Source organism: Sorex araneus, chromosome 3 (genome assembly GCF_027595985.1).
Source record: "Sorex araneus isolate mSorAra2 chromosome 3, mSorAra2.pri, whole genome shotgun sequence".
Lineage (NCBI taxonomy): Eukaryota > Metazoa > Chordata > Mammalia > Eulipotyphla > Soricidae > Sorex > Sorex araneus.
In genome coordinates this window covers 179,804,802-180,958,234 of record NC_073304.1, presented here as the reverse complement: position 1 = coordinate 180,958,234, position 1,153,433 = coordinate 179,804,802, and the positions used below count along the sequence as shown (strand labels likewise).

General features: G+C 39.4%; 2 protein-coding genes, 1 long non-coding RNA gene and 2 pseudogenes across 8 annotated transcripts; all 5 read left to right on the top strand.

The window, feature by feature from the left end:
* Positions 1-225,306: 225,306 nt before the first annotated feature.
* CNTN5 (contactin 5) lies at positions 225,307-1,057,805 on the top strand. Of its 6 annotated transcripts, none has more exons than XM_055129781.1 (25): positions 225,308-225,471; positions 417,026-417,156; positions 534,949-535,071; positions 686,082-686,303; positions 696,340-696,463; positions 696,590-696,765; positions 754,447-754,542; positions 788,859-789,062; positions 817,962-818,064; positions 832,998-833,179; positions 841,245-841,381; positions 843,078-843,207; positions 845,100-845,250; positions 931,640-931,767; positions 933,923-934,098; positions 964,775-964,895; positions 992,886-993,044; positions 1,003,431-1,003,580; positions 1,018,344-1,018,414; positions 1,020,359-1,020,593; positions 1,031,036-1,031,145; positions 1,045,214-1,045,400; positions 1,045,852-1,045,964; positions 1,049,892-1,050,060; positions 1,055,048-1,057,805. In XM_055129781.1, the coding sequence occupies exons 2-25, from the start codon at positions 417,084-417,086 to the stop codon at positions 1,055,149-1,055,151; spliced, it is 3,444 nt and encodes a 1,147-aa protein (XP_054985756.1). In that variant the 5' UTR covers positions 225,308-225,471; positions 417,026-417,083; the 3' UTR covers positions 1,055,152-1,057,805. The 6 variants fall into 6 exon arrangements, with proteins under 6 accessions (XP_054985760.1, XP_054985759.1, XP_054985756.1 ...); XM_055129783.1 differs by lacking the exon at positions 225,308-225,471 and adding an exon at positions 226,091-226,207; XM_055129782.1 differs by lacking the exon at positions 225,308-225,471 and adding an exon at positions 270,570-270,655.
* On the top strand, positions 332,611-333,518 carry LOC101554555 (aspartate--tRNA ligase, cytoplasmic-like; annotated as a pseudogene).
* LOC101550375 (nuclear pore glycoprotein p62) lies at positions 519,110-521,587 on the top strand. Its single transcript, XM_004619857.2, has one exon. The coding sequence runs from the start codon at positions 519,242-519,244 to the stop codon at positions 520,790-520,792; it is 1,551 nt and encodes a 516-aa protein (XP_004619914.2). The 5' UTR covers positions 519,110-519,241; the 3' UTR covers positions 520,793-521,587.
* Positions 704,196-704,271, top strand: LOC129403735 (U2 spliceosomal RNA; annotated as a pseudogene).
* A 5,010-nt stretch (positions 1,057,806-1,062,815) lies between the features above and the next one.
* Positions 1,062,816-1,083,116, top strand: LOC129403564 (uncharacterized). The gene is made up of 5 exons (XR_008629294.1): positions 1,062,816-1,062,847; positions 1,064,540-1,064,630; positions 1,070,618-1,070,764; positions 1,075,451-1,075,534; positions 1,080,001-1,083,116. It is a non-coding gene; the product is annotated as an uncharacterized LOC129403564 (long non-coding RNA).
* The last annotated feature ends 70,317 nt before the right edge of the window (positions 1,083,117-1,153,433 follow it).

Genomic DNA, 1,153,433 nt, shown 5'->3' with positions numbered 1-1,153,433 from the left:
TGACAGCCCACAGAATGGCGAAGGTTATTCACCAAATACCCTCCTGATAAGGGGTTAATATCCAAGATATATAGGACACTGGTTGAACTCTACAAGAAAAAAAAAATCCAACCCCACTAAAAAATGGGACAAAGAAATGAACAGAAACTTTCTTAAAGAAGAAATTCTAATGGACAAAAGGTACATGAAAAAATGCCCTTCATCACTAATCATCAGGGAGATGTAGATCAAAACAACAATGAGATATCATCTCACACCACAGAGACTGGCATAGATTTAGCACTGTAGCACTGTCACACTGTCGTCCCGTTGGTCATCGATTTTGATTTGCTTGAGCGGGCACCGGTAATGTCTCCATTGTGAAACTTGTTGTTACTATTTTTGGCATGTTGAATACACCACAGATAGCTTTCCAGGATCTGCCATGCGGGTGAGATACTATCGGTAGCTTGCCAGGCTCTCCAAGAGGGATGGAGGAATTGAACCCGGTTCGGCTGCATGCAAGGCAAACACCCTACTCGCTGTGCTATCGCTCCAGTAGTGTTCTGAATTGCAAATTAAAGAAAATTTTGTCATCATATTAAAACTCAAATAACACTTTATCTTTACAGGCATTATTTTTGATGCCACACATGGTAGTGCTAGGACTTACTCTTGGCTCAGTTCTCTGGGATCACGCAGTCCTTAGGGCTCTGTATGTGGTGCTGGCAATCAAAATCAGGTTACCTGCATACAAGGCAAGCACCTTATAAATTGTACTGTCTCTCCAACCCATTGAATCTTTTAAAAATTATTAAAATGTACTTTTAACATATGAAATATTTTTATGCATAAATGACCAGAACTCTAAGTCCTTCTATTTTTCTTTAAGTTGCTTTTTATTTTTTAACCACAATCAGTTGTGTCCTGGCCCTGTACTCTGGTATCGGTCTCAGTGTGCAAGGGGGTCCATAGGGGAGCAGGGAATCCCAACTTGCCCACCAAGTGCAGGGCAACCTGCTGTTCTATCACTGCAACCCCTAAGTTCTTTTTTCTAATGCCCCTTTTTTCTAATGATCCATATGTGCTTGATATCTTTGTGGTGCTGTTTTTACTATCATTTTTATTTTTATCAGGACATATTCACCTTATAAATCCAGTGCTAATGCTTTCCCACCACAACTCACTTTTCAAAACATATCTTCCCACTTGGTAGTTGTAATCAAGTTTGGTACCCCCATGGTTGTATTTTGTAGATAAACATAATTGTGAGCAGAATAGGATGCCTTGTCAGCAGAAGATGCATCAGATGAGAAGTTGCACTAGATTTCCATCAAGAGTACAAAAACTCCTTTAGATCAGACTTTTTAAACTTCTACTTGTGATTCTTTTTTTGCCTGAAAAAATTTTATGTGTCCCTGAGTATAAAATATATAAAAAACAGGTATACTTATCATTTGCTGATAATCAACCATAAATAAGTTATTTTACATAAGCCCTGTTCAGTTCTGTGACCACTCATGAGATCACAACCCGCAGTGTAAGAAATCAAGCTCTGTATAGTAATAAGAATTGTTCCATCTGGGGAAATGACTGAGGACGCCAGGCCTGGGACATAGCTGCTATGTTTAGGTGATTTCCGTGAGCTATTCCAATCTCGAGGAGAGTGAGCACCAGCAATTTCTGCTGCCTGTATAGTAGGGTCATATCTAGAGGTATGGCCTTCTACTCAGAGATCTACCTACTCTCTCTCTCTCTCTCTCTCTCTCTCTCTCTCTCTCTCTCTCTCTCTCTCTCCCTCTCTCTCTCTCTCTCTCTCTCTCTCTCTCTCTTTCCAAATCCTGCACAAATATTTCTCTTAGACATTTTCCCTGAAATGATATGGGGGAAATACAAAATTTCAAATAAAAAAATAAATTCAAAAAGTCAAAATTTCAAATAAAAAAACTAAATTCAAAAAGTCATGATTGCAGCTACTAGGAGTGGCATAGATTAAAAAAAAAAAAAAGCAACCAGTGCTGGTGCGATGTGGGAAGAGAAAGGGATTCTCCTTCATTATTGGTGGGAATGTTGACTGGTACAGCCTTTTTGGAAAACAATATAGACATTGCTCAAAAAATTAGAAATTGAGATCCCATTTGACCCAGCAATTTTACTTCTTGGAATATACCCTGAAGGCCCAAAAACACACATGGCAGAAACAGCATCTGCCCTCCTATGTTTATCCTAGCACTATTCACCATAGCCAGAATCTGGAAACAAACTGAGGACCTGAGAACAGAGAAATGGATAAAGAAACTATAGCATATCGACACAATGGAATACTATGCAGCTGTTAGGAAAAATGAAATCATGAAATTTGCCTATAAATGAATAGACATGGAGAGTATCATGCTAAGTGAAATGAATCAGAAGGAGAGGGACAGATATAGAATGACTGCATTCATTTCTGCTACATAAACAAATATATAGCAGAATATAAATATCCATGGCCATAGGAAAACAGAGGCTAGGAAGACTGTCAATAGTTGTAATGAACCACAAGTGTATGTGGGGCAGAGGGTAGGGAAGATAGAGAAGGGGCCAGTATGATAATAGATGGAAATTATTTATGCTGGACAAGAACTGAGTGTTTAAAGTAGATAAAGGGATATACTTGATAACCTTTCAATATCTGTATTGCAAACCACAATGCCCAAAAGGAGGGGGGAGGGAAGAGAGTGAGAGAGAGAGAGAGAGAGAGAGAGAGAGAGAGAGCATCTGCAGTAGAGGCAGTGGGAAACAGGGGACAGTGATGGCAGGAAGTGTAGTGTTGAAACACTGTATGACTGAAACCTAATCATGAATAACTTTGTAAGGATCTATCTCACAGTGATTCAATAATTTAAAAAAAATACTGTGAAAGAGATTTCATCTATCATATAGAAATAAATACAAATGGGGGGACTCGGGGTGCATGCTTAACAAATGAACACGTAAAATCTCCAGAAATAGATCTTAATGCAGTTACATGATTTGCCCTATAAAGTGCTCAAAGCAATGGTCATAAAGAAGCTTATGCTGAAGTCTGAAGAGCAATACAGGAATGAGTGGGAAACGACAGCAAAGAGAGATGAAGAAATAGAACACACTCATCAACAGTGTATAATACAGTAAATAAAAAATGGAAGCACCAAACTAAAACCACAGAGCTGAAGACTATAGTAACTGAATAATAGAACGATTTAACGGTTCAATAGATCAAGTGGAAGAAAGGAACTCAAAGACCAAGAGATGTAATTTATACAATCTTCCAATCAGAGGAGCAATAGAATAAACAAGGATGAAAAGAGCGAAGATAGTTTCAGGACTTATGGGAACCATCAAATAAGCCAACACTCACTTTAAAACTGGGTCCTAGAAAAAGAGAAAAGTAAAGGAGCCAATAGTTCATTTGAAGAAGTAGTGTTTGAGAACATATTTACTCTGGGGTAAGAGACAATGGAATCCAAAAGGATAGATAATTCCAGATAAAAGAGTATCAACAGACCGAGACACATCATAATTAAGTTGTCAAGATGGGGGTCTGGGAGATAGACAGAGTAGGGCGCAAGGATGAACCAGATTTGGGCCCCAGCCCCTTATATGGCCCCTCAATGTTTCCCAGGAGCCATCCATGAGTGTGGGGCCCAGAGGAACCACCAAGCACAAGCAAATGTTTCCCAAAGACCAAGAAACAAAAAGAGAGACTCTTGAAAGCAGCATGAGAAAAGTAACTTTGCAGCTCCTATTGCTGATTACAAGATTATCCTATATTTTATTTGTTTATTTTGCCTTTGGGGGTCACACCTGGCAATGCTCAGGGCTTACTCCTGGCTCTGCACTCAGGAATCACTCCTGGCAGTGCTGGGGAGGACCATATGGGATGCCGGGGATTTAACCCAGGTCAGCCTCGAGCAAGGAAAACGCCCTACCTGCTGTACCATAGCTCTGGCCCCATATCCTATATGTTAGAAGCTTTTTAGGTGCAGAAGCATCTCACAGAGCAGGAAGAAAAGGTCTGCCAGAGAGGAAGCTTAAGGAGGCAAAGCTGCCCAACACAACTAAAGGAAGTTAAAATTCCAGATGGCAAGAGCTAAACCTCATCACTATGTTACAGTCAAGTGCTAAACAAATGTAGATGCATGAAACTAGTCTAGAGAGTGATATACAAAAGAGGCTCTGAGTTTGCAGTGGGACTACACTGGAGTGACGATTACAGAATTTGTTGCTTGATATTCATGCCAACATAAGTTGAGGAAAGTAAAGTAACAAACTTATTTGTGAACAATTCCTAATGGAAGTGACTAGTGGATGTTTTATTTTATAAATAGAGGCATGGATTTTATAAATATAGACATGCATTTGTATATATATGCAATTTACAAATATATGAATATTTTAATGTTTATTTAGTAAGGTTCCTCAGCTTAAAAATCAGGGAAATGTAATAAATATATCTTTGTAGCCTCCATTAACAGGCATGACCATCAGAGAAAATCACAATACCTTTTTACATAATAGAAACAAGATTATTTGATTCATAACTCAATGCCACATTTTCAACAAACCAAATAAATTCAAATGTGCCTATGGTAATAGATTTCTGAAGTAACAATATTTTTACTTTTAAGAAGTAAATGTATTGATAGGTAAAAATGTAGATAATATGACATACATAGCATTATAATGGATTCATAAATGTTGATGTGTTTTATAAAAATTTATCGCTGTTGAATTAAATCAAAGTATTCCCAATGTTTTATTAAACTATTTTAATGCACTATAGCACTGGCGTCCCATTGTTCATCGATTTCTCGAGTGGGCATCAGTAATGTCTCCATTGTGAGACTTGTTATTACTGTTTTTGATTATTGACTATGCCATGGGTAGCTTGTCAGGCTTTGTCCTGTGGGCAGGATACTCTCAGTAGCTTGCCAGGCTCTCTGAGAGGGATGAAGGAATCAAACCCGGGTTGGCCGCATGCAAGGCAAATGCCCTACCCACTGTGCTATCGCTCTTATTTAGCTAGAAGGGGTATTATTCATAGGGATATGGGATGGGGCATGCAAGTTGTTACTAGGTATTTTAAGAAACAACATAAATCAGGGTTTAGCTATTTGATTGTTGTTTTATTCATAGAATGATGACACTATCTTCCAGGAGCTAGTCGTGGTAGAGACAGCAGAAATGAAATACTATAGATAGGAGTTGATTTAAAAGGTATCACTGTATCACTGAATCACTGTCATCCCATCATTTATTGATTCGCTCGAGTGGGTGCCAGTAACGTCTCCATTAGTCCCTGTTGCCTGCTAGTGTAGCCCAATGGTGTGTTGGGGGCTCTTTCAGGGTCAGGGGGATAAAGACTGTTGTTGTCACTGTTTTTGGCATATCGAGTATGCCATGAGCAGCTTGCCAGGCTCTACCATGCAGGCAGGATACTCTCAGTAGCTTGCCAGGCTCTCCAAGAGGGGTGGAGGCTTTTGGGGCAGCCTGTAGTCCTCTTTACAGGTGTTCCCAGTGAGGCATATATTTCCCTCTCTGTCTACTCTCTGAACCCCATCAAATATGGTGTGGTAATTATGGAAAATAGTAGGAAGTGTCTTATTATGTTATATTTTAAAGGAAACAAATAAAAAAAAGATAGTGTTTTCTGAGTTTTCTAATGAACAGAAAACTGTTTTCTAATGAACAGCAAGATATATAGTTATAAAAATTGACATTACAAATGCTGATGTATTTTTAACTTACTGTATGACAAGTATTAGAAAGTTAGATTAAAATGGAAAATCATGCAGTCTAGCTTTATTCTATTTGAAACTGATAAAAATCATTTTGAATTTTTAAATATGTTCTTTGTGAAAGAAGGTGATCACAAAACCTGCAGTATAAGTAGAATAAAAAAGCTTCACACATTTATTATTACAATCAACCCTCTACTGCTTGCTCATCTGTGTCAAGTACTACAGAGTAGCTTTGAAATGATTAAATAAGTCAATTAGGGACTAGAATTATCTATGATAGCCAATGGATAAAAAGGTTTCAATAAGTGTAACTATTGTCATTGGTATTTTCAGAAACTGATAATTACTAATAGTATCTGACATCCACAAGTAGAAACCCAGTAATATTCTATTTTATGATATACTTAAGCTATCAAAATTTGTAAATATTGATCTAATTTAGCAAATTATATTCTGACAACTTGAAATTCAAGGATGTTTTCTAGATTGCAAATTTATATCATAAATAGCCAACAGGTCATATAAAGCCAAGATTTTTATAATTAGAAGTATCTAAGAAAAACTCGATTCAAGAGACAAACTCGCATTCTAAACTGAGCCCAAATTATGAGTCCCCTGATAACCTAAGCTTATCATTTACTCAAATAGCTGTTATCTATTAATCAAGCTAATTTTGAATAGTGCCTTATGATTGTATTTACAGCTTCTCATCTGGTGTTATAGCAGATTTCTCGAGGCTGAAGGGAGGTCCCACATGAGAAGGCGTTTAAAACCACAGGTATTTATTTAACCAGATAATGAGCCTCTCTCACTTTTCCACTATCATCATTCTTTTGGGGTCAAATTCTTGTCTTTCCAATATTTTAAAACTTAATCAGGAATTTTTTTAAATTAGAAAACTCTAAGTGTGTGGACCTTCTGAAAAAGCCTGGTTTTACATTCCGTTTCCAAACAGTGACCCTAAACTTATTAAATTGGCCAGCAAGTACCAAAGGAGGTGCCCACAAGTCATTTCACAAAGAATGTGGCTGACATCTGGAGGCCGCCCCCCACATTTACAGACAGGTATATACAGACATCACTCCAGGCAGCTGCCAGCCAAGGTCAGTGCTTGACATAGTGACAAAAGAGGGTGCAAATGTATGGACCAGTCCTCAAGGCCTTCATGGCCTGGTCGGGAGAAGAAAACAGTTAACCAATAAATAAATACAAGGTGAATTCATAATCATCAAGTGAACTGTGCACCTCTGTTGGGGCTGGACTGAGCTATCAGGGCGAGCCCGTGTATACTGTACCGTACTACAGACAGGAACATAGGGACCCATGAAAATGGGCGAGATTTCTCGTGTGTTCTGACTGGTTTGGATGAAGCTGAACATTTTCCCCCTTTCAAGCTGCCTTCAGAAAAATTATTTCAGAATACTGAAAAGAGCAGTTTTTCCTTCTCTCACAGAAGCCTGGCTGGTCTTTGACATGCAGATGGCGTTAGCCAGGCCTGACCTTTGATATTGTAAATTGTAGATTTCCGGTGTAGGCCCAGCTTTGTCTTTGGGATGTAAATCCAGGTGCCTGTAGAAGGTTTCAGTTTCGGTTTTGTATCTTTCCCTTCTGAGTTCTGTATTCTTTTCCTGAGGCTATAGGCGTACCCATACAGGGAAACGATATGTTTCCATTGTCTCAATGTTCTCCCTGTAAGTTTTTGATGCCTTTGGTGACGTCACTATATTGCGTCCTTTAGAGCTACCATGATCAATAAAAGGAGGTCCACGAGGCCCTCTGCCTTTGCTAAGAGCCAGAGCGAGCCTTAGTCCTCCAATCAGTGAATTTCTTCCGAGTTCCTATCTCAGCGCCTCCGATTGCAGAACGTACACGCAACACACCTCAAATCAATACAAAGGTTTAAGATGGAAGCATGGTAGAGAGCAATTGAGCCAACTTGGGGCAAAGAGGGGTTGGATTAGAAGTTCTGCTGGACCACTGGACTGACCACACCAACCCGACTCTTCCACTAAATTCCTTGACATATTGCTTTTGTGCCTGAAAAACGTATCTTGGTCACGCACTAATTTCCATAACTTATGGGCTTCCATCAACCCCAAATTAGAACTGCCTTTCTCTTGCTTATTTCTCTCTGTCAATATACTATTGGGCTTGCCAAAAGAACCAAAGCTGGCGAAGGGGATATAGCCCGATTTTTTTCAAGAGATCCAATCTTTAGGAACTAGTCTAGGTTGGTTTAAGGATACTGGTCCTGATCTCACAAATGACGGGAAGTTACCAAAGCATTTTGAAGTGGAAGTTGATGGAAAGAAAGCCACTTCATTTTCCCCACCCACTTCTTGCATATGTAAGGGATGTTAGTCTAGAATCTAGGGTCTAGGGTCTAGGGTCTCTCTTGGAGGTGCTTGGTTAAACCTGGGATGCATGCAGAGCGTGTACTTTGGGTCCTTTATTGGTCGATATACACCATCTTGGTCCTTTTTTCTTCCCTCCCTTTCTCCCTCCTCTTTCTCTCTCTGAAGCAAGACAGTATTTTAAAAAACTTATTTAGAAAGATAAATAAGGTAAAGATAAAGGCGCCTCAGAGCTCACTGGCATTCCTGAAATAGAGGGGTAGGAGGTCGCTTGGTGGGCTGCTGCAGACTCATTCTGGGCACAGCTGGTGAAAAGTAGAAAGAAAGAATATTACAGTCTCTGTGATTTGAGAGGTTGGGTGGTCTTCTTTTTTCCCCAGAAGGGAAGAGTTTAGGTGGTGTTATCTATCATCAGAAAAAATGAGTAGTGTTCATTCACTTGTTAGCTAAATTAGGTTTGTTCCAGTACTATAAATTTATTCTGAGTCAAGTTAGATCCAGCTGTTGAGAATGAAAGCAACCTGTTTGGTGTTTTCTTTCATGGAGAAATTTGAATCAGAGTGGAAAAGCAAACAATGCTAAGTGCTGAAAAGAAAATGAGATCAAAATCTTTTTTTTCACAAATAAAATGAGTGATCTTCTAAAATCTAGAGAGATGATGATTGCAGTGATTCAAAACCTAAATGCCCATTTTTTTTAACTAAAGGTGATTAAAGCAAAACAAATTTTTTTAATTTCTTAAATTTTATTGAATCACCGTGAGATAGTTACAAGCTTTCATGTTTGGGTTACAATCTCACAATGATCAAATACCCATCCCTCTACCAGTGCACATTCACCACCACCAATATCCCGGGTATACCCCCCCTTTCCCAGAGCTGGAGCGATAACACAGCGGGTAGGGCATTTGCCTTTCACGCAGCCCGCCTAAGTTCCATTCTTCCATCCCTCTTGGAGAGCCCGGCAAGCTACCAAGAGTATCCTGCCACATGACAGAGCCTGGCAAGCTCCCCATGGCGTATTCAATTTACCAAAAACAGAACAAATCTCACAACGAAGACGCTACTGGTACCCACTCGAGCAAATTGATGAACAACAGGACAACAGTGCTACAGTGCTACAGTTAGTGACTCAGAAGTCTTGAATGGAAGAAGTTACAATAAATATAATGTTCTATAAATATGCATAAGCTTTATTTCTTTAAGAAATTAATAATAATCAAAGAATGTAATACTGGTTCTCAAAAACAAACTCTTCCTTCAAAAGTCGGAAGACCCTTGAGCTAGGAAAATAATGAAAATTTGCATAATTCTAAGTGTGTTGATTTACTGCATTTCTTGAACAATCCTGGAGCCTTCCCAAGAGCTTGGATAATGACACCAATTGCTTCTCCTCTCCATCATGGCACACTCCATAAACTTTGTGGGTAATATGTCTGCCCAAGGTCTAAATATCTGAAGAGTTAAGTTTAAATTTTGCTATTATTCATATAGTTCTAAGGCTGCTTGAAGTTAACTGTGATAAACTGGCCATCTTTGTGACTGATCTGAACAGTAGTCTCAGAAGCACTGGGTGCAAATTTATTCAAATTGACACTAAGGAAGTCATAGATCTCTCATTTGAAACACATAATAGTATTTTCCTGTGCACCAAGAAAGTTAAAGAAGATAAAGGTTTGTCTAGCACTCCAGCATGAATACAAAAATCAACAGCAGAGCAGAAATTTATGAGCTGTGCTTGCCTGGTGTAGGAAGGATAGAGCTACAATTTCATAAGATGGTTTCCGGTAATGGGTTTTAAATACTCTGAGAATCTATGGCTTAGAAATGCAAAGGAAACAAAGAGAAAACTTTGAGAAGATAAAACAGGCAGCAAGTCGTAACAATTCTAAATGGAATTAGAATAACTGACAAAGGTATCCTACAGAGTTCAATTATCTTTGTATTGAAAATTTTAATAATCACTGAGGTAGCTACAACAATCTCTACATTATAAATAAAAAGACGCAAGAAGTAAATTTTCCAAAGGACAGAATTTGCATTTACAGAATTTTAATCCAAACCAATTATCTCTCAGAATTATGTGAAAGGATCCTGACACTTCAGCATTGGGTACACTACGGTAGCAAATATTTGAAGAGATGTAAAATAATGCCCCTCAAACACAATGGTAATACATATGACTAAATAAAGAGAAAAACTGTCTCAAAGCATCATGCCACATCCACAAGGGCTAACTGGAAAGCTGCTATCAGAAACTGTCCTGGTAAAGAGAGATTTTCACTCTGAGATACAGAAAATGAGCTAATGCTTGGTACAACTTCTTTGGTTTAAATATATGTAGACTGTAACTTGTTAAATATGGACTATTTGCATTTAAGCAGCCTCCTGCTATTCTTGTTATGTTACGCCTTAAAGTAGCAGTAAGAACTGCTGGGTCAGCAAGACCACAAAGAAACCAGTGTTTCCTGGAAAGGCATAACTTAGGGGGCTAAGGATGCACTCAGAGCCTGGGATCCTACAGCAAAACCTAGGGACGCAGGTGTTTTACCAAAACATAGAGACAGCACAGTTTCATGCCTTGGAATAAGACACAGTGTTGAGAGCATTTGTTTGACATCAAACACCACAACAGAAATGAAAACAAAGCAACGAGAAACCACATCTGGCAGAGGGAATGCACTCAAATATTTGTTTGAGGCTCCAGAAATTAGAATTCCCTGACAAAGGGAAGATAGCTTTAAAAAATCAATAGTTTCCCTTTCTTACCACCGAATAAAAATATCTTATCCGGTAGTGAGACATGTCCATTGTCTGGCTGCTGTCTTCCACTGCAAACATGGTTTCTTGGCCCTGCACGCTGATCAGAACGGGGATAAGCTTATCGATTTGTCCTTTTTCTGTTCCACAGACTTTGTTTCTTCTTTATTTTCTTCTTCTTTATCTACATGCCCACTGAATACAGGCTCAGACATCCTTTGTTTAATCCATTACCTGCATTTGGCATCTGTCCTTTCATCAAATGTGAGACGTTACCTCTCTGACACGTCTCAGTATACCTATCCAATCCAGCTTACCTTTCTAAGCCTTCCCTGGATCAAGCCAAAGAATACAATTAGCTTTTATAACCATTCTGTGAAAGGATTCCATTTAGAAGGGGGAAAATAAGGTGACATAGATGAAACCTTTCTCTCTACCTTCAATTTAAAAAGTTACTCAACTTGAACAAATTTACATAGCTGGCTACCACTTCTGTCACACATCTAGACACACACTCATAAAGAAAGATACAAACACACACAAACTACAGAGGTTTTGCATGAGTTCATACCATTTTAAACCAAAACTTTGAAACAAAACAAAAAGAAATTAAAAGTATTGTTAATAATTTGATTCCACTAGGTAGTTAGTGCGATCCTGGGAAACAGCAGACATGGAAGATATGCCTCTTAGAATTATTACTACAAGGTGAGCTTACTATGCACTGTAACACTGTAGCACTCTTGTCTCGTTGTTCATCGATTTGCTCAAGCAGGCACCAGTAATGTCTCCATTGTGAGACTTGTTACTGTTTCTGGCATATTCATGTATGCCACGGTAGCTTGCCAGGCTCTGTCATGTGGAAAGGATACTCTCAGTACTCTCAGTAACTTGCTGGGCACTCTGAGAGGGACAGAGGAATCGAACCCAGGTCTGCCATGTGCAAGGCAAATGCCCTACCCGCTGTGCTATCACTCCAGTCCATGCTACAGAGCTTACTAAACAAATACAATTAATTTTAATAAAACTGAAATAATTATTACTTTGAGGGTATAAGGGTAAATGTAAAATGAACTGTCTGCATTAACATTTTCCATCTTGGATAGTTATGTAGATGTATCAAACTTTATATTTTACTATAGACATGTCATTCATCAATAAATGCCTTAAAGGAAGTTTTTGTGTGTATATTTTGTTTTTTTTAAAGCACCAGAGGTAGAGCACACATACTATCTATAATCAAGTACTGATATCCTACAATATCCAGGGAGCTTAAATATGTCTTATCTTTTGACCTTCTTGAAAATTTTATCTTGCCCTCCCTCTTTTTAATTAATAATTTATATTTTGGTTTTAGCCCACACTCAGCAGTGCCCCACTTACTCCTAGTGGGCTCTGGGCACCAGCTATGGTGCCTCCTGGGGTGTGCAGGCCCTTGGCCACTGATCTATCTCTCTGCCCTTGTCTTCCCTTTGATAGAAAGTTAATGTTGCAGTCATTTCATACAGCTGACCTATAAGTATCTATATATTAACATCAATAGAGTAAAGTTAGAGTAAAAAGTTCACTCTACCATTGTCATAACAAAGGCAATTGTGTTCATTCATTTATATTCTATACTATTCTGCTAAAGTGTACACACAACCAGAGAGAATATATTCTAGAATATATTCTAAATATATTCTAAGTTGGGAAAGGGCTATTTAAATAAAGTAAATATATGTCACAATAAATATGAAGATTTATCATAAGCAAAGGCAAATAAATTAAGATGTTGGACCATATATTTCATATAAAAAGAATAGTGCGGCAATTAAAAATGTGTATATTTATCAATATTTTATGGATAATTGTTGATACTACATTACATCAATGACAACACATTAAAATAATACCAAATCACAAATCTAAAATATTAGAATCAATTATCTGATTATTCTCTAAGCTCAGAGACGTTTATCTACATATCTGACAAACACTACAATATTTTAGGCAGGAAAGGAAGACAACTCTTGCCTCTGGCACAGTTTGCCAAGCTATGCTTTTATTACATGTAGTTAGGAAGTTTTCCTTTCACCCAGAGAGAAAACCCAGGGTTAAGGCATCTGCCTGGCACACAGCTGCTCCTGCTTGAACCTGGCACCACGTTTGTTCTCCCTCAGCACTGAGCCAGGAGCGCCCCCAAGAACCACTATGTATAGTTTGAAAATAAAAGCAGCCAAGCAAATTTTCCTTTCATTTTTATAATTATTGACCATCTCATTCTTTTAGGTTAATCAAAATGGGTAAATGTTCTAAAAGTATTCTTGTATACAATTTGAACACATTCGATTTTTTCTTGTGTATTTTCTTTAAGTACTTTTGAATTAATACTTATTAACCACTTTACTCTCAGTAGCTGTATTACACTGAGTTTTATCTTACATTCAGCAATGCTTGCATTTTGTTTCACATTGGCAAGAAATTCAGAATGTTCCCAAAGTATCCATATTATTCACTCCTTTTAATTAATTTGATCACAAAACAATACAGTCATTTAAATTTTATCTCTTCCTCTTAATGAGCTTTTGAATTGCTATTATGTGATATTTTGTTTAAAATTCATATCTACCTGTCAAATATTTTTATTTTTACTTTTCTTGATTGTTTTACACAATCTGTGATTTTTATCCGAATTTTCTCTAATTACATAAAACAGTATATAATAAAAATTCTTCTTTCCTTCAAATATCAAATCAGGAAATCAATTCTTTCTCACTATTCTTATTCAAGAGCCCCAAGTGTTTTACCAAATTCTCACTTAAATCATTTAACAAGCTTAGATAGTTTCACATCCACTTAGAAAGGGATCAAATGTACTTCTTACATATATAAACATGGTATGTGATCATGTATATTTATAAGGGATAGTTATTTCCATTTTTAATGCCATCAAAAAAAACATATGATAACAGGAAGAATCTTTATATACAAACTTCTAGCTCCATGCATTTAAAAATCTCCTCTCCACCCATATACTCAGAGCAAGTTAGAATAACACATCTGGCTTTGCATCTCCCTCCCATTTTGATGCTGGCTGAATCAGCAGAGTGGGAGTTACTTATATTCCTGGAAACCATTTTAATACCAGGATGACTCGGAATAACTTGATTATACAGGGAACTGGCTATGAAGCAAATGAATATATTCTATAAAATTTAAACTAAGTATGTTAACAACTAAAATTTTGCATAGTTAGATCATAAAAATTCTTCTAGTCACTCCAGGCCACCCAACCAAAAGGCCAGTAAGATATTAGAATGGAAATCAGAGGGAAACAAGGTGGTACTCTTAAAAGAAAATGACTAAAATACATTACTTTTATGAACTTTTCAAAACTCGGACTTTGGGTACAATGACTAGTCCCTGCCTAATCCTTTCAAAGGATCATTTTCAGGGTCCAGAAGTTTATCCTTCTCTACTTTCATGATTCATCAGCTTATGACTCGAGGAAGGAGAATAAATACACCTGGATACTTCAGTATGTTTTTGAATATTCCACTGATTTACAATTTTATTCTTTTTCCAACTTGCTCTACTCAATAAATTGAGAATCTTGACTATTTTGACTATCTTTGACAACTGTACTTGTCTTCTGTTACCTAATTATTAATAGTATATCAGAGACTTTTATGATGTATTTGATTGTGCTATTTTTCAACACACAGATGCAGCTCTACTTGCTATTCATTTTCATTTCATGGGGGTTACTATACCAAGTTTATAAATTATATTAAGATATTTTTTTCCATTTTTGGCCATAGTATGCCTTGATTGTATCCTTTGATATTCTCCACTGTCTAGTAAATTAGGTGCAAACCCCAGGGGCAGGGGAGGGTTTAAATCCCCAACCAAAATTTGGCATTATCCTAATTTTGAAGGGAAAAGAAAAAAGAGGCATTTCTGTAACTACAAGTAATTTATACTTTCCCTGAGAACCAATATTGTGCTTACTTAGTGGATATCTCATCCTTATTTCTAATGCAATGCACATATACATTTTGTACGCTGAATTACTGCAATCCATAAGTGGTTGACATATTTCTATTTCTGTCATCATAGATTCAACAGGAATGATCTCTCTTTACTAGAACCTTAATGTGGCTTTATTTAGTCCATTGAGTTGATCTCACAGTGAATCCTGTGACTCCAGAGACCTGCACCTCTCAGGAACCAGAAATGCTGTGCTTACCTCTTCATTTCTTTCATAATCAGTGTGTGAGTGCTGTATGTGTTTGTCTACTCCTTCTTAATTCACTGACTTCTCAAGGATGAGAGTACAGCAATTGGGGCACCCAGAATCTGGGGATGGGGTGGCCTGAGGACCACAGAGCAGGGTTCAATCCTCAACACAACTCGTCTTCCTGAACATCACCACTAGCCTTCAGAACAGACTGGGCAAGACTACCTGCAACACTGCCTCTTTGGGTCCAGCTGAAAACATCAGGTCCAGGAGTGAGTATCCCCAGGAGTGGTTCTTGGGCCCCTGAGCACTGCTTAGGAGCCCCCAAGAGGTATTACTTCTGTATTTTATAAATCTGATTTCCAGGGAAATTGTTCCCCGTGAAACCTCATCAATTCTATTTCCAAGGAAATTGTCTTTTAGGGTAAGTATATTTTTGAATTTAGTTTTCTGACAGTCTTATACTTCTTTCTCTAAATAACACATCTTTAAAGTTATTTTGTGTTTCCCTTAAGTTATACATATATATTAGAGAACAGAAACATGTTCAATTGCCACAAAACAATTTAGTAACTAGTATGAATGTCCATACATTTACCTAATATAGATGATAGCAACTGTCTGGTTAGTTATAATTTTCAAAAGCTTCTGCCTTTTGAAATATGTTTAGGATGATATTTAATGAGAAGTCAATGAGTGTCTTCAAAACTATGCTTTTGAAAATGACTTTTTCAGAATGTTATTTTTATTTTGAATGTGGACTTTCCTTAAAAATATAGTTCTTTTGATACTGTATCGTGGTTTTTCTAGATTCCACATTTGCATTTCAATGTCATCCTTGACTTATAAAATAGCATGAAGATGCACGTTAATTTTTAATTCATTCCATTTATATTTATTGCCTGTCATTATTTTTTCAAATGCTGCAGTTAGACTGGAGGCAACAGAAAGAGATGATTCGTACTCCTTAGAAGTCCTTTGCAATGAAAATGGCAATTACCACCCATTTGAATCCTACATGATCAATGCCTATAGCCAGGAGAAATACCCAGACTGAGGGGCAGAGATGCAATTTGATGTTGAGGACCCATAAAACAGAGGTCACAAACTCTGTTTCCAGAAATAAACTTTTTAAGCGGTATGGCATGCACTGTCACCTGTGTTTCAGCAGCATGGCCTTTACATAAAACTATTCTCTTTCTTTTACCTCACCTCTTAATATTGTACTGCCAATTTTGTCTGAATTGCAAAAAGGTATTTTAGATTGTTGGTATGAAAACCAGTGGAGTCTTGTCATCTGCAAAGCCACATTTTGGGTAATAAATTATCTCTTTGATAATGCCTCATAGAGCTCTTTTCTGCATTTTCTCTACAAGTTTTGTTACTGAAATGTAGGAAACCTGGACCTGCCAATTGCGAAAGATGAGGAGGCAGGTTAGGGTTTCTATAAATACTCAGCAGAAAGCTGAAGGTGTTTGCAGGGGTAGCTGGAAAAGCCTTTCTTGGCTAACAGGCCACTGTGTTTTACAGTTCATCACAAGCATAGAAGGTCCCAAATCAAGAATGATGTAGGCCTGGTTGTTCTGACTGTGGTTCATTAGTTAGAAGGACCAGTCACTGAGTGCTCTGGATGAGAGCTCTGAGTTGGTACAAGTTGAATTCCGTAAAACATTTCAGTCTTTGGTTTTATTTTGTTTGGTATTTTGTTATTCTTTTGTGATGTGTGTGTTTGTGTGTGTGTGTGTGTGTGTGTGTGGTATGGGGGAGGTGTAGCTGCACACTTGCTCTGACCTTTATAGGTAGTGTGGTAGTGTGTGTGTGTGTGTGTGTGTGTATGTGTGGTATGGGGGAGGTGTAGCTGCACACTTGCTCTGACCTTTATAGGTAGTGTGGTAGTGTGTGTGTGTGTGTGTGTGTGTGTGTGTCTGTGTGTGTGTGGTGTGTGTGTGTGTGACTCCTGGAGAGATCAGGGGTCCACTTGGGTGCTGAGGATCAAGCCAGGACTGACAACATGCAAAGCCAGTGTCTTAACCCCTGTATAACTCTACAGCTCTCTAAAATAAAGTCTCACATTTTGGAAACTTATTTCAAACTGTTTAGCACAAAAATATGGTAAAATAATCAAGATTTCTTAAAATAATATTTAGTGGAAATTGTAATTTATTCAGCATTTTACATTGACTAAAGAATGTTTTTTTACTTTAGTTATGTTTTATCACTTTTTTGAAGTTTATTGCTTATGAAATATTGCTTAAATATCAAAACTCACTAGAGAATGTGATCTAATTTTATGAAATATTGGGTCAAATGCATTACAAAAATTCATCTGCATATGAAAGACAGTCAGCTACATTGAAGACATTCTTATAAATGTAGCCTCCATGATCTTTTTTGGAGGGAAAGTGTTCTCTAAAATAAATGAGGGAGGGCCAGAGTAATAGTACAACGGGTAGGGCTTTTACCTTGTGCATGGCTGACCCGGTCCGTTTCCCCAGCATACCATATGGTTCCCCTAGCACTGTCAGGATTGATTCCTGAGTGCAGAGCCAAGAGTCAGTCCTGACTGACTGGGTGTTGTAGGATGACATTACTTTGTCCTCTCCCCCCTTGCCACGAGTAGCTTGTCCTGGTTTTTCCCGGAGTTTAGGCTTACCCCAGTCTCACCCATCAAGGTGTTGCCAAATCTCTCCCATCCCTTTGTTTAGCTGTAATCACTTCTCTATGCTCTCTTCCCCAAAAACAGTTAATCAGCTTCTCCCCCTAATCTGACTCTGCTAATTTGTAAGGTCAGACCTTCTTAGGATACTGAACTTATATTATAAGTTAATATTAACTTTCTCCTCTCCTTATGCCTTTTGATTAATTTACTTTAAAGCAATATTCTTTTTTGTATAGACACAAGAAGACAATATTATGCTTTTGTAACTTGGGACTTAATTGGCTTCGAATATTATTCATTCCCGGGCATTTGCTTTCTCCACTTAAGCCTCAGTTGCCCTCAGTTCCTAGCACCCCAAAAGCAGGGTCCTGACGAGGGACAGGATGGATCTAGAGCAAACGGTGAGTTATGTGCTACCGTGGCATCGAGATGGGCCTGGCCAGAGTGCTTAATTCTTAACTATAGTTAAGAGCTTGATCATAGACAAATGCTGTCATGATCCAAAAGTAATGATGAGACTAGGACCCTGCTAGGGATAAGAAAGACTGATCTGGCCTGAGCACTGTAGTCTGAGACCGAGATGGCCCCAGGAGAGCAATTCTATAAGCTTTAGTGCATTTCTTTTGTGTCCATACAAAATGATTAATATTATGAATTCTTATATGTTTGCTGGATGAGGAGAGGAGAAACACACTCATGGGACTCCGCCTTTGTGTGGATCCTCCTGCTGAAAGAGAATCAGTCCTAGGAGAAGCATCCACTGAGGGAAAGGAACGTTACCCTATTGATTGTGACCACACCTATGTGTACGCCCCAACCCCCTCATGCTTGGGGGATTTAACTAGGCTGTAAGAGTGGGTTGGGGACCAGATCCAGGAATCCAGAGAGAGATCCAGAGCCGGTAGAGAAACAGAGAGAGAGAATGAAATAAACTGATCGAGCAACCAGTTTGGCCTTCTTCCTTCCATCACCTGCCCTGGACCGACAGCCACACACAGCGGTTCCAGGGCACCAAACGCGGGCGGTGAGACAGAGTCGCCCAGAGAGCCCAGGAGTGCTGGCGTGCTTTAGATTTTTAAAGGGTGTGACCAAAAAGCAAAAATAATTTTTTTTAAAATTAAAAAAAATAGATCTTCTTCTCCAGGTGCACCGACTTTCCTGACCCAGTGCCCCTGTCTCTGGGTGCACAGTCTCTGGGGCCCAGAGACTGCACCCCAACTCGCCCCAGAGCACCACAAGTAGGGCACCCTGACCTCTACCACCAGCTTACAGCATCTCCATCTTCTCTCCAGGTGTGCCGACTTTCCTGACCCAGTGACCCTGTCCCCATGCACGTGTGCCCCCCCCCCACTCAACGACTGCACCCCAACTCTCCCTAACATCCCCGGCTGACAGGGGATGTGACCACCACAGTAATGGGCGTGGCCACTGCAGCCATGGGCATGGCTTCCGCTGCAGGGGGTGGGGCCTCTGGGGGCTCAGCTGCTCACTAGGTCGCTGTCATTTTCTCTTCTCCCAGCACTCTGGATTCATATCTCAATCCCTATTACCTAATACTGTGGAGAACTCCCTGGCTATCTCAAACACAATAGGCCAATAGTCCACTAACCTATTCCAATTCTACCAAAATTACAGTGAACACTAGGCTATTCCAATTTTACCAGAATATTGATGAACACAAGAAACTGGATAATCCCAATATAAAAGAACATATCCTCTGAACCTTCACTAGAGGCCACACATAAGTCACAGAGAAATACCTGAGATGAAGAACATACTCTAGAAGGAGAAAAAAGGTGACCACCATTGCACAAGCTCATCCAGAAGCCTTTTTCGCAGTAAGAGGGATCAGTGCTAGTGAACTGGAACGTCCCACCTCCATACAACCACAACATGAAGAAACAGCTCAAATCCCCAGCATGAGGAGAGGATGATGAAAAGAGTCCACAAATCTCAACAGGGGTTACCCACAAATACAATCTTTCCAGTAAAGAATTCAGAGACAAAATGCTGAAGATGTTCAATGAACTCAAAGAAACAATATAGCAGACATCCAGTAAATTAAAGGAGGACATGAAATAAACAGTGGAATGAACAGTCAAGAAAATACAGGAAGAAATGAGAGCAGAAATAAAAAAACTACAATCAGATGTGTCACTAATACAGAACTCAGTAGATGAAATAAAAAACTCAGTGGGTGCCCTCAACAGTAGAATGGCTACAGCTGATGACAGAATCAGTGAGCTTGAAGACAAGCTGCAAAAAGCTTATAGGCAACAACAAACAATGGGGAAAAACCTCAAAATAGCTCTAGGGTGAGACCTAAGGGATGATGCCAAGAGGAACAACATTAGAATCATCAGAGTACCAGAAGGACAGGGAGGCAACCCCAAAGGAAAAAGTCACAGTTAAAGAAATCATTGTTAAAAAGTTCCCAGAGCTGGAGAATGCATACATCCAGATCCAAGGAGCCTGAAAGGTGCCAGCTAAAAGAGACCCTAATAAAAAAAACTCCAAGACATACTATAGCCAGAATGATGAATGCCACAGATAGAGACACATTACTGCAAGCAGCAAGGTCAAAGAAGGAAATCACATGCAAAGGAGCACGCACCCCTTAGACTTACAGCAGACCTATCAGAGGAAACCCTTCAAGCCCAAAGACAATGGTGGGATATAGCAAAAAATCTCAATGAAATGAACACCTCGCCAAGAATACTTTATCTGGCTAAAAACTAACTCAAACTTGAAGGACAGACACACTATTTTATGGATAAACAACAGCTCAGGAACTTCATAGACAACCAAACTTAAAAGAAGGACTAAAGGGGCTACTGTAAGATAAGAAAAATCCCTACAAGTACAGCAAACCCCTACAGAAAGATGGCACAAACCTCCATAACAATTATCTCTCTAATATCAATGGTCTAAATGAACCAATTAAGAAACACAGAGTGGCAAAACAGATCCAGAAACTGGGCACAACATTCTTCTGCCTAAAAGAAACACATCTGAACAGTTAGAGCAAAGACTCAAAGTCAAAGGATGGAAAACAATCCTACAAGCAAACAACTCCCTCATAAAAGCCAGGGTGGCCATACTAGTATCCGACAACATAGACTTCAGGTTCAAAATGATTAGAAGAGACAGGAAAGGACATTTTTTATTAATCAAGGGATATGTAAAGCAGGAAGGAATCGCTTTCCTAAACATATATGCACCCAATGAGGGACCAGCTAAATACTTAAAAAAACTGCTAACAAATTTTAAGGAAGACATTGCTAGCAACACAATAGTAGTTGGAGACTTAAAAACCACCTTATCATATCTGGATAGATCAACAAGATTAAAACTCAGCAAGGAAACACTGGCTTTGAAGGAATAGAAAAGAGAGGGCTAATAGATCTACACAGGGCTTTACATCCCCATAAAAACAAATACATATTCTTTTCCAGTACACACAGAACATTTTCCAAAATAGACCACGTGCTGGGCCACAAAACATACTTCAATAGAATCAGGAAGATAGAAATTGTATCAACTATCTTTTCAGACCATGATGAACTGAAGATAGACGCTAATAATACACAGACATAGAGAACCAAATCAAACACCTAGAAATTAAACAACTCAATGTTGAATAATGAGTGGGTCAGGGAGAAAATCAAGGAAGAAATAAAAAAATATCTGGAAACAAATGAGAATGAAGACACAAGCCACCAGAATCTGTGGGACGCGGCTAAAACTATATTAAGGGGAAAATGTATAACCCTGCAAGCATATCTCAGGAAGGAAGAAATGGTCCACATAAATAACTTGACCTCACAGCTCAAGAAAAGGACCAACAAAAGGAGCCCAAACTAGGCAGAAGGAAAGAAATAATAAAACTTAGAGCAGAAATCAACAACATGGAAACCCAAAAAAATAATCCGAGAGATCAATGAAACTAAAAGCTGGTTCTTTGAGAAAATAAACAGATTGATAAACTACTGCTTGTGAAAAAAAAAGAGAGAGAAAGAACCCTAATAAACTGAATCAGAAATGAAAAGAGGGACATCACAACAGAAACCAAAGAAATTCAAAATATCATCAGAGACTACTTTGAAAGTCTGTATGGCACGAAACAAGAAAACCTAGAAGAAATGGTTAAATTCCTGGATTACTATAACTTCTCAGGACTGAACCAAGATGATTTGGAATACCTGAATAGACCTATTACTATCAAGGAAATTGAAATTGTAATCAAAAGTCTTCCCAAAAACAAAAGCCCAGGTCTAGATGGATTATCAGCGAATTCTTCCAAACATTTAAAGAATACCTATTGGTATTCCAGTTTTTTTCAAGCTTTTCCAGGAAATTGAAGAAACAGAAACTCCCAAACAGTTTCTATGAGGCATATATCTCCCTAATACCAAAAGCAAAGAAAGACACCACTAAAAAAGAAAACTACAGACCTATATCCCTGATGAATACGGATGCAAAGATCCCCAACAAAATATTAGCAAATAGAATCCCACAACTCATCAAAAAGATCATATACCATGACCAAGTGGGATTCATTCCGGGTATGCAAGGATGGTTTAACATTCAGAAATCAATTAACATAATCCATCATATCAACAAAAAAGAGATAAAAACATATGATCATATCAATAGATGCAGAGAAAGCATTTGAAAAGACCCAGCACTCATTTATAGTTAAAATTCTCACCAAAATGGGTATAGAAGGGACCTTTCTCAATATAGTCAAAGTCATCTACAAGCCTATGGCAGGCATTATCCTCAATGGGGAAAAACTAAAAGCCTTCCCTCTATATTAGGGACAAGACATGGAATGCCCACTATCACTACTTCTGTTCAATATAGTACTGGAAGTGCTTTCAATGGCGGTTAGGCAAGAAAAAGATATGAAGGGCATCCAGATAGAAAAGGAATAAATCAAACTTTCACTAGTTGCAGAAGATTAATACCATACTTAGAAAACCCCAAAGCCTCTACCAAGAAGCTTCTATAAACAATAGACCAGTATGGTAAAGTCACAGACTATAAAATCAATACCCAAAAGTCCATGGCTTTCCTATATGCAAATAATGAGAGAGAAGAAAGTGACATGAAAAAAGCAATCCTGTTCACAATCATGCCTCAAAAAATCATGTACCTCAGAATCAGCTTAACTAAAAAGGTAAAGGACCTATAGAAAGAAAACTATAAAATGGTACTTCACAAAATAAAAGAGGACACGAGGAAATGGAAACATATTCCCTGCTCATGGATTGGCAGAAATAACATTGTCAAAATGGCAATACTCCCCAAAGCATTACACAGATTCAATGCGATCCCTATAAGGATACCCATGACATTCTTCAAAGATGTGGATCAAACACTTCTGAAATTCATATAGAACAACAAACCTCCATGAATGACTAAAGAAATTCTGAGGAATAAGAAGATGGGAGGCACCACCTTCCCCAACTTCAAACTCTACTACAAAGTGGTAATAATTAAAACAGCATGGTACTGGAACAAAGGCAGAGCAGTAGACCAACGGAACAGGGTTGAATGTCCTCACACACACCCATCCTCAAATATAAGATTATCTAATCTTTAATAAGGGAGCAAGAAATGTGAAGTGGAGCAAAGAAAGCCTCTCTAACAAATAGTGCTGGCAAAACTGGACAGCAAAAAAAAATAAAGGGCTCAGACCTCTACCTAACATCATGCACAAAAGTCATATCAAAATGGATTAAAGACCTCAACATCAGACCACAATCCATAAGGTACATTGAAGACAAGGTCGACAAAACCCTCTACAACATTTTTTTTAAATTTGCTTTTTTGAGTCACACCCGGCAATGCACAGGGGCTACTCCTGGCTCATGCACTCAGGAATTACTCCCGGCAGTGCACAGGGGACCATATAGGATGCTGGGAATCGAACCTGGGTCGGCCGCATGCAAGGCAAATGCCCTCCCCGCTCCAGCCCCAGCCCTCTACAACATTGAAGCTAAAGATATCTTCAAAGATGACTTGCAATTGGAAACAGAGATAAACAAATGGGACTATCTTAAATTAAAATACTTCTGTACCTCAAAAAAAAAAAAAAAACAGTGACCAAAATACAAAGACAGTCTACAGAATGAGAAAGGATATTCTCCCAATACTCATCTGATAAGAAGTTGATATCAAGGATTTACAAGGCACTGGTTGAACTCTACAAAAAGAAAACACCAAACCCATCAGAAAACGGGGCCATGAGATGAACAGATACTTTCTCAAAGAAGAAATCCGAATGGCCTAAAGGCACATGAAAAAATGCTCTTCATCACTAATCATCAGGGAAATGCAGATCAAAACAACAATGAGATATCATCTCACACCTCAGAGACTGACCCACATCCAAAAAGAATAAAAGCAACTGGTGTTGGCGTGGATGTGGGGAGAAAGAGACTCTCCTTCACTTCTGGTGGGGATGCTGATTGGTTTAGCCCTTTTGGAAAACAGTATGGACATTTCTCAAAAAATTAGAAATTGAGCTCCCATTTGACTCAGCAATACCACTTCTGGGGATATACCCCAGAGATGCAAAAAATTATAATAGAAATGACATCCACAATCATATGTTCATTGCAGCACTGTTTACACTAGCCAGAATCTGGAGAAAAACCAAATGCCCGAGAACAGAAGACTGGCTAAAGAAACTTTGGTACATCTACACAGTGGAATACTATGCAGCTGTTAGAAAAGATGAAGTCATAAAATTTGCATATGAGTGGATACCCATGGAAAGTATCATGCTAAGTTAAATGAGTCAGAAAGAGAAGGACAGACATAGAAAGACTGCACTCATTTGTGGAATATAAAGTAACAAAATGGGAGACTAACACCCAAAGACAGTAGAGACAAGGAACAGGAGGATTGCTCCATGGCCTGGAAACTGACCTCACATGCTGAGGACTGGGCAGTTTAGAGAAGGGACCACCAAGTAAAGGATGCTTGGAGGACCCTCTAGGGATGGGAAATGTGTACTGAGAGTAGACTATAGACCTAACATGATGGCCATTTAATTGCATTTCAGACCATAACACCTAAAGTAGAGAATGATTAAAAAGGGAATCTGCTTGCCGTACAGGTGGAGGGGGGCATGTGGGGATGTGGGAAGGATACTGGGAACATTGGCAATGGAGAATGGGCACTGGCTGAGGTATGAGTACTCAATCATTGAATAATGAAATGTAAGCACAAAAGTTTGTAACTCTGTAACTCATGGTGATCCACTAAAAATAAATAAATAATAGTAATTTTAAAAGAACGTATTGACTTATATAGCCTACTGCTTATCACAATGGATACGTTACTGGTGCCCACAAATCGATGAACAATGAGACAACAGTGCTACAGTGCAGTTTTCAGTTTGGGGCCACAGTGGCGATGCTCAGGGGTTCCTCCAAGCTCTGTACTCATGAATCACTCCTGACAGTGCTCAGGGAACCATAGGGGATGCCGGTGATCAAACCCAGGTCAGCCACGTGCAAGGGTCTTACATGCTGTACTCTTGCCCCGGCTCACTTCCTATTCTCTCCTTCTAAGTCAATAAGATAACAGCTTCTCCTGCAACTCCACAGCCTAAACTCACTTCAGCATGTGAACAATCCGCATGGCCCAGTAGCACATTCCTAGGAGCACATTCCAGGAGTATCACACCCTCACGGCAGAGCCTGGCAAGCTACCTGTGGCGTATTTGATATGCCAAAAACAGTAACAACAAATCTCACAATGGAGATGTTATTGTTGCCCACTTGAGCAAATTGATGAACAACGGGAAGACAGTGCTACAGTGACAGTGCTATAATGAAAATAATGATGTACTTTAATATTCACAACATACATAGAAGCAAAAAATTTAATTTCATAATGTATCTCTGTACATAGATATACTCTTCAGTAATAACTATTATTCATTAATTTCAAAAAGAAAGAGCGATAGAAATAATTTTGAAATGCGCAATGTAAGAGCAATTTGTACACTGAGAGTCATTCTCCTGCCAACCTGTGGTCTTCACTAGAAATTCATTAGAAAGTTTATTTTATAATATGTTAGATCTTGAAAGGCATAAAAATGTGAGTTGATTTTAGTGACCTAATTGCTCTTGTTGTTGCTATTTTATTGTTGCAAAATCAACACATATGTTAAGCATGTAATAAAAATTTTGAATAATACATTTAATGATCTGACAGCCTTTTACATAAACTTTTGAGGCTGAGGACCTTAAGCCATTATGCAATTTTATGAAGAATGGCTATTCTCTTCTGAAATTTTGGGTTTTTATACCATTTAACATCTGAAGGGTCTTGCAACTATAACTGTGACTTTAACAAATCTTTTGATACTTCAAAAGACATTTCAGAACGAAGATGCTATGTATTTTGTATATTTTCAGCTAAGAGACTAATAAATTAATTTGAAACTTGATATACTAGCTCAAGCTTATAAAATATAATTGTATATTCTTGCTCAAATCTATCAAAAATATTTTATGGTTCTAATTATTACAATTCTAAAACATCTGGTAAATTATCATTTTCTTCATTAGCGAACACAGGGAAAAGTTCTTGTTACATTTGCTTTTGGCATGGTTTAAAACAGTTAATTTCCATACTCACATTTCATACTCATTGGTACCATATGCTGTAATTATCCAAGTGAGGTCACAAAAAGGCAAGAAAAGTAAAATTCTACACCAAAATATTTCATGAAAACATCCTGTTCTATGGTTGAAGCACTGTTGAAAGAATTAGAAAAGCCATCATGGGTAAGCAATCCTAATTATAAATTTTACAAATGGATGCTCTTTCCAGATGTGAAAAAGAGAGAAAAATAAGAGAAGCAGAAGGATCTGCTCTGGCAAATCAATAAGGTAAAAGTACATGAGACATAGGTACCTGCTACAACACAAATTCTGTTTTCTATGTTCCTTAGATATATTTCTTTTTCTTAATATAGAAAACTCAAAACAATCCATCCAGATAATATAATATGTACACTGTACCTTTCTACCATGTCTACCCACCTACCTCCCTGTTGGCTCTTTCTTCACAGGTGGAGTAGCTTTGGAAGCTACTCTCAAAAGCCTGAAAATATCCCAAAAGGAAGAGGCAGTGGATGCTATGGTAACTCATGAAATTGACTCAAGCTAAATAATCTGTCACTACAGCCTGACAGAGAAGGAGGGGTGAGAAAAGTAGGTTCAAAGGACAATGCAAACTGATAAGTTCTAAATATCTTGGATAATATGGAAGAGGGAAAAAACCCTGAAATCTTGTAATTTGGGCTAATATTGATGACATTCAGTTATAATTTTCAAGAAGGTAACATTACATTCAATGAGGTTCTCTGATAACTCGTTCCAAGAGTTAATCTTTATATAGATGAGACTAAAGTCTGAAACTTGAAATTGAGCTTAAGTTCTTAGGAGAAGCAAACTGCAAAGACTGAGAAGCAATCTTTTGAAACTAGAGCCAAGATTATCTCCAACTAGACTTTTTTTCCCCACTTCACATTTGATTTGTGTTATGCTCTTTGGTAACAATAACAGATGCTCTAGGCATGTAAGGACCACAGACACCACTTTAAAAGTATGGGCTGGCTTGTCCTCCACAAGTGTCAGCTGGCAGACCAGCACTGGGACAATTCCTTTGACCAATAAATTCCTAGGACTCACAAATATTTTTAGCACATGAAAGTACCTAAAGTAAACTATATCAATCTTTAAAGAAGATTGCACTTTACTATATAGGAATTGAAGTCTTGTCAACATGAAAACAACTGGCAGAGAGCAATAAGCAAAGTTATCCATTATGAAGAATAACTCAGAGATACTGATCTTTGATATTCCATGAATATTTTAACTTTTTAAAAAAATGTTGGTCACAGATGACTGTGCCCAGGGCTTACTCCTGGCTCTGTCCTCGGGGATCACGCCTAAAGTGCTGGAGGTGGGGGCAGAGTGCCCATATTCAGTTGATGGGGATCAACTCAAGTTGGCCACTTGCAAGCAAATACCCATCATGCTATACTCTCTGTCCCAGGTTCTTTAATATACCAAAAAAGATATCTGACTTAAATTTGAAGAGTTGAATTTGTTTTTTTTAATATTACAGGAAATCAAAAATTTGGTCTAAAACTATTTTTTGAAAAATTGATAAAAGGGATGGGCTGGAGTGATAGCACAGCAGGTAGGACGTTTGCCTTGCATGAGGCCAACCTGAGTTTGATTCCCAGCAACCCATATGGTCCCCCAAGCACTGTCAGGAGTAACTCTTGAGTGCATGAGGTAGGAGTAACCTCTGTGCGTTGCCCAGGTGTGACCCAAAAAACAAAATAAATAAATAAATAAATAAATGGAAGGGATATCTTAAACTTAGAGGCTTTATTTTCTGAAGTTTGACTACAGGTTACTTTATTTTTTTTTTTAATTGAGAGAACTTCTCTGCAGAAAATTCAATTATCTGTATGGAAATGTACCTGGACATAATTAGGGATGGGAAATAGAATGAGCATTGAATTTTCAGCTTTGCAAAAAGTATGGTCTTAGAATTAATTAATGCTGTATTCAAACTAATTTCCGGAGCTTCTGAGAGCAAAAATCGCAACTGCCCAGCAGTGATTCACAAAGAAATTGAACAAAGCCATAGATGACAATAGAAGTAGCACAGCTTACAGGCTGCGGTCTGGGTGCTTGAGAGGGAGAAAAATGTCTCCTGCTGAATATCAGGTCAACAGGGAATTGTCCATGTGCAAATGCTTCCTTAACTCTCCACAGATTTACTTTCCGCTTTTGAGTCTTAAAGAGAACAAATCTTCTCCTATTTTGTCTCAGGGGTTAGAAGTCCACAAAAAACATGCTTTGCTAGTTATTTTATGCAAGTGGATTTCTAGCAAGAGAGTGACTAGATAGACCAAAACTGTCTCTATAATATCATTTTTTATGACTGCATTTAACATTAATCCATTTGCTCATATTAATAAAATACTATCTCTAATTTAAATTTTTTAATTAATAAAAAAGTAAAGCAGTATTTTTCTTCGCATCTTTTGTATTTTATTTTTAAATTATTTTATAAACTGGGTAAATAAAAGAATTTTTATACTGGCTTTCTCAAATCCTCAGTAAACACAATTCTGAGTTTTTTTAATCATAGTTTTCAAAGGCAATTACTTAATAATTGAATTTCTTCTCTTTTTTCTCATCCCAATAATTTAAAACAACATACATTTAACATTTTAAGATTATCATAAAGTACACTTATTTTTACTTGTATTTTTATTTGAGAGAATCCTGTAATATGGGGACAAAGAAAGAAAAGGAAGTGAGGAAGGAAGGATGGGAGGGAGGGAGGAAGGATGGAAGGAAGGAAGGAAGGAAGGAAGGAAGGAAGGAAGGAAGGAAGGAAGGAAGGAAGGAAGGAAGGAAGGAAGGGAGGAAGGAAGGAAGGAAGGAAGGGAGGAAGGAAGGGAGGGAGGGAGGAGGAAGGGAGGGAGGATGGTGAGGGAGGGAGGATGGTGAGGGAGGGAAGAAAGAAAAGAAGGGAGAAAAGTAGCATTTAGGGGGGTGGGATGTAGGTTTCTGGATCATGCCTGGGTGCTCTGGGGACCATGTATGGTGCTAGCAATCACACCAGGATTGGCTGCATGCAAGTCAGGAATCTTAACCCCCAAACTTTCACTTCAGACGTCAAAAGTTGTTTTTATTTTTTAATATTTGCCAACATTCATTGTAATAAAGTTCTATTCTAATTTATTGAATAAAATACCTACTATATTTTTTATGAAAATTAGTCTTACACCCCTTTCATTCTTGACACATGAGCAGATGATACAATAAAGCTGCCTCCTTGCTCATGAGTAGGGGCCTGAGACCACCTATCGTCGATGAGCTGGGAATGAAAGTGATACATCATGTCCCTCCTAAGCTAAAACAAGAGCTTCTGGCACTCCCCTAATGATTAAAAAATGGAAATACTGTAATGACAAGTTTTTCGACAAATCAATTAAAAAAATTCTCTTAGTCCTCCATGAAACATTTAAAATGAATAAGAAATAAAACCTGTTGTCTTAAGATGCAGAAACTAGTACAGAAATCAGCACTTAGGCTGCCACAATTACAAACCTTCATGATAACATTTAATTTAGGATCCAGGAAGCAAGAAAAAGGATGGGAGAGTGAAAAGATGTGATTATTTTCCTTCCCTTCTCATTTAAGCTACGCCAGTGGTTCTCAAAGATTACTTCCAGCACTGTGCTCTGGGCACATACTTCCCTGGAACCTAAATTTCCTTACCCTCCTGGGAGGATTGGGGGCTTGGAACTGAACCGAGTTGGATTCATACAATGTAAATGCCTTAACGACTATGCTCTTTCTCCTGACCCAAAAATGACGGTACTTAATATGTCCTGGAGACATTTGATAAAACGACTAAAAGGCATAGTTGCCTTAGTAGAATGGTTTGCAAAATCATAGTGTAAGAAGAAATGCCAGGGCTCTGAAGAATATTAGATGTGGGAATCAAGCAAGTGATGAGCACTGGGAAAAAAAAAAAAAAAAAACCTCATGATTCCCAAAGGGAAAAGAAACTCACTTTTAATTAAACATGAAGGATGATTTCAAAAGAGGGTAGGAGTTTAACATTATCTGCATATTGGAAGTAAGACTAATGTATTGCTGACATATGGACAGCATCTACTGTAGAACCAGTCATCTGGAAACAGAAGAGAAGGAGATTTTTTTTTGTACTGACTATATCATCCAATAGGTGCCTTGAAATTCCTGGAATAGAAAACATTAGCAATCTGGGTTCAACAAACCAACATTCTTTTCGAATAGGAAACAAGCATATGAGAAAATAGGCTGAAAACTCAGGTGTCCCAAAAGAAGAAAACAAATAAGAAATATACTGGCACTGAGGGAAGACACTGGTACTCAGGAGGCATGACCAGCCCCAGTCACACAGCGAGCGTAAGACACTCACAAACCTGGGGGAAGAGACTGAAGCTCTCACCAGAGCCACGTTTATCAGCAGAATTTATAATATAAAAGAAAGAAAATTCAAGAGGAAGAGATATTTTATCATTCAATGATGCACCATCTATTTCCCAGTCTGAACTAACAGCACTGCACTTCCCATGAACACACTTGTCTGGAACCTAGCTTTCCCTTACCTGAAACTCTGTTATAGATCTGCAAGTATGGAGCACTGAATATTTGAGTAGTATGCAGAAAAACAGCATGGAAGAAGTATGAGATGATAAAATATGCAATAGTAAAAACATGCGATATGTGTAAACCACTATATCAATAGAAGACAAAATATATACAGAGAAAATCTGTATTAAAAAGTCCCAAGGAAATATACATTTTCTTTACAGAATTAGAAAATTCCCAGCTTTCATTACCTTTCTAGTGTTTGGAGGCTTATAAAAGCACAAACTCTACACCACTATGAATCTTTACACTTTATGTGTTTGATTTCTTAAATTATTGATGCAATAAGTCTGCTTCTAGGAATATGAATAAAATAGTAGCAGCAGCATGCAGAAAAACATTTATAATGTAAAATGTTACCATATCCCATGTAATCCCCTAATTTAAAACAAATATTCATAAGATTTCTCATAAGACGCATAACTGGAAGTACTAAGAGTTCAATGTCCAGAGATATTTAATGATGCTGCAAAATATGTGGATACAATACAAAGCCCAGAGATCATCAGAATGTGTGTGTTCAAGTAGAAATCAACAACAAACAGTAAAATTTGCATTTTAATTTTTTTCTCCATTTACAGCTGTCAAAAAACATTTTGTCATCGTCTTAGATGCAAAACTATGTTTTCCATTTTTATCAATAAACATGAATCACTTTTCATTTAAAGATTACATAAGTATTCGAGAGAAAGTAGAGTGGGTGAGCCATTTGTCTTGTCTGTGGCTACCCCATCCAACCCCCAGAATCACCTGTTCGCCCAAGTATCACCAGGAGTGACCGCAGAGCACCAAGGCATGAGGGAGACCTGAGCGTGGATGGATGTGGCCCAAACGCCAAACAAGAAACTTCATTACCAATAATGACTTGAACGTTTTTTGTAAAGCAAGGGGTGTTATTGAATGAAACTTGCATTGAAAAATGTGAGAGGAGAGGAAGGAGGGAAATGTGTTCAGGGTGGTAAGAGACAAGCAAGTGAGAACACAGGTTTGAAGAGCAGCCAAAATATTGGTCTTTTAATGCGATTCTCTTACATTTCAAATAAAACATAAACCAGACCACATACAAATAACTAAAATCCTAGGGTGCTTCCAAACCGTGACTTTTCTTTTCTTATATCTATGCACTGGCAGGTCCATTGTTGCCCTCTATTATCCTCAAATGACACAAAGCCAGTACTAAGAGGCATGAAGACAGACGCTGGTGGCCACCTAAAACGGCGGATATTTTAACACCCCACTCAGCAGTGGACAGACAAACAAGACAGAAATATCAGTAAGGAAGCAACAGTTTTACATGAAAGGGCAAAAGAGCTGGGCTTCACAGACAGTTCTAAAATTCTAAAACACTTCAACTTAAGAAAACTGAAGCAAGAAAGATAGTATGCCTTCAGTTTCACAAGGTACTAAAGTGAGGAGAGGGATATTTTCTTCTTTATATTGTAACTTTAACCACTTGACAAGACGCCTCATCCTCTATCCTGTTCATCTCAGGTGTAGTTACTGATTCTCTAATGCCTTTATTGGTGTTTTTTTTTTTTTAAATCACCTGCTAGAACTAATCCTTAGAGTTAATTTTGTTTTCTCTCTCCACTGTCAACCATGTAAACAAGAGCTTTTGTCTCAAACTTCTGCCTCATACAGTTCTCTGATTCTTTAACCCCCAATGATTCGGTCTGTTAACTGTGTCCTGTGGTACAGTAGGCACTGCCCGGTTCCTCCTGCTGGTTCTCCACAGACCACCACACTGTATGGACTGGGGCTATTAAAGAAGAGGACTGTTGGGCTAAAGAACGATGTTCAGCATTTACCAACCACATCCGGCCAGAACGGGGCCAGCGCACTAGGAACTCCAATGTTGCATTAAAGAAATATGACGTCTCCTCTTGAACAATCAGTTTTTGGCTTCCCCACCAGAGGAGAGTGGGGGAATAGTGTGCTTCATTTTAAGACCCCTCAGTGGCATGAACTAGATAATAAACAAGTCATTGATTTTCTGGAGAACACCCTGAGGATTCCATATTCCCTCTTACTTGGTGATGTCATCCAGTGCTCACGTTTTAGAATTGTATCAAAATACCGTACCCTGAAAGCAAGCTCCAGCTTGCCTTTTATCTCCAGAGCCACACGCAACACCAGTTTCTTGACATCGCCACCAGATATGTAATAGGGTTTTAAATGTAGCAAGACACTCTGTCTGCTTCATTAAAAAAAAAAAAGCCACGTTCTAATTATAAAACCGACAAAAGAAATTAAGAGCTGAACTCAAAATCTGAAGGAGAAACTGAAGAAAACCCTCAGGCTTTTCCACATGGGGCTATGGTGCTCATCTTGTCCTTTCTGCAGCAGCAGCAGAGGAGAAATCTTAGTTCAGATGTGCAGAGTAGATGGAATGTGTCAAGGGACCAGTCCAGGTGGAAACTTATCACTCACCTGGCATCCCAGGCTGCAATCTACGATTCCTAGAAATGTGCTGCGCTGCCCTTTTTCTCTTTTTCCTGATGCAAACAAACTGCTTCTTCTGACAGCACAGAGAGGATGGCTGGGTTTTTTGTTTGTTTGTGTGTGTGTTTGTTTTTTTACTTCTTGGGTCACTCCCGGCAATGATGCATAGGGGTTACTCCTAGCTCATAAACTCAGAAATTACTCCTGGCAGTGCTCGGGGGATCATATGGAATGCTGAAAATTGAACCCGAGTCAGCCGCACACAAGGCAAAAACCCTACCTGCTGTGCTATCGCTCCAGCCCCTAGGATGGCTGCTTTGAGGACAGGAGCCCACCGTCTTCCAGCCTGCCACAAGTTCTCTCTCTGCCCTTTCCCATGTCCTTGTCACCTTGGGCAGTAGTGCAGCTGGAACTCACGGTTATATATGTTCTGGCTTAGTTATTTTGTATAACTAGATGCCTGTCCAATAAATGTCTCTCTTAGAACTCAGCCAACCAGTAGACAAAACATCTAAGGTGTATGCAAATTGAACTCACTTATGATCACTTCCTCCTGAAAGAGGATGCCTCAGTTTTCCCCACCCCATTGCCCACTGTTACTGTGGCTCCATTGTAGCTCACTTAATTCTACATTTGACACTTTTCTGAAGATTCCTGGACACTGAAACTGGGTAGTTTACACTTTACCAAGACCTAAGTGGGAATGAAAAGTGTTCATCTTAGCAACACATGCAGGCCCTAAATTAGGAAGACATCTCTGGAAACTAGTGGGATTCCTCAATATTTTAATAAGTGACATGAAGACCCATGCTTTGAATCAAGGCCCATGTTGGGACTTAATGTGACCTAGTTTTCCTAGAAAACCTCTACAGAGGGAGCCATACATAACTTAGTCCTATACCAAGTTCTTTCCCTGCTGAGGAGTTCCTTTCTCTTCTTCTCTCCAAGAGGCTGTTCTATTTCCTCTGAGTCTGAGCATCTTTTTTGCTCACTAATTTAATTTCTGAGAATATTGAAGTAGCTGGAACCATGGATGAACAGAGACGAATGTCGCCACAATGGCATCTCTCTGATTTGGGTTTCATAAGATGGTCTATTCTCTGATGTTTATCTGGATAAATAAAATGGGCCAAAGTGACAGCCCCATTGCCTCTCTAAAACCATTTATTGTATGGCAGGAGAGTCATATTTTAAAGCTATAACTTACATCACATCACGTCCCAACTCTTTTCTGAAAGTAGCCAAAGAGCATGAAGACTTCAGTGTGGACACAGGACAGTAGAAGCTCCACCAGGGACTACAGACTGACCAATGTGTGTGGCTGAATGTAGGATAACATAGCCTCAGGTAGTTTAGGTTTATTGGGTTACTCCCATTACAGTGCTCCCATTCCTCTTTCTTTATTTGTAGTTTCTTTCTTAGTGTTCTGTTGACTTGTAAACATTGTTTTTCTCTTCTCCTTGAGTCCTTTGCATAGTTTATTCAGAGCAATGTCCTTTTTGTATGGACACAGGAAGACTTAGCAAATGCTATGCTTTTGTAACCTTATGTCATTTGACTCTACATGATACTTTCCTCCTGAGCATCTGTTCTCTGGACCTAAGCCTCAGCTGCCCTTACTTCCTAGCACCCCCAAAAGCAGGGTCCCAACAAGGAACAAGACGGACCCAGGGCAAGTGTTGAGTTGTGTGTTACCCTGGCATCGAGATGGGCCTGGCCAAAGTGCCTGATGCTTAACTATAAGTTAAGAGCTTGATCATGGACAAATGTTGTCATGATCCAAACAGTGATAACTAGATTTGGACCCTGCTAGGGGAGGAATGATTAATCTGGCCTGAGTGCTGTGGTCTGAGTCTGTGGCAAGATGTTGCCAGGAGAGCTGCCTTGCAAGCCTCAATGTATCTCTTGCTATGTCCATACAAAAATAACTAGTATTAAGATGTTAATGAGTGTTTGGACTAAGGAAAGGAAAAAAACCTTAAGAGTCAGGAAGAGCTTTGGAATGCCCTGCCCTCAGGAAGGGCTTTCTTAAGTTGATTTTGCTACCTGGCTGGGTGTAGCCTAGAGGGCAAGGTGGGAGAGACAAGTAGGAGGAGAGACTAGAGAAGCCAGAGATGCTAAAGCAGATCCAGAGAGAGGACAGAGCTGGGAGTGCGGGAGATGAGAAAGATGGAAGATTGAGTAAATGGTAACTAATCAGCAACCAGCTTGGTCCTCGTTCTCCCTTCGCCTGTCCTTGGCCAAAGGCCGTCCGGATCCAGCCCATACACAGCGGTTCCAGAGCACCGAATGAGGGTGGTAAGACAGCCACCTGGAGAGCCAGCGAGTGCACACGCCCCTCGGCGTGCCTTAGTTTTTTACAGGTGAACACCAAGAGTTCAAAGCCTTTCTCCCTTGACAACAACTGAACTACAAACTCCTAGCTACACAGAAAACCCCAGATGGAAGCTGGCAAATAAGTATTGATGCTTCTGCCTATGGTCATCTATGCATTTGCAAGAGATGTTAGCACATTAAGTCAAAACTTAACCACCATCTATTACACCCAACTATTCACTCAAGAAAGAATTGGAGGGCGGGGCTTGAGCAATACCACATCGGGTATGGTGTTTGCCTTGCACGCAGCCAACCCAGGTTCGATTCCCAGCATCCCATATGGTCCCATGAGCACCGCCAGGAGTAATTCCTGAGTGCAGAGCCAGAAGTAACCCCTGTGCATTGCTGGGTGTGACCCAAAAAGCAAAAAAAAAAAAAAAAAGAAAGAAAAGGAAAAAGAAATGGGGTGGGGGGGAGGAGGAGTGCTACCAAACAGTGCTGAGGTGGATGTGGGCAATTCCTGTTAGTATTCAGCTCTTCCTGCTCAGACCCAGTGGTGATGGTGTCACCAAGGTCACTTCAGTGATGGGGTACCTGCAGTCTGGGCAACACACCTTGCCCACCTGTGCCAGCCTTGCACCTGCCCGGCCCTAGAAAGTAATTTATTTTCTTTATTTTGGGACCACACCCAGCAGTGTCCAGAGCTTACCCCTGGCACTATGCTCAGGGATGACTCCCTGCTGGGCTGAGGGACCATATGGGGTACCTGGCATCAAACCCAGGTCAGCCATGTGCAAAGCAAGCACCCTACCCACTATAGTGTCTCTCAATCCCCAAATGTAATTCCTTAAATCTAAAAGATTTTTAGTTTCTCTTTTATATGCAGAAAACCTGAGTGAAAATTTTAGCAAGGCTGTAATGCTCCAAAACCAAAGTACAAGCTCTTGAATGTTTTGCTCACAAAATGTTCATTAGCATCAGTAGTTACTGGGGTGATGAAGAGATGAGATCAGAATATTGAGGATCTATGCCAACTACATCTTTCCTCTGTGTGCCATTCAGCACACTGCTTACACCTGGGAATTATCTGTCTAGTTTATTTTCTCTTCATCCATGTATCAATAAATGTTTGCTTTCCAAATAACACGTACGTTTGAGCAGGTTTTATCCTGTGAATAAGTTAATAGGAAAAGAATTTCAGAGCTAAATCAAATTTATTTATCAATGCTATCAATTAGAAAAACACTTTGATTAGGAAAATCAATAAAAGTTCAGGGGTTGGAGCAAAGGTAAAGTGGGTTGCACGCTTTCTTTGCACGCGGTCGACTCAGGTTTGATCCTCAGCGTCCTATAGGACCCCCAACCACCACCAGGAGTGACCCGTGAGTGCAGAACCAGATGTAAACCCTGAGCACTGCTGGGCATGGCCCCAAACAAACAAATAAATAAAAGTACCATTTGGTGGCATAGATTCAGCAGTCTAGATGCCCTCTCAGCCGTTTCTTCCTCCCAACAGGAAATAAAAATATGCACTGAGAAAATAAGAAATAAATCTGTTTTAATAGAATAATCCCAAGAGCATTGAGTAAATGTACATTATGCTTCTTTGATATTCTTTCAAACTCAGGTTATATGTTCACCCTCCAATATTTTATTTAATATCCCTCTGACCCTCACTTGCACCATACTATCTATTTCACTTCAAATTCAGTTAAATAAATAAATCAGATTCTCTCAGGCCATGCGTTCCATAGCTATTCTTTGCTGCCTGTAAATCTTACCTTTTATTTTTCACTTGTCAGGTAGGCTATCAGCTGGATCCAGGAAACATGGTTTTGTTTCCTCTCTAGATGATCAGCAATCTTTCAGTCTCTCACCACACTTGCATTTGAATTATTAAGATAGCTGTTGGGGAAAAAAGAGAAAATTATCTCAAATGTAATAGAGCAGAGGGTTGGAAGAACTGAATTTCCCATATAGTAAACAGAAATTGTTTGTCTACCTTTCAAGTGAACTCCAATGTCAATGAGAATAATAACTTGATGAAAATGGGAATTTGTCAACATAATTTAAGATAAAAATAGAAGGAAAGTGGTGCATACACCTGAAACCATAGTAAGGATGAAGGCCAACCCAGATCAACTGCCTTCGACTGATGTGCTGAAAAGGCATCGTGAGGATTTATGGCAGCTGCATCTGTAAAGTTCCTGTAGATTCACAGGGTCAGAGAGAAGCACAAATCTATGATAAATCAGCCGGTTATACAATATCACACTGCAAGGAGTGTGGGGAATTTCAATATGAGAGTAAGGAAAAGATTTCAGAATTAGCTTCTATTCCCTTTTAAGTCTTACATTTGATTGCAGCTTGGGGTGGGTGGGAGGCTATCGACCAGGAATCAATGTGCTCCCTCTAAGTTACTCATCTTTTTCCATTTCAGAGTATAAGATCAAGTCACCCTTTCTTGTCATGTGGAGTCCCCCTTTCTTTGTAAAGGGCCCAGGGTCTTTTAAAGAAAACTATATAGTCTTCATTACCCCACCCCCTTTACTTTAGAACTTACAACTATGATCTTCAATATGTTGGTCATTTTATTGATTTTTTTCCCCTCAGATCCCATATCTGATGCTGGTTTGGTTACTCCTCCGGTTTGAGAAGAACTCAGAGGATGGGGTCTCTTATCTTGTACCCCAAAGTATTCTTCTGTTCATGTATCTCTGCTTAGCAAAACTTAAATTTGGTCAACAAAATTTCTTACTTAAATTTCTTATTTATAAAATTTCCCGTTACTTACATTACATATTGAAATATGTAACTCTGGATTAATTTATTGTAAATGCTGGAAGTAATATTCAGCTTGTAGAAAACACACTGAAATATTGTTCACATAAATAAGAGCAATGTGCTCTCATTCTAGAAGACTACAAAGTTTTGTGTATATTCTTTTGAAATGTATAACCACTTAGCGGCCTCTCGGTTTTGGGTTTCTGTATTTTAGTAACTAAGTCCAGAGAGATATCTGTCAGAAGTTGCATCATTGCTAGGGGCGTGGGGGGGTTAGGGGTGTGGGGGTGCGGGGTGGAGCTATACTGGGATTCTTGGTGGTGGAATATGTGCACTGGTGAAGGGATGGGTATTAGAGCATTGTATAACTGAGATTTAAACCTGAAAACTTTGTAACTTTCCACGTGGTGACTCAATAAAAAATTTAAAATTAAAAATAAAATAAAATAAAATAACTGAGTATAGTGGTAAAAAAAAAGAAAGAAATGTATAACCAGCCCTCAGTGCATTTAAATAAATGTGTACCTTGTCAATAAATAATGGCTGAAATTTGTTGGAATCCAAATCAGTCAATTGACTCCTGGGGGTTGGGAGCGTTCAAGAGAAAATGAGCAAAAAGAAAACTAAGAACTGGAGGTCTGCAACATGTAGGAGTTAGTTGAGTTTCCAAAAAGTATCATGAGTGATGGATATGGCTGCCCAGGATTTTTTTTTCATTCATTTAACAGATGGTCTCATTTTGAGGTAATTGTAAACTAGCATGCATTTGACCAATGATCAATATATTTCAAATTAAAATCTCCTGACTGTTGGCTCAAAATTTACCTTCAGACATTCTTTTACAATTTTAACTGGACTGCAGTTGGTTTATTTACTGAATCCCATAAGGACTGGACAGCAGGACAAAGAGTGATGAAGTCAATCAAATCTGGCCTTCCATTCCAGCTCCAGATTTACCTTGCTAAGTGAGGGTGAGATCCAGAACAGATTGTTAAAGATCAGTCAGGCTAAATCTCAACAATCTTACATATGGAGGAACTGAGATGTACAGATGAGAACTACAATGCGCCAAGATCACAGTCACAAGAATATTACCATCTTGCTCCCAAACCTAGCACAATCCCATGCAAACCCCCTTTCCTTCTGGCTAAAGTCAGAAAGAACGAGAAGGAAAAGACAGACGAGCCTTGCTGATGTTCAGGGACACCAGCTCCATGTTCCTCATCTGGGAAAGGGTAACCCCTTGGCCTGGGACCTGATCCCTACACCCCCTAGAAGCCATTGGGAAAGAAGGAACCCCCACCTGGCTCCTCTTTCTTGCACCCCTGCTTATCCTATCGCTATCAGTTAATTACCATCAATATTAAATGTACCATAATCTTTCCCACCTTAAAAAAAATGATAAAGAAACCAAAGCTAAACATCCTCAACAAAGCTATGCTCTCCAAGCAACAAGACTGATTGAACACTTGAGATCAGATTAAATCTCTCCAGAAATAAAACTTCAGGAAAAGAGAGACAAGATATTGGAGGCTGGAAATAACAAGAAAAGGGGAGAAAAAAACCCAAAGAATGACTTAGTGTTGGTGCCAGCACTTGTGTATTTAAGTCTGGACTTTCTGCCAATCATTGCTGGCCCAGAGCCTTGGCTTAAAATCGAAGCACTTGGACGAACTACAAAGGCGAAGCCTGAGAGTTGCTGGTTGCTCCTAGTCAGTCCTGGAGCTGGGATTTCAGAAATTCAATATCACTGACTTAGGTTAAAAGGACATAACAAGAAATAAGGAGACTTCCATTACTATAGATTATGTATGTGCGTGTAGAAAAACATCAAATGATTTTTTAAACAAGCAACTATAATCAAAGAGAAAATTCAGCTTTTTTATAGTATAGAAGATCATTTATAGATTTAACTTGAAATTCTGTACCCTAGCAACAATTAAATTCAATATCTATATACACATAGTTAGATGTAAATGGATATGGTAGATACATATGTTGCTATTTTATACAGATTTTTACATAGCTATATACATCTTTGTGTAGAAGCATCAGAGATATATCTTAATATATTAAATATCTACTTATCTAAATGAGTGCTACATCAGTACATCTCTAAGTGACAAGAAATTGAAATATTAGAGGATGATTTCAAAATATAAAAATTTAAGACATGGTATTCAGAGCAGAAAGCACAAACTCATAATAGTAATTATGCCATGTCAAAATGATACATAAGCATAATATAATTTCAAACAAGTCAACAGTGTTGCTATGGAATTAGCTAATTTGACTTTGAACTGACACAGACTATCAAAGCACTTTGGAGGTGAAATAAGTCCTGAGAGAAGGTCTGGAATTCTAGATCCAGATAAAGAGCAGCACGTTTCACCCACCCACTATTGCACCAGAAGGTAAGATTGTCCACAACAGCTTATGTAGCCACAGTTTGTGAAACGAAAGAAAATAGTGACAAATGCATGATTGCGTTCTTTCTAAGAGTTGCATAGTATTCCATTGTGTATAGAACCACAACTTCTTGGCCCAGTCATCTGAAGTTGAATTATTGGAGGGAGCAGCCTCAAGGTCTGGATGAGGGTAGGGTATAAGGGTGATGGATGTGGTGCTAGAACCATGCATGTGAGAAATCATTATTTATAGTATTGTAAACCACAGAATCTTAATTTAAGATTAAAAATAAAACTTTTAAAGGGCCAGAGCAATAGTACAGTGGGTAGGGTGCTTGTCTTGCACATAGTCAACCCAGGTATGGTCCCCAGCATACCATAAGGTCTCTTGAGCACTGCCAGGGTATTAAAAATTTCTGGGTACACTGAGGTGTAACCCCTGAGTATCGTTGGGTGTGGCACCCAAATAAGCAAGTGTGAAAACAAACAAACAAACAAAAACTTAAAAATAAAACTGTGACAAAACACCTGGAACAATGGCTTGGGCAGCATTTCAAACTGCTATGAGGAGAGAGTCTTCGAGATTTTTTTTGTTATTATTTTTTATTGTTCCTGCCCCTCACATTACTATGGGAAGCCAGAGATTGGAGCCATTCTGGGAATTTCGTCTCAGAGAGCGTGCTTGATGATAATCAGACACTTCAGAAAATCACTGGAGACTGACCGGACACAGGCCATCATTAGCCACTTCCAGCATGGAGGCTGCCAGAGAATTATAGTCCAAGTCATGTCTTGCCCTAACTCCCAGTTCCCTTGGGAGACCCCAGAATCTGAATGGCTTGGCATTCAGGTAATAGATTAGTTATTCTTATTTTCTCGTGCTGCCAGAGGTTTCTCCTTCTTACTAAATCCATCAACCCACTTCTGCACTGTAGCACTGTCATCCCATTGTTCATTGATTTGCTCGAGCAGGCATCAGTAACGTCTCCATTGTGAGAGTTGTTACTGTTTTTGGCATATAAAATATGCCACAAGTAGCTTGCCAGCCTCTGCCGTGCAGGCGGGATACTCTCGGTAGCTTGCTGGGCTCTCCGAGAAACCGAGGAATTGAACCTGGGTCAACCGCGTGCAAGGCAAATACCTGCTGTGCTGTTGTTCCAGTCCAACCCACTTCACAGGGTGACAAATAAAGGACCAATGTCTTTAATACTTCTTTAAAGAAGCTGGGAGTCCACACAGAGAAAATGAGTTCATCTTGGAACTGGGGTATCAGGAAAACGTAAGCATTCACAGTGTGTCTGAGTCACCATTGATCCCACAGTGACCAAGGTCCCATGGTGTGTTTCGGGCCAATGACCATCCCCCCTGCTTATGGACAAAAGAATGCATCCACAGGCTGGTAACCAGTGGTACCTTTATTCAAATCAGCCAGGATTATTATAGAGAAAATTGTGAAGGGTTGGGGGCAGCAATTACACAAGGTGTGGCTGAACATAAACAGGAACAGATGTAAAGCCCTTCTTTCAAAGGAAATTCTTCTAGGAGATCCACCCACGGATGAAATTTCATGGAATTTCAGCACTCTAGATTCCTGCCAGAAGACCCTCCCAGTGATGGAATTTCATCTAAGAGCATAGTGTTTTCTCCTTTATGGTTATCCATTTAAACACTCATATTAAATTTCCTTCTTAATAATATTTCTAATCATTCTGTATAAACACAGTAATAGATGCAGACTTTTATCTATACTCTAGATTAAGCTTAAAAATGGTCTCTCTGGACTTATGGTAAAGGGTACCTTTTTCTGGGAACATCTCACTATATTTTCCAGAATATACTCCTCAGGCCAGGCTAGTTTTTCCTAACCCAAACAGGGTCCTTACTCAGTTACTTCTTTTTTGGGTCATGACAAAATTTGTTCCATGACTATGCTCTTAACTTATTATACTTCTTATGGCCTTTGGTTGTCCTGTGTCAAAGCCAGAGTTTCTTGTGGCTTGTCCCAGATACATCTAAGTTCCTCAGTGGGACCCACCTTTTGGGATATAAGGAACTAAGATTAATCTAAGGGCTACTGAGGCTTATCATTGTATCACTGTGTCACTGTCATCCTGTTGTTCATCAATTTACTTGAGCGGGTACCAGTAACGTCTCTATTTCTCCCAACCCTGATATTTTAGCAGCCTCTCCTTACTTGTCTTTACCAACAATTGGAGGCTCCTTCAGGGTCAGGTGAATGAGACCTATTGTTACTGTTTTTGGCACATGGAATACGCCATGGATAGCTTGCTAGGCTCTGCCCGTGCAGGCAGGATACTCTCGGTAGCTTGCCAGGCTCTCTGAGAGGTTTTATATATATATATATATATATATATATATATATATATGTATATATGTATGTGTGTATATTACTCTCTATATGTGTTGCCTACTGTCTGAAATCCATCAAACATGGTGTGGTAATTAAGAAAAATGGGTAGGAAGTAGGAAGTGTCTTATAAAGTGGCCTGGAGCATTATGGCGGTTGGGTAGTGGAGGTCAGGGCTGGGTTCCTTGGGGTGGGAAGGGTTCTCACCCTCCTCCCTCTGGGGCGCCCTGAGTGAAAACAGCCTAGTGCATAGTGGGGTGGCATGGCTATGGTGGCCTCATTTTATACTCCTGTCTGGGAGGAGCAGCCCTTGAGATCTGGAGAGTGGCTGATGAGATTTTCTGGTGCTGGCAGGGTTTGGCAGGGTGTGGCTTATGGGTGTGATCCCTGGGCCACCAGAGATTGGGGGATAGCAGGCAGAGGATCTCTGCTTCTGGTCCCTTTGTGTCCAGAGTCCAAATTCACAAAGTTCCGCATTATCTGGGTTCTGTGGGACTTCATTCATGTGTGAGGCTTGGAAGGAGCATCCAGAAAGTGGCCTGAAGTGTGGTGGTGGTTGTGTAGTGGAGGTAGGTTGCCGGGGCTGGGTCCCTTGGGGCGGGAAGGGTTCTCCGCTGACCCCCTCTGGGGCAACAGTGAAAACAGCCTGGCATGGAGTCCCACTGAGGCTTAAGTCAAGTAAATACGGATGTTCAGAAGTTAATATATTTCAGAGACAGTTAACTCTCACATTTAAAAAGCACAGAATTAACTGTCTTCTTGTGTCTATACAAAAATGCCCTGGCTCTAAAATAAAAGTATGCAGGGGCTGGAGTGTTAGCACAGTGGGTAAGGCATTTGCCTTGCACTCGGCCAACCCGGGTTCAATTCCCAGCATCTCATATGGTCCCCTGACCATCGCCAGGGGTAATTCCTGAGTGCAGAGCCAGGAGTAACCCCTGTGCATCGCTGGGTGTGACCCAAAAAGCAAAAATAAAATAAAATAAAAGTATGCAAAGGGCACAAAGGAAAGAGAAAAGCAAATATTTCATTTACATAAATACAAGATCCAACACTATCAGAAGGTTTGACTTTATAAAGTTACCATGTCTGATTTAGAAATATATTTGTGACTAACAGATAGGGGAAGTAGGTCACAAGGGAAGGTTAAAGATAAACACAGGGGGTTGGGTACCCCGACGATAACTGTAGTTAGTGGGTGTAACTCAAACAACATAAGCTTCCTGCAGGAGGAGAAAGGGGAACCCACTGTTAAGCCCAAGATGCTTGGAACTATAATCCAATAACAGATGTCCAAGCTCCCAGACAAAACAAGAAAACTTTCTGTGGCAGTCCTAAAGAACTACAAAAGCTACAGGAACCACCACGGCCTACATCAAAGGTACTAGATAATGTCTGCACCCTTTCTGCAGGGTTTTCTTGGGGTCATATAGGGCAGTGGTTCTTTCTGCTTTCCCAAGGTAGAGATGGAGGAAATGGATGCTGCTTAGAAGAAAAAAGAAAATGCTTTGGGTTATTTTTTTTGCGGGGGTGGGGGGTGTGATCATTATGAAGAAACCTAGAGAAGAAAACTTGGGTGCATATAAAGACAGGATTTCCATTCATTTTCTGAAATTGCTGTCATCCCCCCATAAAATTCTGGAGCTGCACACTGCATGGAGTAAATAGGACTGGGACAGAGGTAGCCCAGATCTCAGCCAAAGTTCCATCCAGTCTCAAACAATAGAGAGAGAATACTATCACATTTTATAAAATATGTACAGAGTCTGATGGTGGATGAATGCATTTTAAATTGAAATGTATTACTTCGAAAAGAAAAAGAAATAATCCATAAAGATAAATTTAAGAAATAAAGATAAAATAATACAGGTGGGGGCTGGAGCAATAGCACATTGGGTAGAGAATTTGCCTTGCACGCAGCCTACCCAGGTTCAATTCCACTGTCCTCAGAGAGCCAGTGAGAGTATCCCACCCTCACAGAAGAGCTTGGCAAGCTACCTGTGGCATATTCCCGAATCACGAATAATGAAAATCCCATTAATCACCGATTTCTCGGGCGGGCTCAGTAACCTCTCATTTAGTCCTTTCCCTGAGATCTTAGAAGTCTATCTCAACTCGGCCCTCCCAATGATGTCGCACTGGAGGCTCTTTCAGGATCAGGGAAATTGAGATCCAGCTTGTTGCTGGATTTAGTATATGAATACACATGGGAAGCTTGCAAGGCTGTCCCATGTGGGCAGGAAAGTCTCAGAAGATTGCCAGTTTCTTCCAGAGGGAGAAGCAGGCTGCATGATATCACGTGGCCATAAAGAGGCCACGAGATTCTGAGAGCTTGCTTTTAAGTCTCTCTCTGGATGTTGGCCGTTGATGGTATTACACACACCTGGGTTCCTCTGCCGGTACCTTCATGCATGAGGCCTGTCCGAACATGTGGAGAGGGGCCTCGAGCATGGCTGTAGCTAGGTTCTGGTAGTCTTCAGCTGCTGGGAGCTCTGCTTGGGGTGGGGAGGGAAGCTGGAGGCCATCCCCTCCGAGGGGCCCCGGGGAAGACAGCCAGGCATGCGGGCAAGAGACTCTCTGAGTGGCATATTCAATCTGCCAAAAACAGTAACAAGTCTCACAATGGAGATGTTACTGGTGCTCGTTCAAGCAAACTGGATGAGCAACAGGATGACAGTGCTACAGAATATAAGTAGATAAAATAAAAAATATAATTATAAAATTGCCATATAGAATAAAGGGAAGAGGAATCAATGAGAACATTAAATCTCATAAAGTAAACAGCTTAAAAATACATAATTAACTAAACCCAGACAAAATTTATGCCTATAATGAATTACACCTTATGATATTCCTGAAATAATTTTGGGGGTTGGGCTGGGGATGTCAAGTCACACCCAAAAGTGCTCAGGGATCACTCCCTGGTACTTTATGATGGGACATAGAGGATGCAAAGCAAACACCCTGCCCACTGGAATATCTCTCCAGACCCGTGAAATAATTTTAAATGCACATTTATTCCCTGGGTAACTGCTCATAAAACTGTGAGGATGTGGCTAAGGAAAATAATAAGGAAAACCCAAGTACTGTTGTTTAACAAATACTCCTATCACGAGTTTCATTTATACTACTGAGAATAAATGTTTGCTCACTGTCATTTACCTATAAACAATAATGTGAAAGCAAATCCAAAAGCAGGGAAGAGATCAAGTAGACTGATATTGTCAATTATGCTCCATTAAATAATCATTACTCATAATCACACAAACCAATATTTACTGAATATTATTTTCCAAACATTTAAAATAAGAACCCGCACTGGAGCAAGAAAACGTACAAGTTAAATATTCCCATTTTCAGTTTCCACAAGGGAAACTGTATTTGGACAGTGATAGAGGCAAGATGGGCAATATCCCCAGGGTGGGCTAGTGTTTATTGAAGGGTAGATTGGTAATGTATTTTGAAACACCATGATATGTGACACTCAAAGCTTGAGGGTCAGAACGCAATAACGCAATGTTTAGGACAAACATCTAGGATGTGTCCAACACAGGTTCAATCCCTGTCATGTCATGGTCCTGGGAACAGGAACAGCCCTTGATGTCTCCCAGCACAGCCCACATGACCCTGGTCAGCCCACACTAGAGGGCCCGAGCACCCCACAGCCTCAAACCTGACATCAAGCCCCCAGAACTCTTGGCCAACTCTCTCCAGTAGGACTCCTGAGCACTGCTTGGAAGGCCCACCAAACAAACACCTTGCCCCCCCAAATAAGGATTCAGATCATTGTGTTTGAGAGATATTTTGACAGGGCAGGGGGAAGCCTCTGTAAAAAAATTATGTTTAGTGTCGGCAAGAAAGTTTCTGAATCTTTTCGATTGCTATACAGTTTATTTTCTTTAATTTGATGTTGATTTTAAGCAAACTAACACACACTAAAATGAAAATCACTCTGATAAGTTTAACAAAAAAAAAATAATAATACCCTTTAGAATAATGGGTTGAAAGGGAAACAGACCAAACCCAAAGAAAACAAACCCTTTTATTCTGAACTGAGGCCAGAGTGTGGGTACCTGTATCTAAGGGTGTCCAGGGAACAATGGCAGTGAAATATGAGTATTTTGGTGATGAGTATAGTGCAGAATTCTACGTTAAAAGGTCAAGGTGCTGTAACCCTGAAATAGTTTTGTAGGTCAATATTATCTTGGTACAAATGAAGAAGATAACATTGTTTGGAAATTAGAAAAGAATAATACCTTGCTAGAAAACATGAATAAGAAGAAATGAGGGAGGAATGGGATGATGTAAAGAGAGCAGAGAGACAGACAGACAGACAGACAGACAGACAATCAGAGCAAGCGACACACGGTCCAGACTGCAGGGTGGGAGGGGCACATGGTAGCAGCTGGGAATCCCATGCTCTCTGCATTAGCATGTCTGCAGCTGGGAAATCTGTTGTACCCTGCTTTAGGATTACTGCAAACATAATGATTCATATCAGCTGGTACATAATCACATTCCTTTAAATTTTTCTCTATTTTAAGAAAGCATATATGTCATGACCAGGAGATTTTTTTCTCTAATACTGCAACAATCTTTTATTGCATATTATAATAGTAAAGACACAGATGCTAGGTATATTCCAATAAGTTAAAGCACAGAAAAAGTTCAGTAGTCTAATGATACTTGAAGACAAAGAGATAAAAAGGCAAATCTTTGAAAATGAAGTTATTCAAATCAAAAAGAAAAGTAAACTTTATTCCATAAGACATTATTAAACTATTATGAGTCAAATATGGGCACTTGAAACATCCCCCCTTTTTTTTTTTTTGGTTTTTGGGTCACACCTGGCGATGCACAGGGGTTACTCCTGGCTCTGCACTCAGGAATTACCCCTGGCCGTGCTCAGGGGACCATATGGGAGGCTGGGATTTGAACCCCGGTCGGCCGCGTGCAAGGCAAACGCCCTACCCGCTGTGCTATCTCTCCAGCCCCGAAACATCCCCTTTTATCTTTTTAATTCAGTATTCTACAAATTTTTTAAAAAGAAAATCATAAAGAGGGTGATTCAAATTCTATATTTTGTACTTCATATTAAAGTAATAAATTTTTATTATTTAAAACTGATAATCAACAAACATAAATATCTGAAATATGACAAAATAAGTGTGCTTGTAACTTATGAAATTACAAAGGAAAACTATGTTTCATTATACAGAATAATTGAATCTAAACTAAATATCATTGAAAGCACCATGCCAGAAAATGAACACTATTTTCCTAATTTTTGATTTTCCTAATCATTATCTCTCTGGTATTCCTTGTTACTTATTCACCTACAAGTTATTTATCTCATTTTCAAATGATACACTCTCAGAACCTGAGCAATTAATAATACTTAGAGTCTATTTCACCTTGAAATATTGTCCATTTATATGAGCCTTTAATTAATAACCATCAAAAAGATGCAACTGAAAGAACTCCTCTTGATTTACTTAGAATTATTCTTGCTTTTGTTACTTTGTGTTCATGCTGAAGAAAGATTTGGACTGACAGCAGCAAGATAGATAATAAAAGCTTCTGACTTGTATGATTAATGACCTCAGATTAAAGAACTACATCAGGGACCACGAAAGGATATGGATTCCCTGGTTGCATCTGTCAGGTGAGTTTTCTAAATTCCATGCTGGTTGGTGGTCTCGGTAAGACCACTACCATCGAATTCCTGAGCAATATTATAGTCCTGATAGTGATGGAAAATAGGAGGTGATGATTGGGCCTGATATTTATATACTTTTATATTTGATATATTTATAAACATGTTATATGGTGAAACTGATTACACATAATTGTGGAATGATGAAAGGAAAATAAAAAAAACTTCTGCATTACAATTTAAACAATTAAATTTCGAGGTATGTAAACAGCACCCGTAGTGAGTTAAGGAATCAGCAATGATAGTCTGAACATCCAGAGGAGAACACTAAATAAAAAGGTGATTCCTCGGGAGAAGGACAAGTAAGAAGAAGCAGATGGGAAGTAACAGGGGGCAAGAGTGGAGGGGTGCAGGAGGGTAGGATTGCTGTATAACTGACCCACCATAAACAGCACTGAAAACACAAGATCTACCAAACTAAAAATGTTCTGGTTAGGGAAGCAGGCTGGGGGCTGGGAGGGAGCCTAGCAACCCTGATGGAGGGACAAGGATAGAAGTGGGGGATTGGTCAAACTGATGAAACACAGTCTGCCTAAAACTCAACCATGAAAGTGTGGTGCACTAATAGAAGACATTTTTTAATTTCTCAGTCCCTAAGTTAGACATCTGTTTTGGTGTCACAGAAATATTTTCCTCTGTGTGGAAATGTATGTTAGAAAGAGGCACATTTGTCTATATGAGATTCATCAACTCATTGTCTATGAGATTTATCTACATATTATATAAAGCTTTATCTACAACTTCTCTACATATATGACAAATGGAGACTTAAATTTATATCAAGACCAGTTCAACTTGGAGAATGAAAAATATGTCTAAACTAGTTGAACAAACATATGCCTAAACCATGAAAAAATATATTATTGACCACTTGTGGTAGTCTAGGATCCATGGTAGAAGGAAAATTAAGATTAAAAAGACTCAAAGATCAGAAATGTCATATTAAATAGAAAACAAATATGCCTAAACTAAATAATAAATTAATGAATCTTACAAAACAGAACAGACATTTTTAAAGGGGCACTGATTTATTAGCAGGTCAGTAACAAAAGGGGTCTATATCATACTTCTCAAACAAAGCAGAAATAGCATAATTATCTCATGTCTTTTATAGTCTTCTTAATCACTATCATCAGTTCTTTACTCACATATTAATTTCTCAAAGACTACTACTTCCAGTTTGTCTATGATATTTCTATTCCCAAATTATTTAAAATTTGTGAGCTTAAAAGGAGGAGGAAAGCTCACATGGTATTTTGCTCACCATGAATCACCAGGGGTCTAGACAGAGTCTACCAGACACAAAACAGATATCCAGGCAGAATCTCCTGACCCCACCCCGGGCTGTCTTCACTAGGGCACCTTGGAGTGGGGCAGGTTGAGTTTCCCTCCCTGCACCAAGTAGAACCCTGGCAGCCGAAAACCTCCAGAACCCATCCACAGCCATGCTCAAGGCTACTCTCCATATGCTTGGAAGAGCCTCACCCATGAAGGAACTGGCAAAGGAACCTAGGCATGCGGGACCCGTGACTGAGATCTCCAAGCCTTACGCCAAGCCTCCACCCAGCCCCCCAGTTTTCCTGTAGCTTGGCAATCACACCCACAAACTGCCCCCAGCACCATGTAATCTCATCAATGGCCAAGATCCAAAGACTATAAAATAAAGCTCCCGAAAGAGAGCAATGCAGTATTTCCTGGAGCGCACAGCTGCATTTGCAAATGCAGCTGCATGACCTCTTACACTCTAGTCCACTGATGTACCTAAAGTAGCACATATTTGTTTGTTTTTAACATACTTGCTTGGATTTTCTTGTATATGGGCTCAAATGGACCCAGAATGAAATACAACAACCTTCACACACTTCCCTCTTATTGTGGTGAGAAGATGCTTGCTGGTGGAGTGGGTGTTTGAATATTATCTGTAATGAGCTATTGTGAACTACTTTATGAAAATAAAATGTATAACAATCGCAAAAAAAATCCAGAAAGTTTTCATCAATGATTAGTCCTATGACTTCAATTCCTCTATTTTTGATAGCCCTGAATGTTATCTTTGAAATCATTTGTGTGTGTGTGTGCCCAATGATGACAGATTAATTGCTCAAGCACTTTAAATTCATGTCATGGTAGATCTTCCAACAAATTCTCTTACTTCCCCTATGCTCCACAGGATTGGAGTCTTACTACTTTTTTTCAGTTTTCCACTCAAAAGAGTGAACAGTAAGAACAGATTTCCAAACAAAAGGAAATACTAAGAACCTAGATGAAAATACATCTGCTTTACTCTCTGCTGTTCTCTGCCATTTAATAACTTTAAATGTTTTTACAAAGGAAACATTTTATTTATTCTATCCTGAATAAAGAAAACATTTGTAAAGTGGTAAAGATAATAAAAGATGATGAATATCGAGAAAGAATAATAATATGAAAAAGCAATTCAGGGATAATTAGGATATAGTTCTATTTGTAGTCAATAGCATTCTAGAACAGGTCAGCAGTCCAGGCCTAGAGCTGGTTTGATGGCTTGAGTACATGCCTTACATGTGAGAGGCTCAAGTTCATTCCTTAACATCTGTGGTCCCTGAGCACTCCCGGTTGTAGCTCTCCAGCAAAAACAAAATAATCGGACAGGAATCCTTTGGGATTGGGCCTGGGGGGTGCCCAGCAGTGCCAGGGGAGTGCCTAGTAACTATGGCATGCAAGTGTGCATGCAAACCTTTGAGCTATCTCTGCATTTTTCTGTTGGGACTTCAATGTTTTTTAAGCAAATACAATCCTCATGTATTAGTACTGACTTGATTATAGCTTTTTGTACTGAAATTAAGTGATGGTAGTAATTCATGTATGGCCATAGTTTCCTAAGCAGAAAGCTTTTCATCTATTCTCATAGCGTAATGCGGTCTAGGCAAGGGCAAGCCTGGTCATTTAAACCACATAAATCAATGTTTATTCGTGATGCTCTTTAAGTTCCCTTAAGCCTGGAGATTTTATACATCCACATGCCACCTCAGTTCATGGAGGCTTTTTCATAACTCCCTGACTGTCATTTCATGATTTCAACCTGCCCTGACATTAGAACACCATCTACTTTCCTGACTTGAGTCAGCAGCCACTTGGAAATCCTTAGGTTCCTGCCAAGCCCAATTATTTTGAATGATGAATCAGCATCAAATCAAGCAATGTTAAATATTTAGGAGTAAGCATTTTCCTCTTGTTGCAGTTAATCTGGAGGTTTTGTAGAGGAATGTCTAATTTAATATATAGGTGTATTTTGTTTACTACCTAACACCACCACACCATTGAAGCATTATTCTGGTGCCCTCTCTATTTAAGGTTCGTGGCTATTTCTGCATGTGGATATTTATAGTATTTCAGAGAAGGAATTTTCACATGAATATGGAAACATGAAGGGGTCATCCTGCTTGGATTTGGATTTATTAAATGTTTAAAGCTCCAACAGCACTTGAGGGCACAGGAGCCTATGACAGGTGAAGCTATTATTTTCCCTCGAAAACCTCAAGAAAGGCTCAAAAGAGCATTTTACAAGTATTTATTTTTACTTTCTGAGTCTCGCTTTGTTGAAAAAGTTTAGGATAAGCCAAGGCAGTATATTGCCTCTAACTCATCCCCACTGTTTCTATTGCTGCTTTTCAGGAAACGCTGACCTCGGACAGATGCGGACAACGTGAAGAGACTCAACTGTCACTCAGAGCACTGACTCCCAGCAATGACTCCATCTCAGACAATCGAAGTCTTGCTTTGTCATTTAGAAAATAGCTCTCTCACAATGGCCTGGAAAGTACAATTCAATTTGAATAAAATAATCCCAATTTCCTTAAGTATTTCCTATGTTACATGATTTCAGTGTCTCTTAACTTTTTAGCCTAGTCCCTGGAGACATGGATATGAATACAGCTATTCCTTCATGCACATTTAGGGAACTCTTTATTTCACAGTGTTATCTATTGGGTGAATGACAGGCAGTATCTTTTTGTTTGGTAATGTTGCAAACACCTCTGCAATGTTTCTGCAGAGATGATACAAACAAGAAGTTTCATTTGAATTAACACTCTTTCACAACACTGAGGAGCTTGTTACTCTTATATTCAACAGGTATTTCAATCTCTTCAGAGAATCAGTTTATGACTAACTTAAAAAATAATTCACCTCCCCCCCATGATATCTCATTTCTAGAAAAAAATTAATAAATAACCCAATAAATAACCCTATCTTCCTTGTGAGTCTTTCATCAAACTCTCAACATATGGATATGTGTTGTTTGCCATCTACTCAAAGTTCCATATTTGTTTTTCATGTTTTACTTCGATAGATATTTATGTTACATTGTCATTATTTGGTAATGTCTTCTTTGCTACGATATGTGGTCTGGAGCATTTCAATCTATAACGTTTCACCTTGCATATCTTTCTCCATGCATGACATGTAGTGAAGAAGCAGACAAAGTACGCATGCTAGGGAGACACGCAAAGCTCTACAAGTCAGGATTTACAGGACAGGAAAACGTAATCGTGACTGAGCAAATCCCTGCAGTTTCAAAGGCATTTTTGTTTTACTGGGCTTGATAAGAGACATAACCAGGCAAGAAGACAGAGCAATCTAGAATTGTTTTGACCAGTTCTAACAGACCAAAGTCTGTGTAGATGAAGACAAAGGACAACTGAAAGCAGACAAGATGTCATCCTGGGAGAAACCCGGGAACAACTGAAGGGAGAAGAGGGTCTTGGGGCAGTGAAGCCACCAGCTCGTCTGGACAAGAGCTTGGAGGACAGGGTGCCAGGTCTGCCTTTACAGCCAGCAGAGACGGGATGGACCCAGGCAGCAGTGTGGACCCATGCTGCACTCTGTCAGGAAATGTGTTCATTGCAAGGAAGAGCTGTGAGCACGTGCCATCCGGAACACACATGAACATATATGAGCATGCATGCATTGGCTAACAGAGGGCAGAAGTGCATCCTGGTGCGTGCTGTGAGCTCAGCGATGAAGGGGGCAGTGCAGGTGGAGGAGGAGTGGAGGGAGTGTGGGGAGGGAGGAGATGGGGGAGAGCAAGGAGGGAGGTTCCAAGGTGGCACTGATTGCCCAGGGCCTGGGGTGCCCTAAAGGTGCCTTAGGTTGGGCCCAATCAAAATTAAGAGAATGCACCTGGCAGCTGCCTGTGCAAGGCTGTTACACCCAAGCCACGGGCCTCACACTAGTTTCCTGGAGAGTTTCCAAACCCCAGAGAAACCGTCTACACTGGTAATGGGTTGCCTAAAGTTCTGAGGAATGGCAGGACCCAGAGTTTCATACAAAGACACCCACACACCCAGGGCTGTATCCGGTGGATACCACTCACTGCACAGCCCTGCCCTGCCTGGCCCCACACAGTCCTCTCAGCTACCAGCAGCGCCGTGTCTAGCCCTGAGCACGCGTGGCTCCGGGTCTCTGCACAACGCTGTGGGGGCTCAAGGCAGGGAGGGTGTAGGGGGAAGCTCTGCCCACAAAACCTGGCTGAGGGATCTCCAGCTATGCCCCCAGAACCTGGCTGGGGGTCCCTATCTCTGTTCCCCAGAACCTAGCTGTGGGTCCCCAGCTCTGTGCCCCAGAACCCAGCTGGGGGGATCCCTCTCTCTGCCCCGAGAATCCGGCTGGGGGTCCCTGTCTCTGCCCTCCAGAACCCGGCTGGAGGGCCTCTGTCTCTGCCCCCAGAGTCCGACTGTGGGGCCCTGTCTCTGTCCCCAGAACCTGGCTGAGGGGTCCCTTTTTCTGCCACCCCATCCCAGCTGGGCTCTGCACAGCGCCTTGGCTCTGTGCCCAAATACCCGATAGGGGCACAAGTGCCCGTGGGGGTCTGGGCGCCCAGGAGGGCACGTACTTGGGTGCCTGCACGTCCCTCAGTGGCCACACTGGTCCCTCCCTCACCAGTGACACGGATCTCTGGGCCTGTGCGGTGGTCCCAGGGGCAAGCAGAAAATGGTCTGGGGGTAGCAGCTGCCCAAGCCCCGTCCCCACTGGGCAAATTCCAGTCCTGTCTGCACCATTCGGTGTTTGTCGTCCACTCCCGGCGCAGTTGAGGCGTAGGTGAGGGGCACGTGTCCATCCGGGTATGTAGGGGCGGGCGGGCACGTGGGGGTCCGGGCACGCTCTAGGTCTGCACCTGGAGCCGTGTCCAGGTCCGCCTGGCCATGCAGGTCTCTGTGTGCACTGGCCTGCACCGGGGCTGGACTCAGTGGTTGGATTTGGATGGGGAGGACCCACCGTGCTTCACTGGAAGTTTGGTAGATTTGGTAGGTTAATTTTTAGGTTGCAAGTACTAAGATAAAAATCTAAAAACAACAACATGTTGATTACTGTGCGTGGTGTTAGTTTCTGGGCACGTTTACTGGGTGGAGGAAACGTGTTCCCTGTAAACAAATGCCAGCTGATTAGTAACTGTACCCTGTAATGCTGGCTGACTGGTGCTTGGGCTCTGTAATGCCAGCTGAGAGGTGCCTGTACCCTGTAATGCCAGCTGACTGATACCTGAACTCTAATGCCAGCTGACTGGTGCCGCTCCCATGGCGGCTGTCGCCAGCCAAAGCCGCCCACTGTGAAATACCCCATTAAACGTGGATGTCAGAGAGAAGGACCAGGGTGCCAAGCCCCCTACCCTAAACACGGATCTCCCAGCCCAGAGGGGTCCCAGAGGACAGGGCCTGGAGTAAGCCCTGAGCACCGCTGGGCATGTCCCGCCTCCAAAACAGAAATGGTTTCTTACCGAAGGATTCTGGCTTCGTAAACACTAATGTCCAAATTTCCAATACTAGGTCACAAAATATTCTTAATTAATGATGCTGAAATGAAAGTTTTTGTTAGAGGCTGGTTTTCTTTTCTTTTCTTTTCTCTCTTTCTTTCTTTCTTTCTTTCTTTCTTTCTTTCTTTCTTTCTTTCTTTCTTTCTTTCTTTCTTTCTTTCTTTCTTTCTTTCTTTCTTTCTTTCTTTCTTTCTTTCTTTTTCATGTCAGAGATAATCAGCGAAGAATTCCACCCTACATAGTATACAGGGCTGGGTGAGAAAATCTGTAGTGTGGACTCTGAGCACTGTGGACGCATTTAGGATTTTAAGGGTGATAGCAGACTTGCGGGGAGGGGAGAGAGCACTAACCCAGTCTATTATCACCCTTAAATCCTAAACTGAATAACATGATTTTATGAACATGTAACAACTGACTTATTAATAAAATTTTCATTAAAGATGTGGCAAATGTATTACTAAGGAAAGTATTTAACAACCACATTATTAAAGATGAAGCCTAATTTAAGGATTGTGAAAACCCCATTTATTAATCATACTAAGCATTTCTGAAATAAAGTTCATTGGTGTATTCTGAAATTAAATTTATTGGATTTTCTAATTTCTATTTTAAAGTTTGCCCTCTAACTTTAAAACCTAAATTAAGTTATTATCTATTGAATTTTTGCATAAAATTGTACGTTATTAATAGAAAAGGTACAAATCTGATTAACAAATAGTTAACCATTTTTTTAAATTTCAACAAAATGTCTTTATAATAATTTAAATAATATGTGGTAATTGCTTAATTTTAATTCCATACCACCAGGTTAAAATTAAATAATCTTATTTTCACTTAGAAACAAATTATTCTGGTTAAAGGTCACTCATGTTTAGAATTCTTTTTTTTATGTGGCCATAAATCTCTCCCTTTAAGAAAATAAGAAAAATACTAAGAGACTACTTGGTTAGGACTCGATTTTCTTTTTATTCTTTTTATTCTTTTATTTTTTCTATTTTAAAACTAAACTCTGGTTCAGAAACTAAACTGTTTTAAAACTAACCTCTGATTCAGAAAACAACCTTTAATTTCTAAAATCACATTCCTACTCTTCTAAAAGGGCTGGAGTGATAGCACAGCAGGTCGGGCATTTGTCTTGCATGAGGCTGACCCGGGTTCGATTCCTCCACTCCTTTCAGATAGCCTGGCCAGCTACCAAGAGTATCTTGCCTGCACAGAGTATCTCATCTCACAATGGAGACGAGATAACGTCTCACAACATCTCACGTTACTGGTGCCTGCTTGAGCAAATCAACGAGCAACAGGATGACAATAACAGTGACAGTGACTCATGAAAAGTAATTCACCTGACTTCTCTGTTTGCTTGCTTATGCATAAAACACATGTAACATCACCCCAGGATTCACAGAGTGATGGTAGCCAAGTACCTGTGTGGTATTACATAATGGACGGAAGTGCCACAGCCAACATCTTCCCTTCAGACTCAGAAGAACAGGGGGCCATGCTTACCCCCTTCCTTCTTTGCAGAGGCCAGCCACAGTCAGAGGCCAAAGGGGCTGGAAAAACAGTCCTGGATGCACCTCCCCAAAGCACATGGAGAGGAGCAGCGTTGGCTACAGAGCTCTACTAGCTTGGCTGAGGCTCGTTGTGCCTGCGTTATAGTTCTTTATAGTCCTCATTATCCCTGCCCAGGCTGGCCTGGGCCACCTCCCTTCACAGGTGTTGATAGTGAGTGAATATATGGCACTCTAAACCCCATCGCAATGTCTGATTCTGGAGAACCAGATTTGTGACAATTTCAACAGAAGTGGGTTGACAAATGCGGGTGATAAGGTTTTATAGCTAAATTGCTTGCCACCTGTCTGGCATCGCATACCTCATCATTCCAGGTAGTTGGAGCTCAGACAGTCACTGGCAAAAGCCGGCAGTTCAGTCGCTGACAGTAGAGATGAAACTTGATGGTGTGTGGGAGGTGCGGTGGGAGTGGGGAATGCCTCAGCCAAAATGTTAGGCATGTGGGACACACAAAAGGAATAGCAGCTATTAGTGATATTAATGGATTCATCGCTGAACATAGTTAGTGCACCCTGGGGAGAGAGTGAACGTCTGATATCTGAAACTATCACCTGAAAGCCAGATGTGGAGTTCTGAGGGTCACTTTGCTTGCATGGAAAGACTTTATAACCTGCGAGGGATGGAGAAAGTGAAAACTAAGATAAGAACTGTATTTAATTTTCACATTCAGGTAAGTACCCAACCCCAGTAGATGACAGCAAGGCCAGATGCCTGATGAGTTGTATAAGTAAATCCCATGAACTTTCTGCATGTGCAAATATGGGTGACCCATTCAGTCATGGTAAGAAAGGCTCATACCTTCTCCAAACCCAAACACAATAGAGTGATTCAATGATATGGAAGTGATTCTCTTAAAGGCAGCGAGCTAGTACAGTGGGAAAGGTGCTTGTTTGCATGCGGCTTATCCAGGTTTGATCCCTACCATCCCATATGGTTCCCCCAGCAGCACCAGCAATGATTCCTGGTGCAGAGCCAGAAATAACCCCTGAGTATTGTTGGGTGTGGCCACCAAAATCAATGACCTTAGGATTATTTTACACTTCTTGACAAAAATCTCTTGAACAGAAATACGTCTAGGTTAAAGCTATAAGCAATATGTTTTTATTACTGAAAACTAAACTGTAGAGTATCATATTTGATAGAAATACATAGTCATGGCAGATTTAACCTATTTACATTGTAAAGAATATTTCCACTGTTTTTTATGGTCAATATACATTAATTTATTTTTAATTATCAATAAAAGAATCAAGTTTTCATTTATATAAGACCTAAGGCACAAAGAAGAACTGGGACTGAAGCACGCGTTTTGCATGAAGCTGATTTAATCCCACACAACACCCCCAGCACTGTAGCCAGGGCCCTGGGCAGTCCCTGTGAGAACCACCGAGAGCTCAGACAGCACCGACTCATTACACCATGGCATCACACCACTTGCCCAACTGGCAGAGTATCTCAGTGAGGGGCCCCAGGCCTCCCCAAGCACATGGAAACCCCCAAAGTAATTAAAAATTCCAAAGCCTTTGCAGAACCCCCTTGGGACTTTCTCTCCCCATCATTTTGGCCATTGACCTACAGGTAGTGTCAAGTCAAGAAATCAAGCAAATGAGAGCAAGTTGCACTGAGAAGAAAGGAAGGGAACAGACCACATGGGTATTCTAACCCAGGTGACTCTTACAGAACAGGAGCCAGGAGATGTCACAAGGGGGCTCGTTCCAGGGAGTTGGAGCATAAATCTGGGTATGGAAAGGTGCCAGGGGCACATTCCATGAAATCTGGGGGCTGATTCCTACTCAGGACAGCAGAAAATGTCTGGCTCTTTTGGGGATGGCTCACAGAGGGCTGTGGAAAGTGATGCCTTCATGAATGAAACTGGTGTCTCTGAGAGAGGTATAGGATGGACTACAGGGGGCAGTGAGGAGCTGGAATTCACATGCTCCTTGGGGGCCTGGAAAATAAACTAGGGCAGTACATCCCAACAGATTCTGGGGGAGTATAAGCGACAGGCCAGCTAGATCTTTGCAGGAAAGACAATGGCAGAGCTCAAATAACGAACATCAAAGAGATGACAGGACCCCCAAACTACAATGGTGGGAGAGACCCATTCATTGTCAAAGAAGTTTATTAACAGCTGCTGTCTCACTCAAGCTTGAACTACCCCTCTCCATGCCCACTGCCCCTTTGTGTGTGGCCAGACATTTTTGGCCAACAGGTGAAGTCCTCCTCCCAGGACCCAGGGATTGAAAACACCCAACTCTAGCTCCACAGATCACCTCCCTCCCCCAAAGGCCTCAAAAATGCCCCTTTCTTCACCTTCCTTTTAGTACATTTTGTTCTTTGAATTTAATCTTCTATAAAGCATAAATATGATAAGGAAAATCCAAAGTCAACCAAACAGTTTGAAGAGAAAGAGCAAGTTAGTTCGGGTTGGGGTCAGCATCCAGGGCAGACACAGCTATGGCAGGAGCTTGAAAACCTCATGGCAAAAAACTGAAAGGAACTGTTTCAAATACATGGAGGACTCTGGTGTCTAAAGCAGACAGCATGCAAACAAATGCTGACTCTAAGTAGAGAAACTTAAGAAGGAATCACAGCAATGTGAGAGATCCAAAGCACTACAAGAGAGTTTACAAAGACTTTAAAAGCTTCCTTTTTTGTACTGGGAACTGGGAACTACAGGGAAAACAGCAAGTACAATTTCTTAGAAGTGAGAAGCTTGGAAGGGAGGGAGGATCAGAAAAATCAACAAGAGGATGACCTTACCTGGCAGAGAAGCAAGAGTGTGTGTGCACAAGTATCCTTTGGTGAAGCACTCAGGTGTGGATGTGGAAGGTTTTCTAAAATTCATGTTAACTACTCAGGGTTACAATCATGTTGGTGATGCACTGACAGAGGAGAAGCAGAACGATTGTGAAGTCACTCAGGTAAGCCCCCATGACTAGGGATACATAGGAAAGACCCCAAACCACTCCTCAGAAGTGAACAAATGCCACAGTCTCTCCACATTTTTTGTTAAAAAATTAACTTTTATTGAATCACTGTGAGATAGTTATAAGCTTTCATGTTTGGGTTATAATCACACAATGATCAAGCACTCATCCCTCTACCAGTGCACATTCCCCACCACCAATATCCCCGGTATACCCCTCCTTTCTCACCCTCCCCTTGCCTCCATGACAGACAATATTCCCCACACTCTCTCTCTCTACTTTTGGGCGTCATGGCTTGCAACACAGAGGCCATCATGTTTGGTTAATTATCTACTTTCAGCATACATCTCCCATCCCGACTGATTCCTCTAGTCACCATTTTCTTAGTGATCCCTTCTCTATTCCATCTGCCTTCTCCCTTCTGCTCATGAAGCAGGCTTCAAGCTATGGGGTAATCCTCCTGGCCCTTGTGTCTACTGTCCTTGGGTGTCAGCCTCATGTGATGTCATCTATACTCCACAAATGGGTGCAGTCCTTCTCTGTTGTTTCTTTTCTCTTTCTGACTCATTTCACTTAGCATGATACTCTCTGTGTCTCTCCATTTATAAGCAAATTTCATGACTTCATCTCTCCTAACAGCTGCATAGTATTCCATTGTGTAGATGTAGCAAAGTTTATTTAGTCTCTCCAAATATTGATGAACTCTTGGTCAGTACTCCAGAATCCTCCAGTCAGCATAAAGTGGAAGAGAATCCTCCTTGAAGTACAACAACTTCTGAGAGAGAACAAAGCCCCCTAACATTCTCTGACATTGTTATTCTACATCTTCAGCTTAAGTTGATATGGAATGGGAAGGGGCTCTAGGTCTGAGTTGGCAAATTCTCAGGCAAGTTTGGGAAACATCTGGGGTAGTTTGTGTCTGCAACACTCAGAATATAATTTTAAAAAGTGCTAATAACAGACCAATAGTTTCAGAAGAAAATCTTATGGTCTTGTAGTTGGGTGGGATCCCGGCGTTCCCTCCAAGTCCTTGCTTCCTAAGTATGATTTCCGAGCTGCTGTGCGTGGTGTATCTGCCAAGGTGTCTACACTGGGGTTTTGGGGGGCTGCTGAGCCCCAGAATGGCAGGTTGCCTGCTGGCTGTAGTGTTGTCGCTGAAATACTGCACAGTACGTCATCTGTGTGCCATGGTACCCTGATGCTAGCTCCCTCCTCTCTGAATTATCAATGATCTGGGTGAGTGACAGAGAACTCTCCTGATGGGGTGAGAGATCTGAAGTTCCTCAGGAGCAGAAGTAACTATAGGCAGAGGAAATAACAGTTGCCAATGTGTAATTATAGGCTCTGAACAAGAACTTGTCCAAGACATAGGCTTATCACTCTTCTGTCCCAAAGAGGCTCCTACAGTCCTGAAGGTTGTCATAGGGCAGCACTGGCAGAGGCTGAATCACTAGGGTAACCAGGGAGAACCCACACTTTCAATGAGCCTTTAATTTCTCTGATTTCTTATTTCTGCTTCCATTTTTTTCTTACATCCTCCCAACTTATATTTTTATCTCCACCTCTGGTATTATAATCTTTTCTTTAATAACAAAAAATAATGTGTATTTATGCATTGTTTTATGCAAATAAATCAATTTTATGGCGGAAAAGACAGATGTTAAAATAAAATGTTAAGTTTGGGGTGTTTATTAAAAAAGGAGTGTTCAGAATATCTAATAGCTTTATGCTATTTCTTAAACAAGACCTTACAAAGAATATTGATAGTTCATATTCCTTCAGTGTAACCTCACACAGGATTATGTTGAAAGACATCTGCATAATATGCATAATTAATAATACATTTGTGTATAGGACTTGTAAAACATTCTGCAGATAAGTCAGTAAAGTTCTAAACTAAAAGCATATGAAACCGTAGATAATATTTCACATGAGAAGAAATATGTAACTATCTGAGTGCAGTTTCCCTTATAGATAGATAGGCCATGAGTTTCTAGTCTAACAGATAAAAGAAAGCAACTTACATAATATGTTGAGACTCGGTCAATTACAAAAATTATTAAAGTCTAATGATTTACAATGTTATTCATAGTTAAGGTTTGGTCATACAATGGTCCAGCATAAGCCCACCACCTGTGTCACCTTCCCTCCACCATTGTTCCCAGGTTAACCTCCCACAGCCCAGCCTGCCACCTTCACAGGCACCTTTACAAGCGTGGTTGCTGACATTTGGATCTCCTGATTTCAGTGTTGTTGATTCTGTGGTTTAGATAAATAGCTATACCATTTCTCTATTCCAGCATTGTACCTGAGTCCCTTTGAAGAAGGCAGACGGTACCAGATATTAGAAAAATTGGAGCAACAATAATGCTTTTTACTAAAAGTGGAAAGGCATCTAATACAAAAGTGGTAGAACATTGACTTGTAAGTATGGAACTAAACTTCATATTTATGTAAATGAACATGAGCGTTTGTTGCATATTCTTTGCCATGTCAAAAAATTAGAGGAAAACCTAAAATGAAGATAATGAAAACTGAATATATAATGTCCTAATCACACCATGTACCACCATATGATAGTGAAAATTAATGAAAAATTGCTACACATAGCAACAAACTGTATAAGGTAGGCTTGATACTATTAATGACAACCTAACTATGGGCCAGACATGTGGTTCAGAGGTAGAGCACTTGCTTCAAGTGTGTGAAGCCCTAGAAGGGTTCAAACCCCATAACTGGAAAGAAATATTTTTGCTATGCTGAGAGGTAAATCCATGGATAAGTTATTATTATTATTATTATTATTATTATTATTATTATTATTATTATCTTTCTTTATCGATTCACTGTGATAAACAGAGTTATAATGCTGTTCATGGTCAGATTTCAGTCATACAGTATTCCAACAATACATTTCCCACCACTAATGGCTCCAGTTTTCCTCCTGCCCTACTCTCAGCCTGTCTCTACGGCAGGCACTTTATTTCTCATCCTTTCTCTCTCTCTTTTTCTCTTTCTCTTTCTTTGTATCTGTCTCTCTGTCTGTGTCTGTCTCTTTCTCTCTCTGTCTCTGTCTCTCTCTCTCCCCCCCCACACACCTTTTAGGCACTGTGGTTTTCTATGCAGGTACTGAGAGGTTATCATGTTTGTTCCTTTACCTATTTTTATTATTATTATTATTATTATTATTATTATTATTATTATTATTTGCTTTTTGGGTCACACCCAGCGATGCTCAGGGGTTACTCCTGGCTTTGCACTCAGGAATTACTCCTGGCGGTGCTTGGGGGACCATATGGGATGCCGGGGATCGAACCCGGGTCGGCCGCGTGCAAGGCAAACGCCCTACCCGCTGCGCTATCGATCTGGCCCCATTATTATTTTTTTTATCAAATCACCATGTGGAAAGTTAGAAAGCTTTCAGGCTTAAGTCTCAGTTATACAATGCTCAAACACCCATCCCTTCAGCAGTGCACATATTCCACCATCAAGAATCAGAGTATATGTCCTCCCACCCCCACACCTGTGCAGCTGATAAATTTCACGTTACTTTCTCTTTACTTTGGTTACATTCAGTATTTCAACAAAAACTCACTATTATTTTTTAAATTTATTTTATTCTTCAATTAGTGAATCACCATGAGGGTAAAGATACAGATTCACACATTTTCAAGCTTGTTTTTCCCTCATAAAATGTTCGCAAACACATCCCTCCACCAGTGCCCATTCTCCACCACCAAAAAACCCAGTATCCCTTCCACCCCCCAATCCCATCTCCCCCTCACCCACCCTGCCTCTGTGGCAGGGTATTCCCTTTTGATCTCTCTGTCTCCAATTGGGTGTTGTGGCTTGCAATAGGGGTACTGAGTGGCCATTGTGTTAAGTCTCTAGTCTACTTTCAGCACACATCTCCCTTCCCGCACAGGATCTCCAATCACATTTTACTTGGTCTTCCCTTCTCTATCTGAGCTGCCTTTTTCCCCAGCATGTGAGACCAGTTTCCAAGTCATGGAGCCAACCTACTGGTACTTATTTCTACTATTCTTGGATATTAGTCTCCTACTCTGTTATTTTACATTCCACAAATGAGTGCAATCTTTCTATGTCTGTCTCTCTCTTTATGACTCATTTCACTTAGCATGATACTTTCCATGTTGATCCATTTATATGCAAAATTCATGACTTCATTTTTTCTAACAGCTGCATAGTATTCCATTGTATAGATGGACCAGAGTTTCTTTAACCAGTCATCTGTTCTCGGGCACTCGATTTTTTTCATTTCTTCGCCTCATTTTCTGATGGGGTTGGATGTTTTCTTCTTGTAGAGTTCAACCAGTGCCTTATATACCCTTGATATCAACCCCTTATCTGATGGGTATTGGGTGAATATCCTTTCCCATTATGTAGACTGTCTTTGTATTCTGGGCACTGTATCTTTTTTTTTTTTTTGCTTTTTGGGTCACACCCAGCGATGCTCAGGGGTCACTCCTGGCTCTGCACTCAGGAATTATCCCTGGCCGTGCTCAGGGGACCATACAGGATGCTGGGAATCGAACCTGGGTCGGCCGCGTGCAAGGCAAATGCCCTACCCAGGTACTATCACTCCAGCCCCTGGTCACTGTATCTTTTGCGGTGCAGAAGCTTCTTAGTTTAATGTAGTCCCATTTGTTTATCTGTTTCCTCTTGGTTGGTCAGTTGCGTGTCATCTTTGAAGAAACCTTTAGCTTCAATATCGTGGAGAGTTTTGCCAACCTTGTCTTCAATGTACCTTATGGTTTGTGGTCTGATGTTGAGGTCTTTAATCCATTTTGATCTGACTTTTGTACATGGTGTCAGGTCAAGGTCTAAGCCCATTCTTTTGCATGTGGTTGTCCAGTTTTGCCAGCACCATTTATTAAAGAGGTTTTCTTTGCTCCACTTCACATTTCTTGCTCCCTTATCAAAGATTAGATGGTCATACATCTGGGGTTGTGTGTAGGAATATTCCACCCTGTTCTACTGGTCTGAGGCTCTGCCTTTGTTCCAGTACCATGCTGTTTTATTACCGCTTTGTAGTAAAGTTTGAGAAAAACTCACTATTATTGTTTGGAGTTCCCCCCTGCCAAAGTCAGATCTGCTGAAAGGAAAGCATTTGATAATTTGTTTTCCATTGCTGAGAATGAAGAGACATGTGTTCTTGGATTTCTGTATTTTAGTATTTCAATAACTAAGTCCAGAGAAATTTCATTGGATACTTGTTTTATCTAACAATTCACAAGTTAAAACACTTTTATTTGGTACATATAGGTACATACATAACAGTTACTGATTTTCTTACAAAGACAAAAAATCAGACAGTATGAACACCTAGAGAAGATTTGATAAAAAGCAGGTTAGAGTAGTGAACATTACAGACCGAAAAATGCCATCAGCACAAACTAAATATAACTGATGTGTAGTGGAAGAAAAGAAGACATAAATGTTAAAATAGCTTTCATTTGTGTATTTTCTCAGGGAGCTTTATTGAAGTAGCTTAGTAAGGTTAATAGTGAAGATAATAAGAATTAAGAATTTTTCTTAAAGATAATAGACATTATGCTACACATTGTGTTGTGATAGCAAAAATCGAATAGAAAAAGTAAATTGATGATGCAAGAAGGAGAAAGGTTAATTACTGACATGATTTCTCAAAGTAAGTAAAGTGGAGGGATGGAAGGCATTCATAGGAAAAGGAATGCTTTATCCATTGAAACTGAAAGGAAAATGGTACACAATAATGGTCAGCAAAGTAGAAATATGGTGAAAATCTGGTCATTCTCTTCTGATTGTTTTTTTGTATTTCTTAATTGAAAGGAAATTCTCCTGTTGATAGAGAGACAAAGCAAAAATATATGGGAAGCTCCAGAGATAAAACTGGGAGGAATAATTGTTCCAATTAACATAATAGTGAGAGGCTAGGACAATTAAGACATTTCACCCACAGTAAATATTCCTTTTTTAAAAAAAATTATTAGTGAAAAACCATGTGATAAGTTGTAGACTTACAAACTTTCCGTGCTTGCGTTTCAGTTATACAATGATAGAGTAACCATCCCTCCACCAGTACCCATTCTCCACCACCAATTATCCCAGTATCCCTCCAAAAATCCTCACCCCATTCACCCACCCCCCCATCCCACCACTGTTGAAGGGCATCCCTTTTGCTCTCTCTCTTCCTTTTGGTTGTTGTGATTTTCGATAGAGGTATTGAGTGTCCATCGTGTTTGGTGTATAGTTTACTTTGACCATGCTTCTCCCATTCGGAGCAGATCCTCCAGAACACCTTTACTTGGTGTTTCCTTTTCTATTTGGGCTGCCTTTTCTCCCAACATGTACCGTGGAGCAAACCTCCTGGTACTTATCTCGACTATTCTTGGGTGTTAGTCTCCCATTCTGTTACTTTATAGTCCACAGATGAGTGCAATCTTTCTATGTCTGTCCCTCTCTTTCTGACTCATTTCACTTAGCATGATACTTTCCATGTTGATCCACTTTTATGCAAATTTCATGACTTCATCTTTTCTAGTAGCTGTATAGTATTCCACTGTTTAGATGTACCAAAGTTTCTTTAACCGGTCATCTGTTGTCAGACACTCAGGTTTATTTACAGATTCTGACTACTGTAAATAGTGCTGCAATGAACCTACAAGTGCAGATGTCATTTAGACTATACCTTGTTGCCTCTCTGGGATATATTCCCAGAAGTGGTATTGCTGAGTCAAATGGGAGCTAAATTTCTAATTTTTTGAGAAGCATCCATGCTGTTTTCCAACAGGGTATTCCCACCAGCAGTGAAGTAGGGTCCCTTTCTGCCCACATCCACGCCAACACTAGTTGCTTTTGTTCCTTTGGATGTGTGCCAGTCTCTGTGGTGTGAGATGATATCTCATAGTTGTTTTGATCATGATGAAAATCATTTTTTCATGTGCCTTTTGACCATTCGTATTTCTTCCTTAAGAAACTTTCTGTTCATTCCATCGCTCCATTTTCTGATGGGATTGGATGTTTTCTTCTTGTAGAGTTCAACCAGTGCCTTATATATCCTTGATATCAATCCCTTATCATATGGGTATTGGGTGAATATCCTTTTCCTATTCTGTATACTGTCTTTGTATTTTGGTCACTGTATCTTTTGCAGTGCAGAAGCTTCTTAGTTTAATATAGTCCCATTTGTTTATCTCTGTTTCCACCTGGTTGTCAGTGGCGTGTCATCTTGTTTTTAATATTGAGAGATGTATACTTTATTCATTTTATTTATTTATTTATTTTGCTTTTTGGGTCACACCCAGTGATGCACAGGGGTTACTCCTGGTTCCTCACTCAGGAATTACTCCTGGTGGTACTCAGGGGACTATATGGGATACTGTGAAATGAACCCAGGTCGGCCGCACACAAAGCAAATGCCCTACTTGCTGCTCTATCACTCCAGCCCCCATGTGTCATCCTTGAAGATACCTTTAGCTTCAATATCATGGACAGTTTTGCTGACCTTGTCTTCAGTGTACCTGATGGATTCTGGTCTGATGTTGAGGTCTTTAATTCATTTTAATTTGATTTTTTTGCGTGACGTTAGGTCAAGGTCGAAGCCTATTTTTTGCATGTGGTTGTCCAGTTACACCAGCACCATTTGCTAAAGAGGCTTTCCTTGCTCCATTTCACAGTTTTTCTCCCTTATCAAAGATTAGATATTCATACATTTGGGGTTGTATGTAAGGATATCCCACCCTGTTCCATTGGTCTGCGGCTCTGCCTTTGTTCCAGTACCAGTAAATATTCCTTTAATTAAAAATATATGTTTGCATGATTATGGAAGTTTTATTTTCCATCTTTGCTCATGTTTGCCCAATTCTAGTTCAAAGTAGCAATTCATTGTTTTCTATCAGTGGGAAAATTTTAAGTGTTTTATAAATACTTCAATGCATGGTCTATTGGGAAACTTATTCTAACCTAGCACCAATGGGTTAAACATCCCAAGTTCACATAGAGCTGGAGATGGAGAGATTTAAAGATTATTATCGGTGCTTTTAAAAATATTTTTAGGGGGAGCTTTTCTGGTGCCGCGCGAGCTCGACCCCGGAGGCAACTGAACTCCTTTGGACACGAGCAGCGCCCCAAACATGCCTCCAAACTGTGTCATCGGAGCTACTGGCCCCTGGGCCTCCAGCGGGGCATGGTCTTTTCTCTCTCAACTCTCTCTTATTGACTGCAGCGAGGTGATTGCCGGTTTTTAGAGTATGCAGATACCCGAGGAAGTCCGGGAAAGCCGAGGGGGTGGGATTTCCGGATCCGCCCTGCGGTGATATTTAAGCACAGTGCCATGTGGGAACGTTCTTTTCTGCTGCCGCGCAAACTTGACCCCGGAGGCAACTGAACTCCTTTGGACACGAGTAGCACCCCAAAAATGCCTCCAAACTGTGTCATCGGAGCTACTGGCCCATGGGCCTCCAGCGGGGCATGGTTATTCTCTCCAGACTTCTCCATCATATGAGCACCACGAAAGGGAAGTAAAAGATTGCAGTGATGCAATTACCAAAAGAATTTTCCCTGGACTTCATATGGTAATCCCAAACCGCGCGGCTGCTATGGCAGCCGCACGACCTAATATCTCCTGATTGTCAACAACGTGAAAAGGTTCCTTTTTAGCAGATCTTACTGTGGGGGGAAACTCCAAATAATAGTACCGAGTTTTTTGTTGAAATATTGAAGGTAATCAAAGTAGCAGCTATTTCTTTAGACTGTGAACTAAGCCAAAGCCCCACACCGGCCGAGGTGAGGAAATATCCTTCTTTCTTGGTTCTTTTCCCTTTTCTGGGAGAAACACGGTGTGGTATCCACTATATTATGAAGTCTATTAAGCAGGCATGAACTTAGAGGCGCGGGAATGGGAGGGGAAAAAGAAACAAAAAAAAACTATATACTTGGAACAGCGGGACACTTGTGAAGTCTCGGGCCGATACCAGCGCATGCTCCGCCAAGACTCGACCCGGGTGGCCACACTTTTGAGTGGCCGCGATGTTGCTGATCAACCAGAACCCGGAGCCTAACTAGACTACTTCCAGTTCCAGAAACTACTTGTAACCATGTCTCTAGACTGAACTAAGCCATAGCCCCACGCCGGCAGAGAACTGGAAATATCCTTTTTTCTCGTAGGGCGGCGTGGTGTCAACCATAATATGAGGACTATTCATTAAGCAGGCACGAACTTGGTGGCGCGGGAAGGAGGGGGGGAAAACTCTATGTACTTGAAACAATGGGACTTCATATCTCTCCAGTTTCAGCAACGGAAAACTAATTATCAAATGCTGCATGGGCAGTAGGGCTGTCTTTGTTGGGGGAAAACTCCAACAATAGTGAATGTTGCATTGAAATATGGAATGTAATCAAGGTAAAGTGAAAATGAAGTGAAATTTATCGACTAAGCAGTCAGGGATGGGGGGTGGGGGGCAGGAGGTATACTGGGGTCTTTGGTGGTGGAATATGGGCACAGGTGAAGGGAGGTATACTGGGGTCTTTGGTGGTGGAATATGGGCACAGGTGAAGGGATGGGTGTTTGAGCATTGTATAACTGAGACATAAACCTGAGAACTTTGTAACTTTTCACATGGTGATTCAATAAAAAATAAATAAAATTTAAAAAATATTTTTAGGGGGATGGGATTACAATGGGAAAGAAAGATGTGCAGAAAATGAAGACACTTAAAATGACATCTAACCTATTGTAGCTCCATTTTAAGGACAGGAACTCCTGCAGAGTCCCCCATGACTAATTTTCAGGGTCATTAGGAGGTGCATATAGTATGTGAGTATGAACAATATGAACAGCTCAGGTGTGGTGTAGTGTGGTGTGGTGTGGTGTGGTGTGGTGCGGAAGTACCATCTAGCCCTGATTTTCATACCTCATTTCACTTTGAATGGGTCCCAAATGCAGGTATAGAAGCTTGAGAAGGCTCTTTGTGTTCTTATGTTTGTGTTTGATGTTATGTTCTATGTGATCCACATGACAACTTATTTATTTCCTAGATGCTTTGACATATTAGAATCCACAAGCTGTACAAACTCAAATCTGTTGAGTTGCCATGTGGAACAGGATATTTCCCTCCACGGCAGACTGTAAATAAAAGTAAATGTGTGTCACAATCAATACTTCTAGTAATTTTAGGGAAGTATTATTCGCTAAATAGTAATTTTCATTTACATTGCAATTTCTAGCCCATCTTCTCCTTGCACTGAGATCTAACATAATTCTAATTAGGGTAGAGCTGGAAGTGAGAGAAGTCTGAGGAGTATGTCTGTCCAAAAGGACCCATCTCGCAATAATGCAGTATGCTATGTCATATCTGAAAAGCTCAGTGTCCCTTTGAGCCACTGTTCTCAGAGAGGTCTTCTAGATTTCTATTAATCACCCAGTGGAGGGGACAGAACACCTGGAGACCAGTCTGGTCTCTAATCCCATCCATATGAATGTGGGTGCAGTAAACCTTCCAGCTAAACCATCTATCAAACAAGACTTACGCTTGGTTGGGTTTTATTGTGTTCATTGTGTTCTGACTGATTTGGGGTATTTCATTCTGCGATATTGATCTGAATATTACAACACTCACCAGAGAAGCCACAGAAGACACCATCTGTCTCCTACTTCCTTGTTACCTCTTTCTAGCACCCATCAGTCTTGTTCACAGAAGTTGTGAGATGAAAGGAGATATTGGGGAGAAATCAAATGTGTGCTACATGATCAGCCTCACCTCAGTTCTTTTATCTGTCTTCTCAAATATTTCAAACCTGGGGTCTGAGGGCTCCTAAGTCAAGCAAAGAAAAGATTAAGAAAAAAGAAAAAAAAGAACAAAGAAAAAACTAAGAAGCACTACTGTGTTGGGTGAAGTAGAGGATACCACGATGAATAAGCTAGTCTTGGACCTCAGGACTGCACAAATGAACAGTGCAGAAAAAAATTAACAAATAGCTGGAAGGAGAATAGACTGAAAAACACCATCAGCACAAACTAAACATAGCTGATGTATGGTGGAGGAAAAAACTGGTTTCATTTGTGCAGACTCAGGGAGCTTTATTGAAGTAGCTTAAGAAAATTAATGTCTACTTAGCATATTTAGAACCTACTATATCCCAGAAAGTATAAAATAGCAACATTCATTGGAAATGATGCAGTTATAACATGTCTTAAAACTTGAGCTGTTTCTTTTTCAAAATCATCAACATACATGTTGTTTTACTCACATATACTTAGTCAAGTGGCTTTACACATTAAATCTCCATAACATATATTATATATAATTTTCTTATAAAGTTAATATTTTGGCATTAGTTGTTTGCAAATCATTGTAACTACTAAATAACCACTTTATACCTTCTTCACCCCATGCCCTTATAAGCATCATTCTCTTTGTTTCTATGAGTTGGACTATTTTGGATAGCTTATGTATATAATGTATATATATATATACATGCATATATACATATATATAAATCACATATGGAATCATGTGCCATTTGTCCATCTGTGACTTACTTTAGTTTTTCTTGTCCCCTTTAAGTTCATCTATGTTGGCACAGAGGCAGAAATTATTTCTTCTATAGGAAGTCTTAAGGGCACTGCAGGATTAGTGACATCATTATATTTATGTATATATATATAATTTATCTTGACATAACAGGTATAACTTTAGAATAATACAGATGGTTGCTGTTAACTATTTTACTTCCTTTCCCTCTTATTTGGCTCCTTTTATTCAGTACTCTACCAATGTCTACACTCAAGAGACACACATATATGGATAATTTAATTTTTTAAAGGAGGATTGGGAGTGCTTTAGGGCCACACCTGACAGTGCTCAGGGACTACTCCTGGCTCTGGAATCACTTCTGGCAGTGTTTGAAGATCATGTGGTGCTAGAATTAAACATTAGCGCTTCCTGAGTGCACTCAGACTCTTGACCTAGCTCTTCAGCCTTGCACTCTTAATTAAGTCTATGTTTACTACATTTTGTTTTGTTCTATTTTGGTGTCAAATCCAACAGAATTAATGGATTACTCATGATTCAGTGCTCTCTGATCACTCTGGCAGTGCTTGGGGGACGATATGTAGTACAGAGATTGAACGAGAGTTGGCTGTGTACAAGGCAACTGCCTTAACTCTGTAGTATTTCTCATGTTCAAATATTTTGAACTCATTAACAAAAACTAGGTCTGATCATACATATTAAATCATACTTATTAAAGCTCCAGAAAAGGGAAAGAAAATATATTCATCATGAAATTAACCTAGGTTTGAATTCTAGTCATGTGACTTAATAGATTTGTGTCTTTAAACAATTTATTATATTGTTTGTTCTTTTTATTCACCACTAAAATAGATAGTATAGGAATAAAATGAGACTACACACAAAAGGACTCATAAGCACACAATACCTGGCATATAAAAAATGCCTGATAAATAGCAGTTTCTATTATTTCTGTTGTTTCCAATAAGGCATATGATTAATGATATTGCATTATTTCTAATCCTTCTACTCCACATTTCACAGGATCAATTATAGATGAATGTAGTCTTCACTAAACCGGTCAATTTTAACATATGAGCCACGACAGGTGATTCATTCCAAAGATAATAGAACTAGAAAATTAATGCAGATAGAATTTTATTATTCAATTGTTTGGAAAATTGGAATAATATTGCATTTTATCACTGTCCATTCTTCTTCTGAGTTATCATTTCAATAACTGACGTTCACCATGAGTCATCGTGGCCCCAGCCATAAGTTAATGCCACAAGATTGGTAGAACTAATTAGCAAGCCTGTGACAGTATAAAAGAATACTAAGATATGGGAACTTGTTTCTTTAGAAATATTCTTCACGTATAAAAATGATTTAACTGTTGCAAAAATTTAAGGAAAACTAAATTTTTATCTTTGCTCTACACATGAATCAAGATTATGAAAATGAGACCAGTACAGATTTATAAAGAGTGGGCTTCCATTCTATTTAGTCTTATTTCAGTGCTATTAAAATTAAAAGAAGATTGCACAAAGTAAAAAAAAGTTTGAAAGTCATAGTGAAAGGGCTATTAGAGTTATAAGCTATTAGTAAGAGATAAGCCTTATGTTCCAGGTCTGTTACTTGACATAAGTCCGGATAGTTCCTTAACTGCCCTGAACTAAGATTTCCTCAACTATACATGAATTATAAAATAATTACATCATGGTAATTCAAAACCTTGAAAGATAAAGTACATTACATCCTCATATGGAATGAATGTTTACTAGTCATTTCTTTCTGTCATTTTAATGTGAATGATTGGACTTCCTTTCTTAATCTATAATCTAGCATCTCTCTGGTCATACAGACTTCTGGAGTTGATCATGCAGTATAATTTTTTCATAATTTCATAAGGACTAATTAATGAGTTTGGCCATATCAGAAAACATATCTTAAATAAGAATTTCTACAAAATATGGTCATTTCAATAAGACAGGAGTGGTTGATTTCTTCTCCATAGACATGTAGAGATTCAGAACAAGTTGAGCTGTTATTAATATTTTTTAAAATGTAATATTTGGTAAAAATAATAGTGTCTTGATTTTCTAACAAATGATTAACATAGTGAATAAATTGAATAAGTTTGTGATAACATCCTTTACATTGTTAAACATTGTTCCTCAAAGCAACAAGATAATGCCACAAAATTCTTTGTGACAGTGTTTCCCCTCGGGAAGTGCTCCAACCCTCCCGTTTCTGTGTCTCATGGTTTTCATTCCCATGTCTGTGCCATACTATGTGGACTAACATGACTATTGCGTCTGCTCTCCTGCAGAAGAGCAACTTCCCCTGAAGTAGAGCAGCCTTATTTGGTTGGTTGTTAGGGTTAGGACATCCCAATTCATAAGTGCTTCGTGATATATGAATGACTATTTTGAGTAAATAGGTGGCAAAAACTATGTGAAACAAGAGTTACACTCACATCTCTTTTAGCTCAAGCTGCTGTGACAAAACAGAAATAAACTGGATGCTTGATGAACAACATGATTTCTCTTTCTCCTGGTTAAGAGTGTTGGAATTTTGAGGGAGGTGACCAGCATGATTATCTTCTTGGGAAAGTTCACCTGGAGGGGTCGACATGGTTGTTTTCTCCTTCTATATTCCCATAACTCTAAAGGATGCACACTCAGGAATCTGTCTTATAAGTCCCATTTCTGAGGGCTTCACTCTCAGGATTTAATGATTTCCTCAAGCACTATCTGCCGATTCTATTGTGTTGGAAGCTAAGATCCCCATGTGTAAACGTGGGGGAACACACGTCATAAGTCCATAGCCATGCTGACTGCATTTTAACTCAACACAAGTGTTCATTCAGTATTCTCAGAAAAATATTATTAGATATATTATTCCAATGATAACAATAAAGTATATTTTTACAAAGATAATAATGAGAACTATAAATGTATCATATATTAGCATCTTTGGAGCTAATCGAATCCATACTCTAGGCTTGGCTCTATGCTTAGTAAACAATGAATCTTCTGTTATAGAACTACATAAAGATTTCAGAGCAAATCTGTAACTTAACTTCTTGCATAGCTTTCTTTCTTTCTATATATTTAGAATAACAGAAATACAGTTTTACTCCCACTTCTCAGTGGACATCTTGGCTATGGTGTGTGCCACACTTTGGAGAGTTCTGTCTGTAGCATTAAACATCCCATAGTTTACTTGAAAAAAAAGCATTGTAATTTGAAGTGAATTTTATATAAGCAGAACATTTATTCTTTAATAGTCTTTAAGGAAAGGATATTAAGGCCAAATTAGCCTGGATTTATACCACTATAGGTATCATCCAAATTATAATTGGAACTCAATTCAATGTTGTCTGCTAGATTTTATCTTTCTCCACCCTTAGAGTGGAATTATATGCCTTGAGGCAAGTGTCTGCACTAGTGCAAATCTCATTTACTTGCAATGTGCTGAAAAGGTGTTGGCCTCATTTCATTCACACATTCATTCTCCAAATACTTATTGAACATTTATTTAATTAATGGGCTGTCTGGAACCTAAAGAGGAAATGTCAATATCCTTGGCCTGTAGAAAGCAGAATTCAACTGGGTCAACAACCACAAAACAATAACATTGGCATAATAAAATTGCTATCATAGAAAGTTATACACAAGTATAAAGACTTCAACTCCATTGAGGGTGTAAATAATCTTACCGGAGAGGTCTGTTCAGAGCTAAGATCGAATCGGCAAATCACAGGTTCCCAGCAACAGTGGTGAAAAAAGAGCATTTGAAATAGAAGACGAGGCATGCAGTGAGGTATACAAAAATAAACACATGACATTTGCTCTCAAAACTCATAAGCCTTTCTGTTTTGTTTTCTGGAAGGTGAACATGGACAGTGAAGTAAAGGAAAGAATATGAAGGACACTGTATATCACATAAGAGAAATCAGACTGTAAGTGCTTCAACAAACTTACTTTTGGATAATCCCCATGTGCAAAAAAACCTGACATGACTATATAATTAGTCACTCATTTGTAATAATAATTTGTTAAAAACTGTTCTGTGAGAGTCTAGTCATTTTAAGCCAAGTTTAGATTGAATTAATTTATTTTGGGAAATGAAGCTCTGCTAATTAGGTTTAGCCCTCAGGCCTATGGCAAGTTGTCAATATGGATTTTGGTACAGAAAGCAAGGGACTCCTTATTGTACTACCTATGGGAATTTTTACCTTCACTGCTGACTTGCAAAAAAGTTATCAAAAGCTTCCAGTCTTTGGTGGACAATTAGCAAAAAGGGAACTGTGATAAAACAGAGCAATTTTATAACAGGCTAACAATTTACAACTCCAGGTGTTTTTCTTTGGAGAAGAACTCTCCAAATACTCTTAAACCACATAGAGTTTTAGCAAAGTTGTCAGTGTGCTGAAGAGTTTTAAAATATTGTATTAACAATTTGAAGATGTTACATTAAAATGCATTTAATCTAAAAATTATTTTTATTACTATTATTATCTTGGGGTTGGGGGTCTTCCAGTGCTCACATGGCAGTGCTTAGGACTTACTGCTGGCTCTGTGCTCAGGGGTCATTCCTGGTGGTACTTGAGGGATGATAAGCTGTGCTCAGGATCCAATCAGAATCAGCTCCATGCAGAGCAAACACTCCACCCCTATAGTATCTCTCCAGCTCTTGGAAATTATACTATTAAAGATGAAAATCAGGCTATGAGCTAAAATAAGGTTAAAAGTTGTATGTGTTTTATATCCTTGAAAATAGTTTAGCAAACCCCCAAATGGATCTTTATGCACAAAATTAAAATGCAGGTGCTGAGAAGTGTCTTTCATGTTCTTACCCTGGATTTCAGTCAGAAGTTCTTACTGACCTCAGCCATAAACTTTAACCACCATATTCTCCTGTCATGTGGGATGCCATTCTCCATTTTATAGGTCTAGGAGATTTCAAACTTAAACACAGGTTGTGCATGCAAGTAGATTGGAAGTAGCTCTTCTGTCTTACTAAGAAATAAAAAGCAGAATACATTGAAAAATCCACCACTCTTTATGGTTTGAGAAGAGAAAGTGGTGCCCAGGGCCAACCCCTGGTTTCAGGATTGAGGAACAGAGATGATGAAGGAGGTAGGCTGGCCTGCCCTGTATGCGGACTCATGAACCTTCCCCAGAACTGTCTGAGTAGAACACCCAGATGAGGCCGAAGGATGCTGTGAGTTGAGTAACGTTGCTGAGAGACCAGGTTAGGAAGGATCTGGGTCAGAGCTGGAGGGGAAAGGACTGCAGAGATGGATTCGTTGTAGGCTTCAGTGGAGTTTCATGGTCCCATGTACAAGAGAACATTCCTCAATGCCAGCAAAAAGCATCAACAAAACTGAGCAGAAACCACCAAAAGACCCAAAGGAAAGTGGAGCCAGGGACAGAGTTCAAGTGGCAGAATGCTCTACCCTGTGTCTGGAGCTTCATCCCAGACACTATGTGTCACGTGCAGTCCCTAAGAAGGAAATAAAGGGCCCAGGGAGACAAAGCTCAGGCATGTCTGAAATGTGGTCAGGGCAGAGGCTCTCAGCACGCACACAGGAAAGCCTACAGTTCACAAACCCACTGCACGGTGCTGCTCTGCTTTCGGACAGATCCACAAACAGTCTCTACAACCATTACAGTGTAGCTTCCTGTAAGATCAAGAAGAACTGAATCAGAGTTTCTTCTCTGTAAGGAATACATGGTACATTTCTAGGTACCTACCCAAAGACAAAGGAACCTGGAAACTGTAATATTTAGCATTTTAAAGACCTCTTCTGTATGGCCACTAAAAAATTGCTATTTTCACACTGACTTTGCCATTAGATAACAGAAATCAGATACCAGAAATACTACATATTTTGTTGTCTGTGTACACATAGTAGTGTTTTAGCCTATCTATGAAAAAATTAAAGGGGGTTAGTGAAAGTCACCTAAGGAGGGTGTCTAGAATTTGCAGGAAGTATTGGTGACATCTCTACCAGAATGTTTATCTGTTATTATCAAACCCATATATTTTTATGCTACAGAGATTTCAAGTTAATTTATAAAATGTTAAATAGGGAATCTGTCATTATTACACAGCATAGGAGAAGTTAAATCTTTATATGGAATTACAGAATGAAGGATCCCTAATTGTGTATAATAAGATCAGGAGATAAATCAGTGAGGAGAAAAGACTGACTCTACATACAAAAAAACTTTAGGTTTGGCTATTGTAGGAGGTTACCAGTTCTCCAGAGTCTAGGACAGCTCTGCTATTTTATTTAAAGAGAGGTCAGACTCTCTCTCTCTCTACCTGCTATATTTAAAGAGATGTCCATAAAAGAATGAAAAGAGTCTGTTGTTTGCAGCACCAAAGTTCTGCATGGAGGCATCTCTGAGAGCTTCATTCATTTGCAGACACATTGTATAAGAACCAACTGAGAGTAGGGCCAACAGAAACGGATGTTGGTGTTTCTTCTCCCTAACGATGCTTTGTGGTGAAGAAAACCGTTATGAGAAGTTGTCTTGAATTATCAGGTTGTGCCGTGCACATTCGTGCCTCCCAGTGCCAGCTGAGTCCCTGAAGGCCGAGCAAGTATCCACAGGCTCACTGACTCCATTTCTTCCCACACTAAGAGAGCCTCTAATCACAGGAATTACCTAACTATTCCACACCAGTTACCTCACATGCAAAGCTTGAAAATGCCAGTACTTATCTTTTAGGGTAAGTTTTTAAGAAAACGAAGAAGTGGGGCTGGAGTGATAGCACAGTGGGTAGGGCGTTTGCCTTGCACGTGGCCGACCCGGGGTTCGATTCCCAGCATCCTACATGGTCGCCCAAGCACCACCAGGAGTAATTCCTGAGTGCATAAGCCAGGAGTAATCCCTGTGCATCGCTGTGTGTGACCCAAAAAACAAAACAAAAAAGAAAGAAAGAAGACGAAAAAGTGATTTTTGTGCTTATAGTAAATCTAAGTAGCAAGCCAGTATGTGTCCACTACAGATGCATTTCTAAAATCACCGTCAACCCTGCCCACCATGATCAGAAGCCTGTTTTTCACATAGTGTCCGTGAGCCAATGTTTGTTTAGCACCTTGAATGTGTCATTTTTTTTAATTGAGTCAGGTTTTAGGCTTTCAGTCACCATGCAACAGAGGAATGTGCATACTCATTTTAAAGACATAAAAAAACAAGGATCCTCTAAGTTACACAACTAGTAAATGATACTGTCTCGGATGAAGTGATAGTTAACAAGTTTGAATCCATATCATGCAATCACAGCTAGGTAAAGTAGGGGACTTACTCTTTAAATATGTAAATCTCAGCTTTACCATAAAAATTAGATATTATGAGGAAAAAAAGACTAATAACATCTTCACTGTCTAGATGGAACAAATTGTATTATAGCATGTTAATCACAATATATAATGTGTTGTAATTAAATACTTTATATTGCTTTGTACTTGTATAAAAAAATAAGTATGTCTGGCTAACTCAAATATTTCAATTTAAATATTGTATCAAATAAAAAAACATTGCCAATATATCCACTCTCCTCTACTGGCTTTCCTTTTTGTAATGTTTCTAACTTAAGAAAATATTTATTATTTAATTAAGAACTATTTATATAGTATCTAACATGCCGTAAGTTTGTTATACTTATTTTACAGATATTTATTCAGCTAGTCCTTATCAAAACTCTTTAGTATATGGACTGCTAACTTCATTATTTATAAAGTGTGAAATTAGGTAGAGAAAGGTTAGATAATTTGATCAGGTTCCTGCAGTGAGAAACGGAAAAACCAGGATTCTGACCCAGAAAATATCATTCTTTAGCCTCTCTGCTGACATCTGACTCAGAGGTAACTCTTCCAGTATAAGCGATGACATTTTATCAAACTTATAGCACAATTTACTTACATATGCTCTTCTGTGTCCTGTACAAGGTTTATTTATGGCATGAGAGCCAGAAACCACATAAATGTTTGCTATCAGTCATTATTGCCTCTAGATTTCCTTACTCAGGGCCACTATAGCTCTGTGACTAGATAGAAGATGAAGCCTGGCTACAAGTCAAGTTACTTTGCACTGATTCTGTAAGTTAAACAGATGTTACCAGGAGGGGTGGGGGAGTGGGGAAAATATTTTCTAAAATTATTTATTTGGGGAAAGCTCACTTAGTTAAAAACCACCACAAATGTACTAAATGAGTTATTATATCTTTTCTGGCATTCACTAAGAATGATTGTGAGTAAACATTAAACATACGAGGAAGACACACCATTTCTATCAGTGTTGCCAAAGATGTATCAATTCAGACAAAATACTAAAAGAAGTAAATATGTGATGAAATTGTATATATAGCACATTAAGATTTCCATAGCTCTTTTCCCTTCAAATTTTTATATCAAATTTTATTTTAAGAAAAAATTACACCTACAGGTTATTGTGAGAAAATGCACTATAATCTTTCATTAAGCACTATGCAATTCTCAGATTGACTCAGTGAAAAAGAGCATTAACTGCCAAATGCAAAATTTTATAACTGTCTATAGAAAAAATATATTGAGATACTTTGTCATCCTGACTATATCTTTCTGTTCAGATTTTGATTAAAAAAATTCCTGTCAACAAGTCCCCATAAACCTGAAAGATACCAGAATAGTAATATTATATATCTAAACTATTTTAGAAAATTCGTAGGAAGCAGAAGGTGACATGGGGCTCAGACAGCAAGCAGTAAGTATGGGTTTACCTTTGACTATGTCCTCTTTGAAGGGAAAGTCAGTGATGGAAACATTTACTATTTTCTTCTTATTTACTCTGAAAGAATTGTTATACCATCATAACTATCAAGAATTGGAAGAAATCAGTCATCTGATTAACATTTTTATTGGAGGCTACTTCAATCACTGTTACCACATTTCCTTCTTATTTTTTCTCAAATATTAGGCAGAATAACTTTTTCATATTTCCAGAGTTCTCCATAAGCCATCTGCTTTTTCCTCACCAACCTATGGATATATAAATACATCTCTTTTTAGAATTTGCATTAAATTTGCCTCTTTTATCTTAGCTCTCAGAGGCCCAATATGAATCTCATGCCAGCTGCCAAGCATTCAGAGTCACTGAAATTGGGTGACAGTTAGCCACGAAGTTACCTTTATGAGTACCTATTCTGCTTTAGTTAAAAAAAAAAAAAAGAAAACGAAGGAATGAGACCAAGTCATTACAATCTGTCAAAATTCTTTTAAACTCTAACACATGAAGAAAATAAAATGAAAATACTGTAAGGAAACTCTTGAAAATCACTGTAAAGAGATTAAAAAATAAGTCAAAATAGTTCCTGAATCAAAGGGTGATGAAATAATTGGATTTCACAAGTTATATTAAAAAAAGGAAAAGTTTAGTACATCATGGATACTGTATTCACAAGCAAATAACTTATAGTTTTGCTCACTTCGTGTGACTTTGGGGTGGGGCACACCCAGAGGCTCACAGCCCTAACTCTTGGGCCTGTGTACATGATGAAACATGGAGTGTTGGGATCAAAACAGAGCTGAGTGCATGCAAGGCAAGGGCCTGACCCACTGTGTATCTCTCTTGGACATTGCATATGCTTTTATGCTTGTCAAGAGAGAAAAACATTTTTATGTAGCCATGCAATAGACATAAACCATTGACTGACCAAAAACAATGCAATGAATTTCAGTTATATAAATTGCAGAATTCTATGCTTGAAGTACAGAAAGCCGTAACTTTCATCGTATAGGTGAGTTGTATGTTACACTATGTCTGCTTTATTTGTATGGGATCCAAAATAAATTTCATAAGGAGTATTTTGCCCAAATATTTAGAGTCAGGTATTTTCGAGTTACTGGGCAATTTTACTAGACCTAAAATTCCCCTCCACTTTAGGGGGCTGGAGCAATAGCACAGCAGATAGGGTATTTGCCTTGCACGCAGTCGATCCAGGTTCGATTCCCAGCATCCCATATGGTCCCCTGAGCACTGCCAGGGGTGATTCCTGAGTGCAGAGCCAGGAGTAACCCCTGCACATCTCCTGGAGTGACCCAAAAAGCAAAAAACAAACAAAAAAATTAAAATTCCCCTCCACTTTAAACTGAATTTTATAAACCTTGTTTTATCTCTCTAATCACTGAGTCATTCCTGCCCCCAAACATGAATTTAATGAAGGATTCTGAGTTCCTCAAAGAGGTTTATCTACTTTCAAACTGCTCTGTGTTCAGAGTGCAATTTGTAGTTATAAAATTCCTACTTTCACCAGTGTGCTCCATCGAAAGATAAACTAATTTCTAACTTAATGTAAAGATTTGTGGAAGGCTTAACAGTTTCATGAGGCTAAACTTTTAGACCAAACTGATTTTAAATCTGATTTCCAGAGATAGTTATAACCTGAGAATTGTTTTCAAAGCTCTACCCAATTTCAGAGTTTTCTTGCGAATGCTTGGTGGAGTAATCATCCCCTCATCTGAATTGTCTTCCATGGTTTCTGCACTCAGAAATTGATGCTCCAGGGAAAATTCATATCTCATTGAACTCAGATAAAGAATATGCACTCTTACATTTTATTCTGAATTTATTCCATGATAATTTTTAACTGATGGTGCAATTTAAAACTAATTGTGACTTTTATACTCTTGGTTTCAATAGCGCAACTTTAAATTGTCACAGGCAAAAGTACACAGTTCTGCTATTATTTTACAATAAGATTTCACTGGTGATGTTTTACAAGAAGTTATAATTTATTATTAAGAAAATATCTATATTTGTTAGTATATCTTTTCTTTTGAATTATATTTTGAAACGCTTTTAAAACAGTTATATATTGATAATAATTACTCCTTGGGGAGTTATCTAAAACCAACCTCACTTCTGATTTTCAAAGGATAAATAAATATGATATATTAAGATTTTATAATTGGCAAAGTGGAATAGTGGCCATGTATGAACTAATTAAGTACTGTCAATGATATATGCAAATGACATTCATCCCCCCAAGAAACAGGGAAACAAATTTAGATTTTTTTATTCTTGGGACTATTTTGAAATGTCAGAATCTATTTCTTTATCTGTGTGGTATGAAAGTATATTACTAGCATCAGGTCAAAACGTGAGCTTGCCACCACCCCACCCCCCATAACATCCAAACTCTAGAGTAAAGTTTTTTTAAAAAAGTCTCAGCCTTCATTCAGATGGAGATGATACCAGTAACAGTGCTGCAGAGCAAGGGTTGAAGCACCAGGAATTCATCACAGATCTGCTTTCAAGGCAACTGTAATTTTAAAACTACTTGCACCATGTTTATATCACAACCAAATAGTTTGGTAGTTTCTTTCCATTATGTACTTCAGTCGGAGTGTATAAATACACAGACAGGGCAAGGATCAAATCTTATTTTTGTTTGTTTGTTATTTTTTGGCTTTTTGGGTCACATTTGGTGAAGCTCAGGGGTTCCTCCTGGCTCTGCACTCAGGAGTTAATCCTGTTGGTGCTCGGGGGACCATATGGGATGCTGGGGATTGAACCTGGGTCAGCCGCATGCAAGGCAAATGCCCTACTCGCTGTACTATGGCTCTGGCCCCCAAGGATCAAGTCTTACGTCAGCAAAATTTTCAAGCCTCATGGAAGTGATCATCTTTACAATATGAATATATTCAATAGAACTCAATTAATTCCAGGGAGAGAAAAAAGTATGAACAAAATTATATGTCTCAAAAACATTGACAAGTATATTCTAGAGTAATTCAGTGAATTGCTACTATTTTATAATCAATTCAATCACTCAGCTCTGATCATCTTCATACTTTCTCATTAAATGTGTTCAGAGGCTTCCTATCCATCATTACTAATCTGGAAGCTACAAATGCACACTAATATAAGAGAAGAGACAATGTTCTTAGAAAATGAAGTTTATGATATCTGATATTATTCCAGTATGATTCCTTATGCTTCTGTATTTGACTAAATGTTCTGCAAACTTAAAATGTTTATATTAAAGAATATATTGAAAATAATTTCTTTTTTATGGTCAATAATTATTGTGACATTTAAAAACTATTGGATGGTATCTGGTTTTGTAATTAGAAATGAACCTAAGTTCTGAGTCCAGCAGGATGTAAAAATAAAACAATCCTGTTTAGGACTACTCTTGGGATTTACCTTAAATCAGTGAAAGGTCAAATATCTATATACTGACCTTTCACAATGGAAATGATATTTCTAAAAAATTCTGGAAAGAGGTAACATTGGAAAATAAAGCAAATCAGTTTTAAGGAAATTTGTAGACTTATTGGCAATGGCATTATATTTTCCAGTGGTCTTGCAAAGAAAATGTGTGTTCATTTAAGGGACACATTTATGGACAGGTTTGCATACAGGCAAATCCTTGGGAGGCATCTTAGATGTCTATGATTCTCGGTTTCATCTCACTCATTATTAGTCTAAACTGTCACCTTCACCTTCTCCCTGCTCTGACAGATACAGTTCACCTTGAATCTCTTGTCCTTGTCTAAATAGTAGCTCTAGATAATACATTCCTGCCAGAGCAGCAGATCTGCCAAGACAAAATATGGCAGAACAGAAGATCGAAGTAAAACGCTCACTATATAATGATGATTCTAATAGTTTTTTTTAACCTTGATTTTTTATGCTTTTCTTAGAGCTCACTAAGACATGAAAATATTTCTTCAGATGAGTATAAAATATTTCATGCTAATTATATGCATACAAATAAGATTTTAAAATTTAAAAAAATTCAAAACTTTTAAATCATTAGATCTGATTCCTTGTGCTATCTTTATGTTGCTGCCATGATTATAATGAATTTATTTCTAGCTTTCTCTTCAGTATATTGTAGCTATTATATCTTATTCTATTTTTCTTGTGTAGATAAGTATCAGTGATATATCTATATAAAACAATGTATCTGAGCTTTTATACTATTTAAATATGCATATAAATATGTAAATAATTAAAGTTAGAAAAAATATAAAATGTAGTATTTTAGTAATGTCATAATTTTGCCTTTCTCAGACCCAATTTTTTAGTAGCAACTGATCTAAGAATAAAAGCTAATTTTTTTTATTTCCCATTTTTCCTGTTTGGTTTTCACAAAAATAAGCAGAGAAACAAAAACAAACATACAAATCACAACCTTAAAAGACAATGTACCCAAACCATCACTGATGAGAATGTACTATACTTAAGTAAATGTAAAAAAATTTTGTTAAAGGCTGTAAGAAGATAAAAGTTGTCCTACAGATCTTGAAAACACAGGATATGTTTTGTTTATTTAAAATGACTACTGCTACTCTTCAAACAAAATAACAAGTTTTATTGCTATGTCAAGAAAAATTCAATTATAAGGTTAATGTGACATATTTCCAGAGGAAGAAGGAAATAGTATTAACCCCAAATAAGCATCTAGCATTATTTATATTTTTGTGGCTATCAACTATTTAACATCAATTTTTAAATAACATAATAGCATAATGACAATAATATCAATGTACCAGAGATGATACCAGAGATCAATTTATTAAACTTACAAAGTGTTTTAGAATCTTTTAAATCAGAGTTTAGATTGCTAAATTGTTTGACCATTGTATTACATTTGCAGAACTGGGAATGGCCAGAGTTGATAGGGTCTTTTGAAAACATCAACATTTCGAGTATTTTGCTCACTCTCAGGAAATGTATTCTGCTGTGAAACAGGATCAGAGGAAAAAGTGTTCCTTGTCATCCTCTAGCTATTTTTCCAACGATAATACAGACAATTATTTCCCACTTTGATTTTTTTTGCTAATGTCCTGCTTTGTGTCTCTCTGTTCAGAACCTATGCTTTAGCTCATTCCAGATTTCAGTCCTAAAAGTACTTTCAGATTTTCTGGATAGTTTTCTTCTGAACAATTTCCCCAAGGGCAAGTTAATAATGTAGAAGTCATGATCCTTATTGAATTAAGCACTTGCTTTCTCAAAAGTGTAGGTTATAATGCTGTGGTGGCTGGGGAAAATATGCCAAAGGAAATCTAAACGTGTGGGAAACATCTCTCACTAATTCAGACCATTCTTCTTCTGAAAGTGCACTAGTTTTGGTAAATAAACTTCCAAAAATTTCTGTTTCTCTTCCTTATTTTTGATACTCTTCAAATTTCTCTTCATATCCCAAACCCTCTGGCTTTTCTTTCTCCTTGTAGAAATTTTTGTTTAACAAGGATATGAAGAAATGAAATCAACAGAATGGGAGAAATAATCCACACAATTGAGTTGGTGGGTTGGAGGAGATTGGCGGTGGACCGGGAGTGGGGGGGGGGGTCATGAGGAGGGGTGTTGGAGCCCTTGGAAAAGGGAGGATTGGGTGCACTGGTGATGGGTGTAGCATTAGAATTATGTCCATGACAATCTATTACTAACAGTATTTTAAACAAAAATAAATAAAGAAAGAAAAAGAAGAGATGATGTAGAAAATAAATAAACTAGCTTTCTGGATGTCAGAGAGCTAGTACAGCAGGTAAAGATCTTGCCTTGCATAAGTCTGACCTGGGTTCAATCCCCCAGCACCACCAATGGTTCCTCAATCCCACCAGAAATAATCCTTGAGCCATGCTGCATGTGACCCAAAAAACAAAATTAAACTAAATTAAATTTTAAAATTGCTTTCTGATATGTGTGTCTCACTAAGTTTTATGATTATTGAGGGCACTGGGCTGGAGCGATAGCACAGCAGGTAGGGCATTTGCCTTGCACACGGCTGACCCGGGTTTGATTCCTCTGTCCTTCTCAGAGAGCCAAGCTACCAAGTGTATCCCACCTGCACAGCAGAGCATGGCAAGCTACCTGTGGCATATTTGATATACCAAAAACAGTAACAACAAGTCTCACAATGGAAATGTTATTGGTGCCTGCTCAAACAAATTAATGAACAAAGGGACGACATTGCTACAGTGTTATTGAGACCACTACAAAATTTGTCACGTTTAGTTATTACCAGGCTTTTGGGATATTCTATCAATAGAGGTTAAATGTTCCTTGGCGATATTTGGAAAGCATTTTTACTTTCACATTTGACATTACCATCAAAGTTATTGATTCCTGTGTTAATATAAAAATTTCCCCTTTGTGGGTCGTTATATTTTAACATCTCCAGTTATTAAAATTTCTCAATTTGCTCAACAATCACAGGAAATCTGTAATGTAAAAGCCAGACATATATAAGGAAATTATGTAAGGAATATGGGAGAAGTGATCCACATATTTGAATTGGTGGGTTGGAGAAGGTGATGAGAGAGAGGAATGTTGGTATATATATATACATATATATACATATATATACAAAGATATACATATGTATATAATTTTCTAAAGAATATGAATTCTCAAAAAGTTACCACATTTAATAAAAAATTTGTGGGGAAATATTTTAATCATTTCACCTCTTATTTTTATTGCTTTGCTTATATATGTTAAGTAAAAGTCAAATGTGCCTTATAAATTGAATGTGCTAAGAAATATATTTAAATATAAAGCTGGAAATAAATTTAACTAAATCCTTTTATTTCTACCATTTCTCAATCACTTGACCTTATTAATTTTGTTGAAATGGCATAGTATGCTCATGGAAAAAAGCCTAGATTTTATATTTGTATTCTACAAATACAAGTGTAAACAAGAATATTAGTATGTAGGTTAGTAGTAGTTTAGATTCCAGAATAAAGAAAAAATTACAAATAAACATTCAACTGAAATGTATTTATTTATAAAATGTTGCATGAAATTGTGAAAGGAAGAACTTATAGTAAAAGAACAATATTACTATTATAATGGTATGATTTAAACATTTTACATACCATAAATTATATAAAATTGTATGTATATTATTTTCTTTCCCTGATAATCATCTGTTGGTGTAAAAACCATTAATATTCTAATTTTATGGATGAATGTTTTAGTTATATCAAAGTAAAATTACTATCAAATTTGTACAGAGAGAAGAAAAATTAGTACAGCCTCAAAATCACGAAATCACAAAATCCCCATTAATCGTCGATTTCTTGAGCAGGTTCAATAACCTCTCCATTCGTCCTTTCCCTGAGATCTTAAAAGTCTCTCTCGACTTGGCCCTCCCAGTGATGTCGCACTGGAGGCTCTTTTAGGGTCAGGGGAATGAGATTCAGCTTGTTACTGGATTTAGCATATGAATACACCATGGGAAGCTTGCAAGGCTGTCCCATGTGGGCAGCAAACTCTCAGAAGCTTGCCAGTTTCTCCCAGAGGGAGAAGGAGGCTACAAGATATCTTCTTGTAGTCTTCTTCTGGGAGCTTGCTTTTAAGTCTCTGGATGTTGACTATTGATGGGATTACACACACCTGGGTTCCTCTGCCTGTACCTTCATGCGTGAGGCCTGTCCAAATGTGTGGAGAGGGGCCTCAAGCATGGCAGTAGCTAGGTTTCGCTGGTCTTCGGTCGCTGGGAGCTCTGCTCAGGGTGGGGGGGGAAGCTGGAGCCCACCCTCTCCGAGGGGCTTCTCGGAAGACAGCCAGGCGTGCGGGCAAGAGACTCTCTGCATTGATAGGCTGATAGTACACCTATCAATTTAAATTTTAAAATTGATTGTGACCAAATCTACTCTAGAATTCTAAGTGTTCTCTATTGCTTTTTTTTTTTTATAAAAAAGAAGACGAATAAAAAAACAACATATTAACAATGTAGCCGTGATATTATGTAAATATGTGATTATGGACCTATATCAACTATATGATAAAGAGATATAAATTTTAGTGATGTAGAAATTAAATTATGAACAAGGGCGCAGATGCTATATACCAAACACCAAAATGTGTCCTCTTTACTCAGTAATGTTTTTTAATTATATATAAAAAAAATTTTGTGTCCACAATCCTATCTAATCAGTAGTCATGGAATATAACAGAATGATTATGTTAAATTTGGGGTTTGGGATATAAAGGAATGTTAAGTAAACAGATTAAGATTTCTTGCATAAAACACTACTATGGAGTTAATGAGAAAATCATTTGAATCAGAGGGTCTTATGGTTTCTCACAGTCTGAATCCAAGGATTGTAGAACATGAGCTATGGAAATTGGCAATAGATACAGTTCTTTTTTTTAAGGGTAGATGAGCATTTGTTTATTATATATACATGTATTTATTTTATTGAATTACCACGTGGAAAGTTACAAAGCTTTCAGGCTTAAATCTCAGTTATACAATGCTCGAACACCCATCCCTTCACCAGTGCACATATTCCACCACCAAGAACCACAGTAAACCTCCCCCCACGCCCCCCCAGCCCCTCACCCCGCCTGTGTAGCTGATAAATTTCACTTTACTTTCTCTTTACTTTGATTACATTCAATATTTCAACAAAAAACTCACTATTATTGTTTGGAGTTTCCCCACCCCCCCAACAAAGTCAGACCTGCTGGAAAAGAAGCATTTGCGTACCTCTCTGAATAGACACAGTTCTATGTAAGAAGATAATATGTCCTTATTACATCAAAATTGTTCTTTCAACTATATATGTCTTTGCAAAATACTGCTCTCTGGGACACTGAGAGATGCTATATTGCATGCTGTAATTTCTTTTACATTTAGTAATCATATATTTTTACAACACAATTCTATTTAAAACACCTTGAAATCGTGAAGTATTTGAAAATGTATATAAGTGCCTGTTAATTATAACTACAAATTTAATAATACTTTTTGCCAATCACATGAAGTTAAAAAGAGAATGGCACTGTAGCACTATTGTCCCGTTGTTCATCGATTTGCTCAAGCGGGCACCAGTAATGTCTCCATTGTGAGACTTGTTGTTACTGTTTTTGGCATATTAAATACGCCATGGGTAGCTTGCCAGGCTCTGCCATGCGGTCAGGATACTCTTGGTAGCTTGCTGGGCTCTCCAAGAGGGATGGAGGAATTGAACCTGGGTCGGCCACATGCAAGGCAAATGCCCTACCTGCTTTGCTATCACTCCAGCCCTAAAAAGAGAATACTCAGAAAAATTAAATTTCATACATTCTTAGGTTTTTGAGGGTATTCTAGTATTCTTAATTTTTTGGACAGTAGTTTAGCATTACAACTTTAAAATGACATGTATTTTTCTTATATTAACTGAGTTTTTGGGTAATTTGTGCTTCCTTATTGACTTGTATTTTTGTGTGTTTTCTTCCTTTATGTGGCATCATTACTGTTTATTGTTAAACATTGCTTCAAAATACAGGTCTATCATTGCTTTATCAAGTTTATGTAAATTCATAAACAAGCGGTGAGAACAACTGTACAGGGAGCGGGGAATTTTCTTTGCATGTGACTAATCCATGTACTATCCCAGCATCCAATATGGTTCCTGAAGAACTGCCAGCAGAGTAATTTTAGAGCCAGGAATAACCACTGAACACCACATTGTGTGACTCCAAACTAAAGAAACAAAAATATAAACAAAAAATTAAAGTGCTTTTCTTCTATTGAACATTTGCTTTTGGTCCCTTTCATAAGAGTGCCATTCTTATACGTCTGTCTTTTCATCACCTGGCTATAATTAAAATTAAAACTACCTTTGCCTTTGATACTTGAAAAAACAAAACTGGTTTGTATAGCTGACTCATGACAGAAAGGAACTTCTTGGTACTCCACTTAGCATGTAAAGTGCCCCTCTTTGACAACAACAGCAAAGTTGTTCTGGTTTTGCATGCACCTGGGAACAAGCTTTGGGGTAAAAGTAGGTTGAAATTCATAAGCTTCACTTGTAATAATGTAAGCATTCTGTTTTGGAAGCCAATCTAGCCAGTAAATGAGTTCTGGGGAATGAACCCTGAAATAAAAAGGAAATAAAAGTGACACATGCCAGAGTGAAACCAAGACACATTTAGAAATTAGGGTGTTAATGATTTGAGGACCCACAGAGGATGGGAGATGCGCTCTGAAAGACCAAATATGATGGTCACTCAGTGCCTCTATTTCAAACCACAACACCCAAAAGGAGAGAGAGAACAGAAGGGAATGAATGCCCTGCCACAGAGGTGGGGTGAGGTGGGGTATAGGGCAGGAGGGTGGGAGGGATATTGGGATCATCGGTGGTGGTTGAGAACAGGCACTGGTGGAGGTATGGGTATTCAATCATTGTATGACTGAAACACAAGCACGGAAAGTTGTAAGTTTGTAAAAAATAAAAAATAAAAAAATAAATTAAAAAAAACAACATATTAACAATGTAGCCGTGATTTATGACCCAGTTAACTCAAATTTGCCCTGTTAATTCTAATTCGCCCTGTATCAAATCATTGAGATTTTTACCTCTTTATTTCCCAAAAGAAAGAAGTAATCAACAATAATTTTCATTGAAATATTCTTATTCAAAACTTGGTACATAATCTCTTTTCCTTACCTTCAAGAATAAATGGCCAGAAAGAGAACTATAAAAAAAATAGGGTATTAAGCAGAAATTTGTGGCAGAAACTTTTTTTTTTTTTTTTGGCTTTTTGGGTCACACCTGGCGATGCACAGGGGTTACTCCTGGCTCTGCACTCAGGAATTACCCCTGGCCGTGCTCAGGGGACCATATGGGATGCTGGGATTTGAACCCGGGTCGGCCGCGTGCAAGGCAAACGCCCTACCCACTGTGCTATCTCTCCAGCCCCCCTGGCAGAAACTTTTTATAGAAGGAGCAACATAGCAGAAATTAGTTTTCATTACAAGTACAGAGACCTGAAGTGGTAACCAATACATGTCTGACACACGTCATTCCCCGCAAAACATGCCTCTTTATAGTTTTGTTGTCAGAACTTGGCTAAGTATGAATGACAAGAAAATGGCTGAAATGGAAGAGCTGGAGCAATACATTCAATTCAATCCCTGTTTTCCTGTGCAGTAAGTAGTATGATATTCAAATATAAATAAATAAACTGCACTGTAGCACTGTTGTACTGTTGCTCATCGATTTGCTCGAGTGGGCACCAGTAACATCTCCATTGTGAGACTTGTTGTTACTGTTTTTGGCATATTGAATACGCCATGGGTAGCTTGCCAGGCTCTGCCATGTGGGCCGGATACTCTCGGTAGCTTGCCGGGCTCTCCAAGAAGGATAGAGGAATCGAACCTGGGTCAACCGCGTGCAAGGCAAATGCTCTACCTGCTGTGCTATCGCTCCAGTCCTATAAAACTAAAATTTATCCCTTAATTACAATGGTTAAAAGACTCAATTCTTTAATTTTAATAGTAGGATGACAAAAGGCATTTTTTCTTGAACAGTACAGGGTATGGAGGGGCATAATTCTAGGACCAGAGAATATATTGTTTACAGATGTTTTATTACTGGCACTTATGCATAATCGTTTAAATGTCTATGTTGGTAGCTGTTCCTCTAAAGTTGCTATTGATGTCAAACTGCACAGGAAACTGTCTCAGAAGGAAGCTCCATTCTCTTCAGTCACTAGGCTATTATAAAAACGGGCCAATATTCACAAACATAAAATAAATTACTTGCATTTGAGAAAGGCAACAAATATAGCTGCTGTTTTTAGCGTTTATTTTTCAATAACTCAGAAAGAAAGAACAGACTAAATGAATGAAGAAAATAGTTTAGAGTGAAGCCAGCTAAGTAGTGAGGAAGAGACATTTGAACATATATAAACTGAAAATAAAACTTGATAAAATCTCTGTACACAGAAAAATCTCAAAGAAAAATATCAAAACTTATGAGAAAGAAACACGAATTAGTATCATATTACTGATTAGAATTGATGCCAATAATTTGATCACATAGAGTGAAATTAGAAATCAATAGCAGAAGGAAGCTGGAAATTACATAAATGTGCTTTAATTAAACAATGAGTCAAATAGAAATTATAAGTAGATTTAGAAAGTATAATGAAATAAATGAAATTAAAGGAGTACATAATTGTAGCATAACATGATTGTAGCAAAACTGGTGCTAAGAATAAGATTTGTAACTATAGATGTTTACATTAAAAAGGAAAATATCAAATCAAATGGTCAATTTTCCACTTTAAGGAAATTTAAAGTAAGATTAAACTCAATACTAATAGGACAAAAACAATAAAGATGAGAACACAGATAAAAAAATGGAGCATAAACAAAAATTAGGAAAAACGACAGATTAGTTCTTTAAAAGGATCAAGAAATTTGACAACTTTTAACCAGATTGAGAAAAAGAGCAAAGGCATATTGCTAGAATTAAAAAATGGCAAAGTGAACATTTCTAGAAATTCTACAGAAAGAAACTTTTTTTAAAGAACACTATGAACAATTTATGTGACAAAAAAATTCTGGGATGAAGCTGACAAACAAGTAAATTGGGTGGGTAAATAACAAACTAGCGTGGAAACTGCTGTGAAACAGAATGTTTTACTCTTCCAGGAAGAAGAGGGCTGGCCAGGCATCAGAGGCTGTCTTGGTCCCTAGTAAGGGGTTTGAAGTCATATATTTGTAAAAAGAGATTGAGGAATCAGGGAAGTTACACAAAGGGATCATTATAGAGCTCAGTGATCCATGACAGAGCACTTCCTCCAGATGGTCAGTCACCAATAAGACATGTTTGGTAAAGGGATGCTAGATTTGCACAAGTAGCTATTTCTGCAGGGAGTAATTTTCATCTATTTGTCACATACTAGAGGTATAGTCAGTCTGTGGGCCACTGGGGTTACACCCACAGTGAGAAAGTCTTTCCACCCTTCCAAGGGAATTTCTGAACTAAGAGCAGAGCATAGATCACACCCTCTCAGAAGCCCTAAAAACAAAACGCTGAACAATAAGGAAACAGAAAATTTGATTAGATCTATAATGAGATTCAATTAGTAAGCAAAATTAGATTAGTAATAACAATTTTTATTAGTGATCAGAAATACCTCTAAAAGAAAAGCTCTGGAAAAGAAATCTTTGCAAGGTAAATTCCATAAGATTTAATACTGTTCCTATCTAAACCTCAATGTCATTTCTTTTTACAGAGTGAGAGAACACAAATTTTTTAATTTAGATGGAAACACAAAAGCCCCAAATAGCCAAAGCAATCCCCAGAAAGAACAACTGGGATAGAACAAAGACTAGGATTAGGTCAAGGAGATAAAACAACCTGCAAGGAACTTGTTTGCTGACCTGGGCTTAATCCCAAACACTGCATGTAGTGTTTGGGATTAAGCCTTGGGATTAAGCCCTTAGCCTCAGCATCATTAGAAGCAGTACAGAGCCAGGAGGTAAACCTTGAGGACCACAGAGTGTAGACTGAAAATGAAGGGGGACAGAAAAGAATTAAGACTAGGCTTGGTCCCTATGCTAGTCAAGAAGCCCAACCTAAACACTCTCAGAACCAGATAAACAACTTTCTTGATATATGGTACCACAAGGTCAAACATTACTTGTTCTAGACATCCCTCAGGTCAAGATAACCAGAGCTCAACTGTAACTGCCCCTCTAGTAAAGCACAGAAGTCCTACTCCTGGTGCTTAGGTAGTATTAAGCTATTTTTCTACTATGAAACCTTCATGGATACTGAGCACATTCACCATTTAGTGAGGCCGTGTGCCACTGATCTCTGCCAAGGTGTGTGCCACCTATGGAGCTATGGACCGTCTTTGGAACCATGTGAAGTAAACATCAATCAGGTACACAAAGATCGACAAGCTTTGCATAGTTCCTGGGGCCTGAGGGCATTGGTTCTCAGTGTTACCCTAGAAAAAGCACACGAATCACGAAATCACAAAATCACGAAATCCCGTTGAACATCGAATTTCTCGAGTGGTCTCAGTAACCTCTCCATTTGTCCTATCTCTGAGATTTTAAAAGCCTCTCTCTACTCGGCTTTCCGAATGATGCTGCATTGGAAGCTCTTTCAGGGTCAGGGGAATAAGATCCAGCTTGTTACTGGCTTTGGCATATGGATACACCATGGGAAGCTTGTGAGGTTCTCCCATGTGGGCAGGAAACTCTCAGTAGCTTGCTAGTTTCTCCCAGAGGGAGAAGTAGGTTACAAGATATCCGGAGCTTCTGGGAGCTTGCTTTTTAAGTCTCTGGATGTTGGCCGTTGATGGGATTACACACACCTGGGTTCCTCTGCTGGTACCTTCATGCGTGGGCTTGTTGAACGTGTGGAGAGGGGCCTTGAGCATGCCTGTGGCTAGGTTCCGGTGGTCTTTGGCCCCCAGGAGCTCTGCTCGGGGTAGGGAGGGAAGCTGGAGCCAGGCCCCTCCGAGGGGCCCTGGGTAAGACAGACAGGCGTGCCAGTCAAGAGACTCTCTGCCAGAAAAAGCACAAGAACAAGAAAATAGAAAAAGAGGCCCATTACCAGCAATAAAATAACTTAAATTGGAGGAGGATATCTACCACCCTGGGCTGGAAAACAGCTTCAGAGAGGGTGAGCAGAGAGTCTGGTCTGATGCCCAGCACAGATAGAGTGATGTAATAGCTTATGCATATTCTAGTGGTTTTTCAGGAAACTCATACATATTTATGTCAGAGAGTAAGTTTGCACAATTGAGGAACATACGAAGAAGAACACATACAACATGTATAGAAAATGTCAGTCTTGGGAAGGCTTTACTTTCAGTATAGTAGGGAAGATCAAGGATGCTAGAGGTAAAATGGGTTCTACTGAGCCTCTTCACTGGCTGGTGCTGGCAGGTCAGTGGATTCAGTGGATTGGAGTCCTTATTAATACAAAGGTCTTCTTAAAGTTCTGTTTTGGTCCAGTCAGAACCAATCAGAGCCAAAGGAATGATATGGGGCAGCTTCTCTCAGGGAGAAGTTTCCACACCTAACAAACTACAGGCCTTATGTTAATTTGTTTTGGCCTTTCCTAGCCCCAGTGATACCCTCTAAATTTTCAAGAAGAAAGAGAATGGGGCAAAGTTGTAAAAGAGTTTTTATAAAGTGTTTGCAACACCGAGCAAATGTTTACAAATGTGGCAACAGACAAGAAGGTTACCAGACTGAATAAATGAACAATTTTTTAGAAATTGCATTTAAGTTCAAAACCTTTGATAATGCTTCCTTCAGGGAACCAACCACTAGGTGTGTGTTTTAAATGCTGTCTTGTGCTTGAACATAAACCGCCAATGCAAACCTATCTAGGAACAAATCCTTAGTTACTTGTCAATTTTGATGGCATGCAGAGCCAAAGAACTTAAAGAGAACAAAGTATCTATACAGAAAATGCTGGAAGCATCACATTCCCTGCTTCTAAAGAATATTACAAAACCATAGTGATTAAAACAGTATGTGAATAGCATAAAGGTGGACATATTAAACAATAGAAATAGAGAATAACCCCTACTTCAAGATATGAACTCACACATGCCCATATATGATCTTTGATGAAGGTGCCAAAAAAGAAAAAAATGGGGAAATCACCATATTCAACCAGTGGTGCTGGAAAAACTGAGTATCAACGTACTAAAGAATGATAATGAATTCTTGTTCAATACCGTAACTAAAGTCAGCTCCAGGTAGATTACTGGTAAATGTAAGACCTGAACTTGCAAAAACTCTGGAAGAGAACATAGGACAAAAATTCAAAATATTAATAATTGCAATGATTTCTTGGTTTGACATTTTAAGGGTTATTTATTTATTTATTTAGTTAGTTAGTTATTTGTTATGCAATGAGAGGAGTGGTGACTTGTGGACCCAGAGAGCTCCAGAATGAGAGCTGGTCATTAGAAAGATCAAGATTTGACAAAGAAGGATGAAACCCTTGTTCTAACTTCTGATCTCCAAGGAGGGAGGGCGTTCTGATCCCCAGGGATTACTGATTTGATCATGTGCATATAATCAAATCTCTAGAATCACACCTGAACTATGGATTCCTGGGTTATGCCTGAGGTAGTGAAGATATAAGAACTCTGGGAAGCTGGTATACACATCCAGGAAGGTATGGAGGGTATGGAAGCTCTGTGCCAGTTTTTGCTATGTGCATCTTTTTCACTTGGTTCACGTCACATTGGATTTATTTTAGTAAACTGTTACAGTAATAAACTATCATTTAAATAAACAAAAATAAACCATTTTTCCTGAGTCCTTTAAGTCATTTTGGCATACAGTTTTGCTAGATGTGAACAGCAGGTCTTGGAAACCATTTGATAACAGTCAGAAGAACAGGGAGACCCACAAACTGAGATTGGCATCTGAGGTAGTGTGCTCTTCTTGGACTGAGTCCTTAATCTTTGAAATATGTCACAATTACAGACAGTGCTTTGAAAATTCGATTGGATTATAGGACACTAATTAGTCTCTGCACTGTTATGTTTCAAATTTAAAGTTCAAAAATTGATATTGATGTGAGGAAAACAATTACTGATGCTGTGATGCCATCATCTTATTACCAAAGCCTATACTATAAAAAAAAACCTCAGATTAATGTTCTTTTTTTTTTCCTTTTTTTGGGTCACACCCGGTGATGCACAGGAGTTACTCCTGGATCTGCACTCAGGAATCACTCCTGGCAGTACTCAGGAGACCATTATGGAATGCTGGAAATCGAATCCGGGTCGGCCACGTGCAAAGCAAATGCCCTACCTCTGTGCTATTGCTCCAGCCCCTGGATTAATATTCTTGATAAACACCTATGCAAAAATTCTTAGCATAATACTTGCCAGCAATTTGATCTGTATATTTAAGGGATTATACACCATGACCAAGTAGAATTTGTTTCTGGAATGTAAGAATGATTCAACATATGAAAATCAAAGTAATATATCTCATTAACATAATGAAGTAAGAAAATAACATAAATATTTCAACTGATGTAGTAAAATATTATCTGAAATAATTCAACAGCCTTTCATGTTTAAAACAAAATAGCAGAAATGTATTTTCTCTACTTAATAAAGGGCATTTGTGAAAACAACTCACAGCTACCTTCAGATTCAAGCATGCAAGATTGGAAGCTTGTCCTCCAACACCTGGACCTAACAAGGAATGCTTATTTCTATCAACTCTATCAAAAAAACTTTGGGAGTTCTAATCAAAGTTATCAGACAAGAAAAGAATATGAAAAAGAAGGACTAAGATAGAGGCTATGTTAGAATGAGCCAAAGACAGATGACATTGATGGGTGTAGGATAACATTAGTTTGTCCTTTCTCCCTTGCCACAGGGAGCTTACGTTTATTGGGTTATACCCATCATAGTGCTCCCAAGTCACTCCCATTGCTCTGTGTTTATCTGTAAACTCTTCTCTGTGCTGTCTTCCCCAGCCCGTCTATCACCTTTCCCCCTAATCATATTCTGTTAACTTGTAAGGTCAGATCCTTCTAAGGACACTGAACTTGTATTGTAAATTATATATTGCTTTTCTCCACTCCTTATGTCTTTTACATAGTTTACTTTAAAGCAATGTCCTTTTTGTGTAGACACAGCAAGACAGTAAATATTATGCTTTTATAACTTGGGAGTTAATTGACTCAGAGTAATATTCACTCCTGGGCATCTGCTTTCTCCATTTAAGCCTCAGTTGCCCTTAGTTCCTAGCACTCCAAAAGCAGGGTCTCAATGAAGAACTGAAGGTACCCAGGGCAAGCTGTGAACTACCCTGGCATCAAAATGGGCCAGGCCAAAGTGCCACAATACTTAACTATAAGTTGAGGGCATAATCATGATTCAAAGAATAACAACTGGACAAGGACTCTTCTAGGATTAAGAAAGACTAATCTGGCCTGAACACTGTAGTCTGAGACCTACAGTGAGATGGCCCTAGGAAAGCAACCCTTTAAGCTTAATGTATCTCTTACTGTGTACATACTAAATGATTAATATTGTAAATATTTATATGTTTGTTGGACAAGGAGAGGAGAAACACACCCATGAGATTCCACTATTGGGTGGGTCTTCCTGCTGAATGAGAATCTGTCCTACAAGAAGTTTCCCCTGAGGGAAGGACTTTACCTCTATTGATTGTATGACCACACCTATGTGTAAGCCTCACCCTCTGATACTTTGGGATTTAGCTAAGGCTGTAAGAGTGGGCTGGGGGATCCATAAGGAGAATGAAGTAGAATGTGGAGCAGAAGCAGGAAGGAGAAGTATGAAGGAGCAGAATCCAAGAGGAGGATGAGGGGGATTGGGGAGGCAGAGGCAGAAGGAGAATGAAGTAGAATGGAGAATAAGGCAGAAGCAGAGGGAGAATCAGAGGAGAATGGAGATGAGATTGGAATAAACTGCAATTGATACCAACCAGCTTGACCTTCATTCCCTCCTACATCTGCCCATCACCATCAGCCTCCCCAGGGTGGGGGAAGTGCCGCTAGACCACCGAATGAAGGCAGTGAGAGAGGTAAAGTGCCATGGCCTTTCTTATTTTAATTTTGAATATACAGATGGGCATTAGATTTAAATAGCACTGTAGCACTGTCATACCATTGTTTAATCCATTTGCACGAGGGGCACCAGTAACGTCTCCATTATGAGACTTGTTGTTACTGTTTTTGGCATATTGCATATGCCATGGATAGCTTGTCAAGCTCTGCCATATGGGCGGGATACTCTTGGTAGCTTGCTGGGCTCTCTGAGAGGGGCGGAGTAATCGAACCTGGGTCAGCCGTGTGCAAAACAAACACCTATTTGTTATTGCATAGTGAAAATAATTTTAAAATAAAATCACTATTAATAGTGATCAAATGATGATATTGTAGTTTCACTTTTAAATGATAAAATTTGGTGTTGTTACATAAAAAAAAAAGAAATCACTATTAGATGTTGGATTATACTAGTTTATCCTTGATACTCCCACAGGGAGCTTAGGTTTATTGAGATGCTCCAGTCACAGTACTCCCAGGGCACACGCATCTCCATCAGGCACTCCTAATCCTCTGTGTTAATCTTTTATCTCTTCTTCCCCTGTAATTTATAAATTGAATTCTTATGGCTCTGGATTTTAAATATGTAAATGAAATATTGCTTTTTTCTTTCCCTTATGTCTTTTGCATGGTTTAGCAATTTCCCTTTTGTAGAGACAGTTAATATAGACAGGAAGAAAGTTAGCTTGCCAAGCTCTGCCATGAGGGCGGGATACTCTCAGTAGCTTGCTGGGCTCTGAGAGGGGCAGAGGAATTGAACCTGGGTTGGCCACGTGCAAGGCAAACACCCTACCACTGTGCTATCCCTCCAGCCTGACTAGAAAGATTAAGAAATAATTTTAAGATGATTGTTTAAATTGATTACTAGCTAAGGAAAGGAGAAAACAATATACCCTTAGATGGAATCCAGCCCTTGAGCGATCTCCTAGTAATCTAGATTGCTAAACCCCAGGATGAGAGTTTGTCCTTGAGTTAATCTCCTAGAAAAACTTCCTCTGAAGGAAGAGCTTTACATCTGCTTATTGCTATGATAATCTTAAACCCCACCTATGTATACCTATACCCTTCAATGGTTCCTATCTAATTAACCTTGTGAGATTTGAATAAACGGTCAGTAGTTATCAAGCAGTCTGTGGCCCTGTTCTTTCATTTGTTCATCACCATTGGTCAGCCACAAACACACCCACACTTTGAACTCACAATTAGATAGAACTAAATTCCCAGAATACTATACGTCTGGGAAGGCATAGTTGTAAAATAAATTAGTGAAAATATTGCATAGCTCTGTTGGGTGTAAAAGAAACCATACTGTAAACTCTAGGTTTTCTAGAAACTGGACAAATAATTAAACAATCATCAAAGATATTGATGAGAGAAAGTATGCTGAAATTATTAAAACATGCACATATAAGAGAGATCAGAAAAACTGAATAACATGTCAATAGATGTGAAAAGACAAAGCTTAAAAATCATTAGTGGATAGAAGTTGATTCTGATGTTGGAATTGATACTGGAACACTGTATGCCTGAAACCATACTAACAATAAGTTTGCAAATCACAGCGCCTCAATAATAGAAATAAATAAATGAATATAAAGGTGTAAAAAATCTGGTTAAAGAATTATAACACAAACAAACAAAACCATGAGTAAGGCATAGGTAGTGGATAAGAGAAATCCAATTGAGACTATTACCAAGAAAGTAAGGTCAAACAAAGGTTACAGACTTACACTCAACCATCTCCAGTGGAAATATAGTAATGAAATTAATAAATTATATCTCCCCCTGCAGTCAGGGAAATGTCCTTCCAGAGAGAGCTCTTCCCTTAAACATGACAAAGAATTAAAAAAAAAAAAAAACAATTTACAGAGAGACTTCAGAACTACTCGCATTAAATAAACTTTTTGCAAAAGACTTTTCAGGGGGTATGGCAAGTTTTTGGCAAAAGGTTTATTGCAAAGATTATGGCAAAGGTTAGACTTACCCATAAACATTTATAAAACTGTAGATATAAAGGTTTTTTTCTACAGTATTTAATCTTCCCTTTTTTCTCCCTGATAATTCTGTTCTTAGGGAGATATATAATTGTGTCTATCTACATTTGTGTACTTGTGTCTAGCAATGTTTTTCACATTGGTTAGGGGAATGCATTATAGAATTGTCAGACAAAATAAATAAGGCCACAAATCATAAACTACATCAGGGCTGGAGCAATAGCACAGTGGGTAGGGCGTTTGCCTTGCACACAGCTGACCCAGGTTTGATTCCTCCGCCCCTCTTGGATAGCCCAGAAAGCTACTGAGAGTATCTGCCCTACATGGCAGAGCATGGCAAGCTACCCGTGGCGTATTCGATATGCCAAAAACAGTAACAACAAGTCTCACAATGGAGACATTTCTGGTGCCCGCTAGAGCAAATCGATGAGCAACAGGATGACAGTGAGAGTGACAATGAAGCTACATGAATCTTAACAATGGTCTAAAATCTAAAATGAGGTGAACTTGAGTTAGTTTGGTTTACATGTTATGTTGTTGTTATACCAATTGTGTTGTTATTTAATATGGAATGTAATAGAACTTGGAAAAGAAAATGTTATTAAAATACTACTTTTTCTGATTTATTTTTAAGTCAAAATGAAGACAACACCCTGAAAAGGAGAGAGAAAAGTTGTATGACTTGAAGAGGAGATTGTTCAACTTCACACTAGACTAGAATTAAGGGATTAAGCAAGTTTTATCTTTCCTTGGTGTCTTGAAGACAGTGTATTTGGTACACTGATATGTATGAAACTTGCTTTGCTTGAGGGTGAATTAGCCATACTAGTGCTGCATGTCAGGAGGTATATAGGAATTGAATACTCAAGGCAAGCCTGAAAAAAATAGGGAATGATTTCAACTCTAATGTTGCAGGCAGATGGGCTAGTGGGGACCTTGGGCTGCTTTTCAGAAGCTGCTTAGGTGTCAGCCTAGAAGTAATCCAAAGGTACAAAGATCACATCCCTTTGAGATGCATACACAAAGCTCAGAGGAGATGGGGAAAATATGTTGCACCAAGAGAAGGGTGGATGCCCTTTGAGAAGAAGCTTTAAGAGAATCTAAAGTCAAGATAAACCTGTGCAAATAAATGTCAAGAATCACATTCCTTGATCATAACCTAGCAACAGATTTCTTACCTGGATGTGAGCAGAAAAACCCCATATAAAATCAACTTTGTAAAAGTATGTGGGAAGCATTCTGCACCCAGGAGATCCACCCTCGTCTGGAATTGAGATGTGTACTCCAGGCTTCTTACCCTCCAGAGAAACCTGTGTTCTCTCCCGAGCATGTATAGTTCTCTGTCTCCCTCTCTCCCCTCATATTTCTCTAAGAAAACTCCTCCATTGTACTTCACTATTTCATCTCCTGACATCCTTTTCTGCAAGGAGAGGGGACACTCCTAGACAAACTGGGCAGAAGCTAGGACTGACTTTGCTTTTCTGCAAAGAGAAATTCCTCACTGCCATCTGAGCCCACCTGTCTACCAGAGCAGGTGAGGAGTTTCCAGGCACTGCAGGAGCATCTTTTGATAGCCACCTCCTGGGGCTGCTGGGACACTAGTGTCCATGCGTTCACAGACTCTACCGCCCTCACCCAACCCATGACCTAGGTGGAGGGAGCAGAGAGATTGAAGCATTCTTCTCCAAAGGCGACCTCCTTCACTGTCCACTTACGTGACTTATAACACTAACTTCCTGGCATGCCCTCCTCTCTTCTCTCCCATGTAGCTTGGCTTTTCAACTAAGTCTTAAAAAAATGAAAGTCCAGTTTCTGTTTTTATTATGTTCTATTAACTGGAATAAATGATGCAATACTTTCATAAAATTTCACTTCATTATGAAAAATAACATGTACTTTCATACTTGACCAAACATTTATTATTCTTAATTGCATAAAATTTGAGTCTCCCTCCATTATTTTTCCTTTAATTTTTAATTCATTATATTTCATTCATTCTGGTGTAACTTCCTACTCGAGAATGATCACACTGAGCATAAGAATAGTCTTTAATTTTTGTTTTCTGTTGTTTAGAGAAGGGTTTTTAGCTTCACTTAGAGTGCTCGGCATTCACTCCTGGCTCTGTGCATAGGAGGTCACTCCTAGTTGACTGTGTGACTGTATCTACCCAGGAATTAAACCTGGGTGGACTGTGTGCAAAATAAGTACCTTAACTCCTGAACTATCTCTCTGGCCCTAGTTTTTAATTCTTTACCAATAAAGCTGCTTTAATTTTACCCAAATGTCCATAAACTTCCTAGCATATCAATAGCACTGCACTGCACTGTTGTCCCATTGTTCATTGATTTGCTCAAGCGGGCACCAGGAACATCTCCATTGTGAGTCTTGTTACTGTTTTTGACACATCGAATATGCCACGGGTAGCTTGTCAGGCTCTGCCATGTGAGTAGGATACTCTTGGTAGCTTGCCGGTTTCTCTGAGAGGGATGGAGGAATTGAACCCCAGTCAGCCACATGCAAGGTGCAAGGCAAATGCCCTACCCATGTGCTAGCATATCAATAGAAGCTCAAAAATATCCAAATGAACAAATAAATTGACACCATTCAGAATATCACATTGAATAAATATTTTCTGTCTGAAGAATTTTATATAGTTGTACCATGGATAGAAAGGAATTAGTAAGTATATTGCTTTAGCTCTCAGTACATTGCTAGAAGATGGAGGAATCTAGCAATGTTGTCAACATTTGTTAAAGAGCTTTTCCTTTTAAGTTTTTGTGCTTGATTACCAGATACCAGCTACGCCTATGGCAGAGCAGTGCCCAGCATCCCAGCTCATGCAAGCAACTTACACTAGATGGGGGGGGGGGGTCATCAAATGTTTCCCTCATGTGGTTGAGAAAGACTCATGGTCAGTAGTTACAAAAATACAATGTGGTGGAAATACAACTTTCTGGAATGTTTTACAACACTAGCACAGATAGTTTATGGAGTATCAGCTACCCCTTTGGTTCATCAAGACACTAATGTACCAGCCCTGAGATTTCAGTTATAACATTATGGACTGGTAACTCCTTTTCCGAAACTCACTATGGAGAATATGAATGTTTGACAGTTAACTTTTATCTTTTAGATATTTACAAGTATTTTGATGCAATATTAGGAAATAACATGATCTTTTTCTTTGCTTCAAATGTGTTTGAGAATCCTATGATTCTTTTGTAGCAAAGAAAATGATTATGATAAAGTGTCAGGAAAATTGAATTAGGCTACACTTATTATAGGAGTTTTTATGCTCTGAGATCCAGTTAAGATAATAAAGCTCTTGAATAGTATGGAAAAGAAGAGTACCATTAAAATGATAAAACTAAAAATTACCCAAAGGAATTATAAAACACTTCCCAGACATGGCAAGACTTTGTAGTACCAAAGAATTCATGAAAGCAGTCTATATACTGACTATGAGATTGCTCATAAAGCTGCCATTTAAAACAGATTAAAACACCAATTTTAAATCATTAAGTTGCATAAAATTATAAGACAATATTGTTAAACCAATTATACTGAACTCCCAAGTAATGCCAATGCTATTAGTACTTGAACTACATAGCAGTTATAAAGGAGAGAAAAATGGTGTCTGTATTGCTAAAATAGTCATCTATTATATTTATTGCAATATTTATAAATAAGTTCTAGGATAACAATATGCTTTGAAGTTCAAACAGTATCAGTAGTATGTAAGGCAACAGAAGAACAAGACATGGGTCAAGGAAATGAATTGTTAAAGTATCTTTTTAAATGATGAAGTGGTATGATATCTGGAGGATATCATAATAATTAAGCAATGCACAATGCAAACCATATAGCAATCATTAAAACAGAGTCAATTAAAATAGTAATAGCAGATAACACATGCCTTGGATGTGTGAGGCCCTAGATATAATCTCAATCACTGTAATAATAATAATAATAATAATAGAACTAATATTTTTTATTTTAAAATTTAAACAAAAAAGCATTGATGTAATCAACAGATAGTTTAAGTTTAACATTAAATATCTTTCAATTCAAAGAACACATGTAGAAAGGAAAATAAGCTAAGGAAAATAAAAGAACGTAAAAGCAAATGGTAGCTTAAAACCCAATATAAATAAAATTATGGTGCTACTTTCAATAATGCAATAAAAAGTATTTCTATTTCTTTTACTTAAAGAAGATACATATTGAAGGTACTGAGTAAGCTTTCCTGAAAAGATGGTAGTAGGCCAAGTAAGTTTGCAATCCTCTGCTTAGATCCTATTTCTCTGTTTATCCTTCTAAATATTCCGTGACAGAATATTTATAGTATTTTTTATTTTCTAGTAGGTTGAGTCTAGAAAAATAATATGTTTGATGCTTTAATATTTATGGTTTCTAATTTAAAAATAATTCCTCAATTAACTTTTCATTTTGTGGCCTTCTAGTTTCCATCTATATGTAGCAGATCTTAATAGCAATGGATATGTAGCGATTTTAAGCAGTATTTTACTAATTACTATTTGATTAGATTCTTAAGAGTTTACTGAGTGATTTTAAAATGCATAAATTCCTGGCAGCACCCCCAGCACCCCGTTTCTGGCCCCAGGCTTCCCTGCTCATGCCCTAGCTCTTTGCCTGAACAGGTGTGTGAGACCCTCTCAGTGCCACCCCCTGCCCCACTCCCCCAACCTGCCCTGCCACAGAGGAATCCCGCCTGACCAATACAGCACCTCTGCAGCCCCACCTCCCACTCCAGCTCCTTGGTCTCTAGCCCCAGGCCCCACTTCCCCAATAGGTTGCTGGGGGCGTGTCCTCACTTCAGGGAGGGTGTCCTCAAAGGGGGTGTGGTCACCCGTGGCGACATAGTTATTTTCCCCTTTCCCAGCTCTTCGGACTTTGGTCACAATCTATATAACCTATTTCTTTGAAGAAAACCCTGGCCATCTAAATCACTACATGCCAATAGCCCATTAGCCTAATCTAACTTCACAAAAACTATCAGTGAACACAAGAAGCTGCACAAAGCCCTTTATAAAAAGACCATAGCCTCAAGTCTTCACTAGAGGCCCCACATAAACCAGGAGGAGCGCCTAAGGGTAAGGAAGTATTATAGAGGGGGAAAAAAGGCTACCATCATTGACTTAACTCATCCAGAATCCCTTATTGCAGCAAGAGGGAATAGGGATAGAGAACTGGAAGGTTCCACCTCTATAGTTCCATAACAATATGAATAAATAGCGAAAATCCCCACCATTAGGAGAGGATGAAGAAAAGATTCCAGAAGCCTCAACAAGGGTTACCCACAAATACGACCTCTCAGATAAAGAATTCAGAGAGGAAATGTTGAAGATGTTAAACAAACTCGAAGTAACCATGGAACAGACATCCAAGTGAGGATATGAAAGAAGCAACGGAATGATCCACCAAGACAATACAGGAAGAAATGAGAGCAGAAATTTCAAAGCTACAAACAGAAGTGACACAAATAAAGGAATCAGTAGGTGAAATAAAAAACACAGTAGGTGCCCTCAACAGTATAATCACTAGAGCCGAAGACAGAATCAGTGAGCTTGAAGATGAGATGCAGAAAACATACAGGCAACAAAAAATAATAGAAGAAGACCTCAAAATGGCTCTAGGGCAAATCAGAGTCCCAGGGGATGAACTCAATAGGAACAACATAAGAATCATTGGAGTACTCAGAAGCACAGGGAAGTAATCACAATGAAAAAAACCATAGTTAAAGACATCATTGCTAAGAAATTCCTAGAGCTGGAGGATGCAGGCATCCAGATCCAAAGACCCTGAAGGGTGCCAGCTAAAAGAGTCTCTAATAAAAAGACTCCAAGGCATATCATAGTCAGAATTATGGGTGCCATAGATAGAGAAAACTGCAACCAGTAAGGTCAAAGAAGGAAATCACATACAAAGTAGCACCCCTTAGATGTACAGAAGATCTATCAGAGGAAACCCTCCAAGCCCGAAGACAATGGTGGGATATAGAGAAAAAACTAAATGAAATGAATGCCTCACCAAGAATATTATATCAGGCTAAACTCTTACTCAAACTCCAAGGAACCTTACACTATTTCACAGATAAACAACAGTTTAGGAACTTCATAGACTCAAAACCAAACTTAAAAGAAGGACTAACTGTAACTTTATGTCATGGTGATTCACTAATAAAAAAAAATTAAAAATTAAACCAAAACAAAAAAAAATAAAAGAAGGACTAAAGGGGCTACTGTAAGAGAAGGAAAAGTCCTACAAGAACACCAAACCCTACAGAAATATGGCACAAAACCCCATGATAATAATCTCTCTCAATGTCAATGGTCTAAATGCACCAATCAAGAGACACAGTATGGCAAAATGGATTTGGAAACTAAACCCAACCTTCTGCTCCCTAAAAGAAACACACCTGAACAGTCAGAGCAAACACAGACTCAAAGTCAAAGGATGGAAAACAATCCTGCAAGCAAACAACTCCCTCCAAAAGCTGGGATGACCATACTACTATCTGACAACATAGATTTCAGATCGAAAAAGGTTAGAAGGGACAGTGAAGGTCATTTTCTATTAATCAAGGGATATGTACAACAGGAAGATATCACACTCTTATATGTATATGCATGAAATGAGCGACCAGCTAAATACTTAAAACAACTGCTAACAGACTTTAAGGAGGACATTGCTAACACACAATAGTAGTCTTCAACACCACCTTATATCCTCTGGATAGATCAACAAGAATAAAACTCAGCAAGGAAACAATGGCTCTGAAGAAAGTAATGGAAGAGAGAGGGCTAATAGACCTTTACAGGGCTTTACACCCCCAAAAGAAAGAATACACATTCTTTTCCAGTGCACATGGAACATTCTCCAAAATAGACCATTTTCTGGGTCACAAAACATACCTGAATAGAATCTGGAAGATAGAAATTGTATCAACTATCTTTTCAGACCACAATGTGCTGAAGATAGAAGATAATCACACAGACGCGGAGAACCAAATCAAATACCTGGAAATTAAACAACTCAATGTTGAACAATGAGTGGGTCAGGAAGAAAATCAAGAAAGAAATCAAAAGATACCTCGAAACAAATGAGAATGAAGACACGAGCTACTAGGACCTATGGGATGCAGCTAAAGCCATGTTAAGGGGAAAATTTATAACTCTGCTAGCATTTCTTAGGAAGGAAGTACATAGATAGCTTGACTTCACAGCTCAAGATCTTAGAAGAGGACCAGCAAAAAGAACCCAACCCAGAGAGAAGGAAAGAAATAATAAAACTTAGAGCAGAAATTAACGACATGGAAAACCAAAAAAAAAAAATCTAAAAGGTCAATGAAACCAACAGTTGATTCTTTGAGAAAATAAACAAGATTGATAAACCATTAGCAAGACTCACAAAGAAAGAGAGAGAGAACCCTAATAAACTGAATAGAAATGAAAAGGGGGACATCACAACAGAAACCAATAAAATTTAAAAGATCATCAGAGACTACTTTGAAAGTCTGTATGCCACGAAACAAGAGAATCTAAAATAAATGGATAAATTCCTTGATTCCTACAATCTCCCAAGACTGAACCAAGAGGACTCAGAATATCTGAATAGACCCACTAATATCAAGGAAATTGAAACTGTAATCAAAAGTCTTCACAAAAACAAAAGCCCAGGTCCAGATGGATTCAATAGTGAATGCTTCAAAACATTTAAAGAAGACCTGTTGCCAGTTCTTCTCAAGCTTTTCTAGGAAATTTGAAGAAACAGGAACTCTCCAAAACAGTTTCTATGAGGCACATATCTCCCTAATACCAAAAGCAAACAAAGAAACCACTAACAAAGAAAACTATAGACCAATATTCCAGATGAACATGGATGCGAAGATCCTCAACAAAATATTAGCAAATAGAATTTAACAACTCATCAAAAAGATCATACACCATGACCAAGTGGGATTCATTCCGGGGATGCAAGGATGGTTTAACATTCAGAAATCAATCAACATAATCCATCATATCAACAAAATTAAAGATAAAAAATATATGATCATATCAATAAATGCATAGAAAGCATTTGACAAGATCCAGCACCGTTTATGATGAAAACTCTCACCAAAATGGGTTTTTTTTTTTAAATTTTTAAAATTTTTATTATATCACCATGTGGAAAGTTACAAAGTTTTCAGGTTTATGTCTCAGTTATACAATATTCAAACACCATCCCTTCACCAGTGCCCCTATTCCACCACCAAAATCCCCAGTATACCCCCCGCCACAACCCCCCCAACTGTATAACTGATGAATTTCACTTCATTTTCTCTCTACCTTGATTACATTCCATATTGCAAAACAAAACTCACTATTGTTGTTGGAGTTTCCCCCCAAGGAAGACAGCCCTACTAAGGAAGCATTTGATAATTGGTTTGTCATTAAAAGATTGTATGTTTTCAGTTTTTAGAAAAGGTCGCGTGGCCACATTAGCGGCCACGCGGCTCGGATGTGTTCCAGTCCCGCAACCCGGAGCCGTGTTAGTTGCTTCTCAGTGTTGCCAGGGCTCCATCCGGAGAAGGTGTGCCAGCTGTACCTCCTCCGTCTGGATCCCTGGTGTTGTTGACCCGGATTCAGGTCCAGAGCATTTCTCCGGCCGCGTTGCTCACCAGACTGCCTGGCCTCTTCTCTGTTGAAGGTGGGAAGATGGTGCCGAGGGTGGGTCAAGGGCGGGACTTCCGGCGGCCGGGACCATTTGGAGTTCGGGCAGGCGCTGCCCCACTCCAGTGCCCCCCCGCGGCTCGGATGTGTTCCAGTCCCGCAACCCGGAGCCGTGTTAGTTGCTTCTCAGTGTTGCCAGGGCTCCATCCGGAGAAGGTGTGCCAGCTGTACCTCCTCCGTCTGGATCCCTGGTGTTGTTGGCCCGGATTCGGGTCCGGAGCATTTCTCCGGCCGCGTTGCTCACCAGACTGCCTGCACCAAAATGGGTTTTGAAGGAACTTTCCTCAAGATAGTCAAAGCCATCTACCATAAACCCATGACAAGCATTATTCTCATGGGGAAAACTAAGGGCCTTCCTTCTAAGATTAGGGACAAGACTAGGAATGCTCACTCTCACCACTTCTGTTCAATATAGTACTAGAAGTACTTGCAATAGCGGTTAGGCAAGGAAAAATATTAAGGGCATACAGATAGAAAAGGAAGAAATCAGATTCTCACTCTTTGCAGATGATATCATACTATAGCTAGAGAATCCTAAAGCCTCTACCAAGAAATTCTTAGAAACAATAGACTTGTACTGTAAAGTCGCAGACTATAAAATCAATACCCAAAAGTCCATGGCTTTCCTATAAGCAAATAAAGAGACAGAGAAAGTGACATGAAAAAAGCATTCCCGTTCACAATCATGCCTCAGAAAATCAAGGACCTTGGAATCAGATTATCTAAGGAAGTAAAGGACCTCTACAAAGAAAACTATAAAACACTACTCCACAAAATAAAAGAAGACATGATGAAATAGAAACATATCCCCTGCTCATGAATAGGGAGAATCAGCATTGTCAAGATGGCAATGCTCCCAAAGAAGTATACAGATTCAATGTGATCCCTATAAGGATACCATGAAATTCTTCAAAGAAATGATCAAGGAATCCTGAAATTCATATGGAACAACAAATGTCCACAAATAGCTGAAGAAATTCTTGGGGAAAAGAAAATGGGAGGCATCACCCCCTCCCCAGCCTTAAACTCTACTACAAAGCGGTAACAATTAAAACAACATAGAACTGCACTGCAACAAAGAAAGGGCCACACCCGGCGCCCATGCCCCTGCAGAGCCGGTGGATGTGGAACAAGCGGGAACCAGAGACAGCTTTAGGAATTGGGTTTCCAGCAAGTGCTTGCACCCATGTATGGAGACTATGAACTAACTTTGGCTACTGCTGTTCCAGGAAAAATGATTCATTTTGAAACTTAAATCTTCGAGGACTTAATTACTATAATACAGAAATTGTAAACCGCGCAGCCGCTACCTTGGCCGCGAGACATTTTATCTCTTCATTCTCATCAATGGAAAACTTATTATCAAATATTTCCCTATTAATAGAGCTGTATTCTTAGGGGATAAATTCCAACAAAAATAGTGAGTCTGTTTTGAAACTCTAACAGCAATAGTGAGTTATGTGGTGAAATCTGAAATGTAATCAAGGTAAAGAGAAAAGGAAGTGAAATTATCACTCATCTACCTCATCTACGGGGTGGGTTGGGGGTTGAGGGGTGGGATGTATACTGTTTTTTTTTTCTTTTGTCTGTTTGTCTGTTTTGTTTTTGCTTTTGTTTTTGTTTTTATTGGTGGTGGAATATGGGCACTGGTTAAGGGATGGGTGCTTGAGGATTGTGTAACTGAGATATAAGCCTGAGAACTTTGTAACTTTCCACTTGGTGATTCAATAAAATAAATTAAAAAAAAAAAAAAGAAAGGGCCACAGACCAATGGAATGGAGTGGAATATCTCTACACACAACCACAAATGTATGATTATCCAATCTTTGATAAGGGAGCAAGAAATGTGAAGTGGAGCAAGGAAAGCCTCTTCAACAAATTGTGCTAGCATAACTGGACAAACCACATGCAAAAGAATGGGCTTAGACCTCGACCTAACACCATGCACAAAAGTCAGATCAAAATGGATTAAAGACCTCAACATCAGACCTCAATCTGTAAGGTACGTTGAAGACAAGTTTGGCAATATTGAAGCTAAAGGTATCTTCAAAAATGGCATGCAACAGACCAACCAAGTGGAAACAGAGATAAACAAATGGGACTATATTAAACTAAGAAGCTTCTGCACTGCAAAAAATACAGTGACCAGAATACAAAGATAATCTACAGAATGGGAAATGATATCCACCCAATACCCATCTGATAAGGGGTTGATAACAAGGATTTACAAGCTACTGGTTGAACTGTACAAGAAGAAAACATCCAACCCCATCAGAAAATGGGGCAAAGAAATGACCAGAAACTTTCTCAAGGAAGAAATACAAATGGCCAAAAGGTACATTAAAAATTGCTCTTCATCAGTAATCATCAGGGAGATGCAGATCAAATCAACTATGAGATACCACCTCACACCACAGAGACTGGCACACATCCAAAAGAACAAAAGCAAACGCTGTTGGAGAGGATGTGGGGAGAAAGGGACCCTCCTACACTGCTGGTGGGAATGCCAACTGGTTCAGCCCTTCTGGAAAACAATATGGACGCTTCTCAAGAAATTAGAAATTGAAAGGCCCTTAGTTTTTCTCCATTGATGATAATGCTTGCCATAGGTTTGTGGTAAATGGCTTCAACAATCTTGAGGAAAGTTCCTCCAAAACCCATTTTGGTGAGAGTTTTTATCATGAATGGGTGTTGGATCTTGTCAAATGCATTCTCTGTATCTATTGATATGATCATATGGTTTTTATCTTTACTTTTGTTGATATGATGGATTATGTTGATTGATTTCCGAATGTTAGACCATCCTTGCATCCCCGGGATGAATCCCACTTGGTCGTGGTGTATGATCTTTTTGATGAGTTGTTGGATTCTATTTGCTAGTATTTTGTTGAGTATCTTTGCATCGGTGTTCATTAAGGATATTGGTCTATAGTTTTCTTTGTTAGTGGTGTCTTTGTTTCCTTTTGGTATTAGGGAGATATGTGCCTCTTAGAAACTGTTCGGAAGGGTTCCTGTCTTTTCAATTTCCTGAAAAAGCTTGAGAAGAACTGGCAACAAGTCTTCTTTAAATGTTTGGAAGAATTCGCCAGTGAATCCGTCTGGACCTGGGCTTTTGTTTTTTGGTAGACTTTTGATTACAGTTTCAATTTCCTTGATATTTATGGGCCTATTCAGAAATTTCAAGTCTTCTTGGTTCAGTCTTGGGAGATTGTAGGAGTTAAGGGACCCTTCTACACTGCTGGCGGGAATGCCGACTAGTTCAGCCCTTTTGGAAAACAATATGGACGATTCTCAAAAAATTAGAGGTTGAGCTCCCATTTGACCCAGCAATACCACTGCTGGGAATATATCCCAGAGGAGAAAAAATATAGTCGAAATGACATCTGCACTAATATGTTCATCGCAGCACTGTTTACAATAGCCAGAATCTGGAAAAAAACCCGAGTGCCCTAGAACAGATGACTGGTTGAAGAAACTTTGGTACATCTATACAATGGAATACTATGCAGCTGTTAAAAAAATGAGGTCATGAAGTTTGCATATAAGTGGATCAGCCTGGAAAGTATCATGCTAAGTGAAATGAGTCAGAAAGAGAGAGACAGACATAAATAGATTGCACTCATCTGTGGAATATAGAATAATAGACTAGGAGACTAACACCCAAGAATAGAATAAATATATACCAGGGGGTTGACTCCGTGGCTTGGAGGCTGATCTCTCATTCTGGGCAACTCAGAGAAGGGAACACCAAGTAAAATGTGGTTGGAGGTCATGCGGGGGAAGGGTGATGTGTGCTGAATGTAGACTAGATACTGAACACAATGGCCACGCAACACCTTTATTGCAAACCACAACACCTAATCACAGAGAGAGAACAAAAGGGAATACCCTGCCATAGTGGCAGTGTGGTTGGGGGGGAGACGGGACTGGGGAGGGTGGGAGGGATGCTGGGTTTACTGGTGGTAGAGAATGGGCACTGGTGAAGGGATGGGTTCTTGAACTTTGTATGGGAAAAACATGAGCACAAAAATGTATAAATCTGTAACTGTACCCTTAAAAAAATAAATTAATTAATTAAAAAAAAAAAGAAATTAGAAATTGAGCTCCCATTTGACCCAGCAATACACTGCTGGGAATATATCCCAGAGATGCAAAAAAAGTATAGTCAAAATGACATCTGCACTTTTATGTTCATCACAGCATTGTTTGAAATAGCCAGAATCTGAAAAAAACCCGAGTGCCTGAGAACAGATGACTGGTTAAAGAAACTTTGGTACATCTGTACAATGGAATACTATGCAGCTGTTAAAAAAAAGTCATGAACTTTTCATATAAGTGGATCAACATGGAAAGTATCATGCCAAGTGAAATGAGTCAGAAAGAGAGACAGACATAGAAAGATTGCACTCATCTGTGGAATATAAAATGACAGAATGGGAGACTGAAACCCAAGAGTAGTAGAAATAAGTACCAGGAGGCTTCCTCCAGTGCTTGGAAGCTGGCCTCACTTGCTGGGGGAAAAGGCAGCTCAGATAGAGAAGGGAACCCCAAGTAAAGTGTGGGTGGAGGACCCGTTCGGGATGGGAGATGCGTGCTGAAAGTGACTATAGATTGAACACGATGGCCACTCAATACCTCTATTGCAAACCATAACACCCAAAAGGAGAGACAGAACAAAAGGGAATGCCTGCCACAGAGGCGGGGTGGTGGGGGGATAGGATGGCAGGGTGGGAGGTATACGGGGATCATCGGTGGTGGAGAATGGGCACTGGTGGAGAGATGGGTACTCAAGCATTGTATGACTGAAATACAAGCACGAAAATATGAAATTTGTAACTGTACCCTCACGGTGATTTACTAATAAAAAATAATAAATTTTAAAAAATGGCAATATCCCCCCAAAAAAATGGGGGGAGGATTCTAAAAGGATATAGTCCAGAGATATAAGAGGAACTAGAATGTAACCCAAACATGAAAGCTTATAACTATCTCATGGTGATTCAATAAAATTTTTAAATATGCATATACTCCTTCATTTTCTATTTTTAAGACAGTAACATAAACCCCTTTGATAGACTAAGTCAAAGTTGCAACTTCTACTTTTAAAATAAGAAATTATTTCCTAATGAAAAGTTTAAAAAAATTAAATTTAATGCACAGCTTAATAAAAGTAATTCACTTAGCTTCAGAAGCCTACACCAAGTCAGGATTAAACAATATTTTCTACCTTTCAATCAGTACATAAAATGTAAAGTGCTCATCATTCTTCTACAAAAGAATGTCATGAAAGTCAATGTTTTTGCTTGTGGCAAAGAGGAAAAAATTCAGCACATGTCAAAATTTTATTGGTTTTATTTAAACAAATTTACACAAGGAAAATTAGTTCTTAAAAGGAAAAATCATCCCGGTTAGTCTCTTACACAGTCAATGATTTTCAGAGAACAAATTAATAGAAGGAATATGTTGCTTCTGCATATTTCCCTAAGTGTCATTGCTTTGGCATTTAAATTCAGAGAACATGCAAGTGGTATACTTCTTACACTACAGCCAGTTGTTAAAAAACAAGTTTCATTATGTGCTGTTGGAAAAATCATTTAATGCATATATCTCTTTATTGCCAACATATCTTTTCTAATATTTCAAATGTTAAGAACATTTGGGTATCTCCTGAAGGTTTTTAGGATGCCCATATTTATTTTCTTATGGCTGATCATAATAAATATGTAAACAGTGTGCTGTAGTCTAAAAGAAAGCACAGACACACAGGAAGTAGGACTTGAGAAATTTAAGAGAGGTGGAGGTGCTAAAGAGACAGCATAGCTACATAAGTGGGAGTTGCATCTTGGAATTGTATTATCAAGTCTGATTTCAGGCAGCATGCACTAGTGAATAAATCATGGTTAAATACGGTCAACCTATCTCGGGATTTACAAAATGCGCTTCTAATCACCACAGTTTCAGTAATACAGCAAACCCGTTTCTACATAATTTCTGTACTCTCTATTCTATCATTTGCATTTTTTTGTTTTTAGAACAATTTGGGTATTTTTAAAGTCAGATTTATGGGAACTGAAAATTATCTTAAAAAGTGATTTTATCCCACAGTTCCTTTTAGACTGCTCACTCTTTCAGATATAAAGCTACTTTGGGTAAGCCAATAATCTTAAATTATAGTATAGGCCACTGGAACAATAAGTTTTTCAGGGATTTAGTTTAAGATAATTTGATTGCATCATAAAAGTAAGATCAAATTTCAGGTCATATTACATCCTGCCAATATTAAATAATATTTTTTACAAATATGTATGTTTGAATTTTAGGCTGAGCCTATATCTTTGCTATAGTACCAGGAACTTAATCTTTACCTTGATAAGTTGAATATGAGGAATAGCTTACTTTTCCAGTTACGCCATACCCCTTTAAATTTATTTTAAATACTAGTTACAAACTGGATAGTTCTGTCTTTCCTCTTCTTTGGTTATTCCTTTAAACAGGGCCATAAAGCATTTAAATTACACTGAACTCACAAGTTCTCCTGTCACTTGTCACTTGTTATCCCCTTAATCTTTTATTTGTTCGAGTGGGCACTAGTAACGTCTCCATTTGTCCCTGTCATGTGCAAGTGTAGCTCAATGATATCTGCTTGGTCCTGGAACAGGAAGCACCTCAAATCGTTCATTCAGGGTTTTGACTTCGTGAAAGTTCTCCTGAGAAATGCACAATAGGATGTTGTCCCTTTATCTGCAGGAGATGTGGAGACAATTTACACAAGTATGAATGGATGCTATTTCATGGAACTAACTGTAAATCCAAGATCAAAACAAAGGTAGGGACAAAATCCCCAAAAAAAGTATTTTACAATTGTACGTTCTGACAACATAGACGTCACTGTTATCCCATTGCTCATCGATTTGTTCGAGCGGGCACCAGTAACTTCTCTCATTGTGAGACTTATTGTTACTGTTTTTGACATATCCAATACACCACGGGTAGCTTGCCGCTTGCCAGACTCTGCCATGCGGGCACGATACTCTCAGTAGCTTGCCAGGCTCTCCGAGAGGGGCGGAGGAATCGAACATGGGTCGGCCGTGTGAAAGGTGAAAGCCCAACCGCTGTGCTATCACATATAACATAGAGGTAACAAACATTTTTAAAGTTCTGTATGAATGGACAGGTGTTGGAGCATTATTGATTGAAACCCAATCATGAACAACCTTGTAAAAAACTAAAATGTAGTTTCCATGTTGTTTGAGATTATCTATTGCATCATAAAAATTCTTTATGTAATTTAAATATGTGCTTTGTCAGATTTATACATCTTAAGAAACTGGAAAAAAAACTATATGTAAAGGAATCTGGAAGGAGAGAAGTAAAATTTGCTCACTGGTGGTTGTATAGATTGTAGTGTTATCAGATGACAAAATAAAGATGAAAAATCTAGGTAGCAAACCCGAGAGCCCATTAATTATAATAAACGTTATGTAATATGGAAAATTAAATCATATATGTATATTCTGTAATGTCACATACTTATTATCACAAAGTAACTTTTATCAGGTAAAGGAGAATATTCAAGTCCATCAAAGCCTATCTGTTGAAAAGGGTCTGAGCTAAATACTATAAATGGTAAACAAGTATTACCATATTTTAGAATGAGTAAATGTGAAATTCAGATAGTAGGTCCTCTTTAGAGTAGATAATTGTGAAATTCAGGCAATAATTGGAATTCTGCTCAAAAGATATGCCACTTTCAGGTCACCTTGTGAGTACTTTGTTGGGAAATACTTAGGAATCTACAGAAACAAAATAGTTGTTCCCTTGTTCAAGACATTGTAAAAGGCTCCACCTGAAGATTCTGGACACTGCTCTCACCATTCCAGCCATATTGTATATCATAACAGCACTGCACCTGGGGGAGTCCCAAGGTCTCCACTACCCTCCATCAACAAAGCAGCAAAGCAGGGGTCCTATAAAGCCTCCATTCAATTTGCCATTTTATCTCTTTAAAGTCTTTGTGGATCATGGAGTGTGAGCGCAGTGCTTAATGTGGTATCTTTACAGAAAGATATAAGCACAGCTTCTGGTCCTTAATGTGTGCCTGATTTTCATTTCTCAGTAATAGAAAAGATGAAAGAAGTTTCCTATTTCAGGGGAAGATTAGTAATTAGCATTGTCTTGCCTCAGGAGCAAGAGTGATCTGGATCATTTTTTAGTTTCATTTAGTATACTTACTCGCTGCAATAATGAGATGAAAGTAAAACCGGTAAATATCAATTGGTCAGTACACTGGGTGTCCTTTTAATACACGAGTACTAGAGAGTGAATTATATAGAAATTTAAAACAAAGACCCCTATGATTCTGCCGGGAGCTGTCTTTTTTTTTCTATTTCTGATATAAGTTCTGTTCAGAAAAAAAGACACACACAGATATCAGAAACCTTAGCATAATATTAAGTCAATCTCTGAGCACCTGACCAGAGATTATCAAAGGAAGATGAGCCCAGGACTTCTTAAAAACTTTTTAATTGAGGGGCTGGAGCTATAGCACAGCGGGTAGGGTGTTTTCCTTGCACGCAGCCGACCCAGGTTCGATTCCCAGCATCCCATATGACCCCCTGACCACCGCAAGGAGTAATTCCTGAGTGCAGAGCCAGGAGTAACTCCTGTGCATCGCCAGGTGTGACTCAAAAAGAAAAAAAAACTTTTTAATTGAATCACTGTGAGATAGACCCTTACAAAGCTGTTCATGATTGGATTTCAGTCATACAGTGTTCCAACACCCATCCCTCCACCAGTGTCCATCTGCCAGCACCAGTGTCCCCAAGTTCCCTCCCATCATCCCCCACGCCCCACCCCTGCCTGTCTCCATGACAAAGGCTTTTATTCTCTCCCTGTCTCTCTCTGTCTCTCTGTCTCTGTCTCTCTCTGCCTCTGTCTCTGTCTGTGTCTCTGTATCTGTCTCTCTCTGTCTCTCTCTCCCCTTTTGGAGCCCAGGAATTTCCAAAAATTTGTCCTTGAGATGATTCCACTGACATTTCAGAGTATACAATAATTTTCACAATCATAATACCCACCTTCCCCTGTCACCTTTCTCTGTTGTAGAAACATCTCTTCTTAAGTGCATATCTATAGCCTTGCAAGAGGTTTTCTATGATCCTTTTCTGGAGGATAACAAACACACAAGCCTGATTCATGATGAATTGCCATAAAACATCGGTGTGGCTTAACCTCTTTTTAGGAGAGGAATTTACCACTCAAGATAACTCTAAATGAAAGGACTGAGCAAAATCCACCACTTCATCAGAGCGCAGTCCATCACATTTACTCATTTTTTTAAATATTTGAGGAGAGAATAATTTAGGCACAAAATACAGAACATGGAAATTTGCTTGTATTGCAGGTCAGTAGTTTCAAGGAAAGAGTATTACAAAATTAGAGGCAGAATACATAATATGGGAAAGAAGAAAGTAAATAGATGGATGCTAATGATGTGAAATGAAGATATAGTTCATGTTTGTTCCTGCCAAAAAGTATTCTCCTCAAAGGAAACACTTTAATAATCTTTCCCAAAGTGGGTATATCATCCAGAGGGCAGTTGGTGCCTTAGGTTCTATTGTAGGAAGGGGTGCTTTCTCTTAGTTCACCTTAAGAATGCATATTTCTGGGTTGGGGTGAAGCAGAGTTTATATATATAAACATTCTGAAATGTGTAGTAGGTCAAATAATTTTGGGAACATTTCCCAAAATAATGAAGAATGGAATATAGCCATAAATTAATAATTCAACTCTGAGTGGCAACCTGGATGTCCATTGGCGCTCCCAAAGGAAGTGAGTACAGCTAGCTACACACCCGTTTGAATAATGCCTTTGATATCTGAGATTAAAATCTCTAATACCAGTCTCGTAGTGAAAATGTCAGTGAGTTTCTTAACCCCAATAATAATCTCAAAGTTGGGTTTTTCTGGGGCTGGAGCAATAGCACAGCAGGTAGGGTGTTTGCCTTGCATGCGGCCAACCCAGGTTCGATTTCCAGCATCACATATGGTCTCCTGAGCACTGCCAGGAGTAATTTCTGAGTGCAGAGAAAAAATGTTGGGTTTTTCTGAGGTCAAAAAGGAAATCTAGCCATATTACCCTGACATGCTGGAAAATCCTAAGATTAATGCTGCCTAGAAGCAAACTTTTTTTTCCCCCAATTAGTGAAAATTTCATTTGCTCAATCACTTCCTTGGTGATTACTTGGTCTCTCCTTTACTATTCTGCCCTCTGTATTGAAGGAGACACCACTTTGAAGACTGACTTCTTTGAAGGCACAAGACTTCTAGACTTCACTCCATGCACTGAACTCTCAACACTTCTGTACTTCCCTACAGCACTGCATAGCAGAGAACACTCATTGTGTTCAAAGAAAGCTTTGTCACATAGATGAAGAAAAGCAGAATGCCTTGGGGAAAAGGAATCAAGCAGTAATACATGCTCTTCTTGTTTTCCTATTCTTTCTCTTATTGTATTATCTGTGAAGGATTAGTCCATCCTAAAATTGACACACATTGAAAATAGACCAAAAAACTTATAAAAATTCTCTGGAAAATTTATGTCTGTTTAAATAATTCAGTGGTTCTATCATTTATGATCAGTTCATTTAATTAGCAATAAAGACCACCGATTTGTTTGATACCTTATAAATCTTTAGACATCATTAGTAAAACATTATTTAATTTAAAATGAAGCAATTTTTACAAATAAACTAAAATAAGTACTTTGAATATTTCTATAATAACCTTTCAGTTATAACAGGGTGATACCATTTCATCGAAACTCTTCAGTGCCACCCTTGAGAATGTCATGCGATGACTGGAATGGGAAGGAATGGGAGTGAAGATAGATGGTCGCCAACTATGCCACCTCCACTTCTCTGATGACATCATTCTCATAACATCAAACATTAGCCAAGTGGCACGAATGCTGGTTGACTTCCACCATGAGTGTGGAAAGACTGGACTGCAGCTGAATCTCATGCAGACAATGTTCATTAGGAACAAACTAGTTCCTGACGTTCCATTTTCTGTCAATGGAACAAACACCTCTGAATGCAGCAGTTATGTGTACCTGGGTTGAGAATTCAGCATGACGAACAACTTGGTGCCAAAACTGTGCAGGAGGAAGAGAACAGTGTGGAACGCCTTCAAGATCGTCGAAGAAGTTGTTAAGAGGATGAAGAAACTTCAGCTTTGGGCACATCTTTTTGACTCCACCATTCTTCCTGCACTAACGTACGCCTCAGAGACCTGAGTCCTACGAAAATTGGATGAGAACGCTATTTGGTCTCCCAAAGAGGAATCAAAAGAGCTATGCTTAGAATATCATGTTTCACTCAAGTGAGAGAAGGAATTCGGAATTTTGACCTCCATCAATGATCAAGGATCAGGGATGCTGTCTCATTTGACAAGGCATCGAAAATCAGATGGGCTGGACACATAATTAGATTCAGAGACGACCACTGGACTAAAACTGTTACCGACTGGATTCCACAGGGCGTCAAAAGAGTGCCTGGCTGCCCACCTATAAGATGGTCAGACTTCTTCATCAAGACCCTGAATGAGTGGTTTTAGGCTCTTAGTGTTCCTGGAGCGAGCAGATGCCATTGGGCTACACTAGCATTTGACAGGGTCGAATGGAGATGTTATGGCACCCGCAAATCAATGAACAACCAGATGACAGGTGATATAAGTGATACAATAACTTTTCCAACTATAGTTACTTTAACCAATAAAAGTATAATTTCATGCATATTATTCTATAAGTGTAGGCACTTCAATAATTTAAAAGATCATCTAATTTGAAAGTCTCTTTCTAGGATAATTGTTGAAAACTTACAAATTATTTTTCATCCTTTCTTAGTAAATAGAGACACATCAGAGAATCTGGGTATCTGTAAGACAAGGAAAAGGGCTTAGAAGATCCAAAATTGTTAACATCTCGATCTTACATGTATTGCCTCCAAGATTGTGGTAAATAAATTTATTATTTAAGCCACTCACATAGATGATATTTTGTTCTGTATCCCTAGCAAACTAATACATCTGGTTTTAGGTATACATTGATACACACAGGTAAATGCAAATTAAACAAATTAACACCCTAATCAAAGTGCAGAAAAAAATTAAAGACAAAGTACACTAATTAGCACTCATACATTACTGATGTGAGTATAAATGAGCACTATCTGGAAAGTTCTGAAATACTATATTAAAATATAATCATTTTTTCCTACCCCAAATTCTTCTCCTAGCTATCTACTCTAGAGCAGTGATAGTAGAAGTGAAATGAAAACATACTCAAGGATATTTTGTCACACAGCATTGTTAATAGTTATCAAGGAATAAAAAACCTGAAGCCTTCTAATTTAGAATTAATGTCATTTGGATATAGCAGTGTTGGGGTCTCAGCAGCCAGCCTGAGACCCTGGCCAAATCTCCTGCCCCTAGAAACAGGAGCAAGCTCTATTCATTCGCAGGGGCCTAAGGCCCTGTGCCAGCACTCCACCCAGAAAGGCACTCTGGTTGAGGAGATAATGGGATGAGAGACCTGACAGTCATCACTTGTCTGAGCTAACACACCCGGCTTTGAGAGCGGGAAAATATAAATCATTAGCTAACATCTGTAATGGGCTCTGCGAAGTGTATGTATGTAATGGGCTATGCGAACATGATAACCAGGTGTGCACAATATCTAGGCTGCCTTGAAGTTTGTGTATAAATATCCTGTGTGAGAGCTAATAAAATGAGAGCTTCTTGACCTCCAGCTTTCCCCGCTCTGCGTGGTTCTTTCTTGGTGGCGGCAGGGAGTCCGTGGTGCACAGAGGGGCTGGGCAGAGGCTTCTCCTTTTCCCACTCCCTCTCCTATAGGGACAAAACTTAAAAATTTGCCTTCAGGATAGCAGGTGGGAGGGAAAAAGATTTTGGTGAAAATAATTTGACACTTGGCTACAGGATAGGTTGGCAGATTGTGTACCTGAAGCTCAGGTATGGAATTCATGGAGTCTAAATAATAAATTAGTTATGAAAAATAAAATGTGTTAAATCTACTTTTACTACTTATGTATATACATTCATCACTGTATCATCATCATCCCATTGCTCATCAATTGCTCAAATGGGCGCCAGTAATGTTTCCATTTGTCCTTGTCGAGTGATAGTGTAGCCCAATGGCGTCTGCTCACTCCAGGAACATGAAGAGTACTTTGTTGTTACTGTTTTTGGCATATCAAATACTTCACAGGTAGCTTTCCAGGCTCTGCCATACAGGCAGGATACCCTCTGTTGCTTTCTGGGCTCTCTGAGAGAGGTGGAGTCTTTGAGCTTATACAGCTGAGCCGGAGGTGGTTTGTGGGTTTGTCTCCCACATACCTAACTATTGGCTGTTTAATTTCTTAGAAAACTTGGCCCAAGTTGTTGGGGTATGGCCAAAGGCACAGCAGCAATTTTGGGGTATCTGGAAGTCTGAAGGCACCATCAGGCTGCTGATGCACTTGCCCCACAGGTACAGGTTGACCTGCTCGAAGCACTGCAGGTAGGGCGTTTGCCTTGCATGCAGCCGACCCAGGTTCAATTTCTCCATCTCTCTAGGAGAGCCTGGCAACCTACCAAGAGTATTCCATCCCACATGACAGAGCCCGGAAAGCTATCCATGGCGTATTTGACATGCCAAAAACAGTAACAAGTCTCACAATGGAGATGTTACTGGTGCCCATTTGAGCAAATATATGAATAATGGGATGATAGTGCTACATACATTCATATATACATACAAAATACACACACAATGGGATACTCTTGTCTTTAGAGAAAGCAAATTCTGCCATTTAGGACAACATGAATGAACCTGGAGGTCATCGTGAAAAATAGGTCAGTTAAAGAAGGACAAAGAACATGATTCTACTTGTGGGAAGCATTTAAAATAGTAAAACTGCAAGAAAAATGGAGTACAATAGTGGTTGTCAGGGGCTAAGTGATAGGAGAAATAGAGCTTTTGTTCAAAGTTTAAAAGTTTCTATTGCACTAGGTAAGTTCTAGAGAACTGCCATTGCATTTAGGAAGTTGTGTTTTATTAGGAGCACATACCTGACTCTGTCCAAAAAAGCTGTACGGATATCAGATATGTATGTTCCAGGTCACAAGGAGGAATATATAGAAGCCATATATTAGGATGTGTTTGAAGTCTTGGCCGGGGTTTTGGTTTTAGTTTAGAACCAAATAAATTAACTTGCCTCTTGGTACTCTCTTATAGAAGCTAAAATTTAAACAAAGATGAACAAAATCTAAAAAAAAAAAGAAAAGAAAAGAAAGGGCTGTTTTTGCTGATGCTTTCTAGAATTGCTGAGTCAATAATTTTCTTGTTTTTCACCTTTATTGGGAGTTGATGAAGACACATATTTTTTTCTCTGTTTCTCAGTTTCTATACAATCTTCACTTAAAACAGTACCTGGCACATAGGAAACCTTTGACAAATGTGTGTCAGAGGCAGGGTGGGGTGGAGGGGACGAGGTGGGGGTGGTGGAAGGGATGCTGGGACCACTGGTGGTGGAAAATGGGCACTGGTGGAGGGATGGGTACTCAACCACTGTATGACTAAAACTCAAGCATGAAAGTTTGTAATTTTGTAACTGTACCTCACGGTGATTCACTAATAAAAAAATTTTAAAAAGGGATCTCTTAGAGAGCACAAGAATAATAGTGTTGATCGAGCAGTGTGGTCCTGAAGAAGAGCTGCAAATTCAGGAGAGTGGCACTAGATATTGGGAAATTCAGTTCTCATTCCACTTTTAACAAGAAGTCACATGAAAATTATAGGCAGAAGAGAAAATCATTGAGAAAAGCTTAAAAAATCAGTCTTCTGCTCTGCTATGTGGAGGATGGTTATTTTTCATTTGCTGAGCCAGTCTTAGTTTTATAAACACTCTTTCCTTTATGCATTAGGTAGGAATTATTTGATGCTTTCAGATAATAGCACTGCAACTAGATAGCCTGCAATTACTTTTTCCTTAGTAAACTTATTAACTTTAGTGGATGCCACTTATTTTGTATAATTATGTAAGTTACACAAAAATTTAATACAATTAAAGTTAATACTCATATTCTTTCCCCTCCCCCAATACCTAGATTCTTAAAAGTAGATTTTCTTTGTTTAATTTAAGAATCTTTTAGCATGAATACACACCAAGTAAATTCATACGCATACATATAAAATGGTTATATGAATTTTATATGTAGCACAGTCATAGCACTATATATTTATAAATCAAAGTACACATATTATACATACGACATACCATATAAATACAATAGGATATGGATGTATCTTATGTGCTTTATAGATCTACATTTATACTGTGTTTATTCTCTATTTTATTGCTGAACCAAGATGCTTTTCTCTGACCAATCCCATTGAACCAAGATGCTTTCACTGGCCAATTCTGTTGACTTTGCTCTCAGAGCCATTGGTTGGCATGACCCTAACCTTCCATTCTCTGCCCGTCACCCAGACTTGAGTCATGCTGTTACTTAGAGGGTAAGCTTAGCTAAGAGAGCTTTCTTCCTTTTCTTGTCTTGTTACACTTTTCCGATTGGTGTTTTTCTTTTCCCTATTCCTAAGATAGCAGCTATCAGTAAAGGCACTTTCTAGGATGCTACAATTTTTATAGTCTCCTCTCTAATGTTTTTATCATGTATATCAAATTGTTTCCAACTTACTAAGGCACCAAAGAATGTTCTAGATAAAAATTAAAAGACTAAACCTTTGTAGAGAAATATAAAATTCCTCCCATAAGTACAATTTTGGTAGTGGCATCTTTTCTCAGATTTGACCAAATGTATGGTCTTATGAATTTAAAAATTCATCAAAATATGAGATGTTAGTATCTTAAGGCACAAAAACAAAAAAAACTATCATTGGAAAATTGTAGTTGCATAGACAATCACCTTCACAAGAGTAACACATTTACTTAAAATTGCCTCATATAAAATATATTGTGTTTAAAGCAAGGGAGAATTTATTAGATGGTTAAATCAATATTAAAATGTATTTGTAAAGCCATATATTAGATAAACATAATATAGCTAATGAAATTCTATAGCAGGAACTCTCTCTGCTTTGGACTGGAGGCAATATATTATTTAAGGTCTGTGGAAACTAAGTGCTTTAAAGCACAGAGTGCTGTTGATCATTATAGGTTTTTGACATCTTAAAAACAGGTTGTGTTTACATCATGGGGATATGGAGATAAACAAACACATTGAAACCTAAAGTCTCCTCTGAAATACAAGCTTTCATTTTATAGGTGTTTATTAGGAACAGCAAGCTTTTTTACAAATGATTAGATGCAGGATGAAATGGTCTTGAATGACTTTTGCTTGGATTTACAGGGCTGTTAAATTGTTGACAGCTTTTTTCACTAAAAGTACAATAGCATTCAAAGAGATGACAGGATGTATTGTCACTCTTACATCAATAAATTCTTCTTCTAAATGTGTATGTGTAAGATCCGGAAATTTTGAAATATGTCACATCATCTTCAAATGCCATACTCCTTAAAGCTGATGCAGAATTGCCCACTTTGATTCCATTAGCCTATGCTGTGTTGCCCTATATTCTCTTCCTCAATATAAGAACAACTTATTTTGTTTCCCTTCCTCTTAGCTCTGCTTATTGCAATAGTAATTGATCAAGGACTTATGTCCAAGGCAAAATGTAAGGCATTCATCGTTTTTAAATGAATGCCTTACATTTTGCCTGGTGCTCATTAAATATTTCAGGCAAATATATAGCATGTACTTTGCCTATATTTACATTGAATGTAGAACTTCAAATAAAAAGAACTTTACATTTAAATGAAGACAGAATTCAACACAAGAAGGCAAACCAGTTCTTTCAAATCTAGTATACAACAATATTTAAGAAGTTTGCCAGTGTGCTAAGTTAATGTCCCAAATTACTTTGAAGTTCATAAATAAATAAATTAATATGAGTTCTTCAGGATAAATATGTTATTGAATATGTGGAAATCAATTATATTAAAATACTATCACCGTATCACTGTATGACTGTCATCCCGTTGTTTGTCGATTTATTCAAGCGGTCACCAGTAATGTCTCTATTCCTCCCAGCCCTGAGATTTTGGCAGCCTCTCCTTACTTGTCTTTCCAAATGATTGGAGGCTCTTTCAGAAGCAGGGGGATGAGACCTATCATTACTGTTTTGGGCATATCCAGTAAGCCATGGGTAGCTTGCCAGGCTCTGCCTGTGCGGTGGTATACTCTCAGTAGCTTGCTAGGCTCTTCAAGATATATATATATTATATATGTATATGTACACATATACATATACATATACTCTATGATTTGTTGCCTACTGTCTGAACCCCATCAAAATATTTAGTCTCATTATTTTAATATTAATTGTAATAGGTTTATATAATATTAAAATGCTAAGGGACATAGAAATAATATAGAGGTTAGGTGCTGGCTTTTCCCACTGCCAAGCCCCAGTTTGATTTCCAACACTGGCTATGTTCTTCTGAGCACTACCAAGAGTGACCCAAAACACAAAAAACAGACGTAAGACATCAACATTGCCAGGTATGATCAACACATACACACACACACACACACACACACACACACACAACACTATCTGGCTAAATGGGCATTTTAAAACTATAAAGTTTGCCATATGATTGGGCCTTTTCATTTAAAGAATTACAAAATATGGATGATTTACAAAAAGAAGACTCAGTCATTATACTCTCTGTATTGCACCCTATCTTTCCAGTGTTTAAGTTTTTAGGTACTTGGCAATTTTCCTGGTGGTCCCGCAGCCCTCCTGGCCCGCCTCACTGCCCCCTCTCCTCATGCCTTACTTGGTCTATGGCCTGTGACTTCTATTTTTTTGGTGCTGTCCCTTTTCAATCACATCTTCAAGATTCTCCTGCCTGGGGAAAGTGTTCTTCTACTGCCAGGTGCGTTGTCTCTGATCCGACAATTTCTTTCCAATTCACTCCAATAAGAACACCCGTGGGAATTAAGTCATGTATCCCCAGAAGCAATTCCATGGAACAACGACAACAAAAATGCTGTAGATATTTGTCATTTCATAAGGACTTTATTGTCAAATCAAAATGCATATATTTTAGAAAACTTCAATAATATATTGGAACAAAGAACTTTAATAACTATTTACCAAATAGCTGACTCTCATGAATTCTAATATTTGCCACACCCTTCTTCATAGTGAGTCCCCATTAATTTTAATTTTAGGGTAGAGGAATTGAACAGTCAGTGGTAGATTGCTTTAATCACTGTTATTTGTTTCTCTTATAGTTGCAATTCTTACTGTGATTAAACATTTATTAAGAATCTGCCATATGGTGGGCTACCTACTCCAAATAATCAGATGTTTTGATGTATGTTAGTGACAGATTTTAATTTCCTTCTGTGTTTGATGTCATTTCTTTCTTTCTTTCTTTTTTCTATTTAAACAAAACCCTGCATTTGGCACTCTTCGTTTTCTGGTTGTTGTCTAAAATTATAATCCATAATGTCTGGTGAAAAGATCTGTAGCAAAGGATTCTGAAAACAGATTATCTAGGGAGCACAGCCAGACTTTTATAAATTTGTTAGTCATAAAAATAGTTTAAATTATGTCTTAATGTGTTTCTATCTATAAATAGAGGAAACTAGTCTTGTGTTTGGCCATCCCAAGTGATGCTCAGGAGTTACTACTGGCTCTGGATTGAGGAATCAATCCTTAATATGCTAAGGGGACCTTATTGGGTGCCAGGGATTGAACTCAGGTCTGCTGTGTGCAAGGTAAGCACCCTACCCACTGTACTATCTCTCTGACCCTTGTTAATTTTAGTCTATCATTTTTTCTGTTTTATATCAACTAAAATTTTTCATTTTGTGGAGTAAGTATGAAACATCTAGAGAAAAGTAACAAAAACCAAATTCCATATACACAATTTTCCTGTTTCTTAATTTTGATAATTGGTCTTTTTGCACTCTATTTTGCGCTTTGGGTAGGGCGTTCGCCTTGCACGCAGCTGATCCAGGTTCAATTCCTCTGCCCCTCTCGGAGAGTGTGGCAAGACACTGAGAGTATCTCGCCCTCCAGGCAGAGCCTGGCAAACTACCCATGGTGTATTCAATATGCCAAAAACAGTAACAACAAGTCTCACAATAGAAACGTTACTGGTGCCTGAGCAAATCGATGAGCAACGGGATGACAGTGACAGTGACAGTGGTACTTATTGCTACTTATTTAGTTACTCCTTAGTTACTTAGTTACTTACTTAGTTACTCCTATAATACTGCTCTTAGAATATAATACTGCTCTATTTCATTCTAATATGTGATTTATTTCTATAAATATAAATTTAATTATAGATTTTACTTGCCAGTGTTAAAGAGTTGAGCATACAACCGAAGGGAACATGTAAGCAGTTTCTCAGTCTGACACTAAATGAAATAATAAAAGGTTTTTCTCATACTGCAAAGGAAAGTAAACCACAACATAATGCAATAAAGTACCCTTAATCTTCAAATATGATTAGGATATTGAGTGAGTGGCCCTTTAAGAAAAATACTTCTCAGGACCCTCTCGTGGCAATAACAGTGACTTCTCAAGGTTGGATTAAGGATTAGAAGTTATGTGCCTGTACATCTGAAAGTGTTGTTCCATAAAATAAAATACTAAAATCATCTCAGCATATAGAAAATGGTTTCAAATATTGGGAAAAGTGATCAGAGGGTACAGAATATTAATCAAAAGAAACTTTCATTTGAGATGAAACCTGCTTTCAAAGGTGATATAAAAAGCCTATAGTCAGGGCTGGAGTGATAGCACAGCGGGTAGGGCGTTTGCCTTGCACGCGGCCGACCCGGATTCGAATCCCAGCACCCCATATGGTCCCCTGAGCACCGCCAGGACTAATTCCTGAGTGCATGAGCCAGGAATGACCCCTGTGCATTGCCGGGTGTGACCCAAAAAGCAAAAAAAAAAAAAAGCCTATAGTCAAGTTGGAGCAATAAGCTGGAAAATCATCTGGAATAATTTTTCCTTGAAGAAAATAATATAAACACTAAACAGGTGTGGTTATATAATAGGTCTTACAAGATATACTGAATTAAGCTGAGAGTGGGCTTTATTTCACCTGCTCATTCTCTAACACCTTATATATACTATGCTTGGAGTTTCTTAAATTTCCCCCAAGTATATAATATTTCCACATATTTAATAAAGGAATATCAATCAGCCACCACATTCCAGAGCATAAGACACTTGCTGTCCCACCACTTTCCTATAGGCCTTTTCTCTTATCTAGTACCAAGCATGCTCCTTCATAGAGTAGCAATCTCATCTCTAGGTCTCTAGGTCTCCGCTGCCCCTCTTATCCCAGCTACCTTGAATTTCCTTGAATTTCTTAACATGAGGCTATAGAACACTTCTTTTCATGCATTTGTGGTAAATGTTATTATTCTCCTTTACATCATTTTTTTTAATTTATTTATTTTTAATTAGAGAATCACCGTGAGGGTACAGTTACAGATTTATACACTTTTGTGCTTATACTTCCCTCATACAAAGTTTGGAACCCATCCCTTCACCAGTGCCCATTCTCCACCACCCGTAAACCCAGTGTCCCTCCCACCCTCCCCAATCCCATCTCCCCCCACCCCACCCTGCCACTGTGGCAAGGCATTCCCTTCTGTTTTCTCTCTCTAATTAGCTGTTGTGGTTTGCAATAAAGGTGTTGAGTGGCCGCTGTGCTCAGTCTCTAGCCCTCATTCAGCCCGCAACTCCCTTCCCCCACATGGCCTTCGACTACAATGTAGTTGGTGATCGCTTCTCTGAGTTGACCTTTCCCCGGAACATGAGGCCAGCCTCGAAGCCATGGAGTCAACCTCCTGGTACTTATTTCTACAGTTCTTGGGTGTTAGTCTCCCACTCTGTTATTCTATATACCATAGATGAGTGCAATCTTTCTATGTCTGTCTCTCTCTTTCTGACTCATTTCACTCAGCATGAAACTTTTCATGCCCATCCACTTGACTACAAAATTCTTGACCTCCTTTTTTCTAACAGCTGCATAGTATTCCATTGTATAGATGTACCAAAGTTTCCTCAACCAGTCATCCGTTCTGGGGCATTCGGGTTTTTTCCAGATTCTGGCTATTGTAAACAGTGCTGCGATGAACATACATGTGCAGATGTTGTTTCGATTGTACTTTTTTGCCTCTCTGGGATATATTCCCAGCAGTGGTATTGCTGGGTCAAATGGGAATTCAATATCTAATTTTTTGAGAGTCGTCCAAATTGTTTTCCAGAAGGGCTGAACCAGTCGGCATTCCCACCAGCAGTGAAGAAGGGTCCCTTTCTCCCCACATCCTCTCCAACAGCGGTTGCTTTTGTTCTTTTGGATGTGTGCTAGTCTCTGTGATGTGAGGTGGTATCTCAAAGTTGTTTTGATCTGCATCTCTCTGATGATTAGTGATGCAGAGCACTTTTTCATGTGCCTTTTGGCCATTCGTATTTCTTCCTTGGTAAAGTTTCTGTTCATTTCTTCGCCCCATTTTTTGATGGGGTTGGATGTTTTCTTCTTGTAGAGTTCAACCAGTGCTTTATATACCATTGATATCAACCCCTTATCTGATGGGTATTGTGTAAATATCCTTTCCCATTCTGTGGATAGTCTTTGTATTCTGGTCACTGTATTTCTTGCGGTGCAGAAGCTTTTTAGTTTAATGTAGTCCCATTTGTTGATCTCTGTTTTTACTAGATTGCTTAGTTCTGTGTCACCTTTGAAGATACCTTTATCTTCAATATCGTGGAGGGTTTTGCCGACCTTGTCTTCAATGTACCTTATGGTTTGTGGTCTAATGTTGAGGTCTTTAATCCATTTTGATCTGACTTTTGTGCATGGTGTCAGGTCAAGGTCTAAACCCATTTTTTTGCATGTGGTTGTCCAGTTGTGCCAGCACCATTTGTTAAAGAGGCTTTCCTTGCTCCACTTCACATCTCTTGCTCCCTTATCAAAGATTAGATGGTCATACATTTGGGGTTGTGTGTAGGGATATTCCACCCTGTTCCATTGGTCTACAGCTCTGCCTTTGTTCCAGTACCATGCTGTTTTAATTGTTACTGCTTTGTAGTAAAGTTTGAGGTTGGGGATGGTGATGCCTCCCATCATCTTTTTCCCAAGAATTGTTTTAGCTATCCTTGGACGTTTGTTATTCCATATGAATTTTAGGATTGCTTGATCCATTTCTTTGAAGAATGTCATGGGTATACTTATAGGGATCGCATTGAATCTGTATAATGCTTTAGGGAGTATTGCCATTTTGACAACATTGATTCTCCCTATCCACGAGCAGGGTATATGTTTCCATTTCCTCATGTCCTCTTTGATTTCATGGAGTAGCGTTATGTAGTTTTCTTTGTAAAGGTCTTTTACTTCCTTGGTTAAGCTGATTCCGAGGTACCTGATTTTCTGGGGCACGATTGTGAATGGGATTGCTTTTTTCATGTCCCTTTCCTCTGCCTCATTGTTTGCATATATGAAGGCCATGGATTTTTGGGTATTGATTTTGTAGCCTGCAACTTTACTGTATAAGTCTATTGTTTCTAAGAGTTTCTTAGTAGAGGTTTTAGGCTTCTCTAGATATAGTATCATGTCGTCTGCAAATAGTGAGAGTTTGATTTCTTCCCTTCCTATCTGGATGCCCTTAATCTCTTTTTCTTGTCTAATAGCTATCGCAAGTACTTCCAGTACTATATTGAAGAGGAGTGGTGAGAGTGGGCATCCTTGTCTTGTGCCTGATCTCAGAGGAAAGGCCCTTAGTTTTTCCCCGTTGAGGATAATGCTACCTTTACATCATTTTAAAATTTGAATCTTTATTTCAGATGATTTGAGCCACAGATTAAAGCACTTTCTCAAAGACAAAAAAGGAGTATTGAGGCCAGAAAGTCAATATTTCACAACCACAAGGTTTTAGCTCTTCCTATGCAATATGTTCATACATGTTATGAACATGTATATATAAATCATATGTTCAAATAATTATTATATACACACAATATGCATGTGCTAAAAAGTACATATACACACATTTTAATATATATGTGAAATATTATACAGAATTATATTTTATAATTCTTTGCATTATCACATAATATTTCTAATCAACACATTGGGTTCTCACTACATAAGCTTTTATATATACTAGTTTTATATATTGTTTTTTACTAATACACAGTACAATTCTTTCTTTTTTCTTTTATTAATGAATCACCGTGGGGGTAGAGATACAGGTTTACATATTCTCGTCCTTGTGTTTCAGTCATATACAGCTTGAGTATCTATCTCTCCACCAGTGCCCATCCTCTGCTGATGACCCCATCATTCCTTCCACCTACTCGCACCCCATCCCCCTCACCACCCCACCTCTTTGGCAAGGCATTCCCCTCTGTTCCCTCTCTCCCTTTGGGTATTGTGGTTAGCAATGGAGGTCTTGGGTGGCCAATGTGTTTGGTCTATAGTCTGCTCTGAGCAAGCCTCTCCCATCCCAAGCGGGTCCTCCCATCATATTTTTGCTTGGTATTCCCTTCTCTATCTGAGCTGCCCTTTCCCCCAGCATGTGAGGCCAGCCTCCAAGCCATAGAGCAAATCTGGTACTTATTTCTGCTATTCTTAGGTGTTAGTCCTCCACTCTGTTGTTTTATATTCCGCAGATAGTGCAATTCCTCTATGTCTGTCTCTCTCTTTCTGACTCATTTCACTTAGCATGATACTTTCCATGTTGATCCACTTGTATGCAAAGTTCATGACTTCGTCTTTTCTGACAGCTGCATAGTATTCCATTGTGTAGATGTACCAAAGTTTCTTTAGCCAGTTATCTCGGGCATTTGGGTTTTTTCAAGATTTTGGCTATCGTAAACAGTGCTTCAATAAACATACATGTGCAGATGTCATTTCAACTATATCTTTTTGCCTCTGCGGGATATATTCCCAGAAGTGGTATTGCTGGGTCAAATGAGAGCTCAATTTCTAATTTTTTGAGGAGCGACCATATTGTTTTCCAGAAGGGTTGAACCAGTCGGCATTCCCACCAGCAGTGTCCCTTTCTCCCCATATCCACACCAACAGTGGTTGCTTCTGTTCTTTTGGATGTGTGCCAGTCTCTGTGGTGTGAGGTGGTATCTCATAGTTGTTTTGATCTGCATCTCCCTGATGATCACTAATGAAGAGCAATTTTTAATATGCCTTTTGGCCATTTGTATTTCTTCCTTGAGAAAGTTTCTGTTCATTTCTTCACCCCATTTACACACAGTACAATCTTAGATACAATTTTTACTTGCATATTTAAACTGAGCCATTTTTGGTTGAATTTTGATTTTTATCCTCTTATAACAAATGCTTTAATAAGCTAATTAGACTATGCCATTTTTTTATTCTTCACCAAGTTCCTCTGGAAAATATTGATAGCAGTAAAATTTCTGGCTCAAGGATATGTGCATAAAATATTTGAATAGGTACTTCTACATCTCCCTTAAAAAATACGAAGCTGTCTAAATCTCTTCACAGCATATGAAAGTGTCTTTTCCCAAGGTAAAGATGTCTTAATATTAAATAAGTTTATTTTCCCACATAGTACATATTCAAGTGGTTTATTGTAATTGCATCAAAAAAATTTTTTTAAAAAATACACTAAATTACACAGAACATTAGGGGTCTTGTTGATTTCTTATCATACAATTGAAAATTGGGCTGTAATTACTGAAATACTAATTGTTTCTCTCCCTTTCTTGATAATATTAAGAAAACTGTCAACCTCATATGGTTTAAGAAAACCATCAACTTTATCCTTTCTTTATGTACAAATCCAGTTCCAACATAACTTATAATTAAATCAGATTCATAATGGGGCTGGAGCAATAGCACAGCAGGTAGGGAGTTTGCCTTGCACATGGCCGACCCGGGTTTGACTCCTCTGTCCCTCTTGGAGTTCCCAACAAGCTATCGAGAGTATCCCGCCCGCACGGCAGAGCCTGGCAAGTTACCCATGGCGTATTTGATAATGCCAAAAACAGTAACAACAAGTCTCACAAGGGAGACGTTACTGGTCCCCACTGGAGCAAATCGATGAGCAATGGGATGACAGTGATAAAGTGATAGAGATTCATAATCATGTTTTTAAAAATATTATTATATCTGTTGGTACGAATAAATTTAATATGGATAAAGATCTTCACTTTCTACAGGAAATATATTTTGGAAGCATATCTTAATATTTTGACCCATCATGCAATTCATCACTGTCATCCCGTTGCTCATCAATTTGTTTGAGCGGGCACGAGTAACATCTCTCATTGAGGGACTTATTGTTACTGTTACTGTTTTTGGCATATCCAATACGCACGGGTAGCTTGCCAGGCTCTGCCGCACAGGCTGGATACTCTCTGTAGTTTGCTGGGATCTCCGAGAGGGGCAGAGAAATCGAACCACGTGAAAGGTGAATGCCCAACCAGTGTGCTATTGATCCAGCCTTAATCATGCAATTACATTCTTTTATTCTCTGCTATTGTCATAATCTTGGTCCTAGTTCATCTGTCTAAGATTCTTTATTATTTTTAAAGTACATGTTAAATGTAGAGGTCCTCATTTACATAATATTCCTCTCCTATATAATTCCAGTCTTAATTTTGTTTGGATATGAATATTTGTGTATGTGTACATGATGGTGTACATTTAAGGACTATGAGATTTTCATGAAAATGAAGCAACACAATAATAAACAGTTTCTCAGACTTGGACATTGACATCTGAATTGTTTTTAAGTTATTATTGAAAAAATATAATACAACAGACTATATTGGATATTGAAATATTGAAATAAACAAGTGTTTAATAACCAATCATTTAATAATCAATGTGAAATGGAAATAACCTATTGTTTAATAACCAACGTGATACAAAGTAAGAATAGTCTGTTTCTACATGATCTCACAATATTTTTCCCAACAGATTGAAGATAATAGACGGCAGAACTAAAAATCATAGGATAGGTTTGGTGCAATTTATTTCAGTGGCGTTTTATTGAATACCAATATTGTCGAAGGGGCTATATAAGCTTTGTGAGTAAATCTCCACAAGAACTCATTGCTTTCATGTTTGCCTTTCAGCAAGATCCCTTCTAAAAGATTCTATGAATTGTGTATCAGCCTACTCACAGAGGTTAAACTTCAACTTTTTGCTAAATCATAGCAAAATTCACATACAACAATGCAAAATATTTTTAAAAATAAGAAGTATTTTCCTACATTATAGCTTTTTGTTGGAAACATTGCCATCTCTCTCAGTAATGATCTTATTTTGATACAATTCAGTTTCTATTCAGAAAGCAGAAGAAGGCCACAGTGATAAATTCCATACAATTTTCTGACATAGCAGGACCTATTCTTAGTACTACAAATGAGACAGTAGTTAAAAAATTTATGATCTCATAATGAAGACAAATCACAAACATACATGAAAATAATTGTGTGGGACCACACCTGACAGTGTTCCAGGGGCCATGCAGTACCTTGGATCGAACCATTGCACATTCAAGACACATGCTCTATCATGGAAAAACATCCCTGGCCTCAACAAGCACATATTATTTGAAAAGAAAAATGCCAAGTGGTAACATAGTCTATGGAGAAGTACATTCGGGGGTATGTGTGAGTGAGATATTGTTGCACTTTGTGGACATCAGGACAATCATTTCCGAAGGCCAGGCAGGCTCCTGCCATTTGGATTTCTTTCCTCAGAAAGAGAAAAGTGAACAGGAAGGCTTGGAAGCAGCAGTCTTCCTTGAGACTTAAGCATTTGCATGAAGTCCTCTTTACCAGGAGTTCTGTAGGCAAAAAGGAGGGCTAGATGAGTTCAGAGAAGCAGTGAGGCGGATTGTGTGGAAATCCTCGATAGAGCTTCCATGTTCATGTCTGTATCGTCCTCTCTAAATGTGTGTGCAGCACAATCACTTGCTTTGGACTATTAGCTGATACAGATACTGGGAGAATTTCACTACCATGATTGCGGTTTTCTGTGAGATCACCTACACTAAAAATTCTCTAAGTATCCTAATCAAAACACTTCATTTATTTATTTTGGCTTTTTGGGTCACCACTGGTGATTTATTCCTGGCTCTGCACTCAGAGCTGGGAGGCAGGGTAGGGAGGGCATATGGTATGCCAGGGAGTGAACCCAGGTTGGCTGCATACAAGGAAAACCCCTACCTGCTGTACTATGGTTCTGGTCCCTAATCAGAGCCACTTTAAAAGTAATAAGTTTTCCAGAAGTTCTGGAGGTAAATGGATAAAATCAGCACTCAGCATAGGCAACACAGTATACCACCAGTCTAGAGACACAATTTTTATTGTGGGAAGGGTGTACAACGTAGAAAGTTGAATAGATAGTACTTAGAATGGAAACTAGACAATCTGGACATTCAATATCTAGAAGATCAAAAAGATACTCACAATTTAGAGTCAAGAGTCATATGATCACAGAAATGACTAAAGAGGAATATGTGTGGAAATTCAATCAAGCTGAGAGTAAGTCGAGATAATGTTGTACTGGAGGCAGCTAAAAGGACTGATCTGTAAAAGAATCAGTGACAGTATTGAAAGATTCTGTTTCTGAGTGAAGCAAAAGTTCACAGATAGTTAACTTGTTATTAAACAGAAGAGTTTATAGCAATATCATGTTGAATAGTGGGTACTTTATTGATTTGTACAACTCCACATTGGTAAAAAACAAACTTATGGGCCCGGAGCGATAGTACAGCAGGTAGGTTGTTTGCCTTGCACGCAGCCAACCCGGGTTCAATCCCCAGCATCCCATATGGTCCCCCAGGCACCGCCAGGAGTAATTCCTGAGTGCAGAGCCAGGAGTAACCCATGTGCATCACCAGGTGTGACCCGAAAAGCAGAAAAAAAAAGGGGGGAATAGTTAGCAAAATTGACATAATGATCCTAGTCAAAGGAAAAGGGAAAAAAAAAGTTATTGGAATGGTATATTATGACAGAATAAGTCACAAAATAGGTTTTATTGGAAATTGGAAACACAGGAATATGTTAATGAATTTTATCACAATATTTTATATTTTACAGCTCCTAAATGTTTAAATAATTAATGCTTATTATCAAAATATATCAATATTAGGAAATTTCAATAATTCAATAAAGAGGAATGACTTTTCAGAACAGCATATAACATAAGGATTTGATTTTTTTGTATGAAAGTTTATTTAAACACTGATTTATAAAGTTGTTCACAATATAGTTGTTTGCAGTATTCAATGTTCCATCACCAGTCCCACCACCAGTGTGACCTTCCATCCACCAATGTCTCCAGTTTCCCACTCATACTGCAAGTCTGTTCCCTAGGCAGGCACAAAATAATTTACTTCACACTGATTGTTATAACCTATATCTCTTAATGGCATTAATAAAGTAATTTCCTGAGGGTTTACTGAGCTGTTAGGTGCTAGCTAAGCCTTCTTTGTTACTGTTTGCATTCATAGTGAGTAGTGGCTAGTAGGCAACATTCCTGCTTGGTTCTCTGTGAAGTGTGGAGGTGTGGCAGGGCTGTATGTAGGGTCTTGTGCTTCAGGAGCTTCCAGATAATCAGCTGCTAACTTCTCTCCTAGATCAGTCATGAAGCCATTGCTCTGGCGGCACGTGGAGCAGAATTCGTGTGGGAGGAGCACTGCATCTTTGGCAGGGCAGGGGCTTGGTCTACCCTCTCCCTGGGCCTGGCAGCAGTCGGTATACCAGTGGGAGAAAATAATTTTTATATGAGTCTCTTCTCTCGCACCTGGCTGTCTTCACCGGGGCCCCTCAGAGAGGGGTGGGTTGAGTTTCCCTCCCCACCCTAAGCAGAGCTCTGCAACCCAATACCTCTGGAACCCAGCCACAGCCATGCTCAAGGCCATTCTCCACACGTTCGGTCGAGCCTCACACACGAAGGAACCGGCAGAGGAATCCAGGTGTGAAGAACCCAGGGCTGAGATCTCCAAGCCTGCTTGGATAGGGATTGGGCCTCCTCCATCCATTTTACAGTATCCTGGCAACTGCACCCACAAATTGCCCTGGGGCTGTGTAATCCCATCAACAACCAAGATCCAGAGACTATAAAACAAAGCTTCCGAAGCATGCGGCCACATTTGCAGCTGTGCAACCTCTTATAGCCTAGTTTTCCCTCTTAGAGAACCTGGCAAGGTACCGAGAACATCTTGCCCGCACGGCAGAGCCTGGCAAGCTCTCCGTGGCATATTTGATGTGCCAAATACAGTAACAATGATGAATTTCGTTCCCCTTACCCTGAAATAGCCTCCAATGCAGTACTACCTGGAAGAACGAGTAAAGAGAGGCTGCTGAAATCTCAGGGCTAGAATGAATGGAGACGTTCCTGGCGCCTGCTCGAGCAAATCAATGATCAATGGGATAACAGTGATACAGTGATACAGTGATTTAGGTAATCTTCCTTATTCATCTATTCCCTGATTATATGTTTTCAAAAGCAAACAGGATGCATAAAGTATTATTGAAGAATGGTTTCCAGAGGCTGGAGTGATAGCACAGCAGAGAGGGTGTTTGCCTTGCATGTGGCCGAACCAGGTTTGATTCCCAGCATCCCGTCTAGTCCCCTGAGCACTGCCAGGAGTAATTCCTAAATTCATGGTCCAGGAGTAATCCCTGTGCATCGCTGGGTGTGACCCAAAACGCAAAAAAAAAAAAAGTTTTCAGTCTGATTGTGTAGGATGTGTGTTGTTTATGAGAGTGAATTTGCAGTTGTATATGCACTGATATGCCTATAATTGCATGATTTCATTATGTGCATTACTGCACAACACTCCATAGTTTTATAATTTCTCTGTATTTTATTAAAATATTTCTTTTTTATTTTTGCCAGGCATACTTAGGTAAAATGACCGATCTATAATATCTTATTAAGAAATGCAAGCTTTTAAATTTGTAGAATTATATAAAGTTTAATTGGCACTTCAAAACTTTAGTGGTGGAATGAGAACTTATATTGCTTTAATGGCATATGTAAGAAAAATATATCCAGGTAATATTCTTTTGTCATTTACATCATCTATGTAAATGACACTTTATGATTCATTTATTCTGAGATCCACTTGATATCTTATCATGTAACTATTCTTTGGTGTATAAACAATTTTGGGGGAAAATGTCATAGAGTAACAATTTAAAATAATAATTAATATTACTTAGCTATATTAAATCACATTTCATGGTCATAATAGTGATAACAATAGTAACAAAAATAACAACTTGCAAGTGCTTTAACATCTAATATATGTCTAAAGTTAGACTCAGCAGCTTATGTATTTTAGTATCAACTATTTCAACTCAGTCTGAAATAAGATTCATTTCTTTTCTCAATGAAGAAACAAGTTACCTAGATTAAGCTGCTTAAGGTCCTAGGAACAGTAGTAATAGCATTCAGATGCTTTTTCAGCTCCCATATTTTACATCAAAGTCAGAGCTGTTATGCATTGTCCTAGAATACCTGTCTTTTACTCTAAAAAGGATTGTGTGTTGTTTAATGTTTTGTGTTTTTCTTTGCATTCATAGCCTTGATAAAAATCACTTTCTGCTCTAGCACTATCTGACTGTAAGTGTGAGTCTGTAAAGTGCCTTCTGTGCCACCAGGTAATCACTGGCATAACCACGTGGGAAGTAGGTATTTAACTCCAGTGATTTTCCCCCACAAGCACACAATGGTAGCCAAAAGAAAAGACAAAATATTGGAAAGAAGAAATAGAAAAAGAGACTTTATAGGCAACAAGTCAAAGAGACAAAATTTGGAGGATAGGCAGCTCTTTTTCTTTCCTTTCCTTTTTTATTTTTATTTTTTGGCTGTGGGGGACTTGCTCCACAAACCATACACTTCGCTGTGATGTAAAGGGAAAAATGTATAATGAACTCTTTCTTTTCAAAACCCTTTCAAATTAGAAACAGCCATTTGGAATGCCAAGCACATTCTGGCCACACTACATTGACATGAGGTTGGTACTTGTCCAGCAAAAAAGAAATAGTCTACATTTTCTATCCAGCTATAGAAACTGCACTGTTTCCCAAGAAAGTCTATTTTTGCAGCCAAATGGTTAACCCTGAAATCCCTAGCTCAGCTAAAACTTCCATATTTGTGAAAATTCATGTTAATAAAGTTCAGCAAATGTTTAAATTGTGTCTATTTAAAGGATAGAAACACATGTTTATTACCAGGTAGTATGAAGATAATTATAATGGAAATAATTGTAACAGGATATTGGCACTTCAGTAGGGTGTATACTATGATAACACTGTGTCATTATAATATTGAGCATATAAACATTGAAGTTCTTATAAGAGCTGTATTAAAAATGTGTTTAAAAAATCATTGTAGCAAACATCATAACCACTCTATACATAATAAAAAGAAGTGGGCTTTTCCCTTTATTAGCTTAGTATAGACAGATGGAAGATTTGAGGATGTGTCTGCCTAACTTTGAATTTTAAAATAGGGGAAATTTCAAGTGTATTTTATGTTGTTTGTCTTTCTGAATCCTCACAAAAAAGATTAACAGGAAGAAAAACTATTGGTAAAGCCCTCCTTAACATTGATGCAAAAAATTTAAGCTGTTAACAGAAAATGGATATATTTCCAAAATACAATGTATTATCCACAATCAAACTTATTACAACTATGCAATATGAGTTGAATATCTGCAAATAATCAGCAGACAGCTCTATTAGACTGCAAGAAAATAAAAGGAGCTCTCAAACCGAAAGCAATTTTAGAAATCATGAGACCCAGTCTTTAATAACCAAACGTAAAAATTGCCTGTTAAGTTGTCAGGCATGGAAGTTTGGGGTAGAAGGGGTAGGAGAGGGTACCTGGGACACAGGTGGGGGAAGGTTGACATGGGGGTGGGATCAGCGATGGAACATTGTATGTCAAAATCCTACATGTAAACGAATAACTTTGTAACTCATAGTGCTTTAATAAAAAAAATTGTGAAAAAAACAAAAAAAATTACTTTTCAACTAAAGAGAGTATTTTGGTATCATTTTTTAATTTTTATTTTGGACCATACCTGGCAGTGCTCAGGACTTACTCCTGACTCTGTGCTCAGGGATCATTCTTGGCAGACCCTGGAGGACCATATGTAGTTCTTAAAAATCAAACCTGGGTTACCCATCCAAGAACTAACCAGGCCCGACCCTGCTTAGCTTCCGAGATCAGAAGAGATCGGGCGCGTTCAGGGTGGTATGGCCATAGACTTTTCCGCCGCTGCTGCCACTCGAGCAAGATCTCGGAGTCCAAATGAACTACTTTGGACACCAGCAGCCCACTGAAATACCTCCAGACTGTGAACTGAGAGTTTACCCCAGGCTGTGACAGTGGGGAAGGGTTTCTCTCTCTAGGCCTTTCCATCTTATGAGCACCACAAAAGGGGATAAAAGCTTGCAATGATATAATTTCTGGCAGAATTTTCCCTGGACTTTATACAGAAATCCAAAACCGCGCAGCCACAGCAGTGACCGCGTGACCTAATATCTCCTAATTGTCAGCAACATGAAATGGTTCCTTTTTAGAGGGTCAGACTTTGGGGCGAAAATCCAAACAAGAATAGTGAGTCTTTTGTTGAAATAATGAAGGTAATCAAAGTAGCAGCCATTTCTCTAGACTGTAAACTAAGTCATAACCCCACGCTGGCCTAGGAGAAGAAATATCCTTTCTCGGATCTCTTCCTTTCTCGGGAAGAAATGTGACGTGGCGTCAGCCATATTATGATGTCTATTAAGCAGGCATGAACTTGGTGGCTCGGGAACGGGATAAAAGAAAAAAAAAATATTATGTATTTAGAACAACAGTCTCGAGCCGGGGCTGATACCAGCATACGCTACACCGAAATTCCACCCAGGTAGCCACACTTTTGTGAGGCCACTTAGCTGCTGATATACCAGAATCCAGAAACCAACTAGACTACTTTTGGTCCCAGAAACTGCTTGCAGACATGCTGCTAGACTGTCAACTAAGCCATAGCCCCATTCTGGCTGAGGACAGGAAATAACCCTCTTTCTCGTTTTTTTTCCCTTTGTCAGGCGGTGTGGCGTCAGTCATAGTGTGAGGATTACTAAGCAGGCATGAACTTGGTGGCGCGGGAAGGAGAAGGAAAAAAAGAAGTTATGTACTTGGAACAGTGGGACTTAATATCTCTTCATTCTCAGCAATGGAAAACTAATTATCAAATGCTTCCTTGGCACTAGGACTGTCTTTTTTTGGGGGGGAAACTCCAACAACAATAGTGAGTTTTGTGTTGAAACATGGAATGTAATCAAGGTAAAGAGAAAAGGAAGTGAAATTTATCACTTACATGGGCGGGGTTGGGGTGCGGGAGGGGGCAGGAGGTATACTGAGGTTGTTGTTGGTGGAATATGGGCACTGGTGAAGGGGAGGGTGTTTGAGTATTGTATAACTGAGACATAACCCTGAAAACTTTGTAACCTTCCACATGGTGATTCAATAAAATAAATTAAAAAAAAATCAAACCCGGGTCAACTTCTTGCAAGTAAGTGCCTGATCTACTGTACTATCACTCTGAAAAGAGTGATGTTTTAATTACATGTTATTTTTAACAATTATTCTCAAATTTCTCTCATTACTGTATTTGCTGTTTTTGTTGTGCATGGGTTTATTAATTAATTGTACCTTGGATATATTAGATAAATTAGCAATTATTCCCTATGGTACCAGTGAGATAATATTATATAAACATTGAGTTCAAAGATATTTCACATTTTAAAAAATACTACATTTGAAGAATCATGTTATTAGTATTTATTTTAATTATATTGCTGGTCAAAAGGTTGGCATGGGGGCCATTAAGCTCCTTTGTTTTATGAAGTCTGTGAGGAAAACTTGTTCTTTTGTTAATGGTTTAAGTAAAGTCATATGATGATTTTACATTTTCTCTTTTTTATTGTGAATGGATGCAGCTCATCTTATTCAGGTATTTCTAAAGTGGGACTTTACTAGCAAGTACTTTTTCATTGTCAAAGCTTTTGCAAGATCATAAATAACATGATTTAAAGAGTTTAAATTTATATATAAAAATAAGTTTAAATCAGACCACAGTGAGATGGCAAATGGAACCATCAAAGATCTTTATTGGTCCTGTATCAATGTACAATTGTATAGGGAGGTTAAAAAGGCATGTCTGCCATGTGGTGGCAGTTAGGCTGTGTGATGCTGATGAGAATATGACAGTTCTGGTTACTGAAGTAGATGCTGTATGCCTCCAGAATAAAGCGATTCTGCCTGGAATTTTTGAACATCCAGCCTAGTCCTCACAGTAATATAGTCAGGAATGAAGGTTATTTGCTTTTAAAAGACCTTGAGTAGTTTTGTATTATAACATATTCATAAAGTGCAAGTTGGCAGCTGAACTCCTATCTACCTGAACATGGTTCCAAAGCAGTCCCATTTCAAAGACACATTTAAACAATTAGAGTTTGTTCAACTGACATCTGGTGATCGAGTGATACCTGTAACCAGTTTACTGAAACAAGAAATTTTAGGGCCTAAGTTTTCTTCAAGGATTTATTTCCTATTTAACTGAAAAGGACAGTCACACGCTAGAAAAAAAAGTCAAAAGGAAAATGTAAAAAAGTAAAACAAATATTCAACTTATTTGGAATAAATTTTTCACTAAAAATTACTTTAGGGCTGGAGTGATAGTTCATTGAGTAGGACATTTGCTTTGTATGTGGCCAACCTGGGTTTGATCCCTGACATCTAAAATGGTACCCAAACATCGCCAGGAGTAATTTCTCAATGCAGATAAAGGAGCAACTCCTGAGCATCAACAATGTGAACCAAAAAGAGAAGGAAAAAAAAACAATTATTTGGGGGGCTGGAGCAATAGCACAGGGGGTAGGGCATTTGCCTTGCACGCGGCCAACCCAGGTTCGATTCCCAGCATCCCATATGGTTCCCCCAAGCACCGCCAGGAGTAATTCCTGAGTTCAGAGCCAGGAGTAACCCCTGAGCATCGCCAGGTGTGACCCAAAAAGTTAAAAAAAAAAACAATTATTTTGACTAACTCACCACAAAAATTTAAAAACTGTAAGTTACTTCAATAATATAAAATAAATTGTATTCAAAGTAAATTTTTCAAGACCATAGTTTAAGGAAAAGGCATCAGGAGATGCAAAGATTTATAACGAATACTGTGAAAAACCTGAATTCATAATTTTGTGAAAATGATGGAATGGTCTCTACAGAATTAAAAAAAGGATAGAGCCAAATGTTACTTCACTTGTCTTATGGTTTTAAAGAAACAGCCAAAAGTAGAAATGTGGACATGTGGCTTCAAAGATGTGAGGAAGTTGGTTTATTCATTCAGTTGGCAAATGATTATTGAATCTTATAATACAAAATGGAATGTTTTACAGTAATTATAATTTAAGTAATTAAAGTCTTCCATATAATTATTGTTATAAATTGATTACTTATTTAATAAAAATGGAGCTTTACTATTAGAGAAAGAGAAAGGAGGAGAATAAGGACATATTGGAATTAGCCTCAGCAATCTGTTTTAAGCATATCTCCAGATGATTCTAACATGTACTAAAATTTCAGAATGATTGAAATTAAAAGTGAAACCAAACTATTGTCAAATTTAGAGTATTTCTCCATTTTGACATAAAATATCAATATTGATTCTATTATTACTATCTTTGTCTGAAGGAAGGGAAGGAAAGAGAAAAGATTATAAATTATGTACTTCAGGGTTTTATTTTTTCAAAATATCAAATTTTTGAAAGATAATAAAATATGAAAGACTTCTAAAACATATTTATTAATGGGAAAGATAACTTGAATGAGTGATCAGATAAAGAACAATGGAAGAGGAATAAATAAACATCTGCTATACATCAGATACCTCTGTACATTAACTTCTTTTTGTACTTTTTTTTTACTTCTTTTGCATCACACCTGGCAATGCTCAGGGGTTTCTCCTGGCTCTGTACTCAGGAATTATTCCTGGCAGTGCTTGAGGGATCATATGAAATGCCACGGATCAAACCCAGGTCAGTCACATGCAAAGTGAACACCCAAGAAACTATATTATTGCTTGGCCCCTATACATTATATTTTAATTTTCACAACCTTTTATATAATGAAAAAAATCTAGTACCTTGTCAACCAGTATCACGATGACTCCTTACACATTAACTATTATCCAATGAAGAATAGTTTATACAAATTTAAATTTTGAATATATTTTTGATTATATAATAGATTATATCCAGAAATGCCAGTATGTCTTCCTAAATATTGTATGTACTCTGGAAAGGATGCTAATTATTATCATCACAGTGAAAAATCATGATGCCACTATTTAAAATAGCTCAAATTATTCAGTAGTAGTGTCTAGTCATTAGCTCTGATGTACTGCATCATGTTTATGTGTATTATTTCATTAATTACACAATAATGCAATCTCCACATTCATCATGCTTACCAGTTTTTTGTTTTGGTGTTCTGGATTTTTTGTTTGTTTCTTTGTGTTTGGGGCCTATCTGGTGGTCCTTAGGATTTATCTCTGGTGGGACAGAGGATCATATATAGTGCCAGAGATCGAGCCCGGGTCTGCATCATGAAAAGTGATCATTCTACCCACCGTGTTATTACTCTATCCCCATGTCTATTGTTCCTAAACCCACTTAAACATTTTGATGAAGTCTATTGTATTTACCTTATTTAGAATTATTTTACAAACAATTGATAGAAATTCAGTGTAAATCAGGTAAAGGGTGAGTCTAGTAAAAGACTATAAGCAAACCAGTCACTTCTCCTAGAAGTAGACCATGAGAAGGGTCATTGATCTAGAAAAGAAATTCTTCCAGGACTAGCCAGTTAGGAAACAAAGAGAAAGGAGAATAACAAAGATGTTCATCGAAAGTGTAGTTTTGTAGTATGCCCAGATGACAATCTCCAAGGAAACCTGAAGTTAAAATTTTACCTGAAAATTTATTTTCATCTATACAAGCAGTGAGCTTTTGTACTCCCACATTTTTCAGGTATCAACTACAGCAGTTATCACTAGCTGTGTGTTTTCTTCAAGATATTCATTGGTAACAAGACTACAGAGACAAAAAAAAAAGATTCTCTGGAAGAGACAGCAGGTATGAGAAATTTTCAGCAAGGCATGAAGACCCAGGATTTGAAGGCGTTGTGGTGGAATCAATAGTGTTCCCTAGAGGGAATGGAGGGTTTTAACTTTAAGACCTAGTTCGACATACTGGTGAATGTTTAAGATGTGTCTACCATCCCTAATTATAGAAGATAGCATTGATACTATGGGGATGATTTCATGGTTCTAAATTGTACCACTAAATATAAATTATATAGACCTAACATGAGAAATGGGAGAATTCCCACAAAACTCTGATGATACAGGTTCAGAGAGTTTCCCCACTATCTGAAAATTGAATCATACTACTTGACATGTGTGTTACTTTCAGATTGGAGAATCCTCAGTTTTTTCACATAAATTAATTGTAACTGCATTCCTGGAAAGTAATCTGCCAATCAAAAGTACCAAATAAAAACATTGTCTTTCTTTCTCTTTCTGTCTTTCTCTCTTCTTTGGGTCACACCCAGTGATGCTCCAGAGTACTCCTGACTCTACACTGAGGAACTATTCCTATTAGTGCTTGGGAAACCATATAGGATGCCGAGGATCAAACCTGGGTCAGCAGCATGCAAAGCAAACACCCTATCCGCCTAAACTATCTCTCCAGCCCCACATTCTACTTTTGAATAGCAGGAGAAACCTATAACTACCTTGAGAAAGAAAACACAATTAAATGTAATCATGAAGATAATTTTTTAAAATAATAGTGTGGTAAATATTAATAAGAAAAAAGCAAGGCAAAATTTGAATTCTTACAATGTTCCCAGATAAGGGGAGGGGTGTAATTAAAATTACTACTTTATAATAGCACACATGTACATACATGCCCTTTAGATATTAATATTTTCCAATAATTCCTCTTATTTAGTTTTAAAATATTCTACTTTTTGGCACATGAAAGAGCTTGTTAAATAATTATGCATGCCTGTTTGCATGCTTAATTATCAAGACAGATATTTAAAAGGCTCATTTTTGGTTCATTCTCTCAGTGGAAAGCAATGGTTCAAATTGCTTTTTGCTATAAGAAAGAAATGAAATGTTATTTCCACGCCAGTGAAAATAACCAGTGCCTTTCAAAGGTCTTTCAGTTGCATGCTTGTAACTGAAAGAATTCTGTCACATTTTTCTGTGATGACTGAAATTCCTCTTATAAAGTTTTAATATTTGTAAAAAGTGAGAGAACTATTTTTTGAACTAAGCATGTCTTGTCCACACTATTTAAGCAAAACACATCACTAAACCATGTCCGGACAGTGACTGACAATTCAGATTGCCTTTCATAACTTAGATCAATTGCAAAATAAGAGGAAAATAAGAAATAGATTTTGCAATATAAAAATGTTTTCATTATAATGTTCTACCCTATGGCACTTCTGAAAAGAAACCTAGGATCTCAGTACCTTCATATGAGGCATTTCAAATAATAAATGACATACAATAGCTAGTAGACACTATATTATATAAATATTATATGCACTAAGTTAATAATTTATCACTTATATTCTATCTTGCATTTAAATAAAAGGAGGTAAATCTCTATGGCTAAAAGGGTAGAAAAGAGTATGGTTTATGTATTTCCTAAGATTGGTAAAGTGATCAAATATATTTATTATTATGTTTTTTCTTTTTCTTTTCTTTTCTTTTCATTCTTACTTAGTTTTTGGACCACAGTTGGTTTTGTTCAGAGCTTACTCCTGACTTTCTCCTCAGGGGTCACTCCTGGAAATGCTTAGGCAACTCGGTAGAGGCTCTACAGACAATCTGAAATTCTCATGTGAGGATCTCCATTTATTTATGCAACAATTTACTTATAATATATTATCATGTATATTTATTTTATACACTGGGTTATAATTCAACAACATATAATTTATTTTGCTACTGAAATTCTTCCTATTAGACATTGGGTGATCTTCCATCTGGCTTTTGTGTTCCTTCAATTCACCATCATTTTATTTCCCTAGCACATTTATACTTTCTGTCACTATAAAATGCCACAGGATCATAGTCTCTAGTTATACTATTATACTAATTATTATATATATTTCACGTTAAAAAGTTTTTCCCTCTTTTATGTCAACTTAATGGCTCAAGGATGAATGAGATTAGTGATTAAATAAAGTTCAACAAGAAACTGAGAACTGGTCCTCAGTATGAAACACCATGGTTAGAAAACAAGGGTGGGGGGCTGGAGTGATAGCACAGCGAGTAGGGCGTTTGCCTTGCACGCGGCCAACCCGGGTTCGAATCCCAGCATCCCATATGGTCCCCTGAGCACCGCCAGGGGTAATTCCTGAGTGCAGAGCCAGGAGTAACCCCTGTGCATCGCCAGGTGTGACCCAAAAAGCAAAAAAAAAAAAAAAAGGTGGGGGAAAAGGGGGGTGGGTGATAGGGGGAAACACTGAGAAAATGGTGGTGAGAAGTGGGCACTTGGGTTAAGGGTGTGGTGCAAAAACATTTTATGCATGAAAACCCTCCCCATCCTTAGTAGTATTGTAAATCGAAATACAAAATAAATAAATAAATATTTTTAAAGTTGAACAGTGAATATAAATTGATATTTTTATGGAATTTATATGAGATCATGAAACTAACTACTGTCCTGCTAATAGAAAATACACAAATTAACAATCTTTTAATAGAAATCCCTTTTTGGAATAGGTAAGGTATTCCTTTCATATATGCAACTTAAGAATGTTCCATAAAAGATACCCTTCACAGTGTGGCATCACTCTGTAAATATCTGAGCATTATTTGAACTTCTGTTTGCCACTGTGATCTTCATCAGTCAACTAGAGCCTAGAGTCTCTGACCTTTGGAACTGGAGACATAGACTTGACCTTTTCTCATCACTCTCTACTGTTCCCTTTCCTAAAATTACTTTTAAGTTACCAAAATTGCTTCCTGCTCCTCAGAAGTAATCAAGAATAATGTTAACAATATTATAATATTATAATAGTGACTTAAATTTTCTTAAAACTTCCAGCTGGAAAATTTTATGCTAGGTTGTTTATGTAGATCTCTAAATATACCCTCCCAACAACATTCACTGTATCACTCTCATCCCATTGCTCATCCATTTGCTCGAGCAGGCACCAGTGATGTCTTCATTATGAGACTTCTTGTTACTGTTTTTGGCATATCGAATATGTCACGTGTAGCTTGACAGGCTCTGCTGTGGGTGCAAAATACTCTCAGTAGCTTGCCTGGCTCTCTGAGAGGAGAGGAGGAATCAAACCTGGGTCATCTGCATGCAAGGCAAACGCCCTACCCGCTGTGCTATAGCTCCAGACCTCCCATCTGAAAGGTAAAAGATTATTTATCATCTGTGTGGGGAGGGGGTACCTCCCAAGGCTCAAGAGGGTGTGGAATTTATTGGAAAGCTCTCTGAGAACCATTAGGCTAAGATAGATTAGGACAGTGTTCCATCTGAGAAGATCAGAGAATCCAAAGGACAGATTTGGAGAATGGATGCTTAGGGAGAAAGATGTGGAAACACCCACCTAGAATGTACAAAGAAAAGAGAGAAGGCATCTGCAGCAAAAGGGGGGAAATGGCACAGGTGTGACCGTGTGGAAACTCAGAGAAGTTAGTGACATCCTGGGTGTTGGGCGGCACTGGAAGTTGAAGATTGAGATTAAAACTAAAGTTACTATTTGAAGAAAAGTCAGACTCAGAGCACAGCATGGAGCAGACACTGACCGTGACAGCACTGACTTCCCAAGAACCCAAGTTGAATATATGGAATTGGAGCTGAGGTGTAAAGTCCTGCCTACAGTTAAGTTTGTGGAGGTGTGGACAGAGCGAGATGGTAGTAACAATAGAACTTTGTGAATGGCCAGAGCTCCTGCAGAGAGAGACTTGGGAAATAGGAGAGAAGAAGGAGAAAGAGGGCAGGGTCATTGCCAGAACCCTAGGAGCCAGAAGCAGGAGACAGCAGGAGAACAGACGAGCTCCAAAGTTTAGGCAGTTTGCTTTGTCTCTGATGTTTACATGTCTTGCAGCCAACCCTGAATCAATTCTCGGCACCATGTCATTCTCCAAGCATCTTCACACACAGCCTTGGGGAACCCCTTACTTAGCACTGCCATATATGAACGTGGTTGCACCCTATTCAGCACCAGGGGTGCCTGGTTCATTCTTGGCCTTCTGCCTGTTTAGCCCAAGAATCACCTGGAGGGGTCACCAGCCCCAACAACATTATGGGAAAAATTTATTTTAGAATCCCAGTTTAGTTAATATTCTTATAGGCAGAAGTTGAAGAAGAGTTGAAGCATCCTACCTATTTTAATGCTTATATTAGATTGTATTTCATAGAGATTCAAGCCATAGATTTGTATGAATTTCAAGGTGAATGGTAGGACAGATCAAGAAATGAAAGTTTGATAATATTATTACATTAGAAGACTGGCTGCTATATTTGGGGTAGAAGAGTCTTTGTTTATTATCATTTTTCCCGTCGGCTTTGTAACAAATATGCAGACACAATATAAAAATGCATTTCAAATAATCAAATGTTAGTTTTCTGAGACAGAGACTCGTCAGTCATAGTAAAGCAGATGGTCCACCGGTTTTAAGTCACAAATAACTGGATTCAAAATCTGATCCCGTTGCTGGCGAGTTCTGGTATTTTGGACACATTACTTAAATTTCCTCAGCCTTAGTTCCTCATTTTAGAAACAAGAAGTTTTCTATCAAGGCAAAGAATTATGATTAAAATGAAGAGAGATAATTATATTTGAGTTTAGATACTCTTTTTACCTTAACTGTAGTCAACATGTCTACTGAGGAACCTAAGTACATACTAATAAATAATCAAATCAACCTGAGTTGAGCAGTTTCATCTAGTTAATGTTAATTTCTCTGCTATCTCTGACAGAAGGTTTCTAAATGCAATTTTAAACAGTGCCTTCTGACAGACTGTTAGTATAAATTACTCCACGAACACAGAAACTCTTAGAGTTTCTCAGGCATACAAACATCTTTTTGATTTGTACAGGTTCCCTGTGTGTTTTTCTCTTATATGTACCCTCAGATCTTCTTCAAATACACAAAATGCGATAATCAAAGAGACTGAGCACCTCAACTAAAACCATGGCAACACCATGACTTTATGTATGCAATGCCAAATAATCACGACATTGTCAAAAATAACAACAATGAAGCTAAGGGAGAAGGCAGAAGGGAGAGAATGCAAATAAACTGGTAGATAAACTTTTAAAGAGTCTCTTGCCTACACACCTGGCTGTCTTCCTTGGGGCCCCTCGAAGGGGATGGACTCCAGCTTCCCTCCCCACCCCAAGCAGGGCTCCCAGCGGCTGAAGACCACCAGAACCTAGCTACAGCTATGCTCGAGGCCCTTCTCCACACGTTCGTTCGAACAGTCCTCATGCATGAAGGTACAGGCAGAGGAACCCAGGTGTGTGTAATCCCATCAACAGCCAACATGCAGAGATTTAAAAGCAAGCTCCCAGAAGAAGGCTACAAGAAGATATCTTGTAGCCTACTTCTCCCTGTGGAAGAAACTGGCAAGCTTTTGAGAGTTTCCTGCCCACATGGGACAGCCTTGCAAGCTTCCCATGGTGTATTCATATGCTAAATCCAGTAACAAGCTGGATCTCATTCTCCTGACCCTGAAAGAGCCTCCAGTGGGACATCCTTGGGAGGGCCAAGTTGAGAGAGACTTCTAAGATCTCAGGGAAAGGAGGAATTGAGAGGTTACTGAGCCTGCTCGAGAAATCGACGATTAACGGGATTTCCTGATCGTGATCAAAACTTTTAAAAGTATTTACAGAAATGTATTACAGACTAGATATTAACCACAAAGTTCATAGTCATAGGTCAAAGTTCATCTATCCCAAAGTTTGCCTAAGAGATGAAGTTGGGTTAAATACATTGTAACTTCTACTTAGTTGCCTAGTGCATTTTTTTTTATCTCTGAAAGGAAAATGAACAATGTACATGATTTTAAACACATCAGTCTGCATATTAGCACAGAGTGGGTAATAAGGTTAAAATGCAGTTCACGGATTAAAAGTAAGTTCTTTCCCTGGAGACACAAATGCCCAAGTTTATGTTCTAGGTTCTCCAATTACAAATGATGCAATTATTTCTAAGTAATTTCCCCCTTTCTACCTAACAGTGTTATGGGGGCCAGAGGCTGGAGCTTCAGGATGATTCCTGACTGTGTTCAAGGATCATTCTGGCAGAGTTTGGGGACCATATGTGGTGCCAGGGATTGAATGCTTAACCCCTCCGTCCTCTACAACAGCTTGTACATTTTTTAATGCTCTTTCCATTAAGAGGTGTGATGCGTCTCATTATAGACTCGGAACTGCCTGTTTGATTTGCTTAAAACTAATGGAAAACTTTGTGTTGGTTACAGCTGAGTCAGAAAAGATCATAGAATCCTCATCTGTCTTCTCTGTGCTATCAGAAATTATCCCACATGTCCCAATCCCAGCAACCCTGGATCTACTCCTAATCACAGTCTCCCAGCCAGCAGCAGCATCGGTTGCCAACCACATAAAAGATGCATGTTAGCCATCCTGTCAGCTCAGGCAGCAGATGACTGCAGTCCCAACTACAATCTGACATACACAGCATGAAAGACAAGAAGCAAGAACAGCCCAGGAAATCCCTTACCAGTTTCCTAATCCACTAACCTGTGAAATGAGTGGAATGATAGCTGGTCACATGATCAAGCCTTGGAGAAAGTTTTTATGCAGTAGCAGTGAGAAAGAGATATGATATTATCAATACCTCCTCTTATGCTTGTTATACCAATTAAATAACATATTTAAGAAGACAAAACTTGTAGACCATTATATGTGTGTTCAACTCGCCATTCACTTAAAGTATTCCTCTCTCATTTTATATATTGCCTTGCATCCTAGGAATACCTTCAGATTTTATATTGTATCTCTTGCTCCTTTAGCATAGTAAAGGATTGCCAATCATTTGTCTATTCTTCTGAACTGATCTTAAATTAGTTATAAAAATGGCAATTAAGGACCCCAAAAGCACTCAGCACATCCATGCATTAAGCATGGGTAATGATGAAAGAATAGGCAGAATATTTTACTTCTAAATCAAACTATTCTAGCTATTTGATGTAAATTGGCCAAAGTAACAGCTATCTGACAATCAGGAAGAAATTTTGATTTAGGCAGCTCCAAAAATAAACTACAGACTGATTCAGCTAACCTTCCTTGAATATTATTTGTATTTAAATCTTTATATGTAGGACACTTATATAACTACAGTTATGAGAAAATACCTGAACTAGAACTTGAGATTATGGGACTTCTAAACTAGCTGTGAAGAACTTGTAAAAGTTATGGTGCCACCAGACTGGCAATTGGGTTCTATTTCCAATTATATAACTTAATAATTGAAGAATTGTTATGAAATATTTTATCTCCCTGAGCTTCACTTTCTTCCTCTGCTAAACTGAAATAATTAAGCCTACTCCATCTGCTGCAACATGTGTTTATGAGGGGAGCAGAGGAGGGAAATGTTACCCATGAAACATTTGAGTGGTAATGTAAGGGAGCTGTGTTAGTAATTGTACCAATAATAGCAGTAGTATTGGTAGCAAGAAATGAGGTATAAACATCAGGACTGACAGGATGTTAAAGAAATTTTGGATATAGAAAGAAACCTTCACAGGTATAACTTGACATTCAAAAGTAACATTAATTAAGCATGCACTGCAAATAAAAAGCATACGGGCCACAAAAATGTGAAAATTAATGGAAAATGACTCATTTAAAGTGTTTTTACTCTATGAGAGACTCTATCTTCAAATAACAATTCATATGGTCTATAAAAACTTTAGTTCTAACTATGAATTTCTAATTATTAGGTTCAATACCTTAATATTGTCAATAAGGGGGTCAAATATTTTGTTAAGTATACTTAAAATGTCATTTTTTTCACAAAGAAGGATTTGAATACCTCAAAAGAAAGAACACAATTACTTCTGACAAAGAATGATCTTTAGATAGAATATTCCCTTTTTCTTTTTTTTTTTTTTTTTGGTCACACCCAGCTATGCTCAGGGGTTATTCCTGGCTCTGCATTCAGAAATTACTCCTGGAGGTGCTCAGGAAACCATATGTTATGTGGGGGATAGAACCTGGATTGACCACATGCAAGGAGAATGCCTACCTTCTGTACTATTGTTCCAGTCCCAGATAGATATAATATTCTCAATTTAGCAACATGTACGCTCAGTCATCAATTATATTAATTAATCATAGAATTTTGAAACTTCATATGTCAGAAAACAGCACAAAAATTTCCAAAGAAGCTTGGAAAATTCAAAAAATATTTTAAATACACTTATTTAAAAAAGAGGTGAAAATAGTTTATTTAATGAAATTGCTGAAGATTTATTTTAGGATAGTGTTCACCCTCAAATATGAGAAAACATAGAGGATGGAGTAAGAGTAGCAAAAATTTCACAGGCAAATTGATCAAATTTAATTTTAAATCAGGTATTCCATTAAACAGTGATGCTACTTTATACTTTTAAATAATTCCCGTAAACTTTTTCTTGAGAGGGGAGCATACCCAGCAACACTCAGGGGTTCTCCTGGTTCTGTGCAGGGGTGTTACTCCTGATAGTGCACAGGGTACTAGAGATCGAATTCGAGTTATTTGTGAGCAAGTCAAATACCCTACTTGCTATATTATCTCTCAGCCCTAGTCCCTAATCTCTTGCACATAAAGAGGTTATTTTATTTACAAAATAAAATTTAATCACAAAAATTCTTAGATTACTTTGTGACTCTTCATAAGAAAATTCATGCAGGGGCCTGAGAAATAATATAGAGAGAGGTTAAGGGTCTTGACTTGCAAGTGACTGACCCCAGTTTGATCCCTAAATCACATATGGTCCCTGAGTACTTCTAGGAGTGATCCCTGAGCGTTATCCCTAGGAGTAAATCTTGATTACCACTAGATATGTCCCCAAAACAAACAGAAAAGAAAATTCAGGCAAACAGCTTAGCATACCTAGGACATACTAAGTGCTCAATAAATCTGGTTAATAGCAGTCATCAATACCATTCTATTATTAATGTGTTTTATGTAAAGAAAAAGTAATAAGGCATATGAAAGTCAGCATTAGTAAAATGTTTTCTGAAACAAACTATGTATTTATTTCAAACTAAAGTCTTACCCCAATAGGAGTTATTTTATGTTTTGTTTTAGAAAGCTCCTTTTTTAAGACATTATCATAGACAACAGATTTGATAAGGCAAGTATTAAGAATGAGTATTATTTTGCAGTCTGTCCTAAAAGTTCAGATAACACAGCACATTGGCGTATGTACTATGCATACAGTAACAAGGAGGAGGAATTTAACAACATAAATATAGAATAATTAGGATATTTGTGAGACAGAATAATTAAAATTTAATCTATATAACTTGATATAACCATTTCTTAATATTCAGAATCTGGGGAACATTTAGAACTTTGGGGGCCACAAACTGGGCTGTTACTCTCTGTTCTGTGACAGGCAGTGCATGAGGTACCTTTGAACATATGTGATGCTAGGAATGGAAACTGAGTCGGCTTCACTAAAGGCAAGAGCCTTAATGTCTGTCCCAACCTGGCACCTAGAATGTATTTTGATGTTTAAATTGTTTTTAAAACATTATTAAACCCCAGGATCTCTAATTTTTAAAACCACGGTTTGCAATTACTTAAAGAGTACAGAAAGCAATAGAAATCAGGTTTAACATGTCTTTGATCTCTTCTTGTGGAAGAAATGTAAATTTGGGGGTATTAAACCCATTCAGTACATGCATTGCATTCCGAATTTTTGAAAGAGAGTGTATTGACTTAGTTGACATGTTTATGTAAAGTTTATTATTCTAAATAGATGATTTTGTAATAAGGCCAACCTCTTAAAAAAATATAAGACAAGGAACAAAACAAAACAACAACAAATGCAAACACTGTTCAAAGTAAAATGCTAGTAGCACTCACTGACAGGGAAATATGTTTAAAGGCAGACTTAGTTAAGAAAATGATGAATGGAAACTTCAAGTTCTGGGCAGGAAAATAAATTTTTAGCTTTGGAAATAGCAATGATAAGTGTGAAAAAGAAAAGGTCTTTGTACTTAAATTTGACTCTCATATAATATTTCATGAATGTCAACCCAAGCAATGAATTATATTTTAGTAACAGAATAAAAAGGCTGAGATAAAGATATACTAGTTATTTATTGAATTTTCCATATACTATTACTGTCTGGGAGGTCAGTGATCATTTTGACATTTTTATAGACAACATATAAGGTGCAAGAAGCTTAACATCCCTTTTCTTAAAATTGAGTTTGGAACTAGCATAATCAATGTGGGCCATAATTGATCAACCACCTTTAAATAAAGCATGGATGGTCTTGGGGACACATAGAAAGCTGTGACTGTCCTAGGGGAAAAGGACTTTACCTAATCTGAGTGGAAATTCTTTGGTTTGGGAATATTGAAAGTCCTACTATGATTTTAGGAAACAGCTATTTGGAGAAGAGCTTGACTTGGCAGAGATCTGCATTATCATATGGCTGCAGCCATGATGACCTGCCTTTCAGAAATCATGGAGCTATGACCACAGGTGTGTCAGGATAATCAGTGTTCACAGATTACATTAATCTTTCTGAAGACTTCTATTATAGATTTGCTTCCCAGATACCATGCTATGTGGCATTCAAGACCATCAGTTATACTATCCTTTTCCCTGTAGCCTTAGCGTGCCTCCTTCTATTACTTCAGCAGCCGTAGTCACTGAAATATTCACTTACAACAGAAGTTCTCATATTATAGGACATATTGTCCAAGAACCAGTCAAAATCACAAATTTCTTGTGTACAAAGATTCTGACTCTATCAATTGAGGCATAAATACTCATTGAAAAAAATCTTCTAAATAATTTGCTGCAAAGGTCTTAGGCTAATACTTAGAAAAATCTTACATAACCCCTTGCCAACACCCCGGCTCCAAAGACTACATGTATTCACTAGCAAAAGTTCAAGCGAGATCACTATTCCTGCTGCTTCTGAACGCACTCCTTTGCTAGTCTTGATTTTTTTTAGCCAAGCCTAGTTGTACATCTGCACTGAGAACAGACAAATTAACATGAATGCTTTGCCACTATCTTCAGCTTCCCAAACTTCAGTGAAAGGCAAGGGAATTTTCTACTAATACAATTTACTCTTGCTCTTTTCTAATTAATTTTAGATTTGTTTAAAATTTATTGAAAAGAGAGCCCAGAGCAATAAGCATAGCGGGTGGGTGTTTGTCTTACATGTGACTGACTTCCATGCCCGTGAGCTCCGCCAAGAGTGATCTCTGAGCACAGCGCCAGGAGTAAGCCTTGAGCACCACCGGGAATGCCCCCCAAACAATACTGAAATGAGATATGAACTAGGGAGAATCAACCGTTCCCTGATATACTTCTAAGATCCCCTTATTACATCGTTCATGGTATTGGGTGAGGCACTCCTGAGGCCCTACTTTTTTCAGCAGTGGATATCAATTTACCCACAAAGAAAACTGGTTCTTCTGTTTCTGCAAATCTTTTATTTATTTCCTTTTAATTGTGGTTGGGGTCACACCCATATTGTTCAGGGCTTACTCTTAGGTTTTTGTTCAGGGATCTCTCCTGGTTGTGCTAAAGGAACCATCTGTGGCGCTGGAGATCACACTGGAGATGACTGGGAGAAGCACTTTAACCCCTGTCCTGACTCTCTGGCTCCTCTGGCTTCTAGAAGTTCTTTTCCTGCTGAAATGACAGCAACTAATTTCTTAAAAGAAAAGAAAGGAAAAGAAAAGAAAAGAAAAGAAAAGAAAAGAAAAGAAAAGAAAAGAGAAGAGAAGAGAAGAGAAGAGAAGAGAAGAGAAGAGAAGAGAAGAGAAGAGAAGAGAGGAGAACAGAACAGAAAAGAAAAGAAAAGAAAAGAAAAGAAAAGAAAAGAAAAGAAAAGAAAAGAAAAGAAAAGAAAAGGAAACTGATCTTGGACAATTTCCAATATTTTCATGTAAGTTTTAAGCACTTTTTTTCCTGAGCACTTTCTTTGCACATAATTAAAATTGCACTCATGTATTTTACATTCACCCAGTATCTCAATATGCATGATATTATTTTAAATATATTGGTACCATGGCAAATCAAATTTAAGACTTAAAACAGGAAGAAACAAACAATGGAGAGGCACTGATATTTAAGTATGAATACCTTACTTGATCCATGTCTTTCAATTAAGCTAGTTCCATTATTTTGGAACCTAATCCTTTAGGCTGAAATGGTGTGTAGCTGATAGTCCAAAACCACGATGAAAAAAGTAATGTATTTTGTTCCTTTTGGGGGGTGGGGTGTAGGGACATACTTGGGTGTGCTCAGAGCTGCCTCCTGGCTCTGTGTTTAAGGACCACTCCTGGTGGGTTTGGGGACCACATGGAATGGTGGGGATCAAACCCAGACGGGCTGCATGCAAGGCAAGTGCCTTGCCTGCTCTACTATCACTCTGGTTCCATATTTTTCTCCATTAAAAAAAACTTTTACATATTTTCCTGCTTAGTAATAAGGAGGGTAAATTATGATCAGTGAGGATGCCATCTCTATATTGCTCGATTTCACTTCCTACTGGGGCTTGGGGGGTTGAAGTAAAAATGCAAATAGCAAAGCCTTTGCCAGATCTTCTGTGTGCTGAGGAGTTAGATACAGTGAAAATGGGCATCTTTCTGCTAGAATATAGCAATTTGTAATTACATATGCAAAGAGAGGCTGTGAGCCAAGAAAAATAGACCTTAAATTTTCATTATAATAACAAGAGAAGAAAAGCAAAAGAAAAAAAAGGGAAAATAGAAAGGAAAGAAGGAAAGTCAAAGAGCAGGAAAGTAAAAGAATGATACCAGAATAATATGGAAAAATAAATTCATAGTAAAGGAAACAGAGAAGTCCAAAGGATTTTTTAAATAGGGAAATATAATATTATACTTCAAGATTTTTGCTTTATAATATTTTGTAACTATTTTATTCAAAGTTTTATTAAGTAAGACAAACATACAAGCTTATATTTCTTTTCCAGAATTATTGCAAAGCAAAGAGAAGTAATCAACCCTAAGATGGGAGCTATAATAAACACAAGCATGTGTGTGGCAGGTGTTAGTAATATGAGAGAGCAGTAACCAAGAGACATACAAGCTTTCTGAAAATTCTGGAAGATACTGAAGTTGAGAGGACTGGAGTTTTCCCATATGCGATATCTGAATTTAAATCATTTTCACTTCAATAAAACTAAATGCATAAACTCTGAGGAACTGGGAAGTTGAAGACAACTTTTGATTTTGCAGATTTTATGATGCTTATTTCCTTCTCTACAGCTCAAATACACAAACACTCTTATGAAACTTTGTTGCACTCTATTAGGTCATACAAACATACTTATAAAACCGTTCAATGAGCGTGAAGACATGGGACTTTTAGTGAGTGTCCTGGACACTGGAAGATATTTTTTTATCTCAAAATATGTTTCAAGCATTTAAATTTAAATTTAAATTGTCATATGTAATGATAATGAAAGAGCACCAGGAATTTACAAAGAGTTAGCATAATTTTAAGGGGTCCCCTAGTTGTTTAATATTTAAAGACAGGATTGTCACATGTCACTTGTCACTTGTCATCCTGTTGCTCATAAATTTGCTCAAGCGGCAACCAGTAATGTCTCCATTCGTCCCTGTCATGTACTAGTGTAGCCCAATAGCATCTGCTGGCTCCAGGAACATGTAGAGCCTCAGACCGTTCATTCAGGTTCTTGACGAAGAAGTTTGACCGTCTTGTAGGTGGGTGGCCAGGCATTCTTTTGACGTCCTGTGGATTCTAGTTGGCAACAGCTCTAGTCCAGCGGTCATCTCCAAATCGCATTACGTGCCCGGCCCATCTGGTTTTCAACACCTTGGCAAACAAGACAGCGTCCCTGATTCTCAATCGTCGACAGAGGTCAGAACTCCGGATTCCTCTTCTCACTTAAGTGAAAGATGGTATTCCAAACATAGCTCTTTTGATTCCTCTTTGGGAGGCCCGGACAGCATTCTCATCCTGTTTTTGTAGAGACCAGGTCTGTTAGTGCAGGAAGAATGGTGGAGTCGAAAAGATGTGGCCAGAGCTAGAGGTTCTTCGTCTCTTAACCACTTCTTCAATGCTCTTGAAGGCATTCCACACCGCTCTCCTCCTCCTGCGTAGCTCAGGTGCCAGGTCTTTCATCATGTTTAGTTCTCGACCTAGATACACATAACTGCTGCATTTGGAGATGTTCATTTCATTGAGAGCAAATGAAATGTCAGGAACTAGTCTGTTTCTCATGAACATTGGCTTTGTGAGAATCAGCTGCAATCTGATCTTTCCACACTCACGGTCAAAACTGGCCAGCATTTGTGCTGCTTGGCTAATGTTTGTTGTTATTAGAACGATGTCATCAGTGAAGCAGAGGTGGTGTAGTTGCCGACCACTATCTTCACTTCCATTCCTTCTCATTCCAGTTGTTGCATGACATTCTCGAGGATGGCACTGAAGAGTTTTGGTGAAATGGTATCATACTGCTGAACCCCTCTATTTATGTCGATGATAACTTCCTTGTAGAATGGTGAGATCCTGGTGGTGAATCCATAATACAGCTCACGGAGGATCCTGGTGTACTGAGTTGGAATGCCTGTTTGGCTAGGGCTTTGATGACTGCTTCAGTCTCAACAGATTCAAAGGCCTTCTTTCAATCAATGAACATTAGAAAAAGCAGCATCTTGAACTCTAGGGAAACCTCAATAAGCTTGGTCACTGTGTGGATATGGTTGATCATACTGAATCCTTTTTGGAACCCAGCTTGTTTGCATAGTTGTCCTTCATTTAGTGTTCTGCCAATCTTATTCAAGATGACTCAAGTGAATAACTTGTAGATGAAAGACAACAGGCAAATCAGGTGATAGTTGCCAATGTCATGGATGTCTCCCTTCTTGTACAACATAACTGTCCTGCTGGTTTTCCACTGGGATGGAACCTTGCATTCAGACAGGTAGTGTGTGAAGAGCTGAACCAGTGTATTGATGAGTACTGGTGGCAGATTCTTCAGGTGTTCAGGTCTGACCTTGTCTGGAACGGGTGCTGTACACTTCTTTACTGATGAAACAGTGTGTCGAAGGTTCACTGCTTCATCGTGGCGAGGAGGTGGCAATGGTGCCAACCGGTGAAGATCAAACCAACAGGTGCTGCCCAGAGATGCAGGCAGGTGCGGGGCTGGACTCCTTGCATCGAATGTGTCAATCTGGCCAGTACTTTCTCTACATGAGCAGCAAGTCCATGCACAAGATGTGTGGTATATTTGTCAGCATGCGGATCATTACAACATGCCACCTGCACAGCAAAGCCTGGCAAGCTACTTGTGGCATATCGATATGCCAAAAACAGTAACAAAAATGGGCCTTATTCCCCTGACCCTGCAAGAGCCCCCAATACGGCAGCATTGACAAGGATGAGCAAGGTTAGTCTGCTAAAATCTCAAGGTCAAACTAGGCTGCCAAAATGAAGGATTAAAATGATCTGCACTTTTAATGCACGTACACTGGCATAAGAAGCATCCATCGAGGACCTGATGATGCAAGCGCAGAAGATCAAGTATGATGTCATTGGATTAACAAAGACAAGATGGCATTGATCGCATCACATTGTTTTAGACACTGAAGAAGAACTATTCCTCGGAACATGTGACAGTAGAGGTGTCAGTGGTGTTGGTGTCCTCATCAACATGAACTTGGCCAAGAGCATCAATTCGTTTGAATGCCTAACAACCCAAATCAGACGCTTACATTTGAAAGGATGTGGGTCATTGCCATCAGTTTCTATCCTCATCATCTACGCACCCACATCCAACTATGACAAAGAAGAAATTGAGAAGTTCTACATGGAGCTAGAGAAGTTCTATAAAGAAGATTACACCTTCTACAATGTCAGTGATTTTAACGCCAAAAGAAGACCAAGAAGGTCGCCCAAAGAACTCCACATCAGGACCCAAAGCCTAGAATGGAATGAACAGGGTAAGAGATTGTCTAAGTTCATCATGTTGTCAAAGACCATCTATGCTAACTCAGAGTTCCAGAAGGCCAAATCTAAATGTCGGACATGGGAATCTCCCAATGGACATTTCCACAATGAAATTTACCACATCATACTCAATCGATGGTTTTGCCTGACCAATGTCGAAGTTGTCCCAAAATTCCAAATGGGATCAGACCACCATCTCCGTGTGAAATTCTACTTGACGGAGCAGGGAGAAAGGGCTGCAAAATTTAAGAAAAGAACTCCCAGAATGACCACCAACTGGAAGCTCTTTGGCACTACTGCAGCAATATGGGAAAATGTCGTTGTTGACAACATCGATGAGAAATACGATTGACTAGTTCAGCACGTCCATGATTGTGCGAGGAACACTGAGAGAGAGAGAGCCACAAAAAGACATCTTTCTTTGGAAACTCTCGAGATCATTCGCCAATGTGGTTTGACATGAGCCTCAGGCATTCACAAGCTAAAGTCAAAGCTCACAAAGCTGTGCAGAGAAGCAATAAAGGAAGATCTCAAAAAGAGAAGAGCAGCAGTGTTGGCTGATGCGGCCGAAGCCAGGAAAAAAGTATTCGCAATGCCTGCCTGTCCTTCACCAACTATAAGACCAAGAAGACTGCCCACTGACATCTTGATTGGATCTATCACATCTTCCATAAGGGCAATGAAAAATATTATCCAAGACTTCTACTCAAATCTCTTTGATAGCCACATCCACCTGCCCACATACCAAATTCCGCAAGATGGATATGTCATTCCCAGCATTCTCCCTCCCAAATCTGACACACCATTTCATCAAGACAGGATTAATCAATAAAAATCTGTACTCACAGGACTAGAAAAATGAAACATTAATTTTTAGTGATTTCACACCAAGCTGTTGCTGCTGCCATATTGATTGACTATTAGGTTGGACAAACAGGCCCCACTGGAAACACAGTTACCATGACAGTCAGTCATTGTTTAGAATAAACACCTATACTTCTCAAGTGGATCGGGGACCATTCCTAGCATCTTACTTTATTGACACAAATATTTAGACTGATATATTCATTAATGGTGCCATAGTAAAAAGTCTTCAAAATTGCAATAAATTTTCAGATAAGCATTTTTAAGATTGCAAAAGATTTAAAATTAAAGGAGAAAAATGTCTGAATACTTTGAGTTTTCTGCATTTTAATTTGAGAATAAAAATAGAAGTGGGATTTACATGCAATAAAAGATGTAACTATGAACACCAATACCATAAATGTTAACACCACTGTAATATATCAATATAATTATATTAAGTTTAAAAAATTGACAAGCATGATTAAGACAAAGTTAACTTAATAAAGCTTAATTATTTATTAGAGGCACAAAAGTAACTTTAAAAATTAGAGATTCAAATTACTCTAAAACAAATATGAATATTTCACAATATACATGAGGTAAAAATTAAAAGCATGCAACTGCACAAGAGATGTAATGATGTGAAACAAAACTTCTTGGCATTCTATGTATTTCACAATAGTTTAAATGTTTATTATTTGCAACTGAAATAAATTTTCCCTCTTATTGGTATTCAGACAATACCTATTGTCTGACTACCATTACATTCAGACAATGGGCAGATTCCTCTATAGATGAATAAAATTTATAAATATATAATTTTTAAAACAATGTTTGCATTGGGACTCATATATACAAACATGAACTCTACTAACTACACCTTAACCAAAATTTGTGTTAAAATTAATATAATATTTTTATTTTTATTTAGCAATACTTTTGGATATTTGGTGTTCATACCAGTTTTGTCAAGGACTTGATCCCAGCGGTGCTTGGGGCCCAGGTGTTGCTGGCGATCAGAGCAGGAACAGCCATAAGCAAGACATGTGCCTCATCCCCTGTGCTCTCTCTCCACCCTTATGGAAACAGGGAAGATAAAATGGAAATTTTTACCTCCCTGTTTTCCCATCCCAGAGCAGGCTGGAATCAGCTAGGTTAAGAAACCATTCATTTGATTGTGGTAATAGTAGTAAAACAATAATGATATTAATAATTTGGTAAAGCTACAATTAATAAGATATTAATAACTATGCCAGATAATGGTGACTAACTCTCTCTCTACATATATACATATATAATCATTTTAATACACATGAAAATAAATTCTTTTGACTTGGAGTATGATGAGGATGGGAAATAACTGGGGAGGAGAGACTAGGGGCCATGGGTACAATGGAAATGTGGTTGAGTGATATAGCTATATATTTAAACTGCAGAGTCAACAATGCTAAAAACATGAGATCCAAACTATCACCATCAAACTTTAAAATGTGCCTTTCAAAGTAGCAGGCTGGGGGTTGAAAGCGAACTTGGGAACACTGGTGCAAGGAAGTTGACACTAGTGTGGGTTTGGGGTTAGAATATTAAATGTCTAAAATCAATAGAGCTATTAAAATCAATACAGCTATTAATAACTGTCAATCAAGGTTCTTTAATAAAATAAAAAATATTTTAAAACTGTCGAAAAGGACATCATAGCTTATCATGCTAACATTAAAACTGAATAAATCTGAAAACAGAGACTCAAAACACTCATATTACTGAGAAGTATATCCTATATCTTAAAAACTAATTAAAATTCTGCCTGAATTTATATTTGAAATTACTTTGTTTAAACTAAATTTCTTTAAATTAAAGAAGTGTAATTCTTTCTTTAACTAAACCCCACAGTTGCGTTTTCTCAAAGGAAAATCCATATATGATGCCCTTTTTAAAAAATCCCCCTGAGTTTTATTAAAGTAGTAAAATCACCAATACACTTGACAGTAGATTTTCTAAGAGAAGGAATTTTTTTTCTCATACACTAATAAAATGTGAGGCATACATATTTCTTGAAGGAGTTTATGTGAGGAAAGAAGCACAACTCCTAGAATATATCTTATTTATAAGGCTGCCAAATTTTTCATCATCTTTCTGTCTAAGAAAATTATAACTATGACAGGATAAGGTTTTCTTTTAATTAAATATTCTGTGTCTTTCAGCCAGTAAGAAATAAAATAAAAGCTATATATTTATGTGATAACATACAAGTTTGTTTGTTTGGTTGGTTGATTTGGGGACCATACCTGGCAGTGCTCAGTCATTACTCCCAGCTCTGCATTCAGGGATCACATCTGAGGGGACTCAGGAGACCTATGTGGGGTGCTGGGAATTGAACCCAGGTCAGCTGCATGCAAGGCAAACACTCAACTCACTGTACTATCATTCCAGCCCCAGTTCTATTTCTAAAATATGCTGTTGATGATGGTTTATTTGCATTAATCATGTCCACAGAAGTTAAGAAACAGATGTTAAAATATACTTAAGCACAGGCATCCTATGTTGATAATGGTTTTGAAAAGCTCAGAGGTCATCTTTAAAAGGCTTATAAAAGCTAGCAGTTAAAATATAGACATACAAGTTTTTTCCTGTCAGTTTTACTTCTATTTAACTCTATTAAAATACTTAACTATCAAATTATTGAATGCATTCATCTTTTAGGAGATATGCAGTATATATAGTGACTTATTCTTGTAGTGATCCTAGCGTTAATACTACTAAGGAGAAGAGAATAGAGAAGCAAGAGAGGAGCTAGTGAAGACTAGTGAAGAATAAAGGGTGAGAGGGACTGAGGAATGAAGAGTGTGTGAGATGGGAAAGACAAGAGATTGAATAAATGGCAACTAATCAGCAACCAGCTTGGTCCTCGTTATTCCTTCATCTGTCCATGGCAACAGCCATTCTGGGTGGAGAAGCGGCTCGAGAGCACTGAATGCGGGAGATGAGAGAGAGAGAGAGAGAGAGAGAGAGAGAGAGGAGGAGAGAAGAGAGAGAGAGAGCCAGAGCCACCTAGAGAGCCCTCGAACACATCCTTGCACATATATATATATATAATTTTTACAGTATATGATTCCTCCGTCCCTCTCAGAGAACCCGGCAAGCTACCAAGAGTATCCTGCCGACATGGCAGAGCCTGGCAAGCTATCTGTAATGTATTCCATATGCCAAAAACAGTAACAATAAGTCTCACAATGGAGACGGTACTGGTGCCCGCTGGAGCAAATTGATGAACAACAGGATGACAGTGCTACAGTGTTATTTTTAGTAAGTCTCTTGAGAATGAGTTTGTTTTCAAGAGTGGTGCTTGTATATTAATTGGTTGTCTAATGTTCATGAAAAAAATCTATAGAATGGAATGCATTTGCCTTGAACAATCCTAAATGACAATTATATTCCTTTGCTAAGTAGTAAATGGAGTTTTAAAAATTCAATTCACTACTACAAAATTAACATAACAAAATATTTCTGTTTTACTAAAAATTATAATGCTTAGCATTACCTTTAATAAATATATTTGCATGTTTAATGTTTTAATAATAAGATCCATTGTTCATTTGCATTGTTCAATATATTACAGGATTAGACCTTAAAGGCCTGTACCCTACTCATTTTTACAGTAGATTTGAGAAGTGAGTACATCTAAGACAAAAAATTTCCTTTTGGGGGTTCATAGTTTTTCTGAGGCAAAGCTAGTTAATCACCGTTTTTTTGCAATACACTGTGTATCACAGGTATTACATTACCTCATATAGCCAGTAAAACAAGCTCAGGGTCTCCTTCCCTCCCCTGTACCCCATCCCTCCACCCCTCCTTCCCATCCATTCTAATAGAATTTAGGGATGTCTTGAAGAGGATGTCAAATGTAAACTATATGTGAGAGGACAAACTCCCCAACAGATAGTCTACTCAACATTTTTCATAAACCAGAAACATACCCATTGTTAAAGGCTGACTAATTTATCCATCAGTGAGTAAATCAGTTACTTCAAAAGCAGTCTTTGAGAGATTACAACTAGACAGTTTTGTTCTTTGGGGGGTTGGCAAAAGGAGTATATCCACTCCTTTGTTCAGTACTTACTCCTAAGTTACTCAGAAATTACCTCCGGCAGTACTCAGGGGCCCATGAGGGGTGCCAAGGATCAAAATCAGGTCAGCCACAGTCAAAGTATTCACCTCATTCTGACCCTGGTCCTCGAATCTTGAGAAATGGTCCTTAATTCTCTTTGGCTATATTATCATGACAGACAATACAAATCTACAATCAAGATGCTTCCGAACATGGGAACATGGCTATTTTCCATTACTCTCTGGGGTTATGGGACATTCTTCTCAATTCTGAGCCCCTTTCTGGGCCATAAAGTCAACTTCCCATCTTCCTACAGCTGCTGACCTTGACACTGATGTTTCAGGGAGTTTGTGTTTAGAACTCAAGGGTGAGTTAACCTTCTGAGGGAGATATAATTCCAGTGGAGTCCTACCAAGGGGATAGATTGAGTGATTCTGAAATTATTCTCCCTCTTGAAAATAGAGTTAAAAACCCAACCAGGCACCTAATTCCATACATATTCTCATGCTACTCTCCATTCTTTAACATTCTTTAACTCTTTGGGGGTGAGGTGGTCAGGAAGCACACCTGACTCAGTGCTCAGAGACTTTTCTGGCTCACTGCTTAAGGGCCACATCTGGCCCCTCGGTGCCAGAATTGAAACCACTGTTGCAGCCATCCCAATTGCAAGGTAAGTGCCCTAATATTTATACTCATTCTCCAGCTCCAGCTAATTACTTTTTTAATAATAAAAACATTGAGTATTAATTTTTAGATTTGGCATACATCTAGTAATAGATGTGTTGTTTGAACAAACATTTGTGAAATAGAATTTGTGCTATTTACTAGTCAAAGATCTTGGGACCCTTCAATAATCTGGCACGGATAATAAAGTAATCTCCTTCTGCATTTTATTGACATAAATGAGATGGTTAACACACATGCTTGTATATGTGTGATTTATATATGTATGTATTAAAAATAACAAAGCAAAGAGAAAAAAATGAATATGTTTGCACAGTGACATTTCAAGTGGGAAAATGAGATAAGGCATCCAATTTGGAGTAATGTAATATAGAACAGCAGGCTTGATATTTTAATACAATTTCTACTTTAAAAACAAAAATATATATTGTTTTCATAATACAGCATGTTGAAAGTAAAACAACATGAAATCATCTAGACTAATGAATAAAAATAAAATATAATACCTTAATTTGAGGGAATGTTTTAAGTCTGAAACATGGAAATACATTCTTATTAGTGTGATGTTTTACTACTATTTTCTACCCATTCTCATTTGTAGATGCATTTATGTATATAAGTACATATATACACATTAATTTATACATATATGTAAATATTTCTAGAGAAATTATGCATAGATTCCAAGTGCATGAGAGGATAAATGAGGGCTTATCATTTTATATCAATCTCAGATCAGCTGGCACTAAATATTTCTGCATTACTTAGAAATTCTCATGTAAGGTTGCAATCAAATAAAAAATTCATCAAATTTTAGTGAAATGACAGTATTTGAGAGATTGTCATTGACCCTGTCCCAACTTTTTGGTGAGTAACAGAATGTGGGCCTCACTAGCCAGTGCATGTTTCCCTTTGTATTCTCCTAATCCTGAGTCACAAATCTGAATAGGAAAGAACTCTAGCTTCTTCTCCATTTCATCTCTGTCAAGAAGGTAGGCAGCAGCTGGGGTTGGAGCAATAGTACAGCGGGTTGGGCGTTTGCCTTGCATGTGGTCAACCCAGGTTCGATTCCCAGCATCTGTTATGGTCCTCTGAGCACCACCAGAAGTAATTCCTGAGTGCAAAGCCAAAGCCAGGAGTAACCCCTGTAAATCGCTGGGTGTGACCTCCCCAAAAAAGAAGAAGAAGGTAGGCAACAGTGGGATAGCTGTTTAATTAACCCTCACTTTCTTTTGCTCCCAACCAAGCTGTACTATAAATTATTGGTTCTGCTGACCTATGGCAATGATATGTTATCAATTGAAATATCTCAGCATGTTTTTTCAGGCTTCTCTGTCAGTTCCTATGATTGTCTGATCTTTTATTCTTCCAATAATTGTCTTTATCCGTATTACTACTGGAAGTTCTACTCTCCAAACAAAGCCCAACATGATAGTGTGGTAAGTACTGAAATCTAATTACTTAAAAGTACACCAAGATAAACCCAGGACAGAGAAATATTATGCAGTCATTATTAATGAAGACAACACTCTGGATCATCAGATAGTGGGTTAAAGATTTGGATTATTTTTTCTACACTATTAAGAGGTAGCTGTGAGTCACCTGAACGTTATTGTTTCCTGTTTTAAGAGCAAAATTTGTAGTAGGGAGATTAACATCATTAAAACATATTATTTCTTCTCATTAAAGAAAACACAAACACAATTTTCTCAATTATCCCTTGCATGCGGCCAACCTAGGTTCAATTCCTCCATCTCTCTTGGGAGCCCGGCTACCTACCGAGAGTATCCCGCCCACATGGCAGAACCTGGCAAGCTCCCCGTGGTGTATTTGATATGCCAAAAACAGCAACAACAGGTCTCACAATGGAGACGTTACTGGTGCCCGCTCGAGCAAATAGATGAACAACAGGATGACAGTGCTACAGTACTATCCTCAAAGTGAAATCTAAGTGATAAACAAAAGAATTCTAATCATTCATGAGTATCCTTTACACATGTACATTCAAATTTATCTAAACTTCCCACATTCCCCTTTACAGAGTTATTATCTTAACTTGTTAAGGCATTTTGCTCATACACTCTTCTAAGCAGGAAATGGCCTTATGTGACTTTTTTTCTTAGTGTCCTGTAATACTTCAAGGCTTTGTCATGAGGCATTCTATGCCAGCTACATTCTCTTCTTTCTATTCTCTAACATAATTTCTCACGTGGTATTTATTGCTTGCATCTAATTTCTCCTAATTGCTACATGGAATGATTTGGAATAGTTTATGTGGTATTAACTATAAGGGTGGAATGAATACTAGTCAGCAAATGGATGTGGTTATTTAGATACTATCATTTACTCTCTTGAGAGCATAGTGTTATTCCTTCCTTCTCTAAGAAAGGTACCACTGTAACAATAGCAATTGTGCCAGTATGGATTCTTTCTAACACTTAGAAGATTGCAGGCATTCAGAAAATAAAAGGGGGAAAAAAGGTAACAATTTTGACATCAACCTCAGTGAGAATGGAGAACTCAACACTTAAGTCCTATAGACTGAAAGTGAAAATATGCTTAGGAAGTGAAATGTAACAATTTTTGTTATTATCTGAAATGTGGCAAGAAGGCTGTTGATATCTTGGCTTTGGCAAAATAGAAAGGTAGAGAAAGACATTAAGGACAAGGAGAAACCAAGAAATGTGCTTTGCTGCAAACACTTAATAATGATTATGTGTGATTCTCTTTCTAAAGCCAGACATTTTGTGATTTAGAGTTTGCTGCTGAGAGAGAATCTGTGAGAAAACACATACTATGAAGACTTCCTTCAAAGAGTTACTTACAGTTTGAGGAGAAATGGCTATATAACTCAACAAGTACATCAGTTGCCTTAGAAGATTTTATTGTCTCAAACATATACCATCAAAATCACCAAACAGAAAAAAAAGCCAGCTAATTAAGTAGTTGCTCTTGGAGAAATCACAGAAGTGGTGGCTTAATTTTCCATATCCATTATCTGTTGCAGAAGTTACAAGCGTAATGACTAAAAAGTAATTACTTAAGAATTGCATTTAGTGTAAAGGGTATAATACCTAAGAGTTTTGTTTAATTTACTTTAAACAAATGCCTGTTCTGATAAATTTTTTACTAAGACCACATTCATAAATATATAATAATTTTAGTGTTTGAGGATAACGAAAGACCCCCAAAGCCCTAAAATACTGATGGATGATAATATTTATATGAAAAATTAACGTTTTATTTTATTTGGTGGGAAGGGGTTTTGTCTACACTCAGCTATATTTGAGAACTATCCCTGGATCTTTGCTTAGAATTAACCCCTACATTGCTTGGTGGACTATATATTGCACCAGCGGTTCATACTGGGGTCAACTGAAAACAATGCAAGTGTCTTTCATCTACTATTTCTCTGGCCCCAAATTAATATTCTATAAAATATAAATGTGATATTTTAAGTATTCAACACCAGAAAATAAGTTTGAGCTGTAGTAGAAGGAAATAAAAATTGAGAAACTTTCAAATAACATAAAAGGAGACTAGATGCTAGGCTTGGAGTAGATAAAGGAAAGTAAAGGACTCTGGCAACAGAGTCAAAATTTGAAAACACTAGAATTTTGATTTGGGACATCCAAGATTTGACATTATTTTATCTTAGCTTGTCTCAGAGTGCAACATTTTAACAAATTTATTAAGCAGGTAGAAGCTCAATTTTATCATGTAAAACAGAATAATAATATTTCATTAACTGACCATGAAATGTCCCAACCCCCTTATCATAACTCACATTTCAGTCACTAGATTTAATAACAAAGGTAAAATTCTTATCACAGAACTAAAGAAAAAATAACAAGCAAATTCTAATGAATTTAAGCTTTTTTTCAATCATTTATTTACTTTTGGTTTGGGGGCCACCCCTGGCAGTGCTCAGGACTGGCTTATGGATCACTCCTGGCTGGCTTGGGGGGCCATGTGGAATAAAGGGGATCAAACCCAAGTTAGCCATGTGCAAGGCAAGTTTATCAGCTGTACTATCACTTGGACCCCCAACATCCCTTGAAGATGAAGAAACTTGCTCAGAGAGTTGATATGGCAGCAGTGTATTGTCAATTTCAAGCAAAAAGAATTACATATCTCTATTTTCTAATACAAGAGGCACGTGCTTGGGTTTCAGTAGTATTAAATAATTTGATGAAAAATGATTTATAAATGATCATATGGATACAGAGCAGCTAAGAAACTATTCAAAATCATCAATCTATGGCATAAATTAAGTCCCACTAGGTTGTTAATTTTCCCTCGTTGGCTCCTACCTCCATTTTCTTCCATTCTCCTTTCCCTTTCCTCCCTCTTTCTCTCTTCTCACCTCTATTTTCTCTCTGCCTTCTCACTTTCCCATGCTCTTTCTTACACATACAGACACACACAAACATATCAGAGGAGTAGAACACAGCATATTTGTGAGACACAATATATAATTAGCTGGAAATTCTAAAAAGAGAAATTTGAATGTAAATCTACTGACATTAAATTGGTAGAACAGAGCTTGGGTATATAGGGATAGCAATAGGGTGCAGAGTTTATGATATTTGCCTTGTATGTATTGTCATTTCCAGTTTTATCACTGGTATCACATTCCTGACATGAGTTCTGTCAGGAATGATCCTTGAGCAATACCTGATCATCACTGGTGTGGCCCACCTCCTGCTAGTAAATAGATTGTGGATATCTGTGAAAAAGCAAAAAAAGGCAAGTGGCCAATATGCATAACCACATTTATATCTATCCTAGAACAGGTGATATTCTTTCACAAAAGAATATAATTTTTTTTTATCAAAGATTAAGTTTAGGGCCAGAGAGATAGTACAGTGGGTAGGGCACTGGACTTGCACGTGGTTGAAGCAAATTTGATCCCTGGCACTCCCTAGGCCCTCTGATTGTGTCAGGATTAATCCTTGAACGCTGTTGAGTGTGGTTTAATCCGCTCCCCTAAGTCCCACCTCCACCCCAATTAAGCACAATACCTGTAAGGTATAAATAAAACTTAATAATATGAAACTTTTCAGCAAAAAATTTAATAAAATAACAAAACACCATATTTGGTATTTCTATTTAGGAAAACATCCCATTACAACAGTAGTCCATGTCTGGTTTTGAGCATTTATCCTTAGAAAAAATCTTTATTTTCTTTCATCATATATACTGCTTCCTAGAATTAAAAGAAAAATCAACCTTTAAAAAAAATCAAACATTTTCAAGGAAGCACTCTAGATGTTTTTAGGAGTTAACATATTTGTCATTAAGGTCTGAGTAAAGTGACTGCAAATGTACTGAGAACTTTTATGAATTCATGTCTCCAATGTTAAAAGAATCTTAAGAAGGTGGTTATTTTTCTACCTAGAAAGTGAAACTCTGAAAAATAATGTTCGATTACACTGACAGAATTCTTAAGTAAATCTGGGAATAAATATCTAGGCATTTTACTGTGCTTTCTTTTACAGGAAATGGCTATATTACTTCAGCAGAAGATTTGAAGTGGTCTTTATAGTACATACTTTTGGAGCAATGGCCTTTGGCTACAGAGGATTTAATCAATCCATTGTCAGGCAAATGCATATTTGGATGGAGCTTTCTGAAAGAATATTTTATATATTATTTCATTCCTAGACTTTATGTCTTCATTACATAGACAATAGAAATAATGTAATACAATATTTCAATTGAGTAATAGTCTGCTCTTCAAAATGTTTACCTGCCAGGAAGATTTTTCGAATTTTATTTTGCTACCCAATTCAATTTAGTAACTAACATATATTCAGAGGTTGTCTAATTTTGTTTAAGATGGAAACTTATATTACTTTCTTTCTGATTAGTTTTCTTTTTATGTGTATTTTTAAAATGTTTTCTAACAGTCTAAATTCTTCTATTCTAAGAATATTTTCCCTTTAATTTTATAAAATTGAGTGATTGAATCAAAATACTCAGTATCAAATGACTCTTATCACAATGTCAAATGTCTCTTATTTTCTCAAATCTCTCCTTTAATCTTTGAATTTGGATAGTTCTCCTGAACCAGCAGGAGTAATTTGCTCACCAAAATATTGAATTGCCTATAATAACACAAAATTGATTAAAGTGTCTTCAAAGGATTAATTTCACTAATAAAGTAATTATTAAAACATTGATAATTGATGATGCAATCACATAATTTTATATGATTACATCATCAATTATTTAAATATAATGTTGGTATTTTGTCCAATTATGCCAGTTTTTGTCACAAACCTATCCTTTACATGTAGAACTTTAAAAATTTTTATTCTTTAAAAGAATTTTATAAGACTGGAAATGCCAAAATATATGGTATTGGTACTCAAAAATATGTATATGTGTGGAAAATAAATCATTCCAGTAACAAAAGTCCCAAACTTGGGATAATCCCCTAGGCATAACAGATTAGGTCTTTTTAGAGTTTTGAGGGTATGAAAATGTTTGCCCAGGAAAGAGAAGTCTACAGTCTTTGAGATGTAGAAGGAAACATAGACAAAAATAGAATAAGAAATTGTCCTGACTTTATACTTTAATAATGTCTGTTGATTGGCTATGTGAAATATCACAGCTTCTTTGTTTCCTGTCATATTGAATTTTTATGCATGTACTAACTGTCCTTAATGTTTCTGTCAACTTAAACATAATTCCTGTGGTGGGAACTATGGTTATGGAGAGATACTGTATTAAATAAATGACCAGACTGTGAGTTCACTTGGAACTGCCCAGGTGACCCTAAAGCTTGCCGAGTCCACTTGTATTTATTTTTCTCATTAGCTGTGACTGACACCCATTGGGCAGAGATTGAAGGTGCCCATTTGATTGGATTGGCTTTACTATGCTAAATTGCCACATAATATGAAGACAAAGAAAACACTATTTTGAAAAGTTATCCTCACCCCTATGCCCAGACAGCTTTGTTCACAATAGTTAAAACACAGAATCATGCCAGACAAGCTGGGTCTGGTGCTTGGGGAAGTAGGGGGAGGTGACAACTATGAGAAGAGGACTGGAAGCTTGTCACAAGTATGGGGAAGAGAGAGAGGAAAGTTAGGATAGAGAAGGGACTATTATGACAATGACAGTTGGAAATGATCACCCTGGACAAGAACTGAGTGCTAAGAGTAAGTAAAAGGATATACATGATAACCTTGCAGTACATGTGCCATAAACCATAATAACCAAAAGGAGAGAGAGGAGAGAGGGAGCGAGGGAGAGAGAGGGAGAGAGAGGGAGAGAGAAAGAGAGAGAGAGAGAGAAGTAAAGTGTCTGCCACAGAAGCAAAGTGGGGTTGAGGGGGTAGTGGAAGAAGGGAAACTGCAGGTATGTACACTGGTGAAGGGACAGGTGTTGGAACATTGTATGACTGAAATCCAATAATCATAGACAGCTTTGTAACTTTTTCAATCTCATGGTGATTTAATAAGAAATTTTTAAAAACCCAATCTAGAATGGCTTTGTAATTCAAGATGCTTTAATAAAATAAAATTTATTAAAAAAACATAATCAACCTAATAAACCTAACTGCCCTCTGATAGATGAGTTACAGTATATAGCCATAGGAATCCACCAAGCTATGCACAATGATGGAACTGCCCTTCATAACAAGATGGATGGGATTTTAGGTGATTATGTGAAGTGTAATGCATCAGGGAATAAAAGATAATTACTAGATGATTTTGTAAATTTTGGTTTGTTTTTAGTTTTGTTGTTGAGCCATATCTAAGCAGTCCTCATGGTTTACTGTGCTGACTCTGTGCTCAGGAATCACTTCTGGTGGTATTTAGGGAAACATATGTGGTACTGAGGATTGAACCCATGTCAGCCACGTTATTCACTCTCTCTCCAACTCCATAAAATTGGGTAAAATAATAAACAAAGCAAACAAACTGGTTTTAAAAAATAATCCACGATAGCCAACTATGATCCTCTGTGAAAACAATGGTGATTGTGGCATGGAATAATAGTACAGTGGGTAGGGTGTTTGCCTAATCACAACCGACCCAGATTTGATCCCAGGCTCCACATATGTTCCTCCAAGTCCTGCTAGGAGTGTCCCTGTTCACAGAGCCACAAGTAAGCCCTAAGCAACAGTGAGTATTCCCCTTTATCCACCCAAAACGAAACTTATGGTGATTGCTTGTAAGGAAGGGGAAGATTAGTGCAATGAGAAGAAGGTCATTTTGATGATAGGAAGAAACTTGGTTGGTGAGTATGGGGTTGGTGAAAGCAGTGCTAAAAAATCCATAGTAAGAAAAATGATGAAACAATAAAACTTGAACCTTAAGAATAATTATTTTTTAAATCTTAACCAAAATCATATGTGAATAACTTCAAAAGCATCTAATAGTAGAGAATCTAATAAATGTTTTTTAAAAAACTATTATTAGTGACAAGTGCCATTTTCGTTTCCAGTTCTTTATATTATTAATTCTGATTTGACATATATTTGGGTGTGCTTTTATTAACACAACATTATATGTTCAATCTCTTATCCAAAATATATAGCAATAGTCCATGTATCACGATAGCCCGTTAAACACCGATTTCTCGGGCGGGCCCAGTAACATCTCATTTGGTACTTTCCCTGAGATCTTAGAAGTCCATCTGGACTTGGCCCTCCCAACGATGTTGCACTGGGGGCTCTTCAGGGTCACAGGAATGAGATCCAGCTTGTTACTGGATTTTGCATATAAATACACCATGGGAAGCTTGCAAGGTTGTCCCATGTGGGCAGGAAACTCTCAGAAGACTGCCAGTTTCCCCCAAAGGGAGAAGCAGGCTAAAGATATCACAAGGCTGCAAAGAGGCCACATGCTTCTGAGAGCTTGCTTTTAAGTCTCCGGATGTTGACCATTGATGGGATTACACACACCTGGGTTCCTCTGCCGGTACCTTCATGCATGAGGCCTGTCCGAATGTGTAGAGAGGAGTCTCCAGCATGATTGCAGCTAGGTTCCGGTGGTCTTTGGCTGGCTGCTGGGAGCTCTGCTTGGGGTGTGGAGGGAAGCTGGAGCCCATCCCCTCCGAGGGGCCCCGGGGAAGACAGCCAGGCATGCGGGCAAGAGACTCTCTGCCAGTCCATGTATGATAATGCTAATTCCATTCTTTTGTCCCTCAATTCAGTTATAGAATTATCTCAGTCTTTTCATTGGTAAAATGTGAATTTTTTGAGCTAGCTGCCTGAACTTCCATGGTTAAATTCAAAATCATAGATTCTATCCTACTCACTATTTTGTGTGATTCACATGTGAAGGGAGAGAAAGCCAAGGAAGCCAAACTTGAGGTTTGTGTTTTAAGTAAGAGTTAACTTATGGCAACTGATCCCATGGACTTTGCAGTTTAGCTAGAATTTGTGTGCACTATGAAAATGCATCCTTCACATGTTCCAGAGACTTATAATTGTGTCAATCTAAATTGATTCAGTTATTACTTTTACTTTTCATAAATTTTTCAAAGGCAAAACACATTATGACTTATTTTTCCATTATTTGGGGCCATCCTTTCAAACATATACATATCTATGTTATGTGTGCGTGCATATGTCAAGTAGGTTAAAATATTTGGAGGGAGATAAACTACCAGCACTTGATATGTATGTGTGTGTGTGTGTGTGTGAGTGTGCATGTGTGTGAGTATCTATTTGTATGGAATTACTAGTTTTTGTCTAGATCTAGATTTTATCAGGATTCTCCCTTGACTGACCAACATCATACCTCAGTCAACCAACTGTGACAATCTGTTCATTGAAATAAACTGCTCTTCTTTTATAGGGTTCATTCCCAGTAGAACTTGGGGAGCCCTGCAGTCAACCCAGAACTGCTTGGCTTGGCCAGTTGACTGTGTGGGCCTGGCAGTTAGGTGTCTGGCTGGCTGGAGCTTCAGGAACACCAGGGACACAGTCCACAGAGCTGTGAGCTTATGGTGCCAAGTATCCAACTCAGGCCTGGCACATGACAGGTGTCACTTTAGTTACAATCCTGGCACCTTAAAAATATTATTAAAGGAGATCCCCAAAATACTTTGGTGGATATAAACTAGATAAACTATCAGCACTTGCAAACATAAATAGTTTATGCTGCCATCATCTTTTAAAAAATCGACTGCATATATGTTATAAATAAGAAACCAAATACCTTAAAAACCTGTTTTATTAACTTACGAGTTGTCTCACTTTTTTTCTCTTACATTTGACATCTATTTAATGTTTGCTTGTACTGTGTGCTATTTGATCCCCAGCAGTAGAACAGTGTCTGCTTTAAATAGGCACTCAATAAATAGTTATTGATTCTGTACTAACTAAATTTTGTGTTCTTTTAATATTTCACCATTATTACAAGCTTCTTAGGAAAACTAAATGCTTTCCTATTTTTAATCTAGAAAAAGTTAGGCTTCTTTGGAGAATAATAATTGAGAAATCTGTACTTTCTTCCATTTAATTTCCTTCCTTCCTTCCTCCCTTCCTTCCTTCCTCCCTTCCTTCCTTCCTTCCTTTTTTCTCTTTCTTTCTGTTTTAGGGTCACAGCTAGCTCCTTGCTCAGGGATTATACTTGCTACTGGAGTTGAACCCACACATCCTGCATGTGAAGCATAAACTCCAGTCTTTGGAACTGTCTCTATGGTTCCATTTCATCTATTTAATTCATTATGTCATCTCTTTCAAGCTCAACTCCTTGAGCTGTAGCTTTCTATATGGCATAGCACTTAAAGAAGATCTTTTTTTTTTAATTTTAGGCAAGTGAACTCCTCAATTTTAGCTATTGTGGTAACTTTGAACAATATCTAGCAACATTGTCCTGCAGTTGGTCTTTACTACATAGAAAAGAGTAAGTGGCTACTTGATTATTTGTATAAAATCTTTAAGCAAAATGTGTTTAAAATAGAATTAAAAAATATCTTAATTCTACATGTACACAACTTAATATACACAACTAATATTTTTATTAATTCTTTGGGGAAAATTTTAAAATTCAAAATCCAGATATATCATAGAAATTGGGCATATAAAGATGAAGACAACCATTAGTTATCTTGTTAACTATAAGAATATTAAGTTTTAGTATATATGCTTGTTGAAATATAAATCAGAATATATGTTACAAATTATAAGAATAAACAGTGTGGTTGTATTTAATTTTAACAGGCTTATTATCTTATTCTCAAAGGAGAAAAGTTCAATGGATTCCAGAAGCTACATTAAATCAAAGAGTTTGATGATTAGAGTATCAGTGTTATACAAGTTTAAATATATTACATTATATTACTGGTCCATTTAAAGTGTTATATTCATTAGAATCCATCACCCAAGGTGGCCAAATTATTCAGAAAGCAAACGGTTTAAATTTTATTACTTCAGATATGACTTGGAATGAAGGTTCAGCCTTGTATCATTTTTATGATTAAAATTTATAACCAAACAAAATTTGAACAAAAGAAAAATCTCCTTGTGTAGGATAATATTGGGTTTGTCCAAGAGCCTTGCCACAACTAGCTTAGTTTACCTTAAAGCAATGTCCTTTCTGTATGGACACAGGAAGACAGTTAAAATTATGCCTTGTAACTTGGGAGCTGCTTGACTCCAATAACATTTACTCCTGGGCATTTGCTTTCTCTACTCAGTTGCCCTTAGTTCCTAGCATCCCCCAAAGCAGGGTCTCGACGAGGGACTGAATGGACACAGGGCAAGCTGTGAGCTATCTTGGCATCGAAATGGGCCAGGCCAAAGCACCACAATACTCTAAGTTCAGAGCCTGGTCATAGACAAATGCTATGATCCAAAAGTAACGACAAGACTAGGACCCTGCTGGGTCTAGGAAGACTAAACCGACCTGAGAACTGTAGTATGGAATATATAATGAGATGTTCTCAGGAAGAACCAAATGTTAAGTTTGATATATCTCTTACTGTGCTCATACAGAATGACATTGCTAGAAATATTAGAAGTAAAGTTATTATAACTATTTAAGTGGATTACTAGCTGAGGAAAGAAGAAAGCAACACACCCTGGATGGGATCCCACCCTTAAGTGGATCTCATTGTAATCTGGAGTAATCTCTTTAGATGAGATTTTGTCCTCAAATTAATCTCCTGGAGGAGTGGTCTTACCCCTATTTGTGATTTGTTAATGTTCAATCCACCTTTCAATCATCACCCTATATGGTTAATGTTCAATCACAACCCTATATGATTGCCATATAAACTAAGACCATAAGATTAGAGGAGGCTCCAGAGAGAGAAGCAGAAGGGCTCCAGAGAGAGAAGCAGAAGGCTCCAGGGAGAGAGATCGGTAGAGAGATCGGAAAAGACCAGAGGAGAGACGACAGAGAGAGATGGAAGAGATCAGAGGAGAAACTACAGAGACAGAGTCAGAGATAGAGAGACAGACAGAAGAAAGCACAGCAGCAGACACAAAAGCCAGAAGCAGAGCAAAAAAAGGAGGAGCCATCCCAATCCAGTCTATACACAGCGGCTGGAGAGCACCGAACGCGAGTGTGTGTGAGAGAGAGCCGCCCAGAGAGCCCAGGAACACACATCACCCTTCTGCGTGTGCGCTTGTATTTTTTACACTCTTCTTTATGTTTTACAATTTTAAAAAATTATGTTGCATAAAAAATACCTTAAAAATTAAAATAATCATTGTACATGAGAAAAACAGTGTTTGTGTTGCTAATTCAAATTTCAACATATCTTCATCATCATCATCCCATTGATCATCAAATTTCTCGAGTGGTCTCAGTAACATCTCCATTTGTCCAAACCCTGAGATTTTATTTATTTATTTTTTTTTAAGCAGCTTTAACATTAATTTATTTCAACACTTTATATACCTTCCAGTAAAAAATATGGCATAATATAAGAACAATAAAGAACAAGTTGAACTAACACTGCATACTACAAAGTGAAATGTGTATAACATCCACCCTAAACCAGAAATTGGGTACAGAGATAAAATTTCACTGTCAAGAAAAAAGAGTTTGAGAGGTCATTCTATTTCTTTTTTTTTTTATATTTAATAAACATTTTATTCAGCTTTTATATTTTATATATTGAATATATTCAACTTACATAAGAATTTTAATACTCTAAAAATTTACAAGATTAATTATAACTAAGAAATTTGCTAGAAATTCCAACTGGCTTGGTGAACAGTTAATTATCTGAACAGAAATTCATTAATTTACTAGAGAAAAGTCTTTGGATGAAAAGTACAGATGTTTGGGCTACTTAGGCAGATTCTGGGTGAGTCCCAGCCCTGGTTCCCTAGCCTACAATCATGTCATCTGTGTATTTATTTGGTAACTCCTTTCTTCTACCACCATGTATATCTTAGGCAAATCTAAAATTCCAGAGAGATATCTAAATCTGTCCTCAAGAAATAGAAATTTTAAAGAGATGTGAGTTAATAGATTAACATTACAGCTTTTCTAGGATAATCCTGAGAAAGATTCTGATTAATATCCTACGCATCCACGGAGGTATATACTTATTAATAGCTCTGGTTGCTTCCTCTTTTCCTGGATTTTCATTCTTTTTTTTTTTTAATTTTATTTATTTTTAATTAGAGAATCACCGTGAGGGTACAGTTACAGATTTATACACTTTTGTGCTTATACTTCCCTCATACAAAGTTCGGGAACCCATCCCTTCACCAGTGCCCATTCTCCACCACCCGTAAACCCAGCGTCCCTCCCACCCTCCCCAATCCCATCTCCCCCTCACCCCACCCTGCCACTGTGGCAAGGCATTCCCTTCTGTTCTCTCTCTCTAATTAGCTGTTGTGGTTTGCAATAAAGGTGTTGAGTGGCCGCTGTGCTCAGTCTCTAGCCCTCATTCAGCCCGCAACTCCCTTCCCCCACATGGCCTTCGACTACAATGTAGTTGGTGATCGCTTCTCTGAGTTGACCTTTCCCCGGAACGTGAGGCCAGCCTCGAAGCCATGGAGTCAACCTCCTGGTACTTATTTCTACAGTTCTTGGGTGATAGTCTCCCACTCTGTTATTCTATATACCATAGATGAGTGCAATCTTTCTATGTCTGTCTCTCTCTTCCTGACTCATTTCACTCAGCATGAAACTTTTCATGCCCATCCACTTAACTACAAAATTCTTGACCTCCTTTTTTCTAACAGCTGCATAGTATTCCATTGTATAGATGTACCAAAGTTTCCTCAACCAGTCATCCGTTCTGGGGCATTCGGGTTTTTTCCAGATTCTGGCTATTGTAAACAGTGCTGCGATAAACATACATGTGCAGATGTTTCGATTGTACTTTTTTGCCTCTCTGGGATATATTCCCAGCAGTGGTATTGCTGGGTCAAATGGGAATTCAATATCTAATTTTTTGAGAATCGTCCAAATTGTTTTCCAGAAGGGCTGAACCAGTCGGCATTCCCACCAGCAGTGAAGAAGGGTCCCTTTCTCCCCACATCCTCTCCAACAGCGGTTGCTTTTGTTCTTTTGGATGTGTGCTAGTCTCTGTGGTGTGAGGTGGTATCTCAAAGTTGTTTTGATCTGCATCTCTCTGATGATTAGTGATGCAGAGCACTTTTTCATGTGCCTTTTGGCCATTCGTATTTCTTCCTTGGTAAAGTTTCTGTTCATTTCTTCGCCCCATTTTTTGATGGGGTTGGATGTTTTCTTCTTGTAGAGTTCAACCAGTGCTTTATATACCATTGATATCAACCCCTTATCTGATGGGTATTGTGTAAATATCCTTTCCCATTCTGTGGATAGTCTTTGGATTCTGGTCAATGTATCTCTTGCGGTGCAGAAGCTTTTTAGTTTAATGTAGTCCCATTTGTTGATCTCTGTTTTTACTAGATTGCTTAGTTCCGTGCCACCTTTGAAGATACCTTTATCTTCAATATCGTGGAGGGTTTCGCCGACCTTGTCTTCAATGTACCTTATGAAAACCCTGAGATTTTAGAAGCTTCTCTCTACTCGTCTTTCCAACGGTGCTGTATTAGAGGCTCTTTCAGGGTCAGAGGAATGAGACCCAGCTTGTTACTGGTATTGGCATTTTAATACACCATGGGGACCTTGCCAGGCTCTCCCATGTGGGCAGGAAACACCCAGTAGTGTGCCAGATTCTCCTAGAGGGAAAAGTAGGCTATAAGATATCATGTAGCCGCTTTGCCTCGGAACCATGTAATCCTGTCAATGGCCAGCATCCAGAGACTTAAAAGCCAGCTTTTGGAAGAGAGCTACGCAGAGAGTCTCTTGCCCACATGCCTGGCTGTCTTACCCGGGGCCTCCTCGGAGGGGATGGGATCCAGTTTCTCTCTCCACCCCGAGCAGAGCTCCCGGTGGCCGAAGACCTCCGGAGTCTAGCTGGAGCCATGCTCAAGGGCCCTCTCCACACGTTCAGACGAGCCTCACCCATGAAGGAACTGGCAGAGGAACCCAGGTGTGTGGGACCCTGGGCTGAGACCTCCAAGGCTGCTCAGATTGGGACTGGGCCTCCTCCGCCTAGATTTCCCATCTCCTAGTAGCTAGGCGGTCACATCCAGGGACTGCCCCCAGCACTGTGTAATCCTGTCAATGGCCAGTGTCCAGCATCCAACATCTCTTATCACTTAAAAAGTTGTCATACTCTGAGTATTGGCCTGGAGCGATAGCACAGCGGGTAGAGCGTTTGCCTTGCATGCAGCCAACCCCGGTTCGATTCCTCTGCCCCTCTCGGAGAGCCTGGAAAACTACCAAGAGTATCTTGCCTGCATGGCAGAGCCTGGCAAGCTACCTATGGCATATTCAATATGCCAAAAACAGTAACAACAACTCTCACAATGGAGACATTACTGGTGCCCGCTCGAGCAAATTGATGAGCAATGGGATGACAGTGACAGTGACTGAGTATTTGTGTGTATATGCATAATGACCAGAAAGGCTTTTAGAGAAATACTTGTGGTTAAAAACATAGTATACTAGTAATTTGGATAATTTCATCATATAATAAATTCTTTAACTAAGATAAGAAGAATCTACTCATGTTAGATGTAGTGTATTTAAAAGAAAGACATTACATTTTCAAAACTTTCTAAAGTATTAATTATTGCAAAGATCTCTCAAAATGAATTGATGAATTTAGATTTATTCTTTTTTTTTTTTTTTTTTTCTTTTTGGGTCACACCTGGCAATGCGCAGGAGTCATTCCTGGCTCATGCACTCAGGAATTATCCCTGGCGGTGCTCAAGGGACCATATGGGATGCTGGGATTCGAACCCTGGTCGGCCAGGTGCAAGGCAAACACCCTACCCGCTGTGCTATCACTCCAGCCCCGAGATTTATTCATTTTTAATCTATTTTACTTCTTCAGCTTTGGAGACACATCTTGCTGATCTATGGGCTTAATCCAGGCTCTGTGCTCGGGGAACACTCCTGGCAGTGTTTGGAGGGTCATATACAGTGTCAGGGATTGAACCTGAATAAGATTTACGCAAGGCAGGCACCCTATCCAAGGTATTATTTCTTGACCTCAAGTTTCATTTTTAATAGAGGTGTGATGTTTTCCCTATGTCCATGGCAGACTTTACAGATTATGGAATGTTTTGTGCTATATTAAAATTTTCTGTGATTGCAGGCCAGGAATGGGTTTCTTGCCATGCATTCAAGAAACCCTGAGTTTATTCTGTGGCAAAATCCCACATCATGGACTATAATTCTGATGCTTATATCCCTTTAGGATTAGGGGTACCACAACATAGTGTGCAGCCCATGGAACGACAACAAATATCTGACAAAACTGTGTAAAAACACAAAAGAGAAAAGGGCCCAGCGGGGCTTATCTCTCCCGCTGCCCGCGTTCAGTAGTCTCAAACCGCTTCCCCATTCCGGGGGAGGTTGACGGCGATGATGAGGCAGGTGAAGGAAGGAAGAAGCCTGAACTGGTTGCTCGATCAGTTTATTTAATTCTCTCTCTCTGCTTCTCTCCCAGTTCTGGATCTCTCTCTCTGAATCTTCCTCTAATTCCCTTTCTGCCCCGCTCACTCTCACTTCTTTGACCTTGTGCTCTGCTTCTGTGTGTGCCACTGTGCTCTCTGCGTCTGCCTCTCTGTCTCTGCCTCTCTGTGTCTTCTCTCTTCTTCCTCTGTCTTCTTCTTCTGTCTCCTTCTTCCTCTGCCTCCCTTGTCTTCTTTCTCCTATCCCCGTCTCTTCTACCCCCCCAGTGCCCCACAGTCTTAGTTTATATAGCAAATTACATAGGGTGGTGACACAAAGGTGGGTTTAACATTTACAAATCAACAAAGAAGGGTAAGACCATTTCTTGAGGAGATTAACAAAATTTCATCTAAGAAAATCTCATCTAAGGAGATCCACTCAAGGGTGTGATTCCAAACAAGAGTTTGTCAGGGTGTGAGCTAGTAATCTACTTAAATAGTTATAGTAAATCTACTTCTAATATTTCTAGCAATGTCATTCTGTATGAGCACAGTAAGAGATATAAAGTTTGGTTTTTCCTGAGGACATCTCCAGACCACAGTCCTCAGGTCAGGTTAATCTTCCTAACCCCAGCAGGGTCCTAATCTCATCGTTAACTTTGGATCATGACAACATTTGTCCATGATCATGCCCTCAACTTATAGTTGACTATTGTGGCACTTTGGCCTGGCCCATTTCGATGACAGGGTAGCACATAACTCACCGCTTGCTTGCCCTGGATCCATCCTGTCCCTCGTCGGGATCCTGCTTTTGGGGTGCTAGGAACTGAGGGCAACTTGAGTTAAGAAAGCAGATGCCCAGGAGTAAATATTATTTGAGCCAATCAACTCCCAAGTTACAAGCATAACATTGTCTTCCTGTGCCCATACAGAAAGGACATTGCTTTAAGGTAAACTATGTTCCCTAAGGCAAGGCTAAAAGGACAAACCCCATGTTCTCCGACACAAAACTATGAACAACAAAAACATTTTTTAAAGAAACAATCATGGAGTCAAAGATACAGTATAATTAAGAGTATTGCCTTGCATGTACCTGACCCAGTTTCATTCCACATCACTGCATTATAGGCCACTAAGCACCCCAGAAATGAAACATGAACACAAAGTTAGGAGTAAGCCCTCACCAGAAGTAAGTCTTGAGCACTGCAGGTTATGGCAGATGCCCAAACACTCCTGCATGCCAAAACTCAACTAAAACTATGAGGAAGAAAGCCTGGGTATAGATCCTTATGGATTGTTAATCTAATGAAGTGTTTCTAAATTTTCAAATATAATAGACATAGATATATTTGAAATTCAGAGAAAAGTTTGAGTTGATGTTCTCTGTTGAGATTAAATAATTTACATTTTATAGCATAAAATTGTGTATGTACAAATGTTTCTAAAATTGGAAGGCACTGAAAACAAAAATAACTTAGGGCATTTGCTTTGTATGCAGCCGACCCGGGTTTGATTCCTCTTTTCCTCTCAAAGGTCCCGGCAAGCTACCGTGAGTATCTCTCCCACAGGGAAAAGCCAAGCAAGCTACCCTTGATGTATTTGATATGCCAAAATCAGTAACAACATTTTTTTGTGAGACATTACTGGTGCTCAATCGAGCAAATTGATGAACAACGGGAGGACAGTGCTACAGATGTGTGATAGGAATATAGTTAAATTATAAATTTTTTATAAGTTTAAAAATATAAAAAAATTTACATCACTACAAATTTTGATTCTGCAAACCAAAAATCATATATAAACCACATTAGACCATTTAAGATGGGCTAATTACACGTTGTACAAGTTGTGATAAATGTAGAATAACAGACTCCCACCAAAAGCAAGTTAAAAAACACAGGAAGTTTTATTAAAAATTTTGTTTCAAGCATTAGAACCTGAGGCACCAGCACTTAGCAAAGACAGAATTTCAAGATAAAGGAGAAACAACTCCAAAAGATGAGCTGACTATTTTTTCTCTCCCAGTTTTGCCTCAGGAAATTTGTCCAAGGGACAGTACCCAAGCCAAGCACTACTACAAAGAGGCAGGAAGCCTCAAAAAGAAATGCTTTCAGGGCCAGAGGGACACAGCTGGAGGCAGGTGAAAGGCAGGAATTTCAGTGTAAAGAAGGGCAGGGAATGTGAGTAAACACTGTCAGTCTCATATCAGTTCTGAAATTTCCCAGAGCTAGAGGCCTTACATGTATAGCCTCCAAAGTTAAGGAAGTGGCAACAAGCAATTTTATAATCCCAGTAGGAAAAGATGAATTATCAGGAAATGCTGAAAGGAGAAACCTACTGGAGATCATCTCAGAGGCCCTGTCAAAGCACCAGGGGAGATAGGATGACCGCTGAGGGCGAGAGGAAGCAGCTCCCGAGATGGGCAGCTCTGTCTTCCCAGATGAGCTTGGAGCAATTGCAGCCCCTGACTGAATAAAGGGATCAGATCTGTTTCTCTCTGCCTGAATAAAGGAAACAAGTTGAACATCTCTAGAGAAAGATATAATCAGACAGCCCTACAAATTTTCCAATATAATGTTTAGAATTTATCATAAAAATGTTACTCGAATAGACAGACAAGGGACTGAAATTCAAAAGAAAAATAAGATATAAGCAAACTTACTGGTAAACCTGACGATATAATTCTAAGCACAAATTTAAAGTGAATCTCATCAATGTATTTTTAAACAGGGTAAACTATTATTTACCTTAAATTATTCAATCATATGTATGTAAAATCTAGCTCAACAACAAGTGATTCTGGCTTCAGAATGAACATAGCAAGGGAAAAATTCTGCAACAAAAGGAACGGAAAGACATAGTCATGAAACTAAATATATTTATACACATAGAGAAATAAAAACAGAACAGAAAAACACCATAGATGTTATAGAAAACTAAGTTAAAGCATCCAACTTACTTTTTATTTTTGTCCAACTTACTTTTAGCTGGAGCTCCACGAAAAGAAAAAGAATAGATGAAAAGGCATAGAAAGTTAAATAAAAGGCAAGATTCAATGTATAGAAGAGAAGTTGAGACAATCATTGTTGGTGCGGTGATGAATAATAGGAAAGAAACATATTGAAGATTTTGATACCTTAATGATATTCTACTATTTAGCCAATAATGATTATATGGGTATGTTCAATTTAGAGAATTTATCATACTGTACACTTATTCTTCGTAATATCCTCTGATAATACTTTGCAAGTAAGTTATAATTATAGGTATATGCATATATATTTAGGGTGGGTTTTTAAGGATCAAATTCAGGGTCTCACAAACACAAGCCACTTGTGGTAGCACTGAGCTGCATGTCCAGTGTTATACTAACATCACTCCAAGTGTCTCTACCCAAGATAATCATAATACAAGCCTGCCATACACAACATATTTAGGTGAGGCTAAGTGAAAAGGAGTCAAGTTTTTAAATTAAGGGGAACTGGTTTTGCTTATGTAATGATATATACATGTAAAAGCAATAAGTTATATATAATAAGTTATATATATAATGAGAGAATATATATAAGTAATAAGTTATATAATGTATAATGAGAGAATGCTCCCTTTCCTGTACATAAACATGCACCCAAACAAAGAACTGTGATTGAAAGTTAAATTGTATAGTTGACTTTTTTTTCAGACTTACTAGATCTAGGAAGTTGGTAGAATTAGATCATAATAAACATTCAAATTCAATAACAATTTCTGAATGTCGAGTCTCCGAGTTTACTGCAATTTCAGTAAACTCAGCTCTCAGAGATATTGTTCCCATTAATCCCTTCAAGTTATGCCCTGTAGTTCCTAGGTGTATTAGTTATCACACAAAATCCCTGCCGGCTCACTCATCTATTGATTCTTCCGTGTCTCTTTCTTTCTTTAGCAAGACTGCTGCAGCGGTCTGTGCTGCTATATATTTCACGAGATTGTCCTTACAGCTACTGCCTCTCCTGACACTCATTCTGAAGTGCTCTAGAGCTTCACCTTTGTGTAAAAGTGGCCATACTGTGACAAACCAACCATGCTTGACTGTCCTCTGTTATATTAAGGATTAGGTGGGTATCAGTGCTCCTGCCACTTTTGTAAGTGTCCCGTCTAGATTCAGAAAGTTAGCACTCAGATTTGTGGACTGTAATAAAAATATAAATGGATAGAACCACAATATTAAATTTGGAGAAAGCCATAAACAAACAGGGATTCATCATTACCATAATTATTGTTTCTAAGTCATGTACAAAATAAGATAAAAGTAATTATAATAATGTGATTTAAAGAATAAAGGCAAATTATAATAATTGTTAATCTAATGTTAAATCAAATTATTTTTATAAGAAGCATTGAAAAAAGATAAAAATTGCCTAGGACATTAAACTTGTGTGACTGGAGAATTGATGTAGAACATTTATGCCACAATTAAAGTTCACAAAACTGGCTAAACCAAAAATACTCTTCCAGAATACTCGACTTCTCAAATTTCCTAAAAATTATTGACTAACAAGGCTCTTTTGACAAAGTAGTACAAATTCATAGATTTTTCTAAGTTTTTTCTATCACTTGTATCACTTGTAGTACCTTTGATCTTCGATTTGCTCGAGCGGGTACCAGTAACATCTCCATTTGTCCCTGTCTCGAGCTAGTGTAGCCCAAAGATACCTGCTTGCCCCAGGAACAGAAAGAGCCTCAAATCGATCATTCAGAGATTTGATGAAGAAATCTGACCATCTAGTTGGTGGGTGGCCATGAGGTCTTCTGACATTCCGTGGAATCCAGTCTGTAACAGCTCTAGTCCAACGGTGGTCTCTGAATCGCATTACATGACTGACCCATCTGATTTTTGATGCCTTGGAAAACGAGACAGCATCCCTGATTTTTGACCTTCGATGGAGGTCAGAACTCCGGATTCCTTCTCTCACTTGAGTGAGACATGATAGCTAGCATAGCTCTTTCGATTCCTCTTTGGAATACCCTAATAGCATTCTCATCCTGCTTGCATAGGGCCCAGGTCTCTGAGGCCTATGTTAGTGCAGGAAGAACAGTGAAATCGAAAAGATGTGCCCGGAGTCAGAGGTTCTTCATTCTCTTAACCACCTCTTCAATGCTCTTGAATGCATTCCATGCTGCTCTCTTCCTCCTGCACAGTTCTGGCACCAAGTCATTCTTCATGTTGATTTCTTGACCCAGGTACACATAGCTGCTGCATTCAGAGATGTTCGTTCCATTGAGAGCAAATGGAGCTTCAGGGACCAGTTCGTTTTTCATGAACATCGTCTTGTTGAGATTCAGCTGCAATCCGACCTTTCCACACTCGAGGTCGAAGTTGGCCAGCATTTGTGCCACTTGGCTAATATTTGGCATTATGAGAATGATGTCATCAGCAAAGTGGAGGTGGTGTAATTGCTGACCGTCTATCTTCACTCCCATTCCTTCCCATTCCAGTTGTCGCATGATGTTCTCAAGGGTGGCACTGAAGAGTTTTGGTGAAATGATATCACCTTGCTGCACCCCTCTCTTTACATCAATGATCACTTCCTTGTAGAATGGTGAGATCCTGGTGGTGAATCCACAATACAGCTTGCGGAGGATTTTGATATACTGAGTTTGAACGCCCTGTTTGGCCAGGGCTTCGATGACCGCCTTAGTCTCAACAGAATCGAAGGCCTTCTTTAAGTCAATGAACTTTAGACAGAGCAGCATCTTGAACTCTCTTGAAACTTCAATGAGTTTGGTCACTGTGTGGATATGGTCTATCGTTCTGAATCCTCTTCGGAACCCGGTTTGCTCGCATGGTTGTCCTTTGTCTAGTGTTCTGACTATTCTATTCAGGATGACACAAGTGAACAACTTGTAGACGACAGACAACAGGCAGATTGGGCGATAGCTGCCGATGTCGTGGATGTCTCCCTTCTTGTACAACAAAACGGTCCTACTGGTTTTCCACTGGGACTGAACTTTGCATTCAGACAGGTAGCATGTGAAGAGTCGGGCCAGTGTATTAATGAGTACTGGTGGCAGATTCTTCAGGTGTTCGGGTCTGAACTTGTCTGGACCAGGTGCTGTTTGCATCTTTACCAGAGAAATGGCGCGTCGGATTTCAGAAGGGAGAACGTTGGGAACGACATATCCATCCTGCAGAATTTGGTATGTGGGCAATTTTTTAGAAAGTTTTTTCTAAGAGGCTGAAATAGTCAAACGTTCATTTAACCACAAGCATTTAAGATAGTCAAAGTGTGCCAGGGTTGAAGCAATTCAAATCTATTAAGAAAGGAAAGATGGTGAGATGCTATAAAATTAGATCAAAGAAAGAGTCATTATTGTGGGGCAGTAACAGTAGAGCTTGGGATGTGGCACTGCTCTCTATGGTGTGCAGGCCAGTGGCAACCGGGGCCTTCCCGAGCCACACCTGGAGGTTCTCAGTGCTGTGTTGAGGGTCACACCAAAGGCCTTAAACATGCAATGCGTGCATTCTAACCACATTCCTAGCCCTGAAAATGAAAGTTTTAAATGACTTTTTATTGGTCCTACAAATTCATTCTTTATCTTTTCAATAAATCCAGTCATTTCAATAAACTCAGAAACTAACATAGCAAGAGCACTGTATCACACTATATAGTGCTCACAGTTAGAACACTATGTAATAACAGGTTGTGTTAGATGTGCCTTCTATAAGGGTGACTCTTGAGGAGAGCTGCGGGGAATTCAATCTTCACATCTCTTACAGAGCAAAAAGACATTAAGGCTAGGTAGACTTCCACAGAAAGGTGAACATCCTTAGAGCTAATTTAAAGGTACAGACAAGGGCTGACCCTGGGAGAGAGTATGAGTACTTGTGATTGTACTCACACTGTATGATTGTATACATATGCATTTTTGATGACCATAGAATTCAATAGGTTATAACAAACATTTACCAAATAAAAGAGGATAAAGGAAAACCATTTTAGCAACTAATAAACTGGAAAAATGCATGTCATTTTCATTTCTGAGAGATAGAAAATGTGTTTTTCTGAACTGGCAATCAACATAATAGTATATTTCACTCAATTTCCCCAGCCTTCATAATACAGTCTGTGACATCTACAATGACAAAAGGCATTCATTTATTTAAACTATACCCTAAAGTCTTAAACATTTTTAACTTAACCTCTATTCTGTTTTCTGGATGAACACATATAAATTATTTCAGTTATTTATATAAAAATATCCACCCTGGAATGGGAGAGTTTGTACAAAAGAAAGGCACTTGCCTTCAATGTGGCTGATTCTGGTACAATATTTAACCCCCATATACACTTCCCCATGCACTGGCAGGGAGCTACAAACATGGAAGAAAGCAGAAAACAGTCAGTGGCACAGTAAGAATATATCTTATTTTCTCATCAAAGTTATAATGAAAGAATGCTGAACAAAATAAGTTTATTTAGGGACTTTTTGTACTATCTCATAACATTGTGGTGTTTGAAAGGTGCAATAGTCTAAACTATAGCACACGGTCAGCATGGTTAATAAATAACAAGATAAAAGCAATATAAAACAAGAATATTTAATTTAAAGGTTAAAAATAGACTAGGAAGTTCAATGAAGGAAGAACTACAATGATTATAATAAAATAGTTGGATAGGCAGTAGTATTATGAAAATCCTGTAATACTAAAAGAATAGTCATGGGTATGAGGTAACTAATAACAACATATTTGCAATATTTTTAAATGTTGCAGGATGAATTAAGACTAAAAAGGAAAATTTCAAGACTGATTCTTTCCTATTAAAATATGCTAAGGTTAAAAGAATAGTATAGTTTGCTAATAAATATAAAACTTAAAATTTTGATTTTTGGTCAAATGAATCATATTTCTTGTATATTCAACTTCAGCAATAATTAATGCCATATTTGAAGTAACAAAGAAAGTTATTTTTAGAAGAACCATTATTGATTTTTCCCAGAAAACTCAGAATGTTGTTTCCTAGGGCTCTATTTTCTGTGTTTCAGAAATTATATATATATAATATAATATAGTAATATATATATATATCACTGTATCACTGTCATCCCGTTGATCATCGATTTTCTCCAGCGGGCACCAGTAACATCTCCATTCATCTTAGCCCTGAGGCTTTAGCAGCCTCTCTTTACTCGTTCTTCCCACATTGGAGGCTCTTTCACGGTAAGGGGAATGAGACTCATCATTGTTACTGTAATTAGCATATCAAATACACAACGGAGAGCTTGCCAGGCTCTGCTGCTTGGGCAAGATGCTCTGGGTACCTTGCCAGGTTCTCTGAGAGGGAAAAGTAGGTTATAAGAGGTCGCCCTGCCTGCTGCCTCATTCACATTCTGGGAGCGGTACTGTTTTATTGTCTCTTAGGAAAATATAAATCAAAATAACAATGAGTAGTGAGGTAGTACCACAGTTAATAGTATGCTGGGCATGTTCCACCACCCAAAGTTTGATTTCATAAAGCATTGCCAGTTGCAGTCCTGAAGGTTGAATATTGCAACGTGTGGCTCTGAAGGCCCTCAGCACGAGTGTGGCCCAGAATCCCCAGCACAACAGTGACTGAACAGGAGTACATCCACAGGTCCCTTCAATCAACTGCCATGATTGGCTTAGAATTGGTGGTAGAGCTCTGGGACTTCCCTCACTTGAGAGAAACACCTTCCCCCCACCAAAATAACAAAAAACAAAATCAACAATGAGATATCATTTCACAACAGTGAGAATGGCATTTGTCAGAAAGACTGATAACTACCAGTGCTGTGGGGATGCAGTGAAAAAAGAATACTCATTCCTCATCCCACTGCTGGTGGAAATATCATCTGGGTCAGCCTCCAGGGAAAATAATATGGAAGACATCTCAAAAAATCAAGAGCAGAACCCTCATCCAACCCAGGGATTCTACTTTTCTTTTTTTTTTTTTCCCCTCACCCGGGATTCTACTTTTCATCATCTATCCCCCAAATACAAAAACAATTATTTGAAAAAATACAGCACAATGATAGTTCATATAATATATATATATATATATATATATATATATATATATATACCTATTTTAAATTTATGCTCCATGGGCCCTCTGTTTCTTTGTTTAATGCTTGTTTGGTAAGTAAGACTGAGTTTTGTGTCAGTGGGAAAACCAAATTTCAGATTTGCATTTCAGCTACTTCTAACAATGTGTGACTACAGAGTGCATCAAAAGAGAATAACAGCGTTTGCTCTTGAAGAGTTTTTTTTTATATACTATCCAAAAAAGTTCTATATAGAAATAATACCACATATATTTAAAAGAATGTCCTTTAGAATTATGTGTAGTGTGTTATACCTAATTGACTGATTTTTTTTTCTTTTTGGATCATGCCCGGCGATGCACAGGGGTTACTCCTGGCTCGTGCACTCAGGAATTACTCCTGGCAGTGCTCGGGGGATCATATGGGATGCTAGGAATCGAACCCGGGCAAGGCAAACTACCCTACCTGATGTGCTATTGCTCTAGCCCCCAATTGACTGATTTTCAAATACTCATTTTAAACACCACCCACCAAACTCCATCATGGAAATGGAAAAGCACAATAAATACCCATTTAAAATAATAAAAATGAGGGGATGGAGCAATAGCACAACAGGTAGGGTTTTTTTTTTTTTTTGCCTTGCATGGGGCTGACCCGGGATCGATTCCCAGCATTCCCTATGGTCCCCTGAGCACCACCAGGGGTAATTCCTGAGATCAGAGCCAGGAATAACCCCTTTGCATTGTCAGGTTGATGCAAAATAATAGTAATAATAATAGTGATGATGATGAAGAGAAATATCTTAATTGAAGCAAATAAAATTATTGATACACAATAAATCATATAAGACAGCATATTATAAACAAACTAGGTTGAGAAACACATAGCTTTTCTATAATGTACTTAGAACAGAATCCCTTAAGATCTAGAAGGCAGCAGAGGCTGTTCCACTGTAAAAAAGATATTAAAGATACATTGCACATTGTCTCAAAGATATTAAAAAGACACAGATCCTTGACCTAGGGTTACTCTTAAATGAAATAAGAGGTACCTGGAGAAAAACAGTATCCCAACTGATTCCCATGAGATTCAAAAAATGTAAAAAAATATTAACACAATACTAATCTGTAATACAATAAAAATATGAAAACTACATATTCACCACTGTATCTACATCCCCACAAGATGAGCATTTTTTATTCAATGATGCACCATTTCTTCATATAAGAACAGTAACTTGATATAACTAACCTTAGAGGCCTATACACTTTACAGCAGGATACATGTATGTAAAAGCATATAGCAATATTTTCATGAAAAAAGTATAAATAATGTAAAATTAATCAAAAGTAGAATATATAAATTATGATGCATTGAGGAAAAAGATTATAGCACCTTATTCCTACATTTAAGCAGCAACTTCAAGTGAACACATGAATTAATATAAAAACAGGATATTGAGGAAAGAAATCCATAAAGACTGAACCTAGTTTGGTTTTCTTCCTTTGGATTTTGGGCCACATCCAGGAGTGCTCAGGGATCATTCTTGGTGATGCCTTGAGAACCATCTGTATGCTAGGGATTGAACCCAGGCTGGCCACATGCAAGGTGAGCTCCAAAGAAAAATCCCAACACAATTTAAGTGATCAAAAAGAAAGAAAGGTAACTCTGACCCCATTCCTACTTCTTCCCGCAAAGGCCAAATCTGGAACTAAGGCTTTTTCCTTAGAAGTCCGTGAAGAATAACTTTCAGGAAGAACAATGAGTCTGGCAATTTCACCACTCTTGATGGTAACAAGGCTCTCATCCTAGAGTGTCAGTGGAGACAAGGCACAGTGCTGAGCAATAATGAGGACTCTTTCATCTTAGGTGCCAAGAGAAGATGAATGGAGAACCAAGCAAAACGCTCAGGCAAATTCTCTACCTGGTCTACAGAACTTAGCTTACCATGGTGGGGGTGGGATGGCTAGAAGGGAGGAACACTAGGGTAGAGGATGTGGAATAGAGCACTGCATGCACAAAACCTTATCTTTAACAGTATTTTAAATCATAGTGACTAAATTGTATCACTGTATCACTGTCAAACCATTATTCATCGATATACTCGAGCGGGCACCAGTAATATCTCTATTACACTCAGCCCTGAGTTTTTAGCAGCCTCTCCTTACTCGTCTTTGCCAATGAATGGAGGCTCTTTAAGGGTCAGGGGAATGAAACCTATTGTTACTGTTTTGGGCATATTGGAAACACCACGGGTGGCTTGCCAGGCTCTGCCGGGTGGGCGGGATACTCTCGGTAGCTTGCCAGGCTCTCCAAGAGGTATGTATATATCTGTTACTGTATTTTCAATATGAATACGCCATGGGGAGCTTGCCAGGCTCTCCCAAGTGGGCAATAGACTCTCGGTAGCTTATCAGGTTCTCTAAGAGGGAGAACTAGGCTCTTAGATGTCACTACCTATTAGTGGCTAAACGATAATCAAAATATAAATTAAAAAAAACATTTTCTAAACATGGAATAGTGAGAAGAAACAATAACTGGGGGTAAAATGACATGTTAAACATATAGATGAATGAAAGGTTTTACTTCTCTTGTGTCCCAGATTTATAGTTGATAATTTAAGCAAAAATGACAATATTTTTATTACTTTAAATATATAGTTAATATTTGATTATTGTATTATGATAGTACTTATTTATGAAATTTACATATTTAATGGACTAGAGCGATAGCACAGGGGGTAAGGCGTTTGCCTTGCACATGGCCGAACTGGGTTTGATTCCTCCGTCCCCCTTGGAGAGCCTGGCAAGCTACCAAGAGTATCCCGCTCGCACAGCAGAGCCTGGCAAGCTACCCATGGAATATTCGATATCCAAAAATAGTAACAAGTCTCACAATGGAGACATTACTGGTACCTGCTTGAGTAAATTGAGGAACAATGGGAAAACAGTGCTACAGTGTAAGATATATTCATTCATATGTAACTATAAAATGTGTAAAATAATTATACATGTATGTTCTATTTAAAGAAAAATATATACTGTAAAAATCATAAATTGAACTTGAAATGTTTAAGTATGAAAGCAGAAAAAAATGCAATAAGAGTAACAAAAAATGTAAATTTGGAAGATTGAATCCTTAACATACGAACAAGTTAATTATATTAAATATAACCAGTATATTTATGCTAATTGACAAGAATTGGCAGAATATACTTTAAATAGCTCAACAACAATCTTCTCATGGAAAATGAGTATCAATTGTAAAATATGCTCAGCTTCTATTGTATAAGGAGAAATGATATAAAATATACCAAGTATTACTAAACAATGTAGGAGTATCTACTAAATTACAAAAAAATAGATGTTAAAGAAAAGAAAATTATGACAGAGATAGTATAAGGTGTTAAGTGGTCAATTTACCAAGTTAAAATGGTACTTCTAAAATTATATTAACCAAGCAACACAGCTGAAAGTGTACAAAGTGAAAGACCCAAAGGTAAGACTAACAAAATAAGGTTGAAAGATGGTATAGGGATTCCAGCGCTAGCTGTTCATGCTGCTGACCCTGATTCCAACCCCCAGAACTGCATGTGGTCCCCCAACTACTGCCTGGGTCAGTACTGAGCACAGATGCAGGAATATTTCCTGAACACTTTTGTGTTGGGGGAAAAATAGATATCTATTTATCCTACAAGGATATACTAGAATTTATCTTAAAAATAGATAAATTTACAATAGCAGACATAAAAATCCTTCTAAAAACTATAGTCTATTTGGTTATGGTTGTGTTGGCCACAGCAGCAGTGCTCAGAAACAATCCCTGGCTTTGTGCTCAGGGAGTGTATTTTCTGTTTTGTTTTGTTTTGTTTGTTTCTTTGGTTTCTGATCATACCTGGCGGTGCTCACTGATGGAGATGCTCAGGGAACCATGTGGGATGCTGGGAATTGAACCGAGGTCTGCCACACTCAAGGCAAATGCCCTACCTGCTGTACTATCGCTCTGACCCCACAATCCCTGGCTCTGAACTTTCATGATTCCTGGGGGTGCTCAGGGAATCATATGCACAACTCATGACTCAAACCAGTGCAAGGCAAATGCCTTGCCTCCTGTGGCATCTCGCTTAACTTATTATCCTCTTATAAAAAGGATTACATAAAAAGAGAACACAGGCAAGGATTTTAGCTAACTCAACATTACAATCCACCAATAATATAAATTTACAGACCACCCCACTGACCTATGCAGAACACAGACTTTTTTCAAGTGCTCTAGGAATATATAAATGGAGTAATATATACCATGTACCAGAAGATACAACGATTATCAACAAATTTAAAAGAATAGAAATAAATTTTACTTTATTAAAAATATAAATAAAATGTTGTTTTAGCTGCAAGGGATTCAGATTAGAAATACATAATGGGGAAAGTCTCCTGCATTTGGGAACCAAATAAACTTCTAAAACACCGAAGGGTCAAAGGAGGAAGTTCCGAAAAAGAGTGACAAAAGACAACGTACTAAACAATAAAGGAAAATACAGCATCTAAAAATATATGGATCACAACAGCAGTGTTGACAATGCTATTTACTTACAGCTATAAATGTACATATTTAAAAGCAGGGAAAGTTTCAGATCAATAATATAAGCTCACACTCAAGAAACCAAGCATAATAAATCTAAAGTAAGTAGAAGGAGGTAAGCAATAAAGAACAGAAATCACACAGTCCCCATCCCATATTGTATAGCCCACCAGTGCCCCCCTCATACACACGGGCGCTTGTGCACATGTGCGCGGGCACACACACACACACACACACACACACACAGACCTTTCCACATAGAAAGGGACCAGCTCCACAACTAATCTGGAAAAGAACACTAAGCTGCTGAATTGTCCCAGATTGATAGATCTGGGAGAACTCTGGGGACCTTCTGGAAATGGAGGCAGGCAGATTACCCCCCACCCTCATCCACATTCTGATGCTGGAAGCTCAGCAGTCCTCACCCACACCCAAGACCCTCTGGCATAGAAACAACTCGTTGCACAACTGAACCTCACCACGCTGCCACGCCACCAAATTGGTCCAGTTCCACAGCTCCTAGATTTCACAGTACTGACAGCCCATTAGGAGCACAGCACAGTGATGGGATTGCTTTGTAGAAGACCACCAAGCTCAATGAATGAAAACAATTAACACAGAAGGCCCAACGAACATAAACCAGCTCAGTAGCTCCTGAGACAAGGACTTTAGTAACACCATTGTAAGATAGCACAATGATCACAAATTGACTTTTTTTTTTATCTTTCCACTTACCATTTTGTTGTAACAAGCACTAGGAAGTGAATTTGTGACTGTCCAAGGGATCATACTTTGGGGATAGGTGGAAAACTGGGGACATTGGTAGAGGGAATGTCACATTGGTGGTAGGATAGTTGTTGGATCACTGAATGCCTGAAACAACTGCATTCTGAACAACTTTGTAAATTAGGGTGTTATTTTTTAAAAAAGAAATAAATAGAACAAACAAAAGCAACAGAGAAAAATCAACGAACCAAGAAGACTGTTCCTTTGAAAAAGATAAAGTTGAAAAACCTCTAGCAATTTTTTTTTTTGCGAGATACATATGATCAAATTGGAAAGAGTAGATGTACATATAGAGGGTTCTAGTAAGTACAACTAAAAAGACATACAAGAATTGTGACTAGGAAGTGGACTCTTGGAAAACATGTATGTGAGCAGTGCAGTGACTCTTGCTGAATCCCAGGATGACACAGGTGCATCAACTTGGTTTTGAACTCTGAGCATGTGTAAGCTGCCCAGTTAGAGGAGTGCACACCAAAGGGAGCACTGCAGCCTGCCGGACCCGGGAGCCTAGGCAGGTGCCACAGCCAGGGGTTTCCACAACCCTCAGTCATCACAGCTGCACTTTATAACAATGATGGAGGAAGGGAATTCAATGAGAGAAGTGTAAACTCTTGACACAGTTACAAGTATTTTATTACTAATTACAAAATTTCCTTATATGAAACAAGAGTAATGAAAAATCCCTGAAGCAGTTTTTAATCATGTTCTTGTTTTCCCAAAATAAATTATTTGATTAGTCTTGTCACTAATTTAAGAATTTTTTAATTGATGACTTATGGCCTGAGGATTTTTATCCAAATACATAATAAACCCATTATATAATTAGTAATAATTTAATGATTCAAGTGACAATTTTCTAATTTATTGTCTTTAATATCTTCCTATATTAAACCTATTATGTCTTACATTATTCAAAAATTTTATTTTGAAACTCTGAGCCACATTCCTTGAACTATAAGACTTTAAAAATGAATACCCCTGTTAGAGAGACTGAACATAGGGAAAAATATAATAATCAAATCCTTTTGTTTTCATGAATCTTAAATGCAATAACGATATTTTCTCTGTTCAATATCTACATTTTATATTTAATAGGATTCCTATTTCATTGTAATATTTTGATAATATGAAAACTGTATGAAGATAAAATTTTAAAACAGAGAAAGCAAAGTATTAAGAATTTTGATATCAATATCTCCATTTTTTTCACTTTATCGTGTTCAACTTTTCATCTTCTTAAGCAATTTTAGTTAATTATTTAGTTTGTCATTTGATAGGCTCAAAATTACTGCGGGTGTAAAAGATCCCATTTTAATTTACTGTGTGCAGAGCTTAGCCAAGGGTGAGCAGGGACTGATGAATAGCCTCCAAGTCCCTCTTGCCTGCACCTTGAACTGGGGAGGAAGATACTTTAAAAATCTCAGATGCTGACTTTATTTACACATCACTGCCCTTCCTGCTTTTGATCAATCCCTAGCAAGAGGCATTTGGTCACCATGATCAACTCAGGAAAATTATAAACAGGTCCCTTAGAGCGGGATACATTACTTCTCAAATAAGACTGATTGCAGAAAAGAGTAAAGAATAGTCTGCAATCCAAATGATGCAGGTGTGGGGGAGGGAACTGATATTTCTTGAAGGTTCATCTGTGGCATTTACTTTATGTAGGCTAAGTGAAACGAAGACGGCAATTGGTACATGGAAAATAATATTACCATGATCCTAATTTCTTTTATTCTTTTTGAATGTTAATAATATATTTATGTATTTAAATGTGAATGCATTAAAAATTAAATTCAATAAATATATTTAAAGTAATGCTGAAAGAGTGAAAGTTATGTGGAAGTGGAAGAGTTCAAAAACTTCTGCATTTAGAGCCGGTGGATGTGGAACGAGCGGGAACCAGAGACAGCTTTAGGAATTGGGGTTCCAGCAAATGCTTGCACCCGTGTATGGAGACTGTGAACTAAGCTTTTGCCCCACGCCGGCTAATGGAGGAAATAACCTTCCTTCTTGGTCTCTCTCCCCTCCGGGAGACGGCGTGGTGTCCGACATTTTGTGGGTCCGTTGAGAAGGTATGAACTTTTGGCGAGAGGAAAGAAAAAAAAATGTGTGCTTTGAACTTGAAACAGCCGCGGGATACAGGGCCAGCCCCCACCAGGGCCGGGGCTCCGCTCCGGCCGGCCGGGCTTTCGGCCCGGGTGCCCATGTCTCTGCAGAGCCAGTGGATGTGGAACGAGCGGGAACCAGAGACAGCTTTAGGAATTGGGGTTCCAGCATCTGGCAGAATTTTCCCTGGACTTTATACAGAAATCCAAAACCGCGCGGACGCGACTTAACATTTATAATTGTCAGCAACGTGAAACGGTTCCTTTTGAACAGGTCTGACTTGTGGGGGAAACTCCAAATAATAACAGTAAGTTTTTGTTGAAATATTGAAGGTTTTTAATGTAGCAGCCAGCTCTCTGGACTGTGAACTAAGCAAAAGCCCCATGCTGGCCGACGCCGCGTGGCGTACACCATACTATGAGGCGCTGGAAGGAGAATTAGGGGGAAAAAGGAAAAAAAAAAAAGGGAAAAGGAAAAAGGGAAAAAAAGAGAGAGAGAGAGAGTTATGTACTTGTAGCAGTGGGGCTACATATCTCTTCATTTCCAGCAATGAAAAACTAATTATCAAATGTAGTAGGTCTGTCTCTCTTGCTTGGAAACTCTAACAACTATAGTGAGTTTTGTGTTGATATATGGAATGTAATCAAGGTAAAGAAAAAATGAAGTGAAATTCATTAGTTATACAGTAGGGGGTAGGGGGTGGGGGCGGGGGGTATACTGGGGTTTCTGGTGGTGGAATATGGGCACTGGTGAAGGGATGGGTGTTTGAATATTGTATAACTGACATATAAACCTGCGAACTTTGTAACTTTCCACATTGTGATTTAATAAAAAGTTTTAAAAAAAACTTCTGCATTTGTAATTAACTGTAGACTCTCTCACAACTGCTGTATGAAAGGTCAAAATATTTACTAGGGACTGATTCTGTACGTAGTTGAATCAAACTTTAGACTGACGATGCTGTAGTTGCTTTCAACTTGAAAGAATTTTCCTGTGGTGATGTGGCATATTATATTGTCTTGTAGGAGTTAAGATTTCTTTTAGAAAGGTATTTTTAAAAAATTACTATTTATTATGTCAAATTGACATAATATGTATGTATGTATGCATGGGAATTAGGGATTTGGTCACACCTGGCTGTTTTCCAAAGTTACTGCTGACTCTGGACCGGAGCGGTAGCACAGCGGGAAGGGCATTTGCCCTCCACACAGCCAACCCAGGCTCAATTCCTCTGTCCTCTTGGAGATCCGGCAAGCTACCAAGAATATCCCACCCGCATGGCAGAGCCTGGCAAGCTATCTGTGGCATATTCGATATGCCAAAAACAGTAACAAGTGTCACAATGGAGACGTTACTGGTGCCCACTTGAGCAAATTGATGAACAACGGGATGACAGTGTGACAGTGCTGACTCTGTTCAGGGATTTCTCTTGGCAGGGCTTGGGGGACCATATGTGGTGCTGTGAATAGGAACGGGATCAGCCACATTCTAGGCAAACACCTTAACTCCTGTACTTTCTCTCTGGCCCCACAACATGAGATTTTCCCCTCATTGCTGTGATAATGCCAGAGAACTCAGGATTTTCTGTTTGGTACCAAAAAATCTGTATTCTTGAGAAATTTCCTCAGTCCATTGCAATCCAGGATAATTGATCATCCTTCTTTTAGAGCTTGAAGACTCCTCAGAGGCTATCTATGTCAGTCCCTTTCTTGGCTTGTCAATGGGAAAGTTAGAATAGGCAAAAGGCTCTAGTAGCTAATAAGTAGCAAGACTAAAAATTAAGGCTGCTGACCTAACCCAGTCTTAGTGAAATCTCAAAATCTACTTTGTTTTGCTATTTCTTTGTTATTGCACAGTGGGTAGGGGGTTTGCCTTGCACATAGCCAACCTGGGTTTGATTCCTCCATCCCTCTTGGAGAGCCCGGCAAGCTACCAAGAGTATCCCGCCCCCACATGGCAGAGCTTGGCAAGCAACCTGTAGTGTATTCGATATGCCAAAAAAAGTAACAAGTCTCACAATGGAGACATTACTGGTGCCCGGTCAAGCAAATCTATGAACAATGGGACAACTGTGCTATAGTGCAGTGCTTGTAATTAACTGTATCATGATACTAGATTGCAAAGGTATTTGCAGAGTACGAGTGAAGGTACAAGTGAAATGGTTTTAGGAAATATCTATAAAAATTAACAACTATTGAGAGGACTAGTCATATGATGAAGGCAGAGTTACTATATGAAACTCTAAAACTATAAGAATAATGGGGGTGCTGGGCAATAGCACATTGGGTAGGGCATTTGCCTTGCACGAGGCCAAACCGGGTTTGATTCCCAGCATCCCACATGGTCCCCTGAGCACTGCCAGGAGTGATTCCTGAGTGCAAAGCCAGGAGTAACCCCTGAGCATTGCTGGGTGTGACCCAAATGCATAAAAAACCAAGAAGAATGGGAATATTTTTTTTAAAAAAAATGTTAAGCAAAGTAACAAGTAGGAACATCTGTGATCTGAAAGTAGGAATATTTGGAAAATGAGAGCTATTAAAGGTGTTGCTTCATTTGTGATTGATGAAATAGATCTTGCAGATAAAAGATGCAAAAGAAGCTGGAAAAACAATATTAAAATTGCCCATGTCATAGAAATAGATGTGCTCCATTAATGCTTTATAGAGGTTTAAATACTTAAGCTGTCTTTCAAAATTTCTAAGCAAGTCTGGTAATTATTTAATTATAACTGAGCTCAGACTTGGCTGAGGGGAGCTCAAATTTATTTGGGTTCTTTTCATTCATTTAGCCCATATAATAATGTTTTTAAGAAGGTAAGTGTGCCACTAGATTAACTCCCTTAGCTTATTTAGAAGTGTGTATAAATGTGCATGTGTGTGTAATTTTAGAAGATTTTAATTTTAATGATAATTCCCTTACTGATAATATGGAATTTTGTGTTAAATTGTTGAAACAGTTGCTTAATAAGTCATGGAAAAAGACATTTAAAAATGCAAGCTCAGAAAATTTAGAACTAAAGTCTTGTACTAATATAATGTAATAACTAGATGGCTTCTCTACAGAACTTAGTTACTAAATGGATGTAAGTGAAAAAATCTAATCTAGAGGTATGAGTATATGGGTAGTATATGATTTTTAATTTTATTGGCCCAATTAGAATAATCATTCTGTTTTATAAAACTGATATGACCCAAACTGGTTGCTTTGAAGAGTTGGTCCAGTGATTCTAGATTTCCTGGGACCATTTTAGGATGCACAAGAAATGAAAATGCATTCATAATCTACTTTCAGCTCACATCTCCCATCCTGACTGATGACCTCTCAGTGTCTGTGTTGAAAGCTATAATGCCCAAAAGTAGAGAGAAAGTATGGGGAATTTTGTCTGCCATGGAGGCAGTGGGAGGATGGGAAAGGGGGGGGTTATACCGGGGATATTGGTGGTGGGGAATGTGCACTGGTGGAGGGATGGGTGTTTGATTATTGTGTGATTGTAACTCAAATATGAAAGCTTGTAACTATCTCACGGTCATTCAATAAAATTTTAAAAAATAAATAAATAAAGACAAAAAAGAAAAGAAAAAGCATTCATAAACATACTAAGATGGTATTTGCTCTTTGGGTTTTCATTCTTTCATAAACTTATATTGGAGATTTCCAGCAGCTACACCCATCTTATTTTGCATCAGATAAAATGTAAAATTTGACATGATAATACGTTTTTCTTTTACTGAAACAGATATTTTCAGTTTGTTCAGGGTTGGAGAGAACCACAGAGACTGAGGTGTTGCCTTGCACTTGGTGAACTTCAGTAAGATTCCCTGACCTTCAGGTGGTCGCCTGTACACTGCCAGGATGATGCCTGAGTACAGAAAAAGGAGTAAGCTCTGAGCACAGTTGTTGAGTATCAATACATATAATTTAAAAACTACAACAAAACTATTTGGAGCCTTAAGAAATTTGAGGCATGCAAAGGAGTCCTGGGATTCTCAAGTTTTATTATCTCTGCCCTAAAAATTTTTAGAATAAATATATTTTAAAATATAGAGGCTAATACTTTACTTTGAAGTTTTACATTAGTTTTGCTATCGAATTAAAAATAGTGGAATAGATATAATGAAGAAATAAGGCAGAATGATGCATAAAAGGGAGTAAATAAAGAACAGATTTCAAATAACTGAAAGAAGTATGTTGGCTTTCTACACTTCATTTGAGATGTCAAATAGACAATGGTTCTTCCATAGGAATAAGTGAACCAAAAAGAAGATCAAAAATACAGTCTCTCCCTTGAAAACTGCATTTATCCAACCCGTTGGATAATATTAATTGATCATGTTAAAATACATGAGTCTTCAGTTCAAAAAAGAATAAGAAGACCCCCCCCTTCTCATACTATGGGAGACTTCTTATCCATCTACACTTTTATTCATTTAAATCAAATATCTTTTGAATAAAAAAACTAATAATGTTTTATATTTCATTTCTGGAGTCATTAGAGCACATACTTTTGCTTTTTTATATGTACTAATTGCTTTCATTTACTAGTAGTTTAAAAATTTGGTAACATGATTTACAGCACTTTTTATATTAAGGGTTTACGCTTTGAGTATTTTAATTTTATGATAGCTTTAAGGGTTTTATAAATAAAAGCAAATGCAAAAGCATTTTTTAAAAGCCATTGAATGTGACATTGTGTAATATAAAGATAGTATACCTATGGCACAGTGAATGTTTATCTTAATTTAAAAATATATATAAAACTAAGTGTTGTGAGACAAAGTTTTTAAAGTGTATACTAAATCATAGAAAATATTATTAATCTCATCACTGTGCCAATGATACCAAATTGGTAAATCTATTTAATGTGTACAATGTAATGTTACATTGATTTGATGATGCTATTAGTGATATTTGCTGTGATTGGACTGGCATAAACAATTAATGTTTAGGAAACTGTTTCTCAGTAAAAAAAAACCTAATTCCACTAATTGCCTCTTGTTCTGCATCTATTAACTGCACACTTTATACATGCTAATAATCTTTTATCAGCTGCTGCCAAGTTAATTAAAATTCATGTCGATAAATATAAACCAAAATAAAAATATGTATTCTGCTCAGCTTTTTATGTATTAAATAAAAAAAGTTTGGAAAACCAAATTTAAGCATTCATCTTCAGAAACAGTAAGAGAAGTAAGATGCGTATGTCAAGTTATCATTTGTAAAACACAAAAAAATCACAAAAATATTCTTGTATTTTTATCATTAAAATTACAAATTAAGCCAGTACACTCATTGGTATGGAAAAATACCTCCTTTGCATAGAAGAATGTTGCAAAAGGAATGTTTTGATATGTCTTTCTTCCCGAAAATAGCTAAGATATATTTTAACTTGTTCTGAAGTTTCCAACAGCCTGTAGTATATTTTCTTTTTAATTGGTATCTTACTATCTCAAAGGTTAATAATCACTAAGAAATGATGCATATAGCGTACTCTTTTGGTTCTTCTGTTTGTCAAATGGAAATTACCTAGCTATCCTGTTTGTATTGAGTGACAATGCTTCAAGATTTAAAACTGTATTATCTATAACACTAATCATTAGTGACAATGAACATACACTGGACATAATTTCACAATTAAGAACGTCACAGTATGTTTTTGCAATAATCACTTGCTATTAATAAAGAAATAAAGGGCTCGGAAGTAGCTGAATGGTCTGGAGCACATGTTTTGCATGTAGAAGACTCAGGTTCCATCCCAGGCACAAGCTCCTACAAACATGGCTCAGAGTGACCTCAGGACAGCACAGGGTAGAGTTCTTGAGCACTGCAGGGTGTGGTCCAAAATAAAACATATGCCTTTTGGCCATTTGGATTTCTTCTTTGAGAAAGTTTCTGTCCATTTCATCACCCCATTTTTGATGGGGGTGAATGTTTTCTTCTTATAGAATTCAACCAGTGCCTTGTGTATCCTTGATATCAACCCCTTATCAAATGGGTATCACTGTATCACTGTCATCCCATTGTTCGTTGATTTACTCAAGCAAGTACCAGTAATGTCTCTATTACACTCAACCCTGAGATTTTAGCAGCCTCTCCTTACTCCTCTTTCCCAACGACTGGAGGCTCTTTCAGGGTCAGGGAAATGAGACATATTGTTACTGTTTTGGCATATTGAATACGCCACAAGTAGCTAGCCAGGCATTGTCATGTGGGCGGGATACTCTCAGTAGCTTGCCAGGCTCTCCGAGAGGTAAGTATATATCAGTTACTGTATTTTAAATTTTTTTTTATTTTTTAAATTTATTTATTTTTTGATTAGTGAGTCACAGTGAGGGTACAGTTACAGATTCACACATTTTCGTGCTTGTTTTTCCCTCATACAATGTTTAAGAGCCCATCCCTCCACCAGTGTCCATTCTCCGCCACCAATGAACCCAGTATCCTTCCCACCCCCCAGTACCTTCCCCCTGACCCCACCCTTCCTCTGCGTCAGGGCATTCCAATTTGATATCTCTCTTTCCTTTTGGGTGTCGTGGTTTAAAATAGGGGTATTGAGTGGTCATCCTGTTCAGTCTCTAGTCTACTTTCAGCACACATCTCCCTTCCCGTGCAAGATCTCCAATCACATATTACTTGGTGTTCCCCTCTCTATCTGGGATGACTTTCCCCCAGCATGTGTGGCCAGCTTCCAAGCTATGGAGCCAACCTCCTGGTATTATATACTACTATTCTTGGGTATTAGTCTCCTACTCTGTTGTTCTATATTCCACAGATGAGTGCAATCTTTCTGTCTGTCCCTCTCTTTCTGGCTCATTTCACTTAGCATGATACTTTCCATGTTGATCCACTTATATGCAAAGTTCATGACTTCATCCTTTTGGAAATGAATATGCCATGGGGAGTCTGCCAGGCTCTCCCAAGTGGGCAATAGACTGTCAGTAGCTTGTCAGGTTCTCTAAGAGGGAGAACTAGACTATTATATGTCCGGGAGTTTTGTTTTATAGTCTCTGGATGTTATCCGTTGATGGGATTACACAGAGGGGGGGAGCCGGGGAAGGGGAGGGCAGTTTCTGGGTAAGACTAGCTACTGAAAAATGGGTCATCTGTGTGGAAATGGTCCAGTCCCGATCTGAGCAGCCTTGGAGATCTCGGGCCCGGGTTCCACACACCTGGGTTCCTCTGCCAGTTCCCCCATGCGTGAGGCTCATTTGAATGTGCGAAGAGTAGCCCTGAGCATGGCCATGGCTGGGTTCCAGAGGTCCTTAACTGTTGAGGCTCTGCTGGGGGGGGGGGAGGAAAATGCAACCCCTTCCCTCTGAGGGGCCCCGGTGAAGACAGCCAGCGCAGCGTAGGGACAAGAGACTGTGTTCCTCTCTTCTGGGTGCTTGGTTTTATAGATGGGTATTGGGTGAATATCCTTTCTCATTCTGTAGATTGTCTTTGTATTCTGGTCACTGTTTATTTTGAGGTACAGAAGCTTCTTAGTTTTATATAGTTCCATTTGTTTATCTCTGTTTCTACTTGCTTGGTCATTAGCATGTCACCTATGAAGATACTTTTAGCTTCAATATCGTGGAAGGTTTTGCCAACCTTGACTACCATGTACCTGATGGATTCTGGTCTAATGTTGAGGTCTTTAATGCATTTTGATTTGACTTTTGTACAAATAGGTAGAGGTCTGAGCCCATTTTTTTTTGCATGTAGCTGTCTAGCGTTGCTAGCACCATTTGTTAAAGAGACTTTCCTTGCTCCATTTCACATTTCTTGCTTCCTTATCAAAGATTAGATGATCATATATTTGAGGGTGTGTGTAAGGATATTCCTTACCTTTGCTCTACTTTTGTTCCAGTACCATGCTGTTTTAATTATTACCACTTTGTAGTAGAGTTTGAGGTTGGGGAATGTGATGCCTCCCATTTTCTTTTTCCCAAGAATTGCTTTAGCTATTTGTGGGCGTTTGTTCTTCCATATGAATTTCAGGAGTGTTTGATCTATTTCTTTGAAGAATTTCATGGGTATCATTATAGGGATCCCATTGAATCTGCATAATGCTTTGGGGAGAATTGCCGTTTTGACAATGTTAGTTCTCCCAACGCATGAGCAGGGGATATGTTTTCATTTCCTTGTGTCTTCTTTTATTTCATGAAGTACCGTTTTGTAATTTTCTTTGTACAGGTCCTTTACCTCCTTAGTTAAGCTGATTCCGAGGTACTTGATTTTCTGAGGTATGATCGTGAATGGGATTGCTTTTTCCATGTCACTTTCTTCTCTCTTATTATTTGCATATAGGAAAGCCATGGACTTTGGGGTATTGATTTTATAGCCTGTGACTTCCCTATACAAGTCTATTGTTTCTAGGAGCTTCTTAGTAGAGGCCTTAGGGTTCTCTAAAAATAGTATCATATCATCTGCAAATAGTGAGAGCTTGATTTCTTCCTTTCCTATCTGGATGCCCTTAATATCTTTTTCTTGCCTAACCGCTATCGCAAGTACTTCCAGTACTATATTGAGCAGACGTGGTGAGAGTGGGCAAGCTTGTCTGGTCCGTGATCTTAGAGGAAAGGTTCTTAGTTTTTTCCCCATTGAGGATAATGCTAATCCCTATAGCCAAAAAGGCACATGAAAAAATGTTCTTCACCACTAATCTTCGGGAGATGCAGATGAAAACAACAATGGGATATCATCTCACACCACTGAGACCAGCCCACATCCAAAAGAACAAAAGCAACCAGTTTGGGTGTGGATGTGGGGAGAAAGGGACTCTCCTTTACTGCTGGTGGGAATGCTAACTTGTTTAGCCCTTTTGGAAAACAGTATGCACATTTCTCACAAAATGAGAAATTGAGCTTCCATTTGACCCAGCAACACCTCTTCTGGGAATATATCCCGGAGATGCAAAAAAGGATAGTAGAAATGACATCTGCATTTGTGTGCTCATTGCTGCACTGTTTACAATAGCCAAAATCTGGAAAAAACTGTAGTGCCCCCAAAAAGATGACTGGTTAAAGAAACTTTGGTACACAATGGAATACTATGCAGCTGTTAGAAAAGATGGGTCATGACATTTACATATAGTGGATCAACATGGAAAGTATCATGTTAAGTGAAATGAGAAAGAAAGGGATAGACATAGAAAGATTGCACTCATTTGTGGAATATAAAGTAACAGAATGGGAGATTAACACCCAAGAATAGTAGATATAAGGACCAGGAGGTTTTCTTCAAAGCTTGGAAGCTGGCCTCACATGCTGGGGAAAAAGGTAGCTCAAATAAAGAAGGGACAACCAAGTAAAGGGTGTTTAGAGGGCCTGCTCGGGATGGGAGATGCGTGCTGAAAGTAAATTATAGACCAAACATGTTGGCCATTCAATACTTGCATTGCAGACCACAACACCCTAAAAGAGAGAGAGAGAGTAAAAGGAAATGTGCCTGACACAGAGGTGGGGGTGGCGGGATGAGAGGACGGGAGGGATACTGGGAACATTGGTGGTGGAGAATGGGCACTGGTGGAGGGATGGGTACTCAATCATTGTGTGACTGAAACGTAAGCATGAAAGTTTGTAGGTCTGTAACTGTACCTCATGGTGATTCATTAAAAAACAAAAAATTCAATACAAATATTTTTTAAAAAAGGTGTTTGGTGTAGCCAAATTCTTTCTTCTTTTGAGTGGGGGTTGTGGGGGTGGGAAATGCCACATCCAGCTGTGCTCAGGTCTTATTCCAGGCTCTAACCTCAGGGATCACAGGTAGACTGCATGCAAATCCAGGATCTTAATCTTATGTATTAGCCCTCCAACCCAAGTATACGTAACCTTAGCTGGAACTTATTCAAGGAAAATCACTTTAATTAGGAGTAATCTTAAATAAGAAAAAAAATGCCTATGTCTTTCATTTATTCTATAAGCACTAAAATTGCCTAGATTATCTTCAGTGAGGATAGATAATATTGTGTTGTTATAAACTGATTCACGTGCTAAGCAAGAACTCTAATGTATTTTTATAAGAACAAATCATTACTAAAATGTATTAACTGTATGTAAAAACATTTATACATATATTATATGTGGATTAGGCATCAGCTATTGAATTTCTAAGATCTAATCTTCTTTGTTAAAACAACAGCAATACTAATAGAAACACTGACTAAAATTTAAAAATCTTTAAAAAGTAAATATTTTTTCTTTTTATTATTTTTTACTAAAGAAATGTGATTTACAAAGTTATTAATTGTAGGGTTTTAGGCATATAACATTTCAGCAGCAATCTACCACCAGTGTCAACTTCCCTCCACCAGTGTTTCCAAATTCCCTGCCCAAATACAACCTTCACCCTATTTCCACCTGTCAACTTGACAGGCACATTACAGAGTTTCAGTGGTTGCAGCTTAGATGTATGTTATCAGTCTTGTTGAGTCTGTGTTTTATATATGTGGCTCTACCACTCACCCATATAACCCGTATAACTGAAACCCTGATTCCTGTTCATCCAGTACTTCCCATTCTCTTCTTTCCTCCTCAAGCCCTGTTTTCTTTCCTTCTCTCTCCTTCTTGTCTCTAAACCCTGGGATCAAAGGTGATCTAGGCAATTACCTTTTACTACAAGATAAGTAGTTTCTTTCTTCATAAGACAGGAAAATACTGATAGTGATATAAGTGTGTACAGTCAAGTATCTATACAGATATACAGGTTGTGGATTAATATAGAAAAATAGTTATATAGTGACTCCTTTTTTATTTAATAGTTCTTATCCACATATGGCCAGTTACTCTATTCATTTCTCTAGCCAGTGAAAATACATTCTTTGGTGACTGCTGCTTTTAATTCAGAAAGGTGTTCTCCAAGTCTTTCATCCTGGGATTATCTTCTTCAAAAAACACTCTGGAAATAGCACTTATGAGTCTGAACTAAGGTCCTTGAGAGCTGAGAAGGTATACTTCCCTAGATTCTCCTGTCACATAAGCAATAATAAAATCTTTAGCTAAAATGGATGAATGATAATATTATTAAAATACTAAATAAAGATAACTAAATTTAGTGCTACATACACCTTATCAAATAGAAGTGTACAAAAATCTCCAAATCTGAGATCCTATAAGTAAAAGGATAATGCATGTTCTAACAGTTTATTTAAAAATAAGGCTATTAGTATCTTGTATATCCTGGATATTAGTCCCTTATCAGATGGGTATTGGGTAAATATTCTATCCCATTCTGTGGGCTCTTTCTGTATTTTGGTCACTGTTTCTCTTGAAGTGCAGAAGCTTCTTAGTTTGATGTAGTCCCATTTATTTAAGTTTGCTTCCACTTGCATGGTCAATGCTGTTTCGTCCTTAAAGATGCTTTTAGCTTCAATGTCATGGAGAGTTCTGCTTACATTTTCTTCTATGAACCTTATAGATTCATGTCTGATATTGAGGTCTTTAATGCACTTTGATCTGACTTTTGTGCCTGACATTAGACAGAGATCAGAGTTCATTTTTTTGCAGGTAGCTATCAGTTTTCCCAGTACCACTTGTTGAAGAGGCTTTCCTTGTTCCACTTTGCATTTCTTGCTCCTTTGCCAAAGGTTAAGTGGCCATATATAAGAAAAAAACTCCAACCCCATCAAAAAATGGGGAGAAGAAATGAACAGAAGTTTCCTCAACAAAGGAATACAAGTGGCCAAAAGGCACATGAAAAAATGCTCCACATCACTAGTCATCAGGGAGATGCAAGTCAAAACAACAATGAGATATCATCTCACACCACAGAGACTGGCACACATTCAAAAGAACAAAAGCAACCAATGCTGGCCTGGATGTGGGGAAAAAGGGACGCTCCTTCACTGTTAGTGGGAATGCCGACTGGTCCAGCCTTTCTGGAAAACAATAGGGACAGTCCTTCAAAAACTAGAAATTGAGCTTCCATATGACCCTGCAATACCACTTCTGGGAATATATCCAGAGGATTCAAAAGAGCACAGTAGAAATGACATCTGTACTTACATATTCATTGCAGCACTGCTCACAATAGCCAAAATATGGAAACAACCCGAGTGCCCTAAAACAGATGACTGGTTGAAGAAACTTTGGTACATCTACACAATGGAATACTATGCAACTGTTAGGAGAGATGAAGTCATGAAATTTGCTTATAAATGGATAAACATGGAGAGTATCATGCTAAGTGAAATGAGTCAGAAAGAGAGGGACAGACATAGAGGGACTGCACTCATTTGTGGAGTGTGCGGTAGCATCACATGAGGCTGACACCAAAGGACGGTAGATACAAGGGCCAGGGGGATTGCCCCATAGCTGGAAGACTGCTTCATGAGTGGAGGGGAGAAGGCAGATGGAATAGAGAAGGGATCCCTAAGAAAATCATGGCTGGAGGAATCAGTTGGGATGGGAGATGCATGCAGAAAGTAGATAATGGACCAAACATGACGACCTCTCAGTGTCTGTGTTGCAAGCTATAATGCCGAAAAGTAGAGAGAGAGTATGGGGAATATTGTCTGCCTTAGAGGCAGGGGGAGGGTGGGAAAAGGGGGGTATACCTGGGATATTGGTGGTGGGGAATGTGCACTGGTGGAGGGATGGGTGTTTGATCATTGTGAGATTGTAACCCAAACATGAAAGCTTGTAACTATCTCACGGTGATTCAATAAAATTTAAAAAATTAAAAAAAAACAAAAAGTAAGGCTATTAGAGCCAAGGAAATATACAGAGATTAATTACTTGCCTTGCATTGAACCAACCCCAGTTTGGTTTCCAGCACCACAAATAGTTCCTTAAACAGAGGCAGGAGTTAAATATGTGATCCAACTCCTTGTCTATAGATCTCTCCAGTGAATATAGTTTACTATAAGGAAAATAAATCCTCATTTAGGAAACAGAAGGAATAAATATGTACTTGTGTATAATTTTTGCAACATTTAAAATCACCTATCTCGCTATTTTTAAGCTGTCAACTATTAAGAAACATAAATATTAGAAATATTTCATAGCTAAATAATTCGCTTTTCTTAAAATCAAAACTTCAGTTTTATTCCCCATTTTTGTATGAGATACAGATATTTTAGGCAGGAATGTGGTCTGTGTTAGTCTCTATGGAGAATAGTACAAGGGCACTCAAAGAGTTAAGCATGGATATACATGATCCAGAAATTTCATTCCTTTACTTCTACCTCAAGAACACAAATATGAATTCAAAAAGATTTATACCCTGATGTTTATTACAATGTTATTCAAAAGAGCCAAGAACTGGAAACAACATAATTGTTCAAGGACAGATGAACAGACAAAAAAAATATATGATATATATTTACAGCATAACAGTACTCAGCTAAAAAAATAAACAACCCAACAAAGCTTTGCTTTTTCCAATTAGCTGAATAAAACTAGACGGTGTCATATTGAACAAAATAAAGAAAGACAAGGACAAGTGCTGAAGATTCTACTTGTGTAATATCTAAAGAAACAAAGCAATGGAATAAATAGTACTCAATGAATATAAAGCCCTGAACTTAAATTTATTTTTTTTATTAGTGAATCACCATGGGGTACAGTTACAAACTTACGAACTTTCGTGTTTGCATTTCAGTCATACAATGATCGTTTACCCATCCCTCCACCAGTGCCCATTATCCTCCATCAATGATCCCAGTATCCCTCCCACCATCCCCACCCCATCCCCCACCTCTCCACCTGATTCTGAGGCAGGACATTCCCTTTTGTTCTCTCTCCTTTTGGGTGTTGTAGTTTGCAATAGAGGTATTGAGTGGCCTTCATATTCGGTCTATAGTCTATTTTCGGCACGCATCTTTCAACCTGAATGGGTCCTCCCAACATCCTTTACTTGGTGTTCCCTTCTCTATCTGAGCTGCCTTTTCCCCCAGCATGTGAGACCGGCTTCCAAGCCATGGAAATAGACCTCCTGCTCCTTATATCTACTGTTCTTGGGTGTTAGTCTCCCATTCTGTTACTTTATATTTCACAGATGAGAACAATCTTTTATGTCTGTCTCTCTCTCTTTCTGACTCATTTTACTTAACATGATTCTTTCCATGTTGATCCACTTATATGCAAATTTCATGACTTCAACTTTTCTAACAGCTTCATAGTAATCCATTGTGTAGATGTTACAAAGTTTCTTTAACCAGTAGTCTGTTTTGGGGCACTCAAGTTTTTTCCAGATTTTGGCTATTGTAAACAGTGCTGCAAAGAACGTACAAAGCAGATGCCATTTCTCCTATACCTTTTTGCCTGAGACATATTCCCGGGAGTGGTATTTGTTGGGTTATATGGGAGCTCAATTTCTTATTTTTTGAGAATCGTCCATATTGTTTTCCAAAAGGGTTGAACCAGTTTGCATTCCTACCAGCAGTGAAGGAGAGTCCCTTTCTCCCCACATCTGTGCCAATACCAGTTGCTTTTGTTCTTTTGGATGTGGGCCAGTCTTTGTGGTCTGAAATGCTATCTCGTTGTTTTGATTTACATCTCCCTGATGATTAGTGATGTAGAGCATTTTCTCATGTGTCTTTTAGCCATTCTGATTTCTTCTTTGAGAAAAGATCTGTTCATTTCCTCCCCCCATTTTCTGATGGGGTTGGATATTTTCTTCTTGTAGAGTTCAACCAGTGCTCACCTCCAAATATATGATGATCTAATCTTTGATAAGGGAGCAAGAAATGTGAAGTGGAGCAAGGAAAGCCTCTTTAACAAATGATGCTGGCAAACTGAAACACCTACATGCAAAAAATAATCGGCTCAGATCTCTACCTAACACCATGTACAAAAGTCAGGTCAAAGTGGATTAAATATCTCAACATCAGACCAGATCCATCAGGTACATGGAAGACAAGGTTGGCAAAACCCTCCACAACATTGAAGCTAAAGGTATCTTCAAAGATGACACATCACTGGCCAAGCAAGTGAAAACTATCTTAAACTAAGAAGCTTCTGCACCTAAAAAGAAACAGTGACCAAAATACAAAGACAATCTACAGAATGGGAAAGGATATGTACCCAATACCTATCTGATAAGGGGTTGATATCAAGGATATACAAGGCCCTGGACTGTTATAAAAGAACTGAGGTCACCAAGTGGTAAGAGTTGGACCTAGTGGAGAGATGGAGTGGAAGTGACATAAGGACAGTGGTAAAGAGGCCCTGGAATTTTGGTGTTGGTAGAGGTGTAGTAACTGTACGTTGAAAGAATAAATATGAACACTATCGTAAACGTGTCACCTAAACAATAAAAAATCATGAATGCGTGATTAGGAACCTCAACACAGATTTTTATCCAGATTTCATTGATCTACCAACATATTTTAATTTAAAATTTATAGATTATCTTGAAACATATTATTATTATCTAGAAAGTTTAACAGAGACATCAAAAAGAATGCTTCTTAATTTGTTTGGCATATTAACATTTTTCAACATTTCAAATGGTTCCTGTGATTTTATTTAAAAAGTACTGTGGACACAATTTGCTGTCAAGAGTTAATGAAATGTGAAGCTCAAACATGTTTTACTCAGTACTGAAATAATTTAAAATAAAAAATATATTTCCTAGCCACTCATATGGAACATATTTTCATTTAGAAGTAACACAGTTGAAAACAAATCAGAATAATACTTGTAATAACACACCCGACAGTCTATAAGAATCATCAAACTTAGAATTCTAACTGAGTAGATAGGAAATAGAGGTCAAGAAGAAGAAATGGAGGACACAGGTATCTCTCCAAACCTCTTTTAGGTGTGGAGAGATGGGCTGGCTATAGTTTACTCACAGCTGAAGAGTGTTGTGTCTGCCCTCTGCTATACCAAGAGAGTGTGGAGCAGGCAAATAGACCTAGTAAGAAGAAAGGATGTTCTGGTAGTGGAAATAAGCCAAAAATTCTCAATGCTTCAGATTAGGACTCCATGACTCTGCTGAATCACTTGAATATGCCCCTCATTATTCACTTAATGCTAAAAAGCTTTGGTTTAGTAATATTTCTATTAAAATGTTAAAATTTCTAGTCAAAGATGCAGTGTTCATTAATAGTATTAGCTCATTACACCCTAATTGTGATTTTTTTTTCCACTGTAAAACAGACACACTTTCCCCCTTTGGGGCTTGTCACAATTGGCATCATTGTCCCGAGGCTCACCGGGATCTGAGAACACACAGTGCTGTCATTTTTTAAAGCCTTGCTGTCAACTTTTTCTGTCTCATATTGTTTTTGGTGCAGTTTAATCTGATTTCTGCTGCTGGGTTCTTATCAGTATCTGCTACCTCATTAGCAAATATCATCTAGCACAAACCCCTAAGCTGACATGATACTATCCAGTCCAGCCTCTTGGTTTTCTATGGGATTGTCCAACACGAACTCCTTTATTTTCACTTCAATAATACTGCCAGTACCTGATGAGCTAAAGATTACCTATCAACTAATGTTTGACATTAAAATTGCATACTGGTGTACATCAGCATCCATGGTCTTCTATTTTCATGTAATTAGGAATATAGCCTTCACTACTTACATGGATAGCAGTTCATAATGTATGTTTTTCTATGCATATAATGCTTATATACACATGGAAATGACGTGGCACAGGAATAATGAAAATGTATTTAAGTGATACCATGTAGCTCAACTAATTTGTGCTACCATATTCAATGGACTGGAGAGTTCTTATAGGAAAAGTGCTGTTTGAGTATAAAATACCAGCATTGCATTTGTAGCTGCAAAATGGATAAAAGATATCTTAGTATCCAATAGACTCACAGTAAGTTTTTACCATTGTCAGCAAGCAAAGCCAGTGGGGCTGCTCCAAAAGAGCTCTCTGAGTGGGGTCTTAGTCTTCCGGAGAATTGTCATTTGAGTCCTGACTCTTCATTGCTCCCAATTAGCAGTGATGGGTGGTGATGAATCAGATAGAAAGATCAATGCCCCATTGCCATAATCCTGCATGTCAACAAGAAAAGATCATTTTTAATTTATAAAAAGAAATAAACATATATAAGTAATGACACCAAATAAACTAGAAACATCAAAATATAATTTCTTCTGAAAAAAATTATAAAACAAAAGCTCCTGAGCACGTGTTAAACTGTATTTTCTTTCAAGATTGTGGACTACTATGTGATAATAAGTATGTTGAACAAAATACTATTTAGTCAAAAATTAGCACAAGAATATATAATAAATAATTTTTAAGATGCATAAAAATTGTTTTGTTAAAGCCTTATATTTAAATCCATCTATAGGTCTGGGGATAAAGCTCAACAATTGAAGAGCTTGCTTATATGTGTGAGGTCCTATGATCAATCTTCAGCACCACAAAACTATAAAAATAAATAATTTCATTTATCTCTGTACAGTGTAGAGACTAAGAATATTTGCTTGAAATACTGAGTGGAAAATATGCCCAAGAGAACATAGTAATGCCGAAAATTGCCACTAGGTGTAATGCAGCATTTGATCTTATTCTGCACTTATGCTAAAATCATTTCTTTTAATTGGATTAACACAAATAAGATATTTTCATTGTATCTAGTATCACAAATTCATATTTTTTGGTTTAGTATCAACAGGGATCTAAGAGTCCACAACTTTTGTGGTGATATGATAGATATTCATTAAAATATAGGAATTGCTTTAGGGAACTGGTTAAGGATATCCAGTGAAAGCAGAGACTTTAGTTGGAGTTCCTGCTAGGCAACTATTCTGAAATGGATCAGTTAATCAAGTATATATGTTTTAATGCTTAGTGGATAGTTGACTCTCAGCAAAAGTTAGTGGGCCTCTCTTTGCTTATAAATGAAATATCATATATTAAACATTTTGACACTTTGAAACTTGCCAATATGTTTACTATATATTGTACCTTAAACTGCATACAATCCTTATAATCTCAAATACACTTTAGGGGTTCTCTAAAATTAGGGGGAAATCCCCAGGACAGGGCCTAAATGGCATCCTTATTAGAACATCAGTGCCATCTGCTGTTCAAGATAGCTACCTACAGGCTTAAAAGAAAGTGAACAAGAAAAGGTAGTGGAAATCCTCTGCTTCAGTTGAATGGAGTCAATCTTGGCCACCCAGGGGAGAGTTCCTACAGGTACCCTACTAAAGCAACAGAGCTTTTAAAAGCAAAATTTCACTTGGTTTTAGAGGAAACTCAGTCCTGGTCCACAGGAAGCATACAGTTGATTTCTATACAGGCTCAAAAAATTCTTATCTTGTATCATAAACAATTTTTTAAAGATACAAATGAGACCGGAAAGGACAAGAAAAAAAAAGATGAATACAGTAATTCATAGAAAAATTTTTTGAAGGAAGATTATTCTTATTTAGCAGAAAAAGTCAAAGAAAGGTCAAATTAATCTACTTGAGAGACAGAGAAGAGATGAGAATTGATCAAGATTCAATAGACATGAAAATCCTTTAAAATGAAACAATGCTTTGACAGATTTTAAGAAGCCATTAGAGGTTCCTATCCCAATCCGAGAAGATTTGTGTGCAAACAGACTATTTGGAAACATAACTGGTCATGAATACATGAATCCTAATTTTTTCCCTTTTTTATTTTTCCCACAGAAACATCTTTATCTGAGAGTTTGGGGAATTAAAAAATGGTAGTTAAACTTCAATAAAAGTGTACTAAAATCTGTAGGTATCCTTAATAAATATTAAAGGTAGCACTTAATTATCCATTTATCCAAAGGAAGAAAGTGAATGAAAACTGAGATAAAATTTCGAATTGATAAAATGTCAACTTCTATTCTTATTTTTCTAAAATAACTAATAACTAAAATAATTAACCATCAGGGTTTGTTGTTGTTGTTGTTTCCAAAAGAAGAGAATTTTTGTCAGATAAGGATTATGTGGAATGAGACTGAGAACCACTTGACTATCATCAGGTCTGCAGTACATGGAGGCAAAAGTGGCACTTATGAGCACCCAAACAGCTGAACTAGAGCTCCACTCTTATACCTCTTAACAATTTTGGCTGCAGATGTTGTCAAGGCATCCACAAAGCAGGCTATGTTCTTTAGTGTTGGCTACTGAAGCAGCTGTTAAATTAATTAAGTCAGTTTATTTTCCAAGTCTGATCAAGATATGTTTATTTCTGCTTTCACCAAACAGCTGTGATATCAGTATTAAGACCGATGTTCTAAAAAAACCCAAAATAAAATTAAAATCATCATATGCTGTCTAGTTAAAGTAAAAGTTTACTTTGGGATCTTCATCTTCTATTTTTATGTATAGGGTACACCAGTGTATATAAACACAACTTTTATTTATTTATTGCGTTTGGGCCACATTGGTGCTCAGGGCTTATTCCTATCTTTGCACTTAAGAATTACTCCTGGCAGTGCTCAGGGGATTATAAGGGACATAGAGTATTGAACCAGGGTTAGCTGGTTTAGCATGCAAGGCAAGCACTGTACCCATTGTACTATCTCTCCCAGTCCACAAAATTTTGTTTCTTAAAAAATTCTATCTTAAGCACTTACTATTCTCTTAAACAAACATCATAAATCAAATGCTGGAAGTATTTCCAATAAGCAAAGGAAGGGATCCAAGAAGGACTGAACTTAATTTCAATGGAGTAGATCCTGTTTCTGTTCAATTTATTGTTGAGTTGTGGGGGATATAACAGTTATAACTTTAATTAAAACCCAGAACCTCCTGTGTGTTAAATGGTGGTGGTGGTGGTGGGTGGGGTGGAGAAGTGCATGATTTAGTGGAGAAATATAAAATACAAGACAAGAACTTAGAGGGAACTCAACTGCTACAGATGAACTGCATCTGCTCCATTGCCCACTGGGGCCTGGCATGTAAAGAGATGGAGGCATTTACACAAAGGTGGTTAGGCAATAGGACCAGATAAGCCATAGGACAGATAATTTGAGGTGATATAACTACAGCATGAGAAAATGACCTACTAAACCACCTGATCTGCTTATAGTGAACAACTGGGGTGCCAAACTAGCATTGTTCAGGGCATAAACCTGGCTCTCTGCTCAGGGATCACTCCTGGCAGGACTCTGGAACCATATGGGATCCTGGAGATTGAACAAAGGCTGGTGGTGTTTAAAATAAGCACCTTACCCTTTGTACTCTCTCCAGCCCAACAAAGAATATTTTTATTTAATTTAATATTCAAATTATATTTTACCAGAGAAGATAATGAGTTAATTAACTCAAGTATATCACTGAGATTGTGAAAGTGAGAGGAACAAGTCATCTTTTAGGAATGACCTTTTGAAAGTAATTTTCATTGGGATTTTATAATGGGGCATGAATACTTGTATGCCTCAGATAATTCTAAGTCATGACAATATTTTAAAATTTCATTTTAAAATAAGAATTAAAAATAGTTATGATGCATATAAAAGGACTTGATGAGTGCTCTGAAAACATGAGTAAGCTTGTTTCTTCTTGGCAGAGCTCCTATAAGAAAATATTTCTACTTCTTTATGCATTCCCCGCCCCCTTTCCAACTTCTGATGTTGAATTGTTTATACTTGAGCCCAGAGGGCATAATAAGGCCATACATCATGCACCAGATAGAACCCCCTTGCTTACAAAGAAAATAATTTTTAAAAGATAGCACAAAAATGTACTTTGTAATGGAAAAATCCTAGGCTTTTTTTCAGAAAAATGTTAAGACACATGCTGTGTATACATATATCTATATACACATATATTAATTAGGCAGATTCAACATTTTTCTCTCCAAATTACCTACAACTTCTATGGGAAATGCGCCAATACATCAACTACTCTTTGGGAAAGATGTTAGTGCCCAACTTTTTTGATAGTCTTACTCTCTTAGTGTTCTGAAGCGATAGCACAGTGGTTAGGGTATTTGTCTTGCACACTGCTGAACCGGGTTTGATTCCTTTGTCCCTCTCAGAGAGCCGGGCAAGTTACCGAGAGTATCCTGCCTGCACGGCAGAGCCTGGCAAGCTATCCCGTGGCATATTTAATATGCCAAAAACAGTAACAAGTCTCACAATGGAGATGTTACTGGTGCCCGCTCAAGCAAATAGATGAGCAAGCGATGACAGTGCTACTCTTAATGAGGGTTTTCTTAATCAAACAAGGAGTAGGATGTAATTCATCTATATCATCACACACACATACACACACACACACACACACACAGAGTCATCCCGTTGCTATCATTAAATGCCAATTTCCAGTTCACCTTCATCATGTCAGAGTACCAGGAATCATGTGGCTGTTTCCTCCTTTGCACTGGCTTAGAAGAAAACTGAGGACCATTTTTAACATAATGCAAATGAATCTTCTCTCTGAACCTCCTCCCTGGTTTACTCTTAACTCTCCAACTGTCACCTTATTCTGAGCCTTGATTTGACTGACGTACTTTTATTAATTTTTAATGAAATAAATTTCTATCCGCCAAGTTAATCCTTTCTGAAACAAGGCGATTTGAGAGAAAATACGTCAAATGTAGGAGCTAATGACACAAATGCCAAAAAGGAGCGATTCACGGGCGGCAGAGAAGTGAGGACAAAGAGAACGGAACTCATCCTCCAGACCCCCCCCACAAGGCTGAACGTGCCCAATTAGGGCAGATGTTCAGAGGTGAATACTTGTTGCACACTCACAGCGCGCAGACACACAAGACACACACACACGGCACGCATCCACACCCACTAAGCACACCAACGCACACCCACCCACACGCACGCACACTCACACATGCACATATATGCACAACAATGCAACACGTATTCTGCACGCGCGTGTACGCACATGTATATTCAACATGCTCTCTCTCACACACCCGCTCGCGGGCACACGTTACTCAACATGTGCACACACGCACATGTGCGCACGAGCACACACATCACGCACACACATGCACGCACGTACACAAGCTCTCTCTGAACTCTTGGTCATTGACTATTGGGGTCCATTTTAGGAGGTGATTCAAGTCCTTCTGAGTCTGTCAGGGAGCAAAGGGGCGGGTGCTAGGGTCGAACCCGGGGAGCGGCGAAGTGGCCCATGACACCCACCTCCCAGGGAGTCAGACCCGCGGTCGGAGCGCCGGTGCGGGTACCTGGGGGGCGCCGGGCTGTGGCTCCGGGCAAGGCGCTCCCGGGGGTCTCCTCAGAGGCCTGAGACTCGTCTCCGGGCCGGGGCGTCCTTGTGGGAGACGCGCCAGGGATCGGGGACAGTCTGAGGGGGGCGGCCGCCTTCGAGGAGCGCCCCCGTTCCCGGGGGAGGGACGCGAGGGACCGCGGGGCAGAGGAACGCGGCGCCCGAGCCGCCACAGCCCTGACGCGAACCGAGAGGCACCGGGCGCCCTAAAGCGCGGGTGGGCACTCGCCGCAGGTGCGCTGCCGGGCGGCCCGGGCGGACGCGGATGGTCGGTCAGTTAGGCGGGCGGCGGCGCGGGCGCGCGGGCTCCGCCGGTCAGTCAGTCAGGCAGACAGCCGCGCGCGGACACGGTCCGTCCTGGAGGCAGCGGCTCGGGCGCGCGGACACGGAGCGTCAGTCAGGCAGCGGCGCGGGCACGGGCGCGCGGACACGGCCCGTCAATCAGTCAGTCTGTCAGACAGAGGCGCGGGCGCGCAGACACGGCCCGTCAGTCAGTCAGTCTGTCATACAGAGGCGCGGGCGCGCGGTCCGGTCCGTCTGTCAGTCAGTCAGTGAGCGGCGGCGCGGGCGCGCGGTCTGGCCCGACAGGCCGGCAGCAGCAGCGCGCGGGCGCGCGGAGGCGCGCGCGAGGAGGGAGCCGCGCGCCCCGACTCCGGCCTGAGGAGGCGCCGCGCCTCCCTCTCTCTCTCTCTATCTCTCTCTCTCTCTCCCTCCCTCTCACTCGCTCCCTCCCGCGCCGCCAACTCGGACCGGGAGCGTCGCTGGCGGGCGGCAGCCGCCAAAGTGCCATTAAAGCTCGGGGCGGAGACGATGCCTCACCTGCGCCGCCTCGGGAGGGAGCGGCTGGGCCGGCGCGACGGGCGCTGAGGCGCGGGCGCCGCCGGGGACGCGACCAGCTCGTGGCGGGTGAGTGGGGACCGTTCCGGGCCGGGCGGCCGCGTCTAGCGCCGCCGCGGGCTGAGGCGCGGGTGGCCCGGGCGCGGCGCCGCGGTGATGTTCCGGGGAAACACCAGAAACGCCCGGAGCCCGGGAGCGACCGCGGATCGGAGCCGAAGCCCCGCGCCCGCCCGCGCCCGCCGCCCTCGCGGCCCCGCGCGGCTTCGGTGGGAAAAGTTGAGGCGGCGCCGCGCGCGTCGCTTGCCCGGGAGGACCCGACGCGGGGCCGGGGGTCCACGGGGGCCCCGCGACTAGGGGAAGTGGCGTCGCGGCGCGGGGGAGCTCGGAGTCCGCCTGCAGCCGCGTCCTAACCTAGCGTCGGGGGTCCCTGAGGCGAGCGCGGGGCCGCATCAGCAGCCGCCTCAGGGGCCGCCTCAGGAGCCGCCTCGGTGGCCGACTCAGCCGCCGCATCCCTGTCTGTCCCGCCCGGCTTCAAGCGTCGCCGCTTCCCGCTCCCACGTGGAGCCCCGGGAGCGCCCAGTGGCCGCCGCAGAATCCGGCGGCTGGAGCCTGAGGGAAAGTGGCGGCCGCCGAGCGGGACGTCAGTGAGGAGCGAGCTGGGGAGACGCGCCTGACAGGCTCCGGCGGGCTCAGGGGCGCGTGCGGGCGGCAGAGCGGGCTCGCGAGCGGCGGCCGTGTCCGAGCTCTCCTGCAGGGCCCCACCGAGTCTCTGCCAGGCTGCTTTGTCAAACTTCGGAGCACTTAGGTAGGAGGACCAAGTGTCCTAGGATCATTGCTCCTGGACCTTGCACCACGGACGATGAAGTTAGGATGATCGGAAAATTTAGTCGGGGCAGGCGTTATTCCAGTAAAGCAACAGCTCAGTCAGTTTTGTCAGTTGTGAGTGTGTTTGTCTGTGTGTGTGTATGTGTGTGTGTGTGTGTGTGTGTGTGTGTGTGTGTGTGTGTGTAGGCTTTTGCTGGATCGCCAGGGCAGATGATATTCCAGTAAAGCTACAACTCAGTTTGGTCAGTTGTGAGTTGTGTGTGTGTGTGTGTGTGTGTGTGTGTGTGTGTGTGTGTATCTAGAGGCTTTCGCTGGATCGTCTGGGCAGGCGTTATTCCAGTAAAGCTACAACTCAGTCAGTTTTTGGTCAGTTGTGAGGGGTGTGTGTGTGTGTGTCTGTGTATGTGTGTCTGTGTGTGTATGTGTGTGTGTATGTGTGTGTGTGTGTGGATGTATGTCTGTGTCTGGAGGCTTTTGCAGGATCGCCAGGGCGTTTGCAGAGGTGAGCAGCACTAGGACTGTTGGGTTGTCGCATCTGTCTTTATTTGACTGGGAAGCGAATTAAAAGCGAGCGAGGATGTAGACTTGGGTTTTGTGGACCCTAAACAAAGCTGTCCATCCAAAAATGGACCAGTTTCGAGTGATAGTGCGTTTTCCTTGTCTTCTCTTGAGAACTTTGGAAGACCATCACCACCACTTTGAATAGAGCTCAGAGTGAGATGAGTTTAACCTCAAAACTGATTTATTGATAAGGAACAGAGGGTGTCAGTCAAAGGTAAAGGACTCCAGGTGAAGACAGGAACTAGGAGATGCAGAGCTGGCCATCTTCTTTCGCAGTGTCTCACTACTTCTTGATGAAAAGAAGGGTGCATTTTTGCAAACATTTTTTTTTAAAGATGGACATTTGGCCATAATTATTTAAATATTTGACTATAAGTTCCAATGACTAAAGCAGTTTACTAACAGATCTTAATGTACTCCTCCCAACAAAAACTAATTTTGAATTTTGGAGAGCTAGAATAGTTAACATGTTGTGATTTGCTGAAACTGTCCTATTATCTAGATACTTATTACCCATAGTTTTGGCAAATAGTATCATCTACTGGAAGTTTATTTCTTTCGTTTAAAATAATAGATCCATACTTTGTAGTTTTGTTTGTTTGTTTGCTTGCATGTCAAAATTCTGACTTCAGAAACTTAGATTTAGCCCTCCCTTTATAATCACCTAAGATACAAACATAAGATAGCCATGCATTTGTGACAGGAGGTTCTTGAGATTAATGTTTCAAGACTGTGCTAATATGTTACATGAACTTCTTAGCACTTTATAGCAGGAAAGAGGCTGGTAGGAAGCTCAAAGCAGTAGAATCTTTGCAGAGGTCTATTTTCTGAGCATTTATAATCAATAACACTACATTAGAGACTGGTGCATTATAAAAAGTAATGTCGTATATAAAATTCTTAACAGTTAAGAATTAAATACTACTGTGAAGTGTGTATCATCTTCCTACCATACTATTTAAGTTCACATTTTTTATTTCAGATATTCGAATTATAGTATTGGATTGTGAAAATGGAATATTATAAGGTCATATTTTCAAGACATTTGAACAGACTTTAGTTCATTATTAAAAATTACTGAAATAAATTTGGTAGTATTTTATTAACATAAGATATGAAAGTAATCTTAGCTGAGTTTATTATATGAGAAGATATTGCCTTACATTTGAATTATCTTTAGTGGCATTTTGTTGTGTTAAATTATATTTTAAATTTTGTTACTGTTTTATGTAATATAAATATGTACATAAGTTAAATATAGAAATTTTCATGTATGCCTACCCTAAAGTAAAAAAATACTGGTCTTTAAGATTCCTAGTAGTACCTCCTGTATCTTTAACTTCATAACCTATGTAAACATAAACTCATAGAGATTAAAAGCCAGTGAAAATATGGGTTTTGGGAGCTCTTCTTTTCTCTATTACAGAAAAATGTCACTCTATTAAAAAAAAACATAAAGCAGTTCTGAAGACTAAATCAAAGTTCTGTCTCTCTTATGGAAATTAAAAATGTCAAACAGTGAACCTCTCATTTCTAAATTTATTGTAAAATAGTTTGATTAACTATTTGGAAGAAATTTAGTAAATAGATTCTTTTCCCATATATTCCTTATATTAGCATTCTTAGTGATCACTATCATTTTTAAATAGTTCAAAAGTGTCTCATTGAGTGCATTTGATAATAGGTGTAAAATTGATTACCCCCTTATCTTCTCTAGTGTCCCTAAAAACTTTGTAATGACTGTATCATGCTGCTCTTTGATTACCACTTTCTTTATTTTAAACAAGTGGAATTCTCTACATGTTTTAATAGCTTTCGTATTTATACATGTTCTTTAATGCCAGTTATAGCTTCCAATATTTCCTTTTCCTGTGGAAGTAAAAAATGTTGATATTTTGATATAAATTTAGGTATGAATTTTAGGTGAGTTTATTATATATACATGTGCTTTCTTGCCCATATATCCTTATGGTTTGTTTCTTTCCTTTGGATCTGGTGTTGTGGGATTAAAGTGAATATCTGAACGTGATCCAAAGTTTGAGTTATTGTAGATCGGGCAAAGAAGAAAACAGTTCTCCCATTTTTTTCCCTCGAATGAGCATAACCTTTGTTTTATGGCAAGCCAACTGCAAAAGTATAATAATATACATAAAAACTTTATGGAAGGTATAAGAATATCCTCCATATCATTCTTACAGCTACTGCATACTCAAAAAGTACATCTAATCTTTCATTAGAATCCAGTAGTAACTCCAGTATGTGGAGTTAAGAAGAAAAAATTTGATTAATAATTTTCTGGTAAAATGTGGATCGCAATTCCTTTCCTTGTGTTGGGCATCACTGCTAAAATGTTCATCAGGAGTCTGAAAAATATCAAAGATTTCTTATATGTAATACAGTGGGGCAAGTTTAATGCTTTTAGAACCACAAATATCTTTTATTTTCATAAATATTTCACTAGTTTTAAAGTACGTATTTATGAAATTAGAGAAATGGCACATTTGTTGAAAAATATGCTTTTAGGTATAAAAGTTTCTTTATTTCCCTTTATTTTTAAATAAAAAATATTTTTTTTTTCTAAAACAAAACTACATATAAAGGTAACAAAGAGTTAGGAAAACTAATCTTAGGTTCTCCCATTCCAATTATATAAGAATTCAGTTTTAATTACATAATGTGTACCGAGATACTGTTGTGCATTATAGTCTCTAAAATAATAGAATAGAATGGAATCATCAGTATATAAGATGAAAACTAATTGCAGATACAGCAAAGTAGTAACAGGAATTTTGAAAGGTGTGTGCTTTTAGTGGCTAAGCCCCTCCAGGAGTGGTCCATGAGCATGGAGTCAAGAGTAAGCCCTGAGCATTACTGGGTGTGTCCCAAAAATGAAAACAAAATAAACCAACAAAGATTTAAACTTTTGGAAATTATGTTTAATAGGAATTTCATAATCATTAAATATGAGATAGTTTCCTGAGCACGTACACATACCTCCGAATAATTTTGAAAACATGATATGTTTTATTTATAAACTTAGTTGTATTTGCATTTCTCCTTATATTTTGAAAATTTCATTTTTCTATTATTTTAATGTTATATACTAGCTTTATTTCTCTCATACATGATAAAAGTTAATAAAAACAAGATTTTAACTTTTTTACTTTTGAATGTTTTATTACATGAATCTTAAAAGCTTTTTATAATAGAATTTAAATTTCAGAGTTCTTAATTCAACTAATTTAACACATTAAATTTATTTAAAAACAGTATATGCTACTAATGATAACTTATGATACAAAATAACTTTCTTTTTAAAAATAAGTAAAAATTGGGCCAGAGAGATAGCCTGGAGTCATGGCACTTGGCTTGCATGCAGCCAGTCCTGGTTTGATCCCTAAAACAGCAAATCAAGCATTGCCAAGTGTGACTCTCCCCTCTCCTACCTCTGAAAAGTGTCCTTGTTCAGAAATCCTTATTTGGGGATCAGAGAAATGGCTAAGCTAGCCAGAGTGTACCTTCTGCCTTGATCCGAGACACTGCACGATCTCCCGTACATTCCTCAGAGTCACCTCTGAGCATCGCAACTAAAGATAGACTCTGGGTTTGGCCCCCAATCCCAAACAAGCAAACAAAAATCTGTTAAAAATAAATATAAATATCATGAATTTTTGATGAAATGCATGTTATGAGGATAATTTGGGATAAGTGACAAAATAATACCACTTTTATTGTAAGTAAAATAAAATATCGAGGCATTTTTTTTACATATTTAAGTACAATAAGAACAAGAGAGGTTATGTGTTCATAGACCAGCATATAAGAATAAGCAATTTTCTTGTTGCCATTGATTATCTGTAAAACATAGCTTTTAAAGTTTAGACAAATTTGTATTTAGATAAATACAAATTCAGTTATAGTAACACATTGGAAATACATTGCCTTAACCAAGAACTGAAATTCCTAGGTTATTTAATTGCTTTGTAAAAATGAAGTTATTGTGCACTAAATAGTTACATCAAATAGAAGAAGTTTTAGAACAGTTTCAGTTAAAAATCCTGGAAACTCAGGCTGGAGAAGATGACACAGGGGTTTAGGCTGACAGTAGTTCTATCCATGCCACCCCATATTGTCCCTTGAGCACTTGCAGGGGTAAACACTGATTACCACTGGGTATGGACTCAGAACAAAACAAACAAACAAACAAAACCAATAACAAACATAACAAAACATCCTGGAAACTCAAGTAGAAAATGAATATGTGTTTGTTTCACTGTATCTTAATAAAATAACATTCACATAGTTTCAGATATATATACAGGAAAGCTCTCATCACTCAATCTTTAACATGTTAGTGATATTCTAAAGAATGTCTTAATGGCTCCTGCCAAAATAGAACAGTCTTCACACTGTTTCCTCTATCCTCTATGAATACTTTTTTGTAGCATTTTCAGCGGTTTTCCATAACAGACAATACAAAACATATTATTTTGGTTGTGCTTTGGGACAGGGCTTGGGGCTTGGGATAGAAACATCCCAAATGTCGTGATGGAAAGGTGTAATGGTGGTGGGATTAGTGTTTGAATATTAACTGTAATAAAATATTGTGAGCCACCTTATAAAATAAAAAAATAAATTAAAAAGAACATTGTTTCTCTTATTAGTACATTTTTTTCTGATACCCCCCTACCACCTTTACCCACCTTTAATATGTATTTAACTGGACATTAAAGTGAAACAGGAACTCAGTGAAAAAATGAGGGTCAGAAAATATTTCTGTGTATTTCAAGTTTGGATAAACTTAATCCAGCTACTTGCTTAAGGTAAATATTTTAGTGCATTTAGTAAACTTCAAAGCAGAAAATGCGTGATAGAATTTAATGGCCACTTATATATAAATTCTGGTTACTTTGTTTCAATATTAAAGGTAGTGAGCTAGTGAGCAGAGAGTAACCTCACATCTGTAACAATGCTTATGAACCTACCTTTGTCTATGATTAAGTTTAATAATATCATGTAAAGTATTTTAGAATGAATCTTATGCTAACCTTTTTTCATCAGTATAATTTTTGTTGCTGTTTTTAGTGTTAAGCCTATATTAAACATACAAAGCAAATGCTCTACTCCTAAGCTACATCCTAGCCTCTATAACATGGTTTTTATAGATGTCTTCTTTCAAAGTTTTCATTGTGAGGTTATAATGAGTATTTTTGAGTCTTTATATGGATTTGTTTGAGCAGGCACCAGTAACTTCTCCATTGTGAGACTCGTTACCGTTTTTGGCATATCAAATACGCCACGGGTAGATTTCCAGGCTCTCCGAGAGGGACAGAGGAATCGAACTGGGTTGGCCACGTGCAAGGCGAACACCCTACCCGATGTGCTATCACTCCAGTAATGTTTTAATATTTTAAGACTTTTTTCCTTTAAATACTGAGAAAAAAAGGTGAGAAGACAAGTGTGATAAAGATTAAACCAAATAATTGGGTGAAATAATGTCTGCTTTGAGACTTTTTTTTGCATATATATATATATATATATATATATATATATGGATGCAGAATCTCCTGCCCCCACACCAGGCTGTCTCCACGGGTCTCCTGGAGGGGGGTGGGTTGAGTTTCCCTCCCCCTTCCAAGCAGAGTCCTGGCAGCCGAAAACCTCCAGAACCCAGCCACAGCCATGCTCAAGGCCACTCTCCATGTCCTCAGACGAGCCTCACACATGAAGGAATGGGCAGAGGAACGCAGGTGTGCAGGACCCGGGGCTGAGATCTCCAAGCCTGCTCGAATTGGGACTGGGCCTCCTCCATCTAGATCCTTCGTTTTCCAGTAGCTTGGCAGTCACATCTACAAACTGCCCTCGGTGCCATGTAATCTCATCAACGTCCAAGATCCAGAAACTATAAAATAGAGCTCCCGGAAGTGTGCTGCCGCATTTGCAGCCTCACGACCTCTTATAGTCTAGCTCACTGATGTACCTAAAGCAGCACACATGTATTTGGTTTTAACATACTTGCTTGTATTATCTTATATACATTCTTCATCCCACTTGGAGAGCCTGGCAAGCTACCAAGAGTATTCTGCCTGCACAGCAGAGCCTGGCAAACTCCCTGTGGCGTATTCAATATGCCAAAAACAGTTACAATAACGGGTCTCATTCCCCTGATGCTGAAAGAGCCTCCTATAAGGCAACGTTGGGAAGGACGAATAAGGAGAGGCTGCTAAAATCTCAAGGTTGGGACAAATGGAGATGTTACTGGCACCTGTTCGAGCAAATCTATGAACAATTGGATGACAGTGATAGTGATAGTGATATATATATGTATATATATATATAATTCACATATGTATATATAATTCATATATAACTTTAGTAAATATAGAATCTCTAGGTTCAAAGTTTTAGTAGTCTTTTGGGTATTTATTTTCCTTGTATGTTTATTTACCTGTGTTTTCAAAATCTTCAGTGTTTTCAAGAGTGATAGGCTTAGGAAAAAAGAGTTGTTAATGAAGATTTAAGTTAAGTGATCCAGAATTGATTTGATGAAAATTCATCCTATTAAGTTTGTGCAAAACTTATTAGTAGCAAGGAGGTATAGTATAGCAGTTGGGGCTCTTGTGTAACATGCATTGGAGCCTGATTGCATGCCTAGCATCACATGGTCCTCTGAGAATTCCTGGGTACAGTTTGGGAGACTCTCCAAGCATTGCTACTTGTGTCCCTGGAGGTCTCAGCAGTGCTAGGATGTTGACGTGTCCCCAGCATCACATGGCCCTAGCATCAATGTAGCATCCTTGATCCCTTGAACTTAATTGAAAACCTGAATGTCCAAGAATCTCTGCTGTATCCCCTGGGTCTCCTGACCATCTCTTCAGGTGGTGCCCCTCCTATCAGTTATGGGTTAAAAGCAAACACAAAATGACTTACCATCCTATTTTTCCCCTCATTCTTTAAAGAACTCCTGTTTGTATATACCTTAGTGAGTAAAATTAATAAATGCAATGCCTTTCACACTCAAAAAAAAAAACTACATTATTTCACTCAAGTGGTCTACCATGGGCAGTTGTACTAAGTAAGAATATAAAGGGGAATATGTAGTTCATGGCCTGGTTGAGGAGACAGTTACATAGGGTGAAAATAATTCAATAGGAAATGTGCAGCAAGTGAGCCATTCATAGTTAAGATGTAAATTTTCAGTGTTTCTCCTATTCAAAACTGCTGTTGTTTGTCTCCTGTGCAGTATGTGTAGCTTTGACTATTTCATGCTATCACTGCCGCATTTAATTCCCAGTGCCTAAACTATATCCACGTAATTTTGATTCCAAGATTCACCTCATTAAATGAATATAATATAAAACGAATATTACAGTTTTCTGCATCTCATGAAAATGTTAACTTTACTGTCTGAGACAAAGATTATATAGATCTCAACACTATTTTACACAATTAAGACAGCACGGTGGCTCATGTAAAATTTTTCTTTTATTGGTGGGGGGAGCCACACCTGGCAGCACTCAGGTATTATTCCTGGTATTATTCTCTTAGGTGTTATTCTCTGCTTTCAGGGGTCAATTCTGGCAGGATTTGGGGGACAGTTTGGGGTGCCAGGGATTCAACTTATGTTGTCCGTGTTAAAGGCACATGCCTACCCACTGTGCTTTCGTTTCGCCCCCAAATTTTTTATTTTTGTGTGAAGCATGGTGCTGCTCTAATAGTAGAAAGGTGTATTGTCTTCCATGGAATATGTGTTGGGTTATTTTTATGTATATCTTCTCTTTATGTATATTTTTATGTAACACAAATAGAAGAAGATATCCATAGTTAATTCAAAAGTTAGTAACCATAACTTTTGACATGTTGAGCACATATTCTGAGGATCTTGTAAGAAGAGAAACAGTCATTTGGATATTGTATTAATACTCCCACCCCCACCCCTGCTGACACAAATAAGAAGCACAAGGGCTTGAAATTTCTATTAGGATTGGAATGGATTTGGTGGAAAAAGAGGCAGAAATAAATATATAGAAGGAATTGATAAAAGTATTGTAAAGAAATAACTAATGCAAATGGAGTATCAAAAATATATCAAGTGGAAATATCTGAGGCACAAGACTTACATTGAAAATGAGAGTTCTCCTGTAGCACCAAGCAAGTTTCAGTTAACAGCAGAGATAGGTACTACCTTTATATCACACTTAGTGACAATCCTGCTTCTTTGACTCACTTCCTTAGACCCTAGTGCCAGTGCTGGGTTTATCCCCCGCAATGTATTTTGTCAATGGTTCTTGTTATTGCTGTTGTTGCCATACCTAACTGCTCAGTGCTCTGAGTTCAGGAATTACTGTTGGTGGATCTCCAGTGATTATTTGTGGAGTTGCAGATCGAATCATGGTCAGCTGTGTGCAAGGATTTACCTGATGTACTATCTCTTTCTCCTCAAGTGTCTTTTTTTTTTTTTTTTGCTTTTTGGGTCACATCTGGCAATGCACAGGGCTTACTCCTGGTTCATACACTCAGGAATTCCTCCTGGCGGTGCTCAGGGGACCATATGGGAAGCTGAGAATCGAACCTGGATCGGCCACATGCAAGGCAAACGCCCTACCTGCTGTGCTATCGCTCCAGCCCCCACTCTCCCCAAGTGTCTTGATTCAAATTTGTGTATGTGTATGTGTGTGTGTGTTTCCTGATCAAATAACCATTATACAAGCAGAAAGAGTTATAGATGTTCAGAACTAAACCATGTCTCTCCCTGAGTAAAAGTCCTCTAAGGATGTGTAAATTAAATGATCAAATTTTAAATGTTGATAGATAATAAATAAGTAGAATAAAATCAGTTGAATGACACATTGGGAAGAATTCTGGGAGAAAAGATGAACTAGCTTCTGTTTAAAGAACGAGATAAAAGAGCTGGAGTGACAGTACATGGGTTATGATTCTTGCCTTGCATGAGGCCAACCCTCATTTGATCAATGTTGCAGCCTGGCCCCCATAAACTTTTTGGACTTCTCACTGAGAACAGAACCAGGACTGACCCCTGAGCACTGCTGAGTATAGTCCCAAAACTCCTCCACCTTAAAAAAAAATCAGGGGATTATAGTTTATCTCACGACTATATCATTTTAAAAATAACAATCAAGCCCAGTTTTGCCCCTTGTTGTGACTTGGAAAAAATAACTTCCTCCTCTCCAATAGTTTATTAATCTCTCAAACCCAAGTGTTAAAAATCAATTATTATAAAGGACATTTGGGGAGGTTTTGATCCATTGTAATTCAATAACTGTGTGCGCAGTATGAGGTTTTGATGAAGAGGAGAATTGAATTTTAGGTGTTGACAGCTGAGTGTATGTTGTATTCCACCAGGGATAACAAGACAAGACTCCACCCTCAGAGCATATGGGGAAGCCATGGAAAGAGCATAGACTTGTTACACTTGAGTTGACTCCTGACTCAACAGCTTCCTGTCCTTTCTCAGAGCAGAGCAGCAATAACCTTACTATGCTTCCTCTTCTGTCCCCATTTCCCTGTGAAAGAGACAGTATTAACTACAGCTTCACAGGTTTGGTTTTGCTTATATAAGAAGGAATCTAGACTGTGAAGATTTCAGGAATCAAAACTCTTTCCTTTACATTCTGAGTTCCTTACACAGATTTATATTCTTTAAAAACTATTTGAAAGCAAAAAAAGAATTTAATTTTTCTGTAATAAGCATGGAAATATTCACTCTTTTTTCTAAAGATGAGGATCATTACAGATTTTCTTTGCAGAGCCTTATGGTCCTTTTGCTGATGGTGATATTATCTTTCCTTTTATTATTATTATTATTTTTTAAACCCATGGTCTTACCTGCTTTAAGCCTATCTTTAATTGTATTGTGTTTTACTTTGCCTGAAAAGGAATTCTTTAATTTTTCTTTATAGAATTATTGAGGGTAGTGATTTCCAGCCAGAGACCATGTGGGTTACCAGAATATTCAGAAGGGGCCAAAGTGAAAATCATATAACTGGGGCTATGGCACAAGAGTTGGGGGCCATATAGTAGGACTTGGAAGGTCACAAGACGAGGACAAAGATTGAAGAGGACCATGGTCAGAAAAAATTGAGAAATACTGATTTAGAGCATAGAAGAGAAAGATGTTTATGATATTGTTTTGCAAAATGATTTTCATCACAGTGTTGTTTTATTGAATATTCATTTTGAATCACTTGTAGTTATTAATTGGCATAGAATATATTCATTTGAAAATAACTTTGCCCATTTTTAATGTATTCATTTTTATTAGATGGTTTGTTACTGATAATTGTATGAATGTAACTCCTACTGAAATATTATGTGTAATGCTTATTCATTAAAACAAATAGAAACAAAACTTGTATTTATTTTATGTTTTTTGGGCCATACCCGGTGGTGCTCAAGACTTAACCCTGGCTTTGCATTCAGGAAACACTCTTGGTGGGCTCAGGAGACCTTACGGGATGCCCGGGATTGAACCCAGGTAGGCCATGTGTGAGGCAAGCACCCTACCCCCTGTACTATCACAACAGTCCATAGAAACAAAGCTTTTAAACTCTGAATTATTATATTTTAGAGTAAATAAAATGATTTTATTTTAGTTTTCAGATATTTCACAGATATGTTTCCCACAAATATTATTTAGCTACATGAACCATTTTTTTGTTTCACCATGTTGACACTAATCTTTTATAAAATAGATACATTATGATTAATACATGTGTGTTTCTCTTAATAATTATACACTTTGTACAACCAACCTGTTCCTTAATATTTACTGTTTTTTTTACTCTTGTGGAAGATTTAATAAAGTGTAAATAAATGGAAGAAACAAATCTTGCAAAAAAATTATCTCTTTCAAGAAAGCACAGTGTGACTATATACTGGGTCTGGAGATATTAGATACAGAAGTGAAAAGAAAGGTAGAAAAAGCTGGAAAGCAGACAGGAGAGGGAGCTGATGGAAAGCGATCTTACGCATATAGTGAAGAAATGAAATGAATATTCATGTCATGAGATACTGTTTAAATTCCTAGTAGTTGATATTTCCTCTGAAACAAAGTTTTCTTTTTGTCTCTGTGTGCTTTGTCTTCTCCAGTAATAAAATACATCATGATTGACTTTCCCAGGATGAATGTATAAATGGTATCCATTAAATATCATGATACTTTAAGCTATGTAATTCAGGAATTAAATGATAATTATTTTATTCTGTTTTAGATATTTGCATGATCAGTTATCTCTACATATTAATTCATTTTAATAGATGTTTAAAATTTAAGATATACATTAATTTATTTTTAAATTAGATGACTTTTCTAAATGTTTTTTAGATATTCTGCATAATTTCACTGTAGCCAAGAAGTTACCATAGTTCTTTGTTCAGCAGAATGCATATATCTTATTTGAATTTTTGAATAATATATTTAATACTTTAATGTATTTTTGCACTTTTACCAACTTTCTTCCAATCGGCACCGTAACTCTACTAATAGAATTGATCCTGTTCTATTTTTTATGTCTCACCAAGACCAAGAAACAAATATTAGTAAGAAGTCAATTAAAAATTCTCTGAGGCACCTCCCAAGTTTCTAGGAGATAAAATGCAGATTTGTAAATGGCCAAATGTAATTGTAAAATTATCATTGCCTTACTTTCCCGCACTACTGTATGCAATACTAACGAAATAAGATCCAGTACCAAGAAGAGTTGATTCTACTTGGTAGAGAAGTAAAATCCTGTAAGATAAACAATTCTGAATAAATGATCCTTCTCATTTTCCAATCAAACTTTGAAATATCACTTACCTTATACAATAGTAAGGGGTATTTTCCTCTGAAATAATATCATTAAACTGTTTACCCCCCCATTCTCTGATTTACTTCAAACCTTCTGATAGAATATTCTTAAAAGTCTCAAGATTTGTCATATTTTCATTTGCTTTGAAAGCTACCATGGTTCCTGAACATGGAGGAACACAGTTTCAATTCTTCAAGAACTCTTAAGAATTCTGGAGCTGTTCAATGGAAACCTGGCTGGACTTCTCCAGGCTACACTATGGAACACATTGTAGGTTGAATTACACTTCCACTCAAACTTGCCACTAAAATGTCCAGCTCTGTATATCTGCTAACATCATTACTTCTACTCTAACTTATGTAATCATATACTGCCCTGGAAAACAATTACATTTCTACTAGGAGATCACAAGCTATTATAAAGAATGTGATATGTTTGGACCATTTTTATAAGTGGCTTTACATAATACAATTAAACATTTAATTGGCCCTGTGTCTTCACTTTTGTGCTTTGCATAACATAATGCTTTGAAGATGTCAACACTGAGAAATACCACATTTGAACAGTTACATTAAGTATAGAACATAAGTAAATGATGGGCTCATCAAGTTTCTTTTTTGAGGGGTAGGGGGCACCCTTTGTGCTTGGGGACCACTCCTGACTCTGCTCTGAGATCACTAGTAGGGGGATACAGGGATCCATGCAGAGTGACGGGATACAGCCCAGGTCAGTAGTTTGCAAGTGCCTTACCTGCTGTCCTATCTTTCTGGTCCCTTTCAACAAATTTTCTTACTATACAACTGTGTAGTGTTGGGTCTAACCATGAGAAGGCAATGTAAAAAAAAAAAAACAAAAAAGACTAGGCTCCAAGGCTTGGAAGCTGGCCCCACATGCTGGAGGAAGAGGCAGCTCGCATAGAGAAGGGAACACCAGGTAAAGTGTGGTTTGAGGACCCGCACGGGATGGGAGATTGCACTCTGAAAATAGAATATAGACCAAACACGATGGCCACGTAGTGCCTCTATTGCAAACCACAACACCCAAAAGGAGAGAGAGAGAACAAGAGGGAATGCCCTGCCACAGAGGTGGGGTGGGGTCGGGGGATGTGGTGGGAGGGTGGGAGGGATACTGGGAACATTGGTGAAGAGGACTGGGGACTGGTGGGATATAAACAAAATGCAAGCATGAAAGCTCACAAGTTTCCTCTGCCAGCTCCCCCATGCATGAGGCTCGTCCAAACGTGTGGAGAGTGGCCCTGAACATGGCCGTGGCTGGGTTCTGGTGGTCCTCAACTGTTGAGGCTCTGCTGGGCGGTGGGGGGGGGGGGGGGGAGGAAACGCAACCCTTCCCCTCCAAGGGGCCCCGGTGAAGACAGCCAGGTGTGGGGTCAAGAGACTGTGTCGCTATCTTCCGGGAGCCCGGTTTTATAGTCTCTTGATGTTGGCCGTTGATGATTACTTAGTGGTGGGCAAAAATAAGAGGGTGAGTGAAGAGTTGGACTAGAGGTTACCTAGGGACAGTCATGTAAGGTCTTGAGATCTTTAGTGGTGATGGGATACAGTCAATATACCATACCAATATGCTGTATAGTGACCATACCAATATACTATATAGTGAGTATATGTACCAATACCCTGTATGTTGTTATCACTAACATTATCACATTATCTCATATGTAATAAAAGATAAAGTTTTTTTAAAAATAATTATTACTTTTTCTTAAAATAATGCTTCAATTTTGGTGTGTGTCTTAATAATTGAATAAAAACAAGTCTACTAAACGCTAATAGAGTTAGAAGGAACAAAATGTAATTAAAGTAAAGACATTTAGAAGTAAAGAAAAAAATGGAAAACCCTAAAGAGGAGTTTGATTCTAAGAGACCTAAGTATGTCTCTGGGCTTTGCAGATCACTGACTATATTGAAGTTGGTATGGTGTGCTGTTACCTCCTTTATTCACTGTCTTCTTTTGTCTTTATGATTCCATTCTTTGAAACAATTCCTTTCAAACAAAAGCTCTATATCCTCATTAGGAAATACTATTGAGCTACAAAAAGTACCCATAATCTTGGGGCCTGAGCGATAGCACAGCGGGTAGGGCGTTTGCCTTGCACGCGGCCGACCCGGGTTCGATCCCCGGCAACCCATATGGTCCCCCAAGCACTGCCAGGAGCAATTCCTGGGTGCAAAGCCAGGAGTAACCCCTGAGCATCGCTGGGTGTGACCCAAAAAAAGCAAAAAAAAAAATTTTTTTTAAAAAAAGTACCCATAATCTTATTCTTTCCATCACTAGACAAACTCAGAAAGTCCCAGATACTATATATTATATTCTTTCTGTCTCAATAGAAAACACTAAAAGTGAAAATTAAATAGAAGACCAAGGATATCTTTTTGCAAGCAGAGAAATAATAATTTTTAGGTGTTAAACACAAAGGCTAACTGGAATCAAATAATTCTGAAATGCAAAATTAAAATGGCCTCTAGTGGTAATCAGACTGGTTGTCTGTTGCTTAACAAGGGAAAGCTGAATTGCGTGTGTATAAATGCTGCTGAATTTTAAGTACCAAAGCAGGAAAGAAACCAGTTGTATTATCTTCTATGATTCTTGTATTGACAAGTAAATGAACTGTTCAAATGTTTTGGCATTTAAAGAAGTGTCTGAAAAATAAATCTAAGATTCTTTTTGTTTTTTTGTTTTTGTATTTGGGGCTTGGTCAGTGACAGCTGAATATGCCCAGGGCTTAATCCTTGTTGGATGCTCAGGGATCACTCTTGGCAGTGCTTGGGAGATCTTAGGTAGAGCTGTGTATGCTAGGTTATGTCTACTATCTGTACTATCCCTACTACCAGGAAATTTTTTTGTAAATTATAAAAATGTATGTATTTTCATAGCATCAAGAAAAAAATTCATGTAAATATCATAATCCCATTAACATTTTTGTAGTAATTATAGGCCGTTAATTTTATAGGGTGGAGGGAATTTCTTCTTCATTTGGTCTCACAATTTCAAAATTTAGAAAATTTGATAAGAATTTTCAGGCAACTGCTCACTTTTATATGTATTGGAATTTAGACACTTTGGGCTTCCACTAAGGGTCATTTACAGGGAAAATTAATAGGCAGATAAGGCAAAATATGTAGAAATGTGACTCATAATTATTTATTTGTTTTTAAATATTTTGAGCCACACCCCATGGTGGTCAGGGCTTTCTCCAGACTCTGTGCTAAGGGATCATTCTTGCCTGGATTCCAATGACCATATGGGATGCCAGGCAATTGGTCACTGCAAAGCAAGCACCCTACCCACTGTACTATAACTCTGGCCCCTACTAAGTGTTTTAATTTCCACAAGTTTAAGTTTGCAAAGCTAAAAATTACAAATTCAAAGAAAATTGAGAAAAATTATATTAAGAACTCATGGAAAAATTAAAGTAAAAATAAGGACATTTTAATTTAGCTTAGATTTCTTTACTATTTACAAATAAGACGTTGACATTTGGAAAGTAGAAATGCATTTCTAAATATTTGCATTACATCACGTTTACTAAATGTTTTGCACATTGCTCAGTGTCTTAGAACAGCCATTATTAAAATGACCTTACCAATACATATATAGAACTATTGTCTTTTAACTAGCTTTTATGGGAAAATAATAAAAAGCTTTCTGATGTATTGAACATTAACTGTAGTCACAATTTCCTATCATGACAATTTAAGAGAAATTTAATTTGAATTAAAATAACTTATTATTCCGAATCAAAATATGTTTTATAGATTCACATTTATCACTTGTCCCATTGCTCATCGATTTGCTTGGGCGGGCTCCAGTAACATCTCCATCCGTCCCTGTTATGCGCTAGTGTAGCTCAATAGGTTACACTAGCACGTTTTATAGATTAAAATCTATAGTCTGACAGTTATTATTAAATCATAATATTTTATAAGGAATACAAAAAAAGACAAATAAATAAATGGTTACTCTGAAGTTTACGTTCTGTTACATCTCTCATTCTTGTTTTTTTAGTCAAATTATTTGTTCCCTACTATAGTTCATACTATCTCTTTGTAGTTACATTTTTGAGTGCACAACTCTTTTTTATTATTCACAAACAACTATCATTTATTCTAAAATTATTCTTTTAAAAATTTTTTATTAGTGAATCACTGTGAGGTACAGTTACAAACTTATGAACTTTCGTGTTTGCATTTCAGTCATAAAGTGATCATTTACCCATTCCTCCACCAGCGCCCATTCTCCTTCACCAATGATCCCAGTATCCCTCTCACCACCCCACCCCTCCCCCACCATCCCACCCTACCTCTGAGACAGGGAATTCCTTTTTGTTCTCTCTTCTTTTGGATGTTGTAGTTTGCAAAGAGGTATTGAGTGACCTTCATGTTCTCTTCCATATTGAAATTCTGTAAAGATCAAAAATCAATTATCTATATTTAGCAAGTAAACAATTCCTAGAAATTGAAATAGTAGTTTGCAGCTAGATAAAATATGTGGATTAATAGTGAACAAATGAATAAACACAGATGTGTTGGAATAGCTGTTTAATGCACAGCTCCAGTGACAAACGAATTGGGGTTTTTATTGACCTCTTTAGTGTGTTTTCCACATTTCTTAGGAACTAGGAGTTCTAAGTTCTAAATCTATTTCTACATTTAAACTTTAATTTGTTTCTTAGAAATATTGTCCTCTTTGTTGTCAAGATCAACATCATTAATTTAACTAGAGCATTTAGAGTCTTTCATTAGAAAATGGAGAACTTATTTTAGAATAGGAGTTGGGGGGAATAATGTATCATTTAGAGCAATGTTTGCAAAGATCATTGCCTGAGATGTTGCTAAGAACTAGTGACTATAATAAAATAGAATAGGAATTAACTTCAAAATTAATTATTTTATAAGATTTGAATAGGAATTGTACTATCAAAATTCAGGTGTGTTAGACCAGACTACTACTACATTGAGTAAGGCACTTACCTTGAATGCCAACCCAGTTTTGATTGCTGTCGTCCAATGATACCCCGAGAACCACCAAGAGTGATCCCTGAGCATTGCTGGGTGTGCCAATATCCCCTGCCCCCCAAAATAAAAAACAAATCAGGTGTGATATGCTTAGCTATGTAAAGTGGGAAATATAATACCTTTAATGACTAGTCATTTATGATAAATGAAAATAGGGGAGCTATTTTAGAGAGTAATTAATTTATTGCTAGCATTAACTTTTAGTGCTTTCAATCAAGAAAAGTTGAATTTACTTTATTGCCACTAATCTAATCCCAATAATTTTCTAATATAAAATATTCACATTAATGTTTTTCTATTCATAACACTGGTTATAATGAAAATATAAGTTTAAAGACAGAAAAATACTTGAATTTAGGTTTACATGTTTGCTTAAGATCTTAGTATTTAGGTGTCTAACATTGATTCATAATGCTAATCAAAGTGGTTTATTCTCTCTATATGTTCTTAATGTATCATTATTGATACTAGTATTCCATTTTGAAATGAATTTCTCTTTTCCTTGGATCTTGCCCAAACTTCACAGTTCATGGAGTAAGTTTCACAATGATAGTAAATCCATCTACCGAGATCAGTTTACAGAGATTGTAACATAAAGCAGTAAATCAAGGTGGTGAGTTTCAGATCTGCTCAAAATAAGCTCCCCTATGCAACCTGAGACAAAGGAAATCTTTGACAAAGCAAAGACAAGCATACTTCCTGCTATGCTAACCTCCATCCCAAAGAAAAGCTATCTTAACCCAGTATTGAGTGTTGCTGTTACATCAGAATATTAATCATTGCAAACAAAAGAAAGCAATTTTAAACAATTTCAGTGAGCAAAATTATTATTTTATTTTTTCATATTTTTTTCTATTTTTGCCAATTGCTTTATATAATTACATACTGAAAAATATTACTCAGCCAGTGTCTTAAGTATAATGTTTAAGTGTGTTTACACGAATAATAAAATAATAGATAGGGAACATGTACAAATTGATAAGTTTTGAATTGTTTGTGTTTTATTGGTCCATATCAAGTTCTATTACTTTAACTGTAGTTATTGTCCTGTAGCTTCTATCTGGCAAAATCATTTCCTTATTAATGAATTGTAGAACATTAATTCCTGTGTCACTAGATAAGACATGTGAGAGGAATGCAATCTGATAAAATGAATGTTGCCCTTTTGCACTAGCTGTGACCTACCTCCAAGCTTAGACAGGATGACGTTTATTGTATACTGAAACTTCACCCAAACTGACTCAACCTTTCATTTTTCTCTAGTACACTTTCATGTACAAAGTTCATTTTATAACTTAATTTATATCGTGGTTCAGGGTCAAAGCAGTATCATTTAATATGTCAAAAGAAGTTATAGGAAAATGAGATAAAGTAATTTATGTGGCAAAAATAATAATTCCCTGATCTTGACCATATTGGTGAAAGCTACTTTAGAACTTTAGAATGATATTATTCTTATTAAAAGTAAACTGTATTTCTTTCTATAAAGTATTTGTAAAAAGGCTTTTCTAACAGTGTAGTGGGTTTATTTATTTTTTTAAATTCAGTACAAAGGCCTTGATTCCTTTCTTTGTCCCAAAGGGAAAGAGACAAATACATGAATCATTAATACTACACCCAAATTTCTCCCCTTTGAGACTTACTTAATTTTCAATATCTTTAACAATTGCAGTGAGTATTGCTATATTTGAAAGTACTGTATTAATTTATAATATTCAGCATATCATTCACAAACTTTCCTGTGGTGATTTCATTTAGCATACCAAAAATCACCAAGGGGAATTCCATTACTAGGAACAAGCCTGGTTTATTTTTGTAAATTTATTTTACTTCAGCAGTCAACAGCGGGTATTGATTACCCACTGTGTTGAGAGCATTGTACTGTGTATTGTAAGGAAGTCATTACATAGGAAGTAAAATATTTGCCCAGAGAACAACTTATTACTGAAGGAAGGAAAAGGAGAAAACTTTATACTTATAACTGAGTATCATTTAATCTCTTCACTTCTCTTCATTCATTTATTGAAGTTCATTGTGAACTTGCTTGGTTTGGTTTAGGTATTCCAGTTTTTAGATTGACCAAAAAAAAAATGCGTGTTCATGCCCTTCAGAGCTCACAAAGAATAGGCGAGATCCAGTATGGTTTATTTTCATTAGGAATGTTAGGGAAAGAATATGGAAAAAGTGACTTTCGAGTGTAGTCTTAAACAATGAATTGGATTTTGACTGCTGGATGTTTGAGTTCAACTGAGAAAATATCATAACCAAACACAGAGTTTAGTGGAGCAGTCCTGGTAAGGCAGTTGTGAATCTGTAAGCAGTAGTGTAATGGGGACCAAACTAAATAGGTTATACTGAGAAGGCAGAAAATCTGAAAGATATATACATGATATGTAGTATTGTCTATATATCTATGTTTATAAATGTACACATCCATGCATATGTAAAATCTAGTATTGTGAGTTTATTGAGTAAAAGGGATGGAAAATCTCACAAATTTACTTTTAGAAGTAATTGAATTAAAAAACTAAGATATTTCCAGATGGTTTTTTGGGGGCTAAAAAGACTTAATATGCTCAAGTGAGTCATATCTAGTGAATACAGGCTATGTATGAAGGGAGCCATTGTGCCAGGCGAGATAGACATGTGACTCTAGAGATAATGTTTCAAAGTCATGTGGATTCTACTTGCTTTGTGATTCTGGTCTTATATTCTTTCAGTATCCTTAATGCTATCAGGTTGTTAAACCTGATTGTCTAATTATGTATTAAATTAACAGTAAATTATAATTGAGATTCTTTTGAATTTACCCTGTTTAGTGAAAATCCCAGTTTCATTGTGTGGCCTAGCAAGATTATTCTTCTTACAGATGTAAATCCCTCCATGCCCCTATCCCTATCACCTTATGTTTTAATATAACCATTTAACAAAGTGATATTTTCATTTGTTCAAGGAAAGCTAAGTCAAATTTGCTATTTATTATACTCCCTCTTTATACTTAGAATTTTTCACAAAATGTGAGAAGAGAGTTGCAGTCATATTTGCTTCAAATTATTTCCATGCATCAATTAGTGACACACGGGCCCCTTCTAGTGATTTGTAGGTGTTCAGTGCAGGCCTTGAGTATGCTGTGATACTTGAGCCTTGAGGTACTGGCGATTTCCAGACATGGTGAAGTGCTGGTGAGGTGGGGGTGGGCTTCTGGTGATCACCTAGTAATGCTTGGGAAACCATGATGTGGTGCCAAGGATCACATCTGGGCCATATGCAAAGCATCTGCTCTTATTAGTGCTACCATCTCTCTGACACAGAATCCATTTTTAAACTTTACTTTTTAATTGAGGCTTCATTTATTTACAAAGCCCTGTTTTGTAGGAGTTTCACAATTCCTCAAACGTTTGTTATGTCACCTCACTAATCACCAAGTACCAATATCCTTCCACCATAGACAATGGATATATACCGGTCCCTTTCAGCCCATTCCCTCCTGTCTTGGTAACCTTAGTTTTATGATAAAAAAAATCACATGTTGGTTTTAGCATGATTTTGCTTTCCCTCTCGATTAAGGTATATGTGTATGGTGTATTCCTTATGAGTAAGACCTTCCACCATTTGTCTTTCTCCTGACTGATTTTGCTTAGCGTGACCCTCCGTAGCTCTATTCATGATGTTAAAAGGAAATGGCTCATCTCTCTCTCTAGTCTTTGACATTGGGTTGTTTCCGGATTCTGTCTACTGTAAGTTGCCTATAAAGAATATTGTAGCACGTGGATCTTTTCAGATTAGTGTTTTTCTGACCCTCAGATAAATACTGAGGTATGGAGTTGCTCTATCATATGGCAGATCTATTTGTCATAGTTTGAGAAACCTTTCCTGTTATCTAAAGAGGGTATGCCAGTTTCCATTCAGCCCAATAATACTGTAATGCTCTTTGTCTTCAAGGCAACCTCCCAGCAGTGCTCAGGAGGCCTCCTCGGTCATATTCAGCCATCTGACCTAGGGTCTGATTACACTGTGCTTTTCTGGGCCTTGTGATACCAGGGACCACCAGGGCCACCCTGAAAGTGCTCAGGGGCCTCTAGTGCTACATCCGGTGAAGCTCGGGATGCCATGTAGTGTAGAGGCTCAAACTATAGTTGAATGCTAACTTCTGCACTATCTCACAAGGTTCCTTTTTCTCCAGTCTTGCCAGGACTGTTTATGGTCTTTTGGGTATATTTTATTCTCACAGGTGTAAGATCATTGCTCAGATCTGTCAGGAAGATTCAGATTTTCGCAAACTTAGGTCGGCTAAAATTTTCTGGTATAATACTCAGGCCAGTACTTAGGAAATTTTCTCTTAATGATTGTGAAGGTTTGATAAGGCAACAATTGCTGGGTCCCATTCCCAGAATTCAACCTTCCCCCAACCACCTCAGCTAGGGCCTGAGAATCTATATTTTTAATGACTTCTCAGGAAATACACTGTGAGGATACATTCAAAACCACTGATGTAGACATTCCTCAAATGAGTGTTATATCACCTCATAATGTGTGTTATGTCATTAATTTTATTAAACTGTGTGACTATTGATGGTTTCAGGCAAACTAAATGGAGCTATGAATACCAATAAAATTACTTTAATACTGCTCACAGTTATTCATTTGTAATATTTAAGGTACTTATTAAGACATAGATATAAAAATCTTAATATTATTCATAAGTAATTTTAAGATGTGTCAATTTTATATTAATCTTCTAAATAGGAAAATTTTTCTAATGTTTGTTACTGGATTGGAGCAATAGCACAGAGGGTAAGGCATTTGCCTTGCACTTGGCCAACCCAGGTTTGATTCCTCCGCCTCTCTCAGAGAGCCCGGCAAGGTACCAAGAGTATACTGCCCGCACAGCAGAGCCCGGCAAACTACCCATGGCGTATTTGATATGTCTCACAACAACAAGTCTCACAATGGAGACATTACTGGTGCCTGCTCGAGCAAATCAATGAACAACTGGATAACAGTGCAGTGCAGTGCGATGCCTGTTACTAATTTATATCAACTGTCAAAGTCCAATTTAATCTGGTTTGCCAGTGATCTTTCTATGTTATGGAACTATATCTAATAGTGTTAATATATATTGATTAAGGGGATGGCCAACCTGACTTAGACTCACAGTGTTACACTCTATATGCTGCTTCATGCCAATCTTATGTTTTCTTCTTTGTTCTAATTTTCCAATAAAGCCTATAAGCACACTTAAGTGCATTCCATATGCTAACTCTTACCAGTCAGACTTATTATTATTTTTAGTGTAGTCTGCCTATAGTTATGTGCAGCTATGTGCTTTTTCTACTTCAGGACAGTAAGCAAGCTTCCCTGTACACGTGGCCCATTCACCCTTATTGTTAGGGCCAGAATGAATCTTGCTGAAAGGACCCTTTCCAACTCACTGCTGAGTCTGAACACATTGCTGCCCTGGGCAGCTGAGTCCTCCCGACTGATCATTCAGGCACCAGTGATTGTTGCCTTTGGGTTGATTCCGTTTCAATTTCAGGGCTTGCCTGATTTTTACTTTCATGGTTTCCCCTTTAAGTCTGTGTATTAGGTTTTAAAGGCCTACTGGCTCTAAGCACTTTCTCTTTGCACTAGTTTTTCTGTTCAGTAACATGGATGTGGACTGCTATTTTATTGATCTGATGTTACCTTTTAAGATTTTCAAAATTCCTTCTTGGTATTAATTTTTACATTATTTAATGATAAGCAATGTAGCTATCAATATTTTCACCAAATGCACATTTTTTAGAGGAGATTCTTTTCTCACCTACAATAGCGTAACCAATCTAAATATTTGCAATTAAAGCTTCATTATAGAGGTTCTATGGTGTAGCATACACAATAATTATTAATTATATCACTCCTTATTATGTATATCACTCAGGAATCACTCCTGGTCATGCTCCAAGGAACCATAGGATGCCAGGGATTGAACCTGAATTGACATTTTACCAGGCAAGTGTCCTACCACTGTACTGCCTGTCCAGCGCCCCTCGCCCTCATCCCCCACAGTCATTCTTAATTCGAGTACAAACAGGAGTTTTGAAAGATATTCAGACAGCACCGAAATAACATAAAGTTGAGAATAATACTCTTCAATATAAATAAATAATACAATTTAGGGAAAGTTAGGAAGGGGCAGGAAAGATGGACTGAGAGAAACAGCCAATTTTGTGAGGGTAGAGTGCCTCACTGAGGGAACAGGTAGAACAAATGCTGGGCACAGATATAATATCAGAACTTGTTCAGCGGTGGCTGTTTTGCTGGGGATGTGGCTCAGCACGTAGATTACATACCAGGTTGATATGAGACCCCAGGGTAATAGCCCCAATATCAGGAAAAACTCAAAAGAAAGCTCTTCACCTTTGGATCACTAGCTTCATGTTCAGGGTTCTAGCTGGGAAGATGGGATTTGCTGAAATAATTATGTTCCTTCCATTAGCTTACAATGTGGGAGAAGTAGCACAGCTACATTCAGTGATTGATGGCAGCATATCCCCCTTTCAATTTCTAAAGTGATTCAGCTATTGTGTCGAAAGGACACGGCTCAAAAATCATGAGGAATATTTACAAGTATGGTGTCATATACATATAAATAACACATGAGCTTCAGTGGGTTTTTGTTATTGAATTTGACTTTTGATTCAGTGAAATATCTTTATTTTCTCTCCTTACCTTCTCAGCATCATTTTTCTCAACTCTTTTGGAATATAAGGTAAATTATGGACACCACCTGTAAGCCAAATTTCAGCTTATCACTAAACTGACAAGTGTGTGCAGCCTCAAGCAGCACAATTTAATCTGGTCAGAGAAAACTTAAATTATGCTGTCTCTTGGGATTGATGATTTTGTCACTTTTGAAATGCTTGGAGAATTTTGTATACTACCGTATGTTCTTATGTTGCCTTCAGTGAGCCTGATCAGTTTATCCTGGAGATTTTCTGTAACAGTCGTTTATCTCTTCCTCCAGTTTCCTGGCTCTCATATTGTTCTGAACTATGTCTATCCCAAAGTCCATGTATAACCAGTTCAACACAGGTTAATTTTTTCCCACAAGTATGCTAGTTCTCCCTCTCGGAGAACCTGGCAGGCTACTGAGAGTTTTCCTGCCCGAATGGGAGAGCCTGGCAAGCTTCCCATGGCTTATTCATATGCCCAAACCAGTAACAATGATGGGTCTCATTCCCCTGACACTGAAAGAGCCTCCAATATGGCACCGTTGGGAAGGAAGAGTAAAGAGAGGCTTCTAAAATCTCAGGGCTTGGACGAACAGAGACATTACTGAGACCACTCGAAAAATAGACAATCAATGGGATGATGATGATGATGATGATGATGATGATGATGATGATAATGATGATGATGAAGAAGAAGAAGAATATGTTAAAAGTTTGGCCTTGTAATAAATAAAATTGTTTCTCTGTGCCTGGGAGAGGTTCTGTTCTTTTGATCCTTTCCAAGTGTGCCTTTAAAGAACGATAATAATGTTTTTAGATGTAAAGAAGACTCACTTTAACCTCCACTTACTAGATTTTTCAGGTGACCAAAATCTAGTAAGAAGACTAATTATTTGATTCAGTTATACATCATACACCTGTCTGACCAATTTCAATTCTCAGCAACTCATATGAAACCATTCAGATGAGTACCAACATGAGTCATTCCTGAGTGTAGAGCCCGGAGCTACTCCTGAGCATCACTGGGTGTTGCATAGTCAAGTAAAAAATTATTTTATTTCAAAAGAAAAAGAAAAGTAGATCTCTTTATTGGCGGGGTGTGCTCCCAAGTGAAGTTCAGGGGTCTAAGACTACTACTGGCCAGTCTTGCTCAATGGCAGAAGGTGATTGAAAGTTAAAGCCCAGGAACAGTGTTGCTTTGGCTCTGAGGTCTCAGAACCAGCAAGGCCACTCTGTGCAAAGGTTGGCGCTATCCAGGCCACACCTGGTGTTTCTTGGAGACTCTGGGGTTGCATTGGCCAATTTTGAGGGCTCTGTATAGTACTTTGGATTTAACCATATTTACATATATGCAAGATACTCACCCTAAGCCATTGTACCATTTTCCCAGCTCTCAGTTACATATTTTATTGAACATAGTAAAGTAAAAACATGATATTGAATTTATCATAATTTAAGAAACAAATATGTATTAATTTCTCCATGTACAGTTTTCATGACACAAATAAAATATTGAATAATATAAGGGACCAGGAAGACAGTTTTTAATGGTTTCAGTGCATACTTTGCATGTTGGAGCCCTGGGTTTGAAATTACCTGACACTGCATAGTTCTCTGAGTTGTGCTGGAGGTTCCCTGAGCACCGCTGAGCTGGGAGTAGTTGCAAAGTATGGTCTTCTGTGGCCACAAAACAAAAAATTAAATGGTAAAGAAAAAAAATGTATGTTTTTACTACTTATATTCTAAGCAAGGCTATCAAATGTATGCACCATATAAATGAAACATAGTGTAGATAGAGAGATAGGTAGATATTTATATAGTGACAAATTCTGAGGAGGAAAGGAATTTGGCACTTTTGGGTAAGGTAAAGTAGACATGATTAATAATTTTATTTAGATGGTTCAAGAAAGGTGCTATTTCAATGTGAATGATGAAGGAAGGAGGAAGCCATATGAAAATAAGAATGTTCCAAATAGAGGATACAGATTATTTTGAGGAGGAGTATTTGTAATTTTTTCCTTGGAACATAAGGGGGGCAGAGTAATTTGAAGAAGTGTATCAGGAATTTGTTGAAGAAGTAAATCAGGAAGAAAACATATTGGAGATCATTTATGATTTTGTTGAGAGTAAAATGGCAAGCTTTGGAGACTTGAATATAGAGATTTTATTCTGACAATAGCACAACTGCTAGGTGAACATAAATCACAGGGAAGTGGGTCAAAGAGATAATACCGCAAGTAAGGTGCTTCCTTGCCTTGCCCTGGGGCTGACATGGATTTGATTCCAGTTACCACATATGTCCCCCAAGTGCCACCAGAGTGATCCCTGAGTACTTCTGGGAAACAAAATCAAAATTAAAATTAAAACCTGGATACCCAAAATTAAAATTACAGTGAAAAGGTAAGGAGAGTCATAATATTAAAACTACTACTGCAATATCAAATTGATAGATAATAAGGACCCTGATTAGGTGGTGGTAGTGCTGGCTGTGGGATTCTGTCAGATTCAGAAATGTCTACAGACTACATATATTTTTTTATGTTGGATGTGAGAGAATGGAATGGTATGACTCCAAGATTTTTTACCTCAGCACCTGGAATGATGATGTTTACATTAGTTGAGACAATGTATAAGAAGAGAAGGGAGCTTAGATTTTCATAGATTATTTCCATTGGATATTAAGCAATGAAAAGATATCTGGGGGCTGGAGCAATAGCACAGCGGGTAGGGCGTTTGCCTTGCACGTGGCTGACCCAGGTTTAATTCCCAGCGTCTCATATGGTCCTCCAAGCACTGTCAGGAGTAATTCCTGAGTGCAGAACCAGGAGTAACTCCTGAGCATCGCTGGGTGTGACCCCAAAAGCAAAAAATAAAAATAAAAATAAAAGATGTCTGGTAAATGTATACAAATCTTTAATTTAGAGAAGAGTTTATAAATCATATATTCAGATTTGAGTACCACAGACAACAATCAAAGCTATTATCTATTACGCAGCAAAGTATCTTCAACTTTTAAAACACTGCTAAAAGTTAATACTGCTAAAATTAAAATATTTGCTTCTAAGGGCACAACTCCTTCCATTAGAGGGCTTAGCCTTAGTATTTTCCTTAATCTAGTTTGCTCCTCCTATGACTCATCACTGGTAGGTTGAGCATTCCTCTCTGCTTGTTTAGCCTCCTTAGCTAGGTTCATTGATCTGTTCAAATGCTTTCTTCATTGTCATTAATCAAAGATTGGCATTCTTCCAGTTATCTGAGTGGATCAGAAGACAAATCCAAGAAATGAGCTAGATACAGCAGAGCTCAGACAGGTAATGAGCTCAGAACACTTTAGAAAGTTCTAAGTGGTAAATATTGAAGACAATTCAAGTTGGGTAGGGATGTTAGTCTATTAAGATATGATATGTACATGTTGATGGATATCAGTCAGTCTGTCAGGAATTGATATATGCTTCTATGTGTTTAGTTGCGTATATTTATTCACATGTATGTACACGGTAAATTCTGGTTTAGGAATGCATACAATTGTATTTTGTTCTTTCCAGTCAAGTTGAATTAATAAATCTTAGCAAACTGCCCCTCAAATTCCAAAGTAAAGTAATAAAATACCAGTGTAAGTACTATTCATATATCATTGTGAAGTTCAACATTTTTGTTTATTTTTGGTTGGTATCCTCTTAATTCACTTTCTTAGTGTAATTATTGTTAAATGCTTTAGTTTTTCAGAGTAGTCCATTTTGTATTCATGTGATAGCTATGGAAAAGTTCAGATGAAGAAGATGATACATAGAAAAATAAAGTTAATACATTGAAATAATGGGGCTCAACCTGAATTTCTCAAATCATACAATGTTTTCATAAATTGTTTAAGGACTTCTGATTACACCAAAGATTATCTCGTAGTTTCCTTTCACCTCTGCCCTTCCTGTTCCCATCGTCTAGCTCCAAGCCTCTGGACTGCTTTCCAGGCTTTCTTCCATCCTATCAGATTCTTAATCTGTCAGGGTCACAACATGAATTTCCTTAACTTAAATGTTAAAGCTCAAATTTATGATTCTACAGCCCAGAGAGGTGGGGTCAGTGGTGAACTTGAACAGGCTAGTCTGCCTAAATTTTTCTATCTCTTTTTTATGACTCACTATTATTTTATTTAAGATAAAGATGGAAATATACCCTTGGGCCCAATGTATCACTGTATCACTGTCATCTTGTTGCTCATCAATTTGTTTGAGCGGGCACCAGTAACATCTCCATTTTGAGACTTGTTGTTACTGTTTTTGGCATATCAAATATGCCACAGGGAGCTTGCAGGCTCGGCCGTTCCGTGATTAATAATCATGTTTAGTCATTTGTATGTAAAAATTACAGGTATGTTTTTTACTATATGAAAAACTATACTCTTGGTAGCTTGCCCAATGTAGTCTACAGTAAATCTCTATTAGTTGATGTTGTGATCTTTCACACCTTCTTTGGAGTGTCCAGTGCGAGAGGTTCCACAGTAATCTCCGGAGGCCCTGGGGATGCTTCAGGCAGTTCTCAGAGGAGGCGTTCAGTGCTCTGTGCTCACCGCAGGATACCGTGTTGCCCAGGAACTTCAAGGCCAGCATTACTCTGACTGTCCCCTGGTGCCTGCTGGCCTCCAAGCCCAGAAGGGGGCCTCGAGGACTGCACCGAGGAGCTATCATGGGACCACTCTGTGGCCACGTGTGGCCTGTGCCCTAATTCTTGTGTTATCTTTCCAGCCCCTTGCATAACTTTTCCTAGATCAAGTATTTTTTATCCCCATCTCCTCTATTTTATCAGAAGCTAATAAGATGTGTTTCTCAATCAGTACATGTATGTATCAAATATGTTGGGGCCACATGCTGTTATCTACTATTTATAAAACCACATTCATGGAACAAATACAGATTGTGAGTTTTTTATACAAGGTAAGTCAGGAGTGGGAAATCATTTTTTGTCAGTTATTTGGATATTTCTAACACCATTCTTGGGCTTTACAATACTGACAGAGAGACCATGGGCAGACAGCAGATGAAAAAAAAGTCTAAACTATATGTCTGTATCATCCATGTACGAAGGCCTGACCATATAATTTCACAAGTGCTTTTCAGCCCACTGGCTGCATATTCCCCATCCCTGGTTTAAATGAAGGGCTTTTTGCTTAAACATTCTTCATGTGAAATCTCTCTTTTTCTGTTGTTACCAATTCTCTGTTCTTCCCTTCCTCTCTCCTTCCTTCCCCCTCACCCCTCTCCTTTCTTCTACCTTCCTTCCTTCCTTCCTTCCTTCCTTCCTTCCTTCCTTCCTTCCTTCCTTCCTTCCTTCCTTCCTTCCTTCCTTCCTTCCTTCCTTCCTTCCTCCCTCCCTCCCTCCCTCCCTCCTTCTCTCTCTCTCTTTCTTTCTTTCTTTCTTTCTTTCTTTCTTTCTTTCTTTCTTTCTTTCTTTCTTTCTTTCTTTCTTTCTTTCTTTCTTTCTTTCTTTCTTTCTTTCTTTCTTTCTTTCTTCCTTTCTTCCTTTCTTTTGTGTTTTAATTTTTTTGAGATATACCATTTTATACAAGTCCTTTTTGATATACCTGGGTCAGAATATCAAATTTGAGGACACATTACTAAGAGAACTAGTAGGACTTTGTTAAACAAATAAGTATTCCTTATTAAATCTTTGAAAACTTTCTTGTCTTTTCTGCCTCATAGAAGCTTTCTATAGAGTATGATTTTACAAAATGTCTGAATCTTTATTGAGTAGAATGGGAAATTTGCTTCTAACTTATCTTCGATTGTCTATAATGTTTGAGTGGACATTGCTTCCTTACCATCCATTATAAGCATGGAAGCAAATATAAAATTGATGCAATTTATTTCAGGCTGTTTCTTTGAGCTAAATTATCACAGTAAGTGATTAATAATCATCTTTAGTCATTTGTATGTACAAATTACAAGTATGTTTTTTACTATATGAAAAACTATTCACCATTTTTTCAACCCATGCAGAACTATTCTGCAGAATTAACATAGTTTTTACATTCTCATTTAAGAACATTACATGAGCTCTTACAGCCAAGTATTATTGAATTTTCTATAACATCCTATTTGTAATATGCATTTTGGATTTTCAGACTGTATTAATATTTCCTTTAAATATCTCTGTACTGTTTTAATTACTTTAAGTATGTCATATGTGCTAGTTCCAACATGCTTATTTTTTAAATTAAAAGAGTATCATTAAGAAGTATACCCCTGAGCCGGGGCCGGTGCTCGGCTCAGGCCGGCCGGGTTTTCGGCCCTGGTGCCCATGCCTCTGCAGAGCCGGTGGATGTGGAACGAGCGGGAACCAGAGACAGCTTTGGGAATTGGGTTTCCAGCAAGTGCTTGCACCCATGTATGGAGACTGTGAACTAACTTTGGCTACATGCTGTTCCAGGAAGGGAAATAGTTCATTTTCAAACTTAAATCTTCGCGGACTTAATTACTATAATACAGAAAGTGTAAACCGCAGTAGCGGCCGCGCGACATTTTATCTCTTCATTCTCATCAGTGGAAAACTTATTATCAAATATTTCCCTGTTAATAGAGTTGTATTCTTAGGGGATAAATTCCAACAAAAATAGTGAGTCTGTTTTGAAACTCTAACAACAATAGTGAGTTATGTGTTGAAATCTGGAATGTAATCAAGGTAAAGAGAAAAGGAAGTGAAATTATCACTCACGTACGGGGTGGGTTGGGGGGTGAGAAGTGGGATGTATACTGTTTTCTTTTTGTTTGTTTGTTTGTTTTGTTTTTGTTTTTATCGGTGGTGGAATATGGGCACTGGTGAAGGGATGGGTGTTTGAACATTGTGTAACTGAAATATAAGCCTGAGAACTTTGTAACTTTCCACTTGGTGATTCAATAAAATAAATTAAAAAAAAAAAGAAGTATACCCCTAAGTTTTCTTTTGCACATACAAGTTTTCATATAACTTCAGTAATATCATTACTGGTTTTATAAATACAATTTGTGATTATAATAAATTCTCATAAATTAATCCTTAGAAGTTAGTGCTTTATAAAATAAGATGCTAAACTCACATATATATTATTGAAATGCAATTTTACATCTAGGTAGATGTTTTATCATTTTACATGTTTTATAGTTTATATATTGCCTTTACAGATTTGATTTTCCATTAAAATTTAAGTAATAGAGAGGGTAGAATTATTAATTATTTTCAATTATTATTAATCACTGGGAGCTTGCTTTTAAGTCTCTGGATATTGGCCATTGATGGGATTACACACACCTGGGTTCCTTTGCCAATACTTTCATGCGTGAGGCTTGTCGAACCTGTGGAGAGGGGCCTTGAGCATGGCTGTAGCTAGGTTCCGGTGGCTGCAAAGTAGCCGCGTAATATCTTATAACCTACCTTTCCATCTGGTAGAAACTAGCAAGCCACTGAGAGCTTCCTGTTCATATGGGACAGCCTCGAAAACTTCCCATGGTGTATCCATATGCCAAAGCCAGTAACCAGCCGAATATCATTCCCCTGACTCTGAAAGAGCCTCCAATACAGCATCATTGGGAAGGCCGAGAAGAGAGAGGCTTCTAAGATCTCAGGGATAGGACGAATGTAGAGGTTACTGAGACCGCTTGAGCAATACTCGATGATCAACCGGATTTTGTGATTCGTGATTTTGTGATTAATCACTAATGTCAAACCTACCAGGATGGTAAAAGTTAGTCAAATTAAGGAATGTGAGAAAGATTAACTTAAACTTTGAGCAGTAAATATGGATAACTGTGTCTTTGTAGTATGTCTTGGTTGGAAATCCAGATTTTATTTTATTAGATAGAACAGAAAAACCAATATAAACAAGGCTAGAACTATAACATCTAAAAAGTATGATACAAGAACTTTTTTTTTCTTTTTTGGTCACATCTGTTGATGAACAGGGGTTATTCCTGGCTCTGCACTTAGGAATTACCCCTGGCGGTGCTCCGGGGACCATATGGGATGCTGCGAATCGAACCCGGGTAGGCCGTGTGCAAGGCAAACACCCTACCTGCTGTACTACCGCTCCAGCTCCGATACAAGAACTTTTAAGGAAAATATAAAATGAATGGAAATCAAACATATATTCAATCTGAAGTATTTGTATATATACTCACAATGGTATATTATTGAGAAAGTTCTTTATATTAAAATCTAGATTTATAAATAAAATATACAGAGTACTTATCACAAAACTGAAAAACAGTCACCCTGAAGCTATCATCGTTGGAATGACTATGTTCTGCTTAATAATTAAATAGCTTATAGCCAGCTTGATTATTGATATTAAGATGATGTGGTAATATAAGATTCAATTAATTGCAGACAGGAAGGGAAAGATGAGCTTAGTATTTGAGTTTTTTTTATTATAGAGAATAAATGCAGCAAATTTGCTCATGAATCTGTGGGGAAGAGAAACACAGATAATACATCATTTTACAATGGATATATTGTGCTACTGTGTTGTGGCTACTATATATATATATATATATATATATATATATGAATAAAGCTGCTCTGTTCCCCACTTCCCAGCCTTTTGTTGCTGCTGTTACTGTAATGATTACTGATGATCGTACATGCTTGATTGATTGTGAGGTTGCTCGCTTTTCTGCAGTGTTCGTTTGGAGACAGACCCATTCATTTGTGGTGCTCATGTCCGTTCTACAATTGGCTCACAGGTGCCACCCCCACGGTGCTCTTGGTAGCCTTCTTTCCCATGGGGCTCTGTGTCTTTAGATGTGTTGTTGATGGGTGATGCAGTGTTTGCTAAAACTGCTGTGCACTGAGGGTCACAAACTCTGTTGTGACACTGGGTTCCAGAGAGCAGAGCTTCAAGGAGGTCACGTAGTTAGTATATGGAGGAGATGGTACCAGGTATCAACTCTTTGCCTATACTTGCAAAGCTGTTTTAGGCACCCAAGTCAGTATCCCTAAGTCCTGCTCTACCTTGGAATTCTTTGTCTCTATATCCCTCCACCCTGGATTCTTTGTTTGTCCCCATAACACTATGTGATGATGGAACTTCATGTGGTGTTGCATTCCAAAGAGACAAAAGGATTCAAGAACTTTTCAAAACAGTCTTCAGTAAAAGGTAGTATAGGGATACATACATATTCTCTGCTTCTGATTTCCAAGTCCCAATACAATATGGCTTCTGTTCTAATCTCCAACTCCAAAACCCGTGGGCTTTTCTTCTCACCATTGTCATAACCCATTCCAAGACTTGATTTGATGTGTGTCTTTTATTCTTTGGGGTAATTAATTCTCAGAAAATAAAAATTGATATCTGTGATAATGTAAATATTGCAGAGATAAAAATAGCATAAATCAGCAAACATGGAGATCATTTGGAGTTCTGAAGAAGTGATGTTCTGGAGAGAGGGGGGAAGGGAGGCGGAGAAGGTGGGAGAGAGGCAGGGAGAGAGAGGGGAAAAGAGGGAGAGAGAGAACAGAGAGAGAGGAGGAGAGAGGAGGAGAGAGGGGGAGAGAGAGAGGGAGAGAGATGGAGAGCGAACATTAGACAGGAAAGTATGAGCATGTACATTTCAAGATGGGAGATGCAGATGACACATATGTTTAGCCAACAGGTGGGCTCAGGTATCTCATGGGCTCTGGCATTGTATAAGTGAGCTTCCTTCACTCAAATTGGTTTCTATAGGGTTTCTCCCAAGTTGCCCCACGTGGGGTGTTCTACCTAGGTAGAATCTGTTGCTAAGGTGGTTGCCAAGAGGTAGAGTTGGGTGGAGTTGATGATCTTTGATATTCTTTCCTTGGTCTTTGTTCCTTCTGGAATTTGTCTCAGCAGGGTCCAGCCTTCTCTTCTTGGTCAGTGCTAAGGCTAGGTAAAAAGCTTATCAGGCCTCAGTTTCTATGCTCACTAGGTAGGTTTTTGCAGCCTTGGGGTATTGGTTTTATTACTTCACAAGAATTCATTGCCTTATGGGGGCCCTTCCTTATCTACCTGCCTGCTTCCTATTCTTCCCCTAAAGATAAGGCAGCTTTAAATCCTTAAGGGGAAAATGGTTGAAGGTAAGTCTTCTATAAATTCTTAGTGCTGACAAAAAGACTGTAGCCTTTGCCTACATAAGGGGTGAAATTTCATGCTACCTTGGTTTTACTGAGAATCTGACAGTGAATTGGTTGGGTTTTTGAAGTTATCAACATTTGAAAGAAAAAAATCAGATCACTTATGCAGAGGAAGGCCACTTTGAAATGATTAGACCCTGCAGGAGTAACAATACTCTAAAGAAGGCAAACTATTTTCATTAAAATGCACCTTAAAATTTTTGAGAGGTTTTTGTAAGAGTTTATTAAGTTTTCCTTTCCCCAGTAGGGTCCCTGTACAGGGTGGATAACTTAACTAACAAACACATTGGCAGGAGAAATTGCCATATAGATCAATGTAAATTATATAGAAAATAAAAATATCGATAAGGAAATTGGAAGACCCCCCCAAAAAAGAGATTTGTGTAATTTTGTGTTGGGTTTGCTGAGGAATGAACAGTGTGCAGGAATATGATAGATGAAAGAATGAAATTGGTGTAGTAAGAAAGGCAGGGGCTGGACATTCAGTGAAGTCTCATGTTCGCTCGCGTCCCTTTGTCTTAGGAGACAACAATGCTCTTTGCTTGTTTTCTCCAGTAACACAAAGAGCAGGCAGACTTCGAAGCCTGGTTCATACTACTTTCTCAGAGTTTTCCAGCTTAAAATAGACAGCTACAGAGTGTCACTTTTTTTTTTTTACAATTTGTCTTGAGCATATTCATTTTCTTAAATTTCTAAAGTAATGATAATATTAAAATGTATTTTTCATGCAGAATAAAATATTCTTATTTGTAAAATAAAATTGTTTGACCTGAGACTTTGAACTTAATGGTAATTTTCTGGTAAAGAGAATATTTTCTTTTTAAATTGATTCCCATAACGAAAACATTAACACTAATTTTCATAATAAAATAAAAAAACAGATACCAATGTAAAAAGCATTTCAGTTTTTCAATTATATGTCTGTTGAAGTCTGTTTCTCATTAAAAATGAAAATATCATTGCAAAGTAAGCATGCACATAAAAGAGCAAGAAACATACAAGTTAATGGGAAATCTTCAGATTCACAGTGATCATTTGCGAATATGCCCATATTAGAGGCATTACAATTATCTTTAGGGATGTGCAGAGAAAAAGGCAAGAAGTAGATTTTCAATTGTAAATCACTTTGGGATTTATCTTTAAACTGTCAGAGAAGACAATATTCTCAAATTTACAAAGATCCATAAAAGCATAGAATTGAAGGCTGGGTACAGATAATCTGCAAACACCAGTGATTTTTGAAACCATAGATAAATTGTAGAGCACAAACACATTATTTGTGTCACCTTTACAGGGGCAATCCGTGTTCTGAAACAGAGCCTAGGACCCGATGAGGTACTTCAAGGGTCCTGAGGTGCAGACAATTACCTAGGCCCTTTCAGAGGTGATGGGTGTTGTATCTGTACCTGCAAAATCTGTACCAGTGCTGTACCTGTAATGTTTGGGGCATGGGTGTGTATGTGGAGTCAATCACCAATTAAGCAAATAACTCAAATCTTGTTCTCTCTCTTCAGCCTTTTGCCAGCCACCTTTAGTTTTATTTGCAGATCAAAGAAATGAATCATTTCATGGTATACCCTTATTTCTGCTGTGTTGAATCAATAATAATAATTACATCTAAATAATTTTTGAAACCTAGTGGTTATTATGAAGTCACAATCTTAACAGAAAAGTCCATAAGTTATATATACTTGTGAAACCATACCATACATACAACATTGTTAGGATTAATATATATATATGTATATATTCTATTTGACAAAATATGAGTGTAGACAAAATGTTTGATTATTGTTAATATTGAGATTGATTTGAAATATAAATATAAGTAATATGAATCACATTTTAAACCATGTGTTTGCCATATAATTTTGAATTCACAGTTTTGAACTCAAAAGTTTTTAAATGGATTGTTTTGATAACTAATCAAGCACTTCATTGTAGTTTTATTCTCATCTTTTGATTGTTTCAGTTTTCCCAATTAGCACATAGTAAATAATAAAGTAAGATAAATATTGTTATAAAATATGATTGTGCATACATATAATATGTAGAAATATCTTGCTTACTATTCAGGGACAATTTTTTTGTTAGGAAAAGAATTTTATTCATTTATTTTTTATTAATGAATCACTGTGAGGGTACAGTTACCGATTTACATATTTTCATGCTTGTTTCAGTCATACAGTGCTCAAGAGTACCTATCCCTCCAACAGTGCCCATTCTCCTCCATCAATGACCCCAGTATCTCTCCCCTCCATCCCATCCCCCCTAGCCCCACCTCTGTGGCAGGGCATTCCCTTTTGTTCTCTCTCTCCTTTTGGGTGTTGTGGTTTGCAGTAGAGGTATTGGGTGGCCATCATGTTTAATCTATAGTCTACTTTCAGCACGCCTCTTCCATTCCAAGCGGGTCCTCCAACCACACTTTAGTTGGTGTTTCAGGGACAATTCTTGCTGATATTAAGTGTGTTTAGTAGTAGTGACTATGTCTACAAGTGAGGATGGTGTCTTCTTTACAGCTGCAATTGTTTTTAAAAAACTATATTCACTTGATTAGAGTAAGTCAAAACATGGATAGTAGATGCTAACTGATGTTTTATAAAAATGTTTCTCATACACTAAGCCAGGCAATGTAAACCATATGGTCACGGCCAGAACCTCGCTCTCAGGTCTGACTGTGGAAGCTTGGGTGACCTTATGTTGTACAGCTTTTCTTTCTGAAATCCATTGCTGCGTTTAAGCTCATGTTTCACTTTCTCTTGGCTGTTCCACAGCAATCGATGCGCAGAAGGAATACTTAGATTCTTCCTGTGGCGACTGATTCAGCACTTTCTGTTGGCCTTGCCAAATTTCCAATTGAACCTTAGTCTCAGATCTTGCATTGGTATCACTTCTTTTTCCTCTCCTTTTGCAAAGACCAAATCCTTATTTTTGTATTATTCCAACCATTTTTTTTATTTGTTTCCATCATAGATATTTTCCCAGTAAATAAGTCACTGGTACACGTGATTCGATCTTAGCATTTGCATTACCAAAGGCCAAAACACACACATTAAAACAATCCTTCCAGTGTCTTTGGAATTTTCCAGAAAGAAACTCTTTAAGGATATTTAGATTTTTATTTTGACACTAAAACACTAATGTTTCCTTTTAGTCTTGAAAAGTTAGAGGCATGCATGTTCGGAAAATTTGTCAGCATCATCAAGGTGACCAGATTTTAATGCAGCTCTAGACAACACCATATTTTTATTTTTCTTCTCTTCAAAAAGCTATTGTTCTCCTAAAACAAATATTGATAGTTATGTCAATGGAGAGATGTGAAAGGGAAGCAAGCAATCTGTGTTGACTAAATAGGAGTGGAAATCTTAGAAGACTGAGAATAGGAAGCAGGAAGACAGGCTAAAGTGCCATCTTCATTAGTAAAAAGTGCATATGTGAAGAATAGAGAGGCAAGTTAGTGTCATATATAGGAAGAAGGAGTGGCCAAGGAATGAGATATTGTATTGAAAAGAGTGTAAGAAAGTAAACTAAAAATTAAAAGTGTTGTAATTCAGGAAAAAAATGGATCCATTTTGGAAAACTACTTAAAACTTTATTTTCTGCCTTTGTGAAATACGAGACTATTAGTTGATCTTTAGTATTCTTAGAGATTTTGTATTCCTAATAGTATATTGGGCTGGATCGATAGTACAGCGGGTAGGGTATTTGCCTTGCATACCGCCAACTCTGGTTTGATTCCTCCCCCCTCTCGGAGAGCCTGGTAAGCTACTGAGAGTATCTCCCCCGCACGGCAGAGTCTGGAAAGCTACCCATGGCATATTTGATATGCCAAAAACAGTAACAACAAGTCTCACATTGGATACATTACTGGTGTGGACTCGAGCAATTCGATGAGCAATGGGATGACAGTGACAGTGACAACAGTATATGAATTTAATTATATGCTAAAAATGCGTTGTATTCTTTGTATACCTGCTTGCTGTAGGCACTATGTTATAGCTTTCTTACAAGAAAAACAAGTAACAAACAACTACAATATTGTATGATGAATATATTGAAAGATGTGTCTGAAACATAGGATATACAATAGAGAAATTTTATTCATTCAGATGAGAAGAATCAGTAAGGACATCTCGGATAAAAACACACGGGCACAGCTAAGACGTATGTGAATTTAGCTTTTAGGTGGTTTGGAGCAGTAACTGCATCTAGACAAGTGCTTGTTGAAGATACTTGAGCATCAAGTGGCAGAACCTAGAGCCATTAGAGAAAATCTCGGGTGTTAGAAAATGCATAAACGGGGCAGGTGTATATGGGGCAGGTGAGGGAACAGAGTTGGTGAAGAGAAAGTGACAGATAGCCCAATTCTCAAAGCATTTGTGTAACCAAGATTTCATCCTGGAAACAATGATAAACTATAGAATAATTTTTTTTTAAGTTACATAGTTTTGACTTTTAAAATTTCACTTTGAAGGTAGGAAATAAGTTTGAAGGAAGTAAATGAATATGCTATTGAATATAAATGTAAATATGATAGTATAAAATTTGTTAAGTATATTTTAGATAAATAGAAAATTAATAACAAAGAAAGGCATAGGCTTTTGGGTTCCAGGTGTTGAATATTTTTGGTTAAAAGGATTCTCCATAAGAAAGAGTGAACTTTAATGAATGAAAGAGGAAATCTCTTTTAATTCTTTTTCCGTTTTCACTTTGGAGTAGACTCAGTTTCAGCAGACAGTTCTCTTTTGCTAGCAGCAATCAGGGAATTGGCAGGGATTCATTCCTGCTCTAATTTGAAAGCAGGAATAGGAGCTGGCATACTTAAGCCAGTTACTACTAGAGTTGGTGGGAAACAATCAACGAAGAATCATGTTATAGAAAACTGAGTTTTTAAATTCATTTTATGTGAAATTTCCCTAGAATTTTTTTTATCAATTAGGTAAAAAGAAAACAGGTTTAGGATAATAGTAAGATATAGGCCAGGTGACCTTGAGTTAGGGTTAGGAAAAATTGGAGGGTAAAGGAAACATTAAACATGATGAATCGAACTCAAACATGCTCCCTTTCATTTTTGTCCTCAAAATTTGCAAGAGAATGATTAGATTGATGAATGCCTTGATAACATTTGCTTGCATATATTACTCCACAGCTCTATAGTGACTATCTATATGATAGTGACTCCTTTATGCTATGATTGTTTGTTTTGAAATAAGTCTTTTATTGAAGCTTGAGAAGAGGTATTGGGTATTTTTTTGTTATTCATCCTAGTGTCTATATCAGTCTTTGTCATATCTCAGATAATTAGTGAATATTTGTTTTAAGAATATGAAACTTAGTTATTATTTTAAAATCTAGTTTAGGTGTCTTGAACAGTCTGTTTATAAGCACCAGTTCCTTGTGTTTCAGGAATTACTTTGTGAAACATGTAAACCTCATCAGTGTCCTTTGCCTCAGGCAGAGATTTTAAGATTCCTCTTCCTAAATGTGTTACTGTTCTCAGTGAAAGGTGCAGTGGAGGGGAGGAATGGGGAAGCCAGGCCCTTAGGCTTGCTTCTTGCCATCAGCAGGGTAGGATTTAATTAGCCACTTAACTTCCTCAGGTGTAGGGGACAGATCTCCCTCTTCTGCTAATGAGGTCTGAGCTGCCAGCCTCCACCCTGGGTTCTCTCTTCTGGCAGGATCTCTCTCACAAGACTGGTGAGCCGCGTTTTGAGGACTCCTTGGTCCCCACTGGCCTGAAAATGGCTCTACCAGGAGCTGCCATGGCTGTGCTCTGGGCACTCTTCCCCCTAGTAACTTATAACAGGTTGTAGACTCCTGTCACTGAGCAGTCTAAGAGCAGAACCCTCCTCCTCTTTTTTGTTCAGGTTTTATTTTTGTTCTTCCTCAGAGGAAATTTGCAGGAAAAGAAAGTTTAGATTTTTGGCATCTTTAAAAAAGTGTATTTGTGTTCACAAATAGTAATTTTTTTCCTGAAAGTATTTGAGATGCTTTATTACAAAAGATATAAGACACTGAAAAGTGAAGAAAGGAATAAACTAATAAAATACAACCCAAGATCCTCTTTTTAGATAATCCGTTTTCGGCTTTTGACAAACCTATCTCCAATTATTTATATATATATAAATGTAGAGAGAGTAAAGATGAATTGAGGGATAAGCAAAGATACTTTTGCAAGAATGAGGTATTTAAAATCTCTATAGCCATTTTTAAATTTCAGTGTTATAACAAATAATCCCTTTTCAGATCACCTTAGTGAACTACATTTAGATATTATGTACAGTTTTTGCTGTCAACTCTCAATATAATTAGCCTAGAGAATGACAAAAAAGGTCTGAAAACTTAGAATAATATGAATACAAACCAAGAGTCATATGCAAGAGCACCAACTTTTTGTTGTAAATACCTCTTGTCGTATCTCTTTTGCAAAAGTTACTGTCACTGTCACTGTCATCCCAGTTGTTCATCAATTTGCAACCAGGCAAACTGAGCAGGCACTAGTATTGTCTCCACTGTGAGACTCGTTGTTACTGTTTTTGGCATATTGACTATGCCACGAGTAGCTTGCCAGGCTCTGCTGTGCTGGCGGGATGCTCTCAGTAGCTTTCTGGGCTCTCTGAGAGATGCAGAGGAATTGAACCCGGGTCAGCTGCATGCAAGGCAAATGCCCTACCTGCTGTGTTATCACTTCAGCCCTTTCTTGCAAAAGTATATATAGAAATACCAGGAAAAGTGATTGACTCAAAATAAATTTTCTACAATTTATTACTCTACAAATTATACAGACAGGGCCTGGAGAAATAGTATAGTGAGAAGGACACTTATCTTTTTAAAAAAAAAAAAGTTTTTAAATTTTATTGAGTCACTGTGAGATAGCTACAAGCTTTCATGTTTGGGTTACAATCATCACAATTATCAAACACCCATCCCTCCACCAATGCACATTCCCCACCACCAGTATCCTGGGTATACCCCCTCTTTCCCACCCTCCTCCTGCCTCTAAGGCAGACAGTATTCCCCATACTCTCTCTCTACTTTTGGGAATTATAGCTTGCAACACAGACACTGAGAGGTCATCATGTTTGGTCCATTATCTACTTTCCGCATGCATCTCCCATCCCAACTGGTTCCTCCAGCCATGATTTTCTTAGTGATCCCTTCTCTATTCCATCTGCCTTCTCCCCTCCACTCATGAAGCAGTCTTCCAGCTATGGGGCAATCCCCCTGGCCCTTGTATCTACTGAAGGACACTTATCTTATGTGCAGCTGACCCACCCAGGTTCAGTTTCAGGCATGTCAGGTGTTCCCACAAATTTGTCACAGGCGACCTTTGTTCTCAGAGCCAGTAGGTAGCTCTGAGAATTGCTGAGTGTGGTCCCAAACGAAAATGAAACAAATTACACTAAAATTCCTTTTCTTTTAGATCTTTTTGTTAAAGCAAAAGTGGATTTATGTTTGGTTGACCCCTTTAAAATTTGAAATGAATCTTAATAAGAAATGAAGGAAAAGGAATATTGGAAGCAACATTTCAACCTGAGGCTATCTAAAATCTTTGGAAAATATAAGGAAAAATGGCCAAAAGTTTCCTACCTCTATTATGAAAATTAATGTTTCTTGTTTTATCTCTCCTATAAATGTATTTATTTAATAGTTATATTATGTTATTTTTACTTAATGTATACTCACAGTGGTCAGGGGAATTGACATGAAGTACTATATATTTGAAAAACTTTGATTTAGGAATAAAAGTGGATTATAATTGTATTACTGTTATTTTTCTGCAATGTTAATACTATTGTTTTATACATGAAATTGTTTATTTTTAAATGTATGTATTGTATTCCTCTAGTAAAATAGTCATCAAGATGAAATTTCTCTCAATAAAATATAAACACTTTCTGTGGATGTATGACATCATTTAAAATGATGTAAAATATCATTTTGTAAAATACTACGATAGTACACTTGAGTTAACCTTTTTACTTTGAGAAAATTATTTATTCCTAATAAGAAATACTTTACTCTTTAGTGGATAGTAATTACTGGCTAAAATAAGCCCCCCAAAACAATAAACATTGGGGTTCAGAGAGATTGTAGAGTGGATTAGGCACTTGATTTACGAGAGTGACCTGGATTTAATCCCAGGCACTGCACACAGTTCCTCAGCTGGTCATCTCCAGGCATGTCCCCCAAAACAAAAATAAAATAAGGGAAAATACAAAATTCTTATCATTGTCAGTCCCAACGCATAGACAGAAACTTGAGAAAAGCACACAGATACATGCATACACATACACACCTTTTGCTAAGCAACATTAAATGTGTGACAATGCCTAACTTTCTAGACAATATTACCTGATATGAAGCATTTTTAAATAGGAGCAAAGGTACTTCCAAGTTGTCATCCTAGAGATATGTGGTACAAACAAAATGAACTTTTATGTCTTCATATTCATGATCATGCAAGAGATTATCCAATACTTCCCTGGGAAAGTGCAGAATCTAGTTTTATTTCATATTTGGAAAATAAAGCTTATTTAAATGAGTTCTTTTATAGATTAGTAAGTTAACCGAAGGGGAAGTACAGAGAAAAAAAAGTGTCAGGGGAAAGTCTCTGTATTTTCCAGTGAATGCCAATTGTAATTTGTTGTGTTTTTTTTTATTTCTTTGAATAGTTCTTTCAAAGGGTTGCTTGTGTTACTATTATTCTGCTTCCCATGGTATCAAACAGTTTTTACATGTCATATATAAGAATTGAGTAGCACTATAGTCCTTAGTGTCCCAAGATGCAATTTCTTTCCTTTATTGCCCAGGAGACAGAATAAAGAGGGTTAAAGTATTGCATTTCATAAAACTAAATCTTGCTATTGAGTTTGCTTGGTCTTCTGTGGCATACCTTTGCATCAGAGTGAGATATTTAGAAGAAGGCATTTGGATATGTTGGTACTCTTAACACTGTTATAAAATATAAGGTTTAACGTAACAAAAATTAAGCATTATGTGATGTATATTGTTACAGGGAAATAAAAGAATGCAAACATAACTATGCTGATATTTATATAATCATATGGATGATTAGCTTTTTGCTAACAATTTCAATACATTTAATAGTATCAATCAAAGAAAATTTCACATTATTTCTCTCAGTTGTTTTTTTGTGATATGTTTATAATGTTTATGGATGTATTTTGAAATCAGAAAATTGCTCAATTATTAAGATTTTCTATATATAAATCATAATAGTATGATGGTACTAAAGCATTATCAGAATTGAGTTAAACTTTTCATTCCCCTTTAATAACTTCAAATGAAAAGTGTTTTCTAACACTTTCTCCTGTCTTTGCAAATATCAGTATAATTTTCAATTCAGTTAACAATTTCTGATTATTTAAAATTATTATTATTTTCAAATTAACATAAGATGAAGATTGATATTTTATTTCCTCTGCTCTCTTCATTAATCTATCTAGTTAAAGTGACTATTTCTTTGGTCCCATACACTTTTTTCTTGAGTGTGAAGGTAACATTTTTAAGTAAATTTATAATTAAGTTTTGTTTGGCACTGAATGTATCACTTTGGAGTTAAATGATAAATATGTATTTGTTGGGATTTATAATAAGCTTTTTCTTCAAAACTTAAGAGCCCTAAGGAGACCTTTTGCAGGATATCTGGGGAATTTTACGATACATACTCAACTAGCACTAAATAGAATTTTTATGCAGCAGATTCAAAAGATAAAATTCTAAGATCCATTGTGTCAGTGGAAAATGGAATCATTAATAAAGATGGAAACTCTATATTAAGATTTCCATGAAAAGTTTTCTGATTTCAGTATCTACTCTACACTTTTGGGTGCTGATTTTTAAAATATTATTTATTGGTTTTTGAGGCTGGAGCAATAGTACAGTGGGTAGGGCATTTGACTTGCACGCGGCCGACCCGGGTTCGATTCCCAGCATCCCATATGGTCCTCTGAGCACCTCCAGGGGTGATTCCTAATTGCAGAGCCAGGAGTAACCCCTGTGCATTGCCAGGTGTGATCCATAAAGCAAAAAATATATATTTATTGGTTTTGAGGCCACAGCTATGTTTATGATTTACTCCAGGCTCTGTGCTCAGGCATCACTGCTGGTGGAGGTTGGGGGACCATATGGGATGCCGAAGATAAAACCCAGATTGGCCCTATTGAAGGTAAGCACCCTACCCACTGAACTATTGCCCTGACTCTGGTTGCTGATTTAAAAAAATGAATTGACTATGTATTGTAAAGATCATTATGTACTGTCGGACTAGTTCACAGAAAGCTATGGACCAATTGTTGAGGAAGTTTGAGATCAGTATGATCTTGCAAATTCTAGAGTATGATCACAAAAAACATAAATGACTTTAACATTTAATTGGAAAGTAAGTATGTAATACAAACATTTTGTGATATTTGTTGTCTACCTTTCTAGCTAAATATATGAGGTTTTACTTCCTGTAGTTTCATCTCGAAACAAGGAAAATTGTCTTTAGGTCCTTGAAGGTGTCTTCTTTTTACATACTTGTCTTTGCACATTCTACCTTTTTCTGAGTGTAAATCCTTAAGCACCCTTGTCAACCTGGGGAACTCCAGCTCATCCTTTAAGACATAAAGAGCACAGATCTGACTGTCCCCATATAATAGATCAGATTATTGTCGCTGTCTCTGTTTCCCCTGCATATAGTTACACTTCAGCCTTGGTGGGAATAAGAAGTTTGCTTTTATTTACATATGTTTATATTCTGGTCTTGAACCATTTCTAGATAGGAACAGTGTGTGTGTGTGTATATATATATATATATATATGCATATATATTATATTTCCTCTATCACTGAGTCTGATATATATGTTCAACACATATAGAGTGCATGATTTTATTATAAAACATTTATGTTATGCCAAATTCTTACTACTAGCAATAAGCACTGTAGCATTGTCCCATTGTTCATAGATTTGCTTGAGTGGGCACCAGTATCGTCTCCATTGTGAGACTTGTTGTTACTCTTTTGGCATATTGAATACGCAATGGGTGCTTGCCAGGCTCTGTCGTGCAGGCAGGATACTCTTAATAGCTTGGTGGGCTCTCTGAGAGGGACAGAGGAATCGAACCTGGGTCAGCCATATGCAAGACAAATGCCCAAAGGAGAAAAGTGAAGGAAATATCTTTCATCATATGGTTATAGAGGGATGTATGTTTCATCTTTTTTATTATATTTAAAATGTGAATAGACCTAAAGAAGAACCTAGAACAGTCAAAGGTAAATGGAACGAAGTGGTAGTGACAGGGCTATGATTTCTATATTGTACACTGTATCTGTTATGATGTTCTTGGCAGAAAATATCAGAAATCCCAAATCTGAGTAGCATAAATATGAAAGGAACATACTACCTCATTTTCTAGCCATGAGATGGGAATAAGTAGAGACAGACTTTGAAAGTAGTTTATCTTTGGCATCAGTTCCAAGACATTTCTGTCTTTTTTTTCTCTATCCTGCTCTCATATTTGTCTTTTCCACTTTTAATCCATAAGATGTGAGTCTGGTCCTCTGTTTGATGCTTATGAATATGGCACAATTCCTATATCAACAAAAACTTCGTATACAGATATGACTTCTGTGCAGCAGAAGAAGATCGACTTTCCCATTTGTTTTATTTTAATTGTGAGACCTCATTTTGTCAAATTTTCCTCTCACTGGTATTCCCTTAATTGTCAAAACTAAGTTATACCCTTTATTAGAATTTGGAAGTTAATTTACATAACCTACTGATATGTATGATTTGTTCCCATGTCACACTGGGATGGGGGAGAAAACTGTTGGAAGGAAAAAAGAAAAATGTTTATTGAGTAGGCTGCCAGCAGTTTCCACATCATTATATTTTGAGGAAAATAGAAAATATCTAAATGTTTTGAGAACAATTTAGGAAGGAATGCAGGCTTCAGCCAGTAGGAAATGAGAATTCATTTGAACATTTGAAAAATGTAGATGATGTACACTTCTATTGAGAAGTTTTATTGAGATATATTTTAAGAGGTGGCAACTGCATTAGTTTCTTTTTAAAACCTGGGAAATATAAATTTATATATGCACATTCGTATATTTTATATATATATATGATGAAGTTTAGGCCACATCCTATTGTGCTAAGGACTTTCTTCTGGCTCAGGGATCTCTTCTGGCTATGCTCAGGTGACCATATGCAGTGCTGTGGATAAAACTGGCATCAACTACATGCAAGGCAATATATGTCTGACCTCAGACTTGCTATACATTTTTCTCATCTGTTGAAAAATTATTTTCTGAAGTACTTATATGCTGTTGTCATGATAAGGAGGGTCTGGAGTTTATGGTAAAAATAGAAAATTTACTTTTTAAGTACAAGCTGCTGAAATATAATATTGATTAATACAACAATTTTTAAATATTTACAAATAAGACATCATATTTCATTTTCTTTTTAATGATTATTCTATGATACGTTCTTTATTTTTCAGTAAAATAGAAAGGCAGATTTGTTAAAGGAACAAATTGCTGCAGTCTCCAATATATAGAGAGCTTTTTGAATTGAGTGAAACTTCTCAGAATTAACTGTGAAGAGCTTTATTAATGTAACAAAGAAATAGCATCACTTAAAACACAGGCGGGTGTGTGGAGGGACTTCTCAGTTATCACCCCCAATACAAGTTGTAAATAATGCCATCTGCATTTGCTCAGGAGACTTTCTTTGGTTAATTTTCTTTGTTTCCCTCAATCTGGAACTTAAGAGAAAAAAATTAATCACAGATGCATTTCTCAGAAGTTTTAGTCATCATACCTAGCTCATGATCTCAAGATGATATCATATCTATTTATTGATCCTTCTAACACCAAAAGATTGAAATGAACCACTATTAGGCACTGCACTAATGTTCTTTGTCTTTTCCCACTTGCTTCTAAAATACTACATTTTAATAAATCACATTTTCATGATTGTTTAGTTTTACCCTCCTGTATTAACAAAATCAGTGACGCAAAATAGTTGAAATACAGTCCGTAAAGAAAATTTTTAATGATAAAATGAATTTCAAACAAAGTATATTGTTTTAATTCTCTATAGTTTCATAGAAGGTACATTTTATGTAACTTCATATAAATAAAGGGAGTTAATATGTTTGCTTAACTGATTTATTCAAGATTTTAGTGTGACATAATCAAAAAATTATAATTCTACAGTTTTCTTCTATTTCTTGATAAATTTGGAAATACAACAATGAGTTAACAATATAAAATTAACCATAGCTGAAGAAAATTGGCCTGGGATTTAGTTACTTTTACATTTTCTTTCTTCCTTTGTTCTTTCCCTTTCTTTCTCTTTTATTCTTGTTTTTTGATTTTGAGGCCACACACAGTGATGCTCAGAGGTTACTCCTCTCCCTGCACTCGGGAGAATTACTCCTGGCAGTGCTTGCAGGATCATATGGGATGCTGGGATCGAACCCAGGTCGACCATGTGCTAGGCAAGCTTCCTGCCACTGTAATATCACTCCAGCTCTTATTTGTGCAGTTTCAGTTGAACCTTCTCGCCAGATTTTTCTTTCTCCTAAGTGAATAGTTTATGTTATTATTCTGAGTCTTCTTTCTCTTGTTTGATAGATTTGGATACTCCCAGTGTTCTTACTTTGATGCATGCTTTCCTTTTCTCCTCAATACTGTTCCTCATCACTGTAACATGTAGTTCCCCAAAGCAAAAACAGATAATATATGCTGGAAATGTACAACTGTTGGTTTTTCTCATTTCCATTTCTTGAGTCTTCATTATGTGACTATATAGTTAATATATAACAAGCTGTTTCGGCCTATTTAAATGCCAATTAAATTTACAGTGCAGGGGGTCAGGAAAGTAACCTGAAACAATGAAGTTGACATGTGTGAGAATAGAAATGTCAAATGAATGCTTGGGAATGAATAATGACTAAAGTAGGGACAGCTTATAATAATATCCCTTGGTTTTGTAGTACTTTCTGTTCAGTATAATTTTTCATATTTTTATTTTATAACATTAAGTGAAGAAATTGAAGAGGTCCTGGCCAAGAATACTTTTTTATGACAATTTGAGATTTAGATAATATAATAACATCTGAATTTGATTTTCAAATTGGTGGCATTCCTACTGTGTCACATGGTTTTAATGCCAAAGAGCCATATTTGTATTTGTTACACTGTAGGTCACTTATAAATGTTATATTGATATAGAGAATACAGTATAATTGATAAAATTTTGTGGATAGATATATTAATGTGTTCAGTTAATTACCCTAAGTGCAGATATTTATCTTTAATGAAAGCAGCTTTGAATCCACCCAGTAAGAGTCTGCCTCTTTCATCATACTCTCTATAAAAGCCTATATGATACATAATTTCTATTCATTAGTATATAAAACATTCAAAGAGTAGCAATAATAATCAATAGTAATGCTGTCAATAGATAATGTATTATTAATTAATCTTATGATGTGCCATTGCTAGTAGTACTAAACATGTAGAGTTTAGATTTAACATGTATCTAAATATTTGATCCAGTCTGAGATAATTTCAAATTCTAATTGTAAGCAGTTATCTTAATATTCAAAGCTTAGACTTTTTACAGTATGAGAAAGAATTTTAGTAAGCAAAGCAAACAAACAAAATGAAGCCACTCTTGGCATCAGAGAAGACATTTCTGGCTAAATAGATAATCATTTTTACTTTAGAACAATGCCCTTGATAAAAAATATTGCAATGTTGTGGAAGATACACCTGTAATATCTACAAAAGATAAAGCTGCTCAAACCCATAGCAAATATTACAAGAAAACAATTATGATGAAGAAAAAAATGACACAAAGAACTCTAGGGGCCTGGGAAATTTCTCAGAAGATGTAGTTTATCCTTATATGAAGTGGACCCAGAATCAGATTCATGCACTGCTGGGTGTAGGCGACAGGGCCTCTTAGCAGTACCAAAAAGAGTACTTTCAGAACCTCAGTGTAGGCCTAGCTATGGGGCCCCTGGGCATCATTGAGTATGCACTGATTTTAAAAAAATCTAATGTGATAATGTTATTAATGGCTGAAGAATGAATTGCTCCTTGTGCAGAGTAGACATACTCTTTGTAGCAAAGAGTAAATAGAAAATTTGTTTTTAATCTACCTTCCTTTCAAGCAATACTTAAGAAAACTTTAATCTAATACCTTTTAATGGTGTATCACAGCAATCTTCAGGGACAAAACGAGATTTATGATAAGTGAAATAATTTTGTTTTTCATTCTGTATCTTATATAGTTACTACACTCAGGCAAAATATTAACCTAATGTATTCTAGGAAATGGTTTTGCTTGATAGGTAATGACTTTTTCGTATCTCCCACGTTTACATATTTTGATCCCCAAGCCATCTCTTTCAATCTTTCATTCTTGCATCTCTAGAAAATAAGCTCTCTCTGTTTTTGGTAAGATGTATTTCACTATGAATGTTGTAATAAAATGAAACATTATTTTAGTTAGATGCTTATATAGATGATATTAATTTTATTTGGTATATTTAGGTAATACTAATATTTCTTGTGTACCTTGAATATCAAATATAGTGTCATCAAGAAAAAGTGAAAGCAGAAAACTGCTATGAAGATAATGTGGGACTTGAGGCAGGAGTCATTAGCATTAAAGTATTTCAAGTGCAGAAACTCAGGAGTGTTTTTGTATTGTGATGGACTCTGAGAAATCTCTTCAGGTCCTGTCAGAGTTAAGGAGCTATCAGTTGGCAAATGAAGTTGGAACTGCAAGTCGGGAAAAGATTTGGATGAGAATCTAAGGATATTGTTCTTTATAAACATTCAGGAGATGTGCACCCTAAAAATAATAAAGGAAACTTTTACTGAAAAATGTGGTAAAGTTTTTATAAAAATATTAGTGTTCATAGTCTTAACATATGGTCATGGGGCCAGAGTGATAGTAGAGCAGGTAGGGGTTACCTTACATGCAGCTGATTCAAGTTTGTTTACAATTGATTCAAGTTTGATTACATACAGGTCCCTTGAGTCTGGTCACATGTAACCAGGAGCACAAAACCAGGAGTACACCCTGAAGACTGTGAATGTTACCCCCAAATAAGCAATAAATAAATCAAAATAAAATTAATTTAAAAATCCATAAAATAATCTTATTTCTCTTTCATCTCTTTTAAGTACAAGGATGATGTTCTAGTACTCATTCAATTTTATTTAATAGCTTTCATATTTAAATTGTCTTCACATGAATGGTTAAACAGGATGTTTTAGTTAACAATTTGCAGTGACTTCAGTGGGAATGTTTAGATTCTTTGAAAAATACCTACTGGTTAAATAAATGTATCTAACTGTGAAAATAATGGGATAAAAATATCTAAATGTATATTAAAATTTATTGGTTTTAAAAATAATTGGTTTTTAGAAAAACTATTAGAATTAGTAAAAAGGCCTAATTTAGGTTATAATTTGTTCATTTCTATGCAATTACTTTGGTTATAGTAGGATGTGATAGAACAATGATATTGTGTTAAAACAATTTTTTGTGATGATAAGTAATTATTTGAGGAGAATGGAAATAGTAAAGATTCATGACTTTAATGGATCTGTAGCATAAAATTAGTGTTCAAGATGAGAAAATATTCAAAGAAGTGTTTCATTTTAATAAGAATCATGCAGAGTAAAGCAATACTGTCAATTTGTTTGGCATTTTATAATTTTCTAAGTGTTTTCATAGGTTTTACTTCATTTATTCCCAGATTAGTTCCTTAAGACTGGAAGTAGATGGGAAATGTACTGCTGTACTAGGTTTATGGTCTGGAATTAAGATGTATTTGTATTTGTTTTCATGTCTTCTTTGATGGGAATAGAATATTATTAGATTTTTTTGGCCTCAAATAGTTTCAATATTTTTAGATGAGTCATTCAATGAGCCAACTGAGGAAGTATAAGTGTTTGCTCACTATTTCTCCCTATCATAATGCTTGAATTGGCTATGTATTTAAACCTAAATTATTGTATGGTACACTTTATTTGCTGACATACTTAGCAGGTAATAATCTTAAGATGATTTCAAAAGCATTTCTGTTCTCAATTTAGAATTTTAAGTAGTAGAAATGTCCCGTGAATATTATAAGACTTTTTTTTTTATTTTATTGAATCACCTTGTGGAATGTTACAAAGTTCTCAGGCTTATGTCTCAGTTATACCATGCTCAAACACCCATCCTTTCACCACATATTCCACCACTAAAAAACCCCAGTATACCTCCCACCCCCCTACCCCCCACCCCTGCCTGCATGACTGAAAAAATTTAACTTCATTTTCTCTTTACCTTGATTACATTCCATATTTCAACACAAAACTCACTATTGTTGTTGGAGTTTCAACACATGACTCACTATTGTTGCTGGCGTTTACCCCCCAAAAATACAGCCCTGCTGACAAGGAAGCATTTGATAATTAGTTTTCCATTGATGAGAATGAAGAGATATGAAGAGATATCCTAAAGAGGTTTAGGATTTCTGTATTTTAGTAATTAAGTTCAGGGAGATTTATGTTGGAAATTGCATCATTTCCCTTCCTGGGGCAGCATGGAGCAGAAGCTTAGTTCACAGTCTGGAGACATGGCTGCAAGCACTTACTGGGACCAGAAGTAGTGTAGCTGGCTCTGGATCTTGGTCATTCAGCAGCAAAGCGGCCTTGCAAAAGCATAGCCACCCGGGTCGAATCTCGGCGGAGCGCAAGCCGGTATCGGCCCCTGCCTGAGACTGCCCAAGCGACCCACTGTTTCAAGTTCAAAACACTTTTTTTTTTCTCCTTCCCATGCCACCAAGTTCATACCTGCTTAAAAGTCGCATAATTTGGTGGATGCCATGCCGCTTCTTCTATTATTATAAGACTTTTAAAACAACAGTTATACTTATGTATATACAATGCTACCCTTTATTAGAAAGCACTGTATCTTTTTGCTTTGTTTCATATAGAGTGTATTTAAACCTATGCCCTTCAAACAACAAACATTAACTTTAGTTTTGATGTACCAGAAAAAAGTGAAATTTAGTATTGCCTTTCTTGCTATATGCATTTTAGCATATTTTTTTAGTCTGAAAGAGGAATAATAATGAGTCATAATGAGATACTATGAGACACTATGAAATGAAGTAAGACTGAATTAGAGGTGATATGTGTCTTATGAGAAAAGGGGAAAAAAAGGAAATCAAAATGACTAACACACGAAAATAATCTCTAAGAATATACTTTATTGTAAACCTGTACATAGTTTTAATGGTGGTCATATTATTTCCTTCAGTTATTTGTGTAGTTTTGAAATCAAATTAATAATAGATTAACATAAATAGTATCATCTTATATCTTGTGTCTAGATACATTGAATTTTTTAGTATTTTAGTTGCTAAAAATTCCTTTGCTCTTTGTGAACTTATAATAGAAACCTAACTAAAATCCTTCTTACATCTATTTTAGAAATTTAAAATAGTATCAGCACAATAAATATGAAAATGACTAAAGTGATATTATTTTTAATAACAGTGTTTATGTCTAGTAATAATTATTTTCTTGCATTTAAACTAACTCATTTCCTATGTAAGAAAATCAGTTCATAATTTTATATCTTCCTCTTCGGCTTGAAACCTTTGTAAGCGGAAGGTAAAATGTCAGTTTTCATATCAAAAAAGTCAGACAGTAAAGGAATAAGATATCTGTCACTGTATCACTGTCATCCCATTGTTCATTGATTTACTTGAGTGGGCACCAGTAACGTCTCCATTTGTCCCAGTCCTGAGATTTTAGCAGCCTCTCCTTACTCGTCCAATGACTGGAGGCTCTTTTAGGATCAGGGGAATTAGACTGTTATTGTTACTGTTTATGGCATATTGAATAAGATACGATGCTTAAAAATAAAGGTAGCATTAAAAAGTAAAGAACAATAATATCGTGTTTAAGACAAGTGTAGGATAACATTGGGTTTGTCCTTTTAGCCTTGACGCAGGGAACTTAGTTTACCTTAAAGCAATGTCCTTTCTGTATGGACACAGGAAGACAGTTAATATTATGCTTTGTAACTTGGGAGCTGATTGACTCCAATAATACTTACTCCTGGGCATTTGCTTTCTCGACTCAGTTGTCCTTAGTTCCTAGCACCCCAAAATCAAGGTCCTGATGAGGGATGGAATAGACCCAGAGCAAGCTATGAGCTACCCCGGCATTGAAATGGGCCAGGCCACAGCACCACAATACTCAACTATAAGTTGAGGGCATGATCATAGACAAATACTGTCAAGATCCAAAAGATCCAAATGAGACTAGGACCCTGATGGGGTTAGGAAGACTAACCTGGCCTGAGGACTGTGGTCTGGAATATATAGTGAATGTCCTCAGGAAGAACCAAACTGTAAGTTTGATATATCTCTTATTGTGTTCATGCAGAATGATATTGCTAGAAATATTAGAAGCAGATTAACTACAACTAATTAAGTGGATTGCTAGCTGAGGAAGGAAGAAAGCTATACACCCTTTTTTGGATCCCACCCTTGAGCGGATCTCCTAGTAATCTAGAGTAATCTCCTTAGATGAGATTTTGTTAATCTCCTGGAGGAGTGTTCTCACCCCTCTTGGTTGATATGTTAATGTTCAATCCACCTTTGTGTCACCAACCTATGTGATTGCTACATAAACTAAGACTGTAAGAGAAGCAACAGAGAAGAACACAGAAGCCGGGAGAAGACACAGAAGTGGGGAGAGAAGATACAGAAGCAGAGAAGACACAGAAGTGGAGCACAGAGTGGAAGAGAATTATTGGAGCTAGAAGCAGGGGAAAGAAAGAGTACAAAGTGAGTGAGAAGTGAGAGTGAGTGGGGATCCAGAGACTGAAGCAGAAGAGAGAGATCTGAAGAAGAGAGATCGGAAGAGACCAGAGGAGAGACTACAGAGACAGAAACAGAGATACAGAGACAGACAGAAGATAGCACAGTGGCACACAGAGAAGCAGAGCACAAGGAGGAGCTCTCCTAATCTGGTCCATACACAGAGGTTCAAGAGCATGCGTGCACGTGAGAAAGAGAGAGAGAAACAGAGACACAGAGAGACAGAGAGCGAGCACCACCCCTAGAACCCACGAACAACACACTCACATCACCCCCTTCCATGCAAATGCCTCTGTATTTTCAACCAAATATTTTATTTTTATTATGATATTGATATTTACTTAGCTGTTTTTAATAGAGTTGTTTCAGGCATACAGTGTTTCAACACCAATCCCACCAATAATGTTCCCTTCCCTCCACCAATGTCCCTGAATTCCCTCCCAACCCCAGGTCTGCTCCCATGGCAGATGTATAGCATGTTCATTTCAAACTTAAAGGAATGACAAATGGAATTATCAGAAAGTAAATCAATAAAACTCAATTTGTGGCGATTGTATATAATTTTGACATATGATATATTAAAACTATTTAATATAATATGGTGTGTCCAGAAACACACCATATGTGCTCATTGCCGGCAGTTTCTATCTTTGTCGTCTACGCACCAACATCCAACTACAATGAAGAAGAACTTGAGAAGTTCTACATGGAGCTGGAGAAGCTCTATAAAGAAGACCACACCACTGCAAGATCATTGTCCGTGATTATAATGCCAAGATAGGACTGAGAAGGTCACCCAAAGAACTCTACACTGGGACCCATGGCCTAGAATGGAATGAACTGGGTGAGAGACTGTCTGAGTTCATCATGTCTACCAAGAACATCCATGGTAACTCATAGTTCCAGAAGGTCGAGTCTAAACATTGGATATGGGAGTCTCCAGGGACAGCTCCACACTGAAATTGACCACATCATATTCAATCGAAGATTTTGCCTGACTGATGTTGCTGTTGTCCCAAAATTCCAAACAGGATCAGACCACAGTCTCCTTCATGCAAAATTCTACTTCATAGAGCAAGGAGAATGGTCTGCAAAGTTTAAGTTAAAGAAGAGAACTCCCAGAATGACTACCAACTGGGAGCTCTTTGGCACTATTGTGACAATATGGGTAGATGTCGTGTTGACAACATCGACAAGGAATATGATCTACTAGTTCAGTACCTCCATGACTGTGTGAAGAGTGCTGGGAGTGGGAAAGCCACAAACAGACACCTGTCTTTAGAAACTCTCAAGCTCATTCACCAACGTGCTTTGGCACAAGCCTCAGGCAATCACAAGCTAATGTCCAAGCTCGAAAGCTGTGTAGAGAAGTCATAAAGGAAGACCTCAAAGAGAGAGGAGTGGCAGTGTCGAGAAAACTATTTGCAACACTCGCCTGTCCTTCTCCAACTAAAGACCAAGATGACTGCCCTATGACATCCTGATGGATCTATCACATCTTCCAGAAGGGCAATGGAGAGGATTATTCACGACTTCTACTCGGATCTCCTCGACAGTCACATCCACCTGCCCACATACCAAATTCTGCAGGATGGATATGTCATTCCCAGCATCCTCCCTTCTGAAATCCTACATGTTATTTTGTCAGTAAAGGTGCGTATAGCACCCAGTCCAGACAAGGTCAGACCCGAACACCTGAAGAATCTGCTGCCAGTACTCATCAATAGACTGGCTCGGCTCTTCACATGCTACCTGTATGTATGCAAGGTTCCATCCCAATGGAAAACCAGCAGGACCATTCTCTTGTACAAGAAGGGAGACATCCATGACATCAGCAGCTATTGCCCAATCTGCCTGTTGTCTATTGTCTACAAGTTGTTCACTCCTGTCATCCTGAATAGAATAGACAGAACACTAGACGAAGGACAACCATGCAAGCAAGCTGGGTTCTGAAGAGGATTCAGCACGATTGATCATATCCACGCAGTGACCAAGCTCATTGAAGTTTTGCGAGAGTTCAAGATGCGCTCTGTCTACTGTTCATCAACTTAAAGAAGGCCTTTGATTCTGTTGAGACTGAATGGTCATTGAAGCCCTAGCCAAACAGGGCGTTCAAACTCAGTACATCAAGATCTTCCGCAAGCTGTATTATGGATTCACCACCAGGATCTCACCATTCTATAAGGAAGTAATCATTGACGTAAAGATAGGGGTTCGGCAGGGTGATGCCATTTCACCGAAACTTTTCAGTGCCACCCTCGAGTACGTCATGCGATGACTGGAATGGGAAGGAATGGGAGTGAAGACAGACAGTCAGCAACTACACCATCTCTGCTTCGCTGATGACATCATTTTTATAACACTAAACATTAGCCAAGTGGCACAAATGCTGGCCAACTTCAACCACGAGTGTGGACAGGTTGGACTGCAGCTGAATCTCAGCAAGATAATATTCATGAAAAATGAACTAGTCCCTGACGTTCCATTTGCTCTCAATGGAACGGACATCTCCGAATGCAGCAGCTATGTGTACCTGGGTCGAGAACTCAACATGAAGAACCACTTGACGCCAGAACTGTACAGGAGGAAGAGAGCAGAGTGGACCGCGTTCAAGAGCGTCGAAGAAGTGGTTAAGAGGACGAAGAACCCCTGATTCCGGGCACATCTTTTTGACTGCACCCTTCTTCCTGCACTAACATATGCCTCAGAGACCTGGGCCCTACACAAACAGGATGAGAATGCTATTTAGGTAACCCAAAGGGGAATCGAAAGAGCTATACTTGAAGTATCACATTTCACTCAAGTGAGAAAAGGAATGGAATCCAGACTTCTGTCAACGATCAAGAATCAGGGATGCTATTTCATTTGCCAAGGCATCAAAAATCATATGGGCCGGACACATCATGTGATTTAGAGATGACCACTGGACTAGAGCTGTTACCATGTGGATTCCACAGGACATCAAAGGATCAAGTGGCCACCACCTACGAGATGGTGGTAGGAAACACCCACCATTCTTCATCAGGATCCTGAATGAATGATTTGATGCTCTTCGTGTTCCTGGAGTGAGCAGATACCATTGGGCTACACTAGCACGTGACAGGGACAAATGGAGAAATTACTGGGGCCCGCTCTCGCAAATCAAAGATCAATGGGATGACAAGTGATACAATAAATATAATATAGCTTTCTGCCTATTCTCATTTACAATACATAGTTTTCAATTCTGACATCTAAAAGGTATTTTATTAAATTTTATTTTGTACTTAGATCTTATCATGTCATCCCTGTCATAAGTAAAGCTTAAAACATTTCCTTGCTTGGGGCTGGAGTGATATCACAGTGGATAGGGCGTTCGCCTTGCACGTGGTCAACCCGTGTTCGATTCCCAGAATCCCACATGGTCCTCTGAGCACCGCCAGGAATAATGCATGAACCAGGAATAGCCCCTGTGCATAGCTGGGTGTGATCAAAAAAAAAGAAAGAAAAAACAAACAAACAAAAAAAACCCAAATTTCCTTGCTAGGAACTGAAGGTGGGTGGGGCAAAAAAATTCCTTGCTAATATATTTTAGAGTTTCAATGACTAGGGAAAACATACAAATGCCAAATTTATTGAGTGAAGAGAATTAATAAAATTTAAATGGAAAATTTGAATAGGCTTATAAAAGCACAGTGTTTTCTACTAAGAAAACAAATACTCGTTTTCACTGTATCACTGTTATCCTGTTGCTCATCGATTGGTTGAACGGACACCAGTAATGTGTCTGTTCGTCCTTGTCGAGTGATAGTGTAGCCCAATGGTGTCTGCTTGCTCCAGGAACATGAAGAGCATGTTGTTGTTACTGTTTTTGGCATATCAAATATGTCATGGGTATTTTGCCAGGCTCTGTCATTTGGGCCGGATATCCTTGGTAGCTTGCCAGGCTCTCCGAGAAGGGTGGAGACTTTGAGCTTATAGAACATTATAGATACTGCTTAAATATTATAATTAATAAGTAAACATTGCAGTAAAATTATGGATGTAAAAATAATTTATCAGACATGGAACAATTAATGTAAATCTGACATTAATTCTTAATTGAATATGTATAAAATTGCTTAGCAACCTAAGAGTAAGCATTCTCTTTTAATACAGTTGTCGATAGTCATGTTCACTGTGATTGAGTGTCATATCCAGTGTCATTTTTGGGAAATTTGTCCTGTCCTTTATTTATTTATTTATTTATTTATTTATTTTAATTTATTTTATTATTTAATTAGTGAATCACTATGAGGGTACAGATACAGATTCACACATTTTAGAACTTGTTTTTCCATCATGCAATGTTCACAAACACATCTCTCCACCAGTGCCATCACCAATAAACCCAATAAACCCAGTATCCCTCCCCACCCCAATCCCATCTCCCCCCAACCCCACCCTGCCTCTGTGGCAGGGTACTCCCTTTTGGTCTCTCTCCAATTGGGTGTTGTGGTTTGCAATAGGGGTATTGAGTGGCCATTGTGTTCAGTCTATAGTCTACTTTCAGCACACATCTCCCTTCCCGGGTGGGATCTCCAACCACATTTTACTTTGTGTTCCCTTCTCTGTTTGAGCTGCCTTTTTTCCCCCAGCATGTGAGACCAGCTTCCAAGCCGTAGAGCCACTACTGGTACTTATTTCTACTATTCTTGGATATTAGTCTCCTATTCTGTTATTTTTATATTCCACAGATGAGTGCAATCTTTCTATGTCTGTCTCTCTCTTTCTGACTCATTTCACTTAGCATGACACTTTCCATGTTGATCCACTTATATGCAAAGTTCATGACTTCATTATTTCTAACAGCTGCATAGTATTCCATTGTGTAGATGTTACAAACTTTCTTTAACCATTCATCTGTTTTGGGGCACTCCAGTTTTTTCCATGTAAATAACTGGGCAGCTTCTACAAGAACAGATAGAAAACATTAACCATTCATGAATACAATAATTTTAAAAGAGTAAGATTTTTAAATTCACGATAAATTTTGCTATATTTTAATGGATGTTTAGAACTGTTAGCTGAATTTTACCAGTTGAATTTCCATCACAAATCTAGTTTTATTGGTGAAGAAGCCAGTAGTCGCCATGGAGAGTGACAGCTTTGACAAAGTTCAGCTGTGTGAGACAGTGTAATCAGTGTGTAGTAACAGGGCAGCGTGCTTTACTTCCTTCGGGTAGAGCTTCATGGACAGGCAGACAGATTAGGATAACTCATTTCCAGCGTCCATAGAACAGAACGCTAGAGGCCTATAGAGCTGAAGCATCTATTCTAGGTTTTCCCACACACAGAGTAGTCTGAGGAAAAGGGGTAAATCTCAGCTCCCTGTTATGGCATTTTCTTTACTGTCACTGTCACCATTGCTTATTGATTTGCTTGAGCGGGCACCAGTAACATCTCCATTGTGAGACTTGTCATTATTGGTTTTGGCATATTGAATATGCCATGGATTGCTTGCCAGGCTTTGCCGTACAGGGAGATACTCTCAGTAGCTTGCAGGGCTCTCTGAGAGGGATGGAGGAATCGAACCCAGGTCGGCCGCATTGTAGCTAATTAGTTGCTAGGAACTGCTATTCTTTGAGAGAATACTGTTTAAGGAAATCCTGGATATAATGGCTCTGGGTTATTTAATAAAAATATTACTTGTTTGATCCATGAAATCTATCTCAATACAACAAAGGGTCACTTTCTTAAAATCTTTCATGCATATTATTTCTTTGGATTCCTGTATTGTGTATCTCTTATTCATGCTTAAATTTCCCAATAGAATGTATTTTTTCAGAGACTAAGAGGTTTCTACAAGATATACTAATGGTTTCACAGTCGTCACCAACTTGATTTTTCCTGCTCCTCAGCTGTCTTTAGTTTCACAGTCCAGAGACCATCTGTCTGGACAGGTGTTATCTCACTGGTATCTAAAAGTAGAAACTGAACATCATTATTTTTGAAATCTATTTAAAAATTGCAACTGTAGTTATAACACAGTGCTGGTCTGGGCTTTGCACTGTTGCAATTCTTTTCCTTTGAGCAGATGGACTGCGAAATGGCTCTTTCGCATGGGACAGCTGTGAACTTAAGTAGTATACAGGAACGGTGCCTACCAACACTTACTGCGCAGAAAAGTTATGCGCTATATGACAACTGCCCTCCCCTTGTACTCTATCTCCAGAGCCTTAACACAATTATTCTTTCAAAAATGTCTATTATCTACAATATAGGCAATGCATGTAGAAACTGTCTTCTTTAAAGAAAACAGTGTAAAGTCTTTGTGAAATAAATGTCTCAAGGCCCAAAATTTTGCTTTATATATTCTATAACTTTTATCCTGAAAGTCACCATTTTTTCAGTTTCAAACCCAAAATCCCTGGATACTAGTTGGCTTGTAATTTCTATTGTATACTGTTAAAAAACTACCTTTTATTAGCTTAATTTAAGGTAGTCTTTAAAAAGTTATTTAATTCCATCAAAAAGTCACATTTGGGTCCAAGAGATAGGACATTGGGTAAGGTGCTTGCCTAGATCATAACTGATCTGGGTGTGATCCCTGAACTTGCACCTGGTCCCCTGAGTCCTGCCAGGAGTGACCTTGGAGTGCAGAGTTGGAAGTGAGCCCTCAGCACAGGCAGAACAACTGAAAAAAAGAGTCACATCTTCCTCCCCCAGGCTTCATACTGCACACAGCACACAGGTGTACACATGCTCACCCCAGCATGTACACCTCAGAGATGCAGTGTGTATTGCTGTTCCATGCAGTCAGAAATGTGTTCACCTGCCAATCCATGGCATCCTCGCTTGGCTACCTGGGAAAAGTTATTTAGCATATTTGTGCCTCTGTGTTTATTATTTTCCTGTGTAAAATAGGGATAAAAACAGGATCTGTAGCATAAGGTCGGTGTGAAATACATGACATTGTGCATATGAATCACTTAGAAACAACCTGACTTTAACAAACTGACAAGGAGAGTTAGCTGTTATCATTGTTTTTATTTCTCAACTCTCAGTAAGTTGATGTGTTTTGTATCATCTGAGCTGGAAATGTGTTTCCCTCTATGAAAAATTGATAGCAAGTTTTCAGGCTTGATTAAATTTGGATTCTTTCCTTTCATTGTTATTATATTTTGATATCTTAGGAAATTAAATTATGATTAAAATATCTTAGCAATAAGAATGTATATTTTGAGATAAAACAATCAAATTGAATGTGACATAATTTACAGACTACCAGAAAAAAATATTTTTTTTCCAATATATGTTCAATCTGCAAACAATAACTTTCAAAAGAGGAAACATATTCTGTGATAGTGTGGTTGTCTGTGACTAGAGTGCACAAGGCAGCCCATTGTAGTCCTTTCCTAGCAGGAGAGCCTGAGTGGAATCGAATCAGGTGCAGTTCACAGTAGCCCTGAGCACTGCTGCCATGGCACAACATAAATAAACCAAAAGAGAGGTAATGCCATCTCTCCTCCTATTTTCTGAATATTTTTGGAAAGTTTTACTTTTACTTTTTTCTCCTCTACTTTTCAGGCCTCTGCCATTGTGTCCTCTCCCTAGCCCTTTTGCTTCCCCATTCCTCTTTCTTCATCCTGTTTTTTCTAAGACATTGTGTAGACCCCTTGCTCCAACTCAACCATGTGAATCAGTTCAGTTATGCTCCCTTTGTACATGTTTGGGAGTTCCCCTGGGAGTGCTTAAAGCTTGATTGGCTGTGTACAAGACAAACGTTTTACTGCGCCATCTCTCTTTTATTTTATTATTTTGTTTTATAAATTAGTTCAGAACATTTGATGACATTTAATATTCAAGCACCAATCCCACCACCATAACACTTTCCCACCACCACATATCGGGTGTTTCCATCCCAAACCCCAATCCCTGCTCCAAAGCAGAACCGGAATACTATTTCCTTCTAAGGTAGGTTGTCTCCTACTTTGAACTCCATCAAATGTGGTGCGGTACTCTTGGAGTACGGGTAGGGTGTGTCCTGTGAAGTGTTGAGTGGCCACAAATGTGGCCATGTGGTCAAAGAAAAGGTTCACTTGTGGGTGAGGCTCAGCTAGAGCATGTGGAGAGCAGCCGTGAGCATGGCAGCAGTTTAGTTCTGGAGGTTTTTGTCTGACGGGGCTGGGTCCCTTGGGGTGGGGAGGGCTCTAACCCACCCCCCTCCATGGCTCCCTGAGTGAAAAAACAGCCTGGCATGGGTCTGGTGGCATGGTTATGCATATGCCATCTCTCTTAAAGCTGGGTTGGCTGTGCACAGGACAGGTCTCTTACTGTACTATCTCTCTTGAGCCCTCTGGGATGTTCATTGGTGCAGTTTTTTTGGAACTCAATATCAAGATCCTTAATAATATAAAAATTAAAAATTGTATATGATCTATTTGTTTTGCTTTAAGTATTTAATCCCCCAAATTAAAAAATATCTATTAATTTGAGAAGTTATATTCAAGAGCTGAAAATACCCTAAGATCTTGTTAATAGTCAAGTGGATAAAGTAGAATATGTATGTATATTACATATATATATTTATATATGTATGTGTCTTGTACATATACATATATAATTATATTAAGTTATGGAGGGGTAGATCAATTACAACCATTTGCAAAAGTAAAGAATAAGTTAGACTGAAATAGGCAAACATTGTGTAATAGATTCATGTGTGCTATACAGATAACAAATAGATGAACTAAATTAAGCCAAGTGAACATTTAAACAATAAGAAATTCCAAGCTAATGTTTATCAGGAGACACTAAGGAAGGGGTGAGAATGGTAAATTGGTTAGGGGTAAATTATGTAATGAAATATATTGGGCTTTCAGTGTTACTTTACTGTAGCTTATGCACATGTTGTTTTTATTGCTTTAGCACCAAAAGTAAATAGTATAAAAGTCTCAAAAATCCATTTAAAATAAAATGAACTTAGAGATCCTAAAATGGTTTTCTTGTTCTAAAGTAAACTGAATTATTCCAGAATTATAGAATGTATCGAAAAGTCATTGCCATGTGTTAATTTTGTCCTTTATTTTAATAAGTTAAATCTTTTTAGAATTTGAAGTTATAATTATTCATTTATTGTTATTTTTTTAACATTATTAAATAAATTTTATTTGAGAAGATATTTGTGCATTTTACATGTTTTGCTACTTGGATGATGTTAGGTCTTCTGTACAGATAGTCTTGGTTGATATTAAAAATTATAGCCATGGGGTGTTCCCGGCGCGCCTTCCGCCCAGAGATGAACCGAGAGCCGCGGCACGAGAAGCAGAGCCTCCGCGCCCACCGACCGTGATCCCGAGGTCTCCCAACCCACCCTGGCACCAGAGCGGATTCTTTTTTTTTTTTTTTACAAAGTTTTCAGGTCTATGTCTCAGTTATACAATATTCAAACACCATCCCTTCACCAGTGCCCATATTCCACCACCAAAATCCCCAGTATTCCCCCCGCCCCCACCCCAACTGTATAACTGATGATTTTCACTTCATTTTTCTCTCTACCTTGATTACATTCCATATTGCAAAACAAAACTCACTATCGTTGTTGGAATTTCCCCCCAAGGAAGACAGCCCTACTAAGGAAGCATTTGATAATTGGTCTGTCGTTAAAAGATTGTATGTTTTCAGTTTTTAGAAAAACTCGGATGTGTTCCAGTCCTGCAACCCGGAGCCGTGTTAGTTGCTTGTTAGTTGCTTCTCAGTGTCGCCAGGGCCCCATCTGGAGAAGGTGTGCCAGCTGTACCTCCTCCGTCTGGATCCCTGGTGTTGTTGGCCCGGATTCGGGTCCGGAGCATTTCTCTGGCCGAGTTGCTCACCAGACTCCATTTATTGTTATTTGTAGTAACTTGTCTAGAAGAAAAGAATAGTTTCAAAGGTGATTAAAATGGATTATATTTCTGTATGAGAAAGGTTATCTTAAAAGTTTTTCCTTTACTGACAAAAAAATTATTCTAAAGAAAACATTGTAAAAATGCCAACCAAAAAAAAATATAAAAAGCACTATATATTCTGGAGTTCGGCTCAGTGGTAAAGCACTTGCTTTGTGTGTGCTAAACCCTTGATTCAATCCCCAGCACTGGGGGTAAAAAAGAAACTGAAAAAGACCATCACTGGAACCGGAGCGATAGCACAGCAGGTAGGTTGTTTGCCCTGCACAAGGCCGACCCAAGTTCTATTCCCAGCATCCCGTATGGTCCCCTGAACACTGCCAGGGCTAATTCCTGAGTGCAGAGCCAGGAGTAACCCCTGTGCATTGCTGGGTGTGACCCCAAAAAATCCAAAAACAAAACAAAACAAAACAAAAAGACCATCACTGCTATAGGCACACTTTGAAATCCTCATTTGGTTTATATCTGATTCAGATAACAGGAATGCTGGCTGTAGGATAAACTATGATATTGGGCTAACTGTAATGTTCCAGTCCTCCCTCAGCTGGTTTACTTGACACAGCTGCAGGACTGTGGATTATCTGTATAGATTTGGGCAATTTGAGCAAAGACTGAAACTTAAGATTGAAACTCTGTGTGTCTGTATATAAATTTCCAACATGAATACTGTTGGAAATGGTGTAAATACTATATTCCTTTATTTTAAAGCCTGAATTTATTTAACCTGGACATGTTCCCTTACAGACATCTCATCATTGATTAAACAAGGTAAAATATCCCCAAATATATTAATAATACCTTTATGGCAATTTTGAAATTTTGTTTTTCACAGAATTAAAATTTGGCTTGATTTAGTTGGAACATTTCTTTTTGGTTGGATTTTTGTGCTATATCTGACTATTCTAAGGGCTTACTCCTGTTTCCGTGCTCAGCGATCACACCTGATAGTGCTCTGGACACTTTATGTGATGCTGAGGATTAAACTGGAATTGACCACATGCAAGGCAAGCCCATTACTTCCAAATCAATCATGTTTTTAATGGCAGTAAGCTTATATCCCTGATTTACAATTAATAGTGAATAATTTTGTTCCCAGTTATTGTCTAAATCATTCATTTTACCACAAATAATTGCTTTGGATATGTACATAAACACATAATTCAAATTCTTATTTAATTTATTTTATAAGAGCACCTTATTTATGTATTTATGACATACACACTTGTATGTTTGTCCTCATATGTAAACTTGGTATTGGAAACCTAGAGATATATCATTTCTCAGTGAATAGTAGGTTTGATAGTTAAGTATATTTTGGGCACAGAACATTTAATCTTTTATTTCTCACTTGAATATAACACTTGTTTGCACACCATGCACATTTAAAATTTGTTACAGAGTATACATGTAGCGTAGAAACTACTATACTTACAAAAAAGAAAAATGAAGGTATATAAGGACTTTCCAAGGTCACAGGCAAAGACAAATGCAGAACTTGCAGTTGCCTCTTCACACCAGATATGCCTTTATTCTATGTCTTCCATACCAGTGTTCTTATTTTTAAAATAAGCAAAACGTGTCCGAAGAATACCAAGTGATTACAGGTAGTTGTATATCATGTTCGAAGCAGAGGTAATAGAACCATCAACATTTGAATTATCAGTTTACTTCCATGCCGCTGCTGGATATTGCTTCCCTAGGCATAATGGCTTTCAGTAAAACATAGTCTGCATTGCTTATGTGTAGCAGAAATAAAAGTAGCCATAAACAATTCCTTTTTTTATGATTATAGCAAGTCTCATATATAAATGTGACTGTATGGAATTGTATCAAATAATTAATATTTTCAGATATTGATTCCATTTTCTTCTAATCATTCTTGGAATCTTATAAAAGCCGATTTATTTCAGTCCAAATGCCACCATTGTGAGAAATGCTAGAAATTTGATATAGAAAATGTAATCTTTCCTGTCTTCCCAGAGTTCACATCTTAATGAACACAAACCAAGTAAACAGACACTTGACTAGTTTTGCAAATGATAGTAAAAAAATGGATCGTCGTCCAGATGACAAGCATTTCCAGAGCAAACAATCTTTTGTGGATTTTTGAGGGATGTGATATTTATGCACAATAAATTGGGTTATCAAAAAGAAAGGAAAGAGATATTCAAGTACTGAGATAGAAGGAATAGTATGGAGATAAAACAGTGTGAAAGCAATAAAATGTAATTTGGAAAAGAGTGCTAATGACTGGATTATGGATCAGAAGATAATAAGGAACAGTAATGAGAATCAGCTCACATTAATTGTTTAGGGCAGATATTTTAGTTTTTAAAGTATATATCTGAAATCAAGTTATATTTCTTATTAGAAATTTTGATAGTTATTATAGTCATAAATGCAAGAATTCTAAGAACCTTATAATGCTGTAGTACTTTTGCTGTTATTTGATCTTGGATTAAAAATGGTTGATTAATGAGCCTCTTGGGTGATTTTCAACACTACAGATTTTGTAAAAGGAAAAAAAATCCTCTCTTACCCTTCATTCACTCATTAGAATTGAAGTACTATAAAGCTGTAATAAGCAAAAATTAATGTTTCTTGTTATCAAAAACTTGCCTTCTAGTGGAAAGGGATTTTCTGATCATTATAACCTTTTATTTCTATGCCTTACATAGCCCATTAAAATTTTATTTAGTTTAAAAAAAATTTGAAATACAAATGGAAGTGATAGAATGTTATGAAACTTAGTGTCTAAGTGATCTATGATGAATATTGAACCATGTGCAATATTTTTGTTTTCATTTTTTCTTGTTTCCATATTTTTTAATCACTGAGATTTTGCTTTGCAATATAATTTATTGACTAACAAATATGTTTTCAGGAGGCAATGCAATTTTTCTACGGTTTTATAGTGTACTGATAAATGAATTAAAACATGTTCATCTCCAGGATTAGATGCAAAATTTGCTAGGACCAGTAAATGTGAATAATGAATCCTCATTACAGTTTTATTAAGAAATTTAAGATGGTGGCAGTAGAATATTAAAACAAGCCTGAGGTCCTAAACATGTGGTCCTTGACATGTTTGGTTTTTGACATATCTGGTTTTTGACAGTTTATATGTTTATAGAGAAAGTTGACTGTCTCTTAACATAAGAAAATGTGTTTTGCATGTGTATTTATGTGAATGGCTTGCATGTATGTGTTGCTTATCCCAAGGGATTTATAAAGGCAAAAATACCATACTTACTTTCATTTTTTAAAGATATGAATCTTTGGTCCTCTTCCACCCAGATCCCCTAGTTTTCAATAGCTAGGTAGTCACACCCACAAACTGCCCCGGCTCCATGTAATCCCATCAACGGTCAACATCAAGAGACTATAAAACCAAGCTCCCGGAAGAGAGCGACACAGTCTCTTGACCCCGCACCTGGCTGTCTTACCAGGGCCCCTTGGAGGGAGGACGGATTGAGTTTCCCTCCCCGCCCCAAGCAGAGTCCCTGCTGCCGAAGACCTCTGGAACCCAGCCACAGCCATGCTCAAGGCTACTCTCCACATGCTTGGATGAGCCTCACGCATGAAGGAACTGGCAGAGGAACCCAGGTGTGCAGACCCGGGGCTAAGATCTCCAAGCCTGCTTGGATCAGGATTGGGCCTCTTCCACCCAGATCCCCCATTTTCCAGTAGCTAGCCAGTCACACACACAAACTGCCGAGGCAATGTAATCCCATCAATGACCAACATCCAGAGACTATAAAACAATGCTCCTAGAAGCCTGCGGCCATATTTGCTGCCACGCGACCCCTTATAGCCTAGTTCTCCTTCTAGGAGTAACTGGAAGGCTACCAAGAGTTTCCTGCCCGCACAGGAGAGCCTGGCAAGCTCCCAGTGGCGTATTCATATGCCAAATACAGTAACAATTCTGGGTCTCATTCCCCTGACCCTGAAAGAGCCTCTAATGTGACACTGTTGGGAAGGACGAGTAAAGAGAGGCTGCTAAAATCTTAGAGCTCGGATGAATGGAGACATTACTGGGCTTGCTTGAGCAATTTGATCATCAACGGGATGAGAGTGATACAGTGATACAGTGATGAATCTTTGAAAATGCTTCTGCATTTCTCCCAAGAATTTCAGTGGTAATTTCTAAGTTTTTTGTCTCTTGAGGCAATATTTGCGTTTGGGTCTAAGGAATATAGAAAGTAAGAGTCATTGGAATACCAAGAAGAAAGTTGAAACTCATTAATGCAGGAATATCTTCTTATTGGTTGTAATGATTCTGCATACTGAATGCTGTCATATTAAAATTGGATCAATATCGGATTATTTTTCTTTTACATAATTAACAAATATTTGTATTAGTACTTGTTATGGAAACAAAAATCTCTGTAGCTATGTACCTCTCTATATACCTAATTTAGATAAAATAGGTTATGTGCTAAAGTACTGTAGTTATTGAATGCTATAAATTCTTTCATCATATTATTTTATGAAACTTTTTGTGGCTACCTTCTTTGGACCAATTAATATTTATTTTTAGTGCGTCTAGCACTTGACTTGCTGTCTGCACAAAAGCAGATAGCAGATTGGCCTCTCCTAGCCAATCATTTGCAAAACACTTTATCAGCAAAAAAGCAGAACTTGATCTATTTAGTTCACTGAACATATTACTTGCATGCTACTTATACCTACTTTAAGGAAATTCTTTAACTGAATGCTTTCCCCTTAAGTAAATTTTCAAAATTATTATATAATATATAGCTATACCTGAAAATTACATTAGTGAGATGTACAATATTCATATCATAAGCTGAAGTTCCTTATGTAGGAAATTAATTGATTTGCCATATAAATAGAATTAGAGAACTATTCATCTCACAGGTTATGATTACAATTTAAAATATCAAGATATGAGTTTATAAAGATAAAATAACATGATTCAAATAAGAATTTTCTATTATAAAAAGAAGTAACAAGGGAGGCTGGATTTTGATTGCATAGGCTTCTTTTGTTAGTACAATTATTGGTTAAGATATTTACAGTGATAATGCATTTCCCACTTGCCTGAAAACTTTAAAATACATGAATGATTGTAAGGCTTTAGGGAAATAGCCAAATTTATTTAAGTGTCCTTCAGGGATTTAAACACAGAATGAATTTCAACATGGTAAAGTGATACTGAAACTAAAACAGTGTATTGGACTAACTAACTTTACTTTCATATGCTGAATAAAATGCCTTAGTAATGCTCAGCAGATGATCACATTATAAAATTTGTCTGAAGTTCACTTTTAAGTCAAGTGTAAGAAAGTTCTGCCTACAGTGCAACGTTCATTCTCTTTGCTATTCATTTCTAATTCTCTCCCTTGTAATTTGAAGTTAAAATTATCAGACTTTGGGTGATATAAGTTCCCAAGAAACATTTCCAGATATTTTGTAGATGTCATTGTTAAAGCCAAATTTTATATTTATATCAAAATGATAAAGCAGTCAGAATATTAATAGTATTTACTGTCAGGTGAAAAAATATCTGTTAATGTAGATGTAATGCTACTTTTAAAAATTAATACCCACAGTCCATAGAAATACTCTATCATCAAAGTACAGAGACTGTTTTCTTTATAGCTAACAAGCATTCTTTGCGGTTGCTAAGCACTGCCATATCATTGCTATATCACCGTTGCTATGTCACATCTGATTATTCAGTCCCACATTGGTTATTGTACACCAATGCTTCCCAAACCCATTTGCTTCCCCATCGACCAGTCTTGGTATTTATATGATGCACACTTTAATATTTTTTAAATTATTTATTTATTTTTAGAGCATTACAAAGCTGTTCGTAATTAGATTTCAGCCATACAGTGTTCCAAAACCCATCCCTCCACCAGTGTAAATTTCCCACACCAGTGACCAGGTTTTATCCCATCACCATTGTCCCCAGGTTCCATCCCACCATCCCATCACCCCCACCCGCCACCCCCTGCCTGCTTCTAGAGCAGATGCTTTTCTTCTCTCTATCTGTCTCTCTGTCTCTGTCTCTGTCTCTGTCTCTGTCTCTCTGTCTCTGTCTCTGTCTCTGTCTCTGTCTCTCTCTCTCTCTCTCTCTCTCTCTCCCTCCCTCTCTCTCTCACCCTCTTGTTTTGGGCATTGAATGCTGCACATTTTTTTAAATAAAAATAAGTTTTTGCTTTTAGTTTTACTGTGTGCTGGAGTGATAGAACAGTGGGTTGGGCGTTCGCCTTGCATGAGGCCGACCTGGGTTCAATTCTTCTGCCCCTCTCGGAGAGCCCAGCAAGCTACCAAGAGTATCTTGCCCGCATGGCAGAGCCTGGAAAGCTACCCGTGGTATATTCCATATGCCAAAAACAGTAACAACAAGTCTCACAATGGAGACGTTACTGGTGTGAGCTCGAGGAAATCGATGAGCAATGGGATGACAGTGACAGTGACAGTGACAGTTTTACTGTACTGTTATTATAGGGTTTCACATATAACACATATTTCACGTATAACCTTTTGTGTTTTCCTGGAGAAACTAACATACCTATATATTTAACACTTCTAAATTTATTGAATTTCATCTTGAATTTATACTCTATTTTAAAATAATAAAACTATTGTTTTCTGCTGATTTACATAATTAACATTATAAAGAGTATGTTAACAGTAGGGGGAGGGACACCTTAAATTCTCTTGAATTACACTTTGTTCCTAGTATTGTCTACTCACTTTCAGTATAATTAAATTGAAATTGCCACAGTTTACATTCCAATCAGGAATAGAGAACTACTTTTTTATTCAGTGTCTTAAAATATAAAATTCTATTTCTTCTCAGAGTGGTGCAGTATGTTATTGTGAATATAGTCTCATGTTCTTCACCCTCTCACATGGCTTGAGACACTTGCATTGTTTGGGGTCTAAGGCTGCTTTTAAGTAGCACTGTTATTCAGATAGGCCTGTACAGATATTTTCAAATTAGAGTTTTGTGTTCTTTTCACAGAGAGTAGTGCAAATACTGAATATTAGATATATTTTTAATGTTTTGTGCAATATCCTTATTGTTTTCCACAGGCATTGAACTAGGTTATATACCCAATAGTGAATGAGGACTCTTTTTTTCTTTACACCAGCACTTGTTTTTGTGCCCTTTTTGATATGTTGGTAAGAGAGTAGCTACTACACATTTTTCTATCAGAAACTTCAATCAGATATACAGTTGTACAAAATGTGATATAATTTTCTCAAGATTTTGTCACTTGTCATCCCGTTGATCTTCAATTTGCTCGAGCGGGCGCCAGTAATGTCTCCAATTGTCCCTGTCGCGTGCTAGTGTAGCCCAATGATAACTGCTTGCTCCAGGCACAGGAAGAGTCTCAAATCGTTCACTCAGGGATTTGATGAATAAATCTGACCATCTAGTTGGTAGGCAGCCACGAGGTCTTCTGACATCAGATGGAATCCAGTCAATAACAACTCTAGTCCAACGGTCGTCTCTGAATCGCATTACATGACCAGCCCACCTGATTTTCGATGCCTTGGCAAACGAGACAGTGTCCCTGATTCTTGACCGTTGACGGAGGTCAGAACTCCAGATTCCTTCTCTCACTTGAGTGAGACCTGATACTCCTAGCATAGCTCTTTCGATTCCTCTTTGGGATACCCTAATAGTGTTCTCATCCTATTTGTATAGAGCCCAGGTCTCTGAGGCATATGTTAGTGCAGGAAGAACGGTGGAATTGAAAAGATGTGCTCAGAGTCAGAGGTTCTTCGTTCTCTTAACCACTTCTTCGATGCTCTTGAAGGCATTCCACGCTGCTCTCTTCCTCCTGAGCAGTTCTGGCATCAAGTCGTTCCTCATGTTGATTTCTCAACCCAGGTATACATAGCTGCTGCATTCGGAGATGTTCATTCCATTGAGAGCAAATGGAGCTTCAGGGACCAGTTAGTTTTTCATGAACATCATCTTGTTGAGATTCAGCTGCAATCTGACCTTTCCACACTCATGATCTAAGTTGTCCAGCATTTGTGCCGCTTGGCAATGTATTTGCAACGTTCCCCTGTCCTTCGCCAACTACAAGACCAAGATGACTGCCCTCTGACGTCCCGATGGATCTATCACTTCTTCCAGAAAGGCAATGGAGAGGATTATTCATGCCTTCTACTCGGATCTCTTTGACAGCCATGTCCACCTGCCCACATACCAAATTCCGCAGGATGAATATGTCGTTCCCAATGTTCTCCCTTCTGAAATCCAACACGCCATTTCGTTGGTAAAGGTGCGTACAGCACCTGGTCCAGACAAGGTCAGACCCAAACACCTGAAGAATCTGCCGCCAGTACTCATCAATACACTGGCTCAAATCTTCACATGCTATCTGTCTGTATGCAAGGTTCCATCTCAGTGGAAAACCAGTAGGACCGTTCTGTTGTAAAAGAAGGGAGACATCCACGACATCGGCAACTATCGCCCAATCTGCCTGCTGTCTGTTGTCTACAAGTTGTTCACTCGTGTCATCCTGAATAGAATAGACAGAACACTAGACGAAGGACAACCATGCAATCAAGCCGGGTTTTGAAGGGGATTCAGCATGGTAGACCATATCCACACAGTGACCAAACTCACTGAAGTTTGTTGAGAGTTCCAGATGCTGCTCTGTCTAATGTTCATCGACTTAAAGAAGGCCTTCGATTCTGTTGAGACTGAGGCGGTCACTGAAGCCCTGGCCAAACAGGGCGTTCAAATTCAATATATAAAAATCCTCCGAGAGCTGTATTTTGGATTCTCAAGACTTTAAAGTTTAGAATTTTGAATTTATCAATAACATATAAGATCCTTAAATTGTATTTAATCTCAAAACTGTGTATATAGTCTCAAACAAAATTAAAATGCTTAGTTGAGACAGCTTTCTTAATTAGCATAATCTAGAAATTTGAATCAGATCTACAGTTGTACAAATATAAGATAATTTTCTCAAGATTTTGAAGTCAAGAATTTTGAGTTTATTATTACTGTATCAGATCTTTAAATTTTATTCAATATTAGAACTGTGTATATAGTCTCAAACAAAATGCTTCAGTGGAGACAGTTTTTCTAATTAACACAATCTACATGATTGAATATTATTTTATTTTAAGAACTTGGACTCAGCTTTGAATAGGCCTATTATTTATTTGACTTTTATCTTTTATGGACAGTAGCTATAAATTGAAATTTTCAGTGATTGGTTTGTCTTTGGGCCACACCTGGCAGTGATCAAGCTCACTCCTGGCTTTGCTCAGGAATCACTGCTGGCAGTGCTGAGGGACTTTATTGCGTGCTGGGAATTGAACTTGGGACGGGTGCATCCAAGTCAAGTGTCCTACCCACTTAACTCTTGCTCCAGCCTTCAATTCCTAGTTATTTTTAGCTGCAATTTCATCCCATATAGAAGACAAAAGTTTTAAGCCAGAAGAGGTAGCTGAACTGGCTGGGATGTAGGCTTCACACCTAGGAGACTGGGGTTCAATATCTGGAACCATACAGCCTTCTGAGTACCACCAGGAGATACTTCTGAACATGGGGTCAATTCAAAAGCAACCCAAACCAAACCAAGCAAACCAAACCGAACAATTCTGTAAGAAAAGAAGCAAAGAAATGATCTTTTCCTTCTATAGGTTCGGTTTCTTTCATCTGTTGGATTACTGTGTTCTTTAGGATGTTAAAGTTCACTTAAATAAAAAGTTTATGAAATAAATCTTCCCACAAATCACTGCAAAATCTCTAAGGCAACTGAAATTTTGTCAAAGGTAAATGTGTTATGTTATATTTTATCACTTGTTCTGGGACACTAGTGCAATGCTGGAGGTGGATCTAGTCATAAATTTATACCAATTTAATGGAACCTTCGAATTACCATCCAGTTATGAATTTCCTATTTCATTTGAAACACTGGTGATGAGAGTCTTCTACATATTCATAGACACACTAAGCACTTAAAATATGCAAACAAGGTTTATATTTAAATAAAGTGATTTTTTGACAGAAATTTTGTGTTTAGAATTTTGTTGTTCTTTTTGTTGTTCTTATAGACAGTTTATTTTCTGGGAGGAGAAATACTGAGTTTAGCTGTATTTTGCCTTAAAAACAGTTATCACAGTTTATTAATGCCATTTATTTTCAACAAGAAGTAAGAATGTCTTTAGAGATATTGAAGATGCCCACCGAGGCCAGTATTTCCAGTTTTTGTAAGTGTTCTATAATTTAAGCTAAATACAAATATAATTCCACATTAAAATTATTTCTCAGAGAACTTTTACATATTGGATAGAGGGTTATTTATAATATAAAACATTTTAAAGCAAATATTTTGAATGATATCTTAAACACAGTTTCAGAATATTTTTAGTTACATTTGTTCTATTACAGCATTGTAGAGTATAAAATTCTTTCCGTTTAAATTTGGAAATTCTTAGTGTCAAAATATCACAACCTATTAATTAAAATAAAAACTTTTATCACTAGCATTCAAAATATACCATTCATCACTTGTAATGTTATGTCAAATATGACATGTATAAACCCTAAGATATTTTATTTTTTATTATTTTTTTTAATAATTTATTTATTTTTAATTAGAGAATCACCGTGAGGGTACAGTTACAGATTTATACACTTTTGTGCTTATACTTCCCTCATACAAAGTTCGGGAACCCATCCCTTCACCAGTGCCCATTCTCCACCACCCGTAAACCCGGAGTCCCTCCCACCCTCCCCAATCCCATCTCCCCCCCACCCCACCCTGCCACTGTGGCAGGGCATTCCCTTCTGTTCTCTCTCTCTAATTAGCTCTTGTGGTTTGCAATAAAGGTGTTGAGTGGCCGCTGTGCTCAGTCTCTAGCCCTCATTCAGCCCGCAACTCCCTTCCCCCACATGGCCTTCAACTACAATGTAGTTGGTGATCGCTTCTCTGAGTTGCCCTTTCCCTGGAACGTGAGGCCAGCCTCGAAGCCATGGGGTCAACCTCCTGGTACTTATTTCTACAGTTCTTGGGTATTAGTCTCCCACTCTGATATTCTATATACCATAGATGAGTGCAGTCTTTCTATGTCTGTCTCTCTCTTTCTGACTCATTTCACTCAGCATGAAACTTTTCATGCCCATCCACTTAACTACAAAATTCTTGACTTCCTTTTTTCTAACAGCTGCATAGTATTCCATTGTATAGATGTACCAAAGTTTCCTCAACCAGTCATCCGTTTTGGGGCATTCGGGTTTTTTCCAGATTCTGGCTATTGTAAACAGTGCTGCGATGAACATACATGTGCAGATGTTGTTTCGATTGTACTTTTTTGCCTCTCTGGGATATATTCCCAGCAGTGGTATTGCTGGGTCAAATGGGAGCTCAACCTCTAGTTTTCTGAGAATCGTCCATACTGTTTTCCAAAAGGGCTGAACTAGCCGGCATTCCCACCAGCAGTGTAGAAGGGTCCCTTTCTCCCCACATCCTCTCCAACAGCGGTTGCTTTTGTTCTTTTGGATGTGTGCCAGTCTCTGTGGTGTGAGGTGGTATCTCATGGTTGTTTTGATCTGCATCTCTCTGATGATTAGTGATGCAGAGCACTTTTTCATGTGCCTTTTGGCCATTCGTATTTCTTCCTTGGTAAAGTTTCTGTTCATTTCTTCGCCCCATTTTTTGATGGGGTTGGATGTTTTCTTTTTGTAGAGTTCAACCAGTGCTTTATATACCATTGATATCAACCCCTTATCTGATGGGTATTGTGTAAATATCCTTTCCCATTCTGTGGATAGTCTTTGTATTCTGGTCACTGTATATCTTGCGGTGCAGAAGCTTTTTAGTTTAATGTAGTCCCATTTGTTGATCTCTGTTTTTACTAGATTGCTTAGTTCCGTGTCACGTTTGAAGATACCTTTATCTTCAATATCGTGGAGGGTTTCGCCGACCTTGTCTTCAATGTACCTTATGGTTTGTGGTCTAATGTTGAGGTCTTTAATCCATTTTGATCTGACTTTTGTGCATGGTGTCAGGTCAAGGTCTAAACCCATTTTTTTGCATGTGGTTGTCCAGTTGTGCCAGCACCATTTGTTAAAGAGGCTTTCCTTGCTCCACTTCACATCTCTTGCTCCCTTATCAAAGATTAGATGATCATACATTTGGGGTTGTGTGTAGGGATATTCCACCCTGTTCCATTGGTCTATGGCTCTGCCTTTGTTCCAGTACCATGCTGTTTTAATTGTTACTGCTTTGTAGTAAAGATTGAGGTTGGGGAGGGTGATGCCTCCCATCATCTTTTTCCCAAGAATTGTTTTAGCTATCCTTGGACGTTTGTTATTCCATATGAATTTTAGGATTGCTTGATCCATTTCTTTGAAGAATGTCATGGGTATACTTATAGGGATCGCATTGAATCTGTATAATGCTTTAGGGAGTATTGCCATTTTGACAACATTGATTCTCCCTATCCACGAGCAGGGTATATGTTTCCATTTCCTCATGTCCTCTTTGATTTCATGGAGTAGCGTTTTGTAGTTTTCTTTGTAAAGGTCTTTTACTTCCTTGGTTAAGCTGATTCCGAGGTACTTGATTTTCTGGGGCACGATTGTGAATGGGATTGCTTTTTTCATGTCCCTTTCCTCTGCCTCATTGTTTGCATATATGAAGGCCATGGATTTTTGGGTATTGATTTTGTAGCCTGCAACTTTACTGTATAAGTCTATTGTTTCTAAGAGTTTCTTAGTAGAGGTTTTAGGCTTCTCTAGATATAGTATCATGTCGTCTGCAAATAGTGAGAGTTTGATTTCTTCCTTTCCTATCTGGATGCCCTTAATCTCTTTTTCTTGTCTAATAGCTATCGCAAGTACTTCCAGTACTATATTGAAGAGGAGTGGTGAGAGTGGGCATCCTTGTCTTGTGCCCGATCTCAGAGGAAAGGCCCTTAGTTTTTCCCCGTTGAGGATAATGCTTGCCGTAGGCTTGTGATAGATGGCTTCGACTATCTTGAGGAAAGTTCCTCCAAACCCCATTTTGGCGAGGGTTTTCATCATGAAAGGATGTTGGATCTTGTCAAATGCTTTCTCTGCATCTATTGATATGATCATATGGTTTTTATCTTTACTTTTGTTGATATGCTGGATTATGTTGATTGATTTCCGAATGTTAAACCATCCTTGCATCCCTGGGATGAATCCCACTTGGTCGTGATGTATGATCTTTTTGATGAATTGTTGGATCCTATTTGCTAGTATTTTGTTGAGGATCTTCGCATCGGTGTTCATCAGGGAAATTGGTCTGTAATTTTCTTTCTTAGTGGTGTCTTTGTTTGCTTTTGGTATTCGGGAGATGTGTGCTTCATAGAAACTGTTTGGGAGAGTTCCTGTTTTTTCAATTTCCTGGAAAAGTTTGAGGAAAACAGGCAATAGGTCTTCTTTAAATGTTTGGAAGAATTCGCCAGTGAAACCATCTGGGCCTGGGCTTTTGTTTTTGGGGAGGTTTTTGATTACAGTTTCAATTTCCTTAGCATTGATGGGTCTATTCAGGTATTCCAGGTCTTCTTTCTTCAGTGTTGGGAGATTGTAGGAATCAAGGAATCCATCCATTTCTTTTAGGTTCTCCTTTTTTGTGGCGTAAAGACCTTCAAAGTAGTCTCTAATGATCTTTTGAATCTCACTGTTTTCTGTTATTATGTCCCCCTTTTCATTTCTGATTCGATTTATTAGAGTTTTCTCTCTTTCTTTCTTTGTGAGTCTTGCTAGCGGTTTATCAATCTTATTTATTTTCTCAAAGAACCAACTCTTTGTTTCCTTGATCTTTCGGATTGTTTTTTTGGTTTCGATGTCATTAATTTCTGCTCTAATTTTTATTATTTCTTTCCTTCGGTCTGGTTTGGAGTCCTTTTTCTGGTCCTTTTCTAAGGTCTTGAGTCGTGAAGTCAGGCTGTCTATGTGGGCCCTTTCTTCCTTCCTGAGGAATGCTTGGAGAGCTATAAATTTTCCCCTTAGCACGGCTTTAGCTGCGTCCCATAGGTTTTGGCAGCTCGTGTCTTCATTCTCATTTGTTTCTAAGTATTTTTTGATTTCTTCCTTGATTTCCTTCCTGACCCACTCACTGTTCAACATTGAATTGTTTAATTTCCAAGTGTTTGACTTGATTCTCCGTGTCAGTGAGTGGTTAGCTTCTATCTTCAGCGCATCGTGGTCTGAAAAGATGGTTGATACAATTTCTATTTTTCCGATTCTATTGAGGTATGTTCTGGGGCCCAGTACATGGTCTATTTTAGAAAATGTTCCGTGTGCACTGGAAAAGAATGTGTATTCTTTCTTTTTGGGGTGTAAGGCCCTGTATAGGTCTATTAGGCCTCTCTCTTCTATTTCTTCTTTCAGAGTCAGTGTTTCCTTGTTGAGTTTTGTTCTTGTGGATCTATCTAGAGGCGATAAGGCCGTATTGAAGTCTCCGACTACAATTGTGCTGTTAGTGATGTCCTCTTTGAAGTCTGTTAGGAGTCGTTTTAAATATTTAGCCGGTCGTTCGTTAGGAGCATATACGTTTAAGAGTGTGATTTCTTCCTGTTGTACATATCCCTTGATAAACAGAAAATGACCTTCGCTGTCCCTTTTAATCTTTTTCATCCTAAAATCTATGTTGTCGGATACCAGGATGGCCACTCCAGCTTTTTTTAAGGGGGTTGTTTGCTTGGAGGATTGTTTTCCATCCTTTGACTTTGAGTCTATGTTTACTCTGTTTGTTCAGGTGTGTTTCTTGCAGGCAACAGAATGTTGGGTTTAATTTCCAGATCCATTTAGCCACTCTGTGTCTCTTGATAGGTGCATTTAGGCCATTGACATTGAGAGAGATTATTGTGATGTGGTTTTGTGTCATCTTTCTGTGGGATTTGTTGTTCTTATGGGGCTCCTCCTTGTCTTACAGTAGCCCCTTTAGACCTTCTTTCAAGATTGGTTTTGAATCTATGAAGGACCTGAGCTGTTGTTTATCCGAGAAGTAGTGTATGGTTCCTTCGAGTTTGAGTGAGAGTTTAGCTGGATAAAGTATTCTTGGTGAGGCATTCATTTTGTTGAGTTTTTTCACTATGTCCCACCATTGTCTTCGGGCTCGGAGGGTTTCTTCTGACAGATCGGCCGTAAATCTGAGGGGTGCTCCTTTGTATGTGATTTCCTTCCTTGCTATTGCTGCTTGCAGAATTGTGTCTCTATCGATGGTATCCGTCATTCTGACTATGATATGTCTTGGGGTCTTTTTATTCGGGTCTCTTTTTGCTGGTACTCTTCGGACTCCTTGTATCTGGATGCCTGCCTTGTCCAGCTCTGGGAATTTCTTAGCAATGATATCTTTGACTGTGTTTTTTTCATTGGGGTTGCTTCCCTGCGGTTCTGGTACTCCAATGATTCTTATGTTGTTCCTCTTGAAGTCATCCCCCAGGGCTCTGATTCGCTCTATAGCCATTTTGAGGTCTTTGGCCATGATTTGTTGTTGTCTATAAGATTTCTGCAGCTCATCTTCCAGATCACTGATTCTGTCTTCGGCTGTAGTCATTCTACTGTTGAGGGCATCTAGTGAGATTTTTATTTCATCTACCGATTCCTTTATTTGTGAGACTTCCGTTCGAAGGTTTGAAATTTCTGCTCTCATTTCTGCTCTCATTTCTTCCTGTATTTTCTTGGTAGACCGTTCCAGCGCTTCATTCATCTCCTCCCTTAATTTATTGGATGTCTGTTCCATATTTGCTTGGAGTAGGTCGACTCTCCTCCAGATTTCCTCTCTGAATTGTTTATCTGAGAGGTCGTAGATGTTGGGAGCCTCTTTTGAGGTTTCTAGTATCTTTTCTTCTCCCTCTCTTCGTGGAGGGGATTTTCGCTGCTTCTTCATATTGTTATGGAAGTATAGGATTGGAACTTTGTAGGTGTTTATTCCTCCTACCACTTGCTGAGAGAAGGAGGGGCTCTGTTTGTGCTATTTCTGATGGCAGCTTTATTCCTATTCTAGAAGTCTTCCTTACACTCAGCCTTTTCTTTGTGATTGATGTTGGGGCTTTAATGAAGACTTAAGGCTAAGTTGTCTTTACAAAAGCTTTGCTAAGCTTCTCTTATTCCTGATAATTTTTCTAAACTTAGAGCTAATAGGCTAGTTTGCATAAGTGTATGAGATGTGTTAAACCGATTTTCAAAGCAAGAAGACCATATCTAATGTGCTAAGGTAGGAAATAATATCTGCGGCCGCGTTAGGGGCGGCCGCTCTGGCAGGAGGCCACGCCCCTTTTTAGACCACGCCCCTTTCAGGCCACGCCCCCGTTTCTTCCTAGCAGGGGCTCCTGGGACAACCAGGGGCACACTCGGGAGGCGTGGCTGGGAGTCTCCTGATTACCTGGGAAAAGGCCGGGTTGGAGGGAGCCGGGCGGACGGGAAAGCCTGAACCCTAAGATATTTTAGAGGATTTGCATTACAAACTAAAACAGATTAAGAAATAATGAAACAGTAAATGTAGATTTGATAAGTTAAGTTGCAGAATGGGAAACAACGGTGAAACTTTCCAGAATCTGTATCAATTCAACTGCTTGTTCAAAAATTCAATTTCACTCCTGAATTTTTCATTTCATTTCAAAATGAAAGAAAGATTAATTCTAAATACCTCATAGTCTTCAGTTTTTTTGACATATAGTTTACAAATAGTAGTATCAGGTATTTAAAATGCACAACTTTTTCTTTAAATATTCTGTTGAATTCAATTTGCTAATATTGTGTTGATTTTTATTCATCTATCTTTATCAGGAATATTGATCACCTATTGTTTTTTCCTTTCCTTGTCTGACTTGGTTATAAGGGAGTGTTTGTTTTGCAAATTTTTCTGGAAATTTGCCTCTTTATTTTTAGAATTTGAGAAGATTTAATATTAGTTTTTTACCTTTTAGTAGAACTTATCATGAAGCCCTCATACTCTGGAATTTTATCTGTAGGAAGATGTTTTATTAGTGCTTTGGCAATGTTAGCCATTATTTATCCAAATTTCTGTTTGTAAATTATATTTCTAGGATCTTATCTATTTCCTTTTCTATTAGAAGATACCATAGGGATAAAGATCCTTGCTGTTTTTTGGGGGGGCAATGATTTCTTTTTTTTGAAACCCTTGAGCATAGGCATCAGAAGCCAAGATACAGTTATGTAATTGCAGCAAAATAAATATATGTTTACAACCAGGGAAAATAATTGACAGAGTAAATAAACAAATGATGGAATGGGAAAATATTTGCAAGCTGTGAGTGAGGTAAGGAATTAATTTATAAAGTATGTAAAGTTATTAGAATACTCCACAGAAAGAAATCAAATGCCAATATGACACAGTAGAAGCCTGTAAACTGGGAGGCAGGAATTAGAGCTCCCATAGCATGTTGCATTTCTGAGTACGATCCTTTACATTGTTACTGGTTACTGGATCCCCTGTGTCACAACTGGGATATTTTGGTGCACTGAATTGTGTGTGAGTAACCAAACCAAATTTGTGAGCCCAAAAACCAGATGTGTAACCACCACAACCTAGTGTTTGACCCTTGAACGCTGCAGTAAGGGCAACAGAAGAAAGGGAAGGAGGATATAAAAATAAAACAAGTGGGCAGAAGACCTCTGAACTAGAGTTTCTCAAAGATGACATACAATTGGCCTGCAGATACATAAAAAAGGCCTTAATATCACTAATTATCAGGGAAATGCAAATCAAGACTATAGTGAAATATGACCACACACCTGCTAGATTGGTCATCATCTAGGTAAGAATTAACAAGTGTTGGAAAGGACTTGGAGAAAAAACATCCTTTAGATAGATTTGAGGTAGTATAATTTTATAGCACCACTGTGGAAACAGTATGTAAATCCCTCAAATTATTAAGCAGAACTACCACATGATCTAGCAGTTATACCTTGGACAGATATTTGAAGATATGGGGGAGGGGGATAGGGTGTGCATATATGTATATGATAAAATCGTGTTTACCAGGAGAAAGAAAGCTAGCTTGCTTCTTGGAACAGTCTATACAAACCTGGGTGACATTATCCTAAGGAAATAAACTGATAAGAGAAAGAAGGATCTTTTTTGGTATGATCTGTATCATGTCACTTACATTCCCAATGTTTAAATAGATGTTGCAATATTAAAAAGCTGCAAGTGAAACCGTTATCACTGAAGCAGGAACAGGATGGCAAGTGACAGGAGTGATGGGGGTCACATCACATATTCGAAGTGATAAAGGATGAGTAAGTAGATAACTAGAAGTTTAGTACATTTGCCTAATGCCTATATTTAATATAATTTGCTAATAATTATTACATTTTAGAAGGAGACTGAGAGTAGATTTTAGTCTCATCACACAGTGGTAACTTTTAGGAAAGATCTTGAGCAGTTTGACACCAGTCATCATGTCACTATCTGCATATTTAATCATCACATTGTATATAAATAGACACAATTTTAGATTAAAATAGGATAGCAGTGCAGCCTGGGGATAGAAGAGCTCACCGTTATTAGTGTGGAAAGTTGCTCCCAGGCACCCAGATAGAGCTTTGCCCAGGGTCATTCACCATGAGATTGCAGATATTCTTCTCTGGCAAATGGATTCAAATTCTGCATTCCTGCCAATTATTATCACTTAACCTTTCAAAATTTAACATTTCACTTTAATTGATACATAGATTAATGGGCTCTTCTCTAGTCACTACTAGTTTTTTTCATTTTCCATTAAATCTTTGGAAAAATGCACTTTGACTTCTGCCTTCACTACTCCAGTGAAGATGTGCTTGCTATTGTAATTAAATGTCACTGAAGACACATCAGTCTTTACTTACAAGAACGTGGCGACTTCTTGCTATTCCCCCCTTTATGAAGGGCACTTTTTCTATGGTTCAGGTGATATGTTGATTTTCCTTCTACTTGGCGCATAGGTGCATAGGTTTTTTTCGAAGTCCATATTGCTGAATTATCTTCCCGTGGATAGCACTTAAACTTTCACATTATCAGTACTGTTTCATCTGCTCTCACTTGTATGCACTGCCCAACAAATTGTGCGAACGCAGGAAGCTCTTGAGTCTGGTATTTCTGCATTGAGTTCACCATGTAGTTTCCTTTATTGTTGCTGTTACTATCTGTAACTTGATAACTCATTTTCTTTCCTTTTTAACTTTTATTTCCAATTTACCTCTCTTGCCTGAGAACTCAATATCCTAAACTTTATATTTTTTATATTACCAATATTCTTTCTTTTCTAGAGGGCCCCATAAAATTCTAACATACATGTTCCAAATAAGATGTATCCATCATAGGCCTGTCTTTCTGGTTTTTTCCCCCCTCACTCTTGCCTATTCTCCTTCAACAAGTAACCATTGAAATGGATACCTTGTTCTATGTTTGTATTCCCATATTCTCCGCCACAAAAAATATTAGAGCAGAAATGTGGATGTCATTTATTTCTGTCTCTATATTTCAACTGCAGCTTTGTTCTAATATTAACTTTTCTGGAGCTATTTAAGACATTCTTTAAGCCTCGTCCTTTTTTTAAAAAAATGTATTTTATAAGCTACTTCAATATTTGATTACAATTAATATTCAAACACCAATACCACCACCATTACACCTTTGCACCACCAAATTCAGGATGTTTCCATCCCAAGCCCCAAGCCCTGTCCCAAAACACAAATGAAAAAATATATTTTGTATTGTTATGAAGAGCTGCTGAACATGCTTGCAAAGGGGTGCTCATGTAGAAAACAATGTGAAGATTGTTCCATTTTGGCAGGAGCCATTAAGACATTCTAGAGGATATCACTGACATGTTAAAATTTGGGTGATGTGAGCTTTGTGACGTTGGACTCTGGACTCAAAGGGACTCGGCTGCAGAGATCCTCTGCCTGCTTCCCCCAGTCTCCGGTGATCCAGTGGTCACACCCATAAGCCATCTCCTGGGGGCACCAGATAATCTCCATATGGGCCATCATCCAGAACTCACGGCTGCTTCTCCCGGAAGGGAGCATAAAATGAGGGCCCCCGTAACCATGCCCCCAGACTCTGCACCAGGGCGCCCCAGAGTGGGGGCGAGTGAGAGCCCTACCCACCCCAAGGGACCCAGCCCCAGCAGCCAACCTCCACAATCCAACCGCTGTCATGCTCCAGGCTGCTCCACATACTCGGTCCAAGCTTCACATATGAGTGAACATATTCCTGGCTGCGAAAGCCATGAAAGTGGCCAAGTGACATATCATAAGACACTCCCTACTCATTTTCCATAATTACCACACCATATTTGAAGGAGTTCAGACAGTAGGCAACAAATCATGGTGGGAAATATATATATATGAATATATATATGAATATATATATGTACACACACACATATATATATGCCTGTATTACTGTCATCTCGTTGTTTATCCATTTGCTCAAGTAGGCACCAGTAACGTCTCCGTTCATCCCTGTCATGTGCTAATGTAGCCTGATGATGTACTGGGGGTTCTTTTAGGATCAGGGGAATGAGGACCGTCATTGTTACTGTTTTTGGCATATTGAGTATGCCACGGGTAGCTTGCCAGGCTCTGCCATGAGCGTGGGATACTCTCAATAGCTTGCTGGGCTCTCCAAGAAAGACGGAGGCTTTTGGGGCGGCCTCTAATCGCCTTTACAGGTGTTCCCAGTCTACTGAATGTAAGCTTTTGGTTGACTGGCATGTTGTAAAGATCTGCACACTGACAGACATGCACCTACCTGCATCTCTGGGCAGCACCTGGGACATATGTGGCCTCAAGTTGATCTCCTTGAGGTTGATGGAGTGTACCCAGAGGTTGTTGAGCAGCTGGCAGAGCAGAATCCTATAGAATAGGGTCTGTGCCAGATCGAACACCTGCTTTGAGTCCCAGGTACCCAGTGGATGACAGCACACCACAGTGAATGAGACACTGTGTGCACTGCTGCCATGGCTCTATGTCCGATGGTGTTGCAACTTGGCCTGGCTGGGGCAGGCGGCAACACTGAGGCTGCTGCTGCGGTTTCTGCATGCACTGCCAATGCCATTCTGTTCGAATCTTGCAAAACAGCTGGTGATGTCCAACAGGAATTACGCATAGAGTGCCAGCAGGGATCACATGTAGAGTTTCATTGCTGGTGTGCTGACCTGCATGTTGTCTAAGGTGAGATGGTGAGCTGGGCTCAGGAGAGCGTGAAAGATTCTGGCGCATCGGCGCCATCTTGCCTCCAATCAAATATGTTGTGGTAATTATGGAAAATGAGTACAGAGTGTCTTATGATGTACGCATATGCCTATAAGTATATTTTCAGACATGTATACCAAAGCTCATTCTTTTGTTTTGAGTGTTAATCTCCTGCTCTTGTGACCATGGACTGAAGCGATATCATGACAGGTAGGGCGTTTGCCTTGCACGTGGCCAACCCGGGTTTGATTCCTCCATCCCTCTTGGAGAGCCCAGCAAGCTACCAAGAGTATCCCGCCCACATGGCAGAGCATGCAAGCTACCCATGCTACCCAAGCACCAAGCTACCATGATGTATTCCATATGCCAAAAACAGTAACAAGTCTCACAATAGAGATGTTACTGGTGCTAGCTTGGGCAAATCAATGAACAAAGGGACAGCAGTGCTACGGTGCTACTACGGTGCTATGGAACCCTTTAAGGTCTTAATTCTTTCTACCCTGTGTGTTTGTACTTCTGCTACTCCAACCTCAATGCATTCAGTCCCCATTACATTCCTGATGATGTGCTTTAAGCATTTTTCACTAGTACCATCATCTACATGATAAAGTTGCTTATCTTTGCATACCCACACCTCTTTGCTCTGCTAATCATCTTTTAACATCCCTGGATGTAAAAAACTAAAGCTCGCCAAGGGGTGAGTGCACTCGAGGGCTCTCCAGGCGGCTCTGTCTCACTGCCCACATTCGGTGCCCCAGAACCACTGTGTGTGGACTGGATCGGGACGGCCGGTAGTCAAAAACAGGTGAAGGAAGAAGGAGGACCAAGCTGGTTGCTGATTAGTTACCGTTTATTCAATCTTCCATCTTCCTCATCTCCTGCACTCCCAGCTCCGGCCTCTCTCTGCATCAACTGCAGCCTCTCTCCTTCTCTAGTTTCTCCTGCTACTTGTCTCTCCCACCTTGCCCTCTAGGCTACACCCAGCCAGGTAGCAAAATCAACATAAGAAAGCCCTTCCTGAGGGCAGGGCATTCCAAAGCCCTTCCTCACTCTTAAGGTTTTTTTCTTTTCCTTAGTCCAGGAACTTATTAACATCTTAATACTAGTTATTTTTGTATGGACATAGCAAGGGATACATTGAGGCTTGCAAGGCAGCTCTCCTGGCAACATCTTGCCACAGGCTCAGATCACAGCACTCAGGTCAGATTAATCATTCCTCACCCTAGCAGGGTCCGAATCTAGTTATCACTGTTTGGATCATGACAACATTTGTCCATGATCAAGCTCTTGACTTATAGTTAAGCATTAGGCACTTTGGCCAGGCCCATCTCGATGCCAGGGTAGCACACAACTCATCCCTTGCCCTGGGTCCTTCTCGTCCCACGTCCTCAGGACCCTGCTTTGGGGATGCTAGGAAGTAAGGGCAGCTGAGGCTTAGGTCAAGAGAACAGATGCCCTGGAGGAAAATATCATGTAGAGTCAAATGACTCCCAGGTTACAAAAGCATAACATTTGTTAAGTCTTCCTGTGTCCATACAAAAAGGGCTTGCTGGGCCGGAGGGATAGCACAGTGGGTAGGGCGTTTGCCTTGCATGCGGCCGACCCGGGTTCGATCCCCGGCATCCCATATGGTCCCCCAAGCACCGCCAGGAGTAATTCCTGAGTGCAGAGGCAGGAGTAACCCCTGAGCATCGCTGGGTGTGACCCAAAAAGCAAAAAAAAAAAACCAAAAAAACCAAAAAAAAACAAAAAGGGCTTGCTATGAATAAACTATGCAAAGGACTCAAGGAGAAGAGAAAAACATTATTTACAAGTCAACAGAACACTAAGAAAGAAACTACAAATAAACACAGAGGAATGGGAGCACTGTGACGGGAGTAACCCAATAAACCTAAACTACCTGAAGCTATGTTATCCTACACCTGGATGAATTTTTTTCTTCCCAAAGTGATTTTATGATTTTATGACTTTTATGATTTTATGATTTATGAATTTTATGATCTATGATTTTAGAGATGGCTGAGATATTTTGTCCACTAGTACTCTGCATTGTTCTCTTGTTCATTCGTTTGTTTGTTTAGGGGGCGCATATCTGGCAGTGCTCAGGATATTCCTGACTGTGTTTAGAGATCACTACTGGCAGTGCTAGGGGGATAAAGGTGCTACTTTGGGAGATTGAATTGGGGATTTAAGAGACCCGTATAAAGAACGAACAAAAATACTATAAACTATATTATTTTTAAGTTTATTTCACTTATTCTAATGTGCTTTTTAAATTTTCTGAAGACCTGTAAATTTTTCATTGTGAGGAAATGAATTGCACCTCTCATCATTCCCAGAAATAGTTTCTTTCACCTTAAAATACCTTCACCTGACATTTAAAAGCTTGAAGCACTTTTGGGCCTAGCAGATCTAGAACACTAATTTTGTCTGTTTTATTTTTTTTTGTATTTTTTTTATCTCTTAAAACTACGTGATTATCTATACATCTGTCAGACATAGAAACTATAAAAGGGAAAAAGGAAATCCTTCCCTCATCTCTTCCTTCCCACTCTTAGGTTATGGGTGACCTTTTGTCCTTGAAAGAGAAGTAAGAATGCTCAATTTGGAAGCTTGTAATGTAAGACCAGAATTGAAGCATTGTCTTATAAAAAACCATTTAAGATATGTAGTTTATTAGATTTAAAATTAAGTTCATACTGTGCTAACTAAATTTGTTAGCAGTAGTTGTTTGAACTGCAACTTATATGACAGTTTAATTTTATAACATATAAACACGTCATTTGTCTTGATATATATACACATACCACAGTTTAATTTGATAGGTATTATATGTTTCTGCTTGTTATTAACATGGTTTCTTTAGCAATTTTACCTTTTTTTTTATTTTCTTGGTGTGTACTCTATTCCAGTTATAATTTTTTCCAAGTTCATTTAGGAGGATGACTGAAATTTAAAGCAGAGGCAAAACTGTAAAAAACTCCTACTTGGCAGGCTGGATGTACAAGCACTTGGCATTTACGTTAAATAAGAAGCAGTGATTTTTAAAATTTATTGAATACCATTACCAGAGAGGGGACCAATAGGATTTTAGTGACTTCCCAAAGAGAAGGTATAACTTTTCACAGAAATAAGGAACATCCTGATTTGACTAGATAGATAGATCTATAGAGGAGAAGTGGAAAGTGTTGCAGTAAATGCATTTAATAAATAAACCTCATTTAGTTTTTGTTTTGTTTGAGTTTGAGTTGTTTTTTTTTTGTCTACTGCTGATGTATGCTTGCACAGGGATTATTGTATGCTCTGGGGAGCATATGCAGTGCTCACTGCTTGTGGGAAAGTGCTTGGAAAAGTAATTTGGATTGTACAATGCAATGACAAAGTATATGGGTTAGAAGAAAGTATAATCCTTTACATGCACATTTCACTTAAAAATTAGATATATCAGATACATAACTAATTTGACATCAATTAAAGAGCTATTAAACAACTCTTAGAATTAAGTGAAATTATGTTGAGATTTCACTACTTATATAGTACTTTATTATTCATATTATAATATGTTTTGTGTTATATAACTTTCAGTTTTATGTATTTTATTACATGTTCCTCTTTTAGTTTTTTTTCATTTGGGTGTCATACCCAGTGGTGCTGAGGGTGTCCACTCCTGGCAATGCTTGGAGGACCATATGCAGTGTCAGGATAGAGCCGTGGATGCATGACGAGCAGCTTAACTACTGCACACTTTCTCCACAATCCAACCCTAGTTCCTTTTTTTATTATTATTTTATTGACTCACCATGTGGAAAGTTACAAAGTTCTCAGGCTTACGTCTCAGTTATACAATATTCAAACACCCATCCCTTCACCAGTGCCCATATTCCACCACCAAAAACCCCAGTCTACCTTCTGACCCCGCCTCCCACCCCCAACTGCATAACTGATGAATTTCACTTCATTTTCTCTTTACCTTGATTGCATTCCATATTTCAACACAAAACTCACTATAGTTGTTGGAGTTTTCCCCCAAGAAAGACAGCCCTACTACCAAGGAAGCATTTGATAATTAGTTTTCCATTGCTTAGAGTGAAGAGATATGTAGTCCCACTGCTCCAAGTACATAACTCTTCTTTTTTCCTTTTCCTTTTTTTTTTTCTCATCCCTCTTCCCGTGCCTCATAATATGGTGGATACCATGCTGCGTTTCTCCCTGAAAATGGGAAACAACTGGGAAAGCGAGATATTTCCTCTTCTCGGCCAGGCGTTGGGCTATGGCTTAATTCACAGTCTAGAGAAATGGCTGCTATTTTGATTACCTTCAATATTTCAACAAAAAACTCACTGTTATTGTTTGGAGTTTCCCCCCAAAGTCAGACCTACTAAAAAGGAACCGTTTCACATTGCTGACAATTAAGAGATGTTAAGTCTCTCAGCCAGTGGCTTTGGAATTCTGTATAAAGTCCAGGGAAAATTCTGCCAGAAATTTCATAGCCCAGCTCATAGCCCAGTGCATTGCTGTAAGAAGCCACTTTGGGTGCCAAAATGGGTTAGAAGACTGAGGGATGTGAGTGATTGTTAAACTGATTAACCTAGTTCCCTTTTTTGACATGAATAGCTCAAAAAAGTTGATGTTAAAGTAAAACAATAAAGCATTCAGTTAATAGTTGATGCTAGCTTATACTTCTATTTGATTATTCAATTATAGATGCATTACAATAATAACAAAAATAGTCATGATAATAATAGCAGTTTTGGTCTTTAACATATATAATATTTTCCATAATTCATTTAAATTGACTCAATGTGATGGGGCAAAGAGAAAATTTCTTCTTTGTTTTATCTATCTGGAAAAGGAGTCAAATTAAAATCAGACAAGTTGTTGGAGAACAGTTGAACATTACACATATATGAAGCAACACATTGGACTGTGATTCTGGAGTAATAAATGGGACAACCAAAGGCCTTACCCTGAGTAAAGAATGAGATAGCAGCTGAGGAGCCAGGGAGAGGGGAGGGTGATGAGTGAGTGAACATAGCCACCCACTCTGGAATTCAATGCCTTCATTCCATGTACAGGATTTCTTTGATATAAAGCTTACTTTTGGAGATAGCCCAAATCTGTATAACTCCCCCCAAATTCTTTCCTGTAAGAAATTAAGGAAGTGGTAATAGTTTCTCTCTCTCTCTCTCTCTCTCTCTCTCTCTCTCTCTCTCTCTTGACTCCTGGTGGTATACCAGGGATGATATAGGATGTGGAATTAGTCCTGGGTTGGCTGCATGCAAGACAGGTGCCCTACCCACTGTACCCTCTCTGGCCCCTCAATATTGTCTTTTCATTATAAGATATATTATATATATATGATAGTGTATAAATTCTCCAATAAAAACATAATATTATAACAAACACACTTGTGAAAGCACACTCAAATTAGTGTAGTACTCAAAGTTTTTATGTGAAATCTCTGCAGTGATTTGTTAAGAACTGCCAGTTTATGTATCACTGTATCACTGTATCACTGTCATCCCATTGCTCATCAATTTGCTTGAGCGTGCATCAGTAATGTCTCCATTGTGAGACTTATTGCTGTTTTTGGCATATCGAATACGCCACAGGTAGCTTGCCAGGCTCTAACATGAACCAGCAATAATAATATAAATTATTTTGTGACTGCTAAGAGAGCAGGCTTGGGGGGGTGAGTGAGAAACTGGGAACATTGGTGAAGAAAATGTCACATCTGTGGTGTGACCAGTGTTAGAAGACTAAATACCTGAAACAACTATATTCTGAACAAATTTGTAAATCACGGTGTTTAAATAAAGTTTCATACAAAATATTTTTTAAAGAAAGTAATGGAGTTATGTAGGTATAAATACCCTAAGGGTCCAGAGAGTTACTACGGCAGGTAACGCCTGTGCCTGGCACGTGCCATGCCTGCTTAGTCCCAGACCATACAGGTCCTGCTGAGCAGAGATCTAAAAATGAACTCTGAGCATTACCAGATATGGCCACAAAACAAAACCAACAGAACGCATTTGATATCTTTGTAGGACTTGAAATAACCAGTCATATTCTGCATAAGTAACAAGTACAATTGATAATCAGGGACAGATTTAGTCTATATTTAGTAAGCAACCTGACTCCCTTTATGTGAGATGCTAGACCTTTTAAATTTTACTCTGTGTGAATGAAGTAAAATTAACTTCATCAATTAAGTTTCAATATCATACTATGGGACTGGATCGATAGTACAGCGGGTAGGGTGTTTGCCTTTCACGCAGCCGACCCGGGTTCATTTCCTCCGTCCCTCTCGGAGAGCCCCGCAAGCTATAGAATAACCCGCCCACATGGCAGAGCCTGGCAAGCTACCGTGGCGTATTCGATATGCCAAAAACAGTAACAAGAAGTCTCACAATGGAGACATTACTGGTGCCCCTTCAAGCAAATCGATGAGCAACAGGATGACAGTGGTACAGTTATTTGGAGACAAAAATGCAGAATTTACATAGACAGTGAGAGTAAAATGGTCTAAGAAGGTCAACTCAAATGGAGATAAAAATAATCAACCGAACTCAAGAAGTCTTCGGAAGCAGGCACTAGCTGATATTACCTTGTCAGTTAGGTTCAGTCACATCTTTGCCACTGCTGAAACTTCATTCTGTCATATCAGTACATATGTCAAAGGTTCCCTGCACCTAACCTTTACCTAACCTCCTGTCAGTACTAATTTTTTTTCTTGTGCTTGTTTTGTTCATTGTGATATTTCCTAAAATTCTTTCTTATTGATCAGAGCCTCATTCCTTATTTTTTCTTCTGGAAAACAAATGCATGGTTTCCTGGAGGTATGCCATAATTATTCTAAATTAATCATAGCTTCTTGTTCTGTTTTGAGACCCTTTTACCTCTGGTTCCTGTATATAGGAGAATGCTTGCTATACTACCACATTTTGATCAACAACACTTCAGGGGGAGGAGAGTCCATTTGAGGCGATCTAGAAATATTTTCTTTTATTCATTACAGAAAAGAAGCCTTTGTAGGGAATAAACATTTTTTCTTCACCTTCTTGCTTCTACTTATAAATGAACTCTTGGTGCTTGAAGCTACAGTCACCTTGGAACCATGAGGCAATAAACTGAAATAGCTGCTGCTGAGAGGAAAATTCTGGGTCATTTTTAGTGAATCAAGACTGAAAACATCTCTAGATTTTGTGTTTTATTTTAAGATGCCTTCTATTTTCTAAAATTACAACGTGCAATGCAGAAAGAAAATATTTATTCATGTTTTGTAGCGATGCTATAATGCATTTTCTAATATTCACAAACAGTATATTACATCAAAGAGAGACTAAAACCTTTAAAGTAACGTGCCTTAAGGTTCTCCGCTAAGAGACAGATTTTTCCATGACTTGCACTAATTTCTTCCATTTAAATGAAGATGACAGTGAATAGTATCTAACTCCACTCTTAATACTCTCTGTATTTTTCTTTTACCTTGAGACTTTTTATATAAATGATCAATTATTCTCATCAGTAAACATGGTTAGTTCATCTGAATTATGAAGGAATAAGCAAAGACCATGTTAGTTTAAATAGTTCAGTTGTACGCTTTATCTTAGAGTGAAGTTGTTGAGGAGGCTGACTTTTTTTTAAATGTCTTAATTTGATATGTGACACTCTACATTTAGCTTCTTTTCACAGCACAAGTTGTCTTTTATGAATAATTCTGTAAATAGAAGCATGAAAATGGGTTTTATTGCTTCTAACATCATTTTATGGACCTGAAAGATTATTCAAAAATTGTTATTACAGGGGCTGGAGCAATAGCACAGTGGGTAGGGTGTTTGCCTTGTATGCGGCCGACTCAGGTTTGATTCCCAGCATCCATATGGTCCCCTGAGCTCCGCCAAGAGTTAATTCCTGAGTGCATGAGCCAGTAGTAACCCCTGTGCATTGCCGGATGTGGCCCAAAAAGCCACAAAAAAAAATTGTTATTACAATGGCTCCTAGGTTATTCACCTGTGATTTAAACTCAAGAGAAATACTGTTGAAGAGGTTTTTCATGGTATTCATTATTTCCCATTGTTTTACTTGAATATGGCTTTACAGAAATAAAATAGATTTATAAAAATAGATTTATAATATAAAATAGATTTATATTACTCCTAGAGTATATTTACTTCACTTAATTTACTTGTCAAAAATTAAAATGTTTTGGGGTTTTAAACAACCCTGTTGTTTTTTATTAAGTTGAGTCTTAATAAGAAAGTAGGTTTGTTGCTCAGTGGAATTGTATTCTTTATATTGTATGGAAATTTTCTCTAATTTTTTAATAATTAATTTTAAGGAAAACTGGGCACACTGGGAATAGTACAGTGGTGAAGGGATGGGTGGTGAAACACTGTATGACTGAAACCCAATCCTAAACAATTTTGTAACTGAAAAAAAAAGATTATTTTAACTTAAAATAAATTAAAATAAAAATCATAATAAAATTTTTAGTTTATCTTCTCATTAATATGATGAATTGAATTATGTATATATTTAAAATATCTGTCTTAGTGCCTATTTAAGAAATATTGTGATTATAAATGAAATATTTGGATTTATTTCTATACTCCCTAAAAATTTTCTTTGTTTAGTGTTTCTTTATATATCTACCATTTGGTTTTCAGCTAAAATTACTTTTTCAGATATTTTATGAAGGTGTAATAATGTATTAAGAATAATGAAAATTTCATATTTAATAATTTCCATAGGTTAGAACACATTAATCCTGGTAGAATGTATTTATTTCTTGAATTGTATACTAGCATTTAATTTAATCTGCTTTTGTATATTTTCCCTTCAATTTTTCTTACATTTTATGCAACATTGAACTTAATCTGCTTTTGCTTCTTTCCTTTGAATTTTGTTCTTGTTGTCCTTGTTATTTATTTGTTTGTGGACCACAGCCAGCTATGCTTAGGGCTTCCTCCTGGCTCTTTGTTCAGTGTTCATTTCTGGCAGAGCTTAGGGACTGGATGGGGTTCTGGGAATTGAATCAGGCCAGCTGTGCGCAAATAAAAGTGTTTTAACCACTGTACTGTCTTCCTGGCCCCGAATTCTGCCCATTATATTGTGGTAGGATGATACATTAAACAATAGCTCTATTTGAAAATATATTCCAGAGCCAGAGAGAGAGAGGGTCACAGGCAGAGTTGTGGTGGGGGTAGGTTTCTTGCTTTAATCCCTGGCATTGCATTCATTCCTCCAACACTGCCAGGAGTCACAATTGAGCAATAGCCCCAGAGTATCACTGGGTGTGCCCCATCAGCCCTACCAGTTCCATTTAAGAATGTTTTTCATTTAGTTAACTAGTGGTTTCATTGCATACATTTTCTCTGAAAAATTCTACAAGAAACAACATTAGATAACCTATTTTAAACACAGTCTAGATGTTACTAAAACACTATCTGACATATTTTTTTGCAAAATCCAAGGAAAAACTTTTCTTTAGAGTTAGTTGCTGGTATAGTACTTGTGAAGGAGTGAAGTGCTTTTGTATTAACAAAGACATGCAATGGTTGTATTGATAAATTATTTAGTAGTCAGGAGATTTACTGTTACATTTGACCTGGAATGTTGCTGAATTTTATTGAAAATAAAAGAGTTTGGAATATCTTAATAAAGAATATCTCTCTAAAGAAGACCACACCTTGTATAAGTCATTGTCCGTGATTTTAATGCCAAGATAGGACCGAGAAGGTCGCCTAAAGAACTCCACATCAGGAACCATGGCCTAGACTGGAACAAACAGGGTGAAAAACTGAGTTCATCATGTCGACCAAGACTATCCATGGTAACTCGCAGTTCCAAAAGGCCTAATCTAAATGTTGGACATGGGAGTCTCCTGGTGGACAGTTCCACAACAAAACTGACCACATCATATTTCAATCGACGGTTTTGCCTGACTGATGTCCCTGCTGTCCCAAAATTCCAAACGGTATCAGACCACCTCCTTCATACCAAATTCTACTTTACGGAGTGGGGAGAAAGGTCTGCAAAGTGTAAGAAAAGAACTCCCAGAATGACCACCAACTGGGAGCTCTTTGGTACTATTGCGGCACTGTGGGAAGTGTCATTGACATCCAACCTCCGTCGACGATCAAGAATCAGGGACGCTGTCTCATTTGCCAAGGCATCAAAAATCAGATGGACCGGGACACGTAATGCGATTTGGAGACGACTGCTGGACTAGAGCCATTACGAATGGATTCCACAGGATGCCAAAAGAATACCTGGCCACCCACCTACGAGGTGGTCAGCCTTCTTCATCAAGACCCTGAACGAATGGTTTGATGCTCTTCGTGTTCCTGGAGTGAGCAGATACCATTGGGCTACACTAGCATGTGACAGGGGCGAATGGAGACGTTACTGGCACCCACTCAAACAAAGCAGTGAGCAATGGGATGACAAGTTTTACAAGTGATAAAAGTGACGATTTTGTCTTAATTTTTAATATTTTACTGAGTTCTGATCTGTTTCTTATTTTAAAATATCTTATTATATCTGATAAAAGTTCTACAAACATTTATGATTTAGTAATAGAAGACAAGATAAACAGATGAGAATATATACATTAGTATTATGGATTTATGTAGATAATTTGATTATTTCTAGGATGTTATATGAAAGGAAGAGACATAAACATCTTTGCTTTTGGTATCAGTGGCTAATTCAGCCAGCACTTACAGCGATCTAGCCTGTGGCTGTGTCCGTTTGAACAGTAAATACGACAGAAAGAATCATTTTCTTAAAATTTAATTTTCGTTGTTATAATACTTGAAAGTTAATTACTTTGAAAATGAGGAATATAAAATTTTATATTAATCAAAACCCAAGTGAGAGTTTCAGTTACTCAATAGTGATTCATTGTAAGGCACAATGACAGTTGGTTTCCTTTGAGTGACACTGTGGTATGAAAGAAACTGTGGATTTATCATTTTATAGTTATACAAAATAAATGAGTACCTCCATATAATGTGTAAATCCAATATGACGGTATCACTGTATCACTGTCATCTCGTTGCTCATCAATTTGCTCGAGCGGGCATCAGTAACATCTCCATTGTGAGACTTGTTATTTGGCAAATTGAATATGCCACAGGTAGCTTGCCAGGCTCTACCATACAGGCAAGATACTCTTGGTAGTTTACCGGTCTCTCTGAAATGGGCGGAGGACTCAAAACTGGATTGGCCGTGTGCAAGGCAAATGTCTTACCCAGTGTGCTATCACTCCAGCGCATTCAAAAGTTAATTTTAATAAATTAATTTATCAATAATTTATTTTTGTAAAAACATATCTCTATGTGATGAATAGAAACCTTAAATCATAACCACTTTATATAAGAAAATGAATTTAAAAATTATATTTGGTGTTGATGTAATATTGCAAATAGTGAGGATAGAATGAAGATAGTGTGGTATGTAATTACCATGAAAACAAGTTTGAATTTAAAATGCACAAATATTTCCACTCTAGCTGTTTAAGAAAAGGCAGTTAATGTGTGGTAGTAAGAGTTTTGGTAGAGCATCAAAAAAATTCCTGGCCACTATGTGGAATCATAGTGGTATGCATCCTGAATAAGTTACAGTATCAGTTTTTGGCTCTTTAGGAATTTTGATCCCGCATCCAAAATCTAGGATCCCGTAGCCTGTCATTGTGTAGTTGATCATGATGTTAGCATCCTGGCCTCTTTGCAGAGCTCACGTAAGTATCAAACATTGAAGAGCTTTGAGAAGTATAAATTTATGCAACAGTTTTCTTCTTTAAAGGGTGATAAAGAATAGAGCAAAACCTGGGCGTGGTAACTTAATTTCATTAACAGTGCATTCAAAACAGGACTATTGATGCCACATTTTACCATATTTGTACTTTTCCACTGCTTTATAAATCTTTTTGTGTTTTTTAAAAATTATATGTTAGTACAAATTGGACCTCCAGAGTGGTGCATATTATGCATATGATAGTTATTATAAACATGCATATGATAGAAGTTATAAAATAGCTGGACCTCTTGGAATTTTTGCTAAATTTGCTATTTATGGCTTGGAGAGGCAAAATGAAGCTACAAGTGAGCAGATAAATTTAAAATAAAATGGGCATATATGTGTTCTCAGGATATATATATATATTTTTTATACACATATAATTTTCTGGAGAAATTAATAAATTTCTTTTTATTTTTTAATTAAATTTTTTGAAAAAACTAAAAAAATGGAGAACACAGTATATGTTGGTGAAATGTAAGAGCTGTTAAGAGAAAAATAAGATCATTACAAGAATTTTTCCAATGAGGGAAGGAAGAGTTTTATAGCACTGCATTTGGCATTGTCTCCTTAAAGTATTGATGGGCAAGAGAAGACACTAATAGTGAAAGAAAATATGAAATGAGAGGAGAGGGAAAATGGTAAAATTATCTTTCAGTTTAATAAACAAACATATATATTCCTTCTTATATTTTAATAAAGATAAACCTTATAAGATAAGTTTTATAAGATATAATAAAGCTTGTATTCTGGAGGAATTGTTAATGTTGTCAGAAGTATTTTAGAATATTAAATCTGTCAGCAATCAGATTGGTAGGTTGTGATATCATTTCCATTTTGCCTATGAAGAAAACAAACCTTATGGGGTTTAAGTTTTGCAAGATTACAATAATAATATACAGATCCCCAAGTTAGATGTGATCTTAACAAGTAAGTTCTGGAGTTCTTCTTTAAATACCATCAAGACATATTTCTTTCCTAGTGTAGAGGAGAATGTTAATCAAACATCAGAAGTCTTGATAGAATGAATACAATTATGGAGACACTTAATAAAACATGATATACAGGGCTGGAGAGAGTACAGCAGTCAGGGCACTTGCCTTGCATGAAACCAACCCAGGTTCGATCCCTGGCATTCCATATAGTCCCCTAGACACTTGCAGGAGTGATTCTGAAGTGCAGAACAAGAAGTGACCCCCGGACATCTCTAGGAGTGGCCCTGAAACCAATAAAATAAAGATTATTTGGAATCAACTAGAAATATAATAAGCAACATAAAAGTTTAATGTTGAAGCTATCATGCAAATAAACTTTTATAATGACCTGTAATAATAACAATAATAATAATAATAATAACATCATTTTAGAAATAATGAAGAAAACTTTCAAATAATTAAAAAGCAAAGAACAAGAGTAAAAGTGGAGGGATGATCAATATACTATAATATTAATTGCCTAGGATAGAATGGTTTAAAGAAAAAATATTGAGTAAGAAGATGATAAATCCAAAACTGAAACATAAGCCATAGAGTAAAACAAATCATGCTCAATAATGGAAGGCAATAATTCAAAACTAATTAAGTATAGTAAATTTTAGTCATTTTAGGGTTTCCCATTCATGTTATTTTTCTATTAACATTGACACTTCTCTTTGCATCATTTTTAAAATTGAGAGAATTAATAAAATTTGGTTAATATCTTGAATTAGATTGCTTCATATTTTATAATCTGAAAGGATTGGAATCAGCATATCACTTCATTTCCCTGGGTCTTGGTTTCTAGGTGTCTGAATATGTAAGTTGCATTAGATGATCTGTAAAATTACTCCTAATCCTAAATTGCTCTTTCTTGAAAGTAACATATTCCCAGTGGGATTGGTATGATCTAGAGTTTTAAGGCATCTTCTAAAAATAAAGAGAAGGTGGAATTGAAGGGGAAGTAATATTTTAAAAGTTAATAATTCTAAGTTGCAGATTTAAACAGTTTTGTTTCCTAGTGCAAGTGATTTGTAAGCCATTATCATTAGCGAAGGCTGAAAAGGTGCACATTTAATTGTATGTTGCTCCTTAATCCAAAGGAGGCTGCAGGTTCCTGGCTGATGCCGTATTAGCATTTTGCAGCACACATCTATGCTTGAACCTCTTCTCAAGTCTTATTTTCTCAGGGCTAGTCAGTGATCATGAAATCACGGTGCTACTACCAAGCACAGAAATAATGTCACATCAATTTACAACCTTTGGAAAAGCATTTTTAAAGTAAATGGAAAAATATGCTAATATAATATTATACTTGCGACTTTAAAAATAGGAAAGGTGAGACCTACGGAAGTTATGGTTTTCACGATCTTCATTAACAAGACTGCACCACATACACTGTGGATATTACTTCCCCCATCCAACTTGCAATCCAAAATACTGCATCTACCTATCTAACTTAATTTAGCTTCATTAGGGGGATTTTAGTTTGTATTTATGAGTGTTGTACTTTATATATGCATCCTTAACCTTATTAAAAAATTTATTTTATGTTTCGCATAATATACTAATGGTAAACAAGCAGCATAATATAGTTTATCATTTTTATGTGTACAAGAGCAGGTTCTTAGCATTGAAAAAATTTTAGTTGTCTGATTTAAGTATTAAGATGATTTACATTGTTTTCAAACCTTGTATTCTTACCAAGCTCAATTTTCTCTTGCCATGGGGCATTTTGACCTCATAGTGCCACTGTCTGGAGCACCTTAAATGGATGCTGCTTTTCATGGTGGCTCACTTTCCACCTGTTAATTTCTGAACTCTTCCCAGTTCTACCTTCGCAGTGAGAGTTGTAGACCTCATTTAAATCAGCATTTCCACCACCTAATGTGCCATGTCCCTTCACTGCCTAATTATCCATGACATCTACAAATTACCATCTGCCTCCCTAAATTTGGCTACTTATTTATCTATCTCCCTGTCTATTAGGTCTAGATAGCCTGATACATGATAGATACCCAATAATATGTGTTGAATGAGGGAAGGATGAATGTATCAGCCAATTGGTTGAAAAATAGTGGTTGTATTACTGAATGCAACCACTCTCAGAGAGCCATCTCCGAGTCCCTCTCGGTGAGCCCGGCAAGATACTGAGAGTATCCCGCTCACACAGCAGAACCTGACAAGCTCCCCGTGGCATATTCAATATTCCAAAAACAGTAACAACAAGTCTCACAATGGAGACATTACTGGTGCTCGCTCGAGGAAATTGAACAACGGGACTACAGTGCTCCAGTGCTACTATTACTGAATGCAGAGTTGATGAACTCTGGATGAAAAGTGAAAAAAAACACAAGAATAATGCAAAATGCTATAGAAGAAGCTGACCTAAACTAATGACCTAAACTAATGGAATATGTTTAATGAATACAGAGCAAACATACGGAGAAGTTTTAAATACAGATTTTATGAATGATTAGGAGATATGTTTTAGTTAAAGCACAATCAGTTGTCTGGAGAGATAGAACAGTGAGCAGAGCACTTGCCTTCACCTGAAAGACCCTCTGCACCCCATGTGACACGTCCCTTAAGCCCAACTTGAGTGATCCCTGGGTGTAGAGCCAGAGTAAGCCCTGAGCACTTTTGGGTGCGATCCCAAACAAAAATATAATAAAACACAATCAGCAGGATCAGTCAACCCTTTTTAGAGTTTTGTGCAAGCAGAATCATTTACTTCATAGGAATGACTTAGTATCTTGTAAGTCTCTGATGCTGTGATATATTAAACACTATTTTCCATTTACCATGTATATAGTGAGCAGGAGTGAAGCTAAGCAGCTGACAAGATAAAGGCCTTAAATAAGACATCAAATAGATTTTGGCTGGTAGTGTTAAAAAATCAGTAATTTTAGAGACAAAATAAATGATTGACATTAACCCAAGATGCATTTATACCAAATTGACTGGAATAATATATATTCTTAAAAATTACATATATTAGAAGATATTTTAATCACTAAATATATCTGTAATCCTGAGATAAGTTTAAATCTGATAACATTAAGTATTATATGCCAATAATAAAGCTTTATCTTGTTCAGTTATTTTATCTAGAATTTACTTCCTTTCTTAATGAAGTACCAGCACAACATTTTCCGCATTTGCAACAGGTTTGAAACAATTCATTTTGGATTTTGTCCTTATGCTCTTACACTCCTTTGAAAGAAAAATGTGGTAGCTATACTGTTAGTAATGTGGCCGAATAAGATTTGGTAGTAGTATAAATTACATGAATTTCTTTATATTTGTGTGTGTACTTTGTGTGAAATTTAAATAACCTTACTTGTCACTGGGATTTTTAATAAATAATAAAATGTGTGTATGCCTGAGGATGTCTTTCAGTGGTACAGTATCTGCCTTGCAATCTTAAAATGACATAGCTGACATCATCCCCTTTGGCAGTTGAATCCTGAGGCTCCCATACCCTGCTCCCCGGTGTCACTAGAAGTTTGTGATCTCCAGAGTACCACAACCAAGGCAGTGAGCACAGTCAGGGTTATGACCATCAATTGTTACAATGATAATAGCAAAAGTTTATGAGAAAAAAATGGAGAAGCTAATCACAAAGTTATTTGCTAATGAGGAAGGATATAGCACTATTAAATTCCCCTACATCCCAGAAACCATTGTTCACTTAAATAATAGATTCCCAGTAAAGAGTCCTTTGGGTTGTGTCTGAACTGGCAAAGAAACTTCACACAAAAGCTTTTTTAATAGCAATTCACTAATGAACTACAGATAAAAAAAGAGCTTCTCAACCTGTGAAGCACCTTAGCGGAACGTGACTTGGGAGTGGCATATCTTGGGGTTCTCTGCTATATTTCCCCATAGTACCTGCTTTATGTCCTTTCTGTACCCAAGATGCTTTAAAAAGTTTGGGTCCTGGAGCAGAGGGAATTAGAAATAAAAAATATGTTTGTCTTCTCATTGGTCTAAGTTTACAAGTACAGGCTTCTGTATTTAATGATTGTACACATATTTGCCAATCAGCATGCCCTAGTTTGCTTTTGCAAGATAACCTATTGTAGCAATGGATTGCCTGCTCTAGATTGTGATTTATTTTAGTTTTGCCAAGTACTTAAAAGTTAATATTGTAGCTTAGTGTGTACTATTTAGGTAGTCAGAAAAAAAGATGAGTTGGTTGAAAAGTGCTAAATTCAACCACTCTATAGCAATTTACCATTAGATAATATGATTGATTCTTTATACATATTCTTTATATATACACAGATACATATATGTACATATTACATGTAAAAGTGTCTGTAACAGAGTGTATTGCAAAAAAAGCACTCAATCATGTTGTCTTAATCACTCACTAAGTATATCCTTTGAAACTTAGAACATCATGAAAATTTACCTTCAACATAAGGTCCTGATTGTGTGACTGTGATGACGTTGTATTCTATTATTTTTCTATTACAGATAAATTGAAATAAATGCAGAATATATAATTCAGAAGTAGCAAGAACTCAAAGTCATTGTGTGAAAACAATTTTAGAAATCAGATACATGATTTTCCTGTAAATGAAATTTTCAGAAGTGTTTCTCACCAAGATATTTTAATATTTATTTGATATAGTTTAGTAGTTACAGCAATGTTCAGTTATTGTATGATACACAAATTTACTGAGCACCCTCACCACAGAAGTGCATTTAACCTCTGCTCAGCCCCCTCCATCACTGTTAACTTTGATTGGACATTTCTGCTCTCCCATTAACTGGTCAGTGACAGTTATGTTGTATACCGTTAGCTCTCTTAGCACCATCGATGGGCTTTATGCCCTATTCCTATGTCTCATCCTACTTCTAGTCAACTTTTCCTTTCTCAAGGTCCTTTATTGATTGAAATCCTTTATTCCCTTTATCCATTTCCCTGTGCACCAGTGATGAATGATATCATCTTGGATTTGTCCTTCTGCTTCTAGTTTGTTTTAGTTAGAATGACACTTTCTAACTCCATCCAAGTCGCTGTAAGCCATAACCCCCCCCCCCTTGGAGCTTCATAGTATCCCCTGTGTGTGGTCCTGGAACGTGTTGAATACTTTGGTTGCTTCTGTATCATTTCTATTGTATTCAGAGCTGCAATGAGCATGGGTGATTCATGAAGATCTTCATAATTATCTTTGTTGCTCAGTCAGGTGATTATTTTTAAGAAAATATTAAACTCCTGATATACCCCATTGCTCTGTTTCCTTAAGAAATAAATGGTTAGTTTTTGTCCCCCTGGTTTCTCTCTAATATCTTAGGACTTTGTTTCCTACTTATTAAATTTTATCATCTTAATTACTCTAAGATGGTGTCCTATGAAGTTAGAATAGATTTTCAGTTTTCTTTTCCTATGGTATGCCACGGGCCTGGGTAATTCCATTTACACTTTCAGTTTCAGATACCACCAACCTGTCAATTGCTTAGAAAATCTTAAGTCCACTGGAATCTTAGTGAATATTTGATTTTTGCATGAAATCCCTAGTGTAGGGTTGAATGTAATACTTTAACCTTTACAAGATTACTTTCTCTGCCCCTCACCTCCCTTTTTTGTTGTTTGTTTTCTACCATCCCAGATTGTATTTAGAGAACACTCTTAATTCTGTGGTCAGGAGTTGTTCCTGGTGGTACTTCACTGTATGGAGTACTGGGAAAATCTTGTGTTGAGCAAACACATTTCCTTTGTAACCTCTCTCTCTGGCCCTCCCTTTCTCTACCTGTGTATAACTCAATTAAACATTTTGTTGTCCAAATCACAATCCCCCCATGTGATACTTTCCCTTACTCATTTAGCAAAGATGACTTATTATTTTTCTTCTTTAATAATTCTTGAATCAGTCATTTGTCAATTCTACATACCTTTTTATTACCTTCCCTGTGATTTGCTTTGTTTATTAACTTATCCCTGAGCTCTTTTTCTATATATTATTTAAATAGCAACCTTTATTACTGGGTTGAAAATTTTAAAAATGTACAACTGTTGTCACCCCCTGACTGAAATTCAAGGTAACATTAAAATAAATTATCTTGAAACGGCATGAAACCTTAACCAGTTTGTCCATTTTCTACTTGAAATTTTTTTAAACTTACCTTAGAATATGATCTATTACTCTCTGTAACTACTGACAGTACTTACATTACTTACTGACAGCTTGAGTGTGCATCTTTTCTTACAACTGAATTAATTCATCTCTGCTACTCCTTCTGCATGGAAAACCAGCTCATGCAGTTTGAGCAGGTAAACTTTTCACTATTCTTGAAAATTACATGGATATAACCTATTAAAAACTTTTCCATCCTATTACTCTCTTCACTCATGGAGTCATTATTTGCAACCATATAAATATTTATTTAATTTTTTAAAAATACAGTTGTCTTCTAATTTATTATATGGCACTTTAAATTATTTAATAGATAGTATGCAATCCTTTAAAAACAAAAAGATCTAATGTGTTCGTATTTTGTTTATCAATAAATATATTAATTTTAATGCAGATGTAATGTCCATTAATGCAATGTAAATGTAAAATAATTTTTAGTGTGGAATAAAGTGAATAAGGTAATTGTTTCAAAAAAAAAACCTCTGCCACTATTAGAATTGCGAAAAGTAGCTAAAAAATATAAGTGCCCAAATAAAAAATATTAGTGCCCATGTGATCTAGGGAGTTATTACAATGATTTAGGTGATTTCCTTGCACTTGGCTGGTTCTGGTACAATCCAAGGACTCCATATGGCTCCTGAGCATTTCCAGGAGGGATCATGGAGCTCAGAGTCAGGAGTAAGCCTTGAGCACCTCTGGGTGTGTCCACAATACCAAAACCAAAGGAGATGACATTTAGTATTTAAAGCAAAAGTGTTGACAAAAAGTTATTAGTTTTTGATGTTATTTGGTTAACATTGTGAAGTGTTCAGTAATTAGAGTCAGACCTATTAATCAGCAGATAATGAATAGGATAGTTGGGGAAGGGTTGTTGGACTGGATGGTACATTGGAATCAGGAGAGGGCTGTGGGCAATTTGGTGATGAGTTTGTATGGTATTGGGTGCCGATGCCAGAAGTTTAAACACTATAAAAACCTTAGGAGCTAAACTGTAGTAATATGAAACTCCAAAGTAGAGAAGTCAAAGTAAGTTTAAATAAATTTCAACCCAAATTAAGTACACAAATCAGTACCATGAGTACCGATCAGTATCAAGAGTCTGTTCAGTCCTTCTTCCATATCTCATGGAGTGGAATAGATTTGTTGTGATAAATTTACAGAAATAGCAACGTATCTTGGATATTTTCCCCTTGATGATGGAGTTGAATCACAGAAGACATTACATGTCTGTCAGGAAAACAAAGCTACTGCATGGGGAAAGACCTAAAGCTACTGCTAGGGGAAAGGAACTATTTTTATTTCTCTCTTAGAAGAAAGTAGACATTTCTGAAATCAGTATTATTCAGGTCTAAAGTTTAGGTACTCTCTCACTAGGTGTCAAAGTTAACTTGAAATTGATTAAAGGCTCAACTTCATTCTTTTTATAAGGGAATGACTATAACTATATAGACTATAACTAGTTATTTAAAAATTGTCTTGATCCACTTGCTCTATAATATTGATTACACTAATAATAGCTTTAAATAAATTTTGCAGCATTCACAAGAATACTACTAGTTATGGGGCTGGAGTGATAGCACAGCAAGTAGGGCATTTGCCTTGCACACGGCCAACCCGGGTTCAAATCCCAGCATCCCATATGATCTCCTGAGCACTGCCAGGGGTGGTTCCTGAGTGCACAGCCAAGAGTAATCCCTGTGCATCGCCAGGTGTGACCCAAAAAGCAAAAAAAAAAAAAGAATACTACTAGTCATTAAAAACTTTAATAATTCTTTGTTCTTAAACTACTGTCATTTTAAAGTCTTTTAAAACACTTATTTGCGTGTGATAGTTTTGTCAGTATGATAATTAATTATAGGTTTACAGTTTCAAAGGAGTTGTTTTTCATTTAGTGTAACTTTATTTTATTTTTATGAAAACTCCATTGAATGAAAGCATAAAGAGTAAGAGAATGGAGGAGAAGAGCTGTCTCAAGGGGCTGGGTCACATGTTTGCATGCTGGAACCCTGGGTTAAAACCTGAGTCAGCTGGTCCTGTTGTCCTGTTACTGACTGGGTTGTCTCATCCCTGGAGAAGCCATATATATATATATATATATATATATATATATTTATATGTGTGTGTACATATATGTACACACATATATGTATATATAATATATGTATATATATAGAGAGAGAGAGAATGAGAGAGTGTCATTGATCTTAGGACATCAACTAATCAAGGAGTCTTTCGTCTCCAATCTGGAATCTGCCATCTTTTCTGGGAAACTTTAGTTAACAAGGGTTTTGTGGAAATTCAGACTCCTAAAATTATTTCAACTGCCAGTGAAGGAGGCGCCAATGTATTTACTGTGTCATATTTTAAAAACAATGCTTACCTAGCTCAATCCCCACAACTGCACAAGCAAATGTGCATTTGTGCTGATTTTGAGAAAATTTTCTGCATTGGACCAGTATTTAGAGCTGAAGACTCTAATAACCATAGACATTTGACTGAATTTGTTGGTATGGACATTGAGATGGCTTTTATTTACCATTACCACAAATTTATAGAAGAAATTACTCATACCTTAGTACAGATATTCAAAGGACTTCAAGAAAGGTTTTAAACTGAAATTCAAACAGTGAATAAAAGTTCCCTTGTGAGCTATTCAAATTTTTGGAGCCAACTTTAAGACTGGAGTATTGTGAAGCACTGGTTATGCTTAGAGAAGCTGGAATTGAAATGGGAGATAAAGAAGATATCAGTACACTGAATGAAAAGCTGTTGGGTCATTTGGTAAAGGAAAAGTATGATACAAATTTCTTTGTCCTTGATAAATATTCATTAGCTGTAAGACCTTTCTATACTCTGCCTGACCCAAGAAATCCTAAACAATCCAACTTCTTTGATATGTTCATCAGAGGAGAAGAAATACTCTCAGGAACTCAAAGAATACATGATCCTCAGCTACTAACAGAGAGAGCCTTACATCATGGAATTGATTTGGAGAAAATTAAGGCATACATTGATTCCTTCCGTTTTGGAGCCCCTCCTCATGCTGATGGAGGCATTGTTTCTTTAGCCAACACGCTAGGCATGGAACTCTACACGTGATCCTTGCTGGGACCCTACGCTTGATTCCTGATGGACATCTAGGCTGTCTTGCAAGATTTGGCCAGAATGGCGTCAGCGGGGCATGGAGAAACTGCATTGGTGACTGCAGTGTCGCTGCCTGACCCAGCCAGGCCAAGTCACAGCACCATCAATCATAGAGCCATGGAGGCAGTGTGCACAGTGGCTCATCCACTGTGGGGGAGCTGTCAGCAAATCACCGGGTGATCTGGGACAGACCCTCCTTGATAGGACCCTGCTCTGTCAGCTGCTCAACAACTCTGGGTGCACTCCATTAACCTCAAGGAGATCAACCTGAGGCCACAGATGTACCAGATGCTGCCCAGAGACACAGGCAGGTGCATGTTTGAAAGTGTGCAGATCGTTACAACATGTCAGTCAACCAAAAGCTTAAACTCAGTAGACTGGGAACACCTGTAAAGACAATTAGAGGCCACCCAAAAGCCTCCATCTCTCTCGGAGAGACTGGCAAGCTACTGAGAGTATCCCGCCTGCAAGGCAGAGCCTGGCAAGCTATCTGTGGCATACTTGATATGCCAAAAACAGTAACAACGATGGACCACATTCCCCTGAACCTGAAAGAGCCCCCAATATATACCATCATGCTACACTAGCCAGCGACAGGGATGAATGGAGACCTCACTGGCTCACGCTCAAGCAAATCTATGAACAATGGGATGACAGTGATACAGTGATATATGTATAATATATGTGTGTGTCTCATCTTAATTTGATGTGTATATACATATATACATGTATATATACATACATATACATATATACATATACATATACATATTTATGTGACAACTGGAATGGGAAGGAATGGGAGTGAAGATAGATGGTCGGCAATTACACCACCTCTGCTTCGCTGATGACATCGTTCTTATAAGGACAAACATTAGCCAAGCGGCACAAATGCTGTCCGAGTTCGACCTCGAGTGTGGAAAAGTTAGATTGCAGCTGAATCTCAACAAGACAATGTTCATGAAAAACTAACTGATCCCTGAAGCTCCATTTGCTCTCAATGGAATGAACATCATCGAATGCAGCAGCTATGTGTACCTGGGTTGAGAAATCAACATGAGGAACGACTTGGTGCCAGAACTGTGCAGGAGGAAGAGAGCAGCGTGGAATGCCTTCAAGAGCGTTGAAGAGGGGCTGGAGCAATAGCACAGCGGGTAGGGCATTTGCCTTGCACGCGGCCGACCCGGGTTTGATCCCCAGCATCCCATATGGTCCCCTGAGCACCGCCAGGAGTAACTCCTGAGTGCAAAGCCAGGAGTTACCCCTGTGCATTGCCGGGTGAGACCCAAAAAGCCAAAAAAAAAAAAAAAGAGCGTTGAAGAGGTGATTAAGAGAACTAAGAACCTCTGACTCCGGGCACATCTTTTCGATTCCACTGTTCTTCCTGCACTAACATATGGCTCAGAGACCTGGGCCCTATGCAAGCAGGATGAGAATGCTATTAGGGTATCCCAAAGAGGAATTGAAAGAGCTATGCTGGGAATGTCACATCTCACTCAAGTGAGAGAAGGAACCCGGAGTTCTGACCTCCGTCGACAGTCAAAAATCAGGGATGCTGTCTCGTTTGCCAAGGCGTCGAAAATCAGATGGGCCCGCCGCCGAGATGTGATCCCGGGGGCCACATGCAAGCGTGTGCGGCCTCTCCGCAGCTGCACGAGCGTGAATCCAGACCCAGCAAAACCTCTTTCGGCATGGGCAACTCCTCGCAGAACGTCTCCAGCCTGAGAACTAAGCCACGACCCCATGCCCGCCCAGGAGGGGAAAGGTATTTCTCGGTCTTTCGCCTTTTTCTCTCCGGGCATGAAGGGCGTGGTGTCCGCCATATTATGACAACCACAGATGGGGTTTTCAAGCTTTCAGTGATACAATATCTGGAAGAAATCTCCCTGGACTTAGTTGTTAAAGTACAGAAATCCAAAACCGCGCGGCCACTACTACGGCCGCACAATCTCAGTTTTCTTCACAATAGGTCTGACTCTAGTGGGGTACTCATAACAATAATAGTGAGGTTTGTGTTGAAATATTGAATGTAACCAAAGTAAAGAGAAAGTAAAGTGAAACTTATCAGTTACAAGGTGGGGGTGGGGGCGGGATGGGAGGTGTACTGTGTGGGGTTTTGTTTTTTTTTTTTGGTGGTGGTGGTATATGGGCACTGGTGAAGGGTTGGTTGTTTCAGCATTGTGTAACTGAGACTTAAGCCTGAAAGCATTGTAATCTTCCACATGGTGATTTAATAAAATAAAATTTTTATTAAAAAAAATCAGATGGACCGGTCATGTAATGCGATTCAGAGACAACTGTTGGACTAGAGCTGTTACCGACTGGATTCCACAGGACATCAGAAGACCTCGTGGCCTCCCACCAACTAGATGGTCAGATTTCTTCGTCAAATCTCTTAGTGAACGATTTGAGGCTCTTTCTGTTCCTGGAGCGAGCAGGTATCATTGGGCTATACTGGCTCGCGACAGGGACAAATGGAGATGTTACTGGCGCCCACTCGAGCAAATCAAAGATCAACGGGACTACAAGTGATACAAGTGATACATATACATATATTTTATATCTATTATAAAATATGCTCAAGAAATTTGTGTTTCATCCCAGAATACTTCTTTTCTTATTCCCCATCATTTCCCTTGCCCTGTGATCAATCTTTGCAATTCTTATTATTGCACATTTAAGCTAAGGTGAATATATGTATAAGGACTTATTTTAACAACTTAATTAGATTTAAGGCATATAGGCAACACTAGAAATAGGGGTGTCCTAAACACTGTTTAGAGTTTCCAGAACTACTCATGACAGTTCTTGGCCACCCAGACTGGACTGTGAGTCCCAGGGATTTGTTAGGATGCTTCCGGTTGTTGTTCAGGGGACCATGTGATACCAGAATCAAATTAGGATAAGACACAAACTCTATTCTCTGTACTACCTCTCTTCTCCCATTCTGTAATAATATAAGAACTATAATGTGTATCTACATTACATATAGATATATTGTAAATTATATAGACATACAGTATCACTGTCACTGTATCACTGTCATCCCATTGCTCATCCATTTGCTTGAGCGGGCACCAGTAACGTCTCCATTGTGAGACTTGTTGTTACTATTTTTGGCATATTGTATATGCTATGGGTGGCTTCTCAGGCTCTGCCTTGTGGGCAAGATACTCTCAATAGCTTGCCGGGCTCTCTGAGAACGGCGGAGAAATCAAACCCAGGTCGGCCACGTGCAAGGCAAAAGCCCTATCCACTGCACTATTGCTCCAGCCCCAAACCAAAATTACTACAACTAAAAAAAGAATTAAATATACATATAACCTAACCCACTTCACTAAAGTTAATTCAAAGTGAACCATAGATCTAAATGTAAACTAAAATTTTGCTGAACTCCTAAAAGATAAAAGAAAACATAGATTATATTGGATTTAGTCATCTAAGGTGAATTTTATAGAGATAACACCAAAGGCGTAATCCATAAAACAGTTGATAAGATGGACTTCAGAATAGTCATATTTAAAAGTGCTATACTGCATCCACTTTTTTGCATGTAACTACCCAGCTTTCCCAGAACCACTTCTTGTTGAGACTTTCCTTGCTCCATTTCATATTTCTTGCTCCTGTATCAAAGATTAAGTGATCATATGTTTAAGGATTTAAGGGTTGGTGTTAGGATATCTAACCCAATTCCACTGATCTGCAAGTCTGTCTTTATTCCAACACCATGCTATTTTAATAACTACCACTTTGTAGAACAGTTTGAAAGTTGGGAAAGGTGATACCTCCCATCTTCTTTTCCCCAAGATTGCTTTAGCTATTCATGGGGGGATTTATTGTCCTCAGACCTCTCTCTAATGCCAGGCACAAAAAGATCAAAATGAATTAAAGACCTCAATATTAGACCTGAGTCCATAAAATACATGGATGAAAATATAGGTAGGATCCTCCATGACATTGCTAAAGACATCTTCAAAGATAAAATACCACTGAACAAGCAAATAGAAGCAAAAATAAAAATAAACAAAATGACTACTTTAAATTAAGAAGAAAAATCTTAAAAGAAAAGGTGATCAAGATATAAAGACAGCCCATGGAATGGGAAAAATTATTTACCTAACACTCTTCTGATAAGGGATTAATATCAAAGGTATATAAGGCACTGGTAGAATTGTACAAGAAAAAGAATCCCTCAAAAATTGTAAAAAAGAAATGAACAGAAACTTCCTTGAAAGAAAAATAAAAATGGCCAAAATTCACATGAAAAAATTCTCTGCACAGCTAATAATCAAGGAGATGCAAATTAAAACAACAATGAGATATCATCTCACACCAGAGTCTGGCACACATCAAAAGATAAAACAAAACAAAACACAAGAATAACCAGTGCTAGTGTAGATGTGGGGACAAAGGGAATCTCATTCACTGTTGATGGGAAAGTCAACTGGTCAAGTCTTATTGAAAAATATGGGCATTCCTCAAAAAACTTAAAATTGGACTCTCATAGGACCCAGCAACACACTTTTGGGATATAACCCAGGGACCCAAAAACACACAGCAGAAATGCCATCTGCACTTTTATGGTCATAGCAGCATAATTCACAATAGCCAGAATTTGGAAACAATCCAAGAGCCCAAGAACAGACAACTGAATGAGCTACAGTACATCTCACAAAGGAATACTACACAGCCACCAGAATAAATGAAGCCATGAAATTCATTTATATATGGATGGACGTCGAGAGTACCATACTCAGTGAAATGAGTCAGAGGGAGAGGAACAGACATAGAATTATTGCACTCATTTGTGGGATAATTATTGCACTCAAAAAACACACGGTATGAAACTACAATAACCAAGAACAGTAGAAACAAGGGTCAGGAGGAGTGCTTCAGAGTTGGAAGCTTGCTACAAGTGGTGGGGGTGGGTTCAGTTAGGATAGAGAAAGGACCACTATGGTAACGATAGTTGGAAATGATAACTCAGACAAGAATTGAGTGCTGAAATTAGGTTAAGGGACAAAATTTCAGTCCCTGTAATGAAAACTATAATGCCAAAAGAATGGATTAGGGAGTATAGGGATCAGGAAAGTGAGGGTGGAGGGAGAGAGATAGAGATAGATAGATAGATAGATAGATAGATAGATAGATAGAGAGAGAGAGAGAGAGAGAGAGATCGGGAAGAAAAGAGCAGCCATGAAAGCAGGTTGGGAAGGGGGCGGGCGTGGGAGGGGACATTGGTGGTGGGAAATGTACAAATGGTGAAGGGACAGATGTTGAAATATTGTATAGACATACAGAAAATCTGTATAATTTTGGAGAAAATATGCGCATAGATTATTTAATTTCAGCATATCTCATTCTTTTTACTGCCGTGTAGTATTTTGTGGTGCAAAGATACCACTTTTTATTAATATTGCGTCTTATGCAATCAGTCCTTTAATAATGAATTGCAGAGTTTTTCATCATTTCAATTGAAGCTGAAATGAATAATCATGTATATGTAATAAGTTGTATATATATTTATATCATTTAAGTCATTTATATTTTGGCAGTGCAACTTTTGTATGGATCCTGAGTTCTGATTCATAGTCGACTGCATATATAATCTTGTTAGATGGCCAATTTCCCTCCATTTTTCAATCTCACCATCTGTGTATGAGTGCTTCTGTCATCACCTTCTTGCCAACATTATGTTGTATCTTTTATGTTTGGTCTTTACAAGTGACAAATGAAATCTCAGTATATATTGAGAACTTCTCTTAGACTGAGGTTAAGCAACTTTAGCATTTGCAGATAATTTACAATTTATAATCAGGTTGTTTGACAAATATTTAAGCTGTGCTTCCTATTACATTTTAATTAAGATTTCAATTTTAATCCAAAGGAAGAAGCAGAAAATTAGATAAATAATTATAAATCACTAGATGTTCTAGCATATGCAAATTTAATGTTTATACATAAAATCAGATAACTACATGCAAATTTCATTAAATTCATTTATAAAAATTAAAAAGAAATTAGAATATTTGTCATTTATATCTTAGTATTATTCTATGCCCCATGAATTTTCTATGCCAAACAAGCTACAAGTAAAACCAATCATATAAAACTTAGTGATAACATGCTTTTTAAAATCTGTAATTATAAAGACTTTTAATTTGAAATAATATTACTTGATTTGTATAAATATTAAATACAGAATGATAGATCTTTTCTGTTATATTTATTTTCTGGGGACTTTAGTGAAAAGTAATATTAAGTTGCATCTGCTATAAACAGATGCACATATAGCAGTACCAAAATGCTAACTCTAACATAAATGACCATCTCCATATGCTCCTGGCATTTATTTCTTCTGGCATTGTATATTGTCTATAATTATAAACAATGTGTAACACATGAGAAAATCATTTTGATATTCTTGTACTGACTCAAAGACCTGACAAAAGAAGGAATTCTTGTTTTTTTGCATTTAAAAATGTATCTATTATATAAATATGAAAATGTTGCATGATGAAATAATTGCTTTATAAAGTACTTGCTATAGATAGAGATCATGTACATGGAGATTTTCCTGTAGAAGTAAATGACTTTCTTTGACTCTACTACCACTTAAACATGCAATTAATTTAATCTTCCATCTCCCCATTGTCCTTGATATTTATTTGCTTTATACTTATCTAACATTTTTTGCAACCATTGGTTAAAATTTTTATGCTCTCATAAAGATGAAATTAGAAAGCATAAGCTTTATACTTTAAACAAGGTTGGCTGTAGAATTGTAAGAACAATTGTGTCAGATAAGAGGCTTTTACAGAAAGAGATAAGTAAACTTGTATGCTTAAGTACTTAGAAAATCTGGCTATAAACAATGAAGTTGGCCTTCTCAGCATGGTTACAAAGGAAGAGGTTATGCAGTGTTTGAAATACTGTGACCTTAAGGTTAAAAATTCCAAGGACACTGTTATAGGCAAGGTGAGATGGAGCAAAACTTCCATTCAGAAATATATGTTATATATTTTATATCACTGTATCACTGTCATCCTATTGATCATCAATTTTCTCAAGTGGGCACCAGTAACATCTCCATTTGTTCTAGCCCTGAGATTTTAGCAGCCTCTCTTTATTTGTTCTTCCCAGTGGTGTTGCACTGGAGGCTCTCTCAAGGTAAGGGGAATGAGACCCATCATTGTTACTGTATATGGCATATCGAATTCGACACAGAGAGCTTGCCAGGCTCTGCCATTCAGGCAGGATGCTCTCGGTACCTTGCCAGGTTCTCTGAGAGGGTCAACGCTCCCAGGAGTGTTGTTTTATAGTCTCTGGATCATTAAATATAGGTTAAAAAAAACTGCGTCAATGGAGCTTACTTTTTAATAAGGGTAAACTGGAGGATGGGGAAGGCAGAGTGATGGCGGAGTGGGTCACTAGAAGGCCTGATGGTTCGGCCAACTCATGTGACATGGCCCTTCCTCTTCCTCCTGTGACTGACACTGATTGCATTACACACTCCTCTCTAACTGAATTCTATGGGCGTTGCCGCTTTCCCTTTTTCCGGAGTCACTTTACTCCTCTTCCTCTTTATTCTCCCTTCTGTTCCCAGTGCAAGTCTTCTCTTTGGGCACCCAACCATATCGCACCCTACATCACCCCTCGCTCCTGAAACACTGGCCACAGTTTGGCTTTATTTGCTCAACGTCTATTACTTCCCAGGTGCTCCATGCAGACACCACCATGATTGCCTTCTGCCAGGCCTGCAGCTGAGCCGGGAGTGCAAGAACTCCTTTTAAATTAATGTGTTTGTATTTGGGGGATAGATGCCAAGAAGTGGTATCGCTGGTCATATGGGAGTCTATTTTTCCCAGTTAATTTTTTTAAAATCACAATGAGATACAAAGTTACAAAAGAGTTCATGATTGAGTTTCAGTTGTTCAATGCTCGACTACCTATCTCTTCATCAGGGTCAACTTCCCTCCACCAATGTTCCCAGATTCCCTCCCTCCCTCCCCAGGCTGTCTCTATGGTACACATTTTTCTTTTTCCTTTTTTGGCACTGTGGTTTGCAATACTATTATTGAAAGTGTATCAGGCATAGCACTCTATTCCTATTTAAGAAGATAAAACATAACTTTTTCCTAAACATAAATATATATATATAAACAAAATTGGCCATGCCCAAAGATGCTCAGGGCACCATATAAAATGCTGGAAATCCAGCCAGGGTCGGCTGTGTGAAAGCCAAGTACCCTTCTGTATTATCTCTCTAATGGAAGCTTGGTTCAAATGTAAACCAACCCTAGTTAAACATAATTACTCCTCCCAGTGCTTGAGGGATAACATGGGATGCAGGGAATTGAACCCAGGTTGGCCCATGCAAGGAAAATGATCTACCTGCTGTACCTGAGGCTTAGGCCTCAGGAACTTCATATTATATTATATTATATTATATTATATTATATTATATTATATTATATTATATTATAATCACTGTATCACTCTCATCCAGTTGCTCATTGATTTGCTCCAGCAGGCATCAGTAACATCTCTATTGTGAGACTTGTTGTTAATCTTTTTGGCTTATTGAATATGACACGGGTAGCTTGCCAAGCTCTGCTGTGCAGGCGAGATACTCTTGGTAGCTTGCCAGGCTCTCCGAGAGGGGTGGAGGAATCAAACCCAGGTCAGCCGCATGCAAGGCAAAAGCCCTAGCCACTAGGCTATCACTCCAGCCCATTATATATATAATATAAAATATTATTTAAAATATATTTACTATAAGATAATACTTTATATAATATTTTATATATGTAATATGAAAATTTTATATAAAATAATTATATTATTTAAATATATAAATAAATAATATTACATAGGGCATTTGCCTTGCATGCAGCCGACCCAGGTTAGATTTCAGAGAGCTCGGTAAACTATCGAGAGTATCTTGCCTGCACGGCAGACCCTGGCAAGCTACCCGTGGTGTATTCGATATGCCAAAAACAGTTAACAGCAAGTCTCAAAATGGAGATGTTACTGGTGCCTGCTTGAGCATATCGATGAGCAATGGGATGACAATGATGTATCTATATATATCTATATATAAAGGCATACTCTGTTCCTAGTTTTGTTATAATTTGGGATTGATTTTATAAGGCAAAAAAAATCAATCATTGAAAAGGCATAAATGATGATAATTAAGGTTCTGTACACATACATATTTTATTGTTTAACTGAAAATGATGGAATCTTTATTGTTGAGAATTTTATGTATTTAAAAATTTGTTTGTCTCATTGAGGAGGCAGAAGAGTGCTATTTTTTACAAATAGCTTAAAACAAAACAATAATTAAACTTTCTTGTTAAATTATTAAAAATTTTAAATGATTTGAAAATTTTTCTTAGTAGAACTATACTTGACAGATTTGATCTCAACATGATGCAGTGTTTTAAAAAAATAAAATTAACACTAAGGATAGTCTGTTATATTTTAACTTTCATTCCCAAAGTCCTTTGTGACCTTATTGCATAGTAGCTGTTTGATAAATGCCTATTAAAAGAGTGAATTAATGAGTGAAAGAGTGATGGAATGAAAGTAATCACTGTTGAGGTTATTGATGCCGTGGATAATTGTAAGGTGAGCATGCTGCGGGTAGCAGGGAGAAAGAGCCAAGGGCGCTGATGCCATTCTCTTGTAATGAGAATGTAGACCAAGGATATTGGTTTGGGCATTGGATAGAAATGAAACATTTTGCCCCTAAGAAATCTCAATGCATCTAATTGGGAAATAAGTGGGAAATAAGACAATCTCATTTCTAGACTATCGGTGTGAGGGGCAGACTTCTGTTTCCACCGCTGATGCAAAATAGCAAGAGAGAGCATGATGTCATACTTAGCATTTAGTTTTATTAGTTTTCCTTTTTGTTGAAATGATCCTAGACTATTTGTGAGAAATGACATATCGGTTAGATCTGTAATAAAACTGAGTGACAAACCTTACGAAATCGAAGTGCCTTAGAAAACCAACTGACCCTTCTGTGTTCGCTGCTCCTTGGCAGCTGCAGTGCAACAGAAGTAGGTTGACCTCACCTGGAACTGGCTTCAATCCAGACCTAGGAGGCAGGACTCTGCCACAGCTCTAATTGCTCTGGGGCCAGGAAAACACCTGGGGAAAGTTTTATTTTTATTTTAATGAAAATGACAGTGAAAGCAGTGTGTTTTATGGCCAAGACTCATAGTTCAGCCAGTATCTCCCCTTCCTGTTCCCACCTGCTACTATAGCTTAAAAGAGCACAATTATACATATGGTTGGGAGGGTACTTTCTAGCAAGTGGGACAGACAGCAGAGTCTTCAGAAAAATACTTTAATGTAGAAAAACATGAATTTTTAATTAGTTATATACACCATATATACTATATATTTCATCTTAATATATTATACTGATATAATATATTGATTTATTTAATATATTATCATTGTATCACTGTATCACTGTCATCTGTTGTTTATCAATTTACTCGAGCGGGTACCAGTAATGTCTCTATTCCTCCCAGCCCTGAGATTTTAGCAGCCTTTCCTTACTCGTCTTTCCCAACGATTGGAGGCTTTTTCAGTGTCAGGGGAATGAGATCTCTCATTACTGTTTTTGGCATATCAAATACACCACAGGTAGCTTGCCAGGCTCTGCTGTGCAGGCGAGATACTTGGTAGCTTGCTGGGCTCTCCTATTATATATATAGATATATATCTACATATGTCTATATATATAATACACACTATGATTTGTTGTCTGCTGTCTGAACACCATCAGATATAGTATGTTAATTACGGAAAATGGGTAGGAAGTGTCTTATAATGGAGTGTCTTATAGTGGTGTCTTATAGTGGAGTCAGCTGCTGGGGCTGGGTCCCTTGTGGCAGAGTGGGTTTTCATCCGGCTCCCTCTGGGGCGTCCGAGTGAGAACAGCCTGGCTGGAGTCCCAAGTCCTCCTGATGGGCTGGCGCGCGCTAGCACGCGGGGAGTTGGGCTCCTACCGGGGAGGGCTGTGGGGGGCATGCATGGTGAGGACAGGGGGCCAGTTCCAGGGGGCCCCATCACTGCTGGCCTCAGTAGGGATAGCTGCTCCCTGCTTGCAGGCTGACCAGGAGGGGCTGTGTCCACCTTGGTGGCAGCTTGTAAAAAGATGCTCTTATACTAAGGAAACAAACAAAACTAAAAATAAATTCATGTGTAAAGACAAATTTATAGTAAAACATTTAAAGGTTTGAACAGGGTCTCCTTAAATCCTGTTTTTATTTGGACTTTTTCTATGCTGCAGAATCCCATGTTTTATCCTGAATACTTATTCTTTTTGATCTGCTCTCACATCCTTTGTGTTTGTGTGTGTGTGCGTCAGTGTATGTGTGTTTGTGTGTGTGTGTGCATGTGTTTGGGTTTCGGGCATAAACCGACAGAGCTCAGAGATTATTCCTAACTCTGGGATCAGGGATCAGTCCGGGTGGGGTTCGCAGACCATATAAGGTGCCAGACATACATAGAGCCTGGGTTAGCCACTTGTAAGGCTACTTGCTGTACTCTTGATCTGGCTTTCCTAAATAAATTATTTTAAGTACACTAGTACTGAACCCTAGGCAAAGCTCCTATCCACCCCCCAAATAAAAAACAATCAAACATCTTCCTTTAAATATACTACTTTACCAGCAGTACTCAGGACAACATAGGTAGCCTGTTAAAGGAGAGATGAAACAAGGAGGGTGCTTTGCTCCTTGACTTTAAGAAGCAATATTCTTCTTTCCTTTATTTTTGGGTCACACCTGGTGATGCTCAGGGTTTCCTCCTGGCTCAGCACTCAGAAATCACTCCTGCTGTAGCTCAGGGTACCAAATGGGATGCCAGGGATCGAATCTGCTTGGCCAAAGGAAAATGCCCAACCTTCTGTACTATCACTACAGCCCCTGAAGCAGATAGTCTTTACTGGGAAAGAAAAAGAAAAGAAAGTTGGAACAAGAGGCAGAAAAGTGGGTAGGAAGCTGCTTGCATACTGTCAACTCAGATCAATCCCTGGTATCACTTATGGTCGCTAAGTCCACCAGCAGAAATTCCTGAGTGCAGAGCGAGGAGGAAGTCCTGAGCATTTTCAATGTGGTACAAAAATCAAAACAAAAAATATAATAATAAAAAAATGAGTTTCTTTTGAAATCCCACCCACTTACTGGGTGGCTGCACCCATCATGGCAACCAATGAAAGGGCAGAGAACAACTAGGTCTCTTCAGGGGTTTGGGGCCCTGTCCATCAGAGTTTGAAGGTCCTACCATTGTGATGTCCAAGCCTAAGGTCCAGGTCAGGGACCAGCGCATCCTGTGGTGGGAGGGTCAGGACCGTCAAACTCCACCCCCCACCACCTGCAAACCCAAGGCTTTACTTACTTCAAAAAAAAAAAAAACTTTACCCTTATCTGCAGTATCACTTAATTTAATAAATTAATCATTCATTTAGTAAATATAAATAATGTATATTTTATTTACTCTTTTTGAATATCCAATATGGATCTTCATGGAGGCTCATTATTATGATAAAGATAGTCAATATATGACTGTTATTGTAATAAAAATAAAATCATGTAAGTCTTCCCCATGTTATCAAACTTGTTGAAGAACCTATTATGTCTTAGTAACATATAGAACCTGCATTTGATTATTCGGCTTATTCTTTTTGACTATCTTTATGGCTGAATAGCCCTGTAAATCCAGTTTTCTTTATTCCTTTGGACTCTATTTATGTCTAAGTAGCCCTGTAAATCCAAATTTCCTTTGGTCCTGATCAGTGAGTAAACTCAAGATTCTGCCTTGAATTGACTCACTGTCAGAATCTTATTACCATTAATTGTTGGCTTGAGCTTTACAGCTGCTAAGTTATACCCTAGAATGGATTGATTTTTAAGAGAACACTTTTGAATTAGATATTATGTCATAGGGCATTCTTGAATATTTCTATTATATTTCCAAATCCTTATTTTATAAACAGTTCAAGAGACAGACTTTAGTTTATAAAATACAATTCAGACAGTGACAGTTTTTATTTAACCTTTTCCAACATATCTTTTTTATGAACAATTTCATATATGGTTCATTCCCCAGCTATAAAGGCAGATTAATGTAGTCAGACTGTCCCTTAATTATAGTTGTGGCTGCATTCTGCTGTACCCTGAAAGTGATTTGTCAAACTACCCTGTACACCTGCACCAGTGCTTTTGATTTTTTCTAAGATGATATAAGGTATTTTAAGAAAACTCGCTGGTTAGTCATTTTGATGCATGTACAAATTTGGTGAAAAATATTTGGTATTATGAGGAATAGGAACCAGTATGGGCTTGGAGTGATAGCACAGCGGGTAGGGCATTTGCCTTGCATGTGGCCAACCCGGGTTTGATTCTTCTGTCCCTCTCAGAGAGCCTAGCAAGCTACCAAGAGTATCTAGCCCGCACAGCAGAGCTTGGCAATCTACCCATGGCTTATTTGATATGCCCAAAACAGTAACAAGTCTCACAATGGAGACATTACTTGTGCCTGCTCGAGCAAATCGATGAGCAACGGGATGACAGTGACAGTGATGATAGTGACAGTGACAGGGACTATTATATATAATGTTAATTGTATTTTTCCACTTATCAGACAGACTAAAAGTGTAAGCATCTCACAGTGTCCCATAGTTTCCCAAATATAACTAATCTAATGTGGCCAAGAATGATGCTTTACAGAACTTTGAATTTGTTTTCCTTTTTTATATTTTCAGTATTCAAACCATTTTTCTTTAGATTGATTACCAAAAATATTACTCATTATTATAAACCTTGTATGGTCATTTTTAATATAATATAGCTAGTGTGGTTAGACAGAATACTGGCCCTACATCCTTAAGACCCAGAACCTGTGACTATGTTAGGTCACAAAGGGAAAAATATTTAAAGAATAAATGGAATTAAGTTTGCTGATCAGTTAGGATCTCAGCAGGATTATACTGTATTCACATGGACAAGTGAAATCAGGTTGAAATGTGGTTAGGGTGACAGAGATGTACCTGAGCATTGTGGCTTTGATGATGTTTGGATATGTTCATGAAAGAAGAAATCTGGGCAGCTAGAAAGGGCCAGGAAATAGGATTCTGTCCTAGCCTCCAGAGAAGAACATAGCCTTGGCTTCGTTTAGGTGGGATTTATGTTGTACTTCCAGCTTATATAAATATGTTGTGATGTCTTTGCCTTAAGTTGTTAAATTTGTGCTAGTTCTTTATAGCATTAACAGAAAATCGATATATCTAGTTGACCATTTTGCTCATCACAATTTAAAATGGTTTATTTCATACGTATCCTAAGTGGTGACTTTATTTGTTTTTATATATATCTTCTTACTATGAACTTTTGGATCAGAAAGTACTCATGCTACCAGACATATGGGGCAGTTTGAAGGCATAGTCTTGCATTTTAATATTTAGTATGATTCAGTGGCATTTACTCCATTAACAAAGTTTGCAAATACTGATGTACATTTTGAAAAAAAAAATGGAGAACAAAGGGGAAAAAGAATGAGAGAGGTGAGGAGAGTGAAAGAAAGAGTTGAATACAGTGAGAGAAGAAGGAAGAAATATGCAAGGACACAAGAAGAGAAGAAAGAAGGAGGGAAAAGTGGAGGGAAGAGAAAGATGGAGCTAAACTTGCACCTGTTTTTTTTTCTTTTTTTTTTTTACCAGAAAACCTTGGTAGCATGGTAGCACTGTCTCACTGTCGTCCCGTTGTTCATTGATTTGCTTGAGTGGGTGCCAGTAAAGTCTCCATTGTGAGACTACTTGTTACTGTTTTTGGCATATCTAATATGCCATGGGTAGTTTACCAGGCTCTGCTTTGTGGGCGGGATACTCTCGATAGCCTGTGGGGCTCTCCGAGAGGGACAGAGGAATCAAACCAGGGTTAGCCACATGCAAGGCAAACACCCTACCTGCTGTGCTATCGCTCCAGTCCCAGAAAACCAGAAAACCTTGGTAGGTGGTATTTTCCTCTCCTGATTACTCATGAGGAGAATGATCCCACTTTAGATATTCTTCTTACAATTATTCTCATGAACATCCTGAGGTTCAGAGACACGCAGGTGAGACTTTATATCCCAGTGCAATATTCTTGCCCTTTCCTAGTAGGTCCTAACTGCTGTTCTACAGATATCCTTTAGGCTTCATGAAAGTTCAGATTTCTTTGCATACTCTAACAAAAAATGTTGACTAATGTGAATTTAGTTCTTACATTTGAAACTTATAGAATTCCCTGTTAAGCACAGGGAATTTTATCATCCAAAAATCACTTAAATTTTTGTAAATGTAAAGATTTCATTAGAACTATTCCAGATTAGGGCTGGGAAGATAGCTCAGCAGGTAAGGCATTAGTCTTGCATACTTGCATACACCTGGGTTCCACGTGCTGCACTGCATATTATGCCTGGGGCATTGATGTGTGCCCTCCTGAACACAGAGACAGGAATAACCCCTGAACTCAGCTGCGTGTTACCCCCCAAGCCCACCAACCTACTAAAGAAGAAATAGTGAGAATGATTATATTGCTTTTTATTCTTCCTTTGTGCATGCATGTGGCTAGGGAAAGGGCTAGTGATTAGGTTCTCCTTACCTATAAGAGTTTCTGTGCTATTGTACCTAAACTCATGTCCCTTCTCCAAACAGCAGAAAAATGAAATTCTCAAAGGAAATATTACATTAAAGGGAAAAGAGTAAATTTCTTTTTCTTTTAGAATTTTGTCAGAAAATCATGACTTGCTTCTGGCCATGACAAAAGGGGTGTCAGCATCACTGTGATACCTGTGAGTGGTACAGAATGAGGAAGTTTAAGAGATGGAACTGAGTATATAACTGAGAAGTTTCTTTGTAATGCTCAAATCCCTAAAGGAAAGTAAACGGCCTGCAGCGAGGTCGGAAGAAAATACATGGCAGGCAGACAGCTGCATGAAAGTGAGCACGAAGACATCCAGTAATGGACACGCTCTGCTTCCAAATATTAAGCTTACAGTTGCTTGCAGCTTTTAGTTTTGAAGATTTTTTAGTTCATTGTGCTGAACACATGTACTTTCTCAGCTCAATTGATATTCTGAGAAGTATTGATCTGACAGTTCAGTGAACTCACATTCTATTAAATAAGTGTTCATCACATAACATTAGACTCACTCCATTGAAATGTTAAGGAACTGAATTTTTGTTTGTGCTGTTGGATCACACCATTGATGGACAGGGTTTGCTCCTAGCTCAGTTATCAAGGATCAATTCCTGACAGGGCTCAGAGGACCATATGGGGTGCTGCAGATCAAACCCAAATCCGCCACATGCAAGACAAGCTCCCTACCCACTTTGCTGTCTCTCAGGCCACCAATAACTGCATTTTTAATTAAAGTTTCTCTTTTATCCTAAAAGAAACCTTATACAATAATTCATAAATTTAGAATACCCAATATAATCTGAAAATTTTGCTTAGGAATGAGATTGGGTTCATGAAAAATTAAAACAAATAAGTGATCAAAAACCTCTAATAAACCATTCTGGATAGATGTCTTCCTGAATACTAAGTGATTCACATTTTCTTCTGTGGTGAGACATGCTTGCTTGTCTGCTGGTGGAGAGATGCCTTCTCTGAAAGTTCACCAGTCCAGGAACACTAACTAAGCACTACAGCTGCATGCCCCCTCCCTGCCCTGCAGAACAGCAGACCTCCTTCCTTTCTTTCTTCCTTGAGATTTTTGTTTATTTATTTAGTTTAGAATGTATTTACTTACTTGTTTTATGGTAGTTCCAGCATTCATGTTTGAGGCTGTTGCACTCTGCCCTCCATGAGTTTCTTGTAGGATCTTAGCTTCCCAGCAAGTCATCTGCTGGTCCTCAACCACTATCTTACTTCCTATTTGTTTTTCCGTCTGTTTATCTGTACTGCAACCTAACTTACTTTCATGAAAAGGTCTGCTGAGAATTTAAAGTATTTCTCATTCTTTTCCTTATTTAAAAAGTTGTTTTGCAATTTTATTGATTGTTTTGTGTACAGTTATAGAAAACCCACTTGTTCTGACTTACTTATCTCTCTTACACCTATATGATTTGTCTCATGTCTCTGTCCTGATTTGGAAGTTCTTGAACCTGGCACATTTTTTATGTTCCAGAATAGAGTTTTTAGACCCAGTTTTAGTTTACAGAGTTTATCTAGTTTGTTTTCTTCCACTGCCCATTCTGACTTTACCCATTATTTACTCCCTTCTTTTCATCTATAGTCTTTGTAGAGAGGGACAAGAGATCATTTCATACTTTAATTATCACCTTTAATCATAATTATATAGTGTAGCTTTCCAAAAGTGGCACTAATTCTTACATAAATACAGCTTTATAAATAAATTGTATGTGCCAAATAAATGACATTATTGGTGTTTTGACAATATGTTTGTGTATTAATACCAAAACTGAATTGCAGCACTTAAACTCAAAGATGTTCTAATTACATATCCTATATTATTATTATCTTTTTTGCTTTTATGGTCACACCCGGCAAATCACAGGGGTTACTCTTTGCTCATGTACTCAGGAATTACTCCTGGCGGTACTTGGGGGAATATGGGATGCTGGGAATCGAACCCGTGTCAGCTGCATGCAAGGCAAACGCCCTACCTGATGTGCTATTGCTCCAGCCCCTACATATCCTATATTTAAAATTAATTAGGCATCCCTTAAGATAAAAAGTAAATTGAATTTTACAATACTGCTACAATATATGGTGTACATGGTTCTCCATATGTGTAATGATTTCAGCAATCTAGATCCAAACAGGAAATATTTTAAACCAAAAAGAAACCATGAATGAATATTTATCTTATTGAGTGACGTTCTCAAATAGCTTTGCCTCAATACTGCAATTTCTCTATTTCATCTGGAGATTATTTGAAAATAAACAACATATTCCATCAAATTCAGATCCTTAAATTTCCCCATTTCCCCCTAAAAACAAATCTCCATCATTCATCTTCAGCAAACAAATTTCTTAAGCCCTGGAGTAGAATTTTGATAGACTCTCCCCTGATTGGTTCCCACATATTGCTGTGTGGAAGATATCTCCCTATTGAGATTAATAAAACTCTTTTCCTTACTCACCACCACCCCAATACAGATTCAAGAGATGAGACAGATTCAAGAGATTGGGCATTAGAGTTTCCAGTCCACATCAGGAACTCGTGGAAATTCAGATTTGTAAAATAGTTTTCCAAAGGGCACTTATTATTAATATACAACATTGTGGTCCTGTACTTTAAGAAAAGCTTATTGGAGGGAAAGATTAGTGCCAGATTACAATTCTACATCTTCCCTATCTGTGGATCCTGTCACTTTTTGTGTGTGTGTGAAGAAATTATCCCAAAACTCTTGATGCACAATTCACAGATACTTATTACATCTTTTTTGGGGGCACCTGGTTATGCTCAGGACTTAATCCTGTGCTTGGGAGTCACATTTGGAGGTGTTTAGGATAAAGGAAAAGGGATTTATCCATGATCATTTGTGTATGAAGTAAATGCTTAACTCTTGTACTATCTTTTGGGCCCCAACTCAAATTTATTACTATTTAAAAATAAGTACTTCCCTGTGCTTGTCCTAGCAGTTGTTTTATTATGGACGGTCATGTAGTTGTGGTCAGGTAGGTTGATGTCAGAAGCTCTTGAGGCTCCCCTGACTGGATGCCCAGGTGGCTCATTAACACGACTGCCATTGACTATTGGTCTGAGGTGAGGGGATCTGTCCACTGCTCTAGCTTCATGAACTCTGGGTTGCGACCTACAGTAGGGACACAAAAAGGGCAGCAGAGAAGGAGTTCTGAATGCTCAATGACCGAGCAGTTAGTTAAGAATCAAAAAAGTTATAAATCAGGGATGTTTCTGGCTGTACTACTTTCTATTGCATCTCGGGAAAAAAGGGATTTTGAGTGGGACAAGATCCATTCAAATGTCGGAAACTCTGGATGGAGCCTGCCATAGGCCATAGCAGCTTCACACGTGACAGTGGCTGTTCACACCTGTGGCTCCTCCTCATGCTTCCAAATGGAATTTCAGCATCAGCACAAACTCATAGTAAGGGGAAAGGAATTCACAAGGCACAGAGAAAGAAGTCGAGGACCTGAGAGAAGCAGAACATTCTGAGACTAGGACCCAGAGGTTTAAAATGAATTTTTTGTTTAGATAATCCAATGTGGGATTACACACAGCTATGAAATGAGAAAGCCCCTTTGATTGATATATATATATATATACATATATATATATCACTTGTCACTTGTCATCACTTGTCATCACATGGCTCATCAAGTTGCTTGAGCGGGCGCCAGTAATGTCTCCATTCGTCGCCTGCTAGTGTAGCCCAATGAGTGGTGTCTGCTTGCTCCAGGAACACAAAGAGCCTCGTGTGTGTGTGTGTGTGTGTGTGTGTGTGTGTGTGTGTGTGTGTATTCTAATTCCCACAGTGGTGACTCTAAAAGTGGATCTTTGGGAGGAAATTCAGTTCCAGTTGGTTGCAATTATTTTTGGGATTAATACCCTTAAAGAAAAAGATAAGGGGCAGGAGAGCTTCCTTTCTGCACCATCTGATAATACAGCACAACAGGTGGGTTTTTCAAAGCTAAAAAAGAAAGCTCTAAAGCTCTTATCAGCAATCAAATCAATTTACACCTTCATTTTCAATTCTCAGGATAGAGTATTATGAGAAATTTGTTTTCAAGCCTCCTAGCGTAGGCATTTTGTTATAGCCGCCTAAGCAGACCAGCTCGATCCAACTAGAGAAAATGAGCTCTTTTAAAATATCTTTTTAGCAAGTACTATAAAGTAACAATTGTGTTTATTTCAAACTTTTAAAATCTATGTGCATAAATAGTCACAATTTACTGTAGCACATCAATTAGCTTGAGCAGGCACCATTGTGAAACTTGTTACTGTTTTTGGCATATCAAATACGTAACAGGCAGCTTGCCAGGTTCTGCCGTGAAGCTCGGTAGCTTGCCGGGCTCTCTCCAAAAGGGACGGGGGAATCGAACCCAGGTCGGGCACGTGTAAGGCAAACGCCCTACACAGTCACAATTTAAATAGTAAAAAAGAGGGTAGTTACTATAAAATCACTTACAATGTTCAGTACCTATACTTAGACACATCTTTAATTGGTTTACATTGTTTTTCAGCTTCTATTTCCTCAGATTTTGATTGTTATAGTTAGTTTTCAATGATAATATAAAATTGAAATTAAATATGTATATTTTATCATTCTGTTCTAATAATAAAAACATTATTTTTTTTCTATTTCTTGGACACATTTTAGCTGTGTCTATGACATTTTAGTAAAAAATTTCATAAGAGATTAATTTAGGGACCTTCATGTTATTTTTAAATAAATTTTAAATTTAAATTTAAAAAATATTTAAAAATAAAATTTACTCACTATAAGGATGAGTTTGTTTCTCAGAAAAGCATGTTAAGAAATTATTTATGTTGGGCCTGAGAAACAGCAGGGAAAGCACTTGCCTGTTCTTGGCTATCCGGGTTTGATGCCTAGCACCACATAAATCCCCTGAGCACTTCCGGGAGTGATCCCTGAGTACAGCACCAGGAATAGGTCCCAAGCACAGCTGGATGTGGCCCAAATAAACAGAAAAGTTAGTTATGTAATCATTTATTTCTGTTTTGCTATTTGGAATGTTCCGTTGGAGAATTTTCCTTGCTATTTTTTCAGTGTTACCTATACAATTATATTACTTAGGGAAATTGTCAAATGAATGGCTTTATTTTATTATGTATTTTTATAATTTCCATAAATTCTTTGTCATTTATTTATTTTGCCATTTCCATTGACACAATATCTTCTTTATTACCCATATGATGGCTGGGATTGTTCAGTTTATCATAATCACCACATATGATGTCCTCAAATGTAAGTTAATCTGTCTGAGTTTATTAATATTTCTCCTATAAAATGCTTTTGTGCTGAATTGCTGTTTTCTTTTAAAATAAATATTTAGTATGGGTTTCCCCTTTCACTCTGTATCTTTGCCCCGAAGTTTCCATTTTTAGTGGAAATTCTCCATATACATACATATATATATATGCATATATATATTAGGTTAGATATGTGCTTACTGAGTTCATGTTGTACCATGTATAAACATTTGTTTCAAACAGCTGTGAGAGTCTTCGGCCACATTCAAATTAGTACTTTTTTAAATTTTTGGATAATATTTAACTTTTCTCAGATTCACTTCCTTAGTTTTTTGTTTGTTTGATGTTTAGACAAGGGTAAAGTAGAGGTCGGCATGTGCTCTGTAAAACAAGGTGGGTGATCAACTTTAACATTGGATTTCCCTTTCTTTTGTTTTGTTATTTCTCCTATTCCCAGTTGTGATTGCATGTGTGGTAGATTCTTTTGAAGGCTTTAAAATTAAGTATATTTTCAGCCAGTAGCCTGTGGTGATTTTTAGTGCTTTATCCTTAATTATCTGGTATGTGTACATGAAAACTTAATCACTTGCACTAAAAGTCTCTGGATGAGAAGTGAAAAGTAGTCCACTCATTTGGGAGGCACCAACTTTCTTTCATGTGTGATGAAATGTGAAATGGAAACATAAACCTGACACAATATTCTAAATGGTTTAATATTTCCTAGGATGTATGAAATTATTGACCTATGTAGTCTAAAGTCAAGTTATAATTATCAAGTTTGAACTCTCAATTATATTCACAAGCAAGAAAGTATCCAGTGATTTTCTTTAAACATTGTGATTTGCAATGCTGCTTTTAACAGGACTTTATATGATCACACTGTTCCAGCACTGAGTCCTGACCTGATTGTTCACTTCCCTTCCCCACCATGGCCCCGGGTTCCTCTCCATATCCTCCACCTCTCTCCCCGAGGCTTAAGTCTGTAGAGCACTTCTCACATTCGTCTGCTACCTTTGGGAGGTTGTTATTCCCTTTCTATGTCTCTTTAAACCCTCTTATGAAGGTTTGTGTATCCATATCTCTCCTTTTGGCAACTCTGTTCAGCACCGATACTTTTCAGTTCTGTCCAAGTGGCAGTAAACTGCGTAATTTGTATTTTCTTAGAGTTGTATGGTATTCCATTGTGTATATATGCCATGATTTCTGTATCCAGTCATCTGTTTTGGGGCACTTGAGTTGTTTCCAGACTTTTGTTATTATGCTGCAAGACGCATGTGGATGCAAATTTCTTATTGAATAGAGTTTTTTTTGTTGTTGTTGTTATGTTTTGTTTTTGCCATAGGTTTAGACACCAAGAAGTGGAATTACTGGGTTTTATGAAACTCGTTTCTTAATCTTTTTGAGAAGTGTCCATATTGTTTTCCAGAAGAGTTGAATCACTAGATATTCCTACCAGTAGTGAATGAGCGTTCCTTTATTCCCACTTCTATGCCAACACTGCTGGTTGTTTTTCTTCTTCTTCTTTTTTTTTCTTTTTGGGTCACAATCCCAAAAGTGCACAGGGGATACTCCTGACTTTGCACTCAGGAATTACTCCTGGCGGTACTCAGGGGACCACATGGGACGCTGGGAATCGAACCCGGGTTGGCCGCATGCAAAGCGGACTCTCTATCCACTGTACTATTGCTCCAGCTCCTGTTTTTCTTTTTGATATGTGCCTGACTCACTGTGTAAGGTCATATATCATTCTGTTTTAATTTGCATTTCCCCGCTGATAGGAGATACTGAGCATCCTTCTTTATACTTTTTGTTTATTTGCATCTCTTCCTTGAGGGAAGCTCCTCCACTCCTTTTCTCCCTATTTTTGATGGGGTTATTTTTGCTATTGATCAGTTTTAGAAGCACTTGATATACCTTAGATATTAATCCTTTCCCACATGAGTAGTGGGAAAATGTTTTCTTCCATTTTGTGGTGTTTCTGTTTTATCCTGTTCATTGTTTCTCTTGGAGTGTAAAAGCTTCTCAATTTTATGCAGTCCTATTTGTTTCTCTTTTCTTCTATGTGCTGGGTGAGTGGGTTTGAATCATGGAAGATACCTCTATATTCCATGCCATTATGTGTTCTATGTTTTCCTCAGTATAATTTATAAATTTATGTCTAATATTGATGTCTTTAATTTGTTTCAAGTTGACATTTGAACATGGTTTAACAAAGGAATCTCAGGTCATTTTTATAGGCATATTTTCCCAATAAAATGACGTTTAAAATCCAGCTAATCTTCTTTAAAGTTGTGTTCTATTATCCCTTACTAATCTTCTTTCCTTTAAAATTTTTAAGTGGAGTTGAAATATTCCAGCTCTCTAGAATCTGAGATGGGGAATGCAAGGAATCTTTTTGACTTGTAATGTTTATATGAACTGGATAAATCTTACATAAAGAAAATAAAATTGTGCAATATCATGCAGGAAGAATATTCAGCACTCAAACACACGTAATTATAGTAGATGCTCTCACGGGACAAAAGTACTGAAAATTGAACTGCACCAATCTGCAGTAGGTAAATTAATCCTCTGAGGAGTCATGCACACGGAGTAGATAATCAGTAATAATTGTATCATGCTACTGAAACACACTCCAAGAAATAAGTTTTTACTGTCTGCTGAAATTCCAGCAAAAACTAAAATTTAGAACATTTGGGGACTCAAGCTAATGACTGATGACTATCCAAGAGAACCCCCACCTAGGTAACATTGAAATACAAGTTTCTCTTTTCTTCCTTCTTTTTATTGTTTTGGAATTATCTTTAATTAAATTATATATTTTATTTAGCATAATGAAAATTATTTTAAGTTCTAAAGGAATAAATCAGAAAGTAATTTTGTTTATTGGATGATACTTTTCATAAAGGGCTTTAGTTATCATTTTATATAACTCATTTAAACTTAAAAACATAAATGTTTTCAAACAGTCTACCATATGGATGGCTCTATAACTCTTAACAATTTGCAGAATGTATATAGTAACTACATATTAAAATATAATTTGTTCTGCATTAAGTAATACTAAAAGTCTGGGTTAATGAATTTAACTCTGGTTTGAGTTATTTCAAATATGTCTTTGTTAATAATGTCCTTTCCAAAGCCATCAAATAATGTTAATTAAATCTCTGCTTAGTTTCACAGTTGAGTTTAATTAGCTCAATCACTTTCTGAAATGTAACAGGCTATAAAAAGAATGATCTATTGACAGAATGTTAAATAGCAAATTGTTAGCTGCCAGATTTGATCCCTGAATGATCATTTGGTGTGTGGAAATGTGAAATGCATCAAATCAGAGCATTTATAAACAGGCTTTGTGCTTAAAAGGTAAGTACTTGCAATTCAAATAATTTTCTTTCTATGATGAGAGTATTAGATGAGTTTAATTGCTTATGTATTATACATTAATGATGCTTTTCAACAAAGATTGAATTATATTTTCAATGTTCTTTCTCTCATTACCTGATATAAACTTTTCACCTAGATGGACCATTATACTTGTCAATATGAAAAGTATATGTGGTAAATCTGGACTTTGTCCTACTTATTGGAGAGTCTGATTAATATCCCAAAGATACATCTTTAGAGAATAATATTTTTCACTAGACCACTAAAATAATATGCATTTTATCAAGTACATTTACAATAGCTTTACAAACTAGAATTCAGTAAAGTTTATTTCCTATCACACAGAAAATTAAGGTAGATTTTTGTAAATTTATAATTTCAAATTTATCTTTTTTAGTGGATACATTTTGTCTTTTAAAAACCTCTTTGTGTTAAAACTGTTTGCTAATAAATTTTGAGATAGAATGAAATTCAAATATAATATAATGGTGTCTGTAAAAAATATTTGGGCAATCTAGCTGACTTAAACTTTTATTTAACTTTCAAAATTATAAGAAATAAATTCCTCTTTTCAATGAGGTAAGTGGGGTAAATAAAACATATTTGTTATGAAATTTTTTCATAGATTAATATTTATACATTAAAAATTAAAAATTTATTAAAAATAAAAAACACTTATTAAAATAAATCAAATTATTTTCTTTAAGACCTTAAATGTGTATCTCAGCATATAAGTCACAATGTAGCATAGAAGGCAATGATGTATTGATATTGAAAGATTATTGTAATAACATTAAACCCAGAAATTAAATTTGACATCTTGAAAGAGATTCATTAATATATACTGTAGCAAAAATGCTTGCTTCTCTAGTAATTTAATACCTCTTTGTGTACCTTCTGCTTTTATATGCCTATAACAGATAGCATAGTAGTTCAAGTGGCAGGGATGACAGGGAACCACTTTAAGCTTAAGAAAATAGTCACTGTCACTGTCATCCCGTTGCTCATCGATTTGCTCGAGTGGGCACCACTAACTTCTCCATTATGAAAATAGTAAAGTTCTACAAAGTTTTGGATTTGCTCTTTTGAACTGTACTTATTATTATGCTGTGAGCAGTCACCTATTTTATAGGTTATAAATAATAATTTTCAACATTACAAATAAACATTCATAAAATACTTTTATTTAAAAATGTCAGATTCTAACATAAAGCATTCCCATCTCTATTTTTGATTATTCTCATTTGCTTGATAATCCACAGATTTTACAATAGTTTCTACTGATGTACATCCTAGTATAATGCATAAAATTTTATCATAGTGTGTTATCTAGAAACAGATTTTAGAGATAATTTCTTGGAGCATGGAAAATAATAGTCTCACATGTTTACAGTTTTTCCTAGTTTTGAATAGAAAACTATTCAGAGGGAGAACCAGTTCACACTCGTGGAACATGTGCCAATATGATGGGTAATGTAAATCAGAGATTAGGGATGGAGATATGTGTTAGTATAATCATTACTTTATCAAAGCATTCTTGTTATTTATTGATGTCTCTGCATCATCCCTTAAAATCAAAATGTAAGTGGATTGTTGTTTTGTTTTTTTGGCTTTTGGTCCACATCCAGCAGTGCTCAGGGTTTACTCCTGGATCTGTGCTATGTGGTCTCTTCTTGTGCTTAAGGGGCCATATGGGATGCCAGGGATTGAAGCCAGTGTTACTTACTATGTGAAAGGCAAACACCCTACTTGCATACTATCACTCTTGCCCCTCAAGATAAAAGTTTTTTTTTAAGTCAGTGTAATTTCTGCTCAAACCAAATCCAATAAATTTATATCATATTCCTTTAAATCCATATTCAGGGCATTCATATCTCTGTTAATAGCTATATAATATCACTCTGCAGTGTAAGATGATTTCACTTCCTGTTCAATTCTTTTTTTCTTTCAAGTTGATAGACATTTGACAGTTTACCATGTTGCAGGCTTTCCTATGGCAGGGATTATTGTTTGTTCTCTAATGCTTCCCAAAGCTCTTCGTGAAACACCAGAATCACAAACACCATGGATATTTTATTCAAATCAATAATACCTATTTTGTAAGTTCTAAGGCAATTCCAAAATTTTATGTAATCGGCAAATTTTTGGGAGCTGAAGGCTCACTGCGGGTATCAAGAGTAATTAACTAGTCATTTTAATGCTAGAAAGTAATGGTGGTTAAAAAAGTACCACTGATACAGACATTTAGTAATATGTTTGTTATTATTCACTCGGCCGACCTGTGTTTGATTCCCCCTCCCCTCTCGGAGAGCCCGGCAAGCTACCAAGAGTATTGAGCCCGCATGGCAGAGCCTGGCAAGCTACCCATGGCGTATTGGATATGCCAAAAACAGTAATAAGTCTCACAGTGAGAGATGTTACTGGTGCCCGTTTGAACAAATTGATAAGCAATGGGATGATAGTGACAGTGACAGTTTGTTATTATATTGCATAGTACATATTTTAAAAATCCAGAGTAGATAGGTGTGAGGTTGATTCTTCTATAACTTGTATCACTTGTCACTTATTATCCTGTTGCTCATTGATTTGCTCGAGAGGGCACCAGTAATGTCTGCATTCATCCCTGTCACATGCTAGTGTAGCCCAGTGGCGTCTGCTCACTCCACGAACACAAAGAGCCTCAAACTATTCATTCAGGGTCTTGACGAAGAAGTCTGACCATCTCTCCAGTCGGTAACAGCTCTAGTCCAGTGGTCATCTCCAAATCGCATTACATGTCCGGCCCATCTGATTTTCGACACCTTGGCAAATGAGACAGCAAGCCTGATTCTCGATGGTCCACGGAGGTCCTTCTCTCACTTGAGTGAAATGTGATACTCCAAGCATAGCTCTTTCGATTCCTATTTGGGAGGAATCTATAACTAAATATGCTAAATCATCATTTGTTAAGAGAGATATACTTACTTCTTAGAATAATAATGAAATGTCAGAAAGTTTACTTGTTTAGATTAATGATCATTTTACTAAAGTACATAAAACCATTTAAAATGATATGTACATAATTATACTTTAGAGTTCCTTCAAAAATATTTGAGAGTTAATGATATTTTAAAAACTGTGGGTAGAATTCTCTAAATGCTTTTAGAATATGAACACAATATATTAAACATTATTATGGCTATAAAATAACTGAAATGAATTCTAGCAAAATCTATCAAATAATTCAAATTATAAATGTAGAATGAAAATAATTGCTATCAAGCTGATGAAGCTCTAATGTGTGGGTCCTTTGAAATATTCTTTAACATCCTCTGGCATATAATATGAATTTTGTCCAGATATTAATCAGCATAGTTTTTAAGTACAAAGGTTGTATTTCTCTGAACATATGATTTTGAAAGGTATCGACTTCCTGCACAAAAATAACTATTAGCTCACCTTCTACTTCCTAACTGCAACCCATGCTTGACCTTTTCAATGCATTTCTTCCCATGCATCTCTCAGCAAAAAGTCAGCCTGCCCTTTGGTTTGGGCCAAAAGGCCATTTTCATCAATGAGATCCTCTTCTGACATCAAAGTAAAAATCATTTGTTTTCTTACACATTTGTGGGACTTACAATAGAAAATCTACTTTCAACTTGTCTGAATATCATCTTCTTCCTACAAACACCAAGTTTCTATAGCCAAGTTGTAAGTAGGTGATGTATTTACATCAATTCACCTTTCGGGTTCCTTTTTTTTTTATGCCGTATTAAGCAGTCCTCAGGTATTACTCCGAGTTCTGTACTCAGGGATTATTTCTGGTGTTGCTTATGGGACAACTGGGGAAGCTGGGGATCAAGCTCAGTTGGTTTTGTGCATGGTAGTACCTTATCCACTGTACTATCTGTCCAATATTCCTGAAATTTAATGAATGTAAATGAAGTTCAATTCATTTTGCTAATTGATGAAATTAAGTTTCTGTAATTAAACTGGTATAAAACTAAGCTCAGTTTCAGTACACCTTTACCAGGTGTGTCATATTAGGAAATGTTTTCTTTCTCAACATTATTTTTCTCGTCTGTCAGATAATATTAATAGTGTATGCTTATATATCTTATAGGAATTCTGTAGTATAGTAAATGCATAAATTACTATCAAAGTGCTCTACATATAGTAGGAAAATCAATCCAGAAATGCAGAAATGTTACGCTCATCACTTTACCTCCTTTCAGCATTCAGTTTGTATATTTCACAATAATTCAATTGAAAAAAAGTTAGGCTCTATTTACCTTTGGGCAAGGTAAATATTTTAATATACTGGTAGTAATAAAAATTATTTCTAAAAAATCATATGCTCCCATTTCTCCGCGCCCGCACCCCCAGAATGACTGACGAAGAGGAGGAAGCTGCTTGGGACACCAGCAGCCCACCAGCAACCTGCAGTATGTGACTTGAGAGTTTCCGCCAGGTCCCCCGTGCAGAAATTTCTCTCTCTCTCTCCTTCAACTTTTTCCCTGGACTTTAGACAGAAACCCAAAACCGCGCGGCCGCTGCCGCGGCCGCGCGACCTAATGTCATCTTAGTATCAGCAATATGTAATGGTTCTTTCTTAATGGGTCGGAATTTGTGGGTGATCCTAACAAGAATAGTAAGTATTTTGTTGAAATATTGAAGGCAATCAAAATGGTAGTCATCTCTCTAGACTGAACTAAGCTATATCCCCACGCCGGCTGAGAAGAAATATCCTTCTTTCTCGGGAAGAAACGTGGTGTGGTGTCAAACATAGTGTGATGTCCATTAAGCAAACAGACCTGGTGGCGTGGGAATGGGAAATAAGGGGAAAAATTAGGTACATGGACCAGCGGGACGCTGGTGGTATCTCGAGCCGGAGCCGATATCAGCGCAAGACCTTTGGTTCCAGAAACTGCTTACAGACACTCTACTAGACTATCAACTAAGCCAGAGCCCCACGCCGGCTGATGACGGGAAATAACCATCCTCTTCGTTTTTTTTCCCTTTGTCAGACAGCGTGGCGATTACTAAACAGGCGTGAACTCGGTGGCGCGGGGCAAGGGGGAAAAAGAAAAGAAAAGTTATGTAACAAACAGCAGGACTTAATATCTCTATATTATTAGTAATGGAGAACTATCAAATGCCTCATTGGCAATAGGACTGTCTTTTTTTTGTGGGGGCTAAACCCCAGCAACGGTAGTGAATTGTGTGTTGAAACATGGAATGTAATCGAGATAAGCGCGAATGAAGTGAAACTTATCACGTACAAGGGTGGGGACTAGGGAGGTGGGAGGGGGCGGCAGATATACTGGGGGGGTTGGTGATGGAAGATGGGCACTGGTGAAGGGAAGGGTGTTTGAATATTGTATAACTGACATAATCCTGAGAACTTTGTAACCCTCCACTTGGTGATTCAATAAAAAAAAAAAAAAAAGAAAAAGAAAAAATCATATGCTGTTTATTTTTAACATTTTTTAACATGAGGAAAATCTTTCAAATTCTATACTTAGATAAGTTAATATTAGTAAAAGGAGCATGATTATAAAACATTTTAACATATAATATGTTTAAAGAATTTGCATTTAATCAGAATATAAAATATATCAAATATTTAGGAAGTACAGTGCATGTGGAGATGAGGAAAAACATGGTACTTTTCCATATAAGTAAATGTAATGCTAATAATTGCTATTTTGAATTTTCAGCTGTATTATATATTCGCGTTGTAGTGACATTTAAATATACAGGACCATCTATCTCTATTTAAGTGCAGTATTCAATTTTTGTCCAGAAATGAAGTGTGGATATTTTCACATATCATTAAACATTTTGGTAATAAAACATTGTTTCTAATTTAACCCCTTATCAAGTACTTTATAATTTATCAAACTATTTCTCAGTTCCAGTTTTTCTCCTTTACTTCCTTTTGCAACTATAGACATAATTTTATATGTCTGCCTATCTTCTTCTAACTATTTCTAAATAGATTTTCAATGTATGGATTAACCTATATGTATATATGTGTGTGAGAGAGTATGTGTGTGTGTACTTTAGATAATTTAATGCTGAATATTTTATCCAAAACCTATTTTTGAATTTTCTTTTTCTTTTCATTTTGTTTTGACCATGGCAGTGCTTGCTCTTGCTCTGTGCTGAGGGATCAGGGAAATAAATACAGTATTGGGGATCGAAGCAGGGGTGTCTCCTTGCAGAGCAAGTGCTTTTAACTCGGTACTATCTCTTCTGTCACTTATTTTTATATATTAGATGATACATATCTGTATTTCTAATGCATATTAGATATAACAATCATCACTTCAGAATGTATACTAGATAAATTTATTTTAGTCCAGAGCTTAAGAAAGGAATTGTTATCTAAATTATTTTATATTTTATTTATATTTTATATTAAATAATATTATTTATGTTATTTTTATCTCCTTAAACGTGGTAACACTGAATACTGCTTTAGATAAAAAGCAGATCAGAGCATGAATTCAATAGAAAGGCACATAAATCAAACATATTTTAGATTTCAGGAAAAAAGACAATATTTGTTACTTAGGACACATAAACAGAGAATACTTTTAAACATTTAGAGGAAGTCATGAAAGCTTGAAGGGCTCCACTCTAGGAGTACCTTGGAAGAATTCATCTTTCTAAAACAGAAAACATTTATAAAGGGTGTGAGTGAAGAAACAGTTTCATGCCGTAGCGTAAGTGTAACTGGACCAAATGAGCTTTCTGGCCTCAATGGTCACTGCTATTTCTGTCAACTTTCTTGTTAAAAATACATGTATATGTATGGATAATTTAGATATTAATTACTTTGTTACACTTTAATGAAAATAAGAGAAGTTTCCTCTTGCCACGAAACCACTTATTTTTCCAGATTGTGTAAATTTACAGCCATAAATAGCATGCTTGGGTTAAAAATTCCCTAGATAATTCATATGTACTTTTCTAATAATAAAATTGACATTCTGTGATTTATACTATTGTTAATATTTTATATTTAAAGGAGATTAAAAAAACATTTCCCTCAAGTGGGGATGGTCATTTGGAAGTAATGCATTTACTTTATTCTTCTTGGAAAGATTTTATATTATATTTATATATGGATTTTATGGAAAAATCGCAGTCCTGTGGCTGTGATGATAGTAGAATGTAATGGTAATAATGATGACAGACATTCTAAAAATAAAGTAAAAATAAAAACAGTTAATCATGAAATCTTACTTTATATTGGAGTGCAAATTCACATAATTTTATGAAAATGTTAAATTATGAAAGTTGAATTTCCATATATAGTAGTCCATGTTGTAAAGCGTTTACTTGTTTGCAATTTTACTTAACTGAAGTATATTTGTTTTAACATTTAATGAAGAGACTTTAAGAATAAGCTGACCTAAACTAACATTTTTAGCCAGCTGACCAAAAACCAAAAGGACACAATGAATGTCATGATTAGTTGTTATTAGTGACTTCAACACCATGAATATTCTGTAAGTTTGTAACCATATCTTTTCTTAATCCTTTACTCTTAAAAATATTATTTGGCTTTTATTTACTTTATTGACTGATGTTTTGTGATCTACAATACTGTTAATGATGGTTTGCCAAGATCATAATCCCAACACTACACCCAGCTCCCTCCCATAGGCCCCCCAAAGCCTCTTGTTAAGCCTCCTCTCCCCACCACCTCAGGTCTGTGAATCAGTTCTACCATTATGTTTTTTTGCTCCCTTGTTTTCTATCAGAGACATGATTCTTTACTTTATAAGATAATTAAAATATGCAACTATTTGCCTTCTCAGTTTGGTAATTATACAGAGTCAAGTGTGACAATCCTCATCTGTGCTTAAGATATTAAATAGATATTTATACCTATGATCTAAGAAGTGCAGTTTGCCTCTTAAATTTCTGCATTCCACATTAAAAATATTGTAACTATAATATATTTTCCTATTTTCAGTGTCAATTCATTATCCATCGTTCCATAACAAACATCCCTATATGTAGTGGCTTATATAAAGAGCTTTTTCATATGTTAACAGTTCTGAGTCTTGGGCATGTAGGTTGTGTGGATCAGTGTGGTTCTTCCCTTGGCGCCGCCTTGCCTTGCTCCTAGGGCCATGGATAACTGACAGTTCCATTGGATGGTTGTTCAGTCTCAGACAAATGGCTGACGGCCATCCTACTAGCAGCAGAAAATCTCTATTTTTCTCCAGTTGTCTCTTCAACAGCCTAACTCAGGCATATTTAAATTGCAGCAGTCTTTGGGTTGTAAGAACTATCAAAGATTGGAAGTCCCAGTGCAAAAATACTTTAAATTTTCTGCTTGTCCTGTATTTGCTGCTATTTTATTGACTAAATTTGATTTAGGAGGTAAAATTTCCATGTAGTGAGTGGAGTAGTGACAGCCACAAGACTGAGTCTTACATAGGTAAGAAGGGAACCTTCTTTCCAACAGACAAAACAAAGTGACCGCTCACTATTTTTCATAAATATGGCAGTTTATTTGCCTTTTTCCAGGTGCTTTTGTTTTTTTATTTTTTGGGTCACACCCAGCCCAGCGATGCTCAGGGGTTACTCCTGGCTCTGCACTCAGAAATTACTCCTGGCTATGCTTGGGGGACCATATGGGAATGCCGAGGATTGAACCCAGGTCAGCTGCATGTAAGGCAAATGTATTATAGCTCTGGCCACTCCAGATTCAATTTAGAGAAATATTTTTCCCTCCCCATATTTCAAACTTGTCTGTCATACTCCCTATTTTTGGTTCTTATTTTGTTTGGCCACACACAGCTGTGATCAGGACTCAGTTGCTGTTGTCTCTGTGCTCAGGGAACACTCCTGGTCCTTTTGGAGGAGGATAAGCAGTGCTGGGGATTGAATTTTGGTTGGTTTCCTGCAAGGCAAGCACCTTATCTCTGTACAAGCTCTCTGGCCCTTTGCCTATTCTTTCACCTCTAATTTATATTCTTCCTTTGGTCTTTTTTCACAGCATTTCAAACTGGGTAGTTCGTGACTGATTAAGTATTATTTCTAATGATTCAGTCATTAACTTATTAATAAAACATTCATTTATCATCTACAAATGTTTGTGGTTTATGTCTAGAGTGTTGGAACACCACATCCACACCAAAGCGTCAACAGCTGAGATTATCTAATTAGTTAATATCACAACCCCTTCTCTTTATTATTTTTACTTCTACCCCTTCTATTTATATGGATAAATAGATGTGTTTTGATTTAGAATAGTCTTCAGAATCTTAACATTGTGTAAGAGTGACACTTTTTTTGCAAGGTACAGGTTGCTAAATATAGAAGTATCTATTTCTAACTTATGGAAAATTTTTATTCATTTACTTATTCAACCATTTCATAGATAAAGTATTGTTTGCCAGAAATTCTATCATGATTGATTAAAAAACTTTTGAATATAGGTGTGATTTAATTTTTTACATAAAAATTATAATAAAAATAATTAGCTGTTGAGTTCATTTTGCCTTCTTTAAATTTTGCATTGGCTATATATAGTTCTACATATATGACTTGATATATTTTATTATGTATGTAGAGTAATTTATTTCTGTTTTTTCTTTTCATTTGGCTCATTTTTAATTTCTTTTGTTTTTTGCAAATGACAGTAAAATTATTATACAAAACCTTTATCCTATAATTGATTAATAAAAGTGATATGTTAAAATACTTTTCTCCATTGAGGTATTAGAATTTATGAACACAAACTAATAGAACAGTATAAGTATTATATTTGATAACAGACTTTGTCAGATTTATTTACTAACTAAAAAAATGATTTTATAGTTTAATTGTCTGAATTTAGTGATAATATATTCATGCAGTATGATTTTCTTATGGATCAGTGCTTTAGAAAGGTTTAAATCCTAATCCAAGTTAATGGAACATTTTCTGGTTTAGTTGTAATGTCTCCCACATATTAGGTGACCTCCATTTTTTTTCCAGATGAGTGATTTTGGAATTGTCGAGTGTTGAAAAATTACTATGGGGATGATTCAGAACACCAACTTTCATATGTAGTTAGATACTTCTCTATGTCTAATAACTACTCATCTCTTTTCACAGACCTTACATACAGATTCATTAAAGTTATTACAAACGGAGTGACTTGGAGCCTTAAAGAGTGACACTAGAGACTTTTATAAAATGTAAAAGATTGAATAGTGTTATTTTAATATTTTATTCATGTACTGTCAAGACATTTTACTCCTAGTTGGTATGTTTAAGTCACCCATAACCAGATGCACAAAATAAGTTGGTGTGGGTATTACAATTCCTAGACCACAAACTGAAGTTGACATTTAAAGTAATTTTATAATTTTCTATCACTCTTTCTATATATTAATTTGTTAGTATGAATACTTCACGTCAAAATATTGGGGAGAGTTTTCTCTCAGTTTTTACCAGAGATGTAGATAGATGGACACATACATACATATACACACACACATATAAGATATATGTGTGTGTATATATGTGTGTATATAGATACATAAGATTTAAATTTTGACTTTTATTTTTTTGTTTGTTTGTTTTTGGGTCACACCCGGCGATGCACAGGGGTTACTCCTGGCTCTTCACTCAGGAATTACCCCTGGCGTTGCTCAGGGGACCATATGAGATGCTGGGATTAGAACCCGGGTCGGCCGCGTGCAAGGCAAACGCCCTACCCGCTGTGCTATCGCTCCAGCCCTATTTTTTTATTTTTTAACATCTCTTTTGATGCTGTTATTTATAACATTAATAAGAAGATTTTATCTAATGTTCCAGATACTTGCCACCATTGTTATTCCACTGAGACTTCAAGGCCCCCTCTAATAACTCCACATAGGTCCTTGGCAAACCTCTTTTAAAGAAGTTAATTATTAACCTGTATAAGTTAATTAATAACCTGTTCATAATAATGTTAATGTTATGGTTTTGATGTACACAGTTACCTCACCTTATCCCCATCAAAGTGCCCGAGACACTTCACCAATATCGTTATGTTCCATTCAGTTCATTGACCCATATATACAGCCCCTAGCCCTGCCTCACCCACTCCCCTCTGACTTGGAATTCTCAGTTCTGTAGTCATACACACATATAATATATATATGCATATATATAATTAAAAATAAATATTGGGACTATACCTGTGAGTGCTCTGGATTTACTCCTAACTGGCACTATGAATTGTAACAGAAGAATATGATAAACATCCATTACTTTTTACATGATTAAATGAATGAAAATTTATAAAGTCAACTTCTTTGAAGTTATAGAACCCATCAAATGAGAATTACATGAAGATTATTATATTCAACCTAAACAAAGAGCATATACAAAAAAAGCATATACAAAAAGCATTTTCTGTTGTTGATCATCAATACATTAAGGCATTATCCGCACTAGGTAAATAGAGGCAAACAAAATATTGACAAGAGTGAGCAAGGTGATTACTTCTGGTTGGCTCCAAATTTCTCTCATGATTGCATCTTGCTTTTAAAACCACACATGTAGGGCCTGGAGAGATAGTACAGCAGTTTGGATGCCTCCCTGTATCCCCAATGTCTTCCGAGACCTGCCAGGAGTGATCTCTGATTGCAGAGCCAGGACTAAGCCCTGAGGAGCACAGCCAGATGTGACACAAAACCAAACCAATGAGATTTAGACTTATTTAAAATCAAACTATAGGATAAAATCATGAATATAAAATTTACAAATTAATATTACCTTAAATCTGTAATAGTGTGACTCTTTAGAAAAACACTTTATTCTTACACGCAATTTTATTATTTATAACTTTATATATATATATATATACATATACGTATGAGCCATGGACTGCAGAGAAATTAAAGGATTGAGGGAATGCTTCGTGTGCAAGATCTTGGGAATATGATCCCTGGAATCACATGGTTGTCAGAGCAGTGAGTCAGGAATGACCCCTGGGTACCACTGGGTGTTGCCAAAACAAAAACAAAGCATTAAACATAATCTGATAACAGTGAAGTATATTATTTCAGCCCTTTTATTTTTTTTTTATTTTTTTTTAATTTATTTATTTTTAATTAGAGAATCACCGTGAGGGTACAGTTACAGATTTATACACTTTTGTGCTTATACTTCCCTCATACAAAGTTTGGAACCCATCCCTTCACCAGTGCCCGTTCTCCACCACCCGTAAACCCAGTGTCCCTCCCACCCTCCCCAATCCCATCTCCCCCCCACCCCACCCTGCCACTGTGGCAAGGCATTCCCTTCTGTTTTCTCTCTCTAATTAGCTGTTGTGGTTTGCAATAAAGGTGTTGAGTGGCCGCTGTGCTCAGTCTCTAGCCCTCATTCAGCCCGCAACTCCCTTCCCCCACATGGCCTTGGACTACAATGTAGTTGGTGATCGCTTCTCTGAGTTGACCTTTCCCCGGAACGTGAGGCCAGCCTCGAAGCCATGGAGTCAACCTCCTGGTACTTATTTCTACAGTTCTTGGGTGTTAGTCTCCCACTCTGTTATTCTATATACCATAGATGAGTGCAATCTTTCTATGTCTGTCTCTCTCCTTCTGACTCATTTCACTCAGCATGAAACTTTTCATGCCCATCCACTTGACTACAAAATTCTTGACCTCCTTTTTTCTAACAGCTGCATAGTATTCCATTGTATAGATGTACCAAAGTTTCCTCAACCAGTCATCCGTTCTGGGGCATTCGGGTTTTTTCCAGATTCTGGCTATTGTAAACAGTGCTGCGATGAACATACATGTGCAGATGCCATTTCGATTGTACTTTTTTGCCTCTCTGGGATATATTCCCAGCAGTGGTATTGCTGGGTCAAATGGGAATTCAATATCTAATTTTTTGAGAGTCGTCCATATTGTTTTCCAGAAGGGCTATTTCAGCCCTTTTATTTAAAGGGCAATTTCTGTATTTGCTAAAGTGTATACTCAGTATTATTTAGCATATACCTTTAGCAATACACTTATTTGGATATGTATTACCTCAGATTTGTTCTATATAAATACCATTTGGTATTTTATGTATTTGTGCACACATACACATGTTGGATTTTCTAAGCATCACTCAGTTCAATGCAGAGGCCAGGATGCAGTAGTGCTAGGACTTGGGAGGAGAGAGAGGGGTGAGGGGAAGGAGGTAATATTCAGTGTATAGACCTTTCTGGAAGAAGATAATTAACTTCTAAACATACTTAAGGAATTGATTCATTATTATATTATTATATAATGAGACTAATTTTAGTTTAGTCTTTAATTTTTTTGACCTGCCTAACCTCTCCTTTTCTCCCCGCCCATCGAGATTGAAATCCTTCTTGTCTTATTGTTGTATTTAGTCAAATACTGATGTCTGATCTTCTAAGATGATTTTTGAACCATCTGCTTAAAAGCAACAGAAAAACTTTTATAAAAATACCTACTTTTGGGTTCTATACCAGTCATCCTAAATCATCATTTTTGGTACTTAGAATTAAGACATATAAAATGCAAAAGTGTCCCAAATTATTTTCAGTGACATAGAATTGTGAAAACTGCTGTCCCTGGCAATTCTGGTGTCTTAGAGGATTTAATTTAAGTACCTCCCTTCTATTCCTTTAGTGAACTGGGTTCCCATGTACTTAAAGGGCTTTTAGAGTAATTACAGAATGATGTTGGGCTCTTAGATCATATCCAGATGCTGTTTTTTGAATTATTAATCATGAAGCTGAAGTCACACCCCTACTCCTTGAAAACTTTATTTAAATCTTTTTTTTTTCTGCTTGTTTTTGGGTCACAACTGGCGATGCACAGGAGTTACTCCTGGCTCTGCACTCAGGAACTACTCCTGGCTGTGCTTGGGGGACCATATGGGATACTGGGAATCAAACCTGGGTCAGCCGCGTGCAAGGCAAACGCCCTACCCGCTGTGCTGTCGCTCCATTCCGATTTAAATCTTTTTTATACAATAATACATTCATAAAATATATTGGAAAACTATTTTTTAAATTCTAATTCAGAGATGTATATTCAAAATTTATTAATAGAGCCCACAGAGATTGTACAGAGGCAAAACATTTCCTTTGCACATAGCAGACCCCAGTTTAAATCCAGCACTGCAAATAGATTCCTGAAGAATACCAGAGCAATTCCTCAAGCCAGGGCCTCAAAACAAAACAAAATTTATTAATTTAAAGCCAAATTGAATATAGTTGAGTTATACTGCTTTACATGTGTATTAAACATTTGTTAATGTGTTTCTACTTTTCTATGTTGATCTAACTTTGGATCTATAATTTACCATAGTAGAAAATAAGTTGAAATTTGTTTCCTGAATATACTCTACACTTAAATCCTTTTCAGTACTTTTACAGTTTTTTGTTAAGTGGCAGAAACATTTATAAATAATATGTCAAACAGTAAACAGCTTCCCGTATACTCATCGTATCCCCCTTAAGGATATTATTTAAAGTTACGTTTCTGTCATCAAAAACAGGAATTGTCAAATTCAGCTACTTTTCACGTTTTAGGTCAGATATCATCTTAGAGAGGATGGGGGCGCTGCCTTTGCTTTGCAGGGTCTTTAGCAGTGCCACCAGTCTCTCCTCATTAGATCCCAGTAGCGGCCTCCAAGTTACAGCATTCAAAAGTGTCAGAAAAGTTCACTTGATAGTTAGTGGAGGGAAAACTCATTCCAGTTGTCAGCCACTGATCTAAAAGGATCTAAGTAGAATAGCTTATTCCTGGGATGAACTTTGAGCAACTTTAGAAGTGATGGGAGTTTTTTGTCACTTTATATTCATGAAATCTTGATTAGTTAAGTCCATATTGTTCACAAAGGCTGAGTACTAATTAACTTGATTCTACCTACTAGGAAAAAATTAGTTAGACAATCATGTCTTCGTACCACAAATTTAAGTGGAGATGGCTATTATTCAACACACGTGTCTTGTTTTAAAGGTGATAATGCCTGAGAACTAGAGTTGTTCATCATCGTAAATGTTAAAGTGATCTGAATTACCCTACCCACACATTATTTCATCTAATTACATAATAACTGTCATTGGCAGTGAGACAGTGGCTGTAAGCCAGCAGGTCCATCGTGAATTAGAAAACTGACTATATGATCAAGTTGGCCTCAGTGGCGGAGGTTTTCAGATTAATACTCGAAGGACACTTTGGATATTGTTGTGGGGCAGGAGCCATCGTTAACCAGAATTGCAGTGCAAGTAATACCAATCACAAGTTCCTGGGATGCAGCCATGATATCAAAATTGAAACTATGATTGCCCTTATAAATGCTTCCAGAGGCTATGCACATGATGATTATGGCAGTATATTCTGACAGCTGCCAAGTAGTAAATTCAAGTGTGAAATCACTGTACTTAAAAAATATCTTTATGTGGCAGGGTTTCATAGAGTTGCAAGGAGAGAAGAACCACCTCAATCTGATATTTTGTAAACTGACAAGCTCTTTCTGATTATAAACAATGTCCAGACTATAAAGTATTGCAACAACAAATGCAAAAATTGACAGAAGACAAGAATAGTCGCTAATCATAGCCTAGCATCTGGTTACAGGTTTTACAGCAATTGAACAGGTACCGGCTTAGAATAGAACCAAAGTTTGAACACAGTCTGAATACATGTTCTTTGATTTTCAGCCTAATTTTATTCAAATTTTATTTTAGGCACTATAATTTACAATGTCATTAATGGTAGGGTTTTATGCATAAAACGTTCCAACATCACACCCTCCACCAAAGGGTCTGCTTCCTTCCATCATTGTCGCAGGGTTGCAACCTAATATTTAACTGAAGCTTTTATAATTATTGGTTTCATTGAGGAGTAATATTGATATTTTGAAAAATCAGAATTTGAAAAAGCTTTATAAAATAATGGAATATTTCTACAACATTTTGTAAGAGCCTTACTCTTTCCTGAAATACAGAAAACATTGCAATAAACCTTGGATCACTTTTGAAATAATTAGCATTTATTATCACAATGGATATTATGGGTAGGGTAAGTAATCAATGTAACATTACAGGCAAGATATTTAGACTTAAACTCTTGAGCTACACATTTTATTTCATTTTTATAATTAGAGACATAATTTATTTCATTTTTCTGATTGTCTCATTTGTAAAATCTGCTTTTGCAGCAGAGTAAATACTGTGATGCATGATTAGAATGTACTCTAAACTGTAATGTGTTGAGGACCTAGGGGCAATACAGGGATAAGGCACTTGCCTTGCATGCGGCCGAGCCTAGTTAGGTCTGTGGCACTGCATGCCGACCTTTGAGCACCTCCAGGGGTGATTTCTGACCAAAGTCAGGAGTGAGCACAGCTGTGTGCCCCCTCCCCCAAATAAATAGTAGAAAACATCAGTCAATATGTTACAAAAAGTGATAAATTTTGATAAAAAATATTCATAGATCTAATATAAAATTGCAGTAATTCATTAAACACAAAGTATATGGGAGCAATATTCTAAATCTTTTAAAACATTTTGTTAAATAAAAATATTCTCTGATTAGGGATTTTAGTTCATTTGTTTGTTTTGAGGTCACACTGGGTAGGGCCTAGGGACTGTTCCCAGTCTATGCCTGGATCCTCCTTGAAGGGCTGCAGGGTCAATTCCATGACGGGGATGAAAACTGGGCTCTTGTGAAGCATGGATCCTGCCCTCTAACTATTTCCCTGATCCCCGAAGTAGTAACTTATCCTTTACTGATGAGAAAAATGAGGCCACCGCCTGTCTAACATCTTACATTGAACACACATAAACCTGCAGTCTCAACACAGGTAGAATTTATGCTTTTACATCCTGCAGACACTTCTTTATTCAAAGTTTTATAAAGGTGTATTTCATTCTGATGTTCTTCATAGAATATTTCTGGCCTGTGCAGTACTAACTTATTTCTCTAAATAGAAGACCATATGTTGGAACTTATTTTTCTTATATCCACATTAAACTTAGGCCATTTAATCTATAACCTTTGAAGGATTATTTTGTGGTTTTCCACAAGGAGACACAACATTCACTGCCATCCACTGCAGTGCTGTATTGAGGAGTGGAGCCCGCCATGATTGCTAGTTGGTTCTTAGCACATCACAAGCACTGTTTTGCTTTTTTTGCTAAGCTGATAGAATATACATATTGACATCATGTCCGCATAAATAAGCTGATCTGTTGATGAAGTGCTAGGTAGTGTGTCTTATCTGTTCCAGTGGTCAGTAAACCTTCTTCATCCTGCCTGCACTGCAGATTTATTGCACTTAATAAAGACCACTTTGGAACAATGTTCTCCTTTAATGTTGGAATCATAATCATTACTTGACATTTACTTGACAGTATATATTCAATTGTTGCTGATAAGTGTACAATAACCACTGCAATAGCAAGAAATATATAAAGAATATTAAATCTTAAGAAACTGCTTTGAAGTAATAAATCCTTAATGTGATGATAAGTTTAAAATAGAACTCAGAAAGCTCACTTGAGAAAGATCTTAAAACAATGTCCATTGCAAAAGAAAACAGATGAAACTTTATTAAAAAACTAAGAAGTTGTAATTTTTTTTCAAGCTCACATTGACAAAATGTAAATTCTTAAATAGTTGTGAGACTTGTGGTATTACACAATGATTTAGCACAAGAATTCACATTTTTTGAAGCATTTATCTTTGGAAGATAGGGTTTAAAGTATAAGTACATTCAGTTATCTTGAATTTTAATAATAGTTTGCATACTAAGTAATTAATAGCATCATCAAGGAATAGCATCATCATTCTCGGTCCATATTTCTTATTCTCATGAACAACACTAATTTCATTCCCTTCATTGTTACTTCGTTCCTACCTCATTTTATTGCTTCATAATTCATTACTTCATTTCTGCTATTGTTTTCTGTTTCCAGTTCTTCCACTCATAATTTAATGATTCATGTTTTTAGAGACTCACTATGAATCTTTTCTGGTTTTATGTTCTTCTTGATAATTTAATTTTACATGCTTCAAATATCATTCATTTATCCACATCAAAAACATATCCCTTTTTGGTTACTATATGTCTATGAGATACTTTCCCAAAGTGTTTCCCTTTTCCTGCAATTAAACTTCATATTCCTATTAAATACATCACGTGTCTCTTTTGAATATGTCCAAATTCTCAGCATAAGCAGGCTTGGGGATAACAGAATAAATTTTGTTACCTCTTTCAGTTTAAATTGTACTCCCAAGGGAGCATATAAACCTATCCCTGCCAGCAGTGATTCCTGCCTTGAGCACCACTGGGCATGGCCCTCCAAACAAAATAATAATAATAATATTTTGGTTATTCATTTCTTTTATTTTGTGTAATACCAACTCAGTACAGTTTATACTTGATTGCTATCTTAATATAGTGAATGAACTTAGCATTTGGAAGTATTTGTTGAAAATAATTTTTTCAAATTATAATAGCAAGCTACCGAGAGTACCGCGCCCGCACGGCAGAGCCTGGCAAGCTACCCGTGTCGTATTGAATATGCCAAAAACAGTAACAATAAGTCTCTCAATGAGAGACGTTACTGGTGCCCACTCGAACAAATCGATGAGCAAGGAGATGACAGTGACAGTGACAGTGATAATAGCTGTAGTAATCATTATTTCCATACTGTGTATGTTAACTAATTTTCTATTCTGGTGAGATCAAAAAACTCTCTTTAATGTTCCTATTTTGACTTTCACATTTTATTAAGGTTCTCCTTAATACATTCCATTGGATTATTTCTTCATATTGATATCAGTGCCAATTAATCACATTTATTAAAATATATATTTGGTTCTTTGTACTTCCAGCTACATATCAAAATTAGCTTCACAGATTTATCTGTTTAGATTGTATTTATTTAATTGGGTAAAATCTGTATGTGAGCTTGAAATTTTTATTGCAAAGTTTGTTAATTTTATCTACTAAGATAAGCAAAAAAAGCAAAACAACATAAATAAATTTATTTAATAAAATCTATTTTATATTAGGAACTTAAAAATAAAACATAGTGTGATTGGGCTGGGGATTTAACCTAAAAGACAAGAGCACATTAAATCTTGCCTGAACCTATGGCATGGTCCAGGGAACACTACGAGGACTGACCCCAAGGCATTGTGCTGGCACATACCTCTGAGAACTGCTGGGTGTGCATTTTTTTCTATTTCATAGAATAGAAAACATTTTCCCCCAAATAAAAACAAGCAAAAACATCATCCCATGTGCTCTTAATGAAGTAATTTTTCAAATTTTGTTGTTGTTGAATTAAGTTTTAACATTCCCTTTTTACAAAGTAATACAAGCTTGGAAGAGTAAGGTTATAGAGAAAACTGTAATTTTGAAGCAAAAGTAATATTGGGAAAAATGTTTTCTAGCCTATGAAATAGAAGAGAATACAAATTGAATAAATGAACCCAAATATTATTTTATTGACTTATTTATTTTTGTAGCAATTTATCAAGGGAGATTATAGATTATTATTATTGTTATTGTTTTTCCTCTGGAAACAGGATGATGATACTGGAAGTTAATTTAGTACTGCAGCTCTATTATTTGACATGATAATTACATGGCTTACTTAATAATGTTGTCTGAGGACAACACATCAAAAAATTGGATAGATAAATCACTGGGAAAAATGGGCATGTTTAATTTGATAAAATCTGTAGTTGAGTTTGAAATTTTTATTGCAAAGTTTGTTAATTTCACAAAAATTAGATGTTCTAATATTTTTAATTAGGTGCTCTGATTTTTAGAAAAGGAGATCGAAAAAAGTTGTTATCTTGCTAGAAAGTTTCTTCTCCCAATTAATATTGGAAGTAAATGGAAGTAAATTAATGCTTGACTTTGTGGGGTTTTTTTGTTTGTTTTTTGTTGTTTTAAATTTAGGGATAACTTGCTATATTTTTCGTTGATGGGAGGTTTAGCACAGTGGTGCTCAGGCCCTGTACTGTTTCTGTGCTCAGAGGGATCTGTGTGTGCCAGGGATGCAAACTGGGTTGGCTACATGCCAGGCAAGTGCCTTCACTCCTATAATACCTCTTCAATCCAGAACTGTGCTATCATAGCCTGCATGCACTCCACTATAATTTGAATATAGATGTTGACATCTTTGAAAGAAAATAATGTATTGGTACTCAATGTTAGTTTCTTCTTCCCCCTTCTAAAATCACTGTATAATGTTGTCCCATTGATCATCAATTTGCTGGAGCGGGCCCAGTAACTTCTCCATTCATCCTAGCCCTGAGATTTTAGCAGCCTCTCTTTACTTGTCCTTCCCAATGGTGCCACATAGAGGTCTTCAGGGTCAGGGGAATGAGGCCCATCATTGTTACTATATTTGGCACATGAATATGCCATGGGGAGCTTGCCAGGCTCTCCCCCTTGTGGGCAGTAAACTCTCCGTAGCTTGCCAAATTCTCCAAGAGGGAGAACTAGGCTCTCAGATGTCTTCCAGGAGCTTAGTTTTATAGTCTCTGGGTGTTGGCCATTGGTGGAATTACACAGCAGCAGAGGCATTTTCTGGGTGTGACTGCCTAGCTACTGGAAAATGGGAATTGAATAAGTTACCTTATGGAATCAATTTGTCTTTATGGTAATGTTCAAAGCATATCCAGCACTCAATTTATATTTGATATATCAAAGTATGTTTGATATATACTTTGTTCTAAGCTCAAAATTTGGCATTTTGTAGAAATATGAATACAAGACTATTGTTTGCATTGCATGTTGTTTAATCAGAATTTAATTGATGAAATAATACATGAGCACATCTTAGCTATATGACATAATATTTTATTTAATTATGCAATACATTAGGAGAGCGGGGAATTACTATTAAGTTTGGCCAGAGAATGGTAGTAATAGAGAACTGCCAATAAATTAGGAAGGAGATTCTTTTTAAAATAATACTTTTTTTTTAAGATAATGTGGTGGATGCACACAGAGATCATTCCTGGCAGGGTACAGGAGAGCACATGTCCTGACAAAGATCAAAGCTGGGTAAACTGTGTGTCAGGCAAGAACCTTACCCATTCTACATATGTGTGTGTGTATATATATATAAATACATATATATATATATTTTTTACTTTGGTGTGTGTGTCTTGTGTGTGTATATAGGAGGGGATGGCACACCTAATGATGCTCAGGAGGTACTCCTGGATCTGCACTCAGGGATCACTCCTGAAAGACTTGGGGGACCATATGGGATGTTGGGGATCAAGTCTGAGTTGATCGCATGCAAGGCAAGCAGCCTACCCATTGTACTATATTTCCAGCCCCCGTCAGTATAATTCTTATCACTGTATCACTGTCATCCCATTGCTCATCAATTTTCTCAAGCGGGCACCAGTAATGTCTCCATTGTGAGACTTGTTGTTACTGTTTTTGGCATATTGAATATGCCACGGGCAGCTTGCCAGGCTCTGCTGTGCAAGCAGGTACTCGAGGTAGCTTGCCAGGCTCTCCGAGAGAGACAGAGGAATCGAACCCGGGCTGGCTGCATGCAAGGCAAAATGCCCTACTGGCTGTGCTATCGCCCCAACTAAATTTTAGTCACTTAAAGCATATGAAGTCTAACACAAGTATTTTGAAGAGGCAGGCAATTATTTTCTAAGTGAAGATTCAGAAAAACAGAGTCCTTCCATATTGTGCTTTGCTATCTTCAACACAGTGTTTCCAGTGCTGATGTGTTCATTTGTCTCACATTGATGGAAAACACAGAGATCTTGGAGAATTTACATACCTTTGTGGACTCAACCTCCAGCCTTAAGATATCATCTCTCACATTTCACCTGGGTAGAAACTTTCTGGTATATCTCAGAAATCTGAGAAGGAAGGCTAGGAAATATGTGTCCAGAAGAATCTAGAGTCTGTAAGAGTTCACTTTTCTAGAAATTAGATATATCCCCCTCCTACATGAGATTAACTCTTCATCTGTACACTAGATCCATTTGCCTCTGTCCTTTCCCCTTATAATTCTTAATAAATGAAAAAAGCTTACTTTTCCTGACAAACATGATTGGAATAGCTCTTTCAGCACATTGGCAGAGAAACATGAATAAATAATTTCAAAATCAGGAGTAGTATTATTTTTACAGAAATTGATTTAATTCAGTTAGGAATATCTAAGAGTTGGGACAAGGAAACTTATTAAAAGGGGGCCTGTATTTAACACTAATTTTAAAAAAGCTACATTCTGTAGGTCATAGAAAATAGATGCAAGGGAGTGAAAAATAATGGCTAAGATTTGAATCCTAATATTTCTCCTTTGATAGCATTAAGGGGAATGGCAAGGATTTACCCTGCTAACAAAAGAACTAGACACGAGGATTAAAATCATTTTTGGATAATAGAGAATTAAAGTCAGAATTTTGCTATTGACAATAGAATTTACCATGATAAGATTATTCATAATAAAGTTAATTTCCAACTACTTCTGAGGATACAACAAATAGCTATTTGAATTTATTAAGATTTTATTTAAGATAAAGCAGAATTAAATTATGAAAATGTTCTTAGAAATATGAAATGGGAAATATAAATAAAAAACATCTTTTTCACTTTGTGCCTTTAATATAAATTAAGTATATATTTTTAGGTTCTAATTGATAATGCATATGCAATTAAAAATACAACAAATGCTGAAACTTTTCCTCATTATGAAAGCTAGAAAAAGGAATTTAATTAATCCCCTACTTCATTTAATACTGGAAGCCTTGTCAGTTTAATTGATATTTGGTCAAAGCAGTATTGATCTGATAAAAGCAAATCTATTTCTAACTCCAACAATTAAAACATTTAAATAGGTTCCATCTTCTTTCTTTATGAAGGAACTTAAAAACATTATCAGCTGCCCATTAAATCAATGGAAAGCATTAATAAATGAATTAGCGTCCATTTCATTGGATCCCATTTGTTTAACATTGTGGTGCTCTAATATATTAAAGTAACGGACTTCACTGGAGCTCCATCTCACTCATTCATCTATACACACAATTCTATTATGACTATAGCTCATAAAATCCAGGTCTAGTGACCTGAATTTTGTATTTTCTGTGGAAATTCATAGGAAATATTTTTTTTTGTATAACTTCAAAAGGAAGTGTGCTGGTGGTTCCACTCAGGACTCAAAAGAAGGTTTTAATTTATGAGAATTCTACCCTTCTTTGTCAATAAAGCATGTCTTCTGCAGAGGAGGTACACATAGCTGCCCCCACGGAAGCCTCTAGTGTGGAACCTGGAATCAGATTCCAAGGGATATAAGAGTGTAGGTTGTAAGAATGAGGTTGGATCAAAACTATGGGTGTGCACAGCAAAACAGTTCTCATTTAGCTATAGTATCTGACAACCCAAAGGCTAAAGCCTCAGATTGCTGTTTTCTCAAATTCAATTAGGACTTTTAATTTCTGTAACTATCTGTTATATTATTAAAAGACTCAACACACGATGTGTTTAAAACAATTTAGTAAATATATTGTAAGATACCATTGGAGTTTACTTAGGTCCTAGGGCTTGGGTAAGACTCAGTGCTAGAGTCTTGCCTTGCCTTGCATGTGAGAGGCCCTGGAATTCAATTCCCAGCACCCCCTCCCCCACACACACACACCACATGCCCGTGCACGCGGATGCCCAGAAGCCAACATCTGAATTGGAGTATAGAATAGAGGAGAGGAAGTAACTAGAAAGGAATATCAGAAATAAGAAAAAGACTTAAAATATTTTCACTCCTTTTCAAGAAATACAATTTAAAGAGAATATTTCAGGGAACTAGGCTGAAAAATTAGACCACAAGTCTAAGAAAAGAAGATCATCACTGTCCCCTGCACTGTTTGCTTATAAACAAGGCTTATTTAGGTGTTCATTAATTATATTTTATGTGAGGAAAAGAGAAAGTGGCAGTATCTTTAAGGTGTAGAGCAAAGTCTTGGGATAATTGGGTGAGAACACATAGGTTATAGTGTCCTTGCCCCCCCACTCCCAACCCTATCCCCTGACTAGAGTGATAGCACAATGGGTAGTGTGTTTGCCTTGTACGTGACCGACCCGGGTTCCATTCCTCTGTCCCTCTGGGAGAGCCCGGCAAGATACCAAGAGTATCGCCCACAACACAGAGCCTAGCAAGCTACCCATGGCATATTCGATAGGCCAAAAACAGTAACAACAAGTCTCACAATGGAGATGTTACTGGTGCCCGCTTGAGCAAATCGATGAACAACTGGACGACAGTGCTAAGTGCCACTCTCCCACCAAACTATATATGTACGAAAAAAGAAAAGCTTTTAGTGTAGTTTATTAACTCCTGTCCAAAGCCAGTGTGCTTTTTGTCTAATTCCTTTCAAAGCAGACAGACACATTGTGTCATTACTTGAACCTACATTTAATCTGGATAGAATTTAAGAATAAAACCCGTGGAAAATATGCTCGGCTCTACTGACCCTAAAATCAGAGGAGTGTATTGTTCTACAAAATCAATCTCTTGATGTAAGCATTTGGGCAGTTTGATGCTGAAGAGCTGGATCACAGCAATTACAGGCTGTGTTTCCTGGCAGAGACAAGCAAGGGTATATTTCCTTTGTCTCATGTTTGTGTTAATTTAACCTGTCCAAGTTAATCATCCTGTCCAAATGCCAAAGCACTGCAGAGGTGAGCACCATGCACTGCCTAGTCCTACCCCTTTCCCATTCTGTTCAATACTTGCTAAGTGGTCTTTTTTAAAGCCCAGTTGTCCTCAGTTTTTTTTAATTGAAATATCATTATTATCATATTCTCTATTGTTTGTGTTATTTTATGCTTTTAATATTTTATTGATATGAATATGAAATATCTTCACTAACTCTTAATTATGGAGAAGTAAAGCAAACTATTAATATAGTGGTTTCTTGAAAGAATATACTTAAAAGGTGTGATCTGTTTGCACAACTTAAATGCAAATGAGAGGATCTTTGACTGTGTGTGAGAGGGAAGACACTCCCTTAACCCCACAGCATCATTCTCATCTTGTGGCTCTCCCTTGCATGCAGCCAGCCTGTGTTTAATCCCCTGCTCCACATATGGATTCCCTCAAAGTGCTGGGTGTGGTTCCCTGAAATAAATGCATTTTTCTTTTCAAGTACTTATTTCCCTATCATTTAAAACCATGACTGTACTTGAAAATTCACTTCATTAAAAAGCACCTGAGGGGCTAGAAAAGTTAGTACAGGGGTTAAGTTGCTAGCTGGTTTCATGCTAGCAGAACATTATCCCCTGGACATGATAGGAGAAGCCTCGAGACAGCCCCTTGCCACCAGGAAACCCGTTGTTTTCTTTGTCTGAGTGTGGCAGGGAAGAGACTCTGTGGAAGACACTGTGAGATTGTGGTTCCCCGGCATCTCAGGACCTGAAAGCACCTCAATCTTGTTGCCTCTCCTGAACATCCCTGGAAGACACGCGCGCACACACACACACACACACACACACACACACACACACACACACACAAAACACATACACGCGCACGCGCATGTGCACACAGGCACACACAGCATCCCATTATATAAGTATCCCAGATATATAGGGCATGCAATACAAATCACCATTTTTCTTCCTGGCTAATATAAGAAATACTTGGGAGAGGCCTGAGTGATAGTCCCGTGGGCAAGACTCTTGCCTGGCACTTTCCCAAGTACTTATTAATCACTTGTATGTAGTTCCTCTGTTCAGACGCAAGCACTTGCACTGTTTTCCTTTACTGTACTGCACCATAGCATTTGAATAATACTAATTTAACTTCCTCTTACCTTTCATTTTGGTGTCTATGTTACTGTAGTATTTCCCTTGCCTTTGCTGCATTGATCCTCTGTGGTGTAGGGGCCACACCCATTGGTGCTCAGAATTTATTCTTGGCTCTGCACTCAGGGATAACTCCTGGCAGAGCTCAGGGGACCCAGGCCTGCAGTCCTTGTATTTAGATCAGAGAGGCTCCTGTGCCTGGAATGTTCCCCTTCCTCACAATAATAGTACCACACTGCTATGTAAAGACTAGTGACAGTCTGTAGTTTAATTTCTTGAATTGTGCTGACACTGTTGTTTTCTTTCTCAGAGATTATTTTTGTAGTTTGACATGAGAGGCATGTCTTGTGTTTTATGCACATTTCACATGTGTATAGCATTTTGCTATTTGTAGTATGAAACTATGTGTTTATAACTGCAGTCAATGAGGATGAGCGATGTATAGCTATAAAGAAGTTTGACTCCATTGATTCCTATTTTAAATATAGACTCCTATGAGCTAATATGTCACAGTGACTTAACAGGACAAAAAAAATAGATATTTTAGGAACTTAGATATAAAACTAAAAGTTAACTGCGTTTTGCTAGAACAGTTTCTTAAAGTAAGAAACAATTTACTACGAGTAACTGAATCACTGTGGCAGAATGGAGATGTTGCTATATCGGGGAAAGAAATAAGGAACAATGGTAAGGTCAGCTGTCAGCTTTTCTCGAGACAGGTCAAGAGTGAAACATGACTTCAAAGATGTGGTGTCCTAAGCAATTTTTTTATACAAAAGGACAGAAAGCGAAGGACACACAGTCATGTGCATGGGAAGTGCCTTAGCCCTGTGCTGTCATACTCCTTGGTTCTTGAGCTGTGCACCGTCTTGAGCTGGATGCATGTGCTGTTTGTTTGGTCCTGCTTCTGTTTCCCTTGCTGTTGCAATTATATCTGGAAATACATCTCTGAGCACAAGGGTCTGCAGTATAGAATCTATACATTTTATGATTTGGGGGTATAATTCAGACTTTTAATTCATTTTGGGTTGATTTTTGTGTTTGATGTTAGTAATCTACTAAATATCTGTATTTGTTTTTCATGCTGTTGTCCAGTTTTTCAGCACCATTTATTGAAGTGAGTTTTTAAATTTTACACGATCTTTAATGAATGCTTTCTTTCATCATATGGTCTGGATACTTTGTCAACATGCATGTATTCATGTCTGTGTGTTGGAATAATGTTTATTATTTTCTCACTATGGAGTAGCTCTGTGTACAAATTTTTTTACTTAATGTAACTTAAAATTTTGCAAAACTTGAATTATATTTGGGGCATTCCTGGAAGTGCTCAGGGGCCATTCCTGGTGGTTCTCAGGGTTCACTTCTGTCAGTGCTTAGAGGACCTTACACAGCACTGTATATTGAACTTAGGCAGACCATGTTGAGGTGTCCTCTGTAAGGTACTCTGTCTCAGGAACTTTAATGTATTCTTTTCAACAATAATTGAGTTACTCGTGCTAAAAAAATACATATTTTATCACAAAATCTTTTCTAGTTGCATACATTAAATGAAAAGTAATATGCTTTATATTACCTGATACCGAAAGAGTCCCCAACAAAAATTTAGGAAATATTTACAATAAATGATTTCTAACTCGTTCTGAAAGCAAACATGATATGATATAAGAGAGCTGATACCAGTTATAAGGACAAAGAGAATATATAGAACATCCAATACTGAACACAAGTATTTTATTTTTTTAATGCTTTATATTTTAGGAGAGTCATATTATTAAAGCTTTGTTATTCCCACCTTACGGGTAAAGAGACAAGTGATTACAGACATTTTCTAAAATCATCCTAGCAATTAGATATCTCAGCCAAGGTTATTTAGTATGAATTATTCACTCATGACTATTAATTAGTATAGTTCTACACGGTAAGCTGTATTAATTTTTTTCAACTCAGATGTATCTCAAAGGCATACGACATGCCAAAATTTATATCACATGTCACTTTCACTGCTTCCACCATATTCTTGGGGTTAGTGAATTCCTGTCAATGTAATAGACATCTCCCTTATTACTTGAATTCTATCCCAAATTTGTCTCATCTTTCAAAGGAAAATCAGTACTTTAAGTATAATGGAAAGTGAAACAAATTATGGAGAAAAACCTAGCAGATAAGCAATTCCCTATAGTGCATTGATCACTTTAAAAACAACTAATATATTGTCTTCTCATCACTCCCTCATCAGCAATTTGGTGTTTTGCTACTTCAGTATTCCCTTTAGATGTTTTTCTATTTCAGTTACTTAATCTTAATCTTTTTGTTGAACCTATTTAAATAATGGGCACCTGCATTGTACTCTTTAGCCTGGTCTTTCTATTGTCACTAAAATCGGTATTGGAAATTCACGTGTATCTCAGCCAATGAACCCCAGGCTGCCGATTGGCTGAGACATTCTGACTCTCATTAGAAACCTAGGTTGCTGGAAATGTTTCACTCTTATCCACTAGAGGAAAAACAGTTGGAGCTTGCTATGCTGCACTGAATTCGAAGGCAGACTAATCAATCTAATTCTGTCTAAACCTATTTACCCTGTCCAGGAGATCTGCTAATGAGAAATGCCAGTAACTTCTAGTTCTTGACATTGCTCTCCAAAAGTGAGTTAATGAACCAACTTAAAGGGACATGCCTGACATCTGAAAATTAGTTTAACTTTTTTGAGGGGACAGCTTTGTATTGAATTGAACTGATATGTTTGTCATTTAACTATTCATTCCTGTGAGGTATTTATATTTTAGTAAACCTTAAAAATATCTTAATTGAATAGGTTTGTGTTGTTATATATCAAGCCTTAAAGTTTATTAAATATTATAATTTTATCTCTGTAATAATTTTTGTTTAAAAATTAAAATTTTTTGATGTGCCTATTTCCTATTGAGAGAAACACTAATTTTACAGACAAAAGTGCACATCTAGTTAGATTTTTCATTCTTCCACCATAACATACAGAAGGTGGATAGTTTTGATGAGTTTAATAGGTTATAAGATTCTTATGTGGGCTCAGATATAACAGATAACTTAGTCTATTTTATGCAATTTGTGTATACTTGTTCTTGCCTGTATACCCTATTAAAAGAGATTTGTAAAAATTTAATTAAACTATTTGATTTCCCTCAGGTTTTAAAAATTACATTTTTAAAACAATAATAGTCATTGAGTAAATTATGATTCCCTTATTTTTTTTCTTCTTTTCATCCCATACTTTCCATCAGCCAACATATGTTTCTGCAGTGCAGGAGGTTTTTGGGATTTGCAAAAAACAGAAATTGAGCCTCATTTTTGACACAGGTCCTTGTTTTTATGTCAAAGAATTAGTAAAATTTTTGTTTTTAGGAAGATTGAGTAAGAATAGGTCCAAATACTGTATCTGGAAGAAAAACACAATGATAATGGAGTTGAGATGTGTATTCAGAGAACAGGAGGACAAACACCAACAAAGAAATGATATTAATACTAATAGAGGTAAGTCATGATGAAATTTGTCATGTTCTGAACCACCACAAAGCCATATGAAAATTCCAGAAAACTTCTGGAAGAAATGTTGACATATTTTGGTGTTGTGGTTTCACTGAGGAAGATATTCTAGAAAATGGCAGAGGTTGTCCCCAGTCATTAGCAAGAAACTGTGGAAAGGCAGTGAAACCTGATAGAAATCTAAGATGCATATAAGAAAAGCATTACATGTTTCTGTTTACCTTTAATACACTTTATGTCCCTTCTCTTTTTCTACTATGACAGGGCCATATGTCTGACTTTGTCGAAAAAAATGATGGTGATACTTTTTGTTTTGTTTTAATTATGCTCTCATACCACATACAACTAATCATCTACATCCTTCACATATTTTATCTATCTTTGTAGTATATTATATATTTTTTGTCAGCATTGTACTGTCTATGTCTAGATATCTATGTTTATATGGTAAAATGAATTGGAAAATGTTTCTTTGTATTTTTCATTGCTGGTCTCTAAGCATAAGCAAAAATGTACATAAGCAAATGAGGCAAATGATTATGGGCAATTAGCTGGTGGCATATATGAAAGCAAATTGCTTGCTATACATAAGTAGGTTTTTTAAAACAAGATTATTTGATCATTAAAGAATAACTAGAGCTAGCCAATTAAGGCACAACACTTAGCCAATTAAAAGCCAGCTACATCAACATTTCTTCCAGAAGTTTTCTGGAAATTTCATATGGCTTTGTGGTGGTTCAGAACATGACATAATTTCATCATGACTTACCTCTATTAATATTAAAAATATTGTGATTTAATGTTTTAAGGTGATAACCCTTAGTTTTGACTCCTGGTAATTAGTATTTTGGGGGAAGGGACTTGGGACCAAGTCAGTAATGCTCAGGAGTAGTTTTTCCTAACTATTTGCTCAGGAGTGACCTCTGGTGGTGAATTAGGGACAATGCAGGGTACTGGGCACCTAATTGGGTTGGTCTCATACTTGACAAGACCTTATCATAGTGAACTCTACACTGAGATCATTGATCTCATTGTTATTGTGTGTCAAATTCAAGATGCATAATTTGCTTGACTGTCGTTTGACACACTTTATAATCACCATGGAAAATGACAGCACTTTTAACATAGTTCTGTTTTTGATTCATACAATGTCATTTCCAAATTTTATTTTCTTCAGAAGATTAAATTGTCTACATGCCTGTCAAGTCTTACATCTTACATAAAAAGCAAATTCATTTCAAAGAGTCTATTATAACAAGCTTCATTGAATCACCCTTGCTTAAATAAAATGAACTGTTTTTGAAAAAAATCATATATAATAATGGTCCTTTACATGGTAGCTGTACAAACTATGTATCTGCATCAGACTTTCAGTTATTTGTCAATACAAAGTCAGAGATAACAAATAAATGTGCATTGTATATTCATATTTTAAATTTCCAGAGGACATAAAAATCTTAGTTAGATTTATGTATTTGTCTCCCAGACTCATACAAGGTTTTAAGGATAAGTGTCACACACATAATCAGATCTAGGTTGTTTTCACAGTTATTTTACTTACCACTATGTTTTCTCATAAAACATCTTTTTTTCTGAGTCTTTATTCCTAAACTATCTAGTGGAGAAAATGACAAGAGTTCTTAAGTGTTATTGCATGATATTATATGTATTTATATCTTTATCATGTAGATTAAGTATATTAAGTGAATATATAAGTGTATGGGAATAAATTGAGGATCTCACATAGGATCTGACCCATATGTCAGGCCAGACCTCTTTCCTCCTAAACAAATGCATTGAGCTATTAACTTGCCATTACTTGTATTACATTGTGGTTTATATCACCATTTTATATTGAAATATGATCAAGTATTTTAAAATTTTTCTATTAATTAGAACGAGATGGAATTTGTTTATTCTAAGAAATAAAATATGTCTCTTTTACTTTTTGCTTTGTGGATTTACCTTGGAGGCATATACATGTTTCATATTGCCAGAATTCTGGAAGCCCGAACAGCCAAGATCCAGGTCTCAGAGGTTCAGTTCCTACTCACAGCTCTCATCCTGCTGCATCATATTCTCACTGTCTTCCAATATGTGTCATGGCACGGTGACTTGCATCATCCTGAAGCCCCTATTCCATAGTCAACCCCAGCTCCAATCACCTCCAAAGACACCTTCTCTAAAGAGCATCACATTTGTGATTAGGAATCCAACATATGTATGTTCTACCTAAGTTTTTGGGTAACCCTTGCTGTTACTCAGAGTTTACTCCTTTCTCTGTGGTTGGGCGATGACTCTTGGTTGGGCCCGAGGTCCTGTACAGCGTGCTGGGATGAAACCAGGATCAGCCCTGTGCAAAGCAAGCACCTTACATGCTGTATTTTGATCTCCACAGAATCCACATTTTGGGATAACACAAACTCTCAGTTTATTACATATACCCCTTAAAGTTAGTGGTTTTTAAAATTTAAAACTTTTAAAATTTTTATTGTGCCATATATTATAAAAATTCCATCTCTTTTAACTACATTTGATTCACTTTTTGTTACAAATTTATTGCTAATCTTCTCTTCAAAAATTTGTTTTATAAAACATATCCTGAAATAAATTTGAGAAATATGTGATTCATTAAAATAAGAGCACTAAATTAAAGTTTGCAGTTGCATATATCAAAGCTCCAACTTTATATGACATAGCTACATGCTGCATTATAAAAATAGCTCTTAGAAAAGTAACATATCTGTTTTTTAATCCATAAGAAAAAAAAGAATTTTTGTGTTGTACCAAAAAGTTCCTGGGAGCAGGCAAGAGTTGTTTTGAATGTAATAAATGAGCAGGTGGCTAAGCAATGCATTTTGACTGAACATAGTGGATTCACACTGAGGCTAACAACGCCTTTTATTGATAATCTTCCACCATCTGTTCTGAAGATTTATTCCTACAAAGAAAAAGGCAGGTGAGAAGAAAGAATGCAAATAAGTGGCATCACTTAAATTCTGAATCATGCTGTGATTTTGCTAAGTGGATCAATGCTACTGTTGCTTTTAAAACCATTACAATGTTTTAATCAGGAAAGCTGATGGTTAACTTCCAGTCTTGGATCATTTACTGATATGCTCATAAAAGAGTTTTCAAAAATGTCACAGTCATAAAATTAAAATGTTGGTGGAACTAATCTTAAAATAATTTAGCTTTTCTATAGGGGAGATGCTCCACCTACCCCCAAATGTAAATTAAATCCCCAAATCTAAATTAAAGAAATAAGCCAACAAAGTAAGAGTATAAATAGAAGAGAAGGGGAGAAAAGAGAAAAAGGAAGCTCACAAGGGTAAACACTGAAGTGTCTGACTGGAAGGTAACACGAGTAGCAGAGCACATGACTTTCATGTGTGAGGGTCCAAGTTCAGTCCCCGCACTGCTTGTCCAAGCCCCTCAGCACCAGAAGTGGAATGGCCCGTTGGAAGGTCTTGCATTTGCGAAGCCGAGTTCCCCACTGAGATTTACATGTTGGCCAAGCCTTGAAAGGAACAGTTTGTGAAAATGAGAATATAGGCAGTCAAAATAATGCTAACGATGGTAGCCAATAGGCAGAAGAACTTCACAGTCAAAAAATAATGAAAAAAAGAACACTGGAGTCAAAAATAACTAAAGATAGAGCAATTTAAATGAAATAAATAGTAAAGAGATAAATGAAGAACAAGGGTCAGGAATAGTGTGATCTATCAAGAGATGCTAAATAGATCAAATCAAAATAAAAAGAGAGACAAAAAAGGTACCTATGATGATCACAATTGGCAGAAAGAGGTACTAATGTTAGACCGTTCAAACAGAGGTTTTGTGGTTTTGATCCCTCTGGATTGTGGGCTTAGGGCCTCCATGTGTCAGTGAAGTAGTGAAAATTTGGCGGGGCGGCGGGGAAGCAGTGACTTCAGAATTTCAACATCAGCAAGGCCACGGAACTAACTAAAACACGGAGAAACCACGAGGCTTCTGTAAAAGGGTTCCCATTGTGTGGACAGGAGCCTTTCTAATTTCACATCCTCCTCAGATCATTATGGAAACCAAAATCCCAGCATCACTGTCGGGAGAGATCTTACCATACCTAGAGGCCCATGGTTAGTGTTTTTTCTAAATGACTTCCTTGGAGACCGTTTAGTCATTTGGTCTCCTATGACTAAATAGGTGTTAGTCATAGGAGTCATCTATGACTCCTATGTCATCTTAAAATAATTTAGCTTTTCTATAGGGTCATCTACTCTGTTGCTTTGCTCTCACTGTGCCTCAGCAGTAGGAAAAGCCCTTTCCAACAGTATTCCTGTAAATGAGTCAATTGCTGGCATCATGCGTGTCCACTTTCCACCCAACAGAGACACAGCTTTCACTTCTCCAGCAAACTGGAGGCTGCTTATTCCATAGTCTAAGAATCCAGATTATCGAGAGTCAGTGAGAGCCCCTTTCCTTAAAAACTCTACAGGCACTATGGTAGAGCCCCAGGGAACTGTCTCTTGCTGTACAAGACCCTGGCGAACACCCGTACCAGCAGGCTATGTTCTCCTTTGGGAAGACCCAAACATACTGGCAATTCTACAGAGAGGAAGTATAATATGCCTACTTTTCTCAAGTACACCTGGTTGCACTTGTATGAACTAAAGGCTTAGCCACAAAATAGTCCTTAAGAACTGCAAGGGATATATACCTTCAAACACAGTATTTTAAATGATACTACAATATTTTTAAAAGTTTATAAGAAATACACAGGAAAGTAGCATATGAGAAAATAGAAAATAAGTAACAAAATACATTGCTTAAAAGTCTATCTAGAGGAAAATAAAAAATAATTCTAGTTATAAATTATTTGAAGTAAATAAAGGGAGAAAATATGCTATATCAAGTTACATCTCTTCTGAGAAAATTTTAGGCAAATGTAAAAGCAATAGTAAATTAAATCAAAAGTTCATTCTTTGAAAAGATCATCAAATATGCAAGTTTTTACATAAAATGACAAAACTGAGAATAAGCAATACTCAATAAAATAATGAGAAAACTCTCATCATTTCTACCTGGTAGAACTTAAGTGACAGGACCAGAGCAATAGTACAGAGGTAGGGTTTTTTCCTTGTACACAGCCAACCCAGGTTCGATCCCCAGCATCCCATATGGTCCCCTAAGCACCGCCAGGATTAATTTCTGAATGCAGAGCCAAGAGTAACCCCTGAGCATCACACAGCTTTTTGGGTGTGACCCAAAAGTAAAAATGAAAAAGAACAAATGACAATCAGAAGATTTTATCAACAATTATATATCAATGGATTTAACAACTTGGAGGAATGAGTAAGACCATGTAAGAGTGCAGTTTCTTTCAAGGAATAAAACTTTTCCAAAATCAGTTTTTGACTTCCACTTCTGTGAATAGGCTAAAAATTTGCTAAACTACACATTTTAATGGTGGATATTATGTGTACATTCACCTGAACTCAACCGAAATTACATTAAAGTTGATCTGCTCTCTGATCATTTTAAAGAGCTAATTTTAAGGGCTTTTAAAAATGTTTAGAAAAGAAAACATTGCATTCTATGGCAGCATTTCTCAGGTGTGAGCCAAATGTCCCCTGTCAGTCTGCAGAATGTTCCAGGAGGGCCTCTGGTGAAAACTGTGCAGTTGGCAGTAGGGGGAAAACCTGTAGCACGATTGGGACTAGGGCGCCTGAAGGACAGATGAGACTGAGGGGCACCTGTAGGATAGCTGAGATTGGGGCACCTGTATGACAGGTGAGACTAGGGGCCACCTGTAGGAAAGTGGGGCCAGGTTGGACAAGCCTTGGTGGTAAAAGGTCAAGAAACAGTGCATGTTGAAACAGCTGGTAGGCTCATAATTTTTTGAGCACTGGACTCTACGGTGTTTATTCAGAAAAACTCATGAGCAGAGAGTAATGTAATTTAAAATGCTAAACCCAAAACCAGAACAAATGGTTTTAAATAATGGATCACTGTACAAATATTAATTAGTATTACAAATTTGAAACACACTAATCTCCAATGCAATTTAATGCAAATTAGAGAAGTGATTAAATAGCAGCATAATTGTATCTACTTTGTGACCTACCAAAGATAGAAAATGATATGTGGAAGTTACATCTGAAGGAAAGAAATGGAAAATCATGACACAAAGTACTATCTCCGCACTTCTGTTACATCCATTCAAACCCAGCTTTGGCCTCCACTTGATTTCATTACACCTATAGTCACTGAGTGATCCAGGTTCCAAATGGACTCATGAGTGCCAGTGATCACCACCCAGGCTGCGGGCAGGGGCAAGCTCTGATACACAGGATTTCTAGAGGTTATATTCAAGTTTGAAAGACTGCACTGTCACTCATCTGGAAGACATCACTGATTTCTATATTAACAATTTCTTCTTTGAAGAAACATCATTTTTTCTAACAAGTGACACACTGAAATGACTTTAAATAGATCTTCTTAGAGCACAGCATTTATTTGTTGTCCTTCAAAAATTTCCTTCCAGGTTAGTATCTGTATCAACATAGAGTCTGCTTTCCCCATATACCTTCTGCTTTGGCGATTGCAGCATTTAAAATGGTTCAAAACTGAATGGCCGTTTTTCTTCATCCAAGGGGTAGGATAAAGAGAGCAAAGTCGACCCTAGAAAATTTGTGACTCAAAGTAAATTTGTCTTCATCATGCTTAAACTTTGTTCAAATAAGATCTCTCACTGTCACCATCCCTTTAACTGTAATGTTTCTATCTGTGCTGAATGTTAATAGACTTTCTCAGACCAAACCTACCTTAAAAAGTCCCATATTCTTAAGTTGTCTCTGATAACTGATTTATTGATCATTAAAAATGATTCTTGTAGTACAGGTTGTGTTAGGAAAGTGTATCAAATTAATGTCAAACATCAATTAACATCAAACCTATAAATGAGTTTGTTTTTAACAATTGTGTGAACAAAGTGTTCATATTTCTTTAGACAATTTAGTACTTATTTAAAACATTTGAGAAGCTTTTTTTTCTATTCTGTGGAAGGAACCCTATGACAATAATAATTGGAAATGATCACTCTGGATAACAACTATGTACTGAAAGTAGGTAAAGGGCTATCTATGATAACGTTTCGGTATCTGTGTTGCAAACCATATTATTGTATTGCAAAGAATTCTTCTGTGAAGAGTTTATATTTTCAAGGTACTCACAGTTGTGAAGGCAATTGACTCACAAAACATTAAAAGCAGACTTGGTTGGGGGTAAGGAGATGGCTCCAAGTACTGGAGACTTTGCAGAGCATGTGTGAGCCCTGGGCCCAGTCCGTGGAAGTGAGTCCAGAGCATCACTGTGTGTCAATACCTGTCCAGGAATCAAACTAACCCACACTTGACTCAGAAAAACACCGAAGCTACTGCCTGAACCAAATGCTTTGAAATAGGATATCATGTTACGAGTTTGGATTGAAGATTCCTAGCTTATTGAGAATAGTTTATTGAGAATTTTTACTAAAAATTAAACTATGTTTTGCACAATTCCAGTTGTCAGTAAGCTGGTTAAGATTGCTATAATGTGTGGTCATGTTCTTTGTACCATTCACTGTCCTTGCTCAGAAAAAATTAAGAAATCAGTTACTATTCCAGAGATCAAGAATCTACATAACCCTGGTAGGCGAGTCTGTGTAGAAAAGGAAGAAGATGCAGTGCTCAGCAGTGGTTGCTCAGGTCTCTATCAGTCCGCAGATAGGTCGATGTTCTTACAGATAGTGTTTGACCTTCCTTTGCCCACCCAGTGACCTTACAGAACAGGCACTATGAGTTATTGCTAGAAAAGGCCGACTGAGATGGTTGCTATGTAAACATTTGCCCATGTAGGCTACATCTGGCTGTACTCAGGGCCATATTTTGGGCCTTGCATTCAGGGATCACTCCTGGCATTGTTTAGGAGAACATTTGTGGTGCTGGGAAGGCAATCTATGTGTGCCATGTGCCTTACCCCCAGTACTGTCTCACTGGCCACTCTCAACCATTTTAATGAAAGACAAACACAACTCTACGAAAAATCTATTTCCTGTAGCAAAGATAATATGAAATTTAGCAATCAAAACAATGCCTTCGTGGGCCTTGGACTCTGCTTGAATAGTGAGAAAAATAGATGGATATAAAAATAAATCATTTAGTAAAGTTGGAGTTTTCAGAGAAAGTGGGTATTCTCAATCCCTCCTATGTTTTTCTAATGCGGGAGATGCTCAGTAACATCTGTTTCACAAATAGCAAAAGTTGGCAGTCTGTGAAGTTTTAATTAAATGAAAGGAAAAGAACTTGATACTTGGGAAAGTTTCTAGGTTATTGATGCCTAAAATTTATGGAAATAAGAAATGGAATTCTAGGTCAATTTTTCGTAGATGTTATGTATTTAAGATGTCTGATGTTTAAGTTTTTAAATTTTTTTTAGTGGAGAAAATTATTTTTTCTTATAAAATAAAATTGTAAATGAAAATATTGGTAATGTTTTTTATAATTAGCATTGTGATTTTGGTCTCCAGCATAGAAAATAAAACTTCATTCACTTAGCATACTAGAGAGATTGTACAGTTGCACATGGCTAACCAGGGTTTAACCCCCTGAGCTCCTTGTGATCTCTGCGGGAGAGAGACATCTCTTAGCTCAGAGTTTCGAGTAAGCCTTGAGCACCATGGAGTGTGGCCTTCCCCCAATTTTTATGCATTTTTGTTTGGGTTTGAAGGAAGTCAGTTTTATTCCTAGAAGAGCAGTGAGAAGCTTTTTACTCTCAAAGAAATACTTAAAAATTATAAGCTATGGCATTTGTGTATCTCTGGTAGAGATATAAGCTTATAAGATACATAAGAGCACATGGCATATGTAAAGGAGATAAAAAGAAACACAGAGCACAATGTCAGGTAATCATGAATACGAAATGAGCCATGATATGCAGGAACTAAAGAACAAACAACATACTATGAAAGAGTGTTTTTTTTTCCATTATTCCCAGACCATCATTTTTCTAGGCACCAGAAAGATAATGCAGGGCTTTGTCTCTTCCCTGCAAATAGCAGGCCCCAGCTTGTTCTTAGGCACAGCTGTTGTCCCCTGAGCACTTTCAGGAGTGGTCTTTGAGCACAGAGCCAGGACACGTCCTGAGCACACCTTGGGGTGGCTCACCTAAGTCCCCAAAGTTACTTTTTTAGGTTTTGAATTGCTATTGCCTCTATCTCTATTAGATATAAACTAAATGAAGTTTCTAAGCTATTTTAATAGTTTTTAGATTTTATTTTTTTATTATAAATCACACATAGCATAGATTGTATCATGTTAATTTTATAGTTTAGCGGGGTTTTTGTACTTTTTTGTTTTGGAGATGCTACATCTGGCTGTGCTCAGGGTGTATTCTGAGCTTAGGGGTCACTTTTGGTGATGCTTGGGAAACTATATGTGGTTCCAGGGTCCAACCCAGCTTGGCTGTGTGTAGGCAAACATCTTACCCACTATTTTCTGGCCTTAGAGTATAGTAGTTACTAAGTAGAAAATCCTTAAACTTTTGTAATAATCAGGGAATAACAAATTCCTGCTCCTTATATTTTTATTTGTTTTCAGTAGGAGGAAAAGTCCTCATAGGTACAATTTCAGTTTTGCATTCCACATTGGTGTGATATGCATTTACATAATTGATTAGCATTCGGATTCAAAGTAAAAATAAATGAACTAACTATACAGAATTATTCTAATCACTAAGGAAATATAGTAGTATCTAACATTGACTGTGTGTTTTCCTTGAATTGTATTTAGGTATTTATCTAGTCTCTTCCATAATAGAGTAAGAAAGTAAGGCCTGAATCATTTAAGCAACTTGTGTAGCAATACAATTTCCTAAAACTAGAATTTTGGAATGCTAATATTTCAGCTTTATTCTAAAACTTTAAAACATTTAAAAATAATAGATTGTAGAACTGAAGATATAATAGGGGATTTAGGGTATTGCCTTGCTTAGTGTTGACCCCAGTTCCATTCTTGGGGTCACATAAGTTCCAGGAGCACTGGCCGGGGTCATTTCAACACAAGACCAGGAGGAGCCTCTCTGCCCTGCTGGATGAGGCCCAATACCCACTCCTTAAGTGATGAATAAATAACAAATATATAAGTTGGTTTTGTTCATTGTTTTCCTTCCTGTGCTAATATTTCTTTTCATAGCAATTTCCTTTCCATTATTTCAGAATGATGAGTGATTTTTTTCTTGCTTTCTTTTGTTCTGTTAAGGCTAAAGTAATGCTTTTGTTGTTTTAAGCACTTATTGAAAAATCTAAACAAAAGTTTACTTGGTATAGAAATGCAAACATATATATGGAGAGGAAGAGAGTGTTCTCCAATTCAAAGAAACCTACACCAACATTCTGCTTTACCTACCTACAGTTCTTCAATAATTATATTATGCTTGTATCATTTATCTCATATTCATCTGCCTATACCAAAATTAATGTAAGATTCTTCCATTTGTTGGATCTGATCTCTACTATCATTATTCAATCTGTGAGTTGCTCCCTATCTGAATCAATAAAAGGCTGAGAGGTCTTGACAAGCTGTATTTTTTCTAATATTGATCTTGATGACCAAGCTGGTGCCCTAGAGTCTAACCATCGATTTTAAAGGGGAGGCCTGTCAAGTTGGAGGCCAATTTTGTGCTATTAAACAGATCAGGTCTTGTAATTAAAGAAAATGTCAGGCTGTCATATTTTACAAGAGGGCCATGGGAATGTTTTCACGCAAATTAGAGAGTATGCAGACCCACTGGAGCCAAACACATACACCAAACCCAGCACAGGCTTATACAGAATGAGATCAATGTTAAAACATTATACGATTCGTTGGCTTTCTATTTTCCCAAGACTCAATGATTTAAGGAATAATTTATGATTCCTGGCTTTCATAGTATGCACTGCTACATCAGTTTCAAATGCATCAAAGTCTTTTGAAAGAAAGTAACATACAAATGAAAAGCTGATTTACTGTCAGGGTAATGGGAATATCTGAACTGTATTCTTCAACCTTTCTTACATCTCTGGTTTCCTTTTGGTACCAATTATAAATAAACTTTCCTCCATTTTTATTGCCTATTTCCTTCATCTCTTCATTCAAGGGAGATTTATGGAGAACACAGTTGAGATTTATGTTGAACACTATAAAAAGCAGTTAGAGACCTTACATTTGAGTGGAAAAATACAAGCCAAAGATCAAAATTAACATCATTTTCCTGTGTCATGGGTATAAGTGCTCCCAAAAGATAAGTGAATTATAAACTAACTTTATTAAGGATAAGGAAAGGTGGGTAACTGAATAACTACTAAGTAGTGGAGTTTAGTTTGGTTTTGCTATGCAAGTATAAACATGTATAAAAATATGTGGTATGATCTTACATTTTAGAATTGATTTCTAAGTCTAGGTATACTATATTGGGGCTGGAGTGATAGCACAGTGGGTAGGGCATTTGCCTTGCACTCGGCTGACCAACCGGGGTTTGATTTCTCTGCTACTCTCGGGGAACCTGGCAAGATACCCGTGGCATATTAGATATGCCCCAAACAGTAACACGTCTCGCAATGGAGATGTTACTGGTGCTTGCTTGAGCAAATCGATGAGCAACGGGATTACAGTGATACAGTGATATAGATATACTATAAAGTTCATAATTACAGAAAAGAGCTTTTGCAATGGAAAGAAAATAAGAACCAAGTGGAGAAGGAATCATGACACAAATCATTTATCAAAGGGGAAATACAAAGAAGCACTCAAAAATATTCTTCAGTATTTACTCAAATGGGAATTTTTTTAATGTAGGAGCACTGCATTCTTCTATTTATTCAGCCATTAAATAAGCTGATTGAAGTTGGAATGAACTCCACATTTCTTTAATTTTTTTAATTGAATATCAGTGAGATAGACCATTAGAAAGCTGTTCATTATTGGGTTTCAGTCATAAAATGATCCAACACCCATCCCTCCACCAGTGTACATTTCTCACCACCAACGTCCCCTGTTTCCCTTCCACCATCCCCCAAGATCCCACCCCCCACCCATAGAAGGAGGCACTTTCATTCTTGCTCTCCCTCTCTCTCTCTTTCTCTCTCTCTCTCTCTCTCTCTCTCTCTCTCTTTCCCCTTTTTCTTTTGTGCATTATGGTTTGGAATTCAGGTACTAAGAGGTCATGGTGTTTGTAAAGGACATATGGTATTTTTATCAGTATGGTAAAGTTGAAGTAGCTTTTAAACTGTGGCAGCCTTGGGTTATGAATGTGACTGCCAAGGCACAAGGAAGTACAGGGGGTGGGGGGTGTTAGCCAACCCCTATCCTGAGAAAGCCTGGAGATTTCAGTCACAAAACCCACATACCAGAATTTTCAATGGATTATGTCTTGGTGAAGTCTGTCCTGAGACAGTGGAGTCAGGCCCAGTGTATGGTGACAATTTTGGATTGTAGAAGCAAGCAACTACTAGGGCCTCTGCTTGGGCAGGCACCAGGCTGCCCCACCCTCTTCTGATTTATCCCAGTCTATTTAGCCTTACGCAGGTCTGAGATTAACTGCAGCTGTTGATCTCTTTCGAGATTTGTTTATGGGTCCCTGGAGCGAGGCTGGTAGTAGAGTTTACATGGTGGCGCTGGAGTTGGTTCATGGGGGTGACTGCCAGTGCTTCCAGGAGTATTGGAAAGGTGGAGGTGGTAGCCCATCCCAACTCTGAGAAAGCCTGGAGATTTCAGTCACAAAAGGTATCCCCAAATTTTCAGCAGAAATCAGGCCGGGGGTATGGTGGTGGTTTTGGATTGAGGAAACAAGTGGCTCTGGGGGCTCTGCTTGGGTAGGCACAGGCCAACCCATCCCCCTCCGATTTACCCTCATCTGTTCAGTCATGCACGGGTTTGAGATTAATTGTGATCTCTTTTGATATTTATTTATGGTTCTCTGAAATAAGGCTGATAAATGAGCTTGTATAGCTGAGCCAGAGGTGGTTTGTGGGCATGGCTCCCACATACTTTACTTTTGGCCATTTAATTTTTTGGTAAACTTGGTCCCAAATTGTTGGGGTCTGGCCAAAGGTACAGCAGGAATTTGTGGGTATTAATTAGAAAGCCTGAAGACACCATCAGGCTGCTGAGGCACTCACCTTGCAGGTATATACGGTGCCACCAGCACCATACCCACTCAAATAGTAATTTTATCTTAATTTGGTTCCTTTCGTAATTCTTTTTTACACTTATTTTTAGGACTTTCTTAATGGTGCTTATGCTGTTTTCCTCCTATTGTTTCCTCCAAGTTTAAGCTTGCATACATTCCAATGACATCTTCAAATTTACTATTATCTTATTGGATTTTTATATTAGTAACTCATGTTGTTACTAATTCTTCATTTGAAAATGTTAGCATTATTAAATATAGATTGAAGTTTTTGTATCATTTATGTATATGAATATCAAGATGATATTCTTTTATCTTTTCCCCGTATTTTTTTTAAATTTAAATTTTATTGAATCACCATGTGGAGGGTTACATAGTTCTCAGGATTATGTCAGTTATACAATGCTCAAACACCCTTCCCTTCACCCGTGCCCATATTCCATCACCAACCACCCCATTATACCTCCCGCTTCCTCCCGCCCCCCCAGTCCCCGCCCTTGTAAGTGATAAGTTTCACTTCGTTTACGCTTTATCTTGGTTACAGTCCATGTTTCAACACATAACTCACTATTGTTGCTAGGGTTTCCCCCTAAAAAAGAAAAGACAGTCCCACTCTCAAGGAAGCATTTGATGGCTCTCCATTGCTGAGAATGTAGAGATATTAAGTCCCGCTGTTTGTTACATAACTTTTCTATTTTTTCCCCCCTCGTCCCGCGCCACCGAGATCACACCTGTTTAGTAATCACCACGCTGCCTGACAAAGGGAAAACAAACCAAAAAAGATGGTTATTTCCCGTTATCAGCCGGCATAGGGCTCTGGCTTAGTTGATAGTCTGGTAGAAATGTCTGCAAGCAGTTTCTGGAACCAAAAGTAATACGCTGGTATCGGCCCTGGCTCGAGATTCCATCAGCGTCCCGCTGTTCCAAGTACATAATAATTTATTCCCTTGTATCCCATTCCCATGCCACCAGGTCCGTGTGAGCTTAATGGACATCATACTATGGTTAAAGCCACGCCGCGTTTCTTCCCGAGAAAGGATATTTCTTCTCAGCTGGTGTGGGGATATGGCTTAGTTCAGTCTATAGAGATGGCTACCACTTTGGTAGCCTTCAATATTTCAGCAAAAGACTTACTATTCTTGTTAGGATTTCCCACCAAAGTCCGATCCGCTAAATAGGAACCATTTCATATTGGTGATGATTAAATGACAATAGGCTGCGCGGCCATGGCAGCGGCCTCGCGGCTTTGAATTTCTGTATAAAGTCCAGGGAAAGTACAGCCAGAAATTACACGTCGGTACAAACTTTAATCCTATTATGGTCCCCCCAAAGTCCAACCCATTACAAAGGAACCATATTGCTGATGATTAGATGACATTAGGCTGCCGCGGCCGCTCAGTTTTGGGTTTCTATATAAAGTCCAGGGAAAATTCTGCCTAAAATTCTATCGCTACAATCTTTTACCCTTCAATAAAAAACTCAGTACTATTGTTTGGAGTTCCCCCCCACGGTAAGCCCTGCCAAAAAGGAACATTTACACGTTGCTGACAATCAAGAGATATTAGGTCGCGCGGCTGTTATTGCAGCCACGCAGTTTTGGATTTCTATATGAAGTCCAGGGAAAATTCTTTTGGTAATTGCATCACTCGCTGGCAGCGCCTGGGCCAGAAACTCCGAGCACACAGTTTGGAGGCATTTTGGGGGCGCCGCTTGTGTCCAAAGTGGTTCAGTTGCCTCCGGGGTCGATCTTGCGCAGGGCCGGAAAGGGGATCTTTTCCCCATATTGTAACATATATTAATCATCATTATCTTGAAATTATTTTAGGCTAATTACAGTATGTAGAACTCTTATAGGGATGAAATTGATAAACATTTAGATTAGTTTTGGTGATTTTTTGTTTTTCTGTTTTCTATGCAGTATTTTAAACATAATGCAGAATTATTATAGAGATTCAAAACTATTGCTATTAAATGTTATACTTTATTATGTTCTACTTTGTTCTGTTGAATTTTAGACCTTGGTGTGGATAAGGCCTAGTTGTTATTCTGTTAAAATGGATCTGTATTAGTTTTACCTCACCTTTAGAAAGTTTTTGTGCACACCTGGCAAGTCCTCAGGGCTTTTTCCTAGTTCTGGGCCTCCAGATCACTTATTACAGGGCTTAGGGAATGATATGTTATGCCAGGGGTTGAATGTAGGATGTCCACGTGCAACTCACATGTTTACCTCTATGCTATTTCTCTAGTCTATGCAGTGCTCAAGTGGACCAGGAATAGGAAGGTTCTCTGCCCAACAACACTCACTTAAGGACTGGAGATTAAAGGGATGGTCCACAGAAGGGAGTTCCGAAAGTAGCTCACAGGGATCCAGGGCCAGGACCGGTGATGCTAAGGCCTCTCCAGGTGACATGTGGAAGAAAAGGCTGTGTCTATAATTGATTCCTTGGTACCACTGGACTCTCTTTGCCCTTGTTTTCTAATTCTAGTCAAATGATGTGCTTTATTTTTATATAGGAAGGCTGTTCTTTTTTTCTTTTTTCTCACACTTTTGTTAGGATTTGGTTTTAGGATTTTTTATCACTTGTATGTATCACTTGAAGTCCCGTTGATCTTCGATTTGCTCGAGTGGGCACCAGTAACATCTCCATTTGTCCCTGTCACGAGCTAGTGTAGCCCAATGATACCTGCTTGCTCCAGGAACAGAAAGAACCTCAAATTGTTCATTCAGAGATTGGACGAAGAAATATGACCATCTAGTTGGTGGGCGGCCACGAGGTCATCTGACATCCCGTGGAATCCAGTCGGTAACAGCTCTAGTCCAACGGTCATCTCTGAATCGCATTACATGACCGGCCCATCTGATTTTTGTCGCCTTGGCAAACGAGACAGCATCCCTGATTTTTGACCGTCGACAGAGGTCAGAACTCTGGATTCCTTATCTCACTTGAGTGAGACATGATATTCCCAGCATAGCTCTTTCGATTCCTCTTTGGGATACCCTAATAGCATTTTCATCCTGCTTGCGTAGGGCCCAGGTCTCTGAGGCATATGTTAGTGCAGGAAGAACGGTGGAATCAAAAAGATGTGCCTGGAGTCAGAGGTTCTTCGTTCTCTTAAGCACCTCTTCGACGCTCTTGAAGGCATTCCACTGCTCTCTTCCTCCTGCGTAGTTCTGGCACCAAGTCATTCCTCATGTTGATTTCTCAACCGAGGTACACATAGCTGCTGCATTCAGAGATGTTCGTTCCATTGAGAGCAAATGGAGTTTCAGGCACCAGTTAGTTTTTCATGAATATCATCTTGTTGAGATTCAGCTGCAATCCGACCTTTCCACACTTGTGGTCGAAGTCGGCCAGCATTTGTGGCACTTGGCTAATGTTTGTCATTATGAGAACGATGTCATCAGTGAAGCGGAGGTGGTGTAATTGCCGACTGTCTATCTTCACTCCCATTCCTTCCCATTCCAGTCGTCGCATGATGTTCTCAAGGGTGGCACTGAAGAGTTTCGGTGAAATGGTAACACCTTGCCGCACCCCTCTCTTTACATCAATGATCACCTCCTTGTAGAATGGTGAGATCCTGGTGGTGAATCCACAATACAGCTCGAGGAGGATTTTGATATACTGAGTTTGAATGCCCTGTTTGGCTAGGGCTCCGATGACCACCTCAGTCTCAACAGAATTGAAGGCCTTCTTTAAGTCGATGAACGTTAGAGCGGCATCTTGAACTCTCGAGAAACTTCAATGAGTTTGGTCACTGTGTGGATATGGTCTATCATGCTGAATCCTCTTCGAAACCTGGCTTGCTCGCATGGTTGTCCTTCATCTAGTGTTCTGCCTATTCTATTCAGGATGACACGAGTGAACAACCTGTAGACGACAGACAACAGGCAGATTGGGCGATTGTGTAGACCATACAAAGAAAAGTTCAGGTGTGAAAATTCTTAGCTCTCAACAAGAACTTGAGGAGGGGCAACGTTTCATCTTAAAGATCTACCAGAGAACAGTTTCCCCATATCGGTAATGGGAGGGAGGATGGAATGAAGGAGCAAGTCCTGGCACAGGAGAAAGAGACTTCTCATACATATCTACCAGGTTTTCTTGAGATATGTTTGTCCATTTCCCCTGTACTATTAGGGCAAAGTCTAGAGACCCCAAATTTTTGAATAATAGGTTTCTATAATCATGATTGTTTTGTCATAAGTTGCTCCTATAAGTTCCTTACAAGGCAATTCTTGAAATTTATATATCCCTGAAATGCATTTTTATTAAATGAAAAATATTATTTTTTTTCTTTTTGTGACACATCTAATGCTGATGCTCAGATGTTTCTCCTGGTTCTGCACTCAGGAATTACATCTGGTGGTGCTCCGGGGGATTGTGTGGGATGCCAGAGATCAAATCCAGGTCGTCTGTTGGCAAGGCAAATGCCATCCCTGCTGTACTATGAGTGCTGACCCCAAAGGAAAAAAATTGTTTTGATATTTTTCAATAGTATACATAGAAATAAATGAAAAGTCAAAAACAGAAACAAATATTCAGACTCAGATAACAAAATGATTAGCAGAGCTGGCTGGGAAGAGCAGGTTGAGGGGATTGTAAGAAAATAGTTTGGGGACAGATCCTTTGTGGTGAGGGGGACATGATACATGGATGGAGATGTGAATCTGTCTGTGCTCCTGAGGGATTGTCAACCAGCTTGCATCAAAAAAGTAGATAAAGTAAAGAAATCTTATGTAATAGTTGTGACTTTTGGTATAGAGTTCTTTTCAAAATGTCTAGCCTTTTGGGTCAGCAGGATTTTCTAGTAGGTAAGGCAATATGATAAATGGTTTCCCCGAACACTGAAAGGATTGACTCCTGAGCACAGAACCTGAGTAAGGCATGAGCACCTTCAGATGAGATTTTTAATTTTTATAAAATCAAAAATAAAGATAGGACAAAATTGTAAGTATTTAGTCAATCTAGTTAAAGGGAAGAAAAAAGAAAAGGAGGGAGAGAGAGACAGACAAAGACAGAGACAGAGACAGAGAGAGTAGAGAGAGCTATGTATTTTAATAGAGAGGGTAAAGAGAGATAAAATAGAATGTGCAGAGCTATTCAAAATACACAACACCCAGTTTTCTATAGACAGCCCAGTCTTTCCTAACACATTGTCCAGGGTTGCAGGACTTTTATTTTTTGTGTTGTTGTTCCTACTGTTGATGTTTTTCCAAGGATAGTAGGGTCAACAAACATAAAAATGTAAACCAAACAAGCTTAAAAAGCTACATATGGTATCACTTTAGAAGAATAATTTCATAAATGTAGGTCATGATTCAGGAGCAAAAGTAAATTATTTTGTAATAAGTAAATCGTTATGACCCAATTTTAGCTTGAATTACTTGTAGTTTGACATATCTTCACTTTCATTATTACAAAGGTAGAATTATTAATCCATTTCTATTTGAACCTCTATAAGTTCCACTAATTTATTCTAGATTCAAGACTTCTGTACACAGCTAAAATATGCTAAAAAGGTGTTAACATTTAAACAGAAGGAAAACTTGCACCAATGTTATGAAAGTGGAAATTATTTAATTAGGATTTTATTAGAATTCTCCCTGTTTAGAAGCTGAAGTGATAGTAGAGTGGATAAGGAGATTGCCGTGAATGTGACCGACTCTGGTTTAGTCCCTGGCACTCCACATGGTTCTCCGAGCACTGTCAGGAGTGATCCCTAGATGCAGAGCAGCTAGTAAGCCCTGAGCACCACCGGGTATGGCCCTAAAGCAAACAAACAACATTCTTCCTATTTAGATGCATTTAATTTACTACATAAACTGCACCATGTATATAAAACAACATGCCTTATTTCATCTTGAAGTAAACCTTTTAGGAGAAAACATGTACTTTCTAAAAGAAAGACTGATTCACATAAAATTAAGATTCACATTTTATTCTTTTTTTATTATAAAGATCATTTACCAAAGCCCATTTAGATTGTATCTGTAATAAAAGACAACTACAAAGCACATCACTGTCATCCCGTTGCTCATCGATTTGCTGAAGTAACGCCTTCATTGTTAGACTTTTTGTTACTGTGTCTGGCATATAGAATACACCACAGGTAGCTTGCAATGCTCTGCTGTGTGGGCAAGATACTCTTGGTACCTTGCCAGGCTTTCCAAGAGGGGCGGAGGAATCGAACCCGGATCAGCTGAGTGCAAGGCAAGTGCCGTACCGCTGTGCTATCGCTCAAGCCCACAAAGCACATACTGAATTTAATAATTTTCTTCTAAAATAGTAAATATTTTGTTTGCAGGATTATATTACAATTTAATACCACTCTGTTTTAGTCTAGTCTGGACTTTATTGCATGAATAAGGAATTTGTCTCTAAGGAGATAGTACGTACAATCTAAAATTAGTCAAAACTTGACTCTAAATAAGGAAGGTGAAGATTCTCTCTATTTTAGGAATCTAGACACCTGATTCACAAAGTAGGTATGAATTTATATGAATCCAATTAGTGTTAGAAATATGTGAGTTGTGAAAAGCCTTTGACCATGTTATGATATAATAAGCTAATTTAAAGATCCAGTTGGGGGGATGGAGTGATAACACAGCGGGTAGGGGATTTGCCTTGCACGCAGCCGACCCAGGTTCGATTCCACCATCCCATATGGTCCCCTGAGCACCGCCAGAAGTAATTCCTGAGTGCAGAGCCAAAAGTAACCCCTGTGCATTGCCAGGTGTGACACCAAAAGCAAAAAAAAAAAATCCAGTTGGTATCCAGTTTGTGAACAAATACTTAATAATTTGAATAATTCAGGTTTTGAAGGCATGTATATATCTCATGGAATAACATGAGAAATGTCATGGTGCAAAAAATTTCTGAAAAATCATTCAGCTTTGTCAATAATGAGACTATTGAACTCCAAAAATAATACTTTGTATGCAGTTTGAAAGAAAGATTAAATCCTGTTATTCTACTACATGAAGAATTTTGAGTTGCTTTTTTTAAAATTCATTTCATGAATATGGATTTTTCATGCCACGTGTAGTTGGATATATATCATCTCATTCCAAATGGCTTATTTCACAAAATAACCAGTTTTAACTGTTTCATTGGTGACTGATTTTACTTTCATCATCAAATAGTAATAAAGAGTATTTAATTTCTGGGCAGAGGAAAGAGAAGACTCATCATTCATTGGAGCAATATTGGAAGGAAATTGAAGTTGGAATGAAAAATCTAAGTAATTAATAGGCACATAGCCAAAGGAATAGATTATACACACTGTTACTATTAGTTAACAGTGGGAAGGAGAAGAGGAGACAGAGATAAGAGTGAGAAGAAAGAAAGACAGGGAGGGGAAGAAAAGAAAAGTGGAAAGGGAGGAAGAATCTCTAATATTTCAGATTTCTCTGCTTTCAAAGAGTGTGCACCATAATTTGCTATGAAAAGTATAAGTTAAAAAAGATATGAAAATGGCCTCATCAAAGATTTGTTTTATTCCCTGAAAGATATTTGTGTGTTCTGTATTATTTGGGTTTGAGTTTGGGGGCCACACTCTTTGCATCTAGGGCTTACTCCTCCTTCTGCAGTCAGGGATCACTTCACCTCTGTCTGCTTGGGATATGGGTTGCTGGAAGGTTGAACCCGGGTCAGCCTCATGCAAGGCAAAACACTGTCCCCGCTACACTGTCTCTGCCAGCACCCAACAATGAGTTTTGAGCTCTTTCCATTTGTTGGATTATAGTTCTAAAGATTTTAGGTTTAACATTGGTTCATCCTTTCTCCTCTGTCTCTTCTTCTCCATCCTCCCTGCACAGAATTTGGGTTTACAGAGTAACACCGATCACAATTCTCGTAAGGCACTTCAATTTATCTTTACCTTCTCCTTTATTCTCTGCTTCACCTATATGTTAATCTCTCATTTCTCTTAATCAGAACCTGTGACTTGTAAAGTCAGATTCATCAGAGTTTGTATTTGTAAGTGAAATACTGCTTTTCTCTTTCCTTTATGTTCATTGCAGTTTACTTTAGAGCAATGTTCTCTTATAGACACAGGAAGACAGTTGATGCTATGCTCTTGTTGCTTAAGAGTTAATTGACTCCAAATAATATTTACTACTCGACATCTGTCCTATTTACTCGACTTAAGCCTCAGTTGCCCTTATTTCCTAGCACCCCAGAAGAAGGGTCTCAATGACAGACTTGGATGGGCCCAGGACCAGCTGTAAACTACCCAGACATCGAAAAGGACAGGTCAAGTGCCATAACATTTATAGTGAGTAATGAGCACAATCATGGACAAACTCTGTCATGACCCAAAAAGAAGTAACCGATACGGACCCTGCTAAGGTTACCAATGACAAACCTGACCTGAGGACTGTGATTTTTGTATATATAGTGAGATGTCCCCAGGAGAGTCACCCTTTAAGCTTAATATATCTCTTACTCTATTCGTACAAAATGATTAGGAAGATTATTAAGAAGTAAATGTAAGATGGCTGTTTAAATGGATTTGGACTAAAGAAAGGAGAAATAAGGCCTTAGATGAAATTTCCTCTTCCTCTGGATCTCCTAGCAGGATGAGATTTTGTCTTAGACCCTTCCCTCAGAAGGAAGGGCTTTATATATGTTGATTGTGCTACCTCACCTAGGTGTAATTGCTTCCCCCCCCCAACCTTTGATGTTTTTCTCTTAACTAACACTGGGAAACAGGAATGGGACAGTGTGTGAGACTGGAAGAGGGACACAGTGAGACTGGAATGGGGCAGTGGGAGACTGGAATAGGGCACACAGTGAGAATGGAAAAAATAAATGGACAGAGACTCAAGAAAGACCCCAATAGCCATTAGAGATACAGCACTGTGAAATGTTGCCTCACAAAGGTCTGAGCTGGAAGACGCCCAGAGTATTGAATTGAGGGCTGGCACTAGGTTAGCAGGATTCTTAAAGACAGAAAGATGTCCTTGATACTGGTTTAAAATGTGGGAATGTGCTTTTCTAAGAGACATCCTGGAAATGCTTATTTTGTTCTGAATTCCATTTTGAGTATTGACACAATAAAAATGGGGAAATGATGTTGTCTATACCAGTGAAAGTGGAATAGACTTTAAGTCATAGAAGAATGAGTATAAAGGAATATCAGATGATGTTTGGGGCTGAAGTCATTCATAAATGACTTCAAGTTAAAGTTTCAGAGCATTTTTTTACAAGATTAACCAATGCCTTAGTTCATAACAATTATTTTTTTATATAAAGGAAAAATATATGTCATATATTTTTGTTTGTTCATGAATGTTTTATTTTTTAATTGATTTTTATTGAAAACAACAGGTTATAGCTTAAAGGACAGGATGAAATAAGAGAGAGACAGAGAGAGAGATTAGGAAGCTGCTTTCTTAGTTCAGGAGATAAAAGTGCCAGAATAACAATTAGCATTGAATATGGGAAAGAGGATCCACATTTGTCAGCTATTTCTGAGTTATATCCAGATTTTAGAAAATAATTACGATAAAATAGCTGGAATTCAAAAATAGGTGTCAAGAAAAATCATGTAGTGTTTATGATATGTAATTTAAAAATCAAAGCCATAAGATAAATTGATATTGCAAAGAAGTAGAAGATTTATGGTTGTGTGAAATAAATGATATTGAGAAGTCTAGTAGATGTTCTGATGGTTATATTGATCAGACACTTAGAAACTTTAAAGATGAATATTAGGAATTGGCCATTGATGTTGGTAATTAGAGGGTTAAGGGGAATACAGTGATTGTATGTATATGGAAAGTATAGCTTCTTTTCATAATTTCTCATAAATTAGAAAATTATGTAACCTTAGGAAGAGAAATTTTGATAGAATGGTACAAATTGTAGGAAAGTAAATTGATGCATTTACTTTTTTAATATATAAACTCTGTGCATATATGGATGACACAGACATGGCATCTCAACTTAGGAAAGTAATGTATATGATCTCTGTCCTCTAATAGAATGATCAAGGGAAGATAGGCTATATTTTTTTCTAGGAGATACCATTCCTATTTTCTGGTTATATGCTCTCATGAACAATATTTTTTTCCCACAAGAAAGTGTCACAAACTTTGCTCCAAGGCCAATGGCATCCTTCTGTGGGTGCTGGCAGGTTGCACAGTGAATTGCCATTTCCAGATTGTAATAGATGATTACTGTGAATGACAGAAATTGTGATGCCAAGTTCATTTGTGGTCTGAAAGTCCCTGGAATGCCAGACCTGCACACGGGCATATTTTCCGGTCCCTCGATTCCCAGGCACTGAATCAGACAGTCAGATCTGAAAGGAAAAGGTCTGTTCAAATTCTATAGACATTTGTGTAGTACATTCTTGAGTTTCTTGAGAATTAGACACTTCATTGGCAAATCACTCCTTATATTTGGGACTTTTTCTTTAGTTGAATCTTGGAATTGTAAGCATAAAATTACAAAATTGTACATCTCTCCATCAAAGAATAAAATTTCTCCAAACTTTGATAAACTAGAAATAAGTGTTCTAGAGGATTAAATTGAAATTCAAAACTGTCTCTAAAATATATTGGGGAAACTGGAGCAATAGCACAGCGGGTGGCCAACCCAGGTTCGATTCCTCCATCCCACTCAGAGAGCCTGGCAAGCTACCAAGAGTATCCTGCCCACACGGCAGAGCCTGGCAAGCTCCCTGTGGCATATTCAACATGCCCAAACCAGTAACAAGTCTCACAATGGAGACGTTACTGGTGCCCGCTCGAGCAAATTGATGAACGATGGGACAACAGTGCTATAGTTGTACAACTCATATATTTGAGGACATTTTCAAATGGACTCTTCTCAAAGTCAGACTCTGGGGTGGAAAATTGGGGAACAAAAGGCAATTCAGGCTCTTTTCCCTGTGACATGTGTTTATGCATTTTAGACATCTGAACCAGAATATTCTAAACCCCTAGCTTGATCTATAAGGTTGAAATTACACTTTTAAAAAACAGATTATAAAAACAAGCATAAACAAGCCCATACAAACTCAGCCTTTCACTCAATGTGGAGCAAATCCCTTGTTTCAATAAAGAGCAGCTGGAGGGAAAGTGAGAGTAGGACTCAGCTCCTAGACATGTCTAAAGAGATGATCAGGAGCTCTGGCGGCCAGCCAGACTGCTGGGCTGTTTTTCATGGGTGTTACTCCACTGACAGTACCTCCCTGACTCTTGGACCTTGACCCCAGAACTGCTAACAGCTGTCATGCCACTGGTGGAAAGGCAGGAGAGACCTTTTTTTTTTTTTTCAGATTTAGTTGCTCTCAAAGATTCTCAGAAGCTTAAGAGAATTAAGACAGTGAAAGCACAGTTGAGCTTGCTATCTCTTTTGTGAAGAATTTTGCCGCGATACCTGAAAATCAGTTTTGTTCTGTGACATTGCACTTAGCGGAGATGCATTCTTTCTTTCAAGGTAAAGGACACATATGATCAATGTGTGACAAATGGCTGTAACAAGGTCGGTCTGAGAATTCATGAGTTTGTTAAAGGAAGTATTTTAGCAACTGAGGCTATGCTCAGTTATTTGCTACTGGCATCCTGTATCACCCATCATTGAAGATGGCACACACATACACACACACACACACACACACACACACACACATACACACACAATGAAAGTAGAAAATTCTAGTTATCCTGAAACTGGATGGCATTCTTAACTAATGGTGACAGATGTAACAGTAGGACTTCGAGTGCTGTCTGCTAATGGCCAAACTGCAGGGTGTCTGAAACTGAGAAAGGTCAGGAGAAAGTAAGAAAGGAGAAAGGAATGTGAGAAAGGAATCCACATGATCAAAGATGAGATGTAGTTTTAGAGAGGTTTCATTTTGGAACACTCCCAGGTTTTCTTGGTGTCTTGTATTATTCCTGGCATATGATGTGTCATAGCATTTGGACATACTCAAGGGAGTCAAAAGTTGAAAGGTTACAAATTATTATTACTATCAGGTTTCCTCTATGTACTGGTAACTCTTTAGTACATTGCATTTTTATATTAAGGCTTAATATAAAAGTGTGTGTGTGTGTGTGTGTGTGTGTATGCCATCTTCAAAAATTTCTTGCCATTTTTCTGTTGCAAGTCTTTTGGACTTGCAAAAGGGAAAGATTCTTTAGCTAAACATAAATTAATTTTCCTGAATTGGAAGATATTATAGGAACTATTGGGTAATAGTTTATTAATATAAAAAAGACCCTATAAATATTTTTTCACAAATACTTTATAGCACATGATTTTTAAAAAATCTGTACTTATAATTTTGCAGTTGAGTTGTCTCAGCTTTCACCTGAATATTTTGGTTTTGTAATTTGAGTATAATTTTTTTAATTTTAGATATTTCAAATATTCCACATAAACAATGAGCAAAACTATTAAGTAGTATGAAATTCAAAAACGTAAGTGGGACATTTGATAGAGAAGAGAAGAGAAATCTATTAAGAATTTAATAAAATCAATGGAAACAGGAAAGGGAGAGAAAAATCTATAAATACAATCCAGCCAGAGTGACAGATCTGTTTTCTTTATTTATAATCTAATGTCCAAAGAAATTATGAAAACTATTTTATTTTGTATAGTTATCAAGTGACTAGATTAACTATGCCAGCTCATAATTCCAGAAATATTTAGGATTAACAATGCCAGCTCATAATTTCAGAAAAAAATTAATGCAGTCGCCCTGCACATGCTCAAAAGCAAAAGCATCAGAATAGCTCCTTAAAATCACATTTGATGTTGAGGAAATAAAATTAATTAATTAAATATGATAGCATTGATTTAGCGTAGACATTTCAAGAACTTTTGTGAATCAAATGTATGTATTTATTATTTATTTATTTATTTTGCAGTAAACTCAATTGGGAGATAGAAACTTTGGGGGCAAAAAAAAGAGAAAGAAACGTGAATCATGCAAAGAGTCCACAGGAAAGTCTGCACATTTTTTCTGTTTCATTGCTAATGAGTCATTTTCACCTGACTCCTGCTCCCACAGGCTCCCTGGAAGAAGCAGCTGTCAGCCTCCACAGCTGAATGGGTTTGGTACCAGACAGGTGGCAACAGAGTGGGGAAGAAACCATGTCAGTGGGATGTAGTTAATCTGGAATTAGGATGATACACCTGGTCTCATTAAGATTTGACTGCATGTTATAAATGACTGACTACAATATAATCAATTCTTAAAAGTAGAGGTTTTAAATCTTCCTGAAGTAAGAAATAAGAATAGTTGGAATTAATATAATATGTAACAAGTCTTCTACACAGTATTGGAAAATAAAGTCCATTTAGAAATTATAGTTTTATATTTGTCCATAGAAAAATTTCCTGAACGATGCTACTCTGAAGAATTCTAGCCTTTGCTTACTCTGGAACCTTCTCTGTGTGTTGTGAGGTCTCTAAAATCATCCATTTTGACATCAGTAAAACAAGGCTGAATCTCTTATGACCTAATATATTTGGATGGGTTTATTAGCCATTATATTTAATGTATGTGGAAATTTGAAGGCTAATATCATATTTAATATTTATCTCATGGATTATTTTTAATTTTCACAGTAGTCTGAAGATCAAGTGTAAGTTCCTTAGTGCAACAAACAAGATTCCTATCCACTACTCAGTTTATTTCCTTGACCATGAATAGGCATGAATCAGATCCTTCATGCCTGATTCGGTTGTTTCCTTCATCTGACAAGTGGCATCCTCTGAAATCCTGCCCGGAGTGCTCAGTAATGCACTGGGTACCTTCTGTTTGATGCGCAATGCAGCACTGACCTCATTACTGTGCTCTTCACAAGGCTCTGGCACTTCTGCACTCTTCCTCTCTCACTCATCATGCTTAAGGCAGGCCTTTATCTTGTTCACCCTTGAACTTCAATAGCTAGCACAGTGTGGAACACTAAGTGAGATAGAAAGTTTGTTTAGTATTAAAATCAATCTGTTGCATGCATGATGTAAAGTTCAGAAGCATAAATAGGAAAAAAAACACTCATCTTCTATCATTTGTCTGCTTTTCAATTTGAACTATTATTCTGGTATGGTATGAATAATATTTTTAAGTGAGCCCAATGTGTTGAAGAATGACCAATTCAGTGAAAACTATTTGTTTAAGCAAAGCTGGTCAAGTAAGTGGATAACATGCAGTTTTAGAACATATGCAGATATTAAATAATCATGATGTGATAAATCAGCTCAGGAGTGAAGCACAGTGAGCTATCAGAAGAGACCACATTTGTGTGACTTATTTTGCTACAGAGATGATGGTATCATTTAATGAGAATGAGGACTTGGAAAGATGACATCGTTTTCTACTTCCTGGGAGGTGGGAGAGAAGGTGAACACAAGAGTATGTAATTCCTCGTTTGTGTTACTTTTGTGATGACTTTGAGAGCACCATGGGGAAGAGGGTTTTTAATTTGAAAGTTATTTATGTGTACATGAAATATTGAAGTAATGTATTATCAGTAGGAGTTATCATGTAGCAGTTTAAGCTGGTCGGATAGCACTCAAGAATCATACACTTAATGGACTTATAGAAAACTCTCATCCCAGAAATGCAATGTCGAGAATGAAGGTAGATATTGCTGGGAAAAAGAGTTATTTTAGGTATGAAAATGGAGAAAGAAAATAGTCATATCTGTTTTGAAGAGTGTAGTTGTCTGTGCCAGATTAAGATCTGGCATGATTAAAGGAAAGTGCGGTACATAGTTTTTGTGTGCATCAACTTCATTGGGCTAATGAACTGCCAGTCAGTTTTTTTCAAACATTATGCTGGGTGTGCCTAATAGGTTTCTGAAGATTACAAGAATCTATAGGCTAAATAAAACATAGTTGCGTCCCTAAGCCCGTGGGTCCTTTTGCATGTGTGCTGTTACTTTCCCCCTGCCTGAAACATTTCAGACTTGAACTGAAGCTTTGATTCTTCTTGTTCTAGAGCCAGTCAACCCATAGAATAGAACTATATGGAACTAGACCATTGTGTTCTCCTCATACACACAGTCTAGTCTTCATAACCAGTCATAAACTAGGCAGACTCTCCAGAGTCTCTTAGAGCTTTCAAGTATTAGAAATTTGAAATTTCTCTATTTCTTGTTTGCTTCTGTAATCATGGAGCCATTCATTGTGACACATAATACATAATAAAATTATACACATGCATTAATATTAATGTTTACATAAATTATTTAGAGAGCATGGATATAGAAAGAAACTATTTAACATGGAAGTGATAAATATATTTTTACACAGTTAAGGATAAATCACTAAAGAAAGCTGTCATTTCTGATGTGAGAATAATACAATAATGCTCACTCCTGTCACATCTGTTCGACATGTATATTATATTTAATTCCACATATCAAGGCATCTCTTAGTTTTATTTTATTGTTTTATCTTGGTTCGGGAGTCACACAGCACTGTGCTCAGGGTTTACTTCTGGATCTTCTCTCAGGAATAACTCTTGCTGGGACTTAGGGATTCATACAAACATCTAATCTGTTGACTCTCATCCTGCTCCCCTTCTTTTTAGGAATTGTTTAAGTTTGTTATGTTTCTATTTCTTCTTTGACACACTGATTTTTCAGAAATGTGTGGTTTATTCTCCATGTTTGAGTTTTTAATTTTTCTTTAATTGATTCTAGTGTATGCCATATCAGTTACAATATATATTTCATATGATTTCAATCTTAAGTTTATTAATACTTATTTTGTAGCCTGTCACATTATCTATCCTCAATAATGTTCCAAGTCCTCTTGAAAAGAATGCATATACTACTTCCATTGGATAGAATGTTAAGTCCATTTCTTTTAATATGTAGCTTAAGCTCATGGTTTCATAATGATTTTACGTATAAATGATGTGCTAAATGTTTAAGCTATTGAACTTTTAGTTAACACATAATTTATCAACAACAATTAAATCCATTTATTTAATTAGAAATGCTGGGGCCTGGAGAGATGGCTCAAATAAATGGAGCACACGCCTTGCATGCTTGAAGTCCTGAGTTCAGTCTTGAGCACCATTTGACCCGCTGAGCACAGCAAGGTTAGTGGCCCTGTATGGCCACTAACGATACTGGGCTCCATGTGGAACCACATCCCTAGTCACTGAAGCAGTAAGCCTTCAATGATGAGCTCAGTATCTCCAGAATGGCTCCCAAATTCCTGCTCAGAAACCCCTCACTTTCAAAACAGTGTTGTTTTTAGTATATGTTGATATGAACTAGCAGCATAAAGTTCTATGTGTAACTAAGTAGAACATGAATAGAAAACATCTGTTGGACTGTGGAGATTGTTCAAGGGCTCGGTGATATGCATGGGCCACCCAGAGTCCCAGTTACCACATGAAATAGCCAGAATAGCCCCAACACCATGGGACACCATGGGGGAGGCCCAGGAGACAAACAACAGGACAACAAAATTTTCTTTCCACTGTTAAGAAAATTTTCTTTCTTTTGTTAACAAAATTAGGCTTTTCAAATTATGCACAATGGGAAGAGAGATCACTTGCTGCTAATAGCACTCACCTTTTCTTTCTAGGTATCCTTCAAAGATTGTCATTTACTGGCCTTGAGGATCCATTCTGAGTCATTTTTGTATGTCTACTGCAAAAGGATATCTTTACAGAAACTTCTTCCTCTTTGGCATTCTGGATTTGGACCTAGTTTCCAGTAAGTAAGTACATGTCTTCTTTTATTAATCTATGCAAAGTCAAGAGGAAGATCAGTGGAAAATAAACAGAAAATCTTGTTTGATTTCTGGAGCTCCTTAACAATACTTCAGTGTGTTAAAGTTTAATATTTTCTCAAAATAGGTGTTTTAAGTTGAAGATATCTTAGGTTGAAGATTGTATCATTACCCACAGTTTACAGTATTCTGAAGATAATAGTGAAACGAAGAGTACTAAAATTAAACATTATTTTGCCTGCTTGCATTTTTATTTTGATGTAAATTTGGCAAATTCATGAAGATTATATAAAATTGCTGTAAGAAAAATACTTAGATGTAATCTGATTTCCTCCAATAGCATATAATGTGCTAGTAGAAAAATCGTATGCCTTTTGAAGGCCTGATTTTGAGGACAGAATTTCTGTTACATAAGCAGGATGTTGTAGGCAGGAAAAGGTTGAAAGGCCGCCAGGGCAGGGAATCTCACAGAGGAAACAGCCTTTTGTTCAGCTGCTCAGCATTCTTGTATATATATATATACCTTAACTGAAAGTCTTCCTGGGGGCCAGAGAGATAGCGCAGCAGGTGTGGAACTTGCTTTGCGCTTCCAATGCAGGTTTAGCCCTGGCATCTCCAGGATCCCCTGAGCATAGCCAGGAGTGATCCCTGAACATGGAGCTAAAAGTAAGCCTTGAATAGAGCCAGGTGTGCTCCCCCCAAACAAACTAAATTATTTTTCAGTAAAATCTATCATCATATAATTTAATATGTTCTTGAAAATTCATGAAATATTAATGAATATGTCAGTACATATTACTAAGTGGGAGCTAACAGATCATCTCACATCTATTGCATTATTTTTCTATGTTGTGATGTATTTTTAGATATTCAACAAAGGAGGTCAGTCTGTCACTGTCACTGTCATCCCATTGCTCATCGATTTGTTTGAGCGGGCACCAGTAACGTCTCTCATTGAGAGACTTATTGTTACTGTTTTTGGCATATCCAGTACACCTGGGTAGCTTGCCAGGCTCTGCCTCGAGGGCTGAAAGGTGAACGCCCAACCGCTGTGCTATCGCTCCAGCCCGGAGGTCAGTCTATTTGGGATTTTTAGTGATTTTCCTATTCAATCAATACTTATAAAATATTGGCAATATCATACCACAAGCTACTACATACCTATCCTCTAACTGAATCAATTTATTTTCGTTGATTAAAATATTGTAAGGGGATTTAAGGAAATATCTCAAATAGAACACACAGCTGTGGTGTTCAAAACAGCCCAAATCTAGGTTTTATACCCTGAGCACCACTGACCATGTGGCCCAAGCTCTGCTTTGTGTCTACACACACACACACACACATACACACACACACACATACACACACACCCCAATATTGAAAATGTTATATGATATTTTACTTGGTCTAGATCTTGTTTTCAGTGTCTTAACCATTATAGTCATAACTAAAGTGAAATGATTACAACTAAAGTTGGGAATATATTTTCAGAAAGTGTAAGTTCCACTGGTTATAGTAACGTTCAAGAAGGTCAGTGCAGAAAATCTCACTTTTCTAGCATCTTTCATTTTATTAAATTAAATTATTTTGTCATTTTTATTGAGGATATAAAATGTACCAAATATTCTTGAATTAGTCCTATAGGGGAAAAGCCGTAAAATGAGTATTTCCCATATTCCCATGTACTCTCATTTTGTGGAGAAAAAAAATAAGTGGTAAAAAATATCTGACCATGAAATCTCAAACCATAGAAAAGAATAAGTCCCATAACAAGTCCATTTCTAGATTTTTAACAAATGTTGGTTAATAGTCTGTTACAACACAAATTGTTTCAGAATTTTTGTATAAATTATAATAGCAATCTGCACCTTAATAAATTAAACTTTATATTAACTTGCTACTTCTATGTCTGTGCATATAAGTTATATGTAGGTACCTTAATTGAAACTTGTTGTGTTAGAAGCGGTGTATTTATGGGTTTTCTGACATTTTCAAAAAAAGACAGCTGAATGCAACAGAGCATCTGTAGGTGAGTGGATTTGTATCTAATGCTTCCTTCCAGATGGATGATGGATAGGCAATTTAAATTTATGGTAGGCATATCAACAGATGGAAATAGAATGGGGTAAATATCTTTGCCACCTGTGAACTATTGCATTCTTTCATTTATCAGCAGAAATGTATTAAATTCACATAGTTCAAAGAACTCTAATTAAAGTTTGAGAAGGAGACTGTTTTTGTCAGCCTTTAATAAATCTATGCTTTAAGCCCAAGATGTAGAGTATTTAAGTGTGCAGGGAACCTCGAGAAGCAGGTTGCCAGAACACAGTTCAGTCTTGTTATGTCACTCTTGTTATTGCTCTGCTCAACTAATTGAAAAGCATATTGGTAGAATAGGAAGCAATTGAAATAAATGAGACAGACAGAGCACTCCAAAAAGACATAAGTGGATTAGAATTGATGAATCTGATGAGAATGTCACTTTAAATAAAGCCCCATTTCATTCATGTACTTGCACCTAATCTGTCACTACAACTACCAAAAAAAATCTAGAGAGACACTGACAGTTTCATATTAACACAGTTGAAGAGATTTCTTCCATAATAAGAGGCAACATATATTAAAAGGGGTCATGAGTTCAGCCATTGAGAATGAAATGTTTCACTCAATAACTTATACAACCCTATCCAGTTGTCATTGGCTCTGTTCCAAGAGAAAGAGCTTCATTCCATTAGAGATGAGCCCTAGTGACTATAAGTTTATAGATTTCAAAATTTCTCAGAGTTCTCATAACCAAATAAAAGGGATAATAAATGGAGGTATTGATACTAACCATTAGTATCAATGAATGCAGTCATAGAAAACTAACACTACCAAAATAGAGATGTTCTTCGAGTTGCAGAACTTTAATTTTTAACTTAGTTACTTGAAAATGGAGTAGAAATTCTAAAGAAAAAATTATTTTACATGCATTAGTTGCAACAAATGTATACATTAAAGCATTGCTATTTGCAATAACATTTTAATATGCAAGTGTTTATCAGAAATAATATTTAAAGAAACCATGTGTTTAATATGTGTTTAATATGCAGATACTTGAATAAAGTGACCACAATAGTCTTATGTGGTAGTACAGTCAAATCAAGGGGAACACTTACTTTCTAATTTTCAAAGATACTAAACAGTTTTATCCAAAATTCTCTTTCAAAAATAAAATCTTAACTCATTTTGAGATATTTGTTACATGTATTTACCCTGTCTTTTTTCATTTATAAAATTAATTTTAGTAATAGTTGTATTTGTCTTTTTCCAGATACTGTATTTTTAATATTTTATAGGAAATTTTTCATAAAAACACCCATATTTTTAAATGAAAGTAAAAAAGTAAGTTATCAATAACTATAAAATATTATATAATTTGAAGGTGTATAGTTTTTCAAACAACATCTCTCTCTGTGTGCTATAAAGGTGGGAGAAGGTGAGAATTTTTAGCTACAAAGAACTTATCATCTTATTCATTAGAGAGGTGTTGATGAATTAATATTTTTCAGATTAGAATTTCTAGGATTGTGAAATGAAACTGAATTTGTCCATAGTAAAAAGGGAAATTAGTACTGAGTTTTCTTTCTTATTAGACTTGAGAGTGCATTGTCTCTGCAGGCCTGTTGTAAGCAAAGTTTCTCAAACTTAGTGGCCTTTGCTGTGAACAATTTCCACTTGTTTTAAAAGTGAATAATTCCTCATCTTCTGAAGGCTGTGTGAAGTTAAATTAAACCATGAATACATATTGATCTATCTGTACACACAAAGAAACATGTGTATTTGGCATTTTGTGTCTCGACCACACTGGGGGTGCCTGGGGAGCCATAGAGTGGCAGGAATAGGTGAGGATTAATGCACCAACATACGCTGCTTCTGCACTGGCTCGATGCTCTAATTATACACTCATGTAAATACTCTATAGTACTTTTTGCATTTTTAACCTTCAGACAAATAAATATTCATCATTACACAGAGGAATTTTATGTTAGAGAAATTTCAATGAAAAAATTTCAACTAGGAATCCAGAAAAATTCCTAGTATGGAGTTAAATTTTTGTCTTTCTTTGGGTCAGTGATTAAGAAAGCTCAAATGTGCATATAATGAGTTGGCAATCATGGATCAATAAGTGTTAAATAATCGTTAAAAAATGATCTACTATGCTCAGAGTTAATGTGTCAAAATCAGGAATAAAAAACCCATACGGATAATTTCTGATGATTTAACTAATTATCCTATTAGCAGTAAAGTTATACTGCAGATGGTTTCTCAGTGTTAGTATTCTGCTTTAGTAAACTTTAAGAGGCAATGTCTGGGTTTCAAAATATTTAATATTTTTATGGATGATATAATTTACTTAGGACAATCAGCATTTCTTTTTGCTTTAAAAATAAATTAAAATATTCCTCTTTTTTCCATTGTACCTTGGAAATTGATATATCTATTACTATTTTAGTAATTAGTTCATTTATTAAACAGGTAATTAACTGTTTATGAAACTTCTCTGTTGTCCACAATGTGGCAGTCTTTTGGTTAGTTTATTCCACTTTGTGAAAGGTTACAAAAGCTTTTTAAAGTAGCATTTCTCAAGGAAGGATCATTTGGTCCCCAATGGACCTTAAGATGTTCTGAGGAGGCCACAAGGGAAAACTGAATAAATGAGAGGCCATGGCACAAGACTAGGGGGTCTAGCAGGGAATAATTTGGAAGGGGTCATGGTCTGAAAAAAGGTTGAGAAACAACCTTTATGTATGATTTTATATATGATTTAAAGCACTCTTGATTTTATTATAGGGATATATTGACAAGTTAATTTTCAAACATTTATGTTTGCCTAACTGACATGTTGATTCTGACATGCTGAAGATGGAAGAAGAAATAAATAATATTTACAGTAAAATATTTTTATTAGCTATGTTGGGAACGATAGCACAGCGGTTGGGCTTTTGCCTTTCACACGGCCAACCTGAGTTCGATTTCTCTGCCCTCTTGGAGAGCCCTGCAAGCTACGGAGAGTATCCAACCCGAGCGGCAGAGCCTGGCAAGCTACCCGTGCGTATAGGATATGCCAAAAACAGTAACAATAAGTATTTCAATGAGAGACGTTACTGGTGCCCGCTCGAACAAATAGATGAGCAACGGGATGACAGTGACAGTGACAGTGACATGTCTTTATAATTTTAGAGTATGCTGACACATCAGGCTTCATTTTGGGACTTGCTTATATTACTTTCTTTTTTTTAATTTTATTTATTTATTACCCTCCCCTTTTTTTTTTGCATTTTGGGTCACACCCAGCAATTACTCCTGGGACATGCATTCAGGAATTACTCCTGGCAGTGCTCGGGGGGCGATATGGGATGCTGGGAATCAAACCCGGGTCAGCCACGTGCAAGGCAAATGCCCTACCCGCTGTGCTATTGCTCCAGCCCCTTGCTTATATTACTTTCTTAAAGCTTTTTTCTTGATATCTTTTTTATGCAATGGTGAAAATCCACCTTATAGATACCTTGTAGACTTAATCTGTAGACAATATCTTTACTTTTTTGAAATATATAACATGCTTCTCAAATAGGTCATTTATCAAAATAATTGTCTATTTCATTATTATGCTCTGACTAACATACAGCTATTTAGTTTTTTAATATACAGTAACTTTAATAGCGTTTTAATATTAAGCTAATACATGGAATGGACTCTATTAAAGCATCTCAGATTCATTTGGAATATAGAAGGTAAAAATTGCTTTTGTGTTTATATGTTATATAGCAAATCATAGTGTCCTAAGATTTCAGTGATGCGTAGCAGTAGAAATAACAAAGATGAGTACAATAGACCTTTCCATAGACTGAGTTTTTCAGATCATTTAATCCTCTCTCTTGTCTCCGGAACACTCCAACAGAGTTAATGAGAACAGATTGTCCCATCATTGTCCTCACGATAGCCTTTTTGGGTAGAAGATAAAAACACTATACAGTCAGTGCTATGGACAAAAAGACAGAGATGATGATCACTCATCAACTTTGTGCTCCTTCTCTGTGTCTCTGTCTCTCTCTGCTGATCACATATATAGCACACACAAAAGCTATGTGCTGTGATATATTGTGCCATTAGAATGGAAAGTTCAAACTATTGAGAATGAATTCAAGAGTTAGGACATCGGCACAAGCAAAACCATCCAGCACATGCAAGGACAGTGATAAAGGGCAAGTCCTTTGCTCTCAGAACATCCCAGAATCTCAGTTTCAACCACATGGAACAGTAAAGTAATCATGACAGATGGTATAGGTTGGCTTCCCAATACATGGCAGAATCAAAACTGATGTGAGAAGGTAGTTGGACTTCTAGAAATAGACACAGGCCATTCTGGAAAAAAGAGAAATGGCAGCCTCTGATATCAGCCAGAGGAACATAAGAACCACATTGACTCCACAAGCTATAGCAACTTATAAATTATGAAGTAGAAAAGATGAAAAAATACTGGGAGAAAATATTGGGTTATGGTCATTTACTAAGAAATATAGATTTTAAAATCTCTGTGTGTATGTGTGTATGTGTGTGTGTGTGTGTGTGTGTGTGTATGTGTTTTGGTGCTACACCTGGTAGTGTTCAGGGTTTACTCCTGGTTCCTTGACTTGGCACTCAGGTTCGTCCATAACAGGGCTTGGGATCATATAGAGTATCAAGGATTGAACCTGGGTCTGTCACAGGGCAAACATCTTACTCCAGTCCCTCGAAATATGTTTTAACTCAGAATACATAATAAGGTTGTGATGGCCTGTGAAAGAAATTGCCACACAATAAAATGTGGCCGATTTAAATGGAAACAAATTGTGAAAATTAAATATAACACAAGAGACTTTGTATATAAAAATTGAATATACATTCATGTGATATTTTAGATATGTTATGTTAATAGAATATATTTTAAAATTTAATTTTAGTGTTCTGTCTCTTTTAAATTTTTCTGTGACTTGCATTGGTGCTTATATATTCATATTGAGTAGGGCTAATCTAAGAAATTTTAATATTTCATATATTATTAAACTGATTATGGCAGTTAGTAATTATTTAAAATTCATGCATTCATTTCCTATCTCCAACTTAATGCAGAGCTTTTATCATCAATCTGTTAGCTATAGTGCACTTCAGGGAAAATACTTTAAAACAGTTTCTTGGACCAATTCCTTCCCTTCTAGAAAACTCAATTGTATTTTTTAACCTCAAGTTCTAGAAAAAATTTTAAAAAGTATCTATTTAATTTAATTTTATCAAAAAATTTTAGCAGGACATTTTCATTTGATAACTGGAGTGATAGCACAGCAGACAGGGCATTTACCTTGCAGTCGGCCAATCTGGATTTGATTCCTCCGTCCCTCTCAGAGAGCCCTGTAAGAGCCCTGAGAGTATCCCGCCCACATGGCAGAGCTTGGCAAGCTACCTGTGGCATATTTGATATGCCAAAAATAGTAACAAGAAGTCTCTCAATGGAGACGTTACTGGTGCCCACTCGAGAAAATCGATGAACAATGGGAGGACAGTGCTACAGTGCTACAATATGTTAATATCCTAAATGATAAACTTGAATATAATTAGTGCACTCAGAGTTGCTTGAATGACATGCTCACCCAGGTTTGCAGATAGGACCAAAACTGTTGTAGAATGTGTTAACAAATATTTATTTTGTAATTTGTTGTAAATTCCTAATTATTATCTATATTGAGAAAACCTATTCTTGTTCTATTTAATTTTAAGTCTTCCACCCACACCATTAAGAATTTAACTGAGTGCTTTCCACTGCTGCACGAGCATGATCCCAGAGGCCAACTAAACTACTTTGGGCACCAGCAGCTTGCAGAAATGTCCCTAGACTGTGAACTGAGCCACTGCCCCATGCGGCACCAGGAGGGAAGGGTTTTTCTCTCTCGGCTTTTCTATTTTATGAACACCACAAAAGGGAAGTAAAAGCTTACAGTAATGCAATTTCTGGCAGAAATTTCCCTGGACTTTGTTACTAAAATACAGAAATCCAAAACCGAGACCTCATATCTCTTAATTGTCAGCAATGTAAAACATTATCAAATGATTTCTTTTCAGCAGGTCTGACTTTGGGGGGAAACTCCAAACAATAATAGCGAGTTTTTTTTGAAATATTGAAGGGAATCAAAATAAAGTGAAATCTATCAGCTACGCAGGCGGAAAGGGGGTGGGGGGAGAGTTATACTGGGGCTCCTGGTGGTGGAAAATGTGCACTGGTGATGAGATGGGTGTTGAGCATTGTATAATGGAGACTTAAGACTGAAAGCTCTGTAACTTTCCACATGGTGATTCAAAAAAAAAATTAACTGAGCAAATTCAGAAACAGAGTTAGAAATAAGATTATTTTGACAATTCTATGTGGAAAACATTCACGGGGTACAGATTTGTTTCAAGTCATTGTATGTTTATGGCTTTTATTGATACTTTAAATGGGCCTAGAAAATTACTTCGCTGAGTCATTAAAAATTTTAATTTCAAAGTCAAATGAGGAAACAGAGTTTTTATTAAAAACTTTGGAGTTGGAAGGACAATTTTAGTGTAAGTTTCTGATAACTTTTCTGTGTAAATTGTTTTGAGAAAGGGCAGTGCACTCAACGTTTTACTAAGTAAGCTGTGAGAAATGAGGATAAGCATAATCTTAGAAGAGACTTTTGAAATGCGTATTATAGAAATAGAATTTAAATTAGTTTATAAATATTATAGTAAAAACAGTTACATACTTTTAAAAAGTATCAATTATTTTGTGCTTGAGGCTTTTCTAAGAATAAAGACAATCTTGTAAGAAATATTGTTTGTAAGGTTAGGCTGACATGCAATAGGAAGGATCATTTCTGTTTTCTATAAAGTCAAATTACAACAGAACAAGGGAGATATAATGCAGGTGCAGGCTGTACCCACCTACCCCGGTTCCATCCCTGCAGTCAAAGCTTGAAAGTTTCGAATAGGCTGGCCCCGCGAGAGATCGACCCCGGAGGCAATTGAACCACTTTGGACACGAGCAGCACCCCCAAAATGACTCCAAACTGTGTGCTCGGAGCTTCTGGCCCAGGTGCTGCCAGCGAGTGATGCAATTACCAAAAGAATTTTCACTGGACTTCATATAGAAATCCAAAACCACGCGGCTGCAATAGACCTAATATCTCTTGAGTGTCAGCAAGGTGTAAGTGTTCCTTTTTGGCAGGGCTTAACGTGGGGGGAAACTCCAAACAATAGTACTAAGTTTTTTGTTGAAGGGTAAAAGATTGTAGCGATAGAATTTTAGGCAGAATTTTCCCTGGACTTTATATAGAAACCCAAAACCGTGTGGCCGCGGCAGCCTAATGTCATCTAATCATCAGCAATATGAAATGGTTCCTTTGTAATGGGTTGGACTTTGGGGGGACCATAATAGGGTTAAAGTTTGTAGCGACGTGTAATTTCTGGCTGTACTTTCCCTGGACTTTATACAGAAATTCAAAGCCTCAAGGCCGCTGCCATGGCCGCGCAACCTATTGTCATTTAATCATCACCAATATGAAATGGTTCCCTTTTAACGGGTCGTACTTTTGTGGGAAATCCTAACAAGAATAGTAAGTCTTTTGCTGAAATATTGAAGGCTACCAAAGTGGTAGCCATCTCTATAGACTGAACTAAGCCATATCCCCACGCCGGCTGAGAAGAAATATCCTTCTTTCTCGGGAAGAAACGCGGTGTGGCGTTAACCATAGTATGATCTCCATTAAGCTGACACGGACCTGGTGGCGTGGGAATGGGATACAAGGGAATAAATTATTATGTACTTGGAACAGCGGGACGCTGGGGGAATCTTGAGCCGGGGCCAATACCAGCGTATTACTTTTGGTTCCAGAAACTGCTTGCAGACATTCTACCAGACTATCAACTAAGCCAGAGCCCCACACCGGCTGATGACGAGAAATAACCATCTTTTTTTGGTTTGTTTTTCCCTTTGTCAGGCAGCGTGGTGATCACTAAACAGGCGTGATCTCGGTGGCATGGGACGAGGGGGGAAAAAAAATAGAAAAGTTATGTAACAAACAGCGGGACTTAATATCTCTACATTCTCAGCAATGGAGAGCCATCAAAGGCTTCCTTGACAGTGGGACTGTCTTTTCCTTTTTTGGGGGAAACCCTAGCAACAATAGTGAGTTATGTGTTGAAACATGGACTGTAACCAAGATAAAGCGTAAACAAAGTGAAACTTATCACTTACAAGGGCGGGGACTGGGGGGGCGGGAGGGGGCGGGAGGTATAATGGGGTGGTTGGTGATGGAATATGGGCACGGGTGAAGGGAAGGGTGTTTGAGTATTGTATAACTGACATAATCCTGAGAACTATGTAACCCTCCACATGGTGATTCAATAAAATTTAAATTTAAAAAAAGAAAAAGAAAGTTTCGAATAGGCCATTTCAAATTTGAAAAGTCAACCTAACTTGTCTATGATCTTAAAGAAATTCTCAAATTTCTGTGGTTTATCCTTTAACCAGAGGTTCCAAAACTTATTGACCTATCACCTGCTTTTCAGAAAAAAGTAAAAGACTCAGCACTCCCCTTGTAACCTTCTTTATCTTTGTGAGCAAACCTGAAGCACCCCTACCCTTTGCACAAGCTGTTACTGTGCCCCTAGGCATGTTCTAGTACCTGCCCCCAGTGGGCCTATTGTCTGGGACTGTGATCTTGACTGGAGGATATCCCCATAATATCTCGAATCTCAACATTTCCGCCTATAAATAAAAATATTGTTTTCATTTTGAAGTTTTTAACCAAGGCAAAGTGTACATATGCCACTGCATAGCCCTGATATGTATCTGTAGCACTGTGACCAGTTGGTGCTGGTCATCTTCATGTGTTTTTTTAAATTTCCATATGCATTTCTGAGTATATACTAAGCTCCATATGCCACAAACTTAGCAGGTAAGCAACATACATTAAACAAACAACAACAAAAAAACACCCTACCATGACAAAATTTCTTTTCTACTGGGCGAGTTCAGCAAATGACAGAGTAAATACATAAACTTAATGATTGCATGAAGGTGCTGATTGCCTTAGAGAAATAACTCTGGAGGGTTCCTCAGTGGAGGAGGTGGTCACAGGAAGACTAAGCCTTCAGAAGAAGACAGCCGCAGAGCCAGGACCAGAGTGAGGGGAAACTTTCCCGGTGGAATTGAACGACTTCCCTTTAAGTAACATAAACCTTTCCACCCTCCTCCGTGGTCCGATTATAGATGATCGTATTTCAGCCAGTCTGAGAAAACGTCTGACATAGACATTCATGGATTCTCCCACAGCATGGAAAGAAATTTGCTAGTCACCTTCCAGACACAAATGGCAGAAACTTCCACTTCCAGCCCCAAACAGTTGATCTTGTTTCCTGGCAAGACAGATAGAATCTGACTCAGTCATTACATTCCCACTGACAAGGTGCACACAACATGTTCGGGCATATGGTCTTGCTTTTATGATCTTTTCACCTTTATTTATTATAGCTGCACCATGGTGTAATGGATCATTTAGGGGATTGAACACTTGGAATGACAGCAGGTCTGGTTGGGGCCATCTGGAGGTGCTGAGGAAGGGGAGTTTGCTTCCTTGTAGAACAAGCTTTCAGAGGGAGTTATGGGAAGTAAACTGGAAATTTTTCAACAGTATTCTGCTTAAGAACAACTGTAATAATGTGCAAGATAGATGAATTAACCAAGGGACAACTAGAGGGGTATTTATGCAATAAAGGATAAACTAGCCACTGTTGTGAAATTGTATTTCAAATATTTGATCAATTAGCTATTATAACCTAATCAAAAATATTTATTTTCTCATATTTTTGACACAAGCATAACATAAAGGCTGCTTGTATGCATAATTAAATATAATTAAAGTAATCTAAATAAATATAGCGTATTTTTTAAAAATTGTGTTTCTGAAGTTTATTTAAAGACATTCTTTTCATGTTGGTGGTGTATTCTGATCTAGTAATTATTTTATATAAAATACCTTTAACAATAATATATTCAACTTAAGTAATCAATGTGACCTTTTTTCCTAGTATTCTTTTTCACTTTTCAAGAATTGCAATGTATAAGATACATGTATATGTATATTTAGACATATGTTTATATATATAATTAAAGAAACACACATCCAGATTTACTACGGATTTTTTTATTCCAGAGCATCCATTTATTGTTGGAGAGAGTTTAGGATCAGTCAAAGATTTTGGAAAGCTTCCCAAAATTTCTTCTAGATTAATTTTACTCTAGGCCCTGGAATTTGTACTCCTTAATATTTAACTATGACAAATGTAACACAGATATACAGACAGACCGACACACACACCATGAGCAACAAATACTGAAGTAATAGGTATTTATTAAGCTAAAGTACAAACAACCCTTGAGTCCATTAAAGTGAATAGGTAAACAAGTTGAGATATGCAAATGAATATTGCTCTGCAATACAGTGGACTTGTCTAATAATAATAAATAGTTATGAGGACTCTAAAGAAAATTATGCTACATGAAAGAAGCAGTCAAAAGATGGTGTACTGGGGCTGGAGCATTACTGCAATGTGTGTGTTGCTTGTCTTTCACACAGCCGACCCAGACTTCCGGAGTAATCCCTGAATACCACTGATAGTATAATAATGCTAATAATTAAATAAAATGAAAAGTAATGTGTACTGTGTAAATTATCAAGCAAATGCCATCAATGGTAAGAAATGAAATACAACTATTGGATTCTTGTAGGCAATGATAGGAGAAGATTCTGGGAGGAGAATTCTGGTAGGAGAAGATATGATATAGTTTCTGGTATAATTTCCAAGGATTTTATTAAATGTGTGAAAGAACACAAAATCTATTTAAGCTATTAAAATATAAATATTATTTTTATCACTTTCCTCTCTAAGAAGAAACTCTTCCATGTTGGAAGCCTTGTAGGTTAGCAGGAAGAATGTCTTTCATCCTCTCCCTCTAATTCATCATTTGGACTTTTCTATCTTTAACTCCCAGACCCGCAAAACAGTTTTGTCTCCTCCAAGTTTAAAGTTGTGAGAAGATGAGGGGGCTGGAGCAATAGCACAGCAGGTAGGGCGTTTGCCTTGCACGCGGTCGACCCGGGTTTGATTCCCAGCATCCCATATAATTCCCTGAGCACCGCCAGGAGTAATTCCTGAGCGCAGAGCCAGGAGTAGCCCCTGTGCATCACCGGGTGTGAACCAAAAAGTCAAAAAAATAAATAAATAAAGTTGGGAGAAGATGAAGGGATTACATATATTATTTATCCGATAATACCAGAAAGTGGTACTGATCATATTGCCTGATATATATTGAATTCTGAAGATTTATCTGCCAGAATTGAGTGTTCTTGATAGAACTCCCCTTCTGGACTAGATAGATAGTACAGTGGGTTCATGCCTTGCCTTGCATGCAGCCCACCTGGTTCAATCCCTGGCTCTTGTACAGTGTCATGAGCCTGCCAGGAGTGATCCTGTGAGTCTAGAGCTAAGAATAATGCCAGAGACCTGCAGGTATGGCTCAAAAACAAACCAAAAGAACCCCCTTTTTACCCATCCCCAATTTCTTGATACCACAATATCAAGAAACTGTAAGTTCTTATAAGGGATCAGTGCATTAATTGTAGGTGGTCAGATGCTTGCCTCCAAAACTGTTCTTTTACACCACTGTCAACTAATGTCTACTCAGTATTCTGGCAAATCTCTTTTGTGGTTTTTAGATGATGCCAGGCAGCTTTACTGTTAGAGATGCTTGGCATGGAAGTGGTCCATGTGATTAAGAAAACATTGTTCTTCTGACTCATTATAGTGGAAATGTATTTCCCATTCTTGGCCTCACATTCTGCTATCACTGATATCTAGTTTCCCAAACCCTGGTTTACTCAGCTATGCATCAGAAACAATCAACTCCGACCAGAAATCACAAATGGCCATAAAATAAGCTCTCCTAATATTTTTTAAAAACCTCACTTGAAGTTTTTGCTGTGAAGGGAAACAATGACCTCTTTCTTTGAGGGCAGTTTAAAGGGCACCCATAGCCATTTCCATTTCCTTCTGATGAAATATTTTCTCTGGCCTTCAATATTTTCAGTGTTCTCACACAGGGTGACTAAAGTTTTTTGAGATCCAACATAGATGAATTAGTATTTTTCTAGTGGAATAGTGCGATGTGTGGTCTTGCTTAGTTTCTCATTTTCTCAGGCTCTCTTCAAAACCAGCACAAAATGTCTCATTTTAACTTCTTACACTATGATTTATTAAATAGCACAGTGGGTAGGGCATTTGTCTTGCACACGACTGATCCGGGTTTGATTCCTCTGTCCCTCTCGGAGAGCCCGACAAACTACCGAGAGTATCCTGGCTACACAATAGAGTTTGGCAAACTACCCGTGGCATATTCGATACGCCAAGAACAGTAACAAAACAAGTCTCACAATGGAGATGTTACTGGTGCCCATTCAAGCAAATCAATGAACAATGGTATGACAGTGCTACAGTGCTCTATTAATACTAGACTGAAACCAATTGCTAGTCTAAGAGTTTTCCACATAGTATCTCAGTAGTAACAGAAAGGTAGGCTCTTGGGCTCCATTTTTAAAATTTTAATAGCGTTCAAACTTATAGAATTTGGGAAACTTTTCTTTCAAGTTTGTGCATACTATCAGTGATGGGGTTGATATTCAAATTCACGACCTTCTAATATAAACATAGTTGTGTTCAAACAATTTTCCCATTTGTATATCTTCTTTTACTTCCACTTTAAAATGCTCTAACATTTAATGTATTATATTTTATTAAAGCTTGTATACAGGGTGGCTAAACAGTATTTTTTTTAAAAATTTTATTTATTTTTAATTAGAGAATCACCGTGAGGGTACAGTTACAGATTTATACACTTTTGTGCTTATACTTCCCTCATACAAAGTTCGGGAACCCATCCCTTCACCAGTGCCCATTCTCCACCACCCGTAAACCCAGCGTCCCTCCCACCCTCCCCAATCCCATCTCCCCCCCACCCCACCCTGCCACTGTGGCAAGGCATTCCCTTCTGTTCTCTCTCTCTAATTAGCTGTTGTGGTTTGCAATAAAGGTGTTCAGTGGCCGCTGTGCTCAGTCTCTAGCCCTCATTCAGCCCGCAACTCCCTTCCCCCACATGGCCTTCGACTACAATGTAGTTGGTGATCGCTTCTCTGAGTTGACCTTTCCCCGGAACGTGAGGCCAGCCTCGAAGCCATGGAGTCAACCTCCTGGTACTTATTTCTACAGTTCTTGGGTGATAGTCTCCCACTCTGTTATTCTATATACCATAGATGAGTGCAATCTTTCTATGTCTGTCTCTCTCTTTCTGACTCATTTCACTCAGCATGAAACTTTTCATGCCCATCCACTTAACTACAAAATTCTTGACCTCCTTTTTTCTAACAGCTGCATAGTATTCCATTGTATAGATGTACCAAAGTTTCCTCAACCAGTCATCCCTTCTGGGGCCTTCGGGTTTTTTCCAGATTCTGGCTATTGTAAACAGTGCTGCGATGAACATACATGTGCAGATGTTGTTTCGATTGTACTTTTTTGCCTCTCTGGGATATATTCCCAGCAGTGGTATTGCTGGGTCAAATGGGAATTCAATATCTAATTTTTTGAGAATCGTCCAAATTGTTTTCCAGAAGGGCTGAACCAGTCGGCATTCCCACCAGCAGTGAAGAAGGGTCCCTTTCTCCCCACATCCTCTCCAACAGCGGTTGCTTTTGTTCTTTTGGATGTGTGCTAGTCTCTGTGGTGTGAGGTGGTATCTCATGGTTGTTTTGATCTGCATCTCTCTGATGATTAGTGATGCAGAGCACTTTTTCATGTGCCTTTTGGCCATTCGTATTTCTTCCTTGGTAAAGTTTCTGTTCATTTCTTCGCCCCATTTTTTGATGGGGTTGGATGTTTTCTTCTTGTAGAGTTCAACCAGTGCTTTATATACCATTGATATCAACCCCTTATCTGATGGGTATTGTGTAAATATCCTTTCCCATTCTGTGGATAGTCTTTGGATTCTGGTCAATGTATCTCTTGCGGTGCAGAAGCTTTTTAGTTTAATGTAGTCCCATTTGTTGATCTCTGTTTTTACTAGATTGCTTAGTTCCGTGCCACCTTTGAAGATACCTTTATCTTCAATATCGTGGAGGGTTTCGCTGACCTTGTCTTCAATGTACCTTATGGTTTGTGGTCTAATGTTGAGGTCTTTAATCCATTTTGATCTGACTTTTGTGCATGGTGTCAGGTCAAGGTCTAAACCCATTTTTTTGCATGTGGTTGTCCAGTTGTGCCAACACCATTTGTTAAAGAGGCTTTCCTTGCTCCACTTCACATCTCTTGCTCCCTTATCAAAGATTAGATGGTCATACATTTGGGGTTGTGTGTAGGGATATTCCACCCTGTTCCATTGGTCTACGGCTCTGCCTTTGTTCCAGTACCATGCTGTTTTAATTGTTACTGCTTTGTAGTAAAGTTTGAGGTTGGGGATGGTGATGCCTCCCATCATCTTTTTCCCAAGAATTGTTTTAGCTATCCTTGGATGTTTGTTATTCCATATGAATTTTAGGATTGCTTGATCCATTTCTTTGAAGAGTGTCATGGGTATATTTATAGGGATCGCATTGAATCTGTATAATGCTTTAGGGAGTATTGCCATTTTGACAACATTGATTCTCCCTATCCACGAGCAGGGTATATGTTTCCATTTCCTCATGTCCTCTTTGATTTCATGGAGTAGCGTTATGTAGTTTTCTTTGTAAAGGTCTTTTACTTCCTTGGTTAAGCTGATTCCGAGGTACTTGATTTTCTGGGGCACGATTGTGAATGGGATTGCTTTTTTCATGTCCCTTTCCTCTGCCTCATTGTTTGCATATATGAAGGCCATGGATTTTTGGGTATTGATTTTGTAGCCTGCAACTTTACTGTATAAGTCTATTGTTTCTAAGAGTTTCTTAGTAGAGGTTTTAGGCTTCTCTAGATATAGTATCATGTCGTCTGCAAATAGTGAGAGTTTGATTTCTTCCCTTCCTATCTGGATGCCCTTAATCTCTTTTTCTTGTCTAATAGCTATCGCAAGTACTTCCAGTACTATATTGAAGAGGAGTGGTGAGAGTGGGCATCCTTGTCTTGTGCCTGATCTCAGAGGAAAGGCCCTTAGTTTTTCCCCGTTGAGGATAATGCTTGCCGTAGGCTTGTGATAGATGGCTTCGACTATCTTGAGGAAAGTTCCTCCAAACCCCATTTTGGCGAGGGTTTTCATCATGAAAGGATGTTGGATCTTGTCAAATGCTTTCTCTGCATCTATTGATATGATCATATGGTTTTTATCTTTACTTTTGTTGATATGCTGGATTATGTTGATTGATTTCCGAATGTTAAACCATCCTTGCATCCCTGGGATGAATCCCACTTGGTCGTGATGTATAATCTTTTTGATGAGTTGTTGGATCCTATTTGCCAGTATTTTGTTGAGGATCTTCGCATCAGTGTTCATCAGGGATATTGGTCTGTAATTTTCTTTCTTAGTGATGTCTTTGTTTGCTTTTGGTATTAGGGAGATGTGTGCTTCATAGAAACTGTTTGGGAGATTTCCTGTTTTTTCAATTTCCTGGAAAAGTTTGAGGAAAACAGGCAGCAGGTCTTCTTTAAATGTTTGGAAGAATTCGCCAGTGAAGCCATCTGGGCCTGGGCTTTTGTTTTTGGGGAGGTTTTTGATCACAGCTTCAATTTCCTTAACATTGATGGGTCTATTCAGGTATTCCAAGTCTTCTTTGTTCAGTCTTGGGAGATTGTAAGAATCGAGGAATCCATCCATTTCTTTTAGGTTCTCCTGTTTTGTGGCATATAGACTTTCGAAGTAGTCTCTAATGATCTTTTGAATCTCACTGGTTTCTGTTATGATGTCCCCCTTTTCATTTCTGATTCGATTTATTAGGGTTCTTTCTCTTTCTTTCTTTGTGAGTCTTGCTAGCGGTTTATCAATCTTGTTTATTTTCTCGAAGAACCAGCTCTTTGTTTCATTGATCTTTCGGATTGTCTTTTTGGTTTCCATGTCATTAATTTCTGCTCTAATTTTTATTATTTCTTTCCTTCGATCTGGTTTGGGTTCCCTTTTCTGGTCCTTTTCTAAGGTCTTGAGTCGTGAAGTCAAGCTGTCTATGTGGGCCCTTTCTTCCTTCCTGAGGAATGCTTGGAGAGCTATAAATTTTCCCCTTAACACGGCTTTAGCTGTGTCCCATAGGTTTTGGCAGCTCGTGTCTTCATTCTCATTTGTTTCTAAGTATTTTTTGATTTCTTCCTTGATTTCCTTCCTGACCCACTCATTGTTCAACATTGAATTGTTTAATTTCCAAGTGTTTGACTTGATTCTCCGTGTCAGTGAGTGGTTAGCTTCTATCTTCAGCGCATCGTGGTCTGAAAAGATGGTTGATACAATTTCTATTTTTCCGATTCTATTGAGGTATGTTCTGGGGCCCAGTACATGGTCTATTTTAGAAAATGTTCCGTGTGCACTGGAAAAGAATGTGTATTCTTTCTTTTGGGGGTGTAAGGCCCTGTATAGGTCTATTAGGCCTCTCTCTTCAATTTCTTCTTTCAGAGTCAGTGTTTCCTTGTTGAGTTTTGTTCTTGTCGATCTATCTAGAGGCGATAAGGCCATATTGAAGTCTCCGACTACTATTGTGCTGTTAGTGATGTCCTCTTTGAAGTCTGCTAGGAGTTTAAACAGTATTTTTCTGGAATAAAATCTGGTAAAAATAAATGGACAAAGTGATAATTATTCTTGATTTTGTTTCAATCTGCTATGTTCTCTTCTTGATTAAATGCAAACTAAATGCAACATTCTAGATTTCTCCAGACGTACTATATATCTAACTTGGAAATATGAAGATTAGTGTTACAGACACTATCTGGGTATCTGTGCCAAAAAATTACAGCCATGCCTTTGTTCTCTTGCCAAATAGACAAGGCGTTTGCCAAAGAAGCTCAGATTTCCAGTGGAGCATAAATTTCATTTGAAAATATAGACTTAATTACCCACTATAGCTAGAACTTGATTAGAAAGTAGCAAATAGTTATAACATTTCTTCTTACTTTTGTACCAAATATATATTACTCCTGCCTAGGAAATTGAAATCTAAAAATGACATTAATGGGCCAAATGCCATATATGAAGGGTCATGAGCCATATGCAGTACTGATTGAGACATTAAATGTCTAGCATACAAGGAAACGACAAAATTCCAAATCTTCAGGATGTCACAGTTGAGCTTGATAACTGTATGAGTACCAGGGAATTCAAATATATCTGAGTGTTCTTGGAGGAAACTATTGTATTGTTACAGAGCCTGTGCTTTTTGAAAGGCTGAGAGTGACCTTATAACACTGAAAAGGCCATCTTGGAATATATTTGTCTCATTGACGATGCCTATTATAGCTGAATTATTTCAGTTTTTAAATTGCTCTTTCATGCATGGAAAGATGCGTGGAGAGTATTGGTGCAATTGAAAGGGCTTCATTTGCCCCTTTTCTTTTGGTTACTTTCAGGATCCTGAACTGTAACAGTTTTCCTATACTCGTTTTTGTGACTATTTCAATAAAGGGTAAGTTGTGTGCCTTGTACAGCTTCTAGGACAAAACATTGCCTTCCTCAGTAAATAAGGTGATATCTCATTCAGTCGTGCCAGGAATTCACCATTGTTTTTAATTGCAGTAAAGTGTAAATGTCTTTAACCTGACCACTTTCAACAGATTACTATACTATAAATTTAGTGGCATTAAGTTCAAACTGTTTCATTGTTAGATCCACTATTTTCAGAGCTTTTGCACCATTTCTGAATTGTGTGACTATTAAATGCAAGCTTCCATTCCTTTCCTGAACTCTGTAGCAGTGCTTAGAAACAACAACAAAGGGGGGAAATGAGTGTGAACTCAAAACTTCTATCACAGGTTAGAGTAGAAAACTTCACAGTTGTGATTGCTAGCTCCTTCTAGAATTAACATTTGCTTTCTTCTATGTATGATGACACCAGGCCTATCTACCCTTTTTTATTTTAGTGGAAGAAAATCCCTCTTACTCACATTTAAAAAACTAAATGAGAGGGCTGGAGTGATAGCACCATGGATAGGGCGTTTGCCTTGAACGCGGCCGACCCGGGTTCGATTCCCAACATACCATATGGTCCCCTGAGCACTGCCAGGGGTGATTCCTGAGTGCAGAGCCAGGAGTGACCCCTGAGCATCACTGGGTATGACCCAAAAAGAAAAACAAAAAACTAAATGAGAACATTATTACAAAATGCTTTGTCAATTTAAAGTTTAAAGGACTCCAAATTATAAATAAAGGAGTCCAAATTAATGTATAAGTATCATATTGTCTAAGACATTTTGTAGGACTTAATGGGAAAGGAAATGAAGTATCTTGTTTGATAACACTTATGGTTTATACAATATTTGTGAATATTTTTATAAATTAACATCCCAATTAATACAATAATTGTGTTTATTTTTAATTATCTGGTTTAAGCTAAATTTGATTATGTTTGCAAAGCTCAGAAATACCAATATGCTGTATTAACTCCCTTAAGTATCAGTTTACAGCAGTAATAAATTCTTATTTCCCTGAAATATTCAGGTGATTATAGGATTAGCATAATATGTTAATTTTAGTTTATCTAACCTATATTTAGCATATTTAGCTCACTGAAGTATACAGTGTTTTCCAAATGTTTTCATATAAGCCTTCCTCCTTGACTATAGGTAACTCAAGTTTCTCAACTGAAATTTGGTCAGAGGAAAGGGGTGAAATAAATGAGTAGTAAGAAGACAAAACTTAATACTTCACCAATTTCTCTTAGTTTGTAGAACAAGCAACAGTCTAATACCAGCTAATATTTTATGCACAGATTATGTTCATTATATTAGGATATAGGGATTTTGTAGATGGAAATAAAAGATCAAATTTGAACAAAACTATAATCATTTTGTGAGAACAAGATATCTTCATTTCCCAGCATGATTGAATTGTTATGTAAAAAATGTTAGTGGCATCTCTAGAAAAAAAAGTGTTCTGAGAGTAGGGGGCTTAAGTATGAATGAAGTGAGCCATGGCAGAGGCTGACACTTACTCTTGAGAGGATTTCTCCTCTTGAAAAGATCCACACGGTGCTCTTGAGGGCTTTCACAAATATGATGAGGTCTACATTTCAAATGAATCACTTCAATGAATCTAAAAATGGAATAAGGAAGACTTTGTGGGAGAGGGAGGGGGGATAAGACAGAGGCAGAAGCACTGTGTTCATTGCTGTTGTGTCTTGGGGGAAATGGAATGGAGTTACAAGTGAGCATTTAAATTAGACTCTCAGGAGGAAGTCACGTGACCCAAGAGGTGGAAGTCTGGCCTTTGCTAAGAAACTTAACTGGCTTGATCCCACTTCACAGCTCGGTTACTTTAATATGTATGATATTCTTAATCAATCTAACCCTCAATTTATTTAATTAATAATTATGATTCATACTTATTTGCATAAAATAGGCATGTGGATGTAATGAATTAGATATACGTTTAGCACCATATATCTAATGGTGTAGTTAAGGTGTAGTCAATATTTAATGAATTAGAAAATACTATTTTAATAGGTCTTATATATATTTTTTTTTTAATTTCTGAATCTTAGAAAGTGGCATAACACAGATCTGCCCTTAGGTCTTCTGAGTAAAATTTTCTCTATGCCAGATTACCCAAGTGGACATATTGAGAACAGCAACAACAACAACAACAACAAACAATTTTAGAAAGGTTTAGAGGTATTCTACCATAAAAGCTGGGGATATACTGAGTGGTATTGCTAATCCTTTCATTTCATTTCAAATATTCTGGTAGGTGTTTTCCTTCTTTCATAAGTTATTTATTATCTAATCTGTTATGTGAATATGTTTCTAAATAAATGAATTATAATACAAAATATTCCAACCTTTTGAGGATGCAAATCATTTTTTTAGTATTCCCAGTGCCCAGTATAGAATCTGATACACTGTAGCCCTTCAATAAAGAAGACCAAATGAGTTCCTGCTGCTAGAAGGAGCATAATTGATTTAAAACAAAAGTACCGGGTCAGTGAAAGTAGCAGTAAGGGAAGCTTCAGGAAGCTTAAGCAGCTCTTCTCCCATAGTCCTGGTGAGACTATAGTGTCGATACTTTTCCTTACAAAAGTATTTTCTATTTGGGCAGACATATGGAAAATGGTATCATAGAAGGTTTTAGCAAAGGCTTCATAAATATGTTGCCAGAAAAAAAGCTCTGTGCTCCCGGCATCTCATCTACCTTTCTTCCTCACCGATTCTCCATGTAAACCTGGCTCCCATACAAAGTGAAAATACTGACAGCCTTAATATTGCTGCCGGTTTCTTTACTAATGATTATTTTTCTCCTTTTGTTTTATAATGCCTTGCCTGGAAAATCTGGTGCATGTGAATGGCCGGAATTTTAATTCTTCTAAGGAAGTGGCATCCACATGCAGTTAATGATTTTGCATCTGTTCTCTCCAACAGTCACACTCTCCACTCCTGCCCAGCTCATTTGGTTATGGATATTAATCACAACCACAGAACAGGAAATGCTTTGATGCTCAATAAGTTTACAAATCTTCAAATTGATTCTCTCTATGAGTGTTGATGGTTATTTTATTTGAATGCTCTGGGCATACCAGAAAAGACAAGGGAAGGAAGATATCCAATGATATCAAAGATGAAGTAGTAAACTTTCAGACAATCAAACCTCCTTTCTTTGAATTTAAAGAAGATTTGTGGTTAAAATGAAAAATTACCCATATCAGTGTGTATTGATTCGAATCCAGCCTCGCTCAGCAAATAGGACTCACAGGCCAAATCCAGCTCTGCTTGTTAGTCAATGCCTGTTATGTCCTCGCAGAGTTGACTTCTCTCCACATTGACAGGAATGTGGCAGTAATTAGAAATGAGTGACAAGGTGCTTTTCATCTTTGATGAGAAAAGATTTTTATGTCAAAATATCTAACCACAAGAGTGGTTTTCTCTCTCTGTTTTTCATGTCCTGAGTGCTTTTCACATGATAATAGAAAAGGGGGGGATTGTTTCTGTATGTTGCTTAGTGACAAATAATAGATACACTGCCATTACAGATAGAAAGAGACTGAATGCTGTCATACTGTGGTATTGACAGATCGAACCTGCAAGAAGTTGGAAATATTTATACTAAACGAATAATTTGTTTTTGATATCATAAGATCAGATATAAAAGTTTTATGGTATTTTGCACCTAAAGACTTAAAATTACCTGGTAAGATTTAATCATCCATTACTAAAATACATTAAAAGGACTTAATCACTTGAAATGTTTAGCACAATGAGGAGATGAATAACCAATATAAGACATCTGATGTTTTATAGAACCTGCCATGTCACTCAGTATAGCAGCCACTGTCAGTTCAGGGCACGTTTGATCTCTAATTCTACTCGAATAGTTTGCACTGATTATATTGATCTGGAAGATTTATAAACAGCTATCTGTAATGTTGAAATTATTCAAAATATTTAAAAGTAAAACATTAAAAGTAAACTCTAAAGCAATAATTACAGTGTTGCTTGGCATTCTGTCATGAATTTGAAAGAAAGTTTGATCTTGAACTTAGAACTAATATTACGAACAGTATTTTCTTCCATTTCTTTCTAACAGAATATTATAAGATGTATGAAATTAGCACATGGTGAATAAGTATAATAGCAGGTAGAAAGTTGTATATACCTATCTGATATATGAATCTAATGCCACTGGCTACTTGTGGAACACAGTGGTATAATCATGGGAAATGTATGATCTAAGACCAGTAAGGAGCTAGTATTTTCCAACAGAACACTTCAAAGTACACTTGTCAAAAAAAAAAAACAAACAGAGATATAGGGTATGGGAGAGGAGGTATACTTCATATTCATATTGGGATTTAAGTAAGCAGCTTAGAGTTTAGAGCATCAATATCCAACTATTAATATCATAATCCAACTTTTAATATCATAGGCTGAAACTCACAATTACAGTGAGATTATAGAGATTCCAGAGTCTATTTTCATACCAATGAGATAACAAGTGATAGTTGATAGTCGGCAATAATGTATTTTCCTACTCTTGAAGCTTGATTTTTCAGAACATCTCTATTAAATTAAGGCTAATGATACCATGTGGCAGCAATTTTCAGTAGACATTATGAATTACCCCTGGCCCTGAAAGAGCCTCCAATGTGGCATCGCTGGGAAGGCCGAGAAGAGAGAGGCTTCTAAAATCTCAGGGATAGGATGAATGTAGAGGTTACTGAGACCACTCGAGCAACTCGATGATCAACGGGATTTCGTGATTCATGTGATTATGAATTATATGTTTCAAGATCCTATTCTTCAGTTGTTTTTTATGTGACTGCAAATCTTGAAAAACAAAAAATCAGGAATCATAAAATTCAAGTTTACTCAAATCACATGGCCAAAACCCCTTACTAATTAGTTAATTGTAATCCCTATTTTCTATTTCTATATTCCCCTTTGTCAATTAAAAATAATTCTAAGAATTTAACATTTCCTGATCTAAACCATATACCCTGGTATACCCTACTCAGAAATCATTGCCTAAATATCAGGGTTTTGTTTATACTAGTGGTATGGGCAAGTGGCATAGCCATATATCCAAAATCCAGACTCAGCACTGAAAACATGTGACCTAAGCAGCACTGCAAAGCCACTGAAACTTTGTAGTGTACCTGTCATGGTGACTCAGGGACAATGTGGGGTTGGGGTGAGGAGAGAATATAGGAACCCTGCGGATGGGAAGTTACACTGGTGGTGGGATTGGTGTAACAATAGTTTATACCTAAAACTCAAGTATCAATAAGTTTGTACATTACAGTTCTTTAATAAAATAATTAAAATAAGTATATTTGTAAAAAATTGTATATTTCACTCTAAGAAAAAATGTATATTTTCCTCTAAGATTGGTTGCGATAGCACAGCGGGTAGGGCGTTTGCCTTGCATGCGGCCGACCTGGGTTCGATTCCTCTGTCCCTCTCGGAGAGCCCGGCAAGCTACCGAGAGTATCCCACCCACACAGCAGAGCCTGGAAAGATACTCATGGCATATTTGATATGCCAAAAACAGCAACAACAAGTCTCACAATGGAGACATTACTGGTGCCCACTTGAGCAAATCGATGAACAATGGCATGGCACAACAGTGCTCAATTAAAATAAAAATTCAAAAAAAAATAATTTTTAAAAGGAAATTAACAACTAGAGGGGAAAAAAGTGAACAGTACATTTGTTTGAAATGCCCATAGCTATTTTAACTTCAAAGTCCTAAAGATATATTAGCCTTAGTATTCTAAACCATATATAACAGATCATATCATGATAATTGCCTGATATGTTTTCTTTACTTAACCAGTGCTTCGTATGCTACAGATGATTTGAACTGAGGACTTCACACATAAAATCTCATACTTGCGTTGGGTGCACTTTTGCATGGTATCGATGAGAACATAAGGGCTTAGAGTGAAAAATAACTCATTTATAAGCTTATGGCTACTGAATCCCTTCCATAGGGTTTGAGTTGACAAAGCCAATATTGGACTGAAAAAGTTCAGTGGATTAGGGATGGTTTATTTTTTGCTTTTTGTTTGTTTGCTTTGGGGGCACATCTGGCAGGATTCAGGTCTTATTTCTGACTCTGTGCTCTGAGCTCACTCCTGCCAATGCTCAGGGTCCAAAGGTGATAATGGGTATCCAACCAGGAATTGTGACTTGCAATGCAAGCCCTTGATGCCTATCATATCTCCGACCCCTATTAAAAGTAGTAGAGGAAAGGAAAGGAAAGGTCTTCCCAAGCAGAGGTTTGCCCTTGATGTAAGAGGAATTCTGGTTTTATTTAGCTTTAAGCTACATAAAAGATTCTCCTACTACTAAAGAATCCTGTCCAGAGTTAACTCGGTGAAGATAGAATTTGGCACTGAAGCCAGTGAACTAGATCAAGCAGTGGGGCACACGCCTAGCAAGTCAGTGTTCAGAGTTTGAGTCCTGGCCACATGCAGCCTCCAGAGTACCATCAGTTGTCCCGGAAGTGCTGCCTACCCCCAGTCCCAGTAGACCTGTTGAGCTCTCCATGCCAATCGGTGCTGAGTCAACTCTGTAAGGCACCATCCAGGACCCTGAAAAAGTTCTGGGTGTGGCCCCTATAAGGATAAGTGAGATAATGCCCAAGTAAGTCAATAGGACAGGAGAGTCCTTCTTTCCATTAGAGATACTAATGAGATCCAGAAAATCCAGGAAAAAAAGGTAGAAATCTGGAGCAAACATTGAAAATAGAAAAAGTTCTAGATGAGAATGAATGGAGAATAGGAAGTGGTTTTCAGTTTTCGGCCAGTCTTGGATGCCTACTACTACATTTGTGTTTGAGTGTAGAGTCATTTGCATTCTCCCATTTTTATTTAAATTCACTGATATTTCAATTTTAATTTCAAACGGCCTTGATAAAATAGGAATCAGGCATATGTAAATATATTTCATAATCTCATTGTTATTCCATGTATTAATATATTAAAATAACTCATGCTTTTATTTCCATTATACTATCTTAAAATTCACAAGTATAATTTTTCTTGTATAAGCCTCAGGAAGTATACCATATACTTCCTCTAAGACATGACAAATATTCTATATCAAATCAAATGACATGTGTATTGCTTCTTAAATTCAATTTTAAGTATCATTCATCTAACTCAGAAACATTAGTAAGTAACAATTAAGGAAGTTATCAAAAACATTTCACTGTTTTTCCACAGAAGTCATAGAAGCAGATCATAAAGTCATTTACAATTCACTAACTGGTAAACAATATAATAGAATTTTACTCACTCTAAGCTCTAATTCACTTCAACTAATGACCAATAGTCAAAAGTTCAGTTTCCGAGCTGAAAAAAATATTTTCTATTTTCAATACATGTATTTCTAATTTCACATTTATTTTCCTTCTCAGTTGATATTAAAATATATTTTTGAATGCCATCATTTTGACTAAGCAAAATATCTAGTGCCTTTGGCACTAGATATATCCAAACCATGGCTCTAAAAATATTGCTCATAAAAGTCTGAACAAATCAATTAATTGATCTTGGTCTGTTTCCCAATATACAAAATAGAATAAAATAGCTTAAATTTGCTTGTCTTCTTGTGGTGACAATAAAACCCAAGAGAATAAAAGAGAAACATTGAATGTGCTATTGATGTTTTTGTGGCTGGGTAGGCAGTGATGCCAGCACATGTAATGCAGAATTATGGAAGAGGATGAAGGCTACTCAGCTGCTTTAATATATCTTGGAGGTTTTGGTATGAGAGTCACTATGGAACATACAGAAGATGAGCAAGAGGATATTTTAAGCAATTTTGCTATACAAGCTAGACAGTGAAGAGAGTCAAAAAAGGAAAGAAAGGCAGGGACTTGAGCTATAGTATAGCAAGGACAGCACTTGCCTTTCAGAGAACTGACCCAGGCTCAACACTTGGTACCACATATGGTCCCACAAACTCTCTCAGGAGTGATCTGTAGGCATAGAATCAGGAGTAAGCCCTTGCCTACAAAAAAATATAAGGATAGACCAATAATCTGCCTCATGTGACTTGTCCTTCTGGGACCAGAGGAAGAGGCATCTTTATCAGTAATATGTGTTTTTATGATAGAATGAGGAAAACATATCTAAAAAATAAATTCACATGCTGCTTATTTTGTTTTCCAGGCATGATATATCAGATACCTAACAATTGCCTTCTAGATGAGTCCAGGCATAGTTGACCTGTTTTATGAGTGTGATCTGGCCATGTTGTGATTAGAATTCTTTACCTATGACAGGTCTTGAGATGTAATTCCCAGCACAGTGGATATTATTGGCAGTTATAGCTTTCCCCAGTTAATTCCAACCTCTATCATTAACTGAACATTTCCTTTGTATGTGTGTGTGAGAGAGAGAGAGATGAGAAAGAAAAAAATATAAGTGTTGAGTTGATAATGATGTTCCTTCTCTAGTAAACATTCCATAAACAACCATTTGATTGTAGAAATTAATTCCTGTATTTCCACACCTTATCAGAGACAACAATTTGAAATTTTTCTCTTATGATATACACTGACAGCTCATTCTGCATGACTTAGCTAGCATTGAAAAAGATAAATATATTACCTTGTTGCAGCAACACAAAGCATACACTTCGGTGAACTATGGGTATTCTCACTAAGAGTATGGATGTGTTCTAAGGTTTCAGCTTTTGCTGAATGATTTAGGTAGGGCTTGTAAGGAAGTAGGGAATATGTTTTGGATCAAGTTTTGTCAGGAAGCAGAGTGTTTTGATGATTTGGTATCTTTTTGTGTGATTTTATTTAGTCATTGTTTTACAAAGCTATTCATGATGAAATCATCATGATATCAGATATCCAATATTCCAACACCAGTTCTACAACAATTGCACCTTCCCACCACTATTAATTCCAATTTTCCCAACTACCCCTTAAGCCTGCCGTATAGCAGGCCTTCAATAATTTGATTTTTGTTGCTTTTAAAAAATTAATTGCTAAAATGATTAAAAATGTTTTCTTAATAGAAAGTTAGTGGATATCATTGTTTCTCAATAGGAATCTACTAAGCCCTTGTATAGGAGATTACTAAGATGTTGTTACAGGTTAAACCTTCTGTGTTTATATTTTGTTCATCGAGTTTGGTTGCCTTCTACTTTCCATCTCATCCAATCTGGTGTGCTACTCCTGACTTACTACTTCCCCAGGATTTCCCAAAATTTTAACAGGGTGATAGAGCTGGAGTAAAATTTTTGACTGATTAGTGGCTTTGGGGTGTGTGCATGACTGTGGAGGTTAGAGCCATGTGGGGAGGTAGCCCATCCCTGACTTCTTGAAAGTCTAGAGATTTCAGTAACAAAATCTTCATACCTGAATTTTTCAACAGATTAATTTCTGGATGAGCTTGTCCCAAGCAATGGAGTCTGCGTGTGAGCACGGCAGAGTTTGTGGAATGTGGAGGTTTTGGGCTTCTTCTTTTTGATTTTTTTATTGAATCACCATGTGGAAAGTTACAAAGCATTCACGCTTAAGTCTCGATTATACAATAGTCAAACACCTATCCCTTCACCAGTGCACATATTCCACCACCAAGAACCTCAGTATACCTCCCCTCCCACCCACCCCCCTGTCTGTGTAGCTGATAATTTCACTTTACTTTCTCTTTACTTTGGTTACGTTCAATATTTCTACAAAATAACTCACTATCATTGTTTGGAGTCCCCCACCCGCAAAATCAGACCTGCTGAAAAGGAAGCATTTGATAATTTGTTTTCCATTGCTGAGAATTAAGAGATATGAGGTCGTGCATCTGCGATAGTGGCTGCATGGTTTTGGATTTCTGTATTTTAGTATTTTAGTAACTAAGTTCAGGGAAATTTCTGCCAGAAATTGCATCATTGCAAGCTCATACCTCTCTTTAGTGGTCCTTATAAGATGGCGGTCGCCATATCTTTTCCCCCCAGAAAAGCCAAGAGAGAAAAACCTTTCCCCTCCTGGGGTGGCATGGGGCCATGGATTAGTTCACAGTCTAGAGACATTTCTGCAAGAATATGCTGGCACCAAAAGTAGTTAGCTGGCCTCGGGGATCATGGTCATCCAGCAACAGAGAGGCCGAACATGTGTGGCCACTCGGGTCACCGGTTTTTGGCTTCTGGGGCTCCTTTTTGGTGGGTGCTGGGCTCATACCCCCCATCCTCACCCCAGGTGCTCTTGATGACTCAGCCTTGCATGGGATCCAGAATCCTTGCAACTCGTTGATCTCTTTTGAGATTTATTTATGATTCTCTGGTTCATGGCTATGAATGAGCTTACTTGGTGCCAGAGGATGATTTCATATCTTACTGTGTATTTTTATGTAGGAAATAGGAGAAACAAAGAAAGGATAGGTTTGTCTTTATTTGCAACAATAAGAAGTAGTTTCATATTGGTTGGTATGGGAATTGGTTTTGTTGTTTTTATCTTTAGGGATGAAACCTGTTTACACTCAGGTGGGCTTGCAGTGCTGGGGATCAAACCCCAAGCTTGTGAGTCTCATAGCTGACCCCTGAAGGGGAATTGTTTCTGAGAGCATTGTATACTTTGCTTAAATTCAATTATTTTTAAGGATTGATTATGATTTTGCTTGCCATCATCTTTTCACAAAATGTCTTAGCACTGTTCATAACTTAAAAGTTCAAAAAGAATGTTTGAGGTTGTTTTTTATTAGTTAACCCCACATTTTTCAAAACATAAGAGGATTTATTTATATGCTTTATTTTATATTCCTGTAAGTTATTTCTTAAATGCTCATGATTTATTTTCTTTCTTTATTTTTAAGTTGTTTTAAAAATCAAAAGGGCCATTTTCTATAAGAGAGCCATTTTTAAATCTTCCTTCTGGAAACTTGTACAAATCAGTTACTTCTTTTAACTTTCATAACCTTGTTTCTACTCTCACAGTGTTTCTATGCGAGCAAGATAGAACTTGGTAGTAATAATTGGAGTTTACAAAAATCTGCCTCTCCACCAAGAACCTGGAGATTATAGGGCTACTGAAAGACAATATGGTAGCAGATAAGTTCAGATTAGCTCTGTGTGCCTATTTAGAATGCATTCTACACTCCATCTTTTCTCTTGATGGCTGACAGAAACCTTGCCACCCAATTAATTTCTATTGTTTTGGCAGCACGACTTCAATATTCACCTTCTTAGATCATGTTTTTCTCCTTGGTCTCTTAAGTACAGAATGTTATAAAGGAAAATCTATTTTTTATATTCATGTTATAGACATTGTAAGACAGTGAGTGCCAATACAGTGTAAATAGAGGTTTAGACTGTGTAATCAATATAATTATAATATAATGCTTTTCTATACACACATCAAAGATGAACACTCATGAGTTGGAACTTCTTTTGACTTTGGAGGTTATCTGTTTTCATCCTTACTTTGTCCCTAAGCCTTGTCAGAGCCTTCCTCATGAAGTGGTTATCGGACTCAGAGATTTCAGAAATGACTATCTCTCCCTCTCTGGATTTTTGTTTCAAATGAGCTTCCTGTTTCTTTTTCCAAAGCTGCATATGTGCTGTCATGCATACTCACATAGACTCTTCTCTTTTATCAGTTGTTCTGCTCTGTTCTTTTTTTTCCGAGATTTATTCTTTTAATAGTAAAAAAGAATTTCTAATTCTTTACAGATGTAACTGGCCAACTCGACTCTGGGCTGTTTTCCAACCAGCATCATTGGATGTGTTTAATATTCTATTTACATGTGTCAGTTTGGCTCATGTAAAGAGATGAAGACATTGACAAATGGATTATACTCAAGGATGTTAGAATTTAATACCAAGCTTGAGAATCCATTATTCAAATAAAAGTAGTAAAAAATGTATAATTTTGTATGGGGCTTAATTATGCAGTTTACTCTCCTTTTCAGGGGCCCCTGGCTGCCATTACTAACTCCCCTAAAGAAGAAGAGTCAAATGTGGTTCATGGGGCCAGGGAGATTTCCTAAATCTCTGACATTTTTGTTTTGTACTCAAGAGCTGCAAAATTTGTTCTGAGTAAAATTTGTTCCCCTAAACATCATATTGGGAGTGGCTCCATAGAATCCCTTGGTGTGGCCACCTGAAATGTGACAAATTAATTTTCTTCTATAAATTGTGAACTTAATCACAACTTATTATATTTAAGTATAAAATGTAAGACTGAGTGAAAAGTGAAGAAACTATGAAGTATAGATTATGTATAGTATATACACTGCAATGATCACTGTCACTGTCATCCTGTTGCTCATTGATTTTTTCGAGCAGACACCAGTTATGTCTCCATTGTAAGACTTGTTATTGTTTTGGCATATTGATTATGCCACAGGTAGCATGCTCAGGCTCTGCCATGTGGGTAAGATACTCTCGGTAGCATGCCGGGTTCTCTGAAAGGGGTGAAGGAATCAAACCCGGTTTGGCTGCATACAAGGCAAACACCCTGCCCACTGTGCTATCACTCCAACTTCACTACAATAATAGGCAAACATTATAATATATTCTCAGTATCTGAATACATGCATTAGATGAGAGGAAAATAAATATGGCCACAAGAAAGAGATAAAGAGTAAAAAGATGAATCATTTCCAATGAAAATTGATTTATATAAATTGTAGGGTTTTTTAAATCAGTACTTTTGTTCTTGATATTCATTAAAATTCACAGAATATTTCTCAGTGCTCTCTTTATTCATTGTCTATTTTTATTTTCTTCTTAATATTTGTCGTGACCTGGTAGTTTATTCATTCTTCCTCTATTCATCTTCCCTTAATATGAAGTTATCTTCATAAGACTAAGGGATTTGCTCATTCTTTTAAAACTTTTATTGTGGAACCAGAGAGATAGTACAGTGTGGGTAATATGCTTGGCTTATTCATCTCCAACACCATATATAGTTCCCTGAGAACGATGAGTGATTCTTGAGCACAGAGGCAGGAGTAATCCTGGAGCAGAGCTAGAGTTACTCCAAAACCTAAATAAGTAAAAACCTTATCTCTGTCACTGTCACTATCATCCCATTGCTCATCGATTTGTTCAAGTGGGCACCAGTAATGTCTCTCATTGTGAGACTTATTGTTACTGTTTTTGGCATATCATATATACGCCACGGGTACCTTGCCAGGCTCTGCTGTGCAGGCGTGATACTCTTGTTAGATTGCCATGTTATCGCTCCAGCCCAGTAAAAACCTAAAACAAAAATTATTTGTAGCACATCGGGTAGGGTGTTTGCCTTGCATGCGGCCGACATGGGTTCAATTCCTCTGTCCCTCTTGGAGAGCCTGGCAAGCTACCAAGAGTATCCCGCCCACATGGCAGAACCTGGCAAGCTCCCCATGGCATATTCGGTATGCCAAAAACAGTAACAAGTCTCACAATGAAAATGTTACTGGTGCTTGCTCGAGCAAATCAGTGAGCAATGGGATGATAGTAACAGTGATACAGTGATACAGAAATATATAAATAATTATGTAAATCAAAGTCTTTTGTATTTGGCCTAACAGATAATGCCATAGTCTCTCATTTTTATTATTTATAATGGAAACTCTAAGAATTAAAAAAGATGCTAGGTGTTAGTGAGACTATTAAGGAGTAAAAGACATTAAAGAAATTATCAAGTGGTGATTGATTTCTAGTTCAATATCTTCTCAATTGAGATGTCAGATAAGATTAGTGTTTCACTTTATGTGCTGTGGAGACTGAGAAAATATAATCAATGACATGAAAGAAGATTTCAGGATTTAATGTTATATCTGACCAGTACTATCCCTATTTTAAACACGATCTGAACTATGTACTACTATAAAACTATTTCTTAAAGTTATGAAAATCACTGTACCACACAGACATGGAAATATGGTAAAAATTATTCAGTTATATGTATATGCATTATGTGTGTATCTGTGTATCTATTGTTTAAAAGAAAGCTGGGGCCAGAAGGATAGTACAGGATGTAAGGTACTTGCCTTGCATATGGCAACTGGAGGTTCATCTCTGGCACCCGATATTCCCCCAAGCCCCACCAGGAGTGATCCCTGAGTGCTCAGCCAGAAGTAATCCCTGAGCACTTCCAGGTGTAGCTCAATCTCCCATCCTCCTAAAGCTGCTGTTAATAGCATTAGAGTCAGTTTTCTCGTTATTAGTATGGCCAGGATGATTGACTGAATATAAATTTTACCTTTATTGCAAATGTTCTAATTGTGTTTCTATTTTTTCTAAAAATAACATTGTGTATCTCTTACAAAATCTGTATTTTGCTATTTATGCTTATCTTTAAGTGCCTTCTCTGTCTATATTGTTCTTCAATGAGTAAATAGACATGTGATTTGCAATTTGTAAAATGCTTAATGCATGATTATCTGGATAATGTCACTGTCACTGTCACTGTCATCCTGTTATTTATCAGTTTGCTCGAGCGGGTGCAATGATGTCTTCATTTGTCCATATTGCATGCTAGTGTAGGCCAATGGCACTGCTTGCTCCAGGAACATGAAGAGCATGTTATTGTTACTGTTTTTGGCATATCAAATACATTACGGGTAGCTTGCCAGGCTCTGCCTTGCAGGGAAAATACTGTAGCACTATAGCATTGTTATCCCATTGTTCATCGATTTGCTCGAGCGGGCACCAATAATGTCTCCATTGTGAGATTTGTTGTTACTGTTTTTGGCATATCTAATATGCCACAGGTAGCTTGCCAGCCTCTGGTGTGCAGGCGAAATACTCCCGGTAGCTTGCCGGGCTCTCTGAGAGGGAAGGAGGAATCGAACCTGGGTCAGCCACGTGCAAGGCAAACTCCCTACCCACTGTGCTATCGCTCCAGTCCGTTTTCTAACTAGAGCTGGGTAATCAATTACTTGGTAAAATGAATTCTTATTGTCTGAGTCCTGGTAATAGATTCCTGATTGTGTAACTTAGAACTCTTTGGGGTCAGTTACAATAAATTTAAATAAAAATAAAAGTAAAGGGGTCACGCAGCCCTGAAAAATAGGATTAATTTAGCATAATAAATAAATATATAAATTATTTTAAAAATAGCATCTCCCCTACATGCCCCAACAGTGCTTGGAGGGGCTGAGACAAGTTCTGTCTCCCTTTGACCCTGTGGTGCTGGTCTGAAGTTCATTGCTTGAGCCCACTGCTGTGACATGCAGGGTTCCTAAACTTACACCCGGGCTGCTTGGATGTGGGCATACAGTGTCAGGGGCTAAAGCTTGGATCTTACATATGTCAGGCATATATCCTACCTTTTGTTTGTTGGTTTGCTTTTGGGCCATACCCGATAGTGCTCAGGGATCAATTCTAGCAGTGCTCAGGGCACCATATGGGGTGCCAGAAATCAAACCAGGAAAGGCTACATGCAACGCAAAAGCCTTACGGACTGAACTATCTCTCTGGCCCCTTAGTTATCACTTGTCATCCCATTGATTTTCTATTTATCTGGATAATATCCTGATTATTATTATAATGAGAAATTCTTCAGATCTCTTTATGTGGATACAGCTTTTGATATCACCTGATCACTATACATGTTTTTATGTAATCTCAGTATCTACTGAGAGTACAACAACTAGAGGTCTAATTTATTTAAATATTCCATCTGACATTGTAGTTTTCAAACTCGGTTACATTTTAGAAAACTTTGTAATGTTTAAGAAATACGTACTAACACTGATCCTCAGGTAGACCACATGAATAGAAATTTCTAGGAGTGGAACTAAGTTTCTTAAATTATTTAAAATATCACCAGGATTGGAGAGATAGTCCAGGGGTAAGTTCTTCTCTTGCTGAGCTAAGGCTGAGCCAGATCAAGTGCCCGAACCTCACATGGTTCCTAGAACACCAGCAGGAGTAATAATGAGCACGGTGTAAGTAGTAAGCCTTGAATACCCCAAGTGTGGCCCAAGGAACAAAAGAAAAGAAAAAGAAAAACCAGATCTCCAGATGACACTTATATATTGACCACAATACCGTTTCAAGGGATGATACATGCTGCATATAAAACATTCCAAGTCAATATAAGTACTTAGAGATTATAGAGCACCTTGGAACTATTAGGATCAGTGGGCAATAAAACAGGAAGAAGGTTGATTGAAAATTCTTACTTAAAAAAAAAAACAGCATTTAAGCAGGGAAAATAAATGGTGAAAGCAATTGGGTAATTCAGACTACTTTTCCAGTATAAGCCTACTTTTGTTTGGTTTAATCAGATGCTTAGTTGCTTTTCTGTGTGATTTTACTAAAATATAGTTTAAGTTTTCACAGATGCAAAATTTAGTTAAGTTGCTTAAAAAAGAAACTTCTTAAGGTGCCTGAGAGCTAAGACAGGGGCTAAGGCACTCACATTGGTGTGTTCTGGGCTGGAGCAATAGCACAGCGGTAGGGCGTTTGCTTTGCACTCTGCCAACCCTAGTTCTATTCCTCCCCCTCTCTCGGAGAGCCCGGCAAGCTACCGAAAGTATTCCACCTGCACGGCACAGCCTGGCAAGCTACCCGTGGTGTATTCGATATGCCAAAAACAGTAACAACAAGTCTCAAAATGGAGACGTTACTGGTGCCAGCTTGAGCAAATCGATGAACAATGGGATGACAGTGATGCAGTGATACTTTGGTGTCTCCCATACAGGATCCCCCAACATAGAGCATTGCTGGGAGTGATCCCTGAACACAGACTGAGGAGTAAGTCCTGAGGACCACCTCGCGCCGCCCCCCTCCCGCCCCAACACCAAAAGAAACTTCTTAGGACCAAGAATTCACATTTTATTTGTGAATTTTATGATTTTGATGGCTTTCAGAGAGGTTATTTCATGGAGTTTTCCGGCAGTGGTTTTTCACCTTCTTTTTAGGCCCAGTGCCTTGGAGGACTAATTATAACATTTATTTTGGAAATAAGGAGCACTGAAAAGAATAAAACTCTCTTAAATAGTGCTTGAAAATGACCTGCCCAGCAGTCTCAGACGCACCCAGATGCCTAAGGCAGGGCAAGAACTCTTGCTTGCCTGCATTGAGAATCTTAGTCTCTGCAAAGGAAAATGAAAAACTTGAGGCTTTTGAAGTTTGAATCAAGGGTTTGAAAACTATCCTCATCTTTCTTCAATATCTCAGAAAAACTCTGTGTGTGTGTGCATCTTTGTTGTGATTGTCTGATACCTGATTAAGCTTACTCCAAGCATTCTCTTTTTCAAACCAAAGGTCAGGAGAAATGATGGTTTTCTGCTATATGGCAGACCCTGGGAGGAAAGCCATGCCCTAGAGGAAGCTCAGACACAGCTGTTGATGAGATTGAGTGGTAAACAGCTCTTTTGACTTTAAATTTTCCAGAAAATAATTGCTACCTAAAAATAAACTGCCTGGACAGAAATCTGCTGGACTCAAGATGATGGATGATGCACATGATGAAGATGCAGAGGGAAAGGGACTATATAATTAATTGTTAGAGATTAGAAACCACCGCCTTACTATGCATGTGACAGGGTACTGTTTAAGGTGTGATCTGAAGTCAAAGTAGTTTCTGTTTATCTCAAGCCAATTGGATCAGCACTCATGACCTCCATCCAGCAGGATTCTTTCACGGAGAAGGAGACAAGCAGACACGTACTGGGACAAACATACAAGGACTGGCCTAGCTTGAGGGTCTCTAGAGCAGTCCTTAGTGGACTACCGACCATTTTTTCAAGATAATATTGCTGTCCCACTGGCTTCCGACACCTGAGCCACGGGTCCAGGTTGGGTCAGTAGGAGAGTCATAAGTGCATCCAAATTCAATTGTCAAATGACGGACACTGTCATAGATTTCATGTCACGTATTTCCACCTGGCAAATCACTGGCTATCCTTAAAGCATAAAATTCTGACAATTTCCTATTCTGTTTTTGCTTATGTTACCCTCTACATCCAAAAGATCCTAAACTATTTATCATGTTACGTTTTGCTGCCAGTTTATATTTCAAGACATAAGTTGTTTTTCCCAACTATTCCAACCTTGGATTTTTTTGTCAGAGTGACTATCTCCCACACCTGTTCTATTTCCTGAATCTTGTGCTTACAGATCACTTTTTCTCTTCTCTTTTTCTCTTCTCTCCTTAATAACTTGCCATGTAATGTTTAAAACAAGGTGATTTAACATTAATTTATTACTTGATAATATCTTGAGATTGGTAATCTAGAATAATACTTAGCAATCTACAAATAATACTTGTATTCATAATAATCCTTGATGCTTTTTTATTTTAGGAAAGTCTTTGGTTTCTCATAGAAATTAGTAATACGAACATTCCATTCTCACATAGTTCAAAGGCGTCAAGCAAAGCATACTTTGTTAGGGCTGCAAATAACTTTTGAAAGAGGCAGGTAAAAATATAAAATTCATTACTTTATCATTAATTAATTTTACATGTGATTTTTTTGGAATTTTTTTTGCTTTTTTTTTTTTTTTGGTGAAACCCAGTGATGCTCAGGGGCTACTACTGGCTTTGCACTCAGGAATTACTCCTGGCAGTGCTTGGGGGACCATATGGGATGCCGGGGATCAAACCCGGATCGGCCGCGTGCAAGGCAAACGCCCTACCCGCTGTGCTATCCGGCCCTGCATGTGATTTTTTTTGTCATGAAGCAAGAAAGTTTTTATTAAAACGTATTTAGAAAGATGTTAGGAGAGAGAAAGGGAGAAGTACATGTCAGAGAGAGATAACACAGGCTTCTCCAGAGTCAAAACAAACAAGCAAAGAAACATCCAGAATAGCAAGCAAGATATGTGTTCAAGGGAGGGCATGGGCATGAAGAGAAAACTATATATGAAGAAGCCCACTGAGCAATTGAATTCTGTGTGAGTCTGAGTCCACTGCTCCTCTAGGGCAGTCAGTAGAAAGGCATGGTGATGGGGCAAGAGTTTCATCAGTAAGTCAGAGTGTTGGGAAGAAGGATTCCTGTACGCACAGTAAACTTTTTGCCTGAGTATTTGCAAGTTTGTTTATTTACAATGAGGAAAAAAGGAGTGTGTATTTAGGAAGGATGGGTTGTAGCTGCCAGGGTGATCAGTCAGTTTCCTCCTGGGCTGGTCCCCTAAGACATGTTCTACCTTACCCAAAGCTCTAAGCCAAAGATCTCCAAACAAGTATTTAACTCTTCTTGGGAGAAGGACGACAGAGAGTTCCCTGCCTGCACGCCTGGCTGTCTTCCCCGGGGCCCCTCGGAGGGGATGGGCTCCAGCTTCCCTCCCCACCCCGAGCAGAGCTCCCGGCAGCCGAAGACCAACAGAACCTAGCTACAGCCATGCTCGATGCCCCTCTCCACACGTTTGGACAGGCCTCATGCATGAAGGTACCGGCAGAGGAACCCAGGTGTGTGTAATCCCATCAACGGCCAACATCCAGAGAGAGACTTAAAAGTAAGCTCTCAGAAGCATGCGGCTGCAAAGCGGCTACAGGATATCTTGTATTCTACTTCTCCCTCTGGGAGAAACTGGCAATCTTCTGAGAGTTTCCTGCCCACATGGGACCGCCTTGCAAGCTTCCCATGGTTTATTCATATGCTAAATCCAGTAACAAGCTGGATCTCATTCCCCTGACCCTGGAAGAGCCTCCAGTGTGATATTGTTGGGAGGACCAAGTCGAGAGAGACTTCGAAGATCTCAGGGAAAGGACGAAATGAGAGGTTACTGAGCCCGCCCAAGAAATCTGTGATTAACGGGATTTTGTGAGAGAAGGACAAGATAAAAAATCTTCACAACCTGGGGCTGGAGTGATAGCACAGAGGGTAGGGTGTTTGCCTTGCACTTGGTCAACCCGGGTTCAATTCTCAGCATTCTATATAGTCCCCTGAGCACCGCCAGGAGTGATTCCTGAGTGCATGAGCCAGGAGTAACCCCTGTGCATCGCCAGGTGTGACCCCCCCAAAAAAATTTAAAAAATAAAGTCTTCACAACCTAAAAGAGCTGCCAGGTTTTTATTTTTGAATTTAACTCTAAATTTTTTTTTTGGACCAATCGCAGAGCCAAAGACCTCAGAAAATAATGAGTAACTAGCTTTATTGTTTTTCTAGCAGTCCATATGTCTTTGCTTCAATGTTGATGAGGATTAAAATGAAATACTAAATATTTTAGAACATGTTTTTCCTTATGTGCTACATAGTAAATATTGACGCATCAAACTGTCACTTATCTCTAGTAAAGTTGATGGATTTTGCCAGATTAGTTATAGAAGATTTTATAAAAGAAAAGTCGTATCAGAGGTAGTAAGTCCTTGAAGAGAATTGGTGCCTGTCCAAAAGTAGTATTTATTGTAAAGGCTGAGAAATTGTGAGATATGCAGGGGTAGCTGACTTTACATTAAACCTATGCATTTTAGTAAGTTGTATTTCTGTTTTACTGGGAGGCCCTATAATTTACTTCAAATATTTTTGTAATTTGTATGGCCCCTGTAATTATTAATGTACATTATTCAGAATGCTTATTAGCAAGGCAGATCTGAGTTACCCTGGGCTTTTCCACTTGGAGGATCATTTGATGATAATGACAAGTTTCCAACTGTGGCAGAGAAGCTCCCAGGGACACGGGCCAGCGTAGACGTCAAGGCTGCTGGGTAAGGCACTGCCAGGCTCTGTGCACGCAGACTCTAAAGTCTCTTTAAATTCCTTTCACATAAAAGGGGAAATCTGAAGTTCAGTCTCCAAGAAAGAGTCTTGAAAAGACCAGGAGGGTTTCACTGGAGTTCCGTGGGTGATCAAACACATCAATCTGAAACATTACTAGTGCGTTGCTGATTCCCTAGTCATCCTTCCATTTGCTGTAGCTGAACAATGATAGTGCTGTTCCATCAAGGGAAAATGATCCCTCCTCCTCTCAAAAAGCTTTTTACAAGGCAGAGCTATAAAGTGCTAGATTTATTAACAATTTCCATTTCAAGAGGGGCACTGTTTGCATGGCAGTAAAGCTGGCTTTCATGCAAATGCATCACTTCCAGCCTGTTTTCCTCATGCCTTCACAGCTCCTGTAAATAATGCATCCCTGGATAGCATCCTTCACTTTTAAACCATTTGAGCAAACTGGTTCAAGTTGTAAAAATACAAATGCACTCCCTTTAACATGATAATAGTTTTCTAAACATTTTGGAATATGCCAATATGTTTCCATAAAGCTGATTGGTATTTTGATTATTAAAATGGGGATAAACTTAAATGAGTTTCACCACCAACTAAGGCTTTTAGGATCACAGAAAATTGAGAATGCACTCTAGTAAAATTTTAGTAATGATAAAACTTATTCATGATACTGAGAATCGTATTCAAATTCTATAAACCATAAGTATCCGGTAAGCCACTATAGTTATCTTGCACAAAGAAACCTGACTCAAATTTATCCTAATCTTGATTTTTATGCTTATCACTTACAGAATATTATAAAAATTCCAGTTTATGGTTAAAAATAAAAACATTGTAGTTCTCTATTAAATGATTATTTTTATTTAACAAATGAGAAAACTCACCTTGTTGAGCACCTGAGTGTTATTTTCATGAATTTATTATTGTACAAAGGAGAATAACAGATTTTAAAAAGCGAATGTATTTTTCTGAAGTGGCATAACCCTTTTTGGGTCAGGTTATGCCTAAAATTTCTGACTTAGACTTGAACTGAGAGAAAATAAATGGCCTTAGACTTTAAACGTAAACAAAGAATTTTATATACAATGTTGGCAAAGGAGATAAATACTTTAGTTGAGTAGAAATTGAATCATGGCAACTTTACACAGGAGGCAAAAAAAGTAAAACATATCAGAGAGAGGAGATTTGGAATCAAAGAGTCTTAATCATGAAATCTACTTTCTTCTTTGAAGATGAATATAATTTTAGGTTCTTTAGTTAGTGGTACACAATGGAATTTAAAATGACTTAAATAGGGTCTAAGGTATAATCAGTGCTAGAACTTTGGCTTTCCATGTGTGACACACTCTCAATTTAAATGTGCCCCCCAAACTCAAACACACATACAAACTACACAGATCGCTTAGGAGCCACTGTAGGCTCAAAGTACTCAAAGACCCATAATTTCAAAGAGCTTCAGCCACGTGTTCTGAGATCACCGCCGTATGTTCCAGGTTTATTCATACAGTCTCCACGTGTTTTAAAAAACCACAGAAGGGACCCTCTGCTCCTAAAGACTTTGATTCCAGAGGCCTTCTAACCCATTTTGGCATCCAGAGCAGCTTCTTACAGCAATGCACTGGGACTGTGAGCTGGGCTACAACTCCGGGCTGCCTGAGGATGGATCTTTCCTCTCCACCCTGTTTTTCTGCACAGAAAATGGCAGCGGCAGCAATATCCACGTGGCGGGAGCCACCTTCTAAGACTCCTAACCCAGAGATATACGATTTTTACACTTTGGGGCTCCTAGGCAATCATGGGAACTGGGTGTTACCGGCACGCCCTTGGCCCAGATAAATCCGGAGCTACTGAGAGCGAAATGGACCCTCTGCTCCTAAAGACTTTAATTCCAGAGACTTTCTAACCCATTTTGGCATCCAGAGCAGCTTCTTACAACAATGCACTGGAACTGTGAGCTGGGCTATGCAATTTCTGGCAGAATTTTCCCTGGACTTTATACAGAAATCCAAAACCAATTAACATCTCTTAATGGTCAGCAATGTGAAACAGTTCCTTTTTAGCAGGTCTGACCTTGGGGGGAAAATTCCAACAATAACTGTAAGTTTTTTGTTGAAATATTGAAGGTAATCAAAGTAGCAGCCATTTCTCTAGACTGTGAACTAAGCAATAGCCCCACGCCGGCTGAGAAGAGGAAATATCCCTCTTTCCCGGTTGTTTCCCATTTTCGGGGAGAAATGCAGCATGGCATCTACCATACTATGAGGCTCAGGAAGGGAGATGAGGAAAAATAAAAGGGAAAAGGAAAAAGAAAAAAAGAGTTATGTACTTGGAGCAGTGGGGCTACATATCTCTTCATTCTAAGCAATGGAAAACTAATTATCAAATGCTTCCTTGGTAGTAGGGCTGTCCTTATTGGGGGAGAACTCCAAAAACAATAGTGAGTTTTGTGTTGAAATATGGAATGTAATCAAGGTAAAGAGAAAATGAAGTGAAATTCATCAGTTATGCAATTGGGGGGTGGGAGGGTTGGGGCGGGAGGTATACTGGGGTATTTGGTGGTGGAGTATGGGCACTGGTGAAGGGATGGGTGTTTGAATATTGTATAACTGAGACATAAGCCTGAGAACTTTGTAACTTTCCACATGGTGATTCAATAAAAAATTTTTTTAAAAAACCCGCAGCAGATCAGAGTGAATGTCCACCCGAGAGGAATGAACATCACTGGCATAGCACTTCTGCACAAGACTTCTATCACCTGTCACAACTCTCTGTCAGAACACCATGTGGGTACCCCTGAATACATTTCTGATGAGTGCCAATGGCTTTCTCTCATTGGAAAATACATGTTTCCTTCTGAAACCAAATTCTGTGGTAGAGTAGATAGTGTTGCCCTCATTTGTCATTGGTAACCTGAGCACAAAGTGCTTGGGACTCATAACGGGAGCCAGACTTTGGGAAGCAGACAGCAAGTAAATGTCCCTTCTGGCCCAAGACTTGACTTCTTCAGTTGAAATATTTCCTTTTGGGGGATTCAGAGATAGTACAGTGGGTAGGTGATTGCCTTGATGCAGTTGACCTGGGATAGGTCATCTCTGAGCAACATTGGATGTGGTGCAAAACCAAACAAAAGAAATCTACATGTAATAAATATTCTGTTGGTTCATAAATAATAGTATTCATTCAAATTCATATGTGATAGCCACTTAGATCTCAGTGCAGTTTGAATCACTTAAGAGCACACAAATGCCAATATTCCAATCCCTTTCTGTGACCCCCATTCTGCCTCTTTCTCCCTCCTCTTTTCCTTACCAAATTTCGCAGCTCTCACAATTACTATTTGAAATCTTCTTAGTATAACTTACAGTATAATGCAAACCAAATGATCTGACTCAGAGAAAATTGAAAGCATTTACCCTCAAACCTCTTTCAGATCTATGATGTCAGTTCTTATTTTCTAGGTTAAGGCCCTCTCTGTGAGGTGACAGTAGAATTAACCACCACCTTGGAAAAAAAGCCCAGCTGGGCCAACAGTGTGTAGAATGTTCATTTAATAATAATAAAATAGTAGCCAATTGTGGGTTATTCAGTCTTATAACTTTAACTTTGAAGATAGAGCAGAGTAATAATTCAATCATGTGGAATGTTATTTTTTGTTTGGATTAGAATCATATATATAAATATATATGTGTGTATACATATTACTGTCATGTAATTCTGTAACACATATATATACACACACACACAACCATACCTGTGTCCACACACAATGAAATGTGCGTATGAAATTGTGGCATATTTTATTTTATTATTTTATTTATTTTTTAAATTTATTTTATTGAATCACCATGTGGAAAGTTAAAAAGTTCTCAGGCTTATGTCTTCGTTATACAATGCTCAAACACCTATCCTTTCACCAGTGCCCATATTCCACCACCAAAAAAAAAAAAGTATACTTCCCACCCCTCAACCCCTAACCACCCCCCCTGCATAACTGATAAATTTCACTTCCTTTTCTTTTTACCTTGATTACATTCCATATTTCAACACAAAACTCACTATTGTTGTTGAAGTTTCAACACAGAACTCACTATTCTTGTTGGAATTTATCCCCCAAGAATACGGCCCTATTGACAGGGAAATATTTGATAATTAGTTTTCCACTGATGAGAATGAAGAGATATAAAGTTGTGCGGCCGCAGTAGCGGCCGCGCAGTTTAGGATTTCTATATTTTAGTAATTAAGTCCAGAAAGATTTAAGTTGGAAATTGAATCATTTCCCTTCCTGCAGCAGCATGGGGAAAAGCTTAGTTCACAGTCTGGATCCATGGCTGCAAGCACTTGCTGGAACCCCAAGTCATATAGCTGGCTCTGGATCGTGCTCGTTCAGCAGCCGGCGGCTGTGCAAAGGCATGGCCACCTGGGTTGAATCTCGGCGGAGCTGGAGCCAGCACCGGCCCCGGCCCGAGACTGCCCAGGCATCCCGCTGTTTCAAGTTCAAAGCACATTTTTTTTTCCCGTGCCACCAAGTTCATACCTGCTTAAAAGTCCCGTAAAATGGCGGTGGCATATTTTAGAGTAGGTTTAACTATTGGGAAAAATGCATAAGGATTAGTGAAATATGAAATATCAAAATATAAGCAGATGTAAATCAGAATCTGGAATTTGCCCCAAGCAAAATGAACAGAATATGATTAGAGATTTAAATTAATTTGGAAAGTTATGGTGCAGGATTTCATTTAGTTATTCCTTAATGATTCCTTAATTAATAAAAATCATATTAACCAGAATGGACCCTTTCTTTAATCGGATCTGAAAGTTTGATTACATTTAGATTCAAGTTAAAATTGAATTTTGGGTCACTTATTATCATATTTCTTAACTCTTAGACTATCCAGTTCTAAATATCAAATGCTGAATCATTCCTTAATTATCTCATTAATTTCCAACTTATAGTTGATATATAATATTGAGTAATATAATGCATAGGAATTAAACTCTGAATTCTTAGAAATATGTTTTTAAAATTTATAGTTGTCACTTATAAGAAAAATTATTTTAAAAGATATACTTGTTACCATAAAATGGTTTATTACATGAATGAAATATATTCAAATAATGCCATAGTTTTACTCATAATAATTAAAATACAGGTCTCTGCCATACATATTATGCCTTGACTTTTTACCTACTGCATACATTTTATAGATTTTGGTTTTATTTGTATTTTGTGTTTTCTACTTTAGAGATTTATAAGTGACAAATATCATTCTATGTACAGCATGATGGTTTTGTGTACCTGTTACTCTAAAATGGTTCCACAAATTAATATGTTAAAGAATATTTAAAATGTATTCTTGTACGAGCTAGAAATGATGCAACTTCTGGCAGAAATTTCTCTGGACTTAGTTACTAAAATACTAAAATACAGAAATCCAAAACCTCGCAGCTGCTATTGTGGCCACAGGACCTCATATCTCTTCATTCTCCACAATGGAAAAGAAATTATCAAATGCTTCCTTTCCAGCAGGTACGACTTTGGTGGGGGAGACTCCAAACAATAATAGTGAGTTTTTAGTTGAAATATTGAATGTAATCAAAGTAAAGAGAAAGTAAAGTGAAATTTGTCAGCTACACAGGCGGGATGGCAGGGGGAGGTTTACTGTGGTTCTTGGTGGTGGAATATGTGCACTGGTGAAGGGATGGGTGTTCGAGCATTGTGTAACTGAGACTTAAGCCTGAAAGCTTTGTAACTTTCCACATGGTGATTCAATACAAAAAAAATAAAGAAGAAAAAAATAAATACATAAAATGTATTCTTATATCAACAATGGTACGACAGTGTGACAGTGTGACAGTGTAATTCTTATATCATTTGAATTATATTCCATATTATCAATGTACAATATAATGACTATATAAATGACTATAGTCATTTTATTATACATTAAAGGCTCATACCTTCTTCATCATATTACTGAAAGAATGTACACTTTGGTATGTCTCCCCTCATTTTTCCAACTCCCAGGCCCTGCCAGTGGTTTTTCCATCCTCTATATAATTCTGACTTGTATTTTCTTTTAATGATTCCACATTTAAGTGACACCTTGAAGGAGTTAGATGTCTTTAACTCTCTAGCTAATTTTACTTGGTCCACGAGACTCAAGCATGGAAGGCGAGTTTCTTGTTTAAGGCTTGGTGGCTATATTCGACTCTGTAGGTCCATGTACTTATGATTGTGTGCATGCATTTGATCCAGTCATCTGATAAAAGAACTGTGATAGTCTTTAATAACTTAGCTAGATGGAATAATGCTTCATGGAAGTACAAATGTCTTTTCAGGTAATTAATGGATTAATATTTATGAGCATGGAGCCAGGCGTAAACACTGTTGGATGTGTCCAAACAACAACAACAAAAAGGACTACCCAAACTCACATTGATGGGTAGATCTTCTAGAGAGAAAAATCAATAAGGGAACATGAGGATTAAGTGCTGTCTTAGACCAGTAGGACCTAATAGAGAACATTTCATTTAAAAGCAGAATATATCCAAGTCCATAGGGAACATCCTCAAAGATGGATAATATAACAAACATTAAAAATTTTAGGTGAAAAATCATATCAAGCATTTATTTCCAAACCAAATGGCATGAATTTAGTATAAAAAAAAAAGAAAATGAGGTAAATAGCCTATAGAAACCTATCAAATGGTTTAATTAGTGAGAGAATAAAATGATTAAAAATTAAAATTACTTAGGAAAGTTCTCGGGCAAAATCTCATTTCTATTTCTTTCTTAACGAGTCTTTAATTAGCTGAAATTACATTAGGGAAGTTTCATTCCTTCTGTATTTTGCCAATATATGAAATACCCTCTTTATTCATAAGTGATGGGTGTAAGAGGATAATGAAACATATTCCTCAGGAGAAAGAGAAGTTAGAGTCAATTTAGAATTGTTGAATATCAACTTGTGTATATTTTTGGCTGAACAAAATTAGAATCAACAGCAACCAGGGGAAATTTTTGTTAGAAATATTTTGTGTTATGTTTGTTTTCTATAATTCCTCTACAAAGTATGTCAGAAGTATAAAAGCCATTTAATATGAAAAACTAATATGCTTTTGTAATATTACAAGAATAAATTTACCTATGATTCACACTAAAATTGCCATTTTCTAAAGTACAAATTAATATTTTACTAAAATTTAATTTATGTAACCTTTTTGATATTCTAAAATAACAGTAAAAGTATTTTCTTAAATTTTATGCAAATAAGTGATATTTAAATTTAAACTAGCTTTGTTAGTCTTAAAGAATAGTATAATAAAATTTATTAACTTTCACTAAATTAAAATATAATGAAGAAATTAAAATATTTTAAGTTTCTAGAGGGCTTGCTATTTTTGGAGTAATTTTTGGATCTAAATAAGATATGGGAGAATTTTTATTTTTTTATAATCTAGAGAATTCTGACTTTGACATTTCACGAACTCGGTAATGATCCATCAGTATAATACTTATGATTAGGAAACATTATCCTGTTTTTAAATCAAACTTCGTATCCATAAACTTTTGTGATTATAACAAATACATTTTCTTCAATAAATTCATTTAAGTGATATTTGTGGAGAACCTTGAATTTGTGAGAAACTGAGTTTTACCATGGCACTGCAAGACAAATATGGTGCTATTATTTAAATAAAATGTATGTTTTTATGTACTTATTGATAGACATGAAATATTAAGTAAATACATAGATATGTATCACTTGTATCACTTGTCATCCCGTTGATGTTCGATTTGCTCTAGCAGGCTCCAGTAATGTCTTCATTTGTCCCTGTTGCATGCTAGTATAACCTAATAGTATCTGCTCACTCCAGGAACACGAAGAGCCTCAGAATATTCATTCAGGGTTTTGATGAAGAAGTCTGACCATCTCGTAGGTGGGCGGCCAGATATGTATAGTGTATGCAATAATGCATAAATAAATAAACCAAATAAGTTTCTTTTCTTAGGAAAGATTTATCTGAATCCTGAATAGTAGACTGATTCTATAATCTTTTTTATTTTATTTTATTTTTTATTTAATTTATTTATTTATTGGGCTGGAGTGATAGCACAGTGGTAGGGCAGTCGTCTTGCATGTGGCCGACCTGTGTTCGATTACTTCGCCCCTCTCGGAGAGCCCGGCAAACTACCGAGAGTGTCGCGCCCGCACGGCAGAGCCTGGTAAGCTACCCGTGGCGTATTGGATATGACAAAAACAGTAACAATAAGTCTCTCAATGAGAGACGTTATTGGTGCCCGCTCGAGAAAATCGATGAGCAACAGGATGACAGTGACACTGACAGTGATTTATTTATTTATTTATTTATTTATTTATTTATTTATTTATTTAGCTTTCTGGGTCACACCCGGCGATGCACAGGGGTTACTCCTGGCTCTGCACTTAGGAATTACTCCTGGCAGTGCTCAGGGGACCATATGGGATGCTGGGAATTGAACCTGGATCGGCCTAGTGCAAGGCAAAAGCCCTACCTGCTGTGCTATCAAGCCAGCCCCCATCTATAATCTTTTTAAATGTACTTTACAGTGATACTGAATAGTTCTCTTTTCAAAGTCAGATTCTTCTTTATTGAGGTATTGTCATGTATATGGTATTGGTGATTATTTTGTTTGTTTTGTTTATTTATTTATTTATTTTTTTTATTGAATCATCATGTGGAAAGGTATGCAGTGGCATTGTACCACACCTACAACCTAAGTGATAATATTTAATCTACACTGTTTCTTTGTCCCTTCACATCCTCCCTTCCTGCCTTTTAATACCCTTCCCTCTGCCACCTCCCACATGGGAGATTCAGTTCTGTTGGAACAATCTTAGGCTTTGTTTTGATGGACAATTATCTGTTCTCTTAAAAAGTCTTTTTTTTATCATTTTTATTTTGAAAAAGAACTGATGTTTCTCTAGTATTTTCATTGCTTTAATACAGAAAACTTATTTTATTATGATCTAAAATGTTCTTACCCTGACTACTTCTTAACTTCTAAAAAGTTAATTTTTGCCTACAAGCATACAAAAGATATAAAATAATATTAATAATCAAATGTCATAAAATAAACATTGCTTTAATTTTATGTAGGTGTGAAGGATGATGGAAAAACAAACATTATGAAATATGCAACACTATATAGAGCAAGGACAGGAAAGTCAAATAGTAATAATTATTAGGATTCCTTAGGGGAGCATTGCAGTCATCTAGTAGAGATCATCACTGTATTACTGTCACCCCATTGCTCATCAATTTGCTTGAGAGGGCGCCAGCAATGTCTCTGTTCATCCCTGTCATGTGCTAGTGTAACCCGATGGCATATTGGGGGCTCTTTCAGGATCAGGGGAATGAGGACCATTGTTGTTACTGTTTTTGGCATATAAGTATTCCCCGGGTAGCTTGCCAGGCTCTGCTGTGCAGGAGTAGAGATCATATACAGTTAAATTACTTAGCAATTAGATCAGAAAAGAAATTATATTATGAAAATAATGGTTCTACTTTGCTGAAGAAAGAAGTGATTTGAGGAGATGCTAACAATTGTCTTAATGAAATCACTATCATATATTGAGTACCAACTATATTCCAAACCCTCAGACTATCCTATGGGATTCTCAGAATACTTTATAATAAAAGTATTCTTATGATAAAGATTTTATGATTTCATCAGACATGGTTAAGTTATTAGGACTAATGATGTGCTAGGAATTTTATAATTAAGAAAACTATGTCCTTACTCAAGGACTACTCTGCAGATACATTTGAATGCAGATAATAGCAAAAAGAGTGAAAAATGTTTTGATAACGTAATACACCTGATGGGTGGGATAGAGCAAAGAAGTTGCAAACTCAGCCTTTTTTGGATCCTCTGGTTTCCTTGCTGAGCAGTGGGGCCTCTGGGAAGGGAGTTCAGTGTTCTGTGTAGCATGAGCAATTTTGGCAGGATGTCTGGGTTCAGTCTTCAGTATTATAGGACACCCTCAACACCACTGGGGGCAATCCTAAGCACAAAGCTGTTAGTAGTCCCTGAACACCATCAGGTGTGGTCCCAAATCTTGCCTCCCCAAGTGAACTTAAATAGCTAAAAATTAAATTCAATCCACAAACTATGCAGCCTTGTTTTATTAGTCTTAAGTTATAATAAAATAGGTCTCTCTTTACAGGCTGCAGAACTAGCATAGTTAAATTCATGGTTTAAAACTTTACTAAGAGGGGCTGGAGCAATAGCACAGTGGGTAGGGTGTTTGCCTTGCTCGCAGCCAACCCAGGTTTGATTCCTAGCATCCCATATGGTCCCCTGAGTACTGCCAGGGGTAATTCCTGAGTACAGAGCCAGGAGTAACCTCTGTGCATTGCCAGGTGTGACCCAAAAAAGAAAAATAAATGAATAAAACTTCACTAAGAATAAACTTGTGGAAATAAAATGAATACCTTTTCAATTTCTTCATAAAAGACTGAAAAGTTAGATCAGTTTTGCTATTGCTAATTTATTCAATATCTATTATAATTCCTATGAAACAGAGACTCCCAAACACATTTTTTATGAACAGTGATTAAATGGAAGAATTCCAGAATTATAATTATCTATCATCTAAGGGAAAAAAATAGCGAGTGAAGGAGGGACCAGAGGAGATCGGAAGAAAAGGGCAGAGAGACACAGAGAGGGAGAGAGAGAAAGAGAGATTATAAGATTATAAGAACACTAACCAGCTGTAAACTTCTCCAGAAAGTATTCAAATCCTCCTTAATTTTCCCTGGGCAACACTCAGCAAACTTCTCATTAGAAGGAACTTTCAGAGGCTTGCTGATTTGCAAAACATGGCATGAATGATGTGTACATTACTTGCATAATTGGTTTTATGCATACATATGGCACATGCTATTTTGAACTGTACCCCCTCTGTGTTCATTAGAGCTATTGCTCCTCTATTCCCTGATAATCATTTATAGTTGCTTGTCAGTTTATTATTAGAGAAGTAATGAGTCAGCAGTTTTATGCACTTCCTTCTAAGTATCTTAGAAGTCTTCAAACCACTAACAGAATATATACTATATACTAACAGAAAGTGAGTGTAGTGCCTAAATTTTATTTCTAGATATTGAACTACATAATATAAATTTTAATAATTAGTCTTCTCTTTCATTATCATTAAGAAATACTGTGTTACACTCAAAACAATGTTTTGTTTATATTATCACACTTGTTAAACTTGCAGTAGACTACTGATAGTATATGATATGTTTATTCCAAAATTTTATAATTTTACGTTGCTAGATATTTCCTTAATTATTGAGATGTATATAATCATCAGCAATAAGTTTCAGTAGAGAAAGCTGAAGATTAGTTAGATAGAAGCTTTGGATGCCCTTTTCAGTATAGTTCTCTTTTCTTTGTCTTGGAGAAAAGCCAAGAGGTTCCACCTCTAAGACTCTTTTGAATGAATGTTCTATTTTAAATTGCTCCTATTATAACTTAGAGCCCAAGTGTTAGAATTGCTTTTGGTATGTTCTAGTTTTTTAGACAAAGATTTGAAAAGTAAACTATTGGCAAATCACTGTACTAAGTACCCCAAATTGAATGCAGTATAGCTAGAACCACCAGTTTAACACATTAAATATAGTTCTTTTTCAAATGAGGCTGACACCCAAGGACAGTAGATTCAAGGGCCAGGGTGATTGTCCCATATCTGGAAGTCTGCTTCATGAGCAGAGGGGAGAAGGCAGATGGAATAGAGAAGGGATCACTAAAAAAATGATGGCTGGAGGAACCAGTTGGGATGAGAGATGCATGCTGAAAGTAGGTAATGGACCAAACATGATGACTTCCCAGTGTCTGTATTGCAAGCCATAATGCCCAAAAGTAGAGAGAGAGTATGGGGAATACTGCCTGCCATAGAGGCAGGGTGAGGGTGGGAAAGGGGGGGTTATAACCGGGATATTGGTGGTGGGGAATGTGCACTGGTGGAGGGATGGGTGTTCAATCATTGTGAGATTGTAACCCAAACATGAAAACCTGTAACTGTCTCACAGTGATTGAATAAAATTAAAATATATATATATATAGTTCTTTTGTAAATCTATTCATAGACTGAACATACATCAGAAGAATTAAGAGTACACACAATTGGATTTTAAAGATTTAAAAAAATAATTTTTCTTCCAAGTAGATACTGTAACTTTGACTACTTTGTATTTTGAAATATACCACAATAATTTTTTTTGAGATATGAGTGGGAATTTTATGTATTATAATTTGAAATTATATTACTTTTAAATGGATTAGATACAGAGCTCCTACATTAGTATTGTGTAAAGGAAAATTATGGGGCCTGAGTGATAGTATAATGGGTAAAGTGCTTGCCTTGCACATGGCCAACTCATAGATTCCGGCATCCCATATGATCCCCAAGCTGTCAGGATAATTACTGAGTGCAGGGCAAGAGTAATCCCTGAGCATCACCAGTTGTGGCCCAAAATCAAAACCAAAAAGAAAAAAAGAATAGTTATTATCTGAACCTTATTGAGAAGGGAAATGATAAACTTTTTTAGAGTTCTTGGACCATTGATCATCGCAGTATAATTCTAGAATAATAAGTGCCATAATTGTTAAGGAATGAGGAAAATCAAAGGTGAATAGACAGCTTCTTAATGTCATTCAACATTCATGAAGTATGTTTCCTATAACAAAGATATTGTAGTGATTATAAAGTATATGTTGAAATATGCAGTCATTGAGTAACACCATATCTGTGGGTAGTTTCAAGTAAACTTTCACTCTAGTAACTAATTATGAAAGCTGATCTTTAAGAATGAGTAACAGTAAATACTGGAATACATTTCACCCTATGAATTACTCCCAGTTCTATTACTTCATCCTTAAATAGGATATCTACAGTACCGTGTGCCAATTAGTATTCTAGAAAAAAAAAAGGTGTTTCTATGTTTTATATTTAATCCTCACAATTATTCAATGAAATGCTATTTTAATTCCATTTTATAAAGGGAGAGACTGAGCCTCAGGAAAAATCCACCTTTTCAATTTGAATGCAATTTTGCTTTTTATAACAACACCATATAGCATGCTCTTTAAGTCTTTGCTTATACCTATAAAACAGGCAGTTATTGTTGTTCTTTTCTATGGATAAATTGACATAGTTAAATTTGAAGATGAAATTCAGGTAATCAGAGTAAAATAAATATGACCAATTTAATTGTTTTATTACTTAAAGTAAGTCAAAAGACAGTTACCAAAGACAAATTGCAAACTTTAATTTGTGATTTTTCTCTTTATTATAAGTTTCTGTAGATACGGATTCTAAAACCAGTGATCTGGTTTTAGAATCTAAAAAAATCTAAGTATTACTTAGATTTTGGAGGTAGGTCATGTTTTATTTCACTTAATTTTTTTTGTTTTTGTTTTTGGACCACACCTAGCAGTGTTCAGGCTTACTCTATTTCACCATTCTTAAGAGTGAAAATTCAGAATTTTAGAGTATGAAATTCAGAAACAACAGTTTCTGCTATTTTCTTATAGGCAAAATAATATATATCAGAGCATCCCAGAGAATATATTTAATGTCAACTTTTAAATGGGCAATATTTAATGGGCAAGGGATAATTTTACAGGGAACAAAAACAAGAAGATTAATGCACAGTAGAAAACCAGCCCGAAAGCAAAATCCACAAATGTTCTAATAAAGGTAATAAACTGATACTAGAACAAGTTACTAGTATCAGATTCAGAAAGGAGAAAATATCAGTATTCCTATTCTAAAGTCGTTTTCTTCTCCATTGTCTTCATTATACTGACAATTAAGTCTATATATAATCCATGCCTCTCATAAAATGTTTACAGAGGGCTGGTAAATGTAACATAGTAAGAAATGTCTCCATCTGCAAGATATATAATTTTATTTATGATCTCAACTATCTTGCCAAAACAAAATTTCAGTCTAGAATAAATTGATTTTTGTCTATGCATAAATTAAATATAACACTTCTCTCACAAATCTACTTCTGGAAAAAAAAACAAAGGAAAAATAGTCTGTTGAGCTAGAATGCAAACTTAATGCAAATAATTGGAACTTCTGTTTACTGAACAATGAAAAGTAGGAAGAAAGGAACTTTAGTGATCCTACATGTGACAGTGTTAATTTGTTGATTTTGGGAAGAACTTCTGCTTCTTTCTGCCCTCTCACCAGGAGAGCTAGATTTATTTTGGTTTTGCACTCTGATGTAGCATATGTAACATGTTAGCCTATCTCAACAAACGCTAAAGACAAGTTAGTTTTTTTCATTGGGCCTCCAAGCAGTACTCAGGGTGCCTAGGGTCCCAAGGACTCTTCTCTAAGAACGAAACAGACAGTTTAGTGCTGGGGCTGAGAACATGTTGCTGATGGGGCACCAGTGGTGGGGGGTCCTCCACAGCCACTCTAGGGTCTTCCAGGGCAGCACTCAGCTATTTTTGGCGACCATGTGGTGCCGGGCATTGATCTTGGGTGGGAGGCATGCCCGTAGTTTCTTAGGTACCCAGCAAAGCAGTGATTTCCTCAAATGGACTGAACATTCATTTTGAATACCATCTTCAGCTGAAAGCAAAGGAAGGTTATTGGAGGGAGGAGGAAGGTAGTAGACAAAGGAAAGTAGTCAGAGGAAAGAAAAGGAGAATTGGGTGATTGAAGATTTTTGTTGCTGCATTCTCCACTGATGACAATTTCAAAGGACTTGAATGTTTCTCATCCCAGGACAGAGAAGCCAGTCTTCCAAATGTAAATGCATCTTGCAGAAGGATAGCTTCTGATTTTCAGAGCTTCTCCTTTGTTGACTAGGTCTTTAAAATAATCCATCTAAAATAATGCTTATGCCAACAAGACAGCTTGGTGGAACATTGTGATCCCATTAAGTGTCTTTATAGAGCAGCACCTAGTAAAGGAATTACATCACTTACTTCTCGCCCTCTCATGTTTTTTTTTTCTTTTTGGGTCACACCTGGTGATGCGCAGGGGTTACTCCTGGCTCTACACTCAGGAACCACCCCTGGCGGTGCTCAGGGGACCATATGAGATGCTGGGAATCGAACCAGGGTCGGCTGCGTGCAAGGCAAATGCCCTACCCACTGTGCAATCGCTCCAGCCCCACCTCTCGTGTTTTTATGCAGAGAACAGAGATGTTAAGAGTCAATGCCCCGCACAGCTCAGGGCCTATCCTTTACACCAGAGCCAGTGGGGACTGCTCCCTCCAGAGACAGGAATAGTCCACATCACTCCATGCAACACCCCAATTCATTTCTAGAACTAGGGGTAAGACTTGTCAGTTGCTTCCTTGAAAATTAAGGGGCAAACCGAGTTTCCCAAAATTTGAAACGTTTATTTTAAATTATTAAAATGTATTTCACAAGTTATTGCAATTTTTTAAAAAATTCTAAGTTAAGTGGTGGTTCTCCTTTTATCCTCTCACCCTCACTGGAGTAAATGTTGAAACCCGCAGCGCCCAGAAGGGCTAATTGGTTGTTTTAGCTTATTAGGGCTGGAAGTGTTAAATAAGAGCCTGGCAGCAGTGAAATTAGGGGTGATACTAAAGCTGCGTTCCATGGACTGTGGCTAATGAATGGTATGCATCATGCCCGTTTTAAAAATACTATCACTGCCTTACAGTAGATGGTTCATTCAATGAGAGTGCAGAGAAAAGGCTGGAGGAAGCATGGTTTCTGGGAAAATTGAAGTTGGCATTTCTTATTTCAGTATCTTTAATACTATATTTTCTTTGCTAGTTAAGAAGTTTTATAAATTATTTTATTCTTATATCTTTAGAGAATTTCATCTTTGTATAGTTTGCCAAGACTTGTTAAGAGATTTTTTTTTTTTTTTTGCCATAAATGTTCAGCAAACACCAGGCACCAAACATAGTGACCATCACCGGATAGAGGAACACTATTGGCTCTGCCCACCACCTGCCTAATATAGGAGACAGATGCTTAAAGTAACCCAGAATAAACTTGGAAATCATTGCAGTTATAAGGTGCCAGGGGATCTGGCCAATATTGAAGGTGGTTTCAGATAAGGTATAGGTAGTGTGACCCTCTGTTTTATTCTCATTATTTATATCCCTGACTTCTTTGACTCTTGCTTGTTTAGGTTCAAAAACCTCTTCAGTTTATCTCTGGTAACCAGTCATTCTGTCTCCTTCAATAGAAAGAAAATTGCTTCAGTAAAACTTATTTGGAAAAGAAAGTAAGTTAAAAATATTTGGAGAAAAAGAAAAGTCATACAAAAAATGTATCAACTACATGTCAAAATTTAAGTTAGTTGATTTCTTTCCATTGATTCTGTAAATAACAATGTTTTTCAAAAATGTCACTTATAGGTCAGAACTAGATATTTCAGTGCTAATTTTATAAAACTGTAACAGTTTACATGCATGTAAAAGATTCTAGCATTGTGATAAAAAAATGATCTAGGTTCTAGAGCTTGTCTGAATTTTCATAACTCGAATCACATGTAGAACTCTCAAAAGACTCAGAATCCTTACCTGAAAAGCTAAATAATAATGCTTCTATAACGGAGTTGTGGAGAGAATTAAATAAGGTACTAATAAGAAAGTATGTGGCTGCATGCCTGAAAGCAGTCCATCAGAAGCACTTTCAAAGAAATTGTACTTAACTGCTAACCCCTAGGTCTATGGGTAGTAAGAAAACATTAGCAAGAAAAATGTTTTCCCTTTCGAAATAAAATTCTGATAGTATATTTTATTTTCAATTTGAATTTTGTCCTTATAAGGACCAAATACCAGGGTTATTTTCACTCTCTTGCTGGTATCCTGCTGTGTCCAGCAGTTCTGCCTGAGCGCCCAGTCACAGACCTGGACAGGCCCTTTGTCGGATGCCTTCGTCTTTCAGTACTTCAATTCACTCCTCCAGGTCTGGAAACTAGAATCAATTCCTTTCACCTAAAATTTCCTTCCACTTGACGAAGCATGCAAAAGTCCCATAGAAAGAGCTCTGGATATGTTCAGGGCTTGAGTCTCGCTATTCAAATGGAAATCTTTCTCCTAACCAGTATTTAGACAGCCTGCATTGTCCTGCATAGGACTGCTCAGGTGAATAAATTGCACCCAGCTTTTATACAGTGTTCACTGTCACTGTCATTGTCGTCCCATTGTTCATCGATTAGCTTGACTGGGCACCAGTAACATCTTCATTGTGAGACTTGTTGTTACTGCTTTTGGCATATTGAATACACCATGGGTAGCTTGCCAGGCTCTGCTGTGTGGGTGGGATACTCTTGGTAGCTTGCCAGGCTCTCCGAGAAGGGTGGAGGAATCGATCCCGGGTCAACCACGTGCAAGGCAAACGCCCTACCCGCTGTGCTATCACTCCAGCCCATACAGTGTTCATCTGATACTAATGAGCAGAGATGACATAAACAAGCCAGTGTAACTTAATATCTGGGTCAGAGAGTTAGTATAGTCAGTAAGTCTCCTGCTGTGTATACTGAGGGCCCTGGTCCAATCCCTGGCTTCACATATGGTCTTCCAGACCCCTTCAGGAGTGACCCCTGAGCACACTGCCAGGAGGGAACGCAGGCACTGTTCCGTGTGGACCCAAAATAGCACAAACAAAAGCTTCTGATCATGAAGAACTTTTTTTAAATTTTAATGAATCATCGGATATACACTTACAGACTTACAGATTTTCATGATTGCATTTGTTTATTTATTTATTTATTGCTTTTTGAGTCACACCTGGAGATGCACAGGGGTTACTCCTGGCTCTACATTCAGGAATGGGGGACCATATGCGATGCTTTTAATCCAACCCGGGTCAGCTGTGTGCAAGGCAAATGCCCTACCCGCTGTACTATTGCTCCAGTCCCTAAAGAACTTTTAATAATATCTCAGTAGCCAGTGCGCTAATTAAAAAAAAAATTACAACAGTTCTTTTGAGACACTGGTGGAGAAAGCAGAACTTTGGTGACATGTATGGTGTTCGAATGATATATTCATACAAAATATAAGTAAAATATTCTAATTTTATTTTAAAGAAGCTATCAAGAGAAATGGGAAGAAATCTATACTCTGCATAACCTTAATATTTGAAGAAGTTAGAATAGAAATAGGATTCTGGAGCCAAAGCATATTTTCCCCTTTTCTGTCGCACATTACTATTTTTTAATATCAAAAATGGAACTGATTTTATAAATATACTTTTAAAATCTAGTATATGAAAATTCTAAATAATACCCTTTATATTGATGACTATAGCATATAATAATCTCAAGGCATGACCATTTTATGCTATCTTTACAACTTATTTTGCCTTTGCTTGTCATATGCTTCAGAATTCTATTATATATACGTTATATATAATACATGTGTATGTTTAAATTTCAATAGGCTTTTCTTAGTTTTTAAAAATAGACCAAAGTGTACCTACCTTGTAAGTCTAATTTAGAAATTTGAGTATATCTTCTGGGTTCTCCTAATCTAATTTATCCTTTATTAAATGATTTTTAGTGGAAAAATTAGCTGTCCTATGAATTTCATAAATAAATCAACAACTTATCATAGAATTTACATGCATCACAAATTTCCAGAGTGAAATTTAGTGGTAATAATGTCATCCTGAAAAGTACTACATCTGTCTATTCAGGTGTGTTCAATTTCTACTTGATAGGAATAATTACCTTCTACCCTCACTAAGTAATTGCCTTTTGATTGAGGTCATCAGAGCAATCAAGAAAGTGAGAGGTGGAAATTTGGAGTAAAAGAGAGACAAAGGAACAAATTATGTACAGATATTTAAAAGAAGAACAAGAAAAAAGTTAAATCTGCTTTTACTATTTTACCCTACAGTAATAATTTAAATCATAGCAGTCATTAAAATCACCATAAAACATAACTTAAGTTAATTGATGTGGTTTGCGTTTTTAAGTGAAAAACGAAATATTTTATGCATTTAATTCCATTGGCACATTCATATGCATGATAACACACTTCCTAGCTTAGTCCACAAATATTCATTGCACACGTACCATATTCTAATCTAATAACTGAAATACAGGTAGATGGGAACAAAATTAAGTACTTTTCCCACCAGATCTTATGTTATTACTATTGAGACAAAGATACTTATTATTTTAGATGTTTAGATGCAAAGAGAATGTAGAGGCAAAGGGAACTGAGAAAGACGATAGAGCAGGAGAGTGAGGAATTGGCTTCAGGAAGTAGGTGACCAGAGAAAAGGAGATTCTGTCCCAGAGAGCAGAGGATCTGGATTGTGGCAGGAGTGCCCCTGAGATCACATGGGCTCCTGGGTCCTGAGGGAGGAAGGGGACTAGCTAAGGGTTCAATCATCGAAGATTTATCAGCGTTCTGGAAGCTCCATGGGTACCCACAGGTTTGTGCGCTGCTTCTTAGCCCAGAGGTGCGTGGGAGGAGAGAAGGCTGGGAGACTCTGGGAGCACTTTGCTTTGTTTTTTATGACCACTATCTGGTTTCTAACATTTTGCTTATGTTTTTTTTTTATATTTGAAATTTAGTCCTCATTATGATTATGTTGCATATCATGCTAAGATGCACTTTCCCCACCTTCTATCTATTATTTTATGATGATTGACACAAGGAATATCCGGCATTTGGAACAGAATTTAAAACATACACAAAACATCTAGATCGATGTACATGTACGTGGAAAATATATAAAACAATGTAGATAATGCAAATAAATTAGGGAAACATGACATTAAAATGATTGAATGCAGCAATGAATGTAGTATTTGTGTGTGCTATACTGGGTATTTAATTCACTCTAACATATTTTCTTCTGTTAGAAAAATGTTTCCTTCACATTATTTTTACCATAACTTTCAATAAATGAGGATAATTACATCTAGAAGTGATTCATCTTGATAAGTGCTCTTATAAATTATAGCAGCTAATTTTTTAGTGAATTAGGTTTACTGGGACACGCTGTGTTAAAAGGGATATGTTTTTCAGTTGAAATTTCCTTATTAAGTTAATGACTTCTTATGCAACCAAATGACAACTAAAATTATTGCTAACATTTAAAATTTAAACTGCTTTCTTTGAACATAAAACACTATTTCTTGTTTTCTAAGAGTGGACCTCTATAATTGAGAAAATGATTTATTCCAAACTGTTCTAATAGAGTAGTTATATTCCATTTTATCTAACATGGGAAGTCAAGTCAGTTTTTTAACTCACTGTACTTTCTGCATAAAGTATGAAAATCATTTCTTGAATAGCTATTTGAAAAGCAAACTCAATAGTTTGGATGAATTGTTAGTCAATAAATAAAGCCTTTATTGACTTCATGCTTCTTAATCGGCAATATAAAGTATAGACTTTTGAAATATGAGTCAAGGGGGAAAGCGCATAGGGGAGCAAGTTTGGAGACGTGACTAGTGCTCACAGGCCTGGGTGTCCAATTCATTGAGGAGGGACGACCCCCACAATCACAACCCCCAGTACAGAAGAGACTGAGAAATGCAACTTCTCTCATGGGGAGAGCAAAGGACTCCGGTGAATCACTTGTATCTTTTCTGAAGTTTGCTATGGCATAGCAGGTAAGGTAACACTTTGTAATGAAAGAACTGATTTCAGGAAAGTGGTGTGATTTGTATGCTTTCTATTTAGTAATTTATCATTTAGTATTTAGTACTTAGTATTTAGTAATCAGTTCATATATGTTCTTCTTATTGGTTTTCCACAGGAATAAAAATATTATTACATCTGATAGTGCAACAGAGTATAGTTTCCTCTTACCTCTTAAATGATTGGGATTCTTTTCTGTATAAAAAAAACAGAACATTATACATCAACAAAATAATCTTTTTGTCTCAAAGATTTTGCCTTAATTTTTATTAAGAACATCTGTTTTACATATGTCAAGTTTGCTAGAACTTTTTTACATAAGTCAACAATGAAACACCCTAGACTTACATGTAGTCACAAATATTGGCCCCTCCACCTCATGCTGAACCTAATGTCCCAGCATAGCTCAAAACAACTCCAAAAAGAAGCTGCCACATTGCCCTCTCCCAGTGCAGCACTAGCCTACATACTCCTGTCGATCTTTGCTCACACGTTGTTTTTTCCCATGGCCTCATCCTACTAGTTGGTCTTCTTGTCTTGTGCTTTGTCCCCCATTTACATAATTTACATCTGTGTCTTCCTTGAAGTCTCCTGTGCCCCACAATTTACGAATCTCTACTCTGTACTAATATCTTCTTTGGTTTTTGCCATGGAAGGTTGGGCATTCATGTGAGCCAGATAATTAAGTACTAGACACAAAGTATGAATGGAATTACTCATTGTCTTCTCAAGAGACTAAATGAAGGTTAGGGAGATAATATAAAGGGTTATATACTTTTCCTGCAGGTGATCTACCTGGTTTCCATCCCACACAACATATGGTCCCCTGAGTACCTCTAGGAGTGAATCTTGAGCACAGAATAAGGATTAAATCCTGAGCACAGCCAGATGTGATACTTTTTATAGCCCAAGCCAAATATAAAGGACTTTAAGTGTTTGGTTCACCTAATTGTATCATTGATTATAAAAGGAAGACTAATATCTAATTAAACATTTTAGAACTTATCTAACACTGTGATAACCGTGGCCCTTGACTATAAATTCTAGGATACTTTAATTTTATTTTTGTATATGCTGCCAAGATATGGGACTCAAAGATACACAGCGAGGGAGCAGCAGAAATCCAATGGCAGCATAATAGGGAAACTCATCCACAGAATTTAGCTTGGGAAGTGAAAGGAGAGGGATTAAGGTCTTTGGACGCAGGAGGTCAGTATTCTGGCAGTGTGTGTGGTCTTGGAATTATGTCCATGTAAAACCATTATTTATAGCATTGTACATAAGAAAGGTGAAAATTAATCACTCTCCCCTCATTCTCCCTGCCTATTTAGAATAAATGGCACAGGTCTCCAAGTTCAGTGGTCTATTTTGCAGAGTCCAGGTCATTGATGTGGTAATCTGCTTCTTCATTCATTTATTTGGTGTGCCAAGGATCAAACCCAGGTTCTCATGCATATCATATATACTCTCAACCATTGAATCACATCCTGGTCTGAAGAGTTTAAAATATTTTAAATCTATTTCATATGTTTTAAATTTAAATATAACTTCACATATTTGTCATCAACAATCAAAATACAGGTGACTGGGCAGTTGTTAAATTAGGGGTTCTTCTGCCTCCTGACTCTCATTTTGGTTTGCAAGCAAAATGAATCCTAGAAAATCTTTGCCCTTCCAAATTCTGGGTCAGTTCCTCTCTTTTTTAGGGTGGATTCCTGAGAGTTTAAAATAGAATGGCTATCCTACTTCTTTGATGTCATTTGTGCATTTCCCCTTATAGTTATACTTTTCTTCCCCTTGTAGTTATATTTTTCACGCTTGCTAGCATTAATTCATAGCATTTATTGGACTTACCAAGGTTTTCTATAACTGTGGTAGTTGTTGTTTCAGTGTACCCTTGTCTACCAAAGAAAAGCTTTAGATGGAAAACAGGAACTTACTGGCATCTCCATAAGTCTCTCTGTTTTAATCTTTTCTGTGACTATGAAACACATATCTATATTTATCTGCACATGCACACACATGTGTATATATGTTTGTGACACATAAAGTAGAGGTTAAAACAAATGCATTCAGCTGAATTGGAACAACCTAAGCTTTACTTTTCTTTATTCACAGTGAGGCTGGGGTCCAGGGGAGTGGGGTGGTGGTCTTGGAAAATTCCTTTGTCTGAAGCCTCTGTGGTAAGGAAGAAATGGATTCAGAGTATGGAATGGAAGATGTGGAAATTCAGAAATGGAAGATAGTATAACCGGAAGTTATATAAATGTATGGATTCTGAACAATTCTGTAAACAAAGTGGTGTCCAATGTAATTCCTTGAGAAAGGTCAGAGGTCAAGGTGGCAGGAAGTTGAGGTTCCTGGGCAAGATTTGATTCTTCAGAATACCTTTGAGATCGACTGGTATGTAAGCACGTCTTATTACCTAGGGAAGATGGCCAAGTAGTCCCCAATTTTTATTTTCTTTATTCATGTTGATCAAATTAGTAGCTATTTAAAAATAGTTGAATAAACTGATCAAATAACTCATAAAAATTAATGTATAATGTGAATGTGTTTTGAGAGTGAAAAAATTAAGAGAATAAATAGAATAAAAAAGGCAAAAATTAAATCCTTTAGTATTTTTAGATAAAAGAAAGCCTGTTTCTGCTTATCAAAATGCTCACTCAAGTAAAAACATGAAATGCTTTCTTTGATACTGACATAGGTATATCTGTTACAACTTATTCAAGAATGATAAGTTGCTACCCCTTTTCCTTTTATCTCAGTATATAATTGTCATGAATTATTCAGAACCTTGCTGCAGAGTTTCAAACAAATTGTTTTTATTGATGCTTTATTATGTAAATATTTAAATATTGATTTTTTAAATAGTGGGTAGCCTGTGCATATTTTGATGGCATTTTGACAACAGCTTTGCAATAAGTGTCACAAGTCAGTTTTTGCTGACAGTCAAAACCTAAACTCCAAGAAAAATGCAAATAGATGTCACTTCTCATTTGTAAGAGGCGTGAGAATTATGAATTTATAAATATTTAATAGCCTTGGGTCAAACATAAGTGTGTTCTTCCCATTAGAGTTTGTGTCTGTTTATGCATGTGGTACATATAGACGAGCTTTCCTGAGTCAGGGCTACATGGATGAAAAACAAGAATTGAGTCGTATTAGGTGACTTTTTAGGAGGTAGGTCATTGTCTGATGACCTAATTACTGGACTTGCTTTGGTCCATAATTTTTTCATTCTAAGATAGGGAGAGGTGTCAGTTTTAGGTTTATCCAACTTGGAGATTAAATAGCACAACTAAAACTTTTTCTATTTAGATTAAATACCTTTATAGAAAACACTTTGTGTATTCAGTACAGAGAATTTGTAAAATTGTACCAAGTCAAAGGTCATCTGTTTTTCAGGAAATCGTAGTGAATAGAAATAAAAGAGTAAGAAAATGACTTACTCTTTATTATATTTAAATCACAGGCTTTTTGATATTATGTTTTATTAACAAACACCTTTCATAATTTTATGGCTGACACTTATATGGGAAATAGGGAAAACTGAAATGCCAGATCCTAATGTGATCAAGATATTCTATGCACTTAATTATGAAGGACAAAAGGGAATATGTAAACTCCTGCTATCCATTTTGTTATGACTATGAATATTCATGATGATTATCCAGTCTACATGCTTGTCGCACTCTGGCCAGAAATTTACTTGCCTATATTAGTTCGAAGATAAATTTAAGCATGTTTAATCTAAACATATCCCTTCTTTATCCATGCAGTCTCTCCCCAGTTTTCTAGAATGTTCTTTTTCTGGCCTTCATGCTAGCAGGAAAGTGTTCAGGTCAGGAAAGTCACTGTGCCTCTTTCCCAGTCCACTGCCACTTTTGTTTTCTTCTCTGTGTTGCAATCACAAGAGCTTATTCTCTGAACCACAGAACCAGCTGACACATCAGCATCGACCCACACTGGCTACTCAACCCTGGTGAGATTCTTTAGACTCTGAGCTCCAGCTTCTTCACTTATTAAAAGGTGATAATTATGCACACCTCTTAGAATTGTTGTAGGGATTAATGTTTATATATGTAAAGAAAATGCTGTTGCTTAGTTCAAATAGGAACAATTTGCTATAATTACCCACTACCACACATCTTAGCATTAAACAGTGCTTTCTTTTATACCTGCAATTTTCAATATTTATTCTCAGCACCTCCTAGCACTTTGGCTTTCTGACCTTTTCAACCCAAAAATTAAATCTTACTATTCTTTTTATATCCCTAAGCCTTAGCACACTTTTGAGAACTTAGTATGACAGTGTATCTTAGATTTCCTGGGTTGGTTTCTAGTTACACCTCTTTGCAGCCACATAACATCAAGAGTTTTGCATAATCCTCTGTGCTATCATCACTCTGCACAGCATTTCTCAATGATTTCTCTGATTTTTTATTGATGTCACAGAACATAGACGTGACAATAAAAGTAAATTGTGCGATACAATGGAAAGGAAAAAAACCTTGACGGAATAAGAACATTCGGTGACAATACTAGGAAAAATGTTTGAGAAAATGCTTGAAGCAATTTCTTTAGTTCAGCCAATTGTCCCCTGTAAATTTCCAGTGGTACAGACAACTCAGAGAGACGAATGCTTCCTCTCCTACCTCATGCACGTTCCAACCGCATGACTGAGCTTTCTGGAAGGGAGAAGATTGAAGACAGGAGGGGCACAGAGCCTTGAGCTGGAGGGAGATGATGGGGCAACAGTGGCTGCAATGTATTAATGTGTTTGGGGGAAATACACCAAGTGATGCTTGGGGGCCCCTCCCGTAACAGCTGGGTTCCACTGGGGGCCTTTGCAGAAGAAGCGTGGCCTTGGCACTGAGCATCCCTCAGGAGGGCCGAGGCCAGGCCCATGCAGGGAATAAACGGGCACCTTGGCAGTGCTTTCTGTAGAGCTCCTGTGCCTTCAGGCCTGCACCACCAAATGCTCAGTGGATTATGTGAGGCCGGGGATTGAGCCCAGGCTGGATGCTTGTTCAACACGTGCCTCTCCCCCTACAGTCTCCTGATCCCTGGTCCTGACATTTTTAAGTGTTTATTTGTATCTCTTTAGCACACAGCCATGTAAATTTTCAGTGCCTCAATAAACATGAGTACTATATAAAGCTGTAAAAACAAAGGGACTTGAACGTTTGGTTAAAGGGATGGAAAACTGGGAGTTCAAGGCCAGTACTTTATGCCTGAACTACCACTCAGCCTTGCAGTGGGTATTTGAATTACAGTAACAAATACAATCACAAATCTAAACTTAACTCAAGAAATTAAATTTAATCCAAAAATCAAAGAAACATAAGATCCTCAAGAAAATGAAGTTAGAGTATTTGAAAATTTTCTTTAGTAACCCAAATCTGGGGCTGGATTTAGGTTTGTGCTGGATTTGTGGATAGCACAGCAGTAGGGTGTTTGCCTTACACGTGGCCGACCCAGGTTCAATTCCTCCACCCCTCTCAGAGAGCCTCCGCCCCTCTCAGAGAGCTACTGAGAGTATCTCACCTGCATAGCAGAACCTGGCAAGCTACCCATGGTGTGTATTCGATACGCCAAAAACAGTAACAGCAAGTCTCACAATGGAGACGTTACTGGTGCCTGCTCGAGCAAATCCATGAGCAAGGGGATGACAGTGACACAGTGATGCAGTGATACCCAAATCTGGAAAGAAGTTAGCTAAGTTTACTTCCTTTGGTTTCTTCTCTATAATGGAGTAGAAAGGCATGGCTGTGGGAAAGAAATATGATAAATAGGTACCTTAATCAAAGAAAGGAATGACAGTGTCAGGGACCTGAGGAGATTTCTAGGTCACCTATTCACGTTTTCTGAGTATTCCAGTTTGGAGCATAATTCCTATTGTATGAAAACGAGAAAGTTTTCTGAAGTGGGAAGTTAAGTTCTATTAAACTTAACTGTTTCTTTTCTTGTTTTAGCATCTGAAATTTCATTCAGACTATAATGAATAAAATAAGGACTACATCACTGTGCAACAGGTTACGGGACTTAGATGTACAAATAGAACAAATTATTCATAGTAGATCTGCCACAAATTAATTCCAAACAGAACTTTCAAGGGCAGCAAAAGGGTGGCAGGTAGAGTGGAAGAGAAGAGGAAAATTAGAACATATAAAACAAGGTTGAAAGATGAAGTTATGAAATTTGATTATAAGTGGATAGACATGGCGAGTATGATGCTAAGTGAAATGAATCAGAAAGAGAGGAACAAATATAGAATGACCGCACTCATTTGTGGAATATAAAATAACATAATATGAGACTAACACCCAAAGACAGTAGAGACAAGGGTCAGGAAGATTGCTCCTCAGTTGGAAGCCTGTCTCACTACCTGGGGGAGAAGGCAGCTGAGTTAAAGAAGAAGTCACTAAGTCAATGTTGGTTTGAAGGGATCACTCAGGATGGGAGATGTGTGCTGAAAGTAGTTAAAGGACCAAACTGGATGGCCTTGTAAACTATGGTGTCCAAAAGCAGAGATTAAGAGGGAAATTGTCTGCCATAAAGGCAGGGGGAGTGGTAGGACTGGGGAGAGGGTACTAGGGACATTGGTGCTGGAAAATGTGCACTGGTGGAAGGATGGGTGATCTATCATTTTATGACTGAAACTCAAACATGAAAGCTTTGTAACTGTATCTCACGGTGATTCAACAACAACAACCAAAAGATTGAAAGCTACAAAATCATATTTGAGACAAGTACAAATCACCAAATGACTTCAACCCATCAAAGTACCTGATTACTTTTAAAGTTTTATTATATTTAAAGTTTTATTTTATTATTAGGTGTTTTATACCACAGTGGATAGGGCGCTTGCCTTGCACGTGGCCAACCCAGGTTCAATTCCTCTGTCCCTTTTGGAGAGCCTGGCAAGAGACCGAGAGTATCCCGCCTGCACGGCAGAGCCTGGCAAGTTATCCATGGTGTATCCGATATGCCAAAAACAGTAACAAGAAGTCTCACAATGGAGATGTTACTGGTGCCCACTCGAGCAAATCGATAAACAACATAATGGCAGTGCAACAGTGACAGTGCTACTTCTAAAATTTAAAAATTCAAGATGTTGAACAAGGAGGTACAAAGACTTCCATGGGCATCCCTCCCTTCCTTCCAACATCAAAAGAAAGTAGTAAACTATTAGCAATCATGTAACATTTTATTGTTTTTCCTATGGATGTTCGTGAGCAAATCTACTGCCTATATAGACATGGTGAACAGTTGTGGATTTGCCCACCAAATCCACAAATCAAGAAATAAAAAACAAATCTTGGACAGAAGACTGAATTGGTGTCTTAAAAAATACCAACTGATTAGGGAAAAGCATGTGAATTAATTGATTTAAGTGTTGATTTGTTGGCCCTCAATGCTGAGGGGATTGAGTGTTCTTGGTCATTGAGGGTACTCGACTCAGTAAGGAGAAACACATCCCTTTGATGGAAACACATCCCTTTGATGGCCTTTCAGTGTCTGTATTGTAAACTATAGCTTCAGATTTGACCCATATGATTTTTACAGATAAGGAACAATAAAATCATCATATGAAAGTCAAATATCCTCTTCCCCTCAAGATGCTAAACCACCAGGAGTAGTAAAGTTGGAAGAAACGAGATTCAAAAATCTTAGCTCTCAATGTGAAAGATCTTTAAATATCAGAATAACAAAAATAATATAGCAGCTACTTACTTTTATGTAGCAAGGGAAAAAAAGAAACAAATTTTAAAAAACAAGTGTAGAACAGAACGCTGGGTGTTTTGGAAAATACCAACCGATTAGAGAAATATGTAAGAAATGAGTAATTTAGAAAGGCAGGGTAGAGAGTAGAAATTAGGGACACAGTTAGAACTGGGGTAGAAGTTGGAGACATAATTAGAACAGTAGCGTGTTCAAGGGAAGAATTTCAAGAGGGAAAACAGAGCCAGCAGTATTAGGCCACAGGAGTTCAACCCAGAACAGCCTTGGATTTGATACCACAGTCAATTCAGACTTTTTTGGGGCCAGTCTGTCTTTTTACTGACTACTATACTTGCCCACTAAGACAGTAGCAAAGGACAGTATGGTGGAATATTACATTTTTTTTCTCTTAAAAATTATTGACAGCAAGAACGCATATGGAATCAAATAAAACACTATCCAAATTAATGCATTTCAAACCACTGAAGGGTTTTAGACATTTTACTGTTTTGTCTCAGACCTTCTTTTCGGGCCCAGTTGTTTTTTTTTTTATCCAAAGAATTGTTTGGCTCTACCCATTTCTCATAGCCAGAGAAGTTGCCGTGACAACCAAGGACTGTCAACACAGGTCCTTTTGTTCCAGAAGACTCTGAAAAGCATAAAGTCAGTTCTATACTTTCTAAAGGCAATTTTCATTGAAACTTCCGTTGCTTTTTCCCTTAACCTATTTCCATTCAGATAGTTTCTGAAAATTTGTCTTTTATTTTAACATTCTTAAAGCAATTGTACTAACTTCCATGTAAACTTTCCCAAGTCTGAAATGAAACTGAACTAGAAAAATCTACAGAGTTTATTTTAAAGGCTTATCAATCCATAGAGAGAATAGGTGTTCCCCAAGAAAACCATGAGATAGCTTTTGGTCGTTTATCCTGATGAAAGTTGAAAAATCTATATATTGCTAGTAGATTGCCTTTGAATATAATTTGTGAACTGTGAATGAATGTTAAATATTTAAGTGAGACACATATGAAATACTGAATGCAAACTCTGGATAATGATCAAAAGATTGAATAATTCCTATATGAACATACTACTTTTATCAATATACAAGGATAAGTCCAACATTTCTTATTTCAGACCTAGGGATTCAGGAGACAAAATACCTTTCATTGATTTTTGTGACAAAATAATTCAAACAAAAATGTTGTTTTCTCCTACACATTTTCTTATGCTGCCTTTGCAATCATTCTTTTATCATATGAAATTAAAGGTCTTTATTTATATTTTTTTACTTACTGAGATTAAAACTCATTCACTAGACATCAAGTGAATGCATGAATATCCTTTTTTTTGGTGTGTTTTGTTGTTGTTGTTGTTTTTTCGTGGTGGAGGGCAAACCCCAGGGTGATTAGGGCTTCCACCTGACTGTGTTCAGGGGTCTCTCCTGTTCTGTTTGGGAGAACAGATGGGCTCAGGGGATTGATCTCAAGTCAGCCACATGCAAGGCAAGTGCTCTACCTTCTGTCCAAATGTCCAAATGTCTCTATTGACAAAGTATGGCACATTTCGGTATTTTATTTTTCTGTGCTAGGAATCAAGCTCAGGGCCTCAGAAGTCCAAGGCAAGTGCTAGACTGTGAAGCTCCTTTCTTGACAGCCAAGAACAGTTAGTTCTCCAAACTAGGAAACTGAAATTGTTACTCTGCTAGTGGGACTCTAAGTCAGTGATAAAAGGAGAAAATTGTAGTAAGGAAGAAAAGCCCCTTTCATTACCTTATAAAACTTTTCAAAATAACTCACAAGTATGCTAACACTTCAGCAGAAGCCTCTTCAGGTCTCTGAGTGACATGAATAATTGACATGAAGAGCAGCCTGTAATCATGTCATTCCTGAGCACTGCAGAGGGGACTGGAGTTAACATCCTTGAGGAAACTCAGCAGTGCTCTGCAGGCCCACCCTTTGTTGCTACCAGAAACTTGTAATTGTCCTTCACTGTCTGCCACTTCATTGTTGAAGCATTGATTCAGAGATTGAAACCAAAGGAGCCTGGATAGAAATTTGAAATAAAAAATGAATGAGGCATTTGACTTTCAATGAAGACTTAGATGCACTATATTTAATGTCTAATAGACCAAGATTGTGCTTTATCTAATGAGTGTAGAGTACCTAGTACAGACGTACAACCTGGTATAGCTGTAAAGAGAGAAAAATCATAGCATTGAAATGTTACAGATTGTTTTCATAATATTTGGATAAATATTGGATTCATAATATTTGGATAAAAGTGCCTAAAATTTCTGAAACAGAAATCAAAACTTATTTCTGATTTCACAAAATATTTCTCTGTAAATATCAATAGCTAAGGACAAAATAGTCAAGGGAGCAATTTTGTTTTTTCGGTTTATGATTAATAGAAAAAATTATACTGGGAATAATAAACTAAATAATAAAAATTAACTACACTTAAGTAACTATGCACTTAAGTGTAATTATTTTTTAAAATATATGTTTTAATGTAACTATGCACTCAAGGTAACAGTTTTAAATGTAAGAGTAGATCTTTTGATTACTCTGAATGTAAAGCTCATTCTTCCTATTCAAATAAAAAGAAAAACACTACTGTCTCATCAAAACCATATACAGTACCGGGCTGGAGTAATAGTTCAGGGCTACATGCTGATAATGATCCCTGGAAGAGCATGGTGTCCACAAATACTTCAGGAGTTGATCTCTGAGCACAGAACCAGGAGTAAACCCTGAGCACCCTCTGACTTCACTTACTCCTGCCAAGTTGTAATATTTTGGTGAAAAAAAGTAAAATTAAATGACTTACTAATATCTTTAACCAGTTTTATGATTTCTATCCATAGTCTAACAGACAGATGCAGCTATTGAAAAACTTAGGGAGACATTTTGGCTTAACCAGCAGAAGTGTACTGTGCATTTCTTGTAATCTATATTAAAGATTTTTGTGTACTATTCACTGTATACATTTGGGGAGTATCATATTATGCCTTTGAGCATAATCACAATTTTTTGAAGTGTGCTCATTATTTTTTTTGAAATTTAACAGCTGTTCCATCTGGGGGAATTGAGGATAAAATGCATATTTCAGCATTGAAGTAGTTTATATAGTCCTAGATATTCATCTTTCCTGAAGATGCTAGCTTTTCATTTTAAATCACAAGATTACCCATCAAATACTTTCATTGATGGTCTATTTCCGAAGTATTCATTATGACAATGTGCCAAAATTAGACAAATTTAAATGAACTTATAGGTCAACTTGAACTTTTAAAATAATATGACTCAGTTTCATATTTCTTGGAACGATAATTTGTTGATTTCTTAAGCATGACTATCATTGAAATCCAATGGAGATTTTAAAGCCTTGACCACATTTTAGTTGCATGGTTTTAATATTACAAATATATGGCTTCATGTGGAAAATAATAAGTACTAGGAAGTAAATAAATATTGCTTTTGGATATTGGATCCTAATTCACTATATCTCAAAAGTTCATAATTCCTAAATAACAGTGTAAGAGTTGTCACCTTAGCTATAGTTAGTCTGCTCTTCCCTTGTATAATTAATTTCCTGGTATAATTTGCATTTACATATTTGCTTTATTTTTTATTGGGAAAGTTGGATGGCAAACATAGGATTATGTTTAATAATCTGAAGTATTATTTAGACATTTTGAGAAACAGAAGAATATTTGGTAAGGAAAAAATCTAATATATATTATGTAACACAGATTCTATTTTTTTGTGAAAATTAGCTGTTCAGGAGGATTCTCACCTAGAGCATAGTGAATTTATGGAGCAAGTTGGAGCCTGCATGGTGCACGCTTCCTTCTGCTCACCCACCTGTGCCCTCTGTGGATGTAGGTCCACAGCTTCTCTTTGTCTCCTGCAATGCCAGCAACTTTCACTGCCTGATATCCGTTACCCTTAAGACTCATTTAATGCATTAAAATATACTTTATTGTTTTTGAGTTACAAAGATAATGTCTGTAATGCTGATGCTTTTGATATAACAGTCACTGCAGCTTCACCACTACCAAAATGGCAAAGACCCTCCAGTGTTTGTCCTTGATTTTCATTATGTTTATTTATTTTTTTTAACTAGCATATTGGACTGGATTGATAGCACAGTGGGTAGGGCGTTTGCCTTGCATGCAGCCAACACGGGTTCGATTCCTCTGTCCCTCTCGGAGAGCCCGGCAAGCTACCGAGAGTATCCAGCCCACGGGAGAGCTTGGCAGGCTACCCATAGCGTATTCGATATGCCAAAAACAGTACCAACAAGTCTCACAATGGAGATGTTACTGGTGCCTGCTTGAGCAAATCGATGAGCAACGGGAAGACAGTGCAACCGACAGTGTGACTCGCATATTGACTTTAATGCATAATTCTGGCTCAACTTGCATGTGTCTTAATGAGCATGAATTGCAGGGCTAGGGTCACCATTGTTAGAAACTAAAAACTCCTTGTGCCACAATGCAGTGATACAAACCACATCAAGTTCTGACTGAGCAGCATATTTAAATTAGTAATGTTTACACTCTAATTTTGTTTATATTTAATGTACTGAATCCATATATTTGACAGCCAATTCTTTCTCTAGATTTTAAGTTTCATTAATTGTATTATTCCTTAGATCTTTTTATCCCTAAAAGATAAAATCCAAATACTTTAAAGTGAAAAATGTACACAAATTGTTTTTGGATTTTCAGTACAGCCTTTTGCATACACTGTCCTGTTAAATCCTACTATTCTGTCATTATAATTCTGTGTTTCACTTTCCCCAAGTTTCCCCTGTTGCACTAACTGTATAAGAAATATGTCGTGGAAAGCAGAGAAGTATGCATACTGCAAGTTGGTAATCTGGTTAGGTCCCACCTACTGTCATTGTACCCAACTCTAACTGAAAGTGAGTGAGTGTAAGTTAGAGTGGATGACATTCTAGGATGCTAATGCCCTAACAAAGTTGTTCACATACATAAAAGTGATTTTTACACTGGCATAAAATAATTGTGTGAGTTATTTTATGTCAAAAGAGTTGAGAATGTTTTACATGTGGGCAAATTTCATAAAAATTGAAATAAAAGATACGGTAGCTCTCTGGTCCAAAAAATTAGTATTTTATGAAGTAAAAAAGAAAAACTATAATGGATGGTTTGGCTGTTGAACTCTAACAGTCTGTGGAACAGTAGTGAAATGCATAAAGATTCTGCTGCTGCAGTTACAAAACGTAAATGGCTTTTATCTGAACGTGTCATAGGCTTTACTGGGATTGATTTTTTTTTTCTAGTTCAGGAAAGATGGTGAAATCAAACCACTGCACCTAGTGAGCAATTCAGATATCATTCTTGCATTTATTGTTATTGCCCAGTAACGGGTTACCACGAATGTTGTATCTCAACCAACACTGAATGAATGAGTTCACTCAGACTTTCCGTGGGCTGAATCTAGAAAGCTGGGCCGCATCCACAAGGCAGCAGTGGGGCTGACCATCAGGAGACTCAACTCACAGACTCATGCCAGCTCACTGCCATCCTGTTGCCAGCTCCAAATTCTTCCCTGGCATTGGACCGTTAACAGATGGATTGTTGGCTTTGTGGTCATTGTTCATTTGTCTAACAGTCATCTTCAGTTTCTTGCCACAAGGATTTCATCACTGTGTATCTTTTTTAAAAAGTGTAAAACCTGTAAAGCAAATTAGTATACTAGTAGATGACTGATAGTCTCTTATGATCTAATAAAGAAGCATATTTACTTCTGCTATATCCTGTTGACTCAAAAAGAGTTTCTAGGACTGCCCATATTCCAAGGAGAGGAACTTATACTATGGTCTGCATTTCAAAAGGAGGAGGTTATCGAAGGTCATTTTTAGATGCAGTCTGCTGTATTTCCTCTCATCTTTCATCAAAATAGGCACCACTAACAATGTAAATATATGAATCCTCAAATCCAAACACATTTAAAATGCACAGGTAAGACAAGTTAACAAATTTTTAAAATCAAGCCGTTAGAAATTTATTTGAATATAAACTGTACCTAAAAGATGACATTTTCTATTTTTTAAAAAAGTATATGCATTGAGGTTGGAAAGGTGATGTGGCTGATCATGGTTTAATCCTGGTCTACTTCTGATACCTGAGCACAGAGCCAGGATTAAGTACCTGGCACAACTGGGCCTGGGCCTCTTCATTTTTTTAAAGGTATACATTTTAGTATGTCTAAGAGAAATCTTAATATTTTATTGAGAAGTGGTTTAATTCATATGTTAGTATATCTTTGAACTAAAAAGGTTTCAATGTTTTTGGTTCCTTAAAGGTTAATTTTAAATTGAATTTGGGATTTCTTTTAGTCCCTAAACACTAAATCGTTTGAATGAATATAGAAAGATAATAGGTTCGATTCATCAAAATGAACCGTAGCACTAATAGTATATGCTAAAGTGTAAAACACTGACTTAAAATTTATGTGACTTTTCTGTTTTGTTAGGAAAACAGAGCATGTGGGAATCAATTGATCACACTCCTTCAGTTCCATTAATTATTCTTTTAAAAAACTTGATGGAATTGAATATTGAGAATAGAATAAATTACCTTTTTTAAGATTTCAAATGTCTGTCATAATGTTTTGTCCTTTTTATTTTCTTTCAATCATATATAAATCATCACAAAGGATAATAAAATAGTGATTTAAATTTGAGTTTTTTGTCTCAAAGTAAGCATAAATGTGATATACTAGAATTACAAAAAGAAGAAACTCATTGATTATTTTTATCTCATCCTGATACTGTGTAACAAAATTTAAATAATGTATACATGTTAAAGGGAGGCATAAGGAGGATTTGGTAATCAGTTTTGAAAGATAAAATTTAAATAATGTAATTAGAAATAAGCACCATTTTTCTCATATTTAAAAGTTAAATCCAGAAAAAATATAATACTCAATATACAACTTGATATGAAGATCTTTAAAAACTTTTAATCCTGTATCTTATGTTTTTAGTTTAAAATAAATAATACAAAGTGGTATGTTCTCTTATAATGCTTTCATTTAAAAATGATGATTTTCAAAATACAGGTAACAAATTTCATTTCTAATGAAATATATATGTCAATAAACTGACATATACTGACATAGTGCACAATGATAAGAGGCCTATATTATGTGTTTGCTTTTTTTCGTTTCTATTTTGTTCAGTTTCATTTTTCTCATATAGGACAAAAGATTTACTACAGAGTTTATTCCTAGAGGCAAAAAAAATAAAAAATAAACCACTAAACCTTTTATTACAGAGAAGCAAAATTTTCTTTTAGTTAAAAGAAGAAATATAGCCTAATGTATAGAATATAGATCAGTAATAGCATTTAAGGTTGTTACTGTACAACTATAAGCATATTTGTAGTATCTTTAATTTTGTTATAGATTAGAGCCATGATTTTTTTAGTACACATTAATTATATAGTGAGTTACATGAACTACCTATGAAACTATTGATATACAATATGTATACAAAAATTTAATTCTGGCTGCCTCCCATTCTTTACCTTCACTGCGTTCTTTGCTATATTATTTACACTACATAACATGATGAACCCTTTCTTTTATAGAAAAGTCCTTCAGCTTCAGATGTTGGTATGGTAAACTTCTGAGAATCATGAGCCAAATACCTGTTTCACTCCCTACTGCCATATTGGGCAGATTGTTTGAACTCTCTGAGCATCAGTTTCCAAATATAAGAAAAGTATGAGTATTATAGTATTATTTTCAGAACAAGTGTATTTAATATTGATAGAACACATACAATTCCTGGTATTACTAATTTCATATAAACATGTGCTATCAATTTTAACTCATACTTGAACTTCTTGTTCTTAAGATTCATCATGGGTTTTTTCCATTCTTACTTTACAAACTGTTTCTCTCGCTTCTAGTGTATGCCTAAATTCTTGTGTAACTTTTCTTATATAAATCAATTCTCATCATTTCTACTAGGAGCAATATAACTTCTTTCTTTAATCTGACTCCTAATAAGTATAGCCAACTCTTGTTACTTCAATGTCACACTGGCTAATTCTATGATTTGAAAAGACTGGATTGAAAGTAGGTCTATTCCATGTTTTATTAATATATTCAACATATGTTTATCATCATTTCTTACCGACAGTTTAGCGATTGCTTTGTTTCTAAGGGGTTCTTGCTATTGGGTCTTCAATATTCAGACATTCTTGTGCCTTTTATAAACCAATGAGTCAGGTATGTCTTACATCCAAAAAACTAAATAATTAGTGTGTATAACAATGGAAGAAGTCATTACCATAATCTGTTCCATAAGCATAATTCTTTCACCTGCAGATGTCTTCAGTCACTTGTTTAAATTTTTGTCATAACACTCTGGAATCGTTATCTACACTGTTAGCAATTTTCACTATATATTACAGTAATGTTAACTATACTCTCTGTGTACCAGAACTATAATCTCTATGTACCAGATCTTTAGGACTCACATTTTCTATAGTTGTGTGTTCCCTTTTCCATCATTCTCCCATATTCGTACCTCCTCCAGCCTTGAAAATCCTTGAAAACTCATTTCTGAGTTTTACTGGTTCAGACTTTGTAAATGGGATGATGTAGCTTATTTTTGTGTGTGCCCAACCTATTTGTTTGAGTCAAATACCCTCCAGGTTCACCCATGTGATCTCCAAAATGACAGTGCTTCTTTTGTTTTAGACTGAATAGCCTTCCATTGCATAGGCTGTGTTTTTATCTATTCCTATGTCAGTTGCTTTTAGAATGCTTTTTTTGGCTATTCAGATCATGCTTCCATAAACATCATAGTAAGTTGTCTCTTTAACAACCTGGTTTTACTTTCTTTTATAATATCAGATTGTAACTGTGGATGGATTTATATTTATCTACAATATTAGATTTTATGAGAAATTTTAATGTGACATTATTACATATTAATATTATACTATGCTGGATAATAACATGTTGGATAATATGCTGGATGTTATGATTTTCTATTTTTATTTGCTTCAACTTTCTTACCTTTGTACCAATTTATTTTACAACCAACATGTAATAGAGTTATCTTTTATCTGCTTCCTTGCCACCATTCATTATCTTCTGTTTTATTTGATAAAAGCCATCCTAGGAGGTGTGAAGTGGTCTCTCCTTGTGAAAGTGATTGGAATTTCCTGCTGATTAGTGAAGCTAAACACCTCTTCTTTCTTTTTCCTTTCTTCCTTTCTAATAGAGGTGTATATTATTATTTAAAAAATCTCTCCTAGTACTGCTTTTCCTAAATTTCTTCTTTGCTATAGAAGAGTTAAACTAACTATTTAGTTTGGATACATTATAGTTTTATTTTTGTCTCAAGACATTTTCTAACTTTCCCAGTTTCTTTTTTGATTAGATGGTTGAGATTGCAGATTCATTTCTGCTTGACTAAATCTGCTTTGAAATCTCTATGGAATATTTTTCAGTTTAGTCACTGTATCTGCCAATTCCAGATCTTCTCTTTGGTCCACTTTCTGTAGCACATTTTTTTGTTAAACTTCTTTTTGATGTTGTGTTCTTTTCCTGATTTCATTTAGTTGTCAATATATAAATTCTTCTAGCTCACTGAGCTACTTCAGGATGAAGATTTTAAATTATGTTGGTGCTAGAGTTTGGTGCTTTGGTTGTATCTACCACATATTAAGATGAAGTGGCTAGAGAGTGAAGAATGCTAGATTAACTAAATCGAACATGTGAGCAATAATGAGTCAGAAGTATGGAATCCAATATGGAAAATTTTATCAAAGGAAAGTAGGGAATCACTCAGAACCATCCCTATTCATGGGATTTTGCATTTTTTTGAGGTATAGAATATAGGATACGCATCCTGAGAGATAATAAGGAGGGGCCAAGATCACCTCAGCCTCCCCGACAAACTCCCTAACTTTAACAGCCTCACTGTAGCCTCAGAGGAATGAGATTCTTTGCCAGAATATTTCCTCAGGAAGATCATCTACTTTCTCTCATATTGACTTTCCTTTTACTATTTTACTTCTACCAGTAAGGATAATTTGGGTCACCGAAGCCTGCCAGGAGTGATAACCCAAATCTTAGATAAATAAATCACTGTATTACTATCACTGTCATCCTGTTGTTCGTCAATTTACTCAGGCGGGCACCAGTAACGTCTTATTCCTCACATCCCTGAGGTTTTTAGCAAGGATTGGAGGCTCTTCCAAGGCCAGGGGAATGAGACCTATTGTTACTATTTTTGGCATATCAAATACACCATGGGTTGCTTGCCAGGTCTGCTTGCAGGTGGGATAGTCTCGGTAGCTTGCCAGGCTCTCCAGAGGTATGTGTATATATATACATGCATACACACACACACACATATATGATTTGTTGCCTACTGATTGAACTCCATCGAATATGGTATGGCAATTATGGAAAACAGGTAGGAAGTGTCTTATAATATATCCGGAAAGCAGCCTGGAGTGTGACAGCGGTTGGGTAGTGGAGGTTGGCTGCCTGGGCTGGGTCCCCTGGGGCGGGGAAGGTTCCCCCCCTCCGGGGCACTTTGAGTGAAAACAGCCTGGCACGGAGTCCCAGCTAAATAAATAAACAAATAAATAAATAAATTTTAAAAACTATGTTAGTGGGTAGGGCGTTTGCCTTGCACGCGAGTGACCCAGGTCGAGTAAATCTATGAACAATGGGATGGCAGTGATACAGTGATTATTTAAGTGTCCAGTGATAGGCAGGGATCTCTCCAGGAAAATTATTACATCGTATTGACTTTGGTCTCCTCCAGTATCTTTCTACTCTATCTTACACTTGTTCATTTGATGTAAGGATGGAGGTTAGATTCTCAACTAAAGCTATGCAGAACATTTTAGGGACCAAGACAGAGGAAGGTATATCACTGTTTTCCATATTGTAGTTTTCTAAAACCATATAGCTCCCCAGAGCTAATCATGGGGTAACATGATTTTGGGAAAATATGATATCTCTGTAAAACTTGGAGGAAGAAACAAATGTAATTAAGAGCCTATTCAATGATCCCACCCAAACTCTGCATTGCTAAATGCTCTTTCGAGTAACATTGCCACTCCTTGGAGAGTCAACAATGTAATTAACAAAAAGATGTGTGGGGATTGGTTTAAATGTACTGAATAGGTGTTGGAAATGAGCATTATTATGAATGTTAGAAGTATATTGCTCACTTCCCTCACTTGATGCATTTAAACCAATTTCACTATCAGAAACAAAGGCATTATAATGCCATTTATAAATAGCAATGAAATACCATATGCCATATTCAATAAAAGAATGCATAAAAACTTCCTCTCTGACTTGCCAAATGTGGAATATTTTATTTCTTTTTTTCCCCCCATACCCAGCAGCAGTGAGTTTAGTCCTGGGTCTCTCAGAGATCATTCCTGGCAGGGCTTGGGTATCCCAACCTCGATTGACATTTTGCAAAGCAAGCACCTCACCTTCTGAACTATTTCTCTGGGCCACTTCTTGTGTGTAAAAAGCAAATGCCAGTGCTTTCTGTTTTTTCCCTTTAATGCATAAATACAACTCAACTGTTGAAAAACTTGACTTCCTCTAATTTTAGAGAAATTCCTTTTGGCACATGTAGGTAGCACCAATCTAATAGCTATTCTTTGTACACTACTTACTAAAGCACAGGTAACTCTGCCAAGAAATACATTAAATGATTGTCAAGCCAGAATTCATTACCTCTGAAATTCAAGTGACTATAAAAATCAGTCCTTAAGTATAGTAGATCATGATTTATTCTGTTTATAAGCATAAAAACATGGGAGAATAAAGCTGTTAAAGTAATTATTATTTATATAGTTGATGATATATCCATTAAAAAACTTATCTAGGATAGTTAGTTCTATTTTCTCCTTTTGGAAAACAATATTCTTTAGAGCCTAATTCATTATCCTGTTCGAACCAGTGCCAGCCTACAGGAAATGAAATAAAGGATTCACCTTTCCTCATGTGGCCTATACATTTCATCATTGTTATCATATTTTATACTGCTTCTAATTCTGTAAGATTTTAATAGGACTTTTGAAATATACTAAACTTCTGTAACAGTTTTTTAAATATATTAAGGTTTATATTCATCCTGAAAACAGTATTGTAGATTTTTACAAATTCCCTAGTAGTCATTTGTTAAAAAAAATAAAATATCACAGGAAGTTAATTTACTAAGAATTGAAATCTTAGCAGTGTCTGTGCAGTGACAAATCTGATGTAGAGCATTCTGCAACATGCAAACTGAAGCATTAGGGTCTCCCCTGGAACTTATAGGACTCACTGAGATTTTGAGAAATGTAGAAGCGATGAACTTCCTGTGGCAAAACAGGGCTAAATTAAATATCTGTTATAGAGACATCTGGCAGTGGGGGTACGGGGAGAGAAACTGGGGACATTGGTGGTGGGAAATGTACACTGGTGAAGGCATGGGTGTTCAAACATTTTATAACTGAACTTCAGTCATGAACAGTTTTGTAACTCAATCTCACAGTGATTCAATAAAAAATGAATGAATGAATGAATGAATTACAATGATCAATGGAAAAATTAATAAAATTCTTATTAATTTCTCAGGGATGTGTGTTTAGTATTTAAGGTTTAACTCCCAAATAATGGGATTGTGTCTCCCTTTCACTTTCCTGCCAGACTATATTATGTTAGCAGAGCTCAAATAAACTTAATCTTAAATATATCAACTTGTTTACCATATTTAATCATAACGCTAATTCCATTGAACTGTGTACTTTTATCATAATTGGAATAAGTAATTGCTTCACAATACAGTAGCATTATTCAGATGGAGCGTTTAAAAGGTGAAGAAAATCTTGTTACTTTCCAATAATGGGGTCCAAGAAGCTGATGTAACATTAATGGCTTAAAGGAAAACACTTCAGGGAGTCTAAGGGAGAATTATCTACTGTGGCAAATAGAAATTTTACACAATTTTTCCTAGATTTAGATAGTCTATGGAAATTTGGTTCCTGTAGACGACAGTGGCAATAATAGATGGCCTTTTTTTCGGTTACTGGTTGCTCCCCATTCCTCACCAGGTGATGGGTGACTCTCTAGTACTTTTAATCTCTTTTCTACCCAGTTAGTCCTCCTGACTTAGGTAACCAGGATTGGGAAATTAACACCTCTTTTAAAATTGAGAAAACAAATGACAATTTTTCACACATTTATTTTTTAAATGTCAGGTCCTTTCTTCTATTTTATCTTATAACTGTAATTAGTGCAAGATAAACATTTTGAGTTTTTTAATCTCATACTTAATAAAAAATAATACTCAAAGTTCCCATGAAAAGTCATGTAAATAATAAAGTAGAGATATTGACTTTGTTTTAACTAAAATTATATATTGAAATATTATATCCTATTTATAGCATACATTTCTGTAAGCTAAAAGTAAATTATCTTTGTATACTTTTCTTGTGAGGTTTTGAACATCCCTGTGTTGGCAAGGAGTTCTGTGTCCTGCATACATAGAGCATTAGGAGGGAGAGGAAAGCACTCAGAACCCAAAGAAATGTTATGCTTTACCACAAAATATGGAGTTTCTTCCTGATGTTAAAAGAACAATGTTCTCCAAAAAGCCCTTGTATTGTTCTGTCATTGGAGGACTTGTAGCAAGAGAAAATTCATGAACCCTTTATAAAAACCATCCCAGTAACAGGGTAGGTCATTGATTTAAGCATTTAAAAATAAGGGACAGTGAAGAAGACATTGTGTAAATTGTGAAAGAGTCAAAAAAGCTTTGATTTTTGGAAGGAGATTTGGGAGACAGTAATAGAACAACACTGATAGTTTGTTGACTGTTGTGGGGATCAGAGACTGTGGTTTGACTGGCTTGGATCCCTGATAGGTCTCTGACTGCAATGAGGAATGTGGTAGGAAGAACAGTGTGGGAGATGGTAAAAGTTCTCTTGTTGTAGATGTTAAGAGTTGGTATAACCATGTTAATTTGAAATGTTTGTAGTATACCCAGCTGTAAGTGTTTTGTGACTATAAATATATATCAGGCTACACATTTTCAGAGATAGATGTTTAGATGTATCTGATTACTTGTTTATAGGCTCAAAAATATGTATTGATGTTTTTAGAGAAGGAATTGCAGTCAGTCTCCCTAAGGTCTAGATATAATTGTGGACTGGGATGTATGGAATGCCTGAAAATTATTTTTCAAAAGCAATCAGAAAAATGAAGTGAAAGGTGGATTTGAGCTGCAGAAAATCAAAGGAAAATATTTCTTTTCATCTTTTGTATTTACAAAGTGCTTGGTCCTTATATCTTGAAAGAATAAGTATCGTTTCCACAATTCAATGCATGCCATGTCCAATAGAGGTTCAAATGAGAATGGAATAGGAAACAACACTTTCACTGAGAGTGAAAACAAGGTTCTAGTAGGTATTTCCACTTTTGCCACAAAATCCTTTGCTTTCTAGTGACAACTTCATAAACATGGTAAAAAAAAATGGTGGCAACAGAATTCCCTGAGTAGACTTCTATTTGGGGTGTATTCTAGATGATCCCAAGTCTTTCGAACTCTATTCATCTAACAAAATTTTCTCAAGTTGATTTTGAGTAGATATTTTATTTTTAATATTGCTAGTCATGGTACAGTCAAGTTTATTGTCTTAGTGATTTTATATTTGCTATCTTTAAAAATATCTTTAGTTACCAGGCCAGAGCGATAGCACAGCGGGTAGGGCATTTGCCTTGCACGCGGCCGACTCGAGTTTGATCCCCGGCATCCCATATGGTCCCCCAAGCACTGCCAGGAGTAATTCCTGAGTGCAAAGCCAGGAATAACCCCTGAGCATCGCTGGGTGTGACCCAAAAAGCAAAATATATATATATATATATATATATATATATATATATATATATATATATCTTTAGTTACCTAATGGGTTCCCCAGTAGCTATGTGGGGTAGGGGGGTAGTTTTAAGAGACAATGTGTAATGTGTTCCATGTCATTTGTTTTCTTTTCTCTTTCCATTTACCTTGTTTTCCTCTGGTTTTCCAGCTAAAATTGTGCACTCTAACACTCTAAACAAAAATTTTTAATAAGGCATGTTGTGTGAACATTCCTGTGGTCTGAAGGCACTGAGATAAGGAATGCAGAAGAAGAAATGTATTGATTGGAGGACTAAGGTTCTCTCTGGCTCTTAGCAAAGGCTGAGGGCCTCGTGGACCTCCTTTTATTGATCATGGTACCTCTAAAGGGTGCAATATAGTGACGACACCAAGACACCAAAGGCATCAAAAGATGTTACAGGAAGAACATTGAGGCAACATTATTTCCTTGTATCTGCAGGCCAGTAATCTAGGCCTCCTAAAAGAAGATGCAAAACCAAAACTGAAACCTTCCTTGGGCTAAAAGCACTTGATTTATATCCCAAAGACAAAACTGGGCCCTGCACCTGAAATCTACATCCCAAAGGCTAGGCTGGGCCAGAGCCTACAATTTACAGTATCAAAGGTCAGGCCTGGCTAACACCATCTGCATGTCAAAGACCAGCCAGGCTTCTGTGAGAGAAGGAAAACTGCTCTTTTCAGTATACTAAAATTATTTTTCTGAAGTCAGCTTAAAGGGGGAAAATGTTCAGCTTCATCCAAACCAGTCAGGACAACTGAGAAATCTCGCCCATTTTCATGGGTCCCTGTGTTCCTGTCCATAGTACAGTACAGTATACATGGGCTCGCCCTGGTAGCTCAGTCCAGCCCCAACAAAGGCATAATGTCACTATACGCATTTTCTTTTTAGGTTTCCTAATAGCATTTCTACAGTTTGGGGTAGAGCTAGTGTGGCAGTTACTGCTGTCATAGTTTTAGACCTTCAGTATTTTTTAAGTTCTTCATTACCACAGCAACTGCTTGGTCAAGGATTCATTATCTGGAGTCTGAGTTACAGAAATCATGTCTTACCTAGTTTTCCTCTTTTATTTCACCATACAATCTTTCTTAAGCAAGCCTCATGGTGTTAACTTCCTCATCACACTTATCTCTGTTACCTCTTTCCTCGTACAGGTTTCCCTTTGGAAAACCTCCATTCCACAGTATTGGGAGTTGGAATTCAAATAACTTTGAATGTCTATGAAAAAGGAAATTATATCCATTGTATCTCAGACCTCTGCCTGTCTGCTGAGATGTCAAAATAGCACATAGCAGAGTAGAGAACAAGAAGGTGTTGGGAATTGGTTTTCCAAATTTTCGTGGGGGTGGTGGGATATTTTCTTATCCCCTTGAGGATATAAAATAAAAGTGGCTTTCCTTCTTGAGTAGATTATAGTGAGAACATGTGTTGGCTGGCATCATTACAGAAATTTTTGTTATCAGTGGGACTAATATTAGGATGAAACTGATTTGTTGGAGTGAGTAAGGCTAAGACCTGGAGCTTTGATTGGGATAACAATCATCCAGTGACACCATGATTAAAGCTATTCCTACCTCTGATCTTTTACAATTGTGCAAACCAATAAATCCCCTGTAGGCTTAAAGCACTATTGACTTTCTGCTTTCTTTCCTTATCAGAAACATTTGATAAGACAGAAAATATATTTGGTCAATATTGCAGATCTAAAATTTCCACTTCTCTAAATTCTAAGATAACTAAGTTAGGGCCCATTATTCTGAAATTTGAACGGGAAATCTTGCTAGCAAGTCATGCTTCTTTTGAATTTTAATAAAAGTGTACACCTAGTTGGTATCAATGTAAGGATATTTTTGAAATCCTTAAGTTATTGAAATCCTTAAGTTATTTAGAAAAAGTTTTTTATAATTAAGATACTAACTTAAAGTTGAATAAATCAATTAAATCCTCTTACTAGCACTTGTCATATTTACTTTTGAGAATGAAATCCAACCCTTCAGTTTTACTAATATATTGTTGACATACAATTTATATAAATTTATATCATACAACAGTTATTTGATATACATAATATCTAATTTCTCCAAAACTCTTCAAAATATATTACTATGAACTGAGCCATCACATTGTACATTAACCTGTCTTCTCTTCGTTTCAGTGAGTTCTACCTTTTCCTACATAGATTCTATGTGACTTGATAACTGTAATTTGGAACATACTAACTGCCTTGTAAAAGGTGCTTTGCCTCAATGACCTGAAATATGAGTTTACTTTAGCAGCTCTCTTCATTTCGAAGCTCTTCATTTAAAGCACTTGATTTCCTTCCAGGGTAGCCCAGTAATGGTAGAAGGTCACGGACTTAATTTAGTGTCAGAATTACTACTTAATATGATACCTAAACTAGAAGGACTATTTTAGCAACTACATATTTTCTAAATGGAAGAAGCATTGGCAAAATTTAAAAGTAGAGATAAAATTGACTACATTTATGGGTTTCTTACAGACGTGTTTATACCTAAGTTCAGGAGAGTTATTGCATTAACCAGGTTTTGTTCTAATCAGAAGGCCATTAGTAACAAAATTTTTAGTGACTACATAAAAAGTAAAAGAAAAATGACTTATGCTTTAACACTATATTGTGTGTATGTGTGTGCATTTATGTCATAGTCAAATTAATAAAAGTAGTATTTCTGTTTTTAAAAAAATGATTGTTCTAGTCAAGCTACCAGAGACAACCAAGGAGGTTCTTGTTTAATCTAACATTAAAAGTTTGACTAACTTAATTTATATGAATGATAATTGTGTAAAACATATATATATATGGGTAAGCTCCTTTAAAATGATTAAAATTAGTATATTAATGGTATCAAAATAGAAAAACTAGCATATGATTACTATAATTAAAATAAACTAGAGGTTAGAAGACTTTAAAATGAAAAAGGAAAACCTTTCAACTCTCATTATTTGCTTTTCAGGTTTTTTGACTTTAAGTACTAAAATATGCATACAAAGGTGAAAAATTAAATTTGTTTTTCCCTTAATCCTCCTTTCTTCTTTGTGTCACTCATTTATTTTCCTTTAGTTTTTTACCCAAGAACACATTTAAGGTATTATGTTGTGTTCATGCATATTACATGTTTTAATGACTATGTAGTATTCCATATTATTTAAATGCTATTTTGAGGCATATTTGTGTTGTTTCCATAACTATTCTAATAAATATACAGTAGCAATGAGTAAATTTCTTTTTGCATTTTCTTTTACATTTGTACTTCTCTATTTTGTCTAGATCACGGAACTGAAAATTTATTGTCAAATGTATGTTTATTTAAATATTTTTGCCTAGTAACACATGCCCAATAACATGCTATAATTATCTAATATGTGTATGTATATTAGGCATGTACTTATATATATGATGTACATTTATGGTCTTCCTACATTATTCATAAAATTTAAAGAAGTTTTCTCTTGAATCTGTTTGTTATTTGCTGAATTACAGCTGGATTACTTCAGCAACAAGCCCTTTAACAATTTGCTTGAAAATAATGATTTTTCCCCTATGTAAAATGAAGGAGGTCCAGGTCAAGTCAATTATGAAGGGAGTAAACACTGCAATTTACGCAAATCACCCTGAATAGTTCAAATAGCCTTTGATTTGTTTGATTGACACTTAATTTAAAGAATGCTTGAAACCAACTTCGATGGGTCCCAATTCTGTGAACCTGCATTATGGCTGTAGCCAAGAAACCGTGACTGTAGCACTCAGCTCTCCTGGCCTCAAGCAACATGCTGTAGTTGCAGAATAACTAATTTGCATCTTCAGCAGCAAGGGGGTACATTCTTACATCAACAAAATGTTCTGAATTCTACAATCAGGTAAATGATATTATGATTACCAGCGGGAATCAGTGATTCAGTCATTCATTCAATCAACAAACACTTTTAGCATATTATTTCTAAGAGAATGTCATCATTCTCCTTTAGAAATAAAGCACACCTGGTTTGGGAGCTAATTTTATCGCTTTCTTTGACTTTGTGTATGTCATTCAAGTACTCAGTTATAATGCCTTCACCTAGAAAATGCAGACACATAATCCCTCCTGTGTGGCTCTCTCAGTATTTAATAGTCTCCATGCACAAGGCCTGATGAATAGGCACAAAGTAATTATTCTTTTCTCTTTCCAATGTAAATGATTGTTTTGACAATCTACTCATCAGACAGGATTCCTGGTTTAGAAATATCCTTAGGTATTGAAAATCAATAAAGGAACCCTCACTTGCTGAAGCCTGCAGACCACGCTCCAGCCAGGAGGCGCGCTCCCTCTCACTTGCTCTGCTTGTCCCTGTCTGCACACTCTCAGGAGTTTCTCCGCATGCCTCAAAAGAAAGATTTCCTCTGTCTTAAGCAACAGGTCAGCCACTGAGACCCAACCATTACCATCCTATGTCTTGCCCTCGTCTTAAAATTTTGTTCAAAATTGCACCTCCTAATTTATTTACTTCTTCTATAAAGACTAATTCTTTGTTCTCCATCGCTTGCTTATGTTTTACAATAGCTTGCGCCTCCCATTTTGCAATCCTGAGCTGCTCCTCTGCTAAAAACTTAGCTTATTTTGGTAATGAAATAACTGAGGTTTGTTTCCCTGGATAGATACAACCCTGGTGGCTCTTTCGAAGCTGCCTCTGCATAGCTGAGGCCGCAGTCTGCTCAAGTAACCATTCTTTCTAGCTTGTGCCCTGTGCTCCTTCAATTCATCTTGCCTCTAGTTTTCAATAAATGCAACAGACAATCCAATTATATGCTGCCATCATTGCTAGCAACTGAGCTTGAGAATTTTCATGAGCAGCCTATGGTGCAGAGAATGAACATTAATACATGTCGTAGTGATACTAGTGCTCCTCATGTTTATTTCTGAACACTCTTAGGAAAACCTAGCTCTTTTCCCTTCCACTGACTTTTCTTAAAAAAAAAAAAAAACAAAAAACACCACAATCCTGCACTCCACATCATGATCTTCTAAACCCACACACCTCCTAGAGGCAATCAAAACATTTTGCACTTGTTCTTTATATTGGCCATTGTGATTGGGTTCTTTTTCAGGCCCAAATTACTGACTTCTTACTGCATCTTAACGTGGTCCAGTCAGTGTTATGAGACTGTGTGGATTTCTCTTTCTTTCCTTCCTTCCTTCCTTCTTTTTTCCTTCCTTCCTTCTTTTTTCCTTCCTTCTTTCTTTCTTTCTTTCTTTCTTTCTTCTTTTCTTTCTTTCTTTCTTTCTTTCTTTCTTTCTTTCTTTCTTTCTTTCTTTCTTTCTTCTTCCTTCCTTCCTTTCCTTCCTTCCTTCCCTCCCTCCCTCCCTCCCTCCCTCCCTCCCTCTCTCTCTCTCTCTCTTTTCCTTCTTCTTCTTTCTTTCTTTCTTTCTTTTTCTTTCTTTCTTTCTTTCTTTCTTTCTTTCTTTCTTTCTTTCTTTCTTCCTTTCTTCTTTCACTGAAGACATCCATACTAATCATGCTTCTCTGCCTTCTTGATCATATGAACTCATTGGTGTTTGTGGAGGACACAGCATTCAGGGCATAGAGATCTCTAACTTAAAATATAAAATTAAAGATCAGTATGGAATGCAAGCACATTGTTTATTCAGTGCCTCTACCTCTATCTTGGATTAATATTTTTAGGAGGCAGAAAGAGTACAGTGACTAATTTTAAAGCTGCTATGATGTGGAATGAATAGAACTATTAAGAGCTTCAGGGATTACTTTCCATCTAAATGTTGAATAATTCACTGTGGTCATTTAGGCCTCACCCGCAACAGTGACACGTGAAAGCTGTCAATTTGCTGTGCAGAATTAATGTAGCCAATGGGAGAGTTGGAATTGCTCATCCTCAGCATATGTGAGGCTTGGAAGATGGCATGATTCTAGGCTCCCTCCCTCCCTACAGGATGCAGGTTCTGCTGCGTGGCATCTCTATAATCTCTGCTTTTCTCCACATCAGGAGAGTGCAGGCCGCATGCTACTGCTGGTGGAGTTTTTCCTGGCTTAGAGTTTTCAGTACAAGGAGATCTTTACCAACCTCCTAGTCAGTGGTTTATAAAGAATGACACTCTCCAGGCAAAGACTTGCTAGTCACATATTTGCATGATGAGTGTGATTGCTACTGTGTGGTTTCCTTACTTTACAGAGTCACACATGATGGGGGGGGGGGGGGCTATGGCTTCTGCACTTCAGTCTGAGTGGCATGGCGCTGAGGAGAGGATCTAACTTGGGTTGCTGCCTGCCGCCTGCCCCCATTGCTCTGAGTCCTGGCGGCAGCTTTTTTTTTTTTTCTTTTTGGGTCACACCTGGCAATGCACAGAGGTTACTCCTGGCTGCACACTCAGGAACCACCCCTGGCGGTGCTCAGGGGACCATATGGAATGCTGGGATTCAAACCCGGGTCGACAGGTGCAAGGCAAACGCCCTACCCGTTGTGCTATCACTCCAGCCCCCTGGCGGCAGCTTTAACGCTGCTCACTGAAGGGTGGTTGATGCCTTTATTTTTAAATTTATTTTTAAATTTTTATTTATTTGTTAACCTGGGTTTGATTCCTCCGTCCCTCTTGGAGAGGCCAGCAAGCTACCGAGAGTATCCCGCCTGCACAGCAGTGTGGCAAGCTACCTGTGGGGTATTCAATATGCCCAAAACAGTAACAATAAGTCTCACAATCGAGATGTTACTGGTTCCCACTCGAGCAAATTGATGTACAATGGGATGACAGTGCTACAGTACTATTTATTTTTTAGAGCATTACAAAGCTGTTCATGATTGGATTTGAGCCATACAGTTTTCCAACACCTATCCACCCATACACTGGTGGAGCCAGTGTACATTTCCCAGCACTAGTGTCCACAGATTCCCTCCCATCACCTCCCAACCCCCACCCCCAGCCTGCCTCTATGGCATATGCTTTTTTCTTCTCTCCCTACTTCCATCCCTCCCTCCCTTCTTCTCTCTCTTTCCCCTCTCTCTCTTTCTCCCCCTTTCTTCCTTTCTCTCTCACTCTCTCTGTCTCTCTCTATTTCTCTCCCCACCTCTTCCTCTCTCTTTTTCCCCTTTGTGCACTATGGTTTGCAATATTGATGCTGAAAGGTTATAAAAAAATATCCCTTTACCTATTTTTAACCCTTAAATCTTGTCCAACTTGATCATTCCCAGCTATTATTGTCATAGCAGTCTCTTCTCTATCTTAACTACCCTCGGCCTCCCCCCACACATGTGCTTAGATTCTACCAATGACCAGTCCTCCTAACCCCTGTTTCAGAGGCCATGAATATTATTCTTCTACTATATATATTTCTACTATATATATGTATACATGTGTATATATATATGTATGTATGTATGTATTTGTGTGTTTGTGATGTGTTTGTGAGTGTGTGTGTGTGTGTGTGTGTGTGTGTGTGTGTGTGTGTGTGTAAAGGTTGATCCCTTTAATGGCGACATCTGAGAGCCCAGGTTTCTGCTCTGGATTGTCACTCCTCAGTCAGCGAGCTGGCCTAACAGGAAGAACTCCCCCTGCCCCCGGCTATTTCAGTGATTCTCAATAACTGAGTTTCAACGGAAATTTCCTTTTCTCAATGGAATGTTATGAAGTAATTTTTTGCTTTTGTAACAATCTCGTTTTCCCTTTAAAATGTTTGTGCTCTGTATATTTTTATACATAAAGTTATTCTCTTTTTGAAATGAAAGTTAGTCCATCCCCCTGCTCTTATATTCCCTCTCTTTTTCTAGGGTTCTCTGATGCTATTTGTTTTAGTAACATCATTTGTGTTTGGGAATTGTAGTCCCTGAAAATGTAACCAACTATATGAAAAAAATGAAACTAATAACAGTTTGTATAAAAGATACGAGCTTTACACAAAATAAATTTTCCATGATCTATCATAATTTCTTTGTAAAATATGAATTTTAATGTAGTGAATAGTAAAATTTTATAAACAGTAAGTCTAAGTGCCATTTTATTTGTTTAGTTAATAATGGTATTTCTAGAATTTTATTTAAAGAAAGTAGTGGAAAACCTAGTAAAATAATTAGATTATTCATTATAGTGAACATAGCAGCAATCATAATGCCTAAGGAGAGAATAATTGATAAGCCATGGTAGAGTAATCAGAGAAAATATTCTCTGTCCATGGAAAACTGATTATTTAAAATATCTGAGATGAAAGTGCTGTTTATATGGAAACACAGAATAGAACATCCAACATATGAACTGATCTAACTCACTGTTTAAATGTTTGATCATGTATGCTGTTCAGTAAGAAATATGTACTTGACCCTCAACTCAATACACACACAAAAATGCATTCAAAATATTTTTATAACAATAATGACCTACCTGCATAAAGTATGAACTGACATTTTCTTGTCTATTTTAATTTACTATAATTTCTGTTGTCTTTTTTTCTTGGAATGGGGTATTTGCCACACTTAGCAGTGCTCAGGGCTTACTCCTGGCTTGGCTCAGGTATCACTTCGGTGATGTTCAGGGGACCAGATGCAGTAACAGAGTTTCAACTGGGGTCATCCAGATTGGTAATGTAGATGCAGCCTTCAAGGAACCACTGACATAATGATATGCTCTCCTGATAGCAAGCAATATGGCAAATGGAAAATGAATAGTAGCTGTAATATTAAAATGGTTTATTTCTATAATGGAGTGATATCACAGCAGGTAGGGTGTTTGCCTTGCATTCGGCCGACCTGGTTTTGATTCCTCCATCCCTCTCGGAGAGCCCGGTAAACCTCCGAGAGTATTCCACCCACAAGGCAGAGCCTGGCAAGCTCCCCATAGCGTATTTGATATGCCAAAAACAGTAACAACAAGTCTCACAATGGAGATGTTATTGATGCCCACTTGAGCAAATCAATGAATAATGGGACTACAGTGCTACAGTGCATTTCTAATTTAGAGAACAGAATTAGGAAAACTCTAAATATCTGAATGTAATAGTTCATACAGAAAATTGTAACATAGTTTAGATCAGTAATAGGTTAACTGCATGTCCAACTTTCTGTTGACTACTTTTAAAAATTTAATTTAATTTAATTTAATTTAAAATAAGGGGCCAGAGAGATAACACAGGAGTTACCCATATGACCAAATTTTTTTCTGTATTTTCAACCATTGTAGTGTTTTTATATTGACATTCATATTTTATTTATATTAAGAAATAATTTACAGGATATAAAATCCACTTGATATAAAGTACAAAATTGGATTTTTTTACGTAAGAATAGATTTTAAACTTTTTGTCCAGTAATGAATCTGTTAGAATTGTGATTTGCACATTAGAGATTAGTCTTCAGCCTTAAATGTGGGAATTCCTACTTATAGCAATATTTTATGTAAAACATCTAGAAACAAAATATGGAAACTTAAAATTAGATAAATTGTAAATATTCTTTATTTAATCACTTTAAACCTTGTATATAATGGATAACTGGTAGCTACTAAAAGCTAGTATTTTGGGGGTTTTGAGAGGAGAAAAGCAGGGAAGGTGTTTGCCTTGGTAGTTTGGGTCTTACCCCTCTACCTCCCCCACTATATATATGATCTCCAAGGCCCAGCAGAAGTGATACCTGAGCACAGAGCCAGGAACAAGCCTTGAGTACTACTGGGTATGCGCCCAAAAATAGTATTTAAAAAAGTTCTTTATTAAGAGTCATACTGAAGTCTACCTATGTAGTCGTTTTGTTCTTTGTTTTGAGTTCTTAGGCTGCACCTAGTGTTGTGTTCAGGAGTCATTCCTAACAGTGCTCAGAGAGTGTATACAGTGCTGGCTGGCTGCATTCAGGGCTGGCGCCTCAACCTAGGACCATCTCTCTGGCCTTACCAAAACAAAGGTACAAAGGTCACGGGACATGCCTGATTCAGTGGTAATGCACTCACTGTGCAGTGTGAGACCCTGGATTTAAACCCCCACACTGCAAAAACATAAAATAAAACAAAATTATCAGTTTTGTATCATATACCTTGCTAAATAGAAGTTTTTCTGGTCAACTTTTCGATTTTCTTAACATGTGTGCTAGAAGGGTGAGTGCTATAAGAGTAAATAATCCACTACGCAATGTTCTGAATCAGGAGTTACTATACAATATGCTGTACTGTGATAGACTTAAAAAAGAATGATTCAGGAATGGACAAATTAAATTTTCAACTTGCCTATTATTAAGTTAAATAAGTTATATTAAAAGGAAGATATATTAAGGAAAGATTAATTTAGTATTTTATTGGCTTATATTCTTTTAAATGTTCTAAACTACTAAATTTCCTATAAGAGAACCTATTTGACATTGGTAATTTTTATTTTATTTTATTTTATTTTACTTTATGTTATTGAATCATCGTGAGAACAGTTACAAAGCTTTCAGGATTAAGTCTCAGTCATATAATGATCCAACACCCATCCCTTCACCAGTGTACATATTCCACCACTAAGAACCCCAGTATACCACCCTCCCACTCTCCACCCTGCCTGTGTGACAGATGATTTTCACTTTACTCTTTCTTTACTTTGATTACATTCAGTTCGCGACAGAAAACCCGCTATTATTATTTGGAATTTTCCTCCCAACAATCAGATCTGCCAAAAAGGCATCATTAGATCATTTGTTTTCTATTGCTGATAGTGAAGAACATATGATGTTGCATGGCAGTGAAAGTGGCTGCGCAGTTTTGGAATTCTAGTATTTTTAGTAATTAAGTCCAGAGGTATTTCTGCCAGCAGCCTCTGCATTCTGAGATTGGTTTGTGTGCCTCTGGGATCATGGCCACTCAGGGGCAGAGGAGCCATAACTGAGTGGATTTTTGTATAGCAGGAAAGGACATGTGACCGTGTAAGTGGCCGCGCAATTTGGAGAAATAGTCCGGGTCCCCACATACTGGAGCTGGGAGCCGTGTTAGTAGAGGCTCAGTGTCACCGGGAATTCCATCTGGAGAAGGCGGGGACTCTGCACCTTCTCCATCCAGGGGAACCCCAGTGCTGTTGTTCTTGTCTGGGGTCCGGAGCATTCTCTGGCTTGCGGTGCCCACCGGCCAGGATTCTTAACTGTTCCACATTGGTAAATTTTTTATCATAGAATCTTGATCATTAAAATTAATATCGGCTTTATTTTAGGTCAAGCTCAATCCCATTTGAATATACTAGACTCTATTGTAAATAATTTAAGCATTTTCTTTTCTTTACAACATTAATGGTCAACAAAATCAATCAATTAATTAAATAATAATGGCACATTCATACACACACACTTGCATACTTTTGCTCTCCGAAATCACAGTATTATTGGTCAGTGACAAAATGAGGAAGTGATTAAAAATTTTGAATTCCTTGCTGTTGATGTAGTTGATAGGAAAATAATTTAATTTTTAAAAAATATAAGCAAATTTGGCGCCAAAGCAGTGGTACTTGCCTTTATACAGCTGACCCCATTTCCATCCCTCGCACTCAGTATTGTTCCTCAAGCCGCCAGGAGTGCAGAGCTAGAAGTAAGCCCAGAACACAGTCATGGGTAACCTCCACTCCAAATAGAAACTGTTCAGTTTTAGCTCAGTTCTGTATACTTTTAGTGTTATTAGAAGATTTCTATATGAAATATACTCCCATATAAAACAAATTATTCAAAGTAAGAATAAGGTATAAGGTATTTATATTCTATTTTCTTTGAAATTTATATAAAAATTAGTCTGCAAGATACTTAATACCAAATGACATTTTTAAGGGGATTTGTTTTACTCCCAACAAATGAAATAATAAGCATCATATATAACAAAATATTAATTGGCAAAAATGTGATTAGTATTAGAATATTTCTCATATTTTCAAAAATAATATCCGATAAATATGTAAAGGGTGAAGGAACTAAATTTGTCTTAATGTCTCCTATAGGCTCTATACAGTAAAGATTCTTTGCAAGTATTATCTAAATTTATTCTGTAGAGGACCTTATACACAAGCTTTAATTTCCTTCTTAAAGATAAAGTCATCAAATGCCATGAGGTTAATATAAAATCAGAAATATGAGAGGTATCTCACACTATTCTCTGCCCACAAATAAAATCAGTCACCAAGCTCTATTAAATTTCCCTTCTTCGTGTCTTTTCTATCAGACCTCTTTTTCTATATTTCTTCTATTATTGCCTTTGCCCTTCCTCACCTCTAGCCTGTCTCCCTGCAGTAGTCCCCAGAAAATGCAGCCGACATCCTTACGCCTCTCCCTGCTATGTAAAACTAATCATGAAAATCCTTCCCCTAATACCCTCCAGTGTGTCTCCATTTTTCATGGGTACCGTCTGAAACTCCTGGCATGCTCCAGGAGATTCTCTGCGACTGCTCCCAGCTTATCACCCAGGATTTATTTTCACAGCTCTCTCACTCCATTTCTTTCCCAGACTTCTCAGCCACCCCAATATAATTGCAGTTCCAAATCTGTTTTCTGCTGCTTTTACATCTAGTATTTTCTCACCATTTTCCCTCTGACTTGAGTTCCCCCTGCCCCTCCTAACCCCACAGCTACCTGATTATTTTCTGTAGGTCGGTGATAATAACACTTTCTGCATGAAGCAGTTTCTTACCAACTCTCCCCAGACTCTTAACTCTCCTCAAGGTAAATCCAAACTCCTCCGCCATGTGTGCATTTTAATTGAGTCTACCTGACTATTGTATGCGTATTTAACATACCTTACTGTTTTCCTCTCATTAATTCTGAATGCCCTAGAGGACAGTTATCATGTGATATTTTATGTACAGTTCTAGAAACTAGCTTAATTCTTGGACCATAGTGTACAATATGGAAAAATTGAAGAGAATAAATTAACAGCAATGAAAAGTATATTTATTCTCTCTCTCTTTTTTTTTTTTGCTCTTTTTTGGTTGTGACACCCAGTGATGCTCAGAGGTTGCTCCTGGCTCTGCATTCAGGAATTACTCCTGGCGGTGCTTGGGGGACCATATGGGATGCTGGGGATTGAACCCAGGTCAGTTGCATGCAAGGCAAACGACCTACCCACTGTACTATTCCTCCAGCCCCAAATACATATCTTTTCTTATCAATTATCTACTTTTGTTTACAGTCTTATAGTTAATATGATCAGCTCTCAATTTTCACTATTTCTCTCTCATTTTGTCTTGTAGGTATGAAATTTTATGTAGACTAAACCTGATTTATTCAAGTTGATTCAGGCATGCATTACTGTATAAATAACCACGGTTTGTTCATTTGACTTAATGTTACTACTAGGTGTCCTTCACAGGGAAAAAAAGTTTCTGAGAACCACCTCATCCCCTGTGAGATAATAATTTATTACACTGCATTTTAAGGTCGGTGGAGGCAGAGATATGGGTGTTTCTGTTACTAATGGGATTCACATGACAATAATAAATGAATTTGCTAAATGGATACATGGATTGCTATTCATTTTAATGCTAAAAATCTCTGCAAAAAATACTCTTTAACTTTAATTTTGATGACTTTTATATGGTTTTCTTAATTATTTTAGAATGTGAATTTTTAAATTAAAAATATATATTAAATTCATTTAATGTAGGGGCCAAAGACATAATATGTCAAGGCATTTGCTTTGCATGTAGCTGACTGGGTTTTACCCCTAGCACCACATATAGCAGCCAAACCCTGCCCAGAGTCATCACTCAGCACAGTTACTTTTGACCCCGTAATCAAAACAAACAAACAAACAATAAAACAAAGCTTCTTTATTGTGTAATTTTTCTGTTTCTAATTTTCACCTTACATTTCTAGTATATAGTCTATCTCCACAGTGTATATATATATATATATAATTTACATCTATTAAAAAATTCTGAATGATAATGCTAAGTTCTAACCTGAACTACATTAGATAGTATTACTCTAGTTTAACTGAATAAATATAGAAATTTAATGCTGAATAATTACTGAAAATAGAATAGGATGGGAAACAATCCTATATATTTATATATTACAGGACCAAAAAAAAAAAAAGCTCTGTACTATCAATACAGATGATACATCTTAATTTTCATCCTAACAAGACTGCCACTTTCTGTGTTAGAAGATCTTGCATTTAATATGTTTTACCCCCAAAGAACCTGGAGAGTTCCAGCTCTAAGTAGGTAGTCAATAAATAATTTACTCTATTTTTCTTTCCATGTTCACGCTCCCTTAGCTCCTTTAGATTACTTGTCTGCCATTTTCGCAGCAACCTTTTGTGCCAGTTCAATGAACCAGAATATTTAGATGTTTCTGTATAGCATTTATTTTATGCTCTCCCTGATTTCTTACAGTATAAGAGAATCCAATACAACCAGAAAATTATTTGGCAAATTGAAAATTGTCACATTTATGTTAAATTCTCTTGTAGAATATATGCAATTCCATTTATATACAGATATTTAAGTGCCATAAATTTAAAATGAGAGTTCTTTAAACCTCTAGGTAACTTAGAAAAAAAATTAAACAGTAGAAGAAATTAGTAATACTAATGAATTTAGTCTCTTCTAGGCAACAGCTTTTAATAAACTTATTCCTTATCTGTATTCCCTCCTATTCAAGTTAGCCACCCAGCGCCAGTGACACTGAGGCGAATGTACATGCACAAGCAAAATGTTTACACAAAATGGATGGTTGCTCAGTGGAATTATTAAGGAAAGACGTGAGGGAGACTTTAAGACTTTGTGTAGGGCTTTGTATGGGGCCATGCTGATGGTACGAGAACACCTGTGTGCCTTGACTGTTGCCAGTCTGAGTGTGTCCCCAGTACCACCTGATCCCTGACCATCTGTGAGTACAAGCTCTCGAGCACAGTTAGCATTATCCAAGGCCCTGCAGTGTCCAAGTAGCTTCTTACCCTTGGGCCTTCACAAGGGACTTTCAGCATCTGGCTGAGAATCTGAGGGTGGGCTCCTTGAGCAGTGCTTGGGAAACCAAAACCAAAAATCTTCATACCAATGCCAACTCCAGTCTCTATGTCTACTCCTACCTCTCCTTTAGTACGCACTTTAAAATCGAAAGAGAGAGCAAACTATAAATATTTTATGGATAAAAACCTAGATATGGATATAGTTTGCGTAGTTTTAAAAAAAATGATTCAGAATCTTTGCATACATTCCTGTGCATTCCTGTCCGTGCGTTCCTGTCAGGTGCTTCAGAATGGAGATCACATCAAGTTCTGCACCTGAGCGTGAGGGCAGCACTGTGCCCCTAGCTGGGTGGGTCTGCCAGGACACCTGGGACTCCCCAAAGATATCATTCAGTGCATCAGGTGACTTCATTTTTCACATGGTACATTTTACTGAAATAGGAAGGCAGAGCAGTCCGGAAGTGCTTTTGTAAAGAGATGAGCTGGTTTCTGAAGGGAGAGCGGGAAAGAGCATATAGGTGCTGGGTTGCTTGTGGTCCGGTAATTGGGGTGTATTTTGCGGGTGCGGGCCTGGGGAAAGCGAATCAGCAGGTGAGGAGCTTCGGAGCATTTTCTCAAATTGTGACTGTTAGTGCTTTGAAATTTAAAGGCAGTATGTTAAGGCAAATTAGTGAGTGCTTTATAGTACCTGCTGCATAAAAGGCAAAACATCCTAGTGGTAAAAGTATAAATTTGTGTTCATTCTTGTTTCTCACAACTGACACAAATATGCATATATGTGTGTGGACATATATTGTATAATCTATGTGTGTGCATAGATGTGTGTATACGTATCACTGTATCACTGTCATCCCGTTGTTCGTCAATTTGCTCAAGCAGGCTCCAGTAATGTCTCCATTTGTCCCTGTCACGTGCTAGTGTAGCTCGATGGCATATTGGGGGCTCTTTCAGGATCAGGGGAATGAGGACCATTGTTGTTACTGTTTTTGACATATTGAGTACACCACTGGTAGCTTGCCAGGCTCTGCTGTGTGTGTGTGTGTGTGTGTGTGTGTGTGTGTGTGTGTGCATTTATCATTTGGTGGTATTGTTTTCACTCCAAGTGAATCTGTAAAATTCAGCCAACATACAGGGAAACACCAGGGCTGCAATTTCTATTTCCCAGATCACCAAACTGCTCTGATGTTTTGTCACAGAGAAACCTTTACACTATTTACACAGTTGGCTTTGATTAAACAAATTGGCTGTGCAATGTAATTAAGCATGTGCACAGGAAAACACAAAGTGTCCAATTACCTTTGTGCTCACTGTCAGCCAGTTAACACTCTATTGTCTCCTGGGATCCATCGCCCTTTCACTAGGAGCCATGCCACCTCTCTCCCCTGGGAGGGCTGCTATGTCTCTCAGAACTGATGGCTTGCTTTCCAGCTAAATGCCCTGCTTGCCCTCTGTTTATCTATTGATTGTTTAGCTTATGACTGCTTAGCCCTGAGATTTCCCCCAGGGATTATAATATTCCTAACATTATTCAGTAGAGCTGTAGTCCCTAACCATTACACTTCCCTATGTAACCTCTCACTGACCTTGTGTTTCTTACTAGAAATGAACAGCACACACACACACACACACACACACACACACACATGCACACACACACACACAGAAGGAATGTGAAAATGACAGTCATTTTGAAGTATCTTTCAGTCTTTTGATGTGACTGCTGTTTTAAAATCAGTGATATCTGCCTTTACAATGTATCTTTTTAATTATTAGAATAAATCTGTTTCAACACATATAACAATAGCACTGTAGCACTGTTGACCCATTGTTCATCGATTTGCTTGAGCAGGCACCAGTAAGTCTCCATTGTGAGGCTTGTTACTGTTTTTGGCATATCGAATATGCCATGGGTAGCTTTCCAGGCTCTGCCATGCAGACAGGATACTCTCGGTAGCTTGCCGGGCTCTCTGAGAGGGACAGAGGAATCGACCCCAGGTCAGCCACGTGCAAGGCAAATGCCCTACCTGCTGTGCTATCACTCCAGTCCCACTGCATTTAACATTACAGAAGACAATTGTGTACAGAAAAACCCTATGATTGTAAATTACAGTATTGTAAATCACAGTACCTAAAGCTAATGAATTAATTAAAAAGTTTTAAGAAAGAAATAGTTTCTCTCCCATTTAATGCACGGCTCAAAAAAAAAAAACCTCATACTATATTGTCATAAAAATGCAAAAGAATGCAGTATAAAACTAATCCCAATACTTCCAATCTGAATGTGACATAGAGACAGTTACCTCTCTTGTCACATAGAATGCAAAAGCTATACTGTAAAAAGATAAACTCCATTTTCATTGAAATTTGAAAATAGATACTATTTACAGACAGCCCTGATAAAAAGGACGGCTGATTCTCATATAGAGTGCAGTTCAGCAGAGAGCAGAAAGAAAAGTGACAGAAGGAGATTCAACTGTCCCTGAAGTGCCAATAAAAATATAATTTCACGGGCTGGAGACATGGTGCCCTGCTTGCTTCCACCCTGACCCGTCACTATTCCCTGAGCTATCCCGGAGGCCAAGAGCACTGCCAAGGATGGGTCCAAGCCTGTTAGCATGGCTTCAAAGCCTTGCCCTGAAACAAACTGATGAACTAATACAAAATACTTTCATGAATACATATAGACAGCCAATATTTTTTTTTAGTTCCCAATTTCCCTTTTTTGGAAAAAAAAAAGAGTTAAGGAATCTAGAGGAAGAAGGATCAAGGACCAAGCAAAAACTGTACAGGAAGATAGAGCAAAGGCCAGAGAATGGCCAAACAGCCCAGAGTGCAGATTTTGAAAAAGGAAATAGAACAAGCCTACTCCTAGGAGAAAATGCCTACTAATGACCTAGCTCATCCTTTGAGTAGTAGCAGAGAAGGCAAAAAAGAAGCAATATAAAAATACTAGAGAAAACTTTTGCTAGGATAATATAGTAGAATGTTGATTATGTTAAATATATAATATTATTATGATTTTAAAATAATATAATTATGACTGTATCACTGTTATCCTGTTGTTCATCGATTTGCTCAAGCGGACACCGGTAACGTTTTCATTTGTCCCTTTCATGTGCTAGTGTAGACCGATGGTGTGTGCTCACTCCAGGAACATGAAGAGCACGTTGTTGTTACTGTTTTTGGCATATCAGATACGTCACAGTTAGCTTGCCAGGCTCTGCAGTATAGGGGGAAAAAAGTTTAAAAAAATAAAAATAGGGCGAGCTTCGAAAGGGCGGGAAAGGCGGTTGGAAAGGGTGGCCCGAGCGGTTACTCACTCCATGGCTACGCAAAGGAGAGGCGGCGGCGGCCTCGGCTGAAGGGGAAAGGCGGTAGTAGAGGAGCGCAGACGCGGTCGCAGACGCCGGCGGATCTGCTTTGGGAGCCTGAGTAGCTGCTGCCACCAGAGTCTGGAGCCATGAGCGGGTTTAACTTTGGAGGCGCGGGCGCCCCAACAGGCGGGTTCACTTTTGGCACTTCAAAGACGGCGACGACCACCCCTGCTACAGGGTTTTCTTTCTCCACGACCGGCACTGGCGGGTTTAATTTTGGGACCCCCTCCCAGCCGGCTGCAAGTACCCCTTCCACCAGCTTGTTCTCACTCAGTTCCCAGACTCCAGCAGCCCAGACCTCGGGGTTCAGTTTTGGAGCCTCGACCCCCGCATCAGGAGGATCGGGCTTCTCCTTGGGCGTCAGCATTCCAAAGCTGAACTTGAGCCACGCCACGGCCACCCCCACCACAACTGCCACTGGCGGCTTCGGGCTGAGCGGCAGCACCCTCACCAATGCCATCTCCAGCACCACCACCTCCAGCCAGGGCCCGGCACCCACTGGCTTCGTGTTCAGCTCCGCCTCGACCACGTCTGCCGCCCCCTCCAGCACACCTGGAGGCTTCTCATTCACAGGTGGAGGCTCGTCCCAGACCGCATCCTCTGGTTTCACTCTTGGCTCCTTGGGGAGCACAACCCAGCCTACGACACTTGCCACGTTGCCCTTCACTTCAGCCACACCAGCAGCGGCCACAGCAGCGGGGACCACACAGCCTGCTATTCCCACCCTTGCCGCTGCCAGCACCAGTGCTGGAACCACACTTTTTGCTTCCATCGCCACCACTCCAGCCTCAGCCAGCAGCAGCAGCAGCGCACTCTCCCTCGGCACCTCGACCTCAGCGGGGGCTCCCGGCACCGCAACACAGGGCTTTAACCTGAAGACCCCTGGAGTAAGTTCGGCTTCCACAGCGACATCCACTGCCACCTCCGCCACCACCACTACTGGCAGCACCTTTACCCTGAAGTCAGGAGCACCAACGGGCCTCTCTGGCAACTTGCAGCCCAACTTGCAAACCTCCAGTACAACCACGGGAGTGTCAGCCAGTCCTGTGATGACCTATGCGCAACTGGAGAGCCTGATCAACAAGTGGAGCCTGGAGCTGGAGGACCAGGAGCGCCACTTCCTGCAGCAGGCCACGCAGGTCAATGCCTGGGATCGCACGTTGATCGAGAACGGTGAGAAGATCACCACCCTGCACCGTGAGGTGGAGAAGGTGAAGCTGGACCAGAAGCGACTGGACCAGGAGCTCGACTTCATCCTCTCGCAGCAGAAGGAGTTGGAAGACCTGCTGAGCCCACTGGAGGAGTCAGTAAAGGAGCAGAGCGGGACCGTGTACCTGCAGCACGCCGACGAGGAGCGTGAGAAAACCTACAAGCTGGCCGAGAACATCGACGCACAGCTGAAGCGCATGGCCCAGGACCTCAAGGACATCATCGAGCACCTGAACACATCTGGGGGACCCGCGGACACCAGCGACCCACTGCAGCAGATCTGCAAGATCCTCAATGCTCACATGGATTCACTGCAGTGGATTGACCAGAACTCCGCGCTGCTGCAGAGGAAGGTGGAGGAGGTGACCAAGGTGTGCGAGGGGCGGCGCAAGGAGCAGGAGCGCAGCTTCCGGATCACGTTTGACTGAGCTGGGCTATGGGGGCGGGAGGGTCCGGGTACTGAACAGGTTCACTAGCGATGAAATTCTTGTTTGTTCTTCCTTTCCAATGGTCGTGCTGTGAGAACGCTCCTGTGTGCGTGTCTTCGCATCAGCAGTCTTTGGTACCCTCAGCCTTTCCACCTGCTCCTCGCACACTCCTCTCTGCCCATGCACTACGGAGAGACCAAGGCTCAGGGGTGTTGGCAGTGAGCGAGACTTTCCCACCAGCGCCCGCCCTGGTGGACTGTGAATCAGGTGCAGAGATGGAGAATCGCAGAGGTGGGAGGTCAAGTGAGGGACTGAACCGAGGTGTGGCAGGGCTCAGGTGGGCCAGAAGCCTTGCCTGCCCTCTTCCCAGCTACCACCTCCTGCAGACTTCTCGGTTTCACCTCCTCCAGGAAGCCCTTTCTGCTGCCTATAGCTGTGTCACGTTGCTGTCCTGAGCTGGCCCCTTAGATTAACACTTGGCACACTCTGGTGCATGCGGGCCTCAACCTTCAATAAGGAGCCATATAGGTGGGGACTGTTCTGTTCCCTCTTGATTCTTGGCAACAGTCCCTCTCACTTAGAGGAGACTCACATGAAACTAACCAATTTGTGAAACAGCCACAACTCCCGAGTCCACAGACTCCATCTGAGCTTCCCACGCCATGTCCCGCCTGGTTGGAGCAGATGGCACGACTGGTGCATCCTGAGTGTCCTGTGTAAGCATCTGTATGCTCAGCTGCACTCACATACCCAGAACTTGGTGTCACTTTCTCAAATAAAAACGTGGAACAAAAATGGCAAAAAAAAAAAAAAAATTAAAAAAAAAAAAATAAAAATAAAGAGGTCTTACGGCTGCAAATGCAGCCGTGCTCCAGGAAAAAAATTGTGTGGCTCTCTTCCGGGAGCTTTGTTTTATACTCTCTGGATCTTGGCGCTCTGTGTGTGTGTGTGTGTGTGTGTGTGTGTGTGTGTGTGTGTGTGTGTGTGTGTGTGTGTGTGTGTGTGTGTGTGTGTGTGTGTGTGACTGCCAGGCTATTGGAAAATGGGGAACCTGGGTGAAAGAGGCCCAGTCCTGATCTGAGCAGGTTTAGAGATCTCAGCCAGGAGTCGTGCAGGAGTCCTGCATACCTGGGTTCCTCTTTTGGTTCTTTCATGGGTGAGGCTCATATGAGTGTGTGGAGAATGGTCTTGAGTATGGCTGTGGCTGGGTTCTAGAGGTTTTTGGTTCAAGGGCTCTGCTTGGGGTGGGGAGGGAAACTCAACCTCCAATGGGACCCCAGTCTTCACTGTGGTCTGAGTGGGGGACAGGAGATTATGCCTCAAGTGCTGGCATAATCTCAAGGCAGTTGGGATAGAGATGGGACCACCATGACAGTGATATTTGGGAATGATCACTCTGGAGAAGAACTATGTGCTGTAATAGACTTGCTTCCGGAAAGTTAAGTTCCTCAGCTTCTCCTCAAGCACATCATCCTTCTCCTTCGGGCCGGCGGCCCCAGGCTCCTTCAGGGCAGCTGTGTCCCCCACCACGGCCACTGCCTCTGAGCCTCTCAGCTCTGCACCACCCTTGCCACCCAGGCAGCAGGGCCTAGAGTGATGGTACAGTGAAGCTATAGTACAGCGGATAGAACATTTGCCTTGCACGAGGTTGACCCGGGTTCAATCCCCGCCATCCCATATAGTCCTTCAAGCACTGCCAAGAGTAATTCCTGAGTGCAAAGCCAGGAGTAACCTCTGGGCATCACTGGGTGTGATTCCAAAAGCAATATAATTATGATTTAGAAAAAGCAACAGAACAGTTGTTTTAATGTCAGAATTCTAAACATTGAGATGCAGACCTCAAGGAAAATATGCTGAGGCTATGAGAGTTTATAAAAATAGCATTGTTGGACTCAATAGAATGGTAACAAAAAAGTAAGAAGAGGAACTGAATAAGTTGTGGACAGAGTGAGGACATGACAGCTACTGTGAAATATAGAAATCGAAGGAAAAATAATTATTAAAAAGTAAGAAATAAAATATGATATAAAATGTTATACTTGCAAAGAATGAGCAAAGATATCTAATACATAAAGTTTTCTTAAACATAGATACTTGCATATATATAAATAATAGAAGTGTCAGACATTTGGTAAAAAATCTTGTTATTCTTCTGAATTTTATGTTTTGATATTTGTTAGTTCTAGTATATAATTTGTTGTTGGCAGTTTTTTCTAACTACATAAATATTGGCTGTTCCTAATTATGTACCCAGAATTGTTTTCCTAAGGGGCCCCCAAATTCTGTACCCTCAGGTCTCCCAGCTTCTGCACATGCACCTGTATAATTTTATCCCACTTTAAACATCTAAAATACTAAAGATGTCTTTATTATTCTTAAATATCCTTTATAAGGACTGAAGCAATAGCGCAGTGGGTAGGTATTTTCCTTGCCCATGGTTGACCTGGGTTCGGTTCTTCTGTCCCTCTCGGAGAGCCTGGCAAGCTACCGAGATTATCCCGCCTGCACAGCAGAACCTGGCAAGCTACCCGTGGTGTATTCAATATGCCAAAAACAGTAACAACAAGTCTCACAATGAGACATTACTGTTGCCCGCTTGAGCAAATCGATGAACAACAGGATGACAGTGCTAAAGTGCTACATTTTTTATAAAGCCAGTCTGCACTGAGAGACTACACAGAGCATACCATTTTCATATGGTCTCGTTTTCTAACTTATGTATGAAATTGGGAATAAAAGCCTACTTTTTATGAAAATGATGATGATGTGTTCTCAGTAGTTCACATGGTAGCATCCACCCAAACCTTCCTGAACTCAACTCTTCTGCAAGAAATGAAAACTGAAAATAATATTCAGTGGTTTGATATTTAACTGATGTGTAAGGTAGTGGCTGAAAATTTATTCAAATCTTCATGTACTGGGGAATAAAGTGAATAAACAGTGGCTGACAAGGCTTTTCCCCCCTTCCCTTTGCTATCTAGCTCTCACTCTAGGCATCGGGCCCCAGTTCTCACCAGCATCCCTGTCTGTCCTGGTTGTTGAACACAGACATCACAAACTCTCTCAGAATCCAATCTTCTTGGCTCCCTCATTAGTTCGGAGAGGCCTGGGAAGATGAAATCTGCTCTAGGGATTGGTATTGGGATATAACCAATCATTGGGAGAAGGCTGGTGCCTGTCAGCCTCTGAAATGTTAGCTCTTCCACCCACTGTGCGTATACACCATATACACCAAGGCAGATGCAGGGCACACAGCCAGAAGGATAGCTTTCTTTTCTAGTGGAAGTGGAACCCCAGTGACAAAGGTCAGGGACCTAAACACCCCAAATCTCTGTGACCAACCATTACTAGCAACCATAGCTCCCTCAAACCTTTCACTGTGGATTAAGTTCTAAGGATGGAATTTTAGCTCTGAAAGGATCACGGAAGCCCCTAGAAAGGAGTGAGTGAAAACATTTAGGGCTTTCTCTAAATTGAGAAAGTTCTGTAGGGTTTCATGCAGAGATTCACAAAGGGGATGCCAACACACCTCCCCTTCCATTATCTCTATTAATCTCTACATTTAATGCAATAACTTTTAGTAAGTTTGATAAGACTAATCAAATGCCTGGGTTAGCCAGTAATAAAATTAATTTGTAAATGAAGACTCCTATAAATTAAAACTAACTGCCACTCTGCCTTGTCTTAAATATCTGGCCTGAAGGTTAAGCTTAAATAAGATGCCCCCACAAATGACTTTCATAAGTTAATCACTATGGAAGATATTGAACCTATGAAACTATCACACACTATTATAAGCACTCAAAGAAATTAAATATAATTACCATTAATCAGCAATTAGCTAAAAAATTCAATATCGTGAATAGTATTGTTGACACAGAGAGAAATTCTCTGTTGATTGATGTTGTCTCCTAATGACTTTAGTTTTGAGAAATCATCTTTTAAAACTCTTTATATAGTTTTTCTGCATGATCAAGACTTGGAAAGGAACTTAAACATGGCCACCACTTTAAACAGATTAGAATATACTTTTGGTTACACAATCCCAACTTCACAGTCATCACCTGTATGCCTGTCACCCTCCTTCATGAGCCCCAGATACCTTACTTTCCATGCCCCTCCCCCCGAACACATACTCAGCTGTTTGCATCTGTGTGATGCCATCGGCCCTTTATTGTTATCTATCTGTGGCAACAAAGCCCCAGATATGAGTAAGTCTGTCTGACTTCAAAGCCAGTATGCCAATTCTATCATATTATAAGTTGAATTGACTGAAAGAGCAATTCAAAGGAAAATTAGCTTGAATTATAGCAATATGTATATATACCCAGGTTTATCCCATGTATCTATCAATGATAGTGAAAGAGTGACTCTCCGAAATAAAGAATGCCTGTGCCTTTATTTTCTAAAGTGAGACATAACAACACCACAATCATAACAAAAGCAAAAAAAATATTAATAATGGCTTCTCCTCTAATGACCTATTATGGAAGGCTGGATAATGGCGAGCAGCTGTTAGAGGCATGGAGTTCATGATCTACCTGAGCCCGTCTTGCAGATGCCCACCTGAGGGTGAGATGGGAAAAGAGCCCCCTTGGGCCTGCAGCTGCCACAGTGACTTTGCCTCCTGGGGAATAGAGAGGCAGCTCTGGGCGACCCGGGCTCCACGGCTGCCCTAATGCTTTCTCATTAACGGCCTAGAAGGTTTCATGTTATGCTGTCTTGGGTTTTAAATTAAATGTCAAATACAATTTGCCACTGGAATTGTGAAGTGTGGAGCTGCCCTCCGAGACTCTGAAAAGTCCGCCCTCTAATTGGTGGCTGCCTGGTACTGAGTAAAAATAGTTAGAGATCATTATTTGGTGAATTGTCACACCAGTATGCAGAAATATATGTCATTTTACCTCTTATACTTGGAATCGCTAGTCAATTCTTGAGTTGGTATATAGAATGTGCAGTGTTCATGGTAGTGTTTAATACGATCAAATAGGCAAGCTCTCCCATTTGCCATCAGGCTTCTGTTGATGCACTATTCTCTCTGGCGTTTAGTTTATTATATCAAAAACTTCCATAAGAAAGTGTAGCAGCACACACTGTAAACTGCTCTGCCACATAGAGTAGTTTATTTCTTTCCCCCTACTGACTGGAGACCATATTAATAATAGGACTAATAATAGGATTTCCAATCCTCTTTACTGTGCTAGCATTATATCTTTCCGAACTATCTGTATATTAGTGCTAATTATGAGGTATGTTTAAGTCTGAAAATGCAAGCTTAAACACAAAGACATCATTTTTACTGCCAGTTTTAATTAGAAACCTCAAGAAGCACATACAATTAAATATGCCCATAAAAATAATAGATACGTTCTTAGAATACTAGTCAATTTGTTGCACCATTAATATCATTCATGTGGCAGTTTTAAAAATGTATTGGAGTAATTCAAGTGGAAAATAGCTGAGAAGAAAATTAGTAGCATTTAAGCCCCCATAACTGCTTTAGAATGAGTGCCACTGTAAGTATCTGCAGTCAGAGCTGTTTTGCTCTGAGTCGCATTGTTGACTATGTGCCTGTTACATTGTGTGTCTTGTTGAAAAAAAAAATCTCCTTTGTGATAGCCCACAAACTAAGAACAAAATTCATTTGACTTCAGAATTTGTAGTTGTAAACTCAGTATTTAAAGGAAATATTAACGTATCTAAAAGTAGACTGATCATCAAATTCCCCTTTGAACGGAGCAGGTGAACTTGAACAGTTCTTTTGCCCGTCTTCTGGGTGGTGGGAAAGACCAAGTCTGCAAACCTGTCAAAACACTGGTACAGCCAGTGGCCACTTCCCTCCTTTCCGGGCCCCTCATCTTTCTGAATATAATATTAAGACAAACTCTCATATATGCTTTACTTCCAAAGCATTATTGCACGCATAGTTAATTTTCTTAGTCGACAACAGGCCATTTGGGGCACAAAAGTGTCATGGCACTTCTTGTCTCACAATAGCCACAGTTAAAAAGCACGATGATAATGGAGACATCTCTGAACTTCATACAGGAGCCAGTCTTAAGGATCACACACTCTAAATTAATTAGTTTGAAATAAAGTTTTGCCACAACTTTATAGTTATTGCAAAGTGAAATATCATTTTATGTTCCTTGGTAGAATTTAAATGTTATGAGAATGCTCATTACATAATTTTACTATTAAATTTCTTCCTTAAAATTAAGAGTGTAATATTCTAGGCCTATGAGATTTGCATTTACTTGAAATGAAACAGATCAATTTCTTTTACCAATTGTTGCACAAATTATAATTGTATTACTTTGTTCTTGAACTATTAGTCTAGGTCATCTCTAAATATTAATAGTTGTATTTTTCTGGGTTGGGGGAGGGTCTATTTTATTTATTAGCTTTTGGGAAGAGGTGGTAGGAATTGGAATGATTCCTGGTGACTCTTGGCCACCTGGGCAGGAGATGCAATGCAAGACCTAGAAGCTGCTTGAACCCTACAGTGGGCCTCCAGTACCACACCTGGCCATGCTTGGAGACCTCCAGGGTGCACCCTGGGATGCTCACTGGGCCATGTGGTGTCGGGATAGAATGAAGATGGCTGTATGCACACAGCCCACACCTTAACCCTTGTGTTGTTTCTCCTGCCCTGTAATAGCTGGGTTTTAAAAAATTAGACTTTAAGTTGAACAACACAAAGCTATAATGTGATCAATAAACATTTACCAAATGCCCGTTGTCTAACTAGCTTCTTTCATTTGTTTCATTTAGTGAAATTAAAATTCATGTTTATCTATTTTTTAAACTTTTTATTGCATCACTATGAGATAGACTCTTACAAAGTTGTTCATGATTTCAATCATACAGTATTCTATTGCACTATTATTATATTACACTGTTACTATATTATATATATTATTACATTTACATTTTCATTCATGTGTGAGGAACCTGTCAGAATGGCTAAATATTTTACACAAATCACATAGCTATCTAAAAATGTAAAACTGAGATGTTTTCTCAAAGCATTTTATATTCATAATATTATAAATATCTTCCATGCTACATGTTCTTGGATGAAAATATTAAAGACTGCATAAAATTTTGGAGCTGAAGTGAGAGTACAATGGGTAAGGCTATTGTCTTATATGTGGCTACCCTGGGTTCAATCCCAGTATCCCATATGTTTCCCTCAGCCCTGCTAGGAGTTAACACAAAGCCAGGAGTAAGCCTCGAGCACCTCCATGTGTGGCCCAAAATCAAACAAAAAAAACTATATAAACTTTTGAAGGAAACTTGTTCACATATAATAATTTGCACTGTACTTTCAATAGTTTTCTCATCTGTTGTTCTATAACTTTAATGATTAAAGTTATTAACTTAGAAATATAAGACACTATACTTATTTTTATAGCATACTTTAAATTTTTCCTTGATAAACGTTTAAGTAATTACACAAAGTATATTGAAAGTTGGAAAATTTGCCTTGGACCAAGGTTCTTTATTCTCCTAAACAAGCTGAGAAATAATGATCCAATCCCGCAAAACCTCTCCTCCTCTGCATGTTTTCTCAAGTGAGGAGTTTGATGGATGTTAGGAGAAATAAATTACATGGGCAAGATATCTGCAAACAAAATGATTCTGTTATTGGGCAGAATCTAAAGGAGTAAACATAGCAAGCTCAAGAACTAATGGTGATTAAACATTTGCTGAGTTTTCAGCCACCAAGATAAAGAAATACACTGCTAGTTTGACAATTACAGTGGTATACAATGGATATTTGACATTAGGGTATTTGTATTTCTTTGTTAACAATTTGATAATGAACAAAATAATGAGAAAAAGGATAAACTTTTGAAGGAAACTTGTTCACATACAATAATTTGCACTGTACTTTCAATAATTTTCTCATTATTGGTTGGGTAATGGGATTGTAAGTCACACATATGGCAATGCAGAGGTCTCACTACTGGCTCTGCTGGCTGGGTCAGGGGCCTGTATGTGGCGCCATATATGGAAACCCAGTTGGCCATGTTCAAGGCAAGTGCCCTACCCATGGCACTCTCTCTTCAGGCCCTAGCATTTTAAAATATTTAATAAGTTTTGCTTTTATGACATTTTATTGATAATAGACCAGGATCTTACTGCCTTTATTTTCTTTATTTTTTTCAAATTTATTTTAGATAGTGCGACTTACAATCCCATTAATGGTAGGTTTTCCCAATAAAACGTTCCAGCACCACACCCTCTGCCAGTGTGCCTGCTTCCCTCCACCACTGCCCCCATCCCATTACCCAACCAACCCCCACCATGATAAGTTTCCTACTGAAGATCAGTTCTTAGTTTCTGTTGCCTCTGGGCATTTGTTACTTCCCTATTAAGGTTCTTTATACTTTATATCCCACATTTGAGAGAGATTATTCTCTAACTGTCCTTCTCCTAGCTCGACTCAGCACGATACTCTCCAGATTCATCAATGTAGCAGCAAATTGTGTCATTTCCTGGTTATTCTTGTAACTGAGTGGTATATATATGAAATGTTTTATATATATATATGTATGTATGTGTATACATACATATATGTATGTACATGTTTATGTATATGTGTACATATGCATGTATCATTGTCTCTTTATCCAGCCATGTGTTCCTGGACACTTTGGTTGCTTCAATATTTGGGCTATTGCAAACAGTACTGCAGTGAACACAGGAGCGCAAATATCTTTTCTGAATAGAGTTTGGGGGCCTTTAGGGTTTATGCCAAGAAGTTGAATCCTGGGTTATCTGAAAGGTGGGGTCCTGAGGTTTTTGAGATGTGTCCATATTGTTTTCCAAAGACATTAGGCCAGTTGATAGTCTCACCAGCAATAAATAAGTGTCCCTTTTCCCGAAAATCCACACATTTTCAGGTTCTAATCACTGATACAGATTGTCACCTGAATTATTCATTATAAAGAAATACACATTGTCTTCGTTAATGTGTCTATATTGGCAACTCTCTGAAGTGCTCAGACTATATGGTTCTGAAGCATGGCACTGAAAACTATTTATCTGATAAAACAGAATAATGTGGGTAAATCATAAGGCCAATTTTGAGTTTTTAGATGTTTAACCTGTAAAGTTTCCACGTATTTAAGACAATCAGACAGCATGCCACTGCAGCTGGGTAAGGCTGTATGACTGTACAGACAGAAGAAGCTAAGGCAAAGTCAGTTTCTATCAGGGCCTTGCTCTGCCCATGAATTAGGTTGCTTCAATCTCCTTACTAACTGTACTGGCTTGCTGACATCCCTTTTCAGTAGTTATTGTTTGAGTTTTAAAAAAATTCCACAGTAGTCGTTTGATCAAAGTTTGAGTTACAAAAAAACATATTCCTCAGAGCCCAGTAATCTCTTCTTTTATTCATTGTAATTCTTTTATAATTCTTTTGTTAATAACATAGAAAGCTACACAAATTCATGTCATATTGCCATAAATTTCACCAGGAAATGACCAAAATTTATAGCAATACTGTATTATATGAGGCATGATCCAAAGTTTTTGTTTAGGTTTTTTTGTCAGCTCTATTTTTTGTTGTTGTTAGAGAATATGAATATCTTACTCAAAGGGTTCAACAAGGAAAAGAAGAACAAAGATGTAGATGGCTCCCAAGGGGTTTTCTCAGAGCTGTTTCAAACATTGCCTTTGTATTATCTACAATTCCCAGTTATCCTTGTTCCTATAATAAGACATTTTTAAAATGCAATTTAACCTAGTGGCATCAACTGCTAGATGAAGATAATGATTCAAAATGCCAGTTGTCTGAGGAAGTGAGCTAAATTTTAAGTAAATAATTGAAATCCCAATTTAAGGAAAACTCACTGAGCACCAATACTCATATTTTTATTGTCTTCAAGATATCCTTATTTAAATAAAATAAATAGTAGAAAGAACATAAGTATCAATTCTTATGCTAAAGACCTTGGTTCTACAATCCTACTTTTATCATGTTGTCAATAGAGAGACGTTCCTCAGAATTTGAGATTCAAGGTTTGTTAGGTCTTCTCAATGTCTTCTTTAATTGTTCCATATGACAAGGTATTATATCACCCTCACAAAGCTTACCTTTAATTTCATTAGGAACTGAGACTAGATAGATAGATAAATGGATAGATAGAGAGATAGATATTATCACCTTCCACTGTGTGGTAAAGAAACATACTACACCTAAAATTACATATTTGAAACTGTTGTTATAGAAGTAATTAATTAACTTCCCTAGGATGTGTGTTCTCAGTAGTTTGTTTCCAGATTGTACTACCATGGTCTCCCTTTCATTATTCTCACATACATGCCCCTTCACCTAGATCAAGCTTCAAGTCTCAAATGATAATCTTTGATTTATGATGCAGTTCTGTCTCAGTAAATCCATCATATTGAGAACATTTTAAGTCTAAATTGCATTAAGTGCACATAACATACAGACCATCATAACTTAATCTCGCCTGCTCTAGCCTACTCTTGGGTTGTCATCTTGGATTTCATTTCCAGTCACTGCTTTCTTCTTCTTCTTATCAAAAGCAAGAAAAAAAGTAGGCATCCTTCACACACACACACACACACACACACACACTCACACACACAAGGCACACACTTGGCAACAAAGGACACTGTAGAGTGCAAATTGTTCACCCACATAATTTCACAGCTGACTGGGGCTATGCCTCACCACTGCTGCCTGCCTCATTGTAGAGTACCAGACTGTGGGTAACATCTGTGATCAATGAACATGCGTGGCTCTAAGCAGGCTCCTAAGTGTATGTCGCTACCACATTCTCAATAGTTAGCTACAGTCAGTCAGCAACTCATTATTAGAGCCACTCCTAAAGTATGTGCAAATGTGTTATCTTAAATTCCCTGACAACCTTGGGTTTGGAATGCATTTTCTTATCAGTAGGAAATGGCCAAGGCCATTTGCAGATAGTATTTAGCCCTTGGTATGGCAGGAAATAGAAGGCAAGAAGTGCTTTTGTAGACACTGACATTGAAAGCTTTGAGGTATTAGCTAAATCGCATGATCTTTCACATATTTATATAAAAATGAGTGTCTTTTGTGCCTGTTTATTGTATATGATTAACTTGCAAAGTATCTGAGGATTTTACCTATAAAAAATTAGGTGGTAGGATTAGTTCATTTTTTTATGATAGTGTTTATGATAAAATCCAGATTCCTTTCTTTGACTTCTGAACACTTGAACATCTGATCCCTTATAATTTGAAGCATGATTTCCTGCTTGTCCCTCTGTGCATTAGTTTACTATCATGAGTGACCTTTTCTCTGAAGTCCGAACACCCCAAATCCATTCTTTAACAGATACCCTGTTTGTCCTTGATTAAGCAACTGAATAATTTTTTTCATTCTGTGCTAGTACCAAATATTTTGAAATGAGTTTTATACTGAATTTTGGACTGGAGTGATAGCACAGCGAGTAGGGCATTTTCCTTGCACATGGTTGACCCGGGTTAGATTCCTCCATCCCTCTCGGAGAGCCTGGTAAGCTATCGAGAGTATCCCGCCCACACGGCAGAGCCTGGCAAGGTACCCGTGGCGTACTTGATATGCCAAAAATAGTAACAAGTCTCACAATGGAGACGTTACTGGTGCCTGCTCAAGCAAATCGATGAGCAATGGGATGATAGTGCTACAGTGCTGCAGAGTTTTATACTGAGGAATGTGTGAAGATTTTTTGGTAGAGATACAGCATATATTGGATTTTTGAAAATGAAAATATATAATTAACTGGGGTCAAAATATGTTTGAACTTGAGTAGTAGAAGGCGTGAAAAAATGTGTGGTTTACATCCCACTGTGGAGCTTTTTGTTTTATAGACCACATAAGCATTTGAGATGAGTTAACTTTTCTGAAAATTTTATCTTCTAGAAATTTTAACATGGATTTTAGAAATCGAGAGAATTTAGCATATGCATTGAAATCTACTTTTTATCTCTGAAATAATTTTATCACTTCTCTCTGTTTTATAGGCTACTATTATTTTTACCTATTTAAATTTTATATTTATCTTACTTTTATCGGTTCCTCTCGGAGAGCCGGGCAAGCTACTGAGAGTATTCTGCCACATGACAGAGCCTTGCAAGCTACCCATGGAGTATTTGATATGACAAAAACATTAACCACAAGTCTCACAATGGAGATGTTACTGGTGCCCACTCGAGCAAATCCATGAACAACGGAATGACAGTGCTATGGTGCTACTTTTATCCAATTAGATTATTATTGTTTTTAACAAAGAAGCATTCCTTTATTTTGCCCCTGTGCAGTCTGAGGACTCTTTGTTTCTTCGTCCATGGCGCTATTCCAGTCAAGATCTCTGCACTCTGACCATCCAGCTCTAGACTACTGTTTACTCAAGAGCTGTGTCCCGAGACAATTTTTCCTAAAGACTTTAGACTTCTGTTGTCTCACCTTGAGATGAGAACAAGAGATTTATTTTTCAGAGTTTGAGGTATTAAATGAGATCCTATGGGTAGACCTCTCAGAACTTTTTCTAGATGTAGAAGAGAGAACTTATCTCTCAGGGTAAGTCCTCAGACAGAAATCACTTCCAAGAATTAGGATGACACTTCAGAGAAACTTAAAATTATATTTGAAGTTTCTAGGAAAGAGTTTACATAAGACTCATAAGAGGTTGGAATGAAATATTTTTTCCATCAGAATTCTCATAATCAGAAAGAAGTTATCCTTCCTATACAGTGACACTGCCCAAGAATAAAAAGTTAAATTCTGAGTTAGATAATTTAAGGTACATGTAAATGATTAAGGTACATGTAAATGGTCTTGTAAATGATTCTGTGATAACTTAGAGCCAATCTCAACTGTATCACAAAAGAGAGTTTCTGGCAATGCCCGCAGAGATTCATGTAGAGTTCCACAAAGGATGTTACAGCTTTTAGCTGATAAAAATGTAAATTGGAACTGCCACCATTCGGCCAGGAGACTAACAAGGAATTTATGTATTTGATCATGACTATACTAAATTCAGACCTGACCAAAGGGTCAATAAGTGCTTTTTGCTGTTGGGTTTTTGTTTGATGTTTGGAGACCACACCTCACCCTGTTGAGGCTTACTGGACTCAGGGATCATTCCTGACAGCCCGGGGGCCATATTTGTTCCCTGAGATCAAACCCTAATTGATGTGTGCTAACACTCTACCTTCTGTACTATCTCTCTGGTTCTGGTCTGGTTTGCTTAACATTTTTAAAATAGAGGTAACCTTAATGGCAAGTCCAGCGGGAAGGACCGGTTTCTCAGTGTATCCATTGGGCTAAGGATGCTTGAAAGTTCAGAAGTTACTTTGTCTGTTAAGGAATTTCTAAGATACATCCATCAAAATCCTACAGGAAGTTTATATTAGAATTTTTTTCTTTATGATACTTTTTTAGAATGAAAGGAACTAAAGGATTAGCAATATAATCACTATTATAAGCCAAGTGATCCTTATAATATGGCATTAGACAAATTAGACAAATGTGTTAAATATTTATTTTTATAATGTGTCTTTATTTCGTTTAGGAAATAGCAGACAACACGAAAGAAATAATTCACCACATAAGAGAAATGTAACAGTACAGATAATCAGAGGAGCTATAAACAAAGGCGGTTGGCATTAATAATTAAACAAGAAAAATTTCCTGTAGAGCTTCAGACGAGCTACAGGCACAATGTGTAAAATCACTTGGCTAACTAATCATTAGTTATGTTCTAGACAAGTATAAATTAATGTAACTAGTTCTTTTATCCTATTTTTCTAGTCCAATAATTTGTCTAATGTAATAAATATAGCTATTATACAGGCCCTGTGAGGAAAAATCATCCCCTTCCCCATTAGATCCTGATGTTTTTATTATCTGTAAGGGAGTATTCAATATAAATAAAAGTGATAGGGAAGTTTATCACTTCCCCAAAGTTCTTGTGTTGTGTGTTAAATGAATTCTAATGGAAATTTTATTATAGTTGTCAATATCCCAAGAATACATTAATCCGACCTTTGCACTAATAGTTGTTAATCATTTTATTCGATCCTTTCCAGTTGCCTTTTATATCATTGCTCTTGGCTTGTCTTGTTTCTCTGAGCTCTGTGCTCTGTCCTTCTAGGGCCTTCTCTATGCCGAAGCTTGGGAGGTGCTGAGCTCATGGGCGCCCGGAGAGCCTGGGGACCCAGGATGGCTTCCTCCTGGGGACTGCTTCTGCTCCTGTCTCTCACCGGGTGTCTCTCAGGTAAAAATCCCATCCTTCTCCCAGAGTAAATGGAAATAAGTGATTTTATATTACAAAATGTGCAGAGTTCATTTAAATGTATATTAATATTCATACTTCTCAACAACACTAAAAATAACTCTTAAACCTCTATGAGTATTGAAGTCATGTGCTAGTCAATCAACTACAGTTTTTGAAAAACTGCTGTGAAAATGTTAATAACATACATACCTGCCTCACCTTCAAAATATTTGGTTTATATTTGTATCTATACATATATATGTGTGTGTACATACATATGTGTGCATATATAATTCATAGCAAGTAATTATTAAAAAGTATCACATTACATTATTAATTTTGCTATTTGAGTATGAATTGCTTTGACATTATTGCACACATGATATTTTATTTGTTACCTCAGCATTCTAACTTGCTTTGGTCAACTTATTTTTTCACATCTTGAGTCTAAAATTGGAATCTTTCATGTTGCAAAAGTTTCTTTTATGCAATACTGTCATAATGCTAAAGCTTAAGGTCCTAAGCATCTTTGCTTTATTTTAATATTGTCTAGAAACTAAATAATAGTAATGATTTAAATAATTTTAGGTATAATGTTTTTCAACTTTTGAAAAATTTATCTTATGGAGTCCATTGACTCCAATGTATTTGTAACAACATTTAATTATTATTGTGTGTTGAAAACATTGTTTATAGAAAAAATAGGTAACAAGAGACATAAAAGACAGAATGAGACCTCTATAAAGTATTGGCAGGGATATCTGTGAATATATGTAAAGTTGAATAATTTCAGAGACCAGAAGTTAGCCAAAAACCCCAGTCAGTAAGTATTAAGGATACTTAGAAATGATCTCTGAACATTTTATTTCACATTGTCTTCTTCCTGTTGTGTGTTACCATTTTACCTGTTAATCTAGACTAATCTCTTACCTTATCATTGTAATGCTCCTCTTGAACTGAGAAACAAACTGAAAAGGATGGCAGTAGGGCTGAAAGATGAGATAACAGATGGTCAGACCAACTGGAACTTCAGGTACACAATGAGCAATTCTTTTAGTTCTAGGATGGTCCATATGCTATTTAATTTCACCTTACATGAAACATAATTGGTCCTACTCATTTTATTTCATAATCTGGCAAGACTCAAAACTCAGAGGGGGTGGGTTAAGTCTCCCTCCTCTCCCGAAGCAGAGCCCCGGCAGCTGAAGACCTCTGGAACCCAGCCATAGCTATGCTCCCCAGCCATAGCTATGCTCAAGGCCACTCTCCAGACGCTTGGACAAGCCTTACACATGAAGGAATGGCCAGAGGAACCCAGGTGTGTGGGACCCGCGGCTGAGATCTCCAAGCCTGCTCAGATCTATCGGGATTGGGCCTCTTCCGCCCAGATCCCCCATTTTCTAGTAGTTAGGCAGCCACACCCACTAATTGCCCCAGGCACCATGTAATCCCATTAATGTCCAACATCCACAGACTATAAAACCAAGCTCCCGGAAGTGCTCGGCATCTGATAGCCTAGTTCTCCCTCTCGGAGAACCTGGCAAGCTACCAAGAGTTCCCTGCCGGCTCGAGAGAGCCTGGCAAGCTCCCTGTGGCGTATCCATATGTCACATACAGTAGCAATGATGGATCTCATTCTCCTGACCCTGAAAGAGCCTCTAATGCAGCACCGTTGGGAAGGATGAGTAAAGGCTGCTAAAATCTCAGGGCTAGGACAAATGGAGACATTATTGGGCCCGCCTGAGCAAATCAACAATCAGCAGGATGATAGTGATAGTGATAGTGATAGAATCTGGCAAGTCTATATAGTATGAGAGCAGTAATTTAAAATATCCAGTTTTCTTGTACTGCTTTCTTATACTGACCTGACAGTATCCACAAATAAAGTCTTTCTGAGGGATAGCATATTGTGGCATCTTTTTTAAAGAGCTCATGATCACTAAGTTCATAAGGGAATCAGATGCTATCTGTTTCTGTGGAACAAAAAAAAATATTAGAAGATAGGACTAATGAGGTTGAATTGGAAGGTGAGCTACTTTAAATTCATTTTGTAAGATCATATATATTATTTTTAAGCAGATTAAATTCTTCTCTGCTGTAGATATATTAAAGTAAAATGAATTAGATACTTGAAAGGATCTATTATCAAACTTAATGATATTAAAAATAGTCATTCACCTTCATCTTTCTAATTTATCAAATTACTCTGAGGTGCATTCTCTATCCTGCTTTTAATTGGCTGTACATCCAATATTAACTTCAGTATATTCTTACTTGTTTTTTTTTAGTTTTCTCTGCTTATTGCCTTCATTTGTTTATGTGTATTTCATTATAGCACCTATTTGGAATGCTGAGTTGATACCTAGTACTGAAAATTAGGGTAATTAAGCTATAGGTCATGAGCATTTTTTGTTCATGCTGCTGTGAAGCAGAATCAAATAATTAAAGAAGTAAAAGAAAACCCAGGCTTTATTCCATGTTTGTTTATTTACTTTTAATGGATATATTCCCTTGGTTTTGTTTAACTCAGAACTGTAGAATAAGTCTTACACATCCTCTCTATAAAACTTCTCTATTGAGAGCAATAAAAGGTCGATAGTCTTAGCATACAGCATTATATTAATTATGGGGCCATCATTTGAACAACAATGAGATACCACTCCACATATCTGAAAAACTATCACTGTCACTGTCTCTGTAATCCCATTGCTCATTGATTTGTTCGAGAGGGCACCAGTAACATCTCTCACTGAGAGACTTATAGTTACTGTTTTTGGCATATCCAATACACCACGGGTAGCTTGCCAGGCTCTACCGCGCAGACGCGATACTCTCAGTAGCTTGCCAGACTCTCTGAGAGGGGTGGAGGGATCGAACATGGGTTGTCCGCGTGAAAGGTGAACACCCTACCGCTGTGCTATCACTCCAGCCCCTGAAAGACTAAGAAACAGAAAATCACATTTTTAGGATCAGCTTAATGATTCTTCTGATTCTGGTAGCATCATCTGACCTTAGTCTCATGAGCTTCAGCCTGGTAAGATTGGTGGTACTGACTTCACTTCACAGTGTTCTATTAGCTGCTAGTGAAATCAATGGCAATGACTGGGTGGTACCTCTGATGATACAGTACGCTAAGTTAGTCTCTTTCGTTCAGTCATCAGTGAGGGTTCTCAGGAACAGCAAGAGAAACAGCAACACACAATTTGAAAGTTCATTCTAAATCTGAGTAACATTGGCAAATGACTCAGGAATCCGAGAAAACATAGGCAAAGGCCACATTCAAGGGGTAGAAAACTATTCTTAGCAGCCTTAGGAGAGGAGCTGCAAAATCACAATGTGGAGAAAGTGAGTACAGTGATAGTACCCATAGAACTAATACGCACAGTAGATATCACGACATATGCATGCACCAGAGATGAAACCAAGTAGCTTTTGACATATTCCAGTCTAATCTCTAGTCCCTGGCAACCATCACTGTGCCTCCATGAAACTGGCTGATTTATATTTTCAATTAAAAAAAAATTAAGTGTAAATCTTGTTACCCATGATATACCTTGTATAACTTAATATGCCCTTGGTAAGTATACGTATCAAAAGAGAAATAGTTTTAATGAGGATATTGCTGATACCAAAATGAATATAAAACTATGACAGGAGGAAATTTGGGAACTGATGAATATACTTAAGACCAAGACTGTGGTGATGTCTTCCTGGATATGTACACCAATTCTGTACATCTTTTATAATATGATATTACAAAGCATGTCTCTGTAAATTGGCTTAAAGTGTGCTCATAGCAGTAAGAATTCATGTGCCTGATGTTGAATTCTACCACATATTTATTTCTATGAATTTTTCATGTGAAAATGTCCTCAATCCCCTTTTATTTAACATAAGAAAACAGTGTCTCTCTATATTCTCATTTCATGAACCACAGACAGTGGGAACTCCATGACTTGAACCCACCCATTAAGCTTAAAAACATAACTTTAAGAAATAATAAAAATGAAATCAATATGAATATTAAAAACTTCAATAACATTTAAGCATCTCACTGGTATAATGTGTGAAGCTGGGAGAGTAATCATAATTGTAAGAACCTTGTTAATGAAGGCATGCATGAAGGTACCAGCATTTAACCTTCTATTAGGAAAACTTGTTGCTTTCTTTTAAAATTATTCTTGCATATAGGCAGATTTTTCCAGGGTCAGGACACTTGTTTTGTATGAGCATGTCCAGGGTTTTATCATGGCAACATATATAGGCTCCTACTCCAAAGTATCACTGGGTGTAACCCTCGAGGTTCCAAGCACCGCTGGGCGCCCAGGTGGTCCCACTCTTCGTGGCCAGGCAGCTCTCTTCCTAGACCTTCACCACAAGCTATGAGCTCGATTTTCAAAAAAATGCCTGCTGTGGCCTCAGGACACCTGTGGACCTCTCAGGAAGACACCCAACACATTAGATTCTTTATGTACATGTTATCCTCCAAATAGGACAGACATTGGGTGGGAATAGCACACTTCAGGATTTATAGCCTTGGAATCTAGAAGCAACTTTACTGGCTTCCCTTGACTCTTTTCAAACTGTTTTTTTCTTTTAATCTACCCATTTGAACAAGCCAACAATAACCCACAGCACAAAGTTCCATCACCCAGATCTCTTCCACGACAGATACCCTGTCCCATCAATTTCCAAGTTAGCGGGCTTCTTTTCATATAGGACTAGTAAATATTCTAAGCTACTTGAAAATATTTAATGATTAGAGATATGAATCAATAATGTTCATTAAAAATACACATCTTTTAGAGCAAGAAAGATTGTGCAGTGGATTGGGTGCTTTGTTTTACATATGTCTGACCTGGTTTAAATCCTCAACACCCCATATGGTCCCCCAAGACCACCATGAATGATCCCTGAATGCATAGCCAGGAGTAAACACTGAGCATAGCTGGGTGTGGCAAAATTTGGTTTTAAATGAAAAAAATTATTTTTAAATGAAAATAATTGTGTTTCAATGAATTCTAACTGAAAACTTATTAGACACTGAGATTTAGGCTACTAGTGATTGTGGTAGAAAATGTTCCTAAAGATATTATTAGTCTTGATTATTAGACGAGGCTTACCAGCAGTGTTCAATAGGTTCATTAACACATTATCATTTGATTGGAGGTTTTTAAGAAACATCCTTTGAAATTCTTTAGTACCAGCATATATGTTTCAATACACTAAATCTAGTACTATATATCATTTACATATCCATTAATGTCTTCAGTTTAGAAGAAATTAAGATAGAAAAAAAGAAAAAAACATATTTCCCCAAATAAATTCATAAATCTAAGAATTATAAATGATTTGGAGAGTGTGTTGACCCAATTAATTCCTCCTACCAGGGCATACGCCCACCATTTGTTCTCAGTCAGAATGAGGGACCTGGATGGTCACTGGTGGTCACAAGGTTGCCTCCTGCAGTAATGCCTTCATCATGTCAAATGACGGAAAGATGAAACGAGTGAGGAAATCCTGATTTGCAGAGCTCCACTGAACTCTTTCTTACCTAAGTATGTCTGCTTGTTTCACCCGCCATTGCTTTCAGTTGCTTCCGATGTAAGCAGTATTGCTTTAAAAACAACAGAAAGTATTTTGCCTCTACTTTGACCCCATTCTCCTCCATCGCTTTAAATCTATTTTATTGGAAAGGTGACAGTTTGTTCCTTCTGCCAAGAGGGTGATATAGTATTGAACCAAGAATGTCTGTCATTGATAAGCTAATACAAATACTCTCCTTCTTCTTGGTGGCAGTGTGGTAAATAGCACACAACTTTGTCACTGCCAGCTAATGCTACCTAAGAACTTTAAAAGGGAAATGGAAACAGAAGTGTTACTAAAACGAGTGTCTGATTGTATTAAAACTGACTGGTCTACTGCAGCTGGAAAAGAGAAATGGATTATGGCTTCTCTGTGATTGTTTCGAAGTTATATATATGCTGGTCTCCCAGGATGGGCTGATATTAATGGGACTGGCCAAGTGCAGGAACCCAGCACACTCTTATCAGCTGTACATGGGTGGCATCTGGCAGACAATTAATCAGAAGACAATATAATTTCCCTCTGTCAGCAGGGAAGGGTGGAGTCAATTGAATCTAGCAAGTTTTATGTTTTATTTGTTATTTTTTGTATTAAAGACTAAGAAAATGTTAAAAGATCTCTGTAATTACCGCACATTCTTATAGTGATCAAAATTAAAACTATCAAGTAAAGACAGCCAGATGTAGGATTCTAGGGAATGAGAATGATTTGTTGGGCTGGAGTGATTGCACAGCGTTTGCCTTGCACGAGACCAACCTGGTTTGATTCCCAGCATCCCATATGGTCCCCCAACACCTCCAGGAGTAATTCCTGAGTGTAGAGCCAGGAGTAATCCCTGTGCATCGCTGGGTGTGACCTGAAAATCAAAAAAAAAAAAGAGAGAATGATTTGTTTTTGAAATATTTTGAAAATTGAAGTGAATTAAGTAATTCATAAAGTCAACTATTATTTGTCTTAAATGTGAAAATAATATTGACAGAAGAGCAGGCAACACACATATTTATATCAAAGTGTCATGTAACTTAGGAAATGCTAAGGAACTCTAGCTCTCTTCTTAAACTGGACTGGCTTTTACTGGCATTGTTATCTTCAGTTAGAAATTAAAGAAAAAAATAATCATGATTCTCTTTGTTATTGTAAGACAATGCTCAGGTATTCTGAGCTTTGTTGCATCATTTACCCACAAGAATCAATGTACAAATGTTCACAAGACTCAGTTTTTAGTAAAGGACTCATTTCTATCACAATAATATGACTGTGAAATGTATCTATTTGTAGACAAGATTTTTGCCTAACCTAAGTTTCTGAGAGCTGCCTTGTGTAGTAAATTGGAGTGATATGTTAGCAAGAAGACAGCACTGTTCTTTTTCTCACTGGTTTAAATACAGGTTTACACAGGAAATGGAGAGATGGCATGTTCATTGAGCAGCCCAGAACTCTGAATACAACTGAGACGCAGAAAAATGTGTGTGGGGGCGGGGGGGGAAGGTTTCTACTTTCATTAAGTAGAAATAAATTTCCTTTATCAGGACCCAGATACTGAAAACCTATCCAGGTCACTGTGTATATGTCAATAAGTGAGACTGAGAAAGGCTTGAATGCCATATATTGTTTTCTACACATTTTATCTCTTTGGGAAAATTTTATTTTGCTAAAAATCTACCATTAATTATAGATTTCTTAAAACTTTGCCAGCTTCTACATTTGATAATATCTATTTCCTAGAGGTGTTGCCCTGCTAGAAAATAAAAAATAAATAATTATTTTCTAGCATTAGAACAAAGTGGGTTGTTATCCTACTTGTCACAGTAGGCTTCACATTGAAGTTTGTCAGACAACCTGGCTGGACCCTCTGATTGTTTATCACCGTGACTTCACTGTGGATTTCAGTCTGCTGGAATCAACCAAATGGTCCAGGTCAGGAATAAATATGATTTGAAGCGATGATCTTTTCCTTTTCAGTTTTTGCATATTTTGTAATTATGATTATATATGCTTAACTTAAAAATATAAGGCCATATGTTCTACAAAAGCAGACAATACTTTTTTCTATCAAATGTTTCATACAAGATCTAGCATAAAGTTTACAAAGTATGGGTAGCAACTTTTTATTGATAAAAGTAAGTGATTAATTTTTCTCTGTTAAGTGAAGCTTCAACTTTGTTTTTGGTTATATTTTTGGTTATTTTTTTCTGGTCAGAACAGAAAAATACTGAAGATCAGATTCTTTAACGTGATAATTTTTTTCTTTTATTTGGGCCATAGTTGGCAATGCTCAAGGGTTACTTGAAGCTCTGCAATTAGGGAATTACTTCGACAGTGCTTGAGAGACCATATGGGATGCTGGGGATTAAACTCAGGTTAGCCATGAGCAAAGCAAAGCAAATATCCTACCCACTGTACTATTAATAGTTCTGGCACCAAACTGATCATTATTGATGTTTGTCAATACCATGGACTAAGCTGAGCCTTCTTTGTCTGTTGTAAAATCCCGAGATAGAGGATTTGTGAAAACAGTCACTAATATCAAAGAAAATAAAAATAGCACTGTAGCATTGTCGTCCATTGTTCGTTGATTTGCTCGAGCAAGCACCATTAACATCTCCATTGTGAAACTTCTTGTTACTGTTTTTGGCATATCAAATATGCCATGTGTAGCTTGCCTAAGGGAAAAAGAAAGAAAGAAAAATAGGAGGATGGAGGAGAGAGAAATGGAGGTGAGGAGGAAAATTCAGAAGGCTCTTTATGGAGAGAATATATGACAAGAAAAGTAATAAGGAATGAAATAAAGACATGAAGAATGACTAGAACCTATTGAAGCAGAGAAGAGATGTAACCTAATAATATGCTAAAAATTATGCTTGGTACATTATGGAAACTTCTAGAGTTTGGCAAGGATATAAGGAGACTTTGGGCTAGGAAGGTAGTTCAAGGGTAAAGTCCAGGCTTCTCATATGTGAGATGCTGGATTCAGTCCTTGGGACAACAACAGACTACAGTGAACATGGAATATGTAGGATCTTCACTAATCTGGGAGAGAGAGAGATAGCAATCGTGATTTGATATCTGGACACTTGTTAGCTGTTTATTAACTTCATGATGAGTTAACAGTTGTTTGTGCTTACCAAAATAGAATAATCACATCTTCAGCAGTATTGACAATGTCTGGAATATGGGAGTTTATATCTTCTGTGTGTCTCTGTGGTAGCAGTGAGTGTGGTATACTGTTCAATCTTAGGCCAAAAAGTATCTCAAAAAGTTACATAAACAAGACATCTATTCATATGAAGGAAAGCAAATGAATGAGAAAAACCTTGCAACTACGTTATAAAAGAAATTTTAAAAAGAGAATAAAATTAATGATTCAGCTAATATTTAAGGAAACATTTGACTGAAAACTCATTGGAAATATCTTCTTTCATGGTCTTTCCTAACTAAATCATTAATTTAGTAAGCTGATGAGTAAAATATTCAAAAATCCAAGACATATTGATAAGAATCAAACGTTTTTTTTCATACCCTGGGTTTATATCCTAATCATATGTCATGGAAGAATTTTATCTACTTTTATGTTTAGATTAATACTAATTAATTTTACTTATAGGTAGCTTTATTTATCTATAATATTGAGAAATGACCTTTGTATATTCTTTAAATAAGTAATTGTAGTTTTTCATGAAATGACACATGTATGATAGAAAGCATTGCCCAGGGGTCAGCAGTATTGTAGAGGTAGAGCACAGGTCTTGAACATACCCTGCTTTGAACTTTGGCATACATGATTTTCCCTAGCTCTATTGGGTGCAGTCCAGAGGCCTGAACACAGCTGGGTTTGGTCTGGGAGGCCCCCTGAGCATGGCTAGGGTGGCATGGATAATCCCTGGCACCCAGTGACGAAACCCCACTATAACTTCATTTCTTGCATTGTCCTGTCTGCTTGACTGAGAACTAATGGAGGTTGGCCCTGGGGTCTCCAGAGCACCATGTGGATGGTCCAACAAAAGGAAATTGAATGTTATGTATGAAACCCTGTAAACAACAGTATTGTGAACCACAGTTCAAAATGATAACAAAATAGGAAGGAAGGAAGGAAGGAAGGAAGGAAGGAAGGAAGGAAGGAAGGAAGGAAGGAAGGAAGGAAGGAAGGAAGGGAGGGAGGGAGGGAGGGAGGGAGGGAGGGAGGGAGGGAGGGAGGGAGGGAGGGAGGGAACAATGCCTCACCTAGAAGCAGACTGGTGGGGGTGGGGGGATTGGAGGGATTGGTGGAGGGCAGTGAACAATGGGGAAAAGACAGTGTTGAAGCATTATATGCATGAACCCAATCATGAATAACTTTGTAATTTCATGATGACTAAATACAAAAAGAATTCAAAAAGCATTTCAATACAATCACTTTTTTTTTTCTTAATTTTCTCCCCAGTGTACTATTTGCATTCTGAAGGAATCACTTCTGGAAGCTTGTTAGGAAACTCTTTAAAACAAAGTTCTGATCAAACAGAATAGAGTCACAGAATGGACTCATCTGAGTTTATTAAAAAACACATTTTATAATCAGGTCCATTTTATTACTTCAAACAATAAGTTCTCTTGGCTGGAATCCAGGAGCAAATTAGATTTTTGCTAGCCTATACTTCATAAGAAAAACAAAGAAAGAGACTCTAAGGCATTAATTTTTTTCCCACTTCATTGAACTTTATTTTTAAATAACATCTTTAAGAGTGGGGGTTGTTGGGCCTCATCCAGCTGTGTCTGAACTTACTCCTAGCCTTGTGTTCAGGGATCACTTCTGGTGGGGCTTGGAATCCAAGCAGGGTTGAATCTATACTATCGCTCTAGCTCAAAACTATTTCCTAAATTCAATATCCCATCACATTATGTCAGCTTTAATCTCAAAATATTAGCTTTCTTTTTGTATTTCTATTGCTGGCTCTATTCTTCTCCTACATGCTAGTTCAAAACAGCAGACAGATTTTTTTTCTAACTTTCAAATCCATTTGTTTATTGTTTCTAATCTCCAGCCACTGTTTCCATTCTCAGATCTCTTACAAATGCACCACAGAACCAGCCAACTGAGAACCTTGATTTTTATCTTTCCAACAGCAGCTTTTGTGGGGTACCCCTTTTCTCCAATCACAATTCCTAGGGTCATAGGGTAAACCCAAGCTGAAGAAGAAGAGGGTTTGAGAAGATGAAATTTTGTTGTAGGCAATGATTATGATATTAATATTCTGAAAAATACATCATTTTGTCTAAACAGTCTTTTTTAATACCTTAAACTGTAAGGATACCAGTGACCCATTAAGATTGTACTCTCCAGGGCAGAGGAAGGAAATCCCAGCAGAGGATATTTAAAAGCAGCAATTGGAGAATTTTATCACTGATGCCCTCTCATGCGAATCAATGAGCAACAGGATGACAGTGACAGTGACATATATATATCACTGTATCAATGTATACATTGATATATATCTATATATATACATTGATATATGTATATCAATGTGTATATATATAATATCCATCATAATCTCATTGTATTTCATGGATAATTTCTCCTTATTGACATATAAACATCCCATGAGATTTCTATTGTGATATCACAAATAATAATGCATGAAACATAACTCTGAATAAGGTCATTTCCCAAAGGAAAGGACCTAACAATGCAGATGCCTTTCCAAAGGCTATGTCTGTTTGGGCTGATCAGTTCTTGATCTACACACAGGGAGAAAGACTGCCCTAAGCTTCTATGGCACAGAACATACCTTATAGTTATTCTAGTTACTTAGACATTTTTCTGGCACTGTGATTAAGGAATTCAAGCCCAAATCCTTAGAAGACAGAATGTGTATGGATGGTAAATTCTGGGAGTATTTGAATGGTAGGAGGATAAGGATATTAAGGTAGAGACAAGTGCTCTGCCATTTTGCAGAGCCCAGTCTGCCTGCTTCCACTCTTGAGCACATTGCAGAGATTGTGCCCAACCCTCTCCGATCCCACTGCACTTATATTCCATAACCATATGCTCAGAATGGACTCTTCAGACTTAGGAAAATAAATTGAGAGTCTGTGACTTACATATACACAAATGATTAATCTTAATGTTTAGAGAAAGCATGAAACCCAGAACAAATATATGTTTTTACTAGATTAATGTGCAGCAGTTATGACATTTATGCTTCTATGAGGCATTTTGCTGTAACTTATGTCAATGCAGTAGTTTATTTTAGAATGTTATGATTTTCATTTAATTAAAAAACATGAATTGCAGATGGCTTTTTTCTTTTGCAAGAAAACATAAAAAAATCTAATCTTAGGATGATAAATAAAATAGAAGAAAACAAATTTTCAACAGAGCCTCTGGACATTTCACATGGTAATTACTATGCTTATATATTAAACAAGGTTTAGATGGATGGTCAATTGTTGTATCCAAAATATTTTTAAGGTACACAACAAGCTAGCAACATGGTCCAAAGTCAGTGTAACGGGAGAACTAATCCACATAATTGAGTTGGTTGTGGGGGGTTGGCAGGGAGGGACCCTAAGGTACCAGGAGAGGGCGGGGCTCAATGGTGATGGGTGTGAGGTTGAAATTATGTGCATAAGAAACCATTATCAATAGTGTTGTAAACCACAGAGTTTAAATTAATATGTATATGTGTTGCACTCTTGAGGACCTTAATAGTAATAAGTTCATTTCAGTTTCATTTTTGTTCATTGTTTTTGAATATGAATGATAGCTATAATTGTAGAATTATCTTGAGAAATAGGAGATAAAATTTTTGCAGTAGAGGTATTTGTAAGAAAAATTGCTACACTAAATTTTCTATATAGAGTTTTTCTAAATAAACTTTGAATTTGCATTTGTTAAGTTTAAAATTTTATATTTAATTTATTTGGCCTTGTTTTCTCTTGGGGCAGGAGGGATTATATGTTATATTCTTATGCCATATACTCTCAGTCTCCTTGAAAATTTTACTTAAAAACTAGTTGCAGTTTTCCTCTTATTTTCCCGGCTTCATTCACATTAACTTTAATGATTCTTAGTGCCCTAGTACATGCATTGGCTTTAAAGATGTTTCATTTAATAATCAAAGAGAAAGAAGTACTTCTAAAGTTGGAGGATTTGTAGATGCCAAGGAATTCACATTCAAATCGATGACTTAAAAATTAGGAAAATCTAGAATTTTAAAGCATCAATAGGACAAATTAAACAGGTCTCAATACATACCAATACTTTTGTCATATTCCTGCCTATGTTGGCCAAAGTGACTGGAACACTTTTCTATAATGTGATTAGCATTTCCTAGAATGAGTAATTGTCACAGTTGCCGTTGTGGAAAAGTAATTAATTATATGAACTAATTATAGTTTTCCCTCAAGTATACTTTGTTTCAAATCTTTTCTTCCTAGAAAATAAAAAAGAGTATTGTTCAGTATCTTGATAGCTAGAACACTATTCCACTTACCAATATTACAGAGTTGGGAAAGACACCAACAGAATGTAGAACATGTTGGTGAAACTGACACCTAGGAAAAGCAAAATTTTCTCATAAATTATATTTATCCTAAGGTCTTGTTTGTTTGTTTGTTTTTGCTTTTTGGGTCACACCTGCTGATACATAGGGGTTATTCCTGGTCATTCACTCACGAATTACTCCTGGTGGTGCTCAGGGGACCATCTGGGTGCTGGGAATTGAACCTGGGACGGCCACATGTAAGGCAAACACTCTACCTGCTGTGCTATTGCTTCAGCCCTAAGGTCTGACTTGGAAGGGCATCTCTAAGATGAATATTCACTTTGGTAAAGGGAACTTCTCTCCAGACACTATTTGCATGAAGAACCCTAAGTAAAACCCCATCATCTCACTAGCTCTGATTCGCAGTTTCAGAGAAAATCAATACGAGTATAACGCCGAAGCACAGTAATTTGTATATGCATGTCAGATGTACATATTCAAGTACTTTGATTAATTTCAACTTAAGTAAGTTTTACTCTGATCATTCAGTATTCATGTATTCAGCATTTTGTACTGCCAAAACCCAGAGGGAAAAATGTTTTTCCAAAGAAGGATTTGAAGTTTAGGACATGCCTATTCAGAACACCAAAGCAACCATATTGCCTTGAATTGTATAATAGAAAATGTCAAGCAGAGGTGCTTGTGAGTCTATATTATTTACAATGCCACATTAGTGGCAATTACAAAATCATCTTTTTAAGAATGTTTCAAGTGTAGTTATACTAATTTAACATTATTAGTAAAAAGAAACAGTTCAAGCATATAACATATTTAGTTAAAATCAACTTAAAATTTAATTATTCTTTCTTTTCCTTCCAATAAACATGAAACAAAGTCCTATCTCAAGTATTAGAATGATAGTAATGAAACAAAAGGCTTACAGCAAATTAAAAAAAAACTTCATGTCATCATAATATTCTTAAAATACCCTTGAGGTTGAGATAAAGTCATTGATCAGGGAAGTAAAGATGCATAATTCAGTTAACTCAACATAGGGATGATCACAAAAGGGTTTTATAGAATGATAGGTTGTGAAGTACTGAATCAACACAAATCTTTAAAATATAAATTGGAATGCAGGACTCTCTCTGAAGGAGAATGTTCTAAGAGAAGAATATAGGCCTGTATTTCAGGGGAAGGTCTGTATTCCAATGAAGTTAGGGTGGGGAGAAGAGGAAAGCAATGGTCATGCAGAATATTTTTAGGAGTATGAAAATAGCAGTTTAGTTTAGTGCATATACAAAACTATAATTAATAACAGCAAAAATCAGTAAGGAAGACTCTGGATGTTGAGGTTGATGAAGGGTCTGGGAGCTTAGGCAAGGGGCTGGCCCTGCTGCTCACAGTCACATGATTTTGTTCAAGACACTGTCTGAAATCTCCCCCAACTCTGACATCGAAGTAGTAATTCACAAGTGGTGAAAATGTTTTAGGTAAATAATAATGCTAGTCGAATCACACTCTCTGCAGATGTGGCAGTGCGATATGTAATTATTTTCAATTAATTGTAAATACAGTCTGTCAATATGGTCGAATCTTCAATGCAGAGAAAGAACCCCTTACGGAGAGTGAAAAATAAGTTTACAGTAGCCATTTTCAAGAGAAAGAGAGAAGTGATATGTAGGTATGTTTGGGAATCAATTTGAAGTTTAAATTGTGGAAGTTAAAAGGAAATTGATTGGAAAAGGAAAATGACTATTGTCATTTTGCCATGTTGGCACGTTTGGCACATCTGTACACAGATATAAAAGGATCAGTTCTAGAATTAGCTGGGATGGACATCTGTGGGGAAAGCAGATGGGGAATGAGTGATGTGCACAGAGGTAGAGCAATTCATAGTATGGAATGCATCCTGGTCAAATAAGAAATGAAGGTCTATGTTGGGGAAAATGGGTGATTTTGATAAGGTAGAAGCTCCAATTTCTTGGTCCAGCAGTTCCAGAGACATGGGCCACAAAGCTGGGAAGTGCATGTTTAAAGGATGTTGCTTGCAATTAATATTTTAGTGGGAGTACAGTTGTTAATAACAACAGATTCTAAGGTGTGTCTGTGAAAACATGCTGATTCACTATGGGAAGAAAAGACAATGCTAGTTTTCTGTACATTTTTCTTGATTACAGTTGCTTATTCTCTTTAACTATCCCAAAAACATTGTTGTGTCTTATAAAGGGCCATTATTAAATTTATGTTTCAAAAGGAATTCTAGAAGTTATGAAAACAGTAAAGAGAATAATGCAGTATTCTGAATGAGAAATTATCTTGAAATTGACCAGCATTAAGGAAATGGTGATAGTTCTAGATGCCATTGAAAGTTACAGCACCATTTCCCAACAGTTCCCATGTATGTTGTGAAAAATTAGAGGGGAGCCAGGATGATAGGAATGATAACACCTATCACAATCACAATCACAATATCCTGTTAACCACCGATTTCTCGGGCGGGCTCAGTAATATCTCATTTCATCCTTTCCCTGAGATCTTAGGAGTCTATTTCAACTTGGCCCTCATAATGATGTTGCACTGGGGGCTCTTCAGGGTCAGGGGAATCAGATCCAGCTTGTTACTGGATTTTGCATATGAATACACCATGGAGAGCTTGCAAGGCTGTCTCATGGGGGCAGGAAACTCTCAGAAGATTGCCAGTTTCTCCTAGAGGGAGAAGTGGGCCAAAGATACGGCAAGTGGCCACATGCTTCTGAGAGCTTGCTTTTAAGTCTCTGGATGTTGGCTGTTGATGGGATTACACACACCTGGGTTCCTCTGCTGGTACCTTCATGCATGAGGCCTGTCCGAACATGTAGAGAGGAGCCTCCAGCATGGCTGCAGCTAGGTTCTGGTGGTATTCGGCATCCGGGAGCTCTGCTTGGGGTGGGGAGGGAAGCTGGAGCCCATCTCATCCGAGGGGCCCCAGGGAAGACAGCCAGGCGTGCGGGCAAGAGACTCTCTGCTGATAACACCTATAATGTAACATAATACACATTCCCACCAATATTTGCTCTAACAATTAATCTATTTACCTTTCAAAATTCTTGCCTCCATTTTCTTGTTTTAAGAGGGGCGGATGGTGGTTTTAACCACAGAATGTGAATATATACTGTTTACATTCAGATAAAGAGCATAAATCATTTTGATCTTCTCTTATAATATTTGTTTGGTTGCTACAATGCACAAAGGATACTTAATGAAAAGACAACTTTGTATTACAGATCAGCAAGGTACATGAGACATAAAAATTGAATGTAAGCTGTTGTCACTAGTATGAAAGGAACTGTCACTTGTTTACTTATTCTTTAAGTGATTCTGTCATACACCGGGGACCAAGGTCACTGCCACTTCAGTCTTTAACTGCCTTTATTAAAAGCACATGTTTTCATGTGACCACAAAAGCTGATATGACACAATATTTCTTTCTTTTCTATCCACTAACCATCATAGAGAGTGTATTTCTCTCGTTGATTTTTTAAGAAATTGGTTTTATAAGACATAGTTTTAATAGTATATAAGAGATTTAGATATGAAGGGGACAAAGAATATGTTTTAGCACGTTTTACATTGTTTTTTTTCCCTTTCAGCAACAAAATCCCACCATTTGAAAACTATTTATGCATTATTGTTTTCAGTCTCATTGTACTGTTCTGCCTTGTCCATGTTTACAGAGAATCTGGACTACAATATGAAACTTCAGCCAGTTCCTCATGATTTGGACCATTTCTACTTCTGAGCATTTTCCAGAATCTCTCTATTCTTAGTGTAGTGCCAAAATTTGGTCAATCACTGCTCGATCACTGGATCACTGGAGAATACCAGTGCTGGAGATACATGGATGAAATGCATCTTCTTCTTTATACAGAAAACTTATGAAAATACTTAGGAATATTTCTTTCTCTGTTGCTAGTGCATGTTAGCCAGAATTTTCTATAAAAGTATATAGTGATCACAATTATTATACATACCTCACTGCTAATCTTCCTAATCTACCACAAGATTTTAATGCATGGTGTTTCAAAAATCCTAGCTTATTTTTCACTGGGCACAGTGCATGATTTTACTTTATTGTGAAGGAGTAGTGTAGTGCCAGTTCTACGTGAGCTAGCCTTGTCCACTCTCCTAGAACTGTGGAGGGCTGGGGAGTGTTTATTTTATTTGCTGCAAGTCTTTGACTGGGAACAGCTTTCTGAATGGAGTGCTTTGGTTGGTAGCTTTTTTCATTAAGTGCAATAGTGTGAAAAGCTCCAGCTCATGCAGACAAGACTGTGCCTATCTGGGGGCTGTTACTGATGTCTGAACAAAACGAAGGTAGCCTTGGTCTATTTCCTTGTGTGCAGACCCTAAGCAAGCTCAAATCATATCACACAGTTGTTCTTCACATGTGCACTGGTAAGAAGGTAGCTGTACTTCAGGAGCAGATAGAGGTCTATTTCTTTGTGTGTAGATCCTAAGCAAGATCAAATCATATCACACAGCTATTCTTCACCTGTGCACCGGTAAGAAGGTCGCCATACTTTAGGAGCAGATAGAGGTTCACTATTGTTACCCACCCACCAGATAATGACATATGGTGGGATATTAGGTTCCCCTTTGTCTGCTCTATCAATATAGGCTCTTAACTTGGAGTGCAACTGTGAAAAGAAGTGCTTTAGTTACAGCCCGATAGGTAGCATCAATTCTGCCTGGCACAAAGCTATAGGTGGTTAATGATGACTTGCCACACTGCTGTTAATGGTTGCACTTTAGATCAGTACAGCTCTGTACGTGGTAACATTTAAACCCAATGCAACAATGTAAAAGATAGTGCTTTCATCTCTTCTAAAGGACTGCCATTCTCATCCTCATCTCCTAATTTTTGATAAGACAAGTAATAATGTGCACTAGGCTTAGGAGCAGTCTCATAAGGTCATAACATATATTATTGTAAGTGAAATAATTATAAGGGTTTATCCAATAACAATTATTTTCTTAGGTGTATGATAATTTATTTTTTATTTAAATAAGTAAATTCGGGCTGGAGCAATAGCACAGCGGGTAGTGCGTTTGCCGTGCACGCGGCCGACCCGGGTTCAATTCCCAGCATCCCATATGGTCCCCTGAGCACAGCCAGGGGTAATTCCTGAGTGCAGAGCCAGGAATAACCCCTGTGCATCCCCAGGTGTGACCCAAAAAGAAAAAAAAATAAGTAAATTCAGTATGGAAAGAATTCAGACATTTCAAACATGGTTTAAAAACAAGTATCTTAAAGCAATAAAAATAACAGAAACCAAGGAATTTAAAAATATATGTATAAGTACTTGAGAAATAGGGCAGGGTGTAAAGCATGTGGCCAGTTTGGGATCGATCCCTGGTACCACATATGGTCCCCTGAACACTGCCAGGAGTGATTGCTGAGCACAGAGCTAGGAGTCAGCCTTGAGCACAGAGCCAGAAGTGATCCTGAAGCACTGCCTGGTGTGACTCAACTCTCCAACCCACCCCATATGAAAAATAAATGTATAGAAGAGTAAACTTAATATACAACAGAAATAGGTGCTTAGATAAGCTGGAGAGTAGCTAGTAAGTACGTAAATTATTAATGTTTTTCTCCAAAATTATCTTCTAAGTAAAGATTAATGCTTACATAGACCAAGTCCATAATGTTTTGCTCACAAATTTCTAAACCTCATTGAATATCTACTTTTTTCAAATATATACTATAATGTATATATATACACACACACACATATATATATACATATATTGTTATTTGCAGTAGACCTTGTGGTTTTTATCAAAAATATCAATAAATATTGAACTTTAGAGTGGTACATTGAATCCCTAAAAACGGTCTTAAGTCTTTTAATAACCTTTTGCTTACTGTAAATCCAAGCCGACTTCTCTATCTCGCTCATCTGGGATCTAGTTAGAAGCCAAATCTCACCACACCCGCCACCCCTACACATACCACAGAATCTACATTTCCTCAAAGTTCTATTAACTCAAGAATATACAAATGTTTGAGAAGACATCGTTTATATGACCTACATAACTTTTAGGGATCTTGCCTTAAGAAGAGTCTTCCCGGAGCCTAGGCATAACATTAAAATTAAGAGTTTTCATAGGATAGGTCAAGGAAGCCTTTAATGACATGTTATGTCTTTTATTTAACTTTGTGAAGATACGTCAGAATTTTTTTTAACATTGCCAGAAATTACTCATTTCCTGGCTGAAAAATCCCACTTTGTATGAAAGGAGAGGTTTGTTAGAGACATAGGAGGTGAGTGGTAGAAGTAAGATAAAACAATTTAAATAAACAGAATTCTCCTTTGGGAACTAACTTTATTAATTGAGTGTCATACAAGGTGATTGTTAGGATCAAGGAGATTCTCATGAAAACTCAAAAGACAGTGTAAATATCTGTTATCATGGTCACAGTGTGAATAAAAGTCACAGAAAACCACCAAAGTTTATCTCTTCTGAAACTTTTATTTAATATTTGGTGATTCAATCACTGTTTTTGCATGTGTGAGTGTGTGTGTATGTGTATGTGTGTGTATGAGAGAGAGAGAGAGCGATAGAGAGAGAGCGAGAGAGAGAGAGCGAGAGAGAGAGAGAGAGAGAGAGAGTTTGTTGCTCCTTCAGTCTCTCTAATGATTGAGTGAGAGACTAGGAAAGTATGTGCATTGTCCCTAATCAGATTCTTTTTAATTTAAAATATAGCCCAGTTTTTTCCCTCAGCACTTCCCTCTTGAATATTCAGAAAGGGTCAGTGGTAACCTGGGGAACAGGAAGGACATGTCCTGATGATAGCTCATATCACCCCCTTATATGTGTCTATGTGATCATAAAATAGCTAATATTGCTATAAGACTTTCATAGTAGGAAACATTTCAAATTTTAATGGGCATGAAAATATCATTTTTGCTGACAGCCAGTGATAGATTTCATTTTCATCATGATAAATGTTAGTTAAAGACAATTTTAAATGCTATAAAATTCAAAATTATGCCTATGATATATATGTCTTTAAGAATGTCCTCTATTAATCAAATAAGATTAGGAAAATTGCATATGGTTAACTTATGAGAGGTAGAATTTAAGAACATTAAACTATGAGTCATAGTTAACACTTCTTTGAATCTATTTCTGAGAAGCCACAAATAGACAGTTAAGGGTTTTCAGCTGCCAGAACTTTGTATGCTCATGATTGATATAGCCTGTCTAAAACAAAAGGCCTTACGTCTCAGTTGGTCACTTTGGTATGTTTTTTATATAAAACAAGAGGTATATGTTCTGAAGGCCTTGAGAGAATTGAATTTTTTTCTAATTACCACAGTTACCTTTTTTAATCATTTTAGTATTGATTTTTAAAGACACTTCCACCTCTCTTATTCTATATTCTGAGTATTTGACCAACGACTTCTCATAATATCAGTGAATATGGGCTATATCTGTACAAATCACCAAGATCTACCTGTCTGGAATCCTTTAGTCTCAGAGATTATTTCCAGCGTTTAAACTAACCATTGTTTTCAGGAGTTATGGAGCACAAGTCTGCAAGGAGAAAGCAGGAAATTAGGGGCTGATTACCGGATGAAAAAAGAAAAGAACAAGAAGTGGTTAATACTTGAGTTCAAGCTGATCCAGCAGGTAGAGTTTAGGGCATATTTTAAAGGCAAGTCACCTCAGAATTTTGGGTTTTCAAGAAAAATGTATATTACCATTTTCTAGACTTATGGTAGATGTTATGTCTTTATTGGGGTGTAGATTGGAATGGGAACTTCGTGGACTTTGAAAACAGAATCGGCCTTAATATTCTGGTTCTTTGTTTACACCTTTTTCAAGTTCTGTAATTTTATTGACTGACATCTTTTCTTGGGATTCTTGGAAGATGAAAGTGAGTCAGGTACACTTCTTCTAAAGCTCAGACAGTCAGCTAATATGTTGAGACATTATGATATTTGACACATGGCAGCATTAAGCTTTTCAGAGGCCCATTTTTAATGATGCAGTTTCTCTACTGTGTCAGTAGAATGTCGCTGATACACTGCTCTCATTCTGATACCGATACTTGTAGCTGCTACTATTTCTCACCCAGGTTCTCAGTCTCACACCAAAATTTAGCGCTAGTCTTGGAAAGAGAGACTATCTTGAGAAATAATGAGATTTTAAAACTGAATTTATGGAGAACAGTGGAAATGGTTCCTAGAACATATTTTATTTTACCAGACAGTGGCATAATTGTATTCAAGGACTGAAGACCAATTTAAACACAATGGGAGATTCGGTTTAGAAGTCAAACTAGTGTGTAAGAGGTGAGACTCCTTTGTTCTGAAATTATGTCTGTGAGAAAAGACAGTGCTTCTTGCCATCGTATAAGTGAAGTAAGATTCCATTGAGGAGTAGAAAGAAGCACAGAGAGGAGCTGACGCTTGATAGGAAAGCAGAACCAGAACCACGGTAGCAAGTAATAGCAGAGTTACAATAAGAGGCAGAGCATGTCCTTGAGGTGGTTTTTCATAATATATTCCAGGAAATGAAAGAGCTCAAGAGATCGCCCTAGGTTACGTGTATAGGAACGATTAGAAAGGCTATAGTTTGAGAAACAGTATTTTTAAAGAAGGCAGGAAGGAAGCAGGATCCTGAACTCAGAGGAGTGCTGGCGGGTGTAGAAGTGAAGTTGCCTGCCTGGGAAGACCTTAGAATGCAGTGGAACCGCCGAGAGCTGCACTGGGACCACAGGGATCCTTCAGCAAATAACAAGCACGTGGGTTGTCTTAATTTCAGAGGATGCAGAAGACACCCAGTATCTTAGGGGGCAGCTCATACAACCATAAGTGGTTGTTTTTCTTTTTTTTTTTTTAAATTTATTTATTTTTAATTAGAGAATCACCGTGAGGGTACAGTTACAGATTTATACACTTTTGTGCTTATACTTCCCTCATACAAAGTTTGGAACCCATCCCTTCACCAGTGCCCATTCTCCACCACCCGTAAACCCAGTGTCCCTCCCACCCTCCCCAATCCCATCTCCCCCCCACCCCACCCTGCCACTGTGGCAAGGCATTCCCTTCTGTTTTCTCTCTCTAATTAGCTGTTGTGCTTTGCAATAAAGGTGTTGAGTGGCCGCTGTGCTCAGTCTCTAGCCCTCATTCAGCCCGCAACTCCCTTCCCCCACATGGCCTTCGACTACAATGTAGTTGGTGATCGCTTCTCTGAGTTGACCTTTCCCCGGAACGTGAGGCCAGCCTCGAAGCCATGGAGTCAACCTCCTGGTACTTATTTCTACAGTTCTTGAGTGTTAGTCTCCCACTCTGTTATTCTATATACCATAGATGAGTGCAATCTTTCTATGTCTGTCTCTCTCTTTCTGACTCATTTCACTCAGCATGAAACTTTTCATGCCCATCCACTTGACTACAAAATTCTTGACCTCCTTTTTTCTAACAGCTGCATAGTATTCCATTGTATAGATGTACCAAAGTTTCCTCAACCAGTCATCCGTTCTGGGGCATTCGGTTTTTTTCCAGATTCTGGCTATTGTAAACAGTGCTGCGATGAACATACATGTGCAGATGTTGTTTCGATTGTACTTTTTTGCCTCTCTGGGATATATTCCCAGCAGTGGTATTGCTGGGTCAAATGGGAATTTAAGTGGTTGTTTTTCATAGACGCTGAGGTGGCTTCATAAGGGAAAGTCAGAAACATCATTTAAAAATTTATCATGAACAGTGTGAAATAAGAATTCTCCTCTTCCCACCTTAGTATTCTTACCATAGGATTTTTCTGACAAATAATAACCGTGTATCAAGGGAACGCTGAATTATAATATATTGCATTTTGATAGTACAGTAGGTCCAGGAACTGACTATACTATCAGATTCATTCCAAATGCTGTGTTTAAACCCACCAGTATTTAGAGATGCTAAATACAGATATAATTCATCTGAGAAAAATATATACAGATGTAATTTATCAGGTTGACTCAAGGGAGATAAATCTTACCAAAGACAGAATTAATCACAGTGCTTTTTATATTTATCTGACAGTTTAGGAAGTTAAATATAAAATAAAAGTTGGTTCAGAGTCTCTAAGCACACTAGTAAGACATTCTGTGATTGAGAGTAAAACGTGGAAAATTAACTTGTACTCAATTTTCTTTAAAGTAAAACTATATTTAAATCAGTAGATCTATTCAATTGCTATGAATATGCCCATTTCAACTCACTCATGATTTTAGTATAATATAAACAACCCAAGCATTTGAAAGGGGATAGAAGATATGCAGTGTTCCCTAAAAAGAGTTATCTTCTTTATCCACCATTACTCTAGTAGTCCTCTGTGACTGGGATTATCTATGAGAAACCTCTGTTTAACCAGTGGTCTAAGGTAACAGTTTAGTACCTCGTGATGCTATTACTGAGAAAATGACCTCAAACTCTTTACAAATACATATGACAGGCTTCTATGGCTTTACCATAAAAGGTGTTTCATATGGGGAAATAGAGGGAGCATTAGGGGATTGGATGCATGCTTGCTATTGCAATTTGTATTCTTTTCTAGGATTTGCCTGAACTATGGGAATTGAAAAATAGTCAATAACATTATTCAGCAACTAACATCCTAATATTTAGCAAGTTCTTGCAACAACAGTGCCCCACTTTTTATACAAGCCTGGTTGGGTTTAGCATATTAGATTTTTCAGATGGAGAAACTGAGACTCAAAATGATCACATAGAATACACTCAGGTAATTTTTTTAATTGCACAATTTGGATTCAAGCTTCCTGACTTCAAGGCCCAGGTTCTAGTTTAGATATGGTAGAAAAAAGATGAGCTTTGACATCCGGAATTAAAGAATCTCTTGGAATAATTCTTTCACTTAACCAGTAATGGGATCAGAACCAACGGCAATCCTTTTGATCCGATTCGCCTCTCTACTTGTTCGTCAGAGCGAATGTGCCTCTTTGCAGATCTGCCTTTAGGCTTATAAAGGACAAATCCAAGGTGCCTGCAACAGTATTAGTATCTCAGCTCTGTGGATGGAGCTAAAATGAGCTGAAATCTTCAAAATCACACTACCTTTACTCTGTAAACATTCTGAACTAGCTTCTTAGTTTATTTAATGTTCCCTTTAAGCTCAGATACTTATAAAATTTTTATTTTCTTCATCAGTCTATTTGAAAGGTTTTGGTCAGGAGGATCTTGAATCTTTCATAAATTGACTTTTAAGTTTCCTGGCCTCTCAAATACAGACATTGCAAAATGAGGGTGTCCTTAGTTGTTTAATTTTTTCCAGGTCCCCATTGATTTAATCGTAATGTTTTCAACATTTATCCCATGCATTTCACTTATAGTTATATTTTATAATTTTGCAACAGTTTGTAGCAAACCTGTGAATTAAATGAAGAATGGGAATAAAGGGAAGCTGTTCCTTTTCCCACCGGCTATTGCATTTATTATTCTGTTGTTTCTACTTCTTCACTTTTTAGTTGGTATAAATAATGTGGAAGCTTATAAGGATAAAAAAATTCCAACCTGAAGTGAAATTTTCTTTGCTAAAAATGATGATTCTTAGGGGAAATTACAAGAATCTAGTAAGATTGAGAAGTTAATGAGGAAACAAGTTGCTACACATATGTGAAACAGTCTATATTCTGTTACGCAAATGGAAGGAACACTGTCATCCATTGCTCATCGAGTTACTCGAGCAGGTATCAGTAACGTCTCCATTGTGAGACTTGTTGTTACTGTTTTTGACATATTGAATATGCCACAGGTAGCTTGCCAGGCTCTGCCGTGCGGGCGAGATTCTCTCCATAGCTTGCCGGGCTCTCTGAGAGGGACAGAGGAATCAAACCCAGGTCAGCTTCATGCAAGGCAAACGCCCTACCTGATGGAAGGATATAGTTTATTAAATTTTTCTTTATTTTTTTGACTTTTGGACATGGTGACTATTTTTACCCTCGTTAGTATATTTTGAGTATTGTTAATTGTTATAAAATTACAGAATTAGAATATAATCTCAAATTTTGTTAGCATAGCTCACCTATGTAAAAAGAATAAGATTCAATGAAAAATAAACTACTCATATTAATAATATTATAGATGCTATTTCTTAAATTTTCTAATTTTAAAGGAGGGATATGATTCTAATATTTCTGAATATTAAAGTCAAATAACTGAGACTGACTTGCTTTTCTCATTTAATTGGTTTTCTCTAAGTTTTTTATTTTGGATTGATTATACAGTGCCAGGAAGTTGCAAAACATAATGTGGTGATCAGCCACATGCCTTTCATCTAGTTCACCGTTTTATGAGAACTGTATTATAGTCCAACCAGGGAATCATCCTTGTGCTTAATAAACTGTAGACTTTAAAGTCCGGCTGCTTAATCTGCACTCTGGCTTCACCACTTGTCTTTGTCACTTTGAACTAAATTTTCTTCAGCCTCAGTTTATGATGTGGATTACAGTAGTGAGTACTTTATTGATGTTGTTATTATTATATCTAATAGCCTACTACAGTGACAAAATTATTGTTTGTATTTGTGTGGCTTACAATCTAGTAGGATATAGATTTTGATAAAACAGGATATGTCCAAGCAGTTTAAAACGCAGCAAAAGGAGCCTATTATAGGAAGACTTCTGAAAGAATCTAACCAGAAATTGAAGGGAGCTAATGAAGATCTTATTGAAAGAAGTGAAAAATTATGAACATTTAGAGGATGGATTGGGGTCAGTGTGGAGTATACTTTACAGGGATGGAGATTGGAGTTGAAGAACACAGAAGTGTGGTTTGGAAGACTGGCTAACCTGACCATGTCTCAGCATATGAGAGGGGCGGACCTGTGTGATTAATGCAAAATCTAAATCTCATTTGGTGAGAAATGGAAGGAAATAAGAAGTCACATGCTTACACTTGATTTTTTTTGTATAAAAATCACCTTGCAATGCAAATCATAATTTGGAAGAGTGGTCATATTTTTAATAACATGCAGTTCTAGGGATGGCAATGATTTAATTTCAATAATTGTTTGTTGCATATGTTCTTTATGTGATGTTTACTTACCAAATATTATTAATTTATCCAGTGTTTCCTAGAAAACTCAAAAAGGTTTCACAAAGATGAGCTATATAATGCTAAAAACTAATAGGCAAATTTCAGTAGTAAAGACTATTGTCAAAATATTGTTTGTCAAAGTATTCACTCACTTACATTCATCCATAACAACCTAGAAAAAGGACCTAGGATTCTTATAACGCTAGGAGACATTTTCCTTTTATGCTTAGCAATAGTAAGATCAATTTAATCACCATAATCTTGTGGATTAGCTGATGGGCGTTTAAATTGATTTAACACAGGAAGACAAACCAAAAAGGACCATGAATAAGTCCACCCATTAACTGAGGGGGGCAAATCAGTCAATGGCAAATCGGACAGAAGAGTATTGAAAGAACTGTCAAATATAACAGCATTTGACAAGTGCCCTCTGATGGCATAGTCTCATTATAGAATAACAGAGTCTTCACGCACTCTGCGCATTATTGATTCACTTTCTGGATCGGATACAGAAGAACACAGTGCTCGGCAACAGGGTGGAAATCACACGTATCTGCAATGGCAACATATGATATCTTGTCTCACAATAACCGAAACCTGACAGAGACAGGGTTAGGGTAACAAAAGAAGTTGTTGACAATTGAGTGTCTGCATGAAATTGTCGTCTTGTGAACTAATTGGATGTAAGGGCAAGGGGAAGCATATGGTTTTGTTTCTGTGAGCTTCTGAGCAGTGATTTTCTGTACCCATCATTTTTCAGATACAGTATCCTGTTAGATTCTACATTCACTTTTCCTACGTCTAATCTTTATTGTCTCTGTAAACTCCATAAAGCAGATTATATATAATACTTCTTTGGAAGCTCACAGAATAAGAGATGGAAAATATCTTTAAGATCTCTCATCTTCAGCATAAAGTTTCACTTTATACATGATATTTTCATTATTTTTCAATCATGCTGATTTTCCAGGAAAGATGAAAGCTACCATTAGTCTGTTATATGAGCTCTGAAATAGGTGATTATATATTCTGGTTTACCTGGAAAAGTTCATGTTTAAAACTTCTCATTTTACTCTCAAAAATATATGTGTTTGGAGAATTAATTATTTGGCTTATCTTCTGAGAATACACGTTGTTAGATTCTATTATATTTAAATGAATATGACTTATTTTATATTCCAGATGGTTATCAATTATAGTTAAATTATTCAATTAAAATTATAGACATTCATCACATATGGTCCCCCGAGCACCACCAGGAGTAATTCCTGAGTGCATAAGCCAGGAGAAACCCCTGTACATCGCTGGGTGTGCCCCAAAAAGCAAAAAAAAAAAAGACATTTCAATAAGATTTATGAAATTATTCTATAGTCTTTCTTACTATCACATGAGGAAATGTAAAGCATTATACAATGGAATCCAGTAGAATGTTGGTAGCAATTTAATCTCTGTCATGTTAATATGGTCTAAACTGGCTTAAATGCTTAAAAGCAATGTCTACTCTTGAAAAAAAACAAAAGAAATCAGGAGACTACTTTAGTTTTACAGCACTTTTTATAGACCCAAAAATATTCCCTGTGGGAGATCAGTACAGCCTACATTAAATCCTAATTTTATCACAAAATTATGAAACTTCAATCTTGATTTTATGTAAAAAACATTCTTATGTATCAATAACTATGAAAAGTCATCAAATTAAGCTTCGTGATAAGTAATGTAAAGTTTTGTATGTAATTTTACTGTGATTACATATGTATAAAATTCACCATTCTGAGTGAAAATTCAGGCATTAAATATACTTGCATTACTATAAAGCTATAACCATAGTCCATTTCTACAATATATTTTGTCTTTCTAGGGTAAAACTGAACTGCTAAAAGGGCAGGTTCTTTTTGTTTGTTTTTAAAGTCTTATTTAATTTTTCCATTTATTTGTTTTCTGCTTCTTTCCCTCCTGGTTTTGTTGCATGATGAGGTCTTCCATACTTGCTTGCCATGCCCTTATTCTTGGTTGTGATGTGCACACACATGCTTTTTGGGTCTTACGTTTTAGCTGTGGTCCTGTTCCACACTTGGTGAGGCATTAGTGGAAACAACACTTCACTGTAGCACAAGGTTGCAGGGTGGTTTTAGGAATCCAAACAGTGGCTTCAGACTTCCCTTGCAAAAGGTAGGCCAGTGAGAGCTCCTCTCCTTTTTTCTGTGATTTTTATGAATCTGGAATATTTTTTCTTGCCTGATGCATTTACTTCAAAGTGAAATTTAAATAAGCTGATCAAAATGAAAATTTTTCATTTTATTCAAATATTATATTTTATGTTAATATTTCTATTTCTGTGAAATTGATCTCAATACATGCTTTGCTCTTTCATTTTAATGAGTTTTATAGATTCAAAAATATTCTTTCAAGTTTTAAAAGCCTATAATTAGCAAAATATCAAAAAATAAAGGTTACACGCTTTAGTTTGGGTATTTAGAATTTTGTAAGCCAAATTTACCTTAAAAATTTTTTAAGATAGTACAGCAAACATCAGTTCAGAGCTCTAATAATTTTGCATTTTTAGATACATTTTCACAATATTTTTGAAAATACTTCTGTAAGATAATATTGGCTAATAGCTGAGGCAGATTAGTTTTAGAGCTGAGCCAGTTACTAGGATTAGGTCTGTCATCAAGGCTGAATGTAATCATTCACACTCATTTTCTATCTAGCTATAATGTTCTCTACAATAACTTTTGTAGTATTTCTAATCTTGTCTCAAAATACACATTTTGAAAGAGCTTTATGTTTTGAATTAAATGAAAACTAGACATATAATCTTTCCTAATTTAACTCTTAAATGCATAGATAGTTAGCAACAAAGAATCCAAGTATATTTTGAGTGAAGAAAGGAAACCATACCAAACAAGTATTGCTGGGATAACCACATGCAAATTAAAAAATAAAGAAAAGAAACTGGACCTCTGTTTGACCCCATAATCAAGGGTACTTCAAATATATTAAAAACCTTAGTATTATTTCTGCTTATACAAAGTACAGACTGGATCGATAACAAAGCAGGTAGAGCGTTTGCCTTGCACTTGGCCAACCCGGGTTCGATTCCTCCATCCCTCCCTGAGATCCCCGCAAGCTACCGAGAGTATCCTGCCTGCATAGCGGAGCCTGGCAAGCTACCTATGACACATTTGATATGCCAAAAACAGTAACAAGTCTCACAATTGAGATGTTACTGGTGTAATTGATGAACAATGGGAGGACAGTGCTACGTATAAAGTACATTGAAGAAAAATTTTTCTTTAATAGACCTCACAGAAATCTTCAATTATTTGAGCCTATTGGCAAGTAAAACAAAAGCATAAATAAGCAAATAGGACTGCATCGATCTGCACTATGAAAGAAATGGTGGCTAAAACCAAAAGACATTCCGACAAATGGGAGAAAATACACACCACAGAGATAACAAACAGCTAATACCTAACATATATTTATATAAAATATATAAAGCACTCAAGAACTCAATAACAAACGAACAGACCCACTACATAGTAGGGAGAGAAGTTGAGCAGACAGGATGTACCCACTGTATATACTGTATATACTGTACCTACTGTATATACTGTGCCCACTGTACACACACATACATACTGTATATACTGTACCCGCTATATATACTATACCTACTGTATGCACACACACATGCATATACTGCATGTACTGTATCCACTGCAAATACTGTACAGTTAGCATATACTGTATCCACTATATATACTAAGCAATCTGTATACACAGTATCCACTTCATATACTATATCCACTGTATACATAGTATCCATTGTTTATGCTGTGAATATCCACTGTAAATACTCTATCCACTGCATATACTGTACTCAATGCTTGCACTGTATATATCATTTCCACTGCATATGCTGCATTCACTCTTTATACGGTATCCACTGTGTATACTGTACATACTTTACTGTATCTGTTGTATATACTGTATATTCTGTAGTCCCTGACTGTGCTTACTTCTCTATATTCTCTTAGAACTGCCTGATTCAGGAGCTGCCCTTATCAAGAGATTCATGGAAGAAATGATATATCATTCTTATGTTTTACGTTGTTTACAAGATGAGACAAAAACATAATAATGATTATTTAAAGTATTATTTATTTATTCTTTAGTTACCTTCTTTGGGGAGAGGATGGACTGCACTGGACAATGCTCAGGGTTTGCTCCTAACTGCTCAGGGAATAATGTGTGGTACAGGAATCAAACTGTAGGCCACCTGAAACGCTGGCTGTGCCATATATTTGGCATTTTTCTTACAACAAACAAGTTATCCTTAAAATTTGAAAAGTTGGTTAATAAGACTTATAAATTATCCCAATATTTTTATCATTGCCCACAAAACTAGAAGAAAGTGCTATCTATCATTTTTAAGTGGATATTGAATGCTTTTGTTGCGTGATTTTCTTTAGGTAGCTGGAGATATTGACAATATGTTCTCTCTAGGCACTGTTATCTACTAAAAATTTTAAGGTTATTATCTTCAGCTATTTCCTAAATAGCTGACTGATCTTTCTAACTTGATGAATAAAAAATGACTTATTTTATTTGAAATACTTTGGAAGTGCTCACAGTTGGATGGTTTATACCTAATTCAGTACAAGTACTTACACAAGAAATAATTTAAGGAGTGTTTTATTATATTTTTCTTTCCTACCAAGGCACTCATTGTACAAATTTTATGTCTGTTGCCTACTTCCTAGATATTTAGAGATGCTGCTTCATCTACATAACATTCCATTGGCATATGTGATTCACCATGTTAATAACTGTATATTTACAACAGCAGGAGGTTCCCCCTCCCCAATTTTGTTGGATCCAGTTAAGATAAAATTTACAACACCCTGCTGTCTTAAATGTAAACAAGCTTGCAATCAGTTTGGTTTAATTTAATTAAAGCTATACTGTATGACTAGAGAGAGGAAGGCCTTTGGTCCCTTGATGAATTCATGATCGAAACAACTGTTTTCTAAACAGATGATGAGAAACATGGCTGTTCCAAAGCAGTAAGAAAATACTCGATCTCTATTAATCAATTAAATAGAACATTCAGATTATCTCATCTAGGGAAGATATCAAGTTTCGTGTTTTAGGTAGTTTGTGATAACACCTTGAATTTTAGAATGTCATCAGTTATTCTATCTGTGAATGAGTGATTCAAGAATAGATGTTGATTCAGCTCTCTAAACTTTGATTTTTTACAGAATGCTAAAGAACAGATCTTAATCTAAATTTCATTGTGTTCTAAGATTTGAAAACAAGTGTTATTGCATTGATTATTCGATGAAAAGGTCAGTTCCCTAGAAAGGTTATACACCTGATTCTTGCTAACTTGCTAATTGATTTTCCCCTCTTGTGTTCTGTTTTACCTTTTTATTGAAAAACTAAGAAAGCCAAATGCCAAATGAACCCATATGTATACAACCTAATGATCTCTTACAAAAATTATAATGACTCTCTAAATATAAACCTCCACTTTGATTGAGATTCCACCTAGTCCTCTAGATTTAACCTCCATCATTCTTTAAATTATTCCTACCATGTATAATCAGAATCATTCTGTCAGTCGGTTAAACATCCCAGATGTTACATCACCCCAGGTGACTCCTTGGTTCAGGTTGAAATTGCTTCCTTTGCTGTATGTAGCTATAAAACATACGACTCAAGAGATGACTTTAAGATATGACTCAAGTATTATCACCGCTTGATCAAGTCTTTTCTATAAAAAACTGATCTCTCTTCTTCTAAATTGTAATTTTCTTACCTAATTAATAATTTCAAATATGTATGATTAAAATTACCTTTGGGCTCCTTCAGCTGCCTGTAACAGAAAATGTCACAAGTGGCCGGAGAGATGATAGAGAGCACAGGGTCCGTGCCTTGCCTGCAGCTCACCTGGGTGTGGCCCCTGACTCCACATGGTCACTAGCAGCACAAGTGCAGCCCTGAGGGCCCCAGCGCACTGTAGATCTGGTCCTGAGGGACCTTGTGCCTCACCAGGTTGATTCTAGAAATATCTGAGCCCTTCTAGTTCGCCTGCGGGGCCTCGGTACTGCAAGGCCAAAGCACCACCTCCCCTGGGTCTCTAGCATTGACCCTTCAGCCCGGTGAGTCACGAACTTGAGGGGTCCCAGGCTTCCTGAGCACTGCTTGGGAGAATCCTCCAAAAGAATAATTAATATTTTGTATAGTTAATAATGACAGTAGTAAGAGGGGGATTTAAAGAGTGATAATGATTTTAAAATCTATTACAGGGTAAAGTGCTTGCATTGCATGTGGCCTACCCTGGTTTGATCCCTAGAACTTCCAGGAGTTCCACTGAGCACAGAATGAGGCACTGACAGGGGTGACCCAAACTTTCCCTACCTCCCAACAAAAAACAAAACAAAACTGTATTTGAATTCTCTAGTTGTGGTTCAGAATATATTCTCTTTAGCTTTGCTTTACTTAAATGAACTGATCCTTCCTTTTTCATTTCCAGAGGCAAAGCACTGTTACCTTTCAGTCTTTTGGTTCTTAAATTCTAAAGTTTTTAGTTGTCTTTTTTTTTTAATTATTTCAACAGTTTGACCCCCAACGGCATTGATGGTCACCTAAGCACTACCAGGAGCGATCCATGAGGACAGAAGCAGGACTAGCCTCTGAGTACTTCAGGAAATGGCCCCAAATAAAATGAAAAAATGCATAAAGAATTGTAAACAAGGCTGAATTGGAAGCTGTGGGGGTTGCTGTACAGAATTTATTAGAACAATAATAAATAAACAATGATAAAGGATATTTTATACAATTAATAATGATAGTAGTAGTAAGAGGGGGATTTAAAGAGTGATAATGATTTTAAATTCTATTACAGGGTAAGGTGCTTGCATTGCGTGTGTTCTGGGTGCAGAACTTATTGGGGAAGAGATGTAGAAGCCGCAAATAGAACCTTATAGGCAAAGACATGAGCACACAACAAGACTAAGCCTGATCTCTGCAGAGAATTCATTCAGCCCGGTAGAAACTTTGTGTGTGTGTGTGTAGGGGATTAATGAGCACTGACAACTAAAAGGTTGGTTATGTCCATTTTCTACAGGGTCTCATATCTTGTGAGAATTTAAAAAGGAATCTGTTGCATATATTAGAAACTATTGAACATCATAAATGATATCATAAGGACACTTTAGGGAAACTAATTTTAATGGTGGTGTAAAATGTATTTCTAGTGTTGTCCTATTCATTCAGTTTAATGCAACTGAAAAGCACTTTTTACGTGTCTGTAGTTCCTATCTATTATGCCAGTGCAATAGTTAACCCCTTCAAAAGGTTGCCTTTATCCTTCTAAACTCAAGTATTCCCTCCTAGTAGTGGCAATCATGACTTTTTGAATTTAATTGAAATTTTGTAAAAAAAAATTAGTAAGTCATTTTCCCCATATAACTTCAGGGAAAATGTCTAAGAGAAATATTTGTGCAAGTTTTGGAAAGCGAGAGAGAGAGAAGAGAGAGAGAGAGAAAGAGAGAGAGAGAGAGGCGTGGGTAGATCTCTGAGTAGAAGGCCATACTATGACCCTGCTATACAGGCAGCAGAAATTGCTGGTGCTCACTCTCCTCGAGATTGGAACAGCTCACGGAAATCAGCTAAACATAGCAACTATGTCCCAGGCCTGGCGTCCCCAGTCATTTCCCCAGATGGAACATTTCTCATTACTATCCAGAGCTTGATTTCTTACACTGCGGGTTGTGATCTCATGAGTGGTCACAGAACTGAACAGGGCTTATGGAAAATAACTTCTTTATGGTTGATTATCAGCAAATGATAGATATACCTGTTTTATATATATATTTTAAATTCAGGGACACATAAAAATTTTTCAGGCAAAAAAGGATCACAAGTAGAAGTTTAAAAAGTTTGATCTAAAGTAGTTTTTGTACTCTTGATGGAAATCTAATGCAACTTCTCATTTGATACATCTTCTGCTGACAAGGCATCCTATTCTGCTCACAGTTATGTTTATCTGCAAAATACAACCATGGAGGTACCAAACTTGATTACAACTACAAAGTGGGAAGATATATTTTGTAAAGTGAGTTGTGGTGGAAAAGCATTAGCACTGGATTTATAAAGTGAATATATCCTGATGAAAATGAAAATGATAGTAAAAACAGCACCGCAAAGATACAAGCATATATCAGAATCCATGAAAAGGAGCATTAGAAAAAAGAACTTAGGGGTTGCAGTGATAGAACAGCAGATAGGGTGCTTGCCTTGCACGTGGTGGGCAAGTTTGGACTCCCTGCTCCCCTATGAACCCCCTTGCACACTGAGAGTGATCCCAGAGTGCAGAGCCAGGAATAAGTCTTGAGCATAACTGAGTGTGGTTAAAAAAAAAAGCAACTTAAAGAAAAATAAGAGGACTTAGAGTTCTGGTCATTTATGCATAAAAAATCATACTCAAGGTAGAAATTTATTTCATGGAAGATTTCATATGTTAAAAGTGCATTTTAATATTTTTAAAAGATTCAATGGGTTGAAGAGATAGTACAATTTATAAGGTGCTTGCCTTGTATGTAGGTAACCTGGGTTTGATTTCCAGCACCACATATTGTGCCCTGAGCACTACGTGATCCCTGATCACTGAGCCAAGAGTAAGCCCTAGCACTACCATGTGTTGCATCAAAAATAACACCTATAAAGATAAAGTGTTATTTAATTTTTAATATAATGACAAAATTTTCTTGAATTTACAATTCAGAACACTACTGGAGTGATAACACAGCAGATAGGGTGTTTGCCTTGCATGCGGTCAACCCGGGTTCGATTTCTCCATCCCTCTCAGAGAGCCCGGCAAGCTACCCAGTGTATCTCGCCCACACAGCAGAGCCTGGCAAGCTACCTGTGGTGTATTTGATATGCCAAATACAGTAACAAGTCTCACAATGGAGACATTACAGGTGCCCGCTCGAGCAAATCGAAATCGATGAACAATGGGATGGCAGTGCTACAATGCTACCGAGACATTAAAATATGTGAACATTCTTGGGTGCTAGTGTCCCATTCTTTTACTTTATATTCCACAGATGAGTGCAATCTTTCTATGTCTGTCTCTCTCTTTTTGACTCATTTCACTTAGCATGATTCTTTCCATTTTGATCCACTTACATGCAAAGGTCATGACTTCATCTTTTCTAATAGCTGCATAGTAGTCCAGATAAGTACCAGAAGGTTGGCTCCACAGCTTGGAAGCTGGCCTCACATACTGGAGGAAAAGGCAGTTCAGCTAGAGAAGGGAACACCAGGTAAAGTGTGGTTCGAGGACCTGCTGGGGATGGGAGATGCACGCTGAAAGTAGACTATAGATCAAACAGAATGGCCACTTGATACCTCTATTGTAAACCACAGCATCCAAAAGAAAAGAGAGAACAAAAGGGAATTCCCTGACACAGAGGTGGGGTGGGGTGGGGGGATTGGGGGGGGGGTGGGAGGGATACTAGGATCATTGGTGGTGGACAATGGGCACTGGTGGAGGGATGGGTACTTGAGCATTATATGACCGAAACACAAGCACGAATAGTTGTAAGTCTGTAACTGTACCTCATGGTGATTCACTAATAAAAAATTTTAAAAAGAAAAAGGACACTGAGCTGTTAATCAGGACTGTGGGCAAGTCTGGGACCAAGGGTCCTCTCCTGTGGAATGAGACAACACAACCTTTCATTGTAGAATTGTGATAAAAATGTAATATGGTCATTTGTGTAGGAACTGACCATTATCTGTAATAGTAAAGAATTATTTTAATCTTTCAAAAAATAGAATAAAATATGTGAACATTTATATTTTATATTTGCATATTTTCCATAATGTTTGTATTACTTTTACTTTTAATTATTTGTACTTTAAACATAATAAATGGCTGTACTAATTTTTATTTTTAAAGTGTAATTCCCTATACTGGTATGTTATGTATTTAATAGCAATATCTTACTTTGGTTTCTTCCAAAAGAAGACTGTAAGAAACAAATTTAAGCATAAGTGTTTTGGATAGTTTATGCATGGTGACTCCATATTCCCCAAAGAAGAATGTAGATGTAGGGCAGTAACAGAAGGGGTAATAAATATGTGGGAAGAAAGTGTTATTAAGCAAGTTCCCACTGTGTGTACACGAATGTAATCCCTCTGGCGGCTCTTGAAAAGAAAAAGTTCCTCAGAGTTAATTGGAAGGGTGAGAATGAGGTGGATGCACACCAGTTCCTGTCAGTCATTAAGGCAGATTCACTGTATCAATTACCCAGCACTTCCTGAGGAAGGCAAAAGTCCCATGGAAGTGGCCGTCTTTGACATCTGAGCCAGTTAAACCCTGAAATGGTAATACAGCCTGAAAGGAGAACAGGGTACTGAAAAATCTGCTGCAGCAGGACAAATACTGTATTATGCACAGGATCTCCCATGGTTCTAGACTATTCCACTGGCCCTGTTCTGTGAGCATTCATCAAAATACAGCTCTGCATCATAGAAGTCCCCTTGGCTTCTAGATAAGGGAATTGCTTTCAGCTATAAACTATAACCAGTTAAGTCATATTTGCATTGAATTGGCCGGTATCAAGCGACATGTTTGGTAGAATGAAGCCTAGATTCACAGAGTGCCCCAGTCTTTCTGCCAGCACAGCTGTGCCCTCAGGATCCATTATGGGGAAGTTAAGGTCTCATTGGTTCTTCCATAGTTTACCAACATTATTAGCATTCACACTTATCTAGGAAAGTTAGTATTAATATTTTGGGGGTAAATGTTGGACCCATGGAGAAATCTCATCACAAAGTTCTGCATTATATGTAGCACTGTAGCACTGCCGTCCCGTTGTTCATTGATTTGCTGGAGCGAGCACCAGTAATGTCTCCATTGTGAGACTACTTGTTACTGTTTTTGGCATATCAAATACGCCACGGGTAGCTTGCCAAGCTCTGCTGTGCGGGCCGGATACTCTTGGTAGCTTGCCGGGCTCTCTGAGAGGGACAGAGGAATCGAACCTGGGTTGGCCACATGCAAGGCAAATGCCCTACCCACTGTGCTATCGCTCCAGTCTTGCATTATATGTAACTTACTTATTTCTAAATAACAGCATTTAAAAATACATATTAACAATGTAGTCAAAGGAAGTGTTGTTTGGTTTGGGGGCCACACTCTAAGGTATTGATAGCATGGAATATACAGTGGATTCTCCACGGACAGTGCTCAGAGGTCACTCCTGGTGGTGCTGGGGAACGTGCATTGCTAGGACTGTGGCCCCCAAACAAAACAACACTTCCTTTAACTACATTGTCAACACTAACTTTATTAGACACAATGTGAATTTGCTAATAATGATGATAAACTATGGAAAAAGCCTGAACTTCCCTATAATCCCAACCAAGTGGGTCCTAGAGCAAAGCCCTGCTGGCAGCCCTAAGGCAGCAGCAGCCCAGGATTCTTTTATATTAGCAAGCGTTTCAGTCCTTGGAGCATTTCCCCACCCAGAAAAACTGCATCTTTATTGAAAATTTAGCTTATCATTTCCGGCACTGAAACAATTGTGTCATTATTTTAAAGTAAAACAGCTGTTTCCTTAACATATAGGCACCTGGCTCAATCAGAATCAGTGGTTTAGGAAATGCTGAATTGTTCTTCAGGTTGCTCTCAATATACCAAGTACCAAAAAGAAATATTATTAACTTAGCCAAAATGAAAATAGATAATCTGTATAAGAAACTGAATTGTCAATGAGGTCATTCAGGAGTTAAGGCACTTGCCTTGCATGCTTATGAACTATCACTCGAATCCTAGCACCACACATGGTCCCTTGAGCACTACAAGAAATGATCCCTTAACTGAGAGCAGGGAATTTCCCTGAACACAGCTAGGTATAGCCCAGAAACTAAAAAGGAAAAAAAGAGTTATATTCATCATACATATGCTCTGGTACATTTTTCCAGGGGCCTTTATGTACATAACGCATATATAGGGCAGGGGTGACACGTACAGCAATTATATACGTAACAGTTCTCAAAAAAATTCTAAGTAGGTAAATACCTAGAAAGCTAGCAAAGGCCATAGACAAAGGTTAATGTATGTTGGCATCAACTGTATTTTTTCTGCTTTGTCTATGAAACAGAATTGCAGCTGAACAATGGCTTACCCTTTACGTTAGAAGCAGAGCTGTATACAAAAGCTCAGCCAAGTCAAAGCTGTGACCAGTTCATTTGCAGACAATTTACCGTTCAAGATAATTGAGATAGTGGCACTTGCTTGTGACAGCGTTATTGGAAAAAATCCATGGACTCAGCACATATTCAAGAGTACAAATTGAATACTCAATCCAACAGAAGTCAACTTCTTAAAACTATTAACTGCTCTTGAAACTTGCCTTACTAAATACTCATAGAGTGAGTAATAAATGTTAGGACTATGCCAGAAAAGTACTGGCTTGGTATTAAAATGAATGTAATCTTTTACTTTTAGGAGAATGATCCAAATAGCAATCCTGTCTTTAATTTTTATTTGAGCACAGAATCATAAAAACTAGTAGTTAAAGAACATAGCACAAAAGATTGAATTTACATAAGTCCTTGGCTACTTTTGGGAATTTCTAAGAATGGTATTTTACTAGTGTGTTGAATGAATTTTCCATTTTTTTGACCTGAATCCCCAAATAAAAACCTTAAGAAATGCTCCTCTAAATTATAATAATTTTTTGTACCAGGAATCAATCCCTATAGGGAAGATATTTCATTAGAATCCCCTAAGAAGTGGTTTTAATAGTGTCACTTATCTCATTCATCAATGCTCTTCCCTCCAGGCTACATTGCAAATATTAACACATCAATGAAATTCAGAGAAAAGATGTCTTGTACCCTAGTACCTACCCCTTGGTGTTAGGCATTGACATCTCTCCATTTATTCAAAAGGGTTATTAAAACACTTAGCTCAGTAGTAGAACATTTCCCTTACATGTATGCTGCCCCAACTTTGATCCCTGGCACTACTACCTACATACATGCAGACAGACAGTATGAGAGAAAGAAAGAGCAAATGAGAGACATATACTGAGATCATGAGCGACTTTCTCTACTTCACAGCTATTAAGTATCAGAATTGGAATTTAAAACTTGATAGACCCTCAATAAAGATTATTTAGACCTGGAAAATATGCCGACCTTGTCTTTGCTCTTCGATCTGAATACTAATTGATCAGTACACCAAATATGGGAACCATATTGCTATCCTTTTAGACAAGTTTATCTTGTATATCTCAAAATAATCTTTAGCATATGTGGAGTCTCATCTTTAATTCTACCCATATCTATCATCCATAAAGTGTTTTGCACACAGCTGACCCCATCTTTATCCCCAGCACCATATATGGTGTCCTGACTGAGTATTGAGCCTTGGGTAAGCTATGTGTGGCCCAACACCCTACCCTTACACCCCACCCAAATGTTTTGGTTCTTTAAGCCAAACATTTTGGTTCTTTAAATGGCTATTTGTCCAGTCCATTGCCTCAGGGGAGAGGGTGTAGTGTGTGAGGATCATTTAAGTTGTGTTAAGGAGATGGAAGAAAATTGTGTCAGGATTTTCTGAGTAAGTATTATGCAAGTACTCACTCTTAGGATACTTCCCAAAACACTTAATCAGCACTAAATCAATTCTGATTTCTTTTTCTCTCCTTGTATGACATTTCTCTGAATAAGATATTGTGAGGAGATAATGCAAGGCTGATTTTATGCGAATTACACTAATAGTTAATATCTGCATTTGAACTTAGATTTTTCAATTGGTGTGAATTGACATTAGTTGACTAGATGTGAGGCATCTCTGCATAATGTAGCATGGGAGGTAACAAGTGAGCGCCAGATCTTTATTAAGTTGAAGTCGTTTGGAATAAATAGAGTTTTGTGATTTTTCGTGCACATGCGGCTGTCTCAGTACACTCATTTCTCCTTTGAGCTGAATGTTACGGATAAGTAAATTGGACATTTTGAATATCTGAATCTTAGTAAAACACAATTTAAAATGCTATCTTTAAAGTTCTGAAAGTATCTAGGATTGAGTTTAAAAATAAAAATGAGAAATCTTAGAAATATTTTATAGTATTTTATTTTATTTTAACTTGAGAAGGGAGTCATTGGTGTATCAAATCATCATTCAACTGGATAAAGCAAGAAAATATAAGAACAGGAGAAATCAGAAGTAGGAGATTAGTTTGGCTTGGGGAGATAATATTATTACTTTTATAAAATTAGGCCCCACACCAGCTGGTGCTATGGGGCTGATGGAACGTTTTTGTTAGCAGTAATGATTCCTAGGAAGGAGTAATAGACCCTCGCTGTAGTTAGTGCCCGAGGAAGACTGCTGTATAATCTTCCTCTTGCTATCATGTGACCTGTATGAGATATGTGAAGATATTTTGCTTTGATTGTATTCCCTCTGTTTCATCAGCACACAGCCAAACACAGGATACTCACACATTTCACTGTGTCTGCTACTCATTATACACACTTAGGGGTCTTGGTCAGATATTTGACAGAAAAAAAGAATTTCCTGAAAACCAGCTCTGATTTCTTAGTCACAGTTTACATCTTCTATTAATACTTCTTACTTAACTATTAGTTCTATGTGTTGGAGTTGAAATTTCTCTGGTATAACACAAAACAGCAAGTTTCTATATCCAAAGGTATACTCCCGAGTCTCAGTAATTTGTAGATCAGACAGTAGAACGTTACATCAAGTCCTTGACCAATCTCTTAATTATTTATCATGTCAAAGATTCTTTAATGTTGTTGTTTTTATTGCACCCTTGTGGACCATTTGCTAAAAGCAATTTGCTATTTTGAAAATAAATTAGCTTTATCACTTCCTGTTCATGTACATTGGAAAGCACTGAGGATTGTTATTTTTTTTCTGTTCTATCAATGTGCTTATTAAATCTAAAAGCCTTTACTTTTCACATCGTAAAAAGGTAGATTTGGGTTATTTCTCCTGATTAAAAGCGCAAAATATTTTGCTAATTTCCCCTGCAGAACCACTGGGTTTTGTTCCTTACAAAATTAATTATTCAAAATCAGCAGGGGAGAAAACATACTGAGTGCTTTTCTGAATACTGAAATAAAATTTTAGCTTTTATGTGTTATGTGGAAGAGTGTGAAATTTAATTCTATTGTAAGCATCCAGAGAGAGGATGGCACATGACATTACTTAAATACTTGATTTTAATAAGAAAGTAACACTGAAATGATGAAGGAGATATTCTACCTTAGATAAATCTGTGTGTTGTAGAAATCTGTCATGGGACAGTTAACATATACTATGTAATAGCAACAAGTGTATAATAGTAAATTTAGAGTGAATTTTATGAGAAGTTTCAGGATACTAAATGAACTAATGTTAATAAAGAAGGATTAAGCCAAATGTAATATATAGTTTTAATAAAATCATTTTTAATAACTATATTGTATAATTATATTGATTATTTCCCCTCCTGGGAAAAAGGAAATCTATTTTTATTTTAGACTAAAATAACATTATGTTTTAAACATTTCCATTTATTTAATTCAATTATTTTTTCTCATTCATGCTATTAATGTGACATTGCTAGTCAGTGTTAAGGAATTGGCCTATTTAAAAACACAAAGATTTTCCTGTGCTAAACTTCTTTCTTCCTCCATCCCTCTTGGAGAGCCCGGCAAGCTACTGAGAGTATCTGCCCCCACAGCAGAGCCTGGCAAGCTCCCCGTGGCATATTTGATATGCCAAAAACAGTAACAACAAGTCTCACAATGGAGATGTTACTGGTGCCTGTTTGAGCAAATCGATGAGCAATGGGATGACAATGACAGTGACAGTGAATCTTCTCTCAGCTATTATCATACTATATAAATTAATAATTTATTGTGACTTTTGATAAAGAATTCAGTCCCTTCACTCTATAAAAACATTTTTGTATGAGTGTTTAGGTTGATTTTGCTGTTTGCCATTTGTTATTTATAGACCAGTCAGTGTTCCTTGCAGAATGGTTTGAGCGCAAAAAAAAAAAAAAAAAGTCAATAGCTATTGTTTGGCTGATGATGTTTATATCTGCCTCACAAATATGAGTGAAAGCTTTGCAGGATAGATAATTCTTGGTTAAAGTTTCTTTTCATTCAGTGTTTTGAATGCATCGTTTTATTAGCTTCTTGCTTGTAGAATTTCATTGGAGAAATCTGAAGTGAATTTTATGTTGATTCCCTTATATTTGAGGCTTTTTGAGTCTCTTGCTGCTTCTAGTCGTCTCCATCGTGTTGCCTCTTTTGATCATAGTGTGTTTTGGTGTTGTTCTGCAGACTTCATTCTGTTTGGCATCTCTGGCTTTCACCAGTGACCGTCTCCCTCCAAAGACTTGGGAATTTCTCTGCTATTATCTCTTTCACCAGAGGTTCTGCCCTTTTTCTCTTTCTTCTCTTCATGGAATTCGAATAATTCTTTCTATCCATGAAATATCTTAAATTATCTTTATTAAAAAAAATACCTTTCCTAATTATTACCTCTTCTTAGTGATCATGTGCCTTGCCCATAGGTCACAAATTTGATTTTTGTCATTTTCCGTTCCACTGCTGTGTGCAGTGACTATGGTCCTTAACTCGTGTTTGGAGGGATTGATTCACTTTTCTCATCAGCCTTCCTCCAAGTCTCTGGAATCTGTCTCTCGTGCTTCCTTCAGTTCAGCGAGCACCTAGAGAAGTGTTTCTCTGGGTCACCTTCGGACCTCGTCAGTCTTTCTGATGGGCTCGAGGACATCCCTGGCTTTCTGCTTGTCCGTTAAAGCTGTGCACTTACTGTCTTCTCACTGTTGCTGCTGCTTTGTGGGTACTATCAGTGTGGCTCTGAATTCCAGCTTTTCTGAGCAGCAATCTGGTGCTCGGGTTCATATTATGAGACATGGACCTTGTCAGGTCCTCAGCAGGACCCACGGGGTGACTAGGGTCCAGGCCTCTGCCTGAGTGCGGGTCAGAAGCTGGCCAAGGACTCCACACTCCCAGGCTCAAAGGATGGTGGGTCAGGAATCAGGATCAAGAACTGGAATGGCAATGCAGGTGACTGAGGACTTGTGTTTAGGGCAAGGCAGGGCCAGAGCTGAGCAGCATGAATGTGGTGCAAGGGTCTTAAGGGTCTACCTGAGAGGGTCACAGCATGCTTAGTTCTTAATTTTAAGAATTAAGATTAAAACCTGTTCAGAAATTGCCACTTGCCCAGTGGAGTTTCGTGCTCCCGTACATATCTACCAGTCAGCCTCTACAAGCAAGACTTTTTTCTGTCTGCTTGATATAGAAAGATAAAAAAGACAGCCTCTTTCCCCACCAGAAAGAAATGCCCCTTCTGATCCAGAGTTGTAGCATCGAGATAGCACCGCTACCTACCTCCTTAGGAACTCTGGTGTTGGAAGTCAAGCTGCGGCTTTTCCTCGGATGAGAAGAAAGCCGTAAGAGGAGGGGATTTTAGCAACTATTGAGAAGATGGAGCTTAAATCTGAAATGTTGTGAGGAAGAATCGGAAAAACAGGGTATCCAAGAAACATTTAAATGCACACTGGGGTGGAGTGCGGTGCAGAGAGACAGTCCAGGGGGCAAGCGCTTCTTGTGCACACAGCTCTTTCAGTTCCGGCACTGCCTATTATCCCCTGAGCACTTCCAGGGGTGAGCCCTGAGCACCATCAGGAGTTCTGTGCATTGCTCAGTGTGGATCAAGAGTAAAAATTGTTGAAAATGGTCCAAGAAAGAATTTTAAGAATTAAGGCTAGAATCTAATTAGTAAGCTGGAGGGGAAAGGGGCAGATTGACAGGAAGACTGGGTTCAAGAGTCGTTATTTGAAATGTGGTTTCTGTGTGTCAATGTGTAATGTGGAACAACAGACAGAGTTTTATGAGCAAAGCACTAAGCCCAGCAGCCTCGTATCCGCACACCCTCATTAAATAATAAGTTCAGATGTCCTGCCATGTGCAACTTGTTTCAATTCTATGATGCACTTTTATCTTTAATGTGAGGATGATACTATAATGAATTTTCAGTTTTTGTTTTGTTCTGGGTCACATTTGGTGGATATCGGGGATTCCCTGTTGCTCTGCACTCAGGGATCACACTTAAAGTGTGTGGGGCCAGCTGCATGCAAGGCAAACACCTCAAGCCCCACACTCTCTCTTTCTCCAGACCCCAGTGTTTTAGTTTTTTGACCAAAAAATTTACTTACGTTTAAACATTTTGAACAGCACAGTAGTGCCTTACTAAATGGTGAGATTAGAAAGCATAGCAGTTGATGCAATATAAAAATTGAGCCCACTACCTGTTTCTAGCTCTCCTACTTAGCAACTGCTGATTTTAGGAAGGCTTTTGCTTTTTTGTTTTGTCTTGTTTTTTTAAGATATGACCCCTGCAGGGAATTTGAATCCCATGGATGTAGAAGCATTTTAATTTTCACAATTTTATCAATTGTGTAGATAGTTATGGGAGCAAAGTAAATAGAGGAAGAGTGCCCTTTAAATGACAGCATCCCCAGGGACAGTGACAAGCTCTGGGCTGGTAAATAAATTATGTTTATGCATTTGTACATACATGTCAGGTTTGTTACTATTTCAAGCTACCACTTGGGGTTCACAGCTTTCATTTTATTCAAGTCAATTTTATATATAAAAGTATAAAACCCAGGAAAAATGGTGTCCCCAGTGGTATGCTGAAGCAGTGTTTTGAAACAACAAAAAGCTTTTCTCTGCTTCCTTTGACTTTTTCTGTAGGAAAAAATGAATTTTAAAGCATTGAAGTATTTTTAAACGAATAAAATTAAATTAAAAATTTTCGCTCTTAATGTCGTTTATCCTAAGGTTGCACAGTAGCATTGTCATCCCGTTGTTCACTGATTTACTCAAGCAGGCACCAGTAATGTCTCCATTGTGAGACTTGTTGTTACTGTTTTTAGCATATTGAATACGCCACGGAGAGCTTGCCAGGCTCTGTGGTGTGGTCGGGATACTCTCGGTAGCTTGCCGGACTCTCCAAGAGGGATGGAGGGGATCAAACCCAGGTCGGCCACGTGCAAGGCAAATGCCCTACCTGCTGTGCTATCAGTCCAATCCCATCTATCGCTCCAGTCAGGGAATCCTAAGGTTAAAAACTAAAACCATGAATCTATATAAATAGTAAAGCATTTTTAATGAAAATTCTGGACTTAGGAGAGACACAATACACATATACCAATGGAAAACTTCATGAGGCTTCTAAACTATAAAGATTACAAATTCCATTTTATCCTTAAATATTTTTATATTTTTCCATTGAAAGTATTTGGAGGAGATAGATAAACAAACTAAGTAAGTAACTGAATATAATTGAAAAAGAACCCTCCTTACCATCTACTAGGCTACTTAGGCTTATTTCCCTATAAGTACCTAAGAAGATTGTTGATTCAAGCTTGTGTCTCTTTTCATTTTTCCAGATTCCTCTATCCCCCATTCTTTACCCAATCCTGCCTCTCTATTCAGCATGACTGAGTCATTGAAGTGTTCCCCTGACATTTCTTTCTCCCCAGCTCTCTTTGGGTGAGGTCATAGACCCACAGTAAAAAATCTGAGGATAAGGAAAAGTGATACTTGAATGTGAGCTTTCTGTTTCCCTTTGCCTGCACCCTCTTGGTTGTCCATATTCTCCCACCAAAAGCCACGACTCCTGCAGCTGCACCTTTCACACAGCCATGGATGCTCACCCTTGCTCTCTGAGAATCTTGAATATCAGTGCTCTGGTGGTTTCCTAAACTCTGCTAATTTCTCTGGCAAAGTGGTCACATTATATAAAATATAAAGATAAAGTGCTGTAACATTTTCTTTGGAGACATCAGGCTGATCTTCCAGAAAGCCTTGGTATTAGGATGGTTCCTTGCATTTATCTCGTACAGAGATATTCCAAAAAATACTTGGAATCCTGAGTACAACAGCCACTGGAAGATGACCACCTCTCAGAACAGTCTCCACACAAGCACTGGGGGTGGGGATGGGGTGCGAGGACATGAGTGAGTGTGTCAGTACCGAAAGTCCGGGAACCAGTAAGGGGAAATGTGGATATAAAGAACTTGATTTCAATCTTGCAGTTGTTTTCCTATGTACGGAGTCTGAACACTCTCATCAGGTTGTCAAACTTTCAAAAATTCTGTTACCAGGATTTTTTAAGAGAAAAAGACAAGAGGATGCAGCAAATGATTGACTAACCCAGAGACAAAGTATTGAGTCAAACATTAGAGTCAAGAGCTACTAAAAGTCAAGTCCATTAATAATAACTGAGCAGCGTAAGCAACTTAGAAAAGTCAATAGCAACGCAAGCCTGGTTCCAAATTTGTGAATGACTGCTCGCCTCCATTCTCACCAGAGAGAGGCGCTAAGGGTCTTGCCTCTGGGTGGATAGTGGTATTCTAGGTGGGGAATGGAGAGTTTCAGGGGTTCCCTGGGACAACATGTCCTTGGATCCATGGGTGAGGTCCTCTTGGAAAGTAGAAACGCAGACCGCAGATGGTGGCCACACTCCTAGACCTTTGCCTGGAGTCTGACCTTATGAGGAAGCCCTCTTAGAGCAGCATTTCTGGAATCAGAACTACAGCCTTCCCCAGCCCGGCCAGCAGCATCATGGTGGCTGGGACAAGAACTTCCCGTTAGGAGTGGCAGCTTCTGTTAATATGTTCTTCAGTCCCCTGTCTTCCAATGTCCCTGAGTCACGCTTCACCTCTTCTCCTACTGAAGCGTCTATTATATTCACAGCAGCAGCAACTAGCATTTTTAACTTGGTTTCTTGAAGCTCAGCTTGTCTGAGGGCTGGAGCAGAAGTACAGCAGGTAGCGTGCGTGCATGCCTCACATGCTACCAACCCAGGTTCAATCTCTGGTACCTCGTGTGGTCCCCAAGCCTTCCAGGACCTCACCCGCTCCTGAGCACAGAGCCTGGAGTAAACTCTGGGAACAGTGGGGTGTGGCTCCAGAACTAAAACCGAAAACATGAAAACAAAAGAAAAACCACTACTTTATGTCTGTGAAGACTGCTCCTCCCTCTCCAGACACAGGCAAGAGTTGTCAACCATGGTTCTAACTCCTGTGGTCATGGAGATGAGGGTGTGAGCTTTCCCATCTAGACATAGTGATTGGGGCAATTATGGGCATGAAACTAGGATTATATAGAATTCTACTCTGGGATTTTTTTCTTTTGGGGTCACACCTGACAATGCACAGGGGTTAATTTTGGCTTTGTACTCAGGAATTACTCCTGGTGGTGCTCAGGGGACCATATGGGATGCTGGGGATCAAACCTGGGTTGGCCACATGCAAGGCCAACACCCTACCCACTGTGCTATTGCTCCAGCCCCATTTTTTTTTAAATTTACAGAGATTATTTCATTCTTCCTCAAAGAATAGATAAGTACCAGTCTTGAGTAGCCTTTATGGCCGTTTCCTGCAGTGCTGAAAACCCCATTTGATCAGAGTTAATGTCATTGTTGAGGGCAAACTGTCAGGGTCAAGACCAAGACATGAGGAGGGTTCAGAAAGGGTTCACATGCTTTGTCCCCATCGTCCTGGTGAGGTTCTGTAATTGGGTTACATGAGTCAATGCATTGGCTGTGTTTTCCCTTTTTAAATTTGAAACCAGTCCAAGCTGGAGTGTTGTCATATGCAGAGGGAATTGTCTCCTCACTTTATGTGAGCCAGATGTAGAATTACACTTTTGAAATACAGTGTCTCATGGAAGACTCAAATGAATCTTTATCAGCAGAGAATAATTTGTTATCCACAGTGTTTCATTTTAGAAAACTGAACTGAGGCAAGGAGGTGGAAAATGTTAATAACAGGGAACTAAGAATGACATGGATATTTGTATATGTGCATATGCCCATATGTGTGTACATATGTATTTTGATGAATGCTTGATGGCAATGTATATTAGAAGGTAGATAGCAGTATAGATATTTTAAGAGGTGACACATTGTGGCAAATAAGAGAATGACTATGTAGTCATATTACCATAAAATTCCATTTCCAGAACACGTTCTGCTGTACTAATTTAACTTTTATATTTTATACTCATAAATTTAAAAAGATAGCTGTACTTGCTCTCTAAAGTCTTAAAGGGTTTTGTCTTTGTTTTATTTTGTGGCCACACCCAGCTGTACTCAGTGCTCACCCCTGGCGGTACTGGAGGAACCTCATATAAAGTCAGGGTCAAACTGGGCTTGGCATGTCCCAGCACCTGTATCCCTGTTCAATCTGTCAAACTTCAAGTTTGGAGTATTAATTAAGAAAATTTACTTTTATTATTTAAAACACTGATGCATAGAAACCTATATAATTAATATGTTTATCGTTTCCATGTGCAGTTGTTATGCAGCTATATATTTTGTAATATACGTAGTGCAAAATGTAAAACATACAGTGTAGTGATTGTTCAGACCTGGTAATATTTATGGTTTTTCTGGTCACCGCCTCACGGGGTTCTTTTCTCTCACAGTGGACTCAATACAGTGGCTCTACTCTAAGACTCACCTGTACAATCCATACTTCAACACCAGCTCTCTCGTCCTTGATTGGGAACTGTCTTTCTTTATTGATATATACTAAAGCATTAAATAGTATCTTATGTCCTTAAACCTAAATAAGTTTAAACAACTTTAAAATAGCATTAAAATAGCAATAGTAACTTTTGAAACAATATATGTAATCTTAACACTTGACATTAATTTTTAATTACCAATAATTTTCTCAATATTTCAGGATGCTCAGTTCTTATCCAAAACGCATATTATATGTAGCAATTTTACTTTAAAATTTGTTCCTTAAGCAGAAATATTAATTGTGTCATGCATAAAACAAAGCTTTACATGTAAATTTTTAGTTCTTAACATACTCCTGTCTCCCTGTTAAGCTACTCTGAAAACTTTTTCCAGAAAAGACTTGCTCCGGTATGTAAAGGGGACAGATTTTGACTTTACAGGTTTTTCCAGAGGAGTCAAATGAAAATTGTTCTCATTACTGTGTATTGTTCTTCCTCAACTTCTCAGCTGAAACATGAACTGCTACTGATTTGGGGGTGGGGGCGTTTTGAGTTTGATATCTTCTGAACACATTTAAAAGAAAAGAAGCTGAAGTGCTTTTTTCTTTCTTTCTTTTTTTTTTGCCAACGATCTCACATTTGACAAGGTATTTTTACATTGCGTTTAGAGTGAACTGTCCTTAAGATCAGGGAAAAGTTCAAGGAAAGGACATATCTGAGTCTGCCCTACATCAGCTTGGAATTTATAAATTTAAAAATTGCCCCATGTTTAATAAATAATATAATATTGATCCCTCCTATCTATAAAGTTAGACATTATTAGCATTATGTCTAACTTAAAAATTTACTGTTTTCATAGGGCCCCCCCTCAGAAGGGGGCCGGTTGAGTTTCCCTCCACTCCCCAAACAGAGCCCCAGCAGCCGAAAACCTCCAGAACCCAGTCGCAGCCATGCTTAAGGCCACTCTCCACACGCTCGGATGAGCTTTACCCATGTAGGACCTGACAGAGGAACCCAGTTAGTGGGAGCCGTGGCTGAGATCTCCAGGCCTGCTTGGATGGGGACTGGGCTTCCTCCACCCAGATCCCCAGTTTTCCAGTAGCTTGGCAGTCACACCCACAAACTGCAACCCCCACCCCCACAAGCCATGTAATCTTGTCAATGTCCAAGATCCAGAGACTATAAAACAAAGCTCTTGGAAGAGAGCGATGCAGGATCTCCTGCCGTGCACCAGGCTCTCTTCATTAGGCACCCCCTCGAAGGTGGGTGGGTTCAGTTTCCCTCCCCCACCCCAAGCAGAGCTCCGGCTGCTGAAAACCTCCAGAATCCAGCCACAGCCATGCTCAAGACCACTCTACAAAAAAATCCTCCACCCCTCTGGAGAGCCCGGCAAGCTATCTAGGGTATCCCGCCCACACAGCAAAGCCTGGAAAGCTACCCGTGGCGTATTTGATATGCCAAAAACAGTAACAATAATAAGCCTCATTCCTCTGACCCTGAGAGGGCCCCCAATATAGTAGCATTGGGAAGAATAGGGGACAAATAGAGACGTTACTGGTGCCCACTAGAGCAAATTGATGAGCAATGGGATGACAAGTGATAGAAGTGATACAAGTGAGGTTTGTTTTAAAATGTTTTGTATTGTCTTTAAAAATATGTCCTAGACTGAAAGCAGAATTGTAGCGGTTGATAAAAATCAGGATTATTCAGCCAAACTCCACAGGCTCGGGATTAGCCTCGTCCACGAATGAATCTGTTGAAAAACTCAGGTATTCATTTTTGTGACTGAAATCTCCAGTCTCTCATGGAGTCGAGTGTGGGAGACCTCCCCCAATCCTCCTGTTTTTCCAGATTCTGGCAGTCATGCCCATGAACTCCTCTAGCGCCATATAAGCTCATTACCTGATCATGATCCAGAGACTAATAAATAAATCTCGGAAGAGAGCAACAAGCTGCAGAGATACCTATGAAACCCAAAGTTACCATCCAGTTAAAAATTTAACTCCAGGGGGCTGGAGAGATAGCACAGCGGGTAGGGCGTTTGCCTTGCACGCGGCCCGACCCAGGTTCGATTCCCAGCATCCCATATGGTCCCCTGAGCACCACCAGGGGTAATTCCTGAGTGCAGAGCCAGGAGTGACCCCTGTGTATCGCCAGGTGTGACCCAAAAAGCAAAAAAAAAAAAAAAAAAAAAAAAAAAATTTAACTCCAGCTGTATCAACCTATTTAAAATTTTAGAATTCCTAGAAAATTGGAAAATTCTCATACTGTACACCACTGATGTACCAGGAGTAGCACACCACATTGAATGAGATGTAAAGAAGAAGACAACCAATCTTGATTAAGAAACTATTAGCTCACAAATCTTAACCTGTAACAACATGTTAGTAACCTCTTATACAAGGGCTTAATGGCTCCACAGTGAGATACAACAATCTTCACACATTTTTATTTAAGGAAATTTTTTTTGTTCATTTTCAGTGAATTATTTACAACAAGCAATACAAAATAAATTATTTAGGCCCCATTATTGGGGCAGGTTGGGTAGTGGCTGGGAAAATTCAAAATATGGTTATGGGAAGGTGTAATGGTGGTGGGGCTGGTGTTGGAATATTGAATGTAATAAATCATTGTGAACAACTTTATAAAAATAAAATTAAATTAAAAATTGCAAAAAAATAGGGATTGTGCTGTTCACATATGAAGAGTCTAACAACAGCAAAACGAAAATGTGCAGGACAAATCCAAGTCAGTCGTGCAGTTAATTTGTTTTTGTGCAGTTTATTTCTCAGTATTGATTTTTGATCTGGGCAATACTTTGCCAGTATTTGCACATGAAAACATTTGCTCTGTTTTATTTATTCCTTTGGACAACTGATGTCCATGTAAAATCACTGCCTGAAAACAAAATTGGAAAGGCATGTCAAAAATGAAGGGCGCTGGATTGGCGTAATAGTTCATGGGTCATGCACTTGCTTGGCAGGCAGGTTTGAACCCAGGCACCACATAAAGCCCCTTTCCCTCAACACCACAAGGGGGCACTCTTGAGCACAGAATCAGGAACAACCTCTGAGCATCACCTGTGTAACCCAAATCTCTCCCCCACCCACCCTCAAAGAGAAGAGCTTGGAGAGCAATGAGGATTAATATCTATTTTCTAGCTGAAGGGATTATATATATATATAATATATATGTACATATAGTATAGATGTATATAACATTCAATATAAATGTACAGTGGACTTCTCTTACCACTTTTACATGGTAAAAGATGCTAACATTTTCCATATGTCTTCAGCTGGAAAGATCAGTGTCTTTTCACTGATGACTTTCCGATACTCTATGAGAAAATCAATGCAGGGATCAACCAAGATAGCATGCAAAGCAGTGTCTTCCACATTTATGTCAGAATACTCTATAGGTGTATTCACTGCATGCCAAGTTGACCATTCAGTATGATTGCTCTTCAGGACATGGTCTCAGGAATTCTGAGAGCAATTTAAGAAAGAATCCTATGTCCCTCTTATCTCTATAGACTCTTTCAGTTCTAGTTTCATCATGCAACAGATAGAGGGAAAAAAAACGTGTTTTTGATTTTTTTTATTTTGTTGAATCAACAGAAAACATTGCTAGTTTTCATTGCACTAATAAATAATTTGGAATAGTAGACAGAATGAAGAAAATGATGTATTTTTACAAAATATTGGAAACTTAGCAAAATCGATTTTCTTACCCTTCAAAAAATATTTGCTCATGTGAATAATTTTCCTTCTTTACATATATGTGTACTTTCCAAATTATGCCTACCAATTTAAATGTGTTCAAATATTTTGGATAAATTTATTTAATCATTTAGTTTACTCTTGTCAGAATTAATAGGCATCCTTTTGTATTAGTGAAAGAAAGTAAACATACATAAGGTAGATGTTATTTGGTAGAAAATTCAGAATATATTAATGCAATGATTGAATAATATAAACATATCAATATGGCTACATACTTTTCCTAAAATAAACCTTTAGTGTTTTACACAGAGGAATGGACAAAGAAATAGATGAATAATAAAGTCACAAGGAAATATATTTCTTTGTGAACTGCAGATGTCCCAACACTGCAGTCATAAATTTAAATTTACTTTGGTTTCTCATAAATAGCTAGAATGTTGCAAGATATCTATTGCTTAAAACAGGCGGGAAATAAAGAAAAAGTCAAGTGATGTGTCAAACATTTTGTTAACCAGAAAGGAATTTGGTTACGTTAAGAAGTCACTTACTCAAAATGACAGTTCTTGATGAAAAAATAAGCATCATTTTTTGTTTGTTTTTGTTTTGTCTATAGAACAAGTGAAGAAATTTTCAAAAACAGTCTGGAGATTTAATTCAAATGCTTTTCTTTAATCAAAGTTCTCTGAGGTATTTGCCAATACTTACCTTGGTTATCACTAGTGTATTACAAGCCTGTTTGTTGAGTCCTTTATAACTGAGAATTTCTTATAGCAAATCTCTAGTAGTTTCCATTTCCACGAGACTGTTTTTCTGGGATACATATCTGATGTCAGGATCATCATCTTATCAGGAAAGGCTGTAATCTATTTGGCATGCTTTTTCCTGTATGCTTTTGGAGCATGCCAGGAATAGGAAAAAAATGTATTAACTAGTAAGTTATATGCCTCTTTGAAAAATGAAAGTTATTTCTGTAATAAAGCTTTTCGAATGGAACATTTTTACTGAAGTTGGAACATAGTCTTACAGAGCCATGGGAGAAGTGTAAAACCCATGGTTTCAAGGAATTAATTTATAGTGAGAAAAATACCTGTCAGGCAGGCTACTAATCTTCAGAGCCAATGTTTCCTTTCCTTTTCAGCAAATCTAGTGGAAAGTCAAATATTATTCAGAAGGGTATTGGTAAGCATGAACCCTGAGCAAGCACTCTAATTCATTCATCTGAATGACTGATTATATCAATCCATGCACTATAATTCATGGATTTCTGTTATCCTAACATCTGTGCTGCATGAGAAATATCTAAACTTTATGGGCCTGATTGCTCTCACCAGCTTAGCCCTGTAAGAATACCACCAATGTCCTAATTACAGATACCATGGAGCTTGCTGAGTCCCCTGCATTTCATTTTTCAATGAAAAATAAAATGACCTTCTGAGATAAAATTTTTCATCTGGAAAAACAAGCATTTAATTAATCCTCTATGATTATACAATTTTTTCTTACCTGGATTCTGGGCAGTAAAGTTTTTTAATAAAAATTATTTATTTATTTTCATTAATTAATTAATTAATTTTTTCATGAATATCCATGAGATAGACCATAACAGAGCTTTTCAGTTATACAATGATCCAACACCCATCCCTCTACCACTGTATTTTTCCCACCACTAATGTCCTCCATTTCCCTCCAACCATCCTCCCAACAACCTCCTTCTAGCCTGCCTTCACTTTTCTTTCTCTCTCTCCTTTTGTGTATTATGGTTTGCTATACAGGTACTAAGAGTTCATGGTGTTTGTTCAGGGCATTCAGTATTTTTATCAGGAATGAAGACTAGAGAGTTTTTTTTTTAACTGGGTGGCAGCTTTGGGGTGTGGACATGACTGCTGAGTCTACCGGAAGTACAGAGAGGTTGGGGGAGAGGATAACCCATCCCAACCTCAAGAAAGCCTGAAGATTTCAGTCACAAAACTCACATACTCAAATTTACAGCAGACTATATCTTGGTGAGGTTCATCCTGAGACACTGGAGTCAGGCGAGGGGTAAGGCAGTGATTTCGGATTGTGGAAGCAAGCAGCTGCTGGGGACTCTGCATGGGCGGGCACCAGGCTGACCCGTCCCACTTCCAATTTACCCAGGTCTGTTCAGCCTTATGTGGGTATGCTAAGATTAACTGCAGCTTTTGACCTCTTTCGAGATTTATTTATGGGTCTCTGAATCGAGGCCAGTAAATGAGCTTGTATGGCTGAGCTGGAGGTGGTGTGTGGATGTGACTCCAACATACCTAACTTTTGGCTTTTTAATTTATCGGAAAAGTTGGTCCATGTTGTTGGGGTCCAGCCAGAGGCACAGCGGCGATTTGGGGGTATCAGGAAGCCTGAGTGCACCATCAGGCTGCTGATGCACTCACCCCGCGGATACAGGTTGACCTGCTGGAGGCACCATACCCTGTGGGCAGTGAACTCTTGGGAAGATCGTTCCGCTACACATGAGACAACATCTAGTAAGTGTGTGTTCAGGTCTTATGCCAGCTCTGTGCTCTGGGATCACTTCACGAAGGGCTTTGGGAACCATGTGTAGTGCTGAGGATCTGACGTGGGTTGACACATACAAGAGGAACATGCTGCTCACAGCATTATTCTCCAAAGCCCCAGGAGACATGGTCCAGTGGGGTGAGGCACTTGTCTTGCATCTGGGTGTGCCTACCCCGCCCCAAAGTGTTTTTCCTTTTTTGGGGGGGATTTTTGGAAATTCTTGCTTTACAATAAACTTATCTGATTTTAAAGTTATAGAATATTAGATGAACTAGGAGTAACCAACCTCTTGAAAGAGAATATGTTTCAGGCAGACAAATTACTTCAAAACTGATTGTCACCAGGTATGAAAATGGAGCAATGCTGTTTTTTTAATAAAATGGGCACATTTTCTGTTTAACCAGTAGGTTTGAACTAGTATGTACCATTTAAGGAACTAGAGTGACAGGCAAACTGATGAAACCTTGTAAAGTTTCAAAGGAGTTTTTAAGCCCCCCTCCACCCTAGTCAGATATTGGTCAGATTATGGAAAGGAAAGTGAGCGGCCGGAGTTTCAGCCTTTTTCCTGTCCTGTCCAGGCTGTTCAGGACTGACTCTGGAGGAGGGCAGGCACACTGTGCAGCTGCTGTATGGACAGTGGGATCATCATCATCCCCTTGATCATCGAATTTCTCGAGCAGTTTCAGTAATGTCTCCATTCATCCTAGCCCTGAGATTTTAGAAGCCTCTTTTTACTCGTCCTTTCCAGTGGTGCTGCATTAGAGGCTCTTTCAGGGTCAGGGGCATGAGACCCATCACTGTTACTGGTTTTGGCGTATGAATACGCCATAGGGAGTTTGCGAGGCGCTCCCATGTGGGCAGGAAACTCTCGGTAGCATGCCAGGTTCTCTCAGAGGGAGAACTAGGCTCTAAAATGTTGCTTCCGGGAGCTTGGTTTTATAGTCTCTGGATGGTGGGATTACAGGGCGTCGGGGGCAGTCCCTGGGTGTGACTGCTTAGCTACTGGAAAATGGGGAATCTGGGTGGAAGAGGCCCAGTCCTGATCCGAGCAGGCTTGGAGGTCTCTTGTGCGGGCTAGAGACTCTCTGGGACAGTGGGATATTTCTTCTAATTCCACCTCCGGGATGTGGGTCCACACCGTTTCCTCCTCCCCATCGCCTCCAACCCCTTCCTCCAGGGGGTATGGCCTGAAGTGTCTCATCTTGAGCTGCAAGTGTTACACGGTCAGCCAGGGCCAGGTGCTGGCCTTTCCCAGGAGATAGTCCAGCTCTACTCACCTTCTCTCCTTCTGTACACTTGGGCCTTTCCAGCCAATTCAGCTGGAGCTATCTTGAGGCATTTAGAGAAGAGCTCTGGTTTTCTTCATTATAAGGAATGTTTTCTCGCCTTCTCACTGCAGAGGTTAATTCTCCAAATATACCACTAGCATTTGGGGTAAGGCGGCCACAGTGGCTCCAGCTGCTTGCATCTGAATGTCTGTGAGTTGGGACCTTCTCCCCCTTTGTTTGATATGGGATTCGAGCCCGGTTCTGACTCTGTGCACATGCTGTCCGGTGCTGGGCCCTTACAGAGCCCAGATGGAAAGGTGTGTGACTGTCCTAGATGTCGAGAAAGTCCCTGTCTGTGAAAGACCCAAAGCATGGCTCAGGCAACATTCTTTCCTTTGGAGGTGTGGGGATCCACCCTGTGGTGACCAAAGACTGGGAAGGGAGCTAGGGGGATGCTCACTGCAGCTCTCTGCCTGAGACTGTGCTGTTGTTTGGGTGTGTGGTGCCCAGATGGCCCCGGACACTCCAGTAGTGCTGGGGGCCCCAGGGTCTCGCCAGATCATGCAGGGGTGCTAGACTGGAATCCAGCACAGCACTCTGGGGTGCTTTGGGGACCAGGTGGTGTGGGAACTGAAGAACCAAGCTTCAGACTCTGACCTCTGCATCATCTCCAGCCTTCTGGGGAAGACACTCATCTGACCTCACTCAGCAGACTCGGAAAGAACATCCTTTCTGACTTTTGAAAAATAGATTAAATAGGAGTAAGAAAGTAATTTTATGTCTTTTTTTTTACTTAATTTCAAAATATGCTTCAACTCAAGAAGTAAACTTGAGGGGCTAGAGCGATAGCACAGCGGGTAGGGTGTTTGCCTTGCATGCGGCCGACCTGGGTTTGATTCCAAGGATCCCATATGGTCCCCTGAACACCACAAGGAGTAATTCCTGAGTGCAGAGCCAGGAGTAACCCTGTGCATCGCCAGGTGTGACCCAAAAAGCAAAAAAAAAAAAAAAAGTAAACTTGAAATAAATTATTTGTATTGGCAGGCACATTCCACAGAGATGCTGCTATACCTAAAAAGGGGGTGGGGAGAGTGTTGCTTAACATAAAATATTAGATAGATGAAAAACCTAAGCAAAACTCATGAGATTTGAATGTGAAACAAATGCCATGCATAATTATTTAAAAAGATGGTAATTTATAAGATAGCTTCCCCAATCATTCTATTAAATATTGATTGCTAAAAGTAATTGGATAGTTCAGAAAGAGGAAAGAATTTGATAGATAAAATATGAAAAATGGAGAGGTAAAGTGATTTTTTAAAAGAGCAATATCTCCCCTAAAACCAGTTCTTCCTGGAAATTGAAATAGAAATTCTAAACTGCAGGTAGGCAATTTGATCTACAGCACATTTAAATTTAATATCATAGAACAAGCTCTTTTCATGCCCCTAGTAAGAATTTTAAGTGACAGGTATAAAGTATTTTAGCTACTAGACTTTCATGAATGATTTTCCAAATTGTAAAATATTGTGTTTTATTTTGATCAGGTTTGTGTTTCGTCTTTGAAAGCAGATTTGTTCCCCAAACCCTTCTAGTTAAAATAAAATGAAGTGTTATATAAATTAAAGTCAAGTTACCTCCATAATGTTTTCCTATCGGAGCTTATTCATTTTAAGCCTATCCTCTCTCTCAATTATGATAAACTTTCTTTGTCATAAAAATCAACTATAACGTTAATTAATTTAAACATATTTTAAAAAGGGGGGCCTATAACTGGTTGTGCTCAGGGCTTATTCTTGTCACTGATCCCTGGGGTCACTCCTGGAATGTTCAGGGACCCAGGTCTTATGGGGTGCCCAGGATAGAACATGGGTCTATCAAGTGCAAGGCAGATGCCCTGCCCACTATATTATCTCTCTGGCCCCAAAGTTAAAAATCTTAATTCGAATAGATCCTCCCTACATTTCATAAGACTAAGTTAGGCCCTATATTTCATAGAACTATAATCTGAACAGTTTAAATGAGGAATGACTGAATTCACTGATCATCTTATTTTTCTGTTGTGACATAGAAAATTATTGGAAATGTTGCAACTTAAAACAGCACACGTGCATCATCTCACCATTTCTGGGCATTAGAAATCTGGGCAGAGGTTGGCTGGTTCTGCTCAGCTTCTACATGCTGGAATGAACATATTAGCTGGGGCTGCCTTTGTACTTCTTACTGCAGCTTATGGACCCCTTCCAAGGTCATTTCCTTTGTTGGCAGAATTTAGGTCCTTGTGGTGATAGTCTTGAGGTTCCATTTTTTCTTGCTAGCTCAGAGTTTTATTTATTTTTTATTTTTTTTTAAATAATTTTATTGAATCACCATGTGGAGGGTTACATAGTTCTCAGGATTATGTCGGTTATACAATTCTCAAACACCCTTCCCTTCACCAGTGCCCATCTCCCATCACCAACCCCCCCAGTATACCTGCCACCCCCTCCCACCTCCCCAGTCCCCACCCTTGTACATGATAAGTTCCACTTCGTTTATGCCTTATCTCGACTACATTCCATGTTTCAACACACAACTCACTACCATTGTTGGGGTTTCCCCCAAAAAAGGAAAGCAGTCCTATTGCCAAGGAGGCATTTGATAGTTCTCCACTGCTAAGAATATAGAGATATTAAGTCCCGCTGTTTGTTACATAACTTTTCTTTTTCCCCCTTGCCCCGCGCCACCGAGTTCACGCCTGTTTGGTAATCGCCACGCTGCCTGACAAGGGAAAAAAAAACCGAAAAGGATGGTTATTTCCCGTCATCGGCAGGCGTGGGGCTCTGGCTTAGTTGATAGACTAGTAGAGTTTCTGCAAGCAGTTTCTGGAACCGAAGGGCTTGCGCTGGTATCGGCTCCGGCTCGAGATTCCACCAGCGTCCCACTGTTCCATGTACATAATTTTTCCCCTTATATCCCATTCCCACGCCACCAGGTCTGTTTGCTTAATGGACATCACACTATGTTTGACACCACGCCGCGTTTCTTCCCGAGAAAGAAGGATATTTCTTCTCAGCCGGCGTGGGGATATAGCTTAGTTCAGTCTAGAGAGATGGCTACCACTTTGATTGCCTTCAATATTTCAGCAACAGACTTACTATTCTTGTTAGGATCTCCCACAAAAGTCCGACCCATTAAAAAGGGACATATTACATATTGCTGATGCTAAGATGACATTAGGTCGCGCGGCCGCGACAGCGGCCGCGCGGTTTTGGGTTTCTGTATAAAGTCCAGGAAAAGTACAACCAGAAATATCACTACAAACTTTTACCCTTTTATGGTGCTCATAAGATGAAGAAGCCTAGAGAGAGGCTCGGCGTCTCCATTTTGCGCTCAGGAAAACCTCGGATCCTGCGCTGTGCTCAGGGGGGAGGTGTGGAGAGAGAGAGGTTAAAAGAATTGGGGGATGCCCGGCTCCCACTGTTTCAGCGCACCGTGGGGTCTCTGGTCCCATGCCGGAATTAGTTCAGTGGGCTGTTTGGAGTCCAAGAGCGCTTCCTTGGGCTCTTCCATCATGCTCGCTCCGCAGCAGGGTCCAAAGGGAAGCACACGTGGGGGAGGTGGGTTTAAGTATCTATCTGCTGTGGGCGGGGGTCGCCGCCCCCGCCCCCTGGGGCCTCCCGCAAGCGCGCGCGCCTCCCGTTTCAGCTGGGTCGCCGTCACCATTTTGCGCTCAGGAAAACCGCGGATCCTGCGCTGTGCTCAGGGGGGAGGTGTGGAGAGAGAGAGAGGTTAAAAGGATTGGGGGATGCCCGGCTCCCACTGTTTCAGCGCACCGTGGGGTCTCTGGTCCCATGCCGGAATTAGTTCAGTGGGCTGTTTGGAGTCCAAGAGCGCTTCCTTGGGCTCTTCCATCATGCTCGCTCCGCAGCAGGGTCCAAAGGGAAGCACACGTGGGGGAGGTGGGTTTAAGTATCTATCTGCTGTGGGCGGGGGTCGCCGCCCCCGCCCCCTGGGGCCTCCCGCAAGCGCGCGCGCCTCCCGTTTCAGCTGGGTCGCCGTCACCATTTTGCGACTAGCTCAGAGTTTTAGTATCTTTAGAAGCTGCATAGCTTAGCCTTCTTGCAACATGGCAGTTTAGTCATTCAGATCTACTCACACAACCTGTCTCCAGGCAACAGTGATGAGTATCTTATAAAGAGGGAAGTAATCACTGGGGACTGACTACCCCTCTCACCTTTGCCATGTGTTATAATCTAATCAAGAGAGCCATATCCCATCTTATTAAAAGTTTTTCTGCTCTCAGAAGAGGGCATGCACACCTGTACATCAGAGAGCAGAGTCTCCAGTCACATGAGAATTCTGTCTAATATTCAAACAAATATCTTATTAGGATATTATGTCTTTAGTCACCTACTCCCAAAGTTCAAAAGTTCTAAAACTGGCAACTCTCTTAGCCTGTTTGTTGACAGAATGTAATTTGAACTGATCAGTATTTCATACCAAAATTAAATCCTTGAAGAACAGAGGTGCTTCCAAAATATTAATGTTCCTGAGCATAAAATATTTTATGTATGCATGTTAAATAGATTCCATATGCCTGTTGCAGAAACAGCACTGTAAGTGCTCACTAATATACAGTGAGCATCATTCTACCTCTCAAGTCTAAACGTATATGAAACACATCAGTCCCCAAGGATTTTAAATACGCAGTATTTTGATGGAACTGGAGAGAGGACAGTGAGGAAGGTGCTGGCTGCATTGCAACAGTCTGACCCAGGTTTTGTTTCTTGACACCCAGTAGGGTTCCTGAACTCCAGCTGGAGTGATCCCCAGTTTGTAGAGAGCCTTGGCTGTAATCACCAGGGCAGGGGGAGCAGGGGAGGGCAAGGATCTTTTGATTTTTGACTATTTTTTTTCTTTCTTACAACTTCTTCCTTACCTCCATATTTCATCCTTTAGTTCATAAGTAGTTCTGTGTGCTGAAGAAATTTCAGATTTTTAAAGAAACCAGTGTATATTGTAGTTGTCAATATTTAGGAAAACAAATATCCTCAATCTACATTTTTTCACTGATAAATATAAAGAAAGCAATGCCTATAGTTGAGAAAGTAATGTAAATTGGACTGTCACCTAATTCTCTCTCCTTTGAAATATCTTATAATTTCCATGTAATATATGTGGATTCACAAGCAAGCAGTATAATGTGTACTTGAAAGCAATGCTGCAGTTAATTAAATGAGCTCCTCAGAGAACTCGGATCTCATTAGATCTCTGTTGTAGTCAGGTTGGACTTTGAAAATTTAATTCAGGAAATCCGATCCCCTATAATGAGCAAAGTGATCTTACAGAAGCATTTTTTTAATGTCATTTCTGCCATGAATTGTTAAGCAGCTTCTAAACTGCTAGTTAAAATGATGTATTTCTCCTTGTAGAACTTGTGCCAAAGCAGTCAGTCAATCAAGTCAGTTAAATCAAACTACTGTTATTTCCACTAAAAAAATAAATCTGTCAACCTAAGTACAAAACAAAACAAAACAAAAGCTGTTAATGGATTTTTTCACTCCTCAATAGTTATATAAATACTTCATCTTCATGCAAACAAAACAGGTGAAAGCTCAGAAGGCATCTGCAGGGACTTTGCATTTCAAACAACCTTCCCACCTCCTCTGAGAAGTGAGCTCTGAGCCACCCCTTGGTGTTCATAAAGCACTCAGTCTGGTGGAAAATAGAGCTTTTCAGTTTTAGGGTTTTGTTTATCAAATTGCGATTGCATGCATCCCTAAGAAATTATGGTGCTAGCAGTGTTTATGTCTTGAAACAAAAACGAAGTTCAACCAACTCAAAATCTTGGTAAAATTTTGGAATTGGTAACTTTCTTTTCCTAAGGAAGCAATTTGGTAAGAAGCCTGAGGGGCTTCCTTCGTGAGCAAATGGCACATTACAGAAGATGGCATGGGGAATATGAGAGAAGGATTCAAGAAATATTGAATTCCCTTTAGGATTCTGGAAATTTTAAAAAAAAGAGCATGAGGAGACACTCTTTGGAGAAAACCTGCTGGAGCTTGGTAGAGGATCTGGACTTTGGTCGTTTCCTAGGGGGACCCTCTCCTGCTGAGGAGAGTTCTGAGGGAGCCCAGCCCACCGCAGGTTCAGGCAGGCCCTGCTGGAACAGGAACTGTGACAGGACAAGATCCCTTCTTCTCAGACGCTCTCTTGGCTCTGGCTCATTCACTGCCTACAACACTTCGTTGGGGTGAAAAGTATCTCCTGTTTCCTTACAGACGAGGGGGTTTTCCCTCAAAGTTTCAAGTCCAGAGTCTCCTCAGAGATGCCTGTATGTCTTTGGAAGCCCGCTGTATCAGTTGGAACAAATCTCTTAGACTGATTTTAGGCATTCGAGGATTAACTTGACAGGGGTTCCACTGAATTTTCAGTGTTGCTTCATTTATTAAGTAAAAAAAAAAAAAGAAGAAGAGGGATGTGTGGTGGAAACATGAGCCAGATGAATTTAAAAAACAAGTTTATGAAGTCATAAACAAATATTCTCAATTTTCCATCCTAAGTCTTTGTTCTACTATCACTGCATCGTTAAAAAAAGGGACCCCAGCAATGAAAAGGGGAGAAAAAGTGAAACATGAAAAGGGGAGAGATAAAAAAGTTATCTAGTTAGCTTTAGGGATATTCATTTGCACTGTTATACAGTCTTCTCCCCTCTAATCGGATGCTTAGACATTTCTTATTTCCTTCCTTGGGAAATTTTACAGAACACACACAAAAAGCTGAAAGATAAAAGTTCCCTGTGTGCAAATGCAAGGTCAAAGATGGTGGGATGGGCAGGAAAGTGAGCCCGCTGGCCGACCAATAGCACCTGGGGGTCCCTGAGGGTTGGGGCATGAGAAGGTTCCAGTAAAGCGCTTCATAGGGCAGGATGTGCCTGCACGGGGAGGACTCAGCTCAGCAGTTCCCACGGTAGGCTGGAGAGCAAAGGATCCTGTTTGGCTGTTCAGGTACCTTGTAAGGTCTTGCATGCTCATGACCCTTCAGTCTGGCCAGGATGACCTAGGGACCCTGTAGATCGGTTCTTTGACCCCACAACCCAGTTGGCGGCAAATTACGGGTGCGACCTTGGAGCTTCCTGTGCACAGCTTGGGAGGGCCCTCGAAAAAGTCAAGAATCCAAAAGAAATGCTCTCAAATGGTGGGAGGGATCATATACAGCTTATGACACCCCCCTTGCATGAGGCCAACCTCTAGTCTATTATGGGTATTGCTGAGTCCCCTGAGCACACAACAGGAAGTAGCCCCCAGACACCCCCACAAGAACTACCCAAAAATATACTCTCAATATTGCTATCCAAAAGTATACTCTAACTAGTGCTCTCCAAAAATATATTCTAAAAATACTGCTATCAAAATTAGACTCTAAGTATGGCCACTCTGTTGAAAATCGCAAGCCCTAGAAGAAATGCCTGCACCAAAATATCTACCAAACCTTTATAACATAGGAAAATAATTATCTTTGACATTACTGTACTGATTGTACTGGAAATTGGAACTCACATTGTAAATGGAGAATATTTCCAGACATGGTGGGGGGAAAATACATATCAAGGCATAATGACTAGTACAAATTTCCTTTTAAAATATATATGTCAACCCCTGAAAGAAAATAAACAAATAAAAGCAAAAATTTTTAAATGCATGTGTTCATGTGGGGGGATTGAAAATTTTGGGTTCTCCACATTCAATGCATAGATGACCTCAACAGGACAGTGGAGCTCTGTCCTCTGCCGGAAAACTGGGTGGGGCATGATCTGAGCCCACTGGCCGTCTCCACAGCATCCGGAACTGCCCCATTGGGAATGGCAAACACTCCTGCTCTCTCTAACCCGAGAAGGAGATTTGCCCATTGCTGAGAACTGCCCAGTGCTGACATTGCTTTTAGAAAGCCACTTTCGCTTTCTCATGGGGTTCACTGGATTTTCCCAAAGCATGGGTTTCCCTGAAAGGGGACAGAGATGTGTTTTTAGGTTCTTGACAAGGAACATAGTTGCCTGTCGGTTATGATGCATTGCAATGAATAGTAATACAAATGAAACATCTGCCGGACCCCTCACTGGCTGCCTCTCTTCCATCACTCTTGACATTCTGAGCAGGGGGTACGTGAAAAATTCAAGGAAAATTTGTAAATGTGAGTGCTAGATCACTGATTTTGAAGGATGAGATGAGCTAAGACAACCAGACCCTTTTAGAATGTATTTTAAAAGCGCCAGCCTCTCAATTTGGCCTCATTTCAGCAATTGGACCCTTCCAATAATGGATTACATCTTTGAAAATACATTTATATGCTTTATAAATGATGCAAAAATATAACTACATGTTTGGGTGCCAGACCCAACAGTGCTCAGGGCTGACTCTTGGCTCTGTGCTCAGGGATCACTCCTGGTGGGCTTGGGGACCATATGTGGTGCCAGGGATCAAATCAATGTCACTAGAGTACAAGGCAAGTGCCTTAACCCTGTATTGTCTCTCTGGCCATGATTTATCATTTTAAAGAGCAAATATTTATAAACAGAATGATAACAGTCTGTTATTATTTTTCTTCTTCTCATTGTGTTATCATTTTGGTTTGGGGGACACACCCGCAGTGCTCAGGAAGCGCACTTGTGTGTCTCTCAGGCCTGGCATCATGCTGATCTCTGAGCTCTGCCCCTCTGCAACCCCTGAGCCCGGAAAAGGAAGAAACTCCTCGATACCACCAGGAGTGGTCCAAAATGAGCAGGAAGCCTGAAAACTAAAGGGCATGCATGATCCCACCTCACTGTTACACTTTGGCTTCATTGGAGCATCTGTTCTCTCTATACGTTTCAGTCTAGAATTCTGTGATATTCCACCTCAACAAAAGATTTGAACTTAAAGCATTATTTTCAACACTTCCCAAGAATTGTTGGAAGCAAATGCCATATCCTCCTTCAACACTATGTATTTAATGCATTTCTAACAAGTAATAAAATATTTAGTTGCTTAATTCCTGAGAGAATTTTGACAATTGCACAACTGACATCTGTAAGCTGCTTTGAGAATTTAAGAAGACATTCTTAAATACCATTCTTTTAACATCCTTAAGTCGAGTCCCTGTGAGAATAAATGTATCATTTTATGTTCCATGTTTGTGAAAATTGAACTTCCTAAATAATAGTTTACAAATGCTCCAGCCTCCAGTCCAATATTTTAGTTGTCAGATTTTAAAGATCACTTAAGAGAGGTGCCCTTATTTTTTTTTCCATCCCACTGCCTCCTGTTTAAGTATTAAATCAATAGGAATTATTTTAAGATGATGGACTCTATAAACGTGCATGTCACTCTGCCTTTTGAGGTAAGTAATGGCACTGAGGCAGCTAGGGTAGTTAGGACGGAAGCAAGATCTCACTAAAGAAATTTCTATCAAAAAGTGATAGCCTTTTAGTCTCTTGAAAAAACAAACAAACAAACAAACAAACAAAAACCCGGGGATCAACCATCTATTCAGTAGTGAGTTTCGGTCAGCAAGATTTCTCACTTTCCTCATGCAGGATCTCTTCTGTGGCATCCCGTGCCAGCCTGATGCTTGGTTATGCAGCCTGGGCCCACCTACAGACCCTTACTCTGGGTCTGCTAGACTTTGCCTTGCCAGCATCTAGCTGAGAGCTCTCACTCTCTCTGGCCCTGCCTTGTCTGCATCCAGTGACTCTGGCTCTGCTTTCCTCCAGAGAGTCAGGGAAATCCCACAGATGCACACGTGCCCTGGGTTTGGATGATTTGGAAGGTCCTATCAGCTGAGGTCCAAGTCACACTATAGAGTTGTAAAAAGCGTAGCCTTGAGTTGGACTGTAGGTCTGAATTGAATACTGGATATTCCAACTTCTAAGCAGCGACCCAGGCAAGGTTTAACCCTCCAGCAAGGGGGAATACCACTGAAGTCACAGAGACTTAAAAAAAAAAAAAGTGAAGACACATAGCAAGTGTCCAGAAATTAAATTGCTATTCCACCAAATACTGTTAAGGAAGCTGTTGTGTTCATTTCAGCTCTTTGCAAAATAAAAGGAGTTGTATTGATTTCTTTTCTTTTGTTGTTGTTGGTTTTATTTGGGGGAGGCAGCATGGATGCCATGTCCCACTCAGTGCTCACTGAGCCAGCAGGGCTAAGGGACTGGACACTGGACACCAGTGTTTGTCCGTGGTCAAACAGGACCTAGTGCCTGCCCCTGCAAGCCAGGTAACAGCCCGTATCTGATTCTTTACCATAGGGCTGCCTGTTAAAATCAAATGCAACACACTCTTGAGGAGAAGGCAAAGCCGCCCATGCATTTATGTTTGACAATAATTTTCAGCACATTTCCAAGTTCTGACAGCATTTGAGATGCCGATCTTCTCTTCCTTCTTCCTCCCAGGGATATTGTAAAATTTGAATAGTATGATAAATATGCAAGACTCTTGACAAAGTGTCCAACTTCTGATAAAAAATGAAATTATTATATACCATCAGCATTATTGTGACCTAATTCCCATGTAAGATCATCCATTCTTATATAACAGCTACTGAGTTCTAGGCAGCTTTGTAAAATATTACTCAGATTATGATTAAAAACATCAGAGACAGTTTGTGAGTTAATCATTATTAACAATCATATCAAAACAAAAATAACAATGAAATATATAATGGAAAATAGAAAAGGTAAAATTCAGAAGCTGTCTGGTACTGAGAAGCTAAAATTTATGAAGAAACATAAGTTGTGCATTTTTGTCAACTCATGAGATTTTTCCAAAGACCAAGCTTCTGTCTCCTAGATGCTTCTCCATCCTGTGTAGCCAGCACATGCTGTGTGGGCTCATAAAAAGCACCTTCTGCAAGAAAATGGCAAGAACTGGTGCCTATAAAATTTTATGTACTGCAGACTTAGATTCAGCATTACTCTGCAGAAGCCATAGATTTTATTTTCATAACTTGGTTTTAAGGGGAAAAAAGACTTTAAAAATTACTAAATTCTTGAATGTGCCACCGCAGAAATGAATCTATAGATCAAATTCCTAAACATAGTCATTCCAAAGGAAAAAAGTTGCTGCTTAGATCAAAGTACTATAAATTAAGGAATTCTGCAGTGTAGGAAATCCTATGCCACAGGATCTTGCTTCAAGCTCATCACTAACATGCAAGGGTGGTGCAAGGTATTTAAAACATGTATATGACATGTCAAGTTAGACTTTTGGAAATTCAAGCTATTCAGAAATTCAGCTGAAAAGTTGTATTATTTCTGTTTTTTAGAATATGTTAGTGAACTGAAATATAAAAAAATGTTTGCAGAATAAAATCTTGTGAGGCAAAATATGTTTGATTTTATACGGTAATGAACTGATACTGTGCCACCTACAGAATCAGACAAACACATTTATTGAGTTCCATAGGCTAGGAATCTATATTTTATTGACCATTATTCAGAGAGAGATAGAGAGATAGAGTGATAGAAAGAAAGAGATGTGCTTTCATTTCTTGATTCTGTTGTTTGATCAAAGCTTAGTTTGAGATCTGAGGATACAACAGTGAGTGAGTGAGTGAGTGAGTGAGTGAGTGAGTGAGTGAGTGAGTGAGTGAGTGAGTGAGTGAGTGAGTGAGTAGAATGAAATATGGTCCTTCCCTTGCTTATGGCAGATGTTTCACAAGTACATGAGATTCTGTTGGCTGCCACCAGCCTGAGTCAGGCGAGTGTGCCTCTGAGGAATGGGACATCTCCCACTTGTGAGCATGAAGAACATGGACTTCTGAGTCAAGTTTACAGACTTCCTTTGTATCTAATTTGCAACTATGATATTGGGGATGGGGCAGGGAATTATCGAAATATCTTTCCATACTGCTCTAGTTACTTGGGCAATAAGGATAGCTTGTTATATTTCTCATTTGGAATCTATTATTCATAAATTCACCTACTCAAAGATCACATTTTTTAAAAAATTTATTTATTTTTAATTAGAGAATCACCGTGAGGGTACAGTTACAGATTTATACACTTTTGTGCTTATACTTCCCTCATACAAAGTTCGGGAACCCATCCCTTCACCAGTGCCCATTCTCCACCACCCGTAAACCCAGTGTCCCTCCCACCCTCCCCAATCCCATCTCCCCCCCACCCCTCCCTGCCACTGTGGCAAGGCATTCCCTTCTGTTCTCTCTCTCTAATTAGCTGTTGTGGTTTGCAATAAAGGTGTTGAGTGGCCGCTGTGCTCAGTCTCAGCCCTCATTCAGCCCGCAACTCCCTTCCCCCACATGGCCTTCGACTACAATGTAGTTGGTGATCGCTTCTCTGAGTTGACCTTTCCCCGGAACGTGAGGCCAGCCTCGAAGCCATGGAGTCAACCTCCTGGTACTTATTTCTACAGTTCTTGGGTGTTAGTCTCCCACTCTGTTATTCTATATACCATAGATGAGTGCAATCTTTCTATGTCTGTCTCTCTCTTTCTGACTCATTTCACTCAGCATGAAACTTTTCATGCCCATCCACTTAACTACAAAATTCTTGACCTCCTTTTTTCTAACAGCTGCATAGTATTCCATTGTATAGATGTACCAAAGTTTCCTCAACCAGTCATCCGTTCTGGGGCATTCGGGTTTTTTCCAGATTCTGGCTATTGTAAACAGTGCTGCGATGAACATACATGTGCAGATGTTGTTTCGATTGTACTTTTTTGCCTCTCTGGGATATATTCCCAGCAGTGGTATTGCTGGGTCAAATGGGAATTCAATATCTAATTTTTTGAGAGTCGTCCAAATTGTTTTCCAGAAGGGCTGAACCAGTCGGCATTCCCACCAGCAGTGAAGAAGGGTCCCTTTCTCCCCACATCCTCTCCAACAGCGGTTGCTTTTGTTCTTTTGGATGTGTGCTAGTCTCTGTGGTGTGAGGTGGTATCTCAAAGTTGTTTTGATCTGCATCTCTCTGATGATTAGTGATGCAGAGCACTTTTTCATGTGCCTTTTGGCCATTCGTATTTCTTCCTTGGTAAAGTTTCTGTTCATTTCTTCGCCCCATTTTTTGATGGGGTTGGATGTTTTCTTCTTGTAGAGTTCAACCAGTGCTTTATATACCATTGATATCAACCCCTTATCTGATGGGTATTGTGTAAATATCCTTTCCCATTCTGTGGATAGTCTTTGTATTCTGGTCACTGTATCTCTTGCGGTGCAGAAGCTTTTTAGTTTAATGTAGTCCCATTTGTTGATCTCTGTTTTTACTAGATTGCTTAGTTCCGTGTCACCTTTGAAGATACCTTTATCTTCAATATCGTGGAGGGTTTCGCCGACCTTGTCTTCAATGTACCTTATGGTTTGTGGTCTAATGTTGAGGTCTTTAATCCATTTTGATCTGACTTTTGTGCATGGTGTCAGGTCAAGGTCTAAACCCATTTTTTTGCATGTGGTTGTCCAGTTGTGCCAGCACCATTTGTTAAAGAGGCTTTCCTTGCTCCACTTCACATCTCTTGCTCCCTTATCAAAGATTAGATGGTCATACATTTGGGGTTGTGTGTAGGGATATTCCACCCTGTTCCATTGGTCTACGGCTCTGCCTTTGTTCCAGTACCATGCTGTTTTAATTGTTACTGCTCAAAGATCACATTTAAATCAAGATTTAATTGTCTTACCAGTAGGTACCCAAACTTTCCAAACTTATTACTTTTTTTTCCACATTCTTATTTCTCACAATTTTAATTTTATGGCAATTGCAATTATCAATAGTGGACATTTGAACAATATTGTTTTCCAATATTATCTAAAACTTTCATATTTCCATTTTTTTATTACCTCCTCCTAGCTACTCTCTCCAAACCAAATCTCAACTTCCACACTTTACTGAAGTGCTTTCTTCATTATGCTTTCATAGACTTTACTTTTTGTCTTTGTAAAAGACAAAAATTTTTTGTTTTGATGCTTGCATTTTCTTTTTTAAAAAATTATTGAGCTCTGTCGTCCCATTGTTCATTGATTTCCTCGAGTGGGCACCAGTAACTTTTTTTGTTTGTTTTTTGTTTTGTTTTTGTTTTAATTTTTATTAGTGAATCACCATGAGGTTCAGTTACAAACTTCCAAACTGTGTATCACTGGGTACACATTTTTACAATATTCAATAATTGATTTGCTTTCCTTGTAACTTAAATGATTTTTAATATAGTTTTTAAATCCACTTATCCAGCAAATAAGCTTTACATGAAAGTGGAACTTAAGACATAGGCTTTAAAACATTAGATTAAAAACTGTGAAGGATTATGAAATTATGAAATCTAGAGATATTTGATTCTTATATCTGCCTGTGTGAATCATTGCATCACCTATTTTAAAAAATACCTTTTCTTGAGTCATAACCTCCTGAATCCAATCTCTTCATACATCATTTCTACCAAACCACAAATTGAACAAGAAATGTTGAAAAAAATGCCTAGAATCAGCCAAGTCAGCACTTCTGAGACAGAAAATACCATGAGCTTTAAATTACCTGAAGGAGAGAAAGAAATGAAGTCCTAACAGTGAGAAGACTGTAATGGGCACTGCAAGTCTCGAGTATGATGAGTCTGGAGGAGAATTTAAGAGACTCTAGGAGAGGCCAGAGAGATAGTCTCTGTGTTAATTAAGACACGTGTGTTGAACACTGACCTTGGGTCATTACTCGCACCGCACATATGGTTCCTCAACTATTGCCATGCGTATCCTTGAACAGGAAGCCAGGATTAAGCGCCAAGCACTACCAGGTGTGGCCTAACCCCCAAAAGAGACTCTATGTAAAAGGAAGGGAGAAATTTTGCTGGGCATGGTACCCAAAGCTAAATCAACAACAAAATTCAAGCATGCATCTTTCACTTGCTCAAGTCCAGTAAGAAGTACCACGACTGGCTCATCATCACCTCAAGCCTTGTGAAAAGTTGAAACCATTTATTATCACTTATTTAAGTATTTTGCTGTCATTTCCATGCACTTCCAATGTTTTTCATCTTTTTGTGACATTGCTTCTTTTTTTATAGTCATTTGTCAAAAATTTCCTTACCTATTTAATCTTAGTTTTAAATTTCTTCTGCCTCTCTTATTACTATTTAGGATTTGTTGTTGCTGTTAATGGGGAGGGGGGCAGTTGGTCATGCTGGGCACACCTGGGGTTGCTTGGGGGACCATATAAAACGCTGGGGAGTGAACCAGCGTCTGCTGTGCACAAGGCAAGTGTCTTACCTCCATAATATCTGTCTGGAACCTAGAATTGTTTTTACTCCATCTTATAATGTTTCCTTAGTATTTTTGAGGGCCTCATGAGGATGATTTATCTTAGTCTTTGCTTATCTGAAATATCCTTATTTCATTAGCCTTTAGTTCTGTCTGCATTTACACCTACTTGTAGACATATAGTATGTTTGCTGGAAGAGAATCCCCAGTGTTACTTTATATTCTGCCTTGGTGCTTTGACACACTTCTTGAACTGGCTCCGCTAAGCTGGCAGGAAAACTAATCTTCTTTTAAAACAGCCACAGAATTTTTCAGTTAGAAAATTATATTTTGTCAGCCCCCATTTTGGGGGGATATGCTGTGTTAAATATTTTCTTCAAACTGCCTTATCTCTCATAGGCATTGTTTCCCTATAATATATAATATGGAGAATTTTCTTCTTCCAACTTCAGAGAGATTATTAGTGTTTTACTGGCTCTTTGGGGTCCATGTGTATTTCAAAACACCGTCAGCACGTCCACAGACAGACCCATAGGGAATGTGTGGGTACTATTTCCTGTATGTGGGTTCAACTTTCTCCCTGTAAATCCTACCCCTTGCTGCCCTCCGCCCCCCCCCCCCCCCGTCAGGGGACCTATGTTATTGTCAGACATTGTCTGTTAATACTCCCCTGAGCCAGCCAACTGCCAAGTCTTGATTTTAAACCTCGGATACAGGCCTTCAAAAGCCCAAAGTCAAGTGAATCTTCCTTTGTGACTCAAAGAAGTGACTCCCTTTTTTGACTGCAGTAAATTGTCAGGTATTGTGAAGAGTCTGTTCAGCACTCTCTTCACCACACATCTTCACAGCTATTTACATAAGAGCTTGTAGTGAAAATGGTCCATACCTACAATCCAAATTCTGCACCATTGTTTACCATCCACCGCTATTCATTGAATACTGTGTTTGTAAATTACTCCCAGAAAACCTTCAGTTAACTGAAATTCTTGGGATTATATAAAAGTTTGTTTACTAACATGTTATTGAAATTATTATTGGCTAAGTAATTTTAATGTTTGCCAATACACTATTTTTTCTAAACAAAATATTTTAATAACCCCATAGAATTTGTTCCATTTTATATAAAGTTGTCTTTTTCCTGCACATGAATTTTGTTCTTAAAAGAATCTGTTGAACCTTAGTGAACCAGAAATTCGTGGATTATGGGACTTTCTATGTGTATAGGAGGCCGGGTTTGGTTCTGGCACTGGATCCTGCCAGCACCCAGCTGGGAGCAGTTTGGGTCCCTTCAGGATTTTTGGGCAGTTGAAGGCAGAGTGAATGATATTTTGATTTCTTATTTTTCTTTGTTTTGTAAATCACAAGTAGATTCCGTTTGTAATATATTCACTGTGGTTATTTCTTTACTTAAACCAAAATGTATATGGATATAGAAAAGGGGGGAAGGTTGATTACAATAAATAATAAAACTAAATAACAAAATTCTTGTAGGTTTATTTTGAAAAAGTTCTGGATAACTTCAGTTCAGCTAAAGAACACGAAATTTGTTTGAACATGAGTTATTTACCAAATCCTGAAACAGGGGAGATAGGGATGAAAACAGTATAATCTGACTTTCAAGCGGTTTAGTACAAGTAAGGGATCACTCATGCAGAAAATGCATGTAAAATAGGCAAAAGATAAGCATCCCAAGCAGATAATTGGTCAGTAAAATAGTTTCCTGGTTAAATAAGTTGGGGAAATATGAGTTTTGTTAGTAACTCAAACAAACACATTCATATACTAAAGGCTCTAAAAATGATTTTACTTTGTTTAATAACAATCATCATAGAACCCATTTCATAACCTTATTTTATATTTATTAATACCTACTAACCTCTCTAGTATAACTGTATGTTTATGGAATGTTTAGTTGGATGACTATTGTATTTAAAAGGAGTAACTTAGATCTAGTGACCCTGGATAATGTGAACCATGGCAGTATCACGGGTTTGGGGCATGACAGAATAAGCAGAAGATTTTGCACAGGAAACTTTAGGAAAGAGCTGTACATAGAGATATGAAGGAAGAGGAGGAGACTTGAATAGCCAAAAAGCATGCACCTAAAGAAATAATTCTTAAATAGAGGAGAAAAAGTTGCTGCTAGTTATCTAGATACTGTCCGGTGGGCAAAACAAGTGTCTTCAAGAATGAAGTGAATCCAGTGAGGCAGGAACAATGGGTGGAGGAAAGAGCAAGTTCTCTGCCAAGAGCTTAATAGGATTTTGCTAGACCAGTAGGAACTTTGATCGAAAGAACTGTGACAAGGGTTGTTTTTTTTTTTTGATAAGGTGTTTGATAACATGAAAGATCCGTTTAGCTCAACAAGTATTTATTGAATCAGCTTTTAAAGGAAGCAAAAATGAATCTGATACAATCCTTGTGGCTGGAGTGGGAGACGCATCGATATCTGTATGCAACAAAAATAGCACAGAGGCCTTTTGAGTAAGATGAAGCCCAGTTGACTAGTGATGAATAAACACACAGAACTTCACACGGAGCTGCAGATGATCAAGAGAGAAGGAACGGTGGGCACGGGAGAGATGAATGTGGCAAAGAACCCTAATTACTGAAACATAGAATGAAGAAGGGAAGAGAAGAGAGGTGACTTTATTGTAAGTCTCCCTACAAGCCACTCTAGGGGAGTTACATTTTAGGGTTTGGGAAACCACAGGCAGTAGGTTAAATTGGAATTATTGGCATTATTTAGTAAATAGCATTTTTTTTTGGAATACAGCCAAACCCATTTTCTGTAGGTGTTTTTACACGTGTATGAGAGTTAAGTAGTCTCTAATAGAAATAATAGGCTCCTCAAGGGCAAAGATTACTAGCAAAGCTTTATCCAGCAAAAGGTAATACCTTTTCCATACATAGTGTATATACACATGCTCAATTTTTCAGCAAGAGAATGTCACTCTGATTTTTAATTTATTTTTTATTTATTGTCTAACTTCCCCTCCCTCCTTCTATGTGGTTGTTTCCCCTTGCGAATCAGCTGGCAGTGATGGCTGCCTTAGGTCACACACTTGGCTGTGGCACTGGGGAAGTCAACACCAGCGTCACTGGGTCACTCCTTCACCTGGGAAGTGCCGGGATTGAACTCAGACTCAGGCCTCTGACATGTAAGGCAGGTGCCACCCTTTGGCCGCCCCTAGGTTCAAGACCCTGTCACATTTCTATTTCATTTTAATTATTTATTTTAACTAAGACCAGATATACTTTCTGAGCCTATAACTTTGATACCAGGATAGTTGATTCACCCATAGTATATCTCAAATAACCTTGAGGACTAGAATTAGGTGATACCCGCTTACAAAGAATTTATTAATTTCCACAAGCCAGGGTCTCAACCTGAATTAGATGAGTTAGTGAGTTCAGTTCACACATTCAATATGGAAAATAAGCAAATCTTATATAGACTTGCTTATAGTTTAGATAAAGTTGCTAAGGGGAAAAAGGGAGATGAAAGTTTTGGATTTAAGGTGCAGGTGTTTGGAAGGAGGGTGGATCCATTCATCCATGCAGGGAATTTGGGGCAGAAAGCAGATGCACAGGTAAAGCTCCATGTGGCCATTGCTTAGCAGCCCTGGGCAGATCTAAGTCAAGAACACTGGCCTGAGGCTTTGATAAAAGGCTGAAAGTCAGAAGACAAGGCTTGTGCGCGACAGCCATTCAGTTTTAACAATGAGTCCCTAAGTCGCAGAATTTTCCTTTGTTTAATTCCATGAACTATCTGTGTGTTCTATATATTTCACAAAAGCCCGGTAGATTGAGTGCAGGGATCAATATTAAAGCGTTTCTGAGTAAGCTGGTAACTGTCTGCCTGAATTCCAATCCATTTCTGCTGCTAATTGTTTGATTTCCTTGTGATTTGGTTGCACCTCCTGTGAAATGACTGTTAATTTACATCTCCTGTAAAATGACACTTCTGGGAATGCTATGAGTTTTCAGTGAGTTAATACATGTTAGGGTGTTAAAGCAAATCCAGATCATTCTACAAAATACCTTACCGTCATTTTGAAAATGCCCAAATCATAAAACCAAGGAGGGACTGAGAAAATATCATAGCCAAGATGGTAAGGAGATGCAATGAATAAGGTAAGTGATAACTCCTCTGTAAACTGGAACAGATAAAGAGTAGTTTTTAAAACCAGAAAAATCAACTAAAATTTGGAATTTATTTAATACTGGACATAGTATTGTTTCATAATTGTGACAAATATACCTCTGGAATATAAAATATAAGTCTGAGGGATATCTGGGGGTGTGATAGGTATAATAATCTATAAAAGGCTTAATTGTTATCTACTAATAATTAATGCTTATTTTTTTTGTTTGTTTTTGTTTTTTTTTTTAATTTTTTATTGAGTCACCATGTGGAAAGTTACAAAGTTTTCAGGTTTAAATCTCAGTTATACAATGCTCGAATACCCATCCCTTCACCAGTGCTCATATTCCACCACCAATTAATGCTTATTATTGGTGGTAATTATTGTCTCTTTTACTGTCTGCAATTTTCTGAAAATCTAAACTGAATTTTTGATAGTGAACTTGATGATGTAGCTTTAATACAATGATTTTTAGTCACAGGCAGCTGAAAAAAATATACATAAAAGATAATAATGCAGCACTAATTCTATTAAAACATAAGTTAAACTTAAAATAGTTTATAAAACAAAGAAGTGATATATGTAAAAGAACAATCATAGGGAGATTCATTATAAATTGACATTTTCTTTTTTTTTATACTGGCCAAATATCCTGATGATAATCTCTTCCACAATGCAACTCTTTGTTTTTCTTGAAAAGCAAAAATAGTAATTCATCATAAACCTTCATCACCCCTATTTCACTGAACATTTTTTTAAATCTATGCAAGGGTGGTTTATGTTTTCATACATTTTTAAACTTGTGGGATGAAATTATGGGCTTTTTACTACATAATGCCTTTGCTTTTAGATCACTGTTAAAGTAGCCACTGAAACCTACAAGTTCTCTAAAGGTGTGCTTTTTTTTAGCGACTAATCAGAAAATATAAAGGAGAAGAGAACAAGTAATTTTTATAATTTGATTATTTTATATGATTATGGTAAGGAGAAAACTATAAGGAACAAATACTAACTATAGTTTTCTAAAATCTTTTCCAGAAATTTAAAAATATTCCTATTTATTTAAAATTATTACAAGTAAATCATATTTATTTTGAGCATACAAGTATATGCCAGGATTATTCACAGTGATGCTGGCTTATACGTCTTCTTGGGTAAACTGCATTCAGTGACTGCAGTTTTATGTAGGGATGTGTGGTGACATTTAAATCTGGGCATTCAAATCTTCATCATAGGGTATGTACAAGGCTTCTCACCTGCCTTTCCTGGCCACTTATTCCAGGAAGAACACACTGTTTTTAGTTACTGTGTGAGGGTGTGTCCTGAAAACACAACCATTCCCTTTAGATTTATATATATAGGATTGTTTATATAGTAGCTAGTAGCACTGTAGCACTGTCTTCCAGTTGTTGTTCATCGATTTACTCAAGCAGGCACCAGTAACATCTCCATTATGAGACTTGTTACTGTTTTTGACATATTGAGTATGCCACAGGTAGCTTGCCAGACTCTGCCCTGCAGGCAGGATACTCTCAGTAGCTTGCTGGGCACTCGGAGACAGACGGAGGAATCAAACCTGGGTCAGCCACATGCAAGGCAAACATCCTACCCGCTGTGCTATCAGTCCAGTCATTTATATAGTAAACTTAATATTTTATTACATTTCCCTGAAAGTAATGTTGCCAAATTAGTGAGTAAAATAGAAAACAAAACTGTTGATTTTAACGATATGGTCAGGATTATTATAAGATATTCTTTAGGACATAGCTATTTATCTTTTAATCTTATTTTATAAAATCAAGTTGTATAAGATACTGTGCAAAGGATAAGAATACAAAAACAAAAGCAATAATTAAAACTTATGAAAGAGAGTTTTTAAAGTGGAATCTACTGTTGTGAGCACACAAAAAATTAAAACCTTTCCCTTAGTTAAATGCAATGAGACATTATATAGAACTGTTGTTGGTAAAAGTGACTGACTTACTTCTATATCAAGAGAAGAAAATTAATGCTCAATATTTTCTTAACCAAGCTTGTAAATAAGTAATAAAACAGTTTTGTTTTATATTCCCGATCTTTCCCTTAAACTTTTCTAATTAAATTTTTTAACACTTGGAATGTTTTAAAATGTCATTGGCTTATTGAGGGCTGAAATTTGAGGCAATTTTTATAATTTAAAATTTTTATAATTGTAATGTCAATTATCGCATTTAATATTTTATTTGTGGTCCTAATGTATAAATAATTAAAATTCAGGTAATATTTTTAAAAGTATATGTATATAATATACAAATTTGATATATGTACAATGTAGGGATTTAACATTTTAGAAACAAAACATTTATATAGCATTTTATATAACATTCACTTAAATTTATTTGCATTTCATACATCAAACCATCAAACATTTTGTTATTGAAGAAAATGAGACATGATGATAGTTACAAGTTATTATTAATAAATGATTTTCTATCTGCAAAGTGAAATCATTGTAAGAGCTAGTTATCATTCTGATGTGTTGTAATAATGTAAAATAAGGAAATTAATGGGCTGTTGCTAAAATTTCCTTCTTTGAACAGTATTTCTTCTTCTTCTAAATGGAAAGTTGTAATCTACCGACTGTGGTTAGACTGGAACTAAGGGAGAGTTCTGAAGGGCTCAGCGATCACCTTGGAGGCCACGCCCTCCCGGGGAACAGCCCCAGTGTTCTCGGCTTTCTCTGGCCTTCTGAGCTTTTCCACCTTAAACTCATCCTTTCCATTTCTAGTTGTTTTATAGGCAAATGCCTTTGTTGCCAGTATCAGTGCATTGCATTATTGTTTTATTTTTCTTAAAATAAATAAGTAGTATGTAGAATTAAAACTAAAACCTCAGGCTGGAGCAATAGTACGGTGGGTAGGGCGTTTGCCTTGTATATGACCAAGATGGGTTCAATCCCTGGCATCCCATATGGTCCAGGATTAATTCCTGAGTGTAGAGCCAGGAGTAACCCCTGATCATTGCTGGATATGACCCAAAAAGCAAATAAACAAATAAATAAATTAAAAAAATAAAAGTAAAAACTCATTCTCATGCATGGTCAACTATTGTTCTCTGAGTGTCATAAACAGAGTTTAATAAATTGAGAGTAACTGAGGGTGATTAATGGATTTGGTTGCCTTTGATTCTTTTTTTGACACTAATTGTTTTCACTCCTAATTTCTTCATTTAACTATGGTGTTTAATTTTAATGTTTAAGAGCATTACAGTACTGTGTAATGCCAATTGCTTTGTGATATGAACAAAGAACCAGGGAACCAAGTTATTTTGCCTGTTTGTTGCTTTTATTTTGGAGTAATACTTGTTTTAGGAGTGAAACTTTTTTATCATTAATAGCTTTGTAGGTATTAATAGCAGAGAGAATACCATAGTCTTATTAACTCTTTACATTTTCAAAACTTCACAATGTTGTGATATTTTCAGAGAAAAATAACGTGACATGAATCCAGGTAGAATAATTCTAATTATCAATATTTATCATGCAGAAATTATTTGCAGTTCCCATTTTTATAAACACTGGTAAAACTTCCCAACTGTGTTTTAAGGTACATATTTCAGGTGTGCTGTAAAGAGTTGTAATGACTTTTAAAAATAAAAATTTGAAGCATATTTTTCTATTACTTAGGTTTGTCACAATGGTTTGTATCTGAATTTCCCATGTTCATCTTATTTGCAGTATATATATCAGGAGTTAAAATGAGTAAAACGTAATAAACTAATTTGATTAAAAATGCCACATTTATTATCACAACGTTATGAAATTGTTTTACAGTTTTCAGTATCCTAATAACTATCATAATATCTCAAATTATTTTTACTATTGAAAGCTATATATATTCATTTTTGATACAATATTCAACAATAAGTATTTCAAAACTGTCTAGATTTAATGCAACCCGTAAGCACGTAAGCATTATAGTAATAGATTTTAGATTTCTTAGGCATTCAAAATCTATCCTTTTGTCTCTATATCCGAGCTATTTGCTCTGTTAGCATTCTGGTTAATTCATGGATTCTCTAAGAGATTTAGCTATCTCCAATTCAGTGTTGGAATGGCAGTTTGAAATGTTGAAAGCTGGATTTCTTCGGTTTTGTTTGGGGGACCACACCTGCATGTGCTCAGGGCTTACCCCAGGTTCTCTGCTCAGGAATTATATTCCTGATTGTAATCAGGAGACCAAATGAGATGCTGGGGATCCAACCCAGGCCAACGGCATGCAAGGCAAACACCCTCCCCGCTGCTCTGTCATTCCAGCCCCTGAAAAAGTGTTTTCGATGGCTAAAAGCACCATCTGTGCATAAAAGCAGAAATACTCTTATTTATTTCTGCTTGTGTGATGATGTCTGGAAATAATATTGAATCAATGAAGATAAAGAATATTTATGACTTATACTGTAGTTGTTGTTCCCTTGTAAAGAAAACTTAGGGCTGAGGAAGAGCATAGTGTGTAAGGTGCTTGCCTTAGTGTGGTTCTGTCCCCAGCACCACATGGCCCAAACATCTCCAGGAATAATCCCTGAGCTCTGTGCCAAGAGTAAGCATTGAGCACCACCAGATATGACCCCCAAAACCAAACAAAGGAGAAACTTCAGAACACTGATATATGTGTCCTATTCTTTAAATATACCCAGTTGCAAATGCCAACTGCAAACTGAAGATCTGACGCTTATATAATCCATTTGCATTAGTGATTTTTGTACTTTCTCACCATTATTAGTTTTTAACTTTAATTTGCTTACTGTTTCCACACAAATCTGAGTATATGTTAGGAGAATCAATCTGCTGTGTCCGAACAAGGCTATTTATAGAGATGTCTAGATTATAGGTATTGATTCGCATATCTATGTAGATATATTTTTGGCTTTTTACATAAAATGCCCAGTTCGACTTTCTTTCACCTGGTAACGTTTTCACTCAGCACTGTTCTTGTGACTGGCAGTGTCTGATATGTGCACTTTTTGTTCAATGCTTGTCATTTGTTACATGCTGAGAATGTGGAAGCGGGAGACCAGTAAAGCCTGTGAGGGAGCAACACTAGCTGGGAAACACCTGCACAAAGAACAGGGGTGATACCTGTGAAAACCGGGGGAATTCAAATGTCAAATTAGAGCAAAGCACTTGGAAAGCTTAGTCAGATTCACCTTTGTGAGGCTGGCGAGGAATGTTATCAAAACCTTTACAGAGAGAAAACTTTTGAATGAAACCTAAATCTCCTCATTAAATCCTTATTCCTTGAGCTTTGTCAGCCACAGGATTAAACCAGGGGAAGGAGGGAAAGACCATGTTGGCAGGCTTTCTCTGAATAGGAAGGCGTCAGAATTTTCAGGGACTGAGAAAGGGCGCAGTAGCTGAGATCTGGGAAATGTGCAGTGACTGAAATCTGGGAAATGTGCAGTGGCTGAAATCTTCAAAAAGTGCATTGGCTGAGATCTGGGAAATGCTCAGTGGCTGAGATCTTGATCGAGCCCAGGCTTTTTGTCTGGGCAAAAACACAAAAACATAGAGAGGAAAGAATAAGAGCAAAATTTAATGAATAAATGTAATTATAATAGTTATACTAATGAGTTCACACATTTATATTATATGTGGCACTTGTCTTGCCTGTGGCCAATCTGTGTTCAGTCCATGGCACCTGCATATGGTCCCCTAAGAACTGCCAAAAGTGGTTTCTAAGCAGAGCCAGGAGTAGTAAGCCCTGAGCACCACTGGGTGTGGCCCCAAACAAGCAAACAAAAATCACCTTTTCCTAAAACTGTATGTGCTAAAGTTAGAAACACTTTTCTAAGTATCATTCCATTTTAATTCATTTGCATAATGAAGTAAGTTTCGAAAACTTGTTTGTTTCATCTTCACTGATTATGTTTTCTATTTACTTAATATTTATCCTTTTTTACTGTATAGGAATTTCAATGCCATCCCTGTCTTTTGAAGATTTCCACACTTCTTTTAAGCGGTCTATTTAAGATCTCAAAGAGATCTAGCCCAGTAATTATAGGATATTGACTTTTTTAACTATAAGGGTACACAATAATGTTCTAAATTAAAAAGATACTATAAGGATAAGCATGAAGTATACAAGCTTTAGGATAATCTGGATGGCTTGAAATTCATGAGATATAATTGTGTGCTATATATCTCAATTAATCTTACAGGCTGTGGCTAATCACACTCCCACCAGGCAGAATCACACAATTCACAGAGCCAGGATTATTAAAATCCATATTTCATATTAACAGCCATGTGGATGAGATTAGTTCCTAAGTAGTAATACACCTGCCATAAATTTCCACTTTCTGTTATCTTCTGAAATACTATTCTGTCACAAGATGAAAACTACATGCTATGTATTCAGAGTCAGTTTACAGTCTTATTTTTTAATGGTCAAGTAAAATTTATCATCAGCCCTTGGTAATTTTACACGCACTAGAGTAGATAAATGATATTTATACCTCCTAAGTTAAATGTGATAAAGGCCAAGTAATCCTTCCTCTCTTTCTCTCTTTCTTCTTTCTCTTTTGCTTTCTTTTCTTTTTTTCCTTCTCTTTATTTTTTGTTTTCTTTTTTCTTTTAGTCTTTCTCCCTCCCTTCCTTCCTTCCTTCCTTCCTTCCTTCCTTCCTTCCTTCCTTCCTTCCTTCCTTCCTTCCTTCCTTCCTTCCTTCCTTCCTTCATTCCTTCTATCCTTCCTTCCTTCCTCCCTCCCTCCCTCTCCTTCCTTCCCTCCTTCCTTCCTTCCTGCCTTCCTTCCTTCCTTCCTTCCTTCCTTCCTTCCTTCCTTCCTTCCTTCCTTCCTTGCTTCCTTCCCTCCTTCCTTTTTCCTTTCTTCCTTCCTCCCTTCCTCCCTTTCTTCCTTCTTTCCTTCTTCCCTTCCTCCCTTCCTTTTTCTCTTTCTTCTGATTCATAATACTGTTAATGAAGGTTTCTCAAGCACATAATTCCAACACTACACCCATCACCAGTGTATCCTCTTCCCTCCTGCAAGAATCCCAACACTATTCTCTTTCAACACCCCTATCCCCTCAGCCTACTCAGTAGTATGAGCTACTTCTCCTATTATGTGACTTTGGTCATTTATTGCTACCTTGTCATGTATCTTTAAGTCCCACATATGAGATAGATCATTCTCAACAAAGTGATCATTTTATTACAATTCACTCAGAACATGTTTCACTTGAATATTTTGCCCTAAATTAACCTAAACTAAAATTACTTAAGAATTATGACATCAAAAACCATTTCCCATTTGGTCTATACATTGATTTTCTTTCAAGATTATGAACAAATTAAAAGACTTCTGAATAATGAATTCATGTATTTAGTTATATATGAATTCCAGATGAAACTCATGATAAAAATAATCATTTAATTTTATTATTAAACATAATTTAGAACTAGTCACACATTCTCTCTTCTTCAGAAGATTAGGGCAAAATTTACATTTGGCCTTGTTGTCTTCTTTAGAATGGAAGTTAATCACCTACTATTTATCTATAAATAAGGAATCAAGTTTTATCTTTATTAACTTGAGTATAAATATGATGAGTGAGAAAAGGAATCTGGAGTTCTGACCTCCATCGAAGATCAAGAATCAAGGACGCTGTCTCATTTGTCAAGGCGTTGAGAATCAGATGGGCCAGACATGTAATGCAATTTAGAGACAACACGACCGCTGGACAAGAGCTGTTACCGACTGGATTCCATGAGACATCAAAAGACCACATGGCCGCCCACCTACGAGATTGTCAGACTTCTTTGTCAAGATCCTAAATGAACAGTTTGAGGTTCTTCATGTTCCGGGAGTGAGCAGACGCAACTGGGCTACACTAGCACAGGACAGGAAGGAATGGAGATGTTACTGGTGCCCACTCAAGCAAATCGATGAACAACAGGATGACAAGTGATACAAGTGATGAAATATGATGCATGAGAGACTTCAGGAAACTCTTATTCCTGCCATAACTTAGTCCCTTCCCAGTGATCTCTTGGCTGTGTCATCTATTCTCTATCAAAACACCTTTGCAGATTCTGGATATTGTAAACAGTGCTGCGGTGAACATATAAGTGCATATGTCACTTCGACTATACTTTTTGGCTTTTCTGGGATATATTCCCAGCAGTGGTATTGCTGGGTCAAATGGGAATTCAATATCTAATTTTTTGAGAGTCGTCCAAATTGTTTTCCAGAAGGGCTGAACCAGCTGGCATTCCCACCAGCAATGTAGAAGGGTCCCTTTCTCCCCACATCCTCTCCAACAGCGGTTGCTTTTGTTCTTTTGGATGTGTGCTAGTCTCTGTGGTGTGAGGTGGTATCTCATGGTTGTTTTGATCTGCATCTCTCTGACGACTAGTGATGTAGAGCACTTTTTCATGTGCCTTTTGGCCATTCGTATCTCTTCCTTGGTAAAGTTTCTGTTCATTTCTTCGCCCCATTTTTTGATGGGGTTGGATGTTTTCTTCTTGTAGAGTTCAACCAGTGCTTTATATACCCTTGATATCAACCCCTTATCTGATGGGTATTGTGTAAATATCCTTTCCCATTCTGTAGATAGTCTTTGTATTCTGGTCACTGTATCTTTTGCGGTGCAGAAGCTTTTTAGTTTAATGTAGTCCCATTTGTTGATCTCTGTTTTTACTAGATTGCTTAGTTCCGTGTCAACCCGAGTGCCCTAGAATAGATGACTGGTTGAAGAAACTCTGGTACATCTATACAATGGAATACTATGCAGCTGTTAGAAAAAATGAGGTCATGACGTTTGCATATAAGTGGATCAACATGGAAAGTATCATGCTAAGTGAAATGAGTCAGAAAGAGAGAGACAGACATAGAAAGATTTCACTCATCTGTGGAATATAGAATAATAGACTATAAGACTAACGCCCAAGAATAGTAGAAATAAGTACCAGGAGAATGTTTCCATGGCTTGGAGGCTGGTCTCTCATTCTGTGTAACTCAGGGAAGGGACCACCAAGTAAAATGTGGTTGGAGGTCATGTGGGGGAAGGGTGAGGCGGGTGGAATACAGACTAGAGACTGATCACAATGGCCACTCAACACCTCTATTGCAAACCACAACACCTAATCAGAGAGAGAGAACAAAAGGGAATTCCCTGCCATAGTGGCAGGGTGGGGTGGGGGGAGACGGGTCTGGGGAGGGGGGGAGGGATGTTGGGTTTACCGGTGGTGGAGAATGTGCACTGGTGAAGGGATGGGTTATTGAACTAAAAAAAGAAAAAAAAAACTAAAATTGAGGATCAAACTCTTCCTCTTTCTTCTTCTTCTCCTTCTTCTTTTCCTTCTTCTTTTTTCCCTTTCTCCTACTCATAAGAAAATAAAAATGTAAAATACTATTTTACTAAAATCATAAAAAGAAAAAAAAAACACCTTTGCAAGAAAATTTTTAAAGTTTTAGAAATTTTCCCATTGTAGCTTAACTAGGAAATCTACTCTTTTTTCATTATTAATAAAACTATGACAGTTAAAGTATTTTCCAATATATTAAGTACTTTCAAGAACATTTTAAATGTGTGCCCTATATACATCTAGGATTATTAATATACTTAGTCTAAAATTATCAATAAACTTAGTTTGTCACCAAATCTTTCTCTACCCTTTTTAAAAGAACCTTAAATATGGAAGTGAACAACCTTCAGAGAGCATACGTACAAAGCTAGAGATTAAACTACATCTTGGATGACTGTCTTTGATAAATAGCTATAGAGAGGTATTCCTTGAATTTTTTTTTATAAAATTCATGCTTTCTCTACTATTGAAATCACAAATCATGAATCACGAAATCCCATTGATTGTTGAGTGGCTTGAGTGGTCTCAGTAACCTCTCCATTCGTCCTATCCCTGAGATTTTAGAAGGCTCTCTCTTCTCGGCCTTCGCAACGATGCCGTATTAGAGGCTCTTTCAGGGTCAGGGGAATGAGATTCAGCTGGTTACTGGCATTGGCATATAGATACACAATGGGAAGCTTGGGAGGCTGTCCCATGTGGGCAGGAAGCTCTCAGTAGCCTGCGAGTTTCTCCCAGAGGGAAAAGTAGGTTATAAGATAGCATGCGGCTGCTTTACAACCGCGTGTTTCTGGGAGCTTGCTTTTAAGTCTCTGGTTGTTGGCTGTGGATGGGATTACACACACCTGGGTTCCTCTGCCGGTACCTTCATGCATGAGGCCTATCTGAACGTGTAGAGAGGGGCCTTGAGCATGGCTGTGGCTAGGTTCCGGTGGTTTTCGGCTACCGGGAGCTCTGCTCGGGGCAGGAAGGGAAGCTGGAACCCATCCTCTCTGAGGGTCCCCGAGAAAGACAGCCAGGCGTGCAGGCAAGAGACTTTCTTGAAAGCAAGAAAGGTGTTGACAGAGCCTAAAGTTTGATACTATTGAAATATAGAGTAAAATTACAGCTATAAAAGTGAATACTACTACACAATTTAAAATTTCACACCTTTTAAGAAAATATTGATTAAATTTTTCTGTTGAGTTACTATAGTTTTTACATGCCTATACATAGAGATGCTTACATAATTTTACCTGTCTAATAATTTAAATGCTTTTTATATATGTAGTTTACATTGCATGACACGTAGAAATACATTTATACAACTTGGTAATATAGGAGTCATCGAATTAAACTGTAAAAGATCACAGTAAATAGAAATATAAAAGGAAAAGATTCATTCACTTTTCTGGATATGCCAAAAACAGTAACAATAAATAAGTCTCTCAATGAGAGATGTTACTAGTGCCCGCTCGAACAGATCGATGAGCAACGGGATGACAGTCATATATATTATTTATAATAAATACTTTTAAATTTCTAGTTATGCAAATTAAAGCAAATTCCGATTTTCTTTAGATTTCAGCAATTCCAGGCAATCAAATAGAACTGAAAATTATTCTTCATTTATCTTCTTAACTTGATTTTCCTTTTCTTAAGATCTAGCCAATAGATTTATAATCTTAGTAAATCAACTTGTGTGAATTAATGTTCTTTTAGCTAAGCTTTTTTCTAGGTGAAACTCAGTGGTCTACTTTCAGGTTTGGAATTTGACAATATATTTCACACTAGTAAGTTCTTTAAAATGATGGAGTCCTACTTAGATGAGAGGAGAAACAAAGCCTATGTCTGCTCATTTTCAATCCTTGCTTGCGGTGAGAGAAATTTCCCAAGCAAACGGCCTTCCCACATGTAACCATGCCACTTGCATAACGGAAAAGCAACAAAATCAAAGTTGGTGGGGCGAGGTGGGAGTCAGGCAGTCTCAGCTGCTACTGTGCAGACAGATCCCAAACATTCCCCTACCCTTAGGGTTTTCAGGTCTTTCCCTGGAAACCCTTTGTCATGTCCCCTCACTGAGAGGTGGTGAGAGTCATCTCATTGCAATGTGGGATGTCTTTTAAAAAGTCAGCAGTCTGGCTTCGAGATATGTTAGTTAGCATTTACACTCTATCTTTGAATTTAACATATTGTGATCACTGGAATTTCTTTTTTTTTTTTCCTTTTCTTGTCCCGATTGTGGACTCTTGGGTCAGCAATTCCTTTTGTTAACCAATGAAATGCCTTCCAACCCGAGTGCTGTAACATGCCCAGTTTTAAGTATTATTAAGCTGTATCCACTGCTGTGTCTTCTTTCCAGACTTTATGTAGCATTTTAAACGGGTGACTTCTGAAAATTATTTCCTCTGGACAAGTCACTTCAGTGTTGCTGGGTTTTCTTCTCTTTTTCCTTGTTTGCAGTTTCCGTCAGTAGCCAGAGGACGTCTTCTCTAGGACAGGCAGAGCCTTTTCTAACACTGACTTTTTCCTGGGTCTCTCCCACTCCTTCCCGCCCGTTCTGTAAACCCGCTTCACCTCAGCTGTTCCATCTGAACTCATTATCTCTGCTGGCTTGCTGTCCCTCTCTGGATGCCCCGTGCTTCTTTCTCATGCAGCCCTTATGCAGTGTAATGAGCCCACTCCCCTCTGTTCACAGAATGAATATGGCCACCAGGCCTCCCGTTGGGGTGAGGAGAGGAACCATATTATTTCAGGTGCATTGAATACTTATGTATCCTCAGTTCAAGAAAGACAGTACCCCAAGAATGTATTTATAGGGTATGACCTATATTGTGTGTTGTATATTTACTAAAAAAAAAGTAACTATTTTATGGTCAAGAACTATTCTAAATAAGGCAGGTGTTAAATAAAAATGGGAAAATGTTTGAAATGTAGTTCCACACTTGAGAAGGGTACCAGGGGAGTGACTCTGAAGCAGCTAGGAGTTCATTTTGCATTATTTTAAATTTAGCTGCACTGGTCAGACTGAAAGGGAACATTCCTTCTTCCAGTTGTTTTCCCTTTACTCATTACCCTATAGAATTGAAACCCACAGACTGTGCATCTGTATTTGCTGTTTTTAGGTGGCTTGCCAATTCTTCGCCTGTCCATTGGTAATAACATTTGCAAGCCTGTACTATTTGTAGTTTTATTTTTTTAACATTGCTGGGCCTGTTGGTATTTCTAGATCGGGAATAAAGCCAAGGCTTTGCTATTTTCTTCAATTCAGAAGACCCACGGAAGGCCGTCCCCAGAGAAAGTATAGTGGGAGGGCGCTTATCTTACTGCTGATCTGGGTCTAATCCCTGACATTCCATATGCTCCTCTGAATCCACCAGAAGTGATCCCACAGAGCTATGGGTGCAATCTGAGAACCCCCTCCATGACCCAAACACCCCCCCAAACAAAGCAAAACTAAGAAGAACTATGGAAACACTGATATATGGTGCAGATTAATAATAATGCAGTTTCTATTTATAAATATTTTTCATGTCATAAAAATTACAGAAGAATTCTATTTGCTTATAAAGAAAAATGTAAGAAAGTTAATATCAGGGATTTTGATGTGCACTGTCAATATGATGCTCTTAGGAGAAAAACATGAGAGGAAAAAAATAGAACATCTTTTCCATTGTGACTTTTGAATGTGCTTCATGTCTTTTTATTTTAATTATACAGGTGTTCTAAATTAAACTATTTCAATAAACACTTTTTAGCAACATTTGTTCAATTAAATTCGTATAAATCACTTGTAACATATGGATATATCCACAGTCTAGCTCCAAAAAAGAATGGTAATGGGATGAGAGGAGAAAGTGTAATGCCAGATTTCAGGTGTTCTTTAAATGCATGGGTAAAGGGAAAAGGTAATAATTTGCATGGATTGTAAGGCATTACATATTATTCTGAATGTGATGCTGCTTTAAAATACTCAAAATGATCCCAAATGGTGAGGATTTCATTATTCAAAGAGCAGTATATCCAGAGAAATGGTTTTTGTTGTTTGGCTCCAGTTCACTCTAAAAAGTCAGGACCACTGGGTCGATCTTAAGACAAGAACCACCTAATTCCCTCACTCTGAAAAGCCAAAGTTGGCTAAAGCAGGTCATTTAATTTTTGAAGCAAACCTCTATTTGTTTATGCTAAGAAATTATCTTCAGAAGTCATCTTAATCCTCCAAATGCCTTCCCACTGTTAGTTCTTAGCAATGTCATAATCTATCGTAGAACACATATGTATTCATCTGAGGAGGATTTGGGAGCCACACTTGGCATTGCAAAGGCTACTCCTGACCCTGTTCTCAAAAAGGGTCACTCCTGGCTATGTTAAGGGCCCATGTAGTACCGGGCATTGAATCTATGTATCTCACATGCATAACATGCACTCAGCTAGCTTTCTGGCATATTTTTCACTTAAATTTTTTGAAACACAGAAAGACATCCATATTATCTGCATCTCAGTTTTGTACAGATTTATTATAGCCAGTCATCTGTGTTTTGCAGTATTTCGCTATTTTTTTTAAATTTAACATTGTTTGAGCACTTATTATTTAACATTATTCTAAGTCATTTTTACATGTTTATAATTTTAGTCCTCACAACTATTGACTATAGGTAGGAACAACTATTACCCCAACTTTCAAATTAGAAGGTAAGGGACAAATAACTTGTCAAAATCTTATAGTTATTTATATGGGACTTGAACCTAGTCATGCCACCCCATAGGACTTGTACTTACCACAAAGAGATGCAGTCTTCCAGCTAGTAATTGGTAAATGCACTGTAAATATTGGTGAAATCAAATAGGCTGAATAATGATACCTTAAAAATATCAAATTAGTACAAAGGAGACTTGAGGAGTGGATGTCATCTGTGGTATCTAATATACCTGTTTTCATGACAAAAGTAGGTCCTTGTAATTACAAGCTTTATGTATGCTTCCTATTAGAAAAGATCATAGAGTCATAGAGGGCTCATTAATGTGAATTGTGCTGAATTAAGATAAAATTTGCATTGTATATCAAGTACCAAAAGATTGCATGCTCTTGGAATGAAGTAAATTTTTTTAAAGTTTGCTTTGAAGGTTAAGTGGTAAAACCAATCAAGCCACAATAAGCTGTAAGTCTATTGTAAAGTTCAGAGTGGTACAGCAAAGACTGAGAGTTAATCTGAATTTTCTAGTTGCATAATTACCAGCGTTAACCGCCATGAAACTTGCCTTTCACTATTTTTCTTCATTTTGACTGGCATCAGAAAACACCTTTAACCATATTCTTTTCACACCTGGCATGAGAAGCACTGAGATTTGAGAGATACTGTTAGAATTACAAAGAATGAAAAGCGAAGCTGAGGTAAAATCAAGTGTCGAACTAAATTTCTAAAGAAGGATATAAGAGCTATAATTTGGAAATGGTACTACATATCCCCTTTCAAAAAAGTATGCTATGAGAGCCATTTTCAAATTTTCCCTGTAAAGTGACATTTTTAACATGTCACTAAGAGGCATTTGTTATTTTTCACTTTTTTAAATTTTAGATTTTGAAAATAGTTGTGTGACATTTCTGTACTGTGAGCAGTCCTTTGACCCAAAGCAAATGTGCCCTACCAAAGTCTTAAGTACACAGCATTTTTATCTTTTCCCTTTGCAACATTTTCTCTCCTTAATTTCTTGGACTAATAAAGAAGAAAGGATTGGATTTATTACAAACTCACTAGTGAGACTAAAGTCAGAATGATAATATTTCCTATAGTTGACAAATGCACCCTTCCTCGGGCATCCTGTTCTCTAGTGCTGTGTCACCAAAACTGCCTGACTTCCTTTTTGCCTTTTTGAATGACTTAACTTTGTACAAATCTTTTATTTTTTTATTTTTATTTATTTTTTGCTTTTTTTGGGTCACACCCAGTGATGCACAGAGGTTACTCCTGGCTCTGCATTCAGAAATTACCCCTGGTGCTGCTCAGAGGACCATATGGGATGCTGGGAATTGAACCTGGGTCGGCCACGTGCAAGGCAAACACCCTACCCGCTGTGCTATCACTCCAGCCCCGTACAAAGCTTATAAAACACAAACAACACATACTTTTCACTTGGTGACTGGGCCTCATGTAATAATGTAATAACGGCCAGGCCTTTCACAGATGACCATTGATTTGTCCAAAGTCTTTAGTTGGTCTTTTTTTAAAAGATACCAATTATTCAGAAGAAGGGAACCAGACAGCCCCTGTGCACAGGAAGTGTTAAGTTCTCTTATGTTTCATTTCCTTCTTGGACATGAGGCTGGTGGCACTCAACCTCCTTCCTTTTATCTCTGCCACTACCAGGGATAAAAGGAAGTCGACTCTCCTGAGCACTGTGTGAGGAGGTTAGCTGGATGGGTTCTCCTTTTTTCCCGAGGAGCCCAGCACAGTGCATGGAAAAAAAGTAATCTGGGTGTCACTGTCCCCCCATCCTATCCGTGGTGTGTGCCAGAGCCAACCATGATTGATAGAATCTTAAGTATGGAAATGTTTCTGAAGTCTCTGACTATGTCATCTTGACCTCAGCTTGTTTGTGTGTGTGTGTGTATATAATTTCTAGACTTTCTAGTGACTAATACAAGAGAGTATGAAAATTCACAAAATGTGTTTAATTTGGCAAGAGATCAGTAAGTCTCTTGAGAATTAATGTGGTCCCTTTACTTGGAGATAAGCATTTTATATAATCATCATCATTACTAGAGCAATATTCTAAACATTTTTATGCCATCTTATTTGATCCTCACCACCAATCTGAAGTGTCAGGACTTTTATTTTTATAGATGGCAATATAAGATAGAATTTTTTTTTAACATAAGACACAAATACAGTTAATGAGTGAAGTCAAGATTTTCACAAGCTGGGGCTGGAGAGATAGCACAGCGGGTAGGGCATTTGCCTTGCACGCAGCCGACCCGGGTTCAAATCCCAGCATCCCATATGGTCCCCTGAGCATGGCCAGGGGTAATTCCTGAGAGCAAAGACAGGAGTAACCCCTGTGCATCGCCAGGTATGACCCAAAAAGAAAAAAAATATTTTCACAAGCATATTATCTTATGAATTCAGGAGAATTTTAAAGGTGAGCAAAGCATGTAGGAACTATGCAATACCATCCTCCCAAGCTATATAATATATGATAAAATTCTATGAATTTTAGCTTTCAAGATAAAAATGTTAATTTGCTTTGAAAGTGGTTTACATTAAAAATGAACACTACTGTGAACTGTGGTTTGTAAAGTTAAAGCATTAATTTTGTTAATATCTATGATTCCAGAGTTTGTGGCTACAGCTGTGTAGTATTAGAATGTTATCATGTAAATCAACAACCATGAGTCTAACTTCTAAAACCCATTTTCCTTCAGCTCTGACAGAATGAGGTATGTTACAAATCAAAACTCAGTTATTAAGTATATTCTGTAGTGTTATTCCATTCTTGACATTTATTTTAAAACTATGAACAGAAATGTTCTTGCAAAGCATTTTCCTATATTTATCTTCCCCTTGATAAAAAGAACATACATTTTTCTAATCTATCCCCAATTTTAAATGAAATGATAATTAAAAAATTTGATTTTAGTGACTAAATTTTAATTTAGCAATTAAAAATAAGTCTCTCTTCTGGCCTCACGTTCCGGGGAAAGGTCAACTCAGAGAAGCAATCACCAACTACATTGTAGTCGAAGGCCATGTGGGGGAAGGGAGTTGCGGGCTGAATGAGGGCTAGAGACTGAGCACAGCGGCCACTCAACACCTTTATTGCAAACCACAACAGCTAATTAGAGAGAGAAAACAGAAGGGAATGCCTGGCCACAGTGGCAGGGTGGGATGGGGGGGAGATGGGATTGGGGAGGGTGGGAGGGACACTGGGTTTACGGGTGGTGGAGAATGGGCACTGGTGAAGGGAAGGGTTCCCAAACTTTGTATGAGGGAAGTATAAGCACAAAAGTGTATAAATCTGTAACTGTACCCTCACGGTGATTCTCTAATTAAAAATAAATAAATTAAAAAATAAAATAAAATAAAAATAAGTCTCTCTTATATCACCATCTATAAAAATAGAGGAAGTCCCCAATACTTCATACTGGCAGTGAGGATAAAATAGGATGACATCAAAAATTTTAGAATATAGCTAAAGTAATGATGATTATTATATAAAATGTTTAAATAGTCTCATAGGACTATTTAATGGTAAGGTTTTATGCTTACAATATTCCAGACCAGACACTCACCTCAGTGTGACCAGGTGAACCAAAATTAGCAGAAAAAGCAATTGGCTCTTAAGGATCGCTGAGAAACAGGATGAGATACTATAAGAATGCAAGGATGCCGGGACAGGAAACCCCTAAAAGTAACTCAGAATAAACTGATTTATAGGGCAAGTAGCTGCCATACTTTGCTCATTTCAAATACCCCAAGAATTGCCCGATTTATAGACAAAGTAGCTGTCACACATTGCTCTGTTCAGCTGCCAAGTAGGAAAGTTTTGAACTGTTCAAGGCTAACCTCAAGCATCTGGCTTCTTTACTAAAATTATGCTTGCTTGCTTCGTTGGAAGAAAGCTGATTGATGTTGCCGAGCAGGATATGATAAGAATGTACAAAAACTTTTCTTGGACTTAGGTCAGGGCTGTTCTTCCCGAGACCCCTGCTGTCAGGCTCAGCGGCCCCTGCACGTTAATAAAAGCTCTTAAATTGGCAAACAAGTGTGTTTAGGGCTTCTTGGGTAATCTGTCACCCTCAACATCAATCACTGATTCATGGACCTCTCCCTCGGGGGATATATGTGTCAACTGATAATGACTGAGGCTACTCAGGGACCCAGCCACTACAATACGAAAATACAACATAATAGTTATTTAAATGGTGTAAATTTAGTATATTGTGTTTTATTTCATTTAAAGTATCAGTTGATACTTTTACAGTACTTCTTGTTAGACACAGTTCAAAGCATTATGTGTTTATTCACTCAGTTTATCGCCATATACTCACCCATCGCCTATATATAATGAGGAATGTCATCTGTCCAAGATTGCAGAAACATTCACATGATATGAGTTGTTTCACTCATTCAGATCAGTGGAACTGGAAGTTAAGATATTAACTCAGTGTCCTGGGGATTGGTGATAGTTTAGTGGGAAGGGCACTTGCCTTGCATGCAGCTGATGTGGGCTCAATCCCTGGCACCACAGACGGCCCATGAGCACAGCACCAGAGTGAGTACTGAGCATAGCCAGGTGTGGTCCCCTGGAAACCCACACAAATAAAAAACAAAGTCTATGTGTGGCTTAGAATCTGTGGGGGAAGAATACAATTTTTCAGACAAAAACCCATTTCTAAATATGGTGAAAGAATGTAGATTTCTATGCCCTGAGAAACTCAGGGTGGAGCGGGGATGATGTCCCGTTGCAGTGCTCCCACCTTCTGAGCATGAGGCCTGGGCCAGGGCCTTAGTACCACCCCTAATGGCCCCTGATGCCCGCCCGGCCATTTCCCTCAGGCTTCCTGGCACCACAAGAACAACTGCCACCAGGTGTGTGCAAGTGCCACAGCCAAGAGATGCGAACATTAATAAAAAAGAGGGGGACAGGGAAACTGTCTTAAGAGAATGACAGAAACACACAGTGAAGGCTGATTATTTGAGAGAGATTCTTTATAAACATATTCACAACACTGACACAGAAACTAAAGCTGTTTTTCAGTTGGTCAGATAGTATTTATGATTCTCCAAAGTGGAATGATTAAGAATTTAACCTAAGTACTAACTAAGGTAACTTTAGGAATATTGATCTACTTGTTCATGAACAAAGATGTTCACTAGGAATAAGAAGTCAACATGTTCTTTGCTCAGTACCTTTATTTTTCCCCTGATGATTCTTTAGAATGAGCCCTTGGGGTTTGATACACACCTCCAGTGCTATCTCTCTGAGGTGCTGCAGGTAGTGCTCTAATCTCGGGTGCCCACGATCCTGGTCCGAAACTGCAGAATCACATCCAGTGCCTCAGCCCAGACAGCAGTGCTTCCTCGGCAGAGTTGGGAATAACCTGGGCACCCCGGGTGTGGCTTAAACAAAACACAGTTTAAAGAAGTATAGAACCCTAAGTTAATCTATGAAAACAAATATAATCTATTATCTATTTTAGTTGTTTTATATATATATATACATAATGTGTGACATACACTTTATATATGAAGTATTTCTGAACAAATCAAGCAAGATTTTTTGTTTGTTTTTTTGAATTTTGAGTCACACTTGCTATTCTCAAAGATCACTTGGGGCAGTGCTCTGGACTCGACGTGGGGCCAATCAAACGAGCTGCTTGCAAGACATAACCCTTTGTGCTGTGTCTCTAGGCCAAAAAAAGGTTTTTTTTAAGGGAATTGTAAATTGTAACCTGCTCAGGCACACATTTTTTGTTTTTAAGTTAGTTGCCTCATTGTGATGGAAAGCAAAAGTATCTGGCCAGGAAGCTGGTTGGGGATTTGTTTCAGAGTGGGTAGAGGAAAGAGCCGACTAGTGTAGCATGAGCAAAGATCTTGAGTCAGTGGGATCAAAAAGTGGACATTTTCCTTTGGGAAAGAAGTGCTGTTGAAAGGAAATAAAAAATAATAATAATAAAAATTGAGATCTGAGAAGCTGGAAAGAAGCCATCAAGATCCACTTCAGGCAGTATAGAACAAAAACACACTTGGCCCAGATACACAGATGCCAGAAGCAACTGTCTACTGGAGAATGCTAAGTGATATCTAGAGGTGGTGCCTGAGGAACAGTATAACTTTTTGTCTGAAGCAACTTGGGTTCTTGAACCAAGTCACCTTGCTCTTCAGAAGTAATTCCAACCTGTAGAGTGCCTTTTTGATGTGCTAAGGAGAGGCACTATCATGGCTTTAATTAAAATGTATACGTGAACAGGTGGTAATAAAATTGAACTTTATAGTCTTTAAGAAAATGAGATGAATTTTATATATTACAAATAAATAGGGAACACTTCAAAGAAAGTATGCTGGAATTTGGGCAGGAATGAAAATTTATTGCAAACCACTAAATAAACATGTCACTATTGCAAGAAGAAGTATAGAAGAAAAAAACAGGAAATGAAAAAATATTTTATGTTCATAGTTTGGGCAAAAGTAACATTGTCAAAATGACCATATTACCACAAGCATATAGACTCCGTGTAATCCCTGTCAAAATTCTAAAGGCAGTCTGCAAAGACTTAGAATAAATGCTACTGAGATATGTGTGGAATTGTAAAATTCCCCAAATAGCAAAAGCAATTTGAGTTAAAAAAAGGGAGGATGGAAAACATTGCATTTTTTTACTTTAAATTATACCATAAAGCTATAGGAATGAAAACTGTGTAGTACTGAAATAGAGCTATACTCACACCAGGGGAATAGGACTGAGAATAAACCCTCAGATTTATTCAGAGTTAATGCATGGAGTGAGTCAAGGAAAACTTCTTCAAAAATAGCCTTGTCATAGTCAGATAGCCACATGCAAAAAAAAAAAAAAGACAAACACTTGGGATTATATTTCATACCATTCACAACAATTAACTGAAAGTGGATTGAAGACATTGAAATTAGCCAGGATCCATAAATTTGAGGCAGAACTCTTTGACTCCATTGGCAAAGATAAATTAAAATGAACAAATGGGACTATATCAAATTGAAAAGTTTTTGCTGACAAAAGAAACTAGAACTAAAATAAAGAATATATCATACTGAATGGGAGAAGATACTTGCACACAACAAATCAGGTAATGGGCTAATCTCTAAGATATATCAGTCATTCACAAAGCTCAACAACAACAATAATAAAAAGCCAAAAACAACATAATCTCATAAAAAGTGTAGAGGTAAAGGGACACTTGCTTGAAGAACACATACAGATGGTCAGTAGGCATATACACAGGTGCTTATTATCATTTATCACTGGGAAAGCACAAATCAGAGCAGCAGTATCAGCGCCCACCATGAGAATGGCATATATCAAAAAGACTAGAAACAACCATTACTAGCGGGGTGTGCTGAAAAGGGACCCCTCATTCACTGTTGGCTTTGATCAGAGTGGAGGGATGGTAATTCTCTGGGAGAAGATAGTGGGTACAAGTATCTAAAGAGCTGTGTTAAATCTTAAGCACTATCTCACTTTTATGTGACATGTTTTGATGTACAAAGAAAGACACTGAATCCCATGTCCACTCCCTAGAGAAAAATGGGTAAATAACATAGTAAATACAAACCATCAGTGTCCTGAGCCCAGAGTCCAACTCCGCTTCACCTCTCCCTGTTCCTCCTTTTTAGATTTAGTAATACAAACCCAATGATGGGAACACATCACTATATTATGCCTCTTTGAGGCTGTCAGTTGTCCACTGTTGAGTGAGATTTATAGAAACCATATGCGCAACTATTATTTATAATATAGGCAGAGGTGAGGTATATTTATTTTTGAGTTTGGGTTTAGAGACCTCTAGTATCTCCCCTCCCTCTTATAAGATATTATTAGTCATATTATTATTTTAATCATAGCTTATTCTTCATTATTAAATATTGAGTCATGTCTCAAAGCATAATAATTGAAATTTCTTAATTACAAAAATTAAATCTTAGTAAATTGGGGGGTTTTGGAAAAACTAGAAATCAGAAACAAGGCATCTGAACAACCTAAAATAGATGTGGGGGTTTCTCTTTCATTACATCTCTTTGTAAATCGAAGGCTCTTATTCTCCCGATTCTGTATCTAGTAGTTAAAACGCATTCCCATCCTTGTTTTCTGAGTGGACCGAATATTGGTGTAGTGATTGGAAAGCAAACACACCATTCGAGCTGTCAAGTCCTCAAATTCCATGGAGGGAGGAAGGTACTAAACAAAATCAGAAAGATTTTATTTCTATGTTGTTCAATGGCGGGGAGGGGTAGGTGGTCAGATCTAGTGGTTGGGGGATCCTCCTGGCTCTGTGCTCAAAGACTGTTACTGGGGGTGCCCAGGAGGCCATGTAGTGCCAGGGATCCAACCCAGACCTCCTGCCAGCAGTGCATGTGCCTGGCCCTTTTAGCTGTCTCTCTGGCCCTAGGAAGAATTTCCTTAGTGTAACACCCTGCTTAATTTATTTTTATTGGAAATGGAAATATCCACACCTACTACTACCACCATTCTGTCTCTTTCATCACTGATATAATTCACAAGTTAATTCTGAATAGGGGTGAAGTTCTCTGTTCAGAGAAACCTCCTTAACCCCACCGGCTAGCGAGGGAAACATCACCTCTTCACTCTGCCTCTTTGGTGTCATTTGTAAGTTCTCAGAGATTAGAACTAATTTCTACAGCATTCTATTATTCAAGTTGAGTAAAAGAGGAGTCCACAGTCAACAGGAAAAATATGGGGAAAGGACTAGAATACATGGTAGAATGATATAAAGAAGGAATTGTGGGTACCTATAACCAGAAATAATCTATCTGGTTTCCCCTTAAATATTTGAGATCATTCTAAACCAATGTAGTTATTGTAAAATTTTTCTAAAATTTTCATTTACTAGAATATAGGGAATAAGCAAACAGTGGAATTCAACCATCATTTGAATTTTACCAGGCAAGAAGTTAAAGGATATGGTAGAATATATTTTTTAAGTAATTCACCAGGACATTGTAGCAAAGAGCAAAGGGAAAATATATGTGGGACAGGGAGTAATAAAACACTGCATTTGAGGAACTTTTAAAGTTAGAGAATTTTTGGTGATAGTGGGCTTAAATGGTATCAGGTATTTAAGTGGTATTCAATAACCAGAGAAAAGTGCTTGGTTATTGATGCTAGTGAGCCGAGCCGACCAGACAGAACCAGACAGAACTGAGCAGGAAAACTAGGCAGTGCAGAATCTGAGTACAGACTGCTCAAAAGTCCAACCCGGAGTTCCAAATAAAGAGCATGAGCACTGCAGGTTGAATTGGAGGAGGTAAGAACGGAGCTGACTCTTAGAGATTGGCAGGAGCCAACTAAGACAGATGCTGCAGCGAGTTGGTATACTCTACATGGACAGTGCTCAGGAAGTCAGGGGCATATTGTGCTTCATTGTCAGGTATGGGGTTGAGAATTTGGTCTTTGAAAAGCAAATTCAGTGAAACATAATAGTACAAAAGGCAGGGGGTATAATTTTTTAAAGCGTTTTAGGACGGTCCTGAGAGTCATACGAGGATGCTGCAAGCTTAACTTTAGTCAGACTGAGAGAAAAGAGAGCAGTCAAGAGGCCAACACAGTAACATGGGCGTCTCTCCCTGTGCTTTTCAGGGCCATCTTGCTTATGTGTATGGCAGCGCAAGTCAGGCTTAAACTAGGGAGGAGAAAACCCCAAAGAACTTATGAATGTTTATGAATGTTTCATGCAAAAACTGGTCCTGGAGCAGTAAAAGGTCTCATTGTAGCCATATCTGGTTCCTGATCAATCCTGATATTTCTCTGCAAAAGTTCTAGAAACTTGTCTTGTACCTGACTAGGAATCTATCTAAACGATACCTTGAAGAGTCCACTACAGAATAAAGATGATGGCATTCGTGGTGAATGGGTCTATTTTACAAATTTCTTTTTGAACTAGAGAAACAGTAACACTTTATGTCAAATGCAGCTATAAGATGATGCAAGGTACTGTAGTAGGACTTACTTCACAATTCACCTCACTGGATACTTTAAAAAGAGACTTTAGTTCCCTCTTGGGAACTAGGCATCAGTCCCTGCTGGTCTAGCTAAGGATGCTGTCTCCCTGTATACATTGTTTATTACTATACTGACTTGCCACCCTGCCTCCTATCAGGAACCAATAATCCCTGATTCTATGTTCAGTTGAAAAAGAAAAACATCATACAATAGTCACTTTAAAAGCTTTCTAATCCATTAGGTTATGATATAAAGAGATTTCAGCTGCCAACAACTGACATTCATTTATTCACTCAGAACATGTTAGCTGACACCTACTGTACATCAGGCAGTGTTCAAAGATCTCGTCCACACTTAGCTGACATAAAAGAACTGACGTTCTGAGACCTGCCGTGTTAATAAGCTGTCCTCTGAGGAAGCTGCCCCAATGAAGGTTTGCATAAGGAATTCCCTCCTTGTAAAACAAAAAGTGAATAATGGCAGCTGCTATTAGCTGCCTTTATATTCAATAAAAGAAAAGGTAAAGAGTTTTTTCATAACATGCTTTCCTCTCTGCACATGGGTGAGCCCCCACCAGATGGGGTGGGGGGGGGTGTCTTCGTTTCTCTGTCATAGCAGGAAGTTCTCAGGTCATCCTCCTGTCTCTGCATTCAGGAATCACTCCTGACAGGGCTGAGGGGACCATATGTGGTGCCAGGGATCAAACCTGGGTCGTCTGTGTGCAAGACTAGTACCTGACTGCTATACTATGTCTCTGGCCCTTAGTAATTTTTCCCAGGAAAATCTCCCAATTTGGAGATGATTTTAATTTTACAGTTTTTCTCAGTTCAGATATGTTTGAACCCAGATCTCATGTCTGCATGTGGCGTGCGCCAACAGGGCTAGCAGCAGTGTAAGGGATGATAACTGTTGCCATCACACCTTCTTGCTCTATTAGAATTGAAAGCAATTATCCAGTTCTCAGATTCTCCCCAGCACTATCCTCAGTGCGTAGATGCATCATCTGTGGGTAATTATAGACTCTGAAACAGGTGCCAAAGTGAGAGAACCACAGAAACCAGTGAAAAGGAGGGATCCAAGACTTCTGATGGAATCACCACAGCCAGTCTCATATTTTCATGAAAAATAGTCTCCTGTCCTGAAGTTTCAGAATTTCAAAATTTTTACAATCTTTATTTCTGCTATGTGTTCTTGTAAAAAAATGAAAAATTTTGTATTATTCCTCACACATACAAACACACACACACATACACACACATAGGCACACACAATATGTATATTCTCGAGTGTCAGAGCAATAGTACAGTCTTGCATGCTTCTAACCTGGGTTTAATCCCTGGCATCCCATATGGTCTCCCTGGCATCCTTTATAGTCCCCCAAGCACTGCTAGGAGTGATTCCTGAATGCAGAACCAGGAGTAAACCCTGAGTACTGCAAGTGTGGCCCAAAAGCAAACAAACAAACAAACAAACAAAACCCACTTTAGTATTATTTATTTCTATTTATTTATTTAGTATTATTAGATGCAAAAATCATAGAGGGAGGTGTATATATAAGGAAATATGTATTTTCTTATATATATAAATACCTCTTGGAGAGCCCAGCAAGCTACCAAGAGTATCCCGCCCACACAGCAGAGCCTGGCTAGCTCCCCATGGCATATTCGATATGCCAAAAACAGTAACAATAACAGGTCTCATTCCCCTGACCCTGAAAGAGCCTCCAATCATTGGGAAATATGAGTAAAGAGAGGCTTCTAAAATCTCAGGGCTGGGATAAATGGAGATGTTACTGGTGCCCCCTCGAGTAAATTGATGAACAATGGGATGACAGTGATACAGTGGTGCAGAGTGTAGAAATTATGCCTCTATTGACTAAATTAGCTAAAGATGAAATAATGTGAAATTAAGCTAGGAAATTTAGCAAGGGCCAAATAGCAAAGTGTTTAGAGCTTGAAATTCACTGTCAAGATATTTGATTTGAGCCATGGCAGTGGTAGGTATTTTATACCATGGAATTTTCTTTTCAGTAACAAGTTTGTGGCTTTGTTCAGAACATGAATCAAAAGGGTCCTTCTGTTATCATCATAAGGCAAATTATTAGCATCCCCATGAACCTGCAACACTTGGCACCTATGAGAATGAATAATAAAATGTGTGTAAAAGCATTTGACTGCTTTACAAGATTCAGATATAATAAAGATAGATGACAGGTTAAGGCTCCATACATGTTTTAGGCTCCTGAAGTCTTTTAACTTTACAATCTTCTCTGTTCTTGCTTGCATTTGGACTTGACTGTCATTACAGTTATTGCCTATACAATTTTTACACTCTTGCCATATATTACATGACCATTATACCGCCATTGACTTCAAAATTCATTTAAGGCTTTTAAATTTGGAAGGTCATGTAATTAACTTAAAGTTTGAAAGCTGCCTCTTTTAGTAATATCAAGTGGTTCCTTTATCAGTATATCTAACCTCATTAAGTAGTGAGAAGAGAACCTTCAACTAGTAAACATACATTTGATTAATATATTAGATACTTTTACATGCCTATAATATGTATATATGTATACTTGTGTGTCTACATAAATTTACATGTATCACATATAAATATCCTCACAGATTAGGTAAATGAACTTTATATTTTGAAGAAGCACTTAGTAGAAAAAGTGTGAAGGGTTGCATCAAATTTCAGTTCCAAAAAGTGTATTTGGGGGGAAATCTTTTATATCTCACATTGATATTTATATCATTTTAAGCATAGATCAGGAATATTGCTTGGGAGACCTCCATCTTAAAATCTTCATTTACTTGAAATGAATCAATCAATAAAACATCTCTTGCTAAAGGATGCTGGGATTCCCACTTGACTTGGGCATGTACAATTATTCCTGGGACATAGACAGAATGATGAGAGACTTTGCTTCACAGTGGACCCCTCCTGACAAAGATGACAGCCTCTAATACCTGGCACACCTCTGACAATTCGGGATGGCATGTCTTTAGCGTCAGTATTGCTTTTGTTCAAAGAGATTTTCTAGGTATTCATAAGTTTTAATGTCAGGTAATAGAGTGCTCACGGTCTAGAGACAGTTACAGTGGCAGCATTCTGGCAGGAGGAGATTTTTAAAACTTCAGCAGTCTTAAGTGACTGGGTGTGTTAAATGTGACCATGACCTTGCTGTGTGGTCTGTAGGTTAAAATATATTGATCTTTATATTTTAAGCATTTGGCAAATGCCATTTCCCTTATGAATTTACCCACACTCCGTGATAAGTATATTTTGAAGCCCCAAATATTTTGAAATACTATGATTATTTCTAAAATTTGAAGACAATGATTTTTCATACTTTATGATCTTGAGAGAGAATGATTAGATTCATAAAGCAAAAAGAGAAAGAAAGAAAGAAAGAAAGAAAGAAAGAAAGAAAGAAAGAAAGAAAGAAAGAAAGAAAGAAAGGAAGGAAGGAAGGAAGGAAGGAAGGAAGGAAGGAAGGAAGGAAGGAAAGAAAGAAAGAAAGAAAGAAAGAAAGAAAGAAAGAAAGAAAGAAAGAAAGAAAGAAAGAAAGAGAAAGAAAGAATCACGGAACGTGGAGTTTTTTTTTTCTAACTAGGCCTGTGTGTGTGTAATACAATACTGAAATTTATCCTTTCCCAAAAGAAAGTTTAAATTTAACTCCAATATGTTATATTGAACTTTTATATAAAAGCTTGTCCTTTGTTCTGGTCTGAAAGTTTGTGTCCACCGAATCCAGACACTGGGATCCCAATGCCAGTAGGACAGCAGTGGGAGGCAGGTCTCTTTGTTGGGTTCAGAGGTGCCAGGGATGTCTAGACTTTTGAGGCATCACCCAGGTCCTAGGGGGTGGCACTGGGACTGAGGCAGCACCTTTACAAGCACTGCAGAGAGAACATCTGCACCCCTTTCTACCACATACGGATGTCAAACATTTAAGGAGAAGAAGTTTGTGTCCCACAAGGGCTTCTCCTGGACTGTGACCTCTGACTCTCAGCTTTTCCACACCTTAAGCATCCGGGCTCTGGGAACAGCCCACAGCAGTCTCTGTCCAGTCACCGTGCCGCCCTCTAAGTTAGACTTGAGACTAGGAATGGAAATGGAGCTGCAGCAAGCCCAGTGGAAGCCTCGGCAGGGACAGACACACAACCTTTCCTTCTTCCATCCCACCATTTGTAGATTGGACATTATCCTGTTTTCGTATTTGTCCCCAGCACCCTCTGGCCCAGCAGAAGCCTTTTATCATGCTGTGTGATTAGGTGCCCTCCCACCCCCATGCTCGAGGAGCAGCAAGAAGCCGGCTCAGTGCTGGGACTCAGTGCTGACACTCAGTGCTGATGCTCAATGCTGATGCTCAGAGCTGACACCCAGTGCTAGAACTCAGTGCTGGGACTCAGTGCTGGAACTCGGTCTCAGTACTGGGACTCAGTGCTGGAACTTAGTCTCAGTACTGAGACTCAGTGCTTACACTTAATACTGGGGCTCAGTGCTGGGGCTCAAAGCTGACACTCAGTGCTGATGCTCAGCGTTGGGGCTCATTACTGATACCCAGTGCTGGAGTGCAGTGCTGACACTCAGTGCTAATGCTCAGTGCTGGGACGCAGTGCTGGAACTCAGTGATTACACTCAGTGCTGGGACTCAGTGCTGGTGCTCAGTGCTGACACTCAGTGCTGGGGCTCAGTGCCACAGCTTGACACTGGGCCACACCCTCGGCCTGTTCGCCCTTGTGGCACCCTCAGCGGTAGCTCAGATCTGTGGCTTCTTTGCTCATTTAAAGTGCAGTGGGAAGGATATCCCTCATTCTGAAGGAATAATGAAGTATCCCAACTATACTAGAAATGTGTGCCTGAAACATGGCATTTTGTAGTTCTGTGTCTGATGCAACTTATCAAATCAAGGTCATTGTCTTCCATAGGCTTTTTTTTTCCTTCATGACAAACCTGTGGGATAGATTTATTCTCATATTAAATATAAAGGATCTTGTGTTCTTATTTCAGGAGGTATAATGTTGCTATCTATCTTCCTCATTAAATTATAAGTTCTTTAAGCCAGCAGCAAACTTGGGACCCTTGATCTTGACTCCCTCCTGGGGACCCCCCCAAAAGTATTTGCCCTCCCAATAGGAGCGCCAGGCCTGAGCTGCTTCCTTGCCACGCATCACTCTCTACTCAGGTGAGGCCATTTCTCGCCTTTTCATCTTTCTAGTTTGAATTCTACATTTTACATTTACTCAAAGCACCTCAGGACATTATTTTTGTCTTTGGAATTTTGATAGCATATTTTTGCTTAAAATATTAAAGTATATTATCTGTCTCTTTTACCTATTAATTTGTCACCCACTTCCTCTATAAGAATTCAGAGTAATAAACAATGTAATATGTTTGGGGAGATAGAATAAAGGTGGAGGGGTTTTCCATAGAAACAGAACTGATTGGTTTTATATGTGTATTTTTATAGCTTACATATAATACACTAATGTATGTATAAATATACAAAGATTATAAATATAAAAATATATCACTCTACATAAAGTATATTCTGAAATTTTCTCTACATATTTATTTCTTTACATGGCTGGAGCGATAGCACAGAGGGTAGGGCATTTCCCTTGCATGCAGCTGACCCGGGTTCGATTCTTCTGTCCCTCTTGGAGAGCCCGGCGAGCTACTGAGAGTATCCTGCTTGCACGACAGAGCCTGACAAGCTACCCGTGATGTATTCAATATGCCAAAAACAGTAATAACAAGTCACACAATGAAGACTTTACTGGTGCCCGCTCGAGCAAATCAATGAACAACGGGATGACAGTGACAGTGACATGTATAGAGAAATATATGTGCAGAAAGCTGAAAATGCAGGCAAGAATTCATGTTGAATTCTTGTGCAAATTTAACAAGACAGCAGGCTGAAATTTGAAGCAGTTTCTCTGTTTCAACCTAGAGGAGAAATCTTTCTAGAAAAATCAACTTTTGTTTTCAAATCTTTCAATCAATTTAGTAGGACCCACCAACTTCCTGGCAGGAACATTCACAGAAGTGAATAACCAAGTAACAATATCATGTAAAACATTTTAAATTACTAGTGGAATTTTAATTAGATTAGCAAGAACAATTACAGCAGTTTTTTAGCAATGCAAAAGCTTTGTGTAAATCACTGTTTTCGTGTGCTGTAAGTTAGCATTAAATATCTTAGTAACCTTTTTTTCTTCTTCCGGGTGACTCCTGTAATGTCTGTTTAAGGAAAAATGCTAATGTCTTTTCTTTCTGTATTGAATACTAAGTACTGAGCTTTCATATATCATGAAAACCTTCTGTCTGACTCATTTTGTAAGTCTTCAAGTAATACATGACGCATAAGTGTGCTTGAGACTTACAGGTAAAATGTTTTACTAGTGTTAATTTGGGAAGATCAAGTTCACACATAGTTCCTCAGCTATTCATACTGTCACCCACTGACAAATACCACCAAATATTGGTATACTTTTACCAGATCTCTGAATTGACATTTACCTTGTTCAATGGACTTAGCTGCTCAGAAAACAAATTTATTCTAAACCTAACCTAGTAGAACTATTTACCTCTTGTGCTTAATTCATAGCTAAGAGTAAGTCGTTCAAAAGCATTTTTTCTCTGCCCTACTCAATTTTCAAGCTTTCATTAAGTTAGAATCCCATAAGTCCTCTCTACCTTAAGGCTGGTTAAGTATTTGACTTCTGTTTAACTTGGATGTTGTATCCTGCTGAAATATTACTGTCTGGTATTAAAAAAGGGATGGTATATATCCCATTGAATGAATTTTTCAAAAATATGCCTGACAAGGCTAAAGTATTTCAGCTGTTTGTGTATTTTCCTCCTGGTCTTCTCCACTAAGGGTGCAGCAGTGTACTAGCCAGGTGAAAAATGGTTCTTTTCATGGTTTACAGGTAAAGGAAATGAAATGTAGAAAAGTAAAATGAATTGTAAGGACAGGATGGGGAGTCTAAATCCCATCCCAGGTCTCTATAAGCTGTGTGACTTACACAACAGTGCCCAACCTATAGGTGATAGACAATTGGAAAATTATTCTGCATATTCTAGAAGGCCACTCTTCACACATTCAGACGAGTCTCACGCATGAAGGAACCGGCAGAGGATCCCAGGTGTGCGGAATCCGGGGCCGAGATCTCCAAGGCTGCTCGGATCGGAACTGGGCCTCTTCCACCCAGACCCCCTATTTTCCAGTAGCTAGGCAGTCAAACCCAGAAACTACCCCCGACGCTGTGTAATCCCATCAACAGCCAACATCCAAAGACTATAAAACCAAGCTCCCAGAAGTATCTAGACATCTTATAGCCTAGTTCTCCCTCTTGGAGAACCTTACAAGCTACCGAGAGTCTATTGCCCACATAGGAGAGCCTGGCAAATATAGTAACAGATATATACATACCTCTCGGACAGCCTGGCAAGCTACCTGGGGAGTATTCGATATGCCAAAAACAGTAATGATAGGTCTCATTTGCCTGATTCTGAAGAGCCTCCAATCGTTGGGAAAGGCGAGTAAGGAGAGGCTGCTAAAATCTCAGGGCTGAGTATAATTGAGATATTACTGGTACCCGCTGGAGTAAATAGATGAACAACGGGATGAGAGTGATACTGATACAGTGATTCTAGAAGATTTACAAATCTAAGGTGTATTGGGGCATACTTATTTAATGTGTATTTATTTTATAATAGTATGATACAGTAAACATAGGCAATCATGGAAGACAAGAAGCTTTGGGTCCATAACTAACAGATTTTTGTTCTATTCAACCAATATTTTTGGACAACAGCTCCAAGTAGGGTTATAGTAGAAGGAAAGATATCCCTGAAGTATTTTCTCAGTCTAAAACTCTAAGGCTATTGATTGTACCTTCTTTTTAAATGGCAGGACATATATTTTTCATTTATTTTTAGATAATTATTGTTTAAGTATTAAGACTTCTACAAGATCCCATAGCAAATCAATAGTGGTTGAAATATAAAATTCAGACTCAAATCAAGAATGTTTTACTCCTTGGTCGTGCTCCTTCTACTTAAATTCTCAGTCTGGGTAATAATAGTTCTTGCTCCTGTCTTCTGACAGATTCTGTCCATATGACTCACAGTGGGAAGTAGTGAGAGGGTGTGACACCCCAGTCAGAGGTTTTTCAGATCCTCTGCCGGCCTAGAGGCCCTAGCAGAAGCATGAGAGAGAGATTCTGCCTTTGGGGAACACGGGGCCTGACAGAGGAATTGCCCACTGCCATCCTTCTTCTAGGCCATGGATGGAGATCAGTCTGGAGGGTGCTGTGATAGAGACTGCTGTTCCCTTCCATGACTGCTACGAGGTACTTCAAAGGGAGGCAGAGGGAAATGTGCTTCTTTGCTTATTCACAGCATGGTGGGAAGGAGATCCCTCATTCTGAAGGAATAATGAAGTATCCCAATTATATTAGAAATGTGTGCCTGAAACATGGCATTTTCTAGTCCTTGTCTGATGCAACTTATCAAATCGAAATCATTGTCTTCCATAGACGTTTTTTCTTCATGGCAAACCTGTGGCATAGATTTATCCTTGTATTAAATATGAAGGATCTTGTGTTCTGATATTAGGAGGTATAATGTTGCTATCTATCTTCCTCATTAAATTGTAAGTTCTTTAGGGAGCATATAGAACAGTGGGCATAACTTGCTTATCCTGAATATTGATCCCCTGAAAGCTGTGTGTGTCTGTGCAAGTGACTTAACCTCTCTAACTCTGGGTGTCCCTGATTATAAGGCTGAATTATGTGAACAGAATGCAAAGTCTTGATCAAACCTAATATGCATACATATTAGTTGGAAATAGATGTTCGTGTGTGTGGAACCCCATTATGTACAATGTAGAGACCCTCGGGCTTTTGTAATTGTTTGGGAGGGACTCTATCCGGTAAGACTTTGCATGGAAGCTTCGAATACACCTGCTACTTAGCCTCCCCTGCAGAAGTCAAGCCCATTTATTAGCTATTTGTAAAACCATAAATTGAGGTATAAATAACTTTCAGATTATAGAGGCAAATCAGTTTCATAATTCAATGAAAGCTTAAGAGATTCTTGCCTAAGGCAGGCAAGTATTAAAGTATTCCACTGTAACAGATAATTTCTTGTAATATCACTCTTTTCTTTCTGTTACTCAAATACATCAGAGCATAGTGCTACAAGAAATGGTGAGTGTTGGATCCAATTTAAACAGGAACATAGAATTAGGAACTTTCTTCCTGACTTTTGCACTTGGGTCAGAGCTTCCATATAATATGGATGTTTTCACCTCTAAACTTCTAAACATGTCGAATAAGCAGGTAGAGGCAAGAGCAACAGCACTTGGAAGACCTCTGAGTTGATGGAAGTGATTCGTGACTGCCAGGGAAGCACCTCCAGGCCAGAGCAATTAGGCTCACTTAATTACTGTTTGGAACCAAAGTGACACAACGGACACTTATGCAGCTTCTATGCAGCCAACCACCTTCCCACGGGACACATAAGCACCAGCCACTCTTCAAGAGCAGGCCTCAAAATGCCTGACTTAGGAAGTTTGCAAAGCTAGGACCAACAAAACCAGCAGATTCAGAGAGCATTGGATTACCTGTGAAAGGACACTTGCTGGTAGTGTTCCTTTGGACAGCAGAGATGCTCACAACAGCTGCAGCTGTGATGTGGAGATGCCTCAAGCACATACCGACACACACACACAAATGGAGGGAAATAACCACTGGTGTTCTGTGTGGGGAGTAAAGGGTGGCCAGTTTATCTGCCCAGGCCAAAGGTATTTTAGGAATGAAATTTCAAAATCTGAAGCAATATCTTATTTTTAATTCTTCATTTCCTTCATTTTTTTTAGTATTCAATTTCACAATGGCAAAGATCAGTCCATCCAACTAGTTGATTGCCGTTATTGATCTTAGACACAGAAGGTAGAAAAACACACACATAAGTCTTGCTCAGCATTTCAGCAAATTTCCTTCATTAAGTGTTTATATTGGCAGACCTAAAATATATGTGCTCAGCTTGGAAATGCTTCCCTGATGGCCATAGATTATAGATCATCCCTCTGCTCTCCCTGTAAACTACTTAATTAGGACAGTGGTGAAACAGACCTGAAGGGAAAGGTACAACTTTCTGAATACTAAAGGGAGAAAGGAAAATGAAATTTCCTAGGCTGGTGTGACAGACTCTCTCTCTCTGTACCTCCCTCCCTCTATGCCTCTCTCCCTGTCTTTTGCTCTCTCTCTTTGGCTATTTTCTCTGCATCTTCTTAGAAGGATATATTGATACTCTTAGCTTGAGCTGAAGCCCTTTAGGTCAGGATAGAATAGCACTGCCAGACTCAACTGCGCAGCTTTTTCAGTGCTAACCTATGTGAATTCTCTGAGAAATAGCTTCCATTTCATGTCAACTTCCTCTGCCAACCGGCACCTATGTTATAAAGGACTCCATAGGCTTAGCACAGAAGATACAGCAAATGATATTGTCTGTCTACTTTCATGGGTACCAGAGGACACCACACATTTGAAATATTTGTTTTCCTTTGTGCCAGCCTCAGTCACAATTTCCCCTATGCCATGGAAATATTTAGTTCAATTAATAAACATTATTCAGAATGTTCAGGACTTAGCTACAGAAGAAGCATAAATTGAACGGACATGAGAATTGCTATTAATTTTTTTAATGTTTATTGAGGTTCAGTGGTTTACAGTGCTAATAGTACAGGTCTCTCATCACATAATGAAGGAAGGCAAACACTCACTTTGGGGGAGATAGGAAGCTAAGCAAATAGCACCTGTGCAGAGTGAGAGGAGATGTGAGTTGAAAATGTGGGGAGAAATAGTGGAACTAGTAGCCCACTGGTGGTGGATGGACAGTGTTTGGACACATCCCATGTGTGGGCAGGGCCTCTGTGGCAATCCCTGTCCATAGTCTAGTGTGGGCCCTGAGGTGCCTCGAAACAATGCTGGAGGGCAGGAGAGTGCTCCAGGTCTACACAAAAAGTGCTCGGGGAATCATGCAATGATGGGGACCAAACTGGGGTACAGTTCGTGCAAAACATAGCACCTTGTCTGCTAAGCTATTTCCCAGCCAAAGGCTCTGCTCTTTTGCGTCTTTAGCATTTGGGCAGGGAGGACCAAGTGGTACTCAGGAGGTCTCAGACCCTCTTGGCAATTCTCAGCCAACCAGTTCAGTGCAAGGGCCTGAGCATGTGCTGCCTGGGATACCTGGGCCCCTGGATGTGAGGGGTCCTCAAGGTCAGTGCCCAGCATCAATCAGGACACTCGAACCTGGGTTGGGTGACTACTGGGCATGCGCCCAAACTGCTGCACTATCTCCAACCCCAGGTTGTAGTTTTCAAGATCAAAAGTGACTACTGTTTCATCAAGGTTTCCTGAAAATATTTAAGATTTTGCTTCGACTGGGGCTCTATCTTTGAAACATCCTTTCCCCAAGAAGAGCAAATCCTGACACTTGCCCTGTGCTTTGCTGCCCCTCTTCACAGCTTGCGGATACTCTCTCTGCGAACTTCAGATCCAATACTATTATTACATGCTGACAGTTTTTGACAAGTGTAAACCACACTAAACTTGAACCTTCTGTCTGATTGCTTCAGCGGTGACTCAATGAACAGATTTCCCCCTCTGCATGCTTCAACAGCTTTGCTTGTTTGAAATCTTTCCTATCAATCTGTTTTACCCCTCTGGCTTCATTCCCTTGCCTCTCCTCTGACAGCAATAGAACCCCTGATTCTGAGGGTCCCTGTGAGGATTACCTTGGTCACCATGTGGAAAGTGTTTCAAACATCCTGTCATCCAGCATGTGTTGAATAAATGTTTACAGTATTAGAATATCTAAGAAGAGCTCCTTCCCATTCCCACGCCCAGCCTTTCAGATCAACTCCATCTTCCAACCCCATGGCACAAGACCAGTTCTTTGAAAAGTCAGTGAACATTTTCCAAGAATGTGAAAGGCTGTTTGGACCATTCATGGTCCTCACAGAACTTTCCCAAACATGGGTGAAAGGGGAGAACACCCACTTGCACTTCCTTCTGTTGTGAGTATTGTGAGTGTTGATGATCTATCAGTGTATCTTCTTTCATCCAAAGCAAGTTCTGTGCTTAGTTATGTGCTGTTCTGTGGTGACTCCTTTCAGGGTGCTCACGGGCCTGTCTAAAGGCTGTCACCACTCTCAGTCTTCCTCAGAACGAATGCCATCATGCACTGCTCCGGCCAGTGAAACAGCGCTGCACCACTGACCCACTCTGGCTCTTGGCCTTTAAACTAGGATGTTAGGACTGAAGGGTAGTATAGCAGCCAACCCATGTTCAATCCCCAGCACCCAATATGGCTTCCAAGAGCCTCTAGAAGTGATATCTAGGCAAAGATCCAGGAGTAAGCCCTGAACACTGCCAGGTATGGCTCTTAAAACAGAAATAACCAGGTTGTTGATGCTTTGGCTTCTTTTCTCCTTCCTACTCCATGGGAGACAGTAGGAACTTGACCCATTTTCCACAGAAGCACAAGTTGAAAGTCAAAGAAAGCACAGCCAGTTCTGACCTGTCCACAGCAATCCTCTCCCATGGCACGCACACAATCCTCTGAGAACACACACACATACACACACACACACACACACACACACACACACACACACACACAGTCCTCTACCATAACACACATGATCTGAAAAAATTAAGTTAAATTCTGGCTTCTCAATTTTAGCAGCTTGGCCTAAAACCAGATAAATGTAAATCCCTTTTCATTGGCATAGGAATAATTTGATCTCTGTCTATGTTGAATTGATATATTTTGACATCTATTCTGTCCGATATTAATATCATGAGTTTTTAACTGCATAATAGGAGATCTGATATTACTATTTAATATTTAGACTACTTCTATATAATATTTATTTTAGAGTGGATAAGACAATTTCAGTGGATATAGCCTTTCTGCCTCGGTCTCTTTATTCTTTTACTACTATTTCCATTCACTTATAGAACACAGTCTGACAGTAGCCATTAGACCATTGTCTTCACACCAGATTGGTGTATCTCTACACAGTCTTGTATATGACTCAAATATGAGAAAGTTAAAGGTGAATTTTTTTACCTGATAGCCAAATTATTCTTAAATTTCCTATCAGTCAAATAAAATGATGATATATTATTTTTCCCAAAAATGATAACTCATTGCTAAAATTCTAAATATATCATATAGCTTATTCCCTAAGAGGCAGAAGAAATAGAAATACACTTTCAACAAATGAAATTATGTGTGAGAATTTTTGATCATCGCTGGGACAATATCTTTCTAAACATAATGTCTGAAAAATTTTCTCTCAGAGCATCAGAGATAAGGTACAATTTATATTCATGCTTTTCATCTCATTAGAATCTTTTGTGAGTAATCTTTAGCCTGGAGTGTCTGCTTCAGGGGATACATTTAAAAAGTAAATTTAAAGATTTGGGCTATCAAGTAAATTTAAAGATTTGGGCTATCACAATTTACTGTAAATCTGGTCCAGAAAAAAATTTACAATGGCCTCTCAGTTAATTAACCTGATTATTCACTTACCTGCTAATTATTCTCTTACCTGCTAATGGAGACCTTTATCTCTCACACTTGTAACAAAAAGCTCATGAGGACATGATGGGATGTCGGGATGTCTCCTCACCCACTTATTGTCAAGTCCTCAAGAGAGAAATGCATATTTAGTTGGAAAATATAAAGAGTATCAAATTAACGTAAAAACTTCTACTGAGATTTTCAAATTTTCCACTGCCACATTTCTACTTTCAAAACTGGAACATGCCCATCTCTCCCTTTGTAAATCAGGTGCTGGAGCATTACTTGCATACCTGCACCATTCCAAGTTTCTGCAGCCTGTCATCCTTAGGGTGTCGGGGTCCCTCACTGTCCTACCTATCCAGCACAGCTGCAGTCTGACTGTTGGCACATGTATTTTTAAGTTTTTTTTTTCTGTGAGTAAAATACAGTTACCTCATCTGTATAGTTTTCCCCTCTGATCACTGAAATTAATTTAAATTTCCTAAAGCTGATGACAGTTTTATTAGAGAATTACTTTACTTTGTTTACCAGTGAATTATATGAGATTGATTCATTCAAACTATCTTACGCACTTTTCTATGCAGTTACTTAAGGCCACCTAGAGCACCATTGAACTGAGCATTTCTCTCATTATTTTCTAGACAGATCAATTTCCATGTTAAATATCATTAAAAATCTACTCTCAATATATTAACATAAAAATTGATCAATAGTTCAATCTGTTCACGACAGATTAAATCATGCACATAGACTCAGATTCTTTTAATGTAATATTGTGAGAATGTCTGAGATTACAAATAAGGAACTAATAAATTCAGAAATGAAATAAATATCACCATTTGAATATTAAAATGCCTACTTTTATAGCATATGAGACATACCAATATTCTTATAAATATTACTATTCCAGATCCATATATGTTTTGGGTTTGCTATTTATATTTTTCTACATGAATAGATGATCTTTCATTAAGGAATCCTTAAATTTAACATTTTCTTCAAAGAACTAGCTCTACAAAATAAGTTGTATGTTACTATAAAACAGTGTCACTTCAGAATTTTTAAAAAGTATTGTCTAGCCAAAAAAAATACAAACAACTGTAATATATGAACTAAATTTAAAATATTAGAATCAAAACTTAGCCATGCCAACACCCACAAAATTTTAGTCTTCAAGAGAGTAATATTAGCGCAGGGAAGTGGAGAACAGAGCAAAACAATGACAGAACTGAATCTGTAATTGTCTGCTCTAGGGAAACTCATTCTTGAATGCATTTATTTTTACCGTAACAACTGAGAAACCAAGAACTATACGGTATCTTACATACAATGCCTTCAGAAGTGCAACAAGAGCAAACAATGAATGTGCCGATTTTCAGGTCTTTGGAAAGATTTATAACAACTAAAGTAGTTTTATCCTGAGTCTGATTTTTGAGAATAACATTTTTAAAACATTGAGAATGTGCTGAAGTTACTGCATTTGGCACCTGTGAAGCTATTTAGCTACTTCTCTTTTCCCTTAACATCTGAGAAAGATGCACTTGATCCTGCAGTCTCCATTACCTCTAGCTCCTTTCTCCTGCCCCGGTGGCAGCAGATTCCCAGGAACTCACATTCTCAGGGTCTCCTTTACCTTTTGCTTGCCCTTCTTCCATTAATTTATGAACTCGGATCCAATAGATGCTATTTCAGGACAAATCAGTTGCAAACAGATATGAATTTCAACCAGATTTTTTTGCCAGAGAATAATAAGTAAATAAAGGAAGCAAAGCAAAAACATCACCAACAACCAAACAATTACCCCTGCAGATAGGACTTCTGTGAGGGTCTGGCTGTCCACAGGTGGTTTGCGCCCATAGCATCAAACTGGTTTATAGCTAGCTGCTGCCCATAAAGATGAATCCTGCAGCCCATCTTTATTAGTGGGTTCCTATACCACATGAATTATTAAATATTTTTTAACATCCTGAACATGGGAGTAAAGGTAGAAATCTTGACTGCATCAACAAAATAATTTCAGCCACTCTCAAGATATATGCAAGTTAAATATCTAGAGGGACAGGTCACAATTAGGAATATAAAAAGGAAGTAAGTATATAATAAAAAATAACTGTCCGTGATTTACGCTACTTTGAGTCAATCTTCATGGATTATTAATTCTGTTTTTAAATAATTCTCTAAAATCCCCAAATAGGGAATCAGTCCCCTATCTTCAAGTATTCATATGCACCTCTAAAAACTTATTTCAGAATTAGAACCTCTGACATTTTTTTCATCTAGGGCAGAGAAAGAGTTCTTGTTTATTCTCATTATAATTGGGGGCTGGGGGTTGTTGGGCCCCCCTAGAGGTGCTCAGGGTTTATACCTAGCTCAGGTAAGGGCTCGCTCCCAACACTCCTGGGGGTCTGGGGTTGGCAAGCACCTTTCCCTCCATCCATACAATTTTTTCTTTCAGCCAATTATTAAGCAATATAAATTAGACTCGGATGTTTCAAGCAACTCATTTACTTAGAACTAATCGTGTATATTAGCATTTTTAACTCTAGCAGACAATGATCTAAGAAAAACAGAGTACTATTACAAGTACTTAAAAAAACATAGTACTGCAATTTCACATTCATAATATACTTGATTCTTGTGCAATTACTAGGAACTACTACATATGCAACTCAGGTGTTTCATTGACATCTCAAACTATCCAAAAATGTGTCAAAAATTAATGTGCCATCTCGTTGCCCCTCTATAAGCCTCACTCAGATTTCTTTAAGAAAGTGTCGGCCACTTATATCCCCATTTCTACTCCTACACGGGTTGACACATCTAATAGTTCTCATAGTACTGTATACAAACAAAGTTCAGGTGATTTTTCCCCCCTTTGCATCTATATTAGTATCCTCTTCAACAATCATCCACATTCATTTTCCGACTCCACATTTGCAGAATTCTTAATATCTAGTACTTTTATTGCTAAGGTTTGGTGTTCATTTCTCTCAGCCAAGCAAAACCAGCGAAAACCTATTTTAGTAATTTGACTCTTTCTAGGAAATCATCATTGTTGATTTCCACTGTGTTTAAATCTGTGTTTGGCTTATGCTTAAGTAGCTTCATAATTTAAGTGCATTCTATAGCCACAGATTTATTTCAGCCATTTATCTAGTTATTTTACTGATCCCCCAAATATGTCAAAAAGGAAAAAAGAGAAGTCGAGAATAAGTCATTTGAAAAGGTGTATGTGTCTACACAGCATGCTAGCATCAAGATCTCTCCTCAGGAGGGCACAAGGCTCTTGTCTGCCTCCCACAAAATCAGCAACCCGCTGAGAAAACCACCACTCGCAATGAAGAAGGAAAGGAGATTTTATTTTAACTTTGAAACATGTTGGCATTTTTATTAAGTTACCCATATGTTTGGTAAAGATCTATATTTTCACTCTTATAATTACAATAGAAGGCAACTGCCATTTACATATCAGTTATAATCAAACTAAGAAAAACAGTTAATATTTTGTGACTTTCAGTGTTATACTTATTTAACAATTTCCAAGTGTCATTTTTAAACTTTATAAAATTCAGGAAATAGGTAATTATCAAACTTTTTTGTACCAAGACACTTACTTAAAGCCAGAAAAAAATAAGTAACTTGTCTTAAGTTAAATACTACTATACAGTCTGGTTATTTAGTTTGGCCATATTACATGTTCATTTAGCTACCAGTTACTTATTGTCTTCTGTATGTAAAATATTAGGCTAGATAATAGAAATCCTCTATTTGGGAGGATGATATAAAGTAATGAACATTATTTGAGTTAAATCATAAACTGAGAAGCTTTTATATCAAGATCTTATCATGTATTTGTTTTGTTTTGCTTTAAGGTTGGGACCTCACCTGATGGTGCTCAGGTCCAGCCACTTGTGCCCTGGATCCTCCTGATGGATGTGGTCACAGGCACCCGAGTCAGGGCTCCTGGAGCCATCCTATCACTGCTGTCCTCTCCTGTCGAACTGAAATGCTTTACGATATATACAGTTGTCATTGCTAGAAATTTGGTATTTGTCGGGTTTACTTCAGTCACATTCAAATCAGGGAAAAAAGCATCCATTGCATTCTGTTTTTATTTTTGCATACACACATTTTAAAATTATCAGAACTATTTATTTCTCCCTTTTTAAATAATTTCAAGCATTATTTTCCTCAAAAATAATGGCAATTTTCTTTCTTATATAAAATGGGATATGCTTAAAGTAATTAATGAAAGTACATCTTTAAGATCTGAATAACAAATGCTTAAATATTTTGAGAATGGGTGACAATGTTGAAATTTACCTAAGCTGCTGTCTGTGTAAACATTCAAGAATCTTAAGCACATCAAGAATGGTAAAAAGACTGTTTATCAAAAGGGAAAACTTTTCTGAACAGAGGGAAATATTTTTCACTCACTCATTGTGCTTTTGTTTGTGATAAAATGCAGTTAAACTTCTTATATTTTTCCTTAAACTTCTTAGTCTTAGGTTTTCATATTAGTGGGGAAGTGATAAAAAATAGTGCCATGAAATGGTTGTGTTAATGTATGCAAATAATACAAAATCAATGTGCCCATACAATTGACCTTTTATATTCTTAGAGGGGAAGGAGGGTCATATTAAAAAAATTTTACTTACTTACTACTTCTAAGTAAGTTGAATGAAAACTAAACAGTTGAATGAAAACCATCACAATTAAAACTAACCATTATTTCTGAATTTCCTTATAAATCTTATTTTATAGTTCTTAGGCAGAATCTACACTTCCTCACTTAGGAAAAACATTCAAGAGTGCAGAAGTATTGTGTGATCATATTCATAGTATCTTTGATTCTAATCATTTAATGACAACCTGAAAATGAGCTGTCACCTATAGATTTCCTTTAGCTCAGACTGCTCGGATAGTACAGACCAGCGATCAAACCTATATTCTGCAACATCTTTGGGTCACTTAATCAATCAGCTAAGCACTAGACTATGATCTTATACAGAGGACACAAAACTTTAAAACTTTTTATTCTATAATCATCTGCATTTCTTTGCATAGGTGAATGTTAGCATTTTATTGGAATCTGCCAGATTTACATAAATTTTTAAATTACACAATGACAAAGAGAGGATCTGAGGAACTCTGGAAATTTTATGTCCATGATGATCATTAAAGAGACCGTGCTTTCATTTTTAAAAGGGTTTCTGAGACATAGAGAAACCTCAAGAGGGATCTGGAATAAGAGACCAAAAAAGACTGAGAGGGGAGCGGACTTGTCTTCATTCTGTCCCATTAAACAAGAGTTGTCCAGAGCCAAGTAACATTTAGTGTTAAAGTAAAATCTTTTAAGATCAATCATGTTGGATAAAACATAATATTTAATCTGAACAAACTTGGTTTTGCTTTTTGGGCCACACCCAGCTCTGTTCAGGGGTCTCTCCTGGCAGAACTCCAGAGACTGTTTGCCATGTCCAGGGTCAAGCGGGTGTGTCCCATGCAACACAAATGCCTTAACCCTTCTGTTATCTCTGACCCCCATGTATGTATCTCGTTTTCAGATTACTGTTTTTGTGCTCTTTGGATCCCTACCCCGGAGTGGCATTTTTAGGCATTATGATAGGGCTTCCTGTATTTGTGAGAAATTCCCAGACTTTTCCCTAGCACTGACCCCAGTCCCATCCCCACAATAGTGAGGAACATTCTTTCTTCCCACCTGCCCCCAGCACAATTGCTTCTGTCCTGTTTGGTGTGTGCCGTTCTCACTAAGGTGAGGTAATGGCTTAGTCTCATTTTGATTTGCTTTTCCCTAATAAGCCTCAAATTTTCCACATTTCTTTTGTGTCTGGCAATGCCTGAGGGAAATTTTCTGCACTCTTCAATAAAAATTACAGGTATTCAGGGAGCTCGCTAAGTAAGCTAATGGTTTGTGAGGAGCGATTCGTAGGAACTTCTGATGTGCTTTAATCCACAACTCATGTGATTCTTGTGAAGAAGTTCTGGACATCTTGAGGAACATTATTCTCCCAATTGGTGGCTGTATTTGTTTCCCTTCCACCTCAAGACTGTCCTAAGCATGAGGGATTTGGAAGCGGATGGTTCTCAGGATCTTGACCTTTTCCAGAACAAGGTTGACAAAAGGTAGCCGCCTAGTCATAGCATCAGTGCACTATAACATGGGTACCTAGTGTTTAGGGACGTCTGTGTTTCATTTTCTAAAGAAAATAATACTTAGTATAAAAATTCATCCCTATATATTGGTTATTGTGCTAAAATAAGTTCTTAGACTCATTTTCAACATATTCCACTGTTCATAATCATCCCCATTGATGGTTAGTGTTGATTCAGTCCATCTGACAGACATGCAACATGTATTTTTCCTGTTGTTCTGGTCCCGAAACTGCACTTAGTCAAAAACAAAACAACAAAATTCCCTTTACTAACAAGGGACCGTTATCCTGCCCACAGTCTCAAGGGATCTTTGAAAGTGAACTTGTCCTGTTAAAAGACAGATTATTTTTCCTTTCAACACATCATATTTTAAATAATAGATTTCCATTAAGACTAACTGAGGAGGTCTTCTGCAGACTCCCTAGACTTATGGAAGTTTTACATCAGTGTCATTAGCGAGACTAGGGAAGCAGAGAGTGGTGGTCCCTGTCTCCATGGTGACAGAGGGAGGCAGCCCGGAAGTCAGCCTTAACTGGAAAAGATATGAGTCCTCCTAAAGGCTTGTTACACAAGTCAAGATTCCACATTGTGTCCTGTATTAATAAATATGTCGTAGAATAAAGTAGGGGATATTTTTAAAGTGCGTTAGCAATGTACATGGCTTGACCAATTATAACAATGAACACAATCCTGGCATCAATGAATACATGAGGGAATGTCTTCTCATTAGTGTCCAGTGCCTTTGTGCGGTTCTTCAGGGCTAACCTGAAACTGCTGTCATCAGAATGCATTTTTTTTCAGGGGTGGGAAGATTGTGATATTGATCAGAGGTGGCATATGCTTCATAAGATCTAGTTATGAATAAGAATCATAGGTACCCATGATTCAATACTAATTCATATCTTCAAAAATTATCTCATTTTGTCAGTATATTACAATTATTGGTTTGAACACTTATGACTATAATTTAACTTTGTTGCTTAAATTTTATGTGAGATAAAATTTTCTAAATACTATTTTAGAGCTAATATATTCTTTCTTCCTGCCTTCCTGGATAGGTTGAGGGGAGATACGAATGATTCCATTCTGGGCATCAGCTAAGTCTTCAGCATACACGGCCATTTTCATCTAAGCATCTCTGTGTCTTTCCTATTCCCTTGGGATATTTTAGGAGAGAAGTTAACTTTGGAAGTATATTATTAAAATAATAGAAAACACACATAACTTTATATCTGAGAAAAATAATTACCATTCTCATGGTCTGAGTTTATTGATTTTATTCATTAAAAGCTCTGGCAACATTTTCAAAAAGTAATAATCACCGATATACAATCTTACCTACCACAATCAATGAAATAGCATACCAGCATTCAATATTAATATCTGATTATGGTTCTCACAGTGACTACTCTAAAATTACCAGGGAATAGAACTTCTGGGTTTTTTTTTTTTTTTTGCATGATGCCTGAGCCTTTGGGACCTGGAACTCTCCTACAGATTACAAATAATCACAAAACTGGAAGTTTCCTAGTATATAGTGTAGTTTTCACACCTATTTAAGTCCTTGTTCCATTTGAATAGAATTTTTCTTCTCAGTGTTCCGAGTTTCATTTATCTTCTTTAACCTCAGTGCCCAGTTTCCCCGTCTAGCTTCAGCCTCTGCTGTGGCCAGCTCTAACCTTGCTGGCCAGCCTGTTGACTCTTAGTTTCTGCTTCAAAATTTTCTCCTATTGAGTTTCAATGATCTGAACTTTAGCGTCATCCCTATGTTATTAGGAGCTTTGCAGGAGCAAGAAATCTGTCTTTATTAGGCTTGCATGAAACATTGCAAGTGTTCATCGAATATTTGTGCATATTTGAATAAATTTCCATGACATTGATCACAATGATAAAAAAAAACACAGATCATTTAATGAGTTTTAAATAATTTCTAAGACCTTTGGACATTTTTGTTATGAAAACTAAATTTAATTTGACTCTGTGCTCAGTGTTACTTTTCAACTTTGTCTTCAGGCCACCTACTGAGTAAGAAAATTTTGGCTTTGCCTCTAACTTATAATTAATCTGATTCTTCCATTTTTTCCCCTAAAAGTGTCCACGTCTCATGATTTAGGGTTATAAAATAGCTCATTAATTTAGGAAAAAATCATCAGAAAGTTGATTAAAAAAAGCACAGGGCTTTACTCTATTATTTACACAAATGAGTTAGAAACAGAGAACACTGTGTTTCTCCTGGGAATTGTGACTCCTCAGTTGACTTCCCGTGGTCCAAAGAGATCTCAGGCTGAATATGCCTTGGAGATGTGTTTTCTCTCCTTTTCTGTTCTGCTCATACTTCTTTTCTTCACTCTTCTCTAGGGCTTCATGAGCTTTATAAAGCATTTCGTTCTGTAAATGGACAGGATTTTCATTCCCACAGAACTACAAGTCTGCTCGGGTCATTTCTCTGCCTCCCAGCTGTGAACTCTTCTACATGAAACTGACTATGATCAGAAAGAAAATAAATAAAATGTCTTTATTCTAAGATACCCAAGCTCAAGTACCTTGGATTTGGCTTCATTTTAAAGAAATCTGATTTAGGGATAAAGTTCACAGTCCTCTGAAAGTATCTCTTTAGTATGGACCATGTGTGTAGAACTGAAATAAATTGACCATGCTTTGGCAGGACCATCAGAAGGGAATTGTGGCCAATCCCTTAAATCTCTGCAGATGCTTTATAGTTAAATCAACCCAAATTGATCATTACTGTGGCCATATTGAGTGGTTTTACAGTGCTGCTGGCTTGGTGTTTGGCTGTAAAAGATTTGCCCTTGAGTGATAAGATTTTTGTATTTTCTACTAGCATATTCTTTCGTTTTCAGTGACATTAGAAAGTAAAATATTATATTTAAAAATTAAGTAAAACATCTTGCTTTCTGAGTGAGGCTGGGGGGTGTTTGGTTTTTTGTTTGTTTATTTTTGTTTTTATTGTCTCTTAATAATGAAAATCCAGGCAGTCTGATGTGAAAACCTCTGAGGTGCTGGTTTCCTGGGAGTGGCAGGTGAGGCTCATTCTTGTGCTGTCCATTTGGTAATGAAGGTTTCTGTCTCATAAGTTTAAGGAACACAGAGAGGCTCAGCCAACTCTCCTGGAAGTTCCGGGTAGTAGTACTTGTTTAAGTAGGGTGCTTGGACAAAGGCATAGAAACACAGTCAAACACAAATGGAGAGATAGACCGAGAGAGCTGCAATAGAGTTCATATATCTATTGAGTACAATAGAGTTCGTATATTGAGTACAAATCAGTTATATTTTATGAGAATTTAGAATCATCTCTTTGTATGATGGTAGGCTAAATATTGGCCTGGCTTCGATCAAAAATTCACTATAGTTTTTTGTGTATTTTACTAGTACAATCTTGAGTTGTCACTTTGACACAATAAGACTAAGTATTATCCTACTTAAAACATATTTTTCTGTGATCTTGTTAAGTTTTTTCTTTGCCTTTACTGTTTTTATATGTTTTTTGCGGGGAACACCCAACAGTGACCAAGACTTATTCCCAACTCTGTGCTCATTTGCAATTTAACAAATCTGGCTTCATAATTAGCACTGTAGCACTGTTGTCCCGTTGTTCATTGATTTGCTCGAGCGGGTACCAGTAACGTCTCCATTGTGACACTTGTTACTGTTTTTTGCATATCGAATATGCCACAGGTAGCTTGCCACAGGCTCTGCTGTGCAGGCGGCATACTCTTGGTAGCTTGTTGGACTCTCGAGAGGGATGGAGAAATTGAACCTAGTTCGGCCGTGTGCAAGGCAAATGCCCTACCCACTGTGCTATCGCTCAGTCCTTGGTTTCATAATCAATTCCCTAATTTTAGAAACCATCTATATTTTAAGGGGATATCCTAAAAATACTTTTTCTCATAGCTATCATATGGGATTTAATTCTATAAGACTAATTTTGGGAATTTGTGTCTAATATTGATTTCTAGGAATTCAAGCTGAAATTTAAGTACTCATTAATGCCATTTCTATTAATCTCCCTTCTCCTTCCTTTATGCTTCCTATTTTTTGTTATACTGATTCACACACACACAAAAAAAACCTTTGTCCTGTCAAGTTTTATGTTGTGTCCTATGAAATTTTATGTTCGTGTTTTAATGTCCAGATGGGGCTTCGACAAATATACAGCAGTGCCCTCTACTGGATAGAAGATCATCAATTGAGGAGAAAATGTTTATAGGGTATATTAGTATACCTATCTTATCAAGGAAAACCAATGACCAACTGGGTGAGTCTCAGAACTTTCTGAAAAGAGTAGCGCTCTCTGCCTATTTAACTCAGCGTCCTTCCAGCAGGACTGACTGCCTCACCCCTCCAGTCTCTGCAACACCATCAGTGCCTGAGCACATCTGGAGCTCAGAGAGGACCAGGCAGGAACAAACTCTGAGTCTCCCTGAAATTGTGTTCTTTTCAGACTGTGTCTTTTTTGTCAACCCAACTATTATGTTTATTTTTTTTACTCTATTTTCTTTTACAATGTTCTTTTGCAGTTCAGTAACTACCATTCTACTTTCCTAGCTAACCAAAATTCAATATCCATTACTGCAACTTTCAAGGTGTTAAACCAAAGAGATGTTAAATCACAGGGAGCATTGCATTCACTGAAATATTTATAATTTTTGACATTATATTTAAGAAGGTAAGGTTTACAGTAAGGCAGGAATATAGTTTGAAATTCATCATGTTCCTAAAATAGCACATTAACATACTGCTCATGGATATTTAAATTTGTGCACATGATTAGAAATACTAATTTCTGGGTCTGGAGAGAATATGCAGCATATTGTGTACTTGCCTTGCACAAATCTGACCTGCGTTTGGTTCCTGGTACCCTCAGAGGGTCCCCTGAGCCCACCGGGGCTGAACCCTGAGCTCAGAGTCAAGGGTAAGCCCTGAGCATCACTGATAGTAGCCTCCAAACAAACAAACAAACAAACTTATTTCTTTTTCAAACCTTTTTCCTTTAGTTTAGTTTTATAAACTTTAACCACCAACAATAGTAAGATAACTTGTGAATATATGATGTGAGAGTGAAGAAATCAATGATGCCATGCTAAGATCTCAGATTTTTAATTTATCATTTGATACCAAAACTTTTCCATTACTGGAAACTACTTCTTAGAAATTTGAAGACTTTTTTTCCAGTTCAATCAAAAAGTAAAAATTCTCAAGAGAAAATACAAAAAAAAAACCTTGTTCTTGACAATTGTGTTCCATTAAAATGGTAAATGTTAGTTCCTGATATCAGTTTCTAAATTGAGAATTTCAAATGTCTGTTCTTTGAATGCCGAGGAAACCTCAAATGTAGGAGAGTTGATTTTTACTGCCAAAACACTTCAAGTTGAGTAGTAGCAATAATAGTGCTAATTATTCCATCTCACATTTACATGGCATTAAGCAGTTCTCGGATTACGCTCACATACATATGTACCTGTTCACATGATAAATTCATACAGATTCTAATCTTTGTTTCTGAATTGTATATAAATTATAAATAAAAGATACTTATTAACCAGCAACCCCATCAGATGGAGAAGCAATAACTGGGTTTTTGTGACTTTGTTCAAAAGTCCTGAAAAACTTCTCCTTCTACCAAGTCTAGCTCTGCATATCTTGCTATATAATCACATGTGCTTTGATTGCTTAATTCAGCTTGAATTGAGATTGTCTATTTCTTCCTTGCAAACCAAAGTACCTTACCAATTATGGTGTCCCAAAAACTGGGCAGTGGTCAGGTCAGTCTAGCCTTCTATATGAATAATATATTTCATAAAGTTATTACAGTTTGAAGTAAGAAATTTTATCTTTGTAATCCTGAAAGAACACACCACATGGGTATTTGGATTAGTTTAGTCTATCAAACACTGACATGTTATTTTATTTGGTTGACCTTAAGAGTAATTTGATGTCATCTCAAACTTCTTTACTCTAAAAGCACAACTAGTTTGTGACTATCCTGTATATTCAGCGTCTCTTAACCAGTTTATTCTTTCTCAAAAATGAATACTTTAGATTAAATGGCAAAGACCTCTAAGGCTCTGCTCTAGAAGGTCCTTTCTCTTACCTCTTACAAATAATGGCTCCAGAAGCAGGAAAATATTACAGCAGATAGGGTGCTTGCCTTGCACAGACACAATCTGTGTTCAATCCTTAGCACCTTTAGGAGGTCAGAATGTGACCGACAGAAGCTAACTAAAGAGTTACCCCAAAATCTACAGTACTTCAAATACATGAATATCTCTAAATTTTTAAGTGAATTGGATATTCCCTGAAAGTAAACACTGGGACATAGGCTAAGGTAGAAGTTTGATTTTGTAAAATAATATTTTCATAATTTTAAATTTGTCTAGTCATCACGTGTTTTAGATGCATTTTTAATAATTACACATTAATAAAAGCTTAGAAAAATGAAAAAAGAAATTCCAGAGCCAATTGTGCTGGACTGAAATAAGCATCCCTCACAGGAACAACTTCTTCAAGCCCTTCTCCTGGCGGAATCTTTTGCTTCATTCACCAGGACCCTCACTCCCAGGGAATATGCATACAACATTTTGATGGGATTAACATACTTTCAATATTTTAGAATGTTACATCTCTGTAAACAACTGTCTAAAAGTATGAAATACCTGTTTGTTTTTGTATTCCTCAATCCTCTGAAAACTAATAAATGTCATGGTGAACTCAAATATGGTGAACTCAAATTTCTCCTTAAATGCATTTGTGCAAGGTACTTCACAGATGATTTTATGGGGTTCTCAGAATCCCCTAGAGCCATCAAAATATCCAGGTGTAGAATGGTTCAAAGGGGGCTTAGTGGCAGAGTTTTTGGCTTGTATGTGTGGGATCTGGGTTTGATGCCTACACTGCCAAAAGCAGCACAGGAAGGACAATTTAATTATACATGATCAGATGATGGAAAGTTAGAAATAATCTATACAATAATTTATAAATAAACCCTTTTATCTTATTTTTCTAGAAAACAATTAGGTATGAGAATATAAAGCTGTTGATTTGGTATGATTGTTCATTATGTTCTTATATATTAAATATCTTGGAATAACACTTTTTCATGTGCTTCTAAAATAGAATGTAAATATTGATTTTTAACGTTCTTATCATAACCAAAAAATAAATATAGACACATAGAGTAGGCACATCTTTATAAGTACTCTTAAATAGGATTAAAGTGAATAATAAATAAATAAACTTGTTTAATAAAAAAAAGATAAGCTTGTTTATTCTCTTAAGAGATGATAGAACCAATAAAGTATGCCACTTGCAAGTATAATGTTAAATTGCATTTTCAGAAATGATTTTATATTTGATACTATGACTTCAGGCTACAGTTTCAAACAGAAAGTAGTTTTTACAAGAAAAACAATTGACCAAGGAATGGTTCAACAACACACTGTAACAGACGTTGGCTCTGCTGATTAAGAAATTGCAGTTGCCTTCATGTTGAAGGGCAGGACAAGGATCTATATCTAATAATATGTCATTTTTCCATTTTCTCTTAAAACAAATAAAATCATACTGCTAAGAATAAGAGTCAAGACAATGTAGATAACACAAGTCCAAGCCCCCCACTAGTTTGGGTACAGCCGTTGTGCCTCATACCAGCAAATCCTTAAGACCTTAGTCAGAAGCCTAAGCCTAAGTCAGACATGCTCTCCTCCACATGCCATCCCCTCCTTTTATATGGGCCACCTGAAGCCTTGCTCAGGAGGTCCCGGAGTCCCCAACAGATGATTCTCCACCAACCAGGCCAGTGGTTCAATGCAAGGGCTTGCAGATTCGGTGCTGCTCAAGTATCACACTGGGTTTGCCCTCTCACCTCAATGAAGTTCATGGTCCTCCAGGGAGCACCCAGAGATGGTGCCACTAATAGGGGACCATTAGTGCTGGGAATTGAGCTCTAACTACAATGCTGTCTCCCAACCCCCAATAGATATGCCTTGTTTTTATTTTTATTTTTTTATTTATTTGGTTTTTGGGTCACACCCAGCGATGCTCAGGCTTTGCACTCCGGAGTCACTCCTAGCAGTGCTCAGGGGGCCATATTGGATGCTGAGGATCAAACCTGGGTCAGCCGCATGCAAGACAAACACCCTACCCACTGTACTATCGCTCCAACCCTATGCTGTACTATCGCTCCAGCCCCATGCCTTGTTTTTAAAGGACCTTTGCTAAAACGTAGCGTATAAGATTGCAAATTTAATTTGCTTATGAAAATATGATTCCAAATACTCTACCTCCTTTTAATGTGGCTTTCCTTTGACATGATAATGCTCAAGTGATTGGCGCCTATGTCCATATGATATAGCTTGTACGGATACATTCATAACTTTGTTAAACCCATCTGTGTTCTTGGTGCTTCTCTCTTCCAACATGAAAAGCACAAAACCAGAAAGAACTCGACCTTGTTTCATCTTCTGCTTCTGAGAGTCTGTCTCCATTTCTCTTGTATGGAAGGACTATTATTCCCCCTGAAATAACTTGCTTTCACCTCTCCGAATCCTGTCAGTTTTCTCTGACCATCTTCTTTAATGACGTTGCTCCCTCATTAAATTTTTACTGCTCTTATAAAAATAAGTAAAGTTTCTTTTCAATAGTACATGACCATAAACTCATGAAGTTCAAAATAGGTATGAGAACTGTTTTTATTTTTAATGATCAATCACGGTATCACTAATAAAGTTAATACTTTAAAAGATGGGATGTATTTGGATATATATAAATTCTGGTGCAATTGTAAGACTGTCTGTTGAATTCACTATATCACTCATAAGAAAATTGCTATTTTATAGTATTCCTTTTTGCAATGAGATATTACAGAAAATAAATCGTTCTTTCAGCTATTAGATTTTGTTTCTACTCGATAATACCCACTCAGTACTGACCACATGCAAGGCACCATGGTAGGCTCTGCGGGGGGTTAATTCAACTTTTACGTTATTGCACTGGAAGAATCTCACCCCCCATGTAGACTCGCTAAGGGCTCTGGTGAGAAAATGCAGAGAACGACTCTCACTAGGAAATACAGATATGAAAATTTTATTCCGCCACCTCTTGGGTAGATTAAGTTTCTCCTCAACAGAAATAGAAAATGGTTCCATTTTATTGTGTATATTTGTCTCTATCTTTTCTTCTGTAATAGATCTTTTTGATGCAGGTAAAATCACCATGGAGGGAACCCAATCCAGATTTCTTTAGCAGAGATCGTTGTGCAGCCTGTTAGAGATCGCTTTCTATAATTTCAGACATTTTAGTTAGAAGACTTCCAAAATTTAATCACTTAATGGCTTCAGTTCCAATATTTTATTTAATGTAATAACATGAAATGTAAAGCCTCCCCTAAATGGTGCTAATTATCCCACTAGGAAAGCAAAAGTGAACAGAAAAAAATAATCCTGCAATCGAGGCATACAGGCACTCTGCTGGAGATGATGCACCACAGTTTTGTACATCAACACAACAAACTTTAATACTACATCAGTTGTTAAAAAAATACATATAAGAAAATAAAAAATTTTAAATATAAAATAAATGATGTATGTTACTATTAGATTTAGGTGAAGTAGTTATCCTGGTTTTATAGAGAATTAGAGAGATTCAATAATTCACACAATGCCAGCCCAATAATGATGCCAGAATTCTGACTGAAATCTGAAGTAAATAAGTTTGCAGAGTTGAAAATTGTCTTTAGAAATATACTCTGCATGCAGTAATGATAACTGTGGAGAACAATACATTGAATTCAGAAACTCAATAAAATATTGCACATTTGGGGCCTGGAGAGAGAGAGAGAGGAAGAAGGAAAGAAAGAGAAAGAGAAAGAGAAAGAGAAAGAGAAAGAGTGAGAATACAACAGGTAAAGCAAGTGCGTGGTACTTTGTAGATCCGGGTTTGATACCTGACAGCCCAGATGCCCTTCTGTGCCCACCAGGAGTCACCCCTGAGCACTATGGTTTGGGGCCCCCAAACAAGCGAAAATAGTGTTCATTTTACTGTAGACATAATGAGCAATGAGATATTTACCTTCCTTTACTTCCAAAAATTTCCAGATTCTTCTACACTTGATGAAACTCTTGTAATTTAATGTTATTTTATTGAGAAGTTAGTATTTTCAGTGTCTGAAATATATAACTTCTTGGGGTCTGGTTTTGGGGCCACACCCGGTGTCACAGAGGGCTTATTCCTGGCTCTACAGTCAGTTCACTCCTGGTGGGGCTGGAGGAGAATATGGGTGCTGGGGATTGATCCTAGGTCAGACCCATGCAGGACAGAACGCCATGCCCACTGTACTATCCTGCCGGTCCCAAACTATTACACATTTTCTAAGTTTTAATTTCTTAACTTTCTTGTTTTCAGTCATCTAGTCTGATCACGGTGGTTCCTCAACCACAATATAACTGTTTTCCTTCTTCAGATAGACTGGAACTGAGCTTTCAAAGTTTGTTTCCTTCACCCAGAAAAATTTCACGCAAACATGCCAGGAAGCATTTGATTACAAAATAACCCAAAATCATCATATCATCACAGGCTAACAGTCTCAATATAGGTAACTACTAAAACACAAGAATGATTAAAATTAAATATATCTAAGAATATCATTTTACAGTTATATATGTGCATTCACTTAAGAAAATGCTTTTGATAAATTACTCAAAGATACATGAATTAGCCAAATATATATGCTAGATTAAAATATTTTAGTGAAAATTTTAAGCTTGAATCAGTTCTTTTACTAGGCAATGTGTGATGTTCAGAAACGGTGCAACCTTATAAAGTCAAGCTATCAAATCATTTTCTTACTCTTCAAAAAAATTCTAAATTCAAAAATTATGCATGTCATTACAGTTTTCCCAACTTTATGGGTGCAACCAAACATAAATATTATACAAAAAATATTAAAAACTCTTAGTATATATCTTGATATTATGATAAATTAATTTGTTTTTAATCCTTTCATTATGCCAATTTTTCAAGAGAATAAAGTGTCTTAGATAATCCCATAATGTTTACTTAATACAAATGAAATTGTGTAATAGTAAATGTTTTAATGACTTAGCTATTGTTATTCATTTTATTATTAAGATAATGTTGGTTGTTTTTTTAAATTTATTTTATTCTTTAATTAGTGAGTCATCATGAGGGTACAGATACAGATTCACACATTTTCGAGCTTGTTTTTCCCTCATACAATGTTCGAAAACACATCCCTCCACCAGTGCCCATTCTCCACCACCAATAAACTCAGTGTCCCTCCCCCCCCAATCCCATCTCCCCCCCAAGCCCCACCCTGCCTCTGTGGCAGGGTATTCGGTTTTGACATCTCTCTCTCTCTCCAGTTGGGTGTTGTGGTTTGCAATAGGGACATTGAGTGGCCATCGTGTTCAGTCTCTAGACTACTTTCAGCACGCATCTCTCTTCCCGCGCAGGATCTCCAACCACATTTTACTTGGTGTTCCCTTCTCTATCTGAGCTGCCTTTTTCCCCAGCATGTGAGACCAGCTTTCAAGCCATAGAGCCAACCTACTGGTACTTATTTCTACTATACTTGGATATTGGTCTCTTGCCCTGTTATTTTATATTCCACAAATGAGTGCAATTTTTCTCTGTCTGTGTCTCTCTTTCTGACTCATTTCACTTAGCATGATACTTTCCATGTTGATCCACTTATATACAAAGTTCATGACTTCATTTTTTCTAACAGCTGCATAGTATTCCATTGTATAGATGTACCAGAGTTTCTTTAACCAGTCATCTGTTTTCCGGCACTTGGGTTTTTTCCAGATTCTGGCTATTGTAAACAATGCTGAGATGAACATATAAGTGCAGATGTCATTGCGGCTATACTTTTTTGCTTCTCCAGGGTATTTTCCCAGTAGTGGTATTGCTGGGTCAAATGGGAGCTCAATTTCTAATTTTTTGAGAAGCGTCCATATTGTTTTCCAAAAGGGCTGAACCAGTCGGCATTCCCACCAGCAGTGTAGAAGGGTCCCTTTCTCCCCACATTTTCTCCAACAGCGGTTGCTTTTATTCTTTTGGATGTGTGCCAGTCTCTGTGGTGTGAAGTGGTATCTCATGGTTGTTTTGATCTGCATCTCCCTGATGATTAGTGATGTAGAGCACTTTTTCATGTGCCTTTTGGCCAATCATATCTCTTTATTTATTTATTTATTTATTTATTTATTTATTTATTTATTTATTTAAGTGAGTCACAGTGAGGGTACAGTTACAGATTCACACCTTTTTGTGCTTGTTTTTCCCTAATGCAATGTTCGAGAGCCCATCTCTCCACCAGTGTCCATTCTCCACCACCGATGAACCCAGTATCCTTCCCACCCCCCTGATCCCATCTCCCTACCCCACCCTGCCTCTGTGGCAGGGTATTTCAATTTGTTCTCTCTCTCTCCTTTTGGGTGTTGTGGTTTGCAACAGGGGCATTGAGTGACCATCGTGTTCAGTCTTTAGTATACTTTCAGCACGCATCTCCCTCCTTGAGCAGGATCCCAATCACATTTTACTTGGTGTTCCCTTCTCTATCTGGGATGACTTTCCACCAACATGTGAGGCCCGCTTCCAAGCTATGGAGCCAACCTCCTGGCTATATATACTATTATATACTACTATTCTTTGATGTAAGTCTCCTACTCTGTTATTTTATATTCCACAGATGAGCGCAATCTTTCTATGCCTGTCCCTATCTTTCTGGCTCATTTCACTTAGCATGATACTTTCCATGTTGATCCACTTATATTTGTATCTCTTCATTGGGAAAGTTTCTGTTCATTTCTTCGCCCCATTTTCTGATGGGTTATGATGTTTTCTTCTTGTAGAGTTCAACCAGTGCCTTATATACCCTTGATATCAACCCCTTATCTGATAGGTATTGGGTGAATATCCTTTCCCATTCTCTAGATTGTCTTTGTATTCTGGTCACTGTATCTTTTGCGGTGTAGAAGCTTCTTAGTTTAATGTAGTCCCATTTGTTTATCTCTGTTTCCTCTTGGTTGGTCAGTTGCGTGACATCTTTGAAGAAACCGTTGACTTCAATATCGTGGAGAGTTTTGCCGACCTTGTCTTCAGTGTACCTTATGGTTTGTGGTCTGATGTTGAGGTCTTTAATCCATTTTGATCTGACTTTTGTGCATGGTGTCAGGTCCAGGTCTAAGCCCATTCTTTTGCATGTGGTTGTCCAGTTGTGCCAGCACCATTTGTTAAAGAGGCTGTCCTTGCTCCACTTCACATTTCTTGCTCCCTTATCAAAGATTAGATGGTCATACATTTGGGGTTGTGTGTAGGGATATTCCACGCTATTCCATTGGTCTGAGACTCTGCCTTTGTTCCAGTACCATGCTGTTTTGATTATTACAGCTTTGTAGTAAAGTTTGAGGTTGGGAGGGTGATGCCTCCCATCACCTTTTTCCCAAGAATTGTTTTAGCAATCAATTTGCTAAATTTTAGCATTTGTTGTTCCATATGAATTTCAGGATTGCTTGATCCATTTCTTTGAAGAGTGTCATCAGTATCTTTATAGGGATCACGTTGAATCTGTATAATGCTTTTGGGAGTATTGCCATTTTGACAATGTTGATTCTCCCTATCCATGAGCAGGGGATATGTTTCCATTTCCTCATGTCCTCTTTTATTTCATGGAGTAGCGTCTTGTAGTTTTCTTTGTAGAGGTCTTTTACTTCCTTAGTTAAGCTGATTCTGAGGTACTTGATTTTCTGGGGCACAATTGTGAATGGGATTGCTTTTTTCATGTCCCTTTCCTCTGTCTCATTGTTTGCATATAGGAAGGCCATGGATTTTTGGGTATTGATTTTATAGCCTGCAACTTTACTGTACAAGTCTATTGATTCTAAGTTTCTTAGTAGAGGATTTAGGCTTCTCTAGATATAGTATCATATCGTCTGCAAATAGTGAGAGTTTGATTTCTTCCTTTCCTATCTGGATGCCATTGATATCCTTTTCTTGCCTAACAGCTATCGCAAGTACTTCCAGTACTATATTGAACAGAAGTCGTGAGAGTGGGCATCCTTATCTTGTCCCTGATCTTAGAGGAAAGGCCCTTAGTTTTTCCCCATTGCAGATAATGCTTGCCATAGGCTTATGGTAGATGGCTTCGACTATCTTGAGGAAAGTTCCTCCAAAACCCATTTTGGTGAGGGTTTTCATCATGAACGGATGTTGGATCTTGTCAAATGCTTTCTCTGCATCAGTTGATATGATCATATGATTTTTATCTTTATTTTTGTTGATACGATGGATTATGTTGATTGATTTCCGAATGCTAAACCATCCTTGCATTTCCGGGATGAATCCCACTTGGTCATGGTGTATGATTTTTTTAATGAGTTGTTGGATCCTATTTGCTAATATTTTGTTGAGGATCTTTGCATCAGTGTTCATCAGGAATATTGGTCTATAATTTTCTTTCTTAGTGGTGTCTTTCTTTGCTTTTGGTATTAGGGAGATATGTGCTTCATAGAAACTATGTAGGAAAGTTCCTGTTTTTTCAATTTCCTGGAAAAGCTTGAGGAGAACTGGCAACAGATCTTCTTTAAATGTTTGGAAGAATTCGCCAGTGAATTCATCTGGATGTGGGCTTTTGGTTTTTGGGGAGACTTTTGATTACAGTTTCAATTTCCTTGATATTAATGGGTTTATTTAGGTATTCCAAGTCTTCTTGGTTAAGTCTTGGGAGATTGTAGGAGTCAAGGAATTCATCCATTTCTTTTAGGTTCTCTTGGTTCATGGCATATAATCTTTCAAAGTAGTTCTCTGATGATCTTTTGAATTTCATTGTTTTCTGTTGTGATGTCCCCCTTTTCATTCCTGATTCAGTTTATTAGGGTTCTCTCTCTCTCTTTCTTTGTAAGTCTTGCTAGCGTTTTATCGATCTTGTTTATTTTCTCAAAGAACCAGCTCCTGATTTCATTGACCTTTCAGATTGTTCTCTGGATTTCCATGTCGTTAATTTCTGCTCTAATTTTTATTATTTCCGTCCTTCAGTCTGGTTTGGGTTCCTTTTTCTGGTCTTTTTCTAAGGCCTTGAGCTGTGAAGTCAAGCTATCTGTGTAGGCCCTTTCTTCCTTCCTAAGGAATGCTTGCAGAGCTATAAATTTTCCCCTTAACACAACTTTAGCTGCATCCCAAAGGTTTCGGTAGCTCGTGTCTTCATTCTCATTTGCTTTGAGGTATCTCTTGATTTCTTCCTTGATATCCTTCCTGACCCACTCACTGTTCAATACTAAGCTGTTTAATTTCCAGGTGTTTGCTTTGATTCTCTGCGTCTGTGTGTGGTTAGCTTCTATCTTCAGCATATCGTGATCTGAGAAGGTAGTTGATACAATTTCTATTTTTCCGATTCTATTGAGGTATGATTTGTGGCCCAGCACATGGTCTATTTTCGAAAATGTTCAATGTGCACTGGAAAAGAATGTGTATTCTTTCTTTTTGGGGTGTAAAGCCCTGTATAAGTCTATTATGTCTCTCTCTTCCATTTCTTCTTTGAGAGTCAGTGTTTCCTTGCTTAGTTTTGTTCTTGTTGATCTATCTAGGGGTGATAAGGCAGTGTTGAAGTCTCCAACTATTACTGTGCTGCTATCAATGTCCTCTTTAAAGTCTGTTAGGAGTTGTTTTAAGTATTTGGCTGGTCGTTCATTAGGTGCGTATACGTTTAAGAGTGTGATTTCTTCCTGTTGTATATATCCCTTGATAAATAAAAAATGACCTTCGCTGTCCCTTCAAATCTTTTTCAACCTGAAATTATGTTGTCGGATACTAGTACAGCCACCCCAGCTTTTTTGAGGGAGTTATTTGCCTGCAGGATTGTTTCCCATCCTTTGGCTTTGAGTCTGTTAGTTCTGATTGTTCAGGTCTGTTTCTTGCAGGCAGAAGAATGTTTGGTTTAGTTTCTGAATCCATTTTGCCACTCTGTGTCTCTTAATTGGTGCATTTAAGCCATTGACATTGAGAGAGATTATTGTCATGGGGTTTTGTGTCATCTTCTTTTGGGGTTTGTTGTTCTTGTGGGGATCTTCCTTGTCTTACAATAGCCCCTTTAGTCCTTCTTTAAAGTTTGGTTTTGAGTCTATGAAGTTCCTGAACTGTTGTTTATCTGAGAAATAGTGTATGGTTCCCTCAAGTTTGAGTGATTGTTTAGCCAGATAAAGTATTCTTGGTGATGCGTGCATTTTGTTGGGGTTTTTCACTATGTCCCACCATTGTCTTCGGGCTTGGAGGGTTTCTTCTGATAGGTCTGCTCCTTTGTATGTGATTTCCTTCTTTCACCTTGCTGCTTGCAGTATTGTGTCTCTATCCACAGCATCCATCATTCTGACTATGATGTGCCTTGGAGTCTTTTTATTCAGGTCTCTTTTTGCTGGTACTCTTCGGGTTCCTTGGATCTGGATGCCTGCCTCCTCCAACTCTGGGAATTTCTTAGCAATGATGTCTTTCACTGTGTTTTTTTCATTGGGGTTACTTCCCTGTGCTTCTGGTACTCCAATGATTCTTATGTTGTTCTTCTTGATGTCATCCCCTAGGACTCTGATTTGCTCTAGGGCCATTTTGAGGTCTTTTATCATTATTTATTGTTGTCTGCAAGCTTTGTGCAGCTCATCTTCAAGCTCGCTGATTCTGTGCCGGCTGTAGTCATTCTATTGTTGAGGGCTCCTACTGAGATTTTTAATTCACCTACCGATTCCTTTATTTGTGTGACTTCCATTCATAGCTTTGAAATTTCTGCTCTCATTTCTTCCTGCATTTTCTTGGTGGACCAATCCAATGCTTCATTTATATCCTCCTTTAATTCATTGGATGTCTGTTCCATGGTTGCTTGGAGTACGACTCTCCTCAAGATTTATTCTCTGAATTCTTTTTCTGAAAGTTTGTATATGTGGGTAGCCCCTGTTGAGGTTTCTGGAATCTTTTCTTCATCCTCTCATCCTAGAGGGGATTTTTGCTGTTTCTTCATATTGGTATGGAAGTATAGAGTTAGAACATTCTAGTTGTCTATCCTTATTCCCTCTTGCTGCAGAAGGAGGGCCTCTTTTTGTGCTAAATTGATAATGGTAGCCTTGTTCCTATTCTAGAATTCTTCCTAACTCTCAGGCATTCATCCTAACTTATGTGGGGCCTCGGTGATGGTTTAAGGCTATGTTCTCCTTGCAAAGTTTCTATTGTTAATGGATAGTTTTTGTGAAGTTAGAATAAGCTCATAGACTACTGACATAGAGTGATTGAGATGGCCAGGTTATTTTTCAAAGAAACAGGTTATACAGATTATGTTAAAAAAAAAGTAATAATAACTGTGGCCACGCCCCTTTTGACACCACGCCCACTGAGATACAGGCCACGCCCACAGTAACCACTTGGGACACTGGCAGTGTTCAGATAGGGGCGGCGCAGTTGGAGAGCGAGCAGAGAGGCGTGGCTACGGGAAGCAGGGTCTAGGAGGTCATGGGAGAGCCGGAAGGGGCGGGGCCCGCGTGAGAGCCATCAAGTCCCAGTAGGAGGAGTTCACGGTGGGCTGATTCGATAATGTTGGTTGTTAAGCCTGTCTAAGGGTACAATTTTATGCCTCTTGAAAATAATATACTCCCATATCTCACCCTCCAGCAATATGCCAGTACACCACATGCCCTTTGCTCTGTGTTCAGAGCTATTCATTTGCTTTATCTAATTTCTTGAGTTGCTCTTCTATTCTTCAAATATTAGTGAGAGCAGAATCAAATCCTTTAAAAATATATAATAAAATTAATTTGCATAGTAAAATTTTTATTCCAACATTAAATAGGAATTATATTTTAGAAACTAGGATGATATGTTTTATGAATATTTAAAATCCTACAAACAACACACACATATATATATATAAATTACTGACATGAATCTTAGTTCTACAAATAACACTGATCATATAAAGACAGACCATTTCCCAGATTACATTTCATAAAATATTCACTGCCTATTAACATATAACAACATTAAGGAAACAAGGTTAAATGTTAAAGAAAACATGAGCTGGTTTATTGGATAAAATAAAGATAATTTATTATTAATTGATTGAAATTTAATTTGAGAAAAGGAAATCAAAAAAGAGAAGACACTAGTTTGGAAAAATAGGTAAGAAGAGTCTTACCTCTCAGATTCTTAAATGCTTAAAGGAATGATTTCAGGTTTGGGGACATGTATCATGGTCTGATGTTCCAAATATTACTTTGGTAGAATTCTGAAGTATTGATTAGAAGGACTGGAAGTATTTGAAAGAAAGAGTTTACTAGAAAGGTTGATTTTAAAGTTATGGAGAAAATAGAAGTTGGAAAATAAGGGAATTGGACTAAAGTTGCAACTCTCTGTGGAGACAACCACAAGAAGATTTTTACCAAGGCAATTAGAGGTTTGAAGGTCAGGGAAAAGATCTGGGGAGCTTGACAGGAAGCCAAAGCAATCAAGCCCCTGTCTAGAATTCTGTATTTGTACTCCGAAAAAGAGCTCATAGCTATTGCTGGCATCATGAAAGCAAACCAACTTGTTAATTGAATGAATTTTCACTTCTCAGCTAGTTGTTTTGGCAGATTGTAGTCACAGCCTTGCAATTAGGGTATTGGAACTCTAGTTCCCCATTCTAACGGCAAGCGGTGTGATTTCATAAACCATGGCAACTGAAGAATGAACACTTTCAATATAATATAATTAAACATTATGGGAAAGAATGGATTAGGGTACTTTGTGACATTTGGCTAAACATGCTTTCTAGCAAAAATACACATATGAAGGTCACATTTGCAATTATTATAAAAGTGTCTACATTTTAATTATGTAGTTGATAAATGTCATTGAGTCTTAACCGCTTGACCAACTGTCATCTCATAAATAAAATAAGAAAAATGTCACCAAAACTCGGATTCTTTTTGCACCGTCATGAAATTAAAACGTGCAGTCACAATAAAATATGTAAAACACTAAGGCATTAGTTGGGCTTAGTGACACTCTTTACTAAAATTCTAAAAAGAAATATTTTGACAGAATGTAAGCTAAATAACTAATGACAGTTATTTAGGCTTGTTTTACAAAGCAGGTTTCTATCCTATAGAAACCCAAAGATGCACCGGCCTTCAAAGGCTCTCTTTAGTGCAGTTTTAATAGCATTTTTATCCTGTGGATTTGGCTTAGTTTCATTTTTTATTAATTTGGATGGGATATTCACCAGTACTCTCTCTCACAAGATGAATTAATTCTCTTAGCCTCTGTCAATTTTGTCTCTGACTTAAGGATAAGAAAAAGTATTATAATCTGTCATAGCACTGTATCACTGTCATCCCACTGTTCATCTATTTGCTGGAGCGGGCACCAGTAATGTCTTCATTGTGAGACTTGTTGTTAGTGTTTTTGGCATATTGAATACGCCTTGGGTAGCTTGCCAGACTGTGCCGTACAGACGGGATATTCTCGGTAGCTTGCCGGGCTCTCCGAGAGGGAAGGAAGAATCAAACCTGGGTCGGCCGCATGCTAGACAAACGCCCTGCCCTCTGTGCTATCGCTCCAGTCCGTAATCTATTATATGTTCTCAAAATATTTTTGAACTTTGAATTTTAAAATTCTTTGTTCCCAAGGGCAGGAGTGATAGTATGGTGAGTAGGACACTTATCCAGCAGTAAAATAAAGGTCATCAATACGTTTCTAAGATGTTTATTTTCTGAAGGTGGGATATGACCAAACATTAGCCAAAATTCCACCTCCAGTACCAACCATCTTTGGTATCAGTTACTTCTTCCATGTTGCCCCACACAAATCAGGACAAAAAATTGCCCTGTGATGCGCCTGTTTCACACACTTTCCAAGTGTGTGTTTGTGTGTGTAATGTGTGTCTGTGACCTAGGCATCACAGTGAGAACCCACTGGGAGATATGAACCCTGTGAAAACTTTTTCTCTAAAATTGTCACTATAATTTAATGAGTGGACTATCAGTATCAGATTGAAATTTTTTCATAGTTCATGGTTAGACATTCTTTTCCCTGAAGTTTGTGTTATCTCTCTCTTTGTAACAAGATTCTTTTCCAAGGCAAAGTTTGCATGGTTTGTTGCTTTTTGTATTTTCAGAGTTACATTTTAAGGCAGGAGACATAGTATTTTTTATTATGTATATTGGATGAATTTCAGTCCTGGTTTTGATTTTATGTAGCCCAAATATTGCAACATTATTCTTAGTGCTCTATAATTTCATTAATAATTGGCCATCTTGAATTCCATTCCAAACTTTATCATTGAGTGTATATGCATTTTATAGATTCTAAGATCCCTACCAATATCAGAAGAAACACTGAACACAATAAAATGCACGTCCTTTGAAAAAATTTTCTAATAGTTTTTAAGTTGAGGGATAGTAGTCCTTATGTTGAAGTATTTTTATCTGCAGCTAAAAAAGGTTTGTTGAAAAATATTGTCAACTTTATTTGATTTATTATTAAGTATTGTCTGATATGATTTTAGCACATAGAGATTAGAAAGTTAAAAGGTAATATAATCATTACAGAGTTAAAACATCACTGGAAACTTTAATTATCCAAAACAAGAGGGAATTATTTAATTACTAAATTAATTTAGTTATATTTCTCAACTAGCTCCTGCCCTTCTAATTTCCTCAGTGATTTGAAAACAATATAAGAAATATCAATTTAATACAATTGTACTTGCTTTGCTAAATTCATCGCATCTAAATTCTATAGATTAAAAAAAAAACCTTGGAGCAACAGTAAAAGAAAAAATACAAAAAGCAAACCTATAAGAAATATGTTTTTCTGTAATAAAATCATATGTACTACCTGAGGAAAGGTATAGTGATGTTCATGGTCTCTAGCTATTTAGGAAGATAAAGAAAGTTGTCCAGATCTTAAATCTTTCCAGCTCAGATGTGATCCCAATGCCTGAGAAGGGGTGAGAGCAGCACTTTGGATCTGTTTCTTTGGTCGTGTCAGTGTGTGTGTGTGTGTGTGTGTGTGTGTGTGTGTGTGTGTAGGTCATTATAGAAAAGTCTAGAAAGTAGTGCTGTGAAAGTTTTCATTGTGCCAGAGAGATCATATAGGGAAAGCTTCCTGCCTTGCATACATCAACCCAGGTGTTAGACCCCTAGCAACTTGTATGGTCCCCTGAGCACTGATATCAGTGATGGCTGAGCAAGAGTCAGGAGTAAGCCCTGAGCCCTGCCAGACAGGGCCCCGGAAGAAAACAAATAAAAGTTTTCCTGTCAAGTTCGCACATATACATTTCTTGAAAAAGGTACTTCTTCCTGGAGCTCTTTCAGCTCTCTTTTTCCACAGATGCAGGCAACCAAATGGAAATGATACGCGTTATTTATAAATTATTAACCGTTTTTAAATAGGCTTCAAACGACTGCGTTGCTAGGTGTTTCCTTCATCGTGCAAGCTTCATAAAACAGTAGCAGGCTAAAGTCGCAGTTAACTTTAATTCTCATCAAAGAGAGCACAGCCTTACAATTATCCTGAAAAAGGTCAGATATCAGATTTCCCCATGCCGACGGTGATGCTAAATTGAATCATATTGCAAGCTTGGATATTGTGTGACTTCTGCTTTTTCTGTCATCGGTTTGTAGTGTTGCTCATTCCCCTGATTTATGAGTTCAGATGATTAAACACTAATTTATTTGGTATATCACTTATCATATGCTGTTAAACATTATTTATTTTGTATCTCTACATAAACACTTAAAATTAAAGTAGAATTATATGGAAAAAACTAATTTTCATACAATTAACTGTCATGTCATTAATTTGAGGGGTGTTCTTTGCTCTTCTTTGGCTATAAAAATGAACATCAATTTGTGATGAATCGACAAAAATATTCATTTACAGAATCCAAAGTAAGAATTCACTTTTGTCATCAACATTTTAAGGGCTATAAAGTTCCATATAAATATGTCTCTCACACTCAAAGGTAGAGTTTGAACTTCAAGGTTTAGTTGATATAAAATTCATGAAATTTTAAAAAGCGATAGGGATTACTTTCAGGAAACAAGGAAAATTTGTTTCTACTCACTACTCCCAGCAGTGCTCAGGGAGACTCCAGGCTCTGAAATAGTGAGTCACTCCCAGCAGTGCTCAGGGAACGTGAGGTGCCTAGAGTCCCACCAGCTTCCCACAGCATGTATTCTGCCAAGGCACTTACTGTCTCTCTGATGAGGGATTAAATATTTTTAAATGTATCCTTTCTACTATTGACATGTTAGTCTTATTCATAAATGTTACCGAAGAGAGGTTTAATTCTGCAGACTGATATATTATTTCATCGGTATTGTTTACATTCAATGCTAACGTTGCATCAGTCAGTGGCCTTTAGGTAATGAAAAAGCAATGCTATTAGTTCCAAACTGAAAGTGGTGACAATGTCATTTTGACTCAATAGACTAAATTTTATTAAATAAAGTAAGTTCGGTGGTCCCCGGGTCATTTGATTAGGAAATATTTAATGAAGGCATTAATATTTACTCCTACCCAACCTCCAGCTGGAATTTCATGGTTTGAGAGCACCAGGTTAATTGAGTTTTATCAGAAAATCTCTAGACCATTTTAGAAATACTGTAATGCATGTTCCCTAAGGCCTAGTCTGTGAGAAGTGAGAAAATAGGAGAAAAATGATTAGCATATAACTAGATTCTTCTGACATCTTTAGTATAGATATTCATTAAAATGTAAGCTACTGAGATGATTTATGTGAAACAAAAAAAATTCGGAGTCACTTTTCCCCCCAAACCCTAAGAAAAGAATTCTGTGTCACTTTTCCTCTAAACCCTGGACATAAATATGGATAAAAGATGGGTTGGTCTTGCTTTAGCCGATAGAAACATAAGAGTAAATAAGGCATCGGTTTTCTGTACACTTCGTTTCCTTAAGTGATCAATTTTGGGGGCAAGGGGTCCCTAAATGGTATCCAGGGGGCCAGAGCCGTCTCCCAGTGAAACTAAACTCAGCTGTGTATGCTTGGAGGTTAAGTGCTCAGACAATGCTTTTTTAATGAATTTCTTTATGGGAGGGCTGAAGAGATGGTATAGGGATTATGGTGCTTGCCAGGGGTTACTCTGCAGCACAGAGAGACAGAGATAGCACCTAGGCATCTCTGGGGGCATGGACGAACCCCAAAAGAAATATATATATATATATATATATAATATTATATATTGGGCTGGAGCAATAGCACAGCAGCAGGGCATTTGCCTTGCACACGGCCGACCCGGGTTCCGTTCCTCCGGCCCTCCCTGGCAAGCTACCGAGAGTATCTTGCCCGCACGGCAGAGCGGGGCAAACTACCATGCCAAAAACAGTAACAACAAGTCTCACAATGGAGACATTACTAGTGCCTGCCCACTCGAGCAAATTGTTGAGGAACGGCATGATAGCAGTACAGTGGTATTATACACTGATAGCACAGCAGGCAGGGCGTTTGCCTTGCATGCGGCCAACCCAGGTTTGATTTCTCCATCCCTCTCAGGAAGCCCGGCAAGCTACCAAGAGTATCCCCCCCAAATGGCAGAGCCTGGAAAGCTACCTGTGGCATATTAAATATGCCAAAAACCATTAACAATAAGTCTCACAATGGAGATGTTACTGGTGTCCACTCAAGCAAATCAATGAACAGTGGGACAGCAGTGCTACAGTGTTACTTATATATATGTGTGTGTGTGTGTGTGTGTGTGTGTGTGTGTATTATGTGTGTATGAACACACATCCAAAAAATAAATTTGTAAATACTCCGTTTACCACACTTTTATTTACTCAGAGTAAAATAAGTTGTAAAACTGGTGTTTTCATTTTGCAACACTATCAGGTGTAGAAGGCTTAAGCCCAACATTCAATTATGTCCACTGTGTAATTGTGTGTATTGGCAATATTTTGAGTGAAGATAATAAAAAATTATATGTAATTTTTAAAAATAAAAAATTATTCTTATTTAATAGACTTTATCGGTTTCTGGAGAAACAAGGTAATTTTTGCTGAAGGACCTTACTTAGAAAAATGCATAAGTCGGAAGGGAGGGGCGCTCTAGCAGGGTGGACACTGGCCTTACAGGAGACCCACCAGGTTCTGTCCCTGGGATCGCCACCAGGGAGATCCCTGAGCACCGCTCCGGCCCCAATAAAAGACACGGGTTGGGCAGAGGAAGCACCTGGTCCCACAAGAGAAGGAGTTTGAACAGAGAACCTCGTTTGTAAAGTTAGAAACAACGAAAATATAACCAGAGATTTTTCCTTTTGAAATGTATATGTCATTGTCTTTTAGGGCCGCATCCAGTATTGCTCAGAGCTGAATCCAGGCTCTTCAGCTCAGGGATCCCTCCTGAGGGTTCGGCGGCCCCACTGGGTATCGGGATGTGAGGATGGAGCCCTCCCCGCTGACCTTTCCTCCAGCCCCCAGCCAGAGAGAAAGTGTCCTCCAGATCTGAGGGGCCACGTGCAACCACTGCTGTGTTAGCGCCATTGCTGGGACACTTGCATCACCTGTGTTGGTCACAGGGGTGGAGTGGGATCCTCCAGGAGTGTCCCCAGGTGGCCCTTTGTGGCTGCCTTTCATTCCTTAGGCTGATTACAGAGTCAGGGCCAAAGTGTCAATTTTTCTCATCAAAGGGACCTGGGGGCACTTTCTTTTCTTAAAAAGAACTCAGTTTTTTGAGCAAGGGCCAGTACTGTTCTGGGATCACACCCGACTCTGCACTTGGGGATCTCTCTGGTTGTAGTCAGGGGATCCTATTGATACCGGGGTGCAATCCGGGTCACGTGCGTGTAAGGCAAACACCATCCCAGTGTACAAGCCTGCCCTCGGGGTGGTGGTGGACGGAGCCCTATTTTTCACCTTCTTGGGGTTGAAAAGCATTTGGCAGTGCATTTTGATTTTCACATGTTTTAACACATTCAGTAGATTCTGGGGGTCCGGGGAGATGCAGAGATTTTAGAGAACACAGAGTGGAGGTGGGGGGATGCATCAGGGTGGGTTCACTCCTCCTGCCTTTGCACTCAGGCATCACTCCTTGCAGTGCTCAGAAATATTTGGGGATGCTGGTAATGAAACCTGAGTCGAACACTTGCAAGGGGAGCACCTCATCCACTTTACTATATCTCAGTGCCTTTGTACAGGAAATTTTGAATTTATTACTTCTCTTACAGCCTAGTTCTCCCTCTTGGAGAACCTGGCAAGCTACCAAGAGCTTCCTGCCTTCACAGGAGAGCCTGGCAAGCTCCCCATGGCATATTTATATGCCAAATACAGTAACAATTATGGGTTTCATTCTCCTGGCCCTAAAAGAGCCTCTAATGCAGCACCATTGGTAAAGACAAGTAAAGAGAGGATGCTAAAATCTCAGGGCTAGGATGAATGGAGACCTTACTGGGCCTGCTCAAGCAAATGGATGATCAACAGGATGATAGTGATAGTGATGTAATAGTTCGTTGTTTATTGAGTCTTCACTATGAGTGAAGCAAACTTCTATGTGCCCTAGATTTTGATCTACCCAACAACTCTGAGGGTAGTTATCATGTGTCATGTCAGCTCAAATGATAGGTTGTCCTCATTCTGAAGGCAAAGAAACTGAGGCACAGACCTGCCCATATCTTAGCTCAAACCACCCAGCAGCTAGGAGGTGGCATCCGTATCTGAACCAGGCATGTGACACTGGCGCCTGAATTGCAGGCAAGCTTGCTGACAGGGCTGCCTTCCTACAGATTTCTCAGTCAATAAAAGGAACTGCAGCAGTGTAGGAGGACAATGATGCACCAGAGACGAGTTTCCGTTTTCAGGAACTGACTCATGTTTGCAGTAAAGGACAAAGAAGATCATGTTGATAAGTTTTCCCTTATGGCTGTGTTTTTGTTTTTCTTTTGCTTCATTTTGTGTGTCATGTTTCTCAGCCATGTATATTTTGAGGATAATTTTATTTGACTAATATTCCTTGACTGTTTGATCTATTGGTCATCCCCACCTGCTGATCCCAAATTGTTGATTCCATGACCTCAGAGACAATTTGGAATTTACTCAAAATCTTTATCACTAGGTCTGACACATTGGAAATGGTCAAAAAGAGTTATCAGGAAAAAATGAAGAATGCTTAATAGAGAATGGATGAAACAGATTAAAAATGATGCTTTGATTTGGTGAAAGAAATATAGGGGGACCAGGGATATGGTTAAGGGTAGGTGCACATAGTTTGCGTCCTAGTTCTACCCTGGCACCAAGCCTAGACAGCCCTTTCCTGGAGCACCATGTGCATGGCCCACCCAAAAACAAAGCAAAGCTAGCAAAACAAAAGAAGGAGTTATATAAATAAGTAGCTGTAGCACTGTCATCCTGTTGTTCATCGATTTCCTCGAGCGGACACCAGTAACGTCTCCATTGTGAGACTTCTTGTTACTGTTTTTGGCATATCAAATATGCTACAGGTAGCTTACCAGTCTCTGCCATGTGGGCGGGTTACTCTCAGTATTTTGCCCGGCTCTCCAAGAGGGTCGGAGGAATCGAATCCAGGTCAGCTGTGTGCAAGGCAAACGCCCTACCAGTTGTGCTATCACTCCAGTCCGTGCATAAAGAAGTAATCAAAGAATATGAAGAATGTTATCTAGCATTTACTTTTCACTGATCCTCTCTGAATCCATGGATCCAGAAGTTAGACCCACCCTAACCACTTGAAATGATAATTCTTAAAATGATAATAAAAGATTATGAATGCTAAGTGAGATTTACCCAACACTCTATCTTAGAAAATGCTTTTCACTCACAGAGGTTAAGTCATTGTTCAGACCCAAAGCAGAATCACAAAAGGAAATGGAATGAAGAAAAGAATTGCTTATTGGGAAGAATTCGAATGAATATAGGGAATATTTGTCTTGGCAGAGGTTAGAATGATAGCCAAGTTACTGAAACTGAAGTGGAATTCATTTGGAAGGGCTTATTTTATATTTGAAAGTTTATTTGAATGAATTTCTATTTTTCTAGAGTATACCAACATTTAGAAACTGGAGGCAATCTAATTGGCAAAGTAAATAGCAAGTAGTGAGTGAAATAGGAATAAAAACATAAGATTCTGAAATCATACGAAAAAGCATTTAAAGGGAAAACACTGGTCAACTGTGTCTAATACTACCATTGAGTGGTGAAAACTGATGCTCTGACCAAGGACACCTTGGAGAGAGACCTCTGTAGTGAGAGCAGCAAGACAGCTGATCCACTGCAAAGTGCTCGGGACATGGAGGGAAGATACTGAGCACAGAACTTCTCTAGGAACCTGTAATGGCTTCTCTTCCCTCAAACTGTTTGTACAACCATCATCAAGAAGACCAGGAGACTCAGGACAGAGGGTCAAATAAATGGATGAGGTGTATGAAGCAGTGTGGCTGCAAAGGTGCAAATGGCCCAGCTGCTGGTTAGCTCATGAACCTCTCACTGTGGTCTGTGTCCCCAGACACCTTTAGGGATAGAGCATTATGATAGCTGGGTTTAAATGGGGCTGAGAGGTTAGGCTGTGAGAACAATAGACGAAAGCAAGTAGCAATGTGATCGAAGGGAGTGAGTAGAGAAATAGAACACAGACTCTAAGTATGAAACAGGAAATGGCAGGGTCCAAGATGGAAGTAGAGTATTAGAACAGTAGACTGGACTGGAGAGATAGGACAGTGGGGACTAGGGCGCTTGCTTTGCAGCTGGTGAACCTGGCTTCAATCCTTAGCACCACATATGGTCACTGAGCCTTGCCAGGAGTGAACCCTGAGCACAGAACCAGGAGTAAACCCTGAGCACCTCTGGGTGTGGCACAACAGCCAGTAAATAAATAAAATCAGTTGACCATCCTAAAATCAGGAGGAATAAGATCTTATTCTTAAAATGACGAGATCAAAAAGAGAACAGGTGGGATAACAAGAAGAGATGGGGGCATGTAAGCAGGGGATTAAAGAGGATGGAGTGATCATATTTAATGTGAGGGATGCCCCCCACATCCAGACAATTTGAGGCTACACAGAATTCTGTGCTTGGAACACCTTTCCTCGGGTACTTCTGCTTATGATCCTATTGTCCAGAGCAGAGGCTCCCTAGAAGCAGAATTAAGAAGCTGAGACACTGGAATGGTCAGAGAGAGGAGCTGGACAGATGGAGGGCCTGGTGCCTAGGAACTCTGAACAGACCTACTGCACTGGGCATAGGTGCCTCAGGCCAGACCCCAGGAACTTAGGTCACCTTGAGTCCCTCTTTAATGCAGAGAAGAGCATAGGGGACCAAGTTTGGAAATTCTTGTCCTCCTACTGTCTCTGGCCCACATTCAGACCCCCGGGACCCCTACTCACTGCCCAGTGCTGCCTGCTAGCTGCCCCTCCCCATCCTCACTGCTTCTCCTGTCTCCTCTCTGCCCTTCCCTCTGCCTCCCTCAGAGCTTCCATTTCCAACCCTCTCATTTTCCAGATTATCTTGACAAACTCATTAGTTGTCATGGTTTTAATAAACATCTATTTGATTATCGTGTAATAATCTCTCTCAGGAGCATGCCTTTCCCTCATGTTTAAATAATCTTATAATCAGTGTGAAAGCCCTGGCGGCCCTCAGGCTCTGCCTGCACAGCCAGAGGTCAGAAGCTCCCCTCAGCGGCCTTTCCCACAGAAGCCCTCATCAGTAATCCTGCTGATCGATTCTCATTCAGACCATCACATCCTCCCTGATGGTTGCATCTTTGAGTAGAGTTCTCCCCTTGCCCCTGTTCCCCCTGCCATCAACAGGAGCCTTCAAAATCTCCATGTCCGTTTTCAGGACCACGCTCTTTGGCCTGACATCCCAAGCATGGCATCCCTTAGCCATCCTCTCTCCCTCACGCTCTGAGCTCCTGCCCATTTCTACCTACCAAGCCTCCATGTTGCCCTTTCCAGGTTTCATACATTCCTTCCCTGTCTCTGGAATTTATTCCTCCTTTCCTAACTAGAGCTTTGCTCACTTGATCACCAGTAGCTCAGCTGAGGTAGAATCTCACCTGGAAAGCCTTTCCTGAGGCTTGTAGCCAGTGTGAAGATCACCCCCACACACCCCCATCACCACATACAGAAAGCTGGGGAAGACTTTATGCCCTTGAGTTAACATTTGGGGGCACACTTGGTTAAACGTGCACGCAGCCTTCTTCACCACTAGATCATAAGTCCCCTAAAGGCTGTGCAGCGTCTTCCTCTAACCTTTGGAGTCCTACCGTGTATCCCCTCCGAGCTTCTCATTATGTGTTTGTTGAAGATTTGAATGAATAAATTGTCAGATTTCTAGTAACAGCTTTGGGGTTACTTTAATTGTTGAAAAGGAAGCTTCCGCCACAGCAGATGCATCTATTCCATAACAGATGAAGCCTCCCATCGTGCACACGGTCAAATTAGCATTTGCTCTTCTCCGCTTCTGCAAAGAGGCATAAGCCCATCTCTGACCCCGATTGTATGCATTTTGTATATACACAAGATTTATAACCATGATGATATTCTTGGCTATTTAAAATCTCATAATGACCCATTTCGTTTTCCACTGGTTATCATGTACAGTTATAAGAATTATAAAACACATTCTCACTCTCAATATTAACAGTTCACATCACCATGGGATAGTTCCTCCCCCCCACCCCCCCCACCCCCTGTTTTGTTTTGGTGCCTGGAAGGACTTAGGGGAAGATATGGGGTGCCAGGGATCAAACCCAAGTCAGACTCACACAGACAAGTACCCCACCTGCTGTACTACTTTCCAGTCCCTTTGGATGACCAAAAGCAAAATAACTGGATATACTGAGAAATAGGTTCAGTGACTATAGCTACAAACTATGTGAAAGGAAAACTCATTTTTTTCATTGCTTTATACCTCTAGGTGCCAACACTTGCATTAAAATCCAGGTTTAAAAGGAGACTTTATGTCTGCCCATAATCTGTTCTCATATAGTTTGCCCAGGAGAGATTAGATATTTTCAGTTAAAATTGATCCAGCTTCACCAGACTTGTAGTTGAACTGCAAAGACTAAAGTTACAAATCTCTAAAAACTCCTGAAGGACTTGTTCTACACATAGCATGCACATTTTAAAAGTAGAGAACATCTAAAAAATATCTATATATAGTTTTTGAGTTTCAAGGAATCATATCTACAATTTCAAGAACAGAATGTTAAATATAATTTGAATTTAACAGCTAAGTATTATTTTTGTATCACAAAAATGCTTTTTTCATTCCAAAATATTTCTGAGGTAGTTTTATCATTGTAAATAAGTTTAATTTCAAGAAAGTATAATAACAAAACAAATTATTTAAATGTAAAATTAAGTTACCAATAGTTAAGTTCAAATATCACATTTCCTGATTCTTGGATTTATTTCCAGATCATCAACTTATCCATTTTAATTGATATATATAGGGGAAAAGGTTAATTCTTGGCTAATCTGAAATTGATCATACTTAGTGATATTTTAAAAAATTTTACCTAGAAAATAAACTCATGTTCCCCTCTGGACATAAAGGAGTCCTAATAAATCTATTTCAGATAGTATCCATATTTTAAGTAAAAAGCATCAGGAATTAAAGAAATACATGGGCAAGATATTTCTCCATAATAGTAAGAGTAATTTCATAATAGCACTTTCACCTCACAGTAACAAGTTATATAGATTATACAACAAAACCTACTAAACAAATTTCATCCAGATTTTGTTATGTTCCATAGTGAATTTGACAGCTTATCAAGAACATGAAGCATTAATTAGAGCATTTCAAAACATATGCTATGCTCAATGCATTTTCTATGTGTTAAATTTTAGGCAATAAAATTCCAATGCATACTTATAGATGCTATTGAAAATAATTCCCCTTTTCCAATAATAAAGAAGTATCGATGGGGCTGGAGCAATAGCACAGCGGGTAGGGCATTTGCCTTGCACGCGGCCAACCCGGGTTCGATTCCCAGCACCCTATATGGTCCCCCAAGAACACCGCCAGGAGTAATTTCTGAATGTAAAGCCAGGAGTAACCCCTGTGCATCCCTGGGTGTGAACCAAAAAGAAAAAAAAAACTTATCTAATGCTAATGAATTGAGTAAATATTTTACATTCAGACAAACTTTTAAAAATTGAATTTAAATATCCCTAACCAGAATAATAAAGGCTTCATAATTTAGATATCTTCTTTCCTCCCTCTCGTTTGCCACTCCCTTTTCCTTCTACCTCACCTTTCCTTCCCTTTAATCCCTTTTCTTTCTTCCTTTACACTTATTTTCTTGTGTAATAGCCAATATTGTAGCCAGTAGGATTACAGAAAATTCTTTAAACTACAAACATAACATTTTCTTTCCCCATTCTCACTGTAGTTTGCATTCAGTTGCAACTCCAAAGAGGATGTAAACAATATCTTTAGAAAATATGAGTTTCATAGGAAAAAATAAACCACTCTCCACAAAATCCACTGTGTATTATTATTTTTTTCTCCCACAGAATATTCTGGAGCTCTTCCTAATCTCCCTACTTCATATGCTGCTTTACTAAGAATTAAGAAGAGTTCATCTTCATCGCTCTTTGGTACAAAGACCCGGCCAAGATACAGCAATCCATCACTAGGAACACTGAGTGTTTCTTCACCTAGCTGGCGAGGGACAGCTCAGCATGATTATTCCCCCATCAATCTTTATCATTCCACAGATGCCTTCAAACAAGATGGTGAGTGTCAAAGGAAAATTGTATCCATTGAAGTTAAAAAGGCAAGAAAGACTATTCCAGAAGATTATGGTCAAGGTCAAGACTATTTCAAGTAGGGCAGAGAGTTGAACTCAAAGTGGGATCATGGGATCATTCTTAGGTTGGACAAAAGTGACAGTTATTAGGGAGGGTTGGGATATTGAGATTATTACATCTGTATTTAAAATTTGGTGTTTTAATTTTTTTATTTTTTGCTTTGTTGGGTCACACCCAGCAATGCTCAGGGATTCCTTCTGGCTTTGCACTCAGGAGTCACTCCTGGTGGAGGATTGAACCCTGGTCAGCCGCGTGCAAGGCAAATGCCCTCCCTTCTGTACTATCACTCCAGCCCCCCAAAATTGGTGTTTTTATAAGATAGCCTCATGCTTTCCTATTACAATTGGGAATTGGAAGTACTTTCTTGATTGTGCTTCAAAGAAATGATTCCCAGATCTTTGAGATATTCTTGGATGATAAAGCTGCAAGAAACTAAGTGAAGATTTACATCTCAGAAGGGCAGAGTGTGAACTTGCAGTTAGAGCTTCCTAAAGTAAATACTCTATCCTAAAGGAGGTTAGTGGGCTATAGCCAGGGAGAAACATCTAAAGTTTAATCAAGCTAAAAGAAACATTAAATCCGTTTAGGTTATGTCTTCTCTTCCAAACATCTTTAAAGATTTTAAGACATTTTTATTATATTGATATACATTTTGATTCATGATTAAGATTAAATAAACTCATAAACTTAAATATGTGGAGGCCAGAGAGATGTACAGAGCAGCTAGGGCACTCGTCTTGTTCTCATCTGACCTGGGTTTGATCCCTGGCATCCCATATGGTCTTCTCAACATCACCAGAATTCCTGAGTATAGAGCCAGCAGTAACCTCTGAGTATAACTGGGTATAGCCCAAACACAAAAACAAAACTTAATTATGTAAAAGTTTTCTCAAAGAACAGCTTTCAGTCACATGCCTAGTTCTTTCTTAACATTACTTAATCTTAGCCTCATTTCATTTATAATTGATAAAGAACTAAACATGCAGGAATTAATTCTATAAGAAGTGAACTTTTTGGAAGACTCTAGAACTGTCAGGGTAGGTTGGGATGACAAACACAAGCAAACCCATTCCTCATGATTACATTTGTTGCTGCCATGCAGAGCACCATCATCTCATAGTTCTGGCATTTCATTATTTTAATATGGAACTAATTTTCTGAATGTTTTCTTTTCAGAATACTTATACTTGGTATAAGCTTTTTAAAAAATTATAACTTTATCAGCAGAGAAAATATTGAGGTAATTAGAAGACAAGTCACTGGAAAAAATTATTTACAAAAGATGCATCTGATGGAGGTTGGTTGTCTAAAGACTCTAAAACTCAAAGCCACGGACTCTAACAAAACCTGTTAGATGGGATGTAAGGCTGGCAAATCAAAATATGAGAAGGTACTACATCATATGCCACTGGGGAGTGCATCGTTGAGATTCTTGTAGTTACCTAGTAGAACAGCTAAGTTCTGCAACACTGACAGCATCAAATTTTGGTGAAAATGTCAAATAAGAAAAACTCTTAATTGCTGGTTGGAATGCATAATGGCACAGAAGCACTGGAAAGCTTCTTGGTAGATTCATATAAAATTAAATATTCTTTTTTCCATATAATCTAATCATTATACTCCGTACTATTTATTCAAAGGAATGTAAAGTTTACATACAATAACTTGAACAAGGATGTTCATAACATCTTAATTTATATTGTCAAATCTTACAAAAAATGAAGATGTTCTTCAGTAAGTAAAATATGGAAACATTAATAATAAGTAGGTAGGGAAGTGTGCTCCTAAGACATAAAACACATGGCAGAAACTTTTGTGCATATCACTAACTGGAAGAATACGAAACAAACACTGATGAATTCCACCTGTGTGACATTTTGGGAAAGATAAAAATCTGTGAAAATAACAAAAATATTAGTGGTCAGTTGAGGTTGAGAGTTGGAAAAAGATGAGTAAGAAGAATATAGCAAATATTTAGGTAAGTGGAAGAATGAATGAAAATAAGAGTTACATGTATATTTGTCCAAATCCATGAGATACATCTCTTAGCTGAGAGAGAGCCCTGGGGTAAACTCTAGACCTTGGTAAATTAGTCTGTGTTGATTCATTGTCATACAGATTGTAAAACAGACATGTCTGGTGGTTTGGATGAGTGATTTTGTAATAGAAGGGGCATCACCTGTGGAGGGACGGGGCATGTATGAACAAAATCTCTGCTCCTTCCTCTCAATTTTGTTGTAATGAGAAAACTTCTCAAAAGTCTCTTTTAAAAATTCTCTTTATATTAACTCTCTATCAGAAATGTGTGGTGGCTGTGTTTGTCACATGTTGCCATTGTAAGGCGTGTCAGTAACGTGACCTAGATTAGGTACCAGGGTGGTAGGAACTTCTGGCACTAGGCTCCAGTTTGTGTTATCCTTTGTTCTTGTTTCAAGTATTAGTTAACTTAGGTCTCATTGATAAATCATAGGGAGAAAATATGAATTAAAGCATGTTAAATTGATTAAAAAGTATTGAAAATGGAGGAAGACTTGACCAATTCAATGTATCTGCTGAAAATGCCAAAAAGTTTGCAAAGGTTGATCCCATTTGAGGTAGTTTGTCACTGTCACTGTCATCCCGTTGCTCATCGATTTATTCAAGCAGGCACCAGTAACGTCTCTCATTGTGAGACTTATTGTTACTATTTTTGGTATATCGAATACGCCCCAGGTAGTAAGAAGAAAAAAAGTACTCGGGTCAGTGTTGTATTTCCCAGTGTTTAGAACGTTAAAATTAAACAATTATTTAATTTTAACTCAGATATTTCTGATTCTAAGATAATAGATATTTCTCTGGTGGGTCCTCATTTAGAATTTAACACTTAATGTAATAACCAGTGACCTGAGTACTTTTTTTACTGTAGACATAACAAATTTTGTCTATGTCATGAAAGACAGAGAAAAAAAAAACCAAAAAAGTTATCAAAAACAAAGAAGCAGTTATCCAAAATTGTGCATACTAGCTTTTAATATTTACACAGACCACTTGGACCCTTATGAAAGTAGGTCCCCCTTCAGAAGATGAGGACCAGGCCAAATGATCTGCCTCAGGGAATCCCATTCTGCTAATCTCTGGGCCATTCTTTGCATAGCAGAGCTCTGGATGGGAACCTATTTGATTTAATTTATCTGCTGATCAGTTTAATTTATATTTAGAGTATAGTGAAGAGTAGATAGTCTGAGTATTTTCAAGTCATCTTTCAGAACTATTGTTTTTGCATCTGAGCATTTGATAGATCTTGGCTAGATGTGACTTTGAGTTTGTTCTCTTTGACATGGATCTGACATATGGCTTTTGTCAGGTAATTCCCTTTAGCCTTAATAGAGAGTAAAGCTAGGGTTGACATGCTCTTGTGAAAAATGAGAGAGCTAACAGAGCTTGAATAGAAAGTGATCCCACTTCAGCTCAGAGTTAAGCACAAAAGTACCCTATGTAGAGCTAAGGTTTTTCTAAGAAATGTAAAATTCCAGTTTGCAGAACAATTTGGAATGCATTTTCTCTTCTGTAAATACATTCTAGAGAAACTCTCACATAATTTCTCAAATATGAAAGCATGTTCACTGAAATATATGTTTAATAGCAAAAACTTGCAGAACACTTAGATGTTAATTAGAAGGAAAATTAATAGATAAATTGTAGCTTTTAATTCATTGAAAATTTAAAACTATGAAAGAAAAGAAACAAAATCAATATACTTCAAAGTATGAGCCTAATGAAAAAGGAAATTCATAGAAAATAAGACATAATTTATGTGAAGAAATAAACTTAAAATAATATGTACTTTGGGGAATGCATATATGTGTATAATATTTTTGAAATGAATTTGAGACAGAAAGCTGACCATAGTGCTTATCTCTGAAGACAAAATAAGAATGAGGACAAAGGAGAAGGAAGATAGATGACTTGAACTGTGTGATATTTTATTTCTTACAAAATAATATAAAACTAATATGATCATCTCAGTAGTAAGTAGTGTATCAAATGTCTCACAGTGACTCCTAGAATTTACAGTGTAATTCCTTCTCTTTTCTTCTAACTAAATTTAGAAGCCTGCTTCTGGTGAGTAGATTTTGGCCAAATTAATGAAATAAGACTTTCAATATTGGGATATAAAGAATATGACTTTCTTTCATCTGACTTCCATTGCAAGGAAGAATTATTAATTAGGACCTGACTAAGCAAATCTTGACTGACATGAGGGATTGGCTGCCTAGAAAGAATGCTATCTATTGATAAAACTAAAATTAAAACAGATAAAAATAGATACTATCCTCTTCCCTAAAGTTTAAAAGATTCCAAATTAATGTTAATTAATATTATATGTGGGCTGAAGTGATAGCACAGCGGGTAGGGCATTTGCCCTGCATGCAGCCAACTCGGGTTCGATTCCTTCCTCCCTCTCAGAGAGCTGGCAAGCTACCGAGAGTATCCTAACAAGAACGGCAGAGCCTGGGAAGCTCCCCATGGCATATTTGATATGCCCAAAATAGTAACAAGTCTCACAATGGAGACGTTACTGGTGCCTGCTTGAGTAAATCAGTGAAGAATGGGACAACAGTGCTACAGTGCTACTATTATATGTACAACATAGGACTGGAGCAATAGCACAGTGGGTAGGGCATTTGCCTTGCACGTGGCCAACCTGGGTTCGATTCTTCCATCCCTCTCGGAGAGACGGGCAAGCTACTGAGAGTATCTTGCCCGCATGACAGAGCCTGGCAAGCTACCCATGGCATATTCGATATGCCAAAAACAGTAACAACAAGCCTCACAACGGAGATGTTACTGGTGCCCGCTTGAGCAAATCAATGAACAATGGGACTACAGTGCTACAGTGCTACAATACAATGTATGTCACTACCCAAGAAACACAAAGATACTATTTGAGACAAATAATGCTCTTTAATTATTAGGAATCTTTAGTTTTATACTGACAGTTTACACTTGTCTAACTTTTCTAAAGAAACTTAATTTACATGTTGAAATTCAACTTAAAGTTAAAGGAGGGTTGAGATACCTTAAGAATTCCTTTGAGAGGGTCACATGGTATGGAAAGTATCTCACTATAATTATGAATGTCATCACAAAATGCAATTTCTAATTAAGCATTTCAAAAATTCTAGAAATGATCTTATAAAATGTGCTATACTCATTAAAAAGAATTTCTTTTCATTGTATTAGACACAATAGGATGACATTTTTCCTTAGATCTTAATTTTAATAAGCTTAGGTCAGATAACATGAATCAGCTAATAAGGCCATAGTGACAGCTAACTAGCGTGTGGTGAAATTTAGGGTCTTGTTTGAGAAAAGGGAACACAGAAGTAGTTGTTTACAAGGGATTTCTGTCTGAAAGGCATGTTTATGATCCAGGAGACATGATAGTATCTGGTCATGAGCCAAGAAACAATCGAAAACATAATGACACAACAAGAAGTCACATTGTGGTAGAGGACCTCTGCAGAAGTCTCAGATCAGGTGATCTCTGAAGCACCTGGGCAGGAAGAAAGTGGGTCTCTGGCTTGCTTATCAATAAATGTCAAAAATTTCATTAGAAGTTCAAGAAAACCAGATGCCAACTTAAAGCCAGAGAACTTTGTCAGAGAAATCAGCATCTCTACAAACAATAGAATGTACCAGGGCGGGGCTGGAGCAATAGCACAGCGGGTAGGGCATTTGCCTTGCACGCGGCCGACCCGGGTTCGATTCCCAGCATCCCATATGGTCCCCTGAGCACCGCCAGGGGTAATTCCTGAGTGCAGAGCCAGGAGTAACCCCTGTGCATAGTCGGGTGTGATCCAAAAAGCAAAAAAAAAAAAAAAAAAAAGAATGTACCAGGGGCTGGAGCGATAGCACAGTGTGTAGGGCGTTTATCTTGCATGTGGCCGACCTGGGTTCAAGTCCGAGCACATGGTGCCCTGAGCACTGCCAGGAGTAATTCCTGAGTGCAGAGCTAGGTGTAACCCCTGAGCATCGCCGGGTTTGACCCAAAAAGAAAAGAATAAAAAAGAATGCACCAGTGCTGTAGGAAGATCCACTGGGAGAAAGAAATCTGGGCCTAGAGTGAGTGCGGTTCCCAGGGAAATGCTGCCCTCCTGGTGAGGCAGCTGCAGAGGACTGCTGTGAGCCCAACTGAGGGATAGCCAGCGTTGCTTGGGGAAAGCGACTCTGGGACTCATTCCCTGGCTCACCTCCTTATTTTTGTTTACTGCTCTAATCTGATGACTGGAAGAGGTGTGGCATCTCCTCTGGAGGTTTAGGGCTAGCTTTGTTTATCTCATGGACTTGTGAAGTTTGCTACTGCAATGTACAGCAGAAACCAGGAATGCTAACAGGCCTAGACTTGTAATGTTTGAAATCATATGGCGTTAAATATCCTCTCACAGGATCTCAGCAGTGAAAATTCTCTGTAATATCCTCAGACAAGAATCTTACTCTATTATTTGGCATACAAGATATTTTGACATATCATAAGTCAATGCCAAAAGCTGTGCAAATTGCAGTGAGATTATATTTAGTTTTAACAAGCCATGCTCACCATTTAGAAAGGCACATCCCTCAACACCAGTTACACTCATGACATTTGAGTCACTGAAACTATAGTTAGAGAAGTTTGACCTTTAGCTGCTACATTCCTGGGTAGTTTGGGAACAAAAACAAACTTTTGATTACCTCCTTATTTCCCACTGAATTTTTTTATAACCTTTATATTGAATTAAGTACTATTTGATATAAATGTTCCCTTTAAGTTATTCTAAAATATTTTATCAGAAGAATGTGAAACCATCATCTTAATCATGAATCTGTAGCTTATTTCCTCCAATTCTTTGTTGATTTTCAGGAGTTTTTGAGTCATAGTAGATGATAGATGAAGTTTCTGAGTAAGACTCTATGACTAAAAAAAAAGAAAGAACAACATGTATATAATGTGCTTTCATGACTTCCAAGGATAATTTAAACACTTGCAGTTAAATTATTCTACTCTTTGCTCACCGGAGCACCTAGTTCTTACCACACCTAGCCTTGCAACAACAATCTGATCTCACAACATACCCTGTTTTACTGCATATATCTAGGGGAAAGTCATCCAGAAAAATCCAGGAATTACCTTTCTCACATGTATACCTAACACATTTTAGGTTTGTTGCTGCAGACTCTTGGGGGAAACATGCCTCTTCAGAGACCAGCCTTTCCAGAGAGGGAACATGTCCCCTCAGTGACCCCAGCCCTCTCAGGGGAGGAACATGTCCCCTCAGTGACCAACCTTTCCCAGAGAGGGAACATGCAGCCTCAGAGACCAGCCTTCCCAAAGGGGGAACATGTCCCCTCAGAGACCAGCCTTCCCAGAGCAGGAACTTACCCCTTAGTGACCAGCCTTCCCAGAGGGGAAACATGTCCCCTCAGAGGCCAGTCTTTCCAGAGGGGGAACTTGCCCCCTTAGTGACCAACCTTCCCAGATGGGGAACATGTCCCTTCAGAGACCAGCCTTATCCAGAGAGGAAACATATCCCCTCAGAGACCAGCCTTCCCAGAGGGGGAACATGTCCCCTCAGAGGCCAGTCTTTCCAGAGGGGGAACTTGCACCCTTAGTGACCAGCCTTCCCAGAGAGGGAACATGTCCCCTTAGTGACCAGCCTTTCCCAGAGGGCTGAGCCCAAACTTTCTATGCAGCTGCCCTCTAGCTAAGGCCAACATTCTTACACCCACTATCAATTCAAATGCAGAAACTAAATACACGGAAGGGTATGAAACTATTTTTCAGGCCATGTGGCTTTCTGGGGAGAGCAGAAGTTGGTGTGAAATGACTTGAGCACTGTGAGAGGAGAAACACTTCTTGTTTTCCGTGGGTGCGGTGAGGCGAGTTCCCCTGTGGTGTGGGCCAGGTGCTGTGCGGTAAATGTGAGTCGGGGATGCCCACTCCCTCCCCGGACTGACAGCCACTTCCCCGAGTTGAGGCAATAGCGCTGAGGGGCGCTGAGAGGAGCACAAGGACAGGCCGGCACCAGCCTCCGAACCACAGGATCCCACAGCCCTCCTTTACCTGAGCACCACCCCTGCAGGGCTGAAGGGCCAGGGGAAAGGGGCCAGCGACAGTGGAGCTGGGAAGGTAACATAGAAGGAGAAAGTTAGCCAGGACAACGCCGTGAAGAAGCACTTTGCGAATTCACTGCTTCTCTCCTTTACTATAACAAAAAACGGCGAGAATGGAAATGTTTGCTGAGTCTGAGCCGAAAGCCAGAACTGCCAGGTGCAGCCCGTGCCAGTCTGCCCCGGTGCCAGCCTGCCCCGGTGCCAGCCTACCCCGCTGCCACCGTGCCAGGGCTCAAGGGCAGTGCCACAGGGAGCAGGGCTCTCGAGGGGCGTGACCATGGGGCGGGGCTGCAGGGCTGCGGGGCGGGGCAGCCTGGTCTGTGGGTCTGTGTTTGGTGGGGCCCTGGCATGCCCCGCCCAGGCCCCGCCCAGGTGCTGGCACTTGCACTTCGTGGGAGCGAGCGTAGCTCGTGGCCCAATCTGTACCCTGACCCCGTGACCTTGCCTCGTAGTGGTTCAGGGTCAGCCCATTGTTCTGTCCACCTGCTTCTTCCAGCCTTCCCCGGGCCGCTGTGCTCCCCCTGCTTGCTCACATTATGTGAACCGTTCTTGGGTGTAGATGTGGGGGCCACACCGGGGGCTCGGGACGCTGGTCACCTTCTGCGGAGCCCGAGTGACCGGCAAATCAGACGACCCCTGATTCTGTCCATCCCGCCGGCCGCTGTCTGCGCAGCCGTTCTCTGTTTCTGAACGTGCTTTCCGATGTGGGCTTCAGAGCCGGCAGGCGGCAGTGACCTGAGCAGGAGTGACCCAAGCAGGGTGACCGAGAGACCGGGCAGCAGTGACTGAGTGACCCGAGCTGCAGAGACCTAGCAACCGGGCAGCAGTAAGCCGGGCAGCAGTGACCGAGTGACCGGGCAGCAGTGACTACGCTTCTCTCGGGGTGCCCAGCCTGACATTAGGCTCTGTCATTTCATGGCCATCAGCCACTTGGACTTCGGTGTCAGTGTCAAGGCCAGCTTTTCCCTCCCCTTGGCAGCTGGAGTGTGGCCTCACTGCACACTTGTGGGTGTGCCCCCATCCGGCCCCCCAGAGGCCGAGTTGGACACTTTTGGAGATTCTGGACACGGTGTGTCCAGCCCTGAGGCTCCCAGTTGTACACGGTGCTTTGTCCCAGCTCCTGCAGCCCTTCTCGGTGGAACAGCCACAGGTCCTGTGTGCAGAGTTTGACAGGCTTCGCTCCTTTCAAACAATTCAGCTTGGTTGAATGTTCGTTATCTCTGCTTTGAATTGTCTCAGTGCAAAGACGTGTTAGTGTCCACTGCAAGTCTTTGAGATACATGCTTTCCCATTACATTACCCATATTTCACTGTATCACTGTCATCCCATTGTTTGTTGATTTACTCGAGCAGGCACAAGTAATGTCTCTGTTCCTCTCAGCCCTGAGATCTTAGCAGCCTTTCCTTCCTCCTATTTCCCAACGATTGGAGGCTCTTTCAGGGTCAGGGAAATGAGACCTATCAGTACTGTTTTTGGCATATCGAATATGCCACCAGTAGCTTGCCAGGCTCTGCCCGTGTGGGCGGGATACTCTCGGTCTCTTGCTGGGCTCTCTGAGATATATATATTACTCTATGATTTGGTAATGACAGTTATGACAGTCCCAGTCCCAGTCATTGCCCATATTTTTAAAAAAAACACTTCTTAATAAGTTACCAAAACAAAACAATAATGTTCCTATAGTTCATGGAGAAAAAGGGCTTGGCCTGTCAGTGTGCTGGGTGATCACAGGGGACAAACAAGCACTCTGAATATGAAGATAATGGGGGAAAACCCCATTTTGGTATCTTGGGAAACTTTAGAATGTGTTCCTTTTGGTCCTTACAGAAAGTGTGGACTACGGGCCAGTGTTTGTGCAAGAACCAGATGATATCATATTCCCGACTGACTCAGATGAGAAGAAAGTAGCCCTGAATTGTGAAGTTCGTGGTAATCCAGCTCCAAATTACAGGTAGAAATCCAATATTAATCATTTTTCTTTAGTCTTAAAAATTCCATTCAAGGAGATTCTGACACTCCCAGGGAGTATTACAATATCTGAAGTAATTTTTGCTCTTGTCTTCTGATTCTTCCTAAGATGGCTCCGAAATGGAACAGAAATAGACTTGGAAAGTGATTATCGCTACAGTTTGATAGACGGGAGCTTCATTATAAGCAATCCAAGTGAAGCAAAGGATTCTGGGAATTACCAGTGTCTGGCAGCTAACACTTTTGGAAGTATTCTTAGTAGAGAAGCCATTCTTCAGTTTGCCTGTGAGTAAAGTCTTGCTTTTTCCAGAAATATGTGCAATGTGTATGTGTGTATGACATTCAAGTTTAGATAAGAAAACACTTAAGAGCTCAAATTTAAAAATAATGGTCAAGCTAAGGATCAGAATCACCTGAACAATGTGTTTCTTCCCGAGATATGTTCCCCTATATTCTTGTTCTCGTCAAGGTTCATAGTGAGTGAGAATGTGTTAAACGTTCTTTACATGAAAGTAGATAAGTTTTAGAATTCTAGAACCTTATAAGATCAAATTATAAAACAGATTTATAATTTGGAGTCTTTAAAAAATATCTATATGGGACTGGGCAAAAGGACAGAGGCTTAGCATGCATGCCTCACATTCATGTACCAGGTTTGGTTGCTGGCACTACAGGACCCTCTCAGCTGGATGCCCTACCCCTGGCCTCCAAACATGGTCAGGAGGCCCATGAGGCCCCGAGCCATGTGGACAGTGGTGGGTAGTCCATACACAACAATACCCAAGCAACACCACACTCCTAGACCTTTCTGCTGACTCCCAGACCTCCTGAACACTGGAACACTCCTGAATCACTATTTAATCTTATTCTACCTTCATAGCAGCTATTTGTTATAGAATGTTCTAGATCTAAGATGGCATTCTGAAAATTCTGCTTATAATCAGGTATCCAAAGAAATGTCTCTGAAATGCCAATGTTTCAGTAATCTCAAAGTTTTAAGTAAAAAACAAATCACCTGTAATTATATGTACTGACACTTTTTTTATTTTTTAAATTAATTGAATGTATGGTCTGGAGCAATAACACAGCAGGTAGGGCATTTGCCTTGCATGCAGCAGACCCAGGTTTGATTCTTTGGCCCCTCTCGGAAAGAGCCCGGCAAGCTACCGAGAGTATCTCACCCGCATGGCAGAGCCTAGCAAGCTACCCCTGGTGTATTCGATATGCCAAAAGCAGTAACAACAAGTCTCACAATGGAGATGTTACTGGTGCCTACTCAAGCAAATTGATGAGCAACGGGATGACAGTGACAGTGACAGTGAATTGAATGTCTACATGTATTTCTTAAAACTCTTGAAATTGATGTCCCATATGAAGAGCACTAATACTAAATTGACAATAAGCTACTGATTTTAAAAAAATAGTGTAATCTCTTAGTAATCCTACTTGAATTTAAATTCTGGAGAATTACAAACATTAAAAAACAGAGGAGACAGGAATTTTTGTGTTAATTATTTGTATGCAACAATATTGACTGCATAATTTATTGTGAAATGATTTTAAAATTAAAATTATACTCTCAAGAATGGAGTAATTGATTTTTCTCTAATCCTCAGGTATTGTGTCTAATTAACCAGACAGTCTCTTATAGAAGTGTGAGGAGAAAAGGAAAAAGTAAAGCGTTGATAATGGATTCATTTTGGAGAACACTGAGCCAAATCCTAAAAAAATCTAAATATTTTAAAGTAGATTTAGGTGGGGGCCAGAGTGATAGTACAATGGGTAGGGCACTTGCCTTGCATGCAGCTGACCTGGATTCGATCCCCAGGATTTCCTAGAGTCCCCCTAATAGTACTAGGAGTATTTCCTTAGTGCAGAGCCAGGAGTCAGCTCTGAGCATTATTGGGTATAGCCTCAAAACAAAACAAAACAACAACAATAAAAGTACATTTAGGTAAAGAGTTTATTATGTTAGTACATTGCATACACTAGTAACAAAATATTAACCAAAAAATCTTTTATTTTATAAAATGTTATTTGGTAGGTCATAGGACATAATACTTTCAGTATTCACATTAAAATATATTAAAATACTCTTTGGGGCTCAAGGGAGTGACATGGGTAAGGCTTTTGCCTTGCACACACTGACCCAGATTTGATCCCCGGCACTACATATGACCTCCAAGTACTGCCAGGAGAGATCCCTGTACATAGACCCAGGAGTAAGCCCTGAGAACAGCTTGATGTGGCCCCAAACGCCCAAAATAAAATAATTAAAATATTAAAAAAATAATTTACTAAATTGCTTTTCTGTGCAATAGAAGGTTTTATAAAGCAAATTCAGAGAACATCATGTGCAAATAATATACCATTTTATTTGGTCTGTACATAAACTGATATAAGTTATACATCAGTGAGCAGTAGTCTGTTTATGAGTTGTGATTACTGACCCTTCCACCCCAATTCACAGTGGATGCAAAAATAGCAAACTTTTCTACCTGCTACAGAGCAAAAATGTATTAATTTTGGAAGACCACAGGCTTCTGAATATGTCTTCCAGAATTCCTGGAAAGACCAGTAAAAGCTGGCAGAACTGTTCCCTTGGAGACTGTACATTAGAATTCAAATTTATAGCCCAATGACTAGGCAAGGAAGGCTCACACATTCATCATCTATTTTTCCATTCATCTTCCTTCCATCCACTTTTCCATTCATTTATCCGTCCACTCACCCATCCACCCACCCATACATACATACATCCTTCCAACCTTCCAATTCAGCATCAAACCACTCTGATGCTAGTTAACACACAAGTATCTTTGGAAATAGCACACTCTAAGTAGACAGACACGTGATACTTGGGTCGAATTCTATGATCTTGCCCCTTCTTCCTTGTACCAGAGTATTGCTGAATTCTAGAGGCCCTTAACTGAGTGTATGTAAGAATCCATCTGGTAAGTGCCTGCTGGAAACAGGCAGCCCCTGACATAGGGAGACGACTTTGGAATAAAAAAGTATTCCCCTGTCTGGATGATGCTAAGCCTATATTGGTCATATAACAAAAGGAGTCCTTTAGCTTTTCCCCCATAAATATTAAAGTGGGAGCATGGCTTCTGTAGGATTCTAGGAATCAAGATAGCTTGAGGATTAAGGAGAGAAAGTGAAATAGGAAGCTAGGGAGAGTAAAGAGGAGGGACTTCAGAAAGGATGTAAAAATAAATTAAAATTTGGGGTGAAAGCACTTTGTGGCAACCTTTCTTTGCATTATGGTTCTCTATATCCACTTTCATATGGAATGTATAGAGTGAACTCACTGCTTATGATTGCTAGGATATTTAATACCAAAGACCCCTTCTGGAAGGAGGAATGCTCATTGCTCTCCACATAGTGTAAAGCTGAAATCATAAATCCTTTTATATTTACCAGCCATTATTTATGTCAAAATTTATCACACATTTGAAAATTATTTAGTAAAACTATAAATAATTTTATAGTTTGAACCTAGTTTATCAAATTAACATTCAAGTCTAATACCCAAGTCTATTAATGTTTTAAATATCTTGCAATTTGAAAAATTTGCAAATTGATGAAATTACTATGAAATTTTTTTTCTTTGCTTTTTGGGTCATACCCAGAGACGCTCAGGGGTTATTCCTGGCTCTGCACTCAAGAATTACTCCTGGCGGTGCTCAGGGGACCATATGGGATGCTGGAAATCAAACCCCGCGTGCAAGGCAAATGCCCTACCTGCTGTGCTATCGCTCCAGCCCCACGAAACTTTTTCTTAATACTGTCAGTTAAACAATATCTGATACTTATTCTTCAATCATACTTTTATGCTATATTTAGTTTACAGTAATTATTTAGATACTTTTACCATTTGTTTAGTAATTTATGTATAGCAAATTTATCAATAGGATTCTCTAAGCCCTGTTAAAACTATTGATGTCTACTAAAACCAGTAGAAAGAATATTATTCGGTTTTTTTAGAATAAGATCACTCAGTGCCCATTCCCTGGAACTCTGCCTCTTCAAGCAGAAAAAAAACCCTCTACTTGCACCTGAGGCTGTTCCTGCAGGATCCCTCCCCCCATCATTCCAGACAGTCCCAGGAGGTTTCTCTTATTTTGATAAATACTGAACTGTAGTCCAGGAAGTCTGAAAATCACTGTGGCCACGATCGAAACATTTCCTAGGGACTCCTGTTTGTCAGAGTCAGTACAAAAAGAGAAATGTAAATATTTAAAGAACATCCAGTTTCTCCTATGTAGCTTGCAAGGAGAAAATATTTTCTGGATCTTTGATTCTTATATAAAAGTCTAATTTTTGCCTTTGTATAGAGACCAGTACACTTACATCAATTCAATAGCAAGTTTAACTGATCTGACATAAAACCGAACTCGTTTCTTAAACACAACTACAGTTTAATATTCATTTCATTTGCATATCTTCATTTTTAAATGTATTTATTTTATTGAATCACCATGTGGAAAGTTACAAAGCTTTTAGGCTTATGTCTCAGGTATACAATGCTCGAACACCCGTCCCTTCACCAGTGCACATACTCCACCACCAAAAACCCCAGTATACCTCCCACCTCCCCCGCCCCCCCACCCCTGTCTGGGTAACTGATAAATTTCACTTCACTTTCTCTTTACCTTGATTACATTCCATATTTCAACATAAAACTCACTATTGTTGTTGGAGTTTTCCCCCCAATGAATAGCCCTGCTGAAAAGGAAGCATTTGATAATTTGATAATTAGTTTTCCTTTGCTGAGAATGAAGAGATATGAAGTCTCTTGGGATTTCTGTATTTTAGTATTTTAGTAACTAAGTCTAGGGAGATTTATGTTAGAAATTGCATCACTTCCCTTCCTGGGGCAGCATGGGGCTATGGCTTAGTTCATAGTCTAGAGACATTTCTGCAAGCAGCTGCTGGTACCAAAAGTAGTCTAGCTGGCCTACAGATCATGGTCAATCAGCAGCAAAGTGGCCACACAAACGTTCGGCCACCCAGGTCGCATCTCAGCTTAGAGCATGCTGGTATCGCCCCTATCCCGAGATCACCCACGCATCCTGCTGTTGCAAGTTCATACCTCTTTTTTTTTTCCTTCCCATGCCTCCAAGTTCGTAATTCCTCAATGGTCCTTATAAAATGGCGGATGCCACACCGTCTTTCCCCAAAAAGGGAAAATAAACCAAGAAAGAAAGACCTTTCCCCTCCTTGGCCGGCGTGGGGCTATGGCTTGGTTCACAGTCTAGAGACATTTCTGCAAGAAGCTGCTGGTACCCAAAGTAGTCTAGCTGGCCTCTGGGTTGTGGTCGATCAGCAGCAGAGCGGCCGCACAAACGTGCGGCCACCTGGGTCGCATCTTGATGGAGATGCCTTGATTTATTTTTCTAACTTGAGCAGCTTTTGGATCTGAATGGAGCTTTGCTCTTGTTCATCTTCCTCTTGGAACGTGTGCCTCACATGTCCAAAAGTCTGCCCATGAGAATATCTTACATTGTTCTTGATTTAATATTTACAAAACATTCTGAACCTTAGCTAATGTTAATTCTGATCTTTAGCATTAATAGCTTTATGTTCCATAAGGGCATAGTGAAAATAAAATGTAGAATGCATGTGTATGAACTGACTTATGAGTTGAGAAAAAAAAAGACCAAAATATACATAAAGTTATAGTACTTTTACTACTGATGATTATTATTGACTGTCAATAAGTTTTGTTGTTGTTGTTTGTTTGGCAAAGCTTATGTTATCATGAGGATAATTTTCTCAGCTAATGTACTGATTTCTTCTTAGTGACAAGCTATAATGAACCATATACAACTTTGTAACTCTATTAGCTTATTATGAAAATACAACTTTGTTCAGTCTGTTAGCTTATAATGAGAATTTGGAATTGATAATGTGACACTTACAAACATCCTTCAGAATTCCCGAACTCAAACTTTGAGAAGTAACTCATACCATTGAATCAGACATAAAATGAATCAAGAGCAAAATCTCCTCATGCTGTCTTTTACTTCAGAAATACCTCTATATGCCATCCCTGGTAAATTGATAGTTCATATCTAAATTTGAACATATTGCTTTGCAGGGCATTTGGATGATTTAGATCCAGAATATTCCATTAGTTTTCCTTGAAGCAGTTGATTAAAATAACCTCCTTAACTTTTTGAGAGATTATATGATTTTATAGACTTTGTGTATAAGCCCTTTAATTTAACCTTTCATTTGAAACTCAAAACTCCTCTAGCTTGTTCTAACTTTTTCTCCTAAATTAAAAACTGGCCTCAGTTTAAAACTAATTTTACTATCATTTACTGTCTAAAAAATTATTTGAGTAATTGCTAAGTCCTCAGGAAATTCAAAGTTTTATTCTCTTTGTTCTTAAAAATGTATTAACTAGTTTGAAGAATAACTTAAGTGAGATATTTTGGAAAATACAACTTTATTTGTAAATCTCTATTATAAAATAAATTAATATTAGTTTATAACTTTTGTGTTCCATAAACATAACAACTCTGTTGTTCTTCGGTAAAATAACTCACAGAGAACCCCAGGACTCACCCATTATGCATTTGATCTTGGTGCTTCTCATTTTGATTTAGAAATGCAGGAAGGTACTTCTGATACCCTGTTCTGTGATGCCACCTGGAAACACCAGAATTGACAGTGTGAAAGTGTCTCACTCCTGCTAACTCCTTTTCCTAGTGCCATGTTCCTAATGCTTATAGAGTCTTCAGAGACTGTTGCTCAAACCAGGCCAAGGCACCACGTGCAGTGGGATCTTACATCTCATCCTGAGTGCCAGCTTTCCTTGGGAAATGGTAGCGCTATCTCAGGACAAATTCCTTTTCTTCCTATTTGGGGCAGGGGGCTGGGAGGAGGTGAAGCAAGATAGTTTTTTATTGGAGCTTTGGGAGAGGAGCAAAAGAGAAGTTTGTGTTTGAAGGAGAATACAAGCAAGCCTCAGGACCATTTCTAATCCTGTTGAGTATAAAGATACTTAGAAAACACCAAAGCATAGACAAAGGGGAACAGATGGAATAGAAGCACTTTCCAAAGTGATTTTATCTCCAAATTCTTCCTTGGACAAGCAAGTAAGAGTGGAACATTCAGTCACCAATCCTTTATACATTCGGATGGGTGATGGTGGATGGACCCAGAGACAGATGTCTAGATAGATCCAAAACAGTCTGTGTGAATATGTGTTTCTGTGTGTTTTCACCGCTATTTGGTAACAGCACATGAGTAAGCAGCTGTTATCAAAAAGCTAAGCCAACTATTCAACACATTTAATGTGTCATCGTCCCATTTAATCCTTGTATCAACCCTAGGAAGGAACTTTTTACTGTTGTCCAATTTTATAAACTCAAGATAAAGTGAAGCTTAAGAAAGTTGTTTTCCCAAAGACATACAACTAGTAATTGACCAAACAGCAGTACCAGCTCAGTCAGTACTAGATTCACACTTTTACTTACACACTCACTTTTGCTACCATATCCCTTATCTAATCCAGTGGTGCATTTCAGCGTATATGAAATTTTTATTATAGGACATCTTTCTCTTCAGTCAGTTCCCTCCTATGCATTGATTTAGATGATAAGAAGCCTATAAATGAGCAAAGTGTATTGTCATAAATTTTGTGATTAGCAAAATCATTACAAATGCCTTTTATTATAAATCATTTCTATATATTCTACATTGCTTCTTGGCCTTTTGACTAAGATCAAGTGTAGTATCTATATCTTCTACACTTATTTTTCCCCCTGAACTACCGAAAAATTACATACTTGGAAGGCCAGCCCACTTTTCTACTCAGCATCTCTCTTTGCCACCCTATCTCAGCTCTATTAAAATTATTCTTAATTGTGTTGTAGAATAATCTATAGAAAACACAATCTTTGAAATATTGTCCCTGTGTAAATCTCTTATGGTCTTCTATAACGGCAAAAAAGTTTTCACTGTGCTCTGTATATGAATAGTGTTCCTCTAGAATGTATTTTCAAGATACACAAAGTCAAACTAGCAGGTCACTTTAATCATTAATGTAAAGATGACCTGAATTCTCTGACACATTATATATAACAGGATAGATAGCTGTGAGCAGCTCCAGAATAAATGAGTATTTGCAAATGATTGACTGGAGGGGGTGTAAGTGTAGAAAGCATGAATGAGTTAGAATGGCATAAAAATTTCAAGCTTTGATCAATTCAATTGAATAGTCAAAGTGATGTTACATAATAAAGTAAAGCAGACAAGAAAAGCAAGTTTCAGGAGGAATAGAGTCACTTCAGTTTTGTAGCTTTATTCTGAGAAAAAAAATTGAACATTAAAAAGCACTGGGCGGTTCTCAGGAAAGACAGATGGGAAGTGACCAGAAAGCACAGGGGTGATTTGTTGAAGCCTTAGGTGTTGCGTCAGGAAGACTTACACAAGGAATGAAAGATTAAGGGCTCACTTTTAGGAACACATTTTTCTGATAGGGGGAGAGAAAGATAGAGAGGAAGGAGCTAGCAAGGGGCACATGAAAATGATATATCCGGAGGTGCAGAGGAGCACCAGTAACATACAATGATGTTGATAGTTTAACATGGAAACTGCCATTCAAGTCGAGTGCTAGGTGTAACATCCAGTATAGAACACTGAATCTTGAAACATTAAGAAACCAATTGCAAGGGCCAGATCAACAGTGCAGTGGGGAGGGCACTTGCCTTGAACACGTCTGGCCAGGTTCAATCCCAGCACCCTATATGGTCCCCTGAACCCACCAGGAGTGATCCCTGACCGCAGAGCCAGGAGTGATCCCTGAGCACCTCTAGGTGTGGTCTCTAAACCCCTATTCCAGGGTGGGGAGGCAAAAGCCAATTTCGGTAAAGATAAATATGGAAATAAGAATCCAAGCCATTTAAGTTGAGGATAGAGTAGATTTTTATCTTAAGTTTTCTTGTCATAGAGAGAGATATGTTGGTGTTTGATGGAAGAAAGAAAGGACTTTATGTAGAAGGGACTGAAAAATCTAAGATACTGTATAATCAGTGAAATAAATTTCTTTCTATACAAGGTATGAGTGAGTAGTCTTGAGGTTTATATCTTCCAAGAAAGTACTCCGTCAAAAAGGAAATATTATAAATATTAATGTTGAACTAGAAAAAAATAGGTTTAGACTCTCACATCTTGACCTACAATCTTTAAGTAAAGGAACCTTGAAGCTCTCTAGGGAGCTATAATCCCAGAAATATTTTCCTGATCTTTCCAACACTAATTCTCAGAATCCACATCTCTGGGTAAAATACAAGTATTAACTCCATAGAAATCACTTGACTTTTGCCATAACTGTAACACCGGGTGAAGTATTACGTGATGGTTAGGTTTAACTGATAAATTTTCCTACTCCGAGTAATCATGACTAAACAACCATGTTGCCCTGAGAGGCCTCACCCCTGGTGAATTCCTGGATCCAGTTTTGAGGAGCGATTTCACCAGTTTTTATTTATCTTAATTTGTAATGTGGTTTATTTTGCAGTTGAATTTAGTACTTTGGGCAAATTCTGGAATGCATTTGGCATTTTTCATTATAAACTGCCCGTAGTTGTCTTATAACTGAAACAGGAGGTTTTGAGGGGAGGAAAAAAAACACCTGCAGCTGTTTCCTGTGAAGCCTTGTTCTCAGAGCTGGGGCTACCTGTGGGTCTGTGAGGGAGGCTCCTTTATTGAACCCTCATTCTCCCCACAGCTTCATGGAAGGAGACACTCATTCCACCAGCTGTGAGACTCAGAGACACGCTGGTTGTGTTTGTAGTCTATATTTAGACTGAGGTGGGTCCAGGCACTCAGTGCCATAATTCTGTTAGGTCCGTTCAGCAGAATTTAAGGGGTAGGTACTGGGTAGGTTGGACCTGCCTATAGGGACATAAATATATTTAGACAAAGACTTACAGTTCTCTCTATCTTCACGTCCTTCCCATGCAATACTGATCTGAGCATCCTGTCCTCCCTCTTAAAACATCTAAAGCATTCCATACCATTTCAAAATAAATGCAGAATTTGCTCTATTTTTTGCCTACGTTATTTTCCAGATCTTTTTCATACTCTGACTGTAGCTAAATGTATGCTGTTCTCAGAGCATTTCATTCTTGCTTCTGACGTATGTTTTTGTGGTGACCTTCCTCAGAGTATTACATTCTTGGCTATGACTTCTCTCTGTGTGATCCTTCCTGCTTCTGCTGGGCTACTGTTCACCGTTTTTTCTCCTCTCTCCCAGAACAGCCCTCCCTTCCTTTCCCTCTCTCTGGTTACTTTGTTCTTATAGGCATGTTCCTTATTTTTTGATGGGGGTGGTTGGTGGCGGGGGGATGATGGGGGGGCACAGCCAGTTTTTAGGGATTACTCCTGGCTCAATGGGAGGACAGTACTACAGTGCTACTCCTGGCTCTGCAGTCAGGGGTCACTCCTGGCAGTGCTGAGAATCAAACCTGAGTGGACCCAGAGGCAAGGAGGCCTTTGCCCGTGCTGACTCTCTGGCTGCCAGGCTCCTTATTGTATTTGTTGCCTTCTGTTGCTCTGCAGCTATTGATGAGAAATACTTTTGGCTCTCAAGACCCATTCTAAGCTTGAGCTCATCCTACTTCTCAAGATTCTGAGTGGACAACCTATGTCATCCCTCATCCATTTCAGTTTAATACCAAACCTCTAAGACACAAGTCCATAGTCTCAGTGAATGTTTACTAAGTGTCTGATGCACGCAAAATGATCACTGCTCTGGGGATGGGATTCCCATCTGAGACTGTGGAAAAGTTATTTCTTTAGCAATGTGCACAGTTGTCCTTAACAATCGCAAGAGAGAATAAAAATAAGAGAACGTATGCAGAAATATTCAATAAATGTTAACACTCCACACGCTGTTATCACTAAATCTAAAATGCTGCTTTTGGCTTTATTTAATATCAAGGTAGATATTACTGTACATTTTGAAATTAGCATCATCTTAATATTTAATGTAATCTTGGTGACTTTTTTATTAAAAAATGAAATCTGGAGGAAAAACTGAGATATCGAAGAGAAATAAAAGGATTTTAAAATTTCTTTTGATGCATCCCTGATGCCGCTCAATTTATGCTCCCTCGCTTGCCCTTAAACTACACATTTTTAAATATCAACAACGTCTCTGTAATGGTCCTGGTAATAACGAAAGCTTCTCATCCACTTCGCTACCTTATTGTTGATACGAATATGAATTTAGAGTCAGACTATAGTCGTGGAATTTGTCAGTATTGGCAGCACACCTTGTTCCTGACTTCTGGGGGAAGTCCATGCAGCTCTTGGTCTGCTAGTGGAGACAGTTGAGGACCTGTCCAGTGCCAGGGTCATGGCTCATGATGGAAGCTCCAGGAATAACACTTTTTACTTTTTTTTTAAGTCGATATCTCTGTCCACCATAATAAAATAACAAGACAACCTTTCTTAGTAGGTAGATTAGTTTAGAGAATTGTTTTCCTTAACTAGTTCACAGGAAATTGAATTGCATCTTAAAAGGATCTCACCTGTCACAACAAAATCACCAAAAATATGCCTGAAAATTGTCAGTAAAAAACATCAAATGAGGTCATTAATATTAATTCTGTTTTCATAAACATAGTAAATCATTCACCTAAGAAATCACAAGTATAACAGACTTATTTAAATTATAATACATGGAATTCATAAATGCCATTGCATTAACAAAATAATAAGCAGTGTTATTGCTAAAATGGAACTGTATGGTAATTAAACAAATTCTGAGTCCCTGTAAGCAAGATCTAGAAACCTTGACTTCATAATTTTTTTTTAACTTTTCATAGTATCTGGAGAAATATAGCACAGTGGGTTGGTAAGTTGTGTGCCTTGCTTGGGGGTTAAGACTCAGGGACATGTGGTGCCCAGGAATAAGCACGGTTCACTGCATGCAGGACAATTGCCCTACCCACTATACCATCTCTCCAGCCCCTGACATGTAATACTATTATATTTAACTATACATCCTGAAAATCACAATATTATATAAAGCAAAATTCAATTAAAAATTCTTAGAACAAATAAATGGATTAATCAAATATATGCAATTATGATATATTTTAAATATGCACAAGCCACCTCCTACTCGCGCCAGATAACCTCCTCATCAGCCACCCTCCAGATCTCATGGCTGCTTCTCCCAGAAAGGTGTATAAAATGAGACCCCCATAACCATGCCACGGGACTCTGCGCCAGGCTGTTTTCATTCCGGGTGTCCCAGAGAGGAGCAGGTGAGAGCCCTCCCCTCCCCAAGGGACCCAGCCCCGGCAGCTGACCTCCACAACCCAACTGCTGCCACGCTCTAGGCCACTTTCCACACGCTCAGGCCGAGCCTCACACAAGAGTGAACATATTCCTGTTATGTGCAACACATCATCATAAAGGGAAATAAATAAAGCTACCAAGAGTATCCCGCCCACACAGCAGAGCCTGGCAAGCTCCCCGTGGTGTACTCAATATGCCAAAAACAATAACAATAACAGGTATCATTCCTCTGACCGTAAAAAAAGCCTCCAGTCATTGGGAGAGATGAGTAAGGAGAGGCTGCTAAAATCTCAGGGCTGGGATGAATGGAAATGTTACTGGCACCCACTCGAGTAAATTGCTGAAGGGGTGACAGTGATACAGTGAAACGGTGATATAAGCATAGTTAATAGCAAAACTGCTAATAACTGTGATATTTGGACCATGAACAGTGGTGCTTAGGGCATACTTCTGGATCTGTGCTCAGGAATCAGTCCTGGTGAGAATTGGAGGCCCGTATGGGGTTCTGGGCATCAAACCAGGTCATCTATATCTGAGTCAAGTGTATTACCCTAACTGTACTACCTCACTGGCTGCAATTGTGATTTTTGTGTGATTATATATTCTTATTTGAAATCAAAATCCTAGAATTTATGCACCATCCACATTCCAAGTTTCTGAAAACTGTGAAGCAGTCTAAGAAAGGTGTCTCTTGCCCAATCTGACATCACGACTAATGGGTGAAACAGGTGCAGATCTTTCCCTGACTCCGGCCCCAGATCTCCTCATCCAAGTGAAGAAAAGACTGCTTTCTCCTAGTACTTTAGATTTTTCTTATTAAATCAGTTGAACCACTCCAGGTTCTGCTAAGGCTCTTACCACTTCTGATTTTAAGGCAAAGGAGGATAAAGTCACACCTCTTGTATGTGGCCAACCAGAACATTCAGATAATGGACAGGAAGGCTCTGGAATGACGCGCCCCTTCATGGAGTCTGAGCTTTGTTATTCCAATGGAGTCCTCACAGGACACTGCTCTGGATCCATGCCACTCATCCTGGATGCTGACACAAGCCACTGGCTGACACATGCTGGCCACTTGCCCTCCAGTGGGATCATTCCCCCAAAATCAAGTAATAACTCAATTCCATTCACATTTCAGACTGGTGTTATCATGCAAAGGAAAACACTAATGGAAGTAGCTCTAAGGAAAAGAAACATAAACTAAATAGAATTTACATAGTTTAGCTCTCAGTAGATCAGGCCGCCCTTGGCTTAGGGCCTGGGAAGTGTGGCTGTCTGAGTCATGCTACTTTCTAGGGTTACTCTCCCCACAATGCTCCACTCAACCCATTGCAAGAGTCCTTTCCTTAAGAGCTGACCTAATCTTGAAAGGCGGGAATGACCACATCCCCAGCGTTAGTCTGAGCTCTTTTAGCACCTACCACTTGTAGCTAAGTTTGCTATCACCAGACACTGCCGTGGAACTAAGTTAAAATCACTTGAATAGCTAGTAGTATTAATCATCAATCAGTAGTCTTTAAGTAGCATGAAGTACTAAGCTACATTATTACTTTTGGTATTATTATTATTTTACAAACAAACTTCAACAGAAGTCCAACTTCTATGATTTGAGTTTTTATCTTGAGGTACTACTAATATATAATTTTCAATATTAACCTAATCGCATGTAATACATGTTTTCTAACATGATCTATGTAGTATCATAAATAAGGATAGAGCAAAGTGGGCACTTAAATATAAAATATAAAAGTGAACTGTCAACTTAATCTTGCTCGCCTTCTAACCCTGGGTCCTCAGCACTCTTCAGAACATGATGTTTTCTTTGGTGTTGCAAAATCCCACTTCAACATAACTAGCTGAGGACAAGCGAAATATTTCTAGACTTATATTTTATGTTGTATTTTGGAATAAGAAATGCTTGTCCTTGCCCAGGGTCCACTGAAGCTCTCCTGCACAAAATGATATCTTTCAATTTTTCTTATAACAGATGTTATTTCCCACCCCCTATCTTTGCTAGGGAGACAAATTATCATCAGCTGTAAGATCATAAAACATAATTTCTATTCTTTATTCATATATCATGCAAACTTTTTATGCCTGTATTATTCCCCCAATTTATAACTTTTGACAAAGGTGGGGGTGATGAAATAATGAACAAATGATGATGATGAACAAAAACACTTATGTACACTTTAACACAATCCTATACTAAAATTTAGTGCTCCTAATTATCTTTGAAGTTGGTATCTATTGTGTAAGAAATATTTGTTGATTAATTATTGATAATATATAGCTTTTCAAAAGGTGAGTCACTAGTCAATGAGAGTGACAGGAAGAACTTAAGGCCCAATACTGGGTCCAGTCATTTCAGAAGGATTATTAGAGGCCAGAGAGATAGTGCCAGGGAAGGCATGTGCCCAGATCCATCTCTGGTACCACAAAGGGTCTTCTAAGAACCCCCAGGGTCACTTGTAAGCTCAGTCAGGAATAGCCTCTGTGCACTGCTGGGTATGGCCCCAAAGTGAAAATTTAAAAAAAAATAAAGGGATATTAGATAAAATAATCTCACTAAGTATTTCACTTTTATACAAGTATATCATATTAAAGAGATTACCACCTCCTAAAACCTTTTTAATAAATGTGCTGGCTTTTTCTCAGTCACATAAATAGGGTATAGAAGCTGGTGATTCAGTCTACCCCATGTCGATCAACTCTAAAAGCAGATGTCTAAAAGCAGATGTGTGGAAGTGTGTGTACATGGTGAACATGTAACTTTGCTTAAATGAAAGAGATGAAAAACTCACCTAGGCTACACACTTGTATTACTACATTATAAACTATGGCTCCAAATAAAAATGACAAGTCAGTGTTAGGGCAAGAAAGAAAATTGAGGGAGAGGTTAGCTAGGGTCCCTTTGTGAATTTGTGATAATGTATCTGATTTATGGCCTCTTTCCTAGTGAAGAGTAAAAGGGGAAATAGGTTAATTGAGTTTTTTTCCCATCAAAGTGACTGAGACTGGGAAAAGCAGAGATTTTCTTTTCCTTGGCAAGACTAAGTTAATGCGAGCAGTTACAGAGAGGCAAGTGGGAAACAGCCTGGCAGAAGCAGGGGAAACAGAGAAGATGCTTCCCAAGCACCCGGGTTTGGGATTCACATCACACTGGATCAAGGGGACTGTTACAGATTAATGCATGAGTAATGTGCTGGGTAAAGAGTCATCCTGAGAGGCTGGAGCAATAGCACAGCAGGTAGGACGTTTGCCTTGCATGTGGCCAACCCGGTTCGAATCCCAGCATCCCATATAGTCCCCTGAGCACCGCCAGTAGTAATTCCTGAGTGAAGAGCCAGGAGTAACCCCTGTGCATCGCTGGGTGTGACCCAAAAAGAAAAAAAAAAAAGAGTCGTCCTGAGGGCAGCAGCCCTTCCAGTCTAGTGGTAGTTCTCAGCTACTTCCAGCTTTGGGCTCCTTCCCACCTTTTTCCTTCTCAGAGACCCCTGCCCCTCTGGTTGGCCCCTCAGCTCTGGCTGTGCCCTCCCATTTATGCAGTTTTCCCATAAGACCCCACGCTCTCCTGAGGACCCATAGGAACCCCAGGGGTTTCAGCTGAGAAAAGCTGCATCGGAGGAATGAAGAAGAAACTAGTGTGTAAAATGTCAAGGAGCAGTGCTTATGGTTAACTAGAAACACATTTGCTTTCTTCCAAGTTATTCAGTGGGGGACCAGCCAGATGCACAGTGCTCAGTTAAGGAGACAGGAAGTCGCACTGAGCCAGGTCTGTATCCTATTCAACAAGTAACTGGAAATAGCGCTTTCCTTCAGCTGTAGAATGCATGGATCTCTTACCTCTCCATTTTCTCTCAATCCCCCTCTCCTTTCTTCCAATTTTTACCTATGCACTATGATTTACAAGACTGTAATGATAGTTTCAGGCGTACACTGAATTTTTAACATGAAGCTCTTCTCCGAACTGTCCTCCTGGCTGCTTCGAGGCTGCACCCCGCATCTTCTCAGCCTCCATCTCTTTCTCTTTGTGAGTCAGTTCGACTGCCTTCTTCCCCTTTGGCCCTCCTGAATTTCTAATTATTTCCTTTGTATATTTTAATGACACTGCCTCAAGGTTTTTAGGTTCAGAGATCACTTCAGTACATTAACAGATTTACCAAAGGCTAATAGACTCTCTTCTGCTTATATTCCACATATGAATTCACATATAAAGTAGGTTTTCTTTTCTTGAAGCTATTTCCTCTGTCATGATTGTCTGTGTCCATTAAGAGATAAAAATGCCGCAAAAATGTGGTATTTGTGAACTCTTAAGAAAAAATAATCACAGAAATTATATAAATGCATGCTAAATTTATATGTAATATCAGCCATAGGAAGGTGAATTATTTAGCTGGATCTATATAACAAAAATTAGAAAAAAACCATTTTTTCAGCTATTATAGCAGATATCTTCCATCTCTGTCTTAATTTGTATCGATCCAAAGTTTGCCAATAATGTCACCTTTAATTACATTCTCTGTATCCTCTTCCCCTTTATACTTGAGTGCACATTTGACATTACTATGTTGTAATTTTCAAGGTTGTTTGGTTTTGTTTGGGGGGGGGGTTGGTTCTTGGGGCACACCTGGAGGTGCACAGCACTTACCAAGGTGCGCAGCACTTACCACCAGCTCTGCACTAAGGGTCACTCCTGGAGCCAGGGAAACTTCTGGGCTGCTGATGGGAATTGTCAGGCAGATGTTTTGCTGCTGACTTTGGAAACAGGGTGAAGGTCCCAAGTTAAGCAGCTCAGGCATCTTAATGCACAGACAAACCAGGATCGACAATGCACGGCCAATGCCATACTATGGCTTGGCCCATCTCAATTATTCTTAACTATTGGATATCTCCACTATAAGAATAGAAATTCTTAAAAGTTGAGATAAATTTTGAAGACTTAACAGTGGAGAATTGTGACTGGGATATAATAAATATTTATAGTGACAGGATCATATCAGATCCAGAAGAGAAATTCAGATAGCCTCCCTTGATATTTCTGATATATATACAGAGCATGAAAACTATAATAATTGTCTAATCATAACATTCCATTGCATCGGGAGAAAATCTTTACGTCTAAAGTGTATATTATACCTAAATGAATACATGACTGATTTAAAGCATTTATGAGTGTTACTATATACATCTTAAAATGGGTATGCATAAAATAATTGAAACAGTATTAATATAATTTTATATGAGGAAATAAGAACATATGCTTTAAGTAAATGGAATAATCATTTTCAATGAAACAGAAGTATCAAAATTTTAGATAATTAGAAGCTAAAATGCATTACAATAATCCTGTAATTACCAAAAATTTCCTTCTAAAATACAAGATGAAAATTGTTATTTGCTTAAGCCACCTGGAAGTTTTTTATAGCCCATTAATTAATAGTTACATGATTTGTTTAGTTTACTGCTTTTTCCACAACTCATTAGATCTGGGCTTATATGTAGTTGTAACCTGCTTTGGTTTCACTTGTTTTAATTACTTTGTGATGATTTAAGACTATAGCCATATGGACTAAAAATTGTCTTTTTTTTTCCTGCACCACACCATAGTTAAACTATTCCTATTCCTATTTTTGTTTAAAATATTCAATTGTTTTTCTTGAGAATTTCTACTGGTTTTTATATTACTCCGTCACTGTGTAACAGTTTTTCACATTAACAGCATCTGGGGCTATGCGAGGGGCTTGCTTAGCTTCTGGAATATTCCAGTGCTATAGTTTGCTCTAAGAAGTCATGTGCTGTATCTGGGTGGTTTCCAAGTGCCTTGTCAGGAAGTGGCCTTGCTCTGATGTACCCATCTGAGTGCAGAAAACCACTGTTTCTCTTCCAAGGGACTCAGGGTTCAGGGAGTGGGACATATCAACAGAGATTCTGAGCAACTGGACAGATTTGGGGGAATTTTAGATCTTAATTTGGGTGGAGCCTCAAATGGCCATGACACCGTAGAGAGCTCCATGCCCCAAGGTTCTGTATGTATTTGGAAGTTGCTGGTGTTTGGAAGACCTGACCTTGGTGTCTGTGTTCTCTCACCGAACCCTTTTGTTAAAGTTGGGAGTTGGCATGTGCTCGGGTGCAGGTGCTAAGTGATCCAGTGCCCTGTACAGCCCCCAGTGCTCAGTGGACCAGGACTTCCTACCAACAGCCCCTCAGGTGAGCCACCAGGCAAAGCAGTCTGTCCCCAGAGCACTTAGTGGGAGGCTCCCTCCCCAGAGTGTGCAATGAACGTGGCCCTGTATTCATCAAGGCCACTGTCTATAGAGCCGAGAAGCTGCTAAAACTGCCTTGAGGCCTCTACCAACCCCACCATCCTGCAGTTTCATGGACAATGTGAGGAGGCAGCCTGGATGGGGAGTCAACATGAGGGCATGTGGCTGCAGCACTGGGCCCCGGCCTTGTGTAAGGGCACATTTGCAGCTTTCTTTCACACTGTAGCACTGTAGCACTGTCGTCCCGTTGTTCATCAATTTGCTCAAGTGGGCACCAGTAATGTCTCCATTATGAGACTTGTTATTGTTTTGGGCATATTGAATACGCCACGGGTAGCTTGCCAGGCTCTGCCATGCGGGCAAGATATTCTCGGTAGCTTGCCGGGCTCTCCAAGAGGGACGGAGGAATCGAACCTGAGTCGGCCATGTTCGAGGCAAATGCCCTACCCACTGTGTTAGCTTTCTTTCGAAGTTGCAGCAAATTTCTGTAAAGTTAGTGGCTTCAAGAGCACCACCCATGTCCTCTTACTCTTCTGCGGGATGTCCATCCTTGTCTCCCTAAGCTCAAGTGAATGTGGACTTTCCCTTTGGAAGGAAGGGGCTAAATTGGTCAGCTTCCTTTGTCCACTTGCTAGAGACTGCCCACACTTCTTGTGATGTTTACCTCCACCCCCAAAGTCGACAGCAAAACATCTATCTGACAATTCCCATGGGTACATCTGGCTGCTTCTGTTTCCTCCTCTACTTTTATGAATTCCTTTGATTACATTGGACCTTGGAATTGCATCAACTCCTAAATAATTCCAGAGAATTTCCCTGTTTAGGAGGAGTTGAGTTAATTATAATTGAGTTATAATAGTTGAGTTAATTTAATTACAATGTATACTTTTAATTTGCATTTCCATTTGACACAGTCTACTTGAAAATTCTAAGATTTGGACATGATATAAATCTGGGTGAATATTATTCTGCCTACAAGTGGAGAGAGGAGAAATCAAGAAATACCAAGCATGACATAGGACAATATACAACAAAAAACCAAACAGAAAACCAAGCATTGTGTAAGAAATACATATAACAAAAGCAACCAAAAGTATAACAAAATCCAGCACTGACTGGAAATGTAGTACATATCATGTGTATTATGGTAATTCCTCCCTCTAACAAAAGACTGCAAGAATGTGCTATGCCCTTATGTAAGATAGTTTAGTTGTTATAATGCAAAGGGTTTGCAAAGCTGCACCCAGGAAAGAATAATATAATAAAGAATAGAAACCACCTGGGCTGCAGAAATGTGAATGCACAGGCAAGCTAGACTAAGACTGCTCAGGACCTTTTAGATGTAGGGGCTCAATGGGCAGAATCCAATAGAAAACCACGGGGCTTTCTGTTCTAAGGGTGTCTTTTGACAGCTCTGTGAAAGACCCCAGCCTCTGATCTCTATATATCTATTGACTGTTTGGGGAGGGATGGAGGAACAGATATAGTTTTGAATCAACAGCCAGCCTGTGAGACCACTGGTGACGGCCCAGGCAACCCCAAAGCCTGGACAGCCCGTGTGTGTGTGTGTGTGTGTGTGTGTGTGTGTGTGTGTGACCCCAAAGCCTGGACAGCCTATATGTGTGTATGTCTGTGTCCTTATGATAGTCTGAATCTCTGCAACTGACCCCTACACCCCTGCTGGAAGGGGGCAACAGTGCCAGTCCGATGGCATTAGATAAAATGTCCTTGGTGCATTTTACACGATAATATTCACACTTTCAAAACAACTTTTCAAGGTAGCAAGTACTAATTCTGTTTTGATTAAACAGGCTCAGGCTTACCCAGCTTCTACCAGCTAATAGGAACAGAAGTGGGATTTAAACGTGTGCCTCTGGTTTCCAAGCCTCTGGACACTTCCTCTAATGAAAATTGCCCTGCAGCAGTGCAGTTTGTCACTCAGAAATCCACTAAGAAAGCCAGGTGTTCCACAGAGACAGTAGGAAGCAGCATCTAGGGGTTGTGCCCTGAGGAAAACAGGGGATTGGGGCAGTTCTGTGACCTGCACTCAAATTCACGAGGAGACAATATGGGTTTCTGAGAAAGAGCCTAGGGGTGTGACAACCCTGTTTCAAGGACTGGACTGAGCGACATGGGGATTTATGGTAAAGAAACACAGATTTAGGCCACCACAGATACTCACAGTGATTTCAGCAGAACAGTGTGTGGGGCCGTGACCCCCTGTCACCTCCCAGCACCTCAATGCTGGTCACTGCTTTACCTGCATATGATCGTGTGTGGAGGAATAGCTTGGAGATCAATAAACACAGAATTTTTAAGATAAAGTATTTTAAGATAAAGCTTATCTAATAAAACAAGCTTCAGAGGAATCCAGTATGCTAATATCCTCCATACCTTTGGTTAGATTCATGCCTTTGAATAGTCACAAAGAGTATTCATAGACATTTTCATAACTGGACCTTTGAATTCAGTGTGGCACATGATCTGATGCAGGTTACATAAAGAGGAAATTGAAATTGAGAAATTACTATTTGTTGAATTCCAGAGTGAATATTTCAATCCTGAACTCATTATAGCATCCTTGCCTTTTCTTGTGTGGGTGTCATATATGAAACATAACATTTTAATAAGTTAATGTAGTTTGATGAAAGAAGTTCTATCATAAATCTGGTGATTCTTTTCTCGGTCAGTTTTTCATCCCAGTAGCATCGTGAACAGTATTATTTTATTAGTCTGGTTTCTGCCTAAGATGCTGAGGTCCTCCCGTCCCCGGCATGAGAGTTCCTGTCACTGTCCCTGCCCACTGCTTGCCAGTCACTCCCCGCAGCCTGGGCAGCTCGGTTCTTGGTTCTGTTGGCAGCAGCTCAGAGTGTGATATTGGCGTCATTTGTAACTTTGCTCTTTCAGGAAAATCTATAGCAGACATCAAAATGACTCGATACATCCACTCCCTGGCTCTCCTCCCACCTGCCACAATAGTTCTTGCCCTCTTCCTTTACACAACATCATTCATTATAAACACATAGCTAAAATCTACTCCTCTCTTCACACTGCACCCCGGAAAACAGGATCACAGGTCAGAACCTCCTGTGAGGGCAGAATGCAAGAAATCAATAATATAAAAGCAATTGATCTGGCCAGAGCAGAGTGTAACTTAAACTAGGACACTTTGATTTCCATAGACTCTATCTCAGTTCAGGGGGATTCTGCATTTAAAGTGCTAAATTCTAATCTTTGTGGCAAAGATGATTAGAAAAGGGTAACTACTCCCTTATGGATCTATTTTAAAATGTCACAATTAAAATTTTCCAGGAAGTTTCCAGCAATTTTAGCCTCCTGGCTTAAGCTAAAAATTGAGTAGCACATTTAGCTTAAGGATGCTATCTGGAAATGGAAATGCTGATTTACCCTTGCCTCCTGCCAGGCCACCTAATTGGAAGAAACCAAGCTCAGTGGTAGACACACTAATACGTGATTGTGCCAGTGGATCTGGGAATAGCATAATAAATGGCTTTGTGATTGGGGAAATATGCTGTGACTACAGTTAGGAGGAGGAAAGTGTTTAATTACTCTCCAAATAAATCTGATTGCACGAATGTAGCAAGAAGTAGAGAGGATCTTCCCTAGGTTTAGCCACAAGTGAACTTTGTACTCTCAAGCATTTCGACATAGACCCCTGGATCAGAAAATTGAATTTACATTTCAGATTTTATTTTGTAGTTGCAGACAAATTGCAAGTTTCCTTTAGGAGAGAAATGGTAAAAAAAATCCACCAAATGTTTATTATATTTCAGTTTTTTAAAAGTCTGAACTTCTAGGTTAACATCAGTTGGTATTAGAAGGAGTTTAATGGCTTTATTATTTGGGGAAGTTTATCTTAGATGCTCATATCACAGTGATTACTAAAATAGAAATAAATATGCTTGCGATGGTTATTTTGGTTCTTTGTGGCCAACTTCATTTCTTCCAGACCTGACCTAATTATACTGAGTGCTGGCTTTGATTGTCTTTGAAACCTGGAAACAAAATATAATGTCCAATTTCTTTTTTTTCTTTTTAAATTTTATTTTCATAAGGTTATTCACATTAATTTATTACATTCAATATTTCAACACCGATCCCACCACCATTACACCTTCCCACCACCATTATTTTGAATTTTCCCACCACCATTCAAGCCTGCCTGCCAGGGACAGATGCTAGATAATTTATTTCCTATTGCTTATTATGACTATCATGAGAGGTTGCGTGCACTTCTGGAATTCTAAAATTGTAAATGGTTGGAGTCCTGAGACATCTCTGTAGGGAGCTAATCCATTTTGAGATTCACTGGGAGTCTCTGGATCAAGGCTGTTTGATGCACTGAGATGGTGCCCTGTGGCAGATTGTGGGCATAATAGCAGGATCTTACGCAGGTGGGGAGACAGGAAGGGCTGGCTCATCTCCACTGCCGCCATGTGGCCTGGAGTCTTAGTCCTTGAACCCACATACCTGGGTTTTGCTTCTGGAAGCTCGTGGCCATGGGGGTTTCATCTGGAGTAAGCGGAATGTTCAATTTCTTTCCATGTAGCAATTTACTAGTAAAAAGATCAAAAGATATCTTTAAGTTCTTAGGTTTAAGGAGTTTCTGAGTCAAGCTAATTCAAAAACTATGGCCACATAATTTTTTAAATTTTTTTGTTTGGTTTTGTTTCTGGGCCACACCTAGTATTGCTCAGGGGCTACTCCTGGCTCTGTGCAAAGTGATCACTCTAGGCAGTGCTCCGGGGACCATATACAGTGTTGGGTGATGAAACCAGGACCTGCTGTATACAAGGCAAGCATCTTATTCCTGCACTATCTCTCTGTCTCTGTGCCCACATTTCTAAATGAATAGAATGTCCAGAAACCTGGCAACATGTAACATATTTTTTAGAAAAATTATAGTAGTTCTCTTACTACTTTCCTGTTTACTAAAATACCTGGGCACTAAATAAATATTCCACAAAACTGGGGTCTGATTGTAAATTGAATCTTTCATCCATAGATTTCTACTCTGCATATAAGAACTGCAAATAATACTTAAACGAATGTCATAGTTTCAATACCTACTATTCTTAAATTTTAAGATCTTAATTGTTGCAATGAAAATCTAGTAGACAAGGGATTTTCAAATAATTTAGCAATTATATGATACATTATACCCCTGAGAGCAGAACTAAGGGAAATGGCATCTCTAAACCATAATAATAGGATCGAGTACTTGAAGACAGAATGGACAAAGGAGGCTGTTTCTACTCCTGACACGGTTAACCTTCTAAATTTGTGGCTAATAGAGATTTTAAAACTCAGAGCTCTACTATTCTTTATTGAGCAATGCAGATTGATTAGGTTAATATAATCGTTATTCAGATGATCTTAGTATTAGCCTGCCTGAATCTTGCTAGCATAAATTATAAATAATTGTAAGACTTAATTGCTGTTAGCATAGAAAAAAGAATTTATTTCTTTCACATTTGCTCCTCGGCTGGTATTAAAATTGGGATTTGCCTCTTGACAAACTGTAAGGCCTTTCTTTTGCATTAAAACCATCTATCACATGCTTCTCTGGTCAGGCACTAGAGAAGTCATACAGAAATGACTTTCTGTGACTACAGTATAGTCATAGAAAAACAGCAAGAGCAAAAGATTGGAGGAAGAAGCATGATAAAGATTTCATCACTTACTTCCTTTTATCTGGGACACCTTTTAGTTTGTCCACAGCTTTATAGTAAGAGATATTTGTATTTACCAATAAGATTCACAGATTAACAAATGTACTACAGAATGTAAAGTAACATAGGAACATAGCTTTGTTTATCTATTTTAATGTAAATATCTTTGGTGACAGAATTGATCCAAGTTACTTTTCATTTCCAGTATAACTACTATCATATGCATTTGATTTATAAATTTCTACTGTAACTCCAAAGAGATAACATTTAATGAAAATACATAAAACAAACAGAGCCATGACCTTACTATTAAAATATTAAATACCTATCTTGAGAGGAATTTACTTGCTTCATAACCTAAGGATACTAGTTTGTTAAACACACTTAAGCAAAAAAGATGGCAATTGAAATTGCTTGGAACAAAAGCGAAGATCTCTCTTTCAGTTCCCTGAAGATGGGTTATGTGATCAATCAGTTCATCTCATTTTCTGGAAGACTAGAGGTACTTCATAAGTCTGGACTTCTGGTAGAATCTTATTTTTGTTTATGCATAGTGACATTATTCCTATTCTAATTATCAGTAGGTTCAGAATGGTAAGGCATACATGCAAGGTGGCATCCTATAGAGCATGTACATTCACAAAACATTCAACTTCAAGATCATATCTGTAGGCTGGAGTGATAGCACAGCGGGTAGGGCATTTGCCTTGCATGCAGCTGACCTGGGTTCGGTTCCCAGCATTCCATATGGTCCCCTGAGCACCGCCAGGAGTAATTCCTGAGTGCAGAGCCAGGAGTAATCCCTGTGCATTTCCGGGTGTGACCCAAAAAGCAAAAAAAAAAAAAAAAATCATAGTTGAATGTGTACCCTGTAATTCTTACTAACAATATGAACACTGTCTGCTATTAAATTACTGCGTTTTGGATTAAATACTTTCATACGGTGCCTTTAAGAATGAGTAATTTAGTTTTTCATCTTTGTACTCATCCCTAACGTTTGGTTATATGTATTAAAAAAAGTGTCTTTCATCACAGTTAATCCATAAAAGCTCCCTTTCTCTCTCTCTCTCTGTCATTTCCTTTTCATAAAACTTATCACTGAATAGTCTAGGTCTTGGGGCCAGTAACTCTCCAGGATCGCGGGGTTCTGGTTGCTCACCTTCCACAGTGCAGCCCTCCATCTCTGTTCTCCTCTGGTCACCTCTGAATGTGAGCTTGTGCAGACTCCAGGATGATGGTCTGTTCTTTCCTTGGAAGGCAGGCAGTGCTTCACAGTATCTCTCTCTGCACCTCGATTGTTCCCATTGAGTTTGCTACTGCAGCCTTTCAGTAAGACCCGGCACCAATGATGATCTCCTCTAATACGTTTAGGCTTACTCATTTCTCCTAGAGCCTCTGGTTTCTTTTCTTGAAAACCATCATTTAAGAACAGAATAAAGCTACAAGATATGCTAATTTCAACAGAGTGGATTATACTGATACAATTCAAATTCAGGGTCCGAGTGCATTTTACATAACATTTTCAGAACAACATCAGTATCTTCTTTCTTCCACACTGAGAATTCTGGTTCTAACTGCTACTGGGTGATAGAATAAGAAGGTTTCCTATTATCTGTTTAATTATTTGTATTATTATTATTCATATATCCGTGTTATGCACATCATTTCTTTTACTGCTCCCTCCTACCCTCACAGGTTGCTCGCTGATATTGGAGTACTGTAGCAGTTAGAAGTAGGAAAGACTCCATATTACCCAGGATTTGAAGAAACCTCATGAGTGTCCATGACCTTCTCTGAGTCTGTACACAGTCACTGTTGTCTGGAGAGTCCTGTGCCTTTATCTGTGTTTATTTTAGGGGCTCCTGAGCCTGCAGCCCCCATCAAAGAACATCATCATGGTCTTTTAGGCTTTGCACCCATCCATTACTTCCTCTTGTTCTCACCCTTTGTGATACCCATAGCTCTGCTCTTTTCCTGCCCTATTCCCAGTTCTGCCTGAACTATGCTTCTGATACCTGACAGTTGATTTGTTCTAATTCTGAACCTGAACAGGGAGGAAAATGATTCATTGTTATAGGGAATTATTGATGCTCAGAGACATTAAGTAACTTTCCAAGATCACACAGAATTTAGAGTAAGAGGATGACTGAACCTCATCATCACCTTTTCCTTATGCCAAATCTATTTTTTTAATCAATTATTGCATGGTAGACTAAACTTAACTTTTATGTGCCTCAGTTTCTTTTTTCCTCTGAAATGAGTTTCCTTTGTCAAAGTGAGTTAACTATGTAAATTGCTTTGAACTCCTAAAGAGGTGTAGGAGTGATAATTAGATACCATAGTTTCATAGATGTTTTTAAATGGAGTTGAAAGGTTCATGGAATAAAATTTTTTCCATATTTTCATTAATATGGATTTTTAATACCCTTTGGAAATTAACCTGAAAAGTGTCTTTCCTTTTTCTATAATTTGAAAGGGAACTTTGTTCTCATTGACTGAAAAATTTTTTTATTTTTATTTTTTGGTTTCTGGGCCACACCCAGCCATGCTCAGAGCTTACTTCAGGCTCTGTGCTCAGGGATCACTCCTGGTAGGACAGTATGTGGTGCTGGAAATTGGACTTGGGTGGACAGTCTGCAAGGCAAGCATGGTGTGACTCCCAAACAAAACAAAACAAAATTAAAAAAAAAGTTATAAAGCCCAAACTGATCAGTCATTAATAGACCACTTTTCCAGTGGACGTACCTGTCTTCATAGACCTGCACAGTCAGGCCTCAGAGGTGAAAAATATCTCACCTTGCAGGAAATATTTCTGAATCTCTGAGATCTAGTCCAGTGGGTCAAGAATCATGTGCTCAAATGGAAATTAGTTCTTCTCACTCGCTCTGCCTCTTGAAATAACCAAAGTCACATTGTTTGCTCCCAATGAGAGACAAATGACTTTTCCTGGATGCTGCAGGAAAAGTGCATTTAAAATATCTGCATTTAAAATATCTAAATACAAGGGAATTTTAAATTCATTTCTAAAAGCTGAGTTCACTTGTATTTATCTTTTTAAAATTGTAGTTGAGGTAATAATATTCCAGTGAAGTTTAAGTTTGTGGTATGGATGTATAAATTCCTTGTGCAGTATACTGCCTGCAAAGTGCTCCCATCCTCTTACGTATCCCTGTGTCATTTCTTGTCAATCTTCCATTTTCTCTCTGGCTTCCCAGCATCACCCCAGTTTGTTCGCTGACTGACAGTTGTAGTTTGGGTTGCATACTATTATCTCATTTTTCCACATTTGGCATGCCCTAATGTTCCTTCTGGCCCACCGCATCATTCCCTCCTTCTCTCAATCTAGGATCCTCAGGTTTTTAATCCTGGGCCCCCAGGTTGCTATCAACTGATGTTGCCTGTACACTTGATTTGTTTCTTTAGCTACTGTAAGTGAGTAAGATTATTGGTATTTGTTCTTCTACCTCTGCCTTATTTCATTCAAAATGATACCCTCAGGACTCACTTAAGTTGCCATAAAGTACATCGTTTTATAATATGTTTTTATTTTATGACCCTTAGTGGTTTTTTAAGAGGACAATGGTAGTTGTTTTTTATTTTATTTTATTTTATTTTATTTGTTTGGTGTGCGTGTCTCCAAAGATCAAATAGGGCCTCACGCAGACCATGGTATTGGCCAATGCAAAGAGGGCATTTCTTACCTAGCTGATTCTTGTTGGGTTGTTTAAATTGGCATGTTTGATCCTGCATAAACCATGCAGTTTTCTTCAGTATCACATTTGCATTTCAGATTTTGAAACCATCTATTTATTGGACTATTCTCAGAACTGTTAAATCTGTTCGTGTTGTCTACAGCCTTTATAAGTATGTGTACTTTTTCTGTGTTGGGAGAACATGTATTTCACCCATTTGCCATCAAGAGTTTCTAGAAGAGGCACAGAATTCTCATCATGCATTGTATTCCTCAGAAGGGCAACATTCTGTGGCTCTGCATGGTAATGAACTGCGTATTGAACAGTCTACTTCAATGCTTCTCCCTTAATTATCGCTTACTGCAAAGTTCTACCAGCTCAAACCAGCTATTTAGCAGCATGCATTATACACTGCACCAGAATACCATTATATTTAGGATCATAGAGTGGAAAGAAATGTTGAGTTCTCTACTTTGAGGTAAAAAAATAAAATAGATCTAAGAAATGAAGCATTTCCTGAGATGGCATAGCTGAGTGCAAGAGCTCGAGGACTGAGGTGAGTCTCCTGGCCCCTCTCCTCCTGCTTTGCCTCGCAGATTACACTGCACTGCCTTTCCCAGACATTGGCTTATAATAGATAGGTAAGCTAACTTTATCTTAATTAAGGATAACTACAAATGACTTGGTAGAAAAACAGAAAGCACGTGTGACTTATTATTATCACTATATCACTGTCACCCCGTAGTTCATTGATTTGCTCGAGTGGACACTAGTAACATATCCATTTGTCCTAGTCCTGAGATTTTAGCAGCCTCTCTTTACTCATCCTTCCAAATGGTACCACATTGGAGGTTCTTTCAGGGTCAGGGGAATGAGACCCATCATTGTTACTGTTTTTGGCATATTGAATACGCCATGAGGAGCTTCCCAGGCTCTGCTGTGTGGGCAAGATACTCTCAGTAGCTTGCAGGATTCTCCGAGAGGGAGAACTAGACTATAAAAGGTCGTGCAGCTGCAAATGAAGCCGCACACTTCCGGGAGCTTTGTTTTATAGTTTCTGGATCTTGGCTATTGATGGGATTACATGGCACTGGGGACAGTTTGTGAGTGTGGCTGCCTAGCTTCGGGAAAATGGGGGATCTGGGTGGAGGAGGCCCAGTCCTGATGCAAGCAGGCTTGGAGATCTCAGCCCCGGTCCTACACACCTGGGTTTCTCTGCCGGTTCCTTCATGTGTGAGGCTCGCCCAAGCATGTGGAGAGTGGCCTTGTCCATGGCGTGGCTGGCACTTTGTGGCTAGAATTTCTGAAATTCTAAAAGCACTGAGAATGAGTGATGACTTTTTTTCAGTTAATGATAGTGTTTGTTGAAAAAGAGAAAAAAGAAAGAGGATACCCAAAATATTGAAACAGTGGGAAAAGCACACTTCTGCCACAGGCCAATGCATTGTATTTATTATGAGAGATAATACTTCCCTTGGGAAGGTGCTGGTGATGGCTTCTGATAAGGCAGTGGGGGAAAGCAAGAGGCTGACAGAGTGGAAGAGAAAAGACTCCACAGGTAGATAGTTTTTAAACAATATGTGGTGATTCTTCTTATCACTATGAAATTCAGGTTTTCTTGGGCCTGATGGAATACTTAAGCAAAAGCTGCACTTAGAAAATTCTGGGAATCTTGGAATTTGGCAAATATGTGTTTTTCCTTCTGGTACAAGTTATGGCAATAATCACTGCTGGCTTGTCTCTCATTTTTAAAGAAGGATATTTGTCCCCCTTAAGGAGAAGGGATCAGCCAAACCAAGGGCAATAGGAGGCTTCTCACAATGTTATATTGGGTTTCTTCTGAAAAAAATACAAGGAAAATGTAAATATTAGTTATATTGAAATGTAGCTTTAAAAACATGCTAAGTTATTAGATTCTTGCTACCTTCTCTGTGAAATAAGAAGTCAAGATTAACCTTGAAAGTTTTAAAAATGTATAAAAATTATTTATAAATTAACTCTTGACAGCTTCAAAGGCACATGTACAAACCCATAATGGGTTGACTCTAGTTTTACAATAGGTTCCTTACTGGCCAGCCAGTCTTCCTTTGTCTTTTCACTATTTTAATTTCTTATTTAGGTGAAGAATTAAACTATATTGAATTAAATTTCACTATAGCATAAATTATAATTCTTCTCACTGAATATGTTCATATAGCAAATATGGCCTGTAAAGTTATGAATCACTTGTTATCACTTCACTTGTCCTCTCATTGCTCATCAATTGGCTTGAGCAGGCGCCAGTAATGTCTCCATTCATCCCTGTGGCATACTAGTGTAGCCCAATGGCATCTGTTCATTCCAGGAGTAACAAGAGTATCAAACTGTTCATTCAGGGTCTTGATGAAGAAGTCCCACCATCTCATAGGTGGGCGACCAGGCGTTCTTTTGACGTCCCATGGAATCCAGTCGGTAACAGCTCTGGTCCAGCGGTCATCTCCAAATTGCATCATGTGTCCAGCCCATCTTATTTTCAATGCCTTGGCTAACGAGGCAGCATCTCTGATGCTAGTCGTCGACAGAGGTCAGAACTCTGAATTCCTTCTCTCACTTGAGTGAAACATGATACTCCAAGCATAGCTCTTTCGATTCCTCTTTGGGAGACCCAAATAGAGTTCCTATCCTGTTTGCATAGGGCCCAGGTCTCTGAGGCGTATGTTAGTGCAGGAAGAACAATGGAGTCGAAGAGATGTACCCAGAGCTGGTGTTTCTTCGTCCTCTTAATAACTTCTTCAATTCTCTTGAAGGTGTTCCACAGTGCCCTCTTCCTCCTGCACAGCTCAGGTGCCAGATTGTTCATCATGAACCCAGTTACACATAGCTGCTGCATTAGGAGATAGTCATTCCATTGAAAGCAAATGGAACGTCAGGAACTAGTCCATTTTTCATGAACATTGTCTTGGTGAGACTCAGCTGCAGACCTTTCCACATTCATGGTCAAAGTCGGCCAGCATTTGTGCCACCTGGCTAATGTTTGGTGTTATGAGAATGATGTCATCAGCAAAACGGAGGTGGTGTAGTTGCCGACCATCTGTCTTCATTCCCATTCCTTCCCATTCCGTTGCATGACATTCTCGAGGGTGGCACTGAAGAGTTTCAGTGAAATGGTATCACCCTGCAGAACCCTTCTCTTTACGTTGATGATCATTTCCTTGTAGAATGGTGAGATTCTGGTGGTGAATCCGCAATTCAGCTCATGGAGGATCCAGATACACTGAGTTTGAATGCCCTATTTGGCTAGGGCTTCGATGACTGCTTCAGTCTCAATAGAATCAAATCATGAAAATCATAAAATTTGTTAAAATATCATTGACAAAATAGATAAAGCATTGCTATTATCACAGATCTATTGGATTGCTTTTTTTCTCCCAATACAGTTCGAAGACATGCATGTAGCTAATTGTTACTTCAGTAATAGTGATCGCCAAATGAGAAATTCAATTTACCTTTTACAAGTTTTGTTTTTGATGTAAGAGTATGCTCCTAAGTAAGGTACATATGTACATTGTTACATCATTTTGTCTTGGATAATACATTTTGTTTATGTTGTTTGAAGGTATGTTCCCTTTTATAAAAAATTGAAAAGAGGAAATTCAGTGTGCATACCAAGAAAAGCCCTTCCCTCCACCTCACTCAGAATTGTCTTCACTGAGGACTAATAAAACCTACAGCAAAACAGGACTAACACCCGCAGGAACACAAACACCTATTAAAAGGAGCTTCATGTTCTGCATTTACTTGCTCTGTGCAAAACAACATGAGTGAAAAGAACATTGAAGCTGTTTTCCCAGTATTATAAAAGTTTTTGAAATTGAGGGACTATTTTAAAATCTCTGTGGACATTATGCAACATCTTATCATAGGAATATTTAATGTTGTGTGCATTATACAATATCTCATATCATAGAAATTGGTTTTGACCTTTGCAAAATATTGTTCTCTGGTCCTAATGAATAATTATTTGCTTAATTCGTTTTCTCAGTCAAGACTTCTAAGGACACTATTACACAATATTAGGAATAATAGAATCACTATCTCTGCTAGTGTGAAAAATGTTATTTTGGAGATAGTAAAAATTACATCTGCCACTTCAGTCATCTATTTGTGAGGGAACTTTCTGACCTTTCTAATATTGAAAAAGAACAAGTGTCAGTCTAAAACAAAACTTATAAAGTACTCCTAAAAATTGTCATGCTTCATTAGAAGCTATTCAGCGAGAAAATTAAGGACAACTATGAAGCCATTAATTGGACTTTAAAAGTTGCAAGCTAGTTTTAATTAAAACTGGCGGTAATTATTTAGCACACATCTGTGCCTTCTCTGAAGTCCTGACAGATTGTGCATCGGTATGAATCTGGCCACGCTCTTAAAATTTGCAGCAATGATGAGCGAGGTCTCCTTTGTGCCTGAGTCAGCCTAGAAACAAAACTTGCTGGAGGGAAACGTTTGAGCTACGCAACACTTACAGGCATTGTCAAATCATAAGGGCTACCACATATGAGACAGTTTTTCAGTTTCAGCAGTTGAATTATGATGACTGAACAGAACAGAATTTGTACTTCACACCTTATGAAAGTATAACCGAAAAGAGTGTATTGTTAGGTCCTTATAGAATGATTTATATAAGATATATAAAATTATTTATTATTTTAGCATAGACTCATGGCACATTTTCCTGGGAAAGTCCTTTGGCTCTACATTAGTCATGCTTTCTAAAATTGATTGAACTCCATTATTATGAATTACAGCATCTTTGTTCTTATATCCATGGAGAATGGATATGAGAACATATTCTATGTCAAAAGGGATTTAAGTGCTATTAAAAAAAAATCCTTGAATCCCTCAAGTCCTCAGGTATGGTATACAGATCACATTGTCAGTATTTGAAAAGAGAATAAAGGGGAGAGGAGTTTGCAAAGTGTGGATCAACTCAGCCTGCCTTGAGACCTGGATTTGTCCTGGTGGGACTGGCTAGTGGCCAACTCCAAGGCGGTGATTTGTAGCAGCTGCCCTGTGAGCCATCAATGCAGTCTGCAGCTTCTTCAGCAGAGAAGCTTTGCTTTTTTCTGAAGAGATTCCACAGCACCCCAGGAAGTTCCTCCTATCTCATTTCCCTGAGCATATCAGGTCTGCTATCCCTGGTGACCAAACAGCCATAAGTGTATCACTGTTTTGTGGGCCTGTGTAGGTTGGCAGAACCCTGCCAGACCAGTAGAGTGTGGCTCAGCCTCTATTAGGGATGGGCCTGCAGCGTGACTCAAAGTCATCAGCAGTGATGGAGGGTAGTTTACAAAGACAACGGAGAGACTGAGTCCATAAAAGACAAGAACGTTCGTAATATCTGTTGCGGAAGATAAACTTGACTGCAGGAGACTTTATCTATTGCTCACAGCCATAGTTTGTATTTTATAAGTTTGTTTTTTCGAGCTGGAGTGATAGCACAGCGGCAGGGCATTTGCCTTGCACGCGGCCGACATGGGTTCGATTCCTTCGCCCCTCTTGGAGAGCCCAGCAAGCTACTGAGAGTATCTCCCCCCGACCCCTGCCCATGGCAGAGCCTGGCAAGCTACCTATGGCGTATCTGATATGCCAAAAACAGTAACAACAAGTCTCATGATGGAGACATTACTGGTGCCCGCTCGAGCAAATCGATGAGCAACAGGATGACAGTGACAGTGACAGCTTTTTTGGAAGTGCCCCGCATAGTCCTGGGGTGCTCTTCTATTAAAAGCCACAGTTATTTTTTTAATAAAACAATTAATGTTGGACAGGCCTGAGGTGGAATAACCCACCCTCAAAAAAAAAAAAGAAGACAGGTAGTGACTTTGCTAACTAGAGAAATGTGAGCAATTAGCACCTGATAAAAGAGATTTGACTTGAAAATAGAGGTTGCAATCAGTACATGGTTCAGAATCTTTGACCCAGGAGCAAAAACAAATCCAAATACAGGTTACAGAAAGGGAGAAAGAGCAGCCTGGAGCTTGTTTCTCTATGTAGAAATCCTCTCGGGGATGAGGAACCAGACCCAGCCTCCTCTCATATGTTTACTGACAGAAAAGTAATGGACAGTCCCTTTCGTAAATAAACAAAAACAAACAAGTCTCCCTCCAGTCAGGGTCTTTGCAGCCTTTCTAGATGACTTATCGCAAATGAACCTAAAATATGTGTATCATAAAGTTCAGCTGCCTCGAGAATAATAGCCTGTGTAATAGAATGTACATCTTTGAAGTGCCCTGGATGCATGAGCCTTTGTGAAGAATTGTTTTCACATACTTTCCAGACTGTTGATTAATTAGAACTCAAATATGTCTTCTTGTAGGTGGGGAGGAAAGGTAATATTAAGAGTGATATGGAGGAAGTAAGGAGGGAGGGGGCAGTTAAGCAAGACCACTAACTCATTCATTATTGAGGGCTGCTATATGGATGGTCATCTTAAGAGTCTTATTTGCATAAGGCACATACAACTGGAGTAATGAGTATGAATTTACATAGAGTATATGTAAATTTTCACTTACATATCACTTGTCATCACTTGTATCACTTGTCATTCCATTGCTCATCGATTTGCTTGAGCAGGCACCAGTAACGTCTCCATTCATCCCTGTCGCATGCTAGTGTAGCCCACTGGCGTCTGTTTGCTCCAGGAACACTAAGAGCCTCAAACCGTTCATTCAGGGTCTTGACGAAGAAGTCTGACCATCTCATAGGTGGGCGGCCACCGGGATCACATCTCGTTGGAGAGCCTCGCATCCTGTTTTCGTAGGGCCCAGGTCTCTGAGGCGTATGTTAATGCAGGAAGAACGATGGAGTCGAAAAAATATGCCCAGAGCCGGAGTTTCTTCATCCTCTGAACAACTTCTTTGACGCTCTTGAAGCCGTTCCATGCTGCTCTCTTCCTCCTGTGCAGCTCTGGTGCCAAGTTGCTCATCTTGTTGAGTAGTTTGTCACATATAAGGTGTAGCTAATGCGATAGAAAGGGGTAGGGCACTCTTAGATGAAGTCACGCCTCCATGGGGTTGGCCAGATGCTGAGGATTATGGCTGTTGGACTCCTGTTTGCTGCCCCCTGCCTGGATGAGCTGTAACAAGCTGTAACACTGAGGACATCTTGGAGGTGGCAAGCTCCTCTTCCTGCAGACCCCAAGAACCCCAAGTCAGTCAGATCCACTGCAAAATTAGGTAACTATGCCAGAGGCACTCATACTTGCCCAGAAAGAAATGCTAATTATCTGCATGGTGTTGCTTGTCCTTTCTAAGTCCTTAGTGAAGGTTACTATTGGGTGTCTAAACTCTGACTCTCTTTTAATCCTTAATATTACAATGTCTTAGGAAAAGAGAGGCTGAACTGACCCTGAGAGGAGACCACCTCTTGCCCCCTAAAAGAATCAGATCAAATTTGATTCAGTAGAAAAATATCCTCAATAGAGCCCTTCAGATTCCAAAAATTTCATTAGAACTGTATCACCAGTAGTAGAGAAAAATGGCAAAATCAGTTAACATTTACATGAGAAAAGTATTTATTTTTACTCTCAAAAGTTAAAATTACTTTTATATGTTGGGTATAAAATGAGTACTAGATGTTTAAAGAAAAATGAAATAAGAAGACACTACCAAAATTGACCAAAATTGATTTGGAAAACAAATGTAAATTTTCAAATAAAATGAATTGATAGAGTGTGGGAGTGCTGTTCCTGAAGCAGAAAAGACAATAAATAATAGTGATTGGTTGAATTATTTGAATTTAAAAGGAATTTTTTTAATTAATTAATGTATTTGGGGTGGAGCAATAGCACAGCGGGAAGGGCGTTTGCCTTGCTTGAGGCTGACCTGGGTCTGATTCCTCCGTCCCTCTCGGAGAGCCCGGCAAGCTACTGAGAGTATCCTGCCCACACGGCAGAGCCTGGCAAGCTACCTGTGGAGTATTCGATATGCCAAAAACAGTAACAATAAGTCTCACAATGAAGACATGAAGACGTTACTGGTGCCCGCTCGAGCAAATTGATGAACAATGGGATCACAGTGATACAGTGACAGTGAATTAATTCATTTACTTTTTGTAATAGATTCCCGTGAGGTACAGTTACTGACTTTCAAACTTTCATGGTTACGTTTCAATCATACAATGTTCGAGTACCCATCCCTCAGCCTGTGCCCATCCTCCACCACCAATGATCCCAGTGGGCCTGCCCCCACCCCCACCTCATCCCTCCCACCCCGCCCTTATTCTGTGGCAGGGCATACCCTTAAAAGGAATATTAATATTTATTTGAAAAAATAATGGCTGGGAATTTTCCAAAGGTCATATTGATCCCCCAGATCAGAAGTGTTGGACATATTCAAGTGGAGGAGAGCTGAGAGAGTCTTAACACCAACACACTGCAGTGAAACTGCAGAATGTGCTTTGTGGAGATCTTGAAAACACTAAAACACTTAAAGCACTCACAGAACAGTGACAGATTAAACTCTTCAGCAACAACATAGGAGACAGAAGACATAGATAAAACTCTCAAAGTGCTGAAAAAAAATAACTGTCACCTAAAATTGAGTGCTCAGAAAAATCATGTCAAGTATAAAATGTTAAAAAAGTATCAAAATTTTAGCTAAGAACTCAGAGCTTACTACCAGTAGTCTTGCCATAGTATAAAGATTAAAGAATATATTTCAGAAAATAGCATAAAAAGGAAGATCTAAGATAAAGGAAGAATTGGTGTACAGGGACGTTGGTAAGCAGATAATTAGTTCATTGTACATCACTGCACACTGTACATGACGATTATCGTGACTTCTTAAATGAATAAAATAGATGAGCCTCTAGGGTGATATTGAATAAATAAGAGATAAAGCAAAAATACATTAGAAATGATTAACAAGGATGTGTGAAACAATGAAATACTGCTTGTAACCTACCAGATGCCGCCTATCTAGAACACAGTAAACATCAGGTACTGGTGCGAGTGTAGACATACAAGGACCCTCGTTCATTGCTGGTGGGAATGGAAATGGGGCAGGCACTGGGAAAGCTGCCGAATACTGCACCTTCCTACATGCATAGCCCAGCTAAGAATCTCCAGGAACTGCACTTGTGTTCTCTGAGCAGTGCTTATAGGGTCTCCTTCCCTTCCAAGAAAATTCAGCATAAAGTGTAAATTTTGACCCAAATCTGAGTACATAAAATATGAAAAATGATTAGTGATCCAGTGAACAGAATGCCTTCACAAATTAATGTATAAGCTTGCATGCATGCATTTTGTGAAATGCATAAAATAGTGTGTAAACACTAATAAAAGGAGGTACCTGTGAATAAAAGTTCAGATGCTTAAACAATAATATTCACTTGAATTCCCTGTGGTACATATGCTATTTGTAACTTGTCAGAAAGTTAGAAATCTCATGTATCAAGTAACTAGAAACTTTGAGTTACTGAGAACTCTCATACAACCATTGTTGAATGGCTTATTGTGTAAATTTGAACATTTGAAAACCTTCACTCAGCATTTCACCCCTTTGGCTGTGCTCCAAAGATTATATGCTTTTTTTGTATGTCAGGGGCATGCAAAACTATGCTCACTGTAGTACTGGCTACATTAGTGTTTTTTTAAGTGCTATTAATAACAGTAAAATCAATAGGAAAGGTGTTATCTGTTAAGAAAACAGACAGTTTGGGGGCTAGAGCAATAATACAGTGGGTAGGACATCTGCCTTGCATGCGGCTGACCTGGGTTTGATTCCCAGCATCCCGTATGGTCCCCCGAGCACTGCCAGGAGTAATTACTGAGTGTAGATCCAGGAGTATCCCCTGTGCATTGCTGAGTATAACCCAAAAAGAGAAAAATATATACACACAAGAAAATAGATGGTTTTATACCAGAGAAAAACTGATGAACTCAATACAAAAAACAATGTGAATAAACCTTGTAAGAAGCTTTAAGTGTGAGCAAGGAGTAGCTTACTTCATATGATTTCTATGAAATTTAAGATTAAAGAATTTAGCTTTTGAAAAGCATATCTCAGGAGGCTTTATTGGAAGGAAAGATAGGCTCATTCCTTTTTAAATACTTATAAGGGCAAGAGGACTACAAAAGCACAGGAATGGAAGGGAATAAGAAGCTCCTTTAGTGACGTTCTATTTCTTCAATTTCTTCAAAACGTATACTTCAATTAGGTATAATGTTTTGGTAGCTCCTAAGTACCATTTTTATGCAAGTATGTAAGTTTGTTATCCCAAGTATTGTAAATGAATGTCTGATTAGAGCAGCACGGACTTGATTTCTACAGACGTTCGTGCAGTTTGGGCATGCTTCTCTCCATCCGCTCTTCCTGTTCCCATCAGGCCTTGATAGCAGCAGCCAGTGCCCCACCACCACCACCACCACCACCACCACCACCACCATGGCTTTGATTGAGGCTGTATTTTCTGCCAGTGGAGCCAGAGAGTCCTTTATGAAGATTGTCAAAGATGGAGCTTCTCAAAATAGGAGCTGAATTTAATAAATCCTCAAGAACTCTTCTTCCTGGTGGGAGAATATGTAACATGGTGTTGAAGGGGCGTTGCTCTGAGAGACTTCTTCAAGGCCTCGGTCCCTGAGGCCTGGAAGCTGGTGGAGGAAGGAACAACCTTCAAGAGGAGAATCCTGTGGTTCACCCGGGCTGGGGCGGCAGCAGCCTGAATCTGCCTGGTGGCACTGTGGCAGCTTGGCCAACTGATTCCACCGACACTTTAGTTCTCTGCCCTTGCTCCCACAAACCCACATCTCCTGCCTATCCTTGTGTATGCTCTCTCCGAACATGGATGTAGGAAGATTTTAAAATGTCCTTGGCTAGAGCAGATAATACATTTTTAAAACTATGCTTGGATCTCTACAGTATAAACCTTTGGGGCTGGGGATCAGGAGACAGAGAACACTTCTCTTTGTTTCCTCATGTTTGTGCAGCTGTGGTGCTGGCCTTGCCAGGGACTTTTCCAGGAGGGAGCTGCTGGTATCTTTAATGCCAGCCAGTGGCATTCAGTTATTAAGCGAGATGAAAACAAAATTACCCCTTCCTGCTGTTGCTACTGTTGCTATAGCAACCGACCTGTGGTACCTGCCATCCCCTCCCACTGACTAGGTGGTGTGTGGGCTTTTCTCAAGCCCAAATTTAATCTTCACTGTGGCATAGTTCACTATGCAAGCAGATGTTTCATTCATCAATCAGCTTTTCAGCATTTACACAGAAGGTGATGTTGTTCTGTTCTCACTCAAAGACACAAAGTTTTAGAATCAGGAATATCAAACACTAATATATATGGCCATTTTGGTACAATTAACTCCTCCCTGATCTAGAGGCCTGCCAAGGTGCCAGAGCCAGGAATGGTCTGTGAATATCTGCCCAAACCTGAAGGCAGAACTAGAGACTTTCAAATGCTTTAGGCTGTTTTCTTCAATGTTTTTTTTTTTTTACCATCTGCAGAAATGTAACTAAAACTGGGAGCATGCTGGGGGGATTCCCTGTGTGTTATGACAGGTATTGGCTGGAGAAAAATGCATACATTCATAGCAGTTGCATCATGCACTTTAAAGCAGAACTTTTAAGCAGAAACAAATGTTGAAAATGACTGTTTGCTAGCTGTGCTCGAAAATTTCTTCTCATTTTTTATTGTAAAATAAACAATGATTAGGTGGAAAAACACAAATGCTAGCTCTAGCTCCTAATGCCACGACAACCTGCAAACCTACTATCTAAATGTCTGGAAATGTCTATAAGATGAGTGCCTGCGCTCGGTGGAGGCAGCGCATCCGCTGGTCGAAACGTGCTAGGAAGACACGAAAAGCATCTCCCAGGGAATAACGGGTCACCACTAAAGACCTTCCAGACACGCCCCTACAGTTTGCAGTCACGTGTAGACAGCATTCTCTGTAGGTCTGCAGGGCTTAAGGGTAAGATGTCTAGTGGAGGCACTTGGCATTTTAGTGACATGATCGGATGGAGATGGTGCTGTGGTGGGACAGCAGGAAATTCAGAACCTCGGAAACAGTGAACATTCAGAATTCTCACAATTTTGCTGCTTTTGGTCAGTTCAGTACCAGGATCAGGCAGCCAAGAAAATGATTTCACCTTAGTCTCTGAAGCTGCCGGATGCTCTGTCTATCTGCTGGAGCCAGGAGATGGGTTAAGACTCCCAAGCATCCATTTGCCTTCCTAGGAAGTAACCAATGATCGAGATTTTTCTGAGGAGTAAGTGAAATAAAAAATATGTGTTCCCTATCTGCTGGAAAAGATCAAATTCAAAGACACTCCTGTCTAGAAGGAGAAAATGAAATTAATCATTTTAAAGTTCTTTGTTCTATCAAAGGAAAAACTGAATTCAAAGGATCTGAAGAGAAAGGAAGCAAACTATCCAAAAATCAAGACCTAAATCTTTTTTAACAAAATGGTATGGCAGTCACTATACAATGCTAAAACATGCCATCTATGAAGAAGAGGAATAAGTGATGCATGAAGAGGCACGTTGAAGGGAAAAGGGAAATGAAAGTGACGAGAACATAAAAGATAAGAAGAAACTGCTGACCTCAAAAGCAGAAGAGAAATCAAAACTGAAACTAAAGCACTTATCAAAGACAAAATGTGGTAAACTTTTGAAGTTAAAAAAAAAAAACAGCTGAATGTGCCTTTTACGCTGCAGTTGTAATATTCCATGATATCTGTGAATGGTGTTCTATAAATTATGTTAAATAATGACAGACATTTTATTCAAAATATATTTTAATCCAATCAGCCTCAGGCCTCTCTTCTGTTGGACTACCTTCTAAATGATTATAGTTATGGGGTGGGAAGACTGGGTCCATGGTCTAGCATGTGCCTGTAGGCAACATACACACATGCACACGCACATACACTCACACAATTTCTAGGAAATTATATTTCATATATATGTATATGTATATATACATTGTAAAAAACTAAGGCTCGCCGAGGGGCGAGAGCACTCTCGGGCTCTCCGGGCGGCTCTGTCTCACCGCCCGTGTTCGGTGCCCCAGAACCGCTGTGTATGCTGTCGGTCAAGGGCAGGCGACAGAAGGAAGAAGGCCAAACTGGTTGCTCGATCAGTTTATTTCATTCTCTCTCCGCTTCTCTCCCAGCTCTTGGTCTCTCTCTGGATCTGTGGATCTGGCCCCCGTGGATCTGGCCCCCCAACCCACTCTTACAGCCTAGTTAAATCTCCACAGCATGAGGGGGTTGGGGCGTACACATAGGTGTGGTCACCATCAATAGGGTAAGGTTCCTTTCCCTAGGGGATGCTTCTCCTAGGACTTAATTCTCTTTCAGCAGGAGGATCCACCCAAGGGCGGAGTCCCATGAATGTGTTTCTCTTCTCCTCAGCCAGCAAACATATAAGAATTCATAATATTAATTATTTTGTATGGACACAATAAGAGATGCATTAAAGCTTATAGAATTGCTCTCCTGGGGCCATCTCAATCTCAGACTACAGTGCTCAGGCCAGATCAGTCTTTCCTATCCCTGGCAGGGTCCCAGTCTCATAATTACTATTGGATCATGACAGGATTTGTCTATGATCAAGCTCTTAACTTATAGTTAAGAATTAGGCACTTTGGCCAGGCCCATCTCGATGCCAGGGTAGCACATAACTCGCCGCTTGCCCTGAATCCTTCCCGTCCCACGTCGGGGACCCTGCTTTGGGGTGCTAGGAACTGAGGGCAACTGAGGCTTAAGTGGAGAAAGCAGATGCCCGGGGGGGGGGGAATAATATTTGTGGCCAATTAATTCCCAAGTTATAAAAACATAATATTGTCTTCTTGTGTCTATACAAAACAGACATAGCTTTAAAGTAAATTATTCAAAAGGCACAAGAAGAGGAGAAAGGCAATATTAACTTATTCAGTATCCTAGGAAGGTCTGACCTTGCAAATTAGCAGAGTCAGATTAAGGGAAAGCCGCGGATTAACTCTTTTGGGGAAGAGAGCATGGAGAAGTGATTATAGCTAAACGAAGGGATGGGAGAGATTCGGGAACACCTTGATGGGTGAGACTGGGGTTAAGCCTAAACTCCCGGGGAAAACCGGGACAAGCTACTTGTGGCAAGCGGGGAGAGGACAAAGTAATGTCATCCTACAATACATATATATCAGGAAGTTGATATTCATGTCTATAAGAAGATCCAGGGCCGGAGCGATAGTACTGCGGGTAGGGCATTTGTCTTGCATACGGACGACCCGGGTTCAATCCTGGGCATCCCATATGGTCCCCAAGCACCACCAGGAGTAATTTCTGAGTGCAGAGGCAGGGGCAAACCCTGATCATTGCTGGGTGTGACCCAAAAAGCAAAAGTAAAATAAAATAAAATAAAATAAAATCCTCCGTTGTGAAAAGTTCTGAGAAAATTTATCACATGAATGTACTTGAAGATCAAGAAAAGAATCACAATTTAAAACACATTGAAGTTTTGCTGTCAAGAGCTAACTATTTTCTAAGAGAAAGAAGAAAAGTGCCGACTATAGAGGCAGGTGGGGGTGGGGAATTTGGAGCAGGAGGGATGAAGACATTGGTGGTAGAAAGTGTCCACTGGTGAAGGAATGGATGTTGGAACATTGAAGGACTGAAACCCAATCATGAACAACTTTGTAACAGTGGATCTCACTGTGGTTCAATTAAAAACAGAGCTAAATTTTTTTTTGTAAGTAAGTCATTAAAAAAGAAAGTAACAATGTCATAATATTGAAAGCAGATATAAATATAACTTAAAAATAGTTTTGGCTTTAAATTAGCCTGCATTTACAAAATTGGAAAAGGGAACTTTTTTCAACCAGGCACACCAGGTAACTTTTCTCCCACTGGCTTATCACTGAAGGTTTCAAGTTCTGTTGGGATCTGGGTATTCAGTTCTAAGCCATAGACTGGATGCTACCCTGTAAAGCTTTTTGTAGGAGACCAAATATATCAGAAATAATTTCACGAAGTGATTGATAGTTAAGATAAAGACAAAGAGGGGAAATTCAGCATATGCTCCTCTAATACTGGAGGAAAGCTTGTCTGAGTCCTTGCTGAAGAAGTGAGGCTTAGGTTGATACCCAGAAATGCATCTGTACCTTCTGTCTGTACACAGTGTGTGTGCTTGCTCAGTCATGCCCACATGAGAGGTGTGCTACTGAGAATTAGTGGCACCTTAGAAGAAGTAAATGTAAAAACTGTACGCATGGGTGGTCCAGTCATTTTATAGTCGTTATAAAAGGTTAGTTAATAATTAAAATAGTGAATACTTTTAAATCAATGATAAGATCAACATAAGATAACACATTATCCTATGTTAATTTTTTAAATATTTTTATCTTATGTTAATAAGAAGACATAACTGTAGCACTGCAGCACTGTCATCCTATTGCTCAAATAACAAAAAATGCATATCTTTCAGTATTTTAAATTTCTAGGAGTTCAAAAGGGAATTAACAGTAGGATATCTAACATAACATAACTCAGAAAATAGGTTAGGTGGAATAGAAGTAGATTATTACAATTTTATCTTTTATCCAATACTGAAAGGTGACTAGATTAAGGTTAAGTTATATAATTTTAAAAAGTGATAAATTTCAACTGGAGCTCTATTTCCTTAATTCTAAGTTGAACAAATATATTTAGAAAATATCTGACGCATATCTATTAAAGAACAAAATTATAAAATTTTGCAATATTTTCCCATAACTTAATTTTGATATTAAAGTCCTAACCAATTAAACCTGAAAGTATAATGAGAAAATAAATAAAAGATATAATATTGTTTAAAAGTGACAAATAGTAAATGGTGCTTTGAAATGTTGTTTTTGGTGTAGAAAATTCTAAAAATTTATCAGAATAAAAATAAAAACTTGGGCTGGAGTGGTAGCACAGCAGGTAGGGCATTTGCCTTGCATGCGGCCGACCCGGGTTTGATCCCCAGCATCCCATATGGTCCCCCAGCACCGCCAGGTATAATTCCTAAGTGCATAGGCCAGGAGTAACCCCTGTGCATCATCAGGTGTGACCCAAAAAGCAAAACAAACAAAACAAATAAATAAATAAATAAAAACTTGGAAGTTTTAGTATGGTAATCTGACCGGAACTATAAAAGAAGCAATAATCACCACACAGGAAAAATATATGGCCTAGTCTCTAAAATAGTAGAATAATCTATTTCTAAAGCAAAAGTATTATTTTCACTGATGTATCCTTAGTGTCTGTAAGCATGTGAAAACATAGTACTTGATTTCTATGTATTAGAAATGAAGAATGAATAAGTGAATGAAAAAATGAGCTACTTAAAGTTGAGACCACATGTCTTTTATTCTCAATAAACTAGTGTAGCTTCTTCAACATAGTAGGCATCTACTTCAAGGTTATTAATTAAATACTAGTCATCAATCATAATAAGTGAATCACATAAATTTATTATATTATCTCTATTTTTATTATTTTTCTCTAATTCACTCATGTGCCCAAATTTTTATCATCTAGCTTTATAATTAAAATATCTCTGTAGAGCATAGTAACAGACACCTGAGTCAAATTTACACCTGGAATTTTATACCTACTGTTGTTAAATACATATCCCTTTGAAAAGGAGTGATTGAGAGTGAATGTTTTAGTCATCATCATTGTCTTCTTCTTGTCTTCACCCCCCCATATCCTGTACAGATTTTATTTGAAATGACAAAGGAATTATAAAATACAGAGAGAGATAGTCACGGTATTTCAGAGATGTGGTATTGACCATATATTCTTGGCCATATATTCTTCGAGTTAGTACTATACCTATATAAATAAAAATCTTGTGGGGATTGGAGAGATTTTCTGTGGTTAATAATATGCTTGCCTGACACACAGTTGACCCCTGTCCAACACCGACACTGCATATGGCCCCCTGAGTCTCCCCTGGAGTAGTTCCTGAGCACATAGCGATGAGTAATCCCTGAGCACAGCCAGGTATGGCCTCAAAACCTAAAAACAAGCTTATAATCCACCATAGAGTAGCTTATTTTTTTCAAAAGTTTAAATTAAGGTTACCATATAAGGTTTATTTCAGCACCATTTATTGCGTATCCAACAAGGCACTTGACCATTGTAGGCCTGCAATGAGTATTTATTGAAGGAGAGTGAAGACATGACTGTTTTCTCAAGTGTCTTTTAGCAAACGTGGTGCTAGCTGCTAAACATGAGGAAGTAATGTGCTGCTTTGTCAGATAAAACCATAATGATTATTGACTATTCAAGAAGCCAAGTAGGTCTTGTAAGTCAAGACAATCTTACAAATGGAAAATTGCAAGTATCATCCCCTGATGATAATCCTGGAATATCATTCTTATTGCACAAGTACAGAATGAGGCTTAAGCACCATGTCCAAGTTTCATGGGCAATAAGTATTGGAGGAGATAGAAGCAGCTCCATGACTTTCTGAATCTAGAGGTCAAGTTCTTCTGATTTGACAAATATTCTGCTATAAACCCTACAAGAAAAGTCATTAACTGCAGTGGTCTGGGTTTCTGGTGCAGCCTTCCTGTCTGTCCTAATCTCGGTGTCTCCATCCAGTTTTAACACACCACAGTGCACATGTGAATCTGTATTGTTGCTGCTATTCCTTTAAACGAGGTAAAGAAAATCTCTATATTGTGACATGAAAATTGCATGGATTTATAGAATATGCTCAGTTTTGTCTTTTAACCTGCCAAGTCTCATTTACTATCTGGCCCTTTTCAGAAAATGTCTCTCTCCTGGAACTAGGCTGTGTTGGATGCTCTCAGTGTGGGCAATGGTTATTCAATTGTGCACAGATGAATGTGCCATTTGCAAATAGATATTTCTCAGCCCTGCAAAATTTCTGGAAACTCTTTTCTTCTACTTTGATACAGAAAGAGAATCCAAATGACAGCTAGTATGTTGAACTGATGCTTAATATGAAAACTGATTTTATTCTCTGACCAGTTTCTTCTAGATAATTGACAGAAATTTCCACATGAAAGAAGTGTATCTTTAATAAATTATTTCCATGAACATTTTGCTTTTAAAAATTATTCTCTAGTTTCCTGTGGATGCATCATCTAAGTAGAAAACAGTGGTACACCGATCAGTTACAAAGAATACATAATAAATGTGTATAATTTCTTTATTCAGCCAAACATGCTGAATGTTAGACATTGAACTAAATAAGCATAGGTAATATATGGTCAGTCACCTAAATAATTTGCTACTTACTTTTCAACCATTGATGTGCTATACAACCTTTGAATTGTTTTACATAATATAATCTTCCCTAAACAAAATAATAAATTAAAACTTTCTGATATGATTTAATGCAAGTGAAAACAAACAAATTTTCCACAATCACAGAAGAGGAAAGTTTTCTCTAAAGCAAACCATGAGGTTTTTAACTGAGATCTTAAGTTGAGAATTGATTCATCGTCAGCTGTGTTATGAAATAAAGCAGCTCACTAAGAGTTTTTAATTAAACAGTGTGTAAATTATTCAGATAGAATCGTTGCAGCTATAGCTTGTAAAAAAAAAAGATGCAAATCTGTGGTACTTGATTTAACTGTACAACAGCAAATGAGCTTAGGGAATCAAGAAAGCAATTTACATCTTAAAGCACAAGCTCAGGGACCAGGCGGTTCTGAGTGCTCTATAATGCATAGGCAGCAGTTGAAAACAAATTTGGCAGAGCAAAACACTCAAACACACATTCGAGCTAATGATGGAAAGCACTGGTGTAACCAAAGTAAAAAAAAAAAATCAAAAGAAACCTATAAAAATCTCATGCAATTTGGGACTGCTTGAATTCGGGTGGGGAAAATGTGTTGCTTTTTAAAAAATACACAGTGCTCAGATTAAAAGTATAAGAACATTATACTAAAGAACCAAAGAAAAATGTTTTTAAATATACACTCCTCAGTTAATTACATTAGTTCATTAGCTATGTGGAAACTAATCGTGCTGTTGCAGAGAAATTGTTCTAAGTAGGGACTAGTGGAGCTAAAAATTGCCTTGGAGAAGTGACAAGATATACAACAAAGGGGAGGTTTTCCTATAAAACCATTATAGTGTCCCAGAAATTCCAGATATTAATAGTAACAATTTAGATTTTTTAAATCAGACAAAGCCTCTGTGAATTCACACAAAGCAGAACACATTTGTAGCTTGATTTCTACTCCAGGTTTTCAAACTGTGTAGCGCAATCTAGTGACCTGGAGGTCTTACTGCATTCTAGTCTTCCTACATAGTACAAATAGGTGAGATTATTTATTATTTCATATGATTTCTCATCTCTCCAAATTGAGATAAAATTGTTACTTTCATTGATACCATTGTTGCTTACTTAAAGCAAATGTTGTTGAAGTACTGTTGCTTCACTGTACTACAGAATGCTCAATGTCGAAAGATCTGTCAGTGCTTTAATTCACTTCCACCCAGTGTGGCAGCACCCAGAGGTCACTGACCTCTCCTGCCTCTGCAGGTCTCAGGGTCAGGGTCACACTGGTTGCGGTTTTTTGCCATTTTTCTTGCCTTGGCTGTTTGTACTCCATGTGTAAGTGAAGCCACTGGTGATTGGGTGATTGTCATCCACTTCCTGATTGATCTCTCAGAGCAGAGACACCTCAACAGCCATCCACTTTGCCACAAAATGCAAGACTTGATCATTCACAATACCAAGTAGTGCTCCATTGTGTATAGGTTCCTTTTTCTTCAGTGTTTGTCAGCGGACATTTCGGAAGATTTTATGACATTTATTATTCTTACCACCCACCGCAGAGGTCTGATTGGGGATATGTGGTATGTGTGTGTGTATCATACATATAACTATGTAAGTGCATAGTTATGTACTTATGTACATCTATTATAATTCATATTAGGACAGAAATGCTTATTTTGTGTTAGTCAGTATATAAAAAATTTAAAAATATAATTCATTTGTTTTGAATATAAAGTGTCCTCATGTATAATTTAAAAGAAAAGTATAACATATTTTCTCAATTTTAATGAGAGAATATTGGTTCCAGCAATTTTTCTATGTTCCTTTTCCTTAGATTAATTATGATCAAACTATAGAAAACAAAGTAGCCTTGTAAATAAATGGTGTACACTCTTAGCTGATAGGAGTGTTTTCCTATTTCAGTGTTTTATCAATTATTAAAATATAAATATAAAGTATCAAGTCTGTTTCATTTTCTATTCATTATAGTAGTGGGTATTAGAGATATTATTTCATACTCATTTTATTATGTATTATATATGTGAATATTGAAATAAGTTCTGATGATAGGTAATATATAATTATACATTAAAAATAGATTCTGAATTATATTTTTCAGTTAGAGTCACACTCTATGAGCTCATGTTTTTAAATGGACTGTTTTGCATCTTAGAGATACCTCCATTAGACTAACTCTGACCACATGAAAATTCCCTTTGGCCTGCACAGTGTTTATTAAAAAAGATGTGTATGCTCTGTGGGAGTCAGACACTCAACATCACTGTGACCTTTATCGTATAAATCCATACACACGTGGGATTTTTTTCACGAGTGAGTAAAGTCCCTGATTTATTTTTGAAGAAACAAATATAGGGAGATTAAACTCTGATAGCAAATTTAACTATAAAACAGTTACTAGTAGAAGTAATATATCAAGTTCTGAAAGTCTATTAATTTCCAAAATAATGTTAATAATGATAACTATTGCTTTTATGTTGTATCATGCACTGACTTCTAGATATGCATTAGTATGTTTCTTACATGAACTTCATGAGATATACTTTATCATCTTGATTTTACAAAGAAGGCTGTTGAAACATGGATGTGAAGTATACTGTCTGACTTGTCTACATTTACATTTGAGTCCACATTACTTAGCCTGCTTCTTCTTACTGAGTATTTAATTGTATCTGAAATTATATAAACTTGTATGTCTTCCACAAATACAACAATTTGGAATTCTTTCATTCTTTGTGTTCAAAGTATTTGGGGGAAAATATGACTAATTTAGGTATACAATTAGAAGTTGAAAGCTAGTTTTTGAAGATTTCCCCTCTTACCATTTGTAAAATTATAAAGGGAAATAATTTTTTATTGCTGTATAAATTATGTGGGTCACTTTTATGTATCAGAGAATTATCCACAGTAATCTTATGAGGTGTATAATTATCTTCCTTGTCCAGGAAGTAAAGCAAAATGAGTAGAAATTTTTTCCAAGGTGAAGGTGACCCTTGCAATAAGTAGTAATAATAGAATTTAAATAGATAATAGAATTTAAAGTCTGTTTCTTTAAAGTTCTGAATCTTCATTGCAATGTTTGTAAATAATGGTAAGATTCTCTGTTTAGACATGGGAGCACAATATTTCTGATTAATTCCATCACGTTAATTGCTCTTCTGAACTTATTTATCTTGTTAATCTTCATTTGTAGGAAGTGTAGCTGGAAAAATTTTGTTAAGTAGATTTCTGTGCATAATAGGTCTTTATTGGAATATATTAAGATTTCACAAAAACAGCGGGGGAAGTGGCAGAGCACATGTGAGAGTGTGCGAGGTTTCTCGTTCTATCCATCAAGCTCTGTAGGCGCCATCAGAATTAGTCTTGGTAACCCTGGGCCCTGTGTAGCCAAGCACTGAACCAGCTGACATAGTATCTCCATGAGTGCCCTGCTCCACACCCCAGCACTACTGCTCAGATGCCTCTGAAATAATTTGGGGTATGCCACACCTGGCAGTGGTCAGATCCTACTCCTGGTTCTGCTCATTGCTGACGGGACTCAAAGGACCAGATATAGTGTTGCCAGTCAAATCCTAGCTAGCCAGCTGTATGCAAGGCAGCCCCTATCCAATGTACTATCTCCCCAGCCCTAGATAACATTTTTTAAAGTATTACAAGTATGTGTTCCCTGAAATTTTAGCATTTTTTAACTATTGCATGCTCAACAACAAAAACATCCTTTTCTAAAAGTTTGTCATATCCTTGTGTTTCAGATGAAGATGATAAGTGGTTTGCAAGCACCCCTTCCATTGTGAAGGATTACATAATACAATCCTTTGTAAAATCTGCTGAAGAAATAACACTATACTGCATATATGTTTCTTGACACTATTACTTGTCAAGCTCAGTATTAAATCTTTCAATCTTGATTTTTTATAATTTTGGAGGGAGGGGGTATCCCAGGAATTAGAAGTAACATGAGTTAAAATACATTGCTAACTTTTGTGGCAGTGTTGAAGGTGCCTTACCAGCCTCACAGGCTTGGTGGAAAGGAGTTTAGTGTGGAGGATAAGTATGCAGAAGTACTCTTAAGATCATCCACCCTAAATGCGCTGAGATTACTAGGCCACATAACAGAAACTCCTGAATTTAAATCATAAGTTTAAAACAAAGTTAGTGGTCAGTGTTGCTTCATTCTCAAACCCTTTGGAAAATAAGTAGATTATTCAAATTATCCAAGACTGAAATTGTTTCATGGGAATAAAATGTAGGGGAAGCAGATAAGAGTCATGTTTGTGGTCAGGGAGCTTCATGGGAAAATTCAAAACACTGACTTGGATATAAAAAACATATCTGTGAGGTTTAGTAACTGATGTACTAAACTGATGTACCAAGGGATTGTCTGATTTCCTTGACTTACACCCTTTCCTCATCACTTACACCCTTTCCTCATCACTACGGGTCTGCCATTCTCAAAAGTATTTCAAATGCCTAGTTTCCCCCTATATGTTTCTCTACATCATTTTGTCATAAAAGTACTTATGAATCAGAAATAATCTGCGTGTGTGTAGGCCAGGAGTGGCAATTTGAAACTTTGAAGCAAGTCATTAGAATTGTTTTTTTTAATTGTTTTTGCTTACCTAGAGTATAGACTATTAAGACAAGTGTAGATCTCTTCAGGGACTATAGGCAAACAAATTTATGTGTGACTTTAACATTTCAGATTAATTTTATCATATTTAAGTTATTTGCTGTTGAAGTATCATGTTGTAACATATGCCAAGATACCAAAGGAAAGACTTAACATAAAAAGGAATCTACGGTTAATCACACTCTTTGGATAATATAGCTTTGTACAAAATCAGTTTAAATTTCAAGGTGAACATGCACTGGTTTGCTTTGGTTTCATTTTAATCAATAAACCTTTGGCTAGATGGTTTGTGTTTGATAATATATAAAGTGAAAGTGGCAAAAGCTGTAGCAAGAGATTATTCACCTGACCTGATATGTATGACTTAAGTGAAAATAGTACTGCAGAAAGTCTCATTATACCTTCTCATTATCTTTTGTAAATTGTTCTTATCCACATCGCATCTCTTACTGTAACCTCATTCAGTTATTATCTTTGTATACTAGGTGGAAGTGTATTTTTGAGATATCTTTAATCAGCTTAACTGATATTCTCAAAGCTTATTTTACTAAATACTGCATGTTTTTTCAAAGATGCAATGATGTCCTATTCGCAGATGATGTATATAAATATTTTAAAGAATTGTAGTAGTTCTTGTGATATAATAGAAAGATAGTTAAATAAGTAACCATTGATTGATCAAAACTTTTAAGAGTATCAAATACTTAAAAACTTCTTTTTCCAGTGAATGATGACTTGAGGCTGCAGCTTTTATTCTCATTAGTCAGCTGTGGAGAGTCCAGGGACCTCATTTGTTTATGGGGCAGTGAGCCCTGGGCACTGCCCCATTCAATGATTTCAGGTGTAGGAGTTCAGCCATAGATAAATACCACAAGCTACCCAGTCTACAGGTTTCAGGAAAGGTGATATCTAAAAACAAATACTTTCTTTAAGTAGATATTATTGTTAAAAAGATTTATTGCTTCCTGTAGAATTCCTTACAAAATGCTTTATGTACAAATGGCTTTGTATTGAAAAATACAAATTTATTTCTCAGAAAAATTAAGATATGCTTCTCTTCTTTTCCAGTTTTCTTCTTTAAGTCAGAAAACAATTTTTTAAGTAAGAGATCCTCATGAAGATTACTTTTTAATTCTATTAACCAACTTGATCTAACTTAGAAACTTTGACTTGCTTTTATCTTAATATTTTTCCCCAAATGAACTGAATTGAGAGTTTGATCTGCTAATTCCATACTTACTGTAGTACTGTAGCCGAGCCTTTTATTTGCATTTCATGTACATTTAGTCATCTTGAAAATAGAGGAATTATTATTTAATTTCTAAAGTGCCTGGCATAGGGTCTCTTAGTAGTTAGTATTATTATTATTCATCCATTTTCTTTTTTTTCTCCTTTTTGTAACATTTTATAATGGCAAATATTGTTTCTAGATTATTTCTAGTTTGTGTTTTAGATATTTTTATGAGACAAAAAATCTTTAATGACTTGAATAATCCTAATGATAATAACAGCAATTACAGGAACATCCACAAATAAAATGCAAGACTTCAGTATGCATTCATGTCACAAATGAAGCAGAAAATCTCAAGTCAGTTTTAAACCTAGGGCTAAAGAGATCATGCTGGGGTTAGGTGGCTTTCTTTGCATGTGACTGACCTAGTTTGATCCCTGAGAATGTATTGTCTCCTCAGCACCTATGGAGTGAGCCTGAGCACCAGAGGGTGCAACCTAAGAACCCCTGGCCCCCTCAAAAATTCCAGAAAACCTGTCATTTATAGAATCACACCTGTTAAAGTTACAGGATCTCTAAGAAGCTCCTTGGGGAGAACTAATTCCTCTGCCTTAACAGTTCTGTCATTGAAATCTGACCCCTGCACAGTGGCAGTTTCTAAAACTTAGGCTCTGACATCATCTAAAGGGTTCGGCTTTTTTCAGTGGTTTCGTTTGGTAAATTTCAGACCAAATTTTGAAAAAAAAAAAGTTTAAAAAGTACGCCACCGAGAGGGTTAATAATATCTAACCAGGGTCAGTCCACTGCTCCTGAACTCAACTCCCCAAAGCCCAGCACCGCCACTTAGCAAATTTCAGACTGAGACATTGTTAACCTGAGACCCAGGACACAGAGCGTCATTTCTAAGTGTCTACGTGACATCTCTCCCTCCTCAGTCTTGTGCCCTCAGACCCCTGTAGTCGCTGAGCAGTTAGACTGGATGTTCAGAACATTCGTGTCCAATTCCTTCTTCCTGTCCATTTCCTGACTCTCTCCAATGCTCTGAAATAATTCTTCTTTTTGAGGTGATGGTATTTAATTTTTTTAGATTGGTGTGTTTGTGTGCGCGTGTGTGTGTATGTGTAACTCATAGAATACCTACTAAAGGATTACAAAGAGTGACAAAGCTTTCTAATTGGTTTATGGAACCTCTTAGCCCACTTTCGCAGCCAGTGTGATCTTTATGAACTTCATCAGATTTAATTTCTAGTAACACTATCCTTTCCCTGGGTTTTTGAAAATACTTATTATTTTTTTCAATACTTTAATTTTGGTTTGGGGGCTGCACCTTCCTGTGCTCAGGGTTCACTCCTAGTTCTGTGCCCCAGGGTCACTCCTAGTGGACCTTAGGTACCATATGTAGGCCAAGGATTGAACCTGGGGTGGTCATATGCAAGGTAAATGCTTAGACCCCTCCTCTCTCTCCAGCCCGGCAAATATTTTCTTTTAAAATGGCCATAAGATCTGATACTGGACACATACCCATCTGTACCTTGACCCTCTGTAGAGTCAAATCTGTGCCCAGCCTAGTATGCAACAATATATAGCATATATTCATCTGAGCTTGCCTTGCCAGATTCTTACCATACCCACTTTTTACTTCAACTTTGAATTTGTTAACTGTTTTATCACTTGTTTTATGCATTCATATATAAGCTACAATAAATCCTTTGTGAAATAGTGCAGGGAAGAAGAGGGAAGTCAAGAGAGGAAGGCCGTGTTGATTTGTGCTGGTATGCATATACCTCTAGTTCACATGTAGGGGAACAGCATGAAGTACTACATAATCAATACATGTGATAGGTCACTCTCGAGTATGACTGTGCCAAACTGCGGTTGTGTGCCTTGGGCTCTTGCCCTGGGTTGATTGTACACACATCTCTGAGCAGTTTGCCCAAGTAGGTGTGTTTAGTTCATACAGCACATCTTCACAACATTTTCTGTACCACCAGACACATAAGAGTTAACTAATATTTCTTCAGCACATAATGCTGACTTATGGAGCTGGAGAGTTAGTACAAGGGTGAGGCACTTGCCTCACTTGTGGCTGACCCAGGTTTAATCCCTAGATCCTGGCCAGGAAAGATTCCTTAGTGCAGAGCCAGGAATAAATCCTGGTACCACAGGGTGTGGTCCCCCAAATAAATAAAAATAACCATAGTGTAAACTTAATTTCCAAAAAGAATGTCTCATGATATTGTTCAAAGTACGTATGCTAAATTTCAATCTATCCTGAGGCCTGTGAGGTTCTCAATCACATCATTTATTGTACACCTCTTTTTATTTTCGTGGCTCATCTACAATGAAAAGGTGTGGTAACTTCTTAAGTGGCAGGTCTAATTAAATGTTGGCTGTTAAACTGCATGAGCTTCCTAACTGGAAAAGGGATCAGAACAATTACCCAACCTCGGATCCTCTTACTGGACCATAGATTTCCCATGTTATTTGTCCAAGAGATTTACAGTAAGTCCAGAATAGGTTAATTTTAACTTGTAATTTGAATCCAGGTTTGGTGATCCATGCATTTTAATATTTTATTCATTTTCCTTTTAAGTGTTTATATAAAACATATGAACACATATATATTTATCTTATATAATCAACAACAAAATATTAAAACTTAGCAGTCTTACTCTTTTTTATTCCTCCCCTTAACATATAGACTGTGCATTCTTTTTAAATAATGTAACAAAATCTTTACATGAAAAAATAATTTGCCATATGGGAGGTAGGTTTTTAGGCATCTTACAGGCTTACACCATTTCACAGTGCTCAAAAGTAATTGTAATTTAATGTTGGCAGTCACTGTCACTGTCACTGTCATCCCATTGCTCATCAATTTGCTCGAGCGGGCACAAGTAACGTCTCCATTGTGAGACTTGTTACTGTTTTGGCATATCTAATACACGGGTAGTTGCCAGTCTCTGCTGTGAAGGCGAGATACTCTTGGTAGATTGCTGGGCTCTCTGAGGGGGCAGAGGAATCAAACTTGGGTCGGCTACGTACAAGGCAAATGCCTTATCAGCTGGTTATTATTAAGTCATGTTGTCCAACTTAAATCTTGTCATCAGAAATTAAACAATTCTTGAAATCTTTGAGTGTCTTCTTAATATACTGTTTGGAAAACATTTTTTTTAAAAAAGCAGAAAAATACAGCAGATAAGGTGCCTGACTTGTAGTAGCTGACTCGTTTGATCCCTAGCATTTCATGTGGTCTCCTGAGCACCACCAGGTGTGGCCCAAACTTTCTTTGAAAAAGCACATAAATTGTATCAGTGTATTCAGTGTCTACTGAAAGAATTCCAAGTTCTCTGATAATAATATGAAAAGAAACTTATTCTCAGTGTATGAACCAAGAACAGTCAACTAAATTTTCACCCAGACTAGCTTGGAGTGCTGACCCTATTCCAACCAACATTTTTTTCCCCCACAAATTACTTTGGATCATCCAGAATCTTGCCTGATGCAGGGGCCACTCACTACATTATAGATACTCTTTCTCTTTCTTTTCTTAATAGGAAAAAATATTTCAGTTAGAAAAGGAAATCCTATGGGAATATAGACTTCTCCTATCATGGGTCTCTTCTTCAGACATCTCTGTGGGAGAAAAAAAAAAGCCTCATCTATTCACACCTGAAATCAATTCATTTATCTGTGACTGGCTGGTGCTGTAGCTCCTAGGAAATAACAGAAACAATTCCTAGAGGAAATGTTGCTTTGTGACTGTGTTAATCACTGACATACAAGAAAGCTGCGAATTATCTTTTGGGCCATTGTGATCTCAAACACAAATCAGGTCGGAATAATTCTATGATTTTCTTTTATGTGCTTTTAATTTCTAGGTGATGTCCATACTTTAATATTTTTTAAGATATTGATATTAATTTGAGGATATTTTCCATGAAAGTATTCTCTAAAAGACTGTAGATTGAGGTGAGATGCCAAACTAAGCACGTTCTAAAAGACTTGGATATGAGTGAGGTGGAAGGGGAAGCACAGAGTCCTGGGCAGACAGCTCGACCCATACTGTTCGGTCCCTGGGACACTGATACTGGATCTTCCACAGGCTCCCGCTCAAGAAGCTGGTCATGCCTGGTCTTCCTCTTTAGTCATTTATTGGGGAAAACCCGCCTCTCTCCCTAAGGATGAGTTTAAAGCAGTGAGTTGCTTGGCTTTTGAAGCTTCATTCATTTGAAGCTGAATACACTTGATCTTTACTACAATTGTGTGTGGTCTTGACAACATGTTAAAAAAAATAAAGCAAAGTCAATATTTTCTCTTTGATTATGGCATTTTGTGAAACAACTGTTTGCAGTGAAACACCAAATTATATGTAAAGTCTTACATAATTTCTTCCATTAGAGTCCTTCTCTATTTGGCATTATGCCTTTGTTATTTATTTTTAATCTAGTTATGAAGTTTAGCTTCTCATTTTAGCAAGTAAATAAATTTTTACCTACCTCTTCAAAAAGGCGATATAGGAGAGTTCTTTGGACACAAATTTTAATGCTTTATCAGTCATATATATTTAGCATATTTACTCGATAATTAACTTTCGTTGTTACATTAGTAAGATGAGGATCTTCATTATTTTGCGAGTGACACATACTTTTTTGTATGAAGTTATTTAAAAGATTCCAGAAATATCTGTTAGAGTTGATAAATAGGAGAGATACATTTGATATAGTTGATAAATAGCAGAACATTTTCAAGAATCACTTTTTATGTTCATCTTTTTTATTTTTTTATTTTTATTTTGGGGTCATACCTGGCAATGCTCAGCCTTACTCCTAGCTATACACTCAGGGATCACTCCTGGAAGGGCTTACAGGGGGAGTTGGGGTAGAATATGAAGTGCCAGGGACCAAATCCAGGCAAGTGTCCTGCCCACTGTATTAGTTCTCTGGCCCCAAGAATAATTTTTTTCAAAAAAAACTATGGGAACAAATTTTACAGACTGAAAATTCTGAAACATTGATTATTTATAAGAGCATTGAACTGCTACTGTTTTCAAGCAATTATTCAGAAAAATCATGTTCTTGATAAAACATCATCCAAGAAAAGAGAAAGAGGACACTATAGTAAATTACAAATAAATCAGTATTAATAGAAATACCAATAATATACATAGTGCCTTTTAAGTCGATTTTGGTTTTAGAGAAATCTTCTCAATTGTACAGATGTGACAATTTAAGGGAATAACCGAACCCTAATCAATCCTGTGACTTGTCATATAAGAAGTGATTAGATAAGTGATCTTATATGACTTGTCATATAAGATAGTGATTAGATAAGTGATAAGCACACAGTACTCCCAGATAACCAGAATGGATGAAAAAGCACACTATATATTCTCCCTATATTTTATCATGGAACATCTCAGTTTTATCAAGGTCATTCTTGGTTTTCCACACCACCCCTAGTAGCATGACACACAAGAGGCAGCAGACTAGCACTTCTGCTTGTCATCTCGCTCGATGTGAATGGGCTTTATGGGTAATAGAAAGACAAACATGTAGAAAATATGACAAAGAAATAAAATAACAATTTAATGTGTCATATATTGTATTGTCTAATTTATTTGTAGGCTAGCAACTTGTTTGCAATTTATAAGAATCAGAGTGTACGTATAATCTGAAAACCGTGGTATTATTAAAATCGGATGGCAGAGATTTACTTTCAAAAGGCCCATCTCTCACTGCTTAATGAACCAAAATAAACCGTGTCTAAGTTATGAGAGAAAAAGTAAAAGTTGTGAAAGTAGTTATTCTTTCAACTCCATGTTCCCTTGCATCTAAACACTGTGTTATGTTGACAGATCTGGGAAATTTTAGTGGCCGGACAAGAAGTGCCGTGTCGGTGAGGGAAGGCCAGGGGGTTGTTCTGATGTGCTCTCCTCCGCCTCATTCACCAGGTACTGTGGCTCCCATTCTCTATTGCTGCTGCTGCGCGCGTCTGCTCCGCGAGTTCTTGCTCATTGCGCCTTGGCCGGGGTCGTGCATGGGTTCCGGGACGTGCATGAGTATCAGATGCGTGATGGAAGGACGGGGCCTGAGCCCCTCTGATGAGAATGCTCTGTTGTCGTTGGAACTCTTGTCTGTCGTGCTTCTGGGCCTGTCTGTCACCAGGGAGGACTCTAATGCCTGAAACACAGGGAAATGATAGGCTAAGAGAGAAAAACTTCACGGACTTATTTGGAGTTTCAGCGTTGAGTGAACGGAATCAAGGTACATCTTGTTTCCGTAGATAAGCTGGAAATGGGTGTTTGTGTGGTTTTGTGTTTGTCACAAAATGTTTGTGCGGTGTTTGTCACACTGGAGCCAAAAACTGCTAAGAAAATTTCTTTGGTTTTTATTTTTTTTTTCAAACAAAGCTCATTAACTTACCTTTTTGTCACCACTTGAGCTCTTGGTTGTATAAGTCATGGTGATAGATAAGCGGTTCATGTATCTGAAGTCACAGAAAATTGAACTCTGCTCAGATTAACGATGTTCTCATTTGCCAAGTCATAAATAACTAGTCATTTGATTTGAGCTCTGTCATTTGGTGTGAGCCCTCTTTGTACCTCAGCATCACTTCCCTGGACTGTGAGCTAAGTTGGAGTGAATCCAGGAGAAGATAAATAGAGGAGTGGAGGTAGGGGAGAGTCAATGTCTATTTCTGGCTGGGACCTGATAAAGACCTTAGAGTTTACAATCAGAAACAACTCAGAGTCCCGTTTTCTCAGCTTTTCATCTTAACTTAAAATGTTGTGCCAAGGTTGTAATCCTGATGTAGTGATGGAAGTGTAGTTAATTCAGTTGGCTTCTCCCATAGACAAGTCTTTGTCCTATATCACAAAAGGACCAATCTAAATTAATTTTCCTTAAATGTTCTGCCTTGTGTGGTCAGAGCGATAGTACAGCTGTTGGCCATGTGTGCGGTCATCCAGATTCAAGCCCTAAGACACCCCACAGGGTCCTGAGCCTCCCAGGAGTGAGCAAAGAGCCAGGAGTAAGCCTTGAGCACCACCAAGTGTGGCCCCAAAATAAAACAAAACAAAATTCCTGCCTTAGTGTAACCCTCCTCCTTATTTTTAAAAACTGAAAAAAAAAATAAGCTGTTTCCATAGGAAAACATTTTGAGAACATTTTGCTTTTTGTTAGTAAGCATGTTGAGAAAATCTGCTCAAATAATCAGTATTAGGAGTAACATTTTAACTGTAGCTTCTCTGTCTCATTGTGACATCCCAGTCCTGTGAGCAGTTTACAGACTTTACGGTGACTCATAAAGTCTTCCCTACATGTGATTCCTAAGTTGGATTTGGAATGGTGAGATGGTTTTTTCACTTTTTAATACAAAGGAGAGAAAGTTTAATAGATTTGCAAAATTTTCAGTACAAATGTATCATGTCTAATAATGGGTTGTTAGATGTATTTGGTTTGAAAGGAAAAATTTGGTGACCCATAGTTTTGGAAAGAAGTATGGTGGAGCAGATTCCCTAAAGTGCTTGGCCCACTGCTCCTTTCCAGGGAACATCACTCAGCACCCCCTGGAAATATGCCCTTTTGTAAGCCAACAAAGGGAAAGTACCCTCTACAATTTTACCTGAGAGTCCACCCACTTTGGAAACACAGCTAAGAGGAGAAAAGGCTCCTCAGGAGGCTAAGAAGGGTTAGACACCTGTAGTGACACAGAGGGTGAAAAAGCAGGACTTGATAGAAAACCATGTTGCAAGGCTGCTGAAACACATCTTAGTGCTTCAGAAAGCAAACCTGCAAGATTTCCCAGAGTGACCAGTCGACAGAGAAAACTGATGGGGGGAAAAGATGTCTCGTGGGGGGAAAAAAAATAGTGTAGTGGGAGGCCTGGTGAGTGGGATTGCCTCCATGATAATGTGACCTCTGTATCATTACTTAAAGCAAAACAGCCGTTCCTCTCTTTGTAAATATAAGCAGTAAGAGAGTGACTTCCTCGTTTTCGATTGTGGGCAAAATCCTATGTGGCACTCATCTTGTGGTTACGTGTGTGTAGGCCGCTGGGCAGCAGTGTCCACTCCACCACAGTAACAGGAAGAAGGACATCAGCTGAGGCCGCAAGCCTGTGGTCAGCTGTATTCTGTATCCAGGGATACAGCATATCTTAGCTTCTTGGTTGGATATTCCTTTTTTATTCTTGCTCCAACTAAACCTTGGGTCACCTCAGAAAACATGGTTTTCCTTTTAAAGTCAGTGTCACTTATTCCTAGAAATCACGCATGGTCCAGCATCCTTCGGAGTGAGACCTGACAGACATCTTCTTTGTGTGGACCTTTCTCTCTTCCTTACATGCCCCGACTGAATTTCAGACCATCACACTCTACACTTGATGGCAATCCCTAGCACAATCCAGATGCAATTCCTTTCCATTTCCAAAAGATTTTACCTCCTAGGTTGTTAACTTTCTTCAGTATTAACTCCAGTCCCGATATTTATTGATTTCAATAGGTCCCTCTTCCCTGTATGACTTGGTATTTCTTATTCCAGATTATCTTGTTTTATAATCGGCTCAACCACATGATCTGTTGTTAGCAGCAACTGAGATTTGTCAGTTGAAACACACTTGCAAGCTTCCTACTCTCTTACTGACACTCACCAACTGCTTTCACTCACCTCCTTCCAGTTCCTTATTCCAAGAATCCTTTAATCTCATTTAAACTTGCAAATCGGTTCTTTTACTTCCCTTTCACTTTACTTATCCCTTGTCCTCTCTTATTCCTTTTATTGGTTTGACAGTCTATAGAATTTTAATTGAGCAAATCCAATTTTAAGCCCTACTGCATTTCTGAACCTATTCAGTAGAATTCAGGGAGAACAGAACTTTTGTCATTTTTGTTTATTATTGTAATACATGCCTAAAATGGTGCTGGGGCAGAATATTTGTTGGATGAATCTATGCACAATATTCATAAAACAAATAAATCAGCTTAAGCTTGTTTTACTCAATGAACAACATTCAGGAGCTTAGAGAAATGATATACATGCCAGGTTGAAGAAGAAAAGGTAAAACAGTCATGTTGTAAGAAAACTGTCATTGCAATTTATTTACTTTGCCCTTCTAGTGATGTGAATGAAAGTAAGTGTAGAAAAGATGAATGAAATGGTACCAACACATGATCTATACATAAAATAAAATGTGACCCCTTATTTTTTTATCTTTTGGCTAAAGGTACACACTTTAAAGGTTAGGGATTTATGAGATCACAATTATAAGGGGGAATAGTTATTTAATCAGTGCCTCTATTTATAAGGAAATGGTGAAAATGCATTGGAAAAAGTCAAGTAAGAATTTTATAGTGCAAGGGTAAGTGTACAAAGACTATTTGTTGATAGAGATCTTGGATTTGAGGCCTGAGCTGGTTCCCATCAACTGTGGCCTCTGCAGCTGCCTCTGCCATGAGATAATAAATTCTGAGTTGAGGAAACCCCGCCCCAACTCGAAATTCCCCCTTTCTGTCCCACCAGGCAGCCCTGCAACTACTCACTGCACCCCGAGTTGAACTGGGTTTCATTCTCTTGCCTTGTTTTCTACTTTGTTTTATTCACCACTTGCAAATCATAGTTCATTATTTTGTTGTGTCAGAGTATTGTTTTGGATAATAAAGTGTTGGAGGTAAAAGTTTACTAATATTCTTACCTCCCCTTGCAGATTATATATTTAGGGTATAAAGCTTGCTAAATTTATATTTTCAATGCCTAGCCCAATATTCAATGCTTAGTAGGTATCCATTAAAATTTATGTTAAATGGCTAAATAAATATAGTGATTCTATGAATTGAGATTTATTATAAGGCTTTCGACAGTTTCTGTCAGCTTCTTGTTATTTAGCATAATCCTTAGGCATGGCAGATATTTGGGTCATGTAAAATTACATTCAGATATTACCATTTTAAAGTAAAATAGATACCATGATTTAATAATATCAGTATGAAATGATAAACAGGTTTTGTGCATGAGCTAAGATTAAATACTGTTCAGAAATACCCTGAAGAATCATCTTCTCATCTCAGAATGGGTGTACAAATTGCCTATTTTTGTATGAATTTAGGCAGAAGGTAGGACTGACTTATTTGCTAAATTTCTGTTTACTTCTCAAGAGATCAATATTAATTTCTGTCAGGAGCAAATAAGAATGAGAACATCTTGATTGGATACCAAAGTACTTATTTATCTACTAGAAAATAAGTATGTTTTTCTAGACTATTAAGCACATCTGCTCAAAATGATTTTGGTTGCCAAAAACAACTACCTGTCATTTTAGCAAATTTAAAATTTAGGGTTATTTTATAAAATGTACAAATAAGCCTTATAAAATCTATAATTATATAGAGAATTATGGTCTGTCAACATAGATACTCTTAGATAAATAAGTCAGTAATTACTGTTTTTCTTTAAACATATTTTGGTCTGAAGAGTAGAAACCATTTCAGAGCTTTCTTTTAAGCTTTTAATTCATATATAAAATATTAGACTAGTCAAACATACATAGATTTATACATATATATGAATTATATGTACATATATAACAATCACAATTAAATCACTACGTGGCCCTTATAAAATAAACAAGGTGTCATGATTATTGTTGCCTCTGTTTTCTCTATGAGGAATCTCAACTTCACAGAGGGAAGGTGCTGGCCTTGCATGCAGTCCAGCCAAGTTAGATTCCCGACACCACACACATTCCCCAGTCAGTCAGGGTCAGGCTGGAGTCCAGAACAGGACAGTTCCCCACACAGCCAGATTGCCACCCCTCTCCCCTTGACTCCCAGATGAGGAAAAAAAAGACGTGCACATAAGTTGTCATGTGTGGTAGATGAATGGAAACAGGGTTGTAGCTCTTTCATATACTTCATGGTGTATATTTTAGTCAAACAAGGCTACACCAGAACTTTTATACAATGAATGCAAAAAAGAGTTTTTGATGGGACTGTTGGATCTCAAAAAGAGCACATTTTAAAAATCAAATATTGTACATATATTATTTAACCAGTATTTTAATGCCCACCTTACCTAATGAGTTTAGCCTGTATTTGTTCCTGTCATCTTATTTTCTGTTTTGTTTTTAATTGATTTTTCTTTTTACCCTCTCGCACTTTTACTGCACTTTAAAAAGTAAGGGAGGGTTTTAAATTGCATTTCTTTTCCTACTTGTTTCAAAATTAAGCAATTTTTGTTTTATTGAGAATTTAAATGTGAAATCTTATTATTTCTACTTAAAATTATTTGATCACTTTAAATACAGTTGTGCTTGGTTATTTAATTAATCAGTTCGCCCTCTAGTCAAAAATAAGGAAAAATAAATTTAAGTTTATAAATCTGTTCAATAAATCTAGAAATAAAGTTGGTTCAAGGCAAAAATATTAGTTGAGTTGCACATCTATCAAGTGTTAAGTGCAACAGGTAAACTGAGTTTGTAAGTTTGAAATCTAGGAAAAGGATCTGGCAGATTTTAATTTAATATATAATCAGCAGAGTCATCTGTGTAGTAATTATAAGATTTCTCTGGGAGACCTTATATAGTGTCAACCTTATATATTTCTACTTCAATAGAAAACATGATGGAAAACATGAGTTCTTTTGTCTTCTCTATAACAACTGATTTAAATAACTGCCAGTAAATTGTGAAATGTCTGCATTATGTAACACAGTTTAAACAGATCTCAATCAACAGTGAAATTAATATTTGCAGTTTATTTTTTAATTGCTTTTGGTCCACACCTGACTGTGTTCAGGGCTTGCTCTTTACTTTGAGCTCTAGGATCACTCCTGGTGGGGCTCAGGGGACTATCTGGGGTGTTGGGGATTGAACCAGGTCAGCGCATGCCAGGTAAGCTCCCTGCGTGCTGTACTGTCTCTCTACACCCCTCTTTATATATATATATATATATATGTATATATATACATATATACATATATATATCCAAGTAGCTGTAACAATAAACTACTTACATGCAAAATATTAACAAACTCTGGGGGTATGGTGCTGCCAGCAGGTCAACCTATACCTGTGGGGTAAGTGCATCACCAGCCTGATGGTTTCTTCAGACTTTCAGATACCCCAAAATTGCTGCTGTGCCTTTGGCCAGACCCTAACAACTTGGGCCAAGATTACCAAGAAATTAAATGGCCAAAAGTTAGCTATTTGGGAGACACATCCACAACCACCTCTGGCTCAGCTCTATAAGCTCATTTATTGGCCTTATTTCAGAGACCCATAAATCTCTAAAGAGATCAAAAGATGCAGTTAGAGCCTGTAGTGCAGAAGTAGGCGGGAACCCCTGACTGAGATCTCCAAGTCTCTTGGATCATGACTGGGCCTCCTCCCCCCAGGTCCCCAGTTTTCCATAAGCTTGGCAGTCACACCCACAAACTCCCCCCCCCCCGCCATGTAATCTCATCAACGGCCAAGACCCAGAAACTATAAACTAAAGCTCCCAGAAGAGAACAACACAGAATTTCCTGGACATTATATTCTATCCATAACAAGCAATATAAAACAAATCATCTAGCATTGCCTTTTCAGCAGGTTTGAGTGGTGGTGAGACTGGTATTAAAATATCCAATGTAACCAAAGTAGAGAGAGAGTAAGGGGGAGATTGTCTGCCGCACATGCAGGGGAAGGGTTGGAACAGGGCAGGGCGGGGGGTGGGGGTGAGAATACTGGGGATTTTGGTGGTGGAAAATGTGCACTGGTGAAGGGATGGGTGTTTGATGATTATATGACTGAAGCTGAAACATGAAAGCTTTATAATTGTATCTTACAGTGAATCAAAAAAGGGAGAAACAAATAATAATAAAATAATAAAATAAAATTAACATTCAGAATAGAATAAAAAAAAGTAATGTGGAGTTCATGCCTAATTCAATCAGCTTAATCAATGGCTTAATAAATAGCAGTAGTCCTACATTTTAAAATAAGTATTAACAAACTCTCAATGGATTATGTACTTTATTTCTCAAATAATGAATTTTTGGCATATCGAATATACCACTAGTAGCTTGCCAGGCTCTGCCTTGCAGGCGAGATACTCTATCTAGCTTTCCAGGCTCTCCAATAGATATTCTATATGCCAAAATCATTAAAAACAAGTCTCACAATGGAGACGTTACTGATGCCCACTCAAGCAAATCAATGAGCAACAGGATGATAGTGACAGTGACAGTTCTCAAATATGCAAACCCTAGTATCTCAGTGCTTACTTTTAGATGCCCAGAAACATCAGATTCTATGGTTGTGAAAGAGAAGAGCTAATATCCCAAGATAAGATTGTCAAAATCATTTTTCAGCATTTCTACTATTTGCAGAAATACATACAAATTGGGAGAAAAGATGTAAAACATAAAGTATCCGGCAGTAGAAGCATCATAACACACACAAAGCTTGCATATAGCTAGAGAAAAAGCACTGAAAAATAAAAAGACCATTTTAAAATTATTTTAGCATTTTTTTTATTCTACTGCAGAGGTTCCCCTAATCTTGTTTGGCTCTGTGATATTGTGTAGTTCTGTGGGACTGAGTCCAGCAAAATATATTCCCAGTTTTTGATCAATCTGGATCCCCCCAAATTCAGAGCTATAGACATGATTCCAGTTCCCTCAGAGTTTGACAAACCCATGGGTCCCGCTCCTTTCGTTCCAGCATTATGGTAGTGCCATGCCACTCCCAGGAAAAGGGTGTTGGCTGCATCCTGCTCTCACAGACAGCAGAGGAAAGTCTGGCATAACTTGTTAAAGAGGAATCACCATGGGCACTAGATTAAGCCATTGTTTGAAGATTTGCAGGTAACAATGACTTTATCTGCATGCATGTTTGGAGCAATCATGAAATACAGGTGGATTTGTTGAGCAGCTAGCAAACTATTGAGCAGCTAGTAGTAGTAGTACAGCAGCATAGGATTATGATGCATCTGATTGGTCCTTTAACACTTTCACATTGTAAGCCACCCTCCTTTTTTTTTTGGCTTTTGGGTCATATGCCTCGATGCCAGAGGTTATTCCTGGCTCTTCACTCAGAAATTACTCCTGACCGTGCTCAGGGGACATATGGATTGCCGGGGATCTAACTCAGGTTAGTTGCGTACAAGCAGACGCTCTCCTGGCTGTACTATTGCTCCAGCCCTTGTAAGCCCATTTTTCTGTTTACAAAACACACTCCACCAGCAGTGAGCCCTGTGGGGCAGACAGCTGTGGACCTGGATCTGCCCCAGAGGCTGAGTCCCAGCCCCTCTCATTTCCCATCACCAGAGACCTCTGTTCTGCAAAGTGTTGCTTAGGATAGAGTGCACGCGGCTTCATGAGTCGTAGCAACTGTCTTGTAACACTTCAACTAGGATATTTAGTTTGTTTTTTTTTTTTAGACTGAAAACATGTTGACTCAAAATAACTTAAGCAGGTAGACTGGTTTGTCAACCTTTAAATTCATTCTGGACCCGGATGCTGTATAAATACATAAATCCAGAATTTCAAAGTAAGCAAGCAGCTCCCCGAACAGTATGAAGAGGAGAATTAGATGATCTTCATCTCTCCTCCAACACTATTTCACCTGGCATTGGACACGACAGCCCAGGCATCCCTGGTCAGGCTCTGGCTCTGCTGGCTTTGTTTGTTAAAGTGAGCTCTATCGTCAGACCAACCTCACAGGGTAGTGAGTGTATACTTAAGCAACAGATCCTGGGAAGCAATTAGCCTGTGCTTGGAGGGTATTTAGCACAGAGATTCAATTTTGTCTTGAAGATCTATCTTGAAGAAATCCTCTTTAAAATGCAAAGACTCATGAGAGAAGTGACACCTTAAATCATCATCTGCTAGCATTAATAACCAGGAGGCAGGGATTGGTTGACATCCAGCTGACAGCAGGCAACTTGAAGATGAGCGGCACTTGGAAATGTGAATCTGAGTTTGTGATGGGAACAGGATCAATGAGAGGAAAAATGGATCATGACAGGATGTGAAAGGGCACCAGGCATCAGAGCTGTTATTGTGGAACCTGTTTTTCCCAGGACAGTGTAAAGTGGAGAGCATTCTCTTAGAGGGTAGATAATATATCACCTGGCTATCAATAGCTCACATAGGAGAGACTAAAATGTTTCATTTGATATTTTTTCTTAAAAAAATAAAATTGTATGTTATAAAATCTAAGTCTCAGCTTAAACATTTGTGGTAATAGCAACTTGTGCTTTAAGTGTCTGTTTGAAAACCAAAGTGATAGTACTAAAGTTAAGGCACTTGTTGTGCATGTGGCAGGCCCTGGTGTGCATCTCTGGTACCTCACACCTCACACATACAATGAGTATGTCAGGACTCATTCCTGAGCACAGAGCCAGGGGTAGAGTAATCCCAGTGGGCCACCGAGTTTGTTCCCACAATCCACCCATAAAGAATTTGTTTTATTTATTTTAAAATTAATAAATAGCATGCCACCCCAGCATTCTTACTTATCTTTAGTAAGAGCAAGCACACAAAACATAATTCTACCAAGAGATTTCAGTCGTGAAGCAATTTTTCTAATGCCTCCCTGAATTATTTTCTTTCAAATCACTGTAGTTGAAAAATGTAAGACCCACATTCTTACAGTTTCTGGTCATTCAACTGGAACTTTTATCATTAGTAATTGTGATTTAATGATTGAATCTATTTTCCAAATTTCCCTTTATTAGTTTCATAAAATATGTGGCATTTGTAGGAGAGTCAGTTTCACTTTGTAGTATTTTAGTGTTTGTTATATATAACTGGCCCCAAAGAGATTTAAAAATTAAGAAATAGAGATTTCTACTCTCTAAAAAGGAAGAATGTTTGGGCTGGAACTAATTATTATTATTATTATTATTACTATTATAAATTATTTTTATTGAATCACCGTGAGATACAGTTACAGTTTTCATGATCAGGTTTTAGTCATACAATGTTCCAGCATCCGTCCCTCTTCCAATGTCCATCTCCCACCACCAATCTAACCCATATTCCTCCTGTCGCCACCCTTCAACCTGCCTCTATGGCAGGTGTTTTCTTCTCTCTCTTTCTCTTTTACTCTCTCTCTCTCTTCCTCTCCCTCCCTCCCTCTGTCTCCCTGTGATCTTCCTCTCCCCCTCCATCTCCCCCTCCTTCTTCCCCTCCCTCTCCTTCTCTCACTCCCTGACACCCTCTCCTCTTTCGGTTTGCAATATAGATACTGCAACTATGGTTTGCAACATTGATACTGAGAGGTCATCATGTTTGTCCTTTACCCACTTTCAGCACACTTCTCCCATCTAGAGCACTCCCTTTAGACCATTATTATTATAAATGGTCCCTTCTCTACCCCAACTGCCCTCTTCCCCAGACCTGAGGCATGCTTCCAACTGTGGACCAGTAGTCCTGACCTTGTTTCTACTACAGCAGAAATGCCATCTGCACTTGTATGTTTAATGCAACACTGTCCACAGTAGCCAGAATCTGGAAACAACCCTAGTGCCTGAGAACAGATGACTGGCTAAAAAAACAATGGTATATCTACACAATAGAATACCATACAACTGTTAAAAAATGAAGTCATGAAGTTTGCTTTATAATGGATGGACATGGAGAGTATCATAATGAGTGAAATAAATCAGAAGGAGGACAGACATAGAATGACTGTACTCATTCATGGGATAAAAAAAAGTATGGAACTAATTTTAAAAAGAGCAGTCTGTCATTACTAAGTGACTTTCTTTCTCTTCTAAGAACATCTTATAATTCAGGGAATATGAGTTACATTTTTTGAGACAGAGAATACCTCCATTTACGACATGATTGAAGTCAGCCTTTTCATTACATTAAGGAGAACAAAAGAAAACCAATATTGTATTTTATTTGTTCTTTATCCCTGCTTTTAACGTTTATTATTGTTACCTTTATTTAAAATATCGGGAATATCAAAGTTCAGAGAAACTTTCCTGAAGTCCCATATCTAACAAATACAATGATAAGAGATGCACACCTGTCTAACTCCAAAACAGTATACTTTTGACTCTATTATATAGTGTTCCCACAATAGCATGACCTGTGCCAATGAAAATTGTCATCAGGTGTGTTACACCCATTCTGGTGAATAAGAAATTTAATGATTTTTATTTACTTGACCAAACCATTCACTGAATTGAATATTCAGCACTGCCCAAATCAAGTATATATATGAATAAGTATATATATTCATATATATATGAAAGTAACAGTGACACAAATAGTTGATATGAGATTTTGAAAATCTTACCCATTAGAATAATGCAATAGTTGAGTTTCTTTCTCCACCACTGTGTAGAAGGTACACAGGGTAGGCACCAAGTAATTCAATGACACATAGCGAAATTATCTACTTATTTATAGGTTGGGGTTCCCAGCTGGTGGTGTTCAGGGTTTACTCCTGACTCTATGCTTTGGGACTGTATGGAGAGTAGGGAATTCGGCCAGGGTCAGACATGAGCAGAGAAGGCGCCCTACCCACTGTACTATCCAACTCCCCAAATCATTAATTTTGAGTGTTTCACTGTCAACTTAAAAGGAGTCACAAAATTTAATGCTTGAGTGAGATAAGGGAAAAAAAGACTGTTTCAACCTAAACTGTCCCACCAAGTGACAAGTGTGTGACAGGAGCTGTAACTGGTTGCTTGATGGTTTCTGAATTCATTGCTATCAACAGATGCATTATGGGATGATTTCAAAATCTTCAAAAATATCTTTTAAAATGCATGCCTTTATTCTTTTACTTGTTTCAACTGTACTTTGTTGAAATATTTTCTACATATTTTGGAAAGAAAAATCTGAGTGCTTTGGAGTGTTGTTTTTTCTTTTAAATGGTATCTGACAAAATTTATACATGGAAAACTAAATATCAAAAAAACATTTCAACCTGGGGTTTATTTAGGAATATTTTATCATGAAGAAAACTGTGAACCTCACAGCATCATTTTCCCCCATTTCTTTAGTTTGAAAGAGAGCAACTCTAGTTGATTTGTGTTGTTTAATTGAATTTAACTATTTTCCAGCTATCATAAACATAAGAATACCTCTGTGAAATTCTTTTGAGAAAATAGCATGGGGAGAGTGGACCAGAAAAATCAAAGATGCTTACTAATTGATTATTGATTCTCATTACAGGAATAACTATTGCCTTCACATTGCTTAACACATATACTCACTTTCATTTGATTTGGTCAAGGAAGTTGAATAGCCAGTCAAATTAGTTTGGTAAAATGAAGTCAGATTCAACTGAATTGATGGGCTTATGAAGTAGAAGGCTTCCTATTTTCTTAAACTTGAATATTTATTCTCAAAAGTGGTAATATAACAAAAGCAATATATTTCCATTGATTCTGACCAATAAGGGAAGATGGTGAAGATAAACCCACACTAAATGAAATTCTGACACTCAGTGTGAATCCTGATTTCACCATGTGCTTGAATATTGGCCTAGGGACCAAGGAAAAAACCTGATTTTAGCCTGTTTCTACTCCTTGATGCATGGAAACAATAAAAGTTCTGAACTTTTTATAAAACTTTGAAATATATTTTGTTATTTTCCTCCCAAACTTCTCAAATATTTAAATAGCACAGTGGACTTTGACAGAAACAAATAGCAGTCCTGCTATATACAAGGAAGTATATAACCCAAGAGCTGTAATCCCTCAGGTGCTGGCTTCAAATGAAGATCAATTAGTACATACAATGATAGAATCAGTATTCCTAGAATCCAGGTCTTTGTTTATTTCTCCAAGAAATCTTCCTCTTTGTTGATCTTGCATTTAAGTGGCTGAACTAAGCACAGACTTATCAAAGTTAAATTCATTTTAATCTGTCAATAACAAGTGACTTTTTCTTTGTGGGAATTGTAGTTCGTCAGAACTAACCATCTCTGCCTCTAGTGTACGTACAGATGAGCAGGGGAGATAGTCCGAGGGGAGGGCACATGCTTTGCATGCATGAGACTCCAGTTCAACCAACCCCTGGCACTCCATGAACCCAGAGTATTGGTCCAAGGGATCATAGGGTGTGTCTTGGTTGCCCCTGCCACAGGGACATGTCCTCACACTCTCCCGGTCAGCCATCTGGCTCTGTGGACCCTGATGTCAGGAGTAGCTGGTCCTCCCTCGCCCCTCCCCTCACCCCCAACGCACCTCGAAGCCTCAGGTCTCAGGGAGCCAGAGGCAACTCAAAATGCAGTGACTGCAGTGATAAAGACTCAGTCTGGGACACTAACTGTTGAGTTTCAGACACCCTTCATCTTTCACTAATTCTGTTTGGGGTGATGGGGTTGGGGCTGTTCCCACACAGTGCCCAGGGTCAAACCCGTTTCATTCATCTTCTAAAGTTTGTATTCTCAACTGTTTAAAAATATTAAATCCCCAGTCAGAAAGCTCCTGCAGAAGGCAGGGTGCTGGCCTTGCCCGCGGCAGGCCTGGGTTTGATCCCTGGTACCTCAGATGGTTTCCTGAGCCCCGTGAGGAGTGATCTCTGAGCTCAGATCCAGGAGTGATCCCTGAGCACCACTGGGGAATGGTCCAGAAAACAGAACATATATATAGATGTATATATATGTATATACATATATATACATATATATACATATATATCTATACATATATAATGACATATATGCGTGTATATATGTATATATACATATATATATATATCATTCCATTTCTTGCCCAGAGGTCGTATTTTACAAAAAGTGAACAACAGGTCAAATTCAGCCTGTGGTTTGGTATGATAATCTCTGATATAAAGCAAAGTTCTCTTAGGACTGAGGAGGCAGTTCAAAGACAAGGTCCCATGGCTACCATGCTAAGGCCTGAGTCTGATCCCCAGTCTTGGTGCCCAAAGAGTTGCCAAACACATCCTTGGGCCCCCAGCACCCACTGGTCCAAGCAAAGAACCAGCTGGCCTGCACCTGACTATGGGCCAACAGCAGTGGCCCCAGGTCCCCTGAGCACTGCATCAAGGTGGCTTTCTTTTTCTTCTCCTCAAAATTCTTTATTAAGGCACAATGCTTTAAGGAGTTATTCATAGCTCAGATTTGAGCATGTGAGTGCCAGCACCTGTCCCACCTGGAAGTGGCTTTCTTAACAAGGCCTGGGGCACTTCTGCCTTCTTCTTACCGTATCTATGTTGGCATGTGATGGAGAGTAAATAGACATCCTTTAGTTCTTTTTTGGTTTTCCAAGCAGAAATCGAACTCAGAGTAACTTCAGTTTAGTCTTAAGAGGGAGCACACTGGCTGTCAGACATCTATCAAGGGAAGCAGAGTTCACGGATTTGCCTCTCACACTCTGGTGCCACTTTGATTTGTCATTGAACAGTATTGTGACATTGGGGAATAACATAGACTGGCCTTACATTGATTACTCATTTCCAAAATTCTACATGTATGGGATGTTTGGAAAGAGCTAGTGAAATATTATATGTATCACTATAAGGTGCTTGACCACATATATGTGTATATATGCATGCACTGTATAAATGTGTATAATGTCTGCCACACAGTAAATTGTCCATATTTTGTAATTGTAAAGATGATCTACCTTCACTTTCTTTTTATGTTGAACCAAGCAAGAAGGGATTCATTCTTCTCTATCCAACTCTATTATCAGCATTTTTAAGTGCCCACAGACTAGTTTTCTCCTCTAATTCCTGTCACCTGTCCCATGACAGTCATTTCGTTTATCTTATCATTCTTAATTGATGTAGGCAACTAAGACAGTCCTTGGATCTTTGTGTAATTTTTGTGCCTGCTATCATCCATTTGGATGTATCAGCTGCTCAGCAGATACTGCTAATTAATCTTCTTATACTAGCTAATAAGATTGATCCAATAAGCCCATAATAGAATAGCTCATTTCTGATTTTTTTCAGAACATGGTATCATTCTTTATTTTCAGGAAAATAAATGTTGTGATACACATCATCATATTTTTAAATATTAAAATTGAGAAATAGAAATAAGTTGAAAATGTTACTTTCATTTAGGAATTTTAATTTAGACTTCCAATTGGCAAATTAATATTTGGATCATTAATACTTTTTTCTCTATTTTATAACACTTATTCAATATGGTTTATTTTAATTAGCTTAATTAAGGTGAAATTAACATTTAATGAACATCACTAATTATATATTTAATTCAAAGAGCTTTGAGTAAAATGAATAAAATAATGCAATCATAACTCTAATCAGGACATAGAACATTTTCATCACAACAGGAAGCTCCCTGATCATGCCTCTTTCCCATCAGTGTGCTACTCCAACTCCCACCCCTGACGTTAACTGACCTAACTTTTGTCCTTAATGTTGCCTTCTCCAGAAACTAAGTTAGAAATATGTAGCATGTAATCTTTTGAGCCTGATTTCTTTCACTTAGAATTTTTTTTTTAATTCATCTTTGGGCTGGAGCCATAGCACAGCAGTTGGGCATTTGCCTTTCACGTGGTCAGCCCGTGTTCCATTCCTCCGCCCCTCTCGGAGAGCCCTGCAAGCTATTGAGAGTATCGAGCCCGCACGGCAGAGCCTGGCAAGCTACCCATGCATATTGGATATGCCAAAAACAGTAACAACAATGTTTTTACAATGGAGATATAACTGGTGCTCGCTCGAGCAAATCGATGAGGAACAGGATGACAGTGACAGTGACAGTAATTCATCTATGTTAGAATCAGTAGTTAGCTCCTTAGCTCCTTTTTTTTTGCTGAATAATATTCCACTGTGCCACTGTATCAGCCATTTGTATCAGCCACTTGATAATGATAATGATGTAGTTAGACATTCAGTGTGATAGGGAATTCTAAAGTGTAATCTATTATACATAAATATGCCATGGCCCCAACAATGTAATTTTTAGGTGACACATGTGTCTTACTTAGCCTTTTAAATTTTTGTGTTACAGATACACATATAAGGACTTTCTACATGGCCGTAACTTTCTTTTGCATATCATTTTGGACATATTTGTAATTCATTCCTACTCTACTATGGTGTCATAAATATGTACTTAATTTTTATGCATAATTTAGATACTAATATGTCTAGTTTCCTTTGTGAAATGAGCCATGCACTCTTCTGTAAATGTGGAGTCTTTTGTTTTCTTCCTTTCAGAGTTAAGTTTCCTCCCATTTCAGGGCCAGAGAGATAGTGCAGGGGCTACAGCACTTGCCTTGCATGCGGCTGACCCCCAACCCAGTCCTGGGTCCTTGACGATCCCCTGAGCACTGCCAGGGCGACTCCCATGTATCAAGCCAGGAGTCCCTGCAGGCACTGCAGGGCACAGCCCAGCCCTTTCCACCTTAGAAACTGAAGATTTTTCATTTCTTTTTAAAAATTAGAAAATGGAAAATGCTATTGTCATTAATTAGGATGATCAGGCAAATAAGAGTGGTTAATATGTCTTCTTCTTTTACTTGAAAAAATCTTCTTTTTAACCCAGAAAATTTGGCTATTTCTATGTTACTTCTAGATGAATCTTTTGAGATTTTAAGCTTCTGCATAAATTAATTAAGATAGCTTTCAGATTAAACACAATTGACCATTAAAATCCAAATTTATATTAGAATGCCGTGCATACATAAGTCATTGGTATATAATTATTGATGTATTCTGTATAAACATTATCAAAACTATTAACCGTCTCTTTTCCCTGTTTCTTTTAAAGTACCATATGAAATAATAAATACAGATATAATCAAAGAGTGCTGGCAGTCTGTGATAAAATTGAATGAAAAATAAACTAGGGATGCTTAATAATATAAGGATTAATACTGAAAATAACTGTAATTTTATTTTATAATATATAGTGATACATTAAAAATCAATAGCCTGATATTGAGATTTTATAAAAGATGACTTGTAAAGAGTATGCTGACATCTTATTGACCTGTTTTTCTCGGAGATTACAAGGAAATTAAGCCTCAGGGAAGATTTGAATGCTTATTTTCTCACTTCCTCTATGGATAGTGCATAAAACTAGTACTATTCTAAGTGAGTAGAAATTAATTCATTATATACAATATATGCTTCTGGGTTTCAAATTGTTTCCAGTAAACAGTATGCTGGGAATATCCCTTCACCTCGATAGTTATAGTTGCTTAATATCAAATTTTATTTAGTGACTGAATGGTATTTTATATTTACTTAAACTGTGTCATGATTATATATATACTTACATATATTATATTTACCATTAGAATATTTTTGTACGAGTTGGAGCAATAGTACAACTGGTAGGGCATTTGCCTTGCATGTGGCCGACCCAGATTCAATTCTTCCACCCCTCTCGAAGGGCCAGGCAAGCTACTGAGAGTATCCTGCCCACACGGCAGAGCCTGGCAAACTACACATGACATATTCGATATGCCAAAAACAGTAACAAGTCTCACAATGGAGACGTTACTAGTGCCCACTCGAGCAAATCGATGAGCAATGGGATGACAGTGATACAGTAATACAGTAATATTTTTGTTATATATTATTTTATATATATTTGTTTATATACATCATCATCATCATCCCGCTGATCATCAATTTTCTCGAGCGGTCTCAGTACCATCTCTATTTGTCCTAGCCCTGAGATTTTAGAAGCCTCTCTTTACTCGTACTTCCCAATGGTGTCGCATTGGAGGCTCTTTCAGGGTCAGGGAATGAGACCCATTATATATACATTTTATATATATATGCATATATATATATTTACCATGCTTAAATCTATTTACTTAACCTCTACCATGATGTCAAATGTTCTTTAAGGAATCTGACATGGCAAAGAGTCTTGTAGTGGACATTAACCAGTGTCTTGATGTATCCTGGATTAATACACTGAACTGGAAAGTTCTATATGAAATCCTCAGAACCAAGGTCTTGATCATTATTGTCGGAACGCCCCCCGCAGAAAGAAGAGGTAGTGTCCTTGGCTTTATATTCTCATTCTCACCCCAGTGGTGAGACTGACATCCTTGTCGACTTTTGATCTATGTAGCATCACTCTTTGCCACTCTCTGATGTCATGTTTATTGGCCTGGAAGGTGCCCTTGGGAGGCGGCTGTGTGGAAACAGGAAACTCAGGTTGACTCTCCGCACCCCCTTTGCCCGCCCAGTAGGAATTTAGTTCCCTTTTATGTTTGGAAAGGACTTTGATCACCTTCCCTGCACACTGCACCTTTCCTCCTGAGGTTCATTCGCCTTCGCCTCAAGTAAAAAGATTCCTATTCCTCCACCCAACTTTTCCGAGATAGCAACTTTACAAAGTCGAAGGGGTTCCAGCTTAAGAACTCCAATCTTTCTTCCAAATTTGGAAGGCACAGTCATTATTTTTGCCTCCTGCTGAAGACATTTGCAGAGGTTAAAAAAAAAAAAACTTCACTGAAGGCTGATAAATAGCAGGGGGTTTTCTGAAATAAACATCCTCCTGCCCATTGGCTGTTTCATTTAAAATCCAATTAGCATGTTGCCTAAGCAAACATCCACTTAGTTTTTCTTTCAGCAGTTCCAATTTAGTGAAGTTCTAAGACTATATATAATTTGCCCTTTAAAAAAAAATCAGAGAGTAATAGGAATTAGGTGAGTATTATCCAATTAATCCTCTGAATGGCTTCACCTTTTCATTTCTTCAAAAGACACTGCACGCTATTAAGCGCTTAACCACAAGTAGCGTTTTTAAAGTAGATGTTAAGAAACTGAAACTCTCACATAATAGCAAAAGGGCTATCTGTGAGCCTTATTTAAGAATCAAAACAGTATCAAGTATCATAGTCCTTTCTCTGGCCAGTCTGCTGGCTGGCTGATGCCCAAGAAGATCAAACATAGGAGGGTCATGATCTCTGTGGATTAAACAGCTACATGTGACTGAGATGGAGAGCAAGGATGCTCACATGCTCATCATGGACTGCCCACCACATAGAAGAAAGAGTTCTGGCCAGAGGAAAATCTCAGGTCTGAAGTGTGGGCTTCTCCATAAAGAATAAGCACAAACAAGATAAGACAGAAGAAATATGTTACGGAAACATCTTCTTGCAATTACTACCCAAAGAGTACAGTCTTTATAGAATCCTTAAAGGGAGCCTCAAGGCTAAGAAGCTTATTCGTAGGTTAATCAGGTTAGTTCAGTCTATAGAAAATTAGTTTTGTGCTATTTTTCACGTGAAAACACTGAGGGGAGAAGGAGGCATAAGGAAGTTTACGATCTTTCTAAAGTTCTTTGATCTTTCTAAATTATTTGTGTATTTAGGAGACACTTTTCCAAATGCATGGGGGTTCCTCTTGTTAGAGTTCTCTTAGACCCATAAACTTATAATAAGCAGCAAGTTCCTAATTGGAATATGCCCATGTCTGGTGGCAGAAGGCAGCAGTCTGGTGCTCCTGCCTGCAAAGTCAGTCTGGAGGTGAGTGGTATAACTGCTTCCTCTTCTGCTGTTCTTTCAATATTGCAAAAAGGTATGAAGCTAACAAGCATCAAAAATGAGTGCCCTTCGCTGTGGCGGATTATTCACTGGAACATGCTTCCCCTCAGGGAGAATGGAAATCTGGAGAGGGAGAACCGGCTGCCCTCACCCAATTAGCACAGTCCGGAAGCAGGCAGAATGGCGGGCAGCACGGATGGTGGTCCAGGTTGTGTGAACAAGGATCACTGTAGGTGCCACTTCAGAGAAAGACAGAGATGCAAACAGAAGGGGAAGCTGTGAACTTTTTCAGAAGACCTACTTGAGAATTTTGCATGTCCCTGAGGACACATGCTCTTTCTGCGCTAGTGTCAGCTGCAGCCAACAGCTGGCCTAACCAGGGAACTGGGAATGTGTAGTAAAAGCAAGGCTGCTGTTCCTGTGAACACAGGTGCCCTGGCCGCCACAGTGCTCAGTCTGAAGTTTAACTCATGCAGAATCTGCAATGGAGAAATCTTACCAGGCAGCAGTCTACTGCAGAAGGTCTAAACACCATTGAAAAGACACAACATTAAATTTTGTCTCTTGTTCGTTGTTTAAGAAGTGATAGTGAGAATTTCCCAAAAACCAGTGCTTGAAGGCGCAAGATTTTGCTTTCTGGAGTTGTTTTGAAGGGTGGGGATAGGATAGTTTTTTGAATCATGTATGGGACCTAAAGCTTTTAAACAAATGTAAATGAAACAATACATAGCTCAAATTTTGAGTAATTTTGAGGAGAGCATATGGCTTGTGATCATACAATTTCTTAACAGTTTCCAAATCTGCAGTAACGTATGCCAAGTGGTTCGAAATGTCATGGAATTTTTGACATTTTCAGTGACTTCCTAGGGCTCAAGTTGCAACTGTGAGCAAGTCACTTTCTCTGTGTCTGTAAAAGGGAGAAAGGCTTCCAAATGTTGTCTCAACTCTATAAAATTGAAATAAGCAATCATATTATTATTTTACAAACAACTATGTAACATGTCAAAGAAATTGTGATTCTCTGAAACAATTAGGTCTTTTATCTCCTTGGGAAATCAAGGCATATGACAGGAAATGAAAGAAGCTAGTTAGAGCCCTGGATTATTTTAAATCTAGTTATATGGGAGAAAATAGCTTATTAATTATATGTAAATTGAGTTAACATGACCTTGGAATTTTTGCCCTCAGATGTAGCCTGGTTCTGCCCCAAAAATATCTAGCTAAGAGATGTCCAAAATGAATGCTGTAATTTTATTTTGAGAATGCATCTGAGGAATAAGCATTAAGCTCTCTACCTTAGGTTATTTCTATTTAATCATTGCAAAATAATTCGAGTGAAATTTTCAAAATACGGCAATGAAGACTGAGAGTAGTCAGTAACGCATCTAAGTTTAAGTATAGAATAAGTATTCAAGTCAAAATTCAAGAATTTTAATTTTAGAGATTTAACCAACAGAAGTTACCTATCACACTTGAATTAGTATGTAATGATCTGACTCAGATTGTGAGTTCTTAAAACTATTTTACTCTTCGTAATCACTGACATTTGTATGGCTTTCCCTAGAGTAGGCTGTATTTTATTTGATTTACCAGTCATTCTTTGTTTCTTGACTAATTTTTGCATTCTAAAATTATTTTAAGAAAACAAAACATTGGATTTTATAGTGATTTCAGTTATCTTCACAACACCAATTTAATAATCTGGAAATTTCTCTAATAAATATAAAAAGCTAATTCCTGTCTTCTCTCTTTGGATTAGACCCCAACCAAGTACATTAAACATTTATGAAAATTGTTTCATCCTTTTATATTATGGCTGTTATATGTTTCCATAAGCTTTAACTAATTTATGTGATCTTTATGATCTTTATTTTAATGTAGCAAGATAAGTTCTACAAGTATATATAACATATTGTGCTATGAATGTCATTAAAGTAACCTCATCATTCAGTGCAATGCAGAGCAAATGAATTGTTTTACATGCAAAGCTTACCACATAGCTTACAAGTCTGCATGTTTTCAAATTAGATAAATTATATAGAACCAAATTTTAGGTCATGTAATTGAACATTTTTATTATCAAATCAAATTTCTTGCTTTACCATGGACTGGAGAGATAGCACAACAGGTAGGATGTTTGTCTTGCACGCGACCGACTTGGGTTCAATTCCTCCATCCCTCTCTGGGAGCCCCGCAAGCTACTGAGAATATCCCGCCCGCATGGTAGAGCCTGGCAAGCTACCCGTGGCATATTTGATATGCCAAAAACAATGTTTTTACAATGGAGATATTACTGGTGCCCGCTCGAGCAAATAAATGAACAATGAGACAGTGCTACCGTGCTAACATGGTAATACAGTATTGCTACCATCTGAATGCTATCAAGTTTCATCAGTATAGCTTCCAGTCTCTGTATATGAAAAGCTTGTGTGTACCCACTACCAGCATCCTACTCCCAAAATGGTCCCTTCCCTATTCTTCCTATTCCTGACTCTTTTTTGTCCAGTTAGCATCTTAGTTCTCATAGAATTCAGGGATTGGTTTTAGTCAGTTCCTTGATTTTGGTTAATTAAATCCCATATATAAGAGAGCATCAAGAAATATCAAGGAATTAACATTTACTTCCTGGTGGTTTTCACTTCTAATAATCACCTTGAGCTCCCCTGCCCGCTCCCCCCCCACCTTCTTACACATTTCTGTAAGGAAGCAAATGTTGACTGCCTTGATGGCTTTATGGGATCCAAGTTGTGAGGTTGTGGACTATGGCAGTGAATATTTAACACAGTCTTTGTCAGGCTCTTCCGATATTTTTACAATTATTAGGGGAAATGCCCTGAAATACGTTAATAGATGTTTTCATGCCATTAAACATAAATAATGTTGCTTATAGTTCTGTGCTGTGGATATGATTTGTTTGGTCCTAATTCCAGTTCAGTTCAGCAAACTAGTCAGAGTACTACAAATTTAGCTTAGAAGGAAAATCATAGAAATGAGAAAAAAAAAGAATACTGATGTCAGTTAACTCTCATCTATTTATTTCTGGGTATCTATTTTAAATATAAAAAATATATAATAACCATCAAATAACTCAAAGGCTTGTTTAAGCAGAATATACCACTTCTAGATTAATCTCAATCAGAGTTTCTTGATCTTTATTGACTCATCATCCCATTTTTCAGATGAAAATTTTTACAAGTTATATAAAACAGATATACAAATAAAATCTATCAATCAGTCATCAATTTATTTTATTTGGAGGGAGTTTGTGCCACACCCACTGATGCTCAGGACTTACTCCTGGGTCTGTACTCAGATATCACTCCCTGGCAAGGCTGGGGACCATATAGGGCAAAAGAGATTGTACGAGCCTCAGCTATTTGCAAGAAAAGTGACTTAACCCCTGCACTGCTGCTATATCCCTCATGTATTTATTTTACAGCTGAATTTTTGAGTCCTCCATGTTCAGTTATGTGGCCTCACAGCCCCTAGTTGAAGAAACTAGGACACTGATCAGAGGGTCTCAGAGAGAGATGACAGCATCCCAGAGAACATTGGGAATGGGATTGAGGAGGGGAAGATGGACAAAATCCACTGCATTTTGTCCCATGGACAGGGAAGCATCCCATGGAACCCAGACTGTCTAAGGAACGCAACAGTGATCTGACCTCAAATGTAAAATGCTGAGACTGAAAAGAATTTTGATGTAGACAATAGGTAACTTCCTGCAGTAAATTAATATTTTATATAATTTCTAAACTTATACAGATCTTCCCTTTTAAGATACTCAGAGTAGGGGCTGGAGCAATAGCACAGCGGATAGGGCATTTGCCTTCCACATGGCCAACCCGGGTTCGATTCCCAGCATCCCATATGCACCTCCAGGAGTAATTCCTGAGAGCAAAGCCAGGAGGTAACCTCTGTGCATTGCCGGATGTGACCCAAAAAGGCCAAAATAAAAATAAAAATAAAAAATGAAAGATATTCAGAGTATTGGTGCATTCCATCCTGGAATTAATTGTCTGCATCCTGAGCTGGGATGAATAATGCTTTTTTTTTTTTTTACTGGATAGACTTACCTCGTCTCTTTCTTTTCTCTCTCCTCTCTTTCTCATTCTTCCGAAATTATCTTATTTCAAAAGATAGTTTTACAGAGAGCACTCAGTCTCAGAAATGAAGATGCTAAAGAAACTAATGAAGTACTATTTGGGTAAAAGTAAAGTGAAAGGGGGAAAAACCATAGGAGATGAGCAGAGAAGAGGATGATGGTATTTTGAGCTTATTAAAATTAGAATGGCCCATATAGACCAGCACCCCATTGTCTTCATAAAGTTAACACTGCACTATCTCAGCATAACACCCGTTTAGGCTCAGTATTACAGCAGTGTCGATGTCATTAGGACGGCTTGGTCACCTTCCACAGATGCAGTTTTGCTTTTCTCCCCGGATAGAGTCATTGATGGAAATACTGAGGTGGAGAATGCCTATCCACATGTAAAACATTGCTACCATGCTGTGCTTTAAAATTGTGGCAGTCGTATGTGAAGACTTCATTAGAGTTAATAAAACCAATGCTGTGTAGCTGCCATTCTCTAGCAAAGATCCACCACCAAAACGCTGGGTGTTTGATCTCCCAGATAGATGGAACAATTCGGTCTGGTAGCATTTCTTTGTAAAGAAGCACTCAAGTGGAGTTAAAAGCACAAAGTAGCAAAAACTACAAGGAGGAAAAACTCCTCCAAAGGTGGTCCCATAGCAAAAGAACTAATAAAAAAAAAAAGTAGAATGACAGGGTTTTTATCAGCACGCCTTCTTCACAACTCTAAGGCAGATCTGAGTGAAATTGGCAAGAGAAAGGAAATGTACTTCAAAATTGTGTTTATTGGTCCTCCTAATCCATCACTTAAAATTCTTGTTTCACTTACTTGCTCTTCCACTTTCAACATTTGCCTGGACAACCAATCATTATGCAGTGGCTTTTATAAATTGTTTTTTACTTTATACCACCCTCATAGACCTCTGAGAACCCATCAGCTGACTAGAATGTTAGTGTTTGGTCAAGTGGTATGTTCTGATCGCAGCTTATCGACACATATGATGCATGCATCCTCAGGGATTCCAAAACAAACTGAACAAACTGCCATATAATATTTTCTACATTATAAAGGATTAAAACTCTACTCAATATCTTAATTTCCCAAAGATGTATGCTTTAGGGGCCAGGGAACTTAGGGACATGCCTTGCTTTCACCAGCCCCTGAGACACTCCCTAGCACTGCATGACCCCTAAGCACTGCCGGGCTCAAGCAGAACCACATCTCTGGGCCTGAGCACTGTGCAATGCAGTCTGGTGGTCAAAGGAGTGGCACCTTACCCTCCTCAGTACTGGGAGGTCTTCCTCATAAAAAATGTAATGTTCTAACTTATAGTCAAGACCATTTTTGCTAATGAATTCACTTTTTATTCTTTCTCTGGCTATTTCTTTTATGCCAGTCATTTTCCTCAGACTATGTTGTTAAGTGAAGTCATTTTTCCATTTATTATGCACATATGTGAGTTTTAGTTTATATAGTTTTATATATACATATAGTTTGTTTTATTGGTTCTGTCATGTAAGAATTCTCAGAGAGTTGAGGGGCCAGAGAGATAGTACAGTGGGTAGGGCACTTGCCTAGCCCCAAGCCAACTCAGGTTCCATCCTTCGCATCCCACATGGTTCTCTGAGTACTGCTGTGTGTGGCCCAAAAACAAAATAAGTAAACTTCTGGGGGAAAAAAAGTGTGTTTAAAAACTAAAAGAGAGAGAGATGATAGGACAGTTTAGGTGACTTGTCAGAAAGGATCTCCTAGTGGAAGTCACTTGAGCACAGATCCGAGAGAAGTAGTGAGCCATATAGCTATCTGGGGGAAGATTTGTAAGTAAACAATAAGCTAAAGTAAGCAAGCAAATATAAATATGCATGTCTTAAGTTTAAAATTAATAACAAAATGGCCAGTGCTTGCCGGTGCCTTAGCACTGTAGCACTGTTGTCTCATCGTTCATCAATTTGTTCTAGCAGGCACCAGTAACATCTCCATTGTGAGACCTGTTGTTACTGTTTTTGGCATATCGAATACACCACAGGGAGCTTTTCAGGCTCTGCTGCGTGGGTGGAATACTCTCCGTAGCTTGCCGGGCTCTCCAAGATGGACAGAGGAATCGTGCAAGGCAAATGCCCTACCTGCTGTGCTATCGCTCCAGCCCTGCCTGTCCCTTAACAGAAGGAAAAGGCATTAAGATTGGTGCAATACTTAATACCTCTACTGCAAACCACAACACGCAAAAGGGTAGGGAGAGTAAAAGGGAATGCCCTGCCACAGAGGCAGGGTGGGGTGAGGGGAGGACGGGGTGGGGGGGGTGGGAGGTATGCTGGGACCATTGAAGGTAGAAATTGGGCACTGGTGGAGGGATGGGCACTCGACCATTGTATGACTGAAACACAAGCATGAAAGTTTGTAAGACTGTAACTGTACCTCACAGTGATTCGCTAAAAAAAAAAAATTGTTGCAACTGTCAAGGGTTAAATCATGTCAACCTTATCATGTCACACAATTAAGATGCATGTAACTATTTCAATATTCAGTTAGATTATGACTAATAGTAATTATTACATATTAATAGGAATGATAGATGACTGGGTTTGATCTGCTTCATTGTTATGTGAAACGTTGGACTTGTGATTGTCAAAATTAGACTCCATAACGTGTAACTTAGTCTAATAAGTCTTAAACCACTGTTGATGATGTCTTCCTATTTCCAGATAAATATTTGTGCTCATTAGCAGTCCTTGGCAAAGTTATTTGTTTTATCTCCTCCTCTATATTATGGGATTGCCTGTTGCTGGAAGGACTAACTGGATAAATGTCCATGGAGAATACTCTGTGGAATTTGCACACATTTACTCGATCCTGTGGGCACTTACTCACAGCTTCTTCACCTGCATCATGCACCATCCTTGCAACTGCTCCTTTTCTAGAGAATTCCCCTTACCTGGGACATTGTGCCGCTGGCTTGCTTGCTCTTTCTGCATCGCAATCTGTCAGTCACCCCAAAAACCTGCTGGAGAGGAAGGGACAAAAGGCTAAATTGCTTTACCTTCCTTTGCTTCCCGCTCCAAATTTGCAGTGAAATTTATTCTACAGCCCCAGATAGGCTTGATCTTGGACTAATCTCTGGCATGAATTACATTCTTGCCTTTATCTTACATTCTTGGCTTTATGCTGCTTCCCTTACTATCCTGCTGGGAACCATATCCAAGAATTCACATTCAAAAAAAATCCCCTTTTTAGACAGTTTCCAAAAAACTGGCCTCAACCAATAAGTTCTATGAAGCCACCAAATGTTCTGATAGATTATCTGATAGATTATCTGTTTATCATTTTGCAACATACTCTTTCTTGGACAACACACTCTTCCAGTAATTCTCCTGAAGATCATTTCTGTAAACTGCTCCCTTCACAAGGGCACTTTTCCTGACAAGATTCCAGGCACAGACAGTGACTTGTTAGGGGTTCTGATCTTTGGCCTTTCCCATGAATTGTGAGAGCCTAAATTGTTTGCTTTTTAATGCAAAATCCAAAGGCCCCCTGGAATTTGTGTCACTGACTCTACCACACTGGGGAATAAACATGGTCCCTGACCTGGTGGAGTTTACAATTCAATAAAAATAATTTTAAAATCCCTGAGCCAAGCAAGAAATTTCAGTTGTATTTTGAGAAGAATTAGCTTTGACCTTGCTATGTAGGCATAGGGCACCCGGGATTACAAAGATCCTTTCTAGTCTGAAGCATTCTTCAGAGCAAGTGAAAATCACTGCTTTCACCCAGTGAGTGTAACCCCCAGGATTTTAGAAGTGGGAATTCACTTCTCATAGTCATTGGAGTTGAGAATTGTGAGGGTATGACACTCTGCTACTCTTTCTATTTCAAATATTATTTTTGTTATTTTTGTTTTCTTAAAGGTATCTTGAACTATATACATATAAAAATTTATTTTGTCTTGGTGACATAATTTTGTTGTTGTTTTTTTATCCAGCCCCGTCTCCTTTATTTCTTGAAGTAGTGTTTTGTAATTTTCTTTGTATAGGTCTTTCACCTCTTTGGTTAAGCTGATTCCAAGGTACTTGATTTTATGAGGTACTGTTGTGAATGGGATTTTTTTTTAATAGTTTATTTTTAATTAGTGAGTCAATGTGAGGGTACAGTTACAGATTTATACATTTTTGTGCTCATGCTTCCCCCATACAAAGTTCGATAACCCATCCCTTCACCAGTGCCCATTCTCCACCACCAGTAAACCTAACATCCCTCCCACCCTCCCCAGTCCCGTCTCCCCCCAGCCCACACTGCCACTGTGGCAGGGTATTCCTTTTTGTTCTCTCTCTCTGATTAGGTATTGTGGTTTGCAATAAAGGTGTTGAGTGGCCATTGTGTTCAGTCTCTAGTCTATATTCGGCCCGCATCACTCTTCCCCCACATGACCTCTGACCACATTTTACTTGGTGTTCCCTTCCCTGAGTTGTCCAGAATGAGAGACCAGCCTCCAAGCCATGGAGACAACCTCCTGGTACTTATTTCTATATTCTTGGGTGTTAGTCTTATAGGGTGACATAATTTTGAAGAAAAATTGGCTCTTTTTGTCTCTAGATAATAAACAATAAAAACAATACACATCTAAATAAAAGGAAGAATTAGTATTTTGTCTCTTCTAACCAAATAACTAAAGTTTTATAATCATAAAATTGCCCTTTATTAGGAAAATTACACTCTTAAAGATGTGACAAATGTTCCCCTTCACAACGTATTTTAAAAACTCCGATTCTCAGCAAGAACAGCTATCAATACCCCACTTGATTCTCTGAGATCTTTTCCTCTGGCTGTGTTTTACTCTTGAAATCTTTTGCTCTTTCACTCTTGGGATCTTTTCCTCTGGCTGTGTTTAAAAGGTGAAACTTTTGAAACTTTCAGACATTAAATCCATTTGTACAAAGTTCAGGGTGACTCTGCATTTTTTCAAATCTGCATTATGCTAGTTAGTATAATTATGCTTGGACCAGTAGTTGCTTTTACTGAGCAGGCTCAGATGTCATTTGAGTATATGTATAATCCTCAGCTCAAATCATGGCCATCCCGTTCTGTACATGTTTGAATTGAGGTTGAGAAAGATGAGAATATAGTGTGCAATAGAGTGATATGTACAGACATAGAGGGAATCCGGCAAATTTGAATTTTTCTTCGGACACTTATTGGCTAAATTTCCTCTGTTCCTTCTCCTGTGTGAGCCTCAGAACTTTGATGGCAGGAACCACTTGGTGATGATAATTGCTATATCTAGTCCTGCTTTTCTTACTTTGCACAGAGCACTCCTGTCCCCTAGACTGCCTCCATTCTTGCATTGTACACGGTAGCACAGCACAGCCTGAGTCTTCAGTAAAATTCAATAGCTTGACCTTTGTAGCTGTCTACCATACTGCCCGCCTGCCTTTATGGTCTTATTCACTCGTAACACTTACCTTTTAACATCAGGAATGGGGGATTCAAGGAGACAGGGAGAAGGACAGGACGGGAAAGAAGTGTTCCAAGTATGTGACCCAGAGCAGCATCAGGTTACTTCCCAGACCACTTCCTAACTCCCTGATACCATAAGTGGAAAAAGGCATCACTTTTCTGTAGATAATCCCAGTTCTCTTTTTTTCTTTTATTTTCTTTCTTTATTTTTTTATTTTAGTGAATCACCATGAAATGCAGTTACAAACTTACAGACTTTCATGATTGTGTTCCAGTCAAACAATGTTCAAATACCCATCCCTCCACCAGTGCCCATTATCCACCACCAATGTTCCCAGTATCCCTCTCCTCACTACTAGCCCTTCCCACCCCAGCCTCTGTTTCAAGCAAGTTCCCTTCTACTCTCTCTCTCCTTTTGGGTGTTATGGTTCACAATACAGATATCAGGCAGCCATCATGTATGGTCCATAGTCTACTTTCAGCATGCATCTACTCTCCTGAGAGATTCCTCCAGCCATCATTTACTTAGTGCTCCTTTCTCCATTCCAGCTACCTTTTCCCCGAATGCATGAGATCGGCATCCAAGCCATGACTCCCAGTTCTCTTGATCTCAGTCCCAGGCCTAAGTCTAATGGCCAGAACAATCTTGAGGAAACTTGAGCTACCACATCAGCCCTTCAGCCTCTGTGTCAGAGAGAACGTGTTCAAGCAGAGTTTACAGGACTCAGTTACCTCTGGGATGGCTGGATGTCTTAAAGCTTACCACTACTCAGTTTTCCTTAGAGAATAAATTCTCAGAAAATCTTAGTGACTTTGTAACCCTGACCTGGTCTTTTGTTCATTAGCAGCAACTTCCAAAGCCCTTACAAAGCCAAAACTGTCTTCTTTGTTTCTTGGTGTCTGAGAAATAACTTTGCCCATCATCTTCGACTTATATCTCAAGGACAAAATAAGTCCATGCGAATATTTGCAATGAAGTCTAAAATGGAGGAAAGGCCCACTTGTGCTTTGAAAATTTATTGATACTTGTAAAAAATTCATGTATTAGCATATTTTAGTCTCTATTAATTTATTCATTAAATATTTATTGAGCCAGGCAGGCATCCTGAGGGTTTTAAGGATTGGGTGGTGAGAAAGCAGATTTAGTGATGCATAATAGTGGCATTTTCTATCACAATGAAAGTATAAATCAGCAATATAAAGAAGTTTCTTTACTAACTTCAGGTTTTACCCTTTTATGCTCACTTGTAAAGACTAATTAAATAGGACAGTTCTCTGCAGTTTTCTTTCCAATGTCCTTAATTCCAATACCTAAAGTGATTGCCTCAGCTGCAAACTTTCTAAAAACAAAAAAGCAGTAGGCAAATTTTTTAAGTTACATTGTTTTTGCCTGTAATGTAATAAATCCCCTCATCCAAGTATCTTCTTGTCTGTTAATCCACACACAACAAAAAAGGGGGAAAGGATCCACATGATGAAATTATGAAAATAGGATTGCAAGGCTCTTAGGAAGCATACATTAACATGCTTAAAACATGTGCTCAGCAGCAAGCAGTAACAATTAATGCAAGCATTTTAAAAACTATAAATAAAAAACTTAAAGCTATCTTAAAGTTAACTGCAGAGAGAGAGAGAGAAGGAGAGAGAGTGTACTGGGAGAGAAGGAGAGAGAGAGAAGTACTGCAGGTACAGTGCTTCCCTTGGTATCAGGCGGCCATCATGTTTGGTCCATAGTCTACTTTCAGCATGCATCTACTATCCCGAGCGATCCCTTCAATTATCATTTACTTAGTGCTCCTTTCTCCATCCTAGCTATGTTTTCCCTACGTTTAATGGCTGACCTAGGTTTAATCCCTGGTACCACATATGGTCCCTGGAGCTGTATCAGGAGCAATACTGTTCACAGAGCCAGGAGTAAGTATGCCCTGAGCAAGGCATGGGGTGTTCCCCCAAAATAAATAGACCACAATCGTGTTTCATAATAAATTATAATCATTGTTAATTCATAGCTGTAGCATTTGATCTTATATTATGGAAGCACAAAAATGATAAGATCAGGAAATTTGGTAAACACAACCTATTAATTAAAAAAAGTTTTTATACCATAAAACTGTGCAAGTCACTGAAACAGAAAAGCTTGTTTTTAGATTTTCCTTTATACATCTGACAAGTATAAAGAAAATGCTTCCTAGGAGAGTTGCATTATTAATTGGGTCAGTGTACTCTATATATTGTGGTCTCCCCAAATCCTTTGACCCCATACTTGTGGTGTGTATATACATTATTAAGGGGGAAAAATGGCTATTTTCTAACTCTCAGCTATATTAAAGAAAGCTGAAGCAAGCACATATGATTACTCATGGAAATTGTTTTCAAGTACTTTAAAGTCTGATTTGCAACTTTTTTCATGTTTTTTTTAATTAATGTCGCTGCCATTATGTAAACTGAGCATCACTGACTATATGAGTACTCTTTCTACTTGTAGATTTGGGAATATGTCATTTACACAATCTTATATGTCAAGGTTAGCAAAGTGAAGATGGTATTATTTGGTGACACCAAATCAGTTACAGCAGCTGTATTTCAAGGGTACAATGCGTAGAATCAACACTTCTTTACCCATATTTAAAAATTATGGATATAATGAAGACAATTTCAATATGTATCTAGACTTCCTCAAAGAAAAGGAAATCACTCTGTGTCAGAAGCAAATTAATTCGAATTTTCCAGGACTAAGCATAGTCCAGGACTAACACTATAACTGAAATCCAGGAATAGTGCTGGTCTCACGCTGACCTGAATAGCAGGGTGGATACTATGGAAACAGACCTGAATCCTAGGATCCTGAGGAGAATGTTCATGCTGAGATAAATGAAGAGTTTTGGGATCTCTCTGAGACTATAAATGAATGAAGTTTGCACTAAGTCAGGCCCACAATGGGCTATGCCATCAGTGAAGCAGACAAACCCTTAGGAGTTTGGATTCCAGAGTGTCTTACCGCATATCAAAATGTACAGTGAAATATGACTCCAAAGTTGATAGAGTAGCTCTATCCTGAGCTTGACTCTCAGTGGAAACTAATGCAGAAGCATTCTTAAGAAATGAGGTCCCCACCTCCAACGGCCAGAGAATCTCAGAGAGTCTCACACCTGACAGCAGTCGCACTGAAGAATCAAACCTAGCACTACAAAACCACTTCTAGTTGTCATGGCTAAATATGCTGTTTACAAAGAACTTTAGGAATTAGAAAGATCATAGTTTAGCAAGTAGTCTCAACATGCTTCAGAAATGACTAACAGCATTAAAGTTTTATTATTTAATCAGCTTCTATTAAATTTCCCCTGAGTCAGGGCACCGTCGGAGCTCTGTGAGCCCAAAGTGATAGCACCAGAGCTAAATATGTTTTTTTATTGTTTTTTTGAATTTCTATGCTTGGTTTTTAAGAAAAGTTTCAAATGTTGATTAAAGAAATTCTAATTAAGAATGAAAAACTATATAGGTAAACTAAAATAGTGTTCTGAAGCAATATTTTGTTCTCTTGAATATTTTCATTTTTGGCACAGACAGAAAATCAAATTCAGGTGGTCAGCTTTTCTATTGTGTAGTATTTCTACTTTTTATCCTTCTTGCAATTATGAAATGCTTTGCTATGTAAAACTGAAAACATGTTTTAAAAAACTAAGCATTTCTGAGCTCCCAAATACTCATTTATCTATAAAATTTGAGAAAATGCCAGTTTTGTATTAATACTTCATTGTAAAATTATCTTATAAAACATGGACTCAGCAAACACTAATCAGTGCCCATAAATGGCATTTCAATGAATGATGGCCTTTAATTGTTTACTGCTTTCTTCTCCCTCCAAGTTCATGAAGTGCAAATAAAAGTTAGAGATAACCAGAGTAAAATCTAATTTAAATAAATTTCCAAAATTTTAAAACATCTATGAGTGATTAGTAAACAGCAAATGAAACTGATGTAACTGTTAGACTCAATCATGCAGTGAAAAGTGAGGAACCCTGGAATTCTGGGTCTAGTTAAGCGGTATGAGGACAGTGGGAACTACTTCAATTGTACACTAAGGACTTTCTTTTAGTAAAGTCACATGGATACTATTCATAAATCCTTAATAAAAGATCAAGGAGACTTAAGACTCTGAGTGGGTGACAGTCACTATAGAAAAAAATGACTTTGTAAAACATTTGTTAAAGTATTTGAACATTTTGACATTGTGTATGTGTACTATAAAAACTAATGCAGTGTATAACATTTCAAATTCCTCAGACATCTGCTACAACTAAAATATGTGTGCCTTAGAATTAATTAGTGTTGGCTAAACCCTGCTTAGATTCAGCATTCAACTCGTCACTGATGTTTCCCATAGAACACAGTTCAAATAGTATTTACGCATCACAATTCTTTCAGAGTTATTTTAGGACCTCTTTTCTCTTTTCGTCATGTTGAAGAATGATACACAGAAGGCACTTGACAACCCAATGCATCTGGGTGTGGGAAAAATACAGAAATGCACATCTTATAAATAATATGGCTTTAAGTGCCTAGTTATACTAATTAATGTATATACAGTCAGTAGTACTATTTTCGTTTATTTTTTTACTGAGAAAATCAGACCTCAGATGGTTTAATGTAGATGGATGCAATTTGTGTTGATTAAACCACAGCACTCATCGCCCTTCACACACACTTGCTTGCATATACTAGAAAAAGTGTCTGTCATATACTGTTATAAAGCTCTATGAGAGCACATATTACTGTTTTCATTTTGAGCAATTCCTGGATGATTATGATGCTCACTAAGTATTTGCTAAGCATCGAGTAAAAGAGTAGAACCCAGCTCCTGACTTGTCCTGATTCAAGGGGTTTTTGCAGATGAATATGCTTGCACGTGTGCCATGCCTAGCTCCAGGGTCAGCATGTTAGCCCTTCCTCTCTTAGGCAGACTGATCATCAACCTTGAAAACTGTCTTTCTCATCTTTTTAATTTCACTGCTGTCATAGTGTCCATCTTATAATACACATTGGCATTAAAAGAATAAATGAATGGATGCATAAAACTAAGCCTCCCTATGAAATATTTCAGATTTTCCTATAATCATTAAGAACAACAGTCCTTTGGATATGAAATGCTGAATTCCCTAGGTATCTTTATCAAATATCTATGACCTTGCAATCAATTAAATCTTAGTAAAAACATGGTTGTTGAAACCTTGGTGTAAAAATCTCTTTCAATATTTGAATTTTATGTGTTTTCAGAGATCATCTATAGTTGGGTATTTAATGAGTTCCCTTCCTTTGTGGCGGAAGACAGCCGGAGGTTCATTTCCCAGGAGACAGGCAACCTTTATATTTCCAAAGTCCAGCCATCCGACGTTGGCAGCTATATCTGCCTGGTGAAAAACACAGTGACAAACGCTCGAGTCCTGAGCCCTCCAACGCCACTCACGCTGCGTCATGATGGTAAGTTACATGCATTGAAGTAGCCTCCTGCATGTGAAAAAGTAATACATTAGAATAATGATATATAGTGCTAATAAAATTGAAAAGCACTCACCATATATAGAAATTTTGCAATGTAGTTTGAAATTCAACATACCTTGGAATCAGTTTTTGACCTGGGATGCTGCTTTTCTGTGGGTGAGACATATTAACCCGTAATGCCAAAAGGGATAGAGAATCTTCACAGATGAACTGTAATAAAGACTCCACAGTTCCAGGCTTTGCTCTTTAGTGCCCCTGTATAGCATATGTGTCTGAATTGCCAGCATTTTATAGGCTCCCTTTTCATTACATTTTTTATTCTAGCTACCTTTAAATTGAATGTTCAGCTTTTAATACTTCATGGTGTAGTTATAATTGTTATTATTACTTTTCCAATAATAGGAGCAGTTGGAGCTTTAACTTTTAAGTGCAATTCAGGCAGAAATGATGATTTTATAATTATAGGAATTGCCATCTATCTAAAGCATCTTCAGATTTAAACCCTTATTTGTAGTTACAGACATTTACGGTTAAGCATTATATTAAAAGAGTCAAGTGTGAGATTATAGTTGATCTCTGGTTTGTGACTTGCTCTGTCATGCAATAAAACATCCAGGAGGGCATTGTTAAGAAGTGAACTTGAGAATGCTGATTGTGTAGCTTAAAGAAAGAAAAATAATCTATTTCAACAAAACACTCGCACAAGCTGCGTCTTCAGATGAATGCTTTGGGGTAGCCTGAGTGGGAGCTGTGCCTGTTTCCGCATGCAGCAGCCTTGACCCCAGCCTTGAAAGAAGTTAGAATCCAAAGCTCAAACCCATTTCCATGAGGTCCTGCACACTTCAGTCTTTGTGTTCAACCATCCCTTACTCTTTATTTCATGTCTCAGATGCATCACCTACCTTGGCTTTCTTCCTCCATAATCAGCACTTCAAGAATCTCAGCATATTTGGCTGCAGTTATTCCAACTTCCTCCTCCTGCTCTGTTGTGTTGCTTGGGTTGGAACTGAGCGCTTTCCTTCATCTCTGACTGCCTGGGGAATAAGGGTAGCTAAGGGTTGTCTCCGCCCACCTGTTCGTTATAATGGTTTCAACTCCGCTAGGTTCCTCTGAGACCCGCCACAATTCTGTGCACACTTAATCTAATGTTCCCAGAAGTTTCTGGGGCTGACTATTCTTTCCTTTAAACTGTATTTCCCCATCATTTCACAAAACGATATACTATCAGGTACTTCTTCTTACTAAAAAAATTCAAATATAACTACATCTCCTTCTTGCCCATCCTATTTCAATAAAGCTACCATCCCATCTCCATCCTTCACTGTTGATTTCCTCTTCTCCGGACTCTTCAGAACATCACACTGTTCATCTTTGGTTTCTTTCCTAGTCAGGACTATGTCACTGTCACTGTCACTGTCATCCAGTTGCTCATCGATTCGTTCGAGTGGGCACCAGTAGCGTCTCTCATTGTGAGACTTACTGTTAATGTTTTTGGCATATCCAATATGCCACAGGTAGCTTGCCAGGCTCTGTCGTTCAGACGTGATACTCTTGGTAGCTTGCCGGGCTCTCCAAGAGGAGCGGAGGAATCAAACACGGGTCGGCTGCGTGAAAGGCGAATGCCCTACCACTGTGCTATGTCACTAAATAAATAAATATTTTCGTCAGCATACTGATTGAATATCTTGAGGCAGTTGACATTGTTGACTACTTTTCCTTTTATGGGCATCTATATTTTTCCAAATAATTATTCAAGCAATAGTATATGAAGAGAACAATAGAGCAAATATCCGTAAAATGAAACTGTTATTTTTTAAAATTAACATTTAAGGTTAAAAAGAAACAGGTAAAAAACCTCAGATAATTTCCATGGCATCTTTCAGTGGCTGTGATTTAAGATTGTGTAAGAAAACTAAGAAAAATTGCATTTCTTTTTTTCTGTGTTATATAAGGTTATTTTACTAGATTGATTTTATTTTTATCTTCATCAACCTCTCTCCCTCCCTCTTTCTGAATCCAGGTGTGGCAGTCACTGTTGGCTGACTCGTATGATCTGTACACATAAACTTCTTCTACCTCCCTTTGCTTTATGTTCCTATCATTTTCCTTTGCTTACCCTTCTTACTTTGATAGTATACCTTAATGTCTATTGTTCTCTTAACTTTTGAAAATACTTTCTATCTAATAAAGTGGGAGTTATTTTTATCCCTACTTTTCCCTACCCTTCATTACTTTTAAATGTTTCTTTTGTCTGTCACCATGACAGCTGTGCTCTCTTATAAATACAGTCAAGTGTTCTAAATGTTCCCATTCACTAACTGTGAAAGAAATAGATACTATAAATTATAACCATATCATTATAATTCATTGTCATATTGTTACATACTTTGAAACCATTTTTAGACATGTTTGCTACTGTAGATATATAGATATGGAACTTTAAATTGAATAAACAAGGAAAATAGGGCTAATAGCGTGAGCTATTAGCTCACGCTATTAGCTATTAGCTATTAGCTATTAGCTTTAATATACTTTAATGATTTTTCCAAACATGTGTAAGTACTTTTAATAGTTTTATTAGTAGAGTTGAAATATAAACTTAGTCATCACAATGAAAAAGGCAAAGGAAACAATTCAGATGGTTAAGAAAGGTCATAGAAAAGAATGCAAAGGGGACAAGGGGACTTGAGACAAGCCCATATGCATTGCTAAGGTCACTGTCACTGTCATCCCGTTGCTCATCGATTTGTTTGAGCGGGCACCAGTAACATCTCTCATTGAGAGACTTATTGTTACTGTTTTTGGCATATCCAATACACACGGGTAGCTTGTCAGGCTCTACCGTGCGGGCAGAGCTCGGTAGAGCTTGCCGAGTAGCTTGCCGGGCTCTCCGAGAGGGACAGAGGAATCGAACACGGGTTGGCCGCGTGAAAGGCAAAAGCCCAACCACTGTGCTATCGCTCTAGCCCCATTGCTAAGGTAAAAATTTATATTAAAAATCAGAGTTTATTGAGTCACTACAGAATTATATCAGCCTAAGAGGGGAAGAATGGGGAACTTCTTTTTAAGGGTGATTTTCATTTTTTTAAATTTTTTATTGAACCACCAGTTATAAAACTTCCATGATTGAGTTTCAGTCACACAGTGTTTGAATATCCATCCCTCCACCAGTGCACATTTCCCACCATCAATGTCCCCAGTATCCCTCATGCCTCCCCCACCCCACCGCACTCCCTGCCTGTATGACAGGCACCTTCCTTCTTACTCTCTTTCTACTTTGGGGCATTATGGCCTGTAATACAGATACTGAGAGGCCATAATAAGAATGGGAAACTTTTATTATTCTAAGCAAGGCATAGATTAGATTGAATTATCTTTAATTAAAAAACTTTTATAAAACTATTATTTGGTCCCTTTGTCAAATAAATAATCGAGAAGTGTGTTCATCAGAAGGACAGTTTCTTTAATGGTTTCTCAAGTAGGGAACATATATTGAAGGTTAGTCTAAGAATGGAAATGGGATATGATTCTGGATGAGTCCGTCTATTGTACCATAGCTGGCTGCGGTTCCTGCTGTTTTACAAACCTCTCAGTGTAGAGACCATCTTTCTAATGGATATTTCAGCAAACATAGAAAACACCTCTGCAGGGGACTGACTATAAAAATCACCTTTAATCTGCTATGACCATAGATTTAGCTATAAAAGTTATTTCAGGAACATTGTGCTTTTAGACTTCCTTGAAAAAAAAATAAGACCTTTCTAAAAATAACAGAGAATGAATATCCATAGACAAGCAATTCTCATTTCAGGATAAATATTTACTTCATGAATTATTGTGAATGCATTACCTTAGTTTTGATTCTCCTAAAACAAAACTTAAAACAAAAATTGCTGGTAGCTGGTGTATTTGCAGTTCTTTCCTTAAAGCAGGGGTGACCTAGGCTTAGGAATGGGAAGTAGGGGTGCATCACAAGATGGCCATTTCCACAGTAAAGGGGAGGAGGAACCTGTAGGGATGGTCCCTATGAGGATGGCCCCTGGGTGCTGGCTCTTGCTGCTCACGGGAGTCTCTACACACAGATCCCTTCTGTGCACGTACAGGATGCTATCAAGTTGCAATGGTGTGAAACTGGCTGGATCCGCAGACTTGCTTCAGAGTGAAAATTTTCATGAGGATCATTTGAATTGGCACATAAGAGGTGCTTGAATTAAAATAAATAATTAGCACAGATAATGCCCACAACCTTAGAACCTTTGATTAGAAAAAGGAAGTTCATCTTGTTGTGAGAGATAGAGAAGCAAAGACAGAGCCATGATAGGCTCATAAAGAAGCTAGAAGAGGACTGGAGTGATATTACAGCAGTAGGGCGTTTGCCTTGCACTCAGCTGACCCGGGTTCAATTCCCAGCATTCCAAATGGTACCCTGAGCACCGCCAGGAGTAATTCTTGAGTGCATGAGCCAGGAGCAACCCCTGTGCATCGAAGGGTGTGACCACCCCCTCCCACACACACACACACACAAAGAAGCCAGAAGAAGCTAAGCCTAGGTTTTGGTTCCAGAATTCCTGGAATTGAGCACAGATACCTAGAATTGAGTGATGATTTCCCTGACGTGAGATAGCCATAGTAAGATCAACTAAGGGTTGCCAATCAGATACAGCTACGAAAGCCTATATAGCCCTTATGTAACTCTTCACCCTATATAACCCTTATGTAACTCTTATGCAACCCTTAGTAACTCCAACTTATAACCGATCAACTTAAGTGCAAGTAGTGGAAAGCCTCTCAGACTTTGACCAAAAGGGTGGTCTGTGGAAATCCCTTGTTATATAATGCTATGGTATAAAAGCCCCTCACTTTTGAGACATGGGGCAGCTCATTCTAGGAAGGCTACCATTGTGTCAGTGAGCCAGATGAGGGCCCTAGCTTGAGCTAGCCGAGCTACCCAATAAAGACCCTTTGCTTATTGCATTGAAGTTTGTCTTTGTGTGATCCCTCTGGGGAGATCTCAGCTCAGTTCAATAGTTGCTATAGAAATGCAAGTATACTAACAGCAAAGATTGATTTTCCTTACAAATCAAGACTATCACTTATCAATTCATGCAGAAAATGTTTAATTCATTCAACATTTGGTTCTCTAATGATACTCTTTTGAGGACTTCATAGGCTAGTAGCAAAGAACTCATTGAAATGCATGGTAAATGGATAGGCATGTATTATTATGGCAACACTCAATAGGAACATCTAACCCATCTGTAACACATATTGAAGAAGACTTCATGGTGGGAGTAATATCTGAATTGAGTTTCGAAGATTCTTTGGCATTGGGAAACTAAGAAAGCGTCTTTTCTTAAGTTTCCTAATTCTTCTTTTTTTTTTTATCATAGAAAGAAATATCTTTTTATTTTCCTGTTTGGATCTTATTTTTTCTAGCTGGTAGATTGGTTTCCTCCCCTTTACAATTTGTCCTGCTTTCTTTTTAAAATTTTTTAAATTTTTTATTAATTCACCATAATACAGTAACAAAAATTTCATTTTTGAACTTTGGTCATATGTTCATTCAACACCCATCCCTTCACCAGCGCACATTTTCCAGCAGCAAAATCCCCAGTATCCTCCCCACCCCATTCCATACCTCCCCCTGCTTATGTGGCAGACAATTTTCAAGGTATCCTTTCTCTACTTTAGTTACCTTTGATATTTCGAGACTAGTCCTACCTCCCCTCATATCTGCCAAAAATACAATTTCTAGACAATGTGTTTGTATTGCTTGTTATGAGTGTAATATAATATCACGCAGCCGCAAGAGCATCTGCACGCTTTAGGAATTCTAAAATTTTAATAATTAAGGTCTGAAGAAATTGCTGCTGCAAGTTGCTCGTGTCCGAGATTCCTGTGTGTGTCTCTGGATCATGGCCATGTGGGAGCTGGTGCTTCTTGCTGGCTTCTAGAAAATGGTGACCGCTGGAGCTCTTAGAGGGCAGGTGGTGGGATGGCACCTGTCCCTGTCTGGAGTGGCCCAGTGGCAAAAGCCTATTGCAAAGTCCCAGACCATCTCTGCCGCAAGTTGCTCAGGTCTGAGATTTCTGTGTGTCTCTGGGTCGTGGCCATGTGGGAGCTTAAGTAGATGGTGAGCAGATGTGGCATCATCTCTGAGTCCCATCAGGGTGAGAGGAAGGCCAGCCCACTCCTTTCCTGTCCCTTGAGACTTGGTATTTACCCTCACCTCGGAAGTTTCCTAATTCTTGAGTTTCCAGCTCGTACAAATATAAAAGAGAAAACATGAAATAATTGCACATCAGTTTGCTTCTCTGAAGCACCAACCAACAGTGACAGGGGATGAAGGGGATGGACAGAGGGTCCTGTTGTGGAGCGTGATAGTAACCATGTTGTACTTCCCTTTCTAAACTTATCACTTTCTTTTATTTTTTTAAAGAAATATTTTATTGAACCACCATGAAAAAAGAAGAAAAAATACAAAGCTTTCAGGTTTAAGTCACAGTCAAATACTGATTAAACCACCATCCCTTCACCACTGCACCTGTTCCACCACCAAGAACCCCAATACACCCCCCTCCCACCCCACCCCATCTAAGTAGCTAATGATATTCCCATTATTCTCTATATATATTGAGTACATTCCATATTTCCATACAGAACTCACTATTATTGATTGGAAATTTTCCCCAACAATCAGGTCTGCTGAATAGGCATCATCTAATAATTTCTCTTCATTGCTAAGAGTGAAGACTTTGAGTCTGCGCTGCCGTGATAGCGGCCACGCGGTTTTGGGTTTCTAATATTTTAGCTCAGTTCACAGTCAAAATGGATGGCTGCAAGAATCCGCTCTGGTGCCAAAATGGGTTAGGAGACCTCAGGATCACAGTCAATAGGCGCGGAGGGTCTGCTTCTCGTGCCGCGGCTCCGGTTCATCTCTGGGTGGAAGGCGCGCCGGGAACGCCCCCCCTCCCAGGACCACCTACAGGCTACGTCACTAAAGAAAGTCCTACCTCCTGGTTGAGGGGTCTTAGAGGGTGGCTCTTACCACGTGGCTGCTACCACTGCTGCCATTTTCTGTCAGAAAAATGGGATGGAGAGGGATAAAAAATCCCTCCCCGGGCTGCACGAGGTTGTAGCTCAGTTCACAGTCAAAATGCATGGCTGCAAGAATCCGCTCTGGTGCCAAAATGGGTTAGGAGACCTCAGGATCACAGTCAATAGGCGTGGAGGGTCTACTTCTCGTGCCGCAGCTCCGGTTCATCTCTGGGTGGAAGGCCTAAACTTATCACTTTCTAAAGACACACTACCCAATAGGCTGTCCCGCCACCCTTGTACCACCCCTGCCCTCTTGTCTGTTAAACTCAGTGTTGTGGTTGCCCACGGATTTCTTCTTTTGTCTGCTTTTATTTTATGGCTATGGATTGTGCATGTTGGAGAAATTATCCAGTGCTTTTCATTCTCTTTTCGACTTTCTTAGTTACTCATGAGTCCTTCAAGCATTTTTTGTTGTGTGTGTGCAGTGTTTATGCTACTTGTTTGGGGAGGCACCCCTGGCTGTGCTCAGGCACTGTGCTTGGGGTCACTCCTGGTAATACTCAGGGGACCATGTGGCACCAGGATCAGACCCAGGCAAGGCTACACTCAGCCCGTTGATGTCTCTTTTGACTCCATTTTTAAAAAGCTGAATGATATTCTACAATAAATATGTGCAGTCCTCTTTAGAGGACTAAAAAGAGACTAAACAAGCCCTCTTGTTTAGTCATCTGCTGGTGGGCATGCGTAGTTTCATATCTCAGCTAACACACATAATGTTGTAATGAAAATTAGAGGACATGCTTTGAGTTAATGGTTTAATATGCTTCATAGAGAGGCTCAGAAGTAGAATGGCTAGATCATATGGTAACTGTAATTTTAGTTTTGTGAGGAAGTCCATAACTTTTCAAAGTTTATATTGCCACCAATAGTGCATAAAGCTTCCCCTTCCTCCACACCTCCACTTACACGTGTTGCTGACTTTTATCTTCTGTGTATTTTTTCAGGACAGTGAGGCAGGGTGCATGTAGCAGGACTGGATCCACTTTCTCCACTTTCTAGTCATTTTGATGAAGGTCGTTGTCACAGGTGTGAGACACTGTGTCAGGGTTGGGCCTACATTTCCCTGATACTGAGTGATTATGATCATTTTCCATGTGTCTCATAACCATGTCTAAATCCTCTTTAGAAAATTGTCTATTCACCTTTTGTCACATTATAATAGAATTAATTTTACTTAATAAGTTTTATGGGTTCTCTGCATATTTTAATATTAACCCCCTTTCAGACTTATGATGTACAGATTATCTTCTCCCATTCAGTCTGATGTATTTTCATTTTGACTGAAATTTCTTTCTTTATGCAGATCTTTTTAGTTTGATGCAGTCTTGTTTGTCTATTTATTGCTTTTATTTTTCTTACTGTGATCCAAACACTTCTCTAATACTGATAACAAAAAGCTTATCACTTCTGGTTTCAGGTCTTAGAGCTGTTATTATACAGTTTACAGTCTAACAGATGGGGGGGCAGGGAAATTACCCCTAAATTCTCACCCTGACCTTGTCTTCCGAGAGGCCTGTCCTCATTCAATGTTTTATGAGTCCATTATCACATATAATTTCATTTAAAACAACAACAATAAAAATAACCCCAATGCTTTGATGAGTAATACATTTTACTACTGCTTTGAATAATAGTGGATAAGATGTCAGTATTCCAAATAATAGAGAATAATTACTAAATCTCCTCCCTTTGCTACTGATATTTGATGAACCTTTATTTCCTGTACCCATCACATTACACCCTCCCACACCTCTGCTTCCCCCCAGGACATATTGGCTCCAATCCTCTTGAGGGTCTCATTGGTTGTGCCTTTTATGTATCAGCGTCATAGGAGGATCTTACTGACTGTGCCTTATTTGTATCAACTTCATGGATTCACAACTCTTCTAAACTGGGTTTCCCTGTCTAAGTCTGAATCTTTTTCCTTCATTTATTTTATTTTAACGACAAAAATATTTAACTCAGATTTATGCATTGTTCTTAAAACTTTCTTGAAGACTTTCATAGATACTAAAATTAAAGGATTGAAAAGATGCACAGGAAATAGTCACTAAAAGGAAGTTGCTCTATTAACATCATGCAGTATTCGCATTTGCATTTCTAGAGCTAGAGAGGGACACCAGTTCTTTTATTTTTCAGGAAGTTAGAAAAAAAAACCTTCCCAGTCCATTACCCCTAGGCCCAGACCTTCAACCCTATGGTCTAGCTGGGACCTCCCCACACAGAAGCGCTCTCAGTGACTCATAGCAAAAGTGGTTCTTAAAAGAAAATAGAGATTAAAACAAACAAACAAACAAACAAAAAAACCTAGCCCTTTTCCTATTCCTGGAGTTCAATGTTGCAGTAGAGAGGGATTTTTTTAAATGAGTGGAAAGAGATTGGGAATGCAGGTAGAGAGATGAGCTTTTAGTAGAAGACTGCCTCTTACCACATTGCAGACAAAAGGGAAAAGGCTACAAATGCCTATGACTTACTATTCGTGGGTCGGAAATCTGGTGGCTTTTTAAAAACAAACGAGGAACAAATTCATCATCTGAGTATGTATGTGTATAGACAACAAGTTTATTTCTGTGGCAAGAATTATGTCAACAAATAAATTAGACACAGGATCTCTTAATTACATAATCATGAGTCAGCACCCAAACTTATATCAAAATAATCTAGGGCACAAGAAAAGGAAAATGCAGATATTGGGCCATACCCAAGAGCTCTTTGATTAGAATTTCCAAAGTTAAAAATAAATAAACTGTGCTTTTATTTCTACAATATTAAATAGTTGCTTTGATAACAGAAGTCAGCTGAGAAAAGGACTAATGGCTAATATGCTAGTCAGACCCTCTACATGTGAATGGTTGCTGGAATATACTAACTCACTTACTAAGCTACTTTTGATTATATTAATATTTGAAACATGTGCACACAGAACTTTTCTGGAAATCTCAAGTTATTTGCCTCTTGGATATTGAAGAATTTTACAACAACATCTTCGTCTCCTCAGCTGGTCCAGCCATTCTAGTTTCAGTTCTGAAAAGTGACCCCAGATCTGAAAGTGGGCACATGATACCCAGTATTGTTGTTGGGGAACAGATGAGCCCTGCCTCCTCCAGGGTGCTGCCAGGTTACAGACAGGTGGCTTAACCTTGGCGGGGACATGCAGGGTCCCTGATGCTGCCTGCGAGTGTGGGAAGCACCAGGAACCCCTAGAAGCTCCCTCAGCAGACCACCCTCTCTGCTGTCTCTTCACAGAGCTGAGTAGGCGAAGGATGCCAGGACTCTGCAGTTTTCCAACTGCACAGATCACTGTTACTCCAACTTCCCACCCTCTGCAGAGTTGGGAAGTTCCTCTGTGCATCACCCAGGATCTCCAAAGCAGAGGCGAGTGAGAGAAGAAAAGTAGAATCCTGTCCAAGAGACTCTTGCTAAGAATGCAGGTTCTCGTGACCTGATGACTTCACCTGCCAGAAGCATAAGCCATAAATAGAGGAACTAGTCCAGGAGGGGTGGTGCTAGCCCTATGAGAAGCTGACCCTGCTTTGGTCCCCAGCATCCCATAGGGTCCCCCCATCTTTGCCAAGCGTGACCCCTAGGCACAGAGTCAGAAGAAAACCCAGATCACAGCTGGGTGGGGACCCAAAAAAAGAAAAATGAAATAAAATAAAACTCTCTTAATGGAGGCAGGGCCTTTGAATGGAGCAGCCAAGGGTGTCATTGACCTGAGTTTACCTTTCAGTTCCTATTTCCTATGTGCCTTCATCTTGCTGTGCACTGCAAATCTTAAGATGATTACCTGATTGGTAAGCATTGACAGAAGTTTTTAAAAATAACCTAAGGCTTCCTGTGAACCATTTGAGATGATTTCTTCCTGCTTTCTTCTTAACTAGTTCTCACATTTTTTCTTCAGTTAATCTGTCTAAAATTGAGTAACTCTGTAATGACGTTTAAAGGTTTCACTTATTCAGAAAAAAATATTGAGCTTATATCTTTATTTTATTGTTTGTTATTATTTTGTGATCACTTGTGTTAGCCAAGCCAAAAGTCATGCCCAAGGCTTCAAAAATCACTTGTTCTGAAAAGTACTGTATAATATTTGCAAAGCATTTTTTCTACAGTTCATGCCAGGATATTTTGCAAATGTATCATAAGCAAGACAGATTTTTCTAGCAAATATACTCAAACTCATTCAAATGGTTGTATTCTTCAAAGCATGTTGGCAGGCTTTGAAGAGTCTTAAAGAGTCACTTTGGAGCATTCTCCATTACTTCTCAGTTTCCAGCAGGTTGAAGTTCTTTCTTGATCATGGTGGGAAATTTCAGCCACAACTCAAAGCTGTTTTCTCATTGTATCTTCATCCTTCTCTATAAATAAGAGTGTTTTCTTCCCAGTGAGTATATGTCTAATTAGTGCCAAATGTGGTCTTAGATTCTTTCATTCTTAGATGAAGGAAACAAAGCAAAATGGAACATCTTTAAAGTGAACCTTAAGTATGAATAATAAGTCTCTCGTGAAAACAATATTCACTTCTTCCCAACTCTATTGCAATAGAACAGGTGGATATTTTTCTCAGTTCACTTAGAAATAAAGAGTACGTGAAATTGGGTGGCATGTAAGGAAATACCCATCTGTGTAAAATTGGGGCTATGCTGATCTTAAAGGATGATCATTAATCTGTAGAAAATGTGAAATTTCCTGTTCTACGGTTAATTATCTGTCAAAATATCTGTCAAGAGTATATATAGCTTATTGATCATTAGTAGCACTGTAGCCCTGTAGTCCCATTGTTCATCGATTTGCTAGAGCGGGCACTGGTAACGTCTCCATTGTGAGACTTGTTGTTGTTGTTTTGGACATATCGAATATGCCACGGGTAGCTTGCCAGGCTCTGCTGTGAAGATATTCTCGGTAGCGTGCTGGGCTGCCCAAGAGGGACAGAGGAATCGAACCCATTTCGGCTGCGTGCAAGGCAAATGCCTACCCGCTGTGCTATCGCTCCAGTCCACTCATCATTAGTAAATCTATTTAATACTATAGCACACAAAGAGTGAACACAAAGAAAAAAATTAAAGAATGCACCAAGTCTAGAATTCTAAGGAATGCTCTCACCACTCTCACTGAGTTTGGTATATAAATCGACACCAACAGAAAGAGCTGGTTTACTGCCACCAGCCACCACGATGACTGTGTGGAACAGAAACCATCCACATGGGCAGTTTTCACATGGCTTGTGTGAAAATGGCTTGTGGTATGAACAGCTGCCTGGCCAGTGCCACAGGCTTTGCCTTCTAAAGTTGTCTTTGTCTACACAAAAGCACATCGTTGGGTAGCTTGTAGAGAATTGGATATCCGGAAGTGAAAATAGAAAGCAAGTTAAACACAAAGACTTTGGAGCAACGTAGACTTTAATCTCAGAAGGAGGCCAAAGCTTCTCTGGCCAAATGCAGCAGATCCACACCCTACTAACAACAACAAAAAAAACCCGTTCCCCCCAACAGCCTAATACTTAAAGTCTTAGGCTAAAATTGCACCAGTTAAACCATCATTAGGTGAACATGACCTTATGTTTTAAAAGGTAAGATACCATAGAGAGAGCTTGAGATCAGTAATTTTTACTTCAGTGTGTGTTAAACAATTTTTTGGCTTTTAGCATCTTACTGAGATAGCTTCCAAGAGGGAAACCAATATTCGTTATTTCTCTGAGAGGGGCATGGGATGGGGTAGTATCATAAAAGATAATAGGAAATTTGGGTTTGTCTTAAAATTTATTCTGTAGAGGAATATGGAATTACTCTGTGCTAGCAAAGGGAGGTTCAAATTAGCATTTCATGGGGGCAGACTGAAACAAGGGTGTCATTCTAGTTCTACAGACTCACTGGAACCATATAACCCACTATTTTTAATACTGGATTTCTTGATTGTTATAACTTATGTCTACCCTGAGGTTATTATAGATATTAGAGTAATTTTATGTGGGATAAAATCTGGCACAGTTCATTGATTTTCTGTTGTGGTGCTTGGTGTTCAAGAATAACTCTTTAGCCTTCAAATAATACACGGCTTAGTAGGAAAGCTAGAGAAGTTGATCACTGTCATCCCATTGCTCATCGATTTGCTTGAGCGGGCACCAGTAACATCTCCATTGTGAGACTTGTTGTTACTGTTTGAAAGTGATATTCTCATTAATAGAAGTCATACCTCAGTGTGTTAAGAGGAACATAAGCAGGTATCAGATGGGGTGGGTACTGGGGGAGCATGACCACCACTGCCAGGGAGCCATCAGGAGCTTTACACACAGGAGTTGACATTTGAGTGCACTCTTGAAAAAGAAAAATAATTGTCACTTGACTCAAATATGGGCTGGCATTATAGACAGAAGGAAAAACATATGTAAAGACCTAGGAACTACAAGGAAATTGAATATGCCGCACACACACACACACACACACACACACACACACACACACACATACACACACCAGCCAGCAACTGTTTATGTTTTAAGTATTTTTCTGAAGCCATACTGACAGAAGCAGATAGGAAGCAGAGATTATTTATTTTCTCTCCTTAAAAGTCTTTTCTTCTAAGACCCAGAACCCCAGATAGTTGTGTTGGCAGTATTGACTTGCTATGATCTAAGAGGTATTTTTTTAGTTCAATTAAACCCCAAAAAAGAAAAAAAAGTCATGATTTTCTAGGGAAAAACTTCGTTGACTCCACAGCACCGATTTTGCTTCTGTGAAGGAACACATGGAATAGAATTTATTCAATGCTCAGCATTGTAGCACAGACTCAAAGCCAGACTTCCTGGATTTAAATCCTAGCTCTAGCATTTAACAGCCATTTGAGTTCTGACAAGTTTTGAAACTTTCTGAGTCATTTCCACAGAGGGTTAAATGAGGATAATTATTAGACCAATTCAAAGGGTTTGGAATTAGAGTTGATATCTCTGAAGAAATTAAAAGGATATCTGTAATATAGTAAACCCTTGTAGCACTGTAGCGCTGTAGCACTGTCATCCCGTTGATCATCAATTTGCTCAAGCAGGCACCAGTAATATCTCCATTGTGATACTTGTTGTTACTGGGCTGGAAGGATAGCACAGCAGGTAGGGCGTTTGCCTTGCACGCAGCCAACCCAAGTTCAATTCCTCTGTCCACCTTGGAGAGCCCAGCAAGCTACCGAGAGTAATCCCGCCCGCACAGCACACCCTGGCAAGCTACCTGTGACATATTCTATGTGCCAAAAATAGTAATAGTAACAAACTCTTGTAAAGATTGAAACAATCTGATTATCATTATACATGTAATAATCACCAGTGCATGAGTTGAAATGTCACACTAGACCTCAGATTTTCACTTTAGGTTTTTATTCATATCTGCAATGTTAGAAATCTTATATGGGCAGGAGCAATAGTACAGTAAGTAGAGCATTTGCCCTGCATGCAGCCAACCAGGATTCTGTCCCAGACATCCCATATGGTCTCCCAAGCACCACCAGGAGTAATTCCTGAGTGAAGAGTCAGGAATAACCCCTGAGCATCGCTGGGTGTGACCCCAAAGTAAAAATAACAAAGAAAACAAAAGAAGTTTTATTAAAAGGTAACTCGAAAATAAGGATAGAGTCAGTTATAGTTTTCAAAAATCATTCACAAACTTAATTACTATCTAAAATAAGTTAAAATAGAACTAGAAGAAACAGAATTGTATAAATCATGTGGGCACATGTCTGTAAATTGCTTACTTTAGGCTGGAGAGATAGTACAGTGGGGACTAGCCTTGCCCACAGCAAACTTGGATTCAATCCTTGGCACTCCATATGATCCCCTGAGTCCCTCTAGGAGTCATCCCTGAACACAGAGCCAGGATTGAACACTGACCACCACTTGCCACTTGGCATGCCTCTCCCCCAAAAAGAACACTTTTTGTTTGTTTGGTTTTGGTTTTGGGCCCCTCATATTCCCCAAATTTTGTTTTGCACTTTATTCTAACTTTATACTGGATGAATATGCACAATAATAATGATAAAGAATTTTTTTAATTTAATTATGTTGTTGGACTGGAGCAATAGCACAGCAGGTGGAGCATTTGCCTTACATGAGGCTGACCCGGGTTTGATTCCTCTGTCCCTCTCAGAGAGCCCGGCAAGCTACCAAGAGTATTCCGTTTGCACAACAGAGCCTGGCAAGCTTCCTGTGGCATATTGGATATGCCAAAAACAGTAACAACAAGTCTCACACTGGAGATGTTACTGGTGCCCGCTCGAGCAAATCGATGAATAAGACAACAGTGCTATAGGGCTTGCTACAATTATGTTGTTTACATTTCCATAACAAAGATATTTCTGCATTAAAGACATGAAACCTTAATACATTGTGGTTTAGTCATTATCATCGAAATTAGGACAGAATTAAGATTAAGTTTATAATAGAATTTTCATTTTATTGGTGTAAAAGACTTAAGATATATCTAATAACCAAAGAGTAAATAATGATAGATATATTGAGTTAATTCCCTTTTTAAAATATAATGTACTTCAGTATTTACAAAGGTATACATCTACTCAGGATCAAAAACTAGTACATTCAGTTTTTCTCCCTCTATGTTGCTGAAACATGACAGTGCCTAAGAGTATTTTCATAAGTTAAAAAAACTAAACCGGCAGCATTAGGCAGTTGATTATGAACAAGTGAAGAAACCATCACTTTATCCATTTACAAATAATTTCTTGTTCTTACATGACCATATCGCAATAATTTAAAACAAACTACAGATTTAGGGTATTCTAGACTAGAAGTAAAACTTCTATTTTCCTTAAAATAAAAAATATAAATATTGAAATACATAAAAACAGTCTTGGGTGCTATTTCACCTGTCACAAACACCTCATACGCATATTTGATAACAGGTAGATTCATTCATTCAGTTGTCCAGTGTTCTCAAACATTGATCTCTGCCAGTCATTGTAGATACAAAGGACCAATATCATGTGGCTCTGTCCTAGTTGAGTTTATAAATGTGTCTAAAAAAGAGATTGGTGAAAGACTGCAAGTGTGATGAGAGTAAGATGTTGATTGTATTACAATTGGGATTAGCTTTACAGAGAGGAAAAACAACTTCCAGCTACTTGGAACATATGTGTGTATAAGTGTGTATGTGTTCACATGTGTGTATTTTCATATACTTGTGTAAATAGAGAGAGTATCTATCTATATATACTTGTGTATAGAGAGAGTATGTGACAAAGACATCAATTAATAATAGCATATTGTTCTCTTTGCAATAAAAAATGAAGAATAGATTTTTTAAAAAGATGATTGCATTCTTCCAAAATGAAAGAAAAAGTGTGGCTGTACTAATAAAGAAGAAATATGACATTTCTTTTAAAATTATCCTATAATATTCATGTATCATTTTAGAAAGCTGTATCATATCAAATACATCTAAAAAAAACTCTGTTCATATGAGAAAAGGCTCCTTTAAAAATAAAAAAAATCACAGTGGAAAAAAAATAATAATAGCATGCTTGACTTGGTAAATGCTGGATAGAGTCAGGAAAAAAATATTTGAAACAGGTAATATTTGAAGAACTCAGTTGTCTACAGTATTGGAAATGAAGAAATGCATTCTGCTTTGTGAACTATAGGAACCTGGGGAACAACAAAATAATGAATGCTGGTTGGTTCCCGAGTTGATCCAGTTCTAGATTTCACCCTTACCTATCAGTTAATAGCTCAGTTATACTGATTACACTACTAACCTCCAAAATTCAGTTTCCACTCACTTAAAGTAGGGATAAAAGCATCTTCCTACCTCTCTCTATTTATTTGAATTAAATAAAAATTAGTTACCTAGACTTAACACCACATCAGGCTTATAGCAGGTGCTCAAACAATTTTTCTTCTCCCTTTACATCTTGAGTCTTTAATGTACATAAAGCCCTGTGATGAGGCTGTGATAATAAAAATTCTCCCTGTAGAAATATGTATCTTTAAAACCATATCATCCAGAGAGTCTTTGAAATCAGCAAGAGTTTGTAAAATGAGATCTGTAGTCGACTGTTTACAGAGCAGATCGGGGCCTGGTATGTTTAGTATCTGAAATGTGAGTGCTCGCAGCAGGAATGCTGGCATTCTCAATAAAAAATGGCAGCGAGAAAACGATCTGTGCTGATTAAAGTGTAAAAATAAACTTTTAACAATACTTTAAAACAACTCATTTGTCACATTTTCTCCCTAAGTTATGCATTCAGGCAGCTGATCAACTGTGCTGGCAGAACTAATTCCTCCAGGATATTTTAAGTCCTTTGACTTCTTGCTGATTATTGTATGACGAGATAGACAGCCTGGGTAAGAAACTTTTCTGGAAGGAATAGTCTCTGCATAACGTTCGGCATTTAGAAATAAAATGCATGGTGGGTAAGTGTTCTAGTAGCTGTGAGGAACACTCTCCCAAGTGATTCTAAATAAGAACAAATTTTTTTAGGAAATTTATGTTAAAAGAAAGGAAATCTTAGAGAAATACAAGGTTAAGGTCTAATTTATCATGGTCTTATGGAGACCGGGACTTTAAGGTAGTTGACAGCACATACCCTCTGACCCTAACAACAGGACTGAATAACTGCTCCTTTTCTTTCCCTTCTACTGACATGGCTCAGTCACTCTCTTGCTACTCTCCTCCCTGCTCCCTCATTGCTCCATCTTCTCCACTGGGTGAGCAGATATGAGTGTGGGGAAGCTGCTTGCTTCATCACTTAGATTTGCATGGCTCACCGTTGTCTCCTTCTAAGTTCACTGAATGCTTTTGGTTTCTGTGAAAACAACTCTGAGGATAGAGATTTAGGATAATGTGTTTGGTACAGAGAGATGAGGCTACCATATTTTGAAGGCATTAAACGTTTCCATTCTTTAATAGAAAGATGTTCTGATAGACATAAATCTTTAGTTGACTTATTTGCCAAGTACTTTATTTACTACATGACAAGAGAAAAGAACTGACTTTGATTGGGTAGAAGATTCCCATAGAATTCAGAGATCCTCGTAGGATTTGATGTTGGACTGAGCATTTATATAAGCTCAATTCAGAACCTTTTGATTTCTATTTAATTTTCTGCTGAATCAGCATTATTACAGGATGGCTCCAAACTAAGTTTCAGAGATGGCCCCTAGACTGTCCAAATGGAAACCCAAATCCATTCCTAGCTAATCTGCCATTCAGAGTCCTTGGTGGAAGCTTGTAAAAGTTAAAATACCGAATTTTCACAAGTACTAATAACTGCTCTCTCTTTCTCTATTGGAAAAGCATATACCTCAAGAGACATACATATGCACATTCACACACTTGACAGACAAGAGAGGAAGGAAAATCATCCATGCTGGTTTTCAATAACAGGCTTACTAAGGTCCATGGGTACATGCCCTGCACCTGGCCAAGTCTGTCCTGCTGGTCCGGTGCTCCAGGCCTGGACCTGGCAGTACTCCAGGGATCACATTGCCACTGGGATTGAGCTCTGAGGCTCAGCATAACTCAATATGAGCACTGCAGCTGATGCTGTCTCACCAGCCCTTCACTGCATGCTTTTAGTGACAACTTACAGAGAAATTTCTATAATTTTATTGAATAAAACTTTATGCAAAGAGAAGGCATCCTTTTCTAAAGGAAAATATTGTCAGAATCACTATTCAGCCATTTATTATAAACTCTCCTGATTGCTCCCTGTAGCCAATTGTTTTCATGCCTGAGGGTTTGGTCCAAAAATCATGCAGTTGCTTGCTGTGTGCTTTTGTGAGTCCTTCTCCAAATTGGTGCACTTGGAATGAGTGCTCAGATGACAGTAAAGAGAAATGGGCCTATCTCCCTAAGTCACAGTGGCAAGAGAAGAAAATAAAAAATCAGTAATGAAAGAAAAGCAAATAGAGTGTGAGGCAGCCCTTGATCAATTTATTCTTGATGCCTGGAAAGCAATAACTATCCATTGGTTTCTCTGAGTTCATAATAGAGATGAAAAACATTCTTTGCTAATAAGCCTCTCTAGTTCTTCTCCATATCCTTCAATAAATAATACTTAAAGGGGCATTTATTTGAAGATAACGTATGTCATTTATTTCCTCTTTCCCAGGGATCCTGCATCCCCTTTTTTAACATAATAATAACTCATCTCAGGAAGCTGAGATTTAGCTCAACAAACAGTTTTTTCAGGTGCAAAAATGCTCTGCTGTCTATCCAGGATTGTAAAGTTGTCACTTAACAATGACTTCTTAGGGAATTAAAGAGAAAGCATCAGAACACTTTTCTAATTTATACAAAGTTCCTAAGGTAATGAAACTCACATGTTTATTTGAAGATGGACATTGAAGATGAAGATCTATATCTAAAATACCATTAGATGTCTATGCCTAACATTTCATTAGCATTCCCATTATAGGAGAGAAAACTGGAATCCAGAGAGTTATTGTGTTTCAGTCAGGACTGGAGAGGGGATTGCCATCACTAGCTGTGAATAAGGGGCAGTTATGTAACACGCCTGGAAAGGATAGTAATGGGCACATCTCCCAAATAACACAGCATCTCTAGGCAAAGTGTTTGTTGTTGACTCATCCCAGTTCTCACCTCTCCCATTTTATCATTATAGATCACTGTATCACTGTATCACTGCCATCCTGTTGTTCATCAATTTGCTCGAGCAGGCACCAGTATTGTCTCCATTCGTCCATGTCACGTGCTAGTGTAGCCCGATGGTGTATTGGGGGCTCTTTCAAGGTCAGGGGAATGAGGACTGTTGTCGTCATCGTTGTCATTGTTACTGTTTTTGGCATATCGAGTATGCCATGGGTAGCTTGCCAGGCTCTGCCATGAAGGCAGGATATTCTTGGTAGCTTGCCAGGCTCTCTGAGAGGGACAGAGACTTTTGGGGCAGCCTCTAATTACCTTTACAGGTGTTCCCAGTCTACTGAATGTAAGCTTTTGGTTGACTGGCATGTTGTAACATTGTGCACACTGACAAACACACACCTGCCTGTGTGTCTGGGCAGCACCTGGGACATCTGCGGCCTCAGGTTGATTTCCTTGAGGTCGATGGACCGGGGCAGGAGGCGACGCTGCAGCAGCCATCACCCTGGTTTCTCCATGCCCTGCCAAAGCCATTTTGTCTGAATCTTGCAAAACAGCCGGCAATGTCCATCAGGAATCACATGTAGAGTTTCATGCCTGGTGTGCTTAGCCATGCTCTGTCTAAAGCAAAATAGTGAGCCGGGTTCGGGAGAGCACGAGGGGTTCTGGCAACATCGGCGCCATCTTGCCTCCATCATTATAGATATTATCATTAAAATTTTATCATTGCTATTTGGACTTTTTATCCTTACAAAACACTGACTGTATTTATTGACATTTCTACAGTGTTGAAATCATAAAAGAAACACCTCTTGAAATTCAAGACCTGTGATTGAAAGTAATAGAGGAAACTCTGACATATATGTCAGGTGAAATAAAAGAAACTCTCCAAGTCTTGCCATTGAGTCATTTCAGCACATTTTAGTGTGCAAGATCATAACATGGCAATTGTAGTTTAGCAGTAGGGCCCTTATTTTGTGATAATTCTAGGTACATGTATTTAACATTTATTGTGTTCAACCTTCCAATGTGTCTTCACGACAACACTGAGTCTTTATATGTTTACTGTTAACTGCAGATTCTCTCTAAAGAAAGTCAGATGCATATTGCCTGCTAACACTGTTTTTTGAATGAGTCATATAGCTTTCTCAAGTCACAGCTAAGGCATCTTAATGGTAAAGAATAAAAGAAATTGTCCTTAGGTATTATTTATTTTATAGTTGAACTTTCTACTTTTTCCTTATACTCAAAGCAGTGAAATTTCTGATAAATTTCAGATATGGTCTCACATTTCTGTGGCTTTAGTAAGACTATCCTTTCCTTTTCTCTTGTGTGTCATTAACTTCCCCGTCACATCTTCAAAACCACCCTCACAGTTACAGCCCCTTCAAGATGTTACCTCGTTTTTCTAGTTAACCATATCTCCTTCCTCACACTCCTAAGAACTTTCTCTATTTTTCTAATTTAATTTATTTTCTTGTTTGAGCATGATAGAAACACGTTACATATGCATGTGATATCTTGTAACTCAGAGTTATGTTGTTTACCAAGATTCATGATGTTGAAGAATAGGACCTATCTTAGCTTCTGCAGTGATTTGTCTTGGCTCCACTCCTGCAATCTCTCCACCATGTTCTTGGTATAGCCTAGTTCCTCACCATGATTTACTTAGAATCCAGATAATGTTATGAGACAGAACCTTATATAGGATCACCACTGGCCAGACTCAGCCCAGTACCCAGTGAGATATTAGTCAGACCCCTTTTAGTTGCAATTGAGAAACCCAACTTCAGTCAATTTAACCAAAATAGAGAATTCATTGCATTGAACTGGGAGAAGAGCAAGAAGTGAAATCTCAGGAGAAGCCACCTTGTTGCCACCTCACATGCTCTCCATGCTCTCTGCTTGGGCTGGCTTCTAACTCTCCTGGGGCAGAGGAAAAGTTACAATGTTTCTCAGATATGCACCCCTATAGCATGACAATGAGAAACTCAGACTTGAACTCCCTTAATCCCAACTTAAAAATTCCAACCTCAAGTGCTCATTGGCGGGCAAACCAATGTGTAGAAAAATAATCCAGCTAGCCACCTTGAGGTTGACCCCATAAGGTGTTGATGACTGCAGACAGAAAGGCTGACCTCTAAGAAAAATAGTGGCTCTGGTTCAACTCACACGGTTAGTATAGACTTCGGATGAAGCATCTCCCTAAAGAAGCCTGAGTAGATAGTAACTGTTAGAACTGAAAGCAGGGAGCAGTTATTGAATAAAATCGGTGAAGATGTCGAGGGCAAAATGTAATTATCCACTAATTAGACATATAAAAAGACTGACCATTCAGTCTTTTGCAAAAACAACATGGATATTCCTCTAAGAACTAGGAATCAAGGTTTCATATGACCCCGCAAGCCCAAAACCTCTATTTCGAAAAGATATTTTTACTCCTATGTTCACCACACACCATGTCCAAAAGTTGAAAACAATCCAAGTGCCCAAGAACAGATGCCTGGATAAAGAAACTATGGTATACATAATTAGTGTATTACTTCTCAGCTATAAGAAAAGATAAAATCATGAAATTTGCTGCTACATGTATAGAACTGGAGAGCATCACCGAGTGAAGTTAGTCAAAAGGACCTTTTACAGACACAGAATTATCTCTTTTATATGTGGACTGTAAATAAGCATAGTAGCATTCTAACAGTTATCCAGAGGCAGTGGAAACCAAGAACTGGTCTTCAATAGGAATCTTATCTCGGGGAAGGGATGGTAGTCTGAAGGGAAGAAATGGGATAATGTTGACAGGAAATGGACAGTCTGGGGAGTATGGTGAGGGGTTGTGTTATGGATGAAACCCTTCCATACAGTGTGGTAATCCATGGTGCCTAAAATAAAGCTGGGTGTGGGGAGAGAAAATGATTGACCAAAATGCATCACTCGTTAGACACGCCAAACATTTAAGGGTGGGTAGACATGAATTCTTTACCCTAAAAATGAAAATGACTGTTAAAAGTATTGCTTGAAATGTTTGATAAGCCCTATCACATGGACACAGACCAGTCAAAGGTGATGTCCAGGCCTCCAGGATCAAGCCTGCTCTGGAGTCAGCACCAGCACCCACAGTGAAAAATGCCTCTCTGTTTACTGTTAGGACAGTCACCCAAGAATGCAGAATGATGACAGGCTGTGTGCTGCTTTTCAGGCATTTCCATCTGCTGCACTCTAATCTTAGAAAAGTAACACTACAAAAATGAGAATCAAGGCCAGGCCAATGCTCTATTTCTTTAATGTGTGTATAGTCACCTAGAGATAGAAACTATTAAAATACAGTCTGTAAGCTACAGCTTTAAAGACTATCACTCGGCTTGGAATTGAATCCTGTCACCTGAAACTTTAGTAAGTTTTCCAGATTTTTTAAAAAGTCATCACTTCTCTGTTCTTCAGTGCACTTGGAGAAACTCTGCTCTAAATCGCCTCCCACTCAGGGAAAAGCGCCCTAGCTCTTTGTAAGTCATTGGAATAAATAAGAAAATCAACCACCGTGAAGACATAGAAAGAGAGTAATGTGCTCTCAGCTGGATGGCTTCTGTTTACTAGGAATTAGGGTAATTTGGGGTCATCTCCTAACGGCATGTAATTCCAGAGTAGAGCAGCCAAGTAAGCCGGAAGAGGCAGGTATGGCAGAAATGATGAGCAGTATTTCGCTGTAAATCAGGGGCAGCAGCATCTGAAAAGGCTGAACAGATGCAAGAGAGACGTCTAATATTTTGGTCATTAGTTTTGTGTTGTAAACAACTGTTTCTCTTGCCTTTTTCCCTTAAATTCAACCAACAAAAGAAATTTGACTTGGGATCTTAGAAATCACTGCTGAAATAAACCAGATAATGATAGCAGAAGATCAGTGATTGATGAGGTACTTGTGGAATGCCTGCATTATTCTGCTCTCTGATTGAAAGTCTATTATAATGCAACAAAACAACTGTGAACTTTACTTCATGAAATTCCCATTTGGACCTGCTACCTGGCCTCACTGACTTTTAAAAGAAATACTAAATTATACATTAAAATCGATCGTACTTCTAACATAAGTATTTCATAAAGCTAAAAAACAAAACTTAATTTCTGAAAGTAATCAATTGTTAAGGACATCTCTGAAGAGCTTCCTCATCGATCTTTAGGCCATCACTACCAGAGTAAAATTTGAAAAGAGCCAGTTATTTCTACCAGTACAGCTCAAATTGGTAATATCATGTAAAGCCTTCTATTTAGACCTTTTTATCGCTAATATCTAATTCAGATATGGGTGTTTGATCACTGTGTGATTGTAACCCAAACATGAAAGCTTGTAACTATCTCACTGTGATTCAATAAAATTAAAAAAAAAAATCTCTTGAGCTCAGAAGTGGGACTTGGTTTTCAGGCCATGCTGTGAATAATTTGAAGATCAGAAGGTACTACCTGGAAAAAAATTACCTCCCCAGTTCTACCAGAAGTGGCCATATTTCAGGAACTCATGTGAGTTAAAGGCATCAAAGAATGTATTTGCAATTCACAAATCTTATCTGGAAGAGAAAAGAAGAAAACATGAAATCTCACTCCTGTGAATCCCTGAAGATTACTCAGAGGCATATCCAGGTCTTAAAGACCTGACATGTATAGTAATGCAATTGTGAAAGAATGCAGACCTATTAATATATTAGTAAATTCTTCAAAATAAACAGTTTAGATGGTGAAATTATTGAAGCTTTAGAGATTCGGGTTCTCATCTTTTGAGACCTTTTTAAACAATCGACTAGAAATAATACGAAATATTTTCCAAATTTAGTCTGACTTCCACTGCCTTTCTGTAATACTCAAGCACTCAGCAACTGCCAATGCTCATAGGGGTCCTTGCAAGTAAGAGTATTAAGTTTAATAAGGTGAAGTTCAACAAGAATCATGATAAGTTGATGTCACTAAATGAACCTATCACCGGATAGACAAGGAACAGAAACACAACAAAAGCATTTTAAAATACAAGGAGATTAGAAACTTACTTTTGGGAATAAAATTAAGGAGGCAGAAAGGTAGTTCAGATCAGGATGTTCAAAAGTTCACATATGGGTTCCCACAAGAAAACAGGCACTAAAGTCTGCATCTCGCTATTGGACACACACAGCTGAGTTTATGTTACAGTGTCATTAGCAGGCCAGTTTCTGCTACTAAGCGAACATGGGGAATAAGACATAAAGGAGAAATAGAAGAAAGAAAATTAGAAAGTGTGGGAAAGAGTTGGAGGATAATATAAGACAGATATAGAAGAGAAAAACATTCTTGAGAAATGGAGAGGTGTTTAAACATCTATTTTCAGAGAGGCAGTGATGCAATGATATTAGCCATCCCATTCACTCTCTCAGAGCAGAGTGAACACTAGAGTGGGAAGCTGTTAGGAGACTTTGCCTGTTAGAGCAGCACATACATTAACGGCATTCCATTTCCTCAATTTCAGATTAGCAAACTAGACGCAGGTTACTGGCCTGTCACAGAAGAGGGGCCTGTTGGCTACAATTGCTTTGAAAGTGACAACCAACATCTAGCAAAAAAGCAAACGCAAAGAACCTTTCTGTTCTCTATAAAATATAAAGAAGTCACCCAAATTTTTCAGTAGGATCCTCAAGTGAGTTTTTGAATTAACACAAATAAATTTTTAAAAAGGCTGGAGTGATAGCACAGTGATTGGGCTTTTGCCTTTCACGAGACCGACCCGAGTTCGATTCCTCTGCCCCTCTTCGAGAGCCCGGCAAGCTACCGAGAGTATCGAGCCCGAGCAGCAGAGCCTGGCAAGCTACCCGTGCATATAGGATATGCCAAAAACAGTAACAATAAGTCTCTCAATGAGAGACGTTACTGGTGCCCGCTCGAACAAATCGATGAGCAATGGGATGACAGTGACAGTGACAAATTTTTAAAAATCAAGGAACTAAGGTTAGCTGTTCCCCTTTGCACATTCAGTACATTGCACCTTCATATATTTTTTAAAAAATATTTTTAGGGCTCAACCTTTCTTATTTTATTTTTATACTTTTTAATGAGACTGGCAAGCTACCCGTGGCATATTCAATATGCCAAAAACAGTAACAACAAGTCTCAAAATGGAGATGTTACTGGTGCCTGCTCGAGCAAATTGATGGACAATGGGATGACAGTGCTACAGTTCTATTTTTTAATGAATCACTGTGAGATACAATTACAGACTTACAAACTTTCATGATTACATTTCAGTCATACAATGATTGAGTACCCATCCTTTCACCAGTGCCCATTCTCCACCACCAATGTTCCCAGTATCCCTCCTGCCACCCTCACCCCCCAACCCCCATCCCCATCTCTGTGGCAGGAACATTCCATTTACTCTCTCTCTCCTTTTGGGTGTTATGGTTTGCAATACAGGTAGCGAGTGGCCATCGTGTTTGGTCTATAGTCTATTTTCAGCACGCATCTCCCATCTCGAGAGAGCCCTCCAAGCATCATTCACTTAGTGAATCCCTTCTCTATTCTAGCTGGCTTTTCGCCCAGCATGTGAAGCTGGCTTCCAAGCCGTGGAGCGATCCTCCTGGCCCTTATCTATTATCCTTGGGTGTTAGTCTCCAATTCTGTTACTTTATATTCCACAGCACCTTCATGTCTTATGGTACTTAAGTTTTTTTTTTTAATCACTGTGATGTACAGTTACAGATTTATGAACTTTTCTGTTTGCATTTTACTCATACAGCAATCGTTAACCCATCCCTCCACCAGTGCACATTCACCTCCACCAATGATCCCAGTATCCCTCTCACCACCCCCACCCCATCCCCACCACACCACCATGCCTCTGCGGCAGGGCATTCCCTTTTGTTCTCTCTCCTTTGGGGTGTTGTAGTTTGCAATAGAGGTATTGAGTGGCCTTCATGTTCAGTCCATAATCTACTTTTAGTTTGCATCTTACAACCTGAATGGGTCCTTCCAACATCCTCTACTTGGTGTTCCCGTCTCTATCTGAGCTGCCTTTTCCCCCAGTATGTAAAGCCAGTTTCCAAGCTGTGGGGCAGACCTCGTGGTCCTTATCTCTACTACTCTTGGGTGTTAGTCTCCCACTCTGTTATTTTATATTCCACAGATGAGTGCGATCTTTCTACGTCTGTCTCTCTCTTTCTGACTCCTTTCACTTAACATGATTCTTTCCATGTTGATCCACTTATATGCAAATTTCATGACTTCATCTTTTCTAACAGCTGCATAGTATTCCATTGTGTAGATGTACCAAAGTTTCTTTAACCAGTCATCTGTTTGGGGGCACTCCGTTTTTTGTTTTTGTTTTTTTTTTTTCAGATTTTGGCTATTGTAAAAGCCAGTGCTGCAGTGAACATACAAATGCAGATGTCATTTCTACTATACCTTTTTGCCTCTCCAGGATATGTTCCCAGGAGTGCTATTGCTGAGTCAAATAGGAGCTCAATTTCTTAAGATTCATCTTTATATGGGGTTATTCCTCTGCTCTCTCCACACACATGCACAAAAGAATCCACATGCATACCCAGAAGGATCACAATCTGTCTGATCACATCTGAAATTTCGAACACTTCCATGAATGCTTCTCTAAGAATAGAGAAATATCTGGCAAGTCATAACTGTTTCCTCCATCCTCCTCAGGGTATCCTCATAACCTTGGAAGAAAATTAGCTCCAGAACTTTCTAAAGGCACTTGCATTGGTATTATTCACCAGGTTGCTCTGTCCATCCTCATGGCTCAGTCGCCTCCTATAAATGAGAGCACCCAGAGTCTACCACTGTTGAGAACTCCTTTCAAGTTTCACTCCCTCATCACACTCCCTTTTGTGAGCATTGAACTCAGAGCTCCTAAAATGAAAGTCTGTTTGCTCCCCAGTGGTAGCTATCTTGTTTTTTTCTTTCGCTATTGGCACCTTAATCCCCCTTTGACAAAGCAAGTTCAAACCCCATTCCTCGAACCCCATTGCTTGGCAGTTTCAACTTTTGTGTTTTCCCAGCTTCTTTTTCTTTGTTGAAAACATTTTCATGGCACTGGAGTGATAGTACAGCAGATAAGGCATTTGCTTTGCATGTGGCTGACTTTGGTTTGATCTCTGGCATCCCATATGGTCCTCCAAGCACTGCCAGGACTAATTCCTGAGTACAGAGTCAGGAGTAACCCAGAACATTGCCAGATGTGACTCTCACTCCCCCAAAAAATAAATAAAAATTTTAAAAACATCACATTTCAGTCCAGGCCTTTATTCTGCCTTGCCTTGTTGGAATAATATAATTGATTTTTCTACCTCTGCTCCAATTCCGGAACATACATCTCAACATAAACCTAGTTCCCTCTTCAAAACCCAGTGGTTCTCTACTGAGAGATTAAAGTTAGCACATCTCCTCTGATAATCAAAGCCCCTCTTTTTTTACACCACATGTATATATTCAAAGTTTCTTAGAATTAGTTCTTTTAAAATACCATCCTACTAGAAAAGCTTATGTTCCTGTTTCTGGTGATTCCCCATCTCTTTGTCTTTGTTCCTACAATTCTGCTTATTGTCTCGTCTTTTCCCACTTACCCAAGTCCTAACCATTCTTATATGATCTCCTAAACTGTGTGTGATGCATTGAAATACTCTTTCGAGGCATTCATCACTTATCTTGCATTGAAGTTATTTTGACATACAATTCTACTCCCAGAATCCTATGGATGTACTTCTCTCTCTAAGAATGTATTTATTCTAGCTCTTTCTCATTTCTCTTTGTAATTCTCATAATATCTAGCAATACGCCTTGCATAATACAGGTTGACTTCATGTTCATTTGGCAATAATAAAGTTTTTTCTTGTTTTTTGCTTAAAAAGAATCAAAATCATTTATCACAAAAATATTCATAAGCATTTATTTCTTCCAAAACATAATTAATAAGTCACCTATCACTATTAACATTGCCAATAGTTATTACTTAAATAATATTAATATTCATGCAATCTTGTCCTTATTGAAAGAGTAAAATTTCATAATGATCAAATCTAAATGTTAGTTCTATGCAGCACATCAAAATTTCAGCAATAATGAAACTAACTAAACTACAGTTCAAGGTAACATCTTCAGGACTGAAAAAAAATAGTGACAATCATTTTATGCTTAAAAACTATTCTTAATTTCCCAGGTGTGATGGGAGAATATGAGCCGAAAATTGAGGTCCATTTTCCTTTAACGGTTACAGCTGCTAAGGGAACAACTGTTAAGATGGAATGCTTTGCACTTGGCAAGTAAGTACATATTCTTCTATAATTAGACGCAATTGTTGATTAAAATGAGATGCTATTTTGGGATATTATTTTTGGATTACTTACTTGCTAGGTTTCACTTTCCTATAAGCTCTTTGGTGGCTCTTTGCTTTTTCAAAGAAGGGTAAATGGTAATTGATGAAGTACCAATTAGAATTATATTCTTGGTCATTTTTATGAACAATAGTGTGTACGATTTTACTATTTTAACAGAGAAAAAACTTCTTAATGCTTTTGCACCTCTTTGCCTCCTCATCTTAAAATGTAGAGTCTTAGATTTCACTCAGCGATCATGTAAATAAAAGGAGCATGGAAGTATGTCTTACACCTAATAAGAAGACAATGGGGTAAAAATTATGCAAAGAATAGTTGCAGTGAGCTAATCGATTATTGAGTATGTTCTCGAATGATGATGATAGTACCAGCTGTCAATATTTACAGCATGTTATTACTCCTCATACCAGGAAGATGATTTATGCCACTCTAAAGACTGCTGGAGTTAATGATTCCAGATCATAGGGCTTCAATCCCATGATATATAATCATTTGTCAATAATGTTTACAATGTGAATATTGGGCTAGAGGCTAGAGTGGGATTTTGATTAGATTTAGTTAGAGCATCATGATTTAATTTAAATAGAGTGGTGGCATTTTGCTGCTTATAGATTGTTAAGACCTCAGAGGGCCTCTCCTGGCTCTGTGATTTGCATAACTGCATTTCTATTGAGTTACTAAGCATTTAACTTTGGTTGTGGCAACCTCCTTCCACAATGCAGCAGTTAAGTGCTTGAGGACAGAACTTGCTGTAAAAATGTGCTACCAAGCAGGCTTAGCCTCTAGGTGAGGGAGATGTTGGTAAATAGAAAGAAGCCAGTGAGTAAAAAGAGGCAGAAGTCTTGAACATAGCAGACACTAAGCTTTCTCATTTCAAAACTGATTTCAGTAGCAAAGGGAATCAGCTTAAATCTACGTTGAAGCAGGATCATAATAGACCAACACTGGAATAAACCATTGAATTGTCAGTGTTCAAGGGATTAGATACCTACGTGGAAATACTTATCACCCTAGAATTCATCAATGGTGTATTTGGACAGATCTCTGGGGTCTCTGAGACCTTCTAACCCTAAAGACACTAGGTACATAAAGTTATAAACCACCTTAAAAGTCTTATTTTTAGCATTTTCTCCAATAACAGTGTCAAATATGAGTGAATATATCCTAAAACTTAATTCTGATGAATACCAAAATGTTATGTATTGGTATGATGTCAAAGGTTTTAGTATATCATGCAGTTAAATAAATCTTAAATGCCACAGTGTGCACTCACAAAAGGAGAGCATATTGTAAAACAAATTAGAGAACTAGATTTATAGAAAAAAACAATATGGGATATTTCCCCAGGCAGGTTTGTTTAATAAGATAGATGTGTTTGCTTTGGAAACCGTGAAAAATGCTTCCTAAATTGATCTTTAAAGTCCCTTTCATCCTAGAGGGCTGCAGCGGTCAGATTACATTCTTTTTATATTTTATTTCCCTCAACTTCTCCACTCCTTTTTTGTGGTGCCCTCCCCCAACCCCAAATAAACACAAATTAACAAACAAATAGGAAGTTCAAAGGAAACTCTGCCTCTTGAGAAGATCCCTGTTGCTTCTTTGATATCCTTTCTGTGCATTGGTCGCAGTTATGGAACACAAAAGCCAGAATAAGAGCCCTAGTTACACCTCCCCACCCAATCAAAGGCACAAGGAGCCAGCATCTTCATGCACCACGCACTTGTTACTCCCCTTGTAGCACATGTTACTCCCCTTGTAGCACAGATCACGTGAAGTAGACTATTATTGCTTCCAACACCATCCCAGTAGTTTCAAATGAATACATGAGCACCTGATCACCTAAGCATCTTCCCTCTATAACAGTGATTTTCAGGAACTTAGTCCAGGAAATTTATTTATTTATTCACTGGCGGGGGAGGGTAAGAGGGGGTGGCAGGGCGGCACACCTGGCCACGCTCAGAGCTTACTCCTGGCTTTGCACTCAGGAATCACTCCCGGCTGGTTCAGATCACCATATAGGGTGCCAGGGATGAACTTGGGTCAGTCGTGTTCAGGATAAGTGCCCCACCTACGGGTGCCCCATCTAGGGACTTGAGAGTCTGTCATGGAATATAGGTGTGGCCCTCTGCCACCTCAGCTGATTTTCCCCTTCCGCCTGCCCATGAAGTGTGATTAGACTCCTCTGTAAGTGTGTTACAGAAATCATGTCCTCTGCACCATGCAGAGCTAGAGGTATGGAGGGGCTTGGACCCCCCACCCCCCGCAGGAGCATCTTTGAGGCTATGGAGATGAAGGAATGGAACACACCAAGGGCACCCTCGAAGTTTGCTTCCTGACTTCTTTTCCCCCTCTGCCTTCTTATCTTGTCTGGTGGTGCTTGTAGTTTAGGGTGGTCAGAAGGTGACCTCAGGATCTGAGGATGTGCATGTAAGAGGGGTTGGGACACGCAAGGCTGCTAAGCGGAACAGCCAGCAACAGCCCATTTCAGACTGGAAGCGTGAGGCATCTTTTCCTTGTATCATTCCTGGCGCCACAGTGTCTGGCTCACAGACAGAGCTCAGGAAATGCTTGTTGAAAAACTTAAGTGACTCAAAAGTACTGTGTCTACATAATCTAATAAACGATAACATAATGAACAATAGTTTCCTTGCGCACGAAAGCTCTGTACTATTTTCCCCCAAAGAAAAACAGCTCATCCATCTGTACCTCTGTGTCTCTTGACCTTTCATCTTTGTTTACTTATGTCCAAATTTACACCTGTATTCTCATCCCTTCCCTCTTCTTGACTGTTCATTCCTGCCTCTTTCCACTGAATGTCTCTCTTGGAATTTCAAGAGAACCATCCCACACACATAAACATACACACATCTATTTTTTCTTATTTTTTCTTTATTCTACTCTTTTTTTGGACAGACAATGCCCAAGGGTGCCAAGAGCCTTGGCAGACTTTAGGAGACCACAGGGATTGAATCCAGGTCAGCCACAGTTCAGCGATAGGCAAAGCAAATGCCTGTGCTATCTCTCCGGCCCCTTTGTCATATTCTGAAACCTTTTGATTGTGTCTCAGTCATACTGTTTAACAAGACAATCTATAAAGCCTCTCAAACACTTGGGGGAAAGACTCTTGTGTTGGTGATGAGAATGAGAGAGGTTTGTATTTAGGTATGGAGAAAAGTGAAGTGCTGCTCTCAGGGACTGGCATTTGGACAATAGTTTGAAGGACGAGGAGGTCATCAGCAGAGCATCTGCCTTTTTACTACTACTCATGCTTCCAGTGGCAGTAGAGATTTCCTCAAGGCCAGCAATCCCTCCATCATGCTAGTCCTCAAGTCAGAGGCCTTCTTAGATGCGCTTCTTCTCTCAGAGAAGAAGGATCGCTCCTTCATACAAAGGAACCAAGTAAATTAGACACGGGCTTGGCAAAGTTCCTCTGTAAGTAGAAATCTACTCTAAATAACCTCAAATTGAATGCAACTGCACAGTCACTGGTTGAGAGCCGGCCTTGTACTCAGCACTGAGCTGGCTTCTAGGGGCTCCCAGAAACCTCCCCCACACAAGCTGCTGCCTTCTTCACACCCTGACCTGCCTCACTGCCGGGGTTAGCGATTTCCTGTGGCAGGACAGCCGAAGCGAGTTGCTGTGGCCAGCCTTTCTCTCCAGAGAGGCAGACTGACCTCCTCTTTTGGTCCCGATTTTAAACCAAATCAAAAAGACTTCCTCTGGGATTTTCTCTGACCCGTGGCCAACTCATGACTCTTTGATGGACTAAACTGGGGGATTTCTTTGTTAGGTTTATTTTTTTTTTTCAAAAGGATGCTCAGACACTACATTTTTTCATCTTCTAATAAAGGCCGTGTATCTCTGTGATCTGTCCCAGAGGTGATTGATTTCTGAGAGACTGTAGGTAAACGCAGCTGTGTCGGCATTCTGCCAGAGCTCAGGGATCCCTGAGGCAGCCAACACATGGAAGGGGAGCAGGACATGTGTGTATTTCATCGTGACAGGCCCAGGGATCGCACTGGGTCCTGGGTTCTGACCCATGTGACAGCTGCTTCAAACACGGAGCTTGCATTTAAACTCCAAGGCTACATTCAGAAGCCACAGATGGTAGCAGATGAACTGAGAGCTGCATTGTCTAGAGTCTAAACCAACCACTGGTGCCACGCAGGGAAACAGAACCTGGTTCCATTTACATGTGAGGCAGCAACAGTTTCTCTCCATGCTCAGGGGTCGGATCTGTCCTGTGGTTCCGCACAGAGCATCTGGACCTCGAGAGGACCATAACGTGACCCAGCTTCGATGCTGGTGCAGATGAGCCCAACAGACCACACATCCCAGGAAGCCTTAGCAGCCTGTGCACGTGGCTTTTAAGGCATTTAACAAATCAGCACATCACAGTTGCACAGCTGCTTTAAGTATGTAAAAGCAGAGACTTTTTGCTGTATCCTGAAAGAAAAGAGCAGAATATAAAACTTGGCTTGTCAAGTTTCACTCTTGGTATCATGTGAGTTCACCAACCTCCCTGATTTGAAGTTGAAGAGTAAGTCGGAAAGCCCTGAACTGCAAGTTTTCTTCCACAGAAATCGCAGTTTAAATGTCCATTTTGGAGAAACCAACTGGTTTCTCTGCAGAGGGGACACGCTGCAGCCTGGAGCTCTGCCTGCGAACAGCCCCATCGGGTCCCAGGCCCGGCTCACACAGGAAGCCGCTCTGATTATTCCATTCTGATCAGATCTACACATGCATCCTTTCCCAGGGGGAAAACAGGGATTCCTTAGTGGGTCCTTAGGGAGACAAAGGTGTGTAAGATTCAGGGAAATATATAAAGGTGTTTTATAGAAGGAGGGGGAATTAATTACTTTGAGAAGAATAGGTGGTTTTTTGACTTATGGAAGACTATTATCAAGAGATGGTGCTCACGCTGTTCTCCAGTTTCAGCAAGGTGGGGAGTGAGTGCAATTCCAATAGAATGGGATTAAACTAACAGAATTAGATTGAGGGTGTTATAGAGAAGTTCTTGACCAAAAAAAAAAAGTTGTTACAGGGAAATGGGTTATCAGCAGAAGCAGAGAAAGCTCTTTCCTCCATGCTGCTCCGAGAAGATAATAATCCCCATTCGTCTTCTGTAATTTAGATATAATGTTTCCTGAAAGAGAGAAATGGCCTGGGTCAGGGGTGGAAATGAAAATTTTAAACTTTCTTTTTTTGCTGGCTGTTCATCCACCCACTCAGACTGAGTATTAAGAGCAGAAGGTTAGGGCCAGGCTGACTTAATTAGCTGCCTTGTGGCTCTCCATTATTACATAACATTTTAAAGCGGTTGGTGGCATACAGGAAGTAGAAACAGAAAGTGTCGCCTCTTCCCACTCAGCAGCCAGCCAGACCCTTGGTCGGAAAGGAGGGAATGTGGGGTCTCCCTCTATTCGCCCTGCTCTTCTGACAGACCCCAGACTCAGCATGGAAGTCAGAGGTAATGCCAGTAAGGAATTTGCTTTGATTTCCGTGTGCCTCTGTAAGTGCGGAATGAAATGAATCACCTGTGTGTGAGTCCAGGTCACAGTGATTGTTCGGTAGGTACTAGAACACAGTGATCCCTTCCTAACTGGGAGAGTCATGGACTGCAGGAAAGCTGCTGCTCGATCGGGGATGGGGGAATGGGGGCAGTCAGGATGATTAACACAGAGAGCTCAGAACTTCCTTCCAAGCCCCGGACCTCTGAGGAGACTATAGTCAGGGTCTCTGAGGTAGGGGCATGAACCCAGCGAGGTGCCTCTGCTGCTCTAGAAGCTGGCTGAGGAGCAGGGCATCACGGCGCTCTGGTGGCTCTGCCATCTCACTAGAGTGCCCCCACGCTGACCTCTCCAGAGCTAGACAGGCTCCAGACTCCTGTCTTAACCCCCTTCCCTTGGCCTTGTCAGCACAGCATTCCTGTTTCTCTGCTTCTGTATCCAAGCACCTGAGCCCATAGGACATGCAGTCTTAGAGTTTCCAAGCCCTGTTCAGTCTTGACCACTTGATTTGAGAGTCAGCTCTTCCCTTTGTTGCTGGGTGTCCCCCTGTACTTCTCCCTTGATCCTGCGTCCCTGGGCTACTGTGTCTGTGTCCTCTCATCTGTGCTAAACTCTCGGGTCCCCGGAGGATCAGACACACGGCTAGTACTGAATATGTTTCCTGCACTGAATTCGGATATGAGAAATGTGCTCAATCTTCTGCTAACAAGAGGGATGTTATTGCCTCGGTTTGATCAGATGGAATTCTCCAGATGCCTTTCACATGTCTTGGTCCTGAAAATTCAGACCACATTCCATGAGCCACAGTTTTCTGGCAGCTTTCATTTCACCGTGTGACCTTTTGCAGACCCCAGAAAGATCCCAGATATGTCACATGGCCACTCGCAGCAAATAAGTGAAATTTGGTCAGTGATGCTTAAATGACCCCATGCACAAGGGCAAACTTGGGACTATTCTGTAATAAAAAAAAGCCACATACTTTATAGAAACTTCAGTTTATCTAGTATGACAATCCTGCAAGCTAATAGTGCAGTGGGCAGAGTTTTCTCTTTACTTTACATGTTCCTTATCTTGCTTCTGCAGCCATTAGCACACAATCAGATCGGCTGTGCTCAAAAGGCCTTGAACCAGTTACTGTAATAATTATGGGAATGACCTTTCCAGACTCTTCTGAAACCTGGTGCTGAGGTGGGAGGAAGGAGCACATTCAATTTCCTGCCCTTTTTAGTGCCTGCTTATCTCTCTGTCAGATAGCATTTACAAATCATCTTTTGTTATACTCCATCAAATGCCTATTAGGAAACCAGGACATTAAGTAAGTGTTTCTCTTTTTATACATTTATTGCAAATAAGAAAGTAACCGTTATCAATTCAGGAGGCCATTTTTGCTGTGGTTTCTCTTTTCCGCCCATCTTAGGCGGTCTGTCTCCCAAGGCTGATGTTGGGCCCACTGTAACTGTGAGAATGATGGATGGTCCCCTGAGACGTCCCCAGTCTGCATCTGGCCAACATTCCCGAAAGAACCCGCTCTTTACTTACCCATGAATGATTTATTAATCTGAATTCATTTGGATCTGCCAGTCACGGGAGCTGGAGGAATTCAAATAACTTGGAGTCATGGGGTACTTGTCCTCAGGACCGAATACCAAGCTGCTTTATCATTAGGTTGACAGAAGACCCAGGTGGGGTAGGCTCTGTGCTCGAAGCCTGTCAGTCTGGGTCACCCTGCAGGAGTATCCTGGAAGTAATAAAGTAGCCCCCCGTGAGCTGTTCTGCTTCAGTATTGGTGAGCCCAGGAACTCCTCCTCACTTCCTGGAGACCCATGGGAGAGGGCTGCCAGGAGGAGCTGCCGGGTCACAGAGGCTGGTTCCAATAAGGACATGTGGCATTTGTGTTTTTCATGGAAGGGCCAGTCCGCAATATGCTGACCAAGGCCAGCCTGGCCTGATACTCCTTCTGTTGATGCCTTTTCATATTTTCAGCATCTTCTCCACTGCAGTGCTTTATCCTTTTTTTGGTTTTGTACTCACAAATGTTGTGTATTTGTCAGAACCTGGGACAAATTGATTAATCATATTTGGACTCACCACTAGCAAGCATCATATTGATGACTTTTCCAGAGCTGTCTGAGGAATCCATCCTGTGAGCTATAAGGAAAACACATTTGCATAGGCCTAACAACTAGCAAGCGGGAGGCAGAACCAGATCTCAGAATTCTAAACCAAATATCTTTTTCAAACAGTAGTTCAAAAATCAGAAAACAGGGGCTAGAAAGATAGTAAAAAGGTGAGACACTTGCCTTTTATGGTCCCCCAAGCCCCACCAGGAGTGATCCCTGAACTCAGAGAGAGGAGTAAACCCTGAGCTCCACTGCATGTGACCCCAAAACTCCAATAAGAGAAAATCAGAAGCAAGAAGGGCTCAAAATTATACTGCAGGTCTTTTTTTTAAAAAAAAAACCCTCAGCAGATTTTGACTAAAACTTTGTTGAGGATCTTATTTCATTAGTTAGAAGCTGTTTTGCTTAAAGTTGCAGTTTTTAAAATCCCATCCTTAATAACCTCCTATCCTAAAGTTGATGTGGTTCATTTCTTCTCCCTAATGCTTATCAGCTCATCTGCTCCGTGCCCATGTCATGCTCTTTTTCCTCGAAAGTGCACCCCTGTCAAAAAAGATGTAGGCATTGCATTTGGCCCCACGCACTCCTGAGTTTGGTGAAGAAAACTCCTTTGCCTGAAAACTTTTGCATATAATGTTGCTTGTAGTGATCATCCACAATGGTTGAGTTTTGTTCTTTTTTTTTTCTTGAGATACAAGATCATAAAAGAAAAAAATCTTTGGCTCAAGAGCCTTTTTTATGATGAATTTTTATGTGCTTTCTTAGAGAAAAGTTATAAAACTTGGTTCTTTCCATTTCTATCAAAGATATACAATGTTTCCTTCTTTTTTTTGTGCAAATCATCAAGGGGCCATAACTACATACATTTTCACATCAGATGTAAAATTCATATCTCACTTGTGACTTATGCAAGGAAAATAGGAAGCTCTATTAGACAGACCCACAATTTGTCTATGAATGGTGATTTGTAGCTGGGGAGTACTTTCTCTTGAAATCATTAAATCTTTACAGCTAAGTATTTCTTCTTTCTTGACAGATTCTACACATTACCTTATCACTCATATAAAAATAATCTTTGAAAAAAATACCTTTAATGACTTTAACAATGTCCAAAGTCCATACAGCACGTTCCATACTTTCAAGAATACATTTGGAGGTCCCTTTTATCTTGCCACTCTGGCAGCGCCGTAAAAAAGCCTGTCTCAGAATCTCAATGTGGCTGCGGAGTCTTTGACTGTTCATTTTTTTCCCTACCCTGTTCTTCTCCCTTTCCCTTTGCTATTTTGGTTTTGGGGACACACCAGGGGAGCTCAAGAACAGCTAACTCTGAGTTTTGGGGCCTACGTGGGGTACCTTGACTGTTCTGAATGAAGATGTTTGGAGCCAGCTGACTGGCACCCTCCTCAGTGCAACACTCACTGGGAAACAAAACTAAACTCACTCCCCTTCAGTCGTGTTGCTCAGTCTACATGAAACTTGAGTGTGCAGTTGAACAAATACCAATTCAACAGATTGACACAAAGGAAGAGATCACTGCTATGGGCCCTACTATCAAAGCTGAATTTTGAGGATCTCATTTCATTAGTTGAAGTTGTTTTGCTTAAAATTACAATTTCTAAAATTACTTATTTTTTTTTCAACGTAGCTAAAATCAGCCCTCTGTTTTGAGCAACAATGCAACTCAGGTTATTATTAAAAGAAATGTACCTTGAATAATTTTATATTATCACTCAGATTAATATGTTGCTATTCATATAGAAAATGAATACTTTTAAGGAATATTTTAATCCTACATGCCTGAAAAATAAATAATCTTAATTACAAATAAAACATTTGGAAACAATGAAAGTTATTTCATTTTCCTTATGTTGTCAAGGCAATATAAATGAATATAGATATCTGAAATTACTGTAAAATGCCAGCACTGCCAAAATACCAAATATCACTACTTCTTTTCACTGTAGTTTATATCTGTCATTGTGTACAGTTTTAAATAAGTTTTCAGTCACTCTAATGGTGCTTTTTAAAACATTTATATTCTGGTATTGAGGATATTATTGGTTCATTTATTTTTATCAAGTAAGGAGGAATCTAATATGTATATTCAAGAAACATAATATCCATTTTGTTACTGAGATTGGATTTTGTCCACATTCATTTCCCCCATCCCATACGTATGTAGACTTGGACTTCCCTACAAAAGATGCAAATTAATTTATTATCAGAGTACAGGAGATCTCACCTCTAAAGAGCCCAAAATATGAACATAGTAAATGGAATGACTATTTTCTTTTCTTGAATAACTGCAAAAATGTATTTCCTCTCAGAATGGTAACAGGGTGATAAGACCTTTGGTCCAGTTGCCTTCCAGGTGGAGGAACTGGGGAAGAATCAGTCACCTCACTGAGCTGGAAAAACAGGCATCAGAGAGATGGGTGACATTGTAGGGGAGAACTCCAGAGAGGGTAAACTACACACAAAAAGAACTTCCTGAAGTCTACAGCAGGATCTCATTCATTTTATGACCACAGAGCTGTGAATGCACTGGGTAAGATTTCAGATCCAACCATTTCCCTACCAAAGAAGGGAAAACATCAGGAGTCAATATTGAAAACCAAACTCTTCAATAATACACAGGATCAGAAGTAATTCACACTTCAGTCGATCAGAGAAATAAAATCTTGAACAAATATTTTCTCCAGTCGTCACCTATAAATCATGAGACCTTAAAGAGCGGTTAATCTAGGCCTAACATAGAACTCACAAACAAGCCAGATGGGTTAATGCAAAACATCATGAATTACAAACACGCCAGAGCAAAATTCATTCATCTTATTTTTAAACACTGGCTTACAAAGCTCATAATATAGTTGTTGTGGGTGTTCAATGTTCCGACTTCAACCCCACCACCAGAGTGACCCTCCCTCCACCACTCTCCCCATTTCCCCAACCACTCTGCAAGTCTGCCTCCTTAGCAGGCACCAAGTAACTTATATTGCTTGTTATAAAATAATGACAAATGGAATTATCAAACACAATACTTTGGTAAAAGAAACTTTGTGGAAATTGCTGTATCTCCCCATAGGTGATTGAGTCTTGTCTGAGAGTTGACTGAGCTGTTAGTTGCTGGCTGAGTCTTCTATGCTATTGCTTCTGTTTATTGCCCTTTGTTGGCATCTGTGTTATTTTCCCACTGCATTTGGTGCACTTCTCCTTGGATGCCAGTTTTGTGGGAGTTGGAAGTGTCACTCCAGAATCTCTAGGATCTGTAGAACTGGGCCAATGGATACGTTTCCATGGTGGCAGATGTGGGTGCAGCTGCCAGGGCTTTAGCAGATTGGAGGTCTAGGGGGAGGCTACCTGTCCCCACCCCACTTCAGGAAGACCCCAGGGTTCTCAGTCTGGAAAGCAGTGTTCCTGAAATATTCATCAGCTTGGTGTAAATGAGAAGATTAGTCATGAAGCAGTGGGGTTGGGACCTTGACATGGTGGCTGCTGGGGCTTTGCTCTGGCGGGGACTTGACACACCCCTGTCCTGATGTAACTAAGGTTGGCCAGAGAGTTTTCAGCTGGAAGACTGGTGTTCCCATGAATTTTCTCAGCTTGGCTTGCATCTCTTCTGAGATCTGCTTTTGAATCTATAGAACTGGCCGATGGATGAGTTTAACATGGTGGCAAATGTAGGATGTGGGTGTCCAAAATTCACTATTGCTTAACAAAAGCAAAAATCAAAAATATGTCATCTAGTAAAAATTATTAGAAAATTGAGGAAGTTTTGTAAAAACATGTATTGTATGCAGGAGAAAAATTCATCAAAAACATGCCCTCAGATATCAGATATGACAGATTATCAAATAGTATTTTAAAACAGTTCTTTTAGCTTTTTTAAAAGGAAAATATCAACATAAACAAGAGGAACAGAGACTCTTAAGAAAAGGTTATATACTATTAACTATACTTGAAGGTGATTGCCTAATGTTACACCCCAATTACTCCTTTTCCTATGTAGTAGCAGCTATTTTGAGGCATTTGGGTTTGGTTAGAAAGACCAAAACCCCTCACTTTGCCATAGGATCAATTTTTATGAGCCTTTGTTACTCTGTATCTTTTTATTCTTATACCCTACAGTCTGGGATCTAGGAAAAGTTAGATTTTTTTTCAATATTATTGATTATTTATTGTAATAACAATGCTGTACAACAAACCACCCAAATTTAGCAGCTTAAATCAACACCATATATTATTTATCACAAGACTGATTGGTTGCATGATTCTGCTGATTTGGCTCAAACTGGGCAAATCTCAGCTGGGCTTACTCATAAATATGTCCGCTAATGAGGTCCATTAGAATCTGGCTTGCCTGGATTCTCCTCAGCCTAGATGCTAGGGCCCACGCCATGTAATTTTTCATTCTCTAGCAGACTGACTTAAATTTGTTCTCATGGCAAGAACAAGTATTCAAGAGAAAGAGCAGAGGCTTGAGTCCTCCCAGAGGACCATCAGAGCCACCCAACTATTGATGAACACCCTCCATCTTTTTAATACGTTCTGCAAGATTATGAGGCAAAGAGCGTGTGTATTGACAGTGATGGAGAATTGAGGATCCTTTTGCAATTAATCCAAAATTCACATCTTATATTTGTAGTTTTTTCTCTTCACATTAATTCTGCCGAAATCCAATAAGTATTTTATTGAGATCATCTTTTTTGATAATCAAACAATAACCTATACATACTTTTCATATTTCTATTTCTCTACTAGACTGTATACATTTGAATTACCTTACCAAGTTATGGAAGATGAAAGTTTTATCAAATGTTTTGCTGCTATACGCCTTTCTTCAGTTCTCATCTCAGTTCCTTCAGTTCATCAGATATGAACCATTCCTTCCCAACAGTTCAACTATCTTGTCTTTTGATAACAGTTATTAATTTCCATATACCCATTTATGTTAGTGAAAAAAAATGTTTGCTTGCAGGTACAAAACATAAACCTTTCATTAGATCTTAGCAAGATAAATATTTATATCTCTTTCTTGTAGTATTCAAAAAAAGCAATTGTTTTTTTGTCAAGAGTAGTGTAACTTTCCTCTAGGAAATAATTCAAAGACTTTTCTGTTGCCATCAGGCCCTCCCTGCCTTCCCCCATTTCTGCACTGGCCAACAGAGAGGGGAAAAAGTACAGACCTGGGAGAACTGAGTCCCACGAACTTCCGTGGCCAGGCCGTGCTAGACCTTGCTTCTTAAAAGTATACACTTTTATATTCTTTTACTGTCCACCTTACTCATTTTATTATGCATCCTTAATGCCCAGATATTATCAATGTCTTAGCCATCCTCCCTCTACCACAGAATCTTAGATCATCTGAATTCTTTGACAGATGGGAAAGCCAGTCATAGAACTTTAGTAACTTCCTTCAGGTCACATAGAACTTAAATAACTTCCTTCAGGTACCACAGCTACTTTATAAACTTAATTGTATTCCCTAAAGACCTAAGCTCCTAACCAACACACAATGCTTTAAGACAGTGGGAAATATAAAAACTATATACACATAGCATTAATGTTCTAAAAAAGATACAGACATACACCTTTATGCCTACTTGCTCTGTGCCAGACACTTGAGATAAGTTTACGATCACTCTCTGAACCAAGCAGGGACATTTCCACCTTATTTAACTTGTCCCAAGGACTGAGGAAAGGAGATGCTAAATAACTTTGGTTGCATAAATACTTGAGTTCCCAGAATGTATGTCTCTGGAACCTACACTTTTTATGAATTGCAACTGCTTGTGATTGAGGCATTTTTTTAAAGTTCAAGTACTAGTATAAAAGTCATTAGTCATTATAAAAGAGATCAAAATAATAGATAAAATAGTTGATATTCTAAAGTAATTATGAATTTCTAAAGATGAAACAAGCCCAAATTTAAACAAGTATTTAAAGGAAAATAAAATACACACGTGTGTGTGTGTGTGTGTGTGTATGTGTGTGTGTATGTTAGGCTTCACTGATGGTAGAAGACTCCGGTGACTTTGGTGAGAATTCCAGGAGTCCTGCCACAGGACCTAATGGCTCTTCTATTTCAGTGGAAGCAGAATAGAGGGTTGGTATAGTATGGCATGCAAACTATGCTGTTATCCACCACTATGATATCCAAACTGACTAACCTATTGTGCCAACAAACTAAGCACCTGTCTACTAACAAAAATATATATACATGAACATAATAAGTGACAATCTCACCTTTAAATATAGATGCAAAAATTCTAAACAAAAAAATTTCAGGTCAGTTATAGTGCATATTTAAAGAACAATATGTCATGCCAACATCAAGGTTATTCCTAAATGCAAGGTTTGGTTTTCTGGATAGTGGATAGGTACCTAAACAAACAAGCAAATATTGTGTTTTTCTTTAATCCAAGAATTCCAGTTTCATGTTTTATCACAAAGGAACAAATAAGAAAGGTATTCAGAAACACACAAAGATATTCATCATGGAATTGTTTACAGTTGTAAACATTGATGTCACTCCTATAAGAAAATCATTGGGGAAAGAGTCTACTGTTAGCAATCCTAATGCATGGTGGACTGTTAGAAGGATGCGAGTCATGTACACAAAACCCAGTGTCATTTTAAGTGAGAAAAAATCTCAGCTGACTACACAAATAAGAACAGACTGCTGAAGAGGGAGACATTTAGGACAGTTCTCAAAGGATTAGTGGGATTTTAACAGATATGATTGGGAACACACAGAGAAATGTGTTTCTAGGTCAGGGGATATGAAGAAAGTAGTGAGAAAGCAAATAGAAAAAATAGATGGAATCTGGAGCCAAAAGTGCATTAAATATAGAGAGCGATAAGTAAATCAGTGGGACAGAACTGAGAAGCTTGAAACAGATTCAAGTATGTGAGAATGAATTATATGACAAAGATAATAATTCAAATATTACAGGAAAGGGAGGAAAATAAAATCTAGTGTTTTAAAATATATAAAATCCTGACTCTGTATTGCCTTCGTGAATATAAAGGAAAAAGAAATCATCTTCCTTGTAATCTAGCTACTTAACAGGCACTCCACGTGAAAATGGAAGATAACCAAGCAATTGTGATCCTTAATTGTGATGATGCTTTATTGCACTGACTATTAGGCACTCAAAGTACCAGATAACAGAATCTGTGTCCCTAATAGAAGAAAATGTATTAATGATGTTTTCTGTCCTTCTTGTAGCCCGGTTCCAACAATCACATGGCTGAAGGTTAGTGGTTATATTCCTAGTAAGGCTCGTCTGCGGAAATCTCAGGCAGTGCTGGAAATACCCAACATTCAACTGGAGGACGCAGGCATATATGAGTGTAGAGCAGAAAATGCACGTGGGAAAAACTCTTTCCGTGGACAGTTGCAAGTTTACAGTAAGTATTCACAGCCAATATGTACATTCTAGTCCTATGAGTCAAGTGTGAAGATAAAAATTAATATTTTCTAAATATTGTTTGTTAATATAGTGAATAAGTAATGATTCATTTGTACTTCTTTTGCATGGTAATGCATCATGTAAAAATTACCTTATGTATATAAATGGTTCAAGGTTAAAACGAATAGGGAATTAGTAAGCATATGTATAGTATAGAGAGTTGATCTTATACAAGTTTTGTTTCCTGGCACAAAAGTCATCCTCTGGTATGTTAAAAAAATCTTGTAACTCTTAACTTATTTTTTTCATTGACCTCAATCAGAAATTACTGAATTGGGAATTGTGCAAAAACAAATCCTGCCAAGCTTTCCTTTTTTAACTAAACTGATTTTAAAAATAAGTTTTTTAAAAAGGAAAATAAAATTCGATTGCCATATAGCCACACCCATTTGTTTACATCGTATCTCGGTGGGCTTTCTCATTCCATACACAAATTAGCTAATTAAGGCAGAAACCAGCTGACTTGCAAAGGTGAAAATATTTGCTAGCATACTCTTTACAAAAACACTTTGCTGACCAGTGGCCTGAACCATTGCAGCTGTCTGACAAATAGACTATACAGCCTAAAGTGTTTTTATCATGTCTGAATAGCAAAGACACATTTAGGTTTATGTAAGAAATGGGGGGAAAAGTCTACTTCAAAAAATACCTACAATATCACCTTTATTTATAAAGATCCCAAATTGTATTTATATTAGGGCCAGAGAGCTAGTAGAGGGGTCAAGGCTCTTGCACAAATTGCATCCACATTTCGTACTCAGTTTTATAACATACATTAAAAATAATGGTTATTCTAATGTCCAAGATGAGAACCCTTAAGCAATCAGAAATAAAGAGAAACATAACAATCAGCAGCGTTTCTCAATGTTGTTTCCTTTCTCTGACCCATCTGTCCTACCAGCCGGCCCCTAGCCTGGCACTCCCCCCCGCCCGACACACACACACACACACACACACACACACACACACACACCCCTCCATTCACCTGATTTTCACTTATGACCTCTTTGGAATATCCTGGAGCCTCTAGGGGACATCTAGAGTAAAGCTGACTTACAACACCAACAGAAGCAAATACATATACTTCTAATATTAGATTTTCCACTTTGTATCTGGCTGATTTGGCAAAGCAACTATGATGCTGTATCTCAAGACAAATTTTCCTGAAAAGCTTAATATCCTTTTCAGAGACTCCTTTTTTTATAAGGTAGTTCACAATGTTTGATTACATTTAATATTCAAACACCAATACCACCACCATTACACCTTTCCACCACCATATTTGGGATGTTTCCATCCCAATTCCAATCCTTGTCCCAAAGCACAACTGAAATAATATATTTTGTATTGTCTATTATGAAAAACCACTGAAAATGCTACAAAAAAGTATCCATAGAGGAAACAGTGTGAAGATTGTTCTGTTTTGGCAGGGGCCATTAAGACATTCTTTAGGATATCACTAACATGTTGCTAAAGGTTGAGTGATGTGAGCTTTTGTATAAATATCTGGAAATATGTATATATGCATATATATATGTTTATATATATATATTTCCCTCTATGACTGGTTGCCTACTATTTGAACCCTATCAAATGTGGTGTAATACTCTTGAAGAATGAATAGGGAGTATCTTATAATGTGTTGTGTGGCCACAAATGCTGCCACACAGTCCAGGAATATTTTCACTTGTGCTTGAGCCTCGGCCTGAGTTTGTGGGGAGCGGCCTTGAGCGTGGAAGCAGTTGGGTTCTGGAGGTTTTCAGCTACCAGTGCTGGGTCCCTTGGGGTGGGGAGGGCTCTCACCCACCCCCTCTGGGGCGCCCCAAGTGAAACAAGCTGGCACAGGGTCAGGTCGCATGGCTATGGCTGGCATCATGTTGCTCCCTCCCAGGAGAAAAAGCTGTGTGATCTGGATGGTGGCTGATGATGAGATTATCTGGTGCTGGCAGGAGGTGGCTTACGGATGTGACCCATGGGTCACAGGAAACGGGGAAATAGGCAAAGGATCTCTGATCCTGGCCTTTTCAGAGACTCTTAAAGAGTGTTCTGAAATCTCAACATCTGGAGTCAACCTGTTTGTCTTTCTTTAACACTAACTCCTTTAGGAATTCAGCACTTGAAACAAATTAACCATGCCATACACATGATATTCCTTCATCCACTGGTTCAGTTATTGTTTATTTAGTACCTGCTACTAAAGGAGAGTTTCAGTAACAAAAAGAGTTTTAGTAACAAAAACTCTCATTTTGTTACTAAAACTGGTTTGGAATAAATGCAAAGCCTAGCAGATACAGGCATGGCCAGAGACTTTTGGTAACAGGATCTATTCATTTGACTGGGATTACTCAGGGAAGCTGTCCAAAGGATTTGTAGTTTAAAGGTTAAGCTGGGAAAACATGCAGGAAGATATAGGTATAGAGTCACTTAAAAGTTTTTCAAATTGAAATGCCGTACTAGCTTGGTTATTTTTGAGCCACAAATGTTACTACTTGTCAAAGAAATCCACAAAGCAAAGTGTTTATTTTCTTATATTGTTAAGCTCTCTCAACTATGGGGGAAAGGTAGCTTCTATACCCTAAATTGGCTATAGTTAACATAAACTACATCTACATCATGTCAGCTGATTCTCTCAGTAGCCACTTGAATTGTTACAAAACCTCTGATTCTGAAAGGCAAGTGTTCAGTCAAGACTTTGCTACTCAAGGGTGAGAAGGAAAGTGCCTGCCATAGAGCTATAGGGACAGACTGGAGGAAGGGGGTAGGGTGACAGGAAGGAAATTGGGGTCCTTGGTGGTGGGAAATGGACACTGTTAGAGGGATGGGTGCTGGATCCCTGTATGACTGAAACCTGATCATAACAGCTTTGTAACTGTTTATCTCACAGGGACTCAATTTAAAAATAAAAATTACAAAATTATGAAAAAAGACCTTGCTAGTTAAAACACACACACACACACACACACACACACACACACACAGAAGGCATGATGTCTGGTTCTCCTACAGTTATTAGGATAAGCCCTAAATATATTTCTCCCGTGAAGAATAACCCATACTTGATAAGAATTCAGTTAAACAGCCTGGGATAGAACTTCTACAGGGCACTACCCCTCCTCACGCACTATACCCCAAGCTTCCTCATTTACACACAGACATATATGTTGCCAGGAAAACATTGAAAAATCACTTTCAGTCAGTTTTGCTGGCAGACCCACTCCAGGGAATCTGCTGCTAAAAATCAGTCTCTGGACTCGCCTGGTGCTCAACGAAGTGTTCCCTTAGGTCAGCCTCATGAGGACACGCCTGCACAGAGCAGCATCGCCTTGAATAGATAATCACTGAGATTTTTTTCCTAGAAAAGGAAACTCAGGACCAAAGAGATAGTCAGTAGGTAAGGCGGTTGCCTTGCATGTGGCCAGCCCAGGTTTGATGCCAAGCACTGAATATGGCCCCCTGAGCACCACCAGGCATGGCCCACACCTTCCACCCAAAAAAAAAAAAGATAAGCTCAATGTAAATGTGTAATATTATAACACAGACACATGGGTCTGAAAAGTAATACTCATGAGAAGAAAAAGTAAACTAGCAAGAATTAAGATGATTTGGGAAGTAATTGAACTTAGGGTAAACTGTAAACATATTCTATTAAATCTGTGTTCTGTTGGGCTGGAGCAATAGCACAGTGGGTAGGGCATTTGCCTTACATGAGACCGACCAGGTTTGATTCCTCTGTCCCTCTCGAAGAGTACGGCAAGCTACCAAGAGTATCCTGCCCTCATGGCAGAACCTGGCAAGCTACTCGTGGCGTATTCGATATGCCAAAAACAGTAACAACAAGTCTCACAATGGAGATGTTACTGGTGCCTGATTGAGCAAGTCCATGAGCAATGGGATGACAGTGATACAGTGATACAGAGAGTGTTCTGTTAATATCATCGTTTTATGGGATTAATCTCTTGATTATTGGTCTTTTCTAATTTTTGATAACTCAAAAGACCTAGTTGTAACTGTACATGAAAAACTCATAGTCATTGTATTTCCAATATAGGTTGAATCTAGCCTATCAAAGCATTTTCAAGTGAAAAGTAAAGAAAGAATAAGAAAATAAAAAGAGAGGAAGAAATAGAAAGGGGAAGAATGCAGAAAAAAGGAAGGAAAGAAGCTAAGTGTTAATCAGTTTTAAAGATAATAAAAAATCATAGTGAAAATTATTGTTGTAGAAACAAATATATATACATCACTATAGTGATGTATATATCAGGTGTTCCACCAACTAGTACTTTTTCACCCTGTAGCAAAGGTCACTGTCACTGAGTAATTTGTATTTAATATTTAGACTAAAAATAGTTAAATATTTTGACTAAAACTGTTTAACTAAAAATATTTTTAATATTTAGAATAAATATTTTTAACCACAATTCTTTAAAAATATCACATTGGATTTAACTTAGTGTCCCATAAGGATCAGTTTTATTTTTCTATTTTTTGGCTTTGGGTTACACCTGGCAGAACTCAGGGGTCAATCCTGGCTCTGCACTCAGGACTTACTCCTGGTGGTACTCCGGGGACCATGTGGGATGTGGGCATGGAACCAAGGTCGGATGTGTGCCAGGCAAGGGTGCTCCATGCTGTACCCAGGAATAGTTTTCTTTTCAGTGCAATATAGGTTTCCTTATGTTTATGAAATCTCTCACCAGCATCTGTGCAGTTATTAATGATTTCTGATGATTGCAATTTGATTATAAAATTTATAAAACTAAAAAGTCATTTTATGTTTTTAGTGCTGAGCATGGTGTTCAGTGAATAGTTTTTATTACATAACTAGATGCTATTCCGAAGATTAATGATGAGGTGTACACACTGTTCCTCAAATGTAAAGCATCCACAAAAGTCAAGAGACTAAAGATCTGATGAAGGGAACAAGTTGCTGCCAAGAGCTCCTGTTTTAGACACTGCTTTGCTACTAGGTGCTTAGTGTACGCTAACAACAATGGCCTCTAGGAATTAGTATCTATGCTTGACAGATGGGGAAATGCACATATTTTAAGGAGTTTATTACTCAGGTCCCATTATAGTATGCAGTGGAACCAGAGTCCATATTCAAACTAACAAGGACACCAAAACTACACCTCCAAGTATGGGGGACTAGATGGGGGAGGTACTATAGTAAAATACTGGGTATCTGAGCAAGATATGAAATGGGGATGGGGCAGGGGCTGGAGAGATAGTGCAGAGATTAAAGTGCTTGTTTTGCATGCAACTACTCTATTTCAATCCCTGAGCCCCACCGTGAGTGAACCCTGAACACTGTGGGGTGCTCAAAACCAAAAAAAGAAAAAAGAAGAAGAAATGAATGGGGATGGGACTGGGAATAGTAAGTTCCTGTTTACTCTATTTCATTAATGTTAGAGAAACTTTAACACTAATGAAAAGCATTCATTAGATGCATTCCTAATTAATGCATTCAAAGTCTTATTATTAAGATCTCATTCTCTATTCTTCCTTAAAAAATTATGTTTATCCACTTATAAAGCTGTTAGATTTGAAAGTTCAGTCAAAATTTATCACAGAACACATTTAAATGTAGATTTTCTGATTAATAATTTCATGAAAAAAATTCAATCCTATTTCTTTAAATAAATTCTCTCTAAATTTTGTTGTTACAAAATATACAAATGTATATACATGGACAACAGTAAAAAAGTGAAAGCAATGGATTAAGAAGGCTGGCAACCAATATTTATTATACTCCATCGTCATTATAACCTATTGGAAAATGAACTGTCACTGTCATCTCATTTCTCATCAATTTGCTTGAGCGGCCGCCAGTAACATCTCCATTGTGAGGCTTGTTGTTACTCTTTCTGGCATATTGAATATGCCACAGGTAGCTTGCCAGGCTCTGCCCTACAGACAAGACACTCTCTGTAGTTTCCCAGGCTCTCCGAGAGAGGCGGAGGAATCGAACCCCAGGTCAGCCTCATGCAAGGTAAACGCCCTATCCCCTGTGCTATCGCTCCAGTCCGGAAAATGAACTACCACCTAACACTTAGAGATGAAACTCATTAAAGTTATGTAACAGTCCTGGTTAGTCAAGGACTGAGATCTGAATCTATGTTCTCTGTCCCCAACTTTATAACTTTTCCAGTATATTATTTTACCTCTTCATGACCATATATTAGAATCGTGATATTGAGCATAATATTAGATATTACTTATGAGATAAAGTGTTGACTTCTGAACATGTTAGTCTATAGAAGCAATAAAAGGTAATGAACATTTATCAATAATATGCAGAATGTTAATAACCAGAGGTAATAAGCAAGTTTCTTTATGCACATCTGCTTAGAGTTTTTAAAACCTAACCTGGAGAGTAATCTGGGACTCAGACATGTTATATAAGTAGCTGGGAACGTGCATCGCATCTGGCGAGTGTCATCACTCCTGGGTTTTTAGCGGCAGATGTCTCTCCTAGTGCGTGCACCCTAAAATAGGCGGTCTGACAAGTTAAAATAAGCTATGAGCTACTTTTCAGAGTCTGTGGGCAGTACAGTAGAGCATTTTTATCTATAGAATTGTTTAAGGAATTTTAATTATATTTTAATTGCACTTCTCTCTCATCTACTGGATTTTGAGTGGACAGAAAGTGGACATTGTGATCTATTTGTCTCCATATTCTGAGTACTAAGCTTTGTATAAATTATACTTCCGGTAAATACCAGCCAAAGATTTCATTTTAATTTTATTAATTAAAGCTCATTTTTATTTTATTAATCACTTGTTGGTTCATATGAAAAATTCATTTTGGAATCAGGACTCTATGCCATGTGGTAGGTTAGTCAAAAATGTTTGAAGGAGGGGCTGGAGTGATAGCACAGCGGGTAGGGCGCTTGCCTAGCACACGGCCGACCCGGGTTCAATTCCCAGCATCCCATATGGTCCTCTGAGCACCGCCAGGGATAATTCCTGAGTGCAGAGCCAGGAGTAACCCCTGTGCAGAGCCAGGTGTGACCCAAAAAGCAAAATAAAAAAAATGTTTGAAGAAGTATTTTTTTATTCTAGTGTTTTCTCTTCCAAGTTATATTCTCTTAATTTAATATTCTCTAAGTTTAGTAACTTTTGAGATCTCCTTTTAATTTTAATTTCTCTATGCTGCACACTATTTACATATCTCACTCTGTAAAAGTAATCTTTCTGTTGCAATTGTAAATGCTTTCAATGTGTGTGTTCAATATATGTGAATAATTTATATATATACGAAAAATATAAAAAATTACATGGATAACTGAATTTAAATATTTTTCTCATCTATAGAGATAGTACAGCAGGTAGGGAACTTGCCTTGCATAAAGCCGGCCTGGTTTAGATCCCGGCACCCCATATGGTCCCCCAAGTCTGCCATGAGTGATTCCTGGTTGCAGAACCAGGAGAGACCCTGAATGCTACTGGGTGTGTTGCTCCCCCAAAGTTATTTTGTTCTCAGGTCAGAGTTGTACAACTGGCAGAGCCTATGTCTGACCAGGTCTGGCCCTGGAACAACACATGGTCCCCTGAGCTGTGCTAGGAGGAATCCCTGAGCATAGCTCCAGGAAGAAGTTCTGAGCACAGCTGGCTGTGCCCCCAAACAAGTGTTCCTCAAAGCTGTTCAGGTGCCCTTTGGGAGTAGTAACAGTGATTCGGAAGGTACAGCCCGGCTTCGCAGTGTCCACTCAGTCAGTGATTCAGAGGGTGCAGCCCGACTTTCCAGTGTCCACTCCTGCTGCCTCCAAATCAGGAGAACTTCACTTAGTTAGTACTTCCCTTAACCAGTACTTCACTTAGTACTTCACTTAATTCCTAGTTCCACTGTTCTCTCTTCTTTCAGACATCTGTAGGAGTTGGTAGGTGATGAATTGAAGTCCAAAGGTTTTGATGTGATGAGTGTTTGTGTCTTCCTATGAACTCAGAATTTGGTGATGTGTTTGAGAATGTGACCCCCTGCTTCCATGCTTGCATCCTTGCAGCGTACCCTCACTGGGTGGAGAAGCTGAACGACACCCAGCTGGACAGCGGGAGCCCCCTGCGCTGGGAGTGTAAGGCCACTGGCAAGCCGCGGCCCACCTACCGCTGGTTGCGGAATGGAGCGCCCCTGACACCGCAGGTACCTCCCCCGCTGTGGCTCCAGCCTCTCTCAGGGGGCTCGAAAACTGTTTCTTACTTTGCCTCGAATACACGTGGTGAGAAGTACTACAGATGAGTGCCACTTGGAACATCAGTTGCCACATTACTTTTCTGAGTATTACATTGGTTCTTTAGCCTTTCTCAACCTTCTACATACACAGGAAATATCAGTGATTGTGCTTGACTCCCTGGCTGTCTAGCTGAGTGTTAACCCATTGCTGCCACTTTGCAGGGGGCTCCCGGGGAGAAATGACTTGCCCAAGATCACCTATCCCCTGGAAGATGAATTAGCAATAGAACTCTCACTCACAGCTGTGCTCGACAGGGTTTCTCCCGTGATTCTGCTACCCACAGTCTTCCATGTCTTGTGTGTGTGTGTGTGTTTGTGTGTGTGTCTGTAAATCGACTACACATTTTTAAAACAAAAATGTTTTTGCTTTGCAAAAAACCATTGTTTCAGTTTGCAAAATGGTTTGGTTTGCAAAAATCTCACTAACTACTCAGTTTCAGAAGGATGCAAGATGATATAATGATTGGAACTAACTCTGTCCCAGAGAGAGTTTTGCAGAAGGAGGGAAGAGTTGGGGAAGTCTGGAAACATGAAGTTCCAAATCGGGTCTGTTGGGACTCCATGGTCTCCAAGGGGTTGCTTGTCTGCTACTTGTCTCTGAGAGCTCCGGCTGCTCCTCTGTCCAGTGAAAACTAGGATCACATCATTCCCGTTGTCCTGCCCATCATGGCTCTCCCCTGCTCTCTCAGTCTAAAATAGGGCCAATGCAGACTGCATATACATAGAAGACTGCCAGGAGAGCATCTAAAGAGCAGCTAAAAGAAAATGCTGAGGGAGGGCTAGGGATACTGAGACCCAAAACAAACCTGAGAAGGGTGCTCTGCTGGTATTTCCCTCTCCTGGGCAGCCCCACCCACACCCCCTGCCTGCTCAGGGAACGGGTGTGTTTTGAAAATGCTGTCAAACTGCTTGGCATCTCTGTTGATAGGTAATCAAAGCACTTGCACAAAATACTGAAAGGATCATTTGCTCAGAATTAGGAACATGACACCTGGGTGTTTAACAACATTTGAAATTTAAAATTTGCATTTGAAACGTGCTCCCCATCTCCATTTCCGCTCACCTCAGCCTGCACACGCATCTCCCGACTGGGCCAGCACTGCCTGGACGGCGCATACTTTGGATGCTGATAATCCAGAGCCCTGCCACAGGGCAGCTTTAGTGCATTCATTTATTGAGTTGGTCTGCTGGGAAGTGAGAGGAGAGGCAAGTTCCTAGTAAGATATACATTCTAAAGGGGTTCTTACTGACCTGGACCTTTGTCACCTCGACCCGTCTGCCAGTGACTGCAGTTCTTTCCACCCTGCGAGAACCAAGAACCGTACTTCTCTTTTCTAAGATGAGTTCACCCCAGCTGCTGAGTGTACATCTCACACACAGCTCATATACCAATTTAAAGGAATATAGCTCAAAAATAAGGATACACTCCTCAGGAAAATGCAGTTACTTCTTTCAGACTGAGAAATAGTTCTAATTTATAGGAAATGTTCTAATAAAAAATGAGCATAAAGTTATAAACAATGTTTAACTGTATTCATTGGAGGCTTTTATTTTCTTGATCTAATTTGTTCACTTCCTGTATCTAATTTTTTGTATTCCATTATAGAGTAGGGTTGAGATGGTTAATGGAATATTGATGATCCACAATGTGAATCAATCAGATGCTGGCATGTATCAGTGTTTGGCTGAAAATAAATATGGAGCCATTTATGCCAGTGCTGAGCTGAGGATTCTAGGTAAGCAATTTCTAATAAATAAGTAGGGAAAAGGTTGTTTCGACTTTTCATGCTCTAATTCTTCCTATACTTAAGGTTTATGATGTAAAAATTGTAAGATCCGATTATATGACTAAAAAGGAAATAAAATGTCCTGCTGATATACTTTTTAAGCTTCAGGGGCAAAATTTTATTGTGTACCGTTTGTCCCATTACTTTTTTTCTTCATAAGATTTTTCTATAGCTTTAGTTTTATGTTTTAGAGGTTTACGCAGAATGTCTTTTCCACAGTATTGTTTTTAAAGCATGTAAGGAATGCAGGATGAATCTCCTGACAGTCAGGATCAGAATGTCACTTTGAGCAGTTTCTCCCCACTGGCAGAGCAACCTTAAGCATTCTCCCAAGAGGAGACTCAGGTGGCCCTTTGAGGCAGGATTCTTCAGCAGAGCCCCAAGACCCTCCTACTAGAGCACTGGGACCACCACCCTGCCCTAGACAGGAAGGCCAGGGTGGTCGGGTGCTGCTCTCCAGGTAGGAAGGGCACTGGCCACTAAGGCTGCTTCCCTTGTCAGGTCCAGAAGATTAAACCCACCCGGACAGACTGCTCAGAGAGAGTATGCCTTGGCCCCTGGATGCAGGCTACTTTCTCCACCCTGGCCATTGCTACATTTCGCCTCTGAGTATTTGTAATACAAAGAAAGATGCTTCCGTGATCTCAACCCAGGGGGCCCCAGGTATTCTCAGGGGCCTAAGTATGCTGCCTTCTCCCCCACCTACATTCTCAAAGCATGATATTAATTCTAGCTGTTAATTCAGGAATCCAGGAGCTTATCCTTTACCTTATCAGCTAGATACAAACCATCACAAATCAATTTATTAAATGAAAAACTTCTACATGTTTCAAAAGTCCACCCAAATCTCCTCCATCCTAACCAAGGAAATAGGTATGTACTCCATCAGCTTGCATGCCAGTCTTTTAGATTGAAGTGTACTTTTTAAAAACACTATCAAATATTTCAGTAAGTTCTGCTCTTAGTAGATAATCAGAAGTGTTATATTCCCCTCCATGGTCCCTTAGTTTTTCTCTCAACTTTTAGCCCAGCTCTGCTGCATATACATAATATTATTTAATGAACCATGTATCTCAGTGATACACAAAGGACAAGGAATACTTATAAAATTGTCAGATGTTATTAGTAAATATCTCAAGATACAGTAGTCTTTCAGTCCTTTTTTTAGGTTTATAAGACTCTTGAAAAATTAATTGTACAATAATTATAATAGTAATGAATCAAAATACCTACTGAATAATTACAATCAATTAAAAATTATTGAAATTTAAATAATCCCATTTCTTTAAAATGAATTTTTTTTTATGTCTCAATGGTAGAACCCAGCTTCATATGAGTTCGGCTCTGGGTTTAATACCCAACACCTCAAAAAAAGTTTTTTTCTATAAAACTAGGTTCAGCTTTTTAAAATTAAAGTCATATGTGTATCAAATTAAGAATCATAGATAAGAAAGGGATGACACAGGATATCATTCCACACATCACCTCAAATTTTCTTAAGGAAGTCTAAAGTTTCTCTGCTTGGTTCTTATACCTCTTGTCTAAGTTGCTCATCAATGTTTCCAAATCATAATTTAAGCATATAAATTTTTGAGATGTTTTATCTGTGGATGTACATTATATGCCATATTCACCTGCCAGCAGAAAGAACAGTTGTTCATGCACATATATGGTGGTCGCTTAAAATTAAGTTTTGTAGTAGTGCCTTTGTATAGATATAATAGAATTTTATCCACCACCACCCCCCCCCCCGCACGCACACACACAAATTGTTACAAAATCTTGTGTCATCCATTAGACCTGTCATTACTTCTGGTATAACTAACATTTTTTTAAAATAGCTTCAGTTCCCTCTTTTGCACTGAATCAACTGAAGAGAACAATCATTGTTACCAAAGGCCAAGAAGTGCTCATAGAGTGCAAACCCCAAGGCGCTCCTAAACCAACCATCTCTTGGAAGAAAGGAGACAAAGCAGTCAGAGAGAATAAAAGGTAAGAAATCTGTTTCACAGTTCAAACTAGTAACATTAGGCTGTTTCAAAGTTACAGATGATACAAAGAATATTGACATTTCATAGTTAACTGTGAGATATATTTTGTGAACTGATGAAATATGCTTTTTGTCTATATAATGATAAAAAAAAAAAGATCCAGAATTCATTTCAGTAGGATGAGACATCTTTCTTATCCTTGTTCTTTCAGCTCCAGTTGGGAATTTCACCAGATTATGAAGAAAGCAAAATTTTCATTAAGCTAGTTAGTTTTGTTTTCATCTGTGATGAATTTTAAGGGCTGCATTTTCATTTCCATGTTAAGACAACAGGCATATTCTGGATATTTAAAATAATCTCTTTGTGAGAGAATACTTCCAAATGATCTTTGCGCGTGTGCTTGCCTTCTTGTTTTCAATCATGTTGATGCAAAAGAGTTTAGGATCACTTTTATTGTCACAAGCTAATTAGCGTGTACAGAGGATTATGTAATGTGTAAAGATGTGTCTTGGCAAGGAAAGCCAAAGGATATGACAGCAGTACAAATGGGGAGAAGTGATGAAAGAACTAAATAATCACATGATAGTCTCGGTATACCTGGTTCAAAATATACCATGCCCTACCCATCATTCAGTACCATGTTGGGATTGCAAGTGTGATTCTGCTTCAACATTATATCTTCATTTTGTTAAAATAATAGTGCATATTGTTTCATAATCACCTTGAAGGAATAAGAATTAATGCTGCTCTTGGTATTTGTCTAGTTGTAAGTGATCATATTGTTAAAACGATTTAAAGTCACACTAGGGGTCCATTTAAGTAGTTCTTTAAATAATTTTAGATGACATATTTGAAAATTTTCTTCAAGTTTACTCCTCATTCATGTCTAAGAAGCACTTATTTAAATGGCCTGTTTTGACTGAAATAATTTGTGAAATTAATGGGTTCAGTTCCGGCCTAAGAATACAGAGTTCCTTGAAAGGGTGGTCAGCTGGATCAACACAGAAGTGCAGGGTTATGTTTGGAAAGAATTTCTTTTCCTTTGTAAGAGCCCTGTGGGGGCATGAGCAGGGTCACACACAAGGTCAGTCGGTGTTCTGTTCGGTGTTTGTGTGGTTGGTGGCATATGTCTGAAGTCTGATTGGGTTGGATTATGGCTTGTATAAGCATGAAACAAAAAAATAGCATAAATCTCATTAATTTAAACCAAAAGAATAATTGTAAAGGGGCTGGAGGGATAGGACAAGGAGTAGGGCACTTGCCTTGCACTAAGCCAACCCAGGTTCGATTCCCAGCATCCCATAAGGTCCCCTGAACACTGCCAGGAGTAATTCTTGAGTGCAGAACCAGGAGTAACCCCTGTGCATTTCTGGGTATGACCCAAAAAAGCCAAAAAAAAAAAGAAGAAGAATTTTAAACAGGATCAACATATTACTGGCATTTTTCTGAGAGTATTGAGGTTTTTTATAATAAACTGAAAATATACTTGTCATATCAAAATATACTTGTCATATCAGTACAGTTCATTCCATTTGATGGAATTAGATCACTCACCACCATTGTTTGTAACTTTAAAAATTAAGCAGCATGTATTTATTAAATTAAAAATAGTAAGAGATGATTAGAATTGTTTACCACTATAACAACTCTGTAATAGATATTTTATCTTCTAAAACTTGCAAACAGGGACAGGAGCCGTAGTATTGCAGTTAGAGCTCTTGCCTTGCACATAGCCAACCCAGATGTAATTCCCAGCACCCATATGCTCCCCCGAGGCCAGCCAGGAGTGATCCTGAGCACAGAGCCAGGAGTAAGCCCTGAGCACTGCCACGTGTACCCCCCCACCCGAATAGAATTGCAAATAATCTGATGTTTTTTCCCTTGTTTTTCTTCCTTCTCACTCCTAACCCTGTAGTATTAGACAAATATACTGACATCAAACTGAGTCACTGTTAAAGTACTACTCAGAAAGGAAGCAGAAACTTGGAGTTTTGTGTTTATATTTATTCAAGTAAAAGAATGAATGGTCTGTGTTTACATTTGTTTACATTCTCTTTTGTCTACTCTGGTTTATATGCTTAGGTCTGTATGCAGATTTATTCCAAATTAAAGACAGAACAACAAGTGGCAGTTTCCCATATGACAAAGAAAGACTAGTATTCTATTCAGGAAAATTAGTTCACTACTCATAAAAGAAACATTTAAATGTGAGACCTTTCTTATAAAGCATAAAATTGATGTATGACAATGGAATAAAATATAATCAAGGATTTTAATCCAGAAAAAAATGTGTTCAAATCTGTAGCACTGTAGCACTGTCATGCTGTTGTTCACCGGTTTGCTCAAGCGAGCACCAGTAACATCTCCATTGTGAGACTTGTTACTGCTTTTGGCATATCGAATATGCCATGGGGAGATTGCCAGGCTCTGCCATATGGAGAGGATGCTCTCCATAGCTTGTTGGGCTCTCTGAGAGGGACGGAGGAATCGAACCCGGGTCAGCCGTGTGCAAGACAAATGCCCTACCCGCTGTACTAATCATCAAAAATATTTTTTAAAAGCACTCAAAATATTGAATTAGCATCTAGAATTCACTGCAGTTGGCTCTAAACTTCAAAAGCAGTATTATAATAACTTTAAGTTAATTGGCAGTCATTTGTTTCAAAATCGGTGTCAACTCATTGGCTTACCTTTTTCAGCCTGTTGATGAAATCATCTAGGTTTGGACCGGTCTTATTTTATTTTCATGTTCATCGATTTCTCCAAAGAAATATATCAAATAATTGTTTGAAGGTTTAAAATTCAATAAGGACCAATTAGAATATAATATGACTTTGAAAACTTGGGAAAAATCTGATTAACAAAAAGTTGCCCACTTACGTTTTATAAAACATGATAATCATGTGTCCCCAGATGTGATCTGTGGAGTATATAAGAAACAGGCCAGGAGAGAGAGAGAGAGAGACAGAGACAGAGACAGAGACAGAGACAGAGACAGAGAGTGCAAAGGGCTAAAATCAGACAGCATGTGGGAGGCCCAGGTTCAGACCCAGACATCAGTATTCCTTCGAGCACAGCACTGAGTGTGGCCCCAAAATTAGAAAAGAAAAAGAAAAAAGAATGAGGTTTTTTGTGCTTGTTTGTTATTTACATCACAGAATTAGTGGTGTATATCCTTGAATGATCAATATAAATGACTGCTCAAACAGTCACTCATATCATTATTAAGGATAATGATGACTGCTTATAAATTCATAACATTTATAGTTTACAAAGCACTTTTTGAGCTGTATTTTTTTAATTTCTTGTATTGAATCACTGTAAATTACTAAGTTACAGAGTTATTCCTGATTGAGTTTTAGGCATACAATGTCCAACACTAATCCCTTCACCAAGTGTCCACTTCCCTCCACCAGTGTCCCAAACTTGTCTCTGGCGCCCCAGTCAGCCTCCGTGATGGGTCCTTTTTCTTTTGTCCATCCCCCCTATTTGAGGCACCGTAGTTTTCACAGTACTGTCACTGATGGCTCTCATTCATGTCATTTGCCCTCCTTTCTGTACCAGCGCTGATCCTGAGTGACCACTTCTCTCTGTCATTGTCCTAGTGGTCTTTCCCTGACCTGTCCCCAACCCCACCCCCTGGCAAGCTCCCTACTGAAGACCAGCCCTCTTGCTCTGTATTTCTGTTGTCTTTGGACCTTAGTTATTCCCCTACTATATTTCTTTATGTCACACTTTTAACAATATAAGTAAAAGTATAATCTAGCACATAATAAAGTAGGACTTGTTTTTCTGCTTAGACTGGACCATGAGGCTTTTAAAGTTACTTATTTTCTAATTTGTAACATTAGAATACAAAAGAGTGGACTCTCAGGGGATGAGAATCAAGGACAGTGGCTGGTGTATAGTGGTCATCATGCTCCATGACCAGTGGCTGGTATCTGTGGCCACTGCCACCTGCGGGAGGATTTCCGGCCTCTTGGCTCTGGTGCTGATGCTGCCACATCCGCCTTCCAAGCGCTGCATTTTACTGCAACCCACTTTTTGCTTGTAATGAAGGAAGACGATATCTGAGATGTAGATTGTTATTTGGGATTAAAGGAGTCTTTTTGATTCCCTGTGCAATATATCTGCTATCCATTCAGCTTGGTCCCTAAGTTGCATTCTTTGTCCCCATGAACCGCACACCTCATCTTGTCATATGTTCCCAGCCTGGCCATTCTCCCCAGCTTGCCTACTCCCACTGCCATGCTCTAGGGCAGTTTTTATTCTAGCCAGCTGGGTTTTCACTTGTTCCATAATTGGCATTCTTGGCCATGCACAAGTCTGTGAGTATAGACATGGAACTAGTAGAACCCTTTTGGGTTCTTCCTTATTTTGATAGGTGTCCCCAAGTTCTGCCCATCACCTTTAACAATCAGTCAGCACATTATCTATTTAGGTTCCTTTATAAATCTTTCTTCTGTTTTATACTAAAACCAGTAAGCTCCCAGAGTACGAAAATATAAACTTTTCCATGAGAGTTTCATTCTCTAGTATACTTTCCTTCAGAAATTTCAGCTCATCAAATTCATATTGGGTTTTCACTTCAGCTCATTATTTCCATCACTTGGCCATTAACTTTTGTTAAAATATAATCACCCAGAAGCACTCCAGCAGTGCACAAATATTAAGCCTTCATTATTACATGTTCAATTTCCTGCACATTTTGTGGAAAAACTTGGTTAAAATGAAGCATACAACGTTTTTTGGTAAAGGCAGAGTTTATTTTGTCTTGGTTCCATGTGCCACATGCACTGCTATTGAAGTCCTTGAAATATGCCACATAGGATTAAAAATTAGTCACAGTTATTGAAATTTCAAACTAATTTGATTACCAGTTTTTGTTTCTAGGTAGAGGTGGATACCAGTTGCAGAGATAATTGACAATAATTCAGATGGGTGCTAAGAATTCCTGCATCCCCCAAATTAAAAATTATCCTATGGAGGGGTAATATTGTAGCATAATTTTTCTTTTATGGGACCATCATCTACACAAAGACTTATTCAAAATCCCTTGTAATATTCCCTTGCTCACCAAAGCAGCAAAGTTTCTACTTCTTCATTTAACACACACAGAAAATTGCAGTTGAAGTGCCCATTAGTTGGCTTCTGTGGGGAATTCCTGTTGTGTTTATTAGGCAACAATGATCAGACTCACACTCTGACTCACAGACGTATGGAAAAATATATTTATACCACAAGCCCTAAAGGACATTGTTACTAAGGGAAAACAGGGTCTTCTTCCTTTCCTCGGGAAGAAATGGAATTCATGGTTATAATTAGGGTCTTGTTCCTGCCCCTGGTTTCCACCTACATGCTGTGTTTGCTAATGAACAAGCTGGTTTGTTGTTTCCTCTGTGACAATGTCTTTTACATATTAAGAACATAAAACAATGTAGACCCTAGGTATCTGGGTCTATTTCATATCTAAGAAATTGTGTAATGAGGGAAAATAAGCCTGCATATATCAAGAGTGTATCTGTTGACTTCCTTCATTAATTAAAATCTGTGTCATCAAAAGAAAATGAAACGATCCAATGGCGTTGTGTTTGAAAAGGAGGGATGGTTAATAGCTGCCTTTGTCAGATGTAGGAGCCCTGGGTGCTGCCGATGCCCACCACATTCCATGTGGTTGTTCCCTAGAGCTGAGGGCTGAGACCCAGATGCCTCAGTTCAGGGGCTGGTTCAGACGCTGGCTCCTGGTTTCATGAAACTGGCCAGGATCTACCTGCGAACTTGCTCACCTTCCTTTTACAGCCCTGGTAGAAGTGAAAGGCGGGAGGGAGGGCAAATAAGCAGCACTTTAAAAATTGATGAGAATAGATGAGCAAATCATTGATTTCTGAGAAAAAAAGGGACTCAGGTGAGAAATATCCTGCTCAAAATTAGAAAAAGTTTTCTTTATTTTGAGTGACATACTGATGAATTAATGAAATACTATGGGAAAAATCAGATGGAATTACCATTCTTCTGGACTGGGATCAACGCCATCCCATTTTAGAGCTACATTGTTTAGAGGGCTTTTCTATATTTATAGACTTAGTATTTCTCAGGTAATGAGGACACCCCCAAATTCAAATGTATTGAGTGACGCTGTGTTGGCATCACAGTAAGCAGTGAAATGGGAATGGGAAAACAAGCAAACAAAAAATCCCTCCTCAAGGTTTTACTGTTGCCATTTCAAATAGTGTGATTAGATAATGTAATGAGTGATCACAAATCTTTTTTTTAAGTTTCTTTTACTTGAATCACTGTGAGATAAACCCTTACAAAGCTGTTCATGATTAGGTTTCAGTCACACAGTTCCAACACCCATGCCTCCACCACTGTACATTTCCCAGCTCCAGGTCCCTGGTTTCCCGCCCATCGACCCCACCCCCAGCCTCCCTCTATGGCAAGCATTTATCCTCTCTCTCCCTTTCCCTCTGTCTCTCCCTTTCACTCTCCCTCTCTCTCTTTTTCTCTTTTTCTCACCCTCTCTTCCCCTCTCTCCTTACCCCTCTCTCCCCCTCTCCCCCTCTCTCTTCCTCTCTTTGTCCCTCTCCCTCTCTCTTTTCTCTCTCTCTCTTCTCTCTCTGTCTCTCCCCCCACCCCGCCGTTGAGCACTGTGGTTTGCAATTCTGGAACTAAAAGGTTATCAGGTATATCCCTTCACCTCCCTTTATCACTCAGTGCTTGTTCAGCATGTCCGCATGTCTTTGGATGAATGATCACCATCAGTGTCCAGAGGCATGCATACCTCACACTATTTGTACCCAACATTTTCTAGTGTAGGGTCTTAGGTGAGTTCAAGGTTCCTTTCTCGAGGTTTTCATATTCTCTTTTCCTTACCCCACCATGCTGTCTCTTGTTTATACATTTTTTTAATTTGTTAACTCTACAAAACAGCCCTTGTTGGGGAGATTATGCTGCGGAAGTCAGTTACTTTAGGCTGTAAATGACAATGAAACAATTCTGACTTGGTGGCGCTCTGAACACCACCCGTTCGTGGCTTTACATCTCTAGCTAATTACAAGTTTAGCAAACAGTTCATAAATTCTACTTCTAAGTATGGTCCATTTACCCCAGCTACTATAAATCGCTGCCCAAGTTGCCTGGTTATGCTCTTTGTTTAGGCAAAACTTGAACAAGTCATTAATGGCTTAAAGACTTTTCTTTTTCAAAAGCCCCCTAGACTACAACTTTCAGTTTAATTTGTCCTTAATACAAACAGGATCTAAAGTACTTGGGTACTCAAGCATCTAAGGATGCACTGCTGACTGAGCCTACTACCTCCCCAAGTGGCTCTTTAATGGGTATAAAATGGTGAAGAGAGAAGAGTCTGAGGGTTTTTAGAAAAAAAAAATTTACAGGGCCAGGGCTTTGGCACTGAGTGGTAGTTCACATGCTTTTTGTGTGCAGGGTTTAAATTCCGTCTCTCACCCCCCAAGACCTTCTCACTTTTCTTTATTCAAATAAGAATTCTGAAGAGATAAGACAGGAAGAAAAAAATGATAGGAAAATCTATGATGAACATTATGTTCTTAGTTGTATTTGCACATTTTGGACAACCAATTTATGTTTGTTTCTCTTTTTCCTATTGTAAATGATAACTCCATTTCTCTAGCCCTAATTCCACACAATCTAGATGTTCTATTGCATTTATTATGGTTAAAAAAGAAGCCTGTGCAACATATATTGAATGTGACACATAGGCCAGTTCCCAAGAAGACGAGAGAGTGTGCTCCATCACCACGGAGCTATCTGCAATGGGCAGCCAGACTCACAGAGATAGGTGTGGCATGGGGTCACTGTCACTGTCACTGTCATCCCGTTGCTCATCAATTTGCTCGAGCAGACACCAGTATCGTCTCTCATTGGAGACTATTTGTTACTGTTTTTTGGCATATCAAATGCGTCACGGGTAGCTTGCCAGGCTCTGCTGTACGGGCTCGATACTCTCCCTAACTTGTCAGGCTCTCCGAGAGGGGCGGAGGAATTGAACACGGGTTGGCCGAGTGCAAGGCAAATGCCCTACTGCTGTGCTATCACTCCAGCCCATTGCTACGGCAATTAGCAACAAGGTACTTATTATTTGGGCATTATTTATAGGATACTTAAGAGTGATAAAAATAACTATCCTATCTTGAAAGCCATTTTACATATGCATCACTTTTTTTCAATACTCAAAATAAAGTCATATTTACAGAGAATGAAATCATTCCTGCTTTAAATTAAGATACTCTTCAGAGAGTAAGTTTAAGTCAAAACTAGAGTCCATTCTCTTTGGATCCAAAACTAGTTTTTGAGTGGTCCCATCATATAAAGAACTTTGAAAGTCAAGAAAAGCAGAAAATCAAATCTGGATGAGAGAGAAAGAAAAACTTCTGGGATGAATGACTGTAAAATGGAATAAGATTTTGACATAGAGAGGCAAAATGTGTTTTAAAAAGAGAGTTCAAAACTTGTGAAAGCATGACAATGAGCTTGGGAGACTTATGAATATCATTTCTCCAGGGTATAGTTTGGGCTAGAGCAATAGCACAGCAGGTAGGACGTTTGCCTTGCACACAGCCGACTCGGGTTCAATTCCTCCACCCCTCTCAGAGGGCCCAGCAAGCTATCTAGAGTATCTCGCCTGCATGGCAGAGCCTGGCAAGCTACCCATGGCATATTCAATATGCCAAAAACAGTGACAAGTTTTACACTGGAGACGTTACTGGTGCCCACTCAAGTAAATCGATGAGCAATGGGATGACACTGACAGTGACAGAATATAGATTATGTATAGAAATGTGAAATAAATGAATGGTTTGAGTTGCTGAGGACAAATTGAGAATGTTGGGAGATAGATTAAATTCATGCTTAGTCTAGTAGCAAAAGGTTATATTTAAAAGATCTAATGCACACCTATCTCATGATATCTCACTTTTATTATATGACTTTTAAAATATAGTTAAGTCTACTAAGTCAGGAGCATAAAGTATGAACTAAATATTATACCAGTTTTCCCAAAAAGGGGGAAAATAAGAAATCAATATAAAAAATATAAATAAATGGCGTTCATATGTAGTGATTTTATCAACACGTAGGGAAAAAGGTCAGGAAATGCTAAATAGAGACCTGAGCTTCCCTGGGGCTGAAGTTATAGCCAGAAGCTTGTTTTACTCCAAGGCTTTTGTGAGAAAAATGTGTCTGAGTGAATGTTGCTCCCTGTTTCTGGAGAAGGGGAGGAAGAGAAAGCCCAGTGCTCACCCCTCTGTGCCGGGCTCACAGACCTGAAGATAGAAATCCGGCTACTGAAAAAGATAGATGGGAAATGGCATGTTTCATGTTCTAGATGATGATGGAAATCTGAATCTCTCACTGACATTTTATTATTATAGATAAACAACCCTTAGATACTTTGGAGGGGGGAAGGGACGGGGAGAGGCAGGAGAAGCTCAGCATAAAAATTCAAGGCTCAGACACTTGACACAGCTCTAAAGATCATGAACATGATGAAAGAAATGTAAAAGGGAGGAAGGTGGAAACACTAACAGATTCTGCTCACAAATCCACAAATCGGGACTGTAGTAGAGCACTGAGTAGTGAGTGGACACCAGCAGAGCGAAAAACTTACACATAAATGAACAAAGCAAAATTTCCCAAAGTTCTTCAAAAAGAATTGTTTGGTTATCAATTGATAGGTTATTAAGAATTGATTTAAGAATGTATAGGTTATTAATATATTAATAGTTACCACTCTCTCACACACACAAACACACCTCCAAGCCTACATGCTTTCACTGGAAAGTTCTGTCAGAAAAATCTAACCGTTTTACTCTTAAATGACTTTTTCATACCTTAAAGAAGAAAAAAATTATCTCTCTGACAAGGCTAGTATGATTAAAACACAAACTAACCACTTTTGTTGTTGTTGTTGTTGTTGTTGTGTTGTTGTTGATTTCTCTTTATTTCAGTCATATAGAGTTCGGGATCTTTGATTAGCTCCTCCCCTCCCTCCCTCCTCCATCTTCCAAATTCAAGGGTTAAATAATTTTTAAAAATATTTTAAAAGTTGTAACGAAATAACATCAAAGGAAATGATAAAAGGGGTGGAGAAGAGTCAGGAATCATGAGGGGAACAGAGAAGAGAGGCAAACTAACCACTTTTGAGTAAAGATGCAAAAATCCTAAATAATACTCACAAATATAAAAACAATTGAATCTTTTAAAGATACTTTATAAGCAAGGTGAGTTTCACCTAAGCAATCAAATTGGTCTGAGGGCTGGAGAGATAGTATAATGGCTGAGGTACTTGCCTTACATGCAACTGATTCAGGTCCAAAATAATAAAAGAAACAAAATTGGTTTTACATGGGAAATCAGTCACCACCTTTAAGACTGAACAAGAAAAATTGTAAAACTACCTCAATACCAACAAAAATAAATAGGACAAAATGCAACACATAAAATATTTCTTAAAACATCTTAACATCAAAGAACTTTCTCCAAATCTAACAGTATAGAAATAAACCAGCAAACTTAAAATTGAGAAATGTTAGAAGAATTTCTGCTGAAATTGGAAAGTAGGCAAGAAAAAAAGCCATTTTATTTTACTTTATAGTTTTAGTGGGGTTTTTTTTAACTTTATTCTTTTTAGCAGGGGATTGTGATACCCCTGGCAGCGCTCAGGGTTGACTCTTGCATCTGTGTCAGGGATCTGGGGATGAACCGTGATGCTGGGAATTGAATCAGTGCTGGCCAAGGTGCCAGACCCTATGCTGGCTCCCAGCTTTTTAATAAAGGGCCTCGTGGGCAAAGGAATGAGAATGGGGAAGTTAAAATAAAACCTTTTCTATCTGTAAAATATTTTATTGCATATATGGAAAATGTATTTAAATAGTGTGAAGAGCTACATAGATTTCTAAAAACAAAGCAAAACATTTGTTTTTCTATGCACCAGAATAACATGGTGAATAAAGAAGCTATTTTTGAATAAAGCGGCCTTAGGAGTGGTCAGAGAGAGAGGAGGATGTTGGCTCTCTTGTCTGTGCTTAGGGAGAATGTACAGTTGAATCTATTTGCGAATGGTATCTTTCCCCAAGGTACACTGCAGCCATGGCCGACATTCTGGGCTGTTCACTTACTCCCCGTTTACTTATGCCAGAGGAACCACTTACGTGCCAACTCAGAGGCTTTTGGAAAGAAATCCCTTCTTTAGATTCCATACAAACAGTCACGGAAAGTGGTTGGAGTTTCAAATATTTCCATAACAATTCAGAGACTTTGTGTTTCTGGCTAGTAGTGCGTGCGCACGCATGTGTGTGTGTGTGTGTGTGTGTGTGTGTGTGTGTGTAGTAATAGAGTAAGGGAAGACAGCATGAGAATGAACATAAATATGATTATGGAATTGTTTATGCTTTTCTATAAAAACATGTTGAACGCTTATGGTTTATAGTTTAGTTTTCTAGAACACTGATTCCTGTGTTAGAATGGATCTATATAACCAGATTTTACATATACAAATGTTATAGCATATCTTAAGATGTTTGTTAAATGTTTTCAATGTTTAAAATTGGCCTTCCATTCTTGGTAGTTACTGATAAGTAGATAAAACTTAAAAAATACTTTATTATTTGTAAACTGTGTGTCTGACTTCTATTTTTAAAATTTTATTCATTATCCTTCAACATAACCACAACTGAAAACAAAACCTAAAAGAATGAGCATCACCACCATTTACCAGCATGATTTAAGCAATAACTGTAATAGACAACAGGTTTACCACAGACCAGGAATGTCTGAAAGCAGTACTTCCCTTAGTGCATTTAAGCCCACAACATTGCCATTTGACCACTGTCACCCGCTTTGTAAGGGGTCAGCGTACCCCTCATCCTACAGAGGCCACCCCTGCTGGTGCTGAACACTGTCTCCTCTGAACCCCAGGCTGAGACAGGCCCAGGGGTAGGCCTCAGGTGCAGGTTATCTGGGGTGGCCACTGGCCATGCCCATGGCTGTGTGTTCTCAGCAGCCGGGAAACAGACTCCTACTGTTGATCTTTGAATCTCACCTTTTATTTTATTTTTTTGTTTTTTGTTTTGTTTTGTTCTTTAGTGAATCACCATGAGATACAATTACAAAGCTTTCATATTTTAGATTTAGCCATACAATGATTGAACACCATTCCTCCACCAGTGCACATTTTCCACCACTAGTGTTCCCAGTATCCACCCCCCATACACACCCCGCCATCCCAGTCCTCACCCTGCCTCTGTGGCAAACAATTTCACCCATACTCTCTCTCTACTTTTGGGTATTATATTTTGCTTGAATTTTCCCTCACCATTCAGGTCTGCTAGACACTAGACAATTTATTTCCCATCGCTCGTTTGGCATATCATAAGAGGTCGTGCAGCCACTATTGTGGCCGCGCACTTCTGGAATTCTAAGATTGTAAATGTAAATCTCTGTAGGGAGCTAAACCATTTTGGGATTCAACTGGGAGTTTCTGGGCCCGGGCTGTTGGTGTGCCAAGGTGGTGCCCAGAGACAGCTTGTGGGCGTGCATCAGGAGCAGATGGGGAGCTGGGGAAGAGACCGTCCAGCTCTGTTGCCACCATGAGGCTTGGAGACTTCATTCTGGTACCCCCATACCTGTGCCTTGCTTGTGGAAGCTCTTGGTCGCCAGAATTCCATCAGGAGTAGGCAGGGAGACAGGGAGACTGCACCTGCTCCATCTGGGGTGCCCTGGTGAAATCAGCTCAGTGTGGAGCCTGGACAAATCTCTGGTGCTGTGGTACCCTCCAGAACTCGCTGCTGCTGTGTCTCTGGGCCCAGGCTGCTGGTGCACCAAGATCGAATCTCACCTTTCAAAAGAGGTGAAATCTGACTCATTTATTTTGTTCTTAATTGATTGTCTGTAATTGATTTACATTCTGCGTGTAGCCAATCCCTAACCTTTTTCATAACATAGGAGTCAAATTGTTTGAACTACCTGAAGTACTTTCCTCTCTCCCCAGAGACCCACACAGCCCATACGTTATTGGTCCACCCTTGCTACTAGCTGCCCCTGCCCTCCTGTCCTCCTTCGCCCCCTCAGTATTTGCTGTCCAACAGGCAGAGTTTTCATGGAAAACATCACTTTGGTTATGGCCCCTTTCCTGTCTAAACTTCCCAGTCCTCTTCTCCATTTTTGAATGAAAGTCTTACCCCAGGCATGGTGTGAAAGATGCTGGTGAAGCAAAGCAAGCACTGACTGGTGCCTCCTCTCCCCCTCCTCCCTCTCTTGGCCCTGTCTCCTCCCTCTGTTCTGCAAATTCAGGGGGAAGATTTTGGAAGGCCTCAACTTAGGCACTTTCCCAGAGTGCTGTTGTCTGAGCTAACTGGGTCTCTGGTCAGACTTCTCTTCCCACAGGCTTTCTCACCTCTCCCAGTTACCTCTCACCTCACCTTAGGCTGTGTTCTCCCTTCCATTCCTGATCCTTCCCACAGTCAGATGCGTTCTTAAGGAAACTGGATTGGCTCATTCACCCCCTGTATCTCTCAGGAGAATAAACCGAGACTGGGTCTTGTCTGCCTTTTTCTCAGTGATCCCATCATTGTATCACTGTCATCCCATTGTTCATCAATTTACTCGAGCGGGCACCAGTAATGTCTCCATTCGTCCCAGTCCTGAGATTTTAGCAGCCTCTCCTTGCTCACTTTTCCCAACGATTGGAGGCACATTCAGGGTCAGGGGAATGAGACCTGTTATTGTTACTATTTTTGGCATATCGAATACGCTACAGGGAGCTTGCCAGTGACCCCATAGCCTACAATAATGCTCTTACATTATCAAAACTAAAAAAAATGTACCTGGAAAAGTGTGTGGGAGCACTGCGTCCATACCCTCCGAGACTCTTACTTTCACATCACCAGGATTCAGCACCCAGATGTGAGTGAAGATGGTAAGAGTTCAAGCTAAATTATTCAGGATGTGTGGAGGACGGGAGGAGGCAACACCAGATAGCAGTCTCAGTTCCTTTGAAGAAAGATGTGCTCATAAAAGCAGTAAGTATTATAACTGCTCTTGTGCTCTTCACATCGAGATCAGAGGCTTCTCTCTTCCTCGGTTAGATTGAAATAGCACGACACTGAGTGGGAAAGGAATGAGCAGAGAAGGGCCAGCTCCCTTGGTTGATGTGATTTGAGCAAATTGAACAGCTGGATTTCCAGGATGGCTGCTCCATGTATGCTGGTATCAAATCCGATTTTCCCATCACCCCAGTTTGCAGGACTATCACTGAGTTCGGGAGAACAGCGCTGAGGTGGGAGCTTTCTCCTCTTCAGCTCGTTTACCCAGGCAGCATCTGCAGAGCCCCAGCAGGGGTTGAGGCACTCATGTTCAGGAAAGCCGCCCTGGAAGGAAAGGCCTCAGCTGTATTTAAGGCCTGCATTTTCCTGGAGATGTGTCTCCAGGGGCGCACCTTTCCAGTGGCCAGACTTTTAAGCACCATCCATATCAAGCACAAATCAGAACACTTTTCACCAACCACTTAATGCTGTTTAAAACCCACAAGTAAATCATTTTAACGAAACCCTCTGATGGAATTTTGCTCTCCAAAGTGTCCCTGTCTGGTTTTCAACACGATTATAAAATTGTTTTAAAAATGTAGAGGGTGGCATACCACATTAGAGCAGTTCTATCTGCATAAATCATGGATGTGAAATAGCACTATCTTTCCCCCCATACTGAGACCAACACTGAAATTTTTATGTGATTGTCCTGTGTATGTGTATGTGAATGTGTGTGTATGTGTGAGTATATGAGTTCTCTGTGTGTGAGAGAATGTATGAGAATGCGTGTGTTTATGAGTGTATGAGTTGTGTGTGTGAGAATGTATGTGAATGTGTGTGAGTGTACCAATTTTATTGTGAGTGTGTGAGTGTATGAATTGTGTGGGGGGGAGAATGTGAATGTGTGTCAGTGTATGAGTTGCGTGTGTGAGAATGTATGTGAATGTGTGTGTGGATGTATGAGTTCTGTGTGTGTGAGATTGTATGTGAATGTGTGTGAATGTATGTGTGTGAGCGTATGAATATGTATGAGTGCATGTGTGAGTCTGAATATTCTGAGTGTCTGAGTATGTGTGGATGTGTGTGAGAGCGTGTGTGCATCATGCCCCTGTGCTTCCGGTCACTGGGCAGGCAGCACTGCGCTGTTCCCTGTCCCTGTCTTTGTGTTGCAGAGACCCGGACCTGCTGCTATAACTGAAACGAAAGGTCCCAGTGCTGTCACCACCTGGGAATGACCTTGTTTCCGGGTATGTTAGGCCCACTCAGCCTGGGTACTTCCGTCCCTCCGAGCCCTTGGATCTGCCTTCTCCTCACCGGCCGTTGCTCAGAGCTTTGGCCCTACAGAGCCTCACATGGTCCACTGGTGCACGGACCCTCTCAGGGCCCCACTACCCTCCCGCCTCTCATTATCCCCATTTGCCAATCAGCACTCGCATCCCTGTCATTGCAGCCTTTTTTTGTTGTTTGTTTCTTGGGCCATATGGGATGGTGCTCAGGGATCACTCCTGGCGGGCTCAGGGGACCAGATGGGGTGCTGAGGATCGAACCCAGGTCAGTAAGGTACAAATCATACGCTGTGCCTGTTATGTTATATGTCATCCATCTCCTTTTTCTCTTCTTAGGAAAATGATAAAATGAATTTGGGTTTTCCATGTGTGTGTATGTGTGTGTGTGTGTGTGTGTGTGAGTGTGTGTTTGTGTGTATGACTTATACACATGTCACCTGAGCTTGGAGATACAACCATAATTTTCTGATGATTGCTCAACAGCTTTTCTTGAAGTGACTCAGTCATAAGCATTTTGCACAAAATTTGCTAGAAATGTAGATCAGCATCCCACTCCAGCCAGGGCCTCTGCCAGGCACAGCTGGGCTGCCCCTGAGCTCAGTGGTGCAGGGGAAATCTCGGGAGACAGAAAAGCTCTGTGCGGTGAGCCTCACCCCTCTGCCAGGCTGGGCAGGGCAGACCCGCCCTGTCCTGGTTTACATCAGTTAATCCCAACAATGTGCTCTGTTCTGGAAGACTGACACTTTGCCTAAACAACACCCAGATGCTATTGGGGCTTTCCTCAGCAATGGTGCAGCTATGACGGATGGTGAAAGGGGCAGAAGCTTGGATTTCAGAACAAGGCAAAAAGCAAGAAGACTGGCCTGGAAGATGCTGCGCTTTGCCCTGGGGTGGCAGATCCTGAAGCTTCACAGGCTATGGACCAGCAACCAAGTCATGCTTCTCCCTCTGGAATGGAACCTTCCCCCACTCGATGCAGCATTGCTCTGTGTTTTGTCTCCTTCTGTCCCCAGGGGGGCGCTCAAGTTGGTCCTCTCCAGACCAAGTGGGGCTTAGTTGGGTGTCCATGAACCCCATCCTGTCCCCAGAACCTGGGGTATCATTCAACCAAATTGGCATTGGCGTCCTCTTTCTTTCCTCAGCATCCTCAATTTTCAAAGATTCCATCTGTTTCTAAGTTAGGTTTTCTGAAATGTAGGGCCTGTGCACTCCAAGCCTGCTTGGACTGGAACAGGGCCTCCTCCACCCAGATCCCCCACTTTCCAGTAGCTTTGCAGTCACACCCACAAATTGTCCCTGGTGCCATGTAATCCCATCAAGAGACTATAAAATAAAGCTCCCAGGAGCTCATGGCCGTGCGACCTCTTATAGTATAGCCCACTAATATACCCAAAGCAGCACACATGTGTTTTGTTTTAACATACTTGCTTGTATTCTCTTATATGCATTCTTTGTCCCTCTCAGAGAGCCTGGCAAGCTACCGAGAGTATCCCGCCCACACGGCAGAGCCTGGCAAACTCCCCGTGGCATATTCAATATGCCAAATACAGTAACAATAATGGGTATCATTACCCTGACCCTGAAAAAGCCTCCAATATGGCACCATTTGGAAGAACAAGTAAGGAGAGGCTGCTAAAATCTCAGGGCTGGGATGAATGGAGACATTACTGGTGCCCACTCAAGCAAATTGGTGAACAACGGGATGACAGTGATACAGTGACACAGAGACTGTGAGGTCGCCTTATTGATGGAGCTGAAGCCTGGCTGTTCCTCTGGCACATTCACAGGCACCCCAATGACAAGAGCTTGTGCTTTACATTAGCATTTGGTGGCCCCCATATATATATATATATATATATATATATATATATATATATGTGTGTGTGTGTGTGTGTGTGTGTGTGTGTGTGTGTATATACATATATTTTGAATAAAAGCTGTCTCTCTTTAAATTTTTTTTTTTACTTGATCTGGAAAAATAGACCCAGTCTAGTCACTAGTCCACTTGCTTGTGATCCCAAATGAGAGTTATTGAATGTCTGAAAGCTTCATTTTCTGCATATACAGGAGTGAAAAGCTAATGATACCTCTTTCACCGTTTTTGCTAACGTCTTTGAAAGAGGTCCTGTCCAAGACATAGAATCAGGTAAATTGCTGACACAGGAAATGTGCATCCAAACCTGGGGTCATTGGCACAGAAAATCAAGGGGCAGAAATTGCAGGAGAGGACACAGCCCTTAGCTAGATTTGGGACAAAGTGCCAGCCTTGCCAAGAAAGACCCCACACCATGAGCAAGACTACACCCGGAAGAACTTTCTAAAGTACAGAATTTGACAAGGTAGTTAGGGGTGGGGTTGCACCAAACATCCAGCACCCTAACCAGCTCTCAAGTTATAGCAGGAAACTTGAGCACATAAAAGGGGGCCAGAGTCATCAGCCAGCCTCATTTTGGTGACCTTTGCAACCTTTCAGAGAGCAGTGCTGGGGGCTGCCCGGTGGATCCCACACTCCACAGTGGCAGGTCCAGGGGCTTGTCGTCCAGGAGACTCTGCCCACCCCAGCGATTAGGACTCCTGAGAGGGGCCCAGACTGACAAGCTTCCTTCGCATGAATTCCTTTGAATTCTACCACAGATCTTTTGTAGCTTCTATTCTCAGTATCCAGATTCCATTTTATTCCTCTGGAAAATGTTGCTTTTTGTTCTCTGCTTTTAGGTTTTTACCTCAGATAGGCTCATACCCCATAGTCTGTCTCTTGAGCATCGGCTTGAATTTCCGCTCAGCTTTCTTTTATTCTTCCCTTGAACTGGACATGTGTGATTCAAGGATTCTCGAGAAGGTATTTAGATGTAGTTTATATGGAGAACCTTCCCAACAGCTGTGCTGGTTTCCTAGTTCTCTGATCACGGTATATCTCCTTGTGTATCTTTATGATTTCACTTGCTTTGGTTGCCTCACACTCTTCTCATTTTCAAAGACCCGGAAGCTGTCGAGTTTTTGACTGGAATTGTCGGGCTCTATGTGCTGGCTGTGTGTTCTTCCCTCAGACCAGAAACCTGGGCCATTTGCTCCTCTAACCTGACTTCCTGCCAGAGTGAGCAGCATTTCCACAGCCTCTGTGACTTCAGATCACTGCAGGTTCTTTATTTGTTTGTTCTTTACATTTTTTTACAGCTCAGAATTGTTCTGCAGGAGTGCAGTTGCAGCATGATCTTTCTTTATTATAGAAATAGTAGTACTTTTAAAACATAATACTCTTAAAATACAAACCCCTTCAAATAATGTATGGGAACCATCCAAATAGGACAATTACCTAATTTCCATAGCACATCTTGTTCCAGCCTCAAATTTGTTCATAACTCACCACCCACACTGGCTCCTCCATAAAAAATTCTGGACTCGTTCTCCTTTAGGATCTTTCTACTGGCCTTTTTCTATTTCTAATCCTAACTCTTCACTTACGTGGTCACTCATTTCCATAAATTATCATTTTACATGTTAGGAAAATAATTCCTATGCTAAAAATGCTTCTATAAAATAATTTTTCATGTCAGGATGGAAAAAGGAGACGGCATTTCCAATATATTGACTACAGTGCATGGCTGTTAATGCCTATTTTCCCCTGCCAGCTGTACTGCCCTCCCATCTGAGTATACTCTGCCATAGGTAGCAGGGAGCTGGCTCGCCCCCTCCCCACTCTAGCTCCCTTCTGCCACACTTAGAGTCTCATGGAGCATAGTTCCTGCCATGCGCCTTGAACCCGCTCCATGAAGATGGAAGGGGTGAGTCCATTCTTTAAACTCCAGCCTGATTTAAAGGCTGGTGGGACAGAAGAGAAGGATCATCTTTAAGCTGCTAAAACTTGAAGGAAGAATAGAGCATCCAGATACTGTATTTTTAGCCTGGAATTTTCACTTTCACCAAGGTTTCATTCATATTGGGGCATTGTGAGGTGGCGGGAATCAAACCCTGTCATCTGTGTGTGAGGCAAGCATCCTACTGTGCGCTCTCTCCAGTCCTCTTCTCCATTTTTGCTTCTCCAAACTATGCCATGTTCTCTAGGGAAATGCATTTTAACTGAATAGAAAAAATAAAAAAACTTGATAGATTATTATTGTCTTAATCATTGAGATAATCTAGAGCATATTGCAGTCTCCATTGTGCCTTCCAGAATATTCAGGAAGCAGAAGCTCTTCAAGAGGCTAGGAATCCTCCCTGTCATTTGGTCCAACTCCCTCATTCTCATCTTACAGATAATAAAACTGAAGGTCAGAGCAGTAACGTGATCAGCTCAAATGTTTGAGCCTATCTCTCCAGAAACTCAACCAAGAGTTTCCCAGAATGCCACAGCATCCTCGAGTAATGATAGTCTGGCTTATTTTCCTGAGAGAATAAAGGAAGTTAGAGTTAAAAAGAGCGGTTGTCTGGATGCAGTGTGTCAATTTGCCAATATGGAAGAATGTGAGGAAACTTGAGGGTGGGCAACCTACACCCAATACAGTTTTATTCCTGGCAAGAGACTGAAAGAAAATAAAATCATATAAAGTGTCAATGACAGACAAATGAGTAATGTGATGAGGTAAGTTAAATTTTGTTACTGCTGTTAGGAAGAGGAGCAGGTCTAGGGAGCGGAAGGCGGTCTTCAGACTTTGCATTCAGAAATCACTTCAAAATCCTGAGATTAAAAGTTCTCCAGAAATGAAAAATGTAGTGTTACTTAGGCTTCTAGAGACTAAGAGGTTCACATATTGTCAAAAGGTATTATTGAAAGAAACTGTTTACCAGCGAGGTTGCTTGCCTTGCACCCCAGGAGTGAGCCCTGTGTGCTGAGCCAGGAGTAAGCCCTGAGCACCACCAGGTGCAGCCCCCCCCAAATAAAATCCATCCTTTATTAATATATTGCTTGCTGTAGTGGAGGAAGTTTATGATATAGTAGTTTCATATTTGTGAGCAGCTACTAAGTAACACAGATCAAATAGCCAAGGTCTGGTTTGAGCCAGAGAGATAGTACAGGGGTTAACAATGGATGTCCTCTCTTGGTGGCAAAATTAACACTATGAATCCATGAGGTTTTTCTTCATTTGGAATCCGTTGAAATTCTGAGTGAAAATCAAAGAACAGATTCAAGGAATATTTCATGTTATTTGAATATATATAGATGAAAAGTAAAATTCATACAAATGTTCCTTATAAAAGAAATTTAATTGGTATAAATCAAGAAGAAAAAACTTCCTTTTGTCCCATTGTCAGAATGACGAGTAACCTATAATATGAACTGATTGATCAGTTAACTTCATTAGCTAAAAGTTATCTGTGATCCGCAGCATCTGCTCTTTCTTGTCTGTTAGCATTAATATTTATCTAAGTATAGAAAAACTACAGCAGGATTTTAAAGCTTCTGTCCAATTACTTGGTAACATCTTAGCATGAATTATAGCTATTATAAGCAAAGAGGTTATATATCATCTATCTATGAAGTGAGTACAATAATATTATTCATCATTTCATTATATTCAACAGTGACATTGGGAGCAGTGATTACTTACATTATGTGGGCGTGAATTTCAGTCATTACTTCTGACTTACAGTACACTTACAAAATATGAATAAGGTTAGAATCCCAAGATAGGATGTTTTCAGAGACTTAAGCCTGATTCTGGGTAGGATTTCCATATTCACAAGAACTTGATGTGTTGTGTTGCATTTGTATGTTTCTTGGTTTTCACTCTGAGAAACATTTGTCCTGAACTTTGTCCTTATACTGTTTCTTGCTGAAATATTCTCAGTCAGTCACAGTCATCCTATTGCTCATCGATTTGCACGAGCAGGCACCAGTAACGTTTCATTGTGAGACTTATTGTTACTGTTTTTGGCATATGGAATACGCCACGGGTAGTTTGCCAGGCTCTGCCATGTGGGTGTAATACTCTTGGTAGCTTGCTGGGCTCTCTGAGAGGGGCGGGGGAATCGAACCCAGCCAGCCATGTGCAAGGCAAACGCCCTACCGCTGTGCTATCGCTCCAGCCCATGGGCTGCTGAAATATCACCCTTTTCAAATGAAAGTAATGAGTGTTGGCACAACACTTGCCTTGACTAACTTAGGGGGTAGGTGGGTTGGACCACTACTCAGGGATTACTCTTAGGGGGTTTAGGTGCCCCACAGAGTATCAGGAACCAGACCAGGGCCAAAGGCACATCAGGCAAGCATCTTAACCCCTGTACTATCTCTCTGACTCAAACTAGACCTTGGCCATTTGATCTTTTTTACTTAGTAGCTGCTCACAAAGATGAGAGTACTATATCATAAACTTCCTCCACTACAGCAATTAAGTATAGTTGCTTCATTCACCTTGTTGATTCATCAGTTCTATGCCACAGTGTTCTACAGTGATATTTTTCAAATATTGTATATATTTAATGTGTATTAGTCATGCAGTATCTAGTGCACATTCAGAACAGCCCAGATCTTCCTGAACTTAGCAGCCATAGGCACCTATAAGATTCGGCTGATAAAAGGAGGGAAAGACCACCTATTAACCTTCCAATTTCCCTAAGCTTCCTATTTAAATGTAGACATCTTCCAGAAGAAGGTGAGTCTATATCACAAGTGGCATGGTTAAGTAGAAAAGCATATTTAAAAACTAAGTAGAAAAACTATCATGTATTAACATTGAAAGAAACATTCAGTTGTTAAAGAGATGTCATGGAAGAGATGAGACTTTGATCATTTTTGTAATAACGACATACTAATGGAAGAGGAGAAGGAGGTGATGTTTCAGAGAGGGGAAATAAAGTAATCTGTGAAATGGAATGGAATAATGGGGTGACACAGAATGTTCTTATAACAACATGGACCTTCCCATGGGTGGAATGGACTGTCTGGTCAGATAGACTGGAATGGACCTGATGAGTGAAGGGTGATATAACCTTGATGTATTGGTATTTAGAAATAGAGAAAGAACAAGAAAAAAACAGCATTTTTGAAGATGTTTCCTCATCTTAAGGGGGTACCGTGTATACAAGGGAAAAGAATGGCTTACAGTGTTCCCCAGGCCGGTGCTGGGATTACTTGTCTGGCTTCACTTCTCCAGCAATCACATCAGTGTTTGACACAATGATTAAGAGACATCGACTCTATTTCTAACTAGACGCATGATTTTGGATAAGACACAGAACAATCACATTTCAAGCTTAAAGTTTATTTGATTCTCATCAATATAAGGAATCTCCCTGAGAGCACTTTGACTGTTAATCTGCTTCACCTAGATGCCTGTCCTCTTGTAGTTAAAATAATACCCTAAAACTTCCACGGAAGGTAAAGTCACTGAGTTAAATACCTTTGACTCATTTTCAACATATGAACTGTGCAATATATTTTAATCCACATTTTGTCTTTCAAGTGATTTTATTTAAATGTAAGTAAATGCTTAAAATCAGTAAAGTAAGTAGCATGGGTACATTCTTGCAGTTTTTTTAGACCTTGCTTAAACCTAAGAGAAAATTCTGCTTAAAATGTTAGTATTTTTATTGACACTTCACTGGTTGCAAATGAGTCTCTGCCAGCTTCCCTCCTGATTCCAACATTTTGCCTAATTCTGATTTCATGCATCAGTAAATTCTGAACAATCCGTGTCTTGGAGCGCATCATGTACTAATTTTGCTCTGACAACCTTGTAATGGGAATTTGAACACTTACTACATTTTTCTTGTTAAAACCAGAGGAAAAAAAAAACTATTCCAAGTGTTTACAGCTCTATAACCTTGGCCAGATGAGGTGAAGTTTGATGTAGCTATTTCCTTTTCCTCTGAAATCTCATTTTTAGCAGCACTGTTCCATACCCGCCACGGCGTGTTCCACCGATGAACCCTGTCACCTTTGCAAGGAGCAGCCACAGTCCTGTAAATTCTACCAGTGGGAGCTGAACATGGACAGTCTATTTTAATTGCTGGATTCTTTCTACATAACAGCACTTCCAGATGCTGCCGAGGACCTAGGTGCTATTATTAGACCACCCTCTTCTGTGTGGGGGAGATTTCCATTAACAAGGGTTTGTTCTGTGAGGATCCTTTGAATCCTACTTCGCAGCTTCCAAAAGCTCATGCAGATTTTCCCTGGCATCCCTGTACGAGGCCGCAGAGGTCTCTTTCTGTATCGGAGGTAAATAATAGATGGAAATCATGTGCTAAGAATAACTTGTGGAACTCTTTGCAAAGTCACAAAATTTATATTTTATTTGGTCAGACAAAACTGCAAATTCCCTTTGGGGGCTGGAGCAATAGCACAGTGGGTAGGGCGTTTGTCTTGCACACGGCCAACTTGGGTTCAATTCCCAGCATCCCATATGGTCCCCTGAGCACCTCCAGGGGTAATTCCTGAGTGCAGAGCCAGGAATAATCCTTGTGCATTGCCGGGTGTGACCCAAAAAAGAAAAAAAACCAAAAACCTGCAAATTCCCAATGTTCTGCTTCTCACGAGTTACTTAAATAAAATGAACCCCAAAATGTTGAAAGAAGTGAGGAAAAAATCATTTTGAAAATGTCCTCAGCCATCTTGGTGTAGTCAGGCAGAGGCACAGTAAATCTGGGAGTAATAATGACATGGATCATTCGTGCTGTGCTCAGGGAACCAGGCGCTGTTCCGGTGGGTGTTCGGGGCTCCTAGTTTAGTGGCATTCTCTGTGAGAACACAAGGGGTTCTGTCAGGGAGCAGAGGGCAGAGGACGCTGCAGATCTGGAGCTGGCAGGACTAGTTAACTGCAAAACTTAGATTCGATACCAAGCTGAAGCCTGCATATTTTTAGGAATAAAACCAAACCTTGTCAGGCGAGGAATTCACCAAACAAGGGGAGATGCATTTCAGTCAGACACTGACCAGCGAGGCAAGGGACAACTCAGTGACCACAGGGGCTCCTGCCTTTTAAGCAAGAGAGGTTGATTCAGCCCTTGCCGTGTGCACACCTATATAGGGTGGTGTTGGCACATCTGCTGTTCGGATGTCTGGCTAGAAGTACCCTGAGGACAGTGGTGGAGAGTCTCTGGCATGTTGTGGTGGTGCAGGAAAGGCATCTCTGGCCATAGCGTTATCATGACTGTGACCACGTTTCCCAGCAATCAGGATGCCCTGATAAGCACCAGGACCAGCATCTGTGTGAGCACAGCAGATCATCAAAGCACCGCAATCAGAGGTGTGTGTGAGTGTGTGTGTGTGTGTGTGTGTATGTCTGTATGTCTGTGTGTGTGTGTGCACCCTCCCCACACACACCCTGCTGAGTCACCAACAGAGGGAAGGGGAGGGGAGAGGAGGGGAGGGGGGAGGGGAGAGGAGGGAAGGGAAGGAAAAAGCTAACCCAGAAAGTTGGAAGGGTGCAGAGATTTGAAGATCTCTGGGGAATAGGAGGAGAAGAGGCTTGTCTGGGGTGAGGAAGCTGCATCCTGAGAGATGGGCAGAAACCAAACGGGAGGGACTTGAGTATTCTGCTAAAGAGCTTGTACTTCGATAATTTAGAAGAAAACCCTGGAAAATATTTCCCATAAATACATTTTTTATGAATTGAAAAGGAGATCATGACTTCCTGGGTGAGCAAGGGGAACCAAGTAAAACACATGAATAGGTAGTTTAAAAGAGAAGCAATTAAAACGTATAGAAACACCTAAAACTGTCTTTGTCCTTCCTGAGTACTTAATTGCTGGTGAGAATAGCAGTGAAGAGAACTTGCCCTTAGCTTGCGATGAGAAATTGAGTTAAAGCATTGCGGGAATTAGAAATTGTGTTTCTGCAGCTTCACCCCCAAGACTTTGCTCCAGGAACTCACCAGAGTTTGGACAAAGAGTGTTTATCAAGGCATTTTTTATTATAGGGAAACACTGGAAAAACCAATGTTCACAGACAGGGAGATGATTAAATAAAAGTTGGCAATTATGCCGTCATTACACCAATGGTTTTGATATACATTTAAAGCAGAGGTTGTTAACTGCCAAGAATCAGTTTAAAGAATCCAGTAAATTTTTCATTTTTATAGTTTTATTTTTAATAAATTTCATGATTTAATGATCACAAAAATTTTGCCTGAAATTAGAGGCTTCCAATTTCTCTGGAGCCATGAAAGATCCTGTGCATCTACCGAGGACTTTCTTGTCACAGTTTTCTTGTTCCAGTTTATCAAACTTCCCCACTCCCTGTTATCTCAAACACAATTAGATGTCCCTGTTGTTTAACATTTTTACATTAATCATGTCACCTGATAGAAATTTCTTTATAATCTAAGGTGATAGAAACAGAATAAACTATACACATATAGGAATGTAATTATATATATGTACATATAAATATAAAGAAAAACTTAACAAAGTAAAAACATGAGTAATCCACAGGTGAAGTACCAGATGATTTTTAGGTAGGTATTCACATGCATGATAGATAGAGAGAATGGTATTTTCCTTTGAGAAGCACGGAAAGGTAATGATGCGTATGTGGATAGTTTACGTCCTTACGTATTGCCACATCTCACTTTTCTGTTGGCATTGTACTAAATCTGGTAGAAGTATTCTCTGCCTAAGAGATGTATGGTATTCTTGTGCAAACACATCAGATAAACCCCTCGCCTTTTGTCGTGTGCAAATGTTCTTCACCGCATTGCACCGTGGCACCTTCCTGTAATGTTTCTCATGAGCTTGGAGGAGAGTGGTCCCTTGACAGAGATGAGCAGGATGCACATCACAGTGCCCCGGGAATAAAGGCAGAGCAGTGGAGAATCCGCTTCCATGGAATGTCCTTTGCATCTTGCACTGTTGTCAATAGACGTCATCTTCCTCATCACACCTGCAAGGGCAAGTTTCATAGAACCCTGGTTATAGCTGGTGAAACCATCAAGTTAATTTACACAAAGTTTTCATAAGCTTGCCTGGACTGTTCTAGGACCAAGGGGGGGAAAGAGGATGGGGATGAGGACATTTGACTTCATACTCCTGCATTTCTGACAGCTTTCAGTCCTAAGGAGAATTTAAGACAGCAGGATCTGTAGGTTCTAGGCGGTGCTGTTGGCAGAGATGGGAGGGCTAGAGCTGAGAAAAGGTCACACCTGTGTCACAGAGCCAATGTAGGCTAGAGGCAGGTGCAGCCGGCTGTGAGATTCACTCCAAGAATCTTCGGGGCTCAGATTCCTTACACAGTGCTGCTGAAAATGGGGAGAGTGGCTGTTGAAAGGCCACATCTGGGGTGGCAGCTGCTTTATCCACCCACAAGCCGCTCGACACATCTAACTGCCAGGAAATCCGAGAATAAGAGCATCCTAATTACCCGCATTGTATGAAAGGTCTTCTTTACCAGAAATGCCATCTGCCTGGGTTTCCAGGCAGAGAGATCACAGGTTTTGCTAAGTTAGACTGTGATGCAAAACTGTGTCTCTGAAACCTTGGAAGGACTCATTTACTTTAGCTTTGGCTCATTGACACTGAAATTTTACATGAGAAAAGACTGCAAGGAAAGAAAAAGAGAAATTGGTTGGCAAGATAGTACAATGCTTAGGGTGCTTACTTTGCATGCAGTCACTGGGGTTCAATTACTGAGCACAGAGCCAGGAGTAAGCCCCAAGCACCAAGGGATATGGGCCAGAATCCAAAAAGGAAAAAGAAACAGAAGAGAATGTTGAAGAACCTCCAGGACTAAAACAATTGCACAGATAGTAAAATCATTTTTTGAAGTAAAATTTTGAAATTTAAGCTGTACTTTGCATGGATAAGACCATCTGATAATTCAGGAAAACGGGGTTCATCATGCTTTCTAAATGTCAAAATAAAATTCATTTATTTGGAAGATAAGACTGTCCAGATTTGAATTCTGTTTGTCTCTGAAATCACCTTAAATTTTTCTATGGACAAGAAAAGCAGTGTGTCTCCCCCTGCAACAGAGAATATCAACAAAGAAACATAGCCTGTGTGTAACATGCTAACACCCAGATAACATGGATTGTCTCCTGATGGTGTTGGTGACACCCAAAGGTGTAACCCCTGACTTTCAGAGGAATTCTCAGGTTGTCTGAAAACCACTCTGAAACCAAGTTGATATGCTGGCAGTTGGCACACCTAGTACAGACTATCATTCTTATTTACTCCTAAGACTAAAAGTTCAAAAACTAAATGAATCCACTCAGATTTAGTATATTTTGAAAGTATAGTTAGTGGGTTTGGATTTATAATGTTCTGAACCTAGCTTAGACATTAATAAAGTAGACTAATAATAAACTTAGACTAATAAAAGTATCCCCAAGACCACTTTTCTCTCACTCCCTGCCTTGCTTACACCCTTGTCAGTAAATTAGGGTTTAATTTCCTTCATGTCAGATATCCTGCAGATTTTGAGGAAAATAAAGGCCCCTAGTGTAAAATACAAGAGTTTCTGACAACTAGTAGATAAATTCTTATTTATTAAAAATAATTTCTTTCTTAGCATGAGGTCAATAGACTTAATGAAAAAATTCATGGCATGAACACCATTAAAATACACTAATTATGACAATCCCAGCAAACCTCATCTTGCTCTAGATTAGGGAATAAAAGACTTGTTTCAGCTTCTGCAACTATGCTGTAACCTTTTTTATATAATCATCCTGGTGGTTTTTAAAATCAGGCCAAAGTCTAATAGAACTGAAGCTTTAAGAACTATATTGAAAAAAATAAAATAAAATTTTAAAACATTTTAAAAAATAACAGCCTGTTTTTAGAAGACAGCCAGACATCTGGTTTTAAGTAAATCAAAGGCAAAAACTATCAAGAAAAGCCCTTATTAGGTACAATTGTTGACATGCAATGCTATCATCAGAGAGTTGGTAATGCTGTTTCCATGCTTTTTGAAAAGCAGCCGAGATAAATCCAAAAAGGTTTTCCAAACCATAGTGGAAGACTGGTACAGGAATGATGAGTAGAAACCTAGAGCCCAAGGTTGAACTCACTCTGGGGACATGCCTGAAGCTAGACCAAGAAGTGCATTTCATGTGATGGAGAAAACGGGTACGTGTGGGATTGACTCACAAATATGATGCAGTTTATGGGATTCAACTATGGGATTAGTGTGGAATAAGGAGGAAGTGCATACTATGCAGTCTGTAGATGATTTTATGAAGGCATCAATAGACAGTTTTGTATCTGAGAGAGTGAAGCCAAGAGATAGGAGACAGTCAGCTGATGCGGGTAACTCACTGTGTGGCAGGAATAAGGGAGGAGAGAGGTGCTTCTGTCCCAGAGTGTGGTGAGTGCAGACATCTGCCTGGTATTTCAGTTCTTTCCATCTGCATGTCCGTCCAGATCCTGTGAAAAAACAAGCCACCTGGGCCTGAGAGGTATGCTTGGGGACAGTTTCTCCTCAAACTCCTGTGATGTTCCCTCTGCATGCTCGCCCCACTCTGCCGCCACACTCTCACAGCCCATCATGGGGCTTTATGGCAGCCTGGATTACCATTTTCATCAGTGAATTTTAAGGTGATTTAATCCCACTGATGAGCAGTGACTCACCGCACAAGTGGTCTACAGACTCTTTGGTGTCCACTCTAGATGCTTTTCCCACCAGATACCAAAATGCTGTCACTTGTGATGGCTGTGCCATGATCCCATATGTAGAATCAGAGTGTGTCACCTCGATGATTTCCTGCCAGTGTTGGTCCTGGGGTCAGTGCCCGTCTGCAGGATAAAAAAGGTTGAGCCTACTAATCTATAGCTCATCGATGCTGTCTGGTTCTTGTACAACTGTCTTAACATCAGAACTGGATCTAGAAATATTGTTAAATCATCATGAATAAAGACTCTTTGGTAATGATATCCCAGCCCTGACCGCATTCTCATCTCCTGTAGGATAGTATTGACATCCCTGAAATCCTCACCTAGTGTTTCTTTTTCCACTTTTCTATTGGAACTGACTTGCCTTATCATTTTTAACAATAAAACCACTAACCCTACCTAGTGATTTTTTTTGTAAATGGAGAGGAAAAAGTTGATCTATATTTCAACTTGCACTTCAGATAGATTTTGCTGCCAGAGTGAAGGGCAAAAACAAACTATAAAGACATATTTTATTCACTTTCATCCTGGGATCTAAGGAATTCATCTATATTTCACTTTAGGTTTGGAGTAAACTCTTTCAGTTCTGTATTGTAACCAACTGAATAGAAAGGTCAGGACTGGAGAGATTGTACAGGAATTAAAATTTGCCTTGCATGTCCTGATCCCAGTTCAATCCCCTGTACTATGTATGGTCCTCTGAGCAACTCCAAGAGTGGCCCCTGACCACAGAACCAGGAGTGAACCTGAGCCCTCCAGGTGTGGCCCAAGAGAAAGACCGAACAAAGCACAAACAGAATTCTCTCTCTCTTCTCCCTCTCACCCTTTCTCCAAATCTCCATATATATACATATAAAATAATTTTTTAGCATTTAAATTCTATTAAGGATATCAGATTACTTATTATTTGAATAAGAACAGCTCTGAATACATAGTATTTTAAGCACAGCTATAATTCTATGCAAATTTATATTTTTGATAACATAGGACAACAATTTTATATAAATCATGTTTTCTGAAATCTTCAAAAGTAAAATGTGCGTTGAATTCATAGCACAGCAGACAGCATGCTTCCCATGCTTGCCTTGAAAGCAGCCAATGCAGGTTCCACTGCCAGCACCCATATGAACCCCCTAACCCTACTAGTAGTGACCCCTGAGCACTGTTGGGTGTGTCCCACCCCCCAAAAAAAGCAAAATGCATTACTGTGCACAAAGTTAAACTTAGATAGCCTTTCTCACTAGGCGTTATCATAATATTTTTAAAGAAGAAAGCAGATCATTCTCTTGATAAACCATATAATGTACAGCAGAGACCTCCTAATCTAATTTGCAATCTCTAATGGAGACAGTAATTTTCTGTAGCCTATAGCAGGAGAAGAATGACTTACATTTGCTTATAAATAGTACCTTGATGGGTTCTCTAGTTAATTAAGTGTCCGGTGACAAATCTGATTGCCCCAACTATGCCATGAGAATCAGAGCTTGCTGGAGGCACGGGGTCAGGGGAGCTGTTTAGCACAGTGAGATGGATGAGGTGTGGGATCGCTGTCACTCCTGTCTGGGGCCTAATTTAAAAGTGCTTCATCTCCGGCATCAATGGTCCCATTTCAGGGTCTCTTTGCCTTGGAAACTGCGGCAGCTCACTGAGCATTTGAATGAAAGAGGGTTTGGAGCCATCCCCTTTACTAGAAAGTAGCTCTTCCCAGACCGCCAGTGTGAAAAATGTTAAGGCACAGTTGACTTGTGACCCTAAGTTGCTCTGTAAAGAGTGTGGGGCTGTAGTGAGCCAAAGAAGACATACACCCTATCTAATGCATCAGCACCGACTTAAATGACTCCCAAGGTCAGAGAGTCGGACGCAGGTCACCAGGGGCAGGGTCGCGTCTTTCCCCACTGATCTGACTTTCTCTGGACTCTCTAGATTCAGTTGAAGACTTTTAGCTTCCGTGCAACTATCCAGTCAGCAACTCAGTTTAGAGAGTGACCAAATTACAAAGGCGGAGGGACTGAGGGACACAAAATGATGAGGCAGTGCTTCAGAAATACAGGGCAGAAACCAGGAGGCAGAGCCGAGAGAGGTGGGTCCCCAAAACCTGCCTGGCGGGGAGAGCGTGGTTCTGAGTTCAGGAGCTGGACACCTTCCCCCGCTCAAAGGCCCATTCTCACGCCCACTGGAGGCTGCACGTTTCTCTTCAGCTTCCGCAATCTTCGCATCTCTTTCTTTCTGACAGTCTTTTGTTTATGAAATAATTAGTTTCCTGCCTGCTTTCCCATTTTTCATGCAGGGTTGGACAGGGAAGTGTTTCCTAAGATGCTCGTCTCTTCCTGCTTTCTTCATTCTCAAAGCTCGTGAATACTCTGCCTCCTTCCTGGGACCCACATAGCAGCTGTGCCCGCTGCCAACTCATTAGGAGCCTGGCTGATGAGGCTAGGGGGCAGTGAGAAGGGGTCTTAATGGCCAGAGTGTTTGGGAGGGGGCCTGGCACCAGTCATCGGTGAATGTGCTGGGGAGGGGCCGAAGGGCTTTGGCGGTTTGTCGGAGTGGAGAAGCTGGCTCAGTCGGGGTAGAGTAGCTGGCTTAGTTGGGGTGGAGAACTGGCTTAGTCGGGGTGAAGCTGGCTTAGTCGGGGAGAAGAAGCTGGCAGAGTCGGGGTGGAGAAGCCGGCTTTATGTGGCCAGTGCCTGGAGTTGGACAGCACTGTGGCAGTGCGGAAAGTCTGTATTTTGGAAGACAGTGCCAAGGCCTCAAACTCCACACCTGGGTTCCTTCAAGTTGAGTGCAGCTTCACTACCTAGACATACTACTCCAGCAGATACTCCCCGGCAGCCCCCTCCTGCCGCAGTCACTCTACTGACTGGCACCCTGAAGCTGTGCCAGTCCCTTCATTCCTCATGGTTAGGGGAGCGGAGAACTGGCCGAACACATGGCTTTCTTCACCTGAAGCCAGGGCCTCTGTTGACCCCACAGTACAGTCAGAAAGAAAGAGGAAGAAGCCAAAGTGTCAGGCCTGTGGCGAGGACATGGTGGTGCTGAGATAGAAGTATGGAGTGGAGGGGAGAGAGCTCACAGCCAACCCCCCATCCACACGCACCTGATGCTCATGGAATGGCTGAGCTTGACTGTGAGCACACAGCCACCTGCAGAGGGAGCCCAGCCAACAGGGCGCTGTCCTCCGACCTCCAGGGCCTCCCTGTCAGAGAGAAATGCCCAGCAAAACCAATACCGCACATCTCAACCAGAACCATGGATGCTTCAGAAAAGAGAATCCAACTGTTGGGATAGTTGTGAGAGCATCAACACTTGTATGAAAACATAATATTGGAGATTTGCTTTCTTGATGATTATTGTCGTGGGCAAATTCAAAAAGAGATTTTGGCAGTTCATAATCATTAATTCTAGGCCTGCAAGCTGGAGCTGATCTGGAACTGATACATGTTTTGCTGATATGAGTCTAATTCTGTTTATCTGTACTTGGATCATATTCCAAAGAGACAGTTTTTTGAGGCAGTCAAAACAGCTTGTGGTAGGGAGAGTTTTAAAATATTTTCCTTAATCTTTTAATATTTCTCTAAATCTCCATCTTGAATAATTTGATGTTTTAAAAGTTCTAGTGCCTGTTAATTGTTTTATCCTTTTTTACAATTGGGATTTGATTGATTGTCACATTGGTCAGTGGCTTTTGATTGTCACTTTGGTCAGTGGCATTCTCATTGTTTCAGATGCCCATTGTTTAAGCTGCTTAGTGTATGGAGTAAAATGTTACTCAAACCTGGGACCAGACTTCCTCTGAAGACTAAGTGTATAGGGCTAAAGTGCGTAGCACTGTGCACGCAGCCGACCTGAGTTCTATCCCTGGCATCCATATAATTCCCCAAGCACAATCAGGAATGATTCCTGAATGCAGAGCCAGGAGTAACCCCTGAGTATTACCACTTGGCACCCCCAAACACAAGATAAGCATATAGGATCAGGGCTCAGCTACTTGCCTGGCAGTGACCCCTGAGCACAGCCAGGAGTAAGCCCTGAGCATCTTCAGGTATTCCCTGTTCCCCTCAAAAATTAAAATAAACAAAGACACTTATGTCATTTTTCTCATTCAGCCAAGAGATAATGAGTATTTTCTGTGTAAATAGGCACTATACTTGGTGCTTTACCCATTGCTGACACTTCACAGTTGCTCTTAGGAATGGATGCTGGTGTTTTCAGAGTTTTCCCCAACAAACACAGCGCTTCCTCTCCGCCATCCTCCAGGAATGCTGTCCACTGCACCCCTCTGCCAGCTGGGCCCTTCAGCGTGTCAGCACCCGCCATCATCCGAGCCACCAGCCAGAGTGAAATCCCCAAGCCAAAAGCAAGTTGTAGCCTATTACATATTTAAAGTAAGAAAGAAAACCTAAGTTAATGTCTTCGCCCTGTAAGTCTGTCAAAGTTGATAGTAATTTGTTAACAGAGTTGCCCAATACACTTTTCCTATGCATGTGATTATATACAGTCTTCTTATTTTGCTCATCTATTCCGGCTAATAAAAGAGTGGGACACATTGCTTTCTATTTGCATAGCAATCAGTGGCAGAATACATTTATTGAGTGAGTACTAAATGGGCATGGTCATTTGTAATTAGATGACAGATTGATTAATCAATAGATAAACTTGACTGATTTACAGAAGAAATCAGAAGCCCTAAGAGAGACCTGTAGAGCCATGGAAAAACTTGGGAAGTGTGTTCTGAGATCTATTATTTCTTCACTGACATGGTAGGACTAACAAATGGTGATGTTCAGCAAATAGAAATTAATGAGTTGAAAACGGAGAAATAGAATGCTCTGTCTTCTGTCTTTTTCCCCCAAAATGTCAAAATGAGTGTGTGTCTATAAGGAGATATCTTTTCTATAAAGAATGTTTTGGAAAATAGCCAGTATTTTTAAATGACATTTAAATCATAATTTTAATGGAGTTTGAAATATTCTCTATACAAGATTCATAATTTTAACTTAAATGGTAAATTGAACATTGTCTCAAAATCATGTTAGAAAACATTTTGGTTTTGAAACTCAAAAGCCAAGAATTCTATTCATATGTGGGTTGCTGTAATTTGTATGGAGAGAAATCTGGTTCTGTATCTGTGTTACTTCAAGCCATTCAGAAGAAAAATTCAGGCCAGAGGACACAGGAGAGATGAAGGAGACAATATGTTGGATGAAGCTCTCTGAAGCCATTACCTCTTTGGAAAGAAAACAAACTCTTCTTGGTATTTTCTCCTCCTAGTATCCTAGGACAGTCCTTCAGTGTCACGGCAAACTCTTGGCATCTGGCCCTTGCTTGACTTCAGGCATGGATTATTTGTAGATCAGATGGGCTCCATCGTTACCATGCTAATGTAAGAGCATTAGTTCTTGGCCACTCTAGCCAGCAGAATTTTCCATGATTCATTCCACCAGTAGACTTTTATGTAAAAATAAAGAATGTTCTATATGTTATGTTGCTGAAAACAGAGTATTAGTATTAGTGAACCATCAAAGCAAAAAGAAGTCACTCTTAAATTTATGTCCTATAGACTTCTAACATGCAGCCTGTAATGTTCCCCATGAAACATGGGAGATTTCTGGTCAAATAAAAAATGCTTTATGGCTATGAATGGAACTTAGAAATGTAAAGACATAGTATGTTCGGGTATCTCTGGTTCATTGCTTGAGTACCAGAGACAGAGGAGAGGAGCAAACTTGTTAGGAACCAGGGTACCTGAGAAGAGAAAGGAATGTAAATTCTTCCTGAATATGAACAAAAATACATTCTGATGTCCAAGTAGAAAGAATAATTGCCTATTGCAACTTTACTTTTCTCTATATAATAGTAAAATAATATATATGTGTTTTTCTGTTCTCATTCTATTATTCTTGACAAATCTCATCTTTGGAAGCAAGTCCTATATTATTTTTATATGGATTTTGCACATTTCTTCTTGCAAGTTTGAATGGCTGGTAGAAAGTAGAATATGAGATTTAAAGCAACTTGAAAGAGAAAGCGTTGGCATATAGCAAGGCGAATGAAATAGTAGATACAGCATTTCCAAAGCTCTTTTGGGATAATAGAGCAAATTGAATTGCCTGCCTTGAAAGCACATCACAGGTGGCAGGTGTCGAAATTCTCAGCTCCCTGACTTTTCTCCAGCCAGAAAATGTGTCCATCAAAGTCACGTGGTCAGCATCACTTGGTTGGCTGGACTTGTATTGGGAAGGGGGGAGGAGCAGAAGATTCTGAGATAAGCACCTGCATGTTTTCTCCTGGCAAAAGGAAGTGCTGTCTTCCTCCTTCTGAAGGAATTTTAGGCAGCAATGTCATATGGCTGTTAGAGTACAGCACTGCGGCCTTTTGCGTTTGGAAGAGTGGTCCCAGACCTAGATTCTCAGAGGTCTTGATCCAGCATGAGAGTCAATTTGCTTGGACACCTCTAAAAGTCACTTTCCTGAACTTGTGTTGCTCTCCTACAAAATTAGGACTATCAATAATGTTCTTTTAAGCTGCTATGTGTGGTGGTTCTGTTGTCCTATAGACTTCTGCTCTAGAGGCAAAAATGCCCAAATACAAGGTCTGGGAAGTTCACTAACCTGATGCTCTGTGTTGCAAAGCAGCATTTCTGAAAGAACTACATAAACAGAATCTAGAAGTCTTGCCATAGAGGGAGGGTGTACTCAGTAAAAATCAGAGTCACTTCCAGTTTCTCACCCCAATAAAACGGTCTCTACCGTGTGAAAATGTCCCCGTGTCAGACATGACAGCTGCTACTATGGTTAAGACTGAGATAACAATGGGGCTGGAGCAATAGCACAGTGGGTAGGGCGTTTGCCTTACACGTGGCTGACCCGGGTTCGATTCCCAGCATTCCATATGGTCCCCTGAGGCCTGCCAGGAATAATTCCTGAGTGAAGAGCCAGGAGTGATCCCTGTGCATTGCCAGGTGTGACCCCAAAAGTAAAAAAAAAAAAATAAGATTGAGATAACAAGATGTAAGATTTATTTAAACAAGAGTCCAGAGGTGGGGCTGGAGCAATAGCACAGCGGGTAGGGCGTTTGCCTTGCACGCGGCTGACCCGGGTTCGATTCCCAGCATCCCATATGGTCCCCTGAGCACCTCCAGGAGTGATTCCTGAGTGCTGAGCCAGGAGTAACCCCTGTGCATTGCCAGGTGTGACCCAAAAAGCAAAAAAAGGGTCCAGAGGTATTTTCTTATTGTCGGGGGAGGGGGGGGACACACCCTGCAGTGCTCTAGGCTTACTCCTGACTCAGGGGTCACTCTTGGCAGGCTCTGGCAACCATATGGGGTGCTAGGGATCAAACCCTGTTCAACCACATGCAAGGCAAGGGTTCTGCCCCTTCCAAGGGTATAATTAAAAAAATATTTCCTCTAATTTTTCAGGCTGACTTTCTCTTTCAAGGAGCTAGCTTTATATTGTGTCTTTACTTAACACCGATTAGTTATTCAATAAATGAATATTATTTACTTATATCACTTTCTAAGTAATATAAGAAGTAATATAAGAAATTAAGTGGCCTATAAGCCACTTAAATACCATGCGCCTCCATTTAAGTATTAATATATAATATATCCTAGATTGTGTTTTTCATAAGATGACATATTCTCTTCACCAAGAGAACCTGACTTGGTGATATTGATTTGGGCTAGGGAGCAGAATCCTGTTATGGGATTCAATATGGACTGGTGAAATTTATCTGAACTATTAAACTTCAAGGTTGTTTCCCCCATCCTTATTATGAGGATAATAACTAATTTATAGAGGTTTATAAAAATTGAAAATAATATCTAAAATGACTAAACCTCTGATATGAGATTAAATGATCTACTACTTTTACAAAGTACATTGCCTTTGAGGCTGTTGTGTGTTTTTCAAAATAGCTATTTTAAATTTACTGAATGATGCTTTTTGAATACAGGCTTTGGGGGAATTTCCCGTGAATTCCTCACTTCCGTTTGACTAGATTTGATTACTTATGAAGACTGAGTCAAACCTGCTGCCACTAACTCTGAATTTCTTCTGCCAATGCAGAACAAAGGTGGAAATGCTATTAAAAAAACAACAACAACAGTGTAAAGACAGTACTGTTCATTTGACTATGCATTCTTCTTAATGTGTCTAGCTGTTATTATTTGATCATAAATATAAGGAACTTCTATTGATAATAAAATGCAAATGAGTCAATAATAAGTTACTGGATGCAAACTGTTGAATTACATGGACTTGAATGGAATTGGGCAGCTTTATAGACTTATCTGTTGTTTTCAGCTGTGCTGAGTTAATGAGGATTTGTAATTACTTTGAATTTTAACTAATATATCTTTTTAATTTGGAAACTGATTTTATAGTGTCATATTTTACAGTTTGCAAAATAACTTGACTATCCAAAGAGTGATATAATTGACCATAATCAAAGTCTTTGGGCTACAGTAGACCTTTAATGAGAAGAATGTGTTTTTCTCGAAAAATAACCATCTTGTCTTAAATGTTTCTGATGTATAATTGTTAGGAACCTCTTAAATTTTTCAAACAGACATGGAAAGAACTTATAGAAAGAGCTTATGATAGCTAAAAAGCTATATTTGCATATGCTATTTATATTTTTAACTACGTTGTTTACCTAGAAGGAGAAAGATGAAAACCTATGACTAGCGTTTAAAATTTTTCATAAACTATAAAATATTTTCTGTATCAAACACGACAGATTATGTTTTTAGTCTTATTTTAAATTGCTGTAGCACTGTAGCACTGTCCTATCCTTGTTCATCAATTTGCTTGAGTGGGCACCAGTAATGTCTCCATTGTGAGACTTGTTACTGTTTTTGGCATATTGAATTCAATATTTAAATTGCTAGAAACATGTATTCTCTCCTCTCCCCACAAAAAAATTCCGTATATTCTCTGAATCTCACTCACCAAGTAATGCATATTGCCTGCAGGATAATGTCAAGAAAAACAAGAGTCACAGAATTCCCTCTGAAGAGCTTTTTTCTAAACTCTATGTGGTTTGGAACTGCCCAATACCATAAGAACATTGTCCCCATAGACTCTGCTGGAAATAAGTAAAGTTTAACACTTCTATAGCAAAAGAAAATAGATCTATTGGTTCATAGTTATTCATTTACATTTCTCCTGGGGGTGGGGGGGTCCCTAAGAAGCAAATGATATGCAAACAGCTGCAGGATTATTGTTATGCTCTTGTTGCTATTTAGTGATTGCTATTTACATGTAAATTAGTACTTGGAAAAGTACAACTTCTTCTCTTTACCAGTAACCAAACAACAAAAACAATTCTTACTAAGCTGTCCAAGATTGATTGCGTAAACATACTTCCTAAAGGAATCATTTCTTACAGTAGTTCTCACTTCTGTATTTCCTAAAAAGGTAATTTCGAATGAATAAAATATGAGAAAAACGTCTATATCACCCTGGTTCTGAAGCAGTATCCATATAATAAACAGTTGCAGACAAATTTATGGAAGAATATATGAGCAGATTTCTTTCTGCAAGTACTAAAGCTGCATAATGGTAGGGAAAAGAAAGCCAGGAACTGCAAATAAAGATGCTTTAAAATAATTAAGAAGAGATCAAATATAATTTATTTATTTCCAGATTTTATGTCTGGGTCACAATAGATGAAATCTCTCCACCCCACCCACTTTTGTGTGTTTATGCTGTAAGACCACTGAGATAGAAGTTCACATTGCATGACCAGGAATTTGAAGATAAGAGTTCTAATACAGATACTTATCAGAGACTAGAGCTATTTTCAACTAGAGACACATATTGATATATATACATTCGAAGCACACTCCAATTTAAATTCCATTCTATATTTTTGTATATATTGAGTATTTTTCTATATATATATATATAAATATAGCAAAATTTAGTGACTAAGATTTTCTTTTATGCTACACGACTTTTACCTACTTAACCAGCCCTTTGTTATTTAGGCCATGTTAAGATGGAAAGACTTCAGTGCACATATCTCTGCCTTACTTTTTCGAGTTTTCACATCAATGTAAATGTGGTTGACAGCACTTATACATATTAAAAAGTTGTGATGCAGAATTGATCAAATTTATACTACAATAAGCGAAGAATAGCCATTCATTGGATTCTATCTAAACTCATCAAAATATCAGCTTTCTGTTATTAGAAACTTTTTTTATCCCTCCAGTTTCATATTTCAGAGGACTTTAATTAACCCAAAGGCCTTTAAGCTGAATTGACATAGTCAGAACAAGGCGGGAATAGAGAATTCATGATCCAGCATAGGAATCCTTATTGTTGAATCTAGAAAGTGGTCTGGCTTTTCAGACTGTGTAAAAAATTAAGGCACGCCAATGTGTACTCACAGGCTCTCCGGGTGGCTCTATCTCACTGCCCGCGTTCAGTGCTCTGGAACCGCTGTGTATGGGCTGGATCGGGACGGCCGTTGGCCAAGGACAAGCAAAGGAAAAATGAGAACCAAGCTGGTTGCTGATTAGTTAACGTTTATTCAATCCCATCTTTCTCCTCTCCCGCACTCCTAGCTCCATCCTCTCTCTGGATCTACTTCAGCATCTCTCCATTCTCTTGTCTCTCTCCTCCCTTTTCTCTCTCCCCCCTTGCCCCTAGGCTACACACAGCCAGGTAGCAAAATCATCATAAGAAAGCCCTTCCTGAGGGCCTGGCATTCCAAAGCCCTTCCTGACTCTTAAGGTGTTTTTCTCCTTTCCTCAGTCCAAACACTCAGTAACATCTTAATACTAGTTATTTTTGTATGGACTTAGCAAGAGATACATTGAGGTTTGCAAGGCAGCTCTCCTGGGAACATCTTGCCACAGACTCAACTACAGCACTCATCCCAGATTAATCATTCCTCATCCTAGCAGGGTCCAAATCTAGTTATCACTGTTTGGATCATGACAACATTTTTCCATGACCAAGCTCTTAACTTATAGTTAAGCATTAGGCACTTTGGCCAGGCCCATCTGGATGCCAGGGTAGCACACAACTCACCACTTGCCCTGGGTCCGTCTCGTCCCTCGTCGGGACCCTGCTTTTGGGGGTGCTAGGAAGTAAGGGCAGCTGAGGCTTAGATCGAGAGAACAGATGCCCAGAAGGAAAATATCACATAGAGGCAAATGACTCCCAGGTTACAAAAGCATAGCATTTGCTAAGTCTTCCTGTGTTCATACAAAAAGGACTTGCTCTGAATAAACTATGCAAAGGACTCAAGGAGAAGAGAAAAACAATATTTACAAGTCAACAGAACACTAAGAAAGAAGCTAAGAATAAATAAACAAAGAGGAATGCGAGCACCGTAACAGGAGTAACCCAATAACCTAAACTACCTGAAGCTATGTAATCCTACAATACTGGAATATTTATGACTGTAGTTTTGGGGGAAACCACACAGGGTGCTTTGCTAGGCACGGTGCGGGGACACTAGACACAGGGCTTTTGTCCCCGGCACTTGGGCCGGGCCCAGACTCATTGCGTGTGTGAACGCTGCCTTCCCCTCCCCCCCCTCTCACCCCCCCCCGCCCCCCGCCCTGTGCGATCAGACCACGGAAAGTGAAAGAGAGGGGGGACACGCTTGAGTCGAGGCCTGGTTGGAGGCTCTGCGCGCACCCCCAGCCTCCTCCCATGCCAGACCCCAGCAGTGGGTGGGTGCCCCGTTGCATTTGCCCAGGGGTGGGGATGTGTTAGGTACCTGGGGCTGCAGGCATCCAGCTGACTTGAATTGGCTCCCCCTTAGCACCTTGATACTTTGTTTCTAGCGCTCATTTGGCTTTTGGGGTCACACCCAGGATGCACAGGGGTTACTCCTGGCTCATGCACTCAGGAACTACTCCTGACAGTGCTCAGGGGACCATATGGGATGCTGGGAATTGAACCCATGGGGGCCGCATGCAAGCCAAATGCCCTACCCACTTGCTATTGCTCCAGCCCCTCATTCTTAAAGACAGTTCTGTATGGATCAACTCTCCTCCTTCACAGAGATTCTGTCCACAACCTCCAGGCAAAGGCCAAGAGGCTTGGCATAGTCCTGGGCTGCCCAGAGGCCTGAGAAGCATGGCCTTGATGCTGTTGAACTTGGAGGCCTCATTGTAGCAGAAATGTCTGCATTAGGCAGTGAAATAGAGACTGCACCTCGCCCTGATTTGCACAGCAGGTAGGAGAGTTCCCCAAGGTGAAAGGGCGTGCCAGACGCCCGGCAGGTGAAGATATCAGTGATGTCAGTACCCACCCTCCATCCTTGCTGTTCTGTATGTGCCTGGGTTTGGGATGAATCAACATGTTTACACACAGAATATGCCAGCAGGGCAACTATGGCGCTCCGTGTCCTTAACAATGCCATGAGAGGTTGGCTGGACCCTGATGACATCTAAGCACCTTTGAAAACATGTGTGGAGTAACGTGTGGGTGCTGAGACGAAACAAAACACATCTAGGGAAAGGATCTTCTGGGCAGCCTTCATTTGAAGCAGAATTATCATCCTGTAGGGTTCTTCTTATTTACACTAGACTAAGGATGGGTTTGTAGAATGGAGAAAAGGTAAAGTTTGAGGCCAGAGTCCCAAGTCATCAGTTTAAAAATTAAAAATTGATCAGTTTAAAAATTAAACTTAATTTACATAACTTTAAACTGATGACTTAAGCTTATTTTTACTTTATTTACATTGAATTTGGTTAGTTATATATTGACCTGAATAATGATGACCAGAAAGATACCATAGTAGATCAGGTGCTGGCCTTGCGTGCTACCAACCCCAGGATCACATACGGTCCCCTAAGCTCCACCAGGAAGAAAGAGCCAGGAGTAAGCCCTGAGTACTGCTGGGTGTGGCCCTCAAAGACAAAAACAAAGCAAAACAAAAATGTTAATATTAGAGACAGAAAAAGGTGTAAAAATTCCCAAGTCACTGTTTAAAATTAAAATATACATATAAAGAGCCAATGATGAATGTTGTGGCTTAGTGGCAGAGTGTTTGCCATGCATGTGACTGGCCATGGTCAGTCCTGGGCTCAGAGTCTGCAGTGGCCTCTGGGCACTGCCTGCTGTCATCCTATGAAGAGACATACATGCATCATACGTGCATACAATTAAATGTTTAAAATGTTTACACTTACAGGGTTTGGGTTTGGTTTTGGTTTTGCATTTTCACATCTTTGAAATAGAATCTCTCTCCCTATTCCTTTTTTGTTTGTTTGCTTTTTTGGTCACACCCAGTGATGCTCAGGGGTCACTCCTGGCTCTGTGCTCAGGAATTACCCCTGGCCATGCTCGGGGGACCATATGGGATGCTGGAATTGAACCCGGGTCGGCCGCGTGCAAGGCAAATGCCCTACCCGCTGTGCTATCACTCCAGCCCACTCTTCCTATTCCTTTTTACCCTCTGCCTTCTGTGGGGAAATATTGTCTTGACAGACAAGAGTCAGGGGCTAGGGAGAGGGCTCAGAGGCTGAGCTCAGACTCTGGATACTGAGCTCTAGGCTCTAGCTCCCGCCCAAGGCACTTCCTGGCCCCCTAAGCCCCACCCCCACCCCCACATACACAGCCCTAAAAGACTCGGAATGCTTGAGACACTCCTCTCCGGCACCCCAGCCGAGATCAGGGTGATGAATGAATAAGGCAGAGATGCAGCCACAGCATGGCACTGCTTGCCTTTCTGTCCTCCTTCACTCATCTGTCCAGGGTCTGTGTCCAGCCAGAGGGAGGGGCAGAGAGGCCGACTGTCCCTCCCGAGAGGAGGACAGTGCAAACAATGGTGACACCCGCACTGCAGCATGCACACCCTCTCTGGGTTTTTATGTCGATCCATCAACCAACAGTGTTGTGAAAGTATTTATTTTTCTGTACTTGGTCATTTATAAAGCTAATGTGTCCTTATTTGTGTCTCTACTTTATCCGCAAACAAGTGACTCCACTCCGAATAGCCGCGGGCTCACTGGGGCATTAGTAAACGACTTTCATGGTCCCCGTCCCCTAGTTTAGCTTCTAGCAGTATTGAAGACTAAATGCAGAATTTTCAACTCCTGCCCTGAGTTGTTTTCATCTTAAAAATATATTCATCTTTGTCTCATATTTCAGAAGCTTGACAGAACTATCCGGCTTAAAGTTTGTGTAAGAGTAGAAGTAAATTAGTCTATAACAAACAATTCCTACTTTTAAATGTTTTTGCCATTAGGTTTTTCTGTTACTGTTTGATAAAAATCAGTACTTCCCTTACATCTTTAATGTGTGTATGTAATATATATGATACATGTTCTATATATATCCTTCATATTCCATGCAGGGAGAGGAATCAGATTCATGAATAATACATCTTAGCCTCCTAGGTAGAATAAATATGACTATAGTGAGTTCTCATGCTAATCACAAATGTGTAATATCAAGTGCACAAGTGTATCCAGCACTCTGTGGTACCACTTAACCAATTCAAGTGCCAGCTATTAAATATTGAAAATAATTCTTATTTATATTTTATTTTCTATTCTTTCATTGGTCATCAGATTCATAAGGCAGGGAAAATTTTTTGTTCTCCAACCTAGAATGCATCATTGAAACAAATTAAGCCATTCAAGATGCTTTGAAGGACAGAGAATACATTAGATCAGGAAAGTCATCCATCTTTTAAAATTAATACTCTAATAACAATGTCTGATTTAATAATTTATAAGGGTCCCTTGGGTGGTAAACTGACTAGATTTAATAAGAATTTCTAAATGATTCTTGAGTTAATCAATAAATATTGGCACTCACTAGGACTAAGGTAGCTTTTTTTATGATGCTTTATGACCAAAACGTTTTTTAAAATACAAATCAGTCTAGAAACTGCTATGTCACCACTGACTTCCTGTGAATCCACAGTGAAGTGCTGTTAAGTAATAAAGGAGATTGTATTTTGGATGTATCACAGGAGCATTAAGATAGCTATGGTCTGAATGTGTGTCCCCAAAAGTCGTAGGGTCAAGGTAATGATCATACTAGGAGGGGCCTTTGGGAGGTGACTGGGCCTGAGGGAAGAGCCTGATGGAGGGAACCAGATGCCACCCAAGGGGTCCCTGAGCCCTCCTGCTACTGCAGGAGCTTCTGGAGAACTGAAGAGCACTGAGCCACTCAGCTGTCACCACCCTGTTTGAATAACTGAATGTCTGTTGAGTTCTCACTACACACCCTGTGCTGTACTCAGTCCTCAATTGAAATATCTTGTCAAATACTCAGAAATCCTCTAAGGTCAAGCTATTTTTTGTCTCCATATTAAAGACCCCAAAACTGAATCTCAGTATCATTAAAATAGCTTGTTTAAGGTCACACCTAACGCAAGTGGTAAAGATAGAATTTGAGCTCAGATATTAGGATTGTGGAGTCCACAGTCTAATAGAACTGGGCACATAAAACTGGCAAATACAGAATTAACTTACCATTCTTATTAATACATTCATATGTTCCTTTCTTCTAAAGATAAGAAAAACCTTACATAAAGGTTCTTATGTAAGGTTTTTATTTTCCCAAGCTTAAGGGTTAAATGTGTCAAGAAAATTACTATTGAAACTGGCAGAGAAGTCAAAGAACAGAGAAAGGTAAACAGCATGAAATGAAAAGGCTTGGAAGAAATAGTCAAGGCAGGCCCACTGGGGAAATTCTTAAACACAGATCTGGCAAGAAGCAGTTCCAAGCTCCTGGCTCTCTCGCCATGGGGGTAGCGCACACCAGTGCAGTGTAGGAGACTGTGATTTAGTCTGAATGTTAGAGAAGGGCTTGTAAGAATGACTCTTCCAGGGCCCTAAGGAAATGCAAAACTGAGAATGAAAACGTGATGGCAAGAAAGGATCCTGTAAAGAAACCCAAGTATAAAGGGACCCAGGGAAAAGAAGGGCCAGGTTTAAGCGCTGTTACAGTGTAGTATCCCAGGGGTTTCGAATGCGCAGTCATTGTGTTTTTCCACTGTTTTCTGACCAGGGACCCCGTCGTCCAACTTTATTTCCTTCCTGTGTGACCTTTCATTCTATCCCCCTGTTGTTCTGTGTCTGGCCATCATTTACGCAATTCCCACAGACTGCAGCCTCCCCTGGAATACTATGGGATCCCAATCGAGAACCAGTGCTCTGAACTAGTGATTCTCAACTCTAGTGCAGAAAAGTACCCAGGAAGCTTGGGAAAATATAAACATCTGGGTCCTATCCCATGGAGTTTCTGATTCTGTTGGGCTTGGGTAGGACTCAAGAGTCTACACTTCTCACAGATTTCAGGATCTCGCTAGTCCTCCTGGTGTGTAAATCCGTGCTCTGCTGGTGAAAACTAAAGGTGTGGCATGGCAGAGGTGACTCCCAGATGGCTGCGTGCCACCCACTTCTTTTCCACTGTCTTCTTTGCCCTTTTAGGAAGTGTGTCAACAGCCCTTCCTTGGCAGCAGCCCTAGTATCCTGTTTGGTCATCCTTTGCCTTCAAACTGGTTTGTGCCATGATTTTGTTTTTGTGGTTTTCCACCTTAGGGTCCCCCTACACTCTGCTTTTCTTAAAAAAAAAATCATAGTCAATACACAGTTACAACGTTGTTCATGATTGGGTTTCAGTCATACAATGTTCCAACACCAACCCTTTAGCAGAGCACATTCCTTACCACCAGTGTGCCCAGGTTCCCAGTTTCCCTCCACCTCCCCCCCACCTCCCCAGTCTGCCTCTACAGCAGCCACTTTTCTTTTCTCTCTCTCTCTCTCTCTCTCTCTCTCTCTCTCTCTCTCTCTCTCTCTCTCACTTTTTCCTTTTGGACATTATGATCTGCAGCACAGGTGCTGAAAGGTTCTCGTGTGTATCCCTTTACCAATTTTCTGGGTTGTGATTTTGTGGAAGCTGAAGGTACCCATCTTGCATGATGGCTAGTCAGATGGTTGATGGCAGAGCAGATTCACGTTCATTGTGCCAGAAGTTTGACCAGGTTAAAATCATAGTCATTTCTTTAAAAACATGTGACCTGAAATTCTGTCTGGAGCTAAAGTACCAGAAAGTTAGGTATGTCTAAATGGTTGGTAAATGCGCTAAAGTCATGCAAGAATAATGGCCACTGTCTGGTCCAGTGTCACCAGTTTCCTCTCTGTGTGTCAGTCACTTGGAATTTGTTCTCCATCTCAACATCTTCCCCAGCTCTGGTGCATATGTCTAATTGCCTGTCCTATACCTGTGTCGAACTGGCTTACTGTAACCAGTCCAAACCTGAATTCATAATCTCAAATTTATTCCTAAACTGACTCCTCCTCCACTTCCACTATGTTGGTAAACAAAAGAACCATATTTCCATATCATTAAACCTGAAATTTGGGTCATATTTTATACTTTGCCCTTTCTCTTTGGCCACGTCGAATCAATAGGTAATTCTCCTTTTTATAAATTGAGTTGATTTTTCCTTTTGTGAACCTTTTGTGACTGTGGTAAACAGGAAAATTACCATCTATAAAGATAAATGGTTCATAGTCCCTGGACCTTGTTATGTCATGTTACCTAGAAAGGGTAGTGGATAAGAGTGTGATTTCTAGGCAGTTGGCCTAAAATGAGGTCGATTTTCTTGGATTATCCCTGTGGGCCCAATATAATCACAAGTGCTTAAAATTAGACGAGATAGGCAGAGAACTAAGGTTCCGTGTGACTGCAAAAGAAAGGGCTCGAGAGATGCAACTTTTCTGGATTTAAAAACAGACCAGGGCTGGTATTAAGGAATAAGGAAAAGAGTTTCCTGAGTGCTATATCCTTCCTGAAACCCACTCTCCCTACCTTCCTTTCCTGCAGAGCTTCTGATCTCTGATTTGTTTCAGAGTAGAACTGCCCCCCCTTCTCACTCCCCGCATTATGTGCTCTATTAAGGTTTCTAATTATCTGTCATATCACTTGCTACAATTCAGATTCATTAAATATTTACAGAGCAAGTTGTTTAAATGTATGCTTTCCTGGGTAGACTGTGATTCCCAGGGAATCTAGACTCAGAATATAAGTCTCCTGTTTGTTCTTGTCTCCTTGTAATTTAGATAGAACCTAACTATACAAGATTCTTCAGCAATACCTGTGGGCTAGCCAGTAGTCAAACAAACGAGGGCCTGATGTGCAGGGGGGCAGAGTCTGGGTGAGTGGACGCATGGTGTTCAGATGCTCTTGTGGAGAGGAAGGCCATTACAGAGGCAGGACTGGGCGGCCTCTTTACTCATTCACAGCTAGAAGCTAGGTAGCAGCTTCCAGTTGTGTCCCTAAGGAAGGTCTTGATCCTGACCAGTGGACCCCTCAAAGCCTCAGCCCATGAGTTATTTGCCATTCTGTGACTGTTTTTCTAGGCTTCCACTTCTATGCTCATGCACAGACACTCATCAAATCAAAGTTCCTTTGAAGATTAGGGAAAAAGATTGCAATCACAGATAAAACTGCAGTTGCTTCAAAGAGTTACTGAGGCCCATTTTCATCAGGCCTTCCAAGAGTGACATAAATATATCGCTCTCTGAACGTGAATATTTTCTGATTTTCTTGGGAGATACAGAAGTTATTTTTGGGCCCTCTGCGGGCATTTAAGTTTACCAGTGAAAAAGACCTTCAAAATAAACAATTAAAGACTATGATGTTGCAAATAACGGGTTCATCATTTTGCTGAAAAAAATGCCGAAGTTCACTGTCACACCCTTTTCTCATAATGATTTACGACACCTATAATTACATACAAACAGAATGTAATGAAGAGTATCCTATTTTTCTTTCTGAAATTTTTGCATATATTTGTGCACACATATACAATAACAGTAACATATGAGTAGTACAAACTTTCCAAAATCATTTTCACAGATGTCCTATTGTCCTCTCAGGGTCAAGGATGTGTTTAACCAGAATAATAAGGTAACCTTTCTCCTCTAAAGAGAGAGAGAGAGAGAGAGAGAGAGAGAGAGAGAGAGAGAGAGAGAGAGAGAGAGAGAGGGAGTTTGCACATGGCCAAGCCAGGTTCGATCACCAATAGTCCACATGGCTTCAGTATCCCAAAAACATGATTAATGCTCATGTTTCAGGGGATACTGAAGTCATGAGCATACAGACCAGAGTAAGCCTTAATACCTCTGTGTTTGCCTCCCCCCCAAAAAAAAACAAAAATATATGGGGGTGAGGGAGAATTATCGTGCACAATCAGCACATATCTAATCCAAATCTCATTGGCATCTGAAATTTCTTCAAGGAACTGAAAAGTAAGGTTTGAAATGCAGGCACCACACTGAGTTATTGTCATTCAAAATGTTGCATTTTGTTTCCATCTATTTCATTTCACCCTTAACTCCCATACATTTACAAATTTGTCTAGAGCATTTTTTTGAATGACAAGTGCTTATCTAGACCCTACACTGGAGGCTGACATTCCTGCACCGAAGAAGCCTGCCCTCCCTCGGGCACCTGACACAGACACCTGTCCATCTCAGTTGGACAGAACTGAGATGCATGTGGGAGTAGAGCAGAGTGAGGGGAGAGAGTGGTGGGCAAAGGGAACACTGTGTAAGGGCAGTGGCCCGGAAGGAGCTAGGCAGGAGGATCAGGTTTTCTCATAAGAGCTGAAACAGCCAAGGTATCATCAAGCAGGCCTGCATTGGGGCACAAAACAGGGGATCTGCAGAGCTTCTAGAACTCTATGGAAGATCCACAGGGAGTCCCAGTGGCACTTTTGCCTTATGCCAGAGGCGTACTATGAATAAGACTGTGAAGCAGAAATGTGAGAAGGAGACAAGAAGAAAGTTCCCAGAAATGCCAGGGAGGGGTTGCTTGTGGAGGCACAGAGACGAGACGATGATGTGGCACCACCCACAGGGGTGCTGTTTTTGAAGAGGAAATAGGACTATTAAATGGTATTTCTGTGACTTGCTAATGTCAGATTTGGAGGTCAGCTTATTTTCTACCTCCCCCCTCCCCCCCGTGAAAACATTTGGGGCAGGGGGCAGTCTATCAAAATGGAGCCCTTAGAGTTACTCTTATGTGCCAGGGGCCATCATTATGGTGAGAGAGGATCAGGATGAGCGCCGGGAATAGGAACACTGAAGGAACCACACTCAAATTCAAATTCAATATGCCAAATAATTTCTGTTCCATGCGAAGGACAAAGTGAGAGAAGCCATCTGCTTTTCTGTGCAATTCCAGAATCTTCCCCAGCCATTGGGGTAGAAGGCAGTGGGGAGGAGGAGCAAAGGCAGGCTGCCTGAGTGGGGGGCTGAGTCTCAGTGGCAGAGCAATGCCTCACAGCTCGGGCACACAGGAAGTCCAGGTGCAGTACCAGGCATACCCCCTAAAGGAACAGGGCATTGAAAGACACAACCTCAATAATCAGGAGACTGAAACTGGCTGTGGGGACTAGAGGACCCAGAATGGAAGCGGGTTGAAGTGTCTGAGGCAGATTCAGCATGAAGCGTGGGGGATCCTGTGTCTGGCGGGGAGGCAGCACTTTAAGGTGTGCAGTTGTAGGAGAAAGATTCCTAGTGAGGTGCAGTGACAGGAGTATGAAGCTGAACTCTTCTCTACTCTTTACTCTTCCAGGCGGGGTGGAGCGGGGAGGTGGGAGGGAAACTGGGAACATTGGTGGTGGGAAACGTACACTAGTGGAGAAATAGGTGTTGGAACATTATGTAATTGAAACCTAATCATGAACAACTTTGTAACTGTATCTCACTGATTCGATTAAAAAATTTTATTTTTAAAATAAGTAACAAAGTTGAGGGTTTTAGGCCATTCAAATTCAAAAAAGAAAGAAAGAAAATCTGTTGCCCAAGGATTTGGTATTAGAAGCTGGAGGTTTGGGGTGATAAGTCTCAGGATTCCTCCCTCCTGGACAAGATGGGTGTCCTTAGGTGATGCCCACAGACATGGCTGCTGCTAGCCAGGGCCTCCTGCATCCTGGGCAGCGCTTGCCAGTGCCCCGCCACACCAGCCCCAGTCCTGGCATTCCAGCCTCCATTGCCTGGAGCAGCACATTTCCACTGTCTGGAGGTCTCTGATTTACAGTATCTTATGGCAGCCCAAATGAGCTTCAGTACCCCACCAGTAAAATTATCGTGATAATTCAGCTTTGAAATGTTAGATCACAGAGGCTGGAGAGGTAGTCAGGCGGCTGGACACTTGCCTTGCAAGCAGCAACCCGGGTTTCATCCTGGGCATCCAATCTGGCCTGCTGGGAATGATTTCTCAGAGCACAGCCACAACTAAGCCCTGAGCACCACCAGGGGGATCCAAAATTCAAAACTAATAATAATAATAATAATAAAGTTTTGAAAATGAATGTGATAGTCCATGTACCACATATTATATGGAGCCAGTATGTACTGTGGCACATCACATGTGCGCAGCACAGATCAGAGGCAGCTGGCGCATCCCGAGGCATTGGGAGCATTTACTACAGGGGAGATGAAGGAGGCCCCGTTGGATTTGCCTTTTGATAATGTTTTCTCTGAAATCTCCAAGATTTCAAAACCTCCTTGTGAAATTTTGTAATATTTTACATAGAGATTTCATTGGTTGGTTTGCCATGCACATACTGAAAATAAGTTTGCTTAAAGACATTTTAACAATTGGGATGGAATATATATATAATCTATATATATATATATCTTTTGAAAATATCACACAACATTCTGCTTACATTTTAAGTGATTAAGCAATCAAATTCCAAATGTTCATATGTACTTTGTACAACTAAGACTAAGTGGTCTACTACTGTTAATACTGTAAGATTCTCACACAGAAGAGCACCACTTTTCAGAAAAAGGAATTTTCCTTTCCAAAATCATCTATTACCCTTGATAAGCCTTATGTTTATGAAAACACCATTTTTTCTTTTAAAATAGGACAAAACTTGTCTTTTTCTTATATGCTTTGCAAGTCCAGAAGCAACTAAGTTTTTTAATTTTAGTGTTATTTTTCCATACAAGGATGTTACTTTTATGAAACATGCATTTCAATAGTCCATAAAATGTTAGAAGAGTATGCCTTATCATTACGGTTAACTCTATTACAAAATGGACAAAATAAATGAAAGTTATTTTAAAATGTCCTTCCGTAATTTTCTCAAAAATGACCACATAGATTAAAAGAAATTCTAGACAGCGAGGTTTGTGTGCAGTCATTGCCACGGCCTTAATGATGGCTAGCAGCTCAGATGTGCAGTTAACAACCAGTTCAACCCCATTCCCTTTCACGTGATGACATATCCCTGCATATTTCCTGCACAAAATGTACCGCCCACGACAGGTTCGCAAAGAATTGCCCACATCAGTGCATTGGCTACCCCCTTGAAGAGGTCCAGTTGGCTAAAGGGGCTCACTGTGGTCCCTTGTCAGATTCAGTAGAGCAGCTTTGATTTTTTTTATTCCTTGCAAACACAGTTTTGGTTAGAGAGTCTCCTCATGTACAGTGAAAAGTTGGGGAATCCAAACTAGTTTCTCAGTACATAGTTACAAAGAAAACACAATTTTACTTTTGCATGGGAAATAGATTTGTAATGGCTCACTGGATTCGGATGGGTAACCCGGCTCGAAAACCACTCATCCAAAGCTGGTGGAGTTCTCAATGCAGCCATCATGCCTCTGCCGTTCATTCCCTCAGTGCATGTTTATTAAGCTTCACTTTGTTCTCAGTGGTAAATGAGTATGACCTTTGCTCCCACTAAATCCAGGAACAGGAAGATGATTGGGCCCTTTTATTGATATTAGTTCCATTGGGAGGCTACCAAGGGCATGTAATCAGCTATCGGCCGGTAACTGGAGTTAAAAATTGAACAAGACAATTTTGTATCTAATTCCAAAGATGGTTCTTTCTCAAATTCAATTTATAATGTCAGTGGGTTTTGATTATTTTTTAATGATACCAAAAAATGGATTCATAGATGGAAACACCACCAAAAAGCCGAAGTTGGTCCAGTGGGTGAAATGTCAGAAAATAGTAAAGGATTGCCAGGATAAAAATCAGAAAAGCTAAATAGAAAAATGTGATAAAACCGCTGCAGATACAAATAGAAGATATTTTAAACTCCTCAAACATACCAACAAGCGAGATAAAGGAAATCTGTCTTTTCACAGTTGATAGAGAGGAGGACTCTGAACTGCTCCCAGCAATTCAATTACACACAAAATGAAGTTGCTGAGCATGACTTTTCCCTTTAAACTCAGTTTTTAACAAAATAAATGGAATATGAACTTGAACAGGCAGGCTATAAACCCTCTATAATCTGCTTATATAATCTCTTTTTCCCCCTCTCTGTTGTTCCCCTTTAAATATTGTATGCACTGATAAAATTCAATTTCCACATTTTATTGGCTATTTGTCCTTAAGCAAAGTAACCTGCATCCTCAGTTTCACAAATTATGAAGTGGGTAGTAACTGTTTAAATGAGATGTAATAAATGCAATTCACCTATGCAAGTGCTTGGCACTTGGCCCATGTTTGATAAATGATAGCGTGTGATTTCATTTTTCTATTATTTTATTTGTGTACCCATTAGTTGACTTCACTGGAATGGCGTTTCCTTAAGTCTGGAGCTGCTAATTCATTTTGTGTGCTTGACACATCCCTTGAAGCTTACGACATTGTAGTTCCTTAGAAAATGTGAGGTAAAAACTGATCATGAGTCTCAAATGTTCTTACCAAGCTGGCCTGCCAATTTGCTTGCCTTTACTTTACATTTCAAGATACAGCTTAAATGATAATTCCCTGGAAAACTTTTTTATGGCCTCACTAGTGCACACACAAAGAACATCACAGACCTAATTTCTCTATGTTTTCAGGATACTGCAGACATAGTCAGATGACTCAAGTTTAAATTGGGAATGTTCATGCTCACGTTGGATATATGTTCTCCTGTCAGGTTGGATATAAAAGAAAAGAAAGACTTTAATTGCACCCACCCCAAATATAACAAACATGCCCCTACCAAAAAGTCGTGAGGATAAAAGTTGAGGCTGATCATTTTCAGAGTTCCCTACCATAGCTAATCGTCTCTGTTAAAGTAACATCATCTATTTAATCTCAACTGCTTGCCCAACACGAGCTAAGATGGCTCATTATCTTACAGAAAGACTAAAATTGCCCAAATGTTACCTTTCCAAGTGATTTCTAACATTGCTTAAAATTTCCCTGGGCTCTTTCCTAACTAATAAATGTGACTGGTTCACACTTATAGTTGCTGCAATTATTTTGTAATTTTTCATCTCTCATTTGAGTTTATGATCTTTTATTTCTATTTGGATTTAATCAAAACTTATAGGCTGGCTCTAAATAATGGTCTCTTGTCTGCTTTGTTAGATATATCTCTGCTACTCTCCAAGCAGACCTGGCCTCATTCCTGTTTTTAATTTATTGAATACTGGTAAGTGACATTATTTGTCACCATTATCTGGGATTTCAGTACATGTTCAGAGCATATAAAATGATACTCTAGAGCTATTCAGTATTCTCTTAACTTCAGTGTTATGTTGAATTAGGAAAACAGATGTGGTTAAATCATCCATAGCTCAATAAAATTAGATTAAAACCAGAATTATCAAAGTAAAGGTACAAAACAACAGTCATTATGTTAATACTGGCCTTGGGAATTTGAGATATCTTGCCCTTGAATATAGTATTCAAGACATGCCATTTCACTTCCTCTATTCAATATAAATGGAAATAAAATTTCTTCATCTATCAGTCCTCATGGCAGGAGCATTTCCCCATCTTTTTTAAAGATCACATATTCATCTCTATTTGAATTTAGAGCCTGCCAGAAGCCTGATTTATGCCATTTCTTTTGTTTTTCTCCTAATTTACTTTGAAAAGTCAAGTGAACTTTGTCCTACTTCTAGTGAAGTTTAAAGCTTCAATTCTGGAAGAAAAACGATGAAATTTAAGATAGTCTTCTCTTAGATTTTGCCATTTTTTAAATCACTACTAATCAATCTAATGATAAATTAGATAAAAACCATATGAATCAGTACTGATTTTACTACCCGAATAATCACAAATATCTTTTCAGCTCTTTGGAAGCGCCTCTTAAAAAAAGATACAATTAACAGCTTTTCAAACAAAATATATATATTTTTAATTATACAAAATTCATAGATATACTTCAGTTATACTTGTCACTGTCACTGTCATCCTGTTGCTCATCAATTTGTTCGAGCGGGCACCAATAATGTTTCTCATTATGAGACTTTGTTACTGTTTTTGGCCTATCCAATATGCCACAGGTAGCTTGCCAGGCTCTGCCTTGCGGGCGGGATACTCTCCGTAGCTTGCCGGGCTCTTCGAGAGGGGTGGAGGAATTGAACACAGGTCAGCCAAGTGAAACGCAAAAGCCGTACCACTGTGCTATCACTCCAGCCCCACAGGAATCTATTATAAAGGTCATGAAAATAAACAGGTATCTAATTTACTATGCTTAGAGCAAGCATCACAGGAAGCAAAATAGTTGGGAAAAAAGTGAAAAATACTGTATTTTTCACATTGTAATCTTATTTTTGTTGCTTACAAGACATACTTATTTACACACATGCTGACTAAATACATACAATATTTACTAGTGATAAGCACAATATTGGAATATGTACACAGGAAACAATTAACAATATGGTAAATCATAGAACTAAATCAATTTTTAAAGTTTTAAGAAGTTTTAAAACATATTTTAATACATACAAAATACAACATATTTAAATTATATGTGTATATATATTTTTCCCAACTGCATTGAAAGAAAAATGTATGGCACACATCCTTTTTATTTTGAAAGTATGAACTTTATATTTTGCCAAAGATTTTCTTTACTTTCTATCTTTCCTTTAAAGACAAAAGCACTGTGTTGTCTATGGAACACTGTGTCACACACACACACAAACAAATAACAAAAGCTTTATGACATAAATTAAAATTCCATCTGAATAGTCAGGCCACTTTAATTTTGTGGAAGACTTACAAATGTAAAATTCCTCATGTGAACCAGTAAATTCACAGAGTTGCAAATGTGAATAACATTTAAAACTGGATACACACATCAGAAACTATTTTCTCATTGATTCATCATTTCACAAATACACTGCGGAAAACACTTTACCAGAGTATACAAAGGATGATATGGATGTTAAAAAAAAAAAATCAAGCCAGTGCCTATATTTGTAATAATCATTCTTCCAATAGTGTGAAGGACGGAACTGAAATACTTGGGAAGCGATGTTATAAATAGAATAATAAGTGGTCTCTAAGTACTGACAGTGAACTCAAAGAACCAAAGACAGACTTCAGGGATATCCACATAATAGAATAAACAGAACTTGGTTGATTAAGTTCATACTAAGACATGAGATGTGGGAGAGGAGTGTCAGGTGGGGTTAGATAGGATTGAGATATATTAACTAATGTTAGAGGGAAGAAATAAATTAGAGACATAGTAAATGAGCAGGTTGGGTGGGAAGGGGGTTGATTTATCTACTATCCACCTGTGAAAATACGGTACGCAATCAGAAGTATAAGTCCTAGCACAAAGGCGAAACAATGGAACTGATGATAAATAATTCTGAGTTATTAGTTACATATTCAGTAAAAAACGAAGTATGTCTGATATGCCAATTACCTGGATAAATGCTGAGAACTCAACAGTGAATGAAACAAAGTTCTAGCATCAATTTATTTATATCTTTCTGGTAAAGCCCAGACCAAAAGTAGTATGAATTTTTCCTTTTGTGTTAAGTGTCATGAATCAAAAATGAAGCTGTATGAATAGGATAAAGTCTTGTTCAAAAGTGGGATAAGGGTTTCCAGATTCAATAAGATCACACTGAAAAGGTCTGTTCAACAGGAATTATTGAAGACTTATGTTCAGGGAGCAGGGCGAGAGAAGCATGATAGTTGGGGGTATGAAACAGAATAGGAGATGAGAATATCTGGATTTCCTGGTCACTGAAATACTTTGTTACTGTGAGATTATGAGAGACCTATCATCATCATCATCATCATTGGAGTCATGGGAGAAGCATGATTCAACGTTGTTTTCTAAAGGATTGCTTGAGCACTGTGCAATGAGTGGGTGGAAAGTTTGCAACGACAGAAGCAGGGAGACAGATTAGGGTGCTGCTCCGTGGGTGTAGCAGACCAGTCAGTGGTGACACCAGATTGTTGCTGGTAGAGGTAAGAAGTGGTAGAGTTTGCAGGAAGGCTTTAATACTCTGGTGGATTTGAGTTGGAGTGTGAGAGAAACAAGTGCAGAATGCTTCTAATATAAGAATCGGAGTAAATGGAAATGGCTGTTGGCCCAGGACCAACAGAAGTGAGTGTAGGAGCCCAGGAAGTTAAAGTGAGAGGCTGACCCAAAGGGGAACATGTAAACGCTGTGTGACATGCGACATGGAGACAGAGACCAAGTCTTAAAGACTGGAAATTAGCCTGTGAGTCGGACTCATAAGCCTCTAACTTTCTTCACAGTCATGAGACAAGGTTGGCTCACAACAAAGTCCGTGTTGGTGAGCATGCCCAAATAGAAAGATCTTGGAAATGGAAAATGTGCCATAAAGTAAAGTGATCAGGCACAGTCACAGTGGCTGAGATAGGAGGAAATATAGGCAGAAGGAAGAAAAAAAACTAAGTTCTTCACTTAAAATGTTTTTCAAACAGAAAGAAGTGATCCTGTGCCCAGGTGCTGATGGTAAGGTCAGAGCCAAGCCCTCAGTGTTACTTACCTGTAAGCCAAGAACAGTTACTAGGGGCTTCAGGGGGGAAGGTATGCAGAGACACTCTAGAAAAAGGAATTAATCGATTTGCCCATGTGGTCATACAAACAAGCAAGAAGTCTTTGAGCTGGAAGAGCACCCTACCAGTTGGTGCTAACATTCTGTTCTCACACTTCCAATCCCCAAAACTGTGGAAAATAAATGCCTGTGGTTTATAAGCTCCCCAGCCTGTAGCATTTTGCTGTAGCATCCCAAATAGACTAGGACGTATGGTGAGTCTCATGAATTGTTATCCTGGTGAGATGCAAGCCCTGTTGAGTCATGGGGCTGGGAGGATGAGCCAGATGGACAGAACGGAAATTCAATACTAGGATTTTTCAGTTGGGACTTATGGAAGTATTTTCATTATTTCTAAGGGGTAAAGCACGACCGGAAGTTGGATTAGAAAACAAGAACAGTGGTTTAGAGTATAGAAGATGCCAAGAACACCAGAGAAATAGAATACTTCTCTTCCTAAGTACAAAAATCACCAGGAATATAAATAGGAATAATGCTGCAGAACACATTTGCTCTAGGAGCTAACACATTCAAGTACTAAATGGGTGGGGAAGGTGCTGTCCTGCTATGTGACCATAAAAGAAAGGCTGGGGTGATGTGGGATGGCAATACAATCAATGCTATGTGTTTGGAGGAGCAAAAAATAGAATGTTCTGGAAGGAGCAGTGAGGAAAAAGGAAGTTTCCTGCACTGGCCATTGGAGGACACAGTGCAGGTATAGGCAGCCTCCACCTCAGATGGCTCTGAGCAAAATTGTGTCAAGAGAACCAAATTCCCGCTGAAGTCAAATGGGGGGCTGAAGTTTGAAGAGACAGGCCAGAGTGCTGGCAACCAGCTTTTCTCTTTTTGAAAATGGAGGAGAAGATGGAATCAGACAGGGAAATGCTTTCTGAGATTGGAGACGAGGGCATGAGGAAGGGCCATGGGCCTGGGAATATTGGAGTGACTCAGGGAGCTGGGAGAGGGCCCGGCTGGCTCAGGGCTCCTCAGGGTAAGAGCTGCTGGGATGGAGGCAGGAAAGAGTGGTATGCTTGCAGGAATGCAGGCAACATGAACTCCTTCTGAATTTGTGCTCCATTGCTGGCAAAGGGATGCTCTTTTAACCCTGGTAACACCCCTGTCCTCTCGAAGGGGGCCATGTTTAGCATCGTCTCAAGGATAGGAAACTATTTATATCTACCTAGCACTAAAAGCGTGTTCTATTAATTGTGTACCTGTCATCTCCGTGAAGCATTTCAAGAACAAGTTGCATTAATCTTGCATCCCCAGTGCACATCAAAGTGCCTGGCGCCAAGAATCCTCAAAAATAATATTTATTATATAAGCTAATAAAGTACTGAAAAAACCTGCCAACCTGACAGGATTATTTCAAGTATTAAGTTAGATAGCGTCTGCTTTATTTATGGTAACTAAAATTCGTTACATATGTACACCGCAATATTACTTGTGAAGGATTGCACCCCAGTTTTATGTTTTCCTTCGTTATTTTTGAAAATGTATCCAACATTGAGGCACGTTTCCTTGACAACATCTGTAAGAAATACCCTCCTCTTCCCTCTCTTCCTCCTCATCTGTGTGTTAAATATATTTGAACAATGTTCTAATTATTAGAGCTGATTGAAGCCTAGAAACTATAAATGCCAGCTCCTGCGTGGGAGACTGGGGCTTATTCCAGCTCACTTTAGCCATCAATAGGCAGGATCTGAAAATGGAAGGTAGAAGTCCCAGGGCAAAATCTAGGTACACAGGGAAAGGGAACAGCTCCCGTTTTCTCTTGGACCCAGCGTGCAGGACTCCTTCTCGGGCTCTGCAGTGAATCTGGGCAGAATGACAATGCAATTCTGGCTGAGTCCCTCACACACACTTTTCTGTCCCAGGGGAAGCACAGGGCGAGGCCTGTGAAGCCCAGACTTCAAGCTGGTTTTCAATATTGTTAGGGATCCAACACTCATACTTCAGGGTACTCCCCTTTTGTCTTTAAGATAATTTTCAGAAGACTGGTGTAGGGACAGGTGTGGGAACACTGATTGATTGAAACCTAATCATGAACAGCTTTATAAGGGTCTATCACAGTGGTTCAATTAAAAAAAAAATCTTGGTTAAAAAAAAGATAATTGTCAAAGGTCTTATACCCATTCTCGTGATGTCTTTCACTGCTATCTTTAAAATAATATATTGAGGGGCTGGAGCGATAGCACAGCGGGTAGGACATTTGCCTTGCACGCAGCCGACCCGGGTTCGATTCCCAGCATCCCATATGGTCCCCTGAGCACCGCCAGGAGTGATTCCTGAGTGCAGATCTAGGAGTAACCCCTGTGCAATGCCGGGTGTGACCCAAAAAATAAAGATAAAATAAATAAATAAAATAATATTTGAGCCTGTCTCTAATAAGGAAAATTTTAATTATTGCGTGTATGCCTATGCATGAGTAAGAGAAAGGGGCCCAGGGAGGGTAGAATGGAGCTGACCAGAGATGTCACACGCTCTGACCCAAGGGCACGAGCTTAGTTGTGAGCAGTGCAGTCTTCGCTTTCAGAATCTCCTCCTCATTTCTTTGTGCTCTTGTGCTCCTCTTAGTCTTGTCTTTATCTAGTTCAGAAAGGCAGCATTTACTTACACCATTCTGATTTTGTAGCAATGATTTCTATTGACTTTCAAAAACTATGTTTCTGAATTTTCATTGCAAGCTTCATCACGAACGAATACACAGTTTTGTTGAATGCATTCTCTCTGTGACTCTGAAACAGAGTGAATGTAAAATGCTTAGTCTTAGAAGCTCCTCATTGGAAATAATCTGTTACTAATCTAGATATCAGTTCTAGAGAGATGGCTTTGCATGCTGAGGGTCTGGGTTCACTCCCTGGCACCACACGATCTACCAGCATGGCCACGGGCAATCCCCAAGCACCAGAAGGTGTGACCCCCTAAACCCAAACAATTATGATGATCATACCACTAATAAATATTCTCTGAAAAAAATAATTTTTTCAATCTTTTTGGCCACACCCCGCGATGCTCAGGTGTTACTCCTGGCTCTGCACTCAGGAATTACTCCTGGTGGTGCTCAGGGGACCATATGGTATGCTGGGAATAGAACCCGGGTCAGCTGCATGCAAGGCAAACGCCCTACCCACTGTGCTATATCATTCCATCCCCTAAAAAAATAATGTTAACAATTTAGATGTCATCCAAAACTGCAGTCAGAAAATTCTGATCTTGCTTATCAATTTTTTCCTCTTTATTGAAGTGGGGATTTATAAAGGTACCTTGTTCTTATATGTCACAATAAGTCCTCTACTTGGTTATGATAGTTCAGAAACTTGATTATTCTGCAGAATTCAATTTTCCAGTTGCATTTGTCCATGTGTAATGAAATGTACATGTGTATGCATATATACCAACCTAACTAATTGAAGTGATCCTGACCTTCCTCTTCTCTACTGTCTTCATCAAGTTCAAATAGCTGTACACATGCTGTGAATGTCAAATTATGAACTAGAGTCCTTCCCATTGGATGCTGCATTTTTAATTTAACTTTATAACTGACATCATCAGACTATGACTCAACTGTGATGCTGAGAATGGGAAAGTTAGGATCCTGGGTTGCTGATTTGTGGAACAATTACCTGATAGTACTTAGTTTATAGAGTTCTTGTGAAGAGTAAATGAAATTTCTCCTATGAAGCACTTAGTAAATACTATAGTGTATTAGCTATTGTCATCATTGCCTTTGAGACATTGTCACCATTCAGGAAAACACCCGGACCCAATTCCATCACCAATCACCTGTGTCCTTATTGGGGAAAGTACTGTAGAGGCATGGACTGGGATGGCATTTTCAGATCCCTTGCCTATTTGCCAGTGGACCAGTGTCCTCTCAGCTTAGCAGATGCTGGTGGGTATAAGCTCCTGAAGTGTGAGGTGTCTGTGGGATTCGTAGCAGCATGTGTGAACACTCGATGGTACTTACATGGAAAGTGACTTGACAATAGCCTCCAGGGACTCATCGTGGCCTGATCGGTATCCTTAATGACCAGTCAATTAAGAACTTGTATCTGCAAAGTGCTTTGCCATCATTGTTTTTCTTTCAATTCTCGAAGCCATTACTATCATCTTACTGATGAAACAGAGATACAGGAAGATTTATTGACTTCATTTGACTATGTGGTCTGAAATCCCAGGCGCCCTGGGGAGTTGACACTAAAGAATCCTGCTATTCTAAGCACACAGGTTAGGTTCTCTCCAGAGATGTACTCAAGAGTCTCAGGCACTGAATGAACTTGATCACAAACCAGGAAAGGGCTTATGGGCTTTGGGTCTATAAAATGTGGTTCTGTGATTGTCCCCAAATTACCCCATTAATAGCCTTTCTTTAATAGTCATGATTTGCTTGCTAAATTATTTGTCAGTGTCAGACTAAGATGCTATGGAATAGATAAATCTCACTTTAGTACACGAAATATTCTAGCACAAAATAAGAACTATTCTTAAATAAAAACAAAGATATTTCCTTTAGTTTTAATGTAAATAGTGATACAGAGACAAAGATAGAAACAGGGATAGTTTTGTAACTCACAAAGTACTTACTGGTACCTTGTTAAGGAATCAGCAACCACTAATGCTTGGACATTTGAATTGAGGACTTGGTTAAAGGATGTCTCACACAATTTTCCTCATTAAGATATCTTTCATTATTTACTGAAAGAAAATAGTCCAATATGTATGTAGACAGTGCTTTTATCTGAAGGTATATCTATTGTTTATATTCTTTTGTTAAACTTATATTTCCAATTATGATAAATGTCTATTATTCCCAGTTTATCAGCATGACTACACATGAAATTTTAAAATTGTGCTTTATGATTTAGCCATCTTCTTTATTATAAGGAGAACTGAAACTGTAATTACAGATGTCGTTTCCAAGCTTCTCTTAAGAGACATTCACTTTGAGTGTTTTTCTTAGCGCGAAGATTCATAATTTTAATGACAACTTAAACAAGATTTGTGGCAGTTGATCGCAAAATTTTTGGCTCAAAATAGACATGTCCATAAACGCTGAGATAGCTGAGTCCTGAGTCTATTCTGAATGGAATCTGCTTCCTGCAAGGCCTGTCTGGGTGCCACTGTCACACTCCCCCAGCCAGTTCTGTTTTTGGGGACATGTCAGTTTTTTGAGGGGAAATATCCGTGTGTCCTTTAACACCTTTGACTATATTTTGACCTTCCTGTGATTCACCTGAACTGGAGGAAAGAATTTGTACTCACCAGCCTGGCCCGAGCTGAACCCAGGCTTGGTGGGAGTGTGGGGTGCTTACAACCACCTCCAAGAAATCAGGCATATGCAGGATGCCCCCATCCTCATTTGGTTTCTGGTGCTCGAACCCTGGAAGGATGGAGGTAGCTGTTTGCCCCCTCCAGGTCTTCCATCGCATTTCCCAAATCAACAGTGTCTAAATAAAGCCTTTTCAGTGATAATGCTCTATGACCTCTGCTTCATCATCTTCTGGAAGAGTCAGTTCTAGCAACTTGGCCGCACATTGTCAGCATTAACATTTCTGTTTTCACCATACTCTATCCATATGTGTGGGATTTTTAACACTTGAACTCTCATCCCTTTGTTTTTAGGAAAACTCTGCATTTTACCTTTGCAGCCTTAGAGACTCAGTTAGGTCCTAGTCCAAGTTCTTTCTGTCTTTCGTTGTCCAAACTTATATGCACCACTCACATCCTTAGGGCTGGTGTCACCACCTAGCAGAGGAAAGCCAAAAAGTGTCTTGGACTCTTTTGGGCCCAATAAGACCAGGCATGCAGCCCGATGCTGGGCCCAGAGACTGGACCATTTGTCCCCAAGCTCTCACACACAGCAGAGAGGCAGGGCCCAGCCTCTCCTATCATCTCCTCTCCTTTCTTCTTCACCACGGAATGCTCCAGCTTCTAACATGCAACTCTGGGAAGAGACATGGGTCTGTCACTGATGAAACTGGACAGGTGTCCCCCAAACGAGAGAGCCAGACATCACTCAGTCCCTGGAGTGCCTGGGAGCCTTCAGCATGTCTCCTTGGGATTTCTGGACCAGTAGGGCCCTCCAGGGGATGCTGGGCCTGGAGGATGCTGAGTCATGGCTGAATCCTGAAGGGAGTGGGCACCTGTTAACAGCATCACAGCTGGCCGGGAGCAGTCTGTCACATGTCTCAGAGTGTAACTATCTCTATGTATTCACTTTATTGCTTGCAGATGCTTTTTTATGTAGTAATAAATCTTTAAGAAGCAGTGATGAGCTTAAAAAAATAAAAAAGAAGACTCAAAGTGAATGCTTAATGAAAATAAGGGCTACAGAGGTTAAGCTGCTGCCCTTGCACAGGGCATGGCACCCAAGGATGACTCATCCACCCCCTCAGAATTAAATCTCAATTTCTATTTCTTTTTTTAATTTGTTTTATTTTATAAGGTGATTCACAATATTTGATTACAGTTAATATTCAAACACCAACACCACCACCATTATACCTTCCCACCACCAAATTTGGGATGTTTCCATCCCAAGCCCCAAGCCCTTCCCAAAGCAAAACCAAAATAATGTATTTTGTATTGTCTGTTGTGGAAAAGCACTGAAAATGCTACAAAAAAGTATCCATAAAGGAGACAGTGTGAAGATTATTCTGTTTTGGCAGGGGCCATTAAGACATTCTTTAGAATATCACTAACATGTTGTTAAAGGTTGAGTGATGTGAGCTTCCACAGATAGATAGATAGAAGATAGATAGATAGATAGATAGATAGATAGATAGATAGATAGATGATAGATAGATATAGATATCTGAAACTAAATGCATGTATATATATATATATTTCCCTCTATGATGTGTTGCCTACTATTTAAACCCCATCAAGTGTGGTGTGGTACTTATGGATAATGGGTCAGGAGTGTCTTATGATGTGTCAAGCAGCTGCATCCAGGGATACGTTCACTCATACGTGAGGCTTGGCCCAAGCATGTGTGGAAAGGCCTTGAGCATGGAGGTTGTTGGGTTCTGGAGGTTTTCGGCTGCCAGGGCTGGGTCCCTTGGGGCGGAGAGGGCTCTAATCTGCTCCCCCTCTGGGGATCCCCAAGTAAAACAGCTTGGCGTGGAATCCAGTGGCATAGCTATGGCGGGTGTCATGTTGATCCCTTCTAGGAGAAAAAGCCATGTGATCTGGATGGTGGCCATTGAGGAAATTATCTGGTGCCAGAAGGAGGTGGCTGATGGGCACGACCCCTGGGTCCCCAGCAACTTGGGGAAATGGGCAGAGGATCTTCACTCCAGGTCCCATTGAGCCCAGAGTCCAAGATCACAAAGTTCTGCATTACCTGGGTTTTGTCTGACACACTTTACTCATGTGTGAGGCTCACCTGAGTGTGGGGGATGGCCTTGAGTGAGGCTGCAGTTGGGTTCTGGAGGTTTTCTGCTGCTGGAGCTGGGTCCCTTGGGGCGAGGAGGGGTCTCACCCATCCCCCTCTGGTGCACCCCGAGTGAAACAGCCTGGTGTGGAGTCCAGTGGCATGGCTATGGTGGACATCATGTTGCTTCCTTCCAGGAGAAAAAGCTGTGTGATCTCAATTTCTATTTCTTAAGAAATAGTTGATGAGCATATAAATTAGTCAAATGGTTGATATTTACCAAGAGGGCTGTGGAGCCCTTGAAAGCCAGGAGACCGAGAGACGTCAGGGAAACACCAGCCTCACTTCAAAGGTTGAGATGTCAGGAGGGGCCGCAAAGACAATGCAGAGATTAAATCCCTTTCCCTTGCTTGCTGCAGAGCCTTCTTTGATTCCTGAAGCCACATACGGTCCCTCGAGCACTGCCAGGGGTCACCACTGAACAGAACCAGGAGTCAGTCCTGAGTACTGGTGGGTGTACCTTCTCCCCCAACTCCGCCTCAAACCAAAACAAACAAAAAAAAAATACTAAGAAGACTATATCCAAAGATGACAAATTAGCATGCAAAGCTGCTGACTCTGCATGATTTGCATCTTACTCTGTGACACATCTCTTACTATTTCGAGAAATGTCTGTTAATTTTACTAATTTTCTATTTCAAGTTCTCTTGAGTCAGTGTAGGAACTTGAGCTAGAGCTGTAATGTTAACTCCATTAGCAGCATCAGAACCTTGCAGAGCGAAATGATGCCAGCCTTATAACAATGTGATAAAGATTTCATATCAATTAAATGTATTCAAGTAATAAATCACTATCTTTCATCCAGATTAAAGTATAGTTCTTGATGATTCCTTCTGCTGAAGATGAAATACCTGACACTATTGTGAATGGAATTGTAAGTTCCATTTAAAATTTCAAAATTGAAGGTGAAGTTATTTTTCCTTTTGACACCATAATAAAATATGCATGTAGTGTGACCAGTGTTAGTGGTGTAAGCAATATTCTTCATATGCTAAAAATTCTAGGGACTATATACTGGAATTTTTTGATCTACACATATTATTTGAACTTTAATCCAAACTGTCATAACCTTCTATGTAATAGAAAAAGAGTATTCAAAATAGAGGAAAAGAGTATTATAAAAGCATTTAGTTTTAAATGCATATATAAATATATTTTAGAGTTTTCTGGTTAGTATTTGGGCCATGTTCGCTGGTGCTCAGGGTCTATTTCTGATGTCATGTGCAGTTGTAAGACCATATGCCTGGCAGGGAATGAGCTGAGGTCAGCCACATGCAGAACAAGAGCCTTACCTACTCTACCAATTCTCTGTTCCTTAAGTATATTTTCTAATGCCACCCCTCTCAAAAAAGTGATTGTTTCAGATCCAGAAAAATGTCCTTTTTTCTAATTTTATAATTGAGTCACAGTGAGATACACAGTTGCAAAGTTGTTCATGGTTGGATTTCAGTCGTACAATGTTCCAACACCTGTCCCTTCACCAGCTTACATTTCCTACCACCAGTGTCCCCAATTTCCCTCCCCGCCTCCCCCCCACCGCCTGTCTTTGTGGCAGGTGCTTTTCTCAGAGAATGTTCTTTGAGCTTCTCAGGAAATAGCACTCATAAAGTGTGTTCCCAATTAAATATAATAAGGTGCACAGGAAGTGGTCCATTTTCAATGTCAAGAAACAAATTAAAGAATACACTCTTTAGAAAAATACATGATGAAGAACTATATATATTTAAGTAAGAAGCTAAATAAAATATGTGCATATATGCCTAAAATTACTTGTTCTGTTATCTCTATATTTCCTAAACTCCATATCAAAATTTTTTTCAACGTTCCTTTAACATATATGGACATATAGACTGTTTGATTTTTGAAAGAATTTTAGTTTAGTTTTTGGTTTGGGGGTCACACCCGGCAGTGATCAGAGCTTACTCCTAGCCCTGTACTCAGGATCATAACCTATAGGATACGGGGGATCTCACCTGGGTCAGTGTTGTGCCCTAACCATTATACTCTCCAACCCACCCTGGGAGTCTCTGGACCTGAGCAGCACTGCACTGGTCAGCCAGAGCACCGATGTGTCCGACCAGCCAAGTGTTGCTGAGAGTGGCCTCTGACTCTCCCCAACCCCCCAGTACTACTTGGGAGTACCCCTATCCCTCCACCCCCCCACAAAAAAAATGTGGCTGAAATAATTAACCATACAATTTTAGGTGATAATGGAGGGTTTTGAGGAAATAAGGATGGCCGGTGGGGTGATGGGAGTGTTGAATGGATGCAGTTGGAAGTCTAGGCATGCAGGAGAGAGGATTGTCTGAGCCAGAAGGACAAGAAATGGTGGGCAGAGGGTGTTTGCTGGAAATCAAAATCCTGGGGATCAGTTTCCCCGAGGTGATTATTGTAGAGAAGATTTCTGAAATCCAAAGGGCAAGCCAAGAAATGAGTCCAGTGGAATTGTGCAATCCGGTATTCTGTCTGGGCAAGCCCTCATGGGGAGGGTGTTTCCATCTTCCTTTTATCTCTCATCAGACCCTCTCCTCTCCAGCTAAGCCTTCTACCCAGTTCTTATTCAAGAGCCAGGCAGTTCAGACAAATGCTTTTCCTCAACTCAGAACTATGCATTTCTTTCCCCAAATAATTGCCTGCCACTTAGATTTTTTGTATCCTCTAAGTATTTTCAAACCTCCCCAGCCACATAATTGTGGGCCCAGGTGCCTCTCAGCATCCCTGGGTGTAGTAAAACCACTTTTTTCCCACTGAAAAGCCTTTGGCAGGCAGCACAGCTTGACCTCTAGCCCTAGAATGGCCTGATAATATCTTCCCGTGACCTTCCCTCCTGACCCTGCCTGCTCATTTTTCTGAAACTCTTTCCAGTGTGACTTTAACCACAGCTCCTTTAGCCACAGTTTTATTCTGGGAGGAAACAAGCAATCCTTAGCCTGGACCCTCTCTGTGAAATCACGGGTCAGGCTTCCCCTGAGTTCCGCCTCCTGCCTGCATTGTGATTTCTACAGCTCCTCATTTGTCTCCTTCTCTCCTTAACCCCAGAGGCATTTGCTCAGGCTCAGGTTTCCAGGTGAAGCACTTCCATTAAGGCTCACTGTGAGCTGTGAAGTTAGCGAGGGAGCATCCTTAGAAGGAAGCCTTCAAGGGTCCTCTTAGATCAGCAAAGCCAGACCGAGACTCCCACCTCCTGATTCTCCGTTGCAAGCATATTGTCAATTCATTTAGTGCCCCAAACCAAAACAAACTACAAATAAAAACACACCCCAAAGCCCCACTAAATAAAAGGCATGTATCCATGGAAACACAGGGAGTAGAGCTAATGTGGCTGAGACCCCACTGAGGAGGGTCTAGCTTGGCTGATGGTAGCGCGTGGTGTGTGATCTGTATTGTACCTGCTAAGTGAAAATGGCTGACTCGAGCTTCCCTGGGATTGTGCACCAAGGAACAAGGCATCCTGGCAGATTGGCGAGTCACATAAACCCAATGCAGAGTCAAAGGACCAAGGCACAGAAGAATGCAGAGTAGGAGCTGTAGGATCCCAGCGTGGGCAGAACGAAAAATGTCTACTTTAGAGGTATGCTAAATAGGGAAAACCGAAATGTTCCTGCGGGAAGTCAGCCTGGGGAAGGCAGTGTTAGGGCCAGCAGCGAGCAGGGCTGCTGGCCTCCCTGCCAAGGACCCATATTTGGACCCACATTCCCTCCACTGGTCGGCTTGGAAGGTAGCCTTCCCTGGCAGAAGAGCTACTGTGTTTCTGAGATTTGAAATGCCTACTTGAACAGCGCCAGGAAAATGGCATTAGGGCACATGGGGCAAGGGGTGTCTGAAGTCTGAGTTTGACCCCTGACATCACAAAAAATATAAACAAGGATCAATTAGTTAATTAATCTACCCTCCCCAGAAATCTGAGTCATGCACAGACCTCCAGATTGCACAGGGTTCTTGAGGAGTGGAACTTTCACACCCCTACTGCCCTTGAACTTTTCTTCTTACATTGTGTTTGCTACTGCAGAAGAAGCTGAGTGTCAAGGGTCATTATATTTTCCTCCCAAAGACAAAGGAGTAGCCAGGTACAGGTAGCACCTTCCAGCATCACTTTCCCCAGCAAACCTGGTGAACGCTAGTCATGTTTCTTGAGCTCAAAAGACCTCTCAGATGCTCTAATCCTGCAAAAGGTCCCAAACGTATTCGGCTCCTATTGCCAACCCCTTCTCAGAAAAGAATCACTCAGCACCCTCCTGGTAATTATAGAGAGAATGCAGGGTGCAGAGGTGGGGTGGGGAGCAGAGGTGTGTTAAGTATTCTGCAGTGCTTGATCAAAATAGGCACATTCCTAACAGGCAAATAAAAAAAAAGGCTCCATTAGTCTTCCAGTGGAAATGTGGTCGCCATGCATTGAGAGAGGGACACCCCACACATTTCAGTTTAGCATCGCCCTGCAGAAAGAACAATATCAGCCACAACTGTGAACATCAGAAGTGCAGTAAAGACAAGTGGGAGAACAGAAGGCTTCATGAAAGCCCTTCCATTTCGCCTTCTAATGAGACAAGTGCCTTTCATCCTTAATATTCGTAATAATAAGATTGTTCGATATGATGCATGTTTCTTGATGAACCATTGCCTTTTTCCTCTGGTTGATAAGTAATATTTCACCTTTTATCAGCAGGAAGATAGATGGTACTTAACCTGCTTTGCAAGTCAGAGTGCCAGATAACTCAATTCCTTCCTAGAATGCTAAATGAGGTCTTACTCTCTCGGAGGCTGCCAGGGAGGGTAAATAAGAAACGGCCACATTTCTGCCTTCATGCCTCCTGCAGCTGAGCTAAGAGCTAGAATGCAGCAAGCTTAAAAACATTGTAGAAAATTTGAAAAATATCTGTCAAAATTTCTGTTAAGTTTTATATTTTGACAACTTAAAAACTAAACCCAAAATAGGTCTCTAGCTTAGTTTAACTTTGCTTGAATTAATATGAAGAATCTTACATTAAGATTGAGCAGTTAATAAAAGAATTGGGATAGAGTTCAAGCCTCACTATAAAGATTTTATTGTATTATCTTTATAATAATTTGTGGGTTTTTTGAATTTTAAATGCTTTATTTAAAGTGCCTTATTTTTAATACAAGTCACATATTATAATGTTAGTGCTTTGGATGTTTTATATAAAAATAATTTCTGTTACTATCACTGTCATCCTGTTGCTCATCAATTTGCTCGAGTGGGTACCAGTAACATCGCCATTGTGAGACTTCTTGTTACTGTTTTTGGCATATTGAATACACCACGGGTAGCTTGCCAGGCTCTGCCATGTGGACAATACTCTCAGTAGCTTGCCAGGCTCTTCGAGATGGGGCTGGGAATCGAACCCAGGTAGGCTGAGTGCAAGGAAAATGCCCTACCAGCTATGCTATCACTCCAGCCCCAAAATAATTTGATCTCTATTATCTGACAATAATAGAGATGATCTAGATAAGGATAAAGTTAGAGATAAAATATTTCTTGGAGAAGAGTTCCCCCAAGATCGAATTACTAATATTTATCAAGCAACTGTGTCCATGAGGCCAGCATTAGAGCATACAAGTTCCTGCTTCCAGTAGGAGGGGTCCTAAGGACTGCTGATCACACTTCCAGTTTCTCCATGCCTTGTCTGTTGGTCCAATTTAATTCACTTGCCCTCTCACCAAAAGCTCTCTGCTCCAGTGCAATGACTAATTTTCTCTAATTCCATTTTTCTCCTTTCCTGCTTGGAATACTTTGCCTCCCTAGGACCTGCCATCAAACTAAAGGACTTTCCCCAAGTGAAAACAGCTCTCATGTTAGCTGTTTATAGTTATATACCAGCGCCTCAAAGAGCCTTTTATAAGATTTGCATCATGCATTCCTTCAAATAAAATGATAGTTACTATTATTATTCATATTTTATAGAGAAAACAGCTCAGACAGAAGTTGTGCGAGTTTCCCAAGGTCAGCTGCTTTCTGATTTCAGTCTCTTCTCCATCCCAGACTCCTTGGAGGATCCCTGGGGGCTGGATGAGCACTTTCTGGTACCCAAACCTTCCAGATTGCAGTGCTCATGCTATGAATATTCATAGACCAGGGGATGTTCTTGTCAATGGAATCTTGACAAAAAAACATCGAATGTAAGCTCAAGATTCTACTAGGTTTCAAGTAACCTAGTTACTTCCAAGTCACCTAATTTTTCCAATTAATTTGTAAAACGATATTAGATCCTCTTCATAACATTTATAATAAACAAGTGAGATGTTAAAAGCCACTTGATTATTATAATGTTAAAATGTTAATGTTAAAATGTTGCAGAGATGTACAATTTTATTTTATAACTTTTTGAGCAATCCACTCTCACAGTTTCTAGCTGATGGGTTTCAGCCAAACAGCAATAATAGCACAACTGTAGGAAGACAAATGGAGGTGGGTAAAGGAGGAGAGTGTGGGTTGGGACTGGGATGTTGGCAGCAAGAAGGAAAGAAACTTAGAGGCAAAGTGAACCAAATTGAAAGGCTGCATGCTGTACAATTCCAACCATATGACACTCTGGGAAAGGCAAAACTCTAATTTTAAAATATATATACATAGTGGTTTCTAGAGATCAAGGGAGAGAAGAAGGTGAGCAGGTCTGACACAGGGGTTCAAGAAGCTGTTAAGGTCATCTGTATCCCGCCATGCCATGTAGGGGTGGCTGCTGGGGTATGCATTTGCCCAAACTCTTAAAATTCTCAGCACCCAAAGTGAGGCCTAACATAAATGGTGAACTTTGGGTGGTAATGGTGTAAGAACATAGGGGTCCCTGAACCAAATAATTGTGTCACTGTAGTACAGAATCTAACTTTTGGTTTGAATCCAAAATCTTTATAATAGTTTGATTAAGCAAGTGGGAGAGGTTATGACAGAATTTGAGGTTCATGTTTTTATTTATTTGAAACAACGAATGTTATAAAGGACCTGGTAGAAGTATACTAAAATAAGAATCTAAGAACATCTGGGCAGTGCTTTGTTTCTTTGCCACTCCTATATTTCAGTGGCTCTGAGTCTCATGTGACTTGACCCTCCTGTCAGTTTTGAAGCCATAACTTCCCAGATCCCACATTGGTACCTGGAACATAGCCAGTAGTCAATAAATATTGAATGAATAAATGAAGGTATAGGAAAATGTATGAAAAATACCTCCCTCTTGGAATTGTCATATTAAATGATAAAATGTATCAAAAATGCTTTTGAACTATAAATAAATAGGTGTATAAAATGCGGTGAGCAAATAGGGAATCCATTTCTGAGATTATTAATAAAGCACTATCAAAGCTTTTCAGCAAAGGCATTACTTTCAAAACAGTGAAATCTCTGCCCCCTAAAATGCTTTAGCTTTGAGCCTGAGTGATCATCTATCAGATAAGCAATAAAAGTAATTCTTGCTGTGAGCACCGGAGTGAATGCATAAATTCCCTTTCAGCATTTAAGATTCTACCATCCCTTTATGAATGGGCCCACACTGAATGTTTATTGGGTGTTGGACATGGTGCTAATCACTTTGCATACCTTCTCAATCCTTAGGCAGCCCTGGAGAAGGCAGTTTTATTATATACTCAGAACAGGCTCAAAGAAGTAAGGACTGGTTTATATCACAAGCTAGAAAGGAAGGAAGGAAGGGAGGATATATATCTTCAAACATACCAAATAAGAGGTAACATTTCTGAATTTATTAATTTCTTCAACAACAACATTTTTTTTAGAAGCATAGTGGGGCTGGAGAGAGAGTACAGTGCGTGGGACACTTGCCTTGCATAGAGCCAACCTGGGCTCAATCCCCAGTATCCTGTATGATCTCCCGAACACCACCAGGAGATTTCTGAGTGCAGAGCCAGGAGTTACCCTGAGCATCTCTAGGTGTTCTCTTCCCACCTCCTCTCCCCTCAGTAAAGTAAAAGGAAACACGAAAAGAACCAAAGAATTATAAAATGATTTTTAGAATTTTTTATTTTAAAAACATTTTGAAGTCTAATATGTTACCAAGACCTAACATTGCAACAGCACTACTGAACACTCTAAAACTGATTTGACAATCAAGGTCTCTTCTAAGCAGACATTATTAAAAGTCTTGCCATAAAAGTATTTTAGTAGGTGGCTGCTACCCCAGGCAGAGAAGAATATTCCATGTAAACATCTAATTACTGGTTCTGAGTTTTAAATGAGCATATTCTATTGAGAATCACTTCGTATAAGTGTGGAGGTTATTCTGCTGTTCTTTTTCTGTGGCTCAAAAATAAGTATTTTTAGCATAAATCCAGATAAGGGTTGCTTCTACCTTAAGCTATTACTCCTTGGTCCAGGCTGTACCCAGAACACTTTTTTTTTTAATTTAACCTGTGCTTTTCTGAAGACTCAACTAAACAAATCATTGAATAACTGTCATCCTGTTGCTCATCGATTTGCTTGAGCGGGCAGCAGTACCATCTCCATTCGTCCCTGTCATGTTCAGGGGAATGAGGCCCATTATTGTTCGTTTTTGGCATATTGAATATGCCACGTGTAGCTTGCCAGGCTCTGCCGTGCGAGATACTGCATCGCTTTCTTCCGGGAGCTTTGTTTTATAGTCTCTGAATATTGGCCTTTGATGAGATTACATGGCGCCAGGGGCAGTTTGTGGGTGTGACTGCCAAGCTACTGGAAAAACTGGGGGTCTGGGTGGGCGAGGCCCAGTTCCGATCCGAGCAGACTTGGAGATTTCAGCCATGGGTCCCACATACCTGGATTCCTCTGTCAGTTCCTTCATGCGTAAGGCTCGTCTGAGAAATAAATACATAAAAATAATTTAGAGTTTGTGAAAAGTGGTTTTCTTCCTTTCACATATAAGTTTCCATGTCTCTAATCCAGAAAAGGCAGCAAAGTTGAGTAAATACTTGCTCTGTGCCAACAATCTCAATTTGTACATACTTGCTAATAGTACCTTGGAAACTTAGCCTATGGATTTCATGTTTGGTCAGATTTCAAGTGAGAGCTAAGATGTTTTCCCTGGGTTTACTGAAAGGGTTTTCTTAGCTTTAGAATCATGAAGAAATGGAAGACATTCAGAATCTCCCGGACCAACTGCCTCATTTTACAGGTTTAAGACGCTGCCTCTAAGTGAACTGCTTTAATAGCACACGGCCCAAGGAACAGAACTGTCTCGGGTTTCTTATTCCCTGACTTTCCTTCGTATTTCATGTTTCACAGCCAAGTTCCCAGTTGTACAGCTCTGTAAATTCATGTCATTTATAAACTGGCATTTCCTGCCTTCAAATCCCAAATAAAACAGTACCCAAGACCTCCCGGGAAGTGGTTTGGGGTTAAAGTATATGCCCTGAGGTGCTGGGTTTGACCCTGGCCACCACAAAAACAAATAAATGAAAACACCATTTTTCATCCAAATAAATCAAGGAAAAACAGTAATAATGCATGGTACTCTCAGGGTGTAATTAACTCCACCTGTATGTAAAAGAGTAAAATTTCAGTTACAAACCTTTTTTAGTATTTCTTGTTTCATTTTAATAGCATCAGGGGAAAAATTAGTAATATAATTTTGTTCCTATAATTTTTGGAGCAAGAGATATTTAAGCAAATAGATTTTCTAGAGAAAATTTATGAATTCATTAGTAATAGCAATATACTATTTTTAATAATAGCAAAACATTATTATTTATAATAGCAACATAAGCTTAAGAATTTCCTTTTTTTTTCTGAAGGAAAGAAACAAATGTAGACAAGGACTGGGAGTGGTAAGGGAGCACTGTTGTCAGGGGCTATGACAGAAAGAAGTGAAGGCTCAGTAAACTAGCCAGGAGGATAACGGTAGTCAGAGGGCAGGAGGTCTTTCAGACCCAAGATTTTGTGGGAACTTGATCTTGTTTTAGTGGTGTCATGTTTTTGCATTCAAGAAGCAAAAAAGCCACTCAAAGAGTGTTGGATATTAACCCTAAGTATTTTAGGCTTCATTAGCGAGTTGCCCCTTTTCCTCCCCCCAGAGAAGCTTACAGTGCTCTTATGAGCACCTCTAGTCCCCTGAGTTTGTCTTTTACCTTTCCTTTGTGTTTTGCCGCTCCTTGTCACAATTGCCCAAGTCAGTTTTGGTTATTTGTAAGTCAAAACTTCTGGTGATTCTGGACTTTGTATTTGAAGTGAATTACTTGCTTTTCTATTTCCCCTGTAGCCTTTTCATATGTTACTATAGAGCAATATTCTTTGCTTAAGCACAGAAAGACCATTAATCCTACTCCTAATAATTGGGAATTGATTGACTCTGATATATATCTACTCCTGGGCATCCATCATAATTACTTGATTCAGGCTTTAGTTACCATAGTTCCTAATACCCCGAAAGGGAGGTCCCATCGTGAGAGCAGCAAAGCTACCCCAGCATCAAAATGGGACAGTCTAGAAAGCCTAAAAGCATGTTCTTGATGCAAGCTGTTATGACTTAAAAGACAGGACCCTCATGGGGAAGGACCCAAGCTGAACCTGCCTGAGGAAACTTGGTCTGGGATTTACGGTAAAAGTCTTGCTTGCCCACAAAGCCCAGAGAACTAAGTTTTGGAATCTATATTTCTTACTGTGTTTATCCAAATAACTGCAAGTATTTATAAGAAGTAAACTTAATTGTTTAATTTCTACAACTATAATGAGCAATATAGATGTCCCTGGGAGACAGAGCATCTCCAAGAGTTAATTCACCCCCCAAGAAAATTGCCTCCCTTGAAATGCTTTAGCTCTATAAATGATCTATCACACCTACATGCAGTCCTGTACCTCGAAGGCGAAGTCCTTCAGATGTGCTTTCAGTATGCTAACAGCTCTGCATTCAACAGTCCATTCCTACCATCTATTCATGGTCCCCTGTCTCTTTGTCTCTCTTCAGGAGAGGCTGAGGAGGTGGTTCTTGGCCACTGAACTCACACTTAACGTGCCCCCCATGTTTTGAACTCACAAATGAGAACCTGGCATCTGAAAAACAAAATTATTTCACCACCTCTGTTGAGAACATCAGAAAACCAATGGCTGCCACAGTGGGTGTAATTGGTCGATGATTACATGAATGAAGAAATAAGAACTTGTACTTGTCAACGGAAAACTATGAAATGCAACTGCTCTCTGTGGTTTTTCTCTGGGCCCAGAGGCTCCAGGATTGCCTCAAACTGGCAGGAAGAGCTGAGCTTCTGTGTTTAAAGACGCCGGAGCTCTTGGGCGCTTCTGGATAGTCGTCATCTCGTACTTATGGCCAAGTGGTTAAGGCGACAGACTTTTTTTTTTTTTAATCTGAAGTATTTTTTATTTTTTATTTTTTTTAATTTTTTATTGAGTCACCATGTGGAAAGTTACAAAGTTTTCAGGTTTAAATCTCAGTTATACAATGCTCGAATACCCATCCCTTCACCAGTGCTCATATTCCACCACCAAGAATCCCAGTATAGCTCCACCCCGCCCCCTCACACCCCAAACCCCCCCACGCCCCTAGCCCCCCACCCTAAGCCCCCCCGCCTGTGTAACTAATAAATTTCACTTTACTTTCATTTTAATTGCATACAATATTTCAACAAAACTCACTATGATTGTTTGGAGAGTCTCTCCCCTAAAGTCAGACCTGCTGAAAAGGAAGCATTAGATAATTTGTTTTCCATTGCTGAGGATGAAGAGGTATGAGGTCGAGTGACCACACTTTGCGGCCTCTCAGTTTTGGGTTTCTGTAATTTAGTATTTTAGTAACTAAGTCCAGAGAGACTTAGTTACTAAAGTTACTAGACTCTTTAAGGCGACAGACTTAAAGAGTCACAATCCCCCAAAATTGTTTTAAATTATTCTTATGAAACAGTCCGCTTTTTCATCAACATTATTGCTTTGAGAGATAAGCATGGCTCCAGTCCTGCATCCCGGACTGGATGTGAAGCATCTGAAGGTGTCCGTCCACATGAGTCTCTGCCACCTGTCAGCCCAGGACACTCCATTCACAGGACCTGCTCTCCAGGCCATGTCTAGCCAGTGCCTTTGGGACTGACACCTACCCTTCAGTCCCAGATTCCAATTGGCTGTGACCCTCTCATTTAGATCTGAGCTTAATGTGTGTCGAAGATAACATTTTTTTTCATTTGGGGCAGCATATAAATTTTGAAGACAAGAGAGCAGATGTGGGTCTGAATAAAGTCCAGTGGGTCGGGCACTTATCTTGCATGCAACTGACCCAGATTTTTTTGATCCCTGGCACCCGATGTGGGGTTTCTTGACCCCCACCAGCAGTGTTCCCTGAGTGCACATCCAAGAGTAAGCCCTGAGCATTGCCAGTGTGACCCCCCAAAACAAACAACAACACCAACATAAGTTGAGCAGATGTTCAAAGGATGTGTATCAATGGGGTTTATTCCTAGAGTCTGAGCGTGTTGCATCACTGCTGGATTTTGATTGGCTGCTCCGGACGACAGCAACACTTGTCTCTAAAGCTTTCTGTCTGGAAATGGTAGCTAGTGCTTGCTTGCCCAGGTGCTCTCTCCCAGGCTCCTCCTTCTTCTCTACCATCCAGTGAAGAGGGACCCCTGCCTAGCCCCAGGCCACTGTGCTGTGTCCCCATTCCCTGTCATGGACCCCGCCCTGCTGGGCTCTTGCTGGACTCCCTCGAGAAGGTGGATATGGAACATCTTCTTCTGAGACATATTTGAAGCGGAAGGAACTCTCAGGCAGCATTCAAAAACAAAAACAAAAAAAAGAAGCAAATGCAGACAGGTTGTCTGGCACCTGCTGTAGGCTGGAAGGAATGCCAGAAACGCAGCCTGAGGCTGAGAAGACATGGGGGTGATGGGGAAGTTGATGCAAATCTCTCAGAAATCTAGTTGTCACTGAGTTATAGATGAGGGACACAGACAATATAATAGTCAGGCTGGGAGTAGAACCTTAACCCCATGGACACTGACAGGTGCAGTAAGTAGCTGATGGCAGTTTTACTTGCTGTCCAAATTAGCCTGAGCTATCTAGCCCAAAACTTGCTCTCCCAGTGTGAACCATAAAAAAATGCATTCTTTTCATATTACAGAGCTTAGCCAAGGTCAAGCTCTCTCATTTAAAATGGTCAGCATTCACCAAGTAAATGATGCTTGGAGGGCTAGCTCAGGATGGGAGACATGTGCTAAAAGTAAACTAAGGACCAAATATGATGGCCACTTAGTACCTGTGTTGTGAACCATAACACCCAAAAGGAGAGAGAGAGAGTAAAAGGGAATGTGCCTGCCACAGAAGCGGGTGTGTATGTGGTGGGGGAGGGGTACTGGGAGCACTGGTGGTGGAGAATGGGCATGGGTGGAGGGATGGGTACTCGATCACTGTATGACTGAAACATAATCATGAAAGTTTGTAAATCTGTCACTGTATCTCACAGTGATTCATTAAAAAAATTTTAATTAAAAAAATAAAATGGCCAGCATAATTTAAAATGGACTAAAACCATTTTAGCATCGATACCAGACTTAATAATTTGGTCTCAGATGGTGTCTCTGTGACCTTAGAAAGGCTCCGGAAGAGCAATACTTTATCCCCACTTCCTATGAGGTTTATATACTTATACAAGCTGCTGATTGAAAAGAAAATGCAAAAACTCTCACAAATTCAGAAGTAATAAGAGTTTCAACCCGTTATAACTACCTGGCCTTTTCTTTTGTGGCCTGCCTTTAAAAATACTGACAGGTTCTTATGCCTGAATTAATATGAAGTGACAGATTATTCTGTTCAGAACTCAGTAAAATGATTCAATGCCACCTTAACTTTGTTTTTGACTGAAAAAGCTCCCACTTTAGGGCTGTATCCAATTCCACAGCATCTTTGAGTCCTAGAAACATCTCAGTGGAAAAGTTTAGGACCCAGAGAATAGTCACTCCGGAAGCATTTGCCGAGTTTTATTGTGTTTGGTTTTAATTTCTCTCTCTTTGTCAGATCAATTTCTCATTAGTGCTAAGCCAAATGCTTCCAGGGGAAAATGAAGAAATGCATTTTGTTGAGGCAGGTTTTACCAGGCGATTTAAGAGCCTAGAAGTAAGAAATGGATTGAAGATGAAAAATTTTAAATATTACCAATTATCAATGCACAGGTCTTTAATGTTAGTTGATACTGTTTTTCAAGGAATACTTGAGAGTAACAAACTCTGATTTTAGTGGGGATGTGTTGTCAGCTAAAGGACACAGAATAGCCCAATGAAATAACTCTCTGTCCATGAAAATGAAGCTCCACAAGAGACTAGCCCCAGATATGTCTTGTGGTCCTCAGGCACTGTCTCTCCTATGGGAGCTCAATGGAGCTGCCATCCGGGCCCCTCGAGAACACACAGAGACTACAGATGCTCTGCTGAGGAATTGGGAACTTTTCAACAACTCGTCGCTGACAACTTAATGATTTCTTATGATGTTCATTCTCTGCCTCCAGTAACTTTTAGTCTGGGGAGAACATTTATAACATGTAATGTTGAGATCTGGGATACAGAGGGAAGTGCTGTATCCAGAGAGAGAATGGAGGAATAAAACCGTGTAGACTAGAAGGAAGGTAGTAACTAAGGGCCAAGGAATAGCACCCAGGGGTATTTGGGCAAAAGTCACAGGGAGATGTGTGCTGAAAGTAGATAATGGACCAAACATGATAACCTCTCCGTATCTGTATTGCAAACCATAATGCCCAAAAGTGGAGCAAGAGAGAGTATGGGGAATATTGTCTGCCATGGAGGCAGGGGGAGGGTGAGAAAAGGGGGGGGGGGTATACCGGGGATATTGGTGGTGGAGAATGTGCACTGGTGGAGAGATGAGTGTTTGACTATTGTGTGATTCTGATCCAAACATGAAAGTTCATAACTATCTCACGGTGATTCAATAAAATTTTTAAAGAAACCAATAAGTTAACCTCACAGCAAGCCTGCTAATTAAGTCCCCACCACATGGAGGGGGACTGTTAGCAAAGATGCAAAATGATTAACCCTTCAGAGATTTTATTTTGAGCAGAAGGCAGGCTGAGGGGCCAGAGTAGCCAGTGAGGTCTTGCCCACCCTCGTGCCTCCAAACTTCAGTGAGGGGAAAGCCCCGCACATCACCCACGGGCAATATAAACATTGGCTTCTGCCCGAACTGCACATCTGGGTGGGCACCAACTCATTAGGTCCAGTGGTGTCTGAGCAGGGAAAGGAGAGTACCGGAAGGGCTGGTGGGCCTGGGCATGGCAGGAAGGACCCAGACACCCATGTGAGAAGGATGAGGGGCTAGGGCTGGACTTAGGGGACCATAGGTAGGCAGGAGCTCACTGGGCTCCCGGACCAAATCCTAGAGTGGGGAGTAAGAGGCAGGGGAAGGGACTGCCTGAAGAAAGGCTGACCCAGCAACTCTGCTGAAGGTGACCAGTGAGCAGCTAAGGCAGTCGCCAGGGACAGGCAGGGCTCAGTGGACAGAGGGCTACACTGCCCAGGAGGGGGGTCCCCAGGAAACACATTATCTGGGGACACTCACCCGTCCCAGTGCTCTGGTTTCCTCTGATACAGCAGGGGGATGCGTGGTCAGGAAGGGGCCGTCTGCACTGACCTCAGTGGGCAAGAGAGGAGCACGTTATAGGTGATTTTCCTAACAATTGAAATTATCTCAAGGCAATGAGAATTTCTTTGATGTCTGAAGGAAGCTGGAGAAAAACACTGGGCAGAACATGGCCAAAGGCAGTGAAAGGTCACACACACACACGTGGAGTGTGTGACCCCCACTGCATTCAGACCCCACAGTCAACTGAAAACAAGGACACGTATCTAAGTTTTAATGTGTCATAGATCCAACTTGACAAATTTATTATTGACAAAAAATGGAAAGCAAATTATGGGCCCTGAGTGAATTATCTGAATTATGCCATGGGCTTCCAAATGGAAATTCTTTCCCTCTCTGGGAACAGCAGTGATATCTACCTAGCAAAGGACTTCATGCATTCATTACAGGAACTCTGCACCCTGGTCCTCTCACACTTTCTAAAGACTGTCATGTGTGTCTTTCTGGGTCACCTACTTCTCTCTCCCTGCGAAACTGCACTTGACAGGGAGAGCAGGGAAATAGTGACATGCCCTTAGCCTTTGAGCAACCTCACTGCTCGGGGCCAGTAAGGTGGTGCTCCCTGCCTCCCAGCCTCTGTGGGAAGCATGTCTCTTCATGTGTGTCTCTGAAGTTTCCTCTCTGCCAGCGTCCACTGAAGGTAAGAGCTACCTTGAAGCGGGTGATCTGATGCAAGGGGTTCTTTTGAAATTTACTTAAGAGCACTGCAAGTGGGGACACAGCAAATCTGGTCTAAAATCCCGGCAGCTTGGCCTATCTTTGGCCTCATTTTCTTCTTCTTTTAGCAAATGAGTAGACTAATACATACTGGGGTCTCTGTGAGATTAAAGTAGTAAAAGTATGCACTAAAATAGCTTTGCATGAGTCCTGGCAGATAGCATGGGCTTAATAAATGTCATCAAGACATATTACATGCCATTTTATTTTTCAAAAATTTGAAGTGTTCCAGACCTCAGTTTCTACATCTATCAAATAAATCAGTTAACCTTCGCTCTATTACATTCAGTCCCTGTGTATTGAGTAGCAGTTGTTGTGAAGTTTATGAAGACAATAAGTGAGGTCGATTACAGATTAGTCACAAAAATACAAGCACCCAATAGCAGATCAAAGTGCCTGGGTGCCACCAGGCTCTGAATAGCCCGGAGTCAGATGGCAAATGATGATGGAGCAGCACGGTCTTCTGCTCTGTAGTTGAGACTAAGGATATTCAGCTCACACCAGGCTTACTTAGAAGCTGTGTACGAAAGCAAGTGTGGAGACCAAGCCAGTGTCTGGCACCTCTGAATCCTCGGGGTGTGTTTATTGTTCATAGAATTGCTGTTGAAGCCACTAAAACTCCTGCGAACTCTCGATTTTAAAGGATCTCATGCCAATTCTTATATATAAAAAAAAGTTACAGAACTCTTCAGCTTTGATTGGTCATCTGTTATGAACTGCACAAGAACCAGAGACAGATCAAAAGCAATATTTCTCTGTTGCCTTTGTGTCAACAATGAAATCCTTAGAACTTGCCCAACAGAGACTACACCTTACCATTTCCTCCAGCCACCTGCCTTGCTTGGGCCACTGAGACATCAAAGGAAGCAGGAGAGGGGATACAGATAGTAGAAGAAAGGGAGATAGCAAAAAGGCTTGACTTGATGCCTTCCACCAGCAGGCCCTGTCCCTTAGCACGGGGACAGCTTGGCGTGGGAGCCCGGCACCCCAATGCTGCGTGCAGTCTCTGGAGCAACTCTGCAGGTGTGTGCAAACATAAGGTGGACACCAGGGCCAATGAGGGCCACAGCCCCACAGCTGAAGGTCTGCAGCAACTGCTGAGCACAGAGGTCAGGACTCAGAGTGGCGTGATGGGCCACAGCAAGTGTGCAGACACGGCAGCGAGTCATTGGTGACAACAAAGGGGAGAGAATGGGCAGTACTGACCCTCAAAGATAGTCCAGCTGCCCTGCATGAGGCTGTCCAGGGCGCCCAGCACCCCCAGGAGGGACTTAACATGCACACATCCAATTGAGGCAGCTAAAACGTGGGGAAAGCTAAATTGACCAATGGGTTAGATCATATCAATATACTGGTTGTGATAGGATTTTTCAAATTATTGCTTTGGAATACTACCCCAAAAATATAAGGATCTCATTATTCTTATAACTGAACCACACCAAAACTTTTATATATAAATGGATGACTATCCTAAGAAGAAATATAGGGATAAAAATTATAAAAGATATCTAAGGCTTATAAACTAATAACTATATAATACTGCAGAGAAAAGTGAAAGATCACATAAGTAAATGGGGCACGTTCATCAACTATTGGACAGTGTTAGAGAGATGGTAATTCTTCCACAAATTCAGTCAAATTCACTGACTTGTTAGAAATCGAGAAACTAATTCTAAAATTCATATGGAAATTCAAAGAGCATTCGTTAGCCAAATGGCTTTGGAAGAGATGCGTGGCACAGGCAGACTTAATGTATTTGACTTGGATATGGATTATCCTGCTGCTCTGAGACTCTGAGGTTTGGGCATGAAGACAGAGAAATAGATCAATGGAGAAAACAAGTAAAGAAAGTGAACTACACTTTTATGACCAGTCGATTTTCAACACCACAGAGACAAGATAGTCTTATCAAAATAATAGTGTGGAGACTAGAGAAACACAACAAAAGGTAAGGGTTTTGCCTTGCATAGAACCAGTTTGGGATTGATCCCTGCCACCCCTTAGGGTCCCCAGAATAACCCCTGAGCACAAAGCCAGGAGTAAGTCCTGGGAGTGGCCAGGTATGGTCCCAAAGCCAAAAACAGCAAACAAAATACTAGCTTGAAACAATGGGCTTTATACAAAGTAGATAATCAATTAGATTCATACCTCATCGTGTAAAAAAATTCAAACTGAGTCCAAGATAAGTCTGAAATTGTATACTACAAAATTTCTAGAAGAGAAAAATCTTTGTAAGCTTAAATTAGATAATGATTTCTTAGCACAGTGGCAGAAGCACAAAGGATAAAATAAAATTTATAAATTAGACTTCATAAGCCTTAGGAACATCTGCTATAGGGAAAAAGCTAAAATGTTCCAGAAACTGGTAGAAAATATCCACATATTATCATTGAAGAAGAGTCGTATCTAAAATATAAAAAGAACATAAACTTAAATAAGGAGAAAGCAACTATATAGAAAAATCAGTAAAATATGTAATCACTAAATCGAAGAGGACATATAAATGGATAATAAGCACCTGACAAAATGCTTTGTGTCATGAGTCATCCAAGAACACAAGCAGAAATGCAGCTGAAACAGATATCATGACCTTTCTCTGTGAAGGATATAAAGAAATGCCATAAGGGAGCAGTAAATGGCCACTGAGCACAGAGCCTGAGAGGCAGTCTGCAGAACAAACTTCCTCCTTAAAAATTTCTCCTTTAAAAAAAATCTTTTTTTTTTCATGTTAGTCATCTCTTCTACAAGGGCTTAATGGCTACATGGTGAGCTACAACAACATTTACTCAGCTTCTTCTAAGGAAATTTTAGCAAATTATAACAAGCAATATAAAATTATTCAGGGCCTGCTATAGGGGCAGTCTTGAGGGGTGGTTGGGAAATTGGAAATAATGGCAGTTGCAAGGTGCAATGGTGCTAGGCTTGGTGTTGGAATATTGAATGTAACTAATAATTAAGTAATTTTTTAAAATCTTTATTTTTGATTTTCTTAAAAACTTCCCTGCTCCCTCCTTCTTAAACATTTTTCATAAATTTTACTTATTTTTAGTAAGACTTGACTCTCTCCTACATACCTCTAAAATATGATCATCTGCATATATTAACAAGTTAAGACTTTTAAAGAACTAGATATATTTACATCTGTCTTACATATAAGGGGAGAATGACTTTAAGAATTCACATGTACTAAACAGTGTCCATGATTTGTACTTAGATCCTCTCTAACTTTAAAGCCTATGTTCTAAATAAATGATTACTGAGTTTGTAATTGTACAGACATGGACATGATGCCAGGAGAAAGTTTCATCTGGAATTCAGAGCACAGTCTCGAAATAGCAAAGCAGAAGGTAGGCAAGGTGGTACTGTCAGGCAAGCAGGCTGCTCGAGAAGATCCGGCAACTAAGTCAAGCATGGATGCAGAGGAGAGGAGGAAGTGACACTAAAATTTGTAAGTCAGGATGGTTTTTAAGAAGTTAGTGAAGAATCCTTGCAATATAAGTAGACTTTGGTACTGGGCAGATTTGCAAGACAGGGATCGAGTGATTAAGATGAAAACCAGACACCACCAAGTATAGGCCAAACCTCATAGAGATTTGAGACCAGTGTAGTAACCATGACATGATGCTGAATGAGAGAATGTTGGTTGGCAGTTCTCCCCTCACTTTGCCACTCCAAGTCCAAGAATCTCTCAGCAGGATTAATCTATACTGTAGGAGTCATACAGGCATGGCATGGGGGAGAGGATAAAAAAGCTGAAATTTGCAAGCAAGCATTAATTCAATATCTGACCTTCTAAATAATTATGTAAATCACATTCATTGTCTAGTCTATTTGTTCATTTATAAGTTTGTTTAAAAAACAAGCTCTGATAACCATTGCAACTTGAATCAGGAGACAGACTGTTGAATGAATGTCACTGCCACCTGACAAATGGGACACATCATGGTATTCAAAATTATTTGTGCCACGGTGCATTTGTGGCCAAGAAAAAGAGTCTTCTCAAATTATCTTCACAGAGTGAGCATAATGCATTGTCTCCCAACAGCAAAAATAAAGGACTTGAGTGAAATACTGCCAGTGTCCAGGGTACATTGATTCAGTTAAAGAATATGAGCTTTCAAATCAAACATTTCACCTACTATATTAAGTGTATGCCATCAGTAAAATCCAGATATTTCCAAGATATTACGCATCCTCACAAATGACAGCAACTTAGCTAAATTTCAGAGAAGATTATGGTATACACAAGAAAATGCCTATTTGTTATAAACTGTATAATTTGTTTTAAAATATATCTCTTTAATCATGTGTATCTTTGGGATTGAAATGTTTTGAAGTTTTAATGTTTAATTTCTGCAGAAACCGAGTAAGTGCTGTCTACTTAGTGAATAGAATTCTTCACTGACCATCACAAAGGGATTCTATAACGTTTAAGAATACAGTGTTGGTAGATCTGGAGCAATAGCACAGTGGGTAGGGCAGTTGTCTTGCAAGCGGCCGACCGGGTTCAATTTCCAGCATCCCATATGATCCCACGAGCACCACCAGGAGTAATTCCTGAGTGCATGAGCCAGGAGTAACCCCTGTGCATAGCTGGGTGTGATCCAAAAAAAAAAAGAATACAGTGTTTTCCAAATAGCTAAGTTAGTGTCTCCTAACATAAAAACTCAAATTCTCCATTCTTAGTTCAGCCTGTTTCTAAATTTGCCTTCCTTCTCAATTTATTGTAAATCAAGTATGGTCCTACAAAAACTGCCCATTTTCTTTAACTGGTAGCTTTACTGATGACCATAGATTCACAGGCAATATTCAGCAGCCATGGAGCTAATAGCTTGAAGTTCAGTGCTCTCCAGAACTCTCAGTTCCGGGCTGTTTGCATTTAAAATGTTTTTGTAAGTGGACTTAATCATTATTCTTATAACTTAAAGAGTGTGATGTTGTCTCATGGCTCTAGCATAGACTCCTCTGTCCAGGCCTGGGGATGCCCATTTCAAGGTCAAGAAAATCACTAGCTCTAACCCAGAGCTGCACAGCCTGTAACTTCCTCATCCCCAGAAGTCCAAGTCAGCCCAAGATGTCGGTGGTGGAGCAAAGAAAACCCAAACAGCTGCTCCCACCATGCTTCAGGTTGCCCAAGCAGGTCACGGTAAAGGAAATAACAACTTGTATTTCAGGAGCATAGAACAGAGGAAAGGACAAAAGTACCAATTAAACTTGGAATCCACAGAGTCCTCAAGTGATGAATACTCAGGAGAACATGGTAATCCTAAATGTCAACCTCATTTGCACTGAACTTCTAAAAATTTTTAATAATGCTTTAATTTTTCACCTTCATAGAAGACTCAAGGTCCACCTTTAACAAAGGTCTTGAAAGAGCCCAGATGCAGACTCAAAAATTACATTTCTCTGTTTCCAAAGTGCCACGCAAGCAGCCCGGTCCTGAGGTTCAAGTCTCGTTTTCGTAGCCTTGCGACTCACTGGTGCTACGGGGAAGCCTCCATAAATCATTTCCTGGCTGCTTACAATTAATTTTATGTTCTGCACTTGTCCACCTCCATGTTCTTGTACTGTTTCTTTTTTAAATTTGATTGCTGAGGTCATTTTTGGTTTGAGGTGAAATACCCAAGCTTAATATTAAAATATCCTGGGTGATATTCTAGGAGGAGTCCTAATAACCAAATGCAGGGTCACCTTTTCCTACAAGTTTTAGAATTAACTGTCAAAGAAAGTATCAAAAGAAAAAAATAACCCATAAGTCCCTAACCTCTTTCAATACAAAAAGATATTAAATAAGTTTATTGAATAATTTCTTGAAGGGTAAGACATTTCTACTCTCACTGCATATTTTCGCAGTGATCTTTTATCTTATTTATTATTTCCTTGGAAATAGTTCCAGGCTTCATTTTACCACTTAGCTGATTTTCAGTAAAATGGGGAAGAAAAAAAAAGAAAGAAACCACCTTTTCTTAATAATTTTCAGAACAGCTATTCTTCCAGACGGGAGTCTACGGATCCTAAATGCTTCTAAATCAGATGAAGGAAAGTACATTTGCCAAGGGGAAAATGTCTTTGGTTCTGCTGAAATCATAGCTTCACTATCTGTGAAAGGTAAGAACATGCGGCTGTTTTATAGATACAGTTTCTTGGCCTTACCCGCTAGATAAACCTAACATGCATGCATCTGTGTTTGCATGCATGTGTCCATGCTCCCATTGATAACTGAATTGTAAACGGCATTTAACGAGTCAAATTGTTCCTTCCCATTATTTAGTGGCATGTAAAAAAATGCCTTGTTGGGAAAAAAAAACAACTTAAATATTATACTTTGAACAAAATCACAAAAATCTATAAAAGGATAAAAGGAAGCTTTCTGAAATTTAAGTCAGTGTCCAAAGTTATGCATTAGCATGAAGTACTTTTCCTCTACCAAGATTCATGCTAGCATCATCATGGGTTTTTGTGACCACTCAGTCCAGGGCTGTGAGTCAAGAAGAAGCCACAGAGAGGAGGTGATCAAGAAGAGGTGAGCTGTGTCCACGTGAACAGATGGCCAGGCCGTGCTCTGAGGTCACTGTCAACGGAACTTCTGCCTACCGACTGTCCAGTGATAGAGATAGAGCTGCTTACATGTTTTCTATTAGTTTCCTAGCTATAAACTAGACTTCAGGCCGTGAGCTTTCTTTTGAGACTACATGTCATCTGTACTGAGAAAATCTCTTATCTAAATCTCTTCAGTTGGCAAAAGGACTATCTGCTGACAACCAAACTGTATTCTTAATTATATGCACGTATTCTGCAGTGGATCATACTTTGGCCACAGAATATAAAAATGTTAATTTCCTCTTTATTTAGAAAGAGGAATATTAAAATAGTCATCACTCTGATATTTTAGAATAGAGGAAAACATCAACAGAAGGAACATAATTTGAGAGATGTCTCAGCATACTACTGGGATCCAACTCAATCTTCTGGTCTGTTTTATTCCTTTACTATGCTGAACAGTCTCTCATAATGAGGCGGTTCTGGAGCCACAGACTTCTAAAACATAGCAATAATATGATTTGTGATTTGAGAGTTAAAGAATAGTTATGCAGAGCATTGGGAATTTTCACAAAGTTTAAGCTCAACTATGTTCTGATTATCTGACTTCTTTGAAGAAGCCAAAACTTGAAATACCAGACAGAATGTCTAGCTTCTAGAATTTTAATATTGATAATGACCTTCCTTTCTTGGTCTAGGGCTTCCTCTGGAAGGGTGGGGTGCAGATTCAAGGATTTGATCAGTGGTTGAGAACAGTGTTTAATGACACTAACAGAATACTTAATAGGAGCTCTGCCTAATTTTTAATCACTTGTATGAGTCTTCTTGAGGTGTCTCAAGAGGCTAATTAGGGGGAAAAAAGACAAAATCAAAATCCTGTCTCCATCACTCCCTGCTTGATTCAGAAAACATACCCTATTGCATACTTGATCACTAGCTTGAATAACCCTTGAGTTTACAGCTGGCATTAGCTCTTTGTAGTTCATAGGTGCGCTGATCCCAGCAAAAACTTATTTTTTTTTGTTCATCTGAACCATTATTAATTAAACTTTCCTCAAAAGAGCACTTTCATTCAGTGTTTTGCTTTTTCTTTTAGATCTCCAGCAAACCATCCACAATAGATCAAAAGTACTACTTTCAGACGGCCCCTTTCACTGCTGTTTCCCTAGAGGGTTCTGTTGTGTGGAAAGCAAATGAAGGTGGAATATCAGTAAGATTGTATTTTTGCCGCTGGAAAGTAGTAATAAGTGGCACCTTCTATAACCATCTAGAAAGTGAACTGGCCTTGAACTTGTTGTTCCTTGGTATAGAAAATTTTTGGTATTAAAAGACTTTTATTTATACTTGATCCCTGAAGGGACAACAGTAGATTTTGGCTCCCCACCCACTCTAATTTCCCTCTCCCTGAATATTAAGTGTTGCTTCTCTGTGTGTAGAGCTGCAAACATGATTGTCCAAGTTAACTTCTTAGCAGAAACAGGAACACTTAAATTGTGGGACCCCTGAAGAAAAACATAGTGAAATGTCCTCCCAGTCCTCAAGCTAAATTTCTACATCATTTACATGTAGAACATCTATTGTATTGCAGACATATATTATAGGTATGTGCAACGACTCTGATCCTCTATTCTCTGTTTAAGTGTTTATATGTCTTTCAAGTTAGTGGCACACAGGCAAATAGATGGTGTTCCTTAAGCCAGTCAATGTATCTTTATGTCCATAGAACCTACACGACTAGAGCTTACTCCAAAAAGGACAGAGCTAACAGTGGGAGAAAGTGTCGTGCTTAACTGCAAAGCAATTCACGATTCGAGTTTGGATGTCACTTTCTACTGGACTCTCAAAGGACAGCCAATCGATTTTGAGAAAGAAGGTGGACATTTTGAAAGCATCAGGGCCGTAAGTTAATACACTTTTATTCTTTGAGTCATAATAATTTTAGAATCTAGATTCAAATGTAAAAACTTTTCTTATCTATGAAATGCTAAGGAAGATATGGGGGAAAATCTAATTGATTCAAGCAGTTACTTTTATCCAATTTTTAATGTTATGTCAAAATGGAAATAATAATTTTTAAATCCCCAGTTAAGAAATCAGAATAAGTTAATTATACAATCTGAGTTCCTTACTGCTTTTATTTTCTTGATTGATATTGTTAATATTTACACATTTCCTCTCAAAAGTCACATTGCTATATAAAATGACTATTGTGTTCTTTAAAACATTTCTAATATAATCATGATACAATAAATAAATAAAATAGGCTTTTTCCCTCCTACTCAAGAAATAGTCATTTTTAATATTTCTTAAGAAGTTCTTGAAAATTATGGAATTCATATATACATATAACCACTGTTAGAAATGCATTTGAGCCTTAGATAAACATTCAAAGACTAATCCACCAAACCTATTTTTAATATTTTTTATATTATATTATGAGGCAATCAACTAAAAAGAGTGGGAAAATCTTTTGAATCAAATACTATAGAACTCTCAGTGTCTCAATTCAGTCAAGCAGTGGGAAAGACCCCATTCTCCCTTGGTCTTATTTAAAACATATGGAAGGACATAATTTTAGCAAGAAAGGTGGAACTAGAGTAACAAAGAAAGAGGTTTCTGCTGCAATATTCTTTCTCTATTTGATAAAGAGGTGACCGCAAATATAATTTCTGATTATAAATCCAGTCTTAAAGGGTGCTGCAGACTCAGAATGTCCTACAGATCCTTGGAGGGACACTGGAGAGTGGCAGCCGATTGAGCAGCACTCAGGAAACTCCATTTACAAAGAATTTCACTTTATAAGCAAAGCAACCCCATGGGGAAAGGTCCTAGAACCAAAGTCAATAATTAATGTTGCAAAATGTAAAGTGAAAGAGTTGGACCAGATAATTTCTAAGTTTTGTCTCACTCAATAAATTGATACATTTATATTAGTAAATCTTATTGAGCTTTCCTTGTTATCCTTGCTAGTATAGCCAAACTTAAACATTTTCTTCCAAATTATTCCTTCAATCCTGGTTTACTTAACTACAGATAATGGGAGATACTACATACATAAGAAACAATAACTGTACTATTCATAGCATTAAGTAAATCTACATATAAGATATTTAGGTAAAGTTAATTCATTTTCCTCTAGTTTATAAACATTTCTTTTTACCTTGAGTTGAAAAAAAACACTTTGTGGCATGGTATAAAACAGAAACAGAAAAATCTGATGATGAAATACCACACTTGAGAGCAAACTATATACACCATCAAAAAAATTTGCTAGTATAATTTGTAGATATTCATTTTAAACAATCACATATATAAAGTAAAGATGTCTAAAGTGAATATTAAATTTTCTTCAAATAAGGCCTCACTTTATTTTTTAAACCTCAAACAGAGAAATGAATGGTCTTTGGAAAAGATGTCTGAATTATTGTTTTCATATGTTGATTTGATGTCAGCCACATATCAATAAGTACTTTTTATTCTTTTCATAAGACTGGCAGTTAATAATAACTGCTGAATCTTACTTCCCATATGTGCTGTTCTTTGCCTTAGGAATTACAGAAGTGACCCCTCACTCCATACAAACCTAACTTGCACATGCTGCAAACCTAGCTTGTACATGTTACAATTGGGCTCCAGACTATGGACAGTTATTTATTTATTGTTTATATATTAAATAAAATTTAGATCAGAAGAATGAAAACATCACACAGAGAAGTGGGAAGACATTTAGTTTTGATATAATGAGGGACTTATCAATTTTATGATATTTAGAATAATAGATAGAAATATTTACTATAGAAATATTTGAAATATTTGAATGTTTTAAAACTGCAAGTTGTCAAAGAATCCTCTAGTACAATTTTCCCAGTCACCTCAAACATTGATTGGGTTCAAACCGATCTCTAGCACATGCACTGGAGACAATTGTTTAAGACCCTGGAAAGACAGAGGATTGAGAATCTTCTTTCCATCCTTCAGGAGGAGAAATAGAAAGGCTCTCTAGGGAGCCTTGCTGCTGGGGGCACCTTTGGTTTAAGAGTCCAGAGAAGATGCTAGGGTCAGGGAGCAGTGTGGAGAGAGTCCTCTGCCACCAACTCTGATTTTAAAGGAGAGGCCCTGAGTTCCGAGTCCAGCTGGGTAAGGAAATCCTGGGATGATCAGGCTGGGCCCCGAGGCAGTCTCTCCCAGGAGCTGCAATGGCACCCAGCCTACCAGCAGGTCACAGAATCAGGGTGACTCCGAGGAGAAATAGCTTTGCCTCTAATCCCATCCATGCATCAACCAAACATTGCCTGTGTCATATGGCTAGTTGATAATTCTCTACTTTTCAGCTAGTTATACCCATGAATTTTATGTACAGTTGTTGGGTGGTAGATAAACTTCATACATGGTTTTATGACATTATATGCAGTTTACATTGTTATGGTTAAATTATGCTTTGGAAAAGCTTTTTTTTTCTTTTTGTGTCACACCCGGCAATGCACAGAGGTCACTCCTGGCTCTGCACTCAGGAATTACTTTTGGCAGTGCTCAGGGGACAATATTGGATGCTGGGGATCAAACCCAGGTTGGCCACATGCAAGGCAAACACCCTACCTGCTGTGCTATTGCTCCAGCCCCTTTGAGAGTGCATTTCAACAGAGTAAATAAACAGGTAGACATATCAGGCTAAAAGTAGTGATTGCTTTGAAGTTTGTTTTTTGGCATGTGGGGTTGAGCTACACCCAGCTATTTCAGGGGTTACTCTGCACTCAGGAATTACTCTTGGGACCATATGGGATGCAGGGAATCTGGGATGGAATCTTGTTCAAGCAGGCAAGGCATGCTCTCTACCACCTCTACTAGTGCTCCACCCTACCCCATACATTGAATTTTTTTTTTTTTTTTTGCCTTTTGGGTCACACCCGGCATGCACAGGGGTTACTCCTGGCTCTGCACTCAGGAATTACCCCTCTCGGTGCTCAGGGGACCATATGAGATGCTGGGAATCGAACCCAGTTCGGCCGCTTACAAGGCAGATGCCCTACCCACTGTGCTATCACTCCAGCCCCCCATACTTTGAAATTTAAATTAAATTAAAACATTCGCAAGAAAATACTGTGATTTCCCTTGCCCACTTCACTTAGCCCATGTTTTACAAATGCAGCCACTTAACCAATTGTACATTCAGTATGGCTAAAACTGAAGTCCCTGGAACACTGTCCATTGGTCAGCCTCTAGCCAACAAATCCAGCTCACCCAGATCACTTTATTTTGTTTGTTTGTTTTTTAATTTTTTATTAGTGAATCTCTGTGAGGTACAGTTACAGACTTACAAACTTTCGTGCTTGAGTTTCCGTCATACAATGGTTGAGCTCACTTTGAGGGAGCAACAATATGAGTTAAGTGACTGTGACAAGTTATCATACTAATATATAACATAACATAACATATAACAAACCTTAAGACTGTGACTTGTCATTAGTAATCATACTCACTTGTCAGTCTTAAGGTTTTTTCATTCAGTTTTATAACTAAGTTCTGTGGGAATCCAGAGTTCAAGGCCCTCCTGTTCCGGGAAGCATGAGAAATTCCACTCATGACCCTTCTACCTACGGGTGAGCCCCTATATGAAACTCGGGGAGCAGAAGTTTGAATTGGACCTGGACAGGCAGGAGTTTTCTAGGTGACTAGAAGAAACTGCACGTCAGGCAGAGTGAGCAAGTCAAGCAAAGATTAAAAGGGGGAAATGTCAGATGCCATTTTTGGAGCAAAGAGGAGACACTTGCCCTGACAGCTCAGGGAGGCCCATTGTGGGCCAGTCTCTGTTGGTTGATAGATTTCAAGGGAAGCAATCAAGGCCCCATGGTAAAAGGTACCATTTCCAAATGACAGAACTCGAATTTGGTTTAATTGTGAGTGTAGCAAGGAGTCATAATAATTCCAGTTTGCTTTTTTTAGGAATATGATTTTTCCAGCTGGTAGACAGTAGACAGGTACTGAACAACTTGCAGACTCTATGTTTGCTTTAGATTGATTGGACAGGAGTCAAGTATTATATGCTTTGACCTTAAATAACCATCTGATTATCAAATAAGACTCTTACAACTGTGTTTTTTTAAATTTTTTATTGAGTCACCATGTGGAAAGTTACAAAGTTTTCAGGTTTAAATCTCAGTTATACAATGCTTGAATACCCATCCCTTCACCATGCTCATATTCCACCACCAAGAATCCCAGTATAGCTCCACCCCGCCCCCTCACACCCCTAACCCCCCCACGCCCCTAGCCCCCCCACCCTAAGCCCCCCCCCGCCTGTGTAACTAATAAATTTCACTTTACTTTCACTTTCTTACAACTGTGTTTTTCCACAATAACTTCTATTGCCCAGAGGTCAGTGACAGTCTCAGGATATGGGCAGTACCAGAATGTGACCAGACAGCCCCAAAGTTGTCCCAGAACTGTGGAAGACTATAATTAGCCACAGTTTTCTGGAGAACAGAAATCCCTAGTTGCACATTCAAGATATATGCAAGTTTCAATTCTTAGAATGCATAAGAAATTATGCTAAACAGCATAGGAATATGCAAATTTGTTTTGATTCTTGGTAGAGGAAAAACAAACTCAAAACAATTGTCATCAGGTAAATCACTTAAAGAATTATAATTTCCATTGTGGACTCTTCACAGTGGTTCAAATGCATTGAGTCAAAACCTAACACTGCTATAGAGGTGTGCTCTTCAAGATTTTCTTTCCAGTCACTGAGTTGTTACTATACACTCAGGAAAGCGGTATAGAGATTGCTCAGGAAGGCAGTGTAGAGATTACTTAGGAAAGTGGCGTAGAGATTGCTAAGGAAGGTGGTGTAGAAATGACTCAGGAAAGCAGGGTAGAGATGCTTTGGCCCTATGTTTTTAGTGAGAAATCTGAAGCATAGAACTTCTTTTGAGGTCATATGAGTATTAAATTGAGTTAACAGGATTTAATAATTTTGAACTTTTAAAACTCTAATTTTTAAACTATATTTTGTTGATTTTCCATCTTGATTTTTCAGCTATTAGGTATTCATTTATTGCCTATAAACTTTGAGAAATTAAAAACAAATTTTAAAGGATTTGGTCAAAGTTTTGGAAAAATGTAAAGCTCACATAGAAGAGTAAATAGTTTATGAAAAATAAAGAGTTTCATTTTTTAAAAGAATCAAATAAGTATTGCTAGAGACCACAAGGCAGAAAAGCAAGATAAGAAATTGAGTACATATGGTGTACTCAAACATTAAAGTTAATAACTTAAGCTAAATATATACATATGTCTGTTAAATATTAGCTAAGTGGTTGGCATACTGAAAGTGCTCAATTAATTTATATATAGCAGCTTATCAGTTCCTCTTAACAATCATCTGAAGGTGCTACATAACCAAGACCTTATTGGGTAAATAAACTTAAGATAGGGCTGAAAGAAAGAGAATTTTGGTGAAAGACACTCTATCTGTGCATCTGAAGAATCTTGGCAATGATTGAGGTTTTTTCTAAGTTTATACTTCAGTTCTCAGTCTGTACCTTTTTAAATATTTTCACTGTTGAGGAACCCATTTGCAGAGTTCCTTATTCTTAGTTCACCCCATTATCAACTAAATCTCAATATCAGAAAGTTGGGAAGTAGGAGTAATTATATGATCATCTGTATACCAAGTCCAGGGGTGATGAACATGTCTGATTCTGATTCATAAACATGTTTTTCTTTTTTGAACAACATAAAGTAGATAACAGGGAACCAAAATGAAAATTTCTTAGTGACTTAGGAATAGTATGTTTAGGGCTGGAGTGATAGCACAGCAGGTAGGGCATTTGCCTTGCACTTGGCCAACCCAGGTTCAATTCCCAGCATCCTATATGGTCCCCTGAGCACCGCCAGGAGTGATTCCTGAGAGCAAAGCCAGGAGTAACCCCTGTGCATCACCAGGTATGACCCAAAAAGCAAAAAAAAAAAAAAAAGAAAGAAAGAAAGAAAGAAAGAAAGAAAGAAAGAAAGAAAGAAAGAAAGAAAGAAAGAAAGAAAGAAAGAAAGAAAGAAAGAAAGAATAATAGTATGTTAGCTGGAAAGTTCTAGCCAATATCAATTTCCCTATTACAATTACTTCTGTTTCTAGTTTATCTTCTTAGGCATTAGCTTCTATTTACTTTATCACTGTATCACTGTCGTGCTGTTGCTCAAGGATTTGCTGATTTGCTCGAGCGGGCACCAGTAACATCTCATTCATCCCTGTTGTGTTCAGGGTCAGGGAAATGAGGCCCATTGTTACTGTTTTTGGCATATCAAGTACACCACGGGTAGCTTGCCAGGCTCTGCCCTGTGAGATTCTACTTACTAAGGAGTAAAATCTCAGACTAGAAGGCACCATCTGTTTCCAGGTGGGAAAATGTTAATAATACAGTATAAATGAATGAAGACATGGGCACAATTCCTGGATTTGCTAGTGCTTAAAGCTCTGCCACATCCTCTTCATCATTTCAATTCTAAACCTTGGAAATGCTTTAAAAGTAAATGCACCAAGGGTGAGAAAACAGTAGCTGTGCTGAAGACAGTTCTCATTGATTCATTCTGCCACCAGTCCCAGTTAGTTCAGTCAGGAAAGGAAAGCATTACCCCACAGAAGCCTTAGACTCTTCAGACTGTTCCGGAAAGGAGCACTCTTCCCCTTCTTCCTCCTGTGCCATTGCTAGTAAACGTGCCACCGCTGGTTACCTCCTCCACTCGGGAATAGTTCCCAGAGCAAAGAAAATGCCTGGTTTTTCAGCATATGTATTTTGCCAAAATATGACCTGTAAATCTTTGATTCCATTCTACAAGAGTTCATGTAGTAATGAAGTAAGCTGACCCTTGTGAGTTGTCCCTGGAAGCAGAAGCTAATTCGCTGTTTTGTTTGGGGTCGTTTTGCACTGAGGATGTCTGCAAAATAGCCATCCAGTGAGTGTTTGTTGACTGAAGCATGAGACAAAGCATGTTTTAGCTTAGCCAACTGTGTGTTAGAGGTTTTAACATAACCAAATAGTGCGTGAATTTCTGATACCAATTCTAGCAGTATCATTATTTCTTTGCATTATTTTGTGTGTTTAATTTAACTTTGTCAGCATTTAGAAGTGAAAAGTGTTGACTTGCATAATACTGAAGATGGTCTTTTCTTGGGAGACCCTTCCTTAATTTCTGGGCAAGTCATCTGAGTAACCTGCCAACGAGACCAGCAGGGCCACAGATAGATAGTAGCACCTGTTGATTACCCACCTTCATTTTTAACTCTAGTTGGCATATAGTCCTAGAAAGCAAAATTTCAAGTGTTCCTCTTAACCTTTTCAGAAGTAATAAAATCAGGTGGTTCCCACAAAGATAGGCCTGGCAGTCCAGGTCAGACTCTCCCTTTGTTCATCTGTGTGAGATCCTCCAGGACCAGCCCTCTGGATATATTGTTAGAATACATAACTTTCTATTGATTTAAAGGCTCCATATTTTGACAGCTGTTTTATCTTTTTGATACATTTACAGATCATTATGGCTAAAATGAAAAGTTATTAGTTTCTCTGCAATGTCTTTTTGGGGCAGCACTGTAGGTCTTTTTTGTCATTTGTTATTTTTTGAGAGAGAAAATAAAGCTTCTTCATAGAAAAAGGCAATTTCAGTGTAGACCACGCTGGGAAAAATCCAATCACTAGTCTGTGTTCAGTAATCTGCGGATAAAAGTACACTTGCCAGAGAGTCTCATCACAGCCTGCCGGGATGGTCCAGGTTATTGGATTGGGAAAAGTGGGAAATGAGAAATAGAAAACACTTTGTACCTCTTAATAGAATTTTCTTTTCTAGATGATAAACTCAAGAAATTAAGTATGTTTTCAGCTCACTAAGCTCAGAAATTAAGAAATGCTTACATATGTAGAGCTCCATACTGTGTTAAGCTTTGTTTTAACCCAAATTCATTTTAGCATTCCATTCATTTATAAGCTCATACTAGCTTTCTCTACTACTATATTTTTCTTGGATTAGTTGCTTATGATGAAGCCTCTGTATCTTTGGAACTGCAGATTCAGGTTGGCTTCAACACATTGTCACAACCACTGTTCTACCGGTAACTGATTTATCTCAGTCCTGCTTATTAAGCCCAAATCTCACCTAACTCTTTTTTTAACAGTGAATTTTTTCATAGATTTTATCATCTTACTGGATGCCTATCTATCCAACTTCTAATACTAATTTTCATGCAAAATTCAACTCCAAATATTTTGAGTTTCATGTCAGAACGTTCTTTGTATTTACTCGCTAGCCAATTGTACACTGAAGTACAACCAGTGGTTCTAGACTCTAGAACTGCTTCCCCATTCCAACCTGACAAAGGCTTATTTTCATAAGACTATGAGTTACGCCAGAAATCATTTAGGGTGAATGAATAAACACTTGATACCAAACACACTCTTTTTTTGCCATAAAACTACAGTTTTCTGCTTGTATCAAATATTCAAATCATGTTATTTAAATGAACACCTACATTCTCTTCAGTGCCTAGTATTCATCTCTTCGCAATATTCAAGTTTTATACACAATGAATGTTTGATTTTTTTTCAAGTGACTGTTATTCAAATCTTGAATTTTTTAAAGCACCTCTAGTTTTTCTTGTTCTTCTCTTCCTTTCATAATTTATGTGGATTCATGGGCCCGTACAGATGAATCTAATTCAGAAAGATAAGTCATTGTACCAATTTTATGAGAAAAATATAGGCTATTTATAGTCAAGTTTGTAGGTTGAAGCTGAGATTTCCCTCTAGAGGCTGAGGTGCTCCTTCCCCAAAACACTGGATTTATTGACAGCTCTCAGCTGATGGATTTCATTCACAACCAATGAGGGGCCCACATGATGTTCTGACCTCTAGCCTGTGTCCAAGAGTAGGACTGATGAATATAGAGTAATGATTATCAAGGCCAAGTTCCTCGCTGCCCAATTTTACATTTCTGAGGATCAGGCCAGCTTCAGAGTCCCAGTGGGACTAGCTGAGTCTTCGTGATGAGATCAGAGGTAAGCAGTTTCCTTGACCTGTTTCTGCTACCTGCAGTTCCCTATAAATATTGATCTCAAAGGTATTTCCCAACTCAGTATCCATTTCAGAATCTCTCTTAAGCTGTGAACAGCTGGAGTGACAAATGCCATGGCCAAGAAAGCACTGGAAAGAGGTGTAACTTAGAGCAGCAGTAATAGTAATAGTTCTTTTTCACCAAATAACTATTAGATACCTGTTAGTGGGCTATACTTTTTAAGTACTGTTTTCATTTGTTACCCACAAATACTCTATGCTTAAAGTCATTGGGTTAGGGTATGTTTTGATTTTTTGAAAGAAGTCAAAGAAATACAAAAAAAATTTTAAACTTTTCAAGAGGTGTGCAATTATTCTAAAGGAGAGTTACTATTCAATTTGAACTCCTTTACAGCACTTCCCACCCCCCAATCTCTTTTGTCAAATCTAGATAAATCTTGAATTCTTAGGAGGTGACATTTTAGATGTGCTGCTGTCTCAGGAAGTTTAACATTAAAGCCTATTATCTCATGAGTAATGTAGATTAATGTCCTTTAGCCATTCTAGAATATGAAATTCCCTGTTGGTAAGATCACTGTATACATGCCTATAAAATCATTCATTCCTATAAAGTTTATACTATGGTTGTGTGGTTGCATTTCATATTATTCAGAAGTTTTTCTCTAGTATTGACAACCAGTACTGTCATGACCATACTCCTGTCCCTTTGCCAAGATAAATTTATATATATTTTTTTAAAGGCAGCCCTACAAACCAAACTTTCCAAAGTTATTTAGTTCAAAATAAATGAGATAGTTTTATTATATCTGATTAAGATAGTATATAAATAGAATATATAAATAGAATCTAAGGAGTAATACAGAGGTTAGGCATTGGTCTTGCACACAGCCAACCTGGGGTTATTCCCTGTCACCCCATATGGTCCCCTAAGCACTACTGGTGTAACTCCAAAATTGTATATATACATATATATGTCTGCACACATGTTTGTACACACACATACATATGCATACATAAAAATATGTTGTCTTGGTGTTGAAATATTGAATGTATTAAATCATTGTGAATAACTTATGAAAACAAAACAAAATAAAATACATATTATGTATCCCATAGTAACAATGTGGATCAGACAGTTTCCAGATGAGTAAAGAGCTTAGACTCAGGAGGGAGAGAATGAAAGGCACATTAAAACACACATATTCTTCTCTCTCTCTCTCTCTGTCTATCTCTGTGTCTCTCTCTCACACACATAACACACACATACACAAACAGGGCATCTGAGTGACAAGGGCCTGGTCCCACACAGCCCTTCACCACTTATACTTCATCTTCAGTGCCAAGAAGACAAAACTTGCTCAATGTTTCACAGTGCAGACACCAAGAACTACATCAAGTTCTGATTCTTCGATGGGGCTTTTGAAAATCAAAGACAAATGTTGTCTTTCTGCTTCACAGTCCCACCTCTTTGACTAGACAACCAGCACTATTAAAGCATTAAAATCGTATGTTCTATAAACTCAAATCACCAAATTGTTAAAAATATATCCTCCCCTGAAAGTCACTAAAATTGAATTGAAAACATCTTAGAATATCTTACTACTTTTGTCTCTTCAGATGTTCTGTGGGTGTGTTTTCCCGTTACTAAAAGCTCGCTCTGGCTGCTGTATGGGCGCATTTCATAGTGTAGCATCCATTTTTATCAACTCCCATTTTTAGCCTTTTGAAGGTTCTCTCAGTATGGGTCTCAGACACAATATGTCACACTGTTTTTACTGCTAAAGTTGAGGCAAAGAAGAAAGAGTGCCACGGTCTCCACCGCTCTGAAGAAAACCTCATTTCACATCTGAGATCTCGAAGCTCCGCAGCAGTCTGGAGCAGCTGTCCGTGGCATCCTTGGTGTGACGTGATCTTTGAGTTCAGTTTTCTGGTGAAAGGGCAGCCGGGATGCCACGGTCTCCCCTGTTCCTCGTGCCCCTCAGCAAGCACAGGATAATCTCCTATCCCTCCCCCAGAGCCAACAGCAAAATCAGTCGCAAATGTCTCCCTCTCAGCCTTCCCATTTCCCAGGCTAGCAATATGTTTGTTTCCGAATTCAGAAACAATTCAGGGCAATGTCCTGATCAGTATTAAGACCCAATAGTTAGGGCTCAGTGTGTGAGTCAGAGACAGAGTACTTGTGTGTATGAGGCCCTGGAGTCGATTCTTGGCACTACAGAAAAGTAAAACACAAAAAACCCACAAAATTAGTTATCTGTTAGCTTTCTTAAGATCGCCAGCAGTGAAGGCAGGACCAGAGGAATTAAAATTAGCCGCTTAGAGTTAGCCACTCCGAAACAAATGACAACTGCATCACACATATCTTTTTATTTGTTTGTTTTGGGTTTGGGGGCCAACACAAACAATACAACAACACAGCCTCAACTGTGCTCTGGGCTTACTTCTGGTTCTGCACTCAGATATTACTCTTGGTGGGTTTGGAGGACCATTGGGGATGCTATCTACTGTACTATATCTCCACCCCTCTAAACAACATTAAAAAAAAACTTTAACAGAAGACATTTTCTAAGTTTTATTATAATTATAGAAAGTGTCAGTGATCTGGCTTTATTCATTTGCCTTACATGAAATTTTGAACATTAAAATTGTTATGCTAAGAGTAATTGTTTTCTCCAGAAATAATAATCACAGAAATTCTTTAGTAAAGAGAAAAATACAATGGATTCTGCTTATCATGTTGAAGCAGTTCTGGTGTGTTTTATAGGCTTTTTGTTATTTTAATAAGAATGCCCTACATATATCTTATCTACCCAGGGAATATAATATAACCTACAGAGTGATAAAATGCATCACATAATAAGACCCTTGATACTAGAAACTTAAACTTGTAAAAGGAAATTATTCTTTTCAATATTTGAAAGTCTGAATAAATAAAAGGCTGCAGTTATTATCTAATACCATATAACATTTAGGATTTTTATAAGCAAATGTGTTTCTGTTTTACATTTTGAAATACTATTGATATGTATGCTTTATACTGATTCTGTATTATTTCCAGAAGTGAATTTCAAAGAGTTGGGATTTTGAGAGTTCTTTATTTTCAAGACATCTTTGAAATTCTACCTTTATTTCACAATTTCTCTTTGTGCATCTGTTTTTGTATTGAATTCTAAAGGATGCCTGCATGTTATGATGTGTTTAGCTTTTAGCCTTTCAAACCCTTTATTTTCTTTCCGGTACTATTTTTATCATGCGACAACATGAAAGTTAACTTCCAGAGTTCGGAATTAAAAGCTCAGTAGGTAGCGCCACAAAGATGTTTTCTCTCTTGAAAAAAAAAAGGAAGAAGTGAACATTTTAGAGAGATTTATTGGACTTTTATTGTTCACTCCCTTTCGTTATCTCATATGTCTTATATAAGAGAAATGGGGAAGACAAATGCTTTGTAAAGCATGCTAATATTATCTTTAATGAATAATTTATTGTTCTACAGAGTGTTTATCAGTATATAACAGGTGACTACTGAGTTTATCTTAATTACCCAAAGATTCATTGAGCTCCTGTATACTAGGTACCTATGCAAACAATAGCAAACTTTCTCTGAGCTGTATGAGCAAGCCTGATTTAAGATTCCCACCTTTCAGGAGCCTCACCGTGCACAGAACAACAGACTTAAAAACACATGTTGGGCGGAGAGGTAGGAGAGCAGATAAGAAACTTGCCTTCCACGTAGCTGACTGAAGTTTGGTCCTAGCATTGCATACAGTCCCCTCCCAACCCTCTATGAGGAGTGACTCCGAGCACAGAATCAGGAGTAAGCTCTGTGCACAGTGACATGCCCTCACACCTGCCAAAAGCAGGCAAAGAAAACCAGATATGGTCACAGTGGGGAAGAAACCTGGCAGGGTGCTTAGTCTGAGTCACGCTCACATCATTCTACCAGTGGACACACCAGGCAGTCTCTCAGCCAGGAGGACCTCCCACGTGGCACTCAGGATGAGTGGACGCCACTCTGGCAGATGCTTCACCAACTTGGCAGGATGGTTCAAAGCGAGAGCCCAGAAAAAGAGGCCAACCAAGGGTGCTCAGGAGCTGGGCCTCATCGAGTGCTGCTCTGGGAGCCTCCAAGGCTATCCCCAGTAGAGCTCCAGGGGACCACAAAGGGCCAGGGATCCAGCTTGGGGACTTTGCACATCAAGCGTGGTGCCCTGGCCCCTGAGCTCTGGCTATGGTCTCTGCATCTGCTCTCGAAAAGGAGTAGACATGGAAAAGACACTCAAAGGTATCTGGACTAAGGGAAAAAGGGAAACACCTTAGGTTTGGGCTACCAAGTTCCTCACAAATGGAGACATTACAGTTGGAGTGAGACTCAGGGACTAGATAGCTCCAGTCATTCTGGTTGTTGTTGTTGTTGCTGTTGTTGTTGTTTTGCTTTTTGGGGGGTCACCCAGCAAATGCTCGAGGGTTCCTCCTGGCTCTGTGCTCAAGAATTACTCCTTGGGAGACCATATGGGATACTGGGGATTGAACCCAGGTCGGCTGTGTGCAAGGCAAGCGCCCTCCCCACTGCACTATCACTTCGGCCCCTGCTCCAGTCATTCAGCTTGAAGCCAGGGCCCTGGCTCCCTGTGGGGCTTATATAAGTGGCCATGGTGAATCTCAGTTCCTATGATAGCAAGTTACATATTCCTAGCAAAAATAAAGCTGCCAGATTTTTCCAAGTGAAATCTAAGGATACATTGTATGTTGCTTAGCCTAAGTATGTGTGTTTTACATAAATTTCAGTGGCTTGAAGTTTTTCATGAGATATGTAAAAGTGAAATTAGCCATATCAATGTTAGGCTTCGTATTTCGGGTCCCAGAGATAATCCCCTGAGAACACAGAGAGGTATTTTAGGGTTTTTTTTTTGTTCTTGTTGTTCTTTTTGTTTTGTTTTGCTTTGTTTTCAAAGGGCTGCATGCCATTCTGGAGATAATTCTAGGAACGTGATGCAGTTAAGACGACCGAGGTGCAATCAGTCTCTGCTTCCTTCCACACCTAATTCCTTGACTAAATCTGTCTTTGAGGTCAGGACTCATCCCTGCTCTGCTCGCCAATGCCACCACTGTGCATTATGCCTAGCAGATTATTTGCTGTTTAAAGTATTTCTTATATAAAATCTTGTTTACTTTCTTTCAAGCAACTTGAACTGTACCCCCTTCTATACTGTCAGTTTCTCATTTCTCTCATCAGCTAAACAACCGATCCCCAAATACCACTAATGGGGAAAAGATTTAGACATTTATCCACTTTAATAAAATGGTTTTTGCAGAAACTACCTGCAGGATACGGTCCTACATCGTAAGAAGAAAGCCCTCTCCCTCCTTTCTAGCACCTTCACCCACGCAGGCAGTGGGCGTGCCGAGTCCTCAGAGCTGTTCTGTCTGTGTCCGACTGATTGTTTTCCTTTGCCCTACTGTAACCTTAGACCGTCATGATATTGTGGCCACTGTTTTTTAAAGTAATATCTTTTATATACAGTTAGGGAACAGTTTTTCCCCAACGTGCCCAGACACATTGCACACCGGGTTCAGCAGACCTGGGGCGAAGGATGACGGGCGCGCAGAGAATCCACTCTGGGAGACAGCTGACGGCGCTCACTTTATTGCCAGATACACACATTTTATAGAGGGTCTCGGCTTAAGAGGATGGTCCAATCACATAAAGTTTATCATTACTGACCTGTCACCTTTCCAACTCTGCTTTGCTGCGGCCCACTCCCGGTTAGGGCTGGATGCTGCAGTTAGGAATGACTCTTGAAGGGGAGTGAGACTCAAGGCCAGTTGCCTGGTGCTTGTAAAATGCGCCCAGACACTCCTTACTGGGTGGCTATGCAGGGACAGGTCTTATCTGCTATGCAGGGACAGATCTTATCTGCACCAGCACCTTTTGCCATGCTCCACAATATACTATTTGTGCATTTCATTCCACATTTAATAATCCCGGAGAATCTTCCATGTCATCTGGTATCACTCTAAGTCACTATTTGCGATGGGAACATAGCACAGAGTTTGTGTTTTAACCACTTCCTTTTTAGCAAATATTAACTCTGTTTCCTGTTTTGAAAGGTTTATGAGTAGTGCTATCAAAAGTATTCTTAAACATCTGAATCCACGTACATTAATTACCTTTCCTTGGGATAAAATCCCAGGAATGGATTGAAGAGAATGAAAACATTTATTGTTTAAATAAATGATACCAGATTTTTCCCAGGAATAGTGTATTAGCAAAGCAAGTCTCCAGGTGATCTCATATAGTGTCAGGGATGAATGAACGAGGGGAGGGAGTGTGCCAGGAGCTTTAGGTGTGAGTTCAGCTCCACCAGCTTAGCTGATCGTCTTGAATGTGAGCTGGCATTGCTGAGAGTCATTTTCTAAGCAAAGAAGTTAAAGTAGCTAAACTTGGTGTCTCTTTATCATTCTGAAGTTCTAGGAATTTTTAAAGGTTATTTTATGGTTATTTAAAGGTTATTCTATTTTCATGAACCCAAGAACCTAACAGCATCCCACAACAGTGAAATCATTTTTTAAAAATGTTAGTGAATGCAAAACATTAGGGGATGGGGCACCCTAAAGTATCGGACCCCAGCTCCTGCTCACAAAGTTGAACCCCATTGCTCTGAACTCTCTCTCTCCCCAGAAAACTGTTATTGTAGGAGGAAGGGAATTCTGGAATCCCTTTTGCCTCTCTTACAGGTGGATTCCTGCTGGAATCGTGGCAGATGTAGATAATACCCTTAGAATTAGACTATCCTCCTGTGGGAATCTTCCAAACTGGAAAAATAATCTTGAATCAGAATTGTTCCCTAGAGCTAAGAATATAGTTATTATGCATGTAATATTTTGGCACATGATGAAAGATACGCTAAACAGAGATTTTCCTATAAAGTAAAAATGATCTTATAAAAAGGAAAAATGTTCCTTATGCTATGGTCAGTGGTGAGCATTCCTTATTATACACAACTAGCACCTAAAAATCCATATATCGTTAAAAAACTCCAGCACCATCAGTCTGAATGTTAGGATCAAATATACGTGCATATTTAATCACTGGTATCGCAGTTCATTCAAAGGTGCAGAACTTTGAAGAGTATCATACACACTCCATGAAGTATCACGAATGGTGATGATTGGAAGAGCAGAGAGAATAGGAAATATGGCCTCACTGATTATTTCAATCTCAATCTGAGTCAAGCCTGGCTTGCACGTTGGATAATTGAATTCTCTTTAGTAAAATTGCAGAACCTAGATAAGACTTGTTATTAAAGATGGGTTTTCTGTGGCAAAGTATCTTTCCTCACTTTCAAAATGTCAATTGAATTTGACTGAGACTTCTTAACCTTGAACTTTTTATTGTTGGTTTTTGATTGACACGTTTATTCAGTGTGACCTTTCTTTTGACTGAACTCGTCTTCTTCCATTTGAGTCTTCATTGGAAGATTGCTGTCAGAAGTCACAGTCTAAACAGCAGTTTAAATCATTTGTCTTCATTGGCATTGATGTTTCGGAATTCCCTAAGTTCCAGATATTGTTGGTATTGATGAGACTGGTCCACGATTGTGAAAGACAGCATTTAAATGACACTGGCCTTGAGTGAGGCCAGCACTGGTTTAATCCAGGCCCCATATGTGATTCCCCAAGTAGAGCCAAAAGTGATCCCTGAGCACAGGGTGAGGAAGAGTCCTTGAGTACTACTGAGTCTGGCCCCAAACCAAAAATGGATACTGTAACCCTTTTTTAAAAAACAATTTCTAAACATAATAACTATTACATAAATTGTGCTTGATAAAAGAATATAGTATTTAACCATGAAGACTTGTTGAAGACTCCTTATTGAGATGTCTACTAACATAGCAAATTAAATATGAGTACCTAAAAAACTGGAATCTGGAGGAAATACTTGAAATGGCCAGATCTACTTGACTGGAAATTCACCCCAATAAAGTTCTTCTATGGAATTAATTATTCCATTTGAATCACTGTGTTCTTGAAACACAGATTAGGTATCAAAATTTCTCAGCATTTTTTCCCATTTCTTTTTAAAAGATGTCCTCACTGTCTCTTTAACAGGATGTATTTTTTAAAAAGTGATAGTACAGCAGGTACGGCAGGTACTGTCACCTCACCAGGGGGATCCCTGAGCATAGAGTCAGGAGTATCCCCTGAGCACCACCAGGTGTGGCCCCGCAAAACAAAACAAAACTGATTTTAAAATGTATTTTAATGCATTTTAAACTAAATACACTCAATGTATTTTAATGCAGATCCTATTCTTTTCCTGAGGGGGTCCCGCGGCCATTCCCTGACCGCTCAGGCAATAGTCCAAGGGCCCAGGGATGCTGCCCTGCTCAGCCTCCATGTGGGGTCCTCCCACAGGGGTCAGACCCAGGGCTGCCTGCAGGGCTGGGAGCCCCTCTTCACACCTGTGTGTCTGGTGTGCATGAAGGAGCACCTGGATACCACACAAGACTGGACACTCATAGCAGACGCCGGACACCGCCCTTATTTATGGAAGTGAGTTCTTAGTACACGGGTGCACACAGGGCCCGGATGCAGTCTGAAGTGCCTTGAGGTAGTATTGACCCAGAGAGTGCAAAGGACCTTGCTTCCTTTATTCTTCAGACCTTCTGTAGCTCGAAAAGAATGAGAGACACTTCTCTTCCCAGAAAGTTCTGGGTCAGGAGTGGTCTTTTTTTTCCCTCGGCACTCTTCCAGAAAATGAAGGTTCTTTTTTTAACTCCTGGCACTTCTCTGAAGCGCTTTGCAGACAACTGAGAGCTGAGGGGAGCCGGTTGGTCGTCTGCGGTGGGAACATTTGTTCTCCCTGTAAAGCTCTGTGATCAGATCCATATGTGCATCACAGAGCCTTGGATCTTACATGTTCCCACAGGCTAAAGTTTTTCTGCTAGTCCATAATTCAGCTACTCTTTTCTGCAATCTCCGAGAAGTTGCCTCTCTTTCTCAGCCTCCCTCGGTCATTCCTCTGGACTTTTTCCTATGTTGGGAGGGAATCTGGTTGATGGAGGTCTGAAATCTGTCTGGTTGATAAGAGAAAATCCCTTTCACATCTATAGTATAAATAGCCTTCCAGATACTTTCTCGAGCCCTTCCCAACGGTGATCAGCTTTATTTGGTAGCATCTTGGATTTGATCCCTTTCCTGGTCCTGCAAATGACAGGTAGCAGGGAGGATGACTTGAGTCTTTTCCATAACAGCTGCTGTGAGCAGGGGTGGCCAAGTGGCTAGATATAATTGACCCATGGGATGCTCCATGTCTGTGAGATCCACTGTCAGTATGACTATTAGAAGCAAAGATCAAGTTCCTCATTGCACATCTGTAAGAGCCAGCTAGCCTCACTCACACAGCTTGAGACTCTGCTGGAATAGTTGCAACCATTGGGGTCTCTGAGCTGGTTTCTTTCTCCATGCATTCTCTCTCCAGGGCTAGCATGTACATTCTCAGAGAGTGACAGTCTCAGGATAATTAACCTTTTTAAATGACACCTGTCTTCTCCCAAAACAAATGTTATTATGGGCCTGGAAAGAAGTTGCAAGTTTTCTTGTAATCTAATCTAAGAAATAGCAGTATATCATTTCTCCCATATTCTAAATTTAACATGTTTAAAATTTTGCTAGGGTAAGACCAGACTCAAGAAGTACGAAATTAGACTTCACTTTTCATGGAAAATGCAGCAAAATATGTGCAGGCATTCTTAATCTATCACAATGAACAAGCACCTATCTGCTGGGCCTAATTGGTTATTGAAGCAGTATTAAATTCCACTGGCTTTGCTAGAAATCCAAGCAACCAGTGTGGTATAAAATAGATTGTGAGAGTCTATGGCTACTGCCTTGTTTAGCCATAATAAAATAGCAGCCATCTCACCATAGCCACTTCGGACAAATTTTAAATACCACATAGTGTAGTATTTAATCATCTTGCTGGGCGCAGAAGGAATAACTAGTAGGAACCAATAAATAGTAAAGAAGGAAGAGAATCTAAAGGTACTAAGTGAATTCATTAAAGCTCCAACACGAATAATGGAAGGTACCATACACTGGAGAAACATTGGATATCAAAATGTAGGCATGGCATCAATGGCTCAGAAGGAGCAAGCAAAGCTCCCTAACCAATGACGAAGGCCTGGAACACACCAGGTCTCTCTCGCCTATCTTCATCCCCCACATGCAGAGATTCGGGGTGAGAGAGAAACTGCTTGTTTCTGAGAGGCTCTAGGGAAGCAGAGGCACACAGACAAACTGGCCTCAGCCCAGGCTCATTCTTACAGTTCTGTACAAAAATCAATGGAACACAGAGTGGTCTGCAATGTTCTTTGGGAATTTATGACAATGCCCGATCAATATGGGTCCTAATGGACAAATATGACAAGAGCTCCTCTGCTCTGCCTGACTGGACCCCACTGATTTCAGGAGCAAATGGTCTCTGCTCCCATGGGCAGGATGGGACCAGATTTGGGTGTAAAAACCGAGGAGTCTGCAGCAAAGGCCAATGGCAGAACAGAAAACTCAGTTTACCCTGGAAATCTATAGAGGATGATGTCGTGAAATAGTGTTCCATTCTGGTTGATAAATCAGAAATAGAATTAGAGAAAAGAGTAAAAAAGACACATTGATATCAGTACAGTATTTGTTCATTTAAATCATAGACTTACATTAGGTCGTCGACTTTAGTCGGTTCACTGAGGTTCTGTTCCTATAAACTGTATATGGCTAAGACCTGTCTCCGGTGACACGACGGGCCCTCTTGTGGTGGGCAGTCATAGGCAAAGGCAACCAATAGCATGAGTGCTGTGCCTACCTTTTTCAGTGGGGCTTCTGTGGCACTAGAAAAGTCATCCAGCACTTCAGAAATATGGCCTTTCATACCTAGAGCTGGCTGTCAGACAGGCTCTCTGAGAAAACCCTCTGCTTGGCTTAGGTAACTCGTATCCATCAACGGCATGATTGCTGCTACGTAGTAAAACCATTGTTATTTTTTACGCGTCCTAAATTCGGCTCTTACTACAGATCATGAATGGAATTACCTCTGCATTTGCAAAGCAGCCTTTGGCTTTGCTACAACAGAGTGAGGTGGAGTGGGGGGTCCTATTGTGCTGTCCAGCCTCAGCCTCCCACTGTACTTGCCCAGGGACAGGTCACCTACACTTGGCCAGGAACAGGTCACCTATACTTGCCCATCCTCATCTGCAGGAGTTGATGGAGTCAGATAATTTGTTATTTCTCTTCCCATACTAGAATCAATTTTCCGCAATGAGTTTTATTGTGTGTGTATGTGCACAATTGCCTGTGTTAGCACCTCACATTGTATTATACCTTCGTGTCTGTCTCTGGAAGTGTACAGTGGCTTTCCCAGTCATGATGCTTTTGCCTGTAGCAGATGCAGATTGGACCTGGGACACGGTTTTATCTCCAGTGCCAGTTTAGGTCAACTGAAATGCTGTGTTGAGAATAATCCATAAGTTGGATTGAAGCTCAATCATATTTCCTCTAAGTAAAGGAGAAAGGTATAAATTCAGTGGTGTCAAGTCTTTGCTATTCCCTGCTTAGTCAGAATAGGCTCTTTCACCAATGTAAATAAATAATGAATGAATGAATCCATAACTGAGCACATGCTATGAACAATCATCAGATAAGATGTGTAGCCACTAGAAAAGTTTACTACTCTAAAGTGTGGTCCTGTCGTTATGAGCTGCTTACCAAGCACAAACTAGTGGACAGATGAACAGAGTTTTCCCCACCAGTTCTGTTATCTTTATGTAACAGGATGAGGTAATTTCAGATGAATTGCCCTAGTGACAGTGGTGTGATTCACTATGAGGGAAACATTTATTGTCTGTCATGATTGCTAACATCTCCTTATCTTCCAGAGTTGCCTCATTGAGCCAACCTATGATCCAGGCATTATTTAGTTTATAAAATGTTACTTTTTAAAAAATCCGATAAAAATGTTGGCTCATCATAAAAACACTACAAAGGTTTTGCCATACCAGTGATGGAAGTTGAACTATCAGTCTTACCTAAAATCATGTTTTAAAAGAAGATCGGTTGTTGTACTTACAAAATAGTGAATTTCTAAGTGAGGCTCAGAATTTCTCTGTGTTCCTCTAGTCTGAGAACTATTAGGTTGTGAGCAGGGGTTTTTAACCACTGCCCATCTGGGGACGTGTGTGTGTGTGTGTGTGTGTGTGTGTGCTGCTCCACAAGCATCAAAAAAGTTGAAAGTGACTGGTTTCGAGGGACTCCCCATCTCTGTTATTGGAAAGTGGAGCTCTACCTCCTTATTCAACAAAACAAGTTTGAAGTGAACAGATTGCAGCTGACAGAGGTGTGCCAGTGAATTTGAAGTGAACAGTTTGCAGCTGAGAGAGGCGTGCCACTGAGTTTTGTGCTTGCAGAGAAAATACAAGAAAAAGTAAAGACTCTTTAGACAGAAGACATAGTAAACTAAAAAAAAACTAATATTTTACTAACATAGTCTACTGAATGTACTGATGTCTAGATAAGCCCACACAACATATATATATTTTTATATGTTTATATTTAGTATAAGACATATGGTTTATTGCTGTCTTTTTTAACACAATCCTCAAGAAGGTGTAATTTATTCTATTTTATTTTCATGCCAACATAACTAGGGAAAAAACTCCATGTGAATAAAGAATTAAAAAGTCCAAACATTGAGCTGGGCAAAGAGGGTGAGTGCAGTTTCCTGGGAGATGTGCAGGGAGCACTGTTACCTGCACGTCTGTGCACATTCTCGGAGGCAGCAGCTCTGACCTGGCCTGTGTCTCAAGGACCAGCTCACAGGAGTAACACCTGTGTGGCACCCAGAAAGCCCCTGGGAAGAGTCACAATTTGTTCTCTTGGGGTAGGGGCAGCACACGTGGCAGTGCAGGGCTCCTGGTACACTGCTTGGTGTCTTCTCAGTGGTACTGGGGTAAAACTCCGTCATCCAGGATACCCCAACTACCCCAGGATACCCAGTAAGCAGCATCCCCGATAAGGGTCTACACTCAGCGCAGTGCTGGGCTGTCTCCATTTTCAAAGTCTTCTTGATTTTCACACCAGGGGCTTCACATTACTGTTTTTCCACTGGTGGTCATCTGACTTATTTCTCAAAGACATTGGCCTTCAAAAAAACCTTCAAAAGCCTTCAAAAAATGTGTGAGAGAAGCTGGCACTCGTGGAGCACTCAAGGGAAGGTGCCAAGAACACACTTCCCATTGTGCCAAGAGATAGATCGAGTTGGAGTAGAGTCACAAACTGCAAAATTAAGAAGAGTTGAAGCATAGGACTGGGCCAGAAGGAGAGTCATGCAGTTTGCTACTCCATGGAAAGTAGCCTGCTGGGTAAACTGACTCAGAGGGAGAGAGACCGTATCACTCTCTAATATACAGAATAACGAATGCCCCAAAACACTGATAATAAAGCATCTGAGAACTGGTAGTCAGCAAAGAGGGCTGGGGAACAGGAGTGGGGGGAAGACCAAACGGAAGGTGGGGCTGAGAGGTGGGGGAGTGTTTGTATGAAACCCTATGGGCAGGAGTAAACCACAATGCAAACACATGTATTTGTAAAAAGTGTCCATTATAGAGGCAAACGGGTGGGTGGGAGGCAAGCAGGAGTGTAGAATTGGTGAAGGGAAGTGGGCACTGGTGAAGGGATTGGTGCTGAAATAATATATGCCAGAAACCCACTCATGAATAACTTCGTAATTTCACAGTGACTAAGGAAATTTAAAAAAAAAGAGGCAATAGGTAAAGAGACCCAATCAATGGTTTTGAGGTGATAGTTTTATTTTGAGGTTATAATGGAATTTGTATTTCCAGTTAAAAGACAGGTCGACTTAGCAGTGGTAGATGAGATCGATGAAAGAGAGAGGGACAGGGATGAAAGTATAAAGCCCAGGCTGGAAAGCTACTACTAAAATCCTGAGCTTAGGACTCCTGCACACAGGATAACTGCTAAAACATCCTCAGCACAGAGACAGAGGAAGACTCTTCTGGTCCAGTTTTGGTACTCTGCTACCAGATAAAACACCTGAGCTCTCCTCTCCTCTCTCAAGCCTCGGTGCAGGCAAGAGGAAATTGACTTTCCCATCGAACCTGGACAAGATGGACATGCTCTGAAGACAGTCTGTTCTGATCTGGAGATGCAACACCAAATACTGTCTAGCAGTACAGAGCAGATGAATCACAAGATGCTCTGACATCTAAATAGTACAGGGAGGCCTGTGGCGTGTCAGGGGTCAGGGAAGGCGTGCTCACCCACAGATCAGAGAGTGCTAAGCATCCGTTTCAGAGAGCACAGGGCTGAGAAGTTGGGAGACTCATCCCAAAGCTCCTTTAGCCTAAAATACTTCGATGACCACGGCAGTGACACCACCTGATCTGAGAATGTCTCATCCTTCCAAGCCGCAACAGCCCAGCATAGGCGGGGTGGCTCATGAGAAACAGCCATTCCTTCCTCACAGTCTCTGAGACCAGGAAGCAGGGCCCAGACCCAGGCCCGGCAGATCAGGCACCAGGTGGAATAGGGTCCTGACAGGAGGGTTATCTTCCCACAGTGCTCTCAAGACGGGAAGGACTGAGAAAACTCCCTAGAGTTTTGACCAATGCATGAGCCCTTCCGCCAAAATCTCACTGCCTCCCAAATGCTGTACCCCCAAGGACCATGGGGGATTGGAGTTCTGTATATAAATTTTTAGTCTGTAACAGAACCTTTTTGCCTTCGTCATTTATTTTTAACTTAATGAAACCCTACATCCAGTAATCTCAAGGCTAAGGGTGAGAGAGTCATGAAGCAGAGGATAGAAAAGAATCGAGATACAGATTGTCACCTCATTCTGGTGCTACTAAGTATTAAGCAGTTCAACAGTCCCATTGGGGGCCTGGCAGAAGGAAACTTGATTTGGACAAATGGCACCTAGCCATTCACTGTATCCAGTTTTGTCATCTAGGAAACGACTCTGATTTAAATTCTGTTTTTTTTTTAAATTTCTTGCATTAATGTTACCGGTGATTGATCCGGCAGTCTTGCTTCAAGAAGCCATGATGCCTGATCTTCATTTTCAGCAAACTAATCAGCTGATATCATGAGTTCCTGACTGTGTGTGTAGGCAGCTGTGACATTCCCCAGTCACCCAAGCTCCCTGGGCAGTTGGCAAATCAGCTGAAGTTTGCTCCTTCATCTACATCACCAAGGAAAATTGCTTCTGCATCTTTCATAGGACCTAAAGATACTTTGTTGGAAAGCATAATGAAAATTAAATCATTGCCAGGAATGGAATAGAGTCAACTTTTACTCATTTGAATCTCTGATGCATCATTGACGTTGACATAAATACTTCTGTCAAATAGGATTTTGCCTCGTGAAGTAAGATCTACTAGTATTTTGTCTAGTATTTTATTTGTTGGTAGCAATTATTTCTATTTGAAATAGTGTGCAATTAGCATGAAAGTTAAGATCATCTACTTAAAATATCTTAAATATATAAAAATCCATGTCATCATGCATGTGAATACCATTATATAAAGGACTAAGAAAGAAAGTTATAGAAAGAAAAATATTGCATATGTATGGTGTTTCCTTACTATTTATATGTAGTATGTGCCTTGTATGTCCATAAAGTGATGGGATATTTTAAACAAATTATCCAGAATTATAAAGGGAAATTTTTCCCAGGAAAATATGTAAAATGTACAAGATTTTATGCCAATTACATTAAGTTTCTGGTAATCTATGTCTCATATCTTGATACACAGATTTTTTTTTATATTAGCAAAAAGTTTTGAAATTGCATGTTAGCTAGGGCCAGAGAGATAGCTCAAGTTTACAGCACATCTCTAGCACGTGCAAGGCCCTGAACTCGGTCCCCCGAGCATCACTGGGAGTGGCCTCAGAGCCCCCCAGCACCGCTGCACCTAGCCCCTGTTTTTTTGAAAAGAAAAGAAAAATGAAAACTCCTGGAACTAAGATATCACGCAACTGTGCTAGGACAGGAGTGCTGTTTATGCTTCTTAGTTGGGGACTGGAAGTGGCCTCCAGGTGCCTCGTGGAAGCGTTAAATAAATCCTCAGAGAGTGTCTGCAAGTCCCTATCGGCAGGCGCTGACTGGGCCACCCGCAGTGACACCACATCCACAGAAACACTCAATTTAAGTTGTTTTGTTTTTTAAGTGATTTCTTTCCCAGTGCTTACTGTGTGCACAGAATTCTCTGTGAAATCCTGCTGGGGGTGGGGAGGGAAGGGTGCATTAAGGATATTATACCCTTTTGAAGCATTTTCCAAAGGTTCAAGAAGGCTCGTGTTTCATGTAATCTCTGTCAGTGCTCATGAGAAAGACAGTAGAGCTGTTGATTTCTCAGATGCACAGGGGGGAAGGTGATGAACTATATCTGTGCTCCTTAATCTGAGTGTGCTGGTTTTCTGGGGTTGGGGGCATGGAGGGGAGGGTGGAGGGGAAAATATATATTTCTGAAATAAGGCTTTGCTCACCAGAAATCTTACCATAGCTCTGAGAAAGGAAGATAACCAGTGTGCGAAAAGAGTGAATGTCAATTTTAAAATAATTTTTCTGTTGGCTGCATTGCAGTTATGGTAACATTTATCAGACAAACCGTCCTACTCAAGTCTGAGAACAGTTATATGTACTACACATATGTACTACACATGTACTGTGTCACGTGCACACATTCATAGGTTTTATTTGTGTTGTCACATTGATGTCCTGAGAGAGTAAATTTTCCAAATTCAAAACTTTATAAGTGGTAGACCCAGTTTGTCATTCAAATTTTTTTTAGTGCTCATCTCTAATACTGGCCCCTTTCCTTTCCTTTCCTGATTTCTTCAAGAGGGAAAAACATGAAGGTCAAAAAGGAAAAAAGAAAGGGTAGAAGGGAGTGAGGGAGTAAGGGAGCGAGAGACGGAGGGTGAAAGCGAGGGAGTAAGGAAAGGAGTAGGGAGGGAGAAAGGGAAGGAGAAAGGGAGGGAAGCGATGGGACCCATGGCTGCTGTGTTCCTGAGCTCACCATCTAGTGCTCATCAGCACCCAAGATCAGCTCCCAGGGGCTCTGCTGGGCTATGGCTGTACAAAGTGAGAACTCTTGATGCTCATAAACCCTGACTGAGCTCAGGAAACCTCAGGAGAGTCCACAGAAGCTTTGGAGGATAAAGCATTTGAATCTTTCCAGGCAAAGGAAAGAGAAGGAAGGAGCAGCAGCCGCCCAATTTCAGCAAAATCCTAGGAGGTTAGTGGAGTCCTAGGAAGTCAGTGTTGAGGACACTCAGGTTAGTCTTGGACTCAAGATTCAGGCTCCCCAAAGTCCTCATGTGGAAACAGGAGGCTGGACTTTACCCTCAAGATTCAATGAGCCACCAACAGTGAATGGACAGTCCTTCAAAAACTAAAAATTGAGCTTCCATATGACCCCACAATACCACTTCTGGGAATATATCCTGAGGATGCAAAAAAAGCACAGTAGAAATGACATCTGTACCTATATATTTATTGCAGCACTGTTCACAATAGTCAATATCTGGAAACAGCCCAAGTGCCCTAGAACAGATGACAGGTCAAAGAAACATTGGTACAATTGGTACATCTACATAATGGAATACTATGCAACTGTTAGGAGAGATTAATTCATGAAATTTGCTTATAAATGGATAGACATGGAGAGTATCATGCTAAGTGAAATGAGTCAGAAAGAGAGGGACATAGAAGGACTGCACTCATTTGTGGAGTATAGAATAACATCACATGAGGCTGACACCTAAGGACAGTAGATACAAGAACCAGGAGGATTGCCCCATAGCTGGATGCCTGCCTGCTTCGTGAGCAGAGGGGAGAAGGCAGATGGAATAGAGAAGGGATCACTAAGAAAATGATGGCTGGAGGAATCAGTCGGGATGGGAGAAGCATGCCGAAAGTAGATAATGGACCAAACGTGATAACCTCTCGGTGTCTGTTGCAATCCATAATGCCCTAAAGGAGAGAGAGTATGGGGAATATTGTCTGCCATGGAGGCAGGGGGAGGGTGGGAAATGGGGGATATACTGGGGATGTTGGTGGTGGGGAATGTGCACTGGTGGAGGGATGGGTGTTTGATCATTGTGAGATTGTAACCCAAACATGAAAGCTTGTAACTATCTCACGGTGATTCAATAAATTTTTTTTTAAAAGTCAGAAAAAAATAAAAATAAAGGACTCAAAGAGCCAGCGGACACATCAGGCAGAGATAGACGATCTTTCCTCCAGAGCATGTCTTAGCGGGGATCCAAGGCACAGAATGCTTCTTCAGAATCAAAACCAACTAAGAACCAGGCTTGAGTAGGATGACATTTTCTGTTTTATTTCCAGTCACCAGTATATTCTAATAAACTCAGCAATGTTCGGGTAATACCCCGTGGTCTCGCAACATAAAGGCCACGGGCACCATGCAGTTCCCTCCATTCAGTAGGCAGCCATCGAGCTCCCTCAGTTGCTCAGTGCCCACCAGGGCATGGGGCAGAGCAGGGCATGGGGCATGGCTGTGGACAACTTAGCAATGCCTAACTCGATTTATTCACAAAGCCAAAGGAAGCAGCAGAAGGAAGACAGGAAATCAAGCCAGTGTCAGAGAAAAGAGAGAGTAACTCCTAAGAGAGAGAAAGTGAAAATGAGGTTTAAGCTTAAGAAAGCAAGCATCTGCTGTAAGTAACCATTTCATTAAAAGTGCACTAGATTGTGGAGCTTCTCTCTCTGGAGCCGCGTGCTGCAGCGGAGATTAAGTGTAACAGGCTCCCACGTGAATCCCTCTCATTACTTCTCCTGAAAGATCCGTAAATCTACTGAAAGGGTAATTTAGGTTTAGTGCCCACAATCTATTCATTTTACTTTTAATCTTCCCTGTTTAGAATTGTAAAAGCATAATGCAGATGTGATCCGAAAGAGAGGGGGTAAGCCCAAAAGAGGTGATTTCTGCTCCTCTCACAATCTTGCATTGACAGATGCATGGCAGAGGGGGGAACGTTTAATTCCTCATAGATGGTGAAGAGTGTCAGCCCATTTAGAGTGTTGCATATTATTCATTGCAGGAACCGAGTCGAGGACAGCATGGTCTGTCTCTTGCCCTCCTGAATTTTTTGGACCTTTTTGTGATTTTTTTTTAAATGAAGTTTTTTTTCTTAATTCCATTAAGCTTTTCTCTTACTGTATATTTGACAGGAAGGACAAAGGTTTGGGGACTTTTGTCTTGGAAAAAAAATAAATAAATTACTTGGGAAGAAAAGTATCTAAAAATAAGACAATTATGCAATCTCAGGAGTGTGATTCTTACTAAGTATTTTTAATGTCAACCTGATGAGTTACTTAACCAACCATTACTTGATCTGTTGTTTAACTCTCACCAGTTTGTAACATTTAAAAAGCAAACAAAAAGCGAATAAAATAACAAAACAATTACAGTCTTTCAAAAGTGTTATTTCTGGAAATAATAAAATGCTTGCTGGTCTTCTGAGGCCCCTCCTACTTGGCTGACAGATCCAGGCTCGACTTGAGACCCATAGTAAATATGTTGATTTCCGGTCAGTTTTATCACAACTCTCCCTTTAGAAGAGCTTATAAATCCAGGGTGGAGTGGACGCTTCCTAAAGTGTGAAACAGAGTAAACCTCCCTTTTATGTTTTGAATTATATTGATTTGAAACTGAATTATTGCTACTAGTATTTGTAGTTTGCTTTTATTACCCCATATTAAATCAAAAGGCTTTAAAAACTAAGCTTCCCACATTTGGAAGTAGCGAAGACTTAGTCTGTGTGCCAATAAGAAAATGGATTTTTGCTGTACAGTTTTCCCATTAAATATTTTTAATTTCACAAAAGAAAGAATAAATTTTGTTAAAATGTAAGAGTAGCATTTTGTCCTAAGGAAATTGGCAGTGTGGGACAATCGCTGGAAAATACCATATTCCTTGAAATAATCCTTATGACATTTTATTGTATTCTTATCATGGAGCATTTTCTCCTAAGATACTAAATCATACCAGGTCTTAGTATTTATTTCACAAGATAAAACTTTAGTGTCCACAGAAGTCCCTGTTAAAAGAGAAAAAAAAAATTCAGAAATGAAATACCAAAAATAGTCTAAACCCTAAAGCATAACATAAGTAATTCATTCATTGTGATAAACCGAAAGTCTGAGACATAAAGAAAAAAAAATTGGAAGATTTTTAGAAGTTATCTTACCTTTGATTTTCACCCAGTCTGTTGATCTATTTCAAAATAAAAGCAAATAACTAAGTCTTAAAGAATCACAAGTATAAGCATACCTTAAGGACAAAAGCATCGTGTGTGTGTGTGTGTGTGTGTGTGTGTGTGTATGGTAATTCACTATCCATTTAAAAAATAGATGACCTCAAAGTCTGAGTTACTTCTCTGTGGCTTGCACAAAATAGTCTTTCAGGCACTCAACTGTCATTAGAGGGAAGTTTTGAGTTCATCTCAGATGTCATTTCAAATTCTATGCATCTATTGCCATTCCAGTAGTTTTTTTGTTTTAATTGCAACATGAAAAATGGAGAGTTTCAGAGCTTTGTTATGTTATTAGATGAAAAAAAATTCTCACAAAATGTTGTAAATAGCAGATCTTTACCTAGTCACAATAAAGGAAATCTATCTTCCTTAGTAGTATAAATCCAAGACTAAGCAATGACAAATTTGTCCCAGTCATTCTACACTGTAGGGTCATCAGTGATGCTGTGAACTGAGAGATGTAAGCAGTATTGTCCCAGATATTTACTGATCTCGACTATGTCCTCATCCCCTTGCTCCCAACAAGAACTGGGTTTTTTCAGCCTCTTTTGTATTTTATAATTGCATTAACTTAGATTCAGGCTAACTCTTCTCCCTGGTGGTGGGGGTTGGGAAAGAATAAATCTTTGTTCAGTAAAAACACTTTGCTTTGGAACCAGCAGCTTTCACCTAAGCACTCTCCCATTCTGTCGCCCACCCTATACTTATAAGAAGGGAATAATTTAATAATGCCATATGGGATAACCTTCTGACTACCATCTACTTATAATAAATATCCTTAAAAGTTGCTATTTCCTTCAGTACCATTTTCTTGCCACAAAAATAGGTCTGTCTCTAAATAGAAAAGCAACCATTTTTGCTTACTGATTATTTTAAATAACTTTGAAAGATATGAATTTGTTTGTGCATATTTAAGTATTTTTAAAATAATGTATCTGCTAAGCCACTATATACAGTAGTAAATATTCAAACCCTTTATGAACATTGTTGGATTCAACTTCCATGTGTGTTTTTTTTTTAAATAGGGCATGTTTGGTTTCTGAATTGTTGTCATATAAATTGTAAGGCCAAAAATGGGTCCTTTGAGTGAATATGCAAAGTTCCCCTTAAACCACCTTGAACTAGGCAGATTTGCACCATTTTAAACTGGCACTTCATCCCTCTTTCAGCAAGCATCCTCTGCAGATTTAATGATCAGGAACATCCTTCTGATGCATGCTGGGAGATATGGCTGCAGGGTACAGACCACAGCAGACAGTGTGTCAGATGAGGCAGAACTTCTTGTTAGGGGTGAGTATGCTAATAGTGCAGTCTGAAGACATGATCACCATAAATTATCATACAAAGGACTTTAAATGCATGGACTTTGAGCACGTCAGTACTGTGCATTTTACTTTCAGTTTTACAGTATATGTCATTTTTGCTTAACCTTTTGCCTTTGAAAAGATTACATGGAAAAATTCTCCTTAGTAACAGACAAAACCTCAAATCCAACTTCACGTCCAAAACACCTTTAGTAATCAGCGGTCACTAAGTGTGTAACCGACTTAAAGCTAAACAGAAATTTTAAACAGTTGAACCAGAAAATACTCTTGGAATACAGAGATAAAATGTGTTTGTGTGTATGTTTTTCAAATGCAAAGCCAGTGGAATCCCAAGGCATTTCTCCCTCTACTGACTTCTGAATTCTGCTTTCCAAATCAGGAAAATTGCATGTGTAATATCATGACATTTACAACTGCTAAGTGACAGGACTTTTTAAGTCTGAAAATATCAACACACAGTATCTGTGTGCAGAGGAGACAGTTCAGTGGTTGCCAACTTTGAACCAGATCACCCAATCCTGTAACCCTATGAAGCAACTTCTTATTTGAATTAAGTAAATTACTATAGCAACCAGCTCATTTTAGTACCTTATTCCCTAGCTATGGGAAATACAGCTCCTAGCATGCATTTTCTTCTTCTCTTCCTCTCTGTATTTCCTTTTTCCCTTTCTTTCTCTTTTCTTCATCGTTTCCTTCCCTTATTTTTCCTTCTGTCCTTCCTTTCTTTCTACTGCCCATCTTGCCCTCCTTGCTTCCTTTATTCTTTACCTCTCTCTCTCGTTCTTCTTTTCTGCCTTTTATTCATATACATTTACCTACCCCCCCCCAAATTGCACAGATAATTAGTGTGCAGATGTCCGACTCCAAGTGAGTATACCTTAAAACTACCACTCAAGACCAGAGCCAGTACATTGTCCTAACCCTTGCCAGAGCTTCTCTCTTCTGATCTTACACAATTACATCCTGAGTGGTGTGAGTATTGCATGCTAAAACTATCCCTTGCATGATCTCTGTGAATAGAAACATCACAATGTATAACGAGACCTTGTAATTTAGTTATTTGTCTTCTCCATGTGAACTGTTTCCCGATCACATTTTTGAAGATTTTATCAGTATAAAATTCTGGAGCACAGTAAATATAAGGCATTTCCAAAGCTCCATCATCCCATCTTTTGACTTGTATGCATCACAAAAGGTTTATGACTTTCGGTAAGAAGTTCATCATTGATCAGAGGCAAGTGTTGTTTCAAAGCAGGTGTGGGTCTGGGTTTCTCTGGTTTCTTATTTTTCATTTTAGGAGGTTTTTTGAACTTTGCTCCAAATTTCCATGAAGAATATGTATCTATGTATGCTATTCTAAGACATCAATCTTGTAAAGTGCTCATCCAGTTAGCTAGATTTTCCCCCCCATTATGCCTTTTAAATTTGAAAGGCTCATGGCACTACAAACCTCATTCTGTAGTCGAATTCATAGGAAATTGCTGTCTTCCCTTGCTGTGGTCTGTTTTAGATTATGTGTATTTATTGTGTAGCACTTGCCTAGTAATTTAGAATGATGCTCCTAAAATTGGAGCTTTCCAAATGAATAACACAATTTAGAGGTGGATAACAAGAAACTAGATATTTTTACAGGTCTGTGAGGGGCAAATTTAAGTAGCAGACTAACATTCTGCTTTGTAAGTAAAATTAAACTCAATGGGGTTTAGAACATAATTCAGGTTCACTTTTTTCGTGTTCTTTTTTTAGCCTTTGGCTTTATGCCTCTGAGATGATAAAATGCATGAATTTTGGAATTATACTCAATCGCAATTTCAAGCAGGTTGCTATTTTCTGAATATTCATGCAATGTTCAACTCAAGTTTTCACTTGAAATGAGTTTGATCAAGTCACAAATTTTTTATTATACATTTGCATTATTTTTCTAAACTTGATAAAAATGGCTTTATTATGCTTCCTGTTTGCTTTGGACAGATTTCAAAGGTTCTGGTTCTCCTTTTTTATTTGTTATTTCTTACGTTCATAGCTCCTGGTCATAGGAGGACCTTGATGCTTAAACATTGCTGCTTTGAAAGTGGGCTCGTGAAGAAAGCCAAGCCTAGTTTACTCTAGTATCTTTTTTATCACACTTCTCCATGCATCACTGGTTTCCACACTCAGAGTGTTCAGATAACACAGACAGGTCTCACCATCACGATGGTGCTAGTCCCATGGCGGAACCCTAAAGCTCATTTGGCCAGGTTCGTGCCAGCCCCAGCATCTGTCCTCCATTTTCGAACAAAAAACACCATTTTAGGACAATTTCAGCAGTTTAGTCTGCCCAGTGGTAAACAACAGAGAAGTTGTGGGCCACGGGGAAGAAAATATTTCAGCTGAATGTAGTGCGAGGGGATTAGACTGGTGGAAACTACTCCCCCTCCAACCACCACTGCTGCTTACCCCCTGCCCTGCTAGAGAAAGCCCTTGAAATTCTGTGTCTCTCTCATGTCCTACACTTTTTCACCTCTCCCCACAATCATGCTAACTGGGGGCTCAGGTATGTGGCCCTCGGGGTGCTCCTTGCTAATTATTCCACTTGTTTCTCCTTCCACTTATTCTGTTAAATCTATCTTTCTCCCAGATGCTTGCTTCCAGTCTTGCTTTATTTGAGTTGTGAATGCCAATGCTATTTTTTACCTCTCTTCCACGGTTATTATCATCCTCCAAAAATTGAGTTTTCCCATAAATAATCATCTGAAGCATAAAATCACTTGGTCTCACATACTTAATATTCAGCGAACCAGCATTATAACAGGACCATGCATAATTTGAAGAAGCATAATAGAAGTAATGAATATGTTAAAAGAAGTTATTTTGCTGGGATTTAAGAGAAAATTAAAGCCACTCCTGGACATCTGTACACAATTTAAGACCCTTATTCAAGTGTGATATAGCAACAGAGAGAGAGTAACGTTGTCCCATGCAGGTGGGATCTCCTTAGGGAGCTCTGGGGCCATGTTATGTTGTCCCAGAGAAGAGTACCAGTCTTTTAGAGGAAAGGATGGGGCAGGGTTGTGGGAGACCCTGGATTTGATTCCCAGCACAGTTGCAGGGGGCGCAGAGGGGGGGTGTGCACAGAGAGAACACCACTGAAGGGAATACACTAGTTGAAATTCAGGAATTCCCAAGCAGTGCAAGAAGTGATCAACCACGATCTAAAAGGCTCCAAAGAAAGAAGGGTTCATAGGACTGGAGTGATAGCACAGCGGGTAGGGCATTTGCCTTGCACGCAACCGACCCAGGTTTGATTCCTCCGTCCATCTCAGAAAGCCTGGCAAGCTACCAAGAGTATCCCGCCCACACGGCAGAACCTGGCAAGCTACCCGTGGCATATTCAATATGCCAAAACAGTAACTCAACAAGTCTCACAATGGAGACATTACTGGTGCCCACTCGAGCAAATTGATGAACAATAGGATGACAGTGCTACAGTGCAGACAGAATATTGGAAATGTTCCCCAGAGAAAATACAGGAATAGAAAACTGTCAAAGATAAAAACGTATTTAGCTGAGTATTAGAGCCACCACCAGCAGACATGAGTCCGTTCTTTCCAGAGCAGAAGGGAGCAATTAGAACTTCACTTTTATATGAATTTTTCATTGATTACTCTGCTTCTTAATGCCAAATAATAGACCAGGAAATTCTTAGGCTAGTCAAGAAGAAATCAATCCTCTCTTGGTTCTTTCTAAATGCACAGCTTATATGCCCCTCCCTCCTCCAAATGTGGTCAATTTTCATTTCTTGAATTACAACTTGCAAAAAGAATCTGGCATGCATTAAAGTTGAATTTGAGAAGAAAGAAACCACCCAGGATGTCGAGGGACCTTGTACTGCTATGATCCTCTCCTCTTCCCTCCCACCCAGCATTACTTACTCAACCTTGGCTTCAACTTTTCTTTCTATCTTACTTTCTTCACATTTTCTATTTTGTACCATTAACTTTTTCAAAGAAACATTTTTGCCCTTTACTATTTATTTGACTTTTCAGTCTCTCCTCACCCACCCACCACTTTTCACTAAAAAACTGAAAGTTTTGAGGGTTTTTTTTTTTCAATGAGGTTAATGAATGTGTTTGATAATTTGATCATTTCTTTTATTTGATAACTGGATAATCTGCTCTGCTCTTTTTTTATTCCCTTACCTTGTCATTTGTCACCTACTCTGTATTAAGTCCTGAGCTTGATACTCTGAGTGGCAAGAAGAAGGTGCTAAGGTGCTCAATCAAGTGTGGTTATTGCATTGTCTAGGCCACAAGTGTGAGGTGCAACCTGAGTGTTCTTGCACAAAACTCCTAAGAAGAAGCCCTTAAGCTTTCCTGTCTTGTGGAGGAAATAGTGAAATACCAGAGGTGTACCTACAGGATCAGCTCACACCGCCTGTGAGACCTGATGCAGAATGAAAGGGTAGAGTCCCTTGTCTAAAAGTTGAAAAGAGTTTCAAGGACAGCAAGTGACAGCATGAATCTGAGTATGGGGACATTTTAGGGTTCACAAATGATGTTTTAGAAGAGTAAAGTTAATATAATATCTTCTATGATGTTAAAATATTTATAATAGACATATAAAAGATGTTCTCTCATGAAGAAAATCTAAACACATTAGTTCAGTGCATTGTTGGAATACCCCATGTCTTTGTGGAAAGTTTAGAACAACTAATATCGCCAGTACTGGATGAAGTCATGTAAGTAATATACACCAATCCCTTTCTTTCTTTTTTTTTCTTTTTGGGTCACACCCGGCAATGCACAGGGATTACTTCTGGCTTATGCACTCAGGAATTACCCCGGCAGTGCTCAGGGGACCTATGGGATGCTGGGATTCGAACCCGGGTCAGCCTTGTGCAAGGCAAACGCCCTACCCACTGTGCTATCGCTCCAGCCCCACCAATCCCTTTCTTAACTTAGAATTTTTCTATATCAAGTAGTTTATATGCCAATAACATTTATTTTAGACACTGAACAGTAGTTTTGTTTCTTCTCTCATACTTTCCATACAGTTGTTTGGTAACCTGTGGAAATTTAATAAGAAAAAAGTAATTTGTTTTGCTTCAGTGTTTGGATTCTTTGTGCCACAGTAGTTTTATTTTGTTTTTTGTTTTTTGTTTTTTATTATTGAAGGAACAGTTAACTGGTGCTACTAGAGTGACTGAAATATGACTAAAGTATGTGTATTTCCAAATAAAAAATAAAACTACAAATTCACTGTCTTTGTTGGACAATCAACTGATGAAAATTAAATTTATTGTATTTTATTCACTTAAGAAGCACACAAGCTAAAAACCAAACTCTCCTTTACACACCACACTGGTATTTCATTACATTGCTAGAATTTATATCATACCTGGTTGTGAGTGACAAATTGTCAGTTGATCACATTTCACTCTGTATATTGTATATTCCACAATACAATTTTAACCTGTTTTTCTTATATATCCATCTCCTAAAAATGAAATTGAGGATAAATTATTGGTATTATTGGTGGGTTTTTTGTTTTTGCTTGTGTTTGGTTGGTTGACTGGTGCTGGGACTATAAGCCAGGGATTTGGGAACATAAGGAGAGTGTTCTGCCACTGACCCTATTCCCGGTGTCCGTATGAGATCAGTTCTTGGTTGGAAAGTTGTTTTCAGTAGTGAGTTCCTTCATTGTTGTGTGAGGGCCAGCATAAACCAGGGTGAGGTAGGGGATTAGGACCATAGTACATCCACTCTTACCATAGGAAGGAACTTAACCTTTGATGTGGAAAGTTACTGATGTTGTCAAAGGTCCAAAGCAGGAAATGCAGAGGATTAGAACCACCTTAAGATCATGTCAAGAATCTGTAGGGGGGCTTTTAGAGGTTAGTGAGACCCTGCTTGCCTATGGATCCAGGGAGGTCATACCAGTCTTCACAAGTAGAAGCGTCTGAACAAAGACAGCTATGGGGGTAGAAAGGACTGCTCAAAGTCATCCAGAATGCAAACTGATTTGAATTTGACCAATTGAAAAATAGGAAGGAGACAGGATCTACAGAACTCGGTGTCTCGCCAGCTGTGAAGAATGGGATGAAGGTCAGCTGAGTGCTCCACCGAGAGTCAGTGTGGGGTACCCCAGACACGTTGTTGAGGCTAAAAGTCACACTTGGAACAACTCAGTAATTTTGAGAAGGTCCCATGCACGCTCAAATCATCCCAGTTTTGTAGGCCCCCTAATGAAAAATGAGCATGCTTTTCATATTCTCAAGAAATAAGTGGATAAGTATATTTGGAGCTAAGGTACCACATATTTAAAGGGGGTTATCAGAGAAAAATACCCAATAAGCAAATAGATTAATAGTTATGGAGTTCATGCGTAAGAAACATTAGACTTAAAATGCAGAGTTAGAATCATGTGTGATCAGGAAACTCAGATCGACTGAGAATGAAATTATGGTGAGGGCTGAACATGAGAAGGGGGAAAAGATTCAAGATGAAACGTCCAGAAACTAATGTTGAAAAGGATGAATTGACAAAGGAGATTGGGAAGGAACCACCAGAGGCAGCTAAACACAGAGGAAGGCAAAGAAATCAAGTCATAAAAACAAAGAGAAAAAGTAATTCCAGGAAGCAGAAAGGGAGCAACAGTGCCAAATGACAGCCCGACAAATAATATCCAACACAGAACATAGGACTGAGCAATTGCAAGCTACAGGTGACTTGGTAAGGTCAAATTCAGTGGGATGACAGATGTACAAATCAAATTGCAGCAGGTTGAGGCAATGAATATTGTATGAAAGGTGTAGTATTGAGAATGTCACAGAATTCGATGTCAGACTCTTCCATATTCTCACAGCTCTTCCTAATTTAATCACTTTGTGCATTTGCTTAAGGCTACCTTGCTCACCCTTTATTCATTAGCACATATTGTCCAAACATTTATAAAGTATATGAGTTATGGAGGCAGTACGCTAAAAACTAGCTAACAAGAATCAACTGATGCCCCCAATATAAATGAACATATCTTTGTACAAGTTATTGTAATAAGAGCTGGTACAGATGCGTGGGTGGCACAGTTTTCTTTTTTATCATAAGCTCTATAAATAATAATAATAACAGCTAATATTTATTATATCCTTTTGGCTAAAGGAAAATTATATCAAAAGGAGTTGGATATTTTTTGTTCTGTCTTGAAATTAAGGAAGGTTTAAGATTCGTCAAGTATTACCCTGATAAGAGGAGGAATAGTGAGTAGAACCAAGGCAGACTGACATCAAAGCCAGCATTTTAAATCACTTACTGCCTTCCATCATCAGAGCCAGAGTATTTCCATTTTGTTCATCATATATTCCCCTGAACCTATTATTATTTCTGAAAAAGATTACTAGGGAGGAGGGAGGGAGGGAGGGAGGGAGGGAGGGAGGGAGGGAGGGAGGGAGGAAGGAAGGAAGGAAGGAAGGAAGGAAGGAAGGAAGGAAGGAAGGAAGGAAGGAAGGAGGGAGGGAGGGAGGGAGGGAGGGAGGGAGGGAGGGAGGGAGGGAGGGAGGAAGGAAGGAAGGAAGGAAGGAAGGAAGGAAGGAAGGAAGGAAGGAAGGAAGGAAGGAGGGAAGGAGGGAAGGAAAGAGGGAGGGAGGGAGGGAGGGAGGGAGGGAGGGAGGGAGGGAGGGAGGGAGGGAGGGAGGGAGGGAGGAAGGAAGGAAGGGAGGGAGGGAGGGAGGGAGGGAGGGAGGGAGGAAGGAAGGAAGGAAGGAAGGAAGGAAGGAAGGAAGGAAGGAAGGAAGGAAGGAAGGAAGGAAGGAAGGAAGGAAGGAAGGAAGGGAGGAGGGGAGGAAGGTAGGGAAGGAGGGAGGAAGGAAGGAAGGAAGGAAGGAAGGAAGGAAGGAAGGAAGGAAGGAAGGAAGGAAGGAAGGAAGGAAGGAAGGAAGGAAGTAGGGAGGGAGGGAGGGACAGAGGGAGGAAGGAAGGAAGGAAGGAAGGAAGGAAGGAAGGAAGGAAGGAAGGAAGGAAGGAAGGAAGGAAGGAAGGAAGGAAGGAAGGAGGGAGGGAGGAAGGAAGGAGGGAGGGAGGGAGGGAAGGGAGGGAGGAAGGAAGGAAGGAGGGAGGGAGGGAAGGGAGGGAGGAAGGAAGGAAGGAAGGAAGGAGGGAGGGGGGAGGGAGGGAGGGAGGGAGGGAAGGAAGGAAGGAAGGAAGGAAGGAAGGAAGGAAGGAAGGAAGGAAGGAAGGAAGGAAGGAAGGAAGGAAGGAAGGAAGGAAGGAAGGAGGGAGGAAGGAAGGAGGGAGGGAGGGAGGGAAGGGAGGGAGGAAGGAAGGAAGGAGGGAGGGAGGGAAGGGAGGGAGGAAGGAAGGAAGGAAGGAAGGAGGGAGGGGGGAGGGAGGGAGGGAGGGAGGGAGGGAGGGAAGGAAGGAAGGAAGGAAGGAAGGAAGGAAGGAAGGAAGGAAGGAAGGAAGGAAGGAAGGAAGGAAGGAAGGAAGGAAGGAAGGAAGGAAGGAGGGAGGGAGGGAGGGAGGGGGGAGGGAGGGAGGTGGGGAGGGAGGTGGGGAGGAAGCATGGAAGGATTTGGGAATTATTTGACAAGCTCTACCTAGAGGTTAGAATTTTATGCAGGGGAAGACATGTGGTTGGGTTAAAATATATTGATGCATTTACTAAACTAAAAAGAACAAAAGACAGTCTACATCAGTTTGCAAATACAGCTCTTTATCATTCCAGTCTCCCTCTAAGGATGTCCTGCTCCTGTTCTCTCATTCTCTCAAGTACCTAGTTTCTGTGATCACTTGACCAAGTATCTGTCACCTTTATCTGTCTTACACCTTGGCCTGAATTATCCCCACTGACTGCATTGACAAGTCTGAACTTCCTCTAACCTTCATGTCTTGCTAGTCATTAAACATAGAATTTTAATGACAGTTTTCTCTGGACATCCTGTGGGGTTTATCCAGACACTCTAGAATAGAAAGAATCACTTCTAGACAATCCCACTTGGATCATCAGGCATCAAGAAAGAATAGACCAATTCTTACATGATCTCTTCTCTCACTTTAATCTCTCCAAATTAATCTCTCCAGAAAGCAGAACTCCAAATTACTTTATTAAGGGTTTGACCTTCATTTCAATTTCTGCTGTTGCTCTTTCAAACCTTTGGTATGCATTGTTTCTTACCTACTTGGAAATGAGTTATGCCAACAGTCATGAAAACAAAATAACCCAGAACAAAAGAATAATCTCTGCTGTCACAAGGACATCCTTAGTCTCACCAATATAACACAGTCTAAGACTGAAAAATCTATTTTTTTCTGCCTACTGACTTGTTTGAAATTTTGGGGGGAAAACATATCATCTGACTTAATCATTAATTTACATTTTTCAAATATTTTGTTTAGACACAGCCTAAACCACACACAAATTCTTTCTAACACCCAAGCCTTTGTTTTCCTGAATGTGTTGTGTTTTCTGTGACTGTTGCCTAGATGACTGTAGCATATCTTTTGGGTTCTGAGAAGTAGTTTGTTTTCTTTTGTTTTCAGTCCTCCAGGGCATGCATGCACTATGTGATCCTTTGTAAACTTAATTTTATTTATTTCTATTAAAGAACTATGATTTGCAAAATTATTGATAGCTGAGTTTTAGGCATATAATATTTCAACACCACTCCCACCACCAGTATCAACTTCCCTCACCAGTGTTCCCTGATTTCCTCCTCACCCCAACCCCTTCCCCATCACCACCTGTCACTTTGACAGGTATATTACAGAGTTCCAGTGGCTGCAGCTTAGATCTCGTGTTTTCAGTTTTGTTGAATCTGTGTTTTGGTTGTATGGCTCTACCCCTCACTCTTATCACTGGGATCATTGAAGCCCTGATGTCTATTATGTGACCCCATTTAAAGAACCCAAATATGAGCACCAAGAACCCAAGTTCCAAGCAACATTTGCTGGATGTCAACACAATGACTGATCTCCTGTCACAGGAAGACAATGGGAAATGGTAAGTTCACTTTTAGTCTCTGTTACAAAGTCTTGTTTTATTTCTACCTGTGTTCCAAAATGCTCAGTTTTTAATTGTCTTCTTAATTTTGTGTGACGTTATACACAATGCAGCCTGGTCTCTGAATGATTTTCACTGGACAGCACAAACTCCATATAGATTGGACAGAGCTGGCGCGGGCAGGAAGAAACTTCTGCTGACTTTTACTGCTGATTGAATTTTGTCCTCCCAAACACCTGGCAAAGGTAATGTCTCCGTTTCACTAAGTACTCCTTAATTTGGAATTACAAAGGCAATTAGCTCTCTAATGAGTTAGAGCGAGGAAGGTGAAAGAGTAGGGGAAAAAACTGAACACCAGATGATGTGTGTTAATGCCAAGAAAGGAAAAACAAATGACTGACTTTGGGTAAAAATCTTTCAAATAGCTGTCTTTTTTTTTCATTTTTCTAAGTGAAAGTGTGCAAACATTATTGCTTACTATGTAAGGGGAAAGACTAATTTGACATTTTACCCGTCGAGATTGGCAGTCCCGAGTACCTGGTCTCTGAGTTATTGATTGAGTCAGTCAGTAGATTTTTTTCCTTTCGAAACATGTAGATCATGGCTGAAGTACCTAAATATTGAGGGGAAAGGGTCCAGATATGCCTCTACCTTGATAAATGGTTCAGTCAAGTAGAAAATAACTTTTCCAAGACCCACGGTGGAGAGGGGCCAAGAAGCTGAGCTGTGAAAGTAAGAGCTGTAGGTTGTGCATTGCAGTGAGAGACTAAGAATGCACAGATTCAACGTGTGCAGAAACCAATGTGGTAAAGATACCGTGTCGGTGCTGCATTGGCAAAGCAAAGTCTTCACTGTCACTGTCATCCCGTTGCTCATCGATTTGTTCGAGCAAGCACCAGTAACGTCTCTCATTGAGAGACTTATTGTTACTGTTTTTGGAATATCCAATACGCATCGGTAGCTTTCCAGGCTCTGCCGAGAGGGCTTGATACTCTTGGTAGCTTGCCGGGCTCTCTGAGAGGGGCGGAGGAATCAAACACAGGTCGGCCGCGTGAAAGGCGAACACCCAACCGCTGTGCTATCGCTCCAGCCCAAGCAAAACCTTAGAGCTGAAAAACACTTCGCCTGGGAACTGTCACTAGAACTAACTATAGTTGAATCCAAATAGCCAAATTTATAATCACTAGACTTGTTTAAAATGCCTGTGATAACCAGGAGTAGCACACCACATTGGATGGGATGTAAAGTAGAAGGCAACCAATCTCAATTAAAAAATATAATACACAAGGCTTACCATGGAATAGCATGTTAATAATCTCTTGCAAAGAGTTTAATGGCTCCATGGTGAGATACAACAATATCCACTTTACTTTCTTCTAAAAGAGAAATATTTCTGATCATTTTTAGCAAATTATTTATAACAAGCAATAAAAAATAAATTATTCAGGGACTACTATAGGGGCAGGCTTTGAGGGGTTGTTGGGAAAATTGGAAATAATGGCGGTGGGAAGGTGCAATGATGTTGAGATTGGGGTTGGAATATTGAATGTAATAAATCATCTTGAAAAACTTTATAAAAATAAATAAATTAAAATTTAAAAAATAAAAAATAGAATGCCTGTGATAGTAGCAAGTCCATATAGTACAGCATATAAAATTAACCCAGGCTAGTGTTTTACTCTTTCTCTGAGGGGTTTTCATCTTTCTCCGACACTAGCTGTATAACCACAGGCCATTATAAATTCAAAGGAAAAATGGTTATACATATATTGTATACATATATATATATACAAAAATGGTTATATGTATAACCATTTTACCTTTGAATTTGGTCTCTTCATTTATAATTTGGGAAAATAATACCAAATTTGTAGACTTAATAGGAGAATTAAATGATCATTCAAATTATAGAATACTTCTCAGTAAATACTATTCTGGATATCCTTAACAAGAGGAAAAACTTCCATTTTTCTAAATTTTAAGATTAAGGAAAAGAATTCCTCTCAGGGAAATGGCTAGCATATCCCCAACAAGCAATCCTATCTATTAGCCACTGGTGAAAAGTCCAACAACACTCTGATTACTTCATTAATCCTATGCAATGAGTTTGATAACACATTCGAAAGGTTATTGGGAGAATTTTCAACATCCTCTTCTTCCTCCGGGTCCAATTGACACATTGGTTGAGCTGGCACATTGTGTCCTTTGACCAATGACTATCGTCGGGGTAAACTGTGGTCACCGTCAGGGCCACCTATGTGTTTTCAGTTAACTGGCCAGTGACTTTTCTGCCCTTTCCTTAAGTGGATTTCTCATGACAATGGGCACTGAGTATCCATCTGGGAGGTTTCCATTCTTGAATAAACTGCAATAGTTGTCTTTGCAGTGAGGGAATTTCCCATCTGTGCATGAAATACTGAAGGGTTCCAAGTACAGTTCCACAAAGTCCTCAAGACTGAGCAGGACAAGGTGAAATACACAAACGCCATTTCACTGAAGCTGAGTCCTGCAGGCGACCAGGGTGTGAGTCGGGAGAGCCTGGCTGCTTCTCAGAGACCTCACTCACTCTGCAGCCCGTACAGAGCTTGATCTCGGCAGATACGTGCAGAGTAAAAGTGGTTCCATCACACATTCAGTATTTTAAAAAACATACATCTACATGCCATAGATATTGCCCAAGACTCTGCCTTTCCTTTGGTTTAGTTGCGAATGAAGCAGTGTAAAAATTTAAGTATCAAGTCAAAACACTAAAGGATTTAGAAGTAGTAATGAAATAGACACAGACTTAAGTTAAAACCTCATATACAAATGAATTTTTTTAAGTTCCTCTGGAATTGTGCCTTACATTGTAAAATATTCTGGATTCAAATATACAAAAATGCCAAGGGGAAAAGTTCTGTAAAATGCAAAAATTAATCATTTAGACCAAAGTGTCAGTATTCTCATTTATCAGCACTCTGATTTGGTTTAAGTGTTCATTAATCAAGGTAAACTATGCCATTAAATAAATCTGCTTGAATTATATATTTTGTCCAGCATATTATTGATTTATGTAATTATTTCTCCTATAAATAGTTATTTGGTAAGTTTCATTCGAAATACCTAACCAGTCTTGCAAAAACATTTTATCACCTGACCTATGTGTATGAGTAAATCAACACTCACAGATGGGTCTTGCACCCTCCGCTCACAGAATGTTAAGTCGAGCTAATAAGCAGCATCTATCACACCCACTGAATGAGATCGTCTGCTGCATTCCAGCCCCCTGTAATCCATCCGTTCTATGGAGCATCTGTTGCAAATTAGCCAGCCTCCAGGACAGCTCTTGTTTAGTGCTTCTGCAAGACCTACTGTCTTCATTTCTCCAAATGACTTAGATGGTGGCTTGGGCTTGTACCCAGTTCACTGTCACCATATGAGAGCACTCATTGTTCAGTCTGGCCTGAGCATGGAGGGTCCCTTACATAATGGTTAATGTGTTCCACAGTTGTAGAGCAAAAAAATGTTCCTAGTATAAACTAGTCATCATCAAGAAACCACAAAGAGAGTTCTTTCTCCATTATATCTCGGCCATTGCTCGATATTTCAAGCACTTAGGGAGTAACACTCATTCCTTTCTAAGTCCATAGGGGACTATTGATTTGCTCCATTAGTTAAAATATGAAATTAATGACCCCAGACACTAGTTTGTCAACTTTTGTTCAATTTCATCACCGTGAAATATGTCCCTAGTCACAGATTCATACCTTGCTGAGCATGTTGTTCCTGTTGAAGAAAATTATAACATTTTCTTTTTTTTTTTTTTTTGCTTTTTTGGGTCACACCCGGCGATGCACAGGGGTTACTCCTAGCTCATGCACTCAGGAATCACTCCTGGCGGTGCTCGGGGGACAATATGGGGTGCTGGGAATAGAACCCAGGTCGGCCGCGTGCAAGGCAAAAGCTCTACCTGCTGTGCTATCACTCCAGCCCCACATTTTCTAAATAAATGAAAACAAATGGAAGCTTAATTTAAGAGGTAAAATTAAAGATAGTTTGTGACTTATAGCATTGTCCATACATAGTGTTTTTGAGGGTACACGTGTCTTAGGAGAATAGTTTTTATAACTGTAAGGTACTGAAATGTCACTAGAAGCAACAATCCCAAGTTCAGCTCATGGTATATTTGAGAAGATAAGTCATAAGGGTATCTAAAAATTATTCATAAATGAATAGTGAAACTAAACGAGTTTAAAAGTCCATATACACATACATTTTCTTGATCATAATTTGCATTGCAGAGTTGTTATGAGTCATAAGCCATAAGCCCAATATTAGATTTATAGAAAGCTTTGCAGAAACATGGTACCTTGCATATTTTAGCACCCCATATGCTATTTTCCTACAGGATTTCTTTAACTCATCTGTTCTTAGAATTTATGTAATACTAGCTTAATAAATCAGTTTCAGGATAGCATCTGGGCAGCTTTAGGTTTTAAATAAACAAGTTGATTATTTTTAATTACTCTTGTACAAAATACCCTCAAATATCTATTTTCTGTTTCAGAAGATCCCCTTCGATGGATGGATGCTGAATTACTTTTATATTGGAATACAAGGTGTACAACTGCAACTCATGTAAAAAAAAAATACATTACATATGTGTATCTACTTACCTTCTGGGTTAATTTATCTTTCACCTGAAGTTTTGTACTAATTGGCAGAGAAATGTTTGTAATTTTCTAAAGAAGAGCACGAGAATACAAATAAACATTTTTAACATAGTGGTATGAAGAGTCTCACATTACTAATATAATGCTTCACCCAAAAATTGAAAAGTGTAACAAATCATTTTAGTCCACAAAGTGGAACTAAAAGTGGAACAAATCATTTTAGTTCACAACTTACTGGTCTGAACCAATCAGATCATGAGACCAGTGCTGGTCCGCAGGTATAGAAAGTTTGAAAACTACTAGTCTGCCACCTTGGTTATAACTGCCAGTCCATGAAACAGTATGCAAGGAGCAGTATGCAAGATAAGAGCTGTCTGCAGGTGCAAAAAGGTCTAAGATGTTACTGTAAACCTATCTCAGCCTGTGGAGTAGAATTCCGCCAATAGCGTCATGCTGACAAATTATACTTTCCAGGATAAATATTTGGAAGCTCGTTTCACATAATACTGTTTTTGAGAAGGTATAGTGGCATTTCCCCCTTAACATAGAAGTGGAAGAATCATCATCCTCTCAATAACATTGCAAAATATTAGTATGCAAAACAGCTTTACAGAGCACCCATCATGAGAACTGCATCTGCAACTTCTAATAAACAAGTTTGCCAAAAATGGCATGAGGAACATGACTTACTGAACTCTTACAATTTGAACTCTTACAATTTATACTTGCTAGCAACATGCTATTGCACAGAAAAATACCCTCGTGTTTTTATTTTATTTTTAATGGTTAATCCTATTTACCCCCAGATTTCCGACAGGCTCTGAGCATGTCACCACATGTTGGTGATTCTGATTTCAGTTGCCTCTTTTTCTTGGTGTTTTTCCATGGTGGTGAATGGTCTCCCATCACATTCAGCATGAATGCCAAATTCATTACTGTTGCCTTCAAATTGCTCAGGTACCTGTCACCTACTCTACTTTCTCTTCTTCATCCACTTTCTTCACTCTGCTTTCACTACACCAGAGTCTTCTGTTCCACATATAGTGTTCAATTCACAGTAGGATTTTTTTCACTTGATGCTCTCTGCTGGGAAATCCCCACCCATAATATGTGTGTGTCTGGCTCCTTCTTATTATTTGTTTCTCAACTCTAGATATGTTTCCCACCTCTCCTCCATCTGATCTTCACTTTCACTCTATTTTATGTCTGGAATTATCTCATTCATTTGTTTGTTGAACATCTTCTCCCTAGAATGTTGGACTATTAAGGAAAGATGCCGTCTATCTTTTTTTTTTTTTTGCTTCCTTCATCCCACAGTCTGGTTCATGGAGATATTTGCCCAGTATATTTGGCCAAATTATTCAAATTATGAATGAATGATTCTGCAATTCTTTTCCCTCAAAAAGAGTAATTGTCTCTTGAAATACCAGATTGCTAGGGAAGAATGGACAATGTATGGCACAGTAATCGAGCAAACAGTAAGCAGTTATTCGGTATTAAGTATTTAAGTATTTTTCTTTATTAGATGTCATTAAGACAGAGAGATATGGTGAGATGGGGCAGGGAAAGTGGGTACAGTGGGTACACTTTTCCACACTTGCTGGAAAAGGGATTCAAAAGTTTCCTGTAACTCTGGTCACTGAGTAGTTCTTTTGAGCTCAGCCTCTCCATCTCCACCTGGCACTCTGGGCTTTAGTCCCTGGCTCCTTCCTGCTTCTGATTCCATCCTGCTCTTTGTGGTAGTCATGCACACACATGCATGCACCTCCCCCCCACACACACACACCACCCCAACACAGACAGAGATTTTTTTGCAAGAAATGTTTATCTAAATGTTAAAAACCTAAATTCAGAGAGTAAAGAATGATTCATATGCTTAATCTTGGCTACATGGAGCATCTGGAGAAAAAATAAAATAGGCCTAAAGTAAAGACCACATATCCACTAAGATTGGCTCTAAGAGGGAAGTGTTTGAAGTACCAATCGGATGACATCTGAGAGAACAATGCACTATTATCTTGTCCTGTTTGCAGCAGTGGGGCCCTAAGTGTGTCCCAGAAGTCTGTCATTTGGATGCTCATATATACCAGCATGGAGCCTGAGAGCTGGACACTAGCTTTAATGTCCTAGAGTTGTGCCTCCAACACTTACCATGTCTTTGCTTCTCAAGAAAGGCACTGAAGTCACAGGTCTTCAGCTACCACAAATTCAGTGCCTCCATGAATACCATGGTTTACTTGATACCTGTTGTGCTGACTTGTAAATGTAAGGACCTCTGTTTCTATTTATGGAGCAATAAGAATCCGTAACCTGAACCCCAGAAAGTCATATTTTTCCCTTCCCATAAGCTCCCCTTGCTGGTCCACCACATGGCTCTGCACCACTACAAGTTCTCATCACACTGTTTTCTCCCAGCGACTCCCTCAGCTCTTCAACTCTATGTTCTTCCAAAGTAGCACCTTCCCACCTCTGCACTTCAGTAATATCAGGACTTATTTAAGTTGATTTTGCAGCATTAAATTTAAGAGAAACTTTTTCATTACTCCTCCAGATTTCTTCTTTATCTCTTTATCGCACCATTATTCTTCCCATCCATTCTTTGTTTAATTATTGAATCACTGTGAGATAGAGCATTTACACAGCAGTGCAACTTCCCAGCACCAGTGTCCCTAGTTTCCTTCCCACCCCTCCAACTCCCCCCGCATCCCAGCCTGCCTCTATGGCAGACACCTTTCTCTCTCTGTCTCTCTCTCTCTCTGTCTCTCTTTTTCTCTGTCTTGCTCTATGTCTGTCTCTCTGTCTCTCTCTGTCTTTGTCTCTGTCTCTGACTCTGTCTCTCTCTATCTATCTATCTCTCCCTTCCTCCCCTTCTCCCTTTCTCATTTTAGGCTTTATGGTTTGCAATAGAAATACTGAAAGGCTATCACATATATCCCTTTATCTACTCTCAGTACTCAGTTCTTGTCCAGATTGTCCAAAGTGATCGTTTCCAACTACTGTTGTCATACTTCTTCCCACCTATGTTTGTGTATAATTCAGAAATTATGTTTTAGTCCCACTTTGCATGCTTTTTAAAAATAAAATCTAATATATGCACCCCACTCCTGTTCAAAAGCTTGACAATGCTTCTTTTCCTGCATAACTTATTGCCCCTGGTGTTTATAGTTTATAGTCTCCGCCACTTCTATACCTTTACAGATTTCTGCTTCTCTTGTGGAACTTAAACCCTACTTTTCCTCTCCACAAATACTTTGCGTTTTCCAGTCTTGGTATATATGTGAAAAAAAAAATGTATATTGACACCAAAAGGGGGGAGGTTTAAATTACCTGTTTACTTTGTAAATATAAACTCAGAGGAACTCTTTTCTTTGTGTCCTCACTGAAAAACCCATTCTTCCAACTTCAGTAGTTGGAAGAAAGGGAAGAAAGGGAATTTATAAGTCCCCTGGCTGGAAAATGGCAAGACCTGCAGGAGAACCTAAGCATCCCAGAAGCTAAGCATCCTTTATCACTCAAAGCTGACAGCTTTTAGTACATCTGTTGTAAGTCCCAAGTCTTTACCCAAAAGCAATTATTCTAGGGGCTGGAGAGGGAGTTTAGCAGGAGAGCACAGGCCCGGCTTATATGGGACCTGAGATTTATCCCCAATACCTCCCCTGGAAAAGTAATTATTCCATTATCCTATAGGTAAAATTTTAAATCATTTAAAGAATTTCATTGTATTGTTTACCCATCTGCCTGTTTGCTTCTAGTCAGCCAGCTGCTCTGTCGGTTTTCCCAATTGACTTGTCATTTCTCAATTCCAGGAGGTTTATTGGAAGTAATTAGATATTGTTGGAGATCCTCTTCTCCTGCTACTTATGCTAATATAACCAGTCTTAGCACAGATAAGGAATTACTCCAGTTTTAATCCCTAATAAACCGAGGGAGTTCTCTCTTATCCCTTGTATCTTAGGATGTTTCCCGGTGCGAGTAATATAAAACCTAACCCAAATTGGCTTAAACAATTTATTGACTCTCGTGACAGGAAGCTTAGGCAGTTTGTTTTTTTAATTTGTTGATCAGTGCCTCAGGTTTTCTTAAGGATCAGATTGGTTCCAATCCTTTCACTCTGTCATTTATAAGGTTAGCCTTAACCTCATGGGAGTCATTAGGCTAATTGCCAAGAATAATAGAAGCAAAATGTTTTCTTGTTCACATAGAACAAGAGGAAAGCACAGACATAGCTATGCAGATGCCATTCTTTTATCTGGCTTTGTCAACGTCAGCTTATACCATGTCCCTACTCCTGAAGCCAGTTGACTAACACTGAGTGGCTTGAACCAGCTGCTACCAGAGCTGGTAAGATAGTCAGCAGTCTTACCAGGCCATTCTTATTCTTCAAGTTCTGCTCACCACTCCGGACACACACAGCAAAGTTAGAGTCCACTTCATCTTTATCATGAACTTTCTACCAATAAATTCATTTTTAATCAATAGAAAAATCATTTGTCTTTGTTCATAATTTTTTTCATTTTTTTAAATTTTTGCTCATAATTTTTAATCTCTGAAATCTACATTGTCTATGCAAAACAATGTGAAGCCCTGTAGTAGTAATGAAGCCAACACACAGATATTTATTCAGGTCGGAGTCAGAATTGAGCTTCAAGGCAACGTGGGATGTGATGTCACCTGGGTGAGCCATCTGAACTTTCTGAGAATTTTTATTTTTGCTAGTGAAAAGATGTCAATACCAGGTTTCCTTGAAGATGTGAAAACATAGACATTTAGCACTCGGTGCAGGAAAATGACTCAGTGGTAAAGTGCAACTGTAAGGAATGTGAATTTTTAGAAAATTTTAATAGGGTTCATAAAATTTTTCTAGGCATCTTTATAAGATACAATTTCAAGACTCCAGTCACAGAAACGCAGATTCAGTAGTGCTTGAGTATAGTCCAAATAACTGTAGTTGCTTGCCTGATTTTATGAAGTGACATTGCTCTTTCATAAGATTGGTCAAAAGTGAATGTATGTGGAAAAATACCTCAGCATCTATGCTAGTCTGTTGACTTTTTTTAAAAGCCTTTAGTCATAAATTAAAAATCTGTACTGATAATATACTTTGCTAGACACTAGGGCTGCAGTTTTGAGGAGAATTACAAGAATTATAAGTGGAGCCCTCCTGCCTAAATTCCAAAGAGGAAAACCACTATTCTTAAAAGAACCACACAAAGAAGAGGCAAGTTACAGTTGATCTCAACTCTGAGTAGTGGCAGATGGTGCTGTGGATGTGTATGATCGGGTCAAAGACTTCTACTCCGAGGAAGTAGGACCTGGAAGCCCAAACTACTTTCACTAGGCAAAGTGAAGAGGGACACAGATTTCATGCTGAAGGACCAGATTGCATAGATTAAAGGTGATCATTATGATTGCAGTATTAAATATCATGGTGATGATTCTAAAGTTAAGTGAAAGCAATATTGCTTTTGGGAAGAAAGAATTAGCACAGTAGTGCCACTTTTCTCTCATTTCCATCCTTGTTTGTCCGTGGTTACAAGCATAGAAAAGGTGTTTAGTCTCGCACTTGAAGGCCTCAGGAAGGGTAGCTTAAATCAGTGAGTAAGTCCAAGCCCACCAGACTTCCTGAGTAACAATGATGGGGCTGAGTCCTGAGGAGAAGGGAGAGAAGGAAGACAACAATTCCCTGTGACACTGACTGTGCCAGCTCAGTCTGTCACTTATATGCCAGGAGACATATTCTTGTATAAAAACATATGTCAGCAGTATCATGCTCCCTAAATATGGCTATAGTCTGATTCTTCTTAAGTCAGGTCTATGGATGAAAACCTCAGCAAACCAGATATTAATAGGTATGATGATGACATGTTTTACAGAAAATCTGTTAACATGATTGACTATTACTTTCCAATGCTGTGCTTTGTCATTGCATATATATCATGTTTTCAGTAGGTTCTACTTAAATAAAAGGTCTTTTGAACTAGATGGCTCATGATAGGTAGCAAAACCCCATGTTTTTTAAAAAATATATATATACTCTTTGCAGAGGCCATGACAATAGTATAGTGGGTAGGGCACTTGCATTGCACTTGGCTCTCCAGGTTCAATTCCCAGCATCGCATATGGTACCCAGGGTGATTCTTAAGTTACAAAGCCAAAAGTTACCCCTAAGATGTGCCCCCAAACAAACAGACAAACGAACAAACAAACAAAAAAAAAAACTCTTTGCAACCTAGATTGTTATTTCTCAGCATTAATTTAATCTTTCAGATAGTGTTAAATATCTTCTTTTGTTGGATTCGAAGGACCAGAAATGATCATTCTGCTTCCTTCTTTCTTTCACAGTAATTTCCTCCTGTACGGGTTTAGTGGTAAGAGGTGCCTGACCCCAAATATTCTTAATGGGCTTCAAAATAGAACTAACTTAAGATACTGGACCATATTTAGCATCAGGGTTTTTAGTAAGCTTTGTTTTTAACAGGACAAAACAAAGACCTGTTCAATATTCTGAATCCAAACAAGTTATTTTCTTTTCAGTTAAAACATATGTGGGGAAAAATAAAAGAAAAGTTCCCATTATTGATTTTAAAATGAAAACAATCCGCGTGATGTGGAAAACAAGGCAGTGCAAAAGCAAGGATCTGTTTGGGTGTCAGCTAGAGTGCTTTGGAAAAGAAAGAATTAGAACAGTAGTGCCACTTTTGGCTTGGACCCTGTTGGCTTGGTACTGCCAGAGTCAGGCTTCAGAGGTCATGAAGCTGTTTTAGTGAGAGAGACTGAACTCTCCTGGGTGCAGGGTTCACCACCTCTGCATTAGGAGGCACTTTTTGAGAATCATTCTTGGGCCAAGCATGTGGCTCAGCAGACTCGGAGAGCAGAGTCCGGCTTGTATGCCACAGTAGCCACCATCCAGCCCTGTGCTGGGCCCACAGCACTGCCCCATGGAGGTTCCCATACACAACAAAAGAACCCTGTGGTCTGCATACAGTGTGTCTGCAGGCAGCTGCAGTCTGTGCACATTGTGTCTGCAGGCAGTACGTGCAGAATCCTGCTGTCTTCTGTCTGCGCACAGTGTGTCTGCAGGCAGCACACACAGAAGAACCCTGCCGTCTTCACACAGTGTGTCTGCAGGCAGCTTGTGCAGAAGAACCCTGCAGTCTGTGCACATTGTGTCTGCAGGCAGCACATGCAGAACCCTGCTGTCTTCTGTCTGCGCACAGTGTGTCTGCGGGCAGCACACACAGAAAAACCCTGCAGTCTGAATACAATGTGTCTGCAGGCAGCTCACGCAGAAGAACCCTGCCATCTGCACACAGTGTGTCTGCAGGCAGCACACATAGAAGAACCCTGCTGTCTGTGCACAGTGTGTCTGCGGGCAGCATGTGCAGAAGAACCCTGCAGTCTGTGCACAGTGTGTCTGCAGGAAACTTGCACAGAAAAACCCTGCCATCTGCACACAGTGTGTCTGTGGGCAGCACACGCAGAACCCTGCCATCTGCATACAGTGTGTCTGCAGGCAGCTTGTGCAGAAGAACCCTGCCGTCTACCTACAGTATGTCTGTGGGCAGCACCCACAGAAGAACCCTGCAGTCCAGCACACAGTATGTCTGCAGGCAGCAAGACGATTTTATAAGTCGGCGGTCACCTTTCCACATCGACACCTGTCACAATGTACCCTGAGCCAGAAACACCCCTTCCTAGTTGTCAAGACTAAAGCCAACCCTAGATTCAACTTCTCTTCCCCCGTACCCCCACCCCCAAATGCCGAAACAGGACTCTTTTTCTTTTCTTTTTCTTTCCTTTTTTGGGGGCTTTTGGTGTGTGTCAAGCATTCTCTCGTGCTCTAAGGAACAGGGCTGAATTCCATGACTGTGGTTGAGCGTTTTCAACTCTGGGACACTGTGTGTCAGTGCCACAAACTCCAGCACAGTTCCAAGGAGTTCCAAGGAGGTAGATCCTTGAGTTGTCTCTCAATTGTCTTAGCCAATGGCTTCCGGGAAGAAAGTTTCCCAACTGAGCACTGGTCCTGAGCTGACCAGAGAGCAATGGTGAAGGCCTTGGGTGGAGCATGGGCTGAGGCCATCAGCATGTGACCAGCATGGGTCCAGGGCTGGGGTTTTCTCACAGTCTCATTAGGAAGAGGCTGTGTGCTTTCCCCTTGATTTTCAAATGGAAGATTTCTTTTAGTGGCTGAAGACTCTTCCAGAGCGGGCGGGAGGACTTTCCAAAGCACTGAATCACCGTAGCTAAGTATAAAATTGATAAGATTTGTGCTAAATGAATGGTGTCTGTGTCACATTCAGATGGTGACTACTGCCACACACTTGTCATGTCTGAGACGTTTGTCTCTTATTAATCTATTTTCAAAGGCCTCATTTGTAGAGAGCTTTTGAAAAGAATGTTTACTCCCTGATCTCAAAAAAAGTCAAAAGTTGGCAAAAGTAGCATCAGCAATCCTTAAATACAGAGTTGCTGATTATATTAAGTTAATATTAATGTAAGTCATCCCTTAATAAATGAAGAAGCTAATTAAAGCCAGCATACAAGAAATAATGTCTAAAATACATTCTGTCTGTACATAGACCATTGATAAAGCAATACTAATATAATAACCATAAGTTACATCTTCACTTTTATTATGGTTGAAAATTTTATTTAATCTACCTCTAATAGTAGATCTCATAACTGAGTTCTCAGAATTTTTATAACAACATGCTTAGATAAGTCTTTGTGGTTTTTAAGAATTTAGAGAAACCATATGCCTGTAGGCTAAGTTTCTAATCACAATGAGCTTTATTATTAAATAATCTGAAATGTTTATTTTTTTAATTCATGGAGCTATTCTATCATTTTTATTATGGCCACTACTCTAAATGACTAAAAATACTCTTCAAATGTATTTTAATTTAAACTAGAAAGACACTGTGATTATAATATTGACTTTATCTTATATAACAATTACCTTAAGACATTCTTTTCATTATAAATTGTTATACATTATTCCAAATTCAAAACATAACTCCTTCTGTATTCCCTTCCCTAGTCCTTCTTCCTACACTCTCTCATTCTTTTTCTTTATTCTACAAATATTTATTGATGGTTTAATGATGCCATGTTTGATTATTAAGCTAATAGAAATTATAGAAAAGTAACTGCTAAAAATAGGGGCTCAGACAGTAGGCAACAAATCATAGAGGGAAATATATGTATATACATATATATATTATGTGCCTGACTGGGAACACCTGTAAAGGCGATTAGAGGCCGCCCCAAAAGACTCCATCACTCTTGGAGAGCCCAGCAAGCTACCGAGAGTATCCCACCCACATGGCAGAGCCTGGCAAGCTCACCGTGGTATACTCAATATGCCAAAAAGGTAACAATGATGGTCATTCCCCTGACCCTGAAAGAGCCCCCAATACGCCATCAGGCTACACTAGCATGCAATGGGGACTAATGAAGATGTTACTGGAGCCCACTCGAGCAAATTGGTGAACCCTGCAGTCTGCACACAGTGTGTCTGTGTGCAGCACTCACAGAAGAACCTTGCAGTCCAGCACACAGTATGTCCTCGGGCAGCAAGACGATTTGACAAGTCGGCACTCCCCTTCCCACATCAACACTTGTCACAATGTACCCTGAGCCAGAAACACCCCAGTGACAGTGACACAGTGATACAGTGAATTGCTAAAAATAAAAGATGTAAAATGCACTCCCAAAATACTCAAGCATGGCACTATCAGCACCTGACATTTAGTTTTGGCGAAAGATCCATCCTTGCCACTGGACTTGAAGCAGAGAGAGGCTGGAATCCTGTCCAATTAATTCTGCCAGCACCCATGGAGTGTACTGAGTACATCACAACGTGGATGCTTTCTTTTAGATGCTGGTTAAAAATGATATAAACAGTACTTGTTTACCTTATAAAAATAAAAAATTCAAACAAGGACAAAGAATATAACTTAAATCACCTCTATTCCTACCTGCATGCAGTAACCACCATGAATCACTGTATCACTGTATCACTGTCCTCCCATTGTTCATCGATTTGCTCAAGTGGGCACCAGTAAAGTCTCCAGTGTGAAACTTGTTATTACTGTTTTTGGCATCTCGAATACGCCACAGGGAGTTTGCCAGGCTCTGCCGTTCGGGTGGGATGCTCTCGGTAGCTTGCCGGGCTCTCCGAGAGGGATGAGGAAATCAAACCCAGTTGGCTGCATGCAAGGCAAATGCCCTACCCGATGTGCTATTGCACAACCACCATGTATATTTTAATATATTTTTCAGTCTTTTCTTGTGCCTTTTGGATGAATTATCGTTTACACATTTATATACATTTTGCATTAGTTTTTTTTACTTATTAAATTGTGAACACTTCTAATATTATTAAAGTCAAATATGAAGCAGTTCAATGTCTGCCTAATATTTTATCATGATTTTGTTATTTAAACATGATAATTGGACAATTAGCTATTTACTTTGGTTTCTGATTATAAATAATTGCACAGCACAATCATTATCCCCGGAACATAAATTTTTTGCTATGACTGATAATTTTGATAATGACTTTATCTGGGAAAATAGCCACATACAAAGAATAATAGTTCGTGGTCATTAATTATGTTGTAAATTTCGCTTCTTATTCCAGCCAGCTGAAGTTTAAAAAAAAAAAATAGAGCAATTAATTTTTGCTATTAAAGTAAACCTTTCTTTAGAACTAATTCAACCATTTTTCAGAGTTTCAGTACTTAAAAAGGAAAATTATTTTATATGTGTTAACCAATATTTATTTTCAACACATCTACCTTCTCCCTCACACGTCGGTGATTATTATGAAGAACTACTCAGAGAAGTGAATAAAATGAATGAAACTCAGTAATATGGAAGAGCTAAATACAGTTCCATATTGCTATTTATTACTATTTGAACACACTAGCTGAATTTCAATCCTGTTTAATAGCATCTTAAAGAAACTCCTGGAAAATTCTTATCTATGAATACATTCTCTGACTGTTCTGAAGTCTGTTTCATTCATCCACTGTTGTCCCTAAAACTCGGTAGCATGAAAACATGAGCCCACTGTTTTCTCTCCTGGGTTTGCCAGGGTCAGACACCACCATCTTCTCATTCAGCATGGCTGCTTCTTAGCCAGGGGTCCCAGCATGGCTAAAGCGATGTCACTTGGATCTTTGTCTTTCTCCCACCTGGACTGGGCTGGGAGCGGGGGGCATCTTGGCACACAGTTACTTCTGTTACTGTGTCTGGGCTCAGTCCCTGCCAGAATGAGGCTGTAGGAGCCACATTCCCATGAGGCAGTAAGTGGCCCGCACACAGCAGGACACAGGGCCGGTGTCACACACAGGCTGCATGAGTCCAGACCCCTTCATATGCTGTCTTTCTCTCTCTGCCCAACATGGTGCTCCCGCTGCCTTCTCTGAATCCCATCACTGAACCGGCTCCGCCATTTCTGGGAGAGGGACTCTGGGCTTCCTTACACCAAGCAGGTTCTGTGGGGAAATCATAACCCATACCCACTGGCACAAAATGCGGTCCAATAACACCTCACGGGCCCAGTGGTCTTTCTCTGGAGTGCAGCTCTTGCCACCCAGTGAAGCTAGCTGCTCAGTGATCACCCACTGTTACTCCCCAATGATCTGGGAGGGTTTTCATATCTCTATGAAGTCAGGATCCTAGTGTCCACCTCACTGTGAGCAGGTTAATATTCGCAAACTACTTTATATTGTGCTTTAATCCAGTATGTGAGGGTAGTTTTATTATTGTTATTATTATAGTTAATAATAATAATTATTATAGTTAATATTTTTTATCAATATTGCTGTTGTTCTTCCATACCCATGTCACCAGGGTCTGACAACTGGTGAGTCCCTGGATCTCACCTACTTTCTTCCATTTGTTCTTTGCTATTAATGCTAATTCTTCCACTACCCCCTATTGGTGGATGCTTCAAACATGCTTCCATAGGCCCTTTCTCGTCAGCTCAAATACTGCTACTCTCCACTATTTCCAGATAAACATAAACAATGAATTACTCAAAAGTACCCCACACTTGCTGCTGGAGAGATAGTCCAGGGATTAAGCGCTTGCCTTGCACACAACTGACCCCAGTTCATTCCCTGGAACCATAGAATAGTTCCCAAAACATCTCCAGGAACGACCCCTGGCCACAGAGCAGACACCCAGGAGCACTGCTGGGTGCTGCTGAAGGCCCTCCCCCACAAAAGAATACCCCGCACAAAAATCAGGGCCTCGGCAGTTTTTCTCCACACGATTTCCTACTCTTCTATCTTCTATCCCATGGGCATCTCTGGTGTAAAGCCATACCACATTCACAATCGCCTTGACCTGAGGGCCGGCCTGCCGCACGACTGTCTCCGAGCCTGGTGCTCCTGACCGTGCCGGGCAGCTCGGCTCTACCCCGCCAGACTTGAGCGCCAAATTGATTCTAAACTCCTGGTCCTTTGCTCTTCACATCCATCCTCTTTAACAGTGTGTTCATCCCAGAACTCTTCTGCTCTCACATTTGCACCCAGCCAGCTTTCCTTTCCATCGGTTTCTGTAGCTCTGTTTTGCATCTTTAGCAGGAACATGAGAACCTTCTGGAGTGAGTTCTCTCAGCTCCCGTTCCTGCCATCTCAGGGGTTTCATTTTGCTTAGAGGGGCATCGGCCCCTCCTGGCCATCTGCACCCAGTCCTAGTCCAAAGGATCTCCTTCTCGAAGAATTGTTCCTGTGGCTTGAATCCAAGTCTTTGTCTCTGCTGCCTGCTCTCATTCTTCTCAGACTTCATATCAGCAGCCATAAGAGCTCCTGTCTTGTTTTCAAAACATGTTGGTTGTGTTCATGAGATGTTAAACTCGTGTTGAAATTCTCTATCCAGAGGTCATTCCCACCACCTCTGTGTCACTAGGAGCACCTTTGGTGAGATTGCTTTGGCATCTAGTAGCTTTGCCTTGCTGGTCCCTGTGTGTGCTACCATGATGTCAGCGGCCACGGTTCATAGGGACATTCATATCCTGAGCTTCTCCCTGATGAGCTTTTCCTTTCTTGGAAACTATAACGCTAACTGGGAGCTGGTCCAGGCACCAAGTGTTAGAGGAAATTTGGACTTTTAGGAAACCCCTGTCCCCCTCCGGGAGATCATGGGAATCAACTTTCTTCTCCGGACTTTTTCCTGTCCCTGTTTGTTAATAAATGTGTATCATATTGCATTAAGATGATGGCATCCCTTAACTAGATCCCTATTGGAAAAGTTCATTTCTAATTGCTTTTCATCTTGGCTAGTCCTTAATATTGTCCACTCCCTCTGGCCTCCAGGTCCCCCAGGCCCACCGGGGATTGTGATTGTGGAGGAGATCACCGAGACCACAGCCACGCTGTCCTGGAGCCCAGCAGCCGACAACCACAGTCCTGTCTCCTCCTACAACCTACAGGCCCGAAGCCCTTTCTCCCTGGGCTGGCAGACGGTGAAAACAGGTAGGAGGCGGACTTGCTATGCATCACAGCTGTGGCATGGGGGCTTCTGGAGACTTTGCTGCCATCGCCCTCATAAGATATACTATTGTCTCCTTGTTTTGTTTCAAACTCCGAGAAGAGCAAGCCGCCTTGCCGTCTTCTCTCCTGTTTCCAAGAATCAGCCACAGCATTTGTCTCTGTTCACTGAGATGACTGTAGACTCACATAGAAGTCGCAAACACAGTACAACAGATAACCCAGGGACTTACCCTTCTGCTTTCCCCCACAGTGATGTTTCTCATGCAATAGTATAGTTCTCTATCCGAAAGCTGATGTGGGCACAATGCCAGTAGTTGAAAACACTGCATAAGGCTTCATAGGCATGTTCTCAGTGTATCATTCTATAAGACCTACCAAAATTTAGAAACTCAAGTGAAGTTGATCATTAGGTATAAAAACTGCTCTGTTAGTCATTTCTTGTGCTAGCCTTTTGTAAACACATGCATTTATGAAAACAAAATAGAATATGAAATCACCTAATATGTGATTTCATATTAAATGCAGTGCAGCATTTAACTTTCCTCTAAGACATCTGCATTTGTAAACGTTGTTTTCAGTCATTTGGTGAAGGAGTGGCAACGAGAGAACTGAAAGGCCTGGAGGACTTCTCTGGCTTGTGGGGGCCTCAGGTTTGTCCCAGCACCTCATGGTCCCCTGAGGCCTGCCTGGTGGGACCCCGGTAGTCCCCAGTACTGAGTCCCTGGTGGGGTTGGCTCCCAGGACTCTCAACATAGGAGCCTCCCACTGAAAAATGAAACATAAAATTCCCTCATCTTCCTCCCTGACACGCCTTCCTAAGGAGACAGCCTCTGCTTCCAGAGCTGCAGCCTCTATACCACTCAGGACCCTTAGGTAGTTTTTTTTAATGTATATTTTTTTGTAATGGATCCCTGTGAGGTACAGTTACAGACTTACAAACTTTCATGGTTATGTTTCAGTCATACAATGTTCGAGTACTCATCCCTCCACCAGTGCTCATTCTCTACCACCAATGATCCCAGTGTACCTCTCCCCACCCCCACCTATCCTCCCCACTCAGCCCTGCTTCTGTGGCAGGGCATACCCTTTTACTCTCTCTATCTCATTTTGGGTGTTGTGGTTTGCAATAGAGGTATTGAGTGGTCATCATATTTGGTCTGTAGTCTATTTTCGGAACGCATTTCCATCCCGAGCAGACCTTCCAGGCACCCTTTACTTGGTGGTCCCTTATCTATTTGAGCTGCTTTTCCCCCCAGCATGTGAGGCCGGCTTCCAAGCCATGGAGCAACCCTCCTAGTGCTTATCTTTACTATTCTTGGGTGTTAGTCTCCCTTTCTGTTACTTTATATTCCACAAATGAGTGCAATCTTTCTATGTCTGTCCCTCCTCTCTTTCTGACTCATTTCACTTAATATGATACTTTCCATGTTGACCCACTTATATGCCAATTTTATGACTTCATCTTTTCTAGCAGCTGCATAGTATTCCATTGTGTATATGTACCAAAGTTTCTTTAACCAGTCATCTGTTTGGGGGCACTCAGGTTTTTTCCAGATTCTGGCTATTGTAAACAGTGCTGCAATGAACATACAAGTGCCGATGTCATTTGTGCTATACTTTTTTGCCTCTCTGTGATATATTCCCAGGAGTGGTATTGCTGGGTCAAATGAGAGCTCAATTTCTAATTTTTTTAAATTTTTTGAAAATTTTTAAATGAATCGCTGTGAGGTACAGTTACAGACTTACAAACTCTCGTGCTTACGTTTCAGTCATATAATGATGAGTACCCATCTCTCCACCAGTGCTCATTCTCCACCACCAATGATCCCAGTATCCCTCCTACCACCCCCACCCTATCCCCCGACCCCACCCCACCTCTATGGCGGGCATTCCCTTTTGCTCTCTCTCCTTTTGGGTGTTGTGGTTTGCAATAGAGGTACTGAGTGGCCATCATGTTCGGTCTATAGTCTACTTTCAGCTCGCATCTCCTATCCCGAGCGGGCCCTCCAAGCACCCTTTACTTAGTGGTCCCTTATCTATCTGAGCTGCCTTTTCCCCCAGCATGTGAAGCCGGCTTCCAAACCATGGAATAATCCTCCTGGTACTCATCTCTACTATTCCTGGGTGTAAATTTCCCATTCTGTTACTTTCTATTCCACAAATGAGTGCAATCTTTCTATGTCAGTCTCATTTCACTGACTCATTTCACTTAATATGATACTTTCCATGTTGATCCACTTATGTGTCAATTTCATGACTTCATCTTTTCTAACAGCTAAATAGTATTCCATTGTGTAGCTGTACCAAAGTTTCTTTAACCAGTCATCTGATCTTGGGCACTCAGGTTTTTTCCAGATTCTGGCTATTGTAAACAGTACTGCAATGTACATACAAGTGCCGATGTCATTTCTACTATACTTTTTTGCCTCTCCGGGATATATTCCCAGAAGTGGTATTGCTTGGTCAAGTGCGAACTCAATTTCTAATTTTTTGAGAAATGTCCATACTGTTTTCCAAAAGAGCTAAACCAGTTAGCATTCCCACCAGCAGGATACCCATGAAATTCTTCAGATAAATGGATCAAACACTCCTGAAGTTCATATGGAATAACAAACCCCCAGGGATAGCTAATGCAATTCTTGGGAAAAAGAAGATGGGAGGCATCACCTTCCCCAACCTCAAACTCTACTAGAAAGGGGCAATAATTAAAAGAGCATGGTGCTGGAACAAAGGCAGAGTCGCAGACCAATGGAACAGGGTTGAATATCTTACACACATACTCAAATATATGATCATCTAATCTTTGATAAGCGAGCAAGAAATGTGAAGTGAAGCAAGGAAAGCCTCTTCAACAAATGGTGCTGGCAAAACTGGATGGTCACATGAAAAAATAAATGGGCTCAGACTTCTACCTAACACCATGCACAAAAGTCAGATCAAAATGGATTAAAGACCTCAACATCAGACCTGAATCTATAAGGTACATTGAAGACAATGTTGGCAAAACCCTCCATGACATTGAAGCTAAAGGAATTTTCAAAGATAACACGCCACTGACCAACCAAGTGGAAACAGAGATAAACAAATGGGACTATCTTAAACTAAGAAGCTTCTGCACCTCAAAAGATACAGTGACCAGAATACAATCTACAGAATGGGAAAGGATATTCGCTCAATACTCATCTGATAAGGGGTTGATATCAAGAATATATAAGACACTGGTTGAACTCTGGAAGAAGAAAACATCCAACCCCATTCAGAAAATGGGGCGATGAAATGAACATAAACTTTCTCAAAGAAGAAATCCGAATGGCCAAAAAGCACATGAAAAAAAAACTCTTCATCACTAATCATCGGGGAGATGCAGAGCAAAACAACAATGAGATATCACCTCACACCATAGAGACTAGCCCACATCCAAAAGAATAAAAGCAACCAGCATTGGCACGAATGTGTGGAGAAAGGGACTCTCCTTATGTAGTTTTTTTAACGTCTTGGCAGAAGGATGCAACTAGCTCATAAAATTAGAAATCTTCAAAAACAGAAGTTCATAGTTTTTTTTGTTCTATTCTCTATAAACACAATGTAGCTATATAGAAATAAAATATAAACATAGTAAGGTAGATCTGAATTTAGTAGCCGTATAGCTCGTATAATCCGAATGTTGCAAGAGTGGAATAGTTCATTTTGTTGCTCAAGTATGTTAAATTTGAGAAGAAACTTAATTTTGTGTAAAGGTTCACAATTTAGAGGAAGTATTTTCATCTGCATGCAAAATACCATTCCACTTTTTTCTCACTTAGTTCCTTTACTAAATTCCAGTACACAGTATCTCAATCCTCAAAACATTCTGCATGTGCTTACTTTCTAACGCCCGAGTTATAGATGATGGCTTCGTTTCTGACTCATATTTTAACCCTGTGAGTGGTCTACAAACTCTAAAAGGTGGGAGAATCTCTGAAATCCTGATTGACTTTAGGACAGGACACAAATTTGCAACCCAAGAACAGACTCACAAAAAATTCTCTGACCTCCACCTCAGTACTCTCTCTTTTCCTCACAAGAGCAGTCCAAACCTTTGTCTCTGCAGCCAAGAGGGGCCCCCTGGCCTGAGCACTGCCCTACCTCACCCACGGAACCCCAACCCCACCACATATGCATCCCCTGTCCGCCTACACCACACTCCTATCCTCAGAACACGGGTCTTAGCCACCTGCTGTTCTTAGCAACCATCCACACTCACCCTCACTTGCTGTGTCTTGGTGTTTGGTAGCTCAGTGGACTCATTAGTTGACACATGCATGTATACGAACTCTGAAAGAAATGAAAGAGAAAGCATGCACGTGTGTGTGTGTGGTGAATGAGTATAGAGACTTCAGGTATTTTTGCTAAGTGTTATCAGAGTTTCTGTTTTAGGAATCCCTCCCATAAAGTTTTTCCTTTGATATTTCAGTTTATTTTTACCATTGAAAACATTTGAAGCTGACAGTTCTTTTTGAATTCAGTTTTGCAAGTATAGTGCTTATTTTTAAAACCCATGGATGTACTATGTAGCTCTCTAGGTAGAGATAGCTAATAGGAAATCCATAATTTTTTTGTAATCTTTTTTACCAGTGATCAACTTATGTGCCCTGGATAGTAGCAGGCATCTCCACCTCTCAGCATCTTTCAGAGCTACTGGTAGAGGGGACCCCCCTCCCGGCAGGCCTGGGGGTGCACAAATGTGTACCCACAAGGGCATTGGTGATGCCTGGTTCTGGCCCTCTTGTCCAGGCCTGATGTAGGAAAGATCTGACAGGAGCCAGCCCAGAGTCCGAGAGCCTTTGATTTCATCTCACTCCCTTATCTAGAGGTAGACAATTTTGAGATAAGCTCTGGGACAGAAACATTTATTAGAAAGAAAAATGAGTCTGGAGTTTAAACTCTGATAAAACGAATGCATTCATCAGCAAGGACTGAAAAAGCACCACACACCCCTTTAAATCCCAACATGAATTCCAAGAATAATAAGATTTGGCAAAAGCAGTTATGAGTTGTATGTAGGCCTTCTGGCTAAGGCACGTGTCGAATTTACTTACTAGTAGCATCTGCCCTTAAATTCAGATTCCACACAGGGAAAATGGGGATAATTTTTTCATATTGAAGAAAGTATGAAAATAATCATAATTTCTCATACAACCCTCTTTTCAGATCAAACAAATTGCTTTTGACTTGCAAACTAGCATATTATTGAGCAACATGAGCTCACTGGTTTCTTACTGTACCTGCTTTAAAATAATAAGTCACCTATAATCATATATTTGCTTTGTCATTTACTTAATTCAGGTATGTTTCTTAAAAGATTTCTGTCAGGATCAAAGAGCTAGTACAGCGGGTAGGGCACCTGTCTTGCATAGGTTTGATCCCTGGCACCACATATGGTCTCCAGGCCTGCCAGGAGTGATCACTGAGTACAGAGCCAGGAGTTAGCTCTGAGTATCACCAGGTGTGACCCAAAAAAAACCAAAAAAAAATTTTCTGTTAGTATGTCCTCTCTCTGTAGATATATTTACAAATGATTAATTGAGTTTTCAATTTGGCAGGTTTATTTAGTATTAATTAAATTCTTGGATGCAATTACTTTTTTAGGAAAGACATTTAAACAAGCTTCTTTCCCTGAATCAATATATAATCCTCTTCTGCCTTTAATTGCTGTCACTTTCCTTGGAAGTATAATGTTACCTTTGAAATCTAGTGGTCCCATTGTTCCAGTAAGGATGTCTATAAAAAGATACCTACATGACTTTAAAAAATACTTAATTTGGTATACATCCTTTATTGTCTTTAATCTCTACAATAACACATTTTAAAATAAAATTTCTGATTTTATTTTTAGTTCTTAGTTTTTTCAAATTTAATACATAGTCAGTAGGACATTTGCCTTGCATGCAGCCGACCCGGGTTCGATTCCTTCGCCCCCTCAGAGAGCCTGGCAAGCTACCAAGAGTATCCTGGCCGCCTGGCAAAGCCTGGCAAACTACCCATGGCGTATTTAATATGCCAAAACAGTAACAACAAGTCTCATAATGGAGACATTACTGGTGCCCACTCAAGCAAATTGATGAACAACAGGACAACAGTGCTACAGTGCAGAATTTATTTCTTAGAAAAATTTATGCTTTTAGGATATTTTGCTGTCCTAATAGTTTTTTTTCTTATTTAAAGAGCAGGATTAAGGTGGTAAAGAGGCATGGGGTAAGGAAAGGAGACTTTTAAATGTATAACTAAGGACCTAAGAGATAGATCAGCAGGTAGGGCATTTGCCTGACACACAGATGACCTGAGTTTGATCCCCAATACTGCGTCTGGTCCCTTAAGCCCCTCCATGAGTGATCCCTAAGCACAGAGTCCTGTAGTAAGCCTGAGCACTGCTGAGTGTGGACCCAAAACAGAAAATAAATAAAATGTATAACTAAGAGGACATAAATTGTAGCCTTTAGATAAAGGATGATTTTTGTATTTTATGTCTATTCATTTTTGAACATAAAACTTAAAATAATCACATCAAATTCATAAGAGATATGCACAGTGCAAATATTGGTGACAGCTAGAAATTTGAACCACCCTTTATTCAATGGAAATTTATCAAACACCTTTCAAGTCTTATATTAGGCTCTTGGGATATATTAATGAAACAAAAATATCAATCCTTGTGGTGATTGTTTTCTCATGGATGAGGACAAATAAGAAATAAGAAAGTGAATTATATAGTATGGAATTAGGGGAACATGTTATGTAGTAAGGCTATCAAAATACTGTGGCAGTGCACTCAATACCTCTATTGCAAAACACAACACCCAAAAGGAGAGAGAGAACAAAAGGGAATGCCCTGCCATAGAGGTGGGGAGGGGTGGGGGTGGGCTGGGGGGTAGCCTGGGGGAGGTGGGAGGGATACTGGGATCATCGATGGTGGAGAATGGGCACTGGTGGAGGGATGGGTACCCGAGCATTGTATGACTGAAACAGAAGCACAAAAGTTTGTAAGTCTGTAACTGTACCTCACAGTGATTCACTAATAAAAAAATTTTAAAAAAAAATACTGTGACAGTGCAGTGCATTAGTCAGCACAGCCATGTAATCAAACATCCTTGACCCAGTGGTTTGAACCCAGTGGGACTTTCAGCCTATAGACCAGCAGCAAGCCGTAATCCCACAGTTAACCAGCTCCTGCCTGAAACAGCTAAATTGTACTTGTTGATAGTTCTGGGGACTGGGAATTCCAGATCTAGAAGCCAGCCTCATTATTCCCAGTGACAGTTCTACTTCCAGATATTGAATAGAAAGTTCACAGTGGATTCCCCAATGGGGAAGGAGGAGTGTCCTTGTGTATGAGGACCCCCCACCCCGTCATGGCAGTGCCTCCCCCTTGCCACCTCATCTAACCTTCATTATTTCCTTGTCATCCCCATCTCTAAATACACTCACACTGGCCCTAAGTCTTCAACATGTAAGTGGGGAGGAGAAAGGGAGGAGGGCACAATTCATGAGAGGCATTTTCCAATTTTAAATAGCATGGTGCAGATAAGCTTATTGAGAAAGCACATTATGTCAAATTTGGTATTGATGAGGATAAAGTTTGGGCTACACGTGGCTGTGCTCAGGGCTTACTCCTGGCTCTGTGCTCAGGGGTCACTTCTGGTTTCAGATAGAATAGAATTTAGAACTGATTGGCATAGAAAACTCCTCTCAGTGCTGTGAGATGGCATGTTATCATCAGGGTACACATAGGAAGTAAAGGAGGAAAGGGTATCAAATATAGGCCTGGAGCATTAGACTGTGAGGTTCAGGGCAAGAGAAACCAAGCAAAGTTGGCAGAGAAGAAGCATCTGATTGTGAAGGAAACATGGTGCAAGATGAGAGCCTGGAAGATAAGAAAACAGAGTCGATTGCAGAAGAAAGATGAGCAGCTGGAACGAAGTTTGGTGGACTGTCAATTCAGATGACGAATGAGAATTGTTCACTGATTCTAGCAACACCGAGGTCAGCGGCAACCTTCACAGGAAGACTTTCAGTAAAGTAATTGGGAATGAAGGCTAACCAGAATGAGCTCAAGAGAGAATGGGACAAAAATGAACTACAAGGAAATGAGTCAGAAAGAGAGGGACAGACACAGAGTGACTGCACTCCTTTGTGGAATATAAAATAACATAATATGAGTTTGACACAAACTGACAGTAGATAAAAGGGCCAAGAATATTGCCTCATAGTTGAAAGCCTGTCTCATGAGCTGAGGGAGAAGGCAGCTGGGATAGAGAAGGGATCACTAAGACAATGATGTTTGAAGGAATTGTTTGGGATGGGAGATGTGTGCTGAAAGTAGATAAGGGACCAAACGTGATAGCCTCTCAGTATTTATATTGCAAACCATAATGCCCAAAAGTAGAAAGAGTGTATGGGGGAAATCGTCTACCATAAAGGCAGGGAGAGTGTTGGAAAGGAAAGGTGAGGGATACTGGGGACATTGATGGTGGAAAATGTGCACTGGTGGAGGGACGGGTATTCAATCATTGTATGACTGAAACTCAAATGTGAAAGCTTTGTAACTGTATCTCACGGTCATTCAATAAAATAAAATTTAAAAAATGAACTAAGAGAGATTTGTAGATCCCAGGGATATGGCTAAGTCACCCTTGCAGCAAAAGCAGACTTTCTTAGTCTTCATTTTGTTCCTCAGAACAATCAGTTTTGAGATCTCAGTAAACCCACCCCACAGGTGCTCAGAGCAGTCACCCTCCATAATGTTGACAGTTTGGCAACATTAACTTAAGTCAGTTTAAGAGATTTTTGTGGAAAATTCAAGATGCATTTTCATAAAAAAAATTGTCCTGCGAGTCCTCAAAACAAGAGTGGGGTGCCACTGACACAGCTGATGGCAACTGAGAGGATCTGCATAGCGGAAGATCGCTTATTCCTTCCAGAGCAAATATTTCCCAAAAATATTTCCTAGTCAACAGAGATGAGTGAACAAGGAAGTCAACCACAAAAAAAGACTAGTTATAATATGGAAAAAATACCTTAATGGGGGGGAGGGTAACTGCATTGATGAGCTTTATGGTATAATCAAATCTAAATATAGTACAAAAGTCACTTCAGGAAGAGTCCAGAACTTCTATTTCCATCCTCTAAACTGAAGTCTCTATTTTTCACTGAAATATCATCGACATCACATTAGCTTCAGGTGTACAGTGAAGTGTGTTGACAGTCTACTCACTCAGAATCATCACCAGTCAGCCCGGTCACCATTCGTCAGCAGACATAACTACACATTTATTTTTTTTGTGACAAGAACTTTAAAGATCTCTCATAGAACCTTTCAGATATGCAATCCGGCATTGCTGGCCTTAGCTCACTCATTTTTGTAACTGGGAGTTTATACATTTAAACTGGAGAGCTTTTTTTTTTTCTTTTTGGGTCACACCCAGCGATGCTCAGGGGTTACTCCTGGCTCTGCACTCAGGAATTACTCCTGGCGGTGCTTGGGGGACCATATGGGATGCCGGGGATCGAACCTGGGTCAGCCGCGTGCAAGGCAAACGCCCTACCCGCTGTGCTATCGCTCCGGCCCTGGAGAGCTTTTTTTGTTTGTTTGTTTAACTATGCTATTGTTAGTGAAGTAACCTGGTTACAGTACTATTAGTGCTTTTGCTATTGGAGAATAAAATTACTTATTCTCCACTGCCAAAAATGTGTCTAGGTTGTCCTGTGTCCTGGAAATAGATACATTTGCAGTATCTGCTGAACTGCCAAGTGGGGAAGTATGTTTTCAGAATCGGGAGAGGCAAACTACTCAAGGAATTTTCCTAGAAACTGAAGGCATATTTGCTTAAGTTAAAGTACTACTCACCTGGGTACTACTTAATCTGGGCCTGGGTGGTGACCGAATTATTTTATTGTAGATCATGGCAAGTTCGGCACTTTATGTATAACAATTCAATAAGAGGTACCAAATTAACAACAGAGTTGGCACATGTAAGTGCTTGCTCCCTGAAGATTCATTTCTACTATGAGACTGGAGGTGACACTGGCCCCACTTTTTAGAAGGACACATGGTTTGCCTGACAAGGTCAGCCCTTGTGATCTAGTTGTTTGCTTATTGTTGCTTTTGGGCCACACTCCGCTGCGCCAGGGCTGACTCTTGACTCTGCATTCAGCCATCACTCCTAGCAGGGCTCCAGGACCAAATGTGGTGGCAGGATTTGAACCCAGGTTAGCTGCATGCCAGACCTGAACCCCTGTGTCTTTCTCTCTGGCCCAGCACGTGTGATTTCTTTGCTATTTGAAACCCTTTTCCAGTTGCTCTGATGGCATAAAATGCCCTTCCTTTCACAGTCCCAGAAGTCATCACGGGGGACATGGAGTCAGCGGTGGCTGTGGACCTGAACCCGTGGGTGGAATACGAATTCCGAGTTGTGGCCACAAATCCGATTGGGACAGGAGACCCCAGCACCCCATCTCGCTTGATCCGCACAAATGAAGCAGGTAAGGGGGCTTAAGGGGGCGGGGGGGGTGGGAGGGTTCAGTCTGGTGTCCCTCTAGCATACTGAAAGCAAGTCAACACCATTGGCACCATTGGCAGCGTTAGTATAATTTTTCCTGCTTCATATAGCTAAACATGATTTCAAATATATATATATATATATGTGTGTGTGTGTGTGTGTATACACATATATACACACATATATATATTTATATATACACACACACATATATATATACACACATATATATTCCATTTTATTTGTTCCTACATCTTCTCATTTCTCCCAGTAAGTGGATGCTTTAATTTTCTATTCCCCTGTCCCTGCCGTCAAGCCAAGTCACTAGGAAGTGGAAGAAGTGCTACATCTCTTGCTCTGAGTTTATTTAGTGTCACAAATCCATCCAGTCCCCATCCCATCACCTTTCTGGTGCGCTGCTTCCGCCCACCATGCTCCCTGTCACACCGAGACCCAGGGCGGAAGGAGCTGCCAAGACCAGCCTGGACTTACCTTCAGGAAGTCACTGTAAGTGAAACCACATGCGTCCTGCTTTCATAACAGCATTCTGAGGGGCCGCTGATAAAAATGTTTTTAAGAACAGTGTAAGGAGAGCTAATGGCTTTATTTAAAGGTAAATTTAAAGATACCAATCAACTGAAATAAGCATTATCATGAAAATATATTTCATAGATCTTTTTCATAACTTTAAACAAAGTCTTCTTATTTCTCTCTAATGCCCCTGTGAAATGGTGTATTAATAACATATCCTGGGCTGGAGGGATGTTACTGGGCTGAAGGCACTTGCCTTGCACTTGGCCAACCCTGGTTTAACAGCCACTATGTAGATGGTCCCTAGGCACCTCCAGGAGAGATCCCTGTGCCGGGGGACGACAAATAAGCCCTTAACACTGCAGGGTATGGCCCCAGACAGACAAAGGAATCATTCAGAGATCATCCCAATTTTCTGATTTTTGAATTTGTTTTATAGTTGTTTTTATTGCCATTTCAATCATGTGAATTTTAGATTGAACATTAATTGCCTGCTTGGGTTTTCATGCATTGATAAAACCAGTCATGCTTTCACTGTGTACAGGTGTTCATTAATTACGAGTGGAACAGGTTAGTGGCTCTGCATTTTATGTTCTCACCGTGCAGATGTTGAAAGGGTGCCAATACGAGTAGCTACACTCACCTATTTTCCTGAAGAGCACTGCCTTACTTTGCATGCTGTTAATTGTTTTAAAACAAAGGCAACGATTGCTAATTCAGACTCTATAAATATTCATTTTGAAAATAATTCATTTGGGATGAATAATCCTTTTAAACATTTTATAGTATAAATTGCCTCGTGCTATTAAAAAAGCATTTTACCAAACACACTTCTACTTTTTTTGGCTCAGTCGTATTCTGGTTTTAAAACGCTTCCCTTCGTCTGTGTGTAGCTCTCTCAGTCCTAGGCACTTCTCTCTGCTCCATCATGAGTTCTATGCTCATAGCTTACATTAAGTCGTTAAAATCTTATGGCAGAGAGGAGACAGCATGAAAAATGCATGCAACTCTCTCCTTTCAGAGCCAGCTGAGGGAGACTTTGCTGCCTGCTAGATGCTTCTTAGGCTCTGGTGCCTCCTCAGGCTGGAGCTTCTCATGGTGGTGAGGCCAGTGTTGGGTTCTGGACCAGCCTGTCAGACAGAGATGACCCGAGGGCAGAGGAACCTGAGAAGGCCTCTCCAGGGACACCCTCTGCCTCCATTAAGTACTTGTTAAGATCTGATTTTTTTTTTCTCTTATGGGACAAATAAACAGAGACACTTGCAAGAGAAGCATTTTAAATCTCTGGGGTATTGAGTTGAAGGCTTATATCCCAGGTTTGATCCCCAACAGCCCACGGGGTTCTCTCAAGCTCACCTAGAGTGATCCCCGAGCACCACCAAGAAACAAAAAATAATCATCAGATTTCCTGCAGCATTCTATATTACAAAGCAGTTTTAGTAAATCACTCCTTTCCCATATACCAAAAGAAAAATGAATCTATCTCTACGATTTCCTAGAGAGATAGTAAATTCTGATCTCCCTTTAGGGAAAGTTTTGAATTTTCTCATTAAAGCACTCCTAATGGTCATTAAATATAAGGTCGATCATTCTATCTAATTTATTATCAGGATATTAGAATAGTTGTGCAAATATATTTTTTACTTTAATGTGCCTTTCCATTTATAGTACTGTTATCTTATAAATTTTAGGTAAATGGTTGATAGATACACTCAGATATAGATATAAAAATATGGTTTCAATTTTGGAAATGTGTTGCTGTCATAAAGCCAATATATAAATTTAGGATGAGATAATGGAAAAGCTTTCTCTACCACTTAAAAAGCTGACACTCAAAAAAGGAAATCACATTTTAAGTAAAGAATTCAAAGTATCCACTATGGTAGATAAAAATATATATATGTGAATATAGAAATTCTTTTAATAGAATTTCAATATTCTGTAGGTGACGTGTTTCAAGCACTAATTGTTTAAAGGTGAATGCAAAGCCTAGGAGAGTTTACCTGTAGTCGCTAACTGAAGAAGGGCCAGGCTTCTGTGAAGTATTGCATTGCTAATATTATCAAAGCTTTTGATACAAGTCTATTTTCCCTTTCTTTATTTCAGAGAATGATGAACCATTTATACATGATATTTATGTAAATGAATATATTAAACATCATCTGCATATCTAGTATAGCTAACAGTTCTTCTAGCCTGTGAAGTAAGAATTTGAGTTTGGGGGCTGGAGACACAAAACAGCAGATAAGGCATTTGCTTTGCACACAGCTGACCTGGGTTCAGTCCCTGGCACCTCATGTAGTCCCCTAAGCAGCATCAGGAGTGATCCCTGAACACAGAGATGGGAGTAATCCCCGAGCACTACCAGGTATGGCCACAAAACAACAACAATAATAAAGTAATCATGAAAAGGGTTTGAGATTGGGGGTTAGGCTGATCCATTCATTGTTCTCTACCATTTGCTAAGGCAAGCACAGATAAGGTCAGTACTTTGTTTGAGGCTGTTTTCTGGCTTTTACTCTAACATAGAGGTAAATCACCAGTACCCAGCTGAGTCACTGTACTGAAAGGCTTAAGATCTCTAAAGAGTTAGCCCAGAGCCCACATATGGTCAGGCTTAATGTTAGCCATTTTATGATCATTCATTTAAATTAGTTATTACCGTATTCACTGAAAATAGAAACAACGCTAGTCATGTCCCAGTTCCTCTTTTTCATATGGAGGAAACACTTTCAGGTTAAATGTATGTCCTTGGTGCAGCAAAAAATCTGGCTAGCACTGTCCCAGCAAGAAATGTCCAGTGAAGAACGGTAGGGTCAGGGGACCCCAGAACCAAGTGTCCCTTTTGTCCCACAGCCCTCCGTTCAGGGTCTGACCCATCCTCACTGCCTTTCTTCATTGTCAGTTCTGCACGGGGACAGTAGCGTGGTCCAGTAAGAAGTCACTTTCTGTGGTTCTGATACCACAGACGAGGCCAGCAAGTAGTGTCAGATGAAAGGCTGGTTCCATGCGATGAGGGCATGTGTTCTGTGCTGATGTTCTCGGCTGAATGGAAAATGTCACAGGCATATCACCGTCACTGTCATCCCTTTGCTCATCGATTTGTTTGAGTGGGCACCAGTACCATCTCTCGTTGAGAGACTTATTGTTACTGTTTTTGGCATATCCAATACGCACGGGTAGCTTGCCAGGCTCTGTCGTGCGGATGGGATACTCTTACTAGTTTGCCGAGCTCTCGAGAGGGATGGAGGAATCGAAACCGGGTTGGCTGCATGCAAGGCAAATGCTCTACCTGCTGTGCTATCGCTCCAGTATCTGGTCATACAAGGAAAAATGTTTTTCTACATTTAGGGCATCGGTGGTAGGTCTGTCCTTAGTAACACCAGGATTTGGGAAAGTTGCATTATGGCAGCATAATCAAATATCCTTTAAACTGCAAAGATTGATAGATAGAACCCTGCTGTCTGCCCCCCATCCCCACCCAGGCAGACAAGAGGCTCACAAGGGTCTTCTCTGTCTTCATTGTCCTTCCCTCCCACCACCCCAGACAGCCGGGGCTCTGGGACCTCCCAAGTTAGACAAGAGAAGAGAAATGTCTCAGGCATCATGTGCCCTCTGCGGCACCAGCTTGCTTGCCACTTCTTTCTCTGGTAGGGCTCACAGGATTCTTTGGGGACCCCCACCCCCAGTCCTAGCAGGCAGCTATTTCAGGGTGAGCCCCCAAAGTCTCTGCAGGCCTCGCTTCCATGAGTATGTGGTTGTTTCCCAACATACATTTAACATGAAAGTGTTTTCTCTACATGAAAAGAGTAATTGGGACATGATTAGAGTATTTACAGTGAATACAGTAATAACTCATTTAAATGAATGAATTAAAGTTGGCCCTGTCTTGCCAACTCCAGAAATACAGGGATTTCCCCCACCTTTCTTATCTTCGATCATGGGAAACTGAGACCAGCACTGCTCAGGAACCCTGAGGTGCCTGTTCTAGCCAGGGTGTGAGAGGACATGCCCATGATCCATGGCACTGCGGTGCTCCTGCTGTACCAGACGTGAGAGGTTGGTGGTCCTCCCACTGCCACGGGGGTGGGCGAGGGTGCCTCTCACATCCACTCCCCAGTGCTCACTGTCAGAGCATCCCTAGGGGAAATTCTGTATTGATCGCCTACAGTGGGAGGTGGGGAGGAACTGTAAATTCTGATTTCTCCCTCTTAGCAATTCCATCCCTTTGTCTAGTCATCCTCCATTTACCATCTGATGTGATTCATCCCAAATTCGGGAAAGATTCATTGACTTCTTACTGTAACTGATTCCCCTGTACTTTATTTTCCTGCTTCTAAAGAGATATTGCAGTGTTCATATGGATATATTCACAGTATTTGCCCCTGATAATTATTTCGGAAATTCCATTGAGTTCAAAAGTTATGGAAAGAACATGATAAGATACTACTGTAATATAAGATGGGGCTGGATTCATTTTCTCTGGGGGTATGTGGATTGCCTTGTAAATGGCATTTACTGGGGCTTTGAAGGTCAGACCAAATAGGATTCAGACAGAATTATTTATAGGGGGCAATTAGAAACCCTACAGTTATCAGGCACTGCTGTGTGCAGAGAAAAATACACGGCTCTAGGGCTTTTAAAGGGCTCTCTATTCTGTGTTCCTAAGAAAATGTTATATATAAAATATAAAGCATTCAGCTGAAATAATTGAGAAAATGTAAAAGAAAATACTATTAAATGAACATTATAGCTCTCTTCAACCCAATGAGTAATTTAATTATATTAAATAAAAGAAATGGTTCTCAATAACATTAAGAGAAGACAAAAATTATGGTAAGCAACAGACCTCTAAGGCCAAATCTCAATAATTAGAAAAAAAAAGAGGATCACAGCATGGCTCATATAACAGACAGTATTTTTAAATCATGAAGTCTCTTTGTCCCAGGCAAGTCTTGCCTACAAAATACATTCGAGAATGAAGTCTTCGGCTTCAGAGGCACTTGGCAAGCAAGGAGGGGAATTTTAATCGCTGCTTTTTAAAAAGAAACTGGTTAATTGTTTGACATGTTCTTTATGATATGTAGCAAAATGATGGATGAGCATTCCAAGATGATGGAAGATGTAAGCATGAAAGATAAAAGGTTGATGAGAGCTTTATTGGCCCAGGAGACACTCACGTTAGACCTCTCCTATCCCCGTAGTACCATGCAAAGTCATAAATCAGGAACCCACGTTCCGGACTCTGAACCTGCACCCTTCATTTAATTCCTGAGTAATAAGCATAGGGACAAGGCCATAGAACAGATGGAAGGGTACTTACCTTACATGTGGCCATCCCAGGTTTGGTCCCCAACACTACATACGGTTCACCCCAAGCCCTGCCAGGAGTGATCTCTGAGCACAGAGCCATGAGTAAGTTCTAAGTAGTGTCAGGCATGGTCTCAAAACTACAACAACAAAAAAAGTGAGGTGTGTGTGTGCCCCTATTATACAGTTGAAAAACTTGAGCTTTGAAAGCTAGCACTGGCTCACCCAGGAAGCAAGTTCCAGAACTGGAGTTGTAAGCCAGGTCTTTCTCCAAAGATGGAGCCTCCCAGGTCACTACACACCTCTCTGTGCACTCTCCCCCTCCACCCTTCACCTTTTCTCCTACCCCAATCTCCTCCTTTTCTCTTCCACACATCAGCACATCTCCTAGATCATTCACCCGCCCTCTGCCCTCACTCCCTGTGAAAGTCTGCAGCATTAGACTCTGACTTGAAAGTCCAAGTGTTAGAGCCTGACTATGCAAACTTGCCTCTTATGTTCTTGATTGTTGTGTTTAGGATAAGGTTGACAAATAAGAGAACTCTCGAATTCCCTACAATATGATCGGAATCTCCTTTCAACATTAAAAAAAAAAAGTACATTGCAGAGATTTCCTAATTAAAACAGCTGAGCCAAAAAGGATATAATTCCCACGGGACTCCCCCTCATACTAGCAAACATTATTATCCAGGTCTCCAAATGGATTCTCCGGGCCAGAGGGATAGTACAATGGATAGGGCACTTGCCTTGCCAACCCAAGTTCAATCTCGGGCATCCTATTTGGTCCCCCAAGCACTATCAGGAGTGATCCCAGGGTGCAGAACCAGGAGTAACCCCTGAGCATTGCCAGATGTGGCCCCAAGACAGAAACAAAAAAATGGGTTCTTTTTCCAGATCATATGCACTTGTGGTGGACTTTTAGTTCTATCATGGGAAACGCCCACTTTCTCTTTTTGAAATCTAAGTAGGAAATAATATAAGGAAATACTCATAAAGCATACTGAGAGACATTGATAATTTTGAAAATTACTTTAGAAAGTGGATACTATTATTATCTCCATTTTAGGTAGCTGAAGGGCACGGAGATTAAGAGATGTTTTTAGCCAATGGCTATCATTTGAGAATGGCATTCAAGCCCAGATCACTCTTGCTTCAACCAGCTTCCTCTTTCCATTCCTCTGCACCTTTCTTCCCAAACAAGTCGCTGAATTCTCATTAAGCTCCTAAATTGCATGCCCTCTCCCAGCTCTCCAATAAAGCTCTATTATTTAATGAGCCATGCAAGCATCCACTGAAATAGATACTGAAAATTTTTCAAGGAAACAAAGAGTTTTCTAAATGATTTCACTCTGTCTTCTTTTGTTTAGTTAAATGTTAATTAAAGCATATTGTTAATGTGATTGATTTTGCTCAAACTATTGCACTTAAAAGGAGTCCTTTGGTCCTTTGGTATGAATTCATGCATATTGAGATATAGGTAGTTTCCCTAAATTTTGGTCATGAGGTGTTAAAAAAAATACTTTTAGTATATAAAGAGAAAGGGGACAGTAATCTGCATTTCACCATACCAGACACAGCAATAAAACAGCCAGACACTTGCATGTTGCAAGCAAAGTATTAATTACATTATCTGCTCATGGAAAAATATTGCTCAGAAAGAAATTCAGACAAATCAGAGTTTAACCTGTTAACCATGCACATAAGCTTCATTCTCTAGACTGTGTGCATGACATTTATCAAAAGCTGACTGAGAAATAGAAGCCTGGAAATGCTTTATTCAAAATCAGATTTTCTGCTCCGGACCCGAATTGGGGCCAACAACACCGGGGAGCCGGAAGGAGGAGGTGCAGCCAGCACACCTTCTCTAGATGGAGCCCTGGCGACACTGAGCAGCAACTAACACGGCTCCGGGATTCGGGACTGGGACACATCCGAGCCGCGGGGGGGCACTGGAGTGGGGCAGCGCCAGCCCAAAACTCCAAGTGGTCCCGGCCGCCGGAAGTCACGCCCTCGATCCACCCTCGGGGCCATCTTGCCACAATCAGCAGAGAAGCGGCAGGCATTCTGGTGAGCAACGCGGCCCGGAAAATGCTCCGGACCCGAATTGGGGCCAACAACCCAGGGAGCCGGAAGGAGGAGGTGCAGCCAGCACACCTTCTCCAGATGGAGCCCTGGCAACACTGAGCAGCAACTAACACGGCTCCAGGATTCGGGACTGGGACACATCCGAGCCACACAGCCTTTTCTAAAATCTGAAAGCATACAATCTTTTAATGGAATACTAATTATCAAATGCTTCCTTAATAGGGTTATCTTGTTTGGGGGTATAACTCCCACAACAATAGTGAGTTTTGTGTTGAAATATGGAACGTAATCAAGGTGAAGAGAAAATGAAGTGAAATTCATCAGTTATACAGTTGGGGTGGGGGACGGGGAGTATACCGGGGATTTTGGTGGTGGAATATGGGCACTGGTGAAGGGATGGTGTTTGAATACAGTATAACTGAGACATAAACCTGAGAACTCTGTAACTTTCCACATGGTGATAAAATAAAAAAAATAAATAAATAAAATAAAATAAAATAAAAAATAAACTTGAAAAAAATCAGATTTTCAAAATTATATTGAAAATATGTTTTGATTATAAGCAAACATATATCTCTGAACTCAATAAAATCATGTATTATATGTTTGATTATATCATAACATGATTTAAACAAGAATGGGAAAACATTTATACCAAAAGGTCCCTGAAAAAAGTAAGTCAAATTCCTATATATCACAAACATGCCATTTTGTAAGTATAAGGATATTATTGAAGCAAGTAGACTCCAAAGCATTGCCTGCAGAGATATATGTCACCAACTTGAAAATAACTATATGCCACCAACTTGAGGAGGAAATGAATGAGTATGTATCACTGTCATCCCATTGTTTGTCGATTTACTCGAGCGGGCTGAATGAGTATGTGTTCCATCAATTATCTGGATGCAAGTGGAAGATTTGGGCCAGTTAGAAATAGAGGACACCATAGGAGTGCTGGGACCTGGCTGTAGAAGCTGTGCTCTGCAGAAGCTTCGAACGCTGTAAGGGTTTGGCTTGGGGATTGTTTTACCTTCTTTCTAGCTAGTTTTGTTGAGGTATAATTGATAGAGAACGTTGGTTGTTACACATCAGCTAAGTGTCCAACATAGTGATTTGTGTGCAGGCACACCTGCTTTCACCATGCTTGGCAGATACTGCATTCTTAAAAAATGAAAGGTCTGTGGCACCCAAAGTATCAGTGCCAAGTATTCACTTCCATTTCCCTGTCACATTTTGGTAGTCCTCACAATGTTAAGGCTTTAGATTATTTATCTGTTGCATGACTCATGGTCTTTGATGCTACTATTTGTAATTGTCAGAGGGCATTATGAACCATGCCCATATAACAGTGAACTTTGTAGTGGTGTGTGGGTTCTGACTGTTCCCAGACTAGCAGTTCCCTATTTCTCTCCCTATCTAGCATCTCCCACTCTATTTCCCCGGAGACACAATAGCTTTGATCAGGCCACTGGTAACTCTGCAATGACCTCTAAATATTAGAGTAAAACAAGAGTTGCACATTCCTCGCTAGAAATCAAAAAGTTAAAATGATAAGTGGGGAAGGCATATCAAAAGCTAACTCGGACCAAAAACTAGGTGTCTTGGTAACTATTTGGTTACTGTCCAAGTTGTGGATGCAAAGGAAAAAGGCTTGAAGGAAATGAGATGCGCTGCTCCTGTCAACACACAAAACAGTTTTATTGCTAATCTGGAGAAAATTTGAGTGGCCTGAAAAGATCAAACCAACCATAACATTCCCTTAGACCAAAGTGCAATCCAGAGGCAGCCCTAACTCTCTGCCGTTCAATGAATACAGAGAGACAAGGAAGCTACAAGAATATGTTGTTACTATCAGAGGTAAATTGATGAGGTTTATGAATGAGAACTATACTCCATCCCAACAAGTTGCAAACTAAAGATGCAAGTGTTGATGATGAAGCAACAATTAACCTAAAAATCAAACTAAATGATTGATGAAGGCTGCTACAATGAAACAAATTTTTAATGTAGAGAAAGCAGTCAATTTGGAAGGAAATTATAGATACATATGATTTCCATTGCTAGAAAGAAGTCCATGACTGGCTTCACAGCTTTGGAGCAGAAGTCTGCACACTTTCTCAGCACCAATCAGCTGTGACTGGAAGTGGGTTGAGTGAACATAGGTGTGATTGTCCATTTGCTTTTCTCAATATTCCAGGGCTCTTAAGAGGAAGGCTTCATATTTTCTGCTGGAGCCACAAAGGCTGTATGATAGTGTACTCATTTACAACATGCTTTCTGAACATTTTGATCGCTCTGTTAAGACCTCAACCCAGAAAAATACCTTACTTCTCCTTCCGTGCTTTTCCTTCTTTTTCTTTCTTTCTTTCTTTCTTTCTTTCTTTCTTTCTTTCTTTCTTTCTTTCTTTCTTTCTTTCTTTCTTTCTTTCTTTCTTTCTCTTCCTCTCTTTCTTTCTCCCTTCCTCTCTTTCTTTCCTTCTCTCTTTTTTGCAATTAAAAAACATTTTAGTGAGGCAACACTGGTTCACAAGAGTGTTAATTATTTTATATGTAGGAGTACCATGTCCCCATATTGTGTCCAACATCAAAGGGCTAATACCTGCCCCCCACAACCCACTGGGTCCTGTCAGCCCATTTCCCTACCCTGTTGGGAACCTCGTCTGTCACAAGAATCTATGGGTTTATTTTCACTGGACAGTTCTCTTCTTTTGCTTTCTTTCTTTTTGTATCAAATGTAAGTGCGAGCATTCAGTGTTTGTCTTTCTCCTACTGTCTTATTTTGTCTGGCATGACCCCTCCAGTTCTCTCAGTTATAAAGATAAGACAAGGTTTCTTATCTTTACTCAGAACTAAGTATACACAAATTTGTCCACTCATCTGTCATTGGTACTTGGGTTGTTTCCATAGTACTGTAGTGACCATAGGTGTGCAGATATCATAAACAGACTCTTTTTGAGATATTACTTACATGCAGCTGACCCCAGTTTAGTCCCTAGCACTGCACGTCCCCTACCAAACATTGCCAGGAGTGATCCCTGAACACCAGCAGTTGTGGCCCCAAAAGAAAACAAACAAAAAGAATGGTTGTTTCTTGTACACATATGTTATTAAAACTCAGAAAATCAGTAGATTGATTTCAAAGAACAAAAGAAAAATGATGGAATCTGAATAAGTTAAGCCTAATTGGACCTGAAAATCACCACATTGAAACAACTCACTTCATAGAAGTTTTTACCTTGCTTTCATGGTTTCTCAAAGCCAACATTATTATCAACTTGTTCACTAATTTCTTTTTAGTCTATCAAAATAAAAAGAAACTAAATATTACTAAATATACAAAAAAATCCTAAATATTCTTTAGTAGACCACCAGGGCTTCACATAATCCCTCGGAGTTTCACTCTCTCCCAATCTTTTAAATAAACCTCAGAGGATTCCAAACCACCAACTGAGTACAGTGTCCAGGGGCCTTGTTTCAGCTTCAGAAAGCAGACAGGAACCTTAGTGCCTGGTCTTCACACCAAGTCTGTCATCATGGGAAGGGAATACTGAGAATAGAATTCTGAATCCTAAACTTAGAGTGAACTGTAGTTATTTCAGTGTGATAAACAACGTAAGTGTTTGGTAGACCTTGTTTATAAGGTTTATAACATTCCCTTGTTTATAAAGTCTCTTATCAGTGGTCAGAGATGACTGTGAATAGCATATGTGCTCACTTTGCTAATATGTATGTGAGTGTGTGTGTGTGTGTAGTAAGAGAAGCTGCAGCTGCATCTTTTTTAAATTTACTTATTTATTTATTTATTTATTTATTTATTTTATGTTTTTAAATTGAGATACCGTGAGAACAGTTACAGGACTTTCGGGATCAAGTCTCAGTCATACAATGATCAAACACCCATCCCTTCACCAGTGCACATGATCCACCACCAAGAACCCCAGACACCTTCCCTCCCTCTCCCCCTCTGCCTGTGTGGCAGATGATTTTTAATTAACTCATTGCTATGATAACATTCATTTTTTGACCGAAAACTCACTATCATTATTTGGAGTTTTCCCCACCAATAGTCAGACGTGTAAGAATGGCATCATTAGGTCGTATGTTTTCTATTGTTGATAACAATGAGCATATGATGTTGCATGGTCGTGAAATTGGCCGCCCAGTTTTGGGATTCTGGTATTAAGACCAGAGGTATTTCTGCCAGAGGCCGATGCATTCCAAGATTGGTTTGCATGCCTCTGGGATCATGTTCAGGAGCGGGGGAGCTGTTCGTGGGAGACCGCTGGGGTCTCATTAGGGAAGGAAGCAGGGCCGGTTCTGCCCCCCCCATTGCGAGATTCCCCATGCGACCCATCATTGCAAGCTCCTACCTCTCTGTCCAGTTGGCACTAAATGGTGGTGGTCGCCATGCTGCCAAGAGGGGAAAAAGGTGAGGACAAAAACCCTTTCCTTCCCAGGGCTGCACGGGACTGTAGTTTAGTTCAAAGTCCACGAGTGGACCTGCCAGCAGCCTCTGGGTTTCTGTGCCTCTGATATAATGGCTGCTCCAGGGTGGCAGAGCCATTCCTGAGCATTTTCTTTGGATATCAGGAAATGTTGTGCAGCCGCATAAGTGGACGCACAGTTTGGAGAGATATCCCAGTCCCACAAACCGGAGCCGTGTTAGTAGAAGCTAGGTGTTGCCAGGAGTCCATCTGGAGAAGGCAGGGACTCTGCACCTTCTCCATCTGGCGCCCCTGTGTTGTTGACCCGGTCTGAGGTCTGGAGCATTCTCCAGCTTACAGTGCCGCCGGCCTGGGTTCTTGCTGCTGACTGTTGCGGCAAAATGGCGCTGAGGGCGGGTTGAGGGCATGACTTCCGGCAGCAGGGGTGGGCTGGAGACTGGGCTGGTGTCACCCTGTTCCAGAGCCCCCACACATTTTGGAGAAATGTCCCAGTCCCACAAACCGGAGGAGCTGTGTTAGTAGAAGCTCAGTGTCACTGGGAGTTCATCTGGAGAAGGCAGGGACTCTGCACCTTCTCCATCTGGCGCCCCAGTGTTGTTGGTCCGGTCTGAGGTCTGGAGAATTCTCCGGCTTGCAGTGCTGCCGACCCAGGTTCTTGCTGTGCAGCTGCATCTTGTCAATAAATTAACTTAGTCCGCTGCTTGTTTGATCTCGTTTGTATGCCACAATAGTGAGATTTGTCATCTGGGGGAGTGTGGAACATTAGTTGGCTCCTTCCCTTTTCACACACGGTAAAACCAGCTCCCCTTCCTGTGCGCTTTACACAAGCCACAAGCCAGTGTCTGACTCTGAGGCCAGGTGCATGCAACAGTGGCTTGAGGACAGGGTCTCAAGACCCAAGTCATTAATGCACCACAGTTACTATGGTTGCTAAGGACAGACTCCAGTTAATGAATGATTTGCTTGGTATTTCACAATTTCTGCTTTTTTTTTCTTTGTGGGTCACACCCAGCGATGCACAGGGGTTACTCCTGGCTCTGCACTCAGGAATTACTCCTGGCAGTGCTCGGGGGAACATATGAGATGCTGGGATTCGAACCTGGGTTGGCCACGTGCAAGGCAAATGCCCTACCCACTGTGCTATCATTCCAGCCCCTCAGTTTTCAATTCTTTAGGGTTTGTTCTGTTTTATTTTGTTTGTTTGTTTAGTATGAAACAAAGTGTGTCCAATTCCATGTAGTTGTAAGCGAACTCACAAGTGAACACCACATACAAACGCCCTCTGGTCTGCAGGCAAATAGGTAAGAAGAAAGATGGGAGGTCACTCTATAAATGCGCATGTAAAAAGAGAATCATGATAGTGGAGCGAAGCACTCATGGACACTGGAAAGAAAGGCCCTTAATCCAGTGGAGCCTGTTATATATTTATAGACTATTCTCCGAAGGAAGGTTTTACCTTTGCAGTGGTATATAAATTCCATATCAGTTTTTCTGGTTTATAAAATGCTGTATGGATATCTTCCAGTAATTAATAGTCTTTCATCCTACTAGATAATGTATGGGAGTGGATTTATTGTTTATGAGTATATCAATATCATTTAAAAGCCCTCTGCTGGGGTACGAAAGCAAGGCTGAAGTGGAAAATTGCTAATGCAAGCTCATAGCCTGGAAAATAATTTCTTTTAATAGTTTTCTTCGTTTAACAGTTCTTCATTTGAACATGCTCCCTATCAACTGAAGATTTTGTGATTTGGTGCAGTGAAGGGGAAATTTATTCCTTTGGCATGGTTATCCTTTTAATAGTTCTTCATTTGAGAAGTCTCGGGGGTGCCTATATATTTTGCAGGTTGCAGAGATTCATTCTTGATCATATTTTCAATGTTTATTCATCTAAATAGGTTCTTACTTCTTGGAACTGTCCAAAGGCTTCTTTAAAACTGATTTTCATGTGAGCTTCTGGGAAGGTAATAATGCCATTGCCCACCTGTGGATTTATTTTCTGGGGACTCTGCAAGCCCTGGGCGACAGCACAGAGCCATTCCCCTCAGAACAAAAGGAAAACTTGTAGGACTCCACTGAACCATTAGCAGATATTCTTAACTGCAGGCCTCATCATGACTTGGACCTCACTGCCAAAGAACATTGACAGAGGACTAGTTAGAGGACTAGTTAGGATGGCAATTTGCAGCTGTAAAAGGAGGTCAGACTCTCCCTGCCCAGTGAGAAGCTGGGACCATCCCAGCTGTGTCTTTCTGGTGCCCAATGTGCCCACTGCAACTTGGACACATCTGGGCTGAGCGTGAGAAGGGGCTCTCGGATGCCTCAGGTGACCGCCCGCTCACTGCTCTTCCTCTCAATGCACTTTCTGCCCACAGTTCCAAAGACAGCGCCCACCAACGTCAGCGGGAGAAGCGGGAGGAGGCATGAACTCGTCATTGCCTGGGAGGTAAGAGCCGTGCCCACAGGATTGATCACCCGCATGCACCGTCCTAGTGGTCATCCCGGGTTGGCTTCCCTGCAGGCCTGAGGCCTTCTCCTATGGTATCGGCTCCCTAGCTCTAGGGTCTAAAACCTTCAAACCTGCCTTCTCTGCCCGCTGTGCTTGCGTCTGATCCGACATTCCTTCCGACCCAAGCAGCCCCGTGTGTCCCACTGTGGGAGACAGCAGCAGCCACCCCAAGTCATTTGCCTGTGTGGCGCGCATCTTCCTCCTGGGCCCGGTCCTGAAGTCCCCAGGGGGCCACAGACTTGATGTCCCACGGCTCCCCTGCCACAAGATCCGAGGGAGCAAGGAGAGGGGGTGTGAGTCGAGTGGTCACTTTTCCTGAGGTCACTCTCCCTTTGGCTATCAGAGGGCCATACCTCCTTCTGACCCCTCAGAATAGGGACTTGGAATCATGGAGCAAATGGAAGGAATCTCTTGCTGTGGCTAAGGGACATGAGGAAACAGACAGAAAAAGTCCTTTGACCAGAAGAAGCTCTTCATGAGCACATCTTGTGTCTAGAGTCCTCCCCTTCCTCCTCCTCCTCCTCCTCCTCCTCCTCCTCCTCCTCCTCCTCCTCCTCCTCCTCCTCCTCCTCCTCCTCCTCCTCCTCCTCCTCTTCCTCTTCCTCCTCCTCCTAGCTTCCGGCTTGTTTCTTCCCCTTGCAGAAGCCTGAGCTGCCTGGGGCCCGACCTTGCTGTCTTGTTCACTTGCTGTCTCACCCAGCCCCAGGTGCACCTAGGGGCTGAGACACCCAGAAGCTCCTGTGCAGGTGCCCGGCCTGGGCCTGTGGCAGGGCAGACAGCCCCTCTAAGCTGCTTTCTCTCAGGACTTAAACCCCTCCTAATGCCACCACACTGGGACCTCAGAGTCCCGCAGCCAAATTCGGGTGGAGAAAGGCAAACGCAGCCAGTCGCCCATGGACACAGCACTTCCTCTGTTCAGGGTTTCATTTCCCCTCAAATTAAAATTCAGAAGGATGAATACATATTGATTGTCTCCCCTGGGTCAGACACGACGCCAGGCGAGGGCTGATAACACTCAATACAATTGTTCCTCTGGATGGCTCGCCATCAATGTGCATTTAACAAGTTAAATATGCCTCGTTGTACAGATGCTTCCAGAACAAATACTAATCCCAATTTCTTCATATTAGCACAGAAGGAAGGGCGGGGAGTGGGGGTGGGGGCGAGTGGTGGGGGTTTAGGAGGTTAGAAGGTTCGCCATGAATATCTCCAGGGTTTTCTCTGCAAAGATCTCAGGCGAGCTTTGCCCGGGACTCAATTTTTCTGAACACCGTCAAGAGGTTGGTTTTCCCAGGAGGTTAATTCCTAGCAAGATGTCCAGGGACCTGCATGTCACATACATGACTAAGGGGAACATATCTCTTTTACCTAAAGACTTTGCAGTATCCTGATACTTCTGCTAAGACCAAAGTATATACCTTTGTTGGTACTATTTAGGTAGTAGTTAGCCCTCAACACAGGGTTTGACTTTCAATAGATTGCAGCGAGGGAGCTGCTCTGCTACACATGAAACCTTGACCCAGAAACAGGTCGACTATGAATGGTTTAGCACCAGGTTCCCCATGAACGTGTGTTGCGTGACAGGTGAGGGGGCAGCCTCCTGTCCAGCGCCGCCTGGATTCTCAAGACGAGTGGCTCTCCGAACCAGACCCTAGTGCAGATGCACCCTGGGGGACATGCTGGCGAAGGGTTTAAAAAAAAATTTTTTTTTGCCATTAAAACAGTGTACATTTCTAAACACTGCTGTGTTGTCATCCACTGGAATATAAAGACTTGAAATTCTTTTCTCTGTTCAAAAATCTTTGGACTACAGAATGGGAAAGGAAGTGGGTTTCTAAACTGATTCTTTTATTCATAATTAATTGCTTTATTTTCCCTTAGCCAGTATCTGAAGAGTTTCAGAATGGGGAAGGTTTTGGCTACATTGTAGCCTTCAGGCCCAATGGAACACGTGGTTGGAAGGAAAAGATGGTGACATCCTCCGACGCCTCGAAATTCATTTATAGGGATGAGAGTGTCCCTCCGCTCACCCCCTTTGAAGTGAAGGTTGGCGTCTACAACAATAAAGGGGACGGACCCTTTAGTCAGATCGTGGTCATCTGCTCAGCGGAAGGAGGTCAGTTTCTTTTCTTCCTACTGTTTTGATTGAACGTTTTAATATTTTGGTTTATGAACAAGATATTGTATATATATATTAAACATATAGATATGCCAGAGAGAACATTAAACTCACACATTCCACTGCACATCTTAAATAAATGTTTTCCAAATATTTTTTCTAATAATTCCATTGAAAGATTAATCACTTTATGTGTTTTGCTTTACATTTATCACTCCCTATCCTTATATGGCAAGTTTCTTTCCTGTTGTCTTGATGGATATTGAACCAATAATCTTTGGTGTGAAATTAGTTCATTTTATATTTTAGCACACTACATTTATGTAAAGTAAATTTATTTATTTAAAGTCTTCTTTATGTGACCAGCAAATATTTGTAATCTCATGCACTGAAGGTGGTACATGAAGTGTTGGATAGGGTTCTGTTGAAGACTTCACATATGACATCGTTAAATCCCCACAACAAAACTTTCTCTGAGGCGCTATTACTCCCATAACAGAGAAGAGAATTTGAAGTGGAGCTAAGTTAGAATTTGAAGTGGAGGTAATGCTAAAGGTTGCATAGCTTATATTGAGAATTAAACATTTAGTTCCATCTAGTCATTAATTCGTAGATTTTCTATCACATAGTGCCTTATTTTGGCTCCCAAGATCAAACTGCCACATAGATCAGATGTCATCAAGCACATACCCATTTCACAGACAGCAGACTGCCACGCTGAGACCCACGCTTTCCCTGAGTAGGTGATGTTACGTGGAAATGTAGCTTCCTACATAAAGTCCCTGGATTCTTGTATATTTGTGGGGGTCTTGGTGGGGGGAGTTGGGGAGCATTTTGGGTCACACTCAGCAATGCTCAGAGGTTACTCCTGGCTCTGCACTCAGGAATCACTCCTGGCAGTGCTTGGAGGACCATATGGGATGCTAGGGATTGAACCCAGGTTTGCCTTGTGCAAGGCAAGTGCCCTGCCCACTGTACTATTGCTCCAGCCCTCTCTTGTATGTCTTAACTTGAAAATGCAGCCCACTAAGTGAAACAAACCCATACTGCTAAGCCTTTATATGAAACTCTTCCTCAGTCCTCCTCCTGCTCTAGATCAGCATATCCATGGATCCTCCAGGTAAAAGTCAGCCCTTCCCTTCTCCCCATCTGGAAATGTCTCTGCAAACACTCCATGCAAGGCAGCATTTGGCCATTGACCTTCCAGCAGCCATTGTCCATCTCCACTGCCCCTTTCATCTCCCTTTGCATCCACATACATGGCAGGAATAGCTCTGAGAAGTATTTACATTTTTGGTATACCATAAATTTATGGAAGGAAACAGATAGGGCCACTGGAGCACAGAAATACAGAATTAGTATCTGATTTATGCAGGATGTAATTTTTAATCCATGCTGCCTTGATTTTATTGCACTAAATGTTGGGAAAAAAGCAGGTTTTTTTAGTACAAGAAAGATCAGGTCCGAGAGAGAGAGAGAGAGAGAGAGAAAGAGAGAGAGAGAGAGAGAGAGAGAGAGAGAGAGAGAGAGAGAGAGAGAGAGAGTTCCATAGCATCATTTGCCTTGCACACGGCAGACCCAGCTACAATCCTGAGTACCATATATGGTCCCCCAATCCCACAAGGAGTTATTCCCAAGCACAGAGCCATGAATAAGCCCTGAGCACTGTTGAGTGATACCATCCCACAACACAAAAACAAACAATAACCAGAAAGTAAAGAATCACCCCAAATCATTAAATCTTCCCCCAGGAAACCCTTACCCTTACAGTACGGCTTTCTGCTGTGCTTTCAGAAACAGCTGTTGTGCCATATTACTTAGAGTATTTAATGTTTGCAACCATATACAAAGTAGAAATCTAAAGCCCTGATTTACTTTTCAGGAAACTAGAGCTCAGGGAAGCTAAGTAACATGCTCAGATTTACCACAATAAGGACAAAGCATTATCACTATAGTAAGTGGCAACTGGGATTTGAACCCAGGTTGGTCTGACTCCAGCTCACTCATCTAACCACTGTACTATTCCCCCAGGACTGTACAGAATAATATTTTCTATAATTTATCACACCAAAAACCTATTTCAAGGTCCATGTTTTATTCAGAAAGTACATGTTCTCCTGACTTTGAGCTGTTTTTAGCCTTCCTATCATGCCCAAGGTCAGGAAGGTCACCTGAGGTGAACATGAGCTTGTGAACTCACCTTGCAGATAACAAGGGTCAGCACTGCATCAGGAACTTGTACTTTGAAGTAGAATCATCACATCCACCGTGGGTTGTTTCTACTGTTTCCTTAAACTTGAAACGGGTTGACTTTGGAGATTTCTCTTTCAAGTGAGATAAGAAATATGCAGACTTCCAAAGACGCTGAGGTTGCTGCGGTGACACATTCCACACTAACACTATTTAGCTGGGGTAGATTGATGCATGAGAGCTGCCTCACCAGTCACATGCTAATGAAGTCTACTTTTGTTCCCACACCAAACTTCAAACGGATATTTGGTGCTGCTCACTAATGAAATTTTCTGATTTGCAATATCATGTGTAAATATGAAAAGGATTTTAGCACCACTAAGTTGCCTTGAGAAGGAAAGGTGCAACACTGGACCAGCAGAGCCCTTGTCTGCGGCCCCCTGAGCTCCAGGCTGCAAAGTCCTCGTGTGGCTCCACTGGCTTGTTCATCTCTCAGGGCCCGGCCGGGATCCACTGTGAAAAGCCTGGAGAGGTGGGACAGGGGCTAAGGCAGGCCTGGCATGCACTTGGTACACTTCAACCCCAGGCAGAACCCGTGGGTGCAGTGCTCCCGGCTTTGCACCCTTGAGACCTTACATCCTCCTTCCCTCTGCATGGGAAGCCCCTCATCTGTGTGTTGTGTTGCATATCAGAGGCATGCCACAGGCATTCAATCCCTGGCACATGGTGTGGCCGGGAGTGAGCCCTGAGCATAGGGCTGTGAGTAGGCCCTAAGCACTACTGGATGAGGGCCAAATCCCAAATAATAATAATAATAATAATAATAATAATAATAAATATTGCATACAAGAAAATGTCCCTTCTTCCAGCAAGACCACCCCGTTTTATGGAAGCTCAATGAGACTGTGCTTCCCCATCAGACAGATTTTGCCCCTTTCTTCTTCAGGTGAGCTCACCTGTGCATCAGCTCACCATCCCTTTGTTTCCATAAGAGCAGAGCAGAGCAATGGGCCTGCCTTTCTGGTCTGTGCATGGCCATTCGGTCCTCCTCTTGGCAGCTTGCCCAGAGGAACAGGGGAAGCCCTGGGGGTTGACACAGGTGCAGCCCCACAATCTCACATTCTCGTGCTGTGCAGGGAGGGGATGACCACATGCGTCAGGGCACCCTGCCCAGGCTGACCCAGCCGTCCCGCACAGGTGCAGACCTGAGGGATAAAGTCAGGAGCCCACCTTCCCCACACCCTGCCCCACCCTTTTCTTCTAGGGAAACTGTTGGGGATGCAAATGATCATTGCATGATTAACGGGAAATCAGGATGGTTCTCTGTAATTAAAGCTGCATTTACAAGTATTCATACTTGGTGATTCGCTTGGGAAATGAATTGGCTCTTGGTGGTTCTGAAGCTGACTGCTGCCCTAGGGGATTGTCAGAAAAACTACAAACTTCTGCCAATACTGATGAGCCTTGAAAACTGTTTCCGGTTTCCATAACCGAAGTGTCTGTGGCTCTGTCAGATCCAAACAGCAGCCAACAGTCCCGTGGAAGGAGAGAAGTTTGTGTGCCAGGGGATGCATCAGTCACTGAGACCTGCCACAGGTCAAGTCGGAGTCAGGCAGATGCTAATCCCGAGAGTACTCCAGATCTCTGAGACCTGGGGGAATATTATGCAACATTCTCAGACTATTTTTATGAATCACAATTTCCTCCCAAATGATTTTAAAGGCAGGGTAGAAGTGATGAAAGGTAATTATTATCAATGAGACATCAAATAGGTTCTCACTTTCATATCGCTAGAAATAGGTATTAGTGAAACATTTTCCATTTAGTTCTTATCACTGTGACTTTGAAAAGGAAAAGAATCTGACCGTTCAGTTACCTCTAGGAGAAACCAGAGAGAAATTCAATATTGACTAATTATAGTTTGAAGGATTTATTTGTGATCAGCCTTTGCCTTTTAAAATTATTTTTGGCTTTTTCCCTGTATCTAGAAAGTGTGCTGCCTTTATTTTTATTAAAACCCAAATGCTCTCATTTACAGAAAATGATATGCAATTATCCCTTCACAAATGGTGCTACCATGGCTGGAATGAAAACCCAAATTTGTGAGGTTTTACCCTCCCAATCCACTCTTAGCTGAAAATGAACTCAGTGGGGCTGATGTGAACTTGGAAATTAATAAATTGGCATATTAGTTGTAAAATACAAGGAATAATTTCCTGTCTTTGCCAGATGATCCATTTGGATTAGTGCCCATAAAAGTTCAACTGCAGCTGTCTTCACTGAATTTTTAAATAATGAAACCATAACCCTACCTTCTCCCAAGGAGTTTATTAAATTCTCCTTTGATTAATGCTGTTGCCTGTTCCTCCTGGGAAGTCAGATGTATAATCAATATTATAAGCACATCCTCCCATATTACTCTGAGAACTCCAGCTGCTAGGTCACTTAATACAAATGTATCATCTAAATTCATAAACATGGTAATACTGTTCAAAGTTTTTAATATAAAGCAACTGAGATCTATCAATCAGCCTGTCTACTTCATAGTCCAAGATTGGAATGATGGAGTCAGCCATGCCCTAGTTAATATCTCCACAAGGAAGAGTTCTTTGTAAGTCAGTAAACGATGTCTACCAGAGATAACTCTGGCAGTCTCAGAAATAGATCCCTAGATTTTCATCAAATTACCTGAGTCTAATAGTGAAGTGGGTGGGGCAGAATCTGTGAGGTGAGTGAAGCTATGCTTCAAAATTATCAAAAATTCCCTGAAATAAGAATGAAAGGATTTGAGAGTGGCACTATTTGACCTTAGGCAGGCTTTAATAGTTGCTGATGTAGGTCTAGATGGTTTCTGACTAGACTTAAACTAGAAAGCCCAAGTGAAGATGCAGCATCCATTGTATTCTTAAGAGAATCTGGGGCAGGGGGTGTAGGGGGTGGGGAGAGGGAAGCATCAGGGGCTGCAGAGATCAAAAGGAGCAATGAAAAAGGGAGAATATGTGCTCTAAGATGGGCTGGGAGCCTGAGCACCTTGTTCAAATCCTCTCCCCAACCTCTGATAGCTGAGTGACAAGCTATTGAGCCTCTTTGCTCCTGATTTCCTTATCTGAAATAGTGATGGTGATGGTTAGATTGTTGGGAGAACTGATATATGTGACAGTGAGTTTTTGTATGAGACTTGGTATATGGCCAGCCCATGGTATATGTCAACTATTATCTTTGGTTGCACGCCCTCAACTATCTTGTTGGTTTTTGTGGTTTTGTCTTATTTACCCCATTTCTCATCACTTATTTGGAGGTTAATTGACAGCAACAGAATGACTTTGTCTTGTCTGAAAACTCTGTGCCAGAGAGAAAGAGGGAGAAGAGAGAGAGAGAGAGAGAGAGAGAGAGAGAGAGAGAGAGAGAGAGAAAGCACACCTGCCATAGAGGCAGGTTGGGGTGAGGGGTGATGGGAGGGAACCTGGGGATGCTGGTGCTGGGAAATGTACGCTGATGGAGGGATGGGTGTTGGAACACTCACTGAACCTAATCGTGAACAGTTTTGTAAGGGTCTATCTCACAGCGATTCAATTAAATAATAATAATAATAATAATAAAATTTTAATTAAAAAAATAAATTGCAAAATATAAATTAATAAAAATAAAATAAAAGCTCTGTGCCCAAAAAATTTACTCCAGATGAGTAAAATGAGTTGGCCCCTCTTTTGGTCCCAATTTAAGGACAAGAGAGGAAAGACTTGAGTTCTAACAGAGCTTCTCTCCAGCCCAAGGCAGAATGGGGGCACATGGACCTTTACATCTGTTCGGTTTTCTCTCTGCACGTTGAGGACAGGGACTGACACATAGCTCCTTCATTCAGAAGCCTCCTGAGATCAGATGGCACCCATGGAAGGAGCTGGGGTGGAGGACTCCAGCAAAGGGAAAAGAAAATGCCTGGCCAGCGGGGCAGCTGCCTGTTCTCATCTAAAGAAAAGACTGGTGTGGCACCTTTTCCTCAAGGGAAACTAGAAATTCTCTGTACATGAGGTGTGCAAAACTAAAGCTCGCCGAGGGGCGAGTGCACTCGCAGGCTCTCGGGGCGGCTCTGTCTCACCGCCCACGTTCGGTGCCCTGGAACTGCAGTGTGTGGACTGTATCGGGACGGCCGGTGGTCAAGGACAGGCGAAGGAAGAACGAGGACCATGCTGGTTGCTGATTAGTTACTGTTTATTCAATCTTCCATCTTTCTCATCTCCCGCACTCCCAGCTCCGGCCTCTCTCTGGATCTACCGCCGCCTCCTTCTCTAGTCTCTCCTCTTTTCTTGTCTCTCCCTCTCTCTCTCTCTCCCCGAACCCCTTTTTCTCCTCATGGCACTTCCAAAGGGCGCAATACATTGACGTCACCAAAGGCACCAAAAGATGTTACAGGAAGAACATTGAGACAACATTAATCTCTTGAATCTGCAGCCCATTAATCTAGGCCCGGAAGCCTTCCTTGGGCTGAAAGCACTTGGATTTACATCCCAAAGACTAGGCTAGGCCAGAGCCTGGAATCTACAATGTCAAGTCAGGCCTGGCTAGCACCTAAGATCTGCGTGTCAAAGACCAGCTAGGCTTCTTGTGAAAAAAGGGAAACTGCCTCTGAAATTATCTCCAGAAGGCAGCTGAAAAAGGGAAAATATTCCAACAATGAGGGTTTTGAATAAATTAAGTATGTGAACAAATGAATCATGACCAAAGATTCATGACTGGCCATGCATTTGTCATTTCTGATCCAAGTGGCTTTCTAAAACTGTCTAGTTGGGGCCAGAGTGAAAGCACAGCAGGAAGGGCGTCTGCCGGGTTCAATCCCCGGCATCCCATATGGTCCCCCATGCGCCACCAGGAATAATTCCTGAGTGCAGAGCCAGGAGTAACCCCTGGACATCACTGGGTGTGCCCCCAAGAGCAAAATAAAAAAATAAGCATTTTTTAAAAATAATAATAAAATAAAACTGTCAAGTTGAGATTTTCATCTTTGAATCACAGTACGTTTAGACACGACACACTGCAGCCAAACCAGGCTGCCTGGGATCTCAGCACCTTTCTTACCCGCAGAGAAAGTTCTCTCTTCAAGAAGATGTCCTTTCAGCTATAATGAGCATGTACAGCAACTTCTAAAAATAACCTGAAGGAGATCAGGGTTTATATGCTGACATTTCCAATCCAGTCAACATAGCTCTGCTTCTGAAGCTCCTGAGAGCCAGAAGCAGAAGTCCATCAAAAGTGACTCTTGGATTCTTTTTCATTTTCTTGGAATCACTTCATTTTCCTGCACCCAGTCGGATGCTGTGATAAGGTACAGACCCAAGGATGAAGCTGTACGACATCACTGGCATCTGGTCCTGAACCCAAACACTTGAAACTGAAATTTGCATTCTTGCTTGGGAAGCAGGCTTCAGATTTTTCTTCTTTTGTTTAAATAATATTTATTTTCATTTTTAACTTCTTTATTATTTTTTAGAAAGTACTTAAATTTGTGTGATGTTAGAGAAAAACTGATAGAGAAATAATTCATTTCTCTAGCGATAAACAGATAAAACAACTACCACTCAGCCATACATTTTGTGCTTGTAAAATTTATCTCCCTGCAACCTCCTTTGACAAAGGTGTAAATGCTTCAATAATATAAAAGCTGAACAAGGGTGTGTACCATACATACAGCCATCGAAAAGATAGGCAAAACTGCTTTCAAGTATCTAATGAGACCCAAAGTTTTTCTTCCTTTAAAATAAATCCTATCCTGAACCCTGAGAGAGAAGCCTGTGCATACCTCAAGAACTTTGCTTTATCTTTCATTTCCTTGGAAAAATAATGATTCTGACACCACTGAATAGCAATCAAAGTAAATGTTTGCTACAAGTCTTCTGATCATGATTCTAGAATGTAATAGGAGGGAAACCTTTCCCCAGACTTTTTTTTTTAATTGGGTAGATGTATAAATGGAAAACAGGAAAGTGGAATGAGTGAAACTGTTGAGCGAAGGGGAAAAATAAGAGACACACAAAGAGTGACAGAATGAGAAATTACAATTTATGCCATAGCAGGAATTAATGTCAGTTTCTACATAAAGATTAATGTGAATTTGCCAAAGCTCTCTGAGTTAACACAATTATAGCATATGATTTTAATGAGAGCTTTACCAAAGAAAATTATTGCTTGGTGAAAACATGTACCTTTGAAAAAGTCTTTTGTAGGCTTCTTTTACAGGAACAAGTGTAGCTGTTTGAGCTGATCATTTTTGATTAATAACATGCAAAGCCTTTCTGAGTAGATGTGTGGCCACCTTCCATTAGTTTTCTAATGGAAGAGTCTAATGGAAGAGTCTCAGGAAATTACTAAATTATTTTAATATAGCTAACTATGAGTTTTTTCCTTAAGTTTTAAAATCCGTTAATGACATTTGGATTTCAAGAACATCAAATATCTCTAGTGAACTAATTGCAAGGTTTTTTTTAATTGTATCTAGAACTCTCTTTTCTCTGGGGTTCCCTGGAGCCAAAAATAAATAAATTATTATTATTATTTTTGGTCAGTTATATTCTCACCAGTGATGGGGAGTTTGTATCCAGGTCTCCCATTTGTATGGCGTAGTGGTTTTTTAAATTGAATTTGTTCAGAATTGTTTGAACTAATATATGGCCTTTATTCTGCCATTTCATTTAACGTGTGTTTGTGACACCGTGTTTGTGATTCAGCAATGTCAAAGCTGAAAGTATTTTGTTCCTCACATTGAGTTCAACCTCAAACAGAGTGCTGCTGATGAATGCCAGTCAGCCATGGGGACTGGCGAGGGGCTGAGGGAAAGGTCACTGAGCAGCAGAACAAATGAAAGGCAGTTTTGAGCAGTAGGACTGAGACCTTTAGACCCTACCTCTCCAATCCTTACCTGTCTTAAAAGTCAAAGCACGCTTTTTAAATATCATGATTCAGAACATATTCAACATATAATCATGGAAATCTAGTTTTGTAGTTGAAACTACCCCCCAAAAAAATAGTTCAACAAAATTTAGGCTCCTTTAGTGCCTAAACGGAATTAAATAAATAATAAATAAATAATATTTCGTGAACAAATGTTTCAAGAACAAAGCACTGTACTATATTTTTTACTGGTATTATTTTTTTTTTTTTTTTTTTTTTTTTTTTTTTTTTTGCTTTTTGGGTCACACCTGGCGATGCACAGGGGTTACTCCTGGCTCTGCACTCAGGAATTACCCCTGGCCGTGCTCAGGGGACCATATGGGATGCTGGGATTTGAACCCGGGTCGGCCGCGTGCAAGGCAAACGCCCTACCCGCTGTGCTATCTCTCCAGCCCCATTTTTACTGGTATTATTGCAGCAAAAATAACTTTTACAATCTTTGAGTATTTTCATCATGCTCATAGTACAGAAGAAATTTGAGCTTCGAGGGGCAGAGAAATAATATAGCAGTTAAGGTGCCTATATTGCAGTTGGCTCACACAGTTGCAATTTCCCGCACATGTGATTCCCCAAGTACCACCAGCAGTGATCCCTGAGCACAGAGCTAGGAGTAAACCCTTAGTGTCCACTGGGTGAGGCCTAAAAAATAAAATAAATAAACTGGAGCTTATGAATATGTGAAGTAAATTAGTGACTTTATAAATAAATGTGTAATGGAGCAGGGATGGAGCATTAGTCGGCTGTGCTCAGGAACTACTCCTCATTCTGTGCTCAGGCAGTATGCAGGCCATATGCAGTACTGGAGAATGAACTACATAGGGTCAGCCACATGCAAAGCGAGTGCCTTAACCCCTGTACCATCCCTCTAATCCACAGCTGAGCAACGTTTAGGACAAAAAAAAAAACAACAGCAGAAACACAGAAAGCCATGTGTGAGCCCGAGCCCATTCTCTTGCTCTTTCTGCTAGACTGAGGTCCATTTAAGTCAGACAACTTGAATGCCTCTCAGGCCACCAGAATTGTCTGTGGATGAAGTTCATCTTTGCTTGTCTGGATTTGTCCTTTGCCAGGCAAGATAACGCTGAGACTTGATCCAAATACAGAAGTCCAGAAATATCATTCTCAAATTTTGTCTAGAAATCCAAAAGGACACATTTCTGCCATGTTGTATTTTTCACAGCACTCATCTATCGCAAAACTAAAGTGGAGGAGGGGAGGTCTGCTATAAGGGCAGGATGTGGTGCAAAGCTTTTGAAAGACACAGCTTGTTAATGGGAGGTTTATTGTCTCCGTTTTCCCTCCCACAGAACCCAGCGCTGCTCCCACAGATGTCCGTGCTACTAGCGTGTCTGTGTCAGAGATCCTTGTTGCCTGGAAGCATCTGAAAGAGAGTCTTGGAAGACCGCAGGGATTTGAGGTAGGCGCACAGCGGTCGAATAGGTGCCGTGTTATTTCTGCTGGCTTCATGTTCTCCTAAAGAGATGGTTTGGTGACACTTCAACAGAATTCCATTCCTTTGAAGTCCGCTCTCTTAATGCCGTGTGTTATGTTGCTCATTAGTCGCCTTCTTTCTTGGGACAGCAGTTGTCACAGCACTGTGAAAAGATTTTTCTAAGAGATGAAAGTACACCTTTAGACAGAATTAAGGAGCTGCAGGTGAATGTGTGCTGGCAGCTGATTCATTGTTCGATTCAAGTTTTTGTGTATTTCTCTCCAATTATTTAATGTACAAAACAAGTTTTCTGTTCCACTATCTTGACAGAACTTACCTCATCTACCAATTTCCCAGAATCTGCTCCGAACTCACTGATCTTTACCTTTTCGCTCAGACGACCCTGACATTTTGCAGTTTTTGAACACAGATGTGTCAGCTTATAATACTGACATTTTCTAACAATTCAGTGACATCAGCGAGAGTTTCATCCCCATGTGGACTTGAGGATTATGGACAGTCTGAACTTAAATACTCTACAGACTCAAGATCCCTGCTTGATCCTGCATTTGGCCAATCAGGGAGATGAGTGAGAGGGCTATTTTCTAAAAGTGAAAACAATCATTTAAACCCACTTTAAAAAAAAATATTTTCCTCTTTTTCAACTCCCACATGGAAGAAATTATCTTGCTTTCCAAGCAGTGATTAAGTATTAGACTTGTACACCAACATACCAGCCAGGCTGAAAATATATTTGCTTCAGTCAACTTTTCAAATAATGCTTGAAAAATATCAGGCAGGTGACTGGCTCTCTTTAGATAATGGTTCCTGTGGTGCATTCCTCAGTCTTTCTTAGTGGTCCATGAAAGGCCATTTGCTGGGTGACATCACAGGCCTCACTGCACACAGGGCTTTTGCTGACTCGTTTGGAGGACCACACTTGTCTCTTCTCATGCTCTTGCTGACTTGAGCTCCCTCTCTGCCTCCCTCTCTGCCTCACCAGCAGTGTACATTTCTCCTGGTGAATCCCAGAGCTGATAGGGTGCTTGACAGCTATGATCCATACTTGTTGAATGCCTCCATACCTGTACTTCTCTTCCACCCCCTTTGACGCCCCTGCTCGGTTCCCAAGGCTCTGTCTTCTGGGAGTGTGGGCTGTCTTCCATGCCAGTTTTCCTGGAGAAGCCCTGTACCCTGCAATCAGGGATCACAGCACCAGTGACACATTGACTCTTGGATGCCCATGGGGTCAAGGTACCAGAGGAAAACAACTTCATGACCTTGAGCTCCTGCATATGTATCAGGACAAGGCTATCCCCTGCTGCCTAGGGCCTAAGCTTATGCCCTTCCTTCCTTTCCTCCGTGCTCCCTGCCAGAGCTGATGTCCTAAATCCCATCATCCACAGAATCCCCCCTTGTTGCTGGCAGTGCCCTGTGAGTCCTGCAGAGATCCGCCTAGGCTTGGATCTGGGCACCACTCTCCCCTCCAACGTCTAAGGCCTTCATCCTGCCCCCCACCAGCCCCCTCCTGCAGGCCACATGCTGCCAGATGCTAGCGTGAGACTCTAGGATTAGCACAATGAACACAAGGAAGTCCCTGGGCTGGTGGCACTCATGCCATAGGACTGAAGGCAAATGACAAGCTGGTGGCCGAGCAGTATGTGCAGGAAATGAGGCTGAACAAGATGGTGGAGTGCGAGGTCGCCTTTGACAGGGGTCTGAGAAGTGTCCCTTTCCATGGCAATGAGTAGAGACATGACAAATGAACGAGGCAGATTCAAAGGCCGGAAATGAGAGCCCACTTTCAAAGCACAGGAAGAGAGCAATTTGGTGGCAAGAGAGCGGCGAATAACAGAGGGCAGGAGAGGATGATGGGAAGGCCCTGGGATTGAGTTCTGTGCAGGCTTTGAACCATGAAAGGGAGTTTGGATTCTGTCCTGAGGAGTGAGAAGGCAATTGAGGGTCTTGAACAGGCTCTAAGGTGGTCTGGGCCCGACTGATGTGTTAGTCACTTAGAGGAGCGGGTGAGAACACACTAGAGAGGGAAACACCAGGTGGTGACCGCCAGTCACTACGCCAGGGCCCCAACTGGTTAGCAGGTGAGAAGCTGGCCTGGCCAGAGAGCTGCCCTGCATGGACACATAATTGGCCCATTTGATCATGAATCAAGGGAGACCATGAAAAGAGGCCATTGATCATTTCAGAGCTCCAAAATGTGGAGCTGATGTCTATGTAGTTGAGAGATTCAGAGAGAAGAATTTTGTTAGGAAAGTATGAAAAAATGATCTCCAGGATTTTGGCTCAGGTGGGCTAAGACGCTTAAGTCTTTCTATCACCCGAAAGGTAGGCCTTGAGCGAGAGAGGCTTGGGACCGAGCTCTGACCCAGGGACTCAGGATGAGATGTCTGGTCACTAGGTTGTGCCGGTTACAGCTCATGGAAGGCAGAAGATGTGGGCAGGGACACTAGGGAGAAGCTCAAGACATTCGGAGCCAAAAGAGGATGGTCAGGAGGAACATTCTACTGCACCAGAGTCGCTGGGCAACGCAGTCCCGAGGTGACAGCAGGACAATTCAGAGGCCAAGATATTGATGGGAGATGGTAGAGAGCTGGTGGGCAGGGCCTGGCTGTGGACCAACGTCAAGATCACCGCAGAGATGAGCTTCAGCGCATTGGGCAAGCTATTTGGCTAAGTCTAGTTCATCAAAATGACAGCTAATCACAAATGAGGAAAAAAGAAAATAGACTTAATTCTAGAAAGCCAGTAAGAATGAGTACAGTTTTGGAACAATCATCACAATAACCACATTTTTTTTTCATTAAGACAAATCTGTACAAATCTGACAACTGTTATGACACAGAAAAGCAGGGCAGGCTCTGTCAAACCCATAACATTCATACTGTCTCATAGAGCATAATAAACCAAAGTTTTTTTTAAAAAATGAGGCATCTTATTACCAGAAACCAAACCCAAACATTATCTTATTATTGGTAAATTAAATGAATTGCTTTTTTATAACCATATTATATTTTTATATAACATATATTTTAATTATATTTTAAATAATTAAAACATTATGTAAGTCAATGGTGAAATATGATGGCAGATATATTTTAATTTATAGTATCTCCTAACTGGATACTTGCATGTAAACTTAAGATTTACTTGATAGAATGAATTTGCTACATATCTCCCAGCTGCTCTTCCTCCCTTAACTTCTGCCTCTGACTTTGCCCTTGCCTACATGAAACTTAAGCTCTAGTCTCCTGGTCTTTGGTTACTTTTTCCTCCTTAGTAAGTAATCTTCAAACTAAATATTACATGTAATAAGTATTTTGCAGGGAAAACTGGACAGAGAATAGATTGAAGAGTAGGAAATCAGAGTTTGGGTTGAATACCATTTAAGATGCCTATTAAAAAGCTAAGAGAATAAGTCAGGTAAGAAATAAATATGAGTTTAGAATACAATTAGAGATCAGAACCAAATATAAAATGTGGTAAGTCATGGAGGTGATACTGAAATGAGGTACCTATGGACAGAATTTCTGCATGTAGAGATAGGATGTAGCTTGATGGTGGAATGCTTTTCACATATGTAAGGTTCTGGATTCCATGTTCATCGAGAGAGAGAGAGAGAGAGAGAGAGGAAAGAGCAGAATAGAAGTGGGCAGGAGAGCTCAAAATTGTCCTGGCGCACTTAGCATTGAGAAGTTTAGCTTGAAGAGGAGAAATCAGTGAGCAGACTGACAAGACTTCACCTCTTTAATGAAAATCCAAGGACAAGATGAACCACTGAAAGGAACTAGTCCAAAAAAATAAATAATAAGGAATGGCCCACTACTGTGTTTAAAATTGTCAAGAGACCAAATAGATAACAAAGCAGGAAAGTACTGATTGTGTTTTAGGGTTACTCTCAATCTTCGGGAAACTCTCATAATCAAATAAGTAACATATATATACATACATATATATACAGATATATGTATATGTATATATATGCTGTCAATCTAGTTAATTTTAAGTTATAGACATCTAAGGGGCCAGAGTGATAGTTCGGTGGATAAGACAGAGTGATAGTTTGGTGGGTAAGACACTTGCTCAAATACAGACAACCAACACCCTGAGTTCTGTCAGGATTGATCCCCTGTTCAGAGCCAGGAGTAAGTCCTGAGCACTGCCCAGTGTAGCCCAAAAGAAAAAAGAAAACAAAATTGTAGATACTTTATTCTTCCTAAGAATGTTACTGCTACTAAATAGTAATTAGTGACAACAACTTGGGAATAGAGAACTTCAGCTTAGAGCTCTGCCCATAATATGTATAGAATTATCTAAATTTCTTGTCAGAGTACCAGGATGTTTTTATATACTTGAGAATTACACTCCTTCTATATGGTATCAGAAGGTTAAAAATCAGACTCAACATCAGAATATGTTTCTTCACCCAAGATTATTCTCCCTGAGTTTAATTAACCACCTCAGAAAGTTATTTTAGCCTCAGATAGGAGCAGTTCAAAGAACTCAAGATGAGACTTTCACACAGGAAATTTCCCTTGATAGACCAGCAATAATAGGCAAGGTAAATGAGAAATCAGAAATCATTTCTGAAGTCAAGCACAGATTTGTCTCCTTCTAGAATATAGTTCATGCACATTTACAGTCACCTGCCATTTCAATATTAATGAATTTTAACTCTAGAATACCTAATGTGGAGTCAACTAATGACAGAACCTCAGTGCATTCTCCCAAACAGTTCATCCAACTTGAGCTTACTTGTGATCCTCTTGTCTCTACAGTCGTGGCATTTGCTCCATACTGCCCTTGGGCCACTGTTTGGAGTTTCAGGGTGGTACAACCCTAATGCTCCAGCATCCTCACCAAAGTCCCTCAATTCCGCGCCTGCTCCTGGGTTGACTTGCTCACACTCCAACTGTGACGTAGATTGACAGCCACACTCAGACCTTGTGTGATTTCCTGGCGGTTGTCTGAATCTCTCTGATTCTTGTTTTATTTCTTGACTCACCTGACGTCTACTGAATACCTGCTCTGTGTTAAGATTGCCTCTGCCTTGTGAAGTCCACAGTGGAACTTAGAAGGCAACTTCTCTTTCTTACGTTTTGATGGGGAACATCTGCTTTGAGTTTGTCCAGAATTTTGTCATTGCCCCCACCCCACCCCCCGCAGGGCTCCTTCACTTGATGTGGATGGTCTTACGCTGGATGTAGCCCACCCTGCTGGCAGCAGTGTCACACGAGGCTCTCCCTGATGCCACTAATCCATAATCTGCTTGCATTTGGTATTTCTTTCACCAGCATCTTTCAGTACATCCCTGTTGATTTAAGAAGTAATGAACCAGACATTTCAATTCAGACCATTATGTTCATTGGCATATGACTCAATGCTTTCAACTGCATTAACAGTTACTTCAGATGGACCAGCCTGAGTTTTGTTACTGAATTGACAAGCTGCTCTAGCTCATAGATTGCCAGGGAGATTGAAATGGTAGGGATGTGCCTAAGACGATATCAGGAAGGTCCTGGCCCCCTGCTCACCAAAAGGCTGTTTGAACTGTAGGGTGGTGTCTCCTCCCTGTATCCAGTCACCTCATGGCATGTTGGCATGCTCATCCTTTGAAGACACCTTAATGATAATGCCCAGGCCGCCGCCCATACTGTTGCACTCCCTGTTCTGAGTTTCTGTACGCTGTATAGAGAGAGTAAAGACACTACATGTGCTATTTATATATATATATATACGTACATACACATATTTCTTTTTTTTTTTTGCTTTTTGGGTCACATCCGGCGATGCACAGGGGTCACTCCTGGCTCATGCTCTCAGGAATCACCCCTGGCGGTGCTCAGGGGACCATATGGGATGCTGGGATTCGAACCCGGGTCAGTCGCGTGCAAGGCAAACGCCCTACCCGCTGTGCTATCACTCCAGCCCCAACATACACATATTTCTATGTGATTTAAATTTAAGTATATACAGCAGTTCCTAAAAATGTCTATTTTCTAAAGTTAATCAGTTATTCAATAAAACAAAAAGATTTCTTCACTGACATAATTTTTTTAAATTTTTTATTAGTGAATCACCGCGAGGTACAGTTACAGACTTACAAACTTTCATGCTTGCATTTCAGCCATATAAAGGTCGATTGCCCATCCGTCCACCAGTGCACATTTTCCACCACCAATGGTCCCAGCATCCCTCCCACCACCCCCAACCCATCCTCCCCCAACCCGACCCTGACTCTGTGGCAGGGAATTCTCTTTTGCTCTCTCTCTCCTTTTGGGTGTTGTGGTTTGCAGTAGAGGTATTAAATGGCCATCATATTCATCTATAGTCTACTTTCAGCCCTCATCTCCCAACCCCTCCTAGCACCCTTTACTTGGTGGTCCCTTCTCTATCTGAGCTGCCTTTTCCCCCAGCATAATTTTTGTAAAGATTGTGTTCATCTACCTGGGCAGTAAGGTCACCTCGATGACCGGATTTATAGTTTGTCTGTTTATCGTAGCCTTTCTTTCTGTATGAGTGCTCTGAATGTACTTTTATCTTCTTAAGCAGGAATTATCCATACAACAAGCAACAGCTTATATCTGTGCCAGTTTCATTGTTAGCTGTTTATTGGTGGTGGTTAAGAAGAACAAAAGGCAGAAGGACACCGCGCCCAGCTCTCAGCCTCCATGCAGAGGCCCCCAGTGGTACTTTACTGTGGGTTTTGTGAGAGACACGTGTGTGCTTTCTCAGACCTTCCAGAGGGTTTGTAACTCAGAAGTTTATTTTAGACATGTCACTAAAGCTATTTCCATGTATTGATTGCCGTGAAAAGACACCGATTGTGTTGTGCTGTGTAAAATAAGCAGTGGTCAGGATTTCTTGAGGGGAGAAGGGCGGGACTGTGTGTGGTGACTGTGTATTTTATGATCTGACACTGATCGTCAGAGCAAGAGACACAAACAAATGGGCCTCCCTCTTGTCTGGCAATAACTCATCACAGGCAGATTGCATTTAATTTGTGGGGGTAGGGGTAGTGTGTATGAAAAATGGAATTTCAGATATAAATTAAAGGAGGAGGAGAAGCTGAAATGAAGCCAGTCAGCAAAAGGCTAAAAACAAAGACTTATTTTTCCATATGGTTTGGAGGTAGCAGCTGTTTTACAGATTCTCTTTGGCTTTTTATTATGGCTGTATAAAAGTAAGAATATAAAAATACCTAAACAGTAAGAAGAAAATAAGATGCCGGTTCTGCCTCCTTTCCTGGAGTCCTGTGGACTCTGATTTAAATCAAATAGCTTTCATATCCTCTCATTAGATTTCTTCTTGGGTTATTTTCATAGACTAGGAGGTCAACAAATGTTTTTATGTTTTTCCAAACCAGAAGATCAAAGAGAAATTGAAGAATTTCAGTTGCTTACCCTGTTCCTTCTTCTGCCCAGAAAGGCAGCTCTGGAGGGTTGGAGGGTTCCTTCAGAGATCAGTTAATTACCCGGTTTACTCTATTTCTTTTTTCAATTGCTTCTTGATGTATATGCTTCACGAGGAAGACCTACCTAATTCAAAAAGTCTAATTCGAAACACTTTAAATTTTTTTTCTGTGCTATTTTGGATAAAGCAGTTTATTCTCAGGAACATTAAACTGCTTTCCTGAAGATGTTTTATCCACAAAATTAAGTAAGAAATTATTAATATCTTTACTCATATTCAGAAAGATTTCTAATTTTGCATGGATTCAAATGGAATTTACTACAGTGGCTCTAGAAAGAACTCTCATTCATAAATCCAACCATCCAGAGTCACTGTCTGTCCAGACTGTTGTATAATGCATGTTTGTACACAACAGGGCATGCACGCAGAATACAAAGTCACAGATGTAGGCATCAACTTTTTTCACTTGTTTGCCGTGTTTGTTGAGGCACCAGTATTTACAAAACTATTAAGGATAGAGTTTCATGCATATATTGACCAACCCACCACCAGGCTGTCAGCTTCCTCTGTCATTAGCTCAGGGTCCTGTCCCAGTGCCCCTCTCTCCCAGCCCTCCCCCGCTCCCAGGCAAGCTCAGTTCTGTAGACCAACTCTCAGGTTCTGCTGCTCTTGGCCATTGGTTATTCTCTTCCTGTGTTCCTTTGTGTCCCACATGGAGATCATTCTCTATCTGTCCTTCTTCCTCTGGCTGCCTTCACTCGGCATCTTCCAGTTTCAACCACATAGTGATAAATTGCATGATTTCATATTTTCCAATAGCTGAGCAGTGTTCTATTGTGTTTATAAACCATAGCTTCTTTAGCCACTCATCTGTTTCCGGGCACTTGGGTTGTTTCCAGATCTTAGCTGTTGAAATTAGTGTATCAGTGGACACAGGCACACAGTGGCTTTTTGGAGCTTTTTTTTTTTTATCTGATTAGTAGGTATTAAGAGACTGGCATGTTTACAATCCACCTTACAATACATGTACTAGAACAACAGCTATCATAAAATACTCCCAGAATTTTCTCTGTTCAATAGTCTCTGTTTTAGAACCTTCAAGCAAAGAAGGCCAAGGAGGCAGGAATCTTTGCAGGAGACCTGCACAGCGCTGCATCTATGGAGAACAAATCCAATTATACTTTAACCAATCTTCTTTAGAGAGTAGTGACAGCTTCTCAGAAAAATAAATACAAATTTATTCAGTAAATTATATTCATTAGGATGTTCCTGCTGCATTTTAAACTTCCTCACCTCATATCAGCTAATCACCGTTGAACTGCCTCATAAATATTCAAAAGTTTAACTATGCATTGTTTATTTATCTTATTTGATTCATTAAATTGCATCCTTTATAGTAAAATTACCTCTGGGCACAAAGCAACTAATATGCATTCACTCTAATAACTCTGACTGCCAACGTATCTCCGAGTATTGGGTGGGAATACCAGTTTAATGCCTACACCTGGTGGCTCAGCTCAGGAGATTAGGGAGCTGGCGAGCAGCTAAATTAAGGTGAGCAAAGACTCCTTACAGAAACAAATCCATCTTCACTGGGAAATGTCCTTTCTCCTTTCCAGACAGAGGATTTAGAAGCTTTCAGTTAAAGGACATGACGGCACAGGGGCATTTCCAAAGAGAAGAGGCACATCAAAGTTGATCTAAGCATTGCTAGAGAAAAGAATGTAGCATTTCAATATTTATCTCCAGGCAAGAAATTCTGAGAGAGAGCATGCAGTGGAGAGCCTGTCCTCATGCCCCGGGTTCACTTTAGTTATAACTCTTAAATTCCAGATTGGCAGTGAATTGAGTGGAAGCGCATAGAACCATTCAGGGAGATTTCCTCATTTCCTCTCCAGTAATCATGATGCCAGGAGAAATGACAATCCTGCCATCACATTCAGGGTCTGAAACAATGTAGGGAGTAGCCCTTTCTAGTTTGCCTTTCATCTCTGTGCAGTGACCCAAACTCAAAATTCCATTTTCTAGGTTCAAGCAAGCAATGAAATCGCCTCAGGCTTCCTTCTTCGTCTTCGTCTTCACTAAAACTAAACTAGCTATAGTCAGGGACAGGATGCTGAGTCTCCCAGCCTGGGCCTGGGGAAATTTCTGGTGCTGGTTGGGGAGTAAGAGCAAGCTTGAATCCACCTTGAATCCCCAGGGCTGAGAGAGACAGTCTCCTTCATTCCTTCATAGAAGACTGAAAAAGATCATACACCATCTATGTCTGGTGAAACCAAATCATATTTCCTCAAGAAGGAGGCATATTATACAAGAAAGTCTTGGGGAAAATAAAGAAACAAAGAATATGACTCAGTATGAATTCCTTCCCCTGTAAAAGAATTTGTTGACAAAAAAACCGTTTAAACATATGGGTTCTAGACCTGAATATGGAAAAATAGGAAAAAATGTCTCTTAAATTTAAAGAGCAATCCAGAATATCCAGAATATGAAGAAAATGTAATGAAATCAAAACCAAAGTAACTAAAATAAAATATTCATTAGAAGCAATAAAATGTAAATTTGATACTGCTAAATATTTAAACCAGTTCTTCAGAGTACAAACTTGGAAAGTAATCCCAGAATGCAAAGTCAATGAATAAGGAAATTTTACTTTCAGGTGTGAGAGAAGATGACAAACTTGAAGGAGAGAAGAGAGTCAGTTTAGAAGCAGTGAATATCTGTCAAGACAAAACACGTGGAACAAGTGCTTTAGGACTATAAAAAAAATCCAAAGAATACCCCAAAACACAAGACCCCATGAATACCCCTATCTGTAAAATAAATGAGCCACACAGAGCCCTAAAAAATCTTGAAATCTCACCAACTGCCTCCTGACCAGCCTCGTAACTCGTCTATGGCCAAAGCTCCTTTCAATTTTATCTTCCAGATATTTCTTACTCCATGCACAGAGCTTTTCAAGCTCATCCTGACCCTGCCTGGACATGGCTCATCACTGCCTCCTGGAGTCCACTGTGTCTGCTCCATCACTGCCTGCCTAAGCCTCTCCTGGACTCCCAGAGCCATCTCTGTGCCCCCACAAAAAAAGATAAATGACTATAGATCAAACACGATGGCCATTCAATACCTCTGTTGCAAACCACAACACCCAAAAGGAGAGAGAACAAAAGGGAATGCCTTGCCTCAGAGGTGGGGTGGGGTGGAGGGGTTGGGATGGGGGGAGGGATACTGGGATCATGGGTGGTGGAGAATGGGTACTGGTGGAGGGATGGGTACTCGAGCATTATATGACTGAAACACAAGCATGAAATTTTATAAGTCTGTAACTGTACCTCACGGTGACTCACTAATAAAAATTTTTAAAAAATTAAAAAAAAGATAAATGAGGACCTGAGGACCGTGATGATCATGACACATGCGGACTCCTGGAGCAACAGGAAAGAGAGTGAGCAGGGGAGAGATGCTTACTCAGCTCACCATGTCGGGGCCCCTAAGCCCCGCCAAAAGTGAGCCCTGGGAAGTGTTGGATGTTTTCCAAAAATTAAATAAAAACTTGTGCAGTATTTTATGTCAAAGTCTGAGATTTTTTTCTCATAGATTTGGACTCCATAATTTTCTTTCTAGAAAATTAATTTATGGAGAACAAATATATAAATGGAGATATTCTTGGCAATATCTTAATTCAGACCAAACATTAGAAGCTACCCAAGTGTTTGTTCCACAGTAAAACAATGAATATTTGGTATACAGGCATAAGCAGGAGATGACTTTAAAAAGGCTGAAAAATTGTATATGTAACTATAATATTAGTGAATAAAAGTAAGGCGAATTTGTAGGTACATAATGGCATTTTTAAATACATAATACAGTTCATGAAAGGATATACATACATAAAAATAATTGTCTAGTGGTGATAAAATTGAACTGTACACACAGATTTAGATATGTTTATCTCTTATGGATTTTTTCATTTGTTAAAAGGTTTCAAGTGATCATGCTTGGAGAACTCATGTTTTTAGGTCAGTGAAATCTATCCAAGGAAAGTATTAGATTAAAGAGTAGAATTTAAACTCTAGAGGGTGTATGTGAGTTATGGAAATTATGTGCCTCAGTTCTAATTTAAGAATCACTAAAGAAATGCTATGTTGACTTTGTATTTTCTCCTTTACTATTATCTCCTCTCCCTTTATTGATAAAAAAAAGCAGAGTATGTTCATGACAGTGCTATCCATGATAAGCCAAAACACGGATAGCTGAGTTGGCTGGAGGGAGAAGAGTGGATACCGCTGCCTCATGTACGGCAGCTGAAGAGACACAGCAGAGGGTAGGAGGTGGCTGTGGCAGTACAGAACTGAGTTTCTCATGAGGGACATGGGTAGGGGGCAAGGGTGATGTCTAAAATGACACCAGGATAGTAGTGGGGAGTCTCGGCACTCGGGGGCAATGGAGGGGCAGTAATCTTGTTTATAAATCCTAGACATAAACATAAATGCTATCATAGGCTTGTTACCTGAACTACAGGTTATTATTTTTGAAGTGTTAGAAGCCCCCTCCCCCCCTTAATCAGACAGACATCTCAAAATCAGTCACTCAGCTGTTCATCAATTCAAATCTGGGAAGAGACAAGGATGAAAAAAATAGCAACTTGATTATCATTTTAGCATATTTAATATATACAAATTAGAGATCTTTCTAGATGTTCAGGGTTTCATTTCAAAGAACAGAATAACTCCCACGATATTTTCTTGTAGGTAGTAAAGGGTTCCCAAAAGTTGTGAGATAAATTAACTGACAATAGGGTCAACTTTCAAGGGAGACTTTTAAAGCCAAACCGTGGGACCAGGCCACAAAGAAAGAGGCTGCTACCCTCCACGGGCAACACGCTGCAGCCCAGAAGAGTCGGCAGCATGGATGTGGGAAGTTAGGTGAGGTCCAAGACTCAGGCAAGCACTGGGATCCAGCACTGGCGCCCCACCACATCCCCTGGGCCTGGCCGCTTCCGGGCGGGAAGGGAGGCCGGCAGGAGACTGACTTCTTGCCTGGGTTTGCCGGCCCAAGGGAGGGCTGCAGCCATGGAGATTCATCCTCTCTCCAGATGTGCTTTTGCCCACCTAAAGCTCCGTGGTCGTCGTGCCCTCCTTGCCAAGGAACTCTCAGCAGTCACCTTCTCTGCATCTGCTGTGTCCCTCTGGTGAGACGCTGCAGAATGCAGGTGAGTGCAGGTTGGCATGAGTGTTGCATACCCCTGGGCCACTCAGTCTGCATCCAGCCCTGCTCCCTACCCACAGACCCTGAAAGCAGCAAATCCCGCAGCGGGTGGTCCGTGCTTGGTACTCAGTACCTCTGGTGCAGCGAGAACATCCTCACTCTCCCACCAAGGAGAGCTCCATCGGTGCTGAGCCTCCTCCAATGGTCTGCGGCATAGTGATGCCCACAGGTTCGGTGTCGAAGATCAGAAGAGAGGAGAGAACCAAGCAAGTAACTCTCTCTACCCAGGACCACGGAGGGAACGCCAAGAACTTCACTGTCCAGAGCTGAGGAACATCACTTCCTCCTCCTCTCCCCAGTGCTATTCCCTTGGCTGTTGGCCATTGGGCTCCAGCAGCCTGTCCTACACATCTGAGGAGCTGGGCCCCTTGACTGCCCCGTGGTCTCTCCTGTAGCCTGGACACCTGGGCAGCAGCTGCCCCAGATGGGGGAGCATCAGAGAGGCAGCATGTGGCTCCCTAGCCTCTGGTGTCAGCAAGTCACCTCCATGGGGAGGAACAGGGTGCCGAGACACCCTTCATTCCCCAGCTACAAGGGCAAGGGGTGGCCCCTAGAGAGCTACTCTTCGTGACTGGCCACCACAGCCAGTCAGATGGAAAACTCTCCCGTGGCCACTGGCATGTGACTTACTTCCAGGAGCTCAACTAGCTACGCCTCAGGCCCTAGAACAGGAAGTGACAGCCGTCACTGAGAGAATCAAGCCCTCACGGAGAGAATCGAGGGAATTGGTTAGGCCAGAGATCTGGAGCCTATAACTAAGAAAAAACAGTCTCAATGCCCAGATTGTGCTCTGACAAAAAGCTATTTCTTTCCATCTCCCTCTCGTTCCTTATGAAGTTGCTTCCTGCCTTTCTGCCTCTCCCAGTACCCTGAGTGCCCTCTCACCCTTTCTCCATGGAGTCCCTGCCAGTCAATTCCCCTTTATGTGGAGTTGAGGAGGAAATATTGTTTATGCATCTTCCTCACTTGATTCACTTAGCGATCCTTGGCAGTGAGTGGTAAGCAGTTGGATGAGCTGTGAGGGAAGATCCCTTCTTCTGTGTCTTTGAGCCATACTTCCTCAATGTCTGGGTGCATTCTTGGCTCTTTCCCAGCAATGCACGTGCTCTGGCTTTAAAGTAGCACCTCTGGTTCCTTGGCTGAGTGCTGCTGAGACACTGCATTTCACACAAACACAAGTCAGGCGGTGTGAGGAAGTCTGCGATTTGGGCCTTCTCAGTAGGGCCTGATAATTGGATGAGAGGAATGAGGGAGGGGGAGGGGGCTGGAGAAACATCCCTCTCAAAAGGGCTCAGACAAACGGAAGCACAGGGGGAAAGCTTCCAAATTAACCTGGCCTGTGCTCATTCATTGACAGGTCGGTTATCGCAAAGACACGGAAGAAGAAGATGCTACGGAAACCGTCAAAACCAAGGGGAATGAGTCGTCCGTCATCCTGACGGGATTGGAGGGAAACACACTCTATCACCTCACAGTGAGAGCTTATAATGGAGCTGGATATGGGCCACCAAGCACTGAAGTGAGTGCAGTCACCAAGAAATCCCGTAAGTGGCCTGGGCTTCTCTGTTTGTTTCAGGCGGAAAGGGGGAAAAAAAAAAAGAAAGAACCTTTGGAACGTTTCTGAAAGCCACCTGAGGCACATCCTAAACCGAGCGGAAGGGAGTTTTGATTCACAGACTTGCTTCAGAGCTTCCATCTGAATCCCAAAACCAGCTCTGAGAATTTTGCGTTCGGCGTAGAGAAAGGTTATCTTCCTGAGAGATGGGGGCTAAGCGATTTTGACACAAGGAGGAGATAAAAGGAGCCCATTCAAAAGCTCTGTGGAGTAGCTATTAAAATGACACTCCAGGAGCAAAGGCCTCTCCTCAGCCTCCTCCAGCTGGCTGCATGCCCAGGGGCCGGCACGTTCGTCCTCAGCCCTGGAGAAGCGGGGGGCACAGGCAAAGGGATGCAGCAGGATGTCTGGTCAATTCACTCGCCCTTTTCCTTTTGCAGCCCCCAGTCAGGCACCCGGCAACCTTCGGTGGGAGCAGCAAGGCTCTGAGCTCTCCCTGGGCTGGGAACCTGTCCAGCCACTGGTCAACGAGTCGGAGGTTATGGGCTACAAGGTAAGCTCCCCACTCTCTGCAGATGCTGCTGAGCGCCCCCACGCCCTCCCACCCCCGGCCCCGGGTCTTTTCTGCGCTCTCCCTCTGCCTAGGAAGGGTTCCTGCAGGAAGGGCACAGGCAGGCTAAGCATGGAGAGGGTGCCTCAAAGGGAGATGAGCTCCAAATACCAGGGCCAGCACCTTGCACTGGCCCCAGTGGGGGGACGGTTCAGCCACTCTAGCTCAGACTCAGCAACTCCCAAACGTGCATCTGTGCCAGCAAGCGATCTGGAGAGAGGAAAACATTTAGACAGTCTACATGTGAAAACCACCTTCTCCTGGATTTAAAACATGCATGTGTTCTAGGAACGGAATTGGCCGGATTTCAGATTCTCATGCCATAAGATCAGGTTGAGTGTATTGTCTTCAATTCCATGCCGCATCATTGGTGGAATTCTATTTTTAGAGAACTTTTTTTTAAATATTTGATGGTAATATTTAGGCTCAAAAGCATTGTTTTGGTGGGGTGTTTTTTTTTCTCCAATTATCAGGGTGGCAACATGGCACTTAGTATAAAAAGTGCTAAAATTCTCTGAAGCTAGGAACTGAAAAAATTCAACATGGAACATTTTTTAAGGTAATTCCCATGATGGTATTTTAAGATACTGACTTCTCGTGGGCTAAAATTAGTATCAGTCACAGACACCCTTCTGCTCAAACACACATTCAGGAAGCTTGAATTGGATCTCTTGGGGCAAAGCAACGAGTCATTTTCTGAGCATTTTCCTTAGTCCTCTTCTGCCCCCACCCTCAAGCTGGTGGCAGAAAGGCCAGGACTGGTGATATGCCACCTCCCAAGCTCTCTAATAAATTATGTCCAGCAATCTCCCGTGCTGGAGAGGCAAAGTAGAGCTCAGGAAGCGAGAGAGATACACAGTTGTGACCATGAGAGGCACCTCAGATGAGAAGAAAAATACCACATAGGCACCTGAGGTGATCCTAAAGCTGTCCATGGTCGCAGCTTCGGCCTCTGCCATAGCACTCCCGGGGTGACTCCCCCAAGCCCACCTGGGACTGAACTCCAGGACACACTCTCTCTCTCTCTCGTCTCTTGAATCCCTGTGCATCGACATGGATGGATAAGTGTGAATCATTTTCCAGCATGGCCTTCCCATTTGTTGAGATAAATGGAGAATTCTGATTCCCAAGGCAGACTTCAGTTCACATTATTGTTATAAGAACTTCACAGTTGTTCAGCTTCTCTGAATTCCTTTTTTAACCTCAAAAATGTCAAAAAAAACCCCACATACACACAAAAAGCCCACCAATAATAATAATAGCATAAGTGTCATTTTAATAAGACTTCAATAAGATCATTTGCATAAAATACTTAGCAGTTAGAAGTTGTTCATTTAAAAAACAGTCCTTGTTGACCTCACTGTTATTGCATCACCTAGGAAGGTGACATTTTAAAAGTTTAGGGAAAGGAACTGAGCCCTGAGTGTGACCCGTGTGGACACAAGGATGGCACCACCCCACCTGCGGGGTCATTCTGTGGTTTCCAGCAAACCACAACTGAGCTCTTAAAAGTGCCCCAACCAGTGTGTTGGCCCACCCTTCACCACACACGGGGAAGGGGAGAGCGAAAACTAAGCGCACAGCTATTCGGGGACAGCCGCTTCTCCCTGAACGAAGATGTCATGAATCCCCCGAAAGCACCTTCCCTGAGAAGGGGACCCTTGCACAGTCCGTCTTGGTGTCCCCATGCTGCTGAGGTGGGCACTGACAGAGCTGCCTTCTTTAACTGCCTGGCGTGGTTGGACCCACTTTGTCCCCAAGGAGGAAGACAGTCATCTCCACTTCACTCAGTGGGGAGTCACAGTCCCACTTTAATTGTCTTGCCGAGATTCACCTCTCTGGATCACCCCCTCACTGTTTTGAGAGTCACAGTCTTAAGGACATGTGAGGCAGCTTCCTCTACAGCTGAAGCAGATTTCATGACAGCCGCCAATTCATAATGGGACAGAGTCCCAAGCCCTCTCTGTCCTCCTCCTGTCAGTAACCGTCTGATGTGTCTTGACAACTCCTTCGCCTTCTTGCGCTTCTTATGCATCTTTTCTAAATAGGAAAATTTTTAATGAGCCAAAACTCACTAAGGCACGAAGACTAACCATCAATTTTTATCCCTCCTCACTTAGTAAACCCACTTCCTGATTCATATAGTTCCACATCTCCCGAGATACATCGGTAAAAACATTTCATCTCAGACTCCTTTTGCTACTATTAACTGATATTTTCCTGACTTTACCTTTTGTTCTTAAATCCCCACTGATCCACAAATTTTTCCTCAACTCCGGATTTTATAACAACATTAGATATGCATTACTGGCTACATTTTTCTTTGTCGTAAGAATTGTAATTTATTGAACCATAATAACAATGTCCTCTAAAATAGTTACTCCCCTGCCAATCCCCAGCAATTTACATACTTTCCCACTGCCATGAATTTGCTTTCTAATTACCTCATGTGTATGACCTGAATTCTAATTCATTATAGGACTACTGTCAAAATGAGAAGCGTAAATTCTGATACAACAATTGTCATTTTTAAATGACAAAAGAACCTACTCTCTTCATCCTTCAAGAAGACAGCCTCCCTGATCCCCAAATCTTGACTGGGAACCTGTTTTGGTATTGTTATCTTACCCAATAGGCTTCCTATTGTGAAACATGTCACACTTAATTGTGTTATTCCTCTTCTAATAGATTGGAAGAACCAGAAGGGCAAGAAACATTAGGTCTGGTTCCCCAAAGCACAACAAATATTTGTTGATGATGCTTTTATAACTTTGATGCAATTAGATTTATCCTGTGGCAGCCTTCTCTATAAATACTCCTGTAGATAATGGGTTGGCACGCGGCTCAGTTATGGAGCATATTCCTTACATAAGTAGACCCTAGTTTTCATTCCCAACACCAAAAATAAATTAAATGATTAATTTAATTATCCCCTTATAGACATAGCTCTTTCCACCATCTCCCTATCTGCTTAATAAACTAATCATTTAAAAATATTCTGTAGATAACAATTATTGTACATCATACTTCTGTAGAGATGTTAGTTTTCTCCCAAGACTCTTTCCTTTCTCCCTGATTAAATTTAAAGCTGCCAAAGAGAAATAGAGGGCACGCATATTACTGGGATACACAAGGGAGAAGAATCACAAGCAGACTTGATGAAATATATCAATAGAGGGTTTGCTTAGATCATTTTTTCGTATAGGTTAGTTCAGACCCAATGCACATTTGTTTAAGAGAAGAATCTTACAAGCTTCTGCCTATCTTTTTTGATGGCCCTAAAACTGGCCCTAAAACAAGGCAACAAATGCAGCAGCTTCCTCTCAGAAGCTCCCAGAGGGCCAGATACCCCCTCATTTTACATGCAGTCTCCTGTCCTCTATCCAACATGCACAGTTCCATTTTACCATGCAGTATCCAGCCAAGGGGTGTGAGTCTCAGATAAGTCAGTCACTTGCCCACATCTGCCTACACGGAAAGCTAGAAGAGATTGTCTTTTATTTCATTTCATTTCCTTTATGCACATCGTTTTGAGCCCAGACCTCTGTGACTACATAACCGTTTCTCTTTCCTGTCCACAAAGCTTCTGGGTTGGAACTGCAGCAGTCAGGAAAAGGCACACAGAGAGTGAAAGTGAATTTTAAAATGCATTTGAATATTCTACCAAGGGAGTGGAGAGATAGTACAGCAGAGAGGGCTCTTGTTTTGCACACAGTCCACCCAAGTTTGATCCTGACACCCCAGATGGTTCCCTGATCCCCACCAAAAGTGTGTCCTGAGCTTAGAGCCAGGAGTCATACCTGAGCACTGCCAGGCTTTGTCCCTTCCCAAAAAACAAAACAGCCAAGGTATTTTGTATTCTTCGCCCAGGTGTTCTATAGGCAAGAAGGCCACAGCAGCAGTCAGGTTATCGAGACGCAGAAGCCGCAGGCCATCGTGCCACTACCCGACCCTGGTGTCTATGTCATCGAGGTCAGAGCATATGGAGAAGGTGGCGATGGGACAGCCAGCTCCCAGATCAGGGTGCCGTCCTCCTCAGGTATGTTTGCACAGCATACACCTCAGCCAGCTGCCCAATCCTGAAGGTCTCCTCTTGCTCTGGCTTCCATACCGGCCACTGCTCAGCCCAGCAGCGTCTGCCCACAGCTGTGGAATTTCTCCAGATCTGGAAAGGGTTTGATGTGCTCAGTCCTGTGCCCTTTGCCGGGTGCCAGGGTCCCCAGCCAACTCTCAGCTTATCTGGATATTCACCTCTCATGCCAGTTGAGCATGCTCACCTGTCTGTCATCATAATGGCCTTTATTGATAAATAATGCAAAGTGGGATGGGAAGCAGGAAACTTAAAAGGGAATACTTTTTTATAACTTCCATTTAAGGGGCCAAAAAGATAATGCAGGTGCTTGTCTTACGTGTCCAACCCGGATTCCATCCTCAGCACCCCATATGATCCTCCAGAATCCTTCTGGGAGTTTGAGCACAGCTGTCTGTGGCTGAAAAAAAAATTGAAAATGGAAGAATAGAATTTCAATTTGATCCTATTTCAAAATTTTAATGAACTTCACTGTGATAAAACAAACATATAGTATTGTGTACTTTTCAGTGTTGATTTGATGCACTTGTTTACAGGGTGGTTCCAGAACATTCCCAGCACCTCCGCTGGCCACTGGACTGCTAATATGCTCGGTTACAGGGTGCTACCTTAGCATTCATAGCAGCACCACTAGCCACCACTGCTGCTTCGTTTTGCGATGGGAACGTTTGAAATGAAACCTCTCACCAGTCTGCAGGTGTATGCTGCAGTGTTATCTCAGGCTATATATCAGATCCCCAGAACCTAGTTGAGTGTCCTTGCTGTTATTAGCAAGATTAGCTTCTAGCTTTTACGGATTCCTTACTATATGCCAGTTCTGGTTGTAGAAGCTAATGTTTACATATATCATCTTTGGAATTTTATTGTTTGCAATGCCAGGGATAAGCCCAGGGCCTCACACATGAAGGGAAGTGCTGTCCCTGAACAATCTAATTTAATCTTAATAATAATTGTATGCAGCAGGTGACTTTATTCCTCTTATTTAGAGAAAACAATAACTTGAGTGATATCATGCTATCACATAGACCAAGTGGGAGAATCAGGATTTATCCCGGGCACACTTGTTGCAAGACCAGAAATCTCCACCAATAAAGAGAAACTGTCCAAAGAGAGATTTTATGAATCACAAAGAAAGTAATCATTCATTAAGGTCATCACAAAAGGAGGCAAAAGAGTTCACTAAATACACAAGTCTCATTAAAAATTATCAAGCAATTTTCATTAAAGCTTTATATAAAATCTTAATGTGCAATTAATTAATGTGTAATTAAGAGCATTATTTATTGAGCAGCCATTTGTAAGCAGAAATGTCACCCCACAGGGGCGTATCTGGTAAAGCCTGGGGGGCTCTCTGCGTGGCCCCATTATAGCAGCATATTTATCAACTTCAATTCCAACCAGGGGTGTTGCTGATAAATTATTGTGTTAGCACAAAGTGAGAGACAAGGCGAACACAGTGGATAAAATAAGCTAAAATACAACTTTTAAGGAATGAAAGAACTAGTTACACCGCCCCAGTGCATTATTACTGAACCCTACTCATGTTGGAAAATACTTGTGTTTTACATGTATTAGTTTATTTTTATGACAACTGGTATGAATTAGGCATTTCATTATTTTCTGACTCTCCAAGGTTTCTTTCACATGGATCTGAAAATATCATCTAAATTAAGATCACTCCCAATTATAGAAGTTACAAAGATCATGCTACTATTCATATTTTAATTAACTTAAAACTTCTGTTCCTGGGGGCTGAGGTTGGAGAAGGGGATGTCTATTTTCTTGTTTTATTTCAAGCACTTTGGCCTCAGTGAGAGTCAGGACAGAAGGTAAACCACTTGCTGTGAGTTCAAGTTATGGGGTGTGGCGAGTGCCTGGCATGACATGTGCCTTCGGTGGCCAAGAGCTGCCTCCTGGAACTCCCCAGCAGAAGAACAAAGAAAATAGGACTACAGACTGATGGTCAGAATGGCCCACTTAATGCAGAGCTGCTCACATACGTATAGAACATCTGAGGAGGGTTGAGGTGCAGGACTGCACATAGGAGTGATAGATCGTTTATTGAGGTAAAGCATTTCCGTGAAGACAGTTCTCTTGTGGGGATTAACTCAAGGAGACACTGCCTCCCAGGGACATCTATATTGCTTTTCTCTTTCCTTTAAGTGTACATATTAAACAATTAAGTTTACTTCTTATTAATACTTGCAGTTATTTGATAAACACAATAAGAAATATAGGTTCCAAAATGTAAAATGTAGTTCTCTGGGTTCCAAGGGCAAGGCTGCTGGACTTCTACCATAAATCCCAGAAAAGTCCTCAGACCAGTTCAGCTTGCCATTCCCCATGGGGGTCCTGTCTCTTAACTCCTACCAGCTTGCATCAAGAATGTGTTTTTATGCTTTCTAGACTGTCCCATTTTGATGCTGGGGTAGCTTTGCCATTTGCCCCAGGTCCATCCAGCAACCAAGGTGGGATCCCCTCCCCATATACTTTTGGGATATTAGGAACTACAGCAACCAAAACCTGAATTAAGTAATCATGATGGATGCCCAAGAGTAGGTATATTTAAGTTATTCAACTCTCAAATGTTAAGAGCATAACATTAATGGTCTTTCTGTGTTTACGGAAAGAACATTGCTCTATAGTAAAATATGGAAAGGTTATAGGGGGAATAGGAAAGCTAATAATTCACTACAAATACAAAGTCCAGAGTCACCAGAATTTTTGACTTATAAGAAACCAAAGCTGACTTGGGCAATTGTGACAATGAGAGGTAAAGCACAAAGGAAAGGTAAAAGATAAACTCAAGAGACTAGGGGTGCTTGTAAGAGCTCTGTAAGCTTCTCTGGGAGGAGGAAAGGGAACAATTCACTGATGAAGCCTAAAACACTTAGGGTTAACATCCAGTAACTCACTTTCTAACTATTGACCCCATTTCCATTTCTGGCATTACTTGTGGTCCCCTGGGCACTGCCAGCATCAAAGTGTCATTTCTCTGGAGCATTGCTGGCTGTTGCCAAAACCAAAAATTAAATAAAATAGTAAAGCCCATTTTTTGAGTTTCAATACAGTGAAATCTCATACCACTTGCTATCTCAAACCCATAAAAGCCAAGTAACAATCACTTGCTTCATTCTTAACATTTTTCAAAAATGAAATTGGATTACTACTCAGGTGAAATAACATTTTACAAAGACTAGAACTTAATTCAATGTCGTTGTGTTATTTTGTTTTCCTTGATAAAGAAGAATGCTTTTTGCTTTGTGAATTTTGTATGAGTTTGAGATAGAGACCATACTTCTGAAAGTAATGATGTCATGGAAGTTGATTTAACACTCAAAAAACATTGGCCTATTTTATAGTTTTTATTTATGAAAGATGCACTTACTACTCCAAAGGGACTTTGTCACCATTCTTTCTTATATCTCACCTGCAGTCATGTATTTCCCATTTTGCACAACTTGAAATATGTGTAACATTCTTCAATATATTTATTAATTGGTTTTATTAGACTGCAAACACTTTCAAAGCAGAGATGTGCTACTGTGTGTGTGTTTTACAAAATAAATGATTCTTTCGCTCCATTGTGAGCATCTGGAAAATAAATTTAGATTCAGTTTTTATGATGAAAATTGCATTCACATTCGGAATCCCGTTTCAGCTAATCTAGCACAAAGGATAACTTGAATGATTCCACACATCGAGTGATAGATTTTATTGCTAATCATTCAGGTTGTCACCAAGGCCAATCATTTACAAGAGAGAGACAGGAAAGTGCCTGCTTCCGTAATCTTCAGTGACACTCTGCAAGTTTGTGCTAAGTTCCGCTTCCCCCATCTGCAGCAGGGAGATGAGTAAGATCATCTGTATGAAGTTAGTTTGATGCATGATGTCAAGTCAGCCTTAAATGTCAATAATGACCGTGCTGCATCTTCAGAAGGCTTCTCACTTGAACCCTTCCTGAAGTTAGTTCTAAGGGTAGATTTTATTTGGGGTTACATAGAGTAACCAGAACAACTTCAGATTCATCAGTTCACACCATTCATTTAAATCAAGAGCCACAGTATTGCACTACCTATAAAATGTTTTGTTCTAAAGGAAGAACTTCTTGAACGTCCCTCTTAGAGGCCAGAAGGGTATCAGGTTGACTCTCCTTTGCCAAGTCTGGCATAAAAATCTTGAATTTAAGCTGCTCAACCAAATCAATCAAGGGTCATAAGCAAATTAAATATACTTTGAGGTATTATTAATAAATTGAAAATATTGCAAGAGTAATGAAGTTATAAATTCTTCTTGCCATAACCTTTTGCTAATTATTTTTGTTCCAATCCTTGAGATATGTGCTTACTGTAAGAACGATTTTATTTTTGGTTCCTGAAATCTGAGATGTTTTCCATCACACATCATTGGCAAATACCGAATGCTAAGTCTCCACATGAGGCACGTTTCTTAGACAGCATCACCTTTTTGTGTGTGTGTGGGGGGGGGGGAGGCATCCCAAGCAGTGTTAGAGGGTGTGGATGCCTCTGGCAGCAGTACAGATGGTTCAGTGCTGGAGCCTGAAGATGGGAATCGACTAGAGCCCAGGGCTACTGGGGACACCAGGGTGGCAACACTGAAGGGACCCAGGAGTGAACTCCGGGTATCCTGCAAAAAGCATGTGCCCCAGTCCTTTGAGCCATCTCCCCAAACCTATGGGATTCCCTCTTAGCTGCTGTTTTCCCTCTCTGCTTCTGCCTTGCATATAATCTTCAAGAACCCCAAACTATCTTGTTCAGCCAGTCTGAGGAGCACTCTCATTAGGAGCAGCACCAGTGTTGCACTCAATCCTCTTACACCGACAAAAATATATCTACCTCAAACAAGGTTGCTCCCTGTCCCAAGCAAAGCCCATGTTGTGGTTTGCTCCATTGGCTGTTTCTCTCTTTGTTCACAGGTGGGAAAATCACAAGTGCTCAGTCGGCCCTCCACAGTCTCTCCACGTCTTCATCATCAGTGACACTACTCTTGGCATTAATGATTCCTTCGACCTCATGGTGAAAAACGCAGATTCCGTTTGCTTTCCTTTGCTTTAGCTTGATAACAGCAGTGAGTAGAGTGTAGTGTAAGTGGAGACTTGGGCCCCTGATGAGCTTTAAACTGTGGGTCTGCACCCTCGTGGTCAGCTTGGGGACTATATCATCCAGCAGGTTTCTCTTTGGTCTTTGAAAACGGAGGGGACGGTTCCTTGTCCAACACAAATATGCAGATTGTATGTAATGAACTTTTGTAAGCAAATGTAATTTCTGTCAAATGTATTCTTTACTTTTTTAATATGTTGGAATTTGATTTTCTATCTGATGACGCTGAGTGTGTGCTACCCATGTGTTACCTGAGTGGTCTCTAGCAGAGCTGTCTCGAACACAAATACAGAACTGAGAATGACGTTTGCTTATGACTGAGTCTAGTGTTTTTCATCTTCCCTTCAGCTGATCACTCCAGTTGACAAACCAGCAAGAGATCATGAAAAGTGCTTCAGTAGTGTGGCCCCATTATAGGATAAGTACACAAAAAATTTCTCCAAAAGTATTGTATGATCGCATAGTGAAATAGCAAAGTTGTTCATATGCTATTCTATATGCACCCTAGAGCAAGTTGTTAGAGTAGGGAATAAGCCATTTACATTAGTGCGAGGTAACTAGAAAGTGAGTCGAAATGAATTTAAGTGCTATTGTTTTTCAGCAAGTACTGTGTTATCTAGAAGGAGCAAATGCAGTAAACGTAGATGTTTATTTTTATTAACAAAAGAGAGTGTAAATTCACAAAAAAAATATATATATATGATAGGGAAAAAACTGGAGACACTAATTCGCTGTCAAGGGTGCAAACTTGAAAACAAAATAGTACGAGACAAAGCTTTCCCATCACCCCCCTACTGCCAAAACAAAAACAGAACTAGTTCCCAGGTTTTCTTCTAACTACAAATAATTTTAAGACAATGAAAATTTGTTGTGCAAATAACTATGCATACACATAGTCTATGGATTAAAATGGTTCATGCATAACAAATTTTTATTTTTTAAAATGGTTTCATGCATCACACACCACTTATAAAATCTTCCCAACTGTTAAAGAGGACCCGTTGGAGAAATTGGTTGTTTTTATTCAGCTTGTAGAAATGTGGCCTCAGTACTGGGCTCAGCTAGTTTCTCTAGCTGTGTGCTGCTTGGGAGCTGATCCACCTTAGCTGTTACATGGTCAACTTAAACCGAGAGCAGTGATTTCCTGAAAGTGAGATGAAAGGATTTTTTAATGCTATCTTACAGAAATTCTTGCAAATGTGACAAAGTGCCAGGGTTGACATTACACCAAGAAGATGCCAAAAGGGACAGTTACTGCAAAGTCATATGCCAAAAATGAGCCTGGGGAAAATGACATTTTAACAGGTGATGTTAATACAAGAGCAAAAAGTAGGGTTTTTGTTTTTTTCTTTAATAAAATCTAAGCCTGTTGATTCTACTTCTTTAGCAGCAGGAAAAATGAAGCAACATTGAGCTCAGCCTGCTGGTCTAGACGTTAATCCTTGAAAAAGCAGAGACAAGAGTAGAGTTTCTGTCCCAAACATCCTAATAGATTGGTCGCAGAGACATTGCCCAACTGTTAATGCTCGTTATTTATTCTCTTTGGAGGAAATATGTCTAAGATACCCCTAAACAAATAAGAGTGATTTAAAGGACTATTTTGGTTAACAGATTATTATAGTAAATGACTACAGATGGTGAATATTGAAGCCTATGAATAACAATGACCAAGTGGCCTTCCTTGAGAGTCTCCTTTGTAACAGGAGAGGCTGGACTTTGCAGAGAGGGGGATGTGAATGATTTACGAAGGGTGATACGGTCTCTCCAGTATGGTCTGTAGCTTGCAGGAGCAGATTATGCATCTGGGAAAAAGTGCAGCAAGAATATTTTAAAATGGGCAATAATTTCTACTTTATATTTGATGAACCAAACCATATATTCTTCATTCCCATGGTGTTTTATACTAGACTTACTGAAAGACTCTAAAATCAAATTGTTACTGACATTCTTATAACAATGAAAAATAAAAAAATTCAATGTCTATAGGTGGTAAGCTTTAATTAATTAATATTTCCAATTAGCTAATGGATGGGACATATGTGACAGAATGTTTACAGGAAGTCTGGTGTCTTACAGGAATTGAGAGATGGGAGATGTTTTACTTGGACAGACTATGTATTTTGCATCATAAACCTATTTAAAAAGCAGATTTTGAACGTTTATGTACTTATGTGTCACATGCTTGTTACTTTGTGGAGAGCTGCCCCGCAATCCTGATGAAGATGCATACGTTGTCTTTCAGCTGCAGGTGTGAGTAAGCTTTTTTCCTAGATGGGATAGTAACCACACAGTCTTAAGTCACTACAGAGACTGTATTTTTGTATAATGTCTATTGAACTATGATGAAAAGAGACTCTTCCTAATTAAAAATGTCATGAAACTGAATGTTTTGCATATCCAAATTAAGGTACCGTGGCGCCCTGTCAAACAGTTAAATATATTGTATACGATCTGTACATAAACTACATATCATGGTATAGACCGCGTGGAAGGCACAGTCAGATAATAGTTCTGTGTACTGTTCTTGTAACATTAGATCTTTTTAATAAATAATTCTCTTTTTATTGACTTTTATCTTCTCTCCTGTCAGCTACATGAATGGCATTATTTATTTAATGCGGAGACCACAATACGCTCGTGAATTTGGTCCTGTGCTTGTGCTAAAAATAGTATTATTAGGACTCTACATGCTGTTAGAATTTTAGATTCAAAAATCTCCCTCGAGGTCCCTGATGGTTCTAACTTGAAAACTGGGAGCTATGCCAGTGAAGAAAGGAAACAAAAAAGCAAGTACAAGTAGGATAAAATCAGGGTTCGAGTCATGATTTATTTCTTCTCGGGAACGGAAAGCTCATAAGAGGTCTTTGTAGGTTTATTAAACACAAGCTTCTGTTTTTATTTGAAACAGCCTGTCCCACTTTGACCATGATGTGGCTCTCATTACAGAGTTTGTCACTTTTGTGCCCCCCACCACCACTGTGTACGTGTGTTTATTTCATCAGCAGTCACATGAAGTCACGGTGACTTGTTTATGAGTGCTGGTCCTCTGTCGAGATCATGAGAACCTCTAAGGGGATGATGTCCTGTTCACTTTAGGATTTCTCTCAGCAGCCATTAATATCTCAGGAAGAAGATCATTGCTTTTCATTTGATATTGGCCTTAAACTTTTCCTGTAAAATGTGATTGATCAACTATGTAACTGGACAGCCCAAATCTCAGAGTTCTAGCTCAGAAGGTCAGAAACTAAACAACCTTTTTTTTTCAAAATTTTCTTGAATACAAAATAATATGACTTTTTGGAAGGGGATTTTTCTAATAACTCACATAATGTTGTCTGGATTTACCCGTGAGAGAGAAAATATTTAATGTTGAGTATTTGACACACAGGCAATGAAATTGGGCTCCCCCAAATATGAAAAGTGGGGATGGGGACTCATAATTGTTTAGATTCTGTGAAAACAATGAGGGAGCTAGTGAGAAAATACAATTGGTAAGGCTCTTGCCTTGCACATGGCCAACCCAGGTTTGATCTTTAGCATCCCATATGGTTCCTGAGCCCGCAAGGAGTCAACCCTGATCATAGAGTCAGGAGTAAGCCCTGAGCACTGGAAAAATAAATCTTAAGCTCTATTCATTGGTTTTCTGATTAGCATCATAACTAGCAGAATATTTTTGAACTTATCAGGGTGAAGTTTAAAAGTCTAAAAAGATTAAGTTTAAAGATAAAATAAAATGCATATATAATAAGTTAAATAAAATTCTAATCTTTAATTTAGGTGTATCAGTATGAACTCATAATTTATCCTTTTCCTAAAATAATCCATTGTTTAGTTTTGTTACTGGGAAGAACCGAGAAGAACAATGAACATCTTGATGGAAAATTAATACAAATTGTAAATTAATAATGTGCAAATCATTCGCCAAATTCCATTTCCCACTAGAGGGATTCAGGACTTTCTTGAAGAAATGGCTGATTTAAGATCACACATAGGAAATGTACCAGATGAGCCTGGAGCTTCTCGTTTTCCCCTTAAAGACACCATCATTGTCACAACATCCCCCTCCATCTACTAATAGCCCCTCCACATATGAGCAAAGATAGCCTGAACTCGAAAAGAACAGTAATGATGATAATGAAACATGAGCCGTACCTCAAGGTCTGTGATTTCGTAGTGGTACACAAACATGAATTGTTGGTCCCCCTTATGGAGTGCAAGATTCATCCCTGTAAGAAACATTTGAAAATGTAAAGAAAGATAAAATTAAGTGTGTAGCTTATCATTTTTATAAGGACTGTGTTTTGGGAAATCAAATACTTGGTCCAGAGTAGTGCTACTTGGTAAACAAATTACAGCTAATAAATGCAAAAGGAACAGAAGAACTGAAACTAATATTTGCTCAGCTGCTGGTTATGAGTTGTTGATAAGACCTTTAGGTAAAAATGCTGATGAGGAGCCTTTGAGGAAGGGAAAGTTTTAGCATGCCGTGTGGCCATCCCTGAAATGAGCACTGGACAGTAGACACATCCTGGCCTCCTGAATGGCACGCACACAGCCTGCCTCTTTAATATTCTTCCTTTACAAGCTTGGATCAGGAATTGGGATTTATTATAACCATAAACCTAACTGCTGTTTAACAGAAAATGCTGGAGAATAACAGAATTTCAATATTACCGCAGATGCAGGCAGGTACATCCCAGATGTGGCCATTTCTCTACGACAAAAGGCTTTTCGAGTAATCGGCAAGCAGATTTCAGGTAAGGTGACTGAAATAGACTGCAGATTGACCCAGACTCAGCTGTATGCCCACCCCACTCCCACTGAGGATGCCTGATTCGACACTCCAGCAGTAAGAAAGCTACCTCTGACCCTGTGGAAATTCCGCTATGGACTAGTTTTCAAAAAAGGAGGAGGGACTGATAATAGAATAAATCATTGCTTTTTAAAAGTGTTTATCCATTCAAATAGGAAGGCATAAACTGGTTAATTCATCTGGTAAATTCAAACTGGAAATTCATCTTAAAACATTAGGTGAAGGGCCAGGAGAGGATAGCTCCTCAGGCTAAGGGCAGGTTTTGCATGCCAAAGACCTGGGTTTGATTCCTGGCACTACATCAGCCCCTAAGCTTCACCAGGAGTGAACCCCACACACAGAGCCAAGCCAAGAGTAGCCCTTGGCAAACCAGGTGTGGCTCTGGAACAGAAAGCAAAACAATTGCATTAAAATCAATAAAATTTGAGAAGTAGAAATGTGAAACTAGAACAGAGAAAGTGAATTACTGCAGAAGCTGAGATAGGTGAGTAGACATTTGTTATCCAGTTATCAAGGTTTAGATAAGTTTAATATTTTCCATGGTTAAAAACTTGAAAACTCTTCTGCTTTAAATTCCTTGCCAATTATTGTTACCTGTGAAATATAGCTGAACCTTTTAACAGGAAACAGAGAGATATCTCTTTCCTGATCTTTCTGATTTAATCTGGGGACCCTGGTAAAGGGAAGTTGACACTGATGTTGAGATTTGTGCTAGAATATTGTATGTCTGAAACTCAACTATGAACAACTTTATAACCAGTGTTTTAATAGAATTAAAAATTTAAAACAAAATAATTTATGTTAAATTATATACAATTTATGTAAACTTTATTTAAATATACTGAACACTAAATTATAAAGAGAATGCTTTATGGAAGGGAAAATATACTAAATAAACCCTATTTTATTTTTCTGCGCCCTTGAAAAATGACACCTTTGTTCTCAGGAAAGAATTACAACATGCCACAATGAATGAGTTCCACCTTGTTTTCTAATGTTTATAATCTAACATTTGTAAAATATATATTGTTAGTGATTCATGAATATGAAGGAATGAATATGTACATTGAACTATATTGTATATCAAAACAAAATTCACTAAAGAGCTGGTTGCTGCCACCACACAAGATTGAACTGCAGTCTTAATAAGCAAATGAGTCATCGCTTACACTGCCATTGCCATTGCCAGCATTATAGAAAGGTCCAAAGGCTTTTAAAAAAAAATACTTTTTGTGGATTGAGGTGCTCTGATTTACAGTGCTGTTAAATGACGGTTTCCCATGCATGTCATTCCAGCACCACACACCATTTCCTCTCCCCCCCATGACACAAACAACTCAGTCTGTGGGGATCAGTTCTCCTGTTGAGTTTTCTTGGGCCCTTTGTGCCCTGCTGCTGTGTACCCAGGAGCCCTCATCTGAGAGAGAAATCATTCTCTATCCCTTTCTTTTATTTGTGTTCTGTTTGTTTGTGGGCCTGCAGTTCTCAGGGCTGGCTCTGCACTCAGCACTTCTGGCAGGCTGAGAAGACAATATTGGGTGTTGGAGCAAGCAAACACCAGTACACTATTGCTCTGGCCCCATCCCATTCTTTCTGACTGAATTCATCCAAGACGATACCCTCTTATTCTGTGTTGCAGCAAATTGCATGATTTTGTTCTTTGTAAAGCTGCATCATATTCCATTGTGTATATAAACCACAACATCTTGATTTGTTCATTCATCATTGGGCATTTGGGTTGTTTTCATATCTTGTCTATTGTACCATTACAATGATGATCATAACTCTGCATATATCCTTTCAATTTAATGTTTTGTGTTTTGAGGCTAGATACCCAAAGTGGTGCCACTCGGTCAGATGGGAGTTTGACTCCAAGATTTTGGAGAGATATCCATATTGCTATTCCTAGTTTTTGGAGAGATTTCTGTATTACTTTCCACAGGGGCTAAACCAGATGACATATCTACCAACTGTGGATGAGGGTTCCTTTCTCACCACAACCCAGCCAAGACTAGCTGTTTCCAGATTTTTTGATATCTGCCACTCTCACTGATATGGAATGCTTGATAGCTTCTTGATCTGAATGTTATGGCATACATATAATAAAAGAAGTTACCAACCCAAGTTTTAACAATGTGTTACCCTGTAGCATAACGCAAATGTCCAGAGATGGCAAATATCATCTTTATTCCTCAGTCTGTTTTCTAACTTTGAGTTAAATGGCAGTTAAGAACAACAAAAATATCTTGCATCTGTCCAAACATCTGGATCGCTCATCAGTATTCTCTCTGGCATTTCACCTATTAATGTCTAGCAAGAACCAATAGCTGCTGGAAAACATCACAACACATTAAAATAGTCCAGCACAAGAACTGGATGTTAAAGGTAGGTAAAGGGATATTCCTGATAACCTTTCAGTATTTCAGTATCTGTATTGCAAACCACAATGTCCAAAAGGGGGAGTCAGGGTCGAGAGAGAGAGAGAGAGAGAGAGAGAGAGAGAGAGAGAGAGAGAGAGGAGAGAGAGAGAAGAAGAAGGAGGAGGAGGAGGAGGAGGAGAAGAAGAAGAAGAAGAAGAAGAAGAAGAAGAAGAAGAAGAAGAAGAAGAAGAAGAAGAAGAAGAAGAAGAAGAAGAAGAAGGAGGAGGAGGAGGAGGAGGAGGAGGAGGAGGAGGAGGAGGAGGAGGAGGAGGAGGAGGAGGAGGATTAGGAGGAGGAGAAGGAGGAGGAGGAGAAGGAGAAGAAGAAAAAAGAAGAAGAAGAAAAAGAAGAAAAATTAAGTGCCTGCCATAGAGGCAGGGGAGGTGGGTCAGAGATGGGAGGGTGCTAGGACTGAAATGGGGACACTGGTGATAGGAAATGTGCACTGGTGGAGACATGGGTGTTGGAACGTTGTATGATTGAAACCTAATCATGAACCACTTTGTAAGGGTCTATCTAACAGTGATTCAATTAAAAAATTTTTATTTAGTTTGGAGGACCCACTCAGGTTGAAAGCTGCATACCAAAAGTAGTCTACTACTAAAAGTAGTAGACCGAACATGATGGCCACTCAATACCTCTATTGCAAACTACAACACCCAACAGGAGAGAGAACAAAGGGGAATTCCTGGCCACAGAGGAAGGGTGGAGTGGTGGGTGTTGGGGTGGGGTTGGTGGGAGGGATACTGGGAACATTGGTGGAGGAGAATGGGCACTGGTGGAGGGATGTAAACCAAATGCAAACATGAAAGTTCTTAAGTTTGTAACTGTACCTCACGGTGATTCACTAATAAAAAATTTTTTAAAAAATAAATAAAATGAAAATGGTTTCAGCAAGTAAAAAAAATTTTTTATCTAAAAATAAAAATAAATAAAACAGTCTAGCACTACCTATATGGCAGACACTGATCCCCAAATCTGCTCCTATCTCCCAAAAATATAACTAAGGCAGATTTAGTTATGTTCTCTCTTTAACTCAAGTACCAGCAATAACTGAGTTCCAGTTCATGGGGTGTGAGGGATGGAGTCTGTCTGCACTATCCTGACTCACACAACCTAAGTTTGATTTCATAAGAACAAAACTCTTTGGCAGATGGATGGGTCTTTAAATATTGAAAAAATAAGTCTTCATTCTCTATAAATATAATGAAATTTCAATCAATATCCTAGAACATTATTCCGTGGATATTAATTCTAAAATTTATATAGAGAAGAGAAAACAAAATAGACAATGATATTGAAGAACAAACTTGGGGCACTGACTCTGTCAGTCTGCAGTAATCAGGATAGTGTGGTACTGAAAAGTTGATAAATGGAACGAATTATGTGTATTTCAAATAGATCCTATAAATATAATTGATCATTGACACAAAGGCCTCTATGTAAATTTAGACTATAAAATTTCATGTCCTGCGACACAGTAGCTAGTACTCCCAAAGTATTTTCTCATCAGGAATGCCTTAATGAAACTGTAAAGAATTTGATAAAGCTAGCAGAAAAATTCTTACTAATTAGCCAGTTAGCAATATGGAAAGAATTATGGAAAGAATAATGTATGTAATAATAATAACATACATAGTTACAGTAATGTTGAAAATGCCTTTATCTCTATGTTCCTAAATCAGTAGTAAAAGACAAGCTTCATTTTACAATAGGAGAGAAAAAATTTTCAAACAAGTAGGAAAGAGTTACAGGGACCCCAAAAAATAAAAAAGAAAATACTTTCTCTGCAGTTTGTGTTCATTTTCAGCATTGAGTTCCCAGATCAAGGCTTGACACACTCTCAATTAACTCTAACCATGTTTTCAAAAGATGGACTTTGACTCTGCCATTTAATGAACAAATCCAATCAGTCACCAAGTTAGTGAAAATGGAAAAGAGATGTCTTTGGGAATGATAAATAGCTAATTGCAGAGGGAACTTGCAAAATAAACCACTCAAGTGGTTTTATATTCCAATTGCTCAACTGGATTTTTTTAATGCATTGATAACAGTTTTTCTTTGCCATTTGACAGACTTCCCGCTCAAGCTGTCAAGAAGAAAACCCATCACAAAGAAATCCAGTGATCTCTCCGTTAAAATGATGAAATCAGTTTCACAAGAAAAGTGAGTATTGTTTACATTCCCTCCACTTGTCAATAAGTTAGGGCATCACCACCTCTATGGATTCAAACCATCCTGTGTGGAACCTGTGGCTCATCTGGAAGTGCTTTTAGATTCAAATGTTGCTTGGGTACAACTCACTAGTCTTTTCTCTGTTAGGGGTAATAGGGGAACATGCTAAATTATAGAATCTGAGAGTCAACGTGGAATTTCTGGAATAGGATATTAGATCATATGCTGTACCTTGCAGTAATATCCCTGCCAAACTCCTTACCATCTCTCAATCCCTAGTTAGAACCTTAACTAATGTCTGTATAAAACTTGATTCCCCTACTGATCTGTGCCTTCTCTGCTTGCACAGAGCCACATCACTCCCCTGCCACCACTTCCTATTCTCCTACAGCCACACTAACAAGTCTGCTGCTTCCCATATCTAAACCTACTCTGTTCCCAGGGCACAGGCTCTCCCAGCCTGATACTAGTGTCCTCTTCTCTGGGAGGGAGAGATGCATGGCTGGATGGACGAACAGATGATGGATGGATGGATAAACTGATGGATGTACAGGCAGGTGGATAGACAAATTGACAATGGATGGTTGGATGGAAGGATGGATGAACAGGTACATGTATGGATGACAGATGGAAGGTTGGATGGATGGATGGATGGATGCATGGATGGATGGGTGGATGAACAGATGGACAATGGACAGACAGACAGATAGACAAACAGACGGTGCATAGATGGATGGAAGGATAGATGAACAGGTGGATTGATGGGTAGACAGATGGAAGGTTGGATGGATGGATGGATGGATGGATGGATGGATGGATGGATGGATGGATGGATGGATGGATGGATGGATGGATGGATGAACGGACAGACAGACAAACTGACTGTGAATGGATGGATGAACAGATGGAGGGACAAACAGACACAATGGATGGTTGGACAGATGGACAGGAAAGTGGATGGAAAAGCCTCTTGTAGTACAGTTTCCTAGTCCTCAGGTCCTGAGGAAGCCCTCAGCTTGACCTGGGAACTTCCCTCCCTCTCCCACAGCCATCTCTAAGCTGGTACTGTGCCTCTGTCTGTCGGAGTTCAGGGTACACACTGCTACCCCAGCCCAAGTCCAACTGTCATGCGTGGTGTGGCAGTTAGAACAACTCCCAGCTGACACCTTGCCTATAAGGCATGCCAGCCTGGCCCCTTGCCCCAGCCAGAGGGAAGCTGCTTGTAGGCTTGAGTTGGAAGGCACCCATGTTTGGAGGTGGGGAGAAAGAGCAGCTCTGAGGGTTGATGCTACCCGTGGCTATCCACTGGAGGGAGGGACAGGTGCGAGTCTATTAGCAACTATTCAGAGCCAACTGTGAGAGTCAGAGGTTTCTGGGTGGAGGGGGGTGTCCCAGGCAGTGCTGAGCAGGTTCCTCAGTTTCTGCAGCCATGGATCAAACATGCAAAACCTATACAAGATTCACTTGAGAGGCAGAGCCTGGGGGAAGTTGGGGTCTGGGTCCAGGCAGGTCAGCTCTGGGGGAGCAGGAGCCTCGATAGGGAAGGAGGGGAAGTTGGGGTCTGGGTCCAGGCAGGTCAGCTCTGGGGGAGCAGGAGCCTCGATAGGGAAGGAAGAACCTGCCATGGCCAGCAGTTGGAGGTTTGAGTGGGGTGGGGGGGTGGGGGATGTGGGATTTCTAGCTAGCAACACCACAATTGGGTTACTCTAAGAATTAAGTGTCTTCTGATTCCTGGGAATTAGCCAACTAGGTTTTGAGACCTGAGATGCATGTGAAAAACACAGCCAGTCCCATTTTTCACTCTGACAAATAAGGTCTGTTTGTCTTTTAATTCTGCCTACTGGCAGTAATTGGGACAAGTGACACAGGGTGTGTGGCATATCATGGCCCCTAAAGCTTTTCTGTGAGAGATCTCCAGGCTATGCTGTCCATAATAGTGGACTGCAGCAACATGTGGCAATTTTAAGTCACATTCTTACTCATTAAAATCAAACAAAATGTGGAAGCAGCTGCACACCCGCAGCAGCTCCATTTCGGTGGCTCCGTGTGACTCACGGCTACTGTGGTGGCAAAGAGGACATGTCCATGCGGATGGGCCATCCCCTGCTCCAAGTGGGGCAAACACACAAGGTTGGAACTGTTCTGTGAGAGCCACTTACACATACAGCACTGAGAATGGCACTTTTGTCTGCGCCAGGGTCTGTGGTCCTTAATTGTACATCATTATTATTCCTCACAGACAAATTCAAATGAAATCGGCCTTGCAGAACTTTGATCTTGTTGAATGTGACAAGAAGTGTTAGTCTACACAGTTAGCATCATTAATGAGAATATCCCTTTCAAGAGCTCTTCAGTCATTAAAAAACATTTACGTAGAGTGAGTCTACTAATTTCCACTGGGATTTTCTCTCGTTATAGTAATGCGGTCCTTCAGCTGTAATTTGAATATAGTGATGGTGCTGAGGCCAGCTTAGATCATTATTTTCATATATTTTATAATATCATATTAACCCTTTCTCCATTTAATACTACCTGCCATTAATTCCTGCCAGCAACTGCCTCTCTAGTTAGCAGAACTCACACCATTTGCAGATGACGCCCACAAACCTTCCAGGAGTGATCTGACCTCAGAGAAAACTTCACCAGAAACCAAACTTGTCTTTCCTGCTTCTCTTGCATCGACTCAGTGTCTTATATAGATACTCAAATATTGTTATAGGCTGGACTGACATGTTCTGTGGTTGGCAATATTTTAAACTACAGAACTGATGTAAAAAAATCTCTCCAGTTATGCTTCAAAATGATAAGACCACATATTGCTCCCTCTAATTCAATCTGGTTACAAGCCTATTCTGTATTATCTCTAGCTAGTAATCATGCACATTTCCACGAGGCAGTCATACTGTATTACTACTGAGGTACTTATATTCAAAATTCCAATACTGAAACTGTTTTCTAAACTCCAGTGGATGGTGACTTTGTCACTTGACTACATCTTCACTCCCAAGCAGTTATTTGGACATCCACATGCAAGACCACACAGCTGGATCCTAATCTCGGACCCATGAGAGGTCTCAGGCAAAGACAAGTTCATGGCATCACTATCACACATTTCTATGTTGCCCTTTTAGGCACAAAATACAAATGCAGAAAAACATGAGAAGTAAACTGATAATAATTGTGAAGAACTGGCCCAGGACAGACCACAGGAATCTATTTAGCTTTCTTAAGATTCTTTTTACAGGAGCACACATTGTAGAATAACTTGTCTATCTGTCCCTGAGCAAGGAATTTGGATACAGGCACCCTGGGTCGCAAGAAGGGTGGTGGTCAGACCAGATAACCAGACCCATATCACAAAACCCATATCACAAGACCCAGGACCGCCCCCAGAACCGGGACATTCCTGAATATTGGCACGAATACTGATCTCTAAAACCATAGGCTAAGGAGTGATGTCCTTTTAAATGGATTGGTTAAGAAAGTTTGTAATATTACAAATCTATTGGCTATGAAATGCGCGGGCTCTGCTATAACAGCCGGGGAAGGCCTATATAAGATCTCCTTTGAAGAAGCTCAGGGTCTTTGCCCAACCTGCTGGACCTGCGTGTCTGCGTAGGTGGCTGGACCCTGGCTAGCCAATCTTACAATAAACCCTGCTTGCTGTCTGCAGTCTCTGGAGTCTCTTTGTCGTTATAGGGAGATCTCAATCTGTGCCCTAACAATAATAATAATAAAAAAAAACTTAGATGAAGTAGAAAAGATTAGATGTTCATTCTTATCACGGCTTATTGTTTTTGATGAATGAGGAGTAGCCAGGAAAAAAACCCTGATATGCAAAATCTCAACCACAAGACCAAAATGAACCGAACGACTTTCTATACTTCTCTCTCCACAGCCGTACAATCTAGAAGAATCCAGATTTAACAGAGGAACTGGACTGCCATATTAAATACTAACAGTTTACAGGGAATGATTTTACAACTACCAGTAAGACCAGTCAGGCTAGATTTTATTTCCATAAAATAAGTTGGCAATCTCAGTGTCTCACAGCACACAGATGTATATTTGGTCCAGCTGTGTGGGGGGTGGGTAAACCATGGCCCATGGAGCACCGGACGAGAGACACCGCATAAACCAGAGACCTTTGGGGCAAGGATCACATGCTACTTCTGACACATCAATGGCAGCCATGTACACATTCCTCAGTTTAGTCCCTCCAGGAGGGACTCAGTGGGAAGAAAGAATGAAATCCCTACTCATGGAAGTACTAGAGACTACAGCTACTGCACAGTGGCTATCTCATTCCAAAACGTGCATGGCTGCCACAACTGGCTTCCACCTTCTGCCCCTTGCTCCTCTGACCTTTCCTTGCTTTCCACTAGAATTCAAGTAGGTACTCACTTCTGTGTATAGTAGCTGTTTCTTCCATGGACCAAATAGGACAGGACAGTGAGGGAGGTAGGAGTGGCTCAGACCCAGCCCCCTGCTGACCGGGCCTCTTGGAAGAGCCTCCGGATCAGAGAATGCCTTTCTCCAGGAATGATCTGCAAAAAGAGGATTTCCCAAGCTTTATCCCATTTAATCCTTTTGAGAACCTGTCCAGAATGTGGCGTGCTCGTCATTTAACAGGTGATGAAACTGAGACTCCGATAACCTAATTCCCATTGCTCAGAGTGAGGATTTAAATCTGTACTTTGTCAGCTACTATGACTTGTCCATTCTCTCTGGTTCTGGGAGCCTAAGCATCCTTTCAGACACGGTCCTGACCTGTATTTTTGAGGAAACATGTCTCATCATCCCGCTTCCAAACTGAGTTGGGCAAAACCCACCCCACACTGTGATCACCACCCCAGCACCTAATGAACTGCACTCTGGCAGGAAAGCAGGCCTGTGTCCCTACAGCCTGGCACAGTGCTTGACACCGATGTTGCCATTAATATTAGCATTTAAGGAACACAAGTTACTGGGTAAACTGTATGAGTTGCACTCAGAAGTTACTACCATTAAGGTACTAAATCAAAGTACAAATTATTGGACAGCCCAAAGGAATTAAACAATAATTAACTAAGAATCAATTCACCTGGGCCTGAATTGTGACTCAGAAACCATCTACTATTATCATCTTGGTGAGACTTGCTTTAGGTGGGAAATCCCCAGTATGCTTTGTACTGAGCTAGAGAAGTGTCCTTTTGGTGAAGATACCAATACAACTGGATACTTCTCCGTGTTCTCTCCTGGACACTGAGGATGCAGGGAGACAGGAAAGAGGCAGAAGCAACCAAGCAAACATGCTGTGGGCATGGAGAGTCACAGTGGGAAATGGGAGTTACCTCCCAACGACCCCAGAGCTGGGCCCTCAGGAGCTGTCAGGGGGGTTGCAGGACACACAAAGGTGAATATGAAGAACAAAAGACCGTGTTCTCTGATGGAACAAGTGCGAGGAGATGAACATCAGCTGAACTGAAAAGGATGCCATGGCCAAAGATGTCCCTGCTGGCCAGCTGGGAGCAGCCTCAGTACTGCAGTTCCCCTGACAGAACCAAGGTCTGGAGCCCCAATACAAGCTGTTTTCCCTTCTCCAGCTTCTCCCTCCCTGTCTGAACCCACCCCAGTGCATCCTCTCCCCGGGCCCACTGGCCCAGACACCCTCCTGTCCACAGCTCCTCCTTCCCGCTGTGGCCGCAGTACTGGCCAGTGCAGCTGCACCCAGGAGAGGCCAGCCTGCTGCTCTAGGCTCCTGCAGGGACAGAACAGAACCAGGTCCAAAGAGAGGCTGGTGGAGGAGCCCCACCTGGCTTCTGCTGATGGCTTCACTGGGGTTACGGGGGTTGGGGGGGGGAGTTCACCAGGGAGCTGTCAGCCTCTCCCCATTGCACACTTTCCAAATTCTAAAAACCAAACCTGGAGATTAAAACCCTGTTTTTGTGTTTTGACTACTTCCCACACTTAATTAATTGCTGTCCTGCACTTTTCAGGAAGGCTCCCTCTGCTTTTAAGTATCCTGAGAATCTTAGAAGTCCACCAGAGCAGGAAGATCCCTCCTGTGGCGACGGCAGAGACACGGATCATGGAAAGGCATTTTCTCATGCCAGCAGCTATGACAGCAAACTTAGGGAGCACAGGTACCACAGCACTATTCACAAAATCTGGACCCAGCCCCAAGTGCCCAAAATAAAGATGACTTGAATAAAGTATGGCACATATATACAATGGAATACTACTCAGACAGAAAAAAAAATAAATAAACCCATGCAATTTTCTGCTACATGGGTGGATCTGGAGAGTACTAATGTTGAGTGAAATCAGTCAGAAGGAGAGGAACAGACTCAGAATGACCTCTTTCATGTGTGGGAATAACAGAAAAACTTCCTAGGGGAATGTCAAATGCCCAAAGGCATACAAATAAGGAGGAGGAGAACTGGTCTTCAGTAGGAAGCTTGCCACTTGCCCTCACTTGGGTGACAAGGCAGAATAAGTTAGGGAAGGAAACACTAGGATCATGGTGAAGGGGACATGTGCCTGACACAGAGGCTTGGCTGATGGGGCAGGAGGGAAACTGGGGGCATTGGTGAAAGGTAGTGGACACTGGTGAAGAAGTTGGTGTCGGAACATTATACACCTGAAACTCACAGTTATCTTTGCAACTTTTAATTCATGCTAATTTAATTAAAAAGAGAGAGAATTAGTGAGAACATAGTTTACGATTCAACTAAAAGTAGGCACCAAAGCATGTTTATTGGTTAATAGATATTTCCAGGGGGAAATAAAAGAGAGATATGTGTATTTCTTCTAAAATACTTTACATTCTATGATGGTGGTAACTTTTGACTGCTCAATCCCTTCCACACACAAAAAAAGAGACAGACAGAAAAGATGCCTGTGATTTTTATGGCTTCCTGTTTATTCACCAGCCTCCTAATTTCTTTTCGCCTACACAGTTACTGACAGGGAATTAAGGCTTCTGCTCATTCTGGCATGCAGGAATAACTTCTGCAAATAGGGTTAGCTTTGTGGTACTGAAAATGCATCACTGGTGCAACTTTTTAATCAAAACTTATTTCCAAAGTCATTTTAAGGCACAAATTAAACCAGTCTAGATAATGGGCCAATTTTAACATTAGATTGTCTTTCAGAGGCCCGGTGAAATGAAATGGAAGGCTGAATCTTAGCCCTTAAAACATCATTGGTTAAATGAGGCGGGATCAGACAATGGGAGGTAAAGAGCGTATTTCACAGCAGGGCGAGTTAGCGGATTCTGTCTCTGGAGCTTCCAATCCGATTTTTAAAAATCAACTGGAAGTAAATTCTATGTCAGAGTCTCCGGAAAGCTCCACTTCCTAACAAGGGCAGGGTGAGGCAGCTGTAGATTTGGGTCTTTCTGTAACTCTTGAAGGGAGAGGCCAAAATTGACTTTCTGTTTTCTGAAATCAGCATTACAGAGACCTGCTGAGTTGATTTTCACTTGCTGATGAGGTGTCAGGCTTTAAAAGCTAAGTGATCAAGGTGAGGGCCTACATTTATCTCAATTCCGGGCACATGCTCTCCTCCCATTCTTGAGTTCAAATTTAAAGGGGAGAAAAAAAACAAAACACCAAAAACCTCAGTTAGCTCAAATCCCATGGTGACTGCTGTGCTGCCACAAAGCTGACCCGCTGAGCAGAATATTAAGTGCTCAGGGCTAAGCTCACCCTGAGGTGATGACGCTTATTTCCTGCTGAATTCAATTAGACCAGCTTCGTTTTTGTCATTAAATTATTTTGATGGGAGTCCTCTGGCCATTAAAGTAAGAATCGTACTTCAATGTAATTCACAGAGGAAATGGCCTTGTTGAGGAAGCAAAAGAATAAGGAGGATTGAAAGAACCTCTAGTGAAACACCTCATCTAGCGCTTCCTCCCTCTACTGCATTTGGGACAAATGGATTTCATTATTCCTAAATCATGTGCATGACAAATTGATAGCCGTGTCTTCTAGAGCATGTCACACGGCGTTTGGGTTGCGTTACATGCGCTTGCAGGGAACAGAGAAGAAGAAATGGCCTTGGCCGTTGTTGGATTTGAGGCCTGACCTCTGAGGGACTGAAGCCGCACGCTGCCTAGCCCAGCTGAGTTCTTTAGAAATGGATTTCCTGATGTGCTGGACACCTCCCTGCAGCCAGGACTCCATGGCCCGTATGAATTTACTTACATATCTGCCGAATACACATGAACATGGCTTTTTGGGTAACCTGAGTCACAGAGGTAAAAGGAGATGGAGCACCTACTGGCAGCCAGCATCTGGAAAAGAGAAACAGACCTAGCAACAGAGGTGATGATGTCAGTGTGATGTAGGCAGGTAGATTGGGAAAGGCCCTGGACAATGAAATTTAGATTAACAAAGTCTCTGTGAAGGAGAATCTTAAGACTGATCCACCTTGTGGATTCAGAAAACAAAAAGACCAGATAAGACCATTGGCAGACCCTGAGGATAATGGACCCCTCCCCTAGGAAGTTCCTCAAACTCTCCCTTAATCTGATTAATTCAGCCCAAAGAAGATCATCACCACTCCCAACCTCCCTGGTAATCTTGGGGGCAGGTTAAAGAAACCCTACAAAAGACATCTTGAACAAAGGAAGCTAAGGCATATGCTGCCAGAGCCCATGTGCTGCTTGTGCCCATGTGGCCAAGCACATGAGGTGCCTGAGCACATGTGTCGCCCGCATCTCCCTTCTGAGATGTATACTTTCCTGCTTTTGTGTCTAAAGCTCAGATGTGTGTAGGGGCTCTCTCCACTCTTGGAGAAGCCCACGTTCTCTCTTGAGCGCATTACTCTTACTCTTCTCTCTCCCACTTATCCCTTCCTCCTTCCCTCAAAAAAACCTCTAAATAAAATCTGTTTACTTCACTGCTTGTCTACTGCAGAAATTCTTTTCCAAGAGCAAGACAAGAACCCAGTAACCCTGGGTCCCGGGTGGTAGAGGCGGTTGGGGAGAAAGTGACCGTCTTTCTCCTCCCCGCTTCATATAAGTCACCCGTGGGGCCCACAGGTGGACCTAACAGGAGGCTCATGTGAGGCGGGGAGGAGAAAGAGGGTCACTTTCTCCCCATCCGCCTCTGCCACCCGGGACCCAGAGTTACTGTGTTCTTATCTCGCCTCGCAGAAAAGAAATTCAGGAGTAGACAAGCAGTGAAGTAAAATAGATTTTATTTGGAGGTTTTTAGGAAGAGGAAGAGAGAGAGTGAAAGAGTGAGGGGAGAATAATGCACTCAAGAGAGAGTGTTTCTCCAAGGGTGGAGAGAGCCCCTACATACATACAGCATTAGATAGGAAAGTCCACATCTCAAGAGGGGAGATGCGGGTGACACATGTGCTCAGGCACCCTGTGTGCACAAGAAGTTACGTGGGTTCTGGCAGCATATACATGCCCTTCCTTTGTTCAAGGTGGTTTCTCCAACCTGCCTGCCCCCAGATGGGGCTTCTGCCTAGGTCAAAGTCCCTTGCTAAGGAGGTTGTCCAGGGAGGTTTCAAGTGGTGATGGTCTTCTTTGAAATTCCTTCCCTGGCCTTTTGTTCATGCTGGAGATTTTGTCTGAGGGAGGTTCAGTCTTCTCTGGGTCTGTTGCTGGCTAGGTGAAAGTCTCACCAGGCTTTAATTCCTGTTTTGGTTCTTTGCAACTTCAGGACTATTGATAACATTATTTCCTGGGAAGTTCATTGCCATCACCTTGACGGAGGGTCCCTTCCCTACCTGGCTGCCTAGTTCAGTGGTACTGCCGAATCCTCATGGCATCAGGCAAAGAAATATGACTGAAAGAGGGAAATATTCACGTTTCCCACAGAGCCTCCTTGCATCTGCAACTACCCCCTTTCTAATTAGCTGTACCAAAATCTTTGCTATACCACTTCTGAACTCGAATATCTTCTGGAACCTTCTCATAAACCCTGGGAAGTACTTATCCCAGTCATTCACAGTGAAGGGGGTGGATGACTTTTCCAAAGCTGCACATCTCAGAAGTGACAAGGCCAGCATCAACTCCCCATCTTCTGAGTTCAGGTCCCCCTTCTTCCCCTCCCATCATGCCCAAGATGGATATTCTGCTTCATTAAAATTAGTCACTTACAGGTCACCAATTTCTTAACAATTTAAGAAGATACACTTAATAAGAAAGCCTTCGAGAATGGAAAACACATTCTCTCTGATGTTCTGAGTGTTTGCAAGCTCGGCATTACACTCGGGACATGTTTTATTCTCCTATTTTCCTGTCAATGTGGGCAATGCAGAAGACAACCAAATGCATAGAGTTAACCACAATATTCTCTCATAATTTGGTTGTTTTTTAACAAAATCCAAAGGCACATGTTTATCTCTCATGGGCTGGGAAATCAGGTAGAATGACGAGCCTGACCACTCAGCTGCTTTCATTACTCAAACTTGGATGAATGATGGCTGTGTGAGGCCCTGGACAGTGGGGACAGGTCTTAGTTTTCTTTCCCCACTTGTGTATGGCACATAAAAGTGACAAACAAGCCTGTTTTGAATGAGTGAACATGGAATCAGTTATGTAAGTCTCAGGATGGGCCTTGTGAGAGTCTGTGAGTGGACAAACATTTTATCCACAAAGGAAACTCTATACATCCCCAGCACTTGAACATGATTAAAACTTATTGTAAAATTAATTGCAAACATTTACATAGTGTGTTTGATTTATCATCAGCCGTTTTAAGTCTTACAAGAACATTAACTCATTTAATCCTCAAAATCATCTTCTGAAGTCTATGTTTAAATGGTATGTATAAATTAATATACATGTCTCTCCTTTCATCCCCTAGATACTGTGTGTAAAAGAAGGGGCTGGACCTTATCTATCTTGTTACAGGAGTCTTTATCATACTGCTGGCACACAATATAGTTGGGTATGTACATAAGTAAATGAGAAAATGTTTTGTTTTTTCCTACGGGGTCAGAACATTAGAAAGCTCAGGCCACATCCCTGTACACTGACTTTGAGCCCTCCACCCTATCCCCACCCCCACCCCCCCTGCCTCCAGGTCTGATTGAGTCCTGCAGCTCTGCAGCTGGATCCAGGGTTGAGTCATCCGACCCTACCATGATGGTCAGCCCCATCCATTCAGGAGCCCAAGCCTTGTGTGACTGTACAACATGAATCTCATTTTTCCGAGGACCAGACTAGCTATTCCAGGAAAGTTATAGCCGAGTTAAATCCTTAGCCCAGGGAAAACTGGGGAATATGTGGGCCAAGGTGGGTTGCTAGAAGGACAGGTGAATCCAAGTCAGTGTCTGAGTGGACAAATAGTAAGAAGAAAAGTCCTTCGGACTGTTGGAAGTCAGAGGGAAGGAATAGATCCGGGCCGTGATTCCTGAGATTGACCCCAGGATCTGTGTGTGGTTCCTTTAGGAGAGAGGACTCGTAGGTGCTGAGGGACAGCAGACTACTATGGAGGCAGAGGTGGCGCCAGTTCCAAGGCAAGAGGCAGGCGCCATGGAATGGAAGAGAAGGATTAGGAACAGACAAATGGAAGGCTAACTGGGGAGTGGGTGACAGGGCAAAGAAGTAATCAAGGAAGATTTTGGTGAAACTGCCATGAATGTCAGATCTAAATGACGAAGGAGTGTTCGCAAGCAGTGAACAAATAGTAACTCTGGAAGGGATTTGAGTTTAAGGACAAGATGCCAGGTTGCTGTACAACTCTGCCGCATCAGGAGATGTCACCCCAAACGTGCTGCACAGGAAGTCAGAGGCCGGAATTCTGATCACTCTGAGTTCACAAGAGAATAAGGATGGGCAGAGAGGGGCCAGATGATCCAGTTTGGGATGGGGCCGTGCAGGGCTGGGGCTGAACTTGGGGGCTGTGGATGCCAGGCCTGTGCTCCCACCCACTGAGCTATTGGGAATAAAGATATTTTAATGTCATTTAAGTCCAAAAAAGGAGAAACTTCAAAAATTTTCTCTATTGTTCGATGAATCCTTTCAGGCCAGGGTAGCTTTGAGGTGTCTTATGAGAGCTGTTGGGACTTTGGCTTTAAAGATGATGGATTGAATCTGCCCGCCTGGTCACCCAGACTCCGCTGCCTTTGGTTATATAGGAGCATCGGAGTCAAAAACTGGCTTTGTTCTTCATCGTGCATGTCCCTGGCACAAAAAATATCCTGCCACCCAGAGCACCCCAGCCAGCCTTGTCAGAGAAGGACAGAGTGGGGAGAAGGGGCTAGAGGCGGGAGGCAGGAAAGGAGGGGAAGGAACCAAATGCTGCATCTTTGCAGCTGACCCTGAGGGAGGAAAGAAAAGGTCTGCTCTCCCATCATTTGTGAGAAAGATCATGAAAAAGTGCCTCACCAAAAAGGAAAAAAGAAAAAGCACTGATTGCTTTTTTTCTGTGCTGTGAGAAAAATAAAGAAGAAAAATCTTCCTTGTTTTCTGTACTTTCTCCTCATTCACTTTCCTGCTGTTGGACAGTGACAGGAAGTAGGAGTACACTGCGGGTGCCAAGACCCCAGAAGCAACTCCCCATGTTCTCTCCCCCACACACACGGCCACTGTCATCCAACCTTCATCCCTAGCTGTGTCCTCAAACAATGGGGACAATTTAAGGGGACTTAAAGGTGAAAAATGAATTTTATACCATCATAAAATGTTAAAGTCAGCCCATCTATGGCTTAGGTGATACAAAGGCAGGTAGTAAATATTCCTTTTATTAATCCATTTTAGTGATGTGGAGAGGAAACTGCCCCACAATAATCTTTCCTTCGTTCATTGGATTTTATGATTGCTTCTTTTGGCCATACTCATTAAAGTAAATAGAGAATCTGTCTCATCTTTGACGCCAAGGAAAGTTCTGTAATAGGAGGGAGAGAGTTATAGAAATCAGGATTTATGTCCTGTTCATCTAAACACTCTCAAGGCTTACAAGTTTCAAATTCTGTCTTTTAAAATGCAATTAAAACTCAGTCTCAGCTTCTGTTCCTGTGTTAAATGCATATTGTGATCACAGTTTATAAGACAGCCAAATTTTCTGCAGTAAAACCTGCAATTTATTCAGCGACTGAGGCTCTTCAGGGAATTTTGGTCCCGATCAGACTTTATGCAGAAGCAGCTTAAAAAAATAAGCCCTTTATTCGAAACTTGGTAGCCAGGAGCCTCCAGGGGGGACAAGCAAGAAGGAGGCTGAGAATGAGGACAGGGCTAAGGTGATGCGGTATAGCCCGAGGCCTGACAACCCCAAGACCAGAGACCCAGGGCTTCTTTCAGAGGCAGAAGGGAAGCAGCACCAATGCCAGACCAGAAGTGGAATTTGTGGGAAATTATTCCAAGAAACTTCAAAGGCACGAGAGGGATTTGTGATCCGCGCAAAGGAAACGACAGAAGGTCACAGTTCCGAGGGGGTGAAGCACATGCCTTGCATTCAGGAGGCCCGGGGTTCTGCAACAGAACCACAGGGCACCCCCCCCGAAAGGCTACTGGGAGGGGTCCTGTGGCCTCCAGCATGCTCAGGCTGGAGCAGGGCCAAGTCCCCAGGCCTGAGCCCTAAGCCTTCTGCCCCATCCACCTGTCAGAGCAGCGCAGGAAGTGACTCCAGGGGCCCCCCAGATCTGCTGGGGAGGAACTTATTTAAAAACAAAATGAAAAAGAAAACAATGCAAATGAATACACAAGGCATGTGTTATTACCTTCAGGGGAAGGGGGCAAAACTGTCATGTGCACCTGTGCATGCACTCTCTGCATGGTAGAAAGAATCAGTAACTAACTATTTGTTTAACCAGGGGCAACAGCAGAACTTTAATAGAAAATAAGTTTTCATCCTCCCAGATAAGAAATCCATCATGACCTAGATGGTGGACACATACCCACCAGCCATACATGGCACAAAAACGTAAGGGGAAGATTCCTGAAGTAGAGGAAATGGAAGAAGATGTACCTTCTAGGGAGTAGGAGACAGATTGTGGAGGTGTGCAGGGGTGATGGGGAGGTGGACACAGGGCACGGTGGGGACCACATGCAGGATGCTCACAGGATACTTGCTCTGTCCTAGAACGGGAGCTGGGATAATGCCTTTGGGCCTACAGGACTTTTTTCTTTCTTTCTTTCTTTCTTTTCTTTCTTTTCTTTCTTTCTTTTCTTTCTTTTCTTTCTTTCTTTCTTTCTTTCTTTCTTTCTTTCTCTTTCTTTCTTTCTTTCTTTCTTTCTTTCTTTCTTTCTTTCTTTCTTTCTTTCTTTCTTTCTCTCTTTCTTTCTTTGTTTTTTGGGTCCCACCCAGTGATGCTCAGGACTTAGTCTAGGCTGTGTTCAGGAATGGTTCTGGTAGAAGCTCAGGGGACCCTGTGGGGTTCTGAGAGTCAAGCCCTGGTCAGCTGTGTACAGGGAAGATGCCCCATGAGCCAGCTGTACTGTCACTCCAGGGACTTGCAGCCCCAAAGCAGGATATGCAGGTGAGAATCTAAGGCTCTGAGCGTGGTCGCAGAATTCAGCTTCTCAGACTCTGGGGGTTCTTGAAAACTAGGGACCATCCATTCTCCCATCTCCTGCCATGGCTCAAGGGCCTCAGCCACTTCCTAAGACAAGAGGGGACACAGTTTCAGTTCTGATTGCATCTGGTTTCTCTTTGAACTGCATTAGAGTACAATGTCTGGCCGTGGTGCCAGGGATGTCTGTGTGACCCCTAGGCATCACAAGCAGGGTCAGCAAACAGGGCAAGAGGAGCTTCAGGCCTTTACACACCCTAACACAGCAACTAGGCAACCTTCCTGCTCCAAAATACAGGTGATGTGGCCCTGATCAAGGAAGTGTTGTGTTTTACAGACCCCACACATTAAACCTTATTACATCTTCCAATTTTGACAACAGCAAAGCATTAGAAGTGTTGAGGTCCCACTGATCTGTCCCTCTAGTGGTGAACGAACTCTCTCTGGAATTTATGTTTTGGAGTCAGACCCTGTGGCACTCAGGGTATACTCTGTGCTCAGAGATAACTCCCTGGAGGGTGTGGGGGGACCACGTGTGGTGCTGGGGATCGAGCCACAGTCAGCCACATGCAAGGCAAGCATCTTTTTTTCGAACTATCACTCCTGCCCAGAGTTTATATTTTCAAGAGAGGATTGGATTTTTTTAAATGTCTACTTGGAGAGAGAGACAGAAGCAGAGAGAGAGAAAACGGCCTGTCTTAGAGGTGGGGGTGAGGGTTGGAGGTGGGGGGAGAGAAACTGAGTGGGGACATTGGTGATGGAAAATATTGGTGGTGGGAAATGTACACTGATGGAGGGACAGGTGTGAGAACATTGTATGACAGAAAACTAATCAGAAACATCTTTGTAACTGTGTATCTCATGGTGTTTTTTGTTTTTTGTTTTTTTGTTTTTTAAATAGGTCCCAAGATGACCATTGAGTCCTGGACAGGAGGAAGGCGGCGCTGCAGTGGCTTCCAGGCCAACAGAGGTCTGTGCACCTTCCCCAGCTGCCCATCAGACAGAAACTTACTTTATTGCAATAAATATTTACACACATTTAATATTTAATGTAAGCCAATTCATTTGAATATTTTGTACTGTGATGCTTTAATGCCTTGCCTAAACCAGTAGTTTATCATCTGGAAGAGGGTCCAGTACTGTCACCCCAAAATGATATATTCAAGCCACAAGCCCCAGAACCCGGGATGGCATCCCTATCAGGATAAAAGGTCTCTGCTGTGACTGCTGAGACGGAGGGCATCATGGATTCAGAGTGGGATCTGGTCACCACTGTCCCCATGAACAGGAGCAACTCTGACAGGGACACAAAGACCAGGATCCAGGAGAGACCCAAGAGCACTCAGTTATTCTCACCGCCTTGGGCTGCCTGCAGACACCAGAGTGGATAGGAGAGTCCAAGAGTGGACAAACCTCTGGCTCTGAGAGGGTCCCACAGGCCCACAGGGGTTTCAGCTCTCGGCCTCCTGAACCATTGGAGAATAAACCAGAGAATCCATTCTCTTGGTCGCTTCTTACAACAATCTCAGGACACTCACCCAGATGTCATTTTGAATAAGATATTTTGAATAAGACTCCAATGATCTGCCAATTTCAGTGACAGTTGTTCATTTTAAATAAATTATTGTCATAAAGTAATATAGATAACATATTGTGAATATAGGGCTGGAGCAATAGCACAGTGGTAGGGCATTCGCCTTTCACGCGGCCGACCCGTGTTCGATTCCTCCGCCCCTGTCTGAGAGTCCGGCAAGCTACCAAGAGTTTTGCGTCCGCACGGCAGAGTCTGGCAAGCTACCTGTGCATATTGGATATGCCAAAAACAGTAACAGTAAGTCTCACAATGAGAGACGTTACTGGTGCCTCCCTGAACAAATCGATGAGCAACCGGGTGACAGTGACAGTGATTGTGAATATGTATTTGCAGGAAAGTACAAAGGATACCATATTACTAAGAATTTGTTCAAGTGCCCAAACAAACCAGCTTTTACTAGGGCCATGGGGCAGCAGTTCAGGCGACCCCTGCTGTTGCTCAGGGTGTACCTCTTTCTCCTTGCTCTGGGGTCTCTCTTCCTGCTCCTGGCAGGGCTCAGGCGACCATCTGTAGTGCCGGGATTGAAGGAATATGGGTTGGCCACATGCAAGACGAGTCCCTCACCCCTGTGAGGTTCCTCAGACCCCCAATCAAGCTTTTCAAACCAGACTTGTAGAACTTCAATGCTTTGGACTGGTAATGGTTTGAATGTAGTTCAGCTTAGATCAAAAACCTCTAAAGACTCAAGAAATTCAGTGGAAATGACTGTACAAAGGAAACACCCTATCACAGCAGGAAATGAGAAATCTAGAAGACACACAAATAGGTTCCTTTAGATAAGAATTCTCTCTTTACTTTTATTCCACTCCTATCCTTGTTCCAAACACTGGACCCAGGCTTCACAATGTATTGGACTGGGTTGTGTTGTGCTATACTGCATCACTGTATATAGTATCATTTGTATTTTATTGTATTGTTTTGTATTGTATTTTTGTATCATCTAGTTTATATTTGTTGCCTTGTTTTGTACTGTACTATTTTGTATCATTCTGTGTTGACATTGTTTTGTATTGCTTTATTTTGTATTGACAGTGCATAGGGGCTACTGCTCCCTGCTCTGTGATCCAGGCTTGACTCACAGGAGTGCGTGGGGGAGCGTGTGGTGCCAGGAAGAGAGGCCAGCTTCCCACATGTGAAGCAAGTGCTCCAGCCCTTCATGTTATCTCTCCAGTCACGGGCCTCACACTTAAACACAACCAAGGCCCCGGGTGGGACAGCAGCACACAGGAGGTCCCATATTTGAACTTGGAAACACACACACTGCCACAGGCTGTCCACTACTACCTCACCCAAGTACCTTGGGTCATCTTTTGAGTTTTGCCCTGCCTGGATCCTTTTCACACATTGTTGCATATAAAAAAGTAACATTAAACTCATTTTTAATAAGAAAATGAAGGAGTGGAAGAGACAGTCCAGCTGGTCTGGGTCTTCTTGCCTTGCACTCAGTGGACCGGACCTGGGTTTGATTCTCGGCACCCCAATTTGTCCCCTGAGCCTCACCAGGAGTGATCCCTGAGCACAGGTCTGGAGAAAGCCATGAGCACAGTTGTGTGTGGTGTGTGTGTACATGCACACACACACACACATACACACACACATACACACTTCAAAAAGTGAATCTGTGAGGGTATGGTGCCGCCAGCAGTTCACCCTGTACCTGTGGGCCAGTGCATTGGCAGCCTGTGGTGACTTCAGACTTCCAGATACCCCAAAATTGCTACTGTGCCTCTGGCCAGATCCCGACAACTTGAGGCCAAGTTTACCAAGAAATTAAACAGCCAAAATTTAGGCATGTGGAAGACACACCCACAAACCACCTCTGGCTCAGCTATATAAGCTCATTTATTGGCCTTATTTTAGAGACCCATAAATCTTGAAAGAGATCAAAAGACGCAGTTAGGGTCTATAGCACAGAGGTAGGCGGGAACCCATAACTGAGATCTCTAGGCCCAACTGGATCAGGACTGGGCCTCCTTCCCCCACGCCCCCAGTTTTCCAGTAGCTTGGCAGTCACACCCACAAGCTATCCCCTGCACCATGCAATCTCATCAACAGCCAAGACCCAGAGACTATAAACTAAAAATCCTGGAAAAGAGCACCACAGAATGTCCTGACCCCACGCCAGGCTGTCTTCACCAGGGCACCTTGGAGGGGGGCAGGTTGAGTCCCTCCTTGCCACAAGCAGAACCCCAACAGCGGAAAATATCCAGAACCCAAGTGCCGCCATACCCAAGGCCACTTTCCACATGCTTTATTACCCAAGATGGGATAAACCTCACCAGAGAGCAGACTGGCAGGAAAACATAGGTATGTGGGATCCCGTGACTGAGATCTCCAAGCCCGCTTGGATCAAGACTGGGCCTCCTCACCCCACCCCTTGCCCCATCTTCAGCTTTCTAGAAACTTGACAGTTGCTCCCACAAACTTCCCTGGTGCCATGCAATCTCATCAACAGCCAAGACCCAGAGACTATAAACTAAAGCTCCTGGAAGAGAACGACACAGAATTTCCTGGACATTATGGTCTATCCATAACAAGCAATATAAAAGAAATCGTCTAGCATTGCCTTTTCGGCAGGTTTGAGTGTGGTGAGACTGGTATCAAAATATCGAATGTAACCAAAGTAGAGAAAGAATATGTGGGAAATTGTCTGCCACACAGGCAGGGGAAAGGTTGGAATGGGTGTGTGTGTGGGGGGGGGGGGAATACTGGGGATTTTGTGTTGGAAAATGAGCACTGGTGAAGGATGGGTGTTTGATGATTGTATGACCTAAGCTCAAACATGAAAGCTTTTATAACTGTATCTCATGGTGAATCAAAAAAAAGGGGGTGGGGGGAATAACAATAAAATAATAAAATAAAATTAACATTCTGAATTTTTAAAAAAGTAATGTGGAGTTCATGCCCAATTCAATCAGCTTAATCAATAGCTGAATAAATAGCAGTGCTCCTACATCATATATTGAAAAAAAAAACTGAATCCTAAGTTTCTTCAAATCCTGGTACTTTTTTCCTTTTCTTCTACGTGCACCCAACCACTGTCTCCTGAGTATTCTCTGTGTTCCATACTCTGGTCAGCTCTGGAGTGTGGAGACCACCCAAACCCAGTACTCATCCTCAAGTAATCAATCACTGTGTTGAGAAAATAGTTTTACTTTATTTGGGGTGGGGGGTCTTTTGGGGTCATACCTGGCAATGCTCAGGGCTTACACCAGGCTCTGCACTTAGGAATCATTCCTGGCAGTGCTCAGGGGACCAGGTTGGGTTATGGGAGGTTGGGGATCAAACCTGGGTCGGCTGCATGCAAGGCCAATGCACTACTTGCTGTACTATTGCTCAGGCCTTGAGAAAATGGCTTGGTATCAAACTTACTCCCACGTCACCCAAACAACAGGTGTGTGTTACACAGATCCATTGGTTCAGTTTGCTGTCACCTCCATTAAGCCTCTGTGCTGGTGAAACCTTCCTAGTCAGCTCGCACAGCAGCATGGCAAATGGAGTTCTACCTATTCTAAGTAAAAGGCCAGAGACTGGCCCAGAGAGCGTCTCTCAGGTCTCTCGGAGAGAACCAGCCCCATACAATGCTAGACGCTTCACCGGCAGGCACCTGGCTGCAGCAGAGGGCCAGCGGTTGGCCGAATCCCTTCAAGGAGTCGATGGAGGAAGGTCTGTGAATTTTTGTTGACAATCTGAAGGCACTTTGCATCTGCAGTCAGGAACGGGAGGCAAAACTCCACAGCATGTCGACACTACATACATAAATTCTGTTTTATGAGATGTTTCTTGGACTCATTTTGCAGCTAGAAGGATCGATAATATAAATTTCACAAATGGTTCTTAAAGAATAAAAAATAAAACTCTTCTTCCCCTGAGACTGTAAGAGAGAAAAAAAAAGCAAAAGAAAGAAAGAAAAGTTTACTAGAAGACTGAACTTGATGGGTAGAGAAATCAGAGCTGCTGGACCAATTTGCTGTCTTGATGAGCTTATTTTTCATACAAAGAGCAAGTTGTTATGAACACACAGTGATCTAAATGGAACCTGTAGGTCATCCTGGGAATGACTACAAGATTCTGGTGTATATTAAATATATTTCATCTATTGCATTGTTTTAAAAGTTCAATTATTATTGTGGTCTAGGTAACCTGTTCTCAATATTGTTAATGTCTTGGTGCTGGTGAACAGTTGCTGCATCTTTGCCACCACCAAAGTGCTGAGACCCCCAACCTCTGCCTGTCCTTCAGACCACCTCTCCATTCCGCTCACTGTCTGCTGATCTGAGTTTTGAAATCATTTGATACTGTCTGTTCCCCTGTTTTGTTTCTCTTTATACCTCAGACCAATGAGATCCTCTGGAGAAAAGAACTTTCCTCCAAGATAACAAGTCTGCCATGGCCTCCTTGCCTTTTAGGTCATTGGCATTTGTCAACCTTCATGCAGTGGCTCAGGTTCCAGAAATATATGCCAGAGGGTCTCTAGAGAGAAGCCAGCAGTTCTTGAAGGCCCCACTGGCAAGCTGGCAGGCTGGGCTCCTTCCTGTGTGCCGCAGTCTGTGCCATGCCCCCTTGGGGAGGGGGCGCAGAGCATCTCTCCTGGAAAGGCCGCAGCCAACATCAGGCCAGTGCAGGGCCTCTCAATGGCCATGGGCTGGAATCAGTGGGTGTGGTGGTAGGATTTGGCATAGGAAGAACAGACTGGGAAGGCTGGTGCAGTATGATTGGGGTCTGGGAGGCAAAGGAACTGGAGAATGGAAACTCCATCACTCATTGTCACAGGATTTGTTTTTTGTTTTTGAACCATGCCTAATGATGCTCAGGAATTACTCCTGGTGGTGCTTAGGGATGAAACCCAGATGGACTGCATCCAAGGCAAACACCTAACTCACTCTACTATCACTTGGACCCCATCACAAACATTTTTTTCATCGTAAATACAAGATATATTTGTTAAAAAAACATATATTTGCACCACACAGAGAGTAAATTTTATTTTTTTAAGATCAACTTCATTTTTGAGTCACCGTGAGATACACAGTTACAAAGCTTTCATGATCCAGTTTCAGTCATACAATGTTCCAACATCCATTCCTCCACCAGTGTACATTTCCACGGCAAATCACCCCAGTTTCCCCCCTGCCAACACCCCCCACCCCACCCCAGCCTGCCTCTATGGCGGGCTTCTCTCTCCTCTCTCTCTCTATCTCTCTCTCTCTCCATCACAGAATTTTTAACTTGGTCTTTTTCAGTGATTTCTTCCTGAGGGACTGAGCCCCACTATACTGTTTTCACCATGAAGAGGGTTGTTTATGGCTAAGATATCGACATGATTTCAGTTGGTGATTGCAATTTTCATGCCTATGGGGCTTTTGTGTCCAATTAGCCTATGAAGGAAGTTCTCAAAGACTGAAATTGTATAAACCCACAGAATCAAGTGTGTTTAAATTGCTCAGAAAATATTGATTGCATTTAAAGAAAGCAAATCACCTTGGGCCTCTCCTCGGCCCAGAAACCTTTCCTGAGCTGCTATGTGCTTGTGTGCAAGGCGCTATGGAGACACTGTGGACATTTAAGGTGAACAGCCCCTGGGTCTGCCACACTCATGATCGCAAATGATTCCCACAAACTACTGCATTTGTGTGGGCTAACAGCCCAGCACCTCCCATAATTACCCGTCTGTCCTGGGGTGAGAACAGTGAAATGCTCTACTCTTAATACCTTTTAAGGAAGAAATTCAACAAAACCACCTTATTTATCCAGTCATCCATTTGGGCTCTTTCCGTATCTTGGACATTCTGAATAAGTCTGTGATTAAAATGAGAGTGCACAAAAAAAATGGTAAAGATCATTTTTTATTATTTTTTTTAAAAGATGAGAGCACACATGTGTCTTCAAGATGCTGATTTCCTGTCTGCTGGAATCTATCTAGTTTATGTTACGTGGGAGCTCCAGTTTTACCCTTGAAGAAACCCCCTTAGTGTTGTAGCTCACCGGTTCCATTCCCACCAGCAATATGCAAGGGTTTCCTCTGGTTGGTGTCCTCATAACATCCGCTGTCTCCTGAAGAACCCATCTTAGCAAGTGGGGAAATGGCTTACTCTGAATTTCCTGACAGTAAGGAATAGTGAGCATCTCTCATGAACTATTGGCCATTTATCTATTGAAAACCATCTATGAGGTCCCAACTCATTTTTCATTCAGACTATTGTTTTTTTTAAATATCACTCCTTAGGTAATTTCATTTTCATTTTCAAAGGTATGCTCCTGATTTCTGTGTCTTAAAATTGTATTCTGTTACTCCCCAAATCTTTTCTTAGTCTCATTTGGTGGACTTTTTTTTTAACTGTACAAAAATAAATTAACTTTATTAAGTTACCATTTAAGTCTTTACATTGATTTGCTTACAAAAATATCAGTTTAAAGTACATTATTGAAAATATACAAAATAAATAGAAAACAGGGATGAAAGATGCTGGAGGCTTTATCATCATCTTTTTTATAAAAGATGATATTATCTGCTAAAAGAGAGCCTTTTGCTTCTTTCTTTCTGGTTTGGGTAATTTTTTTCTTTTTTCTTTTCTTTCCTAGGATTTCTAGCAACATGAAAGAAAGTAGTGCTCAGAGTAGATGTCCTTGTTCCTGATTTTACCAAAAAGTTTTTCAATATTTAATTGTGGTATCAGCTTTTTGTTTGTTTTTGTTTAGGAGCCACGTCCAGTGATGCTCTGGGCTTATTCCTGGCTCTGTGCTCAGGAATCAGTCTTGGTGTGGCTTGGGAGCCATATATGGTGACAAAGATGGAATCAGGGTGACCTGTGTGTGAGGCAAGCACTTTAACCTCTGTACTATCTCTCCAGTTCCATAGTCAGTTCTTTTAATACCGGCATTTATTATAGAGAAGCATGTTGCTTCTATAGCAAATTCTTTTTTCTAGTGAAAGGTTGGTTATGTTTTGGGGAAAGGCTGTTGAAGATACATCTAGCAGAGCTCAAGGGATATTCCTGGCTCTGTGCTCAGTGGTCCCTGGGATGCTCAGGGCACAATATGTGGTTGTGTGCAAGGCAAGCACCCTAACCCCTAAACTGCCTCCATGTCTCTGTCTATCCTTTCTCCTTTGCTTTAGGCCCTCATTTTATTTCAGCCATTTGATATTTGCTTCTTTCTATTAATCTTGTTCAGGTTTATTCTTGTTTTCTGGTTTCTTGGGATGTAAAGTTAGGCTGTTTCTTTGTGGTCTTTCATCTTATTCTAGACTTTCATGGGTACAAACTTCCTCTCAGAAATGCTGCTGTAGCAAACCATAGACAGGTTTTGTGCTTTCAGTTTTGCTGATTTTGTGTTTATAATTTGTGTTTATTTCAAGATAATATTTTATTTCCCTTTTTAGTTCTGCTCAGATTCATTACATTACATTCATTACTTTCCACATATTTGTGACTTTTTCAACTTTCTTCCTTTTACTTAGTTGTAATTTCATACAGTGGTGGAAAACAATTAATACTTGCAGTTTATCAGTGAACAAATGATGTTGTCCTTACAGACACTAATGTTTGAGAGAATGTGCTATGATTCTTCATGGTTCTCACCTGGATGCTCTTTAGATATCATGAATCACACAAAATCCCATTGATCATTGAATTACTTGAGCAGTCTCAGTAACCTCTCCATTCGTCCTATCCCTGAGATTTTAGAAGCCTCTCTCCACTCGGCCTTCCCAACAATGCCGCATTGGAGGCTCTTTCAGGGTCAGGGGAATGAGATCCAGCTGGTTACTGGCTTTGGCATATGGATACACCATGGGAAGCTTGTGAGGCTGTCCCATGTGGGCAGGAAACTCTCAGTAGCTTGCTAGTTTCTCCCAGAGGGAGAAGTAGGTTATAAGATATCGCTTCTGGGAGCTTGCTTTTAAGTCTCTGGATGTTGGCTGTTGATAAGATTACACACACCTGGGTTCCTCTGTCGATACCTTCATGTGTGAGGCCCATCCGAACATGTGGAGAGGGGCCCTAAGGATGGCTGTGGCTAGGTTCCGGTGGTCTTCGGCCGCCGGGAGCTCTGCTCAGGGCGGGGAGGGAAGCTGGAGCCCATCCCCGCCGAGGGGCCCCAGGGAAGAGAAACAGGCATGCGGGCAAGAGACTCTCTGCTCTTTAGATAAGTTTTCAAAAATTCTCTTTTATACAAACTGCAAGTAACCATGTAGTCAGAAATTAAGGTTTGCTGTAAACAGTTATTTAACTCAGCACTCAGGTCTATAAGTCAATGAGGACCATCAAGGAGCAGTAAGGTGTCAATCTAGAGAGAGAATCTTGAGCATGGGGGCATTTCTTCATTTGAATGCACAACAGCAAATACTGCAATGGTAGTAAAATCCTAATCCTCAATCAGCAAAAAGGATATTTCCATTTACATCTGTCCAAGATCACTTATATTTACTGTTACACAACCTGTGTCAATACCTTAAAAACAAAATGAATTCTAAGTGGCCAGATATCCACACATTCTAAATAAAAGTTGTATATTCCTGATTCTGGGCTGGAAAGATAGTACAGTGATAAGGTGTACAGCGATAGGGTGTTTGCCTTGCACATGGCTGACCTGGGTTCGATTTCTCCGCCTCTCTCAGAGAGCCCAGCAAGCTACCAAGAGTACCCCGCCTGTATGGCAGAGCCTGACAAGCTCCCCGTGAAGTATTCGATATGCCAAAAACAGTAACAACAAGTCTCACAATGGAGATGTTACTGGTGCCCGCTCGAGCAAATCAATGAACAACAGGAGGACAGTGCTACTATTCCTGATCCTAGAAAGTTCACAATTGGATTTGAGAGGCAGAGGCAGGCTATCAACATATAGAGGTAATAGGGTACTTTCTATAAAGATTAAAAAAAAACAGAGATTTCAGAACCATTTAGTATGTTTTTTTCTCCTCTTTATTTTAAGCCATTTAGGAAAAGACCACTACGAAACACCTTTGGGAAAGCAAATATCATTCTGTTTAAAATAAGTAGTGAAATCATCTGTGTAAGAAAGCAACTTGCCTGAAAAACTGAAAAAAGTTTATGAACTACTCATTCAAATTTTTACATTGTCTATTTACTTTTTCTTATTTTTTTATTGAATCACTTTGAGATACAGTTACAGACTTATAAATTTTCATGATTATGTTTCAGTCATACAATGATCAAATACCCATCCCTCCACCAGTGCCCATTCTCCACCACCAATGTTCCCAGTATCCCTTCCGCCAACCTTCCCAAACCGCCCCCCCCCCCTTCTATAGCAGGTACAGTTCCTCCTAGTCTCTCTCTCCTTTTGAGTGTTATGGTTTGCAAGACAGGTACTAAGTGGCCATCACGTTTGGTCCATAGTCTACTTTCAGCATGCATCTCCCATCCTGAGCGAGCCCTCCAAGCATCATTCACTAAATGGTCTCTTCTCTATCCCAGGGGCCTTCTCCCCCAGCTAAGTGAAATGAGTCTCTTGTTTTCTTAATTCAACTTGTAGTCACTGAATACATCCTGCTGCCTGGCATTGTACTAGAAAATGAGAATCAGCAATCGAGAAGATGGGGCCAGAGAGATTCTCCAGCAGATGAGGCACTAGACTTGGAAGCTGCTAATTCCCAGCACCCAGATGCAGCCCCTCCCAAGCTCCACTAAGAGAGATCCCTTAGTGCAGAGACAGGAAAAGCTTTGAGCACAGCTGAATGTGGCCTCCAAACCAAACCAAACAAAAAAGTCAATGCAATGGCCACATATTAGTTTTGGGATACTGGGTAAGACATACATTGAAACAGACATTTTTATTTCAACTGTTGTACTTTCACAATTAAAATTTTAGTGGCCAGAGGACAAAGCTATTGACACTTTCATGTATTTCAAATGGGAATATTAATTGTAGTGACTCTTTTTAGAGTGTGTTTTTATGACCCTTATCAAAAACCTTCAATATATGCTTACTCAAGCAATTTTATTTCTGGGAACTCATCCTAAAATTTAAAAAAAGAAATTAAATCTGCACAAAGATGAATCTAAAATATAATTTTGTTACACAATTTTTGTAGTATTAAAATATTGGCAACTGTTAAAAGGCAACAATGGAATAATTGGCTAAAATCTTTGCAAGCTATGTTGAAATAGTATGTGTCCATTTTCAATAATGTTATTGATAATATGGGGGAAAGTTGGCTCTGTTGGTAACTTTTTTCTTTAGATACAAGGCACCATGTATAATATAATACTCTTCTTATTAAAAAAAAATAGTTTCGTGTGTGGTTGAATAAGCTGGCAAGAACCACCTCCCATTGTCCTCATCAGAGGGAAGGCCAAGAATCAAAATAATTTAATCATAATTGGCACCGTTCTTCCTGGCACCAAAAAGAACAGTCATTGACAACCAGCGTGGCAGTGCTTGTGATTCTGCCAAGATTCCTGTCTGGGGAGGAAGAACAAATGCTCCTCGGCATAGTAATGGGAGGTCTGCTGTTCACCAAGGGCACGGAACAAAAGCCAGCTGACCACCTGACAACTGTCCTTCCTCTTGCCGAGCCAGCCTACGTTTTCCCAGAAGTCAGTCACTGCTTGTCTTTAGGAAAAGGACGCCCTAGAGGTGCTGGGGTAAGAGAAAGGGCTATCCAAGGAAAGGGAGAGGATGCAGAAAGTTCTGGTGTCCCTGCTTGGTGGGTCGAATCCCCACGAGCAAACCGTGCCCAAGTCCAACCGACAGTCTGTTTCGGGGGGAGTGGAGGTGGGGAGAGACTAAATAGCTATTGGATGGAGGGGCAGAGAGACTATAGAATGCCCATGACTTGGATGCAGCTCAGCCCAGTTCAAACCCTAATTGTCACAGGAAGTGGCTGTCCCATGACAGATCAGTGCCCTTATAAGGAGGAAAGGGGATGCAGTGCTTCCTCTCCCCTGCCGTGGAGGGGTCTGAGAGCACTGTCTGCAAATCAGAGGGGCCTCCTTTTGAAGAATGGACTTGGAAGAGCCTTGAGCTTAGGCTATGTGCCTCCAAAAGTGCGAGTAATGCACATCTGCTATTTAAGCCACTCTGTGCATGGGATGTTGTTATAGTAACCCCAGCTAAGAAAAGCAACATGTACAGCATAAGCTCAAACAGGTTGGAATCATTAAGGTGGTCACTGTCACTGGTCACTGTCATCCTGTTGCTCATTGATTAGTTCAAGCAGGCCCCAGTAATGTCTCCATTGTGAGACTTGTTGTTACTTTTTTTGGCATATTGAATATGCCATGGGGGGCTTGCCAGGCTCTGCCATGCAGTCGAGATACTCTCTGTAGCTTGCCGGGCTCTCCGAGAATGGCAGAGGAATCAAACCTGGGTCGGCCAGCATGCAAGGCAAACGCCCAACCCGCTATGCAATTGCTCCAGCCCATTAGGGTGGTAAGTCACTACAAATGACAGAAGCCAGAGCAATGGCGCCATTGTCCATCTTCGGCAGCTCAGTATTCTAGGACTCAGGGTCCCACGTTCTCTCTCCTCATTGTCAGCTTGGTCCTGCAAGCTCTTGCTCCTCATCATAAACCCGAGGTGCCTTTGGGGCACTCAGAGTTTATACTTTCTTATTGCTATTGAATAGGGGAGAGAAAGGCCTCTCCCACAAATGTGGAATTTGCATCCCTTCCTATGACATGATTGGTCAAAGTCATGTTTTAAACCTTGAGTCGGGCTTTGAGCCAGAGACACAGCAATGAATCCCAGAACACAGCAGCTCGCCGGAGATCTCTCCAGACCCCATACTAAGCCAGTTCCACCGGGACACCTCACATGGAACAGGTTGTGCCCTCTCCGACCACTCCAGAGGAAACCCGGGTGGCCACAAGCTTCCAGAAGCAAAACCCAGGTACTTGGGTTCCAGGAATAAGATTCCAGGCCACATGGCCACAGTGCAGACAGGACAGCCCTTCCCATCCTCCCCACCCCTTGGTCAAGCCCACGGTCTGCCTCCAAGCATCATCTCAGCACATCAAAGGCCTAAATCCAGAGACTCCCAATGAATCTCAAAATGGATTAGCTCCCTACACAGATATCTCTGGACTCCAACCATTTACAATTTTAGAATTCCAGAAGCACACACGACCTCTTATGATATTCATAATAAACAACAGAAAATAAATTATCTAGCATCTGCCCCTGGCAGGCAGCCTCGAATGGTGGTGGAAAAAGTCAAAATCATGGTGGTGGGAAGGTGTAATGGTGGTTGGATTCGTGTTGAAATATTAAATGTTAGCAATTAATGTGAACCTTATGAAAATAATTTTTTAAAAAAACCTTGAGTCATCTTCAAAGTCACTTCAAAGGAATCTCATGTGCTAAATAATTAGGACCCATTCCCCTAAATTTCCCTCCTATAGGTCACTGTGGCAGCTATTCTAATGAACGTTTAGTGAAAAAGACGAAATGGAGGAGTGAAGCCCCTATTGGTAACATTTACTGTACTGGAGTCTCAGGAAATTCTCAGGGCACAATATTGCATGTGGGATTTATGTTCTAGGCTCACAAAAGCCTCCAATGTGCAGCTATACTCACTTGGCAGATAAATAAACATAAATTGGCAGATCTGACAATATAAGGTCATTGCTTAAAAAATTATTACATAGGTTAGGGCCAGAGACACAGTACAGTGGGTAGGATATTGACCTTCCATGCACCTTATCTGGTTTTGATACTGGGCGTCACATACTGTACCCCCAAGTCCTGCCAGGAGTGATCTCAGAACCAGGAGTAAACCCTGAGCATCACTGGGCATGGAACCCCACAAAATGGACATATATTAAAATAGCAGTAAAAATAATAATCAAATTTCATGGCATATCACAGAGAATAATTGCATGTTCACTCAAGTGACTTTAAATTCTAGGTAATTTTTGAACTAAACTACTGCAGTCACCCACATGATGTCACACACAGAAGTAGTAAAGCAGAAAAGCAGATTTACTGGTTTCTGCACTTTGACTATCTTTTTCGTTAACTCTCTTCAGGTTATCCCAAAGTCATTACATTTACTTTTCCTCATGTCTGCTCAGGGCAGTCTAACCTTGCTTCTATCCAATTTTATAGAATAACCATTATTAATGGACATTCAAAATCCCAATCTCGACCCAGAATATAGAGACGATTATTTATGAGTCCTCCTATAATCACGGATGACCTCAATCAGAATTTGAACCCAATAAAAGATTTTGTCTCTAGTAGATAACACACCTCCACAATATAAGTCAAAGATTAAAAATAACCCGAGAAAACTAGGTTAAAATATAATGCCAGTCATTTAGCACTGACCCTTTATTCTGAGTTCTTGAGGTGTCTGCTTATAGAAATTCTAAGTACTTTGATAGTCCTCGTGTGTGTGAGTTTTTTTTTACCTTTCTGTTTATACAAGTTCCTCTAATTATGAGCTGGTACACCTTTTTCTTCATTCATTATCATATTTAAATGTAATTGAAAAAGTAATATCCTTACAATTTATAAATGGTCTTTTGACAGTACTTCACTACAGTGAAGCAATTTCCTGGCTTTCATTAATGACCAGACTGATATCTTTTTAAAACTGAACAATGGATCTATTAAAATTACTATTCACCATCTGGGTCTCCTTGAAAGCTTGTTTGAGGCCAAGCTGTTATTTCTATAGAAGAAAAGAAAATGGACCAAGCGAGAAACCCCCAGTAGGCCTATAACACATACTTATAAAAATTATTTTCAGATAGGGCATGCACTTGATTAGCCTCTGGCAGTCAGAAAGGTTAGCAATAGAGATAAATACTTAGCAATTTACAGAGCTAAGTCGTGGGGGAAAAAGAAGAAAGAGGAGAATGGTAAAGGCCATCTGAAAAGTGAATCAAGGTCCAGCCACATCCGACACACATCTGTTTAAAAGTAATTTCAAGCCATCGAGCAGGCAGTATTTTGAACACAACCAATCACTGTGATTGTGTGACCAGACTCCACAAGGATGTGAGTTACTTCACTGTATCACTGTATCACTGTATCACTGTATCACTGTCATCCTGTTGTTTATCGATTTACTCGAGTGGGCACCACTAACGTCTCTATTCCTCCCAGCCCTGAAATTTTAGCAGCCTCTCCTCACTCATCTTTCTCAATGACTGGAGGCTCTTTCAGGGTCAGGGGAATGAGACCTATCATTACTGTCTTTGGTGAATTACTTACCCAGGGCATTAGCAGAGCAGATTGAGGGTGCCCTGACCAGCTGGACAGAAATGACCTGACTCTCGCCTGCTCTCAGTCAATAAGTTTTTTACCGGTGAAATAGATATGAGATCTTCCTATATGCTCCCTTCAGGGATCAATCTGAAACTATTTATGTGTTTACTGTATCAAACATCAAATGAGTTATCTTTATTTTTTGCAAAGACTATCTTAATTTCTGTAGCACTGTAGCACTGCCATTCCACTGTTCATCAATATACTCGAGCGGGCACCAGTAACATCTCCATTGTGAGACTTGTTGTTACTGTTTTTGGCATATCGAATACACCACGGGTAGCTTGCCAGGCTCTGCCATGTGGGTGGGATATTCTTGGTAGATTGCTGGCCTCTCCAAGAGGGATGGAGAAATCGAACCCGGGTTGACCGCGTGCAAGGCAAACTCCCTACCTGCTGTGCTATTCATTTAATATACTGTTAGGTGATATTGATAAGTATCAGGGATGTTCATTCATTCTTTAATTCAACAAATATTTACTGAAGGCCTACTATGTGCCCAACAAAAAATTGTGCTGACCTCATATGATGCATTTTCCCCATTTTCCCCAGAAAATAGAAGGTTGTTGTTTTGAGTTTTGTTTTTTCAATTTTTTTTTTTGATGGTGGAAACCTAAAGAGGAAAGAACCTGCTCTTTTAACCATATTGTTGCATTTCATAAAGGAAATGAACCGAAGTTTCAACAATAGAGAAGGGGATTCCACCAAGTGCTTCCCTGTGGTAGGAAATTGCACCCCTCCATTGTTATCTTTCGGGTCATTCACCACTTACACTGGTGATGGAAACAGTCATTTTCCTGGAGGTTCTGAAAATTACCCCATTGTAAGCACTTGGTCTCTCTTTTCTAATAATTCAGGAACGCCAGTTTGCTGCACCTATTCAGAAAATGCTTCATTTTGTACCGATTCTGAGCTTCTATCCAGAAACAGCTGCTCCATCTCCTGTGACACAGGATGTAATAAAATGGAGTAAATGGAGTCGAGTATTTTGATAGATTAATCACTGCGGGTGTGCGGCGTTCACAGCACTCATGGTGAACGTGAAGAGATTATACCAAAATGACATCTGTTTTCTTCCATGTAAATTGCTAGACTTTGAATCCGCTGTTATTTAGCAGATGTGTAGATTTAATTATTAGGATTGCATAACCACTGGGGAAAGCACAGATTTTATTGATAGCTTTCCACCTACAGTAATTGCAGAATAAGTAAACTGCCTTTGTCTCCTTTGTGGAAAGAAACTGAAAAAGTTAAACCCACAGGGGACATGCTGGTTCTTGTTGCTGAGGTAAATAGGAACTGGATGTGACGATGCGAATGGATTAGCACCGTTCAAAAAAAATGTGCGTGACTCTTTGACAATTATTTTCCTCACAGTCTCCAGCTGAAAACCCATTTTTAGAAAAATAGCCCAACAATACTTCCTGACCCTATATCTGCAAGACTGAGGCTTCCTCTGGACTCCTGAAATTTTTACAGTGTTTCCCAGAGTTTGGATTCAAAAAAAGCCTTGGAGCTGACCTGCTCCTCGCTGTTCATTTGCCACAGTAAGATACTGAGAAGGAAGGATATGAAGTAACTATGAAGTCTGCATCTGCCTTCTACCACACCCTCAGTTTGCTGACTCTTACTTCGGTGCTCAGCGTAGACTTCATTAGAGGAGTCACAGATCTACTGATGGGCTCTTCAGCCAGTGCCCTAAGTTTCCTGCTTCCACCTTTGCATGATAGCAGGATTAGCCAGAAGGCATATGGGGAATATCTGACAGACTTCGAGAGGAAAGGCAGCTCCAAATGTCACAGGAACGTGGAATGTGAAAGTCCCCAGCTGCAGAATGTGGCCCCACTGTGCCCCTGGTGTGATGTGTGACCTTTGTCACATCTGTTTCCTCATCTGTGCAAATACTGGCTTGCCTGGACAGCCACCCCATGTGGTCAGGGGAGATCTCCGGACTCTCGCCGTAGGCCGGGCACTACAGACATGTCCGAGAAGGGCAGCTCCTGAACTCATCCTGTTTCAGAATTCCTACACGGCCAGGAATTTAGGTGTATGCAAATATTCTAATCATGGCCAGGGACGAAATTCCCCCAGCATATGCATCCTCTTCTGGGAAACCCTAACTAACCTTGTCACAGTAAGATACTGAGAAGGAAGGATATGAAGTAACTTGCATAAGTCAGGTATGCATAAGTCAAATCCGCATAAGTCAGATGTGCACCATTGCAAGAGCCAAGGCTTCTAAAGAGGTGAGGGTGTAATTTTTAAAGAAAAAAATTCAGATCTTCATACAAAAGTTCAGCCCTACACAGTGAAACTATCTGGAGGATTAGTGGAAATGCTCGTCTCGGTTCCAGTGTTTGGGTATGTGTGTTGGAAACACAGTCCCTGGTGGGTGATGGGTGTTGGGGGCCATAAGCACTCGATAGCTCATACAGTGCCCTGGAATCCAACATTCTTAGAGGCCATGGTTTGGCTGCTGCCCACGTGCCCCCAGGAGCTGTTCTGCCACTTTCTATCTTCCCCACACTCCTTCTGAGAACCTTCTGGAAGCACTCCCTGCCCCACATCACTGATCCACGTAGTGGAATCCCTGTCACCATGACCCCTCCCCCCACCATATACACACACCCTCTGTACACTTGCTTCCTCCCTGTCACCCAACACACACACACACACACACACACACACACACACACATATACAACACCTCTGTACATCTGATTCCTCCCTGTCACCAAGACCCTCACACCACATCACCAACATCCTCACTCACACACCCTCTATACACCCCCTTTCAGCCCACACCCTTTCTACCACTCAGGACCTCCCCACTTGCCGGTGACAGCAGCTCTCTCCATAGCTGCTTCTCTGCATCCTTCCTTCCTGTCCAGCAGAAGCCTGTGACCATTCAGGACTGGCTATCCCCACCACCTCTCTCTCAGGGAGAGCTTCACTGGTTCCCCGATCCTCCGACCCCCAGCACTTCAGCTTGTGGAGCCTCAGCCACTCAATGCCTCTTGGACCTACACCTTGACTCCTGGCCCAGATCCATGAAGATTGTGGCACCTGCCTTACTGTCCACCTCTGCAGGGACTCCTGTCAGATGTATTTGGTACCTGTCCCATCGCAGACTAGAACTCTCGAAATATTTAGCAACTAGAATGGAACAAGATCCAGTGGCCCCCGGGCATACATCAGTTCCTCCGGCCCGTTGGTCTCCGGATTGCCAAACCCACTTGTCTTCTGTGCTCCCTGGTCAGAGAGGCCGACTCTAAACAGCCCGTGGACATAATCTGCCCAGCACCCTCCTGGATTGCCACTCTTCACTGTCCCCCTTTCCCAAAGCACACAGTGCCTTTAGGAGTTTACTAATATATGGGCTCCCTCCATCTACACACACACACATGCGCATATACACATTCACACATACACACATGCACACACGCTCACACATGTACACACACATGTACACAGGCACATGCCCGCACACACACACGCACACTTACACGTGCACGTGCACACACGCACACTCACACACTTGCACACACATGCACACACACAAATGCACATGCACACACACACATACACACGCACACCCCTGGCAGGCAGTACCAGGGATTAAACCCAGAAGCACAGGAAGAAAGGCACAGCAGATGCTCCAGAACAAAGCCACACCCCACCCCATCTTTCTCTTTTCATTAGAAGAGAATCCGCTTAAGACCTGGTTCTTTCACTGTTGTTACCTGATACCCACATCATGCCTTACCAGTCACTGATTACGATTATGAGTGTTTGCTGAAAGATATGTTTTAACCCAAAATTGGAGTTTGGAGGCTGGAATTGCCAGGTGTTCCCTTGTGCAGTTTAGATTTTTGAATGTTAATTAGTTCTTCACTATTTGGAATCATTCTAACGAACAAGAGACTAGTGGATGTTCACTCGCTTTGGAAAAAGACTGAATTTAACCTCGGTTCCCAGGAGGCATCACATTCTCAGCAGTCACCAAGGCCCATGTCTCTCTATACTTGGTAAAAATACAGGCACCTTAAATCTCAGGGCATAATGGAGCTCACAAAACATCGCTATGATATCTTGGGTCATCATATAGACAAACTTGTAGAAATAACATCACTTATACCTGGATGGTAGGAATATATAAATGAAAAATAGGGTTCAGTCTGTAGGAGCAGCACTAAATTTCTGCCTCTGCCATGCATACGTTTCCTGTCTTCCAGAAAATAGCATTAGGAGTAGCACAATTCATTTATTCATTTGGGGATTTGCCATATAAAAGAGAATATATGGCATGAATTGCAGGAAGGGGGCACATTATTCTAAAATTTTCTAACAAGGAAGCCAAGTTTGCCAGGTTCCAAATTAGCATTTAGTCATTTGTCCTATGAGAGAAATGCAGAATTATTTATTTATACCTCTTAGAACTTTGCTTGGTTAAAGTTGTATCTGCATAATAGGCAGTGTGCTGGAGGAGAAGGAAATATGCTTATGGCATCTGCCATAAAAAGCAGCTATTAAAATGACAATGTTACTGATTTCCTGAATGTTGAGAATAAGTACTCCATGAAAAAATCATTCTGTAATAACAGGCTAAACTAGAGACTTTTATTAACAGGATCCTCATAGTTATGATTCTCTGGACCAGAAGACATGTATTTCTAGGTTGTCATCTCAAATTCTCAAGCCGAGCAACAGCCACACTTGACCTGGAAGCCAGTGACACAGTCAGGGGGAAGGAGTAAGGGCCACCAGGAGCTTTGGACCGATTCCCAAAGGGAAAATCAGAACCAGTGCCAGAGTGATGGCCACATTTGAAATTACTTTTTTTTCGAAAAGACTTATATTAGATATGTCAATTACATTTAATTAACACACAAATGCACATAATTAACCAATGATGTTTTAGTATTAGAAATTTTTATTCTATCAACAAATCTTATTCTATTGAAAATCAATTTAAAATACTCATAAAAAGCATCCTTTAAAAAAACTTATACACTGCCTTTAACATATTATACCAAGTTTTGTTCTATGCCCTGTTTTATTCATAACATATTTTTAAATATATTTCCTGGTGCTGGGAAAGTCCATTCCCCTGTGTCAGCCTGAGGGAATGAGGGGGTCCCATTCCACTCCTGCTACCCAAGCCCTCACCCATAATGGAGCCGGAGCCAGAGTTCCACTCGAGCGGGTCCACCACACCAACTTCTGGGGCCAGGAGTTTGCTTCGCACATAGCCTTGTGGCACATGGAAGATGTCAGGACAAAACTGATCACCAACGGGAAACAGAAAGTTGAGGTGGACGAAGAGTGGTTCTTGCTCTCGTGACCCAGTATAGAGTGAGTCCTACAGTGACATTCACCGTAGAGACCCAATAAAGGGTAAATATAGTAGTATGGTCTGTTAACCCAACAGAGAGTCATTCACTATAGCCACTAACATGGGGCAGTCCAGTGTAGTGACCCAATAGACAGTAACATGCAGTAACTCACTCTGGTAATCCCTGTCCAGCTGCCCTTTAACTCAGATGTCAGCATCCCCCAGCAGCCACCCCCAGAACCAGGTGTGAGCACCCCCAGTCCGAGACAAGAGACCCCGAGAACCAGGTGTGAACACCCCTAGTCTGAAACAGGAGACCCCAGAACCAGGTGTGAATATATGCCCCATGGTCCCACCCCATGTCCTCACCCCCATGCCCTCGTGACCCCTGCCCATGTCCCCATACCCTGTGGCCCCCATGTCTATCTCCCATCTCCAAGCCATCAGACAACCACGGACTCCGTGGAAGGATCCAGCAGCTCCTCCCGAGATGCATGTCTGCCGGGTCCCTGGCGCCTTTCATGGCACTTTTACAAAGAAGGCCACAGAGCTGGGAACGCTTTGCGGCCAACAGGCGTGGGTTTGGTACCAGTGCAGATGCCCAGGGCTTGCCAGCTGCTCCTGTCACAGGCATCTCTGATGGTCCCGCTCCCTCTCCTGCGTGGCCTTGGTCCATGTAGCCACAGGCGTGGTTTGCTAGAATGTCCTCAGAGCCTGGGAGCAGGTGGAAGGCCCTGATAGGTGAGTGGTTACTGTGGCTTGTTCTCTACCACGTCTGCTGCCAAAAGACTAAAGGACAACGCCAACACCAGGTCTCTATGTCCTTGTGCTGATTAAAAATTCTTGGAGTGGTGAAAAGGAGAGAGAGAGAGAGCAAATTGGAATGCCCTGCCACAGAGGCAGGGTGGAGGGGGGATGGGATTGGGGGTTGGGAGGGATACTGGGTTCATCAGTGGTGGAGAATGGACACTGGTGGAGGAATGGGCTCCCAAACACTGCATGAGGAAAACACAAGCACGAAATGTTTGAATCTGTAACTGTACCCTCACTGTGACTCACTAATTAAAAAATTTAAAAAATTAAAAAATTTTAAAAAAATTCTTGGACTGGTGGGGCTGGTAGGGGAGTGGTAGCACAGCGGGTAGGGCGTTTGCTTTGCACGCGGCCGACCCGGATTCAATTCCCAGCATCCCATATGGTCCCCTGTGTACCGTCAGGAGTAATTCCTGAGTGCAGAACCAGGAGTAACCCCTGTGCGTAGCCGGGTGTGACCAAAAAAGAAAAAAAAATTATTGGAGTGGCCCAAGCAATAGGACCATGGGTGGGGTGTCTGCCTTGCAGGCTGCTGACCCAGGTTCAATGATGGGCACCCCATAGGGCCCCCTGACCCTTGCCAGTGATCTCTCAGTGCAGAGCCAGAAGTAATCCCTGAGCATCGACTGGTGTGGCCCCAAAACAATGAGAAGCAATTTTGGGAGTGAAGGAAATATCAGTTGTTTTTGAATTCTGCTTGGGGGCCACACCTGGCATTGCTAAGAACTGGCTAGTGCCCGGAGCTTGCTCCTGGCTGTTCACATGGGACCATGTGGTGCCAGGAATGGAACCCAGGGCTCCAGCATGCAAAAGCTGCCCTTACTTAGCCCCTTGAGCTAACCTGCCACTGGCCATTCACACGGGTCCATATTATTCTCTCTCTTGGTCCCAGTTCTACACAGATCTCTGGTTTCTAGTAGAAAATACTAGGTGGTAATTCTGAAATCACTCCAAAAATTAACTCCAGGCTTAATTTATTTTACTCTAAATTATAGGTTACAGGGCCAGGGTTTTCCATGTGTGAAATCTATTCATTGGGAGAGAGGGAGGTAGGGAGGAAGGGAGACACACACAAACACAGAGAGAGAGAGAGAGAGAGAGAGAGAGTCTGTCTGACATGTGTAACAATATGGAAATGGTAATAGAGATCTATATCCCACCCCAAAGGCTGAAATCATGGTGAAAATATAGAAATCTCTTCAGAGTGGGAAAGCTGGTCAAAATACTTAATGTAATTTAAACATCCAAGACTGATTGCCAACCCTGGGTCTTTGTCTCTCTCTTTACAAGCTAATATTTAGTTTCTTCTTAAAGTTTGGTCTTGTAAATCAAATGTTTGCCTTCTATATACCTTTAAATGTGATTATTGATTGACTCCCACTGGGCTGTGCTCTGCCCTCTCTCAGCCTTGTTGAGAAAATGGTTCAATGACCAATATTTTGTCTGCTTTGGAAAGAGACTGACAGTTGCACTTAATAAAAAAAAAATTCCTACACGTTTCTCCCTGGCTTTTTTAAAATTTTATTTTATTGAATCACCATGAGATAGTTACAAGCTTTCATGTTTGGGTTACAATCACACAATGATCAAATACCCATCCCTCTACCAGTGCATGTTCCACACCACCAATATCCTCAGTAACCTCCCCCATTTCCCACCTTCCCTCTGCCTCCATGGCAGACTATATTCCCCATACTCTCTCTCTACTTTGGGGCATTATGGCTTGCAAACACGGACACTAAGAGGTCATCATGTTTGGTCCATTATCTACTTTCGGCACGCATCTCCCATCCCGACTAATTCCTCCCTCCCTGGCTTTTCAAGTCTCTCTGGCCAGCTCAGGTTCATTTGTAATAGAGATTTTGCACAGATTTTCGAGCTTTGCTAATCCCTTCTCCAGGAGAGATATCTCTCAGGCCATCTAGGTGGGCAGGTGGAGTATCTACAAATTGTGTCAGTGTTTCTTAGAATTTGTGTGAGAATCCATGAGCTACAGCAGTGCGCTCTAAAGTGGAGAGTGATTTGTAGGGGAAAACCCCCTGTAGAAAGGAGAACAGGATCTCGAGAATGGAGCGCGGATCTGTGGATGTCAGTTTGGAGAGCAGGACTCCGGGAGACCATGGATCTGTGGGTGGCAGTTTGAACCACGTGCCTATACCAGTGGTGCTCTCCGTTGGGGCGTGGAGAGTGCTCCTACCTCCATGTGGTGACTCGGGTTGGATTGTCTGCTCAGCGCTTTGAGAACCCGTGATGGTGCTTGCGAATGGAGGGGCGAGTGTGACAACCAGGCTGCTGACCTAAAGGAGCACGGACTCCAGGGGGACACAGAGGAATGGGACACAGGAGCAGTGACATGGGTTTTCCACGGTGAAAATACTGACTGATAAAGCTACTCAGACTCGGCTTTGGAAACAGACAAGTTTATTGGAAAGAAGATAAAGAGAAACTCCCCAGCAGGGATGGAACTTCATATAGGACTAAATGAAACATTGATTTGGTTTTTTGTTTGTTTGTTTTTCTTGGTTTGTTTGTTTGTTTTTAGAGGAAACCGGTGTCATTGTGTTACTTGTCAGGTGACAGGAATGTTACAGGGAATGCAGTAAGGACTACGCAGGGTGGTCTGGCTAACTGGGAGCCTTTCCAATTATCTATATTCGTTATTTATTTTGCCATGGGCCTTTGCTGTTGTTATCTGTTGTCTCAGTTCAGAGGAGCAGTAAGGTCTGAGGCAGAATCTACGACCCAGGGAACTGGTGACTTCAGTTTATCAGCAAGAGAGCAGGGAATGTCGTTACAAATGTCTCATGGGGGAGGTTAAAAATGGGACTCCTTGGAGAGCTGGCCAGGGGAAACTGAGGCTCTTTCAGTGAATGCCCTCAGCTTGACACTGGCAGCTGAGTAGATTTGGATACTTCCCATGTCCTGAAGCTCGGGATCCTCGGGTTACCGCGTGATAAAAGCACTGAGTAGAGTTTGGAACAGAGGCAACTTGAAAAGGACTTTTACAGAAATCCTCTTCCCTTCAGCTTCTCAGAATGCGAGGGGCTTTCTGCCTGCATCATGTTTTCAGTTCTTAGTTTTCAAATGCGTAATTCATCCAGCTTCAAAAGAGTCCTTGGCAACGCATGAATATGCATCTGCGTCTTTATGGCGCCACATCTATCAGTACAATATTACCTTTCCTCGGTGGGTTTCAAATGGAAACCTTTGTACCTGAAAATAATGAGTCTGCCTGGATTGGTGTCAGCCGCACGCTCTAGCGTTCTTTATTAGACTTCCTTCTGTAGTCCTTTGTGCCAAGAACAAAGATTGTTTTCTTCAAAGGTGTTTTCATAGAATGCTTTCTCCAGTGATGCATTCAAAGAAATGCTTTGCCTCTGACAAGGACAACAGTTCTGGGGTAGCTTTTCTGGGCAAGGAGGAAGAACAGTGCCATGAACATATTCCATTCAAGCCCTCAACTCTGCTCAGATTGAGCCGCCAACCACTCTCAAACTTTGGGCTAGCCATTCTTCCTCAGCCTGCTCAGGCTCCACGTGCCCAAGTCATCATCTGCCAGTTTCCTCTTCTCTTCTGCTTATCAGAGCCCTCTTTGACCCTATGCTTTCTGCTGTCGCTGTGCTTCCCGGAATCTTCCTGGATTCCACGTGGGCATTCTTAACGGCATGATCAACCCTCTCAACAGTCCAGCAAGTACTGTATCCATTGGACTTCTCAGGTTGCAAACAGGGAAAGCCAATTCTGGCTAAATGAGCAAAAAAAAAAAAAAAAAAAGAAATTCATTAGACAAGTACTGAGTTCTCTGTGTCAGAGGGAAGCACAGGAAACTAAGCTGAAAAGCCAACAGGAGCTAAGCCTTCTGCAGAGAGCTGGGCCTCGGGAACTAGAGTGGAGATGTTTGGTCAGGACACAGCCACGACAAGGAACGAGCGAGTACTCCTGCGCACCTCTCACTCCCTCTGTGCCAGGTGTATGCTTTCAGCATTTTACATAATGCATGTGTGCATGCTATAATTTGTATTGGCTGTTTTGGTTATCTTTCTTCAAGTTTAAAGCCCCAGGCAGGTAGAAACAGTATGTTTTATTCACTGAGCAAGCAAATGCTGAGGACAGTGGCTGGCACTGGGTGAAACAGATACTATTATCATTCTTGTTTTACACATGAGGAAACAGGGGCACAGGGAGACTAAATATGCCCCAAAGTGAGGAAGGTTGGAAGGTGACAGGTAAGCCCGGAGAGGCTGTCTCTGGATCTCCATTGCCACCACACACCAGATGGCACACGGAGTCTGTTTATTCTCATGATCAAGACTTCCAGGGCTTAGAGAGCCTCTACATGCCCCCCCCCCCCGCCCAGTCCCACTATCACCATAAATAACTAAGAATAGAATCAAAGGTGTAGAAAGGACCGTTGAAAGGTGGAAAGGAAAAAGGGAAAATAAGAAAGACAATATAATGGAAAGCTCATTGGAAACTTGCAGAGTTAACAACAGTGTGAGGCAGACTAAAGGTTGTCAAAGAGCCGCCACCCCCTGCCCCCAGGATGTTCCAGCCTGGCCTTAGCCCTACTGGAGAGTCAGTTCCAGTGGCTAGGGCGTGAGACTGCCTTTGGGCCTCTCAGGTGTCAGCTGGGGATTTTCAGGGTGCTAAGGGGGAGGCAGAGAGCTAAGGGCAGAGCGTTTCTTATATTTGATGAAAACTAGGAGACTCCATGGGCCCAAGATGCTCAAGGAACCCAAACAAGGTCAACCCAGACAAGGTAAGTAATGCAAGGGAGCATTACCATAGAGCTGATGGACTATCGTCAGAGGAAGTCTTAGAAGCAGGTGAAGGGAAAAGCATTTGAGTGAGAGTCACAAGTGTAAGGGGCTGTGGTGGTCCCTTCAGACTTGTCTTACACTCAGGAGGTGCGTCTATGAAGGGCCTTATCAGCTCAGGGGCTGCTGTGACACACCTTCAAGAGGGCTGCTTGTCTTGTCCCACCCGCTTCTATAGGGCTCCCTGAGCAGCTGTCGCCTCAACATTTCCCAGGTGCCCAGCGCTGCCACAGGCACTCTGTTAGGCAGTAAATTGGCTTGAGTGCAATGAAAAGGCACAGAAACAAAGACTGTCCAACTCTCCCATGCAGTCGACCGCCCGCTTCCTGTGAAGCTGTTTCTGGTGGTCCAGAGGCAGCAGGCATGGACAGAGGCAGTAGGATGCAGACGGGCAGTGGGCTAAAACGGCACTGGGTGTGCTGGACAGGGTTCTGGTGGCTGTGGGAAGCCCAGGGTGCAAAGGGCCTTTCAGGCATGGTCATTGGGTAGGACGTGGCATACGAGCTGTGGCTCATGTCCCGAGCGCCTGGAAATGCTGATCAAAGCCAGGACGCTGAGCGGCTTTGATTCGGGAAATGATGAGGCAGAGCTTTACTTTACAAAGGTTTCGCAGAGGGGCCGGAGGCTGCAGCCCAGTGAAGATGCAGAGTTGAGGCGCTCTATGATGAAGGCTGTGATTTGAGAGAGTTAAAATAATCTAAGGATGCATCGATGAAACTTAGAGGCCAAAGATGCCCCCTCCCTGGCACAGGCCATCCCGGGGTTTATCCCGACACTAAAGGGACATCCTGCATTTGTGGCTTTATTCTTCTCTGGCCTCCAAGCTCAGTGTAGCCTGGAAGCTGCTCCCACCATGAGGAGTTACACTTCAGCACACAGGCCGGAGGTGGGAGAAAGGAGCAAAGCATGCCTGGTGCTGCCGCCCTGCTTTCTGAGAGCCAGATTCCAATTCCAGCCTGGGTCCTTGTCTGTGGTCACTCAAGGGGTCAGTTTGAGCCATACTCTTCCATTGTGTCGACATAGGCCAACAGCATTTGCAGGGTGGAGGGGGCATTCCCAAGTGGTACTTGGGTCACTCGGGAGCACCAGCAGTTCCCAGGCCCCTGGGTTATGGCTCAGTGACAGGGGCCTAAGGCTGTTGCTACACAGGCTCTGCCATGCAGGGTTTCACCGGGATGCCGGGGGCAGAGGGGGCGGTGTTGTCACATGATGCATCATTAAATCCATCTGGGCTGTGCTGAATATGCGCCTTAATTACTTTACTATCCCTCTGGCCCCTCTCTGACTTTTGAGAGGATGGACCACCCCCCGCAGTGTTCAGAACTTACTCCTGGCTCTGCACCTGGATCACTTCAGATGATGCTCGGGGAACCATCTGGAATGTCAAGGATCAAATTCAGGTCCACTACATGCAAGGCAAGTGCCCTTCCTGAGTCCTATTGCTCTGGCCCCCCCTCTGGGACATTTCTTAAATGGAGCCCAGGCCCAGTGGCTTTTGCTCCCCGGGAAGACTGGACCGTGTTTCCAGGTGGCCCCTGCCCAGTTGTCCTTGCTGAGACATTAATTTCCTTCCTGGGCCTGTGGCAGTCCCTGTCCCTGCCCACACTCCCCTTCCAAACTGCAGAGGAAGAATGGCTGGGTGCTCTAGCGCAACTAGGAAGCAGGACTCAACCTGAAGTGGGCAAGTAACTCACTTCTCTCTGCTACAATTCTTTCCTCTATAAAAACATTAAACAAAGTAGGAGTGGGAACCTGGCCAAATCCTGGAGCTTCCTGTTAGCCTCTGATGGCACAGATTTGGGTCATGTGTAGTCAGAAATCACTGGATATCGTCTGGCAGCCATGAACTTGTAATTGGTTGACATACATCTCACTTGATCTTGAGTTATAATACATAAAACCTAAGGAAGTCCCGCCCATACAGAGCATATCATGTTGACTAGCTTTCCATGTAAGAACCTGGGTTTGAACAGCCTTGGTCTAGAGACACAGCAGCAAGTCCTGGAAGACACCACAGCACCAAAGATCTCTCCAGGCCCCATAGTGAGCCAATATCACCGGGGCACCCCAGATAGAGCAAGTGCTGTCTCCTGCCTACTCCAGACGGAATCCCAGTGGCCAAGAGCTTCCACAAGAAAGGCCCTCAGTATGCATGTTCTGGGACTAAATCTTTAGGCCACATGGCAGCAGAGGACCTGGGCTGTCCCTCCCTGGGTCCCCAGGAGACTAGCTGTCACATCCACAATTTACCTTACGGGCGCCATCTTAGCATATCAACAGCCCTGACCCAGAGACTCCCAATTGAATCCCAAAATGGATTAGTGCAATACAGAGATGTCTCTGGAACCCAACCATTTACAATCTAGAAATTTATATTTACAATTGCAGAGGCACGAACTCTCATGATATTCAAAATGAGCAATGGAAAATAAATTACTAGTGTCCGCCCCTGGCAGGTAGGCTTGAATGGTGGTGGGAAAATTCAAGTGAAACATAGTGTCCAGAATTAGAGAGAGAATATTGGGGAAATTGTCTGTCAAAGAAGCAGGGTGAGGACTGAGATGTGGAAGGTGGAGGGAATAATGGGGACATCAGTGGTGGAAAATGTGCACTGGTGGAGGGATAGGTATTCCATCATTACATGGCTGAATCTCAAACATGAAAGCTTTGTAACTCTCTATCACGGTGATACAATAAAATAAAAAAGTAATGTGGAGTTCATGCCCAATTCAGTCAGCTTAATCAATGGCTGAACAAATAGTAATACTCCTACATTATTAAAAAAAAAAAAAAAAAAGAACCTGGGTTTGAATCAGCTGTCCAGAGAGAGGCTCTGGGCAGGGCACATATCAGCACACCTCCCATCTGGTGAGCCCATGCGCCATGGAGCAGGCAAATATTCCTCCATAAAAATTTTCCCCTTAAGCATTGTCTTACCTGGGCTTTGTGGACTGTGAATGCTGATGTACGTGGCAAAGTCAGAAACCTTCTAATAAATAATATGGAAAAGGCAATGTGAATATAATTAACCTGTGCGGCAAGTAGAGAAAGAAAGATTATAAACTGTGTGTGGCCTCAGTCCCTCTGAAGTGCTTTGCACATAGATAAAGGAATATTTTAAATAACATTTCCAGCCCTTTTTTTTGACAGCCTACAATTAAATGTGTGATTCATGTTTACCATTTCATGTTTCAATTATGCAGCAAGAAAGGTTCGTGTCCTTTTGAACTGCAGCATTTTTGGCTTCTCACGTACCACGCATGCAGGGGCTGCGTCTTTCACTCTCGGTAGGGTTCAGAGAACTGAATGCAAAGGACTCACTTAAGGGGGGAAAAGTATTTAAATGTGATGACCATTTGGCGAAATTACTGTGAGGAAAATAATAGTCTTCCATTCCTGGAGGAATGAAATCAGTTTTCTAGACTACCCGTTTGTAGATGTTAGAAGTAATCAAAGGTTGTCAGTCCTTAGACAGAAGCAATGATAATTCGCTTTTAACTCGGAAGCTTGCAATAGCAACACTTCCTGTCCATTAGCGAACAGTCCTGACTGCACCAGGGCACACTGAAATGACACTGGTCTGTAAAACAATGGACCTGCTTTTAGGTCAAATAAATGCCTGCCTTAATCTTTAGCAAAAGAAAAAATAATATCAGAACAAAATTAACTGTTAGACTATCCCCCCAATATCATTAAATTGACTTGATCAGTAAATTCACTTTAAAAATTATTTAGTGTAAAATTAACCTAGAAACCCAGATTCAGACACATTTTTTTAAAGTAATTGTTCTAGTTGTTTTATTTAAGCAATGCATACCTATGAAGCAGAAATTTTGAATTACACAGCCTAGGACAAAATAACAGGAAGTGGTGTGTAGGAGTGTGGCAGGAATGTAGAATTTCAGACCTTTATGCAAATGTTTCTCTCTCTCTCTCTCTCTCTCTCTCTCTCTCTCTCTCTCTCTCTCTCTCTCTCTCTCTCTCTCTCTCTCTCTCTCTCTCTTTGGTGAGGGAGACAGGCATCCCCAGCGTTGCTCAGGGCTGACTTCTGGCTCTGCACTCAGGAATCACTCCTGCTGGAGTTCGAGACACCGTATGTCATGCTGCGGACCAAATCCATATGCAAGGCAAACGCCCTACCCAGTACACTATTTCTCTGGCCCTCTAATGCTGCGCTTATGTTATTCGGTAATCCAGGAAAAGTGTTTGCAGGTGGGTACACAAGGAAACAGAAGCCGGAGATGAATAGAAGAGGCAGACATAGAAATGATCACAGAATTTCTCTTCTCCCCCTCCTCACCCCCACACCAGCTTCATTTCTCATTCTGGTTCCTGGCAGGCCTGCACCCACCCACTTTGTCGAAACGCCAGTGAAAAACACCATTTGACTCCAACAGGCAAGCTACCGAGAGTGTCCCACCCAAATGGAAGAGCCTAGCAAACTCTCCGTGGCATATTCCATATGCCAAATACAGTAACAATAACAAGTGTCATTCCCCTGACCCTGAAAAGAGCCTCCAAACATTGGGAAAAACGAGTAAGGAGAGGCTGCTAAAATCTCAGGGCTGGAATGAATGGAGATGTTATTAGCACCCACTCTAGTAAATCGATGAACAATGGGATGACAGTGATACAGTGACTCCAACAGGAGGAGCCTCTGTTCTTTGAGTATCGCCACATATCTTGAGTGAAAGTGTAGGTGAGGCTGAGCTCAGGCCACCAGACTCGAAAGGCAGCACAAGTCTCTGTCTCTGCAAGGGCCTGAGGGAAGGAGCCGCAGAGTCTCTGGGTAAATCTGCCAAAGGTCCCCTGGGGCTGGTGTGGGAGTGGGGCTTGATGGCAAAAGGCCGAAAGAGGATGATCTCAGGCTATCATCACGGGACTGTACAACTTGGTAAAAGACTAAAAATCCTTGTATTGCGCATTTGAAATTATTGACTTTCATGGTTTGCTGAGGAGATATCAGTGACGTTGCTTTTAAATGAAGGAATCTTTTCAAATAAAGCCAGGGCACCCAGGCCCATCTCTGCACAACTGAGCAAACTGCACAAGGTGACAGTGAGGACCTTTGTCTCAGTGGGGTTAAGGAAACAGCCCAAGAAGAATGACTTTCATCAAGATCAGGCACGAAACACATTTTGAACTCACAACCCCCCACCCCACCCTTCACTTTTCCTCCCTGACACTGAAGGGCAGTCTCAATCAGATTTCCCCATCAACCAAGAACAAAGTGAGAACTTCTCTATAAAATTCTCATTTGGCTTCTTACCACCATGATGCTAACAACTCAGCTCCCTGCCCCCCTGTACAACGATTGCAAAGGATACTGGGGTGTTGGTGTGTGTGATCACACCAGGTCTGGCATTCCTAGTGCTGTTGGGATCCATCACATAGCCACGCCTCTTTCCCCATCACTTCTTACTAATTGTTTGTTCGCTTTTACTATTGTTGTTTTTTATTTTTTCAAGGCACATTGAACATCTCAGCATGATACTAAATGCTGGTGAAGGTGAAGGAGCATCCCCCTCCTCGTAATCACAGGCAATGCTCTTCCAGGTGCCTGTTGAGTAGAGTGGGAATTAAGCTCCAGTGCTGAAAAAGGCTGCAACAAGTCCCGCCACCAGGACTGCCCTTGAGCAATCTATTGGTAGCGGCACAATGAACATTGATCTAAGCCTACATGTCCCCATGACACCACGTTGTTAACTGGTTGATCCCACCCAAGGACTCGCACAAAGACAGATTGCGATGCAATAAGCAAAGGGTCTTTATTGACTAGCTCGAACCAGGGCCCTCGTCTGGCTCACCAACACAGTGGCAGCCTTCTCGAAATGAGCAGCCCCAAAAGTGAGGGCTTCAAGGACAGTAGATACAAGGGCCAGGGGATTTCCCCATAGCTGAAAGACTGCTTCATGAGTGGAGGGGCAGATGGAATAGAGAAGGGATCATTAAGAAAATGATGGCTGGAGGAACCATTTGGGATGGGAGATGCGTGCCGCAAGTAGATAATGGAACAAGCACGATGACCTCTCAGTGTCTGTGTTGCCAACCATAATGCCCAAAAGTAGAGAGAGAGTATGTAGAATATTGTCTGCCGAGGAGGCAAGGGGAGGGTGGGAAAGGGGGGGTATACCCAGGATATTGGTTGTGGGGAATATGCACTGGTGGAGGAATGGGTGTTTGATCATTGTGAGATTGTAACCCAAACATAAAAGCTTGTAACTATCTCATGGTAATTCAATAAAATTAAAAAAAATTTTTTAAATGGCAAAGAAAAAAAAAGTGAGGGCTTTTGTACCATAACATTATATAACAAGGACTTTCCATGGACCACCCTTTTGGCCGTAAACTGAGGGACTTTTCACTACTTGTACTTAGCTGATTGGCTATAAGTCGGAGTTACATAGGGGGATCTTTCCTACCTGCATCTGATCGGTAACTCTAGTTGAACTCACTATGGCTATCTCACTTTGGAGAAATCATGACTCAATTCCAGTTATCTTTGCTCAATTCTAAGAATTCTGTAACCAAAACCTAGGCCTAGATTCTTCTGGCTTCTTTGTGATCCTGTCATGGCACTGCCTTTGCTTTCTCTATTTCTCAAAGTTTGTCCATAGTCTTCACACGCATTCACAGAACAAGCCATTGGTTAAGATCCATGGATTTAAGGCTCAGTCCAGTAACAGAAAACCCCAGACTAAGTAGTTCAATATATGAGCTACTTACACCAACATCTGTTGTTTGATTTTCTCACTGCTATTAATTGGTTCTTAGAAAGTGAACCTTAAGGGCAAAATTCACCTCATTTGCGTTTTTGACCCAGAAGTTCAACAACAAAGCAACAATCATGAAGTTCACAGATTTCTTTGAGGGCGGGGGGTTGCATGGGAGGATACTGGGGATAAAATCTGGGTTGACGTGTGCAAGGCAAACCACCTCCCCACTGTCCTGTCACTCGGGCCCTGAAGTCCGAAGACTCTTCAGCATCTCTGAGCTGCTGAGGCCCAGGCTAAGAGCAATGTCTATTTCAGTTCTACATTTTGCTGGAATGTTCCATATTCAGTTCATGATTTTAAATTTCTAGGATTTCATGCCTCCAAACTGAAGACACAGTGAACCAGGCTGAAAACCTCTGTTCTTCCCCACTATTTTCTCAAATGCCTACATGTCCTCACAGGGATTTTTGGAGGTGGCCACTTCTTCAGGCCAGTTTGATGCCATAGGTCTCAGAAACAAGGGGAGGAAAAGAAGGGGAAAAAACCACAGTTAAAGACGTCATTTCTAAGAAATTCCCAGAGCTGCAGCATGTAGGCATCCAGATCCAAGGAGCCCGAAGTGTGTCAGCTAAAAGACACCCTAATAAAAAGACTCCAAAGCATATCATAATCAGAATGATAGATGCCACGGATAGAGACACAATATGCAAGCAGCAAGGTCAAAGAAAGAAATCACATACAAAGGAGCATCCCTTAGATTTACAGCAGACCTATCAGAGGAAACCCTCGAAGCCCAGTGGGGGGATATAGTGAAAAAAACTCAACAAAATGAACGCCTCACCAAGAATACTTTATCCAGCAAAACTCTCACTCAAACTCGAAGGAACCATACACTATTTTATGGATAAACAACAGCTCAGGAACTTTATAGACTCAAAACCAAACTTAAAAGAAGGACTAAAGTGGCTACTGTAAGACAAGGAAAAACCCTACAAGAACAACAAACCCTATAGAAAGATGGCACAAACCCCATGACAATAATCTCTCTCAATGTCAATGGTCTAAATGCACCAGTTAAGAGACACAGAGTGGCAAAATGGATTTGGAAACTAAAACCAATATTCTGCTGCCTACAAGAAACACATCTGAACAGTCACAGACTCAAAGTCAAAGGATGGAAAACAATCCTGCAAGCAAACAACTCCCTCAAAAAATCTGGGGTGGACTTCTCTGAGCACAAAATGGAGAGACGCACCCAAACGCGTGGCGCGGCTGGCGGAGGATCGAGGGCGGGGAAGTACCGGTCTCCGCCCACATCGGACACTTAAAGAGAGTGCAGCCACGTGGGCTTTCCCATTTCTCCGCGCCCGCACCCCCAGAATGACTGACGAAGAGGAAGGAGCTGCTTGGGACACCAGCAGCCCACCAGCAACCTGCAGTATGTGACTTGAGAGTTTCCGCCAGGTCCCCCGTGCGGAAATCTCTCTCTCTCTCCTTCAACTTTTTCCCTAGACTTTAGACAGAAACCCAAAACCGCGCGGCCGCGGCAGCGGCCGCGCGACCTAATGTCATCTTAGTATCAGCAATATGTAATGGTTCCTTCTTTTTTTTTCTTTTTTTTTTTTTTTTTTTTTTTTTTTTTTTTTTTTTTAAATAATTTTATTGAATCACCATGTGGAGGGTTACATAGTTCTCAGGATTATGTCGGTTATACAATTCTCAAACACCCTTCCCTTCACCAGTGCCCATCTCCCATCACCAACCCCCCCAGTATACCTGCCACCCCCTCCCACCTCCCCAGTCCCCACCCTTGTACATGATAAGTTCCACTTCGTTTATGCCTTATCTCGATTACATTCCATGTTTCAACACACAACTCACTACCATTGTTGGGGTTTCCCCCAAAAAAGGAAAGCAGTCCTATTGCCAAGGAGGCATTTGATAGTTCTCCACTGCTAAGAATATAGAGATATTAAGTCCCGCTGTTTGTTACATAACTTTTCTTTTTCCCCCTTGCCCCGCGCCACCGAGTTCACGCCTGTTTGGTAATCGCCACGCTGCCTGACAAGGGAAAAAAAAACCGAAAAGGATGGTTATTTCCCGTCATCGGCAGGCGTGGGGCTCTGGCTTAGTTGATAGACTAGTAGAGTTTCTGCAAGCAGTTTCTGGAACCGAAGGGCTTGCGCTGGTATCGGCTCCGGCTCGAGATTCCACCAGCGTCCCACTGTTCCATGTACATAATTTTTCCCCTTATATCCCATTCCCACGCCACCAGGTCTGTTTGCTTAATGGACATCACACTATGTTTGACACCACGCCGCGTTTCTTCCCGAGAAAGAAGGATATTTCTTCTCAGCCGGCGTGGGGATATAGCTTAGTTCAGTCTAGAGAGATGGCTACCACTTTGATTGCCTTCAATATTTCAGCAACAGACTTACTATTCTTGCTAGGATCTCCCACAAAAGTCCGACCCATTAAAAAGGGACATATTACATATTGCTGATGCTAAGATGACATTAGGTCGCGCGGCCGCGACAGCGGCCGCGCGGTTTTGGGTTTCTGTATAAAGTCCAGGAAAAGTACAACCAGAAATATCACTACAAACTTTTACCCTTTTATGGTGCTCATAAGATGAAGAAGCCTAGAGAGAGGCTCGGCGTCTCCATTTTGCGCTCAGGAAAACCGCGGATCCTGCGCTGTGCTCAGGGGGGAGGTGTGGAGAGAGAGACAGGTTAAAAGGATTGGGGGATGCCCGGCTCCCACTGTTTCAGCGCACCGTGGGGTCTCTGGTCCCATGCCGGAATTAGTTCAGTGGGCTGTTTGGAGTCCAAGAGCGCTTCCTTGGGCTCTTCCATCATGCTCGCTCCGCAGCAGGGTCCAAAGGGAAGCACACGTGGGGGAGGTGGGTTTAAGTATCTATCTGCTGTGGGCGGGGGTCGCCGCCCCCGCCCCCTGGGGCCTCCCGCAAGCGCGCGCGCCTCCCGTTTCAGCTGGGTCGCCGTCACCATTTTGCGCTCAGGAAAACCGCGGATCCTGCGCTGTGCTCAGGGGGGAGGTGTGGAGAGAGAGACAGGTTAAAAGGATTGGGGGATGCCCGGCTCCCACTGTTTCAGCGCACCGTGGGGTCTCTGGTCCCATGCCGGAATTAGTTCAGTGGGCTGTTTGGAGTCCAAGAGCGCTTCCTTGGGCTCTTCCATCATGCTCGCTCCGCAGCAGGGTCCAAAGGGAAGCACACGTGGGGGAGGTGGGTTTAAGTATCTATCTGCTGTGGGCGGGGGTCGCCGCCCCCGCCCCCTGGGGCCTCCCGCAAGCGCGCGCGCCTCCCGTTTCAGCTGGGTCGCCGTCACCATTTTGCGCTCAGGAAAACCGCGGATCCTGCGCTGTGCTCAGGGGGGAGGTGTGGAGAGAGAGACAGGTTAAAAGGATTGGGGGATGCCCGGCTCCCACTGTTTCAGCGCACCGTGGGGTCTCTGGTCCCATGCCGGAATTAGTTCAGTGGGCTGTTTGGAGTCCAAGAGCGCTTCCTTGGGCTCTTCCATCATGCTCGCTCCGCAGCAGGGTCCAAAGGGCTGTAATGGTTCCTTCTTAATGGATCGGACTTTTGTGGGTGATCCTAACAAGAATAGTAAGTATTTTGTTGAAATATTGAAGGCAATCAAAATGGTAGCCATCTCTCTAGACTGAACTAAGCTATATCCCCATGCCGGCTGAGAAGAAATATCCTTCTTTCTCGGGAAGAAATGTGGTGTGGTGTCAAACATAGTGTGATGTCCATTAAGCAAACAGACCTGGTGGCGTGGGAATGGGAAATAAGGGGAAAAATTAGGTACATGGACCAGCGGGACGCTGGTGGTATCTCGAGCCGGAGCCGATATCAGCGCAAGACCTTTGGCTCCAGAAACTGCTTGCAGACACTCTACTAGACTATCAACTAAGCCAGAGCCCCACGCCGGCTGATGACGGGAAATAATCATCCTCTTCGGTTTTTTTCCCTTTGTCAGACAGCGTGGCGATTACTAAACAGGCGTGAACTCGGTGGCGCGGGGCAAGGGGTAAAAAGAAAAGTTATGTAACAAACAGCAGGACTTAATATCTCTATATTCTTAGCAATGGAGAACTATCAAATGCCTCATTGGCAATAGGACTGTCTTTTTCTTTTTGGGGGGAAACCCCAGCAACGGTAGTGAGTTGTGTGTTGAAACATGGAATGTAATCGAGATAAGCGTAAATGAAGTGAAACTTATCACGTACAAGGGTGGGGACTAGGGAGGTGGGAGGGGGCGGCAGATATACTGGGGGGGTTGGTGATGGAAGATGGGCACTGGTGAAGGGAAGGGTGTTTGAATATTGTATAACTGACATAATCCTGAGAACTTTGTAACCCTCCACTTGGTGATTCAATTAAAAAAAATAAATAAATAAAAAATCTGGGGTGGCCAAACTAGTATCTGACAACATAGATTTCCGGTTGAATAAGATTAGAAGGGACACTGAAGGTCATTTTCTATTTATCAAGGGATACAGACAACAGGAATAAATCACACTCTTAAACATATATGCACCTAATGAAGGACCAGCTAAATACTTAAAACAACTGCTAACAGACTTTAAGAAGGACATTGCTAGCAACACAATAGTAGTCAGAAACTTCAACACCACGTAATCACCTCTGGATAGATCAACAAAAACAAAACTCAGCAAGGAAACACTGGCTTTGAAGGAAGAAATGGAAGAGAGAGGGCTAATAGACCTATACAGGGCTCTACACCCCAACAAGAAAGAATACACACTCTTTTCCAGTGCTCATGGAACATTTTCCAAACTAGACCATGTGCTGGGTCATTAAACATGCCTCAGTAGAAACAGGAAGATAGGAATTGTATCAACTATCTTTTGAGACCACGACACACTGAAGATAGAAGCTAATCTCAGACGCAGAGAACCAAATCAAACACCTGTAAATTAAACAACTCAATGTTGAACAATGAGTGGGTCAGGAAGGAAATCAAGGAAGAAATCAAAAGATACCTTGAAACAAATGAGAATGAAGACACGGGCTACCAGAACCTATGGGACACAGCTAAAGCCATGTTAAGGGGAAAATTTATAGCTCTGCAAGCATTCCTCAGAAAGGAATAAAGGGCCTATATAGATAGTTTGACTTCACAGCTCAAGATCTTAGAAAAGAACCAGTAAAAGGAACCCAAACCAGACTGAAGAAAAGAAATAATGAAACTTAGAGCAGAAATTAACGACATGGAAACTTGAAAAAAAATCCTAAAGGTCAATGAAACCTAAGACTTGGTTCTTTGAGAAAGTAAACAAGATTGATAAATCGCTAGCAAGACTCACAAAGAAAGAGAGAGAGAGAGAGAGAACCCTAATAAACCGAATCAGAAATGAAAAGGGGGACATCACAACATTAACCAATGAAATTCAAAAGATCATCAGAAACTACTTTGGAAGTCTGTATGCCATGAAACAAGAAAATCTAAAAGAAATTGATTAATTCCTTGATTCCTAAAATCTCCCAAGACTGAACCAAGAGGACTTAAAATACCTGAATAGACCCATTAATATCAAGGAAATTGAAACTGTAATCAAAAGTCTTCCCAAAAACAAAAGCCCAGGTCCAGATGGACTCACCAGCAAATTCTTCCAAACATTTAAAGAGGACCTGTTGCCAGTTCTTCTCAAGCTTTTCCAGGAAGTTGAAGAAGCAGGAACTCTCCCAAACAGTTTCTGAGGTACATATCTCCCTAATACCAAAAGCAAACAAAGACACCACTAACAAAGAAAACTATAGACCAATATCCCTGATGAACACAGATGTGAAGATCCTCAACAAAATATTAGCAAATAGAATCCAATAACTCATCAAAAAGATCATATACCACAACCAAGTGGGATTTATCCCAGGCATGCAAGGATGGTTTAATGTTCGGAAATCAATCAACATAATCCATCATATCAACAAATGTAAAGATAAAAACCATATGATCATATCAATAGATGCAGAGAAAGAATTTGACAAGATCTAACACCTGTTTATGATGAAAATTCTCACCAACATGGATTTTGAAGGAACTTTCCTCAAGATAGTCAAAGTCATCTACCACAAACCCATGGCAAACATTATCCTCAATGGGGAAAAACTAAGGGCCTTTCCTCTTAGATCAGGGACAAGACAAGGATTCTCACTCTCACCACTTCTGTTCAATATAGTACTGGAAGTACTTGCAAGAGCGGTTAGGCAAGAAAAAGAGATCAAGGGCATCCAGAGAGGAAAGGAAGAAATCAAACTCTCATTATTCGCAGATGATATCATACTATATCTAGAGAATCCTAAAGCCTCTACCAAGAAACTCTTAGAAACAATAGACTTGTACAGTAAAGTCTCAGACTATAAAATCAATAGCCAAAAGCCCATACCCTTCCTATAGGCAAATAATGAGACAGAGGAAAGCAACATGAAAAAAGCAATCCTGTTCACAATTGTGCCCCAGAAAATCAAGTACCTCGGAATCAGCTTAAGAAAGGAAATAAAGGACCTCTGTAAAGAATACTATAAAACACTACTCCACAAAATAAAGGAGGACATGAGGAAATGGAAACATATCCCCTGCTCATGGATAGGGAGAATCAACATTGTCAAAATGGCAATACTCCCCAAAGCACTATACAGATTCAATATGATCCCTATAAGGATACCCATGAAATTCTTCAAAGAAATGCATCAAGAAATCCTGAAATTCATACGGAACAACAAATGCCCACAAAGAGCTAAAGCAATTCTTGGGAAAAAAGACGATGGGAGGCATCACCCTCCCCAACCTCAAACTCTACTACAAAGTGGTAACAATTAAAACAGCATGGTACTGGAACAAAGGCAGAGCCACAGACCAATGGAACAGGGTAGAATATCCCTACACACAACCCCAAATATATGATCATCTAATCTTTGATAAGGGAGCAAGAAATGTGAAGCAGAGCAAGGAAAGTCTCTTTAACAAATGGTGCTGTCATAACTGGACAAACACATACAAAAGAATGGGCTTAGACCTTGACCTAAAACCATGCACAAAAGTCAGATAAAAATGGATTAAAGGGGCTGGAGCAATAGCACAGCGGGTAGGGCATTTGCCTTGCACACAGCTGACCCGGGTTCGATTCCCAGCATCCCATATGGTCCCCTGAGCACCGCCAGGAGTAATTCCTGAGTGCATGAGCCAGGAGTAACCCCTGTGCATCGCTGGGTGTGACCCAAAAACCCAAAAAATAAATAAATAAAAACAAAATGGATTAAAGACCTCACCATCAGACCACAATCCATAAGGTACATTGAAGATAAGGTTGGCAAAACCCTCCATGATATTGAAGCTAAAGGTATCTTCAAAGATGACATGCAACTGACCAACCAAGTGGAAACACAGATAAACAAATGGGACTGTATTAAACTAAGAAGCTTCTGCACTGCAAAAGATACAGTGACCAGAATACAACAACAATCTACAGAATGGGAAAGGATATTCACCCAATACCCATCTGATAAGGGGTTGATATCAAGGATATATAAGTCACTGGTTGAACTCTACAAGAAGAAAACATCTAACCCCATCAGAAAATGGGGTGAAGAAATGAACAGAACTTTCTCTAGGAAAAAATACAAATGGCCAAAAGGCACATGAAAAAATGCTCCTCATCACTAATCATCAGGGAGATGTAGATCAAAACAACTATGAGATACCACCTCACACCACAGAGACTGGCACACATCCAAAAGAACAAAAGCAACTGATGTTTGCATGGATGTGGGGAGAAAGGAACCCTCCTACACTGCTGATGGGAATGCTAAATGGTTCAGCCCTTTTGGAAAACAGTATGGACACTTCTCAAAAAATTAGAAATTGAGCTCCCATTTGACCCAGCAATACCACTTCTGGGAATATATCCCCGAAAGGCAAAAAAAGTATAGTAGAAATGACATCTGCACTTGTATGTTCATCGAAGCACTATTTACAATAGCCAGAATCTGGAAAAAACCCGAGTGTCCAAGAACAGATGACTGGTTAAAGAAACTTTGGCACATCTACACAATGGAATACTATGCAGCTGTTAGAAAAGATGAAGTCATGAACTTTGCACATAGATGGATCAACATGGAAAGTATAAAGCTAAGTGGAATGAGTCAGAAAGAGAGAGACAGACATAGAAAGATTGCACTCATCTGTGAATTATAAAATAACAGAATGTGAGACTAACACTTAAGATTAGTAGAGATAAGTACCAGGAGGTTTGCTCCAAAGCTTGGAAGCCGGCTTCATATGTTGGGGGAAAACGCAGCTCAGATAGAGAAGGGAACACCAAGTAAAGTGTGGTTGGAGGACCCGCTCAGGATGGGAGATACATACTGAAACTAGACCATAGATTGAACAGGATGGCCATTCAATACCTCTACTGCAAACCACAACACCCAAAAGGAGAGAGAGAGCAAAAGGAAATGCCCTGCCACAGAGGCGGGATGAGGTGGGAGGGATAGAGACGGGGGTGGGTGGGAGGGATATTGGGATCATCGATGATGGAGAATGGGCACTGGTGGAGGGATGGGTACTCAAGCATTGTATGACTGAAACACAAACATGAAAATATGTAAATCTATAACTGTATCTTCATGGGGATTCATGAATAATAATAATAATAATAAAACTCTTTGAACAAATAAAAAATCTTCGTGCCCAATTTCTACCCTCCTCAGTCCTCAGCTTTCTTCCCCCATCTTTGAACTAAATACTGCCAACAGATGAACTTTCCATGTCCTGCTGCCCATGCATCCCTTTGTGTAAAGTCGAATCCACATTGCTTACATTTTACATTTTGCAAATACTCATTGAGGCCCTCAGCAAATCAGGGGCCTGGAGATGAAAACATAGCAAGAATTAAGACCTGGGATGACCTCAAAGAGCCTGTGTAATAAAGGAATGTGTGTTTCCTAGGAGAAGCGATGGCCTTTATTCTCTGTGTAAGACCACTGATACCGGATCTTGGTTGCTCATCTCCAGCTTGATGTCTTAATAAAGCATCCTGGGCATTGAGCCTTCACTCTGTAGACATTTCAAGGAAAAAGGCATTTCACAAAATCAAGGCGCTTTGGGAAGGAAGAATGGCAGGCTGGATCCGGAGACCTTGTGGGAAGAAGTGAGCCAGGAAGCTACCTGCAGGGGTGCTGCCCAGGACCTGGATCAGTGGGGAGCCTGGCTCAACTCCTTAAAAATGACAAAGAGCATCAATACACCAAAAGACAGTCATGATTTCTCAGAAATACCTACTGCTGGCTGGAGCAATAGCACAGCGGTTGGACTTTCGTCTTTCACTCGGCCCACCCGAGTTCCATTCCTCCGCCCCTCTTGGAGAGCCCAGCAAGCTACCAAGAGTATCAAGCCCACGAGGCAGAGCCTGGCAAGCTACCCGTGCATATTGGATATGCCAAAAACAGTAATAGTAGGTCTCTCAATGAGAGACGTTACTGGTGCCCGCTCGAACAAATCGATGAGCAATGGGATGACAGTGACAGTGACCCACTGCTAATGAGTCTACATTCATAATCCTTGCCCCCTTCACTGACTTGGGGGGAAGTAGTCATCTGTTGCAAGAAGCACAAACAAAAGAAAAGAACAACAACTTCACAGACCAAAAGTTGCTTTCAATACCTATTTAATGGTTCGATATTTCAATTTTGTTCTGTCTTCTCAAACGCATTTTATGGGGCTGTGCTGTTATGTGTGAAGGATGCTATAACTTCAGACAAGGAAATACATATCTTATTATGTTTTATTTTACATAATTGAACCATCTACAATAGCATTGTTTCAAAAATAAAGACAAATGATTTAACTTTTTTAATTAAGCTTTAAATCCCCTAATTAAATGCCTAAATTGCAAAGAGCCATTTCAGTCTAAATTGTCTTTAGATTGCTGTGTGTGGATTTTCCTATTGCATGGTTACTGCCAGGGAAAGTAACAAAGAGCTGTAAATCAAAATGCACACTTTCTAATTGGTACCATTAGCGCACCTTTCATTATCCAGCAAGAGAAGAGAGAGTCGAGATGTCAGGTAGAACATAAGCCCCCTCCCTCTGGCTGCAAGGTGTCATCTTTACGACTTCAAACCCTGGTCGTCTGTTTAGTAGCATGTACCTTTGTGAGTAATTATCAGACATGACCAAATGGCTGGGGGATTCTGCTTGGGTCCAGGGATACATTATGATATCTGAAAGTATTCATTTTTTCATTTTTATTTTAAAGATTTTTTTTTATTGAATCACTGTGAGATATACCCTAGGAAGCTGTTCTTGGCTAGGTTCTAGTCACATGGTGTTCCAACACCCATCCCTCCACCAGTTCACATTTCCCAGCACCAGTGTCCCCAGTTAGGATTCATTTTCTAAGGTACTTAGAGAAGAAAAGAATTGGTTGAGAAGATTGCGGGTACCTATTTCTATTGACTATTTAGACAATGTCAGAAGTTGTACTCAGTGGAGCTGGAACAATAGAGTACAGTGGGGTGGGCGTTCACCTTGCAAGCAGCCAATTCTGGTTGGATCCCAGGCATCCTATATGGTGCCCTGAGCACCACCAGGAGTAATTCTGGAGTGCAGGAGCCAGAAGTAACCCCTCAGCATTGCCAGGTGGGGGAACAAAAACAAATTGTGTTTAGTTCCTAGAACACTTTCTCGAACTGTGTAGCCATCATGTGAAAGGGGAAGTAGTTCTGTCCCTTTGAAGAAACAGAATCTCTGAAAGACTGAATCACCTGTTAAGAGTGGTTTAGCTCGGTGGTGGCAGAACAGGCATTTGGAACTGATTCTCAAGCCTAACTGAATTTAAATATCATTGGCTGTAAGAAAATGCAAAGTAAGGTCACAGTGAGTTGCCACTTTGTTGGAACTGAAAGAGGGGGCACAGGAGTCCAGCAAGAGATACTGAGGACCCAGGGCAGAGACTCCTGGGGCCAGTCTCCTGGGTGGGGTCTCACGGGAGTGCCCCAAAGCCAGTCCCCTGGCCTCTTATTGGAAGGCCAAAAAAGAAACCATCATCAAACATAAGACCCACCACCTATACTCGTAGCCTACTTTTTCACTTTTTGTGTTTTTTGCTTTTTTTTTTTTTTAAGAATAAAATCTCTCTGGGACTGGGGGATGGCTTGGAGGGCTGGCATTAGTGCCTTGCATGTTCAAGCCCCAGATTTAGTTGCTGGCACCAAATGGTCCTCCAAGAACAGAGCCATGAGTGGTCCCTAAGCACAGCTGGGTGTGGCTCCCCCTGCTGCCCCCCCTTCCCAAATAACAACATATTTTTATTATTTCCTGAAGTACATATTAAAGGTCAGGGGTATTAGTTGAGGAATCATAGGACTTGAGTGTTCCCACGCTAGCATTTTTTTTTCAGGGGAGGGGGTCAGGTTTCTTCTTTTTTTTTTTCCTGCCTGTTAGTTTTAGAAATTAACACAGATCCAACCAAGAAAATCTCAGGCATGATTTATCTACACATCAAGAACACATTTGATTCAGTACTACCCCAAACCGAATCTGCAAGGCCAGCAGCTCCACTTGGCCATAAACCACTCCCGCGACTAACACGCGCTGATAAAAGATGAAGATGAATCGTCTGGCTACTGAAGACTCTTCACTGGAGGGAGGGGTAGGAGCCCACACACCACTGGTAGGTTTAGCGGTGGTTGTTTTTTTTTTCTCCCCACTTCAGGGACTAAAGAAAGTAAATATTTAATGAACAACAACAACAAAATGGGGCACTATAAAACTGGGATGCCAGGGGTACTTTATTGAGAAAAAGCACAGGGTTCTATAGCCACACCCAAGCCAGGGCAGTGTACATACATCTCCACAGTCACTGCTGGTGCCAGGATAGAATTTTGGACTGTCATAGCCTGGACAGTGAGTCAGAAAGGAAACTCCAGCCAACCCTTAGTCAAGGCTGCACTGAATCTCTGTCCTGATTGGCTGAATATCTCCCTTTAAATTGACTCTAATTTTTGTTAAGAGGCATATGTTTAAGAGAAAAAAATTAATATAAATATCATATTAAAAATACTAATTATTTTAGGGCTGGAGTGATAGCACAGCGAGTAGTGCATTTCCCTTGCATGCGGCCGACCCGGTTTCGAATCCCAGCATCCCATATGGTTCCCTGAGCACTGCCAGGAGTAATTCCTCAGTGCAGAGCCAGGAGTAACCCCTGTGCATCGTCGGGTATGACCCAAAAAGCAATAAATAAATAAATAAATAATTTTTAAATACTAATTATTTTAGCCTAGTACACATGAAAACACCCAGCCTTTAAAATTTATTCATTCCCAGTCCCTGTGAAATTGTCTTATAGCCCACACACAGTATTCGTAAGAGATGTTGGCAAACATTGGTCTCTAGGTCAATTCTCCATTTCTGAGTACTCCAACGAGGCACAAACGACTAACTTAATGCAGTTATTCACAGTGAATCAAATTAGTTTTTGAATCATAGTTTGAAATTTTTAAATAAAAGGAACTAAAGTTTAGATATCAGATAAACTCTATTGAATCTCTGCAAGATATACAAAGTTGTTCGTGATTGGGTATTCAGTCATACAATGTTCTGTAATATTTCATTCCATAACAAAGGTCCCAGGTTATAGATTCCAGAGTTTTCATCAATATTTTCCAGGCTAGATCCTTGGGCACTCACCAGACTGGGAAGTAACAGAAGTTGCAGACTGGGGAGTAAGCTCTCGCCTCCCGGGCACTCACTCCCATCTCAGCTTTCTTTTCAGGTTCGTTAAACACTTGCTACTGTGGAGGACAACTGCCACGTGAGACTGTCAGGAGCGAAATGACTATCAAGCTGGTAATCATTTTCATCACTCATAAAGACGACTATTGGATTCCTCCAAGGGGTGATGGATACGCTGCCTCTTGCTTTGACATACACACTAATGACAGAGGCAAAGAGTAAAGAATTTTAGTGATGCATCTAGATGAGGGGTAAGGGCTGCATATCCATTTCTACCTCGGGCCAGTGAGCAGCCAGTGTGGCCTCCAGGACCGAGTCCCTCCTGAGCCAGACACCGACACATTTCTGACTGCTGTGCGTGGCGGCCTTATCTCACAGTGCAGCAGCTACAGGAAGCCCGTCCCCAAGGCAACATAGTGAATGGTCAGATGAACACTCCAGTTTCCCTGTGTGAAAAAAAAAGCAGCATCCACACAAATAATCATAAGGGCCAGGGTGTCTACTGGGCACCCACTGTGTGCCAGGCCCTGTGGAAAGTGCCATCCATGCGTCTTGTCGCTCAGGCCCATTGCTAGCTCATACGAAGCATCTGCTTTTAGCATCATGAGAAACCTTTGTACTGATTTCCAAGTTTACATTCCTACCAAAATGAAGGAGTGTCCCTTAGACTCAACACCTGCCAGCATTGGTTGTTTTTGTGTTTTGTGATACAGGCCACTGTCACAGATGGGAGAATTGTTATGGCTGTAGTGTGCCTCTTCCTGGGACACGAAGATCAGCACTTTTTCATGTGGTTGTTGGCCGACTGGATGTCTGCTTTGGAGGAGTGACTAGTCATCTCCTCGGCTTGTTTCTGAATAGGATTGTTTCTTTGTTGTTGAGTTTTTATGAGTTCTAATACCATGGATATTAGCCCCTAGTTGGATGTCAGATCTGAGAGGAATTTTTCCCACTCAGTAGGATGCCATTTTGTTTTTACTGAGGGTCTCTTTTGCTGTGTGGAAGCTTTTTAAGTTTAAGGTAGTCCCAATCGTTTGTTTTTGCTTTTATTTCCCTTGCTGTTGGAATTGAGTTTCCAGAGACTTCTCTAAAAGTGATGTGAGGGAGCGTTGTTTTACCTGTTTCCTTTATGGATTTTATGGTTTCAGATCTTCTATCCAAGCCTTTACCCACTCTGAATTATGTGTGTGTGTGGTGAGAGTTCCCAGGTCTCATTCTTTCTCAAGTGGATATGTTGTTTTCTCAGCTCATTTGTTAAAGAGATTCTTCCTTCCCTACTGCATGCTCTCAGTGAAGACCCCACGTACACACTCAAAACATTCTTGACATTGACTGTAGAAGCAGTGGTGTGTCTCAGTTCTTGCAAATAAGATACCCCATAGAATGTGGGCATCCATCTGGGCAAGGTCACCCAGACCTTCTTTATACGGAGAACAAGAAACCGCACCACGTTATAGAAGTTCTGGGACTATGAAGAGCACTTAGCTGTGCCTTTGGGACGTGGCAAAACCTGGCTTGTGGGAAACAAGGAAAAGCAGAATAAGACATAGGATTGAAATGTTTTCAGTTACCCCATGTAACTTTGGCCAAATTCCTTGTTAATGGGGATACATCTAACCACACTCTGCTGATGCTTAAAATCCCCAATCTGTTCCCTCTTTCTCACCCCATGGCCACTGTAGGGTGTTAGTTCAAAACTGACCAATTTTTTTTTCTGAAATAGTATAAAAACCACCCACCCCAGCCTCCCCCTGAGTGGCTGTGGCTGTCACGCCACTAAGCCTGTTTGTGGTGACACAGAGGCACTCTGTGTCTCTCCAGAATGAATCCAGGCTCCTCAGTGCCAGCATGCAAGACCCTCTCACCATGTGCCTGAAGCCCCCCTGCTCCGTCCCTCACACATGCAAGGTCTTAAGGCCCCTCCCCTCATAAGGCCCTACTATGTCTTTCTGTGTCCTCCGGTCCTCTTCCTGGATCTGCTCCCTTGACTTCCCTCCCCCAGAGCTTTCTTCCTTCCATCCTTTCCTGGGATGACTCTCAGCCACCAGCATCTGTGATACCATTTCTGAGTCCTTGTGTTATTACGCCCTACAGCCCACCCGCCTTGTTAGTGCTTCATCTCCCTCCTCCAAGCTCCTAGAGACCCAATGTTCTCCCTCCAGGCCTTGCCTTGCATGCAGCTAATCTATCAGTTCCCAGCACCACAACCGGTCCCCTGAGCACCGCCAAGTATGGCCCCCAAACCAAACAAATAAACAAAAATCAAAAACAGACCAAGAATTCTCTCTCATCTCTGATCCTCGGGACCTAGTAGGGTGAGCCTCAAATCATTAGTTAAACATTTTTGATTTATTATGTAACCTTACAAGTGTTATTATTTCAGGTAACACTGGTTTCCAGCACCAAATGCCTAACACAGTGCATACCTGTGTCAAGCAAGCCAAAATCATCATCATCATAGTCATCATCATCATCATCATCATCATCATCATCATCATCATCATCATCATCATGATAAGGTCTGCTTGCTATTTCTAAACTCTGACTAGCTTGACAGTTTTTCTTTTTTCTAACATTTTGTTAGTCTATATGTTAGTGTAAATACTAGCAGTTTTTGTTAAGTTTGTATGTCAGCAATATTTTTTAAAACGTTTATCTTGCAAAACAGTAAGATAAAACCCATATGAGCATGGCTTATTGTTCGGTCTACTTGAGTGGAGTGTGATTATTTTTTTTTTCAGATTTGGTTTTTGGTGATGCCTACTTATGCTCAGTACTTGCTAATGGCTGTGCCCAGGAATCACTCAAGGCTGGAGATGGGGCCAAATGCTTTAACGGGGACCAAAAGTGGGTTGGCTGCACTCAAGGCGAGTGCCCTACCCCTGTACACTCTCTGGCCCCTTCGTGGAGTTTGGGGACAGCTGAGCATGAAAGGAGAAGAGCCACATGCAAGGGGGCAAGTGAGACACTGCATCCCACTGCCTCCTTCGCCGGGCAGCACTCCTTCGCACAGGTGGTCCGAGATTCTTCATTGATGGTGATTCTGTGATGCTTCCCTAATGGAGATGTGTCCCCCAGATGCCACCAGTGCTGCACTGTGTGGACGAGTAGGTCATGGAGTATTTGTTGCTTGGTTTTTTTCCAGATGAGGTTTTTGAAACATGAAAATGAATATTTAATTTTGCAAAAATTAACCTGACCCATTTTGTGACATTTTTTTCTCCTTCTGCTCATTTAAGCCCTTAAATTCATTATCCTTGCATTAGCTTTTAGATATTCCTAATTAAAGTTAACCCTAGGAATCATGCAGGTAGCATGTTCGACGCAAGGTATAATGAAAGGAGTGTGGTTCCATATCATAAGCATCCCAATCCCCATTTAACTGTACACAGCAAATATTCAGCCTTTGATTGGGGGTCAGAAAGCACCTTCCATTAGATAGAGGCTGACACCTGTGTATAATTATCTAGCATGATTAATGAAGAAGGAGATCAAAGTTTCATGCAATTTTAATTTTATGCTCTGGGCTTGATGTGCAAAAGACTTGTACTGGGTAATAAAGGAATATAGGTTCATTCTAATAAGCATGACAAATGAATTTTTTTAAACGAATCTGACTCATTAGCTAGATGTCTGTAAACCTATGTGACCTTCTATGTCCTGGCAGAATTGGGGGGTAATCTTAATACCTAATTATTAGTTGCATGTGATGATATTTCAACAAATTAGTTCCTTTATGAAAAGCAAACACACAGAAATTCTCATGCTGCGGTATCACAAGGACCAAAATGCTTAGGAAGAAAGGTGTTTGGCTTCAAAAGCAAACTCATATTAACAGCAATTTTCCACAAAGCTACATTTTTAACATCTACACTGGGCCTCTGTGGATGCTCTGACAGGCCTGACATTTTGGCAGGATTAGGAAACCGGGGGAAGACTGTGTGTGTTCCAGCCCCAATGCAGGAGCTTGGGGAAACACACACAGGCCCAGCAGGTGTTGCACTGGGGTGGGGGGGCGTCATCCCTCCCCCAACTTCTGCTCACTCCACCGAAGCTGGTTCACATTCCTGAGGCGGCCCAGAGCCTCGGGAGGACGGCATGAAAGTTTGGGGGTTTAAATTAAGATGAAATCCCTGTTCCTGCTAAACAAGACCCAAGGCACCACACAGTATGAGGGAAAATACAATGCACCATTCTGGAGAATGGAATGTGGATCTGGGAGCCAACAGGAAGTCGCTCCTGGAGAAGCTGAGTGAGAGTACACTGCTGCTTGGTGCTTATGAAGGAAACGAAGAAGCTCGTACCCGAGCACTGTTTGCACTGGGATCACGGCGGGTATAGGGACCCCGGGGCCAGTAGGAAAGGATTCCCAGTTCTTCCAGGTCACCCTGGATGGAAGCCATTGCTTTCCAGTGTCACTTTGTGGTGGCTGTGCCCTCAGAAACTTCCATGATGCTGATTGCTAAAGGAATGAGGCAACGGGAAGGGACTGTGTGACATTGGCTGAATTCAATCACTGTGAATTACAAGGTTGTTCATGATTGGGTTCCAGGCATACAATGTTCCAACACCCATCCCTCCAACAGTGTCCACTTCCCTCCCTCAATGTCCCCAGTTTCCCTCCTGCCCCCCACCCCAGCCTGCCTTTGTGGAGGGTATTTTCTTCCTTTTTCTGTTTTTCCTTCTGGGCAATGACAGGGTATTGTGCCTCTCACCTTGGGAGTGTTTGACTTTCCAATACCTTCATTTACTCTACAGGAGTCCAAAATGACTTCAAGCCCAAAGACCCTCGACTGCGATGCTTTTCCTCCACAGAAGGATCTCCCCATGAAAGAACCCTCCAAAGGTAGTTTTGTTCTGCTCAGCTGTAAAGCTCAAAGGAAGACTTGCTGTTTCTTAAGCCCGTGCCGAAGACCTGGTGGGTGCAGGCACATTCCTTCCAAGGGGGACGGGTTCAGGAAGATCCACACTCGTTTTTCAATTTGACAAAGAACAAAGATGCCTAAGCAGGGGCTTCTTTGCGGCCGAGCCCCACGAGACAGGTGCTGTGCAGCCGTGGGAGCATACAGATAGGCATTCCCAACTTTGCAGTTGACCCTAATGAGTAGAAACTGCCCAGTTTCTCCTCCTCCTTCTGAAATGTAGCATGAGTGTAGAGGAGTGTCCTCTTACGGAAAGACACACTGCCCAGAGACCCAGCTTCGTGACTTGCTGCTCTGCTCTGCACACATGGCCATCCTCTCTCTCTCTCTCTCTCTCTCTCTCTCTCTCTCTCTCTCTCTCTCTCTCTCTCTCTCTCTCTCTCTCTCTCTCTCTCTCTGCCTCCTCAGAATTATGTCTTTTAGCTAAAGAGGTTTCACTCACTGGAGTATAAGGGTCCTTCTGACTCTAGACATCTGTGATCTGGCAGAGAAGAGGAGGGGAAAATATAAAGGTCCAGAAATCAATAATTTCCCACTTTACAGAAAAAGCGTTTGAAAAGCTGGTAGGAGGTGTTGAAAATGAAGGAATTTAAGTATTTAAGTGAAGTAAGACTTTTGGTGCTCACAGGTTAAAATCATCAGAGGGTCGACCAGGTGTTGGCAGCACGTTGAATTATTGGCTGTACCCATGTGAGCTGAACATCCACCAGATTTTTCACTCATAACTCCGAGGGCTAGTGACACAGTTCATTTCCTCATCTCAGAAAGATTGATTCTATTCCCAAGGAAAGGGGCGCCTGCACTGGGAGAATGAATGTTTATGGGATGCAGGAGCACTCACTCTCCCGGTCTGTCTGCAGCTCTGCCCACTCAGGCCGGCCTGCTAAATTCAGGGGGGTTGGGTCGCAGGTCTGGGAAACCAGCGTTGATGAAGAATGCTGTCTCTTCTCATCCCAGAGCCCAGCGCTCACATCTTCTCAAGTGTCAGTTTGAGTTTCCACCCTCACGATCTTAAATCTCTAGCTCATAGTGGTGAGGACCCCACCTCACCTCCAACAGCTCCAGGTACTTGTGAGTCTGAATTGGAGGAACAGCGAAAAGCCCCCAAAAGGCCCCTTGGGGGAACATGCGCTGATTTGTTTAATCCTCAAAGCAGCCCAATGAGATAAATATTGTTAGTTTGAATAAGACAGTGAGGGTGCTCAAGAAGTGAGTGTGCATAAGGAGGTGTTCTTGGCTTCTGATCTCTGGAATCAAAATCACTGTATCACTGTATCACTTTATCACTGTCATCCCGTTGCTCATCGATTTGTTCAAGCGGACACCAGTAACATCTCTATTGTGAGACTTGTTACTGTTTTTGGCATATCGAATACGCCACAGGTAGTTTGCCAGGCTTTGCCGGGCAGGCGAGATACTCTCGGTAGCTTGCCGGGCTCTCCAAGAAGGACGGAGGAATCTAACCCGGGCAAGGCAAACGTCCTACCTGCTGTGCTATCACTCCATCCCAGAATCAAAATAAGAGTGATTAAAAGCGGTGCTGAAGCAATAGTACAGTGGAGAGGGCATTTGCCTTGCAAGCAGCCGACCCGGGTTCAATCCCCGGCATCCCATATGGTCCCCCAAGCACTGCCAGGAGTAACTCCTGAGTGCAGAGCCAGGAGTAACCCCTGAGCATTGCCAAGTGTGACAAAAAAAAAATTTAAAGTGATTAAAAGCACAGCTCGGTCAGCTCCGCTAGCTATTCTATTTTTGGATGTAGTAATGGATATATCAGAACTCTAAATTTGTTAATACCATTTTTTATGAGCATGCGTCACATTGAGGAAATTAGCTAAACTGAAAAAAAAAGTCTATTTCAACGAGCAGATCACAAATTAATTTTCCCTAGTGAAAGTTTGAGGGGGTACATTTCAAAATAATCGTTTTTCACCATTTCTTGATTGTTGTATGTATTTTAATATTGTGAACCTGGTATTGTTTAGTTGTTGCTTTTTAAAATCTTATTAGTGAGTGCTCTCGGTCACAGGTTTCCCCAATCACAGACATTTTAGATGAAAACTGGACGATTCTGCTAGCACAGATAACCCGATACAGAGTTAAGCCTTGTTTTATTTAATGAACCAAAAAAGATTTGGATAAATTTTAAGCTTTATAAAGTCCACCTTTAAATGTAGAAGACAAGCCAAGAAGTGAGTTCTTTGCCAATGTTTCTGCACTGCCAGGCCCCATGATAGGCAGACGGAGCCACGGAGCTATGACAGAGCCACCAGGACATGAGAGTAATTTCCTACGGCTGAAGCCAGCCAGATCCACCTTCCTGTGCTCCGTCTCCTTGCAAAGGTTCTCACTATTTGTGCCAATCATGTGGGGATGACATGCACTTCTCCCTAGAAAAGGAGTTTAAGTTTCGGTGTACAGAGTCAATCACCGGCTCTAGTAAAACATGGTAGGGACTGAAGTAATAGCACAGCGGGTAGGGCTGACCCAGGTCCAACTTCCGGCATCCCATATGGTCCCCCAAGCACTGTCAAGAGTGAGTCCTGAATGCAGGGCCAGTAGCAGCTCCTGAGCATCACTATCAGGTGTGGCCCCAAACAAAACAAACAAAAAAATAGAAAATGACAGTAGGTTAGAAGAATGGACCATATCTCTACTTTACAACCTTAGTAAGTGAAAGGGCTGGGCAGGCAGTGCAGTGAGGGGGTGTTTGCCTTGTGCAGAGTCAACCTGCCCAAATAGGAGTGACCCCTGGGTGTACCTCCATGTATGCCACCACCAAAAAAATTTCATTGAAAATATTATTTTTAATTTTTTTTGCATCACCATGAGGTATAGTTCTCGATAAAGCTTTCCTGATCTGGTTTCAGTCAAACAATGTTGCAACACCCATTGCTTCACCAGTTTACATTTCCTACCACCAATATCCTCCATATCCCCCTCACTAACCTCCCCCCCCCACATAGCCTGTCTCTATGATAGGCTCTTTCTCTCACTCTCTCTCTCTCTTTCTCTCTCTCTCCTCTCCCCATTTTGGGCATTATGGTTTTCAATACAGTTACTGAGAGGCCTTCATGTTTACCCACTTTCAGCACACTTCTCCCATCCAGAGCGATCCTTTCCAATCATCATTGTCATAATGATCCCGTTTCAATCCCAACTGCCCTCTCCCCCGTCCCTGAGGCAGGCCAATCTTCCTGGCCCTTGTTTCTACTATAATTGGGTGTTATTCTAATACTATGTCTTATTTAATATCGCACAAATGAGTGCAATAATTCTATGCCTGTCCTTCTCCTTCGGACTTATTTCACTCTACGTGGCACTCTCCATGTCTAAAAGACACTCTGCACAAGATGCTTTCCATTAATAAGCGAATTTCATGACTTCATTTTTGTAACAGCTGTATAGTATTCCATTGTATGGATATACCATAATTTCTTTAACCAGTTGTCTGTTCTCAGGCACTCGGGTTGTTTCCAGATTCTTGCTATTATAAGCAGTGCTGCAATGAACATACAAGTGCAGATGGCTTTTCTGCTGTGTGTTTTAGTACTCTGGGAATATGTTCCCAGAAGTGGTTTTGCTGGATCATATGGAAGCTCAATTTCTAGTTTTTGAGGAATGCCCATACTTTTTTCCAAATTAAAGGAAAAAAATTTTTTTTAATTTTAAGGCTAGAGAGATAATACAACAAATAGGACACTTGCCTTGCATGCAGTCGACTCAGGTTCAATCCTCATCCCCCTGGAGCCTTCCAGGAGTGATCCCTGAGCACAGAGGCAGGAGTAAACCCTGAGCACAGGCGGGTATATCCCAATGTGTGTGTGTGTGTGTGTGTGTGTGTGTGTGTGTGTGTGTGTGCGCGCGCGCGCGCGCGCGCGCACTGGCACAATGTATGTAAATAGGTCAGAATGCTCATTTAGGGATCAAATAGTCAGAAGGGATAGAATTTGGTCTGTAACATCCAGCACAGGATTTTTGCCTTCAGAAGCAGAAGTGCCCTTCCAATTCATGAAAAGAGAGGTCTTAATGTGCTTTAAAGATGGCTCTGCCTGACTCTCTGGCCATCTAATAACAATTAAAACCCAAGATTTTAATTATTTAAGGCTAAATGAGCCTCAATTTCATTGCCTTTATTGCTCAGTGAGGGCAAATAAAATTGAAGCTGAAGTGTTTTCTGTGATTTACGAGTGCCTGGAAGTGAGTGGAGACGCACAGATATTGGAGGGAGCTTCGGTGGTCCCAGGAGGCCCAGGAGGTGGCAAATGTGGAGCCAGAGCTGCCTGAAATCTGTGAGGTGCTGTGTGTGGCCTGTGGGTAGCACCCCCTGACCACAGCGTGTGTCCATCATGAGAGGTTCAAGAGTGGGCCTGCGGGTCAGCTCTCCTGCCCACAGTGCATGTCTGTGAGAGTTCTGGTTCCCCTGGAGCTGAAGCATGCACAGCTGAGCATATTTCCTGTAATATCCTGACAAAGACAGTTCTGGTCCCATATTTGTGCAAACTGAGTTGTCCACACATGGCCTCTGGCTGATGCCAGCCCACATTTCTGTGGCCCTTCCTGATGATCTAAGATTGGCTGTTCGAGGCACCAGGCTCCAAGGACCAGTATCAATTGCTACACCTCATACTCCTGCATCAGACTTTTAGCCCTTCTCTTGCTTTGCACGTGAGGAACCTAGGTTCCATCCCTGGCATCCCTGAGCACTGCCAGGAGTGATTCCTGAGCACAGAGCCAGGTAAGCCCTGAGCATCACCAGCTGTGGGCTGAAAAACAAAATACAAACCACAACAGCAACAACAACAAAATGGCATCACCCAGTACAAGTGTTCTAACAATTTAGGGGGAAAAAATACTTTGAAATGCACCAAAGGTCATTGAATATCCTCTCAGAGAAATGTGGAGCATAAGCCAGCAAATCTTTATGTGGTATCTGTTCTTCAAAGTGTCTCTTTTTAAATTATTATTGTCTTTATTTTTTTTATAATTTCCTAAATTATAATTTAGAGTAGCGCAAAGAGTAGTGCAAATGTCATATTAGAGAAGCAATTGTATTTTTGCCAGGTAGAAATGGAACAATTCTCAGCACTTCTTTAGTGCTCAGGGGATGTTGCATTTTGCGTCTAATTAGCAAATTCCTCTCATCATTTGTGATCCATTGAAGTCTGTTATTCGGATTGTCATTTGAATAAGTTCTATAGAACATTCTGATGGTTTTTCTCATTACTTAATAAGCTGAGCTTGGCTTCATTTCTTATTTGATGAGTGGCATTTTATATATCTTGAACATTTCTTAGTTCATTTCATATTTGATGAGTGGTATTTTATACCATTTAAAGATAGAAGTTTAAGAAACATGATTGTAGAATCACAATGCTATTTAGGTTGGGAGGAGCTGTTTTGAAGGGATTTGTTGGTTCTATTGGATTTTTATAACATGAAGGGTAATAAAAGCTGAAGATCCAAGCATTCGCCCACACAATTATATAGACGGGAAGAAGTTTTAGCTTGTTTTAGCTTGTCCCTCTCTCACCCTAGTCAACTACCATCCTTCTTTCTTGGTATCTTATGAACCATTGTTCAATTGAAAGATATTAGAATTCAACTTCGAGCAAATCTGGGGAAAGAATGACTGTTTTTCCTATAAAATGTCATCAAATAACCAGTGCATCTCAGCACGTGCTGGTTCCTAAGTAACAGAAGTGGATATCAACTCAATTCTTGTTGAGAAGAAACCATTATTCTGGTGACAGCTGGGAAAAATCTAGTGTCAATAGAGGAAAGAAGGCCAAGGAGACCCTGAGTTAGACCCCACCTAAGGGCCATTGCCAGGGCAGAGGGAGAAGGTTGGTAAAGGAGACAGACCAGCAGAGGTCCCCGCATGTGGCCTGAATTACTGCCATGCTGCTCTTCCTTAATGGGAAGAGCTTCATTTGCCTAAGTCAGCCGTCAGGTTTAATCATGGATAGTATTGAAGTATATTAGGCATCAGTGATTAAGTAATATCTAGCAAACTACGGTCAACTGGTTCATTAATGGTCGTATTTAATAATGAGCACCAGGTAATTAGAAAAGCAAACAACAGTGGCTCAGAAAGGTAAACAAGTGAGTCACGGGATTCCTCACGGTCACACTCCATCCCTGGGCCATGAGGGGCCTGTGGAACTTCCTGCTGAACTGGATTAGCAGCGAAACATGAACAAGTGACTGACCCATTCTATCATATATTTCGGATTTTTCTATGGGGAATAGTTCATTGCTGAAAAATAAGCACATTATGTCTCAAAACTCCCATTTCCACGCAAGGCAGAGTTTAATTTGTTCTGCATAATATTGCTCTAAGATAAAATGGCATGAATCATATTTCTGTCTTCCACAACCAGTCCACCAGTCCCATCCCACTGGCCAAGGTTGGAAGAGAGAATGGCACGTTTCAGATCGACCGGGATGAACAGGAATCTATTAGCAGTCTTAGCATAAAATAAATAAAGCTCTCAAATTAGCTAGCTGTTCTTTATGATCATACCTGGGCTAAGTGCTTTGAAAAGTGCTTCCGTTGATTTACATGCCACCCAGAAGTGGCCAATAAAACTCCGAGAATCGTCTGAACATTTTCTCACTGAGAAATACAAACCTGTGTATCTCAGACCCTCAGAGAAGACGATGCTTTCATTCTCCTCCCGGGTTCTGAGGACGTGGATGTGGGAGGAGAAAGTTGCAGAGAGGCAGGGACAGGGGCTAATTTCCCCTGGAAGAGCTACTCTGTGCCGGCTCTTCCTTCAGACCAGGTGCTGATTTGCCTGCATCCTGAGTCCTCCTTGCAACTCTGTCCGATGAGCCCCCCAAGGATCACTGCAGCCCCCGTTAGAACTAACTGCCATTGGGGTACAGGCGGAAGCTGAGTAGCTACTTGAGCCACACTTGTCCCTGTGATAAATGACCCCGATGCTTAATTGGGATGCCTGCCAAGGCGCAGAATCAGTGCGGGGCCTTTCCACTGGCTCAGAGCAGCAGACGAATTGCACATCAATTCGTTTAAATAGCGAGCGGGCCGGGCCTCTTCATGGCCATTACCAGGTGTGGATTGATGCCCGCTAGCGGCCTTCCCGCTGTGCCGGCCTTTATCACTCCGCGTGCCTTCCTCACTCCATTATCCCCGCTAAATGAATCAATCTTGCTTTAATACCATTCTTAAATATTTAATGCCAAGTTACAATGCTGCCTTTTAAAATAAGTTGGTAAAATAAAAGCAAAGATGGTTCAGCAGGAAGCACCCCATCCCCGAGGCTTCTGTTCTCACCCTGGGTTACTAGTGGGGTGAGCTGTTCGCCCGAGGGGAGTGCAATTAGAAGGATTTATTTGCTTGGGCAGTACCCAGAGAACTATGGTCTAGCCCCCAACCCCCAGAGAGGAAGCTACTGCAGGCTGTTCTCGGGCTTCAAGCTACACCCCTGGTGTTGTTGCTGGCGAGCAGCCAGCAGAGGCCAGCCACGTTTATCCCGTGAATGCTGCACTTCTGAAGGAGCCCAACCGGCCTCTGGGAGGGAGATGGGGAGATTGTTTCTTTCTGCAAAGGATCTGCAGCTCTGCTGGGGTGATGTTCCCCCCGGAAAAGGAGGTTCCCCCCTGGAGTCCTGAGCAGCTCAAGTCAGCCATGGCTCTGGGTGTCGCTGGGTGTCAGGTAGCCTCGTCTGCATCCTCCGCTGTGTCTATGCCCCTCTGCTCAGGACACGGCTGGGCCGTGATGGGCCAGCCACGGGCCTCCCGTGCCGAGACGGTTCCCTCTTCCCGCCAGGTCTTCCTCGCAGCTCTGGCGGGCTCAGCCGGAGCCGAGCCAGCCGGATGGACGGGCTGTCCCCCAAGTGGCCTCCTTGAAGACCTGGGCTTGTAGGAGAGCTGCCGGAGCAAGCAAGGCCCTATAGCCATGTGTCTGTCTCCCGTGGCCTCTGAACTGTGTTTCTTCCTGGTTCCCCCTTCCCCATCTCAGTTCCAGATTGCTTCTCTCTTCTATTCTTTACCCCAGTGTCAGCTCCCCATGGCCCATCCCGCAGGAATCCTGAGGTCTCCCGAGGACCCCAGGCACGGTCCCCCTGGGCAGGCTGAGCAGAGCAGTTCCCGTGCTCTCAGCCTCCCCCTTTGCCCCCCCCCCAATTCCACACTGCATCAGGAAACTGACTCCTGACACCAAGGCTGGTGCAGGATCATGCATCTGCTGCCCCAAAACAGAAGTGCTTGAAAAATTGCTTCTCAGTGAATCAGGATGGCAGAACTCAAGAGGGAGAAAAAGGGGAAGGCAGGTCAAGTCTTTGCCAACAGCAAGAGAATACAGACTTATTTTCAGAGGATGAACGACTAAGAGAACATAGTTGGGAGAATGCAATCAGGTCGGAAAATCAAGATGAAATGGCCTTGGCTCAGAGCAAGCACAGGCACAGAGGTGGGCACTGGGTGGGGGTTGGGGGGGAGGTCCTGGATTCCAAAGTAAGTGTCGCTGCTCTGATTTGTTTAAACATCCTTGTAGGAAAACTTTGTTCAAACTGTCAAAGCTTGGGGCAAGAGCGATAGCACAGTGGGTAGGGCATTTGCCTTGCATACCACCGTCCAGGGTTCGATCCCCAGCATCCCATATGGTCCCCTGAGCATCGTCAGGAGTAATTCCTGAGTGCAAAGCCAGCAGTAACCCCTGTGCATCGCTGGGTGTGACTAAAAAAACAAAAAAAAAAAACTTTTTGCAACTTTGCCTCCCTTTCTACCCCACCAGGAACTTAGAAGTGACCCTCTGGGGTTCGGAAAAGCCAAAGCTGCCTGGCCCGAGGCCAGTAGTTGGGAATGGATCAGCCTCTACCAAGAGACTGTGTAGTGCATTCACAGCCCCGATTGGGCAGAAGGGGCCCCTGCAGGAAGGACACTTTCACCCTGAGGAGCCCAGCCCTGGCCAGGCAGCGCCAGCAGTGGAGCCTGTGCCCTTCTCCCTCCTCCTCCTCTCCCTCCTCCACCTTCACTCCCCTCCTTCCCCTCCTCCTTTCTCCCCCTCCTCCTCCTCTCTTTCTCCACTTTGGCTCCCTTCCTCTCCCTCCTCCCTCTCCCCTTCTCTCTCTCCTCTCCCTTGACCACCTCTTCTCCCTTCACTCCCCTCTCTTCCTCCCTTCTCTTCCTCCTCTCCCTTCTCTCCTTACTCTCCTTCCTCCCCTCCTTCTTTCCCCTTCCTCCCTTCTCTCCTTTCTTCTCTCCCTCCTCTTCCTTTTCCTCTTCCTACCCCTCCTCCCTCTCCTTTCCCCCTTCCCCTTCCTCCCTCACCTCCGCTTCCTCCCTCACCTCCCCCTCCTCCCCCTACCCCTCCTCTCCCTCTTCTCCCTCCTCCTCCTTCACTCCCCCTCCTCCCCTTCTTTCCCTTACCTCCCTCCTCACCTTCCTCCCCCTCCTCCCCCTCCTGTCATTACCATGCTCAAAGCAGGACACTTCTCTGTGCCCTCTCCTGCCCATGTAATATGTATCCACTGTATGTTTGTTTATATATGTTCGTTTGTGGTCTATGTTCCTTGATGTCACGTGCTTATAGAATGGGTCCAGGTGCTGCCTGGTGCTGCCCCATCTCTGCTGGGCCTTAGGCAGACCCCGGCTCTGTCTCCAGCAGAGTGGGGCTCCCTCCCAAGGAGGGAGGCTCTCTCTCTGGGGGCTCCTGTGCTTTTCCAGAGGACAGACGCTGGCTTGGTCGTTGGGGTGGGTCTTCTGCTTTCTTCACTCTGTCTTGGTCCTCCTTCTAAGTCAAATGCTCTGGCTTTGTACTGGCTCTCAAAGCATCTCCTGGTGATCCCACCTGTCAGGACTGTTACCTTGAACTGGACCCATTTTCTGGACCATCCACCTGGAAGTAGCTCTGAGCATGCTCCTCCATGCACCCCGCCCCGCAACATGGTTTCCTATTGACCGGAGATTTGTGTGTCCCAGAAACCAGGAGACACTTCCTGAAACAGACTCCAAGATCGGGACCCGGCCACCTACAGACGGGCCCTCCTGCGGGGGCTGGCGCCAGCTGAAAGCACTAAAAAGCAGGAGCCCGTCGGCCCAGCCCTGCATTGGGGCAGTCCTGGGGATGCCCCAGAGACACATTGAGGGCCTGGACAGCGAGATCAGACCCGGGCAGTGAGCCAGGGGGTGGGGGGCTGGGCACTGGAGCCCCCTTTGCCCTGGTGGAGACGGCTGAATGTCCCATTCTAGCTATCACATGGTGGAGCTCTGGACGCTGAGGCCGTGCTTGAGTGAATCTGCATACGTGGAGTTTCAGAGCTGCTGGGGTCCTCCAGTCCATTTTATTTTTTTAACAGATACGAGGAAAGCCCAGAGAGATGAAGCGAAACGAGCTGCGTGAGTTATTTCCCCTCTGGTTTCTGGCCCACTCTGATGTGGGTTTTAATCACGGGTAAAGCCTCACAGCACTTTCTGTGTGTGGGTTTCCTGAGCAGATCCAGCGTGTGACCCTCCTCCATGCTCCCCTGGGCCGGCACTGCCCAGGCTGGTCAGGCCGAGGCTACTCGGGGTAGCGGGGTAGTGCTCAGGGAATCCCACCAGGGCCAGCCGCTTGCGCCTGTGTGTCTCTCTGGACCCCGAACAAGAGGGTTCAGAGACACCAGAGGCCACGGGAAGGGCGCCGGGTTCCTGGGCCAGCGCTGCAGAAGGTCCGTCTCCGGCCAGGCAGTTGGGGTCTCTAGTGAGCCAGTCCTCATGTGGGGCCTCTCAACCTGTCGCCCACAAGGTCTGGAGTCCCCTACAGAGGGGAAGGTGGCGCCTTTAGAGTCTGTCCTGCTGTTGTGAGGCTACAGCTAACATTAAGTCTCACTAGACTCAGTTTCTGTTTCCCCGAAGCAGGACTTGAGGTTTCTGGTAAGCTCCCAGTTGAGTAATTTGCCGAGATAAGAAATTGGGCAGTTGGGCCTGGCCTGTCATGAGGGGTCACCCTCCTTATAAATTGTTACTAACCATTGTCTAATTGCTTGACCACTGTTGTAATAGGGCCGATGCTAAAAATAGAGCAGTATATAACTTGCTTCTTAACTCTGAACCCTATTTAGACCACTTGTGATTTGGAGTCAGGGTCCTTGTCAGGACTCCACTGCATTGGATGAGACCTGGGCCTTGGCTCAAGCTAGCAATGGCCCGGCACAACGCTGTGAGGCAGGCAGAGGGGACACAGGGACCCTCCTGGGCTCTGCAGCTCTGAGTGGGCCTGCGCAAGGCCTTCTCGGGACACGTCCTGCTCCCCGTCACCAGCCACCATATGGAGGAGGTACCCAAAGCTGGGGGGAGCCTCCAGCCCACCCTAAGAGAGGCAGCCCCGGGCCGGCCAAGGTGAGGGTTCATTCGCAGCCAGACCCCTCCTCCTGGCCATGCTTGCATGGAGCCTGGAGGACTTGGCCTTTTGCTTTTTTTTTAAAAAAAAGCATATTTTTTGTGCATCTTTCCCAAGCTCTCCACACTTCTCACCAGAGGTTTATTTTTATTTATTTATTTTGGGTTTTGGGTCACACCCGGCGATGCACAGGAGTTACTCCTGGCTCTTCACTCAGGAATTACCCCTGGTGGTGCTCAGGGGACCATATGGGATGCTGGGATTAGAATCCGGGTTGGCCTAGTGCAAGGCAAATGCCCTACCCGCTGTGCTATCGCTCCAGCCCCTAGAGGTTTATTTTTGAGATGTCATCAGTGTGCAGTTCAAGGAGGTCAGCCATGGGAAAGACCATCCCAGGGCGCCTCCCAGGCCGCAGTGGCCAGATGGATGGCTGCCCCTTGGAATGCTCAAGCTGAAGAGCTGTGGGGCGGTCCCTGACCGGAGTCTGTGAAGGATGCCGTGTGGCCGTCAGAGGACTCTGCCTCAGCTGGTCTCGCTTCTGGCAGTACACACACCTGATCCCTGAATATTAATTTCCATCCACAAACAACTTGTTCAGGGCAGCATTGGCAGAGCGAGACTAAGTCAGAACTTGGGGCGGTGGGAATCCCAGGCCTTGCACTTTCTAAAGCTCTGGACCACACTGGAAGCTTCTGGAAATGGGCCTCCCCAAGAACCTGCCGCTTCATTTTGAGCTGAGGAACGCTGAGGTCCTTTGTGGGCTCCTGAGGAACTGTGCCAGTTCCTTAATGCGACAGGGTGTCCTGTGCAGAATTGGGTTTCTTAGCAGGAACCGTCCTCCCCAGAACACAGAGAAAGAGAGAGAGAGCACGCGTGCAGAGCGAGGGAGCGCCTCTCTCCAGGTCTGCTGCTGCCGGGCCTGCGTGTCTCCCTTCCCTCACCCCCACCTCATCCTCAGCTCGAGAGCAGAGATGCGAGGAGTGACGTAGCATGGAAGAGTATTGCCCTTGAGAAATGGAGCTACCTTTAGAATAAAAGCACGACTCCTGTGATATTGTGGCCAAATAAGTAATAGGGTGAGGGCTTAAAAAGGAGAAAGTCTAGAGTAGGATCTGGAAATGTCACCTGAAGGATAATAACCCACCAGACGGTTTTCAGCTGCTGTGAGGGTGCAGACGGAGCCTCTCTGTCTAAGCCCGTTCTTAGCCGACTGGGGACTGTCACGTGCAGTCTGATCTCTGCTTGTGCAAGACTTTGGTGCCAGTTGAGAGCAAAGTAACTAGTAGCAAAACTATGTGTGGGGTGGGTTTGACTCCTAAGTGCAAAATCCTGAGAGGGCATGTATGGGTGGGGTTACCTTCTCCGGAGGGCTGAAGAGCTGAGGGGGGCATACCACTTGGGACGAGCATGTGCCTTGCAGGTGTGAGGCGTGGGTTTACCCCTCAAGTGCCAGGAAACTCTCAATGTTGTGGTAGTATGCCCAAATGATTCCACCAGTGAAAGGAGCTTTCTATCATATCTACTTTGGGTCACCACAAATGACTATTTCCACTTACTAATTTGTGTGTCCTGGTTGGTTGATTAGGTTCTTTTCCTTAAATTAACCTATATTGTTGTAAACATTAAAAGGCAAAAATGATGGAGACAGGTGGGCTGCAAGTTGGCAGGAAGGCACGCACCATGCCTGGCTGAGTTTGCCCAGGCTCCCAGTCCTGAACTCAAGGTGGAGTGAGGAGGCATCTGTGTGGAGTGAGAAGGGATCTGTGTGGAATGAGGAGGGATCTGTGTGGAGTGAGGAGGGATCTGTGTGGGTGAGGAGGGATCTGTGTGGAGGGAGGAGGGATCTGTGTGGGTGAGGAGGGATCTGTGTGGAGTAAGGAGGGATCTGTGTGGAGTGAGGAGGGATCTGTGTGGGTGAAGAGGGATCTGTGTGGGTGAGGAGGGATCTGCATGAGTAAAGAGAGATTGGTGTGGAGAGAGGCTGACTCACAAGGACAGGAAAACACAGAACCAGACCTTGAAAATGAACTTGATTCCAATCCTCCTTTTTGTTGTTGTTCTCTTTGGGTTTATATTTTTATTTGGGGGGGGGGGAGTCACACCCGCAGTCTCAGGCCTTACTCCAGCCTCTTTGCTCAGGGATCATTCCTGATGGTTCTGGGGATCGAACCTGGGTCAGCCAAGCTAGACAAGAAAACTGCCAATTCCTCCCTCCCTCCCTCCCTTCCTCCCTCCCTCCCTCCCTCTCTCTCTCTCTCTCTCCCTCCCTCCCTCCCTCTCTCTCTCTCTCTCTCTCTCTCTCTCTCTCTCTCTCTCTCTCTCTCTCTCTCTCTCTCTCTCTCTCTCTCTCTCTCTCTCTCTCTCTCTCTCTCTCCTCTCTCTCTCTCTCTCTCTCTCTCTCTCTCTCTCTCCTCAGCCATACCCTCGGGGCGTCTGGTTGCTGCTGGACAGACCCTGGGCCGGGGTTATGAGAAGATCAGCCAGACTGGGATCCATCCCGCCCTCTGCTGCCCTGACATTAGCTCATCCCAACTCTCTTAAATTTTATCATTTAAAACTTCTCTACACAGAGACCCGAACTGCAACAACCAACTCCAAATGTGCCTGTCAGGAGGCGGGTTGCAGCTGGGAGAACCTGAGGACCTTGGTGGAGGGCGCTGAGGCTGCTCTTAGAGTTAATATTGGCACACTGGATGCCTGAAACTCTGAATCATCGCGCCCACATGAAATAAGACTGGCAAAACCACTGTTCTCCAGGCTCCTCTTCTCCCAACAGAAAGTCCCTGTTGGCATTTATTTCTTTCCATCCGCAATGAGATGACTCCCTGCTCCTTTTCCCAAGTGCCCAGTTCTCTGCAGGGACAGATGGGTCGAGTGCGCCTTGGCCCCACCCCCACTCAGAAGGTTCTGGTCTTGGGCCCAGCGTACACCTGGGGTCAGTTGGCAGAGGCTGGGCTGGAGAGGGACAGAGAGACAGCAGTGGACTTTTCTAATGCAGCCACTTCGAGGAGAGTTGGGACTCCGAGACTGAGAATCCATCATTCCGTGCTTAAAGGGAGCTCTGTAACCCTCAACACCCAGAGATGTAATGAATGACATTTGTTACCATTAGGATCATCTATGGTTTTTAATTATCTCAAATGAGCATGTATTACGGATGAATTTTAAATTTTCATGGTGAAATATTACCTCCTAAACAGTGTGCCCAACAGGGTAGAACAACGAGCATGTCCACACACATGTGCAAGCATACATGCTCATTCATAAACATGCACACGTACACATGAATATGTATACACATGCATACATATTCACATGCACACATACATGCACACGTACATATGTACATGCACATACATGCACACACTTTCACGCACATGCACACAAACCCGTATGCATGAACATGCACACACAATCACACACACATGCGCACACACATGCACACACATTCACACACATGCGTACACACACTCACACTTGTTCATCAGATCCTTGCCTGTGGCTGTGTCTGGATATTCCTTTTCTTGCTGGTCTGCCCAGTCTCTGCTTCTGGAGTGTCAGGTCCCAGGGCTCCTGTCCCATAGTGAAGCCCACACTGGCCAGTTCCTGCTTCCTGTTACGTCTTCCTGCTGTTTGCAGACAGAGCCACCTGTCCCCAAGCTGAGCCCTGGACCTGGCGCCCGCGGAACGCTGGTTCCATTGGCACCAAGGACCAAGTTACCACAAGTGCCTGCTGGAAACTGAGTAAATTGCTCTGCGTTTGCGTCTCCTTTTCGAGGATTAAACTAGGTTACAGGAGAATATCAAGAGGAAACAATGTCATGTTAAGATGATTGTAAGCAGATGTCTCTGACACATATTAGCAGTTAGTTGATCAGAGAGAACAAAGTAGAGCACACGGCAGGCAGCTTTGTGGAAAAAAATACCAGCAGAGGTGCGTGCAGCATGCTGAGAGGCGCTTCCTTCCTCGGCTCTCAGCTCGCTTTCCTGAGTAAGCCACACTAGGATTATTTCCAGGCCAGAGAGATGGTACAGCAGGGAGGGCACTTGCCAGCACACGGCTGACCCTGGATTGACCTGGTCCCTGAGCCCCGCCAGGAGTGACCCTTAAACACAGAGCCAGTAGGAAGCCCTGGGCCCTGCTGGGTGTGGCTCTCCTCTCCCACCCCAAAAATGTTTAAAAATTAAAAACCTAGGATTTTAAAATAATTTTTGGCAATTTAGAAGGAAGACTGAGGCGAGGCACCCCTGAGCGCTGAGCTGGGAGTACCCCCAGCAGAACTATGCCACTGTGACCCGGTTCCTGCCCAGTGGGGGCAGGTGGTGTTGGGGCCTGGAATGCGGCTGTTGTGCCCCCAGGGCTGGGTCACAGGCATTGCATGCCAGAGACTGCAGTTCAGTTCTTGGCACTTCGTGGTCCCTTGGAGCCAGGAGTAGGCCCTGAGCACGGCTAAGGGTGACCCATGAATAAGAGATCAAAGCAGGAGGTGAAAGGTATGCAAGCAGTAGCTCCCTGTGTGTTCTGTGTGACCTATTTCATTCGGATACACACTTCACTGAGGTCAGGACAGCCCCGACGACAGGGGAGCAGACACAGAGACACTGCCGTCAGCAGGGGTGTATGTCCCACCTGTGACACTATCGGCGCGTCTAGCAGACATCTGGCTATGTGAAAGTGACTAGATGGGAAGATTAGACATGTTGGTCACTTCTGTGGAGTCAGAAGAAATGAGGAGAAGACATGGAAAGTGGGAGCAGAGGGACACAACTGAGACCTCGGGCTGTAGGGAGGGGGGCATGTGTGTGAACCCAGGGTCGAGTATATATCCTGGCTGAGGACTGACCATGCATGGGTGAGACCCACTGACCAGAAATGCAGGTGTCCTTGCCTGGGAGTGGGGGGCAAGGAAGACCTCCTAAGAAGACACCATCTGCAAGACCTTTCACATGTCATCATGTCCTACACTCCAAAGACTCGCATTTTTAACCAACGGCTCCACCTCAGTGAACACAGGGCAAGAAGGGGACAGTCAAATCCTTGGCATTCAACTGCCCACTCGTGTGTGAGCTTAAATCACACTCGGAAGCAAGACTCCGCATGTTGTCAAGATGGGTCAGTAGATTTTTATGTCTAGAGCAATCTTCTGTCCACAAGGGAAAAAGAGCAGGAAGTAGTTTCCCTGATTTTTTTGGTTGTTGTTTAAATCCTCAAACACACCAGATTCTTTCAGAGAACTCTCATTGTTTCTAAAGGTACATAGCACATGATGTACAAGGAGGAAAAAGTAGAAAGAAACCACCCAGGTGTCCACCAGTTCATCACTGGAGGGACACGAAGGTCTGCCATTGCAATGGAGACCTCTTACCTGGCATGTGGCCTCATTGCCTATGACACCAGCCCTGGCAGGCCTGGTTTCGATTTTGGCTCAAGACTCAGTTACGCATGTGACTGAACCCCACAGAACCCCTTCCAGTGCACTAGGGCGTCAGGAAGAGCCCTCCACCCCCTTCTGTCACTCTGTATGCCCCCTCCCCACCTCTTTTCCTAGGCGTCTCGGCTTTCCCTTGAGTTCTCAATGCTCTTTCCTCGTGTCCAGTCAGATTTTCATGTCACCTACCACCCCAGCTCACTCTATTCCTTTTCTCTGCAGAATTAACACCATTCGCTGAGTCTTGGAGCAGAAAAATAAAATGTTAATGATTCACTCGCGCAGAAAGGGACTGGCCAATGTGATCAAGTTGTGTTGCTGATTAATCTCTTTTTGCACGAAGAGAAAGAGGAAGGGCTGGCACAGGCCAAGCATTCTCCGGTCACGCCACACACGTGATGCTCAGTGCGTGTCACCAAGAGAAGAAACACAATGCAGACACTGTGCATGCAGCAAGCCCATCTAGGAACAAAGAGGAGTCATCTTGTCATCTCAAATAAGCATCAGTGAATCATTTTTACTGGTTTTTTTTTTACTTTTTTCTAAATTGCCAGAACATGTCTTCTGCAATTCTAAAAAGTCAAAAGGAAAATGGTGCCCGCAGCATTTCGCTGTTAGAGAAAAGGTAACTAGTGATGAGAGACTCTGTAACATGGGGAAACTCTGACAGTTGCCAGACTGGGAAGGAAGCCAGTGGGGAGAATGGCCAGAGGGGCTGTTTGAGGGAAGGAAGGTACAGTGAGCCCTAGACACACACAGGAATTCAAACTAGGGAAGTTATACTGTATCATAGACCATGTCTAATCAGTAACAATGAACAGCAGTGATTCTGGTAGAAAAATAGACCCTAAAAGAAAAGAAAAGCCTTGAATGCTTCCACTTCCTCCACCACCATTGCCTCACCTGTAGAGTCAGGAGTGGAACCATCATCAGGACAACAGGCATCCTGTGGCCTGAGACTCCTGTGGCCTCCTGCACTATGGGGCTCCCACCCCCAAAGCTCCTCTGGCCATTCTGTGCATCCTTAAATCCAAGAACGCATCTCCCCTCTGGCGCCACCCTGCATTGGACATCTCCCCCAGCCTGCCCCCTGCTCTGCACTCCTGCTGTCCTTGGCAAAGTCTCCAGTGGCTCAAAGCATGTGATATCGGGGTGAGAGAGAGAGCACAGAGGGGAGGGTGCTGTTCTTGCATACTGCCAATGCGGGTTCTATCCCTGGCACCTCCTACATGGTCCCCTGAGCACTGCTAGGAGTGATTCCTGAGCACAGAGCCAGAAGAAAACCCTGAACATGGCCAAGTGTGGGCCCAAAATAACACTGTAGCACTGTTGTCCCATTGCTCACCGATTTGCTTGAGCAGGCACCAGTAACATCTTCGTTGTGAGACTGGCCAAGTGTGGGCCCAAAATAACACTGTAGCACTGTTGTCCCATTGCTCACTGATTTGCTTGAGCAGGCACCAGTAACATCTTCGTTGTGAGACTTGTCAATGGGATGACAAATACGCCACAGGTAGCTTGCCTGGCTCTGCCATGAGGGTGGGATACTCTCAGTAGTTGCTAGGCTCTCTGAGAGGGAATCAAACCCGGGTCAGCCGCATGCAAGGCAAACGCCCTACCCGCTATGCTATCGCTCTAATAAATAAAAAAGAAAAACCAAAAAAGACAGTCTGCGATATGGGCCCATGTTGTGTGGTTTTGATTTTCCAACTGTACCATAGATTGATGATGCAAGGAAATTCATCGTGGCTCATAAAACTGTAGAACAATTTTACGTTAGAAAAATACTAGTCCAGCCCCAATTCATGAAGTTGGCGCAGTGGGAGTGATCTCAGAGCAGAGCTCTATGGTCTGGCCGCCTTAGGAGGCCTCAGGAAACACAGGATGAAGCTGTAGTTTGGGCGATGGTTTGGGGAATGGGGCCCTTCAGACTCGAGTCCAAATCTGCCAGGCAGCAGCTAGAGCGCGTGCCTGTGGTACTTAGGCATCTTATCTGCTGGCAGGAGAACACAGTGAAAACTGAGAATGGCAAGGGTCAATTATTCATCTCTTGCCTTCCCACAGACATTTTCCCACACAGATTTATCTCGACTGACATCCAGCAACTTGCACACACCTACTCAGTCCCCAACCGAAAATGTTTGCTCACTTGTAACATTTCATTTCCTTACTTCTCTAGAAAAGGCTGCAACTGTTTCTCCCTGGGAAATATATATATATTTCAAGTTGATGAGCAAGGGGATGACAGTGATACAGTGAAACTGCAGCTCTGAGATGAGTGTGAGTTTGAGTGTGAGCTAATCACAGAGGCACCTGCCTATGAGGTGCAGAACATGACTCAAAGTCCATTCCATTCCTGCCAGGCCGCTTATGAGAGGGCTGGTGCGTGCCGGAGCACAGAATGAATCAGGAGCTGCTCTTTGCCCTCCCCAACCCACCCCCACTACACACATTCAGCGGAGAAAGGAGTTGGGCGTGACCAAGAGTTGGAGGAAGACAAGAAGAAGTTGTGGGTGCCTGTGGCTACCTGCTGTGGACAGCAAGAGTTGGACTGGGTCAGACTGGGTGCGATTGGGTAGGACTGGAGGGGTCCAGCTGGTTTGGGGTTCAGTTGGGTCAGGGCAGGTTGGATCAAATGATGTGGCTGATACATCTCCTGGAGTTTGGTTTCATGTTCATGTCTGGGCACCACGAAGACTAACACAGAGATCGGGCTGACTTTGAGCAGTACAGGTACAGCTTCGTTTAGGGAGAACATGGATCTCCCAGCACCTCCCCCGTTCCCCCACCACCATTTCCAATGAGATACAAAGTTTCCAGTTTCCTCTGGACCAAGTCAGAGGGTGAGAGAATCAGAGAGTCTCTATGTCACAGCCATGTTCTGGTTCTGTGTGACTATTTGGATAGAAACAGCAGCTGCTGGGCTTTAGGTAGTCCTCAAGTCACAAGATGAGATGGTGTCTGGGCCCCCTTTGGCCTCCTTCATTTGGTGATCTATCACAAATAATCATTGATTTTCTCAAGCGGGCACCAGTAACATCTCCATTGTGAGACTTGTTGTTATTGTTTTTGCCTTGCATGCAAGTTCGATTCCTCTGTCCCTCTCAGAGAGCCCAGCAAGCTACCGAGAGTATCCCGCCCACACGACAGAGCCTGACAAGCTACCCATGGTGTATTTGATATGCCAAAAACAATTGCAATATGTCTCACAGTGGAGACATTACTGGTGCCCACTCAAGTAAATCGATGGATAATGGGACTACAGTGCTACAGACGTTGCTACAGTGCACAAATAATCAAGACTTCAGTTGTCCTTGCAGCTCTTCAGAGTCTGTTTTCCCTTCTGGGTTGGAGTGAGTGGGGTCAGAGTCTATCACATTGGATTAATCCAGATTGGGTTGGGTAGGCGAATGGGATTGAACTGAGTTGGGTGACATTACATTGTGTTGGACTGGGGTCATGTTGGGTTAGTTTGGGTTGAAGTAGATGGGGTCAAATTGATTTGGGTTCCATTGGATCGGGTCAGATTAGATCAAACACAATTGGATTGGGTTGAGTTGCATTGGATTGGATCAGAATACATTGGGTTGAATTGGATTGGATCAAATTGGATGGGGTCAGACTAGATGATATCAGGTTGCACTGGATCAGAAGACAGCAACCCCACCCCACCCTCCCTTGAGAAGAAAAATTGTTCCCTCTTGCTTGCCTGCCCAACCCCAGCTCGAGAGTGCGCATTTCCCAGCAGTTCCGGACCGTATCTGCCCTCTGTGCTCCTGCAACATGAACTACCCTAATGCCTTCAATCCCTCGTGCCTGTGGTGGGCAGCTGGCCTCCTGCTCTGGGAGTTAGGGCAAGCTCCGCACTGTGCATTTGTTCTGGTCAGCCTCAGAATGTTGCTGACTGAGTCCTCTTTCACTGCTGAGGTGGAAGGAGGACCAGGTTCTCCTCGCTGGAAATATGTGTGTCCTCAGCCTTTGATAGACTTGAATTTTATTATACTCAGTCCATGGCTGGGAACCAACAGTCCTGTTCATCTGATGAGGTCTGTGAGCAAGGCATTACATGGGATTCTAAATAGCGCTCTCTGGGGGCGGGGAGGGGGGGGGGAGTCGGGGAGTCGTAGCAGCTACTAAGAGTTCTTGCTTGCACTAATGCCAAAAGGCAGTAGAGACAAAGGCCAAGAGGATTGCTCATTGTTGGAAGCCTGCCTCATGTGCTGGGGAGAGAAGGCAGTTGGGATGGAGAAAGAATCACTAAGCCAATGATAGTTGGAGGGATCACTCAGGCTGGGAGATGTGTGCTGAGAGTAAGTAGATAAAGGACCAAACATGATGGCCTCAGTCTCTGTATTGCAAACCATAATACCCCAAAGGAGAGAGAGAGAGTATGGGGGAAATTGTTTGCCATACAGGCAGGGGGAGGGTTGGGAGGGAGTGGAGAGAGGGAAACTGGGACATTGGTGGTGGAAAATGCGCACTGGTGGACGGATGGGTATCTGATCATTGATTGTATGACTGAAACTCAATCATGGAAGTTTTGTAACTGTATCTTACAGTGATTTTATTTTTAAAAAGAATTAAAAATAAAGAAATCTTGCTTGCAGGGCTGGAGCATAGCAATAGCACAGAGGGTACGGAGTTTGTTTTTCTTGCACACTCCCAACCCGGGTTCTATCCCCCGCATCCCATATGGTCTCCGAGCCCGCCAAGAGTGATCCCTGAGTGCAGAGCCAGGAGCAAGCCCTGAGTACTGCCAGGTGTACTCCCCCCCACCAAAAAAAAAGATAATTCTTGCTGTTCTCATTGCTTTGTGCTGTGGGTGCCACTCTGCGCTCCCTCAGTGCAGCCTCTCGAGCTTGTTCCTGCTGTCCCCGCTCCTAGCCCAGGAGGCTGCTCTGTGAGGTTAATGAATTGGCGGGGAGCCTGCCAGGTGGCCAAGCTGAATACTGACCCCTGCTCCAGCCACTTCTTGTCTCTTAACCTTTAGCTCACTTAAAGCAGAAATAAAGAACAGACACGCGTTTGCTAGTTGTTTGCCACTCTGAAATCGCCCAGTATTCATGCTGTAACCTCAGACACACTCACGCTGAATAGAAAATATCCATCAGTCACGGCTCTTCTCTCCTGAGTGAGGGAGGGGAGAACATCCAGGCGATTGTAAGGGATTCACAGAAGGGATCATCTCACACAGCCTTCTCTGTACTTAGATACGATGGACTTTATACTCCAGATACCTGCAGTTGAGATTCCGCACCCTGCTTGTCTCCTTTCACACGCAGGCACTAGATGTCGGATATCTGAGCGTTCACTTGTTTCTTATACAGGCCTGGCTTCAGGGTCACGTGCCTATGTACAGAAGATCATCCCTGTTTATTCCTTGAAGCCAGCTCCAAGGCAGATACACCTGTGATGATGTTTTAGAGGTACCATAGCGCCATCTTGTGGGAGAAGTATGTCAAGTGGCTTCTGTGTATTTCAAAACGACAAAGGGAAAACTGTCCCTCACACCCGCTTTGAGATGTTGAACCATTGAAATGAGTTTGGTGCACTATAGATCTAAGATGACAGGACTTTAGATCACTCACCAGTGTCTTGAAAAATCATGGAATATGTATTAATTATCCTTAGTCCTAACGGATCAAGGTGTGAGAAATGATCCTAAGAGCAGTACTTGAGGGCTAGAGCCATAGCGCAGCGGGTAGGGAGTTCCCCTTGCACAAGGCCAACCCGGGTACGATTCCCAGCATCCCATATGGTCCCCTGAGCACCGCCAGAGTGCAGAGCCAGGAGTGGCCCCTGTGCATTGCTGGGTGTGACCCAAAAAGAAAAGAAAAAAAAGAGCAGTACTTGAATTTAAAATGAGACTTTAAGAACAAGTCTCATTTCTGTTTCTGGAATGTTAGAAAAGCAGTTTCCTCAGGGAACGGTTTTGGAATGACCCGATTTGAAAGCATAGAGATCATTTTCATTTCCTCTGTGATAGAAATTTGCCGTTCCCTGCTCACTTCCCTCTACCCCATGTCTTTCAAACAATTCCATCAGTAGAAATTAGCAGTAGATGATTTACTGACTAGCAAAAAATATTGGAGTGCCATTGTGTGCAGGGTGCTAAAAGAACTCTTTATTTGGGGCCTCAGAGAAACCTCCTGACTTGACCAGCTACCCAGATGGCTGTCCAGAGATTCATTTCACATAGGCAGCATTTTGTGCCCTGTTTCTCCGGATGTAGCCAAACATTGTGGAAAGGAAATGGCCAGAATTAAGTAAAATTGGTGCTTTGCTTTACATTTTTGTTTTCCTTCTTATATCTTAAGCGAGATCCTGGATAACACACACGT

Bases quoted from the DNA above. Each gene is read 5' to 3' on its own strand.
- CNTN5 (XM_055129781.1), top strand. From the start codon at position 417,084: ATGTCTACTGCAAAAGGATATCTTTACAGAAACTTCTTCCTCTTTGGC. The intron at 841,382-843,077 runs GTACCTCCCCCG...ATTCCATTATAG, and splicing joins GAGCGCCCCTGACACCGCAG to AGTAGGGTTGAGATGGTTAA. The intron at 1,045,965-1,049,891 runs GTAAGCTCCCCA...TTCTTCGCCCAG, and splicing joins CGGAGGTTATGGGCTACAAG to GTGTTCTATAGGCAAGAAGG.
- LOC101550375 (XM_004619857.2), top strand. From the start codon at position 519,242: ATGAGCGGGTTTAACTTTGGAGGCGCGGGCGCCCCAACAGGCGGGTTC.